Genomic DNA, 1,042,862 nt, shown 5'->3' on the forward strand with positions numbered 1-1,042,862 from the left:
TTGTATGACTTTGGTTTGTGAGCAATATTTTGTGGTTGATGCAGTCATGCTTGTCCACACACAGAGAATGACCCCATGAAAAGAGGCTGAATCATCTATTTTAATAAAGAGCCTGTATTTCCATGCCTCTCAAATTCTGACGCTCTGTCTTGACCACCAAAGCACCAAGGCTGCCCGTAGAAATGTCCACAGAAAAATGGATGCCTGCTGACTGAATCAATGCAGTAGTGTGTACTTAAAAGTGTGACTGGCAAGCATAAAAAAATAAAAATAAATAATAATAAATAAATAAAATAATCCAGACCTCTCTGCTAAAGTGGAGAACGACTTTCAAAACATCTATCCACCAATACCTCACTGCAATTGAAGGACGTCTGGGACCAAGTCAATTTCTTGCCTTCCGTCAGCCATTGTGGGCATGAAAAATCAAAATGTGGTATACCATGCTGATCACGACAGACATGTCAGTGGAACTTGGCTGCAGCACTTTTGCTCTGACCTACCAATTAGTGGATGGAAAAATGCTGACGTTATTGCGGGCGAATTTGAAATTTGAATGGTCAGAGGAACAGTCCAGTCCCATTGCTAATATAGTTAAAGGTACACACTTTGAATGTGTTTGTACTGGCCAAAGGTGTGTGTGGGAAAGTTGAATAAAAATGTCTGACTGACGTGTGTAGATGTCTATGATTTGATCTTTGCTGTGTTTATGTGTGAATGGGCTCGAGGAATTCCAACTCCCCCCCATCAAGCAATCTGTTCATCTCTCAGCACTCTTGTAGGAGGACATGAAAGTCTCGAGCGGGTGATCATAGGACTGGTTTTTCTTTTTTTTTGGAAACAAGACTATCATACTGGTATGCAGCGTGCCTGTCAACGCTCAGTGGACTAGGATTGTTTTGGAGTATTGTTTAGATACTGAGATTCTGCTGCTTCTCCTTGGAGGCTATCTAGTTATAGAGTTATTGCAAAATATGGCAAATGGATATAATTTCCCCTTCTTTTCTTTGAAAATAATAAAATTATAGAAGTTATTCATGTATAACCAATGTACATCTTCAAATTAAGTACACATGACATTGTGATTGGTGACAACTGTACCAAGGAAAATATTATAAAATATATATCTATATATATATATCTATAGTATCTGTGCTTTTAAAGTATGCTTGAGGCGCTTTATTCATTTATCCTCTCGTGAGGATGAAAATGGAGTTGTCCTACAGTGAACAAAAATTTTACATTGTTACACACCTTTACGGAATTTTGTGGACAGGTTGGACAGTGAACTAAAATATGTCCAGGAATTCATTCTGATAGACTGATAAGTATCATCATTTGTTCGTTCGTTCCTTCGTTCATTCTCACCACCGCTGATTCTGTTCACGGCTGTGGGGGCCGCCGAAGTCCATCATGATTAAAGGTTCCACTGACCGGAATAAGGGCGCCGGGATACAAAAATTGTAATCTCTCAATCACCGCTTGCATGACGTCATCCTTGCACCAGCTGATGGTTGAATGTCAACAAACAAATGCGCTTTTGGAACAACTATGTCCGTTTTATTAGCGAGCGACCTCACAATTCCCAAAACGACAAATGGAAGAAATGTGTCAAATCTCCTGTGAACAATGACATATTGCTTTATCTCCACACGAGTGGCTCCTGAGGGATTTCAAAGTAAGAATGTTTCTGTAGTAATTATAGACATAAAAAAAAAGGGTGCCGATAACATAGCATGCAAAAGGTCAACATACTGTAGACTTTATCGCACCTGCCTTTGTCTTTGCTTTCTCAACCGTGAACTGTTGTGTTTGAGTGTGAAGGCTGCCATTCAAGTTTTCTTTAAACCAGCATCTGCTCCCACAGCATCTCACAATGCAGTGCTGATTGTCAGGGGAACTTTCATGTGCATTTATTGTTTTTCAACTGTGCCGTGTCTACAATAGCTGCTGAGGAGGGAACTTAAGGGGCACTCGGAGCCAGGTCATTTTCTAAGACAAAGAAAAAGATTTTTGACTTTCACCACACAATAACAAGGAAAATATATAACTTTGATCACAATGTTTTTCTTGATCACGTGGACACAAAACAGTAATGTGTTGACGTTAGCTTCAACTTTTGATCGGACTTCGCAAAAAAAAAAAAATCAATTATATATATAAAATAAATATATATTCTATAAAAATCTGACATTCCATCATGAGTTAGTTTTATCATCACCTCTTGTAAGCATAATAATATCAGCTCAAAATTGTACCCATCTGTTTTCCATCCCACTTATCCCGATCAGACTGACGAGTGAGCCTATCCCAGCAGACTTTGAACCAGAGGCAGGTTACACCCTCAACTGGATTGCCAGCCAATTTCCGGGCACATTGTAGGCAAACAACCGTTCAACTCATATTGACACCTATGGGCAATTAACAGTCTTCAACCTTATATAGGAGGAAGCCAAGAGAAACTTTGGACAGTGCGTCAAACATGCTAACCAGTCTTCAAAATAAATGACGTCCTGCAGTATTGGTAAATGTGGTAGAGCAGGATATTATTCGTCATTTTCTTTCTGCCAACCTCATGCCTCATCACGCCCGTGAATGTCAGTTGATAACCAGTAAAAGCGTGAGATGTGAAAACATGTGGCATCATCAGCCTTCAACTTGTGTTTACGAGCTGATTCAAATGTCCCAACTCAACAAGAGAAAATATAAAAGATGCATTTATTGTTCAGATTCACAGCTTCAAAGTATATCGAAATATGATTTGCTGTTGACGTCAGCATTTCCCAGCATGCCCTTTCCCTATTTGAGGCGGCCATTTTTGAAAGGAAATTTGGCACAGGTTTTATGGACGGGTGCCATTCTTGACTCCATACCCATCGTATATATCCATATACATGTTCACTTGATACTACTTGTTCTACTCTTTATGTAACTACAATGTGTGTTGGCCGCATATGGTCAGGATGGCTGGAGCCCCAGACTGAAACAAATCATCACGATGACATCAGAGGACAAAGTGTACTCATAATAATGTTGGTTTCCATGTCTACGATTTGCACCCAAGAGTGTGGCCTTCACCTCCAGCCTGGTCCCATCACACTGCATCAGTTTCATTCTGACCTCCATACTGACTCCAAACTATAATTTGACACTGGTTTCCTTATCTTTGCTTTTGGTTGTCCTTTAACTTGTTTTTCTTCACCCTTATGACTCTTCATTCCTGTCTGTTTCTCTTTTGCTTCCCTCTTTGATGACTGTTTTTCTTGGCACACTGGTGGTTTAGTTCCAGTGACCAAGCAAATTTCCCTTCTTTTTTTTCCTTTCCTTTCTATTCCTGGCCAATGTCTCTGTGTCCACAGGTGTTTCTCTGAAAAAGTTGCTCCCATTTTATTGACTTTCGTCCTCATTACATCACAGCATCAGAACATATGAATGAGTTTATGTGCCTTTTTCCTTCAATCTGGCGCTTTCCTCAACACATCCTTCTGATTACGTCTACGTGAGTGTGCATACGGTCAGGAGGTGTGTATCGCTCCAGAATCTCTCGATTTAGGAAAGCCTGGCATGGTTTCTAAGGTTCCATGGAGAGAGAGAGGCAAGTGTTATGTAATTAGACCTAGTTCTATCGATGCTGCAGATGTGTGTTTTATCCATGCGTACGTGGGTGGGTGTTATGGTAAGCTATCCATCTCCAGGGCATCTGCTCTCCATTATGGTTTAATGGATGTCAGATAAGAACATGACAAACAGATTTGGAGAGCCTGAGAGACGCCGAAGCACACCCACTGGGGGAGCTAGAGACACACTGCACAAAGGATAAGTCTTCCATTCGTCCTGCTCGTTTTTCATCAAGGCCACTCAAACTCAAATCATTTTGTCGATAATTTGTGGTGCCCGATGGGTTGGATTTGTCTTGAACAATACAATGGGTTGCAGCTGAGAAGAAAATCATTAGAGAGTTTGCTTGTTGAACTTTATTCGCCTATTTGGGGTTAGTCTGAAGTCATGGATGCTACCACATGTCGGGAAATTGACTTAATCGCAACTGGATTTAGAGTGGACATGCAGTCAATATTCAGGTTGAGGTCGAAATTTCGGTTTCTGAAACATTTGTAAAAATCTGTTTACATGCGTCTGAGTTGCTCCTTCATTTAAATATCTTGATTCGACTCACGGACGGTTTTTAAAAACCCGATTAAGAGCACATTTAGGCTTTTTCTGCATGTAAATGTATTCCAGAGTCCATATATCAGAGTGAATTTGTGCACATCCATGCATGTAGACCTGTATGCAAACCGTACATTTCCGAGATAACGTATGCCAGATGTGCACAACTCTTCAATCCTCCGAGTCCACTTACTGTAAGTCCGTTAATAGTGCTTGACAAGTCCTGACGTGTAGATATCGTGGCGGTTTATAAAGCAAGCCGAGGGAAATTTTGTTGCACTGCTCCCATGCAAAACATTGCATGTGTTTACATACTTTCAGCTTTACATGTTCTATAATGATGGGTGATTTGAAACGTGTTGCAACATTTCAGTTGTCTTTGATTTATAGGCGTGTTGATTCAGCCAACAAGCAATTAGTGGAAAGCCCATTGGCAACCTCAAGAGGTCTCATAATCTACAGGGAACCATTGCTCATTATGTGAGATGATGAAAAGCATCAGAGCATGTAAAGAGGGACGGGGAAAGTATAAGAATACTTTAACTCTTTGTGTCTGACATATTCCACAATTAAAGCAATAAGATCCAATAGGAATATATTGGTTGTTGACTATATGATGGCTAGCAGTTAACTTTTTTATCTCTTTAAGTGAGCTAATTTCTGTTAAAATTGCTACATTGCAGTTCGCTCATGTGCTGTTGCTGCACATCAGTTTGCAGCAGGAATAAATAACAAATAATTAAAAAAATATATATAATAAATAATAAAATATATATATAAAATAAAATAATTATAAATAAAATAAATAAAAACCAAAACACTGGCCCTTCTATGACTGGCAGGTGTGATCCATGCAATTACATAAAATAGTCGCCATCAGACGGTGTCGGAAGATTGCACTCAGAGTCCAGGAAGGACAAAAACATTCTGAGAAAAATCACAGATGGATGCTTTTTGTACATAAATAAACAGTGGATGTGTCCGAGGGTAAGAGGGCGTCTGGTCACCCCAATGAACACATGCAAGCAAGCTCACACGCTGTCACGTACTGATAACTCTCAGCTGCTCTGGACAACAACCAGCACTGTCTCGCAATGACAATAAACTTGTTCAGTTTTATCACAATTAACTGTCTTACAGTCACCCCTAAATGCACCCGAGCATGTATACACATGCGCACACACACACAGACACACACACACACAACCCTTGTTGGACCAGTTTACAATTTGGGTTTGGTTCTTTTGTGACTGTGTGATCAATGGCCTCAGGGTGTGAATGATAACAAGCATAGCACTTTATTTTTCCAAGAACAAAGCCCTGAGATGGTGTCAAATAAACTGAAGCAAAATATTATATTTGAAATAACTAATAAATAAAGCCCAATATTGAAAATTGAAAGGGAAAGAGTAGTGTACTTCACATTTTTCATCCCCATGCTATGCCATTTTTTTCCATGAAAAATATTAACAATTTTAATGGTTATATACTATATTTAGTTGTTTCATATGTATGAATAAACTTTGGTAATTGTCATAAATATAGGCAGTCTCTTTTTATAATTTCTTCTCTTTTTATAATTAAAGAGGGAAAACATGCTTTCTCTTGAGACTTAATCCTATCTTAATCTTATTCATTTGAAATGAGTCAGGAATGCGTTTGTGTATAAGACACATTTAGAAAAATGCCGCTGCTGCAGCAAAAAAAAAAAGAAATTTCCTGCCATAACTGGGTTTGAAATGTTCTCTGAGTCTATTTTCTCTCAATTAATAAGTTGACTGTTTTCATCATGGCTACTGTACTATAACGGGCTCTATCTACAGCTCACAATTAGGCTAAGATCTTATCATGGCCTTGGCCCTCCATGTTCTCCTCCCAGCTCTTTTTCATCCCCCCCTAAAAGAATGCTTGTTTATCTTTCACCCACTCCAGAGAAGTCAAGAACAAAGATGCTTTTTGTGGTTTTGTTGGTGCATGTGACACTATGAATGTGCAAGCATGAGTGATGGTGGTGCAGAAAGTGGGTGAAATATCATTGCTGGAGGAGAAACTGCTTTGGAACAGATGCAAACTGTCAGTGGATTGGAAACTTTCACAAGAGTACAGTCTTTCATGTTGGAGCATGATTTTGCTCTCTTTAAAAGCTGAACCCCTGCACTTCCAGTTGCCCCTGTCGGAATAGTTTCTCATGCATTTGCTTGGATGTTCGAATTTCCACAGACGTATTACATGCAACCGCTCACATTTCCGGGTGCATACAAATTCAAAGCAGAGAAATTCAATGCCTATTAAATTTACTGCATTTACTTTTTGCACATATTTTTCACAGCATAAAAAAGCAGAAAACAAATGTAAAAAAAATAAAATCGGGTTCTCACAGACATGCAAGATGGATGGAATAGAACAGAATATGCATGCAACTCCATAGGGTACAACAATATCAAAGCAGATTGTATTATTATTATCGATGAACATTAACTATGGCAGGCTTAGTGATAGGCTGTGCAGTTCCCATACGGACGGACGGGGGGGTCAAGATTGGGGTGCATGGGGGTGGGTGATGAGTTGAAATAAGAAACAGCTGCTTGCTCTAAATTACTGGCGTTTTGTCAAATCTTTTGAGGAGAGGAATTGGAATTACCAAAGTCAAATGTTCCAATATAAAGGAATTGGTCTGCTATCATGATGCTACAATAATTACCTGAATTATATAATCAGGCTCAAGCAACCTGAGAAATCAATCCAAGCAAGTGCACATCCAGGAAATGAGCACGTCTTAGAGTGTAAATAGTTTTAGCCATTTTTTTTATGGTAACGGCAGTGTTTTGTTGCCTGTGAAGAACATTTGTTTAGTTAGAGGCGTAACCAACTTGAAATTAGGGGGCTGTCTATGGATGAAAAAACAAAAGCTGAGAAGAAAAAAAATATATAGTACAAACACTGGTCATAGCCTACACAAATATTTGTAATTACCTAAAGAAGAAATAAATCACAGAGCACAAAGTAAGAGGCGCTGATGAGTGAAACGTTTAGAGAGCTGCAAAGACCCTAACACAACTGTTAGTGACATCAGCAATAACCTCCAGAAGGCAAGAATCCAGGACATCCCAAAACAAACAAATGAAAGAGGCTGTAAAAAGCTGAAAAAGAATCACAAAAGAAGAATGTAAATATTTGCGGAAGGCCGATGAGTCTCGGGCTTCGTGCATTCAAGCATTGTATTTTCAACCATTTTCACAACTGTTAAAATACATTTGGCATGATCAAGAAATGACTGACGTTCTCACATATTTTCCCTTTGCGTATTACCCCAAAATAAAATGTTGCTTCATATGTGAGTATACGAATCTCAGCTACCGTTTTGCAACCGCTATATAGTTGATACATAGTCTGATTCAATTTTGATGGATGAAGGCTGCAGACAGAAAAAAAAAAATTCACACGTGTGAACAAAAGGTTCAAGTCAAGAATAAACATGGCTGTCCTTCAGGGACGATGAAGCTCAGAGTCAGAACCACCATAAGGAATTAAACAAATGATTACAGTGTAAGATTCTTGGATTTGGAGCACAATTCTGGGGCTGAACCTTAATCCCTCACAAATCATACAAGCTTGTTACTTTTAGTCCATTAGTGGTCACTTTATGGCCAAAACAAGAGACTCAACCTATACGTCCCCCCCCATTTATTTTCAAGGCCCACACACTTTAAAATCCCTCATTCCACGCCAATCTGCCTCATACTCAACCCTATAATTGTAGTGGGGGGAAAAAAAAATCCGTGGCTGTTATTTTTATTGAATTCCCAATAACTTTACCAAGACTACAGTTAAGTAGAGCAGCCTGGGATTCGTGCCTCAAGTATGTGGGCCAATCTGAGGCCAGTGGGAATCTGGAGCCAAACAGGGAGGTGGAAAGGTCATTGGATGTGTGTGTGTGCAATTTTTCTTATTGATTTATTTTATTTTTCACACGGCGCAGGGGGAAAACAAGGCAGCGTTGCCAGGTATAAATCCACCCGATGGACAAATGGACACTAATAAACAGACTTGATCCGCTGGGAGTCGTAACGGAGCTTTGCGTTAATTTGCGTGAGTGACGAAATGCATGTGAAGTGTGTGATTATATTTGCCCGCTTATGTTTTACAGTGCAACTTACTCTGAAAAACATGACCAAGCTTCATATCGCCTTCCATGAATTTTCACGGATCCTCATTGATTTGTTCTGCAACTGTTGTTTTTTTGCTATACAGTGACCCCTCGCTTTTTTTGCGCTTCATCTGTCGCAAATGCGCTACGTTGCGGGTTTAGAAGTACTATATAAGAATGTCTATAAGTATAAATGTAATTTTCAGGAGAGAGAAGGAAAGGAAAAACAAGTAGGCTAGTCATTATGCTACATTGTATATATTATGTCTTGTGACTTCCAAGTGTGTGCATGTGTTTCTGTGCCTGTGTTTGTGTGCGAATCTGTGGTAAACGTGTTCTGGTCAGTGTAACTCAATTTAAGCGTCAAACTGTGTCGTGAAATCAGGCCTGCTGTATATTTTACCCCTCTGCTCTCCAACGTTGGAGATACCGCAACACTTTTTCATTTTCACACACGCACACACCAATGGAGCGGTTGCCCAGTGCGTCCCAGAAAGCAGGTTCGGTTACAGAGTTAAGTGAATGGCAGCGGTGACACGGTTGACACTTGACTCTACCGCTGTGGGCACTTTGGAGTTATGAGGGCCTCTACTGACTGCCCACCAAATGGATTCCCAGATAAAGCATCCTGTCTGAGCTGCTAGGGGGTCTGGATGTGGATGTCTGTGTGTCATTGAGCAGGAGCTTCAGTTCCCAGCATCAGTGGCTCGGCCACAGCTGTCCTCTGTGGTCTTTTGACTATTCCGATTCCAGTTGCTCTGATCTCTCGAAAGACTTTCCCACAGTCACCACCAGTTACCTCTATCTTACTTTGAACACATTTGCCTCGGCCCATGACTCCATCTCAGGATGAGTGTTGCCGTTGAAAAGGTTGCTTAGTAGTCGCTTTACTGATTACTTTAAAAGTCAAGCTTGGTGTCTTGCAGCTCTTTTCTTCTTTATGACGTTCATTCCTGTTGGGGGATTTTGGTTTGGTACTTTTGCCTATGTCGACTTACACTTTATAACATTGTGTCCTGGCTGCATCTGAGTTCAAAATCTACTCCTATTATATGTTAATTGGATAAGTAACTCTAATCTGATTACTGGTCTGGAAATAGCAATGCGTTAGAGTGTCGACTGCTAAAAACATGGTCGGTCTTATTCGAGTAACTCCGAGGCCGAAGCTGCTGCACTATTTCCGAACCCGGAGCAATAAGGCGGTTTGACTGCTGATTCTCAAACAGCATGGGGTGTTGTTGCTGTTGATGCAATTAATGACTGGAGGCTGGGCTGCAACTCAGTGGCCATTACCACTAAAATAGTACTGTGGTTTCCTGGGTCCACAAAAAAACAAGTTGCGTGAAAAGTAATGCAGCATCTGCCAAGTGAGATGTTTGATTCCTGATTGTAGTTTGGCAAGAATATCATGCCTCGTCTATAGTGTGCACAACCAAGGGCCTCTTCGTTGTGTAAGTGTTCTCTCCAACCCAACATGTGTTGTAGCTCATCAAGGCAGAACATGGAAACTGTGAGTGTCTGCAGATGTTGAGAAAGAGAAGATGAGGCTTTTTTTCCATGCTGGCATTTGGTTTGAGCATGTTTCCTCACACGCCACTAAAACTCCCCAGTAGACCTTCTTCAACTAAATCTCAGACGCTTTAGGACAATCTCATAGTCAACATACTTCCCATCTCTAAAGAATAATCGTCTCGGGGGTTCGCGGCTCCGAGCAACATCTGTGCGGAATCCAAGAACAGACAAAGACATAAAATAAAAACCTTGGTGTTTTTTACATTAATGTATCAGGACTCGAGAACTTTCAAAATATGCCTTCAAAGCAGACTGTGATGAAAATAACATACGCTATCAACCATTGTGGCTAATCCTGAAATATGACAGTTGCCGCCCGGGAATCTACCCGCAATATAACCATGTAATCGCATCAGTATTTGGATGGGCCAACACAGAGGCTGCTACACCACACAGAAGACAAAATGCGTGGGAGAATAACTTTGACCTTGAAAAGTATACATAAAGCCCGCGGTGTTAGCCGTCTCTCATCATTGTCGTCAGACCAACAGACATTCACACGCTGCCCGCCCCCAGGCACCTGTTTGTTTGTGTTAAGATTGCGGTCAAGCCAGACTGAGCAATAACGTTTACGGACTGGAGAAGCCAATCTGTGTTGAAATGTCGCTGCACCTCGACAGCCGCATTGTGTGCGATTTCTCCAGCGTCTTATTAAAAGTCTGAATAACTCACCAGACTGTTTCTTGGATATTTGTCTCAAATTTATTTTGGATGTACTGACCACAAGTTTTGTGCAGCCAAATATCTGCAAAATCATTCTGTGATACATGCAGGCAGGCGTGGGAAGGTCTGAGGAACACTACATCCTTAGTTTTTTGTTTGCAAAAATCTCATTTATCATCAATGTACAGTATTTACTCAACTTTTTATTCTCAAACACTGTAAACTAAATTTGACAGCGAATGTAAAATATTTGACAAGATAATCACATAATTTAATTTCAAATGAAGTCCATGTGTCGGCTATTTGACGTTAGCTTATTATATGATGGCCATGGTAGGACGTATCATTGGATGATTAAATGTGCTTTTTGTAAAACAATTTGTGAACCTATATTTGTCTCCTTTTGGTCTTTCGAGGACTTATGCAATGTCATACTGTTCCTATTTAGGGAAATCAAGTCAAATAAACTGTGATGTGAGGCCAATCCAACCCGGGGCTGTTATGTAAGGAGAATGTTACTTCATACTTAAAATGTCTCCTGGAACGGCCAAACTGTAGATTCACAAGCCCTGTATTTATTTTTTTCTTCCACGCTGGAATTGTTTTGCCTCTGAGATTATTGATGATGGAAAATAAATGGAAAACAATTACATCAAGGATTCACAGGCAATAAGAGCAGATTTCCCGTATGAAGTTTTTTTCAGTCATTGTGTGGATATATTCACGTCTCACTAATCTTAGGGTCGTTTGAAGTGAATTCCTTGTGCAAAAATAATCTCTCATGCACCTATATTAGATACTACATTGCACACTTCACTTGTTGTTCCTGTCCCCACTTTTTTTTTGCTGCAGGCATCAAAAGATGAACACAATATTCCAAAGACAAAACAATAATCAATTTGCTTTGTAGTGTGTTCACATGACTATAGGTCGAAACGAATTAGCAGTATTCTGTTTTTATTTCCTTTTTATGTGCTGACTGCATTGGAATTGGGGTTTGTTCTATGCATGTCTTTGGACATGTGGCTCATTTGGGAGCCAATGGTAATGTAGTGGTTCACTTAAGTACATCTAACCACATCTGGCCTTTATTCTCCATGCCATTACTCCAAATAGGATAAATTATATAGAAAACAAATGACTCTGTTCCTTAATGAACAAGAGTGAATCCGAGCTGTACGAGTGGGCTACTTCAAAGTCTGCTTGTGGATTTTTTTTTTTCTGGCAGCTGAGAAATGTGATGACACATGATGCTTGTGGCTTTCCATTCATTTGCAGCTTGAGAAAAAAAGTGGGCTAGTCAGCCACCTTACGGCCACAGTCATCTTATTTTCTTCCCAAAATTATGACCGTTGCTTAGTCTTGGAATTAAAATGATCTTGTAAAATTTATATTTCCACAGTAGCAAAGGTTTGAAATGTTTCCTTCAATCAAGTGGTGATCCTAACCGTGTTTATTGATTACGTAAGTATGACAATACCATAGACGGCTCTTTCCATTTGGAGCAATCATTCCTTCCTCTTTCTGTTTCCATTCAGGCCACTTCCTGCAGCTGAGCTCAGCACTGATAGCACTTTGGTGCATCCCACTGGCCTGACCTTTGCCCTCATGGAGCGGATAAGGAAGTGTCAGCGGGAACAGGCAATGTCACGTTGGGTCTCAGCCTGATTTCTGGCTGCTCCATTGCATTTCTGTTCCTGCCTGTATGGAATCCTCCACATGTGTTTCCTGTTGTTTTTCACACTTGGAGCACAGCACACCAAAGCAGCGGCCTTTCCCCTCAATCTTTGTTGGGCTTGGCCTCTGGGAAAGGCTTAAATTTAGGTGTGGATAATAGAGAGATACATCACCCTTGAACTTTTTTGTAACATGACTAATACAACTGAGACTCGTTATGATCATCCTAGCCTTTTACTGTCCATTTTTTATTTTGACATCATAATGGCTTACAACTTTGTAAAGTTGTGGGGAAAGATCCAACTTGGAGCAAAAAAAAATAAAAAATATAATTAAAATGTAATTCAGCACTAAAATATGTGCCAACAAAAATTACTTTCAATCACCTGTTTGATTATTGATAGCTTTGCCTGCCATTGGTTGTCAATGAGTTTTATATTGTGGCTTTGACTGAGGTTTTTCATGAACGCACAAAGCTCCAGTTATGTGCAAAGTGCATCAAACGCGTTTTTCCATCTGCCATTGATTACCAGAATACTTCCTGGATCATGCAGGGTGATGTAAGAGAGACGACCCAATTCTTTATTTTTCCATTCTATTGACAACATGGTGAGTCAGCATCTTAACTTTGTCAGCATCGTCCAAAATCGATTTGCGTTTTTTTTTCATGGTCCATGGAAAATTGTCTTTTTTGTGATGTCAGGGTGCACGAGTCACTTTAGTGCGTGCTCATGTTTGATCTTTGACATAAAATAAAAATAAGCGTAAAAATAAGGTAAACAATAAATAAAAAAGAGGCTACAAGGAGTTTACGTTGACTGCAACTGATCCTGTTTGGGCACTTTTTTTCCAATTCAGATTAGGGACCAACATTGAAGAGCAATTAATGATGAGATTAATGAAGCACTGTAAAAGACAATGGTAAAAACAAAAAACGTTGGACTTTATCGCAGCTAAACAGCTGGCTCCGTGATGGATTGTTGAAAAATACACAAAGTATTACGAAGATTTTAGCATGTCCCACTTTAAGAGTCGACATCAGAGAGTGGAAATTGGACTATTCTGACCTAATTATCTCCAGGAGAGTGCCAAAGCCAGGATGTTTATACGGCCTCTGATTTTTCCATAAAATATGGAGCTTGTAGAGACTTTATTAGAAGCAGCCGGGCTCATCTGCTCTCTCTCAGGCTGTGGTTCGTCTACTGGGACTACAGCTCTTTCAACTGAAAGAACAGCAAAACCAGAAAACCTCCCCCACCTTGACAGAGCACGGCTCTCGCATTTCCAGGGTCTCAGAGGCCTCCTCTGCGCTGCCCCCCCAAATGTTTTCCATCAAGGAACTGGCATACTAATTTACAGTGTGGTGGGAAGGGAAAAAAAAAAAAGCCCTGACGTTTCAGCAATTCATTCTTTTCTCTCGGCAATCCCTTCTCTGGACTTGCCCCCGCTTTCCTGACACAGCATGAGTGTGCCAGCCTGTGACATCACTACTCATCTCCACAAGACATGTAAACATTCCAAACGGAGATGGAAAACAGCTTTCAAAGGGGATGTGCAACTCCCACGACAGTTTACCTCGACCTCCTTTGGAACGGCGACGGGAGTTCATCTGCCTGATCGGGCATACTAAGAATAAGAAAAAAACAGCAGAATCGGCTGCATAGCTTTCTTTCATTTTTTTTTTCATTTGTACAGACAGTGGACAGTTTCTAGACGGTTTATCCCGCGTTCCCAGATCTATCAATTTTAGACAGGAAAGACTTCTCATCAGGTTTCCTTCTCTCTTGCCCAGTGATTTGTATAATAGGAACTGAGATCTCAGCGCTGGGCTGCTCTCCTTCTATTGGCCACAGGTCTAGCTTGGCCATTTGCCAGCCAGCTGCCTGACACTCCATAGCATGGGAACATCCTGCCACACACGCAAACCACTCACTTTCCACATTATTGTAATAGATACATGAAACAGTACAGAAAACGTTTCTTTTAGGAATATTTACTTCCATATGGTTCTCGTTTTACTCGCAATAAAGAGGCAGGTTGTTCGCTGGTATTGCAGCAGGATGTGTATTTGTGGGTGCACATGCTCGGGCGTATTTGACTTGCACTCTAGCGGAGTGGCCAACGAAAAAAGAGATTAATGAATATCTGCCCTTGGTTTCTTCTGCAGTTGACTTTAAATCATCCACAAAGATATAAACACACTGCCACTTTATATCGCGCTTAAACACAAGCCCGGCGTCCCTCTTTCTTCCAAGCGTTGATTTATAGGCCTTCAGTCAGCGTGAAAGGCAGTCCACAGATGGAAAAGTGTATTTTGTGTGGGGAAGTAGGTTCACATGTTGTCAGTGTGCTTTTCTGCTTCGTGTGTGTTTGCTTGCTTGCAGAATGCCCACAAGAAGAACAAGAAAGCGGAGCCCTCTTCAAAGCAGCACCAAGATGCCAAGTAAATGCTTTGTTTGGCTGCCTTTTTTATTTGACTCATTAATCATAGTTCTTGTCCAACTAATCCTTCCTTCTTTCGCCTGATTGCAGGATGTGTGTGCGAGTGTGTGTGTGTGTGTGTGTGTGTATCCAGGAGGGTGGTGCAATTGCAGTCATCATCAGCAGGCAAAACTATGACCAGCTCTAAAGTGCTCAGCCAACTAATTTTTCATAAAAGGGGTTGGATGCTGCTGTTTTGATCAAAGGAAATGAGTCTCATGCATGCTCAATGGATTAACACATTCCTGAACTCCTGAATATACTGGATAGCAGAGAGGAAGAGCTGACCCATGAAAAATGACAGCTCCAACAATCCAGAGGGCATGCTCACAATTTTTTCCCTCAATGAAATCATTGTTACAAAAAAACAAAAAAAAAACGTGGAGATTAACGTCACTATCAAGCAATTTATCAAGATGGAGTTCATTTGTCTTTAGCAGAGTAGTTGTCATTATTGAACTAATTACCACCTTAATTTACTTTCATTACTAGGGTGTTGACACACACACAAGTCCACAGGAAGGCAAATAAAACCACCGGCAAATGAAAATAAAGCGGCAACAGCAAATAAAAAAAACATAGTTACTCCAAAAAGTGCCTGTGTGAATTCAAGTCAGCCTTGCAGAAGCATGAAATTCTCCTGGAGGTAACAATCCTTCAAAGCTTATCATGCCAAAATCCACAAAGTATGAGTAGAAACAGATGGAAAAGTGATATTACATATGTACTCAATGCGTACTGCATTTTTAACCTGAAAATCACTCTTATGGGATCAATAGAATATCAAGCCATCTAATGTTTTTATTGCCTCCATGCACAGGAGGAGGAACAGCAGAACTCGGAAGGTGCATAAGATCTTCTACTGAGATCAATTTTGACAAGTACTTGAAAAAAGTTGCACACAAACTCACATACACGTTTTTAAATTCGATTTATATTCGGGTCTGGGTGCAACAAAATGTGCGTTTCATATTAGCTCTGCTTTATACAACCTAGTAGGTCATGGAATGAATCATTTGTGTAATAATTCTAGGGAGAATCAGATGATGATTACTTGGCTGTACAAACCTGCTTAGTGCCGGTGTCCAAACCACCCCTATCACCATACGTATCTCTCCAATCTTTCAGAAACACACACACACGCAAGCGCAGGCACACTCAAACACACACTGAGTGGAAATTCCCTCATCATGGCTCCCGTTATGATCATAACTGTTACGTCCAACATTTCCATACCAATGTTAACAAACATCAGAGCCAGACAGCACAACGGCCAAACTTCGACAGATAAAGCATTTGATTCTATCACGCTGCCATCTTTGAATGCCTGAAATTGCAGCAGGGAAGCTTCAATGAATCCTGGAGGAGGCAAGGCTGACTGTTATGGTGTCGATGATGAGGTGTTGAAGGAGCTTTGCTGAATGGCTCGCGGTGTTTCTATGGAACTTTCTTTACCATCAAAACAGCACATGTGCTCTGCCTTTTACTCCCCGCAAGGGAAGATTGGGTCCATTTAAATGGGTGTGCATGTGTATAACCAGAATCTGAGCGCCTAGGGAGTGATGCTGGTTCTGATCGATGTACAGTATGACCCAGTATGGTTCTAGAACTTTTTTCCCCGGGAGGCCACGCTCAATCTACGCTCGGAACTTGCACAGTATGTTTATGAGTACCCAGACTGTAGTTGAAGTGATTTAATGGTGATCTTTGGACATTTGTGAGAGATTAGGTGCATAATCACAGTCACATGTGAGCTTGTCGCAGTGTGTCTAGACTGGACGGCCACGTTTTGCTCATTGTTTCAACTGTCAAGAAAATCTTAATGCTTGAGACGACCTATTGTGCTTTAACTGACCCTTAACCGTGCATTTTGGTTGCAGATCCAGTCAATAAATGGAATTATTGTTTGGTGCTTTAAAAGGGGCAAGGTAGTGTTGATGTATTAATATGGTGTCTTAAAACCTGGTCACCAGCTAAAAGTTAGCTTGTCTATTTCTGGTGAAATAAATATGACAGACTTAGATAGAATTTAGATAACATATTTGTTCTACTGTATACAAATTCTTTTTTATAATAATTTTACTGCAATCAAAATGTTACTAGTTTTCAACTACTTTACATACAATGATACAATTCAGAGATTGGCATGAACTATAAATTTAAAATGACATGTTGCATCATCAGCCAAGACTGCAATAGCCGTAATATATGTACTGTAGTTTGTTTCTGAAATATTTTCCCACAGATATTTCTTAAAATGCTCTCTGTAATATAACGCGGTGATGTAAGTGATTTGTCGAGGTTGAGCAATAGCGCGGACGTGCATGGGTGAGGCTAAACAGCCGCTGTGTTCTTTAGACACTCATATACAAACTCAGAAATCTACATGTTGCTGCATTCCAAAAGCATGAAAGTACTTTCATGTTTAGAGCAGAACAAACTGAGCAAGGGCTTCATGTCCTGTGTTTATCTGCAATATATTCCTTTCCATGACGACATCCCATTCCAGCAGTAAGAAACCAAACATTTGTTTGACAATTAGTAGGAGCAATGGTATAACACATACATTTATTTTCATTTGCAACTGTCATGGACATTCTTACTCATTAGCGTAATCGCTTAGTCATATCCAGCAAAATTGCCCTGTTAGAAAAAAAGAAGAGATTCACACTAAGGTCAAAGCAAACAAGTCTAAAAGGTCAAGTCTATTTGAGTGTCCACGTATTTTAGTGTCATGGCAGCCAGAGATGATGCAAAATTGACCCAGAATTTGACCAAGAATAGAATAGATGATTATCAAATCCTTATATATCGTCGTTGTTAGGCAGAAACTCGAATTGTCAAAATGACTCCAAAAAAACACCAGCTTGTTTTGAGTCTCCACTTTGTTCAACTTGTATTGTCGTATATTACTATTGCACACACGCATCAACATTATACTATGTCCAAACTAGCAGGAGGGATGAAAGTAAAGTTGTCCGCACTTTATTGTTTTATAAACCATAATATGTCGATAGACAAGGATAGCGGTAGTTAATGTGGAGTATGTGTGTTAGTCAGTACTTGCGTTAGATTGAGGGTTGAGCCAGCGCTCGCCTCGCTCCATTTCAATTGAACCCCAAGTGAAATAGAGAACATGTGGGAGCTTTTTTTGAACCAATACTGTTTAAAATCAAAATCCCCCCATGACTTCACACTGTCTCTCTACAAGTCTCTGCCCATCCCTCATCTTAGACTTTTGTATGCACAACTGTTCGCTCGGAACAGGCAGTCGACCTCAAAATTTCCATTCGGAAAAGAGATGAAGAAGCTAAATAAACAGATGATGGAAAAAACAAGTCAAAAGAAGAGAAACAAAACTAGCGTGCACGGCACTGATCAGGGGGCAGATGCTGTGCCAACTGTGTTATGGTTGGCAGACCTTGAAGTGCCTGATCGAGAGTTGTGGGAGGAGGGGAGAGAGAAAGAAAGAAAAAAAAATACAACGCCATCGACAGGCTGCCATACAGTTCGGCTGTCAGCTGCTGTATGTTTCAACCATGGGAGAAATTTCATGTGGTTGCAATTTTCATATTAAAGTAATGGGGGTCTATCAGCGTTTGAGGTGTACAGCTTTCCACCAGCTGCTCTGTGCGTGTGCGTGTGTGTATACATTTGCACTGTTATTGGAGCTAACACATGTTCTCAGAGCTATACAGTAATTTACTTGAGTGTGATTCTCCATTTCGGTATTAGGGCAGCACGTTTGAATATTTGACTGTAAATTATAGGAGTTTGTTTTTTTTAGAATTCCATGTGAGGTCCACTTCTTAAACTGTGGGAAATGGTATATTGTGAAAAGCAGAAGTATGAAGTCAAGTTCTGATTTCCACTTCTCTTTAGTGGAGTGGATATTCCTCTTAGAATTTCTGTTAAATTGTTGCAAATGTTATTCATAACGCTTGTACATAAGGATTCCAAGTTTGAACTTCCCTTCCAACCAAAGTCAGCCATATGGGACAGGTCTGCTTCTGATATTATGTCAGACGGCAGAAAATATTTGGGGCAACTTCAACTCCCCATTATGGATCGGATATGATAAAATAATCAAAGTGAGTGAGTGAGTCAAGGGTTAGAAGGTGTGACCTAAAAAGTACAATGGAGTCACAATACAATGGACGAGGTCGCAAAAAGAGGACAAGGACAGAAAAACCTACAATACCGTATACGCTTGGTGACTTGTTGCAACATCTCATTTTCCTGGCCTTTTCATTTCCACTTTGTCGCTACTGCATCATCAAGTTCAAGATTTAGGCCCTTCGTCAGCTGCTTTATCACAAAATGCCTTCCAAGTACAGATCATTGTCTGGCTTCACGTTTGCTGTTGTAACAAAGGAATTAATTTCTTCTCAGTGGCCCCCTCCAAGCCTGTTGACACAATGAGTCTCATGTTCAAATTTCCCATTTATCTCTCACCGGTGGTTTAAATCCAGCCATATATGTGTTTGACTGTTTGTGCTTGTAGTTCAGTGGGTGGTCAAACCTTAGTGAAACTTTAATCCCTCTATCTCCCTTGTAAACATAGGGAGGTTTTGAAAAAAATGTGATACAAATCATCATAAAACTCTCCTTTATTTCTTTTCTTACTCTTTTTGGTGCACAAACCGATCATTAGAATCAGATCATTGAAAGGTGAATGTTTTGTTCTTGTCTCGATAAGTACAGATGTGTTTTATTTTGGTGTCGCCAAACATTGTTTGATATGATACTCAAAGCAAATGCAATGTTTGGTCTGCTTCTTATGCCCTCAGTGAAGGTGCCTTACGCAACGGACACTAAGCCTGTTTGGTTTCACTTGTCTTTAGCAAATCCTCTTGTTTGTCTCAGTGTGACGCACACATTGGACATTTTTTCTCCAATGGAGCCGCCTCTCTCCATCTGTGGTAGGTTTGAGAATGTGTGTGACAAGGAGTCCCCTCATGAATAACAGTGACTTGATCATCAAGTTGTGTTATACGAGAGCAGCATTTGAGAATGTAGGTCATGTGGTTCATGAGCACTCTCTATGATCCCATAACGTAGAAGATTCAAGCAGTACAGGGTTTCACTGAGCTTAAATATATTTTTCCAAGATGTGCATACCATATAACAGGAGGTGTTTTTCAATAAATGTAACACCTCTAATTTATTTGCTCACATAGAACACTGCTGTTGAGTTAATTTACGTGCACCGAGTCTCGGACGCTCTCCCCATCCGTAAAGGTTCCTGTGTAACTTGACTACGGGGGGCGATCATCATTCCTCAGCTATTACCAACAAATCTCTGGCCAGTTGTGTATTTGGGGAGATGCAGTGTTGTCAGCTGGAGGGTTCTGGTTTCTCCACAGATGAGTGGAGAGGGAAATCAGTGACGCCTGTCAACGACCCCCAACGGCCCCCGAGTTTCCTGTCCAGGCATCGCTCAATGGCCTCCATTACGTCTACCATTGAAGAACCAAAATGGCCTCCGCTCTACATTTCCACCTTGAAGTCTTTATCGTAATAGTTGCTGTACTGAAATTCAAGAGTTTTCATAATGAATGCCCACTGAGGGCAAAAGCTAGCCGTGGTGGATATAGAAAAGATATATATATCCTGATAGAGGTAATTCACTATGAAAGGCAGCGGGGTTCTTTGTCCAATCTGAAAGATTGCAAATCGTTTCAGGGGTCTAATTTTCCTTGCAGATGTTAAAGATAGACAACTGTAATTTAAGAAGAAGCAGGGAGGCTTGGCCGGCAAGACGAAAGACACCAAGGGAGTTTTGGAAGACAATCACTTGGTCTGTTCATCAAAATGTCTCTTTTTAAAAAGAAGCACATGCAAGCTCATTTCAAGCATGTGCAAACTACAAACTGTTGAACACAAAGCAACCACATTTCCTTTCGCGAAATGATCGCTGCTGATGCCAGAGTGATTTTCATCTGAGCTGAAATGGAAAAGTAACATGAACTTGTAATAGTTCTCTTATGGCAGGGCTGCTCAACACTGGAAAACGATTGAACCAAAGACAAGCGGACCATTGGCATGTCTTTCTTTACTTGTCATCAACGTCAACCATTCGGTGACCTAGTAAAAGAAATGATTGAGTAATGTCTGTCTGTTACAGTCTGCAAGCCAAGTCTGTTGCTCTTGTGCCAGGAGGTCTATCTTTGTCTTGAACTTTTCAACTTTGTATTTACTCAGGTTTTTACCCAAGTATACTGCCATGATGCTAGTTGCTGTGGGTGATTAGTAAAGGAAGTCAAAAGTTTTAAAGGACATTTTAGATTGCATGTAACAACGTGCATTTGATTTATTTGTGGAAAGGTTTTGGGGCTGAGTAATTCATTCAACATTCTTTTTTTTTTTCTGCTTATTTGGCTCTCAGTTGCGGGTGTAGCAATCTTTTAAACCCGTTAACCGGCTATATCCGCAGATATTATTATAGATATGGTATTGGCAGCACATTATATCATGCCTTATTTTTACAAGAAACTTATTTTTACCCGTGTGTTCCCTAATTATATATCATAGACAGTATGGTGTATCAATTTGACATAGATGATCTTGCTATGATTTCCAATTTTTGATTTTCAGGGGTTGTATGTAGTCTTGTGGTTCATGTGTTGTCATGCATGTTAGGTCATTTTATTTGTATTTTTACCCATCAACCCAGTCTCTCGTGTCTTCCAATCAGCCCCTCGTGTCTTGTCCAGGTGCTCCTCATTCTCTCTTCGGTTTGCTTGTAATTATTTCAATCGTTTCCTTTTGTCTTGGTCGCGTCATTGTGTTTACTACTTCGGTTCCCGTCGCAGTCAGTCACGCTTTTCCTGAGTCATGTCTTATTTTCATTCCGTAGCGAGTTTATGCCCAGCTTTGGTTTGTTAGTTTGAATCTCATTATCTGCAATTTGATAATTTGGTTTTTGATTGCTCCCAGAACCTTGTTTACCATTTTGTTGATTCAAGTTCAAGTTCTTTTTTAAAAGCACATCGGCCTTGCCTTCCTGCTTCCCTCTATTTGGGTCCCAGTCATACAAAATCTTCACAGATTTTTTTTGTAGTTGTCGGGATGAGGCTAGTACAACACAACTCCGATGTATTTAAAATGGGACCACAGACCAAAAACATCCAGTGTGCCGTTGGCCAGGTTATGGCGCAAGATCCTCCTATGACGTGTTTTTTTGTGTGGCAAAAATACAATCAGTGTTCCATTCAAGTTGATTTGGTCATCCAATTGTTAATGTCAATAAAGATAGTGAATGAGGATTTTGTGTGCAAGTCCAAGCCTAATTTCATTGTCATTTCATCAAAGTGAGATGTGAATTCACTTGGATGGAATGTTGATTGATAAACACTCATTTAATTACTGCTCTCCATTGGAATTCCTTCACCTAACAATATCACTACTGTCCTGCCAGCATGGCGGAGGACTATAATTAACCATTGATGACCAATCCAGTGCCTATTACGTCTCGAGAGTCCAGCTCACCCGTGACACGAATGAGGACCAACGGTATTAAAAAAAAAATGGATGGCTATCCAGGTGACTGGAAACGAGTCCAACAATCTTTTGACTGCAACTCAACCCATCAAGATCCCTCTTGTATCTGCAAGCTTTACATGCAGGTATGAATGCAAGATAAAGGAAGACAAACATACACATGCACAAACATGCACGCTCACAGAAACATGGCCGGGCCACACGTTGCCTACTTTAAGGACCCACTCGTATCGACAGCGTTAAGTGAAACCACATCCTCTCTGATTGAATCTGTAGTCCTGCTGGGTCTGCAGGGTGGCTGTGCAAACAAACCGAGCCGGCCCATTACAGCCCGGCCTCTGTGGCGTCTCGCTCTTTCTCCGGCTTTCTGAAACACGAGTGCGTGAACACACATACTCATACACGCACATATCCCTAAAAACAAACGCTTAAGGTCATTTGGGAAGTTGCATTTAGTGGGGTGAAATCCTAAACCTTCACATGTTCTCCGACCTTCTTTATCTAAGTCGAGAGTTAACTACATCACAAATACCCGCACGGACCTAATAATTTTGCAATATTTATTCACATGCTCATGCATGCCTCTTTGGCAAAATCTGCAATGTGTTTCTTGGCAGGTCGCCGAGGCAATGGGAATGCCGTTAAATTGCGTATGATTGTTACATCAATTTGTTTGACAGAAACTGAATGTGACATAACAGAACGGTGAAATGGTACAAGAAAGGAAGATCTGCTGTATGCAGAGTGTGCAACGTGACTGGGCATGATGAACCCTGTTATTTTCCCACAATGTTCACTTGGCTGTCTTTCAGCTTCAGTAGTATGATCGTGCAGATTTAGGCACCTTTTATAATTCACTGATGAAGTCAACCCTCGAGCTTTGTTTTCATTAGCCCTCCACCGTTCCTTTTATTGACTCTTCAACCTTACTTAGAGTTTTGCTTGATTGCACTTCTAATCATTGAACCCTGTGAGGCAACAAAAAGAAATAGAGCAGAGTTACTCGTTAGATTGGAAGAAAAAAAAAATTTGCTTCATAAAGTCTGTACTGTTCGGGAAATGTCAATTTTTGAAAAATAATGGAATAAACAGGAAGGCCTCTAAAGCAGTCGGTAAACATTCAGACTCTGTTGTAAAGAGTTTTTTTCACCTTTGGGTAACAATGGAAGCATAAATACTGTAATTATATGACTAGTATTTAGCACAGCGGCTAAGGTTCTGCGATTTGAAGAAGTTGAAAACCTGCGACTTTCTCTTTAAAAGTAACAAGTATTGTTTTCTAATCTGCTGTAATTTGTGGTTTGTTTGGTTGTCTATTTGCTTTTTTTGTACTGTGCCTCCACCTGTAAAATCAATTCACCAAGGGATTAGAGAATTCCAAGGTAAATGAATCTGCATAATCTGCATTGTGTCAGCTAATCTACGGCTACCACTGTGACCTCTTTTTTTTTTGAAGCTGCTTACAGTGCACAAGGCTTTTAACACAGTCATGGGAAAGTGTTGTCTGTGATAAAAGTAAGGAAGATGAGTCAGATGAATCAGAGCAGCGAGGCATCATATCTTATTTGCACAGTGGTTTCCTCATTTGTCCAACAAGTGACATGCAGGGCAAATGTTGTCATTTTCGGAGATCACTAAAGAACGTTTTCTCTTCACTTAAATATCCTCAATGCCTGTTTCTGTTTTTTTCTCTTTGGTCTGTTTGATTGTAATTAACTGTTGTGCAAAAGCAATGGAATAAACAGGTCAATTCAATAATCCATCTTGAGGTATTTGTGTTTAGAACCTAAACTCTCAAAGAAAAAAACAACTGAAAGATGAGGCCCGCAAGCTAAATAGATCTCATGGCACATTAATTAAAATCACATTTCAAAAGATGATTCGACATGTGTTGCATAATTAAATAATTAGCCACAGAATAGTGATAGTCTCATGTCACTTCATCACTATGAGTAAATGAGGTAACTTGGTGGATAATCATAAATTAATTTTTTATTGCAAATAAATCAAAGACTGGCTTGACAAAATGAACCCCCCTCTTTTTTTTCATTTTTTTAAAGTTAAGAGTAACTTTATCTGGTTACTCTGCAAAGATGTCATGGAAAGAAAAAATAGTCATGACACTTCACCTGCTCTTCTCAACATTCCCTGCTTAGCTCCTTTTGGCCATGGTTAATACAAACACACAGTGGATGAAACTAAATTTGTGCCAATAGGAAGTGGGATGACTATTGGTGCAGAGCATGAAGATTTGAAAACAGACTATGGCTATGTCCATGTGGTGCTCTCTTTCTCTCTCTCTCTCTGTCTCACTCTCCCTCTCATATGCATGCTAGCACAATCCTAACCTCACGTTAATATAACTGCACACGATAGATAGGGCCACCCAAATGTTCAGTGTGCTTCTTTCATTTTCTGAATGGATTGTTTTGTGGTTTCACACAACATCTCTTTTCCTCCAAGATGGTATTCTTAAAATAGTGGAAAATAGAAATGCTCCACTGCACATGAAAACACACAGGCCCACCCAAAGTCTAATGTTAGCAGATTAATGAAACTTTGTTCCAACTGTGTCGCTTTTGCATAGACAAGGTCCATTGATGTGGAGATTAAGGGGCTTCTTGAAGAGAGAATGGATGTCTCCATGATCTTCTGTCCAGAAGGTTAGGGTTGTGGTGTCCAATGCAACTTCATGACCAGCTCAACACAACAACAAACCAAATAGGTTGCAGATGTTGTTCCACTTGACTACCAAATTAGTTGTAAACTCCGAAGATGTAGGGGGGGGGGATCTAGACCTCGGGGTGGGGGTAAAAAATGACTTGAATCCGCCAGTATATTTCATCGAGCAAATGTGCAAACATTTACACGCATTTCTTGTACTGTAGAAAAATCTATTTTGCCACAAGGGGATTTGAACTGTCAGCAGTCCGCTGACACTTGCTTAGCTGTGTTCACACACCACACAAATCATGAACCTTAACCTGACAGCACACAAACCTACTGTTCAAACAGGTTTTTGTGCACACACATACACAAACACGCTAGCGTTCAATAGAGGGAATGATGTTTTCGGCAAGAATACAAATACTGTGTGCGTGTGCCAAGCTGTTGGTACGCCTGGTTTCACTCAGCATATGAGCCCCGTGACCCCCCTTAATGCACATCAACACACACACACGCACCAAATTGAATACATACAGTAAGTATCTCGAGTATTCTGTATCTAGATACATATTTTACTTCTTCTCTTCCCTCTGTTTTAATGACGTGTGTGTGCGCACACGTGTGTGTGTGTGTGGGTGTGCGTACGTGTCGGTATGGAGAGAAAAGCCATGGTGACATTAAACACGGTTGAAGGGGAGAAGGCAGAATAAACAAGGTCCTGAGTAGAAAGGCTGCCCTTCAAACACTTCATTCAGAGAGCATAGTAGCGGGATCAACTGTGTTTATCAGAGCGCTGAAGCTACAGAGACAAAGAGGGCTGGGGAGATAAGGGGGGAAAAGGATTTAAGGAATGAGTATTTGAATATTCAGGGAGGAATAAGGCAAGTTTTTATTTAAGGTGGTTATGCACTTGCTTTGACCGTTCATTTTCTGCATAGTCAATAAAGCTCGGGCTAAAAATGGCTCCATCACTTTAAATGTAAGCCATATTTTACACTAATGCAAAAGTTGGATTAAGCATGAGGGTGAGGCCGAGCATGACTAAAAGGGACCTGAGGAAAAGATAAGACTTACCGAAGTCAAATTCCTTGTTTGGCATGCTCAAACATGGCTAATAGAAATTCTTGAATCTTGAAATGAATGGCTGATTAATAAAGCTTTAAAGCTGCGATATCTATTTTCCATCATTGTCTGAGATAAAGTGTATGTACGGCGGCTTTATTGTGTGCGTTTAACTCTGAACTTGTATCCCAATCATAACGTGTCTCTCAGCAGTACAGGAAATTGTGCTGGGGTTTCGAGTGTATTACATGGACTGCAGTTCAAAGGCAGAACCCAGAAAAGAATCAAAGAAACATGAACATATATGAGACTGGAATCCATCTCATAGCATGCATCACTCCGACTCTTGAGTGTTCTTATGCTGCCATGCAACAAGTACAACGTGAGCTCATAAATCACACAAGTATTAGGAGTCCAAGAACTTTTTTCCATTTTGAGTCAAGCCAAGATCATGTTGAACTGACCTGTTTTTCCTTTTTTTTTCTTTTTTGATCTTTTATTGTTTTACTTATTATCATTGTTATATTTATTGTTATATTATTTTTATGATTTGTATTCACTTTTATTGAAATGATAAATGTTCTTGAAATTAGTCATGTGTGGAATGACTCTGAGGACATCCACTAAACACAAGCAGTTGCTCCTCTATTTGTGTCTGGCAACTACCCGAGTGTCGTGTCACTTCCTAATGAGTTCTTGCTCTGTTTCACATCACAATCAAGCAGTCCGTGATTTATCCAAACTTGGTCGTGATGGCGCACATAAGGATTTGCTATTGAAAATCTTGAACAGGTTTAACATGTAGGATTTGCGGCGCCACCATTTTCCCAGCAGTCACTCAACGTAACTGACAACGCACCATAATTACACAGGATAATCTTCTCGAGGCATCCAATAATTGTGCCTTTGCTCAGAAGCGCACACACACATATCATTGTGTGTTCAGCAGTTGGGAACAGGGACCTAAAAATATGCATTTTTACTAAATGATCCAGTTTCAAATGTACCCATAGTCAATACTATATTAAATCATAACCAGCGTGAATACAACCACAGATGGGTGAAATGAATCTTGCACCAGCATGCAGAGATTCATCATAACGCAGATGGAACAATGTGGTGCCCACAAGGGATATTAAAATTTGGCATGACACAAGCACGCATGAATCGACAAGTTGCTCTTTCGGCTTGTACGAGCTCACTCGTCATGCTGACTCATCCTTTGCTCCGGGTCACCCCCGCTCACCCTCCCCTCACCACCTTGCCTCTGTCATTCTCACCACTTTGTCCTGCTCTAATGCAGCATTAGCAATCAAAGAGTACTCTAATCTCTGCTGGCTGCAGACACACAAACCTCCTTTGTTTCAGTGCAGAGAATCACAGCTCAGTGCAGACATGGAGAAAAATCTCAAGTTTGTAAAATGAACCCCAGAAAATATTTTTGAATGTTCTGCACTGAGGCCACTTCTCGTCACTTCAAATGGAATCCATCAGAAGGCTTACTTACCTCCAGAGTAATCTGTAAAGCTTGCACATTAATGACTTGTGCATGTGCGTGTGTGTGTGTGTGTCTGTGAACATGCATAGTTTATCCGCAGTTCAAATCTTGAACTAGTAACACGTTATAAAGTCAGACATGCAGGCTGTGAAAATATTTGGTCCGGCTCCAGAATAAATATAGGAAATGCACTGTTAATTTATTTCTGCTTAAGTACAGCCAAGGCCATGTGCCGAATGGACTGTTTTCATTCTCCCTTATGCGTGCGTGTGCATGTGTGTGTGTGTGTGTGTGTGTGTGTGTGTGTGTGTGTGCATGCATGCGTGTGTGTGTGCAGAATGGGCCCTTTCAAGCTGCAGAATAATATTGTTCGTATCCATCCAATTATTTGAGTGTGGCCTGCAGACACGTTTGAATGTTCCGCCTTGTACTCAGAAATTATTCTCAGAAATCCAACTACTGTACACGTTTAACATTTACGCTAATCCGACTGCAAGGTTGCTCAATTTATTTGTTTTATCACACACCCATTTGAGATGCATACTGATTTTCCATCCTTTTTTTCTGAGAAGCCATTCTTGATAGGAAGTTGTGCAATAGGACTTTTTTTTTTATTTTTTTTTTTACAGTAAGTCTTGAAAGTGGCACTGAATCATTTGTTAACATTTATAATGTTTGCTGACGTTATTGCTTAAATTATGAATAATGTGAAGCTTGAACAAATAAACAGAGACGGGGTTGCTAGCAGGTTAATTGATTGCAACCCAAATGATTGCTTGGAAGAGTCCAAAATATTTAGGCTTGAAGAGAAATAGAATTTTTGATGATGCCCATTCAGGTAACTAAAATAACAGAAAACACAGCATCATTATTTTATGCTCACAGGTTCCCTAATCCCCGAAATCAACATTGGTTCCACTTCCCCGAGATGATAAAGCAGAGTACCAGTCACTCTTCTGTCTCAACATGTCCAGAGTTTCATCCGGCTATGTAGCAGGAAATTGCCCCCCCCCCCCATACCTTTTTTTTTTTTTTTTTTTTACAGGGCAAACCGCAAGTTTGTTTGTGTGGATGCTTCCTTACCAACACAACTTACCGCACACACCCACACAACCTGAGTAGATATACGAGCACACAAACATGCTTGCACAGACTTGCACAGATACCCACATGCAGAGATAGCTGGAAGATAGCTGGAAGGCTGAGCCAACTATCGTGCGTATTTTAGGGTCTTGTCTGTATTGTACTCAAAAGTCTAGCAAAGATTTGGAAGGTCTGATGACAAACCACAAGGTCTTACGACATGTTTCCCGTTAATGCTGCTCCATACAATAACTAGGACATTGTGTACAGTAGAAGTTTGTATACACTATTGTGTGTCTTGGCCTATTTTTTTTTTTTTTGGATGGCATAACTCCCTTCCAGTGATTTGTTGACTTGTTGAAATTCTAAGCTTTGGTAAATAAATTGGGAGAGCAATTTGTTTTTCTATGTCCTGGATAATGGTAGGTTTTATTTGCAGTTAAAGTGATGGAACCTGGCTTGCGTAAGAAACGATAATAAACAGACTTTCATCAAGCCTCAGATGATTAGAAACTATTATGACAACGTCAGGGCTGTTATCGCCTCTTCAAGGTTGAAGGTTGCTTTTGAAAAGCCCTTTCAATTCTATGCAATAACGTAAAACTAACACAAACTGGCAGAAATGTGGGCCCATTTTGCTTTTCAAAGGACTGCAGATGGAAACCTAGAATCCAATACATTCAGTTTATACAGGGTGTGACAAAACAGATACATATATTCTCCACAGGACTCATAAGGACCCTGCAGAGGAACTGGTCCACTTGCCCCTTGGATGTCGTTTTATTGTGCAAGTGATGTTGTGGCGAGTCGCTGTGTCCATTTACATTAAATAGAAACTTAAAATATTACAAAGAATCGTCCATCTTCAACTGCTAAGAGGCGATTCCGTGATCTACTACAGGAACGTCAAAGACCTGAAGGAGGTTATCTGACACCGATCCCCAAACGTTCTTTTCATCCATGTTCCTTTCATTTCCATCACTAATATTAGCTCTTTGTACGCTTGACTCCATCCTGTGATTACCTAAAACAAGGACGTCTTTCAAGGGACCCATCAACAGTCCATCTGGAAGAATTTTCATCATTCCAACAGTCAAACAAAATGTGAAGGCTAGAAGCGTACAGCACAGGAATGGAAACAGATTGAAAACACACAAAAATTGCGGGAAAAAAAATAGAATATTGTTCCGTGGATATTTGAGTCTGCCGTGATAGTTCGTGAAATGGGCAATTTTATTCTCCTATTGATCATATTTCGTCTCACGTTAATTAAATGTTAATGTAAGGTTTGTTTTGGCTCTAAAAGACTAAATTACATTTGTGAGACACTCTCAGTAAGAAGCGTCTGTTAATCTGAGTGTCACATTTGTCTTTCACCGATACACTCTAGACCTGTGAGAGGATCTTGCCAGAAGTACAGATGTTTCACCTAGTTCAAGTGTGTAGTCATGACACACACACACACACACACACTCGGTCCAAGCTAAACAGTTGGGCAGGTTTTGATTTCAGACCTGCTGCAGCTTTTAATGGCTAAGTCAACATCAAGTCAACAGCCGAGCATTACAGCTGGTGAACGTTGGGGCAGCCCAAAGGTGGGCCTTTTATACACTCAACCACTTGTGTGTGTGTGTGTGTGTGTGTGTGTGTGCTGAAGGATGTGGTGATGGAATTCAAAGCATTGTTTGCCTTTGGCTTGGAGCAATGTTAAAGACATTTTGCTTCATAAAAATCAAAGGTACCTACGATATCCCTTGGCACATTCAAGTGTTCAAGTGATGACTAAGAAGATTATGGAGTTTCCTTTTTAAAAAGGTATTATACCGTATTTATACGATTGTATGAGTTTTGATCACAGCTTTCCTGAACACAAGACTCAACTTGAATACGTAAAGCTTTTGCCTTTCAGCACAAAGCACATTTCTGGCAGTCGGTCAAGATCCCAAGCCTGCATCTGTCAGACATTTAGTGAACTGTCTACCAGTGAAATATCACCAGAGGCTAACAGAGCTAGGACGGAATATTTGGTCTTGCACCTTGGGAGTCCAAGTATGTTTCAGGGTGGGGGGGGGGGGGGGGGGGGGGTCCCTTGCCCCCGCAGCCCACCCTCTAGCTGCGCCACTGAATCTACTTACTTACTCCCCAGCTATCAGCTCAATAAGATTGACATATCACCTTTACATTTGCCTTTTATTAAAAGGTCTTTGACAAGACCCATTTGTCAAGTGAACAGGCTAACCTCAAAGCCACCTCTGCTATGGACACATTTGTAATGTCAGTCAACTTTTCTCCAATCACAGCTGACATATTACTTTCTTTATTGTCTGTGTCGGTGACTCACTTGATAATAAATAATTGTGGGCTGATATTGAGCTCATAGTTCTAGCCCTCAGTTGTATGGCACATATTCCACTTTCATTATAGCTTTTCTACAGTCATAAATAGGCTGTTTCTGAAATGTAGCAGTCCAGGCAGCACTAAATACGCACTTTTTACAGTCGTATCTGCAGTGGATAATTCCAGTACATGCTGTTTAATAGATACTTTTATGGCACTGCGACACCCACATCAGGGTCTATTACTTCACAACTTTAACAAAGAGTCCTTTAGGAGAGAAAAATGAAATGCATTACAATACGGTATGTTGTGAAACTAACCTGACGTAAATCCAATCATAATTCATGTCGTAAGAACTAGAACATAAGAAATATAATAAGACAAATGAAAAAATATTCGTATCGATATTTTTGTCATGCAACTGGTTAGGAAGTGCGCTGATAAAAAAAAAAACATTGAAGTGGCTCATCCCTGGCCTATATGAAGCAGAACAGAATGTTCTTGGCTGACAGCCAGATGGTAAACGAATATCTTTCCTTCCCTCACTTTCGATTGACTTGTCTCACTCCTCAAAATGAAACAGGAGAAGGAAGAACAATTCCATCAGCAGGAATGTCATCCACGACACTGTTTTGCATGCGCAATTTCTCTGGGATCGCATTGGTTTTACCGCTAGTGTGCATTTTGCTGACGACAGGACACACTGACACATATACCTGTTTCTGCAAACGCAGTGTAAGGATGTATGGATGTAGTGATTACACACCGCTGAGAGCCAAGTCTTACTCTGTAACTCACTCAAGCTGTTTTGACGGGACTGGGCAGTTATGTTGTAGACCATTGCTGGATGGAAACATATACTTAACTTGCGGCTGCAAATCTTGACAGTATGTATGTGAGTGTGTATGTTTGTGTGAGAGAAAGAGAGAGAGAGGTCTTGGAGGTCAATGGTTGGTACAGAATATTTGTTTATGGGTGTGTTCAAGACGAGTACGTAATGAACAAGTGCACATGGAACGGCTGCTGGCTCAGTTAATGAGTGTTCTAGGTCAAGAGGTGTGTCTTTTTAACCTACACGTACACAAGATTGACAACAATGAGGTTCATTCAAGAACCTATCTTTATGAATGTTAGTCTTAGTTTAATCGCTTAGTTTGCAAATATCTGCCCATCAGTGTTTGTTCAAACCGAGGTCAAACACATTCTGTTTGATTTTTTTGTGTGTTGTGTTAGCAAAGGACATCATACAAATCCATTGGTGATATTTAAATGCAAGCCGTGAATCAGACTTGTTCAAACTTGTTTAAATTACCAGCCACTTCATAATTATGGTTACCCTCAGGGAGTCAGTCATAACGGTGAAACCACACAGATAAGATTTAATTACGGTTAAGTACGAACCTTTTTATGTTTGGTTTTATTTTTGGTACAGTAAAGGAACAAAAGGAAAAATAATCCACCTAATTTTTTGTGTAAGTAGAAACAAATGTATTGACATTTACAATTTATTTTTGGGAAATGACATCACCACTTTGTCTCTGTCATAGGAAATGAAACATGCAGACAAGTACAACAGTTGGTCGTACTTTAAATTAAATGAAATCATTGGAAAATATGTTACAAAATCTACAATCATTTGTGTAAACAATATGAAATACCATTCAAATTTAGGGACACCTAACAAATGGAATAGTAAGAACGCTGATTCTAATTACTATATTGTTGAATAATCATCCATTGACACATGTGGAATTGTGCGTCTTTCGCCAGCCATGCAAGCCTTTATCAATAAACAATATACTGAGTCCCGTGCACATTTTGCTTCCCTAATTGAATTGATCAAGAGGACAGAGTCAATGGAAAAAACTCCTACAACCAAAGATGAGAGGATTTTCAGTCATTATTGCTCCCACATTTGCTGGTTTCACTCAAGCCAGGATTCCTATGGTGCCAATACTTGTTAGATAACTTGATGACGTAAGCTAGAAAGCAGAAAAGCAGCAGATGAAGAAACACAAGGGGGCAGTCTAATACAAAGCATTAGAGATGCAGACAGCTCGTAAACCAAATGAAAACTAACTGAGGCTCATATTCTTCTTAACAAAAAACCTTCCACAACTTTTCTTGTTAATGCACAGGACCATTAATATGGAATTAACCAATGTGGAGCCAGCAATAATTGATTTTTAATGGATTTACAATACCAAAAGTAAGTGACGGGTCGCTGAATCAATGTGATGGCCAAAGACAAAAATGTATCTTCTCAGTATTTTAATGTTCAATATTCATTCTGCACCCCTTTATGATTAGAAAAACAACACCAGCTTTTGCTAGTCACATCCTCTAACTTAGATTCCATTGGATCTGCATATAAAGGCTGTGGTGGTTGTAGTGTGGCCTGGAGGAGGGCTAGCCCCCCACCACATCCCACCCCCCTTATTGCGAAACCTTGATGTGGCCACAGAGGAATGAGGGCCACAGCCACAGATGTAGCTGCTATAGCATGCTGCAATATGATTCACAAAACAACACCAGGCGCCTGCAGCTATACTCAATCACAACGTGCTGTTTGAGTGTAAAACTTTGTGGCTTTTTTTTTTTATGTGTACACTGATTGCCAGAATGCTACTGTCATTTGATACAACACTTCTGTTGATGCCAACACATTTAGTCTTGAAATCAGTGTTATATTACATTTGCCACCTGCTCTGTGAACATTTTAGTTCACATTTCTACCCCAACTATGGATGCATCTTTTTTTTTTCCAGCTTCATCAACAGCAACCTGATATCAACAAAATCAACGTGATATACTCAAGCCTAGTTTTTCAATTCAATAGAATTGAAATCTATATCTGTAAATAAATAAAATAAAGTAAATAAATAAAAAAATGTATATATATAAATAAACCGAATGAATTAACATGCCCATTGTGGCAGTTTCTGCCAACTCTTTCCAACCCTTCGCCCCCACACCCTTTATTTATCATCCAGCCTGTTTCATAAGTTCATTCATGATTAGGCGGTCTGCTTGATGAAAGTTGAAGTGGCTGGTACAGGCAGGTGCCTGTAAAAAGCGGGCGGGGGGGGGGGGGGGGGAGAAAATCAAAGCAACAGATTTATTAAGTGTTTAAGACTGGACAATGCAGCTCAAAAACTCAAGGCGCCCTGGTTTCACACATATGTTGGGGATTGACATTTTTGAGCCCCGGGGGAATGGTCAGAGCTGACAGGAAGCAATCAGCGCTTATGTCTCTTGTGTATATGTTTGCCTGTGCATTGGTTCTCACGCATGCAGGGAAGCTTTCAGCAACTGGTGAGAAGGAATTCGACTCCAGTAGCAATGAACCCCAAAGATTTACTTCCCCTCTGCCTTCACCCCCCCTCCTGGATTTCCCTTCTTCCTCCCTTCCCTTCACTTCTCTTTCACCTCTTCATCGTATCACCCTCACACCACCTGCCTTGGAGAGACAGCTGCAGAACACATTATGTGCTGTGGGAGCGAGTGAGTGAGTGAGAGATAAAAAGAAAGAAAAAGTGAAAGAATGGAATCAAGCATGTGAGAAATAGAGAAAAAGCAAACTTGATACAGTGGCGGTGACATTGAGTATTTCTAACGCTTCCTTTTCTAAGTATTTACATCTGGTCTCAAAAGAAAACCTGCGTCTTACTGGGAACATCTGGCCAGCAGGTCCACATCATAGTTAAGAGGAGAATACTGATTCAAAAGGACAGACACTCATCGGCATCCGAACATCTCACCATAAGAATGTTACACTTCCTGTGTGTTAAGCATTTGCTTGGCTTATGGCGGAGGATGAAAATCTGATCTGAGTCCGCTGCCAACTGAGTGCTCATTTCACAGTTCCTCAATTTCCAAATTGCCTGCTCATCATGGAAAAGGAAATTTCTTGGAAGAGAAGAAAATATATAGAAAAAAACCCACTGGAGCCATGTTCCAATTTTAGATTCAAATCACTCTCCTCCAATCTTCTCTATTATTTTGGGCATACGCAAAACATTCGGCTTTTGATTTATGAGCGACTTTGCGGGGTTCATCATGAATGTGTGTGTTCACATATGTACGTCCGTGCCCATATTCTCATTCATGCCTGTTCCGCTTGGTCTGCAGTGTACACATAACCTTCACGGTGCAGCTGCTGCCACAACGTGACTCGAGCCACCAGCGTTACTGACTTCCTAAGCATAATAAACATTCAATCATGAGCCCAAGTCATCATGTCATTATAATTACACAATGTCTAAAATTCTGGAAAAAAAAAAAGTGGTTTGTGTCTACCAAATGACTCAAATAAAAAATTGGTTTGAAAAAAAAATAATTGTTATTACTCGCTCACTAGTTTTGCTTTTGTGTGTTTTGTTCTGGAATTTGAGTTTACCACTGGCGCCAAAGGGATGTTGCGAGACGCAGCGTTGTGAATTTGAAAGCCACTACGGACTTGCCTTAATAGAAACACGGCACGCCGAAATCGGTGCAAAAACAAAAGTGCGAGGGAATACAAATGTGTATATTTTCAACCAAAACAAGGGTGTGCTGAAGTGCAGCACTTCTGCTTTAGTTCTTTCAAATGTACTCCTCGCTCAGGTAGCTGCAACTTGTAGTGAAGATATTTTGGTTGGCGGTTACCTGTCTGTATTTATTTGTGTCATTGTCAAAAACAGTCGTATTGTCTGAGCATATTTGCAGAGTGTTAATGATTGTGGAAGTGTATACTTTGTGGCTCCTTCATTAAAATGGTAACCGGGCCACTCTGACAATGAATGCTCTGTTCTCTTTATGTTGAACTTTTCTTTCTTTCTCTGCTTTTCCCCTCTGTCGCAATCGCTTCTCATCTCTCTTTTCCAGTTGCACTTAGTGAAACCACAAGCCCACAAACACACAAGCACATTTACTCTGACCTTAAATCACTTTTTCAAATTCTCTTTTATGTCAATTTTTCTTTGGTTAAACTGGCTTAACTGTCAGGCCTCTTTAGTTTCACCTTTAACACATTTCAACTCTGTATGAACCATGCAGTCATAAATCACATGATACACAGGCACACTAATGTTGCTGAATTACCTTTATGTGCTTACGTACGTATGAAGATGGCTATCCACGTGACCTTAATAGTAAAAAAATACAAATAAAGAAAGCATTTATTGCTGTTTTTGCTCTTATGCTAGTTTCAGAATGTACATTTCTTATTTCAACCATCATGACAAACAAAAATATGCCTCTAAAATTGAACTACACAAAATATTGGGTGCTGAATCAACCGCAAATCGTATTTGCTTCAGTGAAATGATTTCGATGTTGGAAATGTTATTCTCTACAAACCATCTGCCATTCCTGTTTGTCTAGAATCCTAAAAGTGATAACAATTTGGAATCATGTTAGCTTTGGGATTCATTTTAAAGTAGGAAAAAAACAAAGACTATTTTGGATACATACAAAAATGTCTGTGTTTGCACATACTGTATGACACATTGGTGTATTTTGGCTTAAAACACCAGTAAGTGCTCCAACTTTGAAATAATCAGCGCTGTTGGACCGTGAGAGCGTCTGGGCTTGGTTTCTGGTTCACCTGTCCCTGAGGATCAGGAGTTGAGCTCAGACTGAGGCGATGGCTAAACGAGAATCGTTGGGGTTGTGGTACCCCTCCAGAGACCGCTAATCTACATGTAGTGGCGTAACAAGGATCAAAGTCCTTGACACCCGTGGCTCCCTTGGGTCATGTAGCTCTGAATCCTAATGCCGTCATCCACCGCCATCACCCCGATGTTCCCGAGCATCAAAGCTATCGATTGTGAAGGAGAACCAGGTGGAGAACTGGCTTATGCATGTGTGTAAGATTTGAGCTCTCTCAGCACTGCAGCTGGGCAGCTTATCGAGCCGCCACCACCACAATACAAATAATGACGCTTCCGATTTTCAAACCGTTATTTCCTCTTAAACAAAAGTGCCCCTTTTCGTGGCATAACCATGTGAGTCACACAAAAACATTACACACCCGTGACTTGAATTCTTAACAGTCATTATTCAGCCAAAGGCATCATGAATAGCACATGCTCACGTAACAGACACTCCACTCCCAGTCAATCAATTGCCATTAAAAAGGAAATGATGTAATGCATTGTGTCATACATACAGACTCATAATACTTTTGGCCATGAGGAAGCGAAGATGAAAAACAGAATCCTGCAAACTGAGTGTGCTGTGCTCCCACATGGCTGTCAACCCGGGCGGCTCTCTTGCACACACACACACACACACACACACACACACACACACACACACACACACACACACACATACGGAAAACCCTTAGTCACCTACATTTCCACTTTGCAAATTACAGCCTGAATTACGGCGCCCACCAATCATAGCATGCATCTGTCACCAGCTAGGCGATCATTGGTCTTCTAGGATACTCGCCGCCACGCAAGGCTGTTGAGGCAGATTTAAGGTGGTCATTTGCAGCTCAAGCCTATAGTTAAGACCATGGGAAAAGAAGGTTGGCCATCTTTGGCGCCCTGCGGACCCTCAAAGAACTCCTGAGGATTGCAGGGTTCCCAAAATGTATATACAAAATATGGTTTGTTTCACATTGCCAAACTACATTAGTATGTTTTATGGGTCCATCCAAAGGATACATATGGACACGTTATATAGCACAATTACATCCTGAGTGGCAAATGCCAGAATTGATATCCATCATATGCAAAATAAGAGCCTTGTAAAACTTTGTATGTATAGGATTTGCCCGCAGAACATAAGATAGTAGCTCCAAATACTGTCGGGTTGGGAACAACACAGTTCGGGAGAACCACAACAAAAGTGGCAAGGAGAAGCCAAACAATTTACATCAAGTTATTTTTACATGTCATGTTTACATACTATACTTCCAAAATACAGCATGCCGTCCACACAGGACCGCAGTCAACTAAGTAATGAGTATGATCACGATTCTCTAGCACTTTTGGATGAGACCATTTGTTACTTTTTGGGGGTGTTTTCATCAACACGCAAATCTGGGTTTTTATCCTTAAAGAGTTTTTGGAAAAATATGGCCAGGGTCACTTATGGTCACTGGATGGGACAGGTAAAAAAAAAAAAAACAATAAAGAAAAATCAACATTAATATATTTAGCTGCTAACACTGGTTAATTAATATCCATTATGCTTGGTCATCATTTTATCATCTGTGACTGAAGTTTAGGTTGTACAGAGAAGACGATAAGAAGAACCCACAGGGAGTGAAGTGTTGTACCACATATGCCAAGCGAAATGACGATGGAATGTCTTGCTCGTGTTTCGTAGTGCGTGTGGGTGTGAGGTCACGGGTGCGGCCTTCAAGTGTTTGTGCTCGGGGAAGGTCTGGACAGGGTCAAAGGGTAAACCGTGGGGTAAAGGGTGTGAGTTCAGACAGAATAGAGTGTTGTTTGATGTTTGAAGAGTTGGATGTTAAAATGTTTGTGTGCTTGGCGAGATTAGTGTTACAACCCTGGGAAATTGTATCAATAAAAAGCTCAACTCATGAGAGAAAACATCTACGTTTGTTTATTGGAGAGCGTAACAAACGAAGAACTACATGGCGTGGAGATGACTGTTGCATCTGCGATGTTTAACATTGACCGCTTGTTGTGTCGCATCATGGAAAATGTAATCAAAGCAGGAATAGACACACAAAAAGGACAACACACACATGTCGCGTGTGTTTGTGTGTCGCTGTCAGCAGGTCAGTCAGATAACCAGCGGCCTCCTGTCAGATCTCACCGAGTGGCTCACTTGTCACTCCAACCTGTAGACGCCCAACATCATCGCCACTAGCACTGAGTGTTGAGTCATCGGGCCTCTGGATAATATCCCACAAACACACCCTTACGCACACAATCACACATTGACTCCATTCCAGAGGGATTCTCCACCTCTGGAAGGTTTCCTTCTTCTGATGTTGCACCCAAATCTGAACGAGATCACCGCCTGTTGTGATTCTTTGTCCCCCGCAGCTGTTATTTGTTTCTGATCAGATTCTGGTTTGTTTCTTGACATCAGCAGGTCTGCATGTCTTGTTCATTCAAAGTGATGCTCTCGGAAAGGTTAGCAACATGGAAGCAGATAGCCAATCCAGACCACCAAAGAGATGTCTGACTGCAAAACTTTGGGTGATAATTCAGGAATAAGAAATTCCTCTTCATTGTTAGTTTGGTCAGTTGGTGGGTAAAAGTATTACTACAATTACTAAAAGAAAAAAAAAATGAAATTTAGGTTGGTTGAAGTTAAACAGAGTCAGCATTTGTTGCTAAAACACATACACAGTGGTCCAGCTCTCAGGTTGCAGTGATTGATGACTTGAGGCAGGGCTTGGCTGCAACCACAGACACACAGAAACACACATTACTCACCCTAAAGATAAGCAAATGGTCCACAAGCCGCCAAGTGGTTTGCAAAAACAGGTAAAACTGGCCTCCGCTGAAAATATTTCATTACCTTGCCTCAAGCTACCACCTCCAGAAAACAAAAAGACAAAGTTTGGAAATCTGATTGTAAGTTATAAACTCTGTTTTTCTCTGTGCCCAAATGAGAAATTTGGGAATACTTATAATATCGGTATTGTTTTTGTGATAACTCATTTCCAGCACTCACTAACATAGGTGTCAACTTTGTTCTCAGCAAACCGTTTTACAAATTTTACGCTGTCTGATTGAGCAGGTTGATCTGATTTTTTATTTATTTTTTGCTTTGGAATTTGAAATGTCAGAAAAAAAAAGAAATATATTCTTTGAGTTCCTGGACCTAACTTTCTGTACCCCACACTCCCAAAACTGGCTACTATCAGCACCAACAATTGGCCCAAAAATTAGAAAGTGCTTTTTGGATTTGCACATTTTAACCATCAGTAGATTCAAATCCTCTCTTTACTTTGAATTATTGCTGAAGTGAATCTATTATTTAATCCATGGCTTGCAGGAGACCCTCCATTAAAGCAAATTTTAAATAAATCAGAATCTGCTGCGTATTTTTAGACGATTATTTTTCTGCGGTGCAGATATTCATCTCCTCGGTGCAAGCACATGTTGCTTTTGAAACATCTCCAATGGGGACTTGTCCATCCTTCTCTTACAAAACAGGAGTGAGCAAGCAGATGAATAAGCATGTATGGTTGGCCTGGTACCAACCCCCCCCCCCTCCCTCCATCCATCCATCACAATCAACACTAGCAGTCGACCCGATAGGCCCCAAAACACTCGGGGCCACGACTTGATTGTTAACACTGTGAAAACACAGAGGAAAGAAAGGCTGGATAAGGGGCAAAGAAGGGATACCGAGAGCATGGGGGTAGTTTGGGGAGAGGCGGAATAGCAGAGGGGGAGGAACGCCAGAGGCCCTATTTCCTCTCTAATGGCCCCCAAATGAGGGAATATGACGGCATGTTGCTCTGTGAAGCATCTGACCCGAGGGAATGCAAGTTAGCCACGCCCACCTCCAGGTCTTTATATGACCTGGACAATACACACATGCACCCATAGAAATAGAGGAAGGCAGATCCACATTATTTAGCATACATTTCAATATGACTGAACACAAAGATGACCAGCATACATCGATGATAAATACCTATGGCAACAATTCGTTCTCCACTTTGGAGTCAGTCCATTTAAGGTACCAAATATAGTTTTTTGGCTCATTCAGGGCATTTAAAGGTTCTATCTACTCTCGTTTCTTGAAAAGCATTCCATATTTTCTGTAGTTCCTGACATCATAACTTTTTTTAGTGTAATATGGGTCACCTTTTTTCTTATTGGGTTAGAAATGATTTAGAAAAGTAGTCTGAAAAATAGTCTGTCATCAGGACCCGGAAGTGGATGCGTCTGTACTACGGTTTAATGTGCTTTTGCGTAACTTGAATCCATCATTGTGCGTTTGTCTCATCCTCTGTCATCCCCGCACTTTCCCCCCCCTCTCTCGTACGTATACGCTTTTTATTGGGAAGGAAAGCAGGCCTACTTGTTGAAAAGGCCAATGTGATGAGTGAGAGAACCTGTTTCACCTAACAGAGAATAGATATGCAGGTGTAGCCTGTGGGCCCCCCATCTTGTTTTTATACAGACAATTGAGCGTAACAAGTCCCAACTATATCTTCTGACAGCCATTACAATTTCAATGATCGTGTGGAATTGTCATTGTATGGGGAGATTTTCCATGCACTCTGTGCGATGCTTCTGTGTGCGTGTGTGTGCAAAAAATCAGTGCGACAGCCTGCATATTTAAGCACACGTGACTTTTGAAAAAATGTTCTCTGCTGCTAATGTGTGACGGAGCTGATAAAAACAAAACCAGATGTACAGATCTACTGTATGATGCAGAGTGAAAGCAAAAAAAACAACAACTTTGTTTTCTTCTGTTGTATGCAAGCTGGCTATGCATGGGAAATATAACGAGTGATTATCAACGTTACCTGACAGGCTCTACTTGTTTGTGTGTTTGTATGTGTGTCCTCCTTAAAGAATCCCAGCACATTCCTGTCACTCACATCTTCACAGTGATGAATATGGCAAGTGGAAATTGCACTCTTGCATTTGGAGGTGGCTGACATCAACCACCTGCTGGAGGGAACTTTTCAGTATGATTTGAACGTGTCTTTAGGCTCTTTCTGTGTGTGGGCATACATGTGTGTAAATCATGCAGCAAAAAAAAAATGTAGGGGAAACCACAATGGAAGCAGAGTGCAACAAATGAGGCGGAGGGGGAAGCAAAGCAACTTGCCACAACACCTACCCAAGGTGTGACACTCTTCACACTAATGACACACTAATTATTGCTTGGCTGAAATAATTGAAGTGAAGCAATTTAAGACGGAGTTTAAGGCAGTAAGCCTTTACCAGAGGGCTAATTTCCTCTGAGAGCAGAGGGGCCACAAGGGGATATTCACCCTGTAAAAGAATCTGCAGGTTATTGCATGAACACTGGTGAGAATGTACAGTCCAATCCAGATGTGCAATACATATAATAAACTTAAGAGTTCATGTCATTTGCAATCCATAACATAACCTAACCAAAGATGATATGGAGCGTTTATTCAGAGAATGAGTCGACTCACAAGCTGCTCGGTGACCTGACGGACAGCGATTACCCAGAGGGCACGACCAAACACCTGGATGAGGTAGTTTGACAGAAAATGCGTCTTCCCTTAGCAGTTTGGGCTCATGGTCTTGTAGCAACATGCTTGTCTGTGCAGGCTTACAAAGTTTTCCAAACTCTTACTCCACAGTAGGGGAGGGGGGGCTATGAGCAAGTTGCCCTTTGACCTTTGTTCACCATCTTCAAAATCCCCCAACAGATTTGGTCATTTCCTTCCAACCCCGTGTGCATTTTTCCAAGGAAAGACTATTTTCAAGAAAAGCTCGAGTGAAGGCAATGCGACACATCTCTGTTAAATTACTGCAGTCAATGTTCAACTTGAGAATTGAATGGAAAATGACATAATCCAATAGGAAATCATGCATTAGTGGGGAAAATTTCATTTGGATCAATGGAAGGTATTGATGTCAAAACAAATGGCATAGTGTCCTGTTGAGATAGAGAAGAGAAGAGAAGAGAACAGAGGAGTTGACAGAGGAGTCCAACCAGTGTGGAGGCTCTTTGTTTGGGCTGAACTACAGAGGAGCAAAGCTTGGCCTGCTTTTGGGATCTGTGGGTCAGCCAAGACTTGTGGATGAACCAAGAGTGCACAAGCGGCTGGTCAAGCCCGTACTGACACAAAGAGGGCTTTCTCTGACCGACTGCAAGTCTGCAGCGACCCGGGACGTGCAATGACAAAAGGGAGGCCGAGATACAAACACACAAACACCAATGAGGAACATCTCACACAAACATTTCAAGCGAAACTATTCGTCTGTCCGTCATCTTTGGTGATGAAAAGTACTTTTTGTTTGTGTTACAAATGTTGCCAGCAATATTATGTAACAAACAAAACCACTTTGGACAGTTTGTTGTCAGTGTCACATCTTGTTGTCTACTTCCCAAATTGTTTTAGTAGGTGTTTGATTTGTTGCTTTGTTCCCTTTGTTTTTTTGGCTTGTTTAATTTTCTATCCATGGTATTGTTTGCCTTTTTGTTTTGTTTTTTGGGCATTGAAAACATTTGTTTTTGCAAGATTAGCTTTCAAGCTGTTGTCGATCAAGAACTGAAATTCATTTTGTGGTGAAAAGGAATATTTAATTTCACTGCAGAAAACTTCCAGTTATCATTTTTTTCCATCATGCCTTAACCCTAAATGAAGTGAGGTCTGGACTGACCTGGGTTAAACACAGCCAGCCCCCCTGCCCAGTTAATGTTGCTTGATTAAAGCCTAATTGGGAGCTATGGGGTATATAAAGAGCAGCCCCTGTAAAGATGACCTTTCACCTTTGAGCTTTAGCCCCTTTCTCCCCAAGATCAGAGCAACCTGGAGAGAAACACTAAAGGATCCAGACGCCTGTGCGAGTGTACGTCTGTGATCTGGCCTGTGCATAGGTGGGCAAGTCATGATTGTGTCCTGTTGACACGGCCCAGCCTTGGCCTCCCTGCTGTTTTAACAGAAAAATAAAACACACGCGCACACATGGGGAGAAGCCATGTGAGTCAATCATTATTCTATAAATACAATAGGATAGCCATGCAATATTTAATAATAGTTGATGTAATAACTCAGGAGGAATCTAGGTTTTTTTCCCCCCCCCAGAACAAATTTAAAAGCCACACCACACAAGCAATTATGCTTTCACGTTTTTATTGGACACGCAGTAAACATTCACAGGGCATGGTGAAAACTTTGGAAACTCCCGGCTCTAACAGCTAATTGGAATCAGCTAGCCTGGGGTCCCGTCAATCTGATGAGACTCGATTTGTTGGTTCTTCTTAACCATGATTGGAGTTCATTCGACACATTGAGTGGAGAAAAAAAAGGCACAGCTCAGCACCATCAAAACCTCAACTCAGTTAAGTATAATACTGTAAGGTACAATATAATTTGGCCTACTTTGCTACACAAACACACACACACGCACACACACACACACACACACACACACACACACACACACACACACACACACACACACACACACACACACACACACACACACACACACACACACACACACACACACACAATAACCCTCCTAAATCTGGTGTGAATAAGTATAAGATGACCAAGGTCACCTGAAGTGTGTCAGTGTGTGTGTGCGTGCGTTCATAGCTAGTAAAATGGTAGATGGAAGGTAAGGTGATGCACTAGGGGACATGGGGTGAGCAATCAACCCTGGGTGAACTCCACTCATTAACACACACACACACACACACTCACATGCATACACATACACTCACTGTCTTGGGCTAGAGATAACTGAGTCAAGGGCTCTGGGGTCAAAGTTCAGGGCACTGGCTCATGGGCAACACATGGAAGGGATCAAGAGGTTCTGGATTCCATAAAGCTCGAACAGGGACGGACTTATTTATGGCCACACGGAAAACATCAGACCCTTCTCCCTGCGGTCAACTCCTTGACTGATAGATATACAGTAGTGATAGAATCTAGAAAAAAACCAATGTCTGAAAAGCTTCCTTTCTTTCTTTTTACATTTGCTTGCCAAAAGATGTCATCACCGTTGCTCTCTGACAGGATATTCAGTGTTTTCTCCAAAAGTCAACGAAAAGCATGATACAGTGACAGTTTGTCTGCATAAGAGTCATGAGGGGGCTGAAAATGAGCAGGATGTTGTGACAAGTGGTGGTTTGGGTTTTGCACCACATAAACTTTCAAGAAACTTTGCTAAAGTTACCAAAAATTGCAGGCTAAAAGGCACATGGGTTAGCCGATGTGGCAGTAAACATGCAACGTTTCATGGACTGACTCATATGCACGTGTGACTTTCAAACACAACTTTGCCCCTTTCACTTACTATTCTTAAAATATGGAAGACTGTTTATTTCCTGTTTTACTGCTTGCATTGTGCCTCCGTGTGCATTTTTGAATCAAACAATGCATATCTCGCCACTTATTTTTTTAGGAAATGAAGGAAACGGACAACATTAGTCTTTGTCCAAATCATGTGACCTGCAAAATATCAAATCCTAAACTTTCCGTCACTTTGCATCAAATGTGAAACAGCTGCAGTAGAAGACAAGATGGTGTTTTTAAAAAAGCATAAAGAGAATGACTCAACAATGGCCATCTGGCTCAACTGTTTTACTGTAGTTCAGCAGAGGGAAGACACCAGTCCGAGTCATTATTATGTGAATGTGCGTGTGTGTGCGTGTGGGCGGAGGTGTCGCATGAGCATGCCTGTGTATGTGTTGTCATGTCAATGGAGCTCATCACTTAAAGCTCCCGAGACAATAGCAGTGAGATAATGAAGACAGAGGCCAATAACAGCTGACGGAGAACAATGCAGCGGTAATAGCGCTGGCACAGAAAGAGGACTTTACTGCTCTTCATGGACACGCTTCCTTCCTGTCCTGCTTTATCAACACACAGGAAAGAAAACAAGCCCCGCCTCCTCCCCCGCTGCTTCGGAGTGACTTAAGTGTCTTTTCACTCCTCACCATCCCCGTCCTCCACCTTCTCATTATGTCTCTCCATTAACAATCGATGAACATTTCTCATATGTATGATGCATTCCTCTCGGAACACCGACAAACGATTGTGTTGTCATCGTTATCGTTTTTACCGTACACAGGAAGAAGCCGTCCCATCCTTTCTTTTGCTTATCAGCGTGTTTTCATTCTCCACAGGAAAGTTGGACTCTTTTTCAATGAGGGGATGCTGCATGCTGGTCATATCCAACTTCACTTCATGTTCTTCCTTTTTATGCCTTATCTGTGCTTACCGTCGTGGTCCATGACCCGGGTGCACAGGGGAAGGCCTACATTGGGTTAGCATAATACTGTGACTCTTCTTACATACAGGTGGAGTGCTCTTTTATTTCTAGGATGCCATTGTGTGTGCTTCCTGAGTCTTATTTTATATATTTGTATTGATTTTATTTAATTATAATGTAATGGCAAGGGAGTACCGAAAGGTTTTCAAGAGTTTCCTATCTGTAAACTGCAGAGACATTTAAGGATGTGGAAGTCATAAATACAAGTACCCCCATCCTGATTTTTGATTTACTTTTTGGTATTCAACATCTCTAATTATTTCACATCATCAAATTTGATTATCTCGTAAAGATAAGAGAAGTCAATATAAAAAGCAGTTAACTGACAATGGTTTTATCTTGATGGTAAATAGAGCACTGAGGGACAGACAGAAAGAGAGACTTAATCCTCGCATGGAGAGTGAGACAGGCTGTGCATAAATACTGAGAAGTTCAAACAACATCAGTATGCATGAGCCGACATCTCCACAACAGAGTAACGGCAAGAACAACAGACCACTGTGGTGCCATTGTCTTCTCGACCCACAAAGGCCATGCGACTACATTTAGAAAATCAAATCTGCAAAATTAGTAGACTAAAGTGTGGAGGGTGGGAGACACCAAAGATCCATGATTTGCGTCCGACGGACAGAAGATACATTTCATCCCTCTCACTGTTAAACCATTGTTTACGTGGCTGATTCCCAGCTCAGTTCCAGTTGGTCCTCCATGGGCCAAATTAGTTCTAATGCCAACAGCTTAGTTGGGCCTGAACAAACAGCTGGCTCTGTGTGGGGCCGTAGGGGTCCAAAATGGCTGAGCAGTAAGTGAAGCTCAAACTCCACAACATTCCCACAGTCTTGGTCTGAAGCAATCTGGCCTAAAGAAGGACTTTTGAAGGCTAAACATGGAGTTGTTATTCTTGTTGAACGCTACAGGAAAACTGGATGTCTGGGTGTGTTGATAGTCATTTGGAAAACATGGCAGATGTCTTTTGAGATTCCATGAAACAAATACAGGAATAAAAATGCTAAACATCTGGATCTATCTCTTCCCATCATACAATTTCATACAAGTGAGAGCAAAGGAAAGCTTTCTCAATGAATTTCCAAGATCATAATAGTCTCCATTTGTAGTCTTCACGGCTTTAAAGAACATAAAATACTAAGCTCCCAGACAAGGAGGTGGCATTTGAACTAAGCGACAGATGGGCAAAAGAGAAGCCAAAAGACAAAAACATGCCAAGAGGAAGGACAGGAAAGTAACACAACGTGCAAAGAGTCAGGCAACATGTGCTGCTGCCAGTCTCCTGTTTAATCCCCTTGGATTTTTCTCTGCTTCTCGTTCCCACGTTTGCAGTGTTAATTGATAAACACAGCGAGGGAACAGGACTCCATGACTAATCATTCTGGCTGCTGTTGAGTGCATGTGCGTGTCAGTAACGTGCGTGCATTTCTATCAATCAGTCAAAGTGCCAGTAGATACCGTATGTGTAGATCTGGACAAAAAAATAAATAATTTGTAATATTTTTGACATCAGTATTTCTGAATGATCTTGAACTGCCCAAACAAACATCAGTGTGCATTAAAAAAAATCCATTATGAGCAGATATGATGTACACCTGACATTTATTGCCAACATAGCAATTATTTAATTTGGTTGGTACCAGCATCAGCACAGTCTTTGACTCCTCCCTTGGCACCAGCCAATCAAAAGCTAGCATTAGGTACACACCCCTCTCGCTCACCCTCCTGACATTCACATAAACATCCAGGGACTATTAAATGGTGCCTTAGTCATACTCCCAACCGCAGGGTTTACGCCCACACACACTCTGACTCATTCACGACCTCACTGCTGACTCACAATCGGGAAATAGGCGAGTTGGGTCAGATGTGACCGCAACTTCATTGCATTACTGAGCAGTGAAAAAAGAAATAATGAAAGGAAAACTAGTATGTAACAAAAGTTGTTTTTCTACTCTTTTGCATTATTTGCTATTTTAAATGAATCACAATAAATAAATAAAAAAGTAAAATATGTTCAGTCTCCTAAACAACATAGACGAAGAAATTAAGAAATTAGGTGTGCGTTATATTAATTTAGTGCAATTTGTTGACAGATAAGTGTTTTCAAATGGTTATATGCATGCATGAACAGTTTACGTGAATACAAAATGATTCTAGAAAATATACTGTGCATCAGAAGGTAAGGTCAGATGTGTTCGAAAAGCAGCTGTTGTTTTGCAGTCAAAATTGAAGGGACAGAAGAAGAAACCATTTTTATAGCTCTTGGGGTGAAATCCATAAGTCCAGGCATCCATCAAGCAGCTGAAATTCTCAACCGCTACAACCATCCACGGTGAGTCACTTTGAGCTGCAGCTTAAGCAGATGTTGTGTACCGGTGCTTACCGAACTTCTAAGTCTCTGAAGAAACAAGAACAAAATGACCTCAACAGCTTCTTTGGTTGATGGTTTGATTTGAAATAGCTGACTGCCACATGTACGGATGAAAAACTAACTAACTAATAATAAAATAACCAAGAGAAAATCTGCAAATCACAAAATGCAGTGGAGGTTATGCTTTTTTTTTGTCTATCCATCTTCTAAACTGCATTTTTTGTGTGTCTTCACTTTCACATATAACAATCTCCTACGGTATAGGAGATCTAATTTGTGCAAATCTAACACTATTTGTTCCATCCTGCCTGTGTTCTATTATTCACTTTCTTCCAGCAGTTGGCGGACAAAGAAGTCAGTGAGACAGACAGACAGTCACCCAGTTAGAAGACTGGCCCGCATTACGACTAATTGATGCAATCATAATAAAAGGCCAGTAAATCCCCACCATTAGCTTGTTAGCAACGGGAAAATGAGGCTGGCTTTTATCACTCCTTGACCCTGCTGCTGCCCATACCTGCAGCTGTGACTTCACACACACTACTTTCCTTTCCTTGTTGTTCCTGATACCTGTTCCTACCACTTCATGAATCTGAATGCCACTTCAGAATTCAACATGCAAAGAGATCACTATTTGTTATGTTGTCTTTCTCTGGACATGGTGTCATTCCATTAATTGAGGGAAATTCCCTTATTTTCTGGTCACAGTGGCTGGCTCTGAATAGGCCGAGTGGAGGTTGTGTGTTAGCTGGCCAATAAAAGGCTGTTTTGTTGGGCTCCTGTTGTTTGACAGTGGAGTTATCCTCCCAGGACTCATCTTCAGCCAGCCACACCCACTCTGCCTTTCATATGGTAAGGATTCCCTAATGTCTTTAACACTCACCCAATTTCTTGGGCACTCCCAAGCAACCGGCAGGAGCGATTCGCCGCCTGCCCCCCACTCCGCCATGGCAACCGCCCACCGCTACCCGGGCAACTGCTTCTACTCCAATGAACCTGCCCCGGCAACTCCTTTTGACTCCCAATCAGTTCAGGTTCATCTCTGACTCCCTCGCTGGAGGTGGGAACAGAAAGAGAAGAATAGGGAAGGGCCGAGATGTGCGCATAGGGGTGTGCATGTTATGGTGCCATTAACACCCTCTATAACTTACACTCAAAAGTTGTCGAGACGTTTGGCTAGCCCCATCAGGGAGTCGATCGTATGATTAATTAGCACATTATTTTTGCTTGATACCGTTTTCCACTTGGGACTGACAGTAGGTGACACTTGAAAGAAAGTAACGCTTCAGATCAGGTCTCAGCAGTAAATAACAACCAACCTTCTTCAAATTAAAAGCATATTTACAGACTAGTACTCAGTGCCTCATGTTAGTTTATAGCACAGCCAGATTGGGCACTGGTCAAATAAATGTCGGATTTCCACAGGATCTGCACTTCTGGATTTGCATTTGAATCCATTTGTGAATAGCTGGAATTATGCCTCTGTGAGTGGTGTCCAACTGAGTTTCTTTTCCCAGACTGTCTCTTTGCCCATTCTTTTTCTCATTATTCTCAACTCTCCCCTCTTCAGCTTTTGTTGACCAAAGCAAGGCCACATTAGATAAAGATCACGCTCACTATAAAAGGTCCTTGCAGTCATCATTCAAGCCAGATGTTATGGATGTTAATAACAAAATGTCTTACATTTACATTTAATGAGGATGAATGGCTAAAATTGCAACAACAAAAAAAAGTCCTGTTGCTTAGCTGAAGGAAGATTCCCTGCTCAGCTCTATTTGACTGATTGACATGGCATGAATATTCATAAGCACAGCCCCACCAAGTTTTCTCACAGCTAGAAGTAAACTGCCAGGCGAGAGAGAGAGAGAGAGAGAGAGAGAGAATCGCAGTTGGCTGCTCTTCATGTGGAAATTTGGGCGCTTCTATTCAACTCTCAGCAGGGATTTTAATAAATGACTGTGGATGGAAGGCTAACGGGTCATGGGTGGTGTTGGGTGAATGGGTGGGCTTGAGGGGGTCTTGACTGAAAGGGAACAAGATTAGAGGATTTTGCCCGGCTCAGTCTTTTGTCTCATCCAGCCTATACCGATGAATTAAGGAAGCCAAAAGCGAATGATGATCATGAAAATGGAGAGTATATTTAAGAAGACAAAAACAGATGCAAAAAGCAGAATGACTTTTTCCACGTGTGGTTTAAAATTGCTGAAAAACACCAGAGTCGTTTAGGGGCAAGTTGACTGGCTACAAATGAGTGAAGAAGGTGAGCGAAGGCACACATTCCTGTATGCACTTTCATTCTGCAGGATTACAGCGACTTCTCGGTTACATAAAAGGGATGAAGTGAAATCCGAGTTTGTCTTCCTCCCCCAGACTCATCCTGTATTGCTTTTCATCTCTTTCATGCATCATTATTTTTTTTCAATCCTTTCATGCTTGCAGCTATCCAAACTGCAGCCTTAGTAAACTTCAACCTGAATGAAAACGGTAAATATTGTATAAATGTGAAGTGTTTTCTTTATAGATATAAAACATGACATTTACAGTACAGGTAAAAATACACAATCAAAACGACAGAGTAGAAGCGACTGTATTATTTGTGTTTTTAGTTTTTCCATCGAGATGCATTTGAATAAAACAGCAACCACTGGATCTGCATTTTGTTTCGGTCCATGACATTGACATTGTTTTAGGTTATACTTGCGTTGTCAAAAATGTTTCCAATACAATACAATAGTAGCCATTTTGATTCCTGGCTCATTTTCCGCTAACAAACAATTTTGCGACAACATTGGTGACCTCTTTTCAACTCTGCTCTACCCCAAAAACAACGGGGAGTCTTTTTCCATAGAAACATGGAAGGGAAACTTTGGTTTTAGTAGGATGATGATAGGGTAGATGGTTGATAGGGGTCTGGCATCCTAATCACTCCCCCCCACCAAATAAATGCCGTCCATAACCACCTCACCCAACTCTATAATGATCCTTTGCGGCAGGGTGACCTGATTTTGGCTCCCAGAGTTCCAAGACCAGCGTTGGGCCGCAGAAAGGCACTTTCCCATGGACGACGGTGCTCTAGGGCTTCCATTACTATTTAATATCCTATTTTACCTCCCCTCCCGTCCCAACACACACATGCACACACCAAGGGGATGGAAACGGGGGCTACCTGCACCACAAATAACTTATGATACACAATATCCCGTCTCCTTTATTTGTTCCTAACCAGTGCATAGCTGCACAAAAGGCCCAGTCATTATAGAAAGGCCGCGAAATATGGGTTACATTGATTTGGATAAATAAACATCAATAAAGGAGATCCGAAACCATATTGGCTACAAATACTCATTCGGTGTCATTGTGTTTCGATGAACCGTGGAGTGGATCAATTATGTATGACTGTGATTATATGATTAAATATCCAAGTGTGGCTACATTTTACAGAAGTGCCGTATTATATTCATACCCAGATTTACATGAGTATTGAGAAGTTGAAACTAACCTCAATCATGGGATGAAGGACACATGAAACATTGTTGACATTGAACACTTTTTCTTCTAATAATGCCCTTTAAGACTGGCTGTCAGAATATTAAACGAACCCACTCGCTGTTGATAATACAGATTGATTTTCTATTTGCGTGGCTTGGACGCATACCATACCGCCCTGAATGACAAGGGTTCATTTTTTGTTTTCTCTCGTTACCCGATCTCAAGTATATTTGGAGCAAAATTTGAACAATTACTTTTGAAACAGATCTCAATGGAAGTTTTATTCCCCACTTCACAAGTGTTTTTTCGCATCAGTCTGTGATACCGAATAAGCTTCTGCGATCGTTAAGAAGAATGAGACACGAACTGAGATGTGGAAACCTTTTGCTTTCACAGACAGTCAAAGGAAGCCAAAGACACTGCAAAGGAAGTCTGCAAAGTCTGATATACTGTACTACACAGTGTAGCCAAACAGCTCACGTAATGGGATCGATAAAAATCTGAGAAAGCAATAGACAAGTTAGCGAATAATGATGTTAAGCTAACAATTACGCAGTGAACTTATAATTACCCCTGATCCTAATTTTACTTTAAATATGCTTTCTTAAAACCTTTCCTAAAAAAACGTTGTAAAATTGACTGCTTTCATTTTATGGTCATTAAACATCTGTTGCAAAACTTTGCCATGAATTTTCATGTACAATATTTGGTTATATTAATCTCTATGGAAACATTGCCATCATCATCACAGCCTTTGAGTCATGGAAATACTTTGACCCAAGTAGTGGTTTAGCCTTTAAAAGCGATGTCTGGTGCTTGTTGTTTTTTTTGTGTGTGTGTGAATTATTTGTATAATAGAAGGCAACGCATCCCGAAACCCAAACTTCCTTCATCACCCGTAAGAGCAAATGTCTCAATCAGTCTAAGTCGCCGCTTAAGTGAGGTTTTGTTTTTCGCTCATGTGTGACCTGAGCAGGTCATATTCCAGAGGGTTGATGGGCTAGTGAGCACACTGCTGGCATTTCAATTTAACCACTACTACCTGAATGTTCCAACACACAGGTACTAGTTGTTTGAACCAAAACAACAACTTGCTACATAACCACAACATTAACTTTCTACATCATTTACTACCTCCTACACACTTGACTCAAACAGTTTTTTTTATTTAAATTCACCAAAATTGTACCAGCAGAAGAAACGGGACCCTTCATTGCTGGACATTTAGAGAGCTGCCTCCCCTTTGCTAAAGCTGCAAGGATGGGGGTCAAGCTTAGTCATATAGGAGGTCACAGCTGCTAAAACATGCGGCAAACAAAATTACTTCTGTTTGTTTTTGAAGGAAGCCTATATAACCCACAGGCAAATAAACTTCTTTCAGTCCGCTCGACTCTCTTCCCCCCCCCCGGACTTCTAATCACTCCATGAGACATGGTCAGCACATTTCTACCCCATGCTGAGGAAAACTAAGGCCTGGCCTCCGTCAGTACTGCTTGACCTCCCTCCTGCCTTAAATAAGCCCAGTGCCCTTCCCTGCTTTAATCAGCACATCCATGTCACAAGTCAGCTATTAGTAACTGACAAGTAGGTTGGTTTTTTTATATACTAGTTGTGCATTGGTGAGGTAAAGTTATCTGGCTGAAGTAGCTGAAATTGTTTTTTCTTTCCACTGCTGCTTCACTGATTAGCTCCCAACCAGTATTGTTACCAGCTGCATGGCTGACTGTTGACACGCTGTGACCTCTTTGCAGAGAGGCTCCAGTCTCATTTAGTCTCATTAGTAGCAAGTCTCTGTCTCCCAGACAGGGACAGCACAGGTCCTTTGGGGAGCTTGGTGTGTGCTGTGCCTACAGTAGCTTCTCTTAGCTAGTCCTTTCAGGCCAGTAATGTTTTGTCTTCAGTGGTTTAAATGCATTTGTAATCTGCACAGGGTGAATGAAGGAACATTTTTTACAAACACTGCTACTCTTACTACCAGTACCTTTGGACAGAATAAATCAAAATGAGCAACTAACTACTCATGCATGGTACATTAACCCAGTACTTGTGTGGATTGAAATGATTCTGTTCCGAGTTGTACAACTATAACAACTATTCAGACTACACTTTGACATCATCTTATAAAGTCTGTCACGCAATAATAAATAAATCACATTACAGTAATTCCGTTTTGTAAACATTAAACTCTTGAAACACCTGTCTGCGTCTGTAGGGACATTTGGAGCCGGAACACGTTGTGCCTTGTCCGTCATCACAGCACAGATGTCCAGTGGTTATATCACATGGACCGCACCCTGATCTTCATAACATTTCTGATCTCCTAAAATTCACGCTCCAACTTCAGCCTACTCCAAAAAATCACCACCAGAACCACATCATCCACATGTTCCTTCAGCAAAGACAATGAGCTCTGAAGGGAAATTCCACAGCTTTCCCATTGTCAAATATTGCCTGGTGATTCATCTTCCATCACACTTCACCTCATCTTCTTTTGGCTGCAACACCATTTAGTCCATTATACAGTTGGAATGTGACCTAATGCTGACTAGGGAAAAGTTTGGGAAGTCTTCAATCTTCATTAAAGCAGGCAGAAAACTGGATACATTTCTTCCCTCTCTGGAATAGTTTGCACATATGCACAAAAGATCAAATTGTAACCATGTTTAGCTCAAGTATGACTTGTTTTGTGATTGACAAGATGTACTTTGGCAAAATTAGCTGTCATTTATCTACATATGATCTCTTGCACATGCCTTTTGTATTCTTCATTCATTTATTTATTGAAAATGAATGTTAATAAATGGCCTGTGTACCAGCACGCTCAAATCCAGTCTGGACAGAAGAAAAAGCCAAGACATGAATGATGGCAAATATAATGTACAAGGATCTTTCCCCCAATGGCTTACATCAGAATCTTTCCATGTCAAATAATGGATGAGTAATGGTGTGTGTGTTAGATTGACAGAGAAGCCATTTGTACATTCTTGTAAATGTAAAAATAGATTCCGATATACAGTGAAAGATTGCTAACGGTCAAATTAGCATGCGGTCTTTTTAAATGGCAGCATCAATGTCCTGAAGGGTCTGTAATGTCCTGCAACACACAGAGCAGCTAGTTCATCTCGCTTACCGCATCCTCGCTCTCTCACAGTGACCTCGGAGATACTCTGCATTTCTTGACATGGCCCAAAACTACAAGCAGTCTGTCTTTTTTTCCTCATCCTCACATTCTAACACAATACGGTCATGTCCGGCAAATGAATTGACGGCTCTGTTTGCACTCATGAATGGGTGGGAACGCCAGAGTGTGAATAGATATGAAGAGAAAAGGAGTTTATGTTCAGACATTTTGCAATGAATGTATTGGGCTTCTTCAGATTGAAGACAGAGCAGGTCAAGAGGAGTTTGGGAAAAAGATGAAGACAATAACTACTCTGCATCCCCCAGGGCTTCTGGGAGAAAGTCATAGGTCACCGTGCTTGGGTGAGATTCCTATCCATTCATATCCAAACCTCTGTTGGCCCTTAAACATTTAACGCTGGTAGGAGTCTTTACTGCTCCAGACATTCTCTCTTACAACCACTTGCATTCCCACACTTAATTCTTGTCCTTCTCTGTTTACACCAGTGTCTACAGTTTGCACATCCACAGCCTGAACACAAGATTTAGCAGAGTGGACAATCTGAGAAGGCGGAAGTACAGGCCGAAACATGTCAGGTAATGCAACCTAAAATATCTTGTTTGAGATAAAAGAACCAGTGAAGTGAGAGTGGACAATCACTTCACTGATTTAAAGTCTGCTAAAAGAAGAATTGTAAAAATATGATGTCATGGGCAGAGACCAAGTGCAGCACGGACTATCAAATTGAGGGAAAGGGGAAAGCTGGGAGCAACACGAGTAGCATACAGGATGGCAACAGACGGGTAGCATAACAAATTGTGCCATGGCAAGAGAACAGGTAGGACAACAGGTAGGGAATAGAAGGAAGTGAAACAGAGGGCTGGGTGTGCGGGGTTTATATAGGTCGGCTAACAACCTGGGAGCAGGTGTGGAAATGAACCGGAGGTGCGGTCAATTGCCGTAAATGCTGCTGATGGAATGGGCGGGGCAGCAGAGATGAGCTGTCCAGAGAAATGCATGAGGCTGTAATATAAATTTCCTTCTAAAGTATATACACTACAAATATCAAAGCATAATAAACTTTAGGATTTAGACAATTTAAAGTTAAACAATAGCTGATGGTTGTCTATTCATTTGATAATCGATTAGTTGTCGATTAATCGTTTGATTATGACTCAACTGTATTTGTACACAGGGGTGCATCCAAAAAAAAAAAATTATAATATGATATAATAATTATATGCTTGTTGCCTTGATGGGCACACAGCACAAGAAGCACAAACATAGATCCATCAAGTCATCAATGCCGAAACCTTTCATATACCAAAAGTAGTATCTAAATAAAGGCAATTTTTCTAGCAAAATTTTGCGCATTACTCAAATCTATATCAAATCTACATGTGCAATGAAGATGTGACCTAACCCTAACATGAGTTGATGACCGCAAAAAAACATCTTGCTTTAGTAACCTCTTCCATCCCAAAGTCTTCACAAGACAGGAAACGTCTAAGATGGAAGTAACATGGAATTTTATGGTGCATACGGCTGCTGCAGACAGTGGATGGCTTCCATCTGTTGTGTGCCTACACAAAAATGTGACCATGCATCACCAGGCAAAGGCATCTAAAGGGTACCATATGGCAATTGTCAGATCTGTGACCTATCAGCATGAGCTGCCTGGGTTTTTTTCTAAACCGTTTATCGTAATGTCCTTACAGGGGTATTAGTGGAGTTGCGCTACTGATGTACATTTCCCGATTTTAACAAAGTGTTTTGTAAAACACAAAATCCTAAAATTGTGCATGTGTCAACTTTATTTTTTTAAAAGACGCAGATCTCATATTTCAAAGCAGCAAGACTCCAGCATGTCCCAAAACCTTTGTTGGGGTGGCTGTACGATGAATTGAACTCTTATTGCGAATGAGTCACTGCAATTTATTTATATATTATATCATATTTCGAACAGTGATATATATTGTTTGTTGTTTGTTTTTTATTGTTTTTATTCTTTAAAACATGTTAGAGATAAAGATTCATTCTGAATGAATGAAAGATTCATTCATTCATATCATATATCATATTATCACAGTCATAAGGAGGTCGGGTGAAATTTGAGGGGCTGAAAAAATGCTAGCGTATATTCTCGGCAGTATGCCGCAGGTGACCGCACAGGGGCATCTGTGCAATTTGGATAATGACATTTTAATTAGTTTATCCGCATCAAAACACATGTTAAATTTGGATTACACCTGTAGACAACTTTAGCTCTGGAACTCTGGAGCTCACTGACCTGGACATGGACCTCAGGGTATTGGTGAACTGTGGATGTAATGCTTGGCTGTAACCGAACCAGACTGACAGCTGCTGTCTGTCGGCTCACTCTCCATCATCAGCTCCGGTCGTGTACCAACATGGTCCTCGCACCAAGCGCCAACCACCTGGCTCTTGACAGGGCACACACAGAGTACTTATATATAGCTCGAATCACAGTAGGCTGTGCCATTTGGCCGTGCACGTGAATGGAAAGTGGATAAAAATATCCTGCATCAGTCAAATAATAAAATGTTTAAAGGAATTGAAATTCCACACAGTTTTTCCTCTATAACTTATGGTATTATTAATTAACCCAGACAGCTGTCATAACCAATAAAACCTTCCTTGTTGTTCAAAAAGAATCTTTGCATTGATTGTTTTTGTGCTTGTTTATGGTCACCACGTGTGCACTAGAAGCTGCTGCATGTTTTCACAGGTCATATTCAGAACATCAACACTAATCATCTGTCACATCATCTATATTTAAGCATGCCATGGGTGTTTTGACTGTTTAAATGTCCATTAAAAAAAAATTGACTTCTACTTGTCAGGGTGTGAATAAGTTGTGCACCGGTTTAAGTTCATCACCGCAATAAGAATATCAGACCAGCTTCAATTTGATGTCAAGGCAGAAGCCACAAGTTCAAAATGAAAGCCAGGTAAGGCGTTGCCATTCATGTACAGTATTATTTGTTCGTCTTTTATTTGAGGTTGACCCTCGCAGCATGTGGCATGGTAGCCTCAGAACAACCGTGGGAACCTCAAAGGGTTTGGTGGTCAAACAACACTGCATGGCAAGGACAAAAGGCAAATGACAAGGGGGTCAAATGAGACAAAATGCCTCGCCATCATTTGCCCATGCTTGCCTCCCATTCAGCCAGTCACTCCGTTTATTTTCCTTTCGGACAATAATAATAGTAATTTACCTGTAAAATATTTAAACGTTGGAAAATTCAAATGAATCCAATGTCAATACTTTGGTTTGCTTAGGAATGCTGTGATTGCATTTATGAACTAGATTTGGATTTTGTTGTGAAGCTATTATTGGCGCTTGTATCTCAGACCACAAAATATTTCTCAACATCTGCGAAGGTAGGAAAGAAACGTTTTCATGTTGTTTTAAGCATTACTTTATCCACTAGCGACAAATTGTTTCATCCAAAATCAACTAAATGTGGATCATATCAGACCGTGTCGGCAGTGATTGCTGAACAACTTCCCTTACCTCTCAAGCAAGTGCTGTTGGGATGCATGATTCTCACCACCAGAGTTTTGAGGTTAGAACTTTTAGGTTAGAATTGTGGGAGTATCCATTTCCCAGCACAAACCACGCAGTCTAGTTTAATCCCCATGTTGCCTCTGCTCCCAGAAACAACTCCAAGCCTGTCTTCTAGGTAGGGCCATAGGGTAACTCTCAGGGGTCAGGGGTCATGGGTCAGGGCAGTTCTTTCAGTTGGACAATAGCCAAAGCGCCACCTGGAGTAAATCAGTGACTGTCTCAGGCGATTGGCCGTGACAGCCGCCATTACCAGGGCCAAATAAATGTAGCGGAGAAAAAGGATTGTGGGTAAACCCTACTTGACAATCATGCACATGTGCATGCAAACATTCAGCTATAATGGCAGTGAAAACAAATCATTGAAAAGGACCTTGAAAATCTGATCATTTAAATCGATCCAGCCTGTTTTAGATGCATCCCGAATGCAGCACACCAGGATCGCTATCGGGCTTTTCTAGATCTTACTGATGAGTTGATCATTTGAATCAGGTGTCTTGTAGTAGGGCGCCACCTAAAACAGGCTGGATTAGCGCCCTCGGAATTGGTGACCCCTGATTTAGAGGCAAAGCATAAATAATATAAACACGTGTGGCTTAGAATTTTGCCACACATGATAATTAAGTCGATTTTTCCATCATAACAGTTTAGAATTGGACAAGATGGTGTATGCTGTTTTTCCTACTGCACATTATTGTCTTGATTTGCAGTTGGAGTGGAATTATTTTGTATTGACCCCAAAATATTTCCCTCGCTATTTGGAAGTGTTTTGTGATTTATGCTTTCAAGCAGGTCATTAAATGAAAAGAAAATGAAAACAAGTAGGTTTTTGGTCTCTTTATGTTTTGGTATTTAAACTGAACTGCTGCCTCTGTTATGGGAATGCTGTTGTTGTTGATGGATCGAATCGTTGGCATAATTTCACATAGTGGTTTGTCTGGCTCAATCTGAAATTCATTGTTTAGGGTTTACATCGACATCTGCAATGTGTGGTTGAGGTTCTCCTAGATGAGGCTACACAGCGTTCATTGGATACAGGCCTGAAAGGCCAAGGGCAACGTTGATCAAAAAAGATGGTTGACACAGAAACGATAGAACTGAGAGGAAAGGGTAATTTAATATTATCTTTTGATTTTCTACTATTACTTCAAAGCAAAAGTTCCTGGAAAAATCCCAGGGTGGTCATTATTGTTGGGTTTATGCTTGACTTCGTTGGGAAACCAACAGAAATGTTTTCACGAAGGATCAAATTCAGAGATTATAATATATCATTTGGCTTTTATGTAATGGTTATTGGCTTGATAAATACGGCATGGAAGAGGAGCGTACGTAGGGATATTGACTCTGCTTTCGATCAGTTATAATTTACACGAAACTGCAATAATGTATCACCAACAGTTTTAGCTTCATTGTGTGTGTCTTGGCTGCTGAGCTTCCAGTTCTTCCAGGGTACTTTTTATTGGTCCAATCAGATCCATTTAATCTGCCTTCAATGTGTGAATGCTGGCTACACACACACAATAAAGAAATAGCTGTAGTTTTTTTTAAACCTATCTGAACGGATCAGATTTCAGATTCAAAACTCTCCCCCAATGCGTATAATATATCATGTTTGTTGTCATGGCTGATGGTCAGAGGTTTCTCTCCCCTGAGCAACTCTGTTATTTGGGTGACCGACATGTCCTGTTTAGCTCTGAGTGGCTGCGGTACGAACAGTTTTAATAACTCAGCCGCATGTAATATTTCAATGCTGTTTGGACCATGGTGTCACACTATGGAAAAAGAGCTTCACGCAAGGAGGGAGAACTACTGGGTGAACTCTGTCAGGGAGTGTTTGTGTGTGTGTGTGTGTGTGTGTGTGTGTATCTTTGTGTTTTGACAGGTTGACCTTTGAATGTACTTTTAACATGTTTGTGGGTCATGTCATGTCTCATCTACAGTTATTTGACAGAAAATACAGGCCCAAGTCATAGAGAAAAAATTCAAAATAAAATACAAGAGAAAGCAAGTTCTTTTTCGTGTGTGTAAAAGAACACGTGGTATACACACACATATGTATATCTCAGCCAGTTGGCAGTCCTCAGCCAGTAGAGACAAAGGGCGAGAGGGATACTGGGCCAGGGAATCCAGCAAGCTTTGGCCCTCCCAGAGCAGCCCACATAAGAAAGGGACCATGATGAGGTCTTGCCCGCCAGGGAGGACTGGAGACGATTGCCTACGGGATAAACGGCAGGACGTGGCTGGGCAACATCAAGGATGATCCAAGGAGTGCTTTCAATCCATGCCAGTAAGCACAAAAGGATCCGAATGGACATGCAAATGAAAATAAGTGTTTAAGAAGCAAGCCAGACAAACCATATTTCTTTCACATGGTCTAGTTTTTCTTTTACTAATTGTCTTGATTTCATTGTATACCAGTTGTACAATGACAACAAAGACATTCTTCTTCTAATTTACGATAATTGAACATTTAACAATCTGCACTACAGTATTAATGTCCAATTCCCAACGTCTTAGACCACAAGTGGTGCTCAAGCACCTCCCCTTTAGCCTTAGATGAAAAAGACCAGGACTAAACTTCATACAAACAACCAATATTTGCATTGCAGAATATTTGGCAATGGTGCCGAAAGTGCACGGACTCTGCCTTACTATTGTGGCAATAGCAGTGATATTTTACTATCACCATCTGGAAATCATTTATCACTGTGTAAATGTCAGCCGTGCACCACTATATAGTATTCAATAAACACAGAGCCTAACAATGACTCTGAAAGCTTAGTGGAATGGCTGCATGAGGTATCGGAGGAGGTCATGAATTTTGAGCTGCTGGCTCTTTGGATGGGAACATGAGCAATTTATAGAGGCTTGCATAACACACTCTCCAAAACACTGTTAAGACAGAAGGTGAAGCAGAGGCAATTAACACCGCTGTGTGATATATGGCCGAGCTGAATGAAGGCTTCTAAGCTTTTCCGTCAAGACCCACGTACACACACATTTTCCACCTGTTCCAGGCTGTACTGTGAAGGGGGCCTGTATCCCGAGTCCAGCACATTTACCACAACATATATCAATGCTCGACACATCCATCCCCCTGTATCCACATACAAATAAATATTTACGTGCAGGTACGCACTCGCAACATGACCTTGGATCTGAAAAAATATATTTTTGTACTTTTACTTGGTGCATTATTACTTGAATTGAGCAGATAAGCAGAGGCAGAGAGGTTATGGGTGAGTTTCGATTCACCCACCCACTCACTCAGTGTCTGGTATGTGCACTCTTTGCCACTTTCCATGTGCTGTAGATTAGACTCTTTGTTCTCTGCAGTGATGCCAAAACACTTGCTCATTAATCACGATTTATTTTTTACTACTCCCCTCTTCCACCAACCCTCCTCTGGCGTGACAACCAGGGTGTGAACTTCTAGTCCCGCGAAACCACACTTGGCTATCCTGCCAGCAGTAAGGAGGCAAAGTGGGTCAGTGAGAAACCACACTGCAACCTCCTGAGATCAGCAGGAATGTGATCAGTGAGAAACCACACTGCAACCTCCTGAGATCAGCAGGAATGTGAGACCACCTAGTGCTCGTATTCCTCCTTGGATGGTATAATCATAGATTGCGCTTGAATTTTAATAGCGTAATGACACAGCAGCATTAGTTGTTGCTTGACAGCAAATATTATTTTATTGTATGTGTTCTAAGAGCACAAACAGTATTGTCAAATCATCAGCTTGTGTTTTGCATATACTGTAGTAAGTTCAAATGTTTTTAGAAAACTGATGGCTCTTTCATTGTGTCTGGAACTGTACTTAAGACACAATAAAACATCAGAATTGTGCAAAAGTTAAAAAAATAATAAGTTTTAACAGGAAGCCCAAATTTGCTCTCTTGAATTTACAAATGTTTACAAATTTGGTTTTCCGAAACAACTTCCGTCAGATTCTGTGATTTTGCATTTTCACATGCTCCCTTCCTTGTTGTTAGAACAAAAGTCAAAACATTAGTTTTCATCCAACAATTTTTCCATCCAGAAAAAACTAAGACAAGCCTAAAAACCCGGACAACTTGAGACAGAAGACAATATGGGAGGTTGTTGGTTCATCCCGATCAGCCTGCCAAGAAAGTTGCGGCAAGTAAAATATCTGTTTTTTCTAGATCTTCTGTCACTCGCTAGAAACCAAATTTTATGGGGGCATTTTATTCTCACAGCATGTTCAATGTTTCGGATGAAATATGAGTGTAGGAAATTTTAGATAGAAAAGAACATCGATGCCAGTGGAGGGACCGCAATGAAGAAACGCTGGCGGGTCTGACTGTTTGGGGCATGGTGCTGAAGCTGAACATTAAAAACAAATCATTGCTTTATTGCTTTATGTCACAATCAAAAAAACCTCAGCTTTGGAATTTTAAACTACAGCAACAAGCAACAGGAGCTTGAGTTACACTGTGTTGGAGGCCTCTGGACCCAAGCCTTGCTGGTTGTCTTTGTTTCCACCTTTCAGCTGTGCCCACACACACATAGTCCCACACAAACATGCACCCTAAGCCCATTTCCCAAAATATCTCTAGGCGCTTGCCTTTGGTTTCACTTCTCCTCTCACAACACCCCTGCCTGCCTTTTTGTCATCACCTCATTCCCTGCCCCCACTCCGATATAGCCAATCATGAATTAGCATTTTCCTTAGATTTACCTTTGTCTTTGCAAGCCCTACCCCCTTAGCTGCCACCCCCGCCATCTCTATCCATTGGTATGTGGCCCTTCATTAATCGGCAGCGCCCCCTGAATTGCCCCCCCCCCCCCTCACAAAACAGGCTAGTGAGGCTTTTGCTGGGAAAGGGGGGGCCTTCAATTCTCATTCACACACACACACACACACACACACACACACACACACACACACACACACACACACACACACACACACACACACACACACTGGAAGCTTATTCTGTCCTATGGCCTCATTAGCATGGTAGCCTCACTTGGGTTCTGCAGTGCATTATCAAGCCAGGCAGGGGATCTGGCGCCTCTCTTTTTGTCAGAACTGGCTTTTAGAGATGCAAAATATGATACCCATTCATTCCCCCTCACTAGCCGCAGTCGTACTTCAATCCAGAACTCCTCCCACCCCAAAGTCCTACAATGAGCTCCATCCCAGAACAGCTTACATGCTGTCCTCCAAAGCCGACTCCAGCTCTGTATGAAGAAGCTCACTTGATCCACGGGCCTATGCCAAGTCTGAACACGCCTTGTGCCAGTCTAGACTACCCTGCCCACTGTCTCTGCTTGTTCATCAGATGCTGATGAAACTTGATGCTACAGGGCCTAGACACTGGACCCAAGTCATAAGGCTCTCAGCTGAGTCAGTGTGCCACCCAGACTGTGGCGGATTGAGCCCATCACCAAAGCCAGCGCAGCTTTTCGTGACTTTGCTTTCTGAAGGCTCCGAGAATTAAAATTTTGCTTGCTTGAAAACCTATTCCTTCAGTGTCAATGCTACATTTTTTGTATTTGGTTGCCTGATGGATTTGAATGACTTTTGTTGCTTTGGTCACTCACACAGTATATAACTACTCATTGACCAAAATGAAAAATCTTGTGTTTTTTATTTAACAAGATGAATAAATTCAAAGTCCTCCAGTTAATAACATTATGGTTAAGGTGCCACAGCTGACATTTAGCTTTTCCTGGTATTGCACATGCCTAAAATTGAGTTGCTGATCATATACTCCAACAGACACCATTTACTTTTAAAATATTTATGCATTCACCACAAAATAGCATTACGAGTCGTTTTCCCTATCGTGGTGTTTCCTTTTAATCAATAGAATCTCATACATGAATTTCCTAAGAGGGCTTTCCAAATCCCATCAAACTGGTCATTCATGCCAGGCAGTTTTTCCTCTTTGAGTGTCAGTGGGCTGTCTCCATTGTCCATTTCCCCAAACCCCTAAAAAAACGAGCACTCTCCCACAGTTCAGCCACATCTGACATGGCTGACCTTTGTGTTCACCTCCTGCACCCCAGCCTGTGACCTCTTGGCCAAACTGTGGGGTCGAGGTACCATTTCTCCATGACCGCTGCATCATGGGAAACGCAGTGAACAGAGAAAGAGACAGGGGTGGGGTCACATCCCTAATCAGTGATGTAAAACAGAGCCATTGTCAGTGTGGCTAAGGAGAAAAAAAATGATTAATGCAACAGAGTGTTTGTTTGAGAGATGAAAAGGGAGAAAGGAGGAGGAGAAAGAGCAGAGAGAGAAAAAGAGAGAGAGCGCGAGTGAAGGAGAGCGAGCGAGCGAGGGGCAATAGAAGAATGAGGGCATGAGAAGTTTTGTGACGCGTTTCAGAGTCTGTTCAATGTCTACGAGAGGAAATCTGGTGTGTGTGTGTATGTGTGTGCGTGTGTGTGTGTGTGTGGGGGGGGCACTAAATGAGGGACAGGAACTGATGAAGTGTAGCTGGAGTGTGTGTTGAAGGAGGGGGTGCTGGAAATACGTTACGTAACCTCCTCTCCAGGGGAAAAAAAGTGAGGCGAGGGTCAAAGAGGGAGGAGAGAAGAAAAGAGAAATGGCACTCATACAGGGAAAAAAAGTCCCACTTATGATCTTTATGAATGTGTATGAGCATGCGGTGTCTTGTTTCTATTTCTTTGGCTATTTCAAGACATGGTCAACTTCCTCCTCCTCTTGTGTAACTTCAGTACAAACTCTTTTTTTAAATAGCTACATAATTATACATAGTAAACAATATATAATATAAATATATAATAAAATAAAAATGCAGATTTTTCTGATTGAAATCATTCCCATGCAAGATCTTAGGTCAACTGTTTACATGTGAAAACATTTGGTACATTTATTAAATGCAAGTTGCAAGTATTTGAACACAAGTGGACAAGCTCTGATTGGAAGCCACATGTGAAAGACGATGTCACTTCACATTTACGTCAAGACAGAGCATGCCCAGGCCGGACGCAGTTGGCGACTCCACTTGAGCCGTTATCGTGACATCTGTTCAGACTGGCAAAAGGAATATACCACTCCTGTCAATACTACCGACAAAATCCCACTCGGATTAGGGCTTTCTATTCCGACTAAAGTGTATATATGCAGCATTTTTAATCCATTTGATTATTTGGTGTCATTCTAATCAAAATACAAGGCTCCAAGTTAACCCGATACTGCTGACGGTCTCACTTTTAGATCCAAAAAAATAAAAGCGCAAACGCATGAACAACATAATAAACAATATTCTTCTTCCTATATCGGGGAAAATTTCATTTGCAGTATCGTAAATGATCTCTGCCTCTGTGGAATATAAAAAAAACACAGGAGTATGTATTCACACATCATACCTTGCATTCATAGAAGCTGAAGAATGTAAAGCAAAGGAACAACTGTGAGCATGTAACATGAAAAAAAACCCTCATCAGATGATTTCAGCATATGGCAAAATGTATGCAAAAAAATTGTGGTTGGCCATCTGGCTCAAAAGGTTTGACACAACACAGGAGAAAGTGGGCCGGTAGGAAACACGTTGATAACAATGACTAATATATTTTAATCAACACTGATGTAAATATGTTTCCCATTAAATAGTCATTAGTTAGCTAACAGCAGATGTTTTAATTCCCACCTCGTCACGTCTATGTTATATGACTCAACTCAGATCTCATAAATTGTCAGCATATGCAGTTACTCAGGATTTTCGCTAAGGCCTGCGTGATGGAACCAACTTTTTGGCCGTGGATTATACACATCCCGCCAAACCCAGCCAGTGGGATCCAGCCGTCTTTGCTCTGAATGAGCCCTTGTGTGCCGCATTTTGACACTCTTTTATGATGTGGATGTGTAGAAACTGCTCTGGAGAAATGAATCAAACTCCAGGGGCCCGAGGGGAGGGGAGGAGGGGGCTTTGATTGCAGTATTGAATAAATGCTCTTGGGCGGTGTCACATTATCCAGGGATGTGTAATGTCCTGGTTCGTCCCTCAGGAATGTTTGAAAAGTAACGAAGAAACACCATTATACAATTATGGTTTCATTATATCATCTTGCAGTTTGGTTTTTCTCTTTGTGATGCGTTTTAATTCAAACGCTCATATTTATGGTCATTTTTAAGATGTTTCAAGCAGGCATTGCGAATTCATAACATGAGCAGAATGGGTTCTAAAAACATTGTAGGCTTGTTGAGGGTTCTGATGGTGGATGACGAATGAAAATTCGCTGGCATCAGGTCCAAACCGCAACAGTTAAATTTTGGTGGATTTCATATCATTTCAAAGATTAATATAAATAAATAATATAAATAATAATAATAATAATAAATAATATGAATAACTCAATAGATAAATGTTGATCATATGTGGCATTAAACAAGCTGTTTTCTGTGTACTGTATTGTGATGAGCTCTGCTGTTCATTTCTATGATGGGGAATGGTTTTCATGTTTTCACAACAAAATGTCACATGTCTTATGTGGACGACTATAGAATGGATGGCCACATGAAAACCATTAGTTCAAACAAATCTTTGCAAACACCTTTGAGGATCGACGTATCCCTTCCTTCCTTTTCCCTCTCATGCCTCAAGGTGTAATTTTAAAAAACAGGGCTTTGCTAAGCGCTCAGCTTGGATTCATTAAAGGAGTGCAGGGGAGGGGAGCGGGAGTAGGCTCCGCTCCCATCACTCTCTGTATGCTGGATCACGACAAGGGAGGAGAGTCTGGCTGTGTGAGTGTGAAGGCTGGACTTTTTCTTACTGAGCTGAGCTGGGCTGAGCTTCACGGCCAATAATTAATGGTTTCTGATGGAGGTAGAGTGGGACAATAGGAGCTTTTCAGCAGAACTGAGGGGCCCTCATCCTGGACCCACACTGGCCTGTCCTGCAGGCACATTGTTGCCCTGCACTAACTTTTGCCAGCTGGACCATGTGGAAAACTCCAAAGTGGAAGAAATGTCCAGGGACACTACCTCCACTGGTGTTTGTGTAATTGTGCACGCACAAAACCACTTTATTATATTTTGAGATCTTTGGGTTGCTAATAGTGACTCCAAAGACTATAATTTTTTTTTTTGTCACTTGCTGACCTCTCAGATCAACTTATGGATTTCACGGTTCACTAACAACATCGATGTCATTTATGTGTATTTTTCACTTGTTAGATGATTTAGCGATTATATGAACTATTTCGCACAAAAGTAGAGTGTGATTCAGAGCATGTTTTTTTAAATGCCCGTAAAAACACTAGAGGTCACTATTGAGTAAAATATACAAGTGCTGCTACCCGTCATCAGAGCATGACTCAGGATCCCACAGCCTTGTTTTCTGTGTAATGATGGCTCATTGAATTTTTTTTGTTTGGCCCACCTGATTTCATTTTTTCTTTATCAGTTATGTTTCAAAAATAATTGAAAACAATTCATCATCATCATATAACTCCTGTGAATCTATCCATAGATGTGGATGAGGGAGCGGTATCCAAACAAATTCATGTTCAAACCTATCCGTACATTTCATTTAAATTTAAAATGAGCATTTTAATACGGGTCTGCAAATTCCAATGATAATTGTACTCGATGTTACTGTGCATCTGTTCTTCACTTCTTTTTCAGCATAGCTGAGGGAGGGATGAGGGATTTATGGTGCAGTCAAAGCCATTTGCTTTAGTATATTCACTGGCCAGCCATCCGTCCATCCATTTGGTGTTCCAGGACAGCAACACCACAGAATGGATGCATCAGATAGGAATTACCTATGGAGGAAGGAGAAACAGGGTGGGACCTGGAGCCCCTTAATCTGCCCTCTGGAAACGTTAATCCCATTATTGTGCAAGGGAGCAAGAGCCCCAGGATGCTTTAGCACACTGGCCACAGCCCAGTGACAAAACTCACTGTTGGTCTCTCGAGTGGGAGTTGACCTCTTGAGATTTGTTTCCCCTGAGGTATAACAGTAGCAGCAGTATCACATTGTAAAGACTGAAATGTTTACCAATGGAGCTCTTAGTAGTTTTTGTTATTAACATCACCAATTTGATTCGATTTACCTCGGGGAGGCGCAGTGTAGTGGTTTTTATGTCTGCCTAAGAGTCTAAAGGTCCTTGGTTCATGAATGTTTGTTTTTATTATTATTTATGTACGCCCTGCGACTGGCTGGCGACTATCGCAGGGGGAATCGTGTAACTCGTCCAAAGTTTGCTGGGATGGGCTCCAGCGCACTTGTAAACCGCTTGTGTGGGACGTAGTATCGAAAATGGATGGATGAATGTTTGGCTCATATTTCTTTGTTATTTTTTCACTCCGACTAAGTTGGCTTTATTTGTTTTATTCACAGTTACAGGCAGTTTTATTTATTTTTACATATCTATATTTTTTTATTTTAAATGATGCCTTTCTGAAAATATGAATCCATACCGAACATTAATATAATATTAAAGCAATTGTTAGATGTGTATTGCTTTAAGTTTGTCTTACGATATGTTTGAACATGAACCATTTCTGATGCTTTGGGAAGTTGTTAGTATATCAGACAACTGTCTTTAGTGTTTCCCTCTTGTTGTATAATACGACCTGTGGGCCTGAAGGTGAATGTGTTGGCGTGCATGTGCTTGTCTGTGCACAATATCTGCAGCTACATGTCTGCCTTCCAGTTATGAGTGGATGTCTAGGCCCATCTGCCAAAGGGGAGGGAATGCTCTGTGTTGAGGCATGCCTCAACCTGAGTGTGTAAATGCATGTGTGTGTACAATTCCATATATATATGAGAGACATTAACATTGATTCTAGAACATTGCTTACTTCAGTCTATGAATTGGTTGAAGCCTGTGAGTTCTTTTCATGTACTTTTTGCCCAGAGACAGAATGAATCTCGAGAAAGCTGGTGGCTTTGCAGTGTCTAGTGAAGTTAGTGTTTTGTTGTTCACGTAATTATCTTTCCATGTGTCCTTTCAGTGGCCCGTGTGCACTCCCAGAGAGCATAATGTAACCCTGACGCTCTCCCTGTGCATTTGTCTGCGTGCCTCTAATTGTCTGCGCTGTCTATCCACATTAGCAGCCTGTTTGTTTCATGTTGTCCTGGGCCCCCGCATAGCAGAAGCTCGAGCAGAATTGGGGGATACGATACGGCTGGGGCAAACAAGGGCTGCTGGTTGTTAGAGGTGAACTCCTATACATCCATGTATATGTCCATGTGTGTGTGTCTGTGTGTATGTGTAAGAGGGGTCTTGCCATGGTGCCTGGCCCTAATGGGATCAGAGGGGAGTGGCAGCATAAGGGGGTTAAGGTCAAGCTGAGGTGCTGCCAACTCTGGTTAACTACGAGCGTACCCGACTCCAGCGGGGACAATTGCTCTCTCACGCACGCCATGGCTCCCACTCTTCTGTTATCCCACTTTCTCCGTCTGTCCCACACCCCCACGCGTCCATCGCCGACTCATTCTCCTGCCATGTTTTTTGTCTTTGTCTAGGACATTTCTTTCACTAATCCATGATACAGCAACAACAAAATCAGCAGGAGCAAAAAGAAAGTAGTGACAAAATGTATTTTTTCCTTTTTGTAAATCCATTTCTTTTCAATACTGTCAATTTTATTTGGTAATCTGAACTGTAGGATGGGTTGAAATGTTTCACAATATTTAACAGGAACTGACCCAAATTGTAAAAAGATACTTTGCACCTTGTCACACTCTCTTCAAGTTCAAATGCAATTCTCTGGATTTTGCAACAGTAGCAGAGGTAAAAGCTCTTTTTTGCTGTTAGGAAGTCTGTCCGACATAGCCGTAAAGCAATAAAGACTTTTCAGAAGTTTACGCAAGCTTTACAGTCTTTCACTTACTCATTGCAGAGATAAGGAGGATTTATGACACGCATCACTTGTTGTTTCTAATTTTTACTCACGACTATGACTCCATGTGCATGAGCACTTGCTGCCAATTGCACCCGAGTGTATTACTACTACACCATCAGGCAGCATGTGTTCACAAATGCCTCTGCAGGAAACATGATAGGCTAGCTCAACACGGCATATTTACAGCTGCAGCCTTCGCGCTTGCGTCAACACGGTAGCAAAGTAGCAAAAAGAGGAAGAGAGAGAGAGAGAGAGAGATTTAGAGGTTGTGTGTTGAAGAGGATGCCGCAGCAAAGAGATAAACAGCTCTTATCTGGAGCTGGGAGTGCACTGCATTGCAAGCTGAGAAACCACAGTGTACGTAAGAAAGCAGACGGCACGCACCAGCTTGTGCTGATGTCAGCCAGATGAGCGATGATAGTATCACATATGCTCAAATGAGGAACGAGAATATTGCACTTGTCGCATCTAATTGCTTGCATGTTTAGAAGGAACTAACACACCATGCAAAACGCCATAGATGGGCTAACTGAATAGCAGTGGCGTCGTGTTGTTACGAAATTTGAAGCTGCTGTTATTTAAACACAACAGTAGAGACATTTGCAGACATATACTAATATAATGTATATAATATACTAACAATACTCACAGGCTTCTGAGCTCACCGGTATAACAAACATATTCAGAGTTATTTTCTGTTAAGCTCAAGCTATGCAGGCCATTCAGTGAAAAATATCAGAACAACATTGTTCTCAGAGCAGACACCCTGTTGATAGTCGTTATGCACAGAGGACGTCAATGGCTGCATTGTGCCAGCGTGTGAATTTTGCTTATGTCACAACTTTGCTCAAACCCTCTCATGTCCCATCTGTACAGTCCATGAATGAGACACTCGGCTTGTTCAGAGTCCGCTTGGACAGCCTGTGCTCATTCAAAACAATGTCTTACTCATGCATCCATTAATGGCCTGTGGCACATCGGCGGCCCAGAGGGAGTGTCCAATGCTAGGCAGCACTAGATTCTTTTCACAGGGAGTAAAGGGCGACTTGATAAAGAGTCTGATGTGGGCAAGCACGTACTGTGTGTGTTTTTTTGTCATTCATCCGTTCCTCTGTTTACTCACACCGATCTGGTCCATAACTTGATGGATGGTGCTGCAGTGCATGGACATGTGCATTAACTCTTGTCAATCAGAGATCGACCTAAGCAAATGTATCAAAGCACTGTGATGCAAACAAAAGATGGACATGCACATACGCACACACAGATAAATAAACTGCTACAATTAACTCTGATTCAATGGTCATGTTGTCGTACTCCAGCAGTGACAAGTTATTTAGCGTAATGTCCGGACTACGCGCTGCTACTTTTTTCACCAGCTTTGAAGCTTGCGTCTTATAGTCCAGTGTGGCTTGTCATGATTTTTATGATATTGTAAGAGGATTTGTTTTGGTAATACAGATAATAAAAAATTCATGTAAATCATCTGCGGCTTATTTAGTCTTATCTACAAACAAAATGGGATTTTCCTCTAGTTTTAGCTGGTGAAGCTTATATTTAGGTGCCGCTTATAGTCCGGAAATTACGGTAGTTGTTTTTTAAAGATACAACTAAGGCAAACCGGGACATCTGGTGATCTTTTCCTAACCACCTCACTGCTTGATAAAACATTCCATCACTTAAAAATGTTCCCATTTTAGCAAGATATGTTTAAGGTGAAAAGATAGCTTTATACCCACAATAAACTACTAAACTTTTATGAACTTGGAAAATCATCTTAAATAAATAAGATACTAGGTAGGGGAAAAGAGTAGCGAGCGGGAGGAGGGGTGAGAAGAAAGAAATGACAACAATAGAGATGAACAGGGGGTCTCAAAATGAGGTTGAGAACGGGGGGTTGGGGGGTGGGCTCTCCTAACAGTCTTTACGAAGGCCGTTTCCCCTCACTTTGATGTGTAGCGGTAGACCCACATCTTGTCAAGTGCAATGATGGGGAAAAGTGTGTGTGTGTGTGTCCAAGTGAATACAGTCGGGGGTAGGCGCAAAAAAGTGAACTTGATGAGCTTCGGAAGTGCTGCTAAAAAGAGGCACAGCTGGACTGATGGGAATGATGAGAGCCTTGTCCTCTCATACAGAACCTGAAAGTCAGAAGATCACTCTCTATATTCTCACACATACACATGTGCACACACACACACAACACTATTTACAGACCCAGACAAGTGACAGAATGCTGATTAATTTCTGAGGGTAAAAATAGAAGCACCTGATTATTAGCAGTCAATGATGGGCGGAGCCTGAGCACAGCGGTTTTTACGAGACCAATTTGATTGACGCAACCCCTCCCTCCACCCGTGTGTGTGTGTATGGTCCTTTGAATCTTACATTCCAGAAAAGTAAGATAGAGAACAACAAAGATAGCGAAAAATGTTTTTTTTTTACTTTCAATAAACGTGAATGGCATATAATACTTTATTTAAATTACTTTCAAGAATATCGCAAGCATTTCATACATTTCAATAAATAACGTCATGCAGCCCATTCTTTATTTCGATGAGAGTTCGGACTTTCGAATTAATGCAAGCCTCTTTTTGACCGCTTGAAAATGATTTTGACTCAGCATCTTCAAACAAAACACTGTTGGCCAGGTCTCAGAACTGGCATATAAACCCTGACAGATGCTCAGTGCTCAGAGCCAGACTGAGCTCATAAGGTGAGCCACCTTTCATCCATTTTAATAGGAGGCAGCGTGAAAGTCCAATGGCACAAACAGCAGCCTTTTGGCGGGCAGCAGGCCTGGACGGAGAGAAAGCTGACGATGAGGGGGCCGGGGGGGGGGTTATAAAATTAAAGGCTGACATCGTAAAGCACCGCCAGAACAAGGACACAGACGGAAGGCAGCGAATCCCCAAAACAAGTTACTCAGTCTTTCACACATACACAGCCATCATCAGCAGCCTGCCAGCCCCCCAACATTTACATTAGAAGAGGAAGGACACAGTGGGCCTGTGGAGGAATAGAAGGATGGGAGGAGAGGTTTGACACTCTATTGGGAGGTTGTAAACACTGTTAGACACTATCTCCATGGAAGCTTGAGCACGACTCTGTGGCATCTCACCCCCCCCTCCATCCACTGCCAGCTCCCTCTGCCTTTTGCAAAGACAAGTGCTTTGACCGCCAGGCCCCACATCGGCCCCTCGCCTCGCCTGGCCTGGCCTGGCCTCGCCTGCTATCCTGGCTGTCCAGCACAGCAGATGTGCACAGAAGCATGAGTAACCTTGGACGAGTGAATCCCCTCAGATTTATCTTCTACGGCCTTGCCAGAGTGTTAATGTGACCAAGGATTCTTTGTTCAGTTTACTCTTGTGTACTTTTTTTAGTATGTGGAGTGATAGTTAATTAATTATCCTCATTAAGCTTTACACACCACTTTTCTCACAATAAAAAAAAACTTCAAGTTTTATAGTTAGTTAGTTTCTAGTTAGATTATTTTGTGAAGACTTGTGATGGCTATCCCAATGGAAAACGACAGCAGAGATGGAGAAAGTCATATGTTGGATAACAATCCATAGTTGGAATGTTTTCTAGGTAAAGTACCACTCCTTTCTAGACTCCACTCTGAATGGACATTTTCAATGGAGCCAGATGTTCAGAGCACCATTTGAGATGCCTATTGTTAAACCTCAGCACTCCAAACAAAGTTGCACGAGAGGGATTACGTATGTTACCGTCAATCCAAAAACTGTTTGATTGCATTGAAGTCAGTTTTTCCGCTTCTTTCTGTGCATGCCTTTGTGGGTCATGCTGGAACTGGCTTTCCTCAAACGCTTCACGTCTTGAGTAAGTTGTTTTAGGTAACTAATAGCGTAACTCATGGAACCTCTATTGAACCTTCAGTTAATTAAGATGAAAATGCATTCACAGGAAAGCACATCCAAATCTGAAGTAGTTACTTTCTCCCCAAAAAGAACATTGAACAGCGGTGGACCTTGGATTGTGGCTCAGTTCTTTTTTATCTGTTCTTATCTCACTTAGCGGGAAAGGAACATGGGATTTAGTTGCCGGTAAATGTGGATTCCTTGTAAAACAAATTCCCATTCAGTAGCTATGTGTAAAGGCCTTTCATTGGAAACTCGTTCGTTAGTCCTCTCACCCTCTGTACAGTAAATGCCACTTAGGAGATAATACTCCGAGGGAGTGAGAGAAAAAGGGTAGTCCGGGGAAAAAAAATGGCCTCGGGTGGGGGGGGGGCACAAGAACAGAGAGCGAGAGAAGATTGAATGCTTCGAGAGCTCTAAAGAATAGCTAAGAGAGGGCGAGAACATTTAAAGAGCCCAAGCGGGTAGCGACTGCCAGGCACTGAGGAATTCATGCTCCATTTGTCCTTGTTTGTTGCTGCTTCCCAATAAAAGGGACTTGAAGGGGCTGGACTGGGCTGGGCTGGGTTGGGAGCAAGCAACAGATTGCAGATGCCCCTTTTGGAGAGCTCTCCTTCCTTGGTTCTGGAGTCCTGAACCACCCTTCAGAGAAAAGAGCCCTTCTCTACTGTAAAGGACATTGTGGAGCTTGTCAATGGCTCTCGGCTGGGGCACATAGAAAATACAAGGAGGCCCAGTGTTCGGCACCGTGGCTCCTTCTATACAGGCCAGAACTGTAATGGGGGGGCCCCCGGGGGCTCCGCGGGGAGTTTAGAGGGCAACGTTTCAATGGAGCCCAAGTCCTTTTAACTCCTACATTGAGAGTCTCTCGCCAATTCCTCCAGACTGGGAGAGGGAAATTCCTCTGCAGATCAAACAGAATGTCTTCATTTCCAGTTGAACTTAAGACAGTTTGTGACATTGAGGAGGTATTGTTAGAGAAGAAAGGCGCGGGTTGTGACGGTGCGCGCTTCAATTACGATCGGCCGGCAATTTGCCCATCTCAGGTGAGATTAAAGCCAATCATTGCTTATTAAAGCAGATGTCAATCAGCGCAGTGGACCTCTGGATTTAGGTCAATTTCCAGCTGTGTGCTGATTCTGTTTGACCGTGTTAGATAAGGTCAGTCATGAGTTGAAATCATTACTCGAAAGCATATTTAACCTTTTCCGAGGAGTATAATCACTCGTGGCAACCGAATAGACACACAAACACACAAAAGCGAGCTTTGCAGCCATTCAAGACTCGGTTGGCTACATCTTCAAAAGACAAACTTTACACAGTCACCATGACCGCTGCAGAATGCTGTAGAAAATGCCGGCGATAAACAAAGTGTTGTCCAATGGCGCAGTTGCAGGTTAGCCCCCAAATCTCAACTGAGTGAATTTGAAGATAAGAAAAATGTGCATATATCTTTTACTTTTTAATGATTTTATCATCAGCCATTGCAAGACAAATAAATGTTTCGCATACATTTATGAATACACATAATGATGGAAATGGTTTTTCTTCAAACAATGAACAAACAGGAAAAATCATTTCATGAACGTGTATGTGTGTGTGGTGGTGGTGGTGGTGGTGGTGGGGGTGTCCGCTGAGATGAGCAAGAGTGTGTGTGCATCTGTTTCAAATAGATGAGAGAGCAACCTCTCACCGCTGGGTTCCTTCAATTGTTAGTTTAACAGGAAAAGGATGCCCCAACAGTATAGGGGGAAAAAATAAAAATAAATAAATAAATAAATAAAATCAACACAAAGTTCTGAAGATAGAAGAAGAGGGGTTAGGGTTAAGCCAGGTAACCCCAAGGAGAAAGTAGTGCAAAGGTGAGGGTCATGACACAACACGGCATGGCGAACAATAACAGCACTCAGCTCTGTGTGTGTGTACGTGTGTGTGTGTGTGTGTGTTTGTGTGTGTGTCCACTCGTGCTATGGGAAGAGTTCCCGTGATGACGCACTCCAACACCTGCAAAGCACACGTACAGCAATCTTCCGATATGCTTTTTTGCAAAACTCACAGTTTTCATTTTTTATTCACTATCATTGATGTATCATTTGTTTGAGTTTTTTAAACTAAATCTTCACTGTTGCTGCTATAGCTAACATTTCTTAAATATTGGCTTCATTTTAAAGTTCTAATCAAGTAAATGTCTTTTTAAGTTGACCCTGGCAAATTTGATTGATTGGATAAATTGCCAAGTACGCAATCACGCTTCAAAATTGTGAAAAAAAATCAAGATTTCTCTGCCCACGCTGGCTGTGACATTTATTATCAGTCGAGTGTCCTGATGTTGTGACTTTTCCATGGATACACTTTGTACTGTTAAAGACATCATGACATGAATGTAAATTTCCATGACAACAAGCTAGTTTTGTGGAGGGGGAAAAAAACCAACTTGCAGATAATGTTTTAATAAGAAGCTGGTTGCTGTTCAAATTAATGCTATACATTTTCATGCCCTATAAATTCCTCATGATTAAAGACCATCTTGTTCTGACAACATCACTAAGACGAAAGAACAGGAAAAAAAAATTGTGTGGTTTCTAACAGTAAAACAAGTTTAGGGGAGACAGATTTGGTCATGGGGATGAATCACTTGCTCTTTTTTGACCAGACTTCGTCTGAGGACTTGCCAGAAGAAATCTCTCTAGATTCCTTTGATAACACTTCAAGCATTCGCAATGGTCAAATGTACCTTTTTTTTAGTCTTTGACATCATCACCGCAACACATAAAGCCAAACAAAAATTATTCTCAGATTAGAAAAGTCCCGGATTTGTGATCACACAAATAGCAGGCTGACTTTTCTGGCTTGTCCATTCAGTACATGACGCAATTGCTTTTGGGCAGCTCTCCTGTTGTTGTTATGGTGATGCTTAGTGGCAACAAGTTCAGATGGGCTATCTGAACATGCGTTGCATTAGGCTTGCAGACTTTAGCAACAGGATCATGATAAATGAAGATTTGAGTCAGAGATTACAAAAGGAATACACACAGATAAGTGTTTATGTAAACACTGTGGTTTCGAACCGCTGCCAAACCACTCATCCCATTTCCTGGACAGTCTTTTGCAGTGTTATGATTCACGTTTCATGTTTACATTGTTAGGAACTCAGGTTTTAATTTAAGTAAATCCGTAAAATGATTATTTTTCATAAAAGGTATGTTGTTCCTTTTAAATAGAATGCTTTAGTTGTGTTTAACCAAATGACTGATTGCACTTCCTTGTGAATTTTCGCAGATATATATTTGTATAAAATACGTAATAACCCTAGCATGGGAGATATTTGAATTGTTATTGTTACAATAATGGGCAAATATAAATAACTGGAGGAACATCTTGATTTTTGAAAACGATATTTTTTTCCAATAAGTGTCTGTGCCCTGTGACAGTCCAAGTTTCCTTGAGCAAGGCAGCCCAACTAGCCCAGAGCATAACGCAGGAGGAAAACCCCCAAAATGCTTGACATCTGTCCTCAAACTATAAGTATCCCTCCCTCTTTGGGCCAATTAAAGGCTTCAAAACAGCTTAAAATGCTGCCGTCATTAGATGACAAATGCTAGGAGGACAATAGCCAATCACAAGCCTCTCGAAACACAAACTGAATTGTCAGTGCATTATCGGGGCTGAGTCAGAGCCAAAACAAAAGAGAACAATGGGAGCTCTGTTTGTGGCCTTGAGACAGGTTTAACACATGCAACACTGCAGTAACCTGGTTCCTTGTGCCGGCCAATCTCTTATGTATTGAACGCACGAGTATGCGTGAATGTGTATGCTGAGAGCGAGAGAGAGAGAGCGAGAGAGCGAGAGAGAGAGAGAGAGAGAGAGAGAGAGAGAGTGTGTGTGTGTGTTTAAGGATTGTGGGTTTCACCACCCAGCACTTACCTGCAGAGAGGTGTCACAGTATGTGGGTCATGTCGGACAGCTTGTAATCCTCTGTGATGGAGACTTGTTTATTCAGCCAGCAGATTCTCACCACCACGTTGCATAAGCGCCAAATGGAGGCCGGGGAAAGGCAAACAGCGACGAGGACGAACTAAGGCAAAGATGAGTAGAGAAAGAGAGGGGTTGGTTTGTCCTCGTCGTTCTTTATTTTCAGAGTTAGACAATTAGAAATGAAACGTCTTGGAACCCAAAAATTGTAAAAGTGTGAATATGTGTATGTTAATCATAAAAGCGTCACTTAAACTGTGATGATCTAGAGATGAGCGAATAGCAGTTGGGCATCTGGTGATTAACCTCATGTTGCCAACTCACATTGATTGATTTTTCACCAATACTGCTTTTGTAGTAAATATAGGTTGGAAGGATGTGATCAGTATGATTTATTCTTAGTTTTGCATATACAACAGGGAGATCAGACACAAACACACACACACACGGTCTGGTAATTACATCATCGAGTGCAGAGGCCAGATGATAAGGTCGGTGGTGAACAAAAGCAGTGCCTTGTTGCATAAGACAAGATACAGGGACAAAGTGATTGACGGAAACAGTCCTGTCTGAACTGAAATGAGCTCGCGCACACACAAATAGTATGCACACAAAGTGTGGGATACGAGACGCTAATAATTACAGCAATATTGTGACAGTCTTTACTATTACACCTGTCAAAGTATACTTTGGTTCCTGCCTGTTTCTCACAAATGTATTTATTTATTTATGCTATTTTATTGTTTTATTCAGCTGCACCTTGTCAGTGAAGAGTGTTCAGATGACACAAAGTCAATTATTATAGCAAGTATATAGCACTCTGCGCTTTTAAACACTTTGTTGAAAGCATTTGGCTCATTTTTGGGAGGGAAGAAATTGGCTAAATTTATTGGGAAATAGAAACTGTTGGAAGCTGTAAAATCTATTTGTAGCCACAGTTGACATAGTTTGTGCACGGGCTGCTGATTTTTGGGCTGGTTACTTTTCACCAAGTAGTATGGTTTCATTCCTGCTGTCAGCAGTAACATTTCGAACAATGAAGCCTTATCTGGCTTGATTTCCTCCAAAGGTTTATAGGTGGGTTGTCGATATCTGGGACAGCTGTGATACATAAATCGAGTGTCATACCAGTCTCATACTAAAAAAAAAATCTAATTTATGTGCCGTCTACTTAGCATGTTGCTATTTATTACCCAAAAAAATATAGACCTTGTTTGAGAGATTCCTGCTGTCACGTTCTAAGAATTTTGTAGTATACTAGTGTAGGTGATTCATTAGGTACTGGGCCTGATGTAATGGAAAGGTGCCAAACCGATAAAGTAAATTTGTTTTATGAAATGTTTGACTAGAGAAAAACATAAATCTTATAATGAATCTGTACTGCTTGCCAACATTTACTCTCTTTTGCAACAAATGAATTTATGGACACCACATTGGTTTTGCTGGATTGTGTTGGAGGCAATAAAAGAAACGGGACAGCACAACACTACTGGAAAAGAGAAGAGTTATTCAATCCACGATGGGGGAATGTCTGACAAGTGGCCCATAGCAACAAAACTGAAGGACAAGTCTGAGCCAGCTTTAACTGTCAACCTTTATTGGCTGTATCAGTCATAAAAGCCTTCTGGGCTGAACTTGATGGATGGAAACAGGAGAGGAGGCGAATAACTGAAAGCTCTGACTCCCATTCTACATTGAAACTTTCTGATAACCAAAACAAGCATACTTTGGTTTTGAAGTGTTTCATCTGAAAATAACTACCAGTCCTGTGTGAATCCAGAAGTTAGCAGAAAATCTATGAAGCAATTCAATTTCCACAGTATGACGCACAACGATCAAGGAGCAGGAAATCAAACCGGTTAAAATACAAAAACATCCTCACACCAAGCGAAGTAGATCATTCGTACCGACATGACATCAGGATAATAGATTTTATTGTCATTATCAGCTCGATCTAACAACGTCATTAGTTTCGGCATACTTATCAGTGTGCCATTACATATTTCCCAATTTTATTAGGTGCTGCAGAAAAGAAGTCCACCACGCACACACACAGTACATGTACCAACGTGTGTGGATTAGGTTTCAATTGTACTTCAATTTGAGCACTGCGTTTGTATGTCACACAGCCATACATTTATGGCAACCTTTGAACTGGGTTCACATGCCAATAACTATCATTGAACCTGCCAGTCTGAATGCATGAGATAGAAAACAGCGGCTCATAATTCCATGAAAGAAAAATAAGCAGTGACATAAAATGTTGGCGCTGGTTTTGATCTGACAGCCTTGGGCGAAAGGTTAATTACAAGCGCAAGAGCTTGAGTACACTTGGCGCTCAGGGAAATGAGTGCAGTCAATCGAGTGACTTACGTGAGTCGTGTCTTGATGTTCTGGGCATAGATGAGACTGTTTCGACAAGCAGCACAAGTCAAGACTACTCTTCACTATTATAGGGGACATTGGCCCCAATAACCTCTAATATACTTCTAATAATTATATATAATAATTAACAATAATTAAATTATACCATGTATATATATATATATATATATATATATATATATATATAACCACATTATTCAACTTAACTGAGCTTTTAAAGTAGCAGAATAGGAGTACAATATATTAAAGTACATAAGTTACGTATTTTGCAACCCACACTACACATCATGTGACGTATTCAATCATTGTACTTTCCTAAGCATGAGGAACAAATGATTGAATACGTCACATGATGTGTAGTGTGGGTTGCAAAATACGTAATTGTACTCCTATTCTGCTACTTTAAAACCTCAGTTAAGTTGAATAATGTGGTTATTTCCCCTTTGGAGATGACATATGGCGATATTGAAAATAACAGCAATATGTTTGTTTCCCAGGCAAGTGCAATGAGTGTGTGAAATGCAGGTCAGGTGAGTCATCTCCTTTTCTTTGACGGTGCTGTCTGGTTTCTTTCACACTCAAATGGAAAAGTACACTGGAGTGGCAGTGTGCGTCTAAAGAAAGAAAGAAAGAAAGAAAGAGAGGACAAAACTTTGCTGGACGGCAGAAGAAGATTCATATGCTCATTTTTTTTCGGTCTTTAGATATGGCCACTTCGTTTCACACACATGCACACACACACACACACACACACACGCGCATAGTATCACAAGTCACTTCCTAGACTATATTTGAGCCTATGGGTCAGAGATAAGTTTAGAAATGACATCTCTGGCTGATCTAGCGTTCTGTAATGTGCCAACGTGTTTACTATAAATCAGGGCATGAATGACCGTGTGAAGTCATGTATGCGTGCTGCTTTAAGAAAGTCATTAACTACGTACTCAGAATTCTACTTTTAAGAATGTCCGAGGAGAGAGATGGTACAACAATATAGCCATCAACTCAGTGGATGATATTTAACAAGTCATAATAATGATGAAATGAAATATTTCCAATTTAGTTCTCTGGTCTGTGTGATGTACAAATATTTAATGACTATATTTATTCTTTCTGAAAAGCAAGTTGACATGCAGAGTTGAAATATAAAGTTTCAAAGATGTTTTTTGAATGGTTGTATTGTTGAACGGTTTGGAATCGGTTGAAGAATTACAATCATTGGAAGAAAAAAAGACCTCAATGAAGGTTAAAAATGAAATATAGGCTAATCTTCTATTTTAGGATGATGTATTTATATTTCTGACTCCAGAGCAGTCAGTGCCTCACAAATCCTGACATGTCACTCTCTTTATTTGACTTAGGGTTCTATTTCTGTGCCCAGCCTAAATCTAGGTGGCCAGCTCGCCACATAGCTTACTACGGGACGCTGATTTTTAAAACAGACGTATCAGAAAGATGATGATTATAATATTGCCTTCATGAATGAAATAAGTAGGCCCCATTCATTCTTTCAGTGCGCTGATTTGTCCTATTACTCGGGATTAAAAATGCTCTTCTTCACAAACTTTAAAGTGGATATGAAGGATATTCCAACAAATGCATGGTGCAACGGTTAAACCGTATCACTGTCACATCGCTTTCTCAGCACAACTGCAATGCATCTACATTCATTCCCAGGTTCATTGCTAGTTCAACACATGCTCATGCAATTGAAAGAAATGCATTTCCGAGGTTCATTGATTTACAATGACGACAACATCCAATGTTTCCAAGTTATAAGCGGTGTGCAATGAATTATTTTTAAACCCCCGTACCCACAGCCCTCCGGTTAAATGTGTATAAAAATAGCTAGGTCTAGACATACTCTATATTTGTGAGTTGGACCTAAGTTATGATCAAGTCTTGTAAATAGCAATGACTTCACACTTTCGCTCACTGAATGCTCCAAACACACGTGAGTATGTGTATGTTTCTAGTTCTATCTGTATCTAGGCTAAGGTTAACCCTTCTCAAATGCCCATCACCAGGTCATCCATCAATCCTCAACCTTGCTCCAACTCACAGATGCCTGTGTGTGTGTGTGTGTGTGTGTGTGTGTGTGCGTGCGTGCGTGCGTGCGTGCGTGTGTGTGTGTGTGTGTGTGCGTGCGTGCGTGCGCGTGCGTGCGTGCGTGCGTGCGTGCGTGCGTGTGTGCGTGTGTGTGTGTGTGTGTGCGTGTGTGTGTGTGTGTGTGTGATTTGCGTGAGTGTGTCTGCGCCTGCATCTGGTTTGGACTTTGAGGCAACTATTTTTAGAGCAGAGCTGCATTTTTACTTCCATTTTGCCTTTTGGTGTTGTTTAGTTAGCTGCATCCTTTTTAAGTCAACATGGCACATCTGTAGTTGCAATACTGTAGCTTTTTTATTGTTATTATTCATGCTCAAAATTCCAAATCACAAGAGTAGCCATGAATGGCAATCAGACCATCACACATTCCATCACCTTCTCTCCTAGATTCCCACATTGAAAATGAGCGTATTTTGTCTTGTGTTACTCATCGCTCTGTTATTCTCATTTTCTCCCTCTATGCTTCACCTCTTCCCCTTTTTGGTTGCTTTTATAACCCTTGACCTGCCGATGACCCAAATTGGTTTTACTGGCAACATGTGTGTACTTGAAAAGGAAAATCACACATTAAGCTTTCTGTAAATGATCGAACAGTGTCCTTGAGAGGAAACAGTCTGTCAATTATGCATCTCGTTTCACTGCCCAGGCACTCTATTGTAAATGATATCATACTTAGTAGTGTTCTCTTCAAGGAGTGTCGGCTACCGGGGCCAAGGTGACAAAGACCAAAGTGTTTGTCCTCATTAGTGCACAGTCTCATAATGTTTGTATGACTTAAGCATTTTTTCTTATTTTGAATCAAATGAATTTTGAATCAGTCATGATCCGCGTTTCTTTCTCTCCTGTCAATGCATCCCGTTCTCCTTTCGTTTTCCGATGATGGTGCGTCTGGGAGCGTCCATATTGGAATTTGTCCTTTGCAATCTTTATCCCGCCCAGGAAAAAAAAGAAATGCAAGAAACCACAATCCAATGACTGAGCAAAATGTCAGCAATTTTGCGGGTACATTTTTTTCCTTTCTATTTTCCTCATTATTTTATGCAATTCATTTAATTCCAGCTATTTTCATTGGAGCAACTCCTTCACTACCAGCTGTTTTACTAGACTTTCATTGATTTTGCAAGGCCTATAGAATTTAACAAAAATGTGTGGAATATGTGTGTGTATATAATGAATAAAAGTCAGTTGAGGATCCAGTTATTGTATAAAGAACCTTATTTTGATATGCGTGTTTGAATACGTTACTGGTAGGATGAGTAACATTATCTATATTCTCGTTCAGGAATGTTAGTAATAGATTCCCCTGAGCTGTAGATCATTGGCAAATATAACACAGTCAATCTTCAATCCAGATGGCCATAGACTTCTTGTGAGAAAAAAAAAAAAAAAAAACTCCTGTGTACTGCACACACATTACGCCATTTGCTTGAGTTACTGTTTTACAGAGTTGGGACGTTGTGTTAAACAAAGAAAAACAAAATGCAATGTTTTGCAAATTTGTTTTTAAATTTCCCCTTTATTTATTTGAACTTTGTGAGTCGTTGTATTTAGGGTTTTTACATCCAGGTGAATCCTCATTTATTGGAAACACTTTTGGTGTGTCTCTGAGTAAAGTTCATCCTGTTGTTTGCTGACACACTTAACAACTCACAGTCATCACATTGGGATCCATAAATGTATAAACATAGACAGGTGGACTGTATCAATTTACCACTTATGTAACAACACAATGTACCTTTTCCCTACCATTAAATACTTCTCATCAAAAGCAGCTTGACGGAATGTAACAACACAATGTACCTTTTCCCTACCATTAAATAGTTCTCATCAAAAGCAGCTCGATGGAATGTTAAATCCTCGAGAAAAATTGACTGAATACTAAATCCATTGAAGATTTCGAGGAGAGTCAGACATTTGCTTGACATGTCCTGTCAAGAAGCATAGATAGGAGTGTTTGTGCCCCCCCGGCAAGACGGTGAACTGTCAACAGCTTCAACTGTCCACATCACAGCCATGACAATGCTGTCAGCAGGATTCTGACACATACCCACGCCAGCATACATTTGCGTGCCTCTTCCAAAAACACACTTGGGCAGAGAGAAAAGGGAGGGAGGGCAAGAATTCCCCCATTGCCCACATACGCACAAGATTGCCAGTGTTTAGTTAGTGTGTTTGTGCCTGTCACTCACCTTTGCACTGCCTCACACACTCATTCAATGGTTGGGGGATCACCCCGTGTGTGTGTGTGTGTGCGAGAAATATCTTTCCCCTGTAATGTCACTGCCTATTGAGGGTAGGCCTGATATATAAACATTTCATCATCATCATCCAATTAGCATGGGTTTTAAAACTGACATGAATGATTCAATGTTGACCATGAGCCCCATTTTTAAACAAAAGAAAAACTATTCCCTTTTTTTATATTTGCAATGTAGCCTTTGCGCTCACACGCGCTGACCTCATCCCACCCTAGTTTGAGTTCGTTCATATGCACTGCTCTGAGTATTGCGGCAGATGGTGATGAATGCTGTATGCCTTGTCGCTGCTGCGTCATGGAGGGGTGCCGGCTGACATTTTATCAGTTTGATCTCGGTGACCCTATTCAGCACACCGATCCGTGTTTGTCACCGTGGATCGTTTGGGATTTAAAACACTCTGACGGTCTTCAACAATGAGATTTTAGATCAACAAGGTAATTTTGGTAACATGATCAACATCATTGCCTTTATCAGCAGAGTCACATGTCAACTAAAACCCTAACCTTTTTATTTTGGGTTGCAAATCGCCACGTGAGCAGTTGTAGAATTAATGTGGTGTATCGTTTGTCACTGTCAAGCAAATTAAATGAACGTAATAGTAACAACGTTTAGCGTGACAAAGTTCTTGTAATGTCTAGTTCCCAAAATGAGGATAAATCAAGATGAGAATATTCACATGAGAATATTGATGAGATAATGAGAATATAGAGGAGATATTGTTGAGAATAAGCCAAACTCGTATCGCATGGCACATAAAAACCTGTTTGTCTATGGCTCAGGAGACTTGTCAAGTAAGTCAAACAGACAAGGAAGTCACAAGGACATGGATTGAGTTGCAATAAAGTGTGTGTCACACATGCCGTGTAATGCAGATAGTCAGCTGCCCGTCATATAAAATCACGTCAGACGGAGCCTTCAGAAGCTTTACCGAGCTTGCATGAAAAAGGATCCCTGTGTCATGAGATTAATATTTAAGCTCAATATAAAAGCAGTGGGATGATTTTACAGATGATTATTTAGTTTGGTCTCTGACAGACTTATGTAAGTCACATGATTCAAGGTGTGTTTGATTATGAAGTGGAAAATCAATAGTCTTAACATAGCATGACAACATTTTGGAGAACAGCTTGAGACTGAATTTCATTTTCGCTATTACATGAACACGATAACCCCCACACAGGAGTGCGTGATTATAATAAAAGTCTGTCAGACAACTCATGTTAGCTAATTCAATTTGGAGGTCATAGGGCAACCTCCTGAGTGGCTGTAATTGCTCTTTGCATTCTTGACGATAGAACAAAAGTCGCAAACTGATGCTTCCTTGGCACACTTTAATTATTCTTATTTTTACCTTTCTGCTCTAAGAATGCAGAAAAGTAACAATATTGAAAAACAGCCACCGAGCTAGCACACTGCTTGATCTTTAAATGGAAACAAAGGTGGTGGTATTAACCCTCATACAAGTTGTCCATGTTGGGGAAAAATTAGGTCTGCTGAACTGTGCTGAAAAAATATTGATCAACAATATTCAACTTTCAAAATCATGCGGAGGAGAAACTAAAACAAGTCATGCATTCTCCCTTTGGAAGTCAGATATGTGGCTGATATAAATGAACACAATACCAAAGCCCATTTTCCTCATGTCAGTATGTTTGTCTCTCTTGTTTTTCCCACAGTCTAATGATTAATTAGCACAAGCAGCAGAACAGAGAGGTGGCCGTGACGTTGGCCGTAGCCATGTCAACGCAATGGCGAAGGCCAATTGAGAGAAAGGCTGTGATATATTTGCCCTATTGGAGCTTGTGTGCATCTGTGTGTCTTTATCATGTGGCAATGTTTTTATATGGCAGTCATTTGGCCATACAACCATCAACATCAAGTTAATCATTGCACACTTAAGACTTCGATATCGCTTTTGACCCAATTGTCAAACTGCCATCAAAAATAAAAATGTCAGCAGAGCAGCGATAGTGTTTTAAACAGGATCATCATCGGTGGAATCATAAACTCTAGTCAAATAACTGTGAGCTGCTGAAACTCCAGTAGCAAATTAAAATGCTTTGTATTGCTTATTGCAACAAAACCATTCTGGTTTGTGCTGTGTTGTTTGGCCATGTGTCGGAACAGTCTCAAACTACGAGCCCATTATTAACCAAAATGCAAAAACAAAAGACAGAAACCATTTTCCCATGGTGATTCTGTGATCATTTGCCTTTTGAATGATATTACACTATTTTTATATTATTTTATTAATACACAACTGTATATTAGTAATCCAATATGTTATGTCAATGGCCCTTGAAGCTACATGTCCTCATTACAAGGTCTTGAGTGTCCTGGTTTGTGTGACTCCACCCATCTGCTTTCCACACACGACGCTTTGCAAATACTCACTGACCCACTTCCATGCTGCAATATCGTGTGTGACAAAGTCCTATGTCATTTGACTTGAACTGCCACATTCCCCAAGGACAGCCTGACACAGTATCTGTGTCTGTCTGTGTGTGTGTGTGTGTGTGTGTGCGTGTAAGCATGAGAATAAGGAAAGTCTGTAATACAATCTCTGAAAAAGTTGTGTTTTTGCAGGGTGCGTATGTGTGTGGGCATGTGTGTCCCAACGTGTGTTCACTGAGGTAAACTAAATACCATGTGCTACGATCAGCTGTGGGACATGAGGTTTGCAGGGAGAATGCTCTGCGGTCAGTCGACCCAAGTTGTCCCGTCAATCTCTCTCTCTTCACGTCCCTCACTCTCTTTCTTTTGTCTGACTCGCTTAACATGCATACACAAGCACTTGTAGTGAACTCAATCACCCCATGCCACTGGACCAAGCTGGTCATGTGCAATCCAAGCAACAGTAAGTCTGCGGGGAGGGAAACAACAAGCTGTAATTAAGCTTTTTGTTGAATAAGCATAAAAAGGCATAGCCTAGTGGGCTAGAGTCTGGAGGAAGAAAATCCTTCTTGACCAGCTTGGTGGTAAAATTGAATGGCGAGATGTTTGATTTGGATGTTTTCCAGTGAATTGAGATATGTTGTAGGGGTTGAGTCGAGTGTTGCGAAATCAACTCGTAGTAGTGAACATCTGACATTAGAGAACTTTTGTCTTTAGTTTCCACCGTACTTCAACGCATGCCTAAATAATCTATCATTAGTGGTGCAACTTCAATAAATTTTACAAATACATCTAATTCCCTAAACAAATAAAAAAATAATAAATAAATAAAGAAAGAATATAATATAAATAAAATACATTTTACAAATACATCTGATTGAAAAAAATGATTCTTTCGTTCCAGTGTTTACATGGTTATATTTTGTGAGGGCGTTTTTCAAAGCCCCAGGTTGACAGTGGTATAGTGAAAAAACAATCTTATTCAAAGGTCGATGGGGTCTACCAACCTTTACCCTAGAAGCTCACTCCTCTCCAGGCTCAACCCACTATGCATACTAAAGAGGACTTTGCTGCGCCATGTTACACAGTTAAAGCTGAAGAATGGAGTAGTAAATTTCACATGTGCACACACGCATTTGCACAAACACACTCCTATTTCCAGCCAGACAGCTCATCAGAAGAGCAACAGAGGAATCCCGGCAAGCAACCGCTGATCCCCTCAACATATAGAACCACATACTCCTTGCCACCTGCTGAGACTGACTCCGTCACTTCAGTAACCCTAAGCCCATTCAAGCGTTACTCTCACTCTCTGTCATGTTATTTTCACCTGACGGGGATTTTTGCAGCTGAGACTTAGCAAATTGATCAGCAAAGGAGATTTTGCTGTCTATGGGCGTTCAGGCAAATGCTACAAAACAGATGTTACTTCACACTTCAAAAATATATAGTGACTCTAAAAGCACATATTTAAGGAGGAACTACAGGGAGCCCCGCCCCACCCTCACCCAGAACCAGTACTGTGTCACAGGCTCGTGATTACTAAAGCAGCATCTCTGTCGTTACCGGACGTCTTTTTGTCTCTGCAAAGTTGCTCGTAACTTCATTCAAAGGAAATCTCCACTAGCCACGGCATGTACGTATCCGTGATTCTGATTTGGCTTTAATGACGGGGATGTAGGCTGAAAGACATTCTACACAGCCAGGGGAAAACCACACGTAGCAAACACGCATCGTCTCACACACGAGCTTGACCGTAACCAACAAAAATGGTCATTTGAATGACTTGTGATATGCGAACAACAGAAACATATCCTGAAATAAATACACATAAAAAATAATAGCAGGCTCTCAAACTGCAAGCTATCCACCCTAAACTTCTAGCTTGCTACTGAAAACATCCATCAATGACTAGTGGAACTGAAAACAGAGTTAAAAAGAAAATCAATATATGACTTCAACGTTTTTGGAAAAATAACTCCTTGGTGGTTTGTGAGTCGAAACAGGCGACACATGATTCACTACTTAAGTAAAACAACAACAAATGACAAATTAGTGACAGATTAGTCTCAAGTTCAAGTCGATTGGAAGCACATTATAAGCGGCCTGAATGGTAAATGGAGAGGCCCAGAATGAAATCAGATTTGAAAAACAAAGCATTGGAGGGAGAGCCATGTGTTCCCTCACTTTTGATGAACTGATAAAGACTGAAGAGAGAGTTGTTTTCAGAGACTCTGAAATCAGGATGGATGGCTTGCACATGTGATGCATGCATCTTTTCAAATCTTGCTCAAAAATACACTCAACAAAATGACTTTTTTAGCATACGTCTGCTATTGTACAAATATACGCAACACATCTGGTGTTGGGTATGGGACCAATAATTCAATTGACAGCAATAAATAGTTCAAATGAAGACAATCTATGAGCGCTTTTAGAAATTAAATTTGTTCTGACGTTATCTGAATGTTTTTTTCTTGCACTTAGTGTCATGAGTTGTTTCTTTGGTAAATTCAATTTGAAGTGCTCAAATTTAGAGAAAGGGTTGACATAAAACGTTCATCATTGATTTCGCTCAGCTTTCACATGTGCCCCTGCAGGCATGGAGCATTCGTTTAATGCCATATCCCATTTCTAGCCCTTTTGTATGCACACACTACACGTCATGCTCTGCTACTTTTTTCTGCTTGCTTCAACGTGACTGGCCACTTTGTGTTTTTATCATCTAATCAATTGAATTGAGATATAACAAAGGCCCTCTGTTTGTATGCAAACATGTTTGCTAAATCCAACAAATTGGTTAAAACTCCCCATCCACGTTTCAATGCCACTGTAGATAATTCCAATTGTATCACACATTTCCTTATCTGCATTAGCGTCACGAGTGAACTGGGGCCTCTCGCAGTTGACTTGAGTACATAGAGTATAATAATAATGCAACTTGGAAGATTATTTTATTAGCTGTAAGGTGACGTAATAGAGAATGGTGCATCAAATTTTGCAACAAATAAATTGGTTCAGCTTTTGTGGATGCGCAACATCCTCAAATTTGTTAATAGTTGCAGTAATTAGCATTATTTTCACAGTTAGAGACAGGGCGACGATGTGCAGCATGGATTTGATCTAATAGGGGGAAAGGGGAAAGCTGGACAACAGGGAGCAACACAGGTAGCATGACAGATAGCAACATAGCAAGACAACAGGTAGGACAACAGAAAGAAATGAAACAGAGGGCTGGGTGTGCGGGGTTTATATAGGGCGGCTAACGAGCTGGGAGCAGGTGTGGAATTGAACCATGGGTGCGGGCAATCGGCGTAAATGCTGCTGACGGAACGGGAGGGGCAGGAGAGATGAGCTGTCCAGGGTACCGGTTATGTGGATGCATGACAGGTCTCCATTATTCGGATGTGAAACTTCAACAATAAAGAATATTCACTCATTCCTAGCAGAAGTCAAACACTCGGGCAAATAGCCGTATCATAGACCGAGAGCAGATATGGTTTTAACCCGGAGACCTCAGCTGCTCTTGCACTTGTATGGAATGGTTATGTTGGGGGCAAGAGGGTCGTCTGAGATTAACACTCAGGTCATGCTGACTGGTGTGCACACACGTGCATATATAGGACAGACCCAGTTTGACATAGCTTGGGAATGTTATCATGTGAATTTCTGTCTGTCTATCACATAAAACATAAACATGTCTATCCGATAGCATGCACAAGAAATATAAACGCTTGCTGTGCCCGTTAACGTCCACTAAAATGTCAAATCTCATATCCATAAAATAATGAATCACAGGGAACTTGGGCTGTGCACAAATTGGCCGTTAAAAACTGACACCAAATTCAAATTTTTTGGATATACACAACAATGCTACAAAAGTACAATTAGTACAAAAGTACAAAGTTATTTGTAAATAAGCTAGGTGAGCACGACGGTGACTTCTGTTTTCTACAGATGATGATCGACGTCTTTGTGTCCCGAGTTTTAAGTGCGCGCTTGACGCGACTAACAGATGTTTAGGTCTCCCCTCCAGCTGTTCCTTACCTGACCGTGTAGGTCAACTGGGCGGGTTAACCCTACACACAATCACCAGCGCGCACACACACACAAACACAGTTATGCCTTCAACCGTCTATGACTCACCAGGTTATGTGCCTTGTGCCTGCACATGCATACATAGCAGTCTTTACTGTGGGGGTCGTGTTTACCATTTGGAGGAATGAACACTATTTGGTCATGTGGAAAGCAGTCGTCAGTAGCCAGGAGTCATACAATCACACCGTGTTTTATTGGATGGGCCTGAGAGTGCTCCGTGTGCACCCTGGAGCGAGAGTGAGCAAGTCAAACAACATTCTGACTCCCTTCATCTAATAGTAAGAATGTGTTTCACACTTGTAAGAGATCGCTTGCAGAGCTCAAGCAACAGGTGCAAAGTTTAATTCTGCTCAAGCCACCGTTGAAAGACAATGAGAGTGGAAAAATGTACAGTATGTATTTGGGACGGGGTCAAAAGTTGATAGTGAAGTATGCGTAAGACTAACAAATGTTGACTGATATATAACATGATCACTGAAGTAAACATCGTCATCCATTTAGTCCATGATATGTTTTTACAATCCTGCGTACGTACTTTAAACAGTAACATCAGCAATGATGTTAATGTTAACACAAGGAGAAGTGTCCTGGCTGGTCCTCCAATATAATCAAACAGGGTCACGATGGATATGACAGAGAGCCCACCAAACAAATAAAAAGGCGTGTTTTGTTCGATTTTTTTTTTTTTTTTCTGTCATTGCTGTTTTTTCCCCTCTGGCACTCCCCGGTTCAGCGAGTTGTCCGTCATGCCTTTACTTGAAATATTTACCAGCCCACATCTCGGTCATATTTATCATTATTATACAACAACCAGTAAATTGCTCTGGGAGAGGCCAGCACCATTTGTCAAAAACCTAAACGTACGGAAACGCAGAGTTGAAAAGAGTTTTGTCCTAAGTGATATCGTGTGATTCCTTCTTGTGACCGTCTGCAAGTCAATCCTTAATCCTACATTTGGTGTGTTTAAATATGAGGCCCAGTTGGATAGCAGAGTGGTTTCATTGAACTTCAGCATTGACGTGACCACCTGCACGTCTTATCATGTTACATACGTGCAACACACCAGCAGGTAATCTTTAAGAGAGAATGTAGGTCAGTGTTGCAAGCAGAAACGGAGCAGGGAGCCAGCCGCAGGCAAATCCTGACTTCATATGGAGGTGACGGCTAAGGCGTACACCACGGGTGTCAAACTCATTTTTTTCGCGGGCCGCATTGTAGTCATAGCTTCTTTTTTTTTTTTTTGCTACGTTCAAAAAACACTATTTTTCTGCAATTTTCTAGGAACAACTCCAACCAAATTGTGACATATTGGTGAATTTTGCTAGTATGGTAAAAAGGTTTTGTTTGACTGTTGAACGTATAAATTCATTCAAGTCCATTACTTTCAATGGCATATTTTTTCTCTCTATCAATACATGAGGTAAGATTTGTAAAACGATATCCAATGTTTGTGTTAAAAGAAGGTTTTTTTAATTTGAGGCCTTGAAGCTGAAAAAGTAGGAATGCCCTACTTAAGTGAATACACGGCTTTCTGTATACTGAGAATCTTGGGTCACACATTTGGGAAGGAAAAACAGTGAAAACATTGTTCCTTCTCTCATGTCGTTGCTCTGATGAGACACTTGTGACTTGGAAAGACCTCCTGTCAACTGAATATGGTTAAAAGAGTGCTTCTCCCGGAAACCAACGTTACATAAAGTCAGAGTAAAGTGTGTTAGCTGTTGTGACGCACACAAACAAAACAAAGGAGGGTGACGGGTAATAACTGGATATGATGTGATTCAAGTTAAGCAGTCAAACCGCTCGAGACCTAATGACTCACCCTTTCGTCTTGATACTTATCATTGTTTCGACATGCAGAAATTGCTGTTGACCCTGTTGCCGAGCAACATCTTGCACGTGTGTACTCTTTAAAATCTATTCATGACGGAAACAAAAATCTTTGCTCTGTGTAAACAAGTAATTTACATCGTGAGAATCAAAATGGAGATTGTATGAAGATCCATTCAACTTGAATTTCATTCGTCCTCATTAGCGTCACGTCTGTCATTGAACGAGAGGTCGGCTTCATCTTAGCCAATCGCAGGACACGTGGAGACAAACAACCATTCACACACTCACACTTAAAGTATGGACAATTTCGAGTCTTCCCAAAGACGAGAAGAACGTAGTCCATACAGAAGAACCAGAGCCAACATTCAACCTCTCAACTGCCTCAAATAAAGATTGTGACATAAAAGTGTGCTGTATTTACAAGAAGCACTGCAATTAGTGAGTATACTTTAATAGGGGATACACAAGACACACATAGAGAGTCTGCAATTGAGTGCAGGAGGTGTGTTTTCTCACTCCCCAATAGTATTTGAGTTAGTGTACACACACACACTTACACATACTGTAGCTCTCCTTCGCAAGAGCATGAATGAGTGTCCTGAGAGTGGCGGATAAAGGTGGTCTGTGCTGCTCTTTTACTCCACCTTCCCTTAAAGGGGGGCATTGATGGATGACCAGGCCTGCTGAAGCTAGAGAGAGGGCCTGAGCAGATCTTGCAAAAGTTCGACGAGTTTGGCGTGGAAGAACTTTAGAGCCCAGACCTCAAGACGATCTATGGGATATGGTAAAGTAGAACAGAGGTTTCGATCCTTTTGTCCCAACATCAGTGAACTTAAAGCTAGTTAACTCTGACAGAGGTGAGATTTTGTTAAATCAACTTTTCCTTTACTGCCTTAGCGAAGCATCCAAATGTTTTCTCCATATGTACCATGTTGTAAGATTATCATTATCTTAACAGCCCTTGGCAGCAGATGGAAGAGGTCTGTGTTTGTTATTGAACTAAGCCACATCAACAAATATTTCACAACGTTTTCCCCTTTCCCCAAAGAGCAGGGGAGGAGTTGACATTTTCACCAACATTCTACTTTTAAGCTTTCTTTCACACTAATTGCCACTAGTTTAGCACACCATTGGTAATAATTGTAGTCGATGGTGCAGTATGTTACGCAACGAAACATAATAAAATAAAGATACAGTAAATTTCAGTACACATATATTGTGTTTTACAATTGCATATATACCTAAGAATGAAATGAATTGATTGATTTATTTAGCAGTATGGAAGTATGCATGTTAATGGTATTGCGGTGCTATTTTTTCCTCAAATGCCTGATTAAATTTGCCAGTTGAACGACTCCCCCGGCGTTGCTTTCAAGCTCTCCGATTCAGCTTGCTCGCAGATGCGTATCGTCTTGCACGCAAGGATTTACTGATCCCAACAGTAACCCAGGTACCTGTGAACGCTCATTTTCAATTCTTAAATTCATTAAGAGCAGGCTGAGGAGAAGCTTATCAGCAAGTTAAAGGCTTTCATGTTGATTGCCTCACAAAAGGACATCCTAATGGGCTTTCCATAAACACGTTGTCAAACGGAGCAACATAAGCGACATAAATATTTTATCTTACCCCAAATTTGCAATTCACATTTTCCATGAGAAAGAATGAATTCATTCTCCACATAACTTTTTGTTCCCCAAATGGAAATTACATTTATTAAAGAGCTCAAATCCTACTAAAGTCTCTCAGGACCAAGTTAAATAGAACCAAATGGAAGTCTCCCATTGAATGGCAGGGCATGATTTGACTTCTCCCAGTGAAGTCTTGAACAAATAGATGTGGTTCTGCTAAGAAATGAAGCAGGACACTTTAATGAGCTTAATGGAAAAACAGGATCACACCAAGAGAAAAACAGAAACATGGTTTGTGAGCATACAAACACTCATTTCCTCTGACTGGCCGGCAGATTATATCAACACAGCCTTTTGTTTGAAAGCTGCAGATATGAAATATGGATGTGAGCTACAACACTGCAACTAGAACTAGCAGAACTAACAACAGCCCTCTTCCTCTGCCCGAGCGCACGCACATACAATGCATCTGGGAATAGGAGCTTAAAGCCTCCACCAGATGCAGGTCAAACCTCAAAGGTGACCTGAACTCTTTACCTCTTTGAGCCAGAGGGGGCTTCATAAATCTTTATTTTATATTTACCAGTGTAATCATATGGACGTTTTTCTTTCAGTTCCCACTTGTGCAGCAGTCCCCAAGCTTTTTTTATGATGGGACATTTTGACGCACTGGCATAAAAAAAAACGTATGGTGAACGTCTCAGCGATCGTTTGCAAACTTTGACGAACCCTGATGAAAAATCAACATTTTGGCTGTGCGCAATCACTCACCACTCAGTAAGATACACGGGATTAACATACTCACTTATCAAGGTGGCTATAGTTGACCTAATCAAATGAGTAAAACTAAAATTGAAAAAAAGATTTTAAGATTATAAAACTAACAGTAAGTATAACTATCGTCAAAATGTCCCTGGTCTTTATTTTGTCAATATAATAAATGAGCTCATTTATTTCAATTTAAATGAATTTTGGTATTGGCGTCATTGGTAGCTACAAAGGAAGGCCATCTCTGTGACTGATTGTAGTCAAAGCGGTGAAGAGCATGACAATCCCATCCTGGCCGGCAGCCCCGTGAATCACGCAACATCTGGCCTCGATCATCGTTCCGGCAACTCACGACTAACACGGCCTCTCATTCCGAGTAGTTATGAAGTTTGTACAACACAAACATTTGGATGATTATATATCATTATTCTACGCTGCTCACGGTGCTCGGACATCCTCTCACGGAATTCTGCACATTCTGACCTGGGGGATTGTCTTGCTGCATGAAAAGACAAATGAGAGAAGTCAATCGCGGTATATTTTCCAAATAAACACCACAAAACGATGCCATACGCCTTAATTTTTCTCTCGGCCTTCCCCTGCAGCGCTGACCGTAAAGCTTCTTGGTCTCATGTGAGACTATTGATGTCTTGAACGCGATTGATGGAGGAAGTCGAATTAGGCCAAGCATAGATGTCAACGCGCTCCTTCCAGATCGTTCCTTATCACCTTCTGAGCTCGGTTGCCGATCACGTGTTTGGAGACCACGCCTGGACTAAGTAAAGCTGCTTTACTCCAGCTAGACGGGACATGTTACATTTTACAGCTGCATCTCTCAAACAGCACAGCCTGAGGCACGCCTGCATTTGCCTCCCCCGTCTACTCCCCCCCCCCCCCCCCCCCGCCCCCTCCCAACCTGGACCTTACACTGCAATCTCGATAGTGGCTGATCGACATTAAGTGGCCACGTAGTGACATGGATGAGTCAACACGCAAGTGTTGCCAATTGATATGTTTGGAATTGGGACACTGGAGTCTTGGAAGAAGAACAGCACCTTGTGATGTGCAATTTAATTGGAACACAAGACTGCTGGACAATATTTTGGCTTGTGAGCTGCTAATGTTGGTCAGTTATGCTGATATTTTATGTTACATGGTGAATCATGATAACTGTTGGGTGGAAAAGAGAAAAACAGATAAATTAATAAAGAACAACAACCATCAAATAGTAACGAATGATGATGTTATTGCTAAGTATTGGATAATTCAATCATTCATTTTGCTCAACTTTTTCTGAGAATTGCTTGTTCATGGTTTTCATTTTCCATCCACACATTTCCTTGTATTGATTTAATATGATCAAGTATATCTTTGTCACTGTAGTTTTCATATTTCAACAAGGGTAAAGCAGTCAAGTAGATTGTATTGGTTTAAATTTGTGTTGAGTTCATTTACATTTCAAATTTGACTTTTGCAAAATGGACATTCATTTAAAAACATTATTGAGGGATGACATTACCAGGCTTTGCTCTGTAAAGTTCATCCTGATCTTTCGAGCTGCAGTCAAGAATATCGTGACCTCTAAATTAAAACAGCCACGCGGTAATGAACAGTTAAACGACTGCCCACGCACTCACAGAATCCGCGAACCTCTTCTATCACACGTCCAAGCTGTATTGGAATATTTCTACGAACACATGTATGCTTTACATTTGTCAAAGAAAATCCGTTCTGTGATAATATCCTGTCTGCAAAAACATGATGTCAGTGCTTTTATATAGAGTGGGGCAACTCAAACAAACACTTCCTGCATGTCTCTACCATTTGCGAGGGTCAGAGGAGGTAGTCAGCCAAAGCCCAGTGTTAGTAAACACAGGAGACCAAGGGAAGTACCTCATTCGACACTTTTTTTTTTTTCTTTCAAGCTTTACACCGTGCAGCAAGCAAGATGCATCCCTCCCTCCCCCCCTCCCTCCATCCGCACAGACACTTGCTGAGGAGCCACAAACATTGGCAGTAAGCACTCACAAGCTGCTTTGTAAATATTTACAAGTTGGCAGCCGCCGAGGGGAGAGGAACGCAGCGGGCCAAGGAGCAACGGTTGAAGTGGATCAGCATCAGTAAACTCCCACCACCGCTGCGACGGGAAAACAAGATGACCTTTCTCAGTATCGGCGAGCCGCTCCTCACCTTAACTCACCTTTGCGGCATTTCCAGCAGCTTCGCCGCATTGGCTACAGAGGGAATGTTTTATTACCCTGCATCAGAAAAAGGATAATAGTTCATTTCCATAAAGGAAAAATACACACGAGCAGCAGAGCAAGACCTTATCTGGTGCTTAAGTAGTGATGAACACTGTTTGTTGTTTCATTTATAGTTGGCACTCGTCCACCCATCTGGCGTACATTGGAGGCCAAAACAACGTCTAGAACGTATGAGCAATTACTGTCTGACCTCAGGTCGGCCCTGAGCATGCCCAAAACAATACCAGGACGAGCTGAGCTTCCCAATGCGGCCGTGGAACACAAATAGTAACTTCGAGAAGCCGCTGGCCACCACTACAGAGGAGAAAGGAAACTGACGGAGGAGGAAAAACAGCAAGACAGAGAAGAGGTGGAAATGGGTGGTGGCCAGGAACCAGCGTTCTTCCTGCCCTAATCACAAGTCAGAGAATTTCCTTTCATTGTGGCAACTCCAGACTCATTAACCAGTAAGAGCCCAGCGTGCACACACCAGCACACTTTGCAGGAGTTTATCGTTAACAGAGCTGACATGTACGAAACACTTAATCATACATAACGTGTAGGTTTAGCCATTGGCACACTGAGCCATTTACCACATTTTATCACAGGCATGCGCGTAAATACACACACACACTTAGCCACAAGTATCCAACTTGGCACAGCCCAAAGCATTGTGCAGGCCCTTGGCTCTGCTCTGATAAACACACTTCATTATGAAATACTGAGGACACAGTAAATATTTGCCAGGGCCTTTATCAGACCACCTTATCTTGGCGTGAACTCCAGGCACTGCATGACTCCTGGGCCTTTTATTTTCTTAATGCCTATGCTACCACTGATAACTCTTTTACAAGTTCCCGGAAAATTAGCAAAGCCACCGTGGTCCTACTCAGAATGCGGGCTAGAGATTAGAATGTTGTCTAGACACTAGAATTGTACAATTGGGGCAGTTGATCAAGATGAAAAGTCACCAAGTTACTGATAATGATTGTTTTGTCCACAAGTATTTGGATGGTGACAATGTTGTTGTGATGATTTCATTCCACACCACCACAACGGACTTGAAATAAAAGACGGATTAATGTCTAGATTATCATGTTTAATTGAACACAAACAAGAGCATTTATCATTCATGATTTTTTTATAATTTCTGGACTATAAAATGCACCTGATTATAAACCGCACCAGCTAAAATTAGGTGAAAATCTGCAACAATAAGATGCAGGATTTGTTGACAGAGATGAAGCAGCTCTACAAACATACAAGCATGCATAAATCTCAGCGACAACCATAAAAAATGCATTGTGCAGGGAACACTAGCAACACACAACTAATAATAAATAAAATGGGACTACTTACAAGGGTAAAGTTGGCAATGCCATACGAGCTGCACGTAAAGCTCCGGAGAAGACATGACCCGGAAAAAGAAATACTGAAAAGAGTGATACAAGACGTCTTGAACAATAGCCAGTGCCCTCTAGTGGCTGTAGGAAACCTCTACAGTATATGCAACAGCTCTATTTCCTTCGTTAACAGCCAAATCGACTGCCTTTAACTCAAAAGTGACATAATATGCATTTCTTTTTTCTTCTTTAGTAGGTTCAGGTTGCGGGATCAGCAGTCTAAGTCCAAATGCTTGCACTTCACTGTCTCCAACCACCTCCTTGAATTAAACTAGGAGATAAGTGTTTTAAAGCTGTGCAAATCAGTCTCTCCAGCGTGTCCTCGGTCTACCTTGCGGGCTCCTCCTATTCCCGGACGTGATCAGAACACCTGTCAGTTAAATGCAGTCCACTTTTAATCCAATGAAAATTATAGAAAAAAAATAATTAATACTTTAAACAGAGAATATCAAAACTGTGATGTTTTTTTTGTACCTGATGTCAGATGGAGTTACCTGCAGCTATTGGGTTTGTGGGCTAATGTTCCCAGCTATGCTCATAATGCAGTTCACATCTGGATGAAGTTCTCCTCCTTTTGGTTTGTGAAGGCAGTTGTGTCTCACAAGGACATGTGTGTGCTTGTTGAATTTACTGTGCACTGAGAAGAACCTCAGGCTAGATAGAAATGACGCAGGCCAGACGAGGCTCCTTAGAGTCCTGGGCTCATTCGCAATTGTGTCCAAGCTGCTTTTCTCTCTCTTGCTCTAATAAACTTAAGTACCATTATTGTAAAATTGCTTGTGTTCGTGACTGCAACAGATCAAGTTAAAATGGCCTGAAATGTCAAATGACTCCAAAAACAAACCTGTTTTCCAAGATTTTTTTATTTATTGGGAGAACTACAAAAAATGTACAGTACAAAGTTAACAGTCTCACACTTAATTTGTAGTGAACTGACTCCCCGAAAAATAAACAACTCTTGCTGTTTTTTTTGTGTCCATTTTGTTACATTCAAAAAGCTTTACTTCTGATAAAGTAGTCAAAAGTACATAGTGTGCATCCCCCTTTACCAACTATGTACAAACCAAACATGCTCAACCACTTCCCTCTGCAGCAAACGCAATACTCAGACTAGATTTGAGAAGAAGAAAAAAAAAAAAAAGCTGAGCAAATAGGAAAATCAAATGAAGAGGAATGGGGGACTAAGAGAGGTTATGGCTGTTGTTGTCAGAGTATCTGAGTGGTAACAACCTAATAAAAATAGAATCCAAAACTACATTCATTTGAACCTGTGTATAAAAAGATGCCATGTAAGAAAAATACTTTATTTGGTTAATTTTAAAGGCATGTCATGTTGGTGAGCCCCATAGGCACTACACAATAATACTGGGGCACATGGGATTGCTACATTCTTAAGCACGTGGCTGGAATCACAGTGTGACCTCGTGCAAACAGAGGAAAACAAGAATTAAAAAATAATTTTTTGGTTAATTTATTGACTTGGGATCTTTTTGTCGCTGATCTAAATATAACAAGGTTTGGACGGTCTGTACAACCACGCGGTGTTTACATTCTACAGAATCATCTAAATAGGGATTCTCCGAAGGAAAAAAAAAAAAAAAAAGTCTTCTACAGCACTGACACACAAGCTCAGAAGCAAACAGCAATTATGCAAACTTTAATAAACGTAAACAAGGGAACAAAATTAATGAAATAAATATCACATACGTTCTCTTAAATTAAGATTTTTTTTTACTCATTTACAATAAAAAATAACCAAGTGAAGTTACAAAAAAAAGGAGAAAACAATATATATTACTGTGAAAAGAACATACACTCCACTTTATGCAGATTAATAATGGCGACCATAATTTAAACATAAAAGAATATAGATCTATTGCTTCATCATACTTGATAAATATAGTATGGACACAAATTACCAATGTAGCCTATACTTGTTTCACAAGATAATAAATAAGTTAAATAGTCCATAGTCAGTTATGCACCGCTATGCAAATCACTCAAACAGCTAAAAAAATATATATTCAACCATCAGCAGTGATTTCCCCAAACAAACCCAACTCAAGAGTGCTAACCAAGCAACAAGCTACACTAACCAACCTAACCACTGGGTGGCGCTGTGAGAAGACAGATATGGAATGGAAGTTGAAGCTTTTCAGAGCAGAAGGAAAATAAAAGCATTTTGAAAAAGGAAAAATGTTACTTTTTGAGTCGAGGCATATTCTTGGCAGGATAGGAGGAAATCGACTTGCTTTTACAGTCTCTTTGTCTTGTCAAGTCAACTAATCCCAGGAAAAGTGTGACTCGCCTATTAGAGCAAAAAGAAACAAAAAACGGGAGGAGGGGCTGGCATGAGCCCTTGGGCAAGGCACTGATGGAATGCCTTCTGTTTGCTATCTAAACTTTTAATACAGCTATATATTACAGAGAAAGAAAAACAAGGTAATCTAATGCCTGGTCAAGGACACTTATTGATCCCCGTGGGTGGAACTTGCCTTACTTGCCCCCCACCAGGGAGGTCAGAGCAGGGCCGCCACCCTTTCAGCTGGTACAAAATCAATGTCTTGCCGCTCAAAGGCACTTCAGCAGGGTGGAAGCTGCTGACATAATCCGCTACAAAAACAAACCAAAGTAAAAAAAACAAGCTCAGTCATCTGAAATCGACAGCCTGCTGAAGATTGGCAAACGTCTCCCAGCGTCCAGACTGGGGGACTCGGAGCCACTGAGGCTCCCGGAAGAGCTGAGGGACCCGCTGGCGTAGCTCTCCCGGTCTGAGAGAGAGTCTGGCGGGCTAGGTGGAGGCTCGAACACCGGGGACTCGCTGAGACGGCGCAGCGTCTGCAAGTGGCTCATGTTGTACGTGGGAGAAGACGGGGGGCACATGCCGTTGCCCTGAACGCCCCCGTAGTGGCCGCCCCCGGCCGAGTGGTTGTTGGAGTAGCCACCGGAGGTGTGCACGGCCAGCGGGGCCAGCAGAGCTTTTAGGTCTTGCCCGGGGAAGTTGAAGGCACTGTTGATGCAAGCCACGGAGTTGGGCGACAGCACGTCGTCGTAGAAGCTGGACGAGGACATGCAAGAGGAGGCGGGCGGCGGTGGGGTCCGCGACGTGGGGCTTTCCAAAAGCGGGGAGTCCAGGCAGTGGTGGCTGGAGAAGCCGGAGAAGCTAAGGCTGTGGTGAAGCTTTGGTCTGTCCCTCTGGGTGTAGCAGAGCTGCTGCTGCTGCTGCTGAGGGGGGAGGATGTCCCTTTGGCCGTAGCCGCGGGACTCCCCCGCCTGCATGTTGGCGTTGGCGGCCGGAGCGGGCCGGCGCTCGTCGGCGTTGTGGATAAAGTGACACCGGGGACCGTAGGGGCAGAAGCCGATGGTGTGGAACGTGCGACACGGCTCCGTTTTGTACTTGGGGTGGCGAGACAAGCTCCTGAGCTCGTGGTAGCCGTGGGCGAACTGACATTTCTCGCCGTACTTGCACGAGCCGTTCTCCTCGAAAGGCCGACACAGCTCGGTCTTGTAGCGGGTGGAGTTGATCTGAGAGCCGGCCTTCTGCTGCAGCACGGCGCGCTCTCCGCTTTCGCTGTACGCGCGATCGCGGAACTTGTTTTCCTTGTTCATGAGAGTGGTCGTTCCGCTCGGCGTGTTCTCTTTCAGGCTGCTGTAAGAAGAGCTCAGAGTGTACTTGTTGCCGTTGTTCATGGCCTCCACGTTACTGGTGGAGTTTCGACGGAAAAATCCCGGCGCAAAGGGGCCACCGGAACCCGCGGAGGTGACCGGGGCTCCGACAGCCTTCTTGTCCAGCATGCTGTTGATGTGGAGGGCGTTTATATTCGTGCTTTTATCCTGCTGCGGGAGAGAACGAGAGACATGTTAGCAATGCACCCACAGTCACATGGCACTGGCTCCAACTTGTTGCAACATGCACTGGCAACTCAAATGAAACGAGCAGCTGTACCTTGTAAAGCATTTCCATGTCGTAGAAGGCGGACAAGACGGTCGCAGACATGTCGTCGTTTCCCCAAATTTGCTGGTGCACTCCTTCTTTCATGGAGGAACGAGCAGGTTGCACTGCTACGAGCGCTGCTTTGTGCCACGACTGCTTTTTGGTTGAGGGGAAATGTTTTGGAAAGTTGCGTCCAAAAAAACAAAAGAGCCGGCCGACGAAGGCAACAAGAGTGGGGGTGCTATTTTGTGATGGTGAGTAGTAGATGGGTGTGATTCCTCCCCTGAAGAAGCGCTGAGCCAAAAATGCTTCACTGCAGGCTCGAGCTTCTTTTTGCGGGCTATAAATGCCTGCCGGTGGCCGGGGAGGGGCGAAGTGAACTAAGTCGTAGAAAACTTTTGCCAGAGCCACCTCCTCTTTTCCGTCTTCTTATTAAAAAAAAACACACACACATTCACCGGTTGGTTGCCTATTCTTTGACACCACGCCTTGAAATTCAACCCCAAAGACCCTCCCCCCCATCGTCCATCATTACATCCCAAGTTTCTTTTCCTCCTTTTTTATTTTAATTTTAAAAACTCTTAAATCACACAACACATCCAAATTAATACAAGTTGTTCAGGAAAAATGGACTTTAATTTAAACCACTACATTCATTTTTTTATATAAAAATCAAGGATCCTGACAAATAGAAACTTCCTGCAACCTTATGGCGTTTTAACCAACACAAATGTCACCCCCCCTCCCTTTCACTGTCTCACTTGGAAGCATGCACATGTATTTGTAATGGAAGGAAAGTTCCTCACCCTCGCGCTCTCTCCCTGTGGATAGGGTGCGACCACAAGTATGAGCGGAGAGAGTCCAGGCAGAGTGCAGGGCAATTTTTAGCATTTACCCGTTGCATAATCCACAAAACAGAGTAGCAACAGCCTATGGAGGAACAAGACAGACAACAAAACCTACTGTTTTATTTTTTATTATTTTTTATATAAACTAACCTTTAATAATTAACCGCAGTTCGTGGTACCTGTGATCCCTACAGCTCAGTAAAAATAAAGCAAAACCGACTGTGGTAAAAACTTTTTTTCCCCTCAGCGGTCTTCCATCTAACTTGTTTTTCAGTCAGGGAGCACAAGAGTGAAGGAATGTGGTTTCGATGCAGAGCAACAGTGTAACGCTGCCCCCTAGAGAACGTGTTTGAAACTGATAAAAAAAAAAAGAAGCCAGTGCGCCCCCTGCAGAGCAAAATTAGATACATATGACATATTTTCTAAAAATAAAATATATCTAGATCTATATATACCAGAAATGACCGGTTTCTGCAACACCAGTAACCATTATAGCCTTTTAATTTAGGATCATAATTGCAAAACAACATGTTTCAAGTTTATTTTTCAGTCTCTGACGTGATTAAATATTCTCTCAAGAGTTGACGAAGGGAGAGAGGTGAAGGGAAGAGAAACAGGCAGAGGGAGAAAAAAAAAATGACCTAAGAGTTTGGAATCTACTACTACCGCCCTAAAAATAGGTTGCAAGCTACTCTAAGACCATTTGCCCCATTTGCTCTCTGCAGTCGAGATAAACAGTTTCATGCGAAGGACATACGCAGCAAAGTATTTGAGAAATCACTGTTCTTGTCCACTGGAACCACTCCTAATCAAACAACTCTCTTTATGTTGGGGAATGTTGAGAAGTTCTAAAACGTTACATCAGTTTTATTGCAACAAGGAACATGGTTACCAGGGCCAACGTGTATATGGCCACTATTAACACACAGGCACGGACAGTAGGCTATTGTGCTGTCCTCTAGACTAAATAACCAGAAGGAAGGACAAAACAAAGTCCAACTGGAAGGATTATTAAACACGAGCAAAGTAAAGGAAGTTAAAGAAGACTCACAATGTGCAACTTGAGCTTGAAGCCATAATGCTTGCAGCAACCTTATAACATAGACGCTACGGACATTTTCAAGATATCCTTTGTGGGGTTATATTTCCATGACTCTGATGTTATTACTTTTGAACCATCCCCGCCCAAATCCTCCTTATCAACTATTGAACAAGCCTAATAACGGCATCAATCTAACACAATGTTTCGCCACTAACGTGTGACTCAATTGATTTCTCACAATGATACATTTTAGATGTCATAAAAATGAAAATAAAAAATAGATGAGCAAATGTTAAAAATATGATGATTAAAACCAACCCTGAGGTGTCACTTTCATGATCACAAAAGAAAAAAAAAATCAATATCACTCAATTTCTCCTCTCAGGGTGTCCAGCACATCCAGAGCCAAAGTGGCCCTTTGGTGCTGCAGTACTAAACGGGCGTGCTCCATGGGGCAGGAGAACTGAGGCAGGACTGGGAGGGCATCCAGGGCTTGTTTGGAGCTCAACAGTTTCCTTCTGGCATTGGAGGCCAGTGTGTCCATTTGCTGAGCCTGCTCAGACCCAGTGGGTCTCGAGTCTCTCATCTGTTTGTACGTAACAAGGCGGGAAATGAGATGTCTGTGCAGCAGAATCACCCATTGGGCTGGCTCGGCCCACAGGTTCAGGTTTCCCTTTTCAAACAGAAAGTCCTCTTCATCCTATTTAATCAAAACAACCAAATTGGTCCATTGACACAAACGCACGAGAAAGCTACACTCATGTTTTCGTAACACATATGGACAAATAAATCACAAATTGACTTACCAGAAGGGAGGCGTCATCTGCGCCTGCCTCCTCATTGCCTTCGTCCTCTCCCAGCAGCCACTCTGTCAGAACCAGGACGCCTGCCGGTACTTGCTTCCACAGTTGCAATAGGTGACACAAGAGCCTCACACCAACATCCAGGGCTACAGGAGGACACAGCGTCGTCACGCCCGCCGCATCTGTTCAACCCAAATTGGAGGACATTAAAAGACAATTTATTTGACAGGAGTCCTTAAACAAGGTTCTGGGTTGAACTGTAATTCTGCAAACAAACACAGATGCTTCTGCAAACGCTTGGGATGGGACCACTGAAGATGACCATTGTCGTGTTTTTCTTTTCCCACCTTGACCATCGTCCCTGCAGCTGACACCCCAATGACAGCACAGAGATCAAAAGCTTTGCAGAGTCACAACCACTATGGCGTGGGGGCATAGAGGTTTACAGCCCCCCTACCAGCACACACAGTAGAAAACATACAGTGATGGGAACTCACATTGATTTTCCTCTTGAGAAAAAAGGCGTAAAATCTGTGTCTGAAGTCTGAGCGGGGAGGACTGACGTAGCATGTGAACATGACAGGCCACTGATTGTACAGTATTAGAGGAGATTTAGCAGGTTAAGATCTTGGGTGACAAATTCTTTTCTTTAGCAAAAACGCTACCTTTTCCCAGGGACACTTCAGCCTTGATGTAAAAGTCCACTTACCAGCACCCCTGCCTCCAAACATAAAGGCTCAGAATGGTTGCATGTGTTTTTTTTCCCCCCTACACCTTCTAATGTGATTTCCTTCCTTAAGCTTTTGCCGTTAAATACTTGCTTCTCAAGGAGATTGTCTTTCATAGCATGACCAGAATGAGTGTTGGGTGACTGCATTGGTGTGTGTGTGTGTGTGTGTGCTGGGAGAGTTGTATGCAGGGAAATGAGCTACTTGTAGAGTATATTTGTCTTGCAGTGAAACTTTTTTTTGCCCTCAAACATACCGCTACTTAAATTGTTTTTGGGTTGTTTAAGATCGGATCACATTCAAACCAAATTGTACCAACACCAAGCACACACACAAAACATTTGCGTGAAATATATCAACTTTTACGGACTGTTACAGTAAATAAGGACAGAAAAAGTGCCTGTGCAAGTCGAGATCATTTTTGTTACTAAAAGTGAACAAATTATTGCCTTTTCAATGCAAATTATTACACCTAACATACTTTTTTTTTTTAAGACAGGTGCGGTTAGAAAAAAAAAAAAAGAAAAAAAAAAAAAAAAGAGACATGCCGGAAATCTCACCGCTAAAGTCGCATCGGCAAGCCAACAACAACAATGGTTTTCTTCACACCAGAAACTTGTTCTACCTCACACAAAACAACTTTGGAGCCGAGAGACCAGGAAGCTGAAGTGCCAAATACAGAGAGGTGTGAAACAAAAACACAGTCTTTACAGCTCTGACTTCCTTTGCTTGTTGGTGGTGAACAGTCATGTAGATCAAATGCAATAATCTTGACACCGACAGGAACATTACCCAGAGAGGGGTGGAAAAACCCCACCACAATAAGGAACATCCATCTTACCATGATGCAAAAGTCACTTCCAAAATGGAAAAAAAAAAGAAGAAATGAAGCCTAGCGAGGAAACTCAAGAGAGCTTTTGAAGAAATACAAAGCTCTGCCGCCATGCATTTTTGAAAAGGTTGCCCATCCATCCATTTCCTTCCTCTTATCAATGTGGTGTCGCAAATCCAAACGTACTTAAAATGTTGCTTCTGTATTTTCTTAAAAATATGACACATTCCAATCTTCAAGTGTTGCATTTTGAATGAAATATAGCGACACAAAGTGACAGTGTGAGGAAATGACAAGAGTGACATATCTTTGCATACTTAATCATTTGTGGTGTTGTTGTAATAGTTGGGTGAGTGTCCTCCTGAAATAGGACAAGGTCTGTTTAATGAGTGTCCTGCTCCCTATCAGTCAGTCAGCTGCATCACTTGCTGTTAATAAATTAACCAAGAGAAAGGACATGTGAAAATTGTATGACACAAAAGGCAGTTGTTGCTTTACAACAAGCAAAGGCTGGCTGATAACAATCCACCTGGTCAGAATGGCCTGGTAAAGATACACGTGACAGCAGCTTGTCTTCAAAATACCGAGTCAAGCATTTCTGTATTTATAATTACTTCAGAATTATATACAGAAATATATATGTACACATCAAGTGTCCCTTTGTTGCCACCCTTACAGCAGCGTCATTGCTGGAGGTCCAGTGAGTTTGATTTCAAAGCCAATTAGTCTTGAGGTATTTGGGCAGTGGTGGCTGTGGGAAAAGGTTCAATTGGAGATGAATAAATCTTCAAGTCATCAACAATAGCTTCTTTGTGCTGGGAAAGAATCTGATGTTCTCAATGCCACACACACACAAAAACAAAAATGTTTGACATGTATTGCTAACATTTTTACTGGAAGGGGAAAGGATTGTGTGAATTTGTCTGTGTACTCCATATCAAAGGAGTAGCAGGATTGTTACCTTTGAAACAACTGACACCTCAGACACTTGATGAGAGGTAATAAAGCACAAACGCACACATGGGCGCACACGCACGCACATTATCACAGTAAACCGGTAGAACAACAGGGGACGGGAAAGACACGCAAACAAGAAACCCGACACACACAAACACACTCACGACGAGTGGCCAACACGTACGCAAACACACAAACAGTAATTGGGCTTATTTACTGCGCCCAACATGAAGAGAATTGTCCCTTTGTTACTGAGCAGACTCTACTGCACCGATATATCAAACTCAAGGCCCGGGGGCCAGATAGAGCCCGCCACATCATTTTACGTGGCCTGCGAAGATAAATTGTGCATCAAATTCGTGTGTCAAATTACAAATTGTCTTCACTTTTAATAATATCTTTTTTTTTTTTAAATATTTGACCAGTTTTTACTTGTCTGATTTGAAAATGAGTTATTTGTCAATTTGTTTTGTAGCTTTTACTGTATATAATATGAGGTGCTCATACATTTATTTTAATTGATAGTCATAATGGCCCTCCGCAAGAAGCTATGACTACAATGCAGCCCGTGATAAAAATGAGTTTGAAACCCCTGCTCTACTGCATGCTTCATATTGCAATATTACTATAGATGCTAAAAGCCCTTCACAAATTTTGGATCAATCCAATAGGTTACAACAGCGATCATACATTTGCTAAAGGTTCTCTAAGTGAGAGGGCTTAAGGGTTGCAGACTCTTATCTCCCATTTGATAAAAAGTTTCCCTTGAATGATATGCACAGGTTTGACAGTTTGGTCCGACGGCTTGATAATACTACCAGTAGGTCATAAATACCGTAGAAAGGAACAGGGCGGGTAAGTCCCAGCACCACGGTTATTTCCCAGGTGTAAATAAATCCACAATGACCCTTACGATTGACTTAGTTGTTTTGATTGGTGCTATCTTTGTGAAGTAACCAAATAACTATGCATGGTGGTCTGATGATGTCGTTCTATTTGATACAAAATTTATATGAGAGAATAAAACAGGGTGTGTAGACATTTTATTTCTATTTTAGCTTCAGTTTGTAAAAAAAAAAAAAAGTATTTCAACTTGTTCATATCTAATTTCAAAATGTTAGATCAGTTGGGATTCAACAGCGGAGCGGCAATATATATTTATATTTTTACTGACTGAAGGTTTCTGTGGGTTTTCATTTTACAGACAATGCAATGTGATTTCTTTTGGGTGCTTTCTCATTTGCTTGAGGAATGTGACTTTCCTGGCCTGGCCACACATTCAATTTGGATGACCACAGTACACTATTACACTCCTTTTGTTTGTATCACACGTGTTTGGAATCCGATTTAAAATTTTTCATGAGCACTTATACAAGTTCGGGAGAATTGAAGTCGCGTGGCCAAGAGTAAATGTAGAACTTTCCCGAAACTGCACAAACGGCAACTAAATAAAGACTACAAAAGGGAGAATATCTCAGACAAAATCTATTTATGTGCACTTTGTTCTCTTTTAAAGAAAACCTCTATCTCAGTCCAGTTTTGTGGTTCTAATTGTTAGCTAACAGCTTAGCTGTCATTGTCTAACCTCGAGTCGGCTGCAGAACTCACACACTGCAATTGCACTTTGAAGGAAAAAGTTCAACTTGAGCAATATGATTAGAAACCTCGCTTTAAACCCGTCCAGTTGAAACACACAAAATGAAACCTATTTGTTACACTGAGTGTGTGTGTGTACCTGAACAAATCAGATGAGTTGGTGCATTAGCAACAAAGTCAGAGGCACAACTGCGAACTTCCTGGTCTTCATCCTGCAACAGCATAAACAGACTCCTCCACAGAGACATCGTGCTGACTAGACCTAAACACAAACACATGCACGTGTTTTCAGGATGTTATTTTTCACACCACTTTTATGATCCATCTCAAATGAACTTCCTCAACTCACCAAGTGGCAGCTCAGAGCTGGTCAGTAGTGCGCTTGTGGAGTCCACCAACACCTTGGCAACCATCAGCTTTATTTCCACATGCTGCTCGTCGCTGCAGGATGAGCACACCAGTGCCCCCCACTGTGATAAGCGAGTCATTATTGCTGCATCCTGCATAAGGAAATTAGAACGCATGACACTCAAAAGACAAAATTGTTGATTCCATTCCATTAAAGACACAACAAGATTGTCAAACAATAAATACAAAAATCCAGAAAATGAACTGATGAAGAGTCTGGATGATATTTTACCTTTGCATATGACTTTACAATCTGGATTACCATTTGAGATAGCAATGTCATGGCCGCACAATATAGCTCCACACTAAAACACACAAACAGTCAGCTAAAATGAATTTACATCAACTTCGTAAGCACATAAGAATAATTTCAGGAATAGATTCGTTATTGTGATTTTTTTTTGGACTGATTCCCCCGTCAAATAATTTCTAGCACTTCAAGAGAACCTACCATTTAATTCAACTTTGTAAGATTTTCTAAAATGGGAATGCCAGTTTGTGTGAAAGCACCTCCAATGACGCCCACTTGGCAAACAACAAGCCTGTATTGGCTTACTTTCCATAAAAGAAGTGTGCTGGCACTCACCAAAACATTGTGAGCACAAAAGCCAGACTCACATTCAATTGCAGGGAAGATGAGCGCAAGCGGCAACCCAATCTCATTCTGCCTTGCCTCTAATCATAACCTTGAGGCCACGAGAAGGGAAAGTAGATCCCAAGTTCTGAGATGGTGGTCAGAAAAAACCTTTATAGGTCTAATACTCTCTGTAACCTGATCTGTCTTCAGGCCTGTTCTTTCTTGAATTGGTGAGAAAAGTGCAGCAGTGGCTTGTCAAGGAAAGTGTGTGTGTGTGTGTGTGTGTGTGTGTGTGTGTGTGTGTGTGTGTGTGTGTGTGTGTGTGTGTGTGTGTGTGTGTGTGTGTGTGTGTGTCTGTCAATGGATGTCAAAGGGATTACAGTCTCCGCATACACACAAATACTGCAATATTATGTATATCTAAGCATTCTTTCAAATGTGGAGGTGCCCACAAAAACAGAGCAGTTGCATCGACTCTGGCCTCTCGTAGCCATAACAGATCAACAGGTGTCTTGCAAACATGGCCCCAATACCAATGAGATGGGTCTTGTTTGAATTTCATCAAGAGCAAAATATTCTTTGTCATGCAATAATGAGATGCGATAATGTGACCATCTTCTGACCTGTGAGAAGTTCTCTGAGCCAGAACAAGCAGGTGCTGCAGAAAAGTGTCCTGAGACAAACGCTGCTGTTGCACACTATCCATCCGGTGGAGCTCACCGCTACAGCACAACACGCTCAACACCTGGAGCACCTGAGGAGAAGAAAGGTGAAAGGAAGATGAGGGTGGAAGGAAAAAGTGGCAGATCGTTGTCTCAAACGTAGACACTTAATACTATTTGTGAGGAAAGTTGCTCTGGGAAGTCTATTAAAAAAAGCTTTGGTGTCTTTAGCAATTTCAGCAACCATTCAGTTCCATTCATATTTTTGTTTGTTTTTGGTGTCTTTTGCCCACTTGTTCCCAGCCCCTGTTTCTCCATACACTGTTTTCTTTGCCAGGGGAGGAAGACATTTTACGCCAAGTGAAACCCCCATTACAAAACACAAATCCAGCAGAGAACTGTTGTTGACATTTCTCCAGCACATCTCGTTGATTATTTTGACTCGGAGGCCCCTATGTGTTACTTGGTCTTAAAAATAAACATTATTTAGTTGAATTTGTGTGGGTGGAGCATGGGCTGAGAGGGTGACAGCAATGCATGTAAACATTTGTATATGAGCTCGTGTATGTCCATGTATACGACAAAGCACACCTAAACAAGAAACTATCAACATTTACTATTTGCAATAGGTGTGTGCGTCTATGAGGGTGTGTGTGTGTGTGTACTCACCTTGGCCAGACACTGGGGGTGTTTTTCATGAAGAACTAGGCTTGTCAGGTTCAAAAGGGTGGCCTCATTTAGCCACGTTGGCGTCCTCTTCTGGTCTTCCTCCTCTTTCAGTCTCATCAGGACCCTTTCCAGAACCAAGTCCCTCACCTCATACTGTGGGCACTTTAGCAGATGATCCAGGAGCTGAGATGTGAGTGGATGCTTTCCCCACAGCTCAGGAATCTCCACGCTGGCACTGAGGCCCACTCTGGTCAAGCTCAGCATGTACTGGATGCTGCCGGGTTCCAGGTTAGATGCGGGGGGGCTGCTGTTGGAGACCAGACTTGAGGTCATCAGGAGGGACAAAGTCTCTCGACGGAGCTTGTTGACCTCTGAATCTGACAGGGATGAAAAGGGAAATTTTTAGATTCATATAAAAAACAAAAAAACATTTTAACTGGAACCAGTACACATATACACATGCAACTGTTTAGCTTCCGTAATACAAATATTACTCATATTTGATATCCATCACAGTCATACAAACCTTACCGTTTCCTCTGAAATGCAGAAGAAATGTTGATGGCATTTTAGTAACTTGATACTCTTCAAAGGCTGCACTCCTGCCTACAGTAATTCTCCATCGCCCCACATAGACCTTGCTTTGACAGCCAAGTCTATCACATGTAGGCACACACATTGAAACTAATGCAACTCAATCCGCCACTGCAGCACAAGTCAAAATGTGAGCTGACAAAAGAGCGGGAAATGCAGCATTCCTGCAGAGATGGGCTGCTTTACTGTGGAGACAGGCCAGGTTACTATGGAACCGGATACTCAAAAGCGGGTCCGGGGCCAAACAGCCATAATCTAATGGGTATAATGGTGGGCAGGAACACAGTAATGACACCAATGACGAAGGGAGGATGACTGAAGTCGACATGTCGTATGTAAATACTGCTGCCATTGGATACAAATCAACTGTCAAGACTAGTAAAGAGAGAAATGTGCTACATGGTGGAGGAAGTAAATACAAACTAAAAAAGATCAGTAGTCACAGCCGGAATGTTGATTTTACAATGAATGGTATGTATCGAAATATGTGAGGGTGTACCAAGCCAAGGGCTTGGGTCATGTGATCCATCATATCTGATCACAAATAACACTTGTTTTCACAAAGCTGTGTGTGTTCAAATCTAATTATAAGTCAGAGGGCAGAGCTATCACATGTAGTTTTTATTGCATTTTGTTTTGGTTGCATTATAAGTTGGCAGCAAGTTGACATAGCCAGTATGGTGCAAACCTCAGTTCCAATCTTAATACCCTTACAAACAATAAATGATCAGGGTGTCATCAATAAGTATCAGTTCTCCAGACTTGGATCCCCATCTGATCAGATACAAGAAATACCAATTTAAATGATTATTTTCATGTCATAATGGTCAAGAAAGGGGTCATTGACCTGTGCAAAATAACTGTTATTGATGTCATTTTTGTGGGCAAGAGGATACTTGTGCCAGATGTAATGAAATTCCTTCATGGCATTCCTGAGATATCACGTTCACATGAATAGGCCGCACGGACGGGCAACCCGAGAACATATCGAATCTTATTACAGCTGGTGCAAATGCTTTAAAATCAGGAGTGCTATTTGAACATGTTACAGTGCATCAGCATGAAATCCGACTGTGTCCGACATGGCTGTGACATAAAGATTAAGAGTCATTAATAACAAAAGCAAAATATGTTAAGTTGTATGAAGTCGTACATGAGGCAAGTCAACTTTGTGTGTCTTTCTACAGAAGAGCCCACAGCCCTGTGAAAGTGGCAGTTAAAGGGGCTTGGCTGTCTCAAGCTGGAACCTTGGCAAGACGCGTGCACGTGCTCTTACACGCCAGCACACAGCTGGATTTCACATCAACTTCCACCATCATTAACCAAACTGTGAAAAACAAACCCCAGACACTGTGTGTGTGTGTGTGTGCGTGCGTGCGTGTGTTTGCATGTACTTTCTGACAAGAGAAATAAATAGCAGTTGGTTATGTAGTCATTTCGTTCGACACACTTCCCCTTTAATGTCTTCTTTACCAATTCAGACAGTTAAGACAGTTGAGACCAAATACAGAGCCACCAAAGAAACGTGACCTTTTTCAGAGGATAGACTTTTTTTTTTTTTTGTGGGAGAGAGTAGTGAATTTCGATTGGCTGGTGCAGATTTAGGGCAGTAAAAGCACATCTTGAAGTTCAACGATGAGTGAAAGTAGCGAATTATGGGGGAAAGCAAGCTGTCAGCGATGAATATCAATCACGTAGTGTGGTTGATGAAGGGCTAAGTTTTCTGGGTGTTTTGCTTGTGTCAAACAAGTCCAAAATAAGGATATTCACAAAACAAATAAAAAAGAAAACAAACTAAAAATAATAGGCCTGTAATCATATTCATGTAAATGTAGACTGAAACTTTTATAATTTATGTTCATTGGGTGTCATTCTTAATGATGGTGATGCTGTGTAAAAAACTCGCTCCTGAAACTGTCGAAGAAAACCGCAAAATGTCTCTCTTACTTCCAGTGTGAATATTGTTTCAGAACAGAAAAAGGAAATGCATTTGATGAGGCTACATAAAAAAAAAAAAACACTTCAATGAAAGGATTATAAAAACAGAGCAGGAATCCACCTCTAGCAGAAAAGAGGGAAAACAGACTAATAATAGAGGCATGAAAAGGTGCGTAAGTAAGAGGGAAGGTGCTTATTTTGTTATGTAAGGGGCCACATCGGGTTAAGCCTGGTCTTGAATCTACTGGCTTGTTTTAAGAAATCCTCGGTATTTCCACTGTCAAATGCAAACATGTGTTCAGCACATGGCCAACCGAAAACACAAGTTCCTCACCCTCTCTGCTCTCCTCTCTTTTTTTCCTAGCACTCAATAAACTGGGTCAAAGGCACAAACCCACCATCTGTCTGAGATTGCACGCCTTTGGTTTCACATTCCTCCTGAGGAGACCCCCACTGAGATGGCTCGGCACACATGTACACACAGATACACAATTACAAATCCACAAAGACTTCTCTGAATGCTTTTAGGCATGACTTTTGTTAAGAGTCGCTCAGAGGGAGCAAACGTTGCACGCTCATCAATATATATATAGTATCTCATTCTATATCAATCATTCTGTTCAGATTTACTCACCACACAGAAGAGTAATTTTTGGCCCACACAGACAGACCAGGACATCCAGAAAGGCCCCTCTGGTGACCACACAGATATTAGCTCTTAAAAGAGATGAGGAAAAAGAGAAATGGAATTACTTTTTGTTTTATATTTGCTGTTCGGACTCCTATGAATCCGATACAATATGATTAAAACACATCAGTCGTTCATTTGATTTTGGTCTACACACAGACGAAACAGTTAATGAAATAAAAATCCACAAGGGTTAAAGAAATAACTTGAATCTGACAAATGAAAAAATTATGAAAATTAACCATTGAAAATCAGACAATACTTTTCAATAGGAATTTATTTTAAAAAACAAACTTGTGAAAAAGTCTTTGACAAAATGATGGTAACGTTCCAAAATTCGGCCACTGCATTTAACACATCACGTAATGAAGCTGACAAGTTGACCTGACACGTAGCAGGGGGCGATTTATAGAGCCTGGGGTGAGGTTATTTGTGTGTGTGTGTGTGTTTAAGTCAGTAATGTACTGGTTCTGGCTGCATGAACACAAAACCAATCTTGCTGCTTTAGTAAGCAAGAATTCACCTTGTCATCCTAATTAAGACTCATCAGTGTAACCATGCAAAGCTAGCAGGGCTACTGTTGCTAACCCAGTGACCCTGCTGATCAGATGAGAAAACAGACCCTGGACTGACCCCAGCTAGGAAATAAAAAGAGAGGGGCGGGGTTGCAGCCGGCCCGTAATCTGTGCTTCATCTCAATACTTTAATTTTGGGTAAGAGGTCCAGAGGTAGAGGGGGGGGGGGGGTGTCCAGGTAGGACAGACGGCAGTCCCTTTGAAATCGAAGTCTCGGCAGGACATGAAGCGGACATGGTCAGGGAGGGGACGACCGGTGGGACAAGGAACTATTCTTCTGCTGGGGGATTTGGGAGGGACGGAGGAGGGATGCTTATCTGTACGTGCATGTGTCTAAGATTACCGGGAGGCCAGCCACATGCGCTGAAGGACAGCTTCACCGATTCCATTTCCTGCTGGCAGGGGTCTGTGTGACTCACTCTGGTAAGACTGAAGCAGAAACAGCACCTGCAAAAACATTTAAATACACACATAAACATTCTTTATTAACCAACAGTCATAACTGACTAGTTATCTTCGGGTGAGTGTGTTTGGTTAATTTGCACATGTCAATTCTTTTTGTACACATGGCCCAAAAAGTAATATCATACACAAAGAAGTGCATGATAGCTACTACAGGACATTTTCAAAATGTGTGTCAAAAATGTAAAGCCATCTCGGATTAAAATTTGCTGTAGGCAAATGTAATTAAGGTCTTTCAGTAGTCTTTTCGCTTTTATCAAAAATGTTTCTGTGGCTCCGCCTAAACATGTTCAACAAAATATGATAATCTGTACACAATGAGTGGCATAGCAAGATCAATATTTTGTCAAACTGGACTTTCATCTCGTTTTAGAAACAAGCACTTCATATACAGTATTATGGAATATCTCACATACAACTTAATATACAATACTTATCATAATGCAGTACTAACAATGCGAGTGTGAGAAAATATTCCCTACATAAAATAGAATGCTCAAGTGACGGCGTGTGATGCGACTGGTGGTTGGGAGTTTTCAAAGGCCAGAAGACTGGCTAACTAGCTGACTGGCTGGCTGGCTGGGTGGCTGACTGGCTGGGATGTGTATTCTGGGATTTGGTAAGTATACTCTTTAGGTCTGGGCCACGGCCACAGACAAATAGGAAGCCATTCATTACACTATGCAGAGAAGGCAACGCGGGGAAAAACCAGGCTGACCACGTTGCACTGAGCCTGCTCTGCTTCTTCTGTTCTCCTGCAGTTTCCACACCGAGGCAACACCCAGTGGGTCACAAAAACAGCCTGGAAGAGCTTGCACCCTCTTTCTTCTGTTGTCATTTTATAAAGGGCTTTTCCATTACAAGGAGCCAGTGTCAAATGGAATCCCAAACCAAATATGGAACCGTTCAAACGCTTTTACAAACGTGCTAGTCGGGGATGGCTTACGTCTTGCGAGCCACAGTGGATATGAAAGGACAGTAAAAACATTCCTTTTTTTTTCTCTCAAACTTTTAAAAATATTTCGATAACTGATTTAAATAAATGATTCTATGATAGTTTTTTATATTAATAGTCATTAGTAATTCTCTATGAAATACAATACTATATTTATAGATCTTTGTATTCATACAGTATTTGAGAAGCAGAGGAAGCCACAAGTTCATCTCAGTTGTAGTATTCAAATTTCCCAGTTTCATTCATTCATTGACGGGGCTGGGAAGTCCCTGCAAGGCATTTCAACAGACTAGATCCAGACCAGGAAGGAGAAAGTGGAATATTTATAGAAAAAGCAGCCTCCGTCTTCCTACTTGCATATAAACTACAGAATGAAACTGATACTAAAGTTAGTAGTATGTGTGTGTGTGTGTTTGGGGGGGGGGGGGGGCAAATACAACTATACCATCACAAATCAATGGCTGTAGAAAATCATGTAATTACCCAAAATATGGAAAAACAATGACACCAGAGTATTAAAAAACGGTCAAACGTGTGGCAAACAGAGGCTCCAGAAAACCAGAAGAATACAGTTGATGCAAATGAGGTCATCTATTATAACTAATATAGTTGTGTTTTCATGCTTCAAAATATGCCCATTATTTAAAGTCAACGTTAAAAAAAAAAAAAGAGACAGGTGCAACACTTTTTTTTTTCCCCAGTAAGTTTAAAACATGGAGCTGTATTTCCGTATGTGAATCTGCGTAGCAAAGAGCCTTAATCCGTATTTTGGCCTGGTAAAAATAGTGGTGGTGGATGTGAGCTCCATTCAGACTCTGTTATCAGCCTGCCCCGCAGTCCCTCCTACTGCCGCAACCACAGACTGACCACATGATGCAGTGAGCATGCAAGCACATGCGCATACAAACACACTTGTGTATGTCAATTCATGGCTTGGTCTACTAAAACATAAGCACTATGGCATATAAATTGGCATACGCATAAAACCTAAGAAATGTTGAAGTTTGGCCAGAGCCAATTAGGCAACAAAAAAACAAACAAACCAATAAAGCAGGAAAAAAATGAAAAAGCTATTGTCTGTATTTTTGTTTAAAAAAGAAAACATACATATATATGTATATATGTGTGTGTGTGTATAGATAGATAGATAGATAGATAGATAGATAGATAGATAGATAGATAGATAGATAGATAGATAGATAGATAGATAGATAGATAGATAGATAGATAGATAGATAGATAGATAGATAGATAGATAGATAGATAGATAGATAGATAGATAGATAGATAGATAGATAGATAGATAGATAGATAGATAGATAGATAGATAAAATCATATATATATCGTATATAAAATATATCATATATATATAAAACACAAACACACACACACAATGCAAACCTGTAGTAGGGTCCCATGAATGTAATTGTGTTGGATGTGGGGTTCTGGGCCTTGAGGAAGCTCTTGAAGCAAAGAGTGTACAGTTGACGAGACCTGTGTGACGAGCACAAAAGGAACGAGGGCTCGTGCTGCCATCTCTCTAGTCCGATATACAGCTGAACGGCCACATCTGTACAACAAACACACACAGAGTAACAGTAACAGTCACAACCCATGAGAAACCCTCATCAAATAAAAATCTAAACAGCCTAAGAAATGTTTTTTTGGGGACAAAAACACCATTCATCTGGTTCATTTTTTTTTTTAAATTTACGAGTGTAAACATTTTTACTCTAAAGAAGACAAAGCACAATACTTCTCTGTTGCATTCGACATAGTGCTTCTTTAATAAAAACAACTTCACCCTTAGACACGCGCACAAGATAGTGCCAATGCTGCCGGGGGAACTTTATGCTTTAAGGGATGTTGGTGACGGTATTACAATTAGTGGCAAAAAAAAAGGCTGGTTTAGCTGGGCAAAAATAAGTGGAAGCTATGTATAGTGGCAATAAATCATTACAAAGGAATGCAGAGAATAAAATGAAAGCCAACTTTTTGGGCTTTGGCAAGACGTAATGTCAGATATGGATAGAAGCCCAGTTACATCTTCAGATATTTTCTTTTTAAACAAATCATATTCCGCGTAAAAAAATAGAAACGGATATAAGGCTAGAGGACTGAACAAACAACAATCCTGTTGATAAACAAAATGAGGCCATTTAGATGAAGAAGTCAATGGCTGGCTGAAATAATAACACAACAAATTGTTTAACTGTATATGCTGTTAAATATCTATTTACTTGTATGCAGAGCCACACACACTTTTGTTCCTTATTTTGCTCCCGACCACTTTCTATTTAAGGCGCAGATGTTAACTATCTTTTGTAATTTGTCTCAATGAAACTCTTGCGAAAGGAAATGACAGTTTGGGACGGAGTAATTTTAGCTCCAGAGCTATGTCCAATGGGGTTCGGGTATGAAAGTTGTTGACTGGCATGGGTGAGTCTCATCTGGGCTTCATTTGAAAGAAAACTCTTCAAATGGTTTCCTGTACAGGGAATTGAGCATGTTGTTGGATAAACAAACTCAAGCGCCCAAGTGTGTCACTGGGGAATGAACACATGTTAGGAAGTGGAGTGGTGACTCATTTCAAATAAGAGGGCTCCATTTGGCCATTCACACAAAATGTCGATCGCTGGGAGTGATACGATTGCAAAAAAACACCCTTGCCGCCTCTATTTACTTATTCCCAAAAAAGAGAAAACGAAAAACAAAACACAATTCCCTTAGTGTTTACAATCAAATATGTACCGTAATTTTCGGACTATAAGTCGCGGTTTCTTTTCATAGTTTGGGTGGGGGGGCGACTTATACTCAGGAGCGATTTATATACATATATATGGGTTTTTTTCACTTTTTTGGGCATTTTATGACTGGTGCGACTTATACTCCGGTGCGACTTATAGTCCGAAAATTACGGTATATTATACAGTGTTTATTATTGTAAATCAATGAGTTCAATTTTTATTCATGTGTACAATGTATTTTATTGTCATTGCGGTTTGTGGCTGTATGGTAACAAAATTTATCAGCAAAACTTTGGAAGACAAAAACTGCTGGCAATATTGAGTGTTACATTTTCATGCTTATTTCTCATTCAATAATTTAATACATTTTCTTTTCCTGTAATTTGAGCCCAAACATTTATGATGTGTCACTGTGTACCATCAGTCTAGACCAAAGTCTGATAAGATAAGTTGGAAATGAAAAAGCTTTACCTTTGGAAATGATACAGTGCAAGGGCATTACCGAGCCCCCCCTGACCAGACAAGAGAAATGTGATGGGAGTATCGTAAAAGCAAGAAGGGAGAAGAGATGTCTGGACTGCTATCGTCAATCACGTAACTCTGAAGCTTTGCCATTAAAAAAGGAACGAGGGAGAGGAAAAATAGAGACATTGTTGGAGATGAGACACACCTGTTGTTCAGCACTAGAAAAAGGATCAGTCTAAGGAAAAATGTTACACGAGACTTGCGAAATGTAAATAAATGTAAACAATTTAGATGGTGGCTGGAGGGAGTGGCAGTTATTCACATCATCAGGCGTGTTCACACATGCTTGATAAAGATAGGGGGGGTAGACAAAACACGATGAGCGGGCCGGATGCTAATTTTAACATTGTCAACATGTGTTCTTCATTTTGGGTGGATACATTCACCACATAACTTCTCTGACAGTCGAGCAGCAAGTTAGAATTCAGATATCAATGAGGGAGAGAACCATGATATGGATCAATTTATGAGTAAATAGGGTGAATTTCGCAAAAAAAAAAAGGAATTTTGGAAAATATTATGGGAAAGTGAAGGCAGATGAGTTTTAGCAAGTCATCTTCATATCATCTAAATTAAAAATATTTAATAAGTATCAATACTATTATTAATAATAATTGATAATAACTGTTATATTAATGTGTATATAGTTCAAATATAATACATCTGATGTTTTATTAATTCATACTCTTTTGATTTGTAAATTGTTGTGTATGAAGCGGAGGCATAGTGAGACATTCAATTTGCGAAAAACTGACTGAAAATTTGTATTTGGAATGATGCGGGAAGACGTTTGGTCATTGGTAGAAGTTTAGTTTGTATTGTCCAATGCGCAAAGGGCTTTGACTTCCAGGTCAGGCCTGATTTGCAGGTGCAGGACATGAACATGTCGGAATAATATTTACAGACGTCTCCATCTCAGGAATGTGAAAAATGAAGCACAGTTTCCCATTCGCCTGAAAGCTTGACTCCCCAGTAAACGGAGATAAAAACACTCGCAATCTAATCACTAAGTCTGACATTAGACAGCACAAACAACAAAAACGTTTTCAAAACAAAAACTTCCAACTAAGGCCATGTCCACAAATTCACGAATATCTTCAAAACATAAACAGGATTTTCCTCGCACAAGGTAAACACCTCTACAAAAGTATTAGAACAAACAGTAAGTGCCTTTTTTTCCCCTCTGAAGACTGAAAACATTTGGGTTTATTATCAAAATAACAGAAAAGCTTTTAATGCCAGGCATGGTCTGGATCTGATATCATTCTTGTCTTTGTTATGAAATACCACCTTTGTAGGTGAGCAAGAAGTATTGTAACAGACTTAAAATAGTCAGACAATAATATGATGGGACTAATAGCAAATCATGATGACAATTTTGAATCGAATAGTCATCCATCTCAATCGAACATAATCGAATCATTCCAAATAAAAATGTACCGTTCTCTAACGGTATCATCTTTATAGTCTTTTATTGGAGATATGCACACCACAATAGTTTAGACTACTGGGATAAAGATATTCTTGCAAAAGAAAAAAATATTGACTTTATTTCCACTACAAATTGACAGACAAAATGTTTCTGCGTTCATTGGGTCTCTAACCTTGTGCTAAATCATGATAACAAGTGAGTCCGTGCCAGAAGAAGCCTCGCAAGCCCAAACCATGAAATTACATCCACTGTTTTATAAAGTTAAGCTTCAACAGTCATACACTCACATTTAGAATACATCTTTGGGATATTACTAAAAGACATTAAGAAATAAAGTCGTATAGCAAATATGGAGTCACCTTCATGTTTTAGCAATACTGTGGCAACTTTTAATAGGGGCTCCTAAAATGCTTGGGGCGAGTCTTCCCATTTTTACCCACACACAATAGAAGGCCTGACAAAGTACTATCAGCTGATTCATCCTATAATCTGATGCCATCTATCCCGAAAGGCACAAATCAGCGCTCATCTACAGTACAAGCCCAGAAGACAAATATATTTAATTGAGCATATCACATGCGCACTCATATCTGTCATTGCAGAAATAGAACTTGTGCAAGTAAGATGGCATTCGTCTACTGTGGTGTTAACAGTTTACATGCTGGATATCATGTCACACATTTCCAATGAAGACTGCTGAGTTTTGAAATATCTCTGAAATAACTTTTTCTAGAGACTGTGGGAATGAAAGGGCAAAACACAATGTAGGCAATTTAAAAAAAAATACTGTATGTGTGTCGAGACGGACATAGCCTCAGTCTGCAACACTATTTTTGTTCAAATAAAAAAACAAAACAATTTGTTTCATTTTTAGAATCACCAGTACACTGAGTTTAAGGCAGATAGAATAAATAAAAACAACTGCTATCTTATGGGAATATAACTTTGTGTATAATTTGCAAAGGAACCAGTGCAAAGAAAAAGAAAATAATCTGCTACACAACGTTTAGACTACATGTGTTATGTCTTGATGATTGTATGTTTCCATACTTAGAAAGGCAGCACAGCTCAGTCAAACTTTGTTTGAGAAGTTTATCGTGAGCAGGTGTGTGACCCTCTTGATGTGATAAAGCATTCCAGTAGCCTGCAAGTCACATTCTCATTGATAGTGACGACAATAAGGAGGAGGTGCAGATGGAACACTAAGTTGGCTGCTGAGTCAGCCCACACAGATTTGAAACTTGCTCAAGGGCACTTCAACGTTTATGACAGGAGGCAGGTGGAAAGAACAACAACAACAACAAAACGGAGCTGTTCTGTCGGGCTACACATACACAAATTCTTTGAAATCGCCAACAGTATATAATTTAGATTTGTTCTTGAAAACACACATACTCATGTCATTTAGAAGGGATTCCAAATTGTTTTACAACTGCGTTTATTCTTTTTTCTCTCCATTGTCTTCTCAGTTACTCATTAAGCCTGGCATCCAAAACATGCTTAAATGTGTCACTCACATGTTGCCAACAAACCAAAGTGTCACGCTTGACGGTTGAGCTGGAACACATGCAAGACTCTGTGGCAACTAGGCAAACAATAATTTTGGCTTAAAAAAAGCATATGTGTTCTTTGCTGGAATTTTCAAAACGATTTAGATGACATGTGATATGCTGTCCAAAAGAAAAAATAAATCATTCAAGGCAGTCACTCAACTAAGCCACTGACACCAATGGGCAAGTGACGTTCTGAGTCAGACCCGGCCGGAGGGCCACAATAAAAACTTGACCTGGGCTATTGGTACAGCTCCAAATGAATTGCTTGTTGATGTTGCAATTTAATGTCATCAGTGATTATCCATCCACGTCCAGGAGAACTAGCTCTGGATTGGAGTGTACGCCTTCGCCTCATCACGTACCTGATGATGAATGGCGTGAACGGGGCAAGTCCCAGAGGTGAAGAGGAGCCATCCATTGGAGACGGGTAGAGTCGACTGAGCACCAGCAGCAGCAAGAAGAGACTGGGATGCAGCTTGACTTGACCACTGTCACTATACATACATGGATTGGATAGTTATACACTGCACAAATAATACATTTAATTTTAATTAATTTATTTAATAATATTTTTTTTATTGATTAATGTGATTTTACAGTGAGGGCACAAAAACTCACAATGCTGCAAACTGATGATTGTGCTTAAAATAATGCTAGCTTGCGGAAAAAAAAAAAAAAAAAAACAGCGCCAAACGGTAACTAGTTAAACATAAATTAAAAGCAAAAAAAAGCAATAGCTAAAGTGAGAGGACAATACTGTCATTATGATAAAAAAAATTACTTTTACATCAGTATTTGTAAAAGCGACAACAAACTGTTACAGAGTGAAATTTTTAACTTCTACACATTTAACTATGAATTACTATACACTATTCTCTACTGTAGATGATATGGGGAAAGTCATAAAGTTGAGATTAGGTTCCGTGGGAAAACCATGAATGTTTAAACAACCAGCCAAGGGAGTGAGGGGGATTGTGAAAGAGTCCTCAATTAATTGGATCGAAAAGTAAGATAAGGCTGTCTAGAGAGCTGTTAGCTGACTCAAATGCTTTTAAAAAGAGACTTTTGTCCGAGTGGGGAAAGATAAGGTAGATGAGTCTCGGCGGACCAAACTCTTCACTGCAGAAACAAATTGGTGACACATTTGCTCCCTTTTTTTTTTTTTGTTTACCACAAATTGGCTAATTGAGTTAGTGAAACTTTAAACACACTGTAGTGTTCTTTTCATGAAATGGTGAATTCAAAAGTCTTGTCCTTGGTCCATGCAAGAAATGTTTGTTTTGAAGTAGATACAATTAAAGCTCTCTGTAATTTTATCCTCTTGTAGAAATGGTGCATGGACTTAACAAAAAATATGTTAAAGAACAATTACAATTGAGAACGTCAAGGTTGATTCAATGACCCCCTCACCTTTCCACTGAGACAGCTGCCTCCTTGAGCTGGTTAAGAAGAAATGGATACAGGGATGGAAAACGGGTGAAAAACTCACGCCCGGTCATTCTAAAGCGAGACATGCAAGCACAAGGGAACAAGATTATTGGAAAAGAAAAAAAAAAAGCTTATTTTTCTTTTAATAAAACTACAAAATAAAACTACAAAGGTAAAATAAAAGGGGGAAAATAAAACTACAAAGGTAAACAGGTAAAAAAAATAATAACTCCAATAGTAGACATTTATTATAAATGAGTTTACCCGTTCATGTGGAAACTGTTAGACAAAACCAGTTAAAAGTCTCCCACTGATTCTCCAGTGGGATCTAACACTTTAAGCGTTTTAACAGAAGGATAACAAGACATTTAACAATGTGACTGCTTTCCCTTTGCTGAAGTTTACTGTGGAGTTCCGAGTTCCGAGGATTCAGGCAGATTCATCATCATAAAAAAATATAAATTCACAATGAACTGTAATTACTATTCTGATTATACCAATGCGGGTATCTGCAGTATAATTTTGCATTCTTTCTTTTAACTTGAAAATAAGAATATTATGCTTCTAGCAGCTCTAGGAGCATGTAATGAGGTAGGTGGAGGAGAGGGGGCAGAAAAAAATGAACCCACAGTAATGTTACAATAGTGTCCCCTGGTGGTGATTAACCTTTGCATAGTTTTTTTTTTTTTTTTTTTTTTTTTAAGTGTCCACTCAAAACGTATGTGCGGACTCTAAATTGGCTCAAAGTTGAAATATAAAAATAGAAATGGCTGAGTAAATAACTCTTTTGCAACCAGTAATTGTGACCTTTTGATGCTATTTACACAATTTGTATGTGAATGGCTACTGATTTATACGAACTGCAGGCCAATATAAATATTTCATTCTGCCTCAACGGAAACGGGGCCGACCGACCTGTTTTTTTTCGAGTGTTCGTCCCTCCCTTTCTTCACTCCAAAGATCCTTGTGATCAGTGTGCTGAAGAGAAGAGTTGAAGAATTCCTCACCTGAAATAAGAGTGGAAATGGGAGGTAGTATGAAGATAGGAACGCTCTACATCTGTATCTGTGCTTTATAAAAACAAACACGTAAAATTGGCAATACCTGATTTTCCTTCAACATCAAAGTTAACAGCTTCATAAACAAAAATAATAAAAAAAATCACCAGTATATTCACAGTTCACAATTTGGGGGTTTATATCAACGTATCTATGGGGGTCTGAAAATAAAACCAAAAACCTCTGTTTTGTTTTTATGGCATCTTCTATTGATTGATAAATAAAGTCGCCATGTTATATTATGAGACGTCTCGCTTGCAAAAGAAAAACGGATGGCAACTCACTGCCCATATTGGAGAGGTGAAGCCAAGTACAGCAGCCTGCATTCCATCCGACACAAAACAAATGATGTTTTCTCCCAGACGAGTGTCCCTGTAAAGAGCTCTCAGGATGTTCAGAGCGTGGACCTGGAAAGGCAAATACAATAGGCTGGGCATTACGTCACACACTTGCAAAATGAATTCTACTATCAGCGCACATGCCATCAACAAGCTGATTCATCAAATGTCTATATATACAATTAATATCATGACACCACGTGTTGATGTTACAAACCTGAGGAACAGTGGAAGCATCTGTATTTCTGTTTGCCGAAGGCATGGCAAGGGTAATCAGCTCTCTCATGGTCATTTTTAACAGACTGCAACTGGAGGATTTTGGCTCAGAAGAGAGAAGAGCCTGCAGAGAGAAAAAAAAAAAAACCACGACAAATTGTTGAAAAGAAAACAAGAAAATAGCTCCTCATAATTATGCTGAAGATCTTGCCTTATTATTGCAGAGTACATCAAAGTGTACTATTACAGTAAAATATTGAAAATATTCCCTTATCTCCAAAATTACATGACAAGCTTATTTCAAAATGTATGTTTCACTCCAAATGACCATATTTTTCTTTTTTCATTGCTTGGCACACCTGAACAACCAACTGTCGTATTGAAGCTGTGCGAGCTCGGAACAGATTTGCAAACAAGCGGATGAGGGAACGGGAGTGCGAGTTGAAGCACTGCTGTTCTTGGTTTTTGTCAAATAAATGACCAAGATGCATTCCCGCCCCCAACATCCAAAAATAAAAACAAAGCCCCATGTAAAATGTCAAATGAAAAGAGCCTCTATTCCACCGAAAAAGTCCCATTCAAAATGAAATTAAAAAGCATCTTCCCTCAAGCGTCTCAAGCTTAGCTACTAGTCATTTTCAAGAAACATTTCATTCAATTAACTGTGTTGACTGCAAAAGTGAGTCACGTTGCAGATTCTGATTCTCAGTACCAGATTTATTATAATGTAACCACAATTAATAGTAATGCACCATTGACACGTGAGACTAGAGTTCTTAATATCTAACCTCTGATGTATTTCCTAGTATTCGCTCTCTCGTAAGTGATTTCTTGTGAAGAGCATTATGAACTTCTGGGAGTTTGCAAAACTGGAAACTTAGTTAAAAATGAGAAGCGAGTTCAAGGGAATAGACAGAGATTATAGAAAAATGAACCTGGGCTCTTAATTGACATCTGAAAATTTACTGCACTTGGGAAAAAATGCTTTCTTTTAAAAGCATAATCGTGACTGAAAGAACATACGTATGCTTATTAAAGAGCCCATAGCAGGAAATGTTTTCTCATTAATGCCAAGTCAAGTCACAAGGGTAATATTATTACACTTTGACACTGGGAGTAATTTTATATTTCGATTATGCCCTGTGCAAAAAATAATAATAATCACAATACAGATGTTGTATATATGATTTCAGAGGTCCCCCTTGTTTTTTTAACAGATAAAAAAGGTTTGTCGAACAATTATTGAAAATGAATTCTGGGCATATGATATGATACTTTTGGGTCTGTGATTTAGTAAACAATAGATGATGTTGCAATTAAGCAAAAGGTGACATTCAGGCCTCCTCTTCACAACAACATACAGTATACTGTGCATTTAGTATAATATAATTTGTATGTGTCTCGAGGTGGAAATGTACAAAGTTGGTGCAGGGTTTATGTGTTAGTTATCTTGAGGAGGGAGTTGATGTTAAACATCTGGCTTTAGTTACGATTAAGAATTAGGCATGGGAGGTCTGGAGAAATGAAGGTAGGGAGGAAAGGAAAAGGCAACACGGTTTGGCCCTTACAAAGCCTTGGGGATTGAGAGGAGGTGGAAGGAAAACAAAAAGGAAAAATCTGCTTGCTATGAAGTGTATGTTGGTCAGAGAGAAGCAGCCTTCCCAGATCTGACTCTGTCATTCCGGGAGTCGGGAATGCTGGCCAAACCTCTGCTAAGGTGTCCACTTCAATTGACGTCTTCAAACATCTTTTTTTTTTTCCCCCTCTGCTGGACTTTTGCTTTGGTTACCACTACTACTATTTGTACTAGCCAGACATGTATCGAGTGTCAACATAAAAACGAAGGCACTACAGAAATGAGTTTAGTCAAGTTTTACCAGGCAAGAAAATTGCATTTTAACAGCCACGCTTTCTATCGTACATGAATCATGGTATTTGTTAAAGATGAATTTTGCAAATCACCTGAATATAAAAGGGTATTCCAGCGCTGCGTCTTGTGGCACACAATTTTGATGACGGGTCACTAGATTTGACCTCTTCCAAAACCTCGGCGAGCCAGCAGGCTGGAAGCTGTTGTAGGACTTTTCTGCCACTCCTTATAGACACACACAAACAACATATACAGTATGATTATGGGCTATAATTCTCTTTGGGAGCTGTAATGTATAGTCTAACACTGCTTTCCAAATACTTACAACAGAGGTTTGGAGAAGAAGAAAAAAAAACAATAACGTCTGAAGACTTACAATTCAAAAAGTACGAGAGAGAGAGAGCGAGAGAGCTGTTTGGTTCCTGAGAAGCCATATGTTTTGACCACCAAAGTGCACATTAAGGCCTATTTGGCAGACAAAAGTGTGTGTTTAAGTCTTCTTAGTTGAGTACTGCTCTGCTATGCTGTCTTTTGGAGTTCCACAGGGTTCACTTGAGGCCTACGTTCCATCTTGAGAAAATAAGGGCATTGTCTTCTATGGCTATGTCGATGACAGTCAGATTAAGACAAAAGAACGAATAGGTGCTAACATACATTCCCCTATGTGCTTTTATATGTGCTTTGCTACAAAAAAATAAAACGCGCACACAAACATATATTTCGCCTCTTCTGGTTCACTGAAAGAAGGAAACCACGATTGATCTCTCTGTGGATGTGCCTGTTGTCCCACAACAATGAATAAAGTTCACAGTTTGTCGTTTCAACGTCAACTAGGTTTGCGACACCGATCTTTTCTACAAATGAATGACTGACCAGAGGAGAGTGAAAGTCAAGTTAAAGAGACAAAAAGTGATGAGGGGAAGGGAAGGAAAAAGGAGAGAGCACAAGAGAGCCAGCGTCTGAGAGTGCAAACACGGTGGAGTGCATCGATGCCAGATCCCAAGACAGAGCATCACAAGCCTGTGGTGAGGCACCCTGCAATCAACACCCCATAACCCAGCACACAGCCTGCATACCATCCCCACACATCCCGCTCGTCCATTCCTGAAACAACAGACAGACAGGCCCAGAGCAGAACACACACACACAACCACTAGAATGACACTATCAGTTTACAAGACACCAGCCCTCCAATGACGGACAAGAAGAACATAACAGTAGGATGCTTCACCATGTCACAAATTTCAAGATGCCTTCCACATGCGGCCATTTAAAGGCAAAGTAAATAAAATGTTTATTCCCCTTGAGATGACTAAAACTAACCAGGCTGCTTGATGGAAATGCAATTTGTTCTTTTTTTACATCCACAGTGAGATGTCCAGAAAGCCATCAACAGATAGGTAAAGTAAGAGGAATGCCACGAAGAGTGACACCTCAAGGATGTGCCGAGTCACTAATTACAAAAGTTACTCTTGTAATGTGCAAGCTTATGTCCGCGGAGCAGTATTACCATTTAGCCCTCAACACGTACCTGCATAGCATGTCAGTGAGGCGAACAAAGCCCACATAAGCCAGTTCAAAGGCGCCACGATGACGGGACTGCAGGAGCTGCTGACGGAAATACAAGCCAATACAAGCCACCTGGAAGAGAGGGAAGATATGCCATCAAATGACTTTCTTTTTTTTTTGAAGGCATTGGGTAGATCCGTGCGTGCCTGTAGACTGGGGGCGATGCGCCACTCGCAATATTAATTTTTAAATTGTGATGTATGATGACAGTAGATGAAAAATTGGAACATTAAGTTATTTTGCATTGACAACAGCAATATCTAAATCAAATGACAGATTTTTTTTTTTGATAAAGTGATTTTTGGCACAACGATCGCAAACCTCCTGGTGGATATATAATCATAAACTGTGAGCAAGACGACCAGATTTTCTCCAGATGTACCCTTAAAACAAAAAGGAAGTCTTTAAATTCTTTATGAAACCACATCTATAAACATTGTACTTCATGTTTGTGTGAGTCATTTTACAACAAAACAATAAATTAATACCAAAACCATTGTCCCACACCCATCTAGTAACTCCACAACTCAATTACGTAATCCCACAATTATCGATAAAAAAATGCTGACACATCTTTTTGGCAGTCTATCATCTTTACTGGAAATGGAAAAGTAGAAGCAGATGAGAAAGGGGCAAAAAACAATTGTTATTCCACTGAAGAACTGAAGCTCCACTTTCGCCTTTCCTCTAGTTGGCCATCAAACTAAAGTTCTAACACCAGCAACAGGCTGGTTTTAGAGACACCACTTACTTTTGGGCCAGCGAGCATGTCCAGCATGAGAGCAGCATGGCAGTAGCGTGACAAGTGTGTTCAAAAAAGGATGCTGAGACATCCGCATAATAGCCAGTCTAAGTAAAACCATCCAGTTAGTAATAGTGTTAGCGACAATATTCTAACTATACACACACATACACACACTAGTGCCATTTCTGTGGCAGTATGTAAACTGGTGAGTGTGTAGCAGGTGAGGCGGCAGGGCGAGGCGGACGCCGACTTCCAGTGCCCTGTCATTAAGGCTGTGGTGTCACCACTACCACTAAGACAGTCCACTCTCAGCTTAGTCTGGGGTGGCACAGAGGGCACAGGGAGGAGTGGTGAGGTTCTAGTGCACAAAAACAAACAAACAAACAAGAAACAATCCAAAAGGACCCTTTCTGGGATGTGGGTTTGACACAGCATCCCGATAAAAATGGACTGGAAACCACAAGGGGGAAGAAAAAAACAATGACACAAGTGACTGAGACTTTCCCAGCAAACCCATCATTTAAAATGTAAGAACACAGGTATATAAAAAGAGACAACAATAGAAAATATTGTTGAAATATTTCAATTTGTTGGCTGTGTTTACTTCTTGTTTTGAGACATATTTGACGCACAAACAACCCTTGCAACGATATTTTGAATCTCTTTCATCGATAATATTTCGCTTCAAACAACAAGGCATACGGAGGGAGAGTTATGTTTGTATTATTTCCGATGTGATTTTTTTTTTGTAGTGTAGTTATTTTCTGATATCTTTTCATAAAGCACTTTTTTAGAGAGCATATGTAAACAAAGATGTATTGTACTGTATTAAAGATGATGATATAGGATATAAAAACATATAACCAAGAGTTGAGGCAGCCCGTTTATATTGTCCAATCCCTGTTTGGTAAACTTGCCCGACCCCGCAGACATAAAACAGACCAAATAAAACGCCGAGCACAGAACGAGTAAACCGCAAGTGCAGCGAGCACAATGAGTTATCACATAGGTTTGAGAACGGACACCCAGGACAGGCCTGAGCACACCAGAGTAAAAACAGCAGTCACTGTTAGATGCCCAAGGTCGCTGGGCTCAGGCCACTGCGGTGCCGAGCGAGGCCAAGCCGGGCCGTTGTTCGGCGTATTTAAAGTTTCCTTCCGTCTGTGTAACGGTTCAAAAAGGCCGAGCAAGCAAGGGCGAGGGAATGGATTTATTTAGACATCAACTTCCTGTTTGCAAGCGTGCCTGTTTCCATGAAAAACTTCCCTGTGGTGAGAGAGAACTTTCCCAAGTCTAATTACATGTACGGATCAGATCAACCCGTGACTCTGGCCCAAATGGGTTAGCCAGCACTCTGGCCATGTTTGTTGTCCTTTCTACTTGAACTGTATTCTATTAAAAGAATCATGAATTTCAAGTTTGAAAATATTAAAGGGGCGCACTGATTAGCACATAGCACACAGTCGCTCGCAGTTCAGAGTTGGTGGGTTGCCCACCCGCATGTCTATTGGGTCGGCGGTGAATGAGTTAAGCCAAATATGATCTCAAACTATGTTGATCAGTACACATCAATAACAGCTGCTGCTGCCATGGTACCACCCAAGGACAGAAACATCTGCACGGTTACCAGGCCAACAGAGACGGAACACACAATGTTGGCTGAGAAAGACGTGTTTTACTTCCAAATAAGCACTCACACACTACACGCATGTGCTCATGCATGTCATTGCTGCGGTAGGGCCCAACGACTTTGCCTGCACCCAACTTTCCAAGTCACCCCAAAGACCGCCAATGCCACGTACAAACTACTCACACATAGTGTTGACTTGAAAAAATAGCTTAGGGGAAAAGGGGAAAAAAATGCTGCAAAGAAAAAAAAGGACAGTTTCTCTTCTTACGTAATATTACACACCACTAAAAACTCTCTCCGTGCTCCATTTAGTGTTGTGATGTCATATTTTGAACGACTACACACTGCAGTTGCTATAAAGTGCGGATGGTAGTTGTTCTACCTCCACTTGAATGTTCAATGAACAATATGGATTTTGACTTCAATGAGAGCCACAGAAGACGATTCGTATTTTCATGACTCAACTAACATTGGTTTGTTTTGTCCCACCAAAAGCAGAATATATGAAGTGAGTGCCAAAATAAATATTTAAACAACACCTGACAAGTCACACATTCAGCACATCCAACACTCAGTGTTTAAATGCACACTCAACGGGTAAAAACAACCAGACGACGCAAAACACGCTCTTGACCCCCTACAAAGGCAAACAGGGTCTTTGTCTGGTTCTCTTGTTCACATGCTGAACCGCTCAGACAAATATTCCTGTGCTAGTTTGTCTGCGCGTAGACTTTTGTAGTACCCAGTGTGGCGGTGGTGGAAGTCATTTGGAAAGAATGCAGTCGAAAAGGGAGGAGGATTGTGCTCGTTAAAGCAGCGGGGTCATGCCTTAAACCAAATCCTGACGCTAACAAGGCGAGATGCTAATTGTACAGCGTCGCACCATAGCGCAAAACAGCATGTTTTGTTGCAAATGATTTGAAAAAATGGCATTCACAATACAGACTCCAAAACCTTCATTCATAGTTCAAACTCATGCAGGAGTCAGCCGAGCTCTCCAATAACTGCTTCATTGTATTCATTGAGGTTTTTTGTGTGGGACTTCCTGCCACACTAAGTTTGCTCTGTGCAAGATGACACAGCTTCTGTCAAAAATAGATAACATGTATTTATAACGAAGCAGAACAGAGCAGATCCCCTTGGGAGGTACCGCAGTGGTTTTGGGGAAAGCACAATCAAAGTCTAGAATTGCTATTACGCATCCACAAATGGTAGTCAAGGCCAGTCAGTCACATATTTTTGTTGTCAACTTGCATCTTTTCCAACTTTGAAGACCAGCCTTAGATGTTAACCGAGCCTCAAGGTACCTAAGATTATAATCATTGTAAGTGTCTCAAGTTTATAAATAAATAATACGGGTCTAAAAGTTAAGTGATAACTCGGGTTGTAATTTTCATACTATAAATAAATACGACCACATAAATTGATTTCAATATAGCTAATCCGTTAATTAAATGTGACAGGGAAGAAATGTTCTGTGTGATAGTGGAGGAGGTTAGAGGGCCAAGAAGATTTTGCTGTATGCAAATCAAAACTTTTAGATACATTCCTGTACATATTGGGTGCATTATGATGTGTACATCACCATCAAGAATATAATGGGCCGACTAGGAACAGATCATATGAGCTGGTGGTTAGTGCACAAATTGTAATTTCTACAATTATCATAATGATTCAGACTATTATGGTGATTGATATGTTACTATTATTTTTGACGGCACACATCCCAGATCTTACCTGTTCTTCTGTGATAAGCCCAGGATGTGGGCGTGTGTTGTCATTGGAGTAGTGCAGTGGCAGACTCTGACACAGCTGCCCCAGCAGCATGGCCACTTCCTTCATGCTCCGCCAGCAACACACCAGCACCATCTGGGCTGTCACCCTGTAGCCTTCACCACCTGGAGCATGCCCACACACACGTGCACAAACACGCCCAAACGAAAAAGGCAAGTTTCATCACTTTTCAGATCTACAGAAAGTTAGGGTAAAACAAAAAACGGACAACCACTGCCCCCATCAGGACATCCCTAACCTAACAACAAAAACATAAAACTAGTAATTCACTCAGCAGTGATTTTTTTTCCCCACTATTATTTTTATGTCTATCTTAAATTCAGTTGTGGAAACCTGATGATTCATTCACATGTATCCATGAGAACGTTTAATTTGTGGCACCAATGCATTTGATGTGATGTCAGAAGAGTTGAGGGTTTTCTCATGATGTGTGTAATTTACCGGTGTCAGGTGGCACTGTGCGTGTTGTCTGAGTTTCTTCCTGATCCTCCACTTCGTCTTGTGTATCCAGCTCTCTGGCGCAGTTGAAGAAATCATTGGTGTCCCTTGGCTGAATTTCGTGCAGGATTCTCTGGAGTCCTGCTGACGTGTCTGTCACTGTACACAAGAAATGAATGCCTCATGAATAGTGCACACTGTTTAAAAAAATGGGCACATGCTTCAGCCAAGTGGTAATTAATGACAGCAAACAGACCTGTGCCAACATCCATTGGGATGAGCCCCTCAGGAGAGGAGCTCTGGACAATAGGAGAAACCACATCTGACAATCTGTAACATGTGGCGATGAGCTCCGACACCAGTCGCCTCCACTCCTCAGTGTGACACAAACACCTACACGCACGCACACAATGAGCACTAATGAGGTCAATACATGTTTTTTTTTTTTTTTAAAGAGAGATCTAGATTGCAGTGATTGCTCTCACTCTGTGTCGATATTCCGAAGGACCGCGGTGATGCAATGTGCTCGGCCGTAGAGAGGATAGGAAGCAGCTGCCTGCAAAAGGCAACACTCGGCTTTGGACACCTCGGACTGCAGACAGCACAGCAAGAACTGAATCACTGTGGAGGGACAATATAATGCACATACTTTTTTTTTTTATAATCTATTATAATCTGAAGATGTCATTCTTCGGTTTTGGAACGTAATCATACCAGATAAAGTGTTAAATTCCTGAACATTAGGTTCCGGCGGCAATGAGGATGAGGGAGGCTGGAAGTCAAGTCCCTGCTCCTGCGCACAGCGGAGTAGTGCCTGGCGCAAATTGGGCTGGTGGAGGAGCAGGCTGAGCAGGTGGGCAGCTGTTACACTGTCAAAGGGCTTGGTGCTTGTGCTCAGGTCCAGTGCAGCCTGAAGTAGACCATGCATCACATCTTGTTCCTGATGAGACATCAGAACGTGTTTATTTAGATACTTCATTATGATCCAACTACAATGCCAAAATGGTGTACTGAAAAACATTTGAATGATCCAATTTAAAACTTCTCCGTATTATATGGCCTTGTATATAATCATTATAATCAAAGACCATACTTGAAACGGATAATGAGATAACCTAGACATGAAATTCAGTACTACAAAAAGCATTAGGCTCCATATTAACCTCTAGTCCCAGTGCTGACAGAGGAAGTTTCCACAACAATGTTGTCGCTAGTAGTTTGACTTCCATGAAGTTGCTTGCTACACAGTAGAGGACATTCTGAGCATAAGTAGGCGTCACAACTTCACCAAGGGCAAACCCATCAGGCCCTAAGGACAGAAGATAATGACAAACGTTTCATCCTGTTTCCACACTAACAAAGCTTTCAACAGCATTTTCATTTTGAAATTTTACCTATACCTGCACCAAAAGTGAAGAGTTCAGCCAGTAGACCAAGCAAGTTGAGGGACATGATGCATTTGGAGAAAGAAGCTCCAGGAAGCAAAACGTCAAACAACTTTGAACATAACTCGTGCAGGAACTCCTACCACACACACATCCACATATTATTTATTCTGACGATGAAGGGAGAACTATGCATTGAGTGCAGCAATCCTGTACCTTATAAAGACATATAATATGCTGGTCTTTAGCTCTTTGCTCCTGCTCTCTTTCTTGGCTCTGTCTCTTCAGCAACAGCTGCCTACTGTCCTTTACTCGGCAAAGCATCTGTGCAACAAAGGTCAATACAAGCTGAGCTAAATTAACAATACCAAGTCTACACGAACAACAGCAAAAAGTGGTATGCGCAGAGTTGACAATGAACGGACCTTTTTGAAAAGACTGACCACCTGCTGTCTGACATTTGGTGACTGGCTGTTGAGGTTGGGAAGTAAGAAGTGGCGAATGAGGTCCATTTCCTGTGAGGTGAGAACTTCAGTACTGCGGTGGCTTTCACACACCAAACCTAAAGCATCCATCCTCACCTGGAAGATATGCAGATGGTATTCGTATGTTGTTAAAAAACCCATTCATTGGGATATGACACGATACAAATGTACTCACTTGATCGTGTTTATGTATAAGCGCTTGCCGAAGCAGGCTGAAGGGCACCAGTTCCTCGCAAAGACCCTCCGCGGTGGTCTGCATCACACCTTGAGACCTGGCTGCCCGCAGACATGTCATCAGAGCCCCAAGTGCACCCCTGCTGCAAGTTGAATCTGTTGAAAAAAATTGAAATGACTTAGCACAGAGCACTATGAGAACTGGTGTTGTAAAGCAAGTTATTTTCCATGCAAATGGTTGTGGGTGAACCCCATCGCTGTATCGAAAATGGATTTACGCTCTTTGTGCTTTTACCTTTGCAGCAGGGCAGTTTGTTTTGTAACGCCCGCACCATGTGTGACAGACTGGACGGGCTGCAGCGCAGCAATTTGGGGAGGAAATAATCCAGGATGTAAGTAGTGTCATCCACTCTTGCGCTACACAGCACCTGTAGCAGAGGCGTGACCCACATCCGGTGCCAGCGATCCATCCAGTCTGTTGTAGTGCTCGTTTTCCCCACTGAAGCTTCAGCAGCAAGCTGTTCTTTATGGCTGATAAAAAGCTTTTCCAGAAGGTCACTGGCATAGGGAGCTAAAGGCTGGTCACTCATCAGACCAAGGAGACACGAAGGAAGCTCGGGCTGGAGCTCAAGCAGGTAGCCGGTGCCATAAAGATCCACAAGGCAGCTCAAAGCCCCGTATTTACCCCGCATGTGCCAATCGAGCTGGAAGAGTCTCTGCGTGAGCTCTAAAACATAGCTGTCCGGATTTGCCTCCGAAGAATTGATATTCTGATGAATGAGGATGAGGTTGTGAAATAGGGAGCATGTCTGGTGGCGGACTCCGTCTAAGGGATGCTCCCAGTGCGAGTAGATATGTTCCAGGAGGCGTCGGTGTAAATCAGAGCCGCCATTGAGGGACTGCTGGAGGCTGAGGGCACAGAGCTGTTGAGCCTTTCCCTGCAGGCAGTCCAGGGCAGCGCTGCTCCACAGCATAAGGACTCGAACTACCAGCAAAACGCTACTAGACTCTTTTACACTGTAGAAAGATTAATACACAAAAAGAAACAGAAGCATTTGTAGCCACAACAAATCTATGCACAGATCAGGAAAATAGTCATATAAATGCCTTGCTGTAAAATATCCAAAGATAATGTTTTAAACTATGTCTTTAAGATTTTTTTGTAAAAAAAAACATATATGTATATATATATATATATATATATATAAATATTACAGTGGCATGATGAGTTTTTTTTTTCAAAAGTAACTACCTGACATCAAGATCCAAGAGTATGTTTGGGACCAGCAGGAGCAGTTTTTCCCAGTGTGGGCCAGCGGGGGAGCCTTTCCAACTCAGCATGGCCAACGCCCCGTGACACAGATATATAGAGACGCCTGGCTGACGAGCACTTGTACACAACCTCTCACATTTCTGCTTAATCCACACGGGCGCAGAGTCCAAACCATCTACTGAGCTACGGAGCAAACTGCACACCTGTAATGGGACAGAATAAAAGTATTGTGTTGATTAACTGAACCACATTTGAATCCAAAACAATTTATGTGAAATACAGCACATTCAATTAGTTCATTTCTTTGCATACACTGAAAGAACAAAAAATGCATTTAACAATTTAACGCTTACCACTGATGCAACATCATCTCCACAACCCATCACAGATCTGATTAATAAAACTACAGCCATGCCAGATGTACTCTGAACTGCTTGCACAAAATCCTCTGCAATCAATGTAAAGTGAAGAGACAAAAATGTGCAATGTCAGTCACATTTATTGTTTGCATGATTTAATACAAGATTAGTATTGACTTAAATATCAGTATCACATTTAAGAATGATTGTACCCCCACCCTGGTAATATGCACAGCATATATGTACAGCAAAATAATAATTAAAAAAAACTATAAATTAATTTCCCAGACAGACAGTGATAAAGACAAACTTTATAGCTTACCATCAGTGATGATACTTATGTAGCAATCAAGCAGGCTACTCAATGTGTCTTTCAGTGTCTGGTGGATTGTTGTGGCATAACTAACGGACTCTTGGCATCTCTGTATAACCAGCATTGACGTTTTCACTGCTGCCAGACAGGAATGCATTAACTGGGCTTGAGCTATGTGACGACCAGCGACACCACTTTAGAAACAGCAGAGGGCGACATACACCGTTTATGAGCGATGTATTGAAATTACAATCATAAATGCAGACTACATATGCATACCTGTTTTGAGTAAAATACTCGCGTAATCCCTTGTGAAGAAACTGCAAAACTAGTTAGAAAATAAGAGTCAATGGATCGTTCTCAAAATAATGTCAACTACAAAAACATACCTTCTGGAAGAAGTTCATTGATGCATCTCTCACCTGAAAATGATTTTATTGCAGAGTGTAGTTATCGATCAGAAGGAAATACTGTATATGACTAGAATCAATAGAAATTCCAAAAGCTTGTGCACTTACCCAGAGGGAAGCCATCCATGCATCCAGCGATGGTATTCACAACATGCGAGTATTGGTCCGGAGTTGGATTCGACAAAGAGTCTGACAGGCACTTGGACAGACAAGCTGTCGTTCGTTCCTGAAGCCAGGTTGGTACTGTACACAGGGCGCTAAGCAAAGGTGCAGACAAACCAAAATGTTGCATAAAGGTTCAAATATATCTCTATATACATATATGAGGGAAAATGCAAAAACTCATTCATTAGTGTGCACCTGGAAATGGCACGTCGCAAAGGGTTCTTGGCCTGCAGGGAAATGTAGCCCAAGACCAATGTCTGCAGACAAGCTTCTAAAATGTCTCCATCAATTGTCTCCTCACCGAGTGCCCCAAGCAGCAATCCAGCCTGGTACAGAAAGAACACAAATACGACATGACTCCATATCATTCTATTGCAGTGATTTGATAAAGACACTCTTATTAGTGTATTACTGATCACCTTTTTGACCAGCTGGATCTGCTGCACTGGCTCTTTCAGCTCTAAGCAAGTATGCAAAGTATTTGCCACCTGCCTGATGCCGTCATGCCCTCCATCCACAGATAAAGATGCTAGAGGCAAAGGGACACTGTTTAGTATTCATGAAGTGGTGATATGCAAAGAACCTATGGATTCAAATATTGCCCGCCATTAACAATCAACATGTGCAATGGTTAGAAGCACATTACCTAACAGCAAATGCAGTTTCTCGTCGTCCAAAACCAAAGCCTCGACTTTGGGTGTCTTCTTTTTTACCACCATAGCACAGCAGCATTCAACTCAGCAGCGTTTGAAACCTACAAGGCAGCAAAAGTACAGTGAGCCTAATTTAAAGGAAATAACAAACGAAAAGCTCCATTAACATACACGTTTCCTACCTACAACAAAAACATGACTTTCCACACTACTTTTTAGACTTGTCTCAGTAGTGGCTTCAGCTAGCAAGTTTTTCCCGTCATAACGTTAACTATCCGACTAATATATCAGCAGGGTAGAGATCAAATAAAAATAACCATTCTTTTTGACAGAAAGTGAAGGCTTAGATCCTGTCAAGACAAAACATACTTTACAATAAAACGAAATTGGCATTCACCGGATTGCTGCATGTGGTACTGGTTACTAGGTTCAAGCTTCCGACCTGCGTCACTTTCCATAACGTGACATTTTCCGGTAGCTTGCGTTCCAGAATTAAACTCATTTTCATTATAACGCTTAATAACAATGCGTAATGGATAAAAACGCGACATTTGAAGAAATGAACTCGCTTTCATTCAAATGCTTTTGTTTTCTTTCACCGCTAATTGTCACCCACGGTATGTTTATAAATGACAGCACACGCCCCGCTGCAATATGATTGGCTGCTGCAGCAAGCAACACAGAGGAAACGATATTATTTTTTCCAAATGGATCGTATTTGTAGAAAATGAAAGTAATCGCGTTAGTTAGATTAAGTTTAGGATTAGTGTCCAATCATATTGCAGCAAGGCTTGACCTGCCTCGCGCTGTTGGACTCGAAGTTAACAAAGTACAATGTGCAGCAGTACTTTATACTTCCTGTTTGTCAAAATAAGATTTCTTTATTAAACTTAGTGATGAGGGCTAATATTCTTCTACTAGAGGGCTGTTAAAGACTTTGCTTGAGATGTTTTATTGATTCTCTGCGGTCAAACCTAACCCATTTGTAAAAACTGCAACATAGTGCGTTCGGTCATAAAATTGCGCTCAGCCTTCTGATTGGTGGAATCTCTACGTCAATCAAACTAATGCCGTTTTTTCTCCCACGCAGTGAAACGCCCACTAAATATGTGATTGGATCTGTTGACAAAACCAACTTTTTTCCCCCCTGGAACTCTTTGGCAAGAGAAAGTCGCTGATGGTTTACTCATGAAAAACGTCAACGGGAATGTTAAACTATATAGTCGTCGGCATGGACATGGCATGAAATCACGCGTGTAGCGGTGTTCCATCACTTCTTTTCACGGTACGTGAGAAAAATCAGTATTATTATGAAAAACTACGTAAATCGCTATATCTCAACAAAACTAGACTTTTATATCTTTTATTTAAATTATTCACATCATGTTTTGATGGAAGCTGTTTTTGCGTCGCAGTTTGACTTTTTTCCATTTGAATATAGACCTCAGCGTAGTGACGTCCGTTACTATCAATGAACTGATAGTACAGTACCAGCCGGTATTGAATAGTCTATGTGAGTCATTGTTTTCATTGAAAGGGTGCCAGTACGGAGTTATTGAAGGCTGTATTCCACCAATTGCCACCTAAATTCTGATTAAATAATCAAATAATTGTTTCCATAATCATTATTATGAAATTGAGTGCTTGATATGCTAAGTTATAATTTATTATAAATATTAGGATCAAGATTGATTAAGATGTTAATGTTGACAATTCTTAATCAGCAGAAAATTTGAAAAGAGACAAGGAGAGGGTCATCAAGCAGCCAAAACACACAAAAATACCTCGGAATATTTTAAAATCCCTCTTCTTTTGGTAAGAAGAAAACAAGTTATGGATGCAGGAAAAAAATACAACACGTGTACCGTACATGTTTATGTGTTTAAGATACCGTGTGGAATTGTATTCGTTTGCTTATAAATTTCAAGAACCAACTGTATTTCAAGAAAACAAGCCTTCATATGCATCCCAGTGTTTACCACAGGAGAAACTAGAAATCGTTAAAAATAACCCTGTGGAAGCCAGTTTATAGTCATCCTCAGCATGTTTGCCGTCTCTTTGCTTAGACGCCAGCTGGGTAATGAGAGGTTATTACATGGAGCAGAAAGCCATGTCGCATTTGTCTGCCATTAAAAATTATCATCCGTCAGTCTATTTTATCTGTTTTCCAACATCAGCATTGGAAAACTTTTAGTGTTTGGCCGAGCAAAGCCCACAATGGTCCAGCTGGGCTCAGCTTTGGAATATTTCAGGTGCTGGCTCGTGGCAAAACATCTGGGCGACAACACACCCTCTTTGTTTGCATTAACATTCCAAAGCTCTCCATTATACCAATGTTGAATTAAATATTGCGTTGTACATTCCGTTCAGTTTTTAATATGATATCAGGTGTGTGTTCCAGAGAACAGGTCAATATGGCGGAAGGTGAGGATACCATGAGTCAAGAGGACTGGAAGGACAAGTGTATGGTCCTCGAAGCGCTCCTCATGAAGTTCAGGGTTCAGATCATCAAAATCCGAGAACTTACTGCTGACAAGGTTGGTTGGAGCATATTTGTTTTCCTATAAGTATATTTAATAATCATTGACAGTTGTTAGTATAGTTTAAGATTTCTAGTAGTTATTTAGGGGTAGTAGCCTACTGTTTATAGTACAGTATATGTATACTCTATGGAGTTCCCACTCCTGCTTTAAGAGGAGTAAGAATGAATAGCCCCTTTCAACTCAATGAAAAAACAGGGTTAGTATACTAAGATTTTTTTTTTCCGTCTGCCCATTGAAGGCGGAAAAAGGTAAATTATTATTTCATATGACTATATGACAGTGCTACCTTTTTCCACTGCAGGTCTGCATAGACCTACGCTGTTTGTAATTGAATAGTCTACTCCCATTTGCTTGATTCAATGATCAGTTGTCTTATAATCCATATCCCTAGCAATAAATCCTACCATGAGTCAAAGATGCCGTCTCGGCAATGTTGATAGTACTATTTTGTGGTTGTGTAAAAGAAAAAAAAAACTCCAGTAACAATAGTTGTGGCTGGAACAATGTAGTCTATCAAGTCAGAACAATTTTCCTTTAACGGTAGGGTGTAATCAGAATAACTACAGGCTGAACTCTGAAGGCATTCTCAGAAACATTTTAAAATTCTTACATAGTCAGTCCCGCTCATTGTCCATGTCAAGCTGTTGTTATCATGAGGTCATGGTTAGCGCCCAGCAGTCGCCTTTGTTTGGTCTTTGCTGCTGAACTGCTCGAACTGTGTTGTTATTTTTAAAGCTGTGTGGTTGTGCACAAACACGTTTGCAATCCTGATTTGTATTTGTGGAGGTAGGTGGCCTTGTATAAAGATCATTTTGCTGTTATGAGTCGAAAACATTTCGATTTCTGAAACCAGTTCTCTTTTGGCAAACACTCGATGACTGTCTCTTGGCAAAGTAATGAATCCTAGAAAGCCTCTGCGAAATGATACGTTGAGAATGAGGGCATGAAAATAAAGTCGAAAGAGGAGAGTAGGGCCTGGTGTAAAGACTGAGCTCCCCAAGGGAGGAAATAGCTAGTTTAGTTAACCGTGTGTGTGTGTGTGTGTGTGTGTATTCACGTATGTGTTGGAGAACGAGGTCATTTTGAGTTTGTTCCACATGTCTGTGTTTCTGTGTCAAATGTTGCTTCTTTTCACTCATTCAATCTATTACCCTAAATACAGGAAAAAGTCAACGCAAAGGGAAGCGGCAACAAAATAAATAAATAAATAAATAAATAAATAAATAAATAGTCACAGCACTCATATAAACAAAGAACCTTTCACACCCAGGCAAATCCTGAAAATCTGAACTGTGAGGCAGATGTGCTTGCATCTTTTTTGGGGTTCCATTTATTAGAAACATTAGTTGACATTACTAAACACAATAAGCATGTTTTTCTTTGACCTCTGACAGTATAAGTGGAAAACTGCAATTGATTGTGCAGGTGTACCTATTGTTGTGACCAGTGATTGAGTTGAAGTGTGTAAAAATGTTTCCAGTTGACTTTTTATGGGGTTTTGTGAACTTCCAGCTGGCCTGAGTTTGACTGACTGACTCTTTGGTCCTCAGCCTGTAAGTAATGTATTTTAGGGGATATGTGTCATAACGGCAGAGAAAGAGGCTTTGTGAGCTGGCTATAGACGGACGAGGGAGGGAGGAATGGCTAGAGTTCAGCAGAGGTTGGACACAGAGCGCCAGTTGTGGAATTCCAGGAATGAAGGTCCATTCGGATCTGAAAAGGGAATTGTCTGCAAAAGGTGACAGAATACTAAAAAGAAGTATCGGAGCTATGGTAAAGGTGACAGTTGATATTTGTGTGTCACTCAACTCATATTAGGCGTGAATAATATTGCTTTTAATGTTTGATCAAACCAACTTTAAAAATCAAAATTTCTCTGTTAATCCCATTTGAGCTATACAGGATAGGATTTTTTTTCGGTTAAGTCTGGTGTGCGTCTGTGAATTTGTGTGTGTGTTGGGGTGGGGTTGGGGGGTGGGTAAAATGCAGCTATAGCGTGCAGGACTGTTGCCTTGTAATTAGCAGCATGCTTTTCCCTGCCAGATGCTAAATCTGCTACTTGGAGTGACGTGTGGTTTGCGGTGCAGTGACGAGAGAAAGAGCGCGTTGGCTCACAGTCACTATTTTCATGTCTGTCCATAGCAAACAAGTATTTGCTTTATATTTGATATTTAATCTACTTAAATGATAAATAGCAAATGAGTCAATCCTCCAAGCTACAAAGCAATGTTGTTTTATTAACGGGCCCTTAAATAAACGTACATGTATTTTGGCACATCCAGTGACATCATCTCATAAATGACATGTTCTAAGAAACAGTTTCCCTAACTTTATATTGACAAAAACAGCAGAATAGGCCATGTGTCCAAAGAAGGGCTGGCTTGGGGAAACTTTGAATGGCTTGGGCAGGGTGTGGCTCTTTTTGAGAACAGAGTTCAGTTTGTTGCTCTGAGCACAAGTTGAGTGAAAGTGGGAGTCGCAAATGTAGACACAAATGTTGAGCACAAAAAAGAAAAGAAAGAAAAAAATCCAAAAGCAACCAAAAAGTAAAACATTCTTGGATGATTTAACTTTCAATGCAATGTCACCGTGTTGGCTTTTATTTCTGTAATAGTCAACATAAATTATTGTTGTTGTTTTTTTTATGGATTGTTTGCAGATAGATTCATTTGGCTTCACAGGGAGAGCTGGAAACTTGGAGAAGCTTGAAGCTTGTCTTCTTTGTACTCTCATGAAGCAAAACGTTTGAGGATTAGGTCAATGAAGGCATTCTGATTTTCCATTGACATATAATCCTCTCTGAAGCCCCCAGAGGTTGACAGGAAGAAACTTTCCAAGTAGTCAGTCAAATTTCCTGTTATGTCACAGATTCAACAACTGGAGACTCAAGTAATTGATGCTGAAAAACGAGCTTTCACCGCTCAACAGCAGGTAAATCAGACGCAGCTTAATATTGACCCTATGGAATGCGCTTTTGACGATTGACCTGTGTATAACTTTAGGCGCAATGGATGGAGGAGAAGCTGAGGGCTCCAGACGGTCAGCTCCAAAACTCTGAGAAGGTTTGGTTTCAGCGCTGCCAGGAGTTACAGGCCTTAGTGCAGGAGAAGGAAGATGTCATCACCAGGCTGGAGCAGCAGCTGGAAGAGCAGGTACATTAAAACACACACACAAGGTTAGGTTAAAATATTGTATAATAATAATAATAATAATAACAATAACAGTAATAAAAATAATGAAAATTTGAAAATATCATTACCAAAAAATCTAAAACTCAAAAAATGTCCTTTTAAAAATATTATTATATAGTATATCATAAAAAGAATAACTGAGTGTGTCCTTGTAACAGAAACAGTCAAGGCTTCAAGATGCCAAGACCGTGGAGGAAAAAGCAGCAAAGATCAAGGAATGGGTGATGCTAAAGTTGTCAGAGGTAGCAAAAAAAAATTAAACACACAATCAGATTCAATGGATTTACATTTTATGCTAAAGGCATGTTTCCGCCTCAGTTTGAGGTCGAGAACACGGCACTAAAAGAAACCAACAAACAACAGGAAGCTCAGATTGGTGAGCTCAAGAAGAAAATGGAAGGTCGGTATGAGATCCAAAAGCTATTTATTCATCTGTTAAAATGTTCTACATCATGTATTGGTCATTTCTTTCAGAATTTGAGCAGAAATGTTCCGGTAGACCAGCAGTTGCGTGCAAGGCAGGTGAAGCCCACCGAGTTAGCAGCCTGACGTTTGGCTGCTTCCAGGTGAGAGGAAAGAGCGCACAGGTTCTGACGGGCCCGATTCCATCACAGAGGAGCCTCAGCACCGAGGAAGAAACTGAAGGCAGGATCAACACTGGTAAGTATACTACAAATAACTGACTATGTGTCGTAAGGCCTCAGTCATCCAGGTGACGCTAGTCAGCCGTAGACGTTTGTATCCAAAAGGCGAGGGAAATAACCATCCACCGTATCGCTCGGCATTCACTCGTCTTGTGGCAGAAGAGCTCATAGGGATACGCTTAAAAATAATGGACAAAATAGGTGTACGGTTATTTCTGTACACTACTCAAAAGTACCGGAAAATCAAACTTATAGTTAAAGGAATGCATAACAGTGTCAAATAAAAGTAGAGTGAGTATTCTTGTTTTTGAAAAGGCAGAATTCTACTAGATTTGGATTTACGGAATCTCATTAGATGAAGTATCTTGTAAGTGTATAAAAAGTCATCATTTTGTTTACTCTGACAGACAATCAAAGCAAGCAGAAAGGCGCCGAAGGCCAAAGACCAGACCAAACCGGACTATTCGAGAATGAGAACATTAATCCGAGCAGCCCCGAGTCTTGTAGTGTTTCCTCAGTGCTCTCGAGCGCTGAAGGAGAAGGGTGTGAAGTTAGAGAAGGAGGCCTGGAGAGCGAGGCCTACCTGACAGCCTCGGATGACAGCAGCTCTCTGTTTGACGACGATATGCAGCGAGCAGGAAGGCCCGGTTTCGGAATTCCGGGAACGTCAGATGGGACATCCGGCGAGTATAAAATGAAGGACAGTACTTCAGAGGAGCTCAACAAACGATTCCAGTCACAGAGACTTGACTCGTCGTCCTCGTCCGGCGAATTGAACCCTCCCAGCCCCGTCGTCACACCGGCTCTCACTCCCAAACGACCCAACCCACCCCAAGACCTGAGAGATACCCCTGCTTTTCCCAAACAACCCAGACTGCGGACCCCGGCGGCTTTGGGCTTGACTCACAAGAAACATCTGAGCCAACCACCTGTCAGCACTGAGGCAGCTCACGGGCAAACACGTAACGCCCTCAGCATGCTGCGCTCCGAAAGCGACCTCGACCGAGTCCAAGAAGTGGACATGGAAACAGGGAAGGATCCGTCCCTGCAGATCCGCCCCGGCTCCCGCAGCAAAGCCGCAATGCTTTCCATACAGGCCACACCCGGGGTCCCTACTGATGCGTGTCTGGAAATAAAGTCAGACAGTCACAGCTCACCTCCTACACCCCCTTTACACAGGCTCCCCTCCTGGGTAAGAATGTCCTTTTCTACACAAGCCTTCCATTTTCCGAACCATTCATCCTTATACTGTTTGTATGTATTGACGTTATAGATAGTCTTGTTGGATTTCAATGGTTTTTACTATACAGAGGGTAAACATTTTTTTTCTTTTTCATATTCTAAAAAGCAGCCAGGAGAGAGATATGTAAAACAACCAATTTTCATTTTCTCTTTCTCATCACTGGTACCCAAAGAAAATCACATTTTTGGTGGGATTATTCAATTAGATTGCGTTTTTCTCATTCCTCATTTTGATGAGGATGATGATAATGAGGATGACGATGATGGTTCAGGTGCACCCACAGTATCTTGCGGCTGCTATATAAACAAGTTTTTGTCTCCAAAGGAGAGTCGCATCTACGCAGTGGCTAAATCAGGAATCAGGCTGTCTGACACATCATGCACAGATTCAACTAGCAAAGGTAAGGCTGCGATTGCGACGATTGTGAGGATCAAGTGATGTTCTGATATGTTTGCCTTTACTCTGTTTCATAGACCCCTCTCTGCAATCCTCCTATCCTGCTTTTGTAATATACACTTCGCTCATTTATAAAAATATGACCGCACCCGTTTATACTACTCTGAAGGGGGTAAGTACAACCGTATGCTGCAACACAGGTTTGAAAAGTACATCCATGAAAACCAAACAATCCTCATCTCTGCAGAAAGCCACTTTGCTGAGCAACAACCCCTACTTAGATGAGTCATCTAGCTCTGAGGATTCATCCAGTTCTGGAGAGGAGGATGGTTCCTTATGCAGTTCCCAGGCGTCCTTTGGCTCCAATAAGGATAGCAATCCAGGCAGCCCACGCTCTATCAAAAGAGGTACACGTCAATAATACTGGAAGGAAATAACCTCAGCATCAGCAGCTGAATCAAAATGATTATAACAAGAACGCTAAACTGCTTTTGCTTCCATTGCAGCAGTATCCGCGTCTTCAATGACATCAGAGAGCGACTACGCCATCCCACCTGACGCCTATTCCACCGATACTGAGTGCTGGGAACCAGAACAGAAACTCCCCAAAACTTGCTCCTCTGCTGGTGACAGCAAAAGTGTATGTGTTTCTTTTTTTTTTTTTCTTTTTTTTTTAAAGCCATGGAATTATATATAGAATTTTTTGTACCATGATATGTTTTTTTTTTTTTAAAGCATGTTCAAATCAGACCAGCATATAAAAAAAGGAATTATGACATCATTTATTGATGCGCTTCTGCAACTGCCAAGTTCTATTATAAACATGCTGAAGAATGTATAGTTTATTATATTTGTTCTGTTTTTTTTGTTTTTTTTTAAATCCAGAAGAAATAAAATTCTTGGTTGTTTTTTACAAACTTATCTACTCTGAACATTGCATGTTTAAGGAGTCCATGGAGAAATCAGGCTACCTGCTGAAAATGGTGAAGACATGGAAGAAAACCTGGAAGAGACACTGGTTTGTCTTGAAAGATGGAGAGCTTCTTTATTATAAATCCCCGGTGAGTTTGTCGCGACGTCAATTCGACTTCATCTAATAGCAATAACGGTATTTTAAGAACCTCCTTCCTTGGTGTAAAAACAATTGAACCTGTTGCAGTGAAATAATTATCACGCAAGACAAAATACAATTTGTGGTATTAAATGTAGAAAAGCTCAAGGTCTGGCCCACCTGAGCTCAACCCTAAAGAGAACCTGTGATGTTTCTGCAGAGCGATGTGATCAGGAAACCTCAAGGTCAGATTGAGGTCAACGCCACCAGCAACATCGCACGAGGTGAAGGAAAACAAGTGGTCCAGGTAATCAGCCATCATCATTTATTTTGTTTGACTTGCCTTTCATGACTTGAATGATTATTTGTGTGTAGATTGTGACGGGGAAGCGAGTGTGCTACCTGAAAGCGGACTCTCCTAATCTGCTGGACGAATGGCTCATGGTGCTGCAGAGTGTGTTAAGAGTCAAGGCTGCAAGTCCGCTCTACACTCAACCGGATATTCGGCCCGGCATGAAGGGACACCTTGTCAAGGTTATATCATTAGCATTTAGCAATTTAGCTGCCAGGTTGCTTCATTATGCACACTGCACTGTTTTATTATTATTTAATTTTTTTTATTGATTTTTTTTGTCAATGGCAGGTAAAGCATGGCTACTCTAAGCGGGTTTGGTGCGCTCTGATTGGTAAAACTCTCTACTACTTCCGCAGCCAGGAGGACAAGGTATAAATGACAACATTTTTACCTTTTATATTTGCTTTGTCAGGTTAAAATGGTTGAAGGAAATTGCAGTTTATTCTGAAAATGTGATTGATTTGTTAACTGCACCAAAGCACAACTTTTTTTTTAAGGTTTGCCTCTACACCACTTAGCAGCCACAATTTGGGTGATTGAGTGAAAATTCAAAAGAAAGCCTTATTATTTTGACTCATTTTTGTCTCTGGTCTCAGTTTCCACTTGGTCAGGTAAAGCTTTGGGATGCCCAGGTTGAGGAGGTGGACAAGTCTCGGGATTCGGATGATGGCTTGAAAGCATGTGGGGGTGGATTACAGGCCTATACCATCGCCATCCATCCTCAGGATCAAGACCCGACTTACCTGCTCATTGAATCTCGCCATGAGAAGGTCTGGTTTTTTCCATACTACACATACAGGTGAGGTCAAATTGCTTACGAACGTTGTGCTGTCGTTCAGGATTCGTGGCTGTACCACCTGTGTGTCGCAGCAGGGACCATGATGGGGAAAGTCGGCACTGAGTTTGAAAAATTGGCAGGGAAACTCTTTCAAGCGGATGGAGATCCAAGTAAGCATGTGCCTTGTTCAGACTGCAAGCCCCAAATAGATATATTTTTTTCATGTCATGTCAACATAGCGTGCTCTCCTTGAGGTTTATCACTGTTGATCTACAGACTCTGAGATTTGGAGACACCCAACACTATGTTTCAGTAAGGAGGCCCTATTGTCTCCGCTCACCACGTTACCTTCACAGGCCCTGCAAACAGAGGCGGTCAAACTCTTTAAGGTAAGGAGACTCTCTGCTCTTTCCTGCTCTTTCAAATATGATCTACCATCTATATACGCTGCTGGGAATAAATTGATATCATTTCAAGGAACAAATATTAAAATTTAGGTTCATGTAAGTCAGTGCTGCTGATAAGACCTGAAATCTCACCTCTGGTTCTGAGACACTGCTGTAAATTCCAGAATGGATTCATGAATCACTCAATCAAATAATAACTCACCCAAAATACTTTTGTGCTCTTGGTTAAACTGATACTAAGTGCTTTTCTTCTCAGACTTGTCAGCTGTTCATCAATGTGGCCATTGATGCCCCAGCCATCGACTATCACGTCTCCCTGGCTCAGAGCGCCCTCCTGGTGTGTCTGACTCACCCTGAGCTTCAAAATGAGTTCTTCTGCCAGCTCATCAAGCAGACCCAAAAAAGGCAACCGCGTGGCCATCCGGGACCCTTGCAGGTGCGTGTGCTCACCACCTGGTGGCAACAGTATCACGATCGGGAAAGGCTTTTCAGCAAGCTAGTGTCACGTGATCTTGATGCAGAAGCAACCATGCATTCCATGTCAAATCACCACAAGAGGGCACAGCCATCCATTTCTATAGGCCAGGGGTCACCAAGTCTGGTCCTTGAGGCCAGCCTATTTTAGATGCAAATTTGACTTCTGTTTTTACGCCATCAGTTTTGAACACCACAAAAACAGAGAGTTAGTGGCACCTTTGAAGAAGTTCAGTGTATCGATCGCTAGTTCTGCGAGTTGATGGTGACAAGTGCCATGGTGTCAGTCTGTGATCTTGAACACTTGACCCAAAACTATGCTCCAGGTGAGGCTCGAACTCACAACCTCAGCATTGCTTGCGACCATACTGTCTTATAAGTACTGCGCGCTAACCGATTGCGCCACTGGAGCTTGGAAATTGAGACAGAATCGATCAGGTTATAGGTCAAATTGTGCCGCTGTCTTGGATTTGATAAGGCCATTTGTGACTCTTCTTCAGGGCTGGCAGTTTTTAGCCTTGTGCGTTGGACTGTTTCTGCCTCAACATCCTTTCCTCTGGCTGCTCCAAGTCCATCTTAAAAAGCATGGGGATTCCAGGTAACGGAACAGTATTGAGATGATTCACCTTGATTGAAATAGCAGTTCAGTGCTTGCGCCTCATTTTTGCCATAAAAATGGAATTTAAAAAAAAAATATTGTCTTGTTCTAATGTGTGTCGCCTTCATACAAATATCATTCAAAATCAAGTACTTGTCATGCTGGTTGCTCTGAATTTATTTTAATATTATTTGGTTGCTGCTTTTGTTTCAGTACTCAAAACAGATGATAATTTGAGCTCAGTTTCTATCATCGAGTGCGCACAAAATGAGTTGTTAAATGTTATCATCAATAAATAGTGCAGTTTAAAATGTTTGCTCAAATGTTATAATAGTATATCTTGATGGACTGTAATATGGATTTAATATGAAGCCATCCGATGGAATATTGTGTACGCTGGCAATGTAATGAGATCCAGTTCAAGAGGTTTTAGAAAAAATCAGTGCCTCTAAAATTCTGTCCCCAGGACTGAAGTGGGTAAATATGCCATCTACTGCCAACGTTCAATGGAGCGCACCCAGCAGAAGGGTGAGAGGCAGGCCAGACCATCCCGCATGGAGATCCTTTCTATTCTGCTAAGAAATCCTTATCACCACTCCCTGCCTTTTAGTGTGCCTGTGCACTTCCTCAATAACACCTACCAGGTAATAATACTGTTTTATAGACATGATGACAATGTTATTTGATAAGCTCCACAATGGTGTCCTGTAGGTCTTAAACGAGTGGCTGTATTGTAAAGACAACCGTCATGTCTAACAGTCTGTTTATAGAGGCATTGCACCGTACTGCCTCCTCTGTGCCGGTATCCAATTTAATTTAAATTTATTTTATTTTATTAATCCAAATAAAACATTTTCTGTTATGGAGGTTGACAATGTTTTTGGGGAGAGGTTGCAGTTTGCCCGCTCGACACTCCACAACACAATAATCATTCTGGCATTGCACCCTTCTCTTGCCGTTTCGTAGGTAGTAAGTTTCGATGCGTCGACCACAGTGGATGAGTTCCAGTGTCGTCTCAACCAGGACACGGGTATGAGGAAAACAGGGCTGTCGGGTTTCAGTGTGTACACCGATGACCCCACTGGACGAGAGTTGGAGCACTGCTTGCATCAAGGGAGCATCAAGGTGCTTTTCAATCATCTAAAGCTTCTGTTGTGTGATGGATGTTTAGAATTTAAAATGGCATTTGTTGTGTGCACAAGTTGAAGTCCACGTGTCCATTATATGTCTATGGCAGATTTGTGATATTATATCCAAATGGGAACAAGCATCCAAAGAGCAGCATACGGGCAAGTCAGAAAATACCAGAACGGTCCGTCTCACTTACAAGAACAGGTATGAAGACGTTCGTTGTGAAGCACGTTAGTGTTGCACATGTGGCACAGCTGAATGTTGTTATATGTCTCGTAGCAATTGAGTAAAAAAATTACATGAATTCAACATTTTGGGGAAAATGCGGACAAATGTTTTGGAGTACCACATTACTGTGTTTTCCGCACTATAAGACGCACCGGATTATAAGGCGCACCTTCAATGAATGTCCCATTTTAAAACTTTGTCCATATATAAGGCGCACCAGATTATAAGGCGCACCTTCAATGAATGGCCCATTTTAAAACTTTGTCCATATATAAGATATATACATTTGGCCCGCGGGCCGGACTTTGGACACGCCTGCTGTAGTGGCTCAATATTGGTCCATATATAAGGCGCACCTGATTATAAGACGCACTGTCGGCTTTTGAGAAAATTGGAGGTTTTTAGGTGCGCCTTATAGTGCGGAAAATACGGTAATTGATTTTCTAATAGATCACTGGGTGGACTGAAGCCCCCAACCAGTGATGCTTCTGCATTTTAGACATACTCCCAACTTCATACAGTCACATAAAAGCATACTTTGGAGATGGAAAAACCGTGAGAATGAATTACAAATCAAAATGGATAAAGAATTACAGTTCAATTATTTTGACATTTCCAGGCTATACTTCACCAGCCAGGTACGGGGAGAGTCAGAGAGGGAAAGATTGTTGCTGGCCTATCAGATCAATGAGGCCATCGTAGCAGGACACTTCCCCGTCAACAAGGAGCTGGCTCTAGAAATGGCTGCCTTACTGGCTCAGGTCTGAAAGACCCTACAATATATTTCAACTTTTTTTTATTTTTTTTCCAAATATTTGTTGTGATTTTATTGACTGTTTTCATTGACTTATCAGGTTGAGTTTGGTGATTTTGAACGTTCCTTCTTGACTCCTGGACCTGTTCAAACAAAGTCCAACCAAACTTTGAAACAGGTCCTGGACAGATTCTACCCCAAGCACTACCGTCGGACCATGTCTGAGGAACAACTTAGGTAGCAGAATACACGTACAGAACCACTATTTCAAGTAGCAAAAGTAATGATAGTGAAGCCACAAGACTATCATTGGTGATGTTTTTTTTGTTTTTTTTTCCCTAGACAATTGCTCCAGCGTCTCTCTGCTCGCTGGTCCTCACTCAGGGGTCGAAATTCATCTGAGTGTGTCAGGATTTACCTGACGGTTGCCAAGAAGTGGCCGTTCTTTGGTGCCAAACTTTTTGAAGCTGAGGTGAGTGTCTGTCAATTTAAAAATAAAGTATTAAAATGTATGCAAGCTTTATGCACAGAAGCACAAACTCCACAAGCAACACTTCTTATCACTGAAATTAATATCAAAATGAAGGTTGGATGAATGAATTTGTAATTCTACTTTGTGTTTTCAGTCCATCACTTCCTCTCCAGACCCAGCAGCACGTGTCTGGCTGGCAGTTCACGAAGATGGTATCAGTGTTCTGGAGCACAACTCAATTGTGAGTTTCTCTCAGATGATCTGCACATTTTACTCACTCTACTGAATTGCTGTTTAAAGGAAATTAAATAGGTTCTTATGTCTGCATTTTCAGAAACTACTGCTATCCCACCCCTACAAAAATGTGATGACATTCGGGGGCTGCAAAGAGGACTTTATGCTTGTGGTGGGACAGAACAACACCAAAGATAAACCCTCAGAGAAACATACCTTTGCTATGGATACTTCAAAGGTTAGTCGAAAATATTGTGCATCAAACTCTGCGGATCCTTAAAATAGTCACCTCACTGTTTAATTTCACAGTGGATGGAAAAACAGCTATTTGTAAACAGTGCAAAAAATAAAAAAATAATTTCCCATAATATTGTACTATATGTCTCCTTTTAAAACCTAAAAAAATGTTTACAAAAAATTGAGAATAAAATTTAACCTAACAGGAATGACAGAGAGGTTTTATAGCACATTACACTTTTCTATGGTTCCTTGTTGCTATGCAGAAAGAGTCACATTATTATTTCTCTGCATCAGAAATTCACTAAGGATATTTTTCATTTAAACAACATGATTAGGCCTATTCATTCGCATCCGTGTACGTATGTATTGGATGGATGTCTTGAGTGTTGTGTTTCATCAACAGATCAGAGAGATCACCCTCCTCATCTCCAGCTACATCAACAGCGCACATCAGCAGAAGGCTGCAGCGCATCACCTCTCCGCCCCTGCTCTCATGGTGGCCCAGCCAATCAGCCTGAAATGCAAAGAGTTGAGGAGCAAGTCTCCACCAGCTCTGGGTCGTTCCAGTAAGACCCCCACATTGTTGTGACAGCACAGTCTTGTTATTTAAAAAAAAAAAAAAAAAAAAGGTCACATCTCCAGAGATCCTGCAATGTTTAAGAGTTGACGTACCACTTGAAAGGTTCGCTTTGTACAAAGGTACAAACTAATCCGCAGCATTGTCCTGGCTGAGGAGTCAACACTGCTTACCGATTAACTAAGCTAATGTTCTCAATATCTTTCATCTCTGCTGTCTGGTGCATTTTAATGTACAAACACTGTGGCCTGGAGGAGCAGAGAATTGTTTTGTTTTTTTCTAAACTAATTAGCATCATTTTTGTGAAGCGGACTTTCTAGACTGGGGATACGACGTAAGAAGTCACGAAAGCTCATGAAAGTAGAAATGTAAGACAAGTTTGAAGCAATGAGAATGTCTGAATTGACAAAATGCAATGCAGTCAGAGTCAGGCAGAAGGCCGACTTGTAAAAGAGTAACAGACCTGCCAGCAATGTGCTTTGTGGTTACTGAATAACCAGGGTGGAAAGGAAAATGACACCCATACAAAAAGGGGAAACTCATCTTAAAGCTGCAGAATGGTGCTCGAGCTGTGTCATTTTGCACTTTTAAACACACACCATCACATAAAAACTGGAAATACAAGCCATTTAATATACGGTACTTTTATATATCCCATTGATGCTTGTTTGTGACAATGCATTTTATTTAAATCGTTTTTGGAACGTGTGAATGGATAAACTATGACAAATAAACAATATATATACGTATAAAAATCCAACCTTGTGTTTGGTCATTACCTCATTAATCCAGGCCTGCTGGGTTGCTTGATTTTCAGTGCCAAATTCAAAAGGTGTATTTGTGTGCTGTTTGTCCTAAGTTGTAGAATAACTTTAGTAGGATAACTACAAGTTACTAGTGAGGCAAAACTGTGCACTAGTTAACATCTGCATGCTAATAAGTGAGGCATGAGATGTTGAGTCAAGATGCTCCTCCCCCCAAAAATGGACCCGGCTGGCTAATTGGCGTGATTTGAGTGACGTGTTGATACCGCGAACCAGCACCTGACAGCGTGTGACACTCCCTCCCTCATTCCAGCACTCTTTCACACAAGGCTGGGGGGAGGATATACGATACCCGACCTGTCTGAACTAGTTTGAGACGTGCTTTTGTTCCAGGTTGCTGTGGTGACCAAAAAGAGGGAGGGCCAAGGGGAATTTAAAAATTGGGTGTGGCAAAAGGAATTAAATGGTTACAAGTCAATACAAATAATTATAAAAGTACCTACCCTTGTTTGTTCATTGTAAGACTATTGTGTGCGGAAATCCATGAGAATAAATAAGCACACCTCTGTCCCTGCCATATCCATCAAAAACACCTTCAGCTATGCGATGTTTTATTTTTCATATTTTTCTTTCATTTTCATCTTTTGTTGCAATAGAACTGGTCTGCATATACTACATAAAAAGGGTAGGGTTGTGTTTATCCAATTTAAACATACTAAGAAAGCCATCAGACAAACACTATATACTTAAAGCTGTGATTGATTGCCTTTGCCTCTTCCGCCATTTTGGTATTTGACACTTCACCTGCAGTGTGAAGTCCTTTTCGTCAGGAGCTTTTCTTGTTGTGTGACTTGTTGCATGAATATGTGCAAAGCAAAACCTGACTTTCAGGTTGAGCACAATTCAGAACAGCTTTGAGGAAACAACAAACATGCATAGAACACACCTCCCAGCAGGCTGCTCTCACACCCAAAACGGTATTGCCAAAACATAATGCACACTCTCAGCTATAAACAGTAACAATAAACCCGAACGTATTTTAGCTGAATAGCATCTGTGGAAGTTTCGGCCAGAATGATGTCAGCTACTACCTAAGTGACAGTTCTGGTTTTATCTCACAAGGTAAGGGAGGTAACCACCAGAGCCAAAAAGTTCACTTTAAGTCAACACCTTTTCCAGTGTACAAGCGGAATATAAATCATTTGACAGCAATTTGATCAAAATTGAAACACGACAATACCTTTGTCATCTCAAAGATTTGCACATGTACTATGTCTTTATAAAACCTTATATAAAGCCATTATTTAAGCAGGCGCTTGGAAAAAAATGCTTAATGCATTTATGGAAAGGGTGAGGAAAATAATTTCCATTTTGATATCAACTAATCTTTGCAACAATTGGCGGTACAAGTGGTTTAATACGCTTATGACTCATTGCAGTATATCACCTTGAAATAAACACAAAACATTCAAACACAGCCTTTAAAACATTTTATTAAAAACAATCCAACAACAGCACACACACATGTAAGAAACTGTACAATCCAACACAAAATTTTATATGGTCAACAGCGTCTAAAATTTAAATGCTATTTAAAAAGGACAAAATTTAAGCGTGGCGAAGAAGTGTAGAGTGCTGAAATCTTTACACAACTTATAAATATATACGGCAGTATGAATAGTGCCAATAACGAGCATGTTGATTGTTTCTTTACAAAAAAATTGTCTTCCTTATAGAGCGCCGAACGGCACACCGCAAGCACACACATCCAACGACGATTCTGGCCGCTTGCAGCGATCAACAATTTACATGGGATCCATTTCTCTTTGCTACAGAAAAATCGAATTATTAACATTCGAAAAAATTTTCCAGAAGGAAAGTCTCTGAAGCATTGTGTACGACTCACCTGAGCTTTGTTGTACTTCTGACTCTGACGCCGTCTATAGAAAAACTACACACCAACAGAAAAATTGTAAGCGACTAATGCGATAGATGAGCGATGAAGGTGTGAGTTTGTATCAACTCACCAGGAATAGCAGGCCGGCCACCACAACCAGCACGACCACCACAATGACAGCAATGATCCCGCCGGGAAGATGTTTCATGGTGAAAGTTGGTGCCTCCTCATCCACATAATACACCAAGATCTTCTCCATCTCCATTTTCTGAGTGCCCACCATGGGCTCAAACTTATCCTGGTCTTTGAACAGTGGCAGCACTTTCACCTGTGGGAAGAGGAGGACACAATTAGTATGTCAATTACAGGAAAGGGGGGAGGAAAAAAAAAAAAGTTGTATAGCAGTACATCTTTCTCCATGTAGTAGGCCATGTTGGTCAGATCGCTCTTGCGCTCTCCCATCGGCTTCTTCACATCCACCACAATCATGCGGGAATCAGGATCATACTGCAGGGAAAAAAAATAAAATAAATCAGAGCACATAAATACATGTTATGCAATGTAGGGTACATGTTATGCAATGTAGGGTACTCACTCAAGAGTTCACTTACCTCAACCTTTTCCACCATGTCCTTGTTAAAGTTGTCGTAACGCCTGTGGATAGCTTCAGCAATAGCCCTGTTTTGGAAAGAATACTCTTTACTAAACATGTTTTCAAAAACAATGCGCAATGACTTTCACTGTAGTCTGATGCTCGCAAACGTCACGCTATGTGCACTTACATTTTGAGTTGTTTAGCGTCCACGGGACCTGTCACTGGTTTGTGCGTCAGCTGAAGACGGACCCAGCTAGAAGACAAAACATTTTAGGAATGTACAAAGAAATCACAGGCTGCCTGTGTGGCTTCCTAACACAAATTGCGGAAACAATAACTTACTAGGTCTCCACCAGCTTCTCACACTTGAGGTCCTTGTCGCCCTTGTCTGTTCGGCGGACACCGGCGCTGTTGACGCACCAGCACTCCTCTGTGTTGTTGCACTGCTTTGCCTTGAATTTACCGTCATTCTCGCACTCGGGATCGTAGATGCCGTCGTTATCAAGAAAAGCCGTCTCCACGGGCTTTCCTCCCGTACGAGTATCTAAGCCTTTTTTGGCTCTGTACATCTCAGCCTTCATCAAGAAGCACTTGGGGATCACTGGAGTTACGCAGTAGGGAAAAGCAAGAGTCAAGTAGGCCGCTCGCTGGTGGAAAACAATCGTGTTCTTCAAGTAAAAATTTGATTATTTACTTACATTTAGAGCAGTCCAGCTCTTGTCTCATCTGATTACCAGTCAAAATGTGACATTCACAAGGAGGTCCTTCACAGGTGGCCCACTTCATGGTCTCACATGTACCTAAGGAGCCAAACACCAGATTGAAGATAATGATGGGAACAAACATTGATTCGTGTTAGAACATGCATCCTTATTATGTGATGGAGAGGTGCTTGCAATTATTCCAAATGGTAAACTCAAATTGTTATTATGTCGGTAAGTCATGAAGAAATACATATTTCTGTATTTAAGAAATACATATTTCTTCATGACATTATTAAAAGGGGCCCAAAGTCGTGAAGACTATACTTTTATATAATTTGACGCGAGCGCAATGAAAGCAAATAAAACGCGGTAATCAAGTTATGGGCGTTGGTTTCTCTTAACAGAGAAGCGCCGGGGGAGCGCGACTGAGCAATTCCCCACCCCCACTCAACAACTAAATCGAATATCCGCATGAAATACAAGAAATAAAAGATCAGATTTTTCTTAGCATTTAAGAAACACGTTACATAGTTTCAAACGATCAATTTCTTAGTGACTCATGATTTAAAACCAAACATATCTGTCAAATATTTAAAAAAATGGTATTACTCAATTTAAACTTATTTAAACATTATCGTTTTTAAATTGTTAGAGTTATTTCAAACGGTATAATTCTGATTAAAAGTTTGCCAGAGCGAAAGACGTCGTTAAAGACTGAAAACATAGCAAACGATAAATAAATGACTTACAGCTTTGGGCCGAAGCTCCTACCGCCAGGGCAGCAAGCACAAGAGCAATCCACATCTTGATCATCAAATTATTGGCAAAAAACGAGTTTGCTGAAAGTCCTCTTTGGTTTGCTTTCAATCCGCCCGTCGTCCACAGAGGTCAAAAATGGAGTTGAAACAAAAAGCTTCCTGTTCTTCCTACAGGTGTGCCCTTGTCAAACCTGTTTGGACTGACGTGCGCGCGCAATGTAGGGGAAAGGCTCACTCCAAGCAAAAGGCGTGTCTCTCGAGTTAACGCTCAGACGAGTTTCCTCAATAAGGTTTGATTGTCTATAAAGTGATAAGCAACCATGAAGACAATTTATAATGCTGGGAGTCTCAATACGTCACATTGATTTGCATAGGTGTGAAGGGGGCGGAGTATAGCGCAAAAACCTTGTGCGCACCTTTTCCGGTGTGGCCATATTTGGAAATTAGTTTCGCCACCTTTTGCAGTATGCGACTTTTGTTTTGTCGCATTAAAAATAGATATATAAACAATCAAATAAATAAATCACAAATCCTCACCCTTCAAAAATAATGTACATTTATCTGGTACATTCACTCTATCACCATTATTTCCTTTCTTGTTGCTCATTGGATGTATTTTGTGATCATTAAATTCTATGACTCAAGTGTTTCCTTTGGCAGTTTCAGCTGTGAATTTTTTGTTTGTGACGTTTCTGCATCAACCAAGTAAGCTGGGCTGTTTTTCTCAGAGCTCACCAAAACGTTTGAATAATTTTCCTTGGTACAAGTACTTTTGCACAACATTGTGAATCCAACTTGTCGTTCCCGTATGCAAAACACATTGATCCACATTTCTGTGGCTTAGGTACATTTGGTCCCCTGCCATTTAACAACAGCTCGTATGGTGGATCTGCTATAACTGCCATTTTTGAGGGGTGAGCAGTGGCGACGTCTTGATTTGATGACGTAATAGGCTTCCTGAGCCGGTTGAGTCAACATGTTTAAGGACTGAAACCAGAATTGAGAAACCATTTTATCCTGTTGTGAGTCACGGTTCAGTTGATACACATGACTCACATTTTAAGTTTCAATGATTATTTACCTGGAAAATATTGTTCGCATCATACACTCAACATTGTCTTCATGAAAGTTACCATTCACTAAATAATATCTATAATATTTAGTTCATATGCCTCTGCAGTGATATGACGACAGCACACAGCTGGTAAATGAATGGATAAATCATAGTGAATGTAATGCGCGCATTCAAAAAATAAAATTTCCCCAGCTAGTTGAGCATACTGGTTAGGTCACTCATCAGAAATTTTATAAAAATGTTTATGATACTGTATATATATTTTTAAGGAGACATAGTATACAGTATAATGCATTACATTGTGGTTCAGCTTTCATGGCTTCACTATTTTTTACAGTATTAATACAATCTTTTTGTTTGCTGCTCTCTCAAATCGTGTTGATGTCTGGCATGCCTGAATGCAGTGAAAAAAACAAACAGGCCCAAGGGAGAACTGTTGTACGTATTGCACGAAAGCATACACACAACCACGGGAAAATGGGTGTTCCTCTTCCCAGAGGTTTAAGATGTCAGGGCAGTGCACATTATTGTCCTGATTCCCTGGGGTGGATGAATCCAAGGAGGAGGAGAAAGCGGAAGGAGCCACTTGAAGAGGAAAGTGAAGTTTTTGAAGAGTCTAGGTTGAGTGTGAGCCAAGCGAGGGGAATTCACAAGAAGAAGGGGAATGGGGTGAGTGGAAATCAATTTTCATTTCACTGTTTTTGTTGTTTTGTTTTTGAGATATCGGGACAGGTGGAATCCTTGCAACCATTGCTTTTCAGTCACCCAAATAAAATTTCTGACTGTATTTTAGTTCGGAATGATGCAAATGGGTTGTGATTTAGCACTTACAGATGAAAAAAATAATAATTCTGCCATACGATGTATATCAGGTTGCAAAATGAAGCCGCATTTACGATACCTTATTTGCTGAGTGAAAGATGAGCAAGGTACAGTTAGAGCTTAATAACAATAAATGAGCGAGTAAAACTTAGGGTCACTGTAATTTTCTTTGCTAAATTGATACAAAGAATGAAGTAAGAAAACAAAAATCCATTCTTTAATGTATTAAATGCAGCCATCTCTCAAAAGATCCTTAAAAAATATTGGGAACCTTTGTCGGCTACAGTACGTAACTTTGAAAAAGTTTTCCTTATAAATTATATTTATTTTTGTTTGGTGCTAATTTTAAAAAGGGCATAGTATTTAATCCATCTGTAAAGTTTTATGCATTTATGTAATGGGAGTATTGTCCAAGCACGGTGTTACCCTTCACCACAGACAATAGCCTGACGTGCCCTGAAGGGAACCATGACGTCTAGATGGTAACTCAATCAGAGCTATTATTCATATCATTCTGGTAATTGACTGTTTGGCACAGATGGTCTTTCATAATAAGCAGTGGATTTATTTTCTAAAATTATCACGTAGTTGTAAAGATGTAAATGATAGTTTGTCAGAACACAACCTGAAACTAAGAACATATTAACACCAATCGTCCCTATCTAGGTCAATTAAACTCTCAGTCCGTTGCATAAATTGCAATTGCGACTAAATTCCCTGACCTGTAAGAAAACAGCACGAGGAATGTCCACTTTATTTTGAAATGATTTCAGATATTTGTTTTCGAATCTTTTCTCTGCCTTGACAGGTTCCCAGACTTGTGGCTGATCATTGTCTTTGCGATGATAAAATCCTCCTCTGCAGGTGAACAAACTCACCGTCACCTCATTCATACTAAAAATGATTTGGGTTCTTTATTGTTTTTCTCTCTCTGTGTCTTTTGTCTAATCAGTTGCTGACCTGAGAGATTGTGAGGCAGCAGGCAGCAAGTGCCATTCACAAGCGGAATGTCTAAAAGTCCAAAACAATTTCACCTGTGTGTGCGGCATGGGCTACCAGGGCGATGGTCTTCAGTGCAGTGACATTGACGAATGCCTCAGCGGCCTGCACAGTTGTCATTCCAAGGCCCGCTGCAACAACACCATCGGCAGCTACACATGCTTTTGTCTCAGCGGATTCATCGGCGACGGGAGCGACTGCTTGGATATTGACGAGTGTCAGAAAGAAAACGGAGGCTGCCACGCCGACGCCCTCTGCAGCAACGTGGAGGGCGGACGAAAATGCCGATGTAAAGTCGGTTTCGAGGGAAACGGCCTCGAGTGCGCCGATAAAAACGAATGCGCCAACCCAAATATTTGCCATTGGAATGCAACCTGCACCAACAAAGCCGGATCTTATGTGTGCACGTGTAATCCCGGCTATAAGGGCAACGGGAACTACCTGTGTCTCGATATCGACGAATGTTCAGAGACTCCGCAGGTGTGCTCGTCCTTGTTTGGTCACAAAGGCTGCAAAAATCTACCCGGTAGCTATCGCTGCACTTGCGGCAACGGCTTTGAAAGTAACGGCCGGAGCTGTGTGGACATCGATGAATGCCAAAGCAACATCTGTAGTCTATTCGCAGACTGCGTTAACACGATCGGGTCGTACAAATGTAACTGCGACCCGGGTTTTGCCGGCAATGGCCTGACGTGCGTCGATATCAACGAATGCAATGAGAACAACGACTGCGATCCCAATTCCGTATGTATTAACAGACTTGGGAGTTATGAGTGCTCCTGTTTGGAGGGGTTTAAAGGAGATGGCAGATTGTGTGAGGATATCAACGAGTGCGCAACACCAAACATCTGCCCTTCGACCACGACCTGCGTCGACACGGATGGGTCGTATTTCTGCGACTGCGGCAGAGGTTTCATCTTTAATAACTCCGAGTGCCGTGACCTGGATGAATGCGCGGCAGGTTTTTGCAGCCCCTACTCTATCTGCACTAATGTCGCCGGTTCCTTCACGTGCCAGTGCGCGGCAGGTTACAGAGGAGATGGTTTCACATGCGTGGACGTGGATGAATGTTCCATTTCGACTCAGTGCCACTCCGACGCTCTTTGCACTAACCTGCCCGGTCTTTATAACTGCACCTGTCGAGTGGGTTACTCTGGAGACGGTGTGATCAGGTGCAGTGACGTCAACGAGTGTCTGGTGGATAATGGAGGTTGTAGGAATAAGGCGACATGTGTGAACAACCTCGGCTCTTTCACCTGCCTGTGCCAGACTGGATTTGTTTTGGTTAACAAGACTCTTTGCCAGGATGTAAATGAATGTGAGACACAGGGAAATCCATGTGGTGTCAATGAAGAATGCAAGAACATTGATGGTTCGTATGAATGCCCCTGCCAGATTGGATATTACCGCCCCGCCGCCAGCATGGACTGTGTCGATATTGACGAGTGTAGGGAGAATCCTTGCCATGTTAACGCCACGTGCCTCAACACCATGGGCTCCCACACTTGCACCTGTAACCGAGGCTTCGCAGTCAATGGCGCTCAATGCGACGACATTGACGAATGCTCTGCGTTGGATACGTGCCATCCACGGGCACTATGCACCAACTTTATTGGGGACTTCTTCTGCTCGTGCCAGCAAGGGTTCAAAGGTGATGGCTTCTCCTGCGAAGATGTGGACGAGTGTATACTCTTGGATAACATTTGTCCAGATTTCTCAAAGTGCATCAACTCCCCCGGGGCATATGTTTGCTCATGTATGAATGGTACGGTGGCCCTGAATGACACTTGTGTGCCACCCACTCCACTTTGCGACCCAGGGTGCCACATTAATGGACTGTGCCACAACTCACCTGCTGGACACCAATGCGTGTGCGACCTGGGATACATTGGCGATGGACTGGCTTGCTTTGATATAGACGAGTGCCAAAGGGACAACATTTGTCCTGAAAATGACACAGATTGTTTTAACGTCCCTGGTTCATATTCCTGCGATTGCAAGCAAGGCTACATTCTCAGTGGACCTCAATGCACCGGTAAGGAAAAATATTTTAGTTGTTCTTTCCGTCTCATTTTATTTATATTTTTATTTATTTATTTATTTATTATTAATTTATTAAGCGATCGGCTTGATAGAGTTGGCTAGAATAACAGCAAAGCTTCTGGCTATGATCATCAATAACGAACATTTGTGTCGTCTTATTCCCCATGAGTTTTCTAACCATTTCTTTTTTTTTTTTCCATCCTCCTTCTACCTAACCCTTTTCTGTCAGACGTCAATGAGTGTGAAACAGGACAACACGAGTGCAGTGACTTTTCACAGTGTGTCAACACAGTGGGAAGTCATGCCTGCTTCTGTCTCAGTGGCTTCACGGGCGATGGAAAGAACTGCTCCGGTAAGTGTCAACTCCCCGTCCGTACACATTCAGTGCACAATATGGCTCTTTTGATCCATAGTAACACTCTTAAGAGATTTCTCCATCTCCATTTGGGCTGCTTCCTTGACAATGTCCCATTTTGGATGAATTATAGACTTTGATGAATGCCAAGTCCAAAATGGAGGATGCCATAACGTTGCCAGCTGCATAAACACACCCGGCTCGTTCACCTGCGACTGCCCTGTCGGCACGGAGGGTGACGGCTATCGGTGCCGAGATGTAAACGAATGCGAGCTGAATTCCACCCTACCGCACAACTGCAGTGGCCGGGCTTTGTGCCTCAACACATACGGAGCCTACGACTGCCAGTGCAGGGATGGATACCTGGGCGACGGCTTTGATTGTGAAGACATAGATGAATGTCAAGAGAACACCACTTGTAGCACAAATATGTCATGCAGCAACACCATTGGTTCCTATTCCTGTTTGTGTATTTTTGGTCTGGTGTACGACAAGGGCACGTGTGTGAATGAAGACACCTGCCTGAACGCAAGCTTCGTCTGCCATCCCCTCGCTGAGTGCCACCAATATCAGGGCTCCTTCTACTGTCATTGCAAAGACGGTTATCAAGGCGACGGCCGGGAATGCTCCGATGTGGATGAATGCGACCGATTCCAAGTTCCAGTATGCCCTGCTTTCTCATCCTGTTTCAATACCAATGGCTCCTACATCTGTGAATGTTGGGAAGGTTTTCTCGACAATGGGACACACTGTCGTGATATCGACGAATGTGCAACGGGAAACTTCACCTGCCCGGATAACAGCACTTGCAGCAATGTCAACGGCGGCTACAAATGTCATTGCGATTCGGGCTTCTTGAGCAACGGATCCAGATGTTTGGATATAGATGAATGCTCTCTGGGCTTAATTCGCTGTCCTAATTCCTCCAGCTGCCTGAATTCAGTGGGATCTTTCTTCTGTGAGTGTTGGCAAGGTTACCAAAGCAACAATAGTGACTGTGAGGATATTAATGAGTGCCAGAACAAATCCACCTGCCCGGAATATAGCACATGTATCAACACTAATGGCAGCTTCCAATGTATATGCCATGCTGGATTTTCCTACGTCAACGACATATGCGTGGACGTCAATGAGTGCAATGAAACGAATATTGAGGACATTTGCAACCATGGGCTATGCATTAATGCAATTGGATCTTATTACTGTGAATGCATTAGTGGATTTTTCAGTAATGGAACAAGATGTGTGGATGAAAATGAATGTTTAGACTCTCATAACGCAACGGTGTGTCCACCTCAGTCGACATGTGTCAACACCCCCGGTTCTTATCGTTGTCCTTGCAACGAGGGCTTTGTTCTCAACGGCACCAAGTGTCGGGATATAGATGAATGTCAAGGCCCAATTGTGAGCCTCTGCCCCGAGCACTCGTTTTGTAATAACACAGGGGGATCCTTCATCTGCGAGTGTTATCCTGGCTACTCTCCATCTCTGTTGGGTTGCGAAGATATCGACGAATGCAAATACAACACCTCCTGTCGCCTCGATCAGGTCTGCACCAATATTCCCGGATGGTACGACTGCGCTTGTCCTTTGGGATACCACGAGGAAGGGAACGCGTGCGTCGATACCGACGAATGCGACGATTTACCTTGCCATCCCTTGGCACGGTGCTGGAACAGGCCCGGTTCTTTTTCGTGCCATTGCCCTCTGGGCTTTGCAGGAAATGGCTCATGGTGCGAAGATGTGAACGAGTGTGTCGCATTGAGCGATCCGTGCCAACCTGTTGCTCGCTGCCACAACACTCCAGGATCATTTCTATGTTCATGCAGACATGGCTTTGTGAGTATTGGAGACCGATGTGTCGACCTTGATGAATGCCAACAGGCCAATGGGCAGTGTCACTCTGCTGCCACCTGCTCCAATCATGTCGGAGGTTTTCAATGTACCTGCAGTCCGGGCTGGAATGCAACCCGAGACAGAGGTCGTGGAAAAGGAGGATGTGTGGACTTTAATGAATGTGTGTCACCCGTGACATGTCCTGGGCAAACTTCTTGTACAAATCTGCCAGGGTCTTACACATGTTCCTGTCCAGAAGAAAATTTCCTCTGCAACATGATTCAGAATGGTTGGCAATATATTTATGATTATTCATTTAGTTTTTGTTTTTGCACTGATCAACACTTTGAACTTCACCAACAGAGAGCAACCTGTACCCGTTTGGAGCCGAAGTTGGTGATGGAAGAATACACACGGAAACACAAGATGTCAATTCTCCATACATCAAACCGCCAATAGGTTTTCCATTCATGGGGAAATTATATGACAGAATTTATGTAAGTTTTCTGGGAGAGTATATGATGTGGAGTTGCAAGAAAAATTTGTGTGTGTGAAGCCTTTGGAATGACCTGGATGATTACAAACTGGAGGTATGTTCTGACCCACATTTAACATGAGTTTGACTAGGACTGGTTTATTCTGGTTAATAAGGAACACACAGGTATGCTTCTGCATTCAATTGAGTCATTATGCAGGTTATAGGTAGCAATGATGATTTAAAAAAAAAATACTTTATTGATGTGTATTCTTTTTATGACTTTTTATGTAGTTGTATTAGTTTGACAAAACCATTTAATATCGGCACTTAAAGTTCAGGTCACATTGTGCAAACAATTGAAGCACAAATCAAGGTCATTCCAAATGGTTCACATATTTTTTCTTGATACTGGAAAAGATTTCCCTTTACTCTTATACCTGGATTTAAAAATACCAAGGTTAAAATTCTAAATGAATTCTATTTTTTTTTTAATTGAAGTCTGTGGCTCTTTTCTTTTCTAGTTCTCTGATAATGGCCTTGTCCAGTTTCAGTCTGCTGCTGAGAATGAGCAGCATTTGTTTCCAGCTCCATTGGCCGCCCCCAGCTTTCCCACTGATATGAATGTGTCACTTTTGGCCGTGTTCTGGGATGACGTTGACCTCACACAAGGCCATGGCCGTTTGTTCTACAAGGTTAGATGTCATCCAGAGATGAATTTGAAAGAGAATATTTTTATCTTGTATCTTTTTTTTTTCCAGGAATATCACGAGTCCGATATGGCAGATGTGTACTCCCACATAGTGTTCAATCGTACTGCCATTGATGTTTCAAAATTTGAGGGGCAGAAAGGGAATCCTGCTTTCACCCCTTCGTGGATACTCAAAATCACTTGGGACCATGTAATGGCTGTGTCTTACCAGAAGATCAATCAGTCAGAGGTAACATGATTGATTAATTGTATGACAAAATATTCCTAACCATGACGATAACTTTTTAGATATTCTTGAAATGAGACAAATAACTGATACACATACTAAAACACAAACTAATATCAGAAGCCTTGGAGTTAGTTGGCTGTTCACGTTTAACGTGTCTGCTCTACTGGAATTGATAGATTGAATTGAAGCGCCTCCTTGAGGCAGGCTCCACAAAAGCACGGCAGCTTAGTTTCTGTTGCAAACAATAATCGTCATCTGCCTAAAAAACACATTTTTATTTGCCTTAAATATCTCCTCATAATGCTGACCACCTATGGGAAAATCAGCTACATCTTAATTTAAACAAATGGTCCCTGAAATAAAATTATTAACATATACAATCAATATCTGGATCTGTTTTCTAAAAAAAAAAAAAAAAAAGACATTATTTTTAGGAAATTTGGGAATCTGATGATATGCACTCTATAAATACATACGTATATGCTGATGAACTTCTGCCATGTTTGTTTATTCCAGAAAAACACTTTTCAGTGTATTCTGGCAACGGATGGGGTACGATCCTTTGCCCTGCTGCAATACGGGGAGATGAGATGGGGTCCGGGCCAAAGAGAACATCACGATGCTCTTATCGGCTACATGACTGGGAAAAGCGTCCACAAGGAGCCCACTACTCCCCCAGAAAACATTTTCGGCCCAGGGGGAAGATACAGACCGCAACAAGTCAAAGGGCCCTTGGGGAAGTTAGGCCAGATTGTGTATGATTTAAGTGGACCTAATGAGTCTGAGGCAACGCCAGGACTTGCGTGCCAGGCATGGGCAATGAAGCAGCCTGATCCTGCTGACTGGACTCATGGCTTACCTTCATGTCACTGTACCCGTACCCAGGCTCTGGAAGATTTGTCCTTTCTGCAAGATACCGCTGAGCAAGGATCACAATTGAAGATTTTGAGGGGTCAGAGATGGGGTGCTGATGGGGGCCACTTCTTCCGCTCCATTTTGGCCAACAAATACGGAGCCGGAAAAAGATGCGTGTATGATCCGCAGGGGCCTCTGCTGGCGGGTTACAACGAGCGCTACTTCTCAAGACAAAGTACCCAGAAACATATTGGTAATATATATAATGACCACATTCAGTTTTTCTTTTTAGATTTGGGAGAAATTGACCATGAAATATTTTTATGTAAGCATACATATTATCTACTGTGCATTGGCCTCATTTCAAGGATTTCAAGGTATGTTTTCAATGTAAGAAAAGTAGAAGACGGTGCTGAAGTCTTTAATATAATATATATCGTTTATATAATATATAATTGTGATGAAGGACTTGCTGTATGACATCAGATTCATTCCTTCATTTTTCCATATACCTTTTGAGCAGGTCATATTCAACAGCTGACTTTTTATTTGTTCTATTACTCTAATTTTGGTTTTCCTCCAGATGAAGACCTTCTGCCTTTCCAGTGGTGTTGCATTGGATCTCCTCTTTGCCACCTTTACCTCAAAAAGCGGCCAATCGACCGCTGCCAAGGCTACAATTGGGGCAGTCTGGATGGCTCCAAGCTAGGCAACACGGCAACCAATGGTGTCGGTAAGGGACTCTCTTCCTTGAAAAATACACACAAAAGAAAACTGTCAATGCCTCTCAAAGTAGCTGCAGACATTTTTATTTCGATGAAAAATATTAATGCATAACCAGTGGAGTGGCTTGGAAATCATGTTCCCCCACAGCCCTGCACTCAGCAAGCATCGAGAACCTTGGAAATAAAAAATAATGCAGCACTGAAATTCATTTGGAATATCTTCGTATTGAATTTGCACCTTTCTAACACTTATAAAACTCTTATCTAATTCCATGTCAAATCTTTTGTATTCATCCCCCCCCACCCCCCACCCAGCATTAGTATATGGCAGCCTCCATTTCATCACCTTTGACGGCACAAAGTACTCCTTCAAGGGATTAGGAGTGTTTGTGATAGTTCGGCTATCTTCCAACACTGGATCGAATATCTTCACCCTGCAAGGACAGACTGAGAGACTGCGCACACACCAAAAAGGGAGCATTAACTTCCCAGTGGTGGTACGCATGGCCGCGTTCCACCAGGGCATTGGCAAGGTCAGTGTGCAAGTTGTGCTGATGGAAAAATGACACCAAAATAAAGGAGACAAAAGTGTGGACTTGATCTATATTGGCTTGATTCTTGCAGATTGAATGGAGGTGCGCAGAGAAAGGAGAAGGACTGCGGTTGTTGATAGATGACGCCGACATTTTTGTCACTGTTGGTAACAGCTACACACCATTTACACATCGTTGTGGTGTATGAAATTGAAAGTGATGAGCTTTCTTCGTGTGATAAATTATCAGGTGTGGTGCACGTGGGGGAAAGAGACTTTGCCGTGCGCTGTATTTCATTGGATCGCTGTGCAGCTTTGTACGCTGGTGGTCTGCATGTGCTGGTGTGGCGTGTGGAAGGCCACAACCAGTTGGCGGCCATCGTGCAAGTTCCTCAGACCTTTTACAACCGAACAGTGGGTCTCATGGGCCTCTGGAGTACTAACCGTTCAGATGACTTCCTCATGTCCGATGGCCGGCCGCTGTCCTCAGTAGATCGTAATCCGCCCTCAGAAGAGAAGCTGCATCTTTTTGGCTTATCCTGTGAGTGATTTGCAACAACAAAAAAATATATATATATTTGTGTCTATTTTGTAATGCCGTATAAACTGCGTGTGTAGGGGCAGTCCCACAACCAGAGCGCCTGCTGTTCTCTTCTTCTCCTCTGGATCCATTTGAACCAATCTCTCTCAATGAATTACTGAGAGGCTTCAGTCCTGACGTGGTGGAGGATATGAGGAGAACCTGCCAAGGCAGCGTGCAATGTGTCCAAGACAGTCTTGCATCCGGCACATCTGACCTGGGACTTCAAACCCTGAATGCAGAGAAACAATACGAAAATTTAGCCCTAATATATGGTAAGATGTCTCAAGGAACAGTGTGCACAATTGGTTTATTTGTATATTTTATATATTATATTTATTATTTAGTATTGCAAAGAGTGGTCTCGCTGAAGCACCGTAGCATTCTCTTGGTTTACCACTAGATGGCATTGAAAAATACATACACACTAATATTAAGTTTTGAGAATATTATTTCTCCTGTACTTTTGACTATATTGATGGATTGTGTCTGTCTGTTCTGTTAGGCAATACACCGCCCATAGTGACAGAACCGACACTGATCCACGCTCAGGTCAACACTACTGTCAACATACGAATTATCGCCCAGGATCCAAATGGAGATCCTATTATTTATTCAATACTCTTTCCGAGACCCCCACAGGCCTCCATTGGCAGTGGTGAGACACACAAATACACAACTACACACACATTGGCATATTTCTTACCCTTGATGAAGGATGACCTATATGCCTTGCTCATTTAGGCATAGTTTGGTACTGTCTAATTTTTCTGTTCTGTACTATGTACCGTATTTTCCGCACTATAAGGCGCACTTAAAAACCTCAAATTTTCTCAAAAGCCAACAGTGCGCCTTATAATCCGGTACAACCAATAAGAATGATTGGATTATTATTTTATTATTATTTTCAATTTTATTTTTTTATTTTATATTATTGATGAATTAATTAATTCCAATATTGAATTGGGATTCAATCGGACAACATGCTTTCTTTCTCTCTCCACTCCAGGTGATGGTTACTTAATGTGGACGCCTCTCAGCATCATGCCCGTCAAGCTAACTATTAAGGTCACAGATAAGCTGTCCAGCTCCCTGTTTACGCCAATTCTGCGACTCTGCAACTGCTTTAATGGAGGCACTTGTGTGTCTGACAACATTATTGAAAACCATCTACATGGAAAGTTCCAGGTAAGGTTTGGAGAGATGTCAATGTCTTGACTCCTCACGTATATTTGCCTCCAAAACAGTCAGACACATCTTCTATAATAAAATACAATAAATATAAATATATTTTTTTAAATTTTGATTATAAAAAAATCCTAATATGCACTTTATCACTCACGTCGTAGGTGTCAGGATGCCTATGCCCAAAAGGATTCAGTGGCAAGTTTTGTAGGGAGATTGCAAACCCATGTAAAGGTAAACCATGTTTCCGAGGAGTACAGTGTCAATCGGATTTAAAGAGCGGGACCTTCGACTGCGGACAGTGCCCGAATAATACCGTGTCCAACGGGAAGCAGGGATACAAGTGCTTCGAGCATGGTTAGTCACAAATAAACGGCTACGCTAAAGTTCTCACAAGTATTTTAATTCCTCATTCTTGTGTTTTCCTAGACATGTGCATGCCTCCTTTCACCTTCCCCTGCCACAAAGATGCAACTTGTTCCAGCACGAAACAAAACTACACCTGCGCATGTAAACCCGGCTTTGTCGGAGATGGATTCAATTGTACAGGTATGGAATACTTTGGAGAGAAATAATCCCGCCTTCACTAAATCTAATCCACTCACTGTGTATGTACTAAAGACATAGATGAGTGTGCTGAGATGTCAACGTGTCCCAATGCCAAATTTGAGTGTAGGAACAAACCGGGATCTGTCGACTGCTTCTGCAGATACCAGAACGATAAGGACCCTGATGGATGTGGTATGTGGATATATTCATACAGTATGTCATCCTACGTAACACCATATTACCATGAATTTTTCCGAGATATTAAATCCTTTTAAGTCCATTTTAACACACACACCGATATACTGCCACATTTTGTGGGCCCTATTTGTGACAACAATAACACCAATACATGAATTATCTTTAACTCCACAGGCGATTCTGCCAATCCTCCAGGTAATTATTTATATCGATTAATTGTAATACCAACATTTCCGTATTGGGTCAGAAGGTCATTACACGGGTGTGGATGTGTCTACAGGGGGTAATGTGTTCAATGTGTCTGTGGATTGGAGGAGGAACAGAGCTGATGGACTTAGGCAGGTGAGTGGCTCTGGCTAAAATATGATCACTGGATGCTAACTAACATGCAACTATCTTACTTTGTTTTTTTTTCAGCTGGAAAACATTCTGTCCCTAGGCTTCCAGAATAAATTCTATAATGCCAGTAAGAAGAATCTAGCACAGAATTCCAGTCCACATCCAGTTGAGTATCGTATCAACGTGTCCAGTGACACACCTCACTGGTACATCAGAGATTACCTGGCCAGAGTCAGCAGCCACTATGACATCAGAAGCATAGATGTTGATGGTAAACACACACCACTTTTTGCCATATTTAAAATGTCCCATTTTTGTTTTATAAATTTGAAGACAAGCTCAAGCCAGCAAAATAATCTTCCGCAAAATATCGCCATTCACTTTGTAAACATTGCAGACATACTATATTATTTTTCTGTAAGATCAACTGGACCGTAATATATCGAGTGCTGACTAAATATCTCTAAATTAAATTTGTATTGTGATGCTAGAGAAGAAAATGTATTGTTGAGGCTTTCCAACATGTTCCTCCCCACAGATCTGGATGAATGTCAGGCCAAGGAGGCGGCGTGTGTGCCCCCTGCCCTCTGTATCAACACTTATGGGGGCTACCGGTGTGTGTGCAATGGCACAACTGACGTGGATAAAACACAATCCTGTGTATTAAGTGAGTATCGGGGCACTTTTTAAACGAGAACGACTCTGAAATGAATGAGATTCCATTTCATTTGAGACCAAATGCTGCGTTGTTGTCTCTTTGTTGAAGACTATTTGTATTTTAAATCTAGCAGATAGAGAAAACATCAACACAGACAACCTGGATCTTATATTGGGCCTGGTACTTGGCATCGGCATCCCCATGCTGCTTCTTCTGGCTGCACTGGCCTGTTTCTGCTGTTGCCGCAAAAAGACGGTGACTGGAGAGTAAGTCAACTCTTGACTATACCTGCAAATGACATTGGAGGGCTCTACAAGTTGTCTGCTGTGTAATGATTGGTGACCCCTGACCTAAATAAATAGAGTATTGGTTCAAGTAAACATTTAAGCATGTAATAATAACAGATCAGATGTTGCAATTTCACATATAGTGTATATGAATAATTCTGTACGTTGGATTTAAATCCATGCTGAAATACTTTTTATTGGCAGATTTGAGTATAATGCGTCATAGTACAACCTTGGCCCTCACATGTCTGTACAGATGTATGGAATCTGGGCCTGGTGTTAGAGGCACATAATCCCCACCATGACTGGCCTGCTTTATCTGTAGACTAGACCCTATGGATATAATGTAGGAGGATGGCACTAGTATTGTGGGATTACAATGCTGGATTAGAGTGAGTCATGATATGTAGTGCTTTTGCATGAAATCATCTTTACATGTTTGCACTATGAGGACAACTGCCAACCCCCCATCTCATCTGCAAATAAAAACAACAATAAATCAGCTTTAGCTTAGAATGTCATTTTATTTTTATTCTTTAATTATCTAGGGTGGATTGTGCTTTAATATTGATGAGTTACTGAATAGGCCTTCTATTCAAACATTGCCATAAAGTGCTTGAGGTTATTGCCTGCCATATGTAAATTGTATTTCACATTGAACACGGAAAGACATCCAAATTACACCGAGATGTCCCTCTTGGCCATAATTGAGGTCTAATAACGCTAGTTATCAGTATTAGTAGTTTTTAGAAGGTAATGACTCACATTGTACAAGTTGGAGATGTCAGCCTGTTGCCCATAAATGACAAGATTATTGTACTCTGAGAAAGTTATAGCTGCTATATGATTTTTTTTCTTTTCCTTTCAGTCTGCCTCACTTGTTAGCAGACAACGTACAGGAAGCAAACAATCCTCTGTCCTTCAACTACTCGGACCCGACTCTGCACTACATGACCCACTGCAGTCCCCGGATCATTGACAACATCACACCACGGCAACACATCAGATAGCACATGCTGAATTTACACAGCATGTTTTTGTTACACTTTTGAGACCTACCAAAAATACATTGCACATAGACATGCAAAACATACCAGAAGCACTTTTCAAGCAGTTGTTTTATACTGGAGAAGAATGACTTATTTATATTGTGAACAACAAATAAATCTGAGCGACTTTTAAAGGCTGTATTTGTCCTTTTATTTTTTTCAAAAGATTCATGGCCAGTTTGACATGTTTTTGTGTTTGCTCCTGCAAACAATAGTTTACAAAAAATATATACAATATATTATATAAATATACAAAACAAATAGCAGCAGAGAAAGACAATCTCGGTGATGGCCTCATTAGCATCTGCCAAATTCCTGGCATCAAACTCTTTATACAGAAAATATTTTATCTATTGCATCACAGTTCTCCATGCAAAAAAATCAAAGAAAATCACAAACACTTTTATTTAGAAGCTAAACTTTAAATGTTATCCATTGTTGTATGTTCAAAGCAATTTAAGCTCTAGTCACCAGATGTCACTGCGGAGTCTTCCAAGCGAGACATGGGGTTTGTTTATGAGCGCTGTCTAAGGAGAAATGCAGCACACCCACAGACACGCAGGCGACATGACACCTGCTCTGCAGACTTCATCTCGTAGTAGAATGATCTCATCCTAAAGAGATGTGGGGGTGACAAGCCTGCGCGTGTCCCACTCCTGCAGCAAAAGACCTTACCTGTACTTGAGCAAGGCCCAAGGACGCAATGCTCCTTGACACACTTCTCACTTCCTTATTAGTGGTTACACACTAAAGTACACAACTACCCCATTTGGCCTCAGGATCATTTTTTTATTTACATTTCTGAGGGTGAGATGTGAGCATAGACCATGTTAAGTATTCAGCAAAGGGAGAATTTCAGATCCACGTGATAGACAAGGACACCAGGAAAAATAGCCAGTGAGGGTGAAATCATCATTGCAAGAGAGATTTTGAAGTGGCACACTTCTCCAAGGCCCAAGTAGCAATTTCATGAACAGCAGCTCTTTACTGAGACTGCAGCAGAGAATGTAAGAATCTGCCACTGGCATTCGATGTTACATTCATGATGTTTCAGAGAGTTGTTTTTAATGGCCGTAGCTTGGCCAACATGTGATTTGCTAGCTAACTGTTTACATCCTAAAACAGCATATTCCCTTTGAAAAGTTCTGTGCTGTAGCCACTTAAGAGGGCCTCGTTGTTTGAAACGAGATTTTTGAGTGGGGCGTGGTTGGAGAAAATTCTGTGCCCACAGCGTTTGAGAGCAGAGAGACAGGCTTGATTTTCTTTTCCAAAAATTCTCAATGGTCTTTTATAGAATTTGTTTATTCTTCTTAAATCCTTTGAATTTGTCAGGATTGTTCAGAGAACTCTTCTGGGACTTTCTACTGATCCCCTCAAATACGTGTAATAAGGATAGAAAAGTGAGGACACACTTGTTGCTATTAGATCCATTTCATCACAACACGATTGAAACAGGCAGGCACCACCAAATCCTCTTATCCGATTTGAGGTCATTAATCATTCCTGCCTGGTGATGTAATTTTGGAAAACAAGTCCTTCCTCAGTAGCAGGTAGGCCAACGTGCTTGATGGGATTGGTTGATATGCAGCAAGACTTTCAACACCTCATACTGTTATTGCAGCACTGTAAAAAGCCCCCATGCTTGCTCCAAATGCTTTGCTCTGGGCTCATTTACGTTGTCCACTAACTGAACCGTACTTTTAGCCAGTTAGTGTGGCGAGACGGTTCGGATCCATCTGAATTGCCCATGCATCATAAAAAATTCATCCACAAACGATCACACCCATTCTATCTTGTTTTACCCTCAGTACACACGCATTGAAACATTCACAAAAAAGCAGTCAGATTGCATATCTGTTCAAACATAAAGAGAGCTGAGAAAAAACAAACATCGCTCAAACATTTGATGTAATGATCTTTTCATTGACTGTGATGTGTAAACACTTGAAATTTTCTCTCATGAAAGGCGATCCACTCTATTGACATTGAACCAGCAGGTGCATTACACAGCCTCATTCATTCGTAATGGCGTCTCTCTGTTACACAGGTCAACATTGCCCCATATTTGTCATTCGCCTCTCATGACGCCCGCGACCCCCGTGGAGATGAAGCGGTTCAGAAAATGGATGTATGGATGGTCTTCAAATGCTATATAAAAAAAGGATACACATCATAGGATGAAGATGGAGGGGTGACTTCAGCTTTGCCTCTTTGAACCCTCTTGGAAGGAAATGAAAGCACCTACTTCATTACAATGCTTTGGGTTGGGCTATGACAGATAAGGAGATTTATGGTTGTGCATAAGTTACATATTCACAGAGGTGACCATGAAAGGTGTTTGTGCTTAAAAACGTTTTGGATATGACACATTTTACTCTCCACCAAAAAGTGGTGCTTTGCTTACATCACTGAGATTGGTTTTACGTTTTATTGAGCAGCAATAAGTCATGTCTCCTGGGTTTCAAAATGGGCTTTCCGAATTAACCTTCAACCTTCAATCACCTTTGCCCTCCCTCATGACTCGTTGAAGAAAACAGCCGATTGTACAGTTTGGTCAAGGGTGAGCCAATGGGCAAAGACGAACAGAGCTAAGTTAAATCATTGATGCGATCAACAGTAAGCCATTGTATCGAAACAAGAGTTGAACTGGAGTCTTTGAACCCTATTGCTGCAAAATACTGTCAATGTCACCGCCAGGCGACATGTACGTATGTATGGTCATGGTCCATAGTACTATCGGCCGTTCATTCGTGCATGTTCCAAGTTATCTGGTTCTCGTGACAAAGGTAGTAGGCCTTTGTGTCATCACCTTTTGGCAATTAATAATTGTAAAGAGAGCGTTGTTGCAGGTATAAACTGGTTCTCCTTGCATCTACCTTCTCTCAACCTCCTCCTCATTCTCTCTCATTGGAGCAGGCCCGAGACAGGTGGCCACCAGGAAACAGAAGTGCAGTCAAGCATCAGCTGTCATGCTATCAGATACTCCCTTCGCACTAACGGCATAATTAGTTCTGAAAATGTGCCATAGAGAGCAATGCATGAAGCAAATATGCGTACATATAAATGACCCATGGCTAACAAATTCAATACATGAATCTCATTACGCATGCATAATTTCCCAAGCTGGGATAGCAGTTTTAGACTACATCCATGGTAATGAAATTAATGTACTGTAAAGTGAGATTAGCAAATTGTAACAACAAGGAGATGAAGCACGTGGGGTGAGACATTAAGCTCTAAATAAATAGATGCAAAGGAGTTAAGGAGTTCCCCTAACACAAGCTAGCTTGCTTAGGATGAAGTACTAACAGACAGGATGTCCACTCTATGGCTACTGGCTAAGATGCAGCGAAACGCAGAGAATGGGGAGTGACGCATTGCAGGTACAAACAAACCAATCACAGAGCGCCATTTCTTTCAGCTAGGGCGTGTGCCTAATCACATCCAAAGCGTGGGTATGCATACTCCATAAACTAGACCACCGTCAATTCAAGTTTATAATTCGTCTCAACCGAGTCTGAACCCGCACAGAAGACACACGCGCGAGTAAAGTAGTATTTTGTAAATTCTTAAATGTGATTGTCGCTTCAGGAAGTCTCAAACGTGTGGTTTTAGTCAGTAAAAAAATGGCAGCGAGCGGAGGGATATTGAAAAGGGGAGGAGTTTCGAATAACGGTTAAAGGCGAGCCCTGTTGCAGTAGGTTACGGTTAGTTCATCGTTCGGGTTGGCAGTGTGGCGACGGTCCGTGCTAGCATAGGCGTGCAAGGGATTTTTGTCGTCAACAAGCAGATCCTTCAACGTTGAAATGGTAAGCGACAAAACACCGTTCGTCGTCGTTTTTGACTTTTATGGGGCAAAGTGACGGATCCAAGATTGCTGTCATCGGCACCGTTTACGATGCTCCCCATATGCCGCAGCGCTACCGAATACATATCGGTTTAATTGGCGCTAATGATCCTTAATTCCCAGTCAAAGTAAGTCTTAACCTCGACTACCTCTGTCTCAAAATAAAAGTCGTACATGCAAGCGCGTCTGTCGTTTTTGTGTAAACGCTTTGTTAGGTACTTCCATACGTATAATGCACAACTCTATTATGTAATTGTATCTCATGAAAGCGCATTCATTCGCGCTTGTTACTGTTGATTGCTTCTCCGTCACCAAATAGCACGTGACGACTGTTGCGTTACAATGCGCGACGTTTCTCTTTCTAAAGTGTTGAGCATGCTCTCGAGAGACGCGTTAAGTCATGCGGGATACGGTTCTGTTGCCGCCAAATTGCAAGGAAACGTCATGTATTGTGGGGCCATGTTCTCGTGCGAAATGGGTGGGAGGTGATCTGTGCGTCCCATTTGGATGACTTTAAAGTTGCAATCTTCACTTGAGCCGTTCGCAACGCAAGAGTACTTTGTCATGCAGATTTGTCATTTTTGAATTATTGTGTTTTCTGTCCAGGCTGATCAGCTTACAGAAGAGCAGATTGCTGGTAAGCCATCCCGTATATTGCTCTTGAGCTGCTTTCCTCCCATTCTTCAAAAAAAGGCCCGCATTATTGATCAATACAAGATTACTATATTTTCCTTTTATGGCGACCTACTTGTTTTCAGATGAATGAATGAGAGTGCATTGGCAATGTTGGATTTGCCCATGCAAAACGTAGCACTGCATCTAATAAATGATGTAATCTGGCAGGGCTGTGTGTTCAGTGAGCATGATGTCCTTTGCCCAGGGTGTGTCCTCCATGGAATGAAGACATCTAGGACAAAGCTTTAATGCATTTGTTGTTAATGTGGCTTTTTAAAATGCCAGTGCTTATCAGATGTGACTGTTTTTTTCCAATCAGTTCACATCTCTGTTACACTGTTGCAGGACTTGATTACCTGATTTTTGCTGTCAAAATATTTCAGTGGCAGTTTTAAATGTTAAGTTGCTTGGGAACTAAGCACAATGTGTTCTGTGACGTTGGACAGTGGCTTGCAGTGCCCACCTAGTACCATATTTTTCGTTGAACACTTTGGCCTTTTCTGTGTTGATCCTGCAAATAGGTTGTTGGATGCCACAACATGGGCCTCATTGTACTTGAGGAGTGTGTTTTTCATCCCCCATGGTGCTGCTAAATAACATAGGCTGTCATACGCCTGTTACCTGGCCCTCTGTTTGTTGTCACTCTTTGTTGACCAGAAAGCATTGCCCTGTGGTGTATGATACCTTGAGTTGGTATTGGAAAACATAAGTGACCTAATTCCTCTGTTGTGGCTTTCCCCTCAGAATTCAAGGAGGCGTTTTCACTTTTTGACAAGGATGGAGATGGCACCATTACCACCAAAGAGCTGGGGACTGTCATGCGCTCTCTTGGGCAGAACCCCACCGAGGCCGAGTTGCAGGACATGATCAATGAGGTGGATGCTGATGGTGAGCGGCTTGAAACCGTTCTCGCGGTGTGGAAACTCTGAATCCCCCTCCTTGACATATTTGGCTTTTCAGGAAACGGCACGATAGATTTCCCAGAATTTCTGACAATGATGGCAAGAAAAATGAAGGATACGGACAGCGAGGAGGAGATCAGAGAAGCTTTCCGTGTCTTTGACAAGGTATGCGCACCGCTGAACGCACGAGCGGCCGGCTTTGGCGTGAACGCTGAAAGAGGTTCTTGGCGAAACATTCAGGATGGGAACGGCTACATCAGTGCTGCTGAGCTTCGTCACGTGATGACAAACCTCGGGGAGAAGTTAACCGATGAAGAAGTAGATGAGATGATCAGAGAAGCAGACATTGACGGCGATGGGCAGGTCAACTATGAAGGTCGGTACATGGAATTGAGTTTATAAATATTGTCCAGAAAGGTTGTTAACCCCTTTTCATTTTTCTCCCCTCTGCAGAGTTCGTACAAATGATGACGGCGAAGTGAGGGCCTTGTACAGATTTCATATATAAATACTTTGCCTTTTATCTTTGTGTAATTTATCTGTAAAATCTTATAACCCCCCTGCGTCCCTGCCCCCTACTGCTGTCCAAAGGAACTGCATGTAAACTGCATAGGCGCTTGTCCCCATGTCCCTTTTTTCTTTTGCTGTCATGGTGTTTGAGTGACGAACGGTCAGCCACGCAGATGCCTGCGGAGGCCCTCGGGAGCCCAAGGACCGACCGACTCTTCTGTATTGTACTCTGGGCCTTTTCTGGCGAGGCGACATTGGAAACCTGTCAGCTGGTTGTAACTTGGCAACACTGTTGGCATGGAAACAATGTAGAGGAGTTGAAACTCTGCATGGACTATGGACAAAGTATATATGGGAAATCTCAGCATTGCACTACTGCAAAAAAAATATATAAAATGACACGGGTCTATCTCCTAGGTACTCGTACAAACTTTTTGTATCTGCTGTTCTATATACCAGAAAATGACATCTTGCCATGCTTTTTGTTTTACTCACTCATTTTCTTTTTTTTTTTTTTTAATGGCCTCTGGTCATGCCTCAAACAATCCATTCCAAGTTGTATATTTTTGTTTTCCAATAAAATTTACAATCTACCCGCATTTGAAAATTGGTCTTGTCTTCTCCGTTCTAATCGAATTTTTTAACTTTTTGTATTGAGGGATGTGCGCTTTGTTTTAAATGGAGAAATCAGGATTCCCCTCCCCTACTTTGCTTGAGTATATTTGAAACTGGTGTCACTTGTCATTTCGCAAAAACACCGAGGAGTATCAGTCAATTCCTCTAATAAAAGCAAAGTGGGTTGAAACGCTTTTACTTGGGGAACATGCACGACAGTACTTGACAAACTAGTCAACTGCTGTTCCTGATTGATCTGATCCTGTTGGCATTATCAAAGTTAACTGCCACATGTCTTAACTAGGGGTGGAGCAGATATCAGAAACTGGAGTGAATTAAGGTGTACCTGTTTTGTTTTCTAGTAGTTTGTTACAGTAGCTTGCAAAGATACCAAGTTTGTTATTTTGACAGAATAAAGCTCTATTGTGTATTACTGCTTCCTGTGGATTCTGTTCGCCTCCCTTTTGAGTAAGCACAAGTTAGTACATTCATTAACCATATGTTCGCTTTAGATTTTACTAGTGACAATATATTGTAAATAGATACATAATTCTCTACAGTACGATAAGATTGTCTCATATTGTTTTTAAGAAGCAAGTGTAATTTTAAGCTTTTTTTTTCATTTCAGACACAGCTTCCATGTACCTGCAATTGTATCTTCTCCTAGACAAGTCTAAAGGTAGGTCTCAAGTGAGCCAGCATGTTTAAAAATTGATCGATGCTATAGAAACACTCACACTTTTAATGGTGCAAAGGTGTCAGTGGATTTCCGGTCAGCCACACTGTCAACAGTGCAGAAATGAGTAAAATGTAGCATGATGCCTCAAGAAGAAAAAAAAAAAAAGATGTACGTTGGGCAGGTGACACATACTCAGGCTTCTTTCTATAGTCTAAAAGCACGTGTAGATTAATTGAATGCTTAGTGGAGTAAAAATGTACATTCAAAAGTTTTTTTTTTTTAGTAGGTTCAAATGTATTTGCCATTCAAAAAAATGTTTCATCCACAGTGGCAGATGCACGCTTCCGTACTTGTGTGAACGTCAAGTCAAATTGAGTATGAATGTTTTTTTTTGTTTTGCATTTGTGAAAAAATGTCGGGCATGAAACGCTATGAACATATTCTGTCTATCCAGTTTGACACACAGCCGCTCTCTCTTCACATCACAGTGGTGGAGATAATCTTCAATCTTTTCCTAACTTCCTCCTCTCATTTCAAAAATGGAAGGGCACGCCTCTCTCCGTTCTTTTGCCCCAGCTTTCATTTTCTTCTCTGCGGGCATGTTGTGTTTTGGTCAAGCATGCAAAAGATCACCTTTCCACCTGTAAGTATCTGATGGCCAAGATCCCTTCTTCTGTCTTTTCAGCCAGCTCCCACAAAAGGCTTTGTTTCAAAACACTTTCAATAGGTTTTGGTTACAAGTTGTGACCTACTGTAATGTGTATGTGGTAGTATATGTCACGCATGAGCGGCTTATGACAACCCCAAGAGCCAAAGAAAAGCGATTCCCCTATTTGAAGGCGCGTGAGGGTCAGCTTAGGCTCATATTGCAGAGCGTTGCAGCCTTAACCGTGTCACCATGCTGGGAGCTGATGGATATTTGACACTGGTTGGCAGCTGCCGAGTGTTGACACAGAAGGAAAGGCGCAAAGAAATCCCCAGGGTGTTATTACTGCAGAGTTGGGAGCACTTTTCTGCTCTTAATGGTGTCACGGTGACTCCAGGACATGCTAATTGTCAAAGGTTAAGCTCATTACTCAAATCCTGCGGCAAATTTACTCGACGATTGGATCGCGCACGTATGAATATACGGCATCTTATTGATTTTAAAATTTCATAGAAAGTTACTATGTAAATGTCAGCGGACAGCTGGCCGGTTATATTGTTCTCCCGTTACGACCGCATGCAGTACCACTTGACACGTGACCCATTTGAGTGAATTTTGTCCCCTTCAGAAGCAAGAATCAAATCGGGAACGGCCATTTGTCTTATTAGTACAACGAAGGAATGTATATATACATCTATATCAGGGGCTCATTTTTTTCACGGGCCGCATTGTAGTCATAGCTTCTTTCGGAGGGCCATTATGACTGTCAACCCAAATAAATGTATGAGCACCTCACATTATATACAGTAAAAGCTACAAAACAAACTGACAAATAACTCGTTTTCAAATCAGACGAGTAAAAACTGGTCAAATATTTAAAAAAAAAAGAAGATATTATTAAAAGTGAAGGCAATTTGCAATTCTAGTAATGACACAAATTTGATGCACAAGTTGTCTTCGCGGGCCACATAAAATGATGTGGTGGGCCGTATCTGGCCCTCGGGCCTTGAGTTTGACACTTGTGATCTATATACACGGATATATTTGTATTTCTTTTTTTTTTAACGTATATATTATCCATCCCTCCATTGAACTAATCAGAGGAATGACCGGGGTCAGGCACATGATCTGTTCTGTCAGCCTCTTCTTCCGTGACACTCTTGAGTCTGACAATTTAAGAGCAGCGCCCATGCCAGTGATGCTGTCTTCATCCAGTAATAGAATAAATGAAATTGACCAAACCTGCAGTCCTTTAATGCTTGGACTGATGTTTATCTGCATGGATTTTGTAGTCTACCAAAAGCATAATAAAAAAGATTAAAAGATTAAAGTCCCAATGATCGTCACACACACACCTGGGTGTGGTGAAATTTGTCCTCTGCATTTAACCCATCCCCGTGTGATTTTAATCCATCCCCTGGGGGAGAGGGGAGCAGTGAGCAGCAGCGGTGCCGCGCTCGGGAATCAGTTGGTGATCTAACCCCCCAATTCCAACCCTTAATGCTGAGTGCCAAGCAAGGAGGTAATGGGTCCCATTTTTATAGTCTTTGGTATGACCCGGCCGGGGTTTGAACCCACAACCTTCCAGTCTCAGGGCGGACACTCTACCACTAGGCCACTGAGCTATATAATAAGCTTGATTTGTTGCTGAAATCACTTTAGCGATGGCAGCCAGGAAAGCAGAATGATCTTATCTGCGACAAAGGGTACTTTATTCCACTTAACTCCATGTTCCCAGTGTTGCTCTCATCCTTCATGTCTCCTCTGCATTGCTCTCACTCCTCGCTCTTGTTGGCAGCTATGCCTTCCTACTATCTCTGCCCTGCGATGCACTCAGGAGGAGGAATGCTGCTCAGCCATGCGTCACATGCACATAGCTTAGTGTGGCATGCTGCTCCCCCAGATAACACATTCAGTATTATGAGCCAAGGCAGTGGCACACAATAAAGCAGCTATTCTTATCGCTACCTACTTTGCATACTCTCCTTTCTATCGGCAAAAAAAACAACGCGGCCAATAATGTTCGGCGAGGACAAAAAATGCAGTAATGATGCGAGGTAATAGTGGCGTTCATTACTGGGCAACGGGGAGCAATAACATCCATCCACCCATCCATTTTCTGAACCGCTTAGTCCCCACGGGGGTCGCGGGAGTGCTGGAGCCTATCCCAGCCGTCATCGGGCAGTAGGCGGGGGACACCCTGAACCGGTTGCCAGCCAATCGCAGGGCACACAGAGACAAACAACCATTTGCACTCGCACTCACACCTAGGGACAATTTGGAGTCTTCAATCGGCCTACCAAGCATGTTTTTGGGATGCGGGAGGAAACCGGAGTGCCCGGAGAAAACCCACGCGGGCCCGGGGAGAACATGCAAACTCCACACAGGGAGGGCCGGAGGTGGAATCGAACCCGCACCCTCCTAACTGTGAGGCGGACGTGCTACCCAGTGCGCCACCGAGCCGCCGGGAGCAATAACAAACTATGCAATTTTTTAATGTATTAATCCGGGACTACATGCTAAGCATACTCAGATAGCTAGCATTTACTTGAGCATTTAATACATCCATCCATAGCTCACATGGCAAGGATATTTACAATACTTTTGTTGTATTGGTACATGAAACTATGTGAGGTGTGTCATAGGCGACATTCTGTGATTACACTCACAGGAGCTAAAAAAAATATAGAGTTGTGTGATGTTGCTCTCCATCTTTTTATCCATTCATCCAGAAAAAAACATTTGAGAGGTGACTGATGTTGGATGACAGGGTCTGGCTCACAATCTCTGTTATCTTTCATCCTGAAACTGTTTAATGGGATGAAGCCCTGGGGTCTCTTTGGGTCATCCACTCTCTTCTACACCTTTATGGACCTTGTTTTTGGAGCAGAAAATAGGTTTTCCCAAACTCCAAGCTCCCACAAAGCAGAAAGCAATGAATGAATGAAAGATCTGAAGTATGGTGAGCAAATAAGATCTGCTCAGCTTCATAACACTACTACATTGTGTCTAAAGGTAGCTTTCAAAGCACTCAAGGTCACTACGGAGAACACAATAAAAATCCATCTCAAAATCAAATGCACTGAATTCTCTTTCTAGTGAGAACAAACACTGCACTGTTTTTCTATATTTAGTTGGCCTGACTATCTTGTTGGTAGTATGCTCTTCATCAGTAATAGTAGGACAAATGACGGAGTTTGAGTCACGAGTGCAAACACGAGAATGCTAGACAGTGGTATCACTAAAGTGTTTTATGTGGGATGGGCTGTGTCATGAGAGCAGCGCGGCACATTAGCACGTCCGTGTCGAGGCTGCCATTTGAATCTCAACCACTGCCTTTCACACTTGTGAACACATAATAGAGGAAGATTGAAAGGAGGATGTGGCATGCGTATCATTGTTCACTGAATCACTGTTGAACCATGAGCAGCTATTCTTCCTGTTCAGGCCAAGCCCTCGATAATCTGCGTCTCTCAACCTTTGGAGCCCTCCCTGGTTTCTCATCTCAGTCATCTCTACAGTTTAATGCTGATCTGACATATGTCTCATAGTGACGACTTAACACCCCCCCCCCATCTTTTGCAGGAGTGGCCACCCACCTGCTTCTTCACTGTCAATCAAACTGGCTTCTTCACTTTATGGACTGTGCTGAATGGATGAAATGCAATGGTGCACTTTTAGGTTTCATTTACTATTTTGTCAAATCAAATCTCCATCAGGCAAAGCATCTGTATTTACATTCATGAGGGCGTGTCTTGAAGATACATTCAAATCATTTGGTCTCTTATGCAGCTTTGTGACAGCCTGTTTTTTCAGGCATTTAGAAACTTATTAAATTTTTTAGACATTTCTGAAAATTTGCTGGTTCAAACTTGCTGATCTCCTATTATTATTATCATTATTATTATTTTATTATCATTATTATTATTATTATTATTATTATTCTAGCAGTAGTTTTATGGACTGAAAATGGAGAATCATAAATGCCAGAGACTCCAAATCTTTGTTTGGCCAAAACAAAGGGCTTATGGCTTACTGTCTGGCAACCCGCACATTCACTGTCGTGGCCATGCTATCCATAAGGGTTAGCAAAACATCCCCATTTACACAACAGTGACCTGAATACCGTACATACACGCCACAATGTGGCCCTGACTTTTATTGCAGTCGATTGTTATTTAATCCAGTGGGGGTACAGATGGCTACAAGCAATGAGTTCAAGTGTCCTTTCTAATAAAGAAACAATGATGTAGTATGTTGAACTTGAAAACATGAACATAAAGAAACGAAGCGAAACAAGCATATTTGGAAATTATTGCAGTTAATGAGAACCTGAAAATTGGAGCCTATCACCGCATTTTGATTTTCCTCCCTGGAGATGCTTTGCAAGGTATCTCTTGAGTGGGAACCTCCTCGCAAATGTTGCGTCTCAAGGGCTCAATTTCAAGCATTTCCAATCAAGACCTTCACTGCAGACACATTTGTGGGTCTTGCTTCCTCCTCCGAGTTTTTTTTTGTGTGCGCTGGTCATTGAAATCAGGTGTATACGTTCTGCATCTATGTGTGTGTGTATGGTTTGAATAGCTGCATTTGGCCGTTGTCATTCTAAGACTCTTAACAGTTGGCTGCTTCCTCCATGAATCTGTCAAGGCAGTGTGTGTGCATAGCCACTATAATACAGGCATGCTCTCTTTGCCACCGTGTGTGTGTGTGTGCCTGCATGTCCATATCCGTGCACGCGTGCAACACAAGCAGTAATATTTCACTCCTTTACCCACAGGGATAGACCATTCATCTCCCAAAGCTCCAGCGTGGGTGTCACACAGTGCTAATGAGAGGAAGGCTGAAAACAAGGGAGAGCTGGCTGTCAAGCAATGAAGGAAAAAGTAAAAATAGATTTTTTTGCAGACGGCAGAAAAATACGAGACGGTGATCAATAAGGGTTGCGTCATTAGGAGTATTGATAAGTGAGGGGGTTTTCATACTGGAGAATGTCGTGGATTCTATTTAGTTTTTTTTTTTTTAATCAAAGACTCTAAAATGTGCTAAAGGGAAGATGTGATTTTAGGACAGGGGTGCTTTCTCAGAATAAAGACCGGTACCTTGCCCAAAAGACATCAGGCTAAGCCAATGATGCAACTTGCACGCTAAAAGCAGGGAAATAAATCACACACTGACAAAATCAGCACGCAGTCATCACATGCTACGCTTCTTGTCTGTATGTGCGCATGTGAGTGTCTTGTTAAGAAGACCAGATATCTCTCCACTTTCCCCAGTAACTCAAACAAGGGGGGTGGCTGCTAGGCAACCGAGCCACATCACATCAGGCTAGCCTGAAGAGAGTGCGAGAGAGGAAGCGAGAGAGGTGGTGGTGATGGTGCTGATGGGGGGGGGGGCAGAAAACTGTGCTGGCAGTGTTACATAAGCCAGTAGGCAAGTCCCAGTGTTCACATTAATGCGGTTAGACACTCAGAGGGGAAGTGATGCCCATTAGTCACAACTGACAAGGCAGGTGAAGACGTGGCATCCGCCAGTGATTTTAAAAGCTGTTATTATTTATTATGGGAACGATGCGGAAAAAAAAAAAGAATCCACCACAGGCATTGTGAGTGGAATATTTGTCTTTTCTTTTACACAAATGATGATACTGTACAAATATGTACTACGTACACTTTAATCATGGAATGGATGTACTGAAACATATATGAGGATGATGTTATGAAAGATACATCAATCAAAATAATCCTCAAAGACACATCAGAGGCTATCATAAGATGAAGCTGAGCTTCTGTTGTGCCTGCCAACCTATACAAAATTGATGTCTATGTATGACTATGCGCTGTTCAATAAGGACACAACAGCAACCCACATTCTGCCTCCCGTATTCAGCTCATCTTCATTTTATGCATTACCACACGGGGGGGCAATGCGGACATTCCATCCATTATGACACTTTATAGAAAACTGCTGAAGCATCAAAATAAGTCTATAGGCTTCATGTTCTATAGGGAGGACTTTAAGTATGACAAATTTGGATGCTGTGTATGTTCTTCAATGGCAAATTCACAAGATTAAATTGCCTTTTGAGAAAATGAATTTGAAATTGAAACAAATTGAAAGCTACAAATGGAATCTTTTTGAGAAAAGGTTAGTAGCAACCGCTATGAATATATAGCGTATTGTAAAGCTAAATCAATAGGGATCACTCACAACAAATGTAAAAAATGCTTAGCTGGTGTGACAATGTTTATATCTTACAAAGCTGACGCGCACCCATATGACTTTGTTTGCACCAGTGTCGAATCGGAAGACCCAAGCGCACAATCCGGGGCTCCTCAAAGCTCCCTGGGGATGATGGTGAAAGGTCGGATGGGAGAAGAAGCTTCCAGCTCCAGAGCTGTGAGGAAGCAATCAGGGGCCTGACTGGATCCCAGTGACTGCAACGCCTCTCCCAGTCCACTCCACGCTTTGTGGGACGTGCTGTGGACCTGAACTGCATCGCGTAGAACTTTCTCTCCGAGGTTTGCGCGCCCTGTCTTCACCAGCAGCCGGCCCTGAGCAAATAATAGTAAAATGACACTAATATGTACTCTAAACATCACTTGCACAAGTACAAGAACATTCATTCACTGCCAACCCAGTTAATATCTTTGACGTCTATGACCGTCAATAACACTGAATGAGTTAATAATTCCCTCACACCAATAACACTCAGTTTTGAGTGACACTGTCAAAGTAGTACTCATTCGTAAAAATATGTTTATAATAGTAAGTCGAGATTTCAGTAGCACTGTTTCACATCATCTTGTGTTGGTTATCTTCAAGCTGATGATAATAACGAAAAAAGTGGAGCACTTTTCACTGTTGGCTTGGAAACCAGACAGCTCGAGGCTTGCTGGGAATGAGTAAATTGTTGCTGGAGACATGCCCACTTAGCTTCACATACAAGGACTATGCCTCCCTGCACACAAGATTAATTAGGATGAAATTCACGTAGGTGTCTAGGAGCTCTGATGAAACTTTCAGTGAGAGCGTGCACACCTACTGCGTCTACATTCAGTTGTTTTTTTCTTACAAATATATATATATAGGTATATATAAATATATACCTATATATATTTAAAAAAGTATGTATATATATATATATATATATATATATATATACTTTTTTTTTCGACAGCAGTTCATCAAATGCCACTTAAAATAGTTTAGTTGGTGACAGTTACACCTTGTAAATAATCTCAAAATGACCTTGGGGAGAAAATCAATTGAGCAGAACTCCAGACAGATAATCTATTGTTCTCATTGTAGCATCAGAAAATAAAACCATTAAAAGGTATCTTCTGGCAAATTGGTAAAATAGATTTCAGAGAAGGAGGAGACTCTCCAGAGAGTAATGAACAAGGCAGAGGTCATGGAAAAACTATCTTTTCAGCTCCAAAAACAGCCCCAACAAAAGTGGGCAGCTTGTCAGAGAGAGAACAGTTTGGAAGCCGAAACAAAAATGAGATGAAGAACATTGGGACTGCTTGTTCCTGGCATCACAGAAACTAAAACTGGTTTTGTTTGAACTGCTCCAAGCCATCTGCCTCAATGGCAAGCCGATCGCAACGAACTTGGTGGAGCAGGTTTGTGTCTCGTCAAAACACATATTTACTGCACCTAAATATATCGGATTTTAATACCTCACCATACCCCAAGTACATACAAAATGCATTTTGAAATGATGACTGTATTTATTAAACGGAAAAAAAAGCCAAACTGCCCGGGAGGAATCCCCCCCCCCCCCCCCCCCCCCTTCCCATAAGACTTGTGGTTTGGGACTTGGTCTGACCTAGATCCCTTTTAGGTTTGTGGTTCAGATCCGTTGCCATTCCTCCCTTATCAGAATTGACCGTTCTATGTATCTATCTCCATCTCATCAGGTGAAACTGGAAATAAATATATATTTCCTCACCCATCACTGAGTCAGACAGATACGTATCTAAACCAAAGTTATTGATCATCCTTTCATGTGCTGCACAAGCAGCGGCGTAAGTTCCTGTCTTTGGACCTTGCGTACATGTCTGTATGCCTCCACAATTGATGCACGGATTTCAAAGCTTCTTCCCTCCCTTCTTCCTTACACCCACACCTTTGCATAGCCTCACACAGAGGCTGGAGAAACCAGTCCGAGGCAATCCATAGTGAATTGGGAAAGGGATAAGAACGGAAAGTTGAGGATGCAAATGTTGGCAAACATCAAATGGCTAAAGTTAGCTAAACCTTGATAATGGGAAGGGCAGACGAATGCCAACCAACTTCACGAGCCGTGCATAGCAACAAAGCCAGCTCGTGTTTGTGCCACTGATTCATTTTTCTCTCTGAATCTCTTCCACTGCCTCCTCTCTGTTCAGAGGTCTTACTGAACTGAACAGAATATATTTCCCGGGTTGCTAGGCAATCCCGTAAAATGGCAAGAAGTGTTATAAATAATGTATTCGCATGATCCAATCAGCTGACAACCACCCCCAAGCACAGGGAGAGGAGAAGAGAGAGAGATGGGAGCATTTGATAATTGGGGAAAAAAAATGAATTCAATGAGCACCTCGTCCTTGAGATTTTGCATGCATGTGTATGAATATGCTTGGGTAACAGAGGAGGCAAACTCGCATGTGTGGCTGACTCAGAGCAGGTGTGACTATGCGCACGAGGGAATGAAATGTGGAGAATGTTGGGAGTGGGTCAGATTCATTACATACCAGCGCAACTTGGAGGGCTGGGCTGGCCCTGTGGTAGGATCAGCTATACTACTTGTACTAGCACCTGCCCAAATGCACACATGTCAACTACTTGCTGACACTAATGTCTGACAACTGAAACTTAATAACTAAGAATAAACTGAAAATATGCTTCAGTCCTATAAAGTCACTATAATTGAAAATTAAATAAAAATCCAATTTTGGCATAACATTATAATTTGATGTCCATCCATTCTCAACACCACTTATCTTATATTTTATCTACTTTTTCTATTTGAGAAGAAATCGGAAGACATCTGCATAACCGGTACCCTGGACAGCTCATCTCTCCCGCCCCTCCCGTTCCATCAGCAGCATTTACCCTGATTGGCCGCACATCCGGCTCATTTCCACACCTGCTCCCATTTCGTTAGCCGCCCTATATAAACCTCACACACCCGGCCCTCTGTTTCACTTCCTTCTGTTGTCTTGCCACATTGCTATCCGTCATGCTACCCGTCTGTTTCTCCACGTTGCTATCCTACTCCGTTTCACATGATATTTGCTCTTTGCTTGCAATCACGTGTATTGCTCTCAGACTTTATTGGACAGAAACCAAACCTCATATGACTGATTCTGTTTAATTAAGATGAAAAGGTAAACAAAAACAAAAACCCCCACGGCCCACTACCCTCAAATAATGTTAGCCTCATTGTACAAGCTCCAGTCACAATATATCTCGTTTTCTTTCTCCTCTGAATAACCCCGAAGTGTAAAAATCTGGAGGATATTCAAGGAAAGTACAGAACAGAATGTACTTTTGTAGAATAATAACTCAAGAACATAAAGGAAGAATAATCAGAATTGCCTTCAAGGCAGCAGCAGAATAAATGGGCCACTGGCACATAAAGTGTCAGCGGTGCATACAGTATAAAAATACATGCAGGGATCTTGAGCCACCGAGAAAACCTGCCACTGTGGGTTGCGTTCTCGTAGGCTGATTCAAGCCAGAAATATGGGAAGGTCTCCAAGTGAGATGTCCCACACGCTGTCCCACTTAGCAGCCAAAAAGCAAGGAAGCATCTATTTAGCACATTGCACTGCTCCCTCCATTCGTATGTCTCGGATCTAATCCAAAATATGAAGAAGGGACACATTGTAGTAGTTTCCTTTTGGTTTTACGAGTGCCCACGACAACATGAGACTAAATCCACATCCACACACACAGAGCACATCTGCGCTGTGAGACTTACAGAAAGGGACACTGCCAGCTGGCTTTGTTTCAACATTTCACCTCTAGGGATTGGCTTTAGCACAGGCCAAAAAAGGAAGCGACGTGACTACACAACTGCGCTATGGCGTACACACGCACTAAAGTGTGCAATCACAGCAAACACACTAGCCTTATGTGGTCACAAGATATCCAGTGCTGTATCAGCTAACACATCTACGGTAAGTACGGAGACGACTGGCATTTGAGTGTGTGGGTGAATGTGTCGAGTGGGCACAAGTCGTTGGATTGCACCAAACATCCCTTGCCGGTCTATAAGGCAGGAAATAGAGAGTTCAAAGGTCATAGGGGCAGTGGTTAATCATGGAGACCGATGGTGAGTGGGCGGGAAAGGATCTTTATAGAGCGGAAGTGTGTTTGGATGAGAGAGCGAGGGAAAGGGGCTTGCTTAAATGATCAGGAAGAAGTCTTATCTTTGAAAACTATTTTTTGTCATGAATTGCAGAGTTTTTTACATTACATTGAGTCATTGAAGTCTTCGGCTGTTGCTCACCAGGTGCACAAGTACGCACTCCCCAGTAGGGTGGATGGCCAAGGCTTCGTCGTAGAGATTTTTAGCTTCCTCCAGTTGACCCCGGAGCTCAGCGAGGTGTCCCCTCTGCAGCAAGACCGAGTGTGAGTTGGGGAAGAGCGAGCTGGCTTCGGCTATGCAAAACTGGGCCTCTTTCAGTCGGCCGTCCTCAATGAACAGTTCCCCTGCACACGCGGACAGACGGACGTATTAAAGTTGCGTTAGTGCATGTTCGAACCTTATTGCAGCATGCTGAAATATAAACAGTGTGGAGTTAAATTACACATAACATTACATAAGCCACTCAAGTACATACACACTCACCAGTGTTATGGAACTGTTGCCTAAATAAGGCCATCGCAGATGTTTCCCAAACCCCCTGACAGTAACCTTTGTGCAAGTATAGTCAAATAAAAATGAAATACTTTATAGATGTACTGAAAGGAATGTACGGGTAGTATATTTGAGATTGCGAGAGGAAGTGACAGTTGAGAACAGGAATTTCGGGAAGGGTATAGCCGACTCAGTTCCATTACACGTAGTAAACACAATGAGAGACTTCAGTGAAATGATGTCTTGTTTCTCAGCATATGAATAACAGGAGTAAAAGGTTGGTCACAACAAATAACTACCAGTCACAGGGGACACCACCCGACATAATTCCTTCCACCCCACCCACTTCAACCCTCCAGGGTACTGCAAAACGCACTGGTTGTAAAATTGCCCTTTTGGATTTTCCCCTCCGCTATAACTGTTTTGTCTTTGTTAATAATAAACTACCTTTCTCAAACATTAAAAAAACACTTACATGGTATACATCACTTGCTCAGTTTATGAAGAATAGTCAGTTGTTCATTTTCTTTCTATGTCCTACTTACTGATTTGTTTTTTTAGTATCTAACTTATTTACCGTGACCTGTTATACCTGTTTATGGGCCTCACTTGTTCTTTGTCGTTAGGGTAAGTCACCTGCAGTCATTCACACTGGGAACAACTGTCTGTCAAGACTTTGTATCCTCAATAAATCCTCTGGATTAGTGCTTTAACTGCTCTATTTCCTCCAACAAGTGATCCATATGATCTACCCAATTGTGAAACAGATGTGTCCCAAACTGCTTTCTCTTCACATTCCCAATTGGCAAACAATCAAAACAGTCAGTATTATTATGATTCTCTTTTTAATGACGTGTGTAGCTGTTTTACCAGCTTGCAGCCAAATACGTTCTAGAGTAGTCCAGATGTACGTGGGCCCTTGGCGATGCATGGAGCTTATATCTGACACTTCGGAGAGCGCCGCTTCAAGACGAGACGCAGCAACTGACGATGGACTCGTTGAACCTACATGAATAAAACACAATCATTACCGTTTCATATTCAAGTCTGATGTTAAACCCTATGTTTACTTGATTATTTATGTAATAATCACCCACAACAATATATTGTTTAAAAGTCAAGCCAAATCACACATTTTTGTCACATCGATATAGTAATTGTAGTAGTGTTGCAGACGCTGGGCTTCCCCGCTTTTAGATCTCCCGCTGTGGATGATTTGAATCATCCACAGCGGGAGATTCAAATGGCTGAGTGAAGGTGGCTGCCGTACAGAGCCTGCGCTTCAACATGTGTGCGAAACAGCGGCAGAAGGCGAAATGATTCTTAAAGGCAGACCAGTGTCTTGGAAGTCAGGCAGAGTGAGGTAGATGGATGTTTTCCTGACTCCAGAACTGGCATCCATCCTCTCCATCACCGGTATACTGCTACTGTCATCCGTCTCACTGGAAAATACACGCAATTGTAAATGGCACGACGAACCTTTCGCAATGGCCACGGTATATTCCAACGGGCATCCTCTGTTTACAGCACGAAATAAAACCAGGCGAGGGCCACTCCTATTTGTTTTATACTAATGATATATTCGAGGATTGATTTACTCACGTTGAGCGGCTGACATCGTATTGACTTTGCCAGATTTGCAGCATTTCTTGGCAGGTCTGTAAAGCCGCAGATGGGCCATACAGGACTTCTTCAAGCTTAGCCTTTGTGAACAGCAAACTAGAGCAAAAACACATGAATCATATCACATACTGTATATTCAATAGACTATCAATTATAGGGAACATTATCCAGTCGTCAGCCAATCACAGGGCATATAGAGACAAAGAGGTACAACTCAAAAGCATTTACGTAGCTTCATCCAGGTAGGCTGAAATCAATCTGGGAACCACAGAACCGTGAGGCAGACATATTAACCACTAGATGATTATGCTGTCTATGGGGATTTGTATAGATTCATTTCTTTAATCCAATTAATTGTGTTTTCTTTAATTATTCATATTTGTCCCCTTGGACTATACAGCAGAATCACTGTAAGTGAATACAGGAAACCCGGATAAGTGCATCCAAGCACCAGCCGCGGTTATTTTACATTAGTCAGACCTACTGTATGTGTGTGTGTGTGTGTGTGTGTGTGTGTGTGTGTGTGTGTGTGTGCGTGCGTGCGCGAGGTATGTTGAAAGGCTGATGAGAGGTCATAGCGTTTCGACTCAGCCCTTTTAGTTGAAGACAACTGGTTAAGTGATGTGGGAGTGTCAGATATAATGCCAAGTGTGCATGTGTGTGCGTGCCTGGGGGGGGGGGGGGGTCCTCAGCAAAACCAGTCTGTCATGGGCATCAATTAGGAGCGAAGACAGACAGTAAGCACTAGAGTCAACAAAACCGTCAATGAGGTGATCTCGGTCTAAATTATTTTCACATGTAAATGCAAATTGATCTCATCATCCAAGGCCAACTTTTACATTCTTCAGCTTTCAGGCCAGAGTTTTCATTCACAACGCCATTAAAAGGTGAATTTCAAGATTACGCATCCAATTATAAGTCTTGTCATTTTCACCCTCCCGGGGATGCACATAGTCTAGATGAGTGGATGAGTGAGCAGAGTCGCTCTGTGCTTAGTGGTGGCCAGTTTTGAGCAAAGAGTGCCAGCATCAACTGCATTTAAAAATAGCTAGCTTGAAATGTTCCCTTGAAAAAGTGCTCCATCTACAGTATTACTCATTCTGCACCCCCACAGATCACTTTATTTTCCCTCCACCGTGAGCAGGTGGACACATATGTACAAAACACACAACGATTACTTTAATAAGTCCATGTGCATGCCACTCCAGACACATATAGTTACAGTTAGAGCTCTTATGAACACTCTCAGACCACCTGCATAACACACACACACACACTGACGTCTCAGTTTAACGCACAAGCCAATCCAACAGTAAACAGTCAAACTCGGAGAAAATTAATTATTTAAAAATAATGTCCTGAGTAAAAGACATCAATGAAACAAGGCCAAAGAAGCGAGGGTGGAGAGAAACTCAGAGGCTGGTGGAAGAGGATGCGAACGAAATGGAGGAAGAAGAAATTTGATATGCTACAGCAAGCTGACACTTTGCTGCGGTGCAGAGAGGCAGTAGCTAACAGGGATCATACACATGCATGCACACACACAAAAATACAGTGACACACATCATCATCCATGTGCAAGACTAAGATCCTAGACACAAGTGGTACATCACCCCCTTTCACACCCACACACAAGCATTTTCCTTTCATCAGCACAGACGACTGTGGTGCAATAGCTCACAATGCTCTGCCGCCTTGGATGTGCGACACTCACTCAACACAAAAATGATATTCAAAGAGCTTGTTACAGAGAATAGCACTCCACCGAGGGCTAGCACAATAGCAACTTCCAACTGATTAAAATACAAGATGATGAATGTCTTCTTAGCTCACATGTGCCTAGTTCTTGTCTACCACATCATGTGTTATAGATTTGAGAGGAGCTCTCACTGACACACCAATCCGACCTAAAGAATTTGTATATAAAATATATCAATTTTCTTTAAGTTTTCTCTAGCACTTTTATTTTCAGAATCAAATTTCTTGATATAAGCCCGTACCATAAAATGACAACTGATGGATACTGCATGCTCTGTCTAACCCATACGACCTCGTTACCGCGGTGATGGGGATTCTTGACTCAAAGAGCCAAGGTGATTGGCTGGGTCCGGAAAAGAGCACTTGTATGGGTCAAAGTAGTCAAGTGTCTCTGAGGAGGAGTTGTGTGTGTGTGTTGTTGCATTTATTTTGTTGTGCTAGCGCATTTTCCTTCTCTTCTCATTCTTCCTGAGGTAGTGATGTACACCATCTGTTGGTATCGGGACTATGATAGTCAACACTGACCCCTAACGGCTGCATTGAGAAATGCATTTACAGGAGTGCAAAACACTAAGTTCACATTTCAGTGATGATGCAATAATCTTTCATAATATCATTTGTGTGAAGCCACTGACCTGAACTCTTGTACTTTCAAATACCATCTAGCTTTCTCTGCGTGTTACGATGATTCAAGTTGTTTTATTTGTGTGCTGATTTAATATCATTTGATATAATCAATCAAATTAATGAGAGAAAAATAAACTCGTGCAAGTGTCAAAAATAGTTACCATGTTGGGAGTATGTGAGCAGGCTCGGCTCAACTCTACAGTGTTAAAAGGCTAAGGGGTGAATGAGGGGAAATAGGTACCGCAATGCAGGCCTTCACTCTGGCGCTTCTAAATAAGGCATTGCGAGTGTGCGTGTGCATGTGTGTGTGTGCGCGCCTGGCCTCCAACGCAGTGGAGCTGAGACACCCTATCCCTGCAAGATGACAAGTGTTGGTGCTGTGTGGCTTCTTAAGGCTCTCTCTCTCGCTCTCTCTTCCCCCCCCCCCATCTCCCTCTGAAAGATTAAGAAACTACGCAGTTGGAAAAGTGTATTTTCTCTTCTCGTGCTTTATTACCCCAATCCGCATTTTTTGTTGCATGTGTGAGTGGGACGACGTTGTGGATTTACTTGAAGTTGTCAGGGTGTTGGCTGAGGGCCAGCGCCAAGGTGTCCAGGGCATAGCGGTGGTGCTTCTGAGCACTGAGGAGAAGGCTCAGCAAGTGTAGGGAGTGCAAGTCATCCCCTTGGAGAGATAAAGCCCCTTGCAAGGTCTCCATGGCTGCAGATACCTGCCGATGCAGATTCATTATGAAGTCACTTTGGTCGCCTTTCCACAGTTGCAAAGAGTAAGTTGTGAATGTCACATCAAAGTTTTGCACAATTTGGGTCATTTGGCGCTATGCATGTAGATGAACGAGGAATATCACGCAGTAATCAGGCGAACACTAGAGGACATCCAGTGTATTCTTTTTTAACATGCAATCATATTATTTTAGAACATTTTGGAAAGAGAAATAATGTATTTGTTTGCGTTCACCTGCCGTACAAGAGCCAACTGCAGAGCCAAGCACATGGCAATGTGAGCATCCTGCGGGTCTAATGAATGAGCTCTGTGAAGACACACAAATTGAATAAAATTGTGCCAAAAATGATTTGACTAAAGCATATGTCGATTGCTAGACTTGTGGTGCACTTTTGCAGAGTTAAATTCAGATATCTAACATAGGTTGTTCAAGATATTCGAAGATTATTTTGTAACATTTCATGCCTAAAACTGATTTTACAAATATCTGACTGGATTGGAATAACAACTTACTTTCTCAGAATTCCGAGTGCTTTTTTGTTGTATTCGTTTCGATCTTCTTTCAAAGAAGCTACAAAAAAAAAAGGACAGAATAAGCCAAAAAAAACATGTTTTTTTCTTTAATTCTAACAGTTCTCATGTGGTCTTTTTGCTTTGTGCTAAATAGCCCGAGGATAAAAAATATAGCAGGATACTTTTCAAACAAAGTTGAGAAGAGATGGTTTTCAAAAGGCTGTCTTGTCTCACGCAACTGCTGAGCCGACCCTCTTCTGCGAGGTGTGCCAATTTGAGTATGGATTCGGGTTACCATGACGACCAGGGGTGGAGCCTTGGCTACTTGAAATGAAGTGCCAAACAAAGTCGTAATCGGAGAAGATTTCAAAATGCATTCTTACCATCAGAAGCCTGCAGACTGTAGGAGAGTCCCAAAGCCAGGTAGGCCCGAGGAAGAGATTCCCCAGCTCCCTCTCCCATCGACACCACGCTTTGGGACAGAACCTCCGCTTCTGACAACTGAAACACATAAACAACTCGTGATTTGTTCATGAAGCTTCAAATTTGTTTCGCGAATCAGTTGTATTTTTGTGTCCTCTAGATGTCACTGTTGGTTTAAATAAAGAGGTTTAAATCCAAGGCTAATTTATTTACACAGCCCTTAATCGCAGAAACTTCTCGTCACTGTGCTTTCAGGCCAATGTTGAGTAGAGGGGTCAAATGAATACAATTGGTTTATGAAGCTAATATGAAGCTTCATTTTCCCATCACTATCAACATCTGCAGATGTAACAAATGGCTGTACATAAAACATAAAAGACAGAGCTATAAATAATACTGCAATCATAAATAACAAAATAAAATGATCCCTTTACAATGTCAATTAGCATACAGTAGTTTTCATCCCTCAGCTCTCATCTGCTTCTTTCTTCAGTTCAGTCTAAATATTGTATTTGTGAGTTGAGAGCCTACATGGAACTGTATAATAAACTAAAAAGATTGATTTTCTTATGTCTTTATTTTGAACATATTTAAAACATAGAAGGAGGAAATAAATACAATAAATAACACTTTAAAGTGCCATATTTAAGTCACCAAAAATATAAACAGTAAGCAAAAGTGCTTTTCAGGAATTTAGAAATGCAGCGGTGACGTGACGACACAGGATTGGCACGGGTACATCAGATTAGAAGTGCAATGATTGTGATGCTCTCCAACAAGCAACAGCAAACGAAAAAAAAGTTGTGCATTTTTTCCGATGGCTGATAATGGTGGCCCATTTATGTAATGCCCCACTGTGCGCCGGCCACAGTGGCCCATTGTGATTAAGAGCGTAAGCGCCTTACTGTCTCTGGCCGGCCTAGCGTGAGCTCCAGCCACTGACAGATGTGCTCGCCACAGTCAACCCTGTAAAGTCTTCTTTTCTAATCTGGCCCCTTTTCTCTCAGTAACCTTCTGCTTCACCCTTGCTAGCTCTCTTTTTATGCCACAAATGTTTGTCTTTTTAATTTTAATGTGGATTTCGATGAGTTGGTTCTGCTGGTTGTATTCACCCAGTGCAGCTGCCCGATGCAGACTTTAGCAGCCAACAGGGGAAGCAACGGGTCATCTGGCCTCATCCTGGCACATTCTTTGAACACAGACACAGCGCCGACTGCCTGCAACATAAATGGAACAAACTGTGATTTGTGTGCTGTACATTTAGTAGTCGTCAATTATGCAGACGCCGAAGACATGCATTGCTGTTTTTTTTTTTACCACTGGCTTAACCCTCAGAGACTGCAATCAGAATAAACGTTCAGCACGATTTTGCTTGTTGTCTGAGGCGGAATAGTGACTGTTAGACAGGTCATGGCGTTTAAAGATGAAATAAACTCACCTTCCCAGACGCCATGAGGGACAGGCCAAGCTGGCGCCAGAGATGGAACTCGTTGAAAGAAAACTTCATTGCTCGTTCCAGACACTGCCAGAAGTTTGAAAATCAACTTTTGAATGTGGAAATACAGTATTATCAACATTATCAATTCATTTACTCTGCCTCTCATTTCTTCTCTACAACGCTTTGGCACTTTTTTTTTTTCTTGAAATGACTGTCAACACCCCCTACCCACTCTACATCTTTTAGTCCATAATAATGTGAGTGATGTGTGTACGAATGAGAGGAGGAGTGCGTTGGAATGAAATGCCAATCAGTCAGATGCTGTCATTCAGCAAGAGAGCAAAAAGTCTTCATGGCTTTGTCGTTGTACGCCGCTGAGGTAATGACATCTTATATTCGGCAAGGGCCTTTTTCACCTTGGCTGCTATAGGAAAAAAAAAATTGTGCTGTGGTGCTGCTTACAAAGGCTAGCAAATGGAAACTCTTTCATCTTTCATCATAAAGACCGATAAGGCCACTCATCTGCACTATAGTGGACATGTGCAGTGTGTGTGTCCGCAGACCTCAGACAACATGGTGTACTGGCCCCTCCTAACCATGCCGACAGTGAGCAGGTCGTAGACAGAGACCGAATCCTGCAGGGTGGCCTGGCGAGCCTCGACTTGATCTGGCAGGCGGCTGATGACCGCGTCACCACTGGCCTTGATTAAAAAACATAAAACAAGGATTTGAAGTGAAGAAGAGAAGATAATGACTGAGAAAGGTGTCCTTGTGTTCCAAATGGCAACGCATTGTGTATACGTGTTCTTGTGTGTGTGTGTGTGTGTGTGTGTGTCTCACCATGGACTCTGTAATGAGAAGCAGCAGGACAGCCTCTTCAACCACGTCCTGGGGGCAGAAGCAACTGCAGTGACAATAGAACAAGATTAGTCTTCTTGCCGACTTCCGCGCAAAGGCACAGATATCATTTACTTCAAGCCTTTGGAGTTTACCAAGTGTCCGGTTTCGGACTCACCTGGTGTGTAATCCTACACGGACCTCCCTAGGAGTTTCATACATGACATGTTCTCAGTATTATCTCCACACAAGGCTTACTACTTCCATTCCCAATAAGTGTATGTGACAACACAGGAGCCACAATCAATACGCAGCTCCGCCTGCTAAATTTGGTCACTTCTTCTCTGCTGTGGATTTATTTTTTTGCCATGACCCTACCAGGTGTATCATCTAAACTATGTCAAAAAAGGGTCTGTTGAAAAAAATGCCATCATGGTGGCCTACTGTAAAAAATCTTGGGCGTCAGTAATGAACAAATCAGCACAATGAGGTCGTGAAAAAGCAAAGCGAGAGGGTCGGAACCTGTCAGTGGAGTAACGTTGCGGTGGTTTGATGGTGGGGTAGAGTGCATCTTTGGATGTGGCTGCTCCCTCTCTCCGGAGCCAGGCCGAGGGTGGGGGGCCTAGGGGGGGCCAGTAACTGTCTTCACTCACTGAGCTCAGCAGCACCTCTGCCAGCTTCCTTGCTGCAGTCTGTAAAAGTACCAAAGTAGAATTTTTACTTAGTATTTTGAAATATTTTGAACTGTTTGATTAAAGCTCTTGAGTACTTTGTGAATTATTCATACAGATATGTTATTTTTGTGTGGCAACGTTTTAATTTGAATCCACGCTTAACATGGTTTGTATTGTGAGGAAGCTGACCTTCCTGAAACTTTGAGACCCCCGTGACTCGACCACCCTGATCACACGACGTAGTTGGTGAGCACCTTGTGCTAAATGACTAACACAAACACACAAAGTGTATTTCAATGATTTTGAAACTGGAGATCAACCAAACAAAAACACACCAAGGAGAAGCAGATGAGAAAAGATGCACAAAAATATGCTCGCTTAAGATTATTGGATAGCTCATATTAATGCTTTAAGAGTTATACTGTAATCATACAAAAATGGTTAACACAGGGAAAAAACCACGTACTCTACCGATAGTAAGGGCAATCCTTTTAGAATCCAAAATGCAATACTGACACCTACTGGTAAAACATTTGACCGCATCTTAATTAAAAGAAAATCCTCTCCAACAATTTTTCCCATCTTAACTTCCCAAATTTCTCAACAGACACTGAGCCGTGTTTCTGTGGGTGTGTGTGTGTGCACATACACTCACCCTCTCTGCAGCAAACAAAGGTACGCACTTTGTAGGGCTGCCTGGAGGAAAAAACTCAGGTCCAAGTCCACGGTTGGAGAACACAGAGTGACTTTGGCTGTCTTAGGGTGGGGCGTTGTAACTGTCTGAAAATAAATGTTAAGTTCAAGCAAATTTAGCGTTCATTTACTACGGTGGGGCCTTGAGATACAAGTGAGTATGGCTCACGTGCCACATAAAAAATAAAATAAAACTTGAAAAAAAATTCCAAATACAAAATAAAAAAAAGATAGACATATTTTAGTCTAAATTGGTCAATTATTATTGACATAATTATAAAAAATACAGTTATAAAACCAGAATGACTTTAAAATATGTATATTTTCCATTTTGGGTGTATTTCTTTTTCTTTTTTTCCTAAGCTGACACGTGTCTGTTTCAAGTGAATTGCTTGAGCATGAAAGGTTGCCCACACACCCTCACACACACATTTGTGTAGTTTCATTTAAAACTGGACCGCTTGAACCACAAACTGGATCAGAAGAGACATAAATCTCCTCAGGGCCACCTTATCAAGCTCCTGAAGGTACGACAGAGCCGCATCACAGGCCTTGAGGTAACAGGAAAGACTCTCTTCCTCCCTCTCTAACAGACGGATACGAGACACTGAAGAAAGAGCCTGGTGGTCCAGAGACAGACCTGGAAGATACACATACACATGCCATGGTCAGGAATTCAATAAACAAAACAACCTGTGTCGCTTGTTTATCATTCCTTCTATAGCTTTCAACTGTTGACTTCCGAGTTTGGAGACTAGAATATATTTGGGATCCGTGTGACCTGTTTTCATCTCTTATTTAGATTTTTTTTTTTTACCAGACTCAATTGTTTTAGCCTTGGCTAATTTTAACATATTTCGCAGGGTCACACAAATATAAAGTGAAAATGTAGTTGTAATAGGAGAGCAATCACACAGTTAGAGTTGCCAAATTGTTTGCTGATTTCAAACATAGGGGGTTATAGAAATAGTAGCCCAAAGCAACTTAGAAATGAGAAGCCTCCCTGTGCTTCAGATATACCTGCCAAGCAGAAAAAAAAAAAAGACTTTAACCATCTCCAATATTTTGCAATAATAGACTTCACACTGACTTATTATCATTTTTTTATGGGTAAACCATAAATGGTTTCATCCCCCTGTCAGAGCAAAAAGCCTGATATGGGTGGTATCTTCAGGCAAGACGCCAGGCTTCATCAAATAAGCAGAGTGCTGCAAATAGACATCATCGCCAAAACATTCCGAGCACTTTTAATTCCCACAACAGCATGCAGGGCAGGGCAGCAAAATCTAGAGAAAGCGAAGATTTCTCAGGCAGCCTTTGACATCATTTATATTAGTCCGACCTAAAATAATTTGGAAGATTCTGCAAGAAACCAAGCTAGAATTCAAATCCGCTGGTGTCTGTGACATAATTATATTTCAGCAAGCAGGAAATCACATCCGCTCATCAGGAGAGATTCGGTGTAATGACATGATGATGATGATAATGATGATAACAAGATTAAGCGGTGTCATATTATGTGGATTTGACTCTTGACCCTTTCCACAGATTGTATATGAAAATGACTATAAAACATTTAAGGATCTGAAATTTGAACTTGTGTCTGGACGATCCATATGTGCAGTACAGAAAAATATGTCCAGGGGCACTTTTGAACAGATTGACTTGATTTTAATCAAAACAAAAGTATTGGGTCTTTTCTTTTTTTTCCTTTTTAAAATTAAAAAAGATTCAGGGCTAAATTAAAGGCTTGAAGGTCTTTCTTCATATTGCTTTCACCAAATGAAAATAAAACAAAATAAATATATCAATGAGGGGTAAAAAATAAAAAATAAGGAGAGTCTTATATTCACCCAAAACACATTTTTGAAAGGATATTTTTGACGCAGCCCGTACCTTTAATGACAAAGGCCTCAGCCAGCAGGCGGAGATGGTAGATGGGTTGATCATCTTGTGTCAGCTCCTCCAGTCCCACCCTTGCACACATTCCCCGGGCATCGCGATGGGAACCTTGCACATAGTGCACTTTGGCCATCAGCAATAAAGCCTCATTCAAATACCGGGGCTGGCAGCAAAAAAAAAAAAGAGATCTGTGGTAAATGCTTCCTTCTTTAGCTTGTTTGAATTGACAGAGTTGAATCATTCAAAGAGGATGAAAGACTGACAGTGAGACGGCCTCGGCTCAGGAGGATGTTGAGGTAGCTTTTGGCCCGGCATAATCTGGGTTGCATTTTGTCCATCAAAGGTATGGAGCTCCTCAACAGGTCGGTATTTTCCTGCAGGGACTCTTCCAGCAGTGCTTCTGCCAACAGCAGCGTTCCATAATCATCTGAAGGCAGGACATAAAAAAGTCACGGTGAACAGCTTCCAGAAGTTTCACGTCAAGCTCAGGAGTCCACGCAGTTCCGGAGTGGATGTACTGCTAAAATCTCCGTTTTGATCTTCCGTGATACTTTGAAATGTGATCATTCAATCAGAACACTGCATACAGTTTACACATTTTTGAATATGCACGCTCAACTGAAGTGCTCCTCTTCAATGTTTTGTGTATGTTCATATGCCAAGTTAGTGAGCAGTGTTTATGTCCTGAAGTCGACTTTATGCCACAGCTGTCCTAAATGAACAGATAATCATTTTTAGATCTTTGTCATGATTACTAAATCAAAGATAGAATATAATTACTGTTGTTGACTAAAATTTCAACTTTGTCAAGAGTAACAAAGATGGAGGAGAAAAATCCATGAGATAAATACAATTAATTATATTAAGACCTGGATATTCACAAATGGAAATACCAAAACAAGACAGAAAAGATGCATGTGTGAAATTTTCTTTGCATGTATAAAAGTAAGCTTGCTGCCCCCCCCCCCCCCCCCCACACTTCTTTCTTTTCTTTATCTTTTGTCAGTCTGGCGAATTTGTTTTCTCTAATTTTGCACTATTTTGGTTTATGTTAAATGTACTGTAAATGTAAAATGTGCAATGTTTAGTATTTAGTATTATTATTTAAAACAACAACAACTAACAAGCCCACACGGAAACAAATCATAAGACCTGACAGCAACAAGTTAGAACTGTACGTTGTCAACAGTACAAAGTTCAACTTGAGTACATAGTCACACAAATATCAGTACTTCCACTTGACTATACCGAGGAAACAAATTGAATTGTCGTCATGCAAACTTTGTGCGCTCACCATCTTCGTGCATACGTGCAGCCTGCATGTGTTCGACGACTGGAGGAATTCGGTCCCACTGACATTCGGCCCGGTACCGATCCAACTCCGCTTCCAGCCGCTGCTGGGTGAAGGAGATGCGGGATGCCATGGCAGCTCGATCCCGGTGTTGACCGCACTCCCCTGACACGATGGGAGTGACTGCAGACTTCCAGGAGAAATAAAAATGTAATCTTTGGAGCGCGTGCGCGTGTGGCTTGGGTTGGGGGGGGCGCGCTTGCCATGCGTGTGGGTGTGTTCATACAGTTTTACAGTTACTCTGCGGAACAAATTCGTCATTGGCTATTTAATCAATTTATAAATATGAACTATTTAGTACTTCCAACGTAGATTGAAGGAGTCAGAAGTGAAGGCATCTGCTCTTAAGCTTTTTCCTTTAATACCTTAAGTGGATCAGGTAGAGCTGAAGAAACTGCAAAATGCAACGAGTTCTGTGTCTAATAGTGGATATAAAACCAATAAATAGTCTCATTGGAAACCACCCATATTCCCACTTTGTTTGGTTGTTCTGCGTGTTCCTGCGTCTGCAGTATTTGCAGGCTGGCTGAGGTCAACCGGACGGTTTCAAGGAAGGACTAAACATAAACACAGTTGAAGGGAGGATACAGACACAAACTACTTTATCATGGAACATAAAACATAAAATAAAACCTCAAATCTTCTGAGCAGGGATTTTGCCGGGTCATTTTCTCTCTGGAAACTTGACATTTTCTTTCAGAAAAGCTCCCTATATTTCTCAGTGAAGGAGCTCGCAGCTTGCAGTTCCAATTGTGGCTTCGTGGAGGCTCTTTGGCGCCTCCTGCTGTCGAAAGGTTTCATTCGCCTTCACTTTTTTTCTGTATGGCCTGAATAAATGAAACTTCTTATTTCAGCATTGACAACATTGTTGGCAGCAGGTTGCCACCAGACGGCGCTACAGCAATGCTTTTATGTTGCACAAATACTTTTTCACTGCAGGTTTGATTGGCTGCACCGCCTCAGAATTTCCACAGTGCCTGGTGTAGGTCACGTCAACTGGTAAATTTGGTAAGAAGCAGCCACGTTAGCTGGTTAACAGCCAAAATTGGTAAAGAACACAATTCATGATCATTAGTACTTTTATGGCAAGAGCACAAAATATTGTATCTATCTAGCATTCAACCTTGGACAGCTTCATAACTTCATGGTCATTGACTGTGATGAAATGGCATATTCCCCTTCCACATGCATGTTTACTGACTCCCTGGACTCTGATCTGGAGGTCTACCATTCATCCAACTGGTTTTTGGTGGTTACACTAAATAAACATCCTAAATTGGAACTGATATGCTCACATGGCAACGCCATATGCCGTGCATGCAATAAATGATACGAGACAGCCACCTTTTTGTAGCATTAATCTCATTTGACTATGGAAATCACATTTCGCTTTATACTACTCCTTTGTGAGTTTTGCAGGAGATCAATCTACAAAGCCATTTTTAACCGCTTCTTCAATAGAATTAACATTGTGGATTGTTAACTTTCATTAACTTCAGTGACATGTCTAGCTTCTAGGGGTTGATTATTACCTTAAAACTGAACTGTACTCCAGAAACTTCTGCACAGTAGCTACATGACCGTATGTTTGCTTTAGAGCACACATCAATACAAGGACGGGCACATTTACTGAAGTTGTGAAAGCTATTGTTTACATGAGCAACTTGGTGATCGATGTTGGTATTCATGCCACATGATTTTTATCAGATGGTCCAAGTTTGCTTGCTGGGTCTCTCCGTCTGTCGTCGATCTCAGCCTGGGATGGGCACTTCTCTGTCTATCATGGATCAGCTTAATGTTTAGCCCAAGATACACACACACACACACACACACACACACACACACATGCACACACACACACAAGGGATTAAAAAGCCACAGGGAAACATGCTGTCCGAGGATGGAGGCGCGCGTAGTACATGAGAGGAGAGCACAAGGTGGCGGCCACTCAGGTGAGAATTACGGACGTTAACTCAATCTTAATGACTGCTCATGTTCATAATTGGTGTATCCTTTAATGTATCCTTTATTGGCAATGGCAAAAAATAACGGATGGAGCTCGAGTTATTGTATTATAGTTAACTGTTAAGGAAATACAATGAAGTTGCAATGAAATCTGCCTCATCTGTTTTATTATGAGAAAAAAAAACTTTGAGTTTGAAATGCTAGTGCGCTTTTTCTAAGTCTTTGCTTGGCTAAGGTCACCTAGTGTCTCTTTAATCCTAATTAGAGAAGGCACACAAGATTGTCAGTCCTTGAGCTGACACGCCATTATTGGTCAGTTTGAAAGCAACATTTTTGGTATTCAACTGTGGTAGCAACTATTTTAATTCTTAATATAGTCCCTCAAAAGGAAATTCAACCCACACTCCAATATTTATGTTTTTTTGCACACCACACATAGAACTTAAGCTGGACAGAAGCCAGCAAGCAAACTACAACTTTTTTTTATTTTGATACATTTGTATCTGTAATGGAACACAACCAAAGCACAAATCTTTACGGACTGATCTGATTCAAGATTCAAGAGTTTTTATTCGCCTTGCTGTATTGGAGCCAAAAATGTTATAATGGATGTTTTTTCACAGTGCACTAACAAGCTTTTCTTGGTGGCAGGACATGTTGGACACAATGACCCGGCAGAATTTTCTGACAGGGTTTCCATGTGTTCCCTCTCTGTGTTGGCTCGTCTCTACGTGTACGCGTTGCACGGCTGCCTCTGTGAAGTGACTTTCACTGCTGTGCTGGACTGGTGCAGCATCCAGGACAGGAGGATGATGGGATACAGCAGCCTGTGGGCGCTGCCTATGTATGCCACTGCAATCTATCTGATGGAGAATCTGAGAAGCTGGTTGCTGACTCATCATCAAGGACTCTCCGTGCGTCTGATAACCTACACGCTTTTCATCTACCTGTGGGAGTTCACCTGGGGGAGCGCGCTCAGGCTGCTGGGGGCTTGTCCTTGGGACTACTCGGGTTATAAATACAATCTGGGAGGAGTGGTGACTTTGGAGTATGCACTACCTTGGGCGCTTGCAGCCTTCTTAGCAGAGCAACATGTGATCAAAAATACTCTGAGGATAAGAATGTGCAAGTGAATGTTTATTGCTACCAATTGGGCTTCCAGCAGCTGCTATCAGCAATTATTTTGGAACAAAGGACATTAAAGCAAATTTATGATCCCCCCCACTGTTTTTATATGCAATTATGTTCGACTCCTTTTCCATGTATAATCGGTTTTTCAATCTATTTTTTGTTTTTATTGAATCAGATTTTTTTTCTATTCAGATTTGAGATATTACATCTCATCAAAAATGGCTGCAGCATTTTTATCCAATGTGCAAGAAGACAATGTGACTTTATTGCGAAAACGTTACAAGTATGTAAATTTCTCATCATCAAATGGAATTTTTTCAACAATGCCAACAGCAATTTAGTCATTCACCACAGCCGTCGCCAATAAGCAGGCCAAAGGGGTTCACATATTTCCAACCTGCACTCTGAATTTGACATGGTGTGTACAATAAACACATGAAATAATATAACTAGTATTTGTGTGGTATTAGTTTAATTAAACTAGTGTTGGTCTGTTGATTTGATATCAATGTCACACAGGTCAGGTCACTTTTGATGAGCAATTATGCAGTAATACATTTTCCATGATTGCATTTTTATGCCTGAGGAATTTCTGAGTGTGGCATTTGTTGGCAGGTGTGATCAGTGTCTTTTACGCTCAGGGTTTTGAACCACAACCAGTGCAACAGTCTGGACATCTCTCTTCCACTGGTACCTACATGAGCAGAAAGGAAAATAAACTGCATTAAAAAAAATCATTACGAGTGATATGCTCCATGTAAATTGATTGAATGATCGATGGATAATCATTGCGAATACTAGAGTGTAGGCTACTGACTGTGTGTGCTCGGGAATGAGTAAACTGTCTCCGGCAGAGAGCTCAAACTCCTGCTCATTCATGGTGACCGCTGATGATCCCTCCTGACATGAAAAGCAGAAGGGGAGATACTATGATTTTTATTTTTCTTATTAATTTTGCAAAATGACACAAAAATGGGCAAAAAGACCAACACGCTGTTATAAGTCTTATTCAAATGAATGATTTACATTCTTGCAAAAGGTTCCATGTCTAAAATCATTCGTACATAATATATTGATAGAACATACCAGTTGCCAAATCCATACATCACTTTGTGGCAAGGGTGCCTCAGACAAACCAGGTCCAAACATAGTTACCTGTCAGGGTTATAAAGAACTGTATTATTTCATTTTTATACTTACGAGCACCTCTTTGAAAATATAAATAGGTTATGTATAAATATAAATAGGTTTGATTATTTTAATGAAAATGTCCCATCCCTCATTGTACCTCCGTCTCAAACTGTGCACCAAAGATGTTAATGGGGCTGCCGTTGGCAAGGAATGTTTTTTGTTTTTCCAGCCAGGACTTAAAGCAGAATGGCGACATCACGTTCATGTTGTTCATCTGGAATGGAGGATCTCTGAAGACTTCATCTGCCCCCAAAAAATATGAATGATCATAAAATTCTGAACAAGTTAAACAATTGCAGATCAGAAACAGCAGCTCACTCGGATCAGGTTTCCCCGTCTTGTACTGCATTGATGCCAAGAACCTGATAATAAAAGGCACTTTATCTTAAATCGAGTCTGACCAGTGTGTAAACATGAAATGAGCTTTTCTTACTCTTGGATTATCGGCACCAGCTGGGTTCCGAGATTTTTGCAGTAGAACCATTTCTCAAACAGGATGTCAGTTGTGTTGTCAACATAGTACCTGAAGGCACCAGCACATGTTTGTGTCTACATAATGACTGAACCAGAAAAACACACATGCATTTTGCATAATAACAAAAACAAAATCATGCATTACAAAATGACCGGTCAGCTACATTTCATCTTAATCTATTATTCGGCCATTTTCATTTTTTTTTTCCAAGTAAGATGAATGCATCACCTGAGGCAGTCAGTCTCAGCGAGCAGCCGTTTCCTCTCTACCACGAGTCCCACCGTATTGGCCTGTCTCTGAGGGGAATGGGGGATCCGAGCAGGCAGCAGAAACATCTGAAAATGAAAAAAAAGACGATTTCAAGAGAAGCATTATCAATGGAACTGCTACATATCAGCATCTCATATGATAAAATCCAATTAAAAACAAAAAATTTGATCTGGAAGGAGAGGCACGTATTTATACTCTATGTTTTTTATGAAATGCTATTCATGCATTGGCAATTTCAGCTCACCTCTCCCTCCTTGATGTGCACATCCTTGTGCTTGCCATTTTCAATCACCTTCAGACACATGTCCCCCTTCAACTGGTAGAAAAGCTGTTGGAAATACAGTGTACAAAGTTGTTGATCATTTTATAATAAGGCAACATCAACCTACAGTTTGCCTCTTGTCTGGGTATACAGTGATGTATAGGTGAGTTCATGGAGGATAGGTGTGACCTGAGCAGGGGCACACAGGGGATTTCACTACAGTATCAGTATAAACACAAATAAAGCTGCTGGGGACTTACGGGGACGAGCTGATACATTGTGGCTAAACAATACTAAAGTGATTAAAAAAAAAGTCTACCTGATTGTTTCTATGATAAAACAGTTATTTGCCAAGTTGTCATACCTCCTCCCCTTCTTCTATATGGTAATCCTTCCTGGTATTTGGTCCTCCAACAAACATAATGTTTAACTGGGAAAAGTGCCTGAATGAGATATAAAAACAACAATGAAACAAACGAGCATTCCATTTCTTGATGATGCCAGATCGGAAATCTCTGAATCTCAGCTTACTCACATCAGCTTGTTGCAGACTGGTGGCAGGAAATGATTCTGGTTCTCTGCTATCCATTTGTCCACATTCACAAGAAGATGATTATCATTCATTATTTCAATCGAAGTTTGGGGCCTTGCTGCTGTATTATGCCACGATGGCCTCTTTTCTCTTACTACATGAAGCAGCCTGACTTTTTCCTTAAAGTCCAAAATGCAAAAGTAGGCAGTGGCAACTGGGAGGAGTTTTGCAGTGGTGAAAGGTCACTTGCATTTTAGCAAGTCATAACATTTGTTACAGTTGTGCAATAATAATAATACTAATAATAATAATAGTAATAATAATAATAATAATAATACTACTACTAATAATAATAATAATAATAATAATAATAATAATAATCATAATACTACTACTACTACTAATAATAATAATAATAATAATAATAATAATAACAATAATAATAATAATAATAATAGTAATAATAATCAACTTCGTGTCAAATGTCTTTCAGAATGAATAGCATTAGGTTTCAATCGTGAAAATGTCCTAATTATGTAGTCTGTAGATTTTTTTTTTTTTTCAGCGTCAAAAAGCGAATGAAAATGCAGCAAAATATATGGCGGTATATATCTTGTTTTACTTATATCGTCTTTGCCAACAACAACCAATCACAATACGATGTCGTGTACAAGGTGGAACTACGGCAAGCGGCTAGGTTTGGCAAACCTGTGACTGTTCCTGGCTACTCAACACCAAGGAGCGGAACAGTCAACTTGGAGTCAGGTAAAATAAAAGAAACGTATGCAGCTCTGTGCTTACTATTTATTGAAACGAATTCCATTGCAATAATATGTGCCGCACAGTGAACGCATTGGAAATAATATATCCGTGCTAGCTGCCGTACAACAAGCAGATTTGCGGCAACGTCATTGCAATCAATGTATCCTCGTATTTTGCTGTCAATTATTATTTCAAATCATAGTGTGTAATACGATTGAATTTTCTTATACTTTCCAGCTAAAATCACCCTTAATTTTTTCCCAACCATCTAATGGTAAAAAAAAAAAAGTTGCAATACGTCGATGACATGGCTAAATGAACAAAGATATATCATGGCACACAGCACACTAATGTGCCACAGCGCCGTGGTTGGGAATCAGTGTTTAAGTTTATATAACTAGAAAATCATTAACTGAAGTCTTTACTCGAGTGCCAAATTGCAACACGATACAGCAGCACAATAATCTTTCTTGTAACTTTTTCCCTGCAGGTGTCTCTTGCAACAAAATGAAACATCACAGTCTCCTCCTTTTCTTGTCCTCCTGTCTTCTGAGTGTCCTCTCTCATGTGGACGCTGAGCATCAGAGACAGCAGCCCATTGTCGAGAGTGCAGCTCACTTATCCGGCCACGGTCGCCTTGACAAAAACATGATCCAGGATAAAGAGTGAGCGATGCTTCCAAATTGCACAAGCGATTACACTTTGCACACACCCAGCTTGCAGTGTGCAACAATTTGTCTCTTGTCTCACAGCCACATTATGGAGCATTTAGAGGGTGTGATTGACAAACCAGAGAAGGACATGTCACCTCAGGAGCTTCAGCTTCATTATTTTAAGATGCACGATTATGATGGCAACAACCTGTTAGATGGGCTGGAGTTGGCTACAGCGATCACCCACGTCCACAGAGAGGTAGGAATTCAACCCCCATTTTTTGTGGCTTTAATCAATAATTCTTTTGATGAAGGGCTTAAATCGCAGTGCAATTGAATGAATGTCAATTATTTTTTGACTTTTTGCTATTTGAGAACTTGCCCACTACACCTGGTATCTATCTCCTGCAAATAGCAGGTGGTCCATTGTTCATGTATCGTGAATTGTTATGTCATTTCATTGTCTATAGCTTTTTTTTTTATTTTTTTTTTAATTCAAAGTGACTCAGCTGAGTGGTAGGATGGCGCCCTCTATTGACCAGCTTGTCTTCACATGACTGCAGCTGCTTTTTACATGTACTTTTGGTTATTTGTTTGTTGTTTAGGAGAGAGGGGAGGACAGCAAGCCAATAGGAGAGGAAGATCTCATGAAGCTGATCGATGAAGTTCTGAGGGACGATGACAAGAACAATGACGGTTATATAGATTATGCAGAGTTTGCCAAATCACTCGAGTAATACGTCACCCTGCACAATACTGTTTTCTTTTTTATGTTCACAACAAAGCTGCAAAGGAGCAATGGCTTTCCGTAAGAGCGCCAGTCTCTTTTGCAAGGACCAGTCAGTTTTGTTAGTAGCAAATTATGTTTACTCTCTCATCTGGAGCAGTAAACCTGCCGGTTCAAAACAGTAGACCGAGCAATTCAGGCTAACTCATGCAAGCAAAATCTTCCATGCAAGCATTTTCCATTCTTGTAGTTTCCTACAATTAGTGCCTCGTTAAAAGCTGATTCACATCAAACGACCAATGAAAAGTTGTCTGCCACTGGGACAGTGTATAAGCGCTGTATAGTGCCGCTACTTGCAGCATTTTAGGCTGAAACCTGCTATTTCTTCCTGAAAGTTGTATCTTGGTGATGAATGTCTAAAGTATTCTACGTATGAGCCAATAGCTGTCATCCTCACCGTGTTCGTGCATCCAGCGGGTACGTGACAGGAAAACATGAATGTAACGCAGTGCTGTCCTGTGCAATGCTGTCTCTATCACTGAACAAGACTAGTCGCCTTGCTGCTGTTTAGTTGGTCAACCCATGAAGCTAAGCTCACGCACAACATGCTCATACATATACGCGCACACACACAACTTCACATATAAGCTGCCTCGAGAAAAACAGCTTTCAAATTGTCAAATTCATCTGTGATTTTTGATAATGTACAGTTTGTTATTCTATAAATATATATTTTGTCATCTTGTATCTATTCTTCACAGGTTGTTTAATACAAATATTTAAAAACATGCATAATAGAACTAGAATGTGAACTATTAAAATCTGTTAACAATGTTATTGTTTTTTTTATTGATTTTGCCGACCCCAGCTAATACACACCTTAAAAAAAACGACTTAAAATAATGAAAAATAACGTTTACACAATTTTTTTGTTCCGTCTGAGCTGTATACAATGATATTGTGGCTATGAACACCAGCAGCACAATTATTGCTCAAGAGTAAAACATTTGAAAATCTGATCATTTGAAAATATTCTCATCCAAGTCACAAATAAAACATTACAGAGAACATGCATGTACTTAGGTTTGCTGATACATGCTTCATTCTAAGTTGGAACTCTAAAATGCTTAGCTCCAATGAGAGGAGGGCTCCAGGGGCTGCATGGATGTCAAAGAGAACATTGTTGAGGTCAGGTTGCTCCTCACATGACTGTACCATTCTTCATGCTGCTGCTGAGAGCTCACCTGCGGTGTGACGGAAGGACACGAGCTGATGGGACCTTGGGGGTGATGGGGGTACACTCTGGCAGGCAGCACCGCAGTGACGTGTGGAATGTGGCCCAGGGGCTGGCCGTAATACTGCCGGGCCATGGATGGTGCCACATGCATGCTGCCCAGTAGTGCCCTGTGGCCCGACATCATACCCAGTGGGTGCACTTTTTGGGAGACCCGCTCATGCTTGCGCTGTTTGGCTCTCCTGTTCTGAAACCACACCTGTTGACATGCAGACAAGAGGCAAATGTCCTGCAGTCATTCCTGACATTTTAGTACAATAGTGTTAGCAAGCAAATTGCTTTTTCAAATTTATTTTTCCTTAATTCTTGATGTACAACAATTCTATGAATTCATATTTCTCTCGGAATCACGGGAAAGTCCATTTTAAATCTGCCCAACTTAAATTGGATTGAAGTTTGTCGCCTTGAGTTTGACCTATTTTTGAAATGGTAAACAGTATTTTTAAATTCTGCTGGTTCACCCCAAAAAAAACTAACCCCTAACCCTCATCATTTTGGAGTAAAAAAAGTTGACTATCGTCTGTCCAGTCCCTAGCAGGTACCTGAATGCGAGCCTCGTTGAGCTTGGTGATTCGGGCCAGCTCCTCTCTGTAGTAGATGTCAGGATACTGGTTCTGTCCAAAGGCCATCTCCAGATGTTGCAGCTGCTTGTGGCTGAAGGTGGTGCGGAGGCGCCTCCTCACCGGAGACTGAAAGGCTCGACTCCGTCGACTAACACTCGCAGCCACAGAGGTCTCACACAATGACCCCTTGCTCAACGAATCTCCAATCTCTGCTTTCAGGATGAACAAAGAGGGTGAGGTTTTGCACCTTTACTTCAAGACAATTCCTCAGATCCTGTTTCCTCATTTTCTTGCATTTCCCACGTTGGCATCCCGCAAAAAGCATGACTTAACTCGTTAGCTCAATGATGACGTTTTTGATAAAAGAGGGATTACCCAGACTTGATGGTTCCCACTGCCATGAGGCAACATGAGAGCCAGAGAGCTTTTGCAGCCAAACACAAGCTTGTGAGAAAAAGTTACCAGAAACGCAGGGATTTGACGCAGATTATTTCCACAACTACCAGCAAAGGGACTAATTTGCCAGAGTGGGGGACTGAGCTAACCTTGCCCTGTCACGCAAAAAAAGGCCAATTTGAGTCGTCTATGTTGCTTGCAATTTAAATGTGACAGTGATGTCATTCTTCATTTTATTCATATTCATTATATATATAAAATACTGTATATATAATACTGTCACACATACCAGTGTCACCATTATATGCATGCATTATTCACCATTATCATTATTCATATATATATATATAAAATGTATTTAATTTTAGTTTATATTCATTGTATACAGTCTGTATTCAATCTATTCTATTCTACATTATAGGTGTACACTAAAATGTAATGAATTAAAAATAACTGCTACGATGGCATTGTTTTTCCCAAATGGTAAAAGAAGGATTATGAATAAATATGGTTTTGCAAACTTACCTGCAGTGGAGCTGACAGTGGCCATGCTAGAGTACACATCAGAACAGTCCTGGTGGCTCCTCGTTGCATCCCCTGTTACTTTTACTTGGGCCATCGCTGCACTGTTCACTGATGGGATGGTCAGCGCTATGTGGCCATCCAACACTTGCACACACAGCCCAGCACCAGCAATGTCACGTGTCTCCTTACCTTTGTGTTCTCAGGTGTGGATGAGAGCCTGGGACCAATGTGACATAACAGGGTGAGTGAAATCAAATATTTCAGTTTTTAGTTTGTTTGGCAAGTATTTTTGCTTGCAGATCATTGGGCTCATGCAGTGGATTGTGATTGATAAATTTAGTAAGATTTAATTTATTTTTTGCTGTTAGTTAGTTAGTTAGTTGGTTAGTTAGTTAGTTAGTTAGTTAGTTAGTTAGTTAGTTAGTTAGTTAGTTCTTAGAGACTTTATGTCAAATTGATTTATAAATTTAGTAAGATTTAGTTTATTTTTTGCTGTTAGTTAGTTAGTTCTTAGAGACTTTATGTCAAATTGATTTATACATTTAGTAAGATTTAGTTTATTTTTTGCTGTTACTTAGTTAGTTAGTTAGTTAGTTAGTTAGTTAGTTAGTTAGTTAGTTAGTTAGTTAGTTCTTAGAGACTTTATGTCAAATTCGCAGAAAGAAATTCTTTATTATGCAGGCTGTGTGTGACTGATGAAATCTTTCACATTCTCTTTCACATATGAAGGATAAAATATAGGACAAGTGACTCAACATTTGAACACAACTACCATCCATTGTGATAATTGATCTCAAAATAAAATATATGAATCTGAATGATTTAAATGAAAAACTCATGATTTATGAAATATCCTTGGCGAGAAGCTGATTACACGTTGGACTGGCCACTCATGGGGCACTTATGGAGTGTGCCAGAAACGTTCCAGGACTGATGTTACAAAAAGCTGTGGATGGACGATTAATTGCACGGAGAAAATCCACACCAGACTGAGGAGAATATGCAAATTCCACACAATAACACGGAGCTAAGATTCTACCCCCAATCCTCAGAACTGTGAGACAGATGTGTGTAACCAATAGTCAGTCCATAATGCCACACTGGTTTAATAGAATAGAATAGAATAGAATAGATCTTTATTTGTCATTGTCACATGTACAACGAAATTTAATATAATTCTTCCAAAACATATGTTCATGTAGTTACGATATATGCTGATGTCAGCATCTTTCAGTGACCGTGGAGCCCACTTTTTCCATTTTCCTCCTGATAAAAAAAAAATCAACACCATATTCAGCAGAAACCACACACCACAAAGGAGATCATTCAATATCATTTTGCACTGTTTGAATTGCTGTTCGGGTTATTTTCATTTTAGTGATACATAAAAGATTACATCATGTATGTTGCGCTCACTCAGCTCATACAACTGGTGATGGGTAGCAGAGACGACGGTAATTAAATGAAACACAAAAGAGCTGGTAAGTAGGATCTTACCTGGGTATTGAAGCGCGGATCAGTGATTGGTTACGTGCAGTTCAAGTAACGCGCATTCGTGAGGGGGCGAGCATAGTGTCAAACTCATGGACAGAGCACATTGTCAAACAAGCAAACTCATTCAGAGCAACGCGCCACCGGTAAGGTGTTTAAATCCTTTGTTTTATTCATTCATGATCTGCCAATGATGTTTTGTAGCTTGTCATGCTGATCGTTTGGTGAAAGCACCATTTTAATCCGATGTTTAGTATTAAAGTCCAGTAGTTCGTTTGTCTGGAAAAACATTCAAAACGTCGCGCTGTTTCGCTTTTCTTGGTTGCAGGGAAAACTGCTTATTCACATTGCATGCTGGGCGATGTAGTCTGTTCATTTGGTATTGGGCTCAGCAATCATATTTGTAATCCTATTTGTATATGGAATAATGAATGTGAATTGTTGTCTTTATTTAAGCAACAACTAAATACTTAAGTATTTAGTTGTTGCTTAAATAAAGACAACAATTCATTATATGCAATTGCATTTCCATTGTAATGTATCAATGGGGTTTTGTTTGGTCTGCAGGTTTATAACCTGCTACTGCTGCTGCAAATGTAGATATAAAGAAACTAAAAATATCTTTACAAGCTGAGTTGAAACAACTTTGTTGCTCTTTTGGTACCCCTTTTGACGGGAGAAGTTGGAATAGCCGAACAATGTATCATATTATATCATATAAAAGTCCTTCATTAAAGTCCAAACATGCTCATGTCCTCCTCAAGCAATGCGATGCATGCTCCTCAATACAAAGTTACTTTCGTTGGAAATCGTGTTGTACTTATCATAAAGATGAAATGAACCACACAATTGTTTTTATATACTAAGTTCTAGCCATATGTTGTGCAGCTTTGTATTGTCCTCAGTGACAGTTTTATAACTGACAGATGGCAATGATCCCAATGCATAGGCCATGCTTGTTAATGAAAATAATCTTACCAAGATCATTTCTGACTTGAAAATAACAAACAAAGGTTAGGGCTTCAAACTAGTGTAACACTTTTGAAGGATGATTTAATCATTATTTACCATAAGTTACTTCAATGGACCAGTTGGTTCAGCTGCAAAAGCTGAGTGAGCGTTCAAATGAGACACTGAGACAATATCAAGTCAAATTCATAAATATTTAAAAATATTATTCTGTGTGCTTGTCATCAAAACCACAGACAAGTGTAATAGCAATTATTTGTGCTTTTAATTCAACAAAAGTGAACGTAAGTTGACCACACTAAATTATATAATGTTGAAAAAAACAATATTGCTTTTTGCTGGAAATATGAACTATATTTAATACAGAGCAACCCAAGCATTGTCTTCTTCTTAATCGTTAAAATAAAATGTTAATACACTCCCACTTCCCAAGCAGGAACTGCGAACATGCATGTGGTTATATGATAAGACTATTTTTAATTTCGCGAGGCAAAAATGAGGCTCAATAAAAGGCACAGGGCTTCTATGACGACAATTTTCAAATGACTAGAATACAACCATTAAGTAAGCTGGCTACATGACATTTTATTGTGACTAAATGTGAAAACGCACACACTTTTCCATCCTTTACAAAGAGCCTGCAGATCAATACTACTTTCCACTTTTGGCCACTTCTTGCACGACTTCGATCCACTCCTTTCGCTCTTCGGCAGTGGCCGCCTGCAGGAAGTACTGCGTTTCATCAGAGGTGATGATCTCAAACAAGTTGCCGTCAACGTCGTATCTTTTGGCTGTAATGGCGCGAGGTAAACGGTTGAGAGATGAAAAAGGACTGAGGGGGAAGAAAAGGGAGACTGTGCGCTTCTCACCCACCATCAGGGACGAAATCCACAGCCGTGACCACTGACCCCCGCAGATAGATGGACCCCAATGGGTCAGCACCCTAAATTGGAAGATTTTGTTTTTGTCACACTCTTTCCCTATTTGAGTTACAAGCGTAATCAGGGAACAATTGAAATTTGTATCTCGAGGCATGCATATTTGCTCCAATTTAGGTATACACTCGACAGCTATTAGAGGAGGGCCATTATTTGAGGTGAAATGTATTATTTACCTTGGTGGGGTCGTAATAATGCATGTAGGCAGGGTCGTTCCTCAAGATGAATTTCCGGACTTTCCAGTTTTTTCTCTTGTGGCCCTGTGAACAATGGAGCAATTCAAATCAGAATTTTCAGCATGGAGATTGGACTGGAACGCTTTGTACACTAGTTTGCCTTGAGTTAGTACCTGTTTTAGCAAACAGCCTTGTTTGACGATATTCCCTCTGAATTCTTCCTTGACAAGAGTGTCCTCGTCACTGGAGTAGCCTTCGCAAAAAAAGCCGCTGTCTGCCTGTCACAATGCGGCACATGCTCCAAAATCTCTTAAAATCTTCAAATGTCATTTTCCAAATCAACCTATCTGATTCGCCTGTCTAAATCAGGGATTGTCAACCGGTGGTCCGCGGCCCTTTAGTGGTCCGTGGCAGTATTGGAGGTGGTCCGCGGAAATAGAAAATAACTAAAAATTTTAAAAATAAAATTGATTTATTATTTAGACTTCATTTTTTTTCCAGCTAGTTATATATTGCAGGTGGTCCAAAAAATTGGAAATAGAAGATAGTGGTAGCATTTTTTTTTAATAAAATTGATTTATTTAAACTTTATTTATTTTCCAGATATTTATGAATCATGTACTCATCCAAATTTTGTCAAATGTAGCTGAGATTCCCAAAATGGAAAAACAGATGCAAATAAATAGCCTTGGACAAAACCAGTTGAAAATCCCTGGTTTATACGAATGACTTTGCTGAGCATATTAGTATGACTGGCATCAACTTACAAAGTAATAAAAAGCCTCGATCTGATCCAAGAAGACGGACTTCTCACTGCTCACCGCTCCCTCCTTTGAAAGATCGCCGGCGGGCTGCAGGTAGCCCTCGTTCAGAAGCCCCGTAGCTAACATAAGCGCCTCGGGCCTGTTCCTGGCTTTCTGCTTGGATATGAGCCAGTCTAACACTGTGGAACCTTTTAAAGAAAGTATCAAAGTGAAACTTGCAAGAATAAAAAAAAAAAGGAACCGTGACAAAAAGCAACGCAACCAGTGAAGCAGTGGTTGAAGATTCTATTCTCTCGCTCCAGTTTCAATTCCTTCACCCCTTCATCCTGGTCCCTCAGTTGATTGTACAGCTCACTAGAACGACACAATGGCATTTTCTTTTCTCAAGATTGTCGCATTAGTAACCTTATGGTGAGACTTTCATGAGCTTACGTCAGGTTGACGGTGTCGGGCAGGCGAATGGAGCGTCTGGTGGACTTCCTGGCGAACGTCTTGCCCCCTTGCAGGCACCGAAGCGCCCTCTTGATGTCCTTCACCCACAATTCCCTCTCCTCTATGTGTGACGCTTGGAAGAAATGCTCCTGTTTCTTCTGTGTGGTGATCTTGAACACCAACTGAAGAATGAAATTAACTCGCTGATGTGCACTTCTGCTCCAAGTTGTGTTTATGTGTGTAAACGACACAATATAGACCTACCATTCGGTTGCCACAGTCCTGACAAGGACTGATAATGGTGGCCCCCTTCAGTGGGATCATCCCTTTGGGAGACTGATCTGTTTTCTTCTTGTAGAAATCCAGCCCGTCTTCAGACAGGACCGCCCACACAGTGGTCCAGTAATTTAACAGTGAGCTCTTTGAGTCAGGAAAAACATGACATTAGATGAATATTTGTACTTGCGGTGATCTTTTGTACGTAAATGTCAATATGATGATAATGTGAATGGATGCGTCACTCCCCCCTCAGGATGACCTTTCATAATTTAACTCAAATGCCGCATTGGTGCTTTATTGTTTAACGGCGACTTCCCCATTTTTCAACATCTCATCTTTGTCAAGTCAAGAATCATTTGTGTTGATCAATTACTGCAAGATAGAAGGGGGTGATTTATGTCAAACTTTAGAGGAATTATTTCGTAGTTTTTACATTTTTACAGTTTCCTGGTTGGAAATGGTTATTAAAAATTAAATGTGCTCTTAACTTATACTTAAGTTAACTGAACTGTACTTAATACATTTACTGCACTAGACTATGTGGAGAACCCGCATACCATTAGCAGCACCAAAGTTAAATTCTTAGTTCAACTTTCTGTCCCTTATTTGAACTTGTAATGGCAATGCAAGCTGCCTTTGTGTTGTTTTATCTCAGCCGTAAGAAGACAGCTCAAACACTCGAGTGCAGTATTTTAACTAAATGCCACGGCACTTAAAACAAAACACGAGCTGTCTCATGATCATGCTTGCAGAATTGCGTTGCTCGGCAGTACATAAATCACCTTGTTCGAGAAGAATGATCACATGACAGCCCCTCTGGTGTAATTTAAATACACTTGCTTTCAGTTTAGCACAATGAATAAAATGGACAATTTTTCCGTCTGAACCAGACTGGAGAGGTCAATAGAGGAAGTGAGTGTTCTTACCTTTTTGACCAAGTAACCCTCTCTTATCTGTTGAGGCTCCATCACTGTTACTTCACTCACTGCTTCTTTGCTGGGCCGGTTGACGGACTTTTACTTTTTCTATCCCCCCCGCCCCTTTTTTTGGTATTTACTTATTTTTAAAAATATTCTTCTGTGTGCTTGTCATCAAAACCACGGACAAGTGCGCAGGAAGTGGCTTTCTGGGTGGGGGTTTGTGTGTGGCAGATGAACCGGCCATCTCCTTCCTCTTTTTTTTGTTAACTGTTTCAGCTGACATTTGTATGACTCGCTCAGCTTTTGACACTTTTAGGAGCATGACTCATTTCACAAATGCTGTTTATGTTGTATTGTTTTTAGTTCATTGCAGAACATTTTTGTTTTACTCCTGCATAGCAAAACATTTGAACTCTTTTGACGCGTTGACGTCAACAGCCAATCCTTTTGCTTATATGATAAAATGCCTTTTCACTTGCTTTATTTTTTAACCTTTTGTGGTGATGACTAATGCGGTGACAAAATACAATACATGATTCCTTCATGACTAACACAAGCCTGAATTTTAGGACACAAATATATCCTACATCATTTTTCTTCCAATCTGTTTCTTTTCTAGTGTGGAAAAATAATCAAAATATTGGTGAAGAGTAAATGCCAGTTAAAATAGAGTTGCAAAGTGTCATTTATCATCAATCAGTTTTCAACCATGCTAAAAATGTTTAATGATTACTTTTGGATGGATAAAATTTTGGTTGTGTATTTTGTATTAAATTATTACTGGTGCTTTGGTCGTTGTCAAATGATGATAAATGCAGGTAATGAATTGTATCTGAATTTTGCAGACCCCCAAAACCAATGATTTATTTTGTTGTAATGCTGTTGGTACTCCTCTAGAGGTTGCTATTTAAACACTGTTGAAATGTACATTCAAACGAGGCGCAATTCTAAAACTTTAAAAACGTGTTGTGGACGATGAAAACAAACCATAACAAAAACGCAGGCATGGTGACGTGACCAATTTCGTATTTATGACGTCATACAGGGAAACAATTTAACGCATCTCCTAGTCTTGCAAAATGATAAGATAACGAATACAATGTCACAGTCATTATTCCTCAGTTCACTGACATAGTTTTAAACGTCAATGCATGCGCGCAGGATGCTCGTCTCGTGCACAATAAATGGACCACTCTTGCTATTGACGTCAATGGACGAGACTGACGTATTTAAAGAGGCGGTGCCATTTTTATATCCCACCTTTACAACCTCCTGATTGGCCAGTTTTGACATTTCCCCCCGCCTACTATGGTAGAATCTCTTCTCTCATTGGCTTTTGGCGTGCCAGCGATTGAACCGGCTCAAGGGCACAAATAGATTAACAAAGAACCAACAAAAATGCTGCACGCAACGTCACATATGGTGCCAGCTTTCATCGGGACAAAAACAACTTAGAAAAAAGCTGCTGCATCGATGGAAATGCTATTCAAGTGACTACAATTGAGTCATTACGTTTATTCCGGTAAGTACATACAATTTTCGTTATTTGTGTCATTCTGTAAGATCCTATCTGTATGTGCAGAATCAGCTAATTATATAGTGAATGCGTTTGTTTGTGTATCAACATGTCATGACAAGAGGCCATCATTTTTAGAATTATATTAGTATTTGCTAGTTTCAGGCTCAGCTATGTTTTGCATCGCAGTTTAGCTAGAGTAAACAGAAGACAGAAAATAAAAAGGCACGTGAGAGAATAATGTTGATCATAATCCATGCACACAAGACACCCCGTAACAAAATAGTTATTTATCATGCATAATTGTCAAATTCCAAACTAACCAGTATAACCAGTAACTTGCTGTCAACACACGACCTAACATTCATTGACCTGATCTTATGTGACCCATATTGAGTCCAGTCTTTTGTCACTGCTTGTGTCCCACTTATAAGCTTCATTGGAATTTGGAACATGCTTTAAAAGTGGAGCAACTAAGTAAGGCTTAAGAAACAAAGCAGCAGACCAGAAGAGCAGTGGTTTAGCGGAGTAAACTTGCTATTAGACTAGTATTTGTACCAATAAGTAACTTGGATAGCGAGACCTCCAAAGTAAACAGCAATTACACCCACTGTTTCCCTAATCATTGGTGCATTCAGATTGTTGCTCAAATGTGCTGTTTGGTTTAGTCAGCGCCCCTAAAAAGGAGGCCCGGAGTTCAGTGTATCGGGCAGTACAGATGGAAACAGTTCATTACTTTGTGACATAGACTGAGGCTACTCTTGGTTACAATATGTTCTGGGTCTATGTTTATCATCACATATCTCTGATCTTTATGTAGTGGAAACCAAAAATGGAAAATAGTGATTGTAGAGATCCTTTAAGAAACCTTTGATGTGTTAACGGTCTATATTGACTTTAAACTATTTTCTTTTTTTTTTTGCATCCTCTCAAAGCAAGACGTCCTATATGCAACCTAGCCCTGAATTTTTCCTCTGATGGATAGCGGGGCTGCATCCCCGCCCTCATCCGTGGTGGCCGGCCCTTCCACTCTGTGGCGCCTGGCTGAGAGGCGAGCGCGCAAGGCCGGCTCTGGGAACATCTTCAGCAATGTGAACCTGTGGCAACTGCAGAGACTTTTCAGGGCGGCCGGTGATCAGGATGCCGAGCAGAGGGCTCAGCTGGTTTGGGCCCACAGGGATGAGACTGAGCTTGCCCAAGCCTTGGTGGGACTCAGGACCCGGAGTCACCGCAGAGGCCTGAGGGCTACCGGGAGGGACGTACTGGGCGCACACTGGATGCGGGCCTTCAATCATCTCAGGTAGTCAGTCTGATACGATGGCATAGTAAATGTGTGGGACAGGGACTAAACCAATAATTGACCCTCAACCTAAAAATGTTCAGTTTCTTATATTGACAACTTGGCATCAAAAAATACTGTTTTCCTTTTATGTAGTATTGCCGAAGGGTTCCCAAGCAGCCAGGAAAAGGACTCTGGTGATGATACAGATGCTGCGGCTCATGGCAGCGAAGGTCCACATCAGCACACTACAAATGAGCTCACTACAGGGGCATCAGCGGTTCTAAACGAGAGCCGAAGCTTCAGGTCACCCGAGAGATCTCCACGAGCCGGTTCGAGGAGAGGTGGCGAGACTGACCCTGACAGATACCTTCACAGAATACAACACTCATGACATGAAGAAGTCAAAGGAGAGATTCCGCCACGGAATATAACAGTAGAAGTGTGAGTTTTACAGCAAGAGCATGTTTGATTAACTTCTAGGAATTGCAAGTGCACGACAATTTGTCCATACAGGCGATACGGTATTTACCTGTTTGCGCAGTGATGTGAGAATACATAATGCTGCACTTGCTGTTTTTCATGTGTTTTATATTTATGGCTTACAACTGATATTAATACAAATTGTTAGTGTAATCATGACTTTACTATTTTAGTGATCGTGGCGTGTTTCGACTTTTGGATCTCCGTTGTAAATCACACCCCTTGTACCAGCATAGAATACATCAATGAATGTATTGTTGGGCTTGAAATAAAACACTACCAACCTCATCAAATACTTTTTTGTGTACTTTTTAAGCCTTTGGTGTATTGATTATACTGTCTGACTTTGGTGGGGTTTTTTCATTTATTTTGTTAAACAGGAAAATGGGTATGATTCATATTCAGTACTCAAGTGAAACATTACACTTTGTGGCAGGTTCATGGTCTTGTTAATTCCAGCTACATTCATGTTGGTCGAAGCAAAAATGATTTCCGAGTAACCGGTTCTTCCGTGTTGTTTCAAACAGCCTTTATTGTGCCACTATAGCCCGTTTGTTTCCATTATGTGTTGTTTCAAACAGCAACCTTTATCGTGCCACTATAGCCTGCTTTCATGTGCCACATTCACATAGGTCGGCGACCTTGAGTGCCTTGAAAGGCGCCTTATAAATAAAATGTATCATTATTATTGTCACGTGTACGGATGGGGGAAGGCTCCTGCTAACACTGGTCTCTAATGATCCATTTAGTGTACTAAGGCTGTTATTTGCAATGGGGTGCAATTTCCTCATACTGTTTAATAATGTCAATCAAAACTCAATGGACGCTGAAGTTATCTTTGGCGCCCCGTAGCGGCCACTAAGTAGTATGACGTCCACCAACAATGCTCTTACAAGTCGCTAGATGACGCTACTGTTATGCATTTTAAAGGGCAGAGAATCAGTCAAATGTAGTTCATACTTGTTGGACGCAGACATTTAAATCGGGCAAAAGTAAAAACTTTATAGTTTTTCCTAACTACAAGGCCAACCAAGCAAATGAGACAGAGATAATGAGGGGAAAAGTTATGATCTCTGATTCAGCTGGAAAAACACTTAAAATTTGATAATGTACTGATCCTTTCAAATAGAGTTCGCAAGGTTAACCAAGAGAAAGTGGCGGATCAGCATAAAAGCAATTATGGTTGGGTTAGAGAAAATTGAATTTAAAACAAAAGGGCAACATTGATTAAAAAAAAAAATACTTTCATTGTTTTTACAGTATGTGATCTACTTGAGATGATCAACACTGTACACCAAACACAATATCTTCATCAGCAATCAGCGAGCCTTCTCCCTAAATTCAATCTGGATGATACAAAGAAATAATAGTGGTGCCTCACCACCATGTGGAGGGCAACACAGCTTGAAAAGAAATCTGAGTTATTGCATCTATACAGCTATGACCTTGAAAAAGCTCAGTTTATCAGTTCCGCATTTTATAGCGAGTCATCAAACTTCCCTCCTGTGTTCCGCTAACACGCAATAACAAAAATGCACACATTTTGCAGTTTATTGGCGCTCACCTGTCTGCAATGTGGTACCTACCTACAAAATCTCTTGGGCAACTTTGCTAGTCAAAGATGCCTGGAAATGGCCAAAAGGACCTTACACCTCAAATCAAAATAGAAGCAATCGCGTCACATGCTCTAATCCTTAAAAATAATGGTGGATCTCCATGACAAGCTTGTCGTATGGTGTAATACAGCAAAACTTGCAAGTCAGGTCAACCACATCTCAGAGTGCCACTGTTAATAAAAACATCAAGCGTTCACCAGATGTCCTCATAATTTTTTTGTTCCCTGCAGGTTTTGCTTGTGTTTGGGGACACGCCGACATCTGCTGAATCCTCGAGCGCTAATGCGGACGAGTTTTGGCTATGAGGTAATCCCTTCTCCACTTGCCTAAATTTTAATGCAGTCTGTTAGTCACACTGTTGCTGGCTGAATGCCTTAAATATTACACGACACTGACTGATGATGGCACTGTGATGAAGCTTCATCGAAATCGATTCAGGACACGGCTCATTCTTCACCGTTTGCTCAATGCAAGAGCGAGAGATGAACTCGGAATAATTCAGTGATTGCAACTCAACAATAATGAACGAAAGTTGCGTATAGATTTAGCTGAATGTTGGTTAAGTGTTTACCGGTGATGATTCTGTACTTCATTGCAGAGGGCAAATCTGTTTAGTGATTCAACTTTCTAGTCGTGCAAAGGCGACTTCCAGGTCAGATTGGAATGACAGGTGCATGGAAGCAAAGGAAGCATAGTCAAAGAGAGGAAGTGACACCCTTGATGCAGGTCTGTGTGAGTGTGAGAATGACAAAGCAAGTCGTATAGAGATTATTACACATGAGTGAGGATCACACAGAGCCAGTGTCCCCGTTGCATTGTAATTAGAGTACCGAATGGTAATTAGGGAAATGATATATACAGTATTCATGCTCTGATGTTAATCCAAGACCGATGCAGTGCACGCGCACACGCACACCATTTCTATTCATGGAATCACGTAACGGCACAGCACATCACTCATTGTTATTCCTTCCCCTGTGTCATTGTGCGCCTTTGTTCTTATTTCCAGTTTAGTTGCTCACTGGTTTCAAAGGTCCCAGACAAAAAAAAAAAAAAAAGAGTGCATGCTCGTCTCTCAGGTGTGAGTTTAAAAGGAGAGTCCTGCTGAGATGAGCATCTTCTCTCACTCTCGAATTTGCTCAGTTTTATCATGGCACTAATAGGAAGACTTAATTGAAGCTAATGTAATAGCAATGAATATATTTAGGTTTCATAGCAGTTCATTAAAGTTCAGAAGTTCAGTAAAGTCGACTGGCTATAAGATTTAGAATCTGACTGAAATTCTTGGGGAAAAAATACTGCAGAGGACTTCTGTCATTTACTTTTTTGCTGCTATAAATACAAGAGCTAGAAGTAGAACATTCTGTGGATGTTAGGTAAAGTGATAGCCTGCTTGTAATCACAATCAATATTTATTTTTAACTTTTTTTTTTCTCCCCACACTGCAAAAAGTAATCTGTAACATGACTTACAGGGTTTTGGTGTTTTAAAAGAAAATTTGATTCCAAAGTCAGACATTGCATCATACCACATGCTTTCTTCCTGTGTATTTTTTCCAAGTGCAACGTAATGCTATCAATCAAATAGAAAAAAATATTGACAATAAACTGATAATCTATCCACTTTAACAGAAGACCCACTTGGGTTATATTTACATTCTTTATTTCTGCTCAGTTCACACAATTGAGCAGCCACTAGTTGCGAGTTCAAAAGTCACAAGAGACATGAAAATAACCATTAGATTAAAAAACAACATCAGTGAGAGCTGTCACATAAATTTAACCGAGCTGCCTAACTGGTACAGGCGTTTGTGCATAGAAGGTCAAACTCCTTTCCAAATGTGAGAGTGAGACCTTCCCTGTTTGGCTTCACGCTCCGCTGCCTACGGGCTTGTTCTGGGCTTAGAAGCGACCTGTTCGGCCAACTTCACATCGCATCACATTACACTGCTCACGAGGCGTTCAGGTGAGTCGAGGACAAGCGAGGAGAGGAGTTTTACACTGGATAGCTAGAGACGGTCACATGCCAATGACTGTCTTGCTCCTTTGTTTTTTTGTGTGTCCTTTGACACTGATTCTTACGCTGTCATGAACAGAGTATTCATAATCTAAAAGGTTTGATGTAAAAAAAGCTTGACATCTGTCAAAAAAAAAAAAGACCAATTGTTAACTCAGAAAGCGGAATGTCACTTAATGTTAGAAAACTACAACCATTCGTCATGATAATTGAAGTGCACATGCCCACATCAATCTCTGAAAATCTAAAAACAATTGCTTTATTATTTTTGATTTTATGGGCAGCTATAGCGAGAAAAAGGTGCATGAAAAACAAAGTACTGTGCAATTTGGGGGGTGGGGGGGGCAACAGGGCAACCTTGGTGGGGTGCATCCAGAGTGACACGAAAATCTACTTGACCCACTTTAGTTCTCAGTAGCTCAAATTTAGATCACATCATTAAACAAACACATTTGTGTTGTTTTACAATAGTTATTCTTTTAACAACCAGCATTTATTGTCCTCATGTTGGGATGATCTGATTCAGCCAGGCAAAGGTCATGCTGAGACCTGGTAAAAAAAAAAAAAGTCTGTCTAAAAATATGAAATGTTATTAAACCTTATGAATAATGAATTGGTCCTTGCTAAATATCAGTGTCGATGCCAGCGCGGGCAATTTATTGTTTATCTAAATGTCAAATCCATCAGGGCTCATTTTGTTGTGAACTCAACACCGTAAATATTTAAATAACTTCACTGCGAGCGGCCAGTGAAACACTGCGGGAAAAGTCGTTAGGGAAACAAAACTCTTCACAAGTAAATTACTATCCCACAAACCCAAACAATTTTGCGTAATTTATTCAGAGGTCTGGTTGCATTTAGAGCTGCTTTATTGTGACGCACGGTAACAGCGTGCCTCACATAAAGATCAGCAGGCTAAAATGGGACAAATTCACATTAACATGTTCCCACTGAGTCGGAACTAAAGAGGAAAAGCACGTCTTAATAATTCAGTTCAAAACAGACCTCTGAGCCAGTGACACAATATGCGGAGCATAACCTTGAGCTAATGAGCAAATTTGCACGCAAACGAGACCACAATGCACATGCATACACACACATCTGTGCGTGCAGACTTTGGGTTCATGGTAGCACGCTATAGCATGCGAGATCACAGAAACAAGTTCAAGAACTGTGTCAGCCATTGATACTTTCACCACTGTTTTACGTATGGATGTCCTTATTGTAAAGTCCTATAAAGGCCATTATAAAATTATAAAAATATGATAGGATGAAAATGTATGATCCTATATTTAAAATTCTAGTGGGTTAAATATTTTGGGGCTATTATAATAGTAAACCAGCTACCATAATGGGTTTTGCCCTAGTTATTTTCTGGGTAATATTTTGAGTTTTTGGAACGACATCCGCTCCAATTAGGAATGTCGTCTTCGTTGGCAGACCTGTCAGAGAGTGGGAGTACTTTGTGGATGTCAGCCAATAGTGAAAAAATAAATTCCTCTTGATAAACTGAGGGAGGAGGGACATTTTAGATGAAAGAAAAGGAAGACAATATGTTATGTGTCATGTGCTTCCTGATTTTGGTGTAAATCAAAGCTAAAGGAAAATAAGTGGGAGTCAATGAACTCACTTTATTTCAGTTCAAAATTGCTCTGATCTTTTTTCTTGGTCAGTCTATGTTGACCAAGAAAAGCCATTTAGCCTTTTTGAGTCCACTGGCAGAACTAAAGGGGTGACCATGTGGGCTCTAGGCCCCCTGAACATACTTGGACCCTTCAGGTGACTCGCAAGATATTTGACTTTTGGGCAATTTCTTTTCATATTTTTTTCTGCCCACATTTACCCCAACGCACAATAAATCTTTATCAGTGTCTTCTGAAAAATTCTTAGGGTTTTTAAAAGAAAAAAAAAATGCTTTGCTGAATCCCTGAGATATCCATGGCAACCCAATGGCCATGTTTGAGCATTCAGACCACCATTGTTTTGCACACTTTGTAAAGCACATAAAGAGCTCCACTACTGTACATTTAATGATGTGAGGAAAACATTCACAGAAATGCAAAGGCAGCACTAGAAAGGCTTCAAGGCCAAGTATAGAACCCGGTTTAGTGCACTTCCAGCAACACCTTTGAAGTCACCCTGTACTTCCAGGGAGGATGTGACAGGGTGCGAAAACGGATGAGATCCTTAGTGGAAAAAGGCCCCCGGAAGTCCCCCCCCACAAAGAACGTCTGCCGCAGATCAAGGGGGGAAAAATATAAAGTCAACCTTTACAGCAGACATCCCTCCTCCTCATCACTTTGCACTCCAAAGTCTTTCTTCAAAGCGGGATAATCGGAAGGCTACAACGGAAATGGGTCTGAACACATTTCCCTGCAGGCATTGTCACTTTAAGAACCCAACTTATTTGAGATGCACGGTGGAAGACAAGTGAGTCATAAAATTGGGTTGAAACACTGTTAACCCTGTTCGAGACAAATTTGAACTTTTGTAATTTGACGGTGATTATTAAAAATAGCCTTAATGATATTTAAGTGTGGGCCTAGGAAAATCTTGAAATGGTGAAAAAATATTTCGGATGATCATGCATACTAAAAAGTCATACAATTAAAACTTGGAGTTTATAATTTGCTAAGTTAAAAGTTGAAAAAAAGCCTTGTCTTATTTTAAAAGTGACAATCACATCACATGGACTATATATACATATGAGTTGTGACATCATCAAAAGCATTGCGTGTGTGTAATGTGAAATGTTGACACATAATCACATGAAGTAACATCAAAGATCGCCTTTGATTGGCCCGAGTATGCGAGTCGGTCACATCTCTACGCGTTGACGTGTCGTCGTTTCCAGATAGCCTTAATGGCATATGCATCTATAATGATGGCTCTGCTGCATGTTACTTTTAGAGACATGCATCAATATTAAGACACTCGCAGGAAACGTGTTCAGTATACTTTATATAATGTGAGAGGTTGCTCTCCTGCTATGTGCACTTTGCAGACATTATTTATAGTCACCATTAAAAGGTGCAAAATCCAGGGAGCATGTCATGAGAAAAAACATTTCCGTTATTAATATTATTATTTTTTTAACATTGGGTTTGAAAGAGTATTTGGAATGGAGACCCAAATTGCAAAAAAAATAAATTATATATAGGATTTATTACAAAATATTTATTTATTGACTCTGACTTTTGTCTCCTGTAGGTTTTTATGTATTTGTTAAGATAATACAAACAACATTTTGATAGTATGCTTTTCCATTACATTAGGTTTTGCACAGCTCCATATTTGTATGTGATGGCAAATGTTCAAATTGTCACTGTGAAACATTCCAAAATTCCTTAGACTAACTTTCCATGAAAAGATTCTTGAAATTTATCATGCCTTTGCAACCCATTCTCCAGCTACTATTGTTTCTATTCGTTTAAGTGAGAGAAAAGTCCTTTATTGTATTCAGACTGTTTCAATCAATCAAGTGATTTTACTTCGCCCAGCAAACTGCAGGAAAATACTGATGTTTAATTCCCTGTCACAAGCAACAAAAGACTGTCACGATTGTCTGCGCTTTGAGACAGACTGTCGCTTTCATGCGTTAACAAGAGGGCGGCTCATGAACACAATACAACTACTGAAATAACACACTGCGTTTATCAAGTTATAGCCAGCATATTTCACTTCTTCAAATGCAAAATAGAACGAAAGAGAATGGCATGTGTGGAGGGCTGGGGGTTGTGCTTTGAAATAGAATAAACAATGAGCAGAATGCTTCTCCATGAGCCGCCACCTTATGTTTGTGTCTCCCAATGAACCAAGGAGCTACATATGGGGTTTGATGCCCCTAGCAGGGTTACCTTTGGAAAACGGGTCCCACGTGCACGACAAAGCATGGCTCAAATGATCCCTTGTGAGGAATAATTATTGGATTTAGTTATACATTGCCTACACGTAGAACACCGGGCTCACGAGCATCAATAGATACAAATGATCCAGTGGTCCTCCTTTTCCAGGTGTCCCACAAGGTTCCGTTTGAAGTCCCCAAATCTTTTTATCTGGCCATCACAGATTTCTGTGCCACTTTTTTCAAACACAATTTCAAGTGGTTTTGCATCAAATGCTTAAAAAAAAGTCAGCTGTTGTGTTCCACCGGCTACATTGTTTACTATTGAATTTCACGTTTTTGTACTTGCTGCCCCCCATGATTGCTTGCTGGTCAAACTGAATATATATTTCCTTTTCATGTCTCGCTAACAGTAGTACATCATGTAATACATTTTGTCATATGTTGAAGGCTTACAAATAGAAACAAAACATCTTAAGTGACAGCATCTTAACCTTTAAAATTGTGACCTTTAATATCAGGGATGACCTTTGGATTTCACAGCATGGTCTAACCATTTGTAACCATAAGATTTTGATCAGTACTTTTTTTTAGCGCTTGGATAATAAATAAAGATGGTCATTGAATGGAGTCTTGTGACATTTGAGATGAGTCTTTTAAAATCAGGACCAAATCTTAAGAAAGCAACCTTTGATACTGACAGAACTAAATAAGTCATCGGAAATTACGATGAAAATGAACAAAACATGTCCGCCATTATGAAATCAGTGCTCCACAATAAATAAACAAAAAGGTTTTCAATTTGATTTCCGTAGGTTTTGCATAATCTCCGAGATTAACAATGGAGTACTTCTTTCAAAGCCCCGCCTCCTGCTGCTCTGCTGTGTACAACATGAAGCGAATGTGATGAAATAGAAAATATGGATGAGTCTATTGCTTCCTCTGGCAGCTTCTGGAGCATAGCGTCATAGAGCATTTCGGTCCCCCCTCCACCCCTACCGGCCTCCTTAAAGCGCTCTGGCAAGCTGAGCTTTTCATGAATCTTATGTTCACTGTTCAATTATTCAGCCTGCCTTCCACTGGTAGAAGGCAGATGCAGAATTAGAAGATTCTAGTTTTGGATTAATCACACCACATGGGTGTTTATCTCCTAGGTAGTGATAATATCACGTCTCTCTCATTGGTGTTAGTGAGGCTCCGGGTAGCCGTGACTGTAGTGACAATCCATTGGTGTGTACCTCAACGGGGGTATTTAGTATTTTCGTCAAGATGAAGGTGTCTAGGAATGCGCTACAGCCCAAAGCAGCGAGAGGCGAGTGAAGATTAATTAAATCTCCAGGGTTTCTTGCAAGTTTAGTGGAGAAAATATGATATTCCTTCATCTGTACTATGGCTCTGATGCACATGGCCTTCATGTCACCAATTTCATCTTCCCTCATTGATTCCCTTCCTCTTTCTGTACCGATTTTCAATGGCAGAGAAATTTCGGCCAAGGCTCATCTGTTTTCTGGGTTTGATCACGTGAGATGAGCCGATGAGATTAGCCGACAGCAAGTGGCAGTACAAAATGGCCACTCCATATGACATATAATTGTAAAGAGCATTTTTTTTGTTTTTGTTGACAGTGACTTCCCCTTTAAGGAAACCTTATTTTAATAGCCGTGTCTTCCCAAACTTTTGTCCATAGTTTCCACCTTCGATTTTTTCTCGTCGTCATATTTCAGACACATTCTACAACTGTTAATGTCCGAAGTCTGTCTGCCTGCCCGTCTTCTCTTTCCCTCCAATATTACATGCCTTACATCACTCTCCATTCACCTCTGTACAGCCTCATCGCCAAAAATTTCCATCTGCCTTTGGCGGCTCCTGATTTCCCACAATTGCGTCATCATTTTCCAATTTGACTTTTTTGTTGTTGTTGCTAAACTGCAGTCAGAACGTTTAAATTACAACAATAGTCACAAACGTTAAAGCGCTTTGATAATCTGTCATGCAATATTGCTTCATGCACTGTCACATCCGAGCACATACTTAACGGAGTTTCGAGATGACAACATGCGTAGAAAAGAAAATGTGCAGGTGCCGACGGTGTCATAGCATATTACAATGTATGTGTAGGCAAGCAACATCAGAGGTGGCTCCTCAGGCCTGCTTGACAGAAGGGGTGCGTCGGCATTTGTCACAGGGTTGTTGTTCAACGTGACGGCCATGTTGTCCCCCCCCCCTTTCCCATGTAACTGCGGCGCCATCCAACATGATGTGACACGCGTGGCGATGCTAAGCAGATCTGAGCTGGCTCCTCGCTTCACACCAATCTGTGTGGCCTCCTCCTCGGGCAAATGTCTCCTGAAGCGCTGACGCACAAGTACACACATGGCGCTAAATGGTTAATCCATTCATAGTTTCCGTGTCCTCCCCTTTGGCACTCTGTTTTATTCTGGTTTTAATTGAGGAAGTCTAATTCAGAGACACAGCAACGGATGGAGTGAAGGCCATTATTTGAGTAGAAATAGGGAACATACTCTGCTGCAAATAGTGAAAACGCAAATGTATAAATATTATCTGGTGTCAAAATCTGAATCAGGATTTTGGTTCACGACAGAATTTTATTCCCATGTCAGCAACGTAAATCGAATTTGGATGGAAGTCGATCACTAACTTAACTCAGAACTGTAGTTAAGTCGTTACAAAAACTTTGCAGCTATAATTAGCTGTAGCTTTGTTTTGAACTCTGTCTCTTTTGTGTTTTTAAAAAAATGCATTCCCTCCATTTGTACTATTTTAAAACTCAGTTGCCAACTAGGTTAAAGGTCCTTAAAAATAATTCCCCTTCACAAGTGGGTCACTAAGCAGCACAAGGTCACCAATCGAGATGCATTTAATCGTTGGTAGCTCAAAGGTAGGATGTTGTGGGCCTAATTGATGTCAATGTGTGTGTATGTTACTTAATGTGTTGTGGATCTTAAATAAGTTCGGGCCACTGGAGCCTTAGCGTTAATTAAGTGCTCAAGACAGATTTCGGCCTCGGCAGCACACCGCACTCGCCCTCTACAGGATACACACGTGCACAAATCGCGCACACACACACATGCATACAATAATGGTATGCAAGAAATATGAAACAATGAGAGCATAGACCTTTGTTGTGGTTAGAAGTTTAAAAGCTGGCAGGCTACTTTCTTGGTTACAAAGATGATGTTAGACGAGGGGACCGTACCATTTTAAATCTACCGTAGGGAGGTTCTTCCACCGTGACCTAATTGGAAAATTGAGAAATCACCCAATCAAAAGTGCAGGGAGAAAAACCCCCAAAAGAAACCCAAATGTCATGACATCTCGAACCTTCTTTCTTGAAGCTTTAAAGCCATCGGAAGTGAGTTTACTGAGCGAGTGACTGAGATTTTGCTGATTAGGCTTCCCCAGCCTTCATCCCAACATCTTCATTCCACATCACCCCCCCACCCCCTAGAAAAGATGGAGCGTCGTTAGTATGCAAAGGAGCGCAAGTACAAACTGCTTACTTCTCTTCAGAAATATGAAAATGAAATATTTACGAGTTGAGAGAGCAATCGTTTTGAGCGGGAGAGTGTGAGTGAGAAGGATGAGGATGGGAGGGAACAGATGCCATTTTCCACCCCTCTCCATTTGCCACCCTGTCCGAGTCCTTGCCGGGGGAACGCCTATCCCCACCCCACCACCCTACTCCTGTTCTCCATGCTTAGATCTTGAACCTGAACAACATTGTGTTACATCACAGACTATTTTCTGGAACCATCTAAACCTCCCATCAGCTGGCAGACGTCATGCGCCATCTCCACAGGCCACGTCTCTTAATGGCTGTATTTATTATGTTTGCTATTTTTAAACGTTCACATATATTTGTTTAAAATGTGTGAGAACTATTTAATTATTCAAAACACAAGCAAACACACGAAACCAAGAATTTCTTGCATTCACCCATCTCGTTTTGTCATCGTGATAGCGCCGTCTTCAACGTGTCGGTCTCATTTATCTTCCTTCCGCTGGCGTGCTCTTTGTTTTTCGAATTTCTGCGTGATTCGTCTTCCTGTCGATTTATCTGCGTTGCTCCTTCACCTTCCCTTTCCATGTTTTGTTAGGGAACCGAGTCGATCCACTTTTGATTAGTGCTACGCTGACTATCTCGTTTTAATATTTACGCTGAGTAATTGTTAGTTGTCTGACTCAAACAAGACCTGTGAATTAATCTAAATCTAGGCAATGCAACTGTTTGCAACTCTGATTTTCCAACATGATATAGATTCATGAATATTTGACTTCCCATCATATGCATTTTATTAATTTTTAACTTGGCAGTAAAGTACTACCTTTTGTCATTAGCATGCGTGCATGAGCTTGTATTTAACACCGTCGGCGTCACGGAAACTCCCGTAGCCTCTCATTATTCTTCACAGAGGGCAGATGACTTATTGATTAAAATGACTCATTTATTCAGATGAGACATCTGGAGAAGCCTGGGGCTTATTTTAGTCATGAAATCAGCCTCCTTTCTTTTCTCCAACACCCATGTCCTACAAAAGACATCACACATTTGTTTGTACACATTTGATTGCATTTTGAAAGCTATGAATAAATTGACACACAAAATACGTAACTTTTGGGTAAATTCGCTCATAAGGGTCTTTTATTTTACCCATCCATTTTCATTTACTCATGTCTCGATCAAGGTCATGGGTGAGAGGCGGTGCACACCCTGGACTGCTCTCCGACCATTTGCTGGTTTAAAATATCTCTGTTGGGTAAATTTGTTAGGATGAGTGTGGAGTATGATGTCGAGTGCATTGTAATATATCAAATTGTATTATTGGGAACTCTAACAGCGTTGTAACGTTTTGAAATAATAATTTGATTATTCATGACTAGATAACAATATATAACCACGGGCGGTGCTAGGACTTTTCTTTTCCTTGGGGGCCTGGGGGGGGCTCTCAATGCGAAACCTTTTTTAAACAGACCTAAACAAATTCTTCACAATACGCTGATAAACATTCATTACATGTAAATTGGAAAGCATATTCGGGAAAAACAGCAAATACCTAGTCGGTGCCCCACTTCTCTGGCTCCAGCTTTTAATATACCAGCTAGCAAAATCTGTCCAGCTATAGTCATTTGCATTATCATTACTTGTAAACATTGCATCGTGAAAAGCAAGGTGTATTCATTGACTTCAGCCAGAAGTTCATTGTTAATAGTTATATGAACAGTGCGTATTGTGATGTCAGCCACCCAAGCATGGAAAAATAATTTGAGATCATCCATTCAGTCCATTTTTTTTTGTACATGTCAGTTATTGGCGTAGAACATATTTTGACTTCAACTTGTATTTCATATTGTGAGGCAAGCAATGTCGATTTTGACCACACAAGTAATAAAATATATTTTCTTGATACCCGCGCTCAAGACTGGCAATTGGGTGAGAGGAAAGTCAATGGAGATGAGGCATTACTTGCTGATGGGGAGTCATAGTCAATGTTATTGGCTAAAAGAGACAATGGAGCAAAGGGCAAATAAGGAATGTGGATTTGAACTGTTGCTCCCATTTGCTAATGTTATCTCATCCTCTGTTCTACAAAGCCCTTAGTCGTCTAGGGTCAGCATCTTAAAGTCAGCATGGGGCCTCGGTTCAATAAGTAGGCCACGGTCTTCATGTGCCCCATGTGCGCATATGTGCACCCGTGTACGATTGAAGTGGAGCTTTTTGCAAGTTCATATGAAAGCTCTTGTTTTGACAGTCACTCGACACGAGGATTAGATGAGCAGCGAGAGTTGTATTAATCCTCGGCAGCTAAATACCGCCTGAGCCCCCCCCCATCACCACCACCCCTAAAGGCTCCTAAAACTGGGCAAGGATGGAGAGGCTGGGATTGTGTAAATGTGTTGTCAGAGCACACTCATTACAGGAGGGTTATGGATGGTACATTAGTCCTTGGTAAGAAGTCCTTTCATTTGTGTACTGTATGACCCCGACATGAACCTTCTTCTAATGAGATCCACATGGCCCCATCATGTAGATAAGTGGCTAATTTGAATTTAGAGCCAATTCTGGGTTGTTTTTTTTTTTTAAATGAATGTATTTTTTAATCATCTCATACCACCGTGTTTACATTTAGTGGATACATGAAACGACCCACGCACAAAATACTAGGAAATAAACATAATCAGCTTTCAAGTATAGCTCAAGTCCTCATAGCTGTTATTATGTTGGTTTTCTTTCGACAGCAAACTAGTGGTGCTCCAAGTCGTGAACTTCAGTTTTCTTAATTGCTTTTAGACCTGACTCATCGACAAATTAGTTTCACACAGTCGACCAAATTATGAGCAGTCAATCGAGGACTGCCACCTAAATTATTATTGTGCTACAAATTGTTGGTGTTTCTATTCCCATCTGGAAGGAATGTCATAATTAGAAGTTAATACTTAAAAGAAAATCTCAATAGATTTACTTGGTGTATTAATGAATGATGAATGATTAATGATTATTGAAGATAAAATCATTGCAAAAGTTCAAGTCAAGTCCACACTTGACTTCTTGACATCTCCTACTTTATAAAATGGGAATTTCTGAATGTTTTTATCATGCTGTTACAGTAACCTTGAATGCGAAGTCAACATGAAAAACTCAGCTATGACGTTATAACTGGCAGATGTGACAGGAGGAGGCTGATCTATCCATCAAAACATTTTTTTTTAATTCTTTAATAATAATAATAATAATAAATTATATTTATAACGCACTTTACATTCGGGGGAATCTCAAAGTGCTACATGGCAAATAAAAACAAGAAAACAAAGCAAGGACAAGTATAAAACAACAGGACGACAACCAGGATATGAGAACAGGAATTACGGAAATGCTATAGTAAAGAGGTGAGTTTTAAGTCCGGTTTTGAAAGAGTGGATTGGGGTGCTTTATATTATTGCTTCTCTCCTTGCGCGTGATTGATGGAAGTAGGACGACAGGCTAGTCTAGCACGATCCATTTAGATAAAGGAAAACTTCACTCGACTCCAGTTTTATGATGCTCCCATTGCGTGAGCGACACTCTGGCAACATTTTTTGCAGATACTGATCTAAATGTTTTTCTCATCAGCCAACACCATCTTCAAACTACCACTTGACAGTAGCTGATAATATAATATAATATAATAATATAATTTATATTTATAAAAATAATATAATATAAACTATTCTGAACCTAATATAAACATAACGCAATTAACACAACACTATTTGTGGCCAAAAATGCTGTTTCAGTGCTGCCCAGTGTTGGCCTCTAAGTTTTATTTGAACATGTTGGCAGTGTGTCCAACGTGTAGGTGTTCATATTTGCATGCGGGAGTCGCACCATGGAGATTTAAAAAAAAAACAAAAAAAAAAAAACCTCAGTGTGGTTTTGAAAAATCTAATTTGGAACCTCTAATAATACAAGCCGTGCATGTTTCCCCTGGGAAATACCAGAAATAGATCCAGGACTGTAGACTTTTTTTGTGGGCTTACAGACTCCTTCTTAACATTCCAAATCCAAGCAACAGTTTTTGAAAACATCTGTTGTAATTAGCATCACCATAGAAGAAATGATCTTTTGTCTTACTTTCCTTTTGGAGGACAAAATCTTCTTTAACCTCTGTATTCATGTCAATGCGGGGGAAAAAGTTGGCTATCAGAGAGGATTAGCCCCAGTAGGAGATGGAACAGAGGCTGTTTGGAATCTTAATTGAAAGACTTGCTCTGTGTGTGCGTGTGTTTCATATGTAGGTCACGGGTGTGTTTGGAAAGCGTGTCTGGCGTACACTGGGGTGATGATGTTGTGTTGCGAAAGTCGAGTAACTAAACAAAAATCAGTCCACAAAAGACCCTTGAGCGGCTTCGGCTGTCAGTGTGATAAAACGCCTCACTGAAGTCATGGTCAAACTGAGCACGGCCCCCTGATGAATGTCTGCTTTGAGTATTGGCAAGAAGACCTTGTACTTTCAATGTTAGATGTTGGGGTGGGCATATTTTGCAGCTGATTAAAACTTTGCACAAAGCCAGGGGCGGCGCTATGTGGTGGCAACGGTAACAAAGAAGTGGCCCGTTATCAAATAAATTCAGCTCAGCAAAACATTGCTTTTTACATGGACTTGTTCATATGGCCACCCCACTGAAAAGTCCCCTGGTCAAAGTTTAAGAAAATATGAGTTAATAATGTAAAACTTGACCACAATCTTAGATGGTACGTGTTGACAAAAGTACAACTACGCCGGCCTCTAATCACAGATCCGTCACACCCTAATCAGTTGGTAATATAATAAGTAGTGATTATAGTCTGTGGTCCCCCGGGCAAAGAACAGTGAATTAAATTAACTGATTTCATTATGTTCACTCACTTTGTATTTAGAGGTGACCTTGCTAGATGAGCTTCAAAAGTGACATTAGAAACGGAGGGGGGGTTCTGTGTTGGTCTACGTTCTAAAACTTTGCAGCAAAATTGACATTTGATCTGCTGGGACTGATTTTCCTCGATAAATTCCGACCAGTGGAAAACACATGCTATTTACCCCCCTGGTGTGTCGGATGTGTCACATTTCAAAACTGGTTAAAGGATCTAAAAATAAAACGGGTAGCGTGTGAACCAGGCTGAAGCATTGCCTAATATTTCCATATCCGAGCAGCAATGCCAACCAGGAACAAAGCGACCTGTCAGCAGCGATGACGTTTCTGCATGATCCCGCCGCTAATCGCTCGCTAGCCTTCTTGAAGAGTCATCAGCATGTGTCGGCCTTCAAAGTGTCGCGCTCGGCGTATTAAAATCCATCTTTGTCGCCGCTTCTGATCCCGCCGTGGAGCCTTCAGCATGAGCTCGTCATTTTTTTGCAGTGCTGTGTGCCCGTTTTTTTTCCCCCCATCGCTCCCTCTCTCGGATATCCCCCCTCGCCAGTCGTGAGCAAGCGTGGCACCGCGTTAAGACCGAGAATATGCATGTGTCGGAGCTGTCCCCTTAATCCTTACAGCAAATAAAGGGAGGCTTACCCAGTCTGGTGCACATAAGCACCCGTGCAGGCTGGCAGGCCCATTTCCCATACATGTTCCTTCTTTCTTCTCATCTTCATGCTTCATCCTGCGGTCGTTCCACTTTTTCACTTTCTTCATCCTAGTCTTTCCAAGAAGTCTAAATGTCTCTCTCTCTCTGTCTCTCATGGGCTTGCACCCAATCCCAGCAGTTGAAAGCGTCTCTGCTCCTTTTGCCAAGTTATTTCAGGGGTTTGCGAAGTTGGCTCGAAAAGCAAAAAAGGATTACCCTCGCACCCACAACAATTACACTCGTCTTTACCGAGCTGGCTGCCGGAGCCGATGAATAAAAGGAGAGGTGCTGAGGACAGATTTGCACTTTGCTCGGGCTCACAGCTGTTGCCTGTGCAGATATTAGACTTTAATATTCTTGAATGTGAGACTTTGTTTGTCTCAGTCCATTCTCCACCGATAAAGAAATGTATTCTTCGTCCGATTCAGATTATAATCTCTTTTTGGATGACTCATGTGTCAGCTGTGTACTTTATGAGACCACAAAACAAGCAAACTGTCTGGACATGAGTGATGCCTTTGTTAATTCATCGAGAAAGTGACGATTATAAGCACCTTAATGCTCAAATTTACAAAATGTTTGCCGTCACTCCTAATTGTCTTCATCTGCTTGTTGGAGGCTAATTTGCAAGTGTGGCTGAAGATGATGATAGCACTGGAGAGCTGGGGAGGGCCCACAAAGCCACTTGCCCCCTCTTAAATATTCTTCGACCCCCTCGGGTACCAGGCCAGATAATTGACTTTTTGGGTATTATCCAACTTTTCTGATTGTTTTTTTTTTACATTTCCAGCAAATTTGAAGAATGTTGGAGTTTCAGTTTGACATCCTTGTCCCCACGGCCCCCTCCCAAGGAAAAAAAAATCCTAGCTCAGCCACTGGATGATAGTGAATATACGATGCTGCTTTGATTTTGAGTCTCCTCTTCATGAATGCTAAATGATTGTTGAAATTGTAAAGTAAGAAACGAGAATGTATGCTAAAGAAAACGTCTCCCATTTTTGGACAATTGCACGCTTCAATCTTTGTGCGGCAGTGTCGACATTTCTTTTATTTCCACTCACTGTCACGGCCAGGTGTCCCGATACTTTCATCTTTCCAGGGTACAGTTCGGATATAATTGAATTCTCTAACTATCCCACTCTGCTTTATTTCTTTGAGCTGACGTTGCAGTTAAAATGATGACTCTATAATAAAAAATTGCACAAAAAGTTTAAAAGGAGAAAGTGAGAGAGTGTGCAATAATATGCCGGAGAAAATCCAGAACATTCCTTATGTGAGGGCTTGTTTAAAAAAAAAAAAAACCCCAATCATCATTTTTTTCCCCCCCCCCCATGTATTTTCATTTTTTTGGCTTGCTTTTCTTCCCCATTGCCTTAAAACATTTGCGTGCTTGGCAAATCAGTGCAATCGTCCCTCCTTAAAATGAAAATCTCAATTCCCTGCCTGTTGAGATGAAAAGATGGTGTCCTTGTAAGACAAACAAAAAGTATGTGCGGCTGACACGCTGTCAAGTTCCTGACGTGTCCCTCCCATTTGTGCCCGTCACTTTTCCGTATGCATGATTAAGCCATAACAAGGTTGCTGCTTTTGTCGTGCCTACGGGAGAAAATGTCCTACCGTGTGCCAGTGAGAAAGTGAAAAGAGCGAGCTTCCATAAATAAACAACGCCATCCTGCTTTTTGCTCAAATTAGGCAAATTCCTTGCGAAAGAGTGCCTGCAAATACAGCCTTTTAGCCGTCATCAGCTCTTTAGTGTGTTTGGTGTGCTGGAAGCGATGCGTTTGGTGGACTCTGTCACTGTAATGCGACGTGAATGAAGACAACCTTGAGGAGAAAGTTGTCAGTCGTCGTCCTCCTCGTATGTCAATGCCCACGCCGGTCGCTTTGTCCTTTCTCATCTGGGGGACTTGGTGGCACGAGTTATTAGACACACACACACACACAAAAACTCCTACTACGATTGAATTACTGTCACCCACGAGAGGCCACAAGCAATCCCACGGGCATTCTATGAAAATGAATAGGAGAAAAAAGTAGCTCATAAAAAAATATAATCATCCATGCATGTAAAGTTGTAAGTAGGTAGCAACAATACATTATCCTCCTCTGCCAGCCGAGCCTCGTATTAAAATGACGTTATGGTAATTTTTCTTTTCTATTAAAAACTCTATGGCACATCAAGAAGAAAATGCACCAGCCAAAAACAATTAGTAGAATCTATAAAGTCAAAGGCCTGTGAATTTGGAAACCATTTTGACCCTCCTGTGTTTGGAGTCCAAAAAATTGCATCATTGCTATTTTGGCTTTATAAAAGTTAAACAGCATCACATTGGACAAAGAAGAGATTTTATTTTGGTGATTTTGGACTCGTTTGGAGTGCTTGTCACGATGAATCCAAGTGAAAGCAAACATTTTTCTGCTCTGTCTTTCTTAATTTTACTTGAGTTTGCTTCATCCTTGCGATCAGCCACGCTTCTGCCCCGTCCCATTATGCGTGTGGAAAACAGGCGAAGTCCTTCAAAGTAAATACATATTCATCGGAATGCCAGGCGAGAGAATGTTGTGGGTTTAATCTTGCTCTTTTCCAAGTTGAGGAAAAAAAAAAGATGTTTTGTTGATGTCATCGCTGCAAGCTTGATTTGCATTCACTCATGTTATTTGTGCCCTTGCCTGGTTTTGCATTTTAGTTAGCACGCTAATGATGAATTGTTTACTGGTTTGTTTTGATGCACTGTTCACGCCGATTGTTTGATTGGGAGAATTTGTTTTTGTTGAGCCAAAGCTTTTTTTTGGCTAAGGGAGTACAAAGTACTTTCTCGCAGCACTTGGAAAGAGGTATTTTAATGAATAACCAGTGGCTGTATTATTCATAAGTCTTATGGGGGGGGGGGGACTGATGCGATTGTGTAATCCAAATACCATTGTTGATCTGAAAGTTCTCCCCGTTTTCTTTACCTCCTTTTCTCTGCAGTGCTGTCAGATGAATCTTTGTCTGCTTAAGCAGTGTGCCATCATTAATGATGTTTTTTTTTGGGGGGGTCGGGGGTGAGGGGAATTCTACCATCAACGTGGCTGGGCAATTATTCCCTCTGTTGGAGGGAAACAAGTGAGACTTCACAGCTCAGCCTATTTGGCCTCAAGTTGCCTCGGGAATGTGAGCTCAAAGTCACTGACTGCCATAAATGTCACTTTGGGAATGTGCAAAATGACCGTGCTCCCTTTTTTTTTGTCTTGGTGTAATTGATGATGAGTCATTTAATGTATATTTAGTAGAGTTTATCACCTATTTGTTCCTGTTATTGATCCAGTGGTAGTTCTCTATTTACTAACATGGCACATAATCCTGAGGGGTTTGCTCCGACTGCTGACCCTCCTATAGCCTGCGAGCCGCCATTGCCAGAAGTGTGTGCGTTTGCGTTTGCGTTTGCGTGTGTGTGTGTGTGTGTGTGTGTGTGTGTGCTGACATAGGGCTGAGGGAACGGTGCGCTAATAGAAAGTCTATTGACTGGGCGAGTCACTCATGGCTGCTGTAATAGCTGCTGGGCTACTCTGGGCGCAAGTCGATAAAGTTCTCCTAGTCCCCACGGGCCGGTGTGCTAGACCTCTGTCAGCAACTGGAGCAAAATTAAATGTTTGATCGACCACCTTGAAGATGCGGTTTGTGGCGCACGTTTGCCCGAGAGTGCATACGCGTTCATTTACTGTACTTGTCGAGGAAGTTGGGATTTCATTGAATTTGATTGTTTGCTTGCAGGAGTGCTGGGCACACAACAAGGACATTGAGTTTGTTGGATTTAACATACAGGTAGACCAATAAAATAGATTATTGTACTGAAGTCCTGGATTGTGCTGTTTTTATGGTAGAGTTTATCCAGATCAGGATTTTTTTGGTCAGAGTATTATGTAAATATCGGTGCTTTTTTTGGAGTCTTGACCGGGAGACGAAATTAAATTTGCGTGGTTAAAAATGAGAGCTGCGGCAAATAATGTTGCTTGTGTGCAATGCTGTGACTTGCACTTTTTCAGTCCACAGAGAAATAAACCAATTTGTGTGGAAACCTTTGCAAAGTTAGTGCTCCATTTTGGACAGCCAAGGACACAGCCGCAAAATTGTATTTTTTTGTGTGTTTTGCAGTGGAATACATTTTTTTTACTGTATTAATGTTGGAAATATTATATATATTTCTATAATTTGCAAAGAAGTCTATCTTCAAGCTTCAGATTGCCTTCAATTATCTTCAAGGACATAAAAGATGTATTTTACCTCACATTTTAAATAGTTTCTCCGTGTTCTATTAACATGTCTGTGACATGCTGTACCTCAAGGATAAATGAATCATAGCTCACTTTCTCGTCTTGCTGGACTCTTCCAATTTTCAGAGCTTGCCGATGCCAGACAAGCAAAGAAACCAAAAATCTGATTTTTGGTTGAAAAACCAAAAATCTGACCTACATAAGACTGCAGTACTGTCGACTTAATGACAGAATCGATCACACCAGCTGACTTGATGCCATAATGTCTGTTGCTGGAAGGTTCCCTGGGGTGGGTGGGGTAGTGAGGTTGACTGACAACACTGACATTCTGACCGGAGGGGGCACAGACAGTTGCCGACACAGCAAGGTCCCTCTCAGGGGAAGCTGGATTTGGATGGACTTACTCAACAAAGACACACTTGGGGTGACACAATGCATGATGGGAGAGAGCCTCCTCTTGATCACATGATCCTTCTGGGAGCATCGGGGAGGAGTTTGTCTTATCGAGGCATGGCAGCCTGATGGAGCTAATCCCGCTGTTTGGCCGCTAACCTCTGACACCTGCTTCCTGTCACGACCGGGCGGCCGTGGCGACAAGCCGAAACGAGGTCATCGCATTTGAGATCCAAAATACCTCAGGAGGCAGTTCCACAGCCTCGCATTCCCTCGTCGACCTTTCATCATCCATCTTCCTTTGTCGGCCCTCGCGCGACCTTGTCAGACGATTCCCGCCTCGAGTTAAGCGACACATGTATGCCCGGCGGCAGACTAGGAGGAGAGCGGCTAATATGATTACGCCTAATTGCTGCCAAAAGCTTCCGAGTGCAAATCAACATACCCTACATCTGTCTAAAAATCCAAAACAGGCTGATTGAATGATAGTAAAAGTCACTTAAAGTTACGCTGAGCAAAGTCCGCGCTAATTCCATTGTCGCACTTGAAGTCAGCACGTCGAAGAAGGACAAGAATAAAAAGGTCAACTCTCCTTCCTGACTGATTACATTTGTGCTGTGCCCATAATATTCCGAACTGAAAATTCCTAGCTCCACTTTCCTGTGCCACATTCACGTGATGCAACTTTGCACAATTAAACGGGTCAACTGAGAGTATGCAGAGGCGGCTTGCGACAGGTGTTTAACACAGATTGCCAGACCGAGCTCCGTTTGCGCACTCAGGAGTAACGAGCCCCACGTTTCAGATGAACGCATCTGTTTACACCTTGTTTGCAAACAGATAGCGTCAAATGAAAGGCCCTGATTGGCAAAAGATGCTGGCAATGAGTCGCTTGTGTTCCGATAAGCATAAACTAATTGCGTAAATTTGGTTGCTACGTGGCCGTGTTTAAAATTGCTGTAAATAAATATCAATCTGTCATTAAATATCAGGCTTAATTCAGATGATCAGAGCGAGTGGGCGAGACATGCTGGCTGTAAACCGATGCATACGACGCCACCTGTCATGGATTGTGAGGGTGACTAATGCACGCGTGCGATTTTGTTTACCGTTCCGCTGGCTTTGCTCGGCTGTGTTGACACACTCGATGTGACGCCCATGAGTCAACTGTCAACTGTGCGAACGACAAAACACTCACAGGGTTTTAGGAACCTGAGCCATATGGTGTCCTTCACACTTCGATGATTGACACCCAATTTTGTGGTGGAAAATAATATAGACTGGGGTTGAACACAATCTGTTCCAAGACACTGGACAAAATCATGAACATGGATATAATCCACTTGAAGATAAAACTGTATTAACTACTGCGCCATTTTGTTTTTCCATATTAAGAGTTTAACATTGCAAATTGGCTAATCTGCGCTTCAAACAAAACAAAACGTTGCCAACACTGATTAATTTAACTTTACGTAGCCGGCCGGCTTTGATTTCCAGCGTTTTCCTCCTCAAGTCAAGGCTAAGTGTTTTTCAATGTTTTAATGCATGCATAGTTCTCTATCTCATCTGGTCCACTAATACAATAGTGCCTCATTAATGCCGGGTTTTCATTCAGAGTGAGGACAGGATGTGTATCATTAGGGGTAGAGAATGCTTAATTTATTTCTGTCTTTAATGATTCATTTCATGCAACCTTTAGCCCATTAAAATGGTGAACCGCTTCTCAATGGAAAGACTTACTTCCTAGAATTTGACATGACCATAGTGAGCTGGTTTTATTGTCGCAATCAAAGGAAGACGTAACGCCGCAGTGCAGCGCGGCTCGTAAACTACAGAGCAGGGCTCAAAAGACTCGTCTTTATCATAAATGTTTCCAGGTTTTGCCTCCGGACAGACTGTGTAGCATTATTGATTGTGGCTTTAAAAAGACCTTAGAGGATTTTGTTTTTGATCAAATGTTTTACACAATAATCCAACCCAACATGGTTCAACCGTTCACCGCTTGACCACCTTTGCCGTTTTCCTCCTGCTCCTACATAATGCTGATCCATTAAAACAAACTGCCGCCTTTTTATGTCCCTGCAAAGGTAATTTTCTGCTTAGCTGAAACTTTTAATTGAATTTGTGGCTTTTTTTTGTGTTGTTGTTTCTGCTTCGGCAGTCAGTTTTAGCCAACACTTTTTGGGGATACAATTTACTGGCGTGTAGGCACTAATGCAACTTTTAGGTACCGTCGAGATTTAATGCATATGCAAAGACTGTGTGCAATATTTATCAGTGTTGCTCTGGCTTGACACTTCCTTGATTGACTGCCTCTTACCCAAATTCAGCTCTGATAGGCTCCAAGACACATTTGACCCTGCTGAGGATAATTGGTACAGAAAATGGATAGATGGAGCAACCTCAGTTTTGGTTGTCAAGAGAACATGAGTATAGAAGATAATTAATTGCAAGTCATCAAGTAATGGAATTGTATTGCACTACCAAATTCTAACCAACAAACCCACTGTTTAAACTGGTCTGCTTTCGAAAGAAGATATGGCTAGTCGAGCTGCATGCATACGAGCACACAAGTCCTCTGGGCATTATCATTCCGCTCGTTATGGAAGAGATTCACTCTTGCTGTTAAAAAAAAAAAAGCCATTGGAATTGAGAAAAAACTAAGTCGTCCATTGGTGTGAATGCAAGTGTGAATGGGTTGTCCTGGTGACCATTCCAGGGTAAAGAAAATGAATGGATGTAATTAGTGTGCAGTTAAATTAAAACACTGAGCTACTCTCTGTCATAATCTAATTTGATAAACCATTGCACATTTTTGCATCCTCGCCCTTAATCTGATTTCCATTGTAGTTACCCATAATTGCATAAGCATCGATTTGACAATGGTGGGTGAAGGTTTAACGCATAACTGTGGGGTGCTGACAGGGAGACACATAACTATCTGCATGTTGGCTTTGACAAATTAATTTAAGATAGAGAAGGTCTGTCTGTGTGTTATTGTGTGTGTGTGTGTGTGTGTGTTACAGATTTAGCTCACCGGCTGTGGTTGTTGAGATGACAGCAGTCACTTGGGGAGTGGGACATCAGATGTAGTCATCAACTGACAGACACACTTATTACACTGGCTGTCCCCCTCCTGAGTGGAGGCCCAGATACATACAGGATTAAGCCAAATGCTGCCTCGCTTGCCTTCCCTACTTTAAAGTGTAGTTTACTTAGAACTGTGGAACACGCTTGTATGCAGTCCTTTTTTTTTTGTCCGTCTCAACTTTATATGACCAGTCGATGTATTGTTCAAGAGCACTTATATATGCCCAGGCGTTCCTCTTTTTATTTTTGGAGGAACTAAACAAAAAATATATATATATATTTTTTTTTATCATAGCAACTATTACAATGTCAAAGTCAAAGTCTGCTTCATTGTCAATTTCTTCACGTCAAGAGATACAAAGAGATCGAAATTGCGTTTCCTACTATCCCACGGTGACGAGACGTATTACACATTGAAGTAAACAATACAAAAAGTAAAAATAAGAAGGCACATACAATGAATAAATAAGAGCAATGAATAAATAAGAGCAACCTGGTGGAAATGGTGCAATTGTGCATACAGCAGACAGTCAGTATACAATGTGTCATCCTGTCATAAAAGGTAATGTGCATATTTTAGCCTAAATTTTATCGAGTGCAAAGACTGATTTGTCTGCAGATGGTGAGGGTTTAAATGGCGTGTCCACTTGGTAATGACTATTTTATGGTTGAAACATTATCGTGCGCACACTCACTCAAAAGTCGCAGTGTATCAAAACTAAAATGGAAACATAGACGTCAACATGCAAGATAAGCCACCTGTGCCTTAGACACGTGCACATGAGCAGGCAAGACACATCCGCACACCCCGCCTGCCTCAGCCAAGTTGTCGGTTCAGCATTTTAATTAAAGCTTCTCTCCTGAGCTGTGCAGCGGCAACAGCAAAGAGCTTTTTACTAGAGGAAAGATTTTGCAAGATTTGACAAAACATCCTCATTTAAGCGAGACACACATTTGGATTATTGTAGTAATAGCACAACGTGAGTGGAGACAACAGTCTTGTTGGCTTTATGCAAAATTAAATAACTATAACAATGATTTAATACTAGGAGAAACTAAAAAGAGCTATTTTGTTTTGTTTGTTCCAATGACCACTTGGGCTTTTTCGCACCGACAGTCTCGTTACAATTGCTGCCATCGGACATCTTATCTCTGTCTCCAAGTTTTGCACGAGTTTTTGTTGACGGTTTCAGGCCACCGAGCTCCATCCATCGTTTCAAATGCCAGCCGGGGTTGAACCGTGGAGCGTTTGGGTGTGCGGACAATGCCTTTTGTCAGGGATGCTCCGACAGGCACTGACAATGAACAGCCTCCTGTATGGAGAGGGCTAGTGAAGTGGAAATGTTTGTTGCTGTCCCACTTGGGCTTGCATGACCGTTGTCAGCGGCAACAGCCAGTCGCAGTTGCAACTTTTCAGAGGAGAGTTTCTGCAAAGTGCTGTTTTCGACGCATAGTGTGTCTTTTGATTAAAAGTGCATGGCAGGGTAATGGCAGTCTGGTTTAATAATGACACATTCCAAACTTACATCAAATATATATAGATAGATGTACTTTTTTTGTTTACTTAGGAGATGTCAAGATTGGAGATGCACTGCTGTCACAAATCTCCTGAGATAACTATCATTTCCTTTTCTCGGAAAGACGGTTTGCCTTGTGTCGCCCCCGAGCCACATCATTCCTGGGAAATGTCAACTGAAAATGTACTGACATTTACAACTAAATGTGTTCTTTTAATTATGTAGTTGTACACAGTCAAAGTCAGGAGACTGCAACAAATCTACTAACAGGACTTCCTCGACGGGTTACTCGAGGACCAATGGACTATTCTGCAAAAAGTACATTTTAAATTTTTATATTGTATTTTTAATTTATAAAAGATCTTATCATATTTAGTGACAAATGAATGGTCTTGTGTAAACAAAATAAAACTACTTAGACATGAAGCATTTTTTCAAATGTAGACTTACTGAATTATGTAAATGCCTCCATTTGAGCTATGCATCAAACACTCGCCGGGCCCGAGTGTAAGGACGCAACTAACTGTAAGGGGAGTTGCCCACCTGAGCTCATCAATATTCATGAAGCTCATACCTCGCTCCACTGTGGGCAAACTGGAGAGGTGACCTTGAGTTCTACCCTCTTTACTAATAATACAGATGGGTGGGATAGCACTGTGTGAATGACATGATACCGGTTTGAATTTTTTATTCAGTGCAGCTCTTGCGGACATTAAGATTGAGCAGGCTCTCCTTGCTCTTGTTTATAAAAAAAAAAAAAAAAAAAGAGAATTATCAACCACGTCATTCAGTTAATCCGCAGTTTCATCCAATTGACAGGTTCTTTGTCAACATTTATCGAAAGCACGCACGTTGTCTGCGATGCACCATAGCTGCTCTTCCTCAGTCTTCTGCATCAGCAGCGTTACCATGGAAACCTTGCTGCCAGGGCCAAGCTTTGAAGCAGTTCCCTCATTTGGAAATAAGCAGAATATTTTTTTTCTAATCTTCCAGCATGCTTGCTGTCTTTTTAGATTTTTTTTTATATTGAAAATATATCACATCTAAGCTTTACTCCGTTTGCATGCAGCACCACATTTTCTTCCACTTTTCATCAATGATGACTAGCTTTTTATGGAACAGGAAAAGTTGAATAAATAAAACCAAAATCCAAATAACGTTTTGTGGCCACTCAGGATGGTGTTGACCAATTTATAATTCATTATTTTGAGGAAAATGTGGTCCAAAAGTAACTTGCTCAAATAACATACAAACTTTCTCACTCTAAACTTTCACAATATGTTTGTGAAAAATTGGCCAAAATGTTGTTTCACCCAAACAAAATACTTATTTAAACCCCAGAAGCCAATTTCCTGGATTATTGAATTACCGGAAAGTGTTCATTGTCATGGGAATGAGAGTTTCTCATGTTGGCTCTTGTTTAGTTAAAACCATTATGACACCACAACACTAAATAATCTAAAAAATAGGATTCATAATTAAGAAAAAAGTGAGACAGTAGTTGCTAGAGAAACATAAATGTCATATGGAATTTTAGGAGTTTAACTCCTGAATTGCATCCTAAATCCCTTTGTGTTGTTCAGTGCAGTGATTCTTCACCACACACTCAAAAGACAGATTATTCTCATATCAATGTCAGCATATTTATTATTTTTCAATAATAACACATTTCCCTCATCACCCGGTGGCTTAGTGCAGATAAACAATATAAATACAAAACCCTTCGTAAATCTCAATACACAGACTAGAAGCTTTGGCTTATTTACAAAAAATAAAAATAAAAATGCTGCTTTTCCACTTCCAGTCTAATTACAGAAGGTCATTTGCAGTTCACGCTTCTCTCATACAATACACAAATAAAAACATTTTATTTTATGAGTTGAACAGATCTCATCCAAAAACAAAGAGTAGCTTAGTGTAGTGCTTACCGTGTAGCAACAGCACAGGAAAATGCCACCCCCCCTTCGTAAAGTGCTACAAACAATTCAAAATTCACTTTACAGACACTCTGATTAGAGGACTTACACAATGTTGACATTTCAGGTATCAAAAAGATCACTTTTAATCAAACAGAGGTGAATTTGTACTAAAAGTTGTTGCTGAGGTGTGAACTATAATGCATTATTAAGCTAACACTAGAGAGCAGCACTATTGCCAAAATGTGCAAGCAATCTACGTAAAATAAATAAATAAAGCAAATTAATGCAACATTTTCCATGCATTAATACAGTATCATTACACACCGATTGCTACATAGTTTTGCAAGTGATGTTTTTCCTCTGGCTCGAGCAACAGAAACAAAAAAAAGTTAGAGTACACATTGCCCTTTTCAACAGGTCAGGGCATTTTTCTTGCCTCTGGACTGCTTCTGACATCAATATTCAGCTTTGTAGGAATGTTTTCACCAGCTTCAACGTGAGATTCCAGTTGAAAAGTCATTTTTGTGCTGCTTTTTTTCTGTCTGCTGTCATCAATCCAAGGCAGCATTTGCTTATTTAGAAATCATTTTGTTGGCGTCTCTTCGGTCATCTGTAGTCGTTGTCACATAGTGAGAACTTTTCATGCAGGTCTTCTTGTTCATGACTGAGAACAGGATCAGCGTCCAAACGCTTGGCACATTTGACAGCTTGATGCTAAATAAGTAAATGCTGTTCTATGGCCATCAGAGTTAAAAACATTTTTTTTTATACCCTGGCCAAATGATGAGTTCAAATAATTGTGTTGATTGAAAGATACATCATTTTTTTACATCCTGGTATTTCTTCATGTTCCCGATCCGCTATCTGTTTTCGATACTCCTCATCCTATTCTATGTTACTCAACCATTTGTGCTCTTCTGCTCATTTATGTCCTGGTATTGGCTGGAAAAAAAATCGTAATATTTAAAAGTCATAACAGGAAAAAAATCCTGAGGTACATTACACAAATTGTGTGATGTCGTGAAAAACAGGAGGGTCAGAAAACCACATCTACACGAGTGCTGTGATGACACAAAAATGTGTTTCATTTATTTAAATTGCAACTTTTATAGCCTGCTTCTACAGCACCAATTTATTTTCATAAAAAAAGGGAACAAATTTTACGTAGCGTTATGGGGAAGAGTTGATTAACAAACAATCACCCATCCAAGCTTTTTGCTTGGATGGGTGATTGTTTGTTAATCAAATTCGGTTGTTTGGAACAAAGCATACCAGAATTACCTTGCATAAGAAGCCACATGCTGCTTCAACAAGTCTAAAGACATCAGTAGCCTGTTCCAGTAAATTCATATTACAATAATCCTTTGAACAATATGACATTGGAAATATACCATTAAATTTATATTTTCTCAACACACTTCCCCCTAATTAGACACCTAGGAATGAACCTGCATTTTTTTTCTAATGGATGTTCCTGACTACTATTTGCCTAAATAACAAAGCATTCCAATCAACTATACATTTTGGTCATTGGATATGCTTGTACTACGTAGAAACGCTAGGAATCATTTATAGACGAGGACCTTTATGACAATGCGGCTAAAATGTTAACAAAGTCAATTCATTTATTTACCAAAAGACACTCATTCATCAAAAAGTAAATAACGTAGCATTTGGCCAGCGTATAAATATTTTATGCTTAACTGTAAAGAACATTCTGGGCATTGACATCATTAAAATCCAGGACTGTTTCAGATGAATTGTTATTTTTATTATTATTATTACCACCATTGTTATTGTTGTTGTTTATGGCAGTCCACAGCCAGGTAGCTTTTCTCTGCTGGCTGTTGGTGTACAACTCATGTCAAACACTTGGGTGCAGAGTAAATTTCAAGAGAAATCGCTTCAGGACACAGAAATGAAAGAACCCACGTGCGCCTATTGCAGATGTGCGGACGGACGTCTCGGACACACAAACACTCTGGCACACTGTTCGGTTTCTGACATATGGCAGGATTTCTGAAGTCCGCTAACTCCATCTCATTCTTGAGGGGCGCACTGCTGTTGCTGCTTCAAGCTGCAAACAAGCAAACACAGAAAATCATTTGTTGAGTCTTGTTTGGTGTCTAAGGTGGGCTCATGTGACAAGAACTTTCTGTTTTTTGCCAGGGGAGAACACAGACACAGAATCACATGAGTGAGAAAGTAATTCTGTTTGCGGCAAGTAATGTCATTTACCTTTAAATCCATGTCGCCTGGCGTTCTTAACTTAATCTAGTGCACGGATGCAGAACAAAACAAAGGCCTGGGAGGTGAAGTGCGGGAATTAAAAAGGAGAAATCATCTATTTTCATACTCTCAAAATAGTTCACCTGGCTTGAAATTAAAATGAAGAGCACAAGACACTTTGCACAAATCCTTATGTTTTTTTTTTCTCCATCGGTGGTACGGCAATTACCGTAAAGGTGGCTCTTTATCTAAAGCCGCTGATTGTTCGTCATAATGCAAGTCGGTGTGGCTGCATTCCGCCGTGAAAACAAATCCCCATGGCACTTAATTCAAAACAAAGAGATGAAATACGCTGAAGAAAAGCCACTTAATCAAGGATTTTTAATCACATTTGGACTCCCTGCAGAATAGCCAGATTTAAAGGATCCATTATTGTGACTAATACCGAACTTTGGAGTGTAGCTAAATTTAATAAACAGCAGGGCTGCTCAACTGCTGGGTCATAACCTCAAATGGGTTTCGAATATGTTGCAGACAGCTTGTTCAATTTATTTATTTCATGAATTTATAGCTACCGTACTGATCGAGCGAGGCGTTTTTTATACTTTATATTTATGAATAGGGAAAATTTGTTTTGTTGGTGTCCTAGTGCTTCGGAACAAAACGTTTATTAAAAAAAAAAATCATGCTTTGCTCACATGTCCTGGGTTATAGCTAATTAATCATTCATAGGAAAAATATGATTCAGTAGGTTGTAAGTTTCATAGTTTGCATTTAAAAGTGCTTGTTCTTTTGATGCAGTGTGACCATATTTGAACATGGCAAGACTGTACATACATATTTTTGTGGAGTTGGAAACTGAATAAATAGTCAGAGAAAATGAGACAGGCGTGCAAGGGAATATTTAATCATACGCTGTACCAAAGTCGAGGGAGAAAAAAAAAAAAAACACATGGGGTGGTACTGTTGATTTTCAACTTTGTATTAATTCAGTATGAGGAAAAAGATGGAAGAGACTTTGGAAGTGGGTTCATTGCCGGGGCACACTTGGTGGCGGCTTAGCTCTGAGTTCACCTGCTAAACAAAACTGGAACTTCAGAGCTGCTTAGATCTAATGCAAAAACAGAAACAAATTGAGTTTGACACTGGAGAAGCTTGTGCTGAATACAAATTGAACAGTTTTTCTGTTTACTATTGTGCAGCCATGACGCCTGATTTAGTGCATTTAGTCAACCAATTTGTGTTTTTTTCCTCCCAGTCTTAGTCTACTCTGTAAACAAACAATGCAGCTCAGCTTTTGGCCAGCATATTTAACATTTAGTTTTTGTTTGGGAATGTTTCATTCATTGAAGAACTTCTAAGTGATGAACCTATGTTCCTGCTCACACAAACTAAAGTTTCATTTTTCACATTTTGATTCCTTGCTGTCTCAAATGTCAACATAACCTTGACTTTAAAACCAAGGTACATACTGCACCGTAGCATACTATTATTGATTATTACGGTATTAACTAAAATTAATTCAGACAAATGTCTGAATCTGGGGATACAATAAAAAGACAGAGGACAGGAAGCGTCAATGAAAGAAAATTGCACCGTGGCAAGGTGATGGCACACCGAAGGCCTGTGAACTATGTGGGTCCATCTTAAGTGAAGGTTTTAAGCCCATAATCTGTCCCTGAACCACACGTGGCTATTATGAAAATGAGAAAATGAAAGCAATAGAGATAGTACACTTAGGAAGTAAAGGTCACCTTGGCAGCCTCCATTTATGTTTCCATATGTGCCAGGTATAGCACATCAGTTGCTACGGTAGCACAGAGCTGTGAGTCACGATTAGGGTGTGCCTCTACATTCGCATTCTTTGGCATTAGTAGATGTTCGTTAGGTGGAATAACAAGTACGGGAGAAAAAAAACGATAGTTGGCCTGCAACTCATTCTTAATACTTTTAAGTTTTTTTTATTGGCCTTCATACGTCAGTATATAACACCCAAGGAAGGAAGGATTTTAACAAACTCCTTTGCACTTTTGCTTTCACTGAGCCAATCATCAAGTTTGGTGCTAACACAGATCACCAGCATGCGGCTCAAGCAGTCAGTGTTTATGCCAGAGGCTCTCGCAAGGGAGCAAAATATTATTTATGATATATTTGACTCAAACTACAGGAGGAAAAAAAAGTTTGATTTGTAACTTTCTAGAAGAAGTTGAAGGAACTTTTGAGATTAGATTTTGAATTCATCATGAAAGAAGGAAGTGCGGACACGATTGTGAAAATGGCCCGCTGCTAGTTCTTCTAACTCTAGCTATGCTTCTTGCATTGGAAATTGTCTGCCATTGCCAAGACAGGAATTATTTCATCATTTCATTTCCTTTAGTTTACCTATAGAAACGGAGGCATTTGATTTTTGAATGGAAGTTGACCAGGCGGTTGCCTCGCTTGTGCCTCTGTAGTATATTCAGGTAAGCAGCCTGGCATTATTGCAACACATTGTGTCGTGAGAAAATGGCCTGCCAAATAGATCTAGTTATAGCTCTGCTGATATCTTCCAAAACTGCTCCAATTACAGCCAGCAGTCTGCTGCGACAGCAGCGAGGGAGAACGGAGTGTTTCAAATGACCCGCAGCTGACGGTGAACAAAACAGATGCGTGGGACAGATACACAATGCTGGCACATAAACACATCCAGCTGTTTCGGAGAAGAGCAAAATCTGTTGTGGCTTTACCGATGACACATCCCAAATGTCCAACATGCGCAGAGCGCCGAGTAAAATCGCATTTAGACCGTTAAATTGAAAGACATTTATTTAGCGAGTTCTAGATGGAAGGCGGGATTATCGGATTTAAAATATTTCTTTCTTCCAACATCTAATTGGCTACAATGTCCATGCGTTTAGAGGTTAGGCATAACAATCCATTGTGTGAAAATGCTTGTTGATTGATTATGTCTTGAAGCAATCGACGCTAAATAGAGTGCAACACTTGGCTGCGGAGGCTCTGTTGATTCAATCTTGACTAGCGTGGCATGCAGAGATGTCAGCTAAGGGTCGTTGAGCAGCACACAGCTTTTCCTGGCAGCATTCTTCAGCTCTACATCAAAACAGTGATTTAATATATTCTTAGAGGCATTCATTAAATTTACGATTAATCGATTGAAAAGATGGTTAATTTTGCACGTTGTTGATTAAGAACATTTATCAAGAAGCCTCCTGTGGCTTAGAAGCCTGTAAATGGATTTCTCTGTGTCCTCATGTGGACAGAAAGTAAATTAAAAACACTCTGGGTGAGATTTATTTGAGCCTGCAGTAGGAGGGAAAATGTTTAATGTTAAGTTTAAAGCGTGACTAGCCCCAAAATAATAAACATTTCCCAAAGGACGTTGAGTTGTTTTGATGTTTCTGTTCACGTCATGCAGACCAAAACAAAGGCGACACACATCGCCCGTGGAGCCTAATGTCACCTTATTTCTCCACTCATACGCCATCCGAGCCTGTCGAGTGTGTGCAAGTGTCGGTCCATTCACATGTCAGCAGAAAAAGTGACACTTGGCTAAACGTGCTGGACAATACAACCTGACAGGGACTTTACATGCTATCGTATCACATGCCTCAATTTCTGCTCCACCTCAAAGATGACAAACTGATTCGCTAATGGTTTAAGTGTGTGCAAAGTAGTTTGATTTTAGCTGAAATGGGTTTAACATTGAGTCAAGCATACAAATTGAGTAACACCTGAGTGACTAGAAGAAGGCAGAGCGAGTGAAGTTGATGAGGTAGAACCCCCTCGGTCTTGTTCGGATCCCCAGAGGATAAATGTTGGTTTGGATCTATTTCCAGTACCACTTGCACCATCCTACTGTGCCTTTGCAATAAGTCTGCAAGGGCTGTGCACTTTTAAATGGATTGCGCTTCCTGGGGCTCTCTCTCATGGACTTTTTCACACTTCATGCACACTCTAAGTCTGCAGAATCTCGTTCAAGGGCTTACCCAGAATGCACTGCAGTCAACTAGGGCACGGGCAATTTCCAAATATAATTTAATCAGATTAGATCGAACATTGCCACAGTGCAATTTACGGTATATCTAGTTTTGGTCACGTTGCTGTCAAAGTTATTATGCTCTTGTAAAGATGCGTAGCGAGGTAAAACAGTTCCACAAGGTTTGCAATGTCATCAGAGCAAAGGTTTTTCTATTTTACACTCAAATCAGCCTCATACACTGAATTTAGGACACATAATACGTAATAATATACCATAGTGCCATGAATCTGCCTAAGGACCGTCTCTTCCTGATGTCTCGGCCACATTTGAGCCCTCCGGCTCTCAGCAAGCCTGAGCCTTGTTGTATTAGTTGCCTCTACTCTTTGAACCGTGAAAAAAAAAAATATTTGCACACCTCCACATATTCTTCTCTCTGTTTGGCAATCCCTCTGCTCATTTGCCTCCGACACCATATTTGTGCTGCGCCTCACCTCCCCGGCCATCTGTCTGACTTTGTCCGTAGCGTGTTCCGTCTCTGCTGTGTTTATAAAGCGCTCCCATAAACAACTCTGTCAGCCTCTCAGCATCCTTGCCCGCAAGCACCAGAAAAGTAACAAAACTGAGATTCATGAGGCAGCCCATTTGCAAAAATATTCAAACATTGCAAAGTGGGAGATCAGCACTCAAACCTGACAGCTTACCTTTGGGTATACACAGCAGGCTTTTACCCACTGTTGTGTCAGTCCAAGTACAATGGTACCTCAAAGTTTGAATACTTTAAAAGTTGTATAATTTAGGAGTTGGAACACGTACAGCGTGTGCCAAAAGACTTTGTGGCAAGTTTCTTGAATATTTTTTTCTTGATGAAGGCCTGAAAACACCAAACTCCCTAAGTCAGGGAAAGGCTATCTAGAAGACGAATAAGCACAAGTGCTCTAGAAAACGGCTGTCCAATTAAGTTGTGTGCCGATGTAGACCGCTATGTTGGCATCTCTTGCTAGCCGCTGAATATTTAGCTCCCATGTGCTTGTTACTTGCGATAAGAGTACCGTATTTTCCGGACTATAAGGCGCACCGGACTATAAGGCGCGCCTTCAATGAATGGCCCATTTTAAAACTTTGTCCTTATATAAGGCGCACCGGACTATAAGGCGCACCAATGCCTCATGTCAGATTTTTAATCCGAATCAAATCATTCTCCATTTTATCTTTTTTATTTCAACTTCAGACGCAACAAATTACTTTATAATCACAAAATAATGATCCATAGTCTTTTTGATTCATGATTCATAGTCTATAGCAGGCCACTTATGATTGATTTCATGACACAATGCTTCGGGCCAGTTTAAATTTAGGAATTTGGTCCATATATGAGGCGCACCGGACTATAAGGCGCAATGTCGGCTTTTGAGAAAATTTTAGGTTTTTAGGTGTGCCTTGTAGTCCGGAAAATACGGTATGTGAGTTACTATATTGAAACATCTTGCGTTGATATGGCCATTTTAAGACTTGTCTGACATTGTTTTGCAGTGAAGTGGTTAATTTCCACTTATAACTATGAATAATACAGCTGTACTAAAGTTGTGGGTATGATTAAGTTGCCATCGCCAAACCTCAGCTGAGTGCATGCAAGCACATTTTTAGAACGTACGTCACTTTTTTTCCCAGCACGGTGGGAATATTAATGATTCTTTGATCCTGACCAGTATTTGACTACAAAGCCCACAGACGGATCTTAATCGTTTTTTCCCCCCAATACCTCTCGCCTTGCCTTGTTCAATGAAGCTATTAAAAATACTCTCAGCAGGTTGAATACGAGCGCAGTCGAGCAGTCTATTATGAAATCCCGTGATTGGTTTGATGAATTAGAAGATTAAAATGTAATTCCGGGCTTCACTACATGCAAACGTTTTTGCCAGCAAAGCAGATCACCTGCTAGTCAGCACATCATTTAAGTATGCATTAACTGCAAAGAAATGGACAATTTCTTTAAATTCTTGGCAGCAGGATGGGACGGAAACTGACCGTGTAGCACAACATATGTGATGAACGAAGGATAGACAACTTCAATTTCAATCATTAAATAAAAAAAAAAGAAAGCATTTACTTGGGTTAGAATGAATAAATCAACTAAATAAAAAAAAACAGACAGCATTAAATACTGTGCAGAGAGGCCTACATGCAGAAACAAAATCCGCTCTGGCATAGACTGCCGACAAGCATGCTGCTAGCTCTCTCATGGTAAATGCATGATGTCTAACTGCTTTAACCCACCATTTGGATACATTTTGGTTCAGACACAACCACAAACTTATTTTATTATTAATTACTTGATGTCGAAAGGCTAATATACACTGTAGGAAAATGCGATAAAGAAAAACTTCCCCATACATACTATAACAAAACATCGAAAGTGATGTCAGCAATTTTGCAAGCCTTAAATTGCGTAACCGTTTTCCAATTTTGCATGTTTATCACACTGCTGTCAAAACATTGCTTGGTTCTCTGTCAGCCGGAAATGAGATTTGACTCCGCCTCACTTCACCAGCCAAGAATCCATCACGCTCAACGCACACACACCTCCTCATATTCAGATCAAATGCCCCGTAGGTCGTTTGTCCTCGCACGCTACGATGAGCCGTTGTACTCACTTGTTCTGATGTTTGGAGCCCTGGAGGTGTGCATGGTACTGTTCGATGGAGTTGAGGACCACGCTGCAGACGCTGCAGGAGTAACTACTGCGCAGCCCTGGAGAGACATTCAACACACAAGCCGCACTTATTTTCCAGGGTGCTTACAAAGACCTATGTGCTCATTGAAAAACTCTCAAGAAACTATTATCATAATCCTCAGCAGGAGCCGAGCTCACAAGCACAACAATGCAGTGGTACCTCAAATGGAAAATAGGTTTAACATTTTTTATACATTCCTAAATTCAACCTGTTGGGGATATATTTGGAATAAATTTGCTGTCTGAAATGAGGTCAAATTTCAAATTGTGTTTAAACTCCAAATTGCACAACACTTATGGGGCATTCAGACTTCAAGGTATCAAATCAAAACAACATTAAATAAGCTCTTCTTTTCCACTCTGCAGAGCAGGGAGATTTTCGTAATTAGGTTGCATCTGGAGAAAGATTTGAATCTATTAATCATTAGCAGAAAACTGGTTATATTTTTAGATCGCAGCCAGTTTGTGTGCGTGTTTTCAAACCCTAAACCTCAAGAAGGTGAGGGAAGGGAGGACAGTGCAGTCAGCTGCGTGTCAGATGGTGGAGGACTCTGCTGTGTTTGTGCACGCGTATCGAATGTGTGCCCCAGACCCAGATGTGAGCAAACTGGAGGGCTTGCAGGTGGTCGAGATGAAGGCGCCTGCCAAAAATAGATGGATGAAGATGGTAACAGAGAGATGGGAGGGTTTGCTAAACCACGTGGGTGACGTGGGCAAATTTCCGGCAGGAAGTGAAATGAAAGAGGAGAGGAGATGGCATTGTGGGGAAGGAGCACAAACTGATATTCAGTTAAGCGTAAAGTTTTAGTTTTGAAATTGGAAGCACAACTGCGGTTCTTCTTTCAGACAAAATGACATTACTCTTAATGATAGTGCTATTAACTGAAGGGGAGAAAGACATTCAATGACCAGCCGATCTCTTTTTTTTTTTATTACGTTCCACTCCCTTCTTATTCTATAGCAAAGTAAAGATCACACAAAGACGTCTGCTCTTTTATAGGCTTGTCAATGATTAAGTGCCATTTGGTGCCTTTGTAGGGAAGCTCTTAGTCTGATTGACAGATTGGCCCTGATCTCCAAGATAGAAAAGGTTCTTGTTAATACACAATAATGTTCTTTTGGTTACACAAGCGCTTTTGGTTTATGAGAGCACGCCATGTACTAATCCATGTAAATGAGGCGCAAGACACAGACTGCATGCAAGGAAGCGGCGGTGAATTCATGCGAGCTCCAGCAGTATTTTGTGAGGGCGTTTTAAGCCTTGTTAATTACATAAAACAATATGCTAGTGACAGAAATGAGGAGGGGGTGGGTTGGCATGAAGGCTAATGTACAGCCCCCTGGCTGTTTTGGCAACGCCGGTATGCCAACTTCCCAAAAAGTAATGATCGAGTGCACATAAGATGGAAAGTGCTGCATTGTGCTTTTTTTCAGAGAGCATTGTTACGCTTTGGGTGTCTGATGCGCTTTAAACTCGCCGAAAGAAATCTTAACGGGCATGTTGCAAATTGGCCATTCCGTCAAGATGCTCTGCCAAGCTCTAACAGTGCCTGGTTTCTTTTATAAATGATTTTTTTTTTTTTTTTCCAGGCTGATGTTCCGTGCTAACAATCATGGAATCTACTGCTGAAGCTATAATGGAGCGATGGACTTTGGAGGAGAATGAGGAAATGAGCCCTCAACACTCCATTTAACCACCAACTGTGAATATCACAGCGGATCATTTTTAAGGTACTTTCCACCTTCCAGTGGGACGACTCAATGACAAGTAGTCATCTTTTAATTCTGCTCACCCTGGAGGCAGGCTAATAGGATGGAGCTCCTCCTTGCAGCACAGACAAGTTGCTGTATTCATTGTCTTGCGTAATTAAACCACCGCCGAATATAAAACGAGAGCAGGGTTTGGTCATTATAATCGCAACGGTGCCTTGACTTACACTATAAGGTTTATTCATCGCATAGTAACTCAAAACACTTATCTTGATTCATCTTTACCCATTAATATCAATTAAAGTGCCATTAAGCTGTTGTAGCGCCCTATAAAACACCAACAAAAAGTAATTTAAAAAAATTATTTTCCTGATCTCTGTGTTTATGTTGGATTATAACTAGCTATAGAAGTACAACCTAATGCCAAATATGATAGTTTGAGCTACATAAACTGCTCGCAGGACGAGTATACAGTATTTCACAAACACCATATCCAGTAGTCGAGTGTTTGGCACAGCTTCCTCACATTTCTGAGGTTCAAAGGTCAAAATGTGGGGAGTTTGCATGTAGTACTTCCTCTTACATTCCAAAAACCTCCAAGACTTTAAACGGTTCCTAATGAATGCTTGTTTGTCTATACGTGACCTGATTGGCTTGCAAATAGTCTGGGATTCACTCCAGCTCACTCTAATGAGGACAAGTGCATTAGAAAATGGATGGCTGTGTCGAAAGATTACACTCCCCCATTGTAACGTTTGTACATTTTAAACACTCACCTAACCAAATTTATAATATTTTTCCCTTGCTCATAAAAGGGCTACTTAATCACCACTTGAAATAATTTCTGTCAAATGCTTCTACTCCAAACGGTACTTTATATTGCTTGTCATGTTCCTTCACATGTGCGTGTACACCTGCCCATAGCGCCCCGGTGTCACATGAGCGCCGCTTCAAGGGAGAGAAGGTCATCTGTGTCCTCTGACTCATACGTCGTCATCAATTACACACCATTTTCTCGGCTTTGCTCCTTGGCCCTCTCTGAGGTCCTGGCGCGCTCGGCCGCTCATGCTTCAGCTCGAGACGCTTATCTCACTGCTCCTAATTCACCTCCCCGTCACTGGAGAGAGGAGACAATTGTCCGACTCTGTCCTGAGGGTGTTTCTACCCCGGATGTGATTTATGTAAAGACACATCCGAGTCCTCCAGGCACTTTGCCGAGGCCGCTGCAGCTCTCGCGACATATCCCCATGATCCATTTCTCAGGGTTTTTCGTCTAGCACCTAAATAGCCCGTATTCTTTCCTGCAACTTGTCAATGGGATAAAAAAAAAAATGCTAATGCATGTATGCCGAGAGGCTTTGCAACATGCAAGTACAAGCAAAGGTCAGCATCATCAATAGCACAAGGACGATGTGTAAATAAGTCACCTGCGCCTCACGGGTACTTAATGCGGACGACAGATGAGACGTGACGAGGTCATGGTCCACACACACATCAACAGATGATGGAGCAGAAAATGTTCCACAGGATAGACTCAAGCCAAATAATATTCAAATAGATCAGCACCGAATCCTGGATATGTCTGCTTAAAGTTCACACAAATATTTCTCTCAAAGCTGTTTGATATCATAAACGGGTCCTGATACATACAAAAACTTGAAGTGCACCTTCTCAATGGACTAATTAACATTTGTAAATATTTCCACCTGAGATGCGTCAAAAGTCATTCGGATGTGGGAACATGTCACGGGGGAGGTCAAACAATTCTGACAATAGTGGCGTAATTAAAAGACGCCTGAGCCCAGGCGTGATGGATGGTACGTGTAATGAATCACATCGGAGCCGGCCGGCCGGGCTCACTTCTTGGACCGGCTCGCCCGCCCTTGAAATGGAAAGCAGCAAATACATTCCGCAGCATCTTTAAGTTAATGAAAAGCTGCGGGTGTAAATTACACAAAAGCAGGATAGCCGGAGCGTCTCCGAAGGCGCGCTGCACTGTGAATTGGGATTAAAACGTCGCCTCAAAAGGCAGCGACCGTTGTGGGATCTGGGTCACGGCGAGTGGATGGAGAATGATATCCAACATGACATAACTTAAAGCCTCTGAGCCAGTGTAGGCGGCAACGTGACTCATGCTTTTAATATGATTGGTTCCTTGAAATGATTGCTTTTGTCATGGCACCTGGAGCACACAGCTCGCTCCACAGCGTCGACGGACAGAGCGTGTGCGTGCACATTCATGTGTCATGGAGTGTGTCTTGGGCTGCCTACTTCAGCAGGATGACTTAAAATATTTTACCACTGGGGAACCAGAAAAGAAGGATTTTGTTGGTACTACAAAGCTTACAACTGTACGCTCAATTGGAAATTTCCTCTGGACTTTGATTGGTGTTCATTGATTTGCAAAATAGCGGTTGAGTCGATTATGGCAAATGGAAGAAATTTGCAACTTCTCGGGTAGACTACACCAAATAGATTTGACGCAGTTTGGGTCTACCCAATATTAGGAACATGAACGTTAAGCTATAATTTATTTGTTTTTCATATGAGCAAAACTATTGGGACTCATTTCAACACTTTCTTGATATTTAAAAGCAATTATCATAATCCCGCTATTATTCATATTATGCTTGGTGCATGACGGTAAAGTTACAAACTTGGCACAAATTGTATCCAACTGGAGTGACGTCGGTGTACAAATTACCGCGGATCAAAATGTCTTTGAACACATCCAAGCGCAAATGTTTGAAATGATCTCCCCTTATCGAGTTTCCCTATAAAAAGCAGGAGCCCCCCCATGCTGCCTTTCACTTATCACTTGCACTGCCGTTTTTTTAGTTGGGATTACATAGCCTGACCTGTGCTCTCCGTGGCATCCAGGCTCCCCGCGAGCTGCTCCACCAGGCGTGCTCGGGCAGCGTTCCTGCGATGCTTCTTGCCCTCGTAGTGCTGCTGGGCCATCAGTGGATTGTTGAACCAGGCGCCGCACAGGCAACAGTACTTTCCGGCTTCTTTGCCGGCGTTGCCGCTGACCGCCGACACGGATGGAGGAGGAGGGCACGTCGTGGGGTCCGAGGGCAGCGGAGTTGAAGGGGAGGAATCTGCAGGGGAGATAATGATATCATAATGGAAAAAGATCGCTATGACAACCATTAATATCGATGCTGCCAAAGCTATCTACTTTCAAGGATCCACTCCCCGATTACAGAAACAAAAAACATCCACTCGGCCAAGCCTGCACTCAATCTTCCCGAGACACGTTAACCCCCACAGTCTAATTTGAAGGAGGGCAAAGAGCAATCGATCGTAGCGAGCCACATGTGTGAAACACAAACGAGGGTCACGGGTAGGTCATCTGACCTCCGGAGACCCTATTTCAGAAAACTGCCTCTATACTCTTGAACTTGTACTTCAGATCCATTTTGTTTCCCATTTTTATTTTTCTATCTTCCTCTCCTGTGTCCTCCCGCTTGTTTCATCCTTCACCTCAATAAGGGAATGTAGCTCGACCCACCCAGGTGACCTACTCCTCATGACATGACACTGGTTACCATGGTGATTGGCCATTAATAGCCACCAGCAATGACATGCCCATTATGGCTCATGGTTTTGGCTGCGTGTTTGTTTGCGGGTAGGTATAGTACGTCGTGTGTGAATCAGAGTATACGCGTGTAAACCATGCTCTAAAATAGACTTGGCTGCGTGTAAGGGTACGTATATTTGGACACATGCGACGTGGGGGTGTTAGGTACACAGCCAAATTGCATGATGAGCGCTTAGAACACCAGATGGCGTGTCCAAATGTGGCGAGGCGCCATTCACAATGCGACGGTATACCTTGAGTTGCAGATGACTCGAGCGCAACAATATCACGCGTTCACAAAAACACCACTCGTGCATGAGTCATAACACCTCTTTCACAAGGACTGTTTACAAATGAAGAGCTGGCAGTAAATGTTGACTTACTGTTTATTGCACTAACTTTCTTTTGACTTTCTGTTCTGTGCCAGGAATGCTTTGTACGCCACAGTCATTCCACCTTGGCTGAGGTCTGAGTGCCTTTTGGATTTTGTCTATTTTAGAGCGAGTGTGCTAATAGAAACCCGCGAGCCGATCATTATTATATCTTTGGCTGCTCGTTTCACTGACCGCACCTTCTCGAGTTCCCTTCAGTTCTTTTTGGTGCGTCATAAATCTCAATTAAATACTGAATCCTTCTGCCCTTTTACTGGTTTTTAATTTTAGTGATAAAAAAAATTGCTGCGTCTCTGCTTTGTAGTGGCCAGCGTGTGGGTAAAGATTGTTGGATGTATCCCCCCACCCCACCCTCTTCTCATATTTTCCCACCCTGTCTTTTCTTGTGACTGTGGTCTCTGCACACTGGAGCAGAAGTAAGTGATTTTTTCAGAGTGGGACACATGAAGGAAAGTGAGCGCTGTCGAAAGGGGTGAGATGTGCAAATCGTGAAGAAGAATACAAAACAGGTCCATTTCCAAGGCTTCATGTGACTCTAAAAGCTTTTATTTACACTGCGGGTATTAATTTGCCATTCCCAGACTTCAAAATCGATTTAGAACTACTGTTACTGTATTTTCTTGTCACGCCTCTGATATCTCTATTACTGTACACAAGAAACAACCTGCATGTGCACGGGCCAAAAATGTAGCAAAAAAAAAAAATACTTTGGGGCTTTATTATAATGCTTCCTTGTGTGAGAGAGCAAATTTCATAGCTCTATGAATTGTGACATTACATTATTACATTATATAAAGCTACCCTGGGGACGACTCACCGGCGTCGAGACAATCTAATAAAAAAAAAAAAACATGGCATTGAACAAACATTAATTCATCTTCATTAAACTTCACCTTCCAAGTTTTCCCTCCTGGGCCTCTGGCGTGTTTGCAAACACTTTCATTTTCACTCTGAAGCAGACAAGACGTTTTGACTTGGTTGACTTAAAAGACCTGCTTTCAACTTAAATAGTTGACAGTGAAGTCTTGTGAAATCGTGTCAGCTTCCCTTCGCCGTTCACGGGTTTGTAGTGATCAGGTAGATGGTTGGATACCTGCGTTGGTAGGCTGCGTGGTCAAGGCTGCGGGGCTGCAGGGCGTCTCCCCGAGGACCAGGCGGACTCTCTTGGCGTGGGTTTTTCCCTGGTAGTGGGACTGAGCCACGATGGCTGAAGTGAAAAACATGTTGCACAAGGTGCAGCATTTGTTTTTGTCCACCTCTGTCTCGTCGCAGTCCTGGAAGTGATCAGAAAGGAGCACGGTGATGAGAAGTTAATTAGAGGGGGGGCACAGATGGACGATAAGCTAATCATCTTGCTTTGGCGCTTTGCTGTTTCATCATGTTGGAACATTACAAAGGATGATGAAGCGGATGAGGCACACAAAGAAAAAGAGCAATTGCCGAGCTGACAGAAAAAAAAAAAAAAAAAAAAAAACTACACTACCGTGTGTACACGCACAACGAAGCCAAGCATTATTTCTCTCGAGCTGTTCCCTCTCTTTGTTCTTGCCCATCTGGCATATTGGCTGGAACAGGATGCAAAAAAATCCTCAGAATTCTCGGTAAACACAGAGCAGCATACACAACAGGCTTCGTCTTAGCTACAGAGAAGACACGTAAACATGGTCTAATTTATTTGCGTTTTATATATATTGACACACACTGGACAAGTCATTAGGTACACTTTCAGAATTTAATGTGGTGATTTCTACTCGTGGCACCCTAGTGTGCTATGAGACATCATTAGGGGCTTTGTGTTCAATAAAACAGGCCCAGAATTCACAACTCGTCCAGTTATTTCAGATAAGTTGATTATTTTTCTCACTGTTCTTGTTTGGTGGTATGCAGCGAGATTTTTCTTGTGTAAAATGGCAGCCTTGGCAAAATAAAGTTTGAGAAACAGTGATCTAATGAGATCCAGCATAAAAAAATAATACTCAATTTTGATTGACACAGTCTATAAGATGTTCATTTAACCATTGGTTTATTTGACAAAATCCATCAATGTATACATTTGAGTGTAACATTTCATGAAAAAGGGAAAATGCACATATTTTTTTTTTACGTGTTCACTTTCCACAAACTTTATTTAAATACACATTTCTTGCTGGTGATACATTCCTATTACCTAAAAGTCAACTATCTGGACTGGCACCTGGGAGGTTTAAGCATATTTTGGCTTTGGGGCAGTGCCCCTGCAGCCCCCGCTAGCTCCGTCAGTGTCCACTATATTAGAACCGCAAAATGTCGAGGGAATTTCATTTCTACAATTCCTGTATTCTTGGTGCTCCCCAGTGCTTCTCACAGTAATTCAGGATATATTGCCACAAAACTCCCAAAGGTTAAACGTTCAATATAAAAGGGTTGACATGGCCTTCTGTGGGACTCCTCTGACCATGATGGATCATCTGAATTGTAGCGAAATATAAAAGAAGGTAGTCTTGCACGCTTTACTGTGACAAAAATCTGCTGTTGGTGTTCAGCTCTTTGCTCACTTTGAGGACTCAATTCATCCACACGTGTACGCTGAAGCGTGATCTTCCGTGGCTTTTTCTGTGTGTGACTTCTTTTCACACCAGCGTTCCTGCTAGTCCAGGTGTCAAGCTGGAGGAGACGAATCTCGCCGGGTTCGAGAAAGCGGAGGGTGAAAGAGAAGTGTGTGTGACACCCCCATTGGTGTGTGCGTGAGGGTTGTCAGCTCTGTTTAACATCACAGTCATACATGTTGAGGACACCTTCACCTTCCAGGCTTTGCTTTGTCTCATCTGTCCCCGCTTTCTCATTTTCCTTCTCCCCTCACTCTCTTGCTTTTCTATATTTGCCTCCCTCTTCCCCCCCTGTGGGCACCAGGCTCACTGACTGTGTGTGTTGTAGGATGAAATATTTATTGGTATTGGCAGGTTTTCCACCGGCCTCCTCCCTGGTCCTCCCCCGTGTCACCCCCTCTCCTTCCCCCACGGTGTGATCCTCTCCCCAATTCCACGAGTGCAGTCACCGTCTGTGTTGGCACACGTCCACTTTATTGTTCTGGTCGGTATTGATGGAGCATTGTTTATGGTTGCCGCATACACATGATGGGAGCGCATGTAGAGCGCTAATTATCTCTGCCAAGGGACTTGGGGGATTTTATTGGCTTTGTTTTGTGTGTGCTGCAACTTTTTGGCCATGAATATTTTATGATACACGTAGGTACTCTTTCACAGATGTTGCCTTTACATTGTACTGAGAGTCCACATGTTCATAAAATTTGACAAAATCTGGAGTCTAGAGACTTCAAGTCACTGTTTTGGCTTTTCCTAAAAACTTTTCTCTGCTTTTTGCTTAGAAATCCCAATTTTTGGGTGAAACTAACCAAATTAGCTGATTAGTGAAGAATTGAAACATTTAGAAATGGATCTTGGGAAAAAAAACTCAACTCAAAAGTTGTAATTTGAAGCAACATTAGTGGAATGCCTGGACTTATTGGCAAATTTCCCCAAAATGGAAACACATTTGATTGATATTTATGAAATGTCATTATAGACATTCTTAGCCATAAAACCCACATGCAGGCTCAGAAGCTTCATTTTCAACCCAGATTGCACCAATTTGACATTGAAATTCCAATTTAACGCTTCTATCTTTAGGAGATCCCTTCAGCTCAAGTTGTAATTTGATGTGCATAATTGTATTACGTCTTGTCCGCTTGAATACAGAAGACACACTCAAACACGGATGAAACCATAGCTCCTCTTAGCATGACATGGTCGCCGCGCCGCATTGATTTTTACAGGTGACAAATGTAATAGCCGTGCAGTCTATTGTGGTCCCATTTCCATATTTATTCATGATAGTGTCGCGGGAGCCACGAGTACAACCAAATCACATCCATCCCTTGCTTTTCTGCACGTACATTCATTGCTTGTCCTCGTTAGCATATCTTCTTCTGGTCTAATATGTACTCGCTGCTCCTGCGCTCATTTCTCTCACTTATTATTATCCCGTTATTCTTTCCTCGCCACTTCGCCTACTTTATCTCCACTCCCGTGGGTATAACGCTGCTGCTTGCGCTGCCAGAATCGTCTTGAGGCCTATCAACTGCTTTGGTACCTGTCAAAACACTAAAACGCAAACAAAAAAAAAAGGATACAGCGTGGAAAGTTGTGTGTGTATGTGTGACAGTGCTGCTTCCGCACCACTGGAACAAATTCAACCATAAACAACAATGATGACTCAAATTATGCACCCGTTGTCTTTCTGCCAAGTATCATCAACTATTCATCTATTTCGAAGTGCACTCATTTAACTTTTTCTGGTTGTTTGGCTTCCAAAATGTAATGCTTTAAGCAGGCTGGGAATTGAAAAGTAACTCCTGAAAACAAACTGTCACGGAAATTTGCCAATTCAACGAATCATGTTTTTTGTTTTTTTTCTTAGACTCTTTTCCTCTTCTTGATATTTATCAGCAGTCAGGATGCACCATACACGAAACTATAGCAGACATCTGGCGAGGGCCTCGTTCTCATTTTTAAAATACAGCATTGTAACCCACCACAAGTAGCAGCATATTGTCGTAGGAACACGACAGAAAAAAAAATTCATTTCGTGCCAGCGCATGAAGGATAATACGAAGATTCGATCAATCAGAATCATCACAAAGGCACAGACTTACAATAGCTATCACCAAACAATATTGATATTCTATACTAGTGCATTGTTAGACATACCCTGATATTGATATTTCCCCCCACACATCTATCTTTACTGTAATACGTTTGTTGATTGCTGTCTGTGCGCTCCACGTACATCAATTTACGTCTGCATCTCTGAATTTTTTTCTCATCCCGCCTGTCGTCCAGCTCACAATAGCCTCCTAATTAGCTATGTTTATCTTTCTCTCCTTCTGTTTTGCTCTCTGTGTGCTCGTACTTTCATTGCGCTGTGTTCGGGCGCCGTGGGAGACGTCGCTGCTAAATATACACTTGAAGGAAGCTTTTTATTTGGAGGTTGAGGATGAAGGGCTTGAGGGTGTGAATTAAAAAACAGGGGGTGATGTAAATATTGGGTTTTGGACTGTTTTACTATTTCCTGCCCTTTTTGTACAGATAGATTGATAGACTGGACAAATCTGTGTGGAGAATTGGATGAAAACATGCTTCACCCCCCCCAACCACCACACACACACACACACACACTTCTCCACCTGGCTTTCATCTGCGAGCACCTCTACGACCTACTTTCTCTGCTTTTTACCTCCACTCCCAAACAAAAAGAGCCTCAGAAAAGCTCTAGGCATGGCATTTCACACTGGGTAAACATTGGCATTTCTTTCACTCTACCCAAATACCTTTGTGCTTTTCCATTGCATGCACGCTGGGTCATTCCAGGTGGGGGCATTTTTTTTTTTTAAAGTTTTCTTTTTTTGTTTGCTGGGCAAGATGAGTGAAAATGATGAGTGCGCCATTGTTTTTCAAATGTTGTATTCTGTTTCTGGAATTTGCTTGACTGCTGGCATTTTATCAACTGTATTTTCTGCACTATAAGGTGCACCTAAAAACCTCCAATTTTCTCAAAAGCCGACAGTGCGCCTTATAATCAGGTGCGCTTTATATATGGACCAATATTGAGCCACTACAGCAGGCGTGTCCAAAGTCCGGCCCGCGGGCCAAATGTATATATCTTATATATGGACAAAGTTTTAAAATGGGCCATTCATTGAAGGTGCGCCTTATAATCCGGTGCGCCTTATATATGGACAAAGTTTTAAAATGAGCCATTCATTGAAGGTGCGCCTTATAATCCGGTGCGCCTTACAATGCGGAAAATACGGTACTACAAGTCAGGGGATGCATTAACTGGAGGTGGGTCAGTGCTAATGGGGGAGAACCTTTTAACACTGCCCACCATTTTGTCATGGCTTTATGGAATGTGGCGTCGGCACATGAATTTGCTGTAGTAATTGCAACGTTAGTATGTTGTTCCTTTCCCTCGACTCATTCATCCAATCACAGACGTCTGCATAGTCTTAAAACTTTTGCAACAAACCATTTAACACAACAGCAGGTTTGCTGCAAGAAACTATTGCAAATAATTTCCTCATTCAGTATTTTTTTTTAATCTTATCCCATATACTGTAGCACACACAGCAACCCTCCAACTGCGTTGTTGTTCAGAAAAACTAGATGTAGGCTATTAAACAAATTGAACAGGCCTGGATGATTTATTCCTGGCTTTTGTTTGGGATGTTTGTGTTAATGTCGTCAGATAAAATACAGCGTGGAGAGAGTGCCAAAAAAAAAAGTACCAAAGTGAATGCAAATAAAGTCATCTCCCGACAAGTGTTTGTAAGATGTGCGGCACCCGACGAAAACAAACGCGAGGAAAGGTCAAAGTGCTGACCGTGTAATATTCCCACAGTGTGAGTGAGATCTTGTGTATTTAGATCCCACGTGAGGTGAAAGCCAGAAGGGGCTGAGTCATGTCTTGCTCACTTAGGAAGGCAGATGGAGACGCAGGTGTGATTTTATTTTATTTTTTCAAGATTCAGTACGTCTGTGTTTCTGAGCGTGTGTGTGCCCATAACATGCCAATTTCATGCCAGTAAGTCGTGTGGCGCACATGCGTGAGCTTTTCCTACACAGCTTGTGAAACATTTGACACTCGTGAGAGAATGGAAGCTCACATATGCCTTGATTTCCACTTGACTTGTTTTTTTGTAGAACTCCTCACTTTGCTTTATTTCCCATGTGACTGGTAATGAGCTCTGATACCGTTCAAGGCGTATGACATTTTTGTTTACGTTGCGTAATAAGGTTCTAGCTGCGATTTGTCTTTCTGGATCATAGCTGAATGGATGGAAATAGATATGGAAAGAAAAAACAAACAAAACAAAATACTTGGAATGTGAACAGATAAATGTGCCGTCTACCGTGACCATTACGTGCCAATCTCGCTAAGAAGTTGGATCGACAACATGACATCAGGGATGGCTTTGGCCACATCAGCATGAAAGCAGGAGTTACGAATATTGAGTCATTCCTTGATTTGTAAGAAAAATATTGTGAATTAATTAATCTTTAATTATCTGGGGCAGCGCAGCGGCTGCAAAGCCGTTTGTCGTGTCTTTCTGCAGGAAACTAAAGAAGTGACTGCAGTACTGACAGTACTGAGGTTTTGATCTTTACTTGTTATTTGTCTGCAAATATGTCTTGACGGCTTTCTTTTCTTTGGAACTATAGAAAAAACACACACAGATTCTTAAATCTGCCTCTGCCTTGCTGCATTTAAATCATTTTAAATTAAAAAGTCTAATCTCTTTCTTTGAAGATGATTGCCTTGGGGGGGGCTCTCTACCTATTTTATCCATTACAAATTTGCACATTTCTTAAATCATCTACACAATTATGCAAATATTTGCATGTGTTTTGGCAAAAAGACCGTTTGCTGACTGAGCTAAATGGCCCTTAACAACCAGGCAAGGTCTCCTCTCACAGTTTGTGTGGCAGCATGAGAATTTACCGCCTTGTTTGATTTGTTTTTCCACCATCTGTGTGTCCGCACTGTGTGTGTGTTAAATAAATGGGGCACACAATGTTATATGCTGAATTATTCCACTGACATCTATCACATTCACACCTTGCTGTTGTTTACATATTGCTCGGTGTCATTAACACAGTCAGCTGTGTCTTTGATGCAAGCACGCATCGAGACCCATGAAAAGCTCAACTTAATACCCAGACACAATCCTCCATGCACACACGCACACATTCAGAATGCACTGCCCTGTCCAGCCATTGCCTGCAGTAGTCCGATACAGAGCTACTTGGCAGCCACTGAAGCTCACCAGAAACGGCACCATCGCCTTTCTGGGGAGAATTACGGCCCACAAAAACCACACGAGTGATTCAACAACATATAAATCCCCACAGGCGCTCCGCTGCCATGGCCAAGCTTCAGAATGGATGGGCCAGCCGGGTTTCACCGGAGGGAAATCAGATTCTACGTATCCCATATAGTCAAGTACAGCCAAGGACGTCATGACCCATTTTCACCTGCAAGTTGCTATTTTATCACGAGAATTCAAAATTGAATCAAATAAAATGTAAAGCAAAATGAAATATATCATCTTTCTTCAATTCATAGCTTTCACTCTAAAAAGATTCTCTTGAAAAATAGGTGCTTGCAATTACCTTCATGATGATATCTGATGCCATCATGTGTCACAGTAGATGGCATCTGTAAAGCTGACATTTTATATAAGATCATCCAAATAATAATAATAATAATAATAGCAATGTTAAAAACAAGTGGCTGTAATCAGTGCATCAAGCGTAACAAATCTCAACATATAAAATTTCCCTGCCAAAAAAATACAAAAGAAAAACACACTGTTGGCAAACATTTGCGACCTTGGATGCACATTTTGCTACCTTCCCTCAGTGGGATAGGTGCTTAAATTGAATTGATGAGCTTTGACAGGTAAATACATGAACATGACAAATGATGACTGAAATGTCCAATGCGCACTCGAGACGAGGACTGATATATTTGCTTCAAATTTCCTTCAAATTGGTTTCCATTTGACAGCGCCAAAGATTGGCTGTAGACAAAAATACACAAACACAACTGCCTCTTTGGTGAAGGTAAGACACGCACAACATACCGGATTGTCCGGCCTGAGTCGCTTGGAAGGTGGTCCTCCATCCTCTGGGTGGAGCATATAAAACAGACGCACCTTGTTGGCATGTTTCTTGCTCTTGAAGAGAGACAAAAAAAAGAGACAGAAAGTGAGAGTCAGATTCAAATCATATTTTAGCCCCACTCTAACTGTGGTTTATCTATATAACTTTTGAATTGTCTCTGGTATGAAACAAACATGTCTTGTCTAGTATATATATATTTTTTTTTAATAATGAGTCTGAACTGTTTCAAGCAGAAACACAGCACTTGAGGCTATATTCAAAATGACAGTGAGCTGTCCTTGAAGCTGCTCACTGTCACTTTAATGCGGGACAATGAAAATCAACGGAAAAGCGCTGCGGGCGGATAAAATAAAATAATAGCATGTGTTTGTGGCCAAGGTTGACAGAGCCATCTCCTGCTATTTGTAGGATTCGATTATAGCAGGGTCTGACCTCGGATAACCTCAATCGTATTCAGTCATATGATGTCCCTGCACCTTGTAAATGAGGAGGGAATAGAAAAACTAGAGCTTCGATGATTTGTGATATCATATCCTTGTCGGCCACGATATCATAACACTACACCAGCTGTCACACTTGACATTGATTTTGTGTTTTTCATGTTGTAAAAAATTATCGTACGATTGCTGTGTCTTGATACTACAAGTATTATTACAAAAAGGTTACAATACTCATAATTTAAGAAAAATGTTTTGATATATTTTACATTCATGCTGTTGCAGTTGCAAGACAATCTAATTTATATAAACAATAATTTGAATGTCTAGTTGTTTTCTGAACACATAAGCACTAATAGGAATAAAATTACACTCCCAGATCAATAAACATTTATGTTAAGAGTAGTAGTATCATTAAAATCTTAACGATACCCAACTCGATTCATTTGTATCAATATTGTTGGTGGTTCTTTCCCAATAGATCAATTATTAGATAATTGCTATGTTCCCGCCTTGAGAAGAGACTCATTTGAATCAATATATTTTTATTTCAATGTATAGAGTAATCGTAAAATCAGAGCCAGAATTCAATTCGAGGCAATGGTTTGCGATTTTTAGATAGGTAATAAAAGAAGGCAGAGCAACATATAAAGTCACTGAATGGCCAAGTTTGACAAGGCATTGTACTTGCTGCTCTGCAGCATCGATTGGATCCTCCTCGACCATTGGAATAGTATACCCCCCCACACCTTCCCCAACATCTCTCATGCCCCTTCCATCTTGTCAGACTACTTTAATGCATTTTGTTAGAACTTGAGTGTGTTGTTGTGGGTCTCCAAGCATCCTTGTGTTTGTACATAAATGGTCATAGTTGATGGCTGTGGCGCGGCGGCTAAAAGCGAGACATCGTAGCACCATGGCTGACCCTCAGCGCTTCGACCGCCACTAATGGATCAAGCTTGTCTCACAAAATCAAGTTAGACCAACAGTTGGAAGGACACAAGGATGGCAGGGTAAAAATATCTTCACTCTGTGTTCCTAGATAGCAACCGAGGCTTGGTTTAAAATAGAAAATAAACAGAAGCTATTAATCCGCAACCATACGGACTGTATAATTTATAAATATTGAGCTCACGAATAAGGAGTTACAAGGCTCTTATTTCTGTTTTCTGGAGCCAGAAAATTAAACTTTGTTTCATTTGATTTTATATAATATGATTATGTAATGAAAAGACGGCAACATTTTTTTTCAACACCATTCACACAGAAGAACAAAGCGGGAATAGCCCAGGGCAGGGTGAAAGAAGCCTTTGTCTTTACATAGATTACTGTACCTCAATCTATCACCATCATTCACACTTTACATTGACTGACCTTGCTATTACCACACCCTCTTGTGTTGGAAATGCAAAGCAAATGAGGATTTTGCATTCAAAACTGTAGCAATGATCGCTGAGCTGAATTGTTGGAAGTGTGGCTTGAGAATCCAGTAATTATCCATGTATGGTTCATTACTGTTGATTGTACCTTGAGGGAAAGGCATTGACTACGACTCCATCATTCTGTCGATTTGGTCCGTGGAAAGAAGTAGCGGGCACTTTTAAGCCTTCTTTTGGACCAGCATGTGAAGTAGCTTTTTGGAAAACAGTGACATGTGATGTCAGTTGTTCTGCTGCACGTCTTCTTTAGACAACAGGTTCCTGTGCACATTCTTGAGAATCTTGGATGCTCCACTCCAGGAAGGTCACATCTGTCCAATTTCCATGACCGCAGTAACTCACCAGCGCCTGGAGGGAATTTAATTACATCCCGAACAAATGTTGACCTTACTCAAGGAAACACTCTATGGAACTTGGTTATTCCAGGTCACTGCAACCTTGGAAATAGCCAGTGTTGTTACGATATAGTATTTGATAGCAAGCTGGTGGAGGTAATCCACTCAGTTGAGTTTGGCTGAGATCCCAACTGATCTAACCTTGATCCTCTAATGCAAACTTGACTTCTTCAAGAAATACTTGTATTTGTGTTGACTCATTGCAACAAGGTTGTGTGTGTGTGTGTGTGTGTGTGTGTGTGTGTGTGTGTGTGTGTGTGTGTGTGTGTGTGTGTGTGTGTGTGTGTGTGTGTGTGTGTGTGTGTGTGTGTGTGTGTGTGTGTGTGTGTGTGTGTTCCTCTAATTAGCGTAGTTGCTACACATTCGAGCATGCGAACACACATTGTTGCAGTCTCTCTAGATAAGTGCTTGTCCTGATTAGTTTCCTTGTTAATCCCAATTGTGCCTTGTAATCAAGAAAGACCCCGATGCATGAATGTAGCATGTGTGTGTGCGCATGTGCACATGTGCACTTGGTAAATATAGGACAGGGCTGATTATTTAATGGCTATTCATTAAATTACTCTGAGGGAGTATGCTGAGAGGTAGAGCACATTAAAATAAATAGTGTCTCTGTGTATGTGCTTGTTTCTGTGCCATCCCCAACCATTACCATTAAGTCTATGGATAATAGATGAGCTCTGTTTGTCTGTACAAATGAGCCCAGTACAAAGACGACCGCGCAGGAATTTTTTTGTTGTTTTGTGCGTGCAGTTGCTTTGTGTTCACTCATCTTGCAAATGAGTCGTGCCACAAAAAAAAAAGCCAGACAGACTTACCTCATAGTGTGCCGTGCGCTGAGACTCGGAGATGAGCTGGGCATTGCAGATGTTGCAATAACTCTCTGTGAATAAGCCTCCGTCCACCACAGACTTCATCTTCATTGGAGACTGCATGCAAACACACCAATCACGAATAATCAGACTTGTAAGGCGAGAGGTACAAAATGATAGATGTACCATCAATTTATTTTTGCTTCAGTGTTGGGAACAATGGCCTAAAGAGCTGACTTGTATGGCTGCACTTAATTTAGCGAGAAACTTTTTAATCATTGCATCATCCCATGAATTTATTAGGGACATAATAAAAGCGGCATTAAGATATATCGAGTCATGTTTGTATTTATGAGTACAGTAATAGATTGCTGAGTGTCATGTTTGCACTGGAAAAAGTAACTCACATACGTAAATAAATGGTATTACCTTGTATAGTGGATAGGCAGGCTTTAATTACTCAACTGCAAGTTGAAGGGCGTGTCACTGAGAGTCCTTAATCTATACATAGTTTTGCATAATTTGTTTTAAATAATAAATTATGATACTGCATTTGTGATGAGTGAATTTGGAAGTTAAGAAAAATACTATTACGGGGAAATGAGAGTCCGTTTATGTGTTTCTGTTTGGTGCTGCTGTTTTGGTTTGCCAGTCTGTATTGTATTGTTGTAATCAATTTTGCCATCATTTGGACATGTGCTGCTAAGAAACAAGCGAGTTAATCCGCCCTGAGAAGCCTAATAGAGTCTGCCATTGTGAATTCTTACCAACCCCAAATTGTCTCATTGCTTTGATAGCAAGTCAAAGTCTTGCAAAATGTTTTAATGATGTACTTGGAGATCCCGCGTTGAATTTTCTATTCACTTCATTATGTCTGCCATGCAATGCAGTGTTCTGACAAGGTTAGGGAGAATAACGGGTCTTTAGGGAGTGATCTGGGATCAGCAACTGCTAAAGTGGATTAGATCTTTGCCCCAAGGAAGATCTAGATGCAAGGTGTTTGTGGGGGTAGAAATGGTACATAGCCAGGAAATATGGATGCTTCAGAAGTCACCTCTGCAATACTGCCATTACCTTGAAACGATTGATAATCAAAATGTCACTGATGTCATTCCACAAAATTGACTCGCCAGTGAGAGGAAGTAAAAGTCTTTATCTCATGTCGAGTGTGTAATTGTTTCCCACCAATATACGCCACGTGAACACGTATGTGGAGGCTTTTAATTAGGCCTCTATATTTTCCCCATGTGTTTAGAGCACCACGGACCTTTCAATTAATTGCTCACATGCTGTATAGACACTTCCATTAGCTTGCTCAAGCCACAAGACCTTCAAACAAAGACAAGAGAGTATGAAATATAGTATTTGAAACCTTCTCTTTTGATATGATTGTGACTGCACAGTTAATGGTTGGGCTGAGTCACTGTATGAAATTTGGAGAACAGCTCGGCCTCTGGCACGAGTCAATTTCGGCGAGTCATCTTCAGCGAAAGCTGATCTTTGCCGTCATGCTATACGCTCACATTCATCGATTTAACTCAAAACCGTGTTCAAAGTCATCAGTTTGTATTGACCAGTCAGACTTAGAAAGTATTACAACATATGAATGAGTATGTTTGTATTGGAATAATAATAATAATGATGATGATGGTGATACTGATGATGATGATACTGATGATGATAATGATAGTTTTGATGATGACAGTGATGATGATACTGATGATAATGTAATGATAATAATATTAATAATGATGCATCAGATTTATATATTACTTATACACTCCAAGACCCTTTACAGTGGCTACATTATTCATGCACGCACACATACACACTCTGGTTGTGATAAACTAAGTAGCCAAAGCTGCCCTAGGGCAGGCTAACCACAATGATAACCGCATCAATTCCCATTGTATGTATGCACAAATGCATACATTACTAAACTCTTACTCATCCATGTAACTTCTCAACTGGTTTGAGATCAGCCAGGCGACAAACTCCCTAATTAGAAGCTGGAGTGACAGCAAGAATAGCCTTATCTACTTAATATCTCCATTACTTATGAATATCACATGCGGGACGTGAACGGCAGCTTAATTAATCGAGCCGATGTGTTGGTGGGATTTGCGGAGATGCGTGACCAACGAGAGCGGAGGGATTAATGAAAGTGAGGGAAAAGATTGGTGGGGAGATGAGTGAGGAGATGTTCTTGTGATATCTTACTGTTTTGAATTTGAAGGCACTCAATTGCCAGATTATGTCGCTCACAGAAAATCTCATTTTATTGTGACATTATGGTCAATTTTGTAAGCAGCATGAACAAAACACTTTGTGTGTTGCTGTCTCCTTAGCATAAGCGGGCTCTTTCGTCAGAGCAAGCTGAGAATCAATCTTCAATCTCATCTTTTTAGTCCTTTTGCCGCATCATTTGCATTTAGCTATCGCTCAAATGCATTTAACGAGGGCAATGCAAATTGTGGACTTAGCGAACCTATTTTTTCAGTCAGGCTCTGATTCAGGGTCCAATTTGAGCTCAAAATGACCTTTGATACTCTTGTAAGACTTGAATTTGAAGTCGCCGAGGCACATTTGCAAATGGGTGGAGAAAATAAAAATACAGCAGAACTTCTAAAGTCAAACACCCACTTGCAGATTTGGAATTTATTCTAAAAAAAAAAAAGTTCAGAAGGTTAAAGAACCCAACAAATCTCATGAGACAAATTAGTTCAGCCCAGTGTGCCTCAATTCTTGCCGTAATAATCCTTCTTTTGTTTTAAGATCAAGTTTCACTGGACTCAAGTTATAAAATACAAGCAACATTAAACAAGCCAAAAATCCCTCTCATAGTTGAGTAAATAAACCGAGCCCCAAGCGGAGTACGGTATTTACATTAGAACTTGAAACTGAGAACACGTGAGTTTAATTAAGGACACGAGATGGACACGATAAACCATCGCTTAAAAAAATAGCCCTAAACTCTAATTAGATACAGCGCTGAGCAGGGAAAAAGAAGATTAGCAGGCTAGCCAGATCCAGGCGCCTGAAGACAGTCAACCTTAAGCGGATTCTCTTTTTAAGACCACATCAATTATTTAACATGAATATGAACTCTGAGCCTCCTCGCTGAAATCTCAGTGCTTCTGGCCCATTATTCATTAAAAGCTGTCACTGCATTTGGAGGTGGCTTTTATATCGTTCTAATAACCGCTCAGGTATTTTTCCACTACCTGTGCTTTGGAATATCCATTTTGAATTTTAACATCCCTTGTACTCTGATAGCTCTGTTTGAAACGGAACACCTCTTGTTCAGCGAGATATCTACATTTTTAACGCAATAGGAAGGATTTGCATAAATACTGGATGGTCCGAGTTCACTTCTAATGTCGGTCAAAGACTTTGAGAGAAATATATGAGGCTGGACTGTAGGGGTGGACATAGTTCCCTATCGGGGGGCCATTTAATAGTCCTTAAAACAACTTTTACCAAATAATAGAACAATTATCCAAAACGCTAAATTATTACCCTAATCTGTGGTCTTTTTGTAGCAGTTGCCCTGGGGTTTTATTTTTCTGAATTTCACAGCACGAAGGCTCTGCAGAAGAAGCACAGCAGGTGATTGCAGTACTTTTTGCCAAGTTCATCGAGGAAAAAGCTGCTGTGAACTTCACTGCAACACCCCGTTCATGTCTTTCTTTCACAATTCGTAGTTTTTTTTTTTTATAAATCGAAATGTCAAATTATGCAGCCAGAATATGAAATATTGAGCCCAGTGTGTGAGCCAATGACCTGTTTAATGACTCACTCACGAGACCAACAAGCTTGATAATTCGAAACCTCATACACTGCAAAAGCACTCGGCAGTGACACTTTGAAGGCTGACATCACAAGCGGCTCACTTTCTTGCTACCCCTTCGAAATATGTGTGCACCAAGATGAACAAGAATCCCTTTTGCGCAGAAGCAATCAAAGGTTCCAGGCTGACTCTGGTAATAAAATAAAAAAAGGAAAGTCTTCAAAGGAATCCAAAAGCTAATTCATTGCATTTGCATTGCAGCGAGTTCCTTTGTGCTAAATACAGCAAACTAATGCAAATAACAGACGGGTATAAACAGAACTCTGCAAAAGAGGAAGACAATGGAGACGCTGAAATAGCTGACACAAATAGAGTATTAGGATTTTTGTATGAAGAAATAGCTTTAATTCAGAGGTGTTACATTCAAAACACCTCTGAATTAAATATATATAATATATATGCATGCCCAGTAAATACACACTTTTTATGGCAACGTAATCTCAGCTCAAAATGAGTTTTTGAGTTAAAATTGAGAGCTAGCATTAAGCGACAGTTGACTTTAACTTTGGAATAACAATGATAAGAAGTCCACCTTTTCTCATTTAAAGTTTTCCAAACTGTAGCCTGACTTTTGATCGGAGCTCAAACTGTCACTCCAAATAACCTTTCCTGGGAAATGACAGTTAACACCTTTGCTCTCAAACTTTTACTGCTCCTGTTCACTGTTCCAAACTTTTCATTCAGTCAGTACCTCGTCTCTCTGTTTGGCCTTCCCGTGGTGCTCGCCTGGCCTCAAGTGTAGTGATTATTCATAAGAGACAGTGCAAGCTGGACTTATCTACTCTCAAGAAAGACCTACTGTACTGCATCTTTGCACTCCGACAGTGGATCGTAGAGGATCATGAACCGAAGCACTCTGATCCATTCTTAAATTATTTATGATCTTTGTGATGCCTATTTGCATTTAAAGCGTTTATTCATCTTCACAATCTGGAAAGTCAAAAAAATGCCAGTCTTGCTGAGTTGCAGGGGAAGGAATTTTAAAAAACACGAATCCATCATTTAGCAGCATACGGAGAATCACCTCTATGCAGTATGTGGGGCAAAACAGGATATTTACAGCAACCATTTGTTCCAGTGACGTAAAACTCCCGAATTCTTTATGTGAGGTAAAATGGCGCTCTTGTGACCCATCGGCAATGATAGTCAAATAAATGCCTTGATTCTGGTGTTCATCTTTTCGATGATGCGCAGCTTTACTACAGTACGCCTGCTTGAGCTAAGACATTATAATACAAACAGTCCATTTGAGAAATAAAAAAACAATAGCAGTTGAACAAAGGTTGCTATTGATATTTATGAATGTCTTTTCATCAGGGGATAAAGCGTTGGAATAATATAACTAAACAATCTGCTCTACTCAGCAGCTCCTTTTGCATTCATCGTTCTCCAAACTCATTCAGACATAAATTAATATGCCATATTTTTATATCAGCAGTGGCATGGGGATTGGAGTTCGGAACATTCTGGAAAATTAAATATTAAAAAAAAAAAAATTATGACGGTGCATTGATACTCCCATGTGCAGTCTCCTTATGCATCTCCTCGGCTTTGTACGAACTCGGCTAATTGTGTCGTGACTAAGTATCCAAAAGAACGTCATCTTCCCACTTGTAAGAGATTGAACAGAGAATCCCAGCTTGTCTTTTCAGCACCTCCATTTATACATTCTCACTTCACAATCCTTGACAAAATGTTCCTCCCGTTGAGGTGTTGTGGTTATTCACTCGCTTAGTGGTATTAATGACAGATTGTCTGCTTGGAGCCACAATGACTCATTAGAGGGTGAATCGGGACTATTTTTATTAGGAGGGGGGTCTAGTTAAATTGAGCCCATCTCTGCCTCCCTGTGTGTTTAGTAACAGACTCCTCGACCCGCAGACTTAATGGGGGGTAGACATGGAGCTGTTATGTTGCTCTAACATATGGGAGAGGATATACTGGATGGCTACAAAACTGCTGGGGTCTCCATATTCTATTAGCGACTAATTGCTTCCTTTTATAGTGTGTTTGGTTGAACTTTTCTGGCAAACTTCTTCGAAGCTGTGGGGCACTTTTAAAGTAGTGCTTTTTACACCCACATTCAATATCACATCTGTATGGAATGTGAAACTCCAGGGGTGCAAACTCAACAAAAGTGATTAAAGAAAAGCAATAAAAGTAACCCTCCCCAAAAATAAAAAGTTATGGAACAGAAATGCAACCGTCAAGGCTTTCTTAGAGTCGCTGTCTAATACCAACACATATTTGTTTTGATAGGTAGCCAGTGAAGTCATCATTCAATATTTTCATGAATATAATCGCCCAGCAAACCTCCCCAAAAAGTCACTCGTGAGCAGTCTTTTAAAAGTTATTGAAAATAAAAAGGTTTCATTTGAGGCACATAATAGCTCAAGCACCGGCTTGGTTAAAAATGAATAAATATTGGATAAAATTGAAATGGGGAAAATTTTGTAATACGTCTCTTGCAAAACCCTCAAGCCTCAATTATTGCATCACCCAATTAGCAAACTGAAACAGGCTCTTTGTGAGGGGACACAAAGCCTACGTGGTGTAATTTATTTGACAGCCTCCCACTTTCTACAAATGCGGTGCTTGAGCTTTAAAGCAGCACTGTTGTAAGCTTATATAAATAGAATCTGTCGCCAGACGGCTGACAAATAATGAAACGCTGTGGTCCTGAGACACGCCCGCGGAGGTCCTTGTAGGATCAACTGTCAATCACAGAGTTCCAATTATGTCATTGTAAATTAGTTGATGTACCTGCAGGAGTTTTCAAAGTGCAGAACAATCACTAAAACATGTGGAAACAAGTCTCATTACCAAATGCCAAGTGCAAGCCTGAATCGATGTATCACAGCACAAATAAAGTTTTTCATATTCTCAATAATGATCAATATTAGCTATAATAGGTATTTTGGACATTGGATTTTCCATCTTTCTATTCCCCATTCGTAATATTCTTTTTGCAAGCACACTATCTCACTCTGCAGTTTATGCAAAATGTGACCTGACAGAGTCAGAGGGCAACGTGCTATTGATAAGTATGAGTTCCATAAGGACACGCTTAGATCAGAGCATCATACATTACCACAGCGGAGTGCATTAAATAGGGCATGACCTTGCAGCACCTAGCATCTATAAATAGCTAACTGTGTGTATGTGATGTCTACTCTTCAAGACATGCAGTAATGTTGCCTTAACTGAATGAAAATCTGTACATGTGTTTTTGATGCTTGTAATTCTTGGCTTGGCTCCTGAGCAGACTGTCTTGATATTTTTTTGTTGATGTTTTTTCTAAGGAAGATTGAGTATGTGGCCATGGAAATATAATGGCTTGGGGCGTCACACCTGTGAGACATGTTCTGTGTCGAAATAATTTGCTTCATTTGTGAACACAGCGTCTTTTGTTACCATGACGACTGAAGGCGGTGAGGTTTTACTGGTAGAATATTGAGAAAGTAGCCAGTTGAAAGACAACAAAAATATTTTAACTTGTGGAACCAGTAGTTTCATACAGTACAGTTTGTTTCTCTTAATGTGCAGAAATGCACCTTATATATAACTCAAATTGGACATTTTTTTCCATTGTTTGGCAACCACTATTCCCACTATTGTGCTCAAGTCTATCCTGTTCATCACAAATGACATCTTGCACCTGACTGGCACTTCATTTTTTGATTTGAGAGCATTTCCTGGCGTCTTCTCGGTGCCGCTCTCTCACGCTGTGAGCTGTGACCAAAATGTCACCGTGTCATCTCCTTTCGCTTGTCACGGTCATCCGTGACATTTTCAAGTAGCACATGTGGCTGGAGCAAATTTGATCATCTATTTTGATATTTGGATGCCTCGTTCTCTAATGCATCCTCACTCTTCCTGGCAACCTGGCAGACGGCCAGTTTCCGAGCACAGTGATGCGGGGAAAGAAAATTGATTTCTAAAGAGCTCTGTCTATTCGGCCCCGGATATGAAATATGCAAGTAGTTATTAGCCCGACGCTGATATTAACATAACATGACAAGCGCATCGAGATATATATTAAAGACGTTCCCGCTGAGCGATACATGAAACGTGATACACTAACATTTGAGTAAACTAATCATTACCAGCGCAACACAATTATGATGATTTCTACTTTGTTTGAGAGAGTGACGTATGGCAAGGTGGACTTGTCGCTCGCGATATATCTCCAGCGTGTACACAACCACAGCGGGCAGCTCCGTATTGCTTATTATGTCGCTATTAATGAACGTAAACTGAGAAAGGTCAAACGGGCCACACGCTGATCTGCACACACGCGACATACACACACATATAAGCGCTGATCCAGATACATTCGTGCAAAAGCTGGCATGCACACAGTCAGCAGAAAGGTCACAGCATACGGTGCCTGTGTGTGTGAGATCTGCTGCCCGTTGCTATGGAGCGGTATGATTTGCAAAGATTCAAACACACACACACCTACTACACACATCATCACATTCTAAAATATACAATCAAATTAATGGCAGGATTAAAATATGAAATATCAATTATTTTTTTCATTTTTTCCCAGAAGCTCAATTATGACACTCATATTGTGTTTTAAATTGGTTATTTTAGCTTTGAGTAGTGAAAGTAATTGTTATTATGATTCCCATATATTTGTTTTCTTGCAAGGGAAGAGAAACAAGTATTGGTGTTTATTTTTCCACATGGACAACTCGCAGATTATTCGAGAGGTGGTGATTATTACAATCGGGGTCATTGAGGAGGAAAAATGGCAATTAACCTCTGATTTCACAATCGACAGAATGATCAATTCATCACCAAATCTACAAATATTTGTGTTCGCCCTCAGACTGTGTTTTTCTTTTCAGGCGTGCATTTGAATGTTTTTATTTTGAGTTCACAGAAGTAAAGCTAGCACTTTTCAAGAGCACGGCTTCCCCGCTAGTCCCTTCAGGGTTGAGTAAATTATGCCAGTTGGTTAATCAGATTCTCCCTCACTTGCACTTCACCACCTCGTGAGAGACAGACAGTGTGGCACAGCGAAAAGGGCTACTTGTGAGTGGCTCGGAGCTCTTCTGCATTATGCACGTGCTAATAAACTGCAGTGATTCATTTTAAATTTGCCCCATACCGCTCGTCCTATTGCTTTCTACGCCTCTGATTGCTAAAGTGCAAAATATAACTCAGTCTGATTCATCTAATTTGTAGCAGGAAAAGGACAAAAAGAGCAAAAAAAAATCTTTATAATGTTTTGTTTTCTTTTTATGACTACAGGAATGTGCTGCCAAAAAGAATCAGCACTCCATCCCTCCTCAGAAGTCCGAATCATGACAAGTAAGTTTACAGTCCACATTAATTCTGCAATTTATGCATTGACTGTACTTTGCAAGACATCATATGACATCCTATTTAGTTCATTTTTTGGGGTATAAATATGTATCTGTAATATACATTTTATATTTAAATCAAATAAATATAGAGAAACGGCAAGAACAGAGTAGATGGTGGAAAACATAGGTATCCATAACATTGTGCAGCCATCATGTGTCAGTCTTCTGTACTGATAATTGGCCTTTAAGATCATACAGTGAGCCTCAACCCAGAAAAACTGTTGACATGCTTCAGGTGCTGTTGTTTGCTGAGAGACAGGGTTCAAATGAGTTCAGCAGATTCATTCATTCATTCAATCATTCATTCATTCACTCGTTTATTTATTTATTTATTTGTCTGCTTAGTATTGCACAATATTGAATCTGTATGCCTTATCGTGCCGAAACAGTTTTCCTCTCCAACCGGATTGTTGACTCTTTTGCCTCGGTTTCTGTTTGTATTGGCGTGTAGTACGTTCATTGGAAATGCAGTCAGGTTTGAGAGGGGACAGACAGAGGAAAAAGGGAGAGCAAAGTGAGCAAGAACAGCATAATGAACCATGTAAGAGTAAAAGATTGTATCTTTGAGAAAGTGGAAAGGGACTCTGGGAATGCACAGAACTGTTGCGCAGATGTAGTAACCACCTGTTCACCTGTGAAGAATTCTCGTGCAAATTACAGTCCTGGAAAGTGAGGTCATAAAAACGATTACGCGCACAGTCTGCATTGTGGAAGTATGTCGGACCCGCTGGGGTCCATGCAGGACATCGGTAAGTGGGCCCCATTGGGTGTCTGTGTTTGAAAGCAAAGTATTCAGGTAATAATAATAATTCATTAAATTTGTATAGCGCTTTTCAAAAACCCAAAGACAGGTACTGGTTCAAGACGTAAGTAAGACGGCGACTACTGGCTACTTCTTATTCTGTCTTAGACACTGTGACACAATAACCTGAATACAATTCAGGTGTAATCGCTCACCAACGCCGATAACTGACAAGGTGGGATCAATAAGCAGATGTACAAACAACAGCGTGACTCCTTGGTTACATTCTGAAAAATAGACCTGCTTTAGCTCAGAAGATTGAGTGCACTAAGGGGAATGAATGTCCTTTTCTGAGGATTGAACCGATGGCTGCTTGTGAAGATAGAAAACAAACGACAGTTGGAGGGGGGGTGTACTCATTCAGTACAATGTATCTGAATGAGTGATATTTATTTACGGCCTCATGTGTGCACGGGCAGCCCTTGTGATGAACAGACAAGAGCAGTGAAAAGGCCATAAAGTGGTATCACATTTCCACAGGCGCGCACTCGACTGGACGCTTGTCCCAAAGTGACGAGTTCTTGCGACTGCAGCAGTTTTAGTGAGACGGCGCAGAAATAGCAAAACAACAAATCTGGCATGCACCTCATCCTCTGTGAGTTTTCAAGTTAACGCTCCCCCTCAGTTTGGTGGTTGAGACAAATGCAGCGGCTCGGCATATTATCCGCTTCATTACCATTAACCAATTAAATGACTCTTTAATACCTTCATTACGTTTTTACCACAGCATGAAGTTGAAATGACGGTTTCAATCAACAAACACGACAGCCTCAATGCAGATGAGTGCAACAAAGCAGTTCCATAATGATAACAATGAATTACCTCCATTGCTTTACAATTGTCTTCGGCATGGTCAACCAATGAGGTTGTCCGCGATTTCAATCTACTGTTTACTGTCTATGATTTAAAATGAATGACCAGAAAGATTCAAACTGCAGCACAATTCTGATCCAGATTCACAAATCCGAAATGTGCTTTAAACTTCGGCAAAAGAATTCTGCAAGTTTTTCTTGAAAGATTCATTTAAGGCGATCCCACATTCAAACACCCAAAGTCAACATTCCCATCTTAACGTCCTCTCTCATGTTTCATGTAAAGCGTCTGAAATGTGCATCACTTTTGCCTTAAACTTTATGTTGCGCACACAGAGCACTGCAAGAACTCCAATAAAAAAAGATCTTATTTAAGGCACCGGTGCTTTTGCCCGTCGTTTAAAATGTTACAATGAACCAAAAAGCCACGAAAGCGTTCCCTCATTCATCTGGCATTCGGGCAAATATTCCCACAGTGTCAGAAAATGCCATAAACTTCATGTTGCATGCATTGAAACACAATATCCCCTGTGAAACGACATGGGAGAAACAGCCAGTCAACTATATATTCTCATTCCACACCACAACAAGCCAGGCTTGCCTTTTTCAATGCACACACTTACATTCAACATAACGAATACTGCAGTGTACAATGTGAAAATGGCGACCACTAATGGAAAAAGATAATACCTGCACGTCTCATGCATATATCTTGATATTATATGCATTAAGCTTTAAAATATGGTAAAATGTAAATAATAAAAAAATAATTGAGGGATTATTGTATTAGTTGATCATATAACAAAGGTAATTTGGATGAATTAGTTTTTTTCAGAAGAGTGTCAAACTAAGAGTTGTTTGCAATAATTAGGAGTGAAGTAGGTCTCAGTTCCCAAAAGGTTGGTGACGCCTGATCTATTATTTTTTTGACAAAGGACAAACACGAACAATGTCATTCATCTCTCATTCATGCAAATATTCAAAGTGTCTGAAATGTGCTCAACTCATTTCCTCATTTATCTTTCATCTTTGTAAAAATAAAAGAAATAATCGTGCTTTTAAAAACAATACCCCTGCAAGAGATCATTGGATAAATTATTAGTGTTTTGAAATGGCAGAAAAAGTAAAAAATCTAAAATCAATATCTGTACTCATCTACCCGTCATTCGCGCAGATAAACACAGAAATAGAAGTTGAAGTTGCAAACATTAAACTAAGCACTCCAAATTTTGTTCTCGTTGCACACTCTCAAAATATCAGTGTCCTTAAACTTTATGTTGCACTTATTTAAACTCAAGACTTCTTCCATGACTACACTTAACCCGTTCATCCAATGCGAGAGGAGACAAAATGTTGAGAATTATTTAACTGTCATTCATAGCACATAAATAACCATAAATACGCGTCATGTGCTTCGTGCACATTTTACACATGCTCATTTACCTGTTAGTCGTGCACACCCACATGGCCAGTGCAGTCCCAGCTGTTACTTTTGTACCCAACTTTGTTGCATACAATTACCCCCGTGAATTGACACATCCAAACTTAAGCATTATTAACCGGCCATTTATGCCACTATATGAATAAGTTGAGCTCTCACCTTGCAGAGAGGACTCCTCTCTTCAATTTCGACAACCATCCGCCAGCCGATTGTCTTCACCGCTGCACCTGCACCGTACAAATCCGTCAACCCGGATTAAACCGCAGCAAAAGCACTTTTATTGTTCCTTGGCAGTCCTCTTCCTGCGTGGAATAAACACGCACGCTCTGAAGTCCTCTCTTGTTGCGCGCTATAGTGAAGCGTGTCCTCTAGCGGCTCCGATTTCTGCTGTGTGCCGCGGAGGCAAGAAGCGCAGCGCCTTGGACATGATCCTCCGCTCGAACACGCGCACCCTCGACTGTAAAGGGGGGGCGGGGGGTGGACTGGAGCCTGGCTGGGAAAATATCCCAGCACTGGCGAGAGGGGGGTGAAATGAAGAGGAGAAGAGAGACGATGATGATGATGTGCGCAGCCTTCACCGGGATGAATGAAAAGACTGAGAGCCCTCGAATCGCGTGCACGGTGCGCGCTCGCGCTTGAGTGTGTGTTCACTTTTTGGATGCAGAAGATGCCACAGTGAGTGGGAGCGTCGGGCCAACGAGTGGGTTAGTGCACCCACACTGATATTAGATGGATTATGTAAAATGATCACAACAGTGGACTGAGTGACTCAGAGTAGTTTGGTGTGCACCCAAACGTCAATTGAATTTACGCACTGTGACCATAGGTGAAAGTATGTCATGACTATATTTAAGGTCAAAATGATTGACCTCACCCAATGTTTACAATGTTGTATAACAGTAAATCATATAGGTTGGGATGTTAGTTTTGTTACTTGGAAATTATCTGTCGTAAGCAATTGTTGTCTCTGTTCAAATCTAAAGCTTGTCTTAAAAATTATTTCCCCATTTAGGATTTGGTTGAACCACAAATAGTACTCTTGCCCTGCCTCACCTACTGACATCTGCATTTTGACCTGCCCCCCCACACCACCCCCATCTTAATGTTCGTTTTTGTAAATTGTGAAGATTCTTACTCTCTAAAATTAGACTCGATGAGCAGAAATCATCAGCACAAAACTTTATGACCCAGAACCTTTATGAATCTTCATCATGATTAACAGTCCATGAGGAGACAATAGTGGTTTTATTTGACCAATGGAGCAAATCCTAACTGCTGCAAATGAAGCAGAGTAAAGAAAGAAGATTACTCCGACATACAAAAAAAAGAAAAAAATCCAAGACTGGCTAACAATAGCCACTCCAAGACTGAATGTAGATAGCAAAAATGACTTTATGCTGTCTGTTTTATACACTATATACATATATTTCCCGTTTGAGCAGTCTAAAATCTACTTGAACTGCCAAATCTCTGCATGTGGGCTCATTCGTGGGAAAATGGGCACTCATTACAAGCTTTCAGAGGCTTTTGACGGTGGCCTTCGCTGGCGCTTTGCGGCTCAGACGATGCGCTCAGGCACACACGATCACGGACACATGAGGAAGCTAATACCCCCGGACCCACTGACACAATGCACACCGACGAGATGAAAGGGCCAATTTATCAAACCACCAGCTCAGGCACGCCCGAGGACGTTTAGTGCCAGCACCGGTCTAAAGAAAGCGGGCAGGAAGTGTGTGTGTCTGTGTGTGCTTCTTCATTTTTCTCCTTGTTGAAGTCAGTCCTCCAAACATAACATGCACTGTTGCCTGTGGCCAACTGTGCCCCAAGTAAGCTTCGTGACAAAGGCTTTTGGATTTTATTTTAAGCGATTGTCAGGTTTTTTTGGCCTATTGTGTGATTAGAGGTGTGTTTGGACCCGGAGAGAGAGAGAAAGACGGTAATCTTGCTATTCCACGTGAAAGCACAAGGTCCGTGTTCGTCCAGCATGGGCTTTGGAGCATTTACAAGCCCAAACGATGAGATGCGTGAGAGAACCGCAGCGGAAGCTTGCTCGACTGGAGTAAAAGAGCAATGGCGCATGGCATGGCTATATTATTTGTTTGAAACCACAAAGGAGTGTTGTACAAGCATGTGAACACTGCACCGCATGTATATTTGATGTAGACACTTAAGAAACCACAAAAAGATAGATTCTACTTTGTTTTAGTATGCCTGTGATAGCGATTGGTGTCTTTGCTGTCCTTGTGAGGCAAAATCATCCAACAATATATTTTCTTTCGTCTTCTCCTATTAGGATGACGAGTGTGTACAACCATGCTATTGTATTTATCACAGTCGACTGATAAGATGAAAAGGTGTTTTGAGGATACGCCGAATAATGAATACATCAGAATGCTCAGCGATACATACAAAAGCCACCCCTCAAAGGTAGTGTAAAAACAAAATCTATTCTCATTGCACATGAAAAAAAACAACACCAGTGGCTCCATTACACATGAAACGGGGCGTAAAAGCAAAGGCGCACACGTCAAGGGTAAAGGCAGCAGAGAATAAAGTGATGCACCAGATTTTTACTCGTGGCCATACACTAACTACATCGCCGAGGGCCTGTTCATATTTAGATACCATAAGAAGCGTGTTTATGTATGGGAGGTTATTTCAAAATGTATTAATTTTTATATACATATGATGGGACCAAAATAGCAAGCCTTGGCTTCAAGAATAATAACCCCAAATGTATTTAACATAAGTCGAGTGGATAATTTACACCCCCCCCACCCGTTCCCGCAACACACGCATACTCAGAGGTGCTGCTAAATGACTGTAAAGTAATATCATGCTGCAAAAATAGACTCAAGCTCTCTTTAATAATGTGTTTATAGGCAGAGGGTGATTCAAAGAAGCAGGTTTGATTTCATTGACATCAGCAGCTCTCACACTTGGCTCACTGACATTCCAACACAGTACAAGGTTAAGGCACATTTGTCATCACGTTGGACACTCGACAAGGCAGCCCAATGAAGAAATCTAATCTTCTAATCTTTCTTTATTTCCAGCACAGCCAAAACATATCGAATGCATTTTAACACCACCCTTGTACTGCAATTTTAAAATCAAAAGATATTTGCATGACTCATATCAACATTTTGACCAGGGTGTCTTTTAGATTGTTTGTTTTGTCACATGGTGACGTGAAACTGACGTCCGCTGACCTCAAAGCACAGCCCCGTGCAAATATGACTCACGCTGATGAGGCAGGCAGGAGTCTGTCAATCACACGACCTAAACACCGTACCTGTCACCTCATGTGTGCTGCTGCGTTTATATGACGACGACAACAACACCTGCACAATGTGAATATGCATGACAGTCTGTCTGCTGGCATTTTGGAGAGTGCTGGAATGACCATAAATCAATTCAATGACCATATTTCACACCATAGATTGAATATGATTATTTTAAAGTAACACTGTTTAATTTTTTATTTGGCCCTATGCTTATTTATATATTTACTTAGGAGGCACAGTGATGTATTTTTTTTTTCCCATCACAGTGGTTTAGTAACTAAACCACTGTGATGAAAACTAAACTTTAGTATTTGACTTTACCCATCTGCTGCTGTATACTGCCACCTAGACGTGGGATTGCCACATTGCATTTCACAAGCAACCTAAGAGCTATTTAAAAAAAAAAAAAAAGAAAAAAACCTCCCTGAGACGGTTTTAGCAACATTACTGTTTTTTTTTTATACAGTGTTCTACTTTTGGATGTCGTTAGTCGTAACTAATCTTGTGACCGGCAAACGTAGGTCTGTGAATTTTTCCTGTGATTTTTGAGGTTGTACAGGTTATTTGAGTAACATACATACATTGTACCTATGATTTTATTATTGAGTATTATTTTAGTTGTTAGAGTTTAGCTATCGTAATTAGTTTTCTGCTTTACCCTTGATTGTTTTAATACTTATTTTCTTATATACTTAAAATGATAAATACACCAGACATTTTTCTTTATGATTTTTGAGTTTTGTCTGTGTTAAATTTTATAAACTCAATCCAAACATTTTCTTGAAAGTATAAAGACACATGTATACCAAAGATTAATTTAAGTTACAATCCAAATCACAGTAACTCACATGAACTTCATGATTCCAAGGTTTGCCAAAATGCTATTAATTGCTCTTGAGCTGTTGGGTGCATTTGGAGTCACAGGGTGGCAGTAGAGACTCTGCCTAATCAGTCTAACATCTGACTCAGCAAAGAAACAGCCTGGGGGAGGTTCATAAAAAATGAGAGCGACTAAGTTGAAACATCAGCAAGTCTTTACGATGCACATTCAGTTGAGTGCTTCCATTTAAACTTACATTAATTAAAGATATGGTGGCCAGAGATGGCACGCCGGAGTTTCCCTACTCGGAAATCACTTGGAGTTTTGATTTACGCCATCTTTTCCCCCTGGCTGCCCATAATTGCATCCATTACTTGCAAATGACTCAATGCTCATTACAGATGTCTGCCTGAAATTGAGATACTTCGCAGTGACTCGATGAGTGTCTGCCTGCGCTTGTGAGCTCATGTTTGTTAGAAAGAATTTGGGGAAGGCCTCGGAGAGCCTTAGTAAATATATGATCCAATGATCAAACATGTTAATTTTCACTTCCTGTGTGGGCACAGGCCAGGTGTCCCAATACCTTTGTCCCTTTTGCTCTCCATAAAACACTCACTTAACAAAGAGATGATGCATCTTAAGCTAGATAATGAATGAGTCAACACGGACCAAAACAGGAAGTGATCTATTACCTTGTACATGTTTCCTTAAAATCTCCATAAAACAACTCAAAAAATGAAATCATCTACTCAAGGAGGAAGTTGGCAAAAAGAAAACACTGAGCTCAGCCCGCACCGACCACAAGAGCAAAAGCTAAATCAAATGAAAGCCGAGACAGACTAATGTTTTGTTGGCATCGCTTCCCCTTTGCTTTATTTCCATCCTGGTATCCTTGTTATGGATCTTTGAGGGGATTAAGAATAAAGCCACTGGTGGATCATGTCATCATGTGCAGCGGAATAAGGATACAGGAAATCAATGTCCAAGGAGCTTAGGTTGACCTCCATGTTGATGTGTTTTGGAGTATGTCGGAGAAAGGGGTGAAAAGTACACGCAAACAAAAGGTAGAATGTAAAGAATTGTGAGGCAGATATGGAAACCAAGTATTCAATGTGATGCCCAGTCCCCTCATAACATTGGGCACCCTAAAAAAGTAGAGAATATGCTCAAAGAAAACAAAGCCATTTGGGTTCTGTTCAAATATTCAATATTTCATCTTGGATCTGCTGTATGAAACGTTTCAATAACTCTTGTGAGCATGCTCGCTACACACAGCGGTCCTTCAGGTCAGCCAAATGGCCGAACAGAACGTTTAATAGTCCGCCACATTCATTTAAATAAGGGATGGAAGTGGCCATCAAACACAATTACCGCTGAGGCCTACACACACATACGTAGTCCTACCGCAGTGTTGTATGTGTGCTTTGTGCGACTGTGACGGAAGAATGTTATTCCACTAATTCAATATCCATAATTTCCTACACTTTTCTACTTGGCCTTTGCCAAGACATGATTGACAGCTGTGCCAAGTTGTTTCTCTCAGAAGTGCTCTTTTGTGTGAGCGTGTTTGGCACCGGCTCAGTGGGCCTGCTGTCATTGATTTATGTCTTTCAGGTGGACACACAGCGGGGAAAATGTGAGATGATATTGAGATCAGCATGTCATTTATGTTTGTGAGTCTACTAATGCCTCTCAGGTGAGCGCAGATCTGCAAGCGGAAATGCTGCCGTCTTTGTGTGCGATGTGGCTGCGAGCGCATCTGTAAAAGTCAACTTGTGTGCGTGCCCTGGGAATGGCGCATATTTCATACTGACGTCTTTTGGAGCAAGTAGCACTCTGGAAGATGTTCAGCTATTTGGAAAAGAACATCCGCCTGCATCGTAGTTGAAAGGATGGTTGCCGAGATTGATGCGAACGTTGATTATAGAGGATGCGGTGGACATTGAGGTCAAACGCAATTTATTCAAGGCTTCTGCTCCACCTTCCGTTTGTTCACATTTCCCAGGGAGATTAAGGCGAATAATTTTTTCCACAGTCAAATTATCAATACAAACCCTTTTTAGTGTGCAGCAACATTTGAATCCATTTTTAAAAAAACAAATTAATCATTTTACTGTAATTTGTTTTCTTGGTCATGGTACGTATTTGTTGTTTAGCGGCACTCAAAATACATTTTGTCCATCCATCCATCCATCCATCCATCCATCCATCCATCCATCCATCCATCCATCCATCCATCCATCCATCCATCCATCCATCCTGGCACACACTCGCATCTCATAAAGTGACCTAAACTACAAATGTATGGTTGATTGGTCGCCGACCTGGCATCACTAACATCACTATACGCTCGTTAATCCACTTGCAGCCTTTTGGCCCGTCTTTCGGAGTCCAGGTGGCGGAGCATGTGTTGACCTCCACGGGCCGCACTATTGACTCGCCTCAGGCCCGGAGATCTTTGTTAGATCTCCAGATGTGCTCGTTGGGGCCCGGTTTATTAAGTATGTGATAAAGGGCCAACTGGACCCTGCCCAAGAGAACATAAATGCACGGGTGGGGCACGGCTACGCCTCGTATAAATTGCATGAGCTGAATGGATCAGGGTGTTGCTGCATTTTCATGGATAATGATGAAGTGCTGTTCTGCCATGCAACAGAACTAATCCAATGTCATATTTATTTCTGATTTATGGGTAAACTACACCACAGAGTTCTGGATTGTGTCAAAGCTACAAGCGTGTCTCTTTTGCAGAAAAATAGTAAAGCTAGTAATAATTTTTCAACATCATAGTTTCTTCAGTTTTAAGAACACAGGACACATATAGGAGTGGGGTCACACTTTGTGCAAGACAAAAACGCATTGTTCCATGTTACCTCGACACGCACACAGATATTCACAGTCATGCACACACAGGAATGCCAACTATAACAGAAATACATCAAGAAAGGTAAGATTTACAGCTGCACTGTGTGATATGACGCCAGGCACTTCTTCGGAGGTCTGCAGGTTATGTTCTCCATGACCCGGCCAATGGAAAGACTCAATGTGTATGCATAGTTTCCTGTCACATCTTGGAATTGGGAACTTTTTGACCTTCAAAGTGGGTGAACTCTGAGAAGACCTATTGAGCTTTGCTTTTTTGCTTTTTAACAGGTTAGTTACTAATTCTCTTCAATTCCCATGTAAAGCATATTTTCCAAATTTGCAATGTTGAAAATTCACAGAATTTTCCAGTACTACAAAAATGTGTGTGTGGAGAGTAAAATAAAGATGTCAGTGTGCTTTTGCACTGTCCATGATGGTCTGCCAGGCCAGCCAAGGCTCCCATGGGGGCAGTCCATAAAATGGCAAAAAGACACACACACACAAACACACACACTTGGCTTTTCTTTCCAACCAATCACCATATAGACTTTCCCCTATGACATATTCTCCTTCTCTTATTTACTCAACAGCATCGCCATGGCAACAACTGGTGTTTTGGAGGTTGTTTGTCAAGGGAATGAAATGAAAAAAGTGTGTCAAGGGACACATGAGCCAATTCTAGTGACCCTCATTTCTTCCACTGGCAATGCAGGAAATGGAAGGAGTAGGGGCCGGGTGGACTGAAGGTGAAATTAAAGGTCAGAAAGTTTGCAAGTTCTTGCTGATGTATCTCTTTACTGGTTGATGAGGTCAGTATTCCATAAGTTCGATGATTCATATATTGCACGCACTGACCCTGATGGTGATGCTGTAGCTGCACCGAGCATCCCAGCTTGCCAATATTTGTGCAACATCCAACGGCCATACTCAAGATGGTATAATAAAAACATAAACTTTGCCGGGCTTTAAAAACACCAGAAGAGGGCAGTCCTGTGTAATCTACTGTATGTCCCATACAAAGGCCCTGATTTAATTATAGTAGTTATAGGTTAATATTAGTTTGATTAGTGTGTGTAAAGGGTAATCCCCTACCCATCAAAGAATGTGTGGAACGTGCACAGGCTAAAAACTGAGCCAACCCAGAGGTGACAGCTCTGGACTTATCAGCCACTTGCTTGACACATCGAGATTCTCTTGATCTCAAAGGGTGCCGTCCAGATGCTTTTGCTCATCTTTTGGTGAGTAGATCGCAGCGAGGCGCGACGCTGATGGATGTCAGGCAACCTCTCGGTTCTCATCAGATTAGTGGCCGTTTAAATCTTTTCGATAGCTGTGCGGCGAGCATGCAAACAGAGCTGGCATGGATCAGCTTCAAAGGGTCGGCTGATGTGATGAAACTGTACTTCAGTGTGAGAATGTTAATGATCAGTGCTGGCAGGAGGATTATATATGTATATATAGGGAGAGAGAAGCATGTGAGAGCGTGTGAAAAAACTGCAGTGGGTGTCCGCAGTCGCCTTCAAACAAAGTAACCGGGCTGCTAGTTCAAGTAGAGTAGTGAGAGATAAGCTTTTTCAGGCATGTAAATGTGCTGTGATAATGACACCAATTAATTAATTAAACAAAAATTAATAATCAAAAACAATGAATGACATCCAGTTTTAGGTAGAGCTGCGATTGGTATCCATCTATAATGGGATGCCAAAAAGTGATTTGGGGCCGATCATATTATTCTTTAGATAAAGTGAATCCAAGCGTATTTGCAGTTTGCCGTTCACATATTCGCCTAGATGCGTTTTTTTTTTTTTTGGCACCTAGCTTCCATTATTCCTGGAAAACTCATCTATTTGCTGTTTTTATGCTCAAGCCACACATTGAAAGTGATTCTTTGGCGCCGTCTTGGTCACACGATTCCTGCAGAGATTCATAAAAGATTATGCATTCTTTTGGGTTTCAAGGTGGCAAATAGGAAAACTAAATTGACAACCACAGAATGGAAACCAGCTTATGCCAGTATAAGAAATCATTGGATCCACTTTGCAGACTTAATAAGACATCAGTATGGCATTGGTGTACAATTGTTTCAAAGTGAGACCTTCTGAGTTGGGTGTGTGGTTTTCTTTCTCAGGGCCATTTACTGTAGATGAGGAATTATGAATGGGATGGTTTTCAACACCGTGGCAACGGTTTGGACTGAGACGGAGAGAGACAGCCAGAAATGTAGAAAAAAGAGAAAGTGGAAAGAAACACTGAGGATTTATGACGTCTGAGCCCTCATGTGAGAGCGCCTCACCTCTGACAGGCAAGGAAATACTTCTCCAATCTGTGTCCCTGTTGACACCAGCGTGTTAACACACACACATGTACACACACAGGCCACCCTCGCTTTCCCTACGTCCAATGTGTGGTAATGATGCAGCTCAATGAAAGTGCTGAGAGAGGTCAAGTCGAACACGAAGAGACAGCGAAACGTGGGAGTCCCAGCCTATGGAAAATGTGCGCTCCTCTTCGTCTCCTTCACGCTCCTCCTGAGAGGAGCATGGTGTTCCAGGAAGTGCAGGGGTTAAGAACACACCGTTTGGACGCCGACCTCTCACCCCTGGTTAGCGTTGCGTAGCCGCTAAGTGGTTCTCTGTGACTCCTCCACTCCTGTTTCTCGGGCCATTTCACACAGTAGCAGCGGTCCTGTTGTATTTCGTTTGTCACGTAGGCCCGATTTTTTTTTTTGGGTGAAGAATTAACAGGATTACAAAAGTTCAGCACCCAACATGGGGGAACGAATGCGCTGTCGTGCAGCATTTAATGTCGCCAACGAAAGCTGAAATCATTGTAGGTTGTGATTAGGTGTCATGCGTGTACTTACGTTATCCTTTTTCCCACATTTACTATAACCCTGTAAGATCTCGTCACGTCCTATATTAGAAAAATGTAATCATTGCTGGAGACTTACAAAGAGGATTAACATTCCTGGCTCTCCAACACTCAGATGTTTCCCTTCTCCCTCCCGCTGCTCTCGCTTTGCCCTTTCTCCCTTTCTTCCGTCCACTTCTTGCTCCTTTTTCTCATTGCAAGTCACTTCTCTCCAATCAAGTCCTTATTTCCGCAGTGCTGCAAGCTACAGGTTCACATGAGATGGCCGCCTAATGTCCTTTTCTGTCCTCAATTCTTTTCCTTTGTTTGTTTGAATGAGTGCAGGAAATGGGGAAAATTGTGTTTGTGTGGGACTTAAGCTGTAATTAAAGCAGTTAGGCATGGAAGCTTCCAGGAGAAAAAAACAGTCGAGATAAGTTTGTCACAATCCATATTTTGCTTGCTTTGTAATCACTTTTTTTACATTCAACCAATTATAATGATTGACGTTTTAAGCAAGTAAGTCATGTCATTAGCGTTAGCTCTCTTTCGACCTAATCTGCCTCGGTGTCCAAGCAGCCATCATCAGCCCCTAAGTTGTTCCTCTCCACCTATCATCGACAACCATTAAAGTGCTGATAAACCACCTGCTCTTACTCAAACATGTACATACTGTAGGCACGTCTTCAAGGTTAAGCTTTCGTGTTTGGGAATGCCCACAATGTTCCTTTCATACACTGAACAGGTATATTGTAATTGCCAACCTTTGCCCGAAAACTCAAGCACACACCCAAATTGATTACCATTTGTTATTGACCATGACCGGCCATTAGTCACATATACAAATGTATACCTTTCTGATACGGTATCTTCTCGAAGAGCATTTACCTGTTGCCCGGAGGCTAATAAAGTCATCAGCCTGGTGCGACAGCTTGACTTATTGCTCAAATTCTATCTCCACCACACTGAACACACACATCCATCTGGCCATTGGTTTGACATTGACGACCTGACCCGCTTTGGGTTTTTTTTTTTTTACAACCCAACTTGATGCTGGATGATGCAAACACAATTTGGTTCGCAAAGCTTCCAGTTGGACTATTTTAAAGTAGAAATCCGAGACATGCTTATTTGAATTCAGCCAGTTAGCTTTTTTGGCAGCTTAAGGTGATGTGAAAGACTCTCACAGCCTCTGATGTTGTTGTGTTACTGTTTGCCTTGGGAGAAACTTGCAAAATTATTCTGAGCCTTCAATGAAATCAAGCAGCTGGCTGTGAACTGACTAACTGTGCAATGTTAGTGCCTGGTAAACACGCGTCCACACATCAGTGATGAATTTGTAAGATTCGAGTGGAGCCCAGAGGTTAATTACAGGCGTGTACGGGCGCATATATGCGTTGTGTACATTGTACATGCGTGCTGACTCCCGAGCTTATCTGTCAATCTTTAGATAAGTCAATGCAACACAGGTTGAGCGTTGTGTGATGCGTTTGCTATGGGAAACGGTTAATTTGTTGACTTGTCCCTCAACATCAACAGAGGTGCGAGCGGCGGGTCGATGGGTCGATAGAAAAGGAGGAAAGGAAGGTGAGGAATGTCAAGGCAAGACTGCCCTGCCTTAATGTCCATGCTAAAAAGTGATTCAATTCAGCCAAGTTTACATTCCACGTGTGATCTGGAACTTATTAGGCAAGAAAGAAATCTGTTAGAAGACCCGGTAAATCTTCCAAACATGTTTATGGAGATTTCAGCAAGGATGGGACTTCATAGACCAAGGTTAATATAAATCCGGCCCGATGTTTTGGTGGCAATCCAAACTGTGAGTCAGACTATTTAGCTGGTGAATGCTCAAATTTGGGAGCTTTTCTCCCTGGCTTGGTCCCCTGGGTAGTGCCACTGACACATGCAGGAAGGCCAGCTCATCCCAGGCTTTTGTGTGCCGACATTAGCAGAGATTTGCCGGTCAATGGCCAGGCTTGAGAGTGATAAGTGTAAAGTAGTTGTTGTGTCAACTTCCAGGAAGAAGGACTAATGGACAATACAGAGTAAGAACTAATAATGCAGCCGGGTGGCCATGAAGAATCTGCTTACACAAGGGGGCTAAATCCCCTTTCACTCGTGATACACATTCATTGGGGAAGTATTTTCCTTTTGACTAAACTTCGTAAGCCACATGGTGATGGCCTTGGATTCAATGTGGAAATGCAACCAAGCGACCAAAATTATTCAATTGGTGTGCCATCTCAATTTACTGAAACATTATAGTCTATGATGAATGCTAGCCAAAAACATGTATTTAAATTAGAACTCCATATTTGCCATAATTGCGTAGAGTTCATCTCAGGCTGCCATAATCGTTCAGTGTAAATCCAACAAGCACCAAATGATGACTTCTTGATTATAAGATGGCGTTGACAGACCAAGTTTGAGGCTCCATGGAGACTGGCAAGAAACCAGCTTGTTTCAGATTCTGAAGGTCAGTATCAGCGCTCATGTCATCATTAGTCCCTCAAACTGACGACAACGTGATGACTGCTTCTCTTCTCGGGAGTGCCTATGAGCTAGATTAAGAAAGAGCTATTGCTGAAAGACTGTAAATGTTTAGCAAGTCACGGTTAGCACGCCAGATTCATTTTAACCTCAGTAGCTTTAAGTTTGCAGCCTTGGAATCCTACATGACTTTTTGTCACATAATCATCTTAACACATTACTGTTTTTTAAAATTATTTGAAATGCTGGATTAGTGCTTTCTTTGACTTTCATTACACAACCTAATCCTATGATCCATTTGGTTAAGTCAAGAACCCATTTTTCCCCCAAAGTGATGCAAGTTTGTCACATTTTCCATTGATTGCCTATAAGAGGTTTTCTTCCTCGTGAGGCAATAAATACTGTTGATGTCATGAAACGTCACAATTCATTACATTATTGATGTTGATATTAAGGTGGTTCCCCAATTGATTAAGAAAACATATGTGAGGTGCTCTTATTGGCATTTCTCTTTGTAAAATCACAAACTCACATGGATCCAATGAAGCCGAATGACATCTTCCAGGAGGTTCTGCCTTCTGTCTATCATCATTTAATCTATGATCCTTACCAAAAGAGACACTGATGCAGTCATGCATAGATAAACAAAAGACAGCAGCGAAGAAAAGAATAAATAAAGCCTTAGGGAAAGGGCAGAGAAGAGGTTGAGCGTTTGTGGATAGAAAACTGATCTGATTGGAATAACTTGTGCTTGTCTTGGCCAGAAATTCATATGGGAGCAATACTATAGCTAGTCCTTCCATCCAGAATGGATTAAAATGTTTCCAAAATCATGTAAGGTCAGAACTTGAAAAAAAGAGGGCAAAGGTTTTACATTTGGCTCGATTTTGCAAGGTGGAATATGAATGGTGCTGTAATGACATGTCAGATAATCCAATAATTGCCAATCATGGTCACACCCTGAAAAATGTCACAGTTGAAGACTCTAAAAACTCTAAAAAAATAAATAAAATAAAAATGTGAGAGGTATGTAGAACTTTGTTGAGGAGTGTTCAATTTTCACGCTCCAATTTCCAGTTTTATTTCTTGCGTGGCTAAAATGTAGCGAAAACACACTTTGGTTAAGGCATGAGTGGCCCCTCCCCTACAGAATAGAAATTTTAGTGTCTTTGTTTGCAGCGGCAAAAGGGAAGTAAGTTACCGTCTATCATATTTTCAGGCTCCGTTACTTGGAATTAAATGTCCATTTGTAATCCTGCGCAAAGAACCACATGCTGCTTCACCAGGCATCTTTACCTGATTACATCACACGATTTTCTGTAAATTCCCATTGTGTTTTTCACTGACCTTCCAGTAATGAGCATATGCAGCTTGATATCATAAACTCCCAAAGTATTTCCAAATCCCACCGCACGCTATTTATAGATGTCAAAAAGTGGACATGTCCAGACAAATCTGGACGTCGGTTCAACTAGCTGTGATATAAAGCAGAAGCATCGCTCCAACACATTGCAAAAATTGGACTCACAACTGTTTGGCACAAGTGGTGATACATGTTACAGATTTGTTTACTGTCAGCACATTTCCTTGGTTTTGGAATTGTTGTTGTTTATGTGTTCCACTTAAAGAAGCAAGCATTTGTCTTCCAAGATTCTTCTGTTCTACTTACACACCTGTTTTTCCTCTCCGTCCCCGGTCAGTTTGTTGAATTCAATTTCGACATCCTGGGGGTGGCTCAATCTGACCCAGACCACACAGTCCTAACATCCCATGTTACAAACCAACACATTTTTTTTATGATGAAAGTTAACCTCCTGTGAAAAAGACTTGGCCAATATCACAGTTATGCCAAACATGTGCTGCGCTTTTCGAATCTTGGATCGTTTTATGACCATAAACAGTCCAAGCGGGATGAAGCGATCCAAAAGATTGCTGCTTGGACGTGATCCTGGTATGGGGTTATTCTTTCGGGCAGCGGGAGAAAGTACAGACTGTTTTTTTGGGTTGGTGAGTGATAGGATGATTAATAGGATTGAGGTATTGCTGTCCGTATTGGCACCAAGAACAAAGTCACCAGGGAGTATTAAAGGCCGCGATGCAAATGTGTGGTAATTTATTGCCGAACGTATTGCTTTCTTTCCAAGATGTCATCAAATTTCATGCATCACTTTCACATAAATCATATTGTTTGGCTTCAAAAACTCCCAATCACCCCCATTGTTGTAGCTTAATCCCGCTGGAAGGAGACGTTTGAGTCTTAGTTGTAAAAGAGACGTTGCATTATTTCAGTGGCTTGTGCAATGAATGTCAAGGGAGTTTGCATGTGCAAAATTTGGCAGATGTTTGTGTGTCAAGTAAAAGAGAGCAAGGTAATGATGCAGCCATCTTTTATTGTTAAATCAAGGGTAAGGAAATAAATCTTGCATTGTAGCTGTCGAAAAGGATTAGGATTTTGAAATGTGTCACTCAAGAAAAAAAAAAAAGACCTGTAAAGATCATTACAATGAAAATAACGGTGTGACTCATCAATGCTGCAACAAGTAGCGCACTGCTTGAGTCAACATGTTCCATAATCTTGTGGGGATGTTGGATAGTTTCAATCTCATTTTATTCATGTAACTATTAGGTCCAAAATTAGACTATCAATGTATCATCATGTCTTGCAAAATTCAAGGACACAGAAGTGGGCCTATTCACGTCTGGTTACCCTAACAACATCTGATCATAATAAACAAAAGTCAAGAGTCTGAAAGAAGGAATCTTCACAAATCAAATCCAGAATTTCTCATATATTTGGTCAAAGGTCAGAGGTTAGTAAACGAGCATAGTTTTAGCAGCTTCGTCGTCTGCTTGACTTTACTTTTTGCCGACACACCGATTTTTTTTTTGTTTCCAAAGGGTACATCAATCACAAACCAGAAACACGTCTTTGCTCGCGACTAGTTGTTTGTCAGTGCATCCTGGCATCTGTATGAATGTTGTGATTTTTAATTTCAAGATGTGCAGCAGCGGTGTCTGCGTGCTTTCCATGCAGCTATAAATCTCCACACTGACATGTTGGTTCAGTGGGGAAACTGCAGGTTTGGGACACCCTGATGGCCTCCACAGATGGTTTCAAGACCCTTCCCATGGCACTCCCCCTACTCCACCTATTAATTTATTCATTTTCCACTGCAGACACACAGAGGCCAGTGTGATTGTTTCCAAAGCTTCTAGTCCCAGGAGGGCAGCTTGGGTGTTTTCTTGCCGTCCATTGCCCCATTACAGTCCTCTTCTTCACTGAAGGATTTGGGTAAATGTGCTTGCTTCTGTTTGGCAAACCTCACTGACTGTCTCATTTGTTTTGGTAGACAATTCCAAACATGTGGAGTAGAGACATTAATAAATGAATAGATTCCTCATTGTTGATGAAAAGATAAAGATAAAATGGCATCAGTATGACCTTTTTAAGGATCTATCAATTATGAATAGACAATGTTAGTGGCTCACGAAGAGAGCCCAGAGGTACACCATTATTACAGGTGACCTAGACCGTGATCCCATCTTTCAACTTACCTGTGAGGAGTGATAGATGATGTTGAGAAGGAGCTGGAAGCAAATGCCACCTAGTAACAAAAGCTACAAAAAAGAAAAAGAAAGACAAAGGATTTGGTCCTCTTAGAAAGAAATCTTCAGTGAGGTGTAAATTGAAGAGCTACATAATGATCAGACTTCATTGTTTGTTTGAGTGCATATTTTTCTCAATAATTTGCTCCAAGGATTATAAAATATGCACTTCAAGCAACAAAACTCTTGAGTAAAGCTGCTTTGCTGTGTGCATACCACATGTGGAAGGCAGTGTTGACTTCAGCATTTGAGACTGATTCCTCGACTACTCGTGAATATTGGCACTTACCTAATATACAGACATGACAAAATGTGACATACAGTATTTTGTCCATACAAGGCCCTGTGCCTGCACGCTCTTATTCCTCGCCAGACTTCCTTTCTTTCCTGCAGACAAGGTGGTCCAGTGAATCCAAACGATGTTGGCATCCCGTTTAAATCAGTTTTAATGGTTCTCTGCTAAGTTTGAGGAACATCGAGAGTAATAGTAATTCTTTACTCTTTGAAATGCCTCCTTGACCTCACTCTTGGGTTTCATGCCCTCTAAAAAAAAATGCAGAATTACAAAAATGAGTAATATGCACATAAAGGTATAGAAGTCTGATTTTAATATACATTACTGTATGTGTGGCAGTTAAGATTAATGTATGCTAGTTTGCGTAGATGACATGTGGCTAGACAGAGGGCCTTTATTCCACTGTACTTATCTGCACACTGCAATGAAAGCAATGTGCTCTTTCTTCTGTGTGCAACGTTTTTATATATACAATATATATAGGTTTGGGTGTGCTTTATTTTATGTGAGTGCATACAGTATGTATTACAGTAGGTACGTATGTGTGTGTAGATCTCACTCACACGTAGATTCACGCACCACAAAGAGGCTTCAGGAGAGTTGAGTTACATAGGAAAATCTTAACTGTGTGTGTGTGTGGGGGGGGGGGTTGCTTTTCTGCAGTGTTTTTCTAACATTACACTTTGTTTATTTGATCAAATTAACATCTGTTTGAGTTAAAGTCTCATAGGTATGAGGATGAGCTGTGTGTGTGTGTGCGTGTGCGCGTGTGTGTGTGTGCGTGCGTGTGTGTGTGTGTGTGTGTTGTGCTCCCTCATCAGGCCCTTATTAACCACACTAAGTGAGCTCTTAGTGGGTGCTGATGGGAATGTGTGTGTGCGCTTATGCGTGTGTGGGACTCGGCCAACTGTCTGCCGCCTCGTTTCGATCACCTTTTTTTTTTCTACCACCTGAGCTTCGAGTAATTTTCATTTTCTGCACAGCTGCTGTTTCACCGAACACTTTTACACAAAGCGGTTTTCATTTACTACTCATTGCATTGATCACTCTTTGTGTTATCACAAAGAATTTTTGCAGGCTATGAAAAATCCAGTAAAGGTAGTATTTTAAAAGACACATGTGGTAGTTCTTTTTAGGTTGATGAATTGCATGAAATAAAGACGCAAAGAACAAAAGTAAAAGTAAAAAAAGAGTAGCTACAACTGGGACATAAAAGAATAAACAAAATATTTTCAATACATGTTCTTTAAAAAATTTCAAATATACTTTATTCATTTACATGTTGCATTTCAGTAACAGAACTACTTACAGGTTAACTGATTGTAAGAAATATTGTCAAGGTTAAATTTAATCTTTTATTGTGACAAGAACAGTAACTTTAGGCACTATGTTTGTTTTGTATTATGTGTGTAAATGTGATTTTGCTATCATACCACAGAAAAGTGAAACACAGAAGTACAAAAAAAGAAACATTTAAAGAAAAAAGAAGGAAAAAAAATACCCCCCCCTAAAAAAACAAAACATTAACCCAGAAAAGAAACAATGAGTACAGGTGACATCATTGGCTCTGTCCAGAGTCTCTTTACTTGGCTTCTTCTTAGGAACTTTCTTTTCTTTCTTCCATTTCAAAATGTTGGAAGTTTCCATCTTTCAAGCCACACAGTCAATGGCAGCATCCTCCAGTCAATTTGTCTCTCAGCGCTTCATCTTACTCCTTACCTCGTCTTCCCCCGAAGGGGAGAAATGCTTTCCTAATCATCTATGCATGGGAATTACCTAATTCGTCCATAATTCAAATCATCTATGTGGGCTGTCTATACTTTTCCCGCACAGTCCACATTTAGCAAATCACTCCTCTGCAATTTAAAAAAAAACAATACTCCCTCATTCTCACAATAGACATTACATAATCAAACATGATTTCAGCTGGAATTCGGAATATCCCGGCTCCTATTTTCATTTCTAGTGTCTAATTGCATATACTGCTGTCAGATATTGTACAAGTGATTTACTCAACTCGGCGTGTTCTCATGATGATTTAGTAGGAAGGAGCACAAAAAATACTTCCATCTACGTACAACCCCTGCAGATATGCACCACACAAAAAAAAGTTATGGCATAATACCCCTCCACTATACTTTGGGTTAGGGTTCTGGAATTGGGTGTTTTGGGTCAATGTTTGGTTTAGCATGGTTTGATTTGGCTAACATTAATGTTTAAGTTTTCAGGAGTCAGGGATAGCGTTAGGGTTGTAAATGATTTTGACCCATGCTTATTTACGCAGTGTCTGCCCCGTTTTAGAGGAATTGGGTCCTGGCCTCTTCATAAAAAATAAAAAAAAATGCTATAATATAAAAATAAAGCTATTTCAGGCAATATAAAATACATCCGTTTCCCACCAAATACAGTGCAGTACTTTTTGTGCAGAATCCTAATAAATTGTCATGTGAACAGCCTCCTGTATTACTTGACACACAAAAAATAATAACCCTATTCCCATTTAATATTAAAGCTGGAGAAATAAAAGCCTTACCCTATGGTCTTTGGACCACATTTTGTGAGATTGTGAATCAAAGGTGGATTTTGGAAAAATAAATCATGAGCATGTCGAGTTGCGATGGATTCTGCAGATGGGACGGCGAGTTGCATCACTGGAAGACGGTGTGGTAGGTTGGACACTGATGGGATTTCATGTACTTGACGGCAAACTTGAGCTCCTTGCTCTTCTTGTCCCATTTGTGGATGGACATAAGCAGCAGTTGCTGGTCCACTTTGCGGCCCATGATGAGGAAGTTGGAGCCCAGGCTGTCCAGCTGTGAACACGGGCAGTTGGCCCCGTTCTTGATGTACAAAACCAGCTTCTTCATATCCTTTTTCCGCAACACGCCCTGCTTCAGCACTTTTTTCTTCTTCTGGGCTGCGATCAGCTTTTTGTCGCCTTTCTCCTTTTTCACCTCCTTTATTTTCATTTTAAGGACTGGTAAGAAAAACAAAGAGAAGATAGTTTGGTTATTGCAGTTGAGCAATTTCACATTGGCTTGTACTTCTAGAATGGAAGACATAAGAAGTATCCCGATGGGCTTAAATACAACCGCTGTTACCTTGTTGATTCATTCACTTCCATTGACGGCGATAGACGTCAAAGATCCATTTTAACTGGGCTGGCACTGAATGAGTTAATAAATAATTGTGCCAAAGCATGCCACATAATTGGGTTAGGTTTTGGCTGGATTTTTATGCATGTTACCTTTATTTTTGCAGAGTTCAAAGGAACGTAGTGTAGAATCCTCTGGTGGCACTTTGTTTAAATAACAGAATATAACGTCAAGTGCAGTTATGACAAATCCTTTGAGGGCAGCCATAACGCTACTTTGGCCTGGGATGAAAACTAGTTCCATACCTCTCATTAGAGGATAAAGAAAATCATACTAGAGAAATGGGCTACCAGTTGGAAGGGTTTTTTTCAAAGCCTTTGTAAAGGAAGTGAGGTAGAGCCAATTTTCTATTGTGAGTGTTTCACTGTGACTGTAATGGCACTAAAATAAAATCTATGTTGCTTCTTTGCACGAGATGTATTTGTATTTAGCTGGAAGGTCACACAGGACTGGTGTAATAAGGTCTCTTTACCTACTTTTTCCTCGTAGAATTCCCTTTTTAGGCCTAATCTTTCCAAATCTCACCTAGATTTACTGCAGGTTTATGTTTTTATACTTGCAGCCCTGCCTTTTGACAGCAAAAATACAACAGTGCTTGCGCTAAGAATGCAGAAGTCGGACCGAGAAGTCTTGGCTCAATCGATCTAATGAAGTACCGACTCCTACCACCCATCGAGGCTCATGTTTAGAAACGTGTAGCTCTACTTAAGAGAGACCAAAATGGAGCTGCCAACCACTCCAGACTGGAATCCTCCGTTCTGACAGCTGAAATTAATCACGGGCCTGGCAGAGGCGGAGGCACGGGGGTCGTTGAGAGGCATCGCCGCGGATCGCTTGGAAGACGGCCATTTCTCTCCTCGTCTGCCTGTCTAGTGTTCCGTAAACATCTCCTGATATGCGCGCGCTGCATGTGAGGAGATAGCGTGTTATGCGGTGGAATGTGTGTGCTGTGCGGCCTCAAATGTGTAGTCTGACTCCCATCGTTTGCGTGCCTACAAGTCTGAATGTCTCGCTATGTATGAATGAATACATTCAGGTATGTTTGAGAGCTCAATATGGCTGCCTATTATAATGTAATTCAATGGAGATCCTTGAGCTACCTGGCTTGCATCCTCGTGACAAGCAGTGCCTTCTTAGAACTAAAAATCAATACAGTGATGTCCCAAATGCTCAATTGTACTTTTCTTAAAACAGAGACTACTACCGTATTTTCCGCACTATAAGGCGCACCGGATTATATGGTGCACCTTCAATGAATGGCCCATTCTAAAACTTTGTTCATATATAAGGCGCACCGAATTATAAGGCGCATAGAATAAATAACTCAACCTTGCTCAAGCGTTAATGCAATCACAATATTGTAACACTCGAAATAGTGAAAACAATAACAATATATCAATTACGCAACGTTGCTCAAACGTTAATATCACACAACACACAAAATAAACACGTAAAGCTTACTTTAATAAATTAGTCCTCATCCACGAATCCATATTGGTCCATATATAAGGCGCACTGTCGGCTTTTGAGAAAATTGGAGGTTTTTAGGTGCGCCTTATAGTGCAGAAAATACGGTAGATACTGTACAAAAGACCAATCTGTTCAAAAACATGGGATTTTTTTTTTTTTTTAATATTCCAGCAAAGAATGGTGGGAAATATACCAGATGAAAAAAATGGTAACATGAAACAGACTTGAAATGACTTCAAGGCTAACAAGAGCAATATTGATCATGTGTGAGATCAAACCACAATCAGCCATTACAATAGCATCAAGGAGTCATCCTCGCCTTCATCTCGCTCTGTCTACTGGTGGAATTCTCACCTCATTTGTTACCCTCAGGCATACATGAATAGCCAGAGGAATGTCTTGCTCATGTTTCATTTAAATGGCCAAGAAGAATCCCTGCGATGCTTTTTGATCTTCGGTCGGACAGTGATTTGTAATACCGCTATCAATCAGCCATACCAGTTTTATTAGGGCGGATAGAGTCGTGACGAAGACGTACTTTGCGATGCTTGTTTGGATGTGTACAAATATGATTTACAATGTGATGGCCATTTTATAGGAGCTTGTGCCATTGCCAGATGACATATTGGGGAATTTATTTAAAGAGCCTTGAGAAAATATGGTTCTCATTGCCGATCCGGTCACATTTTAATTACAGCTTGGTGTTCAAAAAATTTGGTCATTTATGAGCTTGCATTTTGAGTTTAGTGCAAAGACGTTTGGACTCGTAGATGTGAAAGCTCAGATCAAGTATCAAATCTGCTGCTGTGCATCATCAACAGTAAATCTTAGTGAAGCGGAATAATGGTTTTATTATTCTTTGGCTTAATGTGCAGGTCATTACGGTGAATATGGTGATAAAAGTTTGGGAAATGGTGCTGAGTGGGCTTCAGTGACTCTTTCATTGACACATCACTTAATAAGAAAGTAAGTCAAAGCAAAGTTCCTCTAAATAGAAGTATAAGCTTCAACTTCAATTTCCTTAAATGTGTGTTGTGGTTAACAAATTGTGGAATAAAATATGAGAAAATATATATTTAAAACAATACATGTGTAGCCTTTAAGGTTTTTTATTTCTTATCATAGCTCTCATCAGCCCGATAGATAACCAACTCTGAATTTTGCAATATTTTCAGTCTAATTTCTGTTGAAAGAATGCAAATTTCCTCATTGTGGGATCATTAAAGTTTATTATATCTTATCTTATCTTCCTTTTTATGGCACATGATGATTGGCATGTATGATGAAATATTTTAATGTGCTACTTCAGTTCACAAACCATAAAAAAAAAAAAAAAACTTACTATCATCCACATTTTCCCATCTCCTCAAAATCATTATTTTTTTACTTTTGCTCAGTTTTACCTGACAAGTTCCAAGAAGTATAGACAGGAAATGTCAGAATACAGAAAACAATTTTTTTTTTTATTTAAGAGTACCACTATGGTTGAAGTGCTGCTATACTTACCAAAATCGCTGGCACAGTAGTGCTCCATGATGTTGTCTGCTTTCAACTCATTGTCACACGGGGGACACACCTTTGACACTGAACGAGAAGAATGAAAAACGACGCGTTAATGACGACCCCTGTGAGCACAATTACACATTTCATTAGACGTTCAGAAGGTCAAAACAGCTCAAATCTGAAGGCTGCGTCTGTAAGAAATCATTAGGCCCTTTGGAGCAACACCCCCTCCCTCACCCCATCCCTCCCTCCCTGTCAGAAGCCATTTGCAGTGCAAGTCTTACACACTCCAGCAGACTGAAGGATGTTTGCTCTAAAATGACGCTGCAAAAAAAGGGTTTAATTTGGGACTGTGCATATTTTGGTAGAGAGGGTGTGACCTTGAAAGTCAACAGGAGAAGCTCAGCATGCAGTTTTGAAACAAGTGGCCTAAAAACAAATTACTGACTTTTTACACGCAAATATTTTTACGTTTATTTTGAACTTGATTTACTGTAATTAGGTCCCCACGAAGGAGTAGAGACATTATTTTCCAAGTTATATTCCAATGACGACTAACAATAAATATTTTTAGTTTTATATTGGACAACCCCCCCAACACACACAAACAAAACAGCTAATTGAGAGACCAGACGCGTACTAAAAAAGCAAAAGTGTGTGACTTCATCTATGTCTGTTTTTTTTGTGTTTTTTTTGTTTTAGGTTATTGGCTCAGTGTCATATTATCCCACAAATTTCCCCTTTCGCCACGTCCAAGTCTTCTTGTCACACGTTTACAGACGCACATGTAAACACACCCCAAGCGAACACAGTGGGGTTAAAAGTCACAGTTGAAAGGTTATCACCCCAACCCAAACCTCAGTGTCTGGCCAGATAATGAGAGAGGTCAAAGTGTAGCATGCCTCGCTGCTCGGGTTGCGGTGAGGTGAACCCCCTAACCATTACATCGGAGGGAGTCTTGAGTCGACTAACTGCCACTTTCTCCCCCAACTCCCCCCCCCCCTGTGAGAGAGATCCACTAAGCCTTGTTGGGTCTTTGGGTGCAAGCCTCTAATTGTCCATATTAGGAACAAATTGTTATGGTGCAAACCAATGAGCATGCAAAACAGCACAACCCCCCGAAAGTGAGCCCCTAACAAAGTGGTACTGGAACTTATTTAGATGACACTTATTAACACTCTGAATCCCTTTAACACACTTCTGTCTTCAAAGTTACTAGTTTTACTGTATTTTAGTGGTATTGGACATTGTTATACATCACAGACACTAATAAAAACTAAATTAAAAAAATTGCTGGAGCTGGATCCCCTTTTTGAGTTGAATCCAGATTTGAAATCCGAACCATGTAAGTGTGAATACATATTTTAGATTGTAATCAATGATGGCAATGGAAAAAAAAAAAAAAAAGAAATCTTGGAAATACAAACACACACGCATGAAGAAAGTCTAGTTATGTCTGTTTGGAATGAAGTTACATCTTATTCTGTCTCTTCTGTAATTCATCTGAGTTCCCTTGTGGTTGGCGTGTTGGCAGGAGGTCTGCTTGTGTCAGTTAAAGAGTTTGGATAGAAAAGCAGAGTTTGGATGCCTGCAATGTGGCGTCTGTCTGAGGCATCATGTCAGTTGTGTTGTGCGTTGATGGGCCTGCCGGTGATTTGTGTGCCCGTTCCATCCGTTCCATGCAATTTGTCATCAGTTTTGGATGGCCTTGACTTGTCATGAGCATCACTGTTCCCATCCATAGCAATGAATTGTGTTTATTTTTGTTGTATGCTGGGAATCAGACCGCTATGGTTAGATACTCACCATTCCCAAAGAGCAATTTTTAACAGACGCCTTATCACAGTTAGTTGTCTGGCCTGATGCCATTCACTTTAGACAAATAAATTCCTCCTTCAAATATATGCCTCACCAAGAAAAACACTATCCATTCAGGGATGGACATTAAAAAGTTAACCACTGAACCTATTTGATGTTGTTGCTAACCAAAACAGGAGCAGTCTCTCAAATGGATTTACTTAAATGTTATAAATGATTTCCCTACACAGTACATTTGGTCTTTCCACGGCATTGTGTGTGACTTATCTGTATACAATCATAACAGAAATAGTTAATACTCTGCACTTCTACTGACCTCACTGAAGCTCAAACAAAAGATGAGCAAATCTCCCAATGTTGTCATAGGATCCCTCGACATGTCTTTTACCTCATCCCCTTGAGCCCGAGCCTCACATGATCTTTTCTGTTCCTTTGAAAATTTGTGTGGCTCACGACCTCATTGGGACTCTTCAACTTATGAGCAGCAACGCTGATGACATAAAAACGGAGCCGCACGGGGGATGTAACACAGCGTGTCATCTAAGTTGGAAACCCTAACATCTGTTTAAATGTAGCATGGAAATAGACAGAGTGGAATGAGGGGGAAGGGGAAGCGGTTGACTCCATTGTAGGCCTTCAGGCGGCCCCCCTGGGCGGCCCCTAAAACGCAGCACGCTTCTTGCATCTGCAGGAATTCTATACGGAGAGAGAAAATACATTTTCAAAAGGTGGTTTTCCGTGGCGAGTGCGTTGGATCACATTTTCCCTTTCAAAGAGTAGCGGCCAGGGCCACATGAGTAGCGTCCATTGTGTTGCCAGGAGCTGACAGTCTTACTCCAGCATGGTTGTAATTTACACTCGCCACATCACTCACAGGACAGACAATATCTTTGACACCTTGCAGGTTGGATCAGACACTGGATCATTACACTGCAGCATATGTATTCAAGCAAGACTTATATAGTACCCAGACCTGGACTGGCCATCTTGTATACAGGGCAAATGCCCAGTGGGCCGGGAACTTTTAGGGTGTCGTGCTATTTTAACTATTTTAAATTAATTGATGAATATATTTTTTTCTATTTTACCCCAACTGACCAGCCCATTTACAACATAGACCGCAAACTGAGCCAATCCAAACTCAAACTTGCAGTCAACATGTATATGTTGGATACCTCCATATAGTAAATATAAAATTGAATATTCATCATGATTTAACCAAAATATAGTGCGGCAACAGTGATCATTACAACCTTTCAGTATTATGCATTGCAGCTGTTCACCACTGTAACCGAGTGCAACCACAATAATAAACACGTCGTTAAATGAATACCTCTCAGACAGCATCTGTTTTGTCTTCAATTTTTTCGCAGACGTGATCCAATACTGCTGAATTTGACGTGATGTGGTGCTTTATACCAGCAAACCACTAGCTCCAGTTTGAACCACAGAGATGTATTTAAGAAGTGAGAACAAGGGATCCCATTCAATTGTGAGGGTACCTAATGAAGTGTCTGCTGGAATGAGCCAAGTTAGTCAACTGTATGTCCGTGAATTTGTCATGGCTCTCTTTGACGTCCTGCTTGATTTTTCTTTCGGTGGACGATTTGGTGAGAAAAAATCTTGGACGAGATCCTTTTACTCTATTAGACGTGTGTGTATGTGTGTGAGTCCGTGAGGTGGTCTCACATGCTCATCTAAGAATTTGTTTCTTGTCAAAATGTCAGGCTCTGAGCCTTCGGGCAGAAAGTGATATGGGTTCACTGTGTTCCAAACACACACACACATGTCTAATAGTTAGGTTACAGTAATGTAATGTAGTTGTTTAACCCAACTAAGCCAATTTTAGGGTTGATATGATCTTTGCATGTGTTTGCACTTCTTCCTCCCAGTAATGGAGCTTCACCTTTGATTGTTATTCAAGTAGGAATCCTCGCTTGTTTTGTTTTCATCGAAGGTGGTAGAAGAAGGTTTCTTTGTGTTCCTTTGAATGGCTTACAAGAGCCGCAATGTCACATAGTTGAGCCCCGTCCTATAAAAATAGCGTGGTCATTTTCCCTAATGGAATAAGTCAGCTCTGCGTAATTTCACCACTGAATCTTTTCCCACTGTTATTATGTGGGATTGCTGTCACTTGGCTGTGAACACTTTTGATTAAAAGCCAAGATAAGTCACACACAGTTGACTGACAAGACTAAAAATGACGTTTTTGGTGTTACTGGCTCTCATTTGCTCCATCCCAGAGCGTAGAGTAAAAGCTAATTTTACATCTTTGTGAGAATTTAAACAGAGCCTTTTGTTCGTTGAAATAGAATAAACATAATGGAGGTGCACTCGTTTAGCATGAAGCAGATAAGAGATGCTAATAGGCAATTGAAGTCAATAAATGGAATGACAACAATGAAGTACTTATTCAAAACACTTTCCTCTTCCGTTTCCTCCTCCACCTTTCTTTCACTCTCAGGCTCTTCGCCGGGACAATTGCACTCATTCCCATTCCTCCCTTGTCCCGTCTTGTCGACTAATTACTGAGAGCGGGGTAATTGGCCGCCCTTGCTAATTGGCCTGCTGGCTGCCAGGCCCGACAAAGGCACAGTAGACTGAAACAAAAAATGGGGGTGGGGGGGTAGACTCCCCAAGCCCTCCACTGTTGACAGACTCCCATCAGCTCCTTCACTTCCCCTCTCAGCACTCATCGCTATTGTCAACAAGCTGCCCAAGTAGCCCGGTACACAGACTTCATTGTATATTTAGTTCTTTTTGCTCTCAAAAGTTTTTCTCCGTTAGATTTATTACCTCTTTCAAGAAGTCTTTATCAATGATTTCCATCCCAAAATAAAAAGAAAACTGCCTTCAATTCCCAAGGAAAATGTACACTTCAAAACGTATTAAAAAAATAAAATAAAAAGTAATAAATAATAAAATATATTAAGATATTGAGGATAAAAGCTTTACTCCTTTACGTCTGGATCCTGATATTTCGATTCAGATAGAGTTGGATTCCGATTTACAAAAATTTCCAAGTACATAGCTTAGCTTTTGACAAATTCAACTGCCTATCCAGAGCTTGCATTTGAATAAATTGGCTGAAAATTTTGAAAACGTGACACCAAATAGGTGGAGTGACCCGCTACTGGTCTTTCATCACCGCGTCTTTGTATCATTAGTTAATGCAAGCCAGCTAGACTTCTTTCACCATGGATTGACACATCGGTGCATCCTTTGAGTGACGTGACAATCTCTCCATCCTGTTGGAATGATGGATTGCGTCTTGATGGACGACTACTGATAAAGCTGTGTCGCCTTTTCAGCGAAGCTGTTGAACACTGCAGTCCGTTCGTCTTAACTCACTGAACAATCAGGCAGCTGGAGTCTCTCAGTCTCACAAGGTCTGTCTCAGACCTTGCTCGAGGCATGTAGCCATGGCAGGGAGCCCATCGTTAACGCTTTGACGTATGAACACTGTCCTTCTAACCTCTCCCTGCTGCCGTCTTCCTCACTGACCTCCTCTGGATTGTCTCTCACTTAAAATGTCATCTGTCATCAACAAAGGGCTGGAAGCCAAAGCATTGCATTTCCAGAAAATGTTTTGCTTTAGAAACTGCAGGCTCATGTCAGTCAATCCGTTTGGGTAAGCGCTTTACGCTTTTTGTGCAAAAGTCAATAATGAAAATTAGATGAAGTAGATGATTGACTTTCTGCTTGGCCAGACAATGTAATTTTAGGATCAGAATCAAATTGAAGATCTTGGTAATCATCCACCTCCTGTATAGGACTATTTTTTGTTATGGTTTATAATCCACATTTTCAACAAAATTGAACTTTTTCAGCAAAAACAAACCTAAAAATTTCCATTTAGACAGGTGGAAATGTGGGGAAAATGGAAAAATCTGAAATTATCCATGTCAATTATCTCGCCTGACGCCTGGGGGGTATTATTATTATTATTATATATTTCAGGGGGGTAGTGACCCCATCGCATCCCCTGCCAATGCATTAAAGTTCAGCTATTATTTTAGTTTATCTCAAGGAAAATGTGTTACTGAGGTATACAGTCAATTTTGAACATCAAATGTTTGACCCCACCAGATGTAAACTTTGCAATTTTTTTCAACCTTGTAACATTAGTGAGCAAAAACATCAATTTGTGCATTTTGATGTTTGCGTACCTGGTGGCTGGGTGGCATGGTTGGCGGTGAACTGCATGGGGATGCACAGATCGTTGTCAATGGGGAACTTATCACACGTCAGCATCTCCGGCCAGGGGAAGCCGTAGGTCTCCATGACGGGGGCGCAGCTGTCCCTGACGGCCTCGCACAACGATCGGCACGGGTAGATGGGCCGGTCCAGGCACACAGGCGCGAACAGTGAGCACAGGAAGACCTGGGTGTCTGCGTGGCAGCGCTTGGCCAGGAGGGGCACCCAGCTACCAGCTTGCTGCTTCACCTCAGGCATGGTCTCGTGGTCCAGCAGGTTGGGCAGCCTCATCTTCTTGTAACCCACGTTGTGGCACAGCCGCAGGTCGGCCGGGATGTCCACGCACTGGGGTTGCTTGGTATAGAAGCGGCCGTTGTGGAAGTTGTCCGACTGCCAGCTGTAGTAGTCGTACTCTTCTGCGGCGGACACGCTGAGGAGGAGGTGGAGGAGCGAGAGGAGCCAAAGGCCCATTGCCATGTGGAAGGGGCACTGGGTAAATGCCCACCTGGAGCTCTTTTGTCCCTGTGCCATACCTTTCTTTTCAAGCTCGGAACAAAAACTCAGGAAGACTTCATCCAAGGTGTCCAAAAAGTCAATCAAGTGCACCCGTTGTAATCCCAAAAGTTTTAATTCCTTCACCGCTTCTGGAGACTCAGCCTTAAAAGCACACAGATGCACCTCTCTCTCTCAGTGTGTGTTGCTATGTGTGTGTGTGTGTATGCATGCACGACCTCAGGTAACAAGTCAAGAGAGGATGAGCATACGCAGTTTACTTTCCAAGTTCCCCTGTAAAAGTGGCACCCTGCTCTCTCAGTATCACTCTGTGCTTCTAATGAGAAGTCCCAAGGCTTTAAAGGTCCTCAGGCGGCCTGACCAAGCAGCCTTGCCTGCCGTACACCTTCTCACTGGCCTCCCCAGGATTCACTCACACCCAGCCGAGCCAATGGCAGCCCGGGGGGCGGGTCTCACTTGTATTCAGAGCAACCCTCCTGACCCTGATCCGCCAACTAACCCCTCCTCTGAAACAAGAGTGAGAACAAACCCTTTGCAAGTAGCCAAAGTTGTATTTCTGTTTAAAAACTCATTCCTCCAATAACTGCACTCATGACACACACTTTTACCCTCTTAGTTGGAGTCGGTCTATCATGCATCTGCACCATTCCTGCTGTCAGACTACGTTTTTGTCAGAGGCTTGCGCAATGTAGCACGTTGCTGCGCAAATCTGCTCACTTGATTAGCGTTCAAGAGTCTGCCAATGAAGGCCTCTCATATGCATTCAAACACGGGTACATACAAACATACTCGCTATGTAAAATAAACCGTTTTTATGGCCAGTGCTAAGGATGCTTCTAACTTGGCATTTGTCTTTTGCAAAGACTTTCACTCGGGTCGATTTAATTCACAGTTCCATTACCTTGCAAATGCATCCTCATATTGGACATGATTAAACTGCTGCTTGGTGACATTTTCTTACCAAAGCACATCGCAAATTTGCCATCTGGGTCATACTGGTGGAAATGAAATTAAATGATTCTGGTGTATTGTGCCAGAATCAACAAAAAGACCCAGGGGGAGGCTATGTGAGCGAACAGTTGGAGATTGGATGAGATGAACAGATCTGAGCACATGATCGAGTGTTCATGTTGTTCTTTGCCTGTAGCTTAGGAGATAAAATGACTCCAAAGGAAAACAGACTGTCGAGTTTCACTTCCATCCATTCTGCCTGATTTTGCCAGTCTTTCTTAATAAATATCACTGTTAATACTCCAAACACGTGTTGTGTGAAGCCCTCCCTTGGCTGCAGTTAAGTAAATAAACCTTACACCTCTTTTTTGGCGGAAGTACGGCATTCCCAAAGTGATCATGCGAATTGTTGAACAAGCTCACCCCGCCTGCCACGTCAGATCCATTTTGTTGATTTATTTTGTGCTCATAGTTGGGAATCGAACGGGTTTCATCGTGGCGGGACGATGAAGTCACCACCCCGAGCGTGTTCTCACTCTTAATGAAAGCATCGCTCTTTGCATATGACGGTTTGCTTTAGATAAGTTGAGCTTAATTACACACGGGCGCCCAGACCGTCAGACCCACTCTTCACATTCCCGCAAGTTGGTTTTCAGACTGCTCTGTTAACCTTTGAACCACAACTAATCAATACTACTCACGGCTAATAATCTGTGGACCTCAGTTTCCCGTGAGGTGGTGGGATTGTCTCGTCACACGCCTCACTATCTCAGCCAAGTTTTGGGCTTTTTGTTTTGGGTGGGTGGGTGGTGACCTATTTTAAGACTGCTCGTGTTTCCTTTTTATCCATTCACGGTGCAGAACTAACAAAAGTTTCTTTCATGGTAATCAATCAACAATGGTTGTCTCGGCCAATCAATTCCACTCTTCACTTCTTTGCCGTCTGATTGGATGAGAGCTTTAAGATGAGGTCCAGTCTGTATTGTTGAGCCCAGAGGTTTAGCATGCTTTCAAAAGAGAGACTGCAATTGTTGGTGTGTGTGTGTGTGTGTGTGTGTGTGTGAGTGAGTGTGAGTGTGTCATTCAGTTGTTCCCTCCTCGAAAAAAAAGAATGCAAACCACACAAGAAGACAGAAGGATTAATGCCTTTTTATTTAAACACACTTTTATTTATAAGTGTGCTTAACTTTTTTTTGGCTTACACATCCAAAGATGTTTTCTTAGCTGTGCAGGCAAGTAAGATTTTAATGGCCATTCGAGTGCACGTATAAAGAGAAGTTTAAACAAGTTTATATCAATATAATAAAATAACAATAAATGTCACCGAGTTCCATTTCTGCTTCTTTGGCTGCCATTAAATACATCTCCTTAAGTCCCATGAAAGTTTACATTTACATCTATTATTAGTTATAGCGGTAGTAGTAGTAATTATGATTGTCATCATCATACGTTTTATTTTCGTATATTGTCATTTCTTACAATTGTTACTATGCAGGACTTTGTATCGCCAAAATATTAGATGTGGTGTATTTGCAGAGTCCTCCACTTGAAAGTTCAAAACCACAACATATTTTTCATTAAAATATTCATAATCGGCTTAGCAATCAGCTTTGTTTTTAAAGCAAAGATGAGTCATTGACTCCACCTGACCTCAATGAGATCCAAAATCCTCCTCACACTGTTCACATGCAAACACAATCCGACCGTGGTGTACTCAGAACGTTACGATTCTTGACTCTTGGCTCGGTTCATGACAGACACACGCATGCACACGCATGCATGTGATGAAATGATGTCGAAGGACTTTAACACCACACAGTCAGAAAGGGTTGAGGCCATTGATGCCTGTCACAGCGCGCCGCGGTGAGATGTGACAACTGTTTGCTTTCACTCGCTGAGGATTTGTCACCGTTTGCCCCTTTTTTTCTCTCGGAGACATCAGGGGTCACGCTCATTTACAATTCCAACACGCCATTTCTCCTCCTTCTCGGCTGCCATACACACGCACACCTCCCATCTCAACAAGCCCTCCAAATGGCTTCAGCTGGGCTTTTCTAAAGGTTCTTTGAACACATCACCGTCATGGAAGCCAATGCGTAGAGACAGAGAGGAGAAAAGAGTAAGCAAATTAGGAGTTGAGTGTGTGTAAGTGTGTTAGGCGTCCAGTAAAATCTTGTGAGCAATGGGAGACTTCCTCACTGTCACAGTGCCAGAGACGACGGCTGTGGTCAGCATGTTCGGCCAAAATGTGCTACCACTCTGCTAGAATTCACACTGGTGCTACTTGTGTGTAAATATACAGATGGACTCGGATATCACTTCATCATTTTATGTGTCATTATTTATTTTTTATGTAAAGCTGCTTCAACTCTTATCTGTGGGTGTGACAGATGACCGAAAAGATGGTCACATGATTATGGTTAACTATACTGGGTGTCAAATTATCTTTCCTATTTAACACTTATGCTATATTAACGACACAAATATACAAAGCTGTGGGAATTATTACAGAATGACAATAATTTTGGGGGAGTAGTGGGAGTTATCAATCAAATCTCATCAACTGCTTTTGTGATATTTATATGAATTGCAAAAAGACAAATAAATAAAATAAAAAATAATGGTATTTCATGCGGTTCATGTCTTTAATTACTACATGATGATCCTTAATCCTTACTTTTCTATTGACAAAGGTTGGCTGTCAGTAAACATCCAAGTTAGTCAAGTGAAGCCAAGGGTGAATGAGTTGCGTGGGGTGAGGTTTCTGTGATTTATGATCCGTACACTTTATTATGATGTCGACTTATCTGTTTGACGGACGAGCGCGTTGAGCAAGCCGTCTCATCGTCTCTCTGGGGATGGTTCCAAATATGTCATTAAGAACCCTCAGTGACTTTTCATGTTATCTTGTCATCTTTATCCTGTGTGCATGTGTATTTGTATGTGTGTCTTTCTATCAGTGTGTGTCTCCTTATGCCCTCACTGCTCATTTCTATAATGACCAGGGTCATCAGTTAAGTCACCTCTAGTGAGGAAAAAAAAAAGAGAGAGATAGGCGTGTTTTTCCCGTATCTCTGTGAAAGATCATGAGATAACATTTTTTTGCCTCATGGAAGAAAAAGGTCCTGGCACTTAGATCTTCACAAGTCATTATTTCAAATCATTCAGGATGCGTTTCCTCATTCTCAGGCCCACGAGAGCCAAACACTACATAGTTGTGTGTCATAAAAAATATCATGCGGATTATCGGAATACCTTTTATCGCACAAGAATGCTAAAAAAGCAAAGTGATGGACTTTACTAAAGCGAGCCACACTAAATTATTCAATGTGGTGTACAGTAGATATATACCACAAATTAAAAAAAAAGAAAATCTTAAAACTAAAACCTAAATACTCATTCCATAGTGCAATTGCAATGAAAATCGATTGTACGTCGTGGGTCCATGTAGCTTGTGAGAGCACTCAGGTTTGTTGCTTCTCATGCAGGATGTCAATTAAAGGAAGTTGGGGGAAGAAAAAAAAAAAGTTCCGTATGAAGGATTCCAGTGCTTTTTTTGCTTTTTGACTAGGATGTGTGTAGACATATAAGTCCAAGGCACACTATTGAAATTACTCTGGCATGGCTATAATAAACCTTCAAAATGCGGACGGAAAATGTTGCTTTTTTGGCATGCAGCCTTCATCAGAGCTTGAAATAAGATTTTCTTGGAAGGGGAAAAAGTGAGGCAGGTTTCCAACAAATTTCAGTCAGGGCATTTTTATCTCTTGATCAAAGTTTAAATGTTTTATTCCTCTCGGTAAAACTGTTTTTCACCCTAAGAATGCTTGGCTGCTTCAAACCAATTTTTTTAGATAAACAACTGTTTTGTCTCGTGTGATTTATGACCACTTGCACTTTAACCTGTTTTTTTTTTGTTTTTTTTAGTATTGTATCGATGCGTGACCTGAATTTGTACCGGTCCTCCTGTACAACAAATGTACTATTTTTTTTTAGAGAGAGCCCTGGAATTCTCCCAAAATTTCCATTTTAAACCAAAACCAATGTGTCGCAATAATAATAACAATAATCCATTATGATTCTTGAGGGCCCACGTCATAAAAAAACCCGACATTTGCAGTATTGTATCACTATAAACAAACTGGTTTTATAACTTTATCAGCATATTTAAATGACATAAATATATACTGTCTAAGTTACAGGGCCTTGTATCATACTTCAAGAATTTTTTTAGCGTTATCATACAGCTCGAAGAACTTATGTATTTCAATGAGTGCTTTCATACAGAGCTAAAACGAAACCCTTGACTGAAATGAAAATATTCCGCCTGCTGAACAAACCACTACATAAAGTACAAATTTGACAAAGTCAATGGTTAAGTACAATGGTGCTTTTCACCATTCCAGCGGCCAGACGCGCTACTGTACAAAGTTGGCAAAAGAAGAAGCGGGCTCTAACATGGGCGGGCGGCGACTTTGCTGCATTCCAGACCACCTTTGCTACTATTGGACAAGGCCGACTCGGGAATGAGAAAGGCATAATAATTCTCTCGTCTTTCTCACTTTCTCCATGTCTGCCACACAGATGAAAATTGTCAGGCTCGAGAGCGCCTGGCTGGTGCACGCCTCGTCTCAGGAAAATCTTCCCAGTCTTCATCAATGAGGTACAGTGTGCTGAGGGTATATGTTGCCGCTCCCATATCACAGTCATTAGTCAAGTATGTGTTTGGCAGCCTCCGAACTTTCATTTACGCGTAATCCACACCGGCCCGAACAATCTTACAGGTGTAAATTGCGTAACAAGAAGCTGAAACATTATTGTGTTATTCAGATGATCCCTGGTTGGGTTTAGGCGTGTGGAAAGGTATTTGGTGATGAGTACGCATTATGAACCTCATCAAAGACTCCCTTCACACATGCACGCATCCACTCCTGGCCGCCACTCTTATTTGACTGCACCTGGCAGAATTTTCTGGTATCTTCTTACCTTGGAGCAATTTGCACATTATCATCTTGGAGTGGTTCTCTAATGGGCGTTACAGTAGCACATTGGCTGGCTTCTTGACAGACCTGCAAAGCAGATTGGTGGCTCTGTCTAGCCTTTCTGTAGACCTCCCGAGCAGTCCCACCTACATGGTTGACCTCCACGTTGACTTGTCCATCTGTTCCGCCTCCTGTCGCCCTTTCTCAACAGATGATCAGTAACAGTACAAGCTCACTGGTTGTCCTCTTATTTCAGTCACTCCCAAATCTGGACAACAAAGTTGTTTCTTAATTTCAAACTGGAACACAAGCAAAATAGATTAAAAGGCAAGATGATGTAAACATCCAAATCCTGGTGTGTGTGTGTGTGTGTGTGGTCCGGATTTACTTGTTCAACAAACCATCAACTATTTGCTTTGACATGCCGGTTGGATTGTTAGCATTATTCAGACAAAAGTTTCAGCATTCATGTCACTGTCGGTGTCGAGGTTCATTCGCATGACTTCCATTCAGCCAGCGTGGTTTCAGTTCCCACTCAATGACTGTGTGAATGAGGGATTGGTCGATTTTGTCTGTATGTGTACTGTGATTGACAGGTGACCAGGCCAGGTTGTAGTCTGCCTTAATTTAACCCCAAAAATCCACAAGGAGAGAATCCAACTGCAGTTTTTCACTCTTTTTTTGCCATTACATCATTACATCTGCTTTCAAAGACCACGTCGTCCTCAACTGCCTTTACTGTATTTTCCAGGTGTAGGTTACAACTGTCCCAAAAATGCCTCTCCCATTCCTTCATTCCTGTACCAGCTGCTGACATCCCACACAAATGGGTAGAACTGCTTGTTCCGAACATGCAGCCGTGAATACGCAAAGCAGAGACACGACCTCAGGAGTCTTTAAAATTTTGGCATGTTTGGAACTAATTTACCAATCCACAGATTCCAGAGCAGCCTGCACCTGGAAATTTGGGTCATTGTTGGTGTTTGACACATGCTCAGGTTTTGACGAGTGTCTGGAACACTTCATCAATGACTATGAATCATTACTGCTGGAAGCAGATCCGTAGAAGCTCGGGCATTTGAAGAGAATCTTGGCAGATTGTGGTGCATCGCTGCTGGAGCTCTTTCAATAAGCTTTTCATACTCCCCCTCAAATGTCTGTCTTCTTCCAAGAGGTAAACAGGTCTCATTCTTGGATCCAGCTCTTGACCCGGCCCACATTTTCAAATTATTGTCTTGGTTCTCGACAAATGTAAAGCAGCTTTTCTCCCAGTGACGTGCTTCCACTTTTGGGCCTCATATATTTTCTCTTGTGTGCTACTTTGTCTCCATCATTGCTGGAGAGGTGATGGGTTATTTGGTACATGGTGAAAGCTCATGTTGCTTCGAGTCAGAGAACAGGAGAAGGTGCAATTTCCTGAGTTCAAGACCCAGGTGGGCTCTAAAAATAAGCCTGTCTCAGGTTAGCCAGGCGAAGTTCTCTGATCTGGTCTGCTGTCACCTTGTGTAGCTCAGTGGGCAAACAAAGGTGCTGGCATGGATGACCAAAACAAAATAATCCTTTTTCTATAGTGACAGCAGACTTAGCAACAAATAAAACAAATGCTCTATTGCAATGAAGGAGAGTTTGTGTTTCCAAGCATTAACTATACAGACAGTTTGTCGATTTAAATTGTGATGAGATTTGCCCTGAAATTCACCTTTGGAGGGAGATCAGAATGTTCATTATGTTTTTATCATCAAACATGATAATCATAATATGATATTATCAGGAGTCATATTTACTTCCTGTGTTTATCTTCTTGGGAGGAGGTTGCCTAGTCTTCAAACCAACATGCGGCCAATTACACTTCTACATAAGTACACTCTGATTTACATCAGTATGATCATGTTTTGACTCTTAGATTTCTATATTGTGGTGAAAACAAAAACATTATATTGTGTGATTTCAACAGATGGTTGTAATTGAATAATCAAAAACTAAACAAGCCGAGTTAGATATCTCAAATTCCTTCTGACATTTGCCAAGATCAACAAAAACACAGAAAGAATTACAGAACTGATAATAACCCTGGGATTAGTTTTCTCTCCAAATAAAACAATATTAAGCAAACACCCAACACACCAGGGTCTAAATACTAGTGATGCTATGATTAGATAAAGTCAAATTGCATTCTCTGTTTGTGCATTCTATTTGTGGATATCCACTAGAGAGCGCTGGAGACATCTTTGGCCTTGGGACCTGTACTGGTCGATCCATTCCTTCTATTGCCAAAATGACCTTGCTAGCTTGCACAGTATTTGACTCATCTCGTGACCATTAAAATAATAGCATGTAGCCTTCACTGGTAAACGATGCGGGAAGGGAGCAGTGGGTGTGAACGGAGGCTTGGATTACAGCATGCTACGGCGTGGCCCCACAGGACTTCACCATCTGCTGTGCCATCTGAAGGCAGGAAGCTGGCCTGCTTTATCTTACCTTCACTGTCGGCTCCACCAATTCTGTTTTGTTGTTGTTTGGAATGAAAGGGACATTCAATCACCAATTAATTTTTTGAAAATATCAATTGCGGCCCTTTAAAGCTTTGTATCCGAGTGGTATTTGAACTTCAATACACCCCTGAATCTTAAATCGTCATTTTACTGAGACTTTCTGGATAATTCTATGCTTGTTAGGGCTGTCACTATTGAATATGTTTAGAATCGATTATTCCATTAATTAATCGAATAATTACAATTTTGTTTGCGTCAAAGTGTATTAATAAACATGTTTTCCCTGATTGGTGTTTTTTAAGTAGTTATTTTTATTTGCTATTATGTAGGGATTAATAAACAACTAAGCAACAGTTAAGCAATGTCAAACGAGTACGATTGATGATCATTGTTTTCCAAAGTAAAAGCAGTTGCTTGCGCATGTTTTGCTTTGATTAAACACAAAAATAAATAAATCACTCTGCTTTCATCAAGGGCTTGAGAAATCAAAGAATAGTTATGTTTGAAAGCCTGAAATGAGAACATTTGGACAATCGTTAGTTAAAACATGGCTCCAAACGATTATTCGATTGTTAAAATATGAACATTTTATTTCTTGTCAGACATTTGATTCATTTTGACACCTCGGATTCGAGTGAATATGTGTTTATTGTATTCCAGTGCATAAAGCAAGGTCAGTGAAGACATGCTTGGATGGGTTCGGTGAGAAAGAAGCCCGTCAAATTTCTACGGGATAAACTAGCGCGAAGATGATGAGCCAGGCCATTTTTAGGCTGCACTGTACAGCCAAAATGTACTTCCAACATTTGAGGGAGAGAGGATTTTCTTCCACTCTGTCTTATATTCTTGACAGGGTCATTTTTCCTGTCTTTCCGTTGGGAGGAGACTGCTGGTGGTATCCTAATATCCACACAGGGATCAGTATAGCAGCTTGTGATGTTGTCAGGAGAGGACTTTGCAAAAGCTGTGAAGCTCATAAAAGTCCATTTTACATGAATGCCACACAGGACTTTAAATTCAAAAAGTGCTTGTGGGCCAAAAAAAACACTGATGTTTTACTGTTGTTGTCTCCCTGTTTGCAAAATGGACACAAGAGCCTCATCACTCCCATGCATTTTTTTTAACTTTGCTGGGAATGGAGTATAATGTTCATATGTGTGTGCCAGATACACATGTTTATCTTCTAAAACATACACCTCCCACATTGTGTGGAGTCACCTCCCTCAATGCAATGGAAAGTTAGGCCCAAGTGGTGACATAAAACCTTTATTGATTGTACAGGCAATGTTAGAATGTCATACAAGGGTGGAAAAAAATAGCAGAAAACAGAACACAAATTCTTCCCCCTTAAAAGCTCACTGAACTGAAGTACAATTGCACGAAAAGGGTCAGCTAACATAACCCAAAAATCTGGATACTGATTTTTGTGAGTTGCAAATGTCGCTTTCTCGGATGGCCATTTTCACATACCTGGCTGTGGTTGAAAACAGCAACCAAATTTTTGAGTTGAAGCCAATCTTGATCTGGCTAGCCTTTGAATAGAAGCATGAAAAAAATCTGAACAAACAAACAGTACCGGCTGGTGCACTTTCACCGCTAAATGGATACTTTTGAGCAAGTTTTCCAAACGTTTCCGCTAAAACCAATCCAATGTAGGTCAATGTGATCATCAAAAAGATACATTTATATGTTGAGACAGACAGGCAAAGAAAAATAATTTTACAAAATATTATTATTTATATAAAATGATAAATAATATAATTTTACTGTAATGCAAAATTTGCAATGGTTTATTTTGAACCAAGTAGGGTCCATTTTTGACCCACATTTGGGTTATTTTTAACCCAACTGTTTTCTTTTTTTTAGTCAGCTGCAGTCGTGATATTGTGGCTCATTTGTCTTCATTGTGACAGTGTCGGGCGTAGAAAAGATGCTGCGGTGCAGTCATGCAGCCGCACAGCATAAAATGGGCCAGTTTTTAAATGGCGATACTATCTTTACTCCTTTTCAATTTATTTACAAATTATTAGCATAATGTCATCCGCTCCTGACGCCCACAAAGCGGTCATGAGTTGTATTTTTATATCGTCCTTGACACAAAATTAGCAATATTGTTGTCTACTGGGAATTGCATGCAGGAAAATCACATCCTTGCTGTGGTTAGGCATTTTGCCCATTCGGTCCTTTTGTTCTTCCCCCCACTGGAACTAAATGCAGCTAATATCACATTGTTGATCTGAAGCGTACTGAAAGATGTTTTGCCTCCAGTGTGTCATTCCAGCTGTCTTATTTAATGACATTGCTCTATTTTTAGCCTTGTTATGGATTCATGTATAATTCAGTGGGTTTGTTTGTGTGCGCCTATGGATCATGTATACATGTGTTTGTGTGTCTCTTTGCTGCATTGCTTGTGTACTACGACAAATAGGATTCATCTTGTTTCTTTTTTGGCTTGTCTGGGTCAGGCTTACTCGGGGGTAGCAAAAAAGCATAAATGAGGGATGCTTCCTGTTTCTTTTCTATAGTTGTGAGCTAGGAACAGATTGTGATTGAGGAACCAATGCTCTGCATCGGATTGGTGACTGAATATTTTTTGCAGACTCTTCTAGCTATGCGCCTGTTGTGTACAGATAGTGTGTCCTTACTCAGCCAATTAAGCAGCCTGACGGGCTTCTGGTGATAAATACATATAGTGAAGCCGCTTTGACTGCTTCTTCAAACAGAGCCAAAAATCCCGTTTTCCCAGACATGGCTGATATCGGAAAACAAGAACATCTGCTAGTTCTGAAATCCCAAAAATGTTTGAGTCACTTAAGATTTGCCAGCAGGAAGGACACATTAACAATTCCCACAGAAGCTACAAAAATGGAGTCATCCGCGTGTTGAAATATAGAAGCAGACTGCCAATCATGCAACTTGTACTTGTGCAGGATGGCACGGACTTGTTTAAGTGTTCAAAGTGGAACTTCACCGGACTCTAGTTTATTTGGACTCGACTTGTCCAAGCATTTTAGTAGATGTTTATTAGCTTTGAACGGTTCCAACTTAATATGTTTTTTTGGTTTGTGAGTTCTCATTTCCTGTCACGCTGGGACGTCTTTGGATGTACTCCACTGTCAGAATGTGTGTATTTGTGCACAGGAGACAAATCCACAACTTGTGGTTAAGTCAATAGGAGAAGGCTGTTTGCTGTGGCACGAGGCCCAGAAGACTTGCAAACATGCAGTAAGTGGAGGCTCCAACAAACTGTGCTGTCTTGTGCATGGCCGCTCTTACAGTGCCGTATGCTCAGCTTGGACTGAATGTAGTAGACTGACAATCACTGCACACAAACAAACCGGAGGACAATGAACACAACATGACTCAGACAAGCTTCAATAGATATTAATGCAAAAAGTCATCAAAATGTTTTCATTAAAGGGCAAGTCAAGTCAAAAATGATCTTTACAAAAATAATTTCTATGCAGTCCTACGAGTCTAAACACAATATTTTGGTTATTAAAACAGAATTAAGCATATGAATGTCACATGACCAAACTCAGAACAGGTAAGCCTTGATGGTCGTCACCTGAGGCCCTCAGTCCACAGTAAATGTCAGTACGAGATCTTTCTGCTTTATCCATCTCGTCCAGTTCAGTCATTATATACTATAGCACTTGGTTTCTTATTCGTTTTACACTAAACTCGCTTGTATTGGTGATGGTGTGAGTAATTTGACAGTTTAACATAATGCTTACCACAAAAACTTTAGGACTGTTGTTGCAAGTGTGAAAAAGAAGCTGAGCTTCTTTTTTCCCCCCCTTCATCAATTCACGGCGCACACGTCTAATAGAAGGTGTCGGTTTGGAGTGAGGAGGAAAGCAAGATTGTTCTACTGGAATATAAATCACGTGGAGAATGAAATGTGAACAACTATTGGCCTCTTGTGCACTGTTATAATACTCTCAGGCTGAATTAAGCAAAGCTCTTATTTTCTGCTGAAGTGCAATTTTATACACGCTGGCGAGGCTGCTATATGAAGGTACATTCTTTCCTTCCAAAAAAAAAAAGAATTGACCTGCCAACATGTAACCAACTATAAATACATCAAAACTATGAACATGCTTCTATTTCTCCCAAAAACATCAACATCGGGATATCAAGTTTATGTCAAGCGGAAAAAATGATTTCTAAGCAATTCTGAGGTACCTGGGAGTTAATAAAAAAAAAAGGTTGTGGTGTCAGAAAATATATAATGAATTAAATAGTGGATTACAGGCAGAATATTGGACTATTTTACAATAGTTTGTCCTTTAATATAATAGTAAGAAATTACAATAGCTTTAACAATCTTCATTTTCTTTTTTCTTTTTCTTACATAAGCATTTTGGGTTGATTTTAAAAGTATTAATTACGGCTCAGCAGGTTTGCTTATATTTACAAAATGTGCATATTTCCATACAAATATGTGATTAGGATCTTTCTTAGCAAAGAGGAGTAAGGAGAAGGATCCTGACAAATAATACATAACACTTCCATCGTTTTGTCTTCTCTTTTCATTCATTCGCAACTTCTGCTGTTTTGTGTGTGTGCTGTTTTGTGTGTGCTGTTTTGTGTGTGTGTTTGTGTGTGTGTGTGTGCGTGTGTGTGTACGTGTGTGTGCGTGTGTGCGCAAGAATGTGATTTAGCGTATCCTGGGAGGAAATGCAGAGCTAGATAGCGAGAGCATCTCATTTCACTCCCAGTCATGAGTCATGTTTAATAAGTGCAATAGTTTTACCTAAAAATAGACAGAGCAATGTGAAATCACTTGCTATCTTTTAAGCACATTTTATCTTATTAACAATACTATACAGTTAAATAAAGGAGATGTATTAGTTTCCTCTCATAAATAAATAACAATCAGGGGCGGACCGTGTGGTTCATTAACTTAAAGGAAGTTGCTGCCTGTGAAAGCAAACCAAATGGTGCATCAAAGTGGGCCCAGATGAATGTTTAATGGGATGACTTCCTAACGGCACAGTAAATCGTTGATGTGAGATTGTGCAGCACTGCCGCATGACCACCGCGGCAGAAGCGGCTCCTCTTGGCTGCATGCTTGAAGCAAAGCATGAACTTTAAAACGTGCTGCCATTCAAGGCAGTAAGAAGCGTGCCGTCGAAGTTGTAAAATGTACTGAGCTGTAAATGTAAAATGTGCCGCACTGAATCTTGCCTTATTGTGCTAGTCGACATTGCACAATCTGGTGCCTTGACAGTCTTTATGACTTTAATGTGTTCCGTGACCATATTCAAAATGCTGACCAATCAAATGTCAAATCAACTTTCCCAATTGAAATGAATGAAAATGCCAGTAATCCATTCCAATAAAATAAAATAACTGAGGACATGTTGGGGATAGACTGTTGTGATGGACGGACGGAAGGTTGGACGGTTGGACGGATGAATGGATGGATATCCGACTTTTTAATTTGGAGTGTGGAAATGTTTCATTTTGCCCTTTTATTCATTAAATCAATCACTAAACAAAAATACAGTAAAAGTAAAATGAATTAAAGGTGAATATACATTTCAATCAATGCCAATTTTACTGATTTCCCCACTAAAACTGTGAAATAGATACACATGTACACACACACACCTCCCCACACGTGCATCATCCCCACGCACGCACACACTCTCGCGCCTGCTGTACTTGCGGCAGGCTGCACGAGCCGCGCCGCCGTAGCACGCGACAACAGCGCAGACGCGTGTCGTCGTCCTCCAAGCCGGACACGTCCATCCACATCCATGCTTACAGCTCATCGCTGCAACATGGCGACAGAGGTGAGACATGCTGCTTCTTCGTCTTCTTCTCGTCCTGCACGTGGTGTCTTGAGCTGGGAAAAGTCACTCATGTTGAATTCATCATGACTGAATGTGTCTTTATTTGCCTCATTTGAGTGTCTTTTCAGCTGAACTATTTATTTAAGATCTAATTAACAGTCCTGATGAGGCATGGGATCATCAGCACCATGGACAGGGGCGGACTTGTTTCCCCCCCCTATTAAACATGAATGGAGCATCTTGAAAGACTTTGCTATCATGGCTTCTTCATTTACAGAACGTAAATGAATTCCCATGCATCGATTTCTAAAAATAGAATATTGTGCAGATGTACCTAATATATTGTCCTCTGAGCCGACAACGCATCACCATTGCTTTGAGCCAATGAACAGCCAGCTTCTGCGTGTGCCCTTGTTGATGTGAGTTCTAACTAAAGGCATAGCCGCCTCAGGTATCCTAATGATTTAATTGGAGGAGTCATGCTGTTAGCCGCTGCATAATTTCTTCTGGAAGCTCCCTCGTAAAGTATGATGAAATACAGATAACGACAAGTTGCACAGTGAGTATGCTTAATGAGCAATGTGCTGTATTTATGATTAAAAGGAATGCGAAATATGCTGGCCAGTATGGCTTCCATGGCCAACACTTTAATAATACAAAGGCACATCAACGTGGAAGCAGATCTGAATGGAAAAGGCTTCAACATATAAATTATCCATGGCAGACTGCAGCCATTCGTTGTCCATCAGTGATTGGAAGTCCTGTCAACCACTTTACTTCCTGTCCATCATTGTCTCCTCCACTTTTTCCTCTCCTGAATCATAAATATTACATATCTACTTTTGCCTCAGCCTGTAGTCTACAGTCCACCATTCGGATAATGACCCCAAAACCCCAACAATTGTATAAATTCGCCAACATGTTCAAAAATCTGCGGAATGATCTTGGCTCTGCTTTCGTCCTGCGATAAATGATAGTTGTTTTCCACTGCGTTGGTAATTGTGTCTATTAATAGCCCAACTTGGTCATTATGACGAGCAGCAGGCTGGGGAGTATAGAAAAAAGGATATTTAAAGCACAGGCAGAGAGAGCAATTTTGTGTGACTGGAGTTTTTTAGCGCTGAAGACCAAAATAGCGGTGTGGATGTTATTCCTGGTTGTCAGTGAAGCAGCATCTTCTTGGCTTTCTTATATACATGATAGACTCCATACTGCGAGATAATAATGCCTAACATTCTATAACAGTAGATGGCATTCCATTAATAAAAATATCCACGTAATCATATTACAATCCATCCATCCATTTTCTATACCACTCATCACATCAACATCCTAAAATTAAGCGTTACTTTGTACAGTACAATTTTAAATTAATTATGCAACAATTGAAAATACTGTTTGACTACAAACAGAATTTTTGGGAACATCCAGAACAATTAAAACATAGTCAATGTCGTGTAATTCCCACTAAATTGCATTAAACCAAAATCCCAGTTTATTCTTACTACCAGCCAAGTGTCCAAATACTTTTACTCATTTATGAACCATCCCTTTTTTATATATATATATACACATCCCTCTCCACTCCCTATCCTTCCGAGTGAAGTAATTGAGATCAACGGAGAGAAGCTTTACAGTGTCGCACTTACTCACCGTTGCTGTTCTTCACCGAGAAAACGGCTGTTTGGATGTAAAGCACTCAACGTGCTTTTAAAGGAAAGTAGCGGCTGTTGAGTGCAATCAGGCCAAGTGCTTGTAAAGGATGCGCTGAGAGGGCTGACGATGTAGTAAAGTGACAGGCAACACGGTGTAACTCTTGTGTGTGTTTGTCTTGTCGTGTGCAGTTTCACAGCCTCCAGGAGATGAGGCGCACTGCTTCTCTAGTGATGAAGGTCTTCATACAGAGGGACTACAGCGAGGGGACCGTCTGCCGCTTCCAGACTAAGTTTCCCCCCGAACTGAACAGCAGGGTGAGTGTCGTGATTCTGCCGCTGTTGACATTCACTTCTGTACATATATTATATTCCTCATTTTCATTACCCAGTGTTGTAAATATACAGGTTTATCTCAATGAATTACAAAATCATGGATATTTTTTAAATAGTTCAATGCACAAAGTGAAATTCACTGTAACAAAATAATTTGTAACTAAAAAAAAAAGTATTTCAAGAATCTATACATGAAGTTTGCATCTTTATTTCAACTACTAAGATAAATCTCCGAAAATAAATATTTAAGACCTTTGTTTGCTGTCATTACTTTTTTGCGCTGCTCCTGTTATAGCGAAACTAGATGCAATAAAATGCTTTTTTATTATTGTACTTAATAAATTGTGCAACGAGTGCATGCTCCTAATTTCTATGAGGACATATTCAAAATGTAACTTTTGCTCATATTAGCTACAACAGCAGCTTTTTTATTATCTTCCGATTCATGGCCATCTGTTATGATGATACAGACTAGTATAGCCTTGCCAAGTACAGTAATTAGCAAGGAGAGGACATTCCCACCTTCACACTATCGTAAATGTAAAGTAAATGTGCACTTTAAATTTGCTCTGGCAGATGCTCACAGGATTTGCATTTTCATACCGCAAAGTTGTTTCATATTGCACACAAAGCAGAGCTTTGACTTTGTTGCCGTTGAGACCGAGCAATACTTTTTGACACGTCTGCGTTTGTGTTTTGCAAGTAGATTGAGCGAAACTTGCTGGAGGAAACGGTGAAGACGCTCAACTCGTTCTACATGGAAGCTGAAAAAATCGGAGGCCAGTCGTACCTGGAGGGATGTCTGGCCTGTGCGACGGCGTACATCATCTTTTTCTGCATGGAGACGCGCTACGAAAAGGTAAACGTGATCGCAGCATCTTCCATCTTTACAAATGATCACACTGGCCACCTGTAGAAAATGAATGCAATAGTTCCCATTCTCAGCAAATTGCGTGCTTGAATGCACTCCCGCATATCGAGGTCACAGTTGTTTGCACCAGCATGAACCAAAGACGTGGCAGATACCATCTGCTCGTGCGATAGCTTAATAGACCTCGCTGTGAGGCGCGCGCACACACCTGCGTGCAGATGGGCCAAGCACGGCACGCCACTCGTACATCCGTCCCGACAAAGGCCAGGTGATAGCATAGAGTTCCATGCGCAGTCTTTGATCACCTGCTACTTCTATTCGCTCAACCTGGAGCTGCGCTAAAGTCCCAGCATGCCTCGATAGGTTGATCTCTTCCACCCGCATCAATCATCTCCCTGGTTTTGTGGCTTTTTCTAAACAATTTCTTATCAACAGAAAGCACTGGGCGCTATGCAAAGTTGTTTGTAGCTGTAATGAAGCCATGCAGAAAAAAAAATCTCCTCCAAGTTCCTTTCAAGTCTTTTGTCTGCCGGTGGAGGAGATACTATCGGCTTCACTGGAGAGTGACTTTATTGAGTCGTTTGACAAAATGATGTCGGTTGAATGATGATGACAAGTGTAGCCACCCAAGTAGATCTTCGATAAGAGGCCACACGCACCAAGGAGAGCGTGTAGAGAATCAGCGGAGCACCCAAAAGCCCGGATGCTTGCGGTGCACGATCTCAATGGACGCTGATTGCTCTGAGCATGTTGAGATGTGCACCGCATGGAGGCCATGGTTGGCTTATGCAACATTGATAACAATTATGCGTCCATAATGTTTGGAGTCACATTTGAACATTGTTTAGTGTCATAAAAGTATGAGAAGTTGACCCAAGGGTGCAGGGGGAAAAGTGCTCTAAGGGCCACATTTGAGTTTTAAAACAGACAGATAGCAGGTCAAATAAAAGTTAGATAAAAAGGGTAAAAAAAATCGATTCCATAAATTACATTTCATTCTTTTTTTTATTTGTGCATTAAAATTAGTCAATTGTTCATTGATTTAAAAAAAAATTAAAAATGAATGAAATTTCACGTAAAATGATTTATTTTACTAACATTTTTTTTATTCGACCCACTTTTTGAGGATTACTGGATTAAGCACTAATTGATGAGCTAAATAAATACAAAATATTATAAATGAATAAATATATATAATAAAATAGGAAAAGCTATCAACACAATACTCTTGGAGCGTCGGCATCTCACTGACACGGAAAATGTTTCCATCTATTCCCTGGATTTCTGTGAAGTGTTGCAAGTTAACACACGGGAGATGGGGGGGGAAGCACATTTTATGACCTAGGAATTTGATTTGTCCATTTCAGGATCATTTTCCTGTCTTTTCCCTTCGCCAAATACACATCGATGTGTTTACGACTGCGGTTTCGTCTTTGCGTTCAGGTTTGCGGGGTCAGTACGTCAACAGCTGTGCCTGCAGCTGTGGAAGGCCTTTGCCATCTCAGAGGAGCTTTTGTCGGTTTTGCAGCAAAGCCTCTGCGGTTCGATTCTCTCTTGAAGGAATAGCGGAATAACCTTTAGTTAACTCATAGATGTTTGGATGCAAATTTTTGGGTCACTCATTGGAGTACTTGTCCACCATTTAAAGTGCCTCTGATTAATCCCAATAAATTTCAGCCATTCTAGCCAGCTTGTCATGACCTTGTATTTGAAACAAGGGTGTGTAGACTTTTTCTATCCACTGCACTTGATTGCTCACAGTCAACGATGTGGTGGAGGATATTTGTGTTTGAGGTGAACTGACCAAGACTTGAAGGCCCTGCAGCGCATTGTGAAAACGGCTAGCAAGACTATTGGTGCTTCTCTCCCCTCCTTGAAGGACATTTACACCTCCCATCTCACTCGCAAGGCGACCAAGATTGTGAGTGATGTGAGTCACCCCGCTCACTCTTTGTTTGAACTTCTGCCCTCTGGGAGGCGGTACAGGAGCCTGCGCTCCCGCACTACCAGACTTTCCAACAGCTTCGTACTCCAGGCTGTTAGGATCCTGAACTCGCTCCCCCTTTCAGCGTAGCGTCCTGTTCTTGCTGTATGCACACTGGCTCGGTTTTGCCCCTCATATTTAATGGGTCTGTTATTTATTCATCGCTCATTTTATTTTATTTTATTTATTATTTGTTATTTATGGTTTGGGCATTCTTGTTTTTGTTTTGTGTCGCCTACTTGTATGTCTCGTCACCGTGGGATGGTGGAAACGGAATTTCGGTTTCTTTGTGTGTCTTGACATATGAAGGGATTGACAATAAAGCTGACTTTGACTTTGACTTTGACTTTGAACTGCTGATTTTATTTGTCCACACTGTGGGCTCTGTTCGCACAAGTCAATGTGCAGAGGTGAAGTTATTGAGAAAAAAAACCCAGATGTACGTATTTGTTTTCCCTCAGTGCACAGAAGTGCAAATGATGGCGCTCGCCTTTTCAACAGCGCTGACAGCTTTTTTTGTGGCGGCAATGCCCAGTGGAGTGCGGTTGGGCTGTCAGACACGCTTAGTCTGCTTCCAGGGGATGCGTGGCATATCAGCATTGATGTTGTCCACAGAGGCATATAGCCCATGCTCAATAATCTGCCCTAATTATGCCATTTAACTCTAATAGCTGTCCTTTCAGCATGACTGGCCATCAGTCAGCACAAATCCTGTGGACATGCGGCAAGACGCTCTGTTCTCCGAGGCAAACCAGTTATGCTCTGTGTGATGCAAGAAGGGTTGATGAACATAGATTTCTCTCTCAGTAAGATAAATGTTTCCATTTTACTAGTTCAAACTATCAAAGAAACACAAAGCGACCTTTGTGAGAGAACCTCTAAGACTGTTTATTTAAAAAGCACCAAAGACAGAGGTGAAAAAAAAAAAGAACTTTTGCTACTTAATGTATTAATTGACAATTTTGCATCAAATCATATTCTCTATTATTAACTTTCTATGTTGAATTTCAGATTTTGAGAAAGATTACGAGCTACATCCAGGATCAGAATGAGAAAATTTATGCTCCGCGAGGGCTGCTGATCACCGACCCCATCGAAAGGGGAATGCGAGTTGTATCCTTCAGAGAGAAACCTGCCACCTTCTTTTCCTCCTGCCACTCAAACAGCACGATAGCACATACATAGAAGTGCATGGTGAACTTCAATAGAGCGGTGATAACGGATAAGAGGTGGCAGCGGTTTAGAGGTCACGGAAGTCATTGTGGTTTGAGTCCTTAAGAATTCCACACATGCATGTGGGTTGGGTGGGCAAATGAAAAACACCTTCTCCTCCTTCTTGTGATTGGCCATGAGGATGCCCTTGGAATGGCACTTAGATTAAACTCCATCAGGGAGGATGTTCAATAGCCCACTCATTACTTGGAGTGAATATGAAACAAGGCTTTGGAGAGAAAAACACTTAGTCAGCAGTTCTGTGTGTGCATGTGAGATATTTTACTTTTTTGTTTCTGTAGAAATTAAAAATGGAGATGGAAAAGCAGGATTGTAAACTAGCTGGTAAGTAAGTATCAAACGGTACCCAGTACTCCTGACAAAACAGGTGGTTTTAGTGTGTTTTGCAGAATTGCCTCCTTGACTTCCCTCTCATAGTTGGAGATCAGCGTATTCGAGGACCGAGGCTCGAGCAGCTCCAGCCCCAGCAGCAGTGCCTCATCGACGGCGGGCAGCGCTCGGTGACTGGAGGGCCAGCGCCAGGCTTACGGGTACCACCACGGGGCAAGCGGGACGCTCACAAACATCCGCATGCTGAAACACGAGAGCACCCGCTTTTGAGGGGAGATCCACGCCGAGACCTGCAACTCGGTAACAGGAGGAAGCCACACTCCGACAGATATCAAATAATATTTACAGTCCGACTCTAAAGCAAGATATTTGTTTTCCTCACTCACCATTTGTCTCAGTCCAACTATTCATTTTATTTCCCATGAGTCCATCTTTGACTTATAGCTGAGTCAGCAAGCTCACACTTGATTAGTGTCAACATGTAATTGGCTGAGAAAGGCAGGCAGTGTTTATATGGTGATGCACTGTCAAGGCTGTTGCAGCAATTCCCTTAATCAGGGTTGGAAAACTACCACTCACTCTTCTCCAGTCTATTAGCGCTGCTATGCTAAATATATTCAGCCTCATCAACTAGCAGCGCTTTTAGTATTAGCATTATGCTTCTCATGTACACTAGTGAATAGTGTCAATATTGAGACAAAATATGTGAAAATAAATGTGTCAAAATGTCAGCTGAATACTCTAATACTCGGCTGAATCATTTTTGCATATTGAATTTTATTTCTTGGCTAATGCCATGAAATTAGAACTTAAGTTATTCCGCATTTCTACACCCACACTGCACCCCGACGCAAATCAAAAATATCTCAGATATTCTCAGAAATTCAAGCTGGGATAAAGTCGTGTACGGTTATGCGTGGATTCAGCTGCAGATATTTTTACCGGCCTGGGCCACAGTTGCTATTCTCTGAGGTTTAATACAAGCTCTATAAAAAATGCTTGTTCTTTTAGTTGTATAGACCTGCGTCCCAGTGCGACCTCATGCAATCAAGTAAAATAAACACATTGGTATAAAAGTAGAAGTGTCTGATACATATTGACATAGCTAATCTAAATTGTCAAATTTAAACCATATTTTGCACGTGGGCAATGACTTGCTTGTTGGTGGATTTGAGGGTAGCATTTCCATGTTATCCAGGAAAACACAGTTCTAGCGCCCTCTAGGGTAAGACTACTGCCACGGTTAACTCCATTGTTATGTTTCTGTCTTCGAGCCTTCCCATGTATTGTTTGAACTCATCTTCTTATGCCTCAGTAACTTACCAAATTAGAAATATAACAATAGTACCTGCATGGTCAAGTTGCGCAAGTGTGCATCCTCCTGAGCTTTTGATGCCTTCATGTTTCATCCCAGTGGTGCCCAACCTGGTGCTGACGGACTGAGCCATTTCAAATGACTTTTGCTGCCAGTGAGCCACAAACTCACTTTATAGACAATGTAGTATATTAAAAAAAAAAAAAAGGCAGCATATGTGAGAAAACTCTGCTGCACGTGCTTGTTAATACTGATTTACAAAGAAGACTGTACAAAAAGTATATGCTTGAAAATTATATAATTTATACTAATGTATAGTGATTGGTAGATTTTATACAATATATAGTAATTTGTATTTTTTGTACATGTATGTTGATTCACTTTATCAACTGTCTAATAACAATCTTGTCACCATCGTATATTAACAATAATACTGTATGTGAGCATGTGAACCTTAATAGTTTTTTTTGCATCGCACCTCTTAAATTTTCTACAATGATACATATTTATTCTCAAAAATTCATTATTTTCTCATATAGTAGTTCTAAATTTTATTTTATTACAAATTTCCTATAGTTTCATTGCATTTGTTTATTGTGCTATATTGCTGTATATTTTAAAAATCTATATTTTTATAGTACTACAAGTACTATTCATAATACAGTATCAAGTAAAGTAACACAATAAAATTGCCACGAATAAGGTGCTTGGTAAAAAATAATGTATAGTAATCAATTAAATAATATGTAAGTGTTATTTTAAGGCGTCTAACCATTCTTTTGTCCGAAATTGTCTTATGTTCAAAATCCAAACGCACCTTTACATATGCTGTAATTGCTCGGTGAGTGTGTGTATAGAGGTATGTGTAGGTAACACAAACACATCATCAGCTGTTCATACATCACTTTTTTTTTTTTAACCAAGGGGGATGGTTGCACATCCCTCATTTGAAGAAAAAAAAAAAAAAAAGTGTATATGTGAGGGGAAAAAAGAGTGTCACTTTTCTTTGAACACAGGCATGCTGATATGTGGCCAGTAGATTTTAGCGCAGTGGCTTCTGATAAATGAAGACAAGCAAAGCCAGTGGAGATTCATTGGGACGTGAATGTGTTCTAATGCAGCAGAGAACCTCGCTCGATCACACTCTCCATTAACCTCTGTGCCAAAACACGCATAATGCCTGTGTGCCAAGTAATGATATATAGTCCACTTACATGTACATTCCCACATTTGTTTATCTTGATACTGTATTGGAGCGTCACTATTTGGCCATCACGTTCACTATTATATATGAATAATGCATATTGTGCTATTTCTATTGAGGTCCTTTTTGTACAATGTCTTCCTGAAGTTATAAATGATGAGGCGTTGAAAGTCATTTGGAAGATATTGACTCAGGCAGACAAAGGGTGAATTGATGAGTCGTGCTGCAGGGTTTAACAAAAGATGAAAAACGAGGGTGGGGGGGGGTGGTACAGCATTTGCTCTTACTGAAATTCCTGGTGTGTAATTAAAGATGATTTGCATATCAAAACTTGTGGGTTTTCAAATTGCAGCTTCAAGAGAGACATGGAGCTGCCGCTCTGTAGCGATAGTTCCAAAATGAATCCACTCGGAGGTCATTTGAGTTCCAGGTTGGACATGTACACAGGCGTGCTCACGCACTTGCACATCAGTGGCTACAAAATCGGCTTATTTGCGGTTTGGGTCGCTCCAATCATTTACTGTCAGTGAGTGGGAAGAAAGTCCGCTTGCCGACCAACTAATTTTGTCATCTCGCTCCAAATCCTGATTCAAACATCTGGCTCTTGAATTGTTAAGTATTCCAATATGTTTCAAGTTAGTGCATGTGAAAATGTGTTTCTGTCTGAAATATCACTTTTTAAATGTTTGCATAATACTGGAGCAATATTTATATCTAGTGATCACTTTAGTTAGTTAAACATAATTACAGTCAGAGTAATAAATGGTTGAACTGATACCTTAACAATGTTAAATTTGACTTTGAAATTTCATAAAAAAGAAAACTGATGATTCTTTTTAATTATGTATAACCTGATTGATTGGCGAACAATCCAAAAGCCAAAAGAAGTGTATGAATGAAAAGAAAAACTAGAATGTCAGACAATCAATCCATTTAGTATTTTATTTGTATGTTTCTATATTCCATCTTTTTTTACAGGTATCTATTTGAATAATACTGACACAAGGCACTTTGTGAATAAATGGATAAAATCGTGGCAATATTACAATGATCAAGTGTATGCGTGGCATGTGTGTGTGTGTGTGTGTGTGTGTGTGTGTGTGTGTGCGTGTGTGTGTGTGTGTGTGTGTGTGTGTGTGTGTGTGTGTGTGTGTGTGTGTGTGTGTGTGTGTGTGTGTGTGTGTGTGTGTGTGTGTGTGTGTGTGTGTGTGTGTGTGTGTGTGTGTGTGTGTGTGTGTGTAGAATATCCATCATGGCCCGCTCATAAAGCCAATAATGAAGCTGTTCTGGCAAATGATGTGGCATCTCCACACCTGCATAAGTGTCCAAAGGTCAATTTAACACCATCGAGTAGCTCTCAGCCTGCTCAGGCCTCATTTTTCCTCCCTTACCGCATTGTTTATTTTTTGTTTTTCTTCCAGTTGATTAGTGTCCAACATTTCAAATTCTTTGGCTGCACATCGCTCCTTCTTTTCCTCTCCGGCGTCTGTGCTCCAAGCAAGAAATACAGGTCGACTTTTTAACCATCTGTCTAGATGGAGAAAATAAAGTGGTATTGATTGGTTGAAATGTTTCTTCTGGTAAAGTCTGCAAACTACGTTTCTGCACTGTTGTAAGATGATTGAGACTGGCAGCGGTGCTTGGCACGGGTAGTGCCGCGCTTATAATGAAGTACGCCATTGTGTGCTTGCATTGAAGGCATTATACATCGAGTCGCTACAAGGGCGCCTGGCATCGGACAAAAGCCAGGACTGCACTTTTCAAACTTGTCTGTATTATTTCACGGCCGTCTTACATACTGTAAGCGCATCCTTCTTGCAACTTTTGAATTCAATCCGAGAAATATAAATCTGACAATCCTCCTGGTTTGAAATCAAACTTGCTTTTTCAGATGTTGCTGTTATTTGGAATCTTTCACCAAAACATATTCACTTTGTCTTCCAAATATCTGCTAGCTTAATACTAACACACATTGCAAAATGTTGCCTGCTGTATACTTGAATTTCCCCATGTGAAACTAACTAAAAAATAGTTTCTCTTATTTTAGATCAACAGCAAGATTTCACTGCATGTATTCACCATTATGTAGTCATTCGCCCTTAAAAACCACACCCCAGTGAAACCCGAAGTTCTAGTCTGGCCACTTTTATTTATTGTACTTGATTTCACTTTTGGCACAATCTCCTATGCCCTGCCTGTTAACGTTGGCATAAATAAAATTTAAAAAAAACGGAATTCATTTAACCACAACCTGATTGACCTCCCCGAACATTTTGGGGCAAAATAAAAAGCAGTTTAAAAGTGTCACCACCAATAACTTTGCCTCCAACTGACACCGAGGTTTTCGTGCTTAGATCTGTTTCGAGAAAAATAAATGACGTGTCTCGTTTTGATAGTACTGCAAATAAATTTAGCTTGTTTTATCACTACTAATACTCTCTTAATCCGATAAAAATGGTCTGTAATTACTGCTGTTAACTCAGCAGTCAGTGACAATTTTGCAACTCCTTCATCACTTATCTGAATTGCTTTAATCACGCTCATTAGATCAGCCGGCTTCGAATATAATCAAATGACATGAAACGAGCCTCTCCCTTGATGATTAGCCATCAATTTATTTTCTTTGTGCCTTTAATCAGAGTCCAATGGCGCTGAATACTGAATCACACAAATGACATATAAAGACTGAGGATCATTCATAAATGCTTTCAGAACTATGGGCATTTTTTTTTTGTCATCATAGACATATTTTCTCTGGATTTACTTTTGAGATTTACTGAGTTATTATCGCAACTTTTTGAAGTTGTCAATTTGTTCTCTGGCACCAAAATGTAAATGGTAATAATGTACTAAATATTGTGAATGAGAAGTAGATTGGAAAAATCATGAAATACAATTAAATATTTGTTCCTATCATAGAGGATTTATTTAAATATCACGGATCTCTTGTGAAATATGCTGGACAGGGTATTATATGCTCAAAACACTTGACAGGAAAAAAAAAGTTAAAAACTCAGAAAATACATACCTCAAAAAATATTGTAGAGAGCAAATTACACACAATCAAATCAACTCATGCAGATACAAAAAATTAAATGACTTGAAAGTGAAACAATGGATTCTACTTCCAGTAGAGAGAAATGAGCACATTATAGTACTTGAGCCTAAGCTCATCTTTAAATCAAATAAACTCTGCAGCTACAAATACAATGTAAACATCTAAAAAATTGAGGTTTGTTTTTCCATTTATTCTTTAACAAATCCACTTGTGCTCATTTCCTTTCTGGAAAAATATTATCATATTGTACAATATCTCCACCCTGCATAGCTGCTCTCTCTTGTGGTTTTACTTCAACACTGAAGTTGAGTGTTGGCATTGTGTGCTTGTAGGAAATTGGATGACTTGTGATTAAAAGCATGCAGTTTTTTTTCCGCACACACGTGCACATTGTGTTCGAGTGTTGCTTCGGTTTGCACATGGAATATAAGCAACTCGTTTCAGTGCTGGGGTACATAAAAGACAGCACACACACACTTAGGGTCTACTGGACATCATTCAATAACACCATTTTACAGGCTGATTTTCCCCTCAACCTAAACTTCATCACAGTATTTTGTTATTGCATTCGCCGATGTTGCTCTGTCATCGTGTTTATTTCCACTCTTCCCGAAAATGATTTAATCCTTCTTCCAGATAAGTTTAAAGTGGTCCAGTAGGGACGTGTCACTGTCATTCTTTCCCTTTTTATTCTCTTGAGAATTAGCTCATACTTTGAACAATCCTCTGATGGCTTTTCACAATCAGCGTCCTTTGCCATGTTTCCTAATGGGATGTTTGAAATGGAGGAAATGTGCATTAAGATGAATATTGCATTAAGTTGAACAAATACTTTTGACGTGTCTTATCCTGTTCACAAACTGGCTGCCCATTTTAACTCATGAAATAAAAAATAAAATAAAAAAAACATTAAATTATTTTTATACGAACAACACAACAGTGAGTTTCAAGTCACTTCCTTTTTTCGGTTCACATTTTCAGAAATAATTGGTGAGGTTAAATAAAACACAGGATAATTGCTCAGGATAAACTTTCAGAAACATCTGATTGTAAGGTCTGAACGAGCAGAATAGTCAAATACTCAATGCTCAGAATGTTATGTGGATTTATACACTGTTATAAAAAATTAACATTTCTTTAAAAAAAGGGGGTTGGGTTAGTATACAGGCAAGAAACTCAAATGACAAATGAAAAAATATATACTTGGTTAAACCTCCTGCAATGAGCAAAAGATACTGTATAAAATACTGATTGAAGCTAATCTTCAGGGCCCAGCTGCTAACGCTCTCTGTAACAGTTCCTTGGCTTGCAGAGACAGATGACACCATTGCAGCTCCATCCAGCATCCTCTGTGTGAGACTTTAATTGTTTCCATTGCCATTTTGTTGTCATCAAAAACAGCTGGATTTTTTTACTTTTATTTATTTACCGTTGTTGTTTGTAGTCTGGATCAAGCTTGTTAACAGATAAAGGGATGATTGTCATGACCAGCGTTGTTAGTTCAGATGATATGTGTGATGCTTTAGACAACAAAAATTTAAGACAACCATGAATCACAATCTTGCACACAAGCCTGAAGGTCTTTCATGGAATCTCTGCCAAAAGCACACGATGACACTTTGTGATGATGGTAAAGGCAGTTAAAACTGGATGAAAGTGCAGTTGAGGATTGTGAATATTCCAAGGAGAATTCATCCCCGGAGAATCATTTGGAAGTTTTAGTGAACACGCTGTCAGCTGCTTAATGCTTTTGGTCATCATTCGAGCCAAAATAGTTCTTGAAACTGTTTTAAGAATTATGCTGCTATGAAGCAGATTTTGTCTCCCTGCGTGATGAATTCTGCACTTGTACTGTTATGAGCAGGGGTGGGCAAACTTTTATGCTCAAACTCAAAGGCCAGACTTGAGTTAAAATATGAATGGAAATTTTGGATTATGGTGTAATTTTTTAAGCCTTATTTGTATTGTTTTGAAATAATTGAGTTCTTAGTAATACAAACTCACCCAGTTGCTTCTTTTGATAAATACATGTATTTAAACACAACTTTTAAAAAAGATAAATCAGAAAAAGATAATCAACAGATGATTTGAATGTTTGAGGGTGAATAATTTCTAAATTGAGTGTCAGTTATTACAGCATTTTGTGAGAATATATATCAAAAGCTGTTTTATATCACGCATATATTATTTTTAAAGGTGTTAATTCAATGAAGGATGATTCTGAACTACTGCAGAGAGCTTTCGGGTTTGAACTAGTTTTAAAAGTGCAGATTTAACCGCTGTATTTTATGCTGTCGTGACCTTTGTGAAATGGGCAGGAAAATCTCCCCCAGGCAACGTTAAATGGTCACTTTGATATCCAAGGAGATTTTATTTCAGGAATATCGTGCTGCTCAATAAAAGCAAAAGAAGAAAAAAGTATTTTTTCCTTGAGCGTAATGTCTTTAGTACTAACATGGTGAAGTGGGTAAAATGAATTATTCTTCAAAGCAAAAATATTTAATGTTGGACTTTGCTAAATAAAGCCAAATGTACTGTCATTTGTAATCCATTTTAATGAGCATGTTCAACATACTCATTGTTGGGCTTGAGTAAGCCCAGACACGAACTTTCAAATGCTAACCAGGCTCAAATTATAGCAAAACAATGTAGTATGTATTTAATGGACAAATATAATGTTTTAAATTAAATTACACGCCTGCCATGTTTTTATTTGATTTTGTATTTATTCTGAGGGCATGCAGGGGCACCCACAAACACAGTGAAGTTCATGTTGATGGACTCAATTATAATGTAGTGCTGCTTAGTTGTTTTCTAGTGAGGTCATGTCGATTCCTGTAAATAAAATGAAACCTCATGCCATCGCACAAAAAGAAAGTCTTCATCTTTGCTGTGCTGCAGAATTATTAATAGTTAACGAAATGTAACCCACCACCGCTGACAGATGGTCTGGCATATGTCCTCTCGCGCACACACACAAACACACACACACACACACACACACACACACACACACACACACACACACACACACACACACACACACACACACACACAAACTTGTAGCTTGGAGACCTGGTGTTCCTCAGCATCCCAGTAGGCCCAAATGGAGAAAGAGAGCGGCATTGTGCACATACAGACGGCGGCCTCAGCGTGTCCCTTAAGATTGCAGCCGGTGGTGCCGGTGGCTTCGGTACAGTGGTTTGGACTCGCTGTAGCCACCACTTATTGACTTGGACTCAGCTCAAATCCCATTTAGATAAATGCCAGGTGATGACAAGAGGGCCGTGCGGCTCTAAGGCAGTTAGTTCTAGCATGCGCCCTGTAAGGTCCAGTCCAGCCCCAAAAGTAATGCATGGTGGAAAACACGACTGATATCACAGATCCATAGAGCTTGTTGTACGATAAAGAGGAGGAGGATTTCAACAGTTTCTGTACATCCTTGTTAAAGCGGAGAAAGGGGGCGCCTACAGTAGTCCACTCTGGAGATGGTTCAAGATGAGACAAAGCACACCGATAGATGATAGCCAGAGAGAAATGGCCGACCGGGTACGTTGTGCAGAGGACCGCGTCTTCCCAAAGTAAGCCACCTGGGCTGCAGAGAGAGAAGAAATTGAATTGTGAACCAATTAAAGTATTGATACTTCATTTATTTATTGTCTTATGCAATTAGAAACTACATTTGTCACATAAAACATACAGCGGATACCCAGAAAGAATGAAATTCGTTTGTGCGTTTCGGCAACATAGACTCTCCACGCTTTGCTTTTTAAGCCAATGTATGTTGGGACAGCTTGTGAGTTTCAAATTTCGACACGTAACAAAAACTTGGAAACGTGGCTTAAGTCGAATATGCCTGGGTCACTCACCCACACATGCAGACCCATCATCGTTGGGCTCAAAGCCCTGGGTGCATCTTCTTTTGGCACGGCATTTAAAGCTGCCATAGGTGTTGGTGCACACGGGGCGGTCAGAGGGGCACACAGAGGGGAACTGGGTACATTCATCTTTATCTGAGGAAGAGGAGCAGGTGGCAAAGGAGAAGGGAAAGACGCTGCTTTTGATGATTCGGACGCATGACTAACACAACCAGATGAAAATTTTGAACTTACCAATGCACCGTCCATTTTCGTTCAAAGCAAAGCCAGGACCGCACTGCAAGAGAAACTCAAATGTTACCCCAGGGCTTTGAAAAAAAAGCACTGGAATGTGTTTTTATGCTGCAACGGTGCGGGGGTTGATGTGACCACGGAGGACCACTGTACCTCTATTTCCACAGTAGGGGTGACCTCATCATCATCTTTCGGATAGTGGATCTCCAGCACGGAGTTGATCTCTGACGGTTCCAAGGGTCGAGCAACTGAGACTCCATCTGGCCAGTACACTTCCACATTTGTGGCCATGTCCTTACCTTTTATGGACAAGCACAGAGCATATGTTAATCTTATTGTCCTTAAGTGGAACGAGATGCTATATAGATCACATTTGATAATGGGTATGATTTCAAATTAAATTAAGATTTTTGTTTGAATTACAACTGACTGGAACTGAATTAATTATTTAGCAATCTAGCCAACATGCGTGCCTAAAAATATTTCATCTTTACTTCTTCCCTGACTGATGCCTTTAGCAAGTGTGCAGTCAAGTCTTGTGAGGTCAGCATGGTGCCAATTAACTTGACTTTTGTGCTCTGTGTGTGTATTTTAGGTCTTACAGCGGAGGCCTTGGAGAAACGGATCTGGCCTTGGGTGGGCCGAACTGGCCGCCAGTTTGTCACAAAACAGGCTAACTTCCAGCACCTGCCCAAAAACCGTCGACGAGATACCTCCCCCTCCCCCAGGTGTCCAATCACGCCGGAGGTAACAGCCTGATGCTTTACACATTATATGTTGTACTTTCCGACTCTGCTTATTCTATTTCTCGCCATCTGCGCGCCATCAGTAGCTATGTCATCCGTTTTAATAATCAACTGATTGTTTCCTGTAAAGTTCTGTGTTTACATTTCTCTTCGCTGTTAATCAGACAGCGGGGAGCTTTATAGCCTATTAATTATTCTCAGTTGCCACAAGAGTAGAAACAAAGTACATAGTCAGAAGTGATTGGACACCAATATGGTGAAAAGTTCAGCTTCTGTCTAGACAAACATTTGTCAGGTGACTGTGGTTGGGCCGGCACCAATTTTTGCTCTTCCGAGCAAATATTCTATATCCTCATCACCACTAAGATTATTTTGGTTTGTTTTCTTACCAAGGCCGAAGTGTGCAACAGGCTCCATCTCGCAGAGGTACCCCGACCCGCCATCGATGATCCGTGTATGTGGTCCACTCCTTCTGGTGTACACCACCACTTTAGCTCCTCTGGCAAAAGCACCAAACTTGGTCCGGGGAATCACACGCAGCCATGAGTTTGTGGGTCCCTTTAGGATGCACACCCATAAGGAGAATTAGGTGAGGCTTTATGTGTGCATGTGTGTATTTGTCTTCTTCAAGCTTTTCTCAATGAAGTTGAATATATATTCCAGAATGAGGTATTTTTTAATGACTGACTTGACAATAGATGGTAAGGTTTAACACTCACCAGGTTGACTTTGTAGATAGAAAGTGGTTGAGCTGCACTTTCACCATGAGACACCAGCAGCTCCAGGCGACCGTCTCCATCCAAATCAGTGGCTACAGCTCCTGGAGAAACATCAGCATAACAACAGAGAATGAATGGAAAAATTCACAGCGCTGGCTACCATGAGGAAATCACTAGTGGACTTTTAGTGTCCTCTGGTGGCAGATGAAAGAACAGCCGCTGCTGCTTCATTGTAACTCCATCATCTTGGGTTGCAGGACATTTGTTCCAAACTCACCAGTTCCTCGTCCCTCTGGCTCGGAAGCTTCGCCTACATTCAGCTCCTCTATCTGGGGGTCTCCATGCTCTCTCCTGCTCACCCTGCCCATGAGATAAGTAAGCATTTTGTTACTCAGAACACTGTCAGACTGCTGTCACATAACCACTGACCACAACTATTGAGGCACCTTATAGGCTGCAGTTAAGGACACGCCAATATTATTTTTTTCAGATCGAGAACTTAGATGCTGATAAATAAATACATGATGTCAGTGCATGTTATAATTGTGATTAAAATGTTTTATTTGAATGAAATAGTGTTTTAAACATGAAACTAAATTTAACATTTTCATCATTCGTTTTGCATAAGCATATTTTTGTCACTTAAAATTGTTGTCATTCGGGTGGCATGGCTCCTACCCGGAACGTCATGTCAAGCTAATGAAATGGTATCAATTTCATAGTATCGGAGCATTTTTACAAGCCGAGTACAGTCGTATAATATCGGCCTATCTTTAGTTGCTGTGGTGTCATGCTGCATTGCATCAACTCGATAAGCGGTTCTAAAAATAACGTCTCTGAATGAACAACTATACAATACACAGGTACAGTAACAGTACCAAAGTAACAAACTTGTTTTTTGTTTTGACGTTTCATTTGCACGACACAGCATTTCCATATGGAATGCATAACTTAATATGCAATAATGCTGAGCTAAATATTGACGGTCCTATCATAGATTAATTAGCACAATAGTGAGCTTGTTTTTTCATGGCCAGAGAGCAGAGTTAAATGAGTTGCTTCATCTTCATAACAAACGACGACAGAGCCAAGTGCTGTAGAGCGCTGACCCTGTGGAAACCATCACGGCATCCAAAAAGACAAATTCTCCCTCAGTGACCTGGCAAGCAGGCGTGTTTTGATCCAGAAAACCGCTGGGCCTGAAACTGATTATTGATATTCCACATATTTGGATTCATCCGCTAATAGCAACATTCATCAGATGTTTCATTCAAGCCCGCTTGGGCTTCTGCTAGAATGTAAGCTCTTAACCACTTGATATGCATCTTAAGATTGTGTGTAGAGGGCTGAGTTCATTAATATTATCTAGCGAGGAAGCCCAACCTAAAAGTGTCTTTAATGAAAGAGTCGCCCATGTGTGCAGGAGGTAGGATGACAGATAAGAATCCTTGGCTGCAAATTTGTACCTGCTTCAAATTGAACATGTTAAATATAGTCCACAATATTAGGTACACCTGCAGAATTGACAGGGGGGAAACAAATTCTGCTTTACAAAAGTAATGTTCAATTGAAAAAAGATTGTTTGCAGTCTTGAATTGCATTCAATCATTATAATTAATTTATTTGTCTTTAGATTTCGTGAAGCACTTTAAAGTCAGAATTCTGACTTTATTCTCAGAATATGCATCATGTAAGGACATGCTGTGATGTTTGCTGGGCGGACAAGAGTTTACCTAAAGAGTCTGTTGGCTGAAGGCCCCCTGTAAGCGATGTTGTTGAAGAAAACCTCCAGCTCATTGTCGTTGTCAAAGTCGGCAGCAATAACGGTGCGCACCGGGGAGGGCATAGAGAATTTCTGCGAGGCGATGTCCTGGGAAGAAAGTACCATCGAACAGGACAGGAAATTAAAAGAACAATCTTACAACAGTGGCGTTTTTTTTCCTTTATAGCAAATTTGCAGCTTTTAAAGAGTTTGCTGCCATATCAGCTTTATGGCTTTGATCCTACAATGTCAATTATTTGAAATGGAAGTGTGCACTCAGCTTATTTCATAACCTTGAGCCCGCAAGGTTATTTTGCTCAGCAGACATTAATAATCTAGGTCTAGGCCTTGACTCAAACAGTAATCTGTCAAATGATCACTCCCTCACTGTAAAGATTATTTTTAGGTGGACGGGTTGTCGTCAGAGAAGTAAACTGTGTCTCTCCCCCCCAAAAAATAAATAAACCACAAAAAACTCATCAGTGTTTTTGGACGTGAAAGTAACAGATGTCTTCCTGCTTCACTGATGCAGTGATAAGTCGGGAAAGAATTATAGAGCAGCCCTTCACTACCTTCAGTATTTACACCGTGTTTTAATTATAAGGCTCATAAAGCTGCCCGGGGGGGTTGACCTTCTTGCTTTTTAAGGTGAAGGAGAGGCAATGGCCGACGGAGGCCATGAAGTGGGGGGGATTTGGGCATTCAAGTAGATGGATGATGGATGACAAAGAGCCACTTTATTATCTCAAATGCTCAGCAAGAAAGATTTGCAAGGAAGCTGTATGGATGATATGGCAAAGGAATATATGCATAGATTTTCAACTTGTTTCTGTCTAAGTGGAGATAAAATATCTGTTATTGTTTTTTTTTTTGTCATTTTGAAAACTATTGTTTTTTGTCATTTTGAAAACTAAGTGAACATGAATTTAGTGTTGCCCAAAAAATTTGATCTACCAAAGTTTAACAAGCATGGATATTTTGTACATTTTCACACAAGTCTAGGTAGCTAAAAACAGTTTTTGCTTTTTAGATTTAAAAAAAAAATCATGATTTAAAACTGCATTTTCCTCTTTGCTTGATATTTGCATGTGTTTGATTATCACAAACATAAGGGCGGAGGTACAGGTGTGTGTGTGTGTGTGTGTGTGTGTGTGTGTGTGTGTGTGTGTGTGTGTGTGTGTGTGTGTGTGTGTATCTGTGTGTGTTCAAACTATTACAAAGAAAAGCGCAGTAATAGATTTTAATTAAAGCCCAAACAGGGCTAATCTGCACTTTCCACTGCGGTGGCAAGCTGCTGTTTCAGCCCAATTTAATTAGCGGTTTACTGGAGTGATACAACAGCTTCATTATGCAAGCCAAAGGTCAGCACATCATGCAGGAATGTCAGAGCGGGTGGGAGCGAGCCATCTTAAATTTGTTGTGGGCTATGATTTAACAAGCTTTGTCCGAGGAAGGAAAAAAAATTAAAATCAAAAGGCAGCTCATCCAATTTGTCTTGTGTGTGTGTGTTTATGACAACATGTAGAAATGTGTGTGTTTGTGTCTTGTTGATGGGACTATCTTCAGGTTATGGGTCACACGTTAACCCCTTCTTTGACCCCCATTAAGATGTCTCCATTGACTTTTATCTCCTGTCGGCTGCCTCCGCCAATTGAAACAAACTGAAGCTCATCTCATTCAGCATCATCTCATGCATAGCCTACACACATAGCCGATCATCTCTGGAATGGTCAACTAGTCACACCCTCTGTCCGCATCGTAAAGATGCGTTCACTTGACATTGATTGCGGCGGAAGAACAAAAGCTTACATCAGCACCCGGATCGATTATTTGCTACGGTGACTGCATTTGATCACTACAAAACAATTACTCAGCATCCTTGAGTAGTAATTGTGAAAATATCAACACGCGCTTAAAAGTTGAATAACTTTGATATTCATACTAAATTATTTTGGAGGTTTTGTTTTATGTGTGTGGATTACACTAAAAATTGTTACCTAATATTTGGTATTTGACATCTCTAAACTGCTTGTATTCTATTGTTAAAACTGCTGGGAAAAAAATAAAAACACAATCATTAAAATAATGAAATCACCATATTCTTAACTCATTCATTGCCATTATTAACGGTTGTTGAAACCTTGACCTTTTAAAACCACGATAAATCGTCAAACGGATTATCGGCCCGTGCTTAAATGGAATACAGACGCATATGCAGAAAGTGAGCTCTCACCTTGAACCGCTGCTTACGGTTGTTAAGTTGCATGTAAAGACGATGAGGTCCATTCCAGTTGCCGTAAACGATGTCCGTCTTTCCGTCACGGTTGAAGTCTGCGAGGGCTACGCCCCTGCCATGCTGCATGGGGTCCTCCACCCCTAAGAAAAAACTTACACATTAATACAGTGCTATGAAAATGTCTTGAAACAGGATTACAAGAACTTCTATGTTCAAATATTACTTTTCAAGGCAACATCAGTTCACTCTACATTATTTGCATATTAATAGCATTTTGGATTTTCCAAAGAATGAGATCTAAGAGGGATTTTGACACCTTCATTTATTTATTTGCTGAAAAAAAAATCCCAACAGACAAGTTATTATTCCAAGTCAGTCAGAATCTTTAAACCGTTACTTTCTCCTTACCAGCCTGCTGCGCCACGTCAGTAAAAGTTCCATCTCCGTTGTTTCGGAAAAGGAAGTTGGGTCCGTACTCGTTGTCACAAAACACATCAGAGTAGCTTTGGCTCACGATGGGCCCGACGACCACCCCGCGGCCTCCTGCGCCGATAATTATAAGAGATGAAGAGAAAATAAACAGCAGCTCTTAAACGCTGATGAGTCCAAACATGCTGACTGTCGTTTGCCGCTTCAAGACGTATGCAAGAGCAGGGCGATATTTCCCCGTGACATTAGTGAGGTGACTGCCCTGCCATTTTGATACACAACTTTCCTAACTGCCCCCTCCCGAAAACAGTGTGATGAAAAACCCATCGTGTGTACTGTATATCATTCACAACTGTTTTGGCACGGCTCCTGCAGCCGGCTTTTGATGACATCTAGCTTGTAAAAATGTATACGAGATGAAGATTGATTTGTCAACACACCATCGCTGAAAACTTACTTGGATGAATTTTCAGGACTTTTCAATGACGGCCTAAAACGAAGCGCCGTTTAACTCCCGAGGGTGTCGCTTATCAAAGATAGAAATCACGGGCAAAATGGTCCACGTTGTCATTTATTGTGCTGTACTTTGCAACAATGCAAGTATCCATCACATTTTTTTTTTGTATGGTCCTGGCAGATGTGTTGTTTGTTCAAGTGAGAGGTGAGTTAGAGGTTCAGATATAAATAAATCATTTCAAGGGTAAGCGCTTCCTTTTATAAGGTGTGTATCGCAGCAGCATGCAGTTCTTTTTGGCCAAATTGAAAAACTAAGATACATAAAAAACACCTCTCTTTTTTTCTACATGGAAAAAAGCTTGTCAAATTTGCAAGCACATCACTTAAGAGCCACAATATTGATCACCGACAGACATTAAAGAAGCTGAGGACATTGAAGCTTCAACGAAATAGCTAAATCAACCAATGCACATAAAGTGTCTCAAGTTAAACAGTTTTACTGCATGTTGAGTTCTATGTTACAGTTAATCTTAAATTTCGTGGACTTTTTAAACGTCTTAATCATGAATTAGCTTTCTAGTAGACAAATAGTGCGATTGCTGTGCAGTGATGTTTACATTTCTCGTTACAATACAATTTATTTCTTGATTCTCATCCGCCTCAGTTGCTGCTGTTTCACTTTCTTTTTACTATTTTTATAGTCCAGAAATATTGTTTTATATTACCGAGAAATGCATTTGTAGCACAAACAAAAGCCTCCTTCTATAGACGCCTCCCTATCCTCCTTTGCTGTCTTTTGCAGAAAAATTCTAGATATATATTCTGCTTCCTGTTGTCCCAGCTGACATGTTTTATATGACTGACTGTTTGTAATTGGACCGGCTAAAGGAGTCCGACATAAAATACATCGTAGAGCTAAGATGCCAGCTGTGGTGATAGATGTTGTCTCAGCTCGTACGTGTCGCCCTTCCCCTCCCGTGACTTTGACTGGAGTAAACAGCTGACGTAGAGCCCACTGACATTCTCCTCCTCTTCCTTCTCCATGACAATTAATCACAACATCATAGTTCTTTTTTTTCTTCCCACCTGGCACCACTTCAACTCTTCCTTTCTTGATCCAATATTTTAGACAAGCACTCTGTACATATCTGTGTAAATCACACAATGGCCACTATAGTGCTGCATGATCCCAAAAGTTATTACACACACACAAACTTACATGCTAACACACACTCAAAACACACATTCACCCACCAGTGAACTTGTTGACTCCCGCCTGCTCGGCCACGTTCGAAAGAGCGATGACGCCTTGCGAAAGGTCACTCGCTGCCTCGTCCATTTCTATAAGCGCATGCGGGCCCACAGTGCCGCTGGCATAGTTTGCTATGTAGATGGCGTAACGGCCCGTGCCCTGCAGGGAAAAACATGTTTAAAGCAAGTGATATCAAAAATGATAGCACATAGATTGCTAGAACTAGCTTACAGAATTTTACTCAACAATCAATAACCCCATAAAAATATGACCTAGGCCTCATTTTTGGGTCCAAACCATTTGTCTGGGAAAGGTTACTCTTGAGGATTTATTGTCTGTCAGTAAATGTTCCATGCCAGCCCCCTATATACCAGCGACAAGGACAAAGTATTTTTGTGATATCATAGTGCTAAAAAAAACCTATTTCTTCAACATTTCACACCAAAAACAATTTCCTGTTTGTGCTCAACCTTAACAATTTTCATTTTTTTTCCCCCAGAGGAAAATAACCCAAACAAAAAGTTCATTGAAAGGCGAATATGTGTTACTTTTAACCCTCTATTATCTATTGAGCATGCAAGTGTGAGCTCAATAAAACCTTTAAAATCCACTTAAGTCACTTAACTCAATTTGATACAGCAAATTAAGACTCTTCCATGCTAAATGAAATAGAGTGAAACAATCCACCTATGTGATTTGCCTAAACAGACGATCAATACTTTAAAGTCTAACCTTTAATGTTTGATCCTATTTCTGTTGTTACCATATCCACGGTTACACCAAGAGCTACAATTGCGCCTCACACTAGACTTACAACTTTTATTCCATCCTTGTCTAACCCTAAATCAAAAGAAGAAAAAAACTAACATTTTTAATCAAACCCCTTTACCAGCTTGCTTGCATTTACCCCCTTCCCCTGCCACCCTTTGGAGATTAATTTCACACTCCATTATCAGTCAGAGCCCCTGCAGACACAAACGAAACCACACTAATAGACCACACTGTCAGGCAACAAAGACAGGGAACCAAGTGCAGCACGATCCTTTAATGGTGAGAGGGAAAACGGGGATGTAGAACGAGCAAGTAGTCAGGGCAGGCGGCGATCTGGAGCGTGGTCGAAGGTCAGGCAAGTAGTCAGGACAGGCGGCGATCTGGAGCGTGGTCGAAGGTCAAGGAAGCAGTTGGCTACAAAGTTTGGTCCGGGGACAAAAAGGCAGCAGTATCACGTGCAGGGTAATCAGACGAACTGACAACTACTGGCAGAACACAGAGAGGTTAAATAGGGAACCTAACGAGCTGTAGCAGGTGCTGGCAATTCCATGAGTCGGGCTAGGCTGGAAGTCAGGTGACGTGGGGACGTGACAGAACCCCCCCCCCAAGGGACGGCCCCCGACGTCCCAAAAGCAGAACCCCAAGACGGAGCAGGAGACCGGGCGGGAGGGGGGGAACCCAAGACGTGCGGCAGTCAATATTCCGAATCAGAACACGTCGACCAAGCCCCGTCATCAGGCGGCACTACCGCCCAGTCCACCTTCCCAGCCGCGGCGTCGGGAGACGCCGACCAGGGGGCCGGCGTGGGAACCGGACGGGTCCCTACCGGACGACTCCGAGCAGGAAGCCGGTCAGACCCCAATACCCCGCCCACCGGAGCAGAACCCGGCTGCGGACGTCGCAACGGCAGCGGAGTAAGGGCCCGGGCCATCCGCTGCGGCCGACGGCGAGACCGGACCCGCGGCGGCTGCCCACGGATTGGAGAAGCGGAGGGCCGAGAGGCAAGGGCGCGGGCTGGAGTCGAGTAGTGGTCCTGGGACAGGGACTCGCGACAGGTAGTGGGGGGCAAAAAAACCGACCCCACACGGATCCTTGCTTGGCGGGTGTCCTTGGGTCTCGTCGGGCAAGAGACCACCCAGTGACCCTCACCCCCGCAGTACAGGCAAAGCCCCTCTCTGATGCGCTGACTGCGTTTCCTCACAGAGAGAGAGGTGCGTCCGATCTCCATGGGTTCTGACCAGCTGGGCTGGGTGTGAGGAGCAATAAAGGCGCGCTGACTTACGTGGACAGGGTCCCTGGCGGACGACAGGTCCGGTGAAAAAACCGGTGCGCTCCATGACACCCGAGGTGTCGGGCTGATGTCACGGTGACGGGGGGGCGGAGCCGCTCTCCTCTCCTCGCGTCGCCTCGACTGGATCCGCCGGTCCACCCGTACTGCCAGGTCCATGGCCACTTCAAGGGTCTGTGGGCGCTCGCAGGACACCATCTCGTCCTTGATATAGTCCGCGAGTCCGTGGATGAAGGCACCGACGAGAGCCGGGGTGTTCCAGTCGCTACGACGCGCCACCGTCTGGAACCGGATGGCGTACTGGGCGACGGATCTGCTGCCTTGGCGCAGCGTGAGGAGCTCTGTGGAGGCGTCCTCCGAGGCGGAGCCCAGGTCAAATACGCGCAGGATCTCAGCGGCGAAGGCGTCAAACGACGAACAGGCGGGTCCCTGCCGCTCATATTCTGCCGTTCCCCACAGCCATGCCTCGCCCGTCAGGTGAGTCAGCACGAAACCCACCTTGGCTGGCTCCGTGGCAAATGTGACGGGCTGGAGGTCGAACAAGACACGGCAGTTCGTCAGAAAGGCCCGGACGTACTTGGGGTCACCGTCGAACCTTGCGAGGTTGCTGAGTCTGGGCTCAGGGACGTCCACGTACTGCCCGGGTGCCGAGGCAGGACGGGGCGTGGACATAACGGTGGGGCTAAGCGGCACGGACGTGGACAGAGATGGCACAAACCGATCTGCAGCAGCCAGAGGAGCCAAGTCTCTGTGATCCCTGAGAGCCTCTACCAGGTCCTGGTGGAGCTGGTGGTGCTGCTGCAGTTGCTGTTGCTGCTGCTGCAGTTGCTGTTGCTGCTGCTGCAGTTGCTGTTGCTGCTGCTGCAGTTGCTGTTGCTGCTGCTGCAGTTGCTGTTGCTGCAGCTGGAGCTGCTGTTGCTGCTGCTGAACGACCCTGGTTAACGCCGCCATCTCCTCTGTGGTCTTGCCGAGCTCCCACTCCGTGTGGGTCAAGCGGGCCGTGTCTAGGGAATCGTGCGCTGGTTGCATTTCTGGTCAGTTCGTTCTGTCAGGCAACAAAGACAGGGAACCAAGTGCAGCACGATCCTTTAATGGTGAGAGGGAAAACGGGGATGTAGAACGAGCAAGTAGTCAGGGCAGGCGGCGATCTGGAGCGTGGTCGAAGGTCAGGCAAGTAGTCAGGACAGGCGGCGATCTGGAGCGTGGTCGAAGGTCAAGGAAGCAGTTGGCTACAAAGTTTGGTCCGGGGACAAAAAGGCAGCAGTATCACGTGCAGGGTAATCAGACGAACTGACAACTACTGGCAGAACACAGAGAGGTTAAATAGGGAACCTAACGAGCTGTAGCAGGTGCTGGCAATTCCATGAGTCGGGCTAGGCTGGAAGTCAGGTGACGTGGGGACGTGACACACACACTTGATTCCAATGAGTTTTCCCACCAGGCCGAAACGTATTTCAGTCAATGAGAACGCATGCGTATGAGAAAACACACTCACAGTTTTACCATTTGTGTCGAACCCATATGGTATTCGTGCAGGACATGAAAAGCAAATGACTCTGCTTGATGTAGTGATTTTTTATTTTTTTTTTAAATGTCATCAACTGTCACATTGCCGTCTGGTGAGGTGGGAGGCGCCCGCTACACTCTATCATGCACAAAGACACACACACATACACAGCGTGAAAAATGAGACTGAACTGCAATAAAAGACCTGAAGGCTCCCGGCAGTTACTTAACAAACCTAAAAGTCAATGATTTTTCAATAAGTCTTTGCCCAAGGCTAATTTCTGTCAGTGCAATTGCCAATGTGATGAGTGTGACATGCAGCGTTGCAAAGTGCATGTTGGGTGCTGGCATACGTATGGCTACTTTATCAGACTCACAAGGCAATAGCACTACAGTATATTGACTTAACCAGTTTTTAGTTGTGTAATCGGTCTATCTAGTATGTTTTACATATGAGAGGATTTTATTCTCTATAAAAGGTTTGAGCTAGTAGTTAGAGTGAAATGATTAGTAATAGTTCATCTTTAGGTTGACAATATATCAACAAATTGTGAATTCCCTTTAACAGCAGTTAAGGTTGGCTTAGTATTTGGTAAATTCAAGTTATTGTGCACTTTATAATTTGTATAAATAGAAAGTGGGAGCTTTATTACGTTTTGGAAATATCTATAATGGGATGCCAGAATTTGTAATTGGGTCAGCTGCAACTTGTTGCTAACCCAACATTTGTGACTGATTTTTGTTGGGAGTCTTACCTGCCTTGTGGAACTCCTAACTTTGGCCCAACAAAAAAAAATGAAAATTCTAATAATGCCTGACATTTTGCATGATAGCAACTTGACTACAAAAAACACTGAGGCAGTTAAATAGCTGGGCTATCTTATGATTTACACAAATTTGGAAAGCGATATAAAGCGAAGCTGTTTACTATACATCCTAAAATGTAAAGTGGTACCCAATAGTTTCTTTATGAGCAAACAAGAACACATGCATGCATCAGTCACCCACTACTCAACAATGCCACCTCTTTTGTTGTCTTGTTTGAATATAATTTAATGAATGCATGTTGCCCATCAGCCTCCTGGAACCGCCACAGAATAACACACACCACGTCTCTTTGGCTGGCTCTTAAAGCATTACGCCTTTATCCGTAGATATCTTTCCAATCGGCATGGCAGACGCACAACCCATCAGTGCTCAGTGAGATGGGACAGCGGGTTGGAAGGAAGAAAAAAAAAACTATTGCAAACCCAACTGTCCTTTCTTGGCTATTAGCTTCTTATCCCTAGATTGCAAGTCAACCCGCGATAAGAGACAAAGAAGAAGTCCGTCAGAGAAAGTAAAAGAGGCGGAAAAGAAATGAAAAAGGGTTGAAATGGAAAAATGGAGGAAATGATAGTGGGCAAAGAGCAGTCATCACTCATCCCCTCGTATGATGTTCTATAAAACAAACGAGCCCCGGCCTCTGTAATTACACTGCTTGGCAATGGACAGAGGAAAGAAAATGGCCCAACATTCTCCCCAAATGAAGTGTCATAGCACAAGCTGAGGAGGGCGGCACAGGCAGGGCATGAATTATCGCTGGTAAACAACCAACCGCAACCATGCATGTACACAGACGGCGTCAATGTAATTTGCTGTTGTTTACCTTTCTGTCCACACAGGCCACTGAGCGTCCAGCCATACGATTAGCCACGTCCCTGTGTTCGTTAATGTCATCGTTCAGCAGATCCTCAAATCGGCCATTTCGGAACTTGAACAGTTTGTCGGTATATGTGGCACGTCCTGAACGCAAATGCAAAGATTGTCAAAGTATAAAGTCGATAGCCAGCCATGATTTTCAATCTGTCCTGCTTAACCGCACTAGCAACCTCACTGCGACACAAAACATCTGTCCAATATCAATTCAAACCTTGAATCTTAAAGCTGTGGAGCAGACTTGCTACCCCCTACTCCACATCTCAATCTTTTCCAAGTAAGTTTGGGCACAGTCCAATGTTTTTTTTATTTTTCATCGACATCAATTTTCACATTTGTTATTCTCCTTGCTTCTCTTTTGTTGCAGTGAGTGGTTAAAATTACCTTTCAAAATACAATTGATATGCGTAAGTAAACTGCAGAAGTTCAGAAATATTGACTTTTTGCACAGTGTGATTTGTTTTCCGATATGGGTCTTTAAAAGTTAGAAAATGCTTACTGTTTTTTTTAGTATACAATAGAAACATGCAACAATAAAGGCATTGTTAAAAAGCTGAAGCAAGCATGCTGTAGGTCTTTAACAGACAAATCAGCAAAACCTTTTCTGACACATGTTTGGAACTACTTCTGGAAGGCTATTTTTTCTAATTCGGCTGTTTAAAAAGTAATTTTACCAGAAAAGGCGTTATTGGTGTTGAGTACGTAAATCTCCTCGCGGCCGTCACCGTCAATGTCACAGGCTGTTACCCCGATAGCGTTGCCTTGACGGTCTCTCAGGGCGTAGAACGGGGAGCTACGATTGTCCACGGCGATGTTGATGAGTCTCCTTTTCTGCTTGTCGTACTTCAGCACCAGGTTAGGGCCGTTGTAGCTGCCAACATGGACGCAGTGAAATATATTACATTATACAGAAGTTTTGTTTTTCTTCTTTCAAAAGTCTATGAAAGCGTAAAGTATCAAACATTTGAGTAAAATTCAACTTTGCCACTGAAGGTCATTATGTCAATAGTGTCATATACTAAATGAAGGCTGTGATGATGTTCTTCTAATGTGATGCCCTCTCTCAGAATAGCTGCTGAATGGGACATCTTTTGCAGAAAAGACATTTATGAGGCGCGGCCATTTGCATCCATCTATCTACAGCCTGTGAGGGATTCATCGCCGGTTCATTGGTTAGAAGCAAGCTTGCCAAAGCATCTCCATCAGAGGCGCTCTGTCCAATCTCATCCATTATCATCACATGAGTGAGCGCCAAGTCTTTTTAAGTCTTTTGCCTTTGTCTTCAACCTTTAGCTCAGAAAATGAACTGCACCTCCAATCCACACTTGGATAGCTATCACTCACAAGTTCAATCATCTGTTCAAATTTGTGTAATGGACGAAATTAAACAATATTGGCGCCACTGTGAGAGAAGCATTAAGGCTGGAATCGTTTCACAAAGCACCTCACTAATTTTCACCGACTCACTTACCCTGCAACAAACACCTCCAGGTCCCCGTCCCCGTCCACATCGGTAACAGCCACGCCGTAGTTGAGCTGGGTGGGGTTGTTGTCGTAGTCAGGAGGAAGTATGGCCTTGGTTATGGCTGAGAACATTGGCTCTGAACGCTGGGTCGAGCAAAGTGCAGGCAGGAATGCGACTAACCACAACATCGTGACCTGACGAGAGGAGTATTGGACAGATAGAATTAACAGGATAACTCTATGTACATAGATTGTCGATTGACATTTTGTGGAATGTTCATCCTGAAAAAAAGCCATCGTGTATCATGACAAAAAGGTAATATCTAGTATCAATCCTCACAAGGAAATCTCTAAAAGGCTTGGTCTGAACGTTCACTGCAACAAGGTTTAAGATTTATGTCAATGCGCCCAACCATACCAAAAATCCTACTGGCACTGCCCGTTAGCATGCTACCTTAGAAGAGCTGTTCAAATAAACAACTGTAGCTTATGTTAGAGGTGTCTGCACATTGACTTATATTGTCGTAGGATTGTGACATCAAGTCTGATGGTAGCCTAAGACGTTTGCACAGTGCTGTGTGAAATGTGATAGTAAAAAAATAAAACAAGACTGTAGAAGGCACACTCATGACTCAGTGTCAATTTGCTAACTGCTTATGTCAGTGTAGTGCGCAACATCTCACAGCTATTGAGCCGTAATGTTCACTTCTCCCACTCTGTGCTCGTTTACGTCAACTTGTATTGGAGCTACAAACTTCCTTCCTCTAAAATGACTTACGCCAATCTCTATGTGCTCATTATGAACGACAACATATTTCTCGGAGCGCTTCAAGCAAATGAGAATCGCACAATAACACTAAATCGTGTGTTTCCAAACGACAACACGCGGGCTGTGTTGCTAATTCTCCAAATCTATTATTGTGAGTCAAGCGGCGGCACATTTTTGGCCAAGCTTTTTGCTGCGCTCAGACATAAAGATGAAGATATAGGGCTGCACTCAGCCGCATTCTGCAGACTTAGAAAGTGAACAACCCATCACGTGAAGACAGCCTGAGGAATTGCAGGACAGAAAATCCATACGGGGAGCAGCGTTTCAGCCCAAGGCCAAGTGGGAACACAGAAAACTGATGTGACCCGACACAACAGACCTTAGGTGTTGTTTCCCAAGGGAGTCTGGCCACTTCTAAATTGGGAAGTCCTTGTGGGATAATAGGACAACAGCAAGGAGTCTTATTAGTGGTCACTAGATAAAAGGTGAGCAAGGAGGACTTGATCCAATTGGCTTGTAAAGTTCAGGCAGGTAAAAAGAAAATGTAAAAAGTTGGGAGAGGTGACAAACATCCCTGAGGGGAAGACTGGAAAGCAGAAGGTCACCTCCTTAAAGTTAAAATAAAACACACATCAGCAGTGCGGCAAACACACACACTAAGTGGCGTTTACAAGCTGACAACTTGATTTGCCCGGCCTGCGGATTTATGCAGGCAGCCTTCGTCATCGCTCCATGGCCGCTTTACTGCTCCAGCTTCTTCCCTCGATGCTAGCATGCAGCATCCCCATGATTGATGCCGCTCTTTAACATCTCAACAATTCAATTTAAGATAAAAACCATATTGCGCTTTGAGTAATACTTTCAAAAGCCCATCGGCCGTGAAAGGAAGCACCTCCGTTGACAACCGCAGAAATATCGCAGGGGCCGACATTGCCCGGTCGTACTTATGCCTTGCTAATGGCTAATGTAGCCCGTAGCTGTTAGCAAGCTTATTAACAACAATGGAGGTTTCATATAAGGCAAATCTACCTCGAATAGACCAGAAAGTGATGACAAATGAGGGGAGGCAGTTACCAACAGGTTAGAGACAAGCTAATGCACTGCAGGAGCTAACTTTCTGGTTGACCCATTAAGAGTCTACGTTGAAAGTTTCAACTCTGCTCGGCATAGCTCATTTCTACTCTCTCAAGTTTTCCTCTTCAAAATAGTACTCCAGGAAACTGAAAACTATGCCACGTTGAACACGTCAGACAGAACGAAGCATGCTAGCAAAAAACAAAATGGAGGACAATCATGGTCTTCTGTCATTGTGTTTAGTTTTTGGCACAACAAAGAATTTTATTTGAAAAGAGACTGAGGGCAGTGGGAAGAACATGGATATGCTGCAGCAAAGCGGACTAACAGCATACGCTAATGTTAGCACGTGTGTTTGAGCGATTCCATTTCCGTCGATTTTAAATTTTCTAACTTGTCTTTCCTTTTCACTTTCTGGCAGTGTACCACAATGTGTGGTGGTTGTATATTACTTTAGATGCAAGAAAGGTTTTCACTTTGACCAAAGTCCAGCCTTAAAAAGTGGCCCCCATAATTTAGTCAATGTCCCAAACAAGGGAAAGTAAGTCCAAAGACAGATGAGGGTGTGAAACCACAGGGGACTGCATTGGTAAAACGGCAGTGTGATGCCTTTGCCCATCAAGGACGCTCAGCCTGCTTGCACAACACTAAATCTCAGTTTTTGAGGTGAAGTTAATGCAGGAATTTTTACTAAGTGCAAGAAGCCCTGGACAGTTATGTGCACTCAGTTGTTTTTCGGGGATATAATACGTGCTTAGCTGTTATCTTCCTCCCATTGTGTGCGAACAAGAAGCATCGTTTTTTTGTGTGTGTAAAACAGTCAAATAGCATGAAATAGCCTGGGGAAAATGTGTCGTCTCAGGCCCGAGAAATGTTTTCACTTTGGGTTATTTATACTGGCATTAAGAGGCCATTACGGCAGCGTGCAGCATCAGCATGTGCCTCGTGGAGCGTTCATGCTCAGCTCTCATCCTGATAACACTGCGACAAAGAGCCAGTGAAGATGTTCACTTTCAAAACACGCTCACAGAAATCTTGTCGCTGTGAAGGACACCCCCGCTGCAGAGCACGCACGCACACACACAAGGCTGGACTAGTCCCAGCAAATTACACTTAACTTTCATTCACAGTAATCAACAGTCACCATTAAACTTAAGCTGTTCTTTATCTATCAGGGACCGAAGTGGCCCTCCACCACTTCCAAACCAGCAGTTACACAACACTGACCGAGCAATTTCTTATTCTTTTTTCAAACATAATATATTGCCTGAGGGCAAATTTCATATTTATGATGTTTACATTTTATTTGAGACAACTTGCTGGATTGTCAGTAACAAATTACAGTTTACATCCATTGCACTTTTGATCATATTATTAAATTAATTATTACAATTATTTTAAAATATACTGGGAAAAAAACAAAAAGTAAACTTTACACGCAAAAAAAAGTTTAGTAAACTACAAACACAGTGAGCTACAAATGAAAATGTGTTACTGCGCATTTGCTCGGACTCATTGAGGATGAATAAATCCTGGTAACTTTTACATCCGCCCTGCGTGCCTTTCTAAATAACTGCATATGTCATATCATAATAATTAAAAAGTGTCATGACGTTTAAGTAGTTTGTAAAATCATTTTAAAAAATAGATGATAACATCTACAATATATTACTTAGACAAATAATATATCGATACTGAAATTGAAGAATCTATATTGTACAGCTGTATGTATTGTATGTATTATATTGCATTTCTGCCAGAAAGATTGCTCCATGAAAGCCATTCACCATATAAAAAGGTGCAGATTCTTTAAGTGATGCACGCGCATTTAAATACATAAACTTGTTGCATCTAGTTTGACTTGCATGTATCGGCACGCGCATCCTGCATTAAGTGAAAGGCAGCGGCAAGTGCATGAGGTACTCACGGATGAAGAGAGAGGGGGGAGGAAACTCCAATAAAAGCGCAGCAAGAGTCGCTATCCTCGGTTTATTCTCCTCTGGATTGCACTGTTATCACACGGGAGTCTTTTTTTTTTCTCACCACTTATTCCCCTTACTCAACTTCTGAAGGTTTTGCTTTATGAAATTTCTCCAGCGGCGATCGGAGCCAATTAGCGCCAAGCACGGTGAATATTTAAGTAGACAACCAATGAGGAGACGGATGTGATCTGGTGGGCGTGTCCTCAGGTATGCACTGTGACGTGCGAGGGGATCAGCTGGGAGGAGGACAATATATATGATGTTTGACTTCTACTCTTCACTTACACTCGATTTAGTTCATGTCACCATAAGAGTACACGTATCAATCACGTAAACCCGCATACAGTACAAACTATTTTTTTTCACATACTATTTTTCTTTTTTACTGTTCTTGCAGTTATTGACAATGCATTGACTATTGTCATGCATCAGTTTAGAGAAGCAATAACAACTGCATTCATGGCAAACAATTGGATCATTTTTCCCATGTTGTACTCTTATTAAGCAGTATGAGGGTCAAACTGTAAGAAACAGCACTCAGACACAATGGTTTGCAAAAGATGGAAAACAACAGAAAATGCATTATCATGAATTAGTTTGCCAATAGCATCCAAGTTCGACCTGGAATGCACTTATTATAAATATTTCACTGGACAGTTTACCACATAACCCAAATTTTCATAAATAGGTAGAGTCACAATTCCATTATAATATACATAAGTATGAACATTTTAATACTAAGAACGCAATGAAAAAGTAAGTATGGGGCTAGCTGAACATGTTTGTGCCATTGCTTAAACTAATTATTCATTGTGTGCCATTTGTAATCTCGAAATATGTATGTCACCGCCGTTGTAAAGCCAGTATCCTGGTAATTTTTTTACTAGATGTACATGGCCCACCTATTATAGATCCATGACAAACATTTGGGTCGCTGTCCATCAGTTCTGAATCACTATACGTATAAAATGCAATCAACATATTCTTCAAGGAATACCTTTGAAAATTGTCATCATTGTAAAAGCAAATTTGTGTATCAAGTCTTATTAGCTGGTGGTGTACCTAAATAAACTAGACTTTGGATTGTTTCTTTAGACTAGAGAGTGATAAATTACCCTGTGTTGTTTTTGTGCGATGCAGCGGTTTGAATCAAAAGGGGCAATAATCAAAAAATGAAAGATTCTACGGTGAGAGCATTTGGATTTACAGTTTCCAGTCGCCTTATTCTTATGTCACACTCCAGCGAGTCCAACCTGCAGTGAGCGCGTTTGTGTGTGCGTGTGTGACACACCAAGCTCCCTGGAAATGAGATGTTCACATCCCAAGGACGTTTCCCACCATAATTTAAAAGTGGCTGGCGCTGGAAGGCTTCAAACTGAAAGTGCTGAGGTCATAAAGCAGCGCTCCTCTGTCTCCACTGTTATTGTGTGAGATCTATTGGTCTAAATCCACAGGCAGGTGGCTGTGACTCATACAATGCAAACACCAAAATGTCAGTTTGATGTCACCGTGCCGCGATTGCAGCACGCTGCCTACAGGCTATAAAAGCAAGTTAAACACCAAAACTTGACAGAGCTTGTACTTGTTTTTTTTTCTCATCGTTATTTGTGGGTGTCAGGTCGCACAGTATACGGAATGTTTAGAAAGATGCATTAAACTCTGACACAATGCCGTGCATGATACCATCAGTTTAGCGGGAACTGTCAAAGTTATTGCGTATTTTCAGAAAAACCCAAACTCCCTCAACAGTGCAGTATGGTGGATTAGCAGTTACTGCATACACTGCCACCTACTGTAATGGATGTGCAATTACACTTCATTCTTAAATGACAAAATAAAACATGTTCCCCAGTTAAAGCTGGCCAGCATCACACAGGTCTGGGCATGCCCTGTGATTGACTGGCGACTAATCCAGGTTGCTGTGTGCCTTTCCATCATTTGGGAGCGACTTTGCCATGACCCTGAACAGGATGAGCAGTAGAAAACAGATGGATGGATCTTTCGTGTCTTTATGAGACTATAATGGACATCCCTCAGCAGTGGACACAATCCACTGACAGCACTAAGTGTGACTATCAGGCACGGAGTAGGTTATATTCCATCCCTGGGGGAGGGACCATGCGACAAGGCGAGATGTTGTGGTTTGTGACCGTCTGACTTATTCACTTTCTCCCTCCATCTCGCATTCAGTTGTGGCCCCCTCTCTGATTCTAAAATAGAGCTTCTTGGATTGAAGATGAGGGATGAGTAAGGGTCAATAGAAAGTAGGTAATGGGGAGAGGTGGGCCTCCTACACCCCTCTCCTGCTTTAAGGGCCATCGAAAATATGTGTCGCACCGGCAGCTTGATGAATACCCTCTGCGCCGCAACGGAAGAGCTCTCCTCATGTCGTTAAGCTTCAGTAATGGTCCCCATGCCACACGTTCTCGTGGAAGGGTTGCCTGGTGTTCACTCTCCTGACTAACAGGCATGCTGGTCCGCCTCAGTGCAGATCGACTGACGTTACTACGGCTGTTGGTTTACTTCCTCGTTAGCGGAGGCGTTTGCTACCCGGAGCGGGAGGTTGCTTTTAGGCAGCAGGCATTACATTATGCAATTCATGTGGCAGCCACAATATTCGGTCATGTAAGTCATTAAACAATATGCAGTGCAGTTTGACACAACTGTAAAGAGAAATATTTTGCTCTTCTCAAGTAGTGAACACAAATATGCTGCTTCAATAAGCAATCTTAATGAATTCTGTAATAGAAATAAAATTGGATTATCACATTTATTATTATTTATTTGTTTTCCAACTATAGGGTACTCTTGGATTTTATGGTCAGACCAATGTTTCCATGTTTGTGTTTGCTTGTTTCTCAGAAACGAGCCGGTCCCATCTAGGCGTAATCGGAGACAATGACACCCCAAGTGGTTAAGGTTTGTCTCTTAATGCAGGATGCTTGGTCTCCATGTGCCGAAGCAGTTTTGAAGGCTTCGTTGCCTCGTTAGCTAGCCTGTCACCACATATTATGCAGAGTGGGCTTAGCGCGTCAGAGTCACCTGTGGCGATAAATCCATATTTTAAGTAGGACTCCAGAAATTTTCTTTTAAATGCACCTTTCCTTTTCTTAGAATTCGTAGCCTCTTCTTCCATCTACGTCAGTTTCTTCTTCATTTTGTTTTACGGCGAGGTGGCACCAGCTTCAATGCGCATTACCGACACCTACTGGTTGAAGTCATATGAACTGAAAAAAGAACCAATCACTTTAAGAAGTGATTCGTTCATTTCTCGTTCCGTTGTCGACATTGCCGTGTTTACCTGATTGTTTTTTGTCTGGTGTATTGCTCAGTTCGGTGTGTTATTGAAGTAAAAAAAAAACGGATCAGTGTGTGTGTGTGGGGGGGACGATTCATTTCAACGAATCTTTTGAGTGAACTGTTCACTTAAAAGAACCGGGATGCACATCACTAGCGAATAGCACTATTGATTTAAATAAAGGGCTTTTAAGAAATGGCAAGACTGTGATTCATTTTTCCATAACTAGTTTTTTATTTCATTATGATTTCAATGTTTTTCTTAGTTCTCTATTGTAATTATAAATCTACTGTTCTATCATCCAAGTCAGAGGCCTGAACACAAATTCTACTCCTGTTAGCTTCTAAACAGCTTCTATGGGAGTGATGGGAGCAGCATCTCGTGTACTTATCCGTCTCCACTTGAGTGTCTCCAAAAATACCTCATGAACATGTTCCGTGCAAGTTACGTTGTCTGATGCAGATGAGCACTTGTTTACCCCATGATTTCTTTCCATAATTCTCTGTTGGATCTCCTGCTCTGTATATACAAATTAAAAAAAAGAACATTTGATTTTCCGAGCGGCTGAGCTCCAGTTCGCATCTTTGAACCTGTGCAACGAGGGCCGCCTGTACTTGAGCCTCCAGGGGCGTGAGCGCATGTGTTTGTGTGACTGCTGCGCTTGAATCCACAGCGCACATACACATGCTTAAATATAGATTCAGCCAACAGGGTCCTCAATAGATCAGACTTCCCCTGACAGTTCTCTTAAACGTCCTTGGCAGCGCCCCTTCCCCTATTCACGCAGAGCTTTTCCACTCTGCCCAATGCGACACTGCAATATTTCTCTTCCCGAAGGCTCCACCGTGCCCGGTAATGCATGACACAATCTTGGTATTTCCCATAAGGTGTCGCTTAGCCAAAGAGCCTACTCCTGCACACTCCACACCTAACGATGAACACATCAATTGTTTGCCTTCTCCAGTAGTCTGCTGGAAAACTTCATTATTTGCATCCTAGTGTTACTCGAGTGTCAATTTTCTCCATTGCGACAGCTCATCCTCCAGTTCGACGTCTTCACGCGACTTTGAAGCATTGCACCAATAAAACATTGTTTTGGCAGTCTCTGACAAATATAACACGCTCCCCACATTACTATCAATCAAATTTTTTAATTTAATGTATGAATATGTGATTTATCTGGCCCGTGCCGACATTGTAAATCTATATTTGCGTGGAGAGGCCAGCACAGAGCGCTGATGTTTCCTTATTGATTGGCTGGCTTAATGGTGTTTGTTCTTTATAGCTGATCTCAGGAAATAAAGCAAATAAATAGCGGCGAATGAGTGCAGTTGTTGTGATACGGTGAAAGGGGGAGATGACAATGAAAAAAGAATGCTTTGGGGGAAAGAGTAGGAAATACAGAAATGCGTTTGATTGATGGAGGAACACAGTACATCTCGAGAATCAATTCCCTTTCATTTTCTTTTGCAGATTTGACTGTGAAATCGGGATGTGGCGTCACCTTATGTTTGCATCACTGGCTGTGCTACGGCAAGTGAAGCACAAGCCGCCTCCAGGTATCACTGTCGTGGTCTCCGCGTTAACCTTTACTGACAACTTGCCACTAGTGTTGGCTCGTGAGTGAACGATGGGTTCAAAAGAACGAATCTTTTCAGTTCTTTTTTCAGTTCATATGACTTCCTTCAACCAGTAGGTGTCGGTAATGCCCATTGAAGCTGGTAACACCTCGCCGTAAAAAAAAACGAAGAAGAAAATGACGTAACTTCCCGTTAAGGAACGAGTATTGAATTGCAGTTCCCATTCCCCAACGAACGAATATGTGAGTGAGTGATTCGCATTTCCAGTTCATTGCGAGAACGGATCAGTGAGGGAACCAATGCTGACTTTCCCGTTCGCGAACGAGTCAATGGGTCAACTGCCTTCCTTCCCGTGCATCAACGGGTCAGTCAGTGAAGGTGTTGCGTCTCCCTCCTGGCGTGAACTATGTAATTCAGAATATCGATTTACGATTTGCCAAGGAAAGAAAGAACCACTCACTGAAACACCACCTCTTTTATGCACGTTTTCTCCAAGCTAACGGCTAACTTTATTGCATGAAGGGATGCATCGTTATGCAAAAAACAGGGAGATTATGCTTCTCTTTGGGTAATATTGATTTTCTAAGTTAAAGATCTGAGCGGCAGCGGAGCCCCATTTCAACCCCTTACACTGAGTGCCAAGCAGGGAAGAAATGGGTACCATTTTTATAGTCTCCGGTATGACCCGGCCGGGGTTTGAACCCACAACCTCCCAGTCTCAGGGCGGACACTCTACCACTAGGCCACTGAGCTGGTAAACACTAATGTATAGTGCTATAACACTTATAGTAGTTTTTAAATAACGTGCATGCAAATATACGCCTAAATATTGTTATCCAATATGTCTACTGCAATTTCACATTGGATTGCTGGTTTGAGATTTACTTTTAATATTATTATTTTTACTAAACATTTATGTTAAAACTTGTCTGGTGTTTTATTCCTTGTTTTTATATTCACCAATTAAAACATAAAAATCAGACATTTGGTTAACTGCTTTATATGACAATATGTGTATGTATATCTACTGCAATTTCACATTAGATTGCTGGTTTGAAATTTACTTGTATTATTATTATTATTTTCATAAACATTAAAAACCTGTTAAAACTTGTCTGGTGTTTTAGTCCTTGTTTTTAATATTTTGGGCATGAAAACAAAAATTTGACATTTGGTGAACTGCTTTATATGACAATATGTATATGTGTTTTACGTTGTGTAATATGTGTTGGTGTCCCCCAAAATAAAGAGCAAGTAGTCAAATACACATTCTTGACACGTACAAAAAATGCATAAAGTTATTAGGTACACCTGAAAATGGTGGTGTCACCAGACACATGTATATATCATTGACAATTATTCTCAAAGCATCCCCTGATCTTAAGCTCCCAAGAGAGCAAGGAAAAACTAAAAAACAAAACTACTAAAAGAAAGAAATAGTCGTATCATTTGATTTCATCGTATTTATATATTTATCATAAATGTATTATTTATTCATATAAGGCCGGTCCGCGAAAATATTTCTGACACGTAACCGGTCCGTGGCGCAAAAAAGGTTGGGGACCACTGATCTATACTATTCGCTTGTGAGCTACTCCATAAAAGAATATTTATTCCAGCCATTGTGAGTGAGGCTTCCATAGTGTAGTGGTTCGTCCTCTGGGCTCTCGCACCAGCGACACGGGTTCGAATCTCAGTGGGGGCTTAAAATTTTATCATAGAAAATTTGCAACACAGTTGCTCGTGTGCTACCCCATATAACCATACACCTCCCTGTGAGTTTAGGGTTAGGTTTAGAGCTGGAGCTAGGACTAGGGTTGGAGCTAGGGTTAGGGCTGGAGCTAGGGTTAGAGGTTAGGGTTAGAGGTTAGGGTTAGAGCAAGGGTTAATGTTAGAGCTAGGGTTAGGGTTCAGGTTAGAGCTAGGGTTAGGGTTAGAGCTAGCGTTAGGGTTAGACCTAGAGCTAGGGTTAGGGTTAGGGTTAGAGCTAGCGTTAGGGTTAGACCTAGAGCTAGGGTTAGGGTTAGGGTTAGAGCTAGAGCTAGGGTTAGGGTTAGGGTTAGGGTTAGGGTTAGGGTTAGGGTTAGGGTTAGGGTTCAGGTTAGAGCTAGGGTTAGGGTTAGAGCTAGGGTTAGGGTTAGAGCTAGGGTTAGGGTTAGAGCTAGCGTTAGGGTTAGACCTAGAGCTAGGGTTAGGGTTAGGGTTAGGGTTAGAGCTAGAGCTAGGGTTAGGGTTAGGGTTAGGGTTAGGGTTAGGGTTAGGGTTCAGGTTAGAGCTAGGGTTAGGGTTAGAGCTAGGGTTAGAGCTGGAGCTAGGGTTAGAGCTAGGATTAGGGTTAGGGTTAGGGTTAGGGTTAGAGCTAGAGCTAGGGTTAGGGTTAGGGTTAGGGTTAGGGTTAGGGTTAGAGCTAGGGTTAGAGCTAGAGCTAGGGTTAGGGTTAGAGCTAGGGTTAGAGCTGGAGCTAGGGTTAGAGCTAGGATTAGGGTTAGAGCTAGAGTTATAGCTAGGGTTAGGGTTATAGCTAGGGTTAGGGCTAGGGTTAGGGTTGGACTAGGGTTAGGGTTAGAGCTAGGGTTGGGTTAGAGCTAGCGTTAGGGTTAGACCTAGAGCTAGGGTTAGGGTTAGGGTTAGAGCTAGAGCTAGAGCTAGGGTTAGGGTTAGGGTTAGGGTTAGGGTTAGGGTTAGGGTTAGGGTTCAGGTTAGAGCTAGGGTTAGGGTTAGAGCTAGGGTTAGAGCTGGAGCTAGGGTTAGAGCTAGGATTAGGGTTAGAGCTAGAGTTATAGCTAGGGTTAGGGTTATAGCTAGGGTTAGAGCTAGGGTTAGGGTTGGACTAGGGTTAGGGTTAGAGCTAGGGTTGGGTTAGAGCTAGGGTTAGAGCTAGGGTTAGGGTTAGAGCTAGGGTTAGGGTTGGACTAGGGTTAGATCTAGGGTTAGGGTTAGAGCTAGGGTTAGAGCCCTAACCTTAACCCTAGCTCTAACCCTAGCTCTAACCCTAGCTCTAACCCTAACCCTAACCCTAGTCCAACCCTAACCCTAGCCCTAACCCTAGCTATAACCCTAACCCTAGCTATAACCCTAGCTCCAGCTCTAACCCTAGCTCTAACCCTAACCCTAGCTCTAGCTCTAACCCTAGCTCTAACCTGAACCCTAACCCTAACCCTAGCTCTAGCTCTAACCCTAACCCTAGCTCTAGGTCTAACCCTAACGCTAGCTCTAACCCTAACCCTAGCTCTAACCTGAACCCTAACCCTAGCTCTAACCCTAGCTCTAACCCTAACCCTAGTCCAACCCTAACCCTAGCTCTAACCCTAGCTATAACCCTAGCTATAACTCTAGCTCTAACCCTAATCCTAGCTCTAACCCTAGCTCCAGCTCTAACCCTAGCTCTAACCCTAACCCTAACCCTAGCTCTAGCTCTAACCCTAACCCTAGCTCTAGATCTAACCCTAACCCTAGCTCTAACCCTAACCCTAGCTCTAACCTGAACCCTAACCCTAGCTCTAGCTCTAACCCTAACCCTAACCCTAGCTCTAGGTCTAACCCTAACCCTAGCTCTAACCCTAGCTCTAACCTGAACCCTAACCCTAGCTCTAACCCTAGCTCTAACATTAACATTATTGAAGTTAAAAAAAATAAAATAAAAAAGGATCAGTGTGTGTGTGTGGGGGGGGGACGATTCGTTTGAACGAATCTTTTGAGTGAATTGATTCTAAAGATTCAGTTCACTTAAAAGAACTGGAATGCACATCACTACTTGCCACAAGCGCAAGTGCACGTCCAAGTTTTGTCAGCTAATGCTGAGTGACGAGCCTTCATTTGCTTTCAAACTATTTTGATAATTCACAGAGGATTTGTCGAATGGATTTGATAACATGACCTTTGGAGAATGGTTGGATGGATGAAATGTGTCAAGTTAGAGGAAATGAAACACTTTAGGTGCAGTGCTTTGCAATTCAACAAATGAACCCCTTTTTTATTAATTTTTTAATCTGGACTGCATTTCTTAAATGTTCAGTGATTTACTTTGTCTTTATTTTGTTATGTGTTCTCAAAGTTGTGGAAAAACAATAGAAGAGGAATCTTAATTCATTCTGACTTCTGTCTTCGCTGCTATAATACGGCTGACTCATCAAAATAAAACAATAAACCTGAATCTTTAGTCTTGACAATGAGAGACACTTCCCAGGCACTTTAGACATTTTAGTTAGATAAAAATGTTAAGCATTACTTTAAAATGTCTGTCAAGTTAATGAAAGTTGGTAGCAACATGTAGACTGTGGAACAGATTATTTCTATTTGTATGTGGAAAAAATACATTTATCGATTGTGTATCTTATCTTGCAGTTGAGAACTTCACATCAGGTCAGCCTGTTTTATTTTATTATTTTTTTATGAGTCCTCTCCTAGAGGAGGAGAGTAGGGTATCAATCCAGCGCATTAGAACTCGGGTCTTTTTAGTGACAGTCGCCGCCTCCCGGCTGATGTAAAGCAAACTTGTACTTTTGGGAGATGAAGAAGCCTGTCAAGCCACCTCAGGCCCGTCACCCTCCCTTTGTGATTCTCCACCTCTAATAGCAAAATCGATTCAAAAATGAGGAACGGGGGAGGCAAGGCAGGAAATAAAGCGTTTGTCCATCTCCGGTGAAAGGATACTGAAAGGGCAGACTTGTTTGGAAAACAACATTTGAAGACATCACTCCTCTTTTTTTTCTTTTTTTATTCTTAACTTAATCCCCGGAAACTTTATTAGGGAAACCTGTATGCTGGAACCACATTCTCTCATGAAACTAAATAAAGCAACTCATTTATTAGCATTTTATTATAATGCAATTCATTATCTGCTAAATTGGTCTGAGTCGATGGGTGTTAGGTTTTGCTGCAAAGTCGCAATATGTTAGATAATAGGTCCAAATCTTCTCCATTAACTTCACAAGGCTTTTGTCGAGTTAAAAGTGAACCGCAGCTTGTTTGAAATGTCATCTCACAGCCGGCTAGTCAACCCCTAAATAGTGCAGCCTCCATCTTTCCTTGTTGCATTCTTGTTGTTCTCTGCTCAGGTAATCAGCCGTTCCCCCAGCAAGGTAATTTCTGCTCAGGCGCCCATGTGGCCGACACTGCGGAAATTCATTTTTTGCTTTAATTTCAGGCCCATTGATCGAGGAGCGCTGTACGGGCGCATGACATCCATAATCACAACATTGGTGTGACAGCGCGTATAAATAATGTGGAAGGATGTAAGAATAATAAAAAAAAGGGGGTAGGAAGAGCTCGGCTCCATCTCTTACTGCATTCTATATTAATTACTCCCAACCCCTCCCCTTGGAGGCTGTATGATATTTTTCTTCTCAAACTTATCTGAAATCTGTTTGTTTAAGCATCCATTAAAGCATTCATTGTGTCTACACTAATTACCCAGGCTAGTGTATATCGCTAATGTTGATGATTAGTGGAGTGGAGCTAAGTTATAGTACAGGCCATAGTGGGCCACTGCTTGAATGTAAACTTTTGCTTATAAGAGTACTTGTAAGGCAACAGTGGATGGATAATGAAAAGCAAATGTCATCAATTGTCCTGAACGCACAGTTGGCGTTTTTGTTCTTTTTCTTCTTACTGTGTAGTTAGAAACAGGCGCTTGCGCCGTTGTGGGCGTGAACACAGCTGACTTGCCTCCCAACTAATAGAAGCGGCTCCTCTTGTTCCCTTTAAATTCAGCGCGGGAGAAACGTGCTGTCATGGCGAGAAAATAAACTGACTTGCTTGTGTTTGTGTAGGAGAGCGACGTTAGCAAAGACGATCTCCACTGAATATGGTGACCCAGATTCAACTCTCTGTATCACTAAAGGTATGTGCTTACTGTGACGCCTTAAATGCAGAGGTCAATTTCTATTTACTCACGCTCATGTTAGCACAAGCACCTTTCGCGTGGGCCAAATATTAGCACAAGCTTCGTTTCATCTCAAGTCCTTTGCTTTAACAACAACACAAAGCAAAGAACTGGAACTTCACTACAAAGTAGATGTGACAAAGTGCAATGCAACATGTGACCTTTTTTGCTGCGTGTTAAATAATAAAGGAGGTGCACTAGTGCATAAAGCACGAGAACTTGTTTGGAATGTGGTAGCCTACTAGAGAGGAGTAAAGGATTCTCAAAATGCATCTTGACCATATTAAGATAACGGGTGAAGCAACGTTGGCTGTTATTTGTATGCGGGTCAACAACTATTCTGCTGCGTCGTTACAGAAAGCTCGTGACCCTCTCGTGGACATGTTGAGCCAAGCAGCTTCTGCTTATCTGCATGTCCTTGGAGTACAAGCCCATTGATATGCTATCTTCTTGCCAAGATGCTTCCAATTATGTGAACCGCTGGAGTGAGGTGGAGCGTGCTTTTTTTTCCGTACAATAGAGAATGCTCTATCGGTTCATGTGATCTCTCTTTCTTTTTTTTTTTTTATTACCCCCTTCAGCAGGAATGGCCGGTAGATCCAGAGCGGACTTCCCACTTTTCCCCACAGTGTCGTGACAGATCAATTTAGCACAAGGCTCATCACCGGGACCTGAGTTCTGCTGCCGATTAAAGCCAGCACCTCAATACATCACATGAGGGTAAATCTGCTGTGACATGACTTCCTGTGTTATAAATCCTTCTGTAGATGTGTGCTGTCTCTTCTTGGTGAGATGAGCACTCAGAGAGGACTCTGACTGACAGCAAGGGGGAAGTGTCAAGATTGACTTGGAAGCAGAAGAATTGAAGAAGCTGTGGATGTGCTTCCATTTTTGACCACCAGTGTGGAGCCAGACTATGCAATTAATTAAATCAATGTATCCCCATTTCAAGGCAACACCTTCATGCAGCTCCACCCTGAGCATGTCCACATGCTGCCATATAAATGCCGTCCCACTTATCTAGTTCTCCTCTTGTCCAGAAGAGGGCAGCACGTCTTAATGCAAGCAACCCAAAGTCTTCAGTCATCTGAAAGTCTCCTGTCTTGAGTTCTTGAAAATCGCAGACAGGCCATTATCGTGGAGATTTTCTCAACAACAAAAAAATCACCCATGCATGCTCTCAGCCCTCTAATTGAATCATGCCCCTCTTCACTTTTTCTAAAAAGAAAATTATTTGGGCTGAAATGACACCCTGCAAACACATTGTGATGAATGAAAGATGATACAATTTACTGCACACTTGTCTCACATCCTCCCATCATCCTTATCGTCCATCACTTCTCAGTATTCAACTTCTTAGTTCCATTTCCTTCTCTGCTCACTTTTTTTTTTGTCCCCCTCTTTCCCCACCACTTTGCTTCTGCTCCACCCTGTAATCATGCCGGTTCATGGCTCCCATTCAGCCCGGTATATATAGCAGTAATTGTCGGGGTGCACTATGGAGACTGGGCAGCGCATGTGGACGCTCTCACAAAGCTGTTTGTAGCAAAACCTGTTGATGGGATTTGGGGGTACCACGGGCACACTCACAAAGGTACTTTCTCTTGGAGCCGAAAAATGCTCACGACTGTAAATTAACAACATGCCTCCCTTTGTATTCTTCACTCAGCGTGATGTGACATGCAGAATAAATGTGCCTCCTAATGAGGTTTTGGGGTAAGAGCTTTATGCAAATACACGAGTCACTACATATTAACGGTTGCAGAGGGGATTGAGCCTCATTCCTCTTCAGCCGGCTGGCTTCTGATCCGTGAAGCAGACCCGCGTAGCGTGCAAATAGAAAACAAGCAAAAAAACAGGCGAACGGGCCGCATTCCCATCAGCGCTTCATCAGCCTGAACGGGATTGAAGTGAACGTGAGCAGCTGAAATGATGGTTGCCAGTTGGCTTTCAAGTGAAAACAGCAATCTGTTTAATCGCAAACATAGGCCTCCCTGCCCCCCCCACCTCGAAATGCTTGTGTGGCGTACCAAGCATGGAACACTGCCTCCAAAAGAGATGACGGCAAAAACGTACTACGCAGCCCAGTTGTTTGTATGACAGGGTGGGGGTTCCTGGGAGCTTGTATGGACAGGTCTGTCATTCACAACGTGTACACAGTCCCTCCATTGTGAAGCTGAGTGTGGTCCCCAACAGGCAAGTCGGGGTGGGGTTGGCCGAGAGGGCCTCCCGAATAAAAACATTTGCTGCAAACAGGAACTAGGATTAAAAGGGTTCATCGAAGCTGTTTATGGGTGCCGGTTTCCAATTTCTAGACAATTTTTATGGACTCTTAAATGAACAATGAAATTAAATGTTTTGGGATGCCGGTGGTAGTAACTCAGAATTAGTGTGATATATTACAATTTAGTAATTATAATGTCATCTAATTACTTTGAGACAAACAACCAGTAACACCCACAAGCACACCACCACAATAAATCCCACGACGCCAGCACATAAATCAGGCCAGTGTACCCCATCACCGACTTACTAGAACACATTGTTTATTAAATATAAATTATATTAGATGAGAAATAAGTGGGATTGAAAATCTGTTTCGGAAGTATTCCAACCAGCATCTACCATATCCACGTCATCCGCATTTATCATTGTGTCACAGATGCCTTACATAAAAAGGCGTTACCATCACGAATGCAGGATAAATCATTAAAAGAATTTATTTGATATGAAATTACTTAATATATATTATTAATTTATATTTATATTTAAATTATATTTATAGTAAGGCTTTTTTAGTTAAAATAAATGACCATTTATAGTTTTGTTTTGTAAAAAAAAAAAAAAGTTTAAAAAAAAGACCAGGCTTTTTTTACTTAAAAAAAATTACATTGTTTGGTTGATCACTCTGTGCATTTGAGTTTGAAGTCCATGACTTATAGAACTTTATTGCCAAGTTCCAGTTGTGTTTGGAGATAAGTTTAGCTCGTTCTAAGGTGAGCAAATGTAGCGAAGCAGCTGCTTCGCTTTCATCCTGTTTACCAAACAGCTGTTTCATCCCGGTTTGGTGAGGGACCACTTCACAGACGTTCTGTTTTATTTCTGGGTGGACTTGTCAACCGAGAGCAAGTCAAACATTTTGTTATGACATTTCCTTCCCAGACGAACACTTTCGACCTGGTTTGATATGCTGCAATTTGGTCATCACTTCCAGGACACTCTGAGTGTTTGTATTACTCAAATAGTTTGGCGAGTTGTCGGCTTGTCTCGGAAGGGAAAGGGAAGGCGCTGTTTGCAGAGGATGAAGTCAAAAGCAAGTCCAACAGCTTGAAAGCCTTTGGCTTTTTTAGCTATGTGCTTGTAACTTAGTTCAAGTTATCTTTTTGTTGGCTGCAGGTGGAATGCAAATGTTACCCAACACAGCATCGTTTGTCTCGTTCAATGAGGAGAAAATTCAACAGACAAATAGTCGGCACGAATCAACAGGAAGCAGACGGCCACTTAGTGTGTGACAATGAAGTTTTATTAATTCACAGTCATAATGGATGGATGGTGATTTGAAATGACTCAGCCAGTGTTTATCCGCACTTATCCCCCTTGTTTCTTCCAGCACAAATACAACAGTCATACATTTGCACCAGAGAATAAAAAGATGGGGTACAAATGATTACAATTGTGTGTATGTGTGCATCACAGCAAAAAAGCAACCCATCACATGCAGGACACGTGTTCAATGAGGTCTAAGTCCCTGAGAGCTCAGCTTTCTATGAAGGAGATTTTAAAGAAGCACCATTTGGCTCACACTCTCACTGGCCATCGGGTTGCTACACTTATTGCGACGGTACATATGATGAACATGAAGCCAACTGCATACAATTTTAAATAACAATAGACTATAAACAGCAATTGTACATACGCACAAATAAACAGCTCATTTTTATGCTCGGTGGAATGTTGTTGATTTTGAAAGGCTAGAAAATACAAAGGTCATTTTTAGAAAAGTAAGTCGTTTGATAAATATGTTTTATACTTTATATATTTTCTATGGAAAACGTTGGGAGAATGTTACAAGTTACACAGTTAATTGTACACAGTAAATATTGTAATTAGGATTTTGCAAAATGTAGTTGAATGACAAAGTAAGAACAAGTGTTAGGGCCATGCTGAAAGGAACAAATATTATCCATTTAAAAATCATCTCTGGTAGTAAAAAAAAAAAGAAAAAAAATTAAATAATCTTTTTCCACCTCTAAATCATATCAGTCAGCCTCTGTCTCGCTTTTATGAAAAAAGATTTTCCCCAGTGTGCATAAAAGCACCCGCTATAGTCTTAACCCTAACCTTGAAACTAACCCAAACAGACATAATTAAAAGGCTTTTTTATATATAATTTCTACATATATTTATGCTTTCAAAGCCTGTTGGCATGCCCGCCACAAACATGTGGTCGTGTGACACTGTTGTTCCCTCCCATCCAAAAAGCTGGCAGAGAAAATCCCGACAGTTGCGTTTTAATAACCACATTGAAAATAGAATAATTCATCTGTATCTTACTGTAAAGGTTCCATTGCTATGGATGATGGAAAGGAAAAATGAAAAAAGAAAACTAACCTCTTTCTGAATATGTTGTGTGAACCCTGTGAATAAATTAAATATCAGTATAAAAACTACATGTGAATATGAAAACACCAACTTTCTATTTCACTGTACTAAAAAAAATATATTAAGCATTCTGGTAAAGGTCAATATGGTAGCTAATTGAAGAGATTACAAGAATACTGATGTAAAAAAGATAAAGTGCTTTGTTACATAAAATTATTACTAAATGTTGTAAGCTTGTTGAGATGATAATTGTTTTTGTTATAAATTAGAAATGACTGACTTAAAAAAATATCTGTCCTGCATTGTCTGATGTAATGATGTAAAATTCCAAAGCACGGTTTCATGTCCATAGCTGATCCAATAAGTATTTCTAAAATGCCTCCAAGATCAATTTGCAGCAGAAACAAAATATATATATGATCTATATATCTCATATTGGTTATAAGCTTTGCCAAGTACTCCCACGCGACATATTCAATAGTATTCCATATGTGTAATGTTTGGAAAATCAAAGTAGTCCACATTCAGTATTGAAAAAAAAAAAAGTGATATTAACACACCTTATTAAAATAATAACAGCAAAAAGCTGCATGAGTCGCTCTTTTGTTTGGCCCGTCTGCTTGAGTCTCATTGATGTGACGTTTGATCCGCTGCCAAGCCAGGCAGTTTTTTCCGTGTTCTTTGTTAATGTGGCTGCGATTGTAAGCTTCCCAGAGGTCACGAGGTCATCACCCTATGCCCGCCCGAGAGCAGCGTCAGGAAGACTTTTAAATCTCTACACAAAGTTGTTGGTTATTTCCCTTTGGTGCTCAAACAGGTCTTCAATCTCTGCGCTGTATGCGTCCCCTTGAAGGAGGATAAAAACGGTCAGAAAGTGGCAGAGCGACCCTGCGTGAAGTAGAAAAGTGGAGGAACTTTGGTGCTTACCTGCGTGACAGCCGTACATAAAAGCTCTATGGCCGTCGTACTTGCAGCGACAGCGCATCACGTTGTTCATGAAGTCCGACTCGGCCATGTCCATAGAGGGGTTGATTTCCACCTGTCGGACAAAGGCGATCATTATCAGATCCAGACAAAGATCGACCGACCGCCTGAGGACGGGAGCTTTTCACAGCACGCCATTTGCTGATGAAGCATTTTTTTAATCTTACACCTTATATATGTATACTGTAAAAAAATAATTTGAAGTCAAAACTCTGCAAGTTATTCCAACTACAACTTCTTTTTGCATCTTATTGCGATAGTAAACCCTCTGTTATTTGCAGCGCTGTAATCGCTGTTCTGTAAAATTGCTCAACCCACTTAAAACACGCAGTTACAAGCACAAAGGCGGAAAACGACAAGAAGGAAACCGAGACCTGGTAATAAAACTGGAAAGAATTTCATTTTGGTTTTATTTCTCATACAGTTGACAGCGTTGAGACCAGTTCACTTTGACTTCACCAAATTTGGAATGCGCATGCCATGCAAATAGTTTTGCAACGAAACACGTACAGTATGTGAGTAATGTGCCGCATTTAGATTTAAATTGATATTTTACTGGAGGAACGTTACGGTGGTTTGCCATCGTTGTTTTTGATTGTAAGGCTCTTGCCAGCACTTAACATTCCTGTATAATATTATTTGACCATATTTTTTAGACTATGGGGCGCACCAGATTATAAGGTGCAGTCTCTATTTTTGGAAATGTCCATATATGGGGTGCACTAGGTTATTATTTTAATTGCACTTTATAGTCCGAAAAAGTCATTCATGACATCAAATGCTTTAGAGTGACTTCACTAAGAACGTTTTGACAGCAAATGATGCATGTTTTAAAATGACGCCTTACTCAGCAACTGCCTCTTAACTTTCCTTGTAAATTAGCGATTGAATCTTTGCGTGAGAGGATTTAGTTTGGTGTTGTGTTGGTTCACTGAAAAGAGTGTGTTGCTTGGTTTGAAAGTGGCTATAAAAGTGGAAAAAATAGGGCAGGAGGAATTCCTTGGTGGCAAATTAGCCTTGTCGAATGGGAGGGGAGGCACAGGGGGAGCTTCAACGACAAGTGATGTAATCGTTAACTTGGATAATTGGTGTGTTTCATTGGCACAGGGTGACTCTGCTGAAGGTGTACTCAAAAGTCAGAAATGTTAACTTGGGAACATTAAATAAAAAACGCCTTGGCACTTCAGCCTAATTTGCTTCGTCACGTTATGAATCCTCCTTTGCACTGAATTATTTCTTACTTTTAATTCCTATCCTCTATATGCAACTATATAATTGTAACCAGCGTGCTCCAAAGACACTCAGCCACTGCTCAAGAATCGCGGATTAAACGTAAATAAAGTAAATGTTGCTCCAACCGACAAGTGTAATTACAATGAGTGAGTGTCTCAGACAAACATCACTAATTATAATTATCAGCCGAGAGTTCCCACACATGGGAGCCCATCGACGAGATGCAGACGGAGAAGTAAAAACGTGCGGGATGGGTAAGTCTGCGAGAGTGAAATGGAGGATAATGACGAGCTGCAGTCCTTGATGTGTTTGACTCTGCGGACCGCAGACCTGATGGACTGGCTGAGGCTCAAGTAATGACAGAGCGAGAGAGAGAGGATGGTTGAGCTCGATTGGGAGGTTGGGATGTTAACAACGAAAATAGACGTACGGTATACAACCCGTAACCGACCAAGAGAATGTTGCGAGCCTGTGTGAATGAATCATTGGCCGTAAAATGACATTTTGTAATCTGAAAAGACAAATGAATTACATTCATTTGACCATTAAGTTGTCTTTGCTGCCAAATAAGAAGAATACAGAATGGAGTCGAAGAAAATATCATCAGCCAGAAATTATTATGTAAAATGAAGCTTTCTGAGCTCTTATGCTGCTTTGGAGACTGCTGGAAAATCTGAAATTTTTTACTTGTAATTTATAGTGTCTGACTTCAAACACAAGAAAGCATGATTGAGGACAATTGTTTTCCTAGTTTTCACTTTGTTTGGGATCAATTGACTTTTTGAAATAAACTGATATCCTCAAATTAAAAAGAAAAATGAGCCGGAAATATGCCGTAAAGTGATGTCACTCAGGGCGTCAGCAAATGCTAGCTAGTTATCTCAAGCGAACGGCCCAGAAACAAACCAGAAAAAATCATGACATTCTTGCAAAATAAGTAGACAAAAGAGGGTTAAACAGTTCAGCGAAAAACTTTGTTGCGTGATGTATCCAAATAACAATTATGTGACTTTGCTGTGCATCCCAACTTTGCTTCAAGGATTTCTTCCTTGTCAAAGATCCCAAATTTCAGACTTCAATGCAGAGTGGTTGAACTTGCTTTATAAATCATGCCAAACCTAGACTATGGTCAGGGCTGAGAGAGCATCTACTGACCTGGAAGATGTAATCTCCAGGCCGCACATCCGTCACGTCAACCCACTGACAGTCAATATCATGGCGGTAGGTATCCCAGCAGCCTACAGAGATACCCTGGTCGCCCATGTTGTAACAGGAAAAGCGCTTCTGGCCACCTAAAACATCATGAACAAAAATTAAAGTTAAAATCCTCATCATCATCATCAAAGTTAACTTCATGCCTGTCACTTTAGAAATAACATTTTGTCATGAATGCCGTTTTTTCACACAAGCTATTTCATCCATGATGTAACAAGCAAATGGAGAGTGAACAAACAAGCACAGCAGCGATCTAATACATTAACCACAGAGTAAAAGTACACACTGCTGCAGCTAAAATATTGATATAAATTTCCTGCTACTAATGGAATTGTGCAGATTTGGGGGGGGGGGGGCGGGGTGAATGCTGGCGAATATTACCGTCCGGACAAAACGTATCCTCCAGACAGAAACTGGCCTTGTGTCCCTCTGCAACCCTGGTGCCGTTGAGAGTCAGCAGGTCATAATGCGTGAAAACCTCAATGCTGTGATAATGCCTGAGATGAGAGAGAAAGATCAAGTAAGAGAGAGCATGCAAAAATGGGGTTAGGGTTAGGGTTAGGTTTCGGTCTCCAGAAAAATAAATGCTGAATTACAGGAACCTGAAAAATCTACTTAGAATAAGTGCATGGACCAAATATTTATACCTGATTCCATCCCATGACTGAGCATGGATTTTTGCTTGCGTCGATTGCCGTTGAATGAACACTGCTCCCCTATGGCGTGCAGTCTCATGACCTCACCGCTTGAACACGAGCATGGGTGTCACCATAACACCTCTCACAGAAGCTTGTTTTAGCACCAGTGTCGTGCGGCCTGTTTACTCGCGATCGCTGAATGGAGGTCTTTGAACGCCAAGTCCGTAGTGCTAATATGTTGTCGAGACAACCGCGGCCGATTTCGCTGTCCATTGTACCAACTCACGACTTCACTAAATGGATCGCTTCACATGTGCTTCTACATGACAGGGGCTTCATGTTTGAGATATTAGGGTTCGAAGGGAACGGAGCTTGCCGATCGCTCAAGTGGAATGACGTCCACCACTTTTCATCTATTCACAGCTGCTGAATAAGCTTCTTGTGTTAGACTGGTGGTCGTGCATGCTCGTCATAATCTACATGTTTTTTTCCGACTGGTAATTAAATTAAATATAACATGATTCCACACGGAGGCCATTAAAGCGTGTTATCCAAAAACCGCAACTCATCTGTGTCCAGGAACCTCTAAAATAAATGACCGCACGCTTAACCACAACATCCCACTTATAGTAAAACTTTCTTTCCACTGTAATAACTCTTGGCGACACGTGTAGAAAATGACCAAGTGCTGAGATGTGGTACCTGTGACACTGGTGCCAGGTCCAGCTCTCCCTCGTCGCTTTGGGTCGGAAATCGGAGCGTCCCAGGTTCATGATGCGCGAAGAGAAGCGCAGCAGGCGTCTGTGGCCGTAGGGCCAGTTCATGCGGGCGGCCGAGGAGGACAGACAGTTTTCCTCATTGGCGCAGCTCAGCAGGTGCAGCGGGCGGTCTTCCAGGTAGGCCGTCTCCTGGACCAGTTGGGCATCCAGAACGAGGTCAGGAGCCGCTGATGTAGGAGAGACAAATAATAGTATTTTAATTTTTTTTTGTTAACATTTTTTTTGTGGTTAAATAAATTTAGACTGTTTACATTTTATATTGGAATGTTTATATATTATTTTTTTAATTTACTTTAAATTATTTAAATTGTATTTAATAATTTATATTTCATTTGAGATTTTAAGTACTTTATTATTTTAAATTTTAGAAACTATTTTGTAAAAAATAGTTTGTACTTATTACATTAAAAAACATCAAAGTTATTTCTCTTTTTTCATGCTTGATGTCACTCAAGATCTCATTTTAGGTATTAACTCCACAAGGGGGTTGCTTTTTCTTTGGCTTTTTTGCAACACCTACAAATGAAGGAGCAGTCCCCAGATGAAGAGACTACAACCCACCCATGAACCGATTTAAAGTTGACAAAGCAAAAAGTTTGTCTTACTCTCTGAGCAGGTGACCCCAGCCGCCTTCGGTCCACCGCCTCGCGGACAGTGCATGTGATTGTTACGGCGACACTGCTGAACCGAGAACTCGGTGCCGACGCAGTGAGTTCCGCTTAGGATCAGCTCGGCTGCATTTGGGTCGCTGGACCAGTACCAGGTATCCTGTCGGAGGCAAATGATTGCTTGTAATTTATTAGCCATCAGAGTGAATTAAAGGATGTGGCTATAGAGTGACCTCCAGCTCTCCATTTGTTTTGTTGTCTTTCATTAACACCTCCGACAGAATGAAGAAGCGCTACAATTCATCAAAGAGATGGACCTGCATGCCGTCTCATTTGAAAAAAGAAAAAAAAAAACAGACTGATGTGTTGTCACGTTGAGGTTACCTGATGTGCACTCGCAGCAAATCCAAAACCAAGTTGTCTGCACACCACCATTGCCTCATTGATGCCCCAGTTCTCACTGCAGACTGAACCCCAACGCTTACGACCGCCCACGTCCATTAGCACCTCCACTCGGCCTTCTGAAGGAACCCTGCCACCAGCCAGACGCACCTGCAAACAGGTGTAAGATTATTCCACTTTGAATGCTGACACACGTGGTGTACAAAATTTGCATTGTTCATACCGTGTACTCTGTGCCAGTTTTAGGGACGTTACAGCGCACTGAAGCATCCTGGCTGTGTTTGAACGTCCACGGTTGAACCTCCTGGAAGAAGCAGTCAAGGATGGAGCCCTCGGTCCCCGTGCATTGCACGCTGTTCATGTGGATGGGTCCGGTACCTGCACAGGTCAGAGATTTTGCTTTGTGTGGTCTGAATCGGATCAACAACCACATTGGGTACCAATAAATACTGGTAAATGTGTATTATTCATACAAATCCCCCCGCCCAAAAAAAAAGAAAAAGCCAAACCACATTGAATGGTGCCAAGGAGCAAAACGAAACAGTGAAATTAAAATGGATGAAAGCATCCTTGACAGAGATGGAAGATTTCACGACATTCATTCCTTCAAGGCCACCCAGTACATTTATTTACGTCATGCGCTTATCGGCTGACATCTGTTTTTTTTTTTTCTTCAGAATACTTTCTCCACTTCAGAAACAATGAAAAGTTCATATCCATGGTGATAAAGTGCTCTTGCAAGGCAAGCTGCAGAACCTGCGGCATCGACTTTGGGGATCTGACACACCTCATTTCCAAGTTACCCTCTGGTGCTTTACAGCCACAAAGCATATGCTAAATCCATCAAACAAGGGCAAATGTGTGTCAAGATTTGTTCTTTCTTCATTTGGTATTTAATGAAAACCAGAACCTCCAAAACGACATGAATCAAGGTTTTATGCATGCAAACAGTCGGTTCCATAATGATGGCGTTTTAAGAAACCGCCCGACCAGATACGGCTTTAGTGTTTTCTTCATGCGTAAGACGTAAACTATAAACCTGGAACTCAACAAGCATTTTAGCGAGTGCCAGGGCCACCATATCCGCAAAAACCAAATGGAAGGAGAGTAAAAGCCGGATAGACAGAGGAAATGAAAAATATCAGAGGCGACGGGGACTGAGAATGCAGGCTGGCTGGCTCTGTCGCTGTAAGATTGCAACCCTGCTTCCACGTCGGTTACGCATGTGGCTAGAAATGTCGGAAAAACACATATCTGGCTTATTTCCGCTCCTATCGCAATGGTGACTCCCAAAAGCTGAATTTATCGTGACAAGGGTGTGACAAGGGCCCACATGAGGGGAAAAAACAACAACACAGCAGTCAAAAGCTGTACTTAAAAATTATTTTGGAAAAACTGTCACATGAATTCTCACAGGAGCGGCGGCACACTTCTGATGAACATTTATGATGTTTTGCTCCCTCGTGTTTGTGGAGTAAACTCAATACAAACACACATGGTGCAGGGAAATTGTTAGATAAATACAATAAAATAAAACTGTTGGTGGAGAAACAGAAATATCCTATAATTTAGCTCTGTAATTTTGAGGTGGGTTGGATCACATTCACTGTCAATGGTCACAAGACAAATTTCCATATCGTGCTATGAAATTAGCTTAGTGATTGGCTGGCAATAATTCCAGTGAATGTCTCCATGATGCTCGTGAGGACAAACTATAGAAAACGAAAAGAAATTCTACAGTTGTGTAACGTTGGTCATTGTCAGCAATTTATTTTAGCAATAACTACTACGACATGCTGGCATAGCATTAAAAAGTTACACTTTTTGTAATATTTTTTCTTACTTTTCCAGTCTAATGTTTTTCATGTTATTTTAGATTACGCTCGTTTACAGCGTCCTATTTTTAGGTCAATTTACTTGCTAAGTTTGGTCCGGTGTGAGTTTTCTTACAGAGTGATTAGAAGTGGCAGATGCCATCATAGATTTATTTTATTAGAAATTAAACTCCATTTCAGGCACTGAAATAAACGTGCTGTCCTAGTTTTCCTCTTTCCACGAAACATGTCTGAGTCCATTTTTCTTAGCCAAGATTGTGTTAGTTGGGTAGTAATCAGCGCTGTCTGCGGCTGGTTAGATCCTACGAAACATGCCAGAATCATGTTGCTCCACGAGCGGGATTCCAAACATAATTTAGAAGTCTTAAGCCGATACGCCACTTCATACACAACTTTGTGTGTCTGTGTGTGTGTGTACACCACACACGCAGGGAATGTCGGATTGAGACAGACTGAACACAATACAATCTGTCAGCACATTCTTACATATGCTCGTCATAAATAAATCAGCCCGAGCTGTCTGGTAGCTGCGAGACTCTCGACTGAAAGTTTGGATGGAAATAATCCAAGCGCTTGCGTGAAAAGAAGTTATCAGCAATAAAAAGAAACGCATGCTACCTGAACTGAAAAAAAGCAAAAGACATTGAACTGAAGTCGCCACATGATATTCAAACTCATGTGATGTCTACATTTAAAGGCATTTTTCCACTTTTTTTTTTTTTTTGACTCACCAGGCCAGACATCTTGATGTTACATTTCCAGTTCTAGGGTTATCATCATATGTCTCCTCTTTACCACAAAAACCGTGTACGACATTGGAGGTGTATTTTTGGTCAAATTCCGAATTGTACCGCGTCACGGACGTCAGAGGTCCCACTGTGTATTATTTCACGCAGAAATTAAACATGTACTAATTAAATCTTTATATAACTTTACCCGAAAATCCTTCTCTCTGTACAAAGTGGGAGTTTGTTCTCTCGAAAGAGTCTAATTTAGGGCAGTTCAAGCAATGTAAAGGCCTATGGTTATGTGGCCTTCACGGCACATGTGAAATTACAGCTTGCAGCCAAACGTCATATAGTGAACGTTATAGAGGAGGGAGTCATGCCGCGCACTTTGAAGTGCCCTCAACCTGAATGAAGTTCCACGGTACACTAAGACCTGAGAGGGAGACGGTGTGTGTGTGTGCAGGAAGCGTTTTTGTGTGTTATGTAAAGGGTCAAACGTGGCATTTGTCAGGCTTAAAACTACGGCCGCAGATCCACGGTGTACAAGTTAACCACCTCCATGAATGGATGTGCTAACAGAAGCAGACGATCAAAATGACATCATCATCAGCAGGGGTTAGAAGGTAACAAGGAGGGCTGATGTAACAGACTTCGTTTAAGCCATACAAGCAAACGGTCATGCCGCGTTTCGCCTTGATCAACGGGAGGGGAGAGCACACCCTGGCTTTAAGGCTTTTGGGTGGCCGTTCCCACGTCTACTTTGGGCGGGGATGCCAAGCACACAGCTGGGTTGCGTGAACATTGTGGGACCTCTCAAAAGAGCACGTACGGTTCGGAACTGGAACAAAAATTCATAGAAAAAGTCCACTGAGGCCAGGCAGACAGAGAAACTCTGCATCATTACTTGAAGGTCCTGTTTTGTTTCTATTTATTTATTCAGGTTCCAAGTTAACCATTGTAAGTGCCAATTTTGTCTAAAAATTATTTTAGTCATATCTTGAACGAGATTCAAAAGGAAATCTTTCACCATGTAATTAGCATATAAATGTGAGTGAAGAGATTATTTTTATTTTATACTCTTGCAAAAAGGTCAGGAATCATAAATAGCCATGAATATATCTAATGCAAATTTTAAAATGAGTAAAAATGATCGTTATTATAGAAAATCTTAAAGTAAATCTCAGCTGACTCAATTCCCTGGCACAAATTTCAAACTGAGAGGCTTCACTACATGTGAGTCAGAGTCCTTGATAGGCAAATTTTTTGCTATTTGAGCGCCCAAAGTTTAAACAAACCAATGCGGCTTATAGTATTAGACATCATGTGAAAGTTGTGCAGATGTGAGCGCCTGACCGTCCTGGCAGGACGGCTTCAGAGTTACAGACAGACGTGATCTTATCTGATCAGTCAAGGCAGACTTGAGATAAAACACATTCTGCAAAGGTTGCCGTATCTAGTCTGGAATCCCATCACGCTTGATAAAGACTTTAAAACCCGCCCAGTCAAAACAAGCACATTGTTCCTTCTCACCTTGACCCATAAAGGCGCCTTGCAGTGCATCCTGGGCGGAACCGAAGCCCAGCTCTCTGCACACCACACTAGCCGCCGTCCGGTCCCACAAGTGGTCCACAATGGTGCCCCATTTTCCGTCTCGGAGCACTTCCACACGACCCTCGCCGAGCCTGGGCCCGGCCTTCAGACGCACAGGCTGTGCCGAGGAACAGGAAGGGAAGTCAAAGTCGACACCACATGAATTCACTCGTGGTTTTGGATTCATAGAGCAGTCTTACCACAACTGGGTACGGGGCTTGAGGTCTCCCTGAGGAAATCCTGGAAAACTGAGGGCCCGGAACACATTTGACCACAGCGTGCCGTCCGTTCTTACAGGGGGTAGGGCTACGAGGGATTGAGAGCTGACCAAGGCACTCGGACAAGGTGTTCTCAGTGCCCAGGCAGTTGACCTTCTCTACCCAGAAGCCCTTCTTCTTGGATATGAGGCTCAACCTAAAAAGACATGAAAGTGAGGTTCCAAACTTCAATTGCATGCAGCTTGTTGTGGTTGCGACAAATTGAAGTTTCCTAACTTAAGATGTCGTATCAGAGGCAGACCGCTGGGTTAAGTCCATTGAAATTAACGCCCCATTTCACACTGTCTATTTTTTGTGTAAACACCAGACGTGTTTTGACCCTTGCATTTCCCAATTCTAGCAGAGGCGGAATTGTGATACCCCTTTCACGTTGGCATTTATTTTGCTTTGTCTTCCACATTTATCCCGGCTCACTGTCATGTCCAACCGGTACTGAAACTGAAATCCGTTTCCGAGTCTACCCACAAATTTCCCAACTTCAACATAAGTATGTGAGGCATAACAGACAGCTTTCTCGGTGAAGTAACCCAAGTAGGTATCACTGACCTTGTTGAAGGATCTGCCACCTTGGTGTCCCATATTTTCCTGTAAATAAACAAAGAGGAAATGGTCCTATCAGGTGTGTGTATCAACTGTGGTTGCACGCACACATCATCCTGTGAGGTGATCTCAGTGACCTCACGCTGGTTCGACGTAACAGTGACTTTAAGATATACTCTGGTCTCTGTTGTTTGTTTTCTATGTAACCTGGCCACACAAGACACATACACATGCACATTGCATGTTCTTCCTCGGTGACCAAAAATATTCACCACTCTGGCAATGACTTTCCACCGCTCCAAATATAACTTTTGTATATAAAACACTGGTTTTCAAGCAAGATTTGGGATACAAATGGTGCAGGCTGGAATAAGTTCAGTAATCCTCTGGATATCTTTTCTGGATTGATTTTATTGTAGTCCCTTCGGAATGTGAGCTAACTGTTTTTTATGTTTAACGAGAGAGTGATAGCAATGAATTAGACATTTCTAGGATGTTAAGTAACAGCACTTTCTGAAATACCGCCAAATGACATTAAGAATGATGATAGCTTTCTCAAGAATTAAAAAAAAAAAAAAGAATTGTGTTGAACTGTGTTTCACTCTTTTAGTCAGTAAGGCCTCAATGTAATTCCAGCCAAAAATTGTTCAAGAGCAGAATTTCTGGGAAAAACCAAGGCATTTTCTGCCAATTGTAGAATTATGCAGTACATCGCGGGTGCTGAGGGAAGCCTTCCGTTCCCTAGACTAGCACACCAACATGCCACAAACGGAGTGTGCCGGGAAGGCTTCCAAACCTTGTGCTGTGCAAATACTATTACGGATGTTCACATTGATTATGCTATGTAGTCAACGTGGTAAAAAAAAATCAATCAAATTTGGACATATGCAAGGTCTTACATACTTATTTAAACTTTTTATACCTCATGCATGAACGCCCATCCGTCCATTTCCAAAATCAAATGTGGCCCTAACAAAACTGTACTGTAATTTGCCCCCTCATAAATAAGCCAACCAAAATGCGCCCAGCCGATGCACATTTGCTTGTTGACAGAAACAGGTAAATATTTTCACATGCATATTTTGGGCATGAATAATTTATACATTGGACGTTTTAGTGAGAATGCAAGCCTACCAACTTCATTAAGTCGGTGTGCTAAAATCAAGAGCGGCATTGTTACAGCAATGACGTTAGTGTCGCTGGCAGCTGACACTTTCCTCAATCACTCGTCGTGCTGTACTTTGCACAAATTTGTTTTTCAAGAATAAAACTTGTTTTGGGGAGAGAAAATACTCATTACATTCATCACTGTTAATTAGTTCGTAGCGAGAGGCCTTTTGCAATTTGCTACTTCTAAATCAAAACACGAAACAAACGTGTGTGCAAGATGTGATGCCAAATGCCCAAACAGTTGACGTCGTATGAAATGCACAAGTGAAACGATGCTATTCGTCGGGTGCAGAACAATCAGATAAACGTCACAGCGGCCCCAAACATGTTATTTGACACAGCATGTCCTCAGTTGCTCTTGTAAAATGTGTTTAGTGTCCATTATGTGGCTCAGCATGCCGACAGCTCCCAGAAACCCACACAAACAATTGCATGACCTCACCACACTCCACATCATCTAACTTCAGACAACAACAAAAGACATGCAGATCCAAAAAATATTGCTTGTTTCTGTTTGAAATCTTTTGATATAAATATTGCATGAGCATTGATCCAGTGTGTAAGGGCTCCAGACACCTGCGTTATTAATTCCCACGACAGCATCAATCAAAAGGACTTTGGGCAAGGGTGATTGTTGAGCTAACAAAGCTAATGACGCTAATAATGGGAGCCTCATCTGCCTGTTAGTAGAGACTATAATTACATCATTGTGAAAAGTTCATCACACTTCTTTATGTCTTCCATTTCTTTTACTGAATTAAATAAAAACCACTCGAAATGCATTTGAGTCAGGAAATTTGACATTTATCCATTACTGCCCACATGATTTGAAAAGAAAAAAGAAAAATGTATGGCATTAAATGTTCTTGTGACAGGTTTAAGTCCCTAAATCAAAAGCCAGATGAAAAAAGGCGGCCAGCTGCTTATTCTACGGCAGGCACAGCAACCATAATTAAAGATATTTCACACAAGCAAGTGAAAATTACATTCTACTGGTGCGGCTTGTTTTTTTTTCCCCTCTATCTCTGGCGAGGTGGTCTTCCTCTCTCACACGCAACTATAATGGAGGGTGTTTTTTTTTTTTTCACTCGCAGCACAAACCCCAGCAAGCCTCGCGTCTGACCAACCTGCAATTACAGCATCTTAAGAATCATATCCAAGACACACAGGCGGCCCCAGAGAAGCGGCCTGGTGAAGGATTTCTAAGAATGGCTTTCGCAAGGTGGAGGAACATGGAGGAGTATCCCCGACAGTCATGCAAGCATGCAACACGATCCCATAAGTGTTTCTTGGCTTTCCATCTCGGGTGCAGATGTTACGAAGAATGTCAACGTCATATTGTCTGAAAGGGAATTGTTTTGGTTTCTCACATGGAGTAATTATAGTATCTATTTCAATTTGTGAGCAAAACAAATCATGCACAGAGAGAGCACGGTCGTCATGCTCTTGGAGATAAACATTGCTGTACCAACACACATAGAAGTTACGACTTGGAGTAATTCAAGCAGGCCGATGGATTGCAGTGTGGGACTGACTGCACTCCCATACAATTCTGTCTTTAGAGAATCTAACTTGCATGTTTTCGGTCAATGGCAAAAGGCTCAAGCACAGGCAAAGGTGATTGGAGCTTTGTTCGACTGATTCTTACGAATTTTGTCGATCACGTTTTGAAGTACCGTATTTTCCGCACTATAAGGCACCTAAAAACCTCCAATTTTCTCAAAAGCCGACAGTGCGCCTTATAATCAGGTGCGCCTTATATATGGACCAATATTGAGCCACTACGGCAGGCGTGTCCAAAGTCCGGCCCGCGGGCCAAATGTATATATCTTATATATGGACAAAGTTTTCAAATGGGCCATTCATTGAAGGTGCGCCTTATAATCCGGTGTGCCTTATATATGGACAAAGTTTTAAAATGGGCCATTCATTGAAGGTGCGCCTTATAATCCGGTGCGCCTTATAGTGCGGAAAACACGGTAATTGAGACAAAATAGAGCGCACTACACAAAATGGCCTGCGGCGGAGCTGTTGAGTAGGTTTTGACTTGTCTGTGGACCAAAGAAGAATAGCTAAAGTCGCCTATTCAGGCAATGGCTCAACTCGACTGGAGATTGACTAAGATATGAATTTACTGATGAGTAACAGTCTCCATAGCCATCCATCCATTTTCTGAACCGCTTAGTCCCCACGGGGGTCGCGGGAGTGCTGGAGCCTATCCCAGCCGTCAACGGGCAGTAGGCGGGGGACACCCTGAACCGGTTGCCAGCCGATCGCAGGGCACACAGAGACAAACAACCATCTGCACTCGCACTCACACCTAGGGACAATTTGGAGTCTTCAATCAGCCTACCAAGCATGTTTTTGGGATGTGGGAGGAAACCGGAGTGCCCGGAGAAAACCCACGCGGGCCCGGGGAGAACATGCAAACTCCACACAGGGAGGGCCGGAGGTGGAATCGAACCCGCACCCTCCTAACCGTGAGGCGGACGTGCTACCCAGTGCGCCACCGAGCCGAAATTTTGTGACATGGTGAGTCCTGTTATTGAGTTGACAGTACTTAACCACTGCCGCAATGCTATTATGGAAACTAACCGTTGCCCAATACCTATAGTAGTTGCTGAGCATTTGAAATGCTGATGCATGCTGGACTCAAAAACACTTTGTGAAAGAGTAAACACTCCAATCCTTTGTGGAGACGGAAAGAAAATAAAGCCCTTTTAGACACATCATTATGGTTTGAAAGCTATTATGACACCAATTTCCAAAGCGTTTTAGGACACCTTAGGACAATCTATTTAAAGGAGATCGTCAAGGCAGAATCTGACTGATACAATTCAATTCGAACAGATTTCCCAAACTGTTCCTACCACAGACCCTAGAGATGGGAGATGCAAGTCACATGACTCGCCAGTTACTAAGTCGCTAAATCCACGATATGTTTGTTGCTACGTTTGGATTTGTGAATGTTCCCTATACAGTTGCCAGGGAATCTCTCCATCTCTCCATTAGTCTGTGCAGATAATGTAGACAATGGAAGTGCATGCGATGATCTATCAAAAAATAATAAGCCCTGGCACAGCCGTAATGGTAACCACTGTCGGAAGACGATCGCTGACTCCAGCCTCCAGATGCTCTACTGCCAATAAAACGGGCTACTTCACACACAAAAATGTTCATCTGGCCTCACACCACCGTATCGACGGAACAGTTAAAGCACAATCACGAGGTGATATTACACCTCGGGACAGGAATCCAAAATTAAAAGCATTGTTGTTTCTTTCGAGAGCGAAGATAGCATCAAAGAGAGGCAATGAGGTGCACCGGGGGGTGATTTGCCTGGAAAGAGGTGTGAAGTAAAGCTTCTTGTTAGGGAAGGAGATGCCCCTTATCATTACCCCGAGGCTGAGGAGAGGAGGGGACCTTTCGCGGTGGTGTGGATGGGGGGGGGGAAGATAAGCGTGACAGAAGGTTTTACTTATTCCGCCGCTCTTTGCTTTTTATTCTTTGCTGACCTTTTAATCATATAACAGCGATGCAGATACTGTAGACAATCTTGACAGAGGGCGCAACACAAGGCCTTTTGCTGTAATTCAGCGCATACTAGTAATATTTTAGTGACATCACAAATTCCAAGCATTTTAACCCTGTGATGAGCTTACGTAATGTTTTCTCATGACACCTTTTACGACCTCTTAAAAATAGTTGGCTTTTAAAATCACACAAAATTCCATTAAGTCAGTCAGTAAACACATTACTCCTCATTCTATTGACTCAGGGTTTTGTGTAAGCTTTCCCACTTCTTGCTTTTGACTGGTCGGCTTTAACGTCCCTGTTGATGTGTCATTGCACAACCCAGATCACAGGTGTCAAACTCAAGGCCCGGGGGCCAGATACGGCCCGGTACATCATTTTATGTGGCCCGCGAAGACAAATTGTGCATCAAATTCGTGTGTCATTACTAGAATTGCAAATTGTCTTCACTTTTAATAATATATATTATGGCCGTGAAAAAAATGAGTTTGACACCCCTGACCTAGATGGTAACCATTCTAACATTACAGTGTGATTTTAGCCAATATGATTGAGTTGGTTAGTTTTAGGGGCCTATTATGTTCTCTTTGTGTATCTGTTGTTTTTACAAATATTGTGTGTAATTCTCCAACTCACCCAATACTGACTGTCAATGACTGGGATGTGTTCTACTAAGCACCTTTGCAGGAAAGGATGCGTACTCACTTGTACATTCTGAGGTTGGGCTGAGCGGCGTCGGGAAAGCCGAGCATCCCGCACACCACTCTGCTGCTGTTCAGACTCCAGCCCATGTCACACACCTGCCTCCATCTCCCCGCGTGCTTCACTTGCACCACACCTTCAGTCAGCAAGGTCTTCTTCTTAGTCGACATGAGGATGGGCCTCAGGCGGACCTCCTCGATTCGGACCTTGCTGTGACCCTGATGGAAGGAAGTTGTCGTGTTAGGAACTTCAACAGCTGTGAGGCGTTGACGGGCGCCGTGGCGACCATACCTGGTGAAGTCGCTGCCTGTGGATTCTGGGAACCTCGTATGGATGTCCGTTCCCATTATAGCCGTATCCAGAGTGCCTGCGGGTAGCCACGAGGCCTTGCCACTGGGGTGAGGGAATCCCATTGGAGCTGATGGCATTGCTGTGGTCTCCGGTGCCGTTCGTCTGCTCCCGCCTGCGCTCCGTGGTGCACACCACCCCCATGTCTTCAGCGTGCTTGCAGTCGTTCACCCCCCAGCCGTTGTGCTTGCAGTCCTTTATGGACTTCTCGGAACCGTTACATCGAACGTTGTCCATCCATATAGGACCTTGACGGAGGAAAGCAAGCTTGTTATTAAGCATGTTATCCAGTCCTGCTTGTTCTGGAAACAGACCACACAAGATCTGAAAAGTGATCTTCATATATATGACTTAAACTGGCAGCCTGATTAGGGGTTGCACCTTTGCGGTGTGTTCAGAAGTTGAGTGTTTTACGATCGTGCCTCTCATATTCATTCCTTGTTGTCTTTAATTTGGATTTAAAAGCAGCAGTAAAGAATGTCCATAAACCGCAGCAAGTGTTGCAAAACTGTGGTAAAGTCCATGCTGTCATTACTCTAAAACAAATGCCCCAATGTTTTTTTTATGCACGAGTTCCTCTAGCCTGCCAGGCGACCTTAACGAGATGTCATCTTTGTGCCTTTATGATGTCAGTTATTTCGGGTGTCTTAATTACTGCCGTTGGCATACGGTAAGCATGTTTTAAAGTATTTAGCAACCGGTACGATATAATTGGGCGGCATTTGGAGCGACATAAAACGTTAAAGATTAATGATTTTTGCCATCTGCACGTCAAGAGCTGGATGACAGTGATCACTTGAGCCACATTTCCACCAGACAGTGCAGCCTGTCAGTTCCATCTGGTTTGCTTTTCCATCACTGCAGCAAGCTTAACAGTGAGAAGAAACATGACAGTCAAGACAATGATGGATGCCTTCCAACATGTTGTGTTCTTGTTTTGCGTGATGCAACTGAAGGCACGTTTTCTTTAGGCAAAGAGATGTTTAGTGTTCTTTCATTCATCTTGTTCTCAGTGGTAAAGTGCTCCCAGGAGCATCAGCCATGTGAATAAGTACATGCGCTGTGATTTGTGGTCTTCCCATTGCCACAGAGAGAAGGTAATACGCCAATCAGCATTTTTAATGGACATTCAATGGTGAACGTTCTTCTCAACCTGAAGTTGTTGGTCATCACATTTAGACTGAAGCTGAAAGAAATTGGGGCCTGACCACAAGTTGAAAGTCTCTTTTGATAAACTGAGTCTGAACCTTCAGGTAGATGCTACTGTGCTGAGATTACCCAAAATGTGCCAAAAAAAATGGTCAGTCTTACCCTCTCCTTCCCCATACTTGGCGCTGTGTGCCCACGTGACACCGCCCTGGAAGCCCAGCTCTCGACACACAACATTAGCCAGGTGGATGTCCACCTCGTCGTCGCACACGGTGCCCCACGTGTTGTTGTGCAGCACTTCCACACGACCCTCGTAAGGCTCCCGCGCAGAATTTCCCGCCAGACGCACCTTGGCGGCAGGTGCACGGGCCGCCCTGCGCTGACTGGAAGCGGTGCGGCGAGGCTCAGCAGCGGAGAACGACACGAGGAAGAGGAAGAGAAAGCAGATAGCGTGGGACATTGTGACAGGAGGGATCTGTGGAGATAAAACAATTATTGGTCACTTTCAGCTATAAAAAAGAAATTTTACACTCTTCAACCCAAAAGGTTCAGTATAACTGACCCAGCACGTGCTCGGTACTTTGTGGACCCAGCGTTGGGTTTGCCACCTCACCCAAATTGGTTTGCTTTTAACCCAGCAGTTTTAGGAGTGTGCCCTTGATTTGCACTTTGAATACCACCAGCTTAGAGCCTGTTATTTTAAGGTCAAATGACTGCCTTAAAGAATTTTGTGACTCACTGTGAATTTTCTTACAGCAAGATTAGTAGTGGCAGAACGTATTACACTATTAAACAGGTGGATTAAAAAGGACTGATCTTTAAATGAACAACCTAGAAATTTTAGTCTGAATAAATAAGGCCCAAAAAACAATGGGTCAAATTGTCCCAGTCGTTTTGAAAGTGGAGAAAGATGTCTTTTCACATCTGTTAACAACTTGTACCCAAGATGCCCGTTTGGCTAGAGGAAGCTAGCCTGCCCGTAAAAAACCCACACAAGCATTGGAGTGAACCATCCAAACCCCACACATAAAAACCACTACAGAGAGTCGAACCCCAAACCTGAGAACTGTGAGTCAGACATAGAAACCGCTAGTTCACCGTGCCCCCACCCCGTTAAATATCACTGCATATAATTAAGCAGCGGTTGACTTCATTTTACCTTTGCATGACAGTTAAAGATGTCATGACGCATCAAGTCCACTCAGCCTCACTCTCTACTTCTCGATGCACTACAGAGCTTTAATTATACTTCTTTTTTTTACACACACAAAATAAAGTCATAATTTTGTCAAAAAAGATGGGTGATTTAAATTCAGAATTGGTTGAATGCTTGACTTATTTATGTGAAGATGAATACTGAATGATTGGAGGTGAGAAGAGGCCTAATTTTTAAAAGAGCAACAATGACATCTTCTGGACAATCCAGTTGGGTGCCTGCAGAATAAAACCGCCTTATTACTACTTTAAATGTGAATTAAAAATGATGAAAATGTATTTTAGTTCAATGTATTCAACTGTAATTTCACGCCGGTCATTCAAAGGAAATAAATTCAGCACCTGTTAATATTGCAAGCTGCATGAAAACTCCATAAAGCATCAAGAAAGGTTTTAATTGGAGGTGAACAAGCACAATGTAGTTCCGGACTCCAAAAGTAAAATCACAGCACTAATGCTTTCAAAAGATTTTTTTTTCTTTTAAATCTTCCAAAACAACTAATAATACATGTAAATACAAATAAGACAAAAACAATAGGCTAAATGTGAAATATTAAGTATAGAGGAAAAAGGCAAGGTTCACTGACCTGACAAGCAGCAAAGTGTGTGTGCAGTCGTGGATGTCTTGAGTGAAGAAGTGAGTCTACAAAAAAAAAATCTCCTCACTTCAATCCCTCCTTCTCCATATATCTCCTCCCTGACTCCATGTGTCCCTCCCTCCTTCTCCTTCACATCGCTCTCGTGCAAAGAACATAAAGCTTCAGATTGTGCTTTTTATTGACGTGATAAGAGGCCCGACGCTGTGCACTCGCTATGAATAACAGATGCTGAGGAGGCGCGAGTTATTTTTGCGGACAAGTGTAATTGTAGTGCGGGGTGTGAGAAGTGAATGGAAACGGGAGCGAGATGGAGAAAACAATTCTTTCCATTCACAGAGGAACAACGTGTTTGCCAATTGTTTTCACAACAGCACAATGACTTTGTGCAATGACTTTGTGCTGACCGAACCTTAGCGGGAAAAGTCGTAATGTCACAATGATGAGGTTTCACTTAAGGGTTCAGCCGCTAAAGAGGCTCTGCGGATATAAAAAATCTACACAGCCCTCAAATGACAAGTTCTTGTGATTTAAAAGGAAATTATTTCTGCTTGAGCAATGTCGAGCCCTGCGTGCGCTTTGATCGTCCTGATTCTAATGCAATTGAGATGACGCTACAATTGGCCACCCAGTCCACCCCACAACGGCGCAAACGCCCTGTTTTTGCCCAATTCTACCTAAGCAATGACTACTCTGTCATTGCTTTCACGGTCATTATTATCTTCTGTAGACGTCATTTATTATTTACACTAATGTAAGGCAAGTTAAAAATTGCTTTTAATTGTTGTCATTAGTTTTTCGTTGTAATGGTTTTAATTATTAAAAGTTATTTGCAAGGGAAATCTTTGCATTATGTAACATTTTAAGGATTTAGTGTTAACTGTGTCTTACTTCTTTTCACACTTGTATAATGTATGTTCTTTTTATTTACACTTCTTTCTACACTGAATTTATCATTAGTCTACAAAGATGGGACTCTGTGTTTTGGGGGTTATGATAAATAGCGACTAACGTAAGATATTACATTGCTGATGGTTAATCGGCTATCCTTCTTTTTCCCAAAATGAAAATCTATGCTCAACAATTCAGAAATCGACTTCAAATGTTTCATCTCAGAGGGAATTGCATTTTCAACAAGATTATGCAAATTTGATCTCTCACATTTCTCATTCGCTGTCTGAATGGCTGCCGACACATTTTACACAAATTAACACAAAAGCATGTTACACAAGCGCAGGGGGAGGGCGAACATGCGTGTGACCAACAGGAAGGCCTCGCTTCAGGAATAGATTCAAACATTCAGAGTTGCAAGTGTCTTAAAGAAGTTTCCCGCACCGCAGCGTAGATATTTCCTTGTCGAGAGCACCGCAAACCACCGGCGTTCAAAATAGCCGCGGCCTCAAATGTAGCCACGGTGAACGTGACTGATGAGAAAACGACATACCACCCCGAGCCAAGAGTACGTTACTATTGTCAAACGTATTATCACGCTCCAGGAAGCAGAAAGATTCATCAGCGGAGACGTCAAACGTGACAAAAACGTGTTGCTCTTTTTTTTTTCCCAACCAAGGGTCACTTGAGCGCAACTTGGGATCCACCAAACATCTTTAAATGTGTTTATTTATTTATTTTCTTTAATCACCTGTTACCAAATTAGCTACATGGTCAAGTTTGGCCATGGGGCGTTGTGTTGATGAACTATTTCAGGTTTCAAGTCAACCTCGGCGGCATCCTTTTTTAAGTCCGTCTGGTTTATTCTTAGACACACTGCACATCCATGAAGTTTTAGGTTGCTGCATTGCATGTGTGACTTTTTGTGCACATGTGTAAAAAGGCTGTAATTGGGATGTTTATGTGAGTGTATGCAAGTGCACGTGATGGTGGGGGGACTGGGTGGCGGGCCGGTGGTCCCGCCCTGACTGGTAAATCCGTACAGGAAAAGCAGACCCCCTATTAGCGAGACCAAATCAGAGGAGGAGGAAAGTGAGTGAGCCATGGAAATAAAAAGAGAAAGGAGGTGTGGGGCTTAAAATAGCTGTGCTATGTTTGTGTGTGTCTTGAGTGGATGCTGCATCTCCACGCAATGAGGCCAGAGTCCAAACATGAGACTGTGAGGCACACATGCTGACCACTAGTCCACTATGCTGTCGCTCTTCTTTTTTGACCTCTGATTACAACAACCAAACTTGCTGTGCACTGTGCCGTAATCTGCGGAGGCCTCAAATGCAGACGTACTCTACAACAATAAACAAGCTGCCTTTCCACGTGACCGCAGCCAGCCGCCTTCTGAGAAGTTGGTTAGACTTTAAAATCAAAGAGCGGAGAGGGGGAGGGATGCATTTGTGCAGGGTTGTGTACAGTGAAACCTCAAAGATCAAATACTCCTGGAATTGGGAGAGAATTTCCTGCTAAAACACACCTCTAAAGCTATACACAGCTTACAAGGTATACAGTGGTGCCTTAAGATACGAGTGACCCAACAGATTAATTTTTTTGAGCTGTAATGTGGGAGATTTTTGGGCTTCAAATTGCAAGTGCAAACTTGGAATAACCAGTGATGTATCATGGCAGTGAATCCCTGAGTCCTTCATGCAATTTGAACACAAACGGTGGAGCAACACATGTAGACAGACAATAATACTCAGCGATGTATTCATTTCTATTAAAAAGAAATACAAAAGCTTGCAGTAGCTGTGAAACTATTCTTCATTCGTGTCGCTGTCAGACACAGACAGACAGACAGGATACTCTATTATTCCCTGGGGGGGAAATTCCGTTTTTTCCAGCAGCATTCATACCGCAGAGTGCGTATATAAAAGACATACAGCTGACGTGTGTAACTCAATGGGCTTCTAGAAAAGGCTGCCACTCACAACGGCGTCACAAAAGAAAACCAATGTGTGACAAAATACGAGTCAACAAAACCGATATATGTGTAACAAAGTAAAAAACTAACTCCGAGCTAGCTGGCAAGCGGATTCTTCTTTTTACACTTGCATTATCATGCTAAAAGTCACCTGCCATCAGCTCGCCTCTTTTTCGCCTTAAATGCTACATATCCATCACGTCAACTTAGGCAGAATAGTACAGCTTTTTTCTAACACACAATCCTATGATTATACACTAACTAACCTGTTTTTGCACTTGTACTATGTAACTGTAAAGAACATGAATGGCACTGAAAACATTGACTGTACATTCCAGGTTGTTTGACACCACTAAGTAACCTTCATTCAGGATACTGGCACCTTAAAAGTTTACTTATATTTGACCTTACATTGTTTTGTGCAAACAGTTCAAGGTCCATAAACACATGGATGACAGTGTGGTGTCAATGAACTTGACTGCCCTGCAGAGTCCTGACCTCAACATCACCTTTGGGATGAATTAACGCGGAGACAAGATTCAGACTTTATTGTGCAACAATGGTGTGACCTTACAATTTTGCCTCATAGATTACATTTTTAATATACGTTTTGAAATGTTGCCTTTACCAAAATCAGTTATGTGCAACTAGTCATGAATTAGTGTGCTCTTTTCCTTTAAGTGAATCCGAACCTTTTAACAGGACTATAAAAAATATTAACAAGCTCTTGTTAGTGTTCATTTCATTGCTTTCCAGTACCATTAATTTTCATTTGCGACACACTTGACATATTTACCCTTACCTTTCCTGTTATTTTTTTTTTTTACACACAAAAAACAAAAGCACAGGTGCTTGCAATACAAGTTGCTTTTAAATGGTGAGATTTTAGTCTTAAGAACAAATCGAATGCATACTAATTTTGCCTTCGGTTCAGTCCTTTTGACTGGGTGAGATTAAAAATGTTAAAATTGACCATGCTCAATAGTGCCACCTTGTGGAAGCAACAAAATCACAAAAATTCTTGCCAAGATAACATAGGGATGTGAAAAATCTTTATTAAATACAAAACACTCTTTATAACAGTGCAGCGACGATAATACAAAATATTCAACAACAATGCGTTGCATTGAAACTGAAAATACCGTTTCTTGAAAAACCTTTTTGGAAAAAGGGTGAAATGCACCAATAAAGCAACAACAAAGGCAAGAAATGTCAAACTTAAAACCATGTGCAGTTGACAATTGAACATGCAGCAAGTATAAAGTCGGGCGCCCAATCCCTCTTTATACATTTTTTAAGAAAATAACAAATACGGAACACAAGTGCCACAAACAGTGTTAGAATAAAGTGTGCTTAATAAGAACGCTCACCCAACAATAAAACAATTTGTACTAAAGACATTTTTTTCAACCTATTCTTAACAATGTGACAGGAACTTCAATCGAAAAGAGCGATAAATAGTAAATACTGTCACGTGTACTTGTGTAGTGTGGATTTAAACTAGAAACTGCAGTTAGGTTGGACAATGCTAATTTTAATGCACTAATGATGACGTGTAGGCCCTTTTTTTTTCCCCCGTGCAGAGGTACCGGACTCTGGTTCAACGAAATACTGACCGATTAGAAACATAGCTTTTCATTAACTGCATCGTCTAAACAAGGACGAGAACAGGTCGGACATACAAGCGTCATAGCCCAAAAAAATTATGAGTGTGGACGTGTTTGTCCAGAAAAGAAAATTAGCGTTTTTTTTTTTTTTTGCATAGATTGAGCAGTAGTGTGTTGGCACTGCTTTATTAAAGAAAAAAAAAAAAAAAGTCTACGATACATATAAGGGGATTAGTATCTAGTCCCTTAAGGTTTTTTTTTTCCTACTGGTTGTATAAATCAAGGCAGCTTTGCAAATAAGGCACTAAATAGTTTTGGCTTGTTTTGCCATTTGGAGTTCTTACAAAAGACTTGGATTGGAAGGTGATGGCAAAAAGATTGAATCCAGTTTTAAGGAAATGCTGATGAGAAGTAAAACTAAATGTCATTCTGTTTTCCCCCCACAAAATATGAAGGCCACATTGAAAAGAAATGAGAGATCGTGCAAGTCGAGGAGAAATAAAACTATAACCGTACAAGAATAAAGTCATCACTTCACATCTGAGAATAAAGATGTAATACATCTAATGTCACTTCAAGAGCATAAAATTGTAAAGAAAAAAGATGTCTCTATGAGAATAAAGTCATAATTATAAGAGCGTAATTGTTGCAAAGAAGGGGGCTGTTTCACAAAATAGTCGCATTCATTTGACAAAATAAAAGTTGCAATATTATAAAGGGAAAAGTCAATTTTATAAGAATACAATCGTTAATATTACAAAAAGCTTTCTTTTTATGAGACTAAAATCAGCATCTATAAATGAGACTACAAATAAAACACGGCACTTGTGATATTCACTTGTCAATGTTTGGACACCATCACAAAAACGTTTTGGTTTTTGTTCCTTTTAAATGTTTTACTCCATTCCAAACTTTAATCCAGTAACTTGTCATTTTCCCATGTCATTTCTTTTCAAAGTGGCCTTATAGTCATTTGTCGCGTAATACAATCATTTGTTCTTTGCTGTGCAACCAATAGAAAACATGGGACCATGTGTGTGTGTGAGAGGTTTGCTTGTATCCCTTAAGGCACCAAGAAGTCAGCATGTGTCATCAAGTCACAGTTAGGCGATGTTGTTGCTCCCTTGTTTTGTGGTCAAAGTGCATCATGGCACATGCTTGACTTCTCATGTGTTTAAACCTGAGTGCTGGCACTGACCTTGACTGTGCTCCGTTTTTACCAGGGTATGTTGCATACTAGCCGAGAGACGCTGCTCTGCACAGTAACGTACAGTCCAGTTCCTCTGACGCTGTGTCCCGGTTTTCTGTAAACTAGGAAGCGCGATTAAGGCAGCCACGGCTTCTTGTCATTTCCTTTGTGATCGGGAATGTGTTTGTAGCGACACCTGTCTCCAAAATAGCAACCTGTGGTTCTCCAGAAGTAACACTCATCTCCGTTCACGGGGCCTCGTCGCCGTGGTCTGAGACGAGAGGAAGTATCATATGATGAGGGGAAGAAATTCTGTGCTACCTTGACTGTGACCTAATTAAGAGTGACGCTCAGACGAATATTTGTCTGAGGTTGAAAGAAACATTTTGAATTTCAAAACAAGCAGCATAAAGTGAACAATTCTTGAAAAAAAAGCCTAATGCATGCTTCAAGCTGTTTGCTACCACTCAGTTGATGTTGGTTCAAAAACTAAACATGAAATTAAGACAATTACACCTGCATCGAATAAAATAACTAGCTAACTAACATTATGCTAACATAACAGAAATTCCATAACCAGCCAATTGAAACTAGCATTTTTATACTGAAAAAAAAACAAAAAAACAAAACGACTGACATAACTGTAGCAGACCTTCTGTTTCATCATTAACTCTTCAGGTAGCATGTCTGTCTAGCTGATACTGCCCTCTGCTGGTCAAGGATTGCACACAAGGAGGAGCAACAAATTAAAGACGGAAATCCTGATGCACAAATTGTTTCGTTATTTTATCCATTCTTTTGTCTATTAATCTCAAAAGTCAGGGCACCAGTGTACAATGGCGTGCTTCTTACCCAGCAGAAGCGGCCGCTTGCTGCGTGACACCGAGAGGAATAGGAGGAACTCGCTGCTGGCGACGGTCCGGATAGCGCACCACTACACGTGTGTTCTCAATAAAATGACCCTAAGGGAGGGCAAATGTAAAAAGGACTTTGTTTTGCAACAGCAATGACGAAGTGAGTGTAAGCCGTTAGTTCTCACGTTGAGTTTGTCCTTCGCACGGGCGGCGTCACTGGCATTCTTGAAATTAACAAAGGCGCAAAACCTCTCGTGCAGCAAACGGATGCTTTCGATCTCGCCATACCTGCCATGTAAAGAACACAAGCGACTGGTCAAATACAGGATTTACAAACAAAATTCTCTAGTTAAAGTGGCTGTAAAAACTCTGGGCTAGTGATTCCGTTTGAGCTATCACTGCATAAAGTAAACACACTGATTGATTTCAAGGCAGTCATGCTCCAGCATTACCCCTAAATGTTGCCACTTGTTATCGAAGCATACAATTTGATTAGTTTTACAACTTTGTGTTACACTTGTGTGGCAATTAACAATGTTTCAAGATAATAAGAGATAATCCTTTTGATACCCAAAGGATACATGCACAAGGCTAAGTAACACACAGATAAGAAACACTGCATTTGGAAAACAGTACAGTTAGCATGTTAGCCAAGTCAATGCTATGTAGCTACAACAAGGTGTCCTAGCTGGTCCACAACTAGTAGAATAAGCTAAATTATCTTTGCCATGTTCATAGCAGGGGGACAATCTACTAAGCAAATGATGAAGTGCTATTTAGGTGATATTGTTGACATTAAATAGAACCAAATATTTTACGGTACACTTTAAAGACGTCCTTTAGGTGTTTTTCTGTCAGCTCCGCTGTCACATTTCCCACCCACAGAGATGGGCAAGGCCTGATCGAAAAACAACAGAGAGAACATGAAATGAAAACAGAAAAAAAAAACATCTTGGGCTGTGTCAACCAATTACCGTAATTTTCGGACTATAAGTCGCACCGGAGTATAAGTCGCACCAGCCATAAAATGCCCAAAAAAGTGAAAAAAAAACATATATGTATAAGTCGCTCCTGAGTATAAGTCGCCCCCCCACCCAAACTATGAAAAGAAAACGCGACTTATAGTCCGAAAATTACGGTATAATGAATACATTAATAAACATCACATTACCCATGTTGTACAACAGATTGATCTTGGTTAGGCGCTGTAAAATAAGGAAACAAAAGCTCGATTAAGGGATGGGTAGGGAGGGTAGACACACCCAAAATGTTTCTTTGCTATAAGTCATGAGTGCCAACTGACCTCCAGCAACATCGAAATAAGTTGCCAAAACATCTTGCACCGTTGAGAATTTCTCTAGTAGCAACCCGCTGTCCACTTCATCAAAACCATACTCCTGAAGCACAAAGCATGTTTGATGACAATTTCATCATTACACAAAAAAAAAACATTTTGAAGGTATTCACCATCAATTGCAGCACTTTGCAATCATAGAGTTCATTGACAGCCTCTTCACAGTCTTTGTCCAGTTCTAGCACCTGCTCCATAGCCTTCTCCGCTTCTCTGTACCGCTAAGACACATTTGCACGCCGTCGTCAAGCAATTATCCGCAAGTGAGAAGCTCAATGTCAAGTCAGGCCAGCGTGGCGCTAGTGTCCACCTGCATGCCCATGAGAGCGCTGCCCTTGCGGAAGTATCCTTTGGGCCACCCTGGAGCCAGCTGGATGGAGCGCTCTCCGTCTGCCAGGGCCTGAGGGTACAGCTCCAACCAATAGTAGCAGTAAGAACGGTTCCCATAGAACCTGCAGCAAGAACAACATACATTTCCAGCATGTATGTCATTTCTTAGTAATTGACTCATGAATGTTTCAAAGTAAGCCCTAAAATGTGACGAGGTGACGCACCTGTAATCAGCTGGGTCACATTTGATGGCTTCTGTAAACATGCGGGCTGCTTGCGAGTAGTGCTCCTCTTGCACTAGCTTTATTCCTTTTTCTACAGCAAACAAATACGCTCGTCACTGGCTCAAGCTTCACGTTCATGGATATTTATTCAGCGCATACCGCAATAGCCACGTTCATGTGAACATTGCCGAAAGCAAGGCACAATCTTCGAACATAGGCTTTGAATGTTATTTACCTGCAAGTGATGTGCTTTTCCTTGTCATGGCTTCAGTTAGCTGTGTCTGCAATGACAACGACATAATTGACATGCACTGCTATGAAAGCATACATCAAGATAGGTACTGCACATGAGAAGAGGCAGAGAATCTAAAATGGTGATTTTTGTCACAGTCATGTTTAAACTTTAATATTATTCATGTATTTGCATTGGAACTAGGATTCCTGTAATGTTTTGAAGTTATTCTCGTTATATGACTAGGGCTGCAACTATCTACTGACAAATCTCAGAACTGTGCTAACCACTCAAGAACTCTCATTCACTGAAATTCCTTTGCCCCTATCAAGAAAATCTCGTCAAATGCCCATCCCCAAAAACACACGTTCCGGCAGCTGCTTTTAAAAGGTGGTGCATGGTCTACTTTTTACACGTCAGACTTTGCACCACCAAGAGGAACAAACACACCAATGCCACACGAACGTTATGAGACGCACACACCTCGTCCCGCCGAACGACTGGACAAGTACCTTCCTTCTGGCCTCGTTCTCTTTGTTCTCTTTGGACTTGCGGCCTTTAGGCTTGACGTGGCTAGCGGCGTTGGCAAAGAAGGCACTGCTAATGTCCCACTCGGGCTCCTGTGGACCATGTAAGACATGTTGATCAGTAACTGAGTGGGAATATTGGGCAGGGGAGAGGAGGGTTAGGCAATTACAGGAAAAAAAAACAGAGGGTAAAATTCGACTCATGATTCATCCATTTCAAAACTACTATTCAACAAGCAAAACGGAACTGTTCATTCCGTGAACAGACTTCAACACTGCATTCTTTTTGTCAAGCACAAAATCATAAATTGCCCAATATTGAAATCACAGTGAAATAACGTAAACAAGGCCCCACCTCTTCCGTCGATTTGGCCTTCCGACGCTCTTTGGAGGGAGTGGCAGCTTTGGAGGTAGTGGGCTTGTCTGAGGCAGCTGCTTTTACATCCTTTTTGTCATCCTTTTGCAGGTCTTTCTGGCCCTCCACGTTAGCTTCCGCTTCCGAATCAGAGTCTTCCAATTCCGACTCGCCGCCTTTTTCGTCTTCATCCTAGCGAGGAGGACCACATTATTATTATCCAACGTAGCACAGCTCAATCCAATGTAGAAACCACAATGATTACCTGTCTCTCTTTGTCGGTTTGCTTCAACTGCTCTGACTTCTTCCGTATTCGACGGCGCTGGAAAAAGATTCAAAAGTTAATCCTGGGCTGTAAAAATGAATCAAATCACTCGATACCTTCTACTGGTAATTCAAAGAGAAAAAGGTTGGAGCAAAACATTGCACACTTGAGGAAGTGCAACGTGGACAACAACTGTTTAAAAAGGATCAAAATGTGTGTTTACCTTTCTCTTGGCCCTGCGTCGCTCTGCTCTGCGTCTGACCTTCTCATCATCGCTCAGGTCCTCCTCGACATTTAATGCATCCTGAACGCGAGCGCACGCACACACACAGTTAGAGTGGCACTATGAAGCTTTGCCCAGTTGGCGTGCCCCTGTTTTTTACCTGGGATATAGCCCTAGCATCATTTGGGCCAGGGACTGTGGCACCACGGTCCTTGTGTTCTTCCTGCTGCTGCGCAGGCGGACCTGTTGAGGAGCGTGGTTAATTATGCAACTGCACTTTGCAAAGTAGCAAAAGGCACTCAATTTGCTACTCACTAACAATATGAACATTTGAACGATGCTGATTTTCACACATATACACTACTTTTTGTTCAGAATGTTATGCAGTGATATGGCCAGAGAGTTTCATCTATTTCACTGTTGATTGCACCAACAAATTATTGGAAACGTGTCAACAATTAGTTTTTAGTTGCCAAAGTGTGTGGCACACGCCTACCAAAGCAGGACTTCCCACATTTTTAGGTTTTTGGCTTTGGACTTCTTTCTCATCATGACAGGATCATTATCAAGCAGGATGACACTATAAAAAAAAAAGCCACGCAAGTGTCATGCAATGCAAAGGTGTCTTCAGTTTTGGTAAATACATAAGTAAGTTTGTGTGGATTCCATAGATAGCTCCCAATTAGCTAGCAACGCGTGTTAAATTATATTAGTCTTTAACTGCTGTTTACTTCTGTCTATTCATTCATCCATTCTCTACCGCTTATTCATTACACCAACCCATACAGTTTCCGAAGTCTTGAATATCACTTTTTGAAAACACAGCAGTGCTTTGATACCTAAAAGGAGGATCTCACAGTCTTGGATTTTGACCTTTTGTACACATACTGCAAATGACGAGACAAAGGAAATGAAGTCATGTCCAGATGTCCCTTTTACTCTTCACACAAAACTGAGTGCCCGTTCACGTTGCGAGCGAGCAAGAACATACTGCCCCTCACCCATTTCATTGCTATTATCCTTTAGATCCAAGAAGCGTCATACTGCCTTCCACCCCTCCCTTAAGAATACAAATCCCAGGTTACATTCATCATCTTTATTGAATTTCCTGACAGGTTATGTTGCAGTAGAAACACAAATCAGACCATTGCATGCTGAACTGACATGTACTGCCCGATGTAAAGAGATTATGTAAAGTCAGGATTGATTCATGGTTCATATTGCAAGATTGCCTGGACACCTAGATGTCAGATAGAGAAAATTGACTTCCTTGTTATAGTAAAGTTCAATGACATCTGATGACACATTTTGGAGATTGCAGGGATGAGATCATGGTTTTCAGTCCAAATAGCCAGGATGGGTGAGGCATTCTGAGAAAACTAAACTACTACCAGTGGTGTTTGACATTGAGAACCTGTTTCTCAGAAACACCCCTGTGAAAATCCTGCGGATGATAGTGGAGGCACACAAAAGATGAGAAACCACACTGAGACGTATGGTTAGGTTTCTATTTGTTCAAATCGGATAAAATAGTAATGGATGAAAACGTGACTCATGAGACACTTCTAGGCTTTCAACAACACTCCGACACCGCCATGTTAAATGTGTCCTTTGTACGATTAGGTGGACTGATTAATGTTGTCCTTCTTTTAGAAAGTTTTAATCGTCTTAACCTGAAAACACTCACAAAGCCTAAAAACAATACCAGTGTTCCACTTTGATACTTTTGTATCTTTGTGACGGTATGTGGCAAGCATCCAAGGTGGTCGGACGTCAGCAACAAGAGTGTCTCTGTCTCCTGGTTTGAGAGTGTTTGGCTGAAACAAAAGCTCGTTCCACAAGAATGCACAACACAACAGGGCCACAACAAAAACTCAGCTTTGAGGTCCTTTAAATTGCTAATAAAGTGTAATTTAGCGCACATTTGACAAAAACGATGCATATTATATTTGCTCTTTTTATTTCTGGAGTAATAAAAAAAAGTTTTAAAATGTTACGCCAAGTATGTGGGAGAAACATAGCCCAGACACCTGATATTAGTAACTTTCTTTTTTTTTTTACAGCATCAATATGTGTTGTACATGTACTGTTTCGGGAACACTAAAGGTGCTTTAAAGTAGGACGTACCAAATGTGTACATGTCATAATGGCTTTCTATGACATTCCTTTTAGCCTGTAACAATGGTTGTAATATGGATTGGGATTGGTTCTTTAAAGGGTCATTTTCTACTTTTGGTGAAAACTTGGGAGTGAGGACTACACAGTTTTAGATTTTTAACATTACATCAGACAGATGCAATGTTAAACTTCAGTAACTTGTACTAGTAAACCTCAAGCACCTCAAAATGTATTAGTAGTGCTGTAGACAAATGAGTCATAATTCGATCATCGATGATCAATATTTTGTCAATTAATTGATTAATTCTGTCAATTAATCGTAGCGCCTCTGAAATATTGTTTGTATTATGCATTTCATTTCCCCACCCAATGACCATATTCTTTATCAATGTCCATCCCGATCACCAACACTAATATCCTTCCTTTTTTTTTATGTCGGCTGCGCTCTGACAAGGATTTTGAGGCATTGTTGTCATTCCTACGTCCTCCCTTCTCCTCTAACCCTCATCTGGTTTCACTATAAAGCCATTTATATATCTTCACTTGGGCGTTTCATTACAGTGGAATGAGACAAGCTATCTAAAAAAGTGCACAAGCCCACTTTTATGGTATGTACTGACTGAAGGTAGTTCGAGAAAAGGGTGTAACTGGCATTGTACCACACGCAGACTCATCTAAAAACTTATCTCCACAATCCGAACACGAAACGACGAGTTAAAAGCCCAGCTCATAGCTAACGCTGGCCAAACGATTTAAAAGGAGTGTTTACTTTTGGTCGACTTTAAAAAGTTGGGGCAAAGTGTTTCTTACCGCTGGCGAACCCCAACAGACGACATATGTCACGGGTGATTTTCATGAGCGCAACCATCCAGCTTTATCGTTCCCCGAAACAGCCCCGATGAATCGATGAGAAGACACTTGTTTAGGGACGGCGTGGACAGCTCAACCGTGGCATCCGATTTGTTGTCAGTGTCCGGTGAATGGAGGAGTGGGTCGGTCGAGTGGGAATCTCCCTGCGGCGGATGCGTTTCCAGCCGCTTCCTGACGAGTTAAAGCGTCGTCTTAAAGGCGCAGTACACCCCGCCCCCCGCCCTACGTCACATAGTTCTCATTCCATTGCACTGATGGAAGCCACGTTGCATTGTGATAAACTCACATTATGAATACACAATATAAAAATAATATTGATCCCCACCAGATCCTGCAGATGGAGCACTTGGCTCTCGGTAAATGAATACATGATTGAGATTTAGCTCTGTGTCTCATATGTCTTTTTTTCCATCTGTATTTTATAACTGATACTGATTTGGATCAGAAAAGTGAAAGGAGAATAAACATAAAATAAACCTTATGGGTTCTATGGTGTAATGGGCAGCACTCTGGACTTTGAGTTCAAGTCTTGGTGGACCCCTCAAAGTCCTCTCTAAATGTTGGAATTGGGAAAAGGCACAAAGTGAGATGTGGAAAGTTTTTGCTATGCAATGCAAAGCCTGACTTAATGTACCGTGTGAACAAATTGCTAGCTGAAAGTAATTGTCAACAAGCAAATGTATGCCCCACTGTTTGCATTTGATGAGGCAATTAATTAATGAGTGAAGTCAACCACTCAAGCGCCAGCTACCAACAAACCAGCTGCACTCATTGTACATTTACTTGCTTTTTAAAATAATGATGTATAGTAAAAGTATCAGTTATTATTGGAGTAATCAAAGATAAAAAAAATTCTGAACTGTCAAAGTTATGATAGATTTTTAATGTGTTGCTTGGGTAAAGATCAGGTGACCAATGACAACCAAGAGCAGCAGGATCACCATATTAGCAAAGGTTCCACCGAGATTTGAACTCAGATCGCTGGATTCAGAGTCCAGAGTGCTAACCATTACACCATGGAACCGATAGAGAAATAACTTGTGTAGGTCAGTGTTAATGACCTTATCGCTTATATTTCCTTGCACAAGGACGAGATCTGCTTCAATTCCTTTCGGGTTTATTTACTTGATTTCACATTAAAAAACAACATGTTTGGCAATTATGAGAAAGTATGTATAGATTTTTATTGTGTTGCGTGGGTATCAACAAATACTCAAAAATTAACTGACCAATGACAGCAGGATCACCATATTAGCAAAGGGTCCACCAAGATTTGAACTCAGATCGCTGGATTCAGAGTCCAGAGTGCTAACCATTACACCATGGAACCGCTAGAGAAATAACTTGTGTAGGTCAGTGTTAATGACCTTATCGCTTATATTTCCTTGCACAAGGACGAGATCTGCTTCAATTCCTTTCGGGTTTATTTACTTGATTTCACATTAAAAAACAACATGTTTGGCAATTATGAGAAAGTATGTATAGATTTTTATTGTGTTGCGTGGGTATCAACAAATACTCAAAAATTAACTGACCAATGACAGCAGGATCACCATATTAGCAAAGGTTCCACCGAGATTTGAACTCAGATCGCTGGATTCAGAGTCCAGAGTGCTAACCATTACACCATGGAACCGATAGAGAAATAACTTGTGCAGGTCAGTGTTAATGACCTTATCGCTTATATTTCCTTGCACGAGGGCGAGATCTGCTTCAATTCCTTTCGGGTTTATTTACTTGATTTCATATTAAAAAACAACATATTTGGCAATTATGAGAAAGTATGTATAGATTTTTAATGTGTTGCTTGGGTATCAACAAATACTCAAAAATTAACTGACCAATGACAAGCAAGAGCAGCACGATCACCATATTAGCAAAGGTTCCACCGAGATTTGAACTCAGATCACTGGATTCAGAGCCCAGAGTGCTAACCATTACACCATGGAACCGATAGAGAAATAACTTGTGGAGGTCAGTGTTAATGACCTTATCGCTTATATTTCCTTGCACGAGGGCGAGATCTGCTTCAATTCCTTTCGGGTTTATTTACTTGATTTCACATTAAAAAGCAACATGTTTGGCAATTATGAGAAAGTATGTATAGATTTTTAATGTGTTGCATGGGTATCAACAAATACTCAAACATTAACTGACCAATGACAATCAAGAACAGCAGGACCACCATATTAGCAAAGGTTCCACCGAGATTTGAACTCAGATCGCTGGATTCAGAGTCCAGAGTGCTAACCATTACACCATGGAACCGATAGAGAAATAGCTTGTGGAGGTCAGTGTTAATGACCTTATCACTCATATTTCCTTGCACAAGGGCGAGATCTGCTTCACTTCCTTTCGGGTTTATTTACTTGATTTCATATTAAAAAACAACATATTTGGCAATTATGAGAAAGTATGTATAGATTTTTAATGTGTTGCTTGGGTATCAACAAATACTCAAAAATTAACTGACCAATGACAAGCAAGAGGAGCACAATCACCATATTAGCAAAGGTTCCACCGAGATTTGAACTTAGATCGCTGGATTCAGAGTCCAGAGTGCTAACCATTACACCATGGAACCGATAGAGAAATAGCTTGTGGAGGTCAGTGTTAATGACCTTATCACTCATATTTCCTTGCACAAGGGCGAGATCTGCTTCACTTCCTTTCGGGTTTATTTACTTGATTTCACATTAAAAAACAACATATATGACAATTATGAGAAAGTATGTATAGATGTTTAATGTGTTGCTTGGGTATCAACAAATACTCCAAAGTCAAGTGACCAAAGACAACCAAGAGCAACAGGGTCACTATAATAGCTGAGGCTCCACCGAGATTTGAACTCGGATCACTGGATTCAAAGTCCAGAGTGCTAACCATTACACCATGGAAACGATAAATAAACACATTGTCTAGGTCAGTGTTAATGACCTTATCGCTTATATATCTTAGCACAAGGGCGAGATCTGCTTCAATTCCTTTCGGGTTTATTTACTTGATTTTACATTAAAAAACAACATATGGCAATTATGAGAAAGTATGTATAGATGTTTAATGTGTTGCTTGGGTATCAACAAATACTCCAAAGTCAAGTGACCAAAGACAACCAAGTCACCATAATAGCTGAGGCTCCACCGAGATTTGAACTCGGATCACTGGATTCAAAGTCCAGAGTGCTAACCATTACACCATGGAACCGATTAATAAACACATTGTGTAGGTCAGTGTTAATGACCTAATCGCTTATATATCTTAGCACAAGGGCGAGATCTGCTTCAATTCCATTCGGGTTTATTTACTTGATTTCACATTAAAAAACAACATATTTGGCAATTATGAGAAAGTACCGTAATTTTCGGACTATAAGTCGCGGTTTTTTTCATAGTTTGGGTGGGGGGGGCGACTTATACTCAGGAGCGACTTATATACATATATATGTTTTTTTTCACTTTTTTGGGCATTTTATGGCTGGTGCGACTTATACTCCGGTGCGACTTATAGTCCGAAAATTACGGTATGTATAGATTTCTAATGTGTTGCTTGGGTATCAACAAATACTCCAAAGTCAAGTGACCAAAGACAACCAAGAGCAGCAGGGTCACCATAATAGCTGAGGTTCCACCGAGATTTGAACTCGGATCACTGGATTCAAAGTCCAGAGTGCTAACCATTACACCATAGAACCGACAGAGAAATAACTTGTGTAGGTCAGTGTTAATGACCTTATCGCTTATATTTCCTTGCATAAGGGCGAGATCTGCTTCACTTCCTTTCGGGTTTATTTACTTGATTTCATATTAAAAAACAACATATTTGGCAATTATGAGAAAGTATCTATAGATTTTTAATGTGCTGCTTGGGTATCAACAAATACTCTAAAGTCAAGTGACCAAAGACAACCAAGAGCAGCAGGGTCACCAAAACAGCTGAGGCTCCACCGAGATTTGAACTCGGATCACTGGATTCAAAGTCCAGAGTGCTAACCATTACACCATGGAACCGATAAATAATTACATTGTGTAGGTCAGTGTTAATGACCTTATCGCTTATATATCCTTTCACAAGGGCGAGATCTGCTTCAATTCCATTCGGGTTTATTTACTTGATTTCACATTAAAAAACATGTTTGGCAATGATGAGAAAGTATGTATAGATTTTTAATGTGTTGCTTGGGTATCAACAAGTACTCAAAAATTAAGTGACCAAGGACAATCAAGAGCAGCAGGATCACCATATTAGCAAAGGTTCCACCGAGATTTGAACTCGGATCACTGGATTCAAAGTCCAGAGTGCTAACCATTACACCATGGAACCAACAGAGAAATAACTTGTAAAGGTCAGTGTTAATGACCTTATCGCTTATATTTCCTTGCACAAGGGCGAGATCTGCTTCACTTCCTTTCGGGTTTATTTGCTTGATTTCACATTAAAAAACAACATATATGGCAATTATGAGAAAGTATGTTGTACCAGTTTCCCGTTTACAGTACAGTATCAAGGATGCATTACATATATAAATTCATACATTTTAAAAAGCCAAGTATGTGTGTAGTAACATTGCACTGTTTTACTTGGAATCATCTCACAAGTGAGCCTTTAGCATTAATATGCAATTAATATTGCAGTGGACCCAAGTTTGCCTGCTGATTCACCTATTCACAGATTTTTATAATTTTATAATGCACACTGTGATATTTTATCAGTCAGCGGCGTTTCAGGTCAGCCATGGCGGTTAGTGCAGCATTCCATCCAGGAGATCCCATCACACCTCCCCCTGAAAAAAAGTAATACTTAGTTTATAATTTTGCATATGACAGCACTTACAGGATTTGAGTGTTTTAAGCAAACCTGGATGACTGCCACTGCCACAAAGATACAGGCCTTTAATTGGCGTACGGTAGTCTGAGAGTGAGGGCAATGGTCGCGCGAGGTACAGCTGGTCCAGCGACATTGATCCATGAAAGATATTCTGTTCAGCAGATTTGAAATTTGGTTTGCTTTGGCATGGAAATCAGTACAGTAATGTGAGGAGCACAGAAAATTTGTAACTACGCCAAGACAACGCAAACACTCGTCGCTTACATTAGTGCAGAGTCAAATGACATTTAACTAGAGGGGCGTGTTTGAACAGTTGCTAGTGTCAAACAAGTGTTTACCCCTCCGGTGAGCCCAAAAATACGCTCCAGGTCAGGCGGAGTTAGGATGTCCCTACCCACCACCGACTGTTTGAATCCAGGGGCATATTTCTCCACCCAGTCAAAAACTGCATGAAACAAACAGATGTATTTTGAACAAGTTAGAAAGGTTAAACTAAAACAGATTCCAGTTTAAATAGTCTTATTGTTCAAGCATGTAGTGTGCTTCCCAAAAAAAACAATTAAATCCCCAAAAATATTTCAAATAAAATTTGACTCCATTTTTAATTTTTTTGCCGATACCGTTATCTGCATAGGCCTCCTTGTCCTGCTCAGTCCACTCTCTTCCCTCAATGTGGAAGGGGGTGAACTGTGTGAACAGTGACACAACATGGCTGCCAGAGGGCGCCAAAGTTGGGTCCAACACAGACGGGATGGTCATTTCAATCATAGGCCTGAAGGACAAGACACAAAATAAATGTGATTGTTTGGCAGCTCCTGTCAAGTCGCCAAATGGTTTGCGTCGTTGCTAATTGCAGTTTGCCTCGTCGAGGGGCGTCCATTCATAACGTCCATATAGGCCGCCTCCAGTATGTCCACACTCTCACAGTTGATGTGAATGGAGCACTGATGATGAGGTCCTGGTTTGTTGTCTGGTGTGGGAGCTGCCCGAAAGTTTGGCAGCTTGTCCACTGCCACTATCAATAACAAAGGAAGGGGAGGCACTTAAAACTGTGTGCAGACAGCATGGGTAATCTTATCCTTGACAGTAATTTAACAATGGATTAGACAGTTGCATAAGAAAGCCCAAATATTTACCATTAATCTTGGTGACAGGTGAGGTGTAATCGATTTGATCGACAGCTTTTAAGAATTCTGATGAAAGGGCACCCTATGAAAAAAACAGGAAGTAGTCAAAAATATATGTGCAGTCATCAATATTGCTGATGGTATATTTCTGTAATTATTTTTACCTGCGGTGTGAGGTTCTTGAATGTGACATAAGGGGTGGCATTTGAAAGAACTATTCTACTATGAATCTCTGTGCCATCCTTCAGCACAACTCCCCTGGCAGCACCATCTGAGTCAACAACAATATTTTCTACATCCTGCAAGTCACATATTAAGCAAAAAGCACAGTTGGAGAAAAGAAATTAAGCAGTCGTGACACGTTTGCAGGATTGGCAGATGCCTTTCTATGATGAAACGTTACCTTTTCGGTGAAAATGTCTGCGCCGTAAGATCGGGCGGCGTTGGCTAAAGCCTTCGACACACCTCCCATTCCGCCTTCCACATAACCCCAAGCACCTTTTTCTTTTTCTAACTCTCCCATCACGTGATGCAAGAGAACGTACCTACAACGTGTACATGTGAAATTCCAGTCAGAGTCATTCATTATTTTCATATGTTTTAATAAAACGTGGGCATCTAACGTGATGCTTGTCAACCTCTATTTTGATTTCCTTAACAAATTGTCTCACCCGCTGCCAGGATTGCAGGGACTGGTTGTGGCTCCAATCACACCGTCTGTAGCCAAGGTTGCTTTCAGTGGCTCTGACTCGAACCAACGATTCAGGATCTGACGAGAAAAAGCACGAGTGGTGTTGCTTAGAAACAGAAGTAAACATTCAGTTAAATAAATAACGACAAACCTTCATGATTGGCGCTGTTATGATTTCGTAAAACTCTGGAATGTTCCGGCCTAATTTCAATCCTACAATGATGTTGAAAAAAAAAACACACAGCCAATGGTGACACTTTGTGACATTCGTTTTTAAACGGATTTCCAAATCATGTTACCGCATTTGACAACAGGCTTCAGTGTTTTGGCAGCGGCCAGCCTCCTCTTGAATGAGCCAGTTGTGACCCCTGGAATGTCAACAGGAGGTGCATCCAGGAGTGGGTGGATAGCGCCTGCTAGCTTCTCAAGGTGCAAAATAAATTCTGAAAAAGCCTGGTTGCAGAGACAGTTCGAGCTAATCCATATGCAGCAGAGAGTATCAATAAAAACCAAGCACGTATTGTTTAATCACCTTTGCATCTTTCTGGGAAAATTTGCCGATCTCCTTCTGGTTCTCGGCGAGGTCCGAGCCTAGTGTGAGTGACCTTGGTGGCCTACCCATTACCCCCTCCTCCAACATTGGAGTAAAAGCATGGGGATCCCTCATATACACCTTCAGCCCATGTTTCTGAGAACACAGGAAATACTGGGTGGTTCAAAAGGATGTCGCGTGATTTCTTAAGCTTGCATTGTATACCTTCAGCTCCAAGTCCGCGTGAATGTGTGGCCGTAATAAGCTGAGCAAATAGGAACATCTGGAGAAATGGAAACCTGCAAGCACAAAAGTGTAAAGAGTGGTAAAGACCAGAATTTTCCAAAATGCAGAGGTATGTTCCATTTAAGTATCAGTCCAGAGGATGGCGACGTCTTACCGGGGAAGAGCTCCTCTGTCACCGCTGCACCTCCAAGCACATGTCTGCGCTCTAGCACTGCTGTCTGCAAACCTCCCTTCTGAAGGTAGGCAGCCTTGTGTATGCACACACAAACACACAAAAACAGTACTTTTGATGTGGAAACACAAGAGCCACAATACCATAGTAGTATAGCAAATAACAGGGACTCACTGCCACTAGTCCATTGTGTCCTGCAATGACATTAAAGGCAGGGTAGTAGGGGGGTTATTTTACAGAAGAATAAAGTTACAGAAAATAAATCATGAATGTAGAAAATGAAGCCGTACAAGTTGTTTTCCAATCCAGTTAAATTAAGTTCCAAGTTAAAGTTAAAGCTGTGGGTTATATAAAGTTACACATTAACCAGAGCGCTTATTCTCCACAGGGCAAACATTACAAAATGACTTGGCATGCATTGCAGTTGTGGTGAAGTTAAATGAAACGTTGCATAAAATATTTGCGAAGCCCAACTATTTTTTTTTCTTTTCATCTTTCTTTTTTTTTTTTTTTCTTTTTTTGCGCAACAAAAATTCGTCGGTCCTCACCTCCACCGATGACCAGTGCGTCATAGTGTGATCTAAAAGCGGCGTGTGTGTAGGCTCTTGCCACAGAGCCCAAAACGGTCGTGACCCTCCGTGCACGATGAGTCCACATTACAGCAGCAGGCATTGAGAGTGTAAAGAATCCTACTTCCCGCCTCACGGTTCGCCCACGGAAAAAAAAAAAAGGTTCAAAAGTCATTATTTTATCAGCTATACAAATAATCTAGTTTCGTTTCGTTAATAGTTTCATTTTAAGCATTAGACTAGACCACCATGCATAAATCAATGCTGAACATTACAAAATATTCATTTTAAAATATTTTTTTATGTTGATTGTCATTATTCATTTTGACCACCCGAGGACGCAGTTGTTGCACACATTAGGTCAAAACTAGCCACGTCATCAAAACAAAAAAGTTATGAATTATTTGGAACCACTTTACATGAAACAGTTGCTGAAATATGCTCAACCAGGGATTGTGGCCTTCTCCCACACCCTATATAAATATATACATTTAGTATGCTGTCACAATGTATGCAATTGTTATGTAGGTATAGTAAGATATATTAGTTTTAAGTAAAATGGCAGAAAAGAGAATATGGACACACAACATTGTGGAGCTCTCTTTAGTGTGATAGAGGGTCTATCTAAGACACCTTGTACCGTAATACATGATTTAATACTAAAGGAACTTATTGGCAACATTGAAATCCATCTGAGTGACAAGTGCTTTAGTGCTGCTGTTTTGGTTAGCAACAGAGTTCACAGTGTTGCCACTGTGATTTGAGCAAATTGTATCTCACCCAGTGATTAATTGTGTAATGGTATTTCTTAAAGAAAATATACAAATGATGTGAGCATTAATACTATTATTTGGAGTATTGTAAATAATACTGTAATATTTTGTACTTGCGCATACTGAATAAGAAGTTTTTGATTTCTAACTTGACTGGTGTTGTATATTATCCATAGTGTACTTGACCTGGTTAATTGTCATGAGAGCATTGAGATGGGCTCTTCAGACATTATTGCTGCAGAAGATATTGGCCTGCTTGAAAAGCCATACATCATCATCATCATTGCCATTATCAGTCCACAGGGAGAAGATTGCTAGGGTGTGAGGAAGGGATAGTTTTACAAAAACAACAGGACATAATCATGTCATCGTTTCCTCATAATGGGGAATTCTGGATTGTATTTTGCTTACATTGTGTAAAATAAGTCTTCTTGGTTGCATAGATGGTGCACTCTGTTGGATGAGGGAGTAAAATGAGGTGTTGGGGGTGTTCTAGGATTTCCCTCCTGGGCCGCCACCCTTCTCCTTTGCTGAATTAGAGGAGGAAAGAGAAATGATCCTGACAGGCTGAACGCTCCACTTTTCCTTTAAGGAACGTCTGCGGACGACACCCAATTGGCTGTAACGAGATCACAAGCAGGCGATTTTGTTCATGTAAGCAGAATTTAACACTTTGTTCCCCTTTGTCGGCAGAAATTCAACACTCCAGCTTGCCAAGGCTCTCTCAGGCATTAAAGGAGAAAATTAAATTAGGTTATTATTACGGCACCACAACAAAACACCAACGCGTCATTTGCTTGGAGGGGAAGAATAACTTTCTCTGAGAAACTGATGGGCCTTGAAGTATTCTTTAATTGTATCATAGAGTTATACTAAGCTGTTTTACTGAAAATAAATCAGACTTCAGAATGAAACTGTCAGATAACGTTTAATGGAATGTTTTGGAGGACAATTTTATAAAGGTCATTTTTACAATTTATAGAACTGTTGTTACTTTTGTAAGACTTTGCTAGCATGTGCAACAGACAGACAGACATTTTCCAGGTACTAGTTTAGATGATATTGATAATGTGGCTCAATAAGGTGTCCAAAACAATGCAATGACGTGGCATGCTGTACACCAAAATGATGCTTTATTAATATTTCATTTTAATTTTTCCATCATACCAACATTGCAAAACAGCATGAAAATTGGATGCACACATGACTGGAAATTTTGCGCCTAACTTTCTGTTTCTGTTCATCTGAAGGCGACTCATTACTTAACGTGGAGCGGCCTGGTCACCATTTTGAATGACAGGTCTGTCAGCCTATAGCGGGCGGAGGACATGCCTCTCGGAGCCAATCATCGTCGTCGCTTGGGCCGTGGCGTGTTTCCGTCATTCCTCGGCCTTGCTTGGCTGCGGCTGGGAAGTAACAACACGAGTGGGAATGTGGCCGGGCAAGTAGCTGCCAAACCCACCTAAGGGAATGCAAAGTTTTGGCGCCGAATTGTACACTTTAAGACATTTGTGCGTGGCTGACCAGCCCCCTTCCTCCAGTCGTTCGGTTTCTCATGGAAGCGGATGGATTTGTAAGGAAGCGTCGGATGACAGCGGAGTCTGCAGGCAACGATCCCGGGGTTGCTGGCGCATCAGCCGGGGCAGAAGTTCGATGGCTGGGGGGCAGGTTCCTGGGAGTTTCGGAAAGTATCGTGGGTAGCCTTTCGCCGAGGATCGGAGGCGAGACCGAACTACAGACTGCTGATTTGACCCGTAACGCTCAGGATCAAACAGATGACTCTGAACCGGACTACGAGGGCTTGCCACAGGGAGCCTCCACGAGCACGCACATGTTGGCCGGAGCCGTGGCCGGGATTATGGAGCACTGCCTCATGTTCCCCATCGATTGTGTTAAGGTAGCCTATCTCGGTGGCGGATAATTGCCCACACGATTCAGCCTATTTCTGAGCCATGCATTCTGGTTGAATTCCCTTGCTGTTAGCATAGCTCGTTAGCCTCCCATGCTAACCCAAACACGCGTCAGAGCTTAGCACAAGGTCAGCGGTTAGCTTCTCCTAGGTAACGCGTTAGCATGCTAATTTAACCATTCAACTAACATTAAGTGGTTAACGTACCATTTATAGTAGCCCGGTTTTGAACCGAGTCTCTCATTCGGCGACTTGTTTGTCGCTAAATCTGGTAAAAAAAAAACAAAACAAAAAAACGATTAGCTTGTTTCGTAACTAATGTTAACAGGTGTATTTGGAGGGTAAACTGAAAAAGTTGCTAACATGAGTCAACAGTTGGCATCTCAGCCAAGCTCAAACTACTGATCTATCAATAATCAATCAATCAATCAGTCAATCAATCTTATTTGCAAACCCCAGGTCCAAAGAATAAACAAACATGACACATAATGCAAAGAAACAACAACATAAAAATAGACATTCACAAGTCAAATATATTCCATGTCGTTCCAAAGTTCTATCACCAAGGCAATTCATATTTTTTCAGGAAATGACCCCAATCTTTAGCATACCAGTCTTACAAAATCAGCTGACAAGAGGCACATGTCTCCTGTTTGTTGTAAAATAGGATTGTGTCCAGACCTTTTGACCACAAGGTCAGTCAGTTGAAGAGATGACACAAATTCATCTTAGGACATCCAGCTGTCTGTGTCACACTGAAAAGCTCACATGCCCACCCTTCATCCACGTCTTAAACACCTGTAGTCTTCTCACACAGCCTGCATGGGCTGAGTCGAGGCTCCTGTTTACTGTTGTCCTTTTTTGTAAACAGCCAATGGAGCTCAGTAGGAAGTCCTCGATACATATCTATTTTCTTCGATGCTAAATTATTCTTGATTGAATTATTTTTGACAAATCGTGGCATTCGAGCAGTATCATTACTTATTGATAATACAGTTAAGGGTAATTTGAGCAAAGGTTTCTGTGTTAATCAGTACCAACAAAGTAGCTCTCAGTTTTAAAAAGGTTGCTGACCCGTGACATTCGTACACAAAACTAGTTTTGCTCGTCGTTGGGCTCTGCTGTAAACTGAGAACGTTGTGTACACGTCAAGCTTGGCTAATGTGTGCAGCATTGCCTAACTAGTTCTCTGTTAGCCCTTCATTCCTGCTAGCACAGGGTCTCATGGGGCCCTGTTTATTCATTGCACAAGCCTTCCAGCATGTGTACACAGAATGGAGTTCAGTTGTAAATTTGTCAACCGGAATGTTGCTGTTGGAGGATTATGTCACTGTTTGTGCAACTCTTTACTTGACACGCGAGAGCAACATGATTGACTCGGTCTTCAGATTAATTTATCGCTGTTTACGGTTGCGGACACAAAGAAAGTTGTGATCTCCTGTCAGTGTGAACACAGGCAGGATATACAGCCGTGTCCTCGTGACCTTGGAGCTTACAGCTTCGTGCTTCCTTCTATTCAATAATACGTGTACACCGACACGCTCTGCACACCCAATTCCAGCCATTATTTGCTCACGAGGCTCTTTCATTGCTGTGTGATTGTTGATTTTGCCTCCATTTTGATTCCTCTCCAGACAAGAATGCAGAGCCTCCAGCCCGACCCGGCCGCCCGCTACCGGAACGTGATGGATGCCCTCCGCCGTATCGTGGCCACGGAGGGAGCGTGGCGGCCAATGAGAGGCCTGAACGTGACCGCCATAGGAGCGGGGCCTGCCCATGCCCTGTACTTTGCCAGCTATGAGAAACTCAAAAAGACTCTGAGTGATGTGATCCACCCCGGGGCTAACAGCCATTTGGCTAATGGTACCATAAAACTTACAGATTACACAAATAGGCTGTGCTGTATGGTGACACAAAACCATACTGTTGTATATCCACGCCGTTTACAATCTAGGCCCAGTAGTACACGCTATAACATTCTGGCATCTGATTGGATGGATCATTTCCATTCAGTGTAGTTCTGCAGCTAAATTCCAGTTAGATATTACTCAATTCCCGTGTGTGGAAACCCTGATACTGAATGCCATTGTGCCCTTTTCCATGTTTTCCCTACTCTCTCTCTTACTTCTTTCCAGAGTATTAGGAGGCTGGGTAAGTCCTCTTTCTCCCAACCAAATAACTTGGTTTTCCTTCTTTGGGGGGCTTCCATAAAAGCAATGAACAGTGTTGTCCACTAGATGTCTCACAAGATTGGACAATTCGCTGAGTTATGCAAAACAATGCCATGTTTTTTGTCATTTAGCAAAGGCTTCCTTTTGATATTTTCCTACTCCACCCCCGCAGTCAGTAGGCCATGTGAATGCTTCCACTTACCTGAGATCATTTTAATGTCTGAGTCATGTTAATTGCAGGAGCAGCCGGATGTGTGGCCACTCTGCTTCACGATGCAGCCATGAATCCATCAGAAGGTACAAGCCATGTTTTGTTTTGTTTTGGAGATCTTTATGACGATGTACATGCATAAGTTAAGTACTGTAGTATCTCCTATTACTGCAGATTCATTTATGCATTATTCATTCATTTCTCTTTTTCTTATTTTCTGTCTTCAACTACCTAATACAACCGCTCGGACATTCTTGTGGTCATGACGTGGTACTCCCAAGTTGTGAAGCAGCGCATGCAGATGTACAACTCCCCTTACCGCGGCGCGTTGGACTGCATACGCGCCGTGTGGCAGAAGGAAGGCCCGGGGGCGTTCTACCGCAGCTACACCACCCAGCTGACTATGAACGTGCCCTTCCAAGCGCTCCACTTCATGACTTATGAATACCTGCAGGAGCTGCTCAACCCCCACAGACAATACAACCCCTCGTCCCACATGCTGTCCGGTGCCCTGGCCGGGGCCCTAGCTGCCGCCGCCACCACGCCGCTGGACGTGTGCAAGACCCTCCTCAACACCCAAGAGTCGCTTGCCCTCAGCTCCCTGTCGACCAGCCAAGGAGCCCACAGACATATCACAGGCCTGGCCCAGGCCTTCCGGACGGTATATAGCCTGGGCGGCCTGCGGGGCTACTTCAAGGGAGTGCAAGCGCGAGTCATCTACCAGATGCCCTCCACAGCCATCAGCTGGTCCGTATACGAGTTCTTCAAGTATGGACTCACCAAGCACCAGCACGACAAGAGGCGAGCGCAGCAGATGGAGGCGGAGATGTAAACACCGCGAGGTGAAGCCAGCTTATAACGCACAGCGTATGAAATCGCATCATGACCCATCTCCACTGTCCCATTAGCCAGAAAGGCATTTCCAGAAAGAGTTTTTAAAATGCCGTTTGCTGATTACGCACAATTTGATTTATGTTGCTAAGCGAAAGAAATGTCACACAGTATTAACATTCTTCAACTAGAGGCCACAGATTGTCACCAGAAGAGGGCAGTAGTGTTGTTTTCCTAACGTTTGTTATGGATCACCCCCCCAGCCAATACTTCATGTTTGCAGTTCAAAAGCTTTTCATTCACAAAGACTTATAATTGATTTTCTTTAATTAATGTTTAAATGTGAAACTTGAACCCCACAGTCATTTATATAATAACACCCAAATCTGCATTTAAATATTTTGAGATTGCGTTTTTGTATTTGGCCCCTTTTTATTGTCCACAACTAGACTTTGGGCATATCGAAAGCTTATATTTAATTTAATTTCAGTTTTTAAAATGCTTAAAAATATGATCCATAATTTGTTTTGTGGCACTTACATGGACAACCCCATGTCCTGCTCAACTATTCACCATTATTGCCTTGTCTGCAGATGGCTTTTCTGAGTCTTATCTTAGTTTCTCTCATTGCTACTACTGTGTTATCGTCATGTCCTTTGACGGCACCAGTTGCATGGAACAAAATAGGCCGCGCCCCCAGAATTCAAGATTCAGCTCAATAAGCTATTTCGCAAAATGTTGCTAACGCACCCATGTTGAGTAAATGGAAACTGTTTGACTGATTCTGAATTGCACTCATCATTAAATAATAAATTATGAGCAGGGGACAGTGCTCATAAATCATCCAAAATCATTTTCGTTTCTGTTTTTATTGTTTGCATACATTAGTTCTTATCAAGTATGCGTCAACTCAATACCAATGGGACATTTAACGATTCCAGTACAGAACGTCAAACTGAGATCTCCTTTTAGTTTGAAACAGGTGCAGTCTTCACGAGTGCAGGTGCCGCTTTCAACTTTGACCTGAAGCCTCGGTGGGGTGTCCTGAGCGAGACGGCTGCTTTATACCTCAAGACAACATTGTAGTTGGTGCAGAGGGTATGTAAATAATCCATATATACGCAACACAAACAGTTAAATAACATTTTTTCAATTACATCACTAGGTTAAAGCAGGTATCCAAATTTCCAATGCGTCCCATCCAAGTGTATTTAATGGCGATTTATTCCTCTCTTTGAAACACACACATTCGTGTACAGTATGAAAAGACCCTGGTGTTGACAAAGGGATGGCAGATGGACACACATGTTCTCCCTTGTGTACTGTTAGAAGCCTGTTTTGGAAACTCAAGCCTCCGCTCAAAATCCCTTGGAGCAAGCACCTGTGGACGTGGTCCCATTTTCACACAAGCTAAGGCAATTTCGGAATATGAAGCTCTTCTTCTCTGTTAGTTCTCCCTGGACCTTACTGTCAAAAAAAGTTACATGCAAAGTTTTTCATCAACAGAAAAAAACTAATATTGGCCTTCGTGAGTGTGAAACCTTGGGAGTGTGTAACATTGCACCATTGTTATGGATGAATGCAGGTGTCCACCACTTTCTCTCCCACTCACACCCATACTTCTTTTTTCTTTGAAAATGCATGCGAGGTCATTAAATCGTCATTGGAACACTTCAGACTGGAACTTAAGATCCAGCACACAGCTCCTGTGCACTTCCATGCTCATGTGCGAAGTGCAGTGTGTGTGTGTGTTCTAAAGCAACACAGGTGCAGTCAGGGACACTGAAGAGGAAACAGACCTCCTTGCCCTTTAGAACTTGATCTTGAAAAGGAAGCTGTCACATTAGCTGAGCTGCTGTGCCTTCCAGCTCTTGTCTGCTGTGATGACACCTTTGCACCCTTACTAACCCTCACAATTTTTTAGGTTTGTTAAAAAAAAAAAAAAGGGGGTGCTGACTCCCTGAGCTACCCTTGGTCTCCTCCTTTCATGATGTTCACCTGTTTTTTTCTAAAAACTGCGATTTTTCTTAATGGCAGGGGGAAGAGAGAGTTTTGATTATATTGCTTCAAATTGTGTGGAAAGGAGTAAACTGTTGAAGAAATAAGAGAGGCCACATAGGGATGGTGTGCTTGGCTTTTGATGGATGTGGCGTCCCCATAGGGGAGCTGATATAGTTTAGTATAGAGCTCTCGAGGTTTCACTGTAAATGTTTACATTCCCTAGTGTACTGATGTTATCTGCTAAATGTTTCTGGAACAAGCCAAAAAATCTTACTGGGTGAGACTTTGCACACAGAAGAATAGGTCACACCAGCTGACATTTTCCCCAAAAATATGCAAGTCAAAACATTTTGTATTTTTAATGATTTTGGTTCCCATTAATCAATTTAGTTAACATGTAAATTGTCACATGTTAAATACGTTGACTTGACACTTTCCACACTGAGCCACCATCTACAGGTATGAAGATATATAGAGTTGTCTTTGGTGACCAGAAAACAGCGTCCCCGTGAGGTAGCTAGGGATATACTCAGCCAGAAGTTATTCTGTTTGAGCTTACATTTGTGGAATATGAATTCAGCAGCAAAATCCAAATCAAAGCTGTTTTCTGAGTTTGGTCATGTGACATTTATAAACTGAGCCGTGATTGAATGTTACCTGAGCCCTGAGCAACTGCAATATTATTTTCAGTCGACAGCAAAATGGCTGATCCCTAATAATTAATTGATAATTGTTACTCAAACACGATATTAATAACAGTTCAATGTTATACCCGTGGGGGCGCTTATAGAACATACTATTGTAAGAACATTTTTAAGGTGACTTTCCCTTTAAAGATCTTTCGCAATGTCATATTTATATCTAATACAAGATCATGATTTTGTTCATTCTACACAATTATGGATACATTATTTTGTTATAATTCGTAATATAAAAAATCAAAATTGATAAATGGTCAACACCTTGAGGTTATTCCAATTTAATATAAACAAATGTATGTTTTTTCTCTTATTGAGTCAATATTTAAATATATACCATTCCAATCTACAGTATGCTGACCTAATTGTAGTTATGAAATATAAGTGTGTGTATACTGTGGCCCAAAGACCCTATTGTATCAATTTTGCACAGCATGAAACAAAAGTTGCATTTCCCCCTTCTTTTAAATATATTACATTTTTGTGCAGTGCTATATACGGCCCTGGGGAGGACTTAATAAAATGACCTCAGATAGGTAAAAGGTCCCCCAGCCCAGTGAGTGTGTGTGTGTGTGTGTGTGTGTGTATTTGGAGTGGTTACCATGGGAGCCTTTTGTCCGTGGGACGCCACCTCACTCAGATGAGCTTTGCTATCTTTGGAGGCATGCAGATAGCGATCGCTGCACTCTTGCCGTCGTCCGGCCTGCGTCCTCAGGCACCGCCGTCCTGTCGCCAGCTCTATTTACACTATAGCACCGCCGTGCACCGCGGACGCAGCGACCAGGGGGAAGTGAGTGTCCATCATGGAGACAAACGCTCTGTTTATGTTGTCATTCGCCTCCATTAGTGACAGCCAGCAAGGAGGAGAACCACTAATGGATTCTAATTAACACATGAGCGCGTGGGCGTCCCAATCAACTCTTGGAGGAGTATACGAGTCAATACACAGAACCATGTTTCATCATCATTTTTAAATTTCGATTTCTTTTTTTTTAAGTGCATCTTGTGAGGTTGTCTGGTTAATGTCCATCTGCGAATCCTGACCGGAAGTACATTCTCCAAGTTTCTGGTTCTCGTCTCAGCAAATACTCCTTGTAACGTTCTCACAGGAAAGACACTAATACTATTTAAAGATTAGTGTCACTTTTTTAAAAAATAGCTCGGGGCATTTTTTTTAAGTTCACGCTTGACTGTGCAAAAGTCTTAGGACACCACACGAGCACTAAAATATATATTTTCCCATGCTTAACAGCCATTTTTCCATTGTTTTCAAAGTTAATTTCATGTACAGTGACGATTGTGGATTGCACTGTATGCCCTACACAAATATGGCTAAATACAATTAAAGTATAAAGTGGGAGGGGATTACTCTAAACTTGTAATGCTACAGAATTGTCCTTCTAATTAAATGGGGGTGTCAGTTTAGGATTTCTGAACAATATATTTCATGACGGCCCAATGAATTTTGCGTAACATTGATATAGACGTTAATAATGATACTAAATTTCGTATCAACTCGGAGCCATGCACTTAGGCAGCCAGGGATTTGTCCCGTGCAGCCAAGTGAATAATAATAATAATAATAGTAATAATCTAGGTTAGTTAATAAGTTATATTATATTATACGAAATGAAAAAGTAAGTATACAAGTATGAGTGAGTATACAGTCAAAAGCTTCAGCTTCATTTGAATTTTCCCGATATGCTCTGCATGGGTTAAATGTAACACTAAATATTTGATTGAAATATTAGATTTTTTTTGTTTAATGAAAAAAAGTAAATAAAAGTTAGTTCAACATCAGAAACTAATTTTCATTTACTCATTTCATTGAGTTAAATATTGAAATGCCCGACATCAATAATGAAAATTTGTTCACAAATATTTGCTAAATTTAAAAAAATGGTTTAACATTCAACCTTCAGAACAAAATTTAAGAATAAATGCCAGTGTCGTAATTTCATTTCAGATTTATAATTTTCAGTTTATTGAATATGGGCGTAAACAGCCATAAATACAACAGCTCCATTAATTCACTAGCTGGAAAAAATGTGTCACACGTGAAGGGAAAACAACTTTTAGCCTATATCACAATAATTTAAAAAAAAAAAACGTATCCAATAGATGCCTCAAGATCATAACTTGTGGCAATTCACTGCGGAAAGCGTTCAATTGGATGACTTCATTGATAACACTGTCATAAAACGTAGCCCGCTGCATTTAGTTCAGTCAAACTTTACATTTCGATTGCACCCCATTCAGAATATTCTCAAAAGGTAGCCTATCCATCCAAAGTGTGCGTCCAAAGGTGCATTACCATGCCCTGATGCCCTGCAGAGTCCCCTGGCACGGAGGGACCACCGCTCCTTGTGCGGACTGACTTTGCGTCTGCGCGCCCAGCGGTCCCAAATTCATGTTCATGAAGGCGTTGGCGGCGCTGTTGGAGGGCGGCAGAGCAGGTAAACTACTACAAGAATAAGTGTTGGTGTACACCGAGTTGTTGTAGCTGTAGGCCGGGTAGCCGTTGTAGCCGTACGCGCTCGGTGCTCCCACCGCTGAGTAGGACGTGTTATAAGTCGGGGATCCAGTCAAACAAGGCCTGCCGTCCCGCACCAGCACCGGCACGGCCACCCTCCTGGGCGGCGGGGGAGGCGGCGGAGGACCCGGTGGGTGATGATGGTGATGGTGGTGGTGATGTCCTGCCATCTCTAGTGTCTTGTCCTGCCGCTGCCTCTTGCATTTGTACCTCCGGTTCTGGAACCAGATCTTCACCTGCGTGGGCGTCAGTTTGAGCGAACCCGCCAGGTGCTCTCTCTCCGGGGCGGACAGGTAGCGCTGCCGCTTGAAGCGACGCTCCAGCTCGAACACTTGAGTTTGAGAGAAGAGCACCCGGGGCTTCCTTCTGGTTCTCTGCTGCTTGCCCGGCGGCTTCTCGGCCCCCTCGCACCGCGATGCACAACCGACCTCTGCGTGACGACACATGCAAATTTGAAGTCGCCTACAAATTCACGACATAGCCTAAATATTTTACACTAGAGGTGCATCAGTTAATTTATTTTCGTGTATTTATCATATTGAGACAAAAAATTATCACAATATTAATAGTATATTTTTCCATGTCTGCATCACTTCATTTATTTTCACAGAATTTATTTTTGTGTTTTTATCACGTTGGCATTTCTATTTGAGACGAAAAATTGTCACAATATCAATAAAATATTTTTACATTTATATACATATTTATTTGACCTAGCTATTTTAATATTGAACATTTCAAATGGGATTATTTCTCGTGGGGCACACATATTTGACGCAAAACTTCAATTTTGGGTGAATACTTTTTTTCATACAGGTACTGAATCATCACAAGATGTAGTTGTTTCTCGGCAGATATATATATTTGAAACTTCAGAGAGCACTTTATTATAGCTATCATCCTTATGTCAGGTGAGCGCCTCCCTTTCAAAGACCAGTGCAGGACACGTCTATTAATATTTAGTATAGATGTTGACAATTTTCACTCAAAATTCCGCAGATGGACAAAGGCATTACTCAAAATGAACATATGGTTAGCTTAATAACCTTACTGAAAGTGTCGATCAAAACTGTCAAAATTGACTTTTTATTACAACTCTTGTGTCATCTCTCGTGCGTTTACCTCAACAATAAGGTCATGTTCTTTTTTTTTTTTTTTTTTAATGCATCTGAGCACCATGCATGCATATATTTGCATTTGTCACTGTTTTAATCAAACGTCTATACTATTAAATTAACAGTGGAGAAACGTTGAATAAGCAATGTGAATTTAATGAGTCTTGCAAGTAATTGTCATAATTTTTGAAACTTTGGGCTATGCATGAACACTCAAATATAGGCATTTAATAATGCACTCACTTGTGTCTCGGTCCTCCTCCTGCTCGTTCTCCAGTTCCAGCTCCACAGGGTGGATCTGCGCCGGGTTGCTGAACATCTCCACTGGCAGTCCGGACTCCGCGTGCAGCCTGTCGGCTCCTGCAAGCGCGCCGAGGTACGACATCCTCTCGTCGCTCTCCGAGCTGATTGGACTCGGGCTGTCCCTGCGAGCCAGCATGCAGGAGGGCGGCGAGTGCGCTCGGAAAGCACCGGTCTGCACCGGGAGCGCGCCAGATAGACCCGAGAAGCACGAGATGAACTGGAATTCTTGCGATTGCTGTTGCAGCTCCAACTTCAAGATGTCCTTGACAGAAAAAGGCGTGCTGGAGGATGTTATAACAGGACTGGGGAGCATGGTTTCCTCCAGAAAAAATATTTGTGTCCAAATATAGAATTAAGCTACGTGCGTATAAGGTTTTCTCTTTATCTTCTTTCAAAACAAGACGATCTGTGGAGACATCCCTCTTCTCCGGCTGCTCATCGATGACTGCAGGGCGAGGTGGGAAAGAGTGGGGGGGGGGGGGGAGTAGGGGTGCCGATCCTGTTTGGTTGGCTCAATGGAGTTGAGATAGAAAGGGCTGGATGAGCCAAGATGCTGTCTTCTCCCTCCCTGAAGGGACTGATTTAAATCATCCAGTCTCTCTCTCTCTCTCTCTCTCTCTCTCTCTCTCTTCTCTCTCTCTCTCCTCCTCATCTCCTCTCTCTCTCATCTCTCCCTCCTCTCTCTCTCTCTCTCTCTCTCTCTCCTGCATGATGTGTGATCACTTTAACCACTTTTAAAACTCCCCTGCCTATTGAAAATGAAATGATAACAATGGTTCTCAAACTTTTCACACCAAGCACCACTCAAAAAATACTTTGCTGTCCTAGACCACCACTATGACATTTCAGATACACTAATGTAGTATTGTAGTAGGCCTTCATGTTCATCACAACTGAGGTCCTATTCCTAAAAAGCATTATAAGGAACACTTGCACTGCTTCTATACAGGAAAACAAAAAAAAGGCGTTTAAATAATAATTCAATTCAAATGTATTGCATTAAAAAGCTCAATAAATGTCTTTTAACAAATGTTTTAAAACAAGCAATTAAGTACAAATATAAATACTGTACTGTAAAAAAAAGTCAAATAGTTAAAAGTATAAAAAATCCATTGTACCTTAAATTAAAAATGTACTGCAATAGACATTATAACAGAATGGATGCCGTCATGTCTCATTTTATTCCATGTTTTAATTTACATTTGTATTTAATTCAGCCATGCTTTCAGCACCATAAGACCATACTGCATCCAATCACTGCAGGAATATTATGGCAACATACAAAACAATTGAGAAACAGCATTTTCTTTCCCTCATATTAATTATATTACATATTTTCAAAAAGTTGAAAAAGCGAGTGCTTAATGATATCCCCCCCCCCCCCCTCTCTCTCTCTCTCTCTCTCTTCATCCAAACCGTCCCATTACCACTATAGATTAGGCATATCTTTGTTTCCTGCCTCGGCCATAATGGATAAGATAACAACGCTTAGACGGTGCGAAATACTCCCGAAAAGGATGTCCGAGATTGTATTTTAGACTTTAAACGTCTATTTATAAATTATTTAATTTATACAAAACTATTGACATTGAATTAAGATTTAAGACGCTGCCTTAGCAGGGGAAAATAAAAACATAAGCGTATTGAATTCAATCGTTTTGGTGAGTGGAAAACTTTTTGTATGTCAGCATTTTAGTCCAATTTAACATACGATATATAAATTAAGCATTTGTGAGTTAAATATATATAATCAAGGTTTACAACAGTGTATATGATATTTTTTGTTTTTCAGTGCACGGAAATTAATTTTTCTATAGTTACGTTCCATTTTGAACATCAAAAAAGGATGCGGAGGTCTATCGATTTCATATTGCCGACTGCGTTTTGAAAGTTAATTTGACTCCGCTCCGAAACACTTAAATAAACGTCGGAATTGTAACGACGTGTCAAAGGGAGGCGCGTGTTTGTTGAAAGGGGACACCTCTGTTCTTACCTGTCTACTGTGGCCCAAGTGCAGGCGCCAGGCTCCGAGGGCCCATTGGCCCTAAACCGTGTGGAAAGAAAAAGAAAGCATGCCGGCTTAATCTCATCCGCTCGCCATCAACGAGATGCTGTTTAGATTAGGCGCTGCTGCGGTTTACGCACGTCTTTTCCCCCTTAAACGGGCCATTAAAGCACAGCGTGGAATTATGGTATGAAATGTCAAAATAAACATGCGGTTTTCAAATCAGATTTGAATCAGTTTTAGTTACCTGCAGATGACGTAAAGACTTTCGCGTGATTTTTTTTTTTTTTTTTGAAGGATTTCGGACCACTGATTTTATTCTGACTTGAGTGGAATGTGGTTGTCAAAACACACCCACACCAAGATGGTGTCTCCTAAATATTTATTTAATCCTGTATATGAGTGTTAAAGCAACAAGTGAACAATCCTCTTGTATAAATATGTTAGAGTTCTGTTTGCAAATTAAGTCAATGAAGGGCTATCTCCATTGTTTTTGTATATGGGGAACTCATTGGATTGCAACTTTGTAAAATTGTGCATTTTACTTCATAGACTTGTGTTTTAATTAAAAAAGTAATGCATTGCTTAGCAAGCTCAGCGTCAAAGCTAAAGGCTATCTCCATTGTTTTTGTATATAAGGAATTCATTCGAGTGCATCTTTGTAAAATTGTGCATTTTACTTAGACTTGTGCTTTAATTATAAAAGTAATGCATTAGCTAGCGTCAAAGCTAAAAATATATATTTTTTTTCGTTCAATGTAGAATGGCGGCCATTAATTACAGGCAGGCGTGCGACCAGGCGGCCATCTTTAGGCGGTCCTCGCGTGCCAATACCACCCTTGCCCTTCCACAAGTGCAGACTAGGGGAGTGCACTTGTTTACGGAGCGGAAGAGTCTGTTTCCTGCCTGTAACAAAACCCAGACTCCCCCGTCAGAGTGTCAAGGAGTTGCTTGCCGTACCCGCCGCCAATACATCATCTTCATCGCCAAATCGTCAGGAGATAAGCTTCCCGGTCGGGCCCGCACAGAGGTGAGGTTGTCGGGCCGCTGCCGTTCAATGAACAAGATAAGCTGCAGCTCGCATGTATGTATTCCGCATGGAACCCCCACCCTCCAAGTCAGAAGTCAAATTTCAATCATTCCCTTAATTCACTCACTGCTTGAGCTCTTTAAGAATTGGTGGCTTGCCAGGCGTTGCTGAACAGGTTTCGACTAGTTGCAGCCTTGTCTCCGTGTGTTGGATCGACAAACCTGTTGAAGCAGAAGTCTCTTTGCAGAATGGCAGGTGTACTCTCACGTAATATGTTGCCCAAATCCATTTACATCACAGTCCAAATGTCCACTCAGCAATTTGTGCAAGTCTGAAGGCCCCAAAGTGTTGTTTAAATTTCACCTGTGGCACCCACTCATGTATGTGTTTAGTATCTTTTAGCACTTTTAGTAAAAACTGTCTAACATAAGCATTCGTCACCTCACCGTGTTTGTTTGGGGGCTTTTCACAAGATGTGTAATGTGGACAATTTATTTGCTCGGAAATGATACATTCTTACACTAGCGAGATTTCATGTCATTTTTTTTTATGTAGCTCAAAAGAATTTCGTAGCATTACATTTACACCTTTCCTGAAAAACAATCATGTAGAATGTATGTAAGCTTTTTGTAACACTTTTTAACACCTTTTGTGTGCTGTGAAAAAAAGAACATTACGTCTTCAGCGTTAATCCTTTAACCCACTGAGACTTGTTGACATCTTGCGCTGTTCTCCCCCAAATTTGGTGGAATTCACAAAACGGATGACCCTAGGTGCTTTCCTCTTGTTTTATCTCACGGCCATCATTAATATTGTAATACTGTAATGGCAAAGGACCAAACCGTTGTGTTGTCATTAATGGTTGAGTTCTCAGCGCCGGAAGCCGTGTCTTATCAGCAGCGCATGTGATGGTGTCAGTAGCCAGGAGCGAGGCCGCGCTATTGTACCGCTGCCTGGGGCCGAGTGACGGATGACAGCGCCTTCTCTCTGGAGGAAATGGGGAGGCCGCAGCTCGAGCATGGGACCCTCGCCTTAACCTGTTTGCCTTTTTTTTTTCCCTTCTTGTGTTTATTGGGTTTGGGAGACACCCGAATGCTCCGTTCTTGTTGCTGTTTTCCTGGCAGACGGCCGCTGCCCAGTTTTTGCAATGCGGGAGGATTCATGCCAAACTTGGAGCGCATGAGAGGAGGAAGTGACCAGTCTGGATCCCCTGGCCTTTGCCCTCCCCGGGGTCCCATAAATTAGCTGGCTGTAATTCTCTCCCAGACGGCCTTGCCCTAGCAGGTGTGTGTTTGTATATATGAGTGTTAACAGGGAGATTTAAGGGCTGTGCTGTGTGGGATCTACAGTGTTGGGAATGTCGTTTCGGAGGAAACGTGCAACCTAAATATGTTTATCCTCCGGTCGCCACGTAGGCCAAGTAGATAAAGACGTGACGGAGGATGTTTAGACCTTTTTTTATTCTCCCGAAGCGACGACCATACTTGGACACTGCTGAAATAACATTGGCGAAATCAAAAGGTTGAATTAAGTTCATCGTGATCATTTGTGTAATGGCTCTCGAGGGGGAAAAGGCAACGTTGCAATAAAATATCTTGACTGCAACATGTAAACACGTTTGTGGGAAATGTTGCGCTCGCCATCCAGGAATGAATGTTTGTTTTGCTGTATAAGTAACATTTATTACTTTTCGTAACATAAACGTTAGGTCACTTGATTCTTCTTGAATAAAGTCTCCAAAATATTTTCGAGGGTAAAATTTAATGACAGGAGTCTTCCACTTCCCGTCTTTGTTTCTCAATGCATCGGTCAGTTCGGGGCGTGTTCTGCCGTCCTTGTATTTGAGGTACCTCCCATTTCAAAATGTCTTTCAAGCAAAAGGACACATCAGTTGTGAAGTTTATTTGATGGCAAGGGTGATGGGTTTATTATTTTTGACTTTTTACTACCGTCAGATTAAAATTCATGGTAAATATAAGAGAGCATGATTGATGATGAACAAGAACGGCGGTTTTGTAGCTATTAGCTTTATTAGTGCTACAATGGCTAGCGTTGATATTTATTGACCCCAAACCACACAGTGTCAACACAATATCACGGTCATAGGTTTAGCCACGTTCCGCTGAGCTCTTGTTACGGATGCTTCTGATATTGTGCTCAGTCCTATTTTGGCAAAACTAGCGTGAGTTAAAACAGACTTGTGCCTCCATCTTATCTATCTTCTCCCGCTGACTGTCAATTACAGATCTCTTTGTAATTGGGTGAGTGTGAGTGAATTAATTCATGCTGATGCTATATGAAATTATGTCATAAGGTCAAATTGCTGAGAAAAGCTGCTTTGAATATATTACGTTTGACTTTTGCATCCAAATTCCTGCTGAATTCTGTTGAAAGCACGTGGCGATATCAAATGGAGCCTACAAACGCGTGCATGCACATACTTGTGAAGGCCCACACCAAAACACACGTGTCAGGCGGCGTATAGTCAGTCATTAGACTACACATGGAGGCCCACGTCCCCCCGCCGTGTTGTGACTGTGTCTCGTTCCTTGTTAGAGAATTGATGACGCTGTCTTCAGAAAACAAACAAGGCGGGCAGCTAAAAAGGTGGTCACTCACCACAGCTCCCTGACCCGGAAAGACACAGGGAGGCCATCGCAACATGTGAGCCGTGCTGTGGCGTCCCTTTCGGAATGCGAGCGCGCACACACACTCGTGTTTGTGTTCCATTGATATGGCCGCTGGAATGTGTCTGTCTTGTGCCTCAATGTGCGCCTTTGTGTGTTGTGAGTGTCAGCGTAGCACAGCAGCAAGGATAACTTGCATGCAAACAAAACACAGATAAAGCACCTGGCACCACCCCTTGTTTTTCCGACATGCCTTCTGTAGCTGATTCCAAAATTCCACATGTCAATTATCTGGTAGTGAAATGGAGAGACGTTCTCTGTCTATATTTGGGGGGTTTCTCTCATTGATCTGGATGTGACGCTCCCGATTGTGGGCATCGTTTCGCCAGGGGCCTCTTCTGTCTTCGTCTTCTGTTCTGACTCACACGTCACATCATTGGGCCCCCCGAGGCCCCTCGCCGGTACATTCACATCACACACACCCCGCCCTGCTCTGGGCCCCCAAGCCTTGTTCCAGAAGCTCAAATCCCATAATTGCAGGGCTGACAGCGAAAGCAAACGTAGACGTCCTCACCTGGTCGGAAAGAATGAAAACATCAAGACTGTCAAAATGTAGTGGGGAGATGAGTGAGGAGGATGAGATTATTGGGCAAAGTGTGCAATATCTCAAAAGAAGATTTCTTTTATTGGTATTTTGGTTATTAAAAACATTATTATTCCTGCAGTAGCATCACTCCCAAAAAAAATGCATCTGGAAAATATTTACTGCATCTTACTTTTCCCCCACATTTTGTTTTGTTACAGTTTCACTCTCAAATGGAATAATTACATTTAATTACCCATAATGACCTCATGAAAGAAGCCCAACCTAATGGAGCTTGAGAAGAATGGGCAAACTACCCAAGGATAGGTGTGCCAGAATTATAAGCTAACATTTAAAAAGGCTTGAGGATGGATTTTCTGCAAAAGTGGTATTGACAAAGTGGTGAGCAAGCCTCGTGAGTACTTTTTTTTTTATTTGTGGGGAAGAGCAAGACATACACATACTCCCACTGGATAGGCAGAATAATTGCATGACTGAAGCATATGCATAGTATGCGTGATCACTCCGAATATGCTGCAGATTGTGGACAGAGCTCGAGTGTGGCTTCTCTGTTTACCAAGCAACCAGAGACACTGAAGGATTGACACTCGCCGACAGTGCGACTGCGCTCGAGCGTAGCAAGTGGTATATCCTGATTTTCGTGCCGCCGCAAGCCCGGATGCGCTTGTTTGGAAATTTGGTTCATCTCTCCGCGTCATGCTGGGCATTCTGACGACCTGCGGGTGTTTCTTTTGACATGGATTGAGCGCACTTGACAATTTAAAAGTAGAGTAATTGCACAAAGTAGACCAAATCTCACACCAGCTGGAACCCTGTCAAACTTTTGGCGCTAGGAATATTCAGGTGAATTTGATCGAGTTTACAGACAAATTGATTCTGAGCTCGTATTGTTTTTATTATCATCTTGTACTGTATATATTTGTAAATAAGGGATGTACAGTGGAAGTTATGTGTGTGTTGCGGAGCAGGGGCATCACTTACCACAAAACTCAGATAACCCACTGATTATTATGGGGAGGGCATTTTCAGTATGAGCGGGAATTAAAAATCGGATTATTTTTTTTTACCATGAGAGTGATGAGAAGCAATAACTTTGAGCAATATTTTCTGATCAATACTCATGGGAAATATGTGCAGTATCATCATTATTATTGTTAATGCTGTCAAAACAATAACATGATTTTGATGTGGACAACCCAGGGACATCATCTTCACTCGACAGATGTGTCTGGCCTCCCGTGTGGAAGGATTGAAGCACTTTCCAACAAGCTGCTGGCTGGGGTGAGCAGCCATTTATTTATGAACCACTTCAAGTGGTGCAGACAGCACAGTGGAGCCAGCATGTTTATAGCAGAGCTCAGCGCAGACCCTCAGGACACAACAGATGAGGATCCATGCGCCGTCTAATTTACACTACCATCACATGCTCTTAACTCAAACGACACTTTGATTGTGCGTCTTTTGACGTGTACGCTCACGGTAACAATGTTGCGTACACCTGCTCAATCTCATGAGATCAAATACAAGAGCACGTATCGTTATTCTTTTCATGCAAGCTGTAATTCTTGTCACTGAATATAGTTTTTCAGAAAGTTTTCGCATTTAGGAAAGTCACTTTGTCTTCTCCCTATGATATATTTTTTCAAGGAGGTTTCATCTTGATACAGTCACCTAATCTCAGTTTGCTGAAATTAATAATTTCTTATGTTTGCCCATTAAAAGTACAAAGGATGAATTTTAGAAAATTATTCATTTGTTTTGTCTGCACCACAGCGAACTTGAACCACAAATGCACAGAAGAGATAGAACCTCTTTTCACTCAATCTAGCCAGACTCGCCATTATTTTTGTAGTGGCACAAATTGGGACTTTTTTGCCAAATCAAGTGTGAGTGTGTTATTAAACTATTAACTTATACTGCTTCTAAAAGAGTACCTGTATTATAATAAAATCTCAGTAAAAATATTAGTAAACTTGGACTCCCCTTGAATAAATCACCTATTCAAACACGCATTAGAAATACTTTAAGAAGGAGCTCTAGCGTCATCTTGTGGCCAAAAACGTTACCTGCATCTAAATTCCAACTAGCTCTTTTATAGTTGATTGACTCAGCTTCTTGTCAGTCGAGCAACAGAGGCGCCCATTGGTCAGAATCATCGCCGCTTGGTCCCTTCTCTCGACTTTGGACTTTAACCTGACTTGTATGACCGACTGTGATTGGTTCGGACCCTACAGCGACATTCCCATTGGTGCACCCGTCACACTCCCGTTCTCTTTATATCCAAATGCAAAGTGCCTCCTTCCTGTCGCTTGTCCCATTCTTGTGTAGCTGTCAGATTGTTTTTAAGGTGAAAACATACAATGTCTGTGTTTGGCGAGGTTCCCCAAGCGGCACCCGTTGCCGTATTTAAACTAACACAGGACTTCAATAATGACCAATTTCCACACAAAGTCAACCTCGGTGTTGGGGGTAAGTTGGAGCACAACATTGATTGAATTTATGAACCCGTTATTTGCAGTTCATTTTGCAATTCCGCCTCTCTCTTCCTCCAAATGCACCTGAGATTGCTGTTCATTATAAAATGCATTTTGTGTTCATTTGTGGGTCATGAACAGTAACAGTAACAGTCGATAATCTAATGACAGCTCTTATCAGTGATGCAAACCTGCACAATGACCTCTAACTCTACAGTTCAACTACGGTACTACCCTCTTGTTTGTGAAACAACCACACATTTTAGTCCCGAGCAACATTTTTCATTTGTAATCAGATTACCAGTAGTAATCCTGGCCTCCTGCTTTGCAAAAAAATCATATGAGAATTGCTGCAGGCGTGTGCGTGCGTGCGTGCGTGGTCACTGGCACTGCTTCTTCTTCTCCCTGAGTCCATTAAGTGCAGGAGGATGAGGCGTTGTAATCCCTTCACCTTTAACAAGACGCAGCATGACAGATGGCGAATGTAGGCCAAAACATCATTTTCACATTAAATCAATTGGACGTGGTATGATGCAAGCCATGCAATAGGTTGTTTGTAGCAGTGGAGGCACAATCAAGTTATTTAAGCCAAGACTTTAGCTCTGAATTTGATTTGGTTTTTTTTTTGTCGACTTGTAATACAGCCTATCGAACAGACGATGGCAAGCCATGGGTTTTACCGGTGGTGAAAAAAGTGGAAAAGATCATCGCCAATGATGACAAGCTCAACCATGAGTACCTATCCATCTTGGGTTTGCCGGAATTCAGATCCTCAGCATCCAAAATCGCGCTGGGAGACAGCAGCCCTGCTATCCTGGAGAACAGGGTGTGTTACACTTTAATCATGCACTCGACCACTGGATTTGCTCTTCCTGCTTGGCTTTGTTTCGATATTTTGTCTATCCCATTCAGGTGGGGGCGGTTCAGTGTCTTGGTGGCACTGGTGCCATAAAAATGGGAGCAGAGTTCCTCAGACGTTTCTACAACGGAAACAACAACACAAAGACACCAGTCTATGTGTCTGCACCAACCTGGGGTAACCCAGTAGATACCTTTTTTTGTTTGACTCTCTAAAAATAAAAATACAACAATTTAGCTTGACAGGTCAAAAGCACAAACCCAATGAAGAGACTTATCTCCTCATTTGCTTTAGAGAATCACAATGGCGTGTTCACCAACGCCGGCTTCGAGGATGTCCGTCCCTACAAGTACTGGGATGCACAGAAGAGAGGACTTGATCTCTCTGGTTTCCTTGCCGACTTGGAGGTAACCAGTACGACGTGACCTCTGGAATTACGCCTCCAAAGTCGAACAAAATATTTTAGTGTCATCCAATGTTCATTGCACTCAACCATTTTCTATTTCCTTTCCTCAGAGCTGCCCAGAGCGTTCCATCTTTATTTTGCATGCTTGTGCCCACAATCCAACTGGCATAGATCCTACACAGGAGCAGTGGAAGCAGATTGCTGAAGTTATGATGGTACTAGAATTGTTGTGGCATTATTTGTCGTCACAAGAACAGTAGTGTGCATGTGTAATAAGATTTTTCTTTCTGCTCTTTGCCAGAGAAGAAAGTTGTTTGCGTTCTTTGACTCAGCTTATCAAGGATTCGCTTCAGGCAGCCTAGATAAAGACGCATGGGCTGTCCGGTTTTTCGTCTCTATGGGCTTTGAAATATTCTGCGCCCAATCTTTCTCCAAGAACTTTGGCCTCTATAGTAAGTCACGCATGCAAGTAAATACAGTCTATACAAATTGGCAGATAAACCCTAAAGCATATTTAATCCCAAAGAGGAATTATCTCTTGTTCCCATCAGACGAGCGTGTCGGCAACTTGACCGTGGTGGCTCGTGATGCTGATAACCTGAAGAGAGTTCTGTCCCAAATGGAGAAAATTGTGCGGACCACTTGGTCCAACCCACCGAGTAATGGGGCTCGCATCGTGGCCGTCACTCTCAACTCGCCCGAGCTATTTGTCGAATGGTCAGCGGTCCAAGCTCAAAATATAGTGCGATGTATATGAAAGTGCTGTGTTCTCAAATGCAACATTTTATTTGTGTGACTCCAGGAAAGAAAATGTGAAGACCATGGCTGACAGGGTTTTGTTGATGAGGGCCCAGCTGAAAGCCAAGCTCCAAGCTCTGGGGACGCCAGGAACCTGGGACCACATCACAGATCAAATTGGCATGTTCAGCTTCACTGGACTCAACCGTGAGTACCAACACGTGCATCGCTTCGGCTATGCTAAGAATTCAAACGTGTTCCTGCTGTTACACATCTGGAGTAATGCAGCCGCGTTTCCGCCATGGTTATTCCTCACAGCCAGACAAGTGGAATACATGGTGAAGGAGAAACACATCTACATGATGTCCAGCGGACGCATCACCATGTGCGGGTTGACCAGTAAGAACATCAACTACGTGGCTGAGTCCATCCACGAGGCCGTCACTAAGGTCCAGTAGAAGAGGTCCTCATTCGCTGACACTGTTTCACAGGACACGCAAGTACTGTACATTATCGAAATGCCAACCTGCAGCCAGAGGAGAGGACATTTGGTCCAACCTACAATACAATTCTAAAATTTAAAAAAAAAAAAACATAAGAGGAACTGTTTTTGAAAAATTAAATAACCACTAATTGGAAAAACGTTTTCCTCACCCCTGCTTTTATAATATTGAACCTTTCGGTAATTGCCCCCTTGAGAGGTTCAGTGTTCAGAGTGGGCATTTAAAAGTTTTGTCATTTCTAATTTAGATTTTAGTTTTATCCTATTACTGCTGGGACATAGCCAGTAAGAGATTCTGCACACTTTGATTCTTGGTCATGTAAATTTAGCTCTTGGAACACTTTACAATAATCCAGCAATGGCTAAAATGAAGGTGCATTACTGACATTTAACCTGCTTAGATGTCAATTTTATTCTAAGTGGGAACATACAATTTTGTCATTAAAAAATAAAATAGCTTAATGCTCCTTTCTTAAGACCTGAAACTTGTCATTTAATTGTATAAAGATGCTAAGGAAATGCCAAATTTGGTATTAAATTAAGCTAGAAATGGGGACATTTCCTCCTTATGATAAGGAAGTCTTACAGAATGTGATAGTTGAGTCGCTACTCACAAACAGATTTGTTAAAACCACTGATTTTATTCACTGTATTTTTGTGTCTTTTACAGGACAATTAAAAATGTCCAGTTATTTCAAACTTGTATTATTGGAGCTTTTAACATAGACATAAGACACGAAAGCTTTATTGTGTTTAGTCTTAATGTGCTCATAAATTCAAGCTATAGATGTTCTTGAGAAAAACACAATAAATGCATTTAGATCACATTTGTCCGTTTTGTCATTTGTGCTGGAATCAATGTGCATCTTAAGACAGAGAAATGCATTAATAGTATATCAAAATGAGACAAAAGAGGGTCCAGTTTATTATTTATAATATATTTTGTTGAAATAAACTAGACATTTGTTCAGTTTCTCATATTTCAGTACTGCGCTTAGTCATTCAAATAATAAAATGTGACAAGAAAATAAATACACCAGCGGATCAGTAGTGATGTTGAATAAAAACAAATTACACAAAAGAAATTCATAATAAATTATACTTTTTTTAAAATATATTTGAGGTTTGTTTCATTTTTTATTATCTTTGGTTAAATTCCATTATATAATGCAAATGGCAAAATGTGAGCAGGTGTCAGTCGGGCATATCGAAATATCGAGTTGGGCCAGCTCTGACGAGTGCTAAGCAGCGCGTTACCCTCTGTACTTTCTCCCCTTTGCAGGCCGACTGTGTGTTCAAAAGAGGCTTGACGTCAGCATGTGCGTCATATTGCTTTTCCCTCATATTGATCCAACATTCAAGTTTCTCTCTTCTAGATCCACTCAACAAAGTAAGCTGAATTGTTTACTCCCATTGTTGATGATCCAAAATTGCTTTTAATGTCCTTGCGTAAGTATCCAAAGGCCTTTTTGTTTGCACCCACAAGTTTCCATGTCATTGCAACGTAAAGATGCCCTTTAAAGGAAATGTGAGGATCATACACATAAGTAACAGTAGCGTAATATTTAAATGAGTTTCTTTTTTTTTGGGGGGGGGGGGGGGGGGCAGTAAAGTGCATTAAAGCTACTCATGCATTGCCTCTGCCTCAGCATGCATAATATGGACAGGAGGGCTCTCTAAAAGGGATAATCTTACTTTACTTTTTAAATAAACAAACATGCAAATAACATTTTATAAGTAACTGCCCTAAGACATCCTCAAACACACATGTAGCTTATTCTTAGTTGTAGGCAGCTTCCGTGTGGTGTTAAAAGACGTGGGGTGACAAAATATTGCACTACTTCTTGTCGTTATGTATTTTGATGTATTAGTGCCAAATATTGATGTTTTTATCGAAACAGATGCCATTATGAACTAATGTCCCTAATCAACAATTGGATTTAGGCACCTCATGCTTATAAAAATCCATATATTTTGGGATGGATGACACGCTAGATGCTCATTTGGAAAATATTGTTTTTCATGGGCATTGTCAATATGTAAAATGTAATGCTGTAGAACCTCCAAAGTTAAAAGCAATTAAATGCTCAACTTTGTTGTTAATATTGTCAACTGTGAGCACATTAAGAGACTTTTATTTGAGATTCAGGCCTCTGTAAATGAATTTGACTTTTCTTGGTTCTGCATGACTTTACAGGCACTTTTTTCTTAAAATTTGTGTCAAATTCTGAATTGTACCACATCAGTGGCCTTTGAGTTTAGAGGTTTCACCGTGTTTCAAGTAGCACAGAATTGTCTCTTATTGCACTATTATTAATATGGCATCACATTAGTATCACTTCATGTGATAGTTCCTAAAGCTACACAAGGACATGCAATGTTAGAATTAGCAATTGAAATTGTATCTGATGCTAAAGGAACACCACCCACTATACATATTGCTATTGTTTACATCCTATTTGGTTATCTCATATAAAAACAAACAGGTACGAAAGTATCTCCTTTTGAAAATTGTGCAAGCCCCTCTGAAGTCTGCGGGAGTTACAACTAGCTGTCGTTCAAGTTCAGAAGAATATGGCTCTTATTTTTTATTTTTTTTCCAATCTGCTGTAAAAATTGTGCTCTTGGTCTGTACAGTAGTGGTATTTCTTTGTGCGTCGCCAGTAGATGGCGCCATTATGGCACAATTCCAGTTGTCTCAGTACAAAACGGCTGTTCCTCTTTGCTGATGGTAAACATGTTCTCATGACAATTTAGTAGGAAATCATACAAAAAAGGCAAGAAAAATATAAAAGGTGCACTATCCAGATTTTTTTTTTAACTAAAACGCTTTCATATTTTATCCAACCCAGGATGCGCATCGTCTTTCGACTAAAGCCAGGCTCTCTCTCATCTCCAGCAGAATGGATGGGTGATCTTCAAAGTTGGTGCCTATATATTTACTTATTTATTTGTTTATTTTGCTACATTCATTTTATATCATTTTCTACTAAAATGCATCCATTTTGAGTGCATTATCCTCCTAAATAGTCACAAGAACATGTATCATTGACACTTTATGGCTTAAATTACTTACTGTATACCACTTTCATACCAAGATGGTGCCAGCGCTTAGGGGTTATCTTTGAGGACAACAATGTCCAAATTCTGTGTATGTAGGACCACTGATATGAAAGACGCCATTTGTTGAACTAGAAATAATTTTTCCATTTGGTAGCTGAGCAACCGTTTGGTATGTCGGGCGCTCATTCACCAGGGATACCCAGCAACAACAAATAAAACAACTAACTGTAGAAACATTTCAGATTCAAGGTGAAACAGTAGTCTTGATTCAGCCTTTGCATATCACTACACAAATAGTCATTGGAATTGTCCCAACTGGTGGGAAGGCTTCTATCTCAATACACGGACAAGCAAAGGTCCCTAGTGGCCATATTAAATCGCCAAATTCTGGCACTAACTCATGGACCCAACCAGCACTGGCACCAGCTCACTTTGAAAGGCGTATCAGAGGCTTTAGTTCTCACCACATAAGGCTGATTAATCCAATGTATTGCTATTGGGAATTTTCAATTCAAGCCCCCCCATTCCCTTTTTGTATCAATCACAGAAGGAGTGTGTGAAGGGAGGCAGATTTGGGACAGAGTACCCGTGGAGACCTGAGCGCATCGGTAAGTATAGAACAATGATGATATTGGCTCCTGGAGGGAGGTGCCCAGGCATCCAGGGAGTTTACGTGACAGGGCCAGCTGGATAAGGAAGGTAAAAATAAATAAGAGGTGCGCTAGCTTGTCACTGGAGGCTGCTCCAGACCTTCCTCCAAGCTCTTTTCTCCATCCCGAGACTTTTTCCTCCTCTTGTTACCTGGTAACAAGGATAACATGTTGACATTTAGAGGCAAACAAAAGGTTCCCATCGGCATTAGTCATTGTTCCTTTCAGGTCAATTACGGTAACTATGGTATGAACCAAAACAAAATGCAGTGGAACATATGTGGTCAAATGCATTTGGGGTTCCACACTCACCTGCCATCATTTTAGGCGCGTGTGATACAATCAGACCTCCCGAGTCTCATTGTCTCATACAACACACAAACATCCCTTGATCCAAATGAAATAATAAATAAATGAGTCATGTCATTCTGGCGCCAACAGGGAGCTTAGCATCTGTAAGTAACCATCGCAGTAACCCCTCATCTGTTGCTAAGCTACGCCAGGCACAGTTGCCAAGTCTGACACAACCAGTTAGAGGAGACACGCATTCCTTGATGTGTTCATAGCAGTGTTTCACTCACTCAATTACGCAGGCAGCTCTTTCCCGAGCTTCTCCTCTTTCCCTACGTTCTCCAGAGCTGGACAGAGAGCGAGAGCTGATATAAGGAGAGGTGGATGGCTGAGAGTCTATAGGCACGTCTGAAAGAAGACACAAAAAGTAGTGTTGGTTGAATATTTGAAGATTTAGAGTAATTTAAGTTTTTGTATACCTACTTTACACAAAATATGGTATCAAACAACTGAAATAATGTGGTTGCAGAAGTGTGCACACCCTCCAATCACTGAGGCCCAATTTTATATCACATTATTCAAATAGCAATAATATTATTTAACAGGGCTGACCGTTTTTCTCATAATTCTCTGGTCGATCTTCTGGATGAAGGGAATCTCATCCATCCGGAGAAACACGCTGTCATTGGGACTCCGCTGGCCATCAGATTTGCTGCCTGTGTGAATAGAAGGGCCATCAGCAGTTAGAACCAAGACAATTGATCAGCTTTTTCAGGACCATTTAAGGTAAACAATTATATTCCAAGATTGGTGGTTTAACCAGGAGAGGTTTTAGTTGGTGCAATGTGATTTAAAGTCTTATGACTCGCAGTGTCATTAGTCTCTGTTATTGACAAGCAGTTGAGCCAATCGTGGTTTTTCTTATTGACATGAAGACGAGTGACATCTATCACACAGCAGAGTACAGATGGCTTGTGGGAAATCCTTTAAGCCCTAAAAATAATAATAAAAAAGAGCAGATTGCGCATGCCATGTTTGTTGCTTTTTGGGAGATGAAGCATAATGGGACTTTGACTTCATCACATGCTTTATCTGTAAATTCCTTATGGTGCAGTATTGCGAAAGATAATTAAACGGGGATTTGAGATGCCCTTCAAAATATAGTCATGTGCTAGCCACAACAATAGTGTATTAGATCCAATATAAGCTATATCAACAAATCTGTTTTTATGTAAGATAATAAAGCTATGTTTTGTTTGACATTGTCAAAGAAATTTATTTAGCAATATGTTAGAAGTTTTCAGTGGTGCAGAACTGCACAGCATCTAATGATTTCCCTGCCTTCTGTAGATCTATAAGGACAGAAATTACTTTTAAATTACAATTAAATTGTAATTTGTTTTATTTCAATGAGTTGTACTGCCCACATTCAATTGACAAAAATGTCGTACACAGTTACAGTATCCAAATCTATAGACTCCCCCAACTTACGAACTATTCGATTTCTCTGATTGAGCCTGGAGGTGTTGCGAAGGCCCACGTGGGGATGCAGCTGAGCTAGCCGCGCTAATCCTAGGCGGGTGTGGGCGCTGGTGAGGGGGAGAGCGATGCTGTGGGAGCGGGCCTCCACGACGGGCAGCCTCCCTTTAGCATCTGCATCTACCGGGTCTGGCGTCTGCGGGGAGCTGTCCATCCGTGTGGCCGTCAGGGCGTTTTGGTAGTGTGTCCTGAGTATCTGAAGGAAAGGTCACGGTTTGGGGAAAGATTCAGCTGTCACGTCCTTAATTAGTATTAGTTTGTGTTAGTCACCTTGATTATTTGTAGGTCTGTGAGCTGTCGGACCGAGTAGTCCGGTAAGTAGAGCCCTCCCGATGAAAGCTGACCAACACTGCCGCCGCTCAGCAGCGAGTCTGATTGGTTCAGACCACTGCTGCGAGAGTTGTATCGCTGTCCTGCAGGGAAAATTGGGAAAATACACTGTTGGGATATGCAGAGTAGCATACAAATAATTTTAAATACTCATTGAAAAAAAATATATACACTGATACATTGATTGCAAAAGATGGAGCAACACATGGACACCCACAATACAACCATATTCAGAGCCTTATATTATTTATCCTCTACAAAGCATGCCAAATTTCAAAGCATTTTACTGAGTTACTCAAGGTTTGGAAACTATTATTCCTGTGTTTGATTTTTTTTGGTCATACTTGTAATTTAAGGCATCCTCACATTCCGCTACTAAAGCCCTTTCTGTGCTGCTTGACTTTTTTTCCACAGTACAAGATCTAAAGAGCAGGACATGGAAAAAGTATGGACTTTAGCAATGTCCTAATCTTGGGATTAAGAGATTTTGGAATCGCTTTAAGCCTACCAGTGAAAGGCCAAATATGTGCGCACACACTTGAAGAGCACAAGTGCACATTATCGAAAATAGGAACCTTTTTTTGCTCGCGAGGCAGTTTTAGCTCACATAATCCGTGTCAGGTTGTGTTCTTCCGCTGGGAAACTCTCTCTCAATCTCATCTTTTTAATTACTTTCTTCCCACAGCTACTGCTCGGCTGTACACTTGGAGGGATTTTAATGTCTAATTAGTTCCTTTAATTATTATTACTCCTTGTTGCTGTCGTCAACACTACCATTAGTTTCTGTTGAGACCCCCCCAATTGACTATATTGACTAGTTATCGTGGATGTACTTACCGATCGGCAGGGGTGGGATGAGGGCTGGCATGCCGTAGTAGGAAAATGCTCCGTTCTCAAAGCGGAGGGCCTCCTTTCCAATCTCTACCTCCACCCGTCCCTGCAATGTCAGCACTTCTGTTCACCCATCATGTCACCACCACATCGACCCAGAATTCAATTGAGTAGCCCACACAGAAAATACATAATCAGCGTTGTATATGCAATATTGAGCACATTTTTTTCTTTTTATGATTACAAACCTGCCAAATTATGTTTGTTTATTGAATTTAGTTGAATTTTGTACCGCCCCAAAAACTCATTTTGTGTGAACAGCAGAAAACATACAGTGCACTATTTACAAGTAAGACCTTTTAAGCTTGAACCGGTCATACATTTTTTATCCTCTGTGAGGAGCTCAGCTAGCTTCGTATATCCTTCCATCCATTATCCATCTGTCTGTTTTTTACTGCCACCAGGTGGCCAAGGTGGGCAGCTGCACAATGGCCAATCAATTGATACAAGTAGATTTTTTCTCATTTAAAAATAATTCAATTTTTTTTTGTTTTCATTTTTGTTTGTGTGATTTTTCTAATGTCAAAATGTGAGTTGCAACATTTAAATATGTGTATTAAAGGGTGGTGGTGGTGTTACTAGTTCAAAAACTGACTGTTGTAAAAAGGGTGACAAAAGCAACAAAGCAAATTGAGACTTGTGGATTAAATGATGTTCTACTAAACTCTGCATCTTTACCTGCAGGATGAGGACAAAGTAGTCGACGGGTTTGTTCCTCTGGAAGAGGTAGTGCTGCGCAGCGTGTTTGTTCTTGGGGTTGAACTTGAGTTCTTGCACCACACTGGGATGCTTGATGAGACGGAGCAGGATCTTCTCTGACAGGTGACACGGCCTGAACGGCTCCACCTCTGACAGTCGGCGACACAAACACACACACAGCAAAATGAGAGGGGAAGGGAATAACACCAATGTTTTCAATGTTGTCATTTTCTCTATCCTATCTCAAAGCAAATAGTAGCATCTGGTGTTCTCGTCAAAAAAGTACCAACGGGTATGTTTCGGCCAAATGACACCCTTGATGACTTAACCTTCCACAGGTCCCCATTGGATCACATGACCTACCTGTAGCCAAGAAGCGATGTGTTGCAAGCAACAACTGAGGGGAGAGCTTCACATTCAGTTCATTTTCTGCTACTTTGAAGATGGAAAAGTCCTGCTGTTTCCTCTCGTGGTGCGATACTCGCCTTTTGGTGCGATTATCAGCTGCGAAAGACACATATGGCGAAGCCAGGTATTTAAACACGTTTACTTTTTTTACTCACACTAAATTGGTTTTAGTCATGGGTGTCTTTACAGCCACGGATTGCATTGGATTATCCGTACGCATATCTGATTGATAAATAGACTAATCCTCTGCAGATGCGAAGGTATTTAATAAATGACATCCCCTCAGATGAATCATAACTGCTATAGCGACAGCTGGTGCCATACAGACATAAGCTTCTCTTTACTTTATGCACCATAATTACTAAATGTGCACCCACACACTACATGCAATTAAACTGATTATTTTCCTCGAAATCATGGCACATATATAGAAAAAAAGCACATGGGCGATTACCATTTCTATTCCAGGCAATTAAAGGATTATGGTGATTTCACTTATTTCATTATGTATAAATCCTGAGCTGTGAACAACAGGGGATAGATCAAGGGAATAAGAAGAAGAGTGATTATGTTATAAATTATTCATAGGAAATGCAAACATCTGTGAACAGTAGTCTTCAGGAAATATTGTTACACTCTCCTATTTAATGATATAGCAAACTGAGAAGCGATTAGTACATTTTACTGAGTCACATCGTTGTGTAACTCCTCTTTTGTGTCTGAACGCGGTCATGAAAATAATTACGTTTTTAAGTCAAGGCACCACTGCGGCACCAATGAGTCATATCTAAATATAAAGAAATGATTAGGGGCGTGTGACGTTGCAGGTTGCAATTTCTACACAGTTGTAAGAGCATGCTGGTGTTTATTTGTCATGTAAACATACTATAAAGATCTGTTTCGTCCACAATTTCAGACTTGATGATCTCTTCGATGACGTCCTCCAGGGTGACGATGCCCATCACCTCATAGAAGGGGTCACCCTCGCCTTCGTTGTTGACCCGCTGCACCACAGCTAGGTGGGATTTGCCTGCGTTGATCACAAAATTTGAAAAGATGATGCTGTATGGGTACATTTGTACATTTTAATAATTTTGAATTTACATTTCATTATTTTGGGATAGAAAATACTTTTATTTTATTGTGAAAGTAAATGGGATAAAGTCCAATCTCTGTCCAAATAATATGGGGGTACCACAGGGATTAGTTTTATGTCCACTACAGTTTCAAAGTACATATTTAAATTAGTGGTACAGAAAATGGACGGATGGATTAAATTATAATTGCTTAGCCCCACCAAACTGTCATTGTCATAACATTTTTTAAAGTAACAGTTTTACATTCTTAACTGCCATACAATTGCTGGTGTAAGAATTAAACACTCTAACAGATACGCTGGAAAAAAGTATTGAGACACCACTGGGGTCTTACTGCTGTGTAATTTTTGCCTTAAACGTTCCAAAATATAACCTCCTGGTTCGACTTTAGAGGTTCCAATTACATACGTGTGCGATTGCTAATTATTCTTCCAAGACAATGTTGTCATGCAACAGACTAAGAATAAGCCTGCTTGAAAATGAGCATTAATGCAGCTGCAGGAACCGTATCACATATGCGAGCTTCCACATGATATTCTTTCAACTCTTTCATGCCTTTCAAGAGTCAGACAAGACGTCATTGGGTATTTGAGGGTTTAGCCTGGAGATGCTTTGGCACTTTGGGAAGATTTGGCTGCTGCTCTTACGTAAAGCATTATTATGCAATCAGTCCGACGACGGCTGCATCTGCCAACTCTTTTTTTAAACACTGCCCAAAAACACTATGACAGCATGAAATCAACCTAGTCAAACATTATAAGCATCAAGTGTGCACAATATTCCAAACATGCTGCACAAAAATGTGATTTTTGGAGGGGCTGTTGTATGCTGTCCAAATAGGTTATCTAAGCATTTGCCAGTAGAGACACTAGACACATATCTAGCCTCTACTGAGCCAGTTCATACGAGATTTAGAGCGATCACTAGTGAGGGATCAAACCTTTTAATCCCCTGTGAACTATACACGACCCACATTTGGATGGTCTACCCATGCAATTCTCAAGAACAATCAAATCTCAAAACAACAGACAAAAAAAACCCAAGTATTTAACCTGTTTAAAAAATTCTGATAACATAGCATGTGGAATAAAACATAAACCACAAACTACTTAAAGTCGACGTGAATTTGGCTGAGTTGATGACGTCAACCTGTCTAACTAGCTCAGGTGAGTCAGACGCGGATGTGCCCTCATAGCTGCTGATGTGCCCGGGCACTGGATTACATCACTCGTAGGTTACATAATACCCTTGCAGAACACACACATGCACACACAAAGGCAGTCACACACATGCCCCAAGTAAAACCGAGTCTGATGCGCATTCTCTTTTGCAAATCGTTCTGCTCCACCAGTTTGCAGTGCTCCCCTTCCCATGATGCGTTGTTGTGAGAACATCACATTACGTTCACTGTCCTCCATAATGTATTCGCTGCATTACATTTCTACAGATATTGCATTTTGGGTGACATCCCTTTACTTAGCGGCCACTGCATTAGGTATACTCGAATGGCAATGCATGTCAAAAATCTGGCAATTAAATTATTGTTCAGCTCAAAACGTTACATCACACTTGGGATTCCATGTGATTTTTTTAAAAATTATATGTTGTGTATATTTTGGTTATTAAATTAAGCCTGTAATGCTCCCTCTTTAAATTTTCCATATAAATGTAGAAAATGTCACAGACATAATAAACAACTGCATATCGTCAAACTAAATATTCATAAAAGTCATCCATGCATTTTCTGTTGTTTCTGAATGTTTTTTTTTTTTCGAATGTAGGAGGGAGTGGTAGAACCCGGGAAAAAAAACCCACAGAAGCACAAAAATATGAAGCAGATGTGATAACCAATAATCTAACTCTGCTGTTTTTACAACAAACCCTTAAATTTCTCTCATGATATTGATAATTTATCATGAGCATTCTGAAAAGTCACATTTCTCTTACTTTATACTTTTTCAAGTTTAGTCTACCTCTGTTTTAAAAAAATGAATACCAACTAACTCCCAAAACATTTGCTCTCCAAGTACATTACAAGCAACGTTAGAATACAGTAGCATAGTAGGCCTAAGAGTTATTTAAAAAGAGACAGACGTTTTAGTCCTGAAAAGGATATTATATCAATAAAAGCTGCAATATTGTGTACTATTTGAATAGTGACACTGGAAAAGCTCTCTCCACCTGTCATTCAAAAGTGAGTCTAAGAGGCACATTTATTGAAACAGCTCTCTAGATCTCATCGCATTGTGCAGAGGCACCTAATGAATAGCTCATCGAGTGCATGCGCAAGCAGTTGTCACTCGTGACATTTCCCGCTCACATCCGCACTGAGACTGACCCCAGTAATCCCAGTGTGACATTCCCACAGCGGGGCTGCCTGAGCAGTGGGAGCCTTTAATTCATCAAAGTATGAAGGAAGCCGCCAGACAGGAAAGGAAAAAGGTTGGAGTTGAATTTTTCATGATTGCCCTGTCGGTTTGAATGGCAACCTCCCGCGGAGCAGAAGATGAGTGAAAAAAAACCCCGAGTCAACAGACCCAGAAGCTATCTGTCATAATCCTGAGCGGGATGAAGCAATGGACCTCCTGACCTGTAAGTGCAATGTCATTTATGATCCTCCCCTCCAAAGTCAATATGTCTCCCTTCACATAATAATCAGACAGTTGAAACTTTCACTGTCACGCTACTTATGTGTCAATAAAAACACACGTCAACATAATTTTTTTTTTCCGTTCAACAGCTTTGCTAACTTTTACCTTTAATTGTACTTTTTAGTGTTTGTTTTGCGTCACGCTAAAACATTTTGCACTATTTACAAAATTTTTCCCATGACATTTTTTGGGGTGGAGATCAACACTGTTTGCGCCTGTGAATCAGCAGTTCCAATTTTTGTACTTCCTCCCACCCTCTTATTTTTCGTGTATCCTCCTAATTCATTTGCACTATACAGCATTTTAGCCACTATATTTTAGAAGTCTTTCCATGATGCAACTTGGATGTACCTAATGTCTTACATTGATGAATCCCTACAGACCCTATTCCGTCCCGCTTGTCAGCTCTGCAACCTCTGCTTGAACCCCCTCGGTTGGACACTGTTTCACATTTCACATCTGGTCTTCTCCATAGGGATGAAAGGCTCTTCATGGCCACGGCCTACTGTGAGCTTAACATGGCACTTCTCTTTTCGGTTTTTGGTGTGGTTTTAACTACACGCACACACTTCAAAGGCTCCTCACACCATAGGTGGTGAGAGGTCGAGAATGGGAAGCAGAGCATATGGTGCCTTAAAAGCCAGCAGCACCGCCTTCCCAATAGTCTGGCGGTCTGGCATGGATCCAAGAGGAGCAGGATTCACTTCGGTGTTCAATTACCTCGTTTGAATTCCTCCAGCATCACGTCCAGCTTGGTGTCGTTGAACACGCAGTGCATGGGGTGCTTGTAGAACTCGGTGACGGTCTTGAGTGGGGTGCAGTCGTCGGGGTCCACGAAAGCCAGGTCCTTGACGAACAGGATGTCTACGATGTTGGACCGCTCGTTCTCGTACACCGGGATCCTGGTGAAGCCACTCTGCATCACGTCAGACATGGTGCTGAAGTCCAGCACGGCGTCCGAGGACAGCATATAGCAGTCGGACAGAGGAGTGAGAACATCCTCCACTGTCTTGGTCCGCAACTCCAGAGCTCCTTGGATGATGTTGAGCTCCTCCTTGACCAGGTCGTGGTACGGGTCAGTGACGCGCAGCATGGCCACGAGCTTCTCCCGCGTGTAGAAGCTCGAGATCTCCTGGTGGAGCAGGGAGTCCAGGATCTTGGAGACCGGGTAGGCGATGGGCAGGAAGAGGAGCATGAGGAGCCGTGTGGCGCACAGGGTCTTGGACGCGATGGCGAGGCTGTGCCGGGACGCCACCGAATGAGGCAGAATCTCCCCAATGAAGAAAATCCCCAAAGTGCAGGATGCAGTGGAAAGCGCAGTCATTCCCAAAATCTGACACATCCATACCACGAAGCAAGTGTTGGTGAGGACATTACCCAACACTACGGTGCACAGGATATAATTGCCGTGTTTGCGCACGGATTCGATGTTCCGTGCGTACTTCTGCTCCTTCTCGGTGCCGCTGTTCTGCAGTACCCGGAGCTCCACGGGGTCCAGCGCCAGCATGCTGATGTTGAGCCCGCTACAAAGTGCCGAGAGCCCCAAGAGCAGCACGGACACGCCGGCTTGCAGCCACGCGTCCGCTTCGGCGGGTCTCTCTACCACCGCCAGCCAAAAGTCTCTCGTGTCAAAGTGCTCCCATTTGACGCCGTCGAATGCGCACATGGAATAGTACTTGACCGCCTCGCCTCGGCGCAGGTGCTTGGCGAGAAGCTCCACGAGCACCGAGTTGTGGCTGGAGGCGGATCTAAACGAGCCCAGCAGCTCAATGTCAGAACTCCGGGCGCTTTCCACCTCACACGGGTTCCCCCTGGAGCGTCCCGCATCCCGCTCCGGTTCCTCAATGAAGGCGATCCACGGTGCGGCGGTAGCCGCACCGGCCTCCCCGCTCCGGTTCACGCGGGTATGCTCCGTGTAGTAAACCCTCAAAACGAAGCGAGTCCCCTCCGTGGCTCTCAGCACTCCGTCCTGCACGGACAGCTCGCCGCTTTGGGTGTCCTCTGGACGGACACCGAGCAGAGCCAAGGCGGGAGCTGCAAACCATGAGAGGAAGAGGATAAAGAGAGGATGCAGGATGCGGCAGAGAGCAGCATCCGCAGCCATCATGCTGAACGAAGGACGCGGGGGGGGAAGCTGGCAGGGTCACGTGGTTTGCAGACGGAGCCGCATATCCACGGAGCGCAGCCGAGGGTATGTCACATTGCGAACATGCACCGCAGCCTTTAAATATACATGACACGCTGCGTGACGTCTCCATCGCTTTCTGCCACTTGCTAAAAATAGAATCAGGGGGGCATGCCAATGTGTGTCAAATCCACGCCAACAATAATAACATCCAGCAGCATGAACTTAAAAAATAATAGTAATAACAATAATAATAATCATCTTCATCATAACTTTCCCAAAGGCAAAAAGGTAGAACGATATCATCTATATGTAGTACTTAAACTAACCACCAGATAGCAGCATTGTCAATTGTTTCAACCAATGCCGTTTCCGTTTCAGCAAAGGAACTAGAGTTCTTGCCAAGTCCCAAGCATGACTGATGTTCTTAAGTATAAGTGAAGGGGGACGTACTTTAGTTCAAGTACTGGCTTTTGACTACAAGAACAGTCACTTAAGTACAAGTAAGAGGAGAGTGCTTCTGTACCTAAATACCTTCCAATCCCAACCATCTATGTCACCTGTAACCTAAAGAAACATAACGAATTGTCATTTCTACTTACTTTATTGAAATAAATTAATTGGTATTTTAACCAAATATAACAACGTCGTAACTGTGTTTTGATAGGTATTTGTACATAGCATACATTTACTCAATAAACGTTATAAATTCTGCATTGTAATCATTTTCCTATGCATATATAGGCGAATTAAATTACACACGAACCATTTTCCCCTTTGTTTGCTTTTTAGAATTTTAAAATACTTGATCGTATTTACGTGATCATTATTTGCGTTTTTATATGCCCAGGATACAGGCGAATTAAATCACGCTCATCTTAAACCGATAGAACATTGGTATTTATTTTCTATTGATATATACTTTTTCAGAATGTATTTCCGTTATTTTCTATACAAACGTATTTTTAAGTATTTTGTTCGTGTTGAAATATTTATTTCCAATATGTACATATAAATAAATTAGAAACTATTACTCGGTAAACTTTTTAAAGTATTTATGTTGATATTTTCTCACTTATTTTAGGTTTAGTAGGTTTATTATGAGAACTAAATTATATCCATGTCAGCTTACACTTTTAAATTTTTAGTATGACAACTTTTCAAGGTGGCAGAAACCACCGGCTGTCTATACCTGCAGTAGCTGAAATGAATCCGTTTTGCCGTAATGCGTAATATAGTGATCGGTAAGTGCATAAAAATAAATATCAAATAAAGTAAATAATTCAAAAAAAACGCCGACACTACCAATTGGTAACGTTTCTGCGCTTATACAATGTGTGATGAGGCAATTGTAATACTGTGCACATAGGTTGTAAAGAATGAAATAGTCGTGCAGTTTGTATTTTTTTAAACATTTATTCAATTCAATTGCGCTACGTATGCATTGGTCGTCTAAACATAACTCAAAACTATTTGTTTCTGACTTTATTCTGCTCTGATGCAGTTTTTAATCGATAGTTTTGATAATAATCAACTTGTATTTAATGTTTAGTAGATGGATGATGTAGTCCCTCGTCTGCAAAAACACAGCGTCGGCGCATGTAATTTGCAAAGCACAAAAAAGCTCTTTATGTTCATATGGAATGCCGTTTTAAAAAATTTATTGCTTGACAAATATTCTTGTAAACATACAAATAGAGACTCAAAAACATCACATCGTTTTTCAAAACATTGTTCAAAATTAACATATTGCTATTATTTAAAGCCTTACTCATGATGTGCAGAGCGTCCTTCAAAATAACACTTATTTTAATTTCAGGGTGTCACGTAGAAGTATTTGTTAGCACGCCACCTCACCGTTCAGCGGTGCAGGGTTCGATTCCGGCTCTGACCTTTGTGTTGCATGTTCTTTCCGTGCTTGCGTGGGTTTCGTCAGCGGGTACTCCGGTATCCTCCCTTATTCCAAAAACATGCAGGCCGATTGGCCGCTCCAAGTTGTCTGTAGGTGTGAGTGTGATGGTTGTGTGTCAATGTGTGCCCTGCGATTGGCAACCAGTTTTGGGTGACCCCTACCTCGTGCCCGTGCCTCGCAGCTGGGATAGGCTCCAGCGCGCCCGCTTCAAATAAAAAATAAGATAAAGGATTATGCTTCACATAAAGAATAGATTTTCATTTCAAATTTTCTTATACTTATTTTTATCATCAGCCAAATGTTCAGCGTAATGTTATTCCTTTAAGGGTGCTCGAGAAGCCAGATGTTAAATAGGACGTATGAGAAACTAAAACTAGATGAAGCATTTCAGTCAAATTTCCCACTTGACGTACTGTGAAGAATATGAATGTAATCATCAATATAATCACATTTCTTCCTTGTTAAAGAAGTATATGTGCGTGAAAGCTTAGACCTCAATGATTATTGCTTTTTCAACCTGGAAAGTTATAGTGCGTGAGCGTTTGTTTTAAGTGGATTTCAAGTGTTCTTCGGCCTGTTATGTTTCTCGTGCAGTTTGGCGCTCGTGTGTTAGACATGCTTGCGTGCATGACCCCAACAGCACCGCTGGCCGCCCGTGGAGACGCTTGGCTGTGCGCCCCCTGCATGCTACAATTGTCATATTTATGAGCGTGCCATTATATTCTGCGCTCAGAGAATACAGGCTGATTCACTCAAGTCATCGATTTTATATGCTGTGCGGTGACGTAAATACATTCTCAAAAGGTTCAAAGATATACAAATATTTAATGGTACCGTGCAACCTCAAATGGAATTCTTCTGTTTGTAAAAACAACGAACAAACATATATCAAACATTAAAATGCTATACTCGTAAGTTTTTTTGTATTTGGTTCTATAGATACTGTACATTATTAGGCTTACTAGAATTTTGCTTTAAAGTCGTCGTTGAAATGACTTGCTTTTAATCACTTGACAAATAATGTGACTATTTAAATAACAATAACGTCTTGTAAATAAATAAAACAAAGTATTATTTTAGCAATGCCTGTGCATAAATCGACGTCGGTCAACGTATTAAATTACAACCATCAAAAAGCACCTTATACAATTACAAAAATGTTTGTACAATAAAGTAAATAAGTACAATAAAATGTAAAACGTACAATAAAAAGTAAACTAAAAGTAGAAATGACAAAAGGTCCAAGTAAGTGTAACTGCCATGGCAATAAGTGCGATAAAAGTACCAAGCAGTAATTGTGAGTTCTCCTTAAATGACAGTTTTATTTCTGTCACATTCTTGTGGTGAACTGTGCCACACAACTATCCTCAACTCTGTGAAAGTTAACTTTTAGAAAGTTCTTCAGAGTATGAATACCTAAGAAAATGTCAGTATGTGTATCAAACTGGTTTTAACAGGTCACTTTGAGTGTGCTAATGTGCAATAGACATAAAATGTGCAGAGTGCTCAGCAAAATAAAACGTCACAGCAATTAACAAATGACCTCAAGTTCCATTAATTATAGTTATATGCCAAAGAGGCCTAAAGATAAAGTAGTTAATTGTGTTGTTGCTTACTACCTGAAAAAGTTATAATCACAGTAAATAATTGTATGGAAAAACACAATAGGTCATATAATCTACTGCAAAATACAAAGTAGGGAAGTATCTGAGTTTGCCTTCTTGTAAATAAACATTACAGAAAAGTCTACACTATATATTTGTTCAAATTTATGGAGTCAAAGCAAAATACAAAGTCAGAAATAAATCCTGAAGTAAAAATAACTGGAAAAATACTTAAGTCACTTATCCTTATTTGTACTTCCTTGATATGACCTCCTTTCCTCCTCCCTCCTCTGCAGCCTCTCACAAGTCTTGCCTCTGAGCGCATGCGCTTTGGTGCGCAGCTCCCAAAAACGACTCAGAGGGGCGGGGGCGGGTTGGGTTGTGGAGGTTGTCGGGTTGAGGTGTCGGAGTGAGACAAGCGGACAGGAGGGAGGACAGAAAGAGGGGAAAAAGTGACCAACCTGCACAGTGATCTACATTCACACGCCTAGAAGAGTTCAAGCTTGTTCCAAGATGCAGAGAGCACATCAACGATCGTCCTGCTGGTGGCTGGCATCTTTGCTGCTGCCTGTCATTTACTCCTCTTCTTCCTACTCTTCGTCCTCCTTCCCGACGTACCAGAGAGCGGCTGCCGGCGGGTCTCGGGCGGGCTTCCTGGGAAGGACCCTGGTTCTGCTGGACGTCAACACCCGCAGTCCCACCCGAGTGCTTAACGACAACTTTCTCTCCCTGCAGCTGGATCCATCGATCATCAGTGACGGCTGGCTGGTCTTCCTCAGGTACTTTTTGTGGAATATTTCTTAAACGAGTTCAAATGGTGTTGGTTTGTGGCGAGGAAAATGAAAACCAAGTGCTCATCAGCTTTATTGCATTTGCACATCGTGAAAAGAAAAAAAAAAAAAGATTATCCAAAGATACTTTCTTAGCCAATATGGAGAAACTTGTCTATTGTTAATCTTTTTACTAGGTGCAGTCGGTGCAGTATATGAACATAGCAGCCCAAATGCTCCCCCGTTTTACAGTCTTGAAACTTTATATGAAAAATAAGTTATGAAACATTTGGAAGTTATTTGACTGTTTATTTTGAAGTTGGAAAAAAAAAATCAACACCAGACAATGAAACAATTATGCATGTTCAAAAAATCAGCGGGAAGAAGCATTATGAAATCCTCCTCCGTGTACTGTTACATGATAGAGCCACTCACTAGTCATTAATGAACAAACTAGCAAAATAGCCGAACAAGTAACATATATTTACAAACTTAATAATTACATTATCAGTAGTACCTCTTATTACTCCGCCAACAATACCCATGTAAAAAAAAAAAAAAGCGCCCAATAGTTATAGTTAAAAAACACTCGCCAAACAAATAAACGATAAATAAAGTCGAATTTAAACTGCGGACTTTTTATTTGCAATAAAGTCTGTCGGATTGGAGTACAACACGCCAATTGAACTACCGCAAATTGTTGTTTTGAAACAAGAAACGAAAAACACAATGTTTCATGGTATTTCCTAATTTAATTTGACAATAATCCTGTGCGCCCACAGCTCCAAGCGTCTGGTGACCTTGGCGAGGGGCCTGTCTCCAGCCTTCCTCCGCTTTGGTGGCAAGCGCACCGACTTTCTGCAGTTCAACAACCAGAAGAACCTGGCTAAATACCGAGGGCCCGGGCCCGATTACTACCTGAAAAACTACGACGATGGTAAAACTAAAAATAAAAACACACTTCAAATTTACGTTGTCACTTTATAGGAGCGCGCTTGTTCCCGTTTCGCGTTGATTCGACCAGTTTGCGCGTGTAACGCGCATGCTTGAATTCCTCTCGCTCAAAGTCGTGTACTTTTTGCGCAATTATATTTCCATTGCGCGCATGTGTTGGTATTTTGGGCCGCAGTTAAATTAGCACATGAATTGGTCAATGTTGACTTTAATTTGATAGGATTAAGATGTGAGTAAGCGCTGTATGAAAACATGTTTTTTTTTTTTTTTTTTAATAGATTACAGCGCCTTTCCTAGTTGTGTCATTTCGTGCAAAGTAAATGTATAAAACGTTATAAATGTATCTTCATCACGTAATGGTAAATAATTGTAAAGAAATTTAAAAAGTTTACATTGAGTTGCTATGCAACAATGGTTTTAATATATGGGTGTATTAAAAGCAAAAGTGATTTGCGCATGTGACTCATTTCAGAAGTTGGGCTGTTGGAATTCAGCTTTTTTTGTGCAGTTCTACCCGTACTAAAGCTTATACTGCCACATTCCAAAAAAAATGCATATTAGGTTTATTGACATAAAATTGCCTAGGTGTGAAAGTGATTGCTTGTCTATTTATGGCCTAAGCGAGTGAGAGTGAATTCAGCTGGGATAGATGACAGCTCAGCCATGACACCTAGTTTTTGTAAAGGTTTTGTAAAGTCCTCCATCCTTAATGAAAAAAAAAAGATGTGAAAGACACAACCCTACTCCGCTAAAGTCAAACTTTCACTGTTTTCTCGGCTGCAGATATAGTGCGTAGTGACATTGCAATGGACAAGCAGAATGGTTGCAAAGTAGCAAGCCACCCAGATATGATGCTACAGCTCCAACGAGAGAAGGCGGCCAGCACACATCTCGTCCTGCTCAAGGAGCAACTGTCCAACATCTACAGCAATGTAACAATAACAGGTAAGAAATCCCACGCTCACTCGAATGTATAAAGTATGCCTTGTTCCAGGCACAAACATTACTTATGTTGATCTAACACGTTTTGGACCTCTATGTATGTGCACGCAGAGGATTCAAAGCATGCCAAAACTGTCAGCTGTCAGAATGACAAATGCAAATTGAAGAGCAGGAATGTGGGGATGGATAGAGTAGGAGAGGGGGCGTTTCAGCTCTGGCTAGAAAACACACTGACAGTTCCGCTGGTTAGCATTGACCACAAAACTCTGAAATCCATTTTTTTTGGTGGGCTGCCTTTCTTGTCTGTTTTTATGATTGGCTGCAATGGAAAGTGCACAAGATGAGAAATTTGTATGCGGAAATGTCTGCTGTCTGTGGAATTATTCGGGAACACGTGTGGTGTTGCATTAATAGCGGAAACTTTCCCGTGGTGTCTCTTTAGGGTTTGTTCAATGCATTTCACAACAAGTGGGATGGCACTTGTGTGAGAATCTTTGTGAAATAACAACTAACTTGCTTTGTATTCACTTTGTTGAAATAGACCAAAAATAAAAGGCAAATATGAAGTGTTACTCAAATGTGAGCATTGACGCCTTCATTCTGAAACATTGACGCTGTGTGGTATGTGATCATGCTAACGTCCCTGCTGTAGGTTGCTTTGTTCCATCGCTCGAGCATCGTGTTTCTGATTGATTGCACCCGTGTCCTTGGAGACGTGAAACTATGATCGAGTACTAAGACAAAGACTGGAAGATTTATGCTTTAAAAAAAATCGCGAGTATTCATTCAAAGGTAATTTATTATATTGACAGTAAATGTACTACAGAGCAGTTAAATCAGATTGAGCTGTTCCTCCTATAGGTCACTTTGATATATTGCACTAATTAATCAATTGACAACTTCATAGTTACACTTTTGTTTATGTTTTAATGCTTTGATTAATTATTTAATTAGCATACAATTGTTTTCATATAATTTTCACAACAAAAACACACCAAATTCACATAGGTTGTCGTATATTATTACAGGTTAGAGTTATTGCACTTATGATTATTCTTTTATTGATTATATTTAAGCGGTTGTACAATAACTTATTGTAGACATTTTTGTAACTGAAAAAAGTTACTACACATCTGATTATGGCAACACTCTGCAATTGTAGATTTGGGCCCATTCGATTAAATGGTCAGCCAATTTAATTGGCAGATATTACCACTGTCATAAATCGATTTTATTCTGCCAAATATCCGAATTGGCACGTCCTAAAAAAATCCATAATGCCCTTTGCATTATTAAATCTCCGGGGGGAAAATATCTAAAGGTCAACCTGCAACATATACTGTGCTGAATCATTTGACCTGCCACTCTACATTACTGAAGAATTTGAGACAAAATACTTTGAAAGTGAATACTGTCATTGTTTTCTTGGGGGTCATGATATTATATGTAGCTTAACTCTGTGTAAGGAGGCTTTAGTCTTAAGACCTCACATCTTTGTGGTGGAAAGAGTAATAAGGGTCGGGGATTAAGGGAGGTGTTTAAAAATGGTCTGGTAACAATCAGTCGAGATCCTGTGTTGGTGTGTGTGTGAGCCTGTTTGTGTGTGTGAGTGAGCGAGCAGGTGTTGTTTTAAAGGTCCATTTTTAACTGTTCTCATTTTCCACTCACCACTGTTTGACTTTTGACCCAGGCTTGTTAGAGGCAGAGCTATCAATGACGTCATAGACACACACACACACACACACACACACACACACATACGCGCTGGTCAAATAGGCTGAGCCCAGACAAGGTCACGGTCGGTGTCATCTGGTATCTTTTTGCCGAGTCCGCCATCTCACACCTCTTCCCCAATTACCACACATGGGTTTATTGTTATCGCTGCACTGTATATTGTCATTTCATGTGAAAGTCCTTTGTTTATTTGGCTCGCCTGAGAATGACGTGATCACTCTGTCAACCAGTCACCTCAAAGGCTGCGGCCGTGTGTTTAAGGCTCAAAAGATAACCTCGAGGAATCTGGGAACTTTATGTTCTGTTATTCTCGTCGTCCATCAAGATCTCACCTAAAGGGAATCTCCCAAGACCAGGGGAACCTGTGAACCCAAGGGTTGGGCTGGGACCTTATCTCTAAGACATGTACATAATATATATTTTTGCTAATGATCCTGTTTGAACAATTATGGCTATAAATAAAAACACATTATTTTGTTGAACGAGTCAGCTTTATATCCAAATGTTCGTGAGAATTAAGCTCCTTTCCTTTTTGTCTCATTCTCAGTCTGATCTCACATCGGCGGTATCATGTGACATGAACGTTTACAGCCTTTAATCAGTTGTTAGGTTTAACTAAACATCTTACAGAGGACATGAGACACCAATACCCGAGTCTCGCCGTTTGAACTGACACAGAAGTGCAGCCATCAACGCTATGAGCTTGATTGCCGAGAGCTGCCGGACCCCACTAAAGAGGAACATGACAAGAATGACAGTTCAGCTTTAGTGTGCACGTGTGGCGCTGAGCATCTGTGTGAGTTTTGGAAGAGAGTAATTTGTGGTACATTGAGTTTCTGCAATGTGCGGTATGTGAGAAATGCTTTTTCTACTTTTAGTTTCAGTCGTCTTTCCTATGATTACAAAAAAATGAAATATTTGACATACTCTGACAAATGTGCAAGATTTAAAATGATTCCTCGAAGTGACAGGTAAGATTTAACACTAAACGGACATAAAAGCAGGTTAAAAGAAAGTAAGGGGTTGAAAAAAAGCAAACAGGAAAAGCATTTATTCGAGGTGGAAAAGTTAGGGGAATTCAGTGAGCATCTGTGAAGGGCTTGAACATATTGTCTTCAGAATGAACTGGCCACTCTCTATGGTCACATGGACAATCATCATTTTTTGTTTTTACATAGTGCAGTGGCAGCGCTAGAGGAGGTGCCGCGGGGGCACTGGGCCCCCTGAATTATGCATAGAACCTCCAGGTGCCAGACCAAATAATTGACTTTTGGGTATTTTCCAATTTTTACCAGATTTTCTGAATTTTTTTGATTTTTATAATTTATTATGGGCCCACTGAAATATCCTTAGCAACATAAGCAGTCATTTTATGATATTTCATTTGAGGACTAACCTAGAAGGTCCGTCCTTTTACAAACGGCAAATGATGTCTTTTATGACTCATATCCACCACATTTCAGACACCAACCAAAATGTTCTTGTATTTTCTGACGAGTTTATGATGGCGCTGACTGTTTCCTAGAGTCTAGTTGTTGTTGTTTTTTTCTTAATGTCAGCAAATCTGAGGTAGATCAACCTAGCGGAGGTAGTCCGACCTTCCCGAGATTGTGTTCAATCTTTGGGGCTCCAATATATGAAATGTGATGTTAAGTTTAGCATGTCAAGATGGTGATTACTTCATATTTTGTTTACACTGTCCACATGGGCCTGCACGGGGCCAGATGTGATTGATTTTTCTTTCTCAAAGAATAGCCATAGTGTTTAAACCCCAGAGGTAAGCAATATGTAATTCCACGTGTTTGCAATATGTTGCGAGACAAGTGCCCAGCCACCTGCAAATAAATGCCATTTTAATGGCATGATGCATGGGATGTTTGAAAACTTTGTTTGGCCTAACACGCTTACACCACATTTGTCTTCCGAGAACCCATTTTGAGTCAGATTTCATGGAGAAAGTTTTCAATGAAGGTACAATATTGAATGTTCCTTTCTTAGTTTGGATCCTTTTTCTCGAGAACAATATTAACATATTGTTTTGAGAAGCCAAGCAATGTGCTCACTGTGCACTGACTTCCTAAATTAATTCATGAGGCTTTGCTTTGTTGTTGTTTGTTTTTTAATCACATTTGGAAATGAGCATTTTAAGCCTGCCAAAATAAAGTCCATATATTTCACTAAACTCCAGCAAATGTTGCTTGCACAAGAGTTTGGCTTGTTTCTTGTCAGGCCACTAGTGTATTCTCCCCTTTAATCGTGTTGTCTTCACTCGGAGCATATGGCTGGTTGGATTGTTCCACCTTCCCGGAGGCCATCTATCACTCTGTGGTGTCCTGCTGGGCTGGAGATTCACAGCCAGCTTTTCACTCCCAAACCAAGGGAGGGGGAAAAAAATAGAAAAAGAAGAAAGGGCAAAAAATGAAAATGGACTCCCATGGCAAGGCAGTCGAGTAAAGAACATTGGTCATATCAAGATAAATGAAACTATTGTAGTGCATTTTGCAAGGCAGCCAGAGAATGTCATATCTTTCAATTTCAATATTTAACTTTATACTACATTAAAAAGAAAAACATAACTGTTAATCTTGTAAACCCAACCATTGTGCCGCGCCCTTTACCCCTAATCGCTAAATATGACGATACCGCAGAGCATATATTACAATATATATATAATCAGCAGACAGATTAATCGTTTTATCAAGCTACTAAGGTAACTGCAGTGCAAGCTAAACTCTGAATGTGTCAACAGTAAATTCAATTAGAGCAGAAAACTTTGTCTTGCCTGAAATTATGAAACACCCCTGACAGAAAAGGACTACATGCTCCAGACAAACATATAGTAGTTTCTTGGATAGAGGTGAATTTAATCTCATTTTTCATGTTGATCAACAAAAGATTGTTTTTGCATGAATCTCAAGTTTAAGTGTGAAAGATAAGTGTGGAAAGAATTTGTTGTATTGAGTGACAAGTTCCTCATATGTTGAACGGATTGAGAAGGAACGTGATCAGACAGTCTGCGAGATGAAACGCCTTGAAATTTTATGACTCCACGAGAGTGCGATGAAATTCGCTTCAGTCAGGGGAGTGTAGAACAAAATGCAAAAGGGAAAACAAAATATTACTTTCTGTGGTATATTGTGAAGTAATGCATTCCCGTATGGAGTTAACAAGACAGCTTGCAGTGGACCCCCCAAAAAACCAAGGATGCAAGCGAAAACTTTTGCCATGAGTGGCTCGAGCTGACACCTCTAAGCAAGAGCAGATGTTTGACTAACTTGACTTGGCTTTGTCTGCTCCACTGGCATAGTAGACAAACACTCTTAACCCGTGTCTTCTTACTGATGAATAAAACTATTGGCTATTAACGACAGCATTTCATTTAAATCTCAACGATTCATACTCAGCATGTACATGTGTGCTTGGATGAATGTTCGGAGGAGTTTTAATTTTACCAAACCTTACTAGGTAAGTAGATAGGACAATCTCATTCTTTTGTATGGCATTTGTTTGAAATTCCCCAAATGTGGGAGAATTGCTCCTAAAAAACAAACAAACAAATAGCTATGTCTCAGTGAAACAAGTTCCGGTTATCTTGCGACCAAAGATCTTCATACAAATGCGTTGACATTAGCTGGCGAGCAGCGTTCATCTGGCTTGATCCCTAAAGTCTTCCACCCCGCACAGGCCGCTATGTCCTCAGGGTTTAGAACTAATTCCTTTTATGCCGCTTGACTTTCTGTAATTGTCCTAACTCCATCTGTTGGAAAATTTAAGATTCTAGTATGCTAATTCCGCCTTTCTGTCGATGCTTCAAAGCTGTTTGCACTCTGTGTGTGTGTGTGTGTGTGTGTGTGTGTGTGTGTGTGTGTGTGTGTGTGTGTCTGTGTGTGTGTGTCTGTGTGTGTGTCTGTGTGTGTGTGTGCACGCACGTGCGTTTGCGTACGCGTGTGTGTGTGTGTGCCTTTGTGTTTATTCGATCTGTCCTTTCGGACCTCTGGCGGGAATACAAGCAAAACGCACGCACACGCACGCACGCACGCACACAAACGCACACCCGCACACACACTAGTAAATCACTATTATTGACAATTATAGCTGCAAATATTTGTTTTTTAATGAAATATCTACATAGGTGTATAGAGGTGTATATATATATATGTATTCGTGTATACATGTATTTATGTCTGTGTGTGTGTGTGTGTGTGTGTTGGCATGCGTATGTGTGTGAGAGAGTCCCGCCCCCCACAACAGCGAGCCAGTTGATTGACTGAATATTCCATCACACAGTGGACTTGCTCAGTAAATTATAAGACGGCAAAAATAATAAGGTACATAACAGACATCCGATTCTGGCAGTCTTTCCCCGGAAAAAGTTCACATCACAGCAACACACTATTATTCTTTTGACAGATCACTATTCATCCGGCTTTGTGTTTGGTACTTTTTTTTATCAGCAAATGTGTTGAAAAGTAGTCAGGAGTACACGGGGAAATGTAAAACACATTTATAGTTCATTGCTTCCAAATAATGGAACACGATTAAGAATGTGAAATAGAAGAAGCAGACGGCTGTGGTCATTTCTGATAAGGCGCTACTTTTTTTCAAACAATGATGCGGCTAGTTTTTGGATTTTGATGAGCTACTGAACTTCACGCTGCCAATCCCAAACCTACCCCTTATCCTTTGTCTAGTCTTCCATTGTGCACGGTCACGAGATTGAACTCTTGAAAGCAATTCTTTTGGACATTCCATTGTAATTACACGAAGGTCAAACTATTACAATATTCCTTATTAAAGTCCCAGTGAACTGAAATGTTCCAAACGATTATACGCAGCAGAGTTTTTCCCGTAAGTTCGGAGGAACTGACAAAAGTAATTTGTTGAATGCGTACCATTAGGAAGTCATATTCACTGAATTCAAAATATTCTGCTGTTTGAATCACAACACCCAAGCAGGCCAAGTTACATTTTAAAATAGTGAGTCTTATTTCCAAGTCAAAGTCTGCTTTATTGTCAATTTCTTCATACAAAGAGATTGAAATTTCGTTTCCTACTATCCCATGGTGACAAGACATATTACACATTCAAGTAAACAATACAAAAAGTAAAAATAAGAAGGCACATACAATGAATAAATAAGAGCAATGAATAAATAAGAGCAATTTGACAGTCAGTAGAATAGCGCCTTGCAATTCATCCATTGAATTTGTGGGTTTCATTTGTTAGAGCTTCTGCTTGAATTGCTTTGCAGAATGTCATGATAGCCTCTCGCAGCTGCCACTTGGATGTGAACTGCTTCCCGTCCTCGTAGATCTTTTCCTTGATGAGTTATGTACAGGGTTGACGTCAGGAGATGAGGGGAGGGGAGGGCCACACCATGAGCTCTCTCCTTTTATGCTCATCAGAGATATCCCATGCAGCATGAAATTGTTCACTGATGAGAGGCAAGCAACCGTGGAAGGTCCAGATTAGAACCGGGCGAAACTCGTCACGAGCACATGAGGAGTACGTGGCTCCAGAGTTTTATTTGTTAAGGTGTATGGTTGGAAAAAGTCCCAATTTCTTTCTTCAAGAACATCTGGCGAGAACATCCTTCAAAGTGCTGGGCTAAATCCCAGTTTTGTCATAATGACTTGCTAGGGAAGTAGGACTTGGGAATGAAGAGTTATGAGAGGCTCGGTTGAAGCAGGTGCCCCCTGTAGTGTTGGTCCAGTACCTGGCTGACCTTTGACAAGATTTACTTTTATGCCTGGTCTGTTTCTACGAGCACAGAATGATTGAGTAGCACTTATGTAATATTTCGAACTTACTCTGTTATTTCATTTTATTTTGTAGTCTATTGATAGGGATCAAACATTCAACAAAATACTATTGTTGTCACAATACCAAACTTTTGACTTTAATAATATACCAAAGATTATTCACAGTGATGTATTCAATTCTGTCTTTTTGTTTGTTTAATTCTGTTCAACAGGCCCACAAAGTACAGCAACAAATTATTTGATATCGTTTTTCTCAAACACCCGGATACCGTGGTTACTATCTAAAGGCTTACGGGAGGATCATCAAGTGGTGGCCCGTGGGCTGAATCTGGCTCGCCAAACCGTCCAATTTGGCTTGCAAAATGGAAAAAAAGACAAACAGTAAACATCAAAATAGTAATGTTTTACCAAAATGTGTATTTAATTTTCATTTGAGGGTCGGGCCTTAAGGTCACAGGTAAAATTCTGTCCCTCTGACAAATATAGTAGGTCACCCCTGGCTTATGTTTTTAATTGGTAACAAAACCAACAACATCCCACTCCAGCAGCAAGTGGTTCTCATCCCACTTGAGTCCAAATCACTTAAAGGCAGCACATTTTATATTTTCCAAGTCTCTGTGTTTGATTTAAATGTCAAGGGCAGAGTATGTTAACATACCACATTGTTTAGGTAATGCGTCCTGCATCGTCTCATGCTGGGCACACCGAAGAAGTACAAACTCAAGTATGGTCCCTGCAAATTTACAAATTAAGGTGATTTCGCTTACTTAAAAGCACACGCTCACAGTCGATCACCGTTAGAAAAATGAAAAACATATGCTTACCTTATATCTGGCATTCTTTTAATATCCAGAAATGGTTTGACCTGATTGGTTTGACTGGAATGGAGTCTTGCTGTTTGAAGGAAGAGTCCATGCTGTTAGCAATATGCTTGTGGAGTCATATGGAACTATATTGGAAGCACATTTTGCCCTCTGCGCTACTCTCAACACGTGGTGTCACGTTAACATAATCTCATATCTTGTGATGCAACGCCTGAATATTACTGGACACCGTTTGATGAATAATCACATGGCATCTTTGTAGACATGCTGCTGGATCATCTTGTTAAACATCGCTTTGTGCTATTACCTTGCTCGGTGAATGCCTTCCACTTCTGGAGTCAGCTTGCACCTCTTGCACCAATTAAAAACATCTGAGCGTGACATGGTCTTATCTCTGTGTGCCTCCACACGTATTGGCCACAACACTTGCTTGCACTTCCATTGCTACCATTTTCAGCAGCAAATTCAATGAGAGCCCTTTTTCCACTTCATTCGTTCTTTGACATATTTTTAAGTGAGCGATGGTGGGTGGCATTGAATAATTGATTGTTTATTATAATGGCAGTGCCTCTGCGCGAGGGAGCCTTTGAGGATATTTATAGAAGTTTAGCAATGAGGTATAACATTGACTGCTCTAGCTGGATTCTCTGCTTCACACGACTGGCCTTTCTATCAGATAGACAGCATGACATGATCCAGACCCAGCTCGCCGCCGCACACCGCACACACACGCATGCAGCTTTCCGTGTTTGTCCTGCTTCGACAGGCTTTCACCAATTATCGTAAAACTTTGCTAAGTGACAACATCACATGATCTCAGACAGGCCTTTATTGTGAGACAGGAATGTGCAATAATAGCTTGGACACCGATTTCAAAGCAAGCGAATGATTAACGACGTTACTGAATGTAATTGAGTATCATTTGTTACTGCAGACATAAAAAAAATGTCACTTTTGTGTTAGCGGGATTAAGTGCTTGTGTCTGTGTTTGTGGAACACTTCATCGTTTGTATCACATTGGCCTCGAAGACGGATCCACTTTGGCTTTGCCGTTTATCATCGAGTCAAGTATTTCTCAACATTATCAGCTTACTAACTCACAGACAGAGAGCTGTGTCCATGCACATGTGCACAAATTTACTCTTGTCTGACCAAGAACACATATTTGTAGCTTGAGGCCTCTCAAGTGTATGCATGTGAGAACTTTCATGTTGGCCCCAAGTGAGGGTGGAGTGCTCCAGCATTGTTTTCCCTTCGCAACAGAGCAAACGATGCCCTGCTCTTGGCAGGCGACAAATGAGAGCTCCACTTCACTGGCCAGTAACATTATCCCTTGTCTTCAGGCTAATATCTGTTGTTTGTGTTCTCAGCCCAAATAGAATCGATACCAAACTTTCACCAACAGTCTAACCAAGGATTAACGGCCATTAAAAACGGTAGCCCGTTCCCAGGGAATCGGGTTAGTCTTTGTCCCATTTACTTATCGATGTGTGTCCCCACATCCTTAGAAAAGTCGAGTGAGAATTTTGAACACAAAAAGGACTTTTTGGACAATTGCTTTGTTGCTTGACATCTGCGGGCCTCAGCAGCACATACACTGCGCATTGCTAAGTGCAGTGTGAAAAGGACTTAAAGTGAACTCATTCAGCTTTTATATCCTACAAGGTGGTGTTTTTAATTATAAACACAATTTTGTACCCTAATAATGATTTAGATCCTTGTATTGTATTTTTTCCTTAGAATTATATGAACTAAATGGCATTAAAAGCGTTCCAACTTGAAGCTGTTCAAGTCACATTGGATTAAAATCTTTAAGTCAATGATTGCCTGATTGAGAGTCAGAAAAACGGTGCCAGGCCTTTACGTTACTACACAACATTCAATTGCTGCTTGTTTGTGGGTCTTACTGCCTTCAGTGTTCTCCTTCTTAACTAAAAAAAAATGCTTTGTTGGTTTGAGATCAAACTATTTACTTGGCAATTGAACAATGCTAAAAATCCTGCAGTTAAGAATTGCATTTACCATGATTGCAAAAGTAATGTTGCCACTTGGCTTTGGTTTTCAATAGAATATAATCAAATTGAATTGGATTTTATTGGTCCCAAATGGCGAAATACTCATTCAGAGCAGGATATATCTTTAAAAAAAAATGCCTTAGAAAAACATTTCAGCATATAAATCTTCAGTACACCAATAAATGTGCACTTAAACCAATGATATTTAATGATGGATAAAATTGGATTACAGCAGCCAGCATATGTTTTCCTTTTCCCTCATTTTAACACTGTTTGCCAGTTAAAAATATCACTCGTGTTTTCATGTAGGGAAAAGGTGTTTTGAAATTGGAAATTAGAGGTGATCAGATTGTGTTTGACATTAAACGTATGCTGTATTTCTACATTCTACTTGTGCTCGGTGCATACTGAAAGCGAAGATTCGTGATGCATGTTCAAAATATTATTTTCACAAAAGCAGCAGCCTGGAAAAGATCCCTGGCAACCCAATGCGCTATGCTTTTGTCTTCATTCCGCAATTTGGCGAGTTCAGCTCGTGTGGAACCCTCTGTCGAAGGCAACATGTAATGAGAAACAGACTAGTCAAGACAGTGGGTCATAAGTCAAGGTAATATTTATATTATTATAACAACTCAAGCAGATCACATTTCAAAACAAGAGTATGTACGTAACCCCCTATATTGCACAGAGAGCAACCTCGTTTTGCACTGTCAGCATATAGTACAACACTTCTGGCATCGTCATCGAGAAAGACGTCTGATTTTCATATGAACAAATTTGCATTCCATTCAGTCAATGTGATACTAAAATTAAATTTAAAAAATCTGATTGTTTGTGTTAGTACAATGGATGCATAAAAAGAATCAAAGTTACAACTGCTTTGTGGTTTTCTCCCAGCCAGATCTTTAGACAAATTGTACAACTTTGCCGATTGTGCTGGTCTGCACCTGATCCTGGGCCTCAACGCACTGCATAGAAATCCCGACAACTCCTGGAACACTTCTTCCACGCTCACTCTCCTCAAGTACAGCGCCGGCAAGAAATACAACATCTCCTGGGAGTTGGGCAACGGTCAGTACATCGATTTAGAAATATGCCGGTCCAAGATGCGGTGGTATTCATGTCGCAGTCCGCCCTCGAGACAGGCGTGCAAATCCCACTAGTGGTGACGGTGGCTTTTACAAATGTATCCATTGTGCGAAAAAATAAAGCGCTGACATTATGAGCACAAATCATCATATGCTGTTTCTCGAACTTTCAAATCATTACCAGACAACAAATAAAAATTGTCGTGCTTATTTGAAAGTCACACCAACATTATGTTCTCCCTTGCTTTTAAAAATTTGGACTGATCAAATTTTCACAAATATGCCAAATATTTTCTTATAAACAAAATATTTGGAACATCTATAAAGACATCCTCAATGGAGAACTTTCAAATAGTAGAAGTAACTTCAGCTGCTCTCATTTTTGGCAAGTGTGATATTCAGGCTATTGAAATCAACGATACTACTGAGAAAATTTTGCAGCAAAAAAGGACTAAAATGATTTTTAAACATGTTAGCCCAGTATTTCAGGGGTTAATTGTAAGTTCACACAAGGAATGTGGAAAACCTGCCAGTCCTCATCTCTGCTTCTCACATAAGTTGAGAAACAGCAGTGTACTCAACCCCCTCTTAAAGCATAAATTGAAATGTAATGTAAAAAATTCAATCATAGAGTAGAACGTGGCTGCTACCCAATTGGCGGCCGCTGCATAAACAATGTAGTCGTCTATATTTTCTCTCTCTGCTAAAAATTACCTTGCTTACTTCTTGGTGATCTATATATTTTTTTTCTCTGCGCAACGTCATACCACAAAAAACCACAACAGTTGTACTGACCTTTCTGTAATGAACATTTGTACCACACTTAAGGTATTTTTTTCCTTCCATTTTATTTTCATCTACCATAAAAGATCCCACTTGACCCTTTTTGTGTTATCCTTAGCGGTTGACTGAAGACCGTGCAGAATCCGTTGATTTGACCATGTCCAATCTTTCAGTGAAGACGTGTACCGTGGCGAAAGGAGCTGTTAAAAATAGATTAGACAGATTGAACATTTATGGAGTGAAATCGCCAAGGCTGTTGCTCGTAAAACTGCCACGACCAAAACTCGTAAACAAAAGATAAATATGTAGACACTAGACAGATAATAATGCTCTCATCCAACTTTAAACAACATGTCTGCTGTCTTTTGGGTCAAACCAGTGCACTCATTGTGTTTGTTTGCTCATGACATTGAGTTTATCTGTCCACTAAGAGACCGGAATGCAAGGACAATAATGGTGTTAACTCCCACCCATCTCCTCCCAGAACCCAATGCGTACCGCAGCATGGTGGGCCGTTCCGTCAACAGCACCCAGCTGGCTCAGGACTACACTCAACTGCGGACCCTCCTCCAATCTGTTCGCTACTATAACCGAGCTCACCTTTATGGCCCGAATGCGGGGAGACCCCGAAGGAATGCCATTCTACTTCTAGACGGGTCAGTCAAGAATACGTATGGTCTTGATACAGTTGCACTCGCACACATTTAGTGTTGATGGCCGGTTTGAGTGTCTCAGCCCCAAGTTGTATCATGTCAGCCTAAATGAGGTGTCACCCGATTTACAGCGTGTCGACACAACTTCTCACCTGCCGGTTGCTACGACAGTTGAAGTCAGAGCTGCAGGATTATCTAACAATGCTTGGTTATTGATTCAAACGTACTGTGCCTGTATATGTATTTCATCATTTTACTCAAAAGATAAAAGGAAATAAGGCAAACTAGACTGCTTTACAGTATACTACCATAGTTTTAAAAAAGGAACAGTCTGTTTTCAACAAAGCCCTCAGCACATTTGATTTATTAGTCTGCTGTCAGTCTCAATAACTGTGTTTTGAAAAGCTTTTTGTTTTTTTAACATATGTGTGAACATAGTATATAATGGCACAAAAAATTGAGACATTCAAAAACTTTTTTCTAAAACGTGTATGGTTTCAAGGTATTAAGATACAAAACGTTAATGATTACAAAGAAAGAATGATAAAACCTTTTTAGACGTTTAGAAAAGCTTCCGATTCTGCAATGACAGTATTATTAAATCCATTCATTCTTTTCTCAGTTAATCCTGAATGTAGCATACGTATGTCATTGAATTGCGGTTTGCTGTCTATTGTAGCATCGCTATTTTCCAGTACACTTGAATGGCAACACACTGTTGTGTCTAATCTAATGTCAAACTTTTCTTATCCTCCTTTCAAATCTAATTAAATTAGCAGGCTTTGTTGTTTCAAAGTCCATCAAAGACATAAAAAATGTCGGAGCGTTTATCAATCCTTTCCCATAAATAAACAATCAACATTTTAAGTTTTTGCAGCATAAGTATTAAAACAATGTTGTGCCTTTAGTGCTGGAATTATAACTCAAATGACATCAAAAGCACATCGGCTAGTCTATTATGGTCAACAGGGCTGTGGCTGGATGGAAAAACATCCCAGCTGTGATCAGTCATTGAACAGCTTTCTAACGACTGAGTGGAAGGATTGTGCCGCGTTTCACTCGGCTTTAACTCGCATTATTAAATAAGCAATTGGAACCGCAACAGAACCCATAAAGTTAAACGGCCTCTGTTAGAGCTGTAATAAAATCATGCGTGCAGATAAACACAGGAAGAGTTTAATGTCTGCGCATATCTCGGCTTGAATCTGTCTCTTCTCTACAGCCACCCGTAATTTTGACAGGTATTTGGAAGGGACGAATTTGATACGAGCCTCCCTTCGTTCGAGCTGCTTAGATCAGCGAGGACATTAAGAGCAGCAGCTGTTTGTTTCTGACAGGTTAAATTTACTCACAAATAAAAAGCTGTGCATTTGAGCGACAGGTAAGCGGCTGGGCTTAGGAAGGATGTGGATGATTAAGATGAGAACCGGAGGAGTACCAGATACAAAAAGGCCGGGGAGTCTTCGAGTCTTGCGTGTCACGTTTAACAACGAGGTGATTCTTGTGTGTTTGACACTCTTACGAGGGCCTTTCTGGTGTCAGAACGCTAAACGTTTGATTTAGACTGTGAGCTGCAAACACTCCAAATAGCCCAACTGGACAGACTAAACAAGCCAGGGTGGCGAAAGTTGGTGATGTTTAGAAATACACATTTAAGCATGTCTGACAAGTTGTTACGCCCCAAATATGGAACTGTTAGTGTCAGGTACAAGGCGACTGCAAATACTCACTTGAAAGGACCAAGTGTGGGAGAATTTACACCTTATGACGAACCCTTTAGGGTGTGGGGACACATTATTTTTTAATCATAAGTTATGAGATAGCGGCTCGGTGGCGCACTGGGTAGCACGTCCGCCTCACAGTTAGGAGGGTGCGGGTTCGATTCCACCTCCGGCCCTCCCTGTGTGGAGTTTGCATGTTCTCCCCGGGCCCGCGTGGGTTTTCTCCGGGCACTCCGGTTTCCTCCCACATCCCAAAAACATGCTTGGTAGGCCGATTGAAGACTCCAAATTGTCCCTAGGTGTGAGTGTGAGTGCGAGTGCATATGGTTGTTTGTCTCTGTGTGCCCTGCGATCGGCTGGCAACCGGTTCAGGGTGTCCCCCGCCTACTGCCCGATGACGGCTGGGATAGGCTCCAGCACTCCCGCGACCCCCGTGGGGACTAAGCGGTTCAGAAAATGGATGGATGGATGGAAGTTATGAGATACATATGGGATGAATGTTTTATGGAAGGTCTTCTGAGGTTTTATTAGGGTCCCATGCACATGTTCGCACCTTTTAGAAATTTGCAGCATTTCATCCTTGTTTTGTTTTTGTTTTTTGACACAAATCCAATTGTTGGGCTTCTGAATATTTTAAAAAATGAAACACATTGTGCCAATGTTTATACTAATAGTAAGTATGCATTAGGTGTTGTAGACTTGACCTCCCTAAAATCAGCACATTGACGTCCCTGCTTTTGAAATTTTAGTGTTTCTGATTGATGCAAAAGTCACCTAGATTTAACAATATAGAAAATTGATAGATAGCATTATTTTTAACTAAAATTTGATTTTTGAACTTAACCAATTAAAAATAAAACACATTAGGAAGTATAAAAGCTGTATTTGCCATTTTCTCTTGTTTCATTTATTTACTGATGACTACGCCAATCACAACAGTGCTAAGTATCATAAATGTTGTGGACATTAAACATTAAAGAACATAAAATTAACACCAGCAAAATAGTGGCAGCACCCCCTCAATGTGTTTGTGTCCCTTGGTAGACATGTTAAAGTTCCCGGAAGCAATTGAATGTTTTAAAGGATCCTAAATTGCAAATGTCCTTAAGTGTTCTGCACTTTTTGGGTTGGGGTTTTTTATTGCAGTTTTCCATGGTGCGAATCAGCATGACACATTTTAATTAGGTTCCGTTCAGATTAGTTGTACTTCATTTGTTTTTCTTCTCATTTTCAGATTCATGAAAAATGCTGGCTCCGTCATTGATGCAGTTACGTGGCAACAGTAGGTATTTTACCCCCTTTTTCCTCTTTCGACTTGTTAAAATATCCGCAATTGGATTTTCCCAAATGAATGCTTATATCATCCTGACACGTAATTAAATCCATTGTGGTAAGAATTTCACAGACACAATAACCAACAATATGTAATTATGCACAAGTTGTCTGTGTTGGAGGATATTGCAGTAACAATTCATGAATAATGGTTTAGTAAATATAAAACAAAAAAATCAAAATGCTCCCACCTCCATAAAAAAACCTTCCCTAAACAAGTTCTAATGCAGTAGCCAGTAATAATACTGAGAGACTGAAGCATATCTCAAAGAACTGGGAGCATTTCAACTGGGGAATGAAAAGCGAAATAAAAATAAAAAAACTCATAGTTTGCGTTAAATTAATAACACCTGTCATCTGTCTATTGCAGGCGGCTCGGTGGCGCACTGGGTAGCACGTCCGCCTCACAGTTAGGAGGGTGCGGGTTCGATTCCACCTCCGGCCCTCCCTGTGTGGAGTTTGCATGTTCTCCCCGGGCCCGCGTGGGTTTTCTCCGGGCACTCCGGTTTCCTCCCACATCCCAAAAACATGCTTGGTAGGCCGATTGAAGACTCCAAATTGTCCCTAGGTGTGTGTGCGAGTGCAAATGGTTGTTTGTCTCTGTGTGCCCTGCAATCGGCTGGCAACCGGTTCAGGGTGTCCCCCGCCTACTGCCCGTTGACCGCTGGGATAGGCTCCAGCACTCCCGCGACCCCCGTGGGGACTAAGCGGTTCAGAAAATGGATGGATGGATCTGTCTATTGCACACATTCTAGGAATGCATACAAATCTATCAAACTCACGCCCCTTTGAACACGTGTGTACCTTGCGTGAATGTACGGTCGGTGAGGTGAAGGTCAGGTCTAATTAGAAGAAACGGAAGGAGGAAGGGCTTGTCAGTAGGGCCTAGAAAAACACCACCCACACTGTTAAAATCAAACCATATGGTGCAGCTCATTCTCCCTGTCAATTAGCCAGTTTTATACGAGAGCTCCAGATTCCAGTCTGACCAGCGTGCATGACAGAAACTCTCATGTCACAAAGAAGAACTCAACTAATAAACTTGGAGCCCACTCATTAGCACGTCTGCAATGCGCGTTTTACTGTAAGTGCAGCTGTTGTGACTTTGTTTGTACAGATTTCAAACGCTGTCGTCATTAGAAAGGTCTTTCGTCCATGTGTGGCTTAGAGTTTTCACAAATTGACAGTTTAACATTTGAAGCAATTTGTCCATCTGGCAGGTTTTGTGTTTTGTTGAACGTATGAGTCTTTTGCAGTGATTCCCAACTGTTTTTACTCCAATTTAGATGCATTGGGTTAATTTGAGTAAAAACAAAGAACAACCCAGAAAATGAGGTTTCGTTGTGAGGATTAAAATGATTTATTTTCATTTGTAAAAAGCATTACATTTTTTTTCTTTGATTTATTTATTTATCATTATTTATTTTCAGTTGTCAAAAAGCATTAAATTTTTTTGAGGGGTAAGGGGCTATTTTTCTTTGTGTTTGGACAAAAACTACATTGTATATTTTTCCGTTTTTTGAAAAACAGATTTTTTTATTCCTCCAAATTATCATTTTATAACATTAAAACAATTTTTATCAAAATGTATTGCAATTGACAAAACAACAAAATAAGCAGTTGCAACAAACGGTGGACGGAAGCCACAGTTAGAAGACAATCAATTTGCTATAAAAACCAAAAATAATACACAAGGCAGAGGAACAAAACAGAAAAATTTACAAATGGAAAACAAAAGCGGCTATCTGCGTCTCGAGTCCCTCACGTAACTAGCCCGCTGATGACCACCAGCAGGTGCAATGCGGGAGGGCAAACAGCAGAACCGAGTAAACTTCCACACAGGAGCAAGCAAACAAAACAGGATATGACATTTATAGCCCTTTAAAACATCATTCAGAGGGCAGAACAAACTCCCAATCAGTGGACAACTTCCAGTCAGGCCCTCTGACCTTGCAATAGAATTGACTGCTACTTTGCCGTCTGGGCTTGTGAAAATATGAGCAAAAAAAGCGAATGGGACAAATTTGCTTCCTATTTGCTGCGTAGTGGCCCCTGAACAGCCCACTTAATATGAGCTCTAATTGCAAGCAGCAGTGCAGCAGTGGTGCAGAGGCCCTTTTTTTCCCTTTTTTTGTAATCCCAAGGAAACAAATCTTAATAAAGTATCTACAAATCACACAAAGCAAAACAGCTGTTGGCCAAGTGTTATAAAAGTGGAGTAAACAAATAAACAACATCAACCTCATCAAAACAAATCCATACACCATTGTTTTAAATAACATCGGCTTTACCCACTCTTACTTCCCAAATGACATTTGTTATCCATTTCCTCTTTTTTTTCTCAATGACTTTAACAGGTTTACTATAGTTTATTTGAAAATAAGATTTAAAAAAACAAAAAAGTTTCCCCGAGTCTGAAAAGTGCAGCAAAAGAGTGAAGGTATCAAAGCTCTTTTTATTACATACTGTAAGTCAAAACGACTTCAAGCAAAAGTTATGTTTTGCTTTGGTCATTTGAAAAATACGTAATTTCACATTTTCAAAATAATGTTTTAAAACACTACGCACATGAGCATTGGGGAACTTTCCCCATGGAGGGGCCATTTTCTGTTTTTGCAAGTCGACCCGGGGCCATATAAATTTAGATGAAAAAATATCAGTCAATGATTGAATGAGGTTTTTTTTATATGTTATGAAAATATATGGGTTGAATGCTTTTGTGCGCATTCCGCTGTGATTTTCTTTTCAATTTCCAACTGTCATACCAAATGCTCTCCCCGGCCTCTCATGTACTGTTAGCGTTAGCCAATTATACGTTCAAAGCATTTGACTATTATTTCACGATTGAATCTAGGAATAATATTTCAAACTGCACCGTGCAGAGTGTGCATGCTCAGACGAAACAGTAATGTGAGAGAAACCGCACACACAATAACATGCCACTCTACATCAATCTCATCATTCGCATATGGACGTGGGCTTTTCCAAAGGAAAGACGTTTTGAAAGCAAGGAAATGTTTGATGCTTTTTTTTCTCTGCTTCACTAACTTCATTAATATTGTTAATGTGATTTATGGACACTTACTGAGGAATCTCCATCATTTTTTGGGCTTCATTCCAGTTGAATTGAACTTAGACAGACTGATATTTTTAATAAAAGCTTTTTATTGTCATTCCACTTAAATTCGTATTACTATGGTAGAGCATCATGCTTATTCATCTTAAAATTAAAATTAAGGTCCATGTGATAATCATGTTTATTACAAATGGACATAAGGGGGAGTCACAAAGGTTAACACAAGATGAATTACATTTATACAGAGTTTGGAAATGATTGATGTAATTTAATTTTGTATTAAAATCTGCACACACTCAAGCATCTCAGTCTCAGTCCAACAATTTGGCTTTGAATTAGAACATTAGTCACTGTTCGTCCCTGTCAGTGTGAAATAGAACAACTTTCGAAAGTCATATTACCACAGTTTTAGCTCCAAAAGTAGTTGCGGTCTGTGAAGCTGCTTTGAAAATGTCCTCAAGCTACCACACAGCCAACAAATGAGTTCACAACTTCAAATAATCTTCAATACAATTGTTTGTGTTCCTCAGTTATTTCCAGGATGGCAGAGTGAAAAAAGTGGAGGATTTCTTAAAAACCCGTTTGTTGGACGTACTGAGAGAACAGATCACTAAAGTTGCCAAGGTACATGTATTTAAAATAAAAACAGCTTCACCAAATCAAGTTATCACAGAAATGCTTGTGTACCAAATGAATCGTTTTTTTTGTTTTTGTTATTTTCACTGCAGGTGGTGAGCACACATACACCTGGTAAGAAGGTGTGGCTCGGTGGACTGGGTCCAGCTTGGTCGGGAGGCATCAATAATCTCTCGGACACATTCGCTGCTGCTTTCCTGTCAGTAATATTCTTAGCACTATACTTGCAGAGAGATGACTCAATCATGGATGTGTGCAAACAATGTTATAAACACATCCCGAATTGTGTGTCTCATATGCCAGGTGGGCGAACACGCTGGGCATGGCTGCTGTTCAGGGAATTGATGTAGTCTTGCGTCATTCATTCTTTGATTATGGATACACGCATCTTGTGGACCAGCATTTTAACCCCTTACCAGTAAGTTACATATCTTTTGTTATGCAGAAGTAATCTATAGTGCAACACCAGCTCACATCTGGTCCTAGATGCCCGCCGAGACTGACCCAGACCACTGCAGTGTTTTTGATGAATGATTAACCCGTGCAATTTTGGGGGAATTTGCTGTTGTGTTGTTTGATCCTGCAGCGTTTTCTGGCAATTATTTATCATTATTACTGTCATAAATATATGCATCATATTACATGACAGCCAATCAAATCCGGTTTTCAGAGTGGACTGGAGTCAGAGAGGGCAAGCAGTGAGAAGAAAAATTCAAGAAAGAAAGTTCTAGTTAAATGTCTATAGAGGACCAAAATTGAAAAGTAAAAGTAAAACCAAATATGAAAATAAATTGGAAAAATGAATTTACATAAATGTAACTGATATTTTATTGTATTTGTGTTCAGTATTTATTTTTGTATTTTCACAGTTATTTATTATATTATACAAAATAAATATACAAAATAAATAGATTTAAAAATCAAAATTAAATATCAAAATGAATAAACACAAAAGATCTTTCTACCAGACCCAGTCTAGTCATCTTCTCGTGGATGGCACCTCTTGGTTTTTCCCGTGGGAGCTATTAGTTGAGATGAAAGGCATTTAGATGTGATGAGTGGTTAGACGCAGGGCGAAATGCTATGTAACCTTAGCCCTTTGTCAGTAACTCAGGACAGTGTCAGTGCCCTCCCCCACCCCTCACCCGCATCACAACCGTCTCTGTGTGCATCACATTGGCCCGCTGAGAGAGATGCAACCTGAGAATCAGATACACAAGCATGTAAGGCAAATATCCAACAGCATGCTGAAATATAGATAATAAAAAATAAATCGCTCAGATTTTTTCCACGATTTAATTGCTTCTACAGAGAGCGAGGACAAATTTCATTTCGCTGTCTTCATGAATAATGTGTTAACTTGAAATATTTATTGGAACTCGTTTTGCGCAGAGCCTCATAGGTCATTGTTAATTTGTTAGTTGTTCTTTTTAAGTCGTGAAATACTGACTGAATTGGAAGAGTTATAAGGTTATAAATTGTTAGCGTAAGTGAAGTTATTTCATTTCCTAACTGGCAAAGAGAAAGCAGATGTGTTCTCATTTAACTTTTATAAATAGCAATATGTCATCCCATCTAATCACATCTACTATGTATTGTCTTTAGGCTTATTAACAACACTCGTCTTCTTTTTTTTGCAGAGACTCTTTTGAGATTTACTTGGGCTACGAGACTATAAACAATGAGAATGACTTCTTTTTTCCTTAATTTTATTTCTTCTGGGTCTCCATTACTTTTCTTGGACCAGTGATCTCCCGCTAGGATCACAATGCTTTTAAAGTTGCTGGATCTCTGAAGACTGCACTGGCCTACCTGCTGAGAGAATTCACTGCAGGGCCAACTTGTCCTGTGGACCAGAAATTTATGACCTGGCCCTCCCTTTCCCTTTAGGTAAAGTCGATGTCCAATCCCTTCCTCCATCATTGAGTGACTCAACCGCTTCTACAGGACCCTTTTTTATTGGAGTTATCCCACACTTCTCTTTTTTCTTTCTTTACAATCTTCCTGTCTTCATCCACAGGTCTTTTGAGAATTCCCAGATATTGTAATCTGAGGTACATTTTTAGAGCTGCCAAAATATCTAGCGTGTGGTGCTAAGTAAGCACATTATTTTTTATGACGATACTTTATTCCCAGAGGGGATGTTCACTTTTACACTCTGTTATTTTTGTTACATCTAATTCGGGCAAATATACGCACACACCCATGATCCACAGGCATTCACAAAAGATTCAATGGTCTCGCAGGAAAGGTGTCGCAGACAACACTAATGTGCTGTTTTGATGCTTAAGGGCATCTCAACGGTGCTCAGGAGGTGGACTGGCACCCCTCCAATACCCTCTACCAAGTTCTATATTTTTCCTCCAGGCCAGGTCTCAAAGCCAAGGCAAGCACTTGCATGTTGTGGTCCTTTGCCGTGGATGTGTGCTGTGTCTGTTATCCTTTTAAAATGTTCTGACTTCTCTTATGACCAGACAAATGAATTACAATCAAAGTTTGCAGAACTAAAATCAGCATGTTTCTAGGAGCATGACAGAATGGAGAGGGAAAAGCGAGGTGTTGAGAGCGTCCGACCGTCACCTAATGTTTAATAGAAGAAACATCTACATTTCACAGCTTACGTCACCCTACTTTGCTTCAAAACTTTAAGTGCACTATTTTATCGTGATTGTGCACGTCCTTTAGCTGTGCAGCTGGTGTTGGGTTGGTTTCCGGTGAGTAGTTTTACCTCCCGCGGGGCATTACTTGTCAGGAGTTTACTACCTGTCCATCACTTAAATGTGAAGATCTGTCATAAAGTCAAACAGGTGCATATGTTATTATGTCATAATACCTTCACTTTTTTTTTTATAACAAGCACTTATCTTTTCAATATAAATCAGGGGTCCTGACTTCAAATTTAAAGAGGAAATTATATTTTCTTAAAGGGTTTTCTCCTGGCGCTGTAAAAACAATTTGATTGGCTGATCTTGTGGAAAGCAGAACACACACGATTGGTCAATGCAGTTCCTGGAGGCGTACAGTAGATTTGCTTCCACAATAACCACAAAAGCTGCCAGAAGATCAAATAAGTGAAGTAAAGGTTCACATTTTGTGAACCCTACGAGTTCCCATGCTGAGACTTACAAAATGTTGGTATTCACAACATACAATATAGCATTTCAAGCATCCCTCTGCCAATGCTATATTGCGTCCTTCTGGTTCTTTCAATGATTCAGCAGCAAATTAAGTTAAAGTCTGCTTGGAAAAAAAATAAGCCCCTAAATGTTGCCATATGCAGGATTGCATGGGAACTTCCTGGGGAACACATGTTGTTCAGGGGCTCTTGGAGAGGTGTTGAGTCTCTGTTCTCTGTGGAGAGAACAGCAAATGAACAAATACAGGGATCAGGACACAATGTTTTTTGAGGTCATTATTGAACCCATCAATTCCAAATTAGTGGTGGTTTGTTCAATGCAATGTGACATTACACAGGCCAATTAGCTTTAAGTGTCAAATGACCCACATGCTTTATTTCGTGAGGCACATAACTTGCCCTTGGACTTATGCCAAAAGACAATCGTTCCCTATCGCAACCCTTTAACACTCATCCAAATTTGAGAGTCACGATTATGCCCAAATCCAAAAAGTAATGTATGAGTGATGTATCGCTTTTTTCAACAGGATTACTGGTTCTCCCTGATCTTCAAACGTCTGGTGGGGCCGAGGGTCTTAGCCGTGCGGGTTGCCGCACTGCAAAGGAAGCCCCAAACAGGACGGCTCATACGGGACAAGCTGCGTATCTACGCCCACTGCACCAGCTACTCCAAGTACGTGCTGTGACACACGCAATCAAAGCAAGGCATGTCAAATTTGCAGCAATTTGCTAATTTATGCTAACACCTGAGGCATGTGCTGGACCAACAAAGTCCACAGCCGGCCTTCCTATAAATAAGCAGAGCACGGACACCCGCGCATTCACAGTTCAGAGCCTATAAAACTTAACGGGTATCACTTATCGGGTGTGTGGGTTCTGTCTCTTCGCTGTCAAAGAGTTGCTGAAATGTCTGCTACGCCTTGATTCCGTCTCGGATTGGCTGGAGGGGTCCGTTAAAGGGGGTGGGACAATAAGGTAGTCTGTGCAAGGGAGGAGATAAAGAGTACCACCATGGCCTGTTCAAGGTTATCATTTAACCCTGGCCAGGGGCTGTCAGCACCAGGCTAGATTTACGGCCTTCCTCCCCATAGGGCTCATTTACAGGCTGGAAGAATGTTCAAGCACCGCACAGGTAAAATGGTTGAGGTGGTAAACAGGCTGAAGTTGCATAAGCAATTTAATGATGAGGTTCAGTTACATATCTGGAGATAGTTGAAATAGTTGCCCACAGCAAGCCACCTGGTGTGTATGGAATAACTTTCACCAGTCAGTCCTGGTCTCCTATCATATAGAGATCTCTCCTGTTTTTTTTTTTAAGCTACCCAGTAGTTGTTCTTTGGGTAATCTTTTTTCTTTCAAAAATATCCCTAGGTTTGTCTTTTAGTGCCAGGTGCATGGGTTCCATGTGAGAAAGCAGTTTTGATGGCTTCATTGACTCATTTGCAAGCCTGTTGTGCAAAGCTTCTTTTGTGCTTGCAAAGTCTAGAATTTCTGCTTTTTCCAATTTATGTAGTATCTTCCTGTATGGAATTGCATTGATTATCTTTGTGTTAAGTCAAACTAAAAAAAAAAATGTGTGGAAAAGAAAATTGATAATCATGTTTGGCTGTTGTCCAATATTACAGACCATAATAGAATTATAACTACATAATTTAGGTCAATTTGAAATAATGACATTTTTAAATAACGGCATGAAAGTTTTTAAAAAAATCTGATTTATTGATTAATCAACAAAATATTCAAAAAATATTCAAAAGAAATCCTCAATTGAATTGTCCTAATTGAAGAAGAAGATAACTGCAAGGTTGCAACAATATTTTTAGCTCAGTCTCCGAGTAGGTCCACAACCCGGTGGTTGGTAACAGTTCTAGAATACACAGCAAGGTAATTCTAACAGTCCCTCTTGGATCAAATTGCATTATCTTTTTTTGTGTCACGGTGCGGTTTTACAAAGTCTGCGAGTGGAAGGTGGTTTGACGACTCGCACGCAGCCTAAATATGCTCAGGGAGTCAGCGGTTTAAAAAGATTAGATACTTGGCTTTCGCTGCCCTTTTAGCCCTTTTAGTGGTTAGCATTCTTTTTCACTTTTCCAGAAGTGCATCAACATCAAACGCTAACAACACATGTTTATGTTCCCCGTATGGAGATCTGAGAACATCATCCTCTATAAGGTCTGAGAGATCATTATTGCTCCCTCCATCTCAAAGAATTTTCTACACACCACCAAACACAGTGTGTTCTTTTGTATTTGTTTTCTTCGGTTTATGAAATAAACGGTTTATCCTGTTGCCAAGCAGTGCTAAAAAATAAAATATGAGGAGAAAGGAGATTTGAGTTAGGCAACCATGTTGCTTGAGCAAAGGCATTGACCCCATAACTGACATGTGGTCCTCACTAGAACTTGTTTTTGTGGTCGTAGTGGAGCGCTTATTTGATTTGATCATGTCTGTCTTATCTTGCTGTTCAAGTTATTTATCTTTGGCCAGTCCCCCTATCAGGTTGTGTCCCCAGCGCTTTGACTCAAGCACTGTTGTTTGTGCAAGGCAAGGCGTGTTGCCCATTACATTCGCACCCTTTATGAAACTTTTTGACTTTCTGCCGCTTTTTTCCGTCAGAGGCTTTTGAGAGTTTGTATGAAAAAAAATATGAAGCAACGATTAAACAAATGTTTTTTATTATCGGGCGTGAATTGTCAGTTTAGGTTAGTTTTGAGCTTTTTATAGGCGTTCCTCCGCATGGTCAGTTGGATCAAATTCTGTCAGCCGTTGGGAGCTTCGAGTTGAAATGTGGTTTCTTGACTTTGAATAATAAAGAATGATAGAATTGGGCACCATAGGAATACCTAGTCTTCACTAGCGTGGAACAAGAACATTCTTCTAAATTCTGTTGCTATTCATAATGTTATGAAAAAAAAAGATATCTCTTTGTAGTCGTCTTTAATTATAGAGAATTCTATTATACAAGGCAAACTAAGCCACTTGCAGATGTGAACAAAGACAAATGTATTCCTATAATCTACGAATGTAACAACAGAAATGAAAAAAAAGTCACACGCCATTTTTTTCACGGTTCCAGTCACAACTACGCAAGAGGCTCCATCACCATCTACATTATCAACCTACATCGCTCCAGGAAGAAAATCAAGTTGGCAGGCACGCTACGGAACAAGACGGTGCACCAGTACCTGTTCCAGCCCTACGGCAACGACGGACTTAAAGCCAAGTCAGTATATACACGCACGAACACAATCACATCTACACCATTTTTCATTGGAATAAATTCACTTTAACATACAGTAAATTGATATGATGTTTATTGTGGGATTATTTGTATGACAAGGTGTCAAACCACACGTGTAAATTATCAGTATGTACTAATAAATTATCATTATTAATATTTTTTAAAAACAAACCATTAGAAATAAAAAAAGGCCATAATATACAAAAATATGTTTTTATATTTATTTCAAACATTTTGTATGGCCCTCAATAGGGGAAAATGGTTTCTCATACCTGCATAATAATTTCCTTACTATTACCTGTATTCATTTGCACTGAGAGCACCGTAACGCTTCAAAATTAATTTAAAAAGTAAAGCAATTCTAAAATTAGACCAAAAAATATTTTGCAAAGCTTTACCAGGTTTATGTTTTATTTCCTTTTACATGGTTTTGAATGACTGCTTTTTAGGTGTGTGAAATGTTTGCTTGTTGCAAGCCATCTCTGATTTTATTTTTTTCATTGCATTAGTCACCTGTTGAATTCAAAATGTTGTTGATTGTTTTACTTTGGTTGCTCTTGACTTGATAGTGTGGACTTATGTGCGTCTGTGCCTGTGTCTGCATGTGTGCTGCAATGTGATACTTACGGGAGATCGTAATGGAGCCTCAGTTATGACCTTTTAAACAACGGTGAAGCATCTTTAAGGTGTTGGGAAAAAAATGATGAGCCGTATCGAGGATTTTGCTTTGGCCACACTTTTATGACTAATGCTCTTCTATCTATCTATCTATAAATTTGTCCCAGTAAAGATATCTTCTTTATGGTGGTTATATCCATATGTTGAACCAAAGCTTTGGCAAATCCATATTTTTTTTATAACTACTCTAAATGTAACCTTTGTGTGAACAGATTCAGCACGCCGAGCTTACCTTTCAGCATTACATAACGACAAAAACCGTACTTATGATTATAGCATTAATGCAATATGCTAAAACTAAAAAATAATCATGAGTATAAAAAAGTGCAACTAAAGTGCACCTATTTTGTCTTTATAAAAACGTTTTCTTTTTTTCCAGTATCAGCAGAATATTGTTGTATTCTTGATGCTATATTTTTATTCCATCTTTTAGATGGATAGATCACCCATTTTAATTCCTCATCCAGTGCAGCCCTTTTTGAAAAATAATATCACAAATTAGAGTAAATATTTTATTCCTGGGAAAAAAATATGCTGAGAAAGGAATATTTTGTTAAATGAAAAAAAAATACAACAGGACCCATGTGATTAATAACTATTTAAAATTAAATATACATATCAAATTCAAGGTACTTAACACTTAAACAGGATTTAGGGTGAACATCAAACGATATGTTGAAGAAACAGTAAAGTGTCAAATGTTTAAAATATTACAAAAAATGCTGTAGCCGATATCAAATAATATTTCTAATGCAAGTTTACCTTCTATGTCGATTGTCATAGTACCGATGTAGTGAATCTCATTGGAGAGGCAGTAGCACCCCCATGTGTACATATGATGTCAAAATAAACCAAACATCATGAATGGACTGTCTTTTGAAGAAGACTATCAAACACAAGTTATGTCTTCTTTGTCAGACATGTGCAGCTGAACGGCGAGAGGCTGTCGATGCTGGACAACGAGACATTCCCAGAACTGAAGCCAAAGACATTGCGGGCAGGACGGACAATAGCCATGCCTCCCATGACCATCGGCTTTTATGTCATCAAAAACATGAACGCGTACGCCTGCCGGAGATAACATAGATGGAACCTAACCCACTGTTTTCAATGCATACTCAAAGCTCTGAACTTGACATTCTTCTGTTGTGAACTTTTCAACCAGTACTGTATGTCACCTCCTCCCTCAAGGGCACGTCACAAGTTGGGAATATTGCAGGCGTGACCAACCTTTTTGCAATTGACAGCTACTTCTTAGCTACTAATTCATACAAAGGGATACCAGTTTGATACACGCTTCTGAAATCACAAATTGCTCCTATTATCTTTAATTAGTATATATGATTAATAATAGCCATTTAAGACACTGATCATATGAATGATGAAAAATATCATGTTGCGATCGTACTATTTCAAAGGCAACACAAATTCACGATTTTAGGTTTCAATCCTGTAGCTTTACAGATTTTGTGACATACCGGCCAGTCTTGTATACTGCGAATATTTAATATTATTCCAAAAATTCCCAGCTTCAGGCGCCGCCACGTCCATCAGATCCAGATGGCAGCGTCAAGCTGGGCACCCACTAATTCTACAATACGATGAGTTGTAAAATACTGTAGCAGTATATTATAACATATTTAGCGATCATTATGACAATGAACTGAAATAATTATGTAATGTGCACTTTATTGTCTTTTGTCATGACTGGGACTTGATTGCAACACATTGGTCCGTTGACTTACGCTTCTGGTCCTGTAACTGCTCCTCCTGATCCGTGTTGTTGGGGACCGCTGCCTGACAGCTTGTGTTTCATATTTACAAAAATTCAATAAGGGAATATAGAATTCTTCTGTGACTCGATTAGGCTCTGCTTTCCTTGCCCTAGCCATCAAAGTGAAAAACGTTTTGGGGTATATCTATTCACTGATTTCCATCTTTACGGTCAAAACAATGACGCAAAATTTAGAACAGGTGAAACTTGTTGACGGAGAAAGTAGCATGAGTGCGTTATATGTGTGTGTTTTCCCGATGAAGCTACTGATGTGTGTGTTACACAGCCCTGAAAGTTTCTCCCTGTAAATCATATCAGGATTTTAGTATTCTATTTAGTTTTTTTATTTTATGTCGCTGTTGCCTAGCTGCAAACAGAACAGCAGAGTACTCCAGGATGTCCAAAGTTGAAATTCAACCAAGTTTCAAATCCACTTTACACTAGTTCCTACGAGACAGATTGTTTTGAAAGTTCCACGACTTCAACCAACACGACACACAGAAATGAAGTAAACATTTTGAAGGTTTATTCTAACCTGGTTATATCGTTGCCACAATCTAACAATTTATAGTCCTATTGTGCTGCTAGTTTTCACATGTTATGGAATTATTTTTTTTTTTTTTTACAATCCCAAATCAGTAAAAGTAGCAAAACAGTTCCAAAAAGTATCACACCATCTGTATTGGTGATAGAAGTTTTCTCTGAATGTTTTTACTGTCACAACTTGTGTGCAATGAAAATATGTCATCAAAATAAGTACTGTCCCACCTTTTTCTGATTTGGGTTTGTGTGAATTGTTGTTATGTATGTACATAAGAGAAAATACATGTAAGCTTTACGTTCACAATATTTTTATTTATATGATTGCTTGGTGGTAATGATACATAATCCGAGTCATTGGGAATATTTCCAACCAACATTTAACCAACCCTGTTTTGAAATCTACAGATATTTGCTTGTACTGTATATTAGAAAATATATATTGGTTCATCCATGCATCTGAATTCAAACAAGCTCACTGCATTGATGTTACTGCAAAATTCCAAAGCTGTGTATGTGAAAAATATTTCTAATGTGGAGGTGTTTATATTTTTTGAAGAACATTATTTTATTATATGAAATGTTTGTTTGTTTTTTAACATATACACATATATTTTTTGTAAAAAAATACTATATAAAAAGGGCTGACAATAAAAAATATATTTAGTCGCTACTATTTGGGGGGGTATTACTAAATAAATTTGTTCTATATTCCAATTACAACCATTCTGTTTTTTGAGACAATTTCAATTTCAAATTTCAACCTGAAGTAGAATTATTGTTGCACGTGTGAGTCTGTCTTTTTGTGCTGTTTGACAAGAAGCGAGATTGAATGCGGACGTAAACTGCTCTGTTATCTTTTTGCGATAACTCCTACCTAGCGGTTGTCACTTGTGATCAAGAGGTGGAGTGTTCAGACGCCAGTTTTCTAAGGTTTTTACAAGATGCACACTTCATTTTTAACAGGCCAAGAGTGTTGACACCATGTGAGATTTAAAGCAAAGTGCTTCACACTGAAACCAGGCGCTACAAAATTGTCCCATCACTGTAAAATGCCATAATGTTTTGTTTTTTTTAAGCTCCTGAGAAAACACAGAATGTCCGAGTGCTAAGTGCCCTGAAATGAGCTGTGTTTTCTCAAGAAAATTGTTTGAGATCATGTGTCAAGGTTAGTTTAAAGTGCTGGCAGCTGATTTGTGTTTGAAGTATGGGACAGTACATCCCAATCTGTTTTCAACCCATGTTTTATTTCAACTTCAGTCTCATGGTACCAAAGTATATTTAAGATTATCTAAAGGCACTTTTCATATGGATCACGCTTCTAATACGTTCTTTGATTTACAGTGGATTTGTTCTGTGCTTTTTTTTTTTTTTAAGTTTACCTCCCCCTTCTGATTGGCTGAAATGAGAGCATTTTGTTCAATTTGTTATTTGCGTTGAGCTTTTTATTTCTTACTTTGACTGAGCTTGCGTAATGCACATCAATGTCCTTTTGTCAGTCTTTTGTTCATTTATTTTTTTAATTATTGGTTTACCACATTAGAAAAAAACACCACTATCACTTATAATTCCCTCTTAATGTATTGTGCATTTTATGGAAATCAATTCTGGCTTTTGGTCAGTTAATAATTACCTTACAATTGCTGGAAAAATAAATCAATTTTAGTTTAAAATAATTTATGAATTGACCCACATTTTCTACTTTCAGAACACTGTTGGATGGATTTTTTTTCTTCATGTAAAATTTTGTGCACAAAGATCTCATTAGTGTACTTTATAACCACAAAACATCTCCATCAGGTGATCCTACTTCATGTTCTGCCTTACTTTTCATGGCTACATAAATCTGTGTTGTATCAAAATATTGAGTGTGGAATGTACGCTTAGCTTTTTAAGTGGAGCAGAGAAGTAAACATTTATGTTTCATTAACTTTGCTGGGCTTAAAACGCTCTGTGAGTGCTTCGAGTTCCACGTTTGGGCCAAGGTCTAATCAGCTCCGTCAGTGTTCTGGGAAGCCGGCTCTTGTTTGCGCTGACTCCTGTATATACTGAGTAAACATGCTGAAATCCTCCGAGATGGCTAAAAGGGTCTTGCTTGTCTCCTGGCTGATCACAGAGTATAAACAGTTGGGGGGCCGCTCTGGACAACAGACCCCCTTCCACCACGGAGGTGTTGTCACGCAAGACGCAAGGAATTATTATTCTGACGGTTGAATCATCTTTTTGGGGGGCCTGACTCTGTGCATACCCAAGAACGTCTGGTGAGAATTTTTGCATTTTAGGGGTCTCCATCACCTCATGGAAAGTTGCAAACAGTTTCAATGAATGACATTGAAGTTGTGCCTTTTCGTCAGTATGGCATTTGCCTTTTCACCTATTTGATATTTTTGTGCTCAATCTGAAGCCCTGTCAAATACACGTATAACTTTAGCGCCATCTTGGGGCATATTGGTGTTAAGTAACTATGTTATATCTATATCTGTTGAGTAGCTTCATGTAGTGCCTTGCCACAATCTTGTGGCATCTCTTTAGACATTTATTAACCTTTTAGGGCTGGTTATTCCTGGCAGGGATCATCCTAGTAACAGTAAGTACAATCTTTTAAGGTTATGAAATGCGTGCAAGGAATTTTTTCATGTGTGTTGCATGACGTAGGCCAACTAGTGACCCTCTTTTGGCGTAGCCCCAGTGCAACTCTAATAAACAAACAAACAAAAGAGCCTCGTGTTTAAATGCTTCAAATTCCCACCATAGGGTTGATATTCCAGAAAGATCAACCTATCTCAGTTGTTGATCATGCGTTGCGCTTGAGGCAGCACATGACCACATTTGACTACACTAGTACTCATTGACATTGACAGGCGGAAAAAAAATCCCATTCATAATTCAACAGCTCCCGCGCACGGATACTGCTAGTTCTGAGGTCACATGACGCGGATGTGGTACGGCTGAAATGCGGAAAGAGGTGCTCTCACATGAACAGAAATTGGCCGAAACTTTTCAGAAAAGCAAGAAGTAACTAATGGACTTCAACACAGACATTGAAAGCATCTTAAAAACGCAAAGTAAGTCATTTTGAATCTCAAAATCTTCTTTTTTTTAGTGTGGCGAGTGCAAATGCATCACTTGTTTTGAGGAACTAACTTTTTCTTTTGCAGCGAACAATTCGGGGGGGAAAAAAAAAACAGAAGTAGAATGAAAATGATCGACCTGATTATTAGGTTATTTGTGTTGATTAGACATGCATTTGACGTGCCGCTTGTGTCTGCAACACAGACGGTCCCTGTATAAATATTTCTATTAGGACTTTATTATTAGTGTTGTCGAGGAAAATGATTTAGATATAGATTAGTATTTCATTTTTGCATATACAACCATTTTATGGCAATGTCAATATGACAATGGAAATAAAGTCGCTGTTGAAAAAAAATTGTTTTCCTCAGAAATACCTATGTATATTTTTGCACAATTTGTAGATATGTTTTCTTTGTTGTGAACAAATAAACTTGCAACGTTTGAAGATAAAGTACATTAGTCAATGCATTAAATACAATTATTAGACATTCTGTTTTCACGTTTCTTTTAACCTCATAAAGTTTTCTATTTGTCCCTGCTGTCTTCACTACTATTTGTAAATTGTTTTTTCTTTTTGCAGAACTTTAGCGTGACTGTAATAAAAGAACTGCCAAATGAAAGCCTTGCTCATCACCACTGAAAGCGCTGAGGTCCTCTTCCACTGGACTGACCCAGGGTTCCAGCTCAATATCCAGCGGCAGTATGGCGCGGCCCAGGAGGAAGGCCAGAAGGTAAAGAAGAAAATAACGTGTATTTGTGCCTTGAAATTACCTCTATAATAATGATTGTAAATAATATGTACTGTATTAAAGCTTCCAGATTTTGAGGACAGTATCAGCACTTTGTTCGCTCCCATCATCATCTCCTGCAGCTCTATGGTGGACAGGCTCGGTGACAGCTACACTTGCTTCACCACAGAGAACAACCACACCTATGTACTACACCAGGTACAAAGCTATTTGTTGTACAGGTTAGAATAAAATAACTCCAAAATTAATATGTTCTGCGTTGGGTGTCAGTTTGACGAGTGCCTCTACATTGCTGTGAACGGAGATGGCGAGGAGGATGAGGATGATCTGAGGAGAAAGATCTACGTGACTAAGAAGATGACCGAGGTGCTTTTCGGCATGGTCACCCTCAGCGGTAACCTGATCAGGAGAGAGTAAGACATCTTAGAAATATAAATTAGGACCTACACAGTGATAGCAGGTGAAGCTTGAAGAGGGGTGTGCAGAGTTTTTATATACCCTGTATTCACTTCTGTGTTCAGGAGGGCTACACCTCAACATGCATACTTTGAATATACCTACAGTATGTTAAGAACTATTTAATAGTTCACCTGTGTGCCTTGTGTTGATGTGCTTTTGTTTTTTTTTTTGCTATCTAGGCTGCGCCCTCAAGACACCGAGCAAAGGGCTCGTCTGTGGAAACATCTCCAGAGTTTGCTGGACACCTATAACCATCTCAGAGAGAATGACCAGAGCTTCTTAGTGGAGGTGGAGTCTAATCACTATCTTATTTGTTATTTGTTTCAAGAATGTAATGCAAAAGAAGTTTTTTTTTTTTATTTCAAGGGGCTTGTACCAGCGTTTTTAACATCCCAATAGATTATTTTGTGCAAAAGAGCCTACTGAAGTGTCAAGTTTGTGTCTAAATTGAAAAACTAATATATTGATAAAGGCAGAATATGTTTTTAATTGGTCACAGAGCCCAGCCATTTAAGTCAATTTGTGATGTCTTTCTCACACAATGGTAATATTCTTAAAGTGATACATCAAACTGAGGGCACGGTAAATTTTAGCCATGTTTTTGTGGGTAACGTTTATTCGCCACTAGATGGCAGCAGCAGCGTCTATTTGTATGATTTTGTCTTTTTTTTAACACTGCAAACCCAAGTCGATTGGATTTGAGCAGTGACATTCCTAAACTACTGCATCCTCCCGTACCGTGAAGCATTTCCATTCATGCAACAAAATAAGTCATTGCTAGGTCATGTAAGCTTTATGGCCAATTCAACAGGAAATTAGTACGTTTGTGAGTAAACTGGGTTTTTTTTCCCCAATATTTTATGATGTTGTGCTGTAAGTTTTCCTAATGTAAAATAAATGTCTTGTTAATTTTCTAAAGGTTGGGAAAGATTGCCTCTACTGATGTGTGGTGCTATTCACAAGATAAGTGCTTTGCCCTATCAGGCGGTGGAGAGGCTGATCCATCCCACGCTGTGCGAGCAGTGCATCGAGTTCCTGGAGCGCCGTTTAGTTCAGCAGCTCAACAGCAGTGTGGAGAGGGCGGGAGAGGAGGTGCAGCATGCTTTCATCCTGGTGCACACCAAACTTCTGGCCTTCTACTCCAGGTTTTGGTCTCTTGCTTTCTCAACTTGTCTTCACCAACCCAAATGAACATTCTCACTTTAGCCTTGAATGTGTCTGCAGCCGCAGTGCGAGCACACTCGCCACTTCAGACCTCTTGGCCCTCATCATCTTGGCCCAAAACATGTATCCTAGCAACATGGACCAAGATGACCACACATCTGAGGTACTCTAGGTGGCGCTGATGGTCGACCACTGAGGGACTGATACAAAGTCATTTAGCACTGCACATTATTGTGCAACAATTGCAGGCCTCAATGACAACCCCTTAGCAAATTTAAAAAAAATAACAAATTTAATTTTGGTCTTGTTTATTTCTCTTTCATGTGAAGGATAGTACAAGTGGCTCAGGCCCAGAGAGCTTTTACACACCTCAGCCTTCCCCTACTGACTCGAGCAGTTCAGGTGAGTTTGGAGATTTCTTCATGTTGTTGTCCCAGCAATTGTTTTTTTTAATATTAAAAAAACATAAATAAAAGAAATCAATAGGAGTCGTTGAGACAACTGAATATTTGTTTTATTGTTGCATTTATTTATTTTATTTATTTTTTTAGATACGGCTATATTTGAGATTTAACAGAATAGCACCATGAAGAAAACAATAACATAAACATCATAAATATTTGTAGCAGTAAATTTATAGTCAAGTGACCTTAAGTGAATGTATGTAATAATTTAAACATAACATTTTATGTTCATACAGAAAAACAAGCAAGAGAAGATGCCACCGAGTTTGAGTTTGTGGATCCAGACATTCACGTGTGTCGTCAAATTTCTTAACTTTACATTTGTCACAACATATAGTAGTTGAATATACAAACGTGGTTTGTGTGTGTTCAGATGGCAGAAGACAGCTTGCACACTTTGGATGTCCCTCCCCCTGACCCGTCCACGCCTCGCAGGGTTTTCCTAGAAGTGTCCCACAAGGACGGGCTGTATCCCATGATGCCTCACTCCATGTACTGTCTGCCGCTATGGCCCGGCATCACACTGGTGCTGCTCACTAAGGTTTGTGAACATCTCCCTCCAGTTCGTTTTTGACTTTGAACTCACATAGTCACTACTGAATCCATTTAGATACCCACCAGTGCAGTGGCAGCGTCCGTCTACATGTTCCTGGAGGCCTTTGCCAAGCTGGAGAAGCGTTTGAATGAAGGCCAGGAAGGATCATCTGCTACTAGAAGTCAACCGACAATACACGACGTCAGAAGCAAACTGGACAAGTTCATTAAAGCTCTCGGGCCCAGTGACATTCAAGTATGTTTTTTTGTGTGTTGTGTTGTGATGATTGTCATTACAGTGACTAGTAGGATCACCTTTTATTAAATGTCACCTTTTCAATCCAGTCTTCCCAGTTACAAAATGTCTGGAGCGAGTTCAAGAACCGAGCCTTTTCCCGAGGTGGACCTGGCTTCAACAGAGAGTGAGTGTTTTTGCAGACTCGCAATATTTTCTTATCAATATTGCCATGTTTTCCCTGCAGTCTCATCCCGTGGTGTAAGAACATGAAGACACAGCTGTGTGGCATTTACCGCCAGTGCTTCCTCATCGAGTCCAGACCGGCTGACGCTCCTCGGAAACTCTCGCCTATTCTGCAGGAGCGAGCCCAGGCCATGTTGCAGTGCGTATCAGTCGATGCATTATTTCCTCAAAGAACAGCAGCATTGTATTTGATCATTTAAGTCCAAGGCCAAGCCAGTCAAAAATTTTAAATCTTGATTACCTCTATGAAAAAGTGTGATTTTGAGCAATCTCCACCCAAATAACCTCCTTAAAAGCCTTTTCTTCTGTATTCCCTCTCATTTCCTCGGCCTCTCCCAGGGAAAAGCTGATCGACTGGAAGGACTTTTTACTCGTGAAAAGCAAGCGAAACATTACCATGGTGTCATATCCTGTCATGGAAACGATCCTGATATCGCCGATTTTCTCTTTAGTTGAGTAATATATCTCGCAGAGCTTATACTGTCCTTGACCCACTTTCTCTCACGTACCTGGAGGACTTCCCAGGCCTCATCCACTTCATCTGTGTGGATCGATCCACAGGCCAGATGATCGCGCCGTCCCTCAATGTCACAGAGCGCACAACATCGGAGCTGGGCAAGGGGCCGGTGGCTCAGTTTATCAAAAACAAGGTGTGGCGCATGTGTCCCACAAATGTTGTGTTCAACTGTGCACGATTGACTCTGTATACTAGCAATTAGGTATTTTTGTCAGATCAATGATGATTATGATCTGTTGTCATCATATACAATATAGTCACCAGCTTTTGTACACTTATATTTTGCAAGGCTGTGCCTAATTTTGTGTCCCCTGAGCATGGATTCCCGATTTGAAATGTGTCAATATTGTATTCAAGGTTTGGAAGCTGGTGAGCACAACGCGGCGCTACCTCCAAAAGGGTTACTCCACAGTCACGCTGCGAGATGGCGACTTCTATTTCTGCTACTTCCTCTGGTTTGAAAATGAAACCGTAAGTTTTTTGGTTTGTCTATCTTCAGAAAATACCTTCAATCAGAGGTGTGGAAAGAACAAGGTGTGCTTTGTACTGTAGACGTGCTGGTTGATCGTCTTGCTCTCATCCAAGGAGATAACTCATATTTTGTAATTTGGGTTTGAAATCTAGCTTTTGTGATCTCAGTCAAAATGTTTCAAAAAATTGGATCCATACTAATATATGAAACCCATCAGGGCTACAAGTTGGAAGCAGTGGAAATGCCTCTCCTACCCAATGACTCTGCCCCCATCGGGATGCTTGCATGGGACTACTACAGGTGAGAGAACCTCAGCAGATTTGTTAAAAAAAAAAGAAAAAGAAATTTAAAAGCACATTATGTGTGTTCTTAGGAAGCTGCTGCGCTACTACAGTAAGACCCACCAGGGCGAGGTGGTGAAATGCTACGAGCTGCTCACGGTGCACCTGGGCGTCATCCCCACTGACATCATCCTGCAGCACTGCAGACAGCTGGCCAGCAAGCTGTGGGAGCCCTCGCGGAACCCACTCCTCTAGACACTCAGCTAAGAGCATGGCGCATACTTTAAGATGAACCCTTCACTCTTTTGCACATTTTAATATTTTATGAATACACCTTCATGGCAGTCTTCTTTTTGTTTCACCTTGTTTTCTGCTTACATAATTAATTTGACCGTATTTGATGTAGTGAATGAAACATGCAATGCAATACACCATAAACGAGCTACGGAAACTAGCATCCATGTTGCGCTGATCATAAAACAGGTTCTGCTTGAATACAAGTAGTCGCAACTCATGGTGACAATAATACTTATATGCGCATATTCTTTATCCTCTGTGAAAAATAACTAATATATCTGTGTGTAGCATGTAGATACTATAATGCCCCCTGGTGGCCAAGTTACACATTCAAGAATGAGCAGCACAAAATTCTTTACGTTCTATTTAATTGCGTTAGTGTGTGATTTTATGACGTTCGTCTGTAGAGTGCTACTTTTCTTATTAAAGAATTGGTTATTTTTTTGTTGGTGTTTTTTAATTGGTGGAACAGATTAATTACGAAAAGGCCATATGGCCACCTATGTAGCACATGATGATGCTGCTATTCTTCGATACATGTATGGAATGATATCACTTCCTGTTAAGAGGCAAGACAACCCGGTACGGTCTTAGCTGTCTTGTAACCTTTCAGAGTTGAATCTGAAGTTCTCTGTCAGACCCCCATGATGTTGTGCTTTAAAGGTCAGTCCCCGCCGCCTTAGAGCAGCTGCATGGCCACAGTAAAGTAGGACACCATCATCAGCATTGGCGTCCTCTTCATCCTCATCATCATCGTCGTCATAGGCTCACAGCGGGAAGAAGAGGGAGGAGGCGGGCACGTGTCGAGTTCATGTTAGTGTCAGCGTCTGCGCGTCCTCTTCACAGCGCTCCCGTGAGGTCGCTGACGGCGCCAGCTGCCACCAGTTTCCTCAGAAAGAGCTTCTCCGAGCTGACGTCATGAACCACCTGCAGGTACCACAACACGAAGTAGAACACCCACAACCTCCAAGGCCAAACAATGGATCAGCACACTAGTGTACCCAACACTTTGCCTGCATGTGCTAGATTGAAGCTATACAGTGCTTACTGTGAATTTGAATGGGAAAATGTCCAAACAAAGAATGAACAAAATTTTGAAAAATCATATGGGAAATTGTGAAGATTTGTTCATTTATTTATTTAGGTGAGTTTGTTTTTTCACACACAAAATGTTCAAGTTGATGGTAAATTATAAAATAAACAGGAAAATTCTGAATAAAATTTCAGTAGGCTCGTAAGAAAAATATTGAACATTATTTTGGTTTTGGTGAACTCATCTTGGCTCATTGATGGCAACAATTTTTTTTATGAGTTCTTATTTAAAATAAATTAGCTAAATGCAGCACCAAATTGCATTGTTTGAAAAGAAAATTGCAAAACAAATTTTAATACAAAGAAAAATACATTTAGCTCCTCCCCAAAGTTTTAGGAGCTCACGAATGTAAATAAACGAATGCTTTATTTAAAAAAGATAGTTGCTTACAATGCTTATAGTTTGCAATAGTTTGGATAAAATTGCTCTGTACCAAATTTAGAAAATAAAAAAGGTAGTACCCCGATTTTATTTTAAAGCTTTGACAAACATGTTTATAAAAATAAACTAGGAACCAAAACTCTAACCTCCATAACAACAAAAAGTGCCACCACATTTTGTATGAATCAATTCAGTACTTTGTGCCTGAACTTCCCGAACTGTATAGCCAAGGAAACTTCTTGGTGGAGGTATTAACTGAATGCGATGTACAAAGGAGTGGGTTGGACTTACTTGAGCCTTCATGGCAGCCATGTGTATGGTCTCGTAGTAGTGAAGTGGAGCGTGAGGGTGCTGCATATTGTAACCGAAGCCTGCCAGACTCACGTGGTCACACAGCTGCAGAGCCATCACCACTGCGCCAGCCCCCAACGTGGGTACCATCGACTTCAACACAACACACGCTCACTGTCACCTACTGTTGCGTCTACTCATTTCAGGTATACACTAATTTGTTGTGTTTGCAAATGACTATTGGTTTAATATTTGCATTTGATTCGTTCAGCATAACTGTAAGTTGTATGATTATAGCACATAAAAATCAAAAAGTTGATGACACAATCATTTTGGCAGTGTCAAAAAAGAGTATGTGGTGTTTTGCTAGTTATTGATGGAATTAAAGTAAATGTATTTAAGCATCACCCTTGCTAACATTAAGTTATTTATGCTGATGATATTTCAAACTGTATTTCTCATATTGTACTGAGCAGCCAGGCCCTTACGTCAAATTAAATTCTATTTCTGGTAGTATGATAACTTGCAGGTCTAAACAGCATTGGACTGAAATGCCAAAAACACTCACATTTCCTCGCTTTTGGGAGTAGTTCTGCAGGATTTCTTCAGTCTTGCGAATAATCTCTGGATGGAGGATCCGGAAGTTTTCTGCTTTCAGGGGAATATCATCTATCACCTCCTTCCAGAACCACAACTTGGACCAGAAGCCCTGCGAGACGTGTTGGAAAAGGCGGTGAATGATGATTGAATTTTATTGAATGCTACTGGTTCCACTGATGCAGCCATACTAGAGGTTGTTTGGTGATGACAGAGGTGAGCCAGTCCAGGTCTAGACTTTTGAAGACCACAAGAGCGACGATGGAGGTCCCGTTGTACTCGTCGGCGGAGCTGGGTGCGCCCTCTGGATACATCAAGCGGATGGTTGTACGTGAACCAGCATCTCTCTTATAGCCAAGTACTGGAGCGTTGTTCAGCCTGAATAATGAAAACAAACCGCATCACACTTGTGTGTGCTCCCTCTAGTGGTTGGTTTAAGAAACATGAAAGTTCAGTTGTATTTACTTCTAGTTGTCAACGCACCTGATGATGACATCATACTGATCTATATGTGAACCAAGGCGGCTCCCGTGGAGGATCCCTCCACTGCCCACCACAATGCATCTTCTGCAGCTTCCGTCTCGCCGCAAAGACTGAGGCAGACCAGGCTGAGGTAGAGATGCCAGAGTCCGGGCCAGAACCTCTTGGCTCCCTCGGAGCCCTAGAGGAGGGGGCGTCTCCCAAGAGGCAGCGCTGCCCTCTTGCTGCAGGAACACCGGGATGTCCATCAGGGTCGAAGAACATGGCAACTGCTTCAGGCGCTCCACGCACCATCGACGATGACACCGGCCTGACAGCAGGCAGGCCGAACGGTTCAGCACATCCTGAGGAGGAAGAGGAGTGGAATACCACGGTCTGTGTGTGGGTGTGCATGTGTGTCAAAACATACCTCCTGTTTGGAATATTGATCATCAGTAATAGCCAATTTGTGCATAGGGAAATATGCTGGAATCAGAATAGCAGAGTAGCATCCAAACAGAAGTAGCACACTGAGGACAGCATTCTCAGTCCTGGATGATGACAACACATTATTAGTTTGTGATCTAAATGGACACTCACACAAAAGGTGATACGAATTTTGAAAAGAAATTTAAGATATGCTTAAAACATAATACATTGTGTAGTATTCCATCATATCTTTAGGTTTTGGGAATAGACTCCATTCAATCCTTCAAAGAACCCATTCCAAATTTGTTAAGAAAAAAAAAAAGATGGAATGAAGGAACAAGCATTTGACCTGACTGCAGTAAGTTCCCAGCCCCTGCGTTAAGTTGATTTGTTTGTTTTTACCTGCTTATGAAAAATTCGCTGCATGGCATTGTTTCTTTGTCTGCTACAGGCGTCATCACTTCCGGCTCTGCATTCTTAGGCAGCAATATAGAAACATCCTGTCTTCTACATTCAAGCGATTGAGGGTCACCATGGTAACAACACCTCCAACACAGACATAAGTCAAGGTACTTCAACTCTTGACATCACTCAAATACAGTACATTGTTTTGGGTGATCGCTGCTAAATTCAAATAATCAATGCTAAAAATCAAATTGTACAGTTTTAATTATATAAAGTGAGTGAAATACCTCTCAGACAGTTCTATAACGCTCTTGACGTCTCTCTTACATGGTTGAAGGTTCATGTCCAGTGTGGCTAAAATGGCTGCAGCTGCTTTCTCCCTCACTCCTTTGACTAACACTGGTTATACATTAACCAGAGGCTTGGACAATGGGTCAGGCCAAGTCTGCTTAGATCATCCAGACCCAAACAAATATGAACATATATTTGTATTTCATTTAATTTTAATGTATTCCCAACGTTGTGTTTATTTGTATGTTTTTATGTGATGATGAAATTTACCACTATTATTGGCATTTATACCATTCTGCATTCTAACATACTGTAGCAGCGAGTATCCAAACTGGCAGCTTAAGCCCTCATTAGTTTGATTATTTTAAACGCTAATGTCCAAAATCATGTTTCCCTAAAAGATACCCACTATTAAATATGACATGCAGTACGGTTGATTCACTGCGAGACGCATATGGTCACCATAATGCTCGCAATGCTATTTTTAGTAATACGTTCCTATTAATTTGTTCTCCATCAGCTCTTATGTGCGGCCATATTTGTGTCTCTCCGCAGGCGCTATCTGATGTTGGACCAGACTCAATGAGAGGAGCTGAGGAGGGGAAAAAGGAGGGGGTGCTAACCAGCCTCTGTGGAATTGTGTGTGGTGAGTGACTATACTAAAGCCTTATCTTTAGACTCTAATGTATTCAGGCATGTCAAATAGTCTTTGTATGCTTGTAGGGAGTTTGGGGATGATGTGCAAATTAATTTCAACAGTCCTAATTGTCATACAAGACAAACAAACAAACAAACAAACAAAAACTGTTGATAGGCACTGTACAATCAAACTAAAATCGAGTCAAACTTCTTCCCTCTTTATATTGTTTATATAAGGGAGGGGGTGGAGATATTATAGTTCTTTATGTATTGTTTGTACAGAATGTGTACAAAAACCTACTAAAGCTTCATGCAGCCAACACCAACATGTTTCTTTTCAAGACACGATTTTATTGAACACCCCTGTATCACCTTTGTGTCCCATACTTGTTTCTGTGCAGATTATTTTCTCTCAAAGTCACATTATGTTGTAACTGTAAAAAAATTAATGAATGTAAGGTCTAATACAGTACGGCGGTGATATTTGTCTGGCAGGTGATTATTTGAAGAGGCACGGCGTTATTAAAGCACCATACGTCGTTCTTTTTTTCTAGTTGTTGTTGGTAACAGAAAATGAACATAATAAAATAATATAATTTAAAGGCGCACACAGGCACAGCACACATTGCACATACAGAGAGAATATTAAATGAACCCGGTGCGCTTTTGGAAAGATGCATGGCTCGGCATTTTTCCAACCCAATCTTTACAATTGTACTCTGCAGCACTAATGCTACTAATAGGCAGAATTCAAAGCAAGCAAACAGAGGAGGTTGTATTGATTTTTTACCCCCATAACTTATAACTATCACACTATCATAATATACAAGATACTTGGAGAACATTTACAGCTAAAATCTGGTTTGATCTTTTTTCAGTCTGCAATGATTTGACATTTTTGTGTGTTTGCACAACTAAACTAAAAACAATCACTTGGATATCTTCGATTATAGAACACGCGCTTCCATTTCTGTTAGTATGGGATTGTCTCTTTGGTTAGAGGTTGGAAGCAGGCAACCACCACAAAATATGTATCAACAATTTTTAAGTCGTCACACACTAGTTGTGCTGTGGCCTGTGCACGTCACGTCTCAATGCATCTGATATACAGTACAGTATAGGTCCAAGTCAATACAATCACTGTGCACCTCACAAAACACACACAAACTGTACACAAAGTCTTTCAGCTGCCTCAGTTTAGGTCCAGGAATGAAGGCATTGATTTGTTTCGTTTTGTTTTACATCAAGTTTGCAGATATCTGGTTAAGCATGTGCGTCTATTGTGAACAAAATACAATGAAATCCTCTCTGCAGTCTTTTCCACAGAGAGCTGAGAGAGTGCCACTCGCATCGCCGCAGTCGCAGCTTAGCAACGTGTCTGTCAAAGTGAAAACATCCTTCAAATACGCACCACAAATCCATTAGTGTGACGCGCACATTCACGCACACTCGCGTTGATGATGCCAATGATGCAGAGGAGGAGGCGTGGATGATGAGATAAGCTTGTATCCAAAAAACGTCTTTAAGGCAAAAGTGAAAAGAAGCAAATGCATTCCTTGGACAAAATGGAGACAAATCACTGCAGGTTTTTTTTTTTAAGCACTGTGTCTTAACTTGCTTGACAGTTTGTTCGTGACAGAATAATTAAATCACTGCAATGAAAAGCATCACCCTGTTCCATCATGGGGATTATAAGGTTAGAGTATTATTTTCTCCATTTGTGTAATTAAAAAAAATACCTTTACATTCTATATGGATGCGCAACATTCCCCTCTTGGTAATAATCAATAGGAGAAACTCTTTATTGCATGACTGTTGAATTATAGAGCATCATTTTTAGTTTGGTAGATGTAATTAATACGCAAGTGCGTGCTATCATCCATCAATGTTATTATCCTATCGTAAAATTATAATTTAATTGTTGTGTTTTCCTTGTAGTATTTTGGCCTACAAAATTACTAATTAATTTTTTTGTCATACAGTTAAATTTAGGCTCTTTAAAAAATGTCTTCATTCATCATTCATACTAATTTTAATGTAAAATTATGACTTTATTCTCATGAATTATGTTTTCTTTCTCTCGTAAAGTTTCAACTTTTATTTGAGTAGCATTAGAACTTTATTCTCATCTTTCTATCATTTTATCATCCGCTTAGTTTGTTTTGGCGTGGCACAAATAATCCGTCATACTGCAGGTCTCATAGGCTAATATGTAAAATAATCTCTATATTGTTTTGTGAGCATTTTGGTGTCGGCTCGCTAACCATTAGCCCGCTAAGACACTGTTAATGAGTGTGTGAGAAAATTGGATTTTAAAAGGGTGGATTTATAAAACCGTAGTTCAAACAAGTGACGAGGGAATGAAGAAAAAGGAGCATGAGGGGGAGGAGTATACCTCCCTGAGGCACTCCTAGAACAAGCAAGAACCATGACATGGATGTCAAGGTTAGCGCGAGAGTCAAAGAGCGACACTGCGAGCATTGGTGGCTGACGCCTGCGCCCTCTGCACCACGCCAGGACACTTTTCTCGCCTTTGGAGTTTGTGGTTTTGGAACAATCCCTCGTTCCGTGGAATGCCATGTGTTCCATGCGGGAACGTCAACAGCCCTGAAGGCAAACGGGTTCCATGACGTCAGAGCACAATGTCCATATGTCAGCATAGTGTTGGACTTACCATATCCCTCCACACGGCCGTCTTTGAATTCCCCCTCAAATTTCATGCCGTCAAAACGACTGAAGATGCCCAGGCCCTGAAACTTTCCGTGCGCAAACTCCCCCTCGTACCTGTCAGAGCAACAAATCTAAAAGATTTAAGATCAAGACATCCCTGGTAGCGCTTCCCTCTTGCCTGCCCACCTGGATCCGTCTGTAAAGAGCAGGACTCCGGCGCCGTGGAAAAGGCCATCTTCAAACTGCCCTGAGAAACATGTTCCATCCTGGAATTTGAGCTGGCCAACGCCATGCCTGCGGCCTGGAAAACCAGCAGAGAAACCCCAAATTTAAAACACTAATATGTGCTGATACAGCTGTTCTGCTTATCTTTTACCTTTGACATCACAGTGATTCAACAGTGAGGTGAAAATGTAGACCGTCTTGCTCACATACACAATTTACTAGATTGTTTAATTTCACAGTAGATGAAACACAAGTCATTAGAAAAAACTGTTTCCCATAATGTAAACGCATAAACGGTCATTCATGCAGAAGAGTGACCCGAAAAATGCAGACTTTTCCCATCAGCGTTGCTATAGTGTCTGTCACGTGAATCACTGGAAACTTCCCCCTGCACCTCCCCTCTGTCAGCTAAAGGTTTAGCAGTGAATTAGGAGTCCCATCTGCCTCCTGTGTGACAGGAATTAACTGCACTCTAATCCAACTGATATTTAGCAGGGATTTCTGCTTTAGGAACCAGCCGAGGAATGCTCGTGCATTCCCATGATACCCCGCGGCGTCCAAAACAGCTTGACGAGGAATTCATCAATTCATTCATCTGCTTTAAGGTAGAATCTTCACTAATGTACCCAATATGTTTAAAATTTATATATGCTAATGTACATACATGTACAGGAACATGTAATTATAATGGTTTCAGATTCTTTTGTCACTGATGTCTATTTGTGCGTAACTATTTAAATGAAGGTTGAGGACATTCACTTGCCTTCTTTCCACTCGCCATGGTACTCCTCTCCAGTGGCGTAGGTGAAGGAGCCTCTGGTCAGAGTCATGTCGCCCCCTCTATCTGACAAACACATGTACGTACATGAGGTTTACCTTTGACCTCGCACTTGATGGCCACTGCTGCAGAGACAAATTGCCCTGATGGGATTATCACAGTGTCACTGGGAAAAAGGAGAACTGTGTCTCTCTTTGTGTCTCTTTTATTTAGTCACGCATGTCACCAAGTTGGATAGACACATGAGAAAAGAATACAGTACACTGTTGTCCGATATTAAAAATGGATTTGTCAAACTGTACAAAGTGAGAGCTTTTGTGAAATTTCCTACATAAAAAAAATTGAGGTTGACTCAATGGTGGGCAATAATGGGTTCAATATTATTGGAGCCATATTGGGAATTTTATTAATGTCTTATGATGAGATCCTGCCACACATGCATACATGTACAAATGTCATGACAATGTGACCTTTTCCGATTAAAACATGTTAGGTGGACCCGTTCAAATAAATAAGGTATATTTATAACCAAACAATTTGGATGAATAATTTTAGATACATTTACAACAGAAATATATGTTTTCTGCTGTGTTGACCTTAGGGTGCACATTAATGCCATCAATATTGTTGGACATTCTCTCAGTGTATTTGACCACATGTGAAAATATTTCGTGTATGATCTGTTGATGCTAAACAGAATTTAATTTAAAAATGTTGTTAAAAACAAGCCATAACGAGAATATGACCATTTCCAAATGCTACTGCAAACAAGTGTTACAGAATGGAAGCCAGGTATCATTTTACGCACAAGCTCGCTATTCTAAAAGCATCGATAGAATGCTGTCGGTAATTATTGTTATTAAAGAAATAATAATAATAATGTCTGTGTCTCGATTCAGCGTTCACGCAATTGCATGTACAATATCTCGCTTTTACAATCGAGTCAATTGTCACCTCTCACGAGATATTTGTGCATCAAACAGCGAGCATTGTAAAGCTTATAAATGTTTATTTATTTACCTGTGCGCTACGTTTGTTGTCTCTGAAGCATGTAGGCGACGTAGAGCAGCCGAGGGGCGTAAAAAATATGATAACCGGCGGAGGACCGTATGCTACCTTCATTAGCTCTCGTAAAGTGGGAAATCTCCTGTGAAATATTTTTTAAAAACATTTTAAATACCCCCCCTCATAAATCATATTATTTCATTGTAAACTGTATTCATAGAAATTGGGAGGTTACGTTAAACTGATGCGAGGACAAGCTTGTGCTCTCAAGCTGGTGACATTTTTCTGTGTTGACTTTCAAACGTCCGACAGACAGTGGAGGCATCACTACAACAGCACCATGGCGAGCAGCCCTTGTTACTTTTTCATTGCCCGAGTGTGTTTGCTCATTGAAATAAGTCCCTCTGATTGGACACGCGGTGCTTCATTACAGCAGCAGTGCAGGGGGCACTTTAATATCCTTCAGGCTACATTTATTATGTATGTCATGTGTAAAGATTGGAACACTTTGAATAAAGTCTGAATTTTATTGCCACTGCAAAATAGCGTCCACGAATGTTAATGGGCATAGGCTATGCACGGGGATGTTGCCAAAGATTTTTGGATTATGAAAGCATATACTATAATATATGAATAATATAGATATAATAGGACCCCATTTATCATTTGATATGGTTTTAGAATGGATAAGTCATCTGCCTCACATTTCTGAGGCTGATGTTCCAATCCTGTCACGGAACGAGACGTGACAAATCCAGGCTCTGGTCTTTCTTTGTTGAGTTTGCATCTTCTTCCCATGTTTGCAACACGTTTTTGTCTTTAAATATCTGCGACCGTATGTAGCGTTTTAGTCCATGTGTAGTCCTCTGGGCCAAGGTCAAGCTGTATAGGTTCCTGCATGCTCACCTATGACCCTCGTAGGGAAAAATGGTACGCAACACAATGGATGAATGAATTTCTGATCATGTGATCCTACGTAATTAATGAAAATAAAACATTATTTTCATTTAATTCACCGCAATTCAAGTGTGTTCCCCTCATTGTTGCATCTAGTTGGGAGGTTACGTTGGAGCATTCAAATATATCTGCAGTCCATGTCTGTTTCACATCATATTCATCTGCGGGGAGTAATTATTACAGACAGCAGCTTGCTTGTGATTAAGTCACGCTTTATTATGGTTGTGTAATGAGTCTGCCTAAAGATGATAAGGCAGTGATAAATGTTCCCACGTGGCTCCATTATGACTATTATGACCTCTCAGCTATCAACAATAAATAATTACATATATAGGATTCTGACACCGTTTGTTGTCGGATGAAACAAATTGTTTGAATTGTCGTCCTGGTTACGAATTAGGTCACTCCACCACAAATAGAATTGTAATACACATCATGCATATTACATAGTCTCTGCCCTATTAGAAGCATCTCCAATTTTAAATTTTTTACTGTAGCTAAAACACAAGGCAAAGTCTTTGCTGTTTTTCCAGCAAATTAAAACAAGTAAAATATGTACAATACATAATATGTGGGTCAACATGTACCCTACTGTGCTGCTTTGGTAATGGTACACAGTGGGACCACCCAGCCCCTATAGTCACACAGCATAGTTTGACTCCCAAGAATTTGGGAGTTGAAGAAGGCTGACATTTTATGTAGCAAAGATCACTACTGAAATTGACGTCAAAGTGCTCATGGGCTCTCCTTGCGAACTTCATGGCTCTGGAAATGTTTACAAATATTTATTTAGGCTATTTATTTAACCTTCATGTGAAATACATTTTAATTTAATACTTGTTTATTTTACTATATTAATGCGTAGTGCTAATGTTCAAACTGCCCAATGGCTTACAATAATAGCTAAAATACTTTTTTTGAACTTAAAAGTCTGTCTCGTATTAGATGAACATTTGGGGCTTCTATACTACTGTATTTTAATTTTGGTTATCACTGTGCTACTGGAGATATATGGGTTTTTTTCCCGGTAGTATTCGGTGTAAAACGTTTGAGAACAAATGGCTGATCTTATGCATTTGTTCTGTACAATACAATACACTATAACAATATTAAGAATGTGTTTAGAGAGAAGCGTGTGGGAATAGGGATTTCCCTTCACACAGCACGTCGACGCGCGCGTTCACGAGTTCAGAGCTTCCTTTCGGCGTGCGGGTGCCCGCCTCCGGAGAAGAACGACAGAAAATGGCGAGTCAGTGTAAAAAGCAGCAATGCACCATCGACAGGCGCGGCTTTCGGCAAGAACTTGACTCGTGGCGGCACAAACTCATCCACTGTGTAGGTAAGAAACGAGCCAGCGACACCAAATCGAATTTAAGCAGCTGCAATCGGCGTCGGTTCGGGAGGGTTCGGTGTAAATAATCAGCTATAACCCAACTCACTTCGGGGCATCTCGAGCGACTTTTTTTTGTCCGCAACTATTATCCTCAATCGGAGTCATTGGATGAATATTACAGCTTGTTTTGCGTGTTTTTATTTCATAGCTCTTTTTTTTTATCGTTCGTGTGGGATTTAAACTCTTTAAATGGGGCCGAGTGTAATTGTAGTTTGTTTAAAGGGCACCGTGCTCGCCTTAAAGGGAGTGTCACAGGAATTATTATGCGTCGCGTCGGCCGAGCAGCGCATCCCCGTTTCTTTAAATGAAATGCGCGTTCCCGTGTGTAGTTATCAAGGGTACATTGCGATTAATCCGCGTGATCGTTCTGGGTTGAATGTGAATAAACATCGCGCTTTTTAAACGGGCTTTTCTCTCCTGGGCACGCGCATGACCACAATGAGGAAGTGAGTGGGGGGACTTCCGCTTTGGAGCGACTGCTTCTCCACCAAACACTTGCAGAAAACATTCCGCGAGGATGTGCATGCAAATGTATTATAATGCAGTATTTACATTCATGAGTTGCGTTGCTGTGCTGTGCTGTGCTGCAGCCACTCGAGTTTTGATGTCCTGGTCAGCTGAGCTCACAAGGTCTCATCGATTTGTGGGACCTTGGACCTGTACAACGTAGACGTCAAACTAAAGGGGACCAGATTCAGCACGCCAAATCCATTTGATTTATTTGTTAATATTTTGAATTTACAGCCCAAAGTTAAGTGCGTCAGCTACCTGTTTCTAGCGAAATGCATTTATCTTATTAACTTGGGTGGGAAAGCTGGAAGCAAAATGCAAGTACAGTTATTTAGAGTACACTGCATTTTTGTGCTATTCTGATTGAAATGTGTTTTATAGCAGTCCATTTTTTTTTTAAAAGAAATCCCCACTTTTATTGAATGTAACATTTTGCCCTACTTTTGACGTGTAATTGGATCATTTCTGCTTTTTACAAATATTACAAGCATTGAAAACCATTTCTAACATACATTAAATGATAGGATTGTTTAGTTGTCCGAAATGGTGGTCCGCCTCGGGCTGGGGATGGTGACCCAATTTGAGAGTCAATATTTGTTTCCATTTAAAATCAATCACCAGTTTTTACTGTTTTCATTACTGTATATACAATGAAGAAATGCAAGTAAGAGGCCTGTCTGAATTGTATCCTTAATCAGCTGTTTGGAAAGTTCTTGGCACACAGTGTATTCTGTGTAGTCTTCTAAAATAAAGTTGTGGTTCCACTTACTGTTGCTGTTCCGTCAGCTCGTATTAGTCGGGTCATTCTCCTGTGACCTTCACCATCACTGGTAATTTTCTCTGGGTTCATTTTCTCAAAATTAGGCTTTTAGCATCGTGGTGTTAATAATTACAAGGATATAGTATGTTGTCACCATCTTTCAAAATAGCTGTTCTAATTTATTTGTTATTACTAACAGTGAATGTGATTAAAAAAAAAACAAAAAAACACCTTCCTGTTGAAATGGCATGAGGTACTGTATGCAATTGAGATTTGACTCATCAGTCCCGTGATTTACTTTGTGAGTCACCAATCAGCCCTTCCTATGAACAACTCCCATAGCATCCTTCTTAATCTAAAGGAACGTCACTAAAATGCGTGCCAGTGTTGACGTTAACACAAAAGGAAGAAAACGCAGAGGTAAAAAACAACCACAATCGGGCGTCTTGTGACGCCGCTGATCTCAAAATGTCACATTGCATCAGTCTCATGTACTGTAGAGTGGCCACCATGCATTGCGCCTATTGAAATGCACATGCTGTGTACATTTTAAATGCAAGGTGGGAGATGCAAGAGATTGTATGGGTAACCTTTTGCCTATTGCCACCAGGTGAGCGCTCACTGTGGATGTAGCCAGAACAAAATGCCACTTTCTTGGTTGTGTGCTCACCGCTTGACACCCCAAAAGAAGACATAATAGTTGTTTGTCACATGCGCCACACCCCTTTTATGATTGACAAGCGTCCCTTGTGTTTGGGCTGCAACTGCATGACAAACACATCAGCCCTCTGCCCCGCAGAAAGACCTTGTGTGTCCACCACAACAAGGACATACTTTTGTTTGGCTTTTGGGTTGGAGAGGGCTGCCGGCACGCCGACACCATCACCCGGCTCGTGCTCAAATGGACATTTTGTATTGGCGTATTTCTTGTGTGCAGTAAAACCACGGAGGCCGAGACAAGGGCAATTGTCCCATAAGACAGGAGCAACAATTGTTTGTATGTTTGCTTGTATGTGCGTTCATGGCTCAGCAGCCCCCAGATGTAAACCGTGTCCCTGACGGAATGTCTGATTATTATTTTTTTTGCTTTTTGATTAGTGGGTCCACAGGGTCTCACATTTGCCCACATACATACCCAAAAAGCAAATACTGAACTCGGGCAGGTTGCCTTATTTATAATTTAGACATATGCGTGTCCCATTTTCTTTTACAGTGGGCCTTAGCGATGTGCTTTTGTCCGACCACTCCCACCCCCTCTCCCTCCCCAACTAAAAAGCAGCAGTTTTTATATCCATTAATGGTCTTGTGAGTGCTTTTCTGTGGCTTACTTTTCTCAGTTGTACAAATATAGTTTTTTCATGTTTGACTTGACTCATTTTTTTGTTATTCAGTTTGTGCAGCTTTGCACCATTTGAGTGTCAGTTTGCATCAGATCACGTTAAGTATTCATGTACAGTACTGTACTACCTTTTTTTTTTTTTGCTCTGTAGATGTTCCACAAAACTGCCAGCTCATTCCCTGCCATTAAAGCTGATCCATCTACTGTACAGTACTAACAAGGACGGCGGTGTGTAACACACAGCTTTGCTTATTCCTGTATGTGATCTAATCTTGCCAGATAACCTCCAGATTTTCTGGCTAGCCCAGAGGCTTCTCTCACATGCTTTATAGCCGCCCGGTCTCCGTGATGGACTAGTTGAGGATGAACATAAGTCACCCTGCGTTGCTCAGCTAATTCATGCAAATTTTCCATCCCTCCTCATCTCGTCCCCATTTTTTATCTTTACTGTCATGGAATGGTTGCTGCGTTATCTCAGTGACATGCAAAATTAACACTCGCCATCGGAACAGTGCTGCATGTTTTTATAGTCTTTAAAGATTAAAAAGCATCATTGTTGGGTGGAAAGGCAAACATAGCAGGTTCATCAGCCTATGTTTTGGCTGCACTGTACACTGATTTGAGCGGAGGGAGCGCCACTGCCACTCGAGCCTGAGTTGTTGCACTGTATGTGTACAGTAGTTGGAGTGGGGGATGGGCCGAGTGGGGGTTGATGCATTGCCGTTCGCCCTGAGCTGTGCAAGAGGAGCAGAAGGGTGGGTCATACATAGGGAAGGAAAGCTTATCATGATAAGAACTCATTTTCACATACCGTCTTGCCTTCAACCATGTTTGGTTTATTTGGGAGATGTGTTACACCCGAGTAACTGAATCATTGTTTGACAAAATTTGCAAGAAAAATGCATAAAGAAGAGGAAAAACTAACATTCAGCTGTTTTTTTTTAAACTGAGCTTACATTCAGATGTACTTACTAAATCAGTCAATAATCACATACAATTTAGAATGGACGGATGAATGGATGTGCAATTTAAGGCGGTGTCCAGCCCTATTTTGGCATCGACGACGCTTTCAAATCTCATCAGGCGTCGTGCAATGTACAACACGGAGGGCACAAGGAGCTGCAGTTCCCCACAGCATTTATGCAAATCAGATCATTCCTGAAATTGCTCTTATTTCAGCTAGATTTAGTATTTTTACCAGAAAAATCATATTATATTTTAGACACAGATGAAGGAATAATGCAAAGCATGTGTTTTTGTGTTGTAAGCTTTGTTATAAGCATGAGCATTCAGAGTCTACAATTGGTTCAGATGGCTTCATTTTAGGCCTGTTGCACACTAGTAGTTTATAGCGCATTTGTTTTGCTTTGGAATTGTTTTGATGGACCCCAAAATAACTGTAAAACGCCAACGTTCATGCAATTTGGAATGTTTTCCTGTGGCAAGTATTGCAAATTATGAGGCGTTGACTGTCAACAGTCACATGACCATGATGAGGCTGACAAGACCTTGAAGTGCAGACAGCAGCACACAAAACGATTATTGCCAGACCGTTGTGTTTCTCCATCTGTTTTGTTAGCTGGAAAAAATCCTCTGGTAAAATCACATTCATTTACTTTTTTTAGTTTTTCTTTTTATTTGTAGACAAGGATCATTTCTATTCAGTTAACATTACATCACACGAATATACCATGTCGGCCTCTCCGTCACCTTACCAAATCAGGATTTGACTCGCGGGCTCAGTTAGGTATTAAAGATGTAGGTCAGGACAAGGGTTTGGCAGATTGGTCAGTGCTCACCTTGATCAGACTTAAGCAGCAACAACACTCGCTGAAAACTCTTAATCCCTACCGTTTATAGCCATGCTTCTTTATCAGTTTGTTGGTTTTGTCAAATACAATAAATTGAGCCAAAGGGAAAATTTTCATTTAGCTTTAATTCAAACAACCAAGGCTGTTTAATAAATGTCACTCCATTTTTCGTCATCGTCAATGTAACATTTTTGTGACGATGTAAACATACGTAATCTGGAACAATGTTGAACTAGGGTTCGAAAGTCTTAATGTGTTCCCTCATGGCAATCGCTGATGAATGGAAAGCTACTTACTTGATTTTTGTATGAAAATGACTAATTCTGGATGAAAGTCCCGTCCTCTAATGAAGGTTAATGACTTCCTGGTAATTCAATTAGTACTTTAGAAATGAAGATAACTATCCTATTAACCTAATGACCCGATTATTCTCCTCAGTCGTAGCCAAGTTTCAATATTATGAGGTTTTAGGTATTACTTTTTTTTCTTTACCCCTTTTCTTAATAACTTTTCCATTTGTGTGCTTAATTTAGTATCTGGCACAAATTTGTTCATTCTACTTCAAAGCCGATATTCGTACAGCATCTCAATTATGTCCCAATTCTTTGCGTAGCCTCGTTAAAATAGCAAAGGTTCTTTTTTAGAGTGGATCTTGTAATGTAAAAAAGTGGCACTTCACGCCATAACACCTGCAATTCTTCACACTTTTGGCATAGGCAGTAGCATTTCATCACTGGCCATTACATTCTGTTTTTATTTTGTAAAGCTTGCAGAAAGGATAAACAGGCCATTAATATTTTACACGCTGCACGTGTAACTGCCTACATTTATTCATTTTTATTTTTAAATGCAAGTTTCCGCTTCACAAATGGTTTAACTTTAAAGATGAATTTGCGTAGGATTTTTTTATTTTTTTATTTTATCCAGCACACTATCCTCTGCCAGTAATAGGAAAGAGTTACTAATGCCTCAGAGTCATGGCATTACTCAATGACACAGTTTTTAAATGCCCGAAAGTGAATTCTTGGAGAGTAGTTTGATGTCATGGTGCTGCTCTGTCAAATGAAAGTGGATGACCTACTTTCTGGGCCTGCCTCTGAAATATTTCAGAAGTAGGATTGGATGGCTTCAGCTGAGTCCTGTGCAGTAACCAAGAAACAGACTCGTGCTGCAGCTAAAGGCAAGGCTGTGTGTTCCACCGCTTCACGCCCCCCCTCCTCTGCTCGCTTTGGCTGTATATATAAAAAAAAAAGTGGGTGGGAATTTCTAGGGAGGCAGAGAGAGTGCATTTTGAACACATGACAGCGCTTGGTCCAATTGACTGAGTTGGCAAAGAGAGTGGCTGCTTGGGGATCGTGAATTGTAAGTACATCTTTTACTGAATTGTCACTTTTTATCCTCCTCTCTTGTCAGATTTGTTTTCATGGCGCCCTTAAACACAGTTGGGAATAATGCACACATTTTACATGCGGCTCAGTGGACAGATGCGCCATGTGACCCCTTTAGCGCTTGATTTGATGTATGTAGTGCTTTTTAAATTGGTTTTGTTGACCCCGCAGCAGTAAGCGTGCATTACGTACAGTATGCACATGTTGTTTAGTCTATGTAATGCTGAGAGCTTTTCAACAACAGGGTCTGCAAAACCCCCTCAATTTCACATTTAGGATTGTTTGGTTAGATCTGCTGAGGCTGCTAATCAGCCAGTGGAAGCTTCACAGGGCTGCAAAGAATGTTTTGATCATTTCACCTGGCAGTCATATTTACAGTATGCACTCGCTCCCTAACTCTGTAGTTGCTTCAGTTGCCTGGCAACAGGGGGATGAAGGGTACGTTAGTGTTAAAGTAAAAGAAGAAACGCGGGTTGACAGCTGATAGTGTATTTTACCTGCAGCGGGGGGGGGTGGGCTTGCACACCGGTGTTGATGGATTAGATATGTTTTTCTAAAAATAACAATCATGTGCCACGGTTTCCTTTTTGAGATAATTGCTCTCATTTGAAAGATTCAAAATATAGCACAAATTCTTAACCATATGTCATGTCTCTTCCTTCAGGTTTTGAGAGCATTCTTGAAGGTCTGTTTGGCACAGAACTGGTTGAAGACCTCCAACTATTTAAGGGTAAGTATCTCACAGTGCCTCTTAACATACAAGGCAGGTGAATGAATGACATTGTATGGCATGGAATCTGTTGACTGTACCATGCGGTGCCCCTCCGCATTGACTTTTCTTAACAAGGCAGCAGAAGAGACAACCAAGTCGGTGTTTTGTATGGCGCAAAGCCAGTCAAATATCCTACGGTCGTTTTAATAATGCATGCTGTGATACAACGGGAGTAATTGTGTTTCCATCATATCTACACGGTCAATATTGCTTTAGTTGAAGCGGAATTCATACATTAACCTTTGAGAAATGAATGAACTTGATTTAGCCCTCCAATTGCAATTCCAATTGAGCTCTGTTTTTTTTCTGCAACACATTTTAATAGCGTGCCGTGTGTTTGATGCCCACAGACTTGGAGCCTGTCGCAGTGTCTGATTGGTCATTTGATAAAAAATGTTTATTCTGCTGTTTTAGAAGAGACAAAGTTAAGGTAAGCATTTTGTTTTCAATACAGCCACACGGCAGCACACGTCCGTGTCTTTTCTGAGCCGTTTCAACACTTCACAGGAACACTTGATTGGCTTAAGTAGCGAGGAGAGTCAAGATCCACTCAAACCTCTGGTGGTGAAAGATCAGACCACCATCAGCAAATTAGAGAAGCAAGCTGAGGAATTTCTCAATGCAGTCCTCTGTAATAAAGGTGAGTGATTTAGCACTGTTCTCACACTCACTTAAAGGTGGGAATGTGATTAACGTAATGATATTACTCCACGCGGGGGCCCGAGCATGGCCAGAAAAATGATCCTGTCCCCCCCCACTTTCAGATGTGCCAAGTTTCTCCGATCCACACATCCCAGTAGTGGCGCGGGAGATCCTCCAGAAAATGATCCGACAGTTTGCCGCTGAATATACCTCAAAAACCAGCTCTCCTCAGGATAGTGACTCAGCGCCACAGCCAAGCGCCGACCAAAGCCCGCAGACCCCAGACGTGACTCCTGGGGCCTCACCAAGCAGCCCCGCTGCCACCGTGGCGGGGCCCGCACACAGCCACAACCCTGTGCTCAGCAAGCTCCTCATGGCTGACCAAGAGGCTCCTCTTGACCTCACCATTAAAAAGACCCCGTCTGAGCCCAGTGAACAAGGTAGTGTCAAACCAAATAGTCTGGGGCGGTGTTGATTCACTATTCAATGTCAACTCAGCTGTGTGTCATTTTCAACAGAGGGAGTCCTTGACCTGTCTATCAAAAAGAGTCGCAATTGCAGCAGCAGCAGCTTACCGGTCCCCAGTCCGCGCCTTACACCCAAGTTGTCTGCAATCAAAGGGTAAGAAAAGTTCATTTTTTCAGTTCTCCCCTTTTGTTCTGATGTCTAAATAAAAATCAAAACGAAAGCCACAGTTCTAACTATTTGACTCATACCTGAAACTAAAATTATTCAACAGGGCAGACATTTTTACTCGATGCAAAACCTTTTCAAGTCTGAAAACTCGCGTGAGCGTATTCTCAAACTGAAGTGTAATTCATCTGCGCCTCATTACCATATTTATTGTGCCGGCTTTTTAGTTTAAGAGACTGTACGCTGTAAACGTGACAGTCACTGCTGTTACAGCCGGGTGACGTAATTAATCGTGTGCGTTTTAAGAAGCTTGAAAAATTCTGTGTACAGTAGCCGTCGTCATAATTGTTTGGCAAAGCACTGTTGAGCTGTAATTCAGAATACAATGCACTCCTTGTGAGTGAAGTTGCATTCATTTTGCATATGTATAGAGGGTTCATTTTAAAATAATTTAAAAAAAAACAATCCCAATATCAAACTGCCTTATGAATCCCACAGGAAGGATCTGAAATGATATTCAAAGAGGTTTACGTGGGGAAAAATAGCAATTTATGGTCTGTCAAAAGAACGGCGTCACCTGTTCGTCTGTTGTTGTGTTGGTAATAGAACTAGTTTGCATTTGATGGGTGCAGTCTATCAACATTCACGTCAATCATCTGTCGAGCAAAATTGCCGCTGCCAAAGCCATGAAAATAAAAGTTCCCTCGGGAAGAGATTTATGCAAATGGTACTGTTATTTCACGGTTCTTTGTTGATGAAACACAAATTTGATGAGATCCTTTGAAGCCGATGTAAGGAACCTACAGCCCTTCATCTAATACTAACGCATTTGCTATAGAGTCCTACAAACTCGACCCACAAATTCTTATGTATAGTGATAAATTTATTGTGACCCTCAGAGGACCAAAAATAACTTTCCCATTCACTTAAAACAATTAAAATTGCACCCATTTTTTGATATTTACAATACCTTTATTTTTGTTGTAGTTTTTTTAGCATTGTTACCTATTTTTGATGAATGAAATAGATTTCATCAATCCTGCTGCTTTTGAATGGGTACATCATCAAAATGTCATGATGAGATTGAACGCAATGTAGCGCTCCCCGCCTCATTTCGTAGTCACCTTCCATTGATTAGGCTTTGATTTAGACATAAACACAACAATCACCCTCTGCTGGCTTACTCTTTTATTGCTGTGCTTGTTCAGTGGTAACGTCACACGCAAAATGTCAAAAGCTCTCAATGCATTTTTCATTTTGTTTTAATTAGTCGTGTGCCAAGCTGCCTCACAGCAATTACAATTACTGGAATCGCATCCTCTTCTTTTGGCTTTACCCATTTTTTTTTCTTCTTATGTTTGCCTTCTTGTTTGATTTTTTTTTTGCTCATTATATTCCATTTGTGTCTTTTTTTGTTGTTCTTGTTGTAAGAAAATAAATGTCTGATTTGAGCCTTTTTTGTTGTTAATATCACAACCAACCATCCAGTCTTTTAAAGCAAAAGAGTGATGTTACCAAAGCAAGGTCATATAATAAAGGAGTGGCCAACATCCTCCCCTCCCCAACCCATCCTCCTTTAGCAAAGCGAGAAAGGCACTGTGCAAGCTCTGCTTACACCCAATTTCCTTCCATCCAATCAGGCGATCCTTGAGCGCGGACCGACAGGATGGGAGGAGGAGGGAGAATATCGGCCACTCCGCCCGTTATAAGCCCTCCTCGTCTCTCGCGTACTCTCTGCACATCAAAGAGGAGTTTGGTCTGGAAAGCCACCCAGAGTCACCTCTCAGCCATAACCACGCCACCACGCCCGCTGACCTCTGCGGAAACAGGACGGGGTCCTGGAATTCCAAAGCTCATTTCGGAGCACTTCTCAAACTGAAAGCCAGCAGTGAAGCCGGCGAGCACCTTAAAGACATTCCCAGGTTGTTGGAGGCCGCCAGCCTCTTCTCCAAGTCTCTGTCGTATGGTAAAGGAAGCCACCAGGATGCCTGCCAAGACCACAGCGCCTCACTTTATCATTCCAACTTTGACCTCAAGATTCCTCAGGTGCGAGTTCTGACCACGGGAACAGACTCGACTTGGGATCCTCTGCTTTTTGAAAATTCAGGTTCACTTCTAGAGAATGGCCTGGGAAAGAAGCTTCATTCCCTTCTGCCCCGGCAGAATCGCAAAAAGACCAATGGCGTTTTCTGGCCCAACGACACGGATCGCCAAAACTGTGCCCTGGATTCAGAATCTGACCTCGCCAACAAACCACCCAGGAAGAAACGTGGCCGTTACCGCCAGTACAACACGGAGCTGCTGGAGGAGGCCATTGTGGTGGTGATGGGTGGCAAAATGAGCGTATCCAAAGCTCAGTCCATCTACGGCATTCCCCACAGCACACTGGAGTACAAGGTTAAAGAGCGCATGGGGACCTTGAAACATCCCCCGAAAAAGAAACTGAGACTGCTTAGCCAGCTCGATGACCAGAGCCCTTCTCATTTCCCAAAGAGTGAAGAACTCCAGCACATCTCTGAGGAACGAGAGAGCTCATCCACAGAGAATGGGAGTGGTTTGCATGATGGGAGCCTATCACCAAATTAAGAAGAGTAACCTTAGATATGTATAAATCATTTTTAACCAAGCAAGGCATGTTGAATTTATGTCCGTAAGCCCAAGTAGTTCTTTTTTTCTAAATTGTGAAATAAGATGAATAATTCCTTGTATTTGGCTATTTAAGATTGCCAGCCATCGACTTTTAACATGATCTAGATGCCCTACGAGATTTGATTGATGTGCGTAATATATTTATTTTAGTTTTAGCTTCTCCCATTTAAATTATTCCCCCATTTACATTCCGAGTTCACCGGGTTCAGAAGAAAATTGAAACATGCCTAAGTGGCGCCCCTCAATGTCTACTGCCAGTACTGTTTTAATCGCTCAGTTTTCCCTTTGTAGGTAGTAGGCCTTGTAAATAGCAAAGCATGAGCATGATGGTGTTATTATCATTATTTTGTATATGTCTGACTGAAAGTTTCAGTGGTGCGTTTCAAATGCACATGACAAACTGTATATTCAAACACTAATGAACTCCAAGTATGTGATGGCCCCACAAAGTACTAATAACTACTGAGACAGGTCGCCTTTTTTTTTTTTTACAGATTAAGCACAACAGGGTTTTTTTTGTAATATATCTAGATTCACTGTGCTCTATTTATGAATGGTAATAGTTTATTCTCAATGCCTTCACAAAGCCTCAGGTCACGTCAGGCTATGGTTTCAAGACTTGTCTTAAACAGCGGATTCACTGTACACTTGCGCATACTGTACTCTATACCTCAGTCACATATAAGCTTCAGTAAACACTTGTCTCCTCTTTTCCCAGCTCAAATGTAGTGAATCGGCAATGATTCAGGATGTTTGACTTACAGGATAACAATGTGCCCTACTTTCAAATGTCTTCACAGCTTACCTTAACAGTAGGTAGTATTTCTGTGCCGCTAGAAGCCTTCAGTGATTCAAACGGGTCACTTAGGAGAGCTTAGCTTTTCCGATAGCAGGCTTCAATGTCTTTTCTCGGTGGCAGAAGAAAACATATAGATATGAAACCCATCATACTATTCATAAGAGTGCTAATTGCAACAACATGATGGATGTGGAGTTGGGTCACTTACCTGTATACAGTTGAGACAGTAAAGCAACAGTTATTTATGGAAACACACATTCAGGTTTATTCAGTGGAATAGTTTAGTGCCAGTAGCAAGATCTGTTTTGATTTAAATGTCTGCACTTTGTTTTGAGTGGCTGATCTATTAACATTGACTGCACCAACTAGGCTACTACAACATTATGTGTAATCTTTTTTTTTCTCTCCAGTGCAGGACATTTTAAGTTTTTATTTTTTATTTTTTTATTGTTATACTGGTAGAAGTAACTGAATATTTTCTGATCCACTGGGACAGCTCAGTGTGCATTATCACATATACCTCAGGGCATTCAAGACCTACTGTTCACTTATCAGGTGATTACATGTATGTAGCAAATCATGCAGGCTTTTAGATAGACACCATGTTTACTAGAGGTTTCTCTATACTCCAGTTGTTATTATTATTATTATTATTATTATTAAATGGTTTGCATTTCTTCTCAGAGGATTTTATGTAAATATATGTACATTATTTGGTTATGTATGAGTGGGCCAAACTCACATTCACCACATATACACAAACAGCCGGCTTATCCTCGTAAATTAATGAACCAATACAGAAATTGACTAACATCCATTTCAAATAAGTCAGGAAAAAAATAAAAAACATTGCAGTGACAATCATCACACATCTGTCAGTCAAGTAGTGACTTGACTGGCCCTTCATCTTTTAAGTAACTTGGTTGGCTAGCTGATGTTATCACAGATGTATTTCTATTTATCATGCTTTACTGAGATGTCGTATGTTGCGCTGAAAAGTTGATTACAACTGATGCATAACAGTTATATGGGTGCAGCCACACAGTTTGTACATAAGAAAGTAATTGTGGTTGATAGCATGGTTACACCTTATTTTGTGGACAAATGATGCTGAGACAGATTCAGAATTTTATGACCTGTTCTTTGATTGGAAAAAATAAGGAAAATGTGTGAATGCATGTATTGTATTAATCCGTTTTTATAAATTAATAGATGATTAATCATTGTTTTATCAATCAATGAATGTAAATTGATCTAATGATACATACGTGTTCATAGACACCGACATTGCGTGAGATTAAATATATCTATTGATACATGGATACGTAGAAATTGAATTTTGTCATGTGCGGACACTTATTTTTTCCCATCACTATTCCAATGAGGCAGGACAACAAAATTACTCTACCATTTTCGCTGTCTTATATATGATGTAGAGATGTTAACATAAAAATTGAAGAAAAAAAAAAAAATGAAAAATGTAAATTACTTTGCATGCCTGAGCTATCTACACGTGAGAAGTTTGATGTATACTAAGGTCTGGTCTTTGAACTACTACTGTTGTACATGTTCTTTATTGTCGAGTAAGCAGTGTGTTAAATTTGTGAGCCTGAAATGTTTAGAATCTGTGCAATGGGTCACTCAGGATAAAATATCTTCATAGTCTGTAATATCCAGAGTCATTTATCCATTATACTTCAGAGATAAGTTATCACATTATGAAATGTTGTGCAACTGGGTTGTGATGTAATCGGCAGTTTGCATTTTATACTGTAGTGGCTATTTTGAACAGGTGTTAAGAGAAGGCATGCGTGTGGTGTCCGTATCGCTGTGCTGTAGTGAAAGGGCGAGAGAAACCCTCAGGGATGAAACCCTTACCATTCAGAATTCAGGTACTTTACTCCTTAGGTTTTACCAGCAGGGATTGAAGTTAATTTAAAAAAACACAAAGTGCCAGTATGGCAATTCTTATTTTTACTCTGAAAAATATTTTTAATCCCTTAAGATTTACATGTGAAATATTTTTGCCATACTATATTCCGATTTAAAAAGAAATGCATCTTTTCAGCCTCTTTATTTTTGTAGTTTTAGACAGTGAATGTCAGTGCGACCACAGCTGCGGGTAGGAGATGGCTTCTTATTACCATTTTCTGTCCTAGCTTACCTTTTCTAACACAAGCCTGGATTTATTTGAATGGCTCTTTGTTACACTGAAGGGTTCAACTAAGGGGGGGTGCACCAATCGTGCCTCTGCACAAAAAGCGGTAACCGATGTAGTTCAAAGTGTAGCTTCTTTCATTTTGAAATAAAATGTATGCTTTTCCAAAGTTCAAGCTATAGCTTCAAAGTATTTGGTATAAAATTGGAGATTTGAAAATTTCAAAATAAAATATTAATTCCGTTCTATTTTACGTGTCTCAGGAATCCATTTTCTAGACCACCTTGTACTTTTTCCCCAAATGACGTTCATTGGAATCCTATAAATTTCTGTTAAAAAATAGCAAACTATAGCGTGCAAGAACTTTGTGCTCAAAACTACCTCAGTGACATAATGTCAGAAATATTTATGAAATATAAAATAGAATAGACTACAATACACCTTTATCTATATTGCGCTTTCACAACAGCTTTCAATATTACCTGATGTAATTTAAACCTTACTCTTGACTCCATGAAATTTCTCCCACATAAAGCTCTCATTTTTACATATATCTATACCCATTTTTATTTGGTCTGTTGAGTTAATTTAAAGAGCACTTGTTTATATATATTTTTATTTGCACGATATAAAAAGTTGACACAATGTATGTATTCTGTATTTGCCCCAATGTATTTTGCTCTTTCAAGTGGTAGAAAATGTAACTTGTTTTAAAGTCAATGTCTTGTGCATGTGGAGGATTTTCTTAATGTGACAATAAATAGTGTGCAAAGAAGAAAACTGTAATATCTGTAACAATGTAATTGGTCAAGTTCACTGGATTTAAATTGACTTAAATAAACACTTATTCTTCTAATAAATATGCAATGATAAACATTTTATGCCCATTTATTTTGTTCAACTTCTACAACACAACACTCTTTCTTTTATTGTAAACCCACTATTGACTGAGAAATAACAACAGATTTTTTTTTTTGTAATGGCTCATTTCTTTTCTATCTTGTTTCCCACAGTGAGTGTCAGGACGTGCGCATTGCAAAGGTGAAAGAACTCCAGTCCACCTCAACACTGGAACAGTTCATGGCTAAGCTCTGCCGCCACCATCAGAGAACGATTGTTGACGCCATAGGTTTCCTGCAGAAGGAGGTCGCAACCTCCAAGACACGGCAAAGTAGTGACACTGGAATCCAAGGAGCAACCAGCTCCACTCCAAAACCTGGCACAGTCACGCCTGAGAAGTTTCTTAGTAAATCAACACCAAAATTTGAAGTTTTGGATATGTCATGTTCTATCCAAAGCTGTAGTGTCACAGAAAGAAATCCAGAGACAGTAGTTCCATTGACATCTGTTGGTGTTTGCTCCAGGGTGGGTCTCCATAGCCCTGGGTCCAGGAGCAACCAAGTTCATATTCCCATGGATGCAGAGAACAACCGCAATGGTGATCATGCACCTCTCAAGATGAAAATCATGAAAAGTAGTAATGTTGCCGCTGGTAAAAAGTTATCGTGTGTGCTGACAACCTCGCTTACATCAGACTCTGATTCGTTGGAGGACAAGCAAAGTAACTCAAATTCCCTGAACGCAATGAACACTCGTAGCGCTAGACTCAGCTCATCTCTGAAAAGACAATATCAATTAAGTCAAATGCATCATGCAAGGCAGAGCAGAGCTGCGTGGAAAGCTGAAGGTGTTCCACCCAAGCAGTGTAGCGCAGATTTACCACGAACTGCCAGGAAGACCATCCGGCCATCGGCTCATCAACCCCCTAGACACTCTCCTTACAGGACAGTTGATCCTGATCTTGGCCACTGTGACATTGTTTACATTGACAAACCAATTACAGAGTGTTTTAAAGATAAACGTAATTTGATTCCCCGTCGCAATGCTAGAAAAAGCACTAGGGGACATTTGTACTCGGATGAAATCTGGGAGTTAAAAACTGTCCGCACCTTGGCTGGCAGAGGTAATCTTAATCCGATGCCAGAGTTGATTACACTGGTTACCCCCAAACAAATGCTTTCCAAGCCTGAAGGTGTTCCCCCGATAGATATGCCTTTTGCTTCAGCATGTCGAGAGATTATAAGTGAAGGCACATGCTCAGAACAGACTGTTGAGACGATAGTTCCAGGGACAGGAGATATTGTTGAAGTGGCAGCCGGTGAAGTCGAAACAGTTGTCGTAGAAACTAGTCAGACAGATCAAGCTCAGAGCCAGTTGGAGACCCCCTTCCGTAAAACATACTCTCTCACAGAAAAGACAGTAAAAGATGGCACAACAAATGTTGAATCATACCAGTTAAAACATGATCAACCTTCTGAAAGTGAGGAACAAGTACCACATGCTTCATTTGAAGAGGCAACGCAAAAGGAGAATGAGCCCGAACCGGAAACGAATGAATCTACTGGCAAAGTCATGTCAGAAACAGCTGTAGAACAATCAGGCAAAAAGAACGAGCAAAAAGTTGAATCTCAGATTTCATGTGCAAATATGCAGACCAGTGAGCTGGTTACGCTTCATATTAGCACACCATCACCCATGACTCATCCAGAAAACCAAGAGACTGAAAAGGCCATAGGCAATGCGAGATCCCAAGAACCACACCAGAATGTACGCTCTGAAAACAGACAAAACACCAGAAAGTCCAGCAACTCTGGTTCTGCTGACCAGATAAAGAGTGAACTCGAAATTCCATCGGCCGCTGTAAAAAGTGTTGAGCCTGTAGCGACAGTAGAACAAGATGATACATATGATATTTCTTCAAAGACACTTGATACACTCTTAAAGGAATTACCTCCTTGGCGTAGAAAAAAAGGCACCGTTATCTCTCTGCCAAAGAGGTTACAACAAGCAAAGACGATAATCGTGGGCTATGTTAATGGAAGACCTGTATCGGCCTCTGACAGAAGCCTGCGCCGTAGATCAAACTCCAGTAGCACCTCACCAGTCAAACAAACTCAGAAAGTACCGAAACAAGATGAGGTTGACTCAACTGAGACTAATTTGGAAAAGAATTTCCCTGAAACAGAAATGCCCAAAGAATCCATCGTGAGCACACCTGAGTGTCCACAAGTTTCAGCATCTGACATACCAGAAAGCCCAACAATTAAACCCTTACCCAAATCCAATCCAACCCACCAGCACAAGCTCGTTCAGCAAGATGAACCAACAGAAACCAAACGACAACTCAGATCAACTGTCCAGAAACCAGATGAAACTCTTGCACCTTCTTCAAATGTGGTCCCATCCATTTCACCTCTAAAACCTGCTCCCCCAGCGCTGTATCCTTTTTGTCCTTCTCCTCTGGCAGAGTCATTACCACCTGTACCCCCTGAACCATCACAAATGAGCATCGGACCAAACACACCAGTGATATTAAACATCGAGCAAACTCAATCAATAGAAGAAACCCCGAGTTTGCTCGTCAGACAAAAGTTAAGGTCTTCAAAGATGGGAGGAAAGGAAAGTAAAAATGAGAACCAGCAGCTTGGTGTAGAGTCAAGCAGTCCAATGGAGGATCAGGCTTCCCATAAGACTGAAACATCCACAACTGAAACAAGAGGAAAACGTGTTCTTAGAATGGAGCCCATGACACAGAATGCTAATGTGCCACCTTCAGTTGACAATTCTGGAAGTTCACATCTTAACAGCACCTGTCGAGTAGACAAACCCACAAGAATGCCACTGAGGAGTGAAAGTAGCAAAGCCGAACAGTCTCCCCTACCCGCCCCTCAATCCCCACCAGACAACAAGAAGCTTTCTTTGCGATCACAAAGGTTGTCTTCACCTTTTCCCGGTTTAGTCTCAGCATCTGTAAAGAACACTGAAGTGGCATCACTGACCAGAACATCTCCAGAGAAAATAACGAGAACTCAGATGAAGGGTGCTTCATTATCAACTGTATCATCAATTGCCCCTGTTATGGGACCAAGACACCAGCCGCGCAAACAGATCAACAAGTTCTTAGAGACACTGACTGGAGAAGAAAATAAACAGCTACTTACTAACTTGAACCTCAAATATGACAAGATGCAGAAAGGCTGGTTGCAAATGGAGAGAGATGGCCAGACAACAGCAAAATATAAAAACAAAGCAGACAGGCAGGCTGCCATTTGGAAAAGTAAGCGCAGGGCCCGCAAGCCAAAGTCATTAGAGCACCAGAAGTGCTCACCGGTGCAATTGCTCTTCATGAAGGACTACAAGCTCTCCAGTATTTGTCGCTGGTTCCTGGAGTCAACTGAAACAAAGTCTCTCATCATTGTTAAGAAAGTAAATACGCGTCTTCCGTCTGAAACTCAGCTTTGCTTTCACAGCTCGTCCAGCGGATCAGGAGCCTCTCAGGGTGTTTTTCCAAGCTTACAGGCAGAGCGTTTAAAGAAGCATCTCAAAAAGTTTGCCGTCACCTCTCCTGTAAAGAGCAACCCCAAAAGTCAAAAGCTGATAGCCAAGGCCCTGGAGCCAGAGACGGCCTCCGTTAAAGGCAAAGAGAGGCGAGATCATCTCAGCGGTGCTCACACTTCCAAACAATCGGACATCTGGCTTGATGCTCAGGGACAAGGTGAACCCCAGAAAGCTCCCGGCAAGCCTAAGAATCCGGCGAGTGCCAGGATTTTGAGAAAATACTCCAACATCAGAGGAAAGATGCAGGTTCAGCAAACCAACGTGCGTTTAAAAGGTGTCCCCAATAACTTAAAAGCAAGCAGATTGAAAAGACTTAACACAAAATCCGTTTCTGAGTCAGTTGTCCTTCCTCCTCTGAAGACACCAAAAATCCCCCTACCTGCTACCAAGACCTTGAAAACCACAAAAATCTTAAGAAGGAAAACATTTGCCAGGAAGCGGGTGATGAGACGTCGGGCCGCCAAAGCTCAGCATGTCAGTCGGGTAACAAGGTGCTCACAACGACTGAGTTCTGTAGTCGGCTTATCGAAGAGCAAAGTGGCCAAAAAAACATCAGAAGAGGACAAAGATGCGGAAAACGGCACAAATGCTGGCAAGTGTCAAACAAATGACTCGCTGGAAATCAGAGATGCTTCAGAGGCCACCTTGCAAGATGTGGATGTCAAGCCTCCAAGTGTCACTGACCAGGTGTTGACAAGATCCCAGAGAAAAATGGAAGCGGTGTCAAAGAGGTCCAAGTTAGCTAAGGAACAAGCAGCTCTCAAGCTAGCCAGGAAGGCCGAGCTCATGAGCAAAAAAGGTGCTGTAAAGAGAAATCTCTCTGCCGTTTGGTCGCGTACCAGATCGCAGGAACTCCTGGCAACTCCCGTTAAGCGCACCAGGACGTCCAGATGAAACTGACCTTTTTGATCTGGAACTCTAATCAGGAAAATCTTGAAAGATCTTGGAAAAGTAAGACCTCACTAAAGTCAGTATGCAAACGTCTTTGGTAAGGCTTTGACTTGACAAACTGCAAATGCGCTGCTTTGCTGGGTGTCAGCTCAGCGCTTCAGGGACTGCACGCGTACCACGGCTTTTTTTTTTTGTTTTCTCACACAACTGGACAAGACAAAAACCTCATTTCTGTTTTTGCTGGAGTCTGTGGCATCTAGCTGACACTAAATCATGTTCCCTCCATTACCTTTCCTCATGAAATGAAAACTTGACATCCTCCAACCTGCCTTCCAATCACAGTCGATGGCCATGTGACTGTCCTGACCAGGTGCCTTATTTATAAAGTTAAAGAATGTTTCTAAATCTGAACTGTCCTTCCTGTCGGTAGTTTGAAAACAAAAGCGTATGCAAATAATTTCCTCGTGTTAACTTGACGGACAAGTGTATTTTTTGATGCCCACTTTCATAGCATTAACTCTATTGCATTAAGTTAAAGTACTTTGTTTTATTCAAGGACGTGACCTTTATTTATGTCAAGATGCATTCAAACAACCGACGAGCAAGCCTGCCAGGAAAATGATGAACTGCTGGGGATGTTTTAGTCGTAGGAAGCCTGTGGAGCATTAAAGGAACATTACAGGCTGTTTGAATTCACATTTAACACTTTTATCTCTTTCAATTTCACCCTCCTTGATGTCGTAATGTGAAGCCACACTATGAGTATCATTTTGTTTTTTTTTGTTAGCACTGTTTCTATTTCATCCTGTCACATGTACAATAAATGCAGACCCCCCTCCTCCTTGTTATTATCGTTATTTAAGTACTGGGTGTCACCACCTAAATGTAGCCCATATGAAACAATCCACCAAATATTCAAACTTGAACATGTTTATTCTCTACACTTGCTATTTAATTATTTTTGTTTTGTATATTAGACAGAGTGCTTTATTTGTGGTAATCTCAAAAATGAACCGTGCTCATGTGAAGATGGTTGTATTTTTTGCTGGAGTTGACATAAAGATGGCTGAATTTGTTTACTTTGTCTTTTTGGTGTTTTATTTCACAGCTCTTTCATCCTAAGAGGCACGAAAATGTTCACACGTTTTTCTACACCATTAACTTTGTGTGAAGGCTGATGTTTGGTATGTATGTGTGTATGTCTGTCTGTCTGTATGTATTAGTGTTGGCTCGTGAGTGAACGATTCGTTCAAAAGAACAAATCCTTTCAGTGAACGAGAGTGAACGAATCACTTCCTAAAGTGATTGGTTCTTTTTTTAGTTCATATGACTTCAACCAGTAGGTGTCGGTAATGCGCATTGAAGCTGGTGCCACCTCGCCGTAAAACAAACCGAAGAAGAAAATGACGTAACTTCCCGTTTCTCTTTGGGTAGTCTTGATTTTATAACCCTTAAAATAACGTGTATGCATACATACGCCTAAATATTGTTATCCAATATATCTACTGCAATTTCACATTAGATTGCTGGTTTGAAATTTACTTTTATTATCATTATTTTAATAAACATTAAAATCTGTTAAAACTTGTCTGGTGTTTTATTCCTTGTTTTTATTTTTTTGGGCATGAAAACAAAAATCTGACATTTGGTTAACTGCTTTACATGACAATATGTATGTGTTTTACGTTGTGTAATATGTGTTGGTGTCCCCCAAAATAAAGAGCAAGTAGTCAAATACACATTCTTGACACGTACAAAAAATACATAAAGTTATTAGGTACACCTGAAAATGGTGGTATACCTAATGGGGTGTCCATGTGACGTCATAGATCAACCAGCCAATGGGGGTGAGGGTGGGTGTGGCACTTTTCACTTTCAGTTCATCTTTGGCCATGATTTTTCCCTAATAAAGTGGCCTGTTATCAGGTACACCTGAAAATGGCGGCGTACCTAAAGGAGTGTCCGTGTGACATCACAGATCAAACAGCCAATCAGAAAGTGGGGGTGAGGGCGGGTGTGGCACTTTTCACTTTCAGTTCATCTTTGGCCATGATTTTTCCCTAATGAACTGGCCTGTTATTAGGTACACCTGAAAATGGCGGCGTACCTAAAGGAGTGTCCGTGTGACATCACAGATCAAACAGCCAATCAGAAAGTGGGGGTGAGGGCGGGTGTGGCACTTTTCACTTTCAGTTACGCTTTGGCCATGATTTTTCCCTAATGAACTGGCCTGTTATTAGGTACACCTGAAAATGGCGGCGTACCTAAAGGAGTGGCCGTGTGACATCACAGATCAAACAGCCAATCAGAAAGTGGGGGTGAGGGCGGGTGTGGCACTTTTCACGTTCAGTTAAGCTTTGGCCATGATTTTTCCCTAATGAACTGGCCTGTTATTAGGTACACGTGAAAATGGCGGTGTACCTAATGGAGTGTCCAAGTGACGTCACGGATCAAACAGCCAATCAGAAAGTGGGGGTGAGGCACTTTTCACTTAAACCAGGGGTGCCGACCTCCAGTCCTCGAAGGGCTGCGTTCCAACATGTTTTCCAAGTGGCCCTCGTTAAGCGCACCTGCGTGAAAAGTTTTAGCTCCTTTCACGTTCTGCGGGAGCTAAAACTTTTCACGCAGGTGCACTTAACGAGGGAATCACACAGACACTCCATTAGGTACACCGCCATTTTCAAGTGTACCTAATAACAGGCCACTTTATTAGGGAAATATCATGGTCAAAGGTCACAGGTGTCAAGCTCTAGTCCACGGGGCCGCGTTCCAATATGTTTTCCAAGTTACCCTCGTTAAACACACCTGCGTGAAAAGTTTTAGCTACTTTCACGTTCTGCAGGAGCTAAAACTTTTCACGCAGGTGCGCTTAACGAGGGAATCACACGGACACTCCATTAGGTACACCGCCATTTTCAAGTGTACCTAATAACAGGCCACTTTATTAGGGGAATATCATGGTTTAAGGTCACAGGTGTCAAGCTCTAGTCCTCGGGGCCGCGTTCCAATATGTTTTCCAAGTTACCCTCGTTAAACACACCTGCGTGAAAAGTTTTAGCTACTTTCACGTTCTGCAGGAGCTAAAACTTTTTCCGCAGGTGCGCTTAACGAGGGAATCACACGGACACTCCATTAGGTACACCGCCATTTTCAAGTGTACCTAATAACAGGCCACTTTATTAGGAGAATATCATGGTTTAAGGTCACAGGTGTCAAGCTCTAGTCCTCAGGGCCGCGTTCCAATATGTTTTCCAAGTTACCCTCGTTAAACACACCTGCGTGAAAAGTTTTAGCTACTTTCACGTTCTGCAGGAGCTAAAACTTTTCACGCAGGTGCGCTTAACGAGGGAATCACACGGACACTCCATTAGGTACACCGCCATTTTCAAGTGTACCTAATAACAGGCCACTTTATTAGGGGAATATCATGGTTTAAGGTCACAGGTGTCAAGCTCTAGTCCTCGGGGCCGCGTTCCAATATGTTTTCCAAGTTACCCTCGTTAAACACACCTGCGTGAAAAGTTTTAGCTACTTTCACGTTCTGCAGGAGCTAAAACTTTTCCCGCAGGTGCGCTTAACGAGGGAATCACACGGACACTCCATTAGGTACACCTCCATTTTCAAGTGTACATTTTCAAGTGTACTTAATAACAGGCCACTTTATTAGGGAAATATAATGGTCAAAGGTCGCAGGTGTCAAGCTCTAGTCCTCGGGCCGCGTTCCAATATGTTTTCCAAGATAGTGATGTCACAGATCAACCAGCCAATCAGGAGGTAGGGGTGAGGGCGGATGTGGCACTTTTCACTTGAGCTTTTTCCCTAATGAAGTGGCCTGTTATTAGGTACACCTCATGGACACTACAATAGGTACACTACACGAGGTAAAAAAAAAAAAAGAATAAATAAAGAGTAGCGAACGATTCGGTGAACGATTCTTTTGAACAAATCATTTGAGTGAACCGACTCTAAAGATTCAGTTCACTTAAAAGAACTGGAATGCACATCACTAGTATGTATGTAAGTATGTATGTATGTATGTATGTACTTAGAAGTGAATTAATGTCTACCAAAATGACAAAAATGACATTTAAAAACACATTGATTCTAATTTTTGTCCCACTTATGGAAGAGTGTGGGGTACTGTCACTTGTGCATCTAAGGGTTAAGAAGACAAAGGAGTTGATAAAAGCACACACATAGAAGTTTAATGAATGAAAAGAGTGGAGGTTTGGTAAACATTTTGTCGGTGGCACTACATACATTCAGCATCATTTTGGGACTTATTTCACTTCAATCCCACCATCAAGTCATGTGACAGAGAAACAAAGTCTTTTTACAACATTGTGTGGTTTACAAGAAAATAGTTATCATAGCTCATATGATAGAGAGTCTTACTGATTGAGTTACAGAACATCTCAATAAAGCACAAGCACCACTAAGATGGCTACCAAGAAGTTGTACTTGCACACCAAGGAGACGTGAACTGACGGAAGCCAAGAAAAAGAAAAGTCACATTCCACAAAAGGTGTGCCTTTATGAGGCCCACGGCTTAGAAGGAGGACGGTGAGCGTCCGTACGGTTACATAATCACCAGAATCCCAATCCCAGAACATTATGTGATCCATTCTAAACTAAAGCACAGCTAAAAGTTACCACTTCATGAATAAGCATATTTAATATCTGTACACATTTATACATTCAGCTATGTGCTCACTGCAATTGGCACCTCAAGAACCCCCCCCTTCCCCCCTTTTTTTTTTCGGAATACCAGCTAGAAAATGTCCTGACTTCTCATTATATGTCAACAGTTGTGTGGCTGTTATTATTCCTAACACAACTCATGCGTGACAGCAGCTTATGATGCATGTTTAACTTTAGTTTAATTATTTTTAAATTGATTTTTTTTCATCTTTTTCTTCTTTTTTGTGTTTTTGAAAATATCAGGAAAAATACAATGCAATTAAACGCATTGCTGTACGAAAAAATAAATAAGAAAAGGAGCGAAAACAAGCCGATGTGCTCATGAATGTGATGTAATATTCACACGGAAGACGACATATACAATATTTAATGACAGAGTTCTCGAGCAGACCAGCAGTGGCTCTGTTACGTGTACAGATGCACTGCAGAATATTTGAATATTTTAGGAAAATCTATATATTTCAGTAGTTCCAGTTCACTACACACAGTAAAGTATTTCACGATTTGATTTCTTTCTAATTTGGATGATTATAGTTTACCGCTAACATAAACCCAAATTTCAGATGACTCCAACAAATTCTCTTGTATTATGTAACAAACAATGAAAACGTTTTTAATATGGAAATTAGGTAAGAATTGTTTTTTGAAAAATATTTTCATATGTTTAACCTGTGCAATGTGTTTAATTTGAACTACTAAATTAAACATTCCTAAAATATTCTGTTTTTGTATTTTTAGATGTGTGCGTGTGTGTGTGTGTGTGTGTGGCCCATTACTACTTGCCATTAAATGTTGGGCAAATTATTTATAAAGTAAAAAGACCAAGCCAGCGCCTTTTACCAACAACCTTCCACGTAACATAGAAAAATACTATACCAAAAAAACCCCAAAAGAAATACAAATATATATTTATATATATATATATTAGAATCTGTTAGGCTTTTCTATATAAACGGGGAGATTTCTTTTTTTGAAGGTTACATGGTGAAATAAAATACAACAAACAAAAAAATGAGAAAATAAAATGATTTCAACAGAAAAAAATAACCATCAAATCAATTAATTATCGCGTTTTATGTGTTTTTTTATCAGCAAAGTTTTTGCTCCTCTTGTTTTTAATACTGCAGGTGTCAAGCAGAGGAGACGCTAGATAGCCCCCTGCTAGAGGGAGGGGGCAATGCATGCTGGGGGACTTGTGGAGCCCAGTTAGTCACTGCATCCGCACTTGATTATGTGCCACTCGAACATCTTCTTCGCGTGTGCGTGGATGTGTATGGTTGACAAACAACTTCCTCTCATGTGGCACTCGGCTTGGTCAACAGTCCAGCTCTCCTTTCATTCCTCCCCACACACTGTCCTCACTGCTGTTTGTGGGGGGAAAAAAAAATCTCTGGAGCCTTTTGAGTTGAGATTCTGTGATACTGCAACTCACAAAGCACATGTCCTATTTTACAAGCATCAGAGTCCATAATATATAGATAGAGGTTTTATATATATTCTTTAGAATCTCTCATTTCCATTGCGGTCTAGACGGCACAGCCCACGCAGCCACACTTGATGCTCTTCTCCACCTCCTCGATGAAGGTCCTGCCGTCGCTGCACTCAAAGGTGTATTTCCGACGCTTCATTCGCTGGCTGCCGCAGCAAGCTCCCGTCTCGCACATGCCACTGCATTCCACCCAGGACACGGTGCGTGTCGTCTGGCAGATGGCGTAGCCCCTCTGCACCTGGTAGAAATCCCGCATGGGCTCACCCTGGCACGCCGACTCTGCGTGGTCAAAAAACCGGCAGAGACATTTTAGTCATGCATGCATTGAGATGAGGGAGATGCAAGCCAACACTTGGAAACAAAAACATAACCTGGTTATGAAAAGTCTACACACCCTTGTTCAAATGTCATTTTTTTGTGAAATATATGAACCTTTTTCCACCATTAAACAACCCTCTGAGGATTTGGCTATGTTCAGTAGAACATCTAAACTCTTGTTAAATGGGAGTCAGCAAACATTATTTAAAGTGCTTTTTATTTACCCAAATTAATAAAGTTCAGACCTCCTTAGCAGGATTTTCCTATCATTTGTTTTGCTATAGAAGCTTGAAAGGCTTTGTGGTTACACTCACTGCTATTCTGAACTGTTCATAATTCCCTTCACCTTTACTAAGGCCTCAGTTCCGATCATCACAAAAAACAGGCATTTGAACAGGGGTGTGTAGACTTTTTATACCCACTGGAACTACTCATGAATAAGTAGGGTGTCAAACCTGCATCACAGAGATCCCCGGTGTAGCCATTCTCGCAGTGACAATAGGCGTCTCCCGTGTCGGAAATCTGGCAGCGGCCATGTTTGCAGTTAAGCCGGCGGCAGGGGTTGAACAGCTCCCCTTGTTGGTTGCACAACGCACCGCGGTAGCCCTCGCTACATTCGCAGCGGTATGACTCGCTGTCCAGCGGGATACACCGGCCGTGGACACATCTAAAAACACATATCGTCCCTTTTAATGTAGGACACAAATTTATGGTTGTGCTGTGGTTAACATACTTGCTGCCTTGACAGGGGTTGGCAGCCGGGAGGTCGCACTGTGGTCCAACCCAGCCCGGCCGGCAGTGGCACACGGGCCCCTGGAGGCCGTCGGGCTGGCAGATGCCGTGCACGCAGTAAATCTTCTTGCAGGGCTCGCAGCCCGGCACCACACCGGGCTTCATCTGGGTCTTGGTGAAGTCTTGTAACTCGTTGTTGATGTACAGATTCTGGATGCAGCCGTGGAAGCTAGAGCTGTTCTGGATCTGCCACAGACGGAAGGCGCCTGGGTGCACGCCGACCGGCATCCCTGGGGGAGGTCACAAGTTGTTTAGAAGAGTGACGCTCACCAAGTAGCAGCACAAACAGACAGTTAACACAGGGAAGGTAGGAGTGAAATGGAGGAAAGGCTTTTCAAGCATGTGTCTCCTACGATGCCTTTTTGAGAATTATATAGAGAGTGGTATCAGTGACTCTAATTTTATCAAGATATCGGCCGTCATATGACCGATTTTTTGCTTCGATGCTGTCAATTCAATACACTTTACAATATGCAACTCTGTGAATGGATATTGGCATGTATGCACCGCAAGACACAGCGTCCTTGAAGGGAAGCGAAGGAGTTTAAATGAAACATCTCCTGTTATGATTTTGAATTACATCAACACACAAAACAATTTGCAGCCACTAATCCTGATAATCCATTCAGTGGTTACCTGGCAACAACTCACAATGTCACAAGTTTTTTCCATGGTGGTGATATACTTCAGTTGTATTTTACTTTTAAGTTCATTTTTTTAACATTTTACTAGAATTGAACCACTTAAGTATTATTTAAGTGTAGTGTTCATTTTAAACTGTGTAAAATGTTTTGAGGACAACAATATAGAATTCACTTTTTAGAAATACATTTAATTAAATTTAATTTAATTATTGATGTTATTATTCACTTCACAAGAAAATCAACTTGTGGTCTACTTTGAGGTTTGCTAGCAGTCATGAGTGGCTTAGTTATGGTCAATGAGGGGGAGAGGGGGAGTTTTGGTTGGCGCGGTGGTGGAGGGAGGTGATTGACAGTAGTGTAGTAGTTAAGAGTGCCTGAAGAGGAGGAAGGTGTGTTCTGGAGAGGGCCCCTACCCCCCACGTATAGTGGAGCCTCTCCGTTAAGGGGCCGCACCGCCCCGAAGCTGTCCATGGTGGTGGGGAGGCCCCCGTCAATGGACAGGTTCATCATCTGGTCCAATGTGACCAGCTCCACCGTGTGGAACTGACCGTCGTTGATGGTCTCGGCACTGGCGGGAGCGAAGGAGCAAATATCAGAACTGAAGTGATTGTCAAGGACGTGGGGATGCAGTGAGAGTGGCTGACCTGTAGATGGCATGGCCGGGCTGGCTGCCAGGGTCATAGCTGACCTTTACGTGACCTTGGTACAGCTCCACCGCAATGTGATCATTGTCGCCGTTGTACAAGAGGATGCCATTGTCCTCTGCCGTGGAAACCTGCGGACACAGCAAGATATGGATTGATTAAAAGAAAGTCAGTGTGAGAATCAAGTAGAAGGTGAAGCATGACGGCGGGTACCTGTAGAGTGATGTTGGCCTGCGGCCAGTTCTTGAGGTCGGAGAGAAGCAGGTAGGAGTCTCTGTCCACAAAGTTGACGCTGACTAGTTTCTCGCAACGCGGCCCGCCAAACTCCGGGGGGCATTGGCAGAGGGCGCGGCCGCCCCGCTCCACACAGGGGGCGTCGTTCTGACAGTCGGCCAGCTCGCACAGGGATAACGGCGAAGGAGGAACCTCACACAGCTGACCGCTGTGCGCATAGTAGAAAGTAGGAAGGATCATGTTATGTATGTAGTTGATGTAATTTTTCTTATAGTGTGTGTGCTCACCTGTAGCCTTCCTCACACTGACAGGTGTATCCGTTCACTTCGTCCACACACTGGGCTTCATTCTGACAGCGATGCTCCTGGCAATCGTCGTAGTCCACTCTGCAGTCGTCACCCACGTAACCAGGAGCGCACACGCACCTGACACGCACAAATGTTACACTTGAATCTGATGTGTCCATATTGTGTTTATGTTCTGATTTTTTTTTTTTAAACCGCTGACTTGGGCCCGGATGAAGTGATGAGGCAGGTAGACTGATGTTGGCAGGGGCTTCGTCCTGGGGCGCACACGTCCTCCATTTCCTCACACATCTCCCCTGCACACACATCACTTCCAAGATTACAAACGGCAACATGAAGCTGTGCTGTGCCAGACATGCGTGGTTGTCACCTGTGTAGTAGGGTGGACAAAAACAAGTGTAGTTGTTGACTCTGTCGATGCAGGTGGCGCCGTTCTCACAGTCATTGTCCTCGCAGTCGTCAACATTGGTCTGGCAGGTGGGGCCCTCGAAACCCAGCGGACATGTGCAGCTGCAACACACACACACACACACACGTCTTTTCTGTAGTACCATGGGAAACAGCAATCCAAATCTGTCCATTCAGCTTTGGATGTTCGATCTTGAGATTCTCCCCCACCTGTACTGTCCCTCGTCTTCCTCATCCACTTGGCATCGCCCGCCGTTGGCACAAGGGTTGTTCACGCATGCGTTTAGAGCTGTCTCGCAGTTCTTGCCCTGAGATGACAGTTCACCTTCATATCAGTAAGATGTCGACGTCTCTGTGAGGCGTGCGCATGGAACAAGACTGACCTTGAAACCCGGAGCACAGTTGCACCTGTAGATGTCGACTGGGTCGCTATGACACACGCCTTGGTTTTGACATGGGCTGGACAGACACGGGTTACACTTGGCCAGTACTGTTGTGTCCACCTCACCTACATGGATGGATGAAACATATGGGGCAATAATAATAAATAACCATAACGACAAATGCCAAACTATAATAACCACGATATACGTGTATATCGCTTACCCGTGCATTCAAACTTCTTTGCTGGTGTGGTGAGCAGAAGTTTCCCCTCCAGACCACGTGGACCAGCGCAGCGGGCGATGCCGGGCTCTTTGTATCCAGTCTTGACCCAGTCTGACAACCAGCGCAGGCGGCAGTCGCAGTATAGTGGATTGGCGCCGATTGCTCTGATGAAATCCAATAAAAACAATCTCTCAATAAGATCAAATCTCTTCATGACGACTGCAGGAAGTGTTAATGTGAGGAATTGGGCAATATGTAGGGTTGTGACCTTCACTTTTGACAATTTATGTGCCACCAATGTGTGCTGTTTTATTTATACTAAGGCATTTTCATTGGCTTTTAATATCACATTGTGAGATTAAAAATATCCCACCACAGTCTGACTCTATAAAAAAGAAAAGAAAATAACTTCTTATTTTATCCCAAATTTCTTTTAAAATGTCTCTGAACTATTTGTAGAATATTTTACTACGTTTTGCACCTTGCAGCGTAGTTCTCTGTACAACCAGCTGGTGTCTCTCTAGACCTTCAACAAAATCAAACTACAGGGGCGTATATAGTCATTTGGGGGCCCTAAGTCAAACCCAGTCATCATTTTACAGTAAAAATTGTGAATATTAAGTGTAATTTGGAAAAACCTACTTTTTTGCATGAACTTGATGAAATCCTTAAAATTATTTTTTGAAGATTATGTAACGACTGAGTCCTCTCAACACTTGGATGGTAATCGATGAGAACATTAATTTGCATTTAATATGGTTTCAACCAATCGCAATTTAATGTTATACTTATTCATTGCCATCGTGAAAAGATCGCAAAAACGGTTTTACTCCTGAATCCTGTCCGTACATGAAGATAAAACTGGATTATTAGGAATATTATCAGTATTTTTTGCAGAAATAAAATGTAAACTTTATCAATAAGTCTTTACGAGATATTTAGGGGCTCTATGCTTGCCGTATAAGTACAAATGTGGGGGAACAAAAGACATGGAGAGAGTATTTATCCTCCATGCTGCACCGTCAACGAGGGACCACGAGATGCTCTTAAGCGCTTGCGTCATTGTCGGATCAATGCCGACTGTCTTCACGCTCCTGAATCGATGCACTTCCATTATGGCGGCACAGAGGCTCATCTTTCAGGCAGCGCCAATAGCTGACACCTGACATCTGCAAACATGGATGCCACTTGAGCGGGAGCAAAGATCAATGGCCCGCCCTCCGTTTTTCCTGGATGCTTCAAAATGTCCCCCCCTCTACCCCTTCGCAATGCCTCTCGTCCTGATAAGTCTATTGATCAGACTTCAGACATGCAAGAAAAAGTGCAGACATAAATAAAAACACAGATCTATGCAGACCATCTGAGCGTGTGTTTTTTTGGAGATAGAGATGGGACAGTGGAGGGCTCTGTGTGAAGCTTAACCACAGTCAGCCTAATTAGAGTGAAGGGAGGGAGGTCGGGCCCACCAAAGAGGACTACAGACCGGCCACTGTCTGCCACACTGCTGCCTGAAAGCATGTGGATGTATGTTGGATTGCGTGTGTGCAGATGGTATACGATAAGATGGTGAATAAAGCACGTGTCTGTGTGTGTGTGTGTGTGTGTGTGTGTCTGTGCGATGCTCACAAGTGGGAAAGAGAGGACACGTCACTGAAGATGCCATCAGGAAGCTCGGAGATTTCGTTGCCATGGAGAGACCTTAAAAGCAGAAATAAAAATTAAATTAAATATATTATGTATACATACTGTATAATTGACTCATTTGGAAGCTGGTTAAAACTGATCAAATATAATACGATATTTTTATTTTATTTTTGTGTATGGGAAAAATAAATCATGTAAGTTTCTCCTGTAAAACAAATGCATATCTTCTCTGTCAAGAATTGGTGCATCCTCAGACTTCCTTCCAACAATACCAGTCAGGGCAAAGCCACTGGCACAGCTGAACTAAAAACAATGAAAGTGTCTTGAGACAATTTAGTGGACTGAATGTGGAGTGGCCAGCAAGCGGCGGGCAGGCGGGCGGGCGGACACGCGTGCCAGCCAGCAGTGTGCCAACCTGGCAGAGCGCTCATGGGAGCAGGCAGCCAGGGAGTCTCCGGGAAGCAACCTGATCCGCTCTCGTAATGACATCCTCTCTTTGTCTAGTGTGCAGCTGTGCATCATGAAATCACATTTTCATGGCTAGCGTGTACTGACTGGATCAGGATTTCATGCATCATGGAAGGTGGTGGGGTGGGGGGTTCAGCTTTATGTTGTACCTGCACTCCTTTAACTATTCTTAATTTTTGACATGATTCAGACTGAGCATACACAAGTTTGCTAGATATTATTATTATTTTTTGTTTTTTCCCTCTCAGCCCAGCATGTGTCTTGGCCTCCCCCCACTCATCATCCCCCATTCCTAATACCCAGCAGGCCAATTAGCAGTTTATTAATGGGGAGCTAAAAACCACAAACTTCATACACACACGTGGAATCTCACTCGGAGCAAAACCGCAGCGCCCACGCCAGGTTCGGGCCGAGTGTTCCGTTTGAAGCGTTAATGATGCTTCTCGTCTTTACTGCGGCGTAAAGCCAGAGGTGCGCTTGGTGGAGGCATTGGTACCTCAGGGTGAGAGACTATCCCGTTCTCACTTAACGCTCCAAACTTGGAACTGTCAAATTGTTGGCTTAAAGTCGAAACCCATTAATTGGGGCTTAAAGTCGAAACCCATTAATTGGAGCTCATTGTCACTTTAGTTTTGTGGGCAAGGGATATTTAATAGGAGGCACTAGAGTAAAACAACATCACTTTTACTCTGGTTAATTAATAAAACAGGGTCAAATGCCAACGTTTTAGTTTAAAGTCAGCATCAAAACACAAAAATTCTATTTGGAAATGTAGATAGACATGGTTTGTGCTAATAGAGATCTGAGAGTTGTGTGTGTCGACAGGGGATGGGGAGGGGTTCACATGGCGTCACCCAGGCAGTCTCGTAGAAGCGGGCCTGGCGTGAGTGAGTAAGAGCAGAAATAACGGGTGGCGCTTCATTAGGGATCAAAGCGGCGCTTGCAAGGCGAGCGAGGCAACATCAAGCTAATGACGGCCGAACTTCGCTCTCATTGGGTGCTAAAAGACCTCTCACGTTTTGTGTGGAGTAATGATGGGGGGCTTCAGTCACATCCCACCGTAAAATGCTTTGTTGTCACTAGTAAATTTTTTCTTTTTTAAAGCGTGCCTGCTATGAGCACACATGGGAGGGTGATGCGTCTACATCAGGTTGGTCAAACTACAGTCTGCGGACCATTTGCGGCCAGCTGTTTGTTTTGTAGCCGTCTGCAGCGTATACTGAAAATAACATGGGTGTGATGCTCAATACAAAAATACAAATATATCAGCTTGATATAGAGATACGATTTCTACATGTGCAAAGATGTAAAAATGAATGTTTACAACTAAAGTGTAATTCCACGCTCAACCACTAGATGGCAGCCCAATTAATACATTTGAGACAAATTTGAAAAGACAGACTATCCATTGCTCTTGAGCTTGCTCAATATCTTGTGTTTCAATGTGTTTGTATTATTCTAAAAGTATATTTAAGGACCTTTAAAAATAAATGCCCTAAATCCTATAATAACATACCTTTAAAGATAGAATTTCTAAATCACAGATTTCACTTTTTGCAGCGGTGGTCTGGAGCATTACTGTAATTCCGATTCAGCAAATCTTTATCTTCACTTATGCATTAGTTCTAGGGCATTTAAGAAAATAAAGGTGAAGAATGTTGAAGTGGTCTTACAGCCTGTGTTTTTCTTCTGTATGGAGCAGTCAAAGAAAAAAAGTTTGGACACCTCTGGTCTACGCACGCACGCGAGTCTCCAATGTGTCTGGGGCCGTAGATTTGAGTTGGAATGCGAGGCAACGGCTCCAAATCTCGCTTGGGTTTCATCATCTAAGTGTCGCACACGTTTATATCCAACATCTCAGTTACTGAGCAGAGCGATTCCTCCCCATTTGGAGCCCACGGTCAGCGAGAGGGCACAATCAAAGGCTCGCAGGCACCGTCAATGCCATTACGGCTAGCGCGGGTGAACATTCTCGGGTAATCAGTGTCATGGTGATTGTGCACAGCGGCCCTGGCAAGGTGTGGGCCGCGCATGCCGAACGCCGAGGTTGCCACTTATGCAGAGAAAATAGGTCAGAGGTTGTGTTTGTGTGCGTGTATTCGTAAGCTGTCATAACTATTTAGACGACGTACTTCTCTGGAGTTTATCAAAGATTCTCGACATCTGCCGGCCCCCTCTTGTCAAATATTCTTTTTAATCACTCATTTAGACTGATTGCAAAAGTTCTCAAAATAACTTTCTTGGTCTATTTTGCGCTTTTTTTTTTTCTTTTCTTGTTTTTGTCTTTGAGTTACTGTACTCAGTTTCCTTGTTCTCCGCATTTCTGTATTTCATCTTTGGAGAGTCAAGTATTTTTTTGAAGCGGCATTTTGCGTAAAATGTTTTTGAACCATTGCAAGAAATCATTTGGGAACTCACAGTAGCCGGAGGGAGTGCAGTCCACTAAAGGCCATTTTGGGAATGCAGCGTAAGGCGTTGTAGCTCAAGATTCTGCAACATTAAAAAACTATGTTAATTTGTCTGTTTTGAGAGAATAGATGCCGAATGTGAGGCCCATCAGAACTCACAAGGTGGTGAGTTGGCTCATGTTGGCGAAAGAAGAGTTGGTCAGAGAACTGATCTTGTTGTTGCTCAGATCCCTAAAAAAAAAAATCAAACAGGTTTATTTCATGTTATTGCTTGTGGAGATCAGATAAAGACGGAGACTTACACCAGCTGAAGGAACTTAAAGGAGGACAGCTCCTTTGGTAGCACGCTGAATTGGTTTCCATCCAGATACCTGAAGAAAAAAGACACTCATTCCAACCTCTGTACAGTGCATAATTTAAGGCTGCATGTACTAAAGAGAGAAATAATCCTGTCCGTAGTTTACTATCACGATTATTCCTTGGCGGTCAAAGCTATATTTCCATCAAGTTGCGAAGAAATATCTTGCTTTTGTTGGAACGGTGAAGTCGGCGCAGCTGCTCGAGAGTGGAAGTCTTGCCGCGAGAGGGATTAGCAGTGTTTAAAGAAAAGAGGCTGAGAATGTGATGAGTTGATGTTGACACTCTTTTGAAGGGTCTCGAACCAAGAATGCAAATAGACCAAACGTGTTGCATTCAGGGACAACAGCTGTACTGTACAATACAGCTTCTCAAATATCCGCCCGCCATAGCTGTCGATTCCAATAAGTACAACACAGACTAAAGATGCATGAACACTAAATTTCCTTGACCTCTTGAGAAAGACACACACTCCTATGCTTGTGTGTTCTCTTGAAGCCCACCACGGTTGTCATCCTGCTTGCGAGGATGCAGACATTGCCAAAGCAAAGTGCTAGCAGAAGGCTGCCACCCTGACAAATGGCCTGAGAGGAGCTGCGGGGGCCTTTCGCCTGCTTTTGTTGACTGTATTCAAGAGTTGGTGGGCTGGAGAAGGCGGTGAGGGGCGGGGGGGCAATGGTTAGTTAGGGGCTTTGGACTGCGGGGTAATGAGAGGTAATGATGGTGCGCAGGACACTTTGGATAATGACGGTGTGGCGAGCGCTCCAGATGACTACATGAAAGGCCAGAACAGAGAGGCCCACCTGGTCACACCTGCTGGGACAATGACAGGCCTCAAGGCTTGCACTGCATGAGTGTGTGTGTGTGCGAACCACTCACAGCAGTATTGGAAAGTTCCACTCCCTCCCCTTTCCATTGAAAAGTGCTCATTAAAATGTCCTTTTGCTCCCCTATGCTCCCGTGGACAGGCTTTTGGCCCTGACACAAGTATGCACACACACACATGCACGCACACACTGATCCTTGGCCACAAGTAAAAGAGTGACATCAGTGCAAGCCTCGAGGGCTGCAGTGAAGCTCACAAGAAGAATGTCTGCGAGAACAACTGCAGGGCTTCTTGGCCTCCAAAATGGTGAGGTGTGTTTTCTTTCTTAAAATCAGCTGTGATAGGCGCCATTTCGTTGCCAACAGTTTGTCCCAATACTTTTATGTCCGTGTTGTGTATATTAGCTTGCTCCTCAACGCCACACAACTGTTACAATGGAGGCACTTACAGTTCAGTCACATTTCTGGGGATTCCTTTAGGCAGTGTGCGGAGGTGCTTGTTACTGCAGCGAACCACCGTCTCCAGGCAAGTGCACTCGCTGGGGCACTGAGGTCTGGGCACACAGCTTGAGTCCTCGTGGCCTAAGGATAGAGAGGAAATTGGGGGAGATGTCTCACGTAGAAAAAAAAAGGTGCTGTGTGGGAGTGATGTAGATTACGGCCTGCGTTGGAGCTGTCAGAGTGCGAAGAGAAAGTGTTGAAAGAATGAAAAGTTTAAAGGCGAGACAAAGCACAAATAACACAATCTCTCAAAGTGACAGTGGGCTATTGAGACTGAGAAAAGATAGGAAGTCTAGCGGGAAAGAGATAAAGGAGTCTGAGTAATATAATATTGACAATCCTGGACAAAGAATGGAAGCTGGCCCGAGGCCTGTAGACAAGTCTAACATTAATTCAGCGGCAAATAAGCTGACTGGTCAATAAGCCAAAGCGCTCAATAACTCCACTCAGCCTGACATCGACAAGCAGCTTAGGAAGTGCTGAGCTGCAATCTATTCCGTAAACAAAGAGCTGGACAATAGCGCTCATTATTGCAAATGATCACTGGCAGTTTCACTCATAATGTTTGGAGTTGAAAGGCTGAAGTTTTCTGAACTTTCTCAAGAACAATAATCTTGACAAAGTTTGAGGAAGGTGGACAACGATAAATGATGGTGATACTTTACCTTCCTCACAACGGAAATCGGGCAGCGCTACATCCTGCAAGGGGATCTCCTTGAGGAATGCCGGACGCTGGCAGCGAGGGTTCCCCGTGACGATCTTCTTGCTCCTCAGCCAGTCTCCCAGCCAAGACAGCCGGCAGTCGCAGTTGAAGGAGTTGGCCAGAAGGTTCCTGCCGTAAGAATAGCGTGTAAGGAGGCGTGGAAAGGAGCAATGTATGATTGTAGAAGTGAGGCCTCACAGGGTGGAGAGGGTCTGCAGGGTATCGAAGGCTCCAGGCGTGATGGTGGTCAACTGGTTGTCGTAGAGAGACAGCAGACGCACGTTGTGGAGGCCGGTGAAACTGTCGTTGTGGATACAGCTGATCTTGTTGTTCCTCAGCATTCTGTGGTGAAAAGAGAAGCATTCGAAGAAATATTTTATATAATATATAAATATAATACGTTTTTGAAGGGTCGACGCATAGCTTGAAGCGAGCACGCTTGACCTCTTATTTGAAGAACTTTAAGTTTGTTTAAAGAAGTTTAAATGTGCTTAAAGTCATACGTGACTTACAGCATGCGCAGCCCTTCCAGGCCACGGAACATCTCACTCCGGACCGTGTCAATCTGATTGGCTGTGAGGTGAAGCTCGTTGACGGACGAGGCGCCTTCGAAAGCGCCGTCTTCAATCTCTGTGATTTTGTTATTGCTCAGGTTGCTGTAGAGAGCAAACAGAAGATTAGGAAAAACGTTGAAGTGAGGATAAAAATCTCAACGTTAAATTATAGACTTACATTTTCTTGAGCTGGGTAAGGCTCTTGAACACGCCGGTGGCCTCCAGAGTGGTGATGTCATTGTTGTTGAGGCGCCTGGACACAAGGATTGAAATGTCATAGAAAATGTTTTTACATATACAGACACATATTTGTATTTTTGTAATACCACAATTTTAATACAAAATAAACAAGATGTACATTTTTTGATACATTTTCTTTGTTTGGTCAACCCATTCCCCAGTTTACAATTTGAAGTAATCTAGTAGGTGTAGCTGGCACATTCCAGTGTTTTAATTGGCCAAGTGGGAGCAAAGACAAAATTTATTTTAATTTTAAATTTATATTGACTTTTTTATTGAAATTTATTGAATGATACATAAGGTGCCGATGATTATAAAACGCAATCAATTTAGTAAGAAATTAAAGAATTTTAAGTGTGCCTTATAGTCCCAAAAATATGATAAAGTGCCCCCCCTAGTCGCCATTTATTTTGAACACGCCACTTACAGCTCAGTGGTGGATGACGGGATGTGCTCAGGGATCTTGGTGAGCTTCAGGTTGGAGCAGTCCACCACATTAGACTCGCAGCGGCACTTGGGAGGACACACCGGATCGCTGTTGCAGGCGTTATTCAGTCGGGCATCCTCGGCACCTGACGGCAGGAAGGAAACACAAGTCGTCACGCAGCCCCTTTCACGATACATCCGCACATGAAATCTCCCACACCACGAGTCACGCATCCCTGCCATTTCTGCAGTTTGTCCCGAACTTGCTGTTGAACTTAAATGCCTGCTGCTGAAGCGCGCTTCTGCCGTTCATGAATGAGGGGGGGGTGGCTTATTTTAGAGGGGTGAGCAGTGGGCCGAAAAGGAACAGTCGACGGAGATAAGGACGGCAAAGAGGATTGAGACAGTCAGCTTCAGTGGAGCAGAGTACCCAAGAGGACTCGGCAAGTCAGGTGGAGACGGATGAGAGATGAGAGGTGTGGCGAGACATTGGTCCCAATCAAAGGTCGGAACTGTGAGTACTTTTGTCACCTCTGGTCCTGCTAGAAGACGTTCATGGATGAGACAGGTTGGCAGGGGATTGCGAGACGTTTCCCTGCACTTCCTCTCTGTCTATGAATAGATGTTACGTGCCAAAAAGTGCGCTGCCAGATACATCGGGACTGCTCAATAATGGAACAGCTCCGGGAGCCACTTAGAACAGTGTGTGTCTCCGTGTGTGTGTGTGTGTGTGCATATGTTCCATTTAGAGGGAACAGCCTAGTGTTTTCTGTTAGAATAACGTTTTCTGTCCCTTTCCCCTCTTGCATGCTTTACAGCGGTGCACCTCTCCGCCTCTGTGAAGTTTGCGCATTACGTCACCGGGACAACGCGGGCCACCCAGACCACACTCGCAAGCAGGAAAACCTCAAGGAAGAAGCAAGAGGGGAATCTAAAAGTCGAGCAACAAGAATGTGGCCAAATAACGGGACGTCATCCGAAGCCATTGCGTAACCGCAAAGCCTCATTGTTGACTTTATTAGAGATTGGTGAGTGGATCGCATTCGCAGAAATAACTTCCTTTGGACACAGTAAAACAGATCATTAGGGAACTTTCCCTCGGCCAGACAACAGGAAATAACATTTCCTGCCGGAGAGGAAGCAATGAAAGGTCGAGCGTGCTCTAAGCTTTGATCGCGATGACGCCAAGCAGTCCCCGAGGGAGATTTGTGAGTCATCATCATTAGTATCGATAAGTACATGGTGGCCACACTTTTACTGCATGGAACCCCGAGAGGACCAAACACATCATCTGAGATGTTTCCCTTTGAAAACGGCACAAAATGACTCATCATTGAGGAGCTTTTTAATTAACTGCTGCTGGATTCTATGTAGACAAAAGTATTGGGTCGTTTCTCAAGGAAGTTTTGGAATGTCTGGGAATTATCGGTCATGCGTTTTGTTGAGAAGGCCTAGTTTACAGTCTTTAGGTCTTTGAGGTTTGTCCACATCAAACTCATTGGACCATGTTATTGTGGAACTTTTCCAGTCATGCTGGAATAGAAAAGGTTCTCTCCCTAACTTTTCCAGCAGCAGTGGCAGCATGGGACTGTCCAAAATGTCTAGGAAAGATGAAGATTTAAGATGTAAGGGAACCTGACAGCTTTACACCAAAAGAAAGTGTGTCCTGGTACTTTAGTCCACGTATTATTTTATTTTGAATTATATTCACTGCAAATTTAGCTTAATTCTACCTTGTGCATTTTAATTGGTCTCTAAGCCAGAGTTATTGCAACTTAGGACACCCAAACACATTTTAATTTACACACGAGCGAGTCAAGACGATGAATCACAATGAATCACTAATCTTGCAAGATATTTGCTTGGAAGTGCCCTTGCTAAGAGGTCCGGAAAAATCCGCTGATAGGAAGCACGGTCCCCCAATGGGCTTAATTATCTTTAGCATTTACCGTCAGAGAGGACGCACATTCCCTTCCTTATTGAGAGACTTTACAGTGAGCTCATAGCAAGGCAGTCTCTTTACCTTCTGGTTGCATCGGAAAAAAAGTCTCACATTTCACACAAAGATGATTCATGTGCACCCGTTAGTGTCTAAAGGCCACATAACAAAATGTTGTCTTTTGCTTAATATTAAAAATATATTGCACTAACAAGGCAACATTATAAAAAGTTACCTTTTGGGGTTGTTTTTGAAAAAAAGAAAAAAAAGTGGAGAATGAACAGTCAAACCAAGGAAGAAGACAATGGTAGCCATGAACTCACCTGGGATGAAGTACTGCTCCTTGGCTGTGATGGAGAAAAGACAAAGGGACTGATGTCAGCGGGTGCTCGGAAAGCATAGCTGGGACCCGGTATGCTTCGACATAGTCATATATAATACGGAGCTTATATATGACACAATGTATGTGACAACTGAATATGAGATCTCTCTGCAGATGACAATGAGTAAAGTAAGCAGGTACAAGAAAATACAAACAGAAGAAATGATAAGACACAAGAATGACAGCAGCAGTATGCTGGCAGATGAAATAAAATTTAGATCCCAAAAAAGGGAGAGGCACTTGGAGACCGTCAGCCTACCGGAGCATCGGAATTTCTTGCTTTTGATTTGTCCAATGCGTTTGTTGGCCAGCCGACGGGGGCTGGCGCAGCGGGCGCCGCTGGTCTCGATGGGGTTGGAGCGCAGGTAGTCGGCCAGCCACTTCAAGTTACAGTCGCAGATGAATGGATTCTGGGCCAGGTGGCTGCAGCGAGAAGACAAATGCAGTTTGAGTTTTGGTTCGAAGGTTTTTACTGGAGTATGGACAGATTTACCCTACTTTCTAACACATCATTCCATTCCAAAGCCTCCAGAGCGAAAACATTCTATGTGAGCTTTTATATGTTTTCACTCACAGGGTCTGTATAGCTCGCAGTGAAGCGAAGGTGCCCTTGGCCAAGATTTGGATCTTGTTGTCGTAGAGCGACAGCAGCGAGAGGTTCTGCAGGTCCTGGAAGGTGTTGGCACGGATGCAGTGAATCTTGTTGGCGTTCAGCAAACTGTGAAACAACGATGGGAAAAAGGAGAAGAGAGTTGAGGAGGGAATCGGGCTTGTCAGATTTTATTTATTTTTTCATTCATTATGCATTCCAGCTGGAGAACGACGCATAGGTACAAAGTTTACTCAAAGGTTAGGACTTCTTCCCTGAGTGGGAGAAAAAACATTCTGTCTGCCTAATATGTGTGTGTGTGTGTGTGTTTGTTCTTACAGCAGTTGCAGGGCATAGAGGCCATCAAAGACACCCTTGGGCAGGTCGGTGATCTTATTTCCATACAACACGCTGGGAGATCACAACACAGGCATGATTTAAATGTGGAAAAATGACAAGCCAGATGAAAATTTATGCGGACGCACATGCACAAACACCGTCTCTGGAAGCAGCACTTACAGTGAGTTGAGGGAGCGCAGACCCTGGAAGGCGTCTGGAGCGATTTCCGAGATCTGGTTGTTGCTCAGGTCTCTGTTGATAAAGAACATCAGTCAGTCACTTGGATTGTTGGTGTGGTTTGACAGCACACTCATCTCGGAGTTACACTTGTCAAATAACACCTGGCGCATCAAATGAGGAGCTCATAAATGTAATGCCAGAACTTTTGCGCATATTTGAGAAAAGAAAAAAAATCCCTGCATTTTCTTTCCACATTTACTAGTATTATTTCTGGCCTTTGTTGGGAGTAAGGTTTTACAAAAGCAACAGAATTACAGTAACTGACACGTTTTGTTTTATGTGGTAATGGCAGATATTATTAATCAATTGTCAATCAAATCATGCATGTTACAAAGTCTGTAACACAAGTAACAATGAATACATGGTGTGGAAAAGCTCGACATGATTCTAGCCACCAGCGAGCTCGTGAGCCAGCAAACAGGCTTGGACTATTCATGATGAAAACTAAGTACTAAGTTCTTATATGGGAGGATGGGGAGAGGGAGGGGTGACCCATGTATTACTGTTTGTGGTCCATCAAACTGCAGAGTTATTAAACATGTACATTACAGTTGTTAATAGGATCCACAGGCTTCTTCCCACAGGATAACCACTAATCCTATGTGTGTCTGTGAATGCAGCACTCAAAGGAACCAGAGAGAGAGAAAATGAAAATCATCATGTGGTAGCATGTTCATATTTGTTGCACTTGAAGGGGGGGCACTGTTAAATAAGTTACCATTCGTCTAGTTGCCCTGGGCTTGAAAATTTCAGTACAGCAGAGGAGCCAACATCTGCTCTGGTGTGTGTCTGTAAACTCAGACACCACTGTGTGTTATTCTCTTGGATATGAAGATCCACGAGGTCAAAAAGAAGTATAACGCCATAAATACAGCAGCATAGAAACACTGTCAGTATATATTGTATCTGCACTATAAGCCTATATTTAACTTGTATAAATCACCTCTTCATATTTTATCCACATCCTCGGAGAGACATAACAAAGACATCTGCAGATGATATCCCATGAAGGTTGCAACATATGATGTATAGGTGCTGTCTAAACCGTGTGTGAACTGAGGTAGTCCATCGAGGGCACGCGGCCAGCTGAATCAACGCAGACGCGGAGGGTCAACATAGACATACCGCAAAGCATAGTTGATGCTAAATGCAGACTCAGCAGCCGGTTGTGTCTCATTCGGAAGACCTCATGGAAGACCCCGAATTTTCTGATTGTATAAAGTCAAAGTTATTCAGCTTCTCTATTTTCTCCCTAAAGTTAGTGTATCAGGAAGTGCAAAAAAAAACACAGTGAAAAAGGAGCAGAGTGATTTTACTCCACTAGTTAAAAACTTGCATGTAAATATTGATTCATTATAATGGCTGTCGTTTGCAGTCTTTTAGTTTAACTACAACACGAGTTTTCTGAATACAGTACTTGTTTTTGCACCAAAACAAAGAGCGAACAAAGGTTTTTCTCCTGCTCCAGTGGCTGCCGGCCTTAGAAAAGAAACGGCTGGATGTTTAAACAGAAGCAGCCTTCAAGCTGCGTTTAGAAACTCCCTGACCTTCCGCTCTTCTCCGCTTCACTTGCAGCTATGCCGCTCAGGCCCGTTGGCGTTACAGACTGCGGCTGACTGACGGGACAGCTCAACTACCGGCCTGTCACTGTTCTCGCTCCCGCCCGCCCACCCGACAGCCAAGCCTCAGCCTTCGTCGTTCCTGACCGGCCACAGTTTATGTTTTGCCCAGGCAGGCGCAACACTGCCCACACGGGGCCCGAGTGGCACTTGCCAGGGGAATACCAGCGAACAGCATTGGAAAGATGAGAGCTGTTATTATGACTGAGTAGCATCTGAGCGCCTGCTGCACACCGCCCTAACTCTGTGAATGTTCTCAGTGAGCAGACAAAATAAACGATTCGTGTTTCATTGGCAGTGGACAGAGAGGCTGCCTGCAGCCTCTTGGTGTCAGTCTTAAATGAGTGCGAGCATGTCGTGTTGGTGTACTTACATCCTGCGCAGTTTCTTGTAGGGAGAGAAAGCTCCTGGAGGAACTGTCTTGATCCCATTCTGCTCCAGACGTCTAGAGAGAAATGAAAATACATCTGCTCAACCAAAAATAGACTACAGAAAATTGTCCAAAAAGATTTTGTTCAGCGGTTGCACAAAATAAAATCATCTGGATCCAGATATGTTTTGATTGCTTGATAGGAGTTTGCACGTCTGCTCAAAAAATGTATCTGGATCCAGATGATTTTATTTCGTGCAATCACTTAATGAAATAAAATTACATAAATTCACCACAGCACATCGACTTTCGGCGTTTTGCTAGTTCACCTCTGAATTCAATGAGAAAAGGGGCTAAGTCGTAATGTAAGTCTCAAGCTTTAACATTCGAGTTTCAAGCAGTTGCCAGGGTAAAAAAAAAAAAGCAATTTACGTCACCACTAAATTTCAAGCAAGACGAGTCGTTACTTGAGCATCGACAGCATAATCGAGTCCCAAATCCTAAAATCGGTGACTAAAGTTTGACCCGATTCAAGTCATGTGACTTGCGTCCTCCAATTTTGCGGAATTGGTCCGATTCTACTGGAGGAGATCTATCCTCCAGCTGTAATAGGATCAGGCATGTTGGATTCATAACATCCTGAAACCCAATAAACTGTACAAACGAGTGTGCCTCGGAACGAGATCTGTGAGGGCCTTCCAATTACAGTCATATTTCTTCTTGATGAAAGACTTTCCAGCATTTATGATCTCGTATGAAAATCCTGAAAACAATAATGATCCCAGGAAGGTGAAACACGAGTCATTTTAAGTAAAGTCGGTCGAGATTTCGCCACGCAGACAATGAAAACATTGGGTCATTTCGAGGCCTAATCAGTGTCAGATGGTCGCAGGGGAGCAAACAGCACCAGAGGCCATTAGTGAGGGCGTGCATGTCCAAGCCGCTACTTAAGTTGGTCCCGGGGCAATTCCCCTTGGTGTGGCTGGCAGAGGGCTGTTTATCTGCAGGTCAGTTGACAGCTTTTAAAAGTCTCCTTAACAAGGCTTAGTGGGGCCCGGACGGAGCCAGCTGGGGTTCTGTCTGGTCGTCCAGCCAGCGAGGCCACTACACAACAGCATACGTGAGGCCAGCGCTATGGGCGCGAGGCTAGCGAAGATCATTAAAAGCTATTTGTCACCATAAGGAAATGGGGATCATTTAAAACCTGCAAATTATTGATGATAGTTGTAACCGCAACCTCTTAAAATAAGGGGCTTGCTCTTAGAGCGAGAACATTTCCACACGATTTAATCATTCAATTACAGACATTTATGATTTATTACATGCCTTTGAGGCTCTGCGTTGCTATGTTTATGGGCCGCATGTTTTTGCGAAACATAAACCGCTGCTGCACAACTTCAGAAAATGTTCAATCTGGAGTCTGCCCCCCTCGGAGCAAGGCGTCCATCCTCCACATATGGGGCGAACTAGCGGCGCAATTGACATTCTTGGAATGGACATTCTTGCGATTCCAGACCACAGATTCCTGCGGTGGCCGTGCTCTTGCGGTCTGTTTTAGTCTGCTTGTCCCGATGTGTCTGTGATTTTGCCGCAAAGTGACGGCGCTGCGGTTCCTTCGCCCTCACAAAGCGACCGAGCGCTGGGCCAATGTGGCTTTTGTGCTTTTTCTTAGCAACAAGCTCGTCTCGCTGCTCTGACACAGTCACCAAGTGTGGCTCGAGTATTATTATGTTTTTGGTCGCTCCTTACTAATAAATACGTGCAAGTGACTAAATCCCCCAATCAAAAGAGGAGTTGCAGCATCTGACAGAAAAAAATCCAACAATCCCTCAGTGCAGCCTTCAATCAATGCTTCCCATCCAATCTGTCAGTCTGAGTGCTTGTATGCGTGTCTGTCTGCAAGCTAGTGTCAACACAATCAATGATTTTGATCCTTTTCATTAAAGTCCAAGCATGGCTTTCATTAACGGGGCAGGGGGGATACAGCATTTTCTTTCTGAGTTTGAAAGTCATGATAGTTATAAAGACCGGCATTCATTAAGGGGGGAGGGGCATAGGTTTGGTGATTTTTTTTCTCTTCATTTTTTTCACATAATGAATGTATGTATACATATGAGTATCTCATTAGCAAGGCATCATGTTAGCCTCAATACACAGCAGTAAGCCCTCCTGTAATTGAAACTGATTTTATAATGAAGTTCAAGCACAGATGAAACCGGCTGCAGCAAATTACCGAGCCACCAATCACAGCGGACCCTTCCCCTTTATTTTCTCTCGTTCTTCAAACCTATCTGGTTCTATGGTGATTTGGCCAACTGGAAAGTTCAATGGAGACGGAGAAGAGGATAGGCAAAAAGGTAAGGCTTCCTTGGGAATGATGGAATGCGGATGATATAGGAGCATTTTTCACCACGGTCTTGTAAAAGATGAATCAGAGTTTATTGGTGGGGTGGTACTTTAGGAGCAATTAGATGTGAAGGGCAGGGGGACCTTTTAAAATGTCTTGCTGACAACGCTACAGTGAATGGGGAAACCAATGTCTCCGCTTTCCTTTATCAGGAATCACTGGCTTACGAATGTCAAATTTAAGATGTTTCAGGAGCCACTTCAATTAAATTCAAGACTTTTGACCATATTTCAAGAGGTCCAAAAGTCCATTAGAGGGCATACAAAAACGTGGGTCCCCACAACACACCATCCAGTGATTACAGAGAGTTCAAACACATTCTAATCAATGTTATGCAAAACCACAAAGTATTAACATAAATTAACAATGTAAACATAAATTCACAAGACCTACATTGGTGTAATTAAGGAATTGTAAGCAATATTAGTGCAGCATGCTCACACAAGGAAACTTTCCATTGTCAGAGTGTTGCAACAGGCTGGCAAAACCTAAACAAAAGGGAGAAGTCAAACAATGAAAAGTTATGCCAGAAGACGACTTTGTGGGTGGTCATTCGAGTGTGAACAGCGCATCCAAATTAGGAAATCCAGCACATCAGTGGACTAGAAATGGGTCAGGGTGGTTGGGGGCTTCCATGTTTGCCGGGTATTTATAAACAGACCCCATAGGGACCAGGAGACCTAGAAACTTGCTGTGTTGCCTTCGCATCGCGAATGTCGGCTTCCCCTCTGTTCATAAATCACTGTTTTTCATGAGGCTTTTACAAAGAGGCATTAACCCCCACCATCAAGAGCAAAATCACTACCTTGAAAAGTTAAATCCTTTCAAGCATTCCTGGGAATTACAGCGACCCTGATAGCCGGCGGACTGAAAATAGTTAATGCGCAGACAGATGTTGACGGGCTGATAAACTAGTGTTTGCGTGCGCTTCGCAGCCATCTGAGTTGATAAGAGCTCGCAGTCTCCGCCTATGCTACGAGACGACTTGTCCAAGTGTAAATGGACGCATATCTTTCCAGCACTGGGGGGACATGCGTACATGCGTGTTTTAAATCATTTCAAGTTTGTAAGTGCATACGCAGGCATGTTTATGGAAGTGCATGCACGTCTGAATTGTGCACATGACAACGAATACCCTACAGCGCTATGCTTCGGTGCACATTCTGTGGCTTTCTTCACGCTGGAATCCATCACTTTGCTCAAGTCAAGAGCAAAACTCCCAAGGAATAATATAAACAACTTCACTTTTCTGGGGTGCACATGATTAATTCAGGAAAGATAATGCAGGATTCTATATTTATTTCTGTCACTTTTTTGTTTTTCTCACTGGACTGTTTACACCACAAGCTTTGACTGAGACTGTGGTACAGACTGTAGGCAATGACGGTGACCATGACCTTTCCAAAATGGACCTATGGTGTTTTGGTTGGTTAAGTTTGGGCACAAAAAAAAAACAAATTGGCAATGCTGTAAATGTCAAACTGGCTTAAATAAAATACTTTTCAGCAAAGTCAGTTAATGGAAATTTGGACCTGAGCATTTCCTCTGGATTTGGAGGAAATCTGAGATGTTATGTATGTGGGGAAATGTAAAAAAACAAATTCCCGGAAAATACCCCAAAATTAAATGATCTAGCCTGGCATATTTGGAACGTCCAAGCATATCTCATTAATTTGGTGGTGCTTACATTTCGGCCATGCTGTCTGGCAGGTTGGCTGGGATGTCAGTCAGACCCTTCCCTCTACAGTCCACAATATTGTTGCTGCACGTACACATAGCGGGACAAGATCCGCCGCCCGTGTTGCACGGTTGTGGACTGGATGAATCCTGGTAGCCTGGAAACAAAACAATTGGTTAATACATAAGGATGAAGATGTAGGAAGGGAAAGCCAACTATAGAGAATATATAGTGAAGCCATTCTTGTCACTGTGCACCCTGGGAGCTAAATAACAAATGAACACTGATGATCCCTTTCCAGGCAAGCTTTGACATTGAGAACAAGAAATGAACTTGACGTTATGCTAAACTCGTACATCCTTGAGAATCAATGAACAAGAAACTGGGTTATCTGTCAAAGGGAAGGCGTCGCGTGTTGTGAGCGCGAAAAAAGACATGAATAATACAATTGCGCTGATGACGGAAGGCCTCCGATAGTACGCATTGATCTCTCCTCAAATGTTTCTTCTGAGTCGGTGCTCCCTGGTGGATGGAGTAGGTGCGTATTCAGCGCCAGCCCAGCTCCCTAACGTGCTCTCTTTTATTTAACACTTCAACTTTTCAATTTGCATACAGAGCACATCAAGCCATCACGCTGTCTCCTGGTACCTGTTCAACTAAGCTGACAGTGAAGCGTTGAAGAGCGGGCGCCTCCATCGCTGCCACGACTGCGTGTCAGTAGATGTGTGTAAATCTAACCCAGATAAAATGAATAAAACAGACTTTTAAATGGGCTCATTTACACAGCATTACTAATCTGGGTTTCAAACGATTAATATTTCAGCATCTCACCATCGCTCAGATAGTGGAAGTTATACACATGGCGCTAGCTCTCCACTGTAGATGGATAGCATTAAAAATATTCTCAACTGGAGTTTTCAAGATGGTGTGAGGCATCCGCTTATGAACTTGAAGCCATTGGAGTGAGCCCGCTGTAGTTTACAGTGCTTCAATTGATGAAATCAAGAGTGTGGGCAATTTATAATGCCATGTTCCTAATATTTTGGCCAATGTCAGGCCGGAGAGTGAGGTAAACAGGACAAGAAAAACTGTGTTGTTGACACGGCTGCAAAAGCCAGCCTGATCTGAGGCCGTGTGATCTCCTTGACAGATCTGGGATCAGGTGTAGGACGGAGACGAGCTCCCATCTGATGGAACATGCCACGTTTGACAGGCCTGGGATCAGGGAGAGTGCATAGCGCAGCTGGAGCAGCGTGAACGATGACAGCTCCCTGACAGGTAGAATTGAAGCGAGGCTTTTTGATGTAATCGTGCGCTCATACAAGATCTGTTTTTCCCATTCCAGCTTTTTCACGGCCACCGTATTCCAATTCCGTCTCCCTTGTGTTATCGGCACACACGCGCTCTGCCATTTGCATGGTTGCTTGCATTTAATCTCACTCCTCTCATCATCCAAAATATAATATTTTCACTGGCTACACGCCACGTCTTGTACGAAAATTCACTTTGAGTTCTCACATTTTGTATTTATATTTCTAAATTTATGTGTTGTATTACACTCCCCCTGCACTCTAAAATGGACAATCCTCAATTTGATTATTGTTTCTTATGGAAAAGCCATTATCTTTTTGTCAAAGAGCCCACCATTGTCCCACATAATATTCAACTGTGTTTTCACCGTTGGTACAACCGTGATGACTTTGCGATAGATTGAGAAAGTTGAAGTTGTGCAGTGCTCGTTTTACAGTTTTTTTTTATCACTTTCTTTTATAAAAAGAATGTGCAGGTGGAGCTGAAAACAGATTTTGTATTGATTGATTGTTTGCTTTGATGGCAAGAACGTTTTTTTAAAACTGAAAATGAGACACAGATTTGACACTTCAAAAGACAACTGGAATGATGAGTGTGAAGTAGTAAAATTGTCACTCATTACACACTGAAAATTCACAACGCCGGAACGCTTTTCCAGCTGAAGAGGAATGACGACATTTCGGAATGGCGCAGCCAAACCAAAAACACGTTCTCCCCGATTATTCAGTCTTTTACTTTGCTTCTGCATCCTCCTTTCTCCCCAACTCAGCGCCACCCTGCCCCAAATCCCCCGCAGGTGGCCTGGCCTGGTCACAGCCCATACACACGACACACACATATGAAAATACAAAAAATATGTGGTGTGTAAGTGTGTGCGTGAATGGCAGCAAGCAAGTCGCCTAATGAGTCCTTCACAGGGAGTTCAACTTGTGGTCAATCGTTCATGCACGTGTGTTTGTATAATTGCTTGACTTTAACGTATATGCTGTGTTCATGTACGCTCATCCTGTTTTTTTTTTTCTGGAGGGTGGGAATCGTGATTGTTAGTTTTTGAAACTCATGGGCAACTAATCATGTCAGGATTGGGAACTGCAGCTTCCCATGAAGCTCAGCCTAAACTTTCTGCGGCCTTATCTTGGGTTCGGACAGTCCCACCTCGCTTTTCATATCTTCGAGAGTTCCACTCCCACGCTTTGAGTCACTTTCCCTGGGCGAGGAAGAGTTAATGGTCCGCGTTGTCATGCTCTATGGCTGCATAAAAATCACAACCCATGGAGAGTGACCGAGAGAGATGGAGGGGGGGGGGGGCACACACCCACAAACACACATTTAACAACCAACCATCACAGCTGGTGTTGTAGTGAGACGGCCTTGACGGGGAGCGAAGGTTCTCATACGGCTTTTTGTATTGTCCTGATATGATAAACTTCATGCACGTGTTCCTTTTTGTTGTGTTAGAAAAGGAGCAACTCCACAATGATCTTGGCGCAAGCAAAAATAAAGAATGAATGAAATGACTGAAAATGATTGTGAAACTTAGAATTCAACAAAAAACTCATTTTAACAAAACAAAATGTTTGTGGTATATGTCACACGTGGCGATCTTACCCGAACAGCTGAATTCGTGTTTCTGAACCTCGGCCACATTGAGACCTTTGAGCTCGGGCGGTGCCGTGCACTGAGTGAACAGACCAATGGTAGGCCGCTGTCGGAGCCACTGGGCAAGCCAGGCCAGATGACAGTCACAGTTGAGATTATTGGAGTGGAGACGGCTGTAAAACAAACAAGAATAGTTAGAAACTAAGCTATTTGAAGATCTTCTCCTTGCCAGTCAATTTGACAGCGAGTGAAGACGTAAATAGCACAAACGTGTCTGTTCTGTCCTCGAGCTCATTACAAGCAACCGTCGCGGCCAAACTCACTAAATAATACGCTACATGAATGATTGTAAACGCGGCATTCTGAATGAGGGAGAAGAGCCTTCCAAACCCGACACTCCAAACATGGCATTCCTGGAATGCTGCGTTTTTTTGGTTGTCGCTGGTGTTTGGAGCGTGTTTCCATGTGCACAGATGCTGACAATACACAAAAATAGTAAAAGCTATAAAATGTAACACCACTGGGAGTAAAGAAGCTTGGAAGGATACCGCAAGACATGGCTCGGAGTTTCATCTGCCATGATTGTTTTCATTTGTACATAATTCTGTATTTAGTAATCACATGATTGCGCAATACACAACAGGCTCCAGGGGCTATTTGCGTCTATAAGGGCCAGTTGTTGTTGTGTTTAGATGCGGGGCGATAATGGCTCCTGGCTTTGCTACAGACCCCGTTGTGGTTCTTTGTGGTTTTGGCGGGCCCCCCCAACACTGTCTGGAACAAAGGACCCTATATAATTCAGCACTCTCTCTTCTACGGAGGCAATTTACTGTGTTATTCCAAACAGCAAACACAGTAGGTGTCACTCACAAGGTTCGCAGTTTGGGCATGTGGTTGAAGCTGGAAACGGGGATGCTGCTGATGTTGTTGTTGTTCAGGGTTCTGTGAAGAACAAAAGAGCAGGGGAAAAAAATGGTCAACGCTCAACATATTCTTCACAAAGCGTTTTTTGCTGTGGTTTCAGATCTATTTTGTCCCGTGGTGGCACCCCGCTGTGAATATAACACCTCATTCCACACAGATGGGGAAAGCCTCCGATGCACACCCACGGGCACGCATGCAAATACGCACGCGTCAGACTCCCAATCAACCCTACGCGGAGTCCAATTCACGCGCAGACCCTGAGCATCAGCTGCAGCCAGTGAATCAGGTCATTTCAGTCGGCTTAATAACCCTTTACCATATATCACCCCCCCACCCCCCATTTTCTAACGCAACCTGTCCCCTCCCCCCCTCCATAAAAACCTATACAAACAACCCCCAAGCCCCACTTACACCATTATGACAACCTATCACTACATCTGCAATCCATCCACACCATGAAAGCAGCCTTTAATGGCTTTTTTGGTCTCCCCACCCCCCTAAAAAAGAGAGAAAAAAGAAGTCTTTTACGATAAAAATAACAAGGCTGTTGAAGCCCCCGTGGCCCAATCTGTACTGGAGACTCTTTTGTTTCAGAGGGAGGGCTCAAACAAAAGGCTTTCAAATATGTATGTGTCTGATTAGTTCTTTTTCCGTAATAAATATGGCATCAAAACAGCAATCGGTCCAGGAGGGAATATTTGATGGTGGGATCCCTCTTGTCAAAATGACAAGCTGACCCCGGGATGGAAGCGAGTGCAGTCAGGAGAGGTCCGGGGGGTGTTTATGTGATAGAGGGGAATTTTGCTGTCAAATGTGTAGAACAATGAGTTAATGGCGGTTGGGCCCTCACGATCCAGGCCCCCTCAAGAGGCACACCCGGGGGGGTGCTTTGAGGCCAGGGCCACTATAATTATGTGTGTACATTAGTTCTGGTTATTAGCGGTGGTGAAACAATGTCTTCATTTAACCGAGTGCTTTAATATTACACTGGAAAAAGATACTCACAGCACTTCCAAGCTTCGCAAGGCTCTGAAGGCGCCGTCCTCGATACAGCCGATGTGGTTTTTATCCAGCTGACTGCGAGAGAAAGAGGGGAGCTGGTTAGGAAACGCACAAAAATCTTCCTTTCCCCCTTGCACACTGCTCATTATTGTCTAAACAGTAAACAGCACACTGATGGACTACGGTAAATCAATAGTGTTCATCTAAGCTCAAGTATCCCAAAGAGTGGTCAGAGGAGGAGAGCGGCTTGGAGTGTGTTTATCATTACTATTATCATGTGTGAATATGGTGCACGTACCTTCGAGGATAACTAAATCACTGCCTTCATGAGGCATCTTTGTGCATTCAAGGTAGCCATGAGTCTACTTAACCACTAATTGTACACTTGGCACTTAACATGTAGAGTAAAAAAACTAGCTACTGTGACCGCAGAGCAAAATGAAAAAAAATAATGCCGCAGAAGGAGCTGCTGTTTTGGTTAGCAACTTTGTTAAAATGGGCTTTCACTTGTCATGTTTATGTACGAACAAGTACGTGTTTGAACTGAGATAATGACAGTGATTATCTCTGATGGGAAAAGGGAGGGGAGATGTTTATTTGGCCTAAGTGAGGCACACAGCAGCTATTAGAAAAATTCAGATTGTCATAGAGTAAAGATAAAGAACCAAAAAAAACAACAACAGAATATTACATGGAAATAATACAGCATATGTTTACAGACTTTGTAGGTTGTTATTGGAAAGGACACATTTTACATCTAAATTCATACATCAAGTTCAGGAGTGAAGCACACTCACAGGTTTTTGATGTCTGTAGCTCCTCGGAAAGCTTTTCTTGGGATGGACTGGATGAGGTTTTCGCTCAGATCCCTGCAGAGAAAAGAAGAAGGAATGAAAAGGACATTATACATAAATGTCTTACAAAAAAGTCATGTTTAGTCAGCATGATAATGCTTTTTTTTTTTTTGAAGGGCCAGACCCATTCAGTGTAAACCAAAAAAGGTTTGCATTGTTTCTTATGTTTCAGATATGATCATAAATATTATTATAGAGTATGTCAGTATGGCATTGTTGAGAGTGAATCACTTTCACTTTTTGAATAGATTTCTTTTTCCTGAGGCAGAATGTCAAAACCTCAAGTATGCATGGAGAATTATTTTACAGTGCCCCCATTATTGAGTGTCATCTCTGCCTTGGGTTAATCGCTATGCTTTGCCCATTCACGAGTGTTGGGTTCCCCGCATTGAGCCTGCACACAAAGACCAAACAAATTGCATGACATCGCCCAGTGAAAGGTTGTCACTGAGTCTGATTCATTAAGGAAAGTGCTGCCTGAAAGAACATAATCGTTGGGCATTAGGATGCATGTGTGTTCAGAATGTAATGTCGGATAGCAATGAGGCATGCGTGTGGATAATAAGAGGAAAAGTAGCCATCGTTTTAATTAGCACAGTCCTTTTATCTGCAGCTGAAATGCTTTGCTAACCTCTTTCAAAAAGGCTCCGTCCCCTTTCCGGCACACACGGTACCGCAAAACTGTAAAAGGCCGCTCTTGACAAACATACTAATGCACACGCGTGAGGCTCCCACAGTGCGGACAGAAGTAAACAGACTTCTTACGGGCGTCCACGAAAGATGCTTAAGCGTGACCGCAAATTCCACAATCTATAAATCTGGATGACACATGAGACTCGAATGACTCCTGCTAGTTTAATGTGCATGTGTGCTGCGGCCTGCAATGGCAAAGTACAAAGTGATTTCATGCGACAAGGAGCTCCCAGGATGGTCCCAAAAATGATCAGTAGGTCGTCATTGGGTATAGTATGATTTATAAAAAGAGAAAATAGATGTTACATTGTGTAATGCAAGTTTATGAGGTGAGCAGGCATTAAAAAATGTGTTTTGGCTTGTACACAACTTCATCCATCATCATCAATAGATCGGCATACGAGTCATTTCCACCAAGGGCAATTCTGTTTGCGGGGAGGTAACCATTGTTTATTGGACCTTTTCCGAAATATTCAAAAGGCTCTGTGTTTCCTTGGAAGGAGCATTAGCAACCAGAATCTGAATCATTGAACAAAATACTTCATTGTCTTTTTTTTTTTACACACAACTCATAATAGCTTCACAAGAGAAAAAAGCTTTTGCTCGACCTAACCTGGCACTCTATGTGCTGAGTAATTCATTTTTTTCAAGCAGCTGACAATAAGGAATGATATTAAATCACCGTTCCAATGCCTGAGGATACGTTATTGTTGCAAGGGAAATGTGAAGAAGAAGCAAAAAGACAAGGATGCTGTGACGACAACTTTACGTGCTCATGTAGTAAAATTCAATCCCCGCTGTAAAACATCCCTAATCCCATTAGCATGCTATAATACGATTGGCTGAAGACAACTACTCTCCCACTTTTAGTGCAGTTTGATTGGATTAGCAGTTGTGGAAAGTAGCTTTATAAACGAGAGTCCGTTTAGCGCGCCAAGAAAGCAATTGTCCTCGCTCTCGCTTCTGCTTATAAAGTCTTGCTCCTTTTGTCCTCCGTCTTCATTTGGAGAATAATCACAGCGGTCATGATTTGGAGTCAGCAGTCTTCCGCGCATTGACAGTTCCAACTAAATTTGGCTTCGAAGGACTTCTGCATTTACACATTCTTAAAATGGCAAGCAGAACATTTCTGTGGGGGTGCATGCTGTATTTTACATAGTCTGTGGTTGCCACATTCTGACTCGTTTTTGTTTTTTTCCAAGGCTTAGCTGACTCAGTTTGGAAGCGAGCGATTTGACGTTGTTGATTAGTTTAGAAGTTGATTTTCGGGGAAACATGAACTACCTAAAATAAGGCACAATTACAGTGCTCACCACAAAGATGGATATGGGGCACCATGGTCAGCGGGTTAATCTAAAGTTGCAATGCTTCGAAATGTATACAGTACTCCAGCACTCAAAACAGACATTTTACAGTTAACAGGCAATCTGGCATTGTTAGTGAAGACCAAAACATGTCCTTTCCACTTAGGGGCCCGTGCACAAGAATGCACCATATACTATATATTTATATTTATACAGTCCGTCTCTATGTATGTGTATGTATGTAAAAACATAGCTAGTTTCTCCATCATTCAGATCTTTTATCCTACGAAATGTTTCTAATGTGTTTGTTTTGTAATACAACCTCAGGCTGTTTAGGTCTCAGAATGAGGTTAAACAGGAGCAAAGCGCAGACGCGGTCAGGTAAAAGAAACAGGAGCAGAGGTCGTAACCTGCAGACGTCACTCGACTTGTGCAAATCTATTCACTCTATATGTCACAAAGCAAACTGTCAAATGCTCGTCACTCGCTGCACGAGGCGGCGTCTCGCAGCATTCGCATGATGTGTAGACCATTTGGCTCCAGTTTAAGCCTTCAGGCCTTGAATGGAGCAATGGGATGATGTCAATTTGCAAACACAAGGGGATGCTTGAAAGTATTTTCTTTATATTACAGGTGTGTGAACTGAGTGAGGCTGTGCCAGAGCTGGTATAGATTTACGTTAATGCACAACATAGCCCGGGGTGGGCATTTAGTTCATTAGGTAGCCAGGCTCTCCGTAGGTGACGTTGCTCACAGTTCATTCCCATTGTAGCCCTAATGATTGGCTCGCACATATGTTTGAAGGTGTGCCTTTGCTATATGGATTTCAGTCTCCGAGTCATTTTTGGGCTTTGTGAAGACTGCACGACAAACAATGCAATTGTTTGGCACTGATAAGCTTGTTTGCAAGAATCTCTGGCGTAATTAGCAACACTATCAGACATAGCTGTAGGCGCCTGGTCTAGAGATTAGCCTTATGTTGAAAAGTAATGTCTGGTTCCTGTCTGATTCACATCATTAACCTCTGATCTCTATCTCGGTAAGCTGCATAAATATCGCTCGCAACACTGATTCTCTTCAGCATGGTAAAACGTGCTTAGCGGTGTTGCGTAAGTGCAGGGACGTCAATGCCACCAATCACAAAACGACACATTTGTTTCCTACATACTATGTCAAGTTGGTAAACGCTGGTTTTGTGTGTTTTAATATTTGTAGTTACAGGCTGAATTGATAAAATGTAGGTTATGTTTACTTTCAGCCACTCATCATCATCTTTCTCAAGTTACGGAGCTGCGTGTTGGCACTGTCTGGAAGAGACACAGCCAACTGTCAGTTAACGTACTAAAGCAATTAACGTCAATGTGAATAAGCCAGAGCCACAGTCGTGATGAAGTTTCCTAAACAACGACAAACCTGCATGCGTCTATTTTTTAATTGTCTTTTTTTTAATTTTTTTAATCGTCAACATGAACAATCCGGCTCACTTTTAACAGTCAACAGTGTTGTAAAAAAGGTAGTTGCAATCATACGCCCACAAACAAACGGTTCATGCTGAAACCCTCGTGGGCTCGAGACACAAAGGTCGTGAGAACTTGACGATCGGTGAGCATCATTATTTGAGGTTGCGCAGGGCGAATGAGTTATTTCGGACAGCGAAAAAGACAAATGGGTAAGACTTCTCCAGAGAAAAGCCTCAGGGCATCTGGTTCTACGGTGTGGGAGTCTGTGGCCATGTATAGCAGAGTATATGCAAGGTTTAAATGAAAACATCATAAATGAAACAACTACATTGACATATGCATTCCACGCCAAAGCATACAATGGCATCTTTCAAATCCTTATGATTTCACAATCTTTGCCTTCACGCTTGGTTGCCAGTTGTGGTTGACACAGACGTTCAAATAATAGATGGATTGATCTTGGCTATTTGATGGATTGCTTTAATTGTTTTCAACCATATACTGCCATTTAAGGATGCATGAGAAAATCTCGAGTTCTTCCCTACACTCACCGAACTTCACTATTTGTATCTGCTTGCGTTTTCTGCCCACCCTTCCAAGAAAATAGCTGCTATAGAATCAGCCTAAACAGGGTCAATGATATCCTTCTTAAAACAACAAATGTGAGGAAAGAACCAGTTTTTCAATAGAGCAAAAAATATTCCGCAGGTGTCTTTGTGAGGTTTTGCCGCAGCTGTCTGACTGCATGTTGAATACTTGGATTCCACAAAACAACTTGAAAGCGACGGATGGAAATCTTTCAACAAAAACGCTTGACTATTTCCAAAGCAGTGCAACCTTGGCTCAGAATCTTTGTTGCTGCTTTCTCAACTGCTCTCATTTCACCGGCCCATCGCTACAATCAATCTGTCTTTGGACTGCATTTTTGGAGGGTCTGACTTGGGTGTGACCTTTACGCAATCAAACATTTATCTGTGTCTTGTGAACAACGATTAAAATAACGGTTGAGAAAACAATAAAATTAAATGTTCAGTGAATGTCATGCTAAGCAAAACTGCTGACACTTTTAAAAGGGCTGCACACAGTGTGCCTATTCAACAATGTGCAAACAGTGTTTATTTTCGACATCTCTCGACTCGATTGCGCGATAAGTGACCTTGCCGGCACACTTTTAATTTCATTCAAGGAGTGAAAAGGACAAAAAGCAGGTATGGGAATGGGCCTGATTACGTTCTCATTAAGCCAGTTAATGGGGTGTGTGGGGGGCTTTTAAAAGGAGTGCTAGTGTGCTGCCACTAACTGCTAACTACTTTCTTCCTCCCTTCACAGTAAAAAAATAAATAAAAATACAGTACAGACATGAAAAACCACATCGCAACCATGAGCGCCTCAACCTGCCATCAAACCAGTAAATTACCGTAGATAGAAACACTGCATAAATGTCGACTGGTTTTACATTCCAGACAAAACATAACACAAAAAGAGTGGTAATAGCTCACTAATTTTTTTAATGTGCGTTTCCCCTTCCTGCTGATTATTTAAAATGTTCATGCATTCATTGGCATTAAATGACAAAATTTACTTTGCATGACCAAGGTAATGTTAGGTAGGAGCAAAAAAGCACAATCTGCATACATCCACGAGGATTGATTCAGACCTTCCATGTCGTTTTGTGCTTAGGTTCAGCAAATAGGGACAGAAGGGAGTTTGATTGTATTGTTAGGTCTTGGAGTAATTCAGCTGGTCTTTGAGTAGCTAGAAGGCAGTGTAAAAAAATACAAGGTGTGGCAGTTAATGATGGCCTAATCAGACATGGCATGGAAGTGTGCACCCTCTCTATTACAGCTGCTTTGAAAAAGCAGCCAACCGCAGAGAAATATGAATTAAGCAATTACATAGAAATAATAGAAGAGAATAAACTCAATAACATATATTAACTCTTCATTGCTCCCCACACCTTGAGGTTTGAGTGTACAGTATAAAGAACCATTTGTTAAGAAAAGATGTGCAGACGTTTTGTTGGCTGCGATACAAAGACCTGCAGAGGAGAATAAAGCTGCAGTGTCAAGCACATGAAAAAAAGAGGAGGTGTTAAGAGTGGGGGGGAGTAACGTGAAGGGAGGTGAGGATTCAAGCCGCAAGGCTTTTTGGGTGTGTTCCAAAACACAGGTGAGTGTGTAAGCTTGTGTGTGTGTGTGGCCCAGAGAGAGTGAATAAGTGTTTCTGTGTGTGGTCAAGACAATCTCGACACCTTCCTTTGTCATTCTTTTCTCTCCGCGCGTTCTCGTTCGCGCCGTGTAAATTATAAACATGTCTCCTCTGTTGTGTCTTCGCTTTGTGTCAGTGTTTACGTCTGACGTTAAAGCACGTCGACATGTAGCGATGTCAAGGTCAGCATATAATATGAATATAATGTTGACGCCGGCATTTGAGATGAAAGCTTCCAATAGAATGGAATAGAACCAAAAAGTTAACTATAAACAGTTGATAGGGGATAGGAGAGTGAATGCAGGGGGAAGGAGAAACATGTCGAAATGTTTGAGGAATATTGTCAAACAAAATCCCAGAGGAGGAGAAAGTTGTTCCTTCCGTCTAAATATAGTCGTCTACAAAGAGTGGAATGAAAAACAAATATGCCACTAATACCGAACACTGCACAAGTGAATAGCATCTGTTTGTCTGTAGATCTTCATACATTTCTCATTTTTTGAAAGCTCACTTCGACTGGAGTCTCGCAGAAGTAGAACAAACAGCTGGGGAGAAAGTCAGCAAGGAAGCGGGGGGGGTTCACTTCACTATCGTCTTGCTTTCCTCAACCTTCTCGCGTTCTGTGTTTATTCATGTGGGTTTCAGGAAATAAGTCATCATGCAGCATTATCTCATTTCCAAGGGACCCTATGGCTTGTCACAGCGCCATCATCATCTATATATCTAACTCTCCGCGAGGTATTCGACGGTTTGTGTTATTTTAATGTTGAAAACTTCAGCTAAGACAACAGAGTGTGTCTGTCACGCTTATGATGTCACACACATATCCACACGCAAAAGGGGATTTCATGGATGGACTCCACTCTAATCATCTTCGGCTCAGCGGCCAATGAGAAACACACAGTGGACCTAAACTGGAACACTCTGCAACCACCAAGAGAAAACACAATGTCAGTGGAACTTATCAAGTCCACATGAGGGCCCGACACACAGACACACGCAGGCACATACACACTGAATGCGGTTTAACTGCTGCCCACATCTCTGCTTTCACTGTAAATGATTCATGATGTCCTCGTGAATTTGTGCGCTCCGAAATACCACATGTGCGCGTATATTTGGCGGGTATGCCTTCCTGCCACCCGTGAAGCAAACGAAAGAGTTAATACGGTGAAGAAAGATGGGAGAAAATCTATCCCGCCTCGCCGGCTCTCGATTCACCCTCATTTCCTCTGCCATTATGTCTGCTTGTGTTTCGGAGTGTGTCCAAAGCTTTCACTGGCAGTCAAGCTGAGCCAGGGAGGGCGGCTGGGCGACATCGATCATGACGAGCGCCTACAGGCGCGGTCGGAAGAAGGAAGGGTTGGGGGGCTTTGGACCCGGACATGGCCGAGCCTCATCCATCCATCAAGGTAGACAATAGAGGAAAGAGAAGGAGGAGAAAAGATGGGAGGAAAAAGGGGGCTCATGGAAACATACACCTCTCAGAAGGCCCATTATTAGTGCCATCAGCTATAACGATGAAACTAGATGTTATTGATGCACTGTACTGTGATTTATCTTTTGGCTTACAGCACTTGCAGCAAATTTGAATAATGCAGGTATCTACCAATTGCAGGTGCTCCCTCTATTATATCGCAGTTCATATTTTGCGCCCTAGGATATATCACAAATTTTAAATGATTGTTTTTTTATGAGGTTTTACAGTCCACAAATACCTTGGTACATTAAAGAGAGAAATGATTATGTTTTATCTCTAAGGACCGCTAAGAAATACACATTTAATACTAATGCAAAGCATTCAATGGGAGTTAAAGCAAAGCAGAAAGTCATTTAAACTAGTTAAAGATGCTTCTTTGAGAATGAACGTCTACCTATAAAGTGGAAAACGAATGGTGAGTATCAAATAGCAGCTTTTCCTGGAAGCGCTGGTCCGAGGTCAGACTTATTGTCTTGAAGCGCTGACAGATCCAGCACACCTAACCACAAGCTTGGTCGGGGACGGCAGATCAGAGGACTGTCACTTAAATACACACTGTCGGGGGCTATTTCAATCAACACTCGAAGACACTTAATGGCCCGCATACACTTGGTTGTGAGTGAAGAGTTGCAAAGAGCTATGCAAAGAGAGCGGGCCTGAGTGAAAAATGAGCATGAAGAGTTAATAGACCATTTGCACTCCAAAGTTACTGTTGCTAAGTCCGACAAACATACCAACATACTGGAGTGGCACAAGGAGCTGACAGTACTAATGTGACTTATTGATGTCCCTCATGTTAGTAGCATAACATTAAAACAGTGGTATTTAATTCCTTTTCAAAAAAAGATCCAATAAAACCTTAATTAAAAGTATCAATGAATGTAAAGTATCACTGCCAGGATAGTGTCGGCTTAGCAAAAATTTGGTCGGTGTCATGGCGGGAAATTTAGATCTTCTATGGGGGCTGACATGATAGAAGAATAAAACTCGTTTGTGGCGTTTATACTCTACTCGCCATGATGGATGAGACAGATGCATTGTGGTCCACGTCAAGTCTACGACTCAAGTCAACTCATAAATAACCTTATCGTCTAGCATACACACACCAGTGTATCCTTCAAAGCATATATACACACACGTCTGACTTATCTCCTCGCAGCAAGATGGCAATTCAGAAAAGCAGTGATTCAGGCCAACGTTGACAGTATCTCGGCGCCCTGTGTTTGGTGCTAATCACAAAATGCGGGTGACGGTGCGGTTTGCGGAAGACAAGATAAGCTCTTCCTGATACTTCACCCAAAAAAAAGAATAGAATTACATTGAGGTAAGTGCCGAGAAACCGATCAAAGGTCTTCAAATTCATTTCAAGTAAGGGCCATGAATTCTAATTGTTAAATTCATACAAATCCATATTGATGAAAGCATGCAGGCTACTACTGCTAGTCCACTCCAAACAACCTGTTACGTAAGTAAGGAGGTTAGTGACTGGTCAGCTAAACATTGTGTGTGTGTTTCTTGTGTGTGTGCAAGGCTTCTTCTCTGTGACAAGTGTGTATATGTCAGAGGTCAATCAAGGCATTCATGAAGCTATGAATAAATAACTGCAGGGTCTCTGAGACCATGGGAACCTTGCATGAATATTACATGAGGCAGTCAGGGAGGCAGACAGCTCTGCTTCACTTATTTTGGCAACAAAACAAAGTTTGGGCTGTTTAACTCCGGACTCCGACTTTTATGCTTAAAATTGTCAAATGTGATGATAAAACCAGATGTGTACAAAAGCATGGGAGGGATTTTTTAAATGTGATTTATTCTTACGTAAGGTCTTCTATGAATTTGTAATGGCATATTGGTTGGGGCTCTGAAAGCAAAATTGTCCACCTGAACACGGGTGCAAGGAGGGCCAGAAAAGAAAACAAAGATTTTCATTCAAAAAGAGGAACTGGCCAAAAAAATGACACAGAAGAAGAACCTACAACTATCAAGAAAAAGAAGGGTTAGGGTTAGGTTTAAGAAACAATATCGTCAGACCAGTTTAAGAAAGGCATTTATTGCTCGTTAACTCGCACTCACCAAAGCTGCAATAAGACTGGCTCACAAACTGTTGCACCTTGGAGCCTAAGCAGACGGTGTTAATAGAGACGCCGTTTGAATATTTTTTATTTTTTTTTTTTAAAGAACAGATTACCCCCAGATGGGACCAGCAGGGCTCCCACTATTTACATCACCATTACTCAGAACAGATTTGATGTGTTCAGAATATTATTTGTTTTTATTCTTCTGTGTCACCATTCATTAAGGAAGAAACAAAAAAAAGTCAAAATAAGAACTAACTGCTGAAAGTATTTTATTCTGCTAGCTACTAGTGCAAATAAGTAGATGGCTTAACTTTTCCAATTGCTCTACTTCTATATGGGTTGTCAGGCCAAACTGACTCGCTGCCAAAAGGCCACTTCTGGTTGCTAGGAGACAGAAGGTACCCAAGCCACGGGGATAGTTTGTGTCTTTCTGGGGACCGGTTTGACCTGGTATGATTATATTTTTGGTTGCTCTTTATATTTATACACACTTCCACAAACAGTTTCAGGGTGAATGCCAGAATGTTTGACGAAGATGTCTCGCGAGCGTCACAGTCTCGGTTAAGAGACAAGACGGCGTGGTGGGACTACTCAGCGGAGACGCTGGAAATCCCACACAGTGATGGAATTGCTCCAGGAAAAAGCAACGTTGCACAGTGAGTGAGTAAATCAGGCTTATATTTTAGCGCTGGTAGACTTGAGTAACTCAGATTAGGCATTTAATTGTGATAGCTCAAGGTGAGGAAATGTCAATAATCTTTCTCAAATGGAGCTCAAATGTGTGTTTGTGTTTTGTCCATTGCGCTGTGTGTGTTCTATTTGTGAGAAAGACAGAAAGTGACAGTGAGAAGAGAGGACAATGAAGTTGGTCCCAGCTGTGCTGCAGTGGGCGGGAGTCGCCTTCAGCATAACAATGGACATTAGTGATTATTCGGCATGTTTACTTGGTCCCCCACTCTGCCGTGGAATACCCTCTTTCTCCCACTCTGACAGCCTACGTATAATATGGGCAGGGCATGAGGGAAGAACTGCCATGTGAGAGACGATAGAGCGAGACAAGCATTTCAAACCATCTTTTACAGGGGATTACGCCGGACCTCGCTTTGAACAATATTCAAAGGAATCATTGCTGTGGCTCCAAAGAAAATTGGTCACAGTGATCCCTGTGGTTTATTCATTACAAGCGTCCCTGAAAAGAAACTCTCTTTTCAAGGAGAGGACGGACACAAATTGAATTGGATCCCTCCGGTGCTACCCACCGCTTGTTCATATTCTGGACTTTTTCCTCATAGGAAATAGAAATCATCCATCAAAAGTTCAAACTGTAACCGTGCAATTTGTAAATAACAATTGTAAATTGTTGTACAAGTGTAGAAGTAAATTCATATTAAATTCAATAAAACAGAAAATGATTCATTCTCAGGCTTGGGTGATGATCTTAAAGGTTTGACTATATTTTGGATTTACTGGACAAATTTGTTCACAGCCAAAATGATCCATATGGTTTTCAGCTAACGGCCACCATTGTAATGTGTGGTCATGACCATCACACTAAAACCAACTTGAGCATGAGGTGATGATGTTTTTGAAGGTAAGGCAGGTATGAATCATGGACAGGCAACTGCCAGAAAACGATATTGCACTCTCATGAAGTCAAATGAACTGCATAAAGGTGGGCCGGCTCGTAAATATTTTGGCCCATATATAGGTTCCACACTATTGCTCCGAGGTGTGTTCATTTAGTGGCAGCCGGCCCGCATTATGCGATAGAGCATCAGATGTGACTCACTGGTCTTTTAGGGTTAATGAACCCTTGCAGAAGCGTAGCCGTAGGCGCAGATTATTACCACAGGCAGAACACCCACACACTTTCTCTCTCACACACACACACACACACACACTAGCAGGTTGATAATAAAGCAGGTCTTTGTCGAACCTCCCAAGAAATCAGCCCATCAAAGGTGTATTTCAACATAATAACTCAACTTGACAGGTCGGTCTGGATATAAACATGATCCTGAGCAAAGGAAAACAGGCATTTTTTCTCACAGATAGAGCGGAACATAATGTAGGACGAACAACATCAATCATTCACAAGCATTAACATGGAGAATGATAACTCCCCGAGGGTTGAGAGTTGTCTGTGTGGAGTAATGAATGTGTGCCAGTACAGTTAGCGTTCACAGTTAGCCAGATGAGGCCAATGATTTACTGCAACAATGACGGATGTGATGTATAAATGGGAATAAAGTCGAGGGGGTGGGAAGGGGTGGGGGGGCTTGTTTTGTTTTTCCAACACCAACTTCCTGATATTAGGCCTTTGACATCATGTGGTCTGGATCACCGCTCGTAGATATTTGCGCGGAAGCCGAGTGGAAAGCATGCATGCATATTTGTGTTTATTTGGGAGTTGTGTATTGCAAACTCTAAGGGAGCAACTGCCAGAGCAAGGGGCATGAAATTAAAAGTCATCACCCAGGGGACTGAAAGGGGGGGTTGAGTGGAGGAAAAACAAAGCATCATAATTACAGCTGCAAGCAACGATGAACGGGGATTCGCTTCCTCGCACTTGAAAGTTGGAAGATGAACTGCAGGGAGGATTTGATACAACTTTAAAGCAAGTTAAAGCATTAATGCTACCAAAGTGTCCCTATAAAGACTTCCTAATTACCAGCATTTTATTTTCACCATCTCCCCCTCCCACATGAGTGTAGGCAGAACTATTCTTCTGTTTTGACCTTATACGGCAATTAACAATTTCTTCCATCAATCATGGCAACCAAATGAAAGTGAAACCACAAGTAAGTGTTGCTCGAGGATGAACATTTGAACGTAAAAGCCCTGAAAAGAATGATTTAGCCAAATAATAATGATGGAAAAAAAACAAAGCCATTTCCAGAGGGCCCTATGCACCGCAAGCTTGAGTACTAACAAAGATGCGGGAGGGTCAAAACAAAAATCTGAATGAAAATGCAGTGGCAGAATAAATGTTGCCAGATGAGATTCTGACATACGTATCAGCAGCATATCATGAACCAAACACTTTAGAAAACAGCTTTGAAATTAGAAAACCACAAGTCAAGAACATTGACTGCTCAAAGAGAAAGTTTGTCTGACCCTCATACATCATCATGTGTGTTGACTTGCCTTGTAGCCACACATACATTTGGTTTTTGTTTCTTTGATGGGCAATAGATCACACAAATGCTTTGGAATTAATCACAACTGAGGCTGAATGCGCACACACAAACACACATTTTTGTGTAGTCTGCATAGGTGTCCTCTCAAGGCCCCCGAGTGGATATGATGGATATGCCAGACGTGTGTGTGTGTGTGTGGGGGGGCTGCATTTGTATGCTTACCTGACAATGTTACATCCTGTAGCTTGAGCTGTGTTATTTATTTTGTTTGCTGTATTCTACCGCTGAGCTTTTTGCCTATGGGACAAGCTGTTTGCAGAGAAAATAATCCACGCCGGAGGCGCAGCCGAGCGGATGTTTCCATCCCCGGGCTCACTATCTCACCCTAGCTTTGACCTTTCACCCCAGCTCAGGGAGGCGGGCCGGGAGGGCCCCGAGCGTGACCGATCCATTAGGGGTCTCCTGACAAGGATGAGGATGACATCTGAACTCTCGGAGGCCGCACGGTAAGGAAGACGACAGACAGGGGGAGGAAGAGTAAAATGGATGGAGGCAAATGTGTGTCAGTGATGCAAGAAACTTTTTTTCTTCATTCCTGTGTGGATTTTTGTAAAGCCCCGTGACGACACGGTGGGCTTTCATCCAAAAACCAGAGGCTTTAAGTGTATATTTTTATTGGCCCTCTATGTAGGCATAAGAAAGTCTCTAGATGAAGAAGCATCTATTTATCATTTATCAAATCTATGATTTGATTAATCATTTATCATTGGCCACTCTTCTCTGCTGTGTGGGAAGTCTACAAGTATTTTTTATTTATTTACAGGGAATTTAATTACATTTAAGAGTTAGATTTTCATCAGCTGAGTTGAGTCCATTGGGATGTATTTAGACCACACACCCCACTTCAAGTTGCACTGGGCCGAGGTTCTTCATTCCCAATTGAGTAGGTTTGGATGGAGATAAAGGCAGAGAGGAGGATGGAACTTCAAGGATGAGCGAGTGAGAGTGACAACTCCGTCTGGAATGCCTTTGTCTACATAAGCTAATATTTGCTCTCGGACTCTGCCCCCCCTCTTTATTTACTGTTGACAGAGTGGAAAGAAAAGCCAACTTGCCAATGGTTTACCAAGTAGCAAGCAAGACTTTTCCATCTGTGTGTGTATGAACACACAAGTTCCCAAGCAGCCAGCAGTGAGCGCAAGCGGAGAGAAGGAATCCTATTGACTTCTCCAAAATTGCCGCTGCTCTCCGATTAATCCCGCTTACGGCCCCAAACACAAGCTAAACCCGCTACGAGTGTGTGAGAATGCTTCACGTTTGTCAGACAGACATGGAGGATGGAGGAGCTTCTTACATATGGTGCCAAGAGCTCCCCCTTCCCTCCCTTCCTGGCTCGCAAGCAGCCCGGGGGTCTGCCCGGGGGCCAGTCTCACAGCAGGTCAGTCACCGCGGCGGCACTTTGATGTCTTTGTGGCAAGACTTTGCGCCGCATGTCCACGCTCATTAACTTAGTCACTGACAGATCAATGTGGGCCAGACGAAAGCCTAAAATGACACCCAGTGGACTTGACGGGAGATTGTTTGCCACCATTTTGACAAGCGTGAGCGTCGCCCCTTCACACATGCAGCCTAAACCTGAGAGGATATTACCGCACTTAACCTCGCCATCCTGACTTCCTCTTCATGGCTTTATGCGCACAAAAAGCCACATCGCCTGCACGTTTAAGTACATCCTGTCACTCCGCCTTTGATAGCTTAAAGACTATGGCCTCTTTATCGCACAGAACTCAGGCCACTCAGGTCTACACTAGAATTAAAAAAATAATAATTCTCCAGTCTGCTTCTCCTGAAAGTCTAATTAATGCGCTATGCAAGATTTGCTTATACTGAAGAATTTTTACCAAGATGTCACTTCATTAACTGAATAAAAAACAATCACTATGAAACCAGTGAACTGCTAAAAATTTACACACAAATCCAAGCGTGTGCGTACAATATGGCTGTCTGTAATTAAAACCGCTTCAGCATTCCAAAGCAGTATCCCCTAACGTCAACCCATTTTCCATCTTTCCGTCTAATCGCTATCCAGTCTGCTGTTTTCCTTCTTTTTGACCTTTCCTTCAGTTGCCTAGAAATGTGATGTTTAAAAAAAATAATGAATCTTCACACGGCCTCCTCTTGACACCTATAAATCCCTCACTTTGTCTCACGAGCACCCACCCCACCCTCTCCCGTGCTTCCATTTTCACTCACGGCTCATCGGCGCCACTATTGCTTCGAGAAAAGGTCAAGTTTTGTCTGCAAGGTGGGTCTGCCGTCTTCTCCTGAGGAGAAGGTTGCCTTTCCCAAGGGAACTGCCGATGTGTTAGGACAGCCCGCAGAGCGAGAACAGGAACCGTGAGTCAGCGCCGCTCTCGCTGTTTGGTTACAAGCCTCGGGGCGTCTGTCGTGTCTGGACCTGCAGGGATATTAGGAATAAATTCTCTCCCTTCCCGCCGCTTCCTTCCATTGCAATCACCCCGCCAAATCCTGCTTTTATCACTGTATTTACCCTGCTGAGCTCACTAAAGCTCCCCGGCCTCGACACAAGGAAGGCATTTATAGCCATGCTTGTGGATGTGTGTGAGCTTCAGCCTTCACCTCACTGTTTCCGATTACCGTCAATGCGTCTGGAATGCAAAGCTAAGTCCTGTTGGTACCTCCTCAGCTCGAGTCTGCGTGGATGCTTTTCCATTGGTATTTTTTCTTGAAGCGAGTCAGTCAAGGATACAGTAAGGGTTAAAGTTTGAATCAGTCTCAATGTGTATATGGAGCTATAGCCTTAGAACTTTACGCCATGTTCCTGGAAAAGAGAATGTCGGTGAACTCCAGTAGCATGAATGTAGCGTGTCCTGAAATGTGTGTGTGTTGAGTTCTAAACATTCACTTCCCATGAAAAACGGAGAAGATCCACGGAGAGCTGCTCTCATTTCACTCATTATTTATTTATCAAGGCCGCCCGTATGGGACACACACGCACACCCAGTGACAGAAATTCTCCAGTTTATGCCATCACGCAGCAGCGATCAACCTCATTCTCTCAACCTTTTTGCTTTCACCCCCCTCCCTCGGTGTCGCCTTGAAATCGATGGGTTGTTGTGTCACCCGACACGACGTCTCCTGCAATATTCATCTGAAGAAAAAGCGCCCATCTCACACTCAATAAATTTTCATAAACTCTGCGAGTTGCCGGTTAATGAAGGGCCGAGGGCTTGACGCACATACGAGAACGGATGTGGATGCGCCCACATGCGCGCAAACAATATCCGAGCTTTGGGCGAGCACTTTGTTTTGTGCCGTTGGAATCTGACAGTGATTTATGGAGAAGGGCAGTCACACAACACTCTGTGACACACAGTCGCACAAAAGCAAGGTTACCGGACCAAACACGGGCACAAAGAAAGGTTAGCCCTCCACCAACAAAAGACAGTCACGGCAGTACACGGCACAATCGGGGGTCAACAGCACATCAATGCCAACTCAAATGCCAACTCCACTTTTGTCAGGAACAAACAATGCAAGTGATGGGAAAAGCCAAAAGATGATTGATATTCTGGAGCAAATGATTCTTAACATTTCAATGATCTAGTCGAAGTTCGATCACCGTCCCAAAACAGATTGTGGGTAACCATAGAGGTATTTCAGAAAAAGCGACTCCCCAAATGAGTCAATGATTTTTTGTGGCATGGGTTTGGGTGCTTCTGGAATCTGCCATCAGCTATAACTCTTTTGCTATAATTTATCATTTCATCTGACTCATGACAAGTGTTGGAGAACACATGGCAACAGTTGAAAGGCAATCTGGAGCACAATTCATACATGGCAACATTTAAGGACAAATAGAAATTCTGGGGGGGAACCACCAAGATTGCCGCAGCGTACAAATGAGGGGGCGGAAGATGTAAAGTTGTGTGCTAAAAAGTTGGATAAAAGACATACATACACAGCGATGACTCACAAAAAAACACAACGAGATGAGTCACCTCATCGTCCTCATTAAAGGTTTCGCTCCAAGGGCTCACTGATGCAACTGTGAAGAAACTGAGCATTAAAGAATGGAGAGAAAAGACACCTGGCCATGACACCAACAGGAAGCGAAAATGGAAGAAAACATGGAATCGGACTCCTATTGCAACAACTTCTTCCCTTCCCTAAAGACATGCTAGATTTGTGAAGGATTTTCTCTAAATTTATACAAAAGCACATATGGCATAGATGAAACTTAATAATGAGTTAATTTGGTCAAATATGCTTCTAGATTGTTCCCTGCCCTCCCCTTGTACTTTTTCAATCTGTACTTCAGTCTTGGCAACAACACAATTTGGTTTGTGTGTGAATGTACGTTGTTGTGGTGGAGGTTCATGAAAGGCACTCCAGGACTCTTCAAGACCGAGACCGGCTTGACGGTAGTGGATGGGAATTCAGAAGGGTTGCTTGACAAAGAGGCTATCCCCCAGTGGGTGTTTTACAGACTGAGAGGGGCTCAGTACGGATGGAAAAAAAAGAGAGGGAGAGAGCCAGAGACGAAAACAAGGGCAGGTGTGACTCCCACCAACAGTATCGAACATCCCAAAAAAACAAGTCTCCTCATCATAGTGATTGCTTACTTCTTCCATTACATCTCAGCACAAAAGGCATACTGGGATAAAAATAAGCATCACAACGGAAATGTTCCCGTCATCGTGCTTAGTGAATCAGAAAGTAGCTGGACGCAAATAGAAAATACGGCGCATCAACATTTCCCCCCAACTTTCCCCATGATGGAACAGTTCCTGCCACTCAAAAAAAAAGTTGTGCAGTTCCATCATTCATCATACCCCTCGAAACAGGAAGTTTTTTTTACCAGAAACCGTAAAAAGTAAGATGTTCCTTATTTTCCTTGTGAACCAGTAAATACCCTGCAACTAACAAACACAAAAATATACCGCCCCACAATTTCAAAGTTCTGCCTTGGTTGAGGTCTGTGCTCCATCAACCGCTATTCGAGTTTCCTCCTTAGATCCATATAATGTACATTAATTATGTCTTTTGCCCCTCCCCCAAAGTGTTGAGTGACAGCTCCGCTGCCTCCTGGCCCAGTTTGGCTGTGAGCAGGGGAGTGGGTGACTGAATAGGCTAATAAATGGCAAAGGAGGGGCTGGGCACACCCTACACTTTTGTACCCACTCTGTCACGCCTGACCCTTAACCAAACACACACACAAACCAGCTCACACATACACACAAACGCACACACACTTTGATGGCTAACAATATACGTAAATGTCGTCTCACACACACCTTCAAGTCACCTCTGGCAGCCCTGACCCTTTACCAAATACCCAGGCCTCCCCCTGTATCCAAGGTGACCAAATGAGGCCCCGGCTATCACCTAGCAACCGAGAACAATGAGCTCCAAGGAGACGGAATGGCTTGAGCGAAAGGGCAAGCAATTCTCTGGAGATAGAGGGAGGGATGGAGGGATGGGGATGGAGGGGATGAGGGGTGATGGGAATGGTGTCGGGACACGTCTAACCATGTCACAATGAGGGTGCTAGCTTGGGAAACCAGGCTGGGATTTCCTAACCTAACTGATTGTCGCTGGTTGGTCTTGCAGCGCTCAGAAAAGTTTATACTTCAAACTCCTATATGGAAGAAGAATATTAGACTTAAGAAGAAGATTTAATTGGTCTGTGAAACTACAGTAAACTTTGCGGAGTGAATGTGTTAACTCGGATACAACACTATCTTTTTATATCCACAACCACAGGTAGGAAGGTGGATGAGGGTGAGATTGCCCAAGGGCAGCATAACAACACTGCCATTCCAGTCTCCATAGAAACCATGAAAGATTTACTATTAAAAGACGATGTGAGAAAAGTCAAGCTGTCGTCGTTTCTCTGAGATATTTATCGTAGATCCACATTTGATGAAGCCAGCTGCCATTTTTGCTCTGCCAAAATTCCTTGCAAAGGTTCTGCATCAGTCTGAGCTGTTCAACCAATTAACCTATGACAAAGACTTGAGAGAAAACGGGGCAACAGACTGATAAGAGGAGAAATAAAATGGGTAAAAAGTGTGTTGAGGAAGTGTAGGGCTGTGTGTTAGCTTGCTCATGTGAAAAGTCTTTGTTAGCCATGAATGAGCTCCTTCTCTTTCACAACAGCTTTATGAAGTGGTACTTGGGCATATCCCTTTACTTCCTCTGAGTACGGCACACACCAACCGACCCACCGACTGTACATTTTACACATCGGCATATCCGTAAAATGGCCCTTAAAATGGCCCGACTGTATGTGGTTTTATGATAGTGACATTATTTTTGTTTCCATCCCTTCCTATGGAATCATTTAATGTCAAATTCCAACATTTTAGAGGCTGTCCGATTTTGAACTGTGTTGAGCTTAAACAGGGCAGGTTTATGGTAGAGATTTCAAAGAATTTTTTTTTTGGGTAACATCAGTCAAATTTTAAGACCCAGTCACTCAACATAACAAGAACTCCACCCATGCATTATGATCATAACATTTGGAATTCATAAAACAAAATGTCAGATAAAATAAATCCTCCAATCAACATGTTGCATCCTATACAGTCTCCTAATATACGACTTCAAGGTAATTCCTTCCCGTCAGTTTAATAAAGGTGTCAGGGGGAGGGAGTAGTGATGCCGTGTGGCTGAGCGTTACGGATTAAAAGACCCCCTCCCACACACATATATCTACAGCTTGCTTTTGGGAGGATTTAATGGGCCTGGGTATGGAGGGATTTAGGGAGTGGCATTGATTCTACTGGGCAAAGTCAAATCAAAGAGCACCCGCCTGTTCAAATATAGCCCGAGTCAGTCTGCCTTTGTCCCCGGGGACTACTTATTCTCATGGTGAATTTATGAGGTGTTGACTCTTTCGCAGAGCAAGCAGAGAGGAATAGAAGAAAATGTGTATTAGTCTGCGCCTGCCATTGATTTCTGACTTATGCCGTTGTCCTGCTTGAAACGTTTGACCTTCTGCGGCTGTAAATATCAGGAAATGTATTAGGTTGGACAGAGGAATGCTACAATGATTTGTTCCATTCTTTAACGCTATTGTGTGTCATGCTGAGGTCGTCTTGGCTTCATGGGAACTGTCCACATATCGGCGCGCTGGACTGAGCCCACTCTCAAGTCCTGTGCTGGGAATATCCACTCCACTAAGACCAGCACCAACAAGACCCCCACCACCCCCTACCCATCGGGTTTGATCTCCACATGAAAGCGTCTGCAATCTCATTACCGCAACCTGGGGCTCGTCAGAAAATCCAGTCCCCGGGCCATTTTGTTTAAGCCAGCGGATGGAGAAATCCAGCAAAGGGGGAAGACGAATGAAGGAAGGCTTTGCATCTGGGGGCAGCCAGGTGTTGAATATACTGATAAGACACAGAGAGGAAGTCATGGACGGGGAGGTGATAAGGAGGGTGTGACAAAGAAGATGACAGAAAGGAAGTGAGGGACAGTTAATAACGGGGGATGGACAAGCTTTCTGGTCTTATCGCTACATGTATTTCCGCTATCCTCCATCGTTTCTTCCAGGCCTCCTTCGGCAGAGTTTGTCTTTGAAGTGGTGATGGACCTTTTGGCTAATACTCCTCTGCAGGTGGACTGGGTTGCATCCTCCTCTACCGATGAGAATCCTTTCGGAATCTCTGGAGGAAGCCAATCCCTCTTCTGTATGCCCCTCGCTTTGCTCCTTTCTGCCAACTCCATTCGCTAAATCCACATGGTATTTATTAGCTGCTTCTGTCACACGCTATCATCTTCACATCCATCCGACGATTCATTTTGCTCTGTCCTCCCTCCACTCAAGCATAACACGTTTATCTAACTGAAAATGCAGTTCTAACTGGAATCATGTGTTCAAATTGGAGTTTTCCGTATTTTTTTCATCCCCCTGACTCCCAGTGGTGCCTTCACAATCAATACTAAATGCATCGTGTCACGATTGTTTTCCTGCTGTACTATAAAAAGGAAAGGTCTATTTATCTATTTAACCACACACACGATGATGAAACAGTCCAACCCAGCGGCGCCTGGAAAGCGGACTTTAAAACGATGATGATGACACACATTCAGCTACAGGATTGACAGACCTTTAGAAATTTGCAAGGCTTGACTTGATTTGTAGCAGTGAAATATTTAAAAAATAATAATAATAAATCCTGCACGGCCTTTACTCTTATCCGCAGAGCGGTCTCTTTGTAAAGAAGTAACACTGACGGGAAAAAAAAATTGCTGTGAAGGTTTGTAGCGCTGACAACCTTTCTTTCTTACGATTTAGTAGTACAGTTTTAAAACTGGCCTATAAAATAGAGGGAGGAGATGACTTCCCTGGCTCAACAGTTCCCTCCAAAGCTTTCCCAGCTTTAGACTGACTGTATGATGTAAAGCTGGAATTTAGGTTGTCTTCTAACAAAAGGTACAGCAGAGTCTGTGGAGTATGAAGAACAAAGGGACTCAAGTGTAAAGAATGGACGTGAACCCTACCGACAGACAGCGTAGGAGAGTTTAGCCATAGGGAAGAGGATCAAGGGATGTGTCTAAAACCGCTAATTACACACACATACAAATAAAAATCCCCAAATCTCTCTCCTAATGCCAGGCTTTCCCCGGGCGACTAAATTGTTCTTTTGAGCCGTTCGCCTTACAGCGTTGTTCTTTGTGAGAAGGAAGGAAAACGTACCAAAATTAATCATGAAATATTCCACACTGCTGCCAAATGAATTGCTCTGAGGCATCTTTTTAAATTTTTGATGGGGACACGGGACAGGAGTGGGCTGCTATTTTCCTAAATTTGGGGATGATGTAGTGATATAATCGTGGGTGGTTATAAATACTGCTCTTTATACTTGAGTGACGAAAAGCCGTGTTATTGTGTCTACTTGGAATACATCCAGCAACGCACCTGGGATGTTCAAGTCTAGACTTATTTGTAACAGTGGAAAATATTGCAACTGCCCGTAACAAAATACAGAGAAATCAGAGCACTTGGCATTGTGGTTAACTTTTTAAACTCATGTGACAATTGGTAATGTTAAAAATGAGGCAAATTATTTTTCCAGCCCGTTTTTTGGCAATACTAGACTGTTAACGTCACAAAACTTACACAACTACGGCAACTTAGTTTGCCCCAAAAATAGGTGTTATTCCTGGCCAGTTTGCTACATTCCACACGCCGAGAGATACCAAGGAGTGTATGTGTCTTGCGTCGTCCGAATGTCACTTTCAATCTGGACCGAGCATTGCCAAGCAGTCTGAAGTGTCAGCGGTGGGAGCAGAGAGGAGGGCAAGCAGGCCCTCCTTGGACTGAATGAAATCCCTGCCTGTGTATACTCATGACGGATCTGGACCACGCTGTGATGTCTTATTCATGTTGTATCAATTCATAATGACCGGGCCAGTCCCCCGGCGCGGAAAAATGTGCAGAAGCACACACTCGACTCACACATGCATGATTTGATGGTCATTGTGGACTGTCGTGTGTTTGTGCTGACATTTGTAGAGCAACGTATAGCAGAAACCGGACACCAAAAACAGCATTGATGTGCCTCTGCTTTGGCGTGAATATTTAATAATCCCCAATCCACCACTTTAATTATTCATGAGGATGGACACAGAATCGTTAGTAAATACAAACACTGCTGTTTTCATATTTTCTCCATGTGAATATTTCAACCCATCTGACTCTACTTTGTCCGTTTCTTTTCTCCTCTCTTGCTCCCCTTGTGCTGAGGTGGTGAATATTTCAAATGGAGTAGTGGTTTTTAAATTACCCCCTTTTGGCTTCCGCTCGCTTCACATGGTTTAGTCTGAGTTTCTCTCCCGCTCACACACGCTCGCACACGTACACCCATACTCGTAAAGAAAACAGCGACAAGCCGTAAAAGCCGCTTTTACCACCTGACAAGGACAGGGCCAGGAAGAAGTGCGAGAGCAAGAAGTTAATACATGACTTGGACGGTTTGGTCGGCCGCCAGGTCAGGAATTTCATGCTGCTGCAGAAACTCAAACACCTTAAATTGACAGATCACGCACGATGGGTTGTATAAATGCAATATGAGCTCATGGTGGACAAGGAGGGAAGCTGGGCAAGAGATGACTAGTCTGTTCAGAATCTGGAACCAATGGTAGCTCTACTCAAAGTCCCCACTGAGGCAACCAGAACCTGAATCAGTCTGTTGCAATTAATTTCAGTATGCACAGTCTTTTTTGGAAACTGGCATCACTGCTAAAATGACAGACCATAAGAACGTTCCTATGCATTGAGAGTTTGATGTTGGACAGATGTGGGGCAGCCATTTTAATCAAGAGGGCACACTGATGGCCCAGAAAGCGATTGAAGGAGACGAGTTGCTATGGAGACGCCAGCAAAGTTGGGGCCCAAACAGTATTCCGAAAGACCGGGCGCACTGAAGCGGGTCATTCATGAGCAGAGACAAAGAGAAGAAAACAACAAGACAAGTTTAGAGCATTAACGGTCTGACCGGCTCATATGCGGGAACGGCACCAGACGCAGCAATTTAATTCTTTTCATGTCGTCAAAAGGTTGAGCGCTGATTTTCTGACTTGGAGCCAACCTGCAGCTAAGGAATATAACGAATGGAAAAGCAAAGCAGCAATAAGGTGACAGTTGGATGCTTTATAGTGTTAATGATAGAGCACACAACTTTTTCTGGATATTTTTTTCTCCCCTTAGCAATCAACAAACAGAAGCAGTTTGCTCATCGGACTCTGCAACACATAGTTAGCAAACTTAAACACCAGAAATAACGAATTCCCTCATGGACGACCCCCATACAGACATTCGCCCATGGAGAGGTAATTATAGGGTCGGTCTTGCTCTAATTAGATTTATTTGCATTTCCCTTATTCTTTTTTTTTTTTTAATGCGCTTGTGCGTATCGTCAGTATGTAACTATGTCACCCAGCTAGTATGTCAGTGTGTTTGTGTTTTGTGTATGTCAATAAGCCTGTCGCCAAGCATTACACGATGAAAATGAAAGATGGAAAAAGGATCTTGAGGACGATTGAAACATGCCTTCTCTGGTTCTTTGCCAGGATTTCCTCATTTTCCCTTTTGTGCAAGTACACAACTCCCCTTTGTACCTCCCGGGGAGAAATACAAGGTGAAACCTCACCACCGATCCCTCACATGCCGTGTAACATGGCGCTTCCGACAAGGTTGTGTTGTGGCAACAAAACGCAACAACCTTCACCTCCACTTCCCCCAGAACCCATCCTGACCTTAAACCAGATGCTGCGTCCCTCCGGGGCGTCTCCTCGGCTAACTGTTCTCCTCTAGACGCCAAATCCTCTCACCTTACCCCCCACTGTCACACGGTCCTCACTTCCTCCTGCTCTCCCACTGCGAGGAGACGCTAATTACAGGCACAGATGAGTAGATTACAGCCGTGTAGTGAAGTGGGAGTGGGATGAGGCCAAGGGGGCCAACAGGTTGTTAACATTGATGAATGTAACTCTCTTTTCACTGTTCACTGATGTTCCATGCCATGCCGCTTACCTCTATGTAGTCGTTTAAATTGCATCTCGGAACCCAATCGCCATCCATCATTGAACGGCTTGTAACAAACCTTAACTATCGCTAATCATCTCGAATTCCAATTTATCTCAACTCTGCCCCTGCAAATATAATTGTTGTGTGCTCGCGACGGTTCGGACAAAGTTCGAACACTAATATATTCATGTCATTCAACAGTCTTCCATTAGCAGACTTTTACAAACTTTTAAAACAAGGCACCTGTAGCATCATGTTTAAAATTCAAACAATAAGTGGAGTTTTATAGAGGAAATGTTCATACCACCATTACCATGTTAATCCCACGCACAAATTCCTACATTAACCTAAAGACCTTCATTTTTGTGAGTTTGTCGCTCATTTTTTCCACTAAAGCTTCTCTTCAAGACACAATTGAGCTCAATAAAGGGTGTAATTGAGACAAAGAGCAAAAGTGCAAAAGGTTCAGAAAGACATTTTGCATTCAAATGAAGAGAGCAATCTGGGTGAGTGCACTACTTTTTATGATAATCTTCCATGTTAGGATTGGAAAGGTAGACCTTTTTAGCAATTTAACAACTTTGAGCAAGTGCAAAGGTGCACAACTAACTTACAGTGCATTAACATACCCCAGTTGTTTCTGACAAAAGGTACAAACGAAATAGCAGCAAAAGGCTTCCCCTGAGAATGGAGAACCTTTTAAGTCCATTAAAAACTGCTGGCAGGAGTGAGACAGGCCGTAATCTAACCGCATCAGACATGGAACCAGAACCCGCAGTGTGGCCCAGACACATCAGGAGTTAAGAAACACATTAAGAAAAGGCTTTGTCTTTTTGCCCCGCTGTTCTTTAAGTCTCGCACAAATCAATCCGTCAATCTACCACAGGCGTCATAATGGTTGCTTTATTTTCAATTCAGTGTGGCTGGCCTGCTCATTTGTTTTAACTGCTTAGGAATATACAAGGCACCTGAAAAGCATCATGCCCCATTATGGCTCTCTTTAATTCAGCCAAGGATCAAGAACAAATGACCGTGTACACATTGTGAATCGATTTAGCCGACGTGACCAAGGTCTCATTGTGCGGGATGTGCCGGCGTAGAGTTTAGAATAATGAGCGTGAAGTCAGATTGGATGAAACAGGGGAGCTGTGTTAGCACAATTCGATGGCTGTTGGCAAAGTCGCTCGCCACAGATGGACCAGTCACGCTTGTTCAAGGCCGTGCGGCGGTTTCGTCCAGCGAGACAGACAAGCGCGTTGTAATCAAGCCTTCCATGACGCTTTGCTCTCAAATCTGACAGGACGACTTTGGCTTAACGACAAGTGGCGTGTGAAGACAGTTACAAGGGAGCAACAAATAGATGCAAGATGGTATTCGACATCAAACGCAAGATAAGCAGATCGGGGGGGGGGGGGGGCTCGCAAATAAGGGTCATAAGCAAGTACAAACCACAGCGTCAATAGATGGCAGGGAAATGCTTTTTCCATGTCCCACTGTTTTATTGTTCCCAGATGCTGCAGGTAACTGGAATAATGTGAGCTGCAACGATCAGCTAGCAACAAGGGACACTGATTAGCCAAATGATGGAAATCTTTGAAAAAAAAAATACAGAGGAGGCTTAGCATTACGTACTTTTACTACATGGGGCACGTGTGTGTGTGTGTACATCAGGGAATAGAGATGCAGTCCACCGACAGAAAGAACTCAATAAGTATTTAAATTGGAACAGAGCCCAAAATCAATTGGGCCACACTCAACTTCCCTGTCAGCAGTGCACTCTCTCTAGTAGACACTGCTGATGATTAGGAATGCAAGCCCAAGAGTCCAAAAGCCAGAATGGAACACTGAGGATCATTGAAACCTCAAGTGGCCTTTCTCTAAGTAAAATTTATGTCTGACTGCTGTTTAATTGTGCACACTAAACCAAAGCCCACATTGGTAAATGAAACCTTGCTGAGCAGTGTTACAGCACACGAGAGCAAGACGAGTGTTGAGAGATGACATGTGAACAAGCAGCAGGGGAGCGTGGATGGTTGAAGAAAAAAATAAAAGACTGCAGTTACTTACAGACGAGACAGGCCAGGGTTCTTCTGAAAGAGCAACTCTGGAAGCTGCTGCACTTGATTACGGTTCAGGCGCCTATGGCAGGAAGAGCATATGATCAGCCAGTGAATGTGTGTGTATGTTCTTGTGTGAGGAAGCTGTGAATAATTTCTCCAAGATGCAGTCGAATCAGCGTAGCCACGGGCTATTGTGTTTCCCCTTAATGTCACATAAATATCCACGGGAAAGTTCAGGGGGAATTAAAACGCAGTGAATTATCTCTACGTAGTGACATTACAACACCGGGGTAGGATTACATCTTTCCGAGAGTAACAATTCTCCAAAATTCCCGTTCGGTAACAAGTGAATTACATCAATTACATGTTAGAACATGTGCGGATTTGATCTGAGTTATATCAATACACAATGTTTCTTGACTGGAACAATGGCTGGCAAACACGTCACATCCAAGACTGGCAGGCTATATGCAAATAGAGCATTTGAGTCAATGAGGAACAGCCTGTTGCTAATTTGTTGGAAACCACAACTCTCTCCTTCCACTGAGTACTCGAGGCCCGTGAGAGTGAATGCAGTGGCTTGTGACTGAGAGGTTGCAAATCTGAGAGCACAGCGCACACACTTTGACACAGATGTTGGGACCTGTGCCACTCACCACTGGGAACGACTAAGGTGGCGCTTCAGTGCATAATGGGAATTAACTGTGTGCCCACTTCACAGCCTCTAAGCGTACCTGCTGTTGAGTTTGTGGCTTTTATAAAATATCGTAGAACCAGCCGCTTATTTTCTACAGTGGTCTGAAGCAGGGAATATATCTACTCATTTCTGCAGGGGGGAACATTTTAAAGACGATCTGAGCTGGGTTTCGGATTAAGGGAAAGTCTTTTATGGGTTCACCACTAATCGCGCTTGCCCATAAAGTCATCTGCGGCACAGGTTTCCATGTGGCTAGCACTACTGATTTGCTAATGTGCCAGTTGAGGTGTGGTTGGCCGTGTTTGCTTATGTCTTTCCAGGGGCTGCTTTACAAGCTGCTGAGGAGTGATGGGTCTGTCCACATGGGTTAAGGCGTGCGGTGAAGGGAGGCAGGTAGCAAGAAATGCTCCCGGCACCATCTGCCCGCAGCTGAATGACAGGAAAGTGCCTTTATAGACAGCTCCTCTTGTTAGTCACGTTACACTTGAGTAATGCGTGGACCCACTAGCTCAGGTTTAGAAATACAATAAACGTGTCTGTCTACAGGGTGGTACTCACAGTCTCTCGAGCTCTTTCATGTCATCAAAAGCCCCACGCTCGATGGCGGTAATCTGATTCTCCATCAGTTGCCTGCAGGGAAAGGAGTATTAGTATTACAATACGGAAAGACGCTTTTACTGATGGTTATTATCAAAATATCCAAGGTACGCTTGGCGGGACTTCTGTCGGTGGGTCTGTATTCATACTTGGGTGAAAACATAGTCAACACCTCATAACCACACAGAGGCCAGCGGTGTGGATGGAGGGCACTGTGTGGAATCTTGGCAGAAAAAGGCAGGCAGGGAAGGAAAGACTTCCAATGTGGCTCAGAAAGTGTGGCTCTGGTGTGGTCCGTGAGGCTCGCATTGGGTGGAGATGAGAACAAACGCGGGCGAGAGGAGGGATGGAAGGTCAGCTTTAAGGAAGCCAAGATTTTTTAAGACTTTATTTTAATGGGCAGGATAATTTAATTGCACACAGTTTAATACTAACAAAGGGATATACATGGAGATAGTCACATTTCTCAAAAGGTGCAGCAACGTTACTTGGTTTTCATAAAGTTATATTGTTTGTCTAGATGTGTTGCTGCACCATTGTTCAATTATCTTGACGGGTCGTATCCTGCAAAATGAGTGCTGTTTGTTAGCTCGTCTGCGGTGTTTTAAGATAAGATAAGATAATCCTTTATTATTATTTTGCATTGTGCATTAGCATTAAGCCAGAGGACAAATACACAACCTGGAATTTTCTTTATTTTATGTTTATTTTGACAGTAAACTTCAACTGGGAGTGGCAATAAACAGCTTGAAGCCAAACTGCTGTTTCATGTGAAGTGATTTGCATAGAGTTTTTGGCTGCCATATCATGTGAGGATCTCAAATTTATGCTCACAAATCAAAGTAAAAAAAATCATAATAAAAATAAAAAAATAAACAAGAAAACATCTCTTAATTTATACACATGCAGGGACACTTTCTAACTTCCACTGCCACAGCCAGCTTCCCTTAAAAGGGGTCTTGGATGATTTTGGAAGTGTTACAATAACACAAAGTCAAAAAGGAGACTTTATAGGAGAAACAAGAGTGTTCCTTCATTACATATACAACTGTTCCGTGTTGAAGGCCACCTCTCCCGTCTCCTACAACTCAGCAGTCTGCACTTCCTCGCCATCAAATATAAATGCTAATCACTGTTTGCGCTCCATAAACATTGAGAGAAAAGTGCAATTCACTTTTGATCGCTTCCTCATGAATTTAGATGGGGATAAATACTAAGTATAAGTATACTAAAAATAAGTACTTCTAACTTGAAATCTTAAATTTAAACATCTAAAAAAATCTTCTAAAAGTGATTGTCTTTCTTGGCATGAACACACAAACTACTAATTTATACATGGCGCCGGACAAAGGGGATTTAAATCAGTTGTGTTGACGTTACACTGACAGCTGACAGCAAAGATATATACTGCTGTTTCTTTTAGTTTCCTACTGAGGGTTCTCTAGGGGTCAGCAGGATTAGATGTCCATGATGTGCACATTTTAATTTAAAGAACTTTTTGTTTAATGACATGCACACATACTGTATATGTGTGTGTCTCATACATCACATACAGAAACAGGACATTTTATTATCTTTCTTGACCTCTCTCACCTTGTAGTGACCTTCAATGGGACTATTTAACCCCATGTGGAGGGGCAGGAGATGGCGCAGACGGTATGCGAAGGCAGACAATGACAAGCAGGACTGTGAATAAGGTTCAGTAAAGAAGCAGTGGATGAGGGGTGTCAAGGGGGAATAACGACGCTTGAAAATAGGACTCCAAGGGGCCAGAAAGAATTGTGGGCTGCTTATATTACACTGAAGAAATGTTAAATGTCCACCCGTCTGATTTAAAAGTCGGCTTCAATTCCTGATTTTACAAGAGTACTTTAATTTCAATACCCTCGGAGTCCTGCTACTTGAACCGAGTGTGTTAACTGTGCGGAGCGGCACGCATGCACACATTATGTGTTGATATGTAGGAACAGAGGGCAGGCGGAAGTGTGTGTCGAGGGTGCAATAAATGATGCTACGACAGACAATACAGAGTGAGAGAGAAGTCCATTACATCACTTGCTGCAAACACTTGGCTGCTTAATGTACTGTGGAGTACATCTCAATAAGCCCACTTCACTGGGCTTATGCTAATGTGAGATTTGTAACTAGTATGTATAACTGTGTCTGTATACATTAGTTACATTCAGAAAGAGATATATGATCTTGTTCTTAAGTCACAGAATGTTAATTTATTTAGATTTTTTTTTTTTTTACAATGCTAAAACCAGCATAAGAATAAAACTGTCTACCTCCAACAGAGTCAAAAGGAAGGATACCTTCTGTTAATTGAAAAATGAGGAGGACTGGATGATTCAGTTCATGCCACAGTGTGAAAACTAATTCCTCTATTGCCCCATTTATCTACTAGAGCTTGATCAAAATTTGTAAAATGTATAAACACCACCAATTGTAATTGAACAGAAAAAAAACTATGGGAAAATTGTTATCTAGAATATACTGTGGATATTTTAGTGTTTGTGTTCCATACATGCATGTGCCTTTAAGAGGCGGGGCCTGCTATGGTGGCATGTGATGTCAGAGAGCGTGGAGGACGGACACAAAACTTACAGAACTCGGATGTATTTGAGCCCGGCAAGGTCAGTCTTGGTGATGCGTGTGAGATTGTTTCCATTCAGCTCACTGCAAAGAAGAGAAGACAAAAACAAGCATTAACATTTTGTCTTTAATTTCCACCTGCTCTATTTTCTTTATGCACTTTTTGCAGAAAGAAAAATGCACAAATTGTTATTTTGCAAGACTGTTTTTTACTTATTTTTATGATTTTACATTTAACAGTTAATGGTGCTTATAGCTTACTTTTTAATTTAATGTAAACAAAAATACTTAAACGCTATTACAAATGCCCTGTAGTGTTTGTAAAGGTTTTATGATGGTGATAAATTGACAGGGAATAGCAGATTTGATTTGCTATATTTCATTTGGGAAAGCTAGTTCAAAATTTTAGGACATTCAGCGACCCTATTGTCTTTGACCTTGCAGGTTTTAACAACATTCAAAGGTACATACAGCACAGCTCATAATCTGTCCAAATTCTCGTAAGAGCAGGCTTTTTGGGGAAGCTGGCATTTCTTCTCCCTAGTCTATTCTAGAAGCGCAATGTGAGCGCAAGACATTTGAGCCGCCTTTCTTTTTATTCTGGGAACTGCCAACCTACACCCGCAACCGCACCCCTTCTTGGCCGTGTCCTTCCACTATTGTCAGGGATTAGTGGGAGCCAGCGGAGGGGATTTGGGAAAGGCCGCAAGGCCAAAAAGCTAAGTGTTGTGGATATAATGGGAGCAGATGCTTTGCTGAGTGCTGACCGTCATTGCAAATGCGTTCTGTTGGGAAAAAGAGACATTTTGGGATGATTTGAATGTTTGTGTGCTACTGCAATCGCTAAGCATTATTGGTCCACCCTGTCCTGACCCGCCAACTCAACTCCTCATCGCTGAGCACGGCCCAAAAACGTGTTCCAAATCTACGCAGAAAGCAAGGGTCTCTTTCCCTTCACTCGTCTAATGACCACTCGAGGGACTGTAGCTCTATGCAGTACTAAAAAGAATGGCCATTATAGACAGATGGCGTGTACGTGTGTATGTGTACACAGGTGCATTGACAGGCCAAACGTCAGGATGGTGGGAAATAAATAACGCAGCGGCGTTCATTAGCCTGCGTTGTGATTCGTGCACATGTGGAGTTCATTACAGGTGCTTACGCAGATAGGTGCTTGCGTGCCTGTCGACCTGCCAATGTCTCATTTCCAGGGCGGTCACTCCGAATGACACCCAAAGGACAAGAAAAGGGATCGAAGAGGAACGTGAGGGGATGCAACGAGAGAGGCGTTGAGAGGTAGCAGGAGGACTTTGTGGAAAGCTGACGCTCCCCTATAAACAAATGGAACCACAGTTCCTCATCTCGCGGAGAGTTCTTGCTTAATCCTGTCAAAAATTGTTAGTCATCGCTTCTATCTCCATTCCGGGATTGAGTCATTGATGCAACTATGCGATCGCTTGAGCTCTTTCGGGAAAAGGACCACCAATAAAGTTGCTTTTGCTCATCTTGGAGTTCAACATAGTTTCAGCGTTGTGATATTCAGAATAGATTGTGATGAAATGCCTGCCACCCCTTGTGATGTGTTAACTAGTACTGGAAGAGCCACACATCCACACTTTGATACTATTTCAAAACCTAGTGCTAAGCAGAACGGTTGCAAAACGTTTTATAAACTGCGAGTGATAATATTCTGCTAGATGTAAAGTAGTGCATACAAAATTACATGAGCAACCTGTGAATGAGCAAGCCACGGCCATGCACTAACCACCAATGAGGTAATAGAAATTGCCGGCTACCACACAGCAGGAACTCATTGTTTTGCTTGTGTAAAGTGAGAATGCTGCTTTTTATTAGTGAAAAAAAAAAATCGGTCATTAGTATTACAGTGAAAGAAATTTAAGCAATAGTTGTTGGCAGGACAGCAAACGCGCCTTCTCTCGTTTCACAGACAGATGCTTTGTGGTTCCGACTTGTGGTGCCGGTTTTTTGCATTACAGTACTGCGGTATTACACTCGTGGCAGAAAATTATTAGGTATGATTCCCAGTTCACGCAGAGAAGGATTTCCACCTCCATCGGTCTATTTCCTAGAAATTACGATGAGGATTTCCAGCACTGACAAGCAGTCAGATTTTAGACATCGCTATCTCGTACTGCTGCACTGCCCAGTTAATTAATGCATCAGTTGGTATGGGTATCATTATTATAGAATCCTAAAGTTATACAATTATGGAATTCAATCAACACGTTAATTAAAGTCACACAAATATTTTAATAACCATCACCTTTCACATATTCACTACGTCCTTAAAACGGTTGGATTAAAAATTGGACCGACGCAGGAAGTTGGGTCAAATCGACCCGAGTTTGCTTTTTTTTTTTTTCTTTTTAAAAGAAAGGGGTTATTGTGTACCATAAAATGTTTTTTGTGTGCAAAAGAATCAGTCATTTTCTAACCCAAATTGTGTTTTCAACAAACAGATTTAGACTTTAACACTCACACTTTATAAAATGTATTTAAATATATCAAGTGCAAAATAAAGATTTTGGGGAGTGATGAATGATTTGTGTTGCTACAAGGCTTTTTTTTGAAGCAGTTGGTCAAAATGATGCTCCTGTTGCTTGAAAACAGTTCAACTCAAATGCCATTTCCTCACATCTCCATAATTCAAATGGGCTTCGAGTGCTGCTACAACACTGAAAAACTCATTACGTTTATTTCCGCCAGCTGCATGGGGGCGCTCAGCAAACGGGGGCGAAGGGACATGGTTTGAATTGAGCAACATAATACGAAATGGATTCTGGAGACCAGAGGGAGAATAAGCAAACGCTACGGCCGGCTAACTAACACACACAGACGCAAATATCTTCACGGCTCGCACAGCGAAAAGGGGCCCTATAAATACACTTTATCAGTGGAAATCACACAAGCACACCTACTGAAATGTAGACAAAAATGACCCACAGGAGCAAGCAATCTGGTTCAACTTTCAGAGGTGGATGGAGGGAAAAACAAAGTATTATTGGCTGACATTATAATGTCATAATATAACAGAACTTAAAAGAATGCAGTGGAAAAGTGCAGACTCGCCGGCAATGTATAAGACTGAGGCAATGACATAAATCAGCATAAAGCTATTGAACGTTTTTATAAGTTTACGTAAAATTTTATGAAAGTGCCTTTACCCAGGCCGTAATTCCACTGTTACAACCTGACACCAAGAATTAAGAGTCATCGATTGAGAGAAAAGTACGGGTCACGTTGGCGCTGAGGATAAGTGGTTCGAATGGATGGATGGATTTTTTTGGAGGCCCAAACTTTGTATGAAATTAGGATTATTATATTACGATTTAGGTTCAAATGACATCTCGAAATAATTTACAATGAATTACATTTTGGTAATGACTTGCCCAACAGCGCAAATCAACACCTGCCTCAATTGAAATGACTTATTAATATGTGCACATTTTGTTACCCAATATCACTGTTGCAAGCGCCACAGGACCATTTGTCGAGAGCAGCTTTCGCCTGGCGGGGAATCCAGAAGCCGACGGATTGAAACTCAGTGGCCGCGCTCTTTCCAAACTCCTCACTGCGTCTACAAGCTGGCGACAGAAAACCCAAAGTGCTGTGGCCAAAGCGCGGCGGATCATTACCCGCAATCACACGCTGACGATACTATTCAACCGCACGAGCCGACAGTTTCTGAATGAACGAGAGCGGCTGAGAAGCTGTGAGCAGACTCTGGAGCATATGGGAGCGACAGCAGTGAAACACACAGGAGAAGACGGGATAGGCTGCATGAGAATTGTCACTAGATGTTTTAAAAGTGACAGTTTGGAGCTGTCTGGGAGAAAGCGACCTACATAGTCGCTGCTCCAACAATAACACGGCTACACCATGCCAGCTCACAATAACCTCAATGAGTGAAAGTCTGAGAAGGAGCGAGAGAAAGCAGACCAGCGTGGCCAAAATAACACACTTAAAGTGAACTGGAACACTTTTTGTCCACACTAAGAGGTCAGATTTCTTCTTTGAATTGAAATGTGGCTTCCAGACATGCAGGCCTTCAATTGCACATTTTTAGCGTGTGCGTCAATGAGTGCGCAGAGCAGTGGCTAAAGACTATGTCTGAGAGCTTTTTTTTTTCCCGCCTCCTGGGCTCCTCCAGGGCTATTTACGGTGTTCATTCTGCGCACTCAGGCCTCAAGAGGGGAGACTCACTTCTAGGTAAACACTAAACACATCCCATACATATACAGCTCACAAGTCAGGTGTTACGATCAAAGCATTGAGCAAAAAGCTCGAGACGGCTTCATGGGCGAGATAGAGAAGAGGAAGTGCGGGATGGAAAAGTAGAGCATAGGTACTTTCAGCTCAAACCGAGATAACTTATGACACTGTCACGCCAAAGCGAATCAATTAAACATCTGTTCTAGTGCATGTTGCCGCTGCGTAACAGACTGGAACTGGAACACACAGAGCGTCGTTGCAGTGGAGGCAGACTGAGAGGTCTTTCATACCTCATACTGTATCTACTGCCGTGCGCTCTGAAACGCAACGTGTGTCTTGTTGTTGTGTGTGTGGTGAAAACATCTGCTAAGTCACATCTGTCACATTATTTCCCCGCTATTCTCTAATGAGTAGAAACGAAGTTCAACTGCACTCAGCAGTGCACAGGCCTCCACCGTAGATGAACAATCAAATCTTTGGCTCACAGCCAACGTGTGTTTGCCCTTATGGGTGCCCACAGTCTGAATAGAAAGGAATGACTTTAGAAGTGCTCATTAAGAAATTAAGTCAAATGTTGATATCCATTTTTAATGGGCTCTACCACACTTCATCAAGTTTTGTGGTAACAGCAATCAAAACAAGGTTGACTATAATGAAACTCAGTACCAGACACCCATTAAGTTTAAAAGCGAAAACAATTTAGGATCACTACCAAATGTATAATGCACATCAAAATTTAACCAGGTCTTGTCTGCTAGTGTTTGCATACTCCTGTCACCAAACTCGAATGGCACTGCAGAGGTCAGACCTCCACTAAGGCAGAATTTGGATCAGTTTCATGTTTGGTATATCTAACTGATGCTTTCCATTGATACAAATTAAAGAGAATTATGAAAAAGCCTTACATCAACCTTCAATGGCATCCCCAGTTTTTGCATTATCTTGCAGAAATGACAACAGAGCCTGTTTTGTTGAAGTCTATTGTGAAATACAGTAGCTTAACCCTACGGGTCCAACTCAAGGATCCATTCACCACCACATACAATCTGATTGACAGGCAATCATGCAAGCCCTAATTCCAGCTCTCCCTGCAAACCTTAAAAAGGATAAACGGTATAGAAAATGTACTGATGGAAGTCAACTTTTATTCTAAAGACATTGTCTGGAAAAATTCCACTAATGGCTTTCCTATAATGTATTCTTCCATGCGGGGAGTACGAGCACATGAAAGCAGTCATCTGTTGCGCAGCACCTTTACTGATGCGGCTCTTCCTTTTTTCTGTGGAATGCTATAATTGCCTCTAAAAATTCTATCACATCAAAAAGCATCTCGATGAGCGTGAAATGTGGATTATGCGGGCGTATCGATGATGGCAGGGGAGCGTTCGCCTGAGTGCCTTTGAAACACGCCGTCCAGCCGTCGTCACTCAAAACCACCGCCGGGATGCTCTCGCTCGGTTGGCGAGATTAACAAGAAAAACTGACTTTCTGAGAGAGGTAATAGAATTACATTGACAAACGCGAGCATCTTTCAGGAGACCAAACACTACTAATTATCTGCATCCAGGATTTATACTCCTCTTGTGAGGCCTCGCTTTTTGTCCCTGAAAGTCCACACAATGTGACTCCTAAAACTGATTTATGGCTTTGACACACATAAATGCCTTTGACGGGATAATTCCTCTCAAGAGTGCAATCAGAAATATAATGTAGCTGTGTCAGGAGAGCGGGCCAGTGGGTCGAGGGTGAGTTGAGGAACACAGCAGCCGCCTTTAATGTTCGGCAGTCAATTTGAACATGTAACATGCTTATTACGGAGGTATGTAGCTCGGGAACAAAGAGACAATAACAACTGGGTGAAGTCTTCAGATTAACATCTTAAACAAAAAGTGGAGAGCATCTCCCGGAAATACTAGACTCAAATTAGACAGTCGAGTCGAACCGCCATTGTTGGTTCATCCTCCAGGGAATTGAAACTGAATGAGCTTTGTTCCAGATATTGTCACTCACATGATTCAATACGCACCAGCTTAGTCCACATATTTTCTGTACCACTTTATCCCGGTCAGGGTGATGGGAAAACCCGAACTCAGCTACCTTCTGGTGAATTGAAAGCCTTCTGTGATTACGGCTCGGGTGAGTGTGCCAATCTGTCTCTCAAGCATCCTCTCATCATGCGCACGTATGTCTGTTCATCTTTTACATCATGCTCTTTCAACTTTCCCCCGTTGCCAGGTAGCGGGCCGGTTGTTTTCTGCCTTGTTGGGGTAAATTATGGATCAGGTGGCTGGCGAGTTGTCAGTTGAGGCAGTGATGCCAAAAACACTGCAGGCATTCCCTGGTCCATACACGCATATTTTCCAACGACAGCGCCGCCCCTCAACCCCACCTCGAAGATAAAGTAACTTCAGGCTCACATGTGTATGGTTTGCAAAGAAATGTAAAAAGAACACATGGAGCAAAGACCCTTATCGATATGCAATTGAAAGACGGGCACACCCGTCAACGGACTCACTCCCCCACCCCTTTTGCAAATCAACATTCACGCAGATGAGACGCGTGTTTGGATCAATATCTGCCGAAAAGAAGCATCGCACATGAGATATTTTCAACAGTGATTTCAAAGAGGATGGTGGGGGGCTAGATGAGAGGAGTAATATTAAAAAGATGTGGAGAGGGAATAAGGAAAGGGGGGTGGTCCTGGTGCGGTTTTAGCATGGGGAGCCTCACAGTGTCATTACTGTGTCTCCGAGCTGAGGAGCGCAGGGGTCAGAACTGATCCAAACCCACACTGACAAGTGCAAATGGGATTCTGCTGTCTGTGGCGACACCCTCAGCGCACACATCCCAGCGCCTAAACACACACACACACTTTTGCCTTAAACCCTCCCCCCTTCTTTAACACACACACACCATTTCCCAAACGCATCAGTCTGTATACACCATCGCTAACACAATCCACAAAGCTTTTTAGTCATCTCTGCTCTACTTTCCAAGACTAATGCAACATTGCCACTCAAGTGAGGCGAGTTATTTTTGTGCTGTTTCATGCTTAATGAATTTAAAACAAGTCGAGGCTAACATTTTCTTCTGAGCTTTTGCAGAATTGCAAAACAAAGATTCCACACATGGAGGCATGCTAACAGGACAATCATGTGGTTGAAGGTATGCTGTGTTGACCTGCTCATTCAACCTTGATTTATCACCACACAACAGCCCGCAGGAAAGGATGGTCCCTAATTTTGAAATAAAAGTTGCAGAAAATCTTTTTTTTTTTTTTTGCATGACTCACACGTTGATTAAATAGAAAAATATGAAGTGAGGTTTAAAATGTGGTATGTACTTAAGGAAAACAAAATGAATGCATAGACAACTCTTGAGTAATGAAGGCAATGAATATTTACAACCAAGAGGAAAACCGCAAATGAGCATGTTTCCTCGCTGCCTCAACCTGCGTGTTCAGACTGTTAGGCAACAACTAAATCAAACCAAAAAAAAGTGTTCTTAGAAATTAAATATGAAAAGCATGAAATATGCATTTCCCACTTAATTTCCCACTGTACCAGTGCCGCTTCTGACACAGGCTCTCTCCTCCGCTCTTCCCAGAGCATCTTTTATTCAAGACTGATATTCTAAAAGCTGAACTATAACAATCTATTTCCCCTCACACTCGCCACTTCTGATTTTCTGATGAATATTTTAAATGAGAATGTCATGAAAAAGACGACGAACGGACGGAACTCCACTCCAGTAGTCATCCTCATCTCCCTCATCCTCCATCAGTTTTACAAGACAGCTACAAGATCCTGGTGGAAGACTCACTAAAGGAGCAAATTTGCTTAATTTTCTACATGATTTAACAATTTGTGAAGTGAGTATTCAGGGCCGTGACTGGGAGAAAGGAGGACCAGGGGCGGAGGGGTCGGTTAGTAGAGGGGAGACCCAAAGTGGGGGATGAAGTGAAAAGGAGCCAAGTGAAGAATCACAATATGAACTCCAGAGCTCATTCTTATTTCTGTAACTTTAAAAGTTAGATTTGTAAAAGTAAATCATTTTTTAGTGAGTACAGGGAAAGTACTCAAGTCCCTCTTGCCTATTTATTTATACCTGAACTGGAATGCCAGTGTGTGACACACGGCTTGACAAGCGTGGCTATTGTTCTCAATCTTCGGAGTGACATCAAGCACGCTACTACGGCAGGGTAAACGGCAAAGCGGGCAGCTGGTACTCACAGCCTCTCGGTGTTACGTGGGATATTCCTGGGCATGGTCCTGAGCCCCAGTCCGTGGCAGTCGACTGTGGTGCCGCTGCAGGTACACAGGGCAGGGCAGGCGCCCGCGCTGGCCGGCAGCAAGGCGCACAGCATCACGCCCCACGCGCACAGCTCCAGCGGGCCGAAATACATCCTTTTGCCTGGCATTGTCAACACCATCCCAGCCTGACTTATTTCTTCCTGTCCACCTCCTAAGAAGTCCCACTAAAAAAAACAAAAGTCTATATTGTCAGGCAAGATAATAAAACAGTATAATTTCCTTTGAGGAGTTCAGCAAGGCAAATTCCTTTTTTTTTTGTTTTGGTCTTGTAGTTTTCTTTTGGAGTTTGCTATCCCTCCCCAAAAAATCTCCTTGCAAACTCTTCTCCTGCCTTGGTTGTGTGGAGTGGCTGTGGTGTGCGCACGTCTTCTCCTCCTCACTCAGTCCCACTGCGCTCTGCTTGCCTAAAGAGAGAGGGAACAGGAGGAAAGAGCAGAATGAAAAAAAACTCTTTCTCTCGCTCTCTCTCCGACACACACACTCACACAACACACACACACCAGTCATCCATCACAAGAATCTACAAATAGCAGACCCCCACGACTCCACCCCTACCCCTCCTCACACAGTATACACCCCCCCCAATCAGAACCCTGCCTGAACTCCCTCTCATTCTCAAGATCCTTCTTTCATTCCCTGGATTCTATTCACCATCCACATCTACTCCACATATCTTTATCTGTTTATTCCCACCCACTCAACTCCTTCTTTTCTCCCAGGTTGCCTCCAGGCGTACCCCCAAGAGAGCGGCACCTAACCTGCATGACACTGCATAACCCCTGCCTGAAGGGGCTGTGCAGGGGAGCTCGGGCTTTGTGTGTGTGTGTGGCTGTAATTGCGTACATGTAACAAAGGTGAATCCAGCAGGGATGAATGGAATCAACACCACAGCCCCTCAGAGGCTAAGAAAATGACTATGTGTATCTCAAGTGTAGCCACATGTGCAAATAGTCATTTGAGAGATGATGTCACACGATAAACGAATGAGTGGTAGCTACAACCTGCTCTGTTGATGGGATTTAAGGATGTAGACTGGCATGGCATTTAAAGTGGAGGAAGTTTAAGAAAAGAAGCATATGTGGATTACACTTACTGAATATTACTTTCAAGCAAAAGACTGCCATTTACTCTCTACGCATCATTGCGACTCTTCTATCTTTATATTAATTTGCATTTCGAGGGACTCTACATGTGGATTTGGGCTTGGAACGTCTCATTACTGGGAGTTTCTGTCAGACGCGCAAAGAGAAATGTTCACGCTGCACAGTAATGTCTGTGTGTCAAATTGCTACCAAGATGGGGAGGAGGGGGGGCATTTGGGAAGAAAATAAGAGGAAACAATTCCAAAACAATTTTGCTTGAGGCTTGTGTGGAGCACTCTGTAGTGTACACTATCTCTGTTTCACCCAGGCAGCCAAAATGTGAGTCAAAGCATAGTTGGAGACTCTTTACATCATTTTGCAGCCAGATCCAATTTTGGTGACTGATTATTAGACATATCAACTTGTGTATTAGTACTTTACTGGACTTGATCAGACCTGATTGCTGCCAGGCAACTTTGGAAAGAAATCTTGTCTTTCTGGCAATTGTTCAGTATTTAATAACTTAATTGACCTCCATTTAACTTATGGTAAAATGTCAATAAACAACACAGCTGTCTTTAGTCAGAGCTGTGCTTATGGGTCACCTCGAGACACTTTGAATCCACAGAGGGATTTTGCTACAGGGTGTATTCCTCCTAATATAAACACGGCCCAAAGAATCTCATTCATTGGCAGATGCATGAACAAAGTTGGAGAAAAGCATATGTGCACGTGCAGGTGTACTTATGGATACTTCTGTCAGGAGAGGGACGCAATTTGTCTCAGTAAAAGTGTCGGCACGGTGTACATCTTCCGTAATTAAAGAGGGGACAGAGGGGTGTTTAGTGGTATGCGTGTGTGTTGGAGGGGCGTCATTCCATTTTAGGAATGCTTACAAAAAAAACCACTACAGGAATTATTCTGGTACTCTCAAGGTTGTGGGGGGGACATGCAAGTAATTTATAATTAGACTAGAAAAGGGAGAAGATACAAAACAGAAGGCCTTATTTAACCTGCAGGAGCAATACAGTAGATAAAAAAGATAACGGAATATTATTGCATATGTACAAAACAAATATCCACATTTCATTTATTTGTGAATAGATAAAATAAAGAAATAAGTGTCACCTTTTTAAAGTCGGAAACATATTTAAAAGTTAAATGCAACTTAGTTTCAGTTATTCATGACAAAACTATGCCAAAACGATGCAATAGCATCAACTCACTATTTACATTGTGGCTGTCCACAGGGTTGCGTTCACACAAATCGAGAAGACACACACTTGACATTGACATATTGTTTTCATATCAGTTGTTTTGACTCATTTAAACACTGATTTTGATATATGGTTGACTAAATCACATACAAAACCAATACAGTCATGTTCCCATTATGGACACGTCTTTACAGTGCATGAGAAAATTATGCCATTTTCACCAGTATTTACAACATGTACTTACAATACCAAACATGCATTGATGGATACCATAATGACATGCCTACTGCATCCACCCACACACCTTCAAATAATTTATTGCAAACTGCAAAGACTTTGGTCAAAGTTAAAGGTCACGCTATTTTGCATCCCTGTCATTATTTCTATTTGTTGCTCATGTTTTTGTAGGCTGGGATTTCTTTATTTTTTATTTGCTGCTGTATTAAGTCATCACCGTCTCCTCATCAATCTTATTGACTGCAGTGGATACACTGACTCACTAAAATATATTCTATGGATGCTCCCTAAAATAGGAAATTATATAGAGCTTGCACAGAAAAGATGGTTGTATTTATCTAAATGTGTATATTTTTTTAGGATGGATGTTAGGATTAATTTTGTTCTAAATTCAATACAATACATTACAGCAAGCTATTCAAATGACTGAAGGCTATTTATTTAAAACTAAACAGTGCTACCTGGTGGCCATAGTAAGAAACGCAGGCGATTGCTTAAGATGAAAAGAACAAAGAAACAAAATACGTTTTAAGTCTTTTAATAAGTTCTTTGTTGGATTGATTTCACAGTAGCATTAACACCACCAGTCAACACAGTCCATTTAGTTGACTTTGCCACATCATGTTTGTATCGTAACAGCTTGGCAGAGTGGCCATGGAACTGGATGAAATCACAACTGAGAGAAGAACTTAAAACAAGTAACAGTGGCTCAAGACCCTCACAGAAAGAACCTCACTAACAACTTCGGCAAACTGCTTCATTTGCCCTCAGCCAGAAATACAAAAACGGGTCAAACGTTTTTCACAGCTTATTCAGTATGCATGCGAATGATAACTATGCACAGCTACAAAGAAAGCAGAACTGACTAAATTTACTCAAAAGAGCACAAACACATTTGAGGGACAGCAGTAAACTCCAGAAAATGTAAAAAAAAAAAACATACCACAGCAAAAAAATTCCCAAATTCCCAGACAGACATAAATGTATAGAAACTGACCTTTGGACCTCATCTCAAGTTTGCATTGCTGAAAAACACTCTACTTAAGTTAAGTTTTATCAAGTTTGGGAGCCGTAAAAAAAGTGAATTGCACAAAAAAAATTGTGTTAAATAGAAATTGCAAAGTAAAAAATTTGATTTTAAGGCACAACTATGAGCTTCTAAACTCAACATTTCTGTGAAATGGTCCCTGTCAATGAATAAAAAATAAATTTTGTAACAAAAACAAACAATAATAATAATAAAACATCAGTGGCCATTCATTCACTTATTTTTTTTAACCATTTGCAAAAGGACAGACTCAAATAGAGCATAGCACCCTCACTGCTGAGATCAACAAACCCAGTCTCTGACAAATACACACAAATAAAATCTGACAGCCTCCTCTTTGACACATAATAAACCTTCAAATCAAAAAAGGTACCAAACAGCTAGATTGGAAGTTTCCTCACTTGTAGTACAACCTAAAGGAAATTCAAGAGTGAAAGGGTAAACATGATTTGAAAGCTACAATGTATTTTTTTCTTTTTTAGATAACAAAAATCATTGGTGGTATATAAGAGCTAACAATAACAACACACATAGTGGAGACAAAGACTCACCCCTCCACTGTCGGTGTCATCAGAGCAGGTGGCTGTTGGCCTCTGCACTTTGCCATTTTCCCTGCCTATTGATACTTGGCTTCCCAATACTTTCTTCTGTTTTGACAAACAAAACCATTTGATTTACTAGAATTATTACTTAAAATAGTAATTACCATGAGAAACTAATGTTTCCTCCAAATAATTGCTCAAATTAGAAAACAACCTCAATATACGTATATATACACACACATACCAGAACTTAACATCAACAAACCTTAATTATTCCACCCAAAGAGCGAGATCGCCAGTGCTTCCTGCTGAATGGCGAGCGGGGATCCGCTGAGGGCGTGGTCACCAATGGCTGCTTTTCAAACTAAACACACACAAACATGACGCGTTAGCCTGCTCAGTTGCAAGATGTGTCTCATCTCATTTCGTCAATATCTCCTTGATACACTGACCTGCCTGATGAGTTTCTTCTTCTTGGCAGAGTTGGGCATGTTGTTGACTTGCTGGTAAAGTTCCTGCAAAGCTGATTCAGTGTATGTCCCAGTATCTGTGGACTTTGTCGAGCTGGTGCCACTGATCTTTCTCGGGGAAGGAGAAACAATAAACGTAGACTGGGGCACAGCCGGCGGCTCTTTGGTCCCTGAGACAAGCGTCAGGTCATCCTAGAATAAGCAGGTACATTTCACTCAAGATTTCAATGTCAAAGTCATACCAATCAAAGCTGAGCTTAACTATACAATGAAACCCAAAAATCATAACTAGATGGAACACATGCAGAAAATAAACACAATGGTTAATCGAGGAAAGATTTTAACACAACTCAAAAATACAGGAAAAAAAATGCTTACCTTTGATTGAAGAGGTTTAAATCTGGTGAAGTACATATGCGCGTATTCTTTGATATATGGAGGGGCCTTCAATAAAAGTACAGTAAATGTAAATAGAATGTTGAGAACTGTTAGGATTCAAATTGACACAATCACACGGACACTAAATGGTAGTAACTACACATTCATTTTAATATTCGGATTCTTTATGAATTCCCTGTTTTGACATTCCCCATTGTAATTTTTTTCACATTCCCTCGTAATACTCAAGTTTACAGGACTGATATTCCATTCTAAACAGGACCGTTTTCTGTGCTAGTTTACCTTGAAAAGCTTTTGAGAGTGCCTGATGAGAAATGCGATGCGATTGTTTAGCTTCTCGATGTTTTCCTGAAGTTCACTTGCCATCACCTGCAAAACAAGACATAGGGAAAGATTACAAGAAATGAACGAAATAATGGGTTTCATGGAATGTAAAAGGAAACTAAATGATCCGTACATTTTTGGGCCAGATAATTTGTGGTGCAAACATGGTTGCTAGATTGATAGCAGACATCTTGTTGACGTGCTGGTTGCGTGCGGTGTGATAGAGGAGGTCCAACAGGAGCTTCAACAGACTGCGGTTGACTTGTGGCAGCAGCATGAAAAGCAACTGATAGGCTTCCACCTGCCGCTCCTTGTCTGGAGTCTTACTTTTATCTCCTTTCTCATCAAAAAGAGTTAGCTCTGTGGACGTTAGAAACCAAGGTATATCATATAGAAAGTCAAGAAACATAATATTTGGTTTTGAGACATGAAATGATAGCCACCTCCGATTTTAAGGTGGACATGGTAATGTCTGTGCATTAGCAGGGGCTCAGGCAACTCTCCCAGGTAGGCTTTGAGCAGCGAGGCGGCATCATTGGGGTGGAAGTCTCCCGTCTCGAGATCTATTTCTGCCCCGGCATTCAGCATCTCCCTCAGTGCGGCCTGTCGGAGGCTGTGGCCCGGCACGCGGAACAGCCCCTTCATGTGAAGATCTAGGAGAAAGCCCCAAAGGCAAAAACATGATGTCAGCAGGTGGACACAGTGAGAGACGGAGTGAATGAAACGTGAAATGAGAGCACGCGTGCTGAGGCAAAGTGCTTCATAATGAATTATTGACGGCAGCATTGGGGCCCAGTGTCCACTTTTGTGCAAATACGTCATCGGCTTTCCAAAAATAAATCAAGAAGACGTCATGCTAACTCAAGGCTAGCAGGCAGCAGTGGGGTTGTCACAAAATTCAAAAGGCAGAGGATGACTGAGCAGTAAACAGAGGTAATGGTAATGCAGCGTTATATAACCCCCGCCAACACATTCAGAGTGTTCTTGACATTTTCTCTATAACTAACAGATGAGATTTATTTCTAAGTGCTATATACTGAGCAGTGCTTGCCAACCTTTACTGAGCCAAGACATACATATAAAATTGACAGCATCACTAAAAAACGTGCAAGTGAAATAACACTCACTTTTGCTCAGGTACTCAATCAGTTGATAGATCTGCGCTATCCCTTCTTCAGTCAAGGGCGCCCCGAAAATTGCATCTTTCTCTGGGGGGTAGAAAAACATTCCAGTAAATGCGGTTGCTGTCCCACCAAAAAAATAGAGGTGATCTGGATTGTATCTGCAGATAGTCAAAATCAAGTGACTTGAGCCAGTACTAAAATATGCAGTAATCAGGACATTCCATACATGTTAGTGCTGTGCAATGAACAGATTCCCACTCATCTTTATTTTTTTGGGGAGGGGTTCGCCATGTTCGGGGGTACTTTTGCATCCCAAATTCAACACTCAGCTCTTATGCAGTAGGAGACTAACAATAAGAGTGTAATTTAAATAAAGTCAAATTAGCATATGGATTGAGAATTAAAAAAAAAAAAAAAAAAAAAACCTTTTCGTTTCAGGAAGTTTAACGAGCGGAGGAAGCCAGTAGAGGAAGGCACCCTGGGCTCAGAGTCACCAGTGAGCTGTGCAAACTCATCTCCAGGGAGGTCGATGAGTCGTGTGACATGTGACAAGACCAGATCTGTAAAGATCTGCGGATGTTCATGTTTCAGCCTCTCGACAAAGAAGTCCGGGTCGAAGATGACGGGCTGGCACATGTTTGATGTTTCCATGCTTGTAAATACACCGCATCTTGTCCCCATGCGTGGAGGGAAAAACAGGTTCAAGTGAAATTGCTCCAAATTTGTCCAAACGGACCGTCAGCAGTAAACCAGCATTATAAAATAAGAAGGCTACATAGCATTGTTAGCTCACGACACAGAATATCAAGACTTCAAAACGATCAGACACAACGTAAAGGTACCCGCATTCAAACACAGTAAAATACGTTAAACTACACATTTTTTCTTTCTAAAGTAACATCCCTTTTTGAGTACGTACCTCTTCATCTTCTGAGTATTTTGAATACTGTCTTCAGCCGCCATCTTCAATTTGAATCTTCCGCTGTTTCGTATTTAGTTCTGCCTTTTGATTTCTGATTGGCCACAATGTTATGACGTCAGACAACGTGGCCGCTGATTGGATAGATGCGAAATATGTCAACGTTTGTATTTTAGGTTTTGCATTTTGTATAATTTTCATCCTTATCAGGATGCACTTTTATTTTAACTGAAAGCACAATGTAATAGAATACTATGTCTTCTGAGGAATGACAGAAGAAAAAAGGTCAGAAAAAACATTTGGCAAGACTTCATTGAAAATAACTGCAGGTTCTGAGAAAAACATTTATTCATATTTGCCTGTATATATACAACATAATCTACACGTCCGATTGTGTTTACGATAAATACAAAAACATTTGTCAATTCACATGGCAACCTTTCAAAATCAAACTACAAAAGAAATTTAAGCAACACCTTGATAAAAAAAAGAAAAAATTAAAATCATAGACTTGTAATCTCTTCTTGTGTTATCCCAGAATCCTTTGCCATGGCATAGAAATGACCTTGTTTTTCAAATAGATTATTTGGCGAATCAAACTCCACTATCCTGCCAGCATCGAGCACCATCACTCTGTGGATACGGAGGACAATAATGAATTTTCATATAGCTGGGATACATGCAGCGTAAGCAAAACTGAAAAGAACCAACCTCGAGCTATCCATGATGCTGTTCAGGCGGTGGGCGATGGTGAGAACGGTGCAGTGCGCAAACTCTTTCCTGATGGTTGTTTGGATCAGGTTGTCTGTCTCCAGGTCCACAGCTGCTGTAGCCTCATCCAGGATTAATATGCGGGACTTCCTGAGCAGCGCCCGGGCCAGACACAGCAGCTGCCTCTGTCCAACACTGTGTAGAGGTGTGGCACACAAATGCACGTTAGTAGTCGAGCTGGTACAAACATCTGTATCACTGGAATTAGTAAATCCATATGAGCTCTGCTAGCACCACCCACCTAAGGTTCTCTCCTCCTTCTGCAACCTCATGATGCAATCCCTCCTGCAGCCCGGCCACATATTCCTTAAGATGGGAAAGCTCTAGTACTTTCCAGAGGTCCTCATCAGTGGATCTGTCAAAGGGATCCAAGTTCATCCTCAAGGTTCCAGAGAACAATACTGGATCCTGCACAGGGTCAAAGTGATCAGTATTTGTATTTGGAGCCATTTTATGGCATCATCTTGCATTTGTGTGTACCTGTGGTATGATAGTGAGGTTGTTTCTTAAGTCATGTAGACCTATTTTAGAAATATCAACACCATCTATGAGGATTCGACCCTCAGCAGCTTCAATGATTCGGAACAAACAGTTGGTCAAGCTGGATTTCCCAGCTCCCGTGCGTCCCACAATACCAATCTGAATGCAAATAAGGCTTTGAGTGAATACGATGTGATTGAGTAAATCTAGTTAAAAACTGTGTTCAAAATTAAATCCACACGAAACCTTCTCAGCGGAGCCAATATCACAGGAGATGCCATGCAGCACCAGATCCAAACCGGGTCGATAACGGACCTTGTAGTTTTCAAACTGCAGTCTTCCTGCATCAGGCCACTTGTCTGCTGGCCGAGTATCAGTCACCCACTTGGCCTATGGTCACAAAAATGTCACATTAAATCCCATGAGTACGAGGTGGAGGGATCTATTTGTGTACGTTTTATAATATTTTCTAAAAGTGCTTAATATGAAATAATCATTCAAACTTAATATTTTATATCATTACAACAGGGTGCGTGGCGGCTATGGCGGGGTCACCGCAACATGGGGTGGGCCATTACTCAAAAAAGCTGAACTACTGTACTCCAAATTATGTAAACGACACAGATGAGTACTGTAATATTGCATTTTTGTATAGTGTGGCTGCTTTCTGCATTTAAGGGATATCGTCAGTGTAAGTACTTTTATATTGACATACCTCATTTTCAAGGACGCTGTATTCACTCACTCTCTCCACGGCGACAATATTGGTCTCTAGCTCCGACGTCATCCGAACAAGCCAGTTCAGGGTTTGCGTTACCTACAAATCCCACATCAAAAACAGAATTCACATCACAATAGCTTGGTCCAACGACTACCATCGTCACAGCATGACTCACATTCAGGGCGTAGGATATGGAGAGTCCAACCAGGCCGCTGTCTAGAGTATCTCTGGAAATAACTGCAAGCAAAGCAGCAAAAAACACCACCAGATTCCCGACAAATTCCAAACGAACTGCCAGCCATCTGTACAAACACAAAATAGACCCTCTTCATTTAATGACACCATCAGTGCGATCGTGAGTCATTTAACTCTCTGACCTGTTCGATACAATCCACGGGTAGACGGTCTTCAGGTTTTCATCCATGGTGGCTTCATTGTGCTGGAGGAACCTTTCTTGATGGCCGTAAGCTCTTATCACAGAGAGGCCTGACACGGTCTCGCCAAAGTGGGAGTAAATGGGAGAACGAGACACTGAGTCCAGCCGACGAAGCTGCCTTGATGTCGCGACGTAGAAGCGCTGGATGAAGATGTCAAGTGAAGAGATAATATCAAACTAATCATACCAATAAAAATATGTGACCCGACCCCGGATAAGCGGTAAAAGATGGATGGATGGATGGATAGATGAATGTTTCTGTACATTTGTGCATCTCACCTGGACAAAGAAGTAAACCAAAGCCAAGGGAATGATGACAACAGTGAAGAAGGGAGTGGCCAGACAGATGACGAAAAGGGTCCCCAGTACCCCCAACAGACACAGCATCCAAGCGCGGACGGACTGTGGGATGGCTTCATCGATTGTAAATATATCCTATTGGACAAATATAGAGGTAATGTGTATATTTTGGGAGAACAAATGTAACTAAAACAACCGTTTGGATCCTTTTGGATTAAATCTGACCTTTGCAAAGCGGTTGACCACCCTACCAATCGGCGTGGTGTCAAAGAAGACCATTGGCGCACGAAGTATGTTTTCCAGCAGTCTTGAATGCAGGATTCGAGAGGCTTCAATGGCGGCATTGGCCAGTAACAGAGTCCCGAGGAATATTAAGAGGCCTGCCATAGAAAGAGTTTTATACGAATATAAAAGATTGCAGCATGCAACAAGCATTTGAAATGAATTCATTGTACTCATGACGCTTACCCTGAGCCACTCCCAGAGCGCCAAACACCCCCACCCTGGTGTCTCTCTTTTCTGCAGGGTATGTCATGTTGTAGTACTCCACCGCATCATTAGTCCAGTCACTGAGCCAGATATTCTGGCCAATGAATGCAATGTTCTGGATGAAGTACACTAGGAAAATTGTGGTAGTATATCCCCAGCCCATGGACCTCAGGTACTCGAGGTAGACTGAAATTTTCACCTGGAGGTTAAAGAGGGATGCTGTCAGATATACATGATGTCATTTCTTGCTTTATTTGTGTCATTAAGTTGACTGCAAAACCTACATGTCCTGTCTCCATAGCTTCCTTCTCGATTAGCCGTTGGCCTTTCTTTATTTCTTCCTCATTTTGAGATTTCCGTGAAGAGTTGTTTCTTCCCGCTCTAAAACTACAAGAAAACAAAGAAGTCTTACTCAAACTTTCATGAACTTTGTCACCCACTTCCCCACAGTAATCCCATACCTGCTGTTGCGCTGGCTACGGCGGATGCTGTTTCCCCTCTTCAGAGTCGTCGTTACAGTGTCTTCTAATGGGGAGTCTGGTTGGGTCTCATCTCCCTCTGGGACCATGTCCTCATCTCCAACACCATGGCCAGGCTCTGTACAAGAGGGGCACATTATTTTACAATGCATACAACGGTAGTTTATTATTTCACTTTTAGCACTCTCATCAAAATCAATTGTTAAAACAAGTACAAACTGAATTGATAACTTTTTGTAGCTTGCAATTAAATCAAATATTTTTCGAATGCAAAGAGATATTGATAGTATGTGACTAAACTAATTTAGCTCAGGCAGGCATACATTATATTGTGGTGGAAAAACTGAATTACCCGACTCAGACTTGGTGGAATTTTTATTATTATTGTGCTCTTTGGCATACGTGTCCAAAAATTCGGAAAAGGCGCCTTTGCTAGCACGGAGGCTGTTGTAGGATCCAACCTCAGAAACCACTCCGTCAACCAGGACTACAATTTCATCCAGATGAGGCAGGAAGCTCACTCCATGAGTCACTAGAATACGTGTCTGCACAAAAAAACACACACAGGGTTTAAGCAGGAGATTTTAGGTAAAAAGTAGAAAATATAATATAAACAACTAGAATGGCTTCAATCCAATATCTCTGGTTAAGTCTGTCATTGATTTTCAAAGCTGCAAAAGATGCATGGACAGACCTTTTTTTTAAGTATTCCATTAGGTCCGATCACTTTTTCAAAAAGATGCTTCCCCACATGAGAGTCCACAGCAGACAAGGGGTCATCCAGCAGATAAATATCTGCCTGACTGTACGCCGCTCTGGCCAAGCTCACACGTTGCTTCTGACCCCCTGAGAGGTTGATGCCCTAAAGAAAAGAAGAACAATAGAACAACATAGAGCAAATACATTTTAAAAAGTCACTTTTTAAGTGAACTTTGAAAGCCTCCATGAATATTTAACTCAGTGAACACATACCAAATATGTACACAGGCCATGCACAAACAAAGAGCAAAAAAACACATTCTTTTTATTTGTGACTCCTTGAACGCTCCTCTTACTTTCTCCCCAATCTCAGTCATGTCACCGCCAGGGAGAAGCTCTAGATCTGGACCAAGGGCACAGGCCTGGATCACCTCCTGATATCGCTTCTCCTCGAGGGGAGAGCCAAACAATATGTTATCCCTCAGGGTGGCATTTTGGATCCATGCTTGCTGTGGTACAAAGGCAAGTGAACCCTGGAAAAGAAGATTGAATGAATGGTTCGATTTATTTGAAAATATCTCGTCTTCACTCAAAAATGTTCTCACTTTTCCTAGTAAATATGGAAGAACTTAAACTCGCCCTGTACAGGGGTTGTTTTAAGCAAATACTGAAGATGTCACCTGAATGTTGATGAAGCCTTTGGTGCTATGCATTTCTCCCAAAATGGCCGACACCAGAGAGGACTTGCCCGAGCCGACAGCTCCCACAACTGCGACCAGCCGACCTGGCTGGATGTCCAAACTCACACTGGATTATAAACGCAAGATGAGAAAGTTCATTCAAAACTCGAGCAGTACGGTATTACGTGCGTGGTGTGGATGTTTTTAATGCAGAACTTGTACTTTTTAAGTTGGGGCTCGCCATCTTTTTCCCATGAAAAGGAACCATCAGAAACATTAACAGCAGAGCCTAAAAGACACACAGGATAGATTTATTGCACATATGCCAAGATGAAGGTTATACTAGAAAAGCATGGACATACTGAAGCTGGGGTCATGGCGCACTACATCACTTTCAAGGTCTTCGCCTCCCAAAAACTTTTCAAGACGCTTTCTGGACACCGTCGTCTACATTGCGAAAAGACAGAAAAAACAAAATGAGCCTTTAAGGACAGACACATTACGTCTGAATGTGTCATGTGACTTTGTGCCCTTACTTGCACAAGGCCAGCGATGAGCATGGGTAGCATGGCCAGAGGGAATCGAAGGAGGTTGAAGAGAGAGATAGAAGTGAAGGCTTTTTCAGCGGTCAACACGTTGTCAGAACTCACGGCCACAAACACGCCAAAGGTGGCCAAAGACACCTGGTACACACAGAGATGGACAGTGTGTGAGAAGTTGACACAACATTCTTTTGTTCCTTTTGTGCCTCATTGACAAGACTGACCACAGCTGGAGCACTGCTGAAAATGAATGTGGAGACAGATGTGAGGTAAGCAAACTTCTTCATGACGTTGAGTTCTTGGCCTCTGATGCCTTGAACCTGAGCTTGGAATGATGGCTCCCATGCATACAGCTTTAGAATCTAACAAGAGAACAAAAGAGGGAATTAATTAGGACACAAGAAGTGGAGAATCTCTCTGGTTTTATTTCAATAAAACATTTGTTTCTTAGTGGCATCATATTTTTTTTCAGAACTCTGATGTGGCCCTCAAGGGAATGTTGAAAAAAATGGCCTTGTTTGAAGAAAGCTTTCCTCTCCCCTCAAGCACACAGAAAACTTTTGAGTTCTTCGACTGACCAATGCCACGTGGTGGTTGCACAAAAGAAGGTCCTCCGGGTTAAGCGCCTCTGAAGCTCAGAAGGTTTTGATCTAAGGATCTGACAATGTACCTATTGTTTTTGGATCTCCTGTTTAATTCTGTGTGCTTATTTTTTCTTCTTAGTTTCTTCCTGCCGTTGGCCAGCATTCTTCACATTTATGCCTTTTAAAATACTTCCTCTGTGTTCACTTATATCCCTTTTGCACGAAACACTCTTTGCCTCAATAAGTGATGATAAAAGTATTGCCACTGATTCTAAGTCCATGAATTCAGTGAAGACGGAAGAAGCTCACCTTCATGCCGTTGAGAATTTCATTCATTATTTTCAATCTCTTGTCTTTGAATTTCATGTTCTCAATCTGAAAGGAGATGATGTAAATCAGAGGGGACAGTAGTTAAGGTAAGAAAAGACGACTGAAACGACGAATGAAGTACATCTACATAATTATGCCAACTGCTCCGTATGTGTGTTTATTACCTGGAATTTTCTGGCCTTGTTGGCCAGAAGTCCATTAATTGGCACCATGAGAATCATGACTAAAAGTCCAGCCAACACAGAAGGTCCGAGCTCCTGCCAAAGGAACACAATGGACAGGGCGATCTGCAGGGGGCAGGACCACAGCAGGTGGATAAAGTTCGTCACGTCATTGAAGCGCTGGGCATCGGCAGACATCAGGTTCACTGTTTCGCCGACCGTGGACTCTTTACGCGTGTCATTAGACACCACCAGTGCCTTGAGGGAAATGTTGAAATTCTGGATATTAGTGGGTTATTTTTTTTAAATTTTTTTTTTTGTTTGCTAATGTTTATGCTAGTTTGATATTTCTATATATAATGAACTTTATGTCCCAAATACTTTGTCTATATTTGCATGCATGATTTAAAGAGATACTTACATGCAGTTGTTGACAACATTTTTATATCGACCAGTTTTTATTTGTACCTTTTTGTAAACAGCAGCCATAATAGCAGTCCGGACCTTCATTCCGAGCACAAAGCAACGCTGGAAGTACTGCTGCAGAAAGAGAGACTGCAGAAGGGCCACCACCAGAAGCAACACTGCATAAAGATAACCTTCCCATGCATGGATGCTTTTGTCTTGAGTGAAAGTGATCATCAACCTGGGAAGACACAGAGACAAGGTGACATATGCATCACAATGACTGCCGAGGTTTCTCCTAAAATATATAGTAAATACTTCTGAATTGTTAGTAGTTATAGTCATTTAGACATGGACTTACTTTAGCAGCTGAGGACTGACAAAAGAGAAAAGGTCTTGCAGAAGTTTGAAGAGGGCCGACTCGAGTAAAATTCCTTTAAATGTCTTGTAAATAGTGGGTATGAGCCATGAGGTGGGATAGGTTTCTTCTTCTTTCTTTTTCTTGCTTTTCTTTTCTTTTTTGTCTTTCTTGCCTCTTTCCTCCTAAAGGAAAATCATGGCAGTACAAACTCACTAAACAACGATTATGGCTGCATGCGCAGGATCAATAAATGAAATCAATTTGGAGTGCAAGAAAAATCGACAACGTCAAGGTACTGTGCGTGATTTTTCTCACCATCAACAAGACGTCCTGACTAACGCCTTTCACCAGGCCACTGGCGAGTCCATTTTGTAACGTTTCATTATGGGATTTCTCGTTTTGTTTTTTGGCCATTTTGTTCTGGTAGCGATGCCGAGCTGCGGCAAACTCGGTCTGCATGATGTGTTGAAAGTGCTGGCTGATGTAACCTGTGGTGTCCTCCTCATTCAGGGACCACATGTCTTCCTGAACCAAGGGCTGCCTGTACCCTTTGAATGCCATACTGAGGAGTGAAAGGCAAGATGGGTTTGTGTTCATGATGTACAGTAATGTGCAAACGTCTTGGGTCACTAGCTTTCCTATTTGAATAACCTTTTATAGTCTACTACTATTTCTTCAAATAGTGGGCAGGGGCATTTGAAACGGGTGTGTTGGAGGAGAGAATATGTAAAATAAGTACGACATCGAGGTGAGGCGTTTATTTCTTTAAGTCATCTATTAAGAGTTAAGAGGGCCAAAGGGACGCACCTACTTTAAGTTGATAATGTACCTGGTGATTTATTGAGGCGTGGACTTATTATATCAGAGAGGCAGTTAATTAAGGCACAAAGTGGTTATCATGCAGTTTCTGGATTTTCCTCATTTTATTTTTAGTGTGTTTTATTACTGTAATCTGGTAGATAATTAATTGCCAATATACTGTATATGGTCATTACAGAATTGCTAAAAGAATACGATGGCCTTGGGACGTTTGCACATTAATATAGTGTCAAATCTATGCGTACTTATGCAGGATTACCTATTAAACCAGTTGAATGTGATTCTGTTCAAAAATGGTGCACCTGCCTCTGGATTCTGTTAAGGAAAGACAGGATTAGAGTGTGTAAGGCAAAAAAAAAGTGGGAAATGCAAACATTCACCAATCATATACCTTTTTCACAACTTCTCTGGTTTCTGGAGAGATGTCCGCCAAACCTGAGACGATGAGTGCTATGACTTCCAGGCCAAATGAGATGCAGACAAGGCAGAATCGAGGAAGGTCATCAATCTCTCCCTGGTGATCAATATGAAGTTTAACAACTGGATTTGACCAACACTGACAGGGCTGACTGATAACCATTTGTGCTTACAGTTTGTCAATTCGTACCTGCCTGAGTGCTGCTCGTATGTTGGTCTGCAGATGGAAAACATCACACAGAACCACAAGGAACCAAAAGAGGAAGAGAGTGGCGGAATCTATTGATCCACTTCGTCTTAACCCTTCTTGACACAGTATCACCATGACCTAAACAAATAACATAATGTAAGCACAAATCATCTCTCTCGGATAAGAGCCAGAGTTGGGCAATATTACTAAACATACCCATGACACAGCATAAATGATGGGGTTGGCGTAGTACACAGCATGATTCTTTTCTGACGGAGGTGTGTCTTGGCTCGGACCAAAGTCCTCTCCCAAAGTGATGGCCAAGCCTGCTATGGCAGTCAGGAACAGCAGCGAAGCAACAACCTGAGAAAAGCCAGAAAAGGCATAATCCAAAAGGATGTTTTCTTCTTTGCGCTACTGGATTAAAATTAGGTTTTCATTCACTGCATGATTATGGTAACATCTGGACTGGGGGTGCAAGTTTTTTTTTTTTAAATAGTGACTGTGTTGTGTTACCTGTTTGCAGATGTAGAGTTTGGACATGTATCTTGTGTCCTTTGTTCTCCTGCAGAGACCCAGCAGGTGCCACGGAGCACAGATCCACAGGAAGCCCAGTGGGATCCACACCAGTACTGTCTGCTCCACACATACTGGCAGATCTGGATCTTCTTTCTCTAAATATGAAGAATTCTGCAACACGATATGAATAAAAATAAGCTACTGCTTCAACTGAAGCATGTGCTCAAAAAATTAAATAAATATATAGATATTTTTAAAGTCCCATATTTTAGAGAAAATGATGTTCATATGTTTGAGAATGAAGAAATATATTGTATTTTTGAAAACATATTGTGTGTTTACATATTTTAGCAAACCTCGAGGGTGAAAATGCAAAAAACTCTTTGCTGAAAAGTTCTTTGCTAAGTGCGCAAAATATTTATTTAAAATTAGATTATAAACTGCCCGATTAGAGTGTTTGCTATGCTTCATGGCGTTTGTAAATTTGTCAGTAACCATTAAAAATACAGAGCAACCAAAGTTGAACACGGTCCGTTTTGTGACGCTGGTCAGCTTTCAAGTGATTCCATGATTAAAAAGAACTACTGTCTAGTATAAGTAACTATTTTATTTTTGAGAAGCAACAATCATTTAGACTTCTTAGATTAGGTAATGTTTAAAGTAAAATTGTAACATCCCTGTCAGACAAGCCTACAAAGCCTTGCGAGTGATAATGTTGACATGAGGGCATAAAACTGTTTTGCGAGTGACAATTTCACCTCACCACAACTTGTGTATGCAATTGATCGCAATTTACAGTTTTACAAACTTTCCAGTTATCGTCAAACCTCAATGGTACCATAAAAATGTTCCCGATGTTTGTCCAGATCTTTGAACTGAGCATAACAATTACTCCATTGTCGGTAAAGAAAAGTAGCTGTTTCACAGTGACATTAAAAAAAAGTCTAACTCACCCAGAAGACAGAACCACAGTATTCCTCCAGAACGGCAGCGCACATGGTCCTCACGGATGCCCTCCGGCGAACTTTAGAAGCCCAGTCAACTTTTGATGCCTGGCTCCTCCGGTGTTCTCTCAAGAGCTCCTCACTCTCCTCCGCCCACAAGATGACAATTGCAGGATGTGACGCCGAGGTGGACTTTGAGCCATAAGTCTTTTAATACTGAAGGCAAAACTTGTGCACATGAGAAAAACACATTCACGAGAAGAATGACTCCGTCGGTTGATTATCCTCCCAATGGTCCTCAAACATATGCACGAGCAACCCTCTTGCTGGGTCGGATGACAAAACTAACAAAACTCCAGTCACTGAGAGAATCCGACTCGCTCCAACCAGTCCACAGACACTGCTCCCCTTACCACTGTGTCTAAAGTTCAACTGATCACAGAGACAACAGCATGAAAAAAGCAAGATAGAGCAAATGAGAAAGAGAGAGAGAGTGAGCGAGAGAGAGGGATGTGTCCCTGCGTGCTAGAGTTGAAAATGGAATGTTTTTCAAGGAAAGGGTGGGGAATGAACTCATTAAAGCCCCCCTTTTTCCTGTTGTCTTTCTCACCTCTCTGCACGACAAAAAGTATTTTAGGAAGTGTCGTCACATCAGATTAAACTCAAGAAGACATGCAATCAAACTCACTTAAGAAAATGAGAAAGAGACTGTTTGGCCCAACCATTGATTTTCTGTTTTCAAATTTCATGTTGGCAAAGATTATTTTCTTTTTGTTTCGTTTGAGCGAAGCAAAAAGCTGTGGTAGTATACACATGCTTCTCTTTGGTCGCCATTTTCTTCCATATGTTTTCTTGTAAGTTAATGTAAGACAGATGCCTTTTGGAGAGCACAATAAATCCTCAGCACTATATGACACACACGTGAGAGTCATCGTAAAATGTGAATGCAGATACAGGGGGGTGACTGTGCAGAAATCAGGATGGACCCGAGGTTAATGATTATGTATTTGGTAACGTCACATGGCCCACCACTCGGCTGACTCATGATGCATGTGCAGCCTCAATGAAAACATGATGTAAAACTCAAAGTACAGTCATATAACAGAAAAAAGTTCTATAAATTCTAGCTATCAGGGGCTGATTGGCTATGTATGTCACCGTCATTGGCTGCAAACATGAAAAGGATCTATGCTGAGATATTAAGACGCAAAGCAGATACTCAGACACTATAGTCAAACCTTAATTTGATCAAAATGGCTTCAAAACAGACCTATAAATGACTTTTTAAAATGGTGATGAATTGAAATTATTTGTACTAAGTTAAATAATCTTAAAAGTATTACATTTTTGTAAACATCGGGTAATGTTGGAGCATTTAGCTAATGAAGTCCTGAAAAACATTCTGGGCCTAATTCGAATATAATAAGAAACTTTACTTACAGTAATCCTACAGTATATCTTCTGCTCTGCTCTGAGTCATTTCATCTGAACCAATCCATAACATCGGTGCAGAAAACAAGTCCATAACTCTCATTAGACTGTCGTGCTCAGTATAATATACAAAGTTCACTGCTTTGCACTTCTGTCAACTTTTCAAATGAATTGCCTTTGCCATAAAAGCTGAGGATCTCGTTTCCAAGGCCTTGGGCTTTACTGACAAGGTGCCCTTAAGCAAAATACTGTTTGCTTCTTTCCTCTGTATCTCATCTTGCATGCGGTTGTGTGATTTGGTTGTGTGCGCAACACAAAAATAGTAAAGTTTAACTCTAACTTATATTATACAAAACTCTATATGAAAATGTGTATGACTCTAAGTTATTATACTACTCAAAAATAGATATGAATGAATATAATGAACAAAAAAATGATGGGCCAATACCAATAACACAAAGAGGTATTAGACAGAACCCCCCAACACTAACCCAAAATAAAATAGATAATACAGATACAGAGCATTGGCAACTTTAATTGAAATCTGAAAAAAACTATACAGTCCCGTGACTTTAGGCATGAGAAACACAATTGGAAGATCCGTTTCTGTTAAACTTCCAACATCCATCCATCCATTTTCTGAACCGCTTAGACCCCACGGGGGTCGCGGGTGTGCTGGAGCCTATGCCAGCCGTCAACGGGCAGGAGGCGGGGGACACCCTGAACCGGTTGCCAGTTATTGAATATTCTAATCAATGTTGTATGCCATGCGAATGGAGAATGAATAAATTTTGAATTTGGACATGCAACATTTTGACAAAATATGTAATAATAAAAATACATTATTTTCCCACTTCAAACTTGTCTTACAGTTGTCTGGCACTTTGTTACAATTTCAGCAAAAAGTGACATTCAACAAATGAAAATACACTATGATTTCATTTTCAATTCTTAATATATTTAGAGAATATGAATTTACATTGGACATGAAAAGCTGAAGAAATAACTTCGGAGGTATTGATTTAGTTTTCAGTCATGACTGTCCAGTTTTGATTCATAGGATATTTTGGGCTATTGCATTAAATGTGCGTACTTTGCTCACATCTGCCACCTTCAGGCTGTACTCGGGTACCGTGAGAGAAGCACCCATTGTCACGCTGCTGTTCCTGCAGGGCAAAAGAAATAAATCACTTTTGTAATTGACGGGATAAACCAGATAATAGCACATTGGTAAAATGATCAGTTAAAAAAAAAAAATCATTCCTCTCGAACTTCATTGAGTACTTCTAATTTAATCCGTAACAAACCTACATAGCTGAGGAAGAATGGCCAATCGGAGACAGAAGGTATCTTCGCCAAGGTGTCAAATATTTACTGTGCTCACAGGCATGTACACAGCTGCAGCCAAATGTTTGCCTTCTAGAATTTGGCTTCAGGAAATTTACGTAAAATGGTGGATTATCCAGTTGGAAAATAAGGCAGATGGACCTCGGGCAGGTGAGAGTATTCTGAAAAATTGCACAGTACCAATATTGCTGCTAAACAGGCATGTATATTGATTTTTTATTGATTAGGCATTCCCACAAATAACATTCAGTGTTATTGTAATAGTGTTATGACTAAATCACACTGCCAAAATATGTAGCAGCTAATGTAACCACAACTAAGAACTCTTAGACTAGTATGAGGGCTTTGGTCTGAGACTCAGGTGGGGGGAAGGTAAGGCCAAAAGGCTAAAATAAAACCTTGTGAACAGTTTTCTAACTGCAAATTCCGCCACTAGCTGAAGATACACACAAACAAACCTGAATTTCATGGCAGAATCTCTGCTGGAGCGAGCAGAGCAGTGGAACTCTTGAGCGCCCGATCCCTCTAGAATTCTTTGGAGATTTCGCTCTGTGATGCCACCGCCTGCATTACAAAGATTAAAGATCAAACTTGGTTTCATATTTTTGAACTCACATTATCTATTTACACTAGAGGAGAAAAATATTAACACTAACCTGGCATGATGGTAATTCTGCCTTTAGCCTGGAGGAGAAGAGTTACGAGTTAAAATGCAGGTATGGTGTAGCGGAACCTCTAAGGTTACCTAAATAGCATTCAGAATTTCTGCAACATTTTTCGGAAAACTACGCCTCTGAACCTAGCTGAGATAGGATCACCTGTGATCCTAAAGTGGACTAGCGCTAAAGAAAATTGATGGAATGAGGGCTGAGTGTGACCCCGTAACAGATTCATTCTATTTTCCTTTTCAAGGTCAACCAATGAGACCTTTGAGGGAGCACATACTTGTTCTACGAGACGCTTAATGAGAGGGAGACCCTCCAATGCAGAGTTTTCACAGCCACTGGTCAGCACGCGCTGGAAACCTAGCGACACCAGCGTTTCCAGGGCAACCGCTTCATCACAGACCATGTCAAAAGCTGGAGAATGCAAAAAGAACCCAAAAACAAAACAATAAATCAATATTTGGTTTCCGCCCCAGTGCTATGGTAAAAAATAATGGAAGGTGAAATAAGCTTGAGCACAGTACCTCGGTGGAAAGTGACAGGTAAAGGACGAGCAGCAGCTAGAGAGAAAAGGAGAACATTTTAATATTAAAACTTCAGGTTTTATTTATTTTTTGATAATCTTTGATTTATTTTAATGATTAAAACCCTTACTCTCGTTTTGGATGCACGCTACTATGCTACTGAATTTTAATGTCAGTCTCATGGTGGTCCTTGGATAGCCAAATCTTTTTTGAGATGGTCGCTACTTCGTGTAATAAGTTGAAGAACCACTGGAATAGCAATTAAAATATCTGCACTATTCTGAGGTTTGGACCTTAGCACTCACATTCTGTGTGGACTCAGCGTGTTTGCTCCCTCTGCTTATGTGGGTTTCTCAAGTTGTATAGGAATTTCAAAAAGTTCAAGTGCAAATGCAATTAAATGAAGACTCTAAACTGCTCATAGATATAAGAATGAGTGACAAAGCCTCTAGTCCAGGGTATACTCTGCTTCTTGCCCAAATTTAATCGGGACAGGTTCAGTCTCACCCACAACCTGACGATGGATGCTCGTAATATATCATAAATTAGAAGATATTCCAAATTATACAGGTTTACATTACCCAGAAAGTCCATACAGAGCTGTGCATCCACCTGCCCATCTTCCGTCAAGGCTCCCAACACAAATCCGTCAGCCCCGTGATTCTTCATCACCTCCACGTCTTTCATCATCACCTCCACTTCCCAGTCCGAGTAAAGGAAATCGCCTCCACGGGGACGAATCATCACATAGACTGGGATTTTGACCAATGTTTTTACAATCTGGAGTAGGCCTGTGTGTGTAGATTAATGAGTACATTTAATAGCCAATTGACCATTTTATGTCCCAAAAGAATGTTCTCACCAAGACTGGGAGTGAGCCCTCCTTCCATAAGACTACAACATAGCTCAAGTCGGCCAGCACCTGCCAGTAGATGACAGATTTCAGGAGGTCACAACATACAACTCAATTCCCTGTACCCTCTTATCACTTGCGTGCATATTTGGATGATGTCGTCAACCGATGACCTCTGCACTGTTATGTTCCAAACTCGTGTCTGATTTAATTTTAATCTCTACGTTCAAGTGGAACGACTCTTAGTATGTACTCGGGTTTCCAAGAATGCCATGTGATTGTTGTTTATTTCTTAGATTGAAGCACACTCAACTAACGACTACCAACCTCCTCGTTCCGCATTGACGGCAGACTCCACGGAGTCCACACACACCTCCATTAGAAAGCCCTCTGCCATAATTATGCCAGATCGTTCACAAAGGAGACAAGAGTTCTTTGGTACTGATGTTTACTGTGACCGTGGAACTGGTGAGACAAATGGACATAAACTTAGGTTTACAAAACATGCACATCAAATACAAAAGTAAAACATACATATCACTTTGGCCAGCAAGTGAACAATCGGGTACTTTACTTGAAGTGTTTGACTTCTTAACTTGATGATGCGTACGCGGTCAGGTTGTTTACTATCAAGCTGCTGCATAACGTCACACCGGGAGTGTTTTTACCGGAAACAGGAAGTGCCCACGAAGTTAGCTTTACTTTCGGTTTATATCGCAACTTACTATTAACAATACACTGCTACAAACTACGTAAAAATAACACAAAATGAAAATATATTCACACAAAAATAATTTGCGCATCATATAAAATCGATTGAGGAAAAGAAAAGGCTCAGTGTTATGATGACGTCATGGGTTCAGAGTTGAAAGTTCAAGCCGGCGTTTTGCAACATGCTCGGCTAAATGCTTTCATAACATCTTCATCTGTGGCAAGATTCTTCTGCTTTGGTATAAATCAGAAATCCAATCATGTTACTAGCTTCTATAAGGACAACCTTACTAAATGGTTGCAGACGAACTGGGGGTGGAATTCACAGTAACGTAAGTAGATACTTATGGGCTAATTGCTAAAGTCTAGTTAGCCGAGAAGTGTGGTGGAAAAAGGTTATATTCAAAGTGAGAAATACCAGTTTTTGAAATAATTTGGTGTTAAATGTACTCGGGTTATTTACACGTAAAACCCAGATATAAGAATAACCCTACATGTGTGTCATGGACAGGGTGCACAGTACCGACAGTGGCTGGTGAGAAGGAGCCACAGCACCATCACAGCCGAGGCAGGGGCTTCGTCCTCCCCATCAGCAGCAGTCAGTGTTCCCAATGCAACCACAAACAGGACAGTTGGTCGCTGGTTACTTGGCTGCAGCGGTCTTGTTGTTGGTGCTGTTGTCCTTGGTGGCGTCACACGGTAAAAACAATGTACATGCTTGTCATCTGTGTGTCAAAGTTCTGTCATTTGATGATTCATTTACAGAATCTGTTGAATCAATCAGGCTAACCGAATCCGGCTTGTCTATGGTTGACTGGCATCTAGTGCGAGAGATGAAACCTCCACAGTCGCAGGCAGAGTGGGAAGCAGAGTTTTCCAAATACCAGCAGTTTCCCGAATTCAAGATGTAAGATTTTTTTTTTCTTCTTCTGTTAATATCAAGGATTTTAAAAGTGCCAGACTGAGTTCATAAAACATGTACAATACGTGGGTGCTTTGACCCATATCACCTTTAAGCATCCATTATCCTCACAGAATGAACCATAACATGACTTTACCGGAGTTTAAGTTCATCTTCTACATGGAGTGGGGTCATCGAATGTGGGGTAGGCTTGTGGGACTGGCCTACATCCTCCCCACTGTGTACTTCTGGAGGAAAGGCTACTTCACTCGCTCCATGAAGGGGAAAGTGCTTGGGCTATGTGGATTTGTCTTTTTTCAGGTGAGTTGCACATCATGCAATCACTTCCATTAAAAGATGCATTAACAGAAATTGTGTGTGTGTCTCTTTTGTCAGGGCCTGTTGGGTTGGTACATGGTCAAAAGTGGTCTGGAGGAGAAGCCAGAGTCACATGACATCCCGCGAGTCAGTCAGTATCGACTCAGCGCCCACCTTGGTTCTGCCTTACTCCTTTACTGTGCCAGTCTGTGGACCGGCCTTAACCTACTTCTGCCTGCCCACAAGGTAATCTCTTGAATACGTAGATCTACCACTCTGCTTTTATTTATGAATAACTGACTGCTGTTTTGTCCTTCTGCACAAGTTGGCGGAAACCAAACGCCTCATGCAGCTTCGGAGGTTTGCCAAGGGAACAGGTGGACTCGTCTTCCTCACAGCTCTTTCAGGTCAGCTTTGGAGAGAAATGTACCCCCCCCCCACGCTCCATAAATATTGCTTATCATTTGAATGAGAGAAATATTAACTTATTGACTGTAACAATATTATAGATGAGTAAAGCATATTTGCATTTAAAAGTAAAAACAACAAACAAGGCATTATAAATATATTTGAAATTCGAAAAACATAAATATGGAAACTATTTTTAGGTTCTGCATTCTCAAACTATATTTTGCTCAGAAAATCCACTTTTTTCTCTTGAAAAAAATCATTCACTCTTTACAGGTGCTTTTGTGGCCGGTTTGGATGCCGGCTTAGTGTATAACTCCTTCCCTAAAATGGGTGAACGTTGGGTCCCTGATGACCTGCTGGCCTTCTCCCCCACGCTCAAGAACTTCTTTGAGAACCCCACGACGGTGCAGTTTGACCACAGGATCTTAGTACGTCATATTACTCACATGGAGGATATCAAGTTTGCTTGCTTGTCTCACAAAATGTTGATGTCTCTTTTTTTTCCCCCAGGCAATCTCCTCTTTGACGGCCATCACTGGGCTGTATGTGTTCTCCAGAAGGATGCTGCTGCCCAGGAGAGCTAAGATAGCCATCAGCCTCCTCACAGCAATGGCATACGGACAGGTAGGCCCACACATAGCTAGACAAACGGCAACATTTTCATCTGGGCCTTTGTTCCCTAGGTTGCACTGGGGATTAGCACCCTTTTACTCTACGTGCCCACTCCGCTGGCAGCAACTCACCAGTCTGGATCCGTGGCGCTGCTCTCGCTGGCCATTTGGGTTCTGGCCGAGCTCCGGAAGATGCCTAAATAATGATGGAAGCATTCTGGATTTGCTACTTCTGAAGCTTGGGGAAATGGCAGGTTTCTTTTCAAACAAGCCACTCAAGAAGACAAATAAGATGAAACATCTATGCACACAATCTACAGCCATTTCTTCAAAATGATTCAAACTAGGGTATCGTGTTTCCTCAAATAGCGGATGTCCATTTTCATCTACGACAGATGTGTCATCCACAAATAAACGCCTCGCTCAAATTTGCCCATCTCTTTTCCTATCAGAGAAAAAAAGGGACATTAATCAGTTCAGTTCTTAGACGCTGTTGTTTTCACATCAGCATTGGTTTGACTTAATGGCTGAAAAAGTCTGTTGCTCGCAAAGCATTTAAACATTCCTGTGAAGATTTACTATTTGTTCTGACCCGTGTCCCTCGGTTCATTTCGCCTTAATAATCATATTAACTTGTTTTAAAAATCTGTGAAAAATGATTATAATATAACAATCATGAAATAAAACGTGAACTCTAAAGGGCATCCTTGGCCACTATTTGAGGAAATAAGACAACACAATTACAGCATTTAGTGTTCCAGCCACACAATTTCATGTTGGTTTGACTGGATTGTTTGTCAAGACTGAATTTCTGTTTATGAACCCACTTGCACATGCTTTGAATGCAATTATCAAGTTATATTTGTGTCTCCGTCACTTAACTGCCGAAGCTCTTGGAATTTTTACTGTATAAAATGTTTATTGAAATCATGATGTTCTTCTTGATGACAGTGATGATAAATTATGGATAGATGTTTTTATTCCTTGAATTATTTCAATAAAATGTACAGTCTTAAAACAACTGGAGTCCAGTTTGCATAGTAATTGTGAATTTTATTGTCTGTACAAAATATACATATTTAGAATTAACTATTTAGAGGCGCGCTAACAAAAATGGGTACAACAGACTAGTAGATATTTTTTAAAATCCTAGACCAAGTACATGCGAAGAACAGAGAGCTTTGATTGTGAGAGCTGACGAGCGGCAAGGGCCAATCAGAGCTAAAACACTCGTTGGAAAAACATTCAAATTAATGCTAAAAGGTTGGAAGTGTTTATTAGGATTCAAAAATTTACTATGATTAGAATTCTTTCAATCACAGAAAAGTGATCATTATTGCTGTCTATTGTCCTCTCAATTTCTTTGTGCACTTGGATATTTTTTAAAATTAAAGACATTTTGGGGGGGGGGGGGGAAACAGTATATCATATAACCAACCTCCTATCACATCTCTGACTGGTCCTTGCCAATTACCAACATGGTCTTTCTTCAGATGTAGACGAAGTGGGTCTCCTCTCATGAATTTTTTTCTTTGGTGTTCCAGAGAAAATTGGAGCAAGATGGGGGAGAGGTGGTGTTGGAAAATGTTGAGATTTTTCGCTCATTCACTAATTAAACATACATCTTTTTTAATTCACAATGTGGCCTAATTCAGGAGTTTTCAAAGTGTGAGTGTTTTTTTTTTGTTGCTTTAAAGACCCTGCTATAATCACATGACTCATCTGATCACAAATTCACAAACACAGCCTGCAGTCTATTAAACTCCCCACAAATGTTTCATTAAAGGCTAGAACCAGTGGGGTGGTCTGTCAACTATGGTGCATGATAGTCAGGAGACACCTACAGCTAAGACGGATATGGTTTGAAAGGCCAGAAGTCATTGTCGCAGAATCACCTGAATGGAGAAGGGTGTTGTTCCCAGTCGATTCCTCCGTATAGGCAAGATGGAGACATCACGATCATTCTTGTTGCACATGCACTTTGCACAAGGGGTGGGGGGGTGAGGCACCTGTGGATGACCAGGAAACAGCAGACGGGCAAGCGGACTTTGGAGCGTGTCGGTAAATAACGTCATGGTCGGATATAGTGACATCATCATGCGATATTGAAATCCGTTCCGATCGAGTTTGAGCCTTGGAATCTTTGAGACACCCTGGAATCTCCCAGGAATGACGCATTTCCTCTCCCCAGGATTATGTGCGTCACATTCCCTTTTATTTCGCAGCGGCTCCACATGCACCAAGTCAGTGATGAGGTTTTGGTGGGCCGGCATCCTCACTTGGAGTGCCACCCCTCCAGCAGGAAGAGAAGAAGATGTGGAAATAGAAGAGGTTGGTGGGGAGGGCGAGGGTGTTGGGTTTGTGCTAGTGTCTGTGAGCCCGCTGCTTGCCTTCTTTTCCCCGTGTTCCTCCACACTGCCTGATGAGGAGTGGACTTCCATAGTTGCTTCTTCGTGGACTGTTGCTTCCCATCCAGAGGAGCTCAACACACACCCACTCACACATGCACACACATGCATACACACACACGCTTCCTCCTCCAACCCTGATTAATTTATCCCCCCCTACACACACACACAAACGCTGGGACCAGCACCCTTCCTGGTCCTTAGATGACATTGTCAAACAGCTGCATGGACTGCATGATGTTCTCATCCTGAGGACAAAACAACAATTTTTCAGATGAAGCTATCAATCTACTATTCTATCTATCTCATTACATTAGTGATTGCCAGACAGTCTAGCTCGCCATCTATTCGTGCTTTACCTTTTTACACGACTCAATGAATTCCTCGATTGTAACCACTCCATCTTTATTTCGATCCATTTTCTGAAAGGGGGCGAGAGGGTGGGGGAGACAGCAGCAGCCAGAGATTTAATCATCGCAAAAGAAATACTGCACATTGGCAATAATTCCTATTCGTTTGTTTGTTGACCTGGAAAAAGTTCTCTACATGCTCTCTGGGGGCATCATCCTGCATAGTGGGATACGTGTACTTCCCCATCATGTCGTAGATGGATGTCATGATGTCCAGCATCTCCTGCAAAGAGAAAGTACTGTGAGTGATGGGGAATACATTAGTGTAGATCCAAGCACCAAAACCAGAAGCTATCATTTGAGATCTGATGAGACAACATTAGAATTAGAATCTATGAACACAGCAAAAATGTAAACAGGCCAATACAGATATCTTTGTGAAAAATAGTTTTTAAGTTTATCCATAGAGGAATGATAATATATTACATGATTATTCAGTCCAAAATCAGCTTTGTAAATGGAAACATCATTATTGTAGCAGACTGTTTTGCATAATACAGACGTAAGGTTAATGAGCTGAGTGAATCTGATTAAATAATTGACATGAAAAAAACAGAGAGAAGAAAACGCACATCTTTGGTGATGCAGCCATCCTTGTTTAGGTCGTAGAGGTTAAAGGCCCAGTTTAAGCGGTCGTTAATGGTCCCTCTCAAGATGATAGACAGACCAAATACAAAGTCCTGACACAGTACGAAATATATTAGTACGAATCTTACAACAGCAACAGCATGCATATGTGACCAAGGGTGTCTGATATAGAAAGAATAAAAAAAATAACCTCAAAGCTAACCGAACCGTTCTTGTCAGTGTCAAAGGCTTCAAACAGGAAATGCGCATACGTACTTGAATCTGTAAAGATGCAGCACAAACGTAAATTAACTGGAAATTGAGATTAGCAACACGCGAGATATACAGCAGCGTATCTCAACACTCGCGTAGTGGAGGATTACTGTATATCCTTTGTGCCTCACCTCCCTGGGGAAAGAACTGTGAGTAGATGTTCTTAAAGTTGTCCTCATTCACTACACCACTCGGACATTCCTGGCAAATAAAAAGAAAACGATATAGACAAATAAATAACTTTTCTTTATAATAATAATAATTTATTATTTCTGTTTCCCAAAAGTTAGCATACATTTTTGAAGCCTCTGTAAAGAACCTGCAGCTCCTTCTTGGTGAACTTGGTTTGCTCCTGCAGCTTATCCATGCTTTCGGGCCGGTGGCACACGGTGGAGAGCTCAAAGTCATCTTCTATGCTGTCTGTGTGAGACACACACACTGTCGTGTTAGTATTACAACAAGCATGTAAGTCTATATCTCACGCAAAGCTAAAGTCACAGTATGATGACTACCAACTGAGTATTTAGGAAAAGCAAGTTGAAAAAAGAAAAAAAATACAAGCTGAAACCAAGTTTTAGAGTGAGTTGAGGAGAAGCAGACAGTGCGATTAAAACTTGTGCAGACATCATAACCAGCAGACATTACACATTTTATTCTCACTCAACTCCGAGCTCGACCTCCAGATCCCATTACCTTTATAACCCATTCAAATGTACAATAAAAACTCTGTCGGTGTGCATAAATATCTCTCTCTCTCTATTGCTCTAACAAATAAACATGCACATGCATCACTGGATATGAGCTAGGATTTTTTTTTTTTTTGCCGGGCGGTGGAAGGGTCATGGGGAGCAGAGTCTGCAAAACAAACAATTTTTTTTTACAAACCCCACAATTTATTTTCATATGCTGGTAAAGAATAATGAAGTGTTTCCTGTAGAGGACATGTGGAAATAGGGGAAATTAAAATCCTGTAAAAGGGAAAAATATCCAAAAGTCACTTAGCTCCTGAGGGGTCCAAGCATATTTACCCCGCCACTGACATGCGCACACACACACATGCTTTCAGACACAGTATTTTCTCAGTCTTGCCATGTCCTAAATAGCAAAAAATCGGTCATGCGCACATTAAAGAGCTGACTGTCTCTGAACTAACTCTGGAGCTAACCAAAACAGCAACATCTTGGCAAGCACTAAGAATGGAAACCTCTGCCAAGTTATTAACAACAACAAACTGCTTGCAGTCATTGTGGAGCTACAGTCATTTTTTTAAACACAAATACGAATAATTATATATTAATACCAGAGTAAATTATTGAGAAAAAGTAAAGTAAAATTAAATATTAAAATCCAAAATAAATGAGGCCTCAAAGTATAAGGTTTACTTCCTTGGACTGAATAAAACACGAGGAGGAACATGACAACATTAGAAGCATGCAAAAAGAAATGCATGAAATAAAACAAAATAAAGGCCCATTTTAATTGAAATATCACACCCACGTTTGTTATTAGTATGTACAAAATATTCTAAATACTCCAATACAAATCCAACCCTGATGCACATTTCTGACACATGCCAGAAGAATGTGACTTTCCAGTAGAAAAGACCAACATCCACAGCTCATTACATCTTTTTGTACTTAAACCTCAAACAGGAATACTGAATAAAATCTGATGAATCTAAATCGATAAAAATAAAATCTACCTCTACATTTGTGAACATACAAACCTTTGGACACCATTTGCTTAATCTGAGGAGTGGGACATTTCCGTTAAAAAAATAATGTACCAGCAAAAACAAAAATAATAGCAGTGTGTATCTGTGTTCCCAACACTCCATATCGGGCATTTGAATATCCAATATGATGCTCAAGTGCTTTGTTAGGGCCACAGTGGCCAGAACATGTCAGCAGCAGTGAGGTATTCATCCCAGAGAGAGTCAGGACACATGAGGTCAAGTAAAAACGTGTATAGTCTGAAGGAGGACTTGCTTTGACTGATTGAGGGGGCGGCCGAGGGCGTGCAGCACGGCAGCAGCTTGAGGAATCGCTGCTTTATGCTTTTTTTGCTTTGGCTGTCGGAAGGATTGCCTGTAATCACCAACCATAGCACAAAGGTTAGAAACACCGCTTACATACAATGCATGCGCAAAAACAAAACAAAAAGCAGACACACGCTTACAGCATGCCAAAGACACACGAAAACACGCTGACATGCTCTGATTGCCTGCTGACCCGGCCAAGTAATGAGGTCCACATAAAACCTTAGAAAGCAATCCCACACTGGATAATATAAATATAATTTCACTGGAGACTGACATTTAATTTGCAACACCACCTCCAAGTCCAACGCTATATTATACCAGCACAAATACACAAAGGCACCAGACCGCATACGGTAAGCGAACATGGGAGCAAAAAGTGCATTAACACTTTATCCGTAGTTTCCGCGGCAACAGGAATCCCACCTAAAATTTACAGCCCCTTTTTGAGACTAAATCAGGTGTCAATGTGATGCCCGTGGGCCTGTTCTAAAAATAGCTCAACATGCAACAATTTGTTTTGTGTTGCTGTTCTGAAAAACAACATTCACAACAACAAAAACCTGTATCAAGTCTTTCAATTTAAATTTTTTAAATTACACTTGCATTAGTGTATATTTTATAACGAGAACAATAAAAAACACCATTGTAGCATAAAATGAAATGATAGCGTACCTGGATTATCTACGCAAAAAGTAGCTGTCAGTTTCAAAAAGGTTGGTGACCCCTACTCTAAATAATCTCGACCAGGGGTGTCTCATCAGAGCTATGATTGCGCTCAGAGGGAACTCTCATAGCTGTGAAACCATAGGAGTATCTAATCGCCTCATCATATTTCATAATTGCCACTGCATTTGATTACGATGATTTATTTTTAAATAAGAAATTGATTTTATAATCAGATATCAATGAAAAACACGGGCAAGCATGTCCCTTAGTGCATGATAATTATAAAATGTATACTAAAATAAGACACAGTGTAGTAGTGGTTAGCAGATCTGCTTCACAGTGTTACGGTCCGGGGTTGGAATCTCTAATTGTGTATATCTCTAATCTTGTTTGCTGAAGATAACTAGCCTTATCGTCAGCGATGCAATATTCATCTACAGTGGCCTGTTTGAGACACAAAAGTTGCATTTGTAAATATTGACCTTTGCCTTATAAGGGTATATTTATTTTATTTTCAGAGCAGGTTTAAATTAAGAAAAATTCAGTTGGAAAAAAACAAAACAAAGGATGTTCAAAATGATTGTGATTTAAATAGATTTCTGTCTCTTTTGAACTAATTACTTTTTGTGCATAACGGTACTAAATTCTCGTGAGATCATGCTCCATCTGTTCAGCAAAAACAACAAACTCTCTCAGAGCCATCCTGATTCAAAATGATGCATTCCACAGAGCACAATGAGTGTCTAAATTACACCAAGCAACACTGCTCTGCAGTCATTACAATTTTCTATAGAATTATATTTCACAGGTCATTGAGTCAGATTACATGACTCATTACATCTTTTTATTAGCACACCACTTGTGTGAGTGAATCATACATATACGTATATAGTGTGAAAATGTCACTGTGTCTCTGGGGACACTTGTTAGGACAATCAAGAATATTAAAAGTGTGATAAATTTGCTAAGAAAAAACCCTTCTCCTCTTTTCTCTAGATTTCCCACCTCCGGGAATCATGGAAAAGGCTGCGTGTTATAATACACTATGGCACAGATCAGTATTTCGAGGAAAGTGAGGCATCTCTGAGGGATTAACCTGATTTTATTAAATGTATGCATACAAACACATGATCCCTTAGGACATGTGCATGTGTATGTTCAATCAAAGAAGCAGGCTGGTGCTGTCATTTTTCTTGTACAACTGCTTCAAGACATTTAGCCAAGTGAGCCTCAAAGAAAATAACTAATTTGCTCCATTCATGTATTTTTCCAGGAAAAACACCGTACCGGGATTTGCTTTCAGGCTCTGTTAATGATTTTCACTAAATTCTTGATAGAATGGAAAAAAAGTGGCATAATTTAAGCATCAAAACGTGACATTACTGGTGTGTTTTTTTCTGCAATTGTTGTGCTAGCAGACTGCAGAGTGAATACAGTCCAAGGGAATAGCCAGGTCTACTCAAATTGGTTGTTTTAGCCGGCGAAATGTGGTCACCACTTTGTACCATAGTGTTACACACACATTCCTCCTGACTTGGCGCCATCACGCCTTCTTATTGTCATTAAAACAACCAGAAAAAGGCAACATTCAGTCAGCATCATGACACTTGATTGCGGTGATTGCTCATTTAGTGGAACATTTTCCCAGGTACACGAGAGGCCACCACAACTTCAAACTACCTCATAAAATAAAACCATCAGGTCTATTTATAGCCCCTTGGCAAACGGATTCCTTCTGTATTCATTTTGAACGAGCCTTTCGATTCATAAACCCCAGAGATCTGAGGAGTGTTGCAAGGCAAAGAGAATGCAGCGAGCATGTTGATACAGCGCAATGCTGAAGATTAAGACTGGATGAGTGGAACCAAACATTGACTGTATCTTAGACCAGACTCGCGATGGTGATAAAAGTAGCACAGACAAGTCAAGTGGGACTAAAATCCAAATTTTCAAATGTGATTATTAAAAATAAAGTAGTTGAAGCTTTTTACTAAATGCTTTTTCAAACAAGCTTGACATACTGCTAAAATCATTTGCTAGCCATGACACCAGCCAGAGGCTGAGCGGCAATGTTTTTGTTTACTGAATAATGGCTTTAGCACAACATGTTTTATGTGGCAACATAAAAATCAGATTATTATTTTTGACTAGCTGTCCACAACCCACTCAAAATGGTTCCACGACCCGACCGGTTGTCGATCCACCACGTTTATGTGCTTTTGGGTCAAACTGTGGGTAAATAAAGGGGGAGCGCGTTTCCCATAACAGAGCTTTTTACTGGTATCGAGACACATCACACGTGTGAGTGTTGAAGCTTTCAGTAAAGAAAACAACACGTGACATTCAATACTCCCAATCTGCTACAAGAAATTCAAGCAGAGGTATAACCTCCACGGTGACAATTGATGGAAGAGGTGGGATTGACGCTGACTCACCCACGAATCTTATCAGGACAAGCAACACAAAGTGGTTAGAAGGATGATTTTCGCCAATCATTTTATAGATTTAGTGACATGTCCAATAGATTTAGTGACATGTCCATCCCTAGCTTTAATTACTTCTGCCCTTCAAAACTCTTAAATTACCTTTTAGAGTACACTAAAGGTATTTAAGCACCTACATAAATCAATATAGAAGTGCCATAAAATCTTCATTCTTTGTCTTTTAAGAAAATGTAATGCCTCCATCCTGGTGGGAAGCTTGTACATAAAGGAAGGTCCCTAAGGATGTTCATGGAGGTGTTTGCTGTGAAACAACTCGTAAATAAAACAAAACCTTCTGTGGGATGAACTACAACAGAGACTGAGAGCCACAGTGTCACTCAGGCCTTCCCAAGAGAGTAGAAGCTGTCACAGGTACAAGGGGAAGGAAAGGTTCATACTTTGAATTCTCACGTTCTGATCTAATGATGTGTCATCACGTGATGAGTATGCTCTAAAAAATGGTAAATAAAAATCAATATGATGTTCAAACTGCAAAGTGGCAGTTTTGTATACGCCTCCAGCAGTGATGCAGCGAGAGAACCAATATGATGAAGTTTTGTGCATACGCCAACACCAACACCCAATGAAGTGGCCGAAAGGTATGAAATATGCATTTTGTTTCCTGTCAAACTTTGTCACAAGCACCATTTGTCATCATTGTAGCTCATGGCCGTGCACCCCTCCCTCACTTTGTTGGCTTACCATTCATCTTACCTGCCGTGGTAAGGTCGATAAGCCCCAAAAAGTGCATCAGTTTGAGAGAGCTGCACACCACCAGAAGGATTCCCACCGTCTGCAGCCCCTCCACCTCCCACTTGTCTCGGAAGAACAGATGCATCGTCCGCCTTCCCCCTCTCTCTGGTTTTGACAGGCAAAGAATCTCGCACGTCCGCCACCCTCTCTCCCTTTGCTCCGTCTTCAACTCTTCGCTTCAGTCTCCCTCCATATGCCGATATTCCGCCATCCTGAGAGCGAGCAGCATCCGCCTGCTGGTTCTTCTTCACAGAGGCTGGATTGTTATTCCCTGCGTTCCCTCATCGGGAATGGTAAGCGTGAGGGAGCAGGGGCTGTCTACTTGCCGATCCGCCCCCGCCGCCGCCACTTCAGAGGCTGTCAAAGGTTGTTTAAGTTCCAGGTGAAGTTCGGACAATTCATTGTGGGCTTTTGTGTGAGAGTGTGCGTGTGTCTTGGCAGGATGGCAGTGGCAGTTATTTGTTCTTCCCCAGATGCTGACTCTCAAACTGTCTCCACTCTTTTGTCTGTCTTCCTCGCCTCACCTCTCAGACTCTCCTCCCGCTGCGTCCTTCCCCACGCTTAATTGGGCCAGTGATGGCATTGAGTGAGGGAACGATGAAGGTGGGGGAGGCATTGAGGAGCGGTAGTACACAAACTAGTTTGGGAGGGGGACCCCGAAAGGAGGAGAGTAATGAATTGAGACGGGACGGGGAGGGCAGGAGCCCGAGGAGAAAATAACAGCAACAGAAAGGACAAGGGGCCAAATCGGAAAAACAAATGATAAATCTAATGCAGTGCGGGGAGGTAGGAAGGACAAAATTAGGAAAAGCAGCAGAGCGACTTCAGTCGGCAAAGTCAGCTACGGCGCACAAAGTCACAGATGTGGCCTTTGTCTCTCCCCAAGCGTAACATCAACACACATGCACTGGCAAATACACAGACAGGAGGTGCAATCTGTCTAAGCCTAGGTGTTGTATTTGGAATTTTGTCGGGATGCTACTGTCCCATCTGTCATCTTGACACATTTTATCACAGTACTTTCAAAGTTCATTTAAAAACTGGCATTCATGATGAAGAGCTTTGGACTGAATATTTAGATTTTTAAGTGTTAGATTGAGATAAATAATAAAAAAAAACACTTTTAAGGTTATCAGTTTAAATGTTCCTACAATTTTCCCATTTTGAGTATGACTGGTTAAGTTTGTGTAGCAGCGTAACAATGTTCATATCATTGGCATTGGAAAGACCAGGATGTCTTCTACTGAACACTCCAAGACTTAATCAGGGAGCTCGAATCAGTCAAATGATACATACCCCAAGAAAATGTCTACTAAAGTGGACACAAATGAATAGCCTGGGTTTTGCAATTCCAACACAGACAATTGCAATGGCAGTATGTATTCTTCTGGGAACATTACTCCACTTTCAAAAAATGCCACTGAAATAGTTCCAATGCTAACAAATGCAATCTATCCATTTTCTGATTCTCTGGTGCTGGGTCACAGGGGCAGCAGTTTAAATAGTGATGTCAGGTCTTCCCACTCCCAGGCCACCTGTTCTACTTCCATTGATGGGACCCCGAGGCTTTACAGGTCAGCTGTGACACATAGTCCCTCCAGCGTTTCTTATGTTTGCTGGGCGGTTTCCGCCCAGTTCCCCGGAACACCATACCAGGGTGACAACTGAAGAGTGTCTGAAATAGCTGCCACAGCCAACTCACTTGGCTTAATGTGGTGTCTTCCAAATCACTGTTCAGATGTATCATCACAAAAGAAAAAGGGGCATCAAATAAATCATTTCATCATAATTGTCTCAGGTAACTGGGGTGGAGGCTGGGTACATTCTGGACTAGTCATTAGTCAATCGCACAGCATATATATATATATATATATATATATATACAAAAAAAAGATCTAATCTTCAATATAATTTACAGTCTCCAATTGACTGGTTGTGGAATGAGGAAACACACAAATATGGGGAGAACATGGAAACACCACACTCAAGTCTGAGATTCAAACCGCAAATGTCCAAATTTTGACATAAATGTAGACTTGAACCACTCATTCATTGTGTTGCCTTCAGCTGCGAATCAATTTTGACCAAAATAGTTTGTTAAAAATAGAATTCACTATGAAAGAGAAATTCCTGTGCCTAAAAAGCTTCAGTTTGTCTTGGAGTCACTTGCGCATCCTATTCACAGTGTCTGATAGCAGGCGGGAAGAAATGAAGGGGAGTCAGTAATGGTAAAGGGGACACTGGGGGGGGGGGGGTTTGATTTGCTAGTGGCAGAATTTATGCGCGTCTGACTTGAAATGACGTGAAGCTGCTTTGCCTCCCACTGCAAAAGCAACCTCGTGAGACTTATCAACCTTCAGTCAACCTTGCAAGCAGACTGCACTGCTACGATCTGAGTACGATTTGACGATTATAGTCGTAAAACAGGGCCAAGCATCATCGCCCACAGTTGTCAGTTACTGTTGTTTAAAAACAGTAATGCTGGCCTATTAACATTATTATTGCGCGACATGATGAGACAGGCGCCTACCTGTCTGTACTGTCATGAGCAAAGGGCAGTTGATTGATGAAACTCTGCATCACTTGACATATTTTGCATACACCTACGGGCATATTTAATTAAACAGGCTGCTTAGCTTTCCAGAAAACATGACATATTCAGGCCAGACACCTTCTGTAGTCGGAGGGTTCAATCAACAATGAAGGCTGCTTGTGTGTCTTCTTCTGTCTCACTCAGAAAGCCAGAGAATATTTGTTATGTATTGAGACAAAAATGGAAGATCAATATATTACAATGAACAAGTTTTTCAATATCATTTTTTCTTTCCACTGACTTTATTTACATTTGAAGGAAATGTGATTTCAAGAATATTGTGTGTTACCCATACACGCTTCATATTAGTGTAATTTATGTAGCGGCATATTGAAGCTCCATTGGTAGAAGTTGCAATATATGGAGTGAGAAAAAAAAAATTACAACAACCGTTGCGGCTCCTACTGTCATAATCGATAACGCCAGATGTACGCTAAGTTTTGACATTTCTGATGTGACCATTCATTATGTTTACGTCATTCAGACACACAAAAAAAATATTGTCATCCAGCTAGGAAAAGCTACAAAAGCTCTTTCAAAGTTAAATAAAGATGAACTTTACGTGGACCTCAAAGGATGTTGTGAAAGTGTATGAAGTTCATACTGCAGGATCCTACTTTAGCCTGACCTGTTTTAAGATGTGGCGCAGCACATCTGCAAGCCACCCCAAGAGACATTCTGATCTGTTGTCATCTCAAGTGCGCACACACGCCAACGCATGCGTGCGCACACACATACGCACAACGATACAATGTTGGGTTAATACGTCGCGTTTGATTAGTCTCTTTGGGGCATAATTTGGCCTGAAGCCAGACACAGCACGTAATTGAAACACCTCCATATTTAGACATCCACCTGAGCAATTATTCCCCTCAAAACGGATTAAAACGTCCAACAGAGTGTGTGTGCATGTGTGAGCGTGCAAAAGAGACAAGAGGAGGAGGTCATTGACAAATGATGCTAAAAATTGGCTGGTGTTTCCAATTAGATACACGCCATTGGAAGAGATCATTAGCTTTTGTGGGTATTTTTAATACAGTAGCACCATGCAGGATGGAATTCATTCGTCCAATAAACCTCTCATTAACAGTTTTTTGGGGGATTGATTGATTAATTGATTTTTCATCAGGAAGCCATTATTTATGTGTAAATACGTACAGCATAGGATATGTATGAATTATGGATGGGATGTTGGAAATACAAGCTATGCCAATGGAATTCACAGAGGTATTTGTCTCTGACATGAGATCACTAAACCACATCATTGAATAACAAAGACAAACAATGGAGAAAGAACAAACATCACAATAAACATGGGTTAAAAAAAATGCTGAAGAAATTGCTTGCTTGATAAACAATAAAAGAGCCTGGGACCCATTTAGAGTTGCAGCTAGTAAGCTCTACTCTATTCAGGGTGGCCTTAGTTCTCCTTAATAAAATCAAAACATTCGCCAAAGTATATTTGTAATAAAATATCAATTGAACTTTGACTACATTCAAATTTCAAATCTGGCATGCAACAAAAGAAAATGTTTTCAAATTACTTAATAGGCCTTACGGGGGATTTCTTCTGTTCTTTTGGTCAGCTTTTAAATCTCTATGTCCTGATAGGTACCTCTTACTGAAATTCATTAAAATGCCCCATGAGCTTAATTTCCCCCCCTCCTGACCTATATGACAGCAATGTAGACACACACCTGGAGAGGGCAGTGTAATGTAAGCCATTTAATAAGCTACACTGTGCTTCTCGCCCCAAGCTATTCTTTTCACTCTATGTGATCGTCCTTCATTTATAGTCAAGTCAGGAGACCAGAGCAACAATATGAGGGTAATGAAAGATCACAAACCATTAACGGTTTCCAAGATAGACAAATGATAAGGTTCATATTTTCAATATGACGTGGCAAACAAAGCAGTATTAAAGTTTCCGGACTCTGATCATTAATTCTTATATGAGAACCTTTTCAACAAATGTATTTTCAAGTGTTACCCACTGCATAATTATCGACTAAATATATTTCAATCAAATCAAAAGGACCAGCTTTCTTCCCATTTCACAAAGAGATAAATCGGCTGCAGATACAGGTTAAGAAAAAAGTCAAGTAGCTAACTCAATCTCAGCTTTTTTGCAACAGTTAGATGTTGAAACAAGAAGCAAAACAACCAATGTAAAGGTTTTATTCCACCAAATACAATTTGCTACAAATCTATTAACCAGCCGAAAGAAAGCGAAGAAAAACATTCAGTAAGGTCCACCCTCAGGCGACGATTACAGCGACAGAGAAATCGATGGCCTAATGACAACAACCTTTACCCCTTCCATTGTTTCTGCTGTAAAACACGGTGAAGAATAGCCACTGCCAGCACATAAATGTTTTATGCGGGTAAATCCCGCAGCAAGGCTCATCAGTAGCGCGCTGAGCAAGCGGAGAATCGAACAGTGAGTAGAATAAAAAATAGAGGGCAAAACCTTCAGGTGATATATATTGTGAAGTGCAAAAAACATTTTTGATTTTTCTGGAATTGTTCACAGCATTTCCATCTCCCCCCATAAGGAACACATCATGAATCTTTATCCGTGGATTTTGAAGAATTTTTTGGGGTTTGAAAGAAAAAAAAATCTTTGGTTTGCGGACCTCCTGAGATATCCTTACCCACCCATATGACCCCAAGGAACAAGTTCTAGTTCATTTGATAATATTAAAACATTCTACATACACAGATATCCACACACATTTTTGCATCATGTGTCTGACATCCCCATATCAGTAAGTGAATCATCATTATTCAACTGCTAATGACTCAATGCAAGTGTGTACCTGAGGGCTGTGTGCTGAGCTCTCCTCGACTACTAACAGTATTTATAAATTGCCTTGTCAAATGCAGCCACTCGGGACCACGTTGTTTTTCACAAAATAATTCGCACTCATTTGAGTTGAAGGGAAGTCACATGACGTGTTCTCTTCCGAATTGCTTTATAACACGCCCTCCCGAAATGATTTGCCGTGGCTGCCAACCCAACAGAAATAAAATAATTCGAGATAACACTGCATGTGTCATGTTTCTCCACAAGGGATTAGAAAGTCCACGGGGGGCGTTTATAGGTAATAGTAAACCTTTTTCAAGGCCATCGCCATCAATTACCTGCAGAAGTTTAGTCGCCGCAGGGCCCGGCCCGTATCATTCGTACAGAAAAAAACTAAATTCTATAATCATCACAATAAATAAACAGGTATCAAATGTAGGCAAGTTCGCCAGGGATTCTGAGAATGCCCCACTGCAGCCTGTTTCAGCTACAATCCAGCTACTATCTTATCATTGAGGTTGAAATTATTATTTGAAAAGGACCTTATCAGTTACAGGTAACGGCAGCAGCTTCTGTCGATGTAATTTCTGTGGACAATGCAGAGAATCCCTACTGAATTTTACATGAAGGTCATCTTTGTGCACTGCTAAGCGAACACTCACACTCAATCTATTAAATCTCCCCTAACCTCAGTAGATAGTACTGCATTTCCCTTTTTACATGTAAGGAACCGCTTTCAGCAAGTGCCACAGCTGCTATGCAAATCTTTCACATTCATAGAAATGCATTTGCACATTTTCATGCATATGCATTCATTTGTGGATACGCAACGTTATCATCTTCATGCAGACATTTCTCTGCCTTATGAAGAGAGGCAGTGAAGCAGCTCTCGTGCTCTTGCCATGCAAATAGATTTCACTCACAATTGTGTTTTCATCATCTAAGGCCTTATAATAATTGCCCCCCTCCGAAATATGGTTGGACTCCTCAGGTGCCAAGCGATAGAGGGCGATAGAGAGACTATTGCACTGAATCTCTTCCATCGGAGCCTTCTGTTGACCAAGCCCTCATCTTCTGGCTGGCGAGGAGACGAGGACGCCCAGGACAACCTCATTCACACATGTGCACAACTTCTATTAAGAAAGTTTGTCACAACCGACAGATTTGTGGTCCAAATCCCAATGGAAGCGATGGAAACAGTTCATTTCAACAACACAGTAGTACACAAAAACATCACACACTCTTTTGTGTTTGCTTTTGAAGGGCAATTACAATCTAAGTTGATGGACACATGAGTGTTTGTGTATTTACCGTGCCAAGCAATTTACCTGCACTTATCTCTCTTCCGGTCTCATTCTCTCTCGCCTGCTCTTTCTCTCGTCCTGTCTCTCTCTCCCACACACACACAAGTTTGAAAATAACCTTTCAAGATGGAAAAGTGATTTGCTCTGTCTGATTGTGTGCCACCAAATATCACTGGCACTTTCAGGTGCACACGTGGTGGTTTGGTGGGGACCACTGCTTGGTGGAGACAACTGTTTTAGGGTTATAATCTTCTCACAGAATTTGGATTGGATTTAAAGGACCCAATAACGTTGGTATTCTTCAATTTTAAAATTTTGAACTATTACAAATAATTGGATGTCATTCAAAGTGTTGGCCAATTTTCCAGAGTAGTATGTGTTTATTATTTTTGTCAGATTTTTTTGTAGGATTGGGGATGCTTCAATGATGTTTTTTTATTTTTTTATTTGATCCTTATTTTTTTAAATAAAATCTATTTTGCTCCCTTCAGTTTACTTTTCTATATTAAATAGATTTAGTGTTAAGGTCTCGCAAGACAATCCCATCTTGAACTTCCAAATGGATGTTTTTATTATAGTCTAATATATTCATAGAAATAAGACGTTGACCTTGAATTGCTCAAAGGTGAGTTTGTCTGAGAGCAAAAAAGCAACCCAGCAATTTAATTTTTCAAATTCTACAAGAGAATATGAAAGTAAATATCAAAAATGATGTTTATATAGTTAAAGCTCAGAAAAAAATCCAGAATGTGGATGTTATTATTGAATAAAACACAGCTGTCTCTTTTGCTACCAAGTGACAAGTCAAAAACATTTGACTTTTTTCAGTCTCTATGCTGACTGCAGTTAAGTCAACTCATGTTAGAAAAGAGATAACAATATGGATCTGCAACTAGAGGCCACCCTTTCTCTATTACACTGAAAATACCACACAGAATATTAAATGACCTAATTCTAATCAAGGCAGCTAAGTTGACCTAATACGTCACACAACTATTGAAAACAGACCAGAACTGAAATGACTTTTCACAAGAGGACAGCATATTGAATGTAGTGTGTGAGCGTTTAGAATGTTGCTTGTGAGCGAGCGCTAATAAAGTTATCTTCTCCATTCATGAGAAAACTCATTAGTTTGAGTATTCATCGGGGACTTGGTGAACATGAGGCCATTTTTCCTAATGAATGGTCAAAATACGCAGAAAGAAAATGCTCATTATATAATGGTGGTGGTGTGTGTGTGTGTGAGAGAGTGTGTGTGTGTGTGTCTGTGTTGTTAAGTAAAAGAGAACAAGGACAGTTGGCACACCTTGACAATTGTCCTCATCCAACATCCAGGAGAATGACAACAGCCGGCAGGCTTTCTCAACAACAAGCTACACTGTATACATGTTTCAAAATGTAAAACACATTTTGATATTAAAAAGATTTATTTGAGTCATATTTATGGCTTAAATTAACATATCTATATCGATAGAGAATAGGGGTGCTTCTCAGAATGTATGGTCCAGCCGGATGTTCCAAACGCTGACCCACTTTGAGTCAATATTTTCATCCCTTTGCAATCAATGACAAGATTTTACTGCTTGAAATATTGCAGACATCCTGCAGAAATAAAGTAAACAACTTGACTCAGATTTTTGCTGTCGTGCTTCTCCAACTAGGGTTTTGGGTGACCTGGAACCTATCCCAGCTTACTTACGGCAAGGGGTAGAGTACATACACTGTACCTTTATTTGAATTCTTCTTTTGTTAGACTAAAGCCCATTAAATACCTGTTAGATGAACTAAGAATCTCAGAAACCGCTGACGTGACCAAGGAGCTTCCCTTCGGGGGGGGTATTCCAATCAGAATGCAAGACGGGAGACCAACTGGATAATTTCTTCAATTTTCTCTTTCTGTAGGTTGAACCACCATGTTTCCAAATGCTTGTGCCCATATAGTGTTGGAGCTCTTTTTTTTTTTTTTTTAGCTCAATCGAACTATTGTTTCTCCGGTAGTGGTCCCACCGAAAGCGAATGGGCTGACAAGAGCGCCTTCAAACAGCACTCAGGCCCACTCTGTTCATAGTGTTATCGATTAAAGGGTAAGAGCACGCACCCCCGTGCCGGAGGGAGGCCTCGCACGAGGCTCACGTTACAGGGCAGATAGGTGGAGATGGAGAGAAAGGATGGCGCACGTCCCACGGTTGCGCTGGTAACCCAAAACCTCAGACGAGAACGGCAACCCGCCCGGGGGCCACAGAGACAGAATGCTGCAATTGAAAGCTCATGTGCACATCCACCTCACAAACTACAAGTGTTTTAATAAAGCTTAAAAAAAGGTGTTACCTTCCCCGCCGACAGGCTCAAACATCCCAAACTGCTCCAGAACTTTGATGAAGAGACCCATGACCACCAACACAGCGATCACTTCCAAGCCATCCAGAGTCAACATCTTGGTGGAGCGCCGTGGCTCATCGCACAGCTGCACCGACGCACCGGGCCCACTTCGGCCAGAAACTCAACACCTGCCTGACGACGCCCACAAGACGGCGAGTCCTCTCAGAACTTTCTCACCTTAACTTTCTGTAAAACAACTCACAGTCCTTGTTTTTGCATCGCTATAGTATTCAAACGACAAGTCGGCACTAACTGGTTGCGAATGAAAAGTTGAAGTTCCTTTTGGTCCTGCTGACTGATGTTGGGATGCAGGAATGAGCTGCGCTGATAGTTCCTTTGGCAGCACTCGTCAGAAAGCGAGGGGGGGGGGGGTCGAGGGGTTGAGCGAGAGGCGGTGGGTAAGAAGAAGTGGAGAGGATGAGGATGAGATGGATAGAAAGTGAGCACAGGTCTGAGCATCAACATACTGGATATAGTTTGTGGATACAGATTGAGATTTAGGCAAATAGGCATTCACTAATTTGTGTTTACTTTTTCTATGAAACTGATTCTCTAAAACTCACGCATTGACTTTTTTAGGGAATTGCCCTAAGATTCTATTACAGTCTTAAAGACCTTTCTAAAGAGGAAAGTTGTAAATTAACAAGGAAGTATGTTTGAGATGCTTTGGATGAAAGGAAAGAGCTAAGTTTAGCCTGGGTTGTTCAAGGAAACTACGTATAAAGAGTCTTCACCCCACGTGCATGTACACTCTTTTTTTTGTTTGTTTTTTCAAAATTAAATCATTTCTAAGCATTTAATTTTTAAGCGTAATGTAAGAGGAGTGTGAACTCTAAGTGTTTTGGGTTTATAATTTGTGGTATCAAATATTTATAAATATGTTTTAGAGTATCAAATGAAATGCTGGAGGGGCTTAAATGGAAATTTTTGACAGTGCTAAAGCCTCCCTCATTGCAGTATAGCACCATCTTGGTTCTCAACCATTATTATGGGCAATTGTAAACCTTTTGAGATGATTCCGAAGTACATCCCAGAAGTGTAATTTGAGCTCATTCACAATGTCCCTGCCTTTGATGCACCTCAATGTGCAATTCTCTCTCGTGGATTTAGCAACAGCAGTAGAAATTTGGAACAATCGATAGCACCGGAGGAAGTGAAGCAATCTTTGCACATGGCAGACTATTGGAGATCTTTTCAAAGCCACGAGGACATCTTTTATTATATTTTTTGATTTTGGATTTTATCATGCGAAGACGTTATAGCAGCATCGGTCAAGAGCCAAATATCAAAAAAGTACAAGAATTATTTATTACCTTTCCCATCACCTCCTCTGTGATGTCACACAAGACCTTCCACATGTCCAGCGGGACCTCAGCTCGTCTCATGAGGATTTATCTCAGACAGCATCAAAATGATGCATTCCACAGGTGTTTTGCTTCTTGTGATGCCACCATATAACGGTCGCAATACCGAGGGGAAGAGGGGAAATACGATGATAACCATAGAACCACAACTTTATAAATTCAAGTGTTATTTTCATTGCCACTAGCAATTTTTGACTGTGAAACTTTGCATACTTAACAAGTGAAGAACGAGGTGGGACTTAACAAAACGAACTGCGGGTCAAAAAAATTTCCACACCACCAGCTGGACAGAGGTGAAAAATCCAGCGGGATGGAAAAAGCTGCCTGCGGCTACTAAGAATACATTTCTTTTCCTTTTCACTTTTATGCCCCATTTCTGTCTTTCTTCTCATTACTTTGTCCTTCAACAAGTAGTTCCTTCTGACCTTCCATACCCCGCTCCCAAATTGTCCTCTCTTCAATAAATGAGTGGGCAAAAAAATGTTCTTTTTTTTTTTTTTTTTAATGTCCAGCTCAGGTTGCACATTGCTTCTCCCTCTATGTCTATTGTGAGTGCCTGGTTCAATACGTCGGTGTTTACATCAGCGGGGCGTGCAATCTGAGATCGGCTTCTATGCAGGCAGGTTGCATTAGTGCCACAAGAGTAAATAGACATTGTGTTTGTTTGCCTTCGTGCCATGTGCAAGAGCAGCAACGTCACTTAGGATTAGTTTTCCTGTCACCTTGTGTGCATGTGTGTTCATGTGTCTGTGTGTGTGACATTAGGGTCACTTGCATTGTCCTCTGTGACGCTGCCGCTGACAGACATATCTGTAATGAGGCGTGCTGCTCAATTGTCCACTTGAAATGGAGCAACCACACTGTCAACAAAGACGGGAAAAAAGTCTGTGCGAGGAAGCACAGTGGGGGGATTGGAACGCAGATTTCTAAATACTGCACTGTGGTTTGTAATGCATTAATGAGAATTGATCATAAAGCGAGCCACTGAATTGCGGCCATTAATGCAAGCAGTATGGTGCATGACATTGCAAAACAAAAATACAAAATTTTGAGAACGTCTGAACACCTCCGCCAGTTAATGAACTTTTTATGATGGCAAGTTTGGAATGGTTTAAATTTAATTGATTTCAGGATCAAACATTTGACTTAAGGTCTCAAATGACTCCGTTTTTAGAACCGAAGCATATTTAATCTAACGTGTACATTGTGGTGGTGAAGATCAAACGACACAACATATCTCCTTGCACTTCTCATTATTCGGTTCTCTTTATAAGCCAATGAGATGATGTGTCTACTGGGATCTGAATGCACCAAAATGTATTTACTCCTGAGATAACACTCAAGCCTTAGTCACCACGTCTAATGTCTCTTGATGCTGATGAGTCATTGGCGGGCTCGCATGAACGTACAGAATTTCTTTCAAATCAATGTGCCAGATGTCTGGCCAAACACGTCCTCCGCTTCCTCTTCAGCGTTGCTGTCACGCTGAGAGCCCAGCCACGCAGACAATCAATACAGATGTATAATGGAGCACGTTGGAGAAAATGCGGTGCAGAAAAACAAAGGCAGTCACTTCCAAAGCGACACATCAAGTAAATAGAGCACTGCTAGGGACATCTAGTGGGCAAAAAGCTTTACTCTCCTGTCTAAATGCACAGCCAAGGCGTGCACCCAGAAGCGTAGAGGACAAACAATATGAGGTGACTGTGAGTACTATTATAATGTTTGTCTATAAATGTTGCTCCACCATTTTTGTTCAAATATCCATAAATTGATTACAGCCACATATTGTAGATTCTATTTCTTACTATATTAATCAATACATTGATTATGAGTATCTTTACCACAAAATAACTAGTCCAATAGTTTGAATGACATATCATTAAGCATAGTGACCAGCGCCGGCACCCTTACACACAACTTGGGAGAAAAAAAAACCACACTGGCTGTGGATAAGACAGACAACCCCTGACAAAGAAGCTAGAGGCAGTGTCCGTACGCAAGTTTTGAAATAAACAATGTTTTATTCATACCCTGATTCAGACAAGGATTTTTTTTTACATTCTGGAGTGTGAGCCAGCAGGTGCCACATTGGCGGGAGACAAGAAAGAGAATGGTAAATGAGGTCGAAAAGAAAACCACAGGGTAAAGCGTAATTATAGAGAGGAAAGAGAATTACAAAATAACACGGGTGGGAGGGCTGCTCACAGGGGAGTGGGAATACACTTCAGAAATGTATCATCTCTCAACGCTGCTGCACTCTGGCTCATCCACAACTGAAGTGCAACCCCGACCCGAATCCACTAGAGGTCAGCATCCGTGCACAGTTCTAAGTGTTCCTTGAGGTGATGATAATACAAAGCTTGAGCGGGTGACATTCAAAAGTTCTTGACAACTCCACTAAAGGGATGAAGGTGTGCATCAGATTTTTGGCTTGGTGCCCAGTGAGTGGCATCATTTTATCATGGGCACGTTCTCATCCGTGAGAATAATTCAAAGTAGGTCCTGGCACATTGCCTGGTGCCCCCACATTTGGCCACATGAGGGAACAACTCTAGAGTTAAGAGATCAGTGAACTACCCCAACAAAGAAAAAGCACTAATCCGTGATGTACCGATCAAATTTTGGTATTTTCTAAACTTAAAAATAAGAGGAGTAAGATTGAATTAAATTTGTTGGAGGTGCATTCAGAAACTCACATCTGAGACATCTGATTAGCGACTCGTCAACATGAAGCTTTAAAGATCATTGTGGAATAGTCTGAAAAACCTCTAATATCCAGTTAATCTTAAATTAATTTTATTAAAATTTCAACAACATATTCAAACTGATATTCAGGTGGCTATTACAGTATAACCAGTTCTACAAAACGTCACAGACAATATAAAGAAATATCAAAGGTGAGAACAGTTTCAATTATGAAAATGATGCCTAGGTCTCTTTTAAACTTTGTTTATACACGTTTTGATTCATTTGAGTGAGAATTTTATTAAACCATGAAATTACATTCAATTTTACGAGGTGTTTTATAGAGCGGTTAACTTATTTTCCCACTAGTATCACTGTTGAATTATGAACAATATTAAAAAATGCAATACATGAGTCAACTCGCTTCGCTTGCCAATATTTGTATCTTACTTTAAAAACACACCTGAATATTTAGTAAATGGTTGATCAAGCAAGGCTGATTCTGGGAGAAATTCATTCACCACTGTTTCCATAGTGAAACGGTGATAAACAAATTAGAGGTACATCAGCGGTTTTTGACCTATAAGATTCCACCTGAGGTCCAACAAATCCAGCAATGAACAAAATAAAGGAAAAAAAAAAATCACAAATAAAGAAAATAGTCTCAAGTGACCTTTTCCAGAAAGGTCTCATTTCCCAATTGTGCATACAGTACATGCATGCGAGCACAGTAATTGAGCTCACACCTGCTCTTCTCTGCATTTGACCTTCTGTGTTGAGAAACTAAACTGCACACTGCTGATTCAGCGACTTAAGAAAAAGCCCAAAATGATCCATCAAACTCACAAGGATAAACCCAACGTGCATGTGCTGCTCACTTAAGACACTCGCGCAATGACATTTACCATTCGTTAATGCCGACTTTGCTCTATGGCTGTTGTTCCATCAAGCAGAAACAATAAATCACACATGGTTTACGAATACTGTTTTTTAATCCTAACAACTATTAGCTGTGTTAAGAATGGAATTGGAAAGAGAGGGGGAAAAAAACTGCCACAGCAGAAGGCAAATAGGGCGGAGAGAGAAGCTGTCGTCATGGACACACACACACACACACACACAAGTTGGTCCAATCGACAGGGACATGCTCATTCAATTCATCTCTTCCATTGTCCAGGTAAAAGTATCGATCTGGCAAACACGTGACACCACACACAAAAACACAATTTGCTGTACACACAACGTGCCGTTTGTCTGATTTAGTAGACTTGGAAAGATGACAGGCCTCATTACATTGGTTGTGGCAGACATTAGTATTCTAAGGACATACACCCAAACACAGAAGTTTATTCGTATTTCTATTTACACTGCGCCGTGGCATGTAAGATTCTTTCTATTAAAGTTGTCCAACAACTTTCAACAATAACATAACAATTTTAAAAATATACATTAATTAAAATAATGAATTAATAAAAATAAATGAAATCTGCAGTAGATAAAAAATGATGTGTGCAGCTTGCTCTCAAAGGGAGGCCAGGAGCACAGGCCATGACGTTTCACACAGTGTGGAGTGGGCATCCATATCTATAAATAGCCCTAAGAGGAATCAGATTTGGAAAACCGGAGGGGGGAACTGATGAGATCGCACAGAGGAGCCATATGTTGATTTGTGCATGTGTGTGTGCATGTGCATAGTACACACACACACACACACACACACATTGACAAGACACGACGGAGATGCGTGGAAATGGAGCCGGCGCGAGAATGACACCCTGCAGACAGACAAGCAGATAGAAGTGGCGGGTGGCAGCCGACCAGGGAGGCGGAAAACAGTGCAACCGAGACGGAAGGTGCGAAGTGACTGACGTGAAGGTCGGCGACAAAAACGGGAAAATGGAGCAGCCACGCAAGAATGAAAATATAAACATACTGTAAAGTATGCACATGCTGCATGGACAAAATTTGATCATTGATTAAAATATATTCGTATGTCCCAAGTCCTTTTTATTTTGGGCTAATTTGCTCCCTTAGATCCAACTTATTGTTCAATTGCTTCACAAAAAAGCAACCATTTTAATGCGCTACATTCAAGTTTAAATATTAATAGTCAGAGACTCACATATTCAGCCCTTTGAATAGTTTTTTAAATGAGAAAACATTCTCCTTCTGAGATGGTTTAGCATCAACACAAAGGCAACAAAACATAACCTTGAATGCACTCTTGTCAGCGCCTAACGAGAAAGAGACTGAAACGTCACCTTCTTTGTGCGATGAACCCTGATGTACTTCCACAATAAACACACATTCACTCATGAACATGATTGACAGGCGTCAGAGTGAAGCCGGGCAAAGAGACGACACACGAGTGCCACTTGAGAAAATGACAAGCTTACTGTAATGGAGAGAAGAGTGACTGCGCGCAATCTTGTCAATCAACACCAGAGATGACATCCCTCTGTTTATTTTGTTATCTGCTTGATTATTTACGCATGGTGGCAAATGACAACAGTTAATTCCACCAGGCATCCTCAGCTATACTCCAATGAAACATTGAGCTGCTGTTTACACCAACGCACACACATTTGAGATTAGTGTTCTGCATATCCTCTAGGATAGATATTGCAACATTATCTGTGCAATGAACCAAAAATATATATTTTTCTCTTCCAGGATCAATAGCTTTACTACAATTACAATTTAACAATAATGCAAACTTCTTCCAAGCGTCTGGCGCGGTAATATTGTTATACAAAATACATGTATATGAAAACAACCTTTATTGTCATCAAGTTTTAATTTTGTTTACGCTGTACAGGATTGAAAGGGGCTGCGGGAACTAGACCCACGAGTGTCGTTTCATTTAATGTTATGAATATAATGTAAAAGGTTAACTTTGCTTAATTTATTCCCAGGCAGCCACTGCTCATCTCCATCTATCAGCTTCTTGCTCTAGACTTGTATTTATTGCCACAGCCAGAGGTTAACCGAACTTTCTCAAGGTCATTAGTAAAAAAGTGTTTCCTCCTCACGCTCGGATGGCTGAGTAGAGTCGACAAGCGGCATCCCGTTTGGGGAGAAAAGGACTTTTAGTGGCTCGGACTATCAAGCTCCCTGGTGCATTGACATGATGTGCATCGTCGCCTCCTTTGTTGGCCATTCACTGCTGTCAATAACATACAGTGTGCGTGACAGAGCATGGTGTAAATGTTGAATCAGAAAAGATACATACGCTATTACTAGGCCAACGCTGTTAAAAAATTATATATATATATATATATATATATATATAATTTCTTATATATATATAGAGCGTTTACTTTAATAAAATATATAATAAAAATAAATAATAAAATATAATTACTTTAATTATAAACCTTCATCCAATTGCCACTTTATCAAACGTGAACCAGCAACACACACAAACAGACTATATGACACGTGAACATTATATGTGTTAAGAAAGCCAGGGGCCTTTTAAAAGCTAAAGTTAACTTTCATTTATCCACTGGTGGCTGCTCACTATAGTTAGCAGGAAATTTATCTAGCTGCAGTGGCGACTTGTCAACGCGGGACAGGAAATACACTTCCATCGGGTCAGTTAGTTAGCCTTTAATGATGCCAACCGGGGCTCGCTGATTAGAAAATGAATTATTTATCCAAATATGATTCAAAATGACCCCCTGAGGAATTGAGAAATGTCCCAAAATCACTCAGGGACTATGTCTTTAGTGATCCTCTTAGTACTAGCATGTGTGTGTGAATGTGTGTCATCAATCTCAAAGGGCAGATGAAAACTAACAAAGTGAAATAAAACCACTGCTAACGTGCTAAACTTGCCCACCTATCATTGCAATTTGTCTCTTTTTTCCTCCCAAGCGTTGCACTTCCAGTGTGTTATGTGTTAAAAGTAGATGTCAGTATAGTACAACATCGCTAATGTAATGGCCCAACATTATGGCTCAGTCATCACTATGTCAACAACCTCTTAAAAAATTCTGCGTGTGTGTGTGTGTGTGTGTGTGTGTGTGCGCGTGGGTTTTTTCTGCTGACGACGGACAAGATGACAGAGCGAATGAAAGCGGTTGTCGCCGTCGCAGTGATTGTTTTGTTGCTGCGTCAGTAGTTGGACGACTGCAGTGGAATATCTCAGTCAGTGCGATACTAGCAGGTCCTCATCCTTTTATCTCACAGTTGAATCCTAATTGGATAGAAGACTCCTTTCTACTCTTGGAGACACAAAATCGTATTACAGGCCTCTCAGTGATTCATAGCACTTGGCCATGTCGAAGTAAAAAGATGGTCTGGCTTTTTTCCCTTTTAATGTATGCTTCAAACTAAGATTTAGCTTATGCTGTCAAATATTTGCAGTCTTCCTCTGTCCATGGTGCTGAAACCTTGTTGGACTGAGATGTCTTTTGTCCTTCTGTCACCTTCAACGATGTAAGTCTGATTTCATTTTTTTTTTATTCATTAATTTTTGATGTCGCTTATCCTGTTGAGGGTCATGTGGAGTTGGATCCTCTCTCTCAGCTGACTGAGCAAAAGACAGACTAAACTCTCAAGTGGAGTGGAGTGCTTGCTAGTCAATCGCACAGCACAGAGACAATTGCACACACACGTACAGCAAAAAAAAAAAACATCTCAATATTATTTTTCAGTCACACTGTGCTGCTGTAGTTGGATTTTGAGACTTTTTAGACAGTTTGTCTAAAATAAAAGAAAAGGGTGAAGTTCATTCTAATTTATGCCGATTATGGCTTTCGTTACTTTGACAAATTTAGCGGGGAAAGGATGTTTCCAATGAAGCGTGATCAACTCTCCAACTTTGTCACTTATTTCTATTTAGCCATTTATCTCACCACTATTATCCAGTTCAGCCTCCTCGACAAAATGAACTGAGTTAAAAAAAACTAAACGACCTAAGCGGGGTCTCCTAATCCTCGTTTATCCACAAGACTAGTCACATAAGGTACATATGTATGCCAAGATCTCATTCATCTATCCAATTAGTCAAGCTACCTTCTATTTCATGCATTTTCTGACTATCTTGTGATGAACACGACAGAACAGAGCAGTTTTTCTCCTCGCGTTTGTCTGTTCTTTTCTCCTCCAGTCACAGCCCCCCTATCCCCAAATTCAAGGTGCTACTAATAGCAGGCTATTTTTAGACACTTGGAAGGTGCATGTGTGTGTATGTGTGTATACACATGATGGATGGAGGGGGAGGTTTTCACACCTGCCTGGTAAAGGGGAGAAGGGGTGAGGATAGGTTGGGTGGCAGGTGAGAGGGAGTTGCACACCAGGAGAGGTTGTGGTAAGGGCAGGAAATAAGCCCACATGGGAGATGTTGGGCTTGAAGGTGTTTGTCCTCAAAATCCCCTTTCGTCCATTAAACTGAACAAACAAAAGCAGCTGGATATTTTTTTTGAAGAGAGATCCGCGTGTGGACAGGTTCAAATACCCAGGAGTATTATTAACATACATTGCAGTGAACCACTGATGTGTTTCAAATTGGCAGCACGTGAAAAACAAAAGCTTACTGTACTGCCTTAAATAGTGATCGTCAAGTTTTCTGCACAGGGTTTGACATTGAACTCCTGCAAAGAGTTTATTTATAACACTCTTTTTATGGGTCGTGTGAAAGTGAAAGTCAGGAGGTGTCAACAAGAAACACACGTTAGTAATGAGCACCAGAGACGACTTGAGAATCTTCACGGCTGCCGTCTAAATAAGACTGTCCCCGAAAATGAGGCGGCGCTACATTTGACAATGTGGCTTTGTTTTAGTTTGCTTGGCTGTCTTATTATCTCTCATGTAGAGTCGTGCAGTTATAAATATCATGTGAAAGGTTGGAAATATTAAACTGCAAAAATATAGAGGTCATTTATTGATTTCTCCTTAAAAATTTATAAAATTGAAAATGCAAGCTAGTTAGTTTGTTTGATGGTGTTGTGTTGCAGGCTGGCACGAATTAACTGCATCTTAATTCATTTTGATTTGCTTGGTCAACTTAATACTTTTTTAAGTTAATACTTTTTAATAATGTTAATACTTTTTATATGCTTAGGGTAATACTTGTCAAAACAGTGGTGGATCCAGAATAAGGTTTTATCTCATCATCCAAATGCTGTCAAATGGCAAAACACAGCTTGGCATTAAAATGGCAATCGCAAATGATGTGGAACGATATCAACTTGAGGCTTTTGAGTTTCTTCCCGCTGTGGCGCATATCCAGCAAAATATGACACAAAAATCCGACAATTTCCAGCAGAGCTTCTCCTGACAGGCATGGTAAATAACACGGGCGGCCGACTAAGTCACCCTGAACTTAATGAACATTTCCTTTTCACAATGTGAGTGCCATTACCACACACTGCGAGATGAGTCCTCGCGCACTGAAAACGCACTGCCGGCACTCGTCTGCATCCGCCGATGTTTTATTAATCAACATTAAAGTTCATGCTTATCGTGAACTTGTCAAGAAGTGACAGACAGGTGTGTGATACTATCTGTCAGGTAGAGAGGGAGAGAGGGATGGAGTGCGGTGGGGCTCAACATAATGAGTGTCTCAAAGTGCTTGAAGGCCAGTGGACCATTTTCCATTTGAACTAGATTTTGTTCATTGGTAATTGCATCACATCGCCAAGATTCCTCAGCAAAATACAGGATGCCAAGGACTGAGGTGCAGCACGTTTTATTTAGTTTGGCTACAACAAAGTGTCTTTCTGATGTGCTGTTTGAAAGCATGAGAAAACGTGAGTATTTAATCTGGTCTCTGCTGCAATATAAAAAAGGTGAAATGGGTTGTTAATTCGAGGAAAAATTCGTGTAGGCTCTGGAGTGAAGATTAGAAGCGGGTTTCATTATGGGAAAACCACTCAGCAAGTAACAAATGCTCTACTCCAGTGAAGAAGATGAGTTTCTTCATGATCATACCGCATTCTGTGAAGTGAAAATGAAGGGCAAAAGAAAACAAAAAGACGGAATAAAATATGAAAGGTGTAGTTTATAACTCTCGGGAAGCGATAGGATGTCAGATTAAAATGACATGTTCTTTGTTTCTCCATCCCACAAAGTAATTACTTTGCGGTAATGAGCCGCATGCGATGACGATCATTACGCTGCGGCCCACCGCGTACATTCATCACCGAACATGAAATATTGATTTAAAGCTATTTGTTAGCAGCTCAAACAACGTGCGTGAAAAGTCATTGGGGGAGTCAAGTCGTCGTGGCTACAGAGAAGTCTGTGTAGTCATTGTTTTGTAATAAACAAACACCGAATTGCGTTATTTCCCCGGTCAGCCCTCGGCGAGGTTAATTTTTCACTTAGTTACTTCTGTAAATGGAAGAGTTGCCTGATACTGTACAATGTTTATTGATCCATAGGATCGTGACCTTTTCCGATACACGTGCGACATTGCCGCGAGTCGAAGGGAGACATCATCAAATTAAATGAGACAAATGTCTCCGGTAAGCTTCAGAATGTGAAGATGGTCAGAGAGAACTTATGGCGCTTTGCTCCCATTTCAACTTGTTGTTGGAAGCTGTTGCAAGCTTGGGGGACAGATAGAAGCAACAGACAAGAGTTTGACTGCTCATGTCGGATAAGAAAGCAGCTAAAGGACAAATCAGGGTGACTCGGACACGTCCTATACAACATCTAAGTCAGGCTTCAAGTGGATACAACAGCTACACAATGCGCTCAGCTTGACATATAGAAACAACCTGCATGAGCTCGAGCTAATGCATTATAATTGCATGGAACAAATGAATTCAGCTTTTCCCTCTATTAGGAAAAATCGACAGACACAGCTTAGGGCCATAGAATGGAAACACACACGCACAAGAACACACAGAGCTTGCTTCTCCTACCGAGGCTAAGAAGACAAACTAATTAGTGGGCAAAGTTGGGGCAAGAAGGTGGCACACATAAGCAAACTCACACATGCACACACACACATTATAAGCAATGTTCAGGTATTAGTAGTAAGGAAAGATGTGATCATAGTTAACATAGAAGTATAGGAACCAATTATAAACACAAACGCTTCATCGGTGGCCCAACGTGATGCGAGGAGTACAACATCCGAGATGAAGCGACATTGGGGGGAAATTATTTAACATTTATAGCTTGCATAAGGTTATGATGCTCATTCGGAGCAAAGTAAATTCCGCCTCCCCCTGGCGTTAGCAAAATGACACGTCCCCCAGGGCATTGGCACAGCCCAAAAAGGCCACAAGAGTGTGACTGGGAAGTGTGAATGGCCTTGATGAAATCCCTTAAGCAGCACGGCCATTATACAGTGCAACCCTCATTGGCTGCCGCAGCACCGGCTCGCTTGTTCTCTTTACAGACATGCAGAAGCTGGTCGTCATGGTAACCTCCGGTCTTGGTAAACTTATGGATGCACGTGCATGCACGCGCACAGGAGCACGATGTGTGTTTTGAAATAAATATTTCATAGATGGCAGCCAGAGGAGGAGCCTTGAGTGTGTGATCGATTGCTTCATAAAGTAGTTTTGAAGCCAAATATCAAGGCTGCCATTTAACTTGATAGCAAACAATATACAGTATTAATATTAAATTGCTAATATTCTACTGAATTTTGTTCTTGCAATAAAGACAGTTATTCAATTACCAAATCGTTTGATATTCATTTTTCAAAAAAGGCACATGTACTAACCTGCTTCAAGGATAAAATGGATTTTTTTTTTTTTTTTATCATGCGCAAATACTGTATGGTGTTGTGCTGCAGCAGCAAGATGATGAATGTAGTGAGTCGTAAACAACAGCAGTGATGATGTCACATTGCAAACAGGGAAAATATAAGCGCCTCGCACATTTAGTATGATTCACTCGTGTTTTTAATCTGGTTATGAGCAATGCAGATCTATGGATTTAGGAAAAAAATCAAAAGCCGTTTAGTCAAATTAGTGATTGATAATAAATCAATACTTTATTAGTTTTTAAAAAAAATATTTTTAATGGAATGAGAGAGTAAGTGTCAGGACTATTTAAACTTGTTATCAAGCTCTATGTTAACATCTTCCGATCAAAGCCGACAAGAGTTATTATCCTGTGGAGTGGGATGTTTTCAAGTTGATTTTTTTCCCTCTGCAATCTGTTCTTAAAACGGTCAGAAAAGTTAAACCTGTTCAATATTTTCATTCACAAATCATTATCTGTGACTACTGAGCACAACAGTTAATTAGGAACAACAAAATCAGTTTAATGTGTGAGTCTCTTGTGTAACCCTCACCCTCCTCTCAAAAAGTTAAAAACGTATGTACACTGCTTAAGACTGATGATTCAAGTATTAGACTCAGTTCACCATTCCAAAGATTTTTCTTACACCATTAAAAATGTTTTTAGTACACAATGTAGAGCACAAAATGTTTTTGCTGACAAGTCAAACTCTGGCAGAGCTAGGATTTTTTTCTGTCAGGGGTTGGCAAAATATTTTTTTCTTTTTTTTATTAATTCTTCAATAAACGCTGATAATTCATTTAGTGTTACCTACGGGGGATTTCTTTCTGTCAGGGGTCGACAAAATATTTTTTTCTTTTTTTTATTAATTCTTCAACAAACGCTGATCATTCATTTAGTGTTACCTACAGGGGACGGATGGAAATGTGGGAAAAAAAATCCCCAAAGTCAATTATCTGGCCTGACACCTGAAGGGGCCAATCTTATGTCAGGGGGGCAGTGCTTTCGTGGCCAGTAAAACCAAATTAAGAGATACTCGTTCTCTTTGTGCACAAAATCCATATTGAACTGTGACCCCAAAAACAGGTACCTGCACTATCACACCTATATTACTGTATATAAAGTAGACATGTGAGAAGCCATGCCACTACTACAGACGCTTAAAGTTGAAAGTACAAAAGGAGTTGCAGATGCGTGGCGTGCATGTCAAATTAGCTTCTACTGACAAGGTCGTGCAAACGCTGCTTTACTTTTCCCGTCTTGCACGCAAGGAGTTCAACTCTTGAGTTGAGTTTCCTCAGTGAGCGAGTGAGCTTGTGCTTGACATGGCTGAGAAGAAGTGGGCAGGATGCAGATTGCCACTGGTGAACGTGGACGACATGTGCGTGCATGATGTGCAGTCGATATAACAAACTTCGTACAACTAATGCAAGAGGTGAGATTAGCAGCAGGACGTAGGCGTCAAAGGAGAGATCGTGAGCTGGTGAAACGATGATGAATATGTGTGTGTGCATGTGTGTGATATCCTAACAGCATCATGCTTGCACATACTAATTGCTTTGACAATAAAAAAATAAATGTTAAGGGTGTGGGGACGACTTCATGATCTAACTAATGTGTAGAAAGTGAGTTAAAGAAAAGTTTTGATTTTTAATCTAACAAAAACTAAACGCGTTATAAAAATAAGATCATCATAAATTAATCTATAACTAGAACACAAAACATAAAAATGTATTTAAATTTAAAATAAAATGTATTAATGTAGTCGACGTGATTTTGAAAAAGTAATTAAATCTTATTAAAGTGTGAGCAGGGGGGATATGAGTTTGAATTACTTCTGTCACTCAAAGTATGCAATATATTAAATACTACAATTTAAATGAAATATGTACGAATATAGATAGATCATGTGAGGTTAATTCAATCATAACAACAATAAAGCAAGCACAACCACTGTACAGACACCCGTAAAAGTCAAGAGTACTGCATTTGCTCTCATACACTAGTGTCACACACACACACACACACACACTCACTCTGGCGCTTCGAACTGTGTCACACTCCCACACAAAAGAAAGCGTAACTGTCACTGTGGACCAAAAGGAGCAATGCCATAATGCTCACAATCACAGCCAGACCACTAAACCGACTCCAACTCCTCCAGCTTGCCAGACGCAGAGTGCAGCAATGAAACCTTTTGGCTGTCCGGGTGTGAATATTTGCGGGCTGCCTTACCTTGGGTGAGCGTTCCCATGAGGAAGCGGTAGAGGTATCGAGCCACCTTGGTCAGCTGCCTCTTGCAGCGTTTCCTGCACTGGCTCATCTTGATGCAGCTTTTCTGGAGCTGATGTTAGCAGCACTCGGGATGGCTCATGCGCCTGGGAGAGCAGGAGCCCAAGGTAGCAGGGGAGGAACTCACTCTGGGTATGTGTGTGTAGGTAAGAGTGTATGTGTGTGTGAAAGTCTCACTGCCAATGCCTTTCTTCTCCTCCTCCTCCTTCTCCCCCCTCCTCCCTGTCTGTCTCCATCCTCCCCTCCACCTGTAGGGTGCTGGCTGTCAATCACAAACATGGTCCATCGCTCCTCCCCATAACATTGTGAGCAGACGCGTCTTCTCATTGGCTGAGTAGGGCGGAAAATTACGGCCCTGCATGCATTGTTGAGCGCATGTGCGTGTGTGTACTACGAGCGAGATGCTTTGAGTGGCAGCTGGTGGTTTTTCTCTGCTTCTTGTTGATGTGTTTTTATTCCTTCCTCTCCAGTTCTCCAGTCATTTCTCATAAACGATGACAGTCTGCAGGAGCCAGTGTGTGTGCGTGTGTGTGCGTGTGTGTGTGTGCGCACGCGTGTGTGTGTGTTAAAGGCAGCTGGAGGTTGTGAAAAGTGTCACAGGAAACCAAACAAAGCCATTAATTAACGTCGCACAGTCGCCTTAACGTCTCTGTCTGTCTCACTCGTTAGCACAGCACGGAGGAAAGGGAGGAAGACATAAAAGGAAGAGGTGAAGAGCCATGAGAGCTGGAGAGGCGTAAGGATGGAAGAATTGATCATCAAGAGGACAGTGCCGGACAAATGAGATGCTTCGATGAGCAGATTACGCCGTGTCCCTGGAGGATAAGCGAGGGGGAGTCGTTAAAGCTTGAGGGTTTGGGCAACAAGGTGATTATATAGAAAGCCACCATTTGCATCCTTCTGCCTCTTTTCGTGTTCTTTCAAGTGGGCATTGCAGTCACTCACCTTGGCCCCCTCCACACACATTAAGATGCATTAGCCCACCAAACTGCCACCACTTCAGCTTTATACTCCACACTGTATTAAAAAAGTGAGATTGTTGCCCCGTTGCCACAGCAACCTACTGATTCCATCTTTTTGTGTGTGCCAGACAGACAAACATGCCCAATTTCCCTGCAGGTCAGAAAGGAATTCACTCAATTGCCAGACAGATGTTTTATCTAAATGCTGTAGCGCACTTTGGACAAACAATGTGCCCCAAGTTACGTTTAAAAGTCACGAGTGTTTGACTCAGGAACACACAACAAGACACACACACACAGACATATACACACACTCACATTCACACACATACCAGCTCAAGTTTGTTGTAAGTTTTCTTTGGCTTTTCTTCCTTTTTTATTAGGGCTGTACCTATCCAATCACATGATCGCAAATAAGCGTCAATCACATTTTTTATCTGATCATTATTGGGTTTAAAAAAATGGATTGCAATTTTTTATTAATTCTTAATGGTACACGTATTGTTTTTGTTGGTTTTGTAGCATTATACTGCCATGAAACCCACATAATGTGAAGCTCTTCAAATAAAATAGCAACCTGTCTGCCACACACTAAATACCAACTATAAATCCAATCAGGGATATAATTAATTACCACCTAGCAACTCCATTTTGTGTTTAGCGCCTTTAGCCTGGAATTAAATTAAACGTCAAAGTGGCGACCGTGAGGAGAGTAAAAATAGTCTGCCTAATTATTGTCTGTCGGGAGCCATAAAAGTGGTGGAAATGGGCTCAAATTCACTGCACTGTTGACATGATGGTGCAGTTGAGATGTGTGTGCTGTCGGTGGAGCGGATGCCATAATTAGGACGGAGACCTTGAAGACCTTGGAATTGCCTTCAGCCCCAAGTCAATGCAGAAACATCATTACAACCTCTCAAACTCAACAGGAGAGATAAGCGTGTGTCACCTTACCTGCTCTCTCCCTGCTATTCTATGCTTAAACTTGGGAAGGACACATAAAACATCCAGAGGAATTGATTGTTCAATAATTAGAATGATCTAATTGGGGATGCCACGGTGAAAGCACACAAATTTGCGGCAGCATCCCGCCTTATCTCGGTTCTGTATAGAAAATAAAGGCAGCTAAATGCCAGATGTTCCCTTACGGCTCAGATGTGCCCTTTTTGGAGGTGTCGCTTTGTAAGAGAGGCTAATGAGGGCCCAGCGCAAGTTGAGAGGGCAGATGTGACACAAAAAGTGTGTGGCCAAGACACACACAGATATGTTTTTAACCCGAAGCTGCAGCTGCTGAGACCCACTCAACGGTCTATTCAGAAAGAGCGCATGACTGAAGGGAGGAGGGAGGGAACGACAGAGCACCGAGTGAGGAAGGAGTGAAGAGCAGAGACACAGGTGGGAACACTTGTCTTCAGGGATGTGCAATGTAGACATGAGTGCACGACAAGCTGCCTTATATCGGATCGTGTTATTTGCACTATATGAGCCTCCCAGATGTGATATGAACTTGACAATGTGATCTGCTCATTTGTCACGTCTTTGGGCATTACTTCTGCTACTGCGTCACCTTAACATTTTACCGACCTTGAAATGTGTTATGATGGTAGTTTAGTGACAAGTATGCACAAAAGTGAAGGGAGGATTAGTTTTAATTAGGCAAAAGGATGGTGGTGATATTTTGACAGAAATATGAAAAGCTGATTTTCATGGCTCAGGTAAAACATAGCAAAGAGAATTACACTTTGTGTATTTGAAACAACCATAGCATAGTTTTGCATTTCAGGCTTCTTCTTGCTTTGTACTAAATTTCTAGCACTGATAAGCATCTGTGTTTGCAATGCTTTGACAATTTAAGCAACAAATTGCAAACAAAACAGTGAAACATATTCATTGACAATATTAGAACATTCATGCCTTATTTTAAGGTACTCATGGACACGACCAATACCAGTCACCGATGCTTATGGCACCCTCTTGGGGCTGTTTGGCTATCAGGAAGTAAATGTCTTGTAGTCAAGTATATGTTTATATGGTTTATATTAATACTGAGTGCATTATCAGTGTGTCGCTGCAATATATGTTTATTTGCAAACTTTTTCTTTTACAATATTTCATGGTTATATTTGGCACTTTTGTTCATTTATTAAAAACAAATCTTAATATCAGAGTGCATTGTTTGTTTTATTTCAAACTTGCTGCATGCAGTGGTTGCAGACATGAGCGGTTATGAAGGACAATGGCGCCATCTGCTGGCAAACATTTAAAAAGCTTTCTGGCACGCAGACCACCCTGAAGGCAAATAGTGTAGTTCATGAACCCGGATGAGTCATTGAAGAAAGCAAACATTAACATTAAAATCTAATGAAGACCAGAAACTACAAAAGAGCATACACGCAATACACACACAGTAATGCACGCATACTCATATGTATATTATAATAAAATGCATTTAGTATCAAAAACACTTGGCTCACAGACTATTGGGAATACCAGATCTAGAAATTTACTAGCTTGTTAAAATTCAAACTCGAATTTTCAAAATTATAGACTGCATAAAGTAAATAAAGTATAAAGTGGCACTAACGCATAACAACCAGCAGAGGGCAGTAAAATAACAGAAAATATTTTTTTCTGCATTCTTAGACCTGACATTTAGTTGGGCCCCACAAATCTATATTGAGCATATTTTTCTAAATCATTAAATCATATCAATTTTATTTTTCAAAACTATAGAATTTTTCCCCCCCCTAAATTATAGATCATCATATGATTATTATAAATCATAAGGTAAGTAAAGTATAAAGTGGCACTAACTCATTACAACCAGCAGAAGGCAGTAAACTAACAGAAAATATTTTTTCTGCAATCTTTTAGTTGGCCCCACAACTCTATATTGAGCATATTTTTCTAAATCAATCAGATAGAAACAATATGTCATTAAAATATTCATCTTGGAAAATACCCATGATTGCAAACGTACACTTGAATTTCAGCAATGCATTATGACTATCCGTATGAAAGCAAATCCATACTGGAGAATTGTGATGAGACACAGAGGTCACACGAGGACGCTAAATTTGCTTCATTATTTCTTTCAGGACATCAGGATACAAAATATTAAGAGGAAATGGTTCACAGAGGGAAAAAAATGTTACCAATCATCAACAGTTCCTGACTTTTATATCCTGCGGGTTCCTCAGAGAATGCTTAAGCGGCAGCCTAGGATCAGGCTGTCGGTTGTTGGATGATGATGGAAAGTGGTCAGACTCGAGAGATCCACGAGTCGTACAAATGAACAGAGGGATGTAGCGGAGGGAGCCGCAAGCAACCCTTCAAGAGTCATTGTGTGTCTTCCACGTTGCCAAAACCGACCATGCACAACTCCTTGGAGATGTCAAACCTTTAACACATGCACTGTGTCATACAACCAGATAGCACGGGTTGACAGTTCATGATGGGAAACTATTTGGTGGGGGCATAAAATGCACGCACTTGCACCAATGTGCAACCCTGACTAACACGCTTTTTTCCATCCTCTATATAAAATAGGGCATTTCTAAAGGAGTTGTTTTGCGGTGTTAAGTCAAGCACAAAACAGCGCATTTGGCAATGAATCTTGTAGCAGACAAAAAATTGACTAAAAAAAGGGCCATTAATGGGGAAATATGTTCCCCTTCTCATGATTGCATGCAAGCCCTCTGACCTGTTCTTTCTCATCTAAAAAGGTACAAAGCAGGGGTTTTGCGACTGAAAGATCAGAGCGCCTCAGAGAGACGGAACCCCTCTGAGCCAGGCGGCTCGTGTAGGAGGAAGAGGAGGAGAAGGATGAGGAGGAGGAGGGAAAAAAAGAGCTTCTATTTTCAGAGTGTGTCTACTTTACAGCAGCAGCCCTCCCCTAAACCACAGTTAACATGTAGCTCATGTTCGTCTACTCCAGATGAGAGATGATAGCAAGAAAAAAAGAAAATCAGCGTGGGTAGGATGGAGGTGGACTAATAAGTAACACTTTCCACCCCCTCATTGAAATGCAAGAATAAACGTATAATATAGAAAGGTAATAAAAAATGACATGAACTGTGGCTGGGTTGCAGCATTCATTGCTTCGTTTTCCTCTGTACAATTATGCTTTGGAAAACATCTTGAGTGCTTTGTTAAGACAGTATGTGGCTTAAAAGAACTTGTGTAGAAGGAAATAAAATGCTTATTTCGTAAAATGATAAGTGTTTGCTAAATATTTTATTAATATGAAGAAATAGACACACACAGGGCTAAAAAATGACTAAAACAAGTCCGTTTTTGGGGAGGTGTTGTTTTTTTGGGACGGGGGGGTTCTGGTGCGAGACAATATCGAACCACCATGGAGACGACAAGCCTCATGTCATTTCAGTTGGACCCCTCCCTTGATGGCTTCTCTGGAGCCATTAAGCAAAAGGCCCAGTCTGCTGTGTCAGATGAAGACAGCTGCTGGGTTAAATGGACCATCTGTATCTAAATGATATAATCATTCCTAATAGAACAGGGAGGATTCGGTCCCATTGCTGTCAGCTGGCCCAGAACAACAGGTCACCTTCATTGCAATTTACCGCCATCCACCTGATTGCCATTCCGCACATGTGCGCGTGCATTTTTGTTTCAGGATTTTTTTTTTTGTCTGAACTACTTTTTAATCCAGCAAATTCCATTCCTAGACGAGAGTAGACCAGACTTTGTTCTTTGCCGGAAGAATCAGAATTCTGACTTCCATACTAAAGTTTTTTGAATACGCAAAGTTGTGAAGGCTGAACCACAAATAAGTGAGTCCAATTTACATGAGGTTTTTTATTAATCATGGCGATGCCTTTGACAACACTAATAGTAACTCAAAACGCTTCAAATCATCATTTCCCATTGAAATGAGTGAAAATGCAATTAATCTGTTCCAGCCTTAACCTCCAAAAATACAAAACAAAAGTTTAAATATCTACTCTGGGAGGAAAAACAGTGCTCCATGCTTATGTCTGTGATACATCTTAGCCCATCGGTACGGCACTAATATTCGTCATTCGCATGGGATGAAGAATACATGACTGAATACTCTTAATTGCTTGAAAGGTTACAGTAGAGCAAAATCTATGCTAATTTGCTTTGTGCTTTCAAAGAACACACACATACACAAACTGTGGAAGCTTTCCATAACTTGTTAATAGGAAAAGTATTTGTGCCGTGCACACCGGTGGAATTTTCAGGGGAGCAAAGGTGATTCATGTTATTCGAGAAAACCGTATCCAAATGAACCCTTTAAAAGCGGTTTCATGAGATCAACTTGATCTTCACTGAGCGCACTAATAGCAGTTGTCATTATGAAAAGTGCAGCATACGAACGCCAACTCCAATGTAATCTGAACTCCTCTTGACACAATACACGGACGGCTTTTGAAAGCACCTTTTTTTGTTTTCAATCTTTGGAAATTCTGACTCATTCCGAACAACTGCCTGCCTATGGAGTGTTTCTAGTCACCCAAATAATTCAGAAGCCCTCTTTGCTAACAAAAATTCAAATTAATCACACTTACTGTACAGCCCTCAAGATATATTGAGCTATGGGTGTTATGAAATGGAGCATTCTAACAGTTCTTCCAGTTACAGTTTTTGTATTCGTAGTTCCGTATCTCGAATCCTCAACATGCAGGCAGGCAGGCAGCCAGAGGGGTGAATGGGGGTGAACGCCATCGCACAAAAACAACAACAACAAGCTGACAAAAGACATGCAACAGACTGGCGCATTTGAACAGCATCTGCGATGTAAACACGAACATGACAAGCATTGAATAAGCTGCACAGACTCATAGGAGGCTAAATCTCCTGACCACTAGAAACTCCGCCACAACAGATTTTCATTCTCATGTATTACAAGTTTAAGGATTAAAATACATGTATAAATAGCACATTAAAACATATTCCCACCAACAGAGACCATCATAACATTGACAATACCTGTAATTATCTCACTTCAAATAATCTTAAATTAATTTAAAAAAAAATCAGTGGCTAAATGGCTAGAAATACTTGTAGCTGAATTTTCATTGAAACTGAGCTTCCCTTTGTTTTGTATAAATTTTCCACAACAGGATGTAAATGTGAAGCTGTTGCGTGTTAATTTAAATGAAAATCAAAATGCTTGGCCAGGTGGGTGTACATGCGGTGATGGATCAGTAACAGAAGGAGCAGGGTAAGTAGGATGAATTCATTCCGCCCACTTAAAAGCTGCTACCCAAGTGTGTACCTGTATCAAACAGTTGGCTTTTTGAGCGGTTCACGTCTAATTCCCGACTATAAACATTGTGCGTGGTGAAACGGCAGCAGCACACTAATTTAAATTTTAAAAAAAACAATGTTATTTTAGGAATTCTCCGTAAGCCACAACCATCCGGCAAACAATGAATATCAGTAGAACCATCAGCGAGACACAGTAAGCTAGTCAAAAAGGCCAAATTAGTTATTGATTGAATCAGTCTCGCCAGTGACTAATATGAACCACTCAGACAAGCAGCGCTGAGCATCTGTGAGGAATAAATGGGATTTTCTAAGTGTAAATTGGGGAGGTCCTTCACGGCGGACCGGTACAAACACTTTGGAAAACCATATACTGTAATTATTATACTTAAAGCTGTAGTTCTTTTGTATTTGGAATTTTTGCTAGTTGTAAAATATTTGGCTTCTGCTCCAAGTAGGTTTACAGTACAATTCCAAATACCCAAAGAAAAATACTTGAGACAGCACTGTTTCTCCTTTGTAATGTCAAAGGTAGATTCTGCTTTTTTGCCTCTTTCCACCAAACTGAAATGTTTATGCGGCTTGCCAAATCTTTTGCTATTTGACCCTTTTTCATCCTCTCCATAGTATTTCTTCACTCCGCATTAGGATATAAACCTTGTGCTCCTGCCTCCTGCGGAGCATCTCTCTTTTATACTGCATGGGTGACAGAGAGAAAGAGAAAGCAGCCCGAGGTACAGTGAGGCGAGCGGTGAAGGAAAAGAAGTTTTCAAAGCTCACACAACTTTCTTTTATCCATAATGTATACTGTGGCACATTTAAATGCAGTCTTACTGGCCCTTGCTCCCTTTTTTGGAAGCACTCGTCTGCACAAACATTCAGAGGCTACTTTCCCTGGAAGGGAAACAGACTTTTGCTGTTTTCTCTCTCAGATTCATTTATCAGTCCCACTCTTATCGACCTTATCGCTGCCAACCAATTTCGCCAAACCGCCCAGTTATAAACCCACAACTCAATCTACTCGCCTACATTCATTCCGATGCTTAACTATCGAGACACAGTATGGAGGAATGGTCCAAAAGAAGGATGGGGAGGGGAATGTTAAAAACACTACTGTACTGTAGTTGGTGTAAATAAGAATATATGTCAAGGAAAATGCAGTCCAATAGTCCAACAACAATTGGAAAAAAGTTACGCAAGAATCTAGAAACATCCAATTGGAAGTTGCCCTTACATTGAAGGAAATATGGTTAAAACATTTCAGATTTTTTTTTTTTTACAGTCATTTAGAAGCCACATCAGGCAACAGGAACAACCTTTTTGCAATAACCCTTAAAACTGAAATAACATTTTGGATTCAACCATTGAAGATGACGCAAACCTGGATGACTACGAATCTACACCTACATATAGATTCACGATGAACAACAAGTTTTATGTGGTCCCCTGAAGCAAATTCATTCTATTCCATCACTCTATGAATTAAATTAATTAAATTGAAGGTCAAGCATCCTCAAACGAGTTTTGAGCATCCACAGTACCTTCAATGCTGTCAGCCAAAATGAAATACAGGATGTCAAGACTTCAGGCAATAGCTATATCAGCAATTGAGAAGCCAGAAAATAAGATTTATTTGGATTGGAGTGCCAATTGAAAAGTATGACTACTAGTCCAAACTTCTGCAACCTTCAAAGATCATAAATAAAAAGGAGCATCATCTTCAACATTTGGCTCAACGTACTAGAGGAAGATATTTATTTTCACGAAGTAGAACGCGACATAAATCCAAAACCTTAGTGGGAAAGCTTACAAAACCCAAAAATGTTCTAGTGTAGTTTTCACGATGCTTTTTTTCATACAAAATGCATACTGCCTTCTCTCGTGCATTATATCTATTGTTATACATATTTTCGGGGCGAGAATTCACAAGACAAGAATCCAGTGGCCCATCATCATTCAATAGATGATGCAGTTCAATGTATTGAGAACCGAGTCAAACATTGACAGCAAAGTGGCTGGAAGGCATGTGACGACAACATGTTTGGACATTGCTCATAAATACTGAATGAAATGTCTTTGCTATATCTGAAATCACTTCTAGACAGACATGTACCCAAGGCTATACGTTGCAATCCTAGACAAAACTACACGCCCACACACACGCACATGTATTCCGGTGAGCAAACATGCACAAGCAAAGAAGGGAAAACAAGTGGGCGAACGTGGCAAAATAACAGCAGTGACACCCTGGGAACGAGCTGAAACGAATGAGTGTCACATCTCTTGACAGCAATAATGGCTGTAAAATGACCCACTCTTCAAGCAAAGGACTCCACATTACAAACACACACACACACACGCGCACACGTGCACACACAGCAGATCAATTTATGGAGTTTCTGCACGGTCGTCACACACCTCGAAGTTGTGCCGAGTTCAACCACCTGAAATTTCACGGCACAAACTAAAGCAGAATTCAAAATTACTGCAATAAGTGCAGGGCAGAGATAGAAAAATTGCAAGTTTGCATGCAAAGTTTTTTTTTTTTTTCCTCTGCTTGCTACCAATGATAAAAACTCGAGTTTCCAATTTGGTGTCAGCCATTCGCCTTGCATTTATGTTTATAATATGGGCCACATTAGACAAGGACCTCTGGAAATGGCCAAATAGACTAAAGTTTTACAAAATGTCACCTTGAAACCAAACGGCATTTTGTCCATGCCTGCATTGAACATGTGTTGTACTTTAAAGACCTTAAAGATGCCCTAAAACTAAAGAAGCTGAAACTACTTTTGCAAGTGTCCCAATGAGCTTAATTCCTAACTATAAAACCACTGCCAGGTGTTGTTTTCCTCTTAGCTTGTCTTTGAACCACTTTCGATATCCTCTCCAGACAAGCAAAAGCCAACATTCTGTAACGCACCCGCAGGTGTTTGCAAAACGCATCCAAGCTGCCGGCTTTCCTTTCTCATAGCGACGACGACGCCACTGTTAGTTTAAGCTGCCTTGAGACCGGGGTTCAAATGTGCATTAGAAGAGGGATAAAGAAAATGAGATGGAGAGGATGGAAGCCCAAGCCCAATACGCTTGAGGCCATTGCTGGTTGATATCAGATATCCCGGATTATAGCCACACAAACACACACCAGCAAACAGGCAGTTGTTTGGCTTTCCCCCCGATTTACCCAAGAAGGTTAATGGTTGAAGTGACCCTCATGTGAGTAACCACCTTGAGGTATTAAAAGCCAAGCTGCACCATCGCTGTGGAGAAAACATCCCTCAGAGTTGACCATGAAGCAATTTTAAACTTGTTAACTCAAAGTACAATAGCGGACGAAACGGAAAATTAACAATTACAGGAATCTGCCCCAAGCAGTTGTCAATGTTGATGAATCTCACATTCTCAGAGATTACTTCATGTTCTTCATCTTTTTTTGAACCAAGTTCACATTATTCACAAACTGCACGGCAGTGCTAGTGCGGATAGACGACAAAAAATAATTATTTTTATTAAACAAGGGGTCTTCTGCGTTGCAAGTGCCTCTGGTGCCGAAGTAATTTGAAAGTTATGCCGGGCGCAACATAAACATAAGCATTATTGTCGGCAGCCTTGGCACCGCAGTCTAATAAGAGCAGACTATAGCAATTGTGATGGGAAAACTGTCACTGTTGCAGCCTCTTAATTAAAAGAGTGTAGAGAAAAGATTCCGTCGTGGAAAAGCTATTTTTCTTCAGAGCTGAAAATGCAAGGAGGGAGAAAAGTAAATGTCTATACAGTTAAACTGTTGAATTTAATGATTACAATAGGACCCAGGAGGCTTCTTGGTGTCAGGTGTGACAAACACCTCTGAGCTTTGTGGTTCCAATCTCGACTCTACTCTAAAAGCAAACGTGTTACGTTAATTGAAGGCTTTAAATTGTCCGTAAGTGTGCATACAAGTGCGGCTGAATGTTTATATGTGCCCAAAAAAATCCTCACATCTTAAGATGGATCTAGTCCAAAATGTTAGCCTCTCATTTTGGAGATGCTTAAGGTAAAAGAAGAATTCAGGAACCTTGCAGCATTTGGTGCTCATCTTTCAGTCGTTACACAACTTGGCTTGTGCACGCTCACTCGAATACTATCTGCCAAACCTCTTTAAAGACACTAAATCGGAAAAGATTGAGAATAATTGGCTCATAGAGACAGAGGGGCAAACCTTGAGCAAACTACAAAAACACACTCCCAATCCGGGTGCTTCATTAAGGTGCTTGAGTGAGTGCTCGGAGCGAGAAAAGTGGAGTTTGTCATAAACAACAAGCAGGGAACAGCCAGCCAGCAAAAAAAAAAAAAAATCTTCGCTTTGGTATTATTACGATGCCTCGATGTTCTCTTCCAGTGTGGGTTCTTTGTCATCCATGCAAACTGGAATTATTATGAGCACGTGGGAAGTGTGCCAAATCACTGTCCCCCTCAATATTACCACGGGGGAGGGCTGAGCGGGGAAGAGTAACACACAACCCGAAGCCCGGCAGCTGGCAGAGGGCGATAAGACAAATGGGCAGCCATTGGGAAAAGGATGAGGAAAATGGAAGGTATTTACCTAAGAAATGTCACACTTTTATTTGGCCTGTGCGGGGATCTATATGAGCCAAATTTTGTGTGTTCATGCGAGCGTGTGTGTGAATCATTCACTTTTGAAATCAACTTTGAAATGATTCTCCTGCTGTTGCATAGCATAGTGTGTCCAAGCTTTTGACTGTTCTTGTACCTCAAATGTAAATACAATTTCCATTCTTACAAGTGATAAATTTAAGCCTCGGCGAGTGCACATCTAAATCTCGCCGCTTTCAGCCTGACTCGTGCTGAAATGTCTATCATTATAGCACGCTACACCATTTAATTAAAGAGGGAGGAAGTGATGCGGAAAGTTCATCTAAAGTTTAGCTTGACGCGCCACTGGTGTAATCGCTTTAACTTTCACAGATTGTTCATTGTTGTCATTTAGGAGCTATCTTAAAGGTCACCTCGAGTGTGCGCGGATGATGCAGCTCAACTTGGCCTCAGAAAATGCTGACCGTGGAATTTAGAAGGGTTTTTGATGGTGACGATTTGTACTGTGGAACGATTTATTCCATATAGAGTTGATCTCAATGCTTTGAAAGTCAATCAAATCAAAGCTCAACTAGTTTATGACCAGCCAAAATGCTACATGAAAAGAGCGCCTGCTTGAGTGAGCCGACACTCCCAACGTGATGCCGCACATGACACAAAAGAGTTGTTTAGGATCAGGGCTGATGGAGCAGGAGGAGAAGAGAGGATTATTGTCAGAGGTTCTCTGTCGCCGCTGCCACAAAGCAGACTGCACATTCAGCAGAGAAGAAAGCGATACCATGAGAGCAAGGTGGATTTCAAGGCGAGTCGCTCGGCGTGTTGACATCAGCTGGTTCCTCAAATCCGAGAGTGTTTGTGGTTGTGCCAATATTGCACTTTTATTTATTGTTTTGCATCTTCCGCTGATTCCCAACTCATTTTTATCAAAGAGAGTGGATATTTAGAAAGAGACTAGTCAAAACACAGCATTCATCTCACCTCGATTATCCTCTGCACAAGGACACAAGAATATGTCGAATGCTGCATAGTGGTCACTAAAGTGCATTGAGCTTTAAAGCGGGTACAATCAAGTGTAGTCAAAATTTCTGCACTCACTTGCAGTCACTTTTTTTTCCCAGCATTTAAACATAATTGGAAAGTTGACATGACCCAATCAATTTAGACCATTGATGAAAGGTGATTAGATTTGCAGTGTAGCTGAAATTAAATTTAAAAAAAAAATCTCATCTGCATGCCCGAAAATTAAAAGTCACACGAATCACCAATCATTGCTTGTTAAGACTGTAGCGGCTGGTCTTCATTGTTCCATTCTATCTTTAGAGTGACTGTCAAACTAAAAGTTGAGCAAGAAGGGGAGAAACAAAGACATGGAGGAACCAATTTATCTCATCTGGAGCAACCAAGCAGACGTTAGGAAAGATGTGCGCACGCACACGCTTCTACTTTGCTGTCTGTTCTCTCTCCGCCGCCGCTGAAGGGATGCCACACACGCACAAATTTAAACACTCAAGCAATCCATCTACGGCTCTTCGCCGTAATTGCCTTGCTTAAAAAGGAAACAGAAGGTGTGGAATATGTGTGCAGATACAGCCGCAGCCTTCTTAAGTGCAACACAAAATCTGGGTGACTCGAAAAAATTCGTTTCAACTCAAGAGTACTACTCGATTTAAAAAATATATATTTTCAAGAATGCGTAACTGTACACACCTTTTACCTGGAATGTGCAAAAGGGTGTGTACACTTGTGCAAATAGTGTTTATTTTTATTATTTTATTTAAAAAGAAATTACATTTTAAATAAATTGTATAAATAGTAAATAAATACATGGTGTTTATTTTAATTATTTTATTTAAAAAATGTTAAGTTTTATTTTTAAAAAAAACCTTCAATTGTTTATGAAGCACTTTTTCATGTAGCTGGTGTGGCTAGCACAGCTGGCTGGATGGAGGCTATATAAAATGTACTATAATATACTAAAAAAAACAAAAACATGCTAAAGTCTTCTTTATTTCACATCATTTGTCAGGAGCTGTTTCCTGCTCGTAACATCGCTTCAAATCGCCTTCACAGGCTGAGCAGTAACTCAACAAACCAGGCGGGATTAAATTGTAAATCCGACCCCTTTATTGCATAAGATGACATCAGACGTTGGAATATCAGCGGCCCATGCCAAAGAACAAATGATTAAAAAGAAAAGAAGATTGTCTGTTCCTGGGAGCGTTAGATAACATGCGTGCGGCTGGCTGATGAAGAACAGCTGCAGCAGTCTTTTCCATGCACCTACGGGCCATGACATTAGGTACACCCACACGGGCTAATGAGCTCCACCACGGGAGCTGACCTTCACCCCCACCTGTGTCCCGCATTTGGCGCTAATAGCTCACATTTTTCACAATTAGAAAACAAAATTCCTGGCTAAAGTAGGCGAGTTTACACCCAAATAATGTCTCATGCTCAGGTCTCCAAATTCTGAGCCAGAGCATCCACTCTGCTGAAGATGATGCTGCACCAGGCCATGAAACTTGCATTTGGCTCACCGCCCATCAAGCAGCAGTGAGTAAAAATCCCATGAGATACAAGAGCAGCCTCTTTGGAGCACGAGGTTATTTCGTTTTTCATCATCTGCAGGAACACATCTGAGCTTGTTAAAATGCTTTTAAGTACCGGCGTGCTTGCTGGCGCTTTCGTTTGGCTGACTGCCCCCCTCACATTAAACGCAATGATTGTTTGTTTTACAAAAGCATTGACAACACGAGAGAATAGGAAAAACCATTGCACTCGATAATATTGTATGCTAGCACTGAACTGGATCACAGTTATGAGAATACCAGAACACCTTAAAGGTCACCCAGGCAGTCACTTTCTTTTACGCTGAATATCCCAATTGCACATTTTAAAATATCTAGGGGGGGGGGGGGGGTATGTAGTGCAAAACCTTTTGTCGTGATGAATGTGACGGTGAGTAAACTGAAGAGCATACATCATCTTTTAAGGAATAAACAACGTGCACACAACAACACATAATTTTCCCTTGCAACACCTGATGCCTGCCTTCCACAATTTGTGGCCACCCAAGCATTGAGAGAGCTGAAGGTGAAGCCATTAACTTTGCATCTACTTACAGTAAATCACCTGACTGCACCTTAGGTCAGCTGAGGTCGGAGGGGAAATTGATACCAGCCAACCAGCTAATGTCAACATCTACTCAAACTAAAAAGATGAGGTAAATGACCTTTAAACAACTTTGTAAAGCAGCGAAACAACATACGGAAACATAAGATACGAGTAGTTATTGAGACAGTGACTTGCATTGTACACTACGAGCAATTTCTGTTCCCTGCCAAACTACAACAAAGCGTCGCTCGCTCATCAGCACACAGGGGGGTGAAGCAACAAGCTCATATTTCAATGAAGAAATGTTATACTGGCTTCATTAATAATCATTAGCCCCTTAATGACTCGGTGTGTGTATGCGCAAGTGTGATTGCTCAAGTAATTCCCCTTCAGCAGACACAAGAAACAATTTAAAGATCATTTAATGTGAAAGCATGCAACAATAGTGTTTGACTACATTTTCCATCATTCCAATAAAAAAATTGAAAGACAGGCTGTATATGTTAGGGCGGAGCTAAATTTAGCCTGGGTTGTTAGCGAGTTAAAGAGTCTTTGTAGTTCTAGCATTTTTTTTTCCCAATCTAGCGGGGAAGCTTTTAAGGCTAATGTGGCAAGACAAGTTTGAAATCGTGTTAAGCCGTTTTTGGATCATAATTGGTACAATATCCATAATAGGGGTGCGGGTGGGGCTTGACAAGTGTGAGTCATGTATTTGCTGTGGAATAAAAGAAAACTCCTTCATGTAGTTGTCGTGACTACAAATAAGATGAGGAGAGAGCAGAGTTACACTTTGACAAAAGTTTGAAATCTTAATAAGCAAAGCAATTTGCAGGCGTACTGTGAGTGGATTAGATATGACAGTTTTGACTTGCAATAAATTGCAGTCTAATCCTGAACATCCTCACCACCGCTCCAGAATGAACATAAATAGCAGCGCGCATATTATTCTGCCAACTCGGCAGAGCAACATTTCCCTTACTAAGGAATCTTGAATTTTCTTCTCAACATCCGTCCTCATCTACAACGCATTCAGGCACACAGGTAGAAGATGATTCTGCACGGCCATTGTGTGTGTGTTTGTGTTGATTACTAGACTCAATCAACTCTCATGAAATTCTGGTGGCGGGCCAGAGCATCAAGGGAGGACGCTGATGCGATGTCAGGTTGCAGTGTGAGTAATCACTTTTGGGAGGTGCCAGGAGGAGATGGAGTGTGAGTGAAAGGACAAAAGTGAGAAGAATGCAAAGGTTACTGTATATTATGAGCCAATTGATTTGGAGTGCTCGGGCCAGGCTGCCCTGTGATTGACTGGCACGGAGTCCAGGGGTTTAGTCCACGGGCAATTTGACAACACAAAGACACCGAATATATAGAGTCCATCCAATTGCGCCTCTGTATACAAGTCGCACCGCTCATCTTGGTCATGTGATACATTCATCAAAATAAGGAAAGTTCAAAAGAGGCAAAAGAAGAGTCTACAACTTTAATTATCACTAATGAACATCGTTTTGAAACCCAAATATTTATATAATATATAAACATGAACAAGAAACCAAATATGGCCTTATTTGAATTTTTAAAAACTCGAAATGAGAGACTATTCAAATTTTAAGTCCAAAAGCAGCCCTTGTATTGGATCTCATTGCATTGTGCATGTGTACCTAAATTTGTGGTGAGTGAGTGTATATTCCACAGCAGCAAAAGTACCTCATTCGGTGTTCTTGCAGCTTTTGGCTCTTGCCAGCCTGAGTGTGGCATTTAATCAATCTTGCTTGTTTTCAACTTTTAAAAAGTCTGCGTAGCCTTGTGGGGGTGGGGGGGAGTTTAATCTCCACACCTTTCAGTCATCTGAGGGGTCAAAAAGTGTTTGACCAACGGTGTTTTTTTTTTTTCTATGCAGACAAACCAGACTGCAGCTATGATGGGAAAAAAAAGCTTGATACTTAAATGTTTCCAATTCACGTTATATTGAATTTCTAGTCGAGATTCAATACGGTTGTATAATTGATTCTTATGCCCATGACAGACTGTTTTCTTTTCGTCGCTCACTGTAATTTCTCTGCTGAACCAAGTAATTTAACGACTAAAAAAAACATGGCAGGAGAGTGCAATGTGCAGACAGTACTTGGAAACAACACAGCTTTAAACCGCTACACCGTCATTGGCTTTTCTCAGAAGATTCTTCCAATTCACTTCAATCATAAGTTACAAGAAAGCAGTCAGTTCTCAGTCAGTTGACAGCAACATGTCAAATTCTCTCATCAACAAGCTACCTGATGTTTACCTTTGTGACCAGAAAAGGAGTTTTACAGAGGTTTGATTTTTTTTTTTTTAAATCCATTACAATGAAAACTCAATAAAAATTGGACCAAACAGAAATGTGGAGTTAAGATTCAACTCATTTGCTCTAATTGGCACTAATCATCACTTTAAGGCAACATATGGTTCCAGATGTTTCATGCCCGAATCCAAATCAATGCATTAATTCAAAGTGTGTACGCATAAATGTGTTGTTGCTGTTATTGTCTAAACCTTCTGTCAAAAGCAGCCTTTGTGTGTGCACGTGTTTCTTCTGGAGAGTGACAGTGCCATACCCCGGGGTTCCTCTAATCATCTCCACCTCTCCTCCTTTCCCTCACTTCTTTGCTGTCAGTCACACTGACGCCGTTACCGAGGAACCCTCATTGCACTCACTTTCCCCCCAGCAGGGTGCAAAGCTACATTTCACTTTGTGTACTCTCCAAAATAGACTTAAAAACGAATATGTTCTTTATAATATCGTGGGCAAGAGTGCAATGTCAGAGAGACAAATCATCCAGACATTTAATCCACCTTTCGTGCATCCTCCACACCACACACACACCTACACTTGCAGTGCTCAGTTTGACTCCAGCTTCTTAAAAGTGACACGTGCATCTGATGACAAAGGACTCTCTCTGCTTCATACCCACAGTGAGTGGATCTGAGTGATGTTCTACATAGCTTCTGAGCAGTAACATAGTTTGGCTGTTTGCCAAGCTCTCCTCCTCCACATACTGATGAGTGAGTGACTGCCAGTCTAATTGGAAAACGACTCCAGAGTTATTGGACAGAAAATCATCCCCTAATGCAAATCCAATGTTGTGAGTGGCAGCGCAAGGAAGATCACTCAAGACCCCCCCCCCCCCTCCATGTCCGCTCAATGCTATGTCAACCTCACAGACAGCACCCAGCTGCCAGACAGTTGATGAAAATGTGTGACAAGGCTCAAAAGTGTATTACTGACATCCACACAGCTATTACACGCACGACACTGAAAGGTGGCACTCACTTGTACAACTGAGGTAGCAACCCAAAACTAGATAGTTTGACAGTGAAACATCAGTCAAGGGTGAGTAGTTTTATTTTACTTTTGTTTCATCATACGGATATATTTTTTGCTTAGATAGCAAAAACTGGAGTCTGGAACAAATGCATTGACTTGACATAATTTCCCATGGGGAAAATTGCAAAAATTGGGGAAATGATTATAACCTTGTCGAGCTATTAGACTGGAGAAGTTCCATTGAACTTTTATGTCCATCCACTTTGCTAGTGTTCTGCATCTTTTGACCTTACCTCACATCCTCCTCCATCTTCTGCAAGAAATTCTGAATGAACATTTAGAGCAAAGAGATGAAAAGCCAGTTGGACAAAGCAAGACACGAGTCGGTGCTCATTTAAATAAACGATCGCTTGGCCCCCTCCTGTAGTTTGGGTCAAAAACGAAACCTCGTTAGCATTGATCCTGCCTCAATGAGCTGCGGTCCCCAATGTGGTCTGACAGACATGTAGAGGTGGACCGGAGGAGACAGTTTTTGGCAGGAAGTTGAGTAAGAGGATAGATACTGAGAAAGCTGAGAAGCGAAATCTGAATACTGGAAGTAAAGAGCAAGAGTGAGAAAGTGAAACAACAAACGAGGGTATTCATTTAACATGATGTGTGTAATGCTGTCAAATATTTGAAACACACATTTCTGGATGATGCCGTGACGACATTCATCTTTAAATACCTCCCTGACAGTGTCACACAAAACAAGGTTTTAACACTCTTTTTGATTTGCTAATTAGACTCTACATGTTGTGGCTGTTGAGTGTACATAAGCATTATGTAATTGTGACGAAGGAGGTACGGAGGAGGGCAAAGAAGAGCAAATTAGAGTGCAACACAAGGGGGGCGGGAGGGGGTGGGGGAACCGTCATTGGGATTATTTAGAAAGATAACCGGTACAGTTGGAGGTGGATCGCCAAGGAAACTGTAGATGGGGCAATTATAGCAACATTATCTTTTCCACAAGCAAATATCCTCACGGAAAGGTGTAAATATTTTAGAGGCTGGGGATACACAAGCAGGAATTATAGCGATGCAACAAGATGCTCATTATCACTACACGATGAGCCAAAACATACGGGCATGGCAACAAGCGTGTCATGGAACGGGCCTAGACAGTTTCCAGACTTCAACTCAATAGGAAAGCTGTTTTTCCGTGTCGGAAATGCTTTTTGGGGATGGGTTTGTGTTGAGCGTTTACTACAAAATGAAAAGAAATCAATTAACATGAAAAGTATTACGAACAAAGCATTTTCAGGAAAACCTGCTTTAAAAACTAGAAACTAAAATAAGAACTACTCCAACCCTGGTCCCACCATCATTGAGTGGGAATGAAACCCACGCTGCCTGCATGGAAGTCAGCGAGAGGCCACGACACTCTCGGTGGTGTCAATAATACAACCCTGGGACCAGCCTAAGAGGCAATTTCACCCAGTCAAATTGTCCTCAGGACTCATTTGGACAGCTCCCATCAGCTTAAGCTTCCATTGGGGAAACGCAGCGATGCATCGACAAAGTGTGCCGTAAGAGTAACAATGCTTACAAGCCTAACAGAGCCTAACACAGAGCTATCAACCGCCTTTTCCTTTCTCCTACTTCTACTCTCTCCAAGGAGGCAAATTTCGAGGAGTGATGAAAGGGAAGCTCAACAAGTGTGGGAGAAAAGCCCGGAGACAACCGCAGGGGGTCACAAAAGCCCTGATGGCGTATTTAATCAGCTATTAGGAGTCCTGCTGCAACAAAAGTGACAATCTAAACTAGTTTACCCTGAAAACAATTTAATTCAGAAACGGTAAAAGTCTCATTCTATCCGGGGGGCACCGCATGAGTCAGTGAGTAGGATGTGTGTGACATCCATCATCACTTGGTTAAATGGACAGGAAGAACTTTTTAAATGGTGTGTATAGAAGAGTGTAAGCGCATGAGTGTGTGTGCATATAAGATCATTCATTTGTGTAGGTGATATGATCCCTCTATGTGCCTTGTGAGGTGGAAGAGGAGATTACTGCAGCGCACCTCTATAATTACCTCTCATCTCTCAGCCGCTGCTCTCCAGCACAACAGGGAACGCTAGGCAGCCTACCGCACGCACAGCGGAACGCTCCACCAGCACAATGTAGCAGGCTGAGGGGGATTATTTCTAGAGGGTCATATTTCACTTGAACGTTGATTTGAGAACACCCACGCTGCCTTTAAGTAACACAGGTTAGCAGCGAAAGCACACACATATATACACACACACTCCGTCAGCCAAACACACGTTGCTTCCAAGTAAGAATGACTCACCTGAAGCTACCCTTCCCACACAAAATCCCACTTAATAATCCATTCTTGTGCTGTACAGCTTTTTGTGTGCGTAGGGGCCCTGACAGAAAAGCACCTGTCACGGCATGAACACACACTGCCTATTATGACGTCCAAATACAACAATAGAAGTAAGTCTTCAAATGCTTTTGTAAGTAGACAACAATTGTCAGCATCTGCTTTGAAGAGTCACTTTCAAAAGTCTGTCACACTTCAACATTGACATTTAATGACAGTCATGACATTCAAACATACACTTTCAGCACTCAAGTGATATTAAAGTGGCAGTGTAAATTAGACTAGAATAGAATAGATCTTTATTGTCATTGTCACACATGTACAACGAAATTTAAAAAGTGCCAACCGATCAGTGCATAAAATAAAAAATAAATAGAATAAAAAGATTAAAAAAATACAAGCTAAAAACCCACAGAAGAACATACACAGACATAATCTTTTTTTTTTTAGTGATTAACCTAACACAAACTTCTATCGCTGACATTTTATTAGGCTCTCAACAATAGACCAACGAAGAAGAAGTGGCGGTGCTGTATCCCACACACTCTCGCCTCATGAAACAAAAGCAACTTCAGCACGACCAACATGAAGTGAACTGGACAATATTTTTTGGTTCTGGGTGCTTTAAATTGAGGTTCTACTGTACCTCAAAGTTTAAAATATCATCACACAGCATTTAAGGATATAAAATATTTTTTTCCGGTTTCATTGCTGGCAGATGAGTCGTTTAAGGGGCTTTAAACGCAGCAGTCGGGAGCACAGCTGCCTGAGACAGCACGTCATTCTTCTGCAAAGCCAGAGGTGCGTTCAAGCATGAGCTGGGAATGCTGCTTAGGCAGATGGCACTCAACAGCGTTCACATTAGCCAGAGCTACGACCTCAGGAGGCTGCTCTGGGGAGGAAAACATCCCACGAGAGAGATGACTGCTCATAGAGGGGGGTCGTGGGATGCACAGGTACGCTCACACGGCATGCCATGAAATGAGTCGTGAAATGTCAAGAACGGGACTCTTCGTCCCATGAGGATTTTTACATTCCGTCATAAAGCATATGAAAGCGTACACAGATGTTTATCACTAAATGCAATTATGGTTCCAAGCATTCACATTATAGAGTACCAAGAAAAAAGTTTGGCCTTTTTCATCAACAAGCCGAAAAGCAATGAAGGCATGGATGTCAAAAGATTGCACCATTTACTCATCCAGAAATTCCCAACCACTTTTGTCACACGAGTATTGCCATGAGGGATCATTAGGCGTGCTGCAGGAAATGACCTAGTCTCACATAATTGGTCTGAAAATTCTTATTGATTTACTGCAAACAATGCATCTTTGTTCATCTATCTTTGCCTGTGATGTTCAGTGACAGGCAGAACAATGAAATGCCTTTTCACTTGATGCATGAGGTACGATGCTGTGCATCCACCTGTAAATGTTTTTTATGACATTTCTGTCGACTAGTGTAGAGAATTTTCTAAAGCCTTAGCGCAAGAAGTGTTGAAAAACACAGCTAGCCCACAATGGCAGTGCTCCAACATACTCCAATACGACTCAGCTGTCAGGATTATAAAATTTAATATAAAACAAAAAAATGTCTTTCTATAACAGCATTTCGTAGCATTCATATCCATTTTCTGAGGGAATAATGATTTATGATTTTTTTTTTTTAGTCCACGGATAAAAAGCTTCAGCCGATTAATGTGTCTCAAGTCAAAGCGTAAAAAAAATAATTCCAGGCATCTTATCGTTTATCTTTGTGTAAACCAAAGCAATGCCCCCCCTCCCCACCACCACCACCACCACCACTCAGCCTGGTCAGCAACAATCACAAATCAAATTGTTCGCAGCAGTCACCAACATAACACAAACAAACACATGCAACAGATTCAATATAGTTTCATCATCCCTTCAATCCAATTGTTATAGCAAGTCACCATATTGGAGTAAAAAGTAGCAATGGGCATGACTAATCAATTTATTGCTTTTTATAATTGTTACTTTTATCGTCAGAAATTTCATGACAATGGGTCTGTATGTGGTTCATTAATAGAAGGGGGAACATGTTTTCTGCCTATATGGGCTTCTCTTCTAAATAAGAAAGTCACAAGTTGAAAAACGTTTGCTCAGAAGGTTAAAAAAAATGAAAATACATATCTTACAAGATTGACATTATTTCCTATGGGAAAATTACCTTTTTTTTTTTTAATAAAATGCAGTTCTCAATTAATTAATGACTCGGCATGATCCACCCTAGATTGGTAAATCACTGGGCATATAATCACTGGGCACTTGCCGCATTGACAAATAACGGACAATGAACCAATTAACCAATGAATGATATTTTGGGAATGTGGGAGGCCAAACACTGGAAAGAGGAAAAAGATGCAAACTCCACATGTGAGCACATATTTGAACCTCCAACCTCTGAACTATATGCAGCCAACCACCAAGTGGCCGTATGTCAATTTAAAAACTTGTGCAACACAGGTTATGAGCGCTCAGCATCCCTGGAGTTTATTAGGAGGACTTGCAGAAAACATATTGAATCTTTGCCACAGCAAACGACACCCGGCGGTGGCCCAAAGGCTGAAAGCACTCACCCGTCAGCGGGTCGTACGAACCATCCAGGTCTCGGGAGTCGGTCAAGCTTTCTCGGTTTTTGTTCTTCATTCTTTTTTTTATTCTAGTCTTCCTCCGAGCGCGCCAGGAAAAGGAGGAAAACTGTTGCCTGGTTCCCCAATGGAGGGTATTTAGAATTTCTCTTAAGCGAATTGCGTACACCTGTTAACGAGCTTCATTTCCCGATCCATGAAGCTTCAAAACGCAAGGCGTGCAATTGCCCGTCTTCTCTGCGTGCGTCTTGCTGCCGAGTGAGCCGTGCGCGCGTCTGCGACCGCCCTCACTAGCGTTACGCGCGCGCACGAGGTCGACAAAACAAGCCCGTCTCTCCCAACCACGGACAACTGCACAAAAATGAACAATTCTGCATTCCAAACCTTCATTCAGCCACATTTTATTATATTTGATCTGTTTGTTTATCCACAAAATCACCACGCGCACCCCCTAATAGAATGTCAAAAAGTGCACCTTCACATATAGTTGATTTTTTTTCTGTGACCACTTGTGATGAGGTTTGCTTCCCTCAAAAAAATAGCAAATGAGGAATAATTGTAAAATCTTGGTGCAATTTGTGACCTTTGTGAGGAGATGATAGTGTTTTTGGTGTCTTAATTGTAGTTGCACACTAAGAGATGTTACACCAACTTTCATCAATTGCTTCTCAACTAATGATCTCGGCAACGGCACATGCTTCCGAATTAGCTCTTGCTCTGTTTTATGTTGCAACCACCTCACACGAGCATGTAGAAAGATGTGCCAAGGTGGCGCCACTGTGTGTGGCTCCTCGACTGTGCAGACTTTGTTTACATTTATGCTTTTTACTGATAGACAAATAAAATGTCAAGACTTCACGGAGACCATCACCAGACACTTCTACATCTCCAACCATCTCTTGAAACATTACAAAGATTTGACTCTGGAGCATTTGACTAGTGTGAACGCATTGAACCTCTTTTCACCCAAAATATCATTGCTGACCACAAACTGTGGAACTACAAAAATATTCTTTTGAATCATCAAAGCACAGCGTAGAATGAGGCAACTTTCATTTCTGAAAGTTCCCCTCATTCGGATTTTGTCTATTTCTGAGGCCCTCAATAACCAAAGGGCTTCCATTTTCCTGTCAACCAAAACCAACAAAATATTTCACAGATATGGTCGATTGGACACTGATTGGATTTCTGTCCGCGCTGAATAAAATGAGATGAGGAGAGCCAGATTTTAAATGAAGGCAAGGACGAGGGGATGCCGTTAGATCGATTTACGTCGCGTTGGAGGGGATTTGATGATACACGCGGCAAATAAGGAGAATAAGAGAGTCAGTGATGAGGCGGCCGTCTGAGACTGCAGCACGCCTGATGAAGGATTTATGATGAAACTTGACAGTGGATTCACACAAAGCACCCACTTTTATTAAAATACATCGTATTTTATTGTCAATGTTCTATATATATAATATAAATATACGTATCGTAAATTAGATGAATATGAAAACTCTTAGTTAACATTAGGGATGCTTGGTAAAAAGTCTGAAATGTAAGTTTGAGTGGAAAGAGGGAATAGAGGAAGAAGGTGAAGGATCATGCATCAAAGAATTGAGATGTACCCTTTGGCTCTCAGCGCACCTTCAAGGTGAGTCACCTGCCCTTGGCATTGAACTATGAATATTAAGAGCACAAATCACTACTGAGAGCCCTAAAGCGAAAAGATGCGTGTTTGTGCATTCAAATCAAGTCTTTAATCACCTCTACCTCGATCCAAGAAATAAGAGAAAACTCTAAGGCAGTTGCAACTTCAAAACAAGTGACACAATATATTGGATACCACTCAAACATGTTTTATTTCAAACATGATTGACATTCAATTAAATTCCTACGGGAACATGTTTTGTTCTCGACAGTGACAAATCATTGTGGTTAAGAAAGCTATTCATCGAAGATTTTTTTTTTTGTGGGTGCCCCAGAATATCGAGTGCAGCATCAGCAGAAAAGAATGATCACCATCCCAATCGCTGTCACTGGTGGTATTTTGGTGCCCCCCCTCCCACACCTTCCCGAAATAAAGAGCGAAAATCTCCTTGGTAAGCGGCGTTAAAAAGCACTTCAAATACGTGAACAACACTTTCCATTTGGTTTCATTATTGGCTGAAGACACTGTCCTCCAGCACTGAGCTGTCACTTTGGCCTCAGCCGCCAGCGCCTGAGAGACTGCAGATGTCCGCCGAGACTGACTGACTGACAACATGCAAGCACGCCAACGTGCACAAACACAGATGAAAATGCAGAATGCAAAACAGTCTTCAATAGCTTTTTTATGATTGTATCCTGGGTGATTTTTTTATTTAAATTAAGAAAGGCCAAAACGGTGGCTCAGAGTCATAAAGCAAAGTGATACGCTCATCTAGAAAATGTCTGTCATTTGGAGACATGGAGGGCAGCAGAAACGTCACCTTTATAAATGCTCAATGAAGGTCTGATTGGAGTTCAATGACTGTCAATCAAATTAAGTCCCCAAGAAGTCCATGTGATTAATCCATCTTCTTCTTTCAAACTTGACGTCTTTTCCTCACCTTGTGCATATTCAAACCATCTTTTTTTTATTTTATTTGAGCTGCGTGACAGAGGAAAAGATGACCTGAATGGCAAATTATGCTTACACAAGGTTCCCTCCAGAGACCCTTTTCACACAGGAAAAGATCAATTCCTCCTAATTAATAATAATGCACATTTAAATACCACCATTTATAAATACAAACTCCATCTTCAGGGAGGCTCTGTCTAAGGAATCTTTTGTCCCGCCAGCACGTAAATGCCACGTGTTATATACAGCTCTAATAAGCACAGCTGCACTCTTGGCGACACACATGTTTTTCCTCTTGCATCGCCATCCTCCCCTGTTTTTCGACACAACATTGCAACATTGTGTTCACTTGAGTTTAATCTGAAGTGACTTTGCACTTCATTTCCCCTCATTGCGCTCATTAGCGCACATCCAACAGTCACGCCATATCCTCTCTGACACCACAACATGATATTTCCATTCAGGCTGAGTCAAACGTAAGCTTCCAGTCTACATGGGTCAATATTTTTCTTTTGTAATCTCACATTGCTGTCAGTGGAGTGGCTCTGAACGGAGCACGGCCTCCCCGGGAGGTGACCGGTGTCAGCCGGGGCGAAGCCACCTAATGTCACCTTTATCCTGAAAGATGTCCTCGGAGACAGCAGGGCACAGAGGCGCGCAAACATCCGGCTGGTAACATGGGGATTTGTGACTGAGTGGGTGTCCTACAACCCTGACTTTACTAAAGATAATAAACACACTGTGTAAACTCAATATCAACATCAATCAACCAACAACATGCATTTTAATTTTTTTCAATTTGAATGCATCTTAAATTATGACTGGGTGTACTTAATGAAGTGTCCCTTGATTGTATTTACGATTGCTGACTTTAAAAATATAAGCACCCGTGGAAGCCAATCGAGATCATTCACATAAAGACACACAAGGAAAACGTCTGAATCTGGTTTTCTCCATGAAACAACCGCTCGGGGGAATCTATGACGGTTGTTAATCACGTCACTTCATCTTGATGTGTCATCTGCACTGACTGACTTTTAACATCATTGCTGTGCTTCTGTCAACACAATTAATTGTCCTGCGCTTGTTTTCCATCCCAGAACACAAAGCCCAAATGTGTCGGACAATCACTTACAATCACAAATGGTTCTACGGCCCGCTAAGTAATCATCAGTAAGGGGAGGACCCATAAAGTCACACATGTGATAGATGGCACGGGCGGCAGGAGAAAGAAAAAGTCTTTTGGAGAGATGGATGGAGAGTAAAGGCTTATGGGAACATGCTGGATATGATGGAAAGCGTTAACAGGCAAAGTGCCGATGTGCCGAGAGGACAGATGGATGGAGTCTGGTGGGCTATAAACTGCGCCAGCCTTTAGCCCCCAAATGTGTTGTCCCATTAACATCGCCAAGGGCTGCTTTTAAAAAAGTTGCGTGGCTGCTGATACTATTGTATTGTGGCGAGTTGGGATGCATTATCAGGATGCAGTCACTTCCTCTGATGAGGCTCCTAAAAGCATCCATTTGAACGCTACCACCGCATGCTTGTATCTGCTGTGAAACATATTGCCTGGCCAATTACTATGACCATCTGTATAGTGCGCGTGTGATTGGGACTGTACAGTGGAACCGCGAAAGATCATCAGGGGTGCTGGTGGAAATGATCCAACTTAACTTAGTTTATTCAGAAAATTATTATTCATCCATTACAAATATTATATTCATATATTTTTGGACATTTTTCCTCGGCGGTGTCCTCTGAAATTTTCTGATATAAAATGGGTAACTTAATAAAGTTTGGGAATTATCAAACAATAATAATAATAATATATAGGAGTGCAAACAATCATATATAGATCATTAAACAGCACTTTTTTTTATTATACTAAGCAGTGGTCTACAGGTTGGCGAACTTCCTGCGTGCACTGCGATAGTTAAGAGTCGATGAAATCCAACTTAGACGTCTTAGACGTTTGAAAATTGTTTTGCACAAGTCTATATAACCAAAGGTGGCAAATCTAGGTCCTGAAAATAAAACCCCTGCCTCAGTTCGGCTTTTGCCAGATCTGCTTCTACTGCCCTACATGTAAATGAGCTCATTTACCTACCCAGCGACATTATGGTTGATTTTGAAATTGTGCATTCAAGGTCATACACTTCGGAAATTACACATATATTTCATAGATGTTATATGATCTTAGTTGAGTGTCCCTAGTTAGCACAAACCCCCTTAAGGTCACATGAATCCTGCAAGTCACGCAAACAATGGCCAAATGCATTGTGTCACTTGAGTTACTAATTTAGTCTTAGACGTGAATGGCCTTCCTATTGTGTGAGTGTGAATGTCAGTAATTGTGCACAAGCGTCCTCGGAGTGTTGAATAAGTAATGGCGAGGCGCCTAATGAAAGATAATGTCGAGCTAATGATCTGTCAAAATGAAGTGTTTGCTTCTCGAGGAAGAAAATCATCTCCCATCCTGTGATGAATATTAGATGAAATTATATGGCAATACATGGAATACACAAACAAAGGCAGTATGGGTAATTAAATGAATGCAAATTTGAATATTCTCAGGATTTCATCCTCTTCATTATCCAGAATACAGCAGAATAAAACTAATCCACCCAAAACAATCTTGTCGCCAACAGCTATGGAAAGAGGATTAACAGTGTTGTTTTCATCTTGTCGATCCTGAGTCACTACAGAGTAAGCATGACTATTCCAAGTCATGGTTATTTATTGCTCTGAGAGTTATTCAGTAAAATCGTGATTCTCCAAAGGAATGAGATGGTTTTTAAGTGATCGTGCTTAAAACCTGAAAAGCATTTAGAAAGTATATCCATGTGAGGCACAGAAAAATAATTGTCAACCCAAAATATTACTAAATTGTTAGGATTTGATTGTCTAACTGGATACTAAAAACAAGATCACTCCGAGCAAAGACAATAACAAATCATTGCAAAACTAAACTCAGACTATCTTGGTCATTTATTATATTTAAAAAGGCAAAATGTTACATCAGGATGTTAATGTATTGGATCCCCTTAGCAGGTGAAGGCGTATCTCACGTCCTTTCTGGTGTGTGAATGTATCGGTTTTAAGTCACAAGCTCGATAGTCGCACAAGTGGTAATCAGGTGCTGTAAATGCAAATAAGGCAAAGATGCATGTGCTTGTGAAGTCACACTGATAGGAGACATGTTTGCAAGCACACTGGGTGTAATAGTGCACAACCAGCGATATCATATGCAAAAATGATGGCAAACTGTTTGAATAAATAAACTGTTGCCACTCAAGTGGGCAGATGTCTCCATTTGCATATATTCATTATTCTTTGTCAACAGCTCAGAAACGGTAACACATTGATTGAAGGGCTGGTGTATGGCGCAATCAATGCAGCGGTGCTTTTGCCATCCATAAAGGCCTCATCTCGCCGTGTCGTCCCACTTGAGACTGGCATTTACTGTGCGGTCAATACGCTTATAAAGTGGTAGAAAGTCTTCATTTTAATTTATGGCAACACGAGGGAATTAGACTCATCTATTGTCTGAACGCGTCGACTTTTGCCCCGAGGTTTTTTTGCTGGCTAATAGTGCGCCTGTGCGTGCCTTTTAATGACCTAGTAGTTAAAACTCTAAATGGGCTTTGCGGGACAGAATTAGTCAAGAATCCCACTTGTGAATCCCTTGTGTTTGTGATGTTAGATAAGGTCTGTATTCGATAGTCTGACCTTGATAATACTGATTCCCTTAAGGACCACGAGGATGGTTTGGCCATTTTTAGCCCACATAAATTCACTTCAGTCCATCAACATTCTACTCATCACTCCCAAGGCTGCATAGAGTGGAGCAAACAAGATGTCTCTGTTTGGATGCTTCTGAATCCAATTGTCATCCACCTGCCAGCATGAGGTGAAAGTGTGCAGTAACAGTTTTTCAAGAATACCTAGGTCAAGTTTACTGCCAGTCAGCTGAATTCCTATGAAGGAATTCAATTCGGTAAATGGGCTCAGATATCCACCTTCAAACCTATATGGTCAGCCATATATTAAGAAATTAAGTGATTTCAATAGAGTTTATTATTATTATTATTATTATTATTAGTGATTTTTTGGGGGTTTATTCTTGTGGACCCCCTGAGCTATCCTTGCCCCTTAACTTTGGATAACAGTAACCCAACCTCCTCAAAATCCAAAACTACCCAACGAGTGAGTGAAGAAAACAACCCAGCAATTTTTGGGCATGTAAACTACTATTTGCCCTAGAAAAAGAGAGTGAGAGAAAAACAAAGGAGGACTGACAGTGGTGTAAAAAGCAAGATAAAGAGCAAGAGAGTGATGAGAATGTTAAAGGCAGTCGTGATGTGATTGGGGAGTAAGCAGAGCTCTACACTTGCCATGACAGGTAATCACTCACATGCAATGTGCTTTGACAGCACAAAATGTGTTGCTGGAGCCCCCCACCCCTCGACCTCACGCAAACATGCCACAATAACACATAGGCGCCCAATACATTTTACCACATACAATTGAAGCGTTAAGGTTTTAAGGATTTTTAAATATCATATTCCCAAGTATGAAAATTATAAGTAGTAAGAAATAAATACACACCTATACGTAAACACAAATACATGCAGACTAATTTAGAGGTCTGAGTACAGATGGACCTGCCCTCTGACTCGACTGACTTTGCCTCTGATAGACTGAGAGGAAGTCGACAGAAAGGCAGAGAATAGGAATGAGCGAATGCGGTGGGAAAAATAATGGAAATAAAATGTAGGTAACCTAAGGCGGAGGAGGGAGAAAATGGAAATTAGAAAGAAAAAACAAAGATGTGGAAAAGCATTGATGAACAAACAAACTACAGTACTTCAACTAACATGACAAAACAAAATGGAAGTGCTACAAATGAAACATGTGCCACATTGTCCCTTTTAAACACAATCATTAATTAAATAAATTGTTATATGTTTTTTTTAAATTAAGATCTCCGTTTCATCATTTCTCTCCCTGTTCATCATAAGAAGAGAGACGATAGTGACTACTCTCCATTGGCTCAAAACATACTGTAACTGCACATACACGCTCCAGGACTACATAAGTAGTTGTTTGCCAACACCCAATCCAAACTGAATTGAAGAGGCAATTTGTCACAGAGGTGGTCAAGGGATTGCCTGAAGTAGTGGTAAATTGATGGAGTTGAGCTACCGCAGCCGCTATCCGTCCCTTCCCATTCAACTACGAGGCCCACGGGTAGCAGCTACTCTTTTGGGATTGCAACACAGCGACACGGTCGCATTAACAATTACCTGACTTGATCAAGTAAGTCGTTTCACCTGTCCCGGTCAATGGTGTTTTCTCAAAAATCTGGCTTGTATTTGATTTTATTTACCTTTATTCATTCACTGCCATTGACGACTATAGACGTCACATCCATTTGAACTGGGCTGGCACTGAATTCAAGAAGAACAGCTCAGCACACGAGACCTAACATGTCTTCTATATGTCTACTTGTAGCCACAGGCTACTTTTTCTCTTATCTACATCCCGTATTTGAGTAATTTATTTACATAGAGCCCCAAGTGGTCCGATTGAGACAAAACTGAGTGTTTCTGCCTTATTATTGCATCTGCGGCGATATCAGTGGTGAAAGGCAAGATACATTATGTGACACAGCTCTTGTATTGAATATCATCAGACTGTGTGTATGACAGTCCTAATCAGACCAACCCTCCCATTGAACGTCTCCTGTGAGTAGAAAGTCCATCACGCGTTTCCCGTCACCATTCCTTCACCGCCTTGCTGTCCTCCCACGGGAGGCCAATAGAGTGCAGGCATCCCCCCTCTTCCTGATAAATGAGCCACAGGAGTGGGAAGCCTCCCCTCTGCGCAGGAGACAATTACACATGGAAGTGGGAGCGAGGGAACCGATAGGAAAGTGGCAGCTGGTCACTGAGCTGTGAAATACCGCGAGAGGAATGATGGCGCTTTCATGAGCTCTTCCTGATTAGATCACGTCCGAAGTGGTGTTTGCTTTTAGGAGGACAGTCTTACGCTCAACATGATAAGGATTGACCTAATGTTGAACAAGGTGCTCATTTGTGTCATGTTTCTCATTTTACCAGCCGCGACTGAATATTACTGTGTAGTAGGGCCGGGACAATAAAATATGAAGATAATTGACTGTAAAGGGTACACCCTTAAAATTGCTGAGTTACAAATTGGACCGACCCAGGAAGCTGGGTCAACTTTTTTAAGGGTGTATTGATTAATACACGCGTGTTCATTTTTCAATTAAGGAATTGTTGTCAATTGTGCATTCTAAATATGTTTGCATCTTGATATTGGCAAAATACCGCAATACTGTCAATTACACTTAATTTGACGTTTTATAGCTGAGTCGAATCAGGAAAAAACAATTCAGTGATTTTCCTGTTTTGTTTTGTGGAAGGAACAAAGCATCCAGAGCCATCCAGTTAGTCTCCAAGGGGGAGGCAGTCTAAGCTGTCAGTCATGCAATCACATGAGCAACATGCCAAAACCCTGACGGCCTGAGGCCAATACGAGCTGAAATGGCATGGCGTAGGTGGAGGGAGGGACGCGTGATCGAACCATTTACACATGACATTTACTCGCTAAACATGCTCGCTGGCCTTTGGGTACGACACACACACTCCTTCACCAAGGCTCTTATTTCATGGCGAAAACAAAAATGCACTAGCGAGTCATTTATCAACATCTGACAGCATTTGGAATGTTTCCCATTCTTCATATAGCAGCGAGAACGAAAGATGACCTTTATTTATTTTAATAAATGTACTTACATGTTGCCCTGCCGTGTCCTCAACCACGTTTGTAGCAATTGTTCCCACACAAATCCCTCACGGGTTTGGAGACGACACCATTTTTGTTTGTTTGCATGTGGTCTGACTATCTATGGATGCTGACCACCAAAGGCCTTGAGTAAAATTTGAACGGATAGAAGAGTTCCACCAAGGGAGAAAAGCACTAGAGTCAAATCGATAATTGTGACACAGCTATGGGATGAAGACCTTAACCATATAGGACAATCCAATCCAAAGTAGTGGTACCTCCAAGTCATTAATTTAAGATTGTTGTGGCATCTGATGACATCACTCATACAAATTTGAAAGGAAGAAAATCAAGTGGCAACATGACACAAAATGGAGGAGATTACATTTCAATGTTGATTCGCAGAGTCATTGTTTTGAAACATTGGGCCCATAGATTTATTTGACACTTCCAGCTGAATGTCAGTTAAATGCAGAAGAAAGTGCTGCCCTGGCAATTTTTATACAGGTTCAGCTCTTAAAAGCATTTTTGCAGTCAGAGTAAACATGAATATTTCAGGTTTGGTCATGCAAAGTGAATGACTTTGGAGTACAGAAACTACATATTTGCATGTGATGATTTTTCCTCATTATGCAGGCTTCTAAGAAAATGCTGAAGTAGATTTCAGCAATCAGATTGGATTTGAATTTCTTTCTCTCTCCTTACAATCAAAGTGAGCAATTGTTGAATGTCTCTTAAAGATTATCCAGTGGTATATCCTCTCCAAATTGCTCGGCAAATGATTTGGACCCTCGCCTGTAAAACGTTACATTTTAAAGCCAGCACTTTTAGTTCAGCAGGAATGACAAGGCACGGAATATTATGCAAAGCAGCATTTTAAGTACTCTTCCGCTAATGGTTCTGACTGCCATGTTCCCTTTCAGGTTTTTTTCTGAGGCACAAATCAGGGCAGCATTTCATGTAAAGTCCTCCAGCGGAGTTATTGATCCTTTTATCAACAAAGACTTTGGGATTTTTCTTTGTGAGTGACCCATGTGCCGCAACATCGTTTGTACATACAGCATCGAATATGAATGAAGTAACCCTTTCCACATTTTGCCTCTGAAGGAACATCAAGAAGACATCTGTCAAATTTAGCTCTGGTAAAATGACAGAAGCAATTACTCTTTAGCTAACGGGAAGAATTCAAAGTATCTTCCATCGCTGCGGTATCTCATCCGCCAGACACAACGAGTACAAAAGAACAAACCGAAAGAGAGCGAGAGATGAGGGTGAAAGATGCCAAGAGGCACCTACGCCGATCTCAGAGGTAGACGGCTAATTAATCTCCCAGCAGGAAGGGAGGGGGATGTCAAAATAGCAAAGCGTGGACCCGAAACGACACTGAGCCAGAGAATGTTCACATTATAATGAGCCAGTGATAGGCGATATAACAATACATGACTCATAAGAACAGATCATATGTTGTATGATGGAAATCCTGGAAACCCTTTGTGAGATGTCATGCATGGTGTCAAAACATCAGATCGTTTTTAAACCATGAATAGTAATTAGAAGTAGGATAGAAGTACTGCCTTGAAGTTCTCCTCAAAGATTTTTCAGCCAGCACCAGAAATGCCGTGTGGGGTTGTAACATTTTTTTTTTTTTCCCGAAAAGATAAGGCTACTAAGAGAACAATGTCCACCAGTTTGTTAACATGAAGGCAAGACTGGTTTTATTTGGGCAAGAGTATAGGTGATAGTTGGAGATGATGTCGGACCTCATAGAGTAGAATCAAAAAAAAAAAATGGGATCATGTTTTGGACCAAATTAAGTTCATCATCTGAGGTTCCACTATTTATTTTTATTTTGTTGTGTAAAATTCTTTATGTCTTGGTTGAATAGATGTCAACATTAGTGATTTAGTTGATCTTTTTGGAAGTAACGCTCACTGAATTAGGCTTTTCAATTAACCTAAGATGCGAGTTTCTGAACTGTGTGGGGAAAAAACTAATTCACTACTGGCTATGCCAGTGTATAATTAATTGTGCATTAAAACCGTGTCAAAAAATGTGTAAGTAGATTTGATATAGTCTATTAAAATCAGCAGAATGAGTTGGCTAAAAGTTGATAGATGCTTCCTTAAAACATTTCCACACAAAAAACTCATGGTTAGGTTACACCATTAAAAAGTTCATTTCACAGAGGCTGCTCATGAACGAGACTGTCTCTCGGGTTATTTGAAGCACTGCTATATGAAGCAGAGAGCCTAAAAATAGAAGCGTATGAAAATGTTGTGATCAGCGCTTAATATCTAGGATAGCATGTACCTGCATCGCTTTGCAAATCCCGCCCCACACACTCAAACAGTCGACCTGCAGAGTCACAAAAGCTTGTTAGTGATAAATGTGACATGACAATTAAAGTTTGCATTCAATCACTCATTTTTGCTGTCTCAAACTTGTCAAGTTCTACATGTTGCGTGACATATCTTGTCTGTCAAAGATTTTCAAAATACATGGTGCCCCAACCCCTCATTCATTTCAATTCATTCAGTATTTAAATCTAAATGACAATAAATACAAAAAATAAATGTAAAATCTCAGAGCACTAAAATAAGGCAGAACTTGAATATTTCAAGAGGCTGAAATCAACAGTGGATGTTCTCAATAAGCCAAGACAGGTTAGATTGGCCTCTGAGGTGAAGCGCGCCATCTGTGTTTGCAACATTTGCAGGCAGAGAGGCTTCTTATGAGGCCTCAAGGTTCTACTTTCATAAGCTTTTATCCCCTTGCAAAAAAATACCTTTATCATAAATCAAAAGCATAAAACTCAAACCATGGAGTCAAATGGAGTCTAGGTATCTAAAAAAAAAAAAAAGGATATGAGATCATACACATTCTTTTTCAGTCTCTGAACTTGCGTACTTCCAATATTAGTATTTCTGCTCCAATTCTTAGAGAGGCTTTTAAATTCACGCATATTACCTTTAGGTTTTGAATTGGTCAATTTGGAGCCCATTTGAGACAAACAGGGTTGAGACTACGGTCCCCGTTCATGACTATTTCATGGATTTTTGGACTCATCTTTAATACAAGACGTTACGCAAGTTTGGAACTTTGAGTGGACTTTAAGTGAAAGGCTTGATAAGAACTGGCGGGAGACTTTCTGTCCCTTTGCCCTGACGGCAGCCACATTTCCCAAAAGTGTCAAACACTAAAGAGGGACGGTGGACCTTAAAGAATTGTCAACACAATCAGTTCCCAAATCACAAACAAGTGCACGTCAACTGTGGTAAGGGGTTAGGGCAAATATTTGAATAATGGAACAGCTTTGCTCTCTTTTGTGTTTCAAGTACGCTTACGAAAAAGTTCCAGTGTGGTGACGAAACACACAAACACACACGAGAGGACACACATTGACACACACCACCACCTCACTCCCCATATGCATTTTTAATATGTGCATTTGCTTTGCTTTCTTGCACAGGTCACTTCAATTTCAAGAATACCGACTTAAATAAAAAAAACTAAAACACGTGACAAAGTCGCACACCAAAGGGCACATGGCTATTTCTGTACTGGAGTTAAACAGTTGACTTCCTAAGTGAAAGTTCAGGCCTATCTGGATTGCTGCTTTAAAAATTATTTTAGAAATTAATTTAGAAAGTGAATGATAACAAATTTTAACCTATTTAAAAATAATAACGTTGCAATGCGCAGCAATTCCTCTCATGCTACAATAATATGCAACCGATGTGTCAGACAAGACATGTATTCCCTTTTTATATGACGCTGAGCACAGCCACCATTTCACACTCCCATGATGCATTGGGGCTGCATCAGCCCTGCAAGGCGCCACGCCACAGGATACTGTATACATAATCAATTATGTCAATTACCTGTAGGGTAACCTTTACAGTGGCACACGCTTAATTGCAAAAGGAACCAAAAGTTATCGCTTGCTGTAATGTAGTATGTTTCACTTTTATCTACTGTACATGTTAGTCCATGTAAAGTAAATCCAGCTTCGTTTGTGGCACTTTACGGAGCTCTTGTGGTCAGCCAGATGTTTATTGATCTGCGAGAGCTCTCTTGAATTTTAAAACCCAGCCTGGGCGCCACTAGTGATCGATCAAAGTACACACAAGCGACGCAAGCTTCGCTTCAGGGAGGATGGATTGTGAGGTAGACATTGTTTTATTGAGGCGAGTTCACAATTAAAGGCGCTGGCACGCGTTGATCAATTTGATTAATGGCTTTATATTGATCTGTCAACAGATAAATGTGATGCTATCTCAAAGTAGGAGGCAGTCAATTACAAGCACCATGCAGTGCTGAGTTTCTTCCAGAGAGTAGCAAACAGTAGAGGGAGTCCACTTTGTGACAAATGGCAAGCATGTACGTGTTTTCCAAGCATAGGAAGAAGCTTGCTGATGCAGGGTCTGATCCAGAGAGGCTTCCCCGCCAGTTTGAATGAAGTGTTTACCAGAGCGGGTCGCCGGGCTGCACCTGCTACCCGTCTTTGTGCTGCCAACAGGAAAGGGCTGCAGAAGCAAATGTTTTTGCAGTGGTGAATATGCTTGTGTTGTGTTCAAAGCAACTGCTGTCTTACGATGTGTTTCAGAAATAGCCCACGAGGATTTTTGCACTCCCAAAGAAGAAAACCTAGAAAAAAAAATATCAGGTCATTATGCAATCCCAGTCATTTTCGAGAACTGGATTTGCGCCTGATTACGATTTTCGGTAGTCTTTTGGTCTAGTTTGGTTGTCGGGTTATTATAGTATTAGTAAAATGTCAGCAAGGGCATCGGCTTTGTTTTGAAGCACCCCTCAGCCTATAGTTGAAGTTTTATAGCTCTAATAATAACTGTTTTGTTTCCGTGTTTCTGCTCTCAAGTGCCCGTTTTCCAGCAACAAGCAATACTGGCAATAATAATCTCGCTGTTAGCATCCGACAACACGGAGAGACGGAAGTTTTCCTCAGCTGATGAGGGAGGACATTAAACTGCTAACGAGACAAACCTTTCTCTTAGGACCACTTATGGACCATTCAACAGGAAGCTAATGTTTACACTGAATAAAAGATGAGAATCTAAATGTCAGGCTCAACACAACACTGTTTGCAAAGTTAGGAAAAAAACAAATTGTACTTTTTACGAGAATGATTTCTCGACTTTATGAATTAATCGGCATGTGAAAGGATCACGTGATTTACTCATCGTCAAGTAGTTTGATAACATAATACAAACATAACACTTCACCACACAAAACATACAGTGAGCCAAGGTGTGGAGGAGTGACTTATGAACAGTTCAAATTAACAGTTTGTAATAGCATAAAAACTTAATGTTTCTGTTAAATGCAAAAAAAAAATGTCGGGAAAACTTTAAAAGCAAAGTCATTAGGGGTTAATCGAAGGCACCTTAATCTGTAGTTGGTATACAAGTTATAAGCCCCAATAATGAATTTGAAAGGATTTATTTTCATCTCATTTTCCTCTCACAAATCCCTTGCATTTAAAAAAGGTTGTGTCGACTATTTATATCCACCGTATAAATGTCCAATGAATTTATCTGCATTTCTGTGTGCCATAATACACGAGACATAAATGGCAGCAAGTATACCGTATGTCACCAAAGAGCCCTCTCTCCCCAAATATCTATCTTTGAATATACTACCGTTTATGAATTATGAATGTAAAATGGCTGGCTACTTAAACAAACTCACTAGATAGAGCCAGGACACTAGCATGCCTCTGAGTCAGATCAATACAGAATATACACAGCTTTAATGGCTGTGTCCTTATGATAAGGTTCATTAAATGTATGGTTACAAAATAATCAAGGACGCTAATGGTGGCGTGATGCTTTATTGCAGGTAATTAAAAAGGCAAATTCAGTGTCGCGGGCTTTGCTTCATTACCTCAATTTTGTTGTCAACTCCAGGCGGTATTCAAGAGAGCACAGATGCCCGTTTTATTGTTGTGGATGAGCCACTTAATTATGAAACGCATACACAGGAGACACACGTAAGGTCTTGCCATTTATATATACATTTGTGATTGGCTGTCAACACGCAATTTATGACCAAACACCCAAGCTATTATTTTACAGTTGATGAAAATGTTTGATTTTTTTTTTTTTTGTACATTTTGCAATTTAAGAAAAAAAATAAACAATAACAATTTCAGGAAAAACTGGGAAATGTTGGAGCCAGACACAATAAATGTGTCCCCACTCAGCTGTGTTGCTATGACAACACACCTACAGCTCTCTTTTTTTTCTTTTTATCTGAGCAATCTTATGTGCAAATGAAGCCAAACAGCAAAGTCATTTTGTGCGTCAGAAGCTGCTGTTTGAGAAACTTTGTACAGTTAGCTCTTCACCCATCTTACTGTTGTGCTGAATGCAGCCTAATTTCACAAAGGCGGAATCCCATGTGTAGTCAGTGAAAGAGGAGCCGGTCAGCACCCAAGTTATTTTGAATCAATCCAAATAGAAATTGCAGCTGGGTCAAGTCACTGGTGGTACCAATAGAGAAACATCAGCCATAATAAGCCTTAAGTGAACATCTAGGGACCTTACGAAACAGAAACAATGTAACGTTATGAAAAGTGCATCATGTGTATTGTGTGCATTATACCCTTGTGGATTGCTAAAGTAATGTTCACATCCCATGAATATGCACAAGCAGTGTACCAAATATGAGTTTAATTTGTTCCATGATAACAGCTGAGTCATACTTAGAGCGGAATGGACATTTTCAAAAGGGCTGAACAGACAAGGTAAGAAAGAGATCGCCAATTTACCCAACACCTACACTCGCTTTACTTTCTCACCCACCCACCGCAGTGTTAAGTGAAATGACCATGTTTTTCCTTATTCCACAAGAAAGAAATGCAATGCAACTCAGTGTGGTGCTGTACAACGTTTCAATAAAACACCCAAGCAAAACTCCACATTGCGTGTGCGCTTGTTAGTTCTTTATCTTTAGTGTTCGCTATGCTGATAGTAATTTCCAGGAGGCTGCCTTCTCAATTTAACTATTTAATGTATGCCAGAAAGATCGATACACCGCTGTGGATCCTTCTCTGCAAGATTGTGAAAGGTCAAACCCCCAACTCCAAGGTCGCTACTCTTATACTACTCTTGCAAGGGGGCAACTCTATCTAGCCTGTGTGATAATGTCTGACCTTGCAGTCTTAACTGAAATCAACTAATATGTAGTATGTGCAAAGAGAGTGAGAGAGAGAGAGAGAGAGAGAGAGAGAGAGAGAGAGAGAGAGAGAGAGAGAGAGAGAGAGAGAGAGAGAGAGAGAGAGAGAGAGAGAGAGAGAGAGAGAGAGAGAGAGAGTTATTGATGCTTTAGAATTTTAGCATTCATAATAAAGGGTGATAACATTTGTCTGATTGATCAATCATATTTAATAGATATATAAATATAACAACGGACCCAGTTGGACTCGAGGACTACAAAAAGTGGTTGTCTCTGAAGAAATGCCGTTTCTGAGGATCAATACCCCCACCTACTGGATATTAATGGAAGGTGCACGCAAAAGTTGAATGTTTTGAGACAGCAATGTTGTGCAGCATAAATCTCGATCTGAAATCTTGAAACATTGCTGTAGGTATTCAAGGTCAGGCGCAAGTGGGAGACTGTGGAACTTTCTTCTTGATGTGATTAATGTTATTGGGATCACAAGATGATTTAATTCAGAGCAACTCAATTTAAACAGTACTCCTAAAAGCAACCAGTCTTTAAAAACTTAATGCATCTACAAGTTTCAGTTTCTTACATTGCCCTAAGAATGAAAAGGTTTTCTAAAACTGTTTTTTTTTTAATCGTTTTAAAATTATAACACCAGCGAGTCGTTGTTGAAGTGGCATGGCACAGTGGAGTGCGTGCGCATTCTTCCTTACTCCGCCCTCTTATGCAAATTACCTTGTGTATCCGGATATAAACAGTCCCGTGATGTCAGCTAGCTCCGCGTAGCATCGGAATGAGTCGGAGGCCGTTCACTCTTCCAAACTCCTGGATCTGTGCTCGCAGTGATCGGCGTAGTTCTCCGGTCATCTGCTAATGTCAGGTCATCCTGAAGCCGAGCGATGTCAGAGTTTATGTTGCCATCCGACGGACGTCAAGGGCGAGTGAATAACACTCACATGACATGACGTGATGCCTTTCGATTAGCAGGTCGGTGTGCTACGCAGGCTCGCGGACTGGTTAATACGAACATCCGTTACTCGCTTGATGGGAGTCATGTCGCGCTTTGCGCTGAGGCAACTGTCTGATTTTGAGGACTATACCGACAAGAATGAGCTGCACGAGAGTTTAAAGACCGATCTTGACAACAGACTCTCAAACGTTCGTCTGAGCGCAGATGGACGTCACGTTCATGTCATCCTCCACAAGCCGAAGGTTGGTCTTGTGACTCTGGACAAGTATGAAAGACCTCAGCTGAGTCAAGTTGAGAGGAAGCTGGATTTGTGTTCCACGCAAAGCGTTCCCATTGTGGATCTTTTATATTTGGACACTAATAATAATGGCATCAACAGGGACTTTGTGACTGTAGCTGTGATTTACGAGAACGGACGATCAGAGTTTTGGCAGTTCCAAGATTCCAAAGGAGGCTGGAGTCCCCTGCAAACAGCCGACTTGTGTAACAGTCCCCGGGCCCGAGTGGTGTCTGTGTGCGCCTGCTCTAATCTAATCGTCTGGTGTGAGGAGAGGCCCCCCTCAGAGAGCTCCCCCATCCTCAGCTCTCCCAGGAGTAAGCTGAGACATTGTATCTGCAGGAGGGACTTTGAGTTGAAGGAGGGGACTGTCATTTTAGGAGGGGTGAAAATCGCCCTCCACAACAACCCTCGATTCAAGGTGGTCGCCTCGGGGCAGTACGTGCACCTCCTTCCGGATGTCAAATTGAAACCACTGAGAAAATTCTTCCTCTCTTGGTGCCCTCGCCAGGACTCCTTCCGGATCAGCACGGTGTGTCAAGCCACCCCCTTGAAAAAACAGTCGACGAAGGAGTCGGACTTTAGGAAACTGATCGCAGACTGTTTAGGGTTTCTGTCTGCGCTTGACCCCCCTGAGATCCTCAATGTCGCTCCTTCGGCTTGTGGAGGATTGCTGCTTCTTCTCAACACGGGCTGGGTGTGTCTCCTGCAAAGCGATGGGGTGCTGCGCCAAATATACAAGATGGCCGACACATGTCCGCTTACATACTCAACACACATCAGCCTCTGCACATACCAGGACACATTGGTGCTGGTCTTAAGCCAAAAACTCTATCTTATTGACTCAAAGTGTGGTAGAGAACTGGAAATGATAACACTAGACAGGGAGGGGTTTTTATTTCCCATAAAAACTGATGGATCACCGCACTTGTTTTCAGAAACTGGACTTTTTCAAGTGGTGCGTCAGGATACAGACAGCATTAACCTAAAACTGAAGTTGCCTTCTTTCACTGCAGCGGAGAACATTCACCCTGGAGCACTCCTGGTGGAAGCCGTGTTTGAGGAGGCATGTAAATATTACCAGCAGAGGAGCCTGAGTAGCACCCGACTCACTGTGGACTCCTTAAAGAAAGGAGGGAGATTCCAGGCACCCATCTCTTTAGCATCCATCCTCAATGACTACCTCAGCTCGGGGCCCAAGCAGAGCGCAGAAGAGCCATCCCAAAATGGAGAAATTGGAGGCGATGTGGGGGAGGACAAGTTAAAAGTCTCACTGGAGCCTGAGCTGAAGGCCTTGGTGGCTGTGGAAGAGTTGAAGCGGGCTCTAGTGAGGGGCAGCCTGAAAGAAGTGGAGGCGCTTTGCGAGAGTCTAGTTGGAAAAGAAATAGCCCGGCTGCTGTGGTCCTCGGAGCTACATCGAGACGACCTGCTCTACCTCAACTCCATCTTTGACGTCTTCCCGTGTCAAGCGTGGAGGGCGGCGCAAGCTGCTCTCCAGCTCCACTACAATGGGGATGGCTCTCTGTCCAGCCAGGCATCACCAGATGTATGGAAAACTGTCCTTGGTCCCGCGCTGAGTTTCCCAGCTTCAGTCCCACTTACAAACGGTGGGTCAAAGCATAGGAAGAGCTCCAAAGCAGATCACAACGCCAACTGTACATCCAAGTCGACAAGCTCCGCTTCACCTGTCGCCCTGCCCGTCTTTGAACTCCTCTGCCATTCGGTGTTACGCGTCCAGCCCGCTCAGCTGCCGCGCTTCCTCGAGCTCAGCCAGCAGCAGCAGGGTTCAGCCGGACTGGGGCTGAGCCTGGCCGCTTCCACTTGGAGCTTCCCCACCGGTGGAGGAGACAACGGCGAGAACAACGTGCCTCTCTATAAGCGTGCCCTGAGCGTGCTGTCGTCGGCGAGAACGCATCGAGACCAGTTGCAGGAACTAGAGGTGGAAGTGTTAATGGTCAGCGGGCGGCCCAATGCCATCCTCCAGGCGTTAAGGATTCTGATTGGACAGCAGCAGTGGGAGAAGGTGACCGAGGTGGCCCAGAAGTTCTGCAAACAGAGTCCCCTGCTGAACAAGGAGATCTTCACTACACTGCTGTGTGAGGTGACCCAGCACAGAGAACTGGACCCCTACTTGGATTTGCTGTGGGTGCTGTGCCCTGAGGACATCACCGTCACCACCATTCTGAACCTGGTACTGAAAAACCTCCCGCCGCCCAGCACGTCGTCCTCTTCGCCCCTTTCCGTGGCCTTCAGGCCCGACTCTTTTCCAGCTCCCTTTGCTGACCCACAGAGTGATCAGGTGACAATCGGCCTCCTCAAACCTCTGCTGAGAAAAGTTCTCCAGAGGGAAACCAAACCCAGCCAGCACTACGCTGACATCCTTCAGTCCCCCTCATTCGTGCCTCCTGCTCCCCCCTGCATGCCCACGGAACCATCCAAGACCAGCGCAGACTTACTTGTGGACAGTACCTTGGTTCGTGGTTCTACCTGCTAACAGTCTGATGTGAGCACTTTTTAAAGACTCTTGACAGAGTCCCATCTTTAAAGCGATGACTACTCACCGTGTTACCATGTACATAAATATGGCCGCTAATTTTAACATGTACATAGTTCGCCTGTAGGAAATAATGTATCCCATCAGTGTTACATGCATGTGGATGACAAAGTTAATAATTGGCTTCTCACAGTTGTGTTACTACTTTTTTTTCTTAACTTCCACATCCAAGAAGAGATTGTCCCTGAATGCTCTACACTGTCCAATGCTGTCATTGTGCCCCCCCCCCCCCCTTTCCCTCCACCCCTTTCCAGCTCACAAGACATTCCTGACAGAGATGCCAAAGAGACTAATAGTTGAGACTTGCAATTCAATTTGGGAGTAATTCCAGCATGAGGGGGGGGGGGGCACATGGTCTGAGCTATACACAATCTGTGTCTTATCTTTCAGCCTCCGTGCTCTGGTTTGCCATCACCTCAGTCAGCAGTGTTTGCGTTACAGTTTTCAAGTAATTTGCTTGTTTGGTCATGCTGCAGTGCCTCAAATGAAGCATTTAATATGAAGAGATTTGTTGCCCACAAAGGCCACAGCTATGACATTTTTGTAACCGTGTCAGACAAGATGGTTGATTTGGTTTGAATGTCATTCCTGTTGTAGTTAAGCACTACTGCAATCAGCTGAGTTCATTTTTAAAGTGGCTACAACAATTTGCTTTTTCTGTCCAGGGAAGGCTCCCTTTTTTGTAAAAATAAGAAAACTGTCAATGTATGTCTGTGTGAATGCTATTAAACTGTGATAAAATGGTTTTGATGCTTTCTTCTTAGTCCTACATTTGCTCACTATTTAACCACATTTTTGTTAAAATATGAACTATATGTATGATTAATGGAATGTTATCTGAGAAAAAAATATATATAATAAAAATCAGTAGAATAAACTGTTATAGGGTAGTGTTAACTGTTCAAAGTATGAAAATAAATTTCATTATTAATCAATTAAGTACCTACACAGTTCTGTAGCTGATGTTTTTAGTTTTATTAGCAGAGGCAGAGCATCTCATTCTTGCAGCCAGTGGGCAGGTTCCACATAGGTATGTAAAAGGATCACAGCAGACTGTCAGTAGCAGTCCAAATGTAGAACCAGGGAGTAATCAGAGTGCCCCAAGGGATGTCTGATTGATTTTCCCTTCATGCTTGCAAAGGCAAGGGCCACAACATTCGGTACACTTGGGCTGCACAATCTTAAGGACCGAGCCATCAAGCCAGTTCTAAAATTAACTCACCAGTGATGTGACTATGTGAATTTTCTGTTATTTGTAAGCACAGGCTTATAGACACAAAATATTGCATAATAGATATTTCTGTTTTCCACTTAGTCAAGTCACGGTTTACTGTGACTCTGTGATACATAATTAACATGTTTTTCCATAGATGAATGTCAATGAACATAAAGGTCAGAGGTCTGTGTGCTTGTTGTGTGCATGTTGGTTGGTAAAAGGTGCTTTACCCTTTAATTTTTGTTTGTTTGTTAGTAACATGTTTTGTTAAACTTGCACAACAGCTCAAATTGGTGTGAAGATTGATGACTTGTTTGCGAGCGTGTGTACTCTACTGCTCTCTGGTGGGTGATCCCATAAATGAAATCCGTCCGTCAATCCGTCCTGAAGGCTGTTCAGGTACTGTCGATATGTTGCACAGTTCTAATTTTGCATAGAGGAAAAAATATTCTATTTGAAAGACACTGATCATGTTAATGTTTCCTCAATAATTATCAACAATAATGTAAGGAAGGAAAAATATACATCTCCATCTTCTCAAAAATTAAACAATAAATAAGATAAATGTCGATATGCAGCACTATATCTGTGAATCTCTGCAAAGTTGCTTGTACGCGTGATCCTTTATGCACACTGTGATTTGAAAAAACAACAAATAGCTCCCTCTAGCGGACATTATGAAGAAAACATTAAAAGAACCACTTTGTTTACACCACTCCAAATAACAATAATAATAATAATAATGATATCGGCACATGGTGAGAAATTAAATAAATTATGTTTTTAAAATTTTATCAAATGTGCATATACCATTCCCCCACACTGTATGCATAAAGACTCATCATGTGACTAAATGTGTAATATGATTAAAATATACCATTTTACTTGTCAAAAATTTGAAATAATTAAGAAAAAAGACAACTGCAACTGCCAATCCTGCCTATTGGATGCATCTTTGAGATCCCTCCTCTTTCTTTCTCCTCTTTCACCTGAGCCTCATGACTAAACATGCACTCTATGAATATTTACGAGGTCGGGATGGCCACAGGCCCTCTGAGCGTCTCTAGATAGCCGAGAGGGGTCTAGTTGAGTTGTTTTGTCCGGGGCTCCTTCCATCCCAGCAAATCCACAGAAAAGGACTTCCAACTGTTTCCTTTTCTGCCCACAGGGAATCATGGCTCGGGCCCCCGGCTATCGAGGGCCTCTCTTGGGGCTGCTTCTGCACTTTGCTCTACTTTGTTCAGCTCAAGTAAGTCTTATTTGTGACCCTCATTCCTCTCTCTTTGTTTGCAATGACGCACAAATTATTTTCTCCTTTTTTATCATTGAGAACTCACACTAAGTTACTCAATATGATGCATGGAAACTCATATATTTTGAAATCATGTATGTAGGCTCCTGTACTTACAAAGTTCGCAATATTATCCTGTGCGATATAGTTGGAGTGGTTTGAGAATGCACCTGTGCCATAGGTGTCACTTTTATTGTGACTTTAAAAAAAGAACATAAAATATTATTTAAAAAATAAAAATTCCTCAAATTTCAAAGGATTTTGTGCTGATGTGTTTTTCCACTTCTCAGAGGGAGTCAGGACCTTCTGGACCTGCAGGTGTACCAGGAATTGATGGCATTGATGTGAGTAATTGAGTGCAGTCATGTTTTTCTACTTTACATGTTTTGTGACTTAATATTTTATCATTCTTTTTAGGGTGATAGAGGATCGGAGGGCCCAGCTGGTCTTGCTGTAACTATACATTTTGATTTCATTTTTCTCATTTATTTTATTCTAATTTTATTTCAAGGTTTTTTTTTTTATCATTTTATTGCATGTTTATTTTCAAAACCTTAGTGTGGAATTGTCATTTGCAGGGACCTGATGGAGAACCTGGTAAAGTTGGATCTTCTGGATTACCTGGAATTCCAGGAAATGATGTAAGTAGTCTGTTTGTATGCATGCTTTTTTTAATTCATATTTCCAGATTATTTGTATTTTCTTTATTAGTGGACTTTTCAAGGTTTATTTCTAAAAAAAAAGAAAATTACTTTAGTCAGCATATATGTTGTTTGTTGCAAAAGTGCAATACTGCAAAATACAACCGAAAAGAATCAAATCAACAGTTAGTATGTTGTGCAAAAATCACTTACCATCATTTGGTTATTTTAGCATTATTATGTACCGCCAATGCCTAAAATGTTGACATTTATTCAAATTTTGTGTTGGCTGCATTTTTTCCCCATTGTAAGTGGCCACTTCAATAAACTAAAAGCAATTTCAAATGCTAAATGAGCGAAACTCAAACTTTTTTTTACTGTCAAAACATGTTGGCCTCATTTGTGATTATTGCCAGTTCGTTTATTAGGATGGAATAAGGAGAAAATACTTGACATTTACTTGTGAGATTTCCCTCTGAGTCATTCAATACTATGACTAAGACTATGCATACTAAAATGGCAAGAAATATACACAAATTACAAAAATACAATAAATTTGTCAGAAAAGCATAATAGGTTAGAACCAACTTAAAGTGTGTACCGTTTTACGCCAGAATGAAATTTCGGTAATGATAGTGCCATACAGTATTGCCCATAATTGACAGGTGACTAAAATCTCATAATGCCGTAAACTTTTATAAATCTCAGTCTAAAGTGATGGCAGTTTGACAACAAAACCGTCTCTGTGATCCTGCTGCAGTTGGTATCTACCACTGAGAATCCACAAAGCAGTGTGGAATGATCCCTTGTTTGAAATGAGCCAAAGGAATGTTGCTCTTTGCTGTCTGCAGTCTGAGTACTTTGCCCTCTTGGCTCACTGCTGACTGACTCCTTCCACCTCTAAACTTTCCTCCCATGTGCGTCTTTAGTTTTGTAAGGATTTGAGTGAAACCCGGGATTTAATTAATACTCCAAACGGCACCGTATTATACAGCCAGTAGGAGGTGGTTAATCCCTTTATGACCGGGGCTCCTCCCACAAGGTGAAATTTATGATGATGTAATATAACGATCTAATTCTGAATATGGAAATATTGCCAGAGGAAAGGTACCGGCTCATTTAACAAGCACATGGCAAATTGAGCTAATCCTGACTGAATGTGCTCTCTGCAGGGTTTGACCGGACCTATCGGAGACCCCGGGCCCGACGGTCCCCTTGGACAGAAAGTAAGTGACTAATGAGCCCCTCACCTCAGAGAACGTCCGGGAAACGGTGCCAAGCTGCCGTCTGCTCTTTTGCCGTTCTATGTATAAATTCCTCCTGACAAATGAGACCTAATCCTGCAAGTCCTCTGTGTAATCTCCGTGGGGAGGCAAAGCCCGGCATTGCTGCTCATTAGTACAAACATTGCTGGGTCAAGTGTGCCTTTGCCGGCCCAGTCATGTGATAACTATTTAGTCTCACATTGATCGTCTGTTTGGATCTGTCCATTCTATTCATATAGCTCTTTGATCCTAGGGTGAACCCGGAACAGTTGGACCTCGTGGAGCCGCTGTGAGTTAAACATCTCCAAATACGCGTCTAGAAAACTACATGAATCACTCATCACACTGTCTTGTTTTTCCCCAGGGTGTCGGGTCAGATGGACCCCCTGTGAGTTACTCACTATAATTATGCATTCTATATTCGTCTTTGCACATTTGGACGTTTTTGCATGGAAACAAGTTTCATCTCCATCTGGTCTGATTCTGAACAGGGGCCACCTGGGCCAGGAGGACTTCCGGGCCCGTTGGGGAAAACAGGACCACTTGTAAGCACATGGAGTGTTTTATTTAGCTACAGTGAATCCATAAACGTCATTAACGTTGCCTTAAAAATAGTCATGGTGGAATTGCTTATATTATTGCAATATAATATGTTTATTTTTAAGTGATTTTCCGCTTTTTTGTGCAATTATTGACCGCAGGGGCCGATGGGTGTGAGAGGGCCCCAAGGACCTCGTGGACCAACAGGCCCCAGAGTAAGTGACCTCTTTAAATTCCACCCAAAATTTAACTGAGGTGAACTAACCTCATGGAAGATAAGTCGTGTCTTTTATGTATAAAACACATTCCCTCTTCCCTTGCAGGGGGCAGCTGGGATGCTGGGCAGTGCCGACCTGGTAAAATCAGTCAAAATAAAAGCAAAAATTTAGAATTTTTGTGATTTTTTATTTTTGACTTTTCTGCTGCTGTTTAGTGTCCCAACTCGTGTTCATCTGGGACCTCTGGACATCCTGGCCTTCCTGGCATGAAGGTGATTTTAAGAGATAAACAACTATACAATATTCTTTATGTTATCGCTATTGTATTTTGTTTTTTCTTCCAAACAGCCCCTTTAGGCAAAAATAAAATCTGCTTTTCTCTCTGCTTTTTACCAGGGGCACAAAGGTGTCAAAGGTGAAGCCGGAATACCTGGCAAGCAAGGCCACAAGGTATACATGTATATATTTTACTCAAACAGTCAATACAGGTGATTCAAACCCATGATATTTAGGCACATAAATGCAACCCACATGCCAGAACATTCCCATACAGATTATGTCGGAACCCCCTCGTTTCACAGCGTGTGGCAGCCATTTGTCTGTGCCGCTCATTGTCAGGAAAAGGCCAGACACGCTCGTGTAATGCCTCTGATAGCTCGCCTGATTTATTTGAAATGATGTTCAAGCATCCTTTCCCCCCTGTAATGTGTTCATACGCTATATAAATGGAAATGAGGCGATCTTTGTGTGTGCAGGCGATGATTCAACATCAGCCTCACAATCATGTTGTCTGTCACTGACTAAAGGCGAGAGCCATTTCAGGGACCCGTTTGCCTGTTTATGCAGAACCACTGGCTGTTAACAATAAAATGACCACATGATAAACCCGGGACACTTTCCATCTTGTTCAGGTCTGAAGTTCACAAACTGCTTCAGTGAGTGTATAAATGCTCCATAAAAGGTTAGAGGCCTCTGTAAATATATTTAAATATATTTATTGCCATCTATTAGGAATGGAAGGCTGGAGTTACAGTCGAAACTGTCAGCAGGTAACAACTAAAACTTTTATTTGTCCGAACAAAAGAATCTGTTTATAATCATTACTGAGACATGATGAATCTCATCGGAAAAAAATAGATATGTTTTGCTGCTCATTCTTCCTGGAGTGTCCATTTCGATGAATATGAATGCATTTTGATGAACACAATCGATTCTTCATCTGCACAACATAGTGACTGGTTTTATGTCATTCGCTTGTTTGTTGTTGTGTTAGGTTTCATCATCCGCACTGTGTTGTTTACTCCTTTTAAGAGCCACTTCTATTATCCGTAATTAAAACAACAAATTGCCTTTTTAATGACGGAAAATCCCTGATGCTTGAAAGCCTCAAACGTTTTCTTCTGTATCTAGAGCAGAGTCAGCACATTACTTATTTGTAATTAGAAAAACGGGGCAACAAATGAGAGTTAAAACATTGGCTTAACAAAAATTTGAAAGAGAATTACTGTTCTTGTTCCACCATTAACATAATCCACAGCTTTTGTGCAACTGAGAGGCATCATTAGCAATGTGATTTTTTTTTTTTTGTCCTGGTGCTGATGTTGTTTGTGTTGTTTGCTCCTAGGGGGAGGAAGGAGAGCAAGGGGGTCAAGGGGAGGTTGGTTCACAAGGACCAACGGTGAGATTGACTATTTATCTTGCTTTGAGTGTGTGTTGTAGTCACGCTGCCTTTTATTTCACTCACCTGTTGTCTTTGTGTGTTGTTTCAGGGCAGCCAAGGCATCCGTGGAGCCACAGGAATGATGGGCACTAAGGGAGAGACGGTCCGTGATTTTTCCCTTCTACAATATTTATCCATTTAAGTTGAACTCTGACAAAATGTGTAAACTTGAATGTGTGTTTTCTGACAGGGTGCTCGAGGACCTGATGGAGATCCAGGTCCTCAGGGTGTTGCCGGTGCATCTGTAAGTATTTAAACGAGACAATATGGACACAAAATTGTTCATCAGTTAGCAGGCTATCAAAGGCGAGGCTGGGGGGCCAGATCCGGTCCGCCAGATTATATTATGTGGCCCATGAAAGCAAATAGTATGTCAACTTCAATGACCCTTGCTAAAATTTGTACCAAAATGTCATGTGTAATAAGTAACATTTTATTTTGAGTAATCCTTGACATCTGATTTCAAACCCAGCAATCAAACTTCTTTGTGTAATATGTGACGATTAAATATTTATTTGGTTTCACTGTCATAACCCCCCCCCCAAAAAAAAAAGTATTCATAGTGTTTTTATTTATGGTAAAACAATACAATTTTGGACTTAACTGACTTAATTAACATTACCGCATCACAGATACTGCTCTTGATTTTTGCATTGTGTTACACCCACTCCGGACAAATACTGTATATGATTTCAGGGTGATCAAGGCCAACGAGGTGTGATGGGTGAGCTGGGGCCTAAAGGTGAAGAGGTAAGTAAGCACATCATCAGTGACCTTCCACTCTGTAAATAATATTTGTTTGAACAATCTGACTGAAGGTTTTGTTGTTCAGGGTTTACAAGGACCAAGAGGCATCACAGGTCTGCCAGGCCCCAAAGGAGACGCTGTGAGTATGATTATTTTGTCAAATAGGATGATAATGCTGTTTTATGAGTCTTATTTTATTATTCCGACCAGGGTTTACCCGGTGTGGATGGCCGTGAGGGCATTCCAGGCCTGCCGGGATCAAAGGTATGATTCCTACTATTGCGTATTATCACTCTCCATGTTACAATTGGCTTTTCCTCACGGTTTGTTTACCCTACAGGGAGGGATTGGGAAGCCTGGACTTCCTGGAGAAGGTGGCCCTCAGGGCCTTTCTGTAAGTTTAAACATACATCTTAAAAATGACAATTTCTCCTCCAAATAATTCTGTTGTACTGTTTTGGATCAGATCATAACCTGAACACGCATGCTAGCAGACTAATTCTGTTCTTGTGGGCACAAGTGTGCAAGCAGCGTTTTCCCGTCCTCTAATGTGCGAGGAGCCTAATGAAAGGCACTAATGGGACTCAACTCGACTGTGACACTGTTTCGCCAAGATTGTGTCGGTGTTAAAGTCGTCACCCGAATTAAATCTCCAGGGTGCTCCGATCAAGACGTTTATAAGCAGCTTATTTGGGGCCAATCCCTCAGGCAAATATATTTAATCCATCTGTGTGGAAACGGATGAATATCCTTTTTAAGATGCTTTTTGGATCTTATTCTGTGTCTTTTAGGGTTTGCCTGGCTCACCTGGACCAAAAGGACTGAGTGGCCCAAAGGTTGCCAGCTTGATTCTTAATTAAATATGAGGTTTTGAGTCTTGCATTTATATTTTATATGAAAATGTTGCTTTTGTGCTTTAGGGAGATGCCGGTCAAACAGGCTTCCCTGGAACAATGGGGCCTGCTGGAAAAATGGTATCACACGGCAAGCTATTATCCCACAAAGCTTATATTATATTGACCTGACAAAAACAAAACAAAACAACTCTGAGCTTTTTCTTTGACAGGGCGAGCGCGGGGAACAAGGCGAGATTGGAGTCTCTGGACCCATCGGCGAACCTGTTAGTATTCATCCTGCTTTTATTTTTTGGATTTTAAATAAATTAAGTCATGGGACCTCCTTTATTATTGTTAACTGTTTATTTTTCTACGCTTACAGGGAGATTTGGGAGAACACGGCCCGGTGGGTCCAGCTGGAAAGCTTGGTTCCAGGGTAAGCTATTTGGGAGCAAGCAAATACTTTTATATTCTTTCACAGAAAAAAATAGGGGCTACTTAACATATTCAATTGAATGTGAGTTATTTTGCTGAATGAAATTGGTTGCCATTGGCCATCTTATCTAATTGATTTATTTATTGATAACATCAGGGGATAATTGAATTATTTGATCAAGGGATAATTGAATTATTTGGTGAGCCAAAGTAATTTTATTCAACAGATTACAATGTTAGATGCTGTTACATTTAAACAAGAAAAGCCAGGGAAGGTTTTTTCCCAGTAGACTTTGGTATAATCTAGCACATCTCACTTGAGGTCTACTTTCACAGTGAGGGGAGAGCAGTCTGAAAGGCTCTACTGTTTTCCTGACATTCTTGACAGTGCCGCAGAGATCAAATGAGAGACAAAGTGAAGAAATGCTGCCATGCTTTGTTGGCTACGCTAAAAGTTTACTACATGAGCCACGGAAAGACATTTTAACCTTCATTTTGTGTAAAAAACAAACAAACAAGAACAAAAAAACTTTTACATGTATTTATGGGTTTGTGATAGGGACCTAAAGGTGATCCTGGCCTCCCTGGTATTCCAGGACCTCCTGGCACTCCTGGCATGAAAGGAGAAAGGGTAAGAAAATCATCACAGTACATCTTGGAAAAACGATGGTTTGGATGATTATTTCTCAACACTTATCTCCATATGTGGAGGCCTAATACACGCACGCACACACAAAGCTACACACACACACACACACCAACAGCAAGGCTCATTTGTCTTGTTGATTACAGGGTGAGCGAGGAGAAGGAGGCCCCAAGGGAGACCAGGTATGAAATCCTCATATGAAATGATTATTTCATGTATGGCGTATAATGATACTTAACCCAAAAAATGATTACATATTTTTTCAGGGTCCACAAGGTGATGAAGGCAACCCTGGGGAGAGAGGGGATAATGTAAGACCATATGCAAATATAAGCTCGTTCTTTTCACCAGGAAATTCAATGCATGATGCTTCCATATGTATTTATTGATGTATCGTATCGTTTGAAGGGTGAGCCTGGAGAAGCTGGAGCAAAGGGAGAGGTGCGTAACAATTTATATTTTGGCATTGCATACATTGAATATGCTTCAATGATTCAATGATTTCTCAAGACTGGGAACCCCGGCGAGCCTGGTAATAGAGGTCCAGAGGGAATTCGAGGCCAGCCTGGAATTGAGGGTCCGCCTGGCACACCAGGACCGCGAGGCATGCAGGGGAACAGAGGCCCGCCTGGAGCCAGAGGAACACAAGGCCCTGCGGTAGGTATAGCACACTCTCGCTAAAAAGTACCCACAGCTCATCATTGCAACTTTATGAGCACAATGAAGAAGGATCGGGGTATTCAAAAGTTTATTTTCGTAAACTTGAAAAGAACTCTCAAAAGACCAGAAGACTGGGATGGTGAAGTGTTTGGTGTCTTAAAGCACCCTACCACTGTTTGTGTTGCAGGGTAAAGAACCAAGCGACCAGCATATCAAGCAGGTCTGCATGCGAGTCATGCAAGGTAAAAAGCGATGACCCCATTCATCATCCCCTCATGCCTCGTTTATGACTTGAATCTAGCTCACGTATCACGGCGCCGGCCTTCTCTCTTAATGATCAAGACGCTTGGCCAATACTACACAGTTCACACACAGAAAAGAAAAGGGCTCATAAGCAAAACATGAAATAAACTTCAGGCTTTGTTTATTTGATGGATGAAAGATTTCCTTGTTCGCCTGGAAAGAAATGTTCCAGGGGAAGAGGCAACCTCTCTTCTCTTTATTCTTTTGCTCTTGTGTCTTCCAAACTCATCTCCTAGAGTCATTACTTTTTTATAGCCGAGCTGCTGAAAAATTAATTACACCTCCAGCAGACCTCTTCTCCTCTGCTCAGAGGTAAAAAAAAAAAAGTCAGTATAAGGGAAGGCAATGTTTAAAGGGAACAGTCAGGCTGCATGCGCTGCATGAATTTTCAGGAAGTGCAAGATATCAAGCAACACAGAATCACAGGAGATTAATATTGGATCATTTGCACCATGAACATACATTTTCTGTGGCTCAATGCTGTGTTAAAAAGTAGAGTCTCTTCTCTTTTCAATGTACTGAGGGTTTTAATGAAATCCAGGAGAAGTTTTAAGGATCTTCTTTACTTTACTTCTTGCTTCACTCTGAATTGAACCCACAAGCGCACCGAGAACATCTCGATGAACCCTCCCTCTAACACCGCTGTCTGTCGTGAAATTATTTAATTCTTTCATGATTTTGTCTCCAATAGAACAATTAGCGCAGTTGGCTGCTAGTTTGAGAAGACCTGAGTCCGGCGCTGCCGGCTTACCTGGGAAACCCGGACTCCCGGGCCCTCCCGGGGCTCCGGGAGACAATGGCTTCCCAGGACAGGCAGGGACAAGAGGCCTTCCTGGACTCAAAGGACCACCAGGACACATTGGAGCCAAAGGACCCAAAGGTAACTGCAGCGCAGACCACTACCGATTAAACATAATTAAGCAAATTGTGTTTACTTTTCTTTTTTTCTTAGCAGCAGGCCACAGAACTATTGTTGAACAGAAGGGAGAAAATCAAGAAAAGTAGAGAAAAAGATAATGTTAGATGGCAGGAATGTACTATATTTGATTCTAGGGTGTGGGTAGTTGGAAATAAAATGAATGAAAAATAATGCTGGTAAGTCATATGATGTCATCATACAGTGTTTGTTGCTTGCAGGTGATATGGGTGACAGAGGTTCCCGTGGGCCCACAGTGAGGGGATCCAAAGGTCAGCAAGGACCTCCAGGGCTCCCCGGTGAGTAAACATTAGACTTTTAAACGCAAACATTCAGGTCAGGTCTGGGTCTGTCGAGGCTTACAAGACCAAAATATACGCTTGCAGGCGAGGCTGGCAAACCCGGTTACGGTCAGGACGGTCGCGATGGCCAGAGGGGACCTCCTGGTCTTCCAGGACAGCCCGGTGTCCCTGGGCCTCCCGGTACAGCCGGTCCGAACGGCTACTGTGATCCATCGTCTTGCAATCTGTCACCGGGAGCTCAGCCGGAAGTGAAGGGACCTGCAAGGAACTAAAAGCCACTCTGGGAGAGACAGAGACTATTGGATTCAAACATGTTTCATCTCAGGGGTTTGTGGTGCCTTCCCTCCATTAACCTCTAGTCTTGTCTTCGCAAGCTCTGCCACAAGGCGCCCAGCTCCTGAAAAACACACGTTTGTTACTGGTTGCCAAAATCTATCGTGTGTTCTTTTTCTTTCCGACCTGGATTGGTGTTTTTATAGTCCCAGCAATGTGTTATGATTGTTCATCCTAGTTTCTCTCAATTCACAGTATTTTTCCCCCTCTCCTCCCTTGAAAAACTTGTCAATCACCCCAAATAAATTTGGATCAGGTCTTGCCTTTTTGTTTTGTATGTGGTAATTTATCAGACAAATGATCTTTTTTTTTTTACGATTGTCCAAATGTCAGAAAGTCTTTTCTGTTGCAAATAAAAGGACAGAGGGTGTCACACTGACTTCAGTGTATGTTGTAAATCTGTAAAAAAAAACATGTTTAGGTTGTGGTTTAGTATATTTCCTACAAAATAAACTGATGTGACATTTTGCCTCGTTGTACAGGACAACAACATTATATTTTAGTAATGATGAGCGCAATGGTCATTAATGTAACAAATAAATAAAAAAAATACACACAGAACTGTTTATTCTGTATGAATTTTTTGGGTATTAGTCATTCATTAAAAAATTACCTCAAGATTATGCATTGTTTCATAAAGCTTATTTTAAATATACTAATTGGAGACAATTTGCAGAGAATGAACTTTTTATTTTTTAAATATTGTCCTGATTTATTTTAAATTAGCATTTATTATATATGAGGTTTGTGTGTTCGTAAGTGGAATCCAGAAAAGAATAAAAACTGAATGCCACAAATAAAGCACGACATAACGTTTATTGCACACAAGTAAGGCAAAGGATAGTTCAGATCAAGAAAATGTTGCAAAGAAACATATCAGAGAACTTCTGCTCATGGTAAACACACAAGATTTTGTGTGGGAAAACATAAACAAAAAAAAAAGGAACATTTCCAAAATAGCTAATTACGTGTCAAACAAAGTGAGGTAGATATTGAAGCAAACAAAAAGGAGGACGAAAAGGACACTTAGCACGACACCAGTTTATCAACAGAGTTGCTGTGAGAGCAGCAGGCAGACATTTTTAAGCTGAGAGAGCATGCTGAGATGCTGATCCATACTCCCCTCATTACAAGTTTATTCACAAGATTACATGACACTTGATTTCACAATAACTTTGCATTTGAGGATTGTAGAGAACAAAATGACAAGATAAGCAGGTGATTAAAATGACGTCATTGTTCCAATAAATGATGCACAAATCCACACCTTTGTGTTTGCACTCAATTTACAGTTAAATAGATTTGCACTGAAATGCTGGTGATGTGAGCTGTGACATCAGAAGCCACTTTTCAGTCCTCCCTCGTTATCGGAGCTAAATTGAAGTGATGTGAATATTGAGTGCACACACGAGAAGCTCTCATCAGTATACCAGAGAAAAAAAACAGGAAGTTCAGATTACTTTTCATGCCCTCAGAATTCGATCAAGGTCAGCTTTATTGTCTCAGAGGGGAGCCCATTAAGAGGAACGTGATGAAAAAAGCCACAAGCCAACAGAAAACCTATTGCTCAAAGTCCCTTTCCTACATTTCACTCTTATCCAGCAGGGGGCTCTTTAGACTCATAAATGAAGTCTTCAAATAAGACCCACTCACATTTTACAATCCAGATGACTAAACAACTATGCTTTAATAACAAAAAATACAAACATATTTTGTGTAGGTTGTGATGCTCTTTGATGTGAGACTTGAAAGAAAAACAAAAGAAACACAATTTCAAAAAGATGTGGAGAAAAGGCTGTCAGAACCTCAGTCACCAATCTTGTACATTATCAAATACAACAGGACATGTTACAAATTAAAGCCTTTGAGTCCAACTTTCATTACCACAGCACCAAATAACATATAATTTTCACAAAGTTTAAACTTGCAGAACAACTGCATGAAGAAATGTATTATGGCAATATTATTTATTACTGTAATGTCTGTTTGACTCAAAGCGTACAATCAGTACATTAAAACGAGTTTAGAAATGAGCAAATAAATCAATCAAAATCTTCCAGTCTTAAGACGATGAAATAAAAAGAAAAAGAACCTGGATGTTAACACGTCAAGTAGAAATGTTGATTGAGTGTAGTGTTCCGATTACTTTGGCGACGTTGAAAAGCAAAGATATACAAATAACACCAGAGGAATCATCATTTGCAAACACTGTGTAAACTCAACACGAGACTTGAAATCAACTAAGGCACACAAAGCATCAGCCTTTCTAATCGTGTATAACTGAGAACCTTAACACGTCGTTAAAATGATAACTTGCTTGTGTAATTACATCATCAGGTCCCATTACAAGCCCCATTAGCCCAAACCAAAATTCACGTGCAAAAAAAATCCCCTCATCATCACTCATTATCATGGTATACATCTGGGAGTATTTCAACATGAAGGCAAGGATAACAATGTGCATGAAGAAGCACTAGGGACATAGTAACAATAAATAAATACAATTACAACAATAAAGTCATTTAAATCAAGTGTTAAATTGATTCAATTGCAATATCACACAAATAAAGTCTTGCAGCATTGTAGAAGTAGAAACATGATTAAAAAAAAGTCATGTGAGAACGAAGTCATCAAATTAAAAGAATTAATTGGCAATTCTAGTACAATAAAGTCACACTGTTACGAGAAGAATATCGCTTTACAAGAATAAAAGTATATTGTTGAGAAAGTTATGAAACCCTTGTAGACATATTTATTCTAATGATGTTTTAAATTATTTGATGATATCAATGTGTGAGAATAAAGTTTGTAGGTTAGAAAAGCCACAATGTACAAGGGGAAAAAAATAAACTTGCTATATTAAGAGCGTAACTAAATTAGGTAGGCAAAACTTTAAGATTAGGACTGGTAAACAAAATGTTTAAATAATATGAAAGAAGTCATACACTGATATTTAAGTTGTTAATCTACAAGACGAAAAATAAAAAACACCTGACTGAAATACAACAAAATATAATCAGAAAAGGGGAACATTTCACATCAAATTTGTTATATGTAATAATTTATAATGTCAATTATGAGTCTTCTAACAATACAGCTTTACGCATGTGTGTTTTCTTTTAATTTCATTTTTACTTTATTGACTTGAGTCTATGCCTCATGAAACATTTAAACACACAGCACATTATTTCCTCATGTATCAATCCGCCCTGTGATGCGATTTGCCTTTTTTTTTTTTTCAACAGCCAGTTGACATACCAAAGCAAATTGAAGACCCAGTAAATGGGAAGACATATTTAGTTTCGTTTGTTAATAATTATCATGCACGATGTAAATCACTTTAAAACCTAAGACAGTCCACACATACAAAATTGGGTTAATCCCCATTCCAGAAAAAAAGAGCTGAGCTCTTAATATATTCTTTAAGATCTCGCCACAAAAATAAATAATTCTATATCAGACACAGTGGATGCACTTTGGTTTTACATAAGGCGCTGGATTTTCTTTTAAGGAGATTTTTTTTCATTTTAGATGTTTGCTCACACTCTCTCCCTCAAACACACTTCTATTATCAGACTATTATTCAAATGTGTTAGGTCACCCACAGGCTCTGTAGTAGTCTGATAACAAGGAGTTCCACAGGGCGACTGCTCAACGCAAAGACCACCTCGTAAAGTTGACAGAAGTAAAGAGCGACATTAAAGGAACAGCTAATCTCTTTCTTTTTCGTCTTTCGACACACATGCACGCATAAACAGCGCGATGGCTTATCTGAATGAGAACAGAAATGTGCAAGGCGTGTTAATTAAGGAGGCAAACAAATAATTAAGATCATGTTATTCCGACGGGGCTCAAAGTGACTAAAAGTCATTTCTCGGACTTGAGACTTAATGAGAGTTGACAAGGAATGCATTACATCACAGCACAGCAGGAAGGAGGGTCGGGTAAAAAATAAGACCGAACCCAAAAGTACATCTTTGCAAAAAATAGTAAGATTGCATTCAAAACAAGCCCATTAGCAATGTCACAAAAAAGGCCCTGACTGTACAGTACCAAAGTGGTGTTGGGATAGACCCAGTGTGGGACGCCAGTCATGCTGTCCCTCGTTTCCTGTTGCGAACAGCGTCCGGCTGCACTTGTGAGCTCAAAGCAGGATGGCTGAAGGCCGCGCTGGGCTCTAACCGGTGACAATCGCTGGGGTCGCACATCCCTGCAGGTCCACGCGGCCCCGGCGAGCCCGGAGGACCCTGAGAAGTTGCCCCGGGAAGGCCTCGACAAACAGAACATTTTAGGTTATGAACAATGACTGTAACTGCCTGCCACGAGCCACATGCTCACTCTGTAAACAGTGCAGATAACCTTCTGACTATAGTGTGCCGAGGGTGGCAACATGCTTCTGGCATTTCATCTTGGTTAGCATTTAAGTAAAACCATTCTTCTGTTTCATCAACATATCTTTATTTGGATCCATTCGTCTAAATGCCAGCTGTTGTACATGACAGGATGAACATTTCCAGACTCTAATAAGAAAAGCAGATATTCATATGCCATGTTACTAAGCAACACTGTGTTGTGGAAATGTCATCCTAACAGGTCTTTGTATTTTGTAATGTATACAGGAGCCTACACCCGCCACACACACTCGTGCAACCTCTGCTGGTTTCTTCCCTCTCTCTTACAGAGCATGGCTCAGAGTAACCCTTCAATAATAGCATCCATCTCATAAGCACGATGCTCACATCATATCACAGAGTTAGCACATAACCAGAATCACACATCTTTCTGTGTTCCGCATCCCTCTCTGAAAACACAACTTGGCCTTTTCATCATCCCCCGCCATCCATCTCCTGCCTAACAGCTCGCACCAAACTGTCTGCAGCTCTGCGCTTGTTAGCCTGTCACCATTCGCACAAATGCGTGCCTGAACCGGGGCGGACAGTGTGGGCAGCTGCTGGAACGGCTGATTTAAACTTGAAATCTAAACTTGAAACAGCAATTCATGTAATATAACCGCAGGTTCGCTAGTTGCCAAAGCATACTGCACCTAATATTATATTCATCTTTCGAACGCAAAATCCAAAAAAAAGAACAAAGCAACAAATCAAACACTAGCAAAATCATTATTGGAAGCAGACAAGATGTGATACCGACAATGAACCAAGAAGAACTGAAAGAAAGCAGGAAGCTAAATACTGACATACTGGCAAGACAACAAGGAACACCTGGACAATGCACATGTGGCCGATGGAGCTGATAGTAAGACACAAAGGGGCGGGGCTGGTGAGAAAAGGTGGGAACAATAACCTGATGACACAGACATTGAAGAAAAGGAAAAAAAACATGACCAAAGGATACAAAAAAAATTAAATAAAATAACTGGTGCAGTTTATATTCAGATGTGCCTTATAGTTAGGAAATTACGGTACACATTTGTAAAAATTTACTTTTTCTACTTTTGAGTTTTTGTAAACAAAGGAAGTTTTCAGGGGGGAAAAAATGGCAAATTTTATTTCAACGTTTCGGAAAACTGCCCGCAAAATCCTGGAGGAACATAATAGTTGAGCAACTCAAGCCTCATTGACTTGAATCCATGTAAGCTCTCTGCAAGTGCATCAACAGCTGTGCTTTCCACAGGGGGCAAGAGAGCCCTGCCCATAAATTGTGCACCTCCATGGATGAGACGAACGGCATTAAGGTCAGTAATAACTTTGCTGTCACAGGCTGAAAATCAAAGAGGCCTTGCCCACTTGTCATCGCTCCATCACGCCTATGGGATGCTATTATTCACTTCGTGAGAGCAGGGGACAAGTTGGCATCTTGTGATGCGATCTGGGAGGCCTTTGTTTCAGAGCAACATTAAACTCGTTTTTTATTACTTGGGAATGTAACTGCTAGTCTGTCAGGAGTAAATGGAGGCACTTGGTTGTAGATCTTTTAGGGTGGACTCACATTCAAAAGCCTGTTTTGCCAACTAGGTGGGAATACCTAACAAAAAGTCAGTTTAATTACGTTTGTGTTTAAATACATTTCCAAAGTTTAAAAAAAAAAAAAAAAAAAAAAAAGATCTCTCTATATTGCAGATTTACACACATTGCTGATGGAACGTATCAACCACGATAAATTCGGGTTCAAGGTAACAAGGCATGAAAATATAATCATCCATATTCAGGCTCATCTTAACGCTAATGGAAATGGCTCCGCGACGTTCGTCAGTTAATGTACTGTCAGAATGGAGCGTGTGCGCAGTGTGAGAAGCATTCATCAAAGCGGTGCTGCTGACAAAAACTCGACGTTGATGAAAGTGGCGAGGCTGATCAACGCACTTAAGCTTAAGGGCAACACTGAAAGCAATTGATTAAAGGATGGCCAACACTGAGGAGCACAGGGACACTGCAGAGTTGATAGCTTTTCATCCTATGAAAATAAAAGCATTTGGCCTCACCGTTCCGGTAACATTTCTATAAGATGTATAGTAAGGACTTTGTGTCCATTTAGAGAGAAGATTATTTGCAAGGTCACATGCTTGATGGCTAAACTTGTCTATTCAAGTTAATTTAAAAATGATGGGTTAGGGTTAGTTACATTCCATCTTGCTTTTTTGTACTCAAGTCTTGGCAAGAGGAACAATCAAGGTTGAAGAAGACTATGTAATCCGTGAATGATTGATTGGTAGTCCCAAAAGCCATTCCTTAAATTTCAATTAAACAAGCCAAGATTTGACACCAAGTAAATTTAAGTTACTGTGCATCTAAGGCTGGGAAACGCAGATATAGTTTTGTCAAGCTTTGTTTGAGAGTCTTACCTGGTGGTCCCATAGGTCCTGGATCACCGGGTAGCCCGAGACCAACCTGACCTCTTTCTCCTTTCTGCCCTCTGTAGCCTGTGGAAAGACCCCACAAAATCTTATTGTACAAACGACTGAAATGCTGACTGTGCAGTCATGTGTGCAAGAAAAATGGACATATATATTAGTACTGTTAGCACAAATCCCACAACAAGGATTTATCCAAGGAGAGTCAAGGTGGTGATACACTTCTGACACCTTCACATCCGTCCAGGGAATTCTACGCATTAGCTCCTGGATGCTATAAATAACACCCGAATGACGACAATATCAAACAGCAGCTCTGTGATTATTTGGAGCGAAGCAGCTTTGCAAGTTGACATACAAACAGGCTACTGTGTTCCCACTGTCGGTCCCCTACCTTGAATAATAAAAGACATACCGACATGCCGTCAAAAAGTGGAAATCATCAAAGGAGCCATCTGTGCGTTAGTCAACGACAGCCACATAGGCGCACAGCTTTCAAGATTCCACAACAGAGCACAGGCTGATCAGATTGGAAAATCATCAAAGACGGATTCACTCGACAAACACAATTAGATGCAACACTTTCCAAGGGACAAAATAAATATATTCACCGGGCCAAACGAGTCGAAGTAAACGCTCTTCGAATTTGAATCAAATATGATGAAACAAGCTGTTAAGTAGTCAAGCACAAGCTCACTTGGAAACACACAAAAAGTTAGAAGTTGAGCACTTGATTAAACAAAAATAATAATGTAATATTAACCCTGTCAAATCAATTGTGCGCTGCATGTAATTTGCTATGCTACAGTCACTGTGCACTAACCAGAAAGGGCAAGTCAACCCCACCAACACTCTTTACAATAATATGTTCTATGCAGACCAACGAGTCTAAAGATGATAGTCTGATTAATATTATGTTTGTGGAATATCACTTCCTGTCAATCAAATATGAAATCACAGAAGCTTAGGGAAAAAACAGATCTCCTTCAGAAAAACAGTGAGCGGTGATTGGTGAGTAACTGTGATGTCATTTTCAGTGCACTTCCTCCTTTGCGGTTCTGTTATAAAAATGGCCAAAATATTTAGGCCACAAATGGTAATAATGTATCATCATAAACATGAGAGAGATTGACTTTCCCATTATTCTTTTCCTAAATCTGATTTGACCCTTGAAGGAAATGGCCCCTGACTGGAAACAGGTTCCCCACCCCTCCTTTAGAACTTCATGCACAGTCGTTCATTCTTTACCCTTCGGAAGCAACATGCACACTAGAATGTGTGAATATTCCCCCCAAGAGGTCCTTGCAGTAATGGAGTCAGGACCAGCAGTAGAATGGTGTGCATCTTGTGTGCGCTGACGGGAGCATCAAGCGTTGCGCTGCCTGGCCCAAAGCAGAAACGCTTCAACGCTTACGTGTCACAGAAAATCTCTGAAAAAGGGCTTGCGATCGCTCCAAAAGTGAGCGTGAACGAGAAAAAGGGAAGGGGGGTGGAAGTGGGGGGAGCTTTGTTGCAATAATGAGACTTCTTTTCAGCAGTCACACAGCCTGGGGGATTTCATGCAGTGGGAGGAGACACTCTGGAGGAGAGAATACTCTGAACCTTGAGCAAAAAAGAAATTCTAAGTAATGCATTTGGGCAGCAATCGAGATTGCTGCACTCTGATTTAGTGCCAAAATTGCCATTGTTTCCATATTTGGCTGGAAACAAATTGCTTCGACTGGCAATAATGGACAAATTCTGTTAGTAGCAAAATAATAGTGTTACAGAGATTTCAGACTTGATTGATTGGATCACAGTCCTGCACATTTGCACATGGCATTTTTTTACAACAATTATTTATTATTCTATTCTTTAAAAAAATCTTTCTTTAAGCATAAGTGAAGATTAAATATTGTGGCACAATTTACAGTGAATGACAATTCTAGGATACAAAACAGAATCATAAAACACAAATTCAGTCAGTATTAAATGGACACGGAAAACGCTCCAATACAAAATGATGTTATGACAACAAAGTGTCAACAAAGTATATGTATATGTACATATATGTATGTATAAATATAAGTACGTGAACATATACGTGTATCTGTATATGTACATATAGTATGTATGTTTATAGGTATACAAATCCGTATTCATAAATGTATATGTGTATCTGTATACGTATACGTATATACTATATCGTATATGTACATATACTACATATATACACTACCGTTCAAAAGTTTGGGGTCACCCAAACAATTGTTTGGGTGACCCCAAACTTTTGAACGGTAGTGTAAATATTATTATAATAAAATATTATGAATTAAATATTATAAATTATATCTTATATTTGTATAAGATTATATATAATCTATGAATATAAGTACCGTAATTTTCGGACTATAAGTCGCGGTTTTTTTCATAGTTTGGGTGGGGGGGCGACTTATACTCAGGAGCGACTTATATACATATATATGTTTTTTTTCACTTTTTTGGGCATTTTATGGCTGGTGCGACTTATACTCCGGTGCGACTTATAGTCCGAAAATTACGGTATACATATATATTATAAGATTTTTTACACAGAAGATTATATATATAATCTATAAATAATTATCTAAATAAATATATACACTACCGTTCAAAGGTTTGGGGTCACCCAAACAATTTTGTGACCCCAAACTTTTGAACGGTAGTGTATATGTAGTATATGTATATATACATGTATATGTACATGGAGGGATGGTGTGGTTGATGTACAGGTATGCCTAAAATAATCTAAAAATAAACCAAATAAAATTGTGGGCTAAAATGAAAGACAATAAATGCATGGTTTTAAGCATGCATCTGTATGGCAGACAGTCTGAGGCCAGTAGAACTCAAACCAAAAACAAAATAGAAAAGGCACTGTACATTTAACAGAAGGCTTATTTTTCACCATAACAATTCATTTTGGCTGAGGAAGAAAAGGCAAATTGGATGTTCCAGAGGATCACAGTCTCCAGCAGAGGATGACGAGAAATAATGAGGAAATATTACTCCCCAAACTCTCTCCCCAGATGAGTGGAGTCAACAAAGAAAGAATTAGGAAGTTGTTGAATTTTTGATTTATCAAGGGAGATAACGTTCCTCTTCATTCTCAGTAAATGTTTATTGCAAGGCTGCATTAAGACCACCCTATAAAACACTCTTGCACGGCACAGAAAATAAAACAAGCAACCAAAAATCCAGGAGCTAGGTGTGTTAACGGGAGGTATCAACACAGCACACATATTTATAGTGTGGTTTTTTTTTAGTTGCCTACATTAGCTGTATTATTCATGAATGGGGGCAGCAGCATTTCATATTATAGCTGTGTAAACATGTTGTGAGGTAGATGCAAAACACAGTGGGAAGAAGAAAGCCAGTGTGCAGTGGAATCACTACCAGCCCCCCCCCTCCGCCCGATTGAATATATATCACTAATGAGACTGTTTTCCTGTGCGCACTGATAAAACTCTTATTGACAGTCAATTCTTCATATGTCTTCATATTTCCCAGAGAGTCGTCGTGCGCCACACACTCTTGGCCTTTTTCCTCTGCCGCCCGCCCCTCAGTCTAAAGAGAAAAACATCCCCACAAAATTGAAACGATTTCCTTTTGCACATTGGCAGCCTGCTGCAGATCTAAATTTAATCTCTCAATCGGTGACATGTCAGCCATTTTACCTTCACGTACTGATACACCTACAATTACAGGCTGTTGAAGATTGCCTCATTCCGGAGCTGCTGTATACCGACACTAATGATCACGACAAAATGGTGCGTTCAAGGCATTAATGGGGCGTATGCTCACTGGCCACATTATGTACAGCTGCAGAATGTAAATTATAAACAATATACAAATGAAGCCTTGTACGTAAAAAGGTAAATGGTAGGTAAGTGCCAATTGCAAAGCATGGCAACTTTTTTTGTTTTTATTCTAGGAGCTACTGCCACACTTGGTCTGAACGCAAGCCGATAACGAAAAGTACTAACTACCCTATCAAAACTTGATTCACTTCCAGTAAGCAGCTCAACTCCAAGTTTTAAAAACATTATAAAAACCGACAGTATCAGTCTAAAGGTTATTAATCAAACAGTGTCCAAATGCATCTTGAATACAGGTTTGATTATTTGTGTTTTTTAATCCTTTTTTTCACCGTTCTTTTCTTCTTCCCCATTAACTGTGTGTTATGAAACTATAAACAGAGATTGTAGCACAATATTAAAAGAAAGCTGTTTGTATAGTGTTGAATAGCACATGACTATTTTTGCATTGCGCCATATTGTCCTATGCAAAGTCACAGCACATAGTAATTGAATTGAATCGAATCGCAAGTGTGCTGTGCCACTGGCAGAGTAATGAGATACAGATCGCATTGGCCTCAGTGATGGAGATAAGGGAGATAAGGTTAAGCAACAAAAATGGATTAATAAAGTTTCAGGGGGTAGTTTTAAGCTTTTCATGTTAAGCATGTCATTTATAATTGATGTAATGAAATAACGCCTGATGACCTTGGTCGACTGGGCTCATACCTTGAGGACCAGGAGAACCAGGCTCTCCAGGTAAGCCCGGCAAGCCATCCTTGCCAGGCAGTCCTGGAGGTCCTTGGATTTGTGAGGCTAAAATTCCTGCAGGCAGCTTCTGGAGCGTGACAGAACTCGACAACTTTTCTACAAGACAAGACACGGCAGCTGTCACGATGAAAAGGAGAATAAACAGATTAAAATTGTGCAACCGCTTGTACCTTCGAAGATCCTTAATATTTCAGTCCTGATGAACATTTTGATTTCTTCCATAAAGGTGGGGTCACCCTGTAGATAGATGTGATAATTAATTTTCATCTAAGAGTTAAATGTCAGCTGCAGCAAAGTTAGATAATTATTATAACGCGATGGAAATCAAGATGCATGTCTTGTCTCTCAGTTTAATGATCTCCTCCAGACTGTTTGTAGAAACGAGCACGTCGAAAATTATGCCAGCGCGATTACGAACATGACTGTCAACCACCCTGAAGGGGTTGGGGAAATACTTTTTTTTTTTTAAATGTAGATAAAAGCTAGATGTATAGAAAGAAATGTCAAAAGAAGCTTAGTTTACATGGACAAGCACAAAATGTTGGTATAGATGCGCATGGGCATACATTTTGTGTTTTTCTGGGTATAAGCTACAATAATAACATGCAAATAAAAATGAGTGAGTCGTGATCCACTCGTGCCTTCCTACATAGAACATATAATATGCAGCGGTGTGCAAAGGGGTGTCAAGACGCATTCCAATTTCAAATAAAAAAATTCCACCATCCTCCTCCCGGCGATAATCGTTTATGCATGACGCCCATCAGACGGTGTATGTATAGCGACAGCGAATGGCAAAACCTTCTGCAGCCCCCGGTAGCACTGATACAAAATGACACGGGCCATGCGAATTATAGAAAGGCTATAAAGCGTAACATATGGTGGCTGTATATTGAAAGTAACATTTCCAACCTCTTTAAAGACAACACATCTTTTTTGTGCTGAACTTCACTTGAAGGCTGATGGCCTCTAGGGGTACAAGTATCAAGTATCGGTGTAATCAGACATTGACATTCATGACTTACCAACTGTCCAGGAGGGCCAATATCTCCTTTTTTTCCCGCAGGTCCACTTGGGCCAATTAGGCCACCATCTCCTGGGCGTCCTCTCTCTCCCTGGACACCTCTCTCTCCAGGAATTCCTGGATCACCCTGCACGAGTGTAAAACCCGAACAACCCACACATGCTGCTTGAGTTATCTACCGTTGTTGCAATTATACTGTGATAGATACTGCACATGGATGAATTAACATACATTTAGAGTGACTAAACTAAAATGTGTTAAAATGTGATAACTTGAAATAAAATAAAAGGAGCAATACAACTGGAGACAATATGTGTGTCTTTAAAAAGGATTTCAATTGTAACAGTAATGATGGTGAGGTTACATTGCTTATTTTTCATCCCCAAACATGAACCGAATCATACAACTGGCTTGACCTCTTTCGGTCAAGGGTGTGCTGGGGAGGCAGGTTATACCCTAGACTGGTTGCAAATCAATCCCAAGGCATATGTACAAGCAAACATTCCCATGGGGAGAACAGGAATGGGCCTGACTGAGCTGGGATTCGAACTCAGAACCCTTGAGAGTGTGAGACATCTTCAGTCGGGAACTTACACGTTCACCTTTGGATCCTCTGTCCCCCGTTCTTCCTGGTACTCCCTTTAAATCAGAAAAAAAACACAACAACACAAACACATAATACATATGCACAGCTTTCTCAATGCTAACACAAAACACTATTTATTAAAAATGACATTTCTATCCGTGTGGCCCGTATTGCAGAAATTCACATACTGAACAAAAACAGGGAAAAAGTTTCTAGTGACAGAGTCGTCGGCTTTCCCCGGATGAATGAGAACTGATTGCTTATTACCCAGCCCAGGTGTATTGTTTGTCTAGCTTCCCGCAGTCTTTCACCTTTTGCAATGTCAGGGCTGCTCTGCATCACTCCTGCTGGCTTCTCTCTACTTTGCTGTATATGCGGAAGTGGGGGAGCGTAAATACCAAGTGAAGCTCTTGAGCTGCATGTCACAACATCTTGTGTCTTCCAACCCCACCCTGTCACCCCTCATTGCTTTCTTTAAGCACACTCTGTGCAACACTCAGGGGAGCATCCTCGTATCCATTTCTAGCCGGATTGAAGGAGCCAAGCAAGACACTCTGGCATGTGATATGGATTCTTGAAATGGAGCAATACTCCCGTTACCTTCGTTTAATCTAAACCACTCCCTATTCCCCAAAGCCCAATGGCAGCTTTAAATCTATCGTCTTGCCCATTGAGTTGCTTTCCAAAGATTTACATGAAACCACAAATCTAAGGCGGTTGGGCTAAAAAGGTAAAACCACCTGCTAGATGGCACTGTTTCTCTTCCAAAAAACATCCGGACGGCAAGCTAGTGAGATGTAACAAGACAATGCAGTGCAGGGAGGGATGAGAATATCCAGGAGGAATATTAACTAATAATTAGAGGAAGACAATAAACTATTGGGGCAGTCATTAGTGTGCTCTGTGACATAATGTTGTAAATCAGAAAGGGAAATATGAAGTGACTTCTGCATGCCGCATGCCTTGTCTGTAAGATTATTTAGGAAACCGTAACTAATAAATTTGATGAGTTATGAAAAAAAAATGCCGTCTGTCTTTGTTTAAAACATTGAATAATTACCTGCCAGCATAAGGTGTGTAATTGGAGTTAAAAGACTAAGATTCACCAAAGTCCTACATCTGTAGGCTTCCGTTTAGCTTAATCATTAAAATGTCAAACAATGCAAATTGGTTTAATGCACTCGGGTAACTTGAAAGAGGTACGGTTGGGATTAAAATCTGCTGTGCCATCTCCTTGCAGATGGACGGATGTAAAGCACTTTCCATAAGGAGATTTTGATGGTGTGCGCACAACTCACCTTGTAGCCGGGAGTACCGTCTTTTCCAGGTCTGCCCTGCTCAAGGAGCGAAACACAAACAAAGGCAATTTGTATCAGCTTCTTCGATTGGATCAGCGCCACTCCACACCTGCTAATCTCCAAATTAATGGCATATCTCAATAATCCTGATTGCTTGGCAAACGCTTTTCATTGTATGCTTGTGGAGGGAAAATTACAAAAAACATCTTTTATGGATCATCTAAATGTGAAATTTCTTTAGCGGTGGTTTTTGCATTGTGTATTTGTTGTCTCTTAATGGTAAAATAACACCTTCTGAGAGCCTTTAAAGACCACAGTGTGTTGGCTAAAGTCAATTTTCCAGCCTGGGTATCCCGCTGTGGTGTTTTGGGAACACGGAGCTGTGATTATAAACGCAGGCCAAGAATACATGTAAATCCTTACAGCAACACCTTGCGGTCCCTCGGGTCCCGGGAACCCCGTCTCTCCGAGTGGCCCCCTCTCACCCTGTCAGAGAACAGAGAGGCACCATCGTGTCAGTTGGCAGTGATAAAGGAATGACGTGCAGATTGACAGCTCAAAGAGAGTTGGCGGCTGCTGCTCACCGGCTCTCCTGGGATGCCTGGTTCTCCCCGAGGGCCGGGCTTCCCCTGTCAATCAAAGGCAAAAGAAAAGAATCATCAGTGTTTGACAGACCCTCAATGGTGTCATATGTGGAGGAACTCTGCAGCCTCTCGTTTATAATAGAACCAAGATGGGAGCACAAACACACAGCAGGTTATCCCGGGCATAGAAAAAGTTGATATACCCCTGTTCAAATGCCAGGCTTTTGTCATATGTAACAAACAAATAATAATAATAGACCAAAAATAAATCACTTCAGAACTTTTTTTCACGATTGATGATGTGATGATCTACAACCTGTACAACAAATTTTAGGAAACACTCATGCTAAATTAGAACACACTTAGTGCTTCTTTATTAATTTATTTTATACTGTCAATAATAGCAGAAAACCTTTAGGCTTCTATTAGAACCCCCTCAATATGTTAGCAAAATCCTACTAGACCATCTAAACTTCATTTGGGTCTAAGCAAAGGCACTTAAAATCATGGTTAGTGAGTGTCGGTTTGAACATGATATGCTGAATCGGAACATATCTACATCCCCAGTTATAAGAGGGTGCACACACTTCTGCAACCACAACATCACTTTTCTTTCCGTCTCGAAAACTTTCAGTTTTTTTTCATTCCTTTTTTTCATATCACAAACACCTGCCATCTTGTGTAGTGCTGTGGTACCTTGGAAAAACAAAGATGATTAAGCTGAGACGTAGGTTGACACGAACACATAATGGGCACAATATTTGTTACATCTGCGCAATTTATGTGGTACTTGTATTTTTTTTCATTAAGATACAGACTTAGCACATCTGTTTCATATTCAAGAGGTACATCTTAACTCAGGCCTTCCATTGTGGAGTGTGCATATTGTTCCAATGCTCCATGTACCTGACATTCCAAACACAAGCACGTTGGATTAATTCAAGTAGTCTGACCTCGGAATTATAAGTGTAAGCGTGAATTGTCGAATGTCTTTAGGTCCCAGCTCATCCATGACAAGTGCTAAGGATTGGACATGAATGTATAGTGCAAGTGTAGGAGGATCTGATGAGCATGACTAAAAGGAACCGACTTACTGTAGGCCCTGGTATTCCCGGTGGGCCAAACGGACCGACATCACCCTGAAAGAAACATGGCAATTATGTCAGACACATAAAAAAGAGCTAAAGTTGTGTTTCTCCATCATAGCAGTGTCAGCATAAATTGAGGGTTAACATGAAAACATTATTTCTACCCACTATCACCAGAGGCGATATAGATTCTACGACCTTATAATGAACACTTTGAATGTCTCTTCTGGTAAATACAAAATGTTCCAGCTCCTCGCCACACCCACGTTTCACATGATATTTTGGTAGGAAAGTAGACTTGCGACACTCGCTGCATCTTTTATCCTATCTTCGACTACAAGCCTTGGCAACTGTCATATGTTATCATACATAATCACTTCCTGATAAATAAATTATTTTATTTTAGCACTCAACTCCCCTTCACTGATGACTTTCAAACCACAGTGCAAAAAATCAGTAAACATGTTGGGTTGACAAATTAACTAGGAGTTAACAATAAACATTTTGACAGAACACATATTTATTCAATGACCGTAAGTTCAACATAAAACAAACACTCCGTTTCTTTGTATGTTTTATTGTTGTTTTTCTGAGATGCTTTTGCTTACCTTCGCACCGGGTAGACCTTCGAGCCCGGGTAATCCCATGAGACCCGGTTCCCCCTACAAGTAATAAGAAATGACACACTCAGCAGTGTGAACATAAAACAAAACAAAAACACTATAAAAACTAAAATTGGTTTCATTTGTTGTTGCTATTTTCATTCTGATGGTCTTTTAGGGGCAGTTGATGAGCTCTTGAAGGTAGTATGGTTATTTCATGGCTGTCAGTAACTGTTAGCACATCAAATATAGATCCAAACTACGGTAAATTAAATTCTGCATGACACAAGACGTCACACGTTTCAATCGCTGCTCTGGGCACATGGTCTTGTATTAATACAAGCCTTCACACGTCAATGCAAGATGATCCTGCGGGGACAATATGTCAGGCTCAGTGCATTATATTATATGATCTATGGCATGCGCTGTTACAATTTGTGGGCTGTAGATGAGACGGAGAAAGAGCCGTCCCATTTTAAAAATCCCAATCAGGCTTAGTTTGTGCCCTAAAAATAGAGAGCTATTCGCAGCTGCATGAACAAGCGATGGCCTCTATTGAGCTCATTTTGTTCAAGCTGCCATGAAGAAACGCCATTACATGGAAAAGAGGGGCAACTGGCGCTGACATAGATGGATTGTGCGGGTAATTGTCACACATGTAGATTGTCACGAGTAAGGGAGCACGGTTATGGGGAGAGCGGGGCAGCCACGGGGATCAGCTGTGAGACGGATTGAGGCAATTCCGCCACAGCACTGGTGCCGCTCACGTAATTTATTAAAATGTCAAATTAACATCCTGCTGAAAAATCACAGTGCAACAAAACAATAAAATCTACAATTGCCCCCATGGGAATAAAGAATTCACAGTGATGGCGCGAGCAGAGTTGTTTCCACGTCGGTGTGGAATGTTTTCAGGCATCGGGAGGATGGAGTTGGGGGTCGTATAGGTGGGGCATTTAACAGCGTTGAAGATTCATGGTCGCCCGCTGGCAAGACAATATGGTACCACTATTTCATATTCTCAGGAGAATATAGTTTGTGTGTTGGAATTCAGCAGGTAAAGGCTTCAGAGTGCATTGATTGAAATAAACTGACAAGTCTGGCTTGACTCAAAGAGAACACCAAACCGACAATAGATCTTTCGTTGGAAAATAAAGTTTCAACTCACAGCGAGTCCTTCATCTCCTTTGGGACCCTTGAAACAGAAAATGGACAAATAAACGACAATTGCTCTCAAACACAATGTACACAATAAGACTAAGACTAAAATGATATTCTGTGACTGTCTGCAACACTTATTGAAACTAACAGTATAACACTGTGGCCAATTACTCAATATAATAATATTCAAAACGTGAGGGAAAAAAAAGGAAATGAATCATGTTTGGATCATGTAAATCGTACATCTATCCCAAATTGACAAGGCTTAGGCTATGAAGGAGGCAGCAGGCAGAGAGGAATCCTGAAGATCTGACTGTAGTTCATGGAGATTAATTTTAGGCCCCGCCCCTCTCAGGTGTTGTGGAGGAATGATCCCTGTGGGGCCTTAGATTGGATGTCTCCCCGGGCCTGACGAGATTACAAACTGCCTGATAAGGAAGAGCAGTGCAAGGGGGATTTCAAAATGGGCCATTTTGGCTTGACACTGTGTGGCTGAACTCTGACTTCCATTTGCAAATCGCTGATGTTTTGTGCATCCTGGGGCAGGTCAGAGACATCTATCTGAGCATCAGAAAGCCTCTTAGCCTTAACCGGCCAAGCAGCAGCAGCAACTCTCAATAAATGTGACCGAGTGTGATATGAGGGCCTCAGAAGTCGAGATAACACTGGAGGGCCGATGGATTTTTTTTTTTCTTATGTGGCTCTCTAGAACCAACATGTCTGTCTGCTGACGTTTCTTCACCGTGCACTTTGAAGGAATCACTTCAGGCATAACGATGATTATACTTACCGGTGCGCCAGGAGCCCCGGGGGGTCCTAAAATAGCTCCACCACTCTGAAAAGACATGGTTTTGACTTTATGGCTTTCTATTCCACAATATGGGTCAAACATTTTTTAACCACAGGCATAGACTTTTTCTGCCAAAATGATTGATGCATCACCGTATCACAAGGAACACCAAATAAAGGTCTTTACCTGCAGCTTGTACAGACTGCTCATCCCATTGCCCTCCACATAGGGTTGGCCCTAAAACACAACCGGCAGTAAATCACATCACATTTCATCCAACAGTGTTTCCTTGTGGATATTCTTAAGCACCAAGAGTTAATACAGTAGGCCCCAGGCAGCTATTTACCGCTAAGCCTTTAAAAGCTACATGGAGGTGATCAATACCTCATTTGGCGATTTCACAATGAGATGTGATGGGTGAGAAGAGAATAAAATGAGGTCAGAACTCCATAAAGGCAAAAGTGAGAACCACTTTTAAGCTGTGAGACATTTAGGGACCCGAGTTCCAATCCAAACTTGTTTTTGGCCGATTAATATCGGTGAATGAACGCTTTTAAAGCAAAGAGGGAGTTAAGGTGCTCATTTAGAGGCAAGTGGATGCCTGTGCCCTTTTCAGGCCACTGAGCCATACCCTGTCCTCCCAGACTGCACTTTATGAGGCCAGGGTGCACGTGGGGGTAAGGCAGGTTCAAGGGGACGCCTGATGAATTATACATTGGCTTTGGAGGAGCTTATTCACTGGCCTTTTAGAGGAAGCGATTATGGTTCAATGCCAGCAAGCGGGTCGTCACAATGTCAACATATTTGTACTTTGTCATTTTTTTGCTGTTGTCTTGCACTAAATACTGCTATGTGGAGTGAGAGCAAATTCAGGGTCAGTTATGCATGGAAGTCATGGCAAGACAGTTGTGTTAATAATCGATAAAAGCTAGTACAGCTAATAGAATAGCTAATGGCTATTCAAGGCTGTATTTGTCACAAAAAAACTAAATTAACAACGAATCAGTGTTTCATTTGAAAAATGAAAGGGTAAGGCAAGCACATAATTTTCTTTCAATAATTAATTTTCTGCGCCCCCATTAGCCTAAACACTGCATTATGATTAATATTGTGTTTATGCAGTATAAATTAAGCAGGAAAATCCACTCATTTTAACCTTCTAAAGGGCCTGATAACTTACTGGAGGTCCTGGCAGGCCTGGTCGACCAGGAGGTCCCTCATTTCCCTGTCATTTACAAACGAGAAAGAGTTTTTAGTCAAATAAAAAACGTTCTAACCACAGTTCCAAGCCAACCTAATACATTAACAGTAAAATACCCCCCCCCAAAAAAAAAAAAAAAAAGTAAAGTCTAATCAAAGAACTACGTGAAGGAAATCCAAAATTAATGAAGCATAGCTTTCAACGCTTACTCTTTCTCCTTTAAAGCCAGTTTGACCCTTTGAACCTGGGCGACCCATGAGCCCCTGTAAACAACACAGCAATATAATAATGGTTACATTATGCATCAGAATGTGTATCATTCTGTATGACATCATAACATGTGGATTTTGTTGACGGATCGTAATAAACATGAGCGTCTTACCGGCTCCCCGGTACGACCTATCACTCCAGGAAGTCCTGGGACTCCAGGCGGCCCCTGAGACAGTGGAGATTCGTCACTTATATCAAAATCAAACTATAGTGATATACCTTAATTTACGGACTATTGACCGTAATGGAATATAAGCAGCGACTAAAAAGTTCTACCACTTTCCTGTATTGTTGCTTGTTTTAGTTCTTCACAGTTTTGTCGGATTGTATGAACTTTGTTGATTTTTTGTTTTATTTTATTTATGTTTATTAGTTTTCTTTCTACTTAGCATAGAGGCAATTATTTCACATCCTCCTTCTCAGTAACTCGCAGTTTCTTTTTATTTTGTTACTTTGACAGATATTAGTATTATTACTGCTTTGTGTTACCATCATTTGTTATTTATTACCTTAATGGACTGAAGGCTTTGAGGTACTCCTTTAATGCCTTGATTTGGATGCAATCAGTCACATACCCTTCCAGAAATAAATGTTAAAACTAAACAAAAATTTAGCTTGCTTTAAAAAAGAAATTGTAGAGTCCCTTCAGCAATAACAGAGCCATAATTCTTCTTTTTACAAACCAATGAAATAGTCCGGATGTTGTTTTGAAGTTTCTTCACATTGCTACTCATATGGAGTGCTTTTTACACATTTTTTTTTTTATTGACTGACATTTAATCCAAACAAGAAAGGTGTCCTAAACAGAGCCTGTGTTGGATTTCAGAGCAAGCACAGGTATTGCCATTGACACAATCTTGAGCAAAAGGGCACACTTGTGTGTGTGTTTGTGTGACTCAATGCTGAAGGGTGACCTATATATTGCTTATCATCTCTTCTACCACAAAGATTCCCAACACATTGGATAGCATTCAAAAATTGCATGTATTCGTATTTTTGGGGTATAGAGGCGTACATACATATTTGCCACACGATACACCTTAATAAGGGACACAATGTGTTGGGTGGATTTGCCTGGTTGTTGTATCTTCATGCTTTGCTTCCATCTTTAGACATGGACGACAGGTCAATTACTCAGCTAATTGCGCCAGGGTTTGGTCCCCATCCCTGATAATAATGATAAACACTCGACCAGGCTCTCGAAACTTCCAGGATGTCATGGCAAGTGGTATGATTTTAGCAGTGTGTCAAACTCATTTGAAATGGCATTCAAAATTGTGATATGCATGTGTGTTTTCGGAAGCTGTATAACCTTATACAAGTGGGCCACGACTTAATAATAGGAAAATGCAGGTCCCAGTAGAGCAAGAGTTGAAAACCAAAGCTCTCGGCTTGTATTTTGTTTTAAGTAGCGCTCACATTCAGGTCAGGGTATATTTTCATCACCTCAGAGGGCAAAGATGGGGAATAGTGCATCTTTCCAAGAGGAGTTTTTGATATTTCCCATTAGACTAAAAAGGTCATTTGGCAAAAGAATAACTGAATATCAACATTGTGCCAACTTATTCCACTTTTTTACACTCACCTCATCGCCCTTATCTCCTGTGGGGCCAGGGAAGCCTCGCTCTCCTTTTACTCCCTGTGGGGAACAGAACCAGTGATGGAAATTGAGTGCTTTTTGGAAGTATACATATAGATTTTTCTATGAAAAAAAAGTGTCCTCTCCCGAAAACAATTAAACGGCGCATAAACTTCAAAATGTCTTCCTTTTAGGGCAGAGCTGTAAATTGCTTCCTTGCATCAATGAGGAGCAACACTGTATCCATAGCAACAACATTTGCTGCAATCCCATCTCAGAGTACTAAATGAAGATGATTTTCTCTACAGCTAGTTAGGCTGCAAGACATTTCTGATATCCTAAGTAACAGTACATGCCACAGCCATACACTAAAAGTTTTCAAATTATGTACATATGTTAATATCTCCATCCAACCTTTGGGCCTTCCTTCCCAGGATTCCCGATTGGACCTCTTACACCTGGATCCCCCTGGTTAGAAGACAAACACAGAACGAATAAGGTGTCATCACCCAAGCAGGCATATTTTGGATCATTTCAAGCAGCCATCCAAGTCCCATTGTTCTTTTCTGAGAAAGAAAAACAACCAGGTGCCAAGCAATGGCTATTATAATGTCATGCTTTCTTTTCATTCTGTATTAAAGATTAAAGATTAAAGTCCCAATGATCGTCACACACACACCTGGGTGTGGTGAAATTTGTCCTCTGCATTTAACCCATCCCCGTGTGATTTTAATCCATCCCCTGGGGGAGAGGGGAGCAGTGAGCAGCAGCGGTGCCGCGCTCGGGAATCAGTTGGTGATCTAACCCCCCAATTCCAACCCTTAATGCTGAGTGCCAAGCAGGGAGGCAATGGGTCCCATTTTTATAGTCTTTGGTATGACCCGGCCGGGGTTTGAACCCACAACCTTCCAGTCTCAGGGCGGACACTCTACCACTAGGCCACTGAGTATGCGACAAATTATATTGTGCTTATTATATTAGCCCAACCCCTGTGACAGCTGGTTCTCAACATGTATTTTTTTCCCCGTCTCACCATCGTTCTTGCTGTGACCCGTGCCTGATGACTGCTGAGAATCAGGGACTTTAAGCAGCCTCACCAGCAATGTACGATTTCTTTTTTATTTTTATTTTTTGGAAAGGAGAATCTATATGGATCGTAGGAATAGAATTACAGGAAACCATTTTCCAAAAAGAAAGTTGTATCAATTACCATCCCCAGACATCAAGTTAAACGTACAAAGTTGTCATCATGACTCGAACTTAGGTTTTCATCCAAGTAGTTTCGGTAGATTGACACCCGTGCACTCGGCGTAAAAACGGGTGCAGCGTCAACTTTGCTCCGGGGCAATGGTCTATAGCAAATTTATTAATTTTTTGGATGCGGTATGCTTGATTGGGTATTCCTGCAGTGCCCCCCTTGGCACATCTGCAAATCTGTTCATGATATGATGGATTGGAGATATATTCGAGTGTAAAAAGTGTGACATCAAGTTCCGGTCTCACCTACTGCAGGTTGAATGCAAAGTGATACCATAGGATGTTTCTAGCATCTTACTAATAAGTCACACATACCTTTTCTCCCACCATGCCGTCATTTCCAAGCACTCCAGGGGAGCCCTTCTCCCCCTTCTGTCCAGTCAGCCCGGAAACTCTCATCTGACAAGCACTGCAGGCATTCTAGCAGCACAAGGAGGGCAATGGAGGACACAAATGTGGTGACACAAATAACATATCAAGTCTGAGTCCAAAATTATCAGAATTTATTGTGTTATATTCCCGGGTGGAAGACAAGACCCTAGCTGACATAAAGGCTTGTTTAAATGTCTGCATAGCAGAAATAATGTGAACCCACCGACGGCGTTTCTCATCGAGGTGAGTGGTGAACTTTGTCAAACTCATTGGCTGTGACATTTAGGTGAGAATTTTAAATATCACCATTCATGATCCATTCTAGATATAAGGACTGCGCCTTCCAGCAGAATGTACCAGACTGTGCCATTGCAAGCGGCAGTACAGTTATGTTTTGGATTAAAAAAATTTGCAAGAGTCAGAATTTATGAATAAAAAAGGCAATTGGTCGAGTTGAAAATTGTCAAATAAAAAGGTTTGCAGGGTTCAAGAAAGGCCTAAACAAGAATGTTTAAATGAGCTTTTAGAGGAATCCAAATTAGCCGTAGAAGTAGCAAAATATATTTTTTAAAAGCTTTTGTTATTGCCACATTAGTGCTGCCATCAAAGCTGTCTTGCGGCCTTATTAAAAAATTGTTTCTGCCAGAAATTGATTACCTGCATTCTGGTAATCTTTTGAAACATTTTGCATCAACGTTTTACATAAATGTTCACTAGTTTCTATGTTAACCAAAAATATAAACACAACCCATTTGGTTATTTTCCTATATTTTTATCATCTTGCCTTGACAAATCTAAGAATTTTCTACGTTAAATATGAACAATCCTTTTAAAATAACTTGCAATTAGCTGTTCAGGGTTGCCTATAGTCAGCTGTGATAGGCTCCAGCAACCCACGGAAGGAGAAGCAGTACAGAGAATGAATGGATGGATGGATGGATGAGCGAAATAAGTCTTTTGTGTCCGCTGAAAAAGTCTCAGATCTTTCAATTCATATCATGAAAAGCACATGTGCTGCATTCATACTTTTGTTCAGTGTATATTGCAGCATAATGAAAATATCCACATCAAATTCTCTATAAATATTACCAGTGAGTGGGCCTGAAATTATATTAGAAGTATTTCTAAATGTATCCCAGACATCCTGATGGAGGCACTCAAGGGCTTTACATTGCACCATTGGCTCCTGCAAGCCATACATTTCTAGATTAACAACACAATGAGGTTTTCACATTTACATTCCAAAATAATGTATGCAATCCTGAAAAGCTGCAATTATCATTAATTAGTATGATAAAATACCTTGAGCAAAGCCCCCATGTCTCCAACAATTGGTAGTGCAGTCTAAGAGAGAAAGTAAAAAAAAAAAGCACATAGAACACAGGAACCTTCAGGCTAGTACATTTATGTATTATATTAGAAAACTATTCAGATGTTTATTTGTTTCTGAAGAGAGTGGTGAATCATGTTTTTCTTTGAAAGAACAAATCCTTGAACACTTCAGAAATCTTTTAATACGTTTGACATTTATTGTTTAATTCTCCAAGGCTGAGGAGAAGCACTTGAATGAATTTGTTGCTAGTCTGCACAATTATCATGTTTTCCTATTGTGTCACAAGTTTGTTGTCCTTGTACAACAAACATAAATTGGACAATGAATGTGGTTTGTGAGTCTTTACACCACATAAACACATTTTAAATGGAAAAGTCCATAGTTTTGATCTTTTTTTCCAATCTTCTTTTTTTTTTTTATCACTGGAGTGTTACAGACACCAACTATATGAAAACAGTGGCAGAAAGGTAACAGGGTGACTGTTAATTAGTCATAAACGCAAACAAATTCCTGAAGGTAACATTAAGCCATGAACAGCAAGCCTGGCTGCAATACTCCCCGTGCTGAAGCTGTACCTTCACGGTATAAATAGGCAAAAGGGATTTTGAAACTTACTGGTTCACCTGGAGGTCCAGCTGGGCCAGGGGGGCCCGGTCTACCAGGAGGGCCCTTTAAGTGAGACAAAGAAGGAAACTAACAATCCTTCCGGGAATGAAATTAAGCGACCATGCCACACTGTAATTGTACTTTCATATCCGTCACAGTCTGTGGCAATGTGTGATCTGACACTCTGCTTGAGTCCCAGCGTGATGGCAGCTATTAAGTCGGCTTATATCTGCACACGTGGCAGATGGTTGATGGGGTGATAGGAACAACTTACCTCTCTTCCTGGAGATCCAGCAGGCCCAGGTGAACCTGGGGCTCCACGAACACCCTGAAAAATAACCATCAGCTTTGATGACTTAAAGAAAAAAAATAGCAGCTGGCAATGGAAATATAGTAATAATACATAATTTATCGTGGGATCTCCAAGCCAGACATAATCTATGTATATTTTTCATTATCCCTTTTTCTTTTCTAATTCATACCAAGGTAAATAATGAATAATTCACACAAGTGTCAAATATTGATTTAACATTTAGAATTAACAGGGCAGAGCTAGTTTTTTTTTCTTTGGGGTGGCCAAAGATTTTTTTAAATTTATTTTTAAACAATCCCCTAAAAACCTTCAGGAAAAAAAGCAGAAAAAAGTCCATTACAAGTTCCTTACAAGGGATGCGGGAGGGCAGGGGTTGAAAAGAAATTCCAAGGAGAAATAAAAAAATACTCAATCATCTGGACTGGCACCTGGGAGGGCTCAAGAATACTTCAGTGGGGGGGGGGGGGGGGGGGGGGGGGAATGCCTCCCGCATTTTTAGTTTCACCAGATAATTCAACATAATAAAACTGCAATAAAATAAAGCTACTTTCATACTACATCAACGATATTAAATTGTATAATGTAGAATAAGCACAGTATCTTAGCATCTGCTCGGTAAAATTAATTTGTGTTGCAGTGAGTTCTGCGGTTATCATCCTACATTTTATCACGGAGGATAAAATCACCCAAACCTGGAGTGAAAACTTTAAATGCACAAGAATTTCTGACATCTCACATCTTACATGATGATGATTTAAACGTCAAGCTTTGACATGGAAGGTATATTTTTCTTGAACATTTCATATTTCCCAAATGTACAACTTCCACTATGTACCAATTATTATAAAGCTTGTTGTAGTTTTACTCAGCTGGAAGGCACAGGGAATGTATGTTTTCATGTCATGGATTCAGGGTATATTCCACCAACCTCAATTCCTGGCTTTCCAGGAGGTCCCAAGGGGCCCTGAGAACACATCACGCAGCTTGTTAACACCATCTGCCCTCTAGCACCAGGGATCCAATAAAGCTATTGTGTTCGACACCTTTTGCTCACATTGATACTGCCTCCAACAATTCCATATTAAAAGAAATAGAGACAGACGCTCTTGCAATCATGTCGGTGAAGTTGAAACGTGCAAGATATATGACTGCGTGCCACACGGCAGGAAGCAACCCGGCAGTGATGACAGCCATTTCCAGCAGAAAATGAATTTACTGTGCGCCGGGCTCTTTTTTACTGAGTATAGATATGAGCCCAGGGTAAATAATGAATATGCAGAACAATCAAATACACCATCATACTCACAGGCATGCCTGTGATGCTCTCGCCAGGCTCGCCTTTTTCACCATGCTCCCCAGGTAGTCCTGGGACACCGCGCTCCCCCTGACAAAAGAACAAGGCAGCAGTCAGACAGCTCAATCCGATGCTCCTGCAGAGCTGCCGCACTGCACGATCATTAAGTATTTAGACTGGACCCGAACGGATTTTCGCTTTTATGTTTTTGTCTTCGGCAGCTTGGAGGGGAGGAAGCATGTATTTTCAAGACCAGTGGCGTGCACATGTTCTTTAGCTCTTTCATTTGAAAAGTCTACACATGCTGAGAGCTACACAATATGTAATTTGTTTTTTCTTTAGAACAGTTCCATCAAAAATCAAAACACTCCTCTGGAAATACTTTTACAATGTTTCAAGTGTGTATATGTAGGAATCTTTGTGAGGTCAGAGGTACAATTTGTACTGCCCACATTGGTTCCACTAGTTGTCTTGTTCATTTCCTGGTTGAACAGAAAATGGTCTACCTTAAACTGGATCTACCTAAAACTGGTCTTGATCTGTATCTACAGGATGAGCAGATTAATGTGGCTGGTGTCCATGATGATCTGCAGTGTCAGTACTTTACCTTGGGGCCACGGGTGGCTCTGGACAAAGTCAGCCCGTCACCCTACATGGGAGATAAATCAGAAAAGAGCAAAACCACAAACTCAAGAGTGCCATCTAAAAAGTGTCACAAGCTCATATTCAGTAGTGTTTGCAAGGATTACACGAGTACAAAAACACATCTATTATCATTCATTGACTTTCCAGCACAAAGACGACATTGATGACTGTTTTATCAAGCCCCACATTGCATCTTGTGTATTCCTTTCAAGATGGTGGCTTGTGATTAACAATGACACCATTTCCCGAAGAACTTCATTATTACATCCAATCGTAAAAGTGAGCAAAAAATACAGACCTACATCATTCATTTACAGGCAAAAATCAATTGAGCGACAGTTATTTGAAGAGGGCTGCCTCATTAAAGACACCCACTGAGTTCATTTTATCGCTTTTATTGTCGTCTTAAATAACAAAGACCATAAAATGTGGGGAAAAATATCTATGTTCCCTCAGAAACACTTACCGGCAATGACATTCGCCAAAGGACCCTAGTCCCTAAGATGGCATCTTATTTTGCACACGTATCAGGTTAGAGAACATGTAAGAGGTATAAACACTTCAGCCTGCACTAATTCCCTCCCCTATTTCTCTACTTGATGAGATCACTTCAGGTTGAGTGTTGTTTCCAAGAAAACAAACAAGATGGCAACGAAGTTAGAGGAGAACCGTGTAAGAGACACTTGTGGCTATAATAACATTTTTTAGATGCGTACACACATCCATAAGATGTAATGCTTCAAAAGGCATCATCTTGACAATGGTAGGTGTAATTATAACCCAGGATGAGGTTACCTAATATTTGATTACTTAATGGCTTGTGTCATAATATTAGCTTCTACAGTATGTAGGCTGTAGCCGGGGGGGCGATTTTGCTAATCTGCTGCTGGTTCAAAAGCTATGCTTGATGAAGCCATATGTATTAAATTATTTCTAGAATGTTTAGGACAGCCAAAACAGTCAGTTAATGTGAATACATACCACAAATCCAGGTTCACCAGGCTCACCCTTTGGTCCTGGGGGTCCCTGAAGTCCCATCACATCTCCCAAGTCTCCCTATTAAAAGAGTCATGAGTCAATCCTCAGACTATTTATTTGTTTAAGGCATGATGCCCTTCATTGTGATAGTTAGTAATATTTGTCCAACTTTTGTTTCAAAAAACATTTTCGGTTCCTGTCTGAAGTCATTTATTGCAATCCTTTCAAGTATGGGAATAATCCCAGTGATGTTGACAACTTGCTTTCTTTTTCAAAATCAAAATGACAGCCGACAAATGTAAGGACGGCCAAAACAGATATACCAACATGCCATATGTTTTTGTTGTTAACAGTGTGACAGCAAGGTGAATGTGTCTACTTAGTTTCAAAAGAAACTTTGAGTTTAATTCTCTAACTATTTGCAGTGGAGGAAAATGCGAATGGTAACAAGTCAAACATTTTAGTCAACATTCATTAGCAGAGATTTTCTGAGCAAATCCAAAATATACATCCTGATTTTACTGACTCATCATGGTCGTTGCACATCACAAACATTACAATAACTAAGAAGCCCACAGAGACATAAAATACTATAAACAGTAAACAATTTATATCTTATTCATTGGCTATGGAAAACATATGGAAATGGAGAGATTATGCAAAAAAGAGTTTGACAAGAAGGCAAATACTTTTTCATGGCACTGTATCTACAGTCCACACAACCGGAGCAGGCCGACGTCACGGATCATATGAAAGAAGGAAATCATTTAAGCGAACTGCAAAGACGGCTCAGTCTAGCTCGAATAAATGGAAAAACCTGTGCAGCTTTACAAGGACAATTTGTTATTCATTTTCAGCATACTTAACATGCTCTCTACAGCCACATATTTTAATGGCTTTATGTACATATATTTGTTTTCCATCCAAATCTACTCGAGATGATTGTTTGTTTTTGTTGCGACTCTCATACGAATACATAATCACACCTGTCTTTGGCATTAGTTTGCATTAGTGAAGGTGACAAAAGGAGGGTTTTCAATCTGAGAGGACGTCAGAAGCTTAAGCACTTGGAATTAGATTTATTTCCCTGCCCTGGAGTTTGACAGAATGACTGTGGCGGGAGGGGCGTCGCGTGTAAAGCGTCATTTATTTTGACAAGCGACACACCTCATCAAACTCGCGTGTCAAAGCGCACACTCTTGCACTTTGTCACTCTCAGTCGAGTCTTTGGAACAAGTCCTGCTGTAAGAGTCGCTGGTGTAAAAGTGGGGGTAGTCGAGGGCATCAAATGGAGGCAAACAAAGTTCTGGCGTGATTGACGATGCCGTGGATGGCAGGTGAGTTATCAGGAAGGTGTCTTGTATGTTCAACTACTAATAAAAACACCATAAATCCTTTTTTTTTAAGGATGACAATTTGATTTGATGATTTCTTACCTTCTCTCCTTTCAAGCCATCTCTACCAGGCAATCCTGAAGAGCCCTGTAAACAGGAATGGAGACAAAAAAGACATCTGTCAGCAGATCTTAATTTCACACGCATTCATCTCCAACAACCCATCCCCCTCATCACTGCTTTGGCAGACTGTCGAGTTCCAGCCTAATATTTTTTAGACAGGATTTATAAAATGTCTCTTTTTTTTTCTTCCTGCCTGCTTTTCAAGAAAGACAGATGCTCATTATCAAAGCAGGTGCAGCAAACAGATTGCACTTCTGTTATTTGGCAAAACGCACAGACATTTTCTTCTTTCTGCTAATTAATTATTAAATCTGCTGACGGAATGCGTTAGAGAGAAAAAATAGAGACTGGACTCTTTTCCCTGACATCCTGCTAATCGCGGTATTCATCAATTGATCTCAGGCTCAGTCTGGCGGACTGCGTTGGGAAGCAGAGGATAAGCCAAGGTGACAGATAAGGCGACAGGGCTTGACATGGAGTCTGCTGCAGGTATACTTACTGGCTCTCCTGGGAGGCCGGGGAGTCCAGTCGAACCAGATGGTCCTTGTTTGCCCTGATGGAAGAAAATGTAAAAAAATAAGTTACTTTTTCCCCGTACTATAGGAGGTAAATGCCTTGAAATAAAAACAGTAGTGATTGTTTCTATAGACTAAGAATAACATCTGTTATTCTCTATGGGCACACTGTAAAGACTATCTCTGTAAAATAACAAAAAAAAGTACTGGCAGCAGTGTGCCAGTAAATGACAGTGGGATAACCGGTGTTGTATTTTTACACTACATTTCAGTTTTTATAATAATAATGATGCATCTATCTCAATCTTGTCACTTATCTGTCACATTGACACTCTGGAGGAAGTAAACGATGCATTAACTACTAACTAGCTTGGGAAAAGTAGGATTCCAACTTAAAGTGTACAATCAATGGCTCAGAATGATGATAAATATCTGGTGTTCCCATATTTGTGTTTAGACTGTCTTGCATTCGTCAAAACGGTGAATAAACAATTTGAACACGTGGACCCACCTCAGGACCTTGATCTCCTTTCTGTCCTGGCAGCCCAATGTTTCCCTGTGAAATGACCCAAAGGGTGAGAGAAAGTACAGTGCATCACCTTAACTTTATTTGTGTTTCTGCAAACGAGAAAGAAGATGCCACAACAAGGAAGTAGCTATTAGAACAAGCAAGGAGACCTTCCTTCTTCTGCAGGAAGTCTCCCAAGTCTTGTACTTTTTGACATCCATTAAGTACTTCAACTGAGAATATTCAGTCTTCTCATCATTAATGTTAATATACTCAACATTAAAGATAAATGGGCCATGTAAATGTTCCCGCAGAACTTTTCAATATTCAACAATGCTTACCCGATCTCCCTTTTCTCCCTTCTGCAAAATGATCATTTCATCCTTTAAGGCATATGACAAAATGAAGCAGTTCAAAATGTGACTCAGCAACAAATACAATTCTAGTGTCTTTGCAAATCATCAGTGATTTATGATACAATGGAGATGCTTACAGTTCCAGAGATCTGCTTCAACCCATGAGCTGTCACCACCTAGACAGAATGGCAAAGACAATCGGTCATCAAATCATGGCATATAAAATTAAACTGAACGTTACTAGCCCACATTATATGATATCCAGGAACAATCGCAAGTTAAATCTTTAATTAGACAGCTTTGCCATTGTTTAGCAGCTCGTTCTCTGAACTGACATCTTTGTGCAGGTACATTTGCACAACACTTGCTTATGAGTCTTTTGGGACAATTACAGTTATTAAATAAAGTATTTTTCCATGTGGAGCAATATAAATCTTAAAAGGCTCAAAGGGATTTCTGCACCATTCATCAAAAGTCAACCTATAGTCACTTGTCTCATTTTCTGAAAAAAAACATTGATCAACATCTCGCCGCCATCAACATGCAGCTTCGTTGTCAATTTCGCACATGAGCAGTGAACTCTGCCGTGCCACAATTTACTCAACAGAGTTAGGATGCCAGCTTGAGTTGAACACATTACAAAGCTCTACTGTAAAGTGAAGCTGGCATCTGTATTAAAAACAGAAACTCGGAGCTCAAAAAACAGTTTTGCCACGCTGATGCCATCGGGGAGAATGATGCAGTGCGCGCCGATAAAACCACTGCACCTCCCTGCCACTAATACATAGAGGCACAAGAAGGTTTATGGAGGGAGGGTAATGATCTGAACCCCTACTTCTGCTGTGTAAGGGAAATCGATGCTTAACTGCCAAAATTATCTGCCACAGGAAGGCGGAGAGCACAGACAGAGACTGGTACTAAATGTTCAAACAGCCTCATTTATCAAATGACTAATGTTTTCTTCTCTTGCGTGCGCTGCTGAAGACGTCTGCAATAGCCTGGGAGCCCTGCAGCTCACCACAACCCGTTGAACATCACGGAGCGTTTTGCTTTTGATTGAGAGGAACAATTCTCTTTCCCACTGTCGTGAAATTTTAAGTAGTGACATTTGCAAAGGAAGTCTTCAGTGCTTTGGATTGCCTTTAAAACCGACCACTGTAATGTCTACTTTGATGCTCGATTCTTGATATGTGCAGATGCAAACAACAGTGAAATCAGCTTTTTTTTTGCTGTTAAAATACTCCCTTTATATTTTACGCACTCTGAAACTGGATATATATCAGTCATAATTGTATCACAACATCACATGACACACTGATGAGAGATCAATGTGTGGAAGCGTGCGCTCGATTAATGGTCAGCCTGGGCTGCTAGCATTCTGAAATTTATGCCAGCAGAGGATGCTGAGATTGAAGATTAAAAACAAGCAGCAGTCCTCTCTGCTTAAATAAGAACACAAAAGCTCAACACCCCAGAGTGGCAAGGATAATTAATGTATTAAATAGTACATGATCAAAAGATGTTATGTTTTATGTGTTCTCCAATGGGATGCCAATATAGAGCCAGAATTTGCTTGTCACTGCTGAAGACTTAGACTGGACAATAAACACACTACTCGTCATACACTTACAGGACCAGGTGGACCAGGGGGGCCAGCATCACCCTAAAAAACAAAAACAATAATAGTTAATTCAGGTTAAGTTATAAGTATGTTAGTAAAAAAAAAAAGCCTTGCCATACCGACATGGTTTTGTATTATCCAGAAGTCTTGACCTGCTTTAATCAAACTCAGAATTTTACAGGAACCTAGTTTTGTGATTTTTCAATACGTTTTGAATTCTAAATGAAGGGAGTAGGTGTATAAAATTTGAGGGAAAATAAAATAATCAAAATGGTCGATAAACGTAAAACTTCACTTCCAGGTTTGCAGGTGGCATACTTAACCAATCTTTCTTGATGTACAAATTGAGTGTCTCGACAGTCCAGAGGTCGTATTTTGTGCGTCATAATGAATGATAATGTTTATCATTATAAATGGGAGACGGGTCTGGACTGCTGGTATTCTTCTTTTGTTTATATTTCACACAACATCCCAACTTCATTGGAATTGGGCTTTGTACTTTCAGAGGCAACATGCTACCAATGACCTCACGGATACATCAATATCTTTTCAAGGAACAACGCGGGAGGCACGGCAGAATGGAAAATAAAGTGGAAGTCAAGTGATATGAGGTGAGTGCCACAAAAACATTCATCATTGGTCTTCATGTCATGCACATAGCAGTCCCCATAGTTATTGTGGCATCCTTAAAGCGCATACAACCTTTTGTAATGGTCGTGTTGGGAGCCCTAACTGTGATGCATTGCTGTTGGGAGCCTGCTTTCTCCCATTCATCATTTATAAGCTATTACTTTCATGCTCTCACAACACAGCAACAATCTATCTATCTATATCTACTATGGACATCATATAAATAACTCAAAAGCGCACAGAGAACTCATTCACAGCCAAGCGACCACAATCTTCTGAATTTGAAAGTGTTAAGACAGCAAAGCTGGGGAGGCTTTTAAAGCACATTTGGATTGTGATCAAATGCAAATGCGGAGAGGAAGCCAATTTTTTGAAGAACGATGAAAGCCAGGGTACATAAAGACTAATGGGACATCCCAGAGGAAAGAAACACCAAAAGAAAAAAACAGACTGTATTTCATTCTTGTGTTATTATTGAAACACTTTTACTTTCCTTCAAGGCAACAGTCTCCTTCGAAAGTTGTCATACTTGACCACTAAGGACTTACTTTTGTTCTAATGCAGCATTATTCTTAAATGCCACCTATAAATAAAAATGTACAAGTTGCCTGCTGCTAGCTTTTGTTGCATTGCGTCGTCCTGCTGAGACGGGGAAAAAAAATGCGACAGAGCTGCCAATTCATTAGTTGTTGATGACTGACATTCAGATATCCTTGTAGTCCAAACATAATAACTCACACGTTCGCAGGCACAGTGACAGCAGACACAAACAGAGAGGAGTGTCATGTATTGCCACTTGACATTGACTCACTTTCTGTCCTTTCATCCCTTCGTCGCCCTGGGAACCTGGCTGACCCTGTGGGAGGAGGTGTTGGTAAATGACTCAGTAGCAAGGCAGCATTTAAAGTGTCGCTGCAGGGAAATACCTACAGGGTCTCCTTTTGCCCCCTTTTCCTCCGAGATACCAGGCCCACCCTTCTCCCCCTGCATGTGGATAGAACAGAACATTGAGTTACAAGCTTGAGGGGATGCACAAAGAAACAAAAACAAAAAATAGAAAATACCAGGCGATGTGAAAAACTAAAACTCCGAAAAATGAAATTGTCTGAATCCAAATGTGGTACATTATAATTATCTTTAAATAATGAAACTGCGAGAAAACATCAGCCCCTGTTGCATTGCAGCACCTTTTCCATGTTCCATTCCACTCTCTTCCAATAGATGGCACTTCATGATTGCATGTGAGCCGTCCTTGGTGCATTTTAATAGGATTTCTTTCACTGTCACTTATGTGAGGAAAATGTCAAAGTAAACAGCAAGTGTACTTTCACATTGGCCATGACGTACAGGGAATGTTAAGTAAGATACATCTGTGATAGAAATCTAAGCAAGGAAAACTTTTTGGTCTCTTGGGGAGTGGTGAGAACTCTCATCTTATTTTTATATATTTTACACAACTTTTGACCTCATATTTTATGAGCTTGCAAACAACCTTGAATCAGAGAGATTCATCATCAACTAAGCCACCACCACCGACACCATGCTGGGTATTGTGTAACAATGCCAAGAAACGGTTTGGATCCTAAAAAGTCCTGAAAACGAAAATACAAAAACGTCTGCTGAAGGTTATGAACTCATAATGCAACATTTCTAAATTGCGTAGCTGTACCTGGACAATCTTCACCTGAAAATTACGCTTCAGACCTCCCCAAATTACTCTGACAACAGCCGCCGCGATAGTATACCTTTAATGAGCTTTGCCTCTGTTTCCTCAGTTTTTATTAAATCACCAGACTGTTCCTGTATATGAACAGATGGATTGTCATATTATAATTTTAGGCACTGCGTGAAAACTGGACTAATTGAATTTGGTGAAGCTTTATTAACCATATGTGCCGCCTTTTTTTTTTTTGCCCAATCACGATGTCAATCCATTTCAAGAATTAAAGCCTCCTGTAAAGGTAAGTGTTGATGAGAGAAGTCCAACTAAAAAAGTTCAGGTGCTTAAAAATATGAAAAAAATCGGGGTAGCAGCGGTTTTGTATTTAGAAGTTCAGCTGGTTTGATTAATTCTTTTTTGGAAATGCAATTTATCAAGAAATTCCATGCATAAATCAAATGTATGTGCATCTTATATAACAGAATCAATAACAAAAAGGGAGGGGGCGGCTGTACGAAAAACAAGCAGCGGTCAGAATACAGAGACAGGCGTAATGTGGACAAGTTTCCAGTGGTGGACACAGTAGGGACAGCAATTTAAATGCAATGTTATGCAAGATGGGTACATATATCCAATTTGTAAGCATTGGAGGTAAGTTGAAATGAATAAAATATGGCTTTTATGCAGTTGCTGGCTTCCCTTAGATTATGGGCACAATAGATTTCTGCAACACAGTAATACATCTGTTTGGCTCTTGCATTAACATTTCCAATTCCATCACTTTGTACTCTCCCAAATGTTCCATGATGTAAACCATCAAAGCTCACGATCCTCTTTTAAATATATACATCAATCCTCCCTCATTGTTTTTACACCTGTTACCAACAGCGCTTAATTTGTTTGTGAGTAAAATCTGTCTTTTTAGATGGCATTCTGGATTTTTTTTTAAGGCCCTCAGTTGGTGCGCACAAAAATATTTAGGACTGAAATGTCATGCATGCCAAAATGGTTCCCACATTTTTTAGTGCGGCCAATTACAATATTCTTCCCATATTGACTTTTCCACAGATTCACAAGCATGTAGTGAGAAGGATAGGCAGAGTTTGGAAAATGGATTTCAAAGTCTTCAACTGTGAGAGCATTTACACGATTATCGTATGACTGGTTGGGAGTGGATAATTCACATTGTTCCCCGTACACTACAAAAGAAGTGAGGCCTGAGACTTGAAATTGGGCCCCAATTCAAAAGAGACTCACTGACTCAAACTTTGAGTCTGAAAACTCAATTTGCCCATCCCCAGTGCATATCCAACTGTGAAGGAGAATTATTAAAACCAATCTCCCCCATTGAATTTAACCAGCTCATTGATTGTTTAAAAAGAAGTATTACCCATCTGTCCGGATGCCCACACAGGCCTCCATTTAATTGACTTTTAGATCAATTTTCTTCAGGCAATTATCAATGATTTTAAAGTGCCCATGTTCAGCACTCTGTTTGTAACTGTATATATTATAAATATATGTATATATTCTTTTGCCTAAGCCTTGGATGTTGACATAATACCTGAAATCCCATTCAAAATGTTTTTACAGTCAGGGTATGGTCTCCAATAATAGATCCCATGGGGACAATTACAGAACTCCAAGGCACTGTAATAGTTTGGACAATTTGAAAGGTCAAAAAAATTACAAGTGTGTTCCCAAAATGTAAAAGTCAAGTGTACCCTTGTGGTTACAAGCAATGCCCAACTAGTCACACAGTATTCATACAGTAAGTGACCCCAATTTTTCCCACCAAATTGCCATCAATGTTAATGAAGACGAAAACAATTAGTTCTCCTTTAAAACTATTACATTTGAGAAAGGTTTGATTTCTATTAAACGCTGATTCATGAGCATGTTCTGTTTCGACAAATCAGTCGCGAACCAATTTGGAGTGAGCGCAACTCTCTCTTTCCGACTTTCAAGCTGTAGAGTGGAATAACCCAAGCTCTTAATTGATAATTAAGTTTTCTCTGTCCTTCAGTGTCTGATTACTTATCTTGGTGTCGAGATATATGGCATTTCCTTTCATTTTTTGGGAGTTTTGGTTGACACAGGTACTTTTCTTGCTTGGTGTTCTGTGCTGCAACATAGTAGACAGATACTAAAGCCATTATTTAGTTTTACAAATTATTTAATATAGCCAACTGTCAATTTCTGGTAGCATTCCAGTGCTACCAGCACATCGCTAGCTTGGTATACCGCCATTGTTACATTGCGAATTTTTGCTGTTGCTCAGCAACACTCTTACTTATTTTAACCCTCGTGAGGATAAGCAGTTTGCAACATGAATGAATGGATATTTTTTAAATTGACTAGTTTAGCATGTAAAGTAAAAAAAATAAACTGATTAGTATAGTTTTGTAGAAATCATCTCTCAAATATTGATGCAACTGTTCCTGCAGAGCTACATGAGCATGCAAGCAGAAATTTTAGATGCATGGTGGCAACAGATAATAAAAAGACAACCCCCCCCCATTTAATGTGTAAAGTAAATAAAATGTTTATATGGATGAAAGGCAGAAAAATGTGAGCTTTTACTTTCAGTGGAAAAGTCGATATTGTGATTTTTTTCCCAGTATGCAGTGGTTCCAAAGTTCTGAACATAAAACTTCAAATAACTATATAGTACACCTTCAGCCGTGCCCTGTCATTTTAGGCAGATTAAGTGTGTTCTCATGCAGACAACTTCCTTGTCAAGGTCGGCCAGCTGACACTCCCCCTTCCTCTTGGCAAAGAGTGCAGGAAACGACTCAGAGATCCCTGTACACGGCACGTCAATACGAGAAATCAACAGTGCAGTCAAGAGGTTTGCCTCCTAATTTTCACTCTTGGCTAAATCACAAGTTGGCCGCTGGAGGTGTTGAGCAGGTGGGGGTGTGCTGGCTAAGCAGGCAATAGGGGTAGCAACTGTGCCAGTGGGAGGCCTTGTGAGATCCATGTCTAGGGATGTTTTACACCGCACACTGCACGTTAGTATGTGCCTCCTGTGAGGTACAGCACCTCTGGGCCTCATGAAAATGATTGTGGGGCCTTTTTGAAAAGGTACTGTACGTAATGACCATCCGTCTGTTTGGTGAGTCACTGTGGGAGGTCTACAGTGGGATGTACTATGTACAGATAGCCTATAACTAACGTAAAGATGACATTTTTGAAGAGAGGGCTGCATATCACTATGAATACAAACAAGTCAAGGTCAACCCATCTATCTATCTATCTATCTATCTATCTATCTATCTATCTATCTATCTATCTATCTATCTATCTATCTATCTATCTATCTATCTATCTATCTATCTATCTATCTATCTATCTATCTATCTATCTATCTATCTATCATTAGGTGCTTGAGTTATCTAAGGCCAACATTTTAATTGCTCGCAACACGTCTGTCAGCTGCAGACGACTGACTGCAATTTTTATCTGAGGTTTTAATGTTAAGAGATTATGATGGAATGCAGTTTTCTGGGTCTCTACTAGATTTACACTCCATGGTCCAAGTGACAACTCAAATAATGTAGTGCACATAAAAAGGCAGCCGCTGTAAATCAAACAAGGACAAATGCATAGATGGTTTAAATATAGATCCCTGGAGGTCCACAGTCCATTAAATAAAGTAAATAAAATTACTCCACAACCATTGGAGTAATGATGAGGTTAACTTAATTTCCATTCATGCGTAGAAACGCCAGTCCAGGCCAATTGAATGGTCGACATGCCTAATATTTGTATTGTTTATTTATTTTCTTACTGTGATGTATGAGCACATGTGGATTGTTTTAGGTATACAGTCAATGTACGCACAGGAGTAGGGTAGATGTCACTTAAAAATGTATTCACAGACAGTCTAAAAATTGGACATATATATATAGGCACTTCATCAAAGTACTCGATAGATCTGCAATATAAAAGCAGCCTCACTTTTGCAATGAAACACACAGCAGTCTATGAATCATCCTTGCGTCTTTATTTATTGTGCCGTGTTTACCGACGCCCCTGTCATGGTGTGATCCTCCCATGACATTGAAAAGTACCTGTTCCCCCTCTCAGTTGCCAGCGCTCTCCTGCTGCCAAAGGACGAGAGCGAGAGACGGCCTGTTATCTGTTTTGAATGGATAGTTTTGGCCCTGAGATCCAACTTTGGAAAACAGCTGAGTCATAAATGTCAGTACCATGGGAAGGAGACAAAGACGGCACATGCTACGAGTATCGTCAACTTGCCATTTAGAAATGTCAGACCGTCTCCAGCCTTGTCTTTCTTTTCTCTTTCGACTTTGCGTCCTACAACTTTATGAGTTATTAAGGAGGCAAGTTTTACTATGAGTCATGTGGGAGACATTTAACAGCGAGTGGCTCAATTATACAAAAGATAATTGAAGCTAGAGAGCATAACAGTGATCGAAGCAGAACGGGATCTCTCTGGATTCTGGTACTCAATAAAGTCGGAAAACCTTTGATCCAGATCAGGAGTGCAATCAGGGCAATAGTGTGTGAAAATAATTGGACACCCGAAGCAGCAGAGCAATATGGCACTCCTGTTTGTCCTGACATCAGAGCAGTTAAGAGTCTGACAAGCAGTCTCCTTTTAACGCATCATATATTTGTGGCCGCAAGTGTGTGTGTATGCGTGTGTGCGTCTGTGTGTGACTACACAGACACACGAAAGCTTGAATTGGTTTGGATTGCTCAGGAAAAGATGATAACACAAAAAAGCTCTGGGGCATATAGTCACTTTTTAGTCTTTTTGTTAATTCAGACTTTCTCAAGGGCTTTATTTGCCTCTTTTGTAGCCTTGATTTGAAATATTTGTTATCGCAAAAATATTACAAATCATTGATTACTTGGTTCTCAGTAGTCTGTAAAACCCTACACACTACGTTCATGTAGCTATTCACATAATATATGCATGAAAACTCAATGTGCAATTAACCAGTAATTGAATAGGAAACAAAAATGTAAACAAATGTTGTGGATGCTCCACATTTGTCTGCTATGCTTTTTTGATGGGGCATGGGAATTCTCAAACCAAAGTTGAATTAAATTAGGCTCTTAATGGGCTCAAAATCAGAAGCTGTTTGTGATTGGGTTTAATCTGCAATTGCCTCACATATGCATTTCAATACATTATACATGAGTACAACAGCAATGTGTAGATTTGGAGGTCATGTTTTAAATAAAGAAATAAACTTGACATGTTATCAATTGGATTTTTGTACGTAGTTGCGTATGTTACTGAGTATCACTCACAGGCTTTCCTTCAGGTCCAGGCATCCCAGTCTTTCCTCTACGCCCCTAAGGAAGACAAATAAAGGAGATTGAGATGAGAGCGGGAATATGTTACAACAGGTGTTATACTCTGTACACACGCTGCCAGCAAATAAGGCTTGACAGCAGCTCCTGTCGCACTTTCTAATTTGCTTTTAATTAACAACAAGAAAACAGCTTAATTGCTGCACCCCGTGTGGCCTGCAAGTCTTTGTTCCCTCCTCTGGTTCACTGTCTCCTCTTCCAGCTGTGCGAGTCCCTCGTGCATCAATCAAAGCAGAGAGCATATACAGCAGCGAGCCGGCCAAGCCGCAGAGCTTGGCGGTATTGACGAGCAAGGTCAGCGAGAAGTGATCGTTTTACAAAAGGCCTTGAGTCCTTGAAAGTGTATAGGACTTCAAACACTAACATCTTAATGAGGTGTATTGCTTTCTGAAGCAAACTAAAGTTAATATGATTTATAAAATGCGTGCAAGGGATCAGTGAAACTTTGTGATAAATATCTCAACTGGTGGAGCATCATCGGCCATGCGAGACTTGTCGTTATCTAATAGTAGAGTACCCCCCCCCCCCCCCCCCCCATCCCCGGGTGGGCGCAGCACGTGTGATCTGAGAGAACATGCATTTTTTTGCCGCACTAGGATAAAGTGCAATTGCAAATCCACTACAATAAATTCCAGTGGCACTCTCATTGTCAGAGTGGGCTTAGGTCTAAATTAGGGATATGCAATTTATATGCTGGAGGGGCTCGCAATTTTTTATCACTGCTCCTGCAGGGCTACATATGACCACATACTTTGCAATCAGGTGTATGAAAAAAACATTGTTCAATTCACATTTCTTCAAGAACATATTTTGATGCATGCATAACAGAATGACAATCACAATCAAACAATAAAGCACTTGAGGCAACAAGATAGACACATACTGGAATATTGTTGCAGTGCAAAAGGCTATGTTGCAACAATTACCATTCAAGAGTGCCACAAAACTGCTGAACAAGAAACGAACACCAAGTGCAAGAAATCAATTCGCAAGTGTTTTTTTTTTTTTTTTAACAAAATGAACTCACTCAAAAATTCAATATCATTGAGGTTCTGTGCTTGTACTGCATATCGTTCCAAATCTGAGAAAAATAAAAGCTAGATGCCTACTCATATTGTAATAAAGAGCTCAGTAAAAGTGAAACCAAAACATGTCTGAAATCTAGTGGCGATTGGTAATATCACATATTACAACTATAGTTGCAAAAATCTAGTGGCGATTCATATATCATAACTTACAACTATAGTTGCAAAAATCATATTTGCAAAAATGGGGAGTCACTGGTCTTATTTGTTAAGTTCAATCAATTCCAAATATTATAATATTCAAAATATTCATATATGTCTATGGCTGGAATGAAGCCAACACGGTTCACAAGAATCACAATGCAACAGATTCCACCAACACTCAACGTATGCTGACTTTGAATAATTGATTTTGATGCGTCTGCATAACAGCAACAGCGTGACAGCAACAGCGACAAAAGACCAGAATTCAACAAGCTCTGTCGGTTGTACTGTTTAATCATCTGTCTATTTTTTTCGTGCATTTTAAAGATGACTTGGACATCTAAAGAAAATAAGCAAAGGTTCAGCACAGTCAGTTTCAATCTTAATCATTAAGGTGCCGATACATCTTTTGATGAACTTTTACAAGGATGAGGGTGAATAGAAATGAGACATTAGAATATTTTCCTTGGTAGCAATGGCGAGCGCTACCTTTCAATGTGTTATGATAAGCACTAAGACGGGAAGTATGTGTATTATTATTATTATTATTAGAAATGTACCATATAAGCAATTCAGACAGCATTTTATAAAGATTTTTTCCAACCCACTGTACATGAATATATGTAAAAACTAAATACATAAATGCTCCCTGTGACCGTTCTGACCTCCATCATAACCCTTTCTACCGACAACATCGTAACAAATGCCGATTACAGAGATAAGTAATTTAGCAAATGAATATTTCATGTTATTATTCTAAGCAAGGCATAAATTATTCAACCGTTGGAATCTTTTCTACACATTTGCCCTAACATTGCTTTCAACTGCTAAGTGCATACTGACCGTGTGCTTTGCATATTCTAATTAAGATAAATAGTGGTAGTCCAGTCACAGTGCTCAACAAATAAACTCAAAGCTAATAATGGGTTTCGGTGGGGGGGTGATTTGCATTTAAATAAACATTAGCCTGAAGCTAACATTCAGTTTTTAAATGGTTCATAGGGTCATTATTTCACATTTGATAAAAATATTCCAGATCAGATTTTAAACTTTTTTTTGGCTTAATCCTCAATAAGACAAATACTTAGATGGAAAGTCATAACACAAAAAAGAAAAAAAAAGTACTCACCAAAGCAGTAATCACTTGCACTGAAACTTTTTGTGATCCGTCATTTCATGTCACTTTGTCTCTTAGAATGTGGGATTTTCTTTTGTGTAATTATAGCTCCAACTGTCTGTCATCTTTCAGTTGTTGTCAGTTCTGTGTTGTTGCCAGGTCTGCTACATTTATGTGTCTTTTTTAATCATAGGCCCCCAGTTTTCATTTGTCCGGAGTGAATTTCATCAACTTGTTTTGTTCTTAAATTTCAATCTCTTAGTCTACATCGTAATTAAAAGATATAGAAAGTATTAGATATCTAAAAAGAAATCCATCTATGAGCACAGGTCTGATCTTTTTCTGTGTAAGTGTAAATGCTCAAGTGCATATTTGTGTCAGAGGTGAAAAACAGTCCAAAGCTGTCTCCAGGCATCAGGAATAAGCACCACACTAGAAGAGGATATTCTAGCTGCAGAAAATAAAAGAATGTGGGATAACATGAAAAAAAGATGAGAGAAAAAAAAATTGCTTCATGTAGAAGAATCTTTGCAGTTCTAAGGGCATTGTTGAATGACAAAAGCTTTGCATTCCATCGACGTAACGCTCGCCGATGTTTGCATAAATGTTTGAATAATATGTCAACATGACAGTAATTGTAATTTACATGCCTCAACAAAGTGAGCCAACTTGGTGTGAATCATCCCTCCCAGCAAAGTAAACTTTAATTTACTGCATAACCACCTCAGTACCCACCCTGTGTGTATCCCATCTCTCTCTCTCTCTCTCTCTCTCCCTCTCTCCCTCTCTCCCTCTCTCCCTCTCTCCCTCTCTCCCTCTCCCTCTCCCTCTCCCTCTCCCTCTCCCTCTCTCTCTCTCTCTCTCTCTCTCTCTCTCTCTCTCTCTCTCTCTCTCTCTCCCTCTCCCTCTCTCTCTCTCTCTCTCTCTCTCTCTCTCTCTCTCTCTCTCTCTCTCTCTCTCTCTCTCTCTCTCTCTCTCTCCCTCTCTCTCTCCCCCTCTCTCTCCCTCTCTCTCTCCCTCTCTCTCTCCCCCTCTCTCTCTCTTGCCATCTCTCCATTTCCTGTTGCCTCACAAGCCATTTCTTGCACACCCAACTTCCACTGCCTGTTAGATCACCGTGGCAATCTCTGTTGCTATGCAACGCTCAGTGTCCTCTAAATTTGAAAACATCCTCGTGCGTGATTATTATTTGAGCGCCACAGTGTGAAGCCCTCCTTCAGGTCATAGCAGAAGATTAGAATGAGGGAGGAAAAGGGAGAATGAAGGGTTGAGAAAGAAAAGGACAAAGACGACAGGATTGCGGAGGAGTGGAATTGAGGAAAGATCATGGAAAGCTTCATGACTAAATTACAGATGCACAGGTATTGCTCAGATCCTCTCTAAAAATCAGCAAACCATAAAAAGTAAGATATAATACACTCAAAGTGCCGATTCAACAATATTATTAGTAAAGCTGTATGCAGACACCAACAGCAAAGATGCCTGCTTTAATTTGAAACTTCTGTCTTAATCCACATGAATCCCACCCCTCCTCTGTCTTCAGCTCTGCAGCATCTTGTTAAGCATACAAGAGAAGAGCAAACACGAAGCCCAGTCCTGCAACACATGCCTCAAAAATACAGCAAAGTCAACAACAACAGCAACACTGCCAAGGCACTCCTTTCGGATGATTCCATAATACTTATCCCAAATGTCAACATATTCTGTGAGACTTTTCATGTCTGATTGATCATGCTTTCCAGAATCACCTCTATGGTGTAAAATGAAGATAGCAGAATGTGTTTTTTGGCAATAACGCAAATCTAGCGTGAAAATAAGAGGTAATACACCCGGCGAATGCCCCTGTCGAGCGGGGTCACGAGATAAGGAGTTTTGAAATGAGCTCAACAGGATCCAGCTCAAGCCGGACGCACTTACTCTCGCACGGTACAGATATCACTTATGCTGTGTTGTCATATGACAAGGTCATTCACTATCTCCAATTATTGTAGTAGGTTATCTTTTTAATGGCATTCATTTATTGGCAGCCGTACACAAAAACACAAGGCTGATTTGTTTTTTTATTTAATAGTCCTCATAGAGGGACGGCGCTGCACAAATCTATTAGGCCGCCTCAAACTGACAGCATTGGTGATTACCAATACGGTAGCTACAATATTTGGGGATAAAGTATCAGGTTCGCTTGCAGAATGAATTTTGGGCTTGTAAAAAGTTCCTTTGACGTCTATCAAAAAGCATCCGTCACAAATTAGACCTAACCCTGTATTTGTCTACCAGATCCTGACCTTTCCACGCAGCCCGGTTGCTAGTCCAAACATCGACCGTCGATGCTCTTGGCAGCAGAAATCTTTGCTTTTCATTTCCTCAACTCGTCTCCTGTGTGACAACCAAGTTTAATGTCCCGGAGGCTAAACTTTCTGACATTAGCGAGGCAAGTTGATTTGCTCCAATGTTATGTAGCTCATAGGAGAGCTGACCTTTTCTTGACTGAAAGACTCATATGACACTCACACTCTTTCTGCCTGAGCAGAGAGCACGTCTGCCTCCGGGGACGTGTACTCAGGCCACCTGAGCTTTTGTCTTAACGCTGCACAGGAGTTCACTGGAAATTTGCTGCAGCTGTATTTGCTTGGTAAACAAACGTGCACAAAACTTGTACTAATATCCTCAAGTTAATTAAAAATTCCCCGCATAAAACATCTTTGGGAGGAACAACTAAGAGTGTGAGTCAACTCAGTTCAACCATGTGACCTCACTTCAGTGATACGCCGAAAACAAACGACTCAGATGGGGTGATGACCTAGTCTAAATTGTCTAGATCTTTAGAAACCATAAAATTCTGTGTTTTTAATTACGGAGAAACATACCCAAGCCTTCTAAAGCACACATTCTAAGAACCGATTACTCTGATAACACATAAAAACAGATTCAGTAAATGCACACGTTTGCAGCTCGACTATCTAGTTTTCCAGCAGTTCTGTGAAATATATAAAACTTACACTTCTTGAAACTGTCATAAAAAGCACAATGCAGAGACCCCAGCTTTACTTCCCCCTCATTATGGCTCCAATTATGGATAGATGGCGCAAATTGCCGACTTTTGACTGCCCATGCTGGATGCCACCTCAGGACACTGCACACACTGAGGAAAGAGCCTGGCCGGGCACTGGAGCTTGCAGAGATCCCTTGCACTTTGTAAAAGCTTCAATAAAATAGGATTTGTTCCAGTTGTTTACTGAGGGTTAAGAGGAGAGGATGGGGCAGGAAGAGAACGGCAAAGCCGACAGCTGCCTGGCAGGGGCTCAAATGCAGCTTAGCATTTTACCATTCTGACTGGCACACAATTCTCCCCTTTAACTCCCAGCCATCTAAATATTCAGGGTGGTATAAAGAGATGGCTGACACTGCAGCCGACGTTAGACAGAGCTCACTTGGCCGAGATTGTGCATATATAGTCTCCTGGCTGAAGCCTTCCATGAAGGCATTTTGCTCGATTCAGTCATGCACCTCTCCCCTCACCACTAGATGGCAAACTAGCTTCACCGCAAAGCCAGTCAGGAAGCCTGAAAGCTCTCTTTTAAAGAGGATGGATGGGCTCGATGCATGAATGTATGATGCATGTTGGGTAACATCGCTAATTAGGCAGTGCGGCAATTAGACTCTGAGTATGTACAGTAAAGGAGATTGGTCAGAGAGCGCTGAAAAAGAATGAGAGGAAATGGGGGGAAATTAGGAGAGCACCAACAATTGATTTTGTGTAGCCTCGCACACAAAAGGGACACAGGTGGGCATATAAAGGAGTAGCTTATCATTGGGCAAAACATTATTGAGCATCTTGAGAAAACTTCACAGCTCTTGCCTCCGCCGCACAGCAGGCAAACAACGAACAGAGCCGAAGGCAAACAGGAAATGCAGACAGTGGATGTGTAGAGGAACAAAGCCAATGCAGTCCCATGGGTGTCTATTTAACAACAGCCACATATTCAGTGATGAGGTTTAAGAGCTCATTGACTTTAACAACTGCTAAGGAGAGGAAAGAGGGGGTGATGATATTACGGGAATTTGCATTTTTATGCGGTGAAGATGATAAATCTACATTAAACCACGGTATCAGATGAATGTCTTTGCAGTGTTTCAATGCAAGCTGTTTCTGGTTGCCTGTTTGCCTTTAGAATCTTCCCAGCCCCTAATGGATGCCGTTATTAGTCTTGGCGAGCAGAAATTTCACAGTCTCATCTGGACTTTTGGCTGCATTATTCATCCAGATTGCTCCCCTTCCTATGTTTACACTGTGCGGGTGTTTCATTAATGCATTCTCCAATAAGTGAAGAGGACAGGCTCAAAGATCTACTTTGAATAAACGCTGTGGTTCATTTTTCCAACCAAATATTTGAAGTCAGAGAAAATGCACTGTGCAAAGATCCATGCGTTGGACTGTAGCGAGTCTTATGCTTCATATCACTCACCGTGCACATAACAGATTACACTGAGGTCCTACATTCCATGTGTATAATATCAGGCCATTGCAAATGTGGCTTCCTAGCATGCCATTACAGTGGACGCAGATGAATGTGTCTAAATTGGTCACGGGCAAGATGAGAGCATGAAGTATGACAACTGGATAGAAAGGCTGTAAGTGTCAACCTCCCATAACCACACCTCTGTGTGTTCTGCAGTGTTCCGGGCTGCATCTTCTTCCCAAACAACCTCAAAACCGCATCCGCCTCCAACCCCACCCCCACCCTCAACCACCCTGCGCTCTTAGCTCTCTGTGCCATCTCTCCGCCTTTTGGCTGAGGCAACAGTCCGCATAAACAGAGCTTACCAAGGGGCATGCATCAATCCGTGCCTCCTGCATGTGAAATGCCCTTTTGAAAGTATTTACATTCTCAGCATTTCCTTGCCTTCACCTTAAAAGTGACCCAAAATGCCACCAGAGCATCTTTGCATAGCTAGACTATTTGACGCCGGAGAAAGATCATTCTGCTGCCATGGTGTGAAGCACGAACCTGGAGGAGTCACAGGGGCCACTGGCCCTCTGCCCGGTGACATATCAGCCAGGTTTAGAACCGAGGTGTTGTTAAACTTAGACAAAGATTATGGAGGAGGAACAATGGACGGAAGACACGTCACTCCCGTTGTCACTCCTCTTAAGTCCTATGTCAGATTTTTTGTGGTAGAATATTGAAGCTGAATAACCAATGAGGAAAAACAAAATCAAGACATGGTGATATAATTGTGAAAAGATAAGTTTATGTTTTTGGCGCTACCGCTGCCCAACAAGAGTTGTTTCTGACATGGTTTTATGAAATTATTAACAATTGAGCAGTTTAATCAAAGTTTTGACCTGTGGAGCACACAAAGTTAACTGCAATAGCTCACCATCTAATTACATCGGTAATGCACTGCAGGACCACATTTAAAATGAAGGCCAAATAATACATCGGCTTCGTTGCAGATGTATGAACAATCATTGTGGCTGCTGGTTTGACTGGAGGCTGGCCTGACCACATTTAATGTTATTGCCACCAATATCAACAAAACTATGCATACATTGAAAAAGGCATCCTCATTAGAATCGGGGGTGTGCAGGAGCAACCCTTTGGGCGAACGATGGTGTACACCCTGCATTGGTCGTCAGACAATTGCAGGGCATAATAAAATATCAATTTCATATGTTTTAGACAAAGTAAATCAGAGTTTCGGGTGGAGTAACACAACAATGAATTCAATGCAAAAAAATATTAAGTCATTGTCGTATCATTGCTGTGTGGTGCCACTCTGTTGTCTGGGATCGTCTCAAGGTCTTGGAATATACAGTATGAATGAGGGCCATGATGCAAAGAACAATAGTTGTCCTAGGCTCATAGGACGTGTTGACCTACATTAGCCTTTTCCGAAAAGCCCTTTCTTCTCACACGTGCGCAAACACACTTCAAAAGGTGGAGAACAATATGCAACCAAAGTGATCCTCTCCATGTCGTGCCCCCTCGCATTCAGGCCTGTAATTAATGGGCCAATTAATGCACGTTTATTCTGGACAACCGCAGATGTAGTCATACTGGGCCTCTCTGGGAACATGGAGGAGTCAGACAGATAAATCAAAACACGATGCATCTGTCCTTGCGAGTGCCAAACGTTTCCCCCGTAACCTTCCTCTTTCCCAACGGCTCAAATGTGAGACTGTTTCATAGCCAATCAGGTCAAACCTTTGTTTCATGCCCCTCTCCCAATGTACTTGACATTGACAAGATTAATTGCCTTGTGCACTGGGCAAATGTGTTACCTCCTTGTGTAATACAAGTGTCAGAAGTGTGACTCTCTGGGTTTCCTCAATATGAAATTCAGGGGGATAAGAATAACCTGTTCCATTTTGTCCAACAGAAGGGTTGACCAAGCCCTGCTCCCCCCCCCCCCCCCCCCACCCTGCTTGTAAACTCTCACAGGGTGTAAATCTTGCCATAAAGTCTCAGCTGTGAGCCCTGCTGACCTGTGATTTTTTCCTCTCTGTGTTACTATGTCATTGAGCTTCAACTGTAACTGCACATGTACTGTGTGTCACACTACAGTATTTAAAATGCAGCAACAAGGGCAAAGACAATTGATATGATCATTGCCTCGGATTAAAACAATTAATAGTTTATCTAGTTATTTTTTAAAGTATCAACTTTATGTTCGCATCTCATTTTTTCCCTAGTCGTTTTTTTTTTAGTTTTTCCTTGCCCTCTTGGGAGCTTAAGATCAGGGGATGCTTTGAGAATAATTGTCAATTTGTTTTGTATACGTGAAGCCCTTTGAGACTGCTTGTGATTTAGGGCTATATAAATAAACTTGGCTTGACTTGCAATATTTTGAATATTTGCCAAAATATTAGCAATGGGTTAAAGTGAAGCTTCAAAGTTGCTACATGAACCAGCTGTAGTATTTTCTTACTTCTCTTGATGGCACTGCTGTTTTAAATAAAGCAGTTTATGAAAAGACGAGTCAGTGTACTTTCAACCCAATGTTGAACAGAGGAACCAAAAATCTGCATCTACTGGTTCATGAAGCAAATATGAAGCTTCATTTTTCCATCACTAAATATACAACACAAAATTATATGCTACTATAACTACCATAATTCCCATCTGCCTCATTTTTCAATGTGAATCAAGCACTGAATTGTATAAGGAGAGATGTAATCAGATGACCTCGATGGGAACCTTACAACAAAGTTTTGGAAGTATGACAATGAGGTGAACATGAACTAGCACAGCTGCATTAAAATACGTGATATAATTTACTGCCTTGCCCAAATCAGCCACAGCCTCCCATGGAGAGCGTCTGGCAGGAAGGTTGATGTTCTCACCAGGGACTCATTACCTAATAATCTGGCCCCGCAGGTGTTCTCGTAGAGGTCAACAATCTGTGAGAGTCGGAGCTCAACGTCTGTCTCGAGCAAGCCACCGTCATGGGCTCCATTTCCCTCAGCTCAAACTACAACTCTTCCACCAGATAAAATGTATGACCAGAGATGTTCTAATACAGCGGTTTAATATAATCTAAACTCAACAGGCAACAAGTAAAAATGGCGAGGCGACGTTTACAAAATTTAGTATGCCTCATGATTGTGTATCTCGTCAAATCAGCAACAACCTCGCGTAATTTAATGTGCGAATCTAATCTCACTGTAACTCCAAAAGCCACTTGACAATACATAAATTGGTTTGCGGTAAGAGAGAAAAATGTGTTCAACAGTTGGCAGGAAAATGATGAAAGTGAAAGATTTTCCTGTAGTGTAAAAAAGAAACATTTGAGTAGAGGATCAGTGTCAAGAAGACAAACCACCTTTGACATGTGTCGACACAAGGTCACAGATGGGAAATGTGGGAAAAGAAAATATGAGAAATTTGGGGACAGCTGTCTCAGGTTTTTATCAAGTGGCGGAGATGGAAAAAGTAAACATAACTATCACTTCCAAATGACAGCTATTACCACTCTCTTCTTGGAGAAGTCCGGCTACAAAACGCAGACGACAAATATCTCGTTTCAATTTTTTTGACAGATTATATCCGCATCATTTTAAAATGCTCCGACAGCTGTTGTGGAGGAAGTTTAGATATTTGGCTTCGAGAGGGGAAATGAAACTGAAACAATTACAAAAAGAAATCTTCATGAGATGATTGATGACAGCTTTTCAATGTGCACTAAATATAAATGTTATACTTTAGATCAAGAGTACTTCCATAAGGACTTTGTATCATTTGGCGCCTCGTGATCCTCCCATATCTCTCTGACAGAGGTTTGTTGGATATGAAAGGAACCTATTTTTGCAACATAAACACTGGAAACAATTATGAGTCAACTCAATTTAATATATCACTTATTATCAAACTCATCAAGGCAACGTCATGCAAAATAAAAGGTATATATTTCTGTGTTATCATTTGTCGTCATTTGGTCCTTTAGTTAAGCTAAATTAATTAACGTCTAACTGTATTTAAATAAATGACTATGAGGTTAACCACTGCATAATTCATTGGGGGAGATATATTGACAGAGTAGGTTGCAATGCTCTGTTTCCTCTAGGGATCCATCGAGGATCATCATTTCTCCACAGCTTTCCAAAGTGGAGCTAATGGATGTCTCATGGGAATGGAAAGTGCAATCCAAAAGTTGGACTTTCCTAAGAGACATAACATCAACATATATGGATGGAGAAAATTTGGTGTTATGGCCCACTGCCATTCAGTGTATATTTAATTCATAAACCTTTACTTGGTGTTCAAAATCCACCTTGAAATTGGAGATTTTTTTGGGATCATTTTAAACAAGTCACAGGAGCATACTGCTTCTCCCAGAGATGTGAATACAATATGACTGAACCACCACTACTCCGTGCCAACTAGCACAGAAATCTGTGAATGAAGTTTGACATTTTTGTGTATTTAGCCTTAAGGAAGCGCACACAACAACCAAACCCGGCTTGTCAAGGTCGTTTGGAACCAAGAATATTTTGCTGCCATATGTTTCCAAATATTTGTAGCATAAAATGTCACCTCAAGAGTTTATGCAAACATGAGTGGATTGCTTTGTCACAAGAGCGTTGAAAAAAATGTGCAACTGCCACGGAAACTATGCTAGCGTGTGGTTTTTGCTGACAACAGTATTTTTACTTAATACTTAAATCTTAGTCTACATTAATGCCATTACAGACCATTTCTGTTCATCAGCTAGCGAGAAGGGCGAAGGGGGCAATTACAAAGAACAATAATGGCAACTCTGCACGTAGCGTACGTTTTTTGCACCGGCTGAATTGCATTTAAAAAAGAAGCTAAATAATATCAGACTGAATTGTATGCACGCGTGTTCGTCTTTGCATAAAATCAGTTCATGCATGTAATTTCCTAACTAAACGTCTTTACTCTGGCTGCAGTCTTTCAAAATGTCAGATTTTAGCGAACCTGGCTAAAACATAGTCTGTACGTGGGTGAAAGGCTAAAAAGCCATTAAAAAAAAGACCAGGGTCTCTGTGGACAAAACTGACAAAATTTAAGTAAGGGGAATTCAACTGAGTGCCCAGCTTTGTTCCATGTTCTCCCAAAAGGTTCTGTTTAGCGTTTAGCTGCCATTATGTGCCACTTCCTTCCAATATAAAACCAAGCTGCATCACCATTAAGGAGAAGTGTGAAATGTGGGGGCTTTACTGTACATGCTCATAAATTTCTAGATCATCGTAGAGGGCCTTGCTTCAACCCGACCAACTAAAGTGGTCTTCCATCATGATAATAAGATAAAATCCGGATTCTGTTAGACTTTGGATGGCTGTCCTTGCTGTATAGTTATGCACCCTTAAACCTCAAATTATGGGAGAAGGGGGACACTGGCAGCATGTCCCCTACCACAATGTCCTCCACATCTCCTTGAAGGAAACTCTTAAGTGGCTTAGAGTGGTCTTATTTCCCTCCGCAATAAATTGAAGTAGACATTGCAAGAGATGGTCTGACTTGAATGTAAGGCCTTGTGAAAGCTTTCCACTGCCGGCTCTTTTATGAAGGATGTGGTGTGGTCAGGTCAGCACCCGTCAAAATATTCTGCGTCATTTTGGCGCGGCTATGACTCTCAGCTGAACCAAAGAGTTGCATGAGTGGGCAAGTCGCTAATTAGGTGAGAGTCTCTTGTTGTATCACCTCGGCCATAAGCGATCCCCTGATAATGATACACGTCCACTCTATTCAAATGGGCTGCCAGGTTGCAGATAGACAAGTTGGTCGACAAATCAGTGGTCACATGTGACTCCTAAAGCTAAGAATAATCAGAAATCACAGCATATTACCATTAGTGAGACGTAGCTCAATAGCCAGGTAAAAATATATAAGGACTGTGTCATTGGCAATAAAATGCTTGGGCTACTCAGTACTATTTAAAAAAAAAAAAAAAAAAAAAAAGTGAATTACTTAAAGGAGTTCACAATATCAATATCGGTACAAGTTGGATTCTTGTGTGAACACACAAATACTGTGAGAACTCAGTTTGCAGGCAAGGTTATTTGTGTTGTACTAGCAAAAACTAAAATAAATTTAAGACAGAGGTAGCATGAATTAATGGAATAGGAATGCAGGAATTGTGTTGCTACAAGAAATAATAAAGATCAATTGACAATTTGGACCTGTAGACTATCAATGAAGAATGATAAGTGACAAAATGTACCGTATTTTCCGGACTATAAGGCGCACCTAAAAACCTAAAATTTTCACAAAAGCCGACAGTGCGCCTTATAGTCCGGTGCGCCTTATATATGGACCAAATTCCTAAATTTAAACTGGCCTGAAGCATTATGTCATGAAATCAATCATAAGTAAATGAATCATGAATCAAAAAGACTATGGATCATTATTTTGTGATTTGTTGCGTCTGAAGTTGAAAGAAAAAAGATAAAATGGAGAATGATTTGATTTGGAATAAAAATCTGACATGATGCATTAATGGTGCGCCTTATAGTCCGGTGCGCCTTATATAAGGACAAAGTTTTCAAATGGGCCATTCATTGAAGGTGCGCCTTATAGTCCGGTGCGCCTTATAGTCCGGAAAATACGGTACTCTTCAAATCATCAATCAAATCATTTGAGGTATATGAAAATACTATCGACTAACTGCCTAAAAAAAGTGTGAATGACAGAGATTCACTGCCCTCGTGTGTTTAGCTATTGAGAGATAACACAGCTGATGAAGGCTCATACATTTTTAATGCTACTGGAACACATTTGGGATGAAAACAGAATGCTGGCATTCTTGACATACTTGTGTCCAGATGTCTCAAGGCTTGTGCGTCACTTTGGCTTTTGCTTAATCTGGAAACATTTGCTTGGCCTACTTAATGCTGCTGAATCCTGCTACATATTTCACGTTTTATTGGAAGGAAAGCCAACTGTTTTGTGCGGTTTTGTCCATATTCTGTAAACAAGAATATCTTTAAGAGTCTATTTTGAGAACAGCAGCAGAGGTATTCATGCCAAGTTACTAATGATGCTCAACACAAAAGGACATAACCTGTCCTTGGGCGGTGGATGTCAGCCGGGATGTCAAGGAATAATAACATTGCTACTGTTGGGAAAATATTCAGCCCTGCATGATGTCATTGTGTATCATGGCATTACAATAATTTGATTTCAATAACTTTGTATCTCTGGTGGCTTTTGTAGATTTCAAAAGGAAAAAATGGTAAGAAACTAACCACTTGTGTTGGCTCCATGCCAATAAAACTCGGCCACTGTCCTCCATCTTACTTTATGTCCTTCGTAAACTTTCATTTATCATCCTATGACAACATTCTAAAGCTCAAGACACAATTTATCACATTTTGAGTCTTTTTGGGTCTGTTTGGCTCCAGCAATGTCAAGTGAGCCCAAGTTCTACCTGACTAAATTTATTTTACACCTGACTGTCTTTTAAAAAAAAATGTCATCAGTACGTGTGTCAAATTTTTCTTTTTATGTGATGAGGTATTTTCCAGATCTATACTGTGTCCCTTTTAAAGGAGCAAAGTTTTGGGCTTGTTTTTTTCCGGACTGCTGAGTAACGAACCGGTACGCTTCCCCTTCTGTCTCCGTATTTTAGTCATTGTTATTTTGCATGTGTCTTGGATTGGTTGTGACTGTGGAGACAAATTCCTTATGTTTGTATAAACTTGGGCAATAATGCTGTTTCAAATTTTAATTTTGTTTGTTTTCATAAAAACTGTCCATCAAAGTGACCTAGTGGGAGTGAATCAGAGTACGTGCTGCCATTCATGCTCTGACAATCTGTTACCTTTCGGTCATGTAGACTTTTCGGTCATCGTCATGCAGCCTGTGTTTGTTGCTGTTTGTTTCGTTATTGTTATGTGACTACTGGAGCATAAATGACATCTTCCTTCCTCACAAAATAAATACAACAACTCTGTTGGTGTTTGGCCGTTTGGCCACACAGGTCCCAGCCTTTCCCCCAAAAATCTGTTCAAGCTCGTGCCCAGCCATACAACTGATGGACTGTTTGTATTTACTCACCCTTTTGCCCTCCTTTCCTGGTTCCCCTGGCTGGCCAGGCACTCCATCGAGTCCCTGAGGAGAAAATATGGATTGGCGAAATATGAAACCCCCCAATCATATTGAGTACTGTATTGCTTCTTGAAAAAATAAGCAATGCAGAAAGTAATTTGACAGGCCAGTAGACAACTAGTGGGAATGCTCCCATTAATAGGTGTTTCTCATTAAAATACTGTAGACAGAATTTCCACAGTTTTTTAAATACCTCAACTACAGCCTAGGCTGATTTATAATGTATTTGCAGGCGCTTTAAAGATCCAATTTGTGTGTTAAAATTAATTGCTGCTGTTATTGCCCTAGACAGCTGTATGGGTATGTGTATATATGTACTATATGGAAATGGATATGTGATTTTTAATCAGTTACCTTCTCTCCTTTGTCACCACGGGGGCCCTGAATGTGAAAAAAAGAAGAAATGTGTTCAGAGAAACAAAAATGAATGAATTCATGAATATTTTCAATTAAAACCATCATGCTTTGTTTGTGCAGGGAAATAAAATTAATTACTTGATCTCCTTTGTGGCATTCGTTGACAGCCTAAGAGTCATACAAAACAAAACAAGACAGTCATTATGAACTATATCTTACATTTTCGTACATTAAATTGACAAAACATTAAATGTAGGATGTAAAACTAGAGGTAATAATGTGATTTACATTAAGACGACTTTCCTAATAGTTTTGTCCAGATAACTTTACACATATGATGGAAGTCTCACGAAGGCAACACAACTTGTAACAAGGTAATTGGCTTTGACCTTCATGACCCTGAGAGAAGCAGAGTTATTACAAATTCCCCAGATAGCCTGATGCCTACCACCCGGAAAGAAAAAAAACAGGCGTTCATCCTCAGCCAGGGCACAAAATGGACACAAGGCCAAACAGAACGTCTCAGTTTTCAAATACAAGCCAAAGGAACGGTGTTGTGTTTCAATTGGCATCCAACAGTCAAACGCTGTTGACTTTTCTAGGAAACAGCTGCTGATATGGATGCCCCCAGCCCGTGTCCTCCGAATTAGTCAGAGGCCTTGTTCCGAGTTGGAAAGTTAACAAGATGACTAACAGCTTAAAGACACTTGAGGCTACAAGCATTAGGACAGTCAGTCACGGCTCATTCATTCAACACATGTACAATAGTGCATCTGGTGAAGTCTTGGAAGCTTGCATACTCAGCATACAACTTTCTAAAAGCAATCAGAGTTATTTATTCGGTTTTCAAAAGTCTATTTTCTGAGCTGCCCATTAAGAATGTGATTGTGAAGTATACAGTTTATTTCAATTTCTAGAATTTCATAGAACATACCAGTTCATTATGTTGTGCATATTCAACACAGCACACAATGCTATATGGCAGACTGTGAATGCAAAAAAATGACATGAGCTAATTCTTGGCTGGTGGTCACAAGAGGGTGAAAAGTGATGGCGATTCCAAGAGCTCATGACTGGCTGGAGCCTCCCCAGAAATAGTATAGAGAGGTAAAGAAATAAAAAAAAAGACCGCACAATAATAAGAAGTGAAAATAGAGGAAAATACGGAGTTGATTCTGCTATTATCTATAACATCCTCTACGTGTAAAGGGAGAAAAGATTTTGTAAAGGAAAATCACAAGATGGAAGTCCTGATTGGTGAACTTACAGGCAGCCCTGGAGCTCCAGGGAGACCAATATCACCCTGTGAACCAAGACAATAATAATTAATGAAATTTCAAACAGTGGAGAATAAAATAAGGTAAGGGCAAATGGGGATAGTAAATTACAAAAAACACCAAAAAATAAAAACAATGGGTTTTTTTTCCCATTAAATATTAATCTGTTATCTAATTGTAATGTCAGCCAGAATAAGACTGGAGAAATAGTTAACGTATGCACAAAAAGAAAACCCATTAACTGGTATTTACAGTGTGTGGTGAGATGAAGCCTGTCAAAAATGCATTTGCACAGTCAGATGGGACAGATTGGCTTGTGCCATTAAACGTGACAGCTTAAAACAAATAAAACGGTACGACAGAGTGTGAAAGCTTTGCACCATTAACAATGAACAGTTACGATAGTATTGTTGACATAGAGGAGGTTGTGGATGAACTATTTTGACAGCAACACAGCAAAAAAATAGTTTTTATTTGCTCATGCCTTTGCCTCTCAGTTTCCTCCTTTTGTACTGGCATACATTTTTGGAGAGTTCTTCCTTCTAACACAAGTCCCAGCATCCTGAGAAAAAAATCTGTTGATTCTCGAATTGAATGAAAGATACAATTGTGCATGTAACGCGTGTTATATCTGAATGGAAAAAAAAAATAAAAATAAAAAAAGAGGAGAAAATATGTCTATTGCCAGAACAGACACATCTAACAACCATACGGTATGGAAATAAGCAGCTAATATCAGCATGTGTTTTTTCTCTACCAAGCGTGTTCTCACCTACATTACATCCGACTGTGTCCACAACAGGCACATTGTAAACACAACCAAGCCTGCCGCTATTTTGAACTGAGTTACCAAATCGCTCTGCCTTTCTCAATCTGAACCGTAATCGTTCAGATTCAAATGATGCCCACCCTTACTCTGAAGTAACCACTCTACATAATACGTCAACTGCGTACTTTTTCTGGGCTATACATGACAGAATTACTCACTTTTTCCCCCTTTGGACCAACTGGTCCCGGGTCACCTGTCGGACCCTGAGAAGGAAAACATATGAGGTGTATGATTTCCATCTACATGTATTCATTATGTTAAAGGTGATTAAATTGAGAATAATTTTTCCTTGTATGTCAGTATTGTGATGGTTATCGCATGCATTTGTGACATTGGTTGTTTCTCCATACCACATTTATGGAAATGAAAAAAAACAACACCTGGTTGTTATAAGTCACCACTTCATTCAATGTGAATGATGCCACTTATTGACAACGCAGGAAGGCAAAATACACCAAAGTGTTAAAATAACATCAGTGGATATGATGTCAAAGCATGGACTAGTAACTAGCAAGGAAAACTACAATGAGGTCACTTACAATAGTGTCAATCCCTGACCCTTCCCACCTGTTTCCACCCTGCCAAGAACCGTTTATATAATTGCTTTTACACATACAACCAGCGGGTTGGACTGAGCAAAGTCAAGCCTGGCAGGCATGAAATGAGACAGACAGCTGAGATGGAGCGAGATTGCTGATGGATGAGCCTTGACGCATATTGACAGGCTAAATTGTTAGCAAGCCTAGTTAGGGCTGACACATTCAGGCCGGTAAATGCAAGGCTCCTCAAAAAGTTAGGAGAGGGGAATGGGGGCGAGAGGAATGGGGAGTAGGAGAAGGGCTGCAAAAATTCTATTATTTGTCATGGTTAAATAAAGTGTTAGAGAGGCTATTAATGGTGAATTATATGCAAAAGATGATTGCATACCCTTATTACACAAGTCTGGCGCCATCAGTGATGTGACTAATCTATTCTCGATTGCCTGCAAGCCTCTTATTCAACAGTAACATTCAAGAACCCAAAAATGGTATTCAAAAAGGTCGAAATGAATTGTCTTTATCCCCACCAACTTGTTGTGACTGCAGTGATTTTGTCATGATTTTCAAAATGTGAATCTCTTTTCATGCCCACATAAAACGACTGTAAATCCAAAGTGTTCTCAGCGTAAAACGTGAGAGGCAAATTCAAACTGACAGGCCAAGCACTTAACTGTGGTAATGTAACACACACGGGGGGAATCCTGTAGCTAATTTCTTTGTGGAGTTATTAGTCGACCTGATAGGAATGAAAGCATATTGGGGATCAAGGATCAATTTGATAACGAGCACGTAAACAACTCGAGGTGTACTCAATTACAGGAAGGAATTTGATTAATCGAAATGTGCCACCCTTTCTGTAATGAGCAGCCCTGCACTCATTATTGTGCTGAAAAGGTCCGGTATTATGAACACGATGTCTTGTTATTGGTATTCTTTGACAGTCATTATGTTGGTTGGAGAGAAACACTTTGGGGGGGATGACACTGATTCTCAAACGGAGATCAGTGGGTTGAAAACAAATTAAAATCATTGACCCTAAAGATGACGTTAGACTCACTTGAGAACTTCATCGTTGCGATGGTCTCTATTTTTTTCATGCCAAAAATCTGTTTCAAATAAGGGCATTTTTCATGGACAGGCACAGAAACAAACAAATAAAAACAAACAATCAACTATAGAATTCAGAATCAGGTAATTGAACTGAATGTAGTGATTAAAATCTCTGGATGCCCTACGCTTGTTTCTCTTCAAGCTAGTCTTACGTTGGTGACAATCGTTTTCCTTTCCCAGCAGAACTTTTTCACTTTGTAATTGACTAAAAACAGAAAATACGTGTTTTTAATTTACCATGTGTGCCTTTGTGATAGAAGGCACGTACATTCATTCAAATCAAATGCATTGTGCTTTGTGAATTCATTCAACGTTGCAAGTTTGGAATAATGCAAGACTAAACATGAGCTTAAAATACTGTTTTTATGTGATGGGTGACATTTACTTTGCAGGCACAGTGGCATTAATTAAATTGTCATTGTCTTAGAAATGTAATAATTGTCTCATATGGAAAAGCAGTGACAAAACATTTATCCATCCATGCATCCATCTCAACCACCCATCCATCAGTGGGTTCAAAGCACGCTGAAATACAATGACATCCACCACACATCAGTAGCCTGCAAAATCTGCCTGCCTGTGCCTGAATCAAATCCACCAAAATTGTGTTACACCAACTGCACCAGAACTAAGACCTGGTTTCACCTGGTCTAAAGTCTCTTCTACTTTCTGTCATCAAATTGTGTCTAGTAGTAACTACCACCGGAACACCCAGTGAGCCACAGTGCAGTCTGCCAAATTGTCAAACACACCAAACTAGACTTGCCCCAGCATGAAAATGTAAATATGCCAAATTTTACGTCGAGCCCACCTGCGCTTGGCTATGACAATTCATAAGGCTCAAGGTGTCAAGCTTGATTGAGAAAACAAAAGCAATGAATCAACTTTGTAAAGAAAGAGAAACATTTATTCTTCTCTTTGTTCCACTTGCCATCTTTTGTGTAACCTCCTTTACATGCTTTTTTTTCGTGATATTGTGGGAGCACTGAAGCATTTCAGGTGCACAATGATTCAAGGGGCTGAGCTTGCTGCATTGTTATCTTTTGTTGCAAGCTGTGTGCTTTTGCTGTCTGTACATGGTTGGATGAAGGCGAGGAGGAGGTAGCGAGGGGTGCTGTTTTTGTGTCTGTGCTGCAGCACAAGGTCAGAACACTATGGGGAGCTGTGTGTACACGCGCTTGCTAATTACACACACCACTGTGTCTCGTTACTCCTGTAGCGGTGGGGCTGCAAGACAATCTGGCAACTCCCCAGCCCAGGACAGCTAAAGCCACACACGCAGGGGTGCACAAATACAGTCTAATTATGTTTACTTATACGTTGTACTAACTGGACCAGCTCGGGGTTGGTGCCCCGTCTGGAGAGCCTGGGGATAATTGCAAATCCCTCCAATTGTATACATTATAATCATCAACAAACTGAGCTTTCCCTGTTGGGGAAACTGGCTAAATTAAAGTAGGAGTTGTTTTAAGTATCCCAATAGAAGAATATCAAAAGGACAGGCTTTTTGAAGCCGAGTGGAACAATATCTCTAAGTAACATAGATAACTTGAGCGTCGATAATCAAATACCAGCGATACTGCAGCAGGAAATGCCTTTTGTGCCTTACCATTTGCTCAGCGATACGCCATCACGCCTGCTCTCCTGCTGTGAAACCAATCACAGTGAATGCTGGGAACTACTTCTTATTAGCATAGCTATTACTCCCCATGAATGACAATCATTTACCACAGGGATTTAAACAAAGTGCTATTCTGTAAGAATATCATCGTCAAAGGATTGTGTTTATACTTCCGTCTTCCGTCAAACATCATATATTCCAAACACAGATTGAAGTGGTTGCTGGATTACACGCTGCCTATTCCCTCTCTCTTTCTCCCATAGGATATGTATCTGTGAAAATGACCCTTGTGCATCTGTGAAGGAACTAGGGTTGGCTAGCCAGTCTACACCGAGTATGTACGTTCACGGAGGGTTTGAATAAAAAATTCCCATGCTTTCGCCAGGGCCGTGATCTTTATGAAGCTGAGTGCTTGACATGTAAGGCAGGCACTTGTGTGTCTGGCAAATAGAATAGAATAGATCTTTATTTGTCATTGTCACATGTACAACGAAATTTAAAAAGTGCCAACCAATCCGCGCATGCGATAAAAAATAAATAGAATAAATAGAATAAAAAGATTAAAAAAAACAAGCTAAAAACCCACAGAAGAACATACACAGACATAATCATTTACGTTTAGCTGCATTCAATGTGACTGCCGCTGTAGGGTAAAAACTGTTGGCGCCAACGACTTGCAGGCACACATAAATTCAGCCAAGCACACAAAAGCAGCGAGGGGCGAGGGCTTATCATCCAAAATCATGGATTTCTTTGTGACGAAGTCCGAGAGTGTCGCCGTCACTGCAGCAGAAGGTAGCTATGCGTTCATTAACAGTTAGGCACCATGAAAGCTACAGGTCAATGGACTGCACATCTGGCTTGTTAAGGAAGATTTTCACAGACTCCCCATCAGCTCAAAAATTCTCATGCGTCCGAATGAAGACGGAAGCCATTGTAACTTCCATGATAGACTGTTAAGACTTACTATCAGCTGGTGAATGCAGAAATGCAATCTTCTGCCAAATAGTGAAATGTATTCCTCACAATAGGATATTATTTAATCAGGAGGCCAAAAATGTGGTTATGCTAAGGTTGTGCCATTAATATATACTTGCTGGACAGCTGACAAGATAATGAAATCCAGAGATTATTTGATTATTATTACTGAATTATTTTAATTTACTTTTGCGACCGTGATTCGCAGGAGTGAAGAATTGCTAACGATCTATCTGAAAAATGTCTATAGTATTCAGACAGTCTCATGTAGTTTAAATGAAGTAAATAAATTTGAAATATCTCTCAGTAAGATGTGGTGCTCAGCATTACATTAATACAGTGCACAAAAAGAGCATTCGTATTTAAAATTTTTACCACAAAGGGCATGAATACTATTGGACATACTGTCATATACTTTTTTTTTTTCATTAACAATTCTCATAGGTGTGGAATGAAGACACATCGTGATTTATAAAGGTCACCTGTTCTCACGGACTTTTGCTTTTATTTTGCAGGATAATGACTGCCATTGAATGTGCTGCTTTTGGATGGGAGGGAGTTTATATCCAATTAGGTGGTCTCCACAATAAACTTGATAATGACATTCATGTGCAAATGCACGTTGCGTTGCCAGTAGCTACAGACTCTTGAACAAAGTGAGCAATGTGGGGCGGCTGGTTGGTGGATTGGATTGCACATTGGAGTGATCTTAGTGTTTAAAGTCATGATTGCAACCTGACAATTAAGCTTTTGTTGTTGGTCCCTCAACTTGCATTTTGCATAGATTACTGCACAATCATGATTTGCTCGGACTTAAACTTGCTGGCTAGCTGCAATGGATCATAAATATATCACAAAACTAGTTAGAGCTTAGAGCGTCATTTGGCAATTGCTGAGACATGATGTGTATTATTCATAAAAATAAAAAATAGTCAAATTCTTGTTTCCATGGTAGCTTCTCAAGGTAGAGACGACCTTTAACTTGCTGCAACACATCTTTTTTAATCCAATTTGGAGAATGACTTCAATATCCACATCGAAGAACTTTTTTGTGACAAATGTTTCTCTTCTCAATAGGGAAATATTTTGATGACTGTGTGAGTGCCAGCCAAGCCACAATAAAGTGACCATCTGCACAGCCTCCATCTATATCGCACCTCAGTGGGTAAACTAACAGTTTATCATTAAACATGCTAATGGGCAATAAAATGTGAGTTTCTCTCACCTGATCTTTGCTAAAACAACTTCCGTAAAGTTCTAAAGGACCTAATTTATAAACGAATATGTCTCAAGCATCCCTTTGCTGCTGAACATACTGTAGTCTTATAGTAGACACATTAACCGAATCACCGCAGTTCAATTTGTGAGCACGCGATAAAGTTTAACCCGAAGTGACATAGAAGAGGCATACAGTAATTTGAGAAATTAGTTTAGTCCATTAGTATGCCAAGCCCATGGCTGCACACATATCAATTAGTTTGACTGCAGAAGGACACCGAGGGCTAGAGCACACTCAGATCTACTTCAAATACGTCAGCCACAAGAAAACAGACACACAGTAAATGATGCTTTGCTTCTCATGCCCCAAGGCACAGGCACAGAAAATGAAAAGCCTATGAGAATTGATTCTCTGATGATGCTGGATCTGGCTGATATGCTATGCATGGAATATATGTTGGCTGGAGATAGTGGCACTTACCTTCTCCCCGTTGACCCCCTTCTGTCCTTCTAATCCATCTTCTCCCTAGAGGGTCAGGAGTGAATGTTGAAAGGTCCTTGAAAAGTTTGCATTTCATTCCTTGATTTTCCATTTCATTATATTAAACAACTCCCTGAGAATCGTGATTGGAGTGAACCAATATAAAAGTGTAAAACAGCTTTACTGGGCAATAGCTTGAAGCAAATAAAACCAATCAACAACAAATTCCAACAAAGACACATTCCTAGAGTTATATTCATTGTATTGTGATTTACTAATTAAAAGATCAGTGCAAAACTGTGTCCCAAACACAAAAATTCTGTGTAGTGGTAGAAAACAAATCTACAGTCTGCAAATAAATTTCACCCAGCAAATTCCTTAAAACGGAGGATCATCACTTCAGCCTTACTGGTACACAACTACAAGCTCAAGAGAGCAACTATTCTGTTCTGCTTTTCATTTTTCATTTCTGAGCTGTGGGTTAAATGTCATGCAACCTGTGGCAGTGGTATTAACCTATGGTGTTTTTTAACTTGGCCAAATTGTGGGCTTAGAAAAAGTCTAGCCCTTTCATCCAAGGACAAAATTACATTTACTGTTATGATAAAAGTAGCTGCAGCAAACCTTTACAACGTGGCAAGCAATGAAGCCTGGAAAATTGCAACACCGCTCAATTTTTTTCCCTTAACATCACACAACGCTCATAAGATATACAATGACTGAATAAGAAAAAAAAGCCAGAGCAAGTCTAGTTTACTATCTCTGAGAATTTGGTATATGATGCTACACTTTGCTCGGTATTTTAATGAACGGAGTGCAACAATGGATTTCAACTCCCTTTTAGCATACATACAGCCCTTCCTGGACTACTCTATGATGAAGGTAAAAGGGCAAAGTTTGTAGTAGCTACCTTCGGACCCGGGCTTCCTGGACTGCAGGCCTCCCCTGGGTCTCCCTGTAAAAGAAACACATAGGACATTAAAAAAAATGGTTTGGCATTCTGAAGTCATTTTTAGTGTTTGTTTGATCATTTGTTTCATTATTTTCTATCGAAAATGTGCAATATAGATGATCCATATCTATTAGAGCACTGTCACAGAACGGCTAGGCAAGCTTGCTTCCTTTTTTCCAGATATAGCTGTACACAAAGGTAATTGTTGAGGAAGAAGTTTTAATTTCACTATTATGCTTTTTCCCCCCTGTCTTTTGTATGCACATACAGGAGCTGTAAATCTAGTAATACCAGGGTTTATGTGCGGGGCCATGCAAAATGAATTTCCATTCAAGTAAGCTCCATTCTTATAACCCACTACTTATCTGTTTAATTTCCTGGGGGATTTTGGATTAATCATTGCGGTTTAATCCTTTTGCAGTGTAGTAGAATCCTCCATCAAACTCTCACTGTAATGCAGGATAGTACCCACTGTTAGAGTAACACAACCAAAGTAATCCCCCGTACACTTTCCCAAGAACTCCACTGTCTAGGTCACAATTACTCTGCCGTGCTTCTCATTATGCATCTTTTAAATGCTCTGGATTGGCCAGATGTCTTTGATTAATCTTTACAAAGTCAAGCTAAATTGCTAATATGTACACTCTGACCATTTTTTTACATCCGAACATAGAAAGGGATTCTGTAACAGTAATTGAAAGCCTCACAAGTTCACCTCATTAATGTTTGCTTAACAATGTTATTAGCCTCTTCTCGTTTATTATGAATGTACACGCAGTAGAGATTAAAATACACTGGATCCCTCTGGGGAAATTTGGGATCAATGTAAAATAATCTTAAATAGGGGTGCACTGAAAATTGGATGCTTTGAAAAAGAAAAATGTTAGGATCATTTGTGTCAAAGTGTGATGTTTCAAACATGACTACATCAATAACAAAAATGCACATGAGCAAAGCAAGAACGAAGACTTTTACATTATTTGAACTAATATTTTATAGCATCATATAACGTGTTAAATGCTGCCCACTGCATCCATTGCAGCCTTGTTATCCTGGGGAGGATTCCCCCATCTGCGGTCCCTTCTCAAGGATTCTGTTTTTTTTTTTTTTATGGTTTTTTCTTTGCCCTCCTTTGGGTTAAGATCAGGGAGTATTGTTAATATCGTCAACTATGGGCATGTGAAATACTGAGACTTTTTTTGATTAAGGGTTATATCAATACATTCGACTTGACACCCAAACTAAACACAGAGAGTCTCAATCCCGAGATACCCCACCAGGTCTATTCGACCGCGAGGCAGAAATACGCTTCTTTATTCATATGGCATTGTTGCAAATACCAACTTGAGACATATTTAGAATAGGATTGGATTGCTACGGGGGGGTTATGTGGTGCTGAGCGAAAGCCTATGTTTGAAAGTGGAGTGCAGTGCACAGTATGTTATCAGCCAACAAAGCCTCTTTTCCAACATCAGATTGGAGTGTGTATGTGCAGGCCTCAATAATGGTTTTCCTTACCGTCATTGATTTCATGTTCAAGATGGTAATAGGATTTGTTATGAATTTTGGCGGTCAGCGAGTAAACAAATGGTTCCAAGTATTGATTGGTTGAAAACTTGAAATTACATTTCAGGTGTTAACAATAGAGGCCAGCACCTCAAGAGTATCAGAACATAGTCAGGAGAGATAATGGAAAAAATAATGATAAAGTGCTTGTGTTTGTGAGAGTCATGTTGAAGTCTATCATGGGTATAAAATCACACCTACTTAGATACAATTATCTTTGAAGACAAAGATATAGACCAAAAGGGTGTTTTTTTGGGTTTTTTGTTTTAATCAAAGTGGTTGCTGTGCTGCATTTTGAATGAGGTGCATTTTGAATTATTGCACACTGAGTATTTCCCCCCAAAAATGTAAGGGCAATACTCGGGCTAAAACTTTTTCTAAGTATATGTACAGACCCCTATTTTTCCCCAAATACTGATCTTAAATAGAGTGTTCATACACTTGATTTTGCCCAGCTAATGAAGAGAATGGCGTATACTTTTTAAGACTTCACAATCCATTAGAAACCTATTGAATTCTCTAAAACTAAAGATTTTAAGGGATTAATACACTGGTTTTACAAGGTAAGCATTGTGATCCAAAAATAAATCTCTCTTCCCTCACTAAAAGCCACCCTAATCAGACACACTTAAAGTTCTTCGCTGTGACTTATTTTCCCACTCTATGAAAGGATTTTGTCTAATTCAGGTTATTTGCCCATTTTGTGTGGAGATTATTTTGTTAGAAAAATAATAATAGCAATAAGCAGAAGAATCATTTTTTGAAGAGATTTTTGTTGTGGTTGTCAGGCAAAAAGGCAGTATTTTTAGTCCAAGTCATTTTGTTATTAAGCTGTCATGAAAACGGGATGGTTCTCTTCAGCACTCATGCCAATTACAGCATTTGTGGAAAAAGTACATAAGACCACTCAACATGACAATCAAAATCATCATGACATCTTCCTTCATCTCTTACGTGTTACATGTTCTATGTTTAAATAAATTGGTCATACATATTTGTTTTTGTACTAAAATTTCATCTTTCTCATATTGACTGCATGCAGAAAAACTTGGTGTTAGTTGTTCAATTAACTTATATATGCATAATACAGTAGACCCCAACTAATTGTGAGGAATAGGGACCGTATTGCGAATGACCAAAATCCAGTTATAATTGATGCCAAGTGAAATTGCATTGTGGGGAAAAAATAATAAAATATTCAAACTAAAAACAACCACGAGAATGTTGCTGGTGGTGTTCACATTTAAACATACTTTTTCTCCCATGTCGCCTTTTGGTCCAGGAAGTCCAACTTGACCTGGAAGTCCAACATCCCCCTATACAATAAAAAGACAAAACATTAGCATTTTTAAGAGCAAATAATGATTGGATTAGATGACTGATTTTTTTTTTTTTTAACGAATCCAAAAATGGTGGCTTAGTGTGGAATTGGCCATCTGCTCCTCTCAGAGAGGACTCAATGCATCCAGGTTTGAATTTGCATTCCAATCTAGGCCTTATATTTGCAGTTCAAATAATTTTGTGTTATTAAGAATTCATAGCATGATTCCCCATGCTGAAACGATCAAGGAGCATTGGATCTGTGTTTATTATTATTTTATCACTATTATTCATCTACTAGAGGGGAAATGGGTTTCGGTCTAAATGTTATTTAACTGGACATTAGGCGTTTGTAAAGGATGGTCGAAATCATTGTTGACAGGGTTACTATAGACATTACATGTGCTCAATTATGCACCCTTGTTGCCTTAAATTGATTGTACCTTTACAACAGGACAGTGACATCTGTCATTTGGCTGTGTGGCAAGCTGAAACAGCATCTGTGGAAGCTGCACTGGAACTGGGGCTGGGGAAGTGTCATTAAATGTCTTCTTGGCTTCACACTGGATCAGTATAAAGAATACACCCATTTAGACACTTTTCTGATTCTACGGAGCAGTGTTGTATTCATGTGGTGCAAGAAAACACAATTGACACACAAGTCCGTGCATGACAACCCAGCACAAGTACCCAGAGAGATGAAATAATAAAGGTCAAAGGCCACAAACCATTGGAAATCATTGCAACATTAGTAGTTATTGATTTAAGGCTGTTTTTTGTGTTGTGGCCTTTAGTCCCACATGGATACCACATGGATTGTCCGAGACACCTAAAACTGCCCTTTCGGAAATCTTAAACCAGGTTTTCTGAGACAGTGATATTCTTTTCATCTCTTTTAATGAACACAACTATCCCCCTCTGTGATTTGTTTGTTTTTACACTTTTGTTTTTTGCTGATTTCACACTGTGAATGTTTCAAATATTCAAAGGCAAATTATCCATTGTGATGACTATGTGAAGTGCGTAATAAATAAACCAAATCAAGTGTGAAATGAGGAGTATCATATCAGGTGTTTATTTCAGATGGATATAGTTCCTCAGGTTTATATTGGCAACCTCGTGCCTTGTGCAGACATGGCTTTCTTCAGGATTCTGACTGGCTAAAAATGTGTCGTTTTGATAGTATGTGCTTCACATTATGCGAATGAATTTTATGGTATAAATTTCTAGGCCTTGAAGAATGCAGTCTACACATATCAACGGAGGGAAAAAAGAAACTACGGCCATTTTGGATACATTTACAGTGGGATGACTTACCTTTGGCTCAAGTATCTCGCAGCATGTTTCCATATCGACTATATAAGGATCACAGTATATGATAATTTGTTTGAGTTCAACCTGGGGAAAAGAGCAATCATTTAGTTGCATTGCAAAATTCATTTTAACACTGCGTCCAAAGAAACCTGGTAAATTCAGGTCACTTAAGGTTTTAGCTTCACCTTAAAATACATCTTACGCTGAGCCAAATTTGAACACTTCAATTATTGTAATGCGCTGACTCATGTATTTACATAAGAAGTGAACCTAAAGGTCAACTGCTAATGGAACTCAAAGCTACATTCTCGTCTGGCACACTCACTGACTAAAAGACACGGTTTAATTTTATCACTGTTTACTACAATCTTGAAAATAAGTTTAGTGTGCAGATAAAATGTTTGTTCCTTTCACGTATGCACCAAAATCTAGAAAACTGGAAACTTCTAGCTGCAAAACGTACATCTACAGGCCGTCCATCTTGTATTCGGGTGGCGATGAGTGTACGCCCACTCGGGTCAATGCCATCCCTTTCAGCAGTCAGCCTCCTTTCAATTAGCTTGCAGTCCATGTAAACGGAGACGATGTTGCTCTGTACAGAAAAGCTCAACTTGTGCCATTGGCGATCAAAAAGGCTGTGGAGGTCACGGCTCTTAAACGTGTAGCGGAGCACGTTTTTCAGCAGGCCTTGCGAGGAGAACTCCACCGCCTTCTTGCCGCCATCAACCACAACTGACACCTGCAGGAATAAAGGGGAGTTCTGAAACAACAACAAAAATTCAAACCCACCTATTCTTTTTTTCTTGTACAGTGCAACCTCTAAAGTCCAACACCGCTAATATCGGTTGTATAATTTAATGGCAGCATTTTCACATATTTCTATGAAAAAAAAACAAAAAGTTAAAAACAAAATGAAATCCAAACTAAAATTAGTTCAATCAAAAATTGTGTTTGAGTTAGGAGGTTCCACTACGTACTATGTGTTATGTAATGCTGGTTTTGACATGTTGGTTGACTACCTGAGTTTCTCCAGCCTGGTCGAATATCTGCCAAAGATACCAGCGGTCTTTTTTTGTAGTTCTTCTCACACGAAAGATGGTGACAAGGGAAAATTCACTTGGCAATCCATTTGGGAATACTTGTCTAAAAAAAATGAAAATAAGACTGTCATAGGAATGTTACCTCAATGACAGGAATATTATTATTTAAATAAAGTCAAAGTCTGCTTTATTGTCAATCTCTTCACATGTCAACACATACAAAGAGATCGAAATTTCATTTCCTACTATCCCATGGTGACAGGACATATTACACATTCAAGTAAACAATACAAAAAGTAAAAATAAGAAGGCACATACAATGAATAAATAAGAGCAATGAATAAATAAGAGCAACTTGGTGGAAATGGTGCGATCGTGCATACAGCAGACGGTCAGTATAATCGCGCAAACGTACAGGAGGCTTGTCTTAAGTGAATTAACAATCAACACAAATGACTGCAATCAATAAACCTTCGGCTTCATGAATAAATAAAGACGATACGTTTGATACCGTTTAGTTTGAAGACTTTTACACGAGCCTCCCTGACATACAACTAATGAAAACATATCGGCACAGATCCAGAGTCACACTAACCCATCTTTTACCTTGTCTGTGCTACCATGTGCTGCAGTTATTGGCTCATGGATGCTTCATGAAATGAAGACGCATGCTTATGCGTTTGACCTCAACTGCTCTGGAAAGTCGAATAACAATTTTGAGCCAATGAACAAATATGTGGAGAAGATGGACTATAGTTCATCGTATAGTCACTACACGATATAGGAAAAACAATATATTTTTTTACATCAGCACAACCACACCAGCTCACCCTTGCATGAATTACAGCCTGTTCAGTCACCCATTGCACATCACACATCTCTTTCAGTTTTATAGATTGCATTATAAAATAACAGGCAGTATACATTTGAAAAGTGCTCAAATAATGTCACGAAAACAAACTAAATCAAGATAAGCAAAAAATAGTACGACGGCGAGAAGGTCAATTGAGTAAGTTAGTTGGACCGTGTTCTCCTAAAAGGTTTGAAATTCGTTTTCATTCAAATATATCATCTCTATTTGCACTTCCGTGTTTCTGAATTTCATTGGGATCTGACTGTGAATAAAGCAAGACTATTTTTTTCTTTGCCCATTAGTTTTCCAAATCAGTGACTGAAATTGAGGAACAAATTTCTGCGTGTTTTGATCATTTTGGGCATACACTGCATTATAATAATAGCTGATCACAGAATACTTTGAGCACATACTTAATGTTTGTACCAATGGTTTTTCAAAGATGGAACAAGGAACATACAATAACATAATGACAACTAATAGAAACAAACTGGGAACATTGTGTAGTAATTCATGCAAACTGGGTCACAATGCAAGAAAGAAATTGTACTAAAATTAAGATTATGCTGCTGGATAGATACACGCAAACAACACTCAACAATGACTCAGAGTTATTCACACATCCTGTTAACTCCCCAAGCCAGCTCTTATGTCTTACTGTATGACATGCATGATCTCAGAGGGCCCAGAGGGTCAGAGTTCACAACCTCACCTTCACTGCCATCTGCGGCTAAATGGCCTCAACCAACTCTCAGAGGAGGTTGGTTTGCAAATCGTCCAACCGCCCTCTCTCGTTCTTTGACAACAAATATTAGCCATCATTTATTGCATGCCTACTCTGCCATAACATCACATTATTCATTCAATTTCTCATTCCCAAAAATGTACAACTAATTTACATTCACAAATGGAAATTCAACTATAACACAAACTGCAAACGGTGACATATTTTTTCTTGGAATAACAGTCAAGATGCTCATTCACTTCAGAGATGATGCGACAATGGGAGTGCAAAAATTTATGGGCTGTATAACTGAATGAAAAGTAGCAGTCAGAAATATCCCTCTCAGCAAATGTTGCATGTATGGTATTTTCAATAAAAGTGCTGGTTCATGAGCTAAAAAAAAAAACGAATTCAATTTTCACGAGTTGTGGCAATTTTTTCATTAACTTGCAAGATGTAGCATATTGTATCACGGCCAATATATGACGACACTTTGACAAAATGCCACTGCAATGCTCCCATTCCGGTTAAAGAAGCTTCCGTGTCTTTCAGGAAATCCTATCCAGGAGATTTTTTTTTAACGGAGCCCATGGAATCAGATTGCAACAGATGGAACAATCAAAGCTCAAATGTTACCCCAGTTGGCTCACATCCCTTTTGCAGATACACGATCCTGTGAGGGATCAAAGATGGCTCAACAAGGTGAATTGTCAAGTTAGATGTCCTATTCATGTGAACAAGTGCTTTAACGACGACTTAGCACAAGCCCACATTCGAAACAGACACATGCTCTGGAATAAACAGATCAGCTAATGACTCGGATCAGGAACAATTTGCAACTAGGAAGACATGTCATAGGATTTATTACACTTTGTATATGCTATTTAAAAAAAATCATTGACCAATCAGATCTTGTTGGTCCTGAATCTTATATTATTGATTATTCATGTAATCACCTGATATAAATTACAGTTGAATGTGACAAAGGTTAAAACAAAATGGAGAGAGGACAAGGCCAAACATGGCCATAAAGGAAAGACATTGAGCCTTAAGACCGTGCAATAATTTGTCACCTCACACAAATGCTCCTTGTCATGATCTACGCACCATAATATGTTTTACGGTATGGATCCAGCTTAACATTAGCCAGATGGAAAGTGCAGAGAATGTACTCGTGCACTTATCCGAACTAGATGTTAAAGGAAGTAATGTTTTAGTGGCTGTGGAGAGAAGGAGACCAGGAGGGAGCAAGCAAGGGAGGGCGCGTCCAGAGGGGCCTCACACTTGGTACTGCTCCCTCCTCAGCTGACACACAGTATCACCTGTCAAAGTACTTAGATAATTGGATATGAGAGGGATCACAGGCTCTCCACTATAACCAATGACACTGTCAGCAGTGTCATTGAGAAGCAGTGGACATGACGGGCAGTCACAGAGCAAGAGACTGAAGCAGAGGTAAATGTATTTTCAGCTGAATGACGGGACAGAGGGGAAGCATACCGCAAATCACCGGACGACATAAAGATTCTTTCACCTCACCCGAAGGAGAGCGGCGGTCACTACTCCTTGCGTGTCATGTAAAAGACTAAAAATAATTCTGCCTCACTGGAAGAATGCCAATATAATCTCCCTCCAACAGGACACAAAGAACATGAGTCTAACGAAGTCAGCTTCTACTCGATAGCCATACAAATCCGCTCACCGCGGTTCCACTTTTTTGCCATCAGCACATCTGTAGAATAAATACAATATTATATATTTGTTTTGTTCAAATGATTCATCATCTAAGAGCTCACCTCACTGTTTGCCTTTACTGGCTGAGGCAAATGAAAGTATTGCTCTGAGCAGTTTATCTGAGTTGCTTCAAGTCAAACGAATCTCGCATACAGCTATGTGGTCTTTAGTCACGCTTCTGCTGATGTTAGGAACTCCAGTGAACGGAAAAGCACAATGTGTGTAATAACATGGGTGTAAATCTCAATGGACGTTGCAGTTTCAGAGTGTTTACAGTCTTGGCTACACATGAGAGGCTTTGCATTGCATTGCACCAGAGCGGTACAAAGCAATACTTACAGTGACAGTGTTTACTGGCCTCTGGTAGCCAGACAGGCCATCTGTCCTCAAACATCTACACAGACCCACAATGAAACACAAACGCAGGTGTAGCACACACATCCGCAATATTTGCAACTCACATAGTTGGCTTGATAAGTGGGTCGCTTCCCAGGCGAAATGAAGGCAAGTCTTCTGTGACTGTCCCCTTTCGGAGAAGAAACTTTTCTGTGAGATCAAATCCTGGAAAAAAAAAAAAGAAGAATGTGGAGCAGGACATGTCAGTAGATTTTAATGTTGTGCTATTTACATTGCAGATTTTGTCCTTTGCTACATACCTGTGATTTCCAGAGTTTCATCAAAGCTATCAGAAAACCTGAGAACCTCTACATTCAGTATTGGACAGGAATCATCTGAAAGAAGACAAAAGATAAACCTCATGCCTCGCGTCTCCTGCTCTAACTCCAGCTCAGCTTTGTCCAAAAGTTTCCCTCAAAACCAGATTAAGTCCCTAGACATTTTGCTGGTAACTTTTTATTTAAAAAAAATACAGTCACCAGAGGGCTCTAAAACTTGTGTGATTTAGCGTCAAGTTACCAATGTTGCCAAGTTGGCAGCACCGCTGTGTGTAGTAAAGTCATTGGCAAAAACATCATCACAAAGTAGATCATAAAGTACTAATTAATTAATTAAGTACTAAGTAAGTCATAGATGGACTTGTTAAATTGGTCAAGTGGATCCCAAAATTATTTTCTGTTTTGTCATGCTACATCCCTTCATTGTTCACATTCCATTCACGCAATAGTGAATATTAGATCATTCTGCTTTGCAGTACGAACCACACGTTGTTGTTTTTTTATATTGGCATCATTAATTGTCAATCATTCACCCTTGTATAGGGAACTTTATTATTGATTAATCTTATATTCAAACCTAATTATTGATTGATAAACATTTGCATTGTGATGCATCTATGAATCAATTATTTCTTCCACGCCAAAACAGTGGAGGGCAAACAAAAACAATTCAAATGCTGTGTAGTACAAGAGCATGGAGACAATGCAGGTATAAATAAAAAGGAGTGTACCCATCATAAATGGACGACAGGTGAATGGGACCATATGGTAGAAAGGTCAACAAAACCAAGAAGTAAAACTAACAGGAACCAGCTGAGGTAAACAAAGCCGGAATTGAAAAAGCAAACATTACAAACAGATTTTAACTAAAATTAGTAGAATACTTGAATAGCTAAAATACTCCAGACTATTTGCACATACTTAGAAAATGATCATTTGTGAAAGAGGAGGGCAGAAAGTGGCCACCAGCGTACTTACCTGTCCGTTCATTAACTGCCATTCCGAAAATGCAACGAGTTAAGAGAAAAGTCCAAAGATAAGCAGTCCATCTTAGCAGGCAGGTCATGGCTCTGACACAATAAAGTTGTTTCCTTGAAAACCTTGAAAAAAAAACAGGTAAAACAGAATTTCATTTGAAACTCACTCTGCTTGACAATGAAATAGCTTACAATCAGTCTGTGCTGTTTTGGTTGTCTGCAATCATTTCCACTGCACTCTATTAATTATCCTCAAAAGCATTGGCTTCATTTTAAAAGACAGAGATAACTAAGCAATATGATTTATTGATGTAATTTTAATAAAACTGTCTAATTGTGCAGCTTACCGATCCTATTTTCAGATGCACTCTTATGACTCAAAAGCCTCTTTGTGCATCATCAAGTCCGACACAATTGGACCATTGACTTCTTCCATCTATCTTCTATACGGGGGTCACAGGCGTGCTGGAGCCTATCCCAGCAGTCATCGGGCAGTTGGCGGAGGACACCCTGAACCGGTTGCCAGCCGATCGCAAGGCACACAGAGAAGAACAACCGTCCGCACTCGCACTCACACCTAGGGGCAATTTGGAGCGCTCAATCGGCCTACCAAGCATGTTTTTGGGATGTGGAAGGAAACCGGAGTGCCCGGAGAAAACACACGGGCATGAGGAGAACATGAAAACTCCACACAGGGAGGGTCGGAGGTGCAATCGAACCCACTCCCTCCTAACTGTGAGGCGAACGTGCCATGGGATGAGGAAAACACTATAAGAACTATCACGGAGTGGTATACTTTTAATTTATAATACAACCACAGTACAGAGAGCAGAAACAATCACTTAACAATACACTACAAATGCTCTACTATATATTCTGCATCAAATGTGTGTATGTACATATATATATATACACTACCGTTCAAAGGTTTGGGGTCACAAAATTGTTTGGGTGACCCCAAACTTTTGAACGGTAGTGTATATATTTATTTAGATAATTATTTATAGATTATATATATAATCTTCTGTGTAAAAAATCTTATAATATATATGTATACTTATATTCATAGATTTTTTATAATCTTATACAAATATAAGATATAATTTATAATATTTAATTCATAATATTTTATTATAATAATATTTACACTACCGTTCAAAAGTTTGGGGTCACCCAAACAATTTTGTGACCCCAAACTTTTGAACGGTAGTGTATATATATACACATACATATTAAAAGTATACCACTCCGTGATACTTCTTATAGTGTTTTCCTCATCCCATGAAAGCATTCAACTTGGCTGTGTACGCGGCATTAAATCACCAGTGTTTTGATCTGCGTGCTGTCAACAGTGTTTTGATGAAGAGCCTTACATGAAAGGAGTGAACCGATAAACCTCAACTTGTGAGCATATGCAGAACCATGTGGGATGATCGCCTTGATGCCACTGTGGAGGAGGCAATAGGACTTTGTGCCTAAACATAAATATACAGCAAAGCGTGCGATGGATTTCAACATGAAGGGTTCTGAGTATATGAAGAATATATACATTTAGACTAAAAGCCACCTTGTATTCAGCTATGTGTGTAAGAGCACAAGAGGACTGAACTTGACCCAAAGGGACCAACCACACTGCACACAAACATTGCACTGCAGCCTGACAGCATGGAACTTTTGGCCCATTGGCATGATGGCGCTCGGGGATGAAGTGACAACTTGAAGTCAAGCATGGGACAAGTAGCACTACAGAGGTATCACGTTCCTTGTTTATGTGAAGGCGTGATGTTATTCTCAACACACCCTTACTTTAAGCAGACTCTTATGGGACATATTCTATGCACCATTCCACTACTTTGTTATATTTCACGTGCATATATTAAGGCAGCTGTTGAAAGTGTTTAAACATTCAGTTACTGAGTTCCATTGGCTGTCTAACTTATAATGACAGCTCTCAATATGTGTTTCTGAGTGCGTTCGGTGATTGGCTGCCTGACTTAATTTTTGAGGCTACTTAGCGCATAATTTCCTCGGGCTGTCCCACCTACATCCTATTTAGCTGAATTTCCACTCGGTACATAAGCAATTTAAAAATGGTCAAATTAACATTTTAGCGAAGCATGTTCGCTGAAAAGGGGAATAAAAAAATAAAAAAAGCGGAACAGATACTGTATGATGTTGTGGTTTAAAGCGCAAACGCAAAAATTGTATGCGTTAATTTATTAATGTTAAGTACTTACAGTTGCGGGGAAAGTTTCCTCTAATGCAGTAAGGTAGAAAATGCAGGAATCAGCGCATAGTCCATGTGAGATAACGATCAGTCCGACTGCGGGTTTGAGGACTTGGAAATAAGTCACAGTGGGATCGCCGGCTGATAGAGCTCCTTATTAGTTACAACCAAGTGGCCCTCCCACTCCACTATGTCATTCCACGCAGGAGACCTGCAGCAAAACAAACTCGCAACACCGACAACAAACTCACAAGTCAGCCAAGTGGACGAGCGCAAGCGCACCGGTTGTCAGCGTCATTCAAACTTTTTGGTTGATAAGGATGATAAGATGAGAGAATTATTTTTTTTCAATGATATTTATTTTAACATCCCCCTTGTTTACTATACGTACAGTTTTGATTCAAATGGTTTACCACAATATTTGTGCAGTCTGATTTTTTTTCCGATGTTCTGTATAAATTCAAACTAGTGACATTTTTCACAAAGAACAAACGTTTTTTTTTCTGCAAGCAATTTATCTAGTGGTGATTAACTTTTTAGGTTTGAAGGTGTTCATTAATCTGGAGAGAATTTCCACTTCTACCAGCGACATGTTTGGCATTAAACAATGTGATGTTGTCATCCAGGTGAATATGACCTTTTAGTATTTGAAAAGGCAGAGGAGTTCACTTTAATAGTACCTGAGAGTGGAAAGTCACTGTTTTTAAGATTAAAGATTGCCGTCACTGTGAGAATATTTGAACAGTTTTTTTTTCTTTATTTGTGTCCACTGTGAAATAAAGTTGACAGTAAATGTGGAAATGTGGGAATTGAGAAATCGTCATGTTTGATATTCTCTTGAAATAGTAATAGCACATAATTTTATATTTGAATTCAATCCTCAAACATTTAAAAACAATTTCTTCATTAAGTTTGCTCAGAGGTGCTACACAAATGTATCGTTTACTAAGCATAAACTAAATATTGTTTTAAAATGCACACTACAAACTGAAGCACTGGATAAAAGCAATTAACTTTTTATTATATTACATATTTAACACAAATGAATGGCCGTGAGCTCAAAATTAATCAGAAAACATACATAAACACATACAGAATGTATTACTAAAGGAAAGTCTTAGTTGTAGGTACAATGGTTCAACAGAATGCAATTACTTTGAATCCCGCATTGGGCCTGAGGCTCTACTAATGAGCCTGTATAAATGTGCTTGTGTACATCTGTAGATTATTTGTACTAGATCAGTTTGCCTTCATTTGTTCATTTGTACACTTTGTGTGTTTTTGCAAAAAGAAAAAATCAGTAAATGTTTGCCTTCAATTCAAATTCATTCCATTCAGAGTCTAAAACCATCCAAAGCACTTTTGTTGTAAAGCACCTGTCTTTATAATGTGTTACTAATCTCTGCGCACACACAACCATTGACGTTCATTTGCCAAGATGAGGAGACATGTAGACATCAACGTAGAAAAAAAAAAAATACAATTACGCATCGATTCGGCTTGCAGCTTCAGTACAATGGAGTCCTTATGCAATATGACCATATGATTGAAGTGAAAGAAAGAAAGTATATCAGCGGCAAACACTTCAAGGATAGCTGTGAGAAACGTGCTCTCGTTTAGAAAAACAAAATAAACATTCCCTGGTTTGAAGCAGGTGCTGAAGTCGCTGCAGAATAGTGGTAGACTAGGAATACACATTGTGAACTAGAAAAACAAAATAAACATTCCCTGGTTTGAAGCAGATGCTGAAATCGCTGCAGAATAGTGGTAGACTAGGAATATACACTCTAAACTAGAAATCAAAAGCACTGTATGATATACTTGATATACTGTACTCAATGAAAACTCAGTAATGACAGTGAAGATGAATATGAGACTGACAATATATTTCTATCTTGCTAGTTAGCTATAGCTAGCATACAGTAGTTCCGTAATTTTCTATTGTTGCCCTTGCTTTGGTGTCAAGTTTATAGATGTCTTAGTGTCCTTTATTAGATTGGGCACACATCAGCTTTTGTAGGCATTGCACAAATAGGGTGTCTAAATAGACACGCATTAAACACAATTCATCAAGTGAGACTGAATGAGGCAAAAAAACATGCTGAGGAAATTATAATTCCCCTGTGAGACAAAGTAGGTGGTGCAATATAAACAAGTTAATAATGTGCCATCCGTATTACCTGATATGGAAGTGTTTCTGCAAGTATAATGTAGGCCTTGTTTCCAGCTGGGCTAAAGTTGACGCCCCACTGAGAATACACATCCCGTAATTATTTATTTTCATCTTAATGTGTTGCACAACCGGCAAAGAATAACAGTGCAATGACAAAGCATTGTTCTTGGTGTATAATATTTCCTCTGGCTCGGACGCTTGCATGTGAAATATAAAACTGACATGTACGTTCAGATTACAGTCAACATCCTGTCTCAAGGCTAAATATGCAAACGTGCTTTCTGGTCACTGATAACGGACACATACAATTTGTTTAGCTTTAGGGTGATGCGTCAAGGGACTTTATTTAAAATGAGCGAAACATAAAGATCCATATCAAAAAGCCAAATACTAGCAAAGTATTAATGTACTGCTTGTGATAAATAGCATAATTTGGGGGATTTATTCTGAATACATCTACAGGAGAAAACAAGAGATAAAACAGCCAGCATAAAGGATGGGAAGACTTTAAAGAGAAAAAAATAATGAATACAGGTTTTTAATGCCAACGTTGTTGAAATACTAAAAATTACCCCAATCCTCGGTTCAGCATAATTAAGACTCGCATTAAACTTGGGTTTTGTAACAAACTAATTTGGGAATGAAACTATTACACATTCTGACTCCTATTTCTACTGTATTTCGCCACTGTAAACATTCACATAAATAAATATTATTTAATCATTGGTGAGAATGGCTGCAAGCCTTTCTCTGCTGGCCCCAACACTAATAGAACTGAACTACATTTACAAATTTATCGCTCAACGATGAAAATATTCTCTTCATTTCGTAGTATTTCTTAGCTGCACTGCTTCCACTATTGCATGAGAAAATTAACATCTTCTAGCAGGCTCATTGTTTCTTTCCTCTGATGGTTAGTTATTCAGCGCAAACCAGGTTTGACGTGGAAAACGTCTGAAAAGCAATCTTCACATATTGCTACATTTTGCAATCACCATCTGTGGTCAATTTGTATTTAATTCATTTTTTTTTTTTTTAAGTCTTTGTAATGTTATTAGAGAAATATTGATTCTGAACCATTCCAGACAGTTGCAAACTATTATATTGCGTATTTGTATTGGATTGATGGATTCCATAATTACTAAATAATTGTGGTTAAGAGATGTAAATGCCCGCCACTGTTTAATTACTTTCGTCAAAGTATGACGGTAGTTATCAAATTATTGTCACAATATCAAATAATGAGGCTACTTACTGATGTGTACTGCGGCGACGTGGTCGTCTGCGTGATGACGTCACCACAGTCACGTGGTTTTGTTATTGTAGGAAGTGAAGATGGCTGCTGAGTCGTTTCTCTCCGAGTCGGCTCTTGGTTGGTCTATTTTCACCTTTATACTATTGGTAAGTACTTTTGTGCATTTGTCTCATTACACCATCATTTTTAGAATGGAAAAATCATTGCCCGAGATACCTTTGCGTCTCTTAACTTGCTTGATTAATGTGTGTCGGGTCAACATGGCTAGCTACCGTGTTACGACAGTCGCTTGGATTTGATTGTCATCGTTTGTCATTTTCATTATCCACGTGATGTTTATTATTTTTGCACAATCTGAATCTTCTAATTGTACGTGCATATTCAATATACTATAACCAGGGTTTGCCATATTGCGCATCTACGTTATTGTGTTAGATATGGCAGGTTTGTGGTTTGATCATAGTTTTTATGTATATTACGTATATCAACATTATGCTCTTCTGTACTCATGCTCCCTTCAACGTCTTAAAATAACGATCTTCCCAAGAGTTTTATCAATGCTTAATTTATTGATCCTCGAAGGCGTAACCTTAACGTTTCTTATGGTTGAAAAACTGGGATTAATCATCACCCAAATTTATCTATTTATGCCCACTTCAACCTCGGGCTGAATGCGTTTTGGGAAATATTAAATTTTGATTTCTCTGACAGATGTCATTTTTTATTTATCCATGAGTTTCTTCGAATCAATCTTAAGTGCAATATTAACGATGTACATTGCCTGTTACAAATATTACAAACAATTACATCATACCATCATATTTAAAGCTAGTCACACTGTTTCCCGTCATGTATGTAATATGTATCATAATATGTAGGCCATCTCAGTGGCCTAGTGGTAGAGTGTCCGCCCTGAGACTGGAAGGTTGTGGGTTCAAACCCCGGCCGGGTCATACCAAAGACTGTAAAAATGGGACCCATTGCCTCCCTGCTTGGCACTCAGCATTAAGGGTTGGAATTGGGGGGTTAGATCACCAACTGATTCCCGAGCGCGGCACCGCTGCTGCTCACTGCTCCCCTCTCCCCCAGGGGATGGATTAAAATCACACGGGGATGGGTTAAATGCAGAGGACAAATTTCACCACACCCAGGTGTGTGTGTGACGATCATTGGGACTTTAATCTTAATCTTAATGTATGTAAATACATTAAGTATCATATTTCTCTGCTTCTTTCCATTCAAATTTTGCATTTTTATGTAAACATGTCTGCCTTTTCTTCTGTAATGAAAAGTATTTAAGAAAATAATATAGTCCCTTAGTAAAGATAAAATGATTAAAAATATAAGCAGAGTAATTTTGGAGAGCTTTTATAGAGCTCCGTACTTTGTGGTGCAAAATAGTGCATTCATTTTATTTTTTTTCAGTGTGTGCTAACTATGTAGTAGTCTGATTTTATGTATAATTGTATTATTTTGTTGTTGTTCAGAGCCAAAGTATGGATTGAAGTGGATTGTTCGATTTTCTGTGGTTATTTTGGACCTACGTCCAAATAAACTGTTCAAAATCAATCACAGTTTTATGGCATTACGTGACGTCAAGCTTCTTTTTATGCTTGCGTTAAGCATGTTAGACTGTCCCAGAGTGAGTACAGTAGTGCTGAAATGAATGTCTTTAAAGTAGCTCAGCAGGCTTAGTGCATAATTAGCTGTGACTATTGGCTTAGCCTGAAATGGTCTGGTTGCCATTAAAGTTGCTACACTTCCTTACTATTGACTGCCCTCTGCATCAACACCACCAAACATTGCTCTGATTTAGATTCAAAGCTTGCATCATCACTGAGAAAACAAAAAAACAAGCAGAAGGGCATAAGGCTGCTTGTCTTTTAATTGATCCTGCCTAAGAGTGGCAACCCTTTATCTGAGGGGACTAGCGTTAACAGTGTCCTCGCTTCCTCCTGCTTATGTGCCTTGAATTTGACCTTGTCATTTGGAAAGTATCCTATTTGGCCATCTCTTTTGTAGGGATAGTGTTTTCAAATTCAACAACAAAACGGTGACAGCAAATACAACCAAACAAGATTGTTACTGCTTCTTCTTGTCAAAGTGCATTTTATTTTAGTGTTGCAATAAAAAAAACAAAAAAACAACAACATAATTCTAATCAAAGTCTTCTAATTTAGACTACTATGGAACAAATTCTAATGTACTGTGGGTACAAAAAGCCATAGCTGGACTAACAAAAATGAATGAATTAACTTGCAAATAAATGCTGATGCAACATATGAGCAGCCACACATACAGAAAGAACATATACAGACAGACATGTATTCACCACTAGTTTTTGTGGAAGCAACAGCTTTTAATGGTCTTTAGTTTGGGACCAGTTTTGCCTCTTTTTAATCTTAACCCTAATGTCAATGTTGAAACTGGAGTTTTGCTTCCATGCTGTGTGTCTCACAACTCGTGGCCTTAACCTTTTCCACAGCCCTCAACTGAATATCCTGCGTTAACTTGTGTTTTGTAATCGGATAAGGTGATAGAGGCTTTTCCCAGTATCAGCTATGTGTTGCTGAAAGCTAGCCAGCAAACCTACAGAAAGAACATGATGCTTTTTGAACTCAGCAATCTGTCAGTTTCACCTCTCAGTATGTTGAATGCTATATTTACTAACGTTTATCTGATGTTACTGTTCAGGTCATCCTTGCTTTCTGTTGGGTCTACATCCGCAAATTTCAAAGTCGCCAGGAGAGTGAAGTTGTTTCAACCATTACGGCAATATGTGCACTGGCTATAGCGCTAATAACATCTGCACTTCTTCCCGTGGATATCTTCCTCGTCTCGTTCATGAAGTACCCGAATGGCACCTACAAGGTTTGTATCTGCTCGTCTAATAGCCTCGCTAAATTCGATCAAAGAAATTGGGTTTCCTTAGGCACCTTTTAAATAGGTTGTAATTTTCTTTCAGAACTCAGCAATATAGATTGTCTAGTCTTAAAGCTTAATGCATTTCTTGGCTCATCAATTCTGTTACATTTGTATGTGTTTGAAGACTGTGTGTGTATGGACAACTTCTTTTTAACAGCATGTCATTTGTTGTTTTGTGCAGGCTGGGAAAAACCCATTGTCTGCTTTTGTGTTGACTGCACATAAAACACTAAGCTTTGTTTTGTGATTAAATCAAAACATTAAATAAATAACAAAAAGGATTTGGATCCACCACCATTAAAAGTGCTTGTTGATTGACCATTCAGTGGCGGGTACACATGTACCTCTTAAGTGTGAGCTCTCTAGTTCCTACCAAATTATATTCACACTTTCACGGCCGCTGACAATGTCCATGGTGGCCAGGCAGCCATCTCGCCCTAGTTCAGTGGGCGGCTGCCGCAGCGGGGAACCTTTGAGCTCATTTCCTCACCGCCCACCTCCACTCAATTCAGCATCCTATCAAGCATACGTAGCCGACCAAGATGCATTGTGGGGGACCACGGTGACTTACGGCATCGCTGGCCGATTAGCAACCGAGATTCTGCGCTTGTGTCAGCAGAACAGCAAAAAAAAAACAACAGGAGAGAGATGCATGGCAGATATCTAAAAATGTTTTCACACAGCTTTAGTAGAAGAAAAAAAAAAGTGGGTCCTAATACTTTTGATTTTCATAGTCTTTTTTTGCCTCATCGTCTAGGAATGGGCTATAAACAATGAGACAAGAGCCCAAATTGAAGATACTGTTCTGTATGGATATTACGGTGAGTACTTTCCCTTAGTCTTCCACTTTAGAAGATTACACACACAGCTGTATTTCAAGAATCCCATATTGTGTGACTTAAATGTCCTTTATGTAGATCATAACAGCTGCGGCCCGTCCTTCACTTCCACATAGGTCTTATTTAGTCTGACTCTGGGACCTCACAAGTTTCACATTGTTCTCGCACTGGTGACCTCCTTATACCCCTCCAGTTGTTTGCATTGTCACCTCATCACCTCATCAAGCACAATTTCCAAGCCAAGGACATGGTTTTTGGCAATAAAGCAATGGAAATGACCAATTTACCAATGACTAAAGGATTTAATTACATAGAGACAGAAAAGCATTAACATTCATGTCATCACTGAGCGGCAACACCAGCAAACGATAATATATTCTATCCACATATTATTGGACAAAGTTTTAACCTGGAATAAATGATTTACTATTTGTTGCTTCCATTGCACTGTACAAACCCAATCTAGCACAAGGCTTAAAAAAATGGTGAAAGAACACAGCCCCCAAGATAGCACATGATGTTTATAAGAGTATTTGTCCATGATTACAATAAGAGGGCCCGAATCCAGACTGTTTTGCTTATCACTCTCTAACATAAAACAAATCAAACGATGTCGCACTGAAATGATTGGCCTGCGTGTTTGGCTTTGAGTCTGCTGTCTCTGATGACAGCAAATTCAGCCGTCCTGGAGACACGATCACACATTTTCCAACAGCTGCTAGCCTAAAGTGCCTCCAAGCAACACTGTTATGCACCGTCTGTTAAGAAATGACAAGCTGTCTCCTTGCTACGACAGCTCAATCCAATGAACTACTTCCACCGGTTATACGACAATAAACTTTCAAAGCACATTTCAAAGACTGTTTTCAGTGCGTGGTAATGTAACATTTTAGGGACTGTAGCCAGTTGTCTCCTGGACATACAAATTAGATTTGTTTAGATTAAACATATCCTCAAATCTAAACCTTCCTTAGGTTAGAATCAAGACATGAATAATTAAGTAAGTTCAGTCTTAAAGGATGTATCCCTTCAGTGTTTTTTAATTCCATTATTGGCCAAATGGTCTGGAAAGTGTGTTTATGGAGTAGCTGTTAAATTTGTTCTGCATTAAGGGAGGCAATGTTTTGGTTTAACAATTTAAAGTATTTGATTCTGAATCTCTGCGTGATAAGAAATTACCTCTTATGAGCATCTCACAACTGCTTATGATGCTATTTGCCCTGCCGTGTGTTACTGTTCATGCTATCTTAAACTGGATTCAGACTGCATTGTTCATTTCAGATTATGTTCTTCTGGATATGGTGGCAGAAAAGGAAAATGTAATGAACTGATCAGTCCATTTTGTGGCCTATTTAGATTTACATTTGATTCTTCTGTCACTCTACCGTCATATAGGGGTGACCTACGTTCATCTCCCCTGCCAAAGGGGAGCAGTGCACAATAAGAGGACTTGTTAGCTGACATCATTCTGCCTATCAAAACCTAAATGTGACCTTTTATGATGCCCATTTCAAGACTGTGTAAAGATATTGAGGAAGGGACACTGGACTTTTCTATTTACCAGTAGGTGGAGACCAAGCTCCATGTGTGTTGGATACATGGGTCCCTCACAAATCAAACCTTTAAAGTTTATGAATACAACACACTGTATTGCATTAAAAGATCAAAATAATTTCACAACTTAATGTTTTGTTGCACATGGCAGGTATTTGGGCCCTTTCTTCATGAATGAACTGCTCCAGCTTTCTCAAGTTTGAAAGTTTTTTTTTTCCTCTAGACATATTTCAGCTCCTGCCACAGATGCTTAATAGAATTTAGATCAGCGCTCACAGAAGGCGACTTCAGAAAAGTCCAATGTCTTTTAGTCATTCTTTGGTGCATTTAGCTTTGTGTTTTGAATCATTATTCTGTCGCAAGACCCCATGACCTGGGACTGAGACCAAGCTTTCAGACACTTGGCAGCACATTTCTTCATTGACGACCTTGGCAGTCCTCAATTCTTTTTTATTTTTTATTTCTTTTTTTTTTTTCATTTACACAGGGTTAACAATATTTTTGCTGATGCGTCTACCATATTGCAATAAATAATATTCATGATACATGGTATATAATGTGTACGTTGAATGAATGACTTATACAAACATCCCCTAATTTTCGAGCTCAAATAGCATTTTGTGATCTTTGATGAATCCGTGACTTTGAAAGCAAGCCGTGTCATTCAATCTTGCAACTCTGTCCATTTATAAATTTCCTTTGACTGCTTACTGCTTCAAAGTAGTAGTGTAGAAGACCCTTTAGCAACAGGGCAAAATACCCCTGGGCCCTTCTAAATAAATCATTGGCTTCCTCTTCTTATTTTTGCCATTTGCAGAGAGGAGGTCAAAAGGATGCCGTGCTCTTGTAAATGAACTACTATCAGTTTTTTTTCCTCTCCACTCACAACCTATCTTGCACTCTACCCATCCATCCATCTCTTGCACTCCATCCATCCATCCATCCATCCATCCATCCATCCATCCATCCATCCATCCATCCATCCATCCATCCATCCATCCATCCATCCATCCATCCATCCATCCATCCATCCATCCATCAATCCACTTGTCAGTCCATCAATCCATCCATCCTTTCATCCATCCAGTTAGATACGTATACATAGCTAAGGTATCTATCTAGCCCCGAGCTATCCGGTTGGCGTCAAACGACACCTAAGGGATATCACTAGTCACTAGTCACAGTTGATCAAATATAAAGCCTTTTGTTTAGATAAACTCATGGAATAAGGTCAATAGTCCTATCAACCAGACTAATGCAGACAAGGAATACAAACAGGAGCTTCTGTTGGAAATGTCATGCCATATGAGCAATTCTAACTACTATATATTCTCAGTTTAAAGAAGCTCCTGAGATAGGTACTGATGGGCTTTTTAAACCCCTCCAACCCTCACTCATAGTTTTATCCACAAGGTATCTCCCTAATGCAGAGATGCTCATTCTTGTCATAGTGCCATACCTCTCAGCAAGTGCCTGCATAGACAGATATTTTCATCCGTCTCTGGAGTCCTTTGTCAAGGAGCGTCTCAGAGAGAAATGTCCCCCGGCATTGAATTTTAGCATAAAATGTAATATATTTCACCTGTCAGCATGGGACAAGAGTCTAGGTTCTAATACCTTTGTGGACAGCCATGGTAAGGAAAGGACAAGGGTCTAATGTTTCTCATTAAGCCTTACGCGGCTCTACGAGGGATTCTGTTGCTTGCAATGATATAGTCGATGGTGCTTACCTTACATTCTATATTGTTTCCACACTGCATCCTCATTACACACAGGCTTTTGTGTCTCCATCATTATATGCAAAATCTGCTTGAATGTGTCTTTTTCTTTTCATTCCCCTTCCCCGTGAGTACAATACAACACACCATCCAAAACATAGGGAACTTGTAAACGAGCACATTTAATTATATTGTCCTCTGCTCTGTCAGAGGGGATAAATGTGCTAAACTTTTATCCCCAGCCATTTGTTCCGACCCTGTGGAAGATCTGCTTAGAGACTAACAGATGATGTATGGTAATGCAGTATGACCCGTTCTCTCAGTATGTTAATATTCATGGTGTTATGATTAATTTGACCCATTGCCGTAACCCAAAAGCATATGCCAGTGACTGCATATCGAGTATAGCTTGCATTTATCACCTCTCAACATCATCCTAAAGTCAGTTTATCTACTTGTGAATGAGCGCAAATGGATACCTTAGTGGCAAAATAAACACATATTTATTGAAAATAACACTGTCAAATGAATATCCAGGGAAGAAAAACGAGAAAATATAACAGATGACATATTTGTCGGAGAAAGAACATTTTGTAAAATATAGTCGATTTTGAACAAGCACCCAGTAGTGTTTTGCAGCTCAGACGAACATTTTAAAATCCCTTCTTTTGTTTGACCAACCATTTAAAACATAATTTTCCTTTGTTGTTTTGAAAGCCATTCTCATGATGAAATTGTTAGTTCCTTCTGTCTTCAACAGCTAACAATTTTAATTCATAAATAATGCTGCAAAGTGATTCGGGATTGTCAGTAGACATTGTTCTGAACATTTCAAGTGTAAGTGCCAGCTGGGCTTTGGGCTTTTCTGGGTAATTTACATATGAACAATCTTCCTTGGGAATTTTCAGTTATAAAGTTGTAGAATTGGTTCCTTTTTTAACGCCATAAACACATAAATGACCACTACACCCTCTCCTTTAGGGTTAAAACAAGAAATAAACACCCTTGCCTTGGCGTGTGCTGTACATGTACAACATTTGAAGGTTCTTTATTTTTTAATGCTAAGCATTATTTAAAGCCATCACTAAAATGTTTGTGCAAAAAGTCATGTTAAAACCACTTCCCTTTTTTTTTTTAACATTTATATTCTTAATGATCTGACGGAGATGAAAATTTGTATTAGGTTATGACTGTGGAAGTATGAAAAAGGTGAAATATATTCGTAAAAATTAATTGGCGCATATTCACTGGTGCCTTAATTTGTCAAGGGAAATTTCACATCCTTGCAATTAGATTACATTTTATGACAATTTCAAGCTTCCATGAGAAAAGTAATATTTATTGATGCTGAATGTGAGAATGTATTAAAATGCAAGTGTCTGTGGCATGAGCAAGTTTTATTGTATTTTATCCCTATCAAAAAATGCAGATTTGTTTTGAGCATTCTTCGCTGTTTTTTTTTTTTTTAATGAAGAAATCAAAAGTCAAATGGAAGAATAACACTAATTACAGATGTCTGTTCACAGCACTTTACTCCATCATCCTCTTCTGTGTGTTTCTATGGATCCCTTTTGTTTATTTCTACTATGAAGAAAGAGACGATGACAATGTCAACAGATGCTCGGTAGGTAACGGTTGACTTTTCTTATGTCTTCTTAGGATTTCTCTTTGCAGTTGTGAATGACCATATTGTTAAGTAGCATTCCTTACAGCGTGCCTACTTTTATGGGAAGGTATTATCCTAACATGAATCAGGCCAACATTATAATTTTCTGTGGGCTAGTTTTACTTTGATTTTTGGATTCGTGGTGTGTCGGCATTTGCTTACAGCATGCACACGGGCAGTGCGTCAGAAATCTGGACGGGAGAATGCACCTATGTATATGGAACGAGCACTGAAAGAATGATTTATGCCCAAATGGCAGAAAGTAATATAGGAATTTTCATTTGCTTAATGGACTGTGAACCCTTTCCCCGTATTTCCCATATGCGCAATAAATTATTTTTGTGTTGATGGACATGATTGACCGGTTCATTTTTTTCTTTCATTGTAGCAAGTCAAAAACGCTCTGAAGTACACGATTGGATTTGTACTTGTCTGCGTGGTGTTGCTATTAATTGGGTAAGTTTTATGGTAATTTATTTTGCTGCTTGACAATTGGAAAGGGAAAGACAAAGTCTTGAGTTTTAAATAAGGCAGATTTTCGATTTAACAATGTTTTAATCAAGTGCATTACTTGAATCTCTCCATATTGTCAAAATAGATGTTAAGTATTTGTACTAAGTCATAAAGTGTCTTGTTCACAAACATACAAGCTGCCTGTTACCAATCTGTATGGAACAGATGGCTTGGCTACATTTACATGCCGGCAAATATGTGAAACTAAAAGTTTTTTAACTCAATCCATAATATACAGTGTCAAGTGTGCTTATTTTATAGGCAACACCTACAAAACACAATCGATTTCCTGATGTCTTGAATTCAGCTAAAACGATCTTCCCGAGACATGCAATTTATCCAAATGTTCACTACATTGATTGAAACTCTTGGAGTTTTATTCCAACAATGGTTTCATTCCCTCTATTTTGAACAACGTGTTCGCTTTCACCCTGAACTGCCACCAGGAGACACCAAGCTTTTGTTGGGAGACAGTCCACTCCGCAGCATCTTGCTTGAGTTATAAAGCTTTTGTTAACCTTTAAATGGTTTCTGACCTTTTAGTGCCGCATGTATACAATTGTGATTAAAACCTTTCAGCTCTATCGGGACAGTCTTTGCCTGTCGAGATTAGGTGGGAACTCTGGGCAGTGTTATTTTTAGGGGGATCGGGATGCACAGGTTGAGAAGGTACTTTTTGGAGTTGAAAGACAAAAAAGAAGTGTATGTACTTCTTGTAAACACATCTTAAAGGAATTATTGTCGCATTGTCAACAGTTTCTAAAATACCCTTTTGTTAACGTATGCAACCATACCAAAATCGTTGCAAATCTTTGTTGTGTTTTCAGAGCATTTGTGCCCCTGGAGGCTCCACCACAACAGAATGCCACACAGTGGGAGAAAGTTCAATACCTTTTTGAGGAACTTGGCAGCGGCCGTAAGTACTGTTGTTTTATTGACTGACTGTTTTAGTTAACAGACTCTGTGGTTTGAGGCTGTTAGGTAAGCAAAATGTTTTGCTGTGCAGTTTAACAACACTCGCATGTTTTTATTTCACACATTTGCATGCTAGTGTTAATGTCTGAAAAGAAAAATAAAAGGGTAAAACGGGATTCAAAATAAGCACATAGCTAATTTGTAATGGTATAAACAACATCAGTAAAGTAAACTCGATGATTTGTACACTGTATAATGGCATCGCCATCTGGTTGTCTCATCAAGGACAACTTGTTTGTTTTAAAAATAACATCAGAAAGAAGTGACCCAAATCCCCCAAATAAAAAATGCCTTAAGAATTTATACAAAAACAGTGACGGCACAGTCCTTAGATGTCTTCACTTGTTGAAATGAATATAGCATGAATATATGCTAGGGTTCAAATGTGAACTCCGAGGAGTCCTCTGGACCTCTGCCATATGCAGATCAAGAAGGAAGCTGAGCCATCTGCTATGTTATACTATTGGGGACCCCCAATGCGTGCTTCCTAACCTTCCTCCCTTGGCACAGGGGGAAATTTTCAGCCTGCCTTCGTGGAAATGTGAGGATCATCCTTGTTATAATCCACCCCCTCCCTTCTCTTTCTACTCTCTCCAGATGTGAGGTTAATTATGTTAAGGAAAGCGATGCCTGTGCACATAATGTAACCGACTGCTTTGTCGTGGCTGGTCACGAAGGTCAATGGATCTAAATTATTTAAATGTTATATTCATGACAATTACAGTAATGTTCCATCTATTATGATTGGCGCATTGAGAACAATGTGAATTGAATTGCTTTCTCAACTTTGCCATGGTTGCAGTTAGAGCTGGGGTGATTTTGTTTTAAAAAGTCATTATTTTTAACTGACTAAAATTACAATTTGTAAATCTGATCATTTCAAAATAAATGGATTCAACTACCAAGACTTGACCACTTTACCCTTGAACCATTTACTACAGCATCAAAACTAGTATAACCAACATGGCAGGTGTTTGTGCAAAGTTTTACTTCACATGTATAGAGGTCGCTCACCTTCCTTCCAATACACGATGACAGATGCTATTAACAGACCACACCCTGAATATTGACTCAATATCCCCTAATTGAATAGCCCCCGTCAAGGAGACAATGAAGTAGAAAAGCACCTGTGCTGACAGGCTGTCTTTGCGCTGTGAAGTTGCTTCTGAGAGCAATGACAACTGTGTAGCGTTTTACACACAAGTCTATGACAGGTGGGATCCTGACAGGGGAGAGAGGCTATCAGTCTGTTCATCAATCCCCCTCTTCTAACTCCACCTTTGACAGCTGCTGTGACAACTATAGTTGCCCTTGCCTGATGGGTGGTCGCCTTTATGCTTCAATCAAAGGCGCAACTCCTCAGCTCAATTTACTTATATTCCCCAGATCCCGATTGTTTATTTATACCACTTCTTATTCTCTGCCGTATATTGAAATCAAAGGCTGAGACTCACTAACGATTTCACAGCAACACGTTATTCAAATAGGAATAGTGAATGACTGACATTTGTTGTGATTCTCACCTGTTTTCATCGTTTCCTTGCAGAATAATACATTAAAATGAATTTTATGTTCTCCACTTTCTTCATTGCGTCTTTGATAATAGTGGGAGTGTTTTTTGACAGATTCAACAATACGGTGCTCTTTATGCTATGCGCGTAAGACGAGTCTTATCACTGTAGTGCAACTGCTAAGTGCAGACACTTGAAGCGTGCATGTCCTCGGGCATTTTGTTTTTTTCTTTTGCATTTGTGCAACTGAGCAAAACGTCATCCTGTTTGCTTTTTATCCCCACCCAAGCTTGAGCTTTTATTTATTTATCCCTTATTGTTATTTTTATAACATGAAATGTATGCAGAAATGATTTGGTCAAATAATTTTCAAAATGTCAACCTGTCTTTCCTCATGCAGATGGCCTACATGCTCTTGCTTTCTCCATCAGCACTCTGACTCTGATCGGGATGCTGGCAGTGATCACTTACACAGTGAGTTGAGAGTGCCATGTATGGCCATGACACGTTATTGGCGTTACATCAGCACGTACTTTTTACGATGCGTGCATATGCTGATCTTTACTCACTGATATCGTCTCAGTCAGTTGAGAACATCTTGGAGGTCACACTGGTATCTTTTCATCTTGCTGTATATGAGAAATCACACCGTTATTGATTTCTTTTTTTAAATCAACGGTCAAATTTCTTTGCCACAGATGTTTTTTAATCCTGGCCATTTCTTACAGTTATCATGAAGAATATTCTGTGAAGGTTGTGGCCTAGCTCTCACAGTAGTGCTGGGGGAAAACCAAAATACGGGAAAAAATACTTGGGCATCACCCCAAGCAGTGAAACTAAAAGTGACAGCCAACCTCAATCTATCCAATTTCTGTCGAGCCTAGAGTCCCATTTGACAAATAACACAACAATTGAATGTGGAGCTCTGACTGAATAATACACAACCTAGTAAATTGTAGAACCAATCTCCCTTTAGCATTTCTAATCCATCTCAACTGGGGTTTTACCTACTGTTCTCACACTTCTCAATAGAATGGCTAATGATCAAGTACAGTTTGAGGCGAGAGCGCTGCGTCGATTTGCACCACTCCTCTATTGCAATCGACTTTTCCAATAACATGCTGGAAAAGGGATTTTTTTTTGTATTTTGTAGCTACAGTCTCAAATGGGAGTAGAACTACATTCTTCATATCGGTTACATCTGATGTACGAGCACTTTCTTATCATTACATCGTAATGCTCCTCACTGTCTTTAGCTTGTCAGCTTGTTCTTGCTAAGTATAATTACAACAAATATTAATTCTGATATGATGGTGATTGCAAACAAAGTCCTTGGAGCGTGTAGCTCTCGATTTATCGTGAGGTAGCAGATGCACAGTATCTTATATTTTTCTTTTTACACATCCAGCCATACTGGCATGTGGAATATCTCAATGAATTCATTAAAAAAATATTTATTACAATATAGATGTATGGGTCAACTGCCTCACCTGTGTGCTGACCTTCCTCTTACGCAGTAATTTCTGGCCCTACATATGTAAATTTTAACCTCGTATTGAGAAGATGAAGGCCTGTTGATCTAATAACAGACTGTGACATTGACCTGCATGTCGTAAGTGAGGTCACATAATGAATATCACCAATGTCATATATTTTTCCCCCTTCACATAGGAATTCTCTTTGCCTTATTTCATTCCCCAATGTTGAATTAGAGTTTCCCTTGATCCCAATACTGTATATCTTTAAACACATTCATGAGTAGTTTAAAGTAAAAAAAACCAAAAAGCATATATATTATATACTTTGCAAAAAGTTATAACCCAATTGACAATTGTGGCAATTTGTAAATATGCTCAAGCATGGAGGTAGACTGTTAAATGGAGATTCATAAACAAAGATTGATAAGATTAACATACACCTCTTAAAATGGGCTTACTGCTATGACATGACATTTTGGGAGATAGTTTCAAGCTCCTTGTCAAAAGCTTACAGACTTTGCCCGTCATTATTCAGTAGGTGTCAGGTAAGGCGCTCCAAAGTTAATTATGTAAGTGTCAGGGAAAAGGCTTAATTATTTTGCTGTCGATCGACTGCCACACTTAGGCGCAATAAGTCTGTTCATTTGTTCTCCTTTGTACTCCTCAATCGAAGATTAGCAAAAAGTTTCTCAAAGATTTGTTCGCAGATTACAGAAACGGTAGTTGATTTGTAAATGTCTTTACACAGAGCCTTCTGTATTGAAATGCCATTAACGTGGTTCGTTCAAATCACTGTGGTGTACTCCATATTTTAATTAGCGCGGTTGTACTTGATTGGCCTCTTTATCAAAGGATACTGAGAATCTATGTGAGCTTCCTTCTGTTTGGCCATACTACTATAAGCGGCTAAACAAAGGGAAGGCTTGTGAAGGATGCCTGTGACTACCTAGTTCCTCCTCTTCCAACTCAACAGAGTCGTTCAATGATTCCAGCCAGTTACTTACCCCGAGTCCAACCGTACACACACACACACTCCCCACTATGCTCGGAGCTATTTTGGGTTTAAAATAACTAATGAGCAAGCACAATTTAATGTGAACTACAAATGTAGTCTCCACCTTTTTCTCTTTTATATTTCTCTCATGTTGTTGCACACGAGGGAAAGGGAGATGTTTCTCCGGGGATCTTGGACAGGTTTTCCTTTTATGAGCGTATTTGATATTCTGGACATGCTCCGGCCTTAAGAGCTCCATGATTCATTGCAGGAGGCGACATTCGCCCGTAGCGCAGATCCACAGTCGAGACTAATAATAGGCTAGCCTTTCTTAGTATCCCATGCGACACTTACAACGCTTCATAACATGCAGAAACTATTAAAAGTTGTTTTAAAAATACAGCCTGACTTTTGGAAAGTAGAGGAAAGAGGGCAGCATGTTTGTCAGGGCTGAAAGATTCGTTGCACAGACCATGTCCTTTTGTTTTATTATGAGCCCATAAATGACTCTCTCTGCTCGGTTTGTAAAAGCGAGACATGACAGGCTGAGTAAGAGCGCATTGACTCGCCCCTGTTATATTCATTTGTATTGATCGCTATGTTGTCAGGTTTTAGAGGTGCCCCTCATTTTAAATTAAAGTTCAAACATCCCTCTAGGAGATTAAAGCCCAAATGTCAAAGATTTAAAAGCACCTTTTGAATTTTGTGCAAATAGTCTCTATAGCCTTAGGAGCATTTTTCTTGGTTGTCTGTTGAAATTTGTTTTCCTACATGTTTCTTTCTGTCTGCAAATATTTGTGTTGGATCCGGCATGATATAAACTAAAGATGTTTATAAGATTATATATCATGTCATTCATCAGTCACGATATCTTGATACTCGTTACTGTAACCTTGAATACCCTCCCTAAAAAAAAGAAAAAGAAAAACCCTCTCTTGAGAAATGCATCACATTCCAGATGGAGGCTATATTGCTGTCACATGGGGGCACTGTTAAGCTGTACATTGCAGTACGGTGATTTTAAACAGCGCTCCCCTCACAAAATGGTTGCAGCAAATGTACCAGTAGTTCTGACAACTATACATTATCCCATTTTAATTTCCCTCAACCAAAAATGACAAAGCCTCCAAATGATTATACTCATTGAGTTCTTGTTTACGTACCTTCAGCTTATACACCACACTGTTTTTTTTTTTTTTTTAGCAGGGGGTGGGCATGTGTAGGTGGATGCATGCGCCATATGCAGCAACCCAGCATGACAATAATGTGTGATTAAGATGGAAGCGTTGCTTTTCTTTTTTTATTCTCCAGGCATACGGAATGTCTGTGTTGCCTTTGAATCTGATAAAAGGCACACGGAGTGTGGCATATGAACGCCTGGAGAACACAGAGGACATGGATGATGTCGAGCATCAGATCGAGAAGCTGAAATCCAAGGTGTGACACAAAGATGCATCACTGAGCATGATCAATGTGTTTAGTTCGTTATAAGGAGTATGATTTAGACCATCAGAAATATGTTGATTCAAAAAATATGTTAATTATTGTTGTAGTTTGTACTGGTGTAGAACTGAACTAAACTGATTGAATTGTACCTCATCATACAAATATGTATTTGCCCTGCTGTAGCTAACTACTATGATGCATTGCCGATGTACCCCACATAGAACGTTTTGGCCATAATTACAAAAGGTAGTTTGGCACAACACAAAAAACAAGATACTTACATGGAAGCATGGTGGCAGCATCATGCTTTGGAGGTTTTTTTCCTTTAGCCTTAACTGAAGCTTTAGTCAAAATGATGGGAGGTAAGAGTACCTCCAAATACCAGTCATTGTGAAACTAAACCGATCAGGCTTCTGCCAGAAGGGAAAAGAAATGTCAGGAAAAAAGTGCACTTGAACTGCAAACTTTATTTGGGGTTAGTCAGAGTTCCCCTAAAAGGCCAGGTGTGTATTCTGTATTGCAGCCACATATAAGCATGTGCAAACTTGTCCAACCATATTATCTAATTTAGTAATTTTTTCTTCCGCAAAATGATGTAGTTTTTTTCCTGACTGAGTTCTACACTCTAAAGGTTACAATAACGCTGAAAAAAAGTTTTAAAATTACTTAACTTTGTATTTTTATATCACACAAAATATGAATACATTTCTTATTCTCGATTAATAGTTTTACCATATCAAATGTCACATATCCAGGAGTTTAAACAAATGAATGACTGGAAAGAAAATCGATATATTGAAAATTGATTCAAAACTTAAAACTCCTTTTTTTTTTTTCATTGTCCTGCCTCTCATTTGTTTTTTCTCATTCAAACAGTGTTATATTGATTTTTTCTTCCTACCAAAAAGAAAACAAATCATGAATAATTAATATTTTTGCACTGACTTTGCATTCTTTGTTTTTTCTCCTCAGTGTCGAGATGGACGCCCTTTGTCATCACGGGACAGAAACCATCTGCAGGAACTCGAAGAAAAGTTGCAGGTCCTACAGCGGAGAGGGAGACACCTGGAAATTGCTGAGAGGAACTGCTGCAACAAAATGGGTATTGCTCTCAGACCTTTTAAGGTAAGGCTCATTTTCCGATGAATTACCACTATCAAATTCAGTGTCCCCATACGAACTATTTTGTAGTTAAATGTTTATGATCGATTGGAATGCACAACATCAACGCTAATTTCCTCCCTTAACAGATGGTTTGTAATTTTTTGTTTTTCTACAGCTTAGCCAATATACTATAAATCTGCCAGTGTCAGCATTTTCTCATGCTGCAAAGAGGACTGCTCTAGATTCCCCTTTTAGCACCGCTGTACTTGTCTTAAAGAAAATGTCCTATTTTTCAGATATTATCTTTCCCCTCAGTGCTTTTATTTCATCCATATTTATCTACATCCTATGCCCTACAACGTAGGACCAATCTAAGATAACAAACTGGACCTGATGTATTCAAATCCCACTATGCCACTCGCAAACTGCAAGTATTTCAAGCAGAAGTCAACCCAAGATGTCAAAACTTACAGTTTAAGCTAAACTTGGAATGTTTTCTGAACAGTGGTTTTTAAACTTTAATCTACCAAGTATAACTTCTAAAAAATACATTCGAAACATTGCAGTGAATTTCCCAAGGTTTTTGTTTTTCTTTGTTTTTTCACCCGCTTTCAATTTTTGAAGCACTCTCCCACTGAGCCATGACCAGTTGGCCAGTTGGCAGTCAGAAATAAAAAATAAGCCAATTTTTTTTCTGATTAAGATGGACCCGCACCTCATTAAATTAAGAATATTTTAAATTACACTATATGTTAGACAAACAAGTTGCCCAATAATTTCATATTCCTGTCAGGCACAATATTTTTTTATCAATATGAAATGTCCCTCAAGCATTTCATAACCTTTATTGCTTTTTTGGCTGCCGCTAACCTCCCAAGCTTGAAGCATGTCTGGGCTGCACCATTGCGTCTTTTTGTCATCTTTGGCATCGTTGCCAAACTGGAGGCCCAAGCCATATGGTGTTGCTTTCACAGAAGACATGACAGATTTATTTCCATGGGCCAATAAATTGGCTAAGTATGTTACATTTATGTTGTTATCACTCTCTCGTATTTTAACGCATTGTTTGTATATATGTATTTTTTTTTGTGCAGATTATACTGGGCATTTTCTTTATCCTGGTTGCTCTGCTCTTTTCTGTTGCGCTGTTCATTTCAAAGTAAGTCTTAATATGTGTTTGTGTTAATATGACTTTTTGTTTTTTTGCATCTATTGGGTAACAAAACAGTACTTGCTCACATTGTCTTTTTTTTTTGTGACTGTGTTTTAGTCTGGATAAAGCTCTTCACTCTGCTGGTATCAGCTCTGGATTTATAATCTTTGGCACCAATCTAACCAATCCTTTGAATGAACTTCTATTAGCTTTACAGCCTGTAAGTATACTCTCATGTCATTAGTTAAATATTTAATTGATTATTTTCAGTTAAGATATGCTTCACTGTATAGTTTACTGTTGCCTTCAGTTATGGATTTCAGCAATATTTTATTTTTTTCATGAACCCATGTTTTCATAAACTAAACCTCATTTGATGTGGTTACGGTTGTCTGGTTGTCCTTTGTGAAATATGGTGGATATTCTCTGATCATGGTTTTGCAGGTGTTTCCATTGGATTATATCCTGATTACAGTCATCACAGTGTATTTTGTACTCACATCCATGGCGGGTATTCGCAACATGGGCATCTGGTTCTTTTGGATAAGGGTAAATGCAGACGCCAGCTCTCTGTTTTTTATATTGAGGCGCACATGCATTTTCAAATAACGCTTTTCTTCCCTCTGCAGCTGTACAAAATTCGACCCAAAAGAACACGTCCCCAGGCTCTTCTCTTCCTCTGTATGATTTTGCTTTTGATTGTTCTCCATACCAGCTACATGATCTACAGTCTTGCACCTCAGTACGTGATGTACGGCAGCCAGAAATATCTCATAGAGGTGAGGGAAGCTGTTTGTGTAGCTTCATCCCACTTATTTCTTCGTGTTCGCCCTCCCCAATAAGGCTCCGTTGATGGTTTCAACATCCATAGAGACCGTTTGTAGTTCTTGTTGGATTGCACACCATGTGGAAGGTCTGCCTTCCTTTCAAATGATCTCTGTGGGGTGTGTATACATGCTTTAGATGCACCGCTGTGTTTCTATCTCACTGGAAAAATATTTTCTCTTTCCCCTCAATACAAAGACAATTTTTTTTTTTTTAAATATGAGTCACATCGAAGATGGATTCTTCCACTCATATCATTCATTATTGCTGATGGCTGGCTTAACTAAAATGATCTGGTGAACTCATGTTTGTATAAACTATAAAGGTATTATATTGCTCAATTAAAAAAAATAATGAAGCTAAAACCTTGGTTTCATTTCTAGTCTTATAGAACATATTTGCCGGAAAAATAATCTCAGAAACAGAGCTTTATGTTACTTGGAAAAAAGATCTGTATTGAATCATCTCGCTTCATACTTGTTTTGCTTTTGGTTATTTTCTAGTCTTTTAAATGTAGTAATATATGCATTTTCCTGTTTTGGGATGATTCTACTTTGATGAGTCAGCCTCGTTTATGAAATGTATGTTTGTTTCTTTAATCTCAAGAGTCCATCGGGCCATACTTCAGGGAACACTTCATTCAGCACTACCAGGGTCTGTGATGCCAATGCGCCTGAGGGTGAGTGTGTCATCTTTGCTCGTAAGGTAGCAGCCGTCTAATAGCGAAATGCTGCCGGATCCCGCTGTACATTATCAAAGATTCATTTGCCACAAGTTGAGTGAAGGAGAGCAAGGCCAGTGTACAACAGAGCCATTTCATGTAGAACACTCTTCAGCAATCTTTATTGCCATCCATTATTTATTAAGGAGAATAATAACATGGACAACCATTTACTAATGTGGCATGTAACCTTTTGCTGTCACTATGCCAACACTTATTACAGCACATCAGTCACAAAAACATGAAACTGTATGTATGGTACATCTTTGCAACTATAACTATCCATTATGTATCCGGCTAATGTTGCAGTCACACAAAGCCGTTGTGATACAATTGTTTTTCTATTTCAGGTTTCAGAATACACTATAATTGCCAAATATATTCACTCACCTGCCTTAACCCACATAAACTTCAATGATGTTATTTTTTGTCTTTTCTGTTTAAAATCTACACCAAACACTCTTGTTTTATTCTTAAACATGTATTTGTATGAGATTCTAGAGTCCAGACATTCATGGTTGCCACTAATGCTGCTAATGTCAGAGCTGTCAAAATTAGTCGATTAATCGACAATGATTTGATTATCAATTTAATCAATTATTGTAATAGTGGTGTCATCATTTAGTGTTTTTTTTTTTTTCACTTAAAATTGTCCAAATCCTCTAAGGTTAGCCTCTCAACAGTAGTTATTCATTCATTTTTGCTCCATTATCTCCAGTAAAAGGAATTCTGATCATACCCAGAGATTTTAGACATGTCTGTGTTCCCAACTTTGTGGGAACAGTTTGGTATGGCCTCTTTTTGTTCCAACATGACTTTGCCCCATTGCACAAAGTGAACCCCAAAAGGACATGGATGAGAGAGTTTGGTGTGGATGAACTGAACCAGCCTGCACTGACCTCAAGCCAAAAGAACACCTTTTGGATAAATTGGAGCAGAGACTGAGTTACAGGCTTTCTGTTCCAACACTAAAACTTGCTCAGGAGTTTGTTCCACCAGTCCAAAAATAAGTCATTCAGAAGAGAAATTTAAGTTGTTCCAAAGTATGCAGTACATTATACATTAGTTGCCATGACTACTACTACTTTGATTTTTTTCCTCTTACAAAGTACTTTTGGTGCATTACGGCCACTTTCTAAAATGGAGCTGGTGCAACAATATTTAATTATGTATTATGATCCGAATCTGAAAATTCTCATCCTGCGTTCATTTTCATAGCATATGCGAAAAACTGTGAATGTTGCAGCAACTAATAGGATTTTTTGTGCTGCATTAGCTTGCTGAATAGTCAATAGGTCAGCCATAACTTTTTTATTCTTAATGATTGGACCTTAATTAAAAGAGGAAGAGTATGTAATGAAAGGCAACAATCGGAGTGCAACCTTGAGTGTTCGGATTCCTGCTCATATTTTTGCACGCAAACTGGTATTTACCAGTGCAAAATATTCAAAGCAATTCCCATTTTTTTGTGTTTTTCTCATTTATTACCCCCTTTTTGTTAACTTTCAACTGCTATTTCCAAGGGAACTTGTTTGAATTCTTCACGCTTGGAGTGTAGGAAAAACACAAGCATGCCAGAGTCAGCAGCGTATATTGCCAACTGTAGCTGTACTCTTGTTTTGATTTTACATCAAACATAGCCAACCCAACTTTCATTTTATTGCCTCTACAGATATGATGCATCAGAGGCATCAAATGCTTTTAAGGAAAAAATTAAATCTGAATATCAGCACACGATTAGGAGAAATGGGATGTAGAGTGTTGGTAAACCTGCCCTTGTCCCAGCTTGATTCTGGACAGTGTACGTATATCTGCCTTGTGTTATTTGTTGTCCTCAATTCAAGGCCTTCATCATCACATCAGTGACCCTCATTAATGGTCGTATTGGGTCCCTTTTGGCTAATTAAACCGTGATCTAATGACATTTAGCATTTTCTAGAACTTCAGACTCAATTTGGTCATATTATCCAAAGGCCTAGTGTTAAAATTGTTTGAGGTCCACGTTTTTCTTTTTATGTCAGCTGGCTTGTTGGCTTTGTCCTGGAAAGTATATTTGTGTAATCCATAGTCATATTGCTTCTGTTTCCTAGCAACCCGAAGTTTGCTTGTGGTTTGTTGAAAGATCTTTGGGTGAAAGATGCTTTTTATGTCGTCTTGAACGTGTCAACCGATTTTCAAAATGGCAAAGCAGAGGCTCTTTTAACACAATCAAAAAATAATAGTCATTTTCTTTTGTGTCAGCCTCAGACTGTGGAAGATGTCAGTCAAACGCCTTGGGCACATCTGTTCATTTTAAAATCTACAGACATCCCTTAGTTCGGAATATTCCATTTCTTCCAAGTTCTTTTGCAAAAATGAGATAGTCCAAATGTATAATCCAGATGCCTGTTTTGTAAGTCACGTAAAAATGATTGTTTTAATTATTTTAGACCATTAATTCATGTTGTTAGAGAAAAAACATTTATTCTTTGGACATATAGCTTTCTGTGAAATGTCCTACATATAATTTAATCAGTGTGTGTATATGTGGCTTTTTTTTCTTAATTAGGTACTTACATGGATTTATTACTTTCATCAACCAATGATGCCCATGTATATATTAGCATAATCATTTAGTGTCAGTTCTGTAGCTTAATGCAAACAAATTATATGAAGCGGACAGTCAAATTTCAGGTCTCTTCAGATTGCCTGTATATTTTGATTGAAAAATGTTACTTAATTTTTTATGCGGTAATTGCTAGTCAGTCACTAAAATGAAACGAATACCTGAATATGAACGAATACCTTAGAGTATTTTACCTCAAAGTATTTTTGAATTACTTTATTTGATGTTTTGATTGAATAGAGAATTTTGGTGGTCTTTCATCAATACTAGAGAGACCGTAGAAAAAAATATGTACAGGCATGGGGAGTAAGTAAGTTAAGTGATTGCACACATTTTATGTGCTCATGTCTGAATGGTGAGATGGAAGTTGTACATAATGCATGAGTGCTACACGGGGCAGCGCTCGCCAAGATGTGGTGAGTCAAGGTGAAATTACCTGTACTTTCACAAGCTGCCCCGTGCTCATCTCAGAGTGCGCTAATGATTCCAAGGTGAGGCGGGTCAGCAGTGTACATCATAATATATTTCGTCAGGCCGCTGTTGTGAACCATCTGTAGGTTTCATTCGGAGCAGTGCAAGTTCAGGTGAGCAGCTGGAGAGCTGCAGATGGCCCGGGTTCTGCTAGAAAATTGTGAGGTCACGAAGATGAATATAGACAAGCTTTCTCCCGAGGTGTGATGATGTTAAAGCTGATTGTTGTCATTCCTTCTCAGGACCAAAGCTTCCACTCTCTGTTTTATCTGTGCATGAAGATGAACATATCACTTTCTTGTGTTTTTATATGCAAGGGGCAATCGGTTTATGCCCATCCTGGCATCTTACATTTGGAGGTAAACAACCTCCTTTGCTTTTGATTGACCTGAAGTTTTGTGTGCCATATTATCTCTCATGTCATGTTCAAATTGAAGTTTTATCTGACTTTAGAGGTGTATTTTTCTGAGAAACTTTGGTGTAATTCGTAACGCTGTTATCAACTTTCGAGTTAGCACTGTAGTCAACTTTTATGAATAAATGATGAGCTGATCTGTTTTGCTGATGATGTCTCGTAGCTCAGTCAGGGTCTCATTGTGTTGTTCATGGAGTTCAAGACGCCTGAGGAGCTGTGTACCAACCCAACGTCATGAAGAAGCAGAGTTTGTGCTAAAGCTCCAAATGGCTATCAAGAACAATGAAGATCGTTTCATCTCCCTACCGCAAATACTACTCAAATGTACTGGAGGTCCAGAATGCCCTCTCCCCATTAGTCCATCCTTTTTGATACACCATCTTTCTCTTCTATAATATAGAGGCTTTGCTCGGCACATACTTTGTTTTTTGCAGCTGGATTCTAAGGACCATACTTTCCCGAAAAGCGAGAGTGGCACTTGAGAGTATTTTCCACACAGTTTGATCAATAGTAATTCAGGTTGAAATTGCATGTAAAGAAATGAGCAGCCCATTTATTATAATTATACTCGACCCCGGTCAATACCCAAGCAACTGTCATTGTCTCTATAGCAACACGATATTCTCTGCTTTATCTACTAATCAAACCTTATAAACCCCAATTTTAAACAATCTCAATGGACTTGCAGAAAACCTGTAATGTTGCGATTGTCCAAAAAGCCATCGTACTGTCCGAGAATGAAACTCAATGCTAAAGTGTGCTTTTACCTTTTTGGTGAGTAACAGCGCATAACTTCTCTGCACATTCATGCATTCCAAAGTCACATTTACACTGACAGTGACACGACTTTGCTCTTTTCCAAGACTTGTTTGTCCTTTTTACTTACACTAATGGAACAGAACTCCTCCTGAGTAGTTATGTAGTACTAGAGTAATAGCCAGTGTTTTTTTTTTTTATGTGAGCATGTTAAGCACTTGTACAATGCAGAACATTATGTGAGGTCACCGTTTACACTGGTGGACAGACATTTCAATAGTCCACCTCAAAGTTGTATTCAGTTAATAGCTCTGTCTTAAAAACAAAAAGTTATCAAAATGTTATTGTCTTGGAAGCATACATGTAGATGTTTTACAGATATCATCAATGAAAGAATAACTTGATTTCAAGAATTATAGAATATGTATGAAAGAATACAAACATTCCAAGATGGTTGTTTTGGCTTCAAACCAATTTGTGTGGACAAAATAAGTAATTTGTGTTTTATTTGCTTTTCAGACCAATGCATTGTAACCAGGTCATATCTTTTCCTCCACAAGTTTTGGTTCTTCAGTACCATCTACTACTTTGGGAACTGGGCCTTTATTGGGGTAGGTTGTTCTTATCTAACACAACAGTTGCCAGTTGTTATTGATCTTTTCCTCAGCACAGTGCGTATATTTTTTAATTTGCATCCAAAATACACCCATGATACACAACCCCTTTGGCGCTTTGTGCGGATGATGCACTATTTAATTCATTTGAATTTAAAGGGACACACCCCAAACACCCTTAAAATCGTTTGGATAGCTGTTTGTTTTGCAGAACACTCCCCAGCCAGCATTTTTCTAATGTGTGTTTTACATTTTCTTCCTTAGGCTTTCCTCATCGGCCTGGTGGTGTCATGCTGCCGGGGGAAGAAGTCTGTGATTGAAGGCGAGGTGGAGGCCGATGACTCAGACGTCAGCGATGATGAATATGTGCACTGAGGTTCAATACGCACGCACCCTCGGATCAGCACATCCAGCCATAACTTAAGGGGACTACAAAGTACAATTTGGCAAGTCATTAATTTGCTTCCATTTTATTTTATTGCTTTGAAGGAGGTCTGCTCCCGGACAACGTGACTGAAGATGTTGAAATTCAAAGGACGTCCTCCAAGGAAATGCATAAAGAACCGTAGACATTAAGACAAAGCTTGTATGCAAATTGTGCATTTACTGAATTATTTCTAGAGCAGAGATTTTTAAACCTTTTCAGCTCAACACCCACATTTTCATTCTTTTTGAGTAAACAATAATGAGTGATAAAGATAAGAATGTATTGAAATAAAATGAAAAATCAATTTGCCAAGAAATTGTTTGTCTGTATTGTATCTTACTAAATTTTTGACCCATTTGAGTTACAACTGTTTGGAAATCCCAGCTCTAGACCCTTAACATGGTTGCCCATCACCTCTAAAATTCCTTTTGTGCTAAATACTACTATATGAAACAAATTTCTCATATTTTGTATCTGTCTCTTGAAAGAAATGCTGTATACTGCTTTAATTTCCTCTTTTGTTCACCAAGACTCTGACTTAAACTGTTCAAATTGCATACGGTACTGAACGTGTTAAGCTGACCATCAAGCGGTCTTGTTTTCACATCACATTTCATTTAATGTTTTTGGTTCAAATTATTTTTCCTGCCTGTATTATAAAGATGCGGGGGTGTGTGGGAGATAGTCTTATTAGAACCATTCACTTTTCTTTTTTTTTTAAGCGGCACGTATTTTTTGGGTTTCTTTTTGATTATCATTGAATTGTTTTTCATTTCAAAGCGAGTGCATCTGGCTGATTTACAAATAGATCTAATAGACACTATGAACTTTTTCAAATAGTTTTGCATAATAAATGTGGATCACAATGATGTGCAAAAATAGTCTGAAGTTGAATTAAGATCATTTAAGATTTTTTTTTTTTCCTGAGATGGTGAAATCAACTGCTGTGATGAGTGGTACCAACATCATGTGTTCACATGCATTTAAAAAAAAATAAATGACTTCAAATACATCTGTTGCGGTTTTTGCTTTGTTACGCAAACATTTCCCAACATTGAATAAGGCACTGGAAAAAGCTTTACTTCACACCGCCAATGTCCCAAAAAATGGTTTACTGTCTTAAAGCGGGGAATTGAGTACCCAAGTACAGGGAAGCAAGGAAGTGGGGATGGTGGTCAAACAAAAATGGATTTAAATTAAAGGGAAAAGGAGCCAAACAATGCACTACTGATCAGGGAAACTAAAGAAAAACAGGCAACAAATGATAAAAAAAAAAAAAACACTTTGAAAACAGACTTGGTGAGCATAAAATAAAGCCTGACAACGACAGACCAAAGCATGTCGCATAGCACACAACTCAAAGGACAATGGTCAAACAGACTGAACAGAAAGGAGGGAACTAAATACAGACAAAGTTACGAGACAACAAGATACACCTGAACAAGACACAAGTGACCGAGGGAGCTTATTGGAAGACACAAAGGGCCGGGCTAACAAGAACAGGTGGAAACAATGATCTCACAAGACATACAAAAAAACACCAGGAAAACCACACTGACAAAAAGGACAAGAAAAATAAACCCAAGTCCAAATCAAAACCAAACAAACAATATGACGTTAACTGATAATTGAAATAATTTAGTATTATTTAATTTACTCACAAATGGATTTAGCCATGATTTATTCTGCTGTAGGAATAGCAACAGGTTCATGATCCACAGGTTTCTGTACCTTTTGCTAGCTAATAGATAGACATTTAGTTTTTCTGTATGTCATTATATGACTGGCATGAGAAAAAGATTCATCTGTAATGAATGATATTTTTCAAATGAGGTCCAAAGGCACCCAGATTGGAAATGAGTGAGTGTATACTTGACAGTGTCTTTCAAGTAATGTATTGACTTTGAGTCCCATAAGGTCTACCTGACATATCCTCAAAGAAATTAAAAGGTGTTTTTCGAAATCCCTATTTTCCCTTTAATGTGGATATGTATCAAATGAAATTGACAGTTAAATACATCTATCCTAGGATTAGTGTTAGACACTCAGCCTTTGCCTGGGGCGGATTTGCATGAAATTTACTGGGTTTGTTCAATTAGTGTTTGTGGCATACGCACCTTGTCACCGAGTATTGTGTGAGGCCGCTTTTGAGTTTGCTTATTATGCGATATGCCGCCCCCACGTCGCTTGCTAATAAACGAAATAAGCCGTGAGCAAAAACTAAATAAATAAATTAAAGCAGAGATGTGACAGATCAGTCTTGTTTAATCTTTTCCTTCCTTCCTACGTCATCTTTTACGCACATTCCTCCTGGGTTAAAAGGATAAAACACTTTTATAATGCTCTCTAACAAATTCCCAGGCTTGCGTGGAAGATGGTCTTGCGTCAGATTCTGGGTTTGAATCTTGGCCTTGTGTCTAGTTTGGGAACTACTTCTCCAATAGGTTTTGGAAGGCAAATGAAAAATCATCCCGGTAATATATATATATATTTTTTTGTTATAGTTGTGACACTGATACAGTGGTCGTAGCCCGGCCCGCAGCATGTCTGCAGGTTAGAACTCTCCTCACAGGCCCCTTTTGATGAAGCACCACTAGCTCAGTCGTGCACGTGGGATCAGAGTGACGCCTGAAGGATCAAAGTGATTGTTTTATTCACACTGTGGGCCCTCTCTGTGTTCAAGAAGCCTGAAGGTGGGGTTGCCACTCACTCCTCGGGGGGCTGTCAGCATCCACAGATCTATTTAGCAACATGCAAATAACATGGGCAGTGTGTGATGCCAAGGGCACGATATCTTGAGTCATCAATTTTATACACACAACTCTGCAATCATCTTCTTGCCTACTACTTTTTGAAAATATGTTGAGCAGTTACCAAGGAGATCATCTGCCGTGTTTACATTCGTGTTATATCAGATGTGAGCTTTAAGTTTTATTTTCCTTAAGAGCCAAGAATACAAGTTTGTTTTTCACCTGTTGTACTTAAATTATGCAGGTTCTCTTCATAACTCCTATCAAAACTTATTTTTCAGACATTGAATTAGAAAGCAAGGACGTCCCTTAAGTCTAGACTCTAGACCTTCAAACAGTAAATGTGATGTGATGACCATTCCTCCCCTCATGCTACCTATTGTTGTTAGTCCTCGGTCACACCAGACATTTTTTCCCTTTTTTGTTGCTGCAGTGCATGCTGAGCTGCCCACACCCATACATAGTTGATAACCTCATCCCATTTGTGCTCCGTCTCACCCGTGTGTTAAATGTTTAAAAGGGTAACCTTGTGGTGGTAAAGAATGGCCCACTCACCTTCGGAATGTGTTCCACTCCAAATGAAAATAAAAAAAAAATCAGTTAGAGGGATGAACTTACTAAACACATCAGTAAACTTTACAGTACAAACTATCAACAAGAAGGAGTGACAATAAACTGAACTGAAAGTCATACTGACTTGAATACTAATAGTTTGGCCTAATCTATCTGTTTAGGTCTATCAAGGCACTAGATAGCAGCAAATCTATTAAATGTAAATCTAAAACAACAGTGAGAGAGGAAACACCAAGCAAACAACAAAGTTGACACCACGTCTGAAGCAGTACGAACATATTTCCTCTTTTATTTACATTCCTTTTCAAATGTTAACATTTTCGCTATAACTTTTGATCAGGTTGGCATTATTTTTTTTTCTTCATTAAAATAAATTGGCACAATTAAAACATATGTAGACAAAAGTTTATTTACACCATACAACATTTCGTTTTGTTTTTTGTTTTTTTTTAAATATTTTATACAGGGCTGCAGATGGGAGAGCTTGCCGGGGATCCTTCAAGCAGGTTCCGCAGTATTAAAGTTGTGAAATATATTATTTATATAAAAGTGAGTATTATCTTTATTGCATTGAAAGCAATGAAGAATGTAGCCGGACAAACATTCATTTTAATATGACACAAAAGATACTCTTTGCTTCCCCATGTTTCATACTAGAAAGTAAAAAGTGTCGCAATGGCCAAACGGACTGTTATAAACGTTTTAAAAACCTGCATAAATATATACATTGTGCTCCTGGGCCTAGCAGCAACCAGACCCAATGAAGCTGGGACCACATGGCGTGTAATTTGCTCTGTGAGGTTTCTTCTTGACGTTGTAATTTTTTTTCCCTCTTTCTCGCCAATTCCTTGAAAAGATAATTTGAAACACGTGATGGTAGATATTGTACACCAGGCTGCCCCACACTAAGTACACTAGTGAGAATACAAAAAAAGTAACACTGATGGTTTTCCTTATCCTTTTTTCCCCCCATTGTTCCTCTCTCTTTCTCTCGCATCAGTCTTGTATTGGCACATAAAGTCCCTGCCATGCTCCGATTATCCCGACACGAATGCCAAGGCTGTTAGAAAAGTCTGTTGCTTGATTCAGTGCAAAATACATCACCTAGTCTTCGTCTTCTCCTCCTTCCCGAGTTTGCATTTTCTTCTTCACTTTTAGACCTCTGTTTGGAAATCCCCCTCCTGGACGTCCAAGGGGAGGTTGACACACTTTTCCCACTCAGCAGGCGTCATTTCCAGTGAGTCCTTGGCGCTAGAGTCTAGTACATTCATAGTGGCGTAATTCTGGTACTCGCACGCTGGGTTGTAGCTCTCCCACGGGTTCTTGTTTGGCATTGCCTTGTCCTGTGAACACGGCCACGTTAGTCAGCACCACATCTTTGTCACATGGAGTTTTACAGCTACAATACTATGCAGTCATCCCCTCTAATCCGGGATGTGTTCCAGATTCACCTGGAATAGTTGGTTCAAACACATTCCAAACTTTTCCAACCAATAGAATGACTTAAAACTCACAATTGAAACATTTTCATGAGGGGAAGTAAAAATAAACAATTGAGATAATGTGGTTGCACAAGTGTGTGCGCCCTTTTACAACCGGGGATACGGGTGTGTTCTCCACCAGTCACAACCACATTAGCTCAGTTTATTATTATATTTTATTTCCTCTTTAAAATATTGAACTGGGTATAGATCTCCTCATTGGTGGAAACGTTTTGGAAGTAGTGTTAGACCGATTATGGGTCGGGCCGATATTTGGCATTGTGCCGATTATCTGCATTGGTCTTTATTATTATTCCAACGGCCAATAAGTGACCAATTTAAAACTGGTTCAGGGATTCTAGTTTAGTCCTATGGCTATTGTACTTTTTATCCAGCTGTAGTTACATTAAGCATATGTTGGATCTTAGTTCTGAATTATTCCTATCGCATACTGTCAAAATATAACATTTAGATACTTTCAAATCATATCGGTTCCTGACTATTTGGAAGTGCTCTATCCATGTCATTATATCATATCACAACAGCCTAGCATTTGAACAGAGGTGTGTAGACTTTTTCTATTCACTGTATGCTGTTTATATGTGAGCCATTTGTCTCGGTGCACCCGCACTGACTGCGCCAAAGACGTTGTCGCAAATAGGGAGGAGGCTCCGCTCGCAGGCAGGGAATATGAAATGGAAAGTCATTTCTGAGAGAATCACTGCAGTAGATTCATTGGTAGTGGACGAGGATAGTCGGAAAAAAAGGAGGGAAGGTGTGTGTGTGTGTGTGTGTGTGTGTGTGTGCGTGCGCTGATCTTCTCAAGGTTTGTGTTTGCACTACTTGGAAAGATTAACAAGATGGGGCTATGATGGTTATTATTGTTAGAGTATTATTATAGCTCAATGTTTAGAGAAAATCACATTAAATTAACCTGTAAGGTTTACTATATTCCTGCCAAAACACAAATATCCCTACATTTTTGTGAGTAGTGTATAATGTAAGTCATAGCTCTGCAAAGTCTATTTAGAAGCCCACACAATCTTTTATTTAATGGTCTATGCACCTCGGATGCCGTATTTTTGATTTAGCGCTGCCTGTTGTTTGTAGATGTGTGTGTATTTCAATTGCCTTGCTGTGATTTAGACGTCTGGCTCACAGTAGCATAGAATATCTGATCCATCCGATTCAAATTGGCTGATTCAAATTTTTTTTATCCATTTATGATAAAATATGTCTTTAGATCTGAAGATTTAAGATTACGGTTTCTTTGCTTACAGTGGTGCCGTTCACACTAGCTGTACAAGCTTTTTGCTTTTTAGTCATTGTTCTGTTAATGGCACACAGAGAATGGGAGGCTGGAGTCAAACTGGCAAATTTTCTGAGTTGAAAATGGAACCACCATAGAAGTGTGATAAGCATCTGTGCAAGTACCTGGAAAATGTAAAATATTAAGGACCAGATTTAAGATTTTGTTTATCGAAGATGACCACTTGGAATGAGCAACAGTGGTTCAAATGTATGAATTCAAGATTTTTGCAATACAAACGGTCCTTGAGTTCTGTTTCTACAGTGGCGATGTAACCCAAATTTATATGTCTAATGATTTAACGCTGGGTGCTGCGATGGAACACACACAGTTATAGTACATCCCCCTGGTTCGATAGCTTAGGTGTAAATGGCATTGGCGGATTAATGTCAGATCATGCGTTACAGCCCTCATGCGGCTATTTTGTCGGATCCAGGTGTCAAATAGGCAACTGACGTGACAAATATCCGAAGTGACTCACATGGGAGGAATAAAATGCGAATTGTGTCATAGTGTAAACGCAGCCTTAGAAGAACAGCACACTTTAGGTCAGGTAGGGATGCTGATAGATTAAATCATCTGCCATGCATTTATGGTTTGAAAAAGAAAAAAAAAGATGGTTTCGCTAAGTAGGTAAATGTGTATGTAAATCAAAGTGCATTCATGGCCTTGCATTGGAATGGATGCACTCTCGATAGCAGCTACATTAGCAAACCTCTTTGTTCCCTGTGACTGGCCTGGTGGAGAAAATGCATCTTTTCTTTAGAAAAACAAAAAACAGGAGAGGGTAGGCAAGCTGTCAGCCGAATAACCCCGCTTGCCCCCCATGGTCAGCTGCTGGCGCTGTATTCATGCACAAAATGTTTTTTATAACCTCTCATTAGCACAATCACACACAAGTAGCCTGCACTGCACATCTAAATAAGCTCTAGCTGAATTTGAATGTAGCTGAGAGCCACCCCCCACTGGTTTCCTGTTACTCACCATGCTCCCCATATTTGGTATGTCTCGAAATCGGTCCAGGGTTTGAAATTTCTGATTCAGTTCCTGGAACAGCTCCATGTGTCTTTTCCTGGTGTGCATGACTTTCTGCAATGGCAAGGGTTTTTGCTTTGGTATTGACAGCCAATAATGCAAATGCATCTTCTCTCCACCCACTTGCACTCTGATCAATGTGTTAGTGTCAAGGTAGTTTGCTTGTAGGCCAGGTTTTAATCAGATCTGCTCGGGTCTGCATATACACTGTAACATACCGCCAAAATAAAGGAAACATTGGGATGATTTGTACGAGGACGGCAGAAGTACTTAATTCCAAATGGCAGGAGTAACCGGATCTAACTTAATTATTTTGTGACAAATTGCCTCATTTAACGTTTTGTTGGCATAAGAGGAACCCTTATAATCCAATCTTGGCCCAAGGCTTCTTCCATTTAAAGGGGTTCCTGCGTGTCTACTTGAAGCAAAATGCTCCCTATGCCAGAAGCTTTCGTTCTGTTTCCTTTACTTTGCAAGGGTGCACTGTATATTTCTATATATATGCAGTAAAACCTGATTTGGCAATGCAAAGGAATGCAAAAAACTGCCAAAAGAGGGGTGGAATTTGCACGGCAAGACTAGTGCTTCAAATCAGACGTGAAATGTGCAAATGACTTTAAAAGCATATCGTTTAAAAGTCAGCGCAGAGGCGATGGATGGAGGAGATGAAGGACAAAATGTTGATGAGAACGCTCGTCCTGTTTGTCAGTTGACAGCCTTGCTTTTACCTTAACTACATAGCGTGACAATAAATCTTGTAAACTCCAATAAGCTTAAGAGGCACAACAAGTTCGAGTAAATCAAATGACAAACACAAGGATGGCTTTACTCTGTATATTAAAGAATGAAAAAAAAGATGCATGTCTTGAGGAAAGGAACATGTTTCCACATACCTCAAAGTCCAAATCGGAATATCGTGATTTTCTTCTCTGTAAAAACAAAAACAAACATGAGAATATGATGAAGAAAAAAAATACAGGTCAGGAACAGAACATAAATACTAAAACCTTTATCAGAAAGTCTGTCTTCACGAATACTGTGGTGCCTTCACTTACGTGATTTGCATTTAAGTCAAAGTTTGTCACTTGCTTTATTGTCAGTACGTTTCAATATAGTTACAAAAAAATCTTTTATTATTTATTGTGACAAAATACACCATTTCTGTGTTGCTTGTATCTTTCATAAACTCTACATTTGTTTTGTGTTGTCTGTTGTGTATTTAAGCTATACCAATAGTGACCGTATTAACGCCTTGTTATGGTGTCGGTGTTGCTAGTTGAGGTACGTAAAAATACACCGTGCCATATTATGTGTGAATACCTCTAAGGAGCTCATGGAGATCGTAGAGCCCGTCTCACTCCTCGAGAGGCCAGCGCTTTCCTCCATCTCAGCAAGGAAGTTCTTGACGGCCGTGCGGGGTTCAAAGGGCAGGTTCTGCATCTGCTCAGGGGCGCTAGGATACTGCTGCTCCAGGTTCACATTCATGTGGTCCACGCCCGACGGGCTGATGTTGAAGTCAGGGCTCATCTTGTAATGCATCAGCCTCTCGTGTGGCAGAGTATCCATGGTGATGTTCATCTTGGTGTCCTCCTTCAAGTGAGCCGGGAGGGTAGCCGAGCCCGAGAGCGTTGCCGCCGAGGCGCGGGGCATGACAATGTAGTCCGTCTCCATCATCTGACCCTGAGATGGGTGGCCCTCCATGTCGTGGGTGCCCATATTCTGGTCACTCTGGCGGATGGCGTCGTCGGTGCACAGGTAAACGGTGCGGCGCATATCGGCGTTGTTGTCGCCCAGCGACTGCTCCTTTAGCTCGCCCATTCCCATGGGCATGTGCAGTGCTGAAGGCTGCTGAATGATCACTTTAGAGATGATGTTGCCAGGCAGCGTAGAGTAGTTGAGGCCTTCAGGAGCTTTCTCGTCCTCTTCGTCGTTGAGGGATATGCGGGAAAGCGTGCCGGTGACGGTAGCAGCGCGACACGAGCCCATGTCCTTGTGGAGGGCTGCCAGGAAGGAATCACATGTTGGACATACATGTCTGACAGCGTGCGCATGATCATAACAGAATAATTCCAGGCGATATCATCCAATTTGCGAAGAAAGTGAGTAAAGTGCACTGACAGGCAACATAACGTCGGCTGACCTTTTTGACAGCTGATGCTTTTATCTTGGCAGACTGACACATTTAACAAACGGGTTCATTAAAATTTTAAAGTACCTGTCGAGCAATCAAGTGGTTTTTCTTTTCTGCAATTATTTCCGCCTAATGAATAGGAATAAGAAGTAAGGTTTAAAAAAATCACACAAGACAGTGCTGCTCAGCTAAATGGACATAAGGTTTCAATGTAAAACAAATGTTTTTATGTTCAATTTATTATTGGTATTTCCTGCTAATGGCTCTGTTAAGTACATTCTCATCAACGGTCGCACTCAAGGCGACAGCGTAGAATGCGACTTGAGCACTACTAATATCTGTCATTGTAAAACTGCGCGCACAGAAAATAATCTGTGAAATACGCTGAAGTTTTACAACCATCTGATCATGATTTATTCATGACACCTGACTGCTTTTCCTTTTTCCTGTCTGGTAGGTGCACTTTAGTTTGACAGGACTGCACCGTGTTGAATGATGTGGGCCAAAAGACTTTCTGAGAGCTGTGAATAAGTGTGGTTTTTACAATTGCGTTAGGGTTAACACGTTGCAATTTCTTTTTTTTATATACCAATTCTTAAAACTTTCTTATCGGTGGCTCAAAAGTACAAAGGAACAAAAGTCTCAATATTATCTATAAAGGAATATTCTCTAAAGGCGCAAACTCCTATTTCTGATGGTGTGGAACATATTTATAGAAAGCCTAATGACAGTGTGTCATGCATCGCGTAGAGATTTCCACATAAAAGGAGTAGCCATCAGCTGTTTTGATACTGTTTTGTTCTCAGATTAAAGTCGATGCTTTGGTAACTGTGAAAAACTCCTGTGGGGATTGTTGGCTGTTATGTAACTGCAGCTATTTTTACTGTATAACCTCTTTTGTTTTGTTTTTTTGCAAGGAGAGGCAATTGTTGTAACAGTGCTCAACATAAATATTAACACCGCATCAGATTTGTTGTAGAAAAAAAAAAAAAAGATTCCTTTCAGACTCAATATTCAATGTCAAAATGCTCTCATAAATGCGGGTCAGTGATTGCAAATTAATTTTGTCAACAGGCAATGTAATAATCAGTCAGATAATGTCGCAAACAACCAGTAAAGCAAAAAGTTCAGTTAAAAGATTTGAAATTCACAAAACAAGACTGCAGGCGAGTCTAACCCATCATCAGATTTATGAAAATCACTCTTGGCAGTTTAAGCTAATGTGCTTTTACCTGATCGGCAAGCGATGTCTACGTCCTTCTCGAAGTCCGTCTGCAAACAAGGGATAGCGTGACGAGTAAAACATTTCATGTATACTATATGAGAAACACCTCTTAGAATGATGCACGTCATTTAAACCAAAACATGAAAGCATTTTTTCAAAGCGTGAATGCATATATATGCATGACGATTCAAATGGTGAAGGGAGGGCACGTTGCCCCAGCTGCAAATAACCGTATTGAACTGAGAGAGCCAGACGGCACTCTGCTTTTGTGAAGACTATTCCCCTCCAAGGGGGTATTACAATACTAATGGCTGATCATTTCTCCAACATGCTAGTGGTATCGTGGCGCGAGATGAAAAGACTGACATCCCAATTTCAAAGGTCGGGCAGAGAGCGATGCTTCATTATCCCGGGAGAGGAAATGAGAGAGATGCGCGCTTGATGGGGATGGGGTCACTAATTTCAATCAAACGGAAATAAAGGGTTGAGCTTTAAAGGACTAAGAGGAGCACTAATGTCATGTAGTATCTATTCAGGGATAATTATGAGACAATAAAAAACAATCCACTGCTAAATGATGGGAAGTATTGTCGAACCTCTAAGGTAGAGAACGTCCTCAAGCTGAGATTTGCAAGTTGCCTCTCATGAAGAAGATAAATGCAATTCATTGTGAGGTGTACATTCCATCCTCCTCTATTTATCATTATTGACTTATCCATTTTGCACTGAGCTGCCTCGACAGATATGCATGACTAATTTGCATACGAAGAACAAGCTGACTCAGCAAAGTGGCATGACCCTGCTGTTGAGTTTGCACAGTTTTCTGGAGAACATTGTCAACTTATGTTGACCTTACTTTATGTTGTACTGAACACAGGACAGAAGCACATGCATTGCTTTCGTAAATCACAACAAATTCAATTTGAAATGTTATGTCGTCATATTTAGAAACATCGGTTCAGCCGTGGCTCTAACGACAAAACACACTTACCATTATCTGAGCGTGGCCATTAGGAAAGCCCCCTGTTGCATCACCACTAATTGGATCTTGGCAGTTTCTGAGTCGACATCTGAATGCATCTTGGACCTACGGGCAAGAATATTTCTCAACTTTTCCTCGAGTTCTTATCAATACATTAGGGTAAAATCGGGATGATAAGGGAAGGAAATTGTTTCTGAGTAGGAAAAAATGGCTCTACCTCTCTCCGTAGGATACAGTGCACCATTACTATGACAAAACCCTGCAGTGAGTCAAAGACTGCAAAGAGGATTTGAAAGAGGATGGAGCGCTTGTCCGTCATGGCGAGCACTGCGGACATCCAGGTCAAGGCCAGCAGAGGCAGAACGACGCAGGAGCTCCATAAAGACGCCCTGAGAGGATTTAGAGAAGGAATAAGGCATATTACTGCTGGGTATTGGTAGTTATCTAAAGGCTCTTAATTCACCAGCACAACAACAATGTTATTTTTCTGCCGTGATTTGATTTATAGCGGTAACAGCAGTTGCCATGGCAGTGGCTCTGCATTATCGAGGTGGACCTGCTGTATATGCAGCATTGTCTTATTGATTCACAGTCACTTACATTGCGTTGCTGGCTGTAGTCGCTGACAAAGCAGTCGTTGATACAACACCACATTTGGCGCACTTGAGAGTCAATCCTGTGTGTGGCTCACTCATCTGTCTGTGGGGCAGAAAAGACAACGGCGTGACCAAGCACGCTAACAACCGCAAAGTGTGCGTTGTTGAATATTAGCACAAGCGGCCAGCGTGTGGGCGTAAGAGAGTTTCATCTTGGACTTATTCTGCCAACAAAATATGTATTTATGTCGCTCCCGTGAGAGAACTGACCTCTTTATGTCCTATGATATCCTTAACAACATTGAAATAAGCTCCAATTCTCTAAATGCTTAAAGCAGATGTAAATGTTAATTGCTTTGTTTGCTCTACTAATCCTCCTCTAATTGTAAAAGGCAATTTACCTTCCGGCAACTGTTGGAAAATACAAATATACAGCAATAAACGTATTTACTGACAGAACTAAAGTTATATAAATTATGGATTAAGAAAGATGACCTAACTTCTAATGTCACAGGCCCTATCGGACACATTACTTAACTAGCGTCAAAACAATATAATATAATACAATATAATAGCAAAGCAGATTCTAGGCAAGCTAAACATTTTCTTTGAAATTGAAACAGCAAAGCAAATACTTGTGAACAGTATTGTGAGCACCAGAAGAGAACAAGAGATCAAGTTAAGTATTACTCATGCAGTATTGAAGTAATGCATAATAAAAGAAGAAAAATGAAGGTACTAACAAGGACGTGCTGTCATACCCTGCTCGATGCTTCATCTTCTTGTCCAGTATGCCGTCTCTGGACACTAATTTATTAAACACCAGAATACCGATCACCATGTTGACCTAGAATTGAAGCAGAGATCTTCGATAAATCATACCAATACAACAATTATTTTAAACTTAATGTTAAAAGCATCCTTTGCCGGGACGACATTTTCCATTAGTTGCGAATGATAGATGTCATTGTCCCATTTTTCTCCCCACCTCAATTTTGCGTGTGTGCACTGAGCTTCGACCTCTAGCTTCTGTTTTTTTTTTTTCCCTCTCATATCTGTCACATTTCAGCCAGCGGATGAGCCATGCCGTGCACACTCAGGCCGGCACGGCAGCCTTAGGAAAAGATCTGCCTAATAAGAAACACTTTCCCCTCTCAAAGGCACCTTCATCAAGCATTAGCGGGAACTTTACTGACGGAAAACTGGAGCAGCAGTGTGCGAATTTAGCCTTTATGTAGTTGCTTTACAAATAAATTGAAGTGTTCCTTGTTCATGCTGCCAGGTTTAAGTTTGAGGTGAAAGAAAACTAGACCGAACATGAAAAAAATTCCGTCTCTGACTGAATATCTCTTGCTCAGAAACTTTTATAAAATATGACTTTATTACAGATTCCGCCGCTGAATATTTGTTTCCCCCCCACACAAAGTGACATTCAGTATTCCAGCGGGATGTCACTCTGACAGATTAAGAGCTTCAATATTTTTATTTTAACAACTGAAACATCTGTAACATATTTTGTGAATACCAGCGAGTTTGCTTATAACAAATTTTCCCAAACTTGAATACATTTTGTTGGTGTTTATTGTTTCTGTACAATGTTGGCAATAAATCAAGACTGTCGCTTCCCATTTTACCACAATATTTCTTGTGTCTCCTTGCTATCGACTTAACTTATATGTAACATAAATTTCACACCTATCCCCTGTAGTCGAGAATTGGCTCTACTGGCTGAGGCTTACCAGAACAACAGCAGCTGCAGGTCCAACAAAGGCATACAGGAGCCCTCCCTCCAAAGACAGCCAACAGCTGCAGAGAAAGCAGGGAGCAACAGTTAACTTGCAGCCAGTGATTAACATCTGAGTTAATGGCACACATAACGTCCATGAGTATTCCCCCCCCCCCCCCCCCACACACACACACAATCATCAGGGGAGTAGGCGCCATATGCCGTAACTCTATTTGCAGATTTTCACACACTAAAGAGATTCTAAGCAGTGTTCATGCCATCGCTATCAAGCTGCGATACAACTCGAGAAATTGGGGTCCTGCTGAGCGATCTCTAAATCAGATTGCGTTTGCGGGAACTGTCTTTATGACTCTGTTTCGGATAAGTGGGCCACTGCAGAGGCACTTAATCATTACACTTAAGTGTTATTGTTCATGTAGCGAAGTGAATACTCAGTGGTAGGAAAAAGAGAAACTTACTATAAGGGTGTCCCATAGCCTTTTGTTTTGGTGAATCCCATCGATACAGCAACTACTAAAGCCGGTAATCCTTGAAAAGAAAACAATCAATGATTAGTCAATTTATAAAATTATATGAATGTGTTTATAGTAAGACATTAAAGTTGCAGAACTTAAAATCCCATGTGATTTTTTTTCATAACCAAAGTCCTAGAGGCTTTAATCATTGTAAGGTTAAAAAAAAAAAGAATCCGATGCCCTGGTGTTACGGGATCAGTTCCTCTTCTGTGTGCTCAGAATATTAACGTTTTGAAAAGCGCGTGCAGGTGCTATTGATGTAATCAGTTTCCTGGAGGCAGGAGTCGCATGCGGCCCTTGTGGTCGTCCGTAGTCTGCCTCTGCAGTGCTCACGCACACGCGAGTCCCATAAATCATCGCCCGCAGTATTTCATACGGGGCGGAATTATGAGACAACAGGTGACATTTGCCCTGCATCTCTTTAGTAATCCATTTTAAAATTGCTCTGATTCTGAATGTGATGACAAATGCCGCGTATATTTCTAATCAAGAAGAGGAATCTGGGGGGGGAAAAAAGTCTGATTTAGCATCCAATAATCGGTTGAGGCATGTTTCTTATCATTTTAAAAGAATAGCTAGAGCTATGTTCACGAAGCAGTGGCTCTGTAATGACTAAGAGAGCCATGTTTGTTGCTAGGTAACAAGAAGAATGAACGTGGGCTCTTTCAAAAACATTTCTTTTCTCTTTTTAAAAGAGACCTTTCTGCTTGTCTGAAAGAAGGAACACTGAACCAGGACACACTCAAATATGTTTGAAATCATGAATAGTAATTGAGGTTTGTTGGAATTTGAATTAGACTCGTGGGTCTACGGAATAAAAAAAATAAAAAAACAATTTCTCCCACCAAGGTTAAAAAAAATACATTATGTAGAAGTAATAGGAAATGTTTCACAACAGTTGTATTCAAGTCGTACAACACTATTTTATATAATCCATGTGATGACAACCATTACATGTTCAGTGAACAACTCTGCGTAACTTGCTATGTAACCTCTACACTGTAATAACAACTCAGGAACCTCCCTCCCATCCATCCCATAATTCAAGGTTGGTCCATGTTGAATTGAGTGCAAAAGCATCATAGCCTGATAGGATGACGATCCGGCCTCCTCATACAATTACTTTTACAAAACGAACCTTGAGTTGAAGGGCAGAAGCAGTGAGCTGTCAATGAGAAATTCTGATGCTTACTTACCCCAGCCTAGACAGAGAAAGCGCTTGCGGATGAGCCTGGTCCGAACCTTTCCTGTCACTGCCATGTAAGACTGCCAGGCCTCCGTGAGAACCCAGCAGAACGATGCCAAGAAGAAGAAGTGCAGAAGAGCTGTTGTCATAATGCAGACACCCTAATCACAAATAGAAAAATAGTAAAACGTACAATTATCCATAAAATGCTTCCAAATTCTCATTGATTTGAAAACAAGCGTTGAACATGATAAATCAGAGCACAAAATGGTTTTTGGTTCATGTTCTTGCTTCTGCCATCCAGACACATAATGAAACTAACCTCCTTTGGCTTGGTGAAAATAACAATCAATTCCCCCTAAAAGCAAAAACCATCAGTACATAAAACATATTTGAACCAGTTGGATATGCAGCATCAGAGGCGGCAATGGCCATAAAGATCTGGGCACGACGTTGCATTCCTCTGCATTGACCTTCATTAGTATGCTGCGGATCCCACACGCAGCCAAGGTCAACTGTTGTGTTGTATGCTGAGCAATGAGAGCAAACAAACCAAAATACTTCTTAAATGACAGAGCAGAAGGCTGCACTGGAAGCAGGAGATAGCATTGCGGCTCAATAATGGAACGGCTCTTTGCGGCTTCATTAGTTCGTCCATCTTTGTTCCACGGAGAGACGTCGCCGGAGGGAGATTGTTTACGAGAGGATTAGAAATAAAGAGGCATCCTTAAGAGTCTTGTCAAGGCACACTGACACTGACTGAGGATACTTTGCACTTTTTTTTATCTCCAAGTAGTGTCATGCAGTCGAGTGTAGTGTGAGGTAAAGAGTGAAGTGCATCATTCCATCCTAGCGACTTCCCCTGTAAGTGTCCATTGAGAGAACCACACTAAATCCACCCCCTGCTGTGCACATGGGGTTCAAACACAAGAATAATCCCGTATTACCGCGTACCTGACAAGTGGGTAGGTATTTACTTAAACCCATGGGAGACATTAAACACATATGTGGATTGAAACACGACACAAGAAGCTTTTCAGTAGCGTGGGATCAAGGCAACTGTGAATAAATGAAGGAGGGTAAAAGTGTGACATGCTTGACACAATACACAATTTCTTGTACACTTTACAGTATTTCAATTTTTAAAACGTAGTGCAGGTGTACTTAATGAAGTGTCTGGTACAGTAAGTGAAACTAATAACCCATAACTACTTGCAACACAGTCATGCTCTAGTTATGTTTGAAAGTATCAACGTATCAATCCAATCAAGGTCTACTCATAATCCCAAAGCATACTTCCATGGATTGATCAGTAATGTCACATTCCAAAGACCAATATGTAATTCAGAACTCATATACATTTTGAAGCATTATATTGACAACATCTGATGTGTTATTATTTTAATAACGACCAGCAATTGAAAACACTAAATATACATACAGCGTGTATTTTCTATTCACTGCAGAATACTCGTGTTGAATAAACAGCTCTGCTGTTTCCTGAAAACAGGTCATTTGTATTATACACGTACGTACACTACCGTTCAAAAGTTTGGGGTCACAAAATTGTTTGGGTGACCCCAAACTTTTGAACGGTAGTGTAAATATTATTATAATAAAATATTATGAATTAAATATTATAAATTATATCTTATATTTGTATAAGATTATAAAAAATCTAAGAATATAAGTATACATATATATTATAAGATTTTTTACACAGAAGATTATATATATAATCTATAAATAATTATCTAAATAAATATATACACTACCGTTCAAAGGTTTGGGGTCACCCAAACAATTTTGTGACCCCAAACTTTTGAACGGTAGTGTACGTATATGCTTTACTGATCTGTCTATACCATTCAACATCACAACTACATGCAGATGAATACTTATCATTATGCGCATTATGAAAGCACCGGACGACTGTAGCCAGTCATACAAAACGAGCGAGGATGAAACCGGGAGTTCACACTGGCCTTTAGAAAAGCAAATGTCGGGAGCTCACTGTGTTGGTATCCATGGAAACAAAGAAAGTGAGGAAGGGACCACATTATAATATCATAGAGCTGATAAGCCTGCAAGAAGAGGAACGGTTGAAACTGATTCAATGCTAGCATGATGGTCAGAATATACGTCTGAAGAATTAATTAGACCATACAAGAAAAGTCTCAATCATTTCTACATGTTAGTAAAGAGTCATTGTTGCAACACACTCTCAAACGTCATTATATGATACACTCGTGGCACTGGTGGCGTTCAGTGTATGCAAAAGGGGATTTCCGTAATACATTGGAAGTAAATAATACTTTTGAAGTATTAGAAACTGACTCTAATTGGATTAAATTCATGTTGACTTAACGTTTCATACTAAATCCCTTAGAGCACAAAACCGTTTTATTTGCCAATCATTGTGAATTGTTTCATTATTTACTATTCTTTCTTATAGATTGCAGCAGAACTCCTTGCTTGCTGCAGACTATAAATAAAATATTTCTCATCATGTAATACATCTAGTTTTTAAGCGTGGAACACTCAAATAATATTGTAAGTTTGCGGGAGTTCTGGTTCCAATGCTAATTTTTGTAAATCACAACAGTGCCCGTGTGTCTTGATTTGCCTTTTGCAAAGCAACGTGAAAACAGAGAGAGGACAAAGGCAAAGCACAGACATGCAGAGGTGACTCACTGAAGCTCCTGCTCCCGAGAGGACACCTCCGCAACTCAGAGATGATTTCTATTAGGTGACAAGCAACCCGGAATCCACAAACAATGGAGCCAATTACATGCACTTCTTTCAAGAGTTGGAGCAACAACAAGTGAGGCGATGTCATGCAGCACAGCAATTAAACCCACACCAGGACTATGTTTTCGCTGGCCTACTGCTCTAACACGAGTTCTGATCAAACTCGTGGAATATTTCTCAAATATTATTGCAACACGAGTGGAGTGCCTTAAAAAAAATAAAGGCACAATTATTTCTATTCATACTTTCTTTTCAACAGCACTGAAGGAGCCTGACAAAAAGAATCTAGCTTGCCAATTATTAGTGGAACATCTCTTAGTTCTTGGTGACCAATTAAGGCTCACCATGAGATTACCGGCTCCAAAAACATGAAGCGCCGTTTGCTTTCTAAAAAAAATCTTTCAAGCAATGTTATCTTACTTTGGTTGGAGGTCTCTTTGAAATAGCTGTGTCTGATTGTTGGGAGTTATATTTCCAGTATGCTCGTGGATTTTGATCAACCCACTGAAGATACAAATGATGCAAATATATAATTAAGAGTGCGTATTATTTGATAAATGGCGGTCCTTGTAATCAAGACATCAAGATGACTTGATTGAAACAAACAAGGCTTAAAATCAACCCGGTTTTAAAATCCCTCCATGGATCAATTCTGTGCAGTCATCATCTTGGCTGCGACAGTGCACTAGATAAATGTGGACCAGCCAGGATTTCATCATGTGTGGATTCCGATTTTGACAAATGCAACAGGCAGAAATATTCTTTATGCAATACGTTGACCTTTCTTTGAGGATTCAAACATAGGTGTGTGTGCCAGCAAATCACATTTTATGCAGTTCCTCTTTCCTGCCATCGTTCATTATCCATGATTTCATTTTCACTGAGCATAAACACTGATTTATGAAGTGTCCTGTAAAAACCTCTGGCAAGGCCATCTTCTTCCTGATAAGTTTTACCTTCACAAAAAGGATCCACAAGTAACAATTCAGTTTGATGAGCGAGCACTCGGCAAAATAAATAATCTAGACTCATGAGACAGGATGGTGGATCTGAGTAAAAGTATAACTTCAATCCCACAATTGACACAATAACATGTCTTTGTAATCTGACAATGTGTCAGCGTAGTGCTGCCAAATGACTGAGGAGGGAATCTGTGTGGGCAGCTAGTAAATCATAACAACTGTTTGCCAAACTTTTTTTGTAATCCTTTACAGGCCACTAACCAAAGCTGGAGCACTAATGCATATTTATGAGGAGCTGCCATTGTCCTTTTGAATCCTCCTCACTTAAACGTCAGCTTCAGCCTTTCATTATCAACAACAACAAAGAACAAAAATGTCTGAAGTGTCTCACTGAATTGAGAAAAGTACAAGAGTTGCTTTTAATCTACAGTTGAACTTTTAAGATTGCTGAAGATATTCTCGCAACTGCTTCATTAGTCTTTGACTGAGTGGTGCACCATGTTCCCTGGCGTGTATGTGTCATATGCTACAAAACCCACTGGCAAACTATTGCAGAGCTGCTCATTAGAACCCCCCAACTCTTCCAAAATCATTTCAAGTCATCATTTCAGAGTCATCCGTTCTTTTGTAATTTTTCCTTTTTTGGTGACAAATGTCTCGATGAGCCACATTTGGTCGGTCATTGTAGCCAAGGACAATATAACTCGATTTAAGACCGACCTTCTGACACTCAACCTTGAACTGTTCAACCTTGAACTGCAAGGAATACTTTATTTTCCTTTCAGATTACACACTAAAGGCTTCTTAGCATGGTACCCAAAAGAAAACGAGCCATTTGCTTGACAGGGGCTGCACTAAAGCTGTTACAATCTTGTTTGTTTGCACTCTATAACACAGAGAACAGCTGGCATGCAAAACGCACCATAAAACAGATTACACATCCGATAAATGCAGTTTTTTTTTTCTCTCCCCCATGTTCAGTCTTCTTATGCCTCTTAACAAAACACTAAGAAACATTTGAAACACTTTTCCTGCAACTTAGTCTTTAGAAAATGTTGTGGGTATATGCTTATTTAATGTTAGTTGTATCCTATAAATCTTTTAGTTCCTTCTGGTAAATGTTGAGGTAGAAAAAGAATATAAAGCCAACATTCTCAATTGAGATGGACATCTGACTACATTTTCGTGATTTGTTGTTGACTATAGGGGAAATAATATCCAATTACTTGTTATTTATAATATATATGGTTAAAGAAATGGGAGATAGTAATAATAATAATAATAATACTACCAGGAGAGGCTGTGCATGTATTTGATGTCATGTTGTCGTGCTTTAGATTGCAAAGCAGTTGCGGCTGAATTATTTGTGCCCCTGCTAGTTCCAAGTCATACACCATATTGGCTCAAGACTTGGGAAACTAATTGCATGATATGGACAGAATTTGATAGCTTGACTACAGTGCCTGGCCCTACTTCTCAAAGTTCAAAGCATCCATAAGAACCCTGAAACGTTACAGGAAATGCTGCATTTCCTTGTGACATCAAACCCAAGCTTAACATGGCAAGTACAACTCCCCAAATTGCATTCATTTGATTCCATTGTGTTTGTTTTTACAATCATTGGACCTCTATAAATCTCTTTAGAGGCGCTAGTACCAGGAAATGAGGAAATGACACTTACCACATTGTGTGTTTGTGTTTGCCCCACAAGGATCAATATATTGGAGCAGATGATAGATAAGCAGAAGTTAAGCAAGATGATGGATCGTTCCGAGCGGATGTATCTAAGAAAGCAGAGGACATTAAAATGCGACTGCACTTTTAAGTAGAAGACACATAATTTAATGTTTTGTCATCATGGAGCAGTCATCTATTACCTCCATAACACGCCGTAGATCACCGCCAACGTGATCAAGGCGAGGCATGACAGACCGCAGCCAACTATCAGCGTCACAGATGGGACCCCTGAGTATTCCATGGTCTGTGGAGCAGGTCACCAGGAGATCCAACAGTGCATGCAAGACAGTCAATATTTACTGATGCACACAGAGGGGACCAGTCCAAAATAAGCCACGGCACAATAGGTGCATAATGTTTGTTCATGTGTATTGAAGTGGTCATTGTATTCACCCTTCCCTCTAGGGGAGCTCCAGAGTATGTGATGCGTTGTTAGGTGTGTCAATAGAATAGAATAGAATAGAATAGAATAGAATAGAATAGAATAGAATGCTTTTATTGTCATTGTACAACAGGTATACAACAAAACTGGGAGTGCTGGCAACAGAGGAAGTGAATAAATACTACAACTAACCATGCAAGTATATAATGCACACACTATGTACTGTCTCTCTTCCATCTGCATTGCAAGGTTACATAAAAGACTAATACTGTAGATTCTGATGTGCATTTATTATTATTATTATTATTATTATGAAAAATGCTCAATACTATTAATTTTAAGTAGCATGACTGGGGCCTAGCAGTAATTTCTGGACCTTCTGCTGCAAGCCAATGCAGGCCAGGCTGTACTGTACTGTGAGCACTCTATGTTCTCACGGTTAATTTCTCCAATAAAACAAATTGGGACTACAATTTTTTGCCCCAATCCATTGTTGTGCATTATTAAAGCCACAAGATAGGATAGAGAAAAAAACGTATAGCGACTTTAAGCTTATTTTTGGGGAAAAACGCGTGTTAGATGACAAACACAGAGTTACTGTGTATAGACTAGAAAAGACCCCCCGTCATTGCCACACACAAACACGCACAAACTCCACCCTCAGCATCGAATTAACTGGATTAGCGCCCCCTTTCTTATCCTACCCTAAAGAAAAAGATAATAAGGAATAAGAACGACGGATCACTTACCATTTCTCTGGGTTGCTGAGCCAAAATGGCGAAGGTAGACACACGATCACATAAGCATTTTGTATGCGAGGCATCTGTCAGCACAGTTCTACACGCCTTTGTGGACCAAGCTCCCCAAGAATCATTCCTGCAACCATAAGAAGGCGATTTTCAAACACGCTCCTTCCACATGTGGCGTTTGACGAGACGCAATTCTTCTTCTTCTTCTTTTTTTTTTAATACTTGTATTATTCATACGGCCAGAACATGCGCGAGGGCTACAGAAAATAATGAAATAAACAAATGAAAAAGAAAAGCGCCGCAGCTCTCGGAGCATGCAGCTGTACAGCGCCAAGAGAGCAGAGAGAGCTTCGGCGGAAAGGAGGAGGGGGTTGGTAAGGGAGCTGTCCACATACCCCGGTGCTGATTCCAACATAAACATTCCGCGCAGTTATCAATAACGCTTAAACACGAGCGGTCATATTTACCTGCATCGCTTCCTGTGCTTCCTTTCTCTTACTCTCTCTTCCTTTCTTTTTTTTTTATTCCATCCACATGCCTCCGTTCCGAGCGGCCGCTTTCCCCCTCTTTACGCACCTGTTATTCCGTTCTTTTCCTTGCTTTTTTTCCCTCCCCCTGCACTGCTTTAATTAGCAGCCTTTGGACGCTTCCTAGCAAGGATTTTTCACCCTGGAATTAGACTGATGCTGCGCGACTCTTAGCCGGCGTCAGAGAAGGGAGGAGGCTGGCCCAATGAGAGCAGATATGCGCGCTATCGCGGACTGTGTTGACTCGCCTGAGGATCCACTTCCAATGCGGGGATAATAATGCTTCGGGATAATTCCTCAAAGTCATCGTAAGACTAAAAGTCTGGTCCCCCTTGGGCAAGAAGCGAGTAAAATTTGAACCCCGCAAAAGTGAGACCACCCCGCCGGAGCTATGTGAATGGTTGCTGCCGGTATCCACTTCACATGACTGTGTTGGGGAATGGGAGCACCTCTGTTTGTTATTCATATTTTCATTTGAGTCGTTAATTGTCACACCAATGTTTCTACTTTTTATACTATAGATAAACACATTTAAAATAAAATAAACCAAAATAAATCAATAACTCTCCGTGACTGTGAACTTCTTCATATGATATGAGCTGAGAATCACCTGTTACGTGTCACAACATCCAAAACATATTAATATACGTATATCTATATCTATCAATATATCTTTATATATCTATATCTATCAATATATCTTTATATATCTATCTATCTGTCTATCTATCTATCTATCTATCTATCTATCTATCTATCTATCTATCTATCTATCTATCTATCTATCTATCTATCTATCTATCTATCTATCTATCTATCTATCTATCTATCTATCTATCTATCTATCTATCTATCTATCTATCTATCTATTTATTTCATTCCCTTTTAGTTCGTAGTGGTGTCTAACAATGTGTGTATAATATTTTGAACCTAACGATGCAGTGCACAAACAAAAAACTCCAGAGCACAGATCTCTGCCAATGCTACACGAGCCTAAATTCAATCAGAAGAGGATTTATAGATAACGACTTCCTGTATATCCCTGAACATCCCTGTCATTGAGATTCATGCATTATTTACCCGTAAGCTAAAAAAGAAAGAAAAGAAAATAGTGCAACGTCAACAAAAGCAAACAATAATTGCCTGACAGTGCAAACAAAAACTTAAGCATCATTCTAAAGGCCCATTATTTGATACAGCTCTTATATCACATCTAAATCAATCTTGCAGGTTAATGTTATGACTCGTGAGTGTATTGCTAGGTGTATATTAATGCACCAAGCAACCTCTGCTGTGTCATTTGATCAATATGGCAGCAATGTTTATTATTCCAGGAAGGGACAGTGGAGACTGTAGTCTGAATTTCCCAAAAGGGCTGAGCAGCTCCAGCCTGTCTGCTCACACTCACACATCAATAAAATAAAATCTACTATGTGGTCCCTTATCATCTCTTCTTCCCATTCCAGAGCTTGAGTTAACAAGTGCTACACGTTTCTTCTTATCTCTTGCTATTCAGCTGACGCATTGGACCGATTCAAATCATTTTTAAGCACGACTCATCTGACTGAGCCTGACAAGATAATAATTAATTAAGCTGAGTGGACAGCTAAAGTGTGGATCCACTTATGATATATAACGTGAAAATCCCTTTTTTCTTTGGCTCAACGACTTTTGCAAAAAAAAAAAAAAAATCATTTTAAGTGGGCATCATGTAGGCCGTGGACATGATTGGAGACCTGGCTGTCAATGAGGATCCTCACCATAGCAACAGTCAGGCACACTTTGTCTCTCAGCTCAAGCTCTGGAAATTGGTGGACTTTAAACCATAAATGTACAAATCAAAGCAATTGCAACACTCAACTTTCTCTCTCCCTCTCTCTCGCACACACACACAAACACATCATGTCTATCTGGCAATTAACCTTCAGTTATACCCAAGAAGTCTGCAAAACCTTTGAAATGACTAAAAGACACGATTGAGTGATCTTTAGTCGACAAAAGACCCCTCAACCAGCATGGATTCATTCCACTGGGGCCACAGATCCATTTTTTAAAACTCCTTTCCAGATAATTGTGTGAGTCTGTGCTGCCGAATTGTATGTTCTTTCTTTTTTCTTTCTTCTTTCAGTTTTTACCACTCAAAAGGTGTTGATCCAAGCCAGTCGGAGAACAATTGCATGGCTCCATGGGGAGATTGGTCTGGACACGGTCAGTCATCAATGAAAGCCAAACATAGGCCTGTTTGGAAATCAGCAAATGTTTCCTGTACTTGTTGAGCTGACTTTTTCTGCTTGTTTGTTTCAGGTAATTCCATGTAGGGCTGTGATGAAGTGCTGCTCACAGCCTTCAACCAGCCTAAGGTATTGATTGATGACTTGTTGTTTGAAATGAAGTCACAACTCCCTTGGTGAGAACTGCACATGATCATTTTCAACTTTGGAGAAGTTTCTGTAGGGGCCAGAGAGGCCGTCTTGTTGACGATTAGTATTTGACACCTTGGCTATAGTTTATGACCTTCGCGGTGCATGCTGACTTGGGACTATTGAATGTCACTCTTGATATGAAGACATGCTTAATTTATACAACCTGTTGACCAGGAGGTGCCTGTGACAACCTGGCATTAAAAAGTCCAGGAGTGACATTTGTGACAGGATTGGACAAGGCTCCTGTTGAATATCTTTAGACGTTAATATACAAGACACATAACCGCAATTTGACAAAAAGACATGTCGACCTTTAAGCACAGTTGGTATTCATTTTCAGACAAGCATCACCAAAACATGTCCTAAAGGTCCTTACAAATTGCATTTAAGAGTTAAATCCGGGCTCGGGATCTTTTTTTTTCTTTTTTAATCAGGAGCCATTTATGAGTAGACTTCCATATTAAATTTCTAAAGGAAATATGATGCAAGACGAAGTAAATGCTCATTATGATATACTTGTGGCTTAAATGTTTTGGGGCTTATTGTAAGAGTTCCTCTGAGGTTTGATTTGTTTTTAGGATTGCATGGTGAGACAGATCAAATGCCCTCAAAGGCCTTATATGGCACACAGGCCTAACATTCCCTCCTTAAATAGTTCCCAAAACTCTATGTTTTTGTTTGCATATGCAATTCATTTGCTATATTTCCTCACAGAAAAAGAGCCTGGTTATGTTGTTACCTTCATGTGCAAAAACAATAATAGCAGTTTTAAGTTCTTGCCAGTTCATCCACCTTTTTCTGCTGCGAAAAAAGTTAAGAATTTTGTTGCAGCAGCAGCACACTCACTTCTCATTTCTGCTCTATTTGACACAGATATCATCAAAATAAGGATAGCATTGTGTACTTCTGATCTGCAGTGCACTTTCCATTAAAAGCCTAAACTAAAGGCAACAAAAGCTTTCGCTCTCTTGCAGAGACTAAATCAGATCAAGGGCACATCTGGGGTGCAAATGCAGCAATTGGGATGACTGTGACGTCAAAATTTTGACAGCGACTGAACTCAGATATGGAAACGTCAAAGAGACCTAGCGACAAAAGAGAGGAACTATTAAATTGGCTCTTTGTCAAAGTGAAGCAAATTGAAACCAAATAAAAAAAAGTATTTCGCAGAGTAAAACTAGAGTGGAGTATCTTGAACTCTTAAGATGCATCACCAACTTTCAGCTGTGATTCTACATCTGTAATTTCTAAAACAGCTTTAGTATTTTTTCCATGCCCCCCTTATTTTTCAAATGAAGTTATCGTACATGAGATAATTGTCTTATAATGAATTTCATTATATGATTGAAGTCATGGATTGATTCTGCTAACACGTCCCTTGTCCCCTTCCATGTCTCATCCCTTTGGATAGGACATTGCCTCAAGCGTAAGCCTGCTGAGTTGGCAAGCTAGCGTCATGGAGAGGACGCCCGCTCTGACAATGATTACTTGACCCATACGGTCATCGATGTGACATGCAAATAATGCCCTAGACAAGGTTGAGATAATGCCACTGCTGCAAATGGATGATAGCTTGTCACTTCAGTCTCCATTGTTTTCAATCAAAATACAATGTGGAAATGATTCGGTTTATGTCTTCGGTTTCATAACAGAATGGAAATGACCGTTTTCTTGAAAAATTAGTTGCCTAACTTTTGGCAACACCCAATGTAGAAAAATCTATTAAAAAAATCACTTTGACAAATAAATAAAATTAATGGATACAAATTGATGGATTTTTCCAGCGCAGCACCGTCAATAAGAACAGTTTCATCTTGCATCTAAATTTGGTCTCATCTTGCAGTGTGGCCCATTTGGCCTCAAGCCAGAATTAAGATGCAGCAGATGCTTCTCACCACTCCAAATGTGAATTATTGATCAGCCTTGATTCTGTATGATATTCAAGAGGTACATCTTGTAGAAGTGCTCCACCAAAGTTTCACTTATACATGAATGTTGCAGGTGAAAAAAGGGAATTAACATCACCTCATGAATCCTTACAAATCCTTCTCAACCACTATAAAGATGGAGGTGCTTTGTCTCATTTTGTTACAAACTTACAAAACACACCAAATTCCCTCTCTAAGTAGCTCAGAGAGTAAATCCTTCGTAAATCCAGCATGAGTCTTGGCATTGCAGTTAAAATGAACAAAAGAAACATATCGCAAAACCCATTTGGTTTTATATCATAATGTATTAACATAAACAGGAGGAAACAGCAGCAAAATAGCAGGATATTTTTTTCTAGCATGTGCGATGCTGAGCATTTTTAAAATGTGTTAAAACAGTGGTGAGATGTGGCTAATCCTGACGTGGCAAATTCCAGATTAGTGAAACCTTTTACTACATTTAGAAGATAATCTATGAAGGAGCATAATTTAAAAATCAAGAAGATAATCATTTGGCTTGAAACACTGTGGTCAACGTAGATTTAGTAGATTTGAAGCTTTAAATGGCAGGGAAATGCAAAAATGGCTGGATTGGAATGTCATTCTGAATTCGGACTGCCTTTAAGTATTACTTGAGACAATCTGGACCCTTTAAATGTTGGCATTAACACAATTTTTAACCAAGGACTAAATTTCTAAATATAGTCAAATCTGGGTCAGACTAAAAGTAAACAGAATGAAGGAAGGAAGGAATAAATAAATAAATAAATAAATAAATAAATAAATAAATAAATAAATAAATAAATAAATAAATATCATAGGTGGTGAGTTTAAAATGTAAAGTGAAACTTGAATTGTCACAATTTTAAGTGTATAACTTTTACATCAAGGGTCACCTGTTGGTGATTTATAAATGATTAATAAAAATTATCTAATTTAAAAAGAAATACTGAATACAGTACATTCTAAATACATTTCACACTCATAGTTATTCAACATTTTTGGATCACTTTAATTGTCACGATCTGTGTTTTTGTGGATTTGTTTTTTCTTTCTGTCTATAAAGCCTTTGAAAGCGTCTGATCTGGCTGTAGTCCACCTTCTAAAAAAAATCACCTGTGTCCTAACATTAGATTTTCAATGCTCTTTGTATCCAGTAAATAAACATTCCGCAACAGCTGCCACACAGCCTCATAGGTTTCAGGCGTATCCACAAGGTCTGACCCAGGCTTACAATTAGTCAGTGCACCAAGCAACACATAAACAAAACTCCCATCCTCACACGCTTGTATTGTTTAAAACAACATGTCTGACAGATGGTATATTTCCCCTCCTCAACGGTCTTATGAAAGCATCTCCTATTTTAATCGGACTCGCCAACTGTGTGCAACGATAATCACCCCGCGGAGTCATTTGCCGATAAAAATGACTGGGTGTGGATCATAAAATAATGGAGGTAATAAACACCGGCTTTGTTGAAAGTCATACAAACACATGGGGAGTTGTCCCAGTTGTGTCTTTTCTGTTTTGAAATAGACCAGCTGCCCTCAAGAGAGGAAAAAATGTCTTCAATCAAAGATATTTTGCTGTAGAAATCGCATCCTCATTGGAGAATGCTCCTTTATGGCTTTCTAATAAATGCAAATTCACTTCTCGGTGAAAGCACAGTCGATGATGATACTTGTTGGTTACGCTATATAAAAGTACAGCTACGTTCAGGTGAGAAGACTTTTTGTCTATACAGTGCATAATTCCATTAGTGGTTGATTCAATAAAACCTGAAGTCACTTAGGGTGAAAAAAAGTACTTTAAATTCATATCATTTGGAATAAAATTTATGCACACATCAGCTACTTTGCTTACAGATACAAATGGGAAAAAATAGAGGCACCTGCATGTGTTTACAACACACACAGACAAACTAAATGTGGGCTGAGAGGCTACAGCATATTCAACAATGTCATCATCCAGTAAGCTTGCATTATGTAAAATGTGGGCTTCAATGTTGTGCAGCACATTCAACACACTGAGTCATGGAACTCCTTCGTGCAATGGCTACAAGCAGCAACAGTTTCATCCAATACAGTACATGAAAATTGTCCATTCGAGCAGACTGAACCATTCAAGTAACACGCTCCACATTCTGCAAGAAGGCTGGCAAAAGCAGATTCCGCCAGCACAGCATGATCAACCAACATCAAAAATAAATACAAAGAATTCTAAATCAGGACATGCAAACTGGATGATGATGAAAGACTCATTTTGAAACTATGGATAGTGCAGTCTTAAGTGTTGCGAATCCTTTTTAATCCACATTTCCTTATTGATGCATCTTCTCTGGCTAATAAGATATTGATTTAATGTTGTTCTATGTAAAAGCAGAGTTGGGTAACTGCTTCTATACTGTAGCTGCGGTTTGAAGGCGTGACTGTCATGAGTCATGGCTGACTCATATTAGTTTTGATGCAATTGTGGCAGCAGCTCCTCAACTGAAAACTCTGCACAATATTTTTGCTATTTTTGTTTCCACACAAGACTACACTTCATCCAAAGTTTGTTGGCAGTGTTCTCGTAGTTTCTGTAGGAAAGCTTATTCCGTGTCAATACAAGAATTCATTTCGAAAAACAAAAGGTGGCTCGTGTTGATGAAGTGAGTGTTCAAATTGGCACTTTTCTCATTTTCAGCACTCTACCAGTCACAAATGTTTTCAAATGGATACAATTGGATTTTATAGCCAACAGGATCGTGACAATTGACAATTGAAATCTTAGTACCAAACTTCTCTGCTCAAATATCTTGTTTGTTTTCTGATCTCCATTAATATTGTTGCATACAAGACATCGACATTATAAGTTTTCAAATACATCCGACACACAAAGACCAAAGTACTGCAATTCAAGATAAACCTCAAATAAATTTTCAGTCATCTCCTTTCCAATCTTCTTGTAACCCTTTGATAATATTAGGCTGCATCAGGAAAAATATTTTGAATACTGCTGGATATAATATGCTCAAGAGGTCTGGTATTTATCATGTCTACACCATTCACAACATGCTCCAGGCTTAATTAACCGCACTAACCTACCATTAGAGGTTTACCTTTTTCAAAACCATAACAGTCACCTCCAAAAATCAAATAATTCAGTTAAACAGTAATTCAGGACTTAATAAGACTTCACAGCTGCAACTTTTTTTCTGTAATGATAAATTACTTCCAAAATTCCTAAAATCCTTTTTCCTGAGTGATACAAATATAAATCTGTAACTTGCTTGCTTCACTGAACAATTCTCAAAGCTTCACATGGAATTGAATAAGTGGGATGCATTTTTACTCACATTATGTTATTGTCCCACAGTGCACAGTGAGGGTTGAGTGTTCCCTGTAAGATATAGAATTGGGCAAAATGTGTATGAAGCAATTAAACGATGACAACAATTTAAACAACCTGAAAACTTTGGTTTGGGAGAGTGTGAATCTGTGCTTACATTGGCCAGGTGAGCCAACTCAATCTCCAGGTGGGACTGGATGGCCTTAGGCTCTGGCCTGACAGTGACAGCAATGACCTTGGAGTTCACAATTGTGTGGTTCCTGAAACACACACAAAAAATATGACAGAATGAATAAATGTCATTGTTTGAATTATCCTGTCGACAACATTTTCTATTACTTTGTGACCTCGAAAGTTGTTGTACAATAACGGGACACTTTAACTGGTGCAATCTCATAAGAATCTAGTATAAGAGCAATCTCGAAAACATTGCCTTTAGAAGGAGAACTATAAACGCAAATAGTTGTAGACAACCATGAAGCATTCTGGACAGCTTTTGGATTCCCTCATGTCTGCCAGAATGAACATGATGCTTATTTGGCCTCTCTTATTTAAGATGTGCTACTTACTGAAGTGCTCTTTCAAAAATCATTACCAGTGATTCGACAGAATAGTCGCTTTTCAGAGTAGAGCAGAAGCAAAGCTGGAAACTGCTGGCCTCACAAAGGAAGGCTGTCCTTCCAACACCAGTGGAGCTGAGAATATTTTCGTAAGACCTTTTATACGCTTTCAAACTCTTTTCAGAACATACTGTAAAATGGATATCAATGGACTTTTTGTTGAACTCTGCAGTGTGCCGCTCTGAGTGCACCTGAATGACTGCATTTAGAGGGAAGAAGTTATTGTGTTCATTTTAGAACTTTGCAAGCTTGACATTTGGGTAGAAAGGGGACCCGCTTTCGTCTGACACTTGGTTTTGATCTGCTTTTACTGCTGAGAGAGTTCACTGTCACATCTCACTTGCAGACACACATCCCCAGCATATATACCTGTACACGCAAAAGGCCAGCTGCTCTGCTTCCATTGCAATGGCTTGTCTGGCTTTGGGAGTTGATCTACAACTCCAAGAAATGACTACTAAGCAACTTTCTAATGATTAAAAAAGAGAAAAATTTGTATTTTGTATTGTTCTTCGGGTTTCAGTTGAAAATACAGACAAGTTAAACACAGTGTTCTTACTTTGGTGAAGGTAGCATGAGGCCAAGAGTCTTGTAAAGAACTGTTCCTAAAATGAAAACAGGGGATCTCTCCATGTCTAAAGGGAAACAAGAGTTAACAATAGATAAACAGAATTAATAATAAAAAAAAAAAAAATCTGGAGTAAATTTGTTGTATTCCAAGAAAACGACAGAGACAGAAATGTTGGCATTTATTTTGTTATCTGTGATATATTCCAATATAGGGAGATAACAGCAATTATAACCTAAACGGCAAGCACTTGATAAGAAAGAACGAACTGCTGAGTCGACTGTGAGTGAACAAGCACAACTAGGCAAGGCTGACCTAACTCCTCCGATTGAAGTTAAGAAATGTGATTTTTATTTGCCAGCTTTAATAATGGCCTCCAGGTTTGTCATTATGCAGTCAGTGGGAAATAAACTCGATAGGCAATGAATTGAAAAATAGGAAAGCGACTGCACTGAATAATACATTTGAATAAATGTACGATTAAGAGATTATTTCGATAGCTTCAGGAAGCTCTGTGATATATTGGGAGACCAACCTGCACTTTGGGAGACAAAGAGGACTTTTGGGATGACCACCTTATCTTCAGAGTTCCGAGCCCAGTCCACCATGCCTTTACGGCCCTTCATTGGGAAGTTGATGTCAGTCATGACTGACACGGCTGGAAGTCGCTGGATGCTGGCCACTGCACAAATAACACAGTTAAACGTGTCGGTCAGTATAGATGAACTCAGAGCAGTTTGTGTGAATTTAAAGCCCACTTAATTCTCAGCTGACATACCCTGAACTGGTCAGGTGCCAATGAACTGAGAAATAATGTTTTATTATTTCCCAAATCTGCCCGTTAAACCTTTTCTATAAATGTCTTCCTTGTTTTAACCCAAATACTTAACCGTATATTGAAGATGAAATATTAATGATGACCCCAAGTCTAGGAAACCCAACACTCAGATTTTATCATTTCTGTCCTAAATTTATTTGATTAGAACATTATTATTCAACTTTCCATAAAAGCAAACACAAACAATTATTCGTGCAATGGAAAAGCAAGATTAACTTCACCCAGGCTGAGAAAACAAAACATCCCATTACTCCATTTTCCTATTGGCTCCATTAAGCAAGTAAATAGAATATAAATCAAATTTATACTACTAATAACTTTCAGCCTTATAAGCAATAACAGCTTAAACTAACAGAAACCGTTTTGATGGTTCTCTGTCTTATAATTATGTGAATAGTGTTTCTGTCATTACCATGCCAACCAAAGACATCTTATTTCACGGTCTATCACAATAGTTCTCAACTGGTATCATCAGTGCAGCCTCGTTATTAAGCCTTATCTGATACTCATTTCATAACCATAACTAAAAACAGTACATTTATCTATTGTCCTCAATAGTAAACAGACTCATTTGTTGAATATAAGAAAAGCAGCTCTATACGCATAATTTTCCTTCATGTGGTAAATATAAGGCAAAAAAAAGGGCCAATAGAGCAATAAAAATTATCTCTATTTTCCAAAACCCAAAATTGGCAAGTACGGTGGGCCACCTACTTTTCATGTTGCATTACTACTAGTGTCAGCCCTAGCTTTACTCTTCTTTATTGTAAAAAAAACCCAATAAGGAACCCATCTTTTTATTTAATAACATGTTATCATAACACAATAAATTTTATTGGTGTTTAGTGCTCTTACGTTAATAAGCTTCTTTTACAAATGAGTGGATTTCAGTGAGTTTGAATTTAGCCAGATAGTGGCTGTTCAACAGACTACCACTCAGATTCAACTAAATAAAATGTACTATGTACTTTTTGGGGGAATTATTACCATCAAACTTCCCCTCGGTAAACCAGACAACTGGAGAGGGAGCCCTGGAGCAAAATAAAGGATATCCTTACTGTTGCTTAAATGCGCTCCCAATAGAAAAGTACCTAATCCGAGCTCGAAGTGGCACCTGACAACCAGTATACAGGTAATCTCTTTAATCGCTCTTTCCTTTTCTCACCTCCCTGTTGAGGTGCCACAAAGGGTCTGTCCGTGCACCGCGGCAATTCTCCAGATCAAGCAAAACCAGCCTCGGCATTACAAGTGGAGGATAAAGCTGGCCTGTTCTCCACCTGCTATCACAGCCCGTGCCAGTCAGGTGCTGCTTTAGAGAGGGGAATGCGAGGCTAATCTCCATTGATGCAAAAGCTCCATTGTTCATCGTTCTTTGCCAACAATACCATTTAAATCCTGGCAAGGCTCCATGCTGGGATGAAGACTGCGACGGGAGAAGGCGTGTCTGTATGTTTGGGATGATCCAGGAGCGGCCATGAAATCACATTGCAGCAAGTGCGTACGGAGGTGCCAGATGCCGGGTGCGGCAGCCGTTTGGGTGTCTTTTTAGTCATGGGTCACAGCATGAAAAGCAGGACTAGGAGAGGAGAGGCTGCTTTTCACAGCCCAGGGTAATTCTGCATGTAAACGGGGCTTTGCATCTGACGGATGGGGCCCGGCAGCACAAATAAAGCAATCATTCACGATTGTGATGCGATTCACTGCACCGAGAATGTGGTTCATTTTCACATGAGGGAATTATGGCGCTGCTCATTATGTTTGAATGCGGTTCAGCCTTAACTACACTACTCACAAAAATAAAATAAGAAATAGAGAGCGTGGGCTTTCAGGTGGAATTTCAGGATGAACCCAAAATGCATTTGAAACTTTGCAAGAGAACTGAATTAGTGTTCCGCATTAACATGTTGGGCAAACTTCTGCACATGTGCACAATTTATTTCATGGAACTCTGAGTGTGGATGCTATGCCAAACAAAGTCCTCTTGATTCGAGAGGGAATTTAAAGAATGTGAAGGGTGTGCATGTGTTCCTCCCCTGAAAAACAACACTTTACTAAACATTGTAATAAGTAAAGCCTTTGGGTACCAAATGCATAGTCGTGGTTTTTAATGCACGTTTTATGGACATGATTTCATTTCTTTCAAATGTAACTTTCAATCGCCTGTCAGTGTGCCGTTAACATGACGTAAAAGCTGCAATTTTATCATCAACTACTGGTCGAATGTTACCCTGTCAAATCTTAGAATTGGTTACATGTCACACAGGCACGTTAAAAGCTGCTACTAGAGTGTCATTAAGCCCAATTGGATGAAGAAAGAAGAGCCAACAAACCTCTTTCCAAGTGTCCTTTGCTTAATTTGTTTCATTTTTTTGTATGCATTTGTTGCATCGTGCTTGCAACGCTCTTCTTGGGGGCCTCCTATCCATCATGATAGAAATTATACACGATAAAGAGCCTCAGAGTGTCGAGTGTTTCCTATAAGTGGGTCAAATGCTGGCCACTGTAAAGAATACAAGCTCGGAGAAAAATCCGACTCCTTTAGAGGAATTGCCTACCAGCCCAGCTGTTCATGCTCACACTCATTTGCATGAATAAATCAAGACCGCTGTTCCATTATTCCATCCCAGCGAGGCGGCATCCATGGATGACTGAGAAATGAAATGCCACTGAGACCCGTGATCATCCACGAGGCAGTGCGACACAAACTAAAAGAACCCATGAGAACATTAGCGAGGAGAAATATTGTTCCAAGACTCATATCAAGAGACGTTTTGTCCCAAAGAAGGGGCGTTTTAATCTCCATTACAACCGGTGGTGCATTAAAAATGGTTTTCAAGCTCATTACAGCTACATTGAATAACTTGTAATTTCACTTCAGCTCGATAACATTCTATCAGACACGCCCACAATGTTCTCCCACATCTCAAACAATCTTGTTATTGCTGAAATTGCACTTTAGTACATGATATGCATTGTGCTGCTCTAATTACACGGATTGGTAGCATCACAGTTGAACAGAGAGCGCACATTTGCCATAACTACGCTATTAACATTTGATTAGAATATGACTAAATCCTTCAAAACTGATTGAAAGATGAAGTGCTCCGCTGAAAACTTAATTACTTATTTAATTAGAAATGTGTGGTCAAAGATGACAGTAACTTTTCTCAGTTTCTCATCCTTAATCGAACCAAGGCCCAAATTGTTTGCAAGAAATAATCTCTTGGATATCCACCAACCATTAATTATGAAATAATAATGGTCTTGTCTCAGTGTATTCAGAAATTACTCAACTTGCTCAGTGTGACATCTGGGCCTGTTTAACTGAATACAAAGCGGATACTATACTTGCTACGACTTATTCTGCTGTATGAATGGCAAGAGTAGAGTACATGAAGTGCTATTTAATTCTGTAAATGTTGCTAATTTAACAATATTCTTGCTAGATATCGTTTGTCAACATAGTCAATTGTTTATTGACAAATGAATTCACTTACCAATCTGATTGTTTTTTTATCCCTCTGTAAAAATGTGTCTGTCAAAATAGTTGCTACACCAATCATTGGTGGAATGTGTGTTTTCATGAGAATCTAGCCCATTTACACCCCTAGCTCTGTTTTATAAAACATTATTGATCCCCATCAGTTTTTCTCCACATTGTGTTTCACGCACCATTTCTTCTAAATTAATGATAGCTGTAGAAACAGAAGCTCGGAGGCTTACCTAAGTTGCCAGTCATCAAATAAGAATTGTGGAAATCCTTCATTCCCAATCCAACGATGTGGATGAATTCCTCGATGACCTGCATGAGCTCCACCGCTCCGGGATAGATCTGCACCAGACAACAAATTATTAAATAAATCTTAGAGAAAGCACCTCATTTTCCACTCTGCTGCTCTGAGTTCGCACACGCTGAGTCTGTCTGTGGGGGTAAAAAATGTGGGGAATAAAGTCAAAACAAATCCAAATAAAAATGTGATTAGAAATAAGCCCGCGGTTAATGCTTACTGAAGCAGAGGACTGTGCCCCGTTGTATGAGGTCCAGCATTTGAACATTATGATTCTAGGTAGGCCTAGAGCGTTTTTTTTTGTTTTTTTTTAATCTGTTTGTTTTCTGTAACGTTTACCTGACAGGCCGAGTACACCCCATACTGGTCATAGGGTACCTAGATATATATTTATACACACGGACAGCTAAGTCACTAAATGAACGTGGATGTTTGATGTGGTGCTTTGTGGTCAGCACCATGGACAGCTCCATAGGCTCAGCCATTGCCATTGGGGGCGCAGTGTAAGCCATTCCCTCCTGGTCAATAAATCAAATGCAAGACAATTCCAGAACTGCCCTGGAAGAGATGAAATAACTGTACGGGCTGCTCGTTCATACACTGACAGGTCACTTCGAAGCACAGGCTTTGACAAGGAATGACGAGATTTGAAAGTATTCACAAACATCGACTAGCTTTATTTTAACATATGTGTGAGCATAAAATGAGGCTCTCAAGTAATTTAAAAAAGACCTTTAAGTGGCATTTAGCAATTAGCACCTCATTCTGAGTTTATATTGGGAAAGCACCTAAGGCAGAGCTATGTATGTGTAAGTGTGTATGTGCTTGTGTGAGTGAGATGCCACAAGTGGATCCTCTAAGAGAGTCAAATCAGTAGCGGGAGTTGGGGTGGGCGTGGTAAAAAGAAAAGCACATTGCATCGCCCCTTCCGGCATGTTTGACGCACAGCTCAGTCGTACGTATTTCACTAGTCTCCATGGCAACTGTAAAGATGTGAAGGCAGCACAGGGAAATGGCTGCAAGAGAGTATCTTTAGATAAAGCTCTTGCTTCCCTCGCCATGGTAACAGTGACAGGAGGTGAATATATAGTGATCCACAGTAAGGTGATTTATTTTATTTTTTTGCATCTTTAACGCATAGCGTGTGGGCGTTATGTAAACTGTAAACACAAGGCAGCGAGTGCGGAAAAATTATAACTGTGAGTCCCGGCATTGTCTGTCGAAAGCAAAATAGAGTGTGAATGTTAACTTGGCGGAAATGAAGCAAAAATTCCTTTTTTTCTGCATTTCCTGAAATCTGTTGAGTACGTTTTCTGATACATTTTGGTTCACTGAGTTTCAGTGAGAGAAACAAGCAAATTATAGGCCCTGTCAAACGACAGCTACCATGAATAGATACTTAAATGCAGTCTATACAGGCAACTGCTGTCAACACTAAAGTGATGTAACTGGATTTCAGTTTGTGTCAGTGTCAGTGTTACCTCATTCAGGTGGATCTGGCAGCGGCATCAGAGCAGATGCCCTCTCCAGACTTGCATCTATCACAGATGGCATCTTTTGTCTAGGTTGTGTATGTTTTCGGGGGTTTCAGCTTACCGACACAAGCCGCTGCCTTAAAAAGACGGCATCTCCCAAAGCTCTGACTTGGTGCAACAGAAGATTTAGCCAGGAGCTACTATTCATAGATAAACGACGTTGCGAGGGAGCATATTGTTTTGAGCTGAGCATTGTTACTGCAGTGCTGCAGCCCTTAAATATGCATCCTGTGATTTTCTCCAAAACTGCCAATTTCTCTAGCTTGCCAGAGAGAGAGAGATAGGCACGCGAGTGGAAGACTGACTTTTAGCTGCTGCACTATAATCAATAAAACATAAAGCCCGGAGTGCAACAGAGTGCTATAAATTCATCTTAAGTAATGGTCTAATCACCCTAATTGCCATGATTTGTATCTGCTATGTGGAACAATGTGCAGAATGAAAGAGCCCTGCAGTGCTTTTTATGGTTGGACAAGTCTCTGTGGCGGTGTTGCTGCCACCAAGTGGTGATATGCGGAAGTAACCATCAAAAGGAGGCCACATGCACTATCTGAGGACACTTGCTAAATGACCCCTGTGATTCAGAGCGTTATCTAAGCACAAACCTGACTTTTATTTAAGTCTATGGGTGACATGACACAACATTGCGTGAGTTTTTAAGTGCACAACACTCATGCTGACCTGAATTATTCACTGCAACATGCCTACCTTCTGTGCATCCTCCCATTTCTCCTTGTTGTCCTCCTCCAAGAGATTACTGATGATTTGAAAGAAATTCTGTGGAAATATGACAGGAAATATGATTAACTCTATCACACACGTGAATTCTCTCAGTTGCTTAAAATGAGCAGCATCTCCTTCATAAGTCTGTGCGATGGCATATCAGGGGCAACACAACACAGTCTCCTTGAACGCACCCCTGCAGCTTGCTGCAAAAATATTGAACGCTGGAGGAAATAAGCACAAGCTGCAACCATGGGGGGAAAAAACAGATGAAAGGGAATGTTTGAGCACCTGTGTGCATTGTCTTGTTCAGCGGGAGAGAGTCGGGAATGCTTGGGGTGCATGCCTGCGGTCGTAATAGGACCTCGGTCTGATCCTTAGTCTTGTTATTTCGTCTGGTCCACGGTGTGCCTGAGGGAGAGTCTCTCTCTCTCTCTCTCTCTCTCTCTCTCTCTCTCTCTCTCTCTCTCTCTCTCCCTCTCCATCTCTTGACACAGGCTATCTTGTTTTCTACTTGAATGCTTATGCTCCCTCTGGTGGTAATGTGCCCACTTTAACACTGCATTAGTGCAGAGATGCGTCGAGGGGGGGAGGTCGAGGTGGAGTGGGGGTGGGGGCTGCTGACTATCTGACTGCACTGTTGTCGGCCCACGCACCCCAAAGAGCTCCGGTAATAACCATGGACACAATGCTTTTCTCATTTCACAGATTTTCTTTATGGTGCGAAAATGGCTGAATGGGCTCAAGGTCGCCCGTCCGTGGTCGACACATTCCCGTAGATTATTAGAGACATTCATGGGGACTACATGGGACCACTGAGAGGTTCGAACATTACTGTTATATCTATTATTCGATTTTCACATGCCTTGAAAATTGCCAGCAATTGTCATGTTATTTAAAAGATGCCAAGATCTTTTTTTTTAGTCCCTTACATAGTATGTATCTATGGCAGATGAATTTTCCTTCCCATGTTATCTTTCTGACAAACAAAAAGGATGCAACAATATACATTACCGATATTGAGAATTCGTAAGTCATACAAAATGGCCAGAAAGTATAATTGTCTGGATGTAATAATCATTCTATGATTCGTTCATTTCTTCAAAATGAAGCATGTTGGTGCCAATCTCATGCATTGGAGTTATTTTTCTTCAGCGGAAACTAGGGTGGAGTGAATTATGAACAGTTCCTTCTGTCTAACATCTGAGGGATGTACACAGGAGATGTCCTCACAATCTGACAGATTTGGATCGTTTTTGCAAAGGGGAAATATTGCTACATTAAGAGTGCCGTGATAAAAGCCAACGGTGCTGCAACAAAATATTTGCTTGAGGGTGAGTTTATTTATGCAACCAGGTTATTGTATTTGAACAAGGGTGTGTAGACTTTTTATATCCATTCTTTGGGGTAATCTTATAATGACAAAAAACAATCATGCCTACAGAGTGCTAACAATTCTTTATTTTGATTAACACTGTCAGGGAGGTCTTTGTTTAATCAAATGGTTATTTCTGTGTTTGTAGAACTGCACTGCATCATATGTTGAGCTGGATTTATTATTTTTATCTAATCATATTTTACGCTCACCACAAATTTGTGGTTGTTAAATGCTTGATATGGGCATGATTGATTAATCCATTTATCGATAGGATATATCTGAATTCATTTTTAATTGCATCTTATACAGTTGAAGCAAAACAGAGTACACAATTGCTAAAGTGGTCATGTGGTTTCTCTTGAGTCTCTAGTCTGCGGTTTGAAATAGAAAACAAGTTTAATGGGCAGACAGATTATAAAGACAGAGTCTCCACTTCTAATGAATTAATTGATCATTATTTTCTCCATCCTTGATCAAGGCAATTTGGTAATATGATGGGAATTGGCCTAAAATCAAAACAACAAACAATTAATTGTCTCTTTTTAGTTCTATTTTGGTGAGCGGGACCTGCAGACAGTGAGTAAATCACACGCGTATCCTGGAGTGAGCAGAGATCCCGAGGCCTGACAAGGGTGTCTTTGAAAGTGACACGGCTCTGAGCACATAAATTATCTTATTGAAGATGCAGGTGGAGCTTTAGCTATAATCTCTATCATTGACATAAAGAGGATCAGGACTGCAGTCAAGCCCAACATGATGAGATGAAACAGCTTAGGCTGTGGAGGAGACTTCTTAATACAATAGAGCCACAGGCTTGTTTGTCAGCCATTGTGCTGCCTCAGACATTTCTCTAATATACGGCAGTGTTGGCAGGGGGAGATCACTTTCTACGTATTTTCTAGTCCCACATAACACCACTAGATTTTTTGTATTGATGTGCTTTTTCATAGCAGTCACTTGGTCTTCATAAATTACACTGAAAATAAGTTTGCAGGAATAAAACATTGTCAAATTACACTGGTCAACAGAATTTGACATTCTTAATCAAATGTGCAAGTAAACTAGATTTTTGTCTTGCACTGATTCTACTCGTTAATTTACCTGCACGTCATCAGAAGACGGCTCATAGCTGGCCCTCTTGAAGGTTTCCGTCACATTGCGGAGGATCTCCACAGAAGAAAGCAGGTCGCCGGCATAGAAGTTTTTCCTCTGGGTAAGGTCCAGCAGGTTTTTGGTCACCTGGGACATGCCATCCCCTGCCAGCATCCTCTGTCCCTTCGCAAGGTGGCCCTGAACCTCCAAAAACAGGAGAGGAAAGAACTTGGGGCATCGGCGTCCTTCACATTTTCAACAGACAGCTTCACATTGGAGGAAATGGAGTGAATGAAATATGAAAAGAAAGCTTATTTTCTCAGAGGCCCTTTATGTGACACTTAATATTTGAGTCAGACTCGATTGCATTGTACTTCCCAAATGTCTGAAATGAGCCAATGTGAATAAAAGGAGCTAACTGAAGCAGAAGAGACACGTTTAGGGAGGAATTGCAAATGAAAAATTATGCTCGGAGTCTATAAAATATACATCGGTAGTGGTATAGCAATACGGTACATTTAAAAAAAAAAAAACGTGACAATATTACGACTGAATGTTGTGTGAGTGATAGGGTTTTTAACAATCACAATAACAATTTGCGTTGAGAAATATAGTTGATATAGTTTAATAGTATTTTAAATTAAAATTCGATTAAAAAAAAAGTCATGAAGGAGGGATAAAAGCTCCCATTTGTTTGTGCTCAATCAGAACGTAATATATTGGGGACTGTTTTGCCAAAAAATAAAATGACTTCACATAATAGACGAGGCGTCGTAATTTAAAAGTGGGCATGTTTTTGAGTGACTTGTAAATGTTATTTTTTAATCAATGGAATTGCAAAGACTACGCCATAACTCCTTTGAAGTGACGGCACAATCGAATGTTTCTGTAGCCAAAAAAAAAAAAACAGCATTACAATGCAACATGTCCGCTATATTTGGATGACTTGACTCTGTTTTTGTTCTTGGTTCCAACGTAATTGTAGCTCAGCTATTTACATCTGGGTGATTTAAGTCCAATACAGCAACAAATCACGAGGGAAATGTGAGAAAATGAAGACAATTTATTACAGAACCAGTGATGGCAAAATGTTTACCACTCTATTGAAAGAGCGATGTTTAGCCTCAGTGCAATGAGAAAGGATGATTGGTGGGGCGAAAGCGCTCGGGGTGGGTGGGTTACATTTTGATACATTGGGGGCAGAGGATGTGGGAGGGAGCTGACTTTGCACCTACTGATTGCTGCAAGTATCTGAATTCATTTGTTATGCATCGCGCATAGCTGGGCTGCTCCCAGAAGGCCATGCCGCGGTGATCCAAAGAGCAGCGTCGACTGGTCGTGCCTGTGAGACGGAGTGGGCGAGGAGAGGCGACAGATTTGGAGAAGAGGAAACAGTGGGTGGGAGATAAGACGGGAGATGAGGATGCGGCCGCAGAGAGTTTAGGGGTGGGATTAAGACCAAAGGAGAGTTGAATGACAGAAGGGTGCGGCGATGTCAGGGGGGAGTTGGAAACAGGAAATGAAGGAAAGAGAAGAGAAAAGGCCAGACATATTAGTTCTTTTCATAAGATATTTAACAATCCCCTTTTGTCCAGTTCTGCAGCTCATCACTCACAATCAAAATTTGATGCTGCATATTCAATTATGCAGTGCATTTGAGAGTGCTTTTTAAATGTATTAGCAGTAAAACCATAGTCCCGTGACTTGTAATATATGCATTGTGTCTTGTGTCATTAGTGCAACATGCAAAGTCGAGATTAGTTTATTCAAGCATGCCGCTCTACTGCTGCGGTGGATGTCAGGCGATGGAACAGCGAGCTAGAAATAGCAGAACCACCCAATATCCACCCACAACGGCCGTGCGCATCCTACATAGACGCTCCAACATCACACCTTCCCAGCTGTCGACCTGCTGGAGTGCACTTCACAGATCACCCGGTCGCTCGACATTCTGAGGAAAACTCCCACAGTAAAAAAAAAAAAAAAAAAAACATTTCCCCTGGCGTCCCTACCTCGCTTAAACCTTTGCTACTGCTTGTTCTCGTTCGTTTTCACTTTTCCACATGCCGACACACGCTGCGAGAGAGGCCTCAAAGCCACCCCTCCCATACACCTACCTTCTCGTCTCACACACACTTAGGCTACACAAAAATATCGCCCCAACAGCACAGAGCGAAGACATGTGTTCCGCTCTGCACACTAACTGCAACCACAATCACGACCAAATTCTAGAATCACAGCACACTAGGATGTTGAATCCAAGTTGAAGAAAATTTGCATGGACCAAAATAGACAGGTTCTATGAGAATGCGCCTTATAATCATGCGAAGTCCCAAAAATATGTTTTTTTACTTTTATTAATCCATGTAGGGGTCATTTTTGGTCATGGTTTTGATCTACACTAATTTCATATTTTGCAAAGATGCAGAGTTCATTTTTTCCAAGAACGAAGTACATATGAGCTTTTGATATATTATCCTGTGAAGAGTTTAATAGCTTAAAGTTATCTTGAAGTAATTGCTCTCTCCTTTAGATGAGTGACATCAGACTTAATTGATAATTCAAGCAGCAGATAGGGACAGCAATTGATACAAATGGAAAGCTTTTTGAACTTTGCTTTGGAGCATAATCATCGAAAAGTATGCGTGACAATATAAATTATTAGCATGTCATATAAAATAAATTGCATTATGCAAATGAGCAAACTGATACCAATGTAATTCTATAACATTCAGTTGATAAAATTTGAGGGGAACAATCAGTGCAGTGGTTCACATGCTCAGCTCACGTGCACCATTAAAAAATAAAATAAAAAAACAAAATGGATATCCATATGGCCAAATGTTGGTTTTTCTTTAATATTTTGGAAAAACCTGCCCCAAGCTACCCCTCTGTACCGCCAACTGCGTATTTTTTTTTTCTTTTTTTCGTCCATGGATGTCTGTCAATGTCAAGGCTAGGACGGATCCTTCCAAGCATTCTCGGTACACTGATTGGATCCTTTTCTAAAAAGATTTATATCAAATGTCAAAGCGCTCTGGAGGCGTCACAGTCAGTGGCAAATGACCAAATCAGCTGCCAAAAGAAGACTCCCCCACCCTCCCAGCAAGATGCCAATCATTGATCAGCTAATCATCTCTGAAATATTGCTGCCAAAAGTGCCGTCCAATCTCTCAGAGACATCTCATGGTGTCATTATCTAAGGAGGGAAAAATCCCTATTGGACCAAGAATCACAAATCCACCAATGCTGAACAATCCGTATTTTATTTTTTTTTGTCTCATTTGAATGAGTAACCCTGACAAGCTAGACGATAGCGCTGGACTTGATCGTTCACTTCCCCAATGCAAGTGAACTGTAATAGTAAAGTTCTCAATCTCTACCTGAATTTTCACTTTAATAAAAGAGATTTGACCTTTGATCTTTTCCAGTAAGGCCTTCGAACTCAAACATAAAATATATGTTTTTGTTTTAAGTTGATTGTTTCATTGTTGTTTCAATAGTTGATGAGCGAATAAAAAAAAATCCACAAATGAGCCACTGTTCCACCAGATTCTGATAGAGCGCTTTTTGTGTGCGGCACAAAAAAGTGTCAATCAAAGAGGGTTGGCATATAAGACGTAATTTAATTGGTGCATCTTGGAATAAAAATGCAGATAGGATAGGACGAGATTTTGTTTCTCGTTGTTTCAGTCAGCTCAATAGATTGTTACAGAAGTCCTTCAACTTTGTATTTGTGTGTGGCTTCACAATAGAGACTCTTTGTTGCCTTCAACACAACAGCCTTGTTATTATCAGACTGCTGCTGAGTGTAGAAACCGACAGTGTGGGTAGACAAACAAACGGCGTTCCACAATGTTTTGTCTTACAATTTTGGTAATGGTTCAACTTTGGCAGAAATCCGAATTCTCCCGAGTACTTTTCTAGTTTAGAAAATCTAAAAAAAAAAACACCCAACTTTCAGCTCCACTCAGCTTCATGCTTGCGCTCATGTTTTAGTCTGATGAGTTCTACTTTAATTATTCGTCAGCTTTGTTTCTGTCATCTTGCCTGTGTTTCTATTCCGACTGAGATTTAGCCTGCGAGGTTCTGCCTTGTCAAAATCCAATTTACATTCTACATGGCTGCAGCTGAGCCCGCGCGCTTGGGTCCACCTGTCTTTCTACATTGCGGCTTTATTCACATTGGTGGAAATTCTACCCGCCCGCAACTACCCGACCCCATCGTTCCGCCTCTGGTGGCAGTTGTCACCGGTGATGGGTGAACCGTCGCTTACGCCCCAGCACCGGCTGCTGTTTCTATGATGACCTTGATGATGACAGTGACAACAGCAGTGTAAGCGCCGATGCCCCAAACACTTTTTGGACACGTCACCAGAGCTGTCTGGCTACATTTATGTCTTATATTTAGTTGCGTTACTTGTGCTGATCAATATTTCATACTTGTTAAGTTGGTCCCAGCAGCCCAAATATCCTGGAGAGAAGAAAGAGACCTAATCATGGTCTCCTTGCACATCAGGTCCTCTGAGTTTCACCTCAATTTGAATACAAAACAAAAGGTTTGGAGGTTCTAGTCCATTCAGTGTTTCAGAACGTAGCCTGCTGAGACTTTAGGTGCGATTAATTACTTTACAAACAAACTTCACCTGACCTGATCTATTCTCCATTACAGTCTTTTTCCAGTGCTAAGTGCCAGTGTAGTTAAAATATGAACTATGTCTGCTCTTTTTTATTTTACCCTTTAATCATTGCATCAGGCCGTCCATTGTGCGAGCATCTAAGGTCAAGAGATCTGGCACCCAAGTGCTATTATACTCACAAAACTCCTGTGTATTCACCTTCTGTACTGTCCTTCTGTCCTACCAGACAGAGCAACGGGCTGATTCCCTGGAAATGATAGAATGTCCTGACTTAACAAGGCTTACGACTGGCTGACATTACTGAAGTGGGGCTTTTATTCAAGATAACAAAAATGACAGTACTGAACTTGACTTATCAAGATAAAATATCCTTCAGATGACTCTATATCATAAACTACATGAAATTCATCAGTAGCACTTGAATTTAAGTGGAAGAAGAGCACTCAGTGAGTGCAATTCTTTGCCAAGTCTAAAATATTTTTCACCTAAGACACCAATGAGTTAATTGATAAAAAATAAGTACATTTCCATTTGGAATATTATCATCATCATCATCATCATCATGACTTGTGCATACACATACATGTAACATATTGCAGAGTATATACTTATATCACATTTTGTTGTGTGAGCAAATTATGACATGTGCGTCAATTAAATAGCTGTATTCCAGATAGTTTGACCTTTTTTGTTGTGTTCGGTGTAAAACATGTTAAGATATGGCGTGAAAAATAGACTATATTAGTGATAGCAATAACTGAAAGTTAAACTTTCCAAATGTCGAAAGTTTTGGAAATCAGAAATGGTATTTCTGATTTCCAAAATTGTTCAACTTTTGTCTCCTTGAAAAACATATGTAAGGTGAAGTCATAGTAATAGTAAAAATCCATGCTAGGATAAAATGTAAATTCATCATTTTTCCAAGCATTTATCTTATGGTTTCATATTGTTTATGCAACATGCAACAAAAACATGCCTTGTCTTCCTCATTACAAAACAAAACAGTGTGACTGCTCCTTCTGCCAAATGTCTAAAAACACATCAGAGAATTTTTTTATAACAAATGTGCAATGAGTCACAGCACCGCGCAAATCTGACAGGTGCTGCCAAGAGTTACGTTGCGTGTTGAATTGGGATGAAGGGATAAGGGCATTGTGCCTGGATTTGGCGGCGGAATTCTGGCACCAGATTTAGTGTCACAAGGTTTTGTAGATTTCACAAAAAAATAGGGAAGAAACTTGTAGAACAATAATGCCTGCCATGTAGTTTATAGATTGCTGCGGTGAATCAATATATTCTTCTTGAATCACTTTTTCCTTGTATATTTCTTTTATTTTTCCTTGATCAAGCACACAAGCAAAAATAACTGCCCAATGCACATACTAAGACTTTTAAATAAATTACCAATGACAAATAATTGTTTGTCCTCACCTGTTGCATTGGGTGGACATCTATTGAAAGCCAGTTCCCCAGAAGGTGTCCGTCTCCACAACATCGACACAGCATAATCCTCAGGACAAATCTCATACGGTGCTGAAATTCAAAATGAAAGTATTTTACGGTACTGCGCTATTCATTTGTGTTTCCTGAATGCGGCAATCATTTCTTTGCAGTACGTTGAAAAGCAATACTAGCAATACGAGTCTGTGTGAACACAGCGACATTCATTGTTCAACATGTTGATTCACAAAATACAAAATCAGCGGTGTGAGCTCAAAGACGGATCAATTTTACCAAGAGCTTCTTATCAATGTCAATGTACAGTAAGACAAGCTAGCAAACAGCCACAACTAATCAATACCAACTGGAATTTGTGCATCAAGAATCAATATGTTTGTTTTTGCTTTTAGCTCAGCAAAACAGGATGAGTGGTTCTTTTTTTGGGGGGGGGGGCACTATCTCCCCTTGATGTAGAAATTTGTTTTGCGTCAATGGAGCATGTATGTTTGTGGTAATATAATTCATCTCCTCTCAATACCTAAACAGCTGATGTATTGTGTAATACCATTTATTGTGCCTCACCTGGGCACCGTTGGTCACTGCACTTCCGGACTTCTTCTCTGTTGCCGTCACACTGATGCCCGCTCGTCGCTGCCCCCTGACATACTCGAGTTCGTCTCTGCCATCCTCCGTCACATGACTTTGAGCAGCCGCTCCATGGACCCCATGGGTTCCACTGGCCGTTCGCTGGAACACAGTCATCTTGTTAGGCTCAATCAGAAACATCCAATTTGACAAAGATTTACTTCCACAGTTTGCTTATCTCAGACTTAGTATGCTAGTAATAGTCCAAAATTGAACAAAATAACTTAGAGCACTTAGCAGCATGTGTGTTTTATGGCTGTAAAAGCTTCTCTGCAAATGCTGATTATTTCCCTCATGCTGCCAACGTTAAAGCTTCATCATTTCAAAGTTGCCATAACCAGCAGCAGGTTTTATGCCCTTGTAATGAAGACTATTAAACTGAGCATTAGACAAAACAATGCTACCCTTCAGCAATATGGTAATTCCCATACCCTGCTCTTAAGAAGCAGCAAACACATGCATTGTCCTTCAACTAACCGCCTACTCTCTTGCCCACACGTAGAAACCAGAAACTACCAAGTCAGACTGGCCAAAACTATCCAGATGTTTGTTTTGTAGCAAATCGTTTATTAACGGAGACTCGGCACTGTCCTTCATTCCCTCCACACCTTAATTTATTGGTTTGTTTAGCAGTGCGTAATAACTCGCCAGCCACCATCAATTTGATGTGCATAGTCGGTTTTAATCCGCAAGCGTTTGATCGCTCACCTTGTGATACATTTGAATTGCTAAATTGGCTGAGCTCATTAAAGACAAAAAAAAATCGCATAATGTATCATCCCTGTGTGAAGCCAACAACAACATTGCCGAGTTCATTATCACACAAATTGGTGGAAAAAATGAATACAAACACCCTCAAAAGTCTTTGTTACTTTTAGTGCTTCGGTTTGATAATATAGCTGCGAAACATTTCGACAGACTTTCACAATGAAAGAAGAATAAGGGAATAAATCTGTGCTCTCTCAGGCTGCAGTAGCAAAAATTGCATCAGGAGATTATGTGAAGGCCTTGGTGTGATGAGACAAGGCTTGATGGCGGCCACTAAGCTGACATCTCTGAGCCTCTAATGCATCAATGGTGTTGACAGACAGGGTGGACGCCTAACCCGGAATTCTATGAAAGGCATACAGCATTTCTAACTGGATTTTACAAATCCTATTGATAGAGCATGGTCTTGAACATTATTGCTATTTTCTTGATTCTTTCGCTAGAAAGCTTTAAAAAAAAAAAAAAAAAAACGCAGCTAAAAAAATCTTGGGTTCCTGCTAGAAAGAATGATTGCGATAATTGTAATGCAAAATGGGCTTCCATTCATCCCTTCACATTTATGAACTAAGAGCCTCTTTTTATTTATTTTATTTTATTTTATTTTTTTACCTGTGCAGTCAGGATTATGGCACTCTCTGCTTTCTGCCCAGTGACCGCGACACTCCGATCCCCCATGTGCAGCCGCCGAGCACTGCCTGGTCCTCTGCTGAGTGCCGTTGGCACAGGTCACTGAGCAATCGCTCCAAGAGCTCCACTCCTGCCACTGTCCATCCACTGAGGCACCAGCCACAACACAATACCGCATGTCGCAAGTGATGGAAGGAAAATAAATAATAAATAGATAAAAAGGGCAGACAGAAATGGAAGGAGATTTAGAATAAAATCCAGAGGGGTAGAAATGTATTAGGCAATGTGAGTACTTCCGAAGGACTAGACCACAGCTTTACTTTGATATGATGACTGTCAAGGTGTTCAAGACTATTTAATGCTGTCCATACGGAGGACAAGATCAACTCCCAACAGGGCATAGGCAAGCATTATTGTGAAGTCAAAAATAATGATCAGCACTAATATGACTTTGATGCCAGCAGAATATTATTGACGATTCACAGGGTGCGGAAAGTACTACAGTAGAAGCTTAAATGCACCGCAAACCCTGGATTGATTCAGCTTTGTTCTCATGATTGATTGCGGCACGATTATATGCATAAAAGCTCAACTGCTTCTATCTTTAGCACGTTTTACTCTTTGCTAATTGTAATTGCATTGAAGATTTTACCCAGACAATTCCACCAAAAAGGGATTGACTGTTTTAAGCGATTTAATGGGTTGCTGAGTCAGATAAGCTATTTTGTCTACCTTGTTTATTGTAATACGTTTTTTCATTGACGTATAGGTCAATGTTATGGTAATACATAATTCCGTCGTTGTAAAACCACTTGAAGTATGAAAAGTGTGTGGTGAAGTAACAGAATTGTGTGAACTGAAAAAGCTGAGGCAACCCTAATTTGATTCAAAACATCAAAAATGATGCTCAAGAGTGCCATTTTCTAACGTTTGTCGAGTTATCTAGCAGATAGACGATACCTGGGCAAAGGGCTATGTTGCAAAGCTTAGTCTGTGTCTCAGGTCCGTCGCAGGCCCGGCCTCCGTGCTGTGGGGGCGCACACATCCTAGTCCTAGTGCGGTGACCTCGGCCACACGTGAATGAGCACAGACTCCACGGCGACCACTCCTCCCATACACCGTGCACTGCGGGCACAGAGAAGGTGTCAGGCCTGATCAATATCCCCTTCGTCGTGCCATTGCTTTAACGAACAATAATAAACTGCGCAAAGCCATCAAAAGAAATAAAATCAATCAAATGCAATTAGCTATTATTAAGATAGTAGATGAAACAATGAACAGATGGACAACGCGGGGTTTAATTCATAAAGCCTCGGGCGTAAGCGTCCGTCAATTAAGTATATTTGGCTATCATTATTTAACTTTTCAGGGTGAAGACTAATTAACGAAGCGGCACATAGACGAGAGAGATCACTGTTCCAGGTTGGTTTGAAGAGACTTCTTAAGTAAAGATGTGGTTGGCGTGTGGCAGGACAGCTTAATTTTGCAGTTTGCTAATTCTTGCTTAGTTGACTGCAAAAGATTTGGTTGATTGGGAACGACAATGGTCTCTGCAAATCTGTCACTGCAATAACGTATCAATAAATATCATGCAACAGAAAGACTGTAACTCTGTTCCCTCACTTTTGAAAAAAGCGGTCATGTGCTGTAAATAATCTTTAATATGTATCAGATTTCATGCAATCAGTATTAAGGTAGGTTTTGACATCAGGCGCGCAAACGATGCAAAAAATGCTCCCAAGATAGGCAATTATTTCGTCTTTAAGATCAGTGTAAGTCTCAGATGGTGCTATTTTATTTTTGCATCCTCAAGATGCACTACTGCAACAATTGTTCCTCAATATTTTAAGAAAAAAAATCAGACAAGTAAAACGGCAATCGCTAGTGAGTGAGCACCCACTTTATTTCATTTTTCTTTTCATTGCATGCCTCCTCATTAGTTGAGTTTTAAAGGACAAAAGTGTTTTGTTCTAACTTTCTAATTTTACACAGTAGCTGGCAAAATATGTTGTTTGCAGTGAAATTTAATTCAGCATCTACAGCTGACAGATGGCAACTTCCTCCTCAAACTACAGACTGTGTTTACGATTGGTTCAAAGTTTTACTTTGGAAAGTAAAATATGGAAATCCGAGCAGCAGACTTACATTAGTTCACGTCTTGCTTTGACACCGGATAATTAATAGCAAAAGCAAACCTCTGTGGCCTTATACAATTTAGATCACCTGCAAAAAGGGTTACAATGTATTTTGTATTCTGAATATTTGCAAAATATACACCAGTCGGACTGCTGTCATTCAGACCGATGTATACACCAAAGGGTTGACTTGAAGCTAGATTCTAAAATAAGTTTCTTTTTCTATCACTTCTTATCGGAACATTGCTCTAAACAAATCTAAAACTTGACCAGTGACCTGGAACAGGCAACGAATAGATTTATGGGTAGAAAGTACACTGCCCCGACCTTGGCGATTGCCCGACACAAGGCTGCTTTGTAGATGTAAAATGAATTGAACAAAGGCAATCGTTATATCTCAGGATCAGTATTGGGTTATTTGTATCTTAGGAAGAAACTGATTGTTCCTGCAAAGCATTAGTCTCAGTCCCCTGCCTCTGGCCAACGCTTTGATGCGCCAAACTAAAAACATGAAAAGTATAAATGAACACAATGTCTATAATATCTGCATTTGTATCACTGAGGTTTTTTGTGACCACTTTTTTTTTTTTTTAAATATAATGCTGCAGCGTAGCAAATGTTTTGAGGCTACCCAATAGAGAGACCGGCCTGTGAACTTGATAGACCGGTTCATAAATTTGCAATTTAGCAAAAGGAAATAGTTGTGTTTGTCACTCAATGAATTACTTCGAACACCTTGAATTATTTCTGCCGTTTGATTACGAAAACCAGTGCCTTCATCACATATAAAACATTATCAGATAGTCTCATTTTTTTCAGAATTATAACTTCAGGAGGCTTTTCAATTTGTTTCTTTAATAAAAAAGATTAGATTCAGCAGCGGGATCATTATTCTCACAATTGCACATAGGTGGTGGGGGGGGGGCTAGAAATGGTAAGACCACAAACCTCATTCACTTCGCTGTTGTTCAAAAGTACTAAAAATTCATGGGTATATGGAGTTTTTAACTATAAATGTCAAATATTCACTGACATTCTGTCAAGAAAAGCTGCCTTCAAAATAGACCCAGGTAATATGAATTCTGTTTAAAAAGAGGAGGTTTAAAAAGAAAACTCAAAAACCTTGATGGATGACTTATATTGACTGAATGACATGAGTCACATTAAAACGGGGGAAAAAAGAAAAAAAAAAAGAAACAGAGGCGCCAAAGATGCCATTTTCAATATTGATATTTCATTAGTATTAATGATCGATCAACATATTTTTACATGCAAAAAGCAATACATTTAATTTTGGCATACGCCGGGTTGGGTACTGTACATGGTTCTACGTTGGCATGCAGAAATATGAGATGTTTTTATTATGAGTCAGTTCATTTGATGCATAAATTAATATCTAGAAAAAAAAAAAACAGTTGGACGTTTGCTTGGAAGGTTAGTGACTCAACCCTCACAAGACGCAAATATAGATGAGTTTTATATGAAGCAACAAAACAGCAGAATAGGTCAGAAGACAAATATTGATTTAGACATTTGAAAATTACAGTTATGGTCTTTTCTTCACACTCGCTGTGTGTGAAGAATATAAATCACTTTACAATTTTGTTTATCTAACTTTTTAATAAGGAAATAATGTTCTGGATTCATAATTGGCCAAAAAATCAAAAATACATGAACTGGAAGGAATTTCCAATTCCACTATGTGGTTATTATTTATATTTCTTTTTCAGGTCAATCCAAGTCCTTAATACTGTTAGATCCCAACAGAAGTCATTCTAGAGCTGGCTTTCACTCAGCTGTTATTTGAAATGATTCATTCTGTTTCTCTCGCGCAGTAAGAACATGGACCCTTTAGAACACAGGTGTCAAACTCAAGGCCCGGGGGCCAGATACGGCCCGCCACATCATTTTATGTGGCCCGCGAAGACAAATTGTGCATCAAATTTGTATGTCATTAATAGAATTGAAAATTGTCTTTACTTTTAATATCTTTTTTTTAAAATATTTGACCAATTTTTACTCGTCTGATTTGAAAACGAGTTATTTGTCAGTTTGTTTTGTAGCTTTTACTGTATATAATATGAGGTGCTCATACATTTATTTGGGTTGACAGTCATAATGGCCCTCCGAAAGAAGCTATGACTACAACGTGGCCTGTGAAAAAAATGAGTTTGACACCCCTGCTTTAGAACATACAAGCCAAATTCCCACTTACATGTGCTGTATATAAAATTAAGTTCCATTCATCCCAGATTTGTATGTGTCGAAAATGTCTCTCCTTGTATTCAGAAATAGGCCACTCTACACTGTTGGATACATTTAGACACATAATTTAACAGCTCCATCAAACCCCTTTATCAAGCGGTGAAATAATTTCCACATCAAATCACAGTACAAGGCTGCGTTCACACTTGTCTGGTTTAGTTGGGTGAAAACCAACTGTGGATGCGATTGCTCTGCTGGTACTGTTCATTTGGTCAAATGTGGCAAAGAAGCGGCTCCGCGATGTGAACTTTGGTGCGGAACAGTTCACTTCAGTTGAAGTGTGAAGACTATATTGAAAAAAGACAGCCACTGTTAAAATGACAGCATAACATTCTTGACATGAAAATGACCAGGTGCTGAAATGGCTATGTATCAGTGCCGGTTGATGGAAGCTTTTCATAACATTTCAATTGATTAAAAAAAACATAATTGCTATCTGCAACCCAACGGGTAGCTTTTGTTTATAGGTGAAGCGGACCAAGTGTGCATGCACTCTCTTTTTTTTAATATAACTTCGTTTTTCAAAAAGTAAACATCTCAAGTTGAGCTGCTCACATGAACACGGTGTCCAAGAAAAACCACAAAGACAAACACTGACTCATCCGACATAATCAAAGAACTGGACCTCACGCAGCAGGACCACCAGGACTCCTAACAGCTTCACAGCTCAAGCCGTGAGAATTATACACAGTTACCCCCTAAGTGAACCATGAACTTCTCATCAAATGTGATTCCTGCCCTTGTACATTTTTGTTTGCTTTTGTTGTGCCACCACCAGTCCAAAACATATTAGTGTTTGGTATGTTTGCACGAAGTAGATCATATTTTAGCTCATTTGTTCTGTGATTGCCTCTATTTGTACTGGAAGAACATTTGAATTATTCTTGAGCATGAACAAGTGCCTGATAAAAAGACGTGATGACTCATTTGTCATATTATTTGTTCTGGTTTAGGTTGAGGGCTTGTGGGGTGGAAGGTGTGCTTTATGAAACGCAGCCGAGCTATTTTTGAGTTTCCCCTGATAATCTTCAAGGAAATGACGCAGATGTTTTATCAGTCGCCGCGCCGTGCAGAATCAAGCGTCATTAAACCATTCTGCTGCGGATGAAGTGCCTTTTTGTTATATGGTGAAATCATAGCGGTGATAATGACAAAAAGAACCACACATTCACAAAATAACTGGAAAGAAAACACTTGATTAGGAGCGCTTAAAATGATGATTATAATACGTTGCAAGACACATTCCGATACAACACATTTCCTGCCATTTCAACAACAAATGAGTTAAAAAAAAACATTCAAGAATCTGCGGCTAACACTACCTGGACAAGGGGCAGTGTTATTGCAAACCCTTGATTCTCTTAAAGGGCCGCTGCAGTGTGTTCCGTATGGTGAGACACATGTTCTTGTTCGCACCTGCGACCCTTGACCGCATGTTACAGAGCAAGAGCTCCACTGGGACCACTCCTCTGCACTTGATTCACCTGTATGGGAGAAGGGTGACACTAGTTAAATGCAGCAATATGGTCTTGGGGGGGGGCGCGGCTAAGGAGTGGCAAAGTGGGCAGTAAAATAGGGCGAGGCCAAAGTTAGCCGTTATTCAAGTGGCAAGTTTTAAAGGCACCCAATTGTTCACTACACGATTTTTGTTTTTGTGATCTTTGTCAAATAGGTAATGGATTGTTTTGACAGCAATCACTAAGTAAGCATATCACTTCAAGTCATAACAAATGTGTATTTATACAAAGATCACAAAAAAGTGGGTATCAAAAATTTAACAGTAAACATTGTTGCATTCGAACGTTCTTTCAGTTCATCCGTATAAATTTTGCAAGCATTTCAGTGAAACAAAACATGTTGAAAAAGCAAGGTAAAAAAACACCATAAATAAATAAAACTTCATAAGATGATGGTGACATGCAAGGATGATGACATCTGATAAAACAAAATGGAAACTGTGAAGGGGGTTAGTTAAGAGGTGGGAACTGTGTATTGCCCTGCACTGCAGCAAAAACATTTCCTTGACATAAGTAGTATTTGTACACTTTCTTGTTACCAATAAGTTAAAACTCGATTGCAGTTGATAACCCCCAAAATGATGAGTCCCTGTAAAAATAAAATAAATAACATTAAATTTGTTCTGTGTTGTAGGCCTTTTAGCCAACTGTGGGTTTTATTATTGTTTATATTTGAATTACTACTGATGCTGTTAATTAAAGTCATCAAATTAAAATTATTAAGAGATAACAGATTCACAAAAGCCCACATGGGACCCAAACAGCAGCATATTTATGTCACCAAATGTACAACAAAATGCCTCGTACGCAATTATTATTATTCTTTTTTTTTTTATGTAATCATTTTATCTGAGGCTTAATGAAGGCAAGTGATCGCTTTAAGCACCCTATGCTCCTTACCACATAGCATACTAACATAAATCGATTCAGCCAATTAGGTATCAGAAAACTGCAGCTAGATTTGGAGATTATAAAATAGACTGGAAGGTGGATCAATTTGTTAAATGAGGCAGCACAGGGAATGTAAATAATGAGAGGATGAAGAACAAAGAAGCACTCCAATAACACACCTCGACAGGGATGCGACATCGAAAGCGTGTGTTACAAGTCTTGATGAGTTGGATGTTAATTTTGTGAGATGGTAGGTTGCAAATTAAAAAGGAAATGGACAGTGTTTAAAAGGTGTTAAACAAACAGCAATGTGAACAGAACAACAAATGGTAAACACTTTCCCAAAGCAAACAAAGAACAAAACTCTCCAGAGGAAATAACCCACTAATAAACTAAATACTACTTTTTTTTTAAAATAAAATTAACTTTAATTATAATATAACATGAGAATGAACTCAATATTTTACCTTGGCATTTTATGGTTGACTTTACTTTGCTGTTTTGATTGTTAAGCTCCACTCAAGTCACATTATGTCTTCATTTGTCAGTCATTTGGCATTACATTTATTATAAATTGGAGAAAACAACTACATCTGGGCCTGTGTTTTAAAATTAGTATTCTGTGAGTACACTGAATTTGTAAACATCTAAATGAAAATATATTAACCATACCCACATTCCTGTTCCATGTTCAAAGTTAATCATAAATAAATGAAACGTGCCTTATTATCTCTTATGTAGTCATCGAGAATGGGTTGGGAAAATAATAATAATAATAATAATAATAATAATAATAATAATAATAAAAATAATGATAATAATAATGCAAAACATTTCCACTCAAGAAGGTGCAGTACAAAGAGAGAGCATGCATGATGAAATTAAGTTTAGTTAAGAAAATAAAATAGGGAAATATAACTATCATATTACCAGTTTGTGCCATAAATTTAGCAGATTCAGCTTGCTCCTGCAGGGCCTTTGTGTCATGAACTGATCTTGGCCGCTGACTTTTTACTGTATGCTCTCCGATCATTCCATATTCTATGAGACAAAATAGAGGTTGATATGAAAAGCTAGGCTTAGACAACAAACTTATTACATACTTTTTGGTCAGGATGTTGGGAACAAACGCAGTACATGGCTCGAAACAAAGACCACACATGTTTGTATTTAATCTGTCCTTCACTCAAGGGCATAGAACAATGCAACAAATTTAAGGCTGAAGTCAAATTATTAATTGAGCTTGTAATCAGAGTGTCGACACATTGCAAACATGCAAATTAACTCACATCGCTTTTACTTGACTACCACGTCAATCAAACCGACAGCCCGCCCACCCGCATAACCAGGAAAAAAAAAGAAACCAAAATGAAAGTAAGATGTGTAAGCTGTAAGAAAGCCACAGAGGAGGGGGTCATGGACATAGCATGCGATTGATCCACAGTTTCCTCTATTGTTTCATTTCATTGTGCCGGACTCGGGCCAAATGAATATATTGTATTTTGAGCGAATTACTCACTTTGTCTTCAACACAGGGACAAAGTGATGACAACACGGACAAAAGTAATAGTTTTCTCATCTACCACTCTAATAGCTACCCAATAAATGTCTGCTTATCGCAAAGGCAAATTTGTTTAAGTGGAAGATAAGAACCTTTGTCAGTGCGATCCTCTGTGATATACTCATTCCCAAATGTTGAACAGGTGATGAATAATAAAAATAAAAGTCACACAATCACATTGCTATTGCTTATTGCTGTCATCGGGCGGAATCCTCATACCTCCAAAATTATCATTTCAAGAAACCAAAAAACTGCATTTTTGTTCCACCATTTTCATCCTCAAAGAGAACACGCCATTTTTACGCCGTTAGTCAATTTGTTGAAAAAATAAAATAGTGGTTTGAACAGTAATATTGATTTTTTGAAAAAAATATACAATATACACAATTTGTGACAAAGGAGCCCGACACCAGAGCCATATTAGTAATTCAGGCAGTCATTAAAAGGGAGAATTTTCCATATACACCAAAATATAGTCTAATTCCTAATAGCTTAAAACTGGAACACACTTGCTCAACCGTGGGTGTCAATGAACGCCCCCATGGAAATAATTTATGGATGGAAAAGGTTGCAACAAAAATGTAGCCATTTATATAATTTATTCAAACAGGGCTGTTCCATATAAGGTTCGACAGATTACACAAAAGTATTATTATTAATTCAAAGGTGCTTGTTTCTTGTCTTTTGAATTCTGTAGCGTTACTGTTTCTCAAATGATCCATAATTGGCTAGTGAGTTTGAAGTTATAGTGATTGTTTAGTCTTCATTCTATTCATTCAATGACAATTAACTTCTTTAGTTGTTACTAAACTACTCAGTCTACTGAACATTGGGTCAAGTCCTAGAGGCAATTACCGGTATGTGGTTTAAGTCATGCTTAAATATAACCGTCACGTGATTCACCACATATGTGACATTTTTAATCACACTTTTGTGATAATATTACAACTGATGGCCTCGCTTTAGATTCAAAGATGTTTGATTGGGCGGTGTGAGAAAGGATGAAAAAAAAAAAGAAACAATAAAAGTACAGAAAAAGTAATTCTATTGTGATATTAATTCAAGTCAGTGTGGAGAGGACAGATTACGATCATTTGTTAGAAGCACGGTGAAATAAAGCGCTTGAACTACATTACTAGAGCAGAAAGCATTAAAATGTGACTCTTGAGACAATGCTATCTTCAAGTAGGGAGAGCTATTTAGAGCTATCAAATGTCTGAAATTGAACTTAAAACTCATGTATCTTCATTCAAGATTATTGAGGAATAAAATTGTTGGCATCCATCAAACATCAGATTTGATCAATATAGAAATCCATCATGGTTATTTTATATCTTTAGATGAGATGAATCATTGACTTGAGCAGGCCTGCATATTATCTAGCATGCATGACAGATTTCTTTTTGAAGACAGAATAAAAATAAAATACTTTTTCTTGCTGCTACAATGAGTCAGCAAAGTATTCGGAAATGGCAATATTTTTCTTTTGACTCTAAATAAATTGTTTGTATTTTTTCCCCTTGAACCAATGAAGAATATCCAGCAACAACCCCACTTGAGTTTGGATTATTTTTACCCTGGGAAGCAAATGTTCTCATTTTTAAAGAATCCAGTTAGGACTCAGGATCATACAATAGAGAAATAATGCTGTAAACAGCCATACCTCAAGTTTCTATCGACTTGACATCAACAAATCATTAGAGGTTTGGGAATGAGATTAGGCTATTTTCAGCTAAAGCGTGTTGCTCTCAATTTCTGAAAACTGATTGGTTGACCTCCATAAATCACACTGCTTAGCAGATTCATCTTATCTCTGTAATCATTTTGAAAAGGAATATCATGCTTTTGCATCCGTTTGATTCTTAAACTGGTCCCTCAGGGTTAGATTTGCCTCGATTCTGAATATGAAACAAAGAAAGGAGCTGACAATGGGCAAGTCTTGTCCCATGATTTAAGTTGAATCTGCACCATAACCACACTTGTAACTCAAATCATCTTAACACAAATGATTACTTGTGGCCACTGGGCTGTGACTGAACAGGAAAGCAGAGTTCGAATTTTGAGCTGCCATCATGGTTGAGTTTCATCCATGCCAACTATTCCAGTGAGCCTGATTTGTAGAGCTCAGGAGCTTTTTGGAGCCGTCGCAGCTCAGCGATGCTCTCAGGCCTAATTAGCGTCCATATTTACAAAGATATTCCAGCATGATTTAATTAATGTCCCACAACTGATTCTGTGCCGTATACTTGACAAACAAGTCAAGATGTATCACACGGTCCAAATTCCCAATGTTAATGATTTTTATCGGTATTCTGGCTTTGATCAACTACATGTTGGGAATTTGAGGCTTAAAGCATCAGTGGTGATCCTGCCAGCCACATCTCTACTGTATGGACGTGTTCCATGTGCAATTATTTTCGCAGGCTGCCTTGTGTCCAATGACTGATGGATCTAACCTTGTTTGTACTGCAGACCACTGGCAGCAAGGGTGCTACCCGGGGAAAAAAAATCTCACCCCTCTATGTTTATGCAGCAAATTTAATATATTGCTTTTTAGGACCCCTGTCAGTCATCTGTCCTTAGCATCACTCCCCTTTCACGGTAGCACTGGCTGGAAGTAGCTCCTATTTGTTACCCTTGATTTATTCCTGACCAGCCATCTCAAACGGGACTCTTAATGAGTGGCACTTCATTACTGCTGCACTTTGAAGAGTTTAAGATCCCAAAATAGCGACAAGCGTTTAGTCCACGCAGACCAGAAAGAGGAATACCTCATTACTCAATGCTTGTCTTTGATCCACTTCCCAACAGCTGAGCTTAGGAGGCTGGCACATTGTAGTTGAATGTGAAGCTATTTTTGGCTTTGTAAGGGGCTTAAACCTGGTTTTAGAAAAGCTCTGACAATGGGGAATGGCAAGAATTAATTTTAAATGTAACCAATAGAAGGTTTATAAGGATAGGTATTGAGGATAAATTAATAATTACTATTGTATTTGTTTGTGTGTATCCATCCATTTATTTTCTACACTGTCTAGTTCAGGATCATGGGTGAGTTATAGTGCCCTTCTCTAGTCACTAACCAATCAGACGGCATATCAGGTCAACCACTTTCACACACACTCACGTTCAAAGCTGTAGGTCATTTCAAATATTTAATAAACCACACATGCTTGTCTTTCCAATTAAGTTGAAGTATCTGGAGAAAACCAACAACTTTTTAGTTTAGCTAGTGTTTAGTCACTAGCCAATGAGACGGCACACAGGTCAACCACTTTCACACACACACTCACCTGTGGGTAATTTAATATATAATATAATAATATATTTAATATACAAAACAAACTATGAAAATAGCAAATATACTTTAGATATGTTCTCCAACAGAACTTCATCAACTGTTTTTACACTTCACTTCAAAGCATTTTGGTTGTGCATTTTTATATTAAACTCACTTCCCTGTTAGAAAAAGCTGTATGAATTGATTTCTGATTCGCTATAATAATAATGAGTCATGTATTGGTAATGAAGAATGTTTCCCAATCAACATTTCAGTATCAGACTAGTTCATTGTACTTTATTGTACAGCTATTACAGAAACATTTTAATTCTGGCACAACCTGAAGGATGGACCCCAGAAGACGTTAAAAATAAAAGAGTCAATTTGTCCTTCATTAAGAAAATGAGGGGGTTGCGCTGAATCTGAAAATGATCATCATATTATCCGTCATATTTCTCCCGCCATCTGTTTGCTTGCTCTTGACTCCTCTAATGACTGAGATTGCAGCCAAATTAGAATTCAGTGCAGCCGCCAATGCACCTCATTGAAAAGGATGTGAACTCTCCTAAAAACAAGAAAGAATTCAGAAAGACACTGAGAGAATAGTGTGTCGTAAGCAAGCTTAATGCATTTTCTTGCGCTGATATGCAAACAATGAGCGGCTGCCTAAGAAAGAATCCTAAAAATCATTTGCAGCCCATATCCAAATCACCAGGTTATTGAGCAGTACCGCGCTGGGCAACCTAGATGGAGCTCTGACGTTATCAAAGCACTGCATCAAGAAGCCCTGTTGATGCTATAAGCAGATGACCCCCCCCCCCCCCCCCACACACACACACACGCGAGTCATGCAGGCTTTGGCGCTTTTGTTTTCATATCGCTTCAATTCATCCAAACAAGCATAAATTGAATCTTCGCTGCTGTTGAAAGCCACAACGTTAAATGCATACCAAGCATTATACTCTAACAATGTACCACTGTGAAAACAACTATTTCATAATAAAAGGTTGGATTAAATAACAGGGAAACTGAACATATCACCAGCAGCAAATGGAAGATCCTCCCTTTCCGTTTCATCTCCCCCCTAAGATTTACCCTCTGCATGATAATGCCAGGCGTGTATTGTGATTTCAGTTACGCTGCATGATGCTATCAGAAAATGGATCGGCCTATGGAACGTTTTCAAGAGAAAGCGATGCCAAGCTTGCAGCTTATAACTAGCAAGATCCTCAGCTTTTTTTCCCCCCAAAAAAGTGTGCTGAACCACCCATGGGTAAAATTGCCGCCGCTGCAAGGCACAACTGAAAAGGACTACTGTGCACTGACAGAAACAAGTATGGAAGCAGATTACTAATGAAACCGACTGGGATCACCACGGCTAATTCTGAAAATACGCGTATAATAGTATACTGCATTGGATACTTATATTCAGGATTCTTTTGTTTCGGGTGTCGGGTAATGGTGTTATGATTTGAAAGTTTATAATTATCCATCCATTTATTGTTTATCGTTTGATTAATATTCTTGTATTCATCCTGCAGTTCAATGGCAACCAATCCAGAGTGTAACCCACCTCTTGCACAAACGTCAGGTGGAATAGTTTCCAGCTCGATGACAGGATAGATGGATAAACATTGTTGTCATCTGCTATTTAGTTACTGTGGTGTATTGGTCACTGGCGGAGCTACGCTATTTTTTTCCTTGGGGGGGCTGTGGGGTGGCCAAACAATTATCAATGGGTCCCAAAAAAAAAAAAAAAAAAAGCAAAGATTTACAAAGCCCAAAAAAATTTCAGAAAATGCTGATAAACATCCATTATGTGTTCCCTAAATTGGACGAGGGGAAATGTAGAAACAAATATTCGGGGGGAATCTTATGTATTGATATGAAACCATAATACTACACTTCCTCCTTGGTGGAGGTCTTCGCTTCCTTTCACATTAAACATCATTATGGTAGTTTTTTTAACTGGGTGAAAACATACAGGAAATGTCCGAGCAAGGAGACGTCGAGCTAGCAGCTCTTGGCATCAATGTGGAAACACACAAGCCCAGTAGATGACCTGGCACTAACACACACACACACACACGCACACACACACACACACCGCCAAGCTCGATGCCACCATGCCAGCAGTGCATCTGTCAAGTGAGAAACATGACACATTTTTATAGCACCTTTTGCATCCACCGCCAGTTTTTAGACAGCATATCTTGTCCTTTTCTGAGCTATTTTGCTTGGCATGCCAAGTAGTGACCTTGGTTTAATAGAGTCATAGTTTGCGCACTCATGGAAATTCCCACATGTCCGAACTGAAGATAGACATCAGAAATAAAAAGAAAAAAGCGCAAAACACAATACGGGCATTTTCACCTTTAAGAGAGAATGGATGACCACATTGTGAAGCAGGATAAATCATTTCCAACAAGCCCCAAATGAGACTTTCATAATTCATGCTGTCAGTTTTTCCACGGCTCCAATCATGTCTCCTCCTTTTGGAGCGGTAAAACCCAGAGCTTCAGACTGCCACCCTGCATCTATCAGCGTAGGGAACATTGTGTCATATGCAAGTTAGTCATGAGCAAGATGCCTGCAACATGCCCTGTCTTGGCTCATTGACTAAGCTCATGTTAAAGCAAATACCCTCTCAAAAATAATTACAAGGACACAGTGGTGATGCTGAAAATGTCCTTAGACAAGAGCACAACAGCGGCGGGATGGGATTTTTATTTAATAGATTCTGATACCGAGTTGGGGAGCATCACATCACATTTATAACACTTGTTTCATGGATATGCATGGCTGCACTGGACTCTATTTGCTTTGTCCATGCATTATTGAGTCATTTTTTTTGCTTGACTCCTTTTAAAAGACAACATTTATATCATTTCCTGATATTTATATGTCATGCTAGAAACAGTTTAGGACTTTTCTAATCATATTTTTGATAATAATATAGTATTTCCCACACCCGCGTCATCATTTTACTCTGATTTTCAGTTTAGTCCTGTCTTTTTATCATAAGGATACTTTATGCTAGTCTTTTTTTTCTTCAAGAATACACAAAATGCATTTAAATGTTGCCTGAACCTTGATATTCAAGACAAGACAAGGTGATATTCCGATTATAAATATACAGTGTAATGATCATGTCACACTCAAAAGTGAAGATTTATAGAAGCCTGCACCGTGACAGCTGCTCAAGACAACATGTTGTCAGTTTGAAGTTGGATGTTAATTGACTATAAAGCCATATATTGAAACTCCTGGCTTTGGATAGTGTTCACTAGGGGACATTAATATCGACCTTTCAGAATGGATTGCGAATAAAAAACTCTATTTTACTGTTTATTGAGTATCTTTACACAATTGCAGTGTCAACTGAATGCAAAATATAAACGAAGTTCCTTCCTAATTCATTCCTGTGAGTGACACCAAGAATAATGTTTCTTGTTATCTTCTCCGGACATTAAGAACGGGTTCTCAAAACATTCATTTATGCAGATTGAAATGATCTCTGATGAGTAAGTAATAACTGACTCAGTGGGATTATTTGCTTAGATGTGCTTACAAAGCAGTGTTACGTTATCAAATAGGCATGTGCATGTAAGAAAGGAATTACATGATTAGATCAAGTTGCAGCATTCATTGACGTCATCTCTTGTCATCTCTTATGATTCATAATGCGATTGATCAGCCAAGTTGCTTTGTTGTATTTTGAGTAGCGCGCTGACTGAATTCGATGTAATCCCATCACAAGCACATCGTGACCTTGTGGCAAAAGAATGCATTCAAGTGATACCGCCTTAAAACATGTGGAAAAATGTATGAGAAGGAGTTGGAAATGAGTAATCCGTGAAAGCTTCTTGTTTTAGCGAGCAGGCGAGGCAGCCATGGGTGGCATTAGTATTGGGAATTAATTGTTTTTTAATGTGCACGTCTCCACGATGCAACGCCACAAAGCTATGCACCATTACTGCGGTCAATTAGCCATTCGACATTCTACTGTTGGCCCAGTGTATGGAATTGATTACCGCGTCAAAAGGATTCCCTGCAGTTACCATGTCTTGAATATAAAGCGTTATGAGGGAGAAAAAACAAACATGTTTAACATGTTTCAGGTCATTCAGATTACAGTTCACAATATAAAACCTAATTATCCCATATAGATGCACTTATACGTAACAGGATTCGCTTGTTACATATTTTTCCCAGTCAGCAGTCTTATAATTGGACAATAGTTTCTCATTAAAAAAAAAAAAAAACGGGGAAAATGCATTATTAACGAAATCAGTGTTTCTAAACACATGGTGCGCAGAAAACTATTGCCCCCCCACCAATCCCTAAGTGATCTGTGAAAAGGAGAAAGTTTTAGAAAGAAAATGTGAATTACAAACATAACTAAACCATATTGGATTAAACATATTTCATTCTGTGTTTGTTTTGGGGAATCTGTCTGAAAAGCTCTGAAAAGTTAACCTTGATACATTTTCTTTTGTGAAACACCCGCTTTGTCCATTTGGTGGACTGAAAAAAGCAGCAAAGAAGTACACAGACTAACCAAGGACAAATAGGGAGTTCTAAAAGCGCATGACATGGGTAGTCCCACTTCTTCTAGCAGAAAAGCATCTTTGAGTTATTCTGGGTTTGTGCTTATTGTTGTTGATGTACGTACATATCTGCTCTGTAACATGGTCCAATGTTCAATTCACTAAAATAAGCAGACATAAGATTGCCGTTACAGAAAGGCGTACTTTTAGGGCAATATTGACAGTATATGTATTCTTGAGTCATGAAAGCACTTCGAAATATTGATAGCAGTAAAATAAATGTGGCTGAAGACATTCAATCCCGACTAAATATGTTATTCATCTGCTTCTCTTGGGTTATTGTCCTCAACATATCCCCCGTATCGTATATATCTTCAATGCGAGTCAGGCCATCCTCCCGTGAGTCATCCTAATGAGAAACCCTATCCACATATAATTTTCCCTCTCATCAACAAAATGTGTGTGGTCGAAAAAGTCTTTTCATGCATCCCCTTCCGACAATCTAATTAGAATTTATTGAGACTAAAGTTAAACCACCAAAAGCTCAATTTTTGCTCTGAGCTTGCTCGTTAAAAGAGACCGGTGCATTAAATGGATAAAGAAATCATAATAATTCAGACTGTTCCTTTCACCTCATTATGGTATTCAGAGGCACTGATTAATGCACATTTTCTGGATTTCCTCCTCATTTTAAAATGGACCAGTGGTCACATAAATCAGCTGCATTCGCCCAGTAATTGAATCTCCATGGACATAAAAGGTCATTAGAGATGTTTTTTTGTGTGCCCAAGAAAGGTTGAAGAACCCTGATATCCTCAATGACAATTCTTTGACACAAACAAATTAATTAATGAAATAATAACTCATCAGGTGTTCGCAATATAATGCAAGGTCTCTTGGGTTGTTTACGTTTGGCTTATTTTGCAGCAAATTTGGCTGCCCCGCTGATTGCTGAGTCAAGTGTTTTTATTTACATCAGGCTCTGTGGTATAAATATCATCTGAAACACATTAGCAAGATTGCAATAGGGGGTGGGCAAACGTCATTAAATATACTTTCAGCAAACACCATTTGAGGCTGTGCCAGATTACGAGCTGACATGAATGACGGATTGATCCGAATAAAGTTGACAGTCTGTAAGATCAGTGTGCTCGGGCTTCTCATTTATTGGCTGTCTGAGAGACAAAGACTATTTTCGTGTAGCAGACACAGAAGAAGCCAATACCTAATGAGGGTCTAAGACAGAACTCTGATCCTTATAACATGGTGGAAGGGCAAATCATCTCCAATGAAAAGGAGGAAAAGGTGTTTGCAAGCTGCAACCTTTTCTTAGTAATGGTGAACCACAACTTTTCCTGTTCATTTGCACTCAACCCATCCAAATCTTGCAAATAAGAGACAACAATAATTACTTTTTGTCTTTCCATCACCAGATATATCAACGCGGAACCTTGAACTGCACAGAAGTGATACAATTTGGTGTTCAACCAACACACTGTTGAAAAATGTGTCTAAAGGATGAATTAGCAAAGCAATAAAATCATTTTAACCATAAAACAAAAAAACGGATTTGACTGCAATCAGAGAAACATAAGGAAGTGTCTTGAAATACTAATTCAGCACAAAGTTGCACGATAGATTTATGTGCCTTTGGCTGTGCAAGTCTCTAAAACTTTAAAAGTTAGACATATCCACATTCTTAATAGGCTTATAGGCTTATATAACATTATGGATTGGTTACAAGTTACACTGCAAAATATTTTATTGCTTGTTTCATTTCTGCCAATAAAAGAAGAAACTTGATACCTTCACACTAAGTTTGTTATTCTTTTTGTCAATGTGGAATTCACAGTGTGCTATCATTACCATAAGATCCTAGTATTTCTTTTACATAAACCAAAGAGCTGAATCATGACAGAATCCATTAAGAGACTCCTCATCAATCCAGGGAAACATTAAGCAGAGAGCTGAAAGAAAGTGGAAAAAAAATCTATTTTAATTTAAAAGCAGATATTACAAAAAAAAGTTGTTGGAAAGAAGAGGAGACAAGAGGGAATCTTGATTGGGTATTAAATATATATAAAAATGTGTCAACTATGCAACTGACAGACACTGTCTGCAGGTTTTTCATACCTGGATATACGTATATATGCGAGTACTTTGGTATATATTTTACTAACTTACCGTAAATATTGCTGAATTTAAATAGTCACATACTGTACGGTTAATTCATTCATTTGGTTTCATTCTTAAATACAGAATGAAATATATATTCTTTTATGTACTTGGGTGCTCGTATAGTCCAATTTGCTGCTGTAAAACATGACTCATAAAGGCTAATTCTATTTAGTACTTCAGTGGATGAATATGTAATATAATATTGATGATAAAAGAAAAAATATATATATATATAGATATATCTATATATAGATATATATGAAATTCAGTCCGGCATGATAATAAAGAAGTGTACATCTTTTCCTATAATATTACTTTTGAATGGTCAGTATACTTTGCATGTTTTCTTGTCTTGACACGTTGAACATGACTGTATTCATCATCGTAAATGCAACATGCTGCTACCAAGGCCACAGCACCAGACAGATACAAGCTGATTCTGATCTGATCTTGCAATAAGTCACCACAAATGAGCCCTTTCTTTTTCTTCTCTTTTTAAAACCGTCTCTGCCATCTGTGACTTGGCAGCATGTAATTAGTGGCCTCCCATGTGGTCAAAGTATGACCACTTTTTTTTTTCTTCACTTCAAACTCTTCATCACAAGTCATAGCTTTCTTTTCTCTGACTTCCCTTGAGCTTATGATAGATGCAGACGAAGTAATGCCCATGGGGAATATCACAAAAACTCAAATCAGCGGGAGATTTTCCTTCATTATCCTTTGCCTGCCGTGTCAGTCAATGCACTTTGGATGTAGCTTCGCTTCTAACTTTTCCTTTTTCCCTACGTTTCTCTCTTCTTTCTTTGTAGAGATGTGAGCAAATGACACCAGTACCACCATCCCATTATGGGAGAGTTAGAGTTCACCTCCTTGATTATAATGCTATTCATTTGCCTTTCAAACTGTCACAGCACTGTCAAGAAACTTTTCATGGCAGCCGGCTTTGAAACAACGGAGCAACGGAAGAAGAAAGAGCAACCGTAATGCGCAGTTTGATGTCAAGCAGCAGGGTGAAGCTTTGTCTGTGTGCGTGTGTGTGTCAGTCTGGAAACTCCTTATATGTTACAAATAGAAAGCAAACTTATTGTTTCTTTCGGTAACTACATGTGGTCAGCAGGATTGAAATTTTTAGAGAACTGATTTGAATGAAAGTGCAAATAAGCCTTACGGTATTCTATTTCTCTGCTGTTTGGGAATAGCCAGGAACAGACAACGTTTTGAATAAAAGTGCGAAAAAGCTTCACGTTATCCTATATCCTTTGGGAAAACCCGGAAACAGACCCTTTCTCATCACAAGTTTACATCATTCATTTTAATATGAGCCAATTTTTCTAGCTTAAAAGTAGCTTCTTAACATCGTGTATTGATCATTTAAAAATGTTGTTAAGTGCTTATCTTATATGATTGAACATTGTGTAGAAAAAAACTTAACCTGAAAGACCATTTGTATTTTATTTAGTCTTTTTTGGGGTATCATTTTTCCTAAATTTATTATTGATGTTAGAATTAATGACATCAATATCCTTACCCAGTGATGTACTAAAATAATATCAGAATAATGCAGAATAGTATGTATTTACATTTGCAACCTATAAAGTCCATTTCGGGAAACCTACAGCTCACCCAATGTGTTAACAAGCGATCTTAAATAGCCTCATAAAGCCGGAAGCTTTGGTTTCCAATCCTTAGGATTTCTTTCCAATTAATGGATTAACGCGGAACATCCATACCTTCTTATGAGCAATCAATACCAACATAAGAGAATTCAAACATCAACAGACTTGTATCTATATTTTTACATGCGATATGTTTAAATACTGGCGGCTCGATGGCGCACTGCTCAGCACGTCTGCCTCACAGTTAGGAGGGCGTGGGTTTGATTCCACCTCCGGCCCTCCTTGTGTGGAGTTTGCATGTTCTCCACGTCCCTGCGTGGGTTTTCTCCAGCCACTCCGGTTTCCTCCCACATCCCAAAAACATGCATGGTAGACTGATTAAGCACTCCAAATTGCCCCTAGGTGTGACTGCGAGTGTGGATGGTTGTCTGTCTCTATGTGCCCTGCGATTGGCTGGCACCGATGTCTCATAGGCTCCAGCACGTCCACGACCCCCATGGGGGTCAAACGGTAAAGAAAATGTATGGATGAATGGATGTTTATCCATCAGTAATGTGGTGCCTTCTAATCTATTCAAGAGCAACTCTGGTAAGGCAAGGGGAGGGCAAAGTGTGGCCTCAGTCAGAACAAGACTTCTTTTGTTTGCTACTTCACTGAGCATCACTGATGTTCTGCGGCGTCTGCTTGATGTAGCCACTGTCCAGGAAAATATCTGCTCATCATTGCCAAGTGAAGCAGGAATAGGCCTACTGTCGCCACTTTCCTTTCCACTTCGGCTACAGTTGAATGGTGGAGGCACATGGAAGATTAAAACACTGCCTAACGTGGGAATCGAGCCTTTTAGTCCTTTCAATCCATTTAGACTGGGAGGAGTAAATATCGAGTATCCTCCATATCACTTGAAAATTAAATCTAAGGATGAAGAAAAGAGAATCGTATGCTTAGTTCCTGTTACCAAGCAACCACAAAGTCAAAAATGTGCTCACTTTCCTGTCCAGATTCAAGGCAGGGTGGAAGTAGTGTGTGTCTGTGTGGGGGGCTCATTTTGGAAAAAGCCAGTTAAAGGGCCCAATATTGAGAGTGGGGACAGCGAATTAAGTATGAGTGGTGCTTGAAATTCCTTTAATGAGAGTCGGGCTCATTTTGAAGCATTAAATGCAATACACAAGTTGATGTGACTTGAATCAAGATGCAGCTGGCTGGTTGGGTTTGCTAAAGCAATTTGTGGGGAAAGGTGAAGCCAGGGGGAAAACGGAGGGAGTCATTTTCAATTAATTTTGCTGTGTAATCCCACTGATTTTTTTTTTCATGCAGAGGAATTATTTAAAATAAAATAAAAAACTGAAAAACCTTTTTCCACTTTGTTTTTACAAATATAGGCCACCCCGTTGATTTTAGATTCCTAGCTGTCTCTGGATAAATGTAAGGACATACGTTAAATCATTCATTTGTTATCTTGTGAACATTTAAAGACGACCTGGGTATTTTCAATGCTGATGCCATAACCATTTGAATGTTCAAATTATTCATGTGAGCTCATGTCGCTAGCCAAGGCTCTACCGCAGATTACAAGTGACTCATTCTTAACAATGCACACAAAGTTTTTAATTATAGAGTTACATGTGTTTGCAGTTATCCACACTCACAGATAATAACCATCCTATATTCATGTGCTGCTGCAGCAGGCCGGACTCACATGACATTACCGCCCACCTCAATGTGGCAGGGCCCGCTGCCTGACAGATGTCAACTGCATTAGAATAATGCAGGAATTCTTTGCGTTGGATAATCTGACTGGAGCGTGGTTCAAGAAACATACATTAGCATTTGAGTGAATGTGAAGCTTTAAAACAACAGAATTTAAGGTGGGATTTAAATGTGTCCCCTTTCTCCTTCTTTATTTTCTTATTTTTACGTTTAACTATGTCTGTCCTTACCATGTGAATCCATTTAATAACTCAAAGTCAATACAATTAAAGTGTATTGCAGAAAATAAACATCAAAATATCAGTTTAGATCATGTTTATGGGCCTATTGTTTTGGAAGCATTAAATTCTTAAAATGATTGACATAACATATAGTTTTGCCACTGTGTAGACTTTAAGAGAGAAGAGCTGTAAAGGGTTACACAGCACACATCTGCGACGCCTCCGGTGCCATTAATCTAAATTAATGCTGTAAAAAATATGTCATAATATTGGACTTGAAATATGATAAATGTTCATTTCAGCCCATCCATAATTAAGTCTCCTTAGCCGAAGAGCTTCCTCAACCCATGAACGCATCAAAGGTGACCTTATGCTTTTTCTCAAAACAATCCACTAATGATGGGGATTGGCTCTTAAAAAGACTCGACTTATTAAATGTAGTGGAGTGCAGCATTTGAATTTATCGAATCTGTGAGCCGTATAAATGTGAGTCAATGAGTGGAAAACGTGCAATTATCAAAACCTCTTCAAGGGCTGCCACTATATCAGAACAGAATTCCAATTGTGATACATTAAAGGAAAATGCTCATATATTATGCTCCCCCCCATTGAGATTGAAAACGAGGTGTTTTTGCATTACAAAACACGGAACAAGTTCGCATACTAAATCAAACATCATGTATCACCGTGACCCAAATCCTTTTGTTATTAACAACTTCATGTTGTGTGTTCCAGATTTACATCCAATAAAGTGTCGGGAGAGGGTGCAGGAATATTTAGTGACAATCACCCACTTTAAATACCCTGCACATCCTTTCAACTCGAGCTGGCTAAACCAGTTGTATATTTTTTATGAGTTAAAATCTTCTGCTGTTGTTTGTATTAATATTCCTGCTCTTGCGAGCATCTGACAGAACCACTGATCCGCAAGAAGCAGATTGGAGGGAGAAAAATGGAAATGCAAACAGTCTGGATTCTCCGCTCACGCAAGCAGCTATGAACATTTAGTAAGAGCCGCACAATCCTTCACTCACTGGTTCATTATCTGCGTTGTATCAGTTGTCCTTCTTGAGTTCTATAAGTGCCATATTGTATTGGACAAACCCAGGTAGGCCAGGAGGTGCATTCGCTCCATGCACTGGCCTTCCTGGTAATGAGGTGGAAGAGAGCGTCAGCCTATTGCCAGCTGGGAGGCACAGTCCACTGGTGAGTCAGTCAAAGTGTAATAGGCAAAGCCAAGACATAGAGGCAGTCAGACTGATGTCACATGCGCTGCAGGACACGCTAATAATAGGATGTGTTTATGGAAATATCAAAATATAACATGCCACAGGGTGTCTTGGCAAGCTTTGGTGGGGGGGTGGAGGTTGGGAGGGGGATGACAACATGTACACTGTGATTTCCCATCTGGCTCGCTAACCTTTTTCATGCCTTCCTTGCTCCTCTGTGTCACTTCAGAGAACCATCTAGACGAGACAGTGTTATGTGCACACGTGGGCCTGGAAGTTCATTGATATTTGCTTTGCAGTACGCATCCCGTTAATTATATAATGGGGGGGTGACGTCATCTCACAGGCATGATTGGAGCCGTTCTCACTTTCTACACAAGTCACAAAAGAGAAACAGCCGCAGGAAATCAGTGCATGGGCCAAGCTACACAGCTTTGCCTTCCAAAAGAAATACAAATATTGGGTGTGATGTAATTCCAGAACACACCCCACAAACATGTTGACCATGTCACACTCAAGGGAGGTTGTAGGAAAAGCTGCCTTAAACAATAGTATTGAGTCATAATTTATGCAAATGAATCGTACATGGTACAACGTGTTGTCACGTGCGCGCTGATTTGTGACGTGATTGTAATTCACTGTTTGAGAGAGACAAATTTCTACTGCCTTGCAATAGAATGTTTTTGGAGACTTTGTTTTCATTCTTTTGTCATCTTTTCCTGTGTCCAATTTCCGTCTTGACTGTTCAATCCAGTTCTCGTCTTGAATCGATTGCAGGTTGTTACTGTCAAATCTTTTTTTTGTTTTTTAAGGAACACAAATATATTTTGTACAAGTGTATTGTTTGCATTCTTAATTGTTATGCAAAGGCTCATGATACATGCCGAGACTTAAAAATAGCTACGTTGGAGTGACATGCATGATGCGACCCACCTGGGGGCCCTGCAAAATGATGTACCTTGTTATTGACTCAGACATGTGCATCATTCATGAGCCTGCAAACCACAATGAGCGACTTTGCTCCTAACTGTTCCAAATAAACTTTTATTTTATTAGCATTTTTCAATGTCAGGTTGAAAGCCACAGATTTCTACAGTAAATCTCATCTCGGGCAAAGAAGTGCCATTTTAAATGCATCGCAGCATGAACGCCGACTAAAGGGATTTAGACTCGGGGAAACCATTTCGGGGTGGAGTGCCTGTGCATGAAGCCTTTTCTATTTTTCATTCTTTTGTTTTTTTACAGACCTGACTTGTTCAACACAAGGGCAAATCTGGAATAAGAACGCAGCCTCCACTCAGATCTTAAGAAGATTAATTTATGGGATGAATATTCGAATATGCTTCTGACAAAAACATGTTCACTCAGTGGAAACATTAATTCATTATCGTGTCATTTCAAAATTCAACCCAATTTTGATCTCTTTTCGTGTCTGAGAATTAAATATGTGCATAATCGAAGTCTCATATAATATTTAAAACACCACATATGACTTTGCCAAATGTTTTTGGACACTTGAAGGTCAACATACTTCTTGGTTGAAGGGGTCGATTTATAACCTTTCCCTAGCAAACAAGCCTGTGTTTAGGTTAAAAACCTACATGATTCAATAAACAATGCCAGCGACTATATGAGTGCTAACAAGTGTTGAGGGTGGAGGCAGGAACAATTTTTACAAAACTTTGGAATGAGCCAAATGCACCGTGTTGATAAAAAATGCAGATGTAACAAACCCATGCACTTCACATGCATTTATTTTCACAGCACATATATACACTATGTTGGTGACAGATTTGTGTGGGTGTTTACTCTGCCAGAGCCAACACATTATCTGATGGGTGGCACTTATTTTCCCTCACTAACCCCACATATTGAATAATTAAAAAAGAACAGCTTGCTCCCATTTTAGTCCAAAACAAGCAATAATTCGAGAGCCCGTCGGACAGGCTTTGCCCTACCCCAAAACGTGAAGGGCCTTCACAGCAAAGCTTTGCACAGTTTAGTTGCACGCTAGGTCGAACAAAGCTGTTTTGGTCTGAGAGGCAGGAATCACATTGCTTGTTTTAGATTTTATTTGTTTTTAGATTTGTTGAGCCCACTACTGATGGCTTGAGTCCATTTGGGAATTCAGTCAGGCTTGGAGTTCTACACCTGACAATCTGCAAGATGAGACAACAACCAGTGCTGCCTCTAAGATCAATTTTGTGTTTTTACACTTAATGTCCAAAAATTCTGCCAGGCCGATAAATCAAACCTTTTTCAGGGGATGGAATATAAAGGAAATGATGAGGGACATTTGTAGGGCAGGCACATATAAAGCACCAGCCAAACATTCAAATATGTTCTCTGCTTGAGGACAGACACACACACAGACACACACACATACACGCGCGCACACACAAAATAAAACAGTGCTCTGTGATTTCCACTGTGAACCAGTGTGTCCTGGGGCCAAAATGTGCATACTGGCATTTGTTCATTGTTTTTGTTTGTTTGTTTGTTTGTTTATGTTTTGTTCCTATTAAAAGCAGCCGACTAGTGAGTTCTGGCACAATACAATCATTATACGCTAGAATTTAATCAAATTTAGTAATACAAGGCTGAGAATTCTAATAAATACTAATCTCTGAATTTGCATCTTCTGTAAGAATGCAATTTGGCCAGGTGATGCCACTGGTTACTGTGCTCTTGCACAATAAGTGCAGAAAACACAATTAGAGCTTCAGTTTTCTGCTTAAACGTAAGACAACCAAATGAAGACCATGACTAACAATCTCGACATTCAATTGCCCAAGTAAGTTGGCTGTGTTCGCTCCCACAATGGCGCAAATGCCCCTTTCTAATCGCACCCATCAACGAAAATATTAAATGAGAGAAAAACTCCACCCATGCGCGCAATTTGCGCTAGTCTTGTTCAGAAACAAAACAAAAAATTGGGAACAAAACCATGAGACTTTCTTCTGCTCCTTGCTAGTGAGAAAGACGTACAAATAAACCAGTGTGCTCATCAAAAACTGTAAATGGTGTGGGAGATTCACCTAATGGAGCAAACAGACTTGGAGGCTATCCCACATGCTGTGGAAGGAAGAGGATAGAAGATATCACACGCAATTTTAATAACAAAAAAGAACAATGGCTTCATGAGTTCTTTGTTTCCCCTCACACAATTCAACTGTGTTTACATTCCCTCCGCCAAGTGACAAAATAATCTCTCGCTCCCTCTTCAGATCTACTTGTTTCACCTCCTTGTTCGAAATTGTCACCTCCGATCAGAGAAGAAAACTGCTATTATTGCACTTCAGTAACTGTTGAGACAACTTCACAACAGCCAAGGTTTGGACACCGCTGAGCTGATGCTTCGCCAAGATGGCCTTGAGCAGCAAAGAACTTTGTCTGGGATTTCGTTGCTGCAAAGCATCAAGCACCTGATAAGCAACAAACGGAGATCATCGCGTGGGAATTTTACAGGGTTTAGACATTCTCTTAAAGAACAGGAGAGAAAAGAAGTTCATGTAACAACTAAGTGTTGATGACAACTAAGATAAAAAAAAATAATGTTGACAATAGAACCCTTTTCTAATTGTCTCCATCTCAATGAATTTTCCACTAGGGATCAGCGCAGTGTGAGAAAGCAACAAAAGAAAAATAAACTAGCAGAGTGGCACAGTCAACAGAGGAGTGAGGACACTCAGGACCGATTTCACTAAAGGATTGTTTTGTTTTTGCGTGGTGCTACCCAATAAAAATGGAGTGCAAAAAAAATAGTGTCTAATTTGCAAAGCATGCACAGATGGTGAAATGTTTCACTAGCTGAGATGGCAAGCAGAATGTGTCTTGGTGGGTGCAGCAGTGGTATTTCGCATATTTAAATGAGGCAATGTCTATATATCTGGAAAATAAATTGGCTACCTCTATGCAAATGAGTCTCCTTGATAAATGTCTAATTCATTAACACTTGCAGCACATGCAGTTCGAGTGAAGCAAGTAACAACTACACAGAGCTCGTGCCATTTTAGAGTGCAAGACTACAAGAACACCAAGTCACTGTGACTATGATGGAATCCATTTTGTAACCCACTCGCATCTCTCAACAAAAAATACAGACGTCCAAATAAATACATTTATGAACCCTCAAAACACATTTTTGGACATAAAGCAGTAAAATGATGACTTTCTGTAAACCTATAATTTTGTTATATTTGGAGATGTCTTGCCGTTACTGTGCTGATCAAAAACTGACAGAGCAGCTTTGTGCCATTTGACTGCACAAACAAATGGAGCATCTTAGAGCAAAACTGGGATGAGGCATTTCTACTCATAATTCAATTAAAACATTCTACTGGTACACAAATGCTTTCTGCTATCATTCATCATCATTTTTCTCCTGCATTATTTACCGTTCAAATGTTATGTGCATAATAGTGTTTTGAGCAGAGGTGTTCAACAAGGTTGTTCCTCCAAAGGACTTTCTTGAGCACGCACACAGACGTTCCCAATGTGGATATTATTTGATCGAAGCGCTAATAGAAATGCCATTCAACAATGATAAGCAAAGTAAGCAGGGATGGACTCATGAATGGATGGAACTGTGGAGGTACAGTAAAGTCTGTTATAATGGATAGTTGTTGACAGTAATACTTGAGAGCAACAAACAATCTCATATGTTGCTGTCGATATGCGTCTAAATGTCAAATGATGCATTTTAAGCAGAAAGATATCAGCACCAGTTGCAATTTCCTTGTATTCATAAGGTTGGCATAAAACACACTGAAGTTGTGAGTCATGTGACCCTTTTTCAGAGAGGGATGAGATATCAAAGGTTCTGTCAATTGCTCCGCTCATTCAAATTGTCCAATAATGTCATCTTTGCAAACAAAGGTGCCTTTGAGTGCATCAAATCAAAGACTAAACTTGTTACAGAACTGGAATGACAGAGGTAATTGATTTTGTGGTCATTTTCTATGACCGACAACACCGAAGACAGCAAACCTTGGAAAAGATAAGGATGATCACAAAGCCTAAGACGTCAAAGTCAGTCAGATTATGTTTACGCATAAGGCCCAATTAACTTTATCCAAGAAATAATAGAAATGTCCAAACATTGCATATGATTTGCAAGTGAAGAGTTGAATGCTTACAATTACAATGTATAACCTTATCTTCTGAATGTCTCGAAACTTGTTGATTAATGTTTCGTGGTATCATTTTGTTCACAGAGAATGTTTAAGTCAACCACGGAATTGTTATCCTTGAATTCTTGGACGACACGTGTCACTGTTCTGTTGCTCTAAAGCGCAATTACGGTTGTCGAAATGTAATGTGCAACAGGGTTTTCATTTGTAATGTACCTGGATTAAAAAAAATCACTTGGCAGATGATTAAAATTGGTATTGGCCAACTGGGGGCTTTTACTGGAGAGGGTTTTTTTGGAGGCTGCAACAAGCTGTGGTGGCACCGTATTGATTTACCAATCCAAAAGCATCTCCCATGAGCCCCTTGATTTATTTGTCCCCTTTTGTCTATGAATCATGTGTTTGGGGAGTTGTTCACTTTAAGAAAATACTGCAGAAATCATTGACCCATCTCCTTTGTTATATTTGGAACCTGCAGCAGCTTTTACTTAATGTGTTAACAATTTACATGGATACTTCCATTAGATCTCAAGGAGAGTCTGGACTAATAAAATATTATTTTACCACAACGAAGGCCACATTCAGGTAAATTAATTACATCATATAATCAAATGATAAGTAGAAAAACAATGGCTGATTCAAGATTAAGAACAATATGGCTCTGAAATGGCATTATGTTAACAAAACATGCAAACGTAAGCATGCTTCTCATCTCAGCTTTCGTCTAGCTAAACATGCACAATGGAAACGGAAACTCAGATGTTCAAAGAAGTCACCTGCCCAGTTAAGCCCTGAAAACAGGTGTCATATTCTTGATCAGGCAACAATACAATAGCCAGTAAGTTGGAAACCAGATTGTGCATCCGATCCAATTTCAGCGGTGACTGTCCACTCAGCTTTACTACGAGTGATCGATTGCAAATTGTATGTTCAGGCATTGTTAAGCCATCTGTAGTAGTTGCGGCGTCAATGTCTCAGCAGTGTTGAGGCATGTTCATTGAAGCAGCACGCTGCAGGCCTGCTGGAGAGCAATTCGAAGTCGTCTCTATGCACACGGTCGCTATATGTAATTGTAGTGCAGAACTCTGACAAATGAGTTTAAAATCTGCAGCAATATTGGCACTTTAGAATGCGCCAAATGTGACAGCCGTGTTTTTCATTGATTTTTAGTGACGGAGAGACTGAAAACGGACTTGAAGAGGCAGACTGCGGCACACACATTCCACGTTTGACCGGTTTCAGTCAGGCAGGCTATGAATACTGCCTTTTAAACCCAATCACTAATAAAGCTCCCTTGTGTCCAAGCGAGAGGATTCAGTCAACTAACTTCTGCAGCCTTGCAAATATAGTATTGCATTTCAGCTTGGCAACAATCATGCAAATGTTGTATGGAAGTGTACAAGTCATATGCTACATTAAAGTCACATTAATATTCCATCATAATGGACGGTATAGTAGTGTTTGTAATATGAGCGCCTATCTCACATGCACAGTGCATCAAAATGGCAAGAATTACCTTAAGGCACTTTACAAACATGCTGTTTGAAAGGAATATACCCGTAGACCTTGCCTTTGTTTAATTTTCCAAACTAAATTTTCCATACATTTTGTAGTAGCAGCTACATTAACACTACAAGTGATATTTTAAGCCATAGTTTAACATTAACTCTCCCAAGCATGAAAAGAAGTTAACCATTGTTAAACAATGAAATTTGTACTCACCATTAACTTTAATGGGCCTTAACGAACATGGCGAGGGAAGTTGCTTACCATAAAGATAAACCCAGCTCATTATGACGTACATCCTGTTCTTCTCTTATCAATATTACTACCTGGATTCAATCAATTTAATGCTCTATGGTTATTAGCGCACTCATGTTAAGAGTTTGAATCGCATTGTGTCATCATTATTTTTGGGAGGAATTTTTTATCCTTTTCATTCACAAAATCACAAAAGTCCGACTAAAATGGTACAGGCCTTAGTAATGCTTTCTCTGCAAGGTCACCCTTCCCCATTTTGTGAGGGGGGGATAAGCACCTAGTCCACACAAACACAAACAGCCAGTCAGTCAGTGCAAGCAAATGTCATCTGTCTTAGTCAGTGATGACTGGCATATGCTGATGCCAAGCGTTAGACGTCATCCTTCAAATAAATCTGTGTAACGATGACTGAGGCAGAAAAACAAAAGAGGGAGCCACTTGGTAGATTTAAATAATTGTGCGTATATGCATATTCTGGATTTCATATACCCCCCCCACCAAAGATTATAGATTGTATTGATGCATGGGGAGTGTTTGTTGCACATAAATGGTTTTAGCACTCAACTGAAGTTTTGTCTTTATTTTTGGCATCCTTTGAGAATTGTTTTAACCCCATTAGTGACTTGATTAAGAGTCACTTAAGTTATTTCATTGTAATTTCCATGGACTTCCTATTAATGAGGAAAAACACTTGCAGCACTGTTGAGTGCATAAAAGCCTGCCACTCCTGACTTTTTTCATACAACTCATGCATAAAATCATTAATTGGAAAGTTTAGTTAAAGGCAAGTATAACAAGCCAATCGAGGTCACTGGTGACGCACTGGTTAGCACGTCCACCTCACAGTTCAAAAGTTGCGGGTCCGATTCCACCTCCGGCCCTCCCTGTGTGAAGTTTGCATGTTCTCCCCGTGCCTGTGTGTGAATGGTTGTTTGTTGTGTGCCCTGCGATTGGCTGGCAATCAGTTCAGGGTGTCCCCCGCCTACTACCGAAGACTACTGGGATAGGCTCCAGCACGCCCGCGACACCAATTGGTCGGTCAACAAGTCCAAGGAAATGATCTTGGCCAAATTCAGTTGGGTCTACAATCCCTTCATAAATGAATCTGTGTGTGTACTAAAAGCAATGAATCTAAAACACTGGCTGCCTTTCTGCATGTTAATGGACCATTGCCGAAAGACGGCTATATAGTATGTCGAGGCTTCCGTTCCAAATAACACGTATAGGTACATGTAAGCAGCATCTTGGTATTGCGGCCATCCATAATCTTAAAACACTTGCCATCGCGACTGAAGAGATGCCAGTGAGTGCGGTTACAGAAGCCCCTTGAGAAAGGATTGGATTTCTCCTCCACTTCCCCACATAGACTTTGAGTGACAGACTCATTTGCCAGGGTTTGTGGGTGGATGTTTATGCAAATTCCTCTTTGCTGTGGGTAGAAATAGCCATCCACTGACAGGCCAAAACCAACTGGGTTGAAATGAAGGAGCATGCAACTAAGAGGCTGAAAGCGACACATTACCATCTTCGGCATCACCTTACAAGGGCCAAAAGAGAAAAAAGAAAATATTATGCCACCTATACAAACAAAGTCTGAATAGGATTTGGTTTTTGCTTCTTTGAAATGATTCAACAGTGTTTATTGACACAGAGAGCATTTCTCTGCTTTGGTACAGGACCTCAGGACAAGGCTGTAACATGCTCATGTAAAAAGTTATGAATGTATTCTTTGAAGGATGAGCAGTGTGCAGAAGCACATGCAAACCGAGTTTGCATTGTCAATACAGTTTTGGTGCTATTGCACTGCCTCTTGCTTGAAAGTATCAAATCTTCACATTACTACTTATTCTTCCTGCTGACTGGATTGGAAACAGGTTCACTGTGTTCCCTCTATTGTGGTGGGATATTTTCTCTGAGTGAATTATGCACATGATGGAAATAAACAAATCCAATTTGTATAATAAGAGGATAAGACAGTCTTCTTCATCTACAGAGACTCATTACTTTTGTTTGTATTCACATAGAGGCCTTTTTGAAGTCAGAGAAAGCAATAGTGGCTTGCTTTGATTCGTGAAGTCCACTTTAACTCATAAATTGCAAAATAGAGTCTGAACGCTGTGATGTTGGAGCAAGATGCGCAATTACAAATGGAAATGTGATATTATGCCTTTGTGGCCATGAGACAGTGAAAAAGAAAACAAGGTCTTTTGAGTGGACTTCAGTCAGCAGCATTTGTGTGTTTTCACCAGAGATATTATTGTCCATGACTCACCGGTCAAATTATTTTTGCTTAAAACCATATAATATCCTAATTCAAAACCCTAACTTGAAACACAAAATTTGTATTAATTTCCAGGTGCTTGTTTAAATCATACGGTGTTGTCTCGAGAACATCATGTGCAGCTTCTTCATCTCATAAAGCTCATTATTTGAGACTTTATTCTGATTCCTCTTGTATATGAAATTATAAAAGGCCATAAAACCGCTGAGTCTCGTAAATTATGAGTAACGGAATGTTAAATCGTACACTCATCTCAATGAAAACAGATTAGCCAATGGCTGATGTCCTTCATGTTTATTTCTACCCCTTACGGAAAATAAATACTTGCCAGATATGCACTGAACAAATTGACCAAATGTATTGTAAATATAAACAATACATACTTACTGTTTTTCTAACAATGTGTATTTGACTATCCTAATCCACAGCAGTATTTTTCCTGGTCTCAAATCCATAAATGGTGTCGACACTTTGACCACCATCCTGTCTGCAGTTGCGCTATGACAACACTGCTCTTTCATTTGCTCAGAGACAGTTGGCAGCACACGGTCTGATAGCAGGTAGTTATCACTCCGACTCCCAGTTCTGGCGCCGCTGAAACACAGCCTCCGGACTGAGATCACAAATCCATGTCAAAATTTGAACAACGGTTTGCACAGCTGATCATCATCCGCCAGTCCAAGTGGCTCGTAGAAACATCCACGGGAATACAACACAATACACTATGTTGGCGTTGGATTCAAACTTGAAAATTTTGTTTTTTATACCGTCTGTACTTTTTTATCGCCCACTTCTTTCATCCACCTTTGTATAGTATATTGAGTCCTTCAACATGGTCCCTTTTTTAATACACTTGCTCATATAATATCAGAGATGTGGTTTAGTTTCCTTTTTAAACTGTATGAGGGACACGACATTTCAACAGTTTGAACAAAAATAATGCAAAGTATTATCTTTGTGAAGGCTGACATATTTATTTTATTTATCGATTCATTTTATTTATTTTTTTGAAACTCTTTAGAACTGGTCTAGTTCTTGTTCCGGTGGATAGTTGCATTTCAAAATGACAAAGAAATAAATTCCTCTATCCACTCTGATTTGTATGTTCATTTACCATTACTGGTTTAATGGATATTGAGGCTTTTTTTCCATGAGCAACACAAAGTAACACACAAACTACTGAGCTGAACACAATATGTCTCACTCAGAGACGTCTTATTTAACCGTACGTTTGCTTGTGTAGGTGTACCCAAATGTTGTGGGTCATGGTTGTCCAATTATTGTACAAAAAGATGTCTGGGACTGTCACAATGTTTTTTGTGGCACTTCAGTCAATTGGACTTACTTGAAGTGACCATGTCTTTTACTAACAACTTTCTTACCATCTCAGCAGAAAGGACTGCAAAGGTTTAGACGAAGGACCACGGCTATGAACGCCAGGTATAAAATGCACCATGAAGGCTTTCCTGGGGAAATGTTATTATAGCTGCCTCTACAGTGAAGTAATTCAATGTGGAATTTTCAAAAGAATTGTAACGTGATGATATTTTCTCTAGATTAACCTTAAAAAATCATATATAGGGTAAACCAAAGAGATTAAGGGCTGTCTCGCTGAAGCCTCTCCTTCACTGAATTGGAACTAAAATGGCCTCCAAGTGTATGGAACAATGGGGGTGAGCATAATGCAGTGTGACTACTGAGTGACTTGACTGAGATCCAAAGTGAATAAAAGGCCGCTCTATGTGAGGCGGCAGGGCTGAGCTGCGGCGGTACTCATGACTGCGGCGGGTGACGGCGCACTGGAGCCTTGCACCACGTTTCATTCCCCGATAAAATCTCAAAGCCATCTTCTATGCAGTCACAAAGCAGAATGTTCAAATGAAGTAAATGCAAGTGTGCAACCAGAAATCTGCACAGTATCACATTTAGAAATGCAGAGTTGTTCCTCTTTCATGGTCATTTTGCCATCATTCCAGCTAAACAAGGCTATGAAATTCAATCTGAATGAACTGTCATGTTTTAGGTACATTGGATGGTTGCCTTTAGGACCAATAGCATCCTTTCTCAGGATGGAAAAATTAGCAGGACTCATTCGTGTTTGTAACCTAATTTTTGTATTCATACAGGGTTTGGAGGCCCCCTTTGCGGACTCATTAAATATTCATTTTAATATCTTCCCTACTTATGAGACCCAATTCTTGGTAGCATCATGAGTTTTCGAGCAAATTAAATACATTACAGGGACAACAGGCTAACTCCCCACAGGAAAGACCAAAATGTCAACCCCTAACTGAAAGACAGACTCACTACCACATACCCGAATACACCATCTTACATGGATCTAAAAAAGTGCTTATATTTAGTGAAACACATCTTTCATTTCCTTTTAAAAATGCAAATCTAATTGTAAGATGGTTGGGCAGCCAAGGCCACATGCGATACATCTCAAGCACAACGCGACAGTTTGAAGCTTCATTAACAGTCTACACAATGAAATACAAACAAGAATACACTTCCCACCCCAAAGCAATGAGACGTATCGACCCTGATCCTCCAATGACAGCGGAACAACACAAATAATGAGACAGTCAACCATAGCCGGGGGGAAAACGAGTCGGAAGAGCAACAAAATGAGGGGATACCTCGTGAAGCGGCTGATTTCTCGACACTAGGAGCGGGTTGTGGAAGATATGAAGGTGCCAAAGGGAATTAGAGGATTTTAAGGTTTTATCCTACACGTGGATAATAAACACCAGCATCTGCAAAGACTATTAATGGAAGTTCCTGTTTTCACCACAATTTATGGAATGCACTGTAATATTGGAAAAAAAAATTACTACGGTGGTTAGCCGGCAACGATCCATGAACCATTTTAAAATGTTGGGGATTTTTTTTTTCTAGGTTAAAAGTCACACTTATCTAAAAGCAGCCTGGACACGTCATGCGGAAATCACAACGCTGACAAACACATTATTTCACCGTTGGGCACTGGCGAGTCATCATGCTGTTGCATGTGGTGAAAAAAAGACAGAACAGACACACACACACACACTCACATGCACGCTCATGCATGCACACACACCAGGGAGCAGGAGAGAAAATTAAATCACAGTAAGTGTCAGTGGAGCACTGTGCTGCCTGCTTTTACAACTTTTATGCATGAAACAGTGACAGCTATAAAAATAAAGCAGCATAAATGAGTCAGTAGCTGGGTTAAGAGTTTCCATTGCGTCGCTTTGGTCTTGAAAGTGGCACAGCTTCAACGGGTGAGGTCTGTCTTTTGTCTGTATAATCACCTCAAATATGTACGAGCTTTAACCTTTTAAAACGGTCTACACGCTGCGTATGCAAGACAAACGGGGACGCTGCGGCAGCGTGTCGTGCGTACAACCTCCAGCCAGGCCTTTTTGATTGGCTCAAACGGCCTCCTCTTCAACAGGAAGTTGAGAAGATCAAAGACGAGCGATTGTATCAAATACAGCCCTTGTCGACTGTTTGTAACGCTTTATTCTTCGTCAGAAACACCCATTCTGTCACTATGACGCCTGGAGGAGAGACAGTGCTCTTTTAAAACCCAGTGTGTTGATCTCCCCCGTTATCCAGATGAAAACGGATTTATTCAAACCTCCCATCAACCAACACTATAAATAGATGCTAGTGGAAAATCTTCTGAAGGGGGGGAAAATAAGCTGTGCTCTTAAGCTGATATTAACATGCTGAAAACTGTCAAAGGTTATTCTGGAAAAAAGAATTCCCTCCGTAAATGAGCATAACGTTGTTGTGATTTGATCAGAGGGTGATCTGAATTATGATTATTAAAGCCATGCTGCTTCTTCTCAACTCCTATAGCATAAATTATTTGAAAACAACATTTTCGTAAAAGCACAAGATGAGTGGCACTTGCATTCTTCACAAATATTTAAAGGAGACGAATGTAATTGCTGTTTTCTTAGAATTATTTTGGACTGGGGTGGTCTTCAGGTGTGACGTGTTGACTTTTAAGCAACTTTTAAGATGACCTAAATGGGTGGAGAAAATTCCTAGCCAATTGTGGTTAAATTGGAAAGTTTACAAATATTAATTTAAATAAATAAATATGGCTTACAGATAGCAGCATTGGATCGATTTTGTATTAGATCACCGTTTACTGCGTAAATATGTAAGCACCTAATCCACGTTGCAAGCAGCTTGCGATTGATGATGTAATGTGTGTACATACACTCTTGCACATGCATGACACACGTGCATGCACACCCACGACTAAATACTACTACTACTACTACTACTACGACGACTACTACTACTACTACTACTACAAAATAGCATGCAAATGTAAAATTCTTACACTGGTGATTCATTTTAACACTGCACATTATTTGTCATCAGAAGTCTATTTTCATTGATGTTATTGTTCTTTTCCGTGAGAAGAGTACTGTTCTGTGTGTGTTATCAATTAAAAGTTCAAAAATGACTTCTCAGCACCATTTATTTATTTATTATTTATTCATCACTCTTGTTTATTCATTGTTTGTGCCTTCTTGTTTTTACTTTTTGTGTTGTTTACTTGTATGTATATTGTGTACTATGTCTTGTCACCGTGGGATAGTGGGAACGTAATTTCGATCTGTTGGGGGTCTTGGCATGTGAAGAAATTGACAATAAAGCAGACTTTGACTTTTTTTTACTTTGATTTAGTAGGGTCTCAAAGGCAATGGCAGAGTACCTGAAGGGTGGAGCTACACACAGAGGTCTTTGTTGATTGGTCAAAGGCATCATGCACTTTATCGGCATTCGGCTTCGTGATAACCCTAATGCGGTAAACCAAACAGTGTTCTACAGCTTGGTGGAAATGTGGCTTAAAGTAGATCTAGACTAGAGTGATTCAGGGTTGCCATGGCAATGCCAGGAACACTATCCTTATTATTACAAGCCGATGTAGCAACTAAGTGATGTTGAAGCGTGAAGCGGCAGCCACCCAACAGCCAAACCGACGGCATAAAAGCATATTGTTCTTCCCATTGTGATCTCCGGGGAGCAATTGCCGCAACCGTTACTTCAATCCCACAAGGGAAAACTGATGTCCCATAACATTTGCTTCCTCATTATTTCCCCCACTAATCAAAAGGTTCATTCATGACTTTGGTGATGAAGGCCACTGCTTTATGAGTCATCACCGGATATATCACGCAACACTACCTGTTACTTGACAGTCAGCTACAGTATGTGTCAAGGCAGCCTTATCACAAAGCTCCACAGTCTATCATGACCTTATCAGAAGCATTTACCGTCGACAGCCAATGTTCTAACATGTTGCATTGCTCTATGGCAGCACGACAGTGAAATCACATAAGCCGTTAGTCTCATCATGTTCATTCTACTCCTCGATTTATTCTTGAAGCTAAACAACAAATGTTGCATCGTGTCTGCCCAATCCAAGATGCAAATGGCATGGAGGCCAAACTTGCCTAATAAAATATACTTTTTGAAATAATTCTGACAACGTATCCTGTATTTTTTTTTTGTTTGTTTAGTGTTGTCTAAATTGATGAGCTCCCAATCCCCCCCAATAACTGTGGAGCCTCTGAGGCCAAAAACAATCAGTTGTGTTGAAATCAATGGGGTTGGTCAAAAGCACGGCTCAGACATGCTTCCGCCATTTCAAGCATGTAGTGCGTGACGATCACGCCACATTTAAAGGGAATGAAAACAGCCGCTTTGATTGGCCATGATTGAAGTCATCTGTGACCATTCACACAGCTACGAAGCCCTCCCTCTCCCAGATCCGCCGGCCCACACTTGCCTGCTAAATTAACAACATTGGATCCACTCCGTCTCCACGCAGAGCCTCAATCTTAACAGTAATTTGCTCGCATCTTGCTTTTTACATTCTTGTCATGTATGACGTCATGGTATTGCATCTTTTTGTTTCATACTTGAGAAAATCCAAACACATAGCTACAATTAATTATTAGATACTAGACAATGCAAAAGGTTTTGAGCAACAAATTACTTCCCCAAATTTGGAGTTTTTCGGCTCCAGAGGCTCCACTGTAATAGTTTCCACCCGACTCCAAGCTTTGTTGTCCAATTAGTGGGGTCGTAGCCACCTAATTAAAACTCTACTGTATGTGTGCTCTTTGTTTCATGGGCCATCACGCTTGAGACATGCAGTAGGAAAGGGGCAGAAGAAGGGAGTGATCGACGTGCACATTGAATGATCTATGCATAAACAGTGCTCCATTACTGTGTGAGCACAGAAGGAGGAAGACAGCTGCATACTCACCTTCTTTAGGAGGCCGCTTCACTTCGGCACTGAGATTGCAGACCTGGCCTGCATGCAGTTGGGGCGACAAGCAGCCCTCCGTTTGGGCGTTGAGAGGTAAAACCACATTGTTGAGCATCAGCATGCTCTCCGATTCTCCGTCTCCTAAATGCTGGGGGCACGTGCATTTTGTGTAGACGATGCCGCACGTCTCCACCGTGCCCTTCTCTAATTTCAGGCAGTTTTCCAGCCATGTACAAAGCACTTGACACCCAAACTGGCTGGGGCTGGCCTTATTCAAGACCAGAAACTCCACAATAGACTTCTCCTCTTCTTCCAGCTTCTGCAGCGTCAATCCGTTTGAATCAGACGGGAAAACCCGCCGCAGCTGAACAAAATTTTTGTCGTAGAGCAAAAATACATAAATATTCTTGGAATCGCACAGGTACACTATCGACTCATTCACCTTGAGCAAGGCATTAATCTTTTCATGAGAGTAATGATCAAACTGATAGGCGAGGAGAGAATACTCAGAGCAGCTCAGGTCTTGTTTGTATAGCTTCAGGTAGATGCTGTATTTGGTCGGGTCTGGGTTCTCCAGTGTCCATGTACAGTTTGTATAGTTCTTAGGGAACATTTCAGTCACAGAGTAGGATCCATAGATGACCCCCTTGACCAGAGTGGAACACCAATAATCTTGGGCACCAGTTAATCCAAACATAACCAGAAGATAGGTGGAAAATATATAAATCAACAGGTTTCGAACAGCCTTCATCCTATGTCATTGGGCCTGCAAGGAGAGATGAGGAGAATTACACAGAGAACAACACAGATGATCGATGAACTAACGGGATTCGTGTTTCCCCATCATGAAAATGCCAAGACAAATCCACCACATCAACAGCAGCTGTATGGTTTTTTGCACCCCCATCTTGCCACGCTTCACTACTGTACTTTGTGCAAACATTGCCACCTTGTGGTTACTCCGGCCATAATTTATTTATTTCTACCATGCGTGCATGTTTGTGTGTTGGGGTGACATGGGGGGGAAAACATTTAGACGTTAACTGGCTCGTGCTGGGTCAAAGACGCAAACAAAAAAGCTTGCAAATGATCATATATAAGGTTAAAGTTGTTTGCCATCAAAAGGCGTGTGTGCATCCGCGTGTATGTTTTTATGCAGGTTGTCTGATGGCATTAACACAAATAAAGCACATGGATGTCATGCAAAGAATGTGGAATATTTTTTTTTCTCCTAAATGTGAGTCTTATTTTATTTCTGTGGCGCAATTTGGTAGAAGGGGTGCATGCGTGTGTGCGCGCGCGCGCGCGCATGTGTTTGCTCGACGTGCACGGGGGCGTGTGGACGAGAAGAGGATGGAGGGGGTGCAATGCCATGTCCTGATTGCTTTAATCCTGCAGGCAATGCAGCTGCGAGCGGGTGCGTGCGCGCGCGTGGGTACGCGTGCTCGTCCATGCAATTGAGGAAGTGGAGGCGATGAACTCGCGCGGTCACCACGCTCACATACACATACACACACGCACATGAGCCAAAAGACCAGAATGGGGAATGGAATGGTGCCCCCCCCCAACTTATTTGTCGTGCAAGGGTCGCAGGGTGTGGAATCAGCTGTGAGCTCTAAATCCACGCGGATCTTTTGCAAGATTCATGTGCAGGGGCGTCAAGGGGGAATCAGTATTCCGGAGGACGAGGAGAAATGGGTCGTCAAGAGAGACACGCTCGGTTTTATTGCCGAGGCTTCTAAAAAGCAATCATCTCTCTGGAGGTAATGTGAATGGAGACACGGTGCCACTTTAAAGTGGTGTTTGCCTCTTAAGAGACAGATCATCGCTTTAAATAAACATATCTGTTCATCTGTGTGGATTCGTGAGAAGGGCTACGCAGCACACACGTCAAGATTATTTCAATGCAAAAACTTTAACTGACACCAGCCACGCATATAAATACAAATAAATCAAATCTTACCTTACACCGCGAAATCTATGGCTATTTTCCCAACATACTTGACAACATCCTTTATAAGTCAAGTCTGCAGCCCTCGAGTGAATCCATACTCCAGCACACACACGCACACAAGTCCGGCGCAACAAGATGCTTCAGTGGGTGGGAAAAAAATCAAATCAAATAAAATGCATTACACTCCGCTTTCCCCGCTCGTATCCACGGTCCTCCTCCTCATCATCCGCATGGGCTTTCCCATCCAAACTCAAATGGAACCAAGCGACAGTCACAGAATTTCAGAGACTAAGAGAGAAAAAAAAAATTAAAGCATTTTGTTTTACAGTAACATCACGGGTTTATTCGCCATCTCTATTCCATTTCCAAGCAAGAAGTCAAGCGTCACCCTCTCGTCACGTCGATAAAATAGAGAGGAAAGAAAAGATCCGTCTAGAGTGGGTGGATGGGAGATGTTTGGGGGGGCCAGTGAGGACGCAAAAAGGCGCTTTGCTGGCTGCTTGCAGAGCTCCAGGAGCGGGCTGCAATAACACGTCACACTCTCAGCACCATACACACGTACGTTCACTTCTTACTGCGTCTGGCACCAGCTCCCACTTTCTTCCCTGCCCTCCTCCTCATTCTCCTCCTCCTCCTCCTCCTCCTCTTTTTTCTCTCCGTTCCCCCCGCACTTAATTCCAATCTAAAGGGGTTCCCCCCCTGAACTAGACCCTTCTCACTTATGCTCAGACAACGTTTGCAGCATTCAGCATCCTGCAAATATGGAATATTTCAAGGACTTTGTTTTTCTTCTAGATACTCGTGTGGATGAGATTAACGCTGTTTTCCAAAATAAAATCTGTGCCCTCTGTCACTGGGACCCGATTTGCTAGTGTCGTTGGACTGTTTGAGTTCCTGTTAATCTTTCTGTGCATTCCTTGGCACTGCGCTGGGACAAAATATCGTGACTGTATATACTCCGGATTTATACTCATTTAGTCTAAAGAATTTGCACCTCTTTTATTTTGAACGTTGTTGTGTTTAAAACAGGAATTGATATCAGCATGGGCCAAATGGCATCTCCTTCTTTGACATTTTGTCAAAAGTTTGATGCAACAGCCATTTCCCAAGTTCCCCACCAGGTAGAGTAGCAACGCTTCAATTGACTTGCATGTTTGAAGACATCCTGATCATCATTTCATAAATTGTGCTTGTCAATGACTATGGAATTGCTGTCTGTTTGTGGAATTAAAGGCACAGCATTGCTGTTTCTCCACAAGGATTAAGGCAGTTGCGGTCAAAATCCATCTAAATTTTCTGCCACTACTCAGCCTAGTGCAAAACATGATGATGATGATGATGATGATGACACTGGCTATTTTGTACGGCGGGGGAAGTGAGGTTATGCCCCATTATATCGAGCAGATGACACAGGTGAGGAAAAAATTACCTTACTTATCCTTAAACAGCTTTTTTGTATCTGCATTTAATGGGCTAAAATTCACATTTTCCACCTTTTCTCAACATTTTATGGATAACGGTTGTGTATTTCTACTCCGGTATCTCTTGGGAAAGCTCCAGACTAACCTATATATCTCAATGTTGCTGTTGTGTGTTTAGTGTGAGTCAGTCTTAAAACATATTCTTCCTAGCAACAAGTGATCATGCCAATTTGTGCAAAACATTTTTCTGGGTTGTAGCTTAACTGTAAGTAGCCACATTTTAATCATAGACCGATTTCCAAACTCTTTGTGTAGCATGTTAAATAATTGTTTTCTGTTTCTGTATTCTTGGACATGATGTGTATATCAGCAGTAGCTCATGGGTACAAATAAAATAGTTACTTGACAAACACTTGAACTCTCTTTCATTCACAAATCAACAGTCAGCTAAATCCAATGTGAGAAGAGGCTCACACTGCTGGTCTGCGACAATGCAGCATCAAAAGGTTTGCAATGGCTTTCACTGCCTATTGCTGCAATTCATGGGGAGAATAGTGGTTTAATGGACGTGAGATGGGAGAGTTAGAATCATGTGAAACGCTTGCTGTTCACATTTCCTTCCATTTGTACAGGAAGCAGGAGAGCTTTTTCTCTCCATTGGCGGCTAATTTTTAGCAGGTGCACATACAGCATGAACACTGTCTTTGTCGGTCTGCAGTCTTCATACATATAAAATCATTGATGAATGAGAAATTAATTGGCATGACCCTCGCACTTATTGGAGCTCGGTTCATTTACATACATTTTGAAATATTTGCATATCTACAGTCGAAAGGAAGGCGTGAGCTAAGGCTTTGAAGATAGAAGCAATCGTTGGCCATTACAATTTGCTTTTAGTTTTGGAGCGTGTGTAAGCGGCTCTAATCATTTTTGCTGTGCACAGTTAACTCTCATTAGCCCGGCCCTCTCTTTCAGGCTACGGTTGAATGTCTTCCATTGGAACAGATGCTGCATGAAGAGGCTATTTGTTTACAAATTTTCAGTCAAGTTTCAGTGTAAAATATTCTCCAAAAAGATACCCATGCCATCCATCATGATGATCTAAAAGGTAATTTTAGTCTAAAATAACTTCTGGTTGTGTAGGGATTCCATTCAAGATTTGTACTGCATTCATCTGAGACCTTGCATATTAATGAGAGCATAGTTGATAGATTGAGAGCATTTTTCAAGGCCACAAAAACAACAAAAAATAATATCTTCAAGCTATATAGTCACTCTCTTTCTGATCTTAAAATAGAAACATGGTAAAAAAAAGAGAGCCGATATTAGAACCATTGAGCTAGAAGGCAGTGGTATTACAAGCTACATAGAAGTCAATGTCTCCCGTGGTGGATTTTCCTAAATTTGCAATATTTCTCATCTACTCAGATTGTAGTATCTGTCATATTATTCTGTCAACTCAAGGATCTGTTAGAGCACATGCTTTTTGAATTATTCATGACCCCGTTTAAAGAACATCGCTATTATCACACGCTCCTGTTCCTGCTTGCGCAACTGTGCACACACATGCTGCACGTATGTTTTTAAAAAATATATATATATGTTTATCAAATGGACAAACAAAATCTGTTTGACGTTAGGATAGTTTTATTGCATTTCTTACAAAATCCACGTGACAAGCCTATCAGGCGTGTATTGTCACAAGGCATCGGATCGGACTGGTGGTAGCATGGCGGAGTAAAGATATGTAAAGCATCACTCTCATGGAAATATTATGAGGCTCCTCTTTGCTGCCTAGTGCAAACATTTATTCATATACATAGGCATGCAAGCATAGTATATAGGTTAAATTCTCCAGGCACCAGGCATTCAGCTTTTCATCACCAGGTAGTCCATATGTTGCGTATGTCTACGGCTGCGCATGGTGATAATGGCCTCGTCTCTGTTGGAATCTCAGCTGGGTGACTTATTGTTAAATATGAAGTGAGCGTTCCTGGAGGAAAAAAAAGGCTTTCCTGAATAGTAGGATTAATTTTTGTACCCAGTGCCATTGCGGAACACATTATTCCTTGCTGTGTTTGTCTTTACATAAGTTCCACTTAGATCCATAAATGTCGGATCAGGATGAGTTATTCTCTTGTGCTGGTTGTTTGCGTTGCTGCTTGTTGCATCACTTAGTTCTGTTTTCTATAATTTCTTGAGAGTAAAACACATTTGTATAAATGGAAGTGTAAAGTCGGCAGAAGGTTTATATATATGTAGAAAACCATCCAGAAAGAAGTAAAAAATAGGCAGAAAAATGAACATTTATCATACATGTCACTAATTTCACCAATATTTTACTACCTACTCCTACACCCACCTTTGCACCACTGCTGTATATGGAATTAAATGCTTAAATAAGTAAGTTAAAAATAGTGGTGGAGTATGTGGCTGAAATATTTGCTTTATAGTACAAATGTTCTGAGTGACTCTTTGCCCATAGGTATTAATGTGCGTATGAACATTTGTTATCGTAGTTGTGGCCTGTGCCTGTGACCAATGCAAAGTGTACCTAGACTGTGGCCCAATTTCGGCTGGCACAGTCCAAAACTCAAACGTGACCCTGAAAAACAAAAAACAATCTTACGTGTGTGACCGTGAGAGCTTTTCGTACAACATTGAGCATTCCAAAAGATTGTGAACACAATTGTGCTTTTAAACGAATGTTCAAATTGGGACAGCAGTTGTCCTTCAAAGTACGCATCCACTCTACCAAAAATACAAATAAACATAGTCGAATGAAATCAATATTTTTAGAGGGCAATCACAATTATTTTTTTTATTTTATGGTTAGTTGTTTTCTTTTTATTCTGACAACAAACCTTATAGTATTTGTTTGGTCACCAAATAATGTCATAATGATGATGGAGTGATGTACAATACACTTTTCATGCAGACAGGACACAGTATATTGCATTTTTCCTTTGTTTTTGTTTTTTTTACTGTTTGTGTAACATAAATGTTTTATTATCACTCTGCAGGGATTATTCTGAAATATCTGACGAAGTTAACGTTTCAAACAATATCCTACAAAACATGCCCAATGTGCTCTAAGGTCAAATGTTTTGTAATGTGTTTTGTAAGAATCACAGTTTCTACCCAATCAAAAACAGGCTTGAGAACAGCAGGCTATCTGTCCAGTAAAATCTAAGCCCGTACTAGAGTTCTTGTGTAAAACCTCCGGGGCTGTCTAGGCTTTAAGATGTGAATTTCCACTTTATTAATATAATATCTGCTTGACACATTGAACATGCTCACTGAACATTTGCATTATGGACTCATGTTTATATTAACGCTCTTCTTTCGTCTTTTCTGTGTCACCATCAGGTTGTCCTATGGTTGGATGCAATCATCACACTAATGATGTTCCACTCTATTAACAAATTAAAATCAGAGCGCTTTCCTCGAAGCCTTTCTAGCAATTGTTTTTAATATTTTCCTTTCATATTTAATTAAAACTGTTACAGACATTCCTGGATGTTGCAGTTGATATGAGATGAGCATTCAGCGCAGGTCTTGGACATTGTCTTGTATGGCAATCATAAACTCCTCAAGTGAGTGCAAAGGGAAATGCATGTTAACCATATGAGAAAATCAATGTGTGTCAAAAAGATGCAGAGTTGAGGTTCTGTGAAGATATACTGACCATACAGTCGCTGCATCAAAATGCAGAAAAGACCTCTGACAAGGAACTATGACGTACATTACTTTTGTCAATAATTGCTAAATTGCCAAGAGACATGCATTTGATTGTGCCCATTTCTAACCGCAAGCTTTTACGAAAATACAGAAACAAAGGAAACCCCAACCATATGCACAGTAAGACCGTGCCAGACTTGTGCTGAGAGCCCATGATGTCATTTTTACAGGGCCAGGATTGTAAAATGTTTATTCAAAGCCCAGACGTCAGCAGAGATGATAAACCTTGAAAGAGTCACATTGGAAGCCCAAATGAAAAGCAATTACAGTATATGGGGCCATAGAGGTTAAGCAAACATGGATTTGACTATTGCTAAATGTGTGGTGCGGGGTGGGGTATGTTGTTTGATTGGGAATTTAAGGACATCAAGCTTTATTTTCTGATTTAAAAAGAAAAACGGACATTACCGTGTTTCGGTATGACACAATAAATGACCAGTCTTAATAAAAGATCAAAGATGTGCATGCAGTCCAGTGGTTTCTACAATGTTTACCAAGTTTCTAGAAGTAAGACGTTCACATTGAAATAATCCTTCTTTAAAAATCGATTCAGTCTTGTTACAAGGACACAACCAGCTGAAGGTCTACACAAGCAACCTTTGTGTCTGTAGCCTTGTCGGCAGAGTGGGCAGAATGTGTGAGGGGTCAATCAACCGGAACTGGCTTCATTGGTTTGAGTAAAATCCCAAACAGGATTGTGTCATTTCAAGCCAGTATATTGGTATTTATTGGGATGAAATCACAATATTTGTATGTAGTATATAAATATATATACTATATACATATATTTTGTTCCCAGAGAAGCAATAGCACAATGCTTGTGTTGGGAAATATGTCAAATATTATGATTAGATTCTATGTATCTAAGTGTGGAAGATCTTCCAGTATGTGACAGTTCGACCTTGTGTTCATGACTTGGGAGCGTGTGGCTGGCTAATCATGAGTCGCGTCAAACAATAAACTGGCTGAAGCAGACAAACGTCTTGGTTTAAGTAAAATCATGAGTGCGCCATGAGACGTATGCATCCCATGCGCACCAAGACTATGTCTTTGTTAAACTAAAGTCACAAGACGACCACACTGCTCTTTTCAACAACCCTGTTTTATTGAAGTCATCAGAGTATCAGGAGATGTCCCGTACTGTTTGAGAAGCTATGCATTTTTGTAAACTCCACCCATTAAGATGTTGACGACTTGAACTCACTCACTACATCTTTGGGATTGATGGTGTTGCGAGAGCATGTAAGAGATCTACGTATGTGTACCTGTTGAATATGGACATATAAAGGAGACGAATAGACAGGAAGTAGGAAGACATGAACGAAGGTTGCACGCGTGTTGATGGATGCCAATGAAGTGAATGTCTCACGAAAGATCGTCTCCCGACTGGATCTTTACCGAATGCCTAAATGCGGCATATTATGGATATACAGAGTGTTGAAAACGGATCAATGTATTTTTTTTTTGTACTTGCCATGCATATCTTATTGAAACATGGCAAAATACCTTGCATCGCCGAGGTACTTTGTTATAAGATACCAGCAAACTTTAGCAGGCACATTCTCATTTTAATTTTAGGACAGAAATATGTAAGCATATATGTGTGACCTAAAATGTGTCAATCCCTGCTTCACATTCCTCTCACATTTATATTTGCCTTTTCCATGCCTGGTAGAGAACAGAATTTTAAATCATTGCGAGTTTTTTTTTTCTCCTTGCGGTGTTCCTGTTCTTTTTTTGTGTGTGTTTCTGTCTGAGACAATGCTGCTCTGCAATCCCTGGGGCCTTTATCCGTTTCCTTTGAATGTGGTTCCAACTAGCAGGCCATAGACTCCCACAAACCCACCTCTCTGGCTTTGCAAATTTTGCATGAGCTACTGCCTCCACACTGGATTGACAAGCTCTCTTGTTTACCGTCCTTAGTAGAAAAGCAAGTGGCTCTGAAACTAGAATGCATCTTTTCACAATTTTTAGAATGGCGGATTGGGGGGGGTCGATATACTTTGCAACAAAACGCACCATTTGACACCATCAACCAAGTTGAAATTGATCATGTATCCCACAAAAAGTCTTTATAGTTATTTCCAGGAAAAGTTACACTTGATAATGAAAGTTTGCGCAAAGAAACACTACGAGATGAAATGTATGTCTAAATAAAACAAAACATAAATAAATTTTATGTAGGGCAAGCTAAAGTCGAAACCAAAATGAAAATGGTTTTTTTTTGCCCTTACATCATAAAAACAGGTAATGATGCACTAAATTATACAAAGGGTCCTTGACCTCTCCAAACTTCTGAAAGTGGTGCAAGAATAAAGATGTTTTTTTCTGGGCTAGTCACGCACCCTGAAACCAGACGCTGTAATAATAATAATAATAATAATAATTCATTAAATTTGTATAGCGCTTTTCAAAAACCCAAAGACGCTGTAACCATCCATCCATTCGCTGAACCGCTTATTGCCAGCCAATCTACAGTGGAACCTTAAATATTAAATAATTTGGTGCTGTCATAGTGATTGACAAGTCCAATGATTGTAAGAGTAGTGAGGAAGATATCGGCCAATCACGGTATGGTCTAGTCATGTGGAAGATGTTGGACATAAACACAACAATAGAACATGAAGCTATGCATTGTGATTGTGAAATCTGTTATTATTAAGTCTGATTGAATCTGGGTTTCTTGTCAACTTAGCTTAGTTGTGGTGTCTTTATTTCAACCGATACAGTATGTAGGTTTTTCAATTAATAGAATAGAACATAACTCCTTCCCTCATTAGAAGCCCTACAATCCCATCCAGTACATGGAAAAGGAATCATTATCATTTCATAGGTTCTCTTGCTCTCTATAGGGATGAAAATGTGAAAGACTGATAACATATCTGCAAAATTTATTCAACACAAAGGAGCCAAAGAAATCTTGCTGACAAAGGCCTGTTAGAATCGGCAAGTGGCAGTCGGGACAGAGAGCGCCGTCCTTGTTAATCAAGGAGATCAAAGGTCACATTGGCAATTATCAATTCTGAATGCACATGATAACAAACTATCCTTCCCATCAATCATTTGGCTTTCATTTGCCTCGCAAATTTACCGTGCAGTGCAGCTTTTAAAAAAAAAAAAAAAGACATTCTTGTGAACCCGTGGAAAAGAGCTGCTTAGCCATTAATAATGGAGATGACGGTAGTTAACCCTGTAAAACAGTGATTGGTTGAAGCCTACTTGTGACTCCATCTTATGCCAAATCAATCACGAGGCGCTAATCAATCTATGTCACCTTCACTTTTTACCCCTATTGTGGATGTGGTCCACTGCTATAAAATAAATCTGATTCACATTTCACAATACCAGCTAAATGGTGCATAGGTGAATTAATTATGAGCTGTGCAAAGAAATCAGATTCTATAGTGGACCTTTTATTGCTAACTTCTGCAACCACAGTCCTTCCTATAATAGAGGTTTTATATCGACATCCCCTGAAGCTGCACTGAACACTTTTCAGAATGTCACGCAGAGACATTTTTATCATCATAAGTGCGGCTTGCTCATTCTGGCCTGCATGGGCCATATTTTCTTTGTAGCAGTGTGGAGCTGCTCCCCAGTCAGAAAAGTCTCACATACTTGTACGCCGCTAACTGGCGCAGCTTTTGTAGCTCTGTGGACAACCGAGAGATACAGCTAATTAAAATTTACATGATAAAATAATTAGCCTCCCTGGCAGACAATGACAAGTGAAATTCTTTGGTAATCACCCATATTAACTGATAAGAAACTTCTCAAGCGTCTCAGCATTTGCTTTCAAAGGACGCTGTTAGTAATTCTCACACGGAGATACGCCTCTAATTTTATAAGGGGCACCTGAATGAGACATCACAGAGAGCACACATGGTCCATTTGGAATTCCCCGTACTGTGAGGAGCTTTAAAGCGGGGCTCATTTTATTATCCATACATCCATTTTCTATCGTGCTTGTCCTAATTAGGGTCGTGGGTAACTGGAGCCTAATCCCTGATGACTCAGGCTGAGGTACGCTGTACTTGCCGGACTTGTCGCCAGTCAATTGCAGAGTGTATTAACATCCATTCACACTCTCATTTACACACCTATGGATGATTACGTCTTCAATTAACCCTGCATGAATGTTCTTTTCCATTCTTACTGTTACTTGCCATCCGTAACACATTTTTAAGTGTACATGCAATGCTTAAAATATCCCATATTTGCAGGTAATGAAGATGTGATGTGGAAGTGAGTCACTCGCCATACAGCCTTTCATATCTCATATTTTGACATGTCACGGAATCAAAGATTTATTTTTCTGAATTGTGCAACCTTATTTTGTATGTTCCTATTCTATATTATATATTCTAGTCTATATTTTTTGGGGCTCCCCTGAGGTTGAGAAATGACCATTTACAATAAAAACAAACCAGGGCAATAAGTTTATTTTATATTTGTTTTTATTATTATTTTTTTTCTGAATTGTACAACCTCACTTTGTATGTTCCTTATGATTTTTAAACTCCCCTGAGGTTGAGAAATGACTGTTTACAATAAAAACAAACCAGAGCAATAAGTTTACTATATATTTGTGAGCCAACGTTTCCTTGATACAGCATGACATCCCGTCTCACGAATCATTGTGTATTTATTTCAGTGAGAATCAGCATTTGCACAGCAAGTCAGTGCTAATAAAATCCAGTAAAGCAAGAAAACAACTTGAGACTGACACATCCATATTATAGACCACTAAAGTAGGGGCATAGCTCTTCATTTGTTCCGAACAGGAGAAAATGAAGCTATTGAACATGCAAACAATCAAAATCAGGACCATGGACAGGGTCAGCTGATTGTGTGGTTGTCATGGCAATGACAGGGATTTTATTCTCCTTATTGACATTATCCCACCCAAATTAAAAATGTATAAGGGGGTGAATTGGTAGATTAAAAAATGCAAGATTTTGTATGTACCATTTTTTAGCTTATTTTAAGGCGGTAGTGGCCAATGTATTGGCTGCACATTGTGTCTTACAGTGCACATACTGTAAGTGTCCAGTCAGGAAATTGGCTGATTTCCTGACAGCAGCTTTATCCTACCACTGCTTGTCTTGGGCACTTCCACAAAAAGCTGCTTCAGCTTGATGGAGCTTAATAACTACTGTAGATTACAGTACAAAGACGTTTTTTTTTTTTTTCAACCTTTTTAGGTTGTTACATGTTCAAGTGTTCAGTAAGGTTTTATTGCGAGAAAAATTAAAAACACATCAGTCAATGTTGAGTGTGGCTCTCACACTATGATTATGGACATTGTGATTGATTCATCCGTTTAATTTTTTTATCCCCCTCTGTGACCTTGAGTATATATGGTTGCTCATTTGAATTCTACCATGTCTCTGTATAATAAAGATTAATGCTCATAGATTAGGGTCTTGCAGTGGTGAGTGGGACACATGAGAGGCTACTGAAATTCAGTACTGTGAAAGGGTAAGACTGATTTAATGCCTTTATATCGAGTAGTGGCCAAACATGGATGAAATGAAGGCATGATGTTTCATCCATTATGTTAATGGTGATGACTGTATACACTTCAACAAACGTGTTTCACAGTTTATCACTGAATTTGAACACCATTTATTTACATATTACGTCAGATATGGGATGACTGTTTCCATGGTATTATATTAAACATGTAGACATCAGAAATGTGAAATATTCTTCAATTACTGGACGAAATAGCAGGTGACTCCCATAATGCTAACTACCATTTACCCGCAGGGTTGTCGCCCTTCTCGTAAAATACGGAATTGTTCCTTATTTGGCTGTTAGGTAGAGCAAAATAAAACCGGATATATGTATTCAGGACAGCAAAATTGTCAAGGCAGGAGCTCACACAACCTCAGCTACAACAGTGCTGACTGTGCAGATAAATGGAATCAAAAGATTCTAGGAGATTTACAAATTCTTAAAAAAAAGATATAGACAATGCAAATGGGAATACGGTATGGGAATTATGTGATTCACTTCAAGAGTTTTGTAGGTTTTGTGAAACTTGTGCCTTACCTGGCTGTTTTTAAATGAGTTTAATTTCTATTTGTGTATGAAGAATGTGTTTTCATTTATATCCAATCTGCATTTGATTGCTAGCAATTTGAATTACGGGAGGATCTCATTAAACTTGTTCACATGGCTAACATTAGATTGTAATTTGCTCTGCTTTGTTGCGACTTTATTAAATTTGTGTCTGTGGAACCAGAAAAAAAAAATCTTGATTTGGATGACGTTATAACATGCTTGAAACTTTACCAAGCCTTAATCTGTGGCGCGTAAGGTTCTTGTTTACTTCTTCTCTGGGATCAAAATCCACCACATCATTCACTCAATTAGTACTTTTGAGTCAGGCCTGTTCGAGAAGCAGTCGCCGTGATCAACCTGTCTACTATAATGAGGCAGGCTGAAAACTGCCTTCACTACTGTCTCGCTGCATCTGCACTGACTCTCGTGATATTCATCTGCAGCGTGTGATGTGACTTGTCTATCTGGGCTGGGAGGGGTTGTGGGACTACTGCCTCCCTTGATCTCATCTGCTTTCAACAGCATGAATGGTCATGGTCAACTTTGTGCCTCTGTCATCACAACCGCACAGCTCAATCCACAATTACTCCCAACAAGTCAAATCCCTGCAGTTGCCATTTACCACGACTCGCTCCTCTGTGTACATACTGTTTCAGAGTGGGTGGTGAATTTTGACAGATTTACCTCACAGCAACTAATTTCAGTTTACTCATGCTTCTGTGAGAATGTGAACGCCTCCAGCATTCATTTTTTACAAGCTTATAGCCTATACCAGATCAACATTGTGCTTATTATTTGTGCACCAGTGTAGTCGATTAATCCTCGCAGTATTGATTTTAACCTGTCATGGTGCTTCAGAGACACTAATGCAGTCAAAGAGTGAAATATAAAGCTAATTTCCATTAAACTCCCACTTGAAAGCAGTTTTTATGATATCTGTAAAGTTGAAAGATGGCAAATTCCAACTTGTGTCTCAAAGCGATTAAAGACTTACTTTTAATTTGTCATCAAAGCAAAACAGTCCATCTCGGCCCATTAGTATTGACTGAATCTCCATGCCAACGCTCAAAGGAGAGTACAAGTCCCTTGTTGAACATTGTGATGAAATTAAGCTAATTAATGGATGCAGTGTCCCCCATGAGCCAACAAAGTCACCTCGCGCTTTATGGAGCCATTTGAGTCTCTTCATGATCTCATTGATTTGAGGGTTGACCTTTTCAAAACAACAATAAGTGTGTATTAAATATCTTGAACTGTGAAGGATGACAAATTACGATGACATCACAATTAACTCGCAATAGGTGGAAAACAATTGTTTGAAGTCTTAATGTAATTAGGAACATAGTAATTTGCACACAGCACGCATCGGAGTGTTCGAATACTGGCCTCTTTCACTAACATGAGGTCTGAGCTTTGAGTCATAAATTGTATATGGAATGAAGGACTTTGAGTCCCTGTTAGTTTTCCATCGGAACACATTATAACATCTGCCTGTGCAAAGGTTTGTTGCTTGGCCTAACAAGAACACATTTAATAAAGCACTTGATAATGAATGATAAAAAAGTGAAAATTTCAGAGGACCTCCCTGAGTGCATGAGAGGCCATGTTTGGGATCCCACAGATGTGCTTTCGATTGGAGCTTCCTCCCATCCAACAACCCACCCACACCCTGCGAATGAATAGTGTGATATATTAATGGGGTAATCTCTGGAGCATATCTCTGAGGGAGATGGTGAGAAACAGTACAAAAAGATCCTATTATTCCCTATTGAGGCCTGTGCAGGTGTGTTAATACGCTATTGGAGCTGTCTGGAGCACTCACGTTCTTTGATGACAAGTCCACCACCTTCCCCTCGCTTGCCTCAGCCCTGCACTCATACAGACAACCCGTCACGCCGCTACTACAGCCAGGTCCCCGGCATGCGAATGACCCATCGCTCCGCTGTGTGTTACGAGAGCAGCCAATCTGCTGGGAGGATGATAAATGATGACCATGAGCTAGCTACCGCTCGGCTTGTCAGATAAAATTTCGGATAGGGGGGATGATGAGGTTGCCACACTGAAGCCTGGCTTGGGCTCACAGCAGGGGATGTGAGCAAAGGATTTTGTGCCACCAATTAATGTTTGTTTTGTTTCATGTCAAATAACCACAAAAAAACACTGCCCCCGCATATATCGAAAATGTAAGATTCCACAGCACAAAAGCAACCAATTGTAACGATGAGTCAGCTATCATCCATCCATCCATCCATCCATCCATCCATCCATCCATCCATCCATCCATCCATCCATCCATCCATCCATCCATCCATCCATCCATCCATCCATCCATCCATCCATCCATCCATCCATCCATCCATCCATCCATTTTCTATACCGTTTGTCCCCACGGGGTCACGGGCGTGCTGGAGCCTATCCCAGCAGTCATCGGGCAGTAGGCGGGGGACACCTTGAACCGGTTGCCAGCCGATTGCAGGGCACACAAAGACGTACACCCATCTGCACTCGCACTTAGGGGCAATTTGGAGTGCTCAATTGGCCTACCAAGCATGTTTTTGGGATGTGGGAGGAAACCAGAGTGCCCGGAGCAAACCCACACGGGCACGGGGAGATCATGCAAACTCCACACAGGGAGGGTCGGAGGTGGAATCAGACTGGCACCCTCCCACCTGTGAGGCGGACGTGCTAACCGGTGCTACACCGAGCCGCCAATGAGTCAGCTATGCAAGTTTAATTCTTCTGACAACAATGGGTTCTGTCTGGAATTAATACGTAAATAAATCAAATTATCTATACCAAGATGAGACAAGTTTAATACAAACATTCACCAAACTCATTCAGAGAGTGAAGAAATCAGAGCATAAAAATGCCGTGCAAACAAGTCACAGAAGACCTCTTTCTTCATCTTCCTCTCAGTAAAGCAGCTATTTCTCTCTTCTACCTCACTCTATGACACGAGTGGATTTATGTGTGTGTGTGTGCACGTGCAGCGCAGCAGCCATCTGGACAACACGTTTAACAGCAGAGGGTGCCAAAGCTATTTAGGATTGTAGTGCCTAGGCATAGGGCTTGCTGCCTTTAAGCCTCCCTACAAAGGACACAAAACAACAATCCTCTTTTGTGATTTAAGAAAATACATTTTTCTCAAGGGAGTAAAGAGACTACTTCATGAAGACAGAATCAATTACGACCCCCCCCCATTGGTAAGTGATCCCCACCAAATGAACCATCACCACGAAATCACATAATCCCTGAGAGCTGCTCTCGATTAACATTTTTCATTAGTGTCACACCCAGGTGCCTGCAAAGTAGACGCTAGTCATCTGTCAGCTTTGCGTTTTACTTCAAACTATTACATTTTACTGCAGAGGCTTAAGAGAGAGGGGGTAGTGTAAAATAGGGTTTTCCTCACAATAGAAGGCAGTAAAATTTTTGCAGAGGGGTCTCCAAAATGCTGTGGCAAGTGTGGCATATAAAGCATGGTACACTCATAAAGACAATTGGACCGATTTTGAGGCTGATTTCCCTCATCGGACAAAAGCCAGTGAACTACAAAGAGCTTTGAAGATGATCCGGACCTTTGTTTGATTGTGATTTATTAGTTATGAAGACAGTGACATGCCCATTTTTATTTATGAGATCTACTGGCTACAACTCACAAACCTTGTAAAGTCAGATTTTTTTCAAAATCACAAAATATATAAATTTTTACTGAGCTTTATTTGTGGATTCAGGCATGCAGGTCAGATATGTTTCATTATCTCCTAAAGGTGTGACCTACGTATGTTATCTTCTCGGTGGCCTTGCCAGAACAATTTAAGATTACAGCTGATGGTCCTAATGTGCATTTTTTTTACCTGACATTTATACCACAGGGGGTCTCTCAGAGGCTCTCAGATTGTCATTGCAAATAGAGTGTATGCACATTGTGGGAGAGGCGGGAAATGTCCAGCTCAATGATCTTGAATTGCCAGTTAAGAGATACAGCTATTTACCTTTTTTTGCCAAATGATCTTGAGAGGCAGAAAGCCAACAAGAACTGCAAGAGACAGTTGTCTGATGTGTTTGGCGTGGATTAACTAAAAGCTTATTTGTATACCTTCTCTGTCACTGGAGCTGAAATCCGTCAGACAATTCACTATTTCAAAATAATGTGCAAGCTGTGAAGTGTGAAAAATGGAGGATGTCCAAAGTGTGCATCTGCGCACAGAAATTGAAGTCTCTCAAGTCCCTAAGTGAAAGTGGTCATTTGTTTCATTATATAGGCATGTAACAATTCCTCAAGACAAAATGGTTTCTACAAAATTCAGTCTTTTGAAGTTTTTGTCAAAACCCAGACCGCTGTGCCATTGCGGCTTCAAAACATGATTGTTTGTGATTGCTTTTTTCCACCTGTATGAATTTCCACCCCAAAGCGTAAATTTAAATTTAGTTTAGAAGCTAGTCCTCTATGACTTATTTTAAACTGAGCGACGACTGTGCACTGAGTGCATTTTGTCAGATGGAGTATTATATTTTTACGCCAGTTAAACCACAGGCAGCCCCTTCCTTGATAATATCACACAACGCGTGCATCCATCATGGAGGCATGTTGAGCAGTGAGGAACAATCACAGGATTTTCCTGGACATACTATTAAGATTCCAATAAAGTTTTTGGCCAGAACTGCAAGTGACAGCTGCCAAGCTTATTTCTCTAACTTCGCTTTCAGCAGAGCGCAGACTGCGGCACATGCACCAGTTTCCAAAGATGTGCAAGCATGCAAAGCAGCAAACCCACAGAAATTAGTAGTACACACAGTGCTTATGCCCTACAAGCAAAATCCGGGTAATTGCAGTCCAAGGTCAAAAAGTGTGAAAAGCATCACTAATCCAAGACCGTACATTTCACCGCTCATCACCTCTTTCCACGTCATCAACTCCGATGGATGCCATTGCAATATTTCTATGTTTTAGAACATGTTTACTTGTTTAGCCAGCAACCTCAAAGAGCAGCTGATGAATCCCTTTCCGCTGATGTGGGGTGCAAAGCTCCAGCCACTTCACATAATGTTGCATCCAGCATGGCCCACAGTGATGGCCAGTCAAATTGGATTAGGCTGAGGTGGCTCGGGGCTTCTCGGCAGCTGCTGCTGTTTGATATGAGCTTTAGGTGTGCTGCAAGTGTTCACTTGGCTTGACTTAAAGGACTCACAGATACACGTTAATATTTTATGTGACAGCACAGACCACAGTGCCAAAGAGTGATTGGACGTACAAGAAAGAGAGCATTAGAATGCCTGATACCTAAGTCAGCCATTTCAATGCGATACAGTGATGAAATTAATTTGCTTCTTTCTGACTCATACACATTCTGTAAAAAATCGAAATAAAATAAAGCATTGTACACAAAAATATTTAGGAAACAATCTCACTGCAAAAAAATAATATTTTTGTTTTAAACAATTACAAAAAAAATGTTTCTCATATCTGTGAACTGAATATTTTCCCCTACTGCGAGACAAATGTAGAAAAAATCTGGAGATACTTTTGTGTTTTGAAAGAAAATGCCGATGGCAATCACATACTGTGCAAGTAATCTATCTAAATGCCTTTTACATACCACAGGGGGGCTGAAGCGTAACTCTGACATCGGGAGTCCCGGCCGCAAGTCAATACCAAGCCAAACAACGAATCGGACTCACCCAGAAACACTGATGAGCAGTTTAGAGTCAACAATGCGCTCAACTTGTGTTTTTACGACGTGACAGAAAACCCGCATAAGCTCAGGGAGAACATTTAAACTCCAAACATAATAAAGGCAGATGCAGTAACCACATGCAGCACCATTTTACATACCAATTTACAAAACTATCTTTTTATTCCATGCACCGGCTTTATTGCAGTTGCATTTTTCATAACGCTGTGGGCATTCATGCATAAATCTTCTGAGAAAGCTATAAAGCAGCACAGCAAACCCCTGCGTGTCACTGATAAGGCTTCACTCTGATAGGAATCACAAGGCATTGGAGTCCGCTGGATCAATAAGTGCAAATGTTCTGCCTGCACCCAACCACCAATCATGAAGACAGAGAATTACTGTCACATGATTGACAAAGTAGGTCTGCTGAGCCTAATGACAACATGATAACAGGAAAATTATGACCAATAGCATGCCCAATCACACTAACCACTCAGTTTTTAAAAAATCGGTAAAAAAAAATCTGAATGTTTTGTCACTCATATTTAGTTTTCTTTGTGCCGTCATTTCACTCTACAGGATGTCTGCAATTGTAAGAAATCTGGTGATTGAGTGAAAAGTAACTCACCGTTCAACCATCCGGTTGGACCACACTTTCTGAGAATCTACCTTCATGTTAAAATACAAAAAAAGCAAAGAGAATTCATAGGCATTTTATTTTCATTCATTTAGTCTTACCCTAACAAAATAATGCCACAAACATATCAAATATGGAAGGAGGGCAGCTGCTATAAGCAACAGAAAGCTAGCCACAGTTGTTTGGTTGAATTCATAACTAAGAACACTGGAAAAAAAGATGAGTTGGCACAGCAAAAGTAATACGCAACTTGATTGAAGCACTGTACTTCATCATAATCTTAACAATAGCCCTCCGAATGGTCACTGAGCATCTGTGGGGGCCAAGCACTTGGCTCAAATGTGACTGCAAATGACAGGTCCTTATTACTATAACATCTTGAAAGCATTAAAATAGGAACAAAGGTGAGTTTTGAAAAAGGGCATAACCAGATGATTCGGCCATCTCGATCAGACTGTAAAGAAAACGTTGACCCAAATGGAATATTCTAATAGAGGAGAGCAGAGGAGCATCTGCTTGCTGTTCTAAGCCTTGGGTCCTCCACATGACATGACTAATTGTACTGGGTCGTTTACATTTAATTATCCACTTCAGTGCTCATCAAGGACTGCACATATTTCACATGACATCTTTAACAAGTAGTCTATTTTTTTACCTCTTATGTTTCATTAATTCTTAAAAATGACTAAATGCAATTGAATCCATAAGGCTTATATGTTAAACATGAGTGAATTTACACATAAATGGACTGCACATGAATATCTTAGAAGAATGAATTTTTATTGCAGTATTTGCTGGGCACACCACCAGAAGGTTATGAACACATTTGAGCTCTCTTTTAAACCGTTTTAAAACATGAAATTTGAACTATATAGTAGATAATATTTATGATGAATGAGATTTTCATTTTATTTATTTTTTTGCTACAAATGTGATTTTCATCTTTGTGAAACAAAGACATTTTCATCTTTTTTTATGTGCAGTAAAGTTATTTAATTTTGGTCTTCATAAATATATGTCATAATATGTCATTTACACACATTATATTTGATTGCACAGGGTCCTGTGGGCATAACAGCTTACATCCAATTGTTCAAGGAGTATAGACACCAGCAGGTATGGCCACCTGCAAACACTGAACAGAAAGTAGGCGAGCCCAAAGTGCAGCACTTAATTAAGGCCAGCCAAATGAGTCCAGGTGGTCCGCCAACTTCCCTGAGGACAGAGTGCAACTTGAATGTTGACCAAGGTGAGCAACAATAGCCCCAAGATCACAATAGGGACATTAATTTTTAATGTAAACTAACTCATGTCTAGTTGTGGGCAGATGGCGGTGAACAGTACGCTTGAATGTAGTCGCAGCTTTGTAAAACGCTTTGCTGGAGCTGCTTAGTGTTGGATTCTTTGTTTTATTTTAGGCAATGAAAACAAATGGAAAAATAAATAGCAACTAAAGAGTGCGTGCTGGTGTCACACCAATTTACTATGAGGGAGAATTGAAAAGCCAGTCATACTTCACAACATGAAGTCTGACTTCATTCGGAAAGGAATGAAGCTATGCTTCTTCTTACTCCTTTTTGAATATCTTTTTTTCTCTCTTTTTTTTCCTCTGTGTTTATTTTGCTTCCTCAATTTCATTTGGTTTTATGAAGGGATTTCGTCTGATAGCAAACGGAAGCTCGGTATTGTTCGTGCATTTGAATGTTCGGAATAAAAGTTGTCAATCAATCAATAAATCAATCAATATTGTAGATAGAATATTTACAATAAGCATTTGTTTTATATTTGCTGTATGACACAATAGCTCAGTACTCTACTAGGAATTTGTTTGTGTTGTGCCTTTCATGTGACATTAGCAAGGTTGCTTTGGCAGGCCTAATTAATTGCAGAAACCAAATTTACAGCCACAAATGTCTGACTGACCTCTAGTTTGTTTATTTCATTGTTAAAAAAAACAAAAAACAATGTGCCTGCAAGCAAAGTCTCTTGGCAGCTGCGACGTTTAGTCACAGAGTTAAATCATCTGTCTGTTCACGTCGGGTTTATTTGATGATTCTGCTCTCTAACGGTTGTATGGGATGACAATTAGACACCCCTAAACTGCAGGTATGTAGATGATAAAATTCATGAGGATGTGCAATATGGAACATTTATTTATATGTTTGAAGGTTGTACAAATTTGAAAGGCAATTGTCACTGATGTAAAATAAATACCCTTACGGAGGAGTATTTTTAAACCTCTCTGACCTAATCATATGTTTGTATAACATATAATGTCGATAATGTATCTCATTGTGCCGATGTACGTACTTAATGAGTTTGAGTGTTTGCATAATGTATATAAAATACATATGTCACAGTTAAATGTAATATACTTGGATTCATTCCCTCCAACAACTTCTTGTTCATGTGAATGTGGCAAAAAAATGTGGTAATTCTCTGCTGGTGATCCTTTCAAAACCCATCCACTCAACTGTAAAGTCAAGTCAGGCACGCTGTTCTGTTTTTTTTTCTCTTTTGTTGAATAAGGTTTGGAATTCCAGCTGAGGTAGCTAATTATGATGTCCATGTGTGCACGCCTGAAGGTTTGATATTTTTGAATGCCAAGCTCCATTTAAAAGCATTCACCGTCAGTTTATAGAAAAGATTGACAACCCAACAATGGAGGAATTTATGGAAGCCATTCTCTTTGTTTTAACCTCTGGTGACAACGTTTGCTCTTTGACGAAATTGTGACGGACACAGTTGGCTTTTTCTCTCTGACCTTATCCATGTGCACCAAGCGTATATGTACCCCTACAGGTTGTGAAAAGACCTACCCATGTTTTGAGCTGGTGGAATAAATGTGAAACTGAGCTTGCAGGTTAGATCAGCTCCGAATGACAGCTTGTCCTTTCCCACTAAATTTCAATTTAATGATTGTATGCACTGAATGGAATGGAATTTCCAAATCCTATTCCCTTCCCTCCTTGGGTAACAATGTCTGTCCATGACCTACAGTATTAAAAATAAAACTGTAATTCTCAAATAATGATTCATACAAGTCCCTAGTTAGACAAGAGCAACGTGTGGATGTGTACCTAAGTGTTTCTTTGAATGGAATAAAGTTTGAATGCATGTGTGTAATAATCCTGCTACATTAGAAAAAGTCCTGCTCTTCAAAATACATTTTGGAAAGAAAAATAGCCAACCGATGGATTTTAGGGGCTCAAACTTACAATCGCTACAATACTTTAATGTAGTTTGTTGAAAAGCTAGCAACTATCATGCAACAAACATAAACTCGGGTAATGACATTTGACTAGTAAGATTGATCTTACAGGAGATCAATTTATATTAATGTGCTCTATTCTACTTTCAATATATATTAATGTAGGGTGTAAATTTCTTTCTTTGTATGCATAGAGGTATTTCCTAAGCATTCTTTTAGCATTTAATGGAGCTTGTGTTAATTTTTCATGAACCTTGCAGCCATGGATGTGCAACAAGGGTCAACATGGGTTCGTTGTGCATTTTATTCAGGACATGTTAACTTGTAGGCATGAAGATTTTCAAATTGATAATATCTAAATAAATTATCAAAATTGCCAGAGTTAAAATGTTGCCTCCAAAAAATATACTTAATGGCCAAAATAATTTTGTATAAATCGTGTCAGTTAAATACACATTGACATTGTGGTTGTTTAAAATAATTTGCTTCCCATGTGAGATTTTTCATGGTCACATTTGTTATATCCATAATCAACAATGGCCTTGTTAACTGTATTAATTGATACATGGGAACAAAACAATGCAGAAAGAGAACAAGACTGTAGATCACCAATATGTTTTAATTCACCTTCTCTTTACATGGAGACACTTTCACAACTTCTCTGTGACTGAAAATCTGCAAGTCAAGCCTGTGGAAATAAGGAGGTCTTTCGAATAAGGCAGCTCTTAGGCAACTAACAGCTTCAGATAAGCCACCACCGGAAGATTTCGCAATGCGGGATGTCTGCTGCTGATACTCTCAAAGTATACCACAAACTTATTTTCAATTATTTCCATTGACACGTCGGCTGAGTGGTTTTCCTGACTGCAAGGAAACAGATCCAGACTTGAGGCTGAACATCATAAAAGTTGCATAAAATGCTGCTTGGAAAGATGAAATCAAATAGTGCCTGCTTTCTCGTGAAACACACTGAGGTTTGCAGGGATGAACAGCAGATAGAAATAAAAAAAATAAAAAATAGCTAGCACAATTCAACTGTAGTGTGTTCATTAAATGTTTGCAATCACACTCATAGGCCAAGATAGTCAAACAATTTTGGTGGCATAAAACCTAAACATTCATGATTACTTGCTGCCAGGCTCAAGGCAAATCATGAAAAATAAAATAGCAGTCAGATATAACATAATACTCACATTGTTAATAGAAATTCTAATGACCAGACATCATGTATGACACCGTATTGGTTATTTGGGTCACTCAGAATTTCTCCAACATTACCTTGTCAACTACAAATACAATATATTAGGGTAACTGTGGTGTACATTAAATATCATGTTGTTTATCAAGCATAAAGCGAATATATGAACATACCCGTAATCACGTTAGATGAAAATAACATTAATAATTTTGGTTTTCAGATAAAAGTAATAAAACTGTCATTCAAATTGCATTGAGTAGAACAGTAGACTATTTGATGGTGGCACTTACATGGGATGGAAAACCAACTCATGAGCTACAATCGGTCCCATGGTTGCAGTATATTATGAGTGGATACTTGGAATTATGATGGTATTTTATGGTGCCAAATCAACCCAACATTCAGCGCCTCCTCATGATTTTTTCAGTGGCAGAACAAGAAAACATCCCAGCATGAATACAAATAATGGTTAATGATCATGGAAATGCTTCGTTAAAAATGGACATTTTATTTGATTGGACAGCAGAGAGGTGTACATGCACGTAAATTCCCTTCAAAAGCAACTGACAGAATCAAAAAGTTGATGCATCTGTAATTATTTTAATTAGCAGAAATACAATTAATCTATTCCATTAAAAAGATAATTTTGTCTCACTGTTTGTTTTCCATAGGGTTGCATTTTTGTTGTATTTGTTTATTTTTTCAATATACTGCACCTTATATATTTAGTTAGTGAGGTGCAGTAGAACTTGCAGTTTTCTTTTGATTAAAATTATAAGATTCAAGAGTGTTGTTCATGCTGTCAAAAACTACTCTAAAAAATTCAACAGCCATTGGTGAATGACTCGTCGTTAAAGATGATGATACAAAACGTATACTTATGACGTGGTCTGGAATTCAGACTCTGGATTAATAATGGCTAGTTAAAGGTAAAGAAAAGATTGTGGGAAAAACACTTCCATCAAAATCTCAGCGCAGCTCAATGATGCTGAATGATCCCTCTCAAGCTCGACTGGATAAAGTCAAACGTCTTGGTCGCAAACATCAATCCTGTTTGTGGCTGTTATGCTGCAGGATGTTTTCTTGCTCTGCTGTTCAACAAAGCCCCTCGCGATGAATGCTTGGAAAAGGCCAAGCTGTCGTTCTGCAGCTTGGGGCGGAACATCTGTCTTCTGCAAGCATGTGCATATTTAGCAGATATGGGTGCAATCTATCTACATTAGTGTTGTACATTACAATTACTAACAATTGTTGGACTTTCTAATCAACAAAATACAGTATTTGAAATCACAAATATGTCCATGAAAACACATTCAAGGTAGAGAAGAGTTATATAACCATGCATAAATGAGCTTTAGCCATCATTAAACAACGTAGGGACATTGATGCATCTGTGAGGTTCACTTGCAAATATAATGACATTGTCCATTTGCTGCTTGGAAAACCACGAAAAAATGATGCATGATCCTGCTTGTAAGCTGTCTTGATATGGGTCATCTGAAACATGGCTGCGGGCCCTCGGTTGAACTCCTCTTGAGACGGGCTGGTGGTTTATTCCAGATATGTGCAGCTGGAGCTCATCTTTACAGAGGAATTGGCCAAAGCGACAACTCAGTGGGCAAGACCCATCCAACCAAATGTGTTAACATACTTTTTTGGACTGGACTGGATTCTTTGTTGGAATCTGCACGTTGTAGTGTGATATTTTTTTTAAAAAATGCTGTTTTTAAATGAGGATATAATTAAACTATCCAGGAATACACGCTATACATTGTCAATGTGGTAAATGAATATCCTAGCTGCAAACGTCAGATTTTTAATCTAATATCTACATAGGTGTATAAAGGCTTATTTCCAGCAACCATCCCTCCAGTCTTCTAATGGTCCATTGTGTTTGCTAATTGTGTTAGAGGGATAATGGATGACTAGAAAAGCCTTATGCAATCATGTTAGTTTTCATGGAAAACACTAAATTGCCCAGGTGACCCCAAACCTTTGAACCAGTGGTGTCGAAACTATGGCAAACCATATTTGGCGGCCTCTAGCGTAGACTAAAATTGCTTTCCACATTCAGTCGTGCATTTGGTCTTGCTCCCTCCCCATTTTGTAGGATCTCATCTCCTGTCATGAGAGCTGTTCAAGTCCCACTTCAACCGTTAAAATTCTGTTACCATTTCTTATCTGTGGAAGAACACTTGCGAATGACCCAAACATAATCGGGAAAATAAAACACTCAGTATCTACTGTAACGTTTCCATTTAAGATTAAACCTACATTTCCGTTCAATTCCCCCCCCCCCCGCCACTAGATAGAACCAAATTTGTATTTTCGAGGTAAGATAACAGAATAAAGCAGCATTGTGTTTATTTCCCCTTTCTTTGCAATTTCCATCACTGAAACAAGAGTAAAGGAAAATATTGTCAAGCACAAAAGGGTCATAGAGACCACTTAATGGACGCTGTGGTTGCCGCTGAAAGAAAGGCTCTGCTGATTTGGATGGCTGCTCTTATGACAATGATAGATGGTGCTTTCTGCAGCCTTGCAAGGTCCTGCTGTGCTGCCAGTGACACTCGGGAGTCACACTAAATGCCTGGGCCCATGTCAGGGACCCGCCATCAATGCCTGAGGGGAATGTGGGTGAGATTATCCAGTGACACGTATCCCATCAAAAGTTTTACAGCATTGAGCAGCGGATTGTGACAACAGCAAGGGAAAGCATATGTCTACACCCTTTTAAGTTTGGACTTTTATTGGCTGCTTTCTGTCATCTTTGTGAAGCTCCATTGTTATTTACTGTGTTTTTTTTAATGTATTTTATTTGCTTCATCGTATATCTATGATCGTTAGCCATCGTTGGTTGGAGCACTGCCCAGTCAGGTGATAGCATTTAGCAGAATGTGCCCAGAGTATAAAACTCACAATCATTTTGCAACTTCTGTCTGTAGTCACACTATCAATAAACATCAGTAAACATGTTCCATTAACAGTTATACCTGCCTAAGCCAAGGTCATCAGCGTCCACCATGTTCGATGCATGGTATGATATGCTTGGTTTTCCTTTTCAGTATACTGATGTTGAAGTTAGCATGTGAACTTTGTGTGGTCTGATGTTCCTCAAATCATCACATTTAATCAGTTAGGGATTCGAAGGAGGGTGTGACTTTCACATCGTGTCTAATTATAAAATGAAGTGAAACAAATCTAATGTCACAATAACCTCAAAATAAGTTTCAAAGCGAGTTCAAAAGGGGAGTTCGGTTTCTATGCAGTGTTCCAATTTTACAGGTGGTTGCAAAATTGAGGTAAATGTTGAGGTCTGACAATGTCCCAGCACAGGCTTTCATCCCACAGGCCCCATGCGACCTCATGTTTTAAGCAAATACGCTGCTTGCAGACATAAAATCCCAGTGAAAATCTCGGCGTTAACCTTCAGCAGGCTATCATCACTTAATAAACCGCTGTGTTTTAGGACTATTAATTACTGAAGACTATTACAAATTAGCTGTTGTTTTTCAACACATGATTAACTGTAATCATTTTCGATATTATAGTCCTCACTTCCTCACTGTTATTCAAAGTGTCGTTGTGTAAATTTCTCATGAGAAGAATTATTAAATATGTGTTGCTGAACAAAATGTTCTCAACCCATTTTGAAGACAAAGAACTCTGACAAAGGCAGACACAATTGCATGTTGAGTAATGCGAGCCTGATTCTGATTCTGAAATGGCTTTATGTGTATTTCCTTTTGCCATAATGCTCAAGGCATTACGGTTAGGAAAAAGTCAAAGTCAAAGTCTGCTTTATTGTCAATTTCTTCACATGTCAAGACACACAAAGAGATAGAAATTACGTTTCCCACTATCCCACGGTGACAAGACATATTACGCAATATACATACAAGTAAACAGCACCAAAAGTAAAAACAAGAAGAGCGATGAATAAATAATAAATAAACAAATAACATAAATTCTTGTAAAAAGAAACTTTTTATACTTTGTGTAGTGCCTCCGTACACAAAAAAAAATCAAAATGTCATTGATGACAGGGAAATAATTATTTTATTTCATATGTCAAAAAATATATAGCAGAGATGTGTAGTACTGATGCTTCTAATTTCTTAGTAGTGACATTGAGCGCTTGCTCTTGATAGCAATCATGTTTCTAGTCACTATCTTAAAAGTTAATCAGAAATAATTAGTCTTGGTTCCAATTTTCCAGGATACTCCTGCAAAAAGCATGGATTACCCCCCCCCACACACTTACCCCAGCACAATTCAGGCATCTGGGAAGATATTTGCTTGTTATTGTTAACCGATCTCTCTGAGGCATTCACTGAGGCCAATTATAATGTCTTGTGAGAGACATTTATATTTGCAAAAGGTCACATTGCTCCAATTCCAGCACATATTTATCAAGCAGTCACAGCCCCCCTGTAATAATTAATCAGTTGAAGTATTGCAAAGTGAAATCAGATCTTGTACTTTTGACCATGCTCAAAATACTGCGTAAAATAATCCTAGGTGATTGTAAATTACGGAGTTTATCTATTCTATAAGTGTGCATTGTTCAAGGCGAAACACAAAATAATCATTTCGAGGTTCATATTCTGATTAGATTTGAATTATTATGCCTTTTATCACATATCAACTGCTGTACAGGTTTCCCAACTTTTATTGAGCCAAGGTCCAAGATTTGCACAAATCTCACAACACGCCTCCAAACAAAAGTGTCACAAAAAGAATGTCTCAACATGTTCACAATTTTACTGGTTAATGGGTCACAGTACACTTTGTTCTTCATGGGTGGCTGCAAGGGAAGCCAAAGAGGACAGCTCAAAATTGCAATTTTTTTTAAGCAGAACACTTGCTATGGAAGCAGAGTGTCTGTGCATCTAATAAGATGAGTGCTCATTGTCTATCTCATTAGTGTTGTGGGAGAGAGAGGTTTCAAGTTTCAACACACCCTGATAGGTGAGTCACTGTGATGAGAGAGCCATCAAGCAGCCATTAGAGCTTAGCCCAATAAAAGTAAAATAAGTATAAGATTGTTAAAGGGGACGGGAATAACATTTTCACTCCATTAATCAGCGCCGTCATTACAGCCGCTACACATCAGGTAACCTTTCTGAGATGGATCTTGAATACCTGCAAGAGTTAGATAGCTTAATGGAAATTTCTTCGCACATCAGAGAGTGCCCCAAGGTATTATGGCTTCTATTGTTCTGCTTTGTGAACATCAAAATAGTTTTCAGCTTTTGCAGAAATGCAATGCAACGCTCCACAAAATCTTTATTCCTGATGTGACATCAACTGAATTCAAGAAAATATTAAAGCTCACTTGGAATGTCGGGTCATGCTCCAGGAGTCGTCATACGGACTCCTAACAACTGATCCCATCTGTAATCGTGTTTAGGAAATAGAGAAATCACACTAAGGTTTGCAAATATAAACAAGGTCATATAAAGATGAGGAAAGCCCAACAGTGAGCTGGAGCTGCGGAAACAGGCTGTTTCTCTCACAGCACTGTTGATCAAAGGTATTTGAAGTGAGATTGAAGTTAGCAGTTTTAGAGAATGTTTTTCAGATAGCGTGCCTGCTTCAACATCTTAAAGTGTCAATCCAGCGCATTCCGTAGTCAGATGCCTGAAATGTTTAGCTCACCAAGTCCGAACGCAACACTCAAGGCAGAAATGCATTGTGTTACATTCTGAAAGTGTGCATTGTCTCATGCGCCTCACATCAAGGCATAGGTATTGTTGCCAGAATTTTAAAGCCAGATTTCTGAAGCTTTTGAATCGCTTACAGGAGAGGTGCCAATGCAGGGCCTCTTCATCTTGATTTCCGTGTAACACGAGGTCATATGGAATTTATCTACAGAGCTGTTTGGAATATCTATGTGTTAGCAGGAGAGTTGAAGGGTTTATTGGTGCTAATGTTGGCATCACAGCAGCTTTTGAAGGCCTTTTGGAACGGGCTCCCAAACAAAACACAATTTGAAATACTTTAACGTCAGCTTTGCTGTTTTCCCTGCTTTAATTTGTTGCCATTGTCTAACAAAAGGATTGAAACATATCCTGAGTTTGCATTCGAAGGACATTTTACTAATATTGACAATATATGGAGAAAAAAAAGTCAGGTTACTTGCAGCTGGCAGAGAATGAATTTATAATGGAATGAGATGGAATTTTCTTGCAAAGTAAGGTTTGGAAAATGTTGCTGCCTTTGCATATAAAGTGTGGGTTAGTGAAAATATTAGCATTTCCAATATGGTTGTCTTATATATTTTATTTTTACCTCAACAGCAGTTAAAGTACATGCCATGCATGTTTCTCTTTTTTTCCACAGTTCGTGTCTGTGACATATTTTTGTGTTTGCCTTCTGTAGAAGTAAGTACACATACACCTTTTGTTATCCTGAAGACCAAAATTTGGGACCAGGCAAATGCCTTTATGCAGTATGTGCTCTTTTAAAGCTACTACCAAATATGGTCAAATTAAAACATGAAATTGAATCTCGAGGGCACATCATACATTATTTATACGTCACTCCTGACATATACGGCATGTAAAATTTGACAGGACATAATACAGTCAGATATTTCATTGTAATGTGAAGAATAAGCTCAGTGGCCTAGTGGTAGAGTGTCCGCTCTGAGACTGGAAGGTTGTGGGTTCAAACCCCGGCCGGGTCATACCAAAGACTATAAAAATGGGACCCATTGCCTCCCTGCTTGGCACTTAGCATTAAGGGTTGGAATTGGGGGGTTAGATCACCAAATGATTACCGAGCGCGGCACTGCTGCTGCTCACTGCTCCCCTCTTCCCCAGGGGATGGATTAAAATCACATGGGGATGGGTTAAATGCAGAGGACAAATTTCACCACGCCCAGATGTGTGTGTGACGATCATTGAGACTTCAATCTTTAATAAGTGTCTTATATAATGTACTTGCTGTGTTTGATACAACACATTGCAACTGTAGTGTTTATTTTGTAAGATTGCAATTGGTAGTTGCAGATTGAAATATTACTCAAATATTTAAATATCTGGACCAAGGTCTTGAAATATACGTCTATATGGATATTACGTGTAATATTCAAATGTTATTCGTGTGTCAGTGTATCAACTCGAATTTACGAAGCCAAAGTAAGTCAAAGTAAGCAAATAGCATTCTGTACAGACAAAAGACGATAATGTGAATATGATATCACATTGAGTGTCAGGGGAAATATAGCAAATAACCTTCAGCACGCTGTATAGAAACAAGAAATTACTTTTAAAGAACCAGTGTGCTGACTCAGGGAAGCTACAAAGCACAAAGAGTCTCATGGCTCACAAAGGCACCATAGAAGGAACCCAACCACCCACTGAAGACTACGGGCAGGAGAACAACACATCAACTTAGATGTGACCACACATTATTTCTGACACATCACAGCAGGAACACCATTATGTTACTTTATTTTACGACTGTCCACTTAATGTATCGTTGAATCGTATAGTTTCATTCCAGGCACCCAAAGAAATAACAAATTGCCCAAATCTGTTTCACAGTATTCATTGAGATAAAAGATTATATGTAAATATTCTTAATTTTAGTAGGTCAATTGCCAAAAAAAACAAAAACTGAGGCACAGGGAGGACTTGCGAAGTTCACACAGGAAAGCCAGAGCTCAGATTTTAGCCCACAACCTCTGCACTGTGAGGCGCTGTGCTAACCAGTTGTTCACCGAGCCGTAGTAATTAAAATAATTAATTACTAAAGTAAATTAATTACTAAAGGACTAAGTAGTCATTAATTAAAGTAATGCATTGTAATTGGAAAAAAACCCTTTTTCTGAGTCACCGGTAAAAGCCTTGATGTCTTTACAACAATTCTTTACAGTTCAATCCGGCTATAAAATTATTGTAGAACTTTGTATGGTGCAGGCGCAATAGTGTGAAGCAACATTGTCCACATATATTACCTGCACCAATTTCTGCCTTACAATGTGTCTCCATGGACAACAACACTCTGACATTGTTGCAGGGGAGACCAAAATAAATGTCATCACAGTGAACCTTTGTTGTGTTGCTACCTTTCAAAAAGAGGTGTGGGGGGGGGGGGGGGGGCGACTTCTTCTGTACCACTGGATACAAAGATATGCTCTGTCCACCTTGATTCATGTTCTAGCCACTGTGAGTCATGGCTCGTCCCCATCCAATTACCATCCCTTAATATATCACAGGAATACCGTGAAAATAACACTTGGAAAAGTCGGAAGAGTCTTGGAGACAACTGTGGCTAATGGACAGTGGTGGCATTTGTTTCGGACTGAACCACGGATGTAATGATTCAGGTGGACAGAGGCTGGGTCTACTGATAAGTAGGTCAACAGTAACATATCTGTTCTTGAGCCTTTTTCTCTCTTCACTTTATTATTTTGTTGCAAGGGAGAGTTGTGTTTCAGCAAAAACAGGAGTAGATGAAAGGCAGAGAATACTGCACGTTCAAATTATATGCCCACAAGGATCTCCAGACACTCCTTTTTTTAACTAATGAATTTCCCAAACGATATTCATTAGGAAATCTAAAACGGAATCTGTATAGCAAAAGTCCGGTTCAAGATAAATGTGTCAGAAATAATTGCTAGTGAATGCTATAAAATAATTATGATACTTCAAACGTGGACTTCACTTGGGCTTATAACTGGGAAGGGATGTTTTGGACAACCTTGACCTGCTTGAGTGGGAAGTCATGAGACATGAAACCCAGTAGTATTAAAGCTTTTATGTACTTCATCTGCTTTGTTCTCAAATTATTAAGGGATCTGAGGCTGAGGATGTAAACCTCTGCATAGCGCAGAAGATATTTTTTACTTATAAGAGAGAACATTTATTTATACAGGGAGGGTTATGTCCATATTATGTGTACAATAAACTGATAAGATGGGAAAAGAAAAATATAGTATAGTTGACCGGATGAACTTGCGCAGTTTGGCAAACCTGAATTTAACCTAGCCCAATTGCTTGGGCTCAGCGCTTATTTTTAAACTGAAAAAAAATGTATGAATTCCAGGTTGAATAAAGTTAGGACCCTGTAGAAAAGGAAATACAAATGGAATATGATGATTTGAAAATGTTTTATTCAACTGAATACCCTAAAAATGTTTTTTAATGGTCAAACTGATTAAGTTTATTGTTTTCCTTTCAAATATTCAAAATTTGTTAATGTAATGGCTCAAACATGGAAAGAGCTTTAGAGACTACTCAGGAACAAACAATACGTGCGGGTGGGTAAAGAGTAACTTCCATGTTTTAAAGACCAACTTTCTGTGTCACCGAAAATCTTCCCTTCAAAAACAGTTACCATTTCCTGGATTTGCCCATTTTTACAATTGTGCCCCAGCCCCTCTTTCTAGCATTACACTCAATGGCCATCCTCCGGCTTTTACCTGGCCTTCTGAGACTCCAAGACTTTTTTTTTTTTTTTTACTTCAGCTTCACCCTGACTCAACAAGACAATTTAATGTTGCTGTGGCTATATCGGAGGTGGACGATGGTGAAGTGCTGTCCCAGGAGTACACTAAGATTGCACCCTTCCCTTCATGCAGACTCTCTCCAACTGATCTACAGCAATGTAGACAGAGAATTATTAAAAATGGCCTTGGAAGAATGTTGGTGGGGCATTGTGTGAACTGATCATAAAAAAATCTGGAATACGTTTGCTTGCCAAACGTTTGACTTCCTGACAGGCTTGGTGAGTGCCATTTTTCTTTATTGGTTCACACTTGTGAGTTCTGATCGTCCTGGCTCTCAAAATGTTAAACCAGATGCCCCGTCTCATCATTTCTCACCAGAGGGCGTTAAGTCAGACGCTGACCTCATTCTGCCTCCTGTCTGTTTTGTGGCCTCCATTACCTGGAAAACAAGTCAGTGGTCAAGAGAGCTCAGGAGGAGCAGTCTGACCCTGGTGATGGCATTGTGATTGTCTGTGTGCCTGACTCGAGAGAGAAGAAAACAATGGGGCCACTTTCTAGGGCCCCAGATATTTTGGGGGCCCCTGTGATTCCACCCACCAGCTCCAGTCAACATAGTAAAAATCATTCCCTCCCATCGTCACCCCCTGAAATTATGTTGGCCCAGATTTTGGTGCGACACCTTCCCTGGCCAAAACCTTCAACCACAACACTTCTTAAATAATATCCAGACAGTTACCAGTTACTAAAGCTGTTGACTGTTTAACTTTGAGGATTGAACACATCTCTATGAAGCAACAAAAAGTTTTATATTTGCTCTATGATGCCACTGACTGTATTATTTCTATAAAAGCTCGAGTGTGAAATCCACAAACCAACTTCTTGAATTGAAAGTTTGCAGGGAAGCTTTTAGCAGGACTGATTTATCCTGTTCACACAATTGGGTCTATTTGTGGTTACCGCATTAAAGTCTCTATTTCCCCCCATCTATTGTATTGTGGGATTTATGCTAACCCATATTTTCATTTTAGAATAGTTACAGCTTTAAAGCTTCTTCGGAGCTGCAGTTTTCTCAAAATACAAACACCTTGCTAGAACTTTGTTTTGTATTCACTGGATTCGGTGTGAATTTCAGAATAAATCGATAAGCTTTGCATTTATTCTGAAAAAAAAAGATTCCCTCTTGCATCCATTTAAATACTCTAAATATACGTATATAACTTTTTGGAGCTTCTCAAATGTGAAATCTGCACTATTGCACTGTCGTGCCAACATAATCTTTATCGCGTTGTCATGGAAACTGGGAATTAAAAATAAGTAAAAAGTATTACTTTGTCCGAGTGGAGATGTGCCGTGTTGGCATGAAAAAAGATATGTGCACATCCTGGAGATATACATTGCTTTTTAGGATGTATGATATGCAGGGACTTGCCATTGTTTTGTTTTGTGTTTTTGTCAGTCCAGAATTCGTCTTCATTTGATTGTTATGCAGCAACAATAGTTATGTGTAGTGTTTCCTGTCTTTTATTTAGAAATCATTTTTCAGCAGTTTTTGATATGTTCTTTTCTTTTCAACATGTTCTTTAACAACTGCTTTAAAGCAGAGTTGTAATTGCAATGAATGGCTGCACTGCATGTCAATACAATCAAATACAAAAGAATGATGCTTTAATAATAAATAAGCAGCAGTGCTGAAAGGGGTCACTCATAGTTTTGGTTCTTTGTAGCGTAGGGAACCTAAAATAGCTTCTTGACGTTCAGCTTCTGCATGAGTAAGACACAGCCTGCTGTTGCTGTGTTGCATAGAGATCATGATGGTTGAGTCACAAATATTAATAAGGAGTATAAGCGAAACTATAAGTAGAATTTTTAATTATATATATATATATATATACGTATATAAACGTATTATATATATATATATATATATATATATATATATATATATATATATATATATATAGTCATTTGTGACGTTCTTTCAAAATCGAGATTCGAAAGGAAGGTAAACAAGATTTGTTTTTCATCAGAACTTTAAAGCCAAATAATTAAATTCAAGCATACTTCTAAGGAGAAATAATGAACCAATTCTCCATGGAGATATACTTGATATCCTCTAAATCATTTTGCTCGTAAACACCTTTATTTTGGGGTTGAAATCACAATAATAAGTGACACAGCCGGTGCTCTCGAGTGCAGTTAAAAACAGAATATCATTGCTTAAGGCAAGGTGACGGGTCTAATAATCTGCCATGCTTTATGTTTAATATTTAAATCCCAAGGGTGAAGTGAGAAGGGTGGGGCGTCCTTGTTTCTAGCGTCCTCCATATTCTAGTATGAATCCAATGCACTGTAATCATGCAGCCCGTGTTTTCCATGTGAGTGTGATTGATTGGGGTCCAAAGAAATTAAAATTTAGATGATAATGATATACGATTTTAGCATTGCAGTATGCATCATTTCAGTTGTTATTTGTGTGTTTATTTGCCATATTTCAAATCATTGAGACCGTTGTCTTATTTACTTAATCAATGGAGGGAATCTCAGCAATTCTCCCTAACATTTAAATTCGGTCAGCTTATTGTGAGGAATCGTAGTTGAAAACTCCTTGACATGATGAACAGATGGTATGTTTGTATTTTCTGTCGAAAATGCAGCATCTCTGCTTTGAATTTGGAGGGAGTTTTCGAGGGAGGGGGCTGCGGCACGGAAAGCTCTGTCGCTAAATGCTTGCAGTTTGCAGTTTGGGATGAAGAGCGAGCCAGAAGAGAAGTTAAAGACTGAGCGGCACTTGATTGCGAGCCAGTGACCTGCATGGGGGCGGGGATAATGCGCTGCCAGGGCTTTGAATGGGTGAGAGCGCTGGCAGCAGAATTCTGGACAGAATGGAGCCTGGCCAGGGCCTTGACAGGCACCCTGGTCAGGTTGCAGTAGTCCAGACGGCAGGTTATTAGGGCATGGATGACATGTCTCAGTGACAGTCAGTCAGTGATTGACATCGTCTGGAAATTATTTTAAGGGGCAAAGCTTGACTCGGTTTTAAATGATACAGTGGAGTGAGGAATGACCACCAGTTTGTTAAGAAATATGTCGCCAATCTTCCAGAGCAGCACCTTGTAGGCTAAAACACAGGAACTCTGTCTTGGTGCCCAATGATCCAATAACTTTTTAGTTAATCAATGTTTTCCCTACAATGGTAGTAATTTCTTTCTGTCACACCTTTCAGGACAGAATTTCATACAAGAATTGTCTCTCTTTAAGTATATTTTTAGTACCTAAGGGATGGTGTAGTCCAAAAAAACCAACAACATTTGTGTCGATTTATATCATCAGTTATATATGTGCAGTGTCTGCACTGTGATTGTCATTCTCCAATTATGTTGTTTGGAATGCACGCTTACTGCTTTATGTTTAGTGAACACAAACGTGAGCTTGAGTTCATTATTCAGCCGCTGAGCACTTGTGCAACAACTCATTATATTTATATTCAAAAGGGATCCTGGTATTTCTCAGCGGGCTCTATGCAGCTGACTTTGTGTGCATAACTGCGGGCTTGATTAACAAGATGATGAGTCAGCATATTCTAGTACAAAGAGCCTCAAGCCCACAGACTTTTTAACCTGCGGCAATGTCTTGCAAAGGACTACAAATAACTGCTTATCATTGGATAAGGACTTAAGAGTTTCCCAGTTATAATACACTTCGACTAAAATGAATCATTCAGTAAATGTGCATAAAATCAAGGTTAGCTAACATTCTGTGTGTCAGTTTTATGCTTGTGTTGCACTGTTTATTTTCTTGATTTAAGACTTCGGACTGACTGTCTTCAGAGAATATTGTTGCACACACTGCATAATTGAAAACAAAATGGTCACAACGGTGAAAGTAATGTCTTGAAGTGGTAATGTAGGAAAATGTTACACCTGGATGACAATGATTGCAAATACTGCTCAAAAAATGAGATGAAATGAATGAAGTGAAGATGTATGGCATGACAACATACAATTATAATCGCATATTTTTTAGATAACAAAGTCAAACTTTGTTCACGTCGGATATGGCGATACGATGCAAATAGTTTCCGCTGCTATACAGATAAATGCTTGCTTTTGTGGGTTATACATTTTCATAAGGAAAAAAACAGCGAAGGTCAATATTTCTACACCTAATGAAAAGGCCTTAAGGTGCAGGAAATATTGCCAACGTTACAAGCCAAAGGGCAACTCATTAATCTAACCACAGTGGGGGATGCAAACTGAATTCACCAGTTTAAATGTCTTTGACCAGGATAAGCATTGGAGATAAAATATATCAAATGCTAAGGTCACATGTTTTATATTCATGTATTTTGATGAGAAGGGCTTCCCCAAAATTGATTTTTAAATTACTGTTAGTGTTCAGTCATCAAACATGCATCATCAATCATACAGACTCATAAAATAAAAAAAATAACAATTTATCTAAATGAAGAATTTGAATACAAACCCACTAGATAAAAATTCACATTTTTGATTTTTTTAACTCTGTCCATGTGGAGCAATCTAGTCTAGACAATGAGCAGGTTGCACCTCAACAATCCCTCGACACTAGATTGTCCTGTAATAAGGCCCTTAACCCTCTACTCATACGTACTGTTGCTCAGCAACATTTGGTAGGAAAGTGATTGCAGTGGCGCGGTGGGGGATGTGCATGTAACTTTTCATTTAAAGTAATATAGGTCATTGTAGAAAACCCTCATACACCAGCTGTCAAAGCAGCCTCAGAAAAACTGAATGTGAACTTCATATGAGTACGGTAGCATCTTGCTCTGCAAGAGTTGGATTTCAAACTTACATGACCTATAAATAATTTTTATTAATCTCTTTAGGTCAACTGCATATATTTCTACAAACCAGGCATCTTGGATGGGATGTCTGTTCACTAATAATCAGAAATAGAAGATCCTTATAGGATTACAAATATTAAATGTAGATCTACACAAATACTGGCTTTGCACAGATATGCAGTGACAGCATTTCCCAAGCTCCCTAATTAGTACGTTACAGTTGCGTTTGTCAAACGTTCCTGCTAATTAAACAAAAATATATATACATGGTTGTTCTTTAATGAGCTTTGTGGTTTTTGATGAGTTGACTAAAAACAGTGTTCCTCAGAATTCAGTGACACAAAATTGGAATGTTGTCAAAGAGCTGTTTAAAGTTTTGAAGCAGTACCAGTATTTGTTGAGTTTATGAATATAGTACCAACTACAAAGCTTTGTTTTAACAGTATATTATTTAGGATTACCATACATGCCAGTAGGATAAATGTGTTATGGTGTTTTGATGTTATCTGTTTGTTTAATTAAATTCTGGAAAACTATATTGTACCAAAAGATTTGTGACATAACATGTAAGGTAGACCAGCAATTTGACATCACAATCTTTGTTTTGCTGCAGGGGTCATTTTTCTTCCTGCCTTCAGAAACCTGCCAAACAACTGAGCAATAAAATGTATATCCTTTTTATTTTTACACTTCCATATTTCATTAATCTATTTATTTCATCCTAGAGATTGTTTCATTACAGCCAATCAAATACTATAAAAGTGGGATTATACTAACTAGTTGAATCTTTCGGACAGAACAATACATATATACAGTACACCCAATGCATGTACCATGCATGAAATTTAATGTGTTTACTTCCAATAGTGTATCATATAGAAAGCAATAAGGCCAATCAACTGATTAAATGAAATCATAGCCATATCAACAACAATCATCTGGTTTATTTTTATGGTCCACAATTTGTATTTGTTTTGAACACCAAACCCTCCATATATGCCAAAAACTAATTTTCATTTACTGAGATGTTGCATAAGATAATGGCTTGGCTTGCCTGCTGAATAATTGGCTAAGCATTATTGAATAACCTATCAGGCAGGCTGTATCTCCGCCCTGTTGCGCCCCATAGGGTCTCTCCCCTACAAGCAGGCACGCCTCCAGTCCTCAGCGTCTGATCACATCTCCTAGCAACAGTTTGATCCTGAGCTTTCCTAAATGGCTCAGCTGTCCAATTCCCTGGGGAGTGACACATCTCAGCTCTGAATAAGAAACTCCACAAAATGATGCTGCAGGTTGGCCGGGGAGGTCGAAGATCTTTTTGGACCTAATGGTGAGCATGCTTCCCACCTGCAAACATTTCATCTAAATGACAATAAGCAGACGAGTGCTCTGCATATACTAGCAGATGGCCCTACTAGTCAGATTACCCAGACATGCTAAATCCTAGGCCTAGCATTTGTAAAAAAGAGGCCAGACAGACATTTTGGCTGGGTTTATTGCTAATCTGTTGTTTAAAGAACACCTTATTTTTGTTACCAGGAACCTTCTCCAGATTAGTTCAATAGAAGTAGCTCCCAAACGCTCAGTTCCTTTCAAATCAAACTGATAGAAACATTGTTGGAGTGTGTCTTCTCCACCATCAGTAACAGTTTTAACATGTTTTGATCATGATGCAGGTAGCCGTAGAATGGTAAAATGTTCAGAATTGACAGAGCACTAACCATATCAGGAAAACGAGAGTATCCGCTTATTTATTTTTACTGTTAATTGCCCCCTTTTTCCTTTCAAATGTCAATAAACAGCACAAGAAGATGTTTGGGTTGTGATAAAAATGTAACTGCTGTAAATTATTTTAGACATAAGCCAAAGGAGCAACAACAGAATTGCTCAGACTCTCATTTCCGGTTACCTCACTATTTCGTGCAGCAAAAGCCCAAATGAAATTATTAGTGTATTCCAGCTATACCCAGTGGACTGACTGCATGGCAAATTATGGCTTACAGTGCTGGACACCTGGACAGACAGCTGAAAAACATTATTCAGCTAGATAGATGTTATAGAAATGTGGGCTAATGTTTTAAACGTATAATTTTCCATTAACCCAGAAGAGTTTATATAAATATGAAAACAAAATGAAGATGACAGATTTTATTTAGTTTTTTTTATTATTATTTTTTTTAATAATAGTATACAATTTTACTGATTTCGATTTCTGGACAGTTTGCTCTTACCCAACTGAGCCATATCATAATTTCAGTTGCATTATGCAATTAAATATTATGTATGATGATGAACTGTGCCACATCTGAACATTCCCTACCCAATGGTAGCACAAAGTTGGCAAAAACACTGAAGATTGTACTGTGACTGTAATTGATGCAATAATGTGCCCAGAGTTGTTTGAAAGTCACAAAGCAATTTTCTGGTGTACAACCTTAAAACCTAGATCATGATTATGTGTGTACAGCCTCAAAGACTGCTTATTTTTCATGCTGGGATTTAAAAGTTGTATGCGTTTGAAAAAACAGATGTAAAATATATTTAACCCAAAGGAAAAAAAACAACAACTCTAAATTGCCTCTTTGTCCAGAGTCCCAAATTCACCCGAAAGCACAGTAGGTGACAACAAGGGGACTATTGAAAGTATTGTGTAGCGAACAAAAATGAACTGCTGTTAAAGACAAAGTCAATGTGGTGAATTCAGAGCTTCGGGTGAAATTATGTCGCTTGGGCTCTAAGCTTAAATCAGTCAAATGTTCAAAAAGTCTTTTGGACAGCCTTGGAAACCTGCAGCTCTTTGAAATGTTCCATGCAGTTGAGAAAGGTTAGAAAAAGAAACAAACAAGAAAGTACAGCTGGATGTCAAAGATCTAATCATGTTATTATGACCATAGTAGAATGAAATTCCACACAAGCATAGTTTGATTTTTGCATTGTCGCTTCACACCATGGACTAAACACATTCTATTATTTAGACATTTGCCGCTCCAGGTTTAAAAAGCTATACTAATTATTTGGAATGATGGGAATTACTCACCTTTGTTGGCGCAAGAACCTCTCTGATTTGAATACCACATATTTGCTGGTCAAGTCACATTATGGAATGTCAGTCCTGACCTTTGCCAGTCACACTTTTCAATTGATTTTCAAACTGAAAACAACAAATGTATCTTTGCCAGTGACAGAAAGCAAAGTTCACTGAAGTTGAATAGTGTCTCCTGCAATCATTTTTGTCACAGCTTGTTGTAACTGTTCTCTCTTGTTCCATTACTCTCTGCCATATTTCAAACTGATCCACTGTCAAAATGCCTTTTTTTTTATAGATGCTTTTTGGAAGAGCAATGGCACTATTTACTCACTGTGAAATGTTATGTTTCCTGTGACTAATGTGTCACTCACCTTTAATGTGACTCAGCAGTAGAATGTATTGACAATAACTTTGGTGTCACTGTGTGATCTTCAGTGTGACACAGGCTGCAGCCTCATGATGCTTAGCTAACCAAATGTATTGTTCTAGTTTGTCCATATTATGTTAGCGATACTCAGAGTATTTATTTTAATAACTGTTTTAATAAATTGAGACTTGTGCACTTATGCACTCATCTTAAATCTAGATTTACAAAAATGTTCAAATTCAAATTTGGGGTTTTACGCAAATCAGTTTAATATCAATTTGAATCGATTGCCGTCTTTTGTCAAAGCCTAACAACAAGACAAGTGATTTGTTATCTGTCTAATTAAATGTGATAATGTGTCTTCCTTACGGTGTCGTCGGTCAGGAGAGGATTTACGCTGCCTCCCTTGATCAGTTGCTCTCTGTGCACCTATGTGTTAGGCATCCTGGGATGCTGGAGTCCTAATGAAAGCATCAAACTGAGAGGAGACAATTACTTGACTCTCACATTCCTGACCTTGCTTCTGACCCCCATGGCCCTTATTACTAGAGCTATTCCTCTATGTGGACCAGTTTAATCTCGATCAATACCAATATCTTTAAGACATCATGGTATTGACCTTCGGTCTCTTTGTTTAGGTACTATCCAACAGTATGATTTCATGGATTGACATTTTACATAATTAATGCATTTAGGGCTAGTGATTGTGGTTATTAGAGTCCCAATCGAATTTATCTTTGATTAGCATTTTCTTTGATTCTTTGTCCTCATTTTGCTAGATATTGGAAAAAAAAAAACATTTTTTGTTCTGGTCACAGTCTCTCTTCTCTGACATTCATCGATTACTCATACTGCTTGTCAGTTTGATGTCACTGCGCATGGGGTTATAAAAGTGATTTCTTTGCATCCCAGCTCACGCTCGTTTGTTGGAGTCGTTGGATTGCTGCCATGGTCAGCTTGTGGATATGTGCAGTAGATTTGCACCTGCTATATTCTGTTGTATGATTTGTAAATATTGTCTTTTAAAGCCACTTTTGTTTGCCTCAATGGGATTTCTTGAATTAATATTGTTAAAAAAAATAATGGTTTTAAAAACCCATCATACGTTTTAGGATTCAATTAATCTACAAATGTACTAAATTAAATATTAAATTCATCATTTACTCCAGTTAACAGGGAAAAGAGTACTGGTGCAAATAATTAATAAGCACCTGAGGGGCCCTTGAATTTAATTTGCACCATCAGATATTAAAATTTCACTTATGCTATATGTAATCTTAAAAATATGTATATATATCTTAAAAAAAATCTTAAATCTTAAAAAAAGATGCACCCAATGGATGCAGCTTGGACACATCATCAATTATACTGTAAACCGAGGGTCTCAGAGCAACAGATACCCTCATCTGTGCAACGCAGTGTGGATTGATCAGACCCTAACATATGTCCAAGCAGCTTGCTCCATCGTGCTCTTCGGCACAACCACCTGCCAGCATTTTTCTGTTGCTTCACTGATGTTTTGGGCAGCTTTGTTCTCAAGCAAACATCTTGAGTCATTGAGAATAATGCTGGGTGATATCATGAGCACGGTTGGCCTACAACGTAGGTTTTTCTCTCTGCAATAAATTATTCACAAGTTTTTTTTCATGATTTGTCACGGTATCCATTGTTGGCCTTTGGCAGAAGGGGCTAATGAGAAGTGGAGGCTCAAAGGGCTACGAGGGTTCAGCCCCTGGTCGACCATAAATGCCAGTACATTCCATCTCGGCATGTCATGTTTTGGTTTCCTTCTCGTTTCTCATGCGCTGATCGACTAGAGTTCAGGAATGCACAAATCCTATCCTTTCGTCTCGATTGTGAAACTTTGTTTTTATTCTAATAAAAAGTGATGTATGCTATTCGCAATGATTGTTTGATCCTCCAAAATTTGAAATCTGTGAAACTAAAATTGAACTGTTCTCATTCCTTTCGATTAGTTTGTAAATTTAAATTACAAATGAAGCGGAGAACTATATTTAACACGAGCAAAGCCAACTCCAAACCCGAGGCAAAAATTACCCGTTGGCACAGGTTGCGCTCCTGCGTGATGACTACAGGTGTTTAATTGAGTACACAGAATCATACTGCCTAGTCTGGTGAAATATTCTAATCAACCTAGCCTTTTCACAATCACACTCATTTTTGGGTAGAGTGCTGAAAAAGTGGGGCAGAAAAACACCTTGAAAGCTTGGAAAATTGCATTAAAACTTTCTGAGTTCCTGCAGTGCCAAGAACTAAAATCCAAACATGTGAGTAAGGCTTTCACAGCCTTATTATATCGTGTTATAGTTTAACAAAAAACAATCAATTCCTTTGATAAAAAATAGCGTGCTGCTTACACGTGGCACACATGATTTTTGACAATGCTCTTTATTTTATTTGTCACTTTTCTGCAGTTCCACTGTCAGCATTTTTTAAGGAGTCATTGACACTTTTTGTTATATGTTGAGCGCATATGAAAATGGCCTGAGGGGTAAAACACTGTGTAGTCTGCGTTAACTCATCTTCCAGCCAGAGACTGCGGTTCAGGCACAGATGGTGCAGAGAAGGAATATTTTATCTGGCATTGTCACTCTCTGCAGAAATGTTAGATCAGCTGAAGCTGCTAAGACACGCTTGGTGGTCAGCGGCACTACATTGAATGCACTCGGATAACAACTCCGCATGAAAAGCTGAAGAAACCAACTTATGAATCCCCAGAAAGTCACTATTCCTGTTATTCATGTATTTTCGTGTTGGTCTCACAAACAAAATAGAGCCTTTAGATAACAGTTGCCTTGTTTTGAATTAGGAATTTAGCATATTTTTTACTGTGATCCACTTGATAACCTTGGTCCAAGATTACTGCTCAATTTTTGTTCAGTGCTTCTACAAACAAGTGTGTGGCAAACACTCGATAGAGAATCATTATTAATTTAATGACCCCATTTGCAGCAAGCATTGCACTGATACCAGTCAGCTGAAAAATGATGATCTGAAATAAATGAGGGCCAATGGTGATCATATCAGGACAACCCTATAGTTTGTTCACTTCAGAGATTAGGCTGAAATGACAAAATAATAACATTTCAACTTGTGAACTTTGACCTTGGGTGAACTCTTGAAGTTAAGGTCAGTTGACATTAAAAAATCCTTCACTGAACAAATATTTACTTGCTATACAGCATTTGATTTTGCTGTGATCTCAAACTGAAACACGGACCTTAAAATGTTTACTCTATGAAAAGCTCTCATATTAAACAAACAATATGGCGAACACTGTGTGCTATTGGTCTGATTTACTTGGTTGTGCAAATGAGAGTGAGAATAGCAAGTTTTGCAAACAAGAACCCACTTGCACCTAAGAAAGATAATGACAACACTCAGAGAAGGCCTGCAAAATCACAGTGAATCAGTCTAAGGTGTGGTTGATAATCTTCCACTTCAGGAAATCAGTTTTTCTGTAACCCCACTCAAATAAATTGCACCTATGCTCAGAAAAAACTCTTGCTTTTATGGGCCAACAATGCAGAGATGTTAAATTGTGACTAAGCATCAAAATTCTAATTTTGGGGAAATGCCACCAAATAATAGTTCGAAGATCAAAACCAATAGATCATTAGCAAATGACAGATAGTAAATTACGCACGCACACGCACGCACGCACACACACACACACACAAACACACGATCAAAAATGCAGCAAATGATTCCTCTATCAATAGATATTGCCATTGTGTTTTTGAATTAGCCTCAACATTGACATTAAAGAATGCCTGCCAATTTGAAATGAGGATTGATTTTTAACATTAGGTAATACTGGTTGCGTTTAGATACTCGTATGTCAAGATATAGTATTTGTGTCTGACCTCTAGTTCCACTGGAGGAAGATTGTTTTGTTCTGAGGCTGGTTGTGAGACAGTTCCTCCAGCAATCTTGCCTGTGGTCTTTTCCCAGTTGCAGATGCCTGGATGCTGTCCAAGAGGCACCAAATTGATTTCTGAGTCACCTCTACTGGCTGCTCTTAAACTCAAGGAGGAGCCACTCTAATTTGAGGCTGCCGTGGATGGCCATCTCTAGAAGTGAGCCTGGGCGTGCATGATAGTTTATTTGACTCCAAATAACCCTTAGGTGTGAATAAGAGTGTCAATATTTGGATGAATAATTGCAAGAGGTGTCATCTACACATGATTAATTCAAAGCTGTGTCATTGTCCCCCAGGTATTCCTTGGCGCCACTTCTTTCCTAGAATCGGAGAAAAGAAGCAACATGAAGACTTCAACATTTTCCTTGACTTCCATCTATGTGAGCTGCTTGGTCCACATGAACTTCTGCCTAACCACTTGCAAAAAAAACTTTGCACTTGAGTGGCACCTGGACCAAATCACCATTCAAATGAACTGGACACTCATGGAGAATATGTGTGGTAGTATTAAAGAATGTTGGGGTTCTGGTAGAGATGATTTGAATGTACCAGTAAACCTCCCGCAGATTTGCCCACTTCAGTTGCAGCTAGGGGACAAACTGTTGCTCGTCCCGGATGAGACACTGATGTCATACGGTGTCAGGCTTCTCAACGTGTCTAAGGACAATTTTGAGAGTTGTTCTGCGAGCGGGCTCGCAAAAGACCAGTTGATTTTCCCTCAACACATAAATAGAAGCAAAGAAGTGGATAGCAAGTGGCTCGAGCCGGGTCACCGCTACTTCATTGGTCTGCATGACGATGATACCCAGCTGTGTAGGCACGGCTTGAGGCTCAACGTGCTGGTCAAGACGCAACTTTGCCAAGCCTCCCCTCTGCTTCCATTTTGTTCTGGAAAGGGTATTTGTCAAACGGACAATTTGGAAGACACGTACTCATGCCGATGTCATCGCCACTACTCCGGGAGGTTTTGTGAAAAATTTGACCCTTGTTTGGATAATCCTTGTAAAAACAAAGGAGTGTGTTTGAGCAACGGCTCTGCAGAACTGAACCACAGAACGTACAAATGTCTGTGTCCTCCACATTTTACAGGTAAATCAGCTGGCTTTGAAAAAACATTTAATACACTAACAGCTTTAATTAAAACTATGTGAATTAAAATTGGCAATCATTACTATAAATTTTACTTCAATTTCATTCTGCCTGCATTTGTCCAGCTGATGCTTTTTGATGACCTTGTTGTTTTGTTTTATTCTGTTGGCTTTCAAATTTATGCAACAACATTGAACAGTGAATGTGGGAATGAAACAGCTTTTGAGGATAATCTCACCAAATTGGATGAAAAGTCAGCAATTGGCTGCTAACAAAAATAAAAGGCCTTGGCTCAAGCAAAGTTTTCTTATGGGGTGGTGAAAATGTCTATTTAGAGAACAGCTTCTGTTCTGTTGCACCTAATTTGCTCTTTTCTTTTTCATCATCGACAAACTGCAACCGTTTGCCGTACAGCTCCAGTTGCAGCTACTGTAGGTCATGATTTTGGTTTTGAATTCAAACTACAGATATCTACATATGAATATGTTTCAAGAAATCTTGCTTGACGAGCAGAATCAGAACAGAATAATAGGGGAAGCAGTAGCACAGTGCGTATGAACTTTTGGACTTAAGAGTAGCAGGTTCAAGACCCAATGCACTTGATAGATGAACTGCAGAGAAGCCTTTGAGCAAGAATCTGAACCTCCAAATACTCAGGGTCATGACACGGTTGTGCAGCCCCCTCATTCTGATGTCTCTTCTCAGTGCAAGAGAGTTTACCTTCAGGGATCTATAAAATATAATAAAAATAGAAAAATCAACTTAAATATGCACAAGGAGGTTAGTGAGAGAATTTTTCACTTAAATTCTAGTGTATGCCTTCCTCCAGTCCACTGATTTATTTATCAGTTTAATCAGCATTGAGCTCTTATCAGATCAATTGTCAAATGCAAAGCAAACAAAAGTAATGATAAATAACTTGCTTTTAAAATAACATATTTGTATTTATTGCCAATGTGTACTCTTTCAGTCTGCATAATCACTAGCGCTGACTTTTTGTATAAAGATTTGTATATAGAGGAATATATTAATATCTCCAGCTCCTGTTTTCTCATCCTTTTAGGAACAACCTGCTCAGAAGTTATCGGCAAGGAAAACTGCGACAGAGTATGTACAAAAGGGACGTGCGTTCAAGTGTCGTCAAGCTCCTATGCGTGCACCTGTAGTGCAGAATTCTCAGGTAGGCATTTTAGCAAATATTACACCATGTCACTCACTTCAAAAGCCTCTCTCTCTGGAAAAGGTCAAATCTGAAAACCTTCTATCCAAGACCAGCGTTTCCTTCCAGGCTTTAAAATTGAACCTACTTTGTAGTGTATTTGTCATCATAATTGGAGCAGCCACTTTAAATCAAACACTTCAGAAGTCAGCGTTACGACATATATGGCTGTAAAAAAGCCATGAATCGCTGCTGGCTAACGGAGCGTGACGTAGTTTATAAAACACGGGTTTACAGCTACTAATTAAAATGTCATTTATATTACATTGTTCCTGCTGATGGTATTATATCACAAGTTTGATATTACTCAGAGTTTTTAAATATTGGCTGGCTCGTGTAAATTCAGTTTTGATTTAACTCCCCAATATGATGAACCTATGCAGGGTCTTACATCAATGCGGCTTAACGCTCCTTTAAAATTCTTTATGAGTTCCTCATTTTCTTGATTCAAATGAATGGGAGTGAAATGTAATGTAAATATGTCTATAATATTTTTACCAGGTAGTTAAGCGGGGAGGACAAGCAGGGAGTTTTTTTGACTGCAATTGAAACTGAGGCAGATGCCTACACAACACATTTCATACACAGTCAAATGGCATTCACGATCATAAAATAATTTAAACAGTGATTATCATTCAGGGCCACCTTCGTGTTTTGAAAAGAGGAATCAAAATATTGGAAATACTTCTATACGATGCAACTATTAAAATGCACTGAAGGTGAACATTTTCTAAACACAAGGGTATTTTCTACGTACATCCAACTGTTTAATGTTTTTGTACCCCATGCTGTTATGTTATCACTCCTGACTGTAAGAAAAACATTTTTACGTCCAGCATGTTTGTTCGGCTGGGGTGAAAAAATGTATCGTTCTCCCTTTTGAATTGCTGCTTGTCAAGTAAATGGCGTGCATTTTATCACATGCGTATACCTCCAAATAAATCGATGCTTGGGAAATTGTGACTACCCTGTAAATATTGGCAGATCAACTAAACATGATACAAAACCTTTGTGTACAAAGCATTGTATGTTTTCCTTTTAATATTTTCTGCTTTTCTGGGATAGCAAACTATTTAGGGGGGCGTACTTGCTAATGTCTCTAGCGTGTCGACTCCTCAGGGTGCTTTTCCATAGTCATGCGTCCCTGCTGTCCCATCAGCTTCTAGGGAGTACTTGGGAGCATTTGCTTCCTCCTCCTCCCCCTTTCTGCTGCAGTTTCTTCATTAATCAAGCGAGAAGCTGGATGTTGCCTTCTCCATTGGCGGTTGCCCTCGTAGGCCAAAGTCTATGTGCACAGAATAATGAGCCAAGCTCGTGGGATGTGTGAGATGAGATTTCTTTTTGTTTTGACTGTCCTCTGCTTTACATCTGGGCTATCTGATTTAAATATTACCTATCATCCCTATTAGTCCATTTTTATTTTGCTGAGATGTTCATTGTCTTTATCTCAGTTTCATTTTGTTGGCAGCAAAATATAATTAGTATCAAGTATGCAGTCATCACCCCTGTTAACCAATTTAATTGCACTAAACAGAGATGCATTGAGTCTTTTGTATTGAATTTTCACAGTTAACCACTACATTCATGAGGGTATGTAATATGCCCTTTAAAAGGCAACAAAATATATTTGGTCATGTATTTCAATGAATGACCTCTCCCAAAATGAAATCCAAAGAAGAAAACAAAATGACACCTTTGAGCAAGTACTATATACTAAAATTTATGTCAAGTTATTTATTGTAGAAGAGGCTATGTGCGAAGACTGTAAAGGAAACTCAGTTTATGGAGTGCAAAATGATCTGTGGCTCAAGCAAGACCTGAAGATAAATACAAGATTGATTGCCACAGAGGTTACCATGAGTTGCCTCTGGGACAGGGGCACTTGTATGGCAGCAGATGGATTTAAGGAAATGTGCATGGAAAGATTCCCTGCAAAGATAAGTGTCTAGAAAGAGAAACATGAAAAGTCTCAGCATGGACATCAAAATTCAATTAGTCTCACCTTGAAACTAAGTTTGTCCTTTGTATGCCACTGTGCACATGTCTATTTTCTATACTGCTTGTCCTCATTGGGGTAGTGGCTGACTTTGAGCCTATTCAATCTGACTTTTGGCACAACCATCATTTAGAATGATAAATAAAACATCACAATGTCTTAAAATTAAAAATATAAAATTTTAAGGAAAGAAAAACGATTGTTGGTGTTTAGCGGTGCAGTGACTTACAACACAGGACGGCTCACATTGACGCTGACCCAAATGCTCATTTGTTCACCTGACTTCATCGCATGCAGTCACAGATCAACAATCCCAGACAAATGCATTTGACTTGCTTTTCACGTCATCATTTTCCATGTTTTTCTATCCAGCTTTAAAAAAAAAACCTCCAAAAACAGCACAAATAGCTGACGTGACGACATCGTAAACGTCATGTGTTCTGTTTTGCAGACCTGCCTTGTGAAAGAAAATCTAGTTGTGATCCAAATCCATGCAGAAATGGAGGCACATGTGAGGAGACTCCCAGAGGTCTGGTCTGCCGTTGTCCTGAAAGCTTCAGGGGCCTCTACTGCGACTCTGCATCCGCCGTTGATCGCTTGTCAAATGCTTGTCAGCAGAATCAAATTTGCAGTGCAGAGCATGTGAGGACCCAATTTCCTTTATTTGTTTTCTATAGCACATGGAAATGAATATAGTCTCTTGAAATAGGATCAAAAGGCTTTATTCTAAAGACATGAGCAGCAATTAATATTTCCTACTGAAGATGAACAAAGGGAAAGAATGGTTGCAGCAATTTGATTCAATGATAGCACAAATTTCAAATATGCTCGATTTATTTTGTTTTTTTCAATAGGAAACATAGACGTGCAAAGACAGAGGTGGTTTGGGGTTTCTGGCTCCTGTTCCTATTCCCATTGATGCACTTCTTTTCAGCACACTTACCTTTTGTTTGTTTTTTGCTTCTGTTTGAAAGTCAGTATTTGGCCTAGGTATTAATAAAGTTATCAGTATTTGAGTTGGCGAGTGTTTGAATAGGAAAAAGAAGGGACATTGGTTTATTTGAGGGGTTACATTTTTAGCTTCCACTTAATCCCATTTGAAAGAACAAAGACTAATTTTGGAATTCACTCTAAGAATAACGGTACAATTTTACCATTTGAGAAAAAGCTAGCCTTCAGTCATGTGTGAAATCCAGCCGTTTTCACATGACCTGGTTTGTTCTGGCCCTATGTGCAGGCCTCTGAATGTGTGTGTGCAGATGGTGAAGTGGTCCCAGCATGCACGAGAGGGCAGCGGAACGTGTGCAACCCATCACCGTGCCTCAATAATGCCACCTGTGTGTCCAGGGGACATGATTATGTGTGCAGGTGAAAAACATAAAACACACACAAGGATCTCAAGCTGACTGTTCTTTCTTTTTGACTGATATACACAGGCTGGATACAATTTGATCACATTTCGTCACCACCCTTCAACATGAACACACTTTTTCACTTGAATAGTCAAACTAGCCTCCTGTGGTGAAATTCAAAATATGTTTTAAAGTAAAGCTATAACAATTGCTTGCTAAACAAAAAATGTCCTGCCTGTGTCCTTAAAGCCATTCTGATTTTATTTATCTGTCCTGTTATCTTCCATTATTTCCCCAAGCGAACTAAATATCACTAAGTGTGCCTTTTCACAAGTTAACATCGTTCTGTTTAACGACAAACATGGCACTGTTGTTTATTTTGACATTCAACTGAGCATCAAATTGTTTAATCAATAGCTAAATAATGTGCATCCTCTGGCAATTTTGGAAGAACTAAAGCTGTAGCCAGGGGTGGATGGAGCAAAAAAAAAATCTGCCCTGACATTTTTGGCATAGAGCAGCTCCTCATACTGTTACTATTTTCTAATAATAATCGGAAAAGGCTAATTACGTTATCACTCAGTTTTTATAACGAACACATTCTCTTATAAAAACTTGTAAATTTTGGGGGGAGGACTGGAATGAATTACAGTCATGGCATTTTCATTCATTTCAGAGGGGAAAGATGGTGTGAGACACAAGTGTGTTGAATTAAGAGTGTGGGCACATAACAAATTTAACTCAAATCTCAAGACAACACTGTATAATCGTTTTCTGAATCTATATCAGGAAATGACAAGGCCACACAAAATAGTGTTATAATTCTTTTAAACTGGATAAAGAATGTGCTCTAAAATGATCACTTTCCGAGCAAAATTTAGTGTTTAACTTTTTTAACAACTAATAAATGTAAAGCTCTTTCAATACTCAATCTTTTGAGAACAATATAATAGAAACTGACATAATGTGGTTTTGAAACATGCCTTTCACCTCGGAACACATTGTTCTTTAAGATTATAATGTTCTTGTAGATAAGATTATTCTTCTGTATTACATTCGTCTTGTAGATTATATTATTTCATTCTCCTCACCAATGCTTGGTAGATACTTATCGAACTGAAACCTTATTGTTCCACTGGCAGCATATTCAGTTTAGTGATTAATACTTCTTTGCGGTGCCATTGGATAATACTGTACATTTTCAAGCAAAATGGATAACTTTATGAGGAGGGAACATGTCTTGTAAAATTAGTAAAGTAGGAGCTGATTTTACTAAAAGGGAACGAACGCAAATGTAGAAAAGAATACAGTCATTATTTTAATCCGGGTCACTGATAGTGTCGTGGTGGATTCAGATGACTTCAGTGCACGCAGTTCATTCAGATTATGAGAGTATTTTTCTCTTGGTGTGTGTAGTGTTTACATGCCAGATTACATTACACATTAATTTTAATCACATGGAATTGAAGATATACACACAATGACCACTTCAGCACTTATATCATCTGAATCCATCTGGATTTCATACCATGAAGTTGTACATACATGTAGAAATGTGCAATATTATCTTTTTAGAGGCAGACTGACAAATTCTTTCATCTGTCCAACAAAGTAGAAAAAAACATGAGTCCAGACATGGTGTAGAAATAAAGCATGTTAGCGCCTGAGGCTTAGGGTGAAATGATTTTCTGACACACGCTTCCTTTCAACAGATGTCTGCGGGGCTTTGCGGGGAAGAATTGTGGAGAAGTAATTGACTACTGCCGCCTGCTCAATATCAACTGTCTAAATGAGGGATTGTGTTTGAGTGTAATTGCCGGATATCAGGTGAGTAATTCAATGTCTCGGTCATAATCAAATACTCTGAGGCCTCGGAAATATGTCTCATGTTGCACCTGGAAGGATCATGTGAGAATCTCTAATACGACATTGATTAGTTTGATTGTGACAGATGCTTCAAATTAGCTTTGCACATTCATGACATTTCTCAGATGAATATGGGAAGTTAATAAAAACAGTCTTTAGTGTCTCTGGCTTTTAACACCCACACACAACATCCGCATGTCACATATTTGTTCAAAAGTCGTTCCATCTCTGGCTCATACACTGTATGACTGCTCACAAAAAGATATCATTAATTGGAGCTAGCAAGTTGAATAGTACATAATACTCTTAATTCTACAGCGATAAATCATTAAATGTGAATTCATTGCTTGACAGGAAATGTTCTGCTTTAATTTGCCTTTCTTTGAGCACTTGTCACAAACATCTGTATTTTCATGACAGCCAAGACTCCTTTGTGATGACCCCAAATCTTCTAATTATTATCGGTCTTGTTTCATTAGACATTAGAGAGAATGAACTACATGTTGATGTCTTGTTTGCACACACTGATCCCCAAAATTTATAATATGAGGTGTGTTTAAAGTTAGTATATATACAAAATGTAGTCTCTCCAAGTTTTTCTAGTTTGAATCAAATTGATATAGTAAAATGTAACTGGCAAAAACTGCATTGTGATGTCATCGTTATGGTTGCTTATTGTTCAAAAATTCCCACCCCACCTCCAGACTCATAAGTGTCAAGTTCCTACTGGAGATGAAGTACTTTACTGTCACCAGTGTGCTCAAATCCAGTGTGGTAAAATGAAACGAGATTGATGAGTTGCACACCGTGTCAAATTGACCTACGCTGCGGTTTTGCTGCAGTGTATCTGTACCCCAGGATGGATGGGAGAGTTTTGTCAATACGTGAGCAATGCCTGCCTGATAAAACCCAACAGATGCTTGAATGGAGCCACATGTATTACAACGAGCCAGATGTCGTCTCCTCCACAGTACATGTGCAAATGCCCAGAAGGATTCACAGGTGAGATAACTTCCAAAGTCAAGAAAAGTGTGTTTTTATCTGGTATTTTGTTTTCAATATATATCTTTATATATAAACTTTATAGAATCTTGATACAATTCTCACCGGAAGCCCAACAAGTGTCTTACCATGACTTATATAAAGCTAAAGGTTGAGATGAAACATGCGGAGGACACATCTACCTATTTAGGAAGTGTCTGTGACCTCTAGTAGTGTAAATATATCACATTGAGGTCAACATTGTTGTGGAGGTTTAGCTTCCTGCTGTCACGTTTGCAGCAAACGGTGATGAAGTACCTGGAATGATGGGCCGCTACCAGCTCAAGGTCTATTCTCTGTGACTTCTCACCTCTAACCTCACGAAGCAGGTGGAAAATACACCTAAAATTAAAAAAAATTGAACTTCAGAAATACCTCTTAATGTACCTGCCTGCCGTTTGAAGCATTGCTGTTAATATGTTGAATCTGCTTAATTGGCTATCATCTTGAAAAAATAAAATAAAATAAAGTAAATACAATAAAATAAATATTATAGCCTAAATGGAAATGGCATGCTGTAGTTTCAAAATAGCTTGTATTTGGTCGTAGCTATGCTGTCATACCCCATTATGCAGAATCATGTATAAGGAGCAGTTCAAGACAAACTTTGCCAAGAAATATGCTTTCAGATGAACTCATTTGTCATTTTACATAACTCCAAAAGCCCATTCTGATGTTTTTTTTTTACATGATTCATTTCTACCCTCTGTGTTTCCACTGTGCTATTCAATATGCTGCCATCTTAGGTTTGTTTATGCTTTTTTCACTTTATATAGTTATATTTGACCATCCTAGGCAGTGATTCCTATAGGAGTATTCATGCATTCATACTGCATTCGTATATGTATATGTATGTAGTATATGTATACATATGCGTGTATATATACGTACTTTGTATATGTATGTAGTATGTGAACATACTATGTATTTATACTATGTAATACGATCCACTCAACCCCCGATTGGATTCCATTGTCAATTTTCAGTTTCCAACTTTCATTCATATAAAAAAATAACAAAATGAATGAGTCTTTTTCTAACACAGTAACTTTTCGTAATGTAACAAAATTATAAATATATCATTTAGGTAATCGATTATTTTACTTTTTACATCGATGCATATTATACACACAAACGCACATGGGATATGCATTTTATTCATATTGAATGTCCCTTTTTCTTTCCTGCATAATACTGCAGTGCATTTCCCTGATCTAGCGTTAAGCCCTGACACACTCACCTGTCAGTCAGATTAGACCTCACATAGCACTACATGAACAAGATTTTCCACTTCTTTTCCCTTGCTAAAATCTGCTTCCATTTCAGGCATAGAAAGTTGTCTCTTGCACTACGGGAAGACTTAGTGCCGAATAAAATTCATTATTTTCCATCATCTAGTGATATTTTTTCCCCTCTTGAATTTTTGAGCCATGCGGCATAAAAAGACCAATTTAATTTCAAGCATTGCCATGAAAACCTCCACTGTACTCTATCATAGATCATAACTCTGAATACACTGCTCAAATCCAAATGTGGAGGTTTTATTTAGCAACGATTTCTTTTTCACTGTAGAGCACTTGTAAGCATAAATGATGGTGGCTTCATTCACATAATTACCTTTTCTCTCTACTGTTGAGATCTGTAATTTAATTTTAAGTTTATTTGGATGTCAATCAAAAATATTTAATGATTTGTATGAAACTGTATACACAAAACAAGTAAAGGCTATGGCTATGTGGGGTAAACCCTATCACATATTGCATAAGGTTTTGCGATAAACATTGTCTGATCAATTTAGTTTGCAGAAAAGATGAATACTAAACAAACAGAACAATAGAAGCAAAAAAAAAACACGCACACATTGCGCCAATGCAACATAAGTGGTGTCCTGACTGGTCCATAAACTCCTTTTATTTTATATATTTTTCCAAGAAATTATTATTGGGTAGCAGACAAATTGAGATAGCCACTGCTGTCCCAGCTACATTTTAAAACCCACACTAAAACCCACACTAGCACTGGGTGTTCATGCCAACTGGATGCCAACAAAGATAATATATTAAAATGCCAACATCATTATACAAGTGATGCATTTCCAGTCACGCTCTTCCCAGATGTCTAAGACGAAACCAAACCCGGCATAAATTGTATATAATGAACTGTAGCATCTACACTGCTGATGACATCAATCTTTGCCATTCTGCTGTTTCATGAAAGCACGTCTGCCGTGGTAGGAATTTTTTTTGTCCCTTCTTTTATTGATGATAGGACATTTTGAATTAATAGCCTGCATTGGAAGCACACCATCTTCCTGCTGACAAAGCGTGAGAACACGTCTCTTTCTGACATAGCAGTGTAGCAAACAAATATCAATCAAGGCACCTGACCTCCCCCACTCCCATCATCTGTAGTTTCTCTCTCTATTCCCCCTTTCCCTAAAAATGTATTTAAACAAATTCAATAACGTTTGCAAAGTAGTAATGACAAAACAAGGCAATTGTATTATTGTTTGAAAGTACATTAATATGAATGTGTCCAGTGCTACTGATAATATTAGAGTACCGATTTACTTAGCATAACCAAACAAATAATTTCCTTGGAACTTCCATTTCAGTCATTTCTGGGTAATTGTGATTTCATCCATTCATTTTCTGAACCCCTCAATCCTCACAAGGTATTTTTAATCACTTATGAACAGGTCCGTTTTAGTTGCAAATTTGTAATCTTTTTTCTCTCAGGAACACACTGTGAGACGGAGATCAACGAGTGTCACTCCAATCCCTGCCGGCACAATGGCACATGCTTTGACTTGGTAGGACACTATGAATGCCAGTGTCCCACAGGTTTGTACTGTTGTGTCTACCCAAAAGGCCTTTGTGCATAGATATCACTATTAGCTATCATGGCAAGCAGTAATGCAGACCTTTTACACTTGTGTGCAGTGAATATAGTCTCTGAGTCATAGCCAGGGACCCTCTGGCCTTTTCAGTGTTCGCATGGTGATTACCCTTTGCCAGCGGCATCCCTCAGCAGAAACACAATTTGCCCCAGGAAATTAAGCTGGGGAAATTGACATGATTACATTTAGCATGTTTTAAAGATTTTTTTGAATCATATAAACAGTTAGTTCTTATTCCACCATCCCTGTGCATGATTATGCAGGATCATTAATTGATCTCTCTGACCCAGAAGACAGATCATCAGTCTTTTTCAACCATTCACATTCATAGACTACTCGCAATTCAGTTAAGTTGACTTTGGCTTGGTTAAAACAAACTGTTTTGCCAACTGGTTTGCCACATATTCCATGTGTTTTATTTGGCGGGTTTTGATAAATGATCTAGTATGAAATGATTTATGTAAAATGCACAATGTTTTTTAAATGTAATTATCAACTAAGAACTGTTACACTCTTCAGTTTAATTTCTCATGTGATTTTGGACTATGATAGTAGAGAAACTAGGTTGAACTTCTCTTAGAAAGGCCTGAAATTGCAAAGATTCAAAGGTGGAAGGAAGCATGGTCCCCATGTGAGCAGGGACGGCTTCTGAATTGTTTTTCTCTTTCTGGGCTAAAAGGTGGCCTTGGCTGATAAAAAGGGGAGGCTAAAAGAAATGATTTATGAATACATTTAATAATATACAAATACACTGCTGGTGGGAGAACTACGCAGATTTCTGATTGGGCTATATCCCCTGTAGCGCCATCCCTGGTGAGAAAAGAGCGCAAGCCCCTATTGTATTGGACTGCCTCCTTACAAAAATAATTAAAATGCCTTCATTTGTGCATTCGAGGCAGCAATAAAAATCCTGGAGTGCTCCAAATAACATGTCTGTTTAACAATTTTGGCCCATGATTGACAGCAGAAAGAAATCACAAAGCTCATTAACGGACTCCAATATTCAATTGGAATTGTGGTAATATGTCTTGAAACTCCCATCAAAATAATTTTCCATTAATTGCTTATTTTGCCTCACCGGCTGAGACCTGAATTTACATTCACAAAATGCAAAGTGATGAAGCCCTCGTGAGGGCTCTGTGTTGTTGCCAGGGCACAGGACGTGTCTGGCAGCTGCTTGGACCTCTTTAATGTGGCATTTTATTGCATGTAGAAAGACACTTTGGGTTGCGCAACACACGCCTTTTCTCTTTTCCGCCAGAACCACCAGAAGCCCCCTTACTGCTACCTTTGTAGCCTGACTTAATCCTCAATCGGGAATTCCTAACTCTCTGAGTAAACTGGTGCAAGATGTGTTCACACGTCCATGGAAACAAATTTCCAGGGCAAACCCTCTCCAGCCTAAATCTCATCTGTTATCTATAAGTAAACGTAAGCCTCTTACACTCTCACACATCATCTGCTGCATCTCCTCATGGTGAAGTTCCACAAAGCGAGTTCCAGTTATGAAGAAATAGACCTCTGGGTTTTGGACACCACTGCAGAGGAGAGTCTTACGACATGACTGGATTTACAAGTGGCTGGCTTAGAGGATGTATTGAAGCCAAAGTAATGCATTTTTTTCCAAACTGTATTTGAACCCTCAGTTTTGTCATTTGGTAATAAGACTAAATCTTTTAGATCCACTGCAGTTAAAGAAAGTGTTTCTGTTGGCCTCATTATGTCGACTCTCACCATACATCATGTCTGCGAGTATCCCCAAAAACCTTGATGGTAGTAAATCAATGCACTCTCACGGTAGTTCCACAAAAGGTTATGCCCTATATCATGTTTGGATTGACATTGATGAATACACAAGTGCTGTGCATGCAAAAACATACACACTTGAAGATGACAAACTAGTCACCATTTCTGTGACTGGATATTGCATTAAATACGGTATGTAGTAATTAATCTCCTCTTGCAGGTTTTCTTGGCAAGAACTGTGAAGTGGACGTAGACGCTTGTGTGCTCAACAGCACATGTCCACCAAAGACTCAGTGTTTGGATCTTGCTGATGGTTTAAAATATACTTGCCGTGTGCCCTGCCCCACAAGCCTTCAGGTGGGTCAAAGTTCTTAGGTAGGCCTCATATGACATTTGGACATGAATGAATCCTTGGTGAGGATTTGCAACATTGTTTTCTTTAATGAATGAATGAATACTTGGTGAGGATTCGTAACATTGTTATTTTTAAGAGTCTAACTAATGCACTAAAAAACATGAGAACAGCGGGGGCTACTTCTTCGCATGACAGATTTGGAATTTGTATTCCACGGCATGTGTTGGATGGATTGTATGTAAACCTTCTAGCCCATATAAAAATTAATACGCTATGGTGGGGATCTCTTCTTTTTCCCTCTTTTTGTTAGAGAGCTCTCGGGAGCTTTTATCCTCAGTGGTCATTGATCTTGTCTTGTAAGACATGATTCAGTTGCAACATGAAATAGCAAGTGAATACACTATAAAGCACAGATCAGTATTCATGAGTATCGTGTCCCAGTAATGAGACTCATTCTCAGCCTGCCAGGAGGAGGAAATTATTAGAAGCTGTATTGTGAAATAATGACAGGCTACCTGACTTGGGCTGTGTAAGATATTATACAAGATAAAGTTACTTCATGTTTTTGGATGCCATATCTATCTTCTCTTTTTGTTTAATTGTTTTTCAGCAGCCATGTGCCAACGAAGGGCGCTGCGTGTTGAATAACGCCAACAGCTACACATGCATCTGCAGCCCCGGATGGTCAGGCCATAATTGTCGCACAAATGTCAATGATTGTGTTCAACATTGGTGTCAAAATGGCGCGACTTGTGTGGATGAAATTGATGGTTATAGGTGAGTGGTTGCATTCACCATTGCCTTGGTGCTGCCCCGGTACTGCAATATCAAAACTAAGACAACCTTTTGTGTCTCAGTAAAAGTGGTCAGTCATATACCGTACTGTACAATGAAGTCTTCTCGTCTGTTTCCAGCTGCCTTTGTCCTGTCGGATTCTCTGGCTCCTTCTGTGAAAAGGACATTGATTACTGTGAGGACCATAGCTGCTCTGAACATGGGGTTTGCGTGGATCAGCAGTTAAAATTCACCTGCCGTTGTTCTCTCGGGTATGAAGGAGCTCTATGTGAAAAAGAAACTAATGAATGTGACACTATCCCCTGTGCAAACGGAGCCACGTGTGAGGATCTCTTCAGTGATTATCGATGCCACTGTTCCCCAGGGTTTGAGGGTAAGACATTTACTAATAATTATCGGTTGAATATTGTTGGAATTGGTTGGCCAGTTGGGATTTTATTGGATATAAAATGCATCACTTCAGTGTGTTTAACTATAAAGACTTTACTGTGTGATATGTGGAACATTTTTTTAATGTGTCCCATTCATAATACTGAATGAAAATATGCCGTACATCACAACACACATCTGTCACTTCACTGCTATATATGTTGTATGTTTAAAATTTGGACATGTTTTTGCGTATTTCAGAATGTCTGTGTCTGAGAGGCGAATTACAGTACTGTGCATGTACATGTAAAATTACAAGATGCAAATGTCTCAATTGTGGGACTAATGAAGGTCATCATACAAATGTACTGGTTGGATTTCCATCAAGTTCACAATGCCATCAAGTCATTGAATTTATAGATTGCATGAAAATCTACATAATGTAATTTGTATTCCATCCATTCTCTACCACTTGGCTTGTTCAGGGTTACAGGACGCTAGAGCCACCCAGAACCCGCACTACTGGCACAAAAGTCAAGGGAGTAAACTTTTACACCATTAGTGACTCCACAATCTATAAATAATGTAAACTCCCGGTTTTCACCTACTATTTGTCAATTGGATCAAAATTAGGCCCTCATCATTGAGCTTTCCTTTTCTTCATAGGATCTCCTCATGAATGTGGGAGGTGTGGAGTGAAGCGGTAGTATGCATTAGAAAGAGTGAATGGAGACGGTCACTAATCAGAGTTAGGGTCACAAACTGTGCAATGAATATTGTGCTTTTGAACCTGATCTGATTTACACTCAGCAGCTGCCTCAGTTCAGTGAATAACATGCAGGACAATGAGACACAGCCTGACGAGCACCCACCTGACCATGCATGGGGCCATGATGGCCAAAATATAATTACCTTTGGTAGACAAGAAGAGCATAGCCTGAGGATGTGTCACTGACCTCCCCTTCTCAGGAGTCTGAAATATAAGCAGAGGCTAAAGTGAGAGAATCTTTCAATTTGGCAGTAATAACTTTATTTAATTCCAATCCCAAATCTCACCTGGAGGTGAGTAGTTTTGAAATTACCCACTTTATGCAACGTCTGTGTATAAGATGTCGCATGCTGAATATATTATAAAACATATTTCCAGCCAGTGGGAGATGAAGTTATCAGCCACTTGGTTCACAGGATGGAGCAGATAATCAATCATTTTGAAAAAAAATAACATCAGAATGCATGTGATATTAATGTTATGGTTTAAATCTTATACTATATTTCAGTTATACAACCCAATTTTGACTATAATTTCATTTGTTTACTATCATGGTTGCATGGAAGTATGTGCAAATAAATGCCATTTTTGTCTTTATAATGGCAGAATTTTAATGTTTGGTAAATGCTTACAATATTGAATAGCAGAGGCCTATGTGAGTTGAATCCTTTCAAGATTGGGTTTTAATTTCAATTTATCTATCTTTATCCCACAGGAAGGAGATGTGACGAGAATGTGAATGAATGCTGGTCACAGCCTTGTCTCAATGGTGGCTCATGTATGGATCTGATAAATGACTACATTTGTCATTGTCCTCTTGGTAAGTGCCAACTTGATGTGTATTGTTATTGATCGTGTTTACAAAAATACAATGGTGTTAATTGTGCCTCTACAGCATTGCCTGCCACAAATGAATGTTTTATGTTTGGGGGCTTTATTTCCCATCTGCACTCATTTTTTCAATGGTCATATAATCACTGTCAAATCGCAAGATGCATGTGTTTTGCAAAATTGCTTTACGTGGAAATTGTGAGTTATGTACACAGGGAAATCACGTGGACAACAAAATGAATATGAAATATGTTACTGTGATTAAAATGCATTGGCTGATTACAAAGATCAAGGTCACTGTCAACATGTGAATCACCTTCCTTCCTTCAGAGCTTGAATGGTTAAATTAAGCTTGACAAAAAAATATATATCTAAAACCACCCAGAACCGCATGTTGGTTATACAAACTTGTTGGAAGAATTCATCCACATATAGTTTTTGTTTGACAATATGAAGTCAGAATTAGTAATTGTCCAAATTATTTAGTGTAAACCTCGTTTTTGTACTCATTTTTATGAGCCAAACTCAAAGCGCTAACCTTTTTTCTGTGCATACAAAATGACCATTTCTTGCAAATGTTATTCACATATCAATCTAAAGGCAAGACAAGGAAGCTTTATTTATTTGACACATTTCATACACAAGGGGAACTCCATGTGTGTCAGTCACACAAGCAAAGGAACAAAGAATTTACAAACAGAAGCGTTAAAAATAAATACATTGAAAAAAATGGTTTCTGAAATGAAAATCAAAGGTACAGATGTATTATTGTGGCAAGAGAAATGCTGACTAACAGATTTTGGGAAAAAAAGTTTTAAGTTTAAGTTTTAGAAAGGAGTAAGTAACAAAGTAATTTCAAGAATATCTTTGCTTGAGACCATATTTGGAGATCAATCGTGTGAATAATTCCTCTTCTGTAACTTCAAATGTAAGCTTTCCTGCACCTGTTTTTTTCAATCACACCTTGCTTTAAAACACGATTACTATGTGTAGGCTAATATCTTCCATAACAAGTGTTCTAGAAAGTGTCTGTAATCAGCCCATAGCAGAAGGCTGTTTTGCATTCTTCGGTAAGCAGCTAATTTGACGACTCCTTCTGGCAATAAAATATTTAATCACCACTTGATTGCACAAGTCACATTGCTGCTTCCAGCGCTGTTTGGCATTTTGAGTCCAATGTCACGTTGAGCCATAATCAGTAAAAGTCAAAATATCACAACATAAACCACCTCCTGACATGTTGGACACATTTAATGTTTATATGTATGATTTCTTTATCAATGTGATGTTCTTACTGGGTTGTTGTCATTTGTTCCCGTAAGTCCATGTTACTCGACGGTAAATGCATAACCTGCTTGAACCCTACATGGTGCCTTTTACGCCGCGTGTTTATGACATTAGAGACAGAACAAATCCATCACTGTGTATTATCTGCTCTTACTAATTTCCTGCATTTTCCCAGGAATTAGATTTAGACAGAAAACAGACCACCAATGTGTGAGTAAAGCTTCCATTACTGGTTTATTACATGGACAGATTTATAGACAGGTGTTTTTAATGTGCTTATCTTTTCTTAGAAACCCAATAAAGGACGAAGAGTGGTGTTGGGTTCTGTCCGGCCTGTTTGTGTCTTGTCAGACCGTGTGGTCATTGTTTCCTGAGTGGTTTCAGTACATGAATTAACATAACTGATGCATGAATTTCTTCCTTTTATTGTTTAGTACTTTTACTGTCGAGCAAAATATTTAAATGCATGCTTAAAATAAACTCATAAATTCATATTACCACCACTAATTTAATTCTGTGCTAGCTAAGGTAATAAGAAGATCCTCTTGCTCTAAATTTTGTCTGTTGCCCATCCAAAAAACATTTGTATTTCAAATTGCTAAGATTCTTGTTCATAAAATGCACCCCAAACACCCAAGATTGCGTAAAAGGATCTTGATTTATTGCTTTCACATTCAATATAGTATTTGATGCTAACACACAGGGAGATAAACAAGTCCAAAATCTCTTTAAGTGGAGGCAATAAATAACAACAGTAGCCTCAGTGGTAACATGGAGACTGATATACAGCCATCAATGTTAATCTTCCCTACCAGCAGATGTATAGTGAGCCCCATGGATGGTATTAAAAGCTATTAAAATATGCTGACTTGAAGCAAGAGCGACACTAAAAATGGAATCTCAGTGCATGTTGACCTTTAATGAACGCAACACAATGACAGCATGTCGTTTTTGTCAGGTTTAAATTTTGAGAGAGAAATTGATCGAATTGGGTGCCTACAATCGAGTTGAACTGCTTGTCAGAATGAACAGCGTGTTCCATTTGATGATCGTGACACTGGAAATGTGACATTCCTTCATGCAACATTACCTGCTTAGTGAATTTCATGCACAATTGGTTATTAATCACTTGAGAAACACTGTTGGGGGCAATAGTTGGCCATTACCTCGTCCGTTAATATATAATGTCGGGAATAAGGCTGGATAGAAGGTCAAATTATTTTGTTAGACACCTACACAAACATGCATAGTGATTATAATGTCAGAAAAGTGAACAATCTGTTCTTTGTATAGATAGAGATACGAATTTATTTGGTCAAATCATTATCTCAGATTTTGTTGTTTAGAATTTAAGAAGTTTAGTGACTTTGTCTGAAACGGATAGATATTTGCTTTGGTTTCTATCAGTAGCATGCAGATGTCCATTTGGTGCTATAGATGAATGTGATCTCGATCAGTGTGGGGAGTTGGGTCACTGTCAATGAGGCGCTCAATTAACATACTGCATACACAGCAGCGAGATTGCAAAGGAAGAATCAATAATGCATGAATGTGCTAAAAGGTGTCTTTACCTTATAAAACACAGAGTCACAAACACATTGATGTGTTGCACATTTTTTTTCCCGCGTGCTTTGAATTTTAATTGTCAATGCTATTGTCATTGCAGGGTTCAAGGGCAAAGACTGCTCCATAGATATTGACCTCTGCTCATTTGGGATGTGCAGTGAACATACAGTATTATGCACAGAAACAAAGGATGGGCAAAATGTGTCTTGCTTATGTGAAAGAGGTAAAGATCTTGGATTGAAATGATGCACTATGAATATTCGTGAAAAAAGGTGTTATTAGGAAAATAATAATTTTGGACTAGAAATATTAATTTCATTGTAGGATAGAGATGTTTTCAAATTTGCATTGATAATTTTTTGTTTTTGTTGTACGAACATTACGTGCAAATTACCACTGTTATTGTTTTATGGCTAAGTTCTCATGCCACCTGCAAATTGATTTTGTTTTTGCCTGATGAAGGGGATCACTTGTGAAAAATGTGTTATTTTACTCTTTCTCAACACGTGCATGTTCGGTGATCCAGCTGTATAGTTAATCGGAATACTCTTCATTTTGATAAAGTCAAATTCTTCAGGCACAATATCTCCTGAGCAATGCGGTCGAACCTGACGGAACAGCCAAGCAATGTGCAGGGTTCAGCATCAAGTTTTCATGATTTGTTGCGATTCAAAATTTTAATTGCCAAAGAAATAGACTTGCATCGCTGCAGTGCCGCGATGTATAATTTCAGTGGCAATTAGCGCAAATTAATGCTTATAGTGTTTCTGTGTGCACATGGTAAGACAGAAAACCATTAACATACAGTGCATACATCCCTATTTATTCAAAGTTAGGAATGAAGTATGTTGCCTATCAAAAGCTCATATTTGAGCCTTTTCTATTTGGTAGAAGTTAATGCAACCAAATCAATAACTGAGCGACTTCATTACTTCTGTTTCACGTATGCTGGGCATATGTCAAAATGAAGGAGTGTGAGTGATTTCCTATGTAAATGAAAGCAACTTGCCGTGAGCTGCTGTCCCACATTTCTTCTCAAGGGCACATTCTCAAATCTTGCCTTGCCTCAGATGTTTCAAGTGGGCGAGCTTGGCATCCGTATTATCTGCTGCTTGCCATCTTAATTTGTTGCAAAAAGTGTTGCTCATATCCTCCGCTATAGACTCTTATGGTTTTGACTCACGCTCTTAGACTAAATAATGTTGATGCTAGGGATGTTAAAAGATGAATGAAATGAATGTTGTAACGGTGTCAGCATCAGCCTGAAACATTTGAGGCTCTTGAATAACATTGCCAAATGAAGAGGTTGAACATTGTGAACACATTGCGCCATAGTATAGTTTTTTTCTTTTCACATAGCAATGATAAATCACACAGAGAAAAACCTTAGTATAGAATTATGACTAAGACCACTGAGTAAATGCACAGGCATGCGTTCTCTCTCCTGTGAGATTTGTTCGCACACACATACACACACACACTTGCCAAACTCTGACATGCTTCTCTTCTCTTTGGCTGCATATAGTACTTATGTGTGTGTGCGCGCTTCTAAGAGTTTATATACATGCTGTCATGCATACTATTTGTTTAATATGGTTCCCCTTCTGAATAGACCGACTTTGATCTTCAAATGACTGGATCAGCCTAATTTAGGACGAGAAACAACTTGCACTTATTTGACACGATTTAATAAACCAGTGACCCGGATGCGTGCAGACGTGTGTGCGCATGGCAATCTTTTGGAATCAAATTCATGACTTAAAAGTCAAACAAACATGTTTTTTTTTTGGATTATCAGTGGAATAGGATTCCAATAACCTTTTTGTTGTTGTTGACACGTTGCAGGGTTTGGAGGGTCACTGTGTGAAGTCGATCTCAACGAGTGCGAGTCAAAGCCATGCCAAAATAATGGCGTTTGTGTGGATGGCGCCAACCAGTATCACTGCTTCTGCTTAGAGGGTAACATGCGAGTAGAAAAATAGGATTGTAGCCGACCCCAATGTACCACTGCAGAGATCCTCGAATAGTTTATAAAATCTACACTGCTTGCAGATGCACAATATAACAATATAACGTAAATACTGCATACAGGAAGCTCATTTAACTCTGCATAAGTGTTTTAAAATGATTTCCATGAAAATAAACATACACATTATAAACCCCAAACTTACGGAAGGAAACCAGATCTTGATTTATTCCCAAAAACAATTATATTAATTGTTTTCACTTACATGATTTTGCATTTTGTTCGGGTCTGGTATGCAATTGACTACCCGCAACGTTAACAAACATTTGGTTTACGATTCACTAATCATCTCATCATATTCACTCATTCATTTCAAAATTGCCACTTGCACCATTACGGATAGCGTTATAAATCTCAGGTATTTTCTCAATCATTTCCAGTCCAGATGGTCTAATCTTAGAGTCATAGTTCTGATTAAACCTCCATTGCAGGTTGAGCATGTTATGCATTTTTAATGAAGTCAGGATAATTGTCAAATTTTATGACACGGAGAGAGGTGAAAATTCCTTCCATGGTCAGTTTGAGAAACGATGAAATGATGAGTATTTGACCTGCACCAATAGTGCTGATGGCCCAGCATTCGTCATGGCCCTCCTGTAGTTGCTGTGTGTGACAGTGCTAATGATAGTCATTTGGTAGCGTGACCGTGCACTCCCGTATATATATATATATGAGGGGGATAATATCTCAGAATTGGCAGCACTCTTTTTCACATCATGCCATTAGCCATTCAGTTAAAAAATTTGAAATCTGCAGAAATATTAATCATGTAGAACCATGCATAAAATAACTATCACATATGTATTTGTGTCAGTCATAAAGTAGCAATAAATATCATACTTTCTATATATATGTGTGTACACATATCCTAAAAGAGTGGTATTTAGTGACATTTACATACAATCTTTTATATGATTTTTTTCTCTTTCTCTTCATTCCAGGGTTCAAGGGGTCGAACTGTGAAATCAATCATGATGAATGTGTCCATGGGTCCTGCGCCAATAATTCCACATGTATTGACTTGGTTGCAGACTATGAGTGCCTTTGTCCGTTAGACTTTGCCGGTGAGTTATCTCTGTCATCTTTTCAATCATTTAGGAATTCATGAATATGATGACTGCAAAACTCCCAATCATCAGGGTGGTTGCATTATAATGCACAGAAAAATCCTTACATTATTGAATACTCTAGCACTGATGGCTTCTTGTTTGATATTTACCCTACCATAATTTATTGATTATGGTAGGTCTGGTTTGGATGACTACAATAAAGTACATACCACAAAGTATTTAATATTGTATCATGGTCCAAAAAAGACAACGTGTGCATAATCTATCATCGTTTAATTGTACTCATAGTGACATACTTTAAGGCGACTTTATTGGCATTGTTTAGACTAAAATCGAATTCTTTTTAGGTAAAAATTGCTCAGTTGCTCTTTTAGAATGTATGGATGATGTTGACTACTGCAAAAACGGAGGAACCTGTTTCCACGACAGAACCGGGGAATTACAATGCATTTGCCCACCAGGTATTTAAAATAGTATACTCAAAGGTATTTTTTGTTAAATGAACTGAGGATAATTTTTACCATAATGCAATGCACATATATCATACATTCATATATCTGCTCTTATCTAATCTTAGCATGCATAAAAAAAATAACACTTTTGCTGCATTTTCCTCCTACCAGGACACCATGGCAGTGACTGCTCCTCATCTATAAACCAATGTGTGTCCAATCCCTGTGACCCTGATGGAACTCTCCGCTGTGAAGGTCTTGCAAATACCTACACCTGTGTTTGTCAACATGGCTTCAGCGGACCACGCTGCGAAACAGCTATCAACCACTGTGTTGATGGCCTGTGTCAATACGGATCAACGTGCTTGGACCTTTGGAGAGGCTTCAAGTGTGATTGTTTACCAGGTAGCTCCAGTACCCAGCAGGAACTTGCTTTCAATTCAACCTTCACTGTGATCAGAGCAGACCTACAGGGGTTCATTATTTCACCGGATGTGTAATTTTATTAATGAGCAACAACACAAAACATAGTAGTATATGAGTGTCATTTATTAGGAGTGCTTACTACACTATATCAAAGTCAAAGTCAAAGTCAGCTTTATTGTCAATCCCTTCATATGTCAAGACACACAAAGAAACCGAAATTCCGTTTCCTCCATCCCACGGTGACGAGACATACAAGTAGGCGACACAAAACAAAAACAAGAAGGCACAAACCATAAATAATAAATAATAAATAAAATAAAATGAGCGATGAATAAATATATATGTAAAACGTACAATATCTCAAGGTACATAGAGAGTTATACATTTGTTTCTCAGAGAGTATACCGTCTTCTCAAATTGAGATTTCCAGACACTTTTTCCTCTCTCTGCAGGTTTGACCGGTCGTTATTGTGAGCTGAACATGAATGTTTGTGAGGGACAGCCATGTGGTGCCTTGGGTATTTGTAAAGACAATCTCGGTGGCTACTCTTGTTTCTGTGCACCGGGGTTTATTGGTATGTAAAGCTATTCTTTGTCACTTTGTCTGACATTTCTTGATTGACTACAGCAATTTGTCCTCATTGTTCCCTTTTATGTTTCATAGGCAATAACTGTGAGATAGAAGTAAATGAATGCCTCAGCCAGCCTTGTGGAAATGGTGGTTCCTGCATTGATGGTGTCACATCTTTCAGCTGCCTCTGCCCTCTTGGTTTCAGAGGTAGCGCCATTTGGAATTTTCTCTTGGCGGGGTGATGTGATCTTTGTGTGTGTCATTATTCTTATTATTATCGTGAGGATAAGAAATTTGTAAAATAGATTATTGTTATTGCTATGACTAGTATCATTAATATTATGGTTGTAATCGAATTTATGAAAAGCATTTCTTTTACATTTATGATTCACACTTGTTGACACTTTTACAAAGCTTTTGCGGCATTTAAGTATACATTACAGCAAAAAATACAAGTGCAATAACAGAATGCACTGGGTCTCCAGATGATAGTTTAAACATTGCTCTTTATTAAGTTATTCACTACCAACCGTTGTTTAAACACAACTCAACACAAAGTCGTATTGAATTTTTATTGATCTTTCAAGACCCACAAAATGTTGCGTTCAAAAGAAAGCATAGACGTAGCTCTTACGACAGAATAAGTTTGTTTCCAGCTTTCTCCATTCTTCAGGAATAAGTTTCAGCAAAAAGGAAGATTCCTGAGCAAAAAAAACCGAAAGACCCTTGACACTATATGCCGATTCCCAGTCCTGATAAAAATGTGTGGGTTGTATCAGGAAGTGAAACCCAAGTGACTCACTGTAGTGACTCTGAAATACACAAACAGAAAGTCACTTCTTTCTGTATAGCATTTCAAAAATGAATGTATTGGACGTCTACTCTGAAAGCATTATGGAAAAAATGCATCTTATTTTCCAAATACCATGCTATTTTGTTTCATAAAAAGGGGCCATATGAGTGAATGTCAAGGTGGCTCGAAGGTCACGTCAGTCATGGTATACCCTCACAGTAAATTCGGCAATACCTGATTCCATTAGTATTCAATCTAAGTTTGACAAATTGACCTACACAAACTGTTAAAAAGGTTCTCTATTAAATCACCTGTAAATTAACCAGTAAATTTAATTGCCGCCTGATGATGCCAGCGTAGGAAAGTCACAGCGCACTAATTGTCCTTATGGTTTCACATTTCATGCAACTGAAGTCTGCAGTGAGATTTCCTGCTGGACCAAAATGAGTCGATCAACCATTTAAATGATGGCGTACTCCCTGTCGCTAATGGGCCACATAATCTCTTAATGGGATGAAGAAGAGCTAGGTCACTTAGTGGGCTTTTGGACAAGAAGTGTATTGACATGTAAACTATGAAGTTGTAATTCCTTATTGGTTGTTAAGACTGGCATGCCATCATTCTGCTCAATGTGACCTTAAGACTGTGCCACAATCATAAAACTAAGTCAATGTTTGACGAGTCGTGAATAGGATAAGTGAACAAATCTTTTTTGTATTGACCACAACTTTTTACATGCATCACATCAGCAGACATGGATATGGAAGTTGATACCAAGAGAGCAGGAGGTTTATGGGGTTTTGTGTGTGCCCAAATTATTTTAAAACATTTAGTGATTTCGACATCCAATGACTTTGGCAATTGTCACAAAAAATGTTTTCATTTATTTCACAAAAACGTCTTGAGGAAATAATCAGTATAATCTATTACTTGAAACCAATTACTGTGAAGAGGGGATTCAAGGTTCAACCAGCCTTCACATTTAATATTCTACGCTGCATTCTAGAGCTTAGCTATGCTTAACGCCAACTTACATTCATCGGAGATGAAGGACAGTGAAAACGAGTATGGATCTGAAAAAGAGACCCCTTTTCAATTCTCATAAATGTTATTTTTTCAGGCAGCTACTGTGAAGTCAGCGTAGATGAGTGTGCATCGTCTCCCTGCCTGAACAACGCCACTTGTGTTAACCGCATGCATGGCTATGGATGCGTGTGTGCATCTGGCTTTACAGGTTAGTAAATGCAGTTGTTGTTTTTTTGACAGGGAATTTTTCTTCAAGATAAACACTTATTCTATACTCAACAAATGAAATTAATTTAGCACTTATCAATCTTGAAGCAGAATAAACATCAAGCAAGCAAGCAAAGTTGGTGAGTAATTATTTTCCAACATGTGGTGCTGTGATACCCTCTGCGAAAAAGAACAGAAATGAATAAAGAATCCCTGAAATAGTTTTTATTGTGAAAAATCAAACACAGCATCTGTATTTGAACTATTTTCCACTAATAAATCCCACAGAGGACGATTTACTGTTCACTTTGAACAATGGAATATTGGGATCAAAGCCAAGTTGGGAATAATAGCTGCAACAAAATATGTTGAGAAGAACTTTTCATTTAGAACTAGTTAAGTTATATGTTGAAATGCTTGTCTGTACTGTGGGGGGTTTATTTGTTAGTTCATACCCTACCATGCTGGAGAATTTTGTAGAAACTCTGTGAGCTATTATTAATGTATTATTAATGGTTGACTTCCAACTTATTCAACATAAACACAGTGTTGTTTTTTTGTGGCAATCAATGTCAATCTTGTAAACAATACAAGCTTACATAATGAATAACAGCAATTAAGCCTAAACTGCTGCATGTTGTGCTTTCTTGTTCTGGTTGGCTCGTATTCACTATGACATAATGGATTCGTCCATGTCTCTATCAAACAGTTTCTAGTTATAAGGATTATAATAATTACATATACTATATAATCAATAGGTTTGATTTATTCATCACCTAGCATTGCATTTTTCAAAGTTATGTACAGTATATATGTGATTTCTTTTTATTATATATTTTTTTGAAGGGACACTTTGTGAACTTCACATTGATGAGTGTATTTCATCACCCTGTAAGAATGGAGCCACATGCATTGACCAGTCTGGTCATTACTTCTGCCAGTGTCTGTCTCCTTTTAAAGGTAATGAACACTAGGGAAATGGGGACCCCCCCCAAAAAAAAAAATCTGATTAAATTCACATACTATCATTTTCACCTGTGTGACCTCGTTTCACATAATACACAATCCACAAAATGCATACATCTTTATTTCTTAACAGACGTCAAAGCATAAACACATGAGTTATGGCGTCATACATTTGCTCATCAACTAAATGTGGTGTTCAAGTGTCATTGTATAGTGATATGATTGCATAAACAATGCTGGTGCTTTAGGCTAATGTATGATGATAAAAGTAGGTCAAGCATTAAATAGATTATAAAGAGCAATGAGGCTAAACCGTTACTACAAAATCAGTGATACTCAGCATTATTGCAACAGTTAGTTCTGTTTTATTTTGTTATTTGCGGGAGCAATGGTAAAAGATAAATCAATGTCTTAGTTTCCCCTATGTTGTTAATTACCTACCAAAGGTCAAATTGACTGTTTTGGTCCTAAATATTAGATTAAATTAGACATATGGTGACAGCTGTATTGACTGCTTGATGATTTTCATTTAAGAATCCATCCATCTCTTTTCTGAACCGCTTCTTCATCAAATCAAATTATCACCACAATTGGTCCTACACTTGGGTCATATTAAAATTCCTTATCATCATTAAGCAATTTAACGTGAGTTCCTTACGGTTAAGGTACTATAATTAAAGGAGGGCATTTCATTAATGCACATTAATATCCTGGAGTCTAATTCCAACCACATCTCTTCCATTACAGCCTCATAAATCTTTAATGGTTTCCGTTTGACAATCAACTGAGCAAGGAAACACAAACAAAAAGCAATATTATTCAGAGATGTGGGTGAATTTAAATACTTAGAAAAAGTAGATTACCGCAGTTTTAGTGGAATGGTGACAGACCTTTGGTCATTCTGTGTCTTCAGCCATTTACTTTCTCTGAAGGCACTTGAGTTCAAGGGATCAGACAATATGGGTTGATTCCTTTCAATCCCCAGTCCTGCTATTTGATTCTATTTTCAAGAAGGTTGGATGCTCTTGTGTATTCACCCTAGGTCCAAATTGTGACTTGTTACCCTGTGAGGCCAGCAATCCCTGTGAGAATGGAGCCTTGTGTGTGGAAGAGTTGGATGAGGACCATTACCCTTTGGGCTTCCGGTGCCGCTGTCGCAGAGGATTCACGGGCCCTCGCTGTGAAATCAACGTGGATGAGTGCAGCTCAAGCCCCTGTGTCAATGGATTTTGCTATGATGGTAAAAAAAACAAATAACATGTTAATTAACATACAATGTGTGACATTTTACAGTTGTGTCACTGAAGCTAGTAAGGTTGTAATGGCAATGGGATGCCATCTGATAGAATAATCTAGGACACTCTGCAAGGCTTATTTGCCTCTCATAAAACGAAATCAGTGTTGCTTGAATTTGTATAATTGAGTATAAATGTTGAGCAATTTAGAGTATGTAATCAAAGATGTCACATTATCTATGACTTCTTGCTTAGCCATAGGATGTACATGTCAAATGTACATCACAACGATTTATTGCAGCAGGGAAGCAATTCTGGAGCACATGAAGCAATTGTGGACTTTTATTTGTACACTTCTACAGAGATCCAACTTGAGACTTTCTCAAACAATTGCATTTCCAATTCAGATTTTCTTACTGGATTTTCTATTTAATACAGTGCTTGAAGTGATTGAGTGAGGTTTAAGGAATATAGGAAGTTATCAGGAAATTACACATTCATCAACCTTTAAACAAGATCTAGTGGTCCCTGATGAATTCCCACCTATTGTGATAAACGTGTTTAACAAGAAATTAGTGTGCTGTAATCATTTTATTATGGGCAGCAAGGTGGCATCACACAGTCAAGAGTTCTGGGTATGAAGCCTGTAATGCAGTGACTCACTTGATTGTGTTGCCGTACGCATCAGCCAGATGTCTGGACTAATCGTGATTGCGGTCAGCCAGTTCACTGCAGGTCAGTTACGCTGAGCCTCGTAGACCCACTGGCCCGGCGCTCAACACCAGCCAACCCCATCCCTGGAGAGTGCAACGCAGAGCCACATTGGCTGAGATGAGTAATGCTGCTGCCACCCAAGACCAAAAGCATTTAATGAGAGTAATAGTGGCTACGCACACCAAGACAGAGTGACAGCATAGATTACGTGGTAAATCTTTGGGATAATGAAGAATCCTGGGACCCCGACTGGGGAAGTAATAAATTCACTTGTGAAAGAAGCGCAATTACCTCTGTCACCGGCTAACTGTGCATCAATGTTGGGTCGCAGAGACAGAGTGATGCATCCCTTGTCATTAGTGAGTAAAGAAGTGGAAACACATTCTAAACTATGGAATATTTCGCAAAGTGGTGTAAGAAATTGGCACATTTTGTAATAAATTTTTCTCCTCTTTTGCTTGGCTTCACCTGAACTGGGAACTCTGATAGTGAGAAAACAAATGACAAGCCTTCAGGACATTTATTGAACAAAAGGAGGTATAAGTGAAAAGAGGGATAAGGATAGAAAAAGAAAGGCCAGTGGCCAGACAGATTAATTTAAAGATGCTTACCGTGTCGGACCCTGTCAGACTGATACATTGATTCCTGATGTGTCATCGTAGATCCAGCAAGCTGCACTGGTAGGACAATCCATTCATTTTAACAGTTGTCATTAAAAGAATGGCTCCACACTGAGAAATTGTTGTTGATGTTAACAATTAGCTGCATAGAAATGGAGTGCTACCTGCTGAGAGCGGTGACTAGTAATTGATGATGCAAGGAGATGTAAGTAAACTGCTGATTTTGTTTCAGTTGTAGATGGATTTTATTGCCTTTGCAGTCCTGGCTATGCCGGCCTGCAATGTGAGAAAGACATTGACGACTGCGTTAAAAATCTGTGCAGTGGCAATTCAATATGTAAAGATCTCCATCTGGTAAGTCGACACATTTTTATTTTATTTTCTATATGCCAGTTTAATGGAGTGATGCAATGGACTTTGAAAGGGCCTTAAAATGGAAATGTGTCCTATTAATCACTGCAGTTGGTAATCGCCATTACATATGGACTCAAGTGGTTCACATAAGGTATCACTGATTGCCTGATGACCGTTATGCTTTTACTGAATAGTGGCATGTGTGTTGTAGTAAAATATACTCAGCTGTCTGATATCATTATTAGTTTCGTATCTGAAGGGAGAGAAAATGTAGTCCATGTGTCAGGACCATCAGCATTTTGTAGTCAGTACTGACAGACTGTCTTGGTCTTATTGAGGGATTTATTCACCATCTAAGTGAATCAATTTGCAACCTAAGAGCACCATAGGAATATGAGATGGGCAAAGCAAGCAAGTGGTGAATCATACATTTCCTTTACACGGCAAAATGACCTAACAAACTGTCACTAGCACCTACTTCTCATTCAATGGCTTTAGCTACAAATACGAAACTGGGCACTGTTTAAAGCTTCGAAGCTTTAATTAATAGATTGTTTGATTACATCTGCCATTTCTACAAAACAGGTTAAGACTGATAAACAAGTAATGAATTTCATGTAGATGATTAAAATCAAATAAAATAATAAAAAATAATTAAAACATGCAATAAAATATACAAAACAAAATAAAACATCAAACCTCTGAAGCAATCGACAAGTTATAGTCACCGAGTTGTATATCTTTTTTTTTTTGTTATTGTTGTTTTTTACACCGGCAGCTGAAAACTGGCAGTGCCTCTGCTGGTTGCAGACAAGTAGTCTGCTGGAACAGAATCCAGCTCTTATCATCCGTATTATCAACTATTTTCTACACTGGAACATTTTATTGGATGGAATGTGTTATTTTTTTCTGGTCTATCCGTAAACTCATTATGAAAACTTTTTTTCAACACAGTCTTGTTTACAGCCTAGCCATCGCTCTCTTTGAATCCAGTGTCCTATGGAGCTTATTTTGGAAAATTGCTGTCCCTGAAGGTGACTTAGCAGCAAAAATGAGATTATGTTCTATTGCCAGGGGTAAAGAATCCGAATATCCTCAAGGTATCTAATTTATCATGAGATGACTGTACCCAACATCCCCCTGCACCCACCGGGGATATCAGGAACATTTTAACTGCACACCACATAGCATATACGTACATTACTGATTAGCATACCTTCAACTTGCAGCATCCAGGACCTGTAGGCAAAACAGCAGCACTGACAAATGACGAAAAATTATTCATTGTACTAATGCAGATTGTGATGATGAAATAACGGACACATATTTCACATCCAGTTAGAGACAGAGGCAATAAAATTAACAGAGGAAGAAACTAGATATATTTTTTAATGTTCCCTGCAAAATATGTAGATCAAGCTGTGTGCTTGATGGAAGTTACCATATCCCTTGAATGACACAAGCTGAAAACAAGCTTTCATTTCATCCACAGGGTGGGCGGGAAGAGAAATGCATATGCAGTGATGCCAAATGAATGTGAATATAAATGATAATATGACAAGCGTGCCTCTTCTACTGTTCGCATATTCCCAAAAGGAATGCATTTTTGATGTGAGTGGGGGATTGTAGTATATACTGCATCCGAGAATGTTTTATGCCAGCAGTTGTATGTTAAAATGGAACAAAGTATATTAAGCAATCCTAACAGATGTAAGCTGCTCTGTCAGCCATTTTCCTCTGTAATCAAGTTTTGTTGTTGTCTTCATGCAGAGTTACGAATGTGTATGTCACTCTGGCTGGGAGGGCGAGTACTGCCAACAAGAAATTGTTCAATGTTTGTCACAGCCCTGCAAAAACAACGCTACCTGCACTGGAGTCAATGGCTACAAGTGGGTGCATGCACTAGCATTATTAAAAAAAAAAAAAAGCACACAGATAAAATAATGTCTTTTTATTGGCAAAGGGCATAGTGAATTGAACATGCAGGCAGGTACAACCAGTGAGTCGATAACTGACACACAGCATGAATTTTTTTTTTCCAAAGGATGTGTGACTCATTTGAGTCTAACTGCTCCAGCAGAAAAAAACAAAGGGACTGAAGAAAATGTGTTTTAGTACTCACTGCCACCAAGTGGAATGTTCACCCGTTGCTTCAGTGGTGTTGATCCGAAGTGCACACACGCACTCCCCTTTTTGTCGCTGTACTGAAATCTACTACAGAGATTAGAGCAGCCTGGCTCAGGTGTTAGAGTGGTTGTCTCACATTTGGAAGGTTGCAGGTTCGATCCCTAGTGACTTGCAGGAGCCCTTTGTGCACCTGCAAAGTAAAAAAGACTCATTCAGAAATCTGTTTAAGATAGACGATTAAGATGTCTGAATAAATTGAAACTACTTCACCCCAAATAGAGGCCTTTTTTTCCTCTCAAGAAAGAAGAGATGTTGACTGTAATTAATTTGGTATAATTGATATCTTCATACACCACAATCACATAACACTAGATAAGCAAAAAGAATGAAAAATGAACTGACCCATTTTTGGTATGAACTACGTCTCTCTAAGGTGTATATGCGCACCGGGCTGGACAGGTGTGGAGTGCTCTGAGGAAGTCAATGAGTGTGAATCTGGACCTTGTCTAAATGGAGCTCGGTGTCAGGAGGCACATGTAACTGGGGATTTCTCATGCACCTGCCCCCCCTTTCTCAGCGGCCCATTGTGCAACCAGCCTTATGACCCATGTGATCCACTCCACAATCCCTGCCTACACAACTCCACCTGCCTAACACGCTCCGATGGAACGGCCGTCTGCACATGCCCAGCTGGTGAGTGCGTACATGGCCTCATCTGCACACTGAATTTTGTTTGGGGGGGCTGGGACTAATCTAGTGTAACTACACTAATAGCTTCTTCCATTTCAGCAGCCAGGGTACTTTTAAGTACAGGCAAGCTTCCAATTGAGCTGTATTTTAGAATGCAGAAAGTCAAGTTTTTTTTTCTTTGCTCCCATCAAAAACACTGAAATCCATTACAACCCTGAAAACATCATTTTGATGCCGTTTGGTAAAAGATATATGCAGTAAATACTGCATCAATTATGACCCCACGATCTAATTCAAATTCAGGGTTCATTTTGTTGTTATTTCAAACACGCATAAATGAAATTCTAGAACTAAGTCATGCACACTGTGAATATAAAAGAATGACTTGAATACTAATGATTTATAAATAGATGGCCAAACTAATATATAGAGAAATAAAGAACACTTCACGTCGCCTTGGGAATCTGTAAAGTCACTGTCTCTGGATTATATTATGTCAAGCAATCTCCTGTATGTGTATGAATTATGTGAAGTTGGATTCAATAGCTGCCTGTTTTGACTCACAAAATAAGTTTTCCCCACTGAAAAGTTTGTCGGAACAGCTGTAGAACAAAACTAAAGCTGCTACCACAATTTCACCTCACCCCACCCAACCATATGGTCATAATTTGCATTCATTTGTATATTTTACCATATTTTAAAACATTTTTTCCCAAAAATGTTTGTGTGGTGGGCTGTTTGGTGAGTACAAATATTTGTTGTTGTTTTTGGTAGCCCAGAAATATTGCAATAAATTTGTAGACTGCGTGAAACAGCCAGTTTAAGCACCACCTGTCAGGCAGCAAGCAGTTGATGCTAATGAGATTGAGATTTTGGTTAAACTCCTATTTTAAATTATTCTCAATTTAAGAATGTCGATTTTTAAATTAAATCAGATTTAATAATCAAGTATGTTGAGGGTTACCTCTCGAGAGGTTTCAGATGCTACTTAAGGAATTGTTGAGCATTCAACTGCTTTAAAGCACCACTATCGCTGTTCTGTGCCTAATGGCGCTATCAGTGCAAAAAGGGAGCGATGTTTCCAGATATAAATAGAACTGCCGGCTTGGTTTGTGAAGTTTCCTTGGAGAGGAATAAGAAATTAGGTAGTTGCTGCATACATTACACCAAGAACTTTACGTGGGCTTACTCATTTTCACTTCACAAAAGTATGATGACTCACTCCTCTTATTATTCAACATACAATTGTCCCACGTAGCTCCTACTTGTTGCATTTTTTTTTTCCCCCGTAATCCAAAGTAGACAAATGATCTTCTGATTTAATGGTATCACAATACTTTGGTGCTACGTTTTTAAATCCTTGTGTCATTCAATGCTTTTAAAATGGCACTTTAACATTCAACAATTGTATGTTGTCATCTAGCTAACCAACCATCTATAGTTTTAAACATAACCTCCTAACAACTCTGAACTTCTATACTACAATATAGCATTTCACAATCAACATTTATCAATATAAAGAATTTAAATAAAACACATACTTGTGAAACTGATGCCTGTCTGCGTAAGCTTACCGTTCCAATTATATATACTGCACTGAAAGTCCCAGAAAATCTAAGATGTTTCTCGTATGACTGAATCACCTCTGAGCCCTTGGCCAGAAGTCACAAGTCACAGTGCCTGTTCAGCACAGATGTTCTCTTTTGCTCTTAATGAGGGAACGTCTTCAGGGAGGCGCAGACCCCAAGAGGAGAACAAACTGAAAAAGCTCCGTGAGGTCAAAGGTCAGGTTGAGGGTTAGTGGACAATGAATGCAATAAATGAAGTAACAGGAATAGCTTCTGACAGCACAGATTAGTACACCTTCACACTTAAACTATTAAGGCATTTCTGACCTTGCTTATTTTTGTGCATGTTTGACGTGCCCTCAACATAATCTAAAAATAGTCGAGAAATTACTGTCCATTTAATAAATAATGAGAAGAATCCCCCCTGTTGTTATTACCTAAAGTGTGAAAGATCATCTTGCAGTTCCTAATATAAGTACTTTGCACATGCTGATCTGCTGCACGGACTCCAGTGAGTCTGTTATGCTTCTTGTAGAGTTGGCAGTGTTCACCCCCACAATGGCGCAAACACCAATGTCTAAATGTGTTGTCTATGAAAATGGATAAGGAAAGACAACTTCAGCCATGCACACAGACTGCTAGTTTTGCTCCAGGCACAAAAAAATAGTGAGTGCCACCCATTGGTTTGATACAGTTTCAGAATGCTAATAACGCTTCATCACTGAGGGCAAAGGGTGTTTTGTTCTGTCTCAGTTTTTAGCTTTCAGACCTCTGTTTCATATCTAGACAGCGGCTACATGGAAAAAGCAAATTCCTGGGATCAGTCATTCTACTCATAAAAATTCATCATCGTTAGTGCCGTGTATCATGTTGGAGTTTAACCTCTGAGCCCTTCACAGCAGGTTTCTAATAGAGCAGCAACTCCAGCTTTGTTTCACTGTGGTTTCACTGCATAGCAGGATACTTGTCCCCAGCAATCCCCTTTTTGCCTGCTCATTGTATGGTTTTCCACTTTCATGCATAAATTTGCTGTCGGGACTTGTGACTGCTGTTGAAAGAGCCTTGAGTCGATGTACAGCTCAGTGTGTTGAACCAATCGCAAGGCTTCAGGGGACCAGTGTGCGCCAAATCACCAACGTGCATGCAAACATCTCATAAAGCCTATGTTGGTGGAAGCTCAGGGCAGAAGCCTGAGTCATCTGCACTTGTATTCAGCCAGAAAACTTTCATTTGGAGAAAAACAGCTTGGCTTTTCAAGATTAAAGTTAATAGAGAAAAATATCATTAATAGGCCAAAGTGTTTTCAAAATAGCATTTTAAAATGTTGAAAACTCTAAACTGAATTAAAAGTTACACATGTGAAATAAATACATTACTATTGAACAATAATTTTAAATGTTCATGTTTTTTTATTCTTTTTTTGTTTCATGCAATGGCAAAACAACACAGTCTATAATTTTCCAACAAATGAGGAAATTGGTCAATAGTTGACTCCTCCCACAGGTGGTGACCACAGGTTAGTCCATCGGAAGTGGTGGGGACACATGTAGCCAATTCATAGCAACTCTCTTTGCACTTACTGGGGGTCCTCGGTTTATGATGTGGATACGTTCCTACGCGGCGACATTAACCGAATTTCGGTGCAAGTCAGAACAGTAATAAAATGAATGTCGTAACTTCAAAACAGCGTAACTTGAGACCGTCGTAAACCGAGGACCCTCTGTATATTTAAGGATAAGCATTTAAAAAAACAGCTTAAAAATTATCATTTCAATTTGTAGAATGACTATTGTTCACAAAAAGATGTAATATGTATTATTATTTATGATTAAACTTTGAAACCCCACAGCTTTTCCCCATGACAAATTTCTTACTGACAAAGGAAACACATGCAACCGCAGCCCGTTAAAAGCATGAAATTGGCTTTACCAAGTGAAGAGGCAACAATGAAAACTCGGTGGTGTGTCAGTTGTTGAATGTAGTTCCGCTCAACAGAAGACTTGAAGGGAAAGAAAAACGTCAGGGGGCAATGTGAACATTGTTCAAGTTCGAGTGTTGAATTCCGCACCGCTGTGACGACAGGGTTCATGACTTGGTTTTTGAATGTGGAAAGATAGACTTATTAATTGATATATACATTGATGAATATTTGAATCAAGTCACGTAATGGACCATGTGGATTAGTAATGAACAGTTATATATTGCATGACATGAACTTTTTTTGCTCAGCACCTTTTACACTCAACTGACAGCGAATCTGATAAGGAGACCATAAGGACAAATGGAGCAGTCCAGACCAAATTCACAGTCTTAAAATGAAGACATCAGTCATATTTCAATTGAAACGCCCATCAAACTTAGCTCACTGTCCACCTGGGATTACCCTCAATTTCCTTTTCCTGTGAGACATTCAATGACAGTGGCAGCCATCTCATAGCGGCGCTGCAACCATATGATGAAATGACTTTGCGAGCTTGTGCCCGTGCTATCTCTCAGTGCTCTGTCAAAGAGAAGCCTCCAGTCAGTGCTTAGTGGCACAAGATGCATTACATTGCGGTGACATTCCAAATAGCCCCCCGAGGTGTTCCACCATTGCTGTGACTGACAGGCCAGGTTGGGAAACCTTTGCCGTCCCATAATTCACTGGATGCTCCATGCTCCCTGTGCTCTCACATTCTTACGTCCCAAGATATACAAAGCTGTGACTTGTCACCGCATAGCATCGCACTAGTGTATTTCAATATATTCACCGACTATATAAGGAATATATAGTCTGAGAGCCATTATATTTTTGGCTCGGGTCCACATTATATACACATGTATTTATAGAGGTGTGTGTATGAATATATATTGCTCAGAAAATAATCTACTAATGTGTTGGCAATCATTTAATTGCAGCCACTCCTCCAAAATGAAAGAACGATCGGTTACAGCATAACGTAGAAGAACAGAAGCTTTCAATATATTTTTGCTCTTTTAAAAGGTAATTTTGGCTAATGTTGTGCATGGGGACCTGCACATTAGTCAGCAAGTTCAAACAACATGTTTTAAGTGTTTCCTTTTCAGACCTCAAATCAACTAGATAAAAGTGTATACTCCAAATAAAGCTATTCAGACATCCATAAAGTCATTGGAATCCTTAAAAAAAAAGAAAACAGGCACCCCCATGTCTGAAAATCATTTCACCCGCTTGTATCTGGGATCTCGTTCTTTCGGTCACAACCCACAGCTTGTGACCAGAGGTGAGGTTTGGAAAGTAGATCAATTGGTAAATTGAGAGCTTCGCCTCCTTCTTCAACTACAACAGACCGGCGCAGAGTCCGCATCACAGCAGACGCTGCACCACTCCGCTTATCATTCTCCCGCTTCATTCTACCATTATTTATTAACAAGTAGCCCGCCAAGATACTGTAACTTGATACTTGATCTCATCCACAACCCGATAAGATAGGAAGAGAGATTTTTCAGCAGAAACATGTTAAAAAGTGAATCAGAACAAATCACCAGAGGCAAAACATTAGAGGCTCCGAAGCCGCTTCGAAAGTCCTATCAAACGTCCGTGTTGATCTGCTTAGCCACCCGGCCCTCAACCCCCTTATGAAGCAGGGCAAAAGAGCTCATGGGGTTTAGCTTCTCCTTCTTGAAGAACTTAACAAGAGGTCCCCATCCTTACTCCCCTTCTTCCTACACAGACATATGCAAAGAATGGCACACATAGACGCACACCTCCCAAACCCCAAACCACTAACCCTCAAACCAATCTGTCCATGGCACTGAAGTATTATTAGACTTACATGCTCTCTGAGGGGAAACAGTGAGTGCTGAGAGCTGGAAGATGAGAAATGCTACTGGGGCTGCTAGTTCCATTAAAATGACGTTCACCAGGGCCTTGGTTATCATCGACCCTGACGTTTTCAGCAGTGTGGGCGGGCTTACTGATCCATGACCGTCTCTTCTGATTTTCAAGGATTTGAAGGAAGCCGTTGTGAAACTGACACCAATGAGTGCAGCTCTAATCCTTGCCAAGACCACGGCGACTGTATGGACCTGGTCAATGGCTACAGGTGACTGGTCTCAGTTCCTACATAAGCACATTATTGAATATTTTAGGAGAACTTTACATTATTGTGTTTAGAGTGCATGGATGCTTCGTCAAATCTGTTTAGTCTAATTGACAAAACATCATCAACCATTAGTACTTCTTAGGATTCCATAGCTCAACGATACATAGTGAGTGGGAAACATCAAGTTTCCTTTTTTTTTTTTTTTTTTTGGTCCTCTGCTTTGCACAGCAAGCTGTGCAAAAGTCCGAGACCATCAGGCACAATCACCAAATGCATTCAATCATTTCTCGATTTATTAGAATAGAATCAAAAAACAGACTAGGTATTTAACAGGAGTATTTATTTTTTCATTTTCCAGATGTGTTTGCAAAATGGGATTTTCCGGCCTTCACTGTGAGCAAGACCTAAATAAGTGCTCCTCACGGCCTTGCCTCAACGGTGGCACCTGTCAGGACCTACTGAACAAGTAAGACTAAAAAGCAAGTTAGAATTGAGAATGGTATTTCATTTTCAAATGCGTGTTCCACTTTAAAGTTGGGCAAAATGCATATCCTCTGAGCTGCTCTCCAGAAGATGGAGGCTGGATTCAGCTGGAAAACATCATGTGTCTCAATTCATCCTCCAGCCCAGCACTAGTGGTGCTTCTCTCTGGTGTGCTTAATGGGAGCCCCTGGGCTTGTGGGCTTGCCTAGTCGGACAGATGGATAGAAAAGTCCCAGGGCCAATTTGAGTCCTAAATGGTTTGTCTCCAGTTTGGCTCCCGTCATGATTTGGCTCCCGTGTGACTCGGCCTTGTTCAATACGGTGCTGGCTATATTGCACAGTCCGGTGTGTTTTAACCTTACTGCCCACTACAGGAACAAAACAACGCACTTGCCATTATCTTCATCCCCCTGACCTGACAAGTTGAACACTGAGATGATGTGTCTATCTCTCTAGTGTGCCCCAAAGTGTTTTTCCACATCTGCACACATTCACAGTCTCCTCTTATCACGCAGCATTCACTGGGAAATACTAAATCATTATCAACGGATGCGGTTTTGTTTTATAAGAAGCTCAAAAGCAGCGTTGGCGGGCAGGCGGCAAAGCAAGAGCGTGTTAATTATGATCAGGGTTTGGTCCCTGACTAGTCGAGCCTTTTAGAGCTTTCATAATTAGAAGATGCAGTGCTTTTGAACCACATGACAAAAAGAGTCTTGCATATCGCCAAAATTGGTTTTAATCTCGTTAATTTGATGATAACAAATGACACCTTACTTTTGTTTTGTTTTCAACCATAAATAGGGAAGATGTTTCCTCAGAGACGTGAGGTCAGAAGATATTAGAGCCAATGACAGCTGGGGCGAGGGATTTGAATAGAGTAAAGTGCATTATCAGACTCATTAGGCTATTCCCTTCAGTAATAAGTCATCAAGCATAATTCAAAGTGAGTTGCACCGTGGGAGATTTAATTGCTGCTATATTGTTCCTGTTGGAGAAAGATGTCGGTCAGGCTCATTATGAAAAATCGCTCTTAATTTCAAAGATTCTCAAACTATTCGAATAGTTGTATCACTATTATGATGTCTCCTACTCAGTAATTATTGCAGCATAATTAGTATACATATATAGGAATAGGTTGCCGTCAATATATGGCTTACTACAATTTAGTAGCAACATTTACGGCTCAGTTTATCTTATCATTATAGCATTTCAAAACAAAACAAAATGTTGAAATATCTTAAATTATCAGTTTAAATTCTTTTGAGGGTGTCGTGATGGTCAACACCTCCAATGTTGTGTAAAAGGAATGTGGAAACAAATAAATGTGAATTACAATGATACGTTTGAAAATATCTTAAGTTCAAATTATCCTCCAAATATGTGAAGTTTGCCGGAACAATAACGCAATTCTGACAGCATGTTCCTCTTTTTCATTCTTTCACTTTTATGATTGTGTGATATTTTTCTGTCCTACAGGTTTCACTGCAGTTGCCCTTCTGGATATTTCGGAACACTCTGTGACCTGAGTGGGAACGAGTGTCAAGTTTCACCTTGCCTACAGGGGGGCACCTGCATCAACAAGCCAGGGGGGTTTGAATGTGTCTGTCACCATGGATACTCAGGTACGTCTTCTTCCCCCTGGTGGCACTAAGATCAATAGAAGAGCCTAAAAAGCTTATCAGGGTTGGTGCGGACCAGAGCACCGACACAGATGTGGTTTTGTGTGAAAACTGCTTCCCAACAAATTCTTTTAATTGGCGTCCCTGCCCATGCCAGATGCTGCGGTTGCCTTTTAGCAAAGCTAAGTAGATAAACATTCACCTATTTGGTCTGATGGAAACTTATCACTGTCACTTAGCTGCTTTTATTTTATTACGTCAGCTTCCTTAGTCTCAGAATGAGTTGCTTTACTTCAATCCATTCGTCTTATTTTCCAGCCAGGCAGATATTGAGCTATTTTAGCGCACGGCCATGTGCACGCGCGTGCGTGTGATTTTGCACTAAAGCCGATTCCTGTCATCTTCTGGGAAGATTAATTTCATTTGTCTTCCACACTGTATCATCAATTTATCCTTCCTCAATTGAGAGGGGGGAGAAATCTCTAAGGTATTGTGACTCTGGAGAGCACAACCTGCCATGCATGGCCCAATTCCCACTGAAGCAGCTTTTATTATTAGGGCTGCACACACTATAGTACAAGTCATTACTTTTTCTGATACTCTAAGCTCATGTGAGGAAACAGGACTCCCCTAGAGAGCAAGCGGCCATAGGATGAAGTCCGACTTGGCTCAAACCTACTGGAATTCTTAAAAGTATTTGTGCTATAACTTTCCAACGCAGCACAAAAACTATCTGATATAACTTTTTGGAGAAGGCCTGTTTGAAATTGATTTGAATGTTATTCTGTTTTGAAAGTGTCAACTCCTTTTTGGATGAAATTCTTAACTTTGTGTGTGACATATTATTTGTTACTGGCATCAGCAAATCAATAGCTATTTTTTCTTTTTGCATATTGAATGCCAGAATCAATTTAGGATCCACCAGTTGATGGTGCTTACTAATAAATCAGTATAGTCTATATTTGTTAGCTTGCATGGATGTGATTACACAATAATGACAGTTCGTTTCCACCTGCATTAGGTTCCGTATCGGATTTTATTAGTGTTGCTGGCCAGTCAGTGAGAATGCGCATCTTTATTTTAGACTTTGACATTCTGTTTGATCAGGTTGTTCATAGTCTCAATTACCTTTTTTTCAACATTCTTTAAATAGGATTGCAAAATATTGCTTTTCAACACGCTTTAAAGAACCCAGATACTGAGCAATGTTTATTTCAAGACATAACATTTTATAGGGTGAATCGCATAGTTATTAACTGGCTTCTTTAGCTTCTAACAACCTCCACCAAACAGAATGGAATGTAAATGTGCTGTATACGGTAAAGCTTATATGGTATCTACTTTTGGAGTTGTTAATGACAATGTCTAACGAACAGCTTGTCACTAAAGACATTTGACTGCTGTTGAGGATAAGCGGTTCAGATAATTGATGATTACAATTCACCACAAAGTATACTGAACAATTAGAGAGAGAGCCCAGGAGCAAAGAAGAAGAAGCGTATTGTTGCATTACAGGTGCAACATTCTGAGGCATGCTTTCAGTAATTGCCTCAGTATAGGCTCTCACCTAATCACATAATTATGCATGACTACAGTTTGTGCTGTTCTATACATTACTTTGCCTTTGTGCCATATTGACATGCACTACAAAAATGTTAATCTCACTCTAAGACAGCACAGGCAGCTGCTTGATTCGCACTTGTCGGATCATTAATGAGGATGTTTTGCTTTTAAGGCTCCCGGCGTGTATTGCTTAACTATACATGGAAGACGTGTTCGGTCCTGAGGTCAGGAGTCATTATAGTGACGTGCATATGAATCACAGTTTCAGCTGTTGTCGTTTGTCGCCTTCTGTTTTTTCTTCTTCACTGGTCATTAAGGAGCATGTTCCCTTGAGTGATAGTACGGTGCAATCAGCACATTGTTGCCGTTTCCTCGGTCAGCACATTGTCGGATGATGATGATGTTGCAGTGAGGCTTCAGTGAATTCGCTCTGCTGGATGAACATGACAATAAAAATGTGTCATCAGTTCAGGCTTTTATACCAAGTGTCTGCAGTTTTCTATTGGGTTACAAATATGAACATTTTTTAATCTTTTGTCTAAAATTGTATGTCGCTTATTGTATTTTTTTTATTTCAATACAGAACAGAATCATACAGGTGTCGGCTGTTTACTCCATGTAAAAGCTTTTTGGACAATAAGCCAGATTCGGACTCTTACTTTGTCATTTCTTAATTTGAAAATATCTACAAGCTTTCTATAAAGGATTATGTTTCCTGTTTTCTCAGAGTAGTCTTTTGGCCAGAAAGCAAGATGTTTAGTCTGGTTTTATAAAAGCGATTAGTCAAATTCAGTCGGCAGGTTTTTGCTCAACGTGGCTTGAGCTATTCAATTTAAGTATTACAAAAAATTCCAATACTACTTGAATTCTTGCCACAGGCAGTTCTTCGTTCGTCAGTTTTTTGGACAGCTACCATACTACATATTAAATAACCAGCTCTCTGAATATACCTGATTCATTAAGGAAATAAACAGGGATTACGTTTTTCAAAGACAGGGACAAGACAATGAGACTGGAAGAATAACTTTACAGCGAAAGCTGCATTTCCTGTATTTTAATTTGCTATCGAATACGTAGACGGTTTGGCTCATTTAATTAATGATTTTGTTTTACACAGAGATTCTCTTTATTTTTTTTGTATATTTTGCGATGGGAATTTTAAAGGTAAAAAAATGAAATGAAATTAAATGAAAGTCTAAAACCTCCAGTGTTGTGTACAGTCTGCTTTATGCCTAATTCACTTGCTGATGTTTGTGTGGAAGCTGGCTGATTAAAGTTAATGCTGGCGAGAAACTAAAGGATGTTTCTCCGTATGATAACTAATGAGGTGTCAAACTGACTCATGAGAGTTAATGATTTGGCTTGCAGCATTTTTTTTTTTTTTTCTCATGAAGCATTAAAGTATTTTCTTTACAGTAGTGGAATGTTAAGTGAGCACAAGAGAATTTGTGGTTAAGAGAAAAGGCTACAAGTGACCCCTGACATCATCTTATTATATGTACCTACCCATTAAATTCAGTTTAGACCAGTTCAGTGCAGTTACCCCCCAAAAAATATTTCATTAATAAACCATCGGTCTGGGCATATTTAAAAGAAAAGAAGACATTTTTTATACCACAGGAAAGGGCAGTTACCACAGGATTTTTAATGAAAGAAAAAAAGAGAGAGTCATCAATAGTTAAACGAAAAAGGCCCAATATGCAATGTGACCCGCGTCTTTTAGATCTATTGAAAATAATGGATGAGCCTGACAAAGCAGTTTACTGCATCAATGGGATATACAGCTCAACAGATAATCATTACATAGCTTGACAAGGGTATTTTGTATACAACCCATCAGCAGCATTAAAGGAGAAAGCTGCAGTGTTGTTATCCCCACCCCCCACTCCCTGCCAAAAAAGAAAATTAGTTGCAATTTCATATGGATGTTATACGTAGTTATATTCCCAATGGTGTTGATCCATAAATAAATACCCCCTTGAATCTCATACCACTCGATCTCTAAGAATGAGGGAGGATGGATTTTTTTGTCTATGCCAATGTTTGACCTTACCATCCCAATGTAGCAGCAGGAGTTGAGGTGCATCAGATCAGACCAAGCAATCTCCTTTCAATCTTCTATTGTCAAATGTTCTTCTTTCACTCTTGCATTGTTATATGTGCGTGAGTTTGGACACTTCCTTTTCCTACTCTGAACACAGAGCGGCAGGAGGTCATGTGTCCTGCTGCTTTTTTTTTTTTTTTCATCGTTCAAATTATTGTTCCTTCACACATGTTCTAGATAGATTTCCTTGTCCAGTCCGGTCATTTTCATCTGACCTTCACCATCGATTTTGCCAAGAGGACTTTCATTCCCTGAATCTTTTTTTTTTTTTCAGCTTTAATAAACCCCACCCATACTTCTGAGTGAAATTTGTCACTGGCTAACAATTAACAACGTACACTGACATTGTATGACTATGAGTATGAAGAGTTTAACTTCCACTTGTAACCTAAATTCTCAAAACCAAAAACGTGTGTATTTGTTTTCTTCAAGCACTAAATGACTACCCCTCCTGTTGAGTTGCACTGTTTAAAGAAGTGTGCTTCATTTCCTAGGGGCATGGTGTGAAGTTAACATTGACGAGTGCATTTTAAAGCTGTGCCAAAATGGTGGGAGATGTATTGATGAAGCCGATCGATATCACTGCGTGTGCCCCGACGGCTTCCTTGGCCCCGACTGTGAGACCAACATTGATGAATGCTTGTCGGCATCTTGTTTTCAAGGGAGGTAAGTATTTATCACAGTCCCATTTAAATGGGAAATGCTGTAGATTAGGAGGAACTATGATGGAATTACTTTGAATTAAAGCCCCTCCACTCTGTCATGATGAATTTCAAGTTGTCAAATTGTATGTTTCTCAACATGTGTTTTGTGCAACAATAGAGCTGCTCTCAAAGAAGCGTTCTATTTAATGTCAACTCTCATCAGTTTTTGCTACTTAAATCAATCCCGCTCCCCCACTGTTCCGGCCCACCTTAGCTGTCATGATGGAATCGCTTCCTACACGTGTCTTTGTGAGGCGGGATGGAGCGGCAGCAGATGTGAAACAAACATTGATGTGAGTAGAGTTTAATGATTAAACCTGCTGAATGTTCTGGAAGAAGAACTTTGTAGTCTTTGCGTAGTCTCTGGTGTCACTAACTTTATCGACTCTCTTACGAGATAATAGGACTGAAGCACCACGATCATGCAAACGTTGCGCAAATACCTGATTAGAGTAAATGGCTCAGCCGAATGCTTAATTGATCCAAACACAACACAGCTTCAGCTGTGCTTCGAAGATAAGGCATTAGGTTTCTTAAAAGGTGTCTTTGAACATTTAGTTTAATCTGTTCTGATTGCCTGTTGGTGGTCTATAATAGCGGTGGACCAGCCCAGACACCTTTCGTGTTGCGTTAACTGGGGCATTAGTGATAGGATTGTTGTTCACAATTGTGTGTAGTGTTGCCAAATTGTATTTAAAACAGAGTCTATCAATTGTACTGAACAACGATATAGGGAGCGCTTGGGAGTGAACATACAGAGGTATTACTTATTGCCTTTGCTGAAGTTAATGTTCTGTAATTTTGTACTTTTGTGACCCATAACAAATTACATTTCATGTATATTCATTCACAGGACTGTACTACCGATCCCTGTTTGAATGGAGGCTCGTGTGTTGATCTGATTGATAAACATTCACGCGTTTGTCAGGATGGTTACACAGGAAAAGCCTGTGAGTTTGACATTGATGCATGCAAAGAATTTGCAAAATTTTGTTCTCAAGGAAGTTCGTGCATTGATGGTAAAGAACTCAACTTTACTTGTAGGTGAGTTAATACAGCTGATATGTTTTAACTCATATATTTATGAACAGATGACCAACATATTTAACGCAATAATGGCCTTTAGCAAAGATGAAGAATTATAATAGCTCTCTTTATTCTTTATTCGGATTTATTGGACTTAGAGCTGTCCTTGCACAGTTCAGCCTGTCGCCAATTAGAAATGCATTTTGAGTAGTGCCGCAGTGTGTGTGTTCATCATACAAACCCCACATACACAATTCTTCGGGTAGGCTGCAATTAAGCTACTCGTAGCTATTTAATTGCAGACTTTCTGTCCCTGAAGTGATGACGCGCATCTAAATACATGTTGTACATATGTGGTAAGAGTGTGCAGATGGACTCTGCATGTCCCTCGATGTCCTACAGTTAATTGCTTTGTCTGACCTTGTGCTGCTATGTTGCGATATAGTCTGTGTCACACTTTAATGTATCCAGGACAACCTGGATTTAAAAAAAAGGCCACTGCTCTCATACAATATTGATTTAGTGGACTGTATTTTTATATTCACTTCAAGGTGAGTTTATTGGAGTACACGTATGTTACAGTTACAGTTAAGGCTTGTGAGGATTGGAATTTACAAATAAATGTGCAGCCATTCTATAGGTACACATTCATGAATCTAATTATACCCAATATAAGAGCTGAATGTGTAGATTTGAAAAAAAATAATGTTCAGGAATATTCCCTGAATAATAATTCACAGAATAAAAAAGCTAACGAAAAAAGATTTTGGGGTCGAAACCATAAAGAATGCATTTACAAAGTACACTATAGCCGATGCAGCCACATTTTTCGTTTCCAGATTTGCTTTCAAAGTAACAGAAAATTAAATTCACTTATGCAATATTTTTTCCTGGCCAAAAAAGAAATGTTTTAGCTGCGCAAGATGATTGAAGTGATGCACATTCTGGTGTGCACCTGCCCAACAAATGGCCTCTGTTGTGCAGGTATGCTCGACTCGGAGGTTACGCATGAAAAACTTGCTCATTAACTGTGGCTGCTGTTATACATGATGAATTGAAAAATATCTTACACAGCTCACTACACAACACAAGCACACAAATAATTCAAAGTCAACTGCGAAAAAATTCTTTTATAGAGAGTGCTGTTTGTTATTATTGTCTTGGGGTCATACAGTGGGTTCTCACTAAAGCCATACAGTTCTTTTTTATGTATTGTCATGTTCTTGTCCATTAAAAAAATACAGCAACTCCAGATAATTAACCAAGTGGACAAATGGACGACAAGATGAATAGAAATACAAAAGAAACCTGTAAGGTATCCCCGTACCAATTACAAACAAATCTTAATAATAAGGCTAGATGAATAAAAAAAAAAAAAAGCCAACAGCCAACAATCTCACCATTAAATAATAAAGCATCTCTTGTTTACAGCCACCTCTGTAGAAGGAACTGACTGCCTCCCACGTTTCAGAGCATGATCTGTTTTCTTAGCTGTCCAGCAGGTTTCACAGGGGATTTATGTGAAGTGGAAGTTGACGAATGTGGCTCATCTCCCTGCCACAACGATGCCATTTGCCAAGATCTTATTAATAGCTACGTCTGCCACTGCCGGCCAGGTAAGTCGCTCATACGTTGCGGAGGTTGGTCTGCTGACATCAAGCCCACGCCGTCTGTTACATGAACTATTTGTTACATTGTCTCTCTCTGTCCCACTTTGCCGAAGTGCACTTTGCCATATGTAAAGTGTTTTAAATTCTAAAGAGCATGCATATTACTGTAAGTCAACTGAATAAGGTGGTGTAAAAGGTTACAATCATTCCTGTAAAGTTTCTATTCTTCCGAACCCTCTAATAGTCAATCTGCCTTTCTCTGGGGAACGATCTAGTCATACAGTACGAAAATACAGTGATAAATAGACGATACTTCTACTCCTCATTAAAATGTATGCGGCACCCATACTCTTAGCGAAAGCCTTTTCTTGTCTGTGCATAAGTGTGAACCCAAAAAGAAGAAAATCAATGTGGGGGCATCTGATTGATATTCACTTCAGAGGGTGGAAGTGGGAGAGCCAGGGCTCACCAGCGCACTCTGTGGGCTTTTGTTCCTGGCAGGTTGGACAGGCCTTCACTGTGAGGATGACATTAATGAGTGCCTTCCACAGCCCTGCAACCAGGGGATATGCGTTCAGGGTGATCCGGGCCACGGCTACACCTGTTTCTGTCGGCCTGGATTTGTGGTGAGACTCCCCACCTGTTTCTGCCTCTTCATTATTATATTTTTTTAGAATTAACCTTTATCCTCCTGCACCCTCAACTCCCTTGACAATCATCATTATTATGAAGCTATAATATTACTTCATTGTGCTGATAAAATAGCCGTGCCGCCCTGAATTGGAAACAACTGGAGCGCAAGCTCTCACACGGGTGAACAAGACTAATTTGGATCAGGACCAAATTAAGTCATGACAAATTGGTACATCAAGATTTTTTAGATAAGGAATCATGTTTGGTAACTCAAATTTAAATAAATCTCTCTAATACCAGTAAAATTATTTTTAGTGTGATATTCTCATAACAATGTTAAAACATTGAATTGAATAAAAAGAAATGAGGCAAGCAGGAACGGTCGGCCATGTCAAAAGGACCCGGGTCTTTCTGTACGGAGTTTGCATATTCTGCTTGTGCCGCCTTTGATTTTTCTGCTTGTGCTCTGCCTTCCTCTCACATTCCGAATTCATGCATGTTAATCTCCAAATTACATAGCAAAGGGCTAGAATGTGAATTTCTGAGATTGCCACTGAATGCTCTATGAAGGGTTAAAACCAATTTGGCCCAAAATACCTTATTCCTTGTCTTATGCCCCCTCCCCACTTCAAAAGGTCATTAGAGATTGGTGAAGTCGTTTTTGTTTAACTATGCTTAATACAAATAAACTCCACTGGCAAACTAACCTCATTAAAGCACCATTCATGCATAAGACTACATTTGCATAAATTCCCATAATTAAATATTACTTCTTTACTGTGAACTTTCTTTCATACTGTTAACATTATATACAGTTAGTGTTTCATTTCACACTCTCACGTCTACAGGCTGTTTATTCTGTGTACACAGGGGAGGAACTGTGAGCACAACTATGATGATTGCCTCTTAAATCCATGTCCAGAAGCATATTCCTGTGTAGATGGCATCAACAAGGTCACCTGCCTCCCTCCTGCAACGGATGCAGTTCCCTTGGAGACCGCACTCAAGAACATCACTCGCGGCTTTACACCACATGTGCAAATACCAACACTCAGCCTCTCGTCGACAGCTGAGGAATCCACAGGTACAAACCCACACTTTGTGTGTCCTATAGATGCGCGCCTGCTGCAGTGTCCTTATGGTGCCTTGAGATGATTTTATTCCTGGTACATAAGCATGCAAGATTGCATTAGTATTTTTGCTCACTTTTCTCAAGATTCATGTTGTGCTTGGCTTGATGCACTGTGTCTTGTGTATTTGTGTGTGTGTGTCTGCTGCTGCTGCTGCAGAGAACAAACATTGAAAATGAAGACACAGGTGGTCAGCAAATTGTCAGCCACTACACTGAGAAAGAATTCTAAACAAATCAATTCTTCCCACATCCTTTTCATTGACTATTCTTGGTCGTTTTGAAATGAGTAGAGACTCTGTGTTGAGTCATTTCAAACAAAAATGTCATTCCTATTTCTGGATTTTAAAAATTCATAGAGCCTATATAACTCGAGTCTAGACACATTTTAGGTACAATAAAATCGATGTTACTTTGCAAATGGCTTCACTCCAATTAAGAGATGTTGATTTACTTTATGGTGTTGCTGTCTCAATAAGGTTGCAGCGTGTTATGAGGCTATAATTTGATTATGTGGTTGTAAATGATTAGAATTATAATCAATCAAGATTCATGATTTTGGTAAATAATAACATCAAGTTATGTGCTTTTACATCTACCATCAAATGAGTATAGTGGAGTGTCTATAATGCAAAGAAGTATCTTGTGTTCAGTGTCTAAGTGTTAAAAGAAAATTAGGAAACACCACTTAGGCACCCTTGAGCAAGGTGTCTTACCATAATTGATCCTGACCAGATTAATATTGAATAGGGCAAACATTTGGCAAAAATGTTGATTTCACACCAAAGATAAAGGTCCAATCATTTCAACTCACAGATGAAAGGTACAGATCGCATGTACCATACGTTATTGCTATTGAATTGTGCTGTGTGAGAGGGGTGGCAGATTGTTTCTTCTTGACAGATGAGGTCTGCCTTAGCTTTGAAACTGTTCACAAAGCAGCAGAGCAGTTAAGCAGACCTATTGAACACAGATGAGCTTGAACCAATTCAGTGTGACACACTGAAATTCACTTTGGCCCAAACATAATGGAGTATTCCCAGCTACACCTGATGCATTCTACAGAGGCTTACATGTGTTGAGTCGAGGAAGGCGAGCTTTTAGAAACCATCTCATTTATGGACAGCTGAATTAGTTTGAAGGTACATGGAAACCTGCAAGTTTATCTGACCAGGTCAAATCTGAAAGAAAGCGGTGCCCATGGTGTTGCTCGAAATACACGTAGATGGTGCTTTTTTTAAACCCTTGCCTGCTTTATAATGTGTCAATAAAAATTAAAACACAGGCTTTGAGGTACAGTGACTTAGATTCACACTGTTGAACACAGCAAAGCTTGTTTCACAGACCAATATGTTCTTTTTCTTTTTCTACCATCACTGTGCACACAATGCCGTGCTCGGCATTTTGAGAGATGATGGCGATCCCAGAGGCCAGTGTTGGTGGAGAAAAGCTGACTGTCGTCAAGGAACGCTGACTTTGTTCTGTCTTATTGTACACCCGTCCAATATGAAAGTTCCAAGATCCAACACAAGAGCTTTATCTATATAAGGTTTTTGAAGACAATAGTTCTCACTTTGAATGATTGGTTTATTGATTGATCATAGATGTTTTAATTCAACAACATATTTATTATTGACTTTGCATTTCTGGCACTGTAGAACTTTACTTTCAAATTGAAGTCAGTCATTAACTCACAGTGTTGAAATTAGCCACAACTTCTACGACTACTACTTACATTTCGGACAAATCCAATATAGGTCCACACCGCTGTACACTACAAGCAAAATAATAAGCATACAGTATCACGTGTATTAAATAAGATCCTCCCTGACTGAATCAATCAATAAGCCTTTTGAATTTTTTTTCCTTCCACTTATTTCAAATACTTAAATGTGTTAATTGTAGAAAAATGCAGTTACACACACATTTGGAATGCTCATGAATGAAGGACAGCCCGAAGGAAGTTGTATGAGTTATGATTGAGTCATAGTCATTATTTAAATTCATTCAACAAAAATATAAATAGACGGGTGTGTAGTCCAAAGATAGAATTACAAAGCAAAAACAACAGTTAGACTGAGGATGCTGTTTTCTGCCAAATAACATCATCTGATGCTTCCTCTGTCACCTATCTTCTGTAGAAGAGATTTTTTTTTTTCAGCAAATATTGAAGGTAAAGAATGACCTTTTACCTTCCCTTGAGGCACAGAAATTGCAAGACTCCAAGAATGGTCCTTTGCAGTATTTTATCTCTATCCTGTGACAAGTTCAATCAGTCAGTCTATTACATTAACCAATAAATCAGGGATGAAACTAAGCTTAAACTCTAGTTTTTTTAAATAAATGGGACATAAAGTCTATATCAATTAAAAGTCATGAGGTAATGGCCAACCTTACAATAAATGTTCTCAAGCTCACATTTTACCCAAACTTTACTGTATGTTTTTTTTTTTTTTTTTTTTACAGTGGGATCACGCGACCATCAATTCTTTAACCTCCTTAATGGACGTGTATCAAGACAAGGTGTAATTTGGCTGGCTCTCAATGACTCATATTCCCAGCAAGAACACATTTTGTTCTTGTAAAATAAGAAAAGGCCTTTGAACAGTCTACAGTCAAGATAAACTCCATGGCCAGCATAAAAGAATTCTGACTCCATGTTCTCCCACATACATGCATATGTTTTCCGTTTACAACATCTTCCCCCAACATTCTTGCCAAAAGTCATTTGGCATAAGATCCAGCAAACCCGCAACTCTAATGAGTAGAAGCGGTGTGGAAAATGGATGTATGCTCTTCATTAGACACATCTGCACTAGATAATCACATCTAAGAAAAGTAGGGGACGCATTATTGCAGAGGTTAATGCCCAAACGTACATCTAAAATTTGTTGAAAATTATATCTTAACCATTTTTAAAAGATGAGAGACCTCACATGATAAGTAAAGAACAGTCCGACACTAAATATCCATCAACAATCAAGAGTTTTGTCCCACAACAAGACGTCAGTTTTATTACAGTGGCTGCTACAAAATGCTAAAACAGAGAAGTACTGGACTAGAAATTAGGCCAGATATGATCTTATCTGGTAAATCCAGTGCAGTGGCTATATCTTGTGAACAAAAAATATTTTCACTTTGAATATGGTGAATGACTTTAAACAAAAACCCAACTAGTCCAGTTTGCTAACTGATTGATTCTGTTTCATATCGAAATCAGTAACGTGGTCAACCTTGATGTGAACCCTAACCCATGAGGATTTTGTATTGTGAATATCGAATATTTAACATTTACAATTGTTGGCAATCACACATGTTAATCGGACACTTGCCTACTTTGCTCAGAAGGTATAAATCAGGGTCAAAAACAGCTAGTTTATCTTTGTGTGTGTACTAGGCTTCAGCAGATCCATTTCAAGATTGCCCGTTAGGCCTTCGGGGGCATTTTTTTATGGTATTTTAGGATGGAAATAACATGCTTTGATGTAATAATCCAGAAGTGATTTGAAGTGTTGTGCCCGTTTGTATTTAATCTTGAGTTACTTGGAGCTTTGTGTGCTTGTCAATTACAGAAGTGTACAACTCTCTCCAGTAGTTAGTATATTAGTTTGGTCTTTTTTTTCTATTCACATGACAACTCACAGATAATGTTAATCAAAACTAAGTATTCTGAATGATGAATATGCAAGTGTTCATTATGCTGTGATTGGTGAATGTATGTATAAATGTAAGTAAGTGTAAAACATCTTTTTTTAAAACAAAAAGGAGACCTTTGAAGGTGAAGCTGGAGCTAGCTGTTAATGAGGTTCGAGACTGCCTCCTTGCAGCAGTCTTGTACCGGATCAAAGACTACTTCACACTAAACAAGCTTTAAAATGAATGAAAAGCTTTGTCTCTGAGGGGTAATTTTACATCATCAGCACTGGCAACTTGTATTGCCAGGAGTGAACAACACAGCGCTGCACCGTTGCATTGTTGGTTTATCCTCATTAATTCACAGATCACAGTAGCTGTGCTCCTCATGATTCTCTTTTTTGTCAGCCGTTTTTCCTCAGGGTATTGGTCCTATAGCTTCCGAGTCCAAATGGGGTATTTAGGTAAACTTGCTCGGTAAATGCCCTGAGGAGCACACTGTCAGATCAAAAGTGCTTGTTGCCAGCCTATTAGGGCTTGATGTGTAACAAATATTGATAGCGGTCTCACTTGTGCTCGCTCGATTAATCATGGCAACAACTTAAAAGGAGCTATGCTGATTTCTCTAGTGTAATGAATGTTTTGTTTTGCTCCTGCTCCCCAGATAAGAACAGACAGAGCATGAGACAGGTGCATCCACAAATGTTTTTCAATTTAACACACTCCCCACTTTGACTTCTCAGTAACAGATTGCACCATTTCTTTTAAATCAGAATGATATTGGGCATGAGTACTCCTAACGGAAGTCCCAGCCTATCGTTTAAGTTGGTCTGCGTCGCTACGCTCAATAGGCCGGCAGGCAGAAAAACTTTAACAGGAGTGCCCCATAATGGCCTATTCTCACGGATGATACAAGACAAGTTATTCCACTATAAAACTCAGCGTGTAATAAACGTGCATGACTACATCCAGCTTCTCTCTCCTGATATTGCGCCATTTACATGCTTCACAGCTTTCCCGGTGAATAAGATGGCTTTCAGTTTGCCTCCACAGTGAGCAGAAAGGGGGAAAAAAAAGCTTGCAGAATGTTGAATTCTTTGCAGTTCTTTTCAAATGAAAGCAATCTATGATACTCTCGCTTCCTTGCTCGAGTTTTGAGCGATTTCTCTTATGTGTCTTTCAGCTGTATTCTATTTCTGTCACCAAGGTTATTTGATGGATACAGGTTTACACATTTACATTTTATACTGAAACAAAGCTGTAGCAAGAGACTCCAAGGAATACAAACAGGATGTTCTGAAACTTCTCAGATAGGCATGGAAGCTATTCCATGATGTTCCATAAGATCAGCCAGAGGAGCATCTGTGGGGGAAGATCAATCTCTGCAGAATATACCATAAAGACGCACAAACCTTTTTCTTCATTTCATCCTTTCTATTTGTATCTCCTCAGATTCAAACTATGTCCAGTATTTTGGAAATTCTTACCTGGAATTTGAAGGGATTGACCTCAGCACAATCAACAACTTAACTGTGAGATTTCAGACTCAAGCTGACTGTGGAACGATCATTTATGTGGGCCGAGGAACACATAACGTAGAAATGTTCATGGAACTTTTTATCCTAAATGGAACTCTGCAGGTAAAACTTGAAACACAAACACATTTAATACATTATTTGCCATAAAATGCAAATGTTGTTGATTTTGTGTCAATGGGTGATTTTCTGACATCTTCAATTACATTTCAAAAACAATTTTCTATCAGTACATCTTTTCCTGCAATGAAGAGGATGACGTTGCGAGGATTAAAACACAAATTCATGTTGATGACGGCAAAGTGCACATTGTCAACATCAGGTATGCTCTTCAAACCAATTGCCAGGGATGATCACGTTTCTTAATATCTTGTGTTTAGGAGTGGTAATTTCAATTTACAGTTCTGACTCGAGTTTGTAAATAAACACATCTGCCTTTGCCAATAATATTTCATTTAATGAGGAAGAAGCAGCCTATTCGTATCATAAGCTTATTAGCGTCACGTAACACGCAAAATATGTTCAATTAACACCTCAGGTGGTATTAACTTTCCATCCTTAAATATCCACTTGTGTCAAGTGTTGGAGCATTTGTTCAAATTAATGACTGTAAGTAAAACCAAGGGGACATAAGAGAAGGCATTTAAATTTTATTACAATTAAGCCTACATTTCAAAGAAGTGGGTCACATGCCACAATGCTGCTATTAAAAAGCATTATCAATCAATAGGAATGCTTTATTGGCTGTTCTTAAGACTTAATTTGCAATATTTTCATTATGAAAAGACTATCAATCAGGAACCAAGCGGAAAATCAATGTTTAAATGATTTAAAGTAAGGCCGCAAACCCTCTAAAATATTGTTCTTGAGTCTTGGGCCAATCTTACCATCACTTCTCAATAATATAGACATTTCCACAACTGAAATGACTGTTTGGCAATACCTCACCAGTAATAATGTTTCATTTTTAAATATTGTTTATTTGGTTGTAGTTGTATTTTTTTTTTTTCCTCAAAAGACCAAAACCATTCCAGCTTTTATTTTATTTGTTCTCGAGCAAGGCATGTAACCCACAACTATGTGTTGCTGCTTTTGACTGTGGTAAAAACGGAATGGAAAAATAATGAGGAAAACACAGCTTAATCCAAAATAACACAGCTGGCTCACCATTCCTTCTTTCCCATAACAAAATAGAAAAAGTGGGTATTTTTTTTTCCTGCACTGCTCTTCTAGAACAATACTAAACATTTCCCTACACTGCAGTTATTCTTTATGAAAATGCACAATTCAAGTGCACTACAATGATAAGATGATACTAAGCACAATTAAATGTGATAGCACATGAATACCAAATCTATATGGCACTGTTCACTGATTCCAGCGCTGCCATGCAATGACAAACAATAACAATAACTTTCCATACATTGTGAGATGACTCCAATTGTAGTGATATTTTCAAAAAGATTGAGAAATTACTAATTAATCATTAAAGTTGTTATAATTAATTAAGCCCTCAAAGAAAGAAATATGTAAATAGTAGTTATCAAAAAAACTTGACTGAGGTGTTGAAATGATCTTGGAGTACACGGGCAAGGTTGCACCTGCTCCCTCCTGGCCTGAAGAAACAAGTCTGGCCTAAATTGGTAAAAGCATACAAACCGGCCTATCAGGTTAGAGGGCTGCAAGGCTCCACCCCCTGTTTTTTTTTTCTCCCCTGCATGAAAAATACAACAGTGGTAAGAATCCATCATAATGTTCCGTCCTGAACCCTTGGAGACGTTTTGAGAACGAGAGCTGTCATAACTAGAGGGTCAAGAGCGTGGAAAAATGGTTGCCGGTGTCACAAAGCAAATACTTTGTAATTGTCTGATAGCGGACTCCGTCCATCTTTGTCTGATTTGACCCAAAGCTACAACACCATGGTCATCCTCGCCACCGAACTCATTATAGACTTTTAATATATCTTCCCGTCAAAGACACTTTTCAATATGTTAAATAGAAACCCGATGGGGCTGGCTTCTCAAGGACAATGTGACACTAGCTGCCCTCTGGCTGCTGGCCAGGCCGTTCTGGCAGACTGCTTCTAAATTAACCACCATTCCATGCAAGCAAGCAAGCTCTGAGTCTTGAGGAAGGACTTACATCGCTTGGAGTTGGCTCCCTGACTATTTAGCCAACATATGCAAGTTTTCAAAGTGATTGCTAAACTTTGGACCTAGCAACCAAGATTGCTGTGTGGACCTCCTTAGTTCCACTCTGGTATCAAGGGCTATCGGGGGGCGTCTGTGGCCTGAGTACCCTCAAGCTGTTGATGGTTAGTGCTGAATTGGCACTGATGTAATTATCTGGTCCCCTCTGTAGTTTCAAGTGGACTTTTTTTTTTTTTTTTTGACACCAACAATTGGGCGCTTCTAATATAGTGAGATTGTACCCAAGGGGGAACCTAAGAAATTATTTTCCGATTAATGTTGTTGAAGATATCATTGCTACTCAATGACAACCTCGTTTGTCACATTTTGTCTTTTATTAGAAATATTTAGCACCCAAAATGTTGTTCCTATTTGGTAAATATTAAGTCTACACACCCCAATTAAATGACATTTTTTGTGTTGTAAAAACAATTAAAAAAAAAAAAAAACGAGACAAAGACTTGTCCCACCCACTCTGGTTGTCAACGTGACGACCTCCGTAATTGCTCTTATGTGTCTCACTTCTTATTAGACAACACCTGGCTCCTTGTGAAGCGGAATTAACTCTTTCCGGTCATGAGAAAATCAGAAGTGCAACAAGTAATTTCAGGTTGGGTCATAAGATACCAAGAACAAACCACATCTTCATAGGGGGTCTGCCACATCACTACAGGGCCAATCAGGTAAACCTATGACATCATATCACTGAAGAAAATCTTAAGACGGAAATTTCAACTTGTACTTGCACACTCTCATTTAGAATTACTTGTAATTACTGCTCTGTGAAAGCAAAAAAAAAAAAATCACTAAATGTTGCACACTATATATAATATATATAATGTCCCATGCATAGTGTAGTCACTTCTGAAGAAACAAACATGCAAGGCATCATCATACGTAGTTTATGTTGTGGTTAAAAACTCTAAAATACATTTAATTCCCCATTCTTAGACTGCAAGGCCTTTCTCCAACTACAGCGGATGCATTGAAATGATTGAATTTAATAAAGTCAGAAGTTTGTCCATATCCAATGCGATCACCAGCTTCAATTTAGGGACATGCAGGTAAAGTATTTTTGAACATCAGTCGGTTTTGCTAAAATAGAGAAAATGACTCATTTTCAATGTTTGATCATGATGCTATTATAATTAATTGTCTATTTCCTTTGAGTGGAAATTGATGTTTTTTCATTTGACTGACCAACAGTGTCAACACAACCACAGCTCCCGCTCAAGCGCCAAATGCCCAGCATGAAATTTGTGGTGATGGTGTTTGCCTCAATGGGGGGACGTGTCATGAGCTGCAACAACCTGGCAAAGATTCACCTTCCTGCCTCTGCCCGCTTCATTTTACTGGAACGTTTTGTGAGAAAGGTGTCGTAATGTAAATTTCGTTTCTTGAGTTGTGAGTGTTTCCTGTTTTGCACACTCCGTAAAAAGAAACTTGTAAACCTGCGACTCTATTATGACTTCAACATTAGTATCTTCAAGATACAGACAGCTAGTAATGTTGGTTAATATATGCTGAGCCTCTTTGGGTAATAGGTTTCACATCGAGGCAGAAAAGAGTCGGCTGCATTAGGAATTTTGAGTGATGTGAATTATTCAGACATGATTAATGAAATGAAAGATCCATATAATCAGCTTGAACCATTTCTGAATGAGAATGCGACCTTGCGGCACTTGCTCATCCTTCAGCCCAAACTCTCAGCTGTTCATTTCACAAATAATTCTTTATACGACACGCTTAACTATATATGGGTCAACAGATTAGAAAAACAAAACAAACCCACTACAAGAGATTGATTCTGCAATACGTGAAACAATTTATAGCACATACGATGTGAACTTGATAATATGAACAACAAATAATCAGCTTTTGTGCCAATATTTCTGTACAAAGTTGTTTCTACCATTTGCTCACATGGCCAAAAAGGAATTTCTTGCTTACCCAACAAAATCTCAGACCCGTGAAGTCTCTTTTTAAAGACTAGCAGTGGGCCTTCAGATTAATTCCTGCTGACATTGTAAGAACTATCCCTTTCTCAAAATCATTCAGTGCAGTTTCTCAGGTTTAACGCAGTCCAATCTCATATGAGCACTCATCCATTGCTGCGCTTTGCAGTCCCCACTCGCAATGGCCTGGAGAAGAAGTCCATGGGCTGTTTACATGCTGACAAAGCCTTTGCACGTGTGTCACCATGGCAGCTTTGCTCGCTGACAACCTTGTCCTCACATCCTGTTAAATTAAGTGATAGCCACAAGAGAAAAAGAAACAAAGTCCTCTCTGCTCTTCGTTGTTTATCCAGACGTCATCTTGGCATGGAACTAATGACATTGACTTGTTTGTCTCGTTTGTTGAAATGCTGACTTGCATCCTGTAACCTTTGTATAGTTACATCCAGGGGACACATGCGTAGGCTGCTTACATTATGTTGATTTAAACTGATCTCATTTGTTTGTTTGTTTGTTTGTTTTTGTTTGGTTTTAAGTTTGACCATGGTGTTAAAAGCTTAAAAGCACCACTTGAAATGCAAACCTGCTCCAAGTTGACAACACCCAATTTACATGTTTATAATATTTATTTGCATTGTCCCGTATTTTGGAAAGATGTTTCACATGGTGTTGAAAATAATCTGACACAAAATCTACTCTGAGAAAAAGTGTTGTGTCCCACACTGGTGGCTGTGCTGCTTCACCGATTCTGCAAAATGTCCAAAGCAGGATAATAGCTGAGGTCAAAGTTCATTTTATTCTGAGATTTTTATTGCGTTACCTTTGTCAGTATATTTCACCAAAGCTCAGCAAAACTATTCTGAACAATTGCTTTCGCCTTGGATTTTTGCAACGCTTACTCCAAAATAAGTAACAGCTTCAAATACTACTATCTCAAATTCCCGGATAAACTTCTTAGAGTTTAGAATTATTTTGCTGTTGCCTCCTGCTGAGGCTCCTTACTAGAATGTTTTTCAAACCTAAAATGTGTACTGCTTTTTCAAGGTCAAAGGTTTTTGGGACAATGACACAAAAATGAAAATTTCCTAGTGCAGTTTGAAAATAGGTTACATTAATGCATGACACAGAATGGCTGAAGGTACCGTACTTTTTGAAATGACCTCCTGATAAGGTAGAACTTTTTGAAAGACATAAATGGGCCCTACCTGCCATCAGCTTTCTTTAAAATGATTCACTCAGCCAACATCCTACATCACACCTTCAGGAATTCAAGAAATAAGGACATAAGGTAATGAGCCATAGAAGGAGGTCATAATCAATACCGACTGAATAATTTCCCGCCTCGATGGTTTTTGTCTTTTATGACTACATCTTTCCCTCAAAGCCATTTTGTCCCCAACTAATCCTGGGATCACACAGCTTTCAATTGACAACTTGCAGAGTTGACGCAATGTCTTTGGGAAGATCTAGGACCAGCTAACTAGTCTTTGAAGAACCAATTTATCATAGCTTGAAAGTTTGACTGGCGTGACCGGCTTTTTGAATAGTTGATATCGTACTCTTACTCATCTACAAGGCAGCGGCCTGAGATTAGAGTCCTGACATGCAGGGTGGTAACATTAGACAGCCAGACATTGAGATCACAAATGTCATGAGGCTTGTTATGTGCACATAAAATCCCCAAAAAAAAAGTCTGCCTGACAGTTGCTTTGGATTGTCACCTCGTGTATTATAAGGGGGAAAATGTCATAAAAATTATTTGTTTTCCAGATTGTGTGATAAGCACCTGACAGTGTAATACTGCTAACTAATGTTGTAAACCAGAGGTGAATACCATCATCACCTAAGTAGTTGTTGCCCTATTTTTTAACATCAAGTGCCACTGCACATAATTTATACCGTACGCTGCCATGTGAAGAAAAAAAAAAGAATACAAAAAGCATTTCATGTCGGACACTGAGGTTACAACTCCCTGAGCTGAGGCTGGCCATTTTTCAATCTCTTTGTTCAGCAAGCTTTCAAGCACTCCGGCAGGTGTACAATGTCACCACTGTCTCATGGAGTTGATGACCTGAGTGGGCACCTCCTTCAGTTCCCCTTCAAGTCATACTCTGTCATCCAGAGGGAAATAACAACCCCCACGTAGACCTGACAGAGCATTGCTGACTGCTAATAGGCAAATTGCAAAGGCAGAAACCTGACAACCATGCTGGACGTCGCTAAAACTACACCTGCTGGCAACAACACTCCTAAATGAGATGTGTATTTAAACAAAATGTGCTGTTTGTTATCTTGTTTGCGGTCTGAACTGTATGTACTAGATATATAGGGGACGTCAAGCAACCACTGAGCAGGTGCATGTCAACATAGACGGGCTAACTCTCCAGGTCAAAATTCAGCTGTCTACCTGCATCTCAAAGAGAAGGAGCACATTTTTAAGGATGGCGGTTCAGAAACCATCTTTAAATAGAAGAGGAGGCTTATTATACCATCCAGTATCTCCCATCGACAAAACAGTCCTTTCATATTTACCATCCATCTATCTTCTTCCGCTTATCCGGGGTCGGGTCGCAGGGGCAGCCCAGACTTCCCTCTCCCGTGTTCCCAGGCCAGCTGAGAGACATAGTCTCTCCAGCGCGTCCTGGGTGGTCCACGGGGTCTCCTACCTTTCATACTTACCAAAGAGTCTAAATTTTTTCGCCTCAATTATATAACAGCCACTTTTGGCATCTCTAGAGCAGTGGTTCTTAACCTGGGTTCGATCGAACCCTAGGAGTTCGGTGAGTCGGTCTCAGGGGTTCGGCAGAGCCTTGACTGCGGAGGTCCGAGTTGGATTTGTTTTTTGAACAAGGTGATGATCATGTACAGCTCATTTTGTGCACCAGTAAAATACATTTATCTCTTGAATTTGAAAAAAATAATTACATTTTACTCTAAAGACGGCTTCGATGAATGCGCATATGAAACTGGTGGGGTTCAGTACCTCCAACAAAGTTAAGAACCACTGCTCTAGAGAGCTGTTTCCTCAGATGTTTCCTCTTATATAAAGGATTTACGATTTTGTTTTATTCTTTTTGCTTTTCCAGATTCCAAAGTGTACATCCCATCTTTTGATGGCACATCTTACTTGGAGGTGCAACCTCTCACATCCATCCTTCAGTCCTCGGACACCAGCAATAATGTACCGCCCCCTGTCAAGGACAGCAGCGTTATTCTCCATTTGACTGTGAAAACTCGATCTACACAAGGCACCATCCTCTACAGTGAGTACAGTCTCATTTTTATGTATAAGGGAACTTGAGCAATGCGGCAAGCACAGATAAAGCAGAATAATATGCATTTCTGTACAATCCAATTATGGTGATTGTGTTTAATGTTGCTTTTTTCTTGCAGATGTCCTTGCGAGTGCAAATTACCTAGCAGTTCTCATAATTGTGATATTAATGTCTAATGTGGTGCTGCTTTCATCTGAATTCAAACCTGTACTCCATTAAAAAAAATCAACCTTCTCAACAAACTTTTTCTAATTTATATAACTATAAATCTTCAGCCTCTTAGTGGTAAAAGCTAAATTGGCAATGTTGTAATGCAACAAGCATCGATAAGAATACTGATGATGAGGCATCAGTTTCTCGTGAATTGAGTAAGGTGTAGAAAATCATGGATGGATAGGCTTTTCTACATATTTTTACAGTTATTAACTTGGTATAAAATGAATCCAAACAATATCTTGATTTTATTAATACTTTTAGGAGCTGTGTGATGCATTTAAACCAGCCATGTCTGGGTATTTCATATGCTGTTGTGTAGGATTTCCTACACATGTGTCTTTAGTATTTAGAAGGACTTGTTGGAGTTCTCAATTATGCACTTTGTAACATTTTCCCGCTTGGAGCTGAATTTCCAGCTAAGTGCAATATGGGGTCAATGAGGCACATCTCCCATGGTATTTAATGATGGGTGATGGTTGTGCAATTCAGCATTGAGCAGGCCATTAATCCCCAACTACCAAATCTTGCGTGGAATATCCACTATTTTTCTATGTTGACAATCCCAGAAACTGTCAGCCCTGTCTAATGCAAAAAGTCCTATAAGGCAAGCAACCAGGATTGGTATTATAATAACAGATATACATGATTTGTGATTGAGTTCACGCTGTTGGTGTTTTAACATGCAGGAAATTACCATTGTTATTTTTAGGAAATTATACTTTGATGGTCAAAAAGCAAGACTTTTTTTCTGAAAATGATCAGATGTAACATTTCAACCTTGACTGCAATACCACTTATGATTCCTGGTGTGCACCACCATTAGAGGAACACCTTCCTTTCCAGAAAGCCATTTTATAACATAATCTTTCCAGACCATTGATGGTTGTATTGTCTGCCAACCGTGTTCTCTATCTGACCCTATTTTTTTTGTCTATTTGTTGAGGAGGTCAAGGAGCACATCTAGAAACACCTCCCTGGCTGTGCTGATTAAAGATGATCACTCACCACTTGTTACTGTGGTTGCTCTCACAAGCATCTGTTTATTTGGGAAATTTAATGCATTCAAATAGAACAATATGACCCAATTTCCAACAAATAAGGCTGTTGTTTTATTTTGGCAAAACAGTTTGGGTCAAACTGACCGAATCTCCTGGGTTGGTCCAATTTTTAACCCAGCATTCTTAAAGGTGTAGTAAAAGCAAAACTAGTGGAGGGAAATACGTCACGGTCTATGCGCTCACAAACAGAAAAAGATTAGTGATTAATCATTGTTTTATCAATCTTATAATTTAATATGAATATGATTCTGTTATGTGATTTTTAAGGGGCAACTTCACAATTGCGTGACTTCTCTGTCACAATAGCGAAAATTGTGACCACAGCGCACATGGTGGGACTTGTGTTTCCAAGGCTACAGCAAGTAAATAAAACTGAACAAAGCAATCCGCAAATGAAGGCAGGAGTTGATTGCTGCAGGAGCGAGGGCAGCAAGGGTTGAGCTGACCCCCACATTAACCGTGAAGCTCTACATTGTCCTGCCAGCTCTTTTGTTCTCTAGACCTGCTCACCCATGTATACGCTCTGTCTCTTGTAGCAGAGGGACATTTTGATAGGTTGGCAAGACACCACTGTGTGTAGCCTCGTAACAATAGAGCATTGTTTGGGGGTCACTCAATTACGGGTAATTTTTTTTCAGAGAAGAAAAACGCCTGGGCCATGTTAATTGAGTCTAATTTACAGTAAATCTATTTGATTTTTGTGTCAAATTATTCGGTTACCACTAGACCTTTTACGGCAATATGACAATGTAGGGAAAAAAATTAAAAGACTGAGGTATGTGTTATTTCGTAATGTAGTTTTCTAACTGTATTCCAAAATTTTATGTGGTCTTGGAAAATGTTTAAATTGAAAATATTATGCCCGAATGAGTGCAGCCACCCTGATCCCGCAAGGCTATCTTTGCCCTGTGTGACTCCACAGTGAGGCGCTTGCAAGTCCAGTAGAACTCTAACCTCGATGGATTGCGTGGTGATTACCCATGATTTATTCTGCCCCAGACGGGCACAGACATCACAACATTCATCTCAGAGCTATAACCTAGATTAACCTCTTATCCGTGGCATCACCGTACAGTTCGTGGCCTCTCATTTACATTTCCCGAGTCATTATGCATGGCAATACAAGCACGGGGCATCCTCTGGAACATCATCAAAATATTTATTTTCTGGTGCTGCTAAAAGGAACAAGCAGCAATTAGCTGCTCCAAAACTGATTTCAAAATGTCCTTTTTAAAATTAAAAGGTCACATTGTAAACAAGACAATAACACTGCATGAATGAGAAATGCATTTTTACCTTTTCCAGGGAGATTTTTTTCAGTCCTCTTTGTGGCATACACTGTTACCCCAAATATAATGAACTGTAATTAAGGAGGGATGCTGAGTTCATTAGTTTTTCCCTAAATCTTTACAACTATGGAGCTGTTATTTAATCAGCCCTAAATTGTAACCTAACACCATGGTATTCTTTTTAAATATGTGATTGAAACTGCTGCTTGCACAAGATTAACAGTGTACATGAATATGAAGAGTGTGTTTTGATGAATTGGATTGAATTTTCCTGAATCGAATTTGTTGGAAATTATTCTGCTGGGTACTTACTTGCAGAGGTTTCAAGGTACACTTATTGAGGCCAGTAAGCGTATATTCACATTTTGATTTTGGAGCTTCAAAAGGTGACAGAAAAAAGTAACATTACTGGAGAGAATTACATCACCTCAGGTCCAGGAGGAGGAGAACTTCACTACGATCAGCTATGATCACTGTGAATTACATCATGTCAAATGAGCCTAATTTTTTCACCTTCACCCTGTCAAGACTCAGCGCCTCTTTTATTAGCTGCCATCAGTCATCTGGCTTTGATTTTAAGCAATCTCTCGTCTCGGTCTTCACAGATTTTCTCAGATTAGTCAGAAAACTGATGACATGTCATCCTTTCATTGTTACGCTCACAACAATAAGTTTGAAGATTGAAGTGAATGCTGTAATTATATTTAGTTCTGTTTGAACAACCTAATATTTTTCTACACTGTTTGTCTTTGGCTGTACACACAAGCCAAGAAATAGGTTACAATTCTTGTCAAGGAATGAAAGCATACATAGAGGGCATGGTGCCTTTTATCTGGTAATGCTTCCTGGCGTATAGCACAGTATCACTCACATCAGAGGATAGCAACTGGGGGAAAAAAAACCCTGAGATAAAACAGACAAAGTTAATCAGAAGAGAACCAAGAGACATGCATTGAGATGCAAAGAATCCCTCTGCCAGACCTGTTTTTTCTCACTCGTCTCCCGTTTTTTTTCTTTATACCTTCTCCCTGAAGCAAACATGTATGTCTCCCTCAGGACTTCAATTGTCAGCTCTGGCACAGAAAGCCGAGGCGGTGGGGTAAGGAAGAGAGAGGGCAAGGATGGAAGAGTGAGGAAGGGGAAAAATGCATGACAGAATCCGCCGAAAGGACGAAAGCTTCGTTAGGCTGGGTGCAGAGTAACAGGACCACGGGGATGTCCTCAATGTTGAAAAATGGAAACTAAAAAGATGGGGCAGTGTTGACATGGTAAATAATACTTGTCAGCAGGTGAATAATGGCAGGAGCTGAGAAACTGCTTCCAGTGGAGACTCGAGTTCTTTCTCTTCCAAGTGTGTATTTTGGTTCTTTGGAGGATCATTGACCTACATGATTGTGTCAATTATGAAATTATGTACTTGGCTGGGGGTGACCATATTTTGGTTCTCAAAAAGAGGATAGAATTTCTTGGGCATGGACTACAGTATGACTATTACAGTGATACTTATGAAGTTGGTCTGGCTTCGGGACCCACGATCATTCTGTAAACAAATTGTGACCTAAATAAAGGAAAACGTTCTACATTTCAATATATTTCTTGACAACATGCTGCAGATTGAACAAAATATGGTTGTATGCTATTTAACACTAGCTTCATTTTTACTGAAAAACAAAGAAAAGAGTGTAATGATTAGAAAGAAAAATATTCCCTAAGCACTCCACTGGGTGCATTTTAAATAAAAAAGGGAACGCGAACTCAATAACATAGACATAGACTATATTTATCTTAAGATAACATATCCAACAAGATATCTTTGTGTAGTTTTTTACTTATAACTGATAGGGTTCATCTAGCAAACATAAATTGTAGGTGAGAAAGGTCATGTTTACCTTAATATTTTACGAAGCATAATGTGTAGTTAAATTATGGTTTTAACAAGCACTTCCGATTGCTTCGAACTCTCCCTTGTCGTGCTATTTCTATCAGAGAAGAGGAGTCGTACAGAAGACGGTGGATTATCTGAACACGATTTCCCTTCTGCGGTCCGTTCAGATAATATGTCACAGTTAAGAGCCTCACAGTCTCAGCTTATGATGAGAAAGACCTCCAAGTCAGCTTATAACAAGCATTATCAAACTCCAGTATTAAGCTAAGCATGGCCTATCTGTGAGAAAGAGACGGGGGATTTTCAGGATGCCGGTCTTATCCTGGAGGAATTGTTGAGCGCTGTCATATCAGTGGCTTTGCAGCCTCGAAACAACAAGCTCAGCTTTTGCACCAATTCCTGTCATCTGTTTCCATTCTTTCATGCTGCCATCACTTCATCACGAATGGCAGGAGTATTACAAAGACATACTGTACTGCGTCTCTACGGCCTGCCCGATTCTACAAAGCACTTTGGCTCAGTCATCACTGTCATGATGAAATCAAAATGGTCAACACTGTTTATGTTTGCCTCATGACCTTTTGTGCAGTGTTCCTCGATGGAATTGGAGTTCTCGTCACAGCATTCTTATGTCTTCTTAGGGAGTTATGCAGGATTAGAGAGCTTCGTCTTTCCTTCACCTTGCTGTAGATCCTATGAGCTTGTGTTTGGGGATGAACTCTCCACTCCAGTTGCCCGTCGGCTCCGGCACTGTATTGCTTAGCTGTAGACTCTCCCACTGGGGTATGATGTAAATGAGGCCAGAAATTGAGTGTGTGTGCATGTGTATATGCTGTGAGATACAACTTGTGAATGATGCAGCTTGGTCATAGATGAATGTGCAAGATGGAGTCTGATATTGAAAGCATTTAGAAGTATGCTGTGAAAAATCTAGTATCCAGTCGTAGATACTAGGGAAAAAAAAACGAAAAGAAATTTAAAACTGGTATGTTTCTGAACGTATTTGAAAAAGTGCCCATTTTTTTCAAACCTTAAATTATAGCAGGCAAATATAACACTGGACATTTACTGACAAGAAAATCAAATTCATTTCTTTCTTTTTCAGCCCAGGAGCAGAAATTTGGTGGCAATTTCCTTCACGTGTTCCTTCAAGATGGAAGTCCTGTTGCTGAACTTAGATGTGGCAGTAAACAAGTTCTCAATGTGACCGCCAGCGAGACTATCAACAATAACAGATGGATGTCAATGGCAGTTAGGTAAGTATCACTCCTCTCCCCAATTACAGTACTAAGGGAAGTGTTTACTTCTCATTTAATGATTGTACGACATCATGGGTTCAAAGGCAATTTTTTCAAGCTTCACTATCCTATGCATTTGCATGTCTAATCCAGATCGAAGTGATCACGCTGTTTTAGTCTGAGAGGAGAGAGATTTTGCCATGGTACTCTGCCCCCGTATAAGCCTTGAACGTGGAACGTTTGTATTCATATGCAAATTAATACATGGCGTCATGCGGTTATGTTTGAGCAGCTACGACCTGCTTTTCTAACATGAGAATTGGCCCCACAGAGTTAATCTGCTTTTTGCACAATTCGGTTCATTCTCCTCTGACGGTAAATGACTAATTGCTCGCATTGCTTCTATTTGAAAGGTTTCCTTCCATTAATTATTTCGCTCTGTTTTCTGCATACATGCCAAAACATGTTTGTAACATGGTTGAAGTTTGACAAACTTTGCACCAACTGCTAATCTCAGAGAAGTTGAGGAACAAATTGCTTCAGTTTAGTTTTTTAAGACACTCCTAAGCATTTCAGAAACAGAACCAGTTCACTTTAACTATCCTCAATTTCTTTGCGTCCCCATTGTGTACAAAGCAACACAGATTTATTCGTATCTTACTTCAGTTCACTCCATTCCTATTTTGTTTTTATTTATTTATGTGCACCCTTCCCAAGGCTGATATTGAATGCATTCCTAATAAAGTGCTATTGACCCACGTCATCACCGGCCTTGTTAAATTAATTGGACTCACCACCCCTTACATGATCAAAAAATCACAGCTTGTCTAGCCTCTTTGTCAGAAAAACAAGAACACATTGTTTGACCAGCCACGACCTGTCTGTGGGTCAGAAATGGCGCCAGTCAATAAAAGAATGATGGAATAAATCAACCTTTTCTCTCATTTGAATGCGAATGTGCTGGATGAACATCCCAGCTAGCGCTGCAAAGAAAAAGGCTCTTCCCTTTCTTTGCTGTTTATCCATGCTGGGCTGTTATGCGCTGCAGTTTTTATAATGACATAATTGCTCCCACAAGTAGTTGGAAGGATGAGTGCAAATCAACACATTAAACAACGTGGAGGGTCTATTTAAGTGACATTAAAAGCCCTCTGGTGGGTAATCTACACAGCTGCTGCACCTGCTCTCAGGTTTGCAATGAGCCATCTCGTCTATTGACAGAATTTTGGTGCAAAAACAAATTTTTGAAACTTCCTCTTTTTCTTTGTTCTCATCAAAATCTCACTGCTTCTTCTGTCAAAGACTTAACAGCGTGTAGTGGCTTTTTCACTAAAATGGTTATACATGCAGGAACGTTTTTTTTTCTTTCTTAGTGTTGTATGTTTAAAATGACAATATGACTACTTCTGCTTATGAGCTCTACCAAAAACAAATTCTGCAAGAAATTGTGGTACAATAAATGTTTAATATAACAACAAATACATAATGAGCAGATAATCAGGAGATAGAATTACACACATTATTGCTGAGAATAGCCTCTCTCTGGGATTGCATTGTTTCATTTTTCCTGCACTTTTGTTTTGAAGAGCTCTAATAGAACGTTACAGGAGCCAAGACTAAAGGCCACCACTGCACTGTTATGTTATTGCACACCATGGAGTGTGCACAAGGGATCCAGTGTAATTTTTCATTGAAGCACATTTTTGTTGTTGGCATCGCTATAGATAATGGTACACTTTCCCTCACCTTTTGTGGTAGCTTTAACTTATAAACATATTTACTCATCATGTTGTACATTATTTGTTTGGAAAAATGCAGGCAAGTCTTTTTGCTTCTCGATAAGCAGGCAGCACACATTTGTCTCATCTGATGTAACAATAATCAATATGGGTCAGGTGAAGGCGGGAGTTTTAAATTCCTGCCAAGCAGTTCTAAGGTTCTGCTTTCGAATCTCAGCTCTGGCTTCCCAGCTCCTGTTCTCCCACACCACACAATTGTCGTCGCTGCAGAGCGACTAACCTGACACAAGCAATGCATCTTTGATGTAGAAGCATAATATGCATCATTTGTTATTGACCTTTCCAGTCCCCTCATGACCTTGAATGAGATAAGCCTTATAGAAAATGAATGGCTTGATGGATCGTACCACATATGCAACCCTGAAACCAAAGTGTCACACCCCCCCCGTACAAACAAATCCCACAATGAACCCGGTTTAGAGGAAAGTCAAAACTAAAGTAATCACTACTGTAATTAGTGTCCCAGTGAATAATGGGCAGATCATTCTTTTTGCAATGCAGCGTTTTAATTAGAAAAAGACAATTGATTACCTATTCTAGCTGCAACAATTGACACAAGCCATCTTTTCGATTCTCCAAATGGCTTTTAATACCCTTTTTGATTACTGAAGGAGAAGATTTTTTTTTTTTTTTTTTTTTTTTTTTAGGAGGCGCAATGCTATGCAGTCATGCTCATTATTTTACATACTGTGGCAGAATTTGTGAAATAATGCTTACCAATGCTACACATGTTACAATTTCTGCCAGATTATGAGGATTTTGTTTTAACACAACTCCATGTTGGTTACACATTGTGATCAAACATTTTGGATTAAATTGCTTCAGTTGGTCAGTCAGGATTTGACCATATGACTAATAGGCAAACTAACTAAACCTCGTAATGTAATGTTCAATTAGAGCAACGACAGCCCCCTTTTTAACAATTAAAAAAACTTTTCTTTTCAGTGTTGTTTTCTTAGCGTGTGAAATTAAAGGCTGTAAGTGTGACATTGGACAGAAATGTGCAAGTCTCACACTCAATGCGTGAGTGTTGACAGCTCTGCTGTTGCCTCAAATCTGAACTGTGTTGGTCTTCGTTTTGGACAGTAAAACAGGTTGCATTCTGTGCATCGGTGAAGTGAGAAATCAGTCATATTGGGCCACGGAGAGAGGTCATTGTGGCTCATTTCTCTTGTAACACATGTGAAAGATGTTTTATAAGGTTGTGGCAACTTTCTGTAACACCTCCAAACGCCATTGTGGATCTTGCGTTGTATACAATCTACAGGTCCTTGCTTGTTTGTCATTTTCTGTGGCTTTTCTGTGGGAGAGCTTTGTGATGGCACCAAAAAAATTTGCCCAGTCATGTTAAGGAGACGATATGATAAGCTGTAAATGGAACTTTGATGGCTAGTGGAACTCAAGGATGGATGCCAATAGCTGATCTCATTGATTGATTAGAGGATGAAGAGTTTTTTTCTGAGAAAATGTGTCCTCATTCTGCAGTCACCCCCATTTAGGATTCACTGAGGGAGCAACAGAAGCTAACTCAAGTCAAAAGCAGCCATTTAAAAGCTCTGCTGTGATACACAGTGACTGAAAATAATACATGATCATTAATAGGAGTCAAATCTGCTGAAGTGATGTAACAGGTGGCGGCTGTCTTGCTTGTACATTTCATGCATTTGACCTATTTACACTCACTGCTCGCAGGTATGAAACGCCACGTTGCTCTTCCCACAGACAAAGGGAGGCGCTAGGTGAGCTGCAAATTATGAATTCACGACTAACAGGTTCCACATTATGGTGTGCTTCTTGTAAGTTTATGAAAAATGATTATAATAATAAGCCTTCAACAGGCGCTGAGAAGTGTTGCAAAGGCTTCGCGTGCAGCGTTTTACTGCCATCTGTCGCCAAATCCTTCAGATGTTTTATGCAATGGTAATATTTTAATGATCTAGTGTAACCATTAATTACCCATCGGGCACCGTGAAGGAGACATGTTCAAAAAGGACGACTTTAATCAATACTTTTTATTTCAAGATGCAGTGCTGAAACTACTGAAATGCAAAGTGTCTCAGTTGCATTAAATTAGTTACGTAGCAGAAAGGCCAAATGAGGATATCTGAGATGACAAAAAAACAACAAGCTATGATTAGAGAATTACCCAGATGAAGTAATGCATAAGTAATGGTTGAGTGAAAATAATCACCGCCATATTGTGGTTGTGTGTACTCAGAGAAAATGAAATATTCATACGTATTTGTTTGTTTTCCTCAAGTGGCGCTACGGTCGGTCCTGCGAGACGGGGCACTGAATGGTGCACAAGGGAGGAAATTACACGGTGCCTTTTTCTCTTTTGTTTCAGTAATCACGCTTTTGTCTGTGGGTGCTTTTATTTCGACACTCATAGTTCACAGCATTAGGAACAGCTGCGTGATACAATGACATCCAGTAACAAAGTTCTGCCTTTTTAAAATGAATATTTGTTAATAATTGTTAATATTGTTGCGATGACAACTTAGTTTCTCGTGACGCAGTTACACAGATGATGTTGGTGATGAGGATGGGGTTGATGAGCACCTGAGGGGGCACTCTTCCCCTCCTTTACATGCCTACTAGATGATGTAAAGAAGTCCTCTTCATGAATAGTCATTTGTGCCTTCGAGCAGGACCACTAAAGATGAGCTTGGTGGAGCATCACGAGTGAAGTCGTTTTATCATGTTTGCTTTGTGAACATGCTCTGTGAGTTTCACGGGGAACATCTTTGCGGTATATGCCGAGGCATTACAAAAAGATGTTACGAAGAGAAATAATCGGACGAAATTTCCTGTGTACCTAATGGACACAACATAGCGAAAATAGCAAAGGATTGTTACAATTTAATGAAATAATAATAATCACCAGAGTGTGATTGGTACCCTCCTTCCAGAGACAGTTCTTTGATGCACGCCTCTAACTTTGAAAATTAAAAACTCGGAATTCCGCACTAAAACTCCAGAGCTGACCTATCTAGCCTGTCTGCATGAACCAATGAAGACAGCCTGGATGAATAGCAAAACATCATCTAACACAACCTGAACAGCCTAGTTACGATCGATATAATGCCCCGAGAAGACATCCCAGGGTGATTGTGAGGAGTGCATTAAGTGGGAAATAAAAGTTTGCTGTGTGAGCCACTTAACCAACAAAAAAGCTTGTAAAATTCATCTTAAAGTAGTTCAAAGATATTCATTCAGTAAACGAATATGTTCTTGCATGTGAAAGGATAATCACTAACTAGAACATATTTTACTGTGTTGCCATTCTTCAATTTGATGGTTTTGCCTAATAGCTGTGCCCTTGCTCAACGTATTCCCATTTAACCACTATTCCAGCCTACTGCCAGGACTTTACATCCCAGTCTGTATTGTAAATGCATTTGTATCCCTTTATTATGTCATATAAAATAGACATTTAGTCTGTTTATACATGGCGTACAACTGAAGAGTAACGACATCAGAGGTGTCCTGGCTGTTCCACCATCATAATAGATTATCAACATTGGTGATCAAGGGTTGCCATGGCAATGACATTCATGCAGCTGCATCGTCTCATTTATTTATTTTCTGTTTATTAATTTACTGAGTCTCTGTTAATTACGCAGCAAATTTTAATCAAAGATTTGTGAGTCCGGGAATGTATTTTTGATGCTGATTTCAAGAATGCCATTACTGTTTTTCTAGCACATCAGGCTTTTGAGATATTTTTATCTTGTGCAATATAGATCTTGACATGCGTTGTAATTTATATATATAATGCTTCTGGCAAGAATTCCACCTGTTTCTGAACCTATTTTTTATTTATATATATATATATATATATATATATATATATATATATATATATATATACATATATACACTACCGTTCAAAAGTTTGGGGTCACAAAATTGTTTGGGTGACCCCAAACTTTTGAACGGTAGTGTATATATTTATTTAGATAATTATTTATAGATTATATATATAATCTTCTGTGTAAAAAATCTTATAATATATATGTATACTTATATTCATAGATTTTTTATAATCTTATACAAATATAAGATATAATTTATAATATTTAATTCATAATATTTTATTATAATAATATTTACACTACCGTTCAAAAGTTTGGGGTCACCCAAACAATTTTGTGACCCCAAACCTTTGAACGGTAGTGTATATACACGAGTGTGTGTGTATAGAAAGACCAATGTCATATATTTATGTTAATTGAGAAAGTAAGAATAAATTCTGCAAACAAGACTAATGACGCATTATTCCTAACATAAGGGTCTCTAAAATGTGTGTGGCATAGCTTGTAGAAGCTCATATATAATGCACACCCCTTATTGCATATTATGTACAAATGATGAAGTGGAGCGCGCAGTCGCTTGACTTTGCCAAGCTGCCTTATGACACAAGTAGACCAGCTACTTAACATTGTGACTGCAACATTAATGACTGGTACAAATGTATATTTCCCTTGAGATGCCAAGAGAGGGTCAAATTATAAAATTGTCCTCAGACTCATTAGCTTTATAATGTATATCTGCTTTGTGCCCCCATTTTTTATCTTTAATTAATCCGGAATGACATAATGAGCACTGTAGTTTTATGTTATTTCATGGTGATAAATTTTTTTGTATCGTGATGAGCTTGTAATACATTTTTATATCTAAATTTTAACACTAAAATATTTTTAAAATATTAAAACAAACTACCGAAGGTGTGGTCTGATTGGGTTTGCCCATCCTTGACTTTAGGTTACAGCTTGGGCTCCAAATACACCATTGCTTCCTATACCCAATCTAGCAGTGCATAAAGTTTGTCGTAAACTAGTGCGTAATGTATACATAGCGAGTTTATGATGTGGTCTCAATGGTAATATTAGTAGCTGCATTACAGCATCTGCTCATTCTTTCCCTGCACAATATTTTCATGCTTTGCTGGATTTATTGTGCGATATTGTTGGTAGAGTGTTGTTTGATGAGCCTCTTCCTCGCTCACACTTTCACTCTCTCTCCTCTTAACAGATACAATCTGCCCACCGGCAAACAAGCAGGGTCATGTATGATTGAAATAGCAGTGAATAATAGCCCGGCTCATCGTCTCCAGGAGTCTGTGTCACTGCCCATGTCAGAGGTAACATGACCCTCCCGTACCTTTCACCCCTTGTACCACCACAAGGGTGTTTTTATTTTTTGGCCTTGTTAATGTATATCTTTATAAATGTTTTAAACACGTTGTAAGTTGGACAGTATAAAAAAAAGATCCTCAAAGTTCCAAAGTATCCCCACATCACACAAGCTGTCAGAGTATCCCTCAAGAGAGAACGTATCAAAGGAAAAGTCATACACATAAATTTCACACTTAGTTTACACAAAGTTCACATGATATTCTTGTATGCTTTTCTCAGAACTTTAATAAAAGGCAGTTCATGGATTAAGTCATTTGCAAGCCAGAAGTGAATGAAAGCTGTTATACCTGTATAGCATGCGGTGACAATTACAACCAAATTTATAATTAAGGAAATACATTTTTATGCAAAATTGCAGGAACGTTTTTCTCCGAAAGCTCCAAGAAACGGAGCTCTATTTAATATTTAAAACTGCTGGGAAAGGCATCATTAAAACAAGAAAGCTTGGACCATTCTATGATGTCCCCAGTTAATGCGCTACTACGTAATATTGTGTGGCTGTGACAAGTTTTTTGACAAGCAGTGAAAGAAGCACTAGGCCGATTTTTACCTGCTCATCTAGCTGGCCTGCCTCATTAGTTTGATTAACAGCGCTCATATTCAATTTTAGATGCATAATTTTCTTTATCCTTTTCAAAGGCACATAAAGGAGCTCGACCTTCCTGCAGGCTCAATATGCCACACCGCCCTTAATGTGATTTATGGCAGAGGTCCCCAACCACGGGGCCGCGGACCGGTACTGGTCCGTGGGTCACTTGGTAGCGGGCTGCCAAGCCGCACAGGAAATTATATATATTTTTTTTTTTATCGACAATCAATTAATTCAGGTCAAGACGCTCGTTCCGGTCACGTGACAAATTTCCCCTGTCGAGCCCACAAAGCTAGCAAAAACGAGTAAGAATTTATTTAGAAAAATGTAAAAAAAAATGGCGATTCTCCCCCAATTACATCCGTCGGTTCAGGTCAAGACGCTCGTCTCGGTCACATGACGTCACCTCAGTCGAGCCCGCGAAGCAAGCAAAAATGAGCAAGAAACAGAGATGTTTGGAGAGCTTCTTCGGAAAGGGAAAAAAGCTCAATGAGGAGACGGAACAAGAGGCTACAACTTCTAAGAAAAGGAAAGCCGCATTCAAAAGAAAATTTCTGGAGTCCTACTTAAAATATGGATTTATCACCACAGGTGATTCTGACGCACTAAGCCCACTCTGCATAATATGTGGTGACAGGCTAGCTAACGAGGCAATGAAGCCTTCAAAACTGCTTCGGCACATGGAGACCAAGCATCCTGCATTAAAAGACAAACCTTAACCACTTCGGGTGTCATTGTCTCTGATTACGCCTAGATGGGACCGGCTCGTTTCTGAGAAACAAGCTCCGTGCTCCCACTAATTCAACGTAATGGTGTGTTTTATTAATAAAATTTAATAAATAATAAATAAATACCGTATTTTCCGCCCTAAAAGGCGCACCGGGTTATAAGGCGCACCTTCAATGAACGGCCCATTTTAAAACTTTGTCCATATATAAGGCGCACCGGCTTATAAGGCGCATAAAATAGAAGCTATACTGCATCAAACTGAGGTTGACTAGGGTTGCGGTATGCATCCACTAGCCAATAACCAACGAGCCCTCTGTAAACAATCGCGTTTCTCAAACGATCTCCTATAAAATGATCGGAACTGACTAAAGTTCGATCTAACGCATTGGTACTACTTACCTATGTTTCCCTTCCATATCGATCCGTAGATTTACTCGAAACATTAACAGAGCAGCCTATTTTGACATGAAATAGCCTGGTACGTATAGCAGCTATCGCAATAGCATTAGCCATCCGCAAAGTCTCACGAGCCTCACCTCGCAATCTCCCATGAGCCTCAGCAAAGTGTAAACAATCGCGTTTCTCAAACGATCTCCTATAAAATGATCGGAACTGACTAAAGTTCGATCCAACGCATTGGTACTACTTACCTATGTTTCCCTTCCATATCGATCCGTAGATTTATTCGAAACATTAACAGAGCAGCCTATTTTGACATGAAATAGCCTGGTACGTATAGCAGCTATCGCAATAGCATTAGCCATCCGCAAAGTCTCACGAGCCTCACCTCGCAATCTCCCATGAGCCTCAGCAAAGTGTAAACAATCGCGTTTCTCAAACGATCTCCTATAAAATGATCGGAACTGACTAAAGTTCGATCCAACGCATTGGTACTACTTACCTATGTTTCCCTTCCATATCGATCCGTAGATTTACTCGAAACATTAACAGAGCAGCCTATTTTGACATGAAATAGCCTGGTACGTATAGCAGCTATCGCAATAGCATTAGCCATCCGCAAAGTCTCACGAGCCTCACCTCGCAATCTCCCATGAGCCTCAGCAAAGTGTAAACAATCGCGTTTCTCAAACGATCTCCTATAAAATGATCGGAACTGACTAAAGTTCGATCTAACGCATTGGTACTACTTACCTATGTTTCCCTTCCATATCGATCCGTAGATTTACTCGAAACATTAACAGAGCAGCCTATTTTGACAGGAAATAGCCTCGCGGGTACAACAGCTATTCGGTGACGCCCCCTGACTACAGTTGCCGTAATGCTGGGAAGCGATGCGACCTTGTAATTTATTAGTCGTACTAAAACGTACTGAAACATTTTGGCAGAGCACTGTGTACAACCAGTATGGATCAACAAATTCATCAGTTGATCCATATATAAGGCGCACTGGCCTATAAGGCGCACTGTCGGCTTTTGAGAAAATTTTAGGTTTTTAGGTGCGCCTTTTAGGGCGGAAAATACGGTAATTACTAATAAATAAATAATGAAAAAAATATGGCGTTTATACTTGTTTTTATGGCAATCGTATAATTTTATTTAATTGTATTTATATATTTATTATAAATGTATTATGTATTTATATAAATGCATTATTAATGTATATAAAGGCCGGTCCGCGAAAAAATTTTGACACGTAACCGGTCCGTGGCGCAAAATAGCTTGGGGACCACTGACCTATACTATTCGCTTGTGAGCTGCTCCATAAAATTGTACCTTCCATGCATTATAAGCAAGGCTTCCATAGTGTAGTGGTTAGTGGTCTGCACTCTCAGCCCAGCGACCTGAGTTTAAATCCCAGTGGGACATACAATATTTTAACATGGAAAAATTTGCAACACAGTTGCTCGTGTGCTGCGAAATTAAGCCATACACCTTCCTAAAGCTTAGTACTAGTGGTACGGTTAGGGTTAGGGTTAGTGTTAGGGCTGGAGTTAGTGTAGTGGTTAGTGCTCTGGACTCTCATCCCAGTAATGTGAGTTCAACTCTCAGTAAGAACTAGAACTTCTTAGCCTGGAAAAATGTCCAACATTGTTTCTTGGTGCTCCCCACAAAACAATTTTGGCATTGATCTATTATCTATACTATTCGCTTGTTAGCTGATCGATGAAGCCACATATATTGCATGTCACACCAACCAGGGTTCCATAGTGTAGTGGTTAGTACTCTTGACTCTGGTCCCAGTGATGTGAGTTCAAATCTCAGTGAAACTTGAACTTTTTAGCCTGGAAAAATTTGCAACATAGTTGCCTGGTGCTCCCCCATGAAAACATTTTGCCATTAATTTTTACTATTCGCTTGTTAGCTGCTCGATAAAACCATATATCTTGCATACAGTACAAGTCAGGTTTCCATAGTGTAGTGGATAGTACTCTGGACTCTAAGGCCAGCAAACCGAGTTCAAATCTCAGAGGACCACTACTATTTTATCATGAAAAAAATTGCTATTCACTTGTTAGCTGTTCAATAAAACCATATATCCTGCAAACTGTATAAGCCAGGATTACATAGTGTAGTGGTTAGTCCTCTGGACTCTAAACCTAGCGACCTGAGTTCAAATCTCAGGGGGACTTCAGGACTTTTATCCTTGGTTCGATCCCAGGTGTGACAATATACGTGGTTGTGCTTTCATAGTGCAATTAACCCTTTATTTCATTATTTAAAAATCATGGTCAAAACGTAAATGAAAGTGAAAAGTGCCACACCCGCCCTCACCCCCACTTTCTGATTGGCTGTTTGATCTGTGACGTCGCTTGGACACTCCATTAGGTACACCGCCATTTTCAAGTGTACCTAATAACAGGCCACTTTATTAGGGAAATATTATGGTCAAAGGTCACAGGTGTCATGCTCTAGTCCTTGGGGCCGCATTCCAACATGTTTTCCAAGATTCCCTCGTTAAGTGCACCTGCGTGAAAAGTTTTAGCTCCTGCAGACGTGAAAATGACCAAAAACTTTTCACGCAGGTGTGTTTAACGAGGGTAACTAGGAAAACATATTGGAACGCGGCCCCTCGAGGACTGGAGGTCGACAGCCCTGGTTTAAGTGAAAAGTGCCACACCCGCCCTCACCCCCACTTTCTGATTGGCTGGTTGATCTGTGACATCACTTGGACACTCCATTAGGTACACCGCCATTTTCAAGTGTACCTAATAACAGGCCACTTTATTAGGGAAATATTATGGTCAAAGGTCACAGGTGTCATGCTCTAGTCCTTGGGGCCGCATTCCAACATGTTTTCCAAGATTCCCTCGTTAAGTGCACCTGCGTGAAAAGTTTTAGCTCCTGCAGACGTGAAAATGACCAAAAACTTTTCACGCAGGTGTGTTTAACGAGGGTAACTAGGAAAACATATTGGAACGCGGCCCCTCGAGGACTGGAGGTCGACAGCCCTGGTTTAAGTGAAAAGTGCCACACCCGCCCTCACCCCCACTTTCTGATTGGCTGGTTGATCTGTGACATCACTCGGACACTCCATTAGGTACACCGCCATTTTTAGGTGCACCAGCTTCAATGGGCATTACCGACACCTACTGGTTGAAGTCATATGAACTGAAAAAAGAACAAATCACTTTAGGAAGTGATTCGTTCACTCTCCTTCACTGAAAAGATTTGGTCTTTTGAACAAATCGTTCTCTCACAAGCCAACACTAGTTAGGGGTTGGGAATATTGGGAAATCCCAATTTTTCCAGGATAAAATGTTGGAAGTCCCTCTGAGATTTGAACTCAGGACGCTGGGTCCAGAGTCCAGAAGACTAACCACT

At 40.7% G+C, this 1,042,862-nt stretch overlaps 41 protein-coding genes, 6 long non-coding RNA genes and 11 other non-coding genes across 98 annotated transcripts in view; 24 read left to right on the forward strand and 34 right to left on the reverse strand.

Annotated features, from left to right (window-relative positions):
- Window positions 1-100,025: 100,025 nt before the first annotated feature.
- zfp36l2 (zinc finger protein 36, C3H type-like 2) lies at window positions 100,026-103,436 on the reverse strand. Of its 2 annotated transcripts, none has more exons than XM_037271072.1 (2): window positions 103,127-103,436; window positions 100,026-103,014 (listed from the first exon to the last, which is right to left on the reverse strand). In XM_037271072.1, the coding sequence occupies exons 1-2, from the start codon at window positions 103,217-103,219 to the stop codon at window positions 101,827-101,829; spliced, it is 1,281 nt and encodes a 426-aa protein (XP_037126967.1). In that variant the 5' UTR covers window positions 103,220-103,436; the 3' UTR covers window positions 100,026-101,826. The 2 variants fall into 2 exon arrangements, with proteins under 2 accessions (XP_037126967.1, XP_037126966.1); XM_037271071.1 differs by having other exon boundaries at window positions 100,026-103,017; window positions 103,127-103,431.
- A 295-nt stretch (window positions 103,437-103,731) lies between these two features.
- On the reverse strand, window positions 103,732-140,464 carry thada (THADA armadillo repeat containing). 2 transcript variants are annotated; one of them, XM_037271006.1, is made up of 38 exons: window positions 140,403-140,464; window positions 140,003-140,118; window positions 139,776-139,885; window positions 139,552-139,682; window positions 139,300-139,448; window positions 139,171-139,203; window positions 139,061-139,109; window positions 138,791-138,975; window positions 138,463-138,557; window positions 138,089-138,312; window positions 137,132-137,853; window positions 136,838-136,992; window positions 136,603-136,758; window positions 136,394-136,501; window positions 136,193-136,316; window positions 135,956-136,101; window positions 135,507-135,732; window positions 135,278-135,413; window positions 135,049-135,185; window positions 134,796-134,951; window positions 134,298-134,458; window positions 130,148-130,257; window positions 128,709-128,841; window positions 126,748-126,870; window positions 126,477-126,599; window positions 126,050-126,141; window positions 125,117-125,206; window positions 124,069-124,200; window positions 118,851-119,019; window positions 116,375-116,478; window positions 115,403-115,485; window positions 112,237-112,607; window positions 111,529-111,659; window positions 110,561-110,633; window positions 110,270-110,420; window positions 110,060-110,182; window positions 105,811-105,989; window positions 103,732-105,704 (listed from the first exon to the last, which is right to left on the reverse strand). In XM_037271006.1, exons 2-38 carry the CDS (start codon window positions 140,073-140,075, stop codon window positions 105,369-105,371), a joined length of 5,799 nt encoding a protein of 1,932 aa, XP_037126901.1. In that variant the 5' UTR covers window positions 140,076-140,118; window positions 140,403-140,464; the 3' UTR covers window positions 103,732-105,368. The 2 variants fall into 2 exon arrangements, with proteins under 2 accessions (XP_037126901.1, XP_037126900.1); XM_037271005.1 differs by having other exon boundaries at window positions 112,237-112,613.
- Window positions 140,465-141,115: 651 nt separating this feature from the next.
- On the forward strand, window positions 141,116-156,085 carry plekhh2 (pleckstrin homology domain containing, family H (with MyTH4 domain) member 2). 4 transcript variants are annotated; one of them, XM_037271027.1, is made up of 31 exons: window positions 141,116-141,294; window positions 142,411-142,546; window positions 145,421-145,483; window positions 145,555-145,704; window positions 145,902-145,985; window positions 146,062-146,143; window positions 146,218-146,403; window positions 146,795-147,579; window positions 147,955-148,030; window positions 148,104-148,198; window positions 148,274-148,433; window positions 148,533-148,666; window positions 148,974-149,087; window positions 149,298-149,384; window positions 149,453-149,611; window positions 149,721-149,801; window positions 150,029-150,202; window positions 150,272-150,380; window positions 150,487-150,599; window positions 150,874-151,053; window positions 151,592-151,689; window positions 152,156-152,333; window positions 152,656-152,814; window positions 152,927-153,024; window positions 153,668-153,809; window positions 153,903-154,039; window positions 154,145-154,274; window positions 154,429-154,515; window positions 154,609-154,746; window positions 155,152-155,347; window positions 155,424-156,085. In XM_037271027.1, exons 2-30 carry the CDS (start codon window positions 142,424-142,426, stop codon window positions 155,335-155,337), a joined length of 4,308 nt encoding a protein of 1,435 aa, XP_037126922.1. In that variant the 5' UTR covers window positions 141,116-141,294; window positions 142,411-142,423; the 3' UTR covers window positions 155,338-155,347; window positions 155,424-156,085. The 4 variants fall into 4 exon arrangements, with proteins under 4 accessions (XP_037126922.1, XP_037126921.1, XP_037126924.1 ...); XM_037271026.1 differs by having other exon boundaries at window positions 155,152-156,085; XM_037271029.1 differs by having other exon boundaries at window positions 148,536-148,666; window positions 155,152-156,085.
- trnai-uau lies at window positions 151,410-151,503 on the reverse strand. The gene is made up of 2 exons: window positions 151,466-151,503; window positions 151,410-151,445 (listed from the first exon to the last, which is right to left on the reverse strand). It is a non-coding gene; the product is annotated as a tRNA-Ile (tRNA).
- Window positions 156,086-157,562: 1,477 nt separating the features above from the next.
- Window positions 157,563-160,365, reverse strand: epcam (epithelial cell adhesion molecule). The gene is made up of 9 exons (XM_037271087.1): window positions 160,035-160,365; window positions 159,280-159,381; window positions 158,924-159,182; window positions 158,769-158,834; window positions 158,598-158,664; window positions 158,395-158,493; window positions 158,117-158,314; window positions 157,996-158,040; window positions 157,563-157,918 (listed from the first exon to the last, which is right to left on the reverse strand). The coding sequence occupies exons 1-9, from the start codon at window positions 160,096-160,098 to the stop codon at window positions 157,895-157,897; spliced, it is 924 nt and encodes a 307-aa protein (XP_037126982.1). The 5' UTR covers window positions 160,099-160,365; the 3' UTR covers window positions 157,563-157,894.
- A 1,145-nt stretch (window positions 160,366-161,510) lies between these two features.
- si:ch73-105b23.6 (fibrillin-1) lies at window positions 161,511-167,632 on the forward strand. The gene is made up of 5 exons (XM_037271463.1): window positions 161,511-161,787; window positions 162,749-162,804; window positions 162,893-164,974; window positions 165,212-165,334; window positions 165,471-167,632. Exons 1-5 carry the CDS (start codon window positions 161,783-161,785, stop codon window positions 167,630-167,632), a joined length of 4,428 nt encoding a protein of 1,475 aa, XP_037127358.1. The 5' UTR covers window positions 161,511-161,782.
- On the forward strand, window positions 167,542-175,680 carry LOC119134385 (mucin-like protein). The gene is made up of 20 exons (XM_037271030.1): window positions 167,542-167,670; window positions 168,173-168,343; window positions 168,410-168,589; window positions 169,106-169,697; window positions 170,028-170,177; window positions 170,485-170,702; window positions 170,794-170,869; window positions 170,952-171,242; window positions 171,320-171,556; window positions 171,787-171,939; window positions 172,291-172,469; window positions 172,631-172,823; window positions 172,896-173,015; window positions 173,088-173,207; window positions 173,388-173,408; window positions 173,494-173,555; window positions 173,631-173,823; window positions 174,091-174,219; window positions 174,341-174,476; window positions 175,366-175,680. The coding sequence occupies exons 1-20, from the start codon at window positions 167,644-167,646 to the stop codon at window positions 175,505-175,507; spliced, it is 3,390 nt and encodes a 1,129-aa protein (XP_037126925.1). The 5' UTR covers window positions 167,542-167,643; the 3' UTR covers window positions 175,508-175,680.
- Window positions 175,681-179,237: 3,557 nt separating this feature from the next.
- Window positions 179,238-182,075, forward strand: calm2a (calmodulin 2a (phosphorylase kinase, delta)). Its single transcript, XM_037271114.1, has 6 exons — window positions 179,238-179,355; window positions 180,000-180,030; window positions 180,813-180,956; window positions 181,029-181,135; window positions 181,211-181,346; window positions 181,424-182,075. Exons 1-6 carry the CDS (start codon window positions 179,353-179,355, stop codon window positions 181,450-181,452), a joined length of 450 nt encoding a protein of 149 aa, XP_037127009.1. The 5' UTR covers window positions 179,238-179,352; the 3' UTR covers window positions 181,453-182,075.
- Window positions 182,076-189,076: 7,001 nt separating this feature from the next.
- On the reverse strand, window positions 189,077-207,528 carry ttc7a (tetratricopeptide repeat domain 7A). 3 transcript variants are annotated; one of them, XM_037271042.1, is made up of 21 exons: window positions 207,472-207,528; window positions 206,782-206,968; window positions 205,751-205,914; window positions 205,482-205,650; window positions 204,095-204,225; window positions 203,548-203,672; window positions 203,082-203,160; window positions 202,741-202,910; window positions 202,222-202,285; window positions 201,945-202,082; window positions 201,382-201,465; window positions 201,056-201,160; window positions 199,904-200,021; window positions 199,521-199,578; window positions 199,242-199,314; window positions 198,833-198,993; window positions 195,878-195,994; window positions 195,611-195,717; window positions 195,146-195,280; window positions 193,925-194,127; window positions 189,077-189,974 (listed from the first exon to the last, which is right to left on the reverse strand). In XM_037271042.1, the coding sequence occupies exons 1-21, from the start codon at window positions 207,526-207,528 to the stop codon at window positions 189,756-189,758; spliced, it is 2,664 nt and encodes an 887-aa protein (XP_037126937.1). In that variant the 3' UTR covers window positions 189,077-189,755. The 3 variants fall into 3 exon arrangements, with proteins under 3 accessions (XP_037126937.1, XP_037126938.1, XP_037126939.1); XM_037271043.1 differs by lacking the exon at window positions 207,472-207,528 and adding an exon at window positions 195,533-195,536 and having other exon boundaries at window positions 195,146-195,282; window positions 206,782-207,030; XM_037271044.1 differs by lacking the exon at window positions 207,472-207,528 and adding an exon at window positions 195,533-195,536 and having other exon boundaries at window positions 189,885-189,974; window positions 193,892-194,127; window positions 195,146-195,282; window positions 206,782-207,037.
- LOC119134441 lies at window positions 192,720-195,315 on the forward strand. The gene is made up of 2 exons (XR_005100335.1): window positions 192,720-193,592; window positions 195,149-195,315. It is a non-coding gene; the product is annotated as an uncharacterized LOC119134441 (long non-coding RNA).
- Window positions 198,927-202,162, forward strand: LOC119134442. Its single transcript, XR_005100336.1, has 2 exons — window positions 198,927-199,050; window positions 201,943-202,162. It is a non-coding gene; the product is annotated as an uncharacterized LOC119134442 (long non-coding RNA).
- An 875-nt stretch (window positions 207,529-208,403) lies between the features above and the next one.
- Window positions 208,404-210,386, forward strand: LOC119134430 (transmembrane protein 229b-like). 2 transcript variants are annotated; one of them, XR_005100324.1, is made up of 2 exons: window positions 208,404-208,790; window positions 209,455-209,796. XR_005100324.1 is itself a non-coding variant. In XM_037271107.1 (2 exons), the coding sequence occupies exons 1-2, from the start codon at window positions 208,758-208,760 to the stop codon at window positions 209,934-209,936; spliced, it is 543 nt and encodes a 180-aa protein (XP_037127002.1). In that variant the 5' UTR covers window positions 208,561-208,757; the 3' UTR covers window positions 209,937-210,386. The 2 variants fall into 2 exon arrangements, 1 of the variants encoding a protein (XP_037127002.1); XM_037271107.1 differs by having other exon boundaries at window positions 208,561-208,790; window positions 209,427-210,386.
- haao (3-hydroxyanthranilate 3,4-dioxygenase) lies at window positions 210,180-212,856 on the reverse strand. The gene is made up of 10 exons (XM_037271088.1): window positions 212,668-212,856; window positions 212,497-212,575; window positions 212,115-212,198; window positions 211,829-211,935; window positions 211,559-211,648; window positions 211,444-211,487; window positions 211,223-211,368; window positions 211,021-211,089; window positions 210,752-210,834; window positions 210,180-210,628 (listed from the first exon to the last, which is right to left on the reverse strand). The coding sequence occupies exons 1-10, from the start codon at window positions 212,754-212,756 to the stop codon at window positions 210,556-210,558; spliced, it is 864 nt and encodes a 287-aa protein (XP_037126983.1). The 5' UTR covers window positions 212,757-212,856; the 3' UTR covers window positions 210,180-210,555.
- A 377-nt stretch (window positions 212,857-213,233) lies between these two features.
- Window positions 213,234-215,638, forward strand: mcfd2 (multiple coagulation factor deficiency 2, ER cargo receptor complex subunit). Its single transcript, XM_037271103.1, has 4 exons — window positions 213,234-213,429; window positions 213,917-214,091; window positions 214,179-214,338; window positions 214,685-215,638. The coding sequence occupies exons 1-4, from the start codon at window positions 213,243-213,245 to the stop codon at window positions 214,814-214,816; spliced, it is 654 nt and encodes a 217-aa protein (XP_037126998.1). The 5' UTR covers window positions 213,234-213,242; the 3' UTR covers window positions 214,817-215,638.
- prop1 (PROP paired-like homeobox 1) lies at window positions 215,544-217,682 on the reverse strand. The gene is made up of 3 exons (XM_037271117.1): window positions 217,585-217,682; window positions 216,643-216,875; window positions 215,544-216,299 (listed from the first exon to the last, which is right to left on the reverse strand). The coding sequence occupies exons 1-3, from the start codon at window positions 217,676-217,678 to the stop codon at window positions 215,934-215,936; spliced, it is 693 nt and encodes a 230-aa protein (XP_037127012.1). The 5' UTR covers window positions 217,679-217,682; the 3' UTR covers window positions 215,544-215,933.
- Window positions 217,683-220,287: 2,605 nt separating this feature from the next.
- On the reverse strand, window positions 220,288-223,845 carry plek (pleckstrin). The gene is made up of 9 exons (XM_037271082.1): window positions 223,560-223,845; window positions 222,619-222,774; window positions 222,355-222,536; window positions 222,185-222,276; window positions 221,926-222,110; window positions 221,332-221,436; window positions 221,159-221,242; window positions 220,918-220,987; window positions 220,288-220,835 (listed from the first exon to the last, which is right to left on the reverse strand). The coding sequence occupies exons 1-9, from the start codon at window positions 223,599-223,601 to the stop codon at window positions 220,696-220,698; spliced, it is 1,056 nt and encodes a 351-aa protein (XP_037126977.1). The 5' UTR covers window positions 223,602-223,845; the 3' UTR covers window positions 220,288-220,695.
- A 1,066-nt stretch (window positions 223,846-224,911) lies between these two features.
- avpi1 (arginine vasopressin induced 1) lies at window positions 224,912-227,124 on the forward strand. 2 transcript variants are annotated; one of them, XM_037271106.1, is made up of 4 exons: window positions 224,913-225,075; window positions 226,009-226,369; window positions 226,505-226,743; window positions 226,847-227,124. In XM_037271106.1, the coding sequence occupies exons 2-3, from the start codon at window positions 226,047-226,049 to the stop codon at window positions 226,740-226,742; spliced, it is 561 nt and encodes a 186-aa protein (XP_037127001.1). In that variant the 5' UTR covers window positions 224,913-225,075; window positions 226,009-226,046; the 3' UTR covers window position 226,743; window positions 226,847-227,124. The 2 variants fall into 2 exon arrangements, with proteins under 2 accessions (XP_037127000.1, XP_037127001.1); XM_037271105.1 differs by having other exon boundaries at window positions 224,912-225,075; window positions 226,005-226,369; window positions 226,505-227,124.
- Window positions 227,125-256,038: 28,914 nt separating this feature from the next.
- Window positions 256,039-293,914, reverse strand: zgc:171482 (zinc finger protein). The gene is made up of 7 exons (XM_037271090.1): window positions 293,453-293,914; window positions 281,014-281,124; window positions 277,885-277,977; window positions 270,298-270,478; window positions 268,088-268,330; window positions 263,440-263,536; window positions 256,039-256,657 (listed from the first exon to the last, which is right to left on the reverse strand). The coding sequence occupies exons 1-7, from the start codon at window positions 293,489-293,491 to the stop codon at window positions 256,621-256,623; spliced, it is 801 nt and encodes a 266-aa protein (XP_037126985.1). The 5' UTR covers window positions 293,492-293,914; the 3' UTR covers window positions 256,039-256,620.
- golga7bb (golgin A7 family, member Bb) lies at window positions 289,453-346,364 on the forward strand. Of its 2 annotated transcripts, XM_037271109.1 has the most exons (6): window positions 289,453-290,182; window positions 327,701-327,779; window positions 338,239-338,364; window positions 339,089-339,241; window positions 342,249-342,350; window positions 342,888-346,364. In XM_037271109.1, the coding sequence occupies exons 3-6, from the start codon at window positions 338,257-338,259 to the stop codon at window positions 342,972-342,974; spliced, it is 450 nt and encodes a 149-aa protein (XP_037127004.1). In that variant the 5' UTR covers window positions 289,453-290,182; window positions 327,701-327,779; window positions 338,239-338,256; the 3' UTR covers window positions 342,975-346,364. The 2 variants fall into 2 exon arrangements, with proteins under 2 accessions (XP_037127004.1, XP_037127003.1); XM_037271108.1 differs by lacking the exons at window positions 289,453-290,182; window positions 327,701-327,779 and adding an exon at window positions 336,244-336,394.
- On the reverse strand, window positions 310,750-322,507 carry sfrp5 (secreted frizzled-related protein 5). Its single transcript, XM_037271084.1, has 3 exons — window positions 321,625-322,507; window positions 315,641-315,718; window positions 310,750-312,486 (listed from the first exon to the last, which is right to left on the reverse strand). Exons 1-3 carry the CDS (start codon window positions 322,181-322,183, stop codon window positions 312,158-312,160), a joined length of 966 nt encoding a protein of 321 aa, XP_037126979.1. The 5' UTR covers window positions 322,184-322,507; the 3' UTR covers window positions 310,750-312,157.
- Window positions 346,365-346,551: 187 nt separating the features above from the next.
- On the forward strand, window positions 346,552-383,471 carry LOC119134443. Its single transcript, XR_005100337.1, has 6 exons — window positions 346,552-347,119; window positions 353,085-353,236; window positions 353,629-353,824; window positions 354,212-354,329; window positions 375,413-375,498; window positions 381,985-383,471. It is a non-coding gene; the product is annotated as an uncharacterized LOC119134443 (long non-coding RNA).
- Window positions 351,405-370,737, reverse strand: crtac1b (cartilage acidic protein 1b). Its single transcript, XM_037271059.1, has 15 exons — window positions 370,587-370,737; window positions 366,824-367,011; window positions 366,027-366,223; window positions 365,303-365,439; window positions 360,092-360,248; window positions 358,361-358,495; window positions 357,950-358,092; window positions 355,688-355,824; window positions 354,232-354,314; window positions 353,955-354,055; window positions 353,625-353,793; window positions 352,643-352,788; window positions 352,490-352,532; window positions 352,247-352,390; window positions 351,405-351,972 (listed from the first exon to the last, which is right to left on the reverse strand). The coding sequence occupies exons 2-15, from the start codon at window positions 367,003-367,005 to the stop codon at window positions 351,845-351,847; spliced, it is 1,902 nt and encodes a 633-aa protein (XP_037126954.1). The 5' UTR covers window positions 367,006-367,011; window positions 370,587-370,737; the 3' UTR covers window positions 351,405-351,844.
- A 1,433-nt stretch (window positions 383,472-384,904) lies between the features above and the next one.
- On the reverse strand, window positions 384,905-405,660 carry loxl4 (lysyl oxidase-like 4). Its single transcript, XM_037271052.1, has 15 exons — window positions 405,541-405,660; window positions 403,901-404,213; window positions 402,533-402,837; window positions 402,245-402,459; window positions 396,842-396,880; window positions 396,218-396,431; window positions 395,958-396,135; window positions 392,088-392,242; window positions 391,847-392,014; window positions 391,460-391,622; window positions 390,778-391,021; window positions 389,819-389,934; window positions 389,378-389,514; window positions 386,933-387,044; window positions 384,905-386,851 (listed from the first exon to the last, which is right to left on the reverse strand). Exons 2-15 carry the CDS (start codon window positions 404,196-404,198, stop codon window positions 386,781-386,783), a joined length of 2,415 nt encoding a protein of 804 aa, XP_037126947.1. The 5' UTR covers window positions 404,199-404,213; window positions 405,541-405,660; the 3' UTR covers window positions 384,905-386,780.
- A 3,788-nt stretch (window positions 405,661-409,448) lies between these two features.
- zgc:123010 (uncharacterized protein LOC641500 homolog) lies at window positions 409,449-418,746 on the reverse strand. Its single transcript, XM_037271067.1, has 16 exons — window positions 418,501-418,746; window positions 415,733-415,815; window positions 415,573-415,653; window positions 415,350-415,406; window positions 415,085-415,276; window positions 414,715-414,822; window positions 414,206-414,251; window positions 413,971-414,061; window positions 413,727-413,868; window positions 413,533-413,637; window positions 413,369-413,462; window positions 413,237-413,270; window positions 412,889-412,963; window positions 412,251-412,353; window positions 412,064-412,173; window positions 409,449-411,482 (listed from the first exon to the last, which is right to left on the reverse strand). Exons 1-16 carry the CDS (start codon window positions 418,556-418,558, stop codon window positions 411,347-411,349), a joined length of 1,515 nt encoding a protein of 504 aa, XP_037126962.1. The 5' UTR covers window positions 418,559-418,746; the 3' UTR covers window positions 409,449-411,346.
- Window positions 418,747-419,512: 766 nt separating this feature from the next.
- Window positions 419,513-419,584, reverse strand: trnaq-cug. The gene has a single exon. It is a non-coding gene; the product is annotated as a tRNA-Gln (tRNA).
- Window positions 419,585-420,124: 540 nt separating this feature from the next.
- trnaq-cug lies at window positions 420,125-420,196 on the reverse strand. Its single transcript has one exon. It is a non-coding gene; the product is annotated as a tRNA-Gln (tRNA).
- A 244-nt stretch (window positions 420,197-420,440) lies between these two features.
- trnaq-cug lies at window positions 420,441-420,512 on the reverse strand. The gene has a single exon. It is a non-coding gene; the product is annotated as a tRNA-Gln (tRNA).
- Window positions 420,513-420,756: 244 nt separating this feature from the next.
- On the reverse strand, window positions 420,757-420,828 carry trnaq-cug. The gene has a single exon. It is a non-coding gene; the product is annotated as a tRNA-Gln (tRNA).
- A 244-nt stretch (window positions 420,829-421,072) lies between these two features.
- On the reverse strand, window positions 421,073-421,144 carry trnaq-cug. The gene has a single exon. It is a non-coding gene; the product is annotated as a tRNA-Gln (tRNA).
- Window positions 421,145-421,388: 244 nt separating this feature from the next.
- On the reverse strand, window positions 421,389-421,460 carry trnaq-uug. The gene has a single exon. It is a non-coding gene; the product is annotated as a tRNA-Gln (tRNA).
- Window positions 421,461-421,692: 232 nt separating this feature from the next.
- Window positions 421,693-421,764, reverse strand: trnaq-uug. The gene has a single exon. It is a non-coding gene; the product is annotated as a tRNA-Gln (tRNA).
- A 415-nt stretch (window positions 421,765-422,179) lies between these two features.
- On the reverse strand, window positions 422,180-422,251 carry trnaq-uug. Its single transcript has one exon. It is a non-coding gene; the product is annotated as a tRNA-Gln (tRNA).
- A 244-nt stretch (window positions 422,252-422,495) lies between these two features.
- On the reverse strand, window positions 422,496-422,567 carry trnaq-uug. Its single transcript has one exon. It is a non-coding gene; the product is annotated as a tRNA-Gln (tRNA).
- A 241-nt stretch (window positions 422,568-422,808) lies between these two features.
- trnaq-uug lies at window positions 422,809-422,880 on the reverse strand. Its single transcript has one exon. It is a non-coding gene; the product is annotated as a tRNA-Gln (tRNA).
- A 76-nt stretch (window positions 422,881-422,956) lies between these two features.
- On the reverse strand, window positions 422,957-426,861 carry pyroxd2 (pyridine nucleotide-disulphide oxidoreductase domain 2). The gene is made up of 16 exons (XM_037271061.1): window positions 426,701-426,861; window positions 426,327-426,346; window positions 426,135-426,228; window positions 425,960-426,033; window positions 425,735-425,890; window positions 425,502-425,655; window positions 425,354-425,415; window positions 425,183-425,280; window positions 424,915-425,056; window positions 424,676-424,810; window positions 424,521-424,593; window positions 424,246-424,399; window positions 424,005-424,156; window positions 423,723-423,829; window positions 423,415-423,535; window positions 422,957-423,340 (listed from the first exon to the last, which is right to left on the reverse strand). The coding sequence occupies exons 1-16, from the start codon at window positions 426,822-426,824 to the stop codon at window positions 423,270-423,272; spliced, it is 1,737 nt and encodes a 578-aa protein (XP_037126956.1). The 5' UTR covers window positions 426,825-426,861; the 3' UTR covers window positions 422,957-423,269.
- A 2,002-nt stretch (window positions 426,862-428,863) lies between these two features.
- slc25a28 (solute carrier family 25 member 28) lies at window positions 428,864-433,469 on the forward strand. The gene is made up of 4 exons (XM_037271081.1): window positions 428,864-429,391; window positions 431,038-431,266; window positions 431,815-431,871; window positions 432,067-433,469. Exons 1-4 carry the CDS (start codon window positions 429,050-429,052, stop codon window positions 432,615-432,617), a joined length of 1,179 nt encoding a protein of 392 aa, XP_037126976.1. The 5' UTR covers window positions 428,864-429,049; the 3' UTR covers window positions 432,618-433,469.
- A 3,812-nt stretch (window positions 433,470-437,281) lies between these two features.
- Window positions 437,282-439,819, reverse strand: nkx2.3 (NK2 homeobox 3). The gene is made up of 2 exons (XM_037271083.1): window positions 439,207-439,819; window positions 437,282-438,278 (listed from the first exon to the last, which is right to left on the reverse strand). The coding sequence occupies exons 1-2, from the start codon at window positions 439,577-439,579 to the stop codon at window positions 437,626-437,628; spliced, it is 1,026 nt and encodes a 341-aa protein (XP_037126978.1). The 5' UTR covers window positions 439,580-439,819; the 3' UTR covers window positions 437,282-437,625.
- Window positions 439,820-447,815: 7,996 nt separating this feature from the next.
- Window positions 447,816-451,338, forward strand: got1 (glutamic-oxaloacetic transaminase 1, soluble). Its single transcript, XM_037271073.1, has 9 exons — window positions 447,816-448,001; window positions 448,651-448,832; window positions 448,919-449,042; window positions 449,160-449,272; window positions 449,382-449,486; window positions 449,573-449,723; window positions 449,823-449,988; window positions 450,074-450,216; window positions 450,328-451,338. Exons 1-9 carry the CDS (start codon window positions 447,893-447,895, stop codon window positions 450,465-450,467), a joined length of 1,233 nt encoding a protein of 410 aa, XP_037126968.1. The 5' UTR covers window positions 447,816-447,892; the 3' UTR covers window positions 450,468-451,338.
- A 2,377-nt stretch (window positions 451,339-453,715) lies between these two features.
- LOC119134393 (metal transporter CNNM1) lies at window positions 453,716-464,340 on the reverse strand. 2 transcript variants are annotated; one of them, XR_005100320.1, is made up of 10 exons: window positions 462,851-464,340; window positions 459,269-459,412; window positions 458,338-458,478; window positions 457,954-458,123; window positions 457,222-457,321; window positions 456,325-456,467; window positions 456,007-456,250; window positions 455,128-455,231; window positions 454,806-454,923; window positions 453,716-454,375 (listed from the first exon to the last, which is right to left on the reverse strand). XR_005100320.1 is itself a non-coding variant. In XM_037271050.1 (9 exons), exons 1-9 carry the CDS (start codon window positions 464,235-464,237, stop codon window positions 454,912-454,914), a joined length of 2,445 nt encoding a protein of 814 aa, XP_037126945.1. In that variant the 5' UTR covers window positions 464,238-464,340; the 3' UTR covers window positions 453,716-454,911. The 2 variants fall into 2 exon arrangements, 1 of the variants encoding a protein (XP_037126945.1); XM_037271050.1 differs by having other exon boundaries at window positions 453,716-454,923.
- LOC119134440 lies at window positions 455,171-460,496 on the forward strand. The gene is made up of 4 exons (XR_005100334.1): window positions 455,171-455,301; window positions 457,960-458,097; window positions 458,313-458,506; window positions 459,299-460,496. It is a non-coding gene; the product is annotated as an uncharacterized LOC119134440 (long non-coding RNA).
- Window positions 464,341-468,176: 3,836 nt separating the features above from the next.
- Window positions 468,177-499,493, forward strand: hpse2 (heparanase 2). Its single transcript, XM_037271062.1, has 12 exons — window positions 468,177-468,550; window positions 469,324-469,478; window positions 470,279-470,440; window positions 481,670-481,843; window positions 483,128-483,299; window positions 486,252-486,299; window positions 489,956-490,049; window positions 490,154-490,260; window positions 490,365-490,479; window positions 493,725-493,870; window positions 496,274-496,420; window positions 498,035-499,493. Exons 1-12 carry the CDS (start codon window positions 468,285-468,287, stop codon window positions 498,195-498,197), a joined length of 1,749 nt encoding a protein of 582 aa, XP_037126957.1. The 5' UTR covers window positions 468,177-468,284; the 3' UTR covers window positions 498,198-499,493.
- Window positions 499,494-502,180: 2,687 nt separating this feature from the next.
- Window positions 502,181-508,366, forward strand: hps1 (HPS1 biogenesis of lysosomal organelles complex 3 subunit 1). The gene is made up of 18 exons (XM_037271057.1): window positions 502,181-502,495; window positions 503,086-503,236; window positions 503,318-503,452; window positions 503,525-503,667; window positions 503,893-504,001; window positions 504,698-504,858; window positions 504,938-505,040; window positions 505,207-505,279; window positions 505,578-505,633; window positions 505,715-505,882; window positions 505,952-506,131; window positions 506,221-506,297; window positions 506,358-506,495; window positions 506,696-506,761; window positions 506,862-507,006; window positions 507,231-507,344; window positions 507,563-507,645; window positions 507,719-508,366. The coding sequence occupies exons 2-18, from the start codon at window positions 503,120-503,122 to the stop codon at window positions 507,879-507,881; spliced, it is 2,031 nt and encodes a 676-aa protein (XP_037126952.1). The 5' UTR covers window positions 502,181-502,495; window positions 503,086-503,119; the 3' UTR covers window positions 507,882-508,366.
- st3gal7 (ST3 beta-galactoside alpha-2,3-sialyltransferase 7) lies at window positions 508,273-511,982 on the reverse strand. Its single transcript, XM_037271075.1, has 8 exons — window positions 511,866-511,982; window positions 511,576-511,719; window positions 511,175-511,295; window positions 510,769-511,109; window positions 510,477-510,663; window positions 510,257-510,397; window positions 509,689-509,841; window positions 508,273-508,850 (listed from the first exon to the last, which is right to left on the reverse strand). The coding sequence occupies exons 1-8, from the start codon at window positions 511,919-511,921 to the stop codon at window positions 508,764-508,766; spliced, it is 1,230 nt and encodes a 409-aa protein (XP_037126970.1). The 5' UTR covers window positions 511,922-511,982; the 3' UTR covers window positions 508,273-508,763.
- Window positions 509,767-517,340, forward strand: LOC119134437. Of its 5 annotated transcripts, XR_005100330.1 has the most exons (7): window positions 509,767-509,894; window positions 510,218-511,351; window positions 511,429-511,531; window positions 511,625-511,742; window positions 512,425-512,515; window positions 515,914-516,008; window positions 516,148-517,340. It is a non-coding gene; the product is annotated as an uncharacterized LOC119134437 (long non-coding RNA). The 5 variants fall into 5 exon arrangements; XR_005100328.1 differs by having other exon boundaries at window positions 510,218-511,531; XR_005100326.1 differs by lacking the exons at window positions 509,767-509,894; window positions 510,218-511,351; window positions 511,429-511,531 and having other exon boundaries at window positions 513,823-516,008.
- Window positions 517,341-519,329: 1,989 nt separating this feature from the next.
- LOC119134379 (ligand-dependent corepressor-like) lies at window positions 519,330-539,365 on the forward strand. Of its 4 annotated transcripts, XM_037271008.1 has the most exons (8): window positions 519,360-519,482; window positions 522,020-522,111; window positions 526,009-526,074; window positions 526,467-526,546; window positions 526,624-526,756; window positions 526,881-527,198; window positions 527,277-527,379; window positions 534,011-539,365. In XM_037271008.1, the coding sequence occupies exons 6-8, from the start codon at window positions 526,940-526,942 to the stop codon at window positions 538,287-538,289; spliced, it is 4,641 nt and encodes a 1,546-aa protein (XP_037126903.1). In that variant the 5' UTR covers window positions 519,360-519,482; window positions 522,020-522,111; window positions 526,009-526,074; window positions 526,467-526,546; window positions 526,624-526,756; window positions 526,881-526,939; the 3' UTR covers window positions 538,290-539,365. The 4 variants fall into 4 exon arrangements, with proteins under 4 accessions (XP_037126902.1, XP_037126905.1, XP_037126903.1 ...); XM_037271007.1 differs by lacking the exon at window positions 522,020-522,111 and having other exon boundaries at window positions 519,330-519,482; XM_037271010.1 differs by lacking the exons at window positions 522,020-522,111; window positions 534,011-539,365 and adding an exon at window positions 529,032-533,873 and having other exon boundaries at window positions 519,330-519,482.
- Window positions 539,366-542,465: 3,100 nt separating this feature from the next.
- Window positions 542,466-610,706, reverse strand: slit1a (slit homolog 1a (Drosophila)). 6 transcript variants are annotated; one of them, XM_037271016.1, is made up of 37 exons: window positions 610,147-610,704; window positions 601,694-601,765; window positions 599,048-599,119; window positions 597,800-597,871; window positions 571,750-571,821; window positions 570,956-571,027; window positions 569,897-569,968; window positions 569,036-569,199; window positions 566,126-566,273; window positions 562,035-562,106; window positions 559,983-560,054; window positions 559,803-559,874; window positions 559,449-559,592; window positions 559,134-559,297; window positions 558,816-558,839; window positions 556,555-556,699; window positions 556,066-556,140; window positions 555,846-555,989; window positions 555,532-555,675; window positions 555,296-555,462; window positions 554,579-554,711; window positions 553,250-553,318; window positions 553,107-553,178; window positions 552,958-553,029; window positions 550,054-550,125; window positions 548,428-548,591; window positions 548,205-548,329; window positions 548,032-548,129; window positions 547,784-547,923; window positions 547,616-547,709; window positions 547,396-547,533; window positions 547,088-547,316; window positions 546,875-547,005; window positions 546,644-546,798; window positions 545,528-545,816; window positions 545,250-545,461; window positions 542,466-544,755 (listed from the first exon to the last, which is right to left on the reverse strand). In XM_037271016.1, the coding sequence occupies exons 1-37, from the start codon at window positions 610,344-610,346 to the stop codon at window positions 544,514-544,516; spliced, it is 4,602 nt and encodes a 1,533-aa protein (XP_037126911.1). In that variant the 5' UTR covers window positions 610,347-610,704; the 3' UTR covers window positions 542,466-544,513. The 6 variants fall into 6 exon arrangements, with proteins under 6 accessions (XP_037126911.1, XP_037126909.1, XP_037126907.1 ...); XM_037271014.1 differs by having other exon boundaries at window positions 546,605-546,798; XM_037271012.1 differs by having other exon boundaries at window positions 545,250-545,816; window positions 610,147-610,706.
- Window positions 610,707-613,285: 2,579 nt separating this feature from the next.
- On the reverse strand, window positions 613,286-617,649 carry arhgap19 (Rho GTPase activating protein 19). Its single transcript, XM_037271069.1, has 11 exons — window positions 617,590-617,649; window positions 617,096-617,340; window positions 616,674-616,754; window positions 615,990-616,199; window positions 615,680-615,906; window positions 615,505-615,591; window positions 615,202-615,267; window positions 614,806-615,015; window positions 614,619-614,717; window positions 614,363-614,458; window positions 613,286-614,224 (listed from the first exon to the last, which is right to left on the reverse strand). Exons 1-11 carry the CDS (start codon window positions 617,631-617,633, stop codon window positions 614,192-614,194), a joined length of 1,398 nt encoding a protein of 465 aa, XP_037126964.1. The 5' UTR covers window positions 617,634-617,649; the 3' UTR covers window positions 613,286-614,191.
- Window positions 617,650-617,913: 264 nt separating this feature from the next.
- abcc2 (ATP-binding cassette, sub-family C (CFTR/MRP), member 2) lies at window positions 617,914-628,462 on the reverse strand. Its single transcript, XM_037271011.1, has 32 exons — window positions 627,926-628,462; window positions 626,970-627,143; window positions 626,670-626,816; window positions 626,454-626,591; window positions 626,238-626,360; window positions 626,106-626,161; window positions 625,343-625,589; window positions 625,028-625,209; window positions 624,730-624,907; window positions 624,265-624,519; window positions 624,080-624,145; window positions 623,411-623,548; window positions 623,181-623,327; window positions 623,007-623,091; window positions 622,867-622,933; window positions 622,645-622,771; window positions 622,321-622,497; window positions 621,960-622,127; window positions 621,618-621,810; window positions 621,248-621,383; window positions 621,071-621,173; window positions 620,766-620,985; window positions 620,523-620,677; window positions 620,277-620,432; window positions 619,939-620,138; window positions 619,737-619,863; window positions 619,556-619,657; window positions 619,087-619,230; window positions 618,841-618,999; window positions 618,602-618,768; window positions 618,301-618,495; window positions 617,914-618,222 (listed from the first exon to the last, which is right to left on the reverse strand). Exons 1-32 carry the CDS (start codon window positions 627,968-627,970, stop codon window positions 618,093-618,095), a joined length of 4,707 nt encoding a protein of 1,568 aa, XP_037126906.1. The 5' UTR covers window positions 627,971-628,462; the 3' UTR covers window positions 617,914-618,092.
- A 1,400-nt stretch (window positions 628,463-629,862) lies between these two features.
- On the reverse strand, window positions 629,863-633,437 carry cutc (cutC copper transporter homolog (E. coli)). 2 transcript variants are annotated; one of them, XM_037271099.1, is made up of 9 exons: window positions 633,311-633,437; window positions 633,064-633,201; window positions 632,746-632,805; window positions 632,465-632,674; window positions 631,884-631,919; window positions 631,640-631,773; window positions 631,351-631,378; window positions 631,153-631,258; window positions 629,863-630,513 (listed from the first exon to the last, which is right to left on the reverse strand). In XM_037271099.1, exons 2-9 carry the CDS (start codon window positions 633,131-633,133, stop codon window positions 630,402-630,404), a joined length of 756 nt encoding a protein of 251 aa, XP_037126994.1. In that variant the 5' UTR covers window positions 633,134-633,201; window positions 633,311-633,437; the 3' UTR covers window positions 629,863-630,401. The 2 variants fall into 2 exon arrangements, with proteins under 2 accessions (XP_037126994.1, XP_037126995.1); XM_037271100.1 differs by having other exon boundaries at window positions 633,271-633,416.
- Window positions 633,438-633,585: 148 nt separating this feature from the next.
- LOC119134412 (cytochrome c oxidase assembly protein COX15 homolog) lies at window positions 633,586-636,709 on the forward strand. The gene is made up of 9 exons (XM_037271076.1): window positions 633,586-633,779; window positions 633,959-634,146; window positions 634,232-634,354; window positions 634,483-634,669; window positions 634,745-634,912; window positions 634,992-635,073; window positions 635,351-635,505; window positions 635,588-635,701; window positions 635,761-636,709. Exons 1-9 carry the CDS (start codon window positions 633,708-633,710, stop codon window positions 635,890-635,892), a joined length of 1,221 nt encoding a protein of 406 aa, XP_037126971.1. The 5' UTR covers window positions 633,586-633,707; the 3' UTR covers window positions 635,893-636,709.
- An 11-nt stretch (window positions 636,710-636,720) lies between these two features.
- Window positions 636,721-692,892, reverse strand: LOC119134425 (Kv channel-interacting protein 2-like). 7 transcript variants are annotated; one of them, XM_037271091.1, is made up of 9 exons: window positions 692,619-692,892; window positions 641,335-641,433; window positions 639,642-639,766; window positions 639,478-639,547; window positions 639,285-639,355; window positions 639,079-639,186; window positions 638,625-638,729; window positions 638,456-638,518; window positions 636,721-638,344 (listed from the first exon to the last, which is right to left on the reverse strand). In XM_037271091.1, the coding sequence occupies exons 1-9, from the start codon at window positions 692,686-692,688 to the stop codon at window positions 638,297-638,299; spliced, it is 759 nt and encodes a 252-aa protein (XP_037126986.1). In that variant the 5' UTR covers window positions 692,689-692,892; the 3' UTR covers window positions 636,721-638,296. The 7 variants fall into 7 exon arrangements, with proteins under 7 accessions (XP_037126986.1, XP_037126993.1, XP_037126991.1 ...); XM_037271098.1 differs by lacking the exon at window positions 641,335-641,433 and having other exon boundaries at window positions 637,282-638,344; XM_037271096.1 differs by lacking the exons at window positions 641,335-641,433; window positions 692,619-692,892 and adding an exon at window positions 669,371-670,251 and having other exon boundaries at window positions 637,282-638,344.
- Window positions 692,893-709,945: 17,053 nt separating this feature from the next.
- LOC119134389 (Hermansky-Pudlak syndrome 6 protein) lies at window positions 709,946-713,761 on the forward strand. The gene has a single exon (XM_037271041.1). It carries the CDS (start codon window positions 710,260-710,262, stop codon window positions 712,954-712,956), a length of 2,697 nt encoding a protein of 898 aa, XP_037126936.1. The 5' UTR covers window positions 709,946-710,259; the 3' UTR covers window positions 712,957-713,761.
- A 1,510-nt stretch (window positions 713,762-715,271) lies between these two features.
- Window positions 715,272-725,650, forward strand: col9a1b (collagen, type IX, alpha 1b). Its single transcript, XM_037271058.1, has 32 exons — window positions 715,272-715,481; window positions 715,814-715,867; window positions 715,941-715,976; window positions 716,102-716,164; window positions 717,337-717,390; window positions 717,683-717,718; window positions 717,794-717,817; window positions 717,921-717,974; window positions 718,131-718,184; window positions 718,293-718,325; window positions 718,403-718,459; window positions 718,584-718,637; window positions 719,812-719,865; window positions 719,957-720,010; window positions 720,098-720,151; window positions 720,604-720,657; window positions 720,740-720,793; window positions 720,865-720,918; window positions 720,995-721,048; window positions 721,446-721,490; window positions 721,575-721,628; window positions 721,721-721,774; window positions 721,873-721,926; window positions 722,485-722,556; window positions 722,718-722,753; window positions 722,838-722,882; window positions 722,980-723,012; window positions 723,082-723,228; window positions 723,419-723,473; window positions 724,226-724,414; window positions 724,672-724,749; window positions 724,837-725,650. The coding sequence occupies exons 1-32, from the start codon at window positions 715,407-715,409 to the stop codon at window positions 725,022-725,024; spliced, it is 2,022 nt and encodes a 673-aa protein (XP_037126953.1). The 5' UTR covers window positions 715,272-715,406; the 3' UTR covers window positions 725,025-725,650.
- A 232-nt stretch (window positions 725,651-725,882) lies between these two features.
- On the reverse strand, window positions 725,883-802,502 carry LOC119134386 (collagen alpha-1(XIX) chain-like). Of its 5 annotated transcripts, none has more exons than XM_037271032.1 (52): window positions 802,285-802,502; window positions 800,049-800,170; window positions 799,053-799,127; window positions 798,858-798,957; window positions 795,065-795,188; window positions 794,509-794,784; window positions 794,049-794,129; window positions 793,175-793,294; window positions 792,665-792,727; window positions 789,804-789,848; window positions 788,894-788,938; window positions 783,105-783,149; window positions 782,108-782,143; window positions 780,979-781,008; window positions 780,838-780,864; window positions 780,433-780,486; window positions 765,500-765,544; window positions 759,481-759,534; window positions 759,362-759,406; window positions 757,930-757,962; window positions 756,437-756,475; window positions 756,285-756,305; window positions 755,947-755,991; window positions 755,420-755,473; window positions 754,900-754,944; window positions 753,467-753,541; window positions 752,448-752,489; window positions 751,853-751,930; window positions 751,475-751,510; window positions 750,508-750,561; window positions 750,243-750,296; window positions 749,597-749,638; window positions 748,238-748,342; window positions 747,080-747,133; window positions 746,672-746,725; window positions 745,199-745,252; window positions 745,026-745,079; window positions 744,796-744,840; window positions 743,802-743,852; window positions 743,616-743,660; window positions 742,833-742,859; window positions 741,671-741,724; window positions 741,069-741,113; window positions 739,975-740,019; window positions 739,814-739,876; window positions 739,391-739,426; window positions 738,101-738,145; window positions 737,508-737,633; window positions 736,653-736,719; window positions 736,441-736,578; window positions 731,888-731,965; window positions 725,883-729,355 (listed from the first exon to the last, which is right to left on the reverse strand). In XM_037271032.1, exons 2-52 carry the CDS (start codon window positions 800,134-800,136, stop codon window positions 729,177-729,179), a joined length of 3,336 nt encoding a protein of 1,111 aa, XP_037126927.1. In that variant the 5' UTR covers window positions 800,137-800,170; window positions 802,285-802,502; the 3' UTR covers window positions 725,883-729,176. The 5 variants fall into 5 exon arrangements, with proteins under 5 accessions (XP_037126927.1, XP_037126926.1, XP_037126928.1 ...); XM_037271031.1 differs by having other exon boundaries at window positions 756,285-756,326; window positions 802,285-802,501; XM_037271033.1 differs by lacking the exon at window positions 783,105-783,149 and having other exon boundaries at window positions 756,285-756,326.
- Window positions 802,503-805,743: 3,241 nt separating this feature from the next.
- Window positions 805,744-831,424, forward strand: lmbrd1 (LMBR1 domain containing 1). 2 transcript variants are annotated; one of them, XM_037271064.1, is made up of 17 exons: window positions 805,744-805,848; window positions 808,397-808,573; window positions 809,385-809,448; window positions 814,265-814,362; window positions 814,793-814,860; window positions 815,745-815,833; window positions 817,804-817,877; window positions 821,187-821,312; window positions 822,294-822,446; window positions 823,520-823,584; window positions 823,696-823,798; window positions 824,023-824,127; window positions 824,208-824,357; window positions 825,010-825,082; window positions 829,891-829,982; window positions 830,250-830,361; window positions 830,475-831,424. In XM_037271064.1, the coding sequence occupies exons 1-16, from the start codon at window positions 805,783-805,785 to the stop codon at window positions 830,358-830,360; spliced, it is 1,614 nt and encodes a 537-aa protein (XP_037126959.1). In that variant the 5' UTR covers window positions 805,744-805,782; the 3' UTR covers window position 830,361; window positions 830,475-831,424. The 2 variants fall into 2 exon arrangements, with proteins under 2 accessions (XP_037126959.1, XP_037126960.1); XM_037271065.1 differs by having other exon boundaries at window positions 830,250-831,424.
- A 2,572-nt stretch (window positions 831,425-833,996) lies between these two features.
- Window positions 833,997-920,554, reverse strand: adgrb3 (adhesion G protein-coupled receptor B3). 6 transcript variants are annotated; one of them, XM_037271020.1, is made up of 31 exons: window positions 919,963-920,553; window positions 917,997-918,765; window positions 887,131-887,241; window positions 885,115-885,276; window positions 880,353-880,517; window positions 879,375-879,539; window positions 877,935-878,099; window positions 877,344-877,445; window positions 872,509-872,615; window positions 871,283-871,477; window positions 868,789-868,857; window positions 866,481-866,589; window positions 862,455-862,601; window positions 861,911-861,986; window positions 860,889-860,991; window positions 860,739-860,782; window positions 852,524-852,650; window positions 851,533-851,636; window positions 851,337-851,439; window positions 845,953-846,103; window positions 844,700-844,769; window positions 844,234-844,300; window positions 843,256-843,341; window positions 842,499-842,597; window positions 842,116-842,287; window positions 841,908-842,003; window positions 840,924-840,963; window positions 838,881-839,560; window positions 838,454-838,489; window positions 837,510-837,614; window positions 833,997-835,078 (listed from the first exon to the last, which is right to left on the reverse strand). In XM_037271020.1, the coding sequence occupies exons 2-31, from the start codon at window positions 918,748-918,750 to the stop codon at window positions 834,890-834,892; spliced, it is 4,599 nt and encodes a 1,532-aa protein (XP_037126915.1). In that variant the 5' UTR covers window positions 918,751-918,765; window positions 919,963-920,553; the 3' UTR covers window positions 833,997-834,889. The 6 variants fall into 6 exon arrangements, with proteins under 6 accessions (XP_037126915.1, XP_037126914.1, XP_037126917.1 ...); XM_037271019.1 differs by having other exon boundaries at window positions 843,238-843,341; XM_037271022.1 differs by lacking the exon at window positions 837,510-837,614 and having other exon boundaries at window positions 919,963-920,554.
- Window positions 919,434-921,786, forward strand: LOC119134445. The gene is made up of 3 exons (XR_005100339.1): window positions 919,434-919,762; window positions 920,983-921,074; window positions 921,264-921,786. It is a non-coding gene; the product is annotated as an uncharacterized LOC119134445 (long non-coding RNA).
- A 35,132-nt stretch (window positions 921,787-956,918) lies between these two features.
- The window catches only part of eys (eyes shut homolog), a 108,541-nt gene continuing 22,597 nt past the window's right edge, over window positions 956,919-1,042,862 (forward strand). The window contains exons 1-43 of the mRNA XM_037271004.1: window positions 956,919-957,520; window positions 963,561-963,685; window positions 963,825-964,617; window positions 965,681-965,797; window positions 968,284-968,474; window positions 969,070-969,200; window positions 970,897-971,011; window positions 971,893-972,052; window positions 974,830-974,934; window positions 976,957-977,093; window positions 977,705-977,868; window positions 978,006-978,259; window positions 979,740-979,844; window positions 982,809-982,931; window positions 984,554-984,667; window positions 985,676-985,798; window positions 986,152-986,265; window positions 986,428-986,661; window positions 987,135-987,257; window positions 987,347-987,460; window positions 989,167-989,280; window positions 990,126-990,239; window positions 991,288-991,485; window positions 993,047-993,168; window positions 994,939-995,057; window positions 995,729-995,988; window positions 1,001,521-1,001,617; window positions 1,001,976-1,002,083; window positions 1,003,577-1,003,722; window positions 1,007,881-1,008,052; window positions 1,008,305-1,008,383; window positions 1,008,944-1,009,134; window positions 1,010,608-1,010,732; window positions 1,011,228-1,011,352; window positions 1,012,230-1,012,443; window positions 1,017,574-1,017,761; window positions 1,017,887-1,017,978; window positions 1,020,378-1,020,528; window positions 1,020,797-1,020,909; window positions 1,021,052-1,021,218; window positions 1,024,887-1,025,063; window positions 1,030,629-1,030,779; window positions 1,037,598-1,037,706. Coding sequence (XP_037126899.1) covers window positions 963,873-964,617; window positions 965,681-965,797; window positions 968,284-968,474; window positions 969,070-969,200; window positions 970,897-971,011; window positions 971,893-972,052; window positions 974,830-974,934; window positions 976,957-977,093; window positions 977,705-977,868; window positions 978,006-978,259; window positions 979,740-979,844; window positions 982,809-982,931; window positions 984,554-984,667; window positions 985,676-985,798; window positions 986,152-986,265; window positions 986,428-986,661; window positions 987,135-987,257; window positions 987,347-987,460; window positions 989,167-989,280; window positions 990,126-990,239; window positions 991,288-991,485; window positions 993,047-993,168; window positions 994,939-995,057; window positions 995,729-995,988; window positions 1,001,521-1,001,617; window positions 1,001,976-1,002,083; window positions 1,003,577-1,003,722; window positions 1,007,881-1,008,052; window positions 1,008,305-1,008,383; window positions 1,008,944-1,009,134; window positions 1,010,608-1,010,732; window positions 1,011,228-1,011,352; window positions 1,012,230-1,012,443; window positions 1,017,574-1,017,761; window positions 1,017,887-1,017,978; window positions 1,020,378-1,020,528; window positions 1,020,797-1,020,909; window positions 1,021,052-1,021,218; window positions 1,024,887-1,025,063; window positions 1,030,629-1,030,779; window positions 1,037,598-1,037,706 — 6,501 coding nt within the window. The 5' untranslated portion in view covers window positions 956,919-957,520; window positions 963,561-963,685; window positions 963,825-963,872. The remainder of the gene's footprint in view (window positions 957,521-963,560; window positions 963,686-963,824; window positions 964,618-965,680; window positions 965,798-968,283; window positions 968,475-969,069; window positions 969,201-970,896; window positions 971,012-971,892; window positions 972,053-974,829; window positions 974,935-976,956; window positions 977,094-977,704; window positions 977,869-978,005; window positions 978,260-979,739; window positions 979,845-982,808; window positions 982,932-984,553; window positions 984,668-985,675; window positions 985,799-986,151; window positions 986,266-986,427; window positions 986,662-987,134; window positions 987,258-987,346; window positions 987,461-989,166; window positions 989,281-990,125; window positions 990,240-991,287; window positions 991,486-993,046; window positions 993,169-994,938; window positions 995,058-995,728; window positions 995,989-1,001,520; window positions 1,001,618-1,001,975; window positions 1,002,084-1,003,576; window positions 1,003,723-1,007,880; window positions 1,008,053-1,008,304; window positions 1,008,384-1,008,943; window positions 1,009,135-1,010,607; window positions 1,010,733-1,011,227; window positions 1,011,353-1,012,229; window positions 1,012,444-1,017,573; window positions 1,017,762-1,017,886; window positions 1,017,979-1,020,377; window positions 1,020,529-1,020,796; window positions 1,020,910-1,021,051; window positions 1,021,219-1,024,886; window positions 1,025,064-1,030,628; window positions 1,030,780-1,037,597; window positions 1,037,707-1,042,862) is intronic.

Source organism: Syngnathus acus, chromosome 15 (assembly GCF_901709675.1).
Source record: "Syngnathus acus chromosome 15, fSynAcu1.2, whole genome shotgun sequence".
NCBI classification, from domain to species: domain Eukaryota; kingdom Metazoa; phylum Chordata; class Actinopteri; order Syngnathiformes; family Syngnathidae; genus Syngnathus; species Syngnathus acus.

Coding starts and splice junctions, on each gene's coding strand:
- zfp36l2 (XM_037271071.1), bottom strand. CDS start 103,219: ATGAAAGAAGGAGTGCACCAGCAAATTTGGGGAAACGACGACATGTCT. Junction 103,018..103,126: donor ACATGGAAATGCTTTACAAG/GTACAGCTGCTC, acceptor TCTCTCCCGCAG/CAGGATAAAAGCACGAATAT.
- thada (XM_037271005.1), bottom strand. CDS start 140,075: ATGGTGGTAAAAAAGAAGACACCCAAAGTCGAGGCTTTGGTTTTGGAC. Junction 135,733..135,955: donor TGTCAGCACTGGGACTAGAG/GTTAATATGGAG, acceptor ATGTCTCATCAG/GAACAAGATGTGATGCATGG. Junction 110,421..110,560: donor TTGTAAAGTCATATGCAAAG/GTAAAATATCAT, acceptor TTCCTTATGCAG/GATGCAGCAATAATGACTCG.
- plekhh2 (XM_037271026.1), top strand. CDS start 142,424: ATGGCGGAAGGTGAGGATACCATGAGTCAAGAGGACTGGAAGGACAAG. Junction 145,484..145,554: donor CTTTCACCGCTCAACAGCAG/GTAAATCAGACG, acceptor GTATAACTTTAG/GCGCAATGGATGGAGGAGAA. Junction 154,040..154,144: donor ATGTCTGAGGAACAACTTAG/GTAGCAGAATAC, acceptor TTTTTTCCCTAG/ACAATTGCTCCAGCGTCTCT.
- epcam (XM_037271087.1), bottom strand. CDS start 160,098: ATGATCAAGATGTGGATTGCTCTTGTGCTTGCTGCCCTGGCGGTAGGA. Junction 158,665..158,768: donor GACGCTAAACAACTCAAAAT/GTAAGTGCACAT, acceptor TTTCCAAAACAG/GGCTATTGCTGAAGCTATCC. Junction 158,041..158,116: donor TGGCCGGCCTGCTATTCCTG/GTGAGTTGATAC, acceptor GTTGGTGTGTAG/TTTTTCTATAGACGGCGTCA.
- si:ch73-105b23.6 (XM_037271463.1), top strand. Junction 164,975..165,211: donor CAGTGGACCTCAATGCACCG/GTAAGGAAAAAT, acceptor CTTTTCTGTCAG/ACGTCAATGAGTGTGAAACA. Junction 165,335..165,470: donor CGATGGAAAGAACTGCTCCG/GTAAGTGTCAAC, acceptor GATGAATTATAG/ACTTTGATGAATGCCAAGTC.
- LOC119134385 (XM_037271030.1), top strand. CDS start 167,644: ATGGGGAAATTATATGACAGAATTTAT. Junction 169,698..170,027: donor AAGTACCCAGAAACATATTG/GTAATATATATA, acceptor GTTTTCCTCCAG/ATGAAGACCTTCTGCCTTTC. Junction 174,220..174,340: donor AACACAATCCTGTGTATTAA/GTGAGTATCGGG, acceptor TTTTAAATCTAG/CAGATAGAGAAAACATCAAC.
- calm2a (XM_037271114.1), top strand. Junction 181,136..181,210: donor CTTTCCGTGTCTTTGACAAG/GTATGCGCACCG, acceptor CGAAACATTCAG/GATGGGAACGGCTACATCAG. Junction 181,347..181,423: donor TGGGCAGGTCAACTATGAAG/GTCGGTACATGG, acceptor TCCCCTCTGCAG/AGTTCGTACAAATGATGACG.
- ttc7a (XM_037271042.1), bottom strand. CDS start 207,528: ATGTCAAGTTTCCAGAGAGAAAATGACCCGGCAAAATCCCTGCTCAGA. Junction 206,969..207,471: donor CCCTGCTCAGAAGATTTGAG/GTTTTATTTTAT, acceptor TTCTCCTGGAAG/TCTGCAGTCACTCCCATCGT. Junction 201,466..201,944: donor AGTACACCATGTTGTCTGAG/GTCTGCGGACAC, acceptor AACTTCTGGCAG/TGTCTGGAACGAGCAATGAA.
- LOC119134430 (XM_037271107.1), top strand. CDS start 208,758: ATGAGAGGAGAGCACAAGGTGGCGGCCACTCAG. Junction 208,791..209,426: donor ACAAGGTGGCGGCCACTCAG/GTGAGAATTACG, acceptor GTTTTTTCACAG/TGCACTAACAAGCTTTTCTT.
- haao (XM_037271088.1), bottom strand. CDS start 212,756: ATGAATGATAATCATCTTCTTGTGAATGTGGACAAATGGATAGCAGAG. Junction 212,576..212,667: donor CCAGTCTGCAACAAGCTGAT/GTGAGTAAGCTG, acceptor TATCTCATTCAG/GCACTTTTCCCAGTTAAACA. Junction 212,199..212,496: donor ATATAGAAGAAGGGGAGGAG/GTATGACAACTT, acceptor TATTTCCAACAG/CTTTTCTACCAGTTGAAGGG.
- mcfd2 (XM_037271103.1), top strand. CDS start 213,243: ATGAAAATGCAGCAAAATATATGGCGGTATATATCTTGTTTTACTTAT. Junction 213,430..213,916: donor AACAGTCAACTTGGAGTCAG/GTAAAATAAAAG, acceptor TTTTCCCTGCAG/GTGTCTCTTGCAACAAAATG. Junction 214,092..214,178: donor AACATGATCCAGGATAAAGA/GTGAGCGATGCT, acceptor CTTGTCTCACAG/CCACATTATGGAGCATTTAG.
- prop1 (XM_037271117.1), bottom strand. CDS start 217,678: ATGGCCCAAGTAAAAGTAACAGGGGATGCAACGAGGAGCCACCAGGAC. Junction 216,876..217,584: donor CACTGTCAGCTCCACTGCAG/GTAAGTTTGCAA, acceptor TCATCCTGAAAG/CAGAGATTGGAGATTCGTTG. Junction 216,300..216,642: donor TCAACGAGGCTCGCATTCAG/GTACCTGCTAGG, acceptor GCATGTCAACAG/GTGTGGTTTCAGAACAGGAG.
- plek (XM_037271082.1), bottom strand. CDS start 223,601: ATGGAGCCTCAACAGATAAGAGAGGGTTACTTGGTCAAAAAG. Junction 222,111..222,184: donor CTTCAACCACTGCTTCACTG/GTTGCGTTGCTT, acceptor TTTCTTTAAAAG/GTTCCACAGTGTTAGACTGG. Junction 220,836..220,917: donor TGTGGATTTCGTCCCTGATG/GTGGGTGAGAAG, acceptor GCGCCATTACAG/CCAAAAGATACGACGTTGAC.
- avpi1 (XM_037271105.1), top strand. CDS start 226,047: ATGGATAGCGGGGCTGCATCCCCGCCCTCATCCGTGGTGGCCGGCCCT. Junction 226,370..226,504: donor CGGGCCTTCAATCATCTCAG/GTAGTCAGTCTG, acceptor CCTTTTATGTAG/TATTGCCGAAGGGTTCCCAA.
- zgc:171482 (XM_037271090.1), bottom strand. CDS start 293,491: ATGGTTGTCGAAATTGAAGAGAGGAGTCCTCTCTGCAAG. Junction 277,978..281,013: donor AGCGCACGGCACACTATGAG/GTAAGTCTGTCT, acceptor TCTCTCTTCAAG/AGCAAGAAACATGCCAACAA. Junction 263,537..268,087: donor GGATGCCACGGAGAGCACAG/GTCAGGCTATGT, acceptor ATGTCTCTCCAG/GGCTGCGCAGTAGTTACTCC.
- sfrp5 (XM_037271084.1), bottom strand. CDS start 322,183: ATGGCACAGGGACAAAAGAGCTCCAGGTGGGCATTTACCCAGTGCCCC. Junction 315,719..321,624: donor CCATGCCACCCAGCCACCAG/GTACGCAAACAT, acceptor CTTCTCGTTCAG/TGTCAAAGGTGTGTCCCCCG. Junction 312,487..315,640: donor CTACTGTGCCAGCGATTTTG/GTAAGTATAGCA, acceptor TTTTCTTACCAG/TCCTTAAAATGAAAATAAAG.
- golga7bb (XM_037271108.1), top strand. CDS start 336,359: ATGCTTACAGCTCATCGCTGCAACATGGCGACAGAG. Junction 336,395..338,238: donor GCTGCAACATGGCGACAGAG/GTGAGACATGCT, acceptor TGTCGTGTGCAG/TTTCACAGCCTCCAGGAGAT. Junction 339,242..342,248: donor TGGAGACGCGCTACGAAAAG/GTAAACGTGATC, acceptor GTTGAATTTCAG/ATTTTGAGAAAGATTACGAG.
- crtac1b (XM_037271059.1), bottom strand. CDS start 367,005: ATGTTGTGGTTAGTCGCATTCCTGCCTGCACTTTGCTCGACCCAGCGT. Junction 358,093..358,360: donor TGACGTGGCGCAGCAGGCTG/GTAAGGAGAAAG, acceptor GTTTTTTCTTAG/GGGTGGAGGACCCCATGCAG. Junction 351,973..352,246: donor TGATGGGTCTGCATGTGTGG/GTGAGTGACCCA, acceptor CTCTCTCTGCAG/CCCAGGTGGCTTACTTTGGG.
- loxl4 (XM_037271052.1), bottom strand. CDS start 404,198: ATGTCCCACGCTATCTGCTTTCTCTTCCTCTTCCTCGTGTCGTTCTCC. Junction 392,243..395,957: donor AGGCGCCTTTATGGGTCAAG/GTGAGAAGGAAC, acceptor TGACCTGTGCAG/GTACCGGACCCATCCACATG. Junction 391,022..391,459: donor TGGGGTCACCTGCTCAGAGA/GTAAGACAAACT, acceptor CTCCTACATCAG/CGGCTCCTGACCTCGTTCTG.
- zgc:123010 (XM_037271067.1), bottom strand. CDS start 418,558: ATGGTTGCGCTCATGAAAATCACCCGTGACATATGTCGTCTGTTGGGG. Junction 415,407..415,572: donor GACGCAGGGCCAAGAGAAAG/GTAAACACACAT, acceptor ATCTTTTTCCAG/CGCCGTCGAATACGGAAGAA. Junction 412,174..412,250: donor GTGCGAAGGACAAACTCAAC/GTGAGAACTAAC, acceptor GCCCTCCCTTAG/GGTCATTTTATTGAGAACAC.
- pyroxd2 (XM_037271061.1), bottom strand. CDS start 426,824: ATGCCTGCTGCTGTAATGTGGACTCATCGTGCACGGAGGGTCACGACC. Junction 426,229..426,326: donor GACACAATGGACTAGTGGCA/GTGAGTCCCTGT, acceptor TGCATACACAAG/GCTGCCTACCTTCAGAAGGG. Junction 426,034..426,134: donor GACAGAGGAGCTCTTCCCCG/GTAAGACGTCGC, acceptor TTGTGCTTGCAG/GTTTCCATTTCTCCAGATGT.
- slc25a28 (XM_037271081.1), top strand. CDS start 429,050: ATGGAAGCGGATGGATTTGTAAGGAAGCGTCGGATGACAGCGGAGTCT. Junction 431,267..431,814: donor TAACAGCCATTTGGCTAATG/GTACCATAAAAC, acceptor TGTTAATTGCAG/GAGCAGCCGGATGTGTGGCC. Junction 431,872..432,066: donor AGCCATGAATCCATCAGAAG/GTACAAGCCATG, acceptor GGTACTCCCAAG/TTGTGAAGCAGCGCATGCAG.
- nkx2.3 (XM_037271083.1), bottom strand. CDS start 439,579: ATGCTCCCCAGTCCTGTTATAACATCCTCCAGCACGCCTTTTTCTGTC. Junction 438,279..439,206: donor GGAGGAGGACCGAGACACAA/GTGAGTGCATTA, acceptor GTCGTCACGCAG/AGGTCGGTTGTGCATCGCGG.
- got1 (XM_037271073.1), top strand. CDS start 447,893: ATGTCTGTGTTTGGCGAGGTTCCCCAAGCGGCACCCGTTGCCGTATTT. Junction 449,487..449,572: donor AGATTGCTGAAGTTATGATG/GTACTAGAATTG, acceptor GCTCTTTGCCAG/AGAAGAAAGTTGTTTGCGTT. Junction 449,724..449,822: donor CAAGAACTTTGGCCTCTATA/GTAAGTCACGCA, acceptor TGTTCCCATCAG/ACGAGCGTGTCGGCAACTTG.
- LOC119134393 (XM_037271050.1), bottom strand. CDS start 464,237: ATGATGGCTGCGGATGCTGCTCTCTGCCGCATCCTGCATCCTCTCTTT. Junction 458,479..459,268: donor GGACGAAACAGATCTTTATA/GTATGTTTACAT, acceptor TGTCTTTCGCAG/CTGATAATCGCACCAAAAGG. Junction 458,124..458,337: donor ACATCGCTTCTTGGCTACAG/GTAGGTCATGTG, acceptor GCCGACTGTCAG/AGGTGGAGCCGTTCAGGCCG.
- hpse2 (XM_037271062.1), top strand. CDS start 468,285: ATGCAGAGAGCACATCAACGATCGTCCTGCTGGTGGCTGGCATCTTTG. Junction 490,480..493,724: donor AGCATTTTAACCCCTTACCA/GTAAGTTACATA, acceptor TTTTTTCAACAG/GATTACTGGTTCTCCCTGAT. Junction 496,421..498,034: donor AACGACGGACTTAAAGCCAA/GTCAGTATATAC, acceptor CTTCTTTGTCAG/ACATGTGCAGCTGAACGGCG.
- hps1 (XM_037271057.1), top strand. CDS start 503,120: ATGAAAGCCTTGCTCATCACCACTGAAAGCGCTGAGGTCCTCTTCCAC. Junction 504,859..504,937: donor CTTCTGGCCTTCTACTCCAG/GTTTTGGTCTCT, acceptor ATGTGTCTGCAG/CCGCAGTGCGAGCACACTCG. Junction 505,883..505,951: donor CACTGGTGCTGCTCACTAAG/GTTTGTGAACAT, acceptor GAATCCATTTAG/ATACCCACCAGTGCAGTGGC.
- st3gal7 (XM_037271075.1), bottom strand. CDS start 511,921: ATGAACCTTCAACCATGTAAGAGAGACGTCAAGAGCGTTATAGAACTG. Junction 511,720..511,865: donor GTTATAGAACTGTCTGAGAG/GTATTTCACTCA, acceptor TCTGTGTTGGAG/GTGTTGTTACCATGGTGACC. Junction 509,842..510,256: donor ACTCCCAAAAGCGAGGAAAT/GTGAGTGTTTTT, acceptor GTTGTGTTGAAG/TCGATGGTACCCACGTTGGG.
- LOC119134379 (XM_037271007.1), top strand. CDS start 519,386: ATGGCGAGTCAGTGTAAAAAGCAGCAATGCACCATCGACAGGCGCGGC. Junction 526,075..526,466: donor AGACCTCCAACTATTTAAGG/GTAAGTATCTCA, acceptor TGATGCCCACAG/ACTTGGAGCCTGTCGCAGTG. Junction 527,199..527,276: donor GTCTGAGCCCAGTGAACAAG/GTAGTGTCAAAC, acceptor CATTTTCAACAG/AGGGAGTCCTTGACCTGTCT.
- slit1a (XM_037271012.1), bottom strand. CDS start 610,346: ATGGTGTTGACAATGCCAGGCAAAAGGATGTATTTCGGCCCGCTGGAG. Junction 599,120..601,693: donor CTCAAATACATCCGAGTTCT/GTAAGTTTTGTG, acceptor CTTTCCCTGCAG/GCAACTGATGGAGAATCAGA. Junction 553,030..553,106: donor ATGAGCCAACTCACCACCTT/GTGAGTTCTGAT, acceptor TTAATGTTGCAG/AATCTTGAGCTACAACGCCT.
- arhgap19 (XM_037271069.1), bottom strand. CDS start 617,633: ATGGCGGCTGAAGACAGTATTCAAAATACTCAGAAGATGAAGAG. Junction 615,592..615,679: donor AAATTATCTGGCCCAAAAAT/GTACGGATCATT, acceptor CTTGTTTTGCAG/GTGATGGCAAGTGAACTTCA. Junction 615,268..615,504: donor ACTCTCAAAAGCTTTTCAAG/GTAAACTAGCAC, acceptor CTTTTATTGAAG/GCCCCTCCATATATCAAAGA.
- abcc2 (XM_037271011.1), bottom strand. CDS start 627,970: ATGTGCGCTGCCGTTCTGGAGGAATACTGTGGTTCTGTCTTCTGG. Junction 624,146..624,264: donor ACAAGGCCAGAAAATTCCAG/GTAATAAACACA, acceptor ATCTCCTTTCAG/ATTGAGAACATGAAATTCAA. Junction 619,231..619,555: donor ACAGCGTCCTTGAAAATGAG/GTATGTCAATAT, acceptor TTGTGACCATAG/GCCAAGTGGGTGACTGATAC.
- cutc (XM_037271099.1), bottom strand. CDS start 633,133: ATGGCAGAGGGCTTTCTAATGGAGGTGTGTGTGGACTCCGTGGAGTCT. Junction 631,774..631,883: donor ACCTGTCACTTTCCACCGAG/GTACTGTGCTCA, acceptor TGCATTCTCCAG/CTTTTGACATGGTCTGTGAT. Junction 631,379..631,639: donor TTAAGCGTCTCGTAGAACAA/GTATGTGCTCCC, acceptor CTTCTCCTCCAG/GCTAAAGGCAGAATTACCAT.
- LOC119134412 (XM_037271076.1), top strand. CDS start 633,708: ATGTTACTAGCTTCTATAAGGACAACCTTACTAAATGGTTGCAGACGA. Junction 633,780..633,958: donor GGGGTGGAATTCACAGTAAC/GTAAGTAGATAC, acceptor TGTCATGGACAG/GGTGCACAGTACCGACAGTG. Junction 634,147..634,231: donor GTCCTTGGTGGCGTCACACG/GTAAAAACAATG, acceptor TGAATCAATCAG/GCTAACCGAATCCGGCTTGT.
- LOC119134425 (XM_037271091.1), bottom strand. CDS start 692,688: ATGAAGAACAAAAACCGAGAAAGCTTGACCGACTCCCGAGACCTGGAT. Junction 639,767..641,334: donor CGCCCCCTCAATCAGTCAAA/GCAAGTCCTCCT, acceptor TGTCTCACACAG/ACAGCATAGAAGATGACTTT. Junction 638,730..639,078: donor ATGGCTGCATCACCAAAGAT/GTGCGTTTTCTT, acceptor TTCTCTTTGCAG/GAGATGCTGGACATCATGAC.
- LOC119134389 (XM_037271041.1), top strand. CDS start 710,260: ATGGGAGTCATGTCGCGCTTTGCGCTGAGGCAACTGTCTGATTTTGAG.
- col9a1b (XM_037271058.1), top strand. CDS start 715,407: ATGGCTCGGGCCCCCGGCTATCGAGGGCCTCTCTTGGGGCTGCTTCTG. Junction 717,975..718,130: donor TGGGGAAAACAGGACCACTT/GTAAGCACATGG, acceptor TATTGACCGCAG/GGGCCGATGGGTGTGAGAGG. Junction 722,754..722,837: donor GAGGCCCCAAGGGAGACCAG/GTATGAAATCCT, acceptor ATATTTTTTCAG/GGTCCACAAGGTGATGAAGG.
- LOC119134386 (XM_037271031.1), bottom strand. CDS start 800,136: ATGACCTGCCTGCTAAGATGGACTGCTTATCTTTGGACTTTTCTCTTA. Junction 795,189..798,857: donor CCACTTATCAAGCCAACTAT/GTGAGTTGCAAA, acceptor CATTTTTTTTAG/ACAAGTATTCCCAAATGGAT. Junction 754,945..755,419: donor CCGGCCTCCCAGGAGAGCCA/GTAAGTATACCT, acceptor TCCTGTTTACAG/GGCTCTTCAGGATTGCCTGG.
- lmbrd1 (XM_037271065.1), top strand. CDS start 805,783: ATGGCTGCTGAGTCGTTTCTCTCCGAGTCGGCTCTTGGTTGGTCTATT. Junction 809,449..814,264: donor TGTTCTGTATGGATATTACG/GTGAGTACTTTC, acceptor GTCTGTTCACAG/CACTTTACTCCATCATCCTC. Junction 824,128..824,207: donor TCTGGTTCTTTTGGATAAGG/GTAAATGCAGAC, acceptor TTCCCTCTGCAG/CTGTACAAAATTCGACCCAA.
- adgrb3 (XM_037271019.1), bottom strand. CDS start 918,750: ATGAAGGCTGTTCGAAACCTGTTGATTTATATATTTTCCACCTATCTT. Junction 885,277..887,130: donor TAAATTTATGGCACAAACTG/GTAATATGATAG, acceptor TCTCCCATACAG/GTGAATCAAGTGCAGAGGAG. Junction 842,004..842,115: donor ACTGTATCCTACGGAGAGAG/GTAGAGCCATTT, acceptor TCTTGCCCGTAG/GTCCAAGATGCATTCAGATG.